Source organism: Linepithema humile, chromosome 1 (genome assembly GCF_040581485.1).
Source record: "Linepithema humile isolate Giens D197 chromosome 1, Lhum_UNIL_v1.0, whole genome shotgun sequence".
Taxonomy (NCBI): Eukaryota; Metazoa; Arthropoda; class Insecta; order Hymenoptera; family Formicidae; genus Linepithema; species Linepithema humile.
In genome coordinates this window covers 25,389,904-26,534,124 of record NC_090128.1, presented here as the reverse complement: position 1 = coordinate 26,534,124, position 1,144,221 = coordinate 25,389,904, and the positions used below count along the sequence as shown (strand labels likewise).

The 1,144,221-nt window shown below is 37.7% G+C and overlaps 36 protein-coding genes, 8 long non-coding RNA genes, 1 other non-coding gene and 1 pseudogene across 118 annotated transcripts; 26 read left to right on the top strand and 20 right to left on the bottom strand.

The window, feature by feature from the left end:
- The first annotated feature begins 30,951 nt into the window (after positions 1–30,951).
- Positions 30,952–107,916, top strand: LOC105678081 (discoidin domain-containing receptor 2-like). 2 transcript variants are annotated; one of them, XM_067348072.1, is made up of 17 exons: positions 30,952–31,401; positions 66,767–66,904; positions 85,102–85,204; positions 87,338–87,569; positions 90,141–90,288; positions 95,403–95,567; positions 95,990–96,123; positions 98,184–98,391; positions 99,215–99,307; positions 103,042–103,211; positions 103,274–103,448; positions 103,561–103,823; positions 104,070–104,207; positions 104,739–105,046; positions 105,248–105,482; positions 105,817–105,966; positions 106,297–107,916. In XM_067348072.1, the coding sequence occupies exons 2-17, from the start codon at positions 66,811–66,813 to the stop codon at positions 106,441–106,443; spliced, it is 2,763 nt and encodes a 920-aa protein (XP_067204173.1). In that variant the 5' UTR covers positions 30,952–31,401; positions 66,767–66,810; the 3' UTR covers positions 106,444–107,916. The 2 variants fall into 2 exon arrangements, with proteins under 2 accessions (XP_067204173.1, XP_012232540.1); XM_012377117.2 differs by having other exon boundaries at positions 30,953–31,401; positions 103,036–103,211.
- A 1,528-nt stretch (positions 107,917–109,444) lies between these two features.
- LOC105678050 (uncharacterized) lies at positions 109,445–111,824 on the top strand. The gene is made up of 3 exons (XM_012377049.2): positions 109,445–109,601; positions 110,653–110,775; positions 111,376–111,824. Exons 1-3 carry the CDS (start codon positions 109,460–109,462, stop codon positions 111,498–111,500), a joined length of 390 nt encoding a protein of 129 aa, XP_012232472.2. The 5' UTR covers positions 109,445–109,459; the 3' UTR covers positions 111,501–111,824.
- A 10,960-nt stretch (positions 111,825–122,784) lies between these two features.
- Positions 122,785–150,680, top strand: twz (BTB/POZ domain-containing protein twz). Its single transcript, XM_012377016.2, has 5 exons — positions 122,785–123,124; positions 138,801–138,887; positions 139,336–139,539; positions 147,734–147,939; positions 148,595–150,680. Exons 2-5 carry the CDS (start codon positions 138,859–138,861, stop codon positions 149,092–149,094), a joined length of 939 nt encoding a protein of 312 aa, XP_012232439.1. The 5' UTR covers positions 122,785–123,124; positions 138,801–138,858; the 3' UTR covers positions 149,095–150,680.
- A 4,073-nt stretch (positions 150,681–154,753) lies between these two features.
- On the top strand, positions 154,754–156,803 carry LOC137000909 (uncharacterized). The gene is made up of 4 exons (XM_067358502.1): positions 154,754–154,990; positions 155,078–155,294; positions 155,418–155,681; positions 156,302–156,803. Exons 1-4 carry the CDS (start codon positions 154,856–154,858, stop codon positions 156,328–156,330), a joined length of 645 nt encoding a protein of 214 aa, XP_067214603.1. The 5' UTR covers positions 154,754–154,855; the 3' UTR covers positions 156,331–156,803.
- A 2,754-nt stretch (positions 156,804–159,557) lies between these two features.
- On the bottom strand, positions 159,558–170,644 carry LOC105678062 (TBP-associated factor 4). Of its 4 annotated transcripts, XM_012377066.2 has the most exons (11): positions 170,435–170,644; positions 168,319–169,344; positions 167,649–167,927; positions 165,811–165,927; positions 165,381–165,716; positions 164,595–164,786; positions 163,793–164,061; positions 163,485–163,651; positions 163,269–163,399; positions 162,930–163,112; positions 159,558–162,805 (listed from the first exon to the last, which is right to left on the bottom strand). In XM_012377066.2, exons 2-11 carry the CDS (start codon positions 169,318–169,320, stop codon positions 162,527–162,529), a joined length of 2,955 nt encoding a protein of 984 aa, XP_012232489.1. In that variant the 5' UTR covers positions 169,321–169,344; positions 170,435–170,644; the 3' UTR covers positions 159,558–162,526. The 4 variants fall into 4 exon arrangements, with proteins under 4 accessions (XP_012232489.1, XP_067214536.1, XP_012232488.1 ...); XM_067358435.1 differs by lacking the exon at positions 170,435–170,644 and having other exon boundaries at positions 164,595–164,783; positions 168,319–170,030; XM_012377065.2 differs by lacking the exon at positions 170,435–170,644 and having other exon boundaries at positions 168,319–170,029.
- A 66-nt stretch (positions 170,645–170,710) lies between these two features.
- Positions 170,711–174,066, bottom strand: LOC105678063 (peptidoglycan-recognition protein LE). 2 transcript variants are annotated; one of them, XM_012377068.2, is made up of 4 exons: positions 174,040–174,066; positions 172,554–173,142; positions 172,090–172,248; positions 170,711–171,724 (listed from the first exon to the last, which is right to left on the bottom strand). In XM_012377068.2, the coding sequence occupies exons 1-4, from the start codon at positions 174,049–174,051 to the stop codon at positions 171,204–171,206; spliced, it is 1,281 nt and encodes a 426-aa protein (XP_012232491.1). In that variant the 5' UTR covers positions 174,052–174,066; the 3' UTR covers positions 170,711–171,203. The 2 variants fall into 2 exon arrangements, with proteins under 2 accessions (XP_012232491.1, XP_067214581.1); XM_067358480.1 differs by lacking the exon at positions 172,090–172,248.
- On the top strand, positions 171,603–175,025 carry LOC137000950 (uncharacterized). 2 transcript variants are annotated; one of them, XR_010891091.1, is made up of 4 exons: positions 171,603–171,744; positions 172,078–172,343; positions 172,459–173,247; positions 174,729–175,025. It is a non-coding gene; the product is annotated as an uncharacterized lncRNA (long non-coding RNA). The 2 variants fall into 2 exon arrangements; XR_010891094.1 differs by having other exon boundaries at positions 171,605–171,744; positions 172,012–172,343.
- A 1,900-nt stretch (positions 175,026–176,925) lies between these two features.
- On the bottom strand, positions 176,926–183,609 carry LOC105678064 (ubiquitin-conjugating enzyme E2 W). 3 transcript variants are annotated; one of them, XM_012377071.2, is made up of 4 exons: positions 182,927–183,609; positions 178,590–178,940; positions 178,423–178,498; positions 176,926–178,213 (listed from the first exon to the last, which is right to left on the bottom strand). In XM_012377071.2, exons 1-4 carry the CDS (start codon positions 182,948–182,950, stop codon positions 178,200–178,202), a joined length of 465 nt encoding a protein of 154 aa, XP_012232494.1. In that variant the 5' UTR covers positions 182,951–183,609; the 3' UTR covers positions 176,926–178,199. The 3 variants fall into 3 exon arrangements, with proteins under 3 accessions (XP_012232494.1, XP_067214613.1, XP_012232496.1); XM_067358512.1 differs by lacking the exon at positions 182,927–183,609 and adding an exon at positions 179,233–179,521; XM_012377073.2 differs by lacking the exon at positions 182,927–183,609 and adding an exon at positions 179,030–179,197.
- A 145-nt stretch (positions 183,610–183,754) lies between these two features.
- On the top strand, positions 183,755–185,904 carry LOC105678039 (ataxin-3-like). Of its 2 annotated transcripts, XM_012377014.2 has the most exons (5): positions 183,755–183,948; positions 184,022–184,186; positions 184,366–184,505; positions 184,767–184,921; positions 185,018–185,904. In XM_012377014.2, exons 1-5 carry the CDS (start codon positions 183,925–183,927, stop codon positions 185,650–185,652), a joined length of 1,119 nt encoding a protein of 372 aa, XP_012232437.1. In that variant the 5' UTR covers positions 183,755–183,924; the 3' UTR covers positions 185,653–185,904. The 2 variants fall into 2 exon arrangements, with proteins under 2 accessions (XP_012232437.1, XP_012232438.1); XM_012377015.2 differs by lacking the exon at positions 183,755–183,948 and having other exon boundaries at positions 184,112–184,253.
- Positions 185,905–186,137: 233 nt separating this feature from the next.
- Positions 186,138–193,610, top strand: Unr (cold shock domain-containing Unr). Its single transcript, XM_067358440.1, has 11 exons — positions 186,138–186,237; positions 187,486–188,774; positions 188,869–189,045; positions 189,130–189,320; positions 189,405–189,615; positions 189,742–189,971; positions 190,078–190,339; positions 190,444–190,668; positions 190,775–190,980; positions 191,055–191,642; positions 191,719–193,610. Exons 2-11 carry the CDS (start codon positions 188,379–188,381, stop codon positions 191,885–191,887), a joined length of 2,655 nt encoding a protein of 884 aa, XP_067214541.1. The 5' UTR covers positions 186,138–186,237; positions 187,486–188,378; the 3' UTR covers positions 191,888–193,610.
- LOC105678076 (adhesive plaque matrix protein 2) lies at positions 193,327–196,598 on the bottom strand. Of its 2 annotated transcripts, none has more exons than XM_012377106.2 (4): positions 195,914–196,598; positions 194,119–194,259; positions 193,803–193,934; positions 193,327–193,520 (listed from the first exon to the last, which is right to left on the bottom strand). In XM_012377106.2, exons 1-4 carry the CDS (start codon positions 195,954–195,956, stop codon positions 193,456–193,458), a joined length of 381 nt encoding a protein of 126 aa, XP_012232529.1. In that variant the 5' UTR covers positions 195,957–196,598; the 3' UTR covers positions 193,327–193,455. The 2 variants fall into 2 exon arrangements, with proteins under 2 accessions (XP_012232529.1, XP_067214631.1); XM_067358530.1 differs by having other exon boundaries at positions 194,119–194,256; positions 195,914–196,595.
- Positions 196,599–197,361: 763 nt separating this feature from the next.
- LOC105678038 (suppressor APC domain-containing protein 2) lies at positions 197,362–199,991 on the bottom strand. Of its 3 annotated transcripts, none has more exons than XM_067358471.1 (5): positions 198,857–199,991; positions 198,456–198,602; positions 198,167–198,379; positions 197,932–198,079; positions 197,362–197,850 (listed from the first exon to the last, which is right to left on the bottom strand). In XM_067358471.1, the coding sequence occupies exons 1-4, from the start codon at positions 199,694–199,696 to the stop codon at positions 197,933–197,935; spliced, it is 1,347 nt and encodes a 448-aa protein (XP_067214572.1). In that variant the 5' UTR covers positions 199,697–199,991; the 3' UTR covers positions 197,362–197,850; position 197,932. The 3 variants fall into 3 exon arrangements, with proteins under 3 accessions (XP_067214572.1, XP_012232435.1, XP_012232436.1); XM_012377012.2 differs by having other exon boundaries at positions 197,937–198,079; positions 198,857–199,989; XM_012377013.2 differs by having other exon boundaries at positions 197,362–198,079.
- Positions 199,992–200,284: 293 nt separating this feature from the next.
- Positions 200,285–209,128, bottom strand: Trhn (tryptophan hydroxylase). The gene is made up of 12 exons (XM_012377050.2): positions 205,929–209,128; positions 205,282–205,389; positions 204,780–204,993; positions 204,299–204,402; positions 204,132–204,199; positions 204,014–204,064; positions 202,462–202,560; positions 202,296–202,342; positions 202,083–202,218; positions 201,780–201,906; positions 201,467–201,696; positions 200,285–201,366 (listed from the first exon to the last, which is right to left on the bottom strand). Exons 1-12 carry the CDS (start codon positions 206,328–206,330, stop codon positions 201,021–201,023), a joined length of 1,932 nt encoding a protein of 643 aa, XP_012232473.2. The 5' UTR covers positions 206,331–209,128; the 3' UTR covers positions 200,285–201,020.
- Positions 209,129–209,461: 333 nt separating this feature from the next.
- Positions 209,462–219,894, top strand: Aplip1 (JNK-interacting protein Aplip1). Of its 4 annotated transcripts, none has more exons than XM_012377112.2 (8): positions 209,462–209,758; positions 212,118–212,330; positions 213,612–213,832; positions 214,756–215,031; positions 215,718–215,870; positions 216,338–216,621; positions 216,693–216,871; positions 217,098–219,894. In XM_012377112.2, the coding sequence occupies exons 1-8, from the start codon at positions 209,676–209,678 to the stop codon at positions 217,168–217,170; spliced, it is 1,482 nt and encodes a 493-aa protein (XP_012232535.1). In that variant the 5' UTR covers positions 209,462–209,675; the 3' UTR covers positions 217,171–219,894. The 4 variants fall into 4 exon arrangements, with proteins under 4 accessions (XP_012232535.1, XP_012232532.1, XP_012232534.1 ...); XM_012377109.2 differs by having other exon boundaries at positions 213,591–213,832; XM_012377111.2 differs by having other exon boundaries at positions 212,118–212,342.
- Positions 219,895–219,991: 97 nt separating this feature from the next.
- LOC105678065 (uncharacterized) lies at positions 219,992–325,153 on the bottom strand. 2 transcript variants are annotated; one of them, XM_012377075.2, is made up of 14 exons: positions 324,190–325,153; positions 298,385–298,478; positions 243,442–243,608; positions 243,142–243,215; positions 242,972–243,070; positions 230,442–230,808; positions 228,885–229,157; positions 228,374–228,524; positions 227,920–228,031; positions 226,630–227,776; positions 226,359–226,415; positions 225,879–225,925; positions 225,641–225,784; positions 219,992–225,557 (listed from the first exon to the last, which is right to left on the bottom strand). In XM_012377075.2, the coding sequence occupies exons 2-14, from the start codon at positions 298,462–298,464 to the stop codon at positions 225,456–225,458; spliced, it is 2,820 nt and encodes a 939-aa protein (XP_012232498.1). In that variant the 5' UTR covers positions 298,465–298,478; positions 324,190–325,153; the 3' UTR covers positions 219,992–225,455. The 2 variants fall into 2 exon arrangements, with proteins under 2 accessions (XP_012232498.1, XP_012232497.1); XM_012377074.2 differs by lacking the exons at positions 298,385–298,478; positions 324,190–325,153 and adding an exon at positions 294,186–296,000.
- On the top strand, positions 235,575–240,348 carry LOC137000859 (zinc finger MYM-type protein 1-like). The gene is made up of 3 exons (XM_067358444.1): positions 235,575–237,754; positions 238,001–239,063; positions 239,383–240,348. Exons 1-3 carry the CDS (start codon positions 237,520–237,522, stop codon positions 240,254–240,256), a joined length of 2,172 nt encoding a protein of 723 aa, XP_067214545.1. The 5' UTR covers positions 235,575–237,519; the 3' UTR covers positions 240,257–240,348.
- On the bottom strand, positions 311,565–313,597 carry LOC136997284 (uncharacterized). Its single transcript, XM_067347859.1, has 3 exons — positions 313,547–313,597; positions 313,063–313,155; positions 311,565–312,836 (listed from the first exon to the last, which is right to left on the bottom strand). The coding sequence occupies exons 1-3, from the start codon at positions 313,595–313,597 to the stop codon at positions 311,712–311,714; spliced, it is 1,269 nt and encodes a 422-aa protein (XP_067203960.1). The 3' UTR covers positions 311,565–311,711.
- Positions 325,154–336,349: 11,196 nt separating the features above from the next.
- Positions 336,350–340,316, top strand: LOC105678055 (uncharacterized). The gene is made up of 4 exons (XR_010891098.1): positions 336,350–336,677; positions 336,878–337,127; positions 337,332–337,585; positions 338,410–340,316. It is a non-coding gene; the product is annotated as an uncharacterized lncRNA (long non-coding RNA).
- Positions 340,317–359,712: 19,396 nt separating this feature from the next.
- ple (tyrosine hydroxylase ple) lies at positions 359,713–372,634 on the top strand. Its single transcript, XM_012377105.2, has 7 exons — positions 359,713–360,155; positions 366,083–366,194; positions 366,531–366,653; positions 366,998–367,054; positions 367,872–368,691; positions 370,412–370,775; positions 371,034–372,634. The coding sequence occupies exons 1-7, from the start codon at positions 360,087–360,089 to the stop codon at positions 371,199–371,201; spliced, it is 1,713 nt and encodes a 570-aa protein (XP_012232528.1). The 5' UTR covers positions 359,713–360,086; the 3' UTR covers positions 371,202–372,634.
- A 58-nt stretch (positions 372,635–372,692) lies between these two features.
- LOC105678056 (uncharacterized) lies at positions 372,693–375,957 on the top strand (annotated as a pseudogene).
- Positions 375,958–376,402: 445 nt separating this feature from the next.
- Positions 376,403–383,777, top strand: LOC105678082 (ras-related and estrogen-regulated growth inhibitor). 5 transcript variants are annotated; one of them, XM_067357339.1, is made up of 7 exons: positions 376,403–376,763; positions 378,199–378,312; positions 380,791–380,847; positions 381,909–381,982; positions 382,056–382,322; positions 382,402–382,589; positions 382,656–383,777. In XM_067357339.1, exons 2-6 carry the CDS (start codon positions 378,216–378,218, stop codon positions 382,555–382,557), a joined length of 651 nt encoding a protein of 216 aa, XP_067213440.1. In that variant the 5' UTR covers positions 376,403–376,763; positions 378,199–378,215; the 3' UTR covers positions 382,558–382,589; positions 382,656–383,777. The 5 variants fall into 5 exon arrangements, with proteins under 5 accessions (XP_067213440.1, XP_012232543.1, XP_067213448.1 ...); XM_012377120.2 differs by having other exon boundaries at positions 382,402–382,593; positions 382,670–383,777; XM_067357347.1 differs by having other exon boundaries at positions 382,402–382,593; positions 382,660–383,777.
- Positions 383,778–385,159: 1,382 nt separating this feature from the next.
- On the top strand, positions 385,160–604,205 carry GluRIB (Glutamate receptor IB). 9 transcript variants are annotated; one of them, XM_067357086.1, is made up of 21 exons: positions 385,160–385,727; positions 386,022–386,060; positions 505,552–505,704; positions 537,936–538,063; positions 539,984–540,113; positions 579,249–579,381; positions 580,285–580,405; positions 582,801–582,965; positions 584,603–584,824; positions 585,673–585,780; positions 586,057–586,167; positions 586,262–586,382; positions 587,103–587,197; positions 588,005–588,228; positions 589,579–589,791; positions 593,403–593,601; positions 593,689–593,933; positions 595,750–596,011; positions 596,322–596,396; positions 597,924–597,983; positions 599,583–604,205. In XM_067357086.1, exons 2-21 carry the CDS (start codon positions 386,057–386,059, stop codon positions 599,655–599,657), a joined length of 2,844 nt encoding a protein of 947 aa, XP_067213187.1. In that variant the 5' UTR covers positions 385,160–385,727; positions 386,022–386,056; the 3' UTR covers positions 599,658–604,205. The 9 variants fall into 9 exon arrangements, 8 of the variants coding, with proteins under 8 accessions (XP_067213187.1, XP_067213158.1, XP_012232500.2 ...); XR_001101659.2 differs by lacking the exons at positions 385,160–385,727; positions 386,022–386,060 and adding exons at positions 391,638–392,196; positions 597,464–597,518 and having other exon boundaries at positions 599,583–599,664; XM_067357057.1 differs by lacking the exons at positions 385,160–385,727; positions 386,022–386,060 and adding an exon at positions 391,636–392,196.
- TfIIEbeta (transcription factor IIEbeta) lies at positions 386,347–388,081 on the bottom strand. 5 transcript variants are annotated; one of them, XM_012377092.2, is made up of 6 exons: positions 387,966–388,061; positions 387,845–387,889; positions 387,659–387,757; positions 387,147–387,405; positions 386,845–387,054; positions 386,347–386,773 (listed from the first exon to the last, which is right to left on the bottom strand). In XM_012377092.2, exons 3-6 carry the CDS (start codon positions 387,718–387,720, stop codon positions 386,459–386,461), a joined length of 846 nt encoding a protein of 281 aa, XP_012232515.1. In that variant the 5' UTR covers positions 387,721–387,757; positions 387,845–387,889; positions 387,966–388,061; the 3' UTR covers positions 386,347–386,458. The 5 variants fall into 5 exon arrangements, with proteins under 5 accessions (XP_012232515.1, XP_067213423.1, XP_012232513.1 ...); XM_067357322.1 differs by having other exon boundaries at positions 388,029–388,061; XM_012377090.2 differs by having other exon boundaries at positions 387,659–387,889; positions 388,029–388,081.
- Positions 523,451–618,158, bottom strand: LOC137000523 (uncharacterized). The gene is made up of 3 exons (XR_010890784.1): positions 618,010–618,158; positions 614,137–614,219; positions 523,451–523,820 (listed from the first exon to the last, which is right to left on the bottom strand). It is a non-coding gene; the product is annotated as an uncharacterized lncRNA (long non-coding RNA).
- Positions 544,158–555,030, top strand: LOC105678067 (facilitated trehalose transporter Tret1-like). Of its 7 annotated transcripts, none has more exons than XM_012377084.2 (5): positions 544,236–544,475; positions 548,014–548,381; positions 548,476–548,868; positions 549,438–550,240; positions 550,832–555,030. In XM_012377084.2, the coding sequence occupies exons 2-5, from the start codon at positions 548,339–548,341 to the stop codon at positions 550,979–550,981; spliced, it is 1,389 nt and encodes a 462-aa protein (XP_012232507.1). In that variant the 5' UTR covers positions 544,236–544,475; positions 548,014–548,338; the 3' UTR covers positions 550,982–555,030. The 7 variants fall into 7 exon arrangements, with proteins under 7 accessions (XP_067213368.1, XP_067213363.1, XP_067213357.1 ...); XM_012377088.2 differs by having other exon boundaries at positions 544,240–544,475; positions 548,476–548,844; XM_067357267.1 differs by lacking the exon at positions 544,236–544,475 and adding an exon at positions 544,158–544,173 and having other exon boundaries at positions 548,014–548,868.
- Positions 618,159–628,833: 10,675 nt separating the features above from the next.
- Rdl (Resistant to dieldrin) lies at positions 628,834–710,039 on the top strand. Of its 10 annotated transcripts, none has more exons than XM_012377038.2 (11): positions 628,834–630,182; positions 665,950–666,047; positions 670,373–670,440; positions 683,211–683,437; positions 684,357–684,439; positions 692,852–692,989; positions 694,373–694,657; positions 695,352–695,500; positions 697,127–697,283; positions 697,853–699,143; positions 709,761–710,039. In XM_012377038.2, exons 1-10 carry the CDS (start codon positions 630,076–630,078, stop codon positions 697,996–697,998), a joined length of 1,458 nt encoding a protein of 485 aa, XP_012232461.1. In that variant the 5' UTR covers positions 628,834–630,075; the 3' UTR covers positions 697,999–699,143; positions 709,761–710,039. The 10 variants fall into 10 exon arrangements, with proteins under 10 accessions (XP_012232461.1, XP_012232457.1, XP_012232466.1 ...); XM_012377034.2 differs by having other exon boundaries at positions 697,124–697,283; XM_012377043.2 differs by lacking the exon at positions 692,852–692,989 and adding an exon at positions 691,563–691,700.
- Positions 630,189–644,091, top strand: LOC137000522 (uncharacterized). The gene is made up of 2 exons (XR_010890783.1): positions 630,189–637,622; positions 637,807–644,091. It is a non-coding gene; the product is annotated as an uncharacterized lncRNA (long non-coding RNA).
- A 2,024-nt stretch (positions 710,040–712,063) lies between the features above and the next one.
- Positions 712,064–906,746, bottom strand: LOC105678048 (beta-4C adrenergic receptor-like). Of its 6 annotated transcripts, none has more exons than XM_067357283.1 (6): positions 901,343–902,848; positions 896,639–897,066; positions 772,977–773,178; positions 735,084–735,289; positions 725,657–725,873; positions 712,064–721,012 (listed from the first exon to the last, which is right to left on the bottom strand). In XM_067357283.1, the coding sequence occupies exons 4-6, from the start codon at positions 735,280–735,282 to the stop codon at positions 720,343–720,345; spliced, it is 1,086 nt and encodes a 361-aa protein (XP_067213384.1). In that variant the 5' UTR covers positions 735,283–735,289; positions 772,977–773,178; positions 896,639–897,066; positions 901,343–902,848; the 3' UTR covers positions 712,064–720,342. The 6 variants fall into 6 exon arrangements, 3 of the variants coding, with proteins under 3 accessions (XP_067213384.1, XP_067213388.1, XP_012232470.1); XR_010890754.1 differs by lacking the exons at positions 712,064–721,012; positions 725,657–725,873; positions 735,084–735,289; positions 901,343–902,848 and adding exons at positions 902,914–904,577; positions 904,688–904,902; positions 905,961–906,041; positions 906,205–906,746 and having other exon boundaries at positions 773,086–773,178; XR_010890757.1 differs by lacking the exons at positions 712,064–721,012; positions 725,657–725,873; positions 735,084–735,289; positions 901,343–902,848 and adding exons at positions 902,914–904,360; positions 904,472–904,577; positions 904,688–904,902; positions 905,961–906,745 and having other exon boundaries at positions 773,086–773,178.
- Positions 755,220–760,786, top strand: LOC137000524 (uncharacterized). Its single transcript, XR_010890785.1, has 2 exons — positions 755,220–760,361; positions 760,442–760,786. It is a non-coding gene; the product is annotated as an uncharacterized lncRNA (long non-coding RNA).
- LOC105678041 (uncharacterized) lies at positions 879,710–916,460 on the top strand. Of its 3 annotated transcripts, none has more exons than XM_012377020.2 (7): positions 879,710–880,215; positions 908,952–909,126; positions 910,255–910,372; positions 910,506–910,650; positions 910,739–910,826; positions 911,190–911,562; positions 911,961–916,460. In XM_012377020.2, exons 1-7 carry the CDS (start codon positions 880,170–880,172, stop codon positions 915,963–915,965), a joined length of 4,950 nt encoding a protein of 1,649 aa, XP_012232443.1. In that variant the 5' UTR covers positions 879,710–880,169; the 3' UTR covers positions 915,966–916,460. The 3 variants fall into 3 exon arrangements, with proteins under 3 accessions (XP_012232443.1, XP_012232440.1, XP_012232444.1); XM_012377017.2 differs by lacking the exon at positions 879,710–880,215 and adding an exon at positions 906,790–907,462; XM_012377021.2 differs by lacking the exon at positions 879,710–880,215 and adding an exon at positions 907,504–908,740.
- Positions 916,461–919,289: 2,829 nt separating this feature from the next.
- Positions 919,290–930,292, bottom strand: LOC105678033 (uncharacterized). Its single transcript, XM_067357091.1, has 8 exons — positions 930,154–930,292; positions 928,405–929,667; positions 928,144–928,264; positions 927,907–928,060; positions 927,743–927,827; positions 927,286–927,655; positions 923,657–927,165; positions 919,290–923,013 (listed from the first exon to the last, which is right to left on the bottom strand). Exons 2-7 carry the CDS (start codon positions 928,569–928,571, stop codon positions 925,294–925,296), a joined length of 2,769 nt encoding a protein of 922 aa, XP_067213192.1. The 5' UTR covers positions 928,572–929,667; positions 930,154–930,292; the 3' UTR covers positions 919,290–923,013; positions 923,657–925,293.
- On the top strand, positions 930,278–937,335 carry wcy (WW domain-containing adapter protein with coiled-coil wacky). 8 transcript variants are annotated; one of them, XM_067357133.1, is made up of 12 exons: positions 930,281–930,419; positions 930,777–930,810; positions 932,581–932,821; positions 933,117–933,202; positions 933,805–933,885; positions 934,279–934,477; positions 934,899–935,240; positions 935,314–935,537; positions 935,772–935,910; positions 936,235–936,461; positions 936,547–936,674; positions 936,775–937,335. In XM_067357133.1, the coding sequence occupies exons 1-12, from the start codon at positions 930,379–930,381 to the stop codon at positions 936,851–936,853; spliced, it is 1,821 nt and encodes a 606-aa protein (XP_067213234.1). In that variant the 5' UTR covers positions 930,281–930,378; the 3' UTR covers positions 936,854–937,335. The 8 variants fall into 8 exon arrangements, with proteins under 8 accessions (XP_012232448.1, XP_067213234.1, XP_012232449.1 ...); XM_012377026.2 differs by having other exon boundaries at positions 935,769–935,910; XM_012377025.2 differs by lacking the exon at positions 930,777–930,810 and having other exon boundaries at positions 930,278–930,419; positions 935,769–935,910.
- Positions 937,336–937,449: 114 nt separating this feature from the next.
- On the bottom strand, positions 937,450–948,968 carry Nup153 (Nucleoporin 153kD). Of its 2 annotated transcripts, none has more exons than XM_012377023.2 (9): positions 948,657–948,968; positions 947,736–948,035; positions 947,363–947,666; positions 947,040–947,260; positions 946,509–946,921; positions 945,511–946,431; positions 943,145–945,431; positions 942,897–943,024; positions 937,450–942,819 (listed from the first exon to the last, which is right to left on the bottom strand). In XM_012377023.2, the coding sequence occupies exons 1-9, from the start codon at positions 948,729–948,731 to the stop codon at positions 942,750–942,752; spliced, it is 4,719 nt and encodes a 1,572-aa protein (XP_012232446.1). In that variant the 5' UTR covers positions 948,732–948,968; the 3' UTR covers positions 937,450–942,749. The 2 variants fall into 2 exon arrangements, with proteins under 2 accessions (XP_012232446.1, XP_012232445.1); XM_012377022.2 differs by lacking the exon at positions 948,657–948,968 and adding an exon at positions 948,450–948,622.
- Positions 948,969–949,466: 498 nt separating this feature from the next.
- On the top strand, positions 949,467–952,358 carry TH1 (negative elongation factor complex member TH1). The gene is made up of 7 exons (XM_012377094.2): positions 949,467–949,588; positions 950,025–951,000; positions 951,087–951,339; positions 951,414–951,624; positions 951,700–951,840; positions 951,918–952,047; positions 952,116–952,358. The coding sequence occupies exons 2-7, from the start codon at positions 950,025–950,027 to the stop codon at positions 952,148–952,150; spliced, it is 1,746 nt and encodes a 581-aa protein (XP_012232517.1). The 5' UTR covers positions 949,467–949,588; the 3' UTR covers positions 952,151–952,358.
- Positions 952,198–953,495, bottom strand: sun (stunted). Of its 2 annotated transcripts, XM_012377096.2 has the most exons (4): positions 953,355–953,495; positions 953,018–953,148; positions 952,799–952,824; positions 952,198–952,320 (listed from the first exon to the last, which is right to left on the bottom strand). In XM_012377096.2, exons 1-3 carry the CDS (start codon positions 953,381–953,383, stop codon positions 952,811–952,813), a joined length of 174 nt encoding a protein of 57 aa, XP_012232519.1. In that variant the 5' UTR covers positions 953,384–953,495; the 3' UTR covers positions 952,198–952,320; positions 952,799–952,810. The 2 variants fall into 2 exon arrangements, with proteins under 2 accessions (XP_012232519.1, XP_012232520.1); XM_012377097.2 differs by lacking the exon at positions 952,799–952,824.
- A 1,508-nt stretch (positions 953,496–955,003) lies between these two features.
- LOC105678070 (UNC93-like protein) lies at positions 955,004–1,023,651 on the top strand. Of its 5 annotated transcripts, none has more exons than XM_067357176.1 (7): positions 955,004–955,147; positions 955,226–955,354; positions 993,902–994,632; positions 1,000,139–1,000,355; positions 1,010,135–1,010,297; positions 1,016,505–1,016,772; positions 1,018,664–1,023,651. In XM_067357176.1, exons 3-7 carry the CDS (start codon positions 993,918–993,920, stop codon positions 1,018,981–1,018,983), a joined length of 1,683 nt encoding a protein of 560 aa, XP_067213277.1. In that variant the 5' UTR covers positions 955,004–955,147; positions 955,226–955,354; positions 993,902–993,917; the 3' UTR covers positions 1,018,984–1,023,651. The 5 variants fall into 5 exon arrangements, with proteins under 5 accessions (XP_067213277.1, XP_067213284.1, XP_012232518.2 ...); XM_067357183.1 differs by adding an exon at positions 988,437–988,521 and having other exon boundaries at positions 955,017–955,354; XM_067357194.1 differs by lacking the exons at positions 955,004–955,147; positions 955,226–955,354 and adding exons at positions 970,763–971,234; positions 988,437–988,521.
- Positions 999,341–999,413, bottom strand: TRNAA-GGC (transfer RNA alanine (anticodon GGC)). Its single transcript has one exon. It is a non-coding gene; the product is annotated as a tRNA-Ala (tRNA).
- A 13,178-nt stretch (positions 1,023,652–1,036,829) lies between the features above and the next one.
- On the bottom strand, positions 1,036,830–1,041,487 carry LOC105678073 (solute carrier family 53 member 1-like). Its single transcript, XM_012377102.2, has 10 exons — positions 1,041,345–1,041,487; positions 1,041,081–1,041,178; positions 1,040,781–1,040,934; positions 1,040,450–1,040,688; positions 1,039,914–1,040,175; positions 1,039,473–1,039,840; positions 1,039,055–1,039,397; positions 1,038,805–1,038,974; positions 1,038,597–1,038,730; positions 1,036,830–1,038,526 (listed from the first exon to the last, which is right to left on the bottom strand). The coding sequence occupies exons 2-10, from the start codon at positions 1,041,147–1,041,149 to the stop codon at positions 1,038,265–1,038,267; spliced, it is 2,001 nt and encodes a 666-aa protein (XP_012232525.1). The 5' UTR covers positions 1,041,150–1,041,178; positions 1,041,345–1,041,487; the 3' UTR covers positions 1,036,830–1,038,264.
- Positions 1,041,488–1,041,875: 388 nt separating this feature from the next.
- LOC105678074 (putative serine protease K12H4.7) lies at positions 1,041,876–1,044,374 on the top strand. 2 transcript variants are annotated; one of them, XM_012377103.2, is made up of 9 exons: positions 1,041,876–1,042,017; positions 1,042,186–1,042,429; positions 1,042,548–1,042,729; positions 1,042,806–1,043,041; positions 1,043,109–1,043,244; positions 1,043,312–1,043,628; positions 1,043,694–1,043,826; positions 1,043,906–1,044,075; positions 1,044,135–1,044,374. In XM_012377103.2, exons 2-9 carry the CDS (start codon positions 1,042,226–1,042,228, stop codon positions 1,044,242–1,044,244), a joined length of 1,488 nt encoding a protein of 495 aa, XP_012232526.1. In that variant the 5' UTR covers positions 1,041,876–1,042,017; positions 1,042,186–1,042,225; the 3' UTR covers positions 1,044,245–1,044,374. The 2 variants fall into 2 exon arrangements, with proteins under 2 accessions (XP_012232526.1, XP_012232527.1); XM_012377104.2 differs by having other exon boundaries at positions 1,041,880–1,042,017; positions 1,042,157–1,042,429.
- Positions 1,044,375–1,044,463: 89 nt separating this feature from the next.
- Positions 1,044,464–1,093,958, bottom strand: LOC105678072 (uncharacterized). Of its 5 annotated transcripts, XM_067357099.1 has the most exons (13): positions 1,093,819–1,093,958; positions 1,093,276–1,093,545; positions 1,092,995–1,093,041; positions 1,064,088–1,064,324; positions 1,055,883–1,056,095; positions 1,050,508–1,050,740; positions 1,050,183–1,050,394; positions 1,049,857–1,050,071; positions 1,049,450–1,049,656; positions 1,049,255–1,049,371; positions 1,048,856–1,049,140; positions 1,048,115–1,048,595; positions 1,044,464–1,046,054 (listed from the first exon to the last, which is right to left on the bottom strand). In XM_067357099.1, the coding sequence occupies exons 5-13, from the start codon at positions 1,056,064–1,056,066 to the stop codon at positions 1,045,658–1,045,660; spliced, it is 2,331 nt and encodes a 776-aa protein (XP_067213200.1). In that variant the 5' UTR covers positions 1,056,067–1,056,095; positions 1,064,088–1,064,324; positions 1,092,995–1,093,041; positions 1,093,276–1,093,545; positions 1,093,819–1,093,958; the 3' UTR covers positions 1,044,464–1,045,657. The 5 variants fall into 5 exon arrangements, 4 of the variants coding, with proteins under 4 accessions (XP_067213200.1, XP_067213205.1, XP_012232521.1 ...); XM_067357104.1 differs by lacking the exon at positions 1,093,819–1,093,958 and having other exon boundaries at positions 1,093,276–1,093,571; XR_010890714.1 differs by lacking the exons at positions 1,092,995–1,093,041; positions 1,093,276–1,093,545; positions 1,093,819–1,093,958 and adding exons at positions 1,046,868–1,047,322; positions 1,074,276–1,074,842 and having other exon boundaries at positions 1,045,916–1,046,054.
- LOC137000527 (uncharacterized) lies at positions 1,068,060–1,071,841 on the top strand. Its single transcript, XR_010890787.1, has 4 exons — positions 1,068,060–1,068,537; positions 1,068,854–1,069,087; positions 1,070,358–1,070,493; positions 1,070,621–1,071,841. It is a non-coding gene; the product is annotated as an uncharacterized lncRNA (long non-coding RNA).
- Positions 1,093,959–1,094,319: 361 nt separating the features above from the next.
- On the top strand, positions 1,094,320–1,124,713 carry whd (carnitine O-palmitoyltransferase whd). Of its 2 annotated transcripts, none has more exons than XM_067357108.1 (15): positions 1,094,320–1,094,564; positions 1,118,850–1,119,005; positions 1,119,096–1,119,232; positions 1,119,382–1,119,658; positions 1,119,800–1,120,123; positions 1,120,312–1,120,511; positions 1,120,582–1,120,786; positions 1,120,864–1,120,971; positions 1,121,041–1,121,066; positions 1,121,335–1,121,406; positions 1,122,506–1,122,617; positions 1,122,699–1,122,968; positions 1,123,050–1,123,199; positions 1,123,282–1,123,491; positions 1,123,601–1,124,713. In XM_067357108.1, the coding sequence occupies exons 2-15, from the start codon at positions 1,118,865–1,118,867 to the stop codon at positions 1,123,697–1,123,699; spliced, it is 2,331 nt and encodes a 776-aa protein (XP_067213209.1). In that variant the 5' UTR covers positions 1,094,320–1,094,564; positions 1,118,850–1,118,864; the 3' UTR covers positions 1,123,700–1,124,713. The 2 variants fall into 2 exon arrangements, with proteins under 2 accessions (XP_067213209.1, XP_067213212.1); XM_067357111.1 differs by lacking the exon at positions 1,121,335–1,121,406 and adding an exon at positions 1,121,771–1,121,833 and having other exon boundaries at positions 1,094,321–1,094,564.
- On the bottom strand, positions 1,096,994–1,098,993 carry LOC136997280 (uncharacterized). Its single transcript, XM_067347850.1, has 3 exons — positions 1,098,849–1,098,993; positions 1,098,328–1,098,722; positions 1,096,994–1,098,004 (listed from the first exon to the last, which is right to left on the bottom strand). The coding sequence occupies exons 1-3, from the start codon at positions 1,098,991–1,098,993 to the stop codon at positions 1,096,994–1,096,996; spliced, it is 1,551 nt and encodes a 516-aa protein (XP_067203951.1).
- Positions 1,100,139–1,101,333, bottom strand: LOC137000513 (uncharacterized). Its single transcript, XM_067357328.1, has 2 exons — positions 1,101,144–1,101,333; positions 1,100,139–1,100,782 (listed from the first exon to the last, which is right to left on the bottom strand). The coding sequence occupies exons 1-2, from the start codon at positions 1,101,331–1,101,333 to the stop codon at positions 1,100,139–1,100,141; spliced, it is 834 nt and encodes a 277-aa protein (XP_067213429.1).
- A 777-nt stretch (positions 1,124,714–1,125,490) lies between the features above and the next one.
- Positions 1,125,491–1,126,416, bottom strand: LOC105679804 (uncharacterized). Its single transcript, XR_001101898.2, has 3 exons — positions 1,126,258–1,126,416; positions 1,126,018–1,126,078; positions 1,125,491–1,125,634 (listed from the first exon to the last, which is right to left on the bottom strand). It is a non-coding gene; the product is annotated as an uncharacterized lncRNA (long non-coding RNA).
- An 8,782-nt stretch (positions 1,126,417–1,135,198) lies between these two features.
- Positions 1,135,199–1,140,646, top strand: LOC137000525 (uncharacterized). The gene is made up of 3 exons (XR_010890786.1): positions 1,135,199–1,135,781; positions 1,135,916–1,135,969; positions 1,137,658–1,140,646. It is a non-coding gene; the product is annotated as an uncharacterized lncRNA (long non-coding RNA).
- The last annotated feature ends 3,575 nt before the right edge of the window (positions 1,140,647–1,144,221 follow it).

Below are 1,144,221 nucleotides of genomic sequence, written 5' to 3'. Positions count from 1 at the left end.
AAACATCATTTTGTAATAGCATAAAGCATATTGTTGAAAACCTGAAAGAGGTTGAAATAGTTGAAACTTTAATTATTGCATTAATATTTAATATCTAAAGCCGTCGATTTTTGTATATGATATATACGGTCGCAGAACCAAATATTTCGGTTATAGATTGAGTAAAACCGTTCCAGCCAATGCAACTAAACGCTACCAATTTTGAGAAATACACATCTCGAATTACACACATACGAAGTAAGCCAGGTCGGATTGCAAAATGGATTTATCGGGCTGGATTGCGTGCTGAACATCAGCGAAATTAAATGACGATACGGTAGATATACGCCTCGCTGTTACGATTGCCATTAAAAGAAAAATCAAATCAAAATTAACCAGTCAGTTATAATGATTTAAAAAAATTATCTGCATGTTTGATATATTGCGTTTTTATGCTGAAATTTCGCATAAATAATCTTCACACGTTTTTATTTATAAATATATTCATAAATATATTATTCATACATTTTTCATGATAAACTGTTGATTATATATTACACATGATACATGAAATTAAAATTGAATAAACTTCTTTATTTACGATTCGCATAAAGAGATATGATAGCGCATTAAAATCCTTTGTAAGAATAAAGGTATGCAAGAAATCAATTTCGATTTGATTAAACTTTCCGCTCGTTTTTAATAACATTTATCATCAACGAAAGAATTTTGAAAGAAACAGAAATTAATTTCATGTCTGAGTGAAACGACATGATTGCCATATTAAATATAATATAATTACAACGCAGCGTTGAACGTAATTCTATAAAATACAGCAGTTGAACTAATACCATTCCACACACCGTGTGAAATTGGATACTTTAACGATGTCTCTATAATAACGTCTGCATTACATATAACGGATTTAGAACTGCGCGCAGTAAAAACACGCCACATATCGAATTTCTGGCGCACCGTGAAACTTCCCAGAGCCTACAAATATATATTTTAATCTTTTTCTCCACTCTACAGATTAAAATCAAACAAGAGCCGCATGGAAATATTTGTATATGTCGTACCACTTGCAAAATTTAAAATTTAATTTCATATTCAAAAACATTGTAAATATGATATCGCGTATGACACAGCTATTTTAATATCTTCATAAAACATCGTTTAAACCAGTATAATTTATAAAGCCCGATGTTACTAATGTTTTAAAATAAAATTTCAATAAGCAAGCTAGTTTCTAGCATTTTTTAGGACACTACAATATGCATAATATTAATTTAATTTCTATTATTGATATTTTTTGATAATTTAAATATAAATTACTGAGGCAGATATTTATTGATTATAAAAAAGACTGTGTATTAAGTATGCATGAAAAATTTATCATAATATAATTTTTTCCGATATGTGTATTGACAATTCGTTCGTCACCCCGAGTCGAAATTTAGCGTCTCTTTTAATGCTCATACAGCCTATATGAACCTATTTTTACGGAATTAGAACCTAGAACTCCTCTTTTAAAACTTGATCTCCTATAATTTGATGTTGAAATACTACTTTAAACCTATAGAGCCTCACAAAATAGATTGTATTACTGCGAGAACTCCTCCATTAAACCTCGAACTTTTATCTAGTATATATATATATACTAGATAAATTCGACCTATAAAAGTTATTATAATGTTTAATCATAAAGAAAAATATTTAATTCGTTGCATTTCCAACTTTTATTAATATTGATACCTTTCCGTTTCCTTCTTCAAAATAGTGATATGATATCTGAAAAAGATTCAGCGCAAAAAAATTTTTTTAAATTAATTTTTTTATTAAATGTTAACTATTTTAGATGTACTCGTTAAAATTCAAATAAGAATGAAAAACTATACGAGCAATATGCATAATGTGGTTGTATTTTGATTATTGCTTTATTAAGTGATACAATATTATCAAACGTTTCAGTCTTAATTTGGACCTTTTTCTGTATAAATATTTCTGTCTGAACTTGTTTTAACGCATGTTAACTATACTTAATAATATACTCTTAACTATATGTATTACATATACTTAATAAATAATATTTAATTCAATAAATATTATGTAATGTTTTTAGTATCTTATTTTATATTTAATATCTTAATTTAATATTTTTAATATAATCACAAAGGTATATGGATTTTCAGCACTAGTTTTATGATATTATCAAGAAATTCTAATGATTGTGCAAAAATCTTCACAATAATAAAAAAAATTACTAACTATATAATTTTAATTGATGATAATTTTTAATAACATAGAATTTTTAAAAATATTAGAAATTAATACTCAATAGTTGAATTTTGATATTATATTTTGATATTATCAAGAAATTTCTAATAATTACAAATTTTCAAAAGATAATAAAATTCAACTAAATGGTATTGATTAATGATATTTTTAAATTGTATGCTATTAAAAATTATCGTTAATCAAAATTATAGTTAGTATTTTTCTTTATTGTGAACATTTGCAATCATTAGAATTTCTTGATAATATCATAAAAGTAGTGCTGGCAAAAAGGAATCTATATATTTTCAGGGCCTAAAGCGGGTCAACGGAGGGTTTTAACTAAACCCTACTTTGAAGCTTTAGCAGGAAAAAAGGAAATTTCGGACATATTGTAGCGCCAAAGTAGGTGCTATTATATACATACGATACAATGCATAACATCTACTTTGACTCTCTTATGCCTACCTCAAAATAAAAGATTAAGGTTCAATATAGGTGCTAAATTTCGACTCGGGACGCCGTTTGAATTTAAAATCCACAATTGTACACTTGTGATTACAATTTTTTTAAATAAAATCAAGCCGTCGTTCTTGTAGCTATCAGTGTTCTTGCCAAACGATTATTCGTTATTTGTAATGCAAATACACTGAGTGCAATATCGTGCTCTACGTGTCGTGCTTACTGAATTATAATTGCATCTAACGTAATCGTACATACAAGTTACATGTAAAAGCTTTATGCAATTGCCATTCCGTGTCATACATTTCTAATAAACATAAATATGAGTAATAAACACAGTGCATCTTAGTACTTTCTACTCTATCTTTCAAAAATTTAAAAGATTTACGTTTATTATATATTTATAATATAGATGGAAAACGTAAATCTTATATATATATATATGTATTCAATATCGTCACTTTATTATTTTTTTTTTATTTACTTTATTATTATTTATTTTTTCTTCTTATTCGCTTCAATTGAGTTAATTCTCCATTGATTAGCATCTGCTAATACGCTTGACAGATTCAACATAAGACATCTATTCAATTCAACTCTTAGAGAAATTATTTCGCATGCTGCCTTCCTTGCTTTTGCTGGAGAAGCTGTCGAGCAGGAAGTCGTGCGAGTCGATCCATGGTCGATTTTGTAAAGTCAAACCCCAATCGCAAAAGTGGCCCGCTATACGTGGTGAAGCGTAAAGTAAGCCGCGCGACAAAGGTGAGGAACGTAAAAAGATTCGCGTCGAATACCACGAAGCGTGCGCATACTACCGCAATTTCATTTTAAGACGGAAAAATTTCTTGTCAGCACACACACAAGCAGAAGGAATAATGCGAGTAAGAGCAACGAAAGGCAGACAAATCCGCCCGCGATTCTCTGTATTTGTACAGAAACTGTTACCCTTTTCTTTCGCCGTAATTTAAATCTTTCCCCTGAAAGCTCGTATTTTTCCATCTTGTTTCATAACAGAAATACGAATCGCGCGACACATCGTCTAGCAGAATGATTTAAGTTAAAAGCCACCAATGTTTTTTAATGATATCTCTGAACGTCTTAGAGCGTCGTGAAGCGTTGAAAAATGAAAGGACGGGAAATCGCAGCTTTCACCGGTGAACGCAGTCGACAGTCTCGCAGTGTGCATGAATTTAATCCTAGTCGAGAGGGAATTTTTAACGAAAGGTACGACAGGACGAGGAACACGACGAAGTGGAGTCGAGTTCTCGGTACCTCGTGACCGAAGGCCGATCGATGTTCGAGCGAACGTGACTAAACCCTTTTTTTTTCTTTTCGTTAAGCGAAGAGAGCAGGAATCAAGACGACGCTGTTAACGTTCACCCGCATCCCTCGCGAAATGGGATGCAGGTGCGAAAATGTCATTTCCTTTCGCGCATCTTACGGCGCGTTTACGATTTTTGCTTTCAGTATGCATGCGCATTCTTAAATGGTCCTCGAGTGGAGAGGATCTTCCGTTGCAAGATGGCCTTCCATCAATCCCAGACTCATTCTATCGTACGGCTTACTTACGGGCATACGCAGGCGACTTACGTGCGAGGCACAATGAATTGTGGCTTAGCATTATGCATGACATGCTATCTATTATTTAAAATCCTGTGATGTCTTTTTTACGTAACGCGCGGATAAGATTATTTTAAACTCACTCTTGGATCAATTTTTTTTTTTAATAACAGCGATATGAAATAATTGCCGAGAGAAGGGACATTTTCTCTAAGTAATTCCTTACTTTTGAAATTTACTTCAGTAGTAGTACGACCACTTTACGCTTTACCCCATCAAAACTAATGAAAGCATTTACTCTCAAAGCGACCGACTCGCTGGCACGATTCGCTTTCATATTCTTGAATCTTAATCACGAGAACCTGAAATTCTAGATTCCACCCCTGTAAAACGCGAATTCATGATATTGGCGTGGAATGAAAAAAATACCATTACGAAAAATTGATATTCCACAGTGATAATACATCAAATATGTTTCTGTTTTATAGAAAAAATATTATTATTGATAACATCGCATTCCCAATGTTCAATTGACGATAAAGCGAAAAGATATTTTTATATTTTAGAAAGCTGTCCAAATGATTTAAAAAAAAACATTATTTATATTCGAAAAGAAATCGCTATTAAAATATTTTACGTAAGTAAATTAAATTATACAGCAGACGATAATTAGCTTAATAGCAATACTTTTAACGACACAAAGTCATCATAAAAATCATAAAAGAGAAAGATAAATAATTATATATTTAATTAATGAGTAAAATCGTGAAAAAGAGAAAACTATTAATTAAATTGTTGAAAAAATTGCAGTGCTACAATTAGTAAGGTAATCCTATTATCTGAAACGATCGTTCAAAATTCAACCGTTATAATTTCTTATCGTTTAAAATACATGTTTAAAAATATATATAGATATTTTTTGGATATAAGCAATATTCGTGAAATCATCGAAGTTCACTTTCTAAAACGCGAAAATGTTCTTTCGCTTCGTCGTCGATAGAACATATAGCAAACGCAGGGTCATCAATAACATATTCGATTTTTACAACATTCACGAGAAGGCACCGGTATAAAGACTCCGGGGTGACCAATGGCTAGTAGTAAGTCTTCCTATTTTTTCGCTCCGAACCCTCGTCTCGCCGCGCGTGATACATCGTGCACGCGTGCGCTCGCGTGACACGTGTGAGCGTCGGCGGGAAACGCGGGGTCGCATTAAATCACGGGCTCGGCGGGAAAAGCTCATGGAGCTCATTGTTGCCTTTTAACGCTTTGCGGCGCGCTGCACCGACTCGCTATCCGCAATAATGCACCGCAAAGTGTGTACTTACCAAGATTATTAAATTTCGGGATGTGGCGCGCCCGCGAGCGCGCGCATGACTCTTTCCCCTTAATTTCGGAATCGCCGCGTAGGTGCAACACCGTGACTGCGCTATTCAGACCGATGTATTTGCTTTACGAATTCGCGCCGACACGCGGCGCTATGTGAAACGCAAAAGCGCATACATTGTATCACGCTACGTAAGCTAGAAGCGCCAGTGAACGACCGGTTAAGGAATATTGTTAGATATTGTCCTCGTTTGCGCTAAATGAAAACATTGTTCTACTCGCGTACTTGTAACAATAAATGTGACTGAGTTTATCGAGCCGTTATATCACGCAGCTCAAACGTAAGCTAATTGACACTTGTTAACAATGGATAATAATACGTTACGCGATAGCTGTTGTTAATCATTCTTGTGACAATATGTTACACGAGAAACACAACCGTGATAGCCATTGACATAGTGATACGCGATATAGAAGCGAAACGCTATGGGTTTCGATTTTATACTCAATACGTTCATCTAACATTTAAAATATTTTTTCTCTAGATTCTTACATAATATAATTTCCTTTGTAAACTCAAAAAGTTCTTTTAAATGGGAATATCAAATAAAAGCAATGTATTCATTGATAAGGTTAGAATAATAATATTAGTTTCGTAAAATCGTAAAAAGATTTTCCGATATTGTGACAAACATGTCGAGAACACATTTCACGGAAACTTTTGGTTTCACCATCAAATATTGTGCAAATATGCTCTCCGAGAAACTTTGTAAAATTTAGAAAATTTATTTATCGAGAAAATCAAGTTGCGTATAAGCGAAAAAGTTGATTTGTATATTTGAAGAAGATAACACGTTTGTGTGATTTTATATTTAAAGATAAAGTAGAATGAAAACGTTTCAAAACACCTTCAACAAGCGACAATATTTAGTGCCTCGACAAGATAAATATTTTTCTCTTGAAGATAATAATGCATCGACTTTGCTTCGATCCTTTCGGTCTCTAAAGTATTCCCTTCCGTCCCGATCTCCGCTGCCGTTTGAGTTGCACGGAAAACACTCAAAACGTAAAGCTACGCCGAGTAACGTGAATGATTAAGCTTGGAATGGCTTCAGGTTTAAGATTATAAATCGGCATCCTACCTGGCGTTCGCAAGTGCCTCCGAAGAGTGAATCAAAGCGGCGAAAACGTCTTTTGCGGTAACGCATGTACTACATATGTAACGACCGCGCGCAAGCTGTGCTCGATTAAAGCGCAGTGAATCGTGACTATATACATATATATGTATGTATATATATATATATATAGTCCTTTGTCGTAACACTTGTTGAAGAGAAATCGAGGGAGGAAAAGCAAAGCCTTTCTTAAAAAGACTTCTAGTCATATTTTAACACAGCACAAACGGTCAAATCTATTCCTGCACTACGTAAGATCGATTCAAGAAATGCACGAACTTCTAAAAATATCGAGTATATTTCAATAGTAGAAAATATATTAATTCAATATATTGCTCTTCTTGCTAAAATATTTAAATTGACTCTACGAAAAAGGAATATCGCTTTAAATTTCCGTTACAACTTTCGCAAAACTCATAATTACAGTTTGGATAAAATCGTTAACAGGCGTTGCTTGGTTCCTTCACGCTGAGCGTCACACTGAAGCGCAAACAAGAGGCAGTGATAAGGAGAGAAGAAAAGAGATAATCGTAGCTTTCTATCACTACCTCTCGCGTGGAGCTCAGTGGTGCTCAGTGCGATCAGTCAAATAGCGAACCGTGTTAGCAAACTCGTTCAGGTTCTATTCAATAATTCAATCCATTCGCGGTAGCTCGAGCTTTCGTGGCACGCAGCAATTAAATTTCATCTTCAATATGCTAACTGCACTATATGCCAATGCATACGTTTACATGCGCAATGAGGTAATACCGGCTCTTACACACGGCGGGATATATATTTTTATATTATCTGTTGTAACACGATATTGCGTTGTTACGGGAAGTCGGGAAAATTACGTGTCAGTTTTACGGAAAAGGTCGAATTTTCAGGCGCATACATAATGTGGATATACTAGGCGAAGACTATGCGGAAGTAGTCTTGAGGCACCCAGTTACGAAGTAGTGGCATTATACAAGCGCTCGCTTCAGCAACTATGTGCTGCAACTAAACGATATTATACGGTACTGGCTACTGCGATAGATATATAATAGTAAAGTTTACTCACCGACCGATGTTCCACCGACGCTGCAAGCTGCATTGCAAAAAGTCCTGGCCTTGGAAAACTTTGGCAATGCGACAACGTCCGACGAAGCAGCATAGCGACCTGAAAGATGTCAAACACGAGCATCATTAGAAGAGTTAATTATCATCAGCGGCCGTTATCGTCACGTCGATCGATTATGCATACAAAACAACGATGCACGATTATGCGCACGATGTACTCTCGAACGCGAAACACGATGATCGCCCGTAACTTTGTTCGACACTCTCGTTACTCTTGAGATACATTAGAAAAGTTCGAGAAACAAAACAACCTCACATTAATATTCGAATCGACAAATGATGTCTGAAACGACGCAGCGAGTGTGATTACTTTCACCTAAAATGTCGAAAGATTAATAATCACAATTGTACGCGCAATTAATTGACACTTCTCGCTGTGATCGTTCATTATTAAATATTTTTAACATTTAAATACACACTTTTAACATTTGTTTGCGTATAGATTCATTTTGAGAGAAAAAAAAAACGTGCGCGATACGCAGACAATATTCGCTCATATCCAACACTGTCATCTTCCACTCATCTATGCAATAGATTTCGATCACGCTCATTCCATCAAGTGACCACGTTCGATCATGTAACCGTGTTCAAAAATGCGCTATGAATTATTTCTATACTTCGCCAAACCGAATATCAATCAATTATTAGCATGCATCTCTATAGTGTGGAGAGCAGCATACATCTACTTCATAGTTTAAGAGTTTTATGTACGTTTTAGAGTTTGAAGAATTCATTGACCTGACCGATAGCAAATGTTATAAAAGTTTTTTACTCTCCGATAAAATACATATTTAAGAAAACTCACATTTCACTTTATTTTAAATAGAATTATCGATAAATTATCAGACAATAAAACATTGAACTAAAATTTATGCTCTATAAAAATAAATACAAAGTAATCATTAATACTTAATTGCGTATGCGCTTTTCTCTTGAATTAATTAGTTGGAACATACTATGCAAAATATTACCTGTCCATCGTTAACTTGTGCTTATGACGTGTGCATTTTTTAAAAATTTCTGAACTTCTTCCACTAATTAATATAACGTTTAATCCTGTAAGAATATGTGAAGAGATCAAATGCAGATTTTTAATTATATTCAAAAAACGAAAAGAAAAAACATTTTAAAAAATTAACAGGTTTTTTCCTTCCATGTTTCATTAATATTAATTTATTTTTATGATTTTTTTTCTTATCTATGCATAGAATATAAACATCACGAAAAGATAAAAACTTTATTTTCTGATTTTCTAAAATATTAGTATTTTACATGCTTAGTTCTATTTTGCTTATTTTGTTTTATTAATTTGCACAATTTATATAATCAATATATTTAAAAATTTAATTGATTAAATATTAAGTTTTTTAATTATGCAATTCAATAATGTTTTATTTTAAAATTACTTGCAAATAAAATGATTAAAACATTGTCCTTTCTCGGTGTTCTTAATGAGATTATAGCTTAAAAATTTAATATTTCTTAAAAATTTTGCGTACTCTTTGCGGAATAAAAGTATTATTTATGACTTTGAGTTGATCTTAAAAAATTCAAATATAGTTTCAATTAACTCACAATAAAAACTAATTCACAATAAAAAAGCGCACTTCTAATTCAGGGGATTATTGATTGCATTTATTTTTCTAATACTTTAATTTTATTCTAATTTTTTCGTAGATTATAAATCTATCTTTATCTATAATTCTACTAGAAACAAAGTAAATTGACATAAGACTTATTAAATATTTCACCTTTAGTATCAAAAAGTTTTTATTTCAATGATGTATTATTTACTATCGATTAAATCATTGGACTTCTCAAATTCTAAAATGTATGATATGTAAAACTTATACACAAATAATGACAATATCTTTTATCAAACATTACTGCAATTCTAAATTTTGAATAGTATTTGTTCGTAGTTTAACTTAATAGTTATAATAATTGAGATAGTTTCGGAATTATTAAATTTTGATTAAAATTGCATCGTACTGACAAAACTCGAGAACATTGCGTAAATTATAACTAATACCGTATAAGTATGTTTAGAGCAATTACAAAGTTAACGTATTGCTATAGAGGGACATTTGCTGGTAAGTAAATGTTAGTATTAGATTATATAATTAATTATCTGCTTATTTATGATATTTTGATACTATTGTGTTATAATAACCAAAATGTTAATTATTAATTTATTTTTGTATATTAATAAGTTATGTAATGCACTAAATTTGTTGTTTTGTGAATCAATACAAAATACAATATTTACAGATTAGTAAAAACGTGTTTAACTCATATTTCTGGTTTTTCTTTAAAAAAAAAAACCAGTGGGATGTCTGGGACAGTTTTTGGTGTAAAATCTTAGACCTTTGCCGTTTGAGAGAGAACTAATTAATTATTTTTCATACAATTTGTGAATCAATACAAAATACAATAATTAGAGATTAATAAAAAATGTGTTTAATCTATATTTCTATTTTTTTTTTAATTTATGAAGTGACTGCCAAACGTAATCGTTTCGATGACAACCGATCGATAATCCTACTTTAAAAGAAGCATGTTATTTACTTTCGAAGCCTCTTTTCCGCGTTGCTCATTGATTAATTCATGACAGTCGTCTATTAACAAATATATTATTGTTACATTTGTGACGGAATTCTTCATGAAAAGTGTAGACCATTTAACTTGAGAGATAACTGTAACAATATTTGCACGATATTTAGTATCAGTGCGGTAAAGTTGTACGTTGACAATCAAAAGTAAACGTTCGCATCGCGTGATTTGTTCACATTCATTAGGCATGCTTAAGCATGAAACAGAATTGTTTAAAAAGTGGAATCGATCGTTCAAGTGTTCGTTCAAGTTGTTACTTTTGAATATATACGACAGCTTTTTTTGAAAGGTTTTTTATATATGATATTTGTTCAGAACTAATTTTTAAATTTTTTTGCAAGCTGTCAAATTGATTCTTTATTCCGTATATAACTTTTTTAATGCAATTACACTCACACGCGAAATATTTTACATTTAACTTTTTACAAATTTTTTATGGATTATGTCTGTAAAATATCCGTTTCTTCATATAAATTAGTAAAGTACTAATAACTTAAAGTACCTAATTATAAAGTACCTCCACTTAGTAAAAAACAAAAACGGATTAAAAATTTGTAGTCAGTCACAGTCAAATTTCAAAAACTATATATCAATAGCAATAGAATGTGTAAGCTTTTTCTCATTTTTAATAAAAAATTACCCAATATTACGCGTGTCATTAGCAAACCAATTGTATTAATTAACTAAACATAACAAATTTAATTATATACATGAAAAAAAAGTAAAAAAAGTAAAAAGAATTCACAGTTTTCTAATAACAATACTCGATATATTGAATAATTTAAAAAAGAGCTGCACAAATAGAAAACGTTGTGTATTAATAATAAACTTCAATAATATATTAATTATAGTTAATTTGTTCATGCGCGGTCGATAAATGTTGCATTATTTACTAATGTGCTTTGAGATACATAACAGAATAATGTAAAATGAATTATAGACACATGGTAATAACAGCCTTAGTTACACTCACTCGCAGCAAATCCAATAACATCATGACATAATTTATATTTATAATTTATGGACCGATTCATTTTTCTGAGAAAAAAATGAATAAGTAAAAGTCAAGTTTTCCTGAATTTAAAAATGCAAAATACGCCTGAGAGATGGAAATGCATCAACTTTCTTTAAAACAACGCGGCTTAATAATGCTCAGTTATTCACTGCAATCCGAAAGCACTTGCTTGGGATTCATCTACTCCACTAAGCTCACCTGTGCATGCCTGTAGTTCTATCTCGTATTTACGACGAATGGATAGAACCGATGCTCATCTGGCGGTAATCCTCCCGCTCGACTATGTTTCCATATTATACAACGTTTCACGACACCGTCGTACGCGCGTATATACTATCTTCTGAGTATAGATTTTCTATAGAGACGGACGTATTACGCGTCGAAACACACTTTCGACATCAAGAGCAGTTCGCTCGACGCGGCAGCATTATCAAATGCCTTCCATCCATTTCAACCAAAATTAGTACAATTCAGTACATTTGTCGATTTCGCGAAAGCTGAAGACTAATTTTTGTCGAAAATATTTTCCAGTCGTTCGATAAACGAATTGCAAAGTAATTTAACCAGAATTCGCGGTTGTTTATATGGAAATTTACGTTTTATACAAGAGAAATAAGATACACCTCAATTTAAATTACATCAAGTCCATTCTAAAATGCATAGTAATTTACTTCTTCGTGTTATAAACGAGAAGGACGTGTTATAATATCCTTTGGAAAGAAGCCAAAACGCGAATACCCGTATTTCGATTCTACCGCCAGTGAAATATGCGATTCTAAACACTCTCCCTATTCCGTGCGTTTTCGTGCCGATATAGAAGAGCTCTCGGAATGTTTCGCTCAAGTATCAACGTTATCGAAGCGTCTTGTAAGAAGTTGCGGAGCGCGGTATAAAGGCGAAATATCGTAGACCACACCGCGGCATGTTCTTCCTAAGTTACTCAACGCTTTCGTCGTCTCCGACACAGAAAAGTCGCTGTGAATGCCAGTGACAGCGTAACAGGCTTCTACATGTGAAATCGAAATTGAAAGCATGCCGAGGAATCTCATAAAGTCCGCGGGAGTACGTGCGACATACAAAGTAAATTATTGCTATCTCCGCGGCGTAATAGAAGAACGTACAATAAGGTTTTCTGGAGGCCAGCCAACAGCCGGGCTATCTGGAAAACGCACACACCTGCACACATAATGTGTACACACCTGCACACACCGTTGCCGTACGAGCTGGCGGCATTCCCGCCTCTGTTACTCATAAAGTCAGATGAGTGTTCGAAAGTGCATCCATGCTTAACCCCCCCGGAATCGACTTTCCTCGCGCTTTCATGCGCTCGCAGCACGGCGGTCCCGTCAAATACTCCGGAAACAAATTTTCACGCGGGGCCAACGCTCGCACGTGTGACCCATATTTTCCGGCGGCGCGCACGAAAATCGATAGTTTCTCGAACTGAGTGCATATTCGATTTACCTCGTTTTACTCGTAAAATCTTCCCTCCCCTTTTCGCGTCTAGCGAAACGCGAACTCGGATACGCGCGCCAGGGTCTCTTTCGTCCATACGTATGACACTCATTGGTATGCAAAGACACGCTTTCGTTGCGCGACCAGCGAACGTATCTCGACTCCGAAGGCTGGAAAGCGATGTATATATACGTGCGCTGACGACTCGGCAATATGGATCTGTTTGGCTGCTGGATGGGTATGTACCAGATAACCTACTACTTCCCGATACTAGTAGCTCACGTTATATCCGACTTCCCCGATAACGTAACTTCATATACGTCTTTCTCCGCGCGGTATCGAATACTGTTTATCTCCCTCTGCTTTTACCCGGATAATACCAGTCTTTTACTGACGTAATATAACATATCGATCGTTTTGTATTTCTGCATCTGTGACACCGTGTACCCAAGATTATCGTCAAATTTGCAATATTACTGTCATTTTATTTTTGCAACAGTATTACCTAAAAAAAAAGATTGATTATCATACAAAGTGTTACTTTAAAATGAGAAAAATATTATTCCATGTTATTGAATAATGTCATTCGTTTAGCATGTATTACAGAAAATATATATCTTTTACTATCGTCATCAATCTTGTGTTATTTTCCTATCTTTAACAGAATTCTTTCTTTTTTTTTTTTGACTGATTGTTTAACATTTACCAAGTTTACGAAGTACGGATGCCTTTCAATTTTGATTTATCAAACAAGTGACAACTATATGTGTGCAAGGGCAGTGATGTCATGCACACATAGGATGGATAACTCTCTATATCATCTCTTAATCCTACTTACTCTCTCAGAATAGTCGCAGTCCGTGATCAAACAAATGCAGATTGCCATGTCGTCCTTATTTCACGAAACTTGTCAAATGTGTCACATTAAATTCATCGTAATAAAAATTGAATCAAACGGTAAAACGTTATTCCTTTTTTTTTTAAATATATATCCCATACATGTCCAAATTTTGTTTCTACAATTTTACGTAAAGCTATAATGAACTGTTTTGTGTAATTGATATACAATTCTAACAATCTATGTGTGATAAAAAAGATGACATTTCATCGAAATCCTGTATTCACAATTTGGCTCAATAATCACAGTAAACGAGGTAGTGGCAATCATTTATCATGAAAAGCACTAGAAGCGTCCTCCTAGCGCGGTGGAATGCTGCGGTCGATGTAATTCAATTAAGCCGTTGCTATTATCACACCGTGCTCATCTCCGGAAAGCTTCGACTGCGAAGATAACTTTGTGCCATTCTACATTCGTAATATTCCATACATGGTTTGTCACTCCAAATTGTCGTCTGCTGACACCGGGCATATTTTCGACATTTTGTATTCCACATTAACCCGTTCTTGAAACGTTCGCCGTACCGCGAAATTGGCTCGAGATCCGCGACTCGTTACAGCTCCTCCCTCGAATCCACGGCACGCAATAACATTGTTCCACGTGCGCGACGGTGCCGCCGTTTTCCCATTTATTCGATACAAAAGTACGCGAGACACAAGCCCCATGAAAAGCACTCGACGCGTCCCTCCCCCATCGAAGGGAGACACGGTCGCCGACGCGACAGCGTGTGTTCCACGCTGACGCGTGTTTTCATATACGTTACGCGTGCTAGCATGCTGCTTACCGCTGCAGGACAATAAAAGCACCCGGACTTTTCTCCCCCGGACACCTTACCTCCTTCCTTCGCCATCGCCTCGCGTGTCAACAGCGGGGACATTTCCATTTTATTGGACGGCAGAAACGAGTATCGCGAAGGACGACTCGGCTCTAGAATATATAGGAATCCGAATTGGGTGACGTGCGGGCACTCAGAACACTACTCCTGGGCGCCGCGACGCATCATCTGCATGCCTGTCCTGACCGACAGCCACGACGGTTGTTACGTTCACCCGGGACGCCGCGCTTCCCTACGGCTACGTGCAAATACTACGCGTATAGGGTGTGTGATAAATAAGTGTGCGGGAAATTTGGGAGAATGAGAAATAATAAACAACAAGATTTTAAAGTGATAAAGTTATAAATGTAAAATATTCACTTGTAAGATGATATCGCGGAGTGATTTGTATCGCATAGTCTATAAATGAGTAAGTAGAGCACGGAAAACGATCAAACCGATATAATTTATAAATGGATCTTTAAATATTTTCATATTATATTATCGGTCCGAATAATATTATCATACTCATTGGAAATATCTATCCGTTTGAATTTTACTAATTTGACTTGAACTTTTCCTAGAAAATATCTATCAAACGGATCTATTAAAGGAAAAATTAGAATTAGAATTATTTAAAGCGATAGTAAAGGAAGGAAGTTGTCGCCGCATTAAAAATATACTATTCTCAGTTGCTGTGATTGATAAGCAAAATCCTTCTTTCTCTTCCGTGAAGGTATACTCTTAAAACTGAATTAGAGGAGACTCACTAACGGTGCGACGAAAAAAAGTGCGACGTAATAGCGGCGCATAGAGAGGATCGCTTGATGACATAATTAAGACTCGGTGTAAAATTGCCACGAAGCTCCACCTTTGAAAGGCTACGAGGTTTAACGCTAAGGAAAGATATTTCCGGCACACCCGATGTTCGCGCGCACCTAGGCGCCACTCTGAAATGGAATGGCGAGCAATTCCTGGCCGCTACTCCCAGCCCTTACGCGTGAATAACTTTAGTCGCCTCGCCCTTGCGCATTTTCCAGATATTTCATTGTCTTCGCGTAACCCTTCTATTTGTTAACTACTGAATAACCCTTCTACACGCAATTATATTATATCATTCCGCAATGCTGTTGAAATATATTTTAGCGGCGCGCACAAGCTGCGTACGCACGTGTATGATGTGCATATTCGTACGACAGCGGAATGGAGCGCCGTCCGAATGGTAATTCCCCGCCTCCCCCGTACGATCGACCAATTCAATCAATTTCCTCCGGAGTTCTTCGATTTTCCGCGCGTTATCGATCGCCACGTGATTCGCTCGCAATTTCTTTATCGCTTTCGTAGATCAATGCGTTCTCAAGAACCTGCGATCCGGACATGATACAGCGAAGAAAGTCTCTCTAGTAATAAAGGTAGATGCATACCACGTATCCACATACGTATATCTCTGGAATGGAATGGAATGGCGGACGATTCCTGGCCAGTGCCCTCACCCTCACTCGCGTGAATAACTTTATTCGATTCGTCCAAACCCCTCGTCCGCTTTCTACGGACCGACGTGGTAATCGGTTTACTCTGAGGCACTCGCCGCGAAAGTACGTCATTCGGGATTATTGCGTCAGATGAATCCACTGCTGCCCGCACGGACTCTCTACGACGGTTACTTGTGTGCATGCACGCGTCTGGTACGCGATGGTAGAATATTGCGGTCACAGTGTCGCGGATAATGTAATCCAATTAAATGATTATTACTGTTTGCGGTGAGACAAACACGCGTTGGATTCCTCATTTATTGATAATTTATAAATTGACCAGTGTCGGTCTACAATCCGGAAATCCGTTCATTTTTTAATCTTCTTTATCGTGTCACAAGTCATTAAACGGGTCTCAATCCGCGAAAAAGTGACGATGTGACTTAACCGTTCGCAATCTCGCAACTTTTGCCTCAACTCTTATTTCACCGGCTGCCATCTAATTCGATCAGATCAAGATCTGTTTCTCTTTCCGCTAATCTTTTCTCTAATCCAATCAAAAGAATAGAATCTTGTAACTTCACAATAACACTTATCTATTATAAAGATTTTTTGTATGTACATAATATATGAAAAATTATACAATCAAATTTTTAATCAAATATATGAAATATTCCCACGCATAAAATCCACGGAAAAACTAGAAGCGCTGGAATCAAACGAGCAACGTTCAAAAGTTCGCAATTACGATCACGAAGTGAATGACTTAAATCCTAGGTACGACGACTGTTCCCGTGGAATTTTTGAAAGACTCGCAGACCCATATAGATTATGCGGATCTTACGTTCCTCGGAGTATTCATGGAAAGGACATGAATGTATGTATAACTTCACGGGCGCAGCTGGTAGCCACAAATATAAAAGTAATATTTAATTTATATCGTCTAGGATTGAAAGAGAACGTTTAAAAAGCCGTCCGAGGGAGGACAGGAGAAGGTAGAATAAATTCGTGCGGTGCCGTCGTTGAACCCCCACGAACAGAATTCTGAATAATATATGGCAACGTCTTCGGGACCCGTGCATAATTTCTCTCGTGCAGAACGGATGCTCGATTCTAACGACCGGGATCGTAGAAACGTCCCGAAAACGGAACGTTGTCGAACGTGTGTACTTAACGTCAGCCACGCGACACAGACATCTTCTGTCTCTGTCTCTCTCTCTGCCTCTCTCTTTCTTTTTCTCTCTCTCTGTCTCTCTCTCCCTCTCCCCGGCCCGTCTGTCTTCCTTTGCATATATCCACTGAATTTAATTGCTTCCGTGCTTTTGTGCCTACACCGAATGCCATCAATTAACGTTTGCTCGCTAATTATAATTAACAGCAGCGGCATATTACCTGCTAATTATAATCGTGATTATTATTTTGTGAAATGCAGAGAGAATGGTTTCCTGCGCGGTGCGCGCGAATTTCTTTCGGATACCGTACGTTTAACCGAGCGATTTAATATCATATTCTATATGCACATATTCTATTATGCGAGAACTGAATAACGCGATGCTATGTAAAACTTTTAGAGAAGAAACATAAAAATAATTTTATAATATTATATAATTGCTTTTTCATCCAATACTATCCGACGGCTATAACTTTATAATACTATATTAATAATCATTTATTATGCTTTTATGTTTAATAAGCAGAATCTAATCAAGCATAATAATCAGTCATGCGTACAATATTATGAACTGTCAAAGCGAGATAAATCGGTGATAATTAAGTGAGACCTCGATCATAGGGATGTAGTGGACAATGCTGAGCTGTATTATTAATGTTCGCCAGAATAATCGTTTTCTGTATTTTAGCATTGAAACCGTCACTCCTCCCCCCCTTCTCCATCTCCGCCCTACCTTCCGTTCCCCTCGCCCCTAATACGAGGCAATCGAATTCAGCGGCATACTGGCTCTGGTTTTACGTGATTAACGTTTAATTATAATTACGGATCACTGATGCCGATAAACTGCCATACAGCGGCCCTCGTTACCGTCCACGGTGATTGGAGTTTGATGCGTTTAACCTCTCTAATCCGCCGGAAATTGAAAAAACAGAGCGATCACGTGTGTATCATTATGAAAGGGTGACTGTCCGGGAAACAGATTTTTGTTTATTGGAAAACCGAATTCCGAAATTGCTTCAATAACGCCGGTAATTCACGCTAGTTATTCTTGAGCAGTGAGACATAAATTTAATTATGAATTACGACTGACCGATTTATCGTGCACGCGATCTGAATAATCTCTGTATCTTGATCGCGCTTCATCATCGGAGAATGACAGGTTACAATAATTGCTATTACAGAATAGCGTATATTTTACGATAGTATCATGACAAATTGTAGAGTACTTTGCTCATGACGTAGCGTGATCGTGCATAAATTTGCGCGATATATTATCTCTCGGCAGCAAGGAAGAAACTGATAGACACTTGGGTAAACAATGTCGATTACAAACCACTCCCCCATATATGATATGCGTATAAATATACAAATTTTCGCGACCGAAAATACACTCACCCGAAAAAAAAGCGGTACACTGAAAATGTGGGAAAAATTCATCAAATTTCAACTGACGATAACTTCGTAAATAATAAAGATAGAAAGTTCTATAAAATATGGAAATGAAGCTAAAAATCTCTACTTTAAGAATCAATTTATTTCAATGTTGCAAAATAAATTTATTGAAAATGGCGGATGACAAAGCGCGAGCATGCAAAATTGAAAAATAATGGTTCGAGTTTGCAACGGTGCACGGTATAAACAAAAAATTGTAGCTTATTGGGATCAAAAGTGTACGAAAGTACAGAGTCTCCTCTTTAAAATGCTTTTTTATGCATCTCGATACGATGATTTTTCGCTGAGAGATTCGCATTTGAAGTAAGAATCTGCCTTTTTTTTCAAATGCGAATCTCTCGGCGAAAAATCATCGTATCGAGATGCATAAAAAAGCATTTTAAAGAGGAGACTCTGTACTTTCGTACGCTTTTGATCCCAATAAGCTACAATTTTTTGTTTATACCGTGCACCGTCGCAAACTCGAACCATTATTTTTCAATTTTGCATGCTCGCGCTTTGTCATCCGCCATTTTCAATAAATTTATTTTGCAACATTGAAATAAATTGATTCTTAAAGTAGAGATTTTTAGCTTCATTTCCATATTTTATAGAACTTTCTATCTTTATTATTTACGAAGTTATCGTCAGTTGAAATTTGATGAATTTTTCCCACATTTTCAGTGTACCGCTTTTTTTTCGGGTGAGTGTAGATAGGATCTGAAACAACACGTGGCGAACTATCGCATATTTCTAATTTCAATCAGAGAAAATCTCGATAAATGTATCAACCGTCAAATTTAGTAATCCTACAACGACTTTATTCATTTTCCAATTAAATTCTATTAAAAATGAATACACCATGAATATGTGTGAGTTGTCGCTGCGATAAGTTAAAAGAAATGTAATTAAATATTTTATATCGTTAACCGATTAAAGGATTCCCATTTTTATTTTAGCAGAATATTTTAATCACATTTATTGTAATTGGACCAATAAAGGTATGAGAAAAAAAATGGATTAAAAAAAGTTGATGTATAATTTGTAATTCATGTAACAAATGCGATATAATACGCAGGTTTGTCCGGGTGTGATTTTAAGACGGCACATATGGTGAATAATCGTACAACTTCAACCTTCGTCAAAGAAGGGTCGACAACGGATTGCAAGGATACATTGCCGGACGAAATCGAAGTTTGAGCCACCACCGAGACATCGATAACTGTAAAGATGGGATTATTCCCGAGCTAGATGGAAACGATAACGTGCGAAAACCATAAATTATGTCCGAGCCGAATCGTATATCGTGGTTGTCTCATCGGAACAGCGGCTAACGGGATTCGTTTGGGGATAAAAATTGAATTGTATACTTGCAGCGTGTGGAATATATTCTGTCACGTAACCGATCGCGCGATTATCATGTTCCAAAAGCACGAATTTACGTAATCGCGTAACAATGTACGCGGATTACATGATAAATGCGGCACTATAATTTCGAGTGGATTGTCCGAAGTACACGAAATCCTTCGATCAACCGAAAGCAAGTGTCCAGTAGTGTAGCTACATGCTCATGCATTTTGTTGAAACAAAGCGCTTTACAATCGTTTGCGCATGAATTACTCAATATTTGTATTTATTTTTTCATTGTTAAATTAAAATAGTCAAAATGGAATGAACAATGAATAAAAATGTATATTAAATATTTGTTACAAAAAACAGTGATTTTTATAAGAATAACTAAAAATGAATAAAAAATTGATAGAAATGATTGTATGGACTCTTAATAGTTGTAAAGTTACATAGTTCCTTCAATTTAAGTATTCCGTAATTTAAGTAAAGCCCATTTATTCGCTTTGAATTCCACCATAATTATATCTGTCCAGTTACTATTTAAATATATAAATATGATAGGCAAAGGGAAATCCGCAGTTACATCTAAAAGATGAAAAATCGTAAACGAGCGTAAAGAACAATGTAAAATGCAAAGAAATGATACAGGCACCATGTTCCGACCGCGACATTTCAGGCACGTCCGTAAAATTCGATGAGCGCCGAAGGATTTACGTTCTCAGTATGTTGTCACCTTTCGTAGATTTATTCTGAACGGAATTACTGTTTGCGGTATTAATTTGCATGGCCGTGGAGAAAATTTCGCGTCTTTCAAATATCCTACGGGAGAGCAGCGCCCAGGAGGATGCAAAGAAGAAAAACGATGGAGAAAAGATCCCGTGGAAGACGGAAGAAGAAGAAGAAGTGGCATCCTCGTAAATCTTAAGCAGAATCTTGGTTCGGTGAGCCCTGCTTATAGGTTTACACCTGTAGGCACGGCAAAGCCTAGAGGAGCCTATCGAACACTTTTGTGCCCGGCGCGGAGAAGATGATTCGACGCGGATATCCTTCGAAGGGACACAAAAGACGCGTCTTAGGGATGTCGGGCGTGTGATCGATCAGTTGCTCGGCGAAACGCGACAAACGCGCACGTGTAAATACGCAGAAGTAAATTTCGACGGCATGCAAGATAAGTTGAGCAGCGCGTGCGATCGATTGCATATAAAGAGAGGGAAACGATTCTTTTTTCTCGAAAAACAAGTTTTAGAAAGAGAGTGTTTATAACAACATGCAATGTTAAACATTACTTTTTACTTTTCGCTATCATATTGATTATTATTATTAAAATTAATTAATTGTTATTAAAAAAGACAAATCAATTTACACAATAAGTATATATTTGAAATATAAAAAAATTTTTTTAACGTTGGATAAGGTTTCCCCCATTTGAAATCGATATTTCAAGCGTAAAACACTTCAAACAACTTGAAATGAGATTATCAAGAGTTCTTAATATGAATTATTTCATCCGCCTTTCCACACTGTAGCCAGTAAATGAAAGCAGCCGGTTTTGAAAAGGGAAGATCATTAATACGAATCTCTCAAGACTGACTGCACCATTGTGCTTCAAGGAACGAGAGAATGGATTTATAGAAATGAAGATTTAAGGAAAAACTCGGGACCGAGAGGAAAGTGTCAGTAAAAATCGAGCTTTTCATCGGAATTACGACGTTATTTTTACTCAATATCTCACGTACGGTCCGGCATCTTTTGTTCGGCATGACGTTCGCTTTTGCGATGTTCAACGGCTCGTACACCTGTCACACTTGGGTGTCGTCGTGTGCGTTTTAATGTAATGAGGCAAGAGATGCAAAGCGCGTAGGTCTTAATGTCAACCTAAAATAGTCAACCAGGAAAAGCGCTTTTATTGTCGCTTTTGTGATAACGTAGAGAAAATTAAACGCTCTTTGCACGCAATTTTTCTTTTCTTTTTTATTAAAAATTTCAAAGCTCGAAGCGTATATATAGCTCTTAAACTCTCAAACAGACGTAATTTCAACATCAATAAATCTCTTTACTTACAATCATTTAAAGCACGAATTAATTTAGATTGCATTTAGAAATAATTCAGTTACGACTTATTCATAATTCAAACGAAGAGCTAATAAATCGCTGCGCTATGATTAATTTAGCTGTCATTGCGCATAATTTAATATCTAAGATTTAAATAATAATAAATGCATGAATATTGCCGATTATCAGCGAAATATAACTTACATTGCAAATTAATTATCTGATAATAAAAAAAACATGGAATGTCTACGGCTGTTTCGAAGTTTCCAAAGATATAATTCGCGATACCGTTGCGTCCAGAAACCACGTAAAAATCCGAGATTTCAGATCGATTTCTTTTATCGGGCGATAACGTTATCGCGATCTGTCCGCGGCTGACCCAAATAACTGGCGTTTCACTTCGGCGTGTATTTTCCATTTAACCGTTAATATCATCGATCGGCCGAGCCGGGATAGCGCAGTTGCGATGGGCATCGGCACGCCTCGCAAAGCAACATCCTACGCGGATACACCGTGTTTATTATTAATTCATTGAAGCGTCGATGCTTCACCCGCGATCGCGCATCAAACGATGAATTATTATTTCCTCGGGGTGCGACGTCGGCCGGTGCCTTTGCGATCCCCCGCACATAAGGTAACGAGTTTTGATCGATAGCCCGATGTCAGTGACACCTCCTCTTCTTGTTATTTTATAAAAGCATCGACTATTAGACGATCGCCTGTGTATCGACGGCCATCTTATCTATTTTAATCAGCCTTTCGCGCGTATTGAGTCTGTAATTCGTAATAGCGCGTTCATCTATAAATACGCGAATTCACCGCAAAACTGACATTTTAAAGCTTTTAATATATTTTTAAAAAAACGTCCAGTTTTTTTATTTTATATTTTTTTTTAACTCTGAATAGCAACTTTTGAATAACATATTTCTGTAGCTTTAAATAACAAAATTTTTATTTTTTTTTTGTAATTACAATTTTATCGCTTTCAAAAGATTCATCGAGTTGAAATTGTGTCATATTCTTGTTGACGATCGAAGTCGTTATTACCTGTCAAATACGCACGGCTGCGACACCTCAATGATATCATAGACGTGACATATAAAATAATAAAGCGATCGATCGATCGATGTCAACGGTATGCGTCAAATATACGTTCCGTACATCACCGATGCGGTTCACGGCTACATAGTAGCCGCAAAATTCTTCGCGTGCAACCAACGCGGGACACGCAATCGTCCGCTTGCCACAGAAATATTTCCATGACAGCAGCCTAACAATTCAGATAGCCGCCGCACCTAATATACACGCTTTGGCAATGCGTGCGTATGCGTAAAGCAAGTCACGATGACGTTGCCAGTTAACATTGCTATTACACTCCGATATAAACGCGGTAATCAGCGTTTCTCTGAAAATTAATGTCATTTTAATTACACTTGATTACGACTTTCTTTTTATAAATAACACCGACGTCACTGATTGTGTCGCTCGTTTCCATATCAATAATTAGCGTTAATCATATATTAGCTCCGTCTCAATAAATATCGCAAATAAATAATCGGAGCATTCAAATATACGTGATTACGCGCAATAATTTTTATGATTGAATTAACGCAAAAGCTGTAGAAATACCGTTATCGGAGTTGCGTTAACAACAACCGTAACGGTATACCGTAATTAAGGTTATCATTTTAATATTCACACGTTTTAATTGCCTTGCGTAATGAGAAGTTTGCATCGCCGACAACGACTATTGCCGGGACTCTCCGGCTTCACCTACGCTTACAAACTCAATTATTAACGTATCCTTTCCCTTAGGTTATTACACGTTAATCACGATAGCTACTGTTTTCCGGAGATTTGTCACGACACAGGGGTTCGCGGCCGTAGCATCTGTGGTATTGCTGCACCTGCGGTGCGACAAACGGCGTTGCGTATACGCATGGTTACGCGCAATTTATCGACTGGCTGAAAAAGTTATAACTCCAGATAAAGAGACGTACGGTGGAACAAAAAGAGAAGAGAGAAGGACAAGAGAGACGGCGCGGAGGGAGCGAGTGGAGAGAGAGACCGCGCACAGAATCGCGATGCATTTGCAATTTTGCGGTCGGTCGTGCGTGCGTATTGTGTTGGCGGCCAGCGTGGACGGCAGAATGTAAAATGCGGAAGAATCGCTCGTTGGGAAAGGGAGATCGAACAGCAACGAGGTCGGGGAAAAAAATTGAACCCGCGGGATTTCATTGGCGCGCTACCTACTGCCACGGTCAGTTTCTGGCGAGTTATCCCCAGCGAGGATGCGGATGAAAATCAAGAATTCGCGAGCGGTGGTTTGCGCACATCACGGCAAACAGCAACAGCGCGGCGTGGCTGCTGTTACTGTTACGCGAGCGACAATGAAACATTCATAAAAGCGCTCTCGGATGCTAATGATAAAAACTGATCTGCGTGTAACTCGGGATATAGATGATCGGACGCCGGAAAATGTGTGCATTACGGGTTACGCTTCCACGGCCGGATGGACGTATCAATTTCAAAAGCACTTCGTGATGCACAACGACGTAAACACGGTTTTACCGTGAAAACTGCGTCGCTCAAAAACGCAAATATAACGAGAGGGAAAAGCGCGTTTCAGCGAAATAATGAACACGATTGTACGATTTCACGTCGATGCAAAATTTGCATTCGTGTACGTTAATTTCGATTCTGAAATTGATCACGCGCATCCATCATGTTGACATATGATGATCGACCATCTCCTGAACTTTGCAAGCTTTCAAGGTAAAGTTGTTTTTTTTTTTTTTTTGTTATAAAATATTTACAAAGTCTTGATACAGCCAACTATGTATATCTCTTAAATCTCTGATGTATCTCCCAGTTTATACTCCTCTGTAATTCAGCGCATACAGTACGTGATACGCATTCCCAAGCAGCAACACAGGCGGTCTTATTAAGACTTTTGATGTCACGAGTAAACTCGCGATAAGCAATTTTTATGTAAATTTGACAACTGCTCTACGTTTTAATTCGCTAGATTAAACCTGTCATTTTTAATCTCAGATTATCACCATCATATTCAATTTCTGCTGACCTAGAAAGCACTTCGATATTAACTTTGATACAAAATTGTCGCACTGAAGATACGGTTTTGCATATCTATATGCGTCAAATATATAGACTGCCAGGATTAACTCCGTGACAAAACAACAAAGAGAAAATGTTTCTGACGCGTGTAGCCGGCCAAGAATTGAGCCGCGATAAAAAGGCGGGAATAGAACGAGTCCAGTCAAGCTGCCAATATCTTTCTGCAGATTTGTGGGTGCCGAGGGCCTCCTCTACTTTGCCTCTTCGCCGAGATATCACGGCAACTTTTCACCAACCATACCTGCCGGCGATAAATAACGCGAGCGCGCATTATTCGTCGACTTTCTCGGTCATCTAGATCAAGCCTAACGCGCACAGTATCCCGTAAAAAGTTACGTAGAATTTAGTATCAATCTTCCATGATTTATCAGAAAAATGGAACAAGCATTTTTTCTTCCAAGTAGAATAGACGATGTACTTCCGCGTTCAAGTTCCAAGATTATCATAGCGGTTTTTTAAAGACGCTGTTATTTCAAAACTTTACCATCCTTGGCGGATTTAAAATGCTTGACGTTTTAACAAGACCTTGTAATTAAGTATAAAAGAATAACATTTTTTACGCATATTAATTTTACCATTGAATTTTACTAACGTAATAAATTTCAGCAAAAGATTTCTATCTTGCTTCAAGATTTTTAGACCGTTAGCCTCGCCATCAAACACGGAAAGATTGATTATTTCCTGCCGCATTAAGGTTGTTTCAATAAACAGCGGCGAAAGTGGGAAACCTGGAGAAATTCGGTCCTTACAAGCTAATCTAAAATCGATGTTAGTCAAAGCCGTTAATTCCGAAGACCATAAACGGCCCAAGAGCTACGAAACGCCTCGGTGACCCTAGTCACATAACCCGGCATTTATTACGAAAGATTTTGGAAATCCATCGAGCGCTAAGGGGCATCGTACTACCACCATGGACTAACACAGTGGTTAGCCCGGACCGTACGAGAGGCATCCATTAACTAAGCTCGTAATCCCTTCAGTTAAGTTAGCACATGGTGCGACGGACCATCGTCCATCGTCCACACACCAACACGAAACCTGTCCTGTTCTACAACCAATCTTATCCTCTCTTTCTTCTTCGTCTCGTTGCAGATCTCCGCAATACACTCATCGCCAATGATTCCCTTGTCTCATACTTCATGAATTTTGAACCTTGTGAACTGCACTCTATTTATCTAAATTAGCAACTCCGATCATGAAATAATGAAATAAAAAATGCGCTTTGACCACTACTTTTCTAGAAAGTGAATCTTGCAGAAATTTAACCTCGCGAGCATCAGCTGCTCATTCCTTGTACATTTGATAAGAACAAGAATCCTAGATAAAAAAATTAAATAACACGTTCAAAACTTCTACAGATCAGCAAAATAAATGAGATCTGTTAGGCGATTCAAGATTAAGAAACTGAAATACTGAAGGATTATTTTTTTCTGTGTAATACAAGAATGTAATAATCGATTTAATCGTGAGTAGTGTTCGTTATATAAGTTTCCATCGTATATCTTATTGTAATTAATATTTCATTGGATACCAGAAACGCGATGCCAGAACAAGGCTTAACGATTGCCCGTACTCTGACATAGTGCAGTGTCACATTCTCGCAGCGAGTAATTCAACGATAGGGTAAGATGAGCCGGTTTGCTATCAGATAAGAATTTATTTGCGGAAATGCACCCGACATGTGTGCGCGCGCGATTCGAAACAAAATCGGAAACCGGCTGTGAAAACGGAGAAATATTTCGACAGTTCATACGTTCCGGTTAATACGTCATTAACAATTCAGGAATGTTCACCACTTCCCACTACGAACGGCATTAAAACCTTTGACACCGCTTGCCAGTTACCCGCCGCTTGAATTAATTATCATGCAATTTATTAAGAGGATTTTTGCGATATGTTGAAGTCACCCAACGTCCTGATTAATTTTGCACTATTAATTAAAAAATAATTGCCGCGGATTATATAGAGGCTCATTATTACGCCACTTTAGATCAATAAAGAGCTGCGCTCAACGCCCATCATATCCCGGTGACAAGAATTTGCATAACATTTTGAAATTAATCAACTTTCCTGCTAATTTTGGCTGCCAGATCATAAACTGACATCCGCTTTTTGTCGCTGACAGTATTATCTAATATCGATAATGACCACTTCATTATTTACGAATATTTTATTACATTGATAAAATAATTTGTTATCTTGTCAACTATCGCAACCTATGCTACTACAGTCACCAAGTTACTATAGCACGAAAGTTACATTATCCTTTCAAAGAAACAATAATAATAGAAAAATAAAGTATTCTTTTGCAGAAGTATTTAAATTAAATTACTCCGAGATTTAGCCATAATTATAATTTTTTTAATATAATATAGTACATAATGTACAATAAGAAATAACAATAGCTCACAGAACATAATCTATCCACTCAAATTATACACGTTTTTTCTGGCATAGCTATTTCTTTGCGTAGCTGTCTTATTCCTGAAACCTATTTTTCACGACCGACCAAAAGTGTACGTCTGCTTATGACTTTTTGGTTTTAACATTTCCGTGTTTAGCGACGAAATCCAATTGCGTCGTAAAAGCATTTAACCGGCGACCGCGCGGCATTACGTACAATTTTCTTCACATTATTCCATAATTGACCGGTTGATGTCAGTGCGTCCCATCTCTTTCCGCCGTGTATCGATCTCAAAATTATAGGGCGATTATACGGTGCACCCATATTGCTAGTACGATTTATTACCGTGCTTCGTTTGTTGGTTTTGACAGTGGAACCAAATTGCTGAGTATGAGACGACGGACATCGTCTCAACTCAATAAATAATGCATGATAATCACGCTCACATTTGTATATTTCTCTGGTCGAATATTCGTCATTTAAGCTTTTGACAACAAATAACTAACGACACAATAAATAATGACCGAAAAAGTTTATGATATAAAATATATGAGAACACACACACACACCACTAGTATATTGAAGTAATATATTAAAAATTTTAATGACTTTCTTTTATTTTTGCCTGTTACTTATAAAGACAGACATTCCAATTGACTTAATTATTTAAAGCACAAATAAAAGTTGACATATCGTGCACTTTATGTTACACATATAACTCATATCATAATATATTCATTGCTAAAAATCACGCGTTTATGTGACGTATCACTAATTTCGAAGATAAAAAAAGCAATAAAAATATATTTTAGAAGGACAGGTATCTTTTATATATAAACTTAATAAAACATATGATATATGCTACAGTATTATATTAACTAATTTCAATATAAAAAATAATAGATGAAACGTGACCCTTTTTCTTTCTTTCGCGTTTGTATAATTCAAGAATTCAGAATCATAAGTGGAAGTCTGAAAATAATGTCATTTGGAAACCTTGTCATCACAATAATAATAATGTGATTCATGCTATTTGCACTATTGATCGAAATATATGTCTCAAAGAAAATGAGACATCATTTCTATTTCTTCAAGTAGAATACACAAAACGAAGAAAAGTACACAATGAAAGTGAGGATATACGTCATATATGTAGACTTATCCAACTCCTAATTATTAAAATATTTATCTTAAAAGTCGAAATATGCCAATTTCTTTCAGTACTATTCCATTTACAAATAGATTCTAAAAAAGAGTCGTATAATAAAAGAATTCCATTTTATATTTATTCATTCACATTTTTGATTACATTGTACTTGCATATTCACACTTGCATGTCCACTGCGTCGCAATATCATAGAAGTAAAATCTAATTAATTGAGCAAGAATATTCGCGCAAAGCTTGTCTGAGAATGGATCGTCAATGTAACGGGCTGCGATTGAGCGCGCAGTGTTGAAAGCTGGCGAAAATAAAGCGTATAGTAAACACGATCGCAAACAAAGCATTGCAATTGCAGTATCGTTCTCGCATATATCTACATCCATTTTAATCGGCGTGTCGCAACGCAAAATTAACGCAGGGCGCGTTTGGGATATTGCAAGGTTGTTCCAGCGTCTCGCATGGATACGGCGAATGTTCATGGACGGCAATCGGCAGATGAAACTGCGCAATCCGCTATACTCCTGTCGATATATTCTTCTTTCGTAACGACCGGGAATCAAGCGAATAACATACCCGATATCGGTGCCGACGACCCAGAAAAAAGATAAATAAAATGCAAAATCAAGTCAAATAAACCGAAGTATCTAGGTCTACCATTAGAAATTCATTAAAAATTGCAATGCATTGTGAATAAAAATGTATTAAAAAAGATTGACATGTCCCAAATTTTAAAATAAAAACTTCTCATTAAAAATTGACAAGTCGTGCAAAATAAGACGAAATAATAATATCAGCGCAAATACCGTAAAAATTTTTAAACAAACGATAAGAATCGTAACGCAATGAAGTTAATCGTAATCGTGACGTAATCATAATTATGATGTTCTCGTAGCAACATCAGCAAATCTATCCGCGGTTCATAGGTAACCGATGTTTGCTGCCATCAACCATGCCTAACGTTGAATTCATCGTTGATAGACGATTATCGTCATCACGGTGCGTCGATCGACAATCGCAACGAACGAACCCTGGCATTAGTGGACCATTCAAGCGCGACGCATATTTGGAATCAATCGATTATACGATATTTTTCTAAAACACATTTAAAATGGAATAAAACTATTATGTACGAAAATTGATGACACAAATATATTTTCACAATTTTACAGTAAAACATTTTGCAAAATCTTTGTGACGTTTAGACATAAATCGATATAATTGGCTTGAATCAATAATAATAATATTTAATATTAACTAATATTGCAGTATTAAAACATTGCATATTTCAAATAATTTTAAAATAAATGTGAATGAATAAAATAACATTTATTACATTACAGTTTTTTTTTTATATTTTATAGAAAATATCGGCATAAATTGAAATGAAACAATTTATTTAATACATAAATAAATAATAGAACATAAAGTATAATATATATATATAGAATCGTGCGTAAATTAAATATTATATTTTAAAATATATAAAACTTGAATAAATTTGTGCATTTTAATAATAAAAATATACGAATATTATTACGTATAATTTCTAATCAATACGCAAGTAATTCGTTATCTATAATATCTAATATTTAAAAAAATTATTTTGCAAATAAGTTCACAGTTATTTAAAAAATGCTAACAATAAAATAATTGCAACGGGTGAAATAAAATTTCAACAAAGAATACAGATACGTACGTTCAACGTTATTTGATACGGGAGAAAGAGTTTCGATTTCAAGATATAAAAGTAGCGAAAGGAAGCTATAGATATATCGGAGCGCCCCAGCTAGTAGCTATTGTGCGTGCCTGGTCAGCCATACAAGCGGCCGAATCGTGGATATTAACCCTTTCTGCTCGGACGCGGCCGGCAGTCGCTCGGCAAAATTTATCCTGGCGCTTACTACTCGGAGTAGTCACTGGCCGGCTAAGCGATATAAGCATCAGTCCGCTCGCTTGGTGCGATACGCGTATAGGCTGACTGTTCCTCTCGTCGCGCTCCGTCCCGCAATTCACCTGCTTGCCCTCACGCCAACCTTCCGTCCCTACTACGTTCCATGGTGCTTCCCCCTCTTTTCCCGCCCGTAGTCCTGCTCCCTCCACCGAATCGATGCTACTCGCGGATCGCGAGTTCAGTCTGCGACTGGCAACCGCGTGTGTAACATCGTTTCTTCCTTTTCCATCTCTTCCGTCTCTTGCTCGTCGCATGTCACAACGCGCGAGAATAAAGTAACGCCGAGAAATAAAAAACGAGTGGACATTTTTTTTCCAATCAACGAACGAGATTTATCTTTGCGGTAAAATTCCCGGTGTACCGATTAGAACGGTTTGGAGAAGAGAGAGAGAGAGAGAGAGAAAAAAAAGGTGAGATAAGGTGAGATAAGATGAGAGCCGATATCGTGCCGATGATGATCTTCCGTTACCGGATGCATCGCCCTTACACGTTCCCGGAGAGATCTTGAGGCGATCGGATGTGCAACGACGCACCATCGCGGGGAATAACAACGCGGGACGGACTCTGCTCCTACACCGACAGAATTGCTGATTTGGTGAGTAAAAGTTTAAAAAGCCACACAGAGGTGGTACGTAACGTATTTGAAACTTGAATAAAAAAAAAAAGAAATTACGTTTCGCACGACAGTGTAAAAGAAAAGTAAATAAAACCGATCGAGGACGTACTAGACGAGACGTACGAGTATTTTACATCGTTAATGTATCAGTTTTAATAAAATTATATTTTAACGTAATTATATTTTATATTTTGTAGCACAAACGTTAAATTATTGATGGGTTTTATTTATACGATGCGATATATAATATTCACAGAGCCGTGGATTATTATCATATGCCAGATATTCTCACTTTAAATAAAATTAATTACAAATTAAATATTAAGAAACTTGCAGAAAACATATATAGACGAATATACTATATCTGCCATCTTGTAGATTAATAATAATTAAGAAATGATTATAAGAAACCATCGCCATACGCACGCAACGGAGTTCGCAGCAAGTAGACGAAATGTGCGATTGGTCAGCCCAGTCGGCTTTACTGTGGACATTTCAGTGACAGTTTCCATTAGGACGAACCGTAATACCCCGACAAGTCCACCCGTGGTGGTTTCTCCCGCACGTTCTACCGCAAGAAATTTCATTCCTCCGTCACCCTCCCCCGTACCTCGACATTCTCACCCTTGCCCGTGATCTCTCCGCGCCGCGACACGGTCCACGAATACGGCCATACGAGTATACGGACATACGCGACCCGCCGGAACTTTGTTAATTAATTGCTTCGGAAATATAATCCACGTCGAGTGTAACTAATCAGCGAGAAACTCGGTCGGACGTTGACGGACATGTTTGCTGCACCTATCACGTAGCGGGATGGAAATGTAATTTGCCAGAATAGAGTTAGCCCCGTTGAATGCCGCGGCCAACCTTCAGCCGTCCGTCCGTTCCTCCCCCTCGGTGCCAGCTTCGCACCGAGCCAGCGTGCCGCTCATTGATCGCTATTCTGGATTTCGCATGTAAGGATCCAACGGAGCAATCGGTTGTGGAAGTACGGCTCTGTTGCACGCGCTCACCCATCCGTTAGGTTTCGACGAGAATGCACATATATCGACTAGCAAAGTTACGATGCGGATACATGTCGTAGTATTTCGTGCTGCGCATATCGACCTAGTGACATGCGCTTCGAAAATTAATGCTTTCTTTCCGAAACATTACCTAAGGATATCTTACATTCAATGGTTGATTTTTTTCTGCGTTCCTCGATTAATTCGGAATTGATTTTTTCTTAGCAAAAATGTGGAAGCGCACCGTACACTTTCAACTTTTTCAACGCCTGAAAAATTTTGATAATCTTAAAATTATAAGTTATTTCAAAGTTACTTCCCAAGCTTTTACTTTCAATTGCTTCTAACTTAAAACTCAATCCTCGATATTTTAAAAAATTGACTCCAAATTGATTATCGAATACTTAGATAAAAGATAAAACATTTCATAGAGGAAAGAATTTTGTATCTCGTCTTATTACTTTATATATCGAAAACTTAGTTCAAGAGGGCACTTATTAAAAACATAATTCAATTTGACATCTTTTTTAAAGAATTTTTCATAAAAATTTCAAAATTTTTAATTAAAATTTATTTATGATTTGAAAATTTGATGAGAGATATATATAAACAGATGACTGAACAGATAAACAGAATTGTCAATTGTTGCAGAGCTATTACAATTAACATAAATGTATACAACCGCGGCGCATGCATCAATACTTATTTAAGATTCAACACACGCGCATTAATTGGGCATATAATTATATCTGATAAAGATTTTCTATTCCCACTGGGATATTTTTGCATTTTGACTGACACTAATTCGTAGCAAGTTTTCATCAACCGCGATAACAAGCGACGTTGTTAACGCTACGAAATGTAAATTTGGGTCGTCAGAATACAGGAGAGCCTTTCGTCGACCTTGATATGCCACGATTTGTCAAGGAAAATAAAAAAAGTTTCGACGAATGAATGTAAGTGGAAAATAACTAGTGCCAGCGATAGAAAGTAATCGGACATGCGTATAGAATAAGCGAGGAGTATACGGAGTTTCGAGGATTACATGAAAACGGTTTCAGTGTTGGATACGTCGACGAATTCGCCGGATGGTTAAGCCAGCAGTTACGATTAAAAGCCGCGGGCTTCCATCGCGTATGATCCATTTGCATATATGGAGTCTCCTCACATAAATTGTTTAAAACATTTACCCATATGTCGCAAAGGAAAGAGAATAAATGGAGATTGCGAAACTATAATTGCAAATTTATTCTGCACTTATCTAACGGGAGATAAAAGTATTCAATCTGCAAATTGGCACACAAATGCACGCACATATTCGTTTGAGTGTATGTAAATGAGGAGCGCGATCAAGACGTCGCGCTAACGTCGCGGAGAATAAAAGACACTTCCGAAACAGGTAGACTTGAACACGATATTAGATTGCGACATTTGTACATTCGTGACTGTACATATGTCTAGCCTTAGTATGCGGTATGCAGTCTATGGCTGTGCGGTACAGCAATACAAATAGGGGTTGCTCCCGGGCGCGACGCCTGTACGGCGTAGCTTCACGCATCGCTTACTCATTGCTGAACATCCAGTCGTAGTTGGTGCCGCTCCTGGGACACGCGAAATTTACTTTAGCCGCGAGCACGACTTTAAAGCGGTGTTGCGAGGACACCGCCTACCGCGGCAAATAACGTTTGAATTCGTGTCGCGGAGTCAGCAAGGTGCCTGCGTACTTGCATGGGGCGCGCATACATACGAGCGTAGCGGGTAGACGACATCGATGGCGTTTAAATGCCAATGTCACGCCACGGAATGTACAAAGTTCCAAGCCCGTTTCGAATGTGATATATTGTCATGTATAGTCGCGAATTGGATGGCGGTCTATTTAGCGAGTCAGGAAACAATTCCATTGAAAGGGTAACCTGTGACGATATTAACGAAGTGCATATCAGAATTTTTTTTATTTGCAGAACAGTAACGATGTTACGTTATACAGTTTGGTAATCGATTGTTTCTATTATTTTCTTTTTCGGATGCGCACAGATACATCGGACTTCGTCATATAGTAACGCAACTGATTGTGCAGTTTTTTCACAGAGTTTTGAACTGAATTCATTGTAATGTGTGACTGCCAGAGTGCGTTACACGGAGATACAACGATAGCATAATGCCCCGCACAATGGAATTGCTTTAAAAAAAACTGGGTCGTGCTACACGTTTATTCATATTTTCCTGCATAAATATCTCTCGCATCGTCTCGCATATGAGAAAGCATGCGAAATTTGTTTTTATACGAGAAACATTTCTTCTCTTGCTCGCGGATATGCATAGATATTATTTTATCTGTGAAAAAAAAATGCAATTCAGCAATTATATGGTATAACATGCGTTTTATACATTATATATTTTATCGATGTAATCGTGCATTGCCGATTATTTGAATGTGGCGCACGTTAATTGGAAAATTAAAAGGTGTAACACTCGACGAAAATAGTCGAGGAATACGTTAATTGCCTTTTTATTATTTACGCGATTTCATTTGATCTTTACTTTTTTGTTTTAATCTACTCGCAAATATGAAACATTCGTGAACAAGCTCGAGTAACATCAGGGATCGCTGTGTTCTTAATTCTCCGCCATTGACGTTAAAAAGCGGTCGAGCAATTTCAATTATTTAAATACATCGGTTATGAATCGCTACATGATCGTTTATCGCCGGCGTGTCATTTAATCACTTCCACAAAGTGTTGCGCGCGTGCACCAAGTAAATTTGTGCACGTGCCAGTACGGTTTTTGGGCGAAATATAACGCGCCATCTGTTGCGTCTATCGATTTACAATGCCCGGCGATCATTATTGACGGGGCACGTAGAAATTTATAGCCCCGTCAATAAAATTCAACATTGGCAAAGACGCGGCGGACGGAGTATTGCGCGCGGGCCGCAACCGATGCAACCAGACGAAACCCGTGCGCGAGTTTGTGGCATGTATCAATTGCACGTCATTTTATTCGCATTAATTGCCGTTCACCTTTTATCTTCGCCAAAACAACAGTCAACAAAGAAACTATAGTTCCGTAAATTCAGCATTGGCAAAGATGTGGCGGACGGAGTATTGCGCGCGGGCCGCAACCGACGCAACCAGGCGAAACCCGTGCGCGAATTTGTGGCATGTATCAATTGGACGTCATTTTATTCGCATTAATTGCCGTGCACCTTTTATTTCCGCCAAAACAACAGTCAACAAGAAACGTCCGCAAAGGCTCACGATTGTGTAAATAACTGCGTGAATAAATACAGCGCGATCGTGACTAGTGCACTCTGCCGCTCTGACAAACACGATCTCTAACTACTGCGATAACCAACACAGTTCATTTTATGTGAGCGTAAATAGTCAGGTATTGTGCTTGTCAATATAATATACGCGAGGATACTTCATTTTATCCCTAATTATTAAATTATTCGCCTCTTAATATATTGACGGCACGATAATTATTATTTTCATTATACAGACGTTTATAGTGCATATTACAGACAGATTATTGTTATTAATAGCGATACGCCAGCAGCTGTGTTGTTGAATTAATAGATTAAATCAAACGTTTGAATTATTAATAAATGGGATAAATGAAAGAACGCATTATTCCAAATATCACATTGTTCCGCAAAATTATCTTCGATCATGCTCAAATGGATTTGTTAAACAGCTATACGCAAGACGCAAATTTTAATTTCATTCCGTGGAGAGTATAATCGTTTGAGTCATTACATCCATTACAACACACGATTTTATCTATAAATATAGATCATTGAAACTATATATAAAAGCTAAATACAATGCCCATTATGCCTAATACCTGAGTGAATACATTGTGCTTCTCATGCGAATTAAGATGATTAAATTTTAAGTAGCTTGACGTCCCTAATGCGAATGACTAATTGGAATTGTTTTGCCCCCGTAGTTAATAACCATGTCGATTCTCGATTTCCGTCCATATTACTTCCTTATCCATCCATCAATAGCCCGACGATGATTAGTCCAACTCGTGCGTCATTAGTGCGCTTCGAGGCAACAGACAGTCGAGCTTTTCCATTATTCGCGACACGTACGGCCGCCCCTCGCGTTGGTTTTCATTTTCCGTGGCTCGCGATAGCTTTTATTAAAGGTTGGTATGAGAAAATGACTAAAAGTTAATAAACTCCTCCTATTACTTGTTTGTCAGAATTTATTATGCATCGGTGCCTTTTAAATGCTACCGTTGCGTGTGAGATTTGCTTATTTAATAACAGAACTGCCGCTCCTTTACGAAATTTGCAATGTTAATTCTGAGATATCGCGTATTACTTCTTTATCGTTCTTATCCATTTACTTAAAATGTCAATTGGCTAAAGTCAAATACCTTGTACATTCGAGTCCACTTAATTTTATCGTTTTAGTTTTTTACGTATAATTTGCAATCGTAATTTTTAAACGTGTCAATTATAATTATAAAGTAAAAAAGGAATGATAACAGAAACAGACTAGCACTCACATCTTGCTCCGCTAATCCCTTTATTCTCTCAGATTTGCTTCTTTTACGTCATGAGAACTTAAATATATATGTATATAATTTTTAGAAATTACCACATTTCAAATGCAATAATAACCGCAAAGTAAATAACAGTGACTGAATATAGCGTACGTAAAAACAGGTTTAACCAGCGAAATTATGGCCAACTGGATGGATCTACGTCCAACTTGCTCTGTGCTCGACAGATAAAGCCTTTGTTCGAGAGATCAGACTTTCGAAAGCTGTCTTACCGATGTACGTGTACCGTAATAAAGGTTTAAGATCCGCTAGAGAAACCCGCTTCGAGGTTGTTAAACTTCCCGGCTTGCGAACTAGAAGCGCCTGTCTGCCTCGTTAAAGCCGTTCCACGATACCAGACTATCATTCGAGCCTCGTAGATCAGCAAGATGTTCCGGTAAAACGACCTGCGAAATTAGTCAGAAGTCTCTTTCTTATCTACATCATTTGCCATATAATATGCATTCGGCATATTCGTTGATCGGCCGATATTTGTCGTCTTTACGGAAAGATCATTATTATTAGCGCTCGTTATCTCGAATCTCCCAAACTGTCTCAACGAACATAATTTTACCATTAATCGCGCAAAATAAAAGCTAGCGGTATAATACAACACGATAAACACGACGATTTAAACGAGTAACTATCAAGTGTCGCGACACACGCGTGATAAAACGTTTTTTTTTTTTTTTTTTTTATTGCGTCGACTCAAATCGCGTTTCATTTTCCGCGTAAACGAAGCTTATAGAAGCTGCGCATAAAGCGAACAGTAATAGCGGCTTAAAAGGCAGACTCCGTGCTCACTCGACAATGTCGAAGTTCCATACTTAGGGCTAGCGATCGTGTGCCTCGTTAAAGTCATTCGACGGTATCCACTTATGTTGGAAATCGAAATGGCACCGCAATGTAACCGCAAAACGGTCTGCGAATTCGCATGTCGACTCGCATAAACCTTTGCGCGAGTCAGGTCTGCTAAATGCAAAATAAATGTTCGCGTAACCACCGCGTAGAACTGTTTGTGTCAGCAGAAAAACATGCGATATCGCTCGCGATTATTTTCAACAGACAATTTTGCACCGTATGGATACTACGCGTTTATATGAGTTATTTATTTTAAGAGAGGCGTAGAGAGTCGAGCTTTCAAACTCTTGTTAAAATCCATATCCATTTATATCCGCACCATTGTTTGAAATTTATTATGCTTTAAAGCCGCGCTTATATACCACTTTGAAAATAATCTATTATTTCAACGGGTTCACGTAAAATATAATATAATTGATGAACTATTTCAATTCACAATATGACGTTGCAAATAAACTTTTGTCGGTCCTGTCTTCGCGTAAATCCTTTCGAGTGGTCAAATACCATTCGATCGTCGATAATACGCGTACCTTAATAATGGCTTAGAGCCGACCTCAGGGCTCACTCAAGAGTAATAAAGTTCTCTCCTTGTCGACTCACCTCGGTCGTTAGACTGCTCACGATATCCGGGCGTCTATTATACGTTAAGGTTCTTACGCCACGTAACAATTAAAAGAGCAATCACTAAGCATTCCTACCATGCAATTAGAATCATTTATATCTTTATTTTATTATTGATTTTAAAATTCAGTAATAAAACTCTCAACGCAATGATAAGAGATGTTCTTCTAAAAGTTACTATAATTTGAAAATTTTAATTAATTACAATTCAAAAATATGTTACTAAAAATTTTTTTTTACAAAAATAAAATTTGCATTACTTCTTATACATCTGTCTTCTACTATTTCTTTTGCCAATAATGCCATATTGCATATAAATATTCACATTAAATATTCGCAATACATTTCATGCGAAATCATGCATCTGTGTGTGATACATGCGATTAAATTCTAATGTATTTAACGGATATGGAATTAAAATTATACATTTATTTTTGTTACTCTGACGATAACATACGAATGGAAATAAGATTGTAAAGGATTTCTAAGAATCTGTTAAATATTATGTAATAATGATTTATGTAATAATAACTCTATGCGATCGATAGCACATATTTATACGCGATAACGATATTATATAAATAATTCTCAGCTACCGGCTAATGTAATAAATTAATTAGTCGGCGCGACGTGGACGAGCAAAGGATAAAAGCCTTCCTCATAAGTTTAATGGGCAATGACGCGCGATAAGATTATCGGAATAATGTAACGTGAAATTGCATTAAATTTAACTCGATATTCCTCGTGCTGAAAAATGCTTGAATCATATCGGTGAATCGCGCAACGCTAATGCCCCTTTTTCCCCATCCCCTCTGGAAACTCGGCGCAAGGAAATATTTCACGGCTGACGCGAAAGTATTGGTCGGCGGAACTTAATTTTATTAGCAATCTAGAATACGCTGCGCCGGCAAAAACGCTCACGCAGCCGAGGAAATTGGTGAGCATGAATCTGCATTAACTAAACGCCGAAGCCGATTGAATTTTAGTTATAAGTGCAAAATAATTGTTTTGTTGGCATAAATATAAAATTCAGACACGATGAGAAAACGTCCCAAAAACCCCAAAAAGAAAAAAAATTAAATAAATGTATTTTGCACAAATTTGCTGAGTTGTACAAACTTGCTCCTGCAAAATTTTTTATCGCAAACTTTATTTTCAACGTATACAAAGCGTAGCCGATAAAAATATTATTACATAAAACTCAGTGTATGCTATTTTTATTAAATTTTTGTACTTTGTAGTTTTATGTAAATTTAATTTATTAAATTATTATATTAAACTCAATTTTTTGTACAATTTATTGTAAAGAAAATCGTTATCGCTATGAATATCAAAGTTACAGAGATTGTTATTTTTATAATAAAATTTATAATAATTTTATACTCGATTTAAAGTTTTTACTTTAAAAAAAATTTTAAACACTTAATATAATACGCTTAAAACAAACTTTTGCAAGCCACGTAAATCGATACGAATTTTCTTTCAAGATGGTCAAAATCTTGTTACGAGAGCTTCCTCAAACAGCTAATAGTAACAATAAAGAATCGTCGAAAATGCCAGCTGCTCGGCAAATACAGAAACCAGACCGTGCCGCGACAAACGCAATAAAAATAATCTATTTACTACTAGTATGGTCAACTACATCGGTAAATATAGCGATACAAAATATTTGGAATCGTTGTTTGCAGACTTAGATAATAGTTTAAATTGTTTGTTGCAATGTTTGCAGATAAACCTCAATAATGGGCGGAAGCTAACTAATTAATAGCTCTGTGGATATATCGTGAAAAGAGAGAAAACGTAATATATGGCACGATCGCCTTCGTAAAATAAACCGTCATCGACGGTTATATGATCTTCGAGACGTTTCTGGAGCGGAATCTTCGTAAAATTCTTCGTAATTCTTCGTGAAATCTCGCGCGAAACGTTCCATATATGGGGGCAAAAGCCAGCTCGGTTGCTCCACCGAGTTCTTCACGCCCGAAGAAGATGGATCCGATATCATCCTCGGGTAATCACGCCGCGGCACGAAATCTGCAGCAGCTTTATCGCCGCCAATATCTAACGGCGGGGCCAAAGAATCACGGATAGTCGGATACGATCGATCGCGGACTGGCAATCGGAAACAATCTGATAAAGGCGGAAAACATAAAAGTCGAATGGTGAATGAAATCCTTCGACACCAGTGCCGGACTTTGTACCGAAGCGAAGCGCATTCTAATACACTTTGATAGCACTCAGAATATGAAAATATTACATTACACTATTAGATGTCACGTATCATGAAATATTTAATTTTTTATTATCTCTCTCTCATGATAGTGCTAGAGAATGTAAAAAAAGAGAATTTTTTTCAATTTCAAAATTAATTAAAAATATCCTTTTACTTTTTAATTTTTTTCATAATATGTTGACAGCATGTATCTGTGTAGAAAATTTTATGCAATTTTAGCAGTAACATGTTTAAGTAACATTTAAAATATAAAATCTTTCAGATTTCTATTTGGATAGCTATCTTAGAGTTTGAATTATTCTAATATTCAAACTTACCAATAAAATGGAATATAGAATATAAACCGTAATAAATAAATGTAATACACAGATAATAAAAAAAAACACCTGTCATTGTATTTTTCAATTATAAATATAACGTATCGTACAACTGTCTTGATTAAGAAAAATATAAAAAGAAAATATTTTATACAGTTCTTCGATACGCGAAGGTATTTAAAAATATTTTCTTATAAGTAATTCAAATTTCTCGATTTTAAAATGCTACGAGTTCAATTAACTCGTTTTAGCCTAATCTGCAATATCGCGCAAGGCGATCGATGAAGCGAGTACGAAATCGTATTCGAATATGGAACAGCTTATCGAGCCAGCGGAACAACAATTTTCCGAGGAAACCGTGCAATACGAGCGTTGTCGTAGAAAAATATTTACGATTCTACGTTTCAAGAAACCAGGGCAGATTTTTTCAAAATAAAACCAACTCTAAAAGCCTTGCTGTATTATTGAGAAATAAAACAATCAATACGCTGAAAGTATCGTGTAATCTTTATAATAAACATTTGCGTGTATGATCGCGTGAAACACATCTATTAATTCCTGCATTTTTTAATCTTTTCTCTTATTACTAGCGATATTTTATCGGTACGAGTGAAATTCGTGCGGTCGAAACTTCGATAAATTCTTCAGAAAAATAGCTCAGCAGCGTAATTGGCAGGAAAACGCAGGTTCGTTCGCATGCTGCGCACCTCTGACGTGCAAATCATGCAGACAATGGGATGCCAATCGGCGTCTATACGTGCAGGCGCGTACAATATTCCTTCGGCGTGCACGAACGCTTCGTGGGTTACCTGCTGCGAAAAGTAACGCGAAGGTAATTCGATGTCTCGCAACGTCGCTAATCCGACATGGATGATGATGAAGAGCGTCGCGCTTCTTACAGGAGTTCAAGCGGCGCTTTAGGCGAATTTAGCATTTGGAGAACTTCTCCAAACTTTAAATTCGATGTACCGCTGGTATCCGCCCGAGAAAATGTAATAATATGCGATAACGAAGTTCCCCTAACCAGCCGCCTGACACGAACTGCGTCCATAATATTACAATAGCGATATAAATTTTCTCGAATGCTCTCAAGTGAGGTAAGAAAAAAAAAGAAATTGGCGTGGCTATGTTGATCTAATATAATGTAGCAAATAATATTGCGCAAGCGCGGTATTGTTTTGGTTTATAAGTCTTGATCAGCAACTAATTCGTACTTTTAAGAAAAAATTTATGAAACAGTTCTGTACAATTAACCTCAAACATCAGTGTTATAATTAATCTGTATTAACTATTTATGAAGATTGCAAATTATATCGACGGCAAACGGAAAAGCAGTGTCAGTACGATAATGGAAAGCCAGCATCAACTATGTGAATTTGACGGTGAAGCGAGGATGGTGTCAAAACTTTAAATTTGACATTTGTCTCGCGGGTACGACCTCACCCTCGCTCAACTGTCTGCACGGTCACAAATAAAAATCATTTTAGAAGTTGAGCGCATGCAAAATAAAATATCACAGAAACGTGTTTTTGCTATCTATATTAAATTATCTTACTTTGCATAAAAAGTCTGTTTAAAGATAAACTGCGTACTCTTTATCAAATTGAATTAAAAATAAAGCTATGTATATCATAAATATATTAGATATACAAATATATATAATGTTGTAAGATCTTTTCTGTGACTGACAGTGTTCAAATAATTAAAACTTAAATCTTTTTTAGCTTTTTTTCTTGTACAAATTCAGTTGAAAAAATTTTTTAGAATTTAATTAAAATTTTTCTTAATATACTTATTATGAAATACTCAACCAAATTTATAACAAAAATAACAACTGGCAAGAAGGAAACATACATGAAGTATTTATCATATGCGGAGTAGATAACGCGGAAACTGACAGAGTACTAATTCGATGTTTCATAGCAACTCTAATCTGACGGAAGGAAGAGCCGTCGCGCCTTCCGGGAGTTAAGCGCCAGTTAGACGTACTTAACATCCGTGGGACTACTCGTCGAAACTTTAAACTCGATTTGAACCACGCTAGTCACCACGAAATTTGTTCGCCGATCGTCTTTCGACTAACTCTGCCGGCGTGATAACGATCGATCGTTGAGGTTTCTCATTTTCACCGTTTTCTCGGAAACACGAATTTCTCCATTTTTGTAACGGCAAAATACCGCTACTAATATGTAAAATAAAAGTGTAGTATGCAAGAATAAGCGTGCTTCTTTAATATAAAATCGATATAAATCGTATTATTCTTATTTTTCATGATTAACCTTTCATGTATAATGTAACAAACACAAGAAAAACGTCTATCCTGCACTTGTGGCTATTACATAATATAATTGAATTAATTACGTTTATATATAACAGTATAATATACACTATAATTTATCAAATAAAAATTTGTATTTTTTTATTATTTTATATTGCAATTGTTGTAACAATTTCACTTCCAAATTAGTTTACGATTTATTGCAAATTAATGTACATTTTATCTGTAATTCAAAGTGTCAATCATTGCGTTGCGACATTTATATAGTAATACATAGCAATAATAATTTGAAAATTAATCACAATATATATATATATATATATATATATATATTGATTTGTGATTGCTTGCGGAAGCTTCCCATTTTTTCTCTCCGATCATCTATCCGATTAAATTTCGAACGATTAAGCCTCTGTAAGTGACGGACACAAATTGAGATCCATATTTAGAGGCGCATAACTCCCGCAAGATTAATTATCCGCGCACGGACGTGGAAACGTTGGAAAAGTGCGTGGGGAAAAGTAAATAGTCATAACGGGATACTTTGTACGAATAACGCGGCTTCTGACGTGAACTAATGGCACTGGCGAGCGCCGAACCATGCAGACCCTTCCGCCTCAACACCAGCCGTATACCGCCTTTCTTCTTTGGTTTTAATCTCGTAGACCCATAATGACGTCTACAAAGACGTAATGTTCATTACTACCGTAGAGAAAAACACTTTCAGACGCAGTAGTCGGTATTAGAACGATACCGTTCAAAAAATATCTAATCTTCTTCAAAAAGATGACGCGCATTTCTCCCTGAAATCTCGTAAATGCAAGTTGCACGGCGTTGATTATCGCTCTGAGAATATTTCTTTTTCACACGAACCGGCACTATGATTTTTCGATGATCGATTGGCGTATACGTTTATACCGATGTTATTAAACGTGACTTGATGTTACCGCTATGCTTTTCGAACGAAATATGTTCATCGATCTCTCCCGGAATAAAACTTTCTTTCACATACACTGTAAAAATTACTGACTGACAATTCAGACAAAAGTGTTTGAAGTTTTCTTACAGTCACATTGTTTGAATCTTCGGACAGAATATTGTCTGAATTCAAAAATGTGTCTGAATTTTTAGGCAATTTTTTACAGTGTAGAGAGAAGAGTTATCTACAATAACGATTAACCATAAAAGATCCACAAGTAGAGGCAATTGTATTGAATCATAACGAAAGAATGCTTGTTCTCAGCGCGAAATTGTGATATTTTCAATGCGGTACAGATGATCAAGTGTCTCGCTAATCGCTCATTCTCAAAATTGAAACAGAGAGTTTCTCTCGGAGATAAATATTTTCGTTGATTACAGCCGTGCCGTTGACACGCGCTATTACGGTTTATACTAGCGATTAGCAACGTAATTCCTGAAATTAATTATACTGGCTGGAACGGGGAATCACGCTGCGCGGGGGAGAAGAGAGAGAAAAACATCGGGGAGAGCGGGGAAAAATTAATGGCCTCGTAAAGGCCATAATCTGCGGTTTTTGCCGTTTAAGTTATAGATCAGTTTTGTAATAAGGACGGCGGTCAATTTAAGAAAACGCGCTACATCGAAAATCCCGCGCTAAGCACCCGGTAATGTTCAAGGATTACTCCTTAGCACCGCGTCTGCATTCGTTGCTTATAAAAGAGAAAAAGAGAGAAAGGTGGAAAGAGAAAAGCTGTTACTTTTGCGTTACGCGCACTCGGATGCAAACCGAAACCGGAGAAAATTTTTCCCGCGCACTCAGCAGCATAGTTTCGCCGCTCCCGTGAGGATTTTCGCCGATTGCGCTTGTGTAACCGGCGCAAACAACTCGCGACTCATACTTACTGATATTACTTCCCTAATTAATTACGTGGGAAAAGCGGAATAGCGGTGGAGCAAAAAGTGACCAGTGACGGTTAAACGCGGTTAGAAATAAGTCGAGACAATATATTCCTGTAACACTGTAAAATAAAGTTAAGTCGAGCTCAACATCGAATAATATGGCGTGTTATGTGCAAACTTTAATTATATTGTCGATCAATTAATTCAATAACATTCTATATTGAGAACTTCGATAAATCTTAAATATTTTCGAAAATGCAGAATATACATAGGACGGAAGCAGAGTTCTCTTTAAAACACTCGTTGAGTTGACTGGATTTTTTTTCAGAGGAAGCAACTTCTGTATACTTTTCTCGTAGAATGCACGGCTTTGCAAAAATACTGTGGGAAAACTAATGGATTTCGAACATTTCGAGAAATGGGACAGCAACTCTTTTTAAAGTTTGATAAGCTGGACTGGGGGTTCTGTAAAAAGGTCAATTTGTATGCACTATCTCACGGAACGTCGACATAGAATAAAAAATAGAACGGCAAGAAAAAGAGAGTACTTGAAATAATATTGTGTAAACGCGTGTTACAATGTGCGGAATTGTAATTTATAAATATTGCTCCATTCGCAGTCAACTCATATAAAGTGTTGTTGCAAGTATACAATTTTAATCAGATATTTAATAAACCTGATGAAAGCAGAACATTTTATTTTTTTATTTATTTATTTATCTTACTTTATTATACGTATCTATTTTTTACCGCAAACTTTTATCTCCGAGTTTTTCGCGCATCTAATCTTGATGTAGAAGCATTATAAATACATGAACAACAAGCCGGCGCTGAATGAAATAATGTACGCCATTGTTTAGGGCTGGGCGGGTATTATTCTCTTCCATGAGTAAATGAGCAAATATTTTAAATATAATTCGACCTATGCTTTGCTGCGCCGCGAGTACTTCTCCTACCTGCCTGTCTTCTATCCGAATTTCCTTCTCGTAATTAATCATGGTTAGAAATATCTATGCGCCGGAGATTCCCAAATTTCATGCACGTTGTTCTCTGGCATAATGAGAAAATGACCATGGAATACCCGGAATAACCGACGAAATTCCTTGCAGACCTGCGAGTGAGATTAATTGCTATTATCATTGCTCTGACATATTTTTGTTTAATTCAAGTCCACGCAGTTGTGACGAGGGAATCTAATAAATTGCTGAATATCCCGATCGTTCCCACCTCTCTCTCTCTCTCTCTCTGTCTACACGGTTAGATGTTTGCGCTCAGCCAGTGCAAAGTTATCTTAATGACACTTTTTTATGTTCGTGTAAGTTTCGAATATCCTCGAGTTAGTTGACCCCTCGACACCGAAGCCAGTGCTTTATCTCAGCATACCGTGCACATCGAGGCATCGTAACACGAATTCTCCCGTCGAGACACGAATTTCAACTGATGACAATCGCACTAATTACGCACGCAATACTCGCGAAGCCGATGAGAATCTGAAAAGAAATGAACGTCGCGAAATGCCAAAATATTATTCTAGCCGCAATGCCATTATGATCTTTTGTCCCGCGTTCTGCTTTTATCGCACGATTCTCTTTTTTTTTTTGCACGTAGAATGAATAGCGTGACAAAAAAGTCTTTATCTAAACCAAAAACAAATGCTCTATTTTTATAGAATAAATTAATTAAGCGCAGTTGTTTATTTGTTTACGATAGTATGGAACGCTTGTAATAAAAAATAATTAAAAAATATGTGAAATTTAGGAGGAAGAGCAGCGAGCGCGAAAGACGACATTTTTTATCCTTGCGCAATTGGACCTTTAATCCTGCGTAGCAGTAAAAAATTAATCGCGCGAGGGCTTGTAGCCTGTCACGGATAAAATGTGGAGCGGAAAATGCGTAGATAGAAGTAAATAGGATCGTATTTGCGACACCATTTGCACTACCAAAGCAGTGCTTTACGAAGGGGCACAATTCGTGACATTGACGAATGACGCAAGAATAGATATTCCTGCGCTCGTTGGTGTCTCTTTCGCAACTCGTAGATCTTCCATCGCGCTTTTCTATCATGAAATAAAGTCGCGGAGGTGGTGACGCCGACAACTGATCCTTATTAATGTCTTGACATAAAAAATGTATTTGCTTTTATATAATTCTGAAGAATATATATAGCAGATTTTGATTGCAAAATATGGAAGAAAACTCGCTGTTATTACAAAATATATATATTAATATATAAATATATATCAAATATTTGGACGCAAGCAAAAAAATGTTAAAAACTACCGGTTTAAAATACTATATTAATTGCCTGCAAAACGCTGCGATTGCTGCCTTTTTGTGAATCGAAAGAATCCCATAATTGGGTTTACGTGAAGAATTTAACGGAAGAAATACGCGAATAAAAATAAGTGGAACTATATCAAGGGGATCGCTTTTAACCATTATTGTGATATTCTGAAAAGAGGCATGGGTCGCGACGTTGACGAATGGAGCGGAGAAAAGCGCTTCTGTGCCCTTCGTCCTTTCGCTTTCTCCCTCGTTTCCCTTCGTAGCTGCCGCGTCCTCTCTTCGTTTCACCATTATGCTACATAATTTAGTGCTAACGGTGGTGGTGGTGGTAGCTACGCCACCATTGGCAGCGGCAGACCACTGCCATCCCACCGTCGAGTTTAACCGCCAAGAACCGCGGCCAGGAGGTGAATCGGTGAAAGGGAGGAAACTTGAGGTCGGCGGAGCAACCTTTGATCCTGTAACCCTCACGAACTCGATCACTGTATTTGTATTACCGTGAGAAGTGGGACACTGGAAAAAAACTCCTCCTGCTCTATTTCATCCTTCGCGATTGTAAGTTTACTTTAAAAGTCCTCTGATACGGCTGTTCTCAGCCGCGACAATACATTTTATTTGTCAAGACATGGAAAAATAGGATGTCCTATCTCTGTATGTTAATATGTTACTTACGACAGTCAAGCATAACAAATGTCAAACGCTTGATTTATGATCAATCATTACAAGTACAATTATAATTATTTACATATTAAATTTTTTTGAAATACTATAAAATAAAATACTAAAAAAATATATTTTTAACCGAAATTGCACAAAGGGAATATTTGTTTTTGTTTCATATTTGTTTTAAAGAGTTTTATTCATGGTAATCATTTCGACATAATGCTTTTTACAAAGCTTTTATGTAATTATTAAACGTGCAACATGTTGAAACATTAATTTTACTTAATACCTTTCAATGATTTAAAAATTTACGAGAATTTGTGTTAGTGTGCGTCATTAATTTAAAAACGAGATAATAAAATAGCACAAAATAGTAGAAAAAGAAAAATTGTTTATTTATTTAATTAATAAAATATGTTTCTTTGCTGCGATTAATGTTAATGTACTCATTATCGTTGATAATAAGTTTTGCGTAATCTAAAGTAAGAGAGATACTGTAATTAAAGCACTGCTGTACATTTATTCTCAAATATTTTCACAAACAGCCTAAAGCGCTGCACCGCTCTTAAGGTGAAAATATCCATTTCCACCTCGCAAGAGCGGGAAATTTATATCTTTAACATATACTATGTTTTAGCGATAAAACTAATCATCTGAAATGCCATAACAGTACACTATAAAAACATGATAAACGACATTAACATTCAAGCACCTACTCTAGTGCTACTGAACTTGACACACATGGCAGATAAACGACTTTTCCTTTCTAAAGGGAATACGTAAAACGCTATCACGCAAGCAAAACGCCAACATTAAAATGTTTAATTACGCGAAGCAAATTTGCTCGGATCATAATAAAATATGTAGAAATTAAATTGCCTGTTAACAAACGTCATCTAATCTTTACACTTTTAATATATTGTATTTTCCATCAGATATCTTCCAAAGCGAAAGAATATTATGCATATTTTCTATCCAGACGGTATTTTTCAACGAAGTTTATTTATTAATTCTATGAGTGTTTGCTCATCCGCATTAATCGTCGGGCATCGCGTGCCACACGATATGACTGAACGTGGAAAATATCGGTCGATTTTCAGCGGGAATATTTAGTGGTCCTTCGATCGCTTACCGAAGTTTCCTCGCAGTTTGGGGTTGTGGCTGATACTTTATCGTATAACAAATGGCAGTCCGATCGTACGTAAACATTTCAACCTCCCACGCCACAGAATTGATAGTGTTACAGAGTATCGCGGTCGCAGCTGCGCTCCTCGCCTCTCGAGATACGGAATTAATAGAGCGATACATAGCGAAATATTCATTGAACCATGCTAACTTAATATACTTATTTCTTTCGCGTGCATTGCCGAATTTAATTGACTTTCACGTGCGAAGATTAAATGTCTATCCTTTTTCTTTTCTGGAAAACTTTTGCAATTAAATAAACACTTTAAATGCGATCTTAACTGTAACAATCACAGCTGTAAATCACAATCAGCTGTAAAGCTGATCTTACATGTGAATATTATAACTCTGCATTTTAATAATAAAAAGTAACGCGATTCATATTACTTCTATAATATCTACTTAGTTAACTGCTTTTACGTGACTTTCTGCAGTGACTTAAATTCGTGCTCGAACGAGATTTATTAATTATATCGGAACTGTAACATCTCGGTCATGCTCGGCCTTTGCCATCCTTAACATTCGGCAAAACCGAGATTCCTCGGAATATCATCGACGCTGCGCGACAAACGCGGAGAACGTTGACCGAACAGCGTTGTCGATCGCTCTTTCCCCTTTTCGTTTATATTTCCTCTACAGCGGCGGATAATGCAACGGTGCGAGGGGCCGGCACTTACGCGTTCACGCGTGGAACCGAGAAACAAGAAGCGGCGCCGAATCGATTTGCTCGATCGAATGTAAACAATGTTCAATCGACGTGGCTCGTCGCTTCCTACCGTCACCGCCGTTCTAGTCGCTCTCGTCATTCTCGTCGTCGTCGTCGTTGACGTCGACGATTATGCAGCCCCCCTCCCACCCCTCATTGATGTGCACTTCCCTACCTTTTCCGTGCAACTCATCTGTGAAAGCAGAAAAAGAGAGCAAAACGGACGCAGTCAAAGACGCATTCGCCAAACAGTCGCCCGTTTTTACGAAAAAAAACTCGGAACATTTATCGTTACTTAATAGCAGAACTTTTTTCACAATTAGATAGACGTATATTTCGCTCGAGGGACTTTATGATCATAATTTGACGTCAAATTACTCAAACTATCTCTTGATACGTGACTCCCGACCATTTCACATTATGAAGCATATGAAAGACAAAATTACGAGTTCTCTTATGACGAGCAGATCCGCCGCTAACGCTTATAGAGCTCGTTCGAGTGCGCGGAATACTGCACAACTTAATGAATAGCGTAAAAACAGTTGTTGAGACCGGGAGAGAGTAGTCGAGAAAACTTTTGAAATACATTATTTAAAACCGCGATGCCCATATATGTCTGCTAACCGCTAAGTGCGTCCACGTGCAGCCACGAGAATTTCAGCGAAAAGTTCTTGAAGGCAGAATGTGAAAACGTGAGTAACGTTGATGGAGGGAAAAAAGTATGAGAGAAATGAGAAAGAGGATGACAGAGAGAGAGAGAGAGAGAGAGAGAGAGAGAGAGAGAACGAGAGAAGGAGAGAGAAACAGAAAAAGGGAATGGACGAGACTAGGGGGTGCAGAAAGAGAACGAGGAATATTGGACTTTTAGCACCGAGTGGTCCTTAAAAAAGAGGCAGAGCCATATACGCGATGCCCACTTGCTGCGATGAAACGTCAGAAGCCGAAACTGCAGCTGCAACTCGAGGGAAGGGGGGGGGGGAAGCGCGCGCGCGATGTACTCGTAACTACAGCGACGATAATGCCACTCTGCGAATGCATCCAAAGAGAACTGACGAAGCGTCAGAATTTCAAAAGCCGCTTCTGACTGAAATACGTTGCGGGGAATCGCGTTCCCGTTTCTTTATCCCTGTTTTCTTTTTTTTTTTTTTTAACGCTCTGTCCCTGTCTCCCCCCCCCCCGCAGCCACCCCGTCGTACAGTACACCCTGCCACCTGCGTCACGCTTTTTTCAAAGTGGAAATGTACTTACACATATGTATGTACGCGCGCGAACATATTGCACGCTCGACCGAGTGACGAAATGGACACGAGCGAGAGGGGGGACGCGGTAGGGCGCGGCGAAAAGTGGTACGCTGCTTTTATTCTCCGCTTTGTTAAATCGGAACAGATACCTCTCCCTCCGTCCTCGCAATTTATTTTCAGGAAGAATTCGTGAAGAAAAGCGGGCTTTCAAGAGCGAGAGCGATATACGGGGCGAGACTAAACATTCTGCGCTATAATTTTATCGGTTTAATTTCAACACAATTCTTTAATTTCACGACTGACGTAACAAGAACATTTGTTTGCACCGGCTAACAGCGATTTTTCAAACGGTCGTAAAAGTACGATCGACTAGAATTCGCGTTTCGTTTTTCTTTTTTTTCTTATTCGCGTTGTCTCTCATTCTCATCTACTCATGGCGCAGCTCTCTTGAGCACGCAACAACAGTTTTGCAGATAAAAATAGCAGCGAGCGTATTTCGCGCTTCTCACTTTTGTAGTGTTGCAACGAGTTTATTCGTTTCGGCGTGAGAATACTTCAAACATCCAGCTGGAACTTAATTCTTTTCGCCTGCGCGCGAAGAAAAATCGCGAGAAAATAGTCGCAGTTTTTGTGAAAATCTCGCTACGTGAGACGTGCGTACAATACGCTCGTGTTAATGTGTTGACTTATCAACAGTTTGAGGAAACAAATATTTGCCGACGCGAACAGATAACAATTGAAATGAAAGTTTCAGGAAGAGCTATGTGTTTTATAACTTCATATAAAAAGCAAGAGCAGTTTACAAGAAAAAAACCGTAAGAATTTGTTCATTTTAAATTTAAAGGCGAAAAAATAAAATTTTTTTCGCAATGAATGCGCAAAGAGCGTCGTAAAATCGGAGACGTTGACCATAATAGATTGCAAGCATCTCTCACAAGAGAGATAGAAAATACGTTTGCACTTAGATGTGTTCAAGTGACAAACATTTTACGTTGACAGCGCTATTCGAGTTAATTTTCCCTATACCGCAATTAATACCGTCGTTAGTGATCTTCTTCCTCATTTGCAAGCTCAGATCCTGTATCTAATCAGCCTGCTGCTGAAATTCTCCGGTGATAACGCAAGCGTTCGTAACCACGTCATCACCGCGGTAGTAACGTTTCAAACGGCAGGAGACATGAAGCGCGCGCGCGCACACACTAATTATAGCGATTAAAGCACGAAATCTATATACTTCGACCTAAATCTCTAAAGGATCAATGACTTGAGAAAACTAATGACGAATGTATAGAACGAAAAAAAATCAAGTCGCGGAATGCAGTAAATTATTACATTTTTTTCATGTATAGCTGTCAAAAATGCATTTCCTTTTTTGCCACTATCGCCAATATGATTAACTTTAATCGAAAGGTTTCAAAGCTATTCTTGCTTTTAGATATCTAAATGTAAAAATAATGGAAGAAACAGTTCACTGAATGATGTCAACTGCAATTTATCTATTATATCATTATATGATGTGATAGAAGATGATTAATATGAAGATGGAAATGAGAAGGAAGCCGGAGCTCAAAGAAGGTAATAGCGATCTTTCATCGGATTGAAAGTTTGACCCTCTTTCACTATCTCTTCTCCACAAGGATTTCCGGGGTCACCTATTAAAGTCGTAAATCGAAAACCAAGAGCGGCGTATAAAGCGACGGGGAAATTATTTCGAGATCCCATATAATCGTACGGCGTGCAAATTAATCATCGTTCGCCGTGGCGAAGATTTCGAAACTAAAGTCTAATATTTCAAAACCTGCCCTCTGTTGGAGCCATAATTTTGAAATGCGCGAGAGTTAAGCGCGGCGATCCTCGGACTCCGCATTCGCCGCGCTGTTGCTTGCATTCGTGATTTACGTCGGCTGATGTACGGAAGGAAAGGCGCCATAACTCCTCGCGATGGAAAAAGGGATCCGGAATATGAAGAGACAGGGAGCAGTGTTTTCGTGAAGCGCATAAACGCGCACGAGGGGAGCGAAATAAGGATCATTTAAGTTAAACAGGCGTAAAAGAGAAAGAGAGAGAGAGAGAGAGAGAGACGCGCACGCGAAAGCGCTACAATGGTGGCAAAATGTACCAAGCACATTTTTCATATTTTATCGTAATGGCCGCTTATACCGAAGAAAATTCTCTCGTTCAAGACGAGTACGGTCGGTCGAATGTCTCGTTTGAATGGTAACTTACGCGCCGCTTTCGACAACGACGTTAGATGCTAACGACGCGACGCGATGCAACGACGTTCATTGATGTTACGAGGCACGAAATAGCTTTCAAGGGCGTCTCGTTGTCGATGAAAAAGATGCTCGTTTGCACTCGACTTGGCCCGAGAGGAAGGTTATCTAATAATGTTAAGGGAAGATGCATATAAAGCTACTGCAGTTTATAAATAATGTTTTACTTGACAATAAAATTCCTATTTTTAAATATTTTTCTTTCCTTATCAATTTCTTTGTTTAATGACTATATTATTTTAAGAGATGTCAGCAAAATAAATGTATGGTAAAATAGCTTCTTGGATATCGTTTTAGTATAAAGCTCGCTTTAAATGATTTAGAGTTTGCGATAGAAATCTATTTACAGTTTCATGTAATATATAGAACATATTAGATGATTCAGAATACAACATACATATTACTGATCTATTTTGTGTATCTTTTTTTAATATTTTCTATTGCACAAGACATAAAATTATAAACAAAATTCTATCACGAGTTGTAGAGTATTTAAAACCTAAAATGTTTTGTAACAAACGTAAATTGCAATCGATTTACATCGTGTATGAATAGAAAGATATATTACACTCTGGCTGCAACTATTTATGCGCATTAACGCTGTTGTGTTATCCGATTCGTACATCTTCAGCGTATACGTCGCATTAATGATTAAATGTAACTGTAGTAAATTACACGTCGCTTCCGGCAGCACTGCCGTCTAACAGCACAATGACACGAAACGCAACGCACGGAATATGTATCTCCGCGTCATTTTTTAAATTTGTATCTTATACAGTCTGTCAAACAAGAGCGTCGGCTAGATTATTTTAAGAAAAAATTGCTAGAGGGCTTCACTATTATGGTATTCGTTAAGGAAGGGGGAAGACTACTACGCTTTATTATAAAAACGCCAGTATTATTTTCCATTGTGATAAAAATACGTGATTTATAAAATGAGTGCGTCGTATGTTAAACGTTTTGAGGCAGTGTTCTTGTGTACTCACAGTAAAGGACCTAAAATGACTTATAAAGCTGCTGCAAAATATATGCATAAGTCAGAAGACTTTGTACGGAAGTGGGTAATACGATACAAAGAATTAAAAAATGTTGACGATTTGCCCGAGAGAGGAAAAACGCGAGGGACGTCAAAAAAAGAAGATAAAGTCATTTTAGAATTATTTCAGCAAAATCCTCTGTTGACATTGCGACAAGGACAAAAGTTATTGGCCAAAAAGAAAGTAAACATAAGTATAATGACTCTAAAAAACCGATTACATGAGGCGAACATCTCTTGGCGTAGCACGATACTGAAACCTTTCCTCAAACCAGAGCATGTCGAAAAGCGACGTTTATGGGCTACGCAAAATTTAAATCGTGATTGGACCAATATAATTTTTACTGACGAAGCGTCTTTTTACACATGGGTTCCTGCCAAACACGCATGGTCTTTTCCGGGAAAATCGCCTTTACAGCGCACTGTTAAACATCCAATTAAGGTTCACGTTTGGGGATGCTTCAGTTTCTACGGTTTTGGTTCTTTACACTTATTTACTTATAATCTAAATGCTGAAAAGATGCTCGAAATCTATCGGCGAGCATTATTAAAGTCTGCTGAGAAATGGTTTGGATCAGATAATGAATCGTGGATACTACAAGAGGATAATGATCTGAAACATCGCAGTAGGTTGTGTACTGCATGGAAAGCCGAAAATGGTATTCAGACTTTGGATTGGCCTGCGCAGTCGCCTGATGCGAATCCAATTGAAAATGTGTGGGCCATTATTAAGAAAAAGCTTCAAGGAAAGCGTGTGTTCACGTTAAAACAATTGTGTTGCCATATCCGAATTATTTGGCGGTCATTACCCCAACAATATGCAGAAAATCTTACAGAAAGTATGCCAAGACGATGCCAGCGAATTCTCGATAATAATGGAGACTGGACGACTTACTAAGTAAATGCGTAATAGTGTTTTTAGTACACTTTAAATTAATCTATCAATTTTTGAAAAATAATAATTTTTCTTTCAGATATGCAGACGACGCTCTTGTTTGACAGACTGTACGCATTACACATGCGTATATCTTCCGATTACGCAGGCTGTCGTGTGGCAATAATTGTTCACATTTTTCAAGCGTCGAACAGTTATTACGGCGATAATAGTTTCGCGTAATGTACTTTTAACAGCTGATGTAAATCTCTGTGACACCGAGTAGATAATAAAAAGAACACAGGAATAAAAAATCAAGAAGCAAGATCGGTATGATGAGACGCGTCTTTGTTGCTCGCAAATGTGGTGTTATTAATCCTGATGATATCTACGCGGTCCTGTCGCACTTTCGAAAATTCACGAGGTGCTTTTACGCGTCGTGAGTGCGGACGGTACCTATTAATGATCGGCTTTAACACGACCAGGGTCGCCGACGATTGCGATAAAGCACGGAAGTAGGGGAGCAAGGTGAACAAAACGCAACGGCGAAACGTGTCGCACGTGTTTCTCACACTTTATCATAACTCGGGATCGAACGGTCGGAGGTGCCACTGGTACACGAGCGGTCGAACGATAACATATGCACGCCGCTTCCGACTACGCCAGTCGGATACGACGGTCAGACGTATCGGCGTCGCTGATAAGCGCCATTCGATTTTGCTTTCCACTGGAAAAGGCATACACACGCAGACGTGCCGCCGCGTTCTTTCGCTCAATGAGACTTTATCGCGTGGTTTTAATAATTTATTAAGCATCGTTAAAAAATGAATATTTTATGTATGTGTAAAAAACGCGAAGGTTAAAGAAAATTGAGGGTGCGAGGGAAAACATGTGGAAACTTAGATAATCCTATGACGTTAAAAATGTATTTTGATCCTTTAGTATTATAACATGTTAAACAGAGAAAATTAATATTTCATACATGAAAGGACGCAGACGGGTGAAGGAAAATTGAGTACACGGAAAGAAACACATGAAAAAAAATATTTTCTGATGTTTTTTGCTTGCAGATAAAATACGCATGTTTTTTTATTAAGATGAAGAGAAGTTTACTCTTTGAAATCAAATATCTGCTGTATTCTAGTTTACATATGCTGTATTTATATCAATGAATTCTTCTACGATAAAAAACAAGTATTTCTCTCGCATACAATATTTTTTAATCAACGCTTTATATTGCACGCGCTGAATTTATTTGATTCACATGTATTTTATTTTTGTTTAATATCACGCATGCTCACCCACTTCAGTCTTTCGCAACTCACTATTTTTTTTTTTTTTTTTTGTTTATTGTTTGTCAACACTTTTAAACGCGGATGTTGGTTGATCCATTGACGCGCATCAAGCTAAGATTCGGTCTTAAGTGCGCTAATTAAATAAGCAGTTTTTATTAGCGACACGGAGAACGTAGCCATCTTATACAAGATTTGCACGCGAGGGGGTTTTAAAGTAATACTGCAAAATCCCCGAAAGCTTCTTTCACGTGACGACCGCGTCTGTGACGAGAGGAGCTCTCGTCTCTGTCGGAGATTTATTAGATACCTTCCGGACGGAGAATTCGTTGACAGTCGCGACGGTGCCCACAGCAAGAAAACAAGAATCCCGTCGAGAACGCGAACCGCGCTTTGTGGTTCATAAAGGGGCGGCGTACATCCGACACCGCGAAAGAACTACGACGCACGGATGCAAGAACGCTCGTGGTGCTGGTATGACGCCGGCGGTGAAACGTATTACGCGCTCTTATCGCAATGACATACTTTGTACGGAGGAGGAAAATTGTATCCTCTTGAAATGACGCGAGGTTAACTGAACAATGTAACGATGCCGGCGCATCGCCTCTGGTGCCGGACTGCCTGCCGGTGGCAACGATGTTACTGGCGCGCGGGAGCATTGAACGGGGTCGCAGAAACGACGTGAGAGTGGACGACAGTAGCACCAACGGCGACATCATCGCGATTTCGTTTCCGTGCCGTGCGCATTGTACGCGTCGCGCAAAAAGTTTTCACGCCAACCAACCGATTAATCTATTAAGTCTTTTACGGGCTCTTAAGATAATCGCCGGAAGTTGAGCAATTAAAAAGTTGGCGTAATCACGGCGCGTAATACAGGCGCGCTCGGGCGTGGACGCTAAGGGCGCTGCTGAGGCAAACGCCCTTGCGTAGATCGAGAACGATTTCAGCCGGCGACGTAAGGACGCGACGAGAATGAGAGCAAGAAGCGTTCGATGACGTATTGACAGACGCGAGACGCGACTGATGGCTTATTATACGTTAACGCGTACGCGCGAGTTCCATTGACTGTCGGAAAGAAAGCGGACTGACGCATCGAGGGTATCGTTTAACGATACACTAGCCATTTGGGACGCGCGTCAGTCCAGTGACTCGCGTAACAACGAGCCGTTCCGACGCATATGAGTCACCGTGAAGAGAGCTCGTTGCGATAAAGTTTGTCGACTATCTGTCGCGACATTCGAGAAGGCCTTTACGAAATCGCGGCTCGATACAACGCACGCTAATCATCGAACGGTCGAAAAGCAGCAATTGCGATGACGCGAAAGCACCTTGAATACCTAAACGCGGAGGAAACGCGCCCGCAATTTTGTTCGCGACCGAGCACATACGGGAACGATCGAATTAAATAAATTTCGCGCATTGAATTCACGATGAAGTTCTGCGTTCCATTATACTTCTTTTTACGACAAAAAGTCGTTTTATTTCGCACTTCCGCTCCACGCAGATAACGCTCGAATGGATACGTGCAATATACGATAATGCAGTGTACGGCCGCGTTGCACCCGGTATGCAAGCTCCTCCAAGCTGAAATATTTATAAGCAGGATGTTCGTTGCCGCTCGTACTCTTTCAGAATAATTAATTACTCGATGGGCGCGCGATGTATGGCCGCGCAGCGATGATTCATCGGTAGACGCGGTGGCGTTCTCTCCATTCGGAAATGCGATCTCTTTTTTTCACGGAGGAAAATCCGATCACGTCGTACAGAGTGCGCCCCGTCGCCGCGCTGGATAATAACGCATGCTGCACGTTACGCTACAACAGTTGAAGCAGAAACAACGGAAACTTATCGAGGATATCGTTTATCGATACTTTTTAACGCGCCGGACGCGCGAGGGTGTGTCAGTGGTACGTGATAATGCTTCGACATCGCCGATGCAAAGAACCGAACGCGACGCGACGCGACGCGACGCGCCGCGCCGTTTCTCATCCGTTATTAATCTACCAGAAAATGACGATCGCCCCCTCGTCAGTTCACTGAAGCATAAAGCTACATTCGCGCTGTATTTGTACAGCCGACGGCAAAAGACGAATTGATAACGCGTCGACAAAACATTAATGCTGTAATGTGCGTAGACTAAACATCGCCGATAGTAAAAGACTGATATTATTAAAAAGGAGCTATAATAAAGTCCTTGCACGTATGAAAACTTCTGTGAGGTTTCTCTTGTATTTTATTAAGCATACGCATCTGCATACAGTAATTTAATGTACATTATGAATGGTTGAATTGCAGTGACACCATCTGTATAATAGTTGTGGCGGCTCACCACCACACAGCTGTACTGAAGCGGCATAATACGCCGCGGCGCCGCTACGCGCCGCAGGCCTTCTACCAGTTATAAGCTTGCGGACCCACCGCCAGGTTGCGCAGGCGGTGAAGAGCTTTCTCGCGATCAAGCTTCGATCGACGAGATATAAAAGAGCTGCTCCGCAGATCTTTACTCACTCACTCGCTTCAAGGCGAGCTCTCACTAAGGGCCCTTGAACGGAGTCACAGCTCTGCTTCGAAGAGCGCAACCAGCAAGTCTTCTCGACTTTTCACAGTGCCTGGGAAGGCACGGAAGCGAAAGACTCAGTCTCAGCTCTGACCGCACACCTCACGTAGGATGTTCAGCTACGGTCAGCTGACGCACCAGCATCGCCGTCGCCACCACAGACTCTACAGCGGAAAATAATTCCCTTAGAGTTCTGTGCCCGGTTGACTCGGCCCCCAACGTGACACTCACGTTCCGGGGACATCCGAATGCGAAGGCCTCTCCCGCCTCGGCTCGCAGACTCACTTGCGACTCACATCGAGAGCCGGACGGTCGCAGCGCATGGCACAACGGAGACATACTCCACCGCAACGCAAACCTCACCGCCGGGATGCAACACGCACCCTCGCATGAATCGTCCTGTTAAGGACCCGATTCCAACCACGCAGACGCGGCCGGTAATATCTTACCGCGCCCGTCACCTTTCATTCGAAACTCGCGGCCTTACACTCTGCCGCGAATGCGTCGCTGGCGCACTCAAGTTACACACACACTTGTACATACATACTTCTCTCTGACAAAGAAATAAATGCATTTCTACACCATTGACTCTCTCTCACTTCTCACCAGTCGAACACAATCCATTAGGCTATACGCCTATAATAGTGTTTAGTTTCATAATTGATCGATCTTTGCTGTATGAAAATACGAAAACTCCTTATATTTATATGTCATTAGATTATAATTGTATTTATTTTTATTGTATTTATAAGTCTCCCAATTTATTCTGTGCACATTTAGTAGCAATATCTGCTTATTTAACCGCAAGATATTGTAATTTCTCAAGTCTCAAGTTTATAAGTGAATGCTTTCCGACATGGAAACTTATAGATAGAAACCTGTTCCAAATTCTGTAGCTAATAATGATCATGTGAACCCGTCTCAACGTCTCACCTATACGTGAATTTTCAATTATGCTAAAAAGCAGGGTAATGCGGTCGTAGAAAATTTCCCGGTGTAAGCTGCGTGTGATTTATGCCGCGATATAAATATGCATTTATATACCAAGGAATATACAGCGTCGAATATTGCAAAATCGCTGGAGCTTGTGCGCCATTATTCTTTCGGAATGTAATACTCCGGCGCCAGCTAAACGAACACCGCAAAAGTAACCACGAGTATGCTGTACGTTTGTGTTCTCTCGAATCTTTTAAAGAATATAACGTTGAAAGAAGAAGAGCGTACGAGGCCCGCGAGGCAAAAATAAATGGACTTGACAGACATAGCTTTTGCTCCGTATAAGCGATTTCTCGCTGCCGAAAGATATATATCGGACATATCGTTTGACAATATCGTACACAATACGGCGCGCAACACAACAAGCGCCGAATTGTGTCACGCGGAGTGGAGAAAGTGGATGCGGTGAAGCCGAAAAGACGCCAATATATCGCATGTGGATCTGAAACTGTACCATCGATAAATAATTCCTCAAAAGAAGAATACGTATTTGTTGTGCGAAATTTTCAGAGAACGTTCCGACAGATATACGGTGTACAAAAAAAAAACGTTATCGCAACAATATTGCAGTACGAATGGTTGCGGATATTCATATCTTTTTCTGAAGAAAATGGCTTGTATTAAACCGAATGCTACCCAGGCCATCTATTGTGCCAATATTCTATCGACATCATATAAAATAATAAAATACACAGGTTTATTGCGCTATTGAAGTTTATTGCATCAGTATCGGTAAATGTTCAATCAACGAATCTTTTCGAAATTGTTTTCTGCAATTTAACGCCGCGGAATCGGAATCTTCTTTATGAAAAATTTTTTAAAAATAAATTATCGTGAAAATAATCACGTTTTTGATTAAATCTACGCGCGATCTTTGCTCCGAGCATATTTCTGAATATTTAATCAGCTCTTATGTAGGTTTTTGCTCGAATACTTATATATTGTATATACACCGTGTATTAATTTATGCTGCGACACAAAGAAGATTAATATTGCGCGCGAATATACGGAAGCTCCTAAACTAGCCTTGGAATGTGTGTCTTGGCCTCGATATTACAGGTTAAACCGTAAGCACGACAAACCGCGTGAAATATTACGGATACACTATGCTGTTCCTTGGAATACATTCACGCCATACACCAGTAAATGCCTAACGCCTTGTACAAACAGAGCGGCGTTATCTCGGCCGGGGGCCGTAGTCGATGGAAGGCCGCAGGACATGCGGCACGGCGGATAGGAGATTCTGCGGTGTCGGGAGATCCCGGATATACACACGGGCGCGAAGTGTGAGTGGGCGGGTGACACTCTCGAGAAGGGGGAGAAGAGGGGACGAAAGATCTCTTGGCACTCTTACGTACCGCGATAGCTTAAAAACCGCAGGACACGCGATAATAGTCAGCGATAGGTCCACCGGGGTAGGCGGTGTTCCGGCGGCTATTCAGGACGAAACCCCCTTTGGGATCGCGTCTTACATGCGGACAACCACCACGGAAAAGTCAACCCCCGGTAACACGCAGAGATATACGTGTGTATATTGCGCAGCACTTCCGCGGTCGTTTCGATCGCACGACCCGCGGTAGATATGTGAACTTTCGATAATATCAGGAAAAGATATTCTTACGATTTTCCTCTGCAATACGCGCGCCGACTCGCCACGCGGAAAACACATTCCGTTATTCTCTCGATCGAGTCCGTTCAAGTATCTTCTTATGGAAGAAGCCAGCGTCAAGAACTCCCTCATGCGATTGATAGCTTTTACAAAACTATATATGACATTCTTTTGTGCTGCTATTTTTATTCGAGTCTCCTTTCAAGTACAGAAAGATGGATTTTGAAAGAGTGCTATTTCATCCTTGTTTTTCTCAAATAACAATATTCTTTTTTTCTCAAATAACATATTCTTATTTTTCTCAAACAAGCGAAACTCGTGTTAAAAAATACGTTTAATTTGCGCGTATTGTAATTTTCGTGAGTGCATTTATCGATTTTCGTTTGCCCGGATGTGCAAAACGGAATTTCTGTATTGCGCAAAGGCACAATAAGCTAAAGATTCTAAATGTACATCGAAGCATGGAGAACAGGGCGCTCCCGTATACATCGCACCGGCATTAGAATAAACGAGCACTGAAAGTCTAAATGGGATTCTTATGGGAATTACGGTAGCCTTAGGTAGAGCTGGTGGCTAACTAAAGTTAAGTAATTTATCCTCGCTACAATTTTCTACCACACAAACTCATACCGAGCGATTCGTTATTTCGCGGGTAGCCGAGTTATAACGATGACTTAGTATCATGTTTTACTGAACTTTTATAATATAGGAATGTTTATTATTTATTAATAAATAATTATGCAATCGGGAAAACTTGAAAACAATATAGCGGGATATTTAAGCGTTAAATGAACATCTGACCGCAAATTTAGACGTGCAATGTTTAATAATAATATACAGTCAATGATCAACTACATATCAAACTCAAACTGATATTCTCAGATGTTTAAAGCAAACATCTACCTTGACTTATCCTTTGGGATTTCGAACGTTCACCTCGCACGATCCGCAAGTTTCACTGACTCCAGCTATCGAAAACCATAAAATCTCGAATGTATTTTGCTACGGCAGCACGAAGAAATTGCTCCGAAGTTCTTGTCATTACGGAAAAGTCTTTAGAAAACTATCTCTCGGTCGTGAAACATTTTGCAAGATGCTCCTTGTCATTTTCTAACAAATAAACTGTTTCATCAGTTTAACAATGTGCACAATGCAACATAGTCTTATATTTTTCATTGATTAATACTTTATAATTAAATTTTGTAAATTAGAAAATTGTGTGATATTGATTTTGACTCAAAAAATATTAATTATTCTACAATTATAATTATAATTAATAATCATATAAGTATCATTGTTTTGAATCAATTACTGCAATGAGATGGAGATAAGTTGCGCATGTTTAATTTTAATTTACTCTGTTGCTTTAAAAATAAATCACTATAATCTCTATGATCAAACGATTTGACATTTGGGCTATCGCATGCGATGATTCGCTGCAATAGATGACACATGCAAAGGTAACGCTTAATCACGAAATTCGGGACGACCAACCAGCATAGCTAATGAGCCGAAATGTCTTCAATTAAGTGTATCACGAGGTATCGACATACCGCGTACAAGATAACGAGGTACAGCCGTCATATTATACGATCGATATTGCGCTGCTAGAGATCCCTTTGAACGTATCTATACACGAAGGCGCGTACGTGTATAACCAATAGGATGAATGAGGTGTATATTGGCAAACATCAAGCGGGCTAATTTAAAATTAACTAATCACTCACAGATAAACGTAGTTATGGCATCACGTCGAAACGTAAATTAGCATTAGGTTGTTATTAGCTTACAAGCGGATTAAGCAATCATTATGTGGTTAATTATGCCGCTATAAACTAGATAATATATGGCTGAGTATACAATATTGTTACACTATATGCGCAGATGTAACGAAAATCACTGTACTCATTAAGTTTTCGCTCGCCTTAATAGATACAGCCAATAAGTGTAATGAAAATTCTCAACGATCAAAATGATTTCATACTTTTTTAATATTTTTTATTGCGTGTTATTTTTCTTTTTTTTTTTTTTTGTTTATTTTATCGAAACGTTTGCTCGATATTTCTTCGAAACAATCAACAATTGTTTTCGCGTTGGACGAAAATTGCGGTCATTATGAGGTAATTAGCGGAGTTTCCACGATATATTAATACAGATCGCGCTTTTGGAATGATATATCAATTAGTCCGGCGCTTTGTGAACTATTACATGTATAAATTGGCGCCGATTTAATTATCAGGTCTCTGCTATTGACAGATGCGTGCACCCCCGGCTTTGATCTAAATTCTCTAACAAAGCGGCCGCTCTGTTCGTACATCTTAGAGCGTAAGAGAGCAAACACATCGTCCGAGAACACGTACAGATCGATGTGCGGATGCACGTGTGTATGTGCGTACGTCAATAATCAATTAAATTATCGGCAAACGCGTCTAGGTAGACGCCGTCCTAATTTACGCCTCCAATGTCCAAATCGCCATAGTGGCGCACAGGACCAGCCGTTTGCTAATTATTTGCGGCAGGCAGAAAACGCGATCTAAACGGGCAATACCGCGCACCGCGCTCTCCGTGCGAGGGCCGTTAATGGTATTTCGGTAACATCGGGTCGCAAGTGTGCACTAATTAACGCTATGTCGATAGCAATGCTACATGTCCCGGTGCGCCAAGAAACGCATAGGCGTACGGTTATAACCGCGGCGTCAGATTGCATTTACAATCCATCAAAACGCAATAAATCGATCGCGAAATTATTTGTAAGTGGCAAAATCTTCATATAATATTGGATCGACGTGCAAAACAAATTTAATTATACTCGTTATAAATACCGTACACAAACTGTTGACATATATTTGCACAACGTTTTAGAAGAGAAAAGATAAATAGCATTTATAAGCCAAATTGCGGAAAATCACGTAATAAAACAACGTGCGTTTTATGTATAATCACGTGATTCCGTGTTTATTATAACTTATCAAAATAAATAGAAATCATCACTGCTATGTTTTTAATAATGTACCGTTGCGACAATTTTTGTGATCGCAAATATGGCACGAAATTGTCATATATATTAATTAATATTTATCGTCTCATTGTTCGATCCTTTGCCCGATACATTATTATTGATACCCGCTTCTCTAATAGTAGAATACATAAATAAACATTTGTAAATATGACGATCACATCCGCGGTTTATTCACGTTTACCTACATACTCGTAAACAAAACCCGTTCGTGTCTGCATCAACTCGAGTAAGCGGATTGATTTGAGCCGCAGAAATTTTGTACGTACTAGCGCTCTATCTATTCTCATCGTGGAATTTATTTTCATTCTTGTTCCGAGCATTATTCGATGAGTTTTAAATACTCGTTAAACTTCATCTTTTATATGCCGAGAGATCGACATAGATTCAAATAATAAACGTTAATAACTAACTGGAGTATCGTCTATATATGTGCCTCATTGCTTCCCCGATAGGGCGCTAGACCAAAAAAATTCGAGGTATTTATTATGGATAAATTGCCGGTCGAGTTAGAGATATTAAATCGCGTGACGACGCAGCATCGCGTGCAAAAGTGATTAATTAATGTCGATTGATGTGAATTCCTTTCGCGTGGACACTCAGCTACAAAGTCGGTGTCGTGGAAGCTGCACAACGTCCAGCAACTTAGTTTCGAACCTTCCATTCGCGATCGATTACTCATCGTGCAGTTAATTACTCTGTGTCTAGTCGAGACGAGGCAAGTCGCTTTTCTTATTTTCACGATGGGAAAGGAAGGTGCTACGTGCGATATCTGCGTGAGTGTTAAAGCCCATGCTTGACCGTAATAACCATAAAACGAAACGAAAAAAATTCCTCTTGCCCTGGTTGCAGATCGATGTACGTGTGTGTGTGATAGTAATATTGGAAGATTATTTTTTTTTCATATTTTCTTCCCTTCAACATATCTGTCAGAAATCGTTTCCAATAGAACCTTACTATTTTAAAAATTATTTCCCGTAATTTGAATTCTAGCAAACACTTATTATTCTATTGTTTGAAAATTGAACGGACCAAGAAATAACATTTTTTTAAATATATGTTTTCTATTTTACTCCATTTGCACTTATGTGATCAATGTTAATCACGTTCGATCAGAATTTTAGCACATTTAATAAAATAGCACATTTTATAAAACATTTGCGAAATGTATATACATTTGAATATTGCAAATTTCTTTCAAAATGTTATCTATCTTTTTTTAACGCTTTTAAGATTTTCATTAAAACAAGTTCATTCTTTTATTCACTCTGATTATCCTTTCTTTCTGAGGCCATATCCTCCCACCAAGGTTGGACTAATTGAACGGGGACTCGATTTCGAGTGGGTCTCTCTATATTTTCTTTAGGCGACGCACGTAGCACGAGAACCACCAAGGGCTGACTGGTCGTCCAGGATTGTGCCAAGAAAAAGGAATACGTAGACGCGTGTAGTTTTACTCTTAAGTCGATTAAGTTCCTTTTTACTTGACCCTCCACCTCAGGCGCTGGGACAGAAAATATTTCGAGAGGCGGTTTTAAAATTTCCTTGGGGTGCTTCGTAGAAACGTGACCGAACGGCGATCGAAGGTTTTATCCGGCCCGAAAACAATGGCAGCAAATTGGAAGGCAGGCAATACCGCGCGGACTTCCGAGGCACGTCCTCGCACGAGGAGCCAAGTGTCCGTCTTCTCTGCTTTAAATATTGATTCCGGAGATTGGCGGAATCAAACTAGAATTCTCGAGAGTTTTCGAGGACTCTATCTCTCTTAACAAGCATTATTTGTAGCAACAAATGTGCTGCCAAAATAATACTGCTAACTAAAATATAATTTTAAAAAAATGTGCACGCATTAATATAGATATTTTTGTGTTTGCAGCTATTCGTCAAATGCTCTCATGAAGTCATCACTCAACGGAGAACATGAAGACCGATTATTTATCAATAATCGCTAAGTTATATACAGCATTGCTAATGCTGTTTGGCCCGATTGCGGATGTCCACTCATTCGATATACGTAAGTACGATTTATAATAATAAAGATTAAATACATATTACGAACGGAATTGTGAATGGAAACATTCACAATTATACGCACACGTTATGTGCACGTATGAAAGCAATGCATGAGATTATATCAAATTACTTTAGAATTGTAAAAACTTAAATATGCGTCCCAATTTATCTTGCAGATAAAAATGAACAACATCGGAAACTTCACAGATTTTTCTTTTTTCAGTATCAATTTTGTACAACTCAACTAATCTTCTTATCGAAAAAAGTCGCGTTTATTTTTTACTAAGAATACATATTCGCTTCACTCTTATTTCTATGATTTCATATTTTGACGAGTATTGCAGCGAGCAATCGATTAATCAGCAATTGAAATGTATATTGATTACTGTAAGATGTCGATGAAGTATTCTTCGAGCTAGAACAACCGTGTAATTTTTTGCGGACGAAATGACAGACCAATGACAAAGTCCTGTGCAGTCAGCTGCACGAGAAGTCAAACGATGTGTTTCCGGGCGAATTCAGGGCTGTTGCAGCTGCGGAAAGCCCATTCCGCAGTGGTGCTATTCTTACTTCGCCCCCCCTTACCGCGCCTGGCGGCTTTCTCTCTATCTTCTTAGCCCGCTCCTTCTCGGCTGTCAAATTTTTCATCGGGAGCAGGTGATTTCCGAGTTTTTATTTTCCTCCAACCTGCACTGCAATGGGGGTGCTATCACTCTGAAGTAATGACTCGCTATTCTCCATCCGCCCGGGGGATCAATTATTTTGAATCTAATGCGACAGGATAAATTGCATCCCGCGGAAGCCTCCTTGAGCCGCCCCCCCCCCTCTCTCTCTCTTTCGGTTCCTTCATCCCTTCCACGGGTCACTGGCGCGCAGAACGGAGCGATTTTACACTAAAAGACGCGCCACCTTCGGAAAACAGCCCCCTCATTACCTCGAGCCATATAAGCCACCGTATAGCTCGACAAATTGATCGGCAAGCAGTGTATCGATCGCTTTATATTCTCTATATATGCTAAATATCTAGAATATTTTTAAAAATTTATGATAGCAAAAATTTGATTGCCGTGTTTATAAGTATAGAAACTATTATATATAATGCACTACATAAAATTATTTACATATCATATATACTCGATTTTTGGGAAGAATTATATCGTGTTTTAATGGAAAATGGCTATAATATAATCTTTCAAATTTCCTGTCTATTTTTAACAAATAATATCAAATGGAGATGTATACCGTATCGTTAATTTGCTGTATTATTTGTTTAGAGTTTCATCCATTTTATTTGATATAAATCGCGTATTCACGCCGTGCTATGCAATATCTCATAATGTATCATTTATAATGAGATTAATACGTTTATTGTTTACGGAAACTGGCATTGAAAATCATATAATTGTTGTTTATTCATGGAAATATTAAAATATCTCAGTTATCTCGACTTTAGCCATCATGAAATCAAAATCTTTATTCAAACATGAACATTATAAAAAAGCGAGCTAAAAGAAATATCAAAGACGCTGAAAACATCGAAGAAGCCAAATCGAAAAACTTTCCGGAATAGATTCAGCACCCAAACCAGAACGCTTCGGTAATTTTTATCAAAGACGACCGTTGATTTGCGTGAAGAGATATTTGAATGGAGTGTCTTTTTTACTACGCGAAACTTCTCGGAATTCTCAACGAAACTCTTTCTCCGTGTATCGATTATCGGTATATAAAGCGCTATGGTTTCCGAGAAGATCGTTCAAGCCGCTTAAGAAGTTCCCGAGATTATTGATGTTTCCGTAACGCCCGCAATAAAGAAACCCCGTATCTCCATCTTCGCTGTAATGCGATCTGCGATGATGTACGTGCTTTAAATTTATCGTTTGCACCTCCGCGACGCAACACGCGTGTTTATACGGGAATCTCCTATTCGCTCGAACGCGTTTAAAAGCTTCATTCTTTTCCTTCGTTTTCAGCTATTCAAATAATCCGTTTCTTTAAAGCTGTTTTGTAATGCGTTTTAAGCATTCATTAACTTGATAGTGCCAGCTCTATATCACACTAAACATGGAAAATGCATGTATACTCGTGTCATCGTTGCATATACGACTATGTCATATTTTACAAAAGGTCAGCGCCATTACTCTTACACCTTCCTCGTGGTAACGACTTCCTCGAGAGACGACTTAATGGACGAAAGGTCGTAGAAGCGGAGGAAACGACGAGGAACACCTAGCACGTAGAACACTGTTAACACAAATGTTCCGACCACGATTTAAAAATGTTTTCCACGCGTTAGATCTATAAAATAGTTGTCTAGTTTAAAAGTATACTTCATAATATAACGTGATACGTCTATTGCTAACAAGATCGCACAACAGTGTGATTCGTCAGGATCTAAGCTTTAACGTGATCAAAAGGCTTTCACCGAGCGTTGAATTAACGGAAATAAGATCTTGAAAAACGAAGAAAACGGTAAAAGGCAAGATTGCAAGGCAGATATAAAGGAAGGGTGGTAGACTTAGATTGGAGAGCAAAGGGAAGGGCAAGCGAGCGACCATTGTTGCGAGCTTTTGCCGGTACCAGGTTCTGCTGGCGTTTCCCTCGTTATGGTAAATGGTCTGTCTTCGTGGTTGAGCAAACAGTTACACAACGATAAGTGCTGGCGTCGGGTATAGTCGGCCGCCATCTCGAGACGGTTTCAAGGACCTCTGCTCTCTGTCCTTTGCGCGAATAGCAATTCCGCGACTGTCGTAGTTGAGATTCTCTAAAAGGTGTCCGGCGAGCTCCGAATGACTTCTAAAGATGCACAAAGGCTCCCATTGTTTGCGAGCAAATCATTTCATTCCACGTCATTCGGAGTGTGTGAATACACGCATGTTATTATTTTAAATATACCAATTAATTAAACTCATGAATTAAAAATACATTAGAAATAACGTATAAATTTATATTGTGAGACCAATTCTTCAAAAATATAGAACGATACTCTTAATAAGTTTGAGAAAATTTAATAATAAATTTCGATAAATTTAAATCAAGCATTGGCGAAAAATCGCCTCCAAGTTAGTCAAGATAGTTTGCTAGATTTGAATCACCGTACTTCGTGTTCTTACAAGATTTATTATTCCACCAAAGAAACTCGTAACATATTTTAAATATGCAAATCACATTTGCGTTATATCAGCTAAGATATGCAAAAGTGTAATAAAACTTTCTAATAAAACTCTTCAATTTTTTGTAACGCAATGAAAATTTTTTTCATATAATTACATAAGTAATTACGAATTTATAAAATAATAAAGTGAAGATAAGTGAAGAAGAATAAGAAAGATAACTGTACATCGAGAAAGTGTATCATAAAATATGATTAATAATTTAAAAATTTTTTTAAAAGCTACTCTAGATCATGTTCGATTTAATATTCGACTGCAATACCTCAGGCGTGATCGCGTAAACTTCGCCTTGCAAAGTACTTCCGAAAAAAACCCTTTATTATTCCGAACGCCTATTTTCATGGACGAGAATCCGTTCGAGAGTGATCTATACATTTTCTTCAGCGGGGGCAGCTCTCATAAGTCGACCAGGGGCGTTTAACAACGTTATAACTTCGGTAACTAGGGCAAATTTACCGGCAAGGGAGATTTCTACACGTCGCTCTACTTTCTCGCCGATAACAAATTAGCCAAGTTCAATATTTGACTTGGTAATGATTTCGGCATCGCTCGCATTACTTACATGGCCTATCCATATAGACATATAGCGCTCAGTGACAATTTGCCTAACTTGCAAGAAAATTAATCACAATGTGTCTCATCAGCGCATAAACGAGACTGTAAATCAATTTCTCTCTTCTCAATATTTGATTTTATGTGATATACGTCTTTAATTTCGGAGATTGCAAAATTTTATAGTAAAATTTTATTGTAGAATATCATTTTATTTTATATTTCAAATATAAAAAGCGTCAAAAATATAAAACGCTAATCGGATTACTTTCTGGTTTAACGTCAGTATTTTTTTTACAAAATACTAAAATATTTTATACATTTAAATTGCAACAAAATTATTCCTCAATCATCAAATAATCTCTTCAATACTATATAACTATACAACAAACCTTTATCATGTAAACTAGCGAATGCAATCCAGGAATTAATATTAGTCGCTTGCGATCATTAATTTTACTCGCTAATTGGCTTTTGTAATATTTAATTGATTCTATTATTAGATATTATTAACAGAGAAATTGTATTTATGTAATATTAAGCGTGAACATTAATTTTTCACATACATGCGATCATATTATAAGCCGATCAAAGGCTGATTCAGCTATAGAATGATCAGAGATAATTCGATAATTACAAAAAGATGAATAGATTCAAGATAATGAGAAAGACGATTTTACAATTCTTTTCTCCCTATGTTTTCCTTCAACTTCGATTAAAATCCAATTTTTCTTCACTGCCTACCACGTCATTGCCGATAGATCAAATTCGCTACACCTTGGCGATGACTTTGACGCCTCGAGTAAAATTCCTATTCTCCCTCTCGCAACCTCCCTCGCTTTCTCACGTCATCCCGTTTAGCTCGATATCGCGCCCGACCTTTTTCCCATTTTCCACTAGACGATTCTTCCGCCTAGCCTTTCAATTTGAAATGCAGAAGAGTTCCGAGCATTCCCGAGCTAAATCTGGAATCGTGTCGTCGGTTAATTCTCGATTTTCCCATGCTATTTTTCGCGCGTAACGTCGCTTCTTTGTTGTCAATTCCTGACGAAGTGGAATCAACTCTCTGCAAACAGTTAAAAGAATAATGATCTCAAAATAACACAATTGATTTGACATGCAACTATTTATTTTAAGCAACATTTTCACGTAATCGGCGATATCAATTTATAACGTGATATATTTTATTTTCATTCAATAGGATTGTTGACACCGTACTTGTACCAAAATAAACGAATTGATAAATCTGGACTTGACAAAATTGATTATACCGAGTAACACTGAAAGCTTTTTAAATTATAAATAAATTATAATTATATATAAATAAATTTAAGGCAAAATGAAATTAAGCATATTTCCTGTGAAATACGTTATTTACGACGGACAAAATGTATGAGCTACGTTATTTATGTACTTGTGCTCAGTTTTGCGATAAAATTCGCAATCATATAAGATTTATCAAGAGCTAAATTGATGGTAAGTAATGAAATATATCTCATAATATAACAAAGTCGATGTAAGAATGTTTTCTTAGCTTCCGTTTGTCCGAGCACTCTCATCCTCTTTTCTCCCACCATCGCTCACTTGAATCGACCATCTGCGACAAGAAGCAGCCCGGCTTTTCCCGGATTTGAAATGCAGAACAGTTTTCCTCGAGAATGAAAATCCACAGTGAGGTGGAAACGTCGTCTTGTCCAAGTCTAAGTCGCGTCGCCGGTTAATATCTTCGGGTCTTATCTTACCGGAAATAAAATAAAACTTGCCCACGATGTGGCTCATTGTCTCCTTAGCCGGCATCTTTATTCGCGGTTAGCTGTACCATCTCCTTTTATCTCTAAGTCAACCTTCTCTCCACGAAGTCATATTGGAAAGAGAATCCGTAATGCTGCATTTAAAATCCCAATCCGGATTTAACAAAAATATTAAAGCTCTAAAAATTATTCAAATATAGAAATGTACTTATGATTCGCAATTTGAAGAAGACGGAAAACAACGGAGAAAAAAATTAAATTTACACACACACACAAACATATTTCTGATATTGATCTGATATAAATATATAGATAGATTTCATTATTATATAACATACTAACATTTATTTGTATTAAAAATTGAATAAGAGACGAACGAGTCGTAATTATTGCTAACGATAAGTTCTAAGTATTACAATTTTGACATTTATTAAAGAATAGAGCAATTAGTTTAAAAATATTCATTATGTGAGTAGATAATCATTATCTGAGTAATATCATTTTTCTAATGCAAAATCGATTTCTTTTAATTAACAAGAAAATGATATTCTGTGTGAAGCAAAATCACGCGCGCGCGCGTGTCATAGATCAACTTTCGATTCTTATTTCTGCATAGATGAAAGAAACCGTCACGCCTCTAGTGGCTCATTGTCTTTCCAACTCATCTTCGTTCTTTCTCCGTCGTCCCGTATTCTTCATCTAATCTCTGTCCGACGAGCTCGGCAGCTCTTTCCTAGGCGAAGCAACTCGGAAAAGGAAATTCAAATGAGCGACACGATGAAAGCTGAGTTACAGCGGCATGCTTGCAAATAGAAAAAAAGTGGTGCAAGCAAGAAAAGAGGTGCAGTCATGCTTTAAAACGAGGAGATTTGACCGAGTACGTCTTTGAAATCTGTTGAAATATTAAACATCTTTTTTTGGTTCCATACACGGAAAAGAGGTAAACGTGTATTCATTGTGTTAAGGTAACTCGTGTTTCATGCATTAAAAAATACCGTTTATATTATCCGATGAAAATGCTCGTGGAAATTTCAAGCTGACAAACAACGGTCGCGACACGAGAAACTTTCGTTAAAAACGTTATATGTATAATAATGAATAACGTTAAGCGATAAAATAAGAACAACGTTAAAATTAAGACAGCAAACATTTTCATAAAAAATCTGAAAAAATTTATTTCTTGCAAAGCGGGCAATACTTCCGTAAAATTTTGCATTTAGAATCTTTATTGGCTAAGGATTGTTAAGCCAAGCGCAGAATGTGGGTTCAATCGTCGCACCGAATTACCTCTCGGATACTAGACACGCGGAACACGCTTGAGCGGAGCAGAGTTCACCATATGCTGATGTAAGTCAGAGCGCGGTGAAATGTTCCGTCTAACAGCGAAGTGCAACCAGAGTTCGATGGAATACATTAGGAAAGCTGTCCTATTTGTTGCGTTGGGAAAAGCATTCGCCCCTTTTCTCCTCTCGCGCTCAACGCTTCTACAAACTCTCTCTCTCTCTCTCTCTCTCTCTCTCTCTCTCTCTCTCTCTCTCTCTCTCTCTCTCTCTCTCTCTCTCTCTCTCTCTCTCTCTCTCTCTCTCTCTCTCTCTCTCTCTCTCTCTCTCTCTCTCTCTCTCTCTCTCTCTCTCTCTCTCTCTCTCTCTCTCTCTCTCTCTCTCTCTCTCTCTCTCTCTCTCTCTCTCTCTCTCTCTCTCTCTCTCTCTCTCTCTCTCTCTCTCTCTCTCTCTCTCTCTCTCTCTCTCTCTCTCTCTCTCTCTCTCTCTCTCTCTCTCTCTCTCTCTCTCTCTCTCTCTCTCTCTCTCTCTCTCTCTCTCTCTCTCTCTCTCTCTCTCTCTCTCTCTCTCTCTCTCTCTCTCTCTCTCTCTCTCTCTCTCTCTCTCTCTCTCTCTCTCTCTCTCTCTCTCTCTCTCTCTCTCTTCCTCTTTCTATTTAGATAGCATCGTCTTTCTCGACTCGAAAGTCTTGTTGTCGGTTAATCTGCGATTCTTATCTCCGCGCGGGCAAGACGAGACGCTCGGCGCACGCGTCGGTCCATTGTCTCTTGAGTCACCGTCGCTCCCGCCTCCTTTTCCAGCCTCGCGCACCCCGCGGTCTCGATTTTCTCAACACCGTCCGGAAAAAGGGTTCGTACGACGGCGCGGCGCCGAACGTAAGAGCGCAAAAGGACGTTCGGGGCCGGCAGAAGGTAGGGAACGGTGGAAACGAAGGGGTGGCCGCTGAAAACCATCTTCCGGATAATCGTATTACCCGTCGGCATTGTCTACGGCTAGCCAATTCGAAGTAATGAGACACAGTCGGTTGCAGAGAACAATCGGGCTTCCACGGCGTGCAAGCGCCGCGACGTGCCTTCCTACCTTATCCCCGTCTTCCTCTTGCGCTCGTCATCCTTTCTATTCCCCCGCTCCCGCGCAATCGTCCCCTCCTACATTTTCGCGTCTGGTTCCTCCGCTGCTATCTTCGCCCTTCTGGTTTATAAGGAGCACGTCAATCCTACGACCCGTCGTGCACGTTAACTCTCATCCTATTCCGTTCTCATTCCGCGCCAACAATCGAGCTTTCGGCCGCCGGCGCGCGCATGAACGCCTCCTCTTTCTCCCTTTACGGAATATTCATATTCCATGCTATCTTGCGCGCGATGTATGGATGAGATGCTGCAAGTACGCCGACAATACTGATTTAAGCGGGAAAATAAACCACGCATTTAACAAAGAGAATACTTACAGCAATTGTGTTTACAACAATTAAAGGGTCTCACTCATTAGATGGTAGAGAAATTGATCGTAATTAACGGAAATTGTTTAAATTCTTTTTTTGAATTTTTGTATAAGTATCTAATAAATTGCCAAGTTTTGGACTTTAAACCAGAATATAAATATTTTAATCTCACGATGCTGATATTATAGTCGAGAGAATATCTCATTTGTGTCTTTCACTTCTCTGCGTCAATCGATTTCTCCTCGTCGCATCTTTCAATACTGGCTCATAAGAAACACCTGTCAATCCTGCGTATCAATCGATCGTATATGTTAAATCTTTTCGTTAGTCTTCAACAAAAGCAACCACCTGAGGATAACTCTTATCTAAGTCCCATTTTCTTTTCCTCTTTCAGTTTCTTCTTCCTTTTTTTCTTTTACAACGCTCCCTGCAACGTTGATAAATCTCGTTTTATCATTCAAGACATCTGTTTACCTGTCTATACTATTTTCTACTTGTGGAATAATTTTAGCGTCCTTAAAATTTGACGAATCAAATGTATGAAATTTCGAGAATTCCATAATTTCACTTTACACTTTTTCGTATTATTTCCAGCGAAGATATATTTTTACATGACCCTCTTGTTGTTTCATAATCACCACGGTGACGATCCTTGTTCGCGAACTCTCCGAACATACACTCCCAACGTCCATTATTTTCATCCGCGCGTCACTGTCGCTAATTAAAGTCGCGATAGGACGTCTGTTACTCTCCGATTGTACCACTTTTAACATCACGGTGAGTTGTGCCGTTGTCTCTAATTTTGTTGCTCTCGCAAAGTATTATATATACGTATACGTAAAGTAACGCAATGAAGTATAATGAGAATGAAGCGTTAATGAAGATTATATCTGATACTAATAATAATATCTGATACGAGCAACAAGAAGCAAGGAAAATAGATTTTTGAAGACTAGAATTACTAATGAGATACAGCGTGTAAATATATTACAAATTAATTGGTTAAATATATGAAATGAGAATGCTTGGAGAGTGTTTGGATAAATATAATTACATGATTTGTAAATTTACTCTTTTAATCAGAACGCGAGTCACTTTGCCTTCTTCTTCCTGTTTTATGTGCTCTAGCTAATAGAACTTCACCATATAGGTCGAAGGAATCTTCTCGCGGCGCGATATGAGTATCAGTCTGAGATTCCGTTATAAAAAATGTTTGCCGTTTCACCGAGCTATTATACCGAAGATTATTTTTCTTATCACGCACAAGAGGGGAGAGTCGGAAGATGAGAAATACGGCGTGCGTGGTTAAACAAAATTGTCGGCTTAAGGAAAGTAAATCGAGAAGGATTTATTTTAAAATAAAGACACTATCTTTTGTTATCAACAAAACTCATATTTCTCTTAAACCTCATCAAAAAAAAAAAAAAATTGTTCCCCTTTATATTACAGCTACGTGCAAGATTTTATAGGAGTTTTATCTTGAGAGGGATCATACGTGAAGCTTTTTTATATTAATTATAATTTGAATTTGTGGAAGTGCACTTAAAAATTCGCAGCATCACGCGCGAACACTTTCCAACTTCAAGTTGTGTGGACGGGCAAAGGCTTTATGGCATTTTCCGAAAGCGGGCCACACGTCTATTTCGTAACTTCGCGATTTATGATGTGGAACACGTAGCACGTAAATTCGCGCTCGTGTTCCAGCAATGCGATACGATACGAGTTCTGGCAACCGGAAACAGTGCGTGAGATTGGGAGGCGCAGGGTACCAGAAAAGCTGGTATACACGACAAAATATGCAAATTGCATTATGAACAACGTGCCAATGCATGGTGTATGATGTATCAACAGTTAAAAAATACGATATAGAATTGGAAGTTATTTCATTGATCAACAATGATATTTTTTTAATTGTAGCAATTACTGCAATTTTATTTTTGAGAAACAAATAAATTGAAAATGTGTGCACAATAATTTTTTCTTGCTATTTTTTCGTTAAATTGATCATAAAATCGTTAAATTGTTCATAAAAATTTACACTTTTATGCTGAAGAAAAATCTCTCTTAAAATCTTCGACTGTTCTCGATTCTCGCGAGCTAACTTCCAGTAAAATCGTAATATGGAAGTTTAGACGGATATATAGATAATAGCGGCAACATATTCGGACATATTCGGAAGCGATTTTCATGTACAGCGCAAACATATTAGCGCATAGTCCGGACTGTTTCCACAAAAAAACGTGCAATTAACTGTTTTGTGTCAGCAGGGATAAAATATATCCACACTGTGGTTCCGTATATAAAAAATTAGTTTATTGATATTGTACAAGTTTGTGGGTTTTTACACACACTAATGTTGCGACGACGCTTAGGGGCCTTCGTACGCCCTGAGTCGCATGGACTTGACACACACTAATGTTTTGCGACGACGCTTAGGGGCCTTCAAACGCCCTGAGTCGCATGGACCTCGCCTAGGGGCGTTATATCTTTCACCCTGAGTCCTGGTGGTCGGACGAACCGCGACAACGCCTAGAGACGTTTCGTCTTGAGTCGCGTGTTTATTGTTTTGGATATGCACACACACACACACTCGATATCGTTTTCTTATGTTTGATCGTGTAAACCTTTCGAAAATAGTCTAGATGTAGAACCGTCGACTAGCTCGGGCAGAACAGTATTGAATCCTATTTTAGCCTTTCCAAGCTAAGTTTCTTGGATCCGGCTTCTGATTGGTTCTGAATCCGATTGGTTCATATACATAAGGTGACATCAACAATATGCCGACAAAGGTTGTTGTTTTTAAATTTACCCACGATGAAAAAGATCAAAAAATACCGCCGATATAAAAAAAGTCAGAAAGTACCGCCGACGCTATCGTTAGACATTGCGCGGCCTTTAGATCTTCGCCGAATTTATAAGATCCGTGTGTGTATGTGTGTGTATGTGTATGTATGTTAACGCATTATTCCGTCCGACCTTATATTTATTTTCTATTATTGCTTTATTGCAATATTAATTTATGTGCACAACGCATAGAGAGCTCTCATACGTGACATTAACTGCGAACGTTAATAACGGACCCTAAGTTAATGCCACCTGTTTAAATTTAACTGCCCCGCTGAAAACTGCTTCGGAATTGCTATACGGCGACTTCTCGCCGGGAATTCTATTGTAGTTTCTCTGTAATACACAGGCGCGCGTTTGGTCTTTAACTTTACGACGTTCTTCCGACTCGCTCGTTACAATAAACACGCCGTTACGATGGACGCCTCAGAAGCCACTATGGCACAGACTCCCAGCCTTAATATTCCGGCAAAGTGGCCGGGAACAATTTCGCGACTCTAACGCTGTGACATATTAAAATGTGCGCTACTGCTTTCAGCTAGCTTTGAAGTTTAATGGAAAATTCGTTATCACATTAAAGGTACGCATCTCGAAAGGTACCATAAGCTGCAAATATTAAACTATTTGCTCTACATTCAGAACAAGATTTTTAATAATGCAAAATGTTTAATGCAAAATATTTTACAATTAAATTAATAAAGCGAGAGATATATATTGTCATATCGAAAAAGAAACTATTAACTCGTTATTATTTTATTATATTATTCGCGATTGTTTATCCATTTTATTGTATCACGCGCATTTTAACTCAATTACAAATATTCGCGGAGCTGGCTTCATTGGTTTTTGTATTGTCTACATGTTAGAATAATAATCCGGCGTAATAAACAAAAATGGTAGGGGATAATAAAAACAAACTCGGCAACATGCCGCCCGCGCGCCACGGGAGACACATGATATTTCATACATGAAAAACGTGGAGCACGTACGCGTCGTATAATAAAAATCCTGACGAGTCCGATGCTTACATATCTGCGGACTGCACGAACAGATCGCGATTCTCGCAATTCTATTCATCGATATCTCCGAGTATCGGCAGTTGATATCAGGTAAGAAATTCACGTTCGACCAGACACATCCATTTACGAGATAAAATATAGCCCAGTAGCGTGATGGTTTTCCGAATGGCGTGGGCCCGCGACATCGATAAGAATCCGAGTTGTGTACACGTACACTACGCGCGGAGGTGTATGTATTATTATATTTACATACGTATATGCGTTTTCTCCGAAAACTCGTACGAATCGTCCGCCCCATCCTCCCCCTCCCCTCGCAGTGCCACGCAGTGCCTGTCTTCCCGTCGAATTGCCGGCGGACGAGGGTTCGCCTGGAAAACGGAAACGTGAACGTGTTTCGTGTTAACGTCGCCGCGAACACACTCGCAGATGGTGATCTACGTATCTCGCGGCACGTAAATCCGATTCCCCCACCGCGACGACCAAGGGCTGTTGCGAAGTTCTGTCGTGCATTTCTGATGGCTATCATTTGGTATTGTAATCCGAAACACACCGGGACGAGAGCATGTACGCGATGATAATGGACGAATAATCGCCCAGTCCATCGACCTACACCGCTAACACGATTTTCGAATTGCACCTCGGACTATGCGATAACGACCCGATGAAGCGACTACCAATTATCTTGTAATAAGCCTGACGAATTTTGCCCGCAAACAAAACAGTAACATCGCGTGGAGCGCGTCCACTTCGCTATTAACATCATTTCCGTGTATATACAGTTTATATGTATGTATTCGACTGAACCGATTTAACGATATCGCGGATTCAATAGAATATCATTCGGTGAATTTTTGATTTTTCGTGCACACATTACGCTTAAGCGCACACATTACGTCCGAGCTCAGGCCCTTAAATAACTCGCTCGCTTCGATCGCCGGCTATAAATAGGAATCGATATCTCCTAAAAATGGCAGACGGGTCAAGTGCGGTTCAGAGGAACATGGTCGTGCTATCGGCCAGGATCAACTATCCCTGTCGTTCCATTCGTGCTTAGTTCGGAGGATTATAGACGGGACACCTGACGTACTCCCATCGGCCCGCACGAATCGAGAACCAGATAGAAACAAACAAGAGAAGATAAAGTGGGAAGATAGACCGAAAGAGAGCAGAAAAAAAAAGATTTCGCCCTAGCGTCGAGTTCGAACAGGTAACACCGCGACCCTCCAATCCTGGAATCCTTATTTCAAACGAGGACAAACAGGAAGAACCGCCGTGCAAAAACGGACATTGGTCGGGTCGCCGTACGCTTGTTCATCCGTGCGGACAAACGCGCCCGAAGAACGGAGAAAGCCGATTGCGCAGAGAGCATCGCGACAGGAAAGTTTCCAAGCCGGATTTTCATTCGGTAGTAACGGCCGGCAAAGTGGACCAGGTGATGCGGAGAACACCTCGCATAGAGCTTTAGCATATTCGTGTGAAACGTTAACACTCGCACACATGCTGGATTAGGTTAACAGTTACATTCGTTGCGTAAAATGCGACTTGTTCCAAACCTGATTCTCCAAAATAATTGCTTCGTATAATTGCTACACGAACCGGCGGGATTTTCTTTCGTTCTTTCTTTACGCGGGAAATGTAAGAGCAAATGGGAACACGTCGGGCAAAGTGCGGCGCGGCGTGAAAATGTTGCGAGAATTTGTAGGAAATAAGCGTAATGTATATTTAAATGAAATTGTGTATTGCAACAATTTAAATTGCCTTAATGTATCGCGCAGAGCCGGTGTTGCGCGACTATAGAAGCGCCAAGACGCGCATCCGCCAGTCGTGAAGGGTGTCCTCGTGCCGCTGACTGTGGCCGAGGTGTCCGGATTTCCGGCTGTCGTGTCCTCGGGTTCGCCAAATTGCACGCCACCTGGCAAGACGAATAGTTCGACGTGGAATGCGTCGCAATGAATCCACGAAACGCCTCGTATACCACCGCGTCAGGATTCTCCCATCCGGACAATGGTACGAGAGCTGTTACTTACCGGCGCTGTAGTCAACAGAGGCGCACATTCCGACAAATACAAACTGAATTATAGAAAACAGAGTCATTTCGCAAAATTACATTTGGAAAATATAAGCGGTTTAGCAAACAGACTTGTTTCTCCAAATATGATTTTCATCGATTTAACGTAGCCACTCAACGTCCGAAATATTTCAAGAACGATCGAATTATACGCGAATTATGCTCGCCGGTCAATATTAATTTTATTAACAAATTCTGTTATGATCAAAATTCGATATTTGCAACTCGTGTCATTTACGTGTATTCGCCGATTTGTATTTTTTACTTGCGAAGTTTATTATTCTTTCGTTGCTTATTCTTTTACACAGCTCGCACGAAATACACGCGCAAATACGATATGGACGATCGCGGACAGCAGCAACGTATCGCCTCTCCTGGGGTTTGCGTTATTTCACGTCGTTTGTGACTGGCGCGTCGGCTTCCACTATTTTCGATCGAACGTTTGACATGTGTTTCTTTTCTTTTATCCGCTCTATTTGTGGATTGGAACAAAGCGCGAGGCGGAAGAATATTTGCGCAAACTGGAGGAAAAGATGGAGCGCGCGCGAGAATTCTATGAATACGTTTCCAAGTTCAAATGCCCATGCGATTTCCATGTGTCTCGCAGGTGCAGGAGTAGTCTGCCGGTATGCGAGAGGTCGTTACAAAACGCCCGTTGTCGGTGCCGTAACGCGACAACCCAAATATATAGAAACTTGGTGCGAAGTTATATCAAATAGTGAAGTTATGATAAATTGTGCATATTTACCAGAGAGTATCTCGATTCTCTTTTATTAATTAATTTAATCTCGAACACCGCGCACACGTGTAATATATCATTTCACTTATTATTGAAACTATGCTAACGAATAAATTTACAAACATTTTTACATCTACGCGGCATGTAGATAGGAACTCCGCTCGGCGCGCTTTAATTCTCTCTCGCGGTGATTACCATTTTATCATTTTCCCACAGAGTGCGTAAAACAATCGTAGCAGATGAAAATCGTACACATCACGACTGACATAATTAACACACCTCCGCTGCAAATATCATCGTACCACTTTATCAACTAGCCGGTTAAATTCCCGTAAAAAGATTTTTTCACGGTGATCCTTTGTCATTCTCGGCGATATCCACACTTTTGCAACACCGCAAAGCTTTCTCTTTTGCGAATTTCAGACCCGCGCTGCTGAAAGATCTATGAAGTTTTTAGTAGGTTCCGTTGTAACGACGTCTAGTAGATTTTGATAGAAGCAACGCGCCTTCTCCGTGGCGCTGCTTTCGAGCGCGCCACGGCAATAACGACAATCAGAATGTTTATTGCCCGAGTTCCCGACTTTAGCTCCGCGGAGAAGAAATTCCTATCCGCTCTCCTAGCCGACTTTAGTCCGATCGTTTACTACTTCGGTTTCTCTAAGAGGGTTGCCGAACCAACATAAACCACAGAGCTGACAGGCATGCGAAAAGATTTAATCGACCATACGCCCGCGCACGTTCGATTGTGCGCTGCTCGAGGCCAATAACAACAGGCTCGTATGCGAACGATTCTTCCTGTTCGCTGATTTGAGAACCGGAAGATACGTTTCTGCGCGTTCTCGAACTATTTCTTATTCCGCATAGATGTTGCCATATGTCTGAAAATAAATCGCATGACTATAACGTTTCCCGGTAACTATTCCCGCTCTTTTAAAGCGTGAACACATAATAAATGTTTCGTATAATTGTGATTGTAAAATAATTGCTGTAATAACATAAATAAAATAATGCAATCTTTCCCTTTTCGATCGGTGAGATTTCGGAGAAAAATCTCAAATCACAGCTAAACGCAATTTTTATGACGAAACAAATGCCGTCGATATACATCGCTTGATCGTTTCTTAATTGTAAATAAAATCGCAAGATAGCGGATAGCCGTTCGATCTCGTAAAACAAATTTATTCAGTGCGATTGATCCGTCGCGCAGCGGCACGAAGTTTTCTTACGGCGGGCGGGGCTTCGTTCGCACGTCCACAGCTTTTTGTTGTCTAACGAAAACTTTAATGGAAAGATTACAACCGAATGACAGTAAACGTAACGCGAATTGAAACGTGAATGAGATCGCTGAAAGACTAATAAGTATAGTGATTGGATAATATCCCGGCGGCGATGCGCCTCGAGGCTCCGAGCCATTTGCCACTTATCCCAACTTCGCGAACAACGATCGCGACGACGACGTCGTAATCGTTGTTTGCGCTCGTGATTCTCGCGGATACACTCTAACTTTAAAGAGTATTCGCGGCTGCAACAATAACGATATCACGCACTATTACCTCTGTGAAGTTGGCACCCCATTTTTCAAAAAATCAATTTTTTTTAGAGTTCTGAATGCACCCCAAAGAGTTCTAGAGTTCTCTATAAAATTTATAAATAGTTTCGGCAAATTAGATAAAAAAATCCATTATTGAAAGTATGGGGTGCTAACTTCGCAAAACGTTATTACAAAATTGACGATAACAGCTTAATCGTCGAAAATAATTAAAAATATCATTAGAATTATTTGTAGAACTCTTGAGGTGCTACCCAGAACTCCAACGAAAAAATTAAAATTCCAACAAAATTTTATTCTTATTGGAACTTAGAATATTTTCTTAATCGGTGATACGAAAAATAGCGAGAACTTTTTATATATTGGTCTGAGCGCTTCGAACCTTAATAATTATCGTTAGAACTCTTGAGGTGCTACCCGGAACTCCAATAAAATAATCAAAATTCCAAAAAATTTCTCGCTCTTCCTGACCTAGAAAATTTTCAATCGGTGATACAAAAAATTGCGAGAACTTTTTATATATTGGTCTGAGCGCTTCAAACCTTAATAATTATCGTTAGAACTCTTGAGGTGCTACCCGGAACTCCAATAAAATAAGCAAAATTCCAAAAAAATTTCTCACTCTTCGGGACTTCAAAAATTTTCGATCGGTGATACAAAAAATAGCGAGAACTTTTTTGGAATTTTGATTATTTTATTGGAGTTCCGGGTAGCACCTCAAGAGTTCTAACGATAATTATTAAGGTTTGAAGCGCTCAGACCAATATATAAAAAGTTCTCGCAATTTTTTGTATCACCGATTAAAAATTTTCTAGGTCAGGAAGAGCGAGAAATTTTTTTGGAATTTTGATTATTTTATTGGAGTTCCGGGTAGCACCTCAAGAGTTCTAACGATAATTATTAAGGTTCGAAGCGCTCAGACCAATATATAAAAAGTTCTCGCTATTTTTCGTATCACCGATTAAGAAAATATTCTAAGTTCTAATAAGAATAAAATTTTTTTGGAATTTTAATTTTTTCGTTGGAGTTCTGGGTAGCACCTCAAGAGTTCTACAAATAATTCTAATGATATTTTTAATTATTTCCGACGATTAAGCTGTTATCGTCAATTTTGTAATAACGTTTTGTGAAGTTAGCATCCCATACTTTCAATAATGGATTTTTTTATCTAATTTGCCGGAACTATTTATAAATTTTATAGAGAACTGTAGAACTCTTTGGGGTGCATTCAGAACTCTAAAAAAAAATTGATTTTTTGAAAAATGGGATGCCAACTTTACAGAGGTCGCACTATTTTTTCTTTCCATTAATTGACTTTGAAAAGCTCTACATCGCCGTATCTTCTTCGTTACTTTTACGAAACGCATTTTCATGAAGGTTTTATCAGGCCTAGATTTCCACGGAAGAATGTTATTTACATTTCAAGTAGCTCATTCTTTTTTAATAGGTATTTCATGTTAATATGTAGAATTATTCAAGCTACTAATTATCAAATTATATGGTCTTGAACATTTTAAAATTCTAACAAATTCAAAACGTAAATTAATACGAATTAAATTAATGTGTCGATTAACCGACTTGAAAATTTGTTTAAAATTTATGTCATTCAAGAATGAAATTATTAAAATTGCATAATCAAAATACTATATAAATTAATTACAAAAAATATTTATTCAAAATTAAATTGCAATACAATTACGTTACATTTCCAATTAAGAATATAATAATGAGAATAATTAAAAAAATCAATATCGTTCATTAACATAAAATATTGTTACGTTTCAGGATCATGCAACCAGTCCTTGGGGATGGAATCGGGTGACATACCGGATTCAGCTATCACTGCGTCCTCATCGTACGTGACGAACGTCGGGCCGCGCTACGGCCGGTGAGCATATTACGGCGTTATTCTTTCCACAACATTAAAAAATATCACTAACATTTTTTTAATACGCTTCGAGGGTGGTGTATGCGATCGTTCGTCAGATCGCGAATTTAACGCACCGACATCACACACGAATGCGTCGTGTATTATTCGTCCTCCTCACGTCTATCCTTCTATTCTTCATTTTGCGCGACTGTCGCGCACGTTCTGTTTATAACTCAACGATCCCATTCATCTATCTATTGCGAAAGTTCGCTTTTTGCAAGCAGTAGCGATATTGATTTAATGCTCGCCGGGAATTTAACTTATTCAAATCTAATTTGCTTGAAGTTACATACCTAGTGCGCCTGCGACTATTAAGCGTGCAATCCGGTTACGAGAAATAGTAATCACGTTTTATAGGAGATACAGAGCGACATAACTATTTCTGCGAAGTAGTCTATCGCCACTTGAACAATACATTCTAAGTCAGCTCTAAATTATAACTTTAGTCTAAGAATAATATACTTGAAGAATTATATATTCGCAGTGATGATTCAATTATACGACTAAAAACAGCACGGAAAGAAACGATATACTGCCGTATATAAAATATGGAACGCATAAATAATTTTAATTTTATTTAACTAACCGATTTATTTAATCGATAAATAGATAAAAGCGGGCAAACTAAAGGGAGCGGAAAGAATTAATTTTATTATTCACTGCAATGTAATTTACATAATAAATGTCTCGTGCCATTTTGTAATTGATTGGTTTTTTGTTACAGTAAAATGTTGAATAAAAATTGATTGCAAAACATGTGAGTTGAGCAAATTGTGTCATCATAATTAAACAAAGCGTAAACAATATGTAAATTGAGAAACGGATCGTTTCAACAACGGACATAATTAAAGCAGTGGTAAAGGCGATCATTGATCAGGCGTCAGGCATGCCTGATAAATGAGCACCGTCCGAAGGTTCGAATACGTCAAATTGTCAGCCTGAGGGGACCTCGTATATTTTAACGCGCATAAAAAACTTAGTAAAAAATCAGCTATTATAGATTCTTTATGTATTGTTAATGAACAGACGAAATACTTCAAAGCAATAAGATTATACTGCAGAGATGATCGCGTGGCATGTTTATTCATTGTTCAGTAAGATTTCGCAACGTTGAATCTTTAAATATAATCTTTAACGAGACGAAAAAAAACTTGATATTATATGTAATGGCACTGAAAGATATATTCCCTCCGTTGGCGGATTTATGATTTCAATATGGAGCTTTATATTTAATTGACACTTTTCATGCATACAAGTTTTCGTAAAAGAACGATTTATTTATAATTTAAAATTTCTATCAACTGCGAGTACACAAAACTTTTCGTAACAGCGAAATTCTTTTGTATTGAAGAACTGCGTTACGTGAAAAGTGTAAACGGCAAACGAATCGACGCGGCGTAAATGTTGTCCGGAAATCAATCGCCGGCGAAAGATGGTCGGAAAAAGCGAAAATCTTCTCGTTCTACAGTGAAGTTAACTTTGTTATTAAGTACGAGACGCCACTCGAGCAGAAGTGATTGAGGTAGTGCGGACTTTTATTAGCGCCATTTAACACAAACGTAAATAATCGACGGAGGCAGAGAAAACGTGAATGGAACGGCGTGGTGAGGTAAGAGCGCAAATGAATCACGAATGCACTGTTTAAGTACACTTTTCAGAAGGTGGAAGTTTTTAAAACCTAGAAATACTCTCGCGAATTGTTCTTCTTAGTTGAAACGATAGTAACGGAATTGCACGATATAATTGTGCGGGCAGACTTTTTTATACTCGGGAAGACGGTAAAACGATAATTTCGTGGCATTTTCGAAATGAAAAGTCTAACGATTCTTTCACGCATAGTCCTTCACGTACGAACTATCCTACACAAATTGTTAATTTCTTTTATATTTTTTGCGATCGTAAGTTATTCACCACAATTTAATCAACTGAGAAATAAATTAAACTTGATTCTAATAAAAATAGTATTTCTCACATTTTATATTAATAAAATAGAAATTTTGTATAAAATCCTTAGAAATCATATTCTTAAGATTAAGTTGCTGACCATGCAGAGAGAATTGCCTCCAGCATACTAATATTTTCTGTAAATAGACTCCGGAAGGAAGCCGCCGGCGGTGCCTGGTGTCCAAAAAGCCAAATAGAGAAAGGGGTTCGCGAGTGGCTTCAGGTCGACTTACAGAGTGCTCATGTCATTACGGGTGTGCAGACGCAGGGTCGTTTCGATCACGGTCGCGGTCAGGAATATGTCGAGGATTATACTCTAGAGTATCGACGTCCCGGCTTCACTCAATGGCGCCTATATAAGCACTGGGACAGCAAAGAGGTAAGGCAAGACAGGCATATCGGTTGATAGTATCTATGGCAAAGGAGGGGAATGCAAATGGAATCATTTGCTGGATTTTCGTTGCGGCTTGATGAATTAATTACAAACAGATATTATTATACTTCACAAATAAATATAAGACTGAATCAATCTAATGGAATATTATATGAATAAATGGAAATAATTTAATGTTTTTTTTTTTTATTAAGTTTTAACCAATGTTTTAATTTGTCAGTATTTCAATGCAGCAAGTATTTTGATATTGTGTAAATTATAACACGCGGTAGCTATAATAATAATATGTGATGCGCTTTGAATGATACATCGCATGGAAGAGAGCAATTGTAGAGTTTGATTATAACAAACCGGTTCGATTGTAGATGTGTCGCTCGCAGGTTATTGGGAGTTTACACCATGTCTCAATTGGAGCAAACTCAAACAAACGCACGTAAACGATGCGTAGAACAAACTACAAAACCGATCGGAAACGTTCGCGTGTCTGGTTCTGGTGTCAAATTGAAATTTTATTTCCATTGAAATGCAGAAGACCTCGACTAAAAGTCGTTTGTTCGTAAAGTCACAGTTAGAACTCCACTTGGCATTCGCTTAACGATGCTTAATTGGCGGAACTTTTCCTATGTCAATTAATTATCCGTGAGAAAATTTTATCGCCAGTCAAAGTTTCTCGTAAGACGGGCATAAAGAGAAACGAGTGAAAAATTACGTTACGGAGCGCAAAAATACATAATGAGTTTTTCATTATGATATATTAGAAGCATTAAGCGAATAGCTCGTGTACAAGTATCGTGAAATCCATAAAAAAGTATTATAAAATTTAAAAAAGTTATTTGCAGAGAACACAGTTTTTGTGATCTATGTATACAAAAATTTGATTACGAGCACGCTTGCAACAAAATTGTAATTTTATCTATTTGTGTATGAGACGAAAGTGTTAAATATTCTTTTATTCGCGTTTCTACAAAAAAAATCAATATACATTTACTAGCTCTCTGGTATCTTTCACATTTAAATAAAATGTGTTTTTCTATTATAATATCGAAATCGTTTTGTTTCACGGTTTACCATATTCCCAATCGGATCACCATATTCTCAACTTCGAGTTCGATTTTGCACAACCCTCCCGCTACCGTTCGTGAGATCCAGTCGAGAAACAGGGAAGCGAGAAGCGACAATCGATAAGCGATCTACTCGTGTGCTGGAATTGCACGTAACGTCTTCGTATCGTAACGTATGGTTAAGCGTCGCTAAAAGTGCAACTTCCTCTTTTCGAGAGCTAGACGTTTGCAGTCCTCCCCTTTCCCTCCCGACCACCGTATTCTCGAATATCGCGTTCAAGAGATTGAATCACGCATCGCTGCCTTCAACATGGCGCGCTTCTATCGCGGAATTATTTCTATCGATTGCTGTTTGTACTACGATCAATATAACTCTTGTGTAAATGCGCGTTCGATTATTTCCTCATGCAACAATTTGTATAAATAAGCAATTTAACGTGTGATAGCATATTAAATGATAACAGCTATGTATATGTTCAACCTAACAGCAAATGTAAATAATTTTTGTATTTATTTTACTTTGTACACAATTATTACTTTGTTATATAAAACATTGTTTTGTATTGATTCACGTTCAGTGCATAGCATAACTGATCGTGAAATATAAAACCTAGCACACACTTATTTAATGACGTGATCATTTTAATACACCAGGTGTTCAGATATTTATATGTTGAAATTCACTATTGATAAAAATTTTATTGATTAATTTATATGAGCTATTATTAATATTTTAGTTTTACGTTTAATCTTTCATTACATTTCACAAACATTCCTTGCAGATATTTAAATATATTAATATAGATCATGATTCGATAAGTCCAAAAGTGTCGGAAATGTCAGATAATGTCATTAACATCCGATATATATTTAAGTCGAATAATCACTGCTTTTATGGATAAAAGCAGATATTTCGCCATAGGATAACGAGCTGGGATGAACTAAAGTGTGATATGATAGGTAATTTTGTAGATAATTGACTCCCAGAGATCGTAATGCTTCGTTAAACTAATGCCAATTCAACGGAAGTTTATAGCGTGGAATTTTGCCGGAAAGTTCGCATTTAGTGCAATGCACTAAATGTATTATCGTCGAGATAACACGGCTGTCATCGATACCAGACGGGTGTGCTTCGGTATTTCCATCCAGGAAAATTAATAGTGCTGCACGTTTATGCGCCAACACATTTGCTAGTATTATATTAACTGATTCAAAAATTGAGATGTCTATAAGTATTGTGAAATTTTCAAATGGAATGTCCATTAAGATTTAATCGTATTAACGCTATACGGTTTTCGCGATAAGAGTTATACCATCAAATCCACAGTTGCCTGACAACAACTCATCAACGCCGAACAAAAAAACTTCGTTATTTTGTGAAGGGACGGTGTTGGTAATCCAAAAATCGATTCTCGCGTCAATTGATGCGTGAAAAGTCGCTAATTTTATTCCTTCGCGTTTGCTGTTTTATTAACATCTATCGCATTCTCTGCAGATTTTAACCGGCAACACTGACACCTCCACCATCGTATCGCACAATTTAGTTCCACCTATCTTTGCCAGCCAAATCCGGATCTTGCCACACTCGGAGCACAGACGTACGGTGTGTCTCCGAATCGAGCTTAAAGGATGCCGCGATGCGAGTAAGTATATTATATGCACGGGAAAACATCACATCTCCTAATTTGAACTATTTGATATTTTTGAAATCACTTAATTTTCCAACTTTAAAAATTCCTTATCAACAAAGCCTATACAAAAAGAAATTTACTTTGAATTTATTGTTGCATGAATAATAATTTTTTGTTGCATGAAAAACTCATATCCTGTACCTTTTGATGGATTAAACAAAATTAAGTTAAATTTGTATGATCATCTACATCATTTAAATAAATGTATTTCATAATATATCTTTCATAAAGAGAACAGCGTAATTTTAACGGCAATTGGCACAATAATGACAATTGTCGATAATGTGTCCATCGAAAACGCTCTTACACGGATAAGCAAATGTTTTCATTAGCCATCATCTCTCGTCGGATAAATTCTTGCGCACAAAATTGTTATCATGCATAACGAATGTATTTCGATATTACGCAGTCAAATTATCATCGGAAATGACATAATTGAAGTAATGCATGTCGAATGTCGCTACTAACACACGTATGTGAAAATTGTCTACGTGTTGACGAATCAATAAGAGAGACAAGAAAATAAAAATGATTATTAAACAGTCTGCGAACATAAACATTTTCGAATAGATACGCGCAATGGCCTCCCTCGGCAGTTGTAATGAAACTGTTCGGAACGGTTTCGAATCGGGATAATTTTTCCTAGATAGCTGTAGATATTCTACTGTGCATCTATGGAAAAAGGAAATTATTCCAATCGGAAACCGTATCGAGCAGTGCATAATAACCGCCCTGCGCTTTATCAGAAATATTCGGAATCGCGAGCATCCGGAAACATATATACAATCGCATTGGGTGCACGACAGTGATGCCACGTCGCTCAAGTGGACATCTGACGATTAATTTCCAAATTGCAATTTCATTCAATTTACCGAGACGCCGTTGAAACGGCTACGAGAAGGCAGGGTGCCGCTGGCTCTAACTACAGTGCTAGATCCCATTAACGTTCGTAACAGCGTTATACGAACGAGCTCATTGCTAGGTCGACTTGGTACATTTGTTTTCGACCTAGTTCCAGTACTTAATGTCTCTTATAGAATCAATGCGCTGTTAGCGCTCGTATGGTGAATGCACGTTGTATTAAGCAATGACAAAGTTCCTGTACGGAGAAAATTTGAATACTCTCTCCGGTTTTCCCAAATTTTGCTCTAAATAAATTTCTTTTCCTAGAAAACTGAATAAAACTAAAAAAATATTAAAAAATGAAAAAATTTATGTATCTACATATGAGAGAAAATAATTGTATTATTTTTGTTCGCCACTTCTCTTTCTATAAAACAACACACGCTTAATAATAATTAGCATACCATTTAAGCATGGGCAACTATTGTCGATGAAATAATTTTCTTCCTAATTTTTATTCATTGAGCTGGTAAACTCCAGAAGTTTTCGCAATTCCGCCGAGTTTCTCCAATATTTTCGTATGATCCGAAATTTTTCCAACTTTCCTAACTATTTGGAGCATGCCAGCATTTTAATTTATTTTTCTTCCCATCTTCTATTCTTGATCCAACAAAGTAACAAATGCTAAGTATTCGTGATGCATACGACATCTATTTTCATAATTTATGTACAAGTGCGTGTGTTATGTATAACAAACATGCTGCGCGCTACCACAATGCTATTTACATAAATTTGCATACAGTTTCTTTTCTCGTTCGCGTTACTTTACCCGACTCCTAAATTCAAGACATAATTTTATATAAATTCTACAAAGCAGCGTGCAAAGATTAGATGAAAACGGCATATATTATATACCAAAAAACATTTCTTCGCGGTGTTGTAATATTTAACAATAAATAAATAAAAATTTGTTTTGCATCTAAATGTAGTTTTCAAATTAAATACTTTAATATGTGCAATGTATTTATTTAATCGTCATATGTATAATTATGTATTTTTATTATAAATTTTTTATTTTACATTTTTATATTATCTTAAAATGATAATAGAATACAAAGTAAGTCTGTTGGAGAATTTCTCATTAAATGCTGACAGCAAAAGCACTCCCGCTTCAAGTTAAGAGCTAGGTATCGTCGGGATATATGTTTTACGTAAAGAAGAAACTGTGCAATCAGCACAAGCAGCAACATTTCACAAAGCAGGGTAGAATGGGGAAACATGTAAAAAACGCTAAACGAAAAAGAGCTTTGCTTCTTTGTTATATCCAACATAAATTATTATTTCTACTTTCAAAATGTGAATAAGCTCAAGTTAATTATAAATTAAAAATGCTCATATACATATGTATAAATTGTACTGAAGTTTAACTGTATGTTAATACTTTTAATTAATTAATGGTAAAATTTTAAAACAATTCATAAGAATTGCTAATTTTAATAAGCTTTTAGAAAATGTGTGAGAATATAGCACAGCTGGAGTTCACTACCATCTCACTAAAGTTTTTACATAATAAGTAAATTTATATTATAACTTTGCTATATATGAGCGTGTGTATGGTGTATGTATATGTGACTTCGTGATATTTTTTTTCTCTACCTACACTGTTATCGTTATCACGATATCTTTCGATTTTGTACCGCTTAAGATAGGCACAATCAGCAAATATATTGTTGACTACAAAAGCCGAGGAATAATATTGACGCAATGTGTGCCCTTATTATCAATATCTCGCCAAGAAAGGGACATTTGCGTAAATCATTTTTCTGGGTCGCTAATATCCAGCAACAGCAAGATCGCACACATTCGTGCGATGACGATGTGTGCGGCTGGGCGCTGTAGTACGGAGCGACGGTAAAACGGCGACATGAGAGCTTTCGCGCTATAAAAAGTATTCGGAGCGTGTGAGATCGAGCCCGAGCTGGGCGGGTATGCCGGATTTATGGCGGCCGTGCACGGCATCTGGTTAAAACAACGCTGATGCCCTACCCCGAGCCGGTGAACACGAACGATTACTCCCGAATCGCGGGCAACACGGCCTACTCGGTCAACGGTGGTACAAAATCCACGACATTGTCCTCCTGGTATTGACATTCGCGGTCTGACAGGATACAAGTGTGCTAAACCTCAGCTGATAGAGCGCAATCAGAGCGATCTGTATATCATTTATTAAAAATATGATGCTGTCCGGTTAGTTGCGAGCGCGGTCTATATTCCAATATATATGCTGAAAATTATATTTCATAAATTTTTTTTACGATATAATACGAGATATCTCGCAACTTGCATAACTTTAATTACGGATTAAAAGAGCTTCTCGTGAATTAAGCTTCAGGAATATAAATAGATTAAAACAAATTTCAAATCATTTCGGATAAATTTTGATAAAATATTAATTTGAAATTTAGTTGTACAAAGATAAATATTTTTTTCCTTCCCTGATATTTTTATTATTTGTAAAAAACTTTTATTTTTAAAATAAAATTAAATATTTGCAAGTGTGAACATCCTGTGCACTAAACAAACAGAATACAAAAACCTATTATTTCAATTTGTATCCGCAACAGGTAAAACTCAGTTTATTAATAATAATTTATAAAAGTTGGTTGATAATTCTCCATATATGCTTGCAGAAAGTTATATTAACGCGAGACTTATTAGGAATTGCACTCTGCCGAGAGATTGTACTAACGATCCCAATGAAAATTCGCAATAATTTCGAACCATCGAAAGAAGATTGTTAGCGCAGATTAGATTAGTGGATTACCAGATTACAGAGTAGAGACCCTGTAAGAGCAATGTTTCTGACGCGTGCTGAAATACGGTGTTCCTTAATGCGTACCTTCAAAAATGGCAGGAATATCAACGACACATCGCTGAAATGTTCGCCAGTTTACACGAACGATCCTTGTGCACGTGAAAAGTGCACGCCAAGAAGTGACTTTGTTGCTCAAATTGCGGATTAATTTCGCTCGCTACTTATTCTCTTATCATTGTTACGCGGCGACTGTGCACACAATGCTCAATATTTATATCTATACCCCGTCTATTATGTTTTTCTAACAAATACTACATACTTTATAACAAGTGCGGGGTATACCGAGACGCTATCACGCCCTTATTACATTTAAGTTACGTATATTTCTCGAAGATTTTCTCCGGGAGCGCGCAAGTATCTTTTATCTTGATTAAAAAGAAAACCATTATATTCGAGAATGGGGTCGGCCTTTTATTTTCAAAGGTATTTACGTTTGTACAATTCCCGTGTATTGGATGCCAGTTGCAGACCGGCCGCGTGGCGACGAGGCGTTACGTTGTTCTAAATAAAATTATTATCTCGGCGTCATCCACGTGACACGGAATCAGGCAAAGGTACGTTGACCAAAACTGGCTTGACCACATCGCGTGACAACGACGGCCGGCCGTGGACCGTATATACCGTGAAATATTAAGAGTAGTTAAGCGATTTTGAACACGATATGGCAAAGTGGGCGCACCGCCATTTTTGCGGTCCGTTATTAATTTTCTCGCTACGAAAATCCAGCCGTCCGTTCCCTTGCGGATGCCGCCCGCCGCGACCGACCAAGTCGTTTTAATTAATTTTAATTGATTAATTTTAACTAAGCTCCTTCCGCCACCGCGCTTCACGGCACGTTATTAAGCAGCGCCACTTCATTTTCGAAGTGTATCCGAGAACTGGAGCAAAGTGCTGTTGCTTGCAAAATACACGGTAAATTTCAGTAAAATGGTATGGGCTCGTGAAATAAGTTTTTCATTTTTAATCATTATAGTAATAATTAATAATAACGAGGAAGTATAACACGTTTGCGCGAGCAAGTGTAACACGTTTCTTCATAATTAAAGACATGCATATATGGTGTTGTGCAAAAACGTGTAAAATTATATTTTTGCCTGGAAAATATTCTCTAAGTAAAATCTTCGTTACTGCAACGAATTATTGACCTTATTTTATGCTATGTTATTTGAAAGTTTCAAAGTAACGCAGTTATTTAGTGTTTGAAGAGAGATGGGATATTATCAACTAGAAACAAAACATAGCTAATAGCGCTACGAAGTTAGGTGAAACGTAAAAGTTCGAAAGACGAGTGTGTTTTAAAAGAAAACTACTGTCGCGATTCTCACGCGAAAACTTTCGCCTGTTTCAGGCGGCGTCGTGAGCTACACCATACCAGATGCTTCCATGCCGGAACACAATGACAGTACGTACGACGGTAAGAAGGAGAAAAACCTGCTAACCGGTGGCTTAGGCTGTCTAATCGATGGCGAAGTTGGCGCGGATGATTACAGGCTAATCATCGGAGATGGACAAAGTGAGTGGACACAGCAATGTTAAGTGGGAAAACTAAAGATATCTATCTGTTGTTAGCAATTTACGTTAATAAGATCGCTCCAGACAAATTGTACACTTTCGCGTTAAGAAGGTATCCGCGATCGTTGTAGCCTGCAATTATGAGAGCCATAGAAACATTTCGTTCCCAGCTTCGTTGCTCTCAGTGCATTATAATTATAATTTCGTAACTTCACCGCGTGAACTCGAAATAGAAAATCGGTTTTTTTGTAACATGATTTTCTTTTGAAATTTTCTCCTTCTACGTTCAATAAAAGCAAGTTCATGAAATTGCTATACTGCGTGCATAAAGTTTTGTAACAATTATATTTGTTTGCTATTGTGAAGAATCGTAACAAGTGCGCGATTCGTTTTGTATGAACGTGTCTCTTTCGTTGGCTGCAGGCACGGGTTGGGTTGCCTGGCTTCGTGACATTTTCGCAGAGAACTTCGTGGAGCTCATCTTCGAGTTTGAAACCATATTAGTCTTCGAAACAGTGCACATCTATACCAACAATTATTTCTCACGGGACGTGCAGGTAATTTTTCAACCGTTTTTTGTAATGTTATTTGTAACTATTTTCTCTATCAACGCGCTTTCATAAACTTTTCTCTGCGCAAAGAAAAAGTAACTAAACATTTAATCATAAATATTTATGCTAATTATTATTTAGAATTACGCAACTCAAATGATCAAGTTTTGCGTAAATCTACTTGGAATGTTATTTTTACATTGCATTTTAATATTATTTTTTCACACTGTCTTAAATTCATATTTTACATTTTTGCTGTTTCAAATGCAAATTTTTGCGTTGCAATAATAAATAATTTTAATAAATAAAAAATGTAGCTCACATAAAACAACTTTCATATTAAGCTAATCCCTCCACCATTTTTGACGATAAATTACTTACCGCAATGTTGTCCGACGTCCGATGCTCCCTGCGACTCCTGCTTCTTCGTAGCACTCACACGCGTTCGCGATCATGCTCGCATTGCTCGCGAGCGCACCCGACACAAAAATCATGCGACACTTTAAACGGCACTCCCGCGCGAACGTCGTAAGCAACTCGAACCGAATATTCCAAGCAACGACGATATTCGAATACCACTCGCGTTTCGGACGATCGGATTTACCAAATTGGGGCACGGATGTCTCACAATAGAGAATAAGTATAGAGAAGGCAAGGTAGGATCAATCGTGGGGTCAACCGGAATATCGGGTTCCCAGCAATATCTTCGTGTCGGATGACGTCATGCACTACACGTGAATTGTATGTTCTAACACGATTTGATAAATGAAGGGGGCCATTCACGATGGTCCCAAGATAATCGTAAAAAGATGATTCTTCTCCAGACTGAGCCCTTTTGACGGAGATACTATCATGTCTCAGAGTTTGTTGCTGCATTCATCGGAAATCCGATCATCTATATGATTTGTTAGAACTCGTTTCGAGCTCGCGCGAAATTCTTACGGCACTCGCGACGCGCATTTTATTATATTACGACGAAACGAAGTTACGGCGAAGCGCATATAACGATCCGCTAGCATCGAAGTAATCCGGTAGTTTATCTGAAAACATAAATGCATTTACATTGCAACAGCGTTCAAAACAGGATTACAAGAAATAATATTATTAAGCTATACTGTAATTTATTGCTAATTTTACTCGTTAATAATTTTTTAATAGATAACACGTATAGAATTTTAAATAATTGCCACATTTATGCGACGATACGCATTTTTGCCTAAGAGATGAAATTTTAAAGTATATTTGAAAAAGTATCTATATTTCTCTAAGTTAACTAAACAACAAATATCGTTCATAACACGCTGTGATGAAAAATTGATCGAGACTTCCATCAGTTACATTAAAAGCAGTATCATTAATTTAGCGAGAAAAGCAACAATTATTTTGCTGTATGTACATCAAAACGAAACAATCGCGCTGGTACTTTTGAGGAAATGTCAGTCAAGAAATGTCAATTAGATACTCATAAAGATAAAACAGAATATCCATAACAAAAAACACTATCTCTTCCATATTACAGATGTGAAGTAAGTGTCATTTGTAAATAGTGTCATTTGCAGAACGCATCATAAATGACATGATTAACGATTATGCATCAATTGTAATGCATGTATACATCTTCGATGTCAATGCCCTCGCACACGATTTGCAACACAAAAGAGTTTTTACCTGTGTATCAAAGTGCATTGACCGTATAATAAAAACAAGTTCGAATCGCGAGTCTCTATTTTTCCAGAATACATCAGACATGATGCGCTCTAGGAAAATAGTATGCAGAATTTCTTCTATTTTTCTTATCGTAAGAGACGAGATTTTAAAAGCAGCATATTATTTGAACCCAAAACACAGAACAATTTTTTATAACGTAGTACACGGCCTTTACAATGTAGTGTTCTATTTTCTCTAAAATATCTAATAATAGGTATTTTTCTCTGAAATAAAGTTTTGCACAAAAGAGATGCATTTGATTTTTTCTCATTATTTCGAGCTGATTCTCATAAAGAATATATGCATATATAATATTTATAATATCCATTATTCCTAAACAAGTCTGCTTCGCACAACAGGTATTTTCGAAGGCGGATATATGGTTCAGCATCGATGGCAAAACCTACGAAGACGAACCTGTGCTTTATTCTTACATACCGGATCTCGTGCTGGAAAACGCTCGAAATGTTTCAATCAGTCTTCACGAAGGACGCGGCAGATTCCTCAAGCTGCATTTATATTTCGCTGCACGATGGATCATAATCAGCGAAGTGACGTTCGACGCAAGTGAGCTTCTCGTATCTTTGCAACATCTACTTGTTCTAGCGACAATAATTTTCTTTAGCTTTTACGTTACATGTCAACCTGTAAGAAACAATTTATCACGTTTTTTTTTCTCATATTTTTCGCGAGTTTCTTTGGTCACCTTGTACATTAGCTGATCCAAATACCGATCGTAACTTAACCGCGTACTTAACCATAATTCACAGATTGTGATGCTTTACGAAGTCTTGTCTTAATAAATAAAATTATAATGTCGACTGAATTATCTTGTTCTACTCCGCTTGCATTCGTTCCGACTTCAATTGCCTTTTAATAACCGTCACGTCTTTGTCTCGAATATCCGCGACCGTATTTCTCCAATTTTATCGCACTAATGACCGTTTGAGTTAACGATGTCGACACGGGACGCATACGGTAATCCCATTTAAATCTTTACGCAAATGTGCATGAAATGTGGAATATTCTTCGGTTACAGTAATAACCGGCGTAAATTTTTTACTATTTCCGTTTCCAATACGATTGATAACGACAGTAGAAATGATATAAAAAGCTTCTATTTCAAATGAATAATGATGTTTTGTTAATTTCTATTTAAGAAAATATAATTTTAATATACATACAACACTAATAAAATGATATTAACGGCATTTGAAGTTTTACACAAATTCAATTTCGAAAACAACCATAAACTGCGTGAATAGTCCCAATAATTTTATTATTTTGATCGTGTATACGTAAAAACATTCGCATTTCATATGAATCTCTTTGCAAATCTTACAACATTCATCATGAATTCTAATTAGTTAAAGCTATTTTCCGCTTTCAGCGAATCCCTACGAAAACACTACGGAAAAGGTGCCCGGCTTGAGCAACGGGGAAAGTCCAGTCAACCCCGAAGTAGGTCTCAACTCACAAACGAGTAAGTAACTTACCGAGAGTGGCATTTAATTCGTATCAATCTCGTTCTAATTAAGCACCGGGCACTAGAAACTTTTCATTTCTCGTACCGCATGCTTCTAAGTAGACAGCTCCAGATTCACAAGAGTACTTCATACATTTAATATTTCACGTTTTATTTGCGCACCCCAGTCTCGAACATTTCTCACGTAGTTGCATAATAATGCTTTTCTTGCGCGCGTTTATTTTAAATCCTTGCGACCTGATTCCAAACTTGGACTGACTTCAGTTAACAATAAACATTCAAAAGTAATTTCATCCTGACGAATTATTAGACAGATGTCTCATTGTGAAAATATAAATGATGCATTTATTGTGTATTGTATATCACAAGTAAAAATAATTATTAATTACACGTTTGCTGTCAATTTTAATATTTGCACTTTATTCTTGATTTCATATCGTATATTTTTCACACGAAACTAACAATATTTGGAACTTTAATTAGCACTCGAAAAAGCAACATGTAACGAAAAAATAAATTTTTCCTCGTGAAATAAATTTAATTATCTAATAATATTCCATAAGCTCTGTTATGTATTATTCCTGCTATGTGAATATATTTGAATTTGGAATATGTGTTATTTCAAGTAATTACTTTTTAATGTTTTTGATAATCTGATTTACTGATTCTGCCAAATATTGAATTAAACTTTGGTTATTTAATTTAACTTTAACTTTTGTGTTTAATCATTTTAAGTTTTGATATAAATTCAGATTATTAAATTTAATTGGATAATTTTCAAATGCTCAACGCGTATACCTTCAGTCTGCTTTGAAAATACACAAAATTTATTCAACTAACTTTATTAGGAAAATGAGGCCGTTATTCTTTGCCAAGGAGAAGATACGATTAGAAAAAGTCATTGTCTGACATAGAAGAGAAGAGATGCTGCTGCACTTTATAATTCACGTAGCAACTTCCTCGTAACGTAAACAATTAGTCGGGTTAAGAGGTAGCGCATTTGAGGAAAAAAGAAGAGAAAACAGGAAAAGAAAAGTGAGGTTGACTCTGGCATAATTACGTATATCTGATAGTTTGTGCCAACAACAAATCCTACGTGGCATTTTCCAGGCCGCAAAACAGATGAAAAATATGCACTCTACGCTTAAGTTTACTGGATTAATGAAAGAAATTGCTTATATAAATGTAAAGTTAAAAGTTGCAAAGAAATAATAAATTGAAGTGAGGGATATCGATAAGAATATAACGTGTGGGCAGTAAATTCTATGATGATAAATTAAAGTCTCTTCTACAGGAAAAACAAGGATATTTCTATATATATACCAGTGTAATTTTAATCTGTGAGCCACAATTTTTTCCGATACGGAGCACGAATAATTACATTAGCCTTTTTTCCCTCCGCGCGATATGATCCAAAACGTATGATAAAAAGTGTACAAAATGCATTAGTGCAAGCAGTAAATAAAACACAATAATTTGTCGCCCGAATAGATAGAGAAACGCGCATACATAGAGAGAGGGAAATTACGTTACGAAAGGAGGACGAGAATAAAAAATGGAAAAAACTTATAGCACGGAAACAGGGGCGCGGAAGATATAGATAACTGGAAGTGCAGCAGATAAATGAGGACGCGGGAGGATGTTGGGAAGAATACTCGACTGCGGCATAATTACGGCTCTCTGATATACCTCGCCGCGTGAATCCTATCCCCCTATAACCCCCGTCGAAAAAATAGACTGAGTACTTTCCTGGTTCGCCATTATAAATAAAGGAAATGCGAACGGTCCTCAAATAAAACAGCCGCGAAATCGCCCGCCCGCGCAAAGCAGCACGCGCGCGCTGAAAAAGATGGCACGACGCGAGGGAAGAGCGACAAAGGGTAAAACGAAAAAAAAATAGAGTAACTAAAAAAAACAACATGTAAACCGCGCGTCCGCTTTACGGTGGTCTGAATTCAAAAGGACGCGCGGCAACGGGTGCCGTGACTGCTAATATAGTTCTTGCGCGCAATTTTTTTCATGCAATTCACGAGCAGAGAAGCTAAAGAAAGAACTGGCGCTTTCATAATTCAAACGCCGATATCCGTGCGATCGATTATGCGGATTAGCCAACGTCTGATTCGACAGAGTGGAGAAGGGAGGATTAGAGTCATAAAAGAACGAGCGAAATAAGGCAACCGAAGAAGGAAAAGACCGGACAGGGAACAGTCGACTTCATAATTACATATCTCTGATAGACTGTGTAAATGCCGAACTTTATTCTTCAGCACCTCCCTTTCTTTTGATTACAGATATTTTCTCTAGTCAGCTGCAAATAAAGACGTAGAATTGAAGAAGAAGAATCGTGCAGTTACGAAAAGTCGCATATATTGTAAAACTATTAATGCTTAAAATTAAAATACTTTTATTTTTTGTGTGTAGAGAATATTAATAATTAATCACTTGCATTCTGCAAGTATTAAAAGTATTAAAATATTAAAACGCGATTATTATGGCAATATTAACTAGCGTGCAAACGCATACTAATGCGTTTACAAGGTCGAAAACGGAAGCTTTAAAGAAGGTCCTACCCTGAAAGTTTTTAATAAAAGAAACACGCTGTAAAAAACAGGTTTTACTACTTTTTTCTTTTCCCTTATTTTAGTGACAGGTCAAAAAAGGTAAGCCATTGTTGTTGAAAGTATACGACCTCTTTAAAATTCGTGGCACACTCGTCGTCATGTATATACAAATGGATTAAACGAGATAAATAAAGAAATATTGAAAAAAAGGTGAAAAAAGGTGAAAAAAGGATGGAAATAATCGATTCAGACGTAACAGCACCGCGCCAAAATGGCGTTTCAAAATCCTATCACCCAATACGATACGAAATCCTTTAAATACGTTTCAATACGCGGTTGTAAATAAAGCAATGGTAAGCTGACTGCCGTTGCGCTTGATCGAAAAAGTAGAATGACCATGGATATGCCGGCAATCAATGTGCCACGTTGAAAAAACAAAATCAAAAATTGTCTAATAAAAGAGAGACCAAGATAATAACAGGCTCAAGTATGCATAATGCCAGACTCGCAACCGCAGCTTTATCTCCTAATACCGTTATCCGTTCTTCCCTCAAAAACAAAGAATAGAATTGCGGAATAAAAAAACGGAGAAAAAATATAAAAAACGCGGAAAACGGGGGAACAAACGAAGGAGGGTACGCGTGAGCACAAGAGTGGAAATTAAAAGCGTTCTCGCGCAATTTTCTTTTTCTACACATTGCACGACGAAGAGGAAGCGTCATTTGAAATCCAGATTTTCTCGCCTACGCTCCCCTTCCTGAATTAAGTGCAAAATCGGCGTTATAACAGTCGTCCGCCACGATTTTCCATCCAGCCTACTCTGCGCTCTGATCGAAGAAAAAAGTCACCGGCCGATCTTGATCATCACGCGAGTTCGACGAACTTAATTATTTCCGTCGCGAGAAAAACAATCATACTGCCGTAGCTTCCAAGCACTTGACGCGGACAGTGTGCGACAAAGCATAGTTTTTGCAATGTAAATCAATAACGAGCGAGTTGCGGAGAAGCTAGCTTCGTTTACGCTCAATAAAATAATTTTTCCACAAAAAGATTTTTTGTAGAATAAGACAATTATTTTGCACATTATTGGATCTAATGTTTACTTTGTCGTACGTTATTTAATGCGATCTAACAACAATGATATGTCCCTACAAATCTGTACAGTTACAGCGTCAGATGATGGCCAAGAATACTTGGAGATACTGATAGGCATCCTCACTGCCATTATACTGCTGCTCTTGTTGGTCTTCTTCATTATCCTACTTCTCAATCGACGACAAAAATTGCAGAGTTCTCCGACGGTGTTGAAGAATCCATTTGGCTTTGCCATAAACATGAAGGTAAAACAGAGATTACGTTTGAGATTCTGACAAGTAAATGATTGGAAATTTACAATTTACAGGGTCTTCTTTTGAACTTAACACCCGGCGGAATGCTGACGGCGGAAACTGCCAATCATGTTTCACCTGACATACCAGAGGACGTTAGCATGCATGAGTCACTTACGATGGAGCAATTTAACTCGCCGCTCGTTAGTCCCCAATACAAGTCCACATACGCGATTGTAGCAAATTCCGGTAAGCATTAGAGCTATCGTGCAAATTTCAATGGAAAACAACGAGCAGCGGCGATCGAATCGGTGGTTTGGTTACGAAAAGCAGGAAATGTTGAAACTATGATATTTTTCAGAGTTCCCAAAGGAATTTAAAAATATAGAAATTCCAGAAGAGGACGTACGACTGGACGCGAGGCCGGAGTCTGCGGTCGGCCCGTCCAGCTGCGCCTCATCGCCGACTAACTCGCCGGCTCGTCATTCCCAACACTACAGGACCCTTCAAAGTTATAGCAGTCCAACTAGGAAACTCAATATCGCGGTTACGCCCAATCACCAAAGAGACGTCGATCAGGTTCACTCGAAACGCTGGCACACAGCGCCAAAGGAGAAGCACAAGGTACACATTAGTTTTGTACCATCGTATGTGTATACAATTTGATGGCGTATTTGACTGATTGCGCCTTTGCAAAAGCAAAGGAAAAGTACCGTTATATCCACAAAACCGAAAATCAAACTGCCGCTTCAAACTCTCTTAATTTTCTGATGCCAAATGTAATTTATATTTAGTTTGTTTATCTTGTTGCAAAAAATTTATTTCAAGAGCGGGAGAGATGCGATAGTTATATATGCACTTCATTTATAGATACCGGCACCGGTCGTCAGTTGGAATATCGCGCCCAGTATGAACAAGCCGTACAGATGCAAGGAAATAGAGCCAACCAATATACCACGTCAGTGCCTACGAACGACAGAGAAACTTGGCTCCAGCAATATAGGAGAGGTGACGACATCGTTTATAAATTGAAAAATACACAAACTGCACGTTATCGCATTATTAATAATAGTTGCTCGAAATACATTTCTGCTTCCTTATTTACGCAAAATAGTTTGCATTTTTCTTCGTATCAGAAAAAGGTATTTAAATATCGGTAAAAGAATGGTTTTGGTTAATCATACATTTGAGATATGGCACGTATAAATACACCCGCAGATACACGCTTCGCTTGCGTGATGGCAGTTGCGCGTGATGACGAAATATAATTTACATATTTATCTAAACAACATATATACACTTCCTGCAAAATTCTGATATATATTTGTTTTTTTTTCTGATAATACGTCGTTCTTAAAAAATATGCAAAGTAAGCGACATTTTTATTTAAATATCTCTTAAATAACGTGCACCTTGTTAAACTAACACTTGAAACTCGATACAAAATATTAATATGATTAATATCGTCGAATAATTATGCAATTATATTTCCGATAATTTTCATCTAGACATATTCTAAAAATATTATATCACTTTCAGGCTATAATATGCGAAGCTGTTGGTCTAGACGAGGTCGTATCTGGCGCTCCCAGATTAATCGTTGCTCGTGTACCTTTGTGTACCAGCGATGTTCGAACTAACAACGCCGTAGACCAAATGAGAGAGGTGCGATTTCTGTCGTGTTTATCAGATCCGAATGTGGCACGAGTCTTAGGAGTGTGCACTGTCGAACCAGCGCCGTGGACAATCATGGAGTATACGGAACTCGGCGATCTCGCTCATTACCTCCAGTACAGCGTACCACTCACGGGAACGCTCAGGCCAAATTGCAATTTAAAAGCCCTTAGGTAAAACCTCCCTTCGAATGATTTCTCATTTGACAATCGTCCATCAAAAGTTCAAATGCTGCTTTTCCACATTTCTTTGTCTTTTATTTTACGCATTTATAATGTAAAATGTGAAGTATATAGTATAAATTTGTATATTAATCACATAAAATAAGTTCTTCCCCGCATAAAATTTATTTGGTGAATTTTGATTATTTTCAGTCAAAGTTGTCTGCTATACATGGGGACACAGATAGCATCCGGAATGAGATTTCTCGAATCGAAGAATCTGGTACATAAAGACTTGGCGGCCAGAAATTGTCTAGTGGGTCGTTCTTATACCGTAAAAGTGACCGATATAGCCATGTGCAGTGATCTTTACAAGAAAGATTATAGCGACATAGGCGGTAGACCTCCCGCACCGATCAGATGGTTACCGTGGGAAAGCATTTTATTGGTAAGATTAAATAATCTTTGACTTTTAAAATATTTTTTGATTGATCATGTGAATAAAATTATATTTCAATTTTTTTTATAGTCGTAAAAATGTCCTATAATTTGTTTAATTTTAATTATAGTTTCTCTATCTATAATAGATTTCTTTTTAGTGAAAAAGATTATTATTTTACATTTTTATTCTAGATTTTCAATTTTTAACGTCATATATCTTTGTAATTTTTAAACTCTAATTAAAAGTTAATTCAAGTAAAATTCATTTAAAATAAGCTAAGAAATTTTTAACAGCAAACGCAATAAGAGCTAGCAATGACAATGTAACACTTAAATTTCAGGATAGATATACGTGTTCGAGTAGCATATGGTCTTTCGCCGTGACACTCTGGGAAGTGATGAGTCTGGCTAGAGAAAAGCCCTTTCAGCATCTGTCAAACGATCAAGTTATTCAGAATGCCGAACATATGTATTACGGAGCGGAACTACAAGTAAATATCTTATCCGAATGGCGAAACGATCTCTTAAACGATAAATGATTTACAAGTCTATCGATTAGTTATCAAATTTTACTTATTCATTAAACATTAAAAACCACGTTTTACACAAACAAGTTTTGCACGTATTGTGTTGGTTCACGCGCGCGCGCGCACATAGATTTATTAAGGATAATTATAGATAATAATTATCGCTATAAAGTATTAATATAATTAATAAATTGAAAAAACGTTTTTGTGAATAAAATTTTTTGACAAAACTTTTATTCACTAATTAACTTTTAGTCAATCATTTTTGTTTTTCTAACAAATATCTCATTTTAGGTACTTCTACCGAAACCAACAATGTGTCCAGAAGAAGTATATCAAATGATGTGTTCATGTTGGAGAAGAGATGAGACATCACGACCAACCTTCAAGGATATCTATACGTTTCTGAAGAACATAATAGCGGACTATCGACCTGTATAAGTAATCTCGATTAACTGTGATATGGAATGGACAGATAATCTCTTCCAATGTGAACGACATCGAGAATATTTCGAGTGGGACATTGAAACAGAAGACATTATTCAAGATCATTACACGCTTGGCATGACGCCTTGCGAATCAGATTCTCCAGAAATGTACAATCGTTAGTTTTAGATATACGTGTATCGGAGACGCTAAATGTCTCCTTCTTCGCGCAAAGAAATTTGATTAATAAAAAATCTCATCACGAGCGCAACTCTAGCGACGATCGATGATCTCCCGCAGACCGTTAATCGCTCGTAATCTTCTGTCCAGATGAAAGTAACGATAACGGACGTCGTAATCAGAGCGAATGCCAAACGAGCAAACGAGGAGAGATGTATAATTATACATAAGTGTCACGTTTGTTTTCTTCAGACACTTGAGACCGATAATTTTGCTCTTCGATTCGAGTGGATAATCGCGTCACTTTTGTCTGGACGTCTAATGAAATTTCATTTTCTAGTCAGTATGAATCTTTAATTCTCACGAAAGTGCTATCGTGTACAGTATTCTAACATTAATAATGTGTAATATGTACCTACGCTACTATGCTCAGTACTGATAAAGTCTATCCATTTGTACATACAAATCTAGATCTTAATGCTAGGTAAAACGGGGAAATTTTTACGGCAGTAGATGTCACGACGGCTATTTTCTTTTTCCTTTCCTTTTATCCATTCTTTACACTCTGTTACGCTTAACTCTTCGACATTCTTAAATGATTAGCGGAAATGGCGTTAGCGTAATTTAATTCGCAACTTTAATCAATTTCATTCGCAAATACGGTGAGTTAATGGTAAGTGTAAAAAGTATTAGCGATATTTGGGAAAAAAATTAGATGTTTAGTCGATTAAAAAATATAGGCGTGAGGTAATTTTGTTAGAACCTACCGTCTTACTACGCCCTAAAAATTTCGGCTTAGTCAACTTGTACATTCGAAGCCCGTCAGTAGTAAGTACTTATTGTTCCATCATTTATTTAAGTTTGACCTGTACTATGTTAAAAGATGTAGGTTTAAAGTATGTTCTTCCCGAGGACGTAATACAAACACATATCTTCGCTCATTTTTATTTAAGAACAAAAGAATGCTAAGAACATCTAGCAGCAAATATCATGCTTTGAAAAATCAATAAAAATTAAACGCCATACATTTGTTGGAATTTCATATTGTCGTACGGACGCTTGAGCGTATCGACGATTGCAAAATGAAAATCTTATCACATTATCTTTATTTGGTGGCTAAAGAATACTCGAATTTATTATTTATGGATAGAATTATAGCATCTATTATAATCTCTTATCGTATATTTTCCAAGTCGCAATTGATTTGCATATTGTCATTTTAAAGTATGTGCATAACTCGAATAATTATGAAATGTGTGCAGCTTGTTATTTGCGTGAATAAAAAAATAAATTTAAAAAAAATAGAAACGTTCAAACGTCCTATCCCTTGTTCTTCGAACTTGTTGAATGAAATTAAACAAGTCTCCAAACAATTGTTATCGTTATAATTGTTTGCCGATATCAATCTCGATCAATGATAAACCCATTTGAAGAGTGTTCTTAAGTGTTTGTCAATTTCTTCAATAATAAATTAATCCCCTAAAGCTTACCACCTAATTATCTCAATTACTACATTTAAATTTTCTGGAATTTTACTGGCAAGATCGTCTAAAGTTTAAAGCAAAGTTGTGCAAGAGAGATTTAACTTTCAACAGATTGTTGTAGTTGACGTCTTCTTATCGCACCTTTAGAAACGAGTCGTTGGATGGCTATAACTAAGTTTGTCCGTTTCTAAGGTAGAGTGCACCTTAGTTATAACCATCTAACAACTCGTTGCTGAAGAATGGCAAAAGAAAAACAGTAAGTGTCAACTGTGAAAACCAACCAAAAGTTGCAACGTTGATTCAAATTGTTAGATGATTCTACAAAAGTTCAGAAGATTCAATATTATCTACAAAACGTCCTAGGCAACAATGCAATATAAAAGTAAATGCTTAATGATTTTTACTGTCAAAGTGTTATTCGATGTTTAAAATGTTTTTCTCAAAATCTGTTTATTAAGCCCGTCTGTTTCTTACGATACCAGATAACGAGTAAAAGATTGATGAACGAGATTGATAAACTTGTTATGCAATTGTTTCGTGAATCTGGATTAATATAATATTACAGAACAATATTTGTCTAATGTTCCGAGGACAAATCACGATCACACACAGCCGTAGTGATTTTAATCTCGCGAATATATCAAACGAAAAACATCTAAGATAAAATTTTGTTTGACTTATTATATAAAAAAAAAAACCTTATTTATATTAATGCTAACGATAAAGACTATGTTCAGCGTTAAATGTGAAATACAAATGTGGATCGATATGTACAAACTGTTTATTGCATTCTCATCTAAAATTATACTCAATAGATTGACAAATGCTACATGCACTATTAATTTCAAAATTTGCGTAATGGCAAAAAGATAAAAAAAGAACTTGCAAGAAGTGTAATTGATGGAATACAAAAAAATTGTATTTAAAAAATAAAAGAATTGTGGTTTAAAGCCAAATTGCATAATTAGAAAAACTAGTTCTGCATTATAATGAACTGTTTCTGTTGCACAATCGGTTTAACAGACTTTCGACTATTATCTCCGAGTTATCAATATATTGCAAAAGGATACAAAGGAATCGCAATGCTGGTACTATATATGTACATATTTTATGAATAGTTAAGCGCAACGAGTGCACAAGCAACGAATTCGGAAAAGTCTCGAAATTTTGCTACACCTCTCATCCTAGGAACATACTATTATCACTCGATGAGTCACGGAAAAGTCAAACATTATCTGACATCATATAATAACAGGGGAGATAAGGAATTGCACATTATAGAGATAACTCGCATGTGTGTGTGCCGTACTCTAGTGTCCATGTGTGCGTGATCGTGCCGCGTAATGCCGGTTTCTTCCGTTTATATAATGGTAGCGTTCCGAGAAAGTGAGACCATTGAATCGTCGACTGTCAGAATCACACGCTACTCCGACACTCTCCTAGTCGCCGAAAAAATGAGAACCTACACACTCGTGTTCGTCGTCCTCGCGACCGTCCTTCTCTATACTGGTAAGTAATATTCTTTTTGTATAAAATAAAAAATTACAACATACATTAATAGTTTTAAATATGCAAATATGAATATGTCAAATTTTTTCGAACATAAAATTTAAATAAAGAATATATATATAGGCTCAAATTAAAACAATATTCTTGGAAAAGAGAGGATCTTGAGCTGAAGCAGGATTTCAGTCGCTTCAATAATATTCTTTATTCAAACAGTAAACGTTTCAGTCGACCCCTCGACCATCTTCAGTACATAGAATCGTAGTAGTCTGATAAACTGATGTCGCATAATCATGTGGGGTATAATATTCCCGTAGAAGTCCATTATTAGAACAATAAGAAGTCATTGCAAACTATGAGATTGTAAGCATTATCATATAAACTGCTTGCGGTGTTGTCACAAAAGAATCAACAATTTACATGATAACGCTCCCGCATTAACTGACTTCTTATTGTTGATTATGCGTGATTACATCAGTTTATCAGACTACTACTAGATTTTATGTACTGCAGATAGTCAAAAAGTCGAAACGTTTATTGTTTGAATAAAGAAGATTGTTGAAGCGACTGAAATCCTGCTTTGGCTCAAAATCCTCTCTTTTCCAAGAATATTAAATAAAGAAATTATTCCGTTTTTTTAACTTGTTTTCAAATTATAATTTATATAATTTTAAATAATAATTTAATGTAATACCAATAATTGCTCATTGATTCAATATTTAATATCAAAGTTTACAGATTTTATCAAATAAATTCAACTTATTTGCATAATTTTCTTTTTTTCTTTTCGTGTTTTTGCACACAAGTGCAAAATTGTCAGTTCTAATAGATAAGAGTTCGCTTTATCGTAGAAATTAAATGTTTATTTTTGTAAACATTGCCACATAAGCCACATCGTTAAAATATGAATCGATTACTATTGCGCTAATGCGTAGAAGCATACGTTTAATTTGTAAATAACTGACAAATTTTTTATTCTTAATGCAATAAAGAAAATTCGAGATTAACAAGAAACAATTTCGATAAAATTGCAATCTTGTAAATCTGTTTTTAGAACATGTCAATGCGGCGGAAATATGTCCTAAAGAGAACTGTGTTACCCCTGAAAAGTGCGAAATACCAGTGATGAATACCCAAGTTCTATGCCAGGAACAGGGTACCTCTTGCTGCAGTCTAGGTAAGTTCACACTGAATAAACTAATATCGCATATTGATCAGAAGAATCAAAGTGTTATATATTTTTGTAACACTTTAGAGCACAATTTATCGTTCGACGTTAATCTGCAATACGCAGTTATTACTGATCTTAAATAGTAAATAAGTAAAATAGTAAATACACGCCTTATTTATATTATGATATCTTCGCAATATACGATACGCATAAGTCAACGTCGAGTCGCATATATTCCTAGAATTCGCTTTATCGCGTTATGAATTTCGAACGGCTAGCGAATTAATGTATGCGCCACTTTCACATAGCAAATTATAAGCACGATTTTCCACTCGCATCCATTTCCATCCGATATCTTTTACGATATCGTTTCAATATAGATTCATATCTCGAAAATTAATTTTCCGAACATCCTCGTGGAGAGTATTCGCAAATATTTAACAGCTAGTAACGTATTTTTAAAGCGACAGGACGAATTACCCATTAAATCATCGTACATAAGCGCATTAAAGTTTCTTCCTGTTATGCGGCTATGAAATATGCAACTGGAGAAGTCACACTTTCTATTACAAGCATTTCTCCTAAGATAAATTCTTTTCATTACAGTTAAAATGGAATACAGAACTCATTGCCGTCACTACGGTGGAGAGTGCATGGATAGATGTGGTACGAGTCTACAACGCCAAGCAATCGACTGTCCGAGCAATAAAGTCTGTTGCGTTTTGGTTTAAAAGTAATTAAGATGTATGTGACAAATGTCCAATAACATAATCAAATCTCCAGCAACTTTAATATAATATTAAAATAATGTTGCTACGTATAGATATCATTTATGTAAATTAAAAATTTTGTATATTTTAATAAGAATTGAAAGTATTTATTGATAAAAACAATGATAAGTTTTTTTAATTGATAGATCAATACTTGTATCAAGCAAGTTTTTCGAAATTGCACTTAAGTACATTGTTTTCAAAATCGACGATTTATGTATGTGCACTAGTGTAATTTTTATAGATATTAAATTTTATATAAATAAAAATCTTATATAATTACAATTTCAAAATTATTTCGCTCCATTTATAATCTAATGTTTGATCGACAACACCATAATTATTGTCTATATAATATTCACAAATATGTCAACAATATATAATTAAATTCATCAACACAACATGTTGTATAATAATTAATAATAAAAAATTAAAATCTATTAACACAACTCTTTCAAAACATTTGATTAAATTATATTGAATAATATAATGTTAAATTCTTTACATCAAAATTTTTTAACCAACAACATTTATAAAAAGTAATGTGACTGCACTTTTACATATCTTCAATCACAGTTTTTGAATGAATGGTTTAGCAAACCTTATCTCGAATTAAACTTTTCATCGATAAAATCGCTGGAGAGGAAACTATTGTTTTTTATATGATATGCTTTTTATGCTCCTTGAACAATGATAATTTTAAAGGAAAGTCAGGAGAGAAAAGGGCAAGAAAACAAGGGAAAAGAGAAGGCAAGTGGGATATACCGTGAAGTTTTATCCGGAAAGAAAAGTTGCCCGGGGCGGTGGCGAGCTAAGGCGGTTGACAAGAGGTCGGTCAAGGAACAACGTGTACAAGAAGAAAGGCGGCCAAAAGGAGAAAGACAGAAATAAGTGAGGAGAGTAAGTAAAAAAAAAAGGAAAGAAGATATATACGAAGCAGAAAGGAGGGGTATGTTTCGCCATGGGCGATGCAACCAGAACGTAGGATAATATGTATATATCTGTGCATCGGCGTACAAAACTGTATTGGTTAGCCCTCAACGATCGAGAGTCGTGCAGCGAAGAAGAAAAAAACGAAGCAACGTAAAATATACGAAACAATAGTAATATATCTGCCTCATTTTATTTGCCAACAAGTACCATTTTTATATTTATTCTTTGTCTTCTTTTGTGCTATAAATATTTTTAAAAAATAAACGAATTAAGAAGAGATATAAAGAATAAAAAACGAGACTTTCAATACGAGGAATTATACTCAATCCCTCGAATATCATTTTTGAATATTACCAATTAAAATTATTAAAATATTAATCTCCAAAGGTAAAACCAAACAAATTTTTACTACAAAAAACAAAAAAGAAAATAATCATATATTATCCTAAATAATCTTATTTAGAAAATAGTCCTATTTTATCAAAGTTCCCTAAATATTAGACATAAATAAAGAAACAAATGTAAAGTGGATTTAAAGAATAAATAATATAATTATTATAACAATGAAGAAGACACGAAGCTGGAGAATAAGAGGTCCCGCTAAAAGGTCGCGAGAGTCGTTGACATTTTCATTGCGCTGCAATACCGTCGTTCTCTTAGTCTTATTTTAAATATCTCTTTCTATTTCTTTTATAATGCACGCAATTGAAAAATATGCGAGGGGAGGCAGAAGAAAAAGCACGAGAGTTGTGTCGCCGGAAGCGATACAGGCAGATGCCAATATGACGGTGCACGTATACGCGCGAGAGTGGTTTCGGTTGACCCGTAGGGTAAAAGCGCATAATATTACAGTAGAACAAGAAGAAGCGCATCCCTTCCACGATACCGCCCGCGGCGTCAGCGAGAAGGACACCCTGAGGGTTACTCAGCTGTAGATACGAAGAGCACAGCAACTTCAACGTGAGCGCGATAACGAAACGACGATAACATATTATCTTTCGCGCTCGCGCCCGCGCGCAAGAGCGCTTTAAGGAGCGAAACGGAAAGTAGCGGTGAAGAACTTTGAAAGTAAATTTCGCAAAGCGCCGCGGCGATGCCCGCGGTGGTAGATTATCCTAATCTCATTATTTTTCTTGCGATAAATGATGCCATCAAGCGAGTAGAATGCGAAGTTCAAGAAGAAGGGGGTTGTGAGGCCTGCCGCGAGCGATGCAGGCGAATGCCGACGATACGATGGCACATGTATCCGCATGCATGCGTGCATGCATGCATGTATGTACGCGCACTCGCGCGCTTACACATACGTATTAATAACGTATACATATATATATATATATATATGTGAGTCGTTTCGATGGGCCCGCGGGTGTAGGCGCGGGGATCGCGCTGCGCGCGGCAGAAGAAGGACGCCGTCTTCCTCGTGCGTCTTCCCGTCCCTATCGTTGTGCGCGAAAGATGCCCTCGGGGGTAGACGCGCGGTGCTCTGCACCCCACCGTGAAGCGGTGTGGCGGAGGCATGGTCGTTCCGCTGCGGGCACGGAAACGAGAGGAGATAGCGGCGAGCTTCGTCCTCTCCGCCTTCGTGTCCCAGTGAGAAAGGTGGTCGACGGGGCGAGCTAGAGGGAATGAAGGGAAGAGAGGGAGGGAGAGAGAGAGAGAGAGAGAGAAAGAAGGATCTACGTTGCCCCGAGGATATCCAGCGAGACAATGCGCTCCGTGACGCCCTGGGCGACTTCAAGGCAGACCGTAGTTCTCCCTCGTTTTCTGCTCCCTCTTTCCGTCCTGGCCTCTGGCGATTCTTCGCTCTTCCGTCTCGCTCCTCTCCCTCTCCTCTTTCTGCTTCTCCTGGCTTTCTTCTCTCCCGCCCCGCGTCACGCCGCTTCTTTCTCTTCCTCGCTCGCCGCGAGATTCTTTCTGTTTGCTATTTACACAAACTTTGCTGATATCGAAATTATTCCGCAAAATGTAGATCCATGTAATACCTTACTAGAGAAATCCATTTTCTTTTAAAAGGATCGCGTTGTCGGAATAAAAATGTAGAAAAAATAACCTTTGGTTATTATTTATATAATGTAATTCAATATAATCAATTTAAAAAAAATTTTTTCCAATCGTTAAGCAGTTATTTGTCTTATTCTTGTAACAAGAGAGTTCTTGCAACTCGGCTTTTCCAACATATCTGTCCATTACAATGCATCGTTCTTTTAACTAATCCTTGAATTTTTTATGGTTTTCTTTATTATAATTTCATATTTAAATGCAGTTGGATTATTACGAGTCAGTTTGGTGGCCTTATTCGGTGTTCACTCTGCTTCTCTCTCAGTGTTCGTAGCACGTCATTACTTCTCTCTAAATCTCCGCGGCTGTCTCCGGCGTGTTTCCACGACGTAAAATTTCTAGAATGTCACCCCAATTGCAATAAAGCGTTCTTCAGTGTCCTTCTTTACCGCAGTTCACCCGCTCTTGCTCTCCTTAACATAGTCTTCTCCACTATTGCCTTCTCTCTCCTAGTGCACGCTCGCTTGGAGGGAGTAACGATGCCCCGGAGCGGGCCTCCGCGGCGCGGCACCGTGGTAACGATAAGCAACGAAATGAAATATTAATGAAGTACCTGAGCGCACGTCCATTTTTCGCGGGCGTCTCACCACCAACGCCTCGGGTGCCGAAGAAAAAGTCGGCTGGCTCATCGGAAGTAAAAGAATCATCGCTAGTGAATAGAGGAAAGATAAAAAAAATTGCTATGGCATTTTTATGACACTTACACTGAGAAAAATGTTCTGTTTGATTCAACAAACCGTTCTGTTCGATTCTGAACGAAACAGACAAATTCTGGTTGAATCTATCAAAACATTGTTGCATTAATAGGAATTCTGGTAGATTCAACCAGAATCTGTCTGCTTCATCCAAAATCGAACAGACGATTTGTTGAATCAAACAAAACATTTTTCTCAGTGTAGATTGTTGGAATGTATTTTCTCAATCCAACAATATCGAGAAATTTATGTTGCTTATATCGTTATTTAAAAGATATTATAGGTTTTTATATTAGTTTCATATATTTATATTTTTCTACATAATCTTGTATTTCATTAAGTTTCATTTTGTCTATCGAGAATTTCTATATTTAATCTGCTTCTTGTTTGTGACTTTGTTGCTGTTTGAATTGCTTAGAAATTGTCAAAAATATAAGATGATTAAAATCGTATTTTATGAAAAGATTAATCTAGAAAATAGAGGAACGTAACACACGCGGATGATGAAAAAGGAGACCGAAGTGCGCTTTACTACGGTTGCGAGATGACATTTTAGAAATTTTATGTCTCGGAAACGAGCTTGGGGATTTAAAGAAGAGTGAAGCACCAGAAACGCAGGATCAAATGAACCCGTTGAGAAAGAAAATAATGCATACTAATTCTTTCACCATTTAGGGCGGTATACCGTCCTTATATGATAAGATTGTCTTAAGTATGGTGTTAAAATGCTATGAACCAATCAAAAAGCCATATTAGTATCCTAAGACAATATTTAAGATAAGACAATACTTAAGACAATACTTAAGATACTTAAGATAATAATCTTGGAATACGAACGGACTACCGCCCTTAGATACAAAATCGCAACAATATTGAAGTTGATTAAAACAAGATGTTTTAACAGTAAGTCTGTTTAACAGCAATCATGTTCTTCTTTTTTATTAGATATTTTTACTTCGATTCTCAAATTTATAAATGTCAAATATCATTATTGCATTTTTTGTCAGTTTATCGAAACTAAATAATTTAATGAAAATTATACAATATTATCAAATGCATTTATGTCGCATTTCAAGAATATTATAAATGTTGCTCATATTAAAACAGTAAACTGTGGCTCTTGCGAAAGTCAAACGATCACATCCCGATTACAGTCAGTCGGTAATAACGCATTGCCCGCGTTTAGCCCTTCAGCGGAATTCGAGCGCCGTATTTTCGCGAACAATGTATGGAAAATAACCCATTGCGCACCTTTACCGCCACGGCAGTGCATGTCAGCGGTGGTTGCATTGCGATGAATACAAAAATACCCGGGGCGATTCCCTAATTGCAGTGAGAGGCAAACGAACGGTGGGACAGAGAAAACGAGAGTAAAACGAAGGAAAAAGAGAGAGAGAAAGAAGCGGGAGGCCGAGAGGAGAGAAAGAGAAAGTCGGCGAGAGAAAGCGAGATAGGAACTGCCGGAGGAGAGGGAGAGGAGAGAAAGATCTATTCGTTCTTTTCAGCAATGCTTCGAGCGCTTTTTCTCTTTCTCTCTCCCTCTTTCTCACCTTCATCGTACCACTGCTTCGCGAACCTTCGCGGTATATACCATATACCTTCGTTCCATCTTATCCTGCTCTGTTTCTCTCTCTCTCTCTCTCACTCTTTTCTTAACCCGATGCTTCATGTGTCTCTCCTCCGACGTGTGCGACCGTGCGCGCGGACGTATGCTTCGAAGCGGTCGAACGCCCCCGCGAGCCAACACGGACCAGCGCCTTCTTCGTGGTGTATCACTGTCCCGCTCGATCTCCACGATCCTCACGAGTCGCCGCGGGACTCGCTGCCTACAAGCGGACTATAACCGCGCCGACGGACAAAAGAGGAGAGCAGAACGCAGCACGGTCGGTCCAGCGGTACTTCCTCCTCCTTTTAGATCGCGACTTGGTGCACTTCTCGTTACGTTATGTATAAAATATTTTATACACTGTTTAAAAAATCGACGCAGCTCAGAGCAAAATTCCCCATCCAGTGAAACTGCATGTACTATTTACGTTGATGAAGAGATAAAAAAAAATGATAACAATATCACAATATCTTAATGCGCCCTATGGCGTTCATTAGTAGCAAAAGTTTTTATTTCTTACATATCTGATCATAAAATATCTACATACCATATTTCATGAAATTATTTGATCGAAAAGCGTCGACTTTGTCGTCAAACAGTGCATTTAGAAAAATTACTCTACTCTATAAGCTGAAATGTACTCGATTTTGTAATAAATTTTTGTTATTATATTTATAAAAACAAATCTTACTTCCATTTATAATATGTCGTAAAAATTAATTAAAATTAATTCGAATTAATTTTATTAAATCGAAAGCAATTTATAAAACGTATCACTCAAGCGTCCGCAATCTCTTCTCATCTTTATAAACTCGAGATTACCTTTTATTGCTTAATGGTACGTTTTGGATCGCATGACGCGATAATGTTTCAAACCATCGACACCATCGGCGCAGAGTAAATTAGAAAAAAAAAGAATATCGGCGACGAAAGGCTCTGTTGAACGCAACGCTCGCGGGCAGCGAGTCAACTTAGATTATCGAACACTTTTCAGTCGCTTGATTATCGTACGCGAGGAGCGTGCGCTGACTTTTACTGTGCGAAATGCTACGCACCCAGGGAAAAGCAAAACTTTGACGCTCGCATGTAAATCTCACTCGCGAAAGGCATGCAAAAGTGTTGAGGGCGTAAAACCGCCGTGGCAAGAGCGCGGTGGGCCAGCAATGGCACTTAATGGAGTGGTTATAGGAGAGTTATTAGACAAGAGTCTGAGATTAATTGCGGTTAAGCCTCCTCGTTAAAGCCGCCTGAATAAGTTGAAATATAGCCCACGGTGACGATAAAGCAACGTTGTATTAATACACTATAATTTCTACACTCGTAAAGAATCTTTCTTTATTAAATTGTAGTCGCGCGCGCATATAAACATCGTCGCACATGACACCGTTCGAATGACATTATGCGCAAAAAATTTCATCGACGGTTCAGCGTTGAAATTTCTGCTTGCGTATAAATTAATTAAAATGATTAAAGAACGCAAGAGTGAAATATTAATATCCGTTTTTTGTATTTTTAATATTATTAATATTAATAACCTGCAACAAACATTTTCATCAAAAACTCAGCGATGCACAATTATTAAAAACATAATGCAATTAGTTAAATTCTAAAATAACTGCCACAGAAGCGTAGTTAATTATATATCGTTGAACATTCAATGCTTTGCAGTTTCCACATAAAATTTGCTGATAACAGTGAAACTGGATACCCATAAAATAATTCGGTCCAATAAATTAAGCCTTGTAATCGAAACCAACGTACTCTATTAAAGTTCCATGCAAATAGAACAGAACGTTAGAATGATATATGAACTCTATCTATTGAGTTTAAAAATGTATAGATATGTTAATAACTGCGTTATATCTTATATCTTATAAATAATGAATCCTTGCCAGGCAAGGTCGCGTTTGATCGAGAATAGTTCAACTTTTCCGCGCGCAGGCCGCGCGTTCCGAGATTCGAAGAGGCAGAAAGGCCCGTTGGAGATGCTTAATAAGCATTGTTGGCGGGGCCCGATCACGCCTAGGTAAGAGTTGAGGCCCGGAGCACATCCCACGGCCATCTACGCGAGCTGCCTACCTTTCTCAGGGAGCGTTCTCTTACCTTACGTAAGTTCGCGCGCTATAAACGAGGACGAATGGCGAGCAACGGCGGGATAGCCGAAGAGGAGGAAAGAGAGAAAAGTGGAACGGCGATAGACGGAGGAAGGACGGATGGGAACGAGAAGAGAAGGTGAATAGCGGAAGAGAAGAAAGGGCAGTGAAAGAAGAAACACGAAAGAGAGATGAAAGGTGAGCTGTGTCGAAGGAGAGAAGGACCGCAGGGGTCGTCTGGGATCTTCTAAAAATGATTCACAGCCTCCGGTAATTTACATTCGCTTGCGTGGGTGATCGTCGACTCTGAGAGTGGGAAAGGGAGGTGAAGAAGGATGGATAGAGGGGGGCCGCCGGCTAAACTCCTCTCTGCCGACTGCCATCGAAAAGGTTAAACATACACCCACTAGAGGTCACGTAACCATCGAAGAGAAAAACCGCTCGAGCTACCTCCCCTTCCCTTTGAGCGCAACCTATGGACGTCGTGTACATGTACTTTGCGCATGCAAAACGATGCACGACCCGCGAGGACAAAAGAGAGGAGAGAAACGGCAGAAATCCACTTTGGAGCCCGGACTGATTGGCAGGTCACACGTAAAAGATATCGATTCGTGCGAGACGTAGAATTATCGAGTTTGAAGGTATCGATTGCGAAATGTTCTGACCTCGCTAATCATGAAATTTGAAATGAGAAATTTTACTTTTGTATTAATTTTACCATCTAACATCTATGTTAACAATAATTTAATTGATTTATTACAAGTATATCGAGATGTTTGAAACTAAAAAAAAAAAAAACATGCGTTGATGAACAATGATTCACCGGTCCCCTTCTCTCATCTCTCGCCAAAGAAAATTCGACGCCAAGCTTATCGTAGAATCCGTGGCACATCCCGCATGCTGTATACACGGTTACAGAATTTGCGCTTCGTCGTACGAACCGTCGCCTACACGAGAGAATAAAAGAGATGGAAGACAACGAAAAGCAAGCCGTACGGGGTGAGCAGGAGGGAGGGAGGAAGAATAAAAGCTGGACAGATAGGTGGAGGAGTGGAGCTCTCGCCTTCGGCACGGCACGACCCGTTTCAGAGACACGTAGGTTCGAACCAGAGGGTGAAGAGGAGCAGAGTGCCAGAAGGGGAGGCGGGAGAGGGGGGAGGGAGGGCTTCTCCCTAAAATATGTGGACCCACGGGCAACACTCGGACTCTTCTCGTTACATCGCGCTGAATGCTCCGGGCGTATACCGGTCCGCCATGCCGGCAGAGAGTCTGTATATATCGTATGATACAAAAACATCGCATTATTTTCCTCTCTCTCTGGACCGCGCAGCCTCACCCGCCTTCTTCTTGCTCTTCTCCTCCGCGAAGCGCCCGCGGGCATGTGACCACCATTATGCCCAACCTCCTCCTCCTCTGTCCCGATCTCTCCTACGTTCTCCTTCGCGTCCTCCTTCGCAACCACCTTCCTTCCTTGCGTCTTGTTCACTTCCTATCCCGCCGTTGGGATATCTTCTGCCTCGAATTACGTATCCGCTAAACGAGTCGAAACGAAAGCGCTGCTTGCCGCCGACCGCCGGCTAATTAATTGCTACGCGACGTTAGGCTTGACACTATCCTCTCCCACGTGTTTTCGAACTTTTTTTTTTTCAGAAATTAATTCGTCGCAAAGTAAAAGGTCGCGATGTATATGATTATTACATGTAATGCGTAACATGTATTACGTAAATACAGTAGCAAAAATAAGTTTTGTTTGCAGTAATGTTAAAACAGCGGATACTGAAACTTCAATAAAGTTAACGTAGAAATACTAAATAAAATTAATCAGAATGTGCTAATGAAATATATCAAGATAAAGCTGGTTAGAAATCAAGATGAAGTGTGAAAGCTAAATACAACGCCATGAACGATCACTTTTTCTCCTGTCGTGATAAAATCCATTTCAGAATATGCTGTTTCAGAAGATCGATCGATCTATCTATCCATCATGTTTAGGCAGTAGTTGCTCTACGAATTGGGTATCTACACACTCAATTTATCTTCTCACACTCAGGCGTGAAATACGTCTAATGTATCAATCATAATGAAAAATCTCATTGATACCACCTGTTTGTTTCTTTTCCATTTGAGTAATTAGCAGTCAGTTGAGACGAAATTGTTAACATCACTTAAAATCATGTTTTACTGTTGTTTACCAAGATATAAATAAATAGAATTTTGACAATTTTATTAAAAGAAGAGAACAGATTTCAATTAAATATGCCTAAGAATCTGTCATTAAAATTCGATTAATTTGTTTTCGATAAATTATGTGTAACATAACATATAATAATTATAACAGCCCTATGACTGTATCATGGACGAGAATGTCAGACACGCACTTTCGCTGCGCATTTTCCAAAAACTGTGGAATCGTCCTACGCGAGGATATTTAGGATGTCCCGTAATGGCCCGGCGGGCATACGCCTAAAGCAGAAACGAGCCGCGGACGCGATTCAGGCGAACGTTAAAATGAGTCTCGAAATGGCAAAGTCGCCCTTCCCCCGCTCGCGCCTGCTGGCCGGATCAACATATATACGAGCGTCACTTTGTCCCTGACGAAGTTGGCGTTTACGTATGCGAGCAACATCGTCCGGTGGGTTTGGAAGTGCCCGAGGCATTCTGGAACGATGTTGTCGGCCGTGGCCGTTTTGGCCCCGGGGCACCTCGAATACGACAGAGACCGAGGCCCGAGCGTCACTTGGTTCCCCTTATATCGGCTCTCGCCAACTGCTCCATTATTCTCAATGGCCGATGGCCAATCGCACGGACGAGGTACCAATTGTAGTTTTTACAAAGACGAAATTGCTGGCCGGCGCTAAAAATGTTTCACTTATTCAGTGACAATGTTGGCGCACAGGTGCGCCAATTTTTCAAAATTAACAAACACGGATAAAACTTTATAACTCTTTTTCAATTTTTTCATCGATATTCGATGTTGTAACTTTTAAACTATTAAACTCAAAGGAGTGTGTGTTAAACTGTGATAAAAACACATAGGTCACCGATACATTATTTCTGCCATTATTCCTAAGTTACGTGATATTATTGCATTGTGTTTATTCAATAGATCGAACTGCATTGTCGCTCTTATGGCGAAGATAATCCTAGTTACTCGGCTATTCACAACACTACTCTAATAGCCGATATTGTGAACGGATCGCGTATCAAGTACAAAGATCATATCGTACGGTCGAGAGACTTATCGAAAATTCCTATTATGTTCTACTTATACTGCAACTAAATAGCCGACAAATTTATCAAATATATACTATAATATAATCAATATTTGAATAAATTCATCATCTTTTAATAAACGTCTAACGCACGCGTCATCAAAAAATATTAGTCTTACAAATTCATATAAAATTTCATTGAGAAATATCAATATTATATCTATTTAATATAAATATTAATATTTATAATGATCTTATTATAAAAGTAAAGCATCAAAGTTGATTTCTACAAACTATTTAGCAACATGGAATAATAATTGCTATTCTAAAACCATACGTGAAATTTTGTCGCAAAATTTACATATGCGGATTATAGATCACTTAGAATGAGTTTAAAAATCGATACTGTGAAGTGGGCGAACATCTCTATCCGTACAGGAAGCGCATAGAAATGATAAACGTATCGAGCACAATCGCTATATCCTCCTACACAAATGGTCAAAGTGCACGTACGGTGGGGAGTGGAGACCGACGTGCGGCAACGAGTGCAGCCCGAGTGGAGAGAATCGTCGCAAGCTCGGGGCGCTTGTCGAAACGCCGTGAGCTCGTGAAACAGAGACGAGCCGATGTAGGTTGGTAGAAAGGACGAGAACGACAAGGATAATGAACAGCCAGTGGTGGAGATGGTAGCGGCGGTTGGTGGTGGTAGCGGAACCAGCGCGAGGACTGCAACGGCGGAGAGCACACGCAGTTCAACGAAAGCCGCGGTAGTGCGTGTGCGGTTCGTGTCATTTTTGTCTCTCGGTTGAAGACACGTGAATGCAACCACGTGGTTCAGTGCATGACACAAGAGCTGGAGCTACTCGCGAAAACTGCGCCTAGGTGACAGTGACAAGTTTTCGGAACCGCGACGGGACTCCGGGTTTCCGCAATCCGCAGCCGTGGACACGAGAACAACCGTCAACCTGGAGCCCACGTGTCAAAAACGGTGAGTGATTCACAATTTATCATTTATCCGTCTCGATCGTCTAGCGTTACGTAACATACATACGATTTATACACAAATTTCGAGCCACATGATAAACATTTTCACACGGATGGAATAAACGGACCAAACGTCGTGAAGCGAGAACTTTTCACACGACCTGCCTGTTTTTAAATTTCTCGGCAAATTGTTAAATTATAAAATGACTTGAATAATTATCTACTAAGAAGGCATCGATAAATCTACAACGTTGCGTACGCGGAAATGTCGAAGAACAAGCTGATCGCAGAATTAACGATTCAAACAGCGACGATTGCCTCGGCCGGCCGCCTATATGAAGTTAGCCCCCCATTTTTCGATTTTGAATATTTTTTTAGTTGTTCCAGGTTGTTCTACGTTTGTTCTATATTGTTCCAAAGTTATGAACAAAAAAATCGAAAAACATGACGGGAAAAGCAAAAAAACGATTTATTTTTGTGGCCACCCATTTTTTTTTAAATTCAAATTTTTTTGCTGTTCTGGATTGTTCTAATTGTTCTAAACATTGTTCTAAAATATTAATCCCCCTAAAAAAGAATTTAAAAAGATATAGCAAAAAATAGCATTAAGCGTCCAAATAGTATTTTTACATTTATCGCTATTATTATATTATGTTTTGACACCAAATTACATATTTAAGCTAAAAACGAATAGAACAACCCAGAACAACTCTCAGTTTCACCAGAACAAACATATAAAAGGCACTTTACTCTTGAAGGTAGAGAATTATTTTGTCTTTTTCGACCGATAATGTTACATCAGCGACACTAAAACCTAGAACAATGAGAAATAGACACAGAACAATCCGGAACAACTCTCAGTTTTGTCAGAACAAACGTTTAAAGAGCACTTTACTCTTGAAGGTAGAGAATTATTTTGTCTTTTTCGACCGATAATGTTACACCAGCGACACTAAAACCTGGAACAATGAGAAATAGACACAGAACAATCCGGAACAACTCTCAGTTTTGTCAGAACAAACGTTTAAAGAACACTTTACTCTTGAAGGTAGAGAATTATTTTGTCTTTTTCGACCGATAATGTTACACCAGCGACACTAAAACCTGGAACAATGAGAAATAGACACAGAACAATCCGGAACAACTCTCAGTTTTGTCAGAACAAACGTTTAAAGAGCACTTTACTCTTGAAGGTAGAGAATTATTTTGTCTTTTTCGACCGATAATGTTACACCAGCGACACTAAAACCTGGAACAATGAGAAATAGACACAGAACAATCCGGAACAACTCTCAGTTTTGTCAGAACAAACGTTTAAAGAGCACTTTACTCTTGAAGGTAGAGAATTATTTTGTCTTTTTCGACCGATAATGTTACACCAGCGACACTAAAACCTGGAACAATGAGAAATAGACACAGAACAATCCGGAACAACTCTCAGTTTTGTCAGAACAAACGTTTAAAGAGCACTTTACTCTTGAAGGTAGAGAATTATTTTGTCTTTTTCGACCGATAATGTTACATCAGCGACACTAAAACCTAGAACAATGAGAAATAGACACAGAACAATCTGGAACAACTCTCAGTTTTGTCAGAACAAACGTTTAAAGAGCACTTTACTCTTAAAAGTAGAGAATTATTTTGTCTTTTTCGACCGATAATGTTACATTAGCGACACTAAAACCTAGAACAATGAGAAATAGACACAGAACAATCCGGAACAACTCTCAGTTTTGTCAAAACAAACGTATAAGGAGCACTTTACTCTTATATTTAAAAAAATAAAAAAATTCAAAAAAAACACTAATCGACACTAATCGCTGATGTAACATTATCGGTCGAAAAAGACAAAATAATTCTCTACCTTCAAGAGTAAAGTGCTCTTTAAACGTTTGTTCTGACAAAACTGAGAGTTGTTCCGGATTGTTCTGTGTCTATTTCTCATTGTTCTAGGTTTTAGTGTCGCTGATGTAACATTATCGGTCGAAAAAGACAAAATAATTCTCTACCTTCAAGAGTAAAGTGCCTTTTATATGTTTGTTCTGGTGAAACTGAGAGTTGTTCTGGGTTGTTCTATTCGTTTTTAGCTTAAATATGTAATTTGGTGTCAAAACATAATATAATAATAGCGATAAATGTAAAAATACTATTTGGACGCTTAATGCTATTTTTTGCTATATCTTTTTAAATTCTTTTTTAGGGGGATTAATATTTTAGAACAATGTTTAGAACAATTAGAACAATCCAGAACAGCAAAAAAATTTGAATTTAAAAAAAAATGGGTGGCCACAAAAATAAATCGTTTTTTTGCTTTTCCCGTCATGTTTTTTGATTTTTTTGTTCATAACTTTGGAACAATATAGAACAAACGTAGAACAACCTGGAACAACTAAAAAAATATTCAAAATCGAAAAATGGGGGGCTAACTTTATATAGGCCGGCCGGAGTTGTGATTGCACTATGATATAAACGTCGAGTATGATAATTAAACAACGAGAATTATTATCGTAAGATCGACAAGGATCGTAATTCGTAAGTTTGTTTCGCTCTTCACATCGTCAAGCTTATTCTGTGAATATAATTGTTATCATGTAATGAATTTATGGAGTTCGCGGTGCACATCATTCTAATGGAACTATTTAATCGTTTGCGTTACATAAAACTCGTTATTTTTCACTTTAACATTCGTTTATTCTTCAAAATTTTTATAAAACACTTGTTTTGTATTTTTATTAAAAACATTGTGTCGAAAACTTCTGAGTGAAGAAAGTTATCAACATTATAATATTGAATGGATCATAATTCGTTAATTTCATTTCACATTGTTAAGTTTGTCCCAAAGACATCACCGATACACAAAAAATGTCTAAAAAATCTTATGTGAACGAAACGTTAATTATTATTACGTATTTTTACTAAAGACTTTTTGTGGCGAATAGTGAAGAAAGTTATCATGATATTGACATGTATTAGTTGAAAATGCCTGGGGAAAACGCTCGTTGTTCTCATACAAAATATCTTTGAAACATCGCGTGACAAACTGATATTCATGTATGGAAATAGTGTACTTTCACGTAGTTAATTATGTCGCTGGTAGCCCGCGAGGTGCAGTCAAGCGTTTCGCTACGGAAAGTTCGAACGAAAGTACAAATGATTTTATTAATAGGAACAGACATTCCGGATTGAGAATCGATTAAGTATCGATTTAAGCAAGAAAGCCGTGTAACTAATTAGTTGATTTTAATCTTGTGTTAATTTATTTATGTCAGATTATTTATAAAATTATGTAATTTCTGTATAATAATTTTGCATAGAAAGATAAAATCTTATTATAATCGATTGTATTCGTCATCGTTTTTCAATTATAGATTGCAAATGTAAATTTTTCTACTTGATTATGCTATTGCTAAGAATTTTCCCATATCTCTTTCGCTTTCCAGAACTGAGACTTAAGGACCTTAATCTTTTAAACGTCCTTGTAACGTCTTTTAGATGTCTATTGCAGTAATTTTCCTTCGCGAGAGAATGCTACGACTGCTGCGGACATCGGACAATCATATACGCGCACGTCCGTGGGGCATTTTATACGATTGAGCTGAAGTTAAGTTGATAGAAAGTCAATCTGATCTCACGACACCGCGGGTAAAGAAAGTTTAATCTATGCCAGACGTCCGAGAGGGTGTCAATGCCTTTAGAAATGCATATGTATGTAGAAACGCGACGGGACAATGCAATTGCTCAATCATACGTCGCATTCCGCTATCATCGAACAATGGTTACGATCAATTATGCACCTCGTGTCGCGTCGCGAGTAATCACGCGCGATACAAAGAGAAGAGAAGGTTCCAAAGGAGGAAACTGTATAAAAGTTGGCACAACATTGGACTTCCATATAGAGACGAGTTGCGCGTTGTATCCTGACCAAAAGTAGAAATGACGACCTCACTATGTCAAAACGCACGTGAGCGTGTAGAAAAGCTTGATATAAATAAGGGTAAAGAAAATAACGGTAATTAAAAAATTCTTTCATATTATCTTTATCGTTTTTGGATGGAAAACTTGATAATTAAAATTTTTCATAATAACGTATTTCAAAAAATTATATGTCTATCATTTAAAGATATAAATAATGAAAAAAATTAATGTTCTGCTTATAACATTTTTAAATGCTACTGCAGTTGCAAGACTTGTATTGCATCAAGATTCGTGACTGATGGATCGAAGCACTTCTCGTCTTGACACAATAAGCTATGGAAGCCGGGAAGTAAATGTACCGGTTCGTTAAAGTAGCTGTGTACTTAAAATAATTGGCTATTATCCGTAAAAGATCAGATGAGTCAAAAAAAAAAAGTAAGATACGAATAAAATAAAGGTAGAATATTTTTTGTCTTTGACGCATAACATATCATAACGTAACATAATTATAAAAATGCAAATGATTACGGAAACGACTAATATTTTGCATATTTCATCAATAACACCATTAGAGTATCGTGCACTTTCTTTGATTCCATTTTTTTTTACTTTTCCTGAAATATCTCGGTATAATAATTGCGAAAAAATATGCATTTAAGATTTAGTTTAATAACAGAGTAGCGTTATTCGGTTAAAGTGCAATTTCGCTCATCAGATTAACATCACACAAAGTAACCGTTAATGTTGCAGTTGTGTAATCGTAATTTAATTGTTCAAAACTTCCGTGTAATAGTAAAAAGATACGTCTAATAGAAACACCATGAAACTCATATATTACATTAATTAACGCTCGGCAATCTGCGCATCATCCACTGCGTTAATTGTGAACTCCGTCGTTCAACGCGGCAAACTCTGTTTACTTCTTCGCGAACGCGCGAACATAGAGCCACAGAGGAAAAAAAATATATATAGACCGCGGAAACTTTTCAAAAATTGGTTGCAACGTAATAGTCGATGTACACCTCGAGCTACAAAAGGGAGGGAGCGAGAGAAGGAGCGCGCGGAACGCGGAGGATGAATGATAGAGAGGGAGAGAGAGAGAGAGAGAAAGAGATTGAGAGAGACGAGGGGCCGGAGGGGGAGGAGGATTGCTAGCATTTCAGAACGGATGTGGGCTCTGTGGAAATTGTGCTGGGATAGGAAAAGGGAGGTTGGAAACCGGCTGGAGGGATAGCCGGGGGCGCAGACGCGCGCTCTGCAGTTGCCGTAATTAGAACCGTGCGCCCTGAGCACATAGCCCGCGGCTGACGAGTCTCCTGCGGACCGAAATTATTCATGAAGCCGCGCCACCCACGGCGAAATTTTCTCGTAAATATTTTGCCTCGTCCGAGATATCGCCCCGAATGTACGTGTGCGTATGTTACGTACATACGTTTACGCGAGCGAGCGAACGAACGGGTCGTGCGCGCGTCCCGAGCTACCTTTGGTTCCGATCGGACTCATGCGGCCGTTCTATTATCATTATTTCAGTCGCGCGAATCAAAATCGAAAGATCGTTAAGATCGTGTTGGCAGAAGCTACAATCTCGATGGCTATTATTAGTACGTTCAACAATCACACGGAAAGAACTTTAATTGCCGCGCGTGTAATGAGAGCTTTTTTCTATTTACGCCGTAACGGAGATTACACCGTAAAAAAATTGGTCGGTTCGATTTTATTTTAGATCTTGAAAACTTGCAGGAACATTTTTTTCTCCGTTGACACCATTAAAAAGTTAGCACACAATGATTAATTTGATGCATTAACCAAGGGAAACAACAGGATAAAATAAATATGAGCGTTCTTTGTATAAAATACGCGTGATTAATCAATTTCATGCTCGGTACATAAAATTTTTTTTCCTATTATTCCTACAAACAAGTAATTATCGGATAAGAATGAAAATATGCTGCAAAATGCATTACGTGCCACGGAGACTAGCACATTTATTATACAAGATATGTAAATTAATATCGTGACATTAAAATATAAAAAAAATTCTATGCAAAAGCTGAACGGCCAATCACTCACATATGCGTTGTTATTGTGCGAAACATGTGAAAATTCTCCAATCGCTGATTACATTAAGCCTGCAATTGCATAGCGGTGTATGTAGAACGAATGCTTCATGTAAATAAAATACGCAGCAAAATCCGAAATAATCAACTCTTTCTGGCAATGCGTTATTTATGAATATGTCCTGCAGCTAAAATAAATTCATAACGATATGTGATTACCTTTTGTAATTAAATTAATTAAAATCCTACTTGGCAATTAAATTATACGCTTGAATTCCGTATTCAATATAACCGCGCTTATTTTTCTGAACCCTACATTTACAAAGAACTTCCTATATTTACAAAGAAAGGTCTTAAATTAAGTATAGTCACACTCAATTAATTAACAAGTACATGGTGACATGAACTTTATGTGTACACACTTCCACAATGTACAACAAACTACAATAAGTTGAGCTAAATTTAACTTTTGATTTTTTAACGGAGAACTTGTTTTACAGTTAAATTTGTATCAAATTATATCTAATTATATCAAAATTTACACGCTCCATGCTATTAAGCAATCGCTTGCATAGCAGCGTGCATTGGTAAATATGTCTTATGCAATTTACTCGATATGAATCGTAAAAGACCATATAAGCATTGCAATTATGTAACTCTTGTGAGTGGAAACATAAAATATGTTATTATACGCACCTCTAAGAGCTATACTTATTAATCTGCCAACATTTTACGAGAGATCTGTTGCTCAAAAATAATTGTTTACATCATATTATTACATATGATAAAATAAGATATGTGGGGAATTGAACATAAAAAGTACTTATAAATCAATACAACTCCATTTAATCTTGAGGAAGATCTATAAAAAATATATTATAACACAAAAAAGGAATCATTTTTTATATCATTACATATGATAAAATAAGATATGTGAAATCGAGCATAAAAAGTACCTAATAAATCAATAACTCCATTTAATCTTGAAAAATATCTATAAAAAATATATTATAACACGAAGAAAGAAATTACGATTTTTACGATACTTTTACGATTCATATATTACTGATATATTGATATATTTTATTATTAATAATTCTCAACAAGACTATCTAAATTCTATAAATTTTCACATTAATTATCACCAACAAACAATTCGTGTCACTTTAAAGCTTAAATTTTCTCAAATTCTTAAAAAAAAACTTCTTAATGTTCATAAAGAGGACAAAGTAGTTTAGAACACCGTTATACTGAATATATGCACGAATGTATTTCCGCACTTCTTTCGTTCATTTCTGAATACTGTTCGCGTTAAGCGCACACCTGGTCAATCCAGCGAATATAATACATGCTGCGATATATATTCGCGTTGTGGCGCATGAAATTCCTATCTCGGCTGGTCCGCGCCGCGCGGCTTATGCACGTCGTCTCGGTCAGAGTTTCCGTCTCGTAGGGTAAGTAGGTGAGTAAGTGGTGGGAATAGGCGAGGATGAAATGGAGCAAGACATGCATTGGCGCGTGTCGGGAGTGCCTCTTTGGCTTCGCAGCAACGGAACAGGCCCCGGGTCCGCGCGCTACGTGGGCAGGTACGTGCTTACATACCTCGCGTTGCCCGACGTAAGTAACGACGCGTGCAATAGTCGCTCGTAGGTAGGTAGATAGGCACATACCTGCCCGGAGTATACAAGCCAGTGCCACCAGGCATACGAGAGAGCCGCGGAAAGAGAGAGATTTACACCGCGACTGTGGTGTACGCGCTCGCTCGCGCGCGCGCGCATACATAAGCGTGTATCCTTTGCGTGTCCGGTGTGTACCCGCTCGATGAAATATTATAAAAAGCCCGGGCGAACGTAACCGACAAGATAAAAACGCCCACGGCGCATACGACGATGCATTTAGCATCTTGATTCTTATATCAGCGAACGGCGTGTAGCGAACGCACGAGAAATCGCGATTGGATGAGCTAATATCCTGGCGCGACGGATATTTGTCTCTGTGCTATGCAAACGAATGAGACAAAAACAAATGGAAGAAGGCCTCGTCGTTTAAGTATGTCGCGAAATTTGTAATCATTATTTTTGTTTGGACTCTCGCTGCGCAAAAACATGTCTTATATATTTTTTTATAATGAATTGTTGCAGAACAAGTTTGACAAGTTAATCCGGAAAATAGGACTGAGGTGTTATAAAGGACGTGTAGATAAATCTAAATTTATGACTCGACAAAAACCTTTAGCTGTGCCATTCCAGATGTTCGATCGCAATTTTCCTGATTAACATTGAAAATGCATACGCATGTTCGCAAATACTCAAAAAAAAGTGCTGAATCCGCGGCGCAATTATCGTTCGGAAAACGATAGTCGCGTCGTTAACGATCGTTAATGTTTGCACCAGGTACTAAGTAGCCGTGCAATTGAAACAAATGCGCATAATTTCGCGGGTAATAAGTTCCTAGTAGCCGAGAACTATTCATGCTCTGTCTATCGTTTGTATCCGACAAATGACGTTCCGGTAATGAAGTACGAGGTGGTAAATGCGGGAGTAAGGGGTAGGACGCGCGCGAGAACGGCGGCGGTGCAACGTTGCAACTGAAAACCTTAACAAGGCACACACAAACGAGCGGCTTACAGCATGACGACCGCTGTTACACGAATAGCATCCGATTGGGATAGCAATTAATGTTATAAAAGCTTTCTCCGGCAACCAACGCGCGATTATTCGTTGGATTCGCCGTTCAAACGGCTTTCAACATGTGGCAATAATTATACTGAATTTCCGCGAGGCAATTCGCAACGATCAATAGGACGATGTAAAAAGTACAAGAAATTTTAAGTACAGATAAACATGACTTGGTGAGAAACGATGAGACGTAATTTACAGTAAAATGTAATAGAGAATTTCATTAATTGGGGATAGAGTTGCACATTATGTAAAAAAGATATAGAGAATTAAGTAATCGATATACGTGCATGTTGTAATATATTTATGTAACGCCTATACTAAAAAAAAATGACATTTGGACGCAAAATTAACGCATACAAAAAAATATAACTCTCGGCAAGATAAATTTTGATATTAAAATAAAATTGCTCGCACGGGCGTTTTTTTTATTTAATTTTAGAAGCAATTTTCATCCCTAACTTTTTAATTGCCACATTGAAATCTTTCTCTTGCATGCATATGCAAACTATCAATCTGGAAACACTATCTATCAAGTATATGTAGTTCGCCATTTATTAAATTTCGTACTGACTACCGTGTTCTCGACTGATCTTCAATTAATCAGTGTAACAGATTATACTTAGGATTGAATATAGGTCAGTACAAGACACCCTTAAACACGCTTTAAACTTCGCTCTCACGATAAGACTAATCCAAAATCAACACTTTGTAGTATATAAACATTAAGTATTAATGCATCAAGTATATTGTAATATTTTATATATATACCATGCCATATAATAAATTATTATTGGCTCCATATTGAAAACAAAATATTGTAACGTTATCACGTATGAATATTTATCGAGTTAATGCGCGTATTTCAATTTATGATAAAAACATCGCGATATTCTGTATAACGTGCATAAATATGATTAAATACTATATAAATGTATGTTGCGAAGTTGAGATCATATCGCACCGCCGCAATAGTCGGGGCGTTGTATTATAATTACAATCTTTAACAACGTTTATCTTCATAAATTAAGTAACAGGTGATAAAGCACTACAAATACATTTAAACCCACCGACCATGTGCGAAGCTGTTAATCGCGGCGAAGGAATAAACCGATCCATCAATCAACCGCTTTACGGTAGCTTGATGCACTTATCGGGATGCCGTGAGTCTCTCACAAGTCTTTCAAAGATGTTTAACCAATAGAGGAGGGAAAGGCGAAGACGCATTCATTGTTTCATACAACTTAATACTCGTTTCATCAACGCGAAAAAATTCCGAGCCATAGTTGAAACGAACTCTTAATTTAAATACATTACGAGATATAAATAACTTTATTGTTATAAAAATAAGAAAAAATATTTTCAACTACCGAATAGACGTTGGATTAATAATTTGGAAAACTTATTCGCGGTATCGAATTATTTCGAGAAAACTAATGTATTGACTGGCGTAAAGATTACGCTCTCTAGATTATAACGTTAATAACATTGCGGTTCGAACGTCCGTGCGCGTTCGCAAATGGCGCTCTCCATTACAAATATTATTCAGAGAGAGCCGATCTGACTGGCCCTCATAATGAAATCACCAGAGGGAAATCCGTCGGCTGGTCTAAATGAATTCGCATTCGCGGTATCATTTCATCACTTTGTGGTAACATCTGATGTCTCTGTTATTCTAGCTTTGTACCCACGTGTGTATAAGCATATGAGATTTTCAGCAGGATTGATAGAGAATAGTTTCAATAATTAAAATTGATCATTTCCATACAGGAAGGTTCGATATTTTGTCTTAAATGTTAGCTCGCGTGATATAATATCCCGCGCAACAGAGTTTGCTTTTACCAAATGAATTGATTACCAAATGACCAGATGGAAAATAACATGCATTTCTTTTGCGTTATTATATTCTAAACTCAAACTTATATTCTGTGCTTACTGAATTTATTTAACTTGACTTGTATTTAAAAGAGCTTTTCTGCCACATAAATTATCTCGCTTATGATTCATTATTTAAATATATATATTCAGATCTCCCGTCAGATCAGTTTTTTCCAATGTATGTATTGTTTAATTATATCATTTATATAATTCTCTGGTGAGCTACCCCAACTTTTCCACAAAATGGCGCGGTTGACTCATTTCCACGTCTAGTGACAAGCTTTTCCAGCGATACATCGTCGCCCGATGTAACTGAGTGCTTTCAAATTTGCATACGCCGACGTCCCCAGGCCATTAAACGTCCATGTAAAGTTAGTAGTGCTCTTCTTCTGTGCACGACACCGTGCACGCGCGCGTCCTTAGCGCGTGTGAGCCGCCTCATTGTGTCCTCGGGCTGTGATCACCCTAACGTATGTGCGTGAATTTATACGCTTTGCAGCGTGTCAGTGGTCGTTCGCACGCGCTCGTCTCGCTCGCTTGCTCGTATATACGCGTGTGCGTATCAGAACTATATCTGGATAAGATACCGGGTACGATAGCTCCGGGTAATAACGCGAATATGATGGTGTTGTCGTTGCGGACGACGTCGCGACCAACATCACCTTCTTCATCTTCTCCCGCTGCTTCTCCTTCCTCTCTAATTTGACGTTCGAGAGGCGACGACGTCGCATCTTCAAGCTCGGTGAAGCGCTTTTCGCCTTCGCGACATCGGACACGTGCCGACTTGCATAAGCTGCTACTACTCATAACTAAAAAGTTGATTTTTGTCTATTACTTTTCAATTTTTATTTCTACACGAAGTTTATATACAGTATCATCAGAATTTAATAAACTCCCTCAACTTTTGCACATGCAACTTTATTATAAACAGTTTAAATTTTAGCATCGATTGTCAGTAATATTTCATATTTAATTTTTAGCATAGTACAAATAAGAAAATTTTGAATTAAGCTTCAAAATTGTAAGTAGATAATAAAATTTGTTTCGCAGTTTTAGATTAACTTTATTTACTAAAAAATTTAATTAAAAATTGAAAAGTAATAGACAAAAATCAACTTTAAATTTAGCCAAAAAACTATCTTTAAAATATTCGTCAAAGACGCGAAGCAGTCATTCTTTGCAGCATCAAAATCACGTCGCATAAAATGCCAATCAATTTTTCATTTGTATTTTTATTGCGTATCAAATCTGCATGAATAGAGATCTCGATCACAGCTGTGTAGTATGTTCACTTGAGAACTATTCGAATATTATTGTATGTAAAGTCGTATTAGCGAAGAAGTCGTATGCGGACAGTTGTATAGATAGTACACAATAATTGTGTATTCTCTGCCCCACCTATCTTTATGCGTGCATATTCGCTGACACATATGTGGATGTATGCATGTAATAAAACTATCTACGTACGAGATACAATTGGCTCGAGGCATCGCCACGTCGCGATGGACGTTATTGCAGATATCGTTACGGCATTCGTCCTGACTTCCATATTCCGTGATTTCTTCCCGCGATGCGAAAATCTTGATCTATTTGCACGCAAAAGCGGCGCGGCTCTGTTTAGCCGAGATCGATCGATTTAAATATTGATCTTGCTACAAAATGCCGCAACGCGCACCGAATTATTTACGTAAATTGTTTCTGCAAACGTAAATACTAATTTCTATATTGAATTAATTGTCGATTTTAGGCATGTAATTATACATAAAATTAATCGCCGAATGGTTTCAGTACTGTAATGTACATTCGTATATCGACCAATCGCCCCGAGGCGCGCGAACGACCATGATGATCATTGCTATTGTTATAGCTATATCGTTCTTCAGATTCTTCTTTCAGTCGGCGCTGCCGTTCATTTCACCGCTGTGTTATGAGCACACTTGATAACACCGTTTTCAACGAGACTCGTATCGAAGCTATTATATGTCTTCATCAGTGATGAAAACGTATGGATAAAATTTAACTAAATTTTCTTCTTCACATATCTTCCTTTTTAATTTATATGTATATCATAAATGAATTAAATCAACCTTCCCAGTTCGTCCCCGCCCACAATAAACGAAAATCTCTTATATTACCTTCACGATCACGTAGTCGACTGTATATAATAAAGTACGACGAGCGAGGAAGCTCAAATATCAGATCAGCAGTTAATCAACAGATAATTATTTGGCTCCGCATATACATTGAGCTAACCTTTTCATTATCACTAAAAAAACATGCATTTTTTGTGACAAATTACTTACGGTATCGATGCTCTGCTGTCGTTTGATGCCTTCTAGGCTTTTTCCTCCTTTCAGCGGTCCTTCAAAACACTCACACATGTTCACGGCACACGCGCTACTCGAATGCGAAAATCGCGCGACACTTTAAACGGCACTCCCGACGCGAACTTTGTTATATTACTACGGAGCGAATATATCTTGTAGCACTGACGCGTACAAAGTTTATCTGTAAAATATAAATACATTTACATTACAATGATATTCGAAACAATACTATAGTTATATAGAATGTCTCAGAATGATTGTGTCTCATGACTGGGTAGAGAAGAGTAAACCGAATAGAAAAGTCTTTTACCGTTTTGCAATCTTTGCAATAATTATGGAGAAAATTATTAAAAAAGATTGGCGAAAGAGCGCGCGTTTCGCGCGACAAAACTGTGCCGAAAAGTAAAGCTTCTGCCGCGTGTTACTTCTGTCCTCGCCGAGCAACCAAACTTTTCGTTACCATGCGACACTCGCCGCTGTCACGCCTAGAGCATACATTCTACGATTTAGCCGCGCAAAACGTGCTCTTATTCGCCGATTCTTTTTAATCAATATCTTAATAATTATTGCAAAAATTACAAAACGGTAAAGGATTTTTCTGTTCAGCTTACTTTTCTTTATCCATGAGCGTTCGCACAATCATTTTAAAACTTGCATATCATTATTTATAAAAAATATTATCAAAAATCAAGAAAAAACATTGTAAGTAAAATAAAGAATAAAATAAAAATATTACATTCGCTTGATGTAAGCGGTAATAATCTAACAACGCCACCGAATGTTTTTTTATTCCGCCCATCTTACATGCAAACATGCTTTTAAACATGGAGAACATGACTGAAGCGCTGTCAAAACTCATTAATTTCGCTGCGATACCGTCAACGCGCGATCATACTGATGACACATGTTTCCGCGCACAAAAGCGCGATAATGATCGATATTTCATCGACATTAAAGATTGCCACAATAAGGCGAGTTAATTATGTATGCAAGTATGCGTCTCTCTACTCGTAAATGCATAGCCCCACATAAATCTCCCGATCAGCCCGCGGCGTCAGCGCGGCCGTGATGGCCGTTGTTGGCTCGTCCGCCTCCGCGCCCGGCTCCACACCACCTCTTACTCTACTCCTTAACCCGATGTCCGACTTGCGACGACCGCCGGTACCCCGCCACCATTCTCCGCCGTCGGGAGAAGAGAAGCATCGCGCATCGCCTGGCGACCTCTCGCAGAGCGGCCGAGAAAAGGCGCTGCATCGCATTTCGCGGCGTCTCCCGCGGCGATGCACCGCACAACGGCACGGACTGATGTGGGCGAGGGTGGTGGGTGGAGGAGAAAACCGGTACCCCCTTCCGCGCCGTGGTCTTCTGACCATCGCGAATTCTTCGTCGGACGATGGAAAACAAGTACTGCGACGGATAGACGCGTCTTTTTCCCTTGTCGAGTTTCACGATTGTCACGGCGCGCACAATGAAGCTCAAGACGGCTGCTTTTGCTTATACGCAAAACATGACAATTTTTAAATTCTCTTATGATATTGACTGAACGTTATTAACCAAAGGACTTCTTTATCGATAAAAAATGTGTATTAATGTTTCTTTTCTTTTCTATATACACTGATAAAAAAAATTGACACACTTCAAAAAGCAAGCCTCCTCATCTATAAATTTTACATGTGCTGATAACAATATGACAATATACAAGAATTATTTAGTTAAGAAACTCTGTGTCTTAAATATCACAGACTAATATTTTGTAAAGCCAAATGTCAGCGATGTAGAATTGTTTTATCGGAGCGCGTCGATTTTTTCTTGTCAAACAGTTTGTCGAACAATGTAGATCTAACAATATAGAGAGATTATGCAATATATGTTGATTGCTAATTACTCTGAAATATCAAAGAGTTTCAAGAAATTTACATTACTTAAATATCTCAATTTTCTTTCCAAGCTGTCAAAAATGTCAAGGAAGATAAGCAAGGAAAATTAATCCCCTTAGTTATGTCTAAAAACCATGCATTACAGAAGCTATGAAAAGCAAGCCTCAGGACAATAGCTAATAATGAGCCTTTCACGAGCACGTAATAATGAAAATTCGAGAGGGTACTCTAACTCGCAAACCAACCCGCTCTCCCTTTTCGCGTTGGAAACGCGTGGAAAAAAATACTCATGAACGGTCGGCCAGCCAGCGTCGACCAAATATTGTTTCGCCACTAATTGCCTTATTAATGCATACGAGAATTTCGCATTAATGTTCCAGGCGCTCAGTCGATTCAGTATTGCCAATGTTTGACCAAAAACAATAGCTCGTTAAACTAGTGTTATCGTTGTCCGCGGCTAGCCGTGAGATCGATACACTAAATCGACACCTATGTTACGCGAATAAAACGCATAAGCGCTGAACACACGGCGATTCAATTTTAATGATAATAACGCGCAATATGCAAAAACTGTTGCTTAATTTGACGTGTATAAACACTTTATATAATCTTCAGATATAAGCACGATGAAACTAAATGAAGACATAACCAAATAGATATTGCACTTACGATTAATGAATCGATGATCAATTAATCTTCGATTAATTAATTTCAAAAAAATCCAAAGTGCACAGTTGACTGCCTGCAAAATATTGTGCTAAATACGACATCGACAAATTAATGCACAATAGTTCTATTATTTTATGCTAATCGTTGCAAATACTATCACATAGAAATTTGTTTAAATTTTTCATGCGTATATCTCTCAAATTTAATTTATCATTATATTTACTGTTATTTTTTTTATTGGCAATGCAAATAATAATGTCTACATGTTTTTAATTCCAGACGGAAATGTGAGGCTGATGGGAAGGAGGCGAAGGCAGAGCTGACGGCGCAACGCAATATGTTCCCTAGCGCTCAAATTAAAATGAGGTAAATAAGTCTACATCCGAGTTCCAATATAAGTTAATATTTACAAGGCGGTTCAGAATAGTCCATCTGAGAAAGACTTATATAATATAACTCAGTAAAATCCTCTCTCCGCGCAAATGTCATTTAATTTCATATATCATAAATTATAACGTCAGCAACGTTTCATAACTCATCTTCGTTTAATTAGCTTTTTCATCGTCTAGAATCATATTTACAACATAGAATGCTGCATTAAAATTATACGCAATCTAAAAAATGATTGAAAAAAATTACTTAATTTATGTATAAACAACAGCTGCGTTTTATTTAAGGCAAACCGAAAACTCGGTCCTTTCATTAACGTCTGACATAAAGATTATGATGTAGTTATTTAAGATATCTCGAAAGGTTATAATTAGGAAGTCGAACACGATCTTATCGCGTTAAATATCAAAAATATCTTTCTTAGATTGCTGTCGCCAAGCAGTTCGCCGGCCACCTCGCCCACGATGTCGAATTCCTCATCGCCAACACCACCGACGCCGGCGGCCCCGGCTTACAACCAGAAGATGACCGGTATTCCTTGTGTAGCAGCCGCTTCGAGGTATACCGCACCGGTCCACATCGACGTCGGTGGCACGATATACACGTCCTCCCTCGAGACTTTAACGAAGTAAGAATACATTCGTATATTTTGATCGTTAATGATTCAAGATAGGCCGAGAATAAAATGATTTTCACGCGTTTTCGATGCAATATCGTGAAAAACTTAATTTGTGTCCTTAAAGAACGTTAAATATATGAATTTCAAGTTCGAAAAAACACTATAAAAGAATTCTAAGCACGCTCGGGAAAAAGATATCATTCGACATAACAAAGAAAAGACAAGACAACGATGGTTCAATGTATAACTTTGCGCTGAAATCGCGAACGGATATCTTCCGCGGCAGATACGTCTTTTCGCAAAAGTATGGAGTGCGACTTTTAAACGGCACGAAGAAATTCTAGCGAGCGAGAGAGTAGAAAGGGAGCGTGATGTCCGGATCGCGGAAACGTGACCATCGACAACGCTCCAGGATGTTCGTACCGAGCAATATCTCTGAGAACATATCGCTCGCAATCAGGCACACCGTTACTGTGCCCGGCAGTGTCCAAAGGCTATTTGCGATGTACCCGTACGCTTTATGCATAAAAGAGACGTAACGTGAAAGCACAACTGCACTTTGCTTATGGAGAGGGTTTTAATCTCCTCGAAGTATCACCCCGCAGCTATCCTCTTTGCTGCGGCAAGAAAAATCTACAAGTATAATACCGCACGAAGTTTGAACTGATGTAAAATAATCCCCGATGAGCAAATCTCATAATATATAGTTGAATCAGAATCGCGATACATAAGCGTAAATTAAAATTATACGATCAGTATAAATATACTGAACACATTTTATACTATTTGTTTAGTCTGTTTCTTCTCATTATTCTAAATCTAATATAAACTTGTATAGATCAGATTCTTAAGTCGACGTGATGCATTGCAGCGTGTCTCAACGGTTATCAAACATAATATCGAACTTGCTAAATATCACTGCGTAGTCTCGTAATCTTCGTTCCGCGAAGACGTTCGTTACACGAGCAGAATGCACTATCTGCGACATGAGTAAATATCTAGCGTGTTTAGCGGCGAGGAAAATCGTTCCTTTCACAAGGAGATTACGGATGCACGGCATCAGACTGCGGTGTACATACATACGGCATCAGTAGGCCGTAATAGATACGTTCGTGAGAAAGCTGATCATAATTGACAGGTGGCCTTATCGTTCACTGGTCGTCTCGTTAACTGAATAGGCATGAGCTCTGACTCGCTACGAAGATGTTTCTATCTAGACTGTCCATAATGAATAAACGAGAAAATCATAATGGATAGCCTCATAGTATCGGTATTGTTAAGTTGTGCTATTATATTGCTCAAATAAAGATAAAAGAAAAAAAAAACATAAAAATAATAAAAATTCTAATTTAACTTAGAAATACTTAAGTAAATTTGATTAAATTAGTCATTATGCTATAGCAATTATCTATGCTATAATTTATGATAAAAATAAAAAGATATTAAACAATATAACTTATTCACTTAATAAAAATTTAATATTTATCACATATCTATATTTCACGTTATATTAAATAATATTTAATATTATTACGTATTAATAAAAGTACATAATATTTTTACATATTATATTAAATATTATATTAAATAATATTTAAATTACATAATCTATTAATTTTAAATTAAAATAATGCTTTTAATTTGATTAAAATTAATTAAAATCGTATAAAGTAATCATGGGAAAAGAATATAACGTATATAATCTTTGCAATATATAATTCCTCAAAAAATAAAAGTAGGTATATTACTTTTTTGTTACTATTATCAGCGTAAATTCAGTATTCATTACTCATTTATGGTGACAGATTATATATATGATTTATATTTACAATGATAGATTATTTACTGACATATTACTTGTACGTGTGCGTGCGCGCGCGCGCGCGCGCGCGCGCGCGTGTGTGTGTGTGTGTGTGTGTGTGTGTATGTGTCCTATGACGAAATAGCCCAAAATTAACAGAACAACGAAACCAAGCTAAAGCTAACAACACCACGCGATAGGCAAATTTACACGCAATGCACGGATTATCATTAGTCGAGTTAGTGGAGCGCAGGTCCGTTTTCTATGAACCGTTACAACGCGCATCGCGAACACACACGTGATTTAATCTATGAAAACGTCGGGATAAGTGTCGCGGCGTATCGAGCAACCAGCAAGAGTGCAAAATGAATATCGCGTAAAATTGACGACTTGTCCCACTCTGCCATCTCCGTCGTCACGCTTGGCTGCACTTTCCTCCCTCATTACACGACGTGACCTTATTGCTTCGAAAGTATCGGCCGATGTCGCTCGACCGATGTTGCATCGTGTGTCGCAAATGCAAGAAAATCGTGCAAATAGAGTCACGTTGACACAGCACCAATGGTGTTATTTTACAATGCATATTCTTTATAAAAATAAATAAATAAAAATTAATTTACGAAAGTTCTGATATGAAGTCGTCGTAAATTTTAAGATACAAAATACTATTAGAGTTTAGAGAAACATTTAAATTTTCTTCTATTTACATTTATTTTATTTAAATGCGATTTTCGAAATCTTATAACTGACACTGCTAATCATGTGATCGTTATTTTTTTTTTTAACTAATTTGCAGAGATTTAACTAAATTGCACAGATATAATTAACGAAATGGTGCACATACTCTATAATCGCCATCGATAATAAAATAGCTTCAACATCACAGGAATAATGCATTTGACTACCGTTTGAAAAGAGATTATAGATTTATAGGCCCCTATGTTATATAATTTCGTCTGTTTGACGATTATCGCGTCACATTAGCGTGCATTTAATTATCTCGCGGCGGACTAGCACGATCGGAATTTCTACCGCGCATTAAAACAATATTAAAATCACGTCAAGAGAGATTGTATACTTCGTATAATGCGGTATTACTCTTGTAACTGATTTACAGCGACTAAATCATCGCCGTCGCCTAACGGTGTTGACGCAGTATACGCTTAGGATAATCATTTCTAGCATGGAGACTCGTGCCAACATTCATATGCCGTCTAGTAACGATGCTCTAGAAGCATGTGACAAAAAGATAATAATAAGTACGATGCGAAACTACCGCCGGCAGACGCGTCCTCGAGCTACAGGAATAATGCATCAGTCATTCTGAGAAAACTCTCGATGATGAAATAAGCGCGAAAAATGTACATTGTTAACATCTAGATGATATATGCATAGTCAGTAAAAATAATGAGACTGATTTTTTTTCAAACTCAATGCAGCAATACAGAGCGTTAAACCTGATTCAACCTGAACATTCAAGCATGTATCTTCTGTTTTCCAAAATGAAAAGATCTTTTACTTTTATGATATTTATGATAAATTATTAATATCATATAAAAATATATTCCGATTGTCGTAAAAAATTAAATTGAAAAATAAAATCAATACCGGTCTGAAACGCAGTGTAAGTAATTAAATATTTGCGATTTGTTTGCATTAGTAAACACGGCGAATAGACCGTGTATGAACAGTTTCTATTAGATCGCGCATATTTAGCCTTGTTTATACCGTACGACGTTATGGATGAAGTAAACACACCAATATAATGCACACCGATCATAAATTCATGCCACTGACTAATTTAGTTCAATCGTCAGTGTATAATCGACAATTTCAAAATAACGCCAAACGTTTATTATCCCGTAACAACCAACCGACCTAACGCGATGTTAATTAGTAAATGTTTATGTCTATTTATACGATAACCCGCAGCTTCGGTTTATACACCGAAAACATAATACCTACCTGACAATACAATTCACTTTTGCTTACTGCTAATATGATTTCGTTCTTGAAGTGGAACATTATCATTGTTATCTTATATTATAAACGTTTGACTGTTATTGGTATTTAATGCAATTATATTGTTCATCTTGAAGTATAGAATAGTCTTATAAAATACTAAGTATAGACTATTAATTGTTCAAATTTTCTTGGTAAATTATATTTTTTAATCATCCCTATCTCGCAATCGAAATAGTTAATTATTCGTTTACACACCATTTAACATCAATGTTCGATTGATAATCATCCATCTAATCAAATTCGATCAAAATCACTGTCAATCTGTCAACATTCCTAACATTTGGCTATCTGATTTATATTGCTGCCTGTACTCGATTAAAGAATACTTGAGAATTACTTTTGCAATAGTTATAATTCTTAGTTTGCAATGTCATTAAGAATTTTGATCAAAGGTAGATTGCAGATTATCGCGAGATTCCACGTGCCTTACGAAAGATTAATCGTTCTGTATCGACCTTTTCTACCAAGCGTTTACAGGAATGACGTAATAGCCGATCATTAGTCCACGCTTCCGGTATCACATAATCCCTAAAACATCGTCGATCATCCTGCCGGTCAAGGAGGCTGCACAGGGCCTCGAGGGTATCCCATGGTAAAGTACTAAGTCGTCATTTCCTCGCCCTCTAGTCCGACACGTGCAATTTAGCGGGATCTAACGGAATGTCTTAGCGGACGTGTCTCGTTCTCGAGCTCGTACGTATATTCTCATATGCATCGGTCACACGCGAATGCATTTGCTTATATAAATGTTCTATTTTTACGTGATAATTGCATTAATAAAACAGTGAAAATTTTTATATTGAATAAAAATCGGTTTTTTATCAATAATAAAAAAAACGTAAAAAAAAAGAATTAAAAATATAACAAAAAATGTTTAATGCACACTTCTTGAATGTTAATTAAGCATTTTCATAAATATGCAACGTATTACCATTAGAATTAATCTGATATTCACTTGATATTTATCAGATAACTTTGTACATTAATTTATTAATTTTCCATATTGTTAAATAAAAATTCTGAAATTAAATTTTATCGAAAAGATAATCCTAAATCGATCGAAAATTCTGCAACTGATAGAAAGTACGTGACTTTGGATACATCCTGTATATATCGAAAGCAGAGCGGAATCTGAGTGATGTGAGCCGATCGTTTAGTGTTTTCCCATAGCGAACGGATCTGACCCGGGATCGGACCCCGGTTGGTCGGTGGGCCCAAGAAATCGCCGCGGGTAATCACGGTGCTCATCCTCCGCCCCCGGTACCGTTTCCTCCCCCGCTATCACCCTTCTCCAGTCGATCCTCACAGACTAGTTGGCCCTTGGCTTACGAATGCGCATCTCCTTCTCGCTTCTTTCGACAATATCACTTTCGCACTTTCTCTCTCATTTTCTATTTCTCAACGCGTATTATGCGAATCCTTTCTCCATTTCGATTTCTATGAGCACACTTGTTATTTATAGAATCAAAGATAAAACATAGTTGAGAAAGGTAGCAAAAAACCAAATAAAGATAAATTGCTCGAAGAAAAATATAAATTTAGACACATCGAAGTACTTTAATAATTTCTTTTAACTTCTTAGAGAAAATAATTTTCAAATTATTATACGCTCCAAGTCATAAAAGAATATTTGGAAGTTGTGTCTCGGATGAAAGAAATGGAAGGAGAAACAAAAACGATGCGATATTCATTTAAATAGAAAGTGTATCATTTTCACATCTTCACTGACCGAAATTACAGTGTGAATTTTAGCGCACCCGCGGCAATTGTGACGCGGGAAGGGAACGGGTTTGTACGCCGAGAAAGAGTAAAGTTTTCCCTTACAATAACTCGCCTCGATATATTCTATGGAAAATTAACTATGCCGTATAAAATTTCGCGTACGCTTTAAGGTAAAATCCAGCGATTTTCATTTCCCCATCCTGACAGTGCCTCTCTCTTTCTCTATCCTTTTAGACCAATACACTAGTGAGAAGTCGATAGATAAAAGGAGAAAACAAGACCAGAAAAGAAAAAGGAGAGAAAGAGAGAGAAAAAGAGAGTAACTGACGATGGATGAAAAAGAGGAAGAAAAATAGAGAAGAAGAGAGAGAGAGAGAGAGAGAGAGAGAGAGAGAGAGAGGAGCTCTCCATATCTGTATATGTATACGTATACACCTTCGTATCTACCCCGCGGTGTGTTCTCTTCTCTCTTCCTCGCTAAAGTCAGATCGCCCACAGGCTCCATGAGGCCGTCGTTATTATATGTTATCGCCGTGGAAGGTATGGGAACCGGCCCGAGGGGGCACCAGGTACCTCTACCTCGGTATTTCCCCCTCGTTGTGCCATAACGCACCGACGGGAAGGAGATACACGGGGAAGAGAGTCGGGTCTCCCTCCCTCCCGCCCTTCCGCGGTCCTCAGAGTCATCCTATCTCCTATCCATCCTCTTTTCCCCGTTGCGTACCCTCGTCCCTTTTCTTTTACCCCGTCCTTTTCCCAGAGCATTCGTCTATTATATGCTAAATTACGACGACCTTCGGCTGTGCACGCAGAACACGACACCGCTCTCGGCACGTCCGAGAGCACATGCAAGCTAGCGCGTACGTGAAGCTGATTAACGCGGATACTATGGGTGTGATTTGTTTATGAGATTGCAGTATTATTATTATTATTATTACGCGAAGTTTTCGAATTCTTACGTCATTGACTTTAATAATAAACGATAAGGGAGAATTTTTCATCTCATAAAATTAATTTCAAACATTGTGTAAAAAATAAAAAATTTATCAATCTTCTTCGCTGTAGCTAGTTGCATTAAATAATGATGAAGGGATAATAAAGAAAAGAGATAATAAAATAATGCTAGAGAACTAAAATGATATATTGTGAAAGATTTTGGAATAAAATTAATTCTTTATCAAATTAATACGGGAGATAAACGGTGATTATTTAAGAAGATTGCGAGTAAGCAAATCTGAATTATGATTAAAATATTTTCAAACATGTATATTTTAATATTATTTCTTATATAATAAAGGTTTTAGACATTTAATTAAATTTTTATAAAAGAATAAGAATTGTAATCCTCTTACTAGCTTCTTTCACCAGCTTTTTTTACTAGCTTTCTCACTTTAATTTATAGTGAGCTTAAGCACATAACAAAACATCACACTATCTCATTATCTCTTTGCGATATAATACCAAAGTACGGAAAGAAATCTTAACGGTAACGTGGAAATATGTAATAAGAAGATTAGCTGCAGCCTACTTTGAATGATGCTGTGTTCGCAAACATGTCGTGAAATGCGTTCGAAAATGTCACGGATACTTTCTAAAGAAACCGGAAAAAGTGATACGTGCATGGGCCTGCTGCTGCTTCATTTATGAGAAAAACAAGCACGCGTGCATCTGCATATCTAAAGTACCAAAAGATTTCATACGCACATTTTATCCTAAGCCTTTGCAAAGCAGGCAAATTTACTGTCCTCATTCACGCGTAACAGAATATCGTTTTTCTATTTTGTTATTTTTTTTCTAACCAATTTTTTAATTAAATAAAATTTTTCCAATAAATGATGAATGGGTTCATAGATTTTATTAAATAATTCCATTTTTTCTAATTGAAAATATGATTTCTCTCGTATACTTGCTTTCTAATCATTTCGGTATTAAATCTATGTTTTAGAAAATAATCCCAATATTACACAATATTCAAATTTCTGAACATTAGTATTTTTGCTAACGATAGATGCGCGAAGATATTTCATATAAAAGCAAATTGTTATGAATAAATTATTTATTCATAGCAGAATGATTCCTTGTTTAAAATAATATCGTATATTAATATAATCAAGAGACACGTTCATATACACTTTACTCGATCCTTCCTCGATCGTAATAGCTCTAACGTTACTGATTAAACTTGAGCAAGTAGCGCACTGAGTTGGAATTTATTAAATGAACAGCTGCTTGTACCGAACCGTCATTCGCTAAAACTGCATGTGGCTACCTGAAGCGCTTTCGGCAGGTGATCAAAGTATCAGCACCTGCACACACTCGGTTAACCGCTGATCGATAGAAAATATAATTTCCATGTCATTATATCTGGTATAAATCCCTGCAAAATTAATATACTAATTTCTTCTCTCTATACTAAGTTCTTAACTTCGGACATCGCCAATTTTATCTTACAATTAACAATATTAATTATAATTGTACTTTGGTCACACCAAAATTTCAAAGTTAAAATAACGTGAATCAAGTGCAATATTACTTTCTCGAATATTTTCTTACGTGCATTTTTACGAATGATCACTATTTACAAGTTGTTCGCTAAAGCTTACGACTTTCAAATATGATAATTTTACAAAATATGCATTATGATGTTTTTTCCAGATATCCAGAATCCAGGCTAGCAAAATTGTTTAATGGCAGCATCCCCATCGTTCTGGACTCGCTAAAACAACATTACTTCATCGATAGAGACGGCGGTATGTTCCGGCATATACTGAATTTTATGCGAAATTCCCGGCTGCTGATACCCGACAACTTCGCCGACCTAGATTTGCTGCTGGAGGAAGCGCGATACTTCGATATTGCGCGTAAGTTACTTTAATTCTTTTTCTATCATATTTCATAATTCTCTGTTATTACATAAAAATTTTAAAATACACATTTTATCCCTTTGTTCGATATATCATATGTTCTAAAAGCTATTTCGATTCATGTACCATAGTATTCGAAAAAAACTTAACTCTCTATCGTGAAATATTAAGATCATAGCGGTTTCTGTGGTTGCTAAAAGATCACCACAGAGAAAGTTAATAAATAGCGATATCGTATTATACCGATATATCATTTCTCTCCTAATTTTCTCGACCGACTTACAGCTGCCTGCGCGATGAAATAGTAATAACGAACTCTGAAACAGTTGTTTACTGAATTACAGTAATAACTCAAGACTTTAAGTAAAAGATAAAAATGAGACAAATTGTATTCTCTTTCATCAGTATACACACTTCACTCCAATAAAAATCAAATTTACGTACAAAATTCTGTTTTCCCCAATACTTTTAAACTTTACCAAAATCATTTATGACCAAAATAAAACTATAATATTATTAGAGATAAAATCTCACAAACTTCTATGATTTAATTATCAATATCGCGAATCGAACGATCTATGATAAATAATGACCCACTCCTTTTCTCATAATCCTGCCTCTCTCCCTAAATCTAACCGTATCTTTTTTTCAGCGATGTGTCGACAATTAGAACAAATGAAAAAAGAGCGCATAAAGAACGGCTCGACAACGATGACCACGTCCTCGCCGAGTCCTCCGCCCTCTGGTCAGCTCGGCGGTCGCGGCACCGCCTGCACTACCGCGCCGTGCAATCGCGATTCCGAAAAAATGCGCAGCAACGACGGTAATTGCAGCTACGAGTGCGTGGCATTACACGTCAGTCCAGATCTAGGCGAGCGGGTGATGCTATCGGGTGGACGGGCATTGCTGGACGAGGTCTTTCCGGAAACCACACAGGCGGTGATCGACGCGCGTTCCGGTGTCGCCTGGCACCAACAGGACGCCCGTCACGTCATCCGGTTCCCGCTGAACGGTTATTGCAAGTTGAACTCCGTTCAGGCGATCACCAGATTGCTGAACGCCGGCTTCCGGGTGGTGGCGAGCAACGGTGGCGGTGTCGAGGGCCAGCAGTTCTCGGAGTACCTGTTCATCAGGCAGGCCGTCAACACTTGACGGAGTACGGCGCAGCAGCGCAAAACGATCTCCCGGTCGATCCGCTATCTGCAGCATGATTACGATCTGGAGTGAGTGTCCAGGAGAATTTCTCAAGACTGCATCGCGGATAATATGGTTATTCTGACGAAACACGAAACATCTCGATACACGGATAGAAGGCTGACGACCGTAATCGCAACTTGATGCCAAAATACATGTGGCGGTACGGAGTCTTCGATTTAGGTTTCTCAATTCATGTCAAACATTTTGAACCAAAGAAGAAATAAGGAAATTCCGTCAATACAAATGTAAAAAAGTTGAACAATTTATGTTAATTTACATTTAAAAAAATAATTTTATCAAACAAAAACAATCTTTACGCGACCGTAAATTACAAAAATTATTTATATATATTTCTGACTTGGTCCAGGATGGCTGACATAGCAGAGGATAATTAATTGTTCATTCCGATTGGTAAAATTATTGACGCGGCGCAAACTGCAAATTATTAGTCGTAAATTTATATAATAAATTTAATAATTTATATAAAAAAATTAAAAAGCGACTCCCATTTTACTCCCATTTTACTGTCTAATGCGCGAACCGAGATATGTTCTCTTGTGGAAACAAATTATAAATATGATTTAAATAGACTATTATTCATTGCGATAAAAATTATATAAATCATTGCAGATATTTTCAAAAATAAATGTGATAAAATATACATTACTTTATTCGATTATACTTTATGATAACTATCACACACTGATTGTAAGTCAGATCTAAAAAGTGATGACTGAACAGTATATACCAAGCCTAACGATATATCATGTGATCTACAGCAAAGCCTAAGCCATAACATTAATCGCACACGCACTTCTGTGTCCTCTTTTTCGTTCATCGTTCGTAAAAATGCACGTCTCATCGAAATGAAAGGCATAGCCATTACGCAGCTTAAAAACTGAATCAACAATATATCATATTGTCTTCTGCATGCTTTTAATACTATCAGGAATGGAACGCGCAATTGTAAACATCGTTGTTCATTCCTCGTGTTACGATCAGCGATTTGCGTTTAAAAATATCGAATGCGCCGATTTTTAACATTGTTATTATTTAATAAAGTGTACCTATATGTATTTAAATGCCATACTAATTACTGTAAATACCGCGAATAAAAGTGTATATACATACACATAGACATAAATATATATGAATATATTATAAATATAAATCTCACATTATACACATGATATAAGAAAGAATCAGCTACGACAACGAAAGATGAGTGACGCACACACACACACAAACAAACAAAGAAACAAACACACACACACACACACACATCACCTCGATTATATTGAAAGTTAGCTAAAATTTAAGTTTTCATCGAGATAATCTGATATAATCCAGCACGAAGACGAGAAGAAAGCAGCAGGAGAAAAATATTAAGTTCTTCTGAGATAAGCACCGTTAAAATTATAGGTGTCCTTTAAACGACGTTTCAATTATTAAGAATTAAGAAACGAAATATAACTGCTAAGAAATCTTATAAGTATCATTCCAACTGATTTAATAAAATGTTTATTTTATATTTCAGGAAAGTATAGCAATCTCTCTCATTAATTCTTATGCATTAATCTCCTTTAATATCAAAGGTAAAAAATTAACAAGATAGATATCATCTTTATTTGTTCTATCAGCAGCGACTTTTTTATACTATTTTATATGGATCAAGTTTAATCATCACTATTCCGAAAGATAAAATGTACAGCAGTGTCGTTAACAATGCAGTTTAAATTTTTCTCTACAAAACAGACAATAGCTTTGCTATTTGAGAAACGAATAAAAGTATAGACTGCGAAATTATTGTCGCTTGCAATCAATTCTCGATAGAGGTTGCGTCACGCCCGAAGCAAAAGAATTTTACTCTGTACAATAAAATTATTAGTTATACAAAATTGCTGGCATAACATGGAGATCAGAATTTGTTATAAGACAGAAAAACTTTTATTAATTCTGTACCACTGCTCCATTATCTTTGCAACATCAAAAATAACGAATTCACTGTTGACCAACGTAGAAAAGAAAAACCGTTGAAATATGAATGCATAAATATACGAATTATTTCATATATATTAATAATCAGATTGGAATTCAAGCAGCTATTCAAAAATAGATAAATTTAAAAAAATGTGTTTTTATTTTAAAAAATGGAAAAAATAGTAAAGTTGTAAAATGTAATTTACGAAATTATTGTTTTATATAAACAACTATTATAAAAAACTAAACGAAACGATATAAAACTAAAGACAAATATGTGTCTCAATCAGTGTAAATACCGACTATGCAAAGACGAAATCGCGCACGCGAGATGCGAACTAAGAGAGCTCATTGGGACCGCGTTGATCACGTAACCGCGGGAATAAGGGATAAAGCGCACAAACGTCGTGCCCTCGGGCCCCGTTTCCATGGTTACCATGAACTCAATATCCGCGTTGCCTGAGGGTTTCACGAGCCCGAGGCTGTCATCCCTCCAATCCACCCAGCGAAACGCTCTTCTCTCTCTCTTGCCCTCTCACACCCTTTCTCTCTTCCTCTTCCGTTCCGCGCCTCGTCTCTTTCCCTCCCACCCTACCCGGACTGATTATATTCCATTTCTGGATCACCCTGGCCACCTTGATGCCAGGTCCTTCGATACACGACACGAAGCGGAATAGCCGTCGGCTACGCGGAAGACAGGCTTGAAATTCGAGGATATCCTCGGACAAAATCCCGCCGTCATTGTCTGTGTGGAAAATCGAGGCCGAGGCCGATATTTTACAATACCTTGCATTCTATTCTATTGTGTGATCTTTTTGTCTTTATTTCATCTTCGTCCAAAACAGCGAAAACAATTCAACGTCAGTTATAGAGGACAAAAGACTTTAAGTTTTTGAAAGAGAGAGAGAGAGAGAGAGAGAGAGAGAGAGAGAGATTCTTTCAAAGTAATATTATCACTTATTCTTGTAGTGAAGAAGTTACCAAAATATTTTGCAGATTATTACTTAATTCATTTTAACATAATTATATTCATAATGTTGGAAATAAATTATTTATTCCTAAATTATTTAAAAACTGGTATTTCTAGAGCTGATATTTAGAAAAAATTAACTCTTTTATAAAAACATTGAACAATAAAACTTAATTAAAAAATATATTCTCATGTACATGAAAATTATATTGAATATTATATTCTCAAAATTTTTATTTTTAAATCCAATTTTTTATAATTTATATCTCCAAAAATGTTCTTTGTTAAATATGTGTTAATATATAATATATAATATAATTTATATTTTCAAAAGTTTATTTAATTTTACAACTTTAAAGTAAATTATTATATACAGGGTGATTCAGAACAACCCAGGTGTCCTTGCACAGACGTATTCCTGAGTTAATTCTGAGACGATTTTTCCTTTACAAAAATTTTGTCCGCAGCTTATTTTTCAAGTTATAAAAGAAAAAAGTTATCAAATCACGGGACGAATACAGAAGATAGGCAGGAGCGGCGCAACTCCATTCGACACGGATGATTACGGGATGCACGTTGCGATCAAACACACGTGATAAAACACGCGCCACACACACACACACACACACACACACACACAACTCTCTCTCTCTCTCTCTCTCTCTTTCTCTCTCTCGCTTGCTCACTTATAGCGTTTTCGATTATACAGGATTTGAACGACCCAGGGTTGATCAATCACTATTTTACTATAAATGCAAGTCTTTCATTGGTGGAGAGGTTGCAATGACGTCATTAACCAACCCTGGGTCGTTCAAATCCTGTATAATCGAAAACGCTATTACTTACCTTTTACAAATTCGACGTCTTTATTCTGTTTGACGGATGAATAATTTTACCAGGGATAAGCAATAAAAATTCACACAGCACTTGACATGCAACAAATCCATACCGAGATTTATAAGACATACATTTTTTTTCGTATCACGTATCGAATTTACTCACGTAAATGAATGATTTATAAATCGATTCATTACTATTAATCACTGCCGAATAATCATATTCCGCTTACTTTTATTAAGAAAAAAGTACACACTACATGCAATTACGTAATACATGTAATTACGCGCGTGTTTCATCACGTGTGTTTGATCGCAACGTGCGTCCCGTAATCACCCGTGTCGAATGGAGTTGCGCCGCTCCTGCCTATCTTCTGTATTCGTCCCGTGATTTGATAACTTTTTCTTTTATAACTTGAAAAATAAGTTGCGGACAAAATTTTTGTAAAGGAAAAATCGTCTCAGAATTAACTCAGGAATACGTCTGTGCAAGAACACCTGGGTTGTTTTGAATCACCCTGTATATAACTTGTGCAAAATTAGAAAACTTTTATTAAAATAAGGTAAGTAATTTTATAATCTATTATTTTATTTGTAGAAATGCCAATTGCAGAAATATGATTGTCAAAGCAAGATCATTAATAAGTATCGGCGAATAAAAGGATAGCAGATACATAATCAATATTTTACATACTATAATACATAAATCATATAAATGAATAAACTCACCGGTCGTTGTATCCTAGTTATCTCTTTCAACTGCACCTTAAAAAATTAATATATATTTTAGTTATATAACATAAATTATATATCAAAATTATTATTTTTTTTATTAGTTATTATTTTATACATGTTGATTATTACATATTGAATTATTTGTATTTTAATTTAAAAAATTGTATGCAAAAATTTATGTGTGTAAATAATTATACTCACCAGCAAGGATATTGCAATTTGTTCTGCCGCTGTAGAATCTGCCTTAAAATGCTCATTGTTAGCATCAGTTCCATCGAAGATTTAATAAATATCAGAAACCTGCATATATATTCAATTAGTTATTAAATTTTATTTTTTATTAAGTTATCTACAAAAGTAATTATATTAAAGAAAGAAGTTCATTGTTCTTTATATTTTTTATTATAGAAATGTTTACATTGCATATTTTTTAAGCCTGCAAAAAGTAATTACCCATACAGCACAAAACATCCTCAGGATATCCTTAGGACATCCTTAGAACATCGAGGATATTTCGGTATCCCAAGGATGTTCTGAGGACATCGAGATCTCCCCAAGATGTCCCAAGGATATATAGGATATTTTGTGCTGTATGGGTATGTATATGTGTGTTATCATAATTATGTACATATTTAAGTAATGAACAAATTATTATACTCACCAATTAATAAATTGCAATTTGCTCAATTCTTGCAGATTCCGCCTCAAACTCATGCACTACACAAAACCCGCACACTTCATTTACACGAAAATCACACGGATTCACGTCGCGTAACGTAAGCGATAAAAATTAAATAAAATGTATTTTTGTGCCGATAAAACGTATATTCGCACATATTACTGTAATTGAATCGATTGTTCAACATTATACAAGGCGGCATAAGTGCTATCATATAAAGTTATATCAATCTAGAAAAATTTTAAAACGAGCAGATTCGAATAACGAGTATGTTTAAAAATTCTTGGAATTATTGCATCATCATGAAGTCAGACATCTTGCGCCGCCTAGTACTTAGAGTGAGTGAGACAAATGACGATTATTACGGCGATTCATGGACATAGGAATATAGGGACAGAGCAAGTATATTAATTAAAAATTTCTCACATTTAAAGTAATATATATATTTTATTTTAAGAGTATAAATTGCTAAAAGCATTGTTTTTTAAGTTTCCAAAAAATCCTACAACTCGAGCAATGTGGTTAGAAAGTTTGGGAATAAATTTATCATCTATCCCAAATACAGCTCGCATTTGCTCTGCTCATTTTGATGAAAAATTCTTTGATAAGACATGTTCGATAACTCAACTTAAGCCAAATGCATTGCCGAATGTATAAATAATAACAAAAATTTATTTTTTATTTATGATATATGTACAATATTTTATTTATATATTTATGAATATTCTTATATTTCAGAGAACACTTGCAATACAACAACTTTCTTCGAATTCTACTGTAGTAGAACAATCTACACATGATAAAAATCAAATTTCTTCTTCAAATTTTGTGGCAAAATCTAATATTGAAAATCCTGCCAGTATTACAAACGATAATATACATGATACAACAGATCATTTGTTAGAACCAATAGTTCCAACAGAATCAATCAATGAATTACCAAATATATTTCCATGTAAGAATAATTTTTATTAATTATGATGCATTATTATATAGCTATTTTTAAAGAAAATAGACTGATAATTTCAGTATATCATATTTATTTAAATCTATATAACTATATTTATTATTATTTTAGCACAATCTTTAATATCTAAAATAGATAAAGCGACAATGGTATCACCAAAACGCATCTATAATTCTCCAGAAAAATCCAGATTACGAAGAAGAATAAGATTTTTGGAAGCAGAACATGCGAAGAAAATGAGAAATGTGCGCCAAAAAATATGCCGATACAGCGATCAAGTGGTCACACTCAAAGGCATTTTAAACAAATTAAAAAATAATGAACTGTTAAATGAAACACAAGCCGAAATGATACATCTGCTAGGTGGATCAACCGGTGAGCTTTTTAAACGCTTAATTAGACGGAAAAAAAATGCATGCTTATCTAAACAATATACACCGAAAATCAGGTCATTTGCATTAACACTTCACTATTATTCTCCACGAGCATACGAATATGTTCGTGATCAATTTAATAAGTGCTTGCCACACGCAAAAACTATATCTTCTTGGTATAAAACTATTAATGGGGAACCTGGTATTTCTTCAGAAGCGTTAAACTCTATTACCAAACGTGTAAAAAAAACAGATTATACATTATTTGGCTCTTTAATCTTTGATGAAATGGCTATTCGAGAACATTTCGAATATGACGGTTCCAAATTTAGCGGTTATATTGATTTGGGAAAAAATATTGCTTGTGATGATACCGTCTTAGCAACTCAAGCTTTAACTTTTATGGTTGTTTGCATAAATGGTGAATGGAAAATTCCAATCGCGTACTATTTAATAAAAGGAATATCTACAAGTGAAAAAAGTAATTTAGTGATTGAGTGCTTGAAGGCTGTGCATGAAACGGGCTTGAGAATGGTATCTTTGACTTGTGACGGAACATCTACAAATTTTTCTGTTCTTAAAAATCTTGGATGCAATTTTAACGATATAACTTCGTTACAGACGTCATTTCCACATCCTGCAACAAATGAAAAAGTAGCAGCTTTTTTTGATCCCAGCCACATGCTAAAATTGGTACGAAATACCTTTGGAGACATCAAAACTTTTATTGATGGAAATAATCAACTAATCAAATGGTCATACTTAAATAATCTTCATGAATTACAAGAATGCGAAAATATGCATTTAGGGAACAAATTACGAAGTGCACACATTAATTATAATAAACAAAAAATGAAAGTCCGTTTAGCGGCTCAGATTTTTAGTAATTCGGTAGCAGATTCGCTTTTCTTTTGTGAGAAGAATTTAATGTTAAAAAAATTTGAAGGTTGCGAGGGAATAATATCAAATTTTTATTAACTTTTAATGATCTCTTCGACATATTAAATTCAAGAAACATGAAACAGTTTGGATTAAAACAAGCATTATGTTCTCAAAATATAGAATTAATAACAAATAAATTTAACGAATTTAAAATGTACATATTATCATTAAAAAAAGAAAATGGTGAGTTATTATGTCACTCTCGTCGAAAAACTGGGTTTTTAGGCTTTCTCATTTGTATAGAAAGTGCATTATTATTATTTAAAGAACTGTGTACAGAGAAAAATTATTTAAAATACATTTCGTTTTATAAATTTAGTCAAGATCATATAGAATTATTATTTGGATGTTTTCGACATCATGGCGGAGGAAATAATAATCCTACCGTCAGACAATTCAAAGCCGCTATGAAAAAAATTCTTGTTCACGCAGATTTACGTAACTCAGAAACTGGAAATTGTATTTCTTTAGAAGAAATATCAATTTTACACGTAACATCTGCTGGCAAAATAAAAAATTCCGAAGACATTATAAATTCCACGTCACGGCTGTCACGATTACATAATGATAATGAATCGGATGAAAACAATAATTATGATGAAGATTTTAATTTAATTAATGATCACAACTATATTTCGGATGTCCGGGAAATCTCGGAATTTTCTAGTAATGTCGTCGAATATATTGCCGGCTATGTCGTAATGCAATTTAAAAAAAAGTTAATTTGCGATATTTGTATTAGTGCATTAATAAATAACGATAGAAAGAATAATTTAATAAGTGTAAAAAGTCGCGGGGGATTAATACAACCCTCAGAGGATGTTATTACTATTTGTCGTAAATGTGAGACGGAAATTCGGTGTGCCATTCATGCAAGCAAAACATTTACATGTATAAAACGAAAATATAATGAGTCCTATATATCGAACCAAGTTTTGAAGCAATTTATTAATGTCACTTTATTTAAAGATTTAAATAAGCATGCATACGACCAATCATTAATGGAAAATCACGTTGTCCACTTAATCCGAGCTATTGTCAACAAATATGTTAAAATTAGATTATACTATATAGCGTTGAATACTATAGATAAGTCAAATAGTCAACGTCAGTTATTTAATAAACTTATACTTTTTAAAGGACAATAATAAAAATTGTTATTTATCACTTTATAATATATTATTTAAAAAATTGTTACTATTAAAGTTTTTTTATATTTTATAAAGTAACAATATATTTTATGAAAATTATAAAACTTTTGTAACAAGTAAATTATATGATTTAAGTAAAGTATATGATTTCGTTTTTTAATAATATTTATATTTACAATTATTCATTATGTATAATTTTTATGATATCCTTTTAACTACTGACTAATAATTTCGTTGCAATAAACTATTTTAAAAAATTCACTATTATAATATTATTATTTCCTTCTAAATTAAGAAAATATAAAAATATAGTCATTTATTCTTTTTCACAATTAAAGCCTTAATTCAGATTGCTTATGTTGCATGCAGTCTGAATAAGTTTGACGGTATTGAGCATGCGCAAAACCATAACCAATCAAATTCAGGCACACTATCATGGCGGACCCCCCCGCATTTTCGCTTTACTCCCCTTGCCCATTTCTTATGTTTGTGCTCTGTCCCTATATTCCTATGTCCATGCGGCGATTACACGGAAATCATCAGCTACAAACATACACGCAAACATATATGAATGATCTTATTCCATTTGATTCTAATGAGCTAACTTTTCGAAATAATGCATCTAATGAAGAGTATATCGCGTATGTCCGTAGCATCAAAGTTCATACTCGCGAAAATCTTACCGGTTTCAATCCGCGACGTACAAGATCGGCGAAACAATATTAATCGAGAACTCTCGCGCTAAATAATATGTTCCAGAGATCGTTCGTCACTATAGTCGGCATTCTCGATCAAAAATTTGTACCTATCAAGAATTTTTAATACAGATTAATATGGATGAAATAATTAATCGCGGAACATTCGCGCTTTGCATTCGGACATATTGGTAAAAAGACTCTTATAGTGACCGCAAGAGGCGCGCAAAGCGTTGAATATATCAATGGTCGGCATTGTCGGTTCGACATTTTGCGCGCCATCACCCGGTCATTATGACAACTTTTACGACACGCTGTTCAAAGCGCGAAACGTATCTGCTGCATAATTAATTTTTTTTTATTAAAAGTATATGAATGCAAATTTTTACCAAGAATACTGATTAAAGCGCCGGGATTGTTAGAACGTTTGATTTCATATATCGCAGCGTTATATTGTGACACATTTACAACGTAAATCCACTATTCACTTTTCCCCAAAAGTGAAAAGAGCGAGTCGACTTTCGTTCAGTAATGCTCATAATTAATTATAAGTGTAAGTTTCAGTATATATCGATTCTTCAATGAAACTGATGGAGCCATCCAAAACGAGATGTGCAGCGGTTGGAGCAAACTGCAATACCTTAGCCTGCAATACCTTAGCCTGCAATACCTTAGTCTGGTGAGTATAATTATTTGTTCATTTAAATATGTACATAATTATGATAATCACGTATACACAATTATAATTGTGTATATACAGGTGCGCGAGATAAATACTTATATCACAATAACAAAATCAATAGTTGCAGATTAAACTACTACTAAGAAAGCTTTAAACATATTAAGAAAATTATACGTATTCAAGAAAAATTAAATAACTCTTTAACAAAAATTAATTATAAACAGCATCAAACTAAAATTTTTATAGTGATTATTTTTTACTGACTGTTGCACGCCTTAAAAAATATGGAATGAAAATGTTTCTGTGATAACAATATAGAAAATAATAAAATTCTCCTTTTAATATAATTATTTTATAAATAACAGCAAATTAAAGATAAAATTTAATTAAAAAATGAAGAAATATGGTTTGCATTTTGACGAGATTTGTTTCTGTATTTTATTATCTCACGCTTACTGCTTATGCAATACAATTTATAAAAATATCATAATGTACCAAAATTGTAATGTATCATAATTTTTTATATATTTTTCTATTTATAGAGAGATATATTATATATTTGACCTACTGGCAGTAAAGAGAACGTTATGATTTATTTACGTTTTGAGTTCATAAAAAACGGTATTATAATTGCACGAGAAACAGTTAAGTGAAAATATCTTATACGCGATGTGTTCGACAAAGATTGGTACATAATGATGATTTGAACGCTTTCCAAATAAAGTATGCAGTTGTTAAAAACGACATATTTACGCAAGATATACATCTGTCACTATTTCTATCACGATAGGTCACTTGGATATTAATTAGATGGATCAAGTGGATATTAGTTTTGACTTAAATTTCAGAGCACATATAAATACTAATTTCTCAATCACAATAACTCTTTCAAGAGTGATCAAATCGATCACAACGTGTGACAGAAAAAATAATAAATACGAAATAGTTTACTTATATTCCTATACTGTAAATTACATCGCTTCTAATAACCCCTCCCGTGTTAACGCATCAGACGTACGAAATATTAATTGAAACTCTTTGTAACAATAGTATCATTTTGCCAATTACATAAATTTTGTGCAGAATTCTTGTATTATAATACGCTGAAATTATGACAATTCTTTGAACATATCTATCTGTTTTTACACACCATAATCACTCAATCTTCTTTACCTAAAATCGTTACCAATTAGAACAATTATGTATCGCGTAATCAACAATTACGATCATTAAATATGTGTTCATTCTTCATTCTGATTATTGATACCTGAAAGCTAAGATGCCATCATACATCAGAATATATTATGATGGAAGTACCTTAATCTTTATCATGCTTCCTAATCAAGTTGGAAGCACAAAATTTGCTGGAGTAATAAATATTAGTGTTGATATAAATTATTCGGCATAAAGAATAAAATATGTGAAAATATTTCATGAGATAAATCATGTGCCAAATAATCTAATCAACTGCGGATTAGCAATCAAAGTGACATATCATTATTTCATAATGGGCATTTCAAAAAGTACTCAAAAGTAAATGAGACTTTACTGCAATTAATCATACAAAATTTCTTCTCTTAATAACGTATCAAAAATTAATAATTGAAATATGAAAAAAAAAAATGGCTAGAGTTTACTTTACAACACCCACGCGATATCGATTTGAAATTTTTTTACATACAATATAGGGCATACTGAGTATAAATATGAAACGGCAACTTATATAATATATATAATAAATAAATATATATATATAATATATATATATATATATATATATATATATATATATATATATACAGTAATATATAATGTATATTATGTATATTCATATATTATATTTATAGTTGATTTTAGCCGATAAATGCTGTATTATATCGTTTCTTTATTTTTATTTTTCTAGAATCCACAAATTGCCGCTTTATATTTATACTCTTATATTGTGTGTAAAAAATTTCAAGTTGATATCGCGTGAGTTGTAATGTAAACCAAAAAGATATCTCAAGAAAATCAGTGAAATAAGACAAGTATCAGCATGAGAAGAACCATAAAAATAATTGACTTTAGAAAAAAAATCGACTGAAAATATGCTAATTTATATCGCACAAATTTTATGTTTTGTTGTAAATGATATGACATGAGCTACAAAGATTAATTAATATTTGATATATGTAAGTTGTGTAATATTTTTTTGACTGCATAGAAAGAACATATTGAATATATACAGATAGTACTAACATAATGGAAGAATTAATGAAAATCGGTATTATAAGCATTGTTCTCTATGATCTCAGGCACCCACGCACACTTGTGTGGCTACTTGCTTTTACATATAAATCAGGTACTCGCTTTAAATTTGTTTTAATTGATTATGCAAAGCATAACTTTTCGCAAAAGTTGCATTATTATTAGCAGAATCCGCATCAATTCCGAGAAGGAAATATAAATAATTAAATTAACATCAATCAAAAAAATATTGGTTATTCTTACTTTCGTAAATATTTCTTTAATAAAAAACGTAACAGCTAATTTTCTTTATAAACACTGAAAATGTAGATTACAACATAATATACTGATAACAATTCCAACTTCCGGTGGAGAGTAGCTATATTCTGTTGTACCAACATTGAAATTATCACTATTCAGTAATTATGTGTAAGATATTGTACAAATTATTCCATACTTTTTGGACAGTGTGCTCACGGTATTATTATTATTATTATTTATTATTATTATTATTATTACATTACACTTTGCAAAAATACAATTTACTATAATAACAAAACCTGCTTATTTTACACTAGCGCTACAGTGTCCAAAAGTATAGGTCAAGTATTACAATGCAGCTATTATATATATATATATATATATATGTATATATATATAGTGACAATGTACACTCTCTCACGCACTTAATGCCATTCAAGCACTCCACCATATAATAATGTCTATATGGCCACACACAACATTTCCCTCTCTCTTATCACGAAAAGACTATAAAGACTAATCGCGAGGCATGTGCTCATACACATTGCTCTTTTCATTGATGCGATTTTGTGTTGAAAAATAAAGAACAATCTATTATATTACAGTTAAAAAATGTATATTACATTTAAAAAATGTTCAGTCATTTACAATCCGGAAGCTTAGTATCGACATATTGAAACAATCTAACCTTGAATGTACACGGAATCCCAGGCCAACTCCCAATGAATTTCATTACAGTGCACCATTTACAGTGTACTATATGTGAAATGCTGTACATTGCAACGTAAAATAACGTCACACGATCCATCGAGGCCAGCTCATACAAGACCATGTATGTAGTGCGCCAGATTTCGGGCGGGTCACTAAAGTTCCTGCCCTTCACAGTGCATCACTTCAAGTACGATTTATACAGTGTTGTGCTTCTACATGTTTCTTTTTCCTGTTCGAGAAGGAATAACAAATCTCTAAAGTTCACTCTCTTCAGGCGTGGTCTCATTGGCATTTGTCTGTTAAATCCACTTGCTGACGCGTTTGCACCAGGAGTACTCCCTGGACTATTAGCTGATCCTGCTGTATCGAGTCTGGGCTTTTTCCGAGGACCAATTGCTTGTAAAGCTGTCACATTTGCTTCTCTTTGTCTTAATTCTTCCATCTCGGCACGTTGCATCTAAAACACATTGTTTATTTTAAATAAATTGTAATTAGGAAAACATTAAAATTCGTTTAAATTATTTGTAACGTATAAAATAGTTTATTACACAAAACATTGGAGAAAATTATAAATTATATACCTCTTTGGCCTTAGCCTTCAATTTGGCTTGTTCTGGATCTTCCGTTTTTGCACGACTTTTTGCGGCACGTAAAAGCAGTTCTCGTTCTTGCTCTTCGTGTCTCTTACGTTCCGCTCTATCTAGATCTTCCAAAAATTTTAATTGCGCTCTTACGTCATGTGTTACTTCATACCTTGGATCAACCTATAAGTAAAAGAAATTAGAATATTAGAAAAAATAAATATAAAATGTCTACATTATAAAGAAGATAATTTCAAATTTAATGAATATAATATGCGACTTATAAATTAATAAAAGTTAAAAAATTGAAATACACAAGATATTCTTCTAAAATTTTACCTTTATAAAATCTATTCTATGTTCCGCGATGACTGCTAATTTTTCTACTAAATTCTTTAACCTTTCTTGAACAGCGTGTGAAATTAGCGCTGCCACTTCTTGGTTGGGCTCTTCCAGTTCATGTCTGGATGCTGAAACAATATATCGCTGTTATTTAGAACTGCACATACATATTATTTTACATGAATTTATTTCTAAAAGGAAAAATAAAATTACCAATTTGTTTAATTCTCTGTTGTAATGGTGTCATGTGCAAAAATACTTCATCTTTACAGGATCGTATTTGGGTACCGACAAATTCTGTAGAACCGAGTATTCTTTGAGATTCTTCTGCAAGATTAACACCACCCATAGCTGCTACATCATTTATGTCGTCATCCGCCCTGTACATAGCAAATACAATTATTACATATTGATAATAATTACGATATTTTAAATTAAAGTTTTATCGTCGCTCATTCATGTAGTTAACGATTCATTCTTAATAATAACTGTTTCAATTATTCTTAAAAACTAAAACTTACGTATATCCTGCTGATGAAAATGTCTTCTTTTCTTTCTCTTTTGCAGCCGGTTTTTGGACAAGAGAAGGCACTACGGCTTTATTAACAGTAGTGGTTGTATTGACTGTTTTAGCTTGCGTAGTAGTCGGGACTGTTTTTACAACCGTCGTTGTGACTATAGGTGGTTTTTGCACAACAGGAGCAGTGGGGCGAATTCCAGTTACCGCTACTGTCGATTTTACAGTATATGCTGTGGTAGGGCTACGAACCACCGTCGTTACTGGTCGCACCTAAACCGATATAATTTTTATTGTACATTTGCAATGAAAGATTGTAAGATCATTACATAAATTTCAAAAATTGTTCAATATACATCATTAAAGTAAATAATTCTACTATGTGGTTTAATTATAATTTTATATTTAATTATGTAATACATTTTAAATATTAAATAAAAATTCATATAATACAGATATACTTGAAAGTAATTTCCTGATATAATAATAGTATATAAATATTAAAATATAAATAGGTATGGTATGTATATAGCATGCAGGTTATAAAGCATGCATTAAGTTTTTAAAAAGTAATTATTAGCAATTAATAGAAGTGCTACCTACAACATTTTCGCTGTTTAAAGATTAAAAAAATATTTAGTTTGAACAATTAGTACAGACTAGCTTCGTAAGCAATCTCAATAAAACTCTTAATTTTAATATCAAAAAAAGTATTAATTTTTTGAAGTATTTTTTTTTTTTCTTGATATTCTTTTAAAAAAACTACATATTAATAACAAACAGTATATCTATCATAGACATTTTACCAATCTCTGTGGAACAGGCTGTGCAGGTCGTGGAACTACAGATGTAGTAACTACCGCTGAAGGAGCAGCAGCGGCTGCTACTGTTACTGCTGTTGGATGCGGTGTCATCACTCTTACTTGTGTCGTTGCCGTTGCAGTTGCTGTTACAGGACCGGTTGCTGCCACTGCTACTGCAGGTCTGTATTGAGTCTGCTACAACACATAGTAAAATATAATTGTAAATTAGAAAATAAAATGATAATCTTGGTTATAATTATTTACGTACGTATTGTATGTGTTCTTAAAAATAATAAATTTTCATAAAAATAAATTAATATCTCGGAAAACCCGATTTTAGATTTCTACAAGAATGTGTTTTAATACTTTACGAGAAAAACCTTTTTAGTGAATATTTTTTACGAATAACTCGTGCGTGTGCGGAGTACTTTCTACGTCTCTACTGCCTGAAGCGCGCCTCAATGCTGAATACTGTTTAGACACCGTGATACAGTTCGTCATGATTTCGTCAAATATTTTTATACGAATTGAATGATTCATTGAAGACAGTACAAAGTTTGTTTAGTGTTTTTTCTATTTTTACTAAACAATGCCGAAGGCCAGAATGTCGTTATCATTAAAATAAAGCAAGAGAAGCGTGTATCTATCGCGTGACATTATAATCGAAAATGTCAGTTCTTATCAAATTGTCCATACTCCAAATTCTTTCAAATGAAGTTTTTAACTTTACTCAATACTCTATGTGTTTCTTGTATAAAAATAGAATTCGTAAAAAGTAATTAGTTTTACCTGCGTGATAGTTGGAACAACGGGCGCAGATATGGAGAAAACAACATTGGCTGGAGGAGGCTTTATTCCTTGTATGACTAACTCCCCCGTAACAAGCGATTGTCGCAGAAGCGGCAAGCTTTTTTTCAAGAATCCAATAAGACATGGTTGTGGTGATGCATTTAGTAATTTTTCGAGCCTATCACAAAACTCCTCTGGCTCAACCTTGGTATCAATCAGTTCTTGTATCAAAGTTCGGACTTTAAGCTCTACTACTTTAGGCTCTCGACTAGATAACTCTAATAGGTTTGCTAAAAATTTACGGCACTTTTCTTTGGTATTATCAGTGGTTTGACGCTAAAAGAGAAAAATACGCCATTATTTAAATATGCTGCATAATGTTAAATCATTATTTTATTTTGTAAAATTTAACTTCATATCAAAAGCATACCTGTGCGGATGTTTGAACTGTTTGAACAGTGGTAGCCGTTGGTGCAGAAGTAGTTGTAGGTGCTGTAGTCACTGTTCCTGGAGTTGCAGTAGAAGTAGTGATAGTAGGAGCAACAGTCTGTAGTAGTATATATAAATAATGATTATTACATTAGTAAATAGCAATAAATATCTAAAAATATTTACAATATTTCTCATCAAAATACTATCAAAATGTTAAAGCTATGTTTCAAATCTATAAAATATTAAGAAAGTATTTTTTTATGTCGAAATAAGTAATTAATTAAGTATAAACCTGCATGCAAAAACAATAACAAAAAATGTAAAATCTAATAAATACCCATGATCTTAAAAACAAATTCTGCATTATACAAGATAATTATGTAAATCTTTGCAGCATAAAATATTTTTTTTTATTCTTTTTTTCGATAATATATGATATAATTATATTTCCTGAAATTTTTTTTGTAAAATTAGAAAAATCAAATATGCAAAATTATCTTCAAAGTTTTCATTATTTATTGCATGCAACTAAGAGAATTTTCAAAACTTCTATATTACTACATTCCTGATAAATTACAAACTGCACTTATTTTTCCAACATGCACATATTGAGGTTTAGAAATAAATAATAATCTTATTGAAAAGTTTTAATTCGCTGGTTACTGCAAATATAATCAAAATCAAAATTTTAACACGTTTTACTTGAATTTACTTGAATCAGTAACTTCCATTAATAAGTTAAAGAACTGTTCATGTTAAATTATATAACAATATTAATATTAATATCTATAATGAATTACTATATATGTGGCATTGTCTTAGTCGTTATAATGTATTTTACAGACGCACTTGTACCTTGTACAGACTCGTATTTTATTTCGTATATAGTGTATAGTAGATATTAGTATAAAATATTATTTAAATAACACATGTTAATAAGCGATATTTATTCATTATTTTACTTTAATAATATAGTTTTAATTCAATTCTAATTAATTATATTAGTGCTTTAGAAAATAATTACAATGCCAATTTCTCATCTAAATTGTGCTATGATGCTAATATTACTATTTTTACCAATTCCAAAAAAGATTTATGGAAATTTGAATATATTTGAAGATATTACACATGCGTTTTTATCGTACAATATATCAGCAATAAAAAAATAAAGTTTTAACAAATGTGTATATATTTATACATCTTTTACATACATATAAAAGATATATAAATATCCTCAAATATGATGTATAATTATATACTTTCTTTAAATAATTTGTCTTCCAACTACATAATATCTCCTACAGAACACCTTTAACCAATAGTTCATGCAATATATTTGATAAAGGCATTGAATTTTAATGCATTTATTGCACTCCATAAAACTCAAGACATACTACCAGAGAAATGCATCCCAAAAGTAAGCTAATAAGATGTTATTAAATATGCTATTCAAATTTGTGTAGCATATATGGCATAATCAAAATTGTATTAATTATAAATAATAAAATTGCTAATAAAATTTTCGCATTTTGAATCAATACATATTAAAAAACTGCATGAATGTAATTTTTCTATGTGTATAGATATGTATGTAGTGCTTTTATAGAAATAATAATAATGCATTAAATATTTGCAAACAATCAAATACATGAAAAAAATAATTAATAATAAAAATTTATATATGTTTAAAAATTTGAATGTATCAGATAAAATATAATAAACAGAAGATACATTGGCTTACTGATGACACCATTCCATAGAAAATAAAGTCGCAAACTAATAAATCTCTACAATACCACTACATCGAGTCTTGTAAGAGGTATAAGAATGCGTCACCTGAACAGATTTTCTTAGGGTGGCGAGTGGTGGACCAGTGAACTGAGTATTCAGCCTACTTACAGCCGGAACTGAAGTTAGGCGATAGGTAGTGCCTGGAGATGGTGCAGCAACTACTGCATTTCCAGCTATACTATTCGGTGTAACCGCAGTACCAGTCGCAGTTCCTGCAGTTGGAGCTGGACCCACTCTCAATAACTGATATTGCCCATTTTCTGTTTTCAATAATAGATGACCTTGAGTACCAGGTTGAAGACCTTGAAGTGCCTGTAATGTTATCTGAAAATGGGAAATAATATGAGAAATAAGAAACAAAATTTTATGAGTATTATGTTAATATTATATCATTAGCATATTTTCGATTCTTCCATTATAAATAGAAATAAAATGTTATATTATTTCTATAAACATAAATTATTTTTATAAACTTTAACAATAATTCAAAAACAAAACAACACAAAATATGAAAAACGTTTTCAGTAAAATTAAAAGATTCAGATTATTTAAAATAAAAAATATAATATGTGATTAGATCGTATAATAAAAATAATATATAAAAATAAATTCTAATACTTCGTATTTATTATACAAATATATACATAATCTAAAAAAAAACTATGTATATATAGGTCTTCTCATATATGTTTCAGATAGTAAATAAGTGTCTTACCGCTGGAGTCCCTGATCTTGTCCCAACCAATTGATGTTGACCAATCACCACTCTCGATGTAATTTGCTTATTACCTTGCTGTCCTGTAACTGGTGTAGCAGGACGCATTGTATTTACATTAAGAATTTGAACATTGCTGGGTACTATCGTCGAAGTAACTCCAGCCTTAGCTTGTAATGCCGTACTAACTGCATTGCCAGCCACAGAGACTGGAACCGACATTGGAACAGAAACCATACCACCGGGTGCTACACTAGTCTTGATCACTAAGGCTGCACCTGTCGGCTTGTTCACCGCGGTCACTGTTTGACTGCCTGCCTGACTGACAGGACCGACATTGGAAACAACGTTCGACGTAGTCTGCAGTACCGTCTGTGTAGTTATACCTAAGGCGCCGTTTGCTAACTGACCAACAGTTTGGGTAGGAAAAGTAAGCTTATTATTCGCATTCGCCACCCCTGTAGTGGCTATAACTTGCCCGGGATAGATAAGCTTTACTGGTTCATGAGTCTTGGTCAAGCTTGGTATATGTGTAGTTTGATTACTCGACACCTGGTTGGTGGTCACTTGATTAATATAGGCAGCAGCAGGTATCCCTGATGGTTGTGTATGTTGCTGCTGTTGCTGCTGTGGTTGCTGCTGTTGCGTGGTAATTACCTGTGGCGCCACTGTGTTCGAGGTAACCACGTTCACCGGCAGCAGAGTGCTTGTGGTGATGGACTTTGTGACTTCTTGAGTCATCAGACTATTCACAGTAGTCGCACCGCCGCCGTTCGAAACCCCATGTTTCTGTGGCTGCACCGCGGCGATGGTGCCCCCGTTGGAAATAGCGCTGTTCACTTGATGATTCTGCTGGCTGACCGATGCGGAACTCGCTTGATGTCCAGCCACTGTCGGCGTGGACGTCACAAGCTGCGTCTCGAGGGAGCCCACTATCGCGTTCACTGCAGATTCGTCGACATCCGTGCTCAGAGCTTCCTCCAGAAACTTAGCTGACGCCATTTTCGTCCAAGCTTCAACTGTAAACTGATATGCGCATGCGCCTGTCGTAAATTGTTCCCATGGTGCATTGCCCCCCCTAGCGCAGCAGAAAATTGTACGCGGCGAATCCTCTGTTTACCATCGAGCGGTACGCCCGCCAATCGCACTTTTCCGACATTCTAAGACGCCAAGCTGGCTTCACGTATCGCTGACGATCACGTATTCGCGGTCGTGCACTTCTCATAACGATCAGTCGCGCGAATCCGCCGTTTACGCCGCGAATCGCGTTATGGCTGTCGACAGCGTGCATACAACACGTCACCCGCCAAAATGGCTATCTTCGAAACATGCAATCAACGCGACGGCCGTTCGGTTAACACTTGCTTCGCAACAATCAGACTCACGCAATATCGTACGGAAAAGATAAAACCTTGTTCACTCAAACATGTGTTCTATACGGAACTGCATTTAAGCGCACTTATTTACTTAAAAGAAAGTGTATTCCGAAACTGATCCGCGTTTACGCTTGTCCGGTGCGTTGCGAAATCTGAGATAATCAGTAGTTATTACGGCTCCTGCACACGAGACGCGACGTTACAGGATCTTGTAGAACTAACAGGCGACGACGATCCTACCATCAGCCAATCTCGAGCGACAAAAAGATATTACTAGCATAGCGTAGCCAATCAGATTTGTTCTTCTTTTTAGATTTCTTCTGTTCTCTTATGAAGTTCATACTGCATTCATGTATATACCTTCACCTTCTTTTTCGTTCCAATACTGAAATTCCTCGCCTAGTAACCCCTTCTTGTTATTTCTTACTCCATGCATCTGATATTTGTTAAGTAGATTTACTTTCTAGAATCTGTACGCGGGGGCGGGAGGCGAAAATGTGTACAGCGTGCACTAACTTGTTCACGGCAACTTTTTCATTAGATGCTGCTTATGCACGTGTACTACAATTCAATGTAAATTCTTCATTATTTTCAGGTATTTCTTGTGCGTAGTAATATAATATATACAATTCTAATAAATATGCGAATATTACAACATCCGCTGCACTTTATTGCACCAAAAAACCTGGATCTTATATGAACACAACACGGAATTCTTGAAATATTCGTGTATTTCTTACCTTCGTCCAATGGTCCGCTACTACTGAACTCCCGTCGACAAGTGACTATGAAAATACTAAAAAATGTGGAAAGTATGCTACAGTGATTCATGAGTTTTCCCACCACTCACCGTCCCTACTACAGCTGATCCGTAACTGGAAGTCCTATTCATTAAGATGCAGCACTCTGTAGGACCTTTCTTAAAAAAGATTTTCGAATGTTCTGTAAGGTATTTGAGCATTTTTCTATTTTCACTAAATCGATTGTCATACATATGTGAACTAAATTAAGAGACATATTTAGCAAATTTTTTTATTACAAAATTTATAGCTCATTAAACATACAATGTTATCTTTATAATATATACAGTGTTCAACTTATATTTTTTAATGAGATTATGAGACTATTAATTAGCGCATACTATAAAATATAGTAATTGTCACATCTTTATTCTTTTATGCAGTCAACTGAAATAGATGCTTCAACACATTAGCAATCAATATACTCAATTTTTCATATTTTCTATTTATATCATATTTTATATGCATTTCATTAATTTCTAACTTATTCGTTTATTAATGTTATATTTATCACAAAATTTGACCGATGCAAGACACTTTCACAGTTAGATAACAATATTTTCACAATAAACTATTATCTAAGTTATTTAAATTATCTGATTGAAGCAACTAGACAGCAACGACACATTTTAAAGAAAAAAAAAATCTGGCCTTTTTTTTAAAATTATTTATCCTTTGTTCTTTCATAAAACTTTCACACTATCAAATCTTAAGGATTAGGTGACCAATGAGGCCACGTTTTAATTTCGTTATATAAAGCTTCTCCAGGACTCAAAGTTTTCGAAACTTGTCGGTGGCCTAATAATTTATAATTATGCGCAATTTTACCACCTTTGACGCCGAGCTCTATAATTTTTTGCGCGGCATGTAGTTGTACTTTAGGTGGTAGGACCGTGTTGAATGTACCGATGAAAGAAATGCCGATGCTTTTGTTGTTGAAACCGAAAGAATGGGCACCCACATAATTCCAGCTTCTACCAACGTATGCGAGGCCATCTCCTCCGACGAGAAAATTATAACCGATATCCGACCATTTTTTAGATTCAATGTGGAAAGTCTGAGCAACTCTTACATGAAGTGTGCACTGGGATTGAGTGTTGCAGAAATCGGTGACAGTGTGACTAATAATTACGTAGGGTACCGGCAGTTTTAACTTTGTCAAGGTCTCCGAAGGCGGTTGTGCACCCCATTCATTCCTCTCGACGAAACGTACCGAATCTACTATTACACCTGAAAATTACGAAAAGAACGTATGTACTGCATAAAGCTAGACATGCATATTGCACATTTTTATTTATATATTTCTAACATGAATTAGAAACTTATCAATCTAGCATTAAACGCAATAATCTTAATTTGATGTATAGCAATTTTACAACAAAATTCAAAACATTAGTCTTTGAAAATGTAAAACGTTTTGCAACATTCGAATATAGGATTTATTCTACGATCGCAAACAAAGAACGCTTTTCAGATGATAGATGAATAAATGTAATAAATACAAATCTGGATTGTAGGAGACAGATAAGATTTATCAGTAGAAACAGTCTCGTGTTGCGCCTGCAAAGCTAAAAATTTTCTAGATAGATAATTACCCTCGAGCGAGGAGTCTGGAATTTCCGGGAAAATTGGCGCACGCCGTACCTCTGTGTAACGAGTGAGATATATAGTAGTGATCACTATGGCAGCGAAAAGTGTTAAGGCTAGAGCGCACAACAAAATCGCACATCTCCACGTCCACAGCCATTGCGTCACTAAAATAATTATAAAAGCCATATCAAAATTAGCCTGTGAACTACGTAATAGCATTCAATGAAATTTATGCATGACTATTGCAATCATTACATTGGTAAGTGCGCGCGGTTAACAATATATTATAATATTAGTCTATTTGTATAACATATTTTACCTTTTGCTGAATAAACTTGCTCGATAATTGCTTTTATTGATTATATTTTTTTCAGTTATATTAAACACACATGGGCTTTGAAAAGAGAAAACTAATGCATGGATGCTAAAAACAACAGACCTGAGCAATCTATTAGAGATCGACTATTACCTTTATTTAGTTCCGTATTTTGTGATAAAACGGGTCTGTCTGTCGTTCCGTCATTTTTGTTCGCCGACGAGTCCGAAACGTTGGCGTCGGAGACACAACTTCCTTCATCCTGTATCGAAGTGGGATTCGTGTAAACGAACTGCTTTATGGTGACCGGACCCTTGTAAAAGGTCTTGTTACCCAAATGCACGTTCGTTGAATTCTTTACGCACACATCACCGAAATTCGACGGGTCGGCGTTCGGCAGGACAACGTCACCGTTCGCAGTGGCGACCGCTTGATGTTGCTGGACGATAGTTGACGGAACCGGCAGATTCGTGAGCCAACCACCGCTCACCTCAGCATCCGTCTCTTCCTCATCGTCGTCATCGTCTATGTCACTGCACTGCGTAGAGGAATCTCCAACACTGCCATTGCCGGGAACGACGACCACGGTTTCGCTCGCCAAGCGCCCAACCTCGCCCTGATATTTGTCGACCGTGTGATTCTCCACAGGCAGCACAACACTTACGTGTTCTTGTTCCTTTTGACACTGGTGATCATCGTCGGACGTCTGCTGTTGTTGCACCAATGTCACCATGCCCGAGCACTATGCAGAGAATGCACTCTCTTTGTATCGAATATATTAAAACATACCGCATACAGCAGGGTGAAATGATTAAGAAACATGCAATCTTCGAGTAGATTAATTAAGGTAATAAATTATATATTAAATTTCTATTATTTATTTAAAATATTTTTAGATTTCTCTAGTTTTTCCAAATTCGAATATAAGTCCTGAAACAGTTTAGTTAGTTTTGGACATTCTTGGGAACAATCTTCATATAAAATTTGTAAAAAAAATGGAAAATAACTTGAATCATGCTTAAAGATAACTAATGAATCACGGCCTTAGCATCGTCAAATAAAATCATCGAGGAATGTAACAACTTATTTCCATTCAACGCCACTAAGCGTGTCTGCTCTTTGTTTCACAAAGCAAATAGAGAATTTTGGTCAAGAAAATTATAATATATTAATGAAATAACACAAGATGATTCAGCGATAAAGATCGAACCATTGAAGAGTAACATTTGAGATATAACAATGATAAAAAGTATCGTAAATAAATAAATTAAAGATAAACATATTAAAAGATTAAAAATGGATTAAAATGGATTAAAATAGATTAAAATTGGATAAGCGCCAAGTACTTGATGTAATACTGGCACATCCTATACTATGTTGATTTCTAGTAAAACAAGGTTCCAACGCTTCTACATGCTGCATACCGGACATACATAATATCGCGCTTGTGCATTTTACATACTATACGCTACTTACGTATGTTAACTTGTACGTTAATCATTATGAGTCGATATAAGTCACGTGCATTAATGATGTCCGGCCTGCCTGCATTCAGCGATAAATTTCTTTGTATTACTTCAGAAATGTTTGTATTCTATCAACTATTTGTTACGAGATGTTCTTATGAATACGGACGTACCGGATATATCATTAATCCACTTCATTGTATTCCATTTTTGTATCGAATTCTTGATTATTGTTCCGAAAAGAAACCGTCGCAATTATATTCACATTTGTTTTAGAGTTATTATGTTATACACATAGTTATTATGTGTATTGCTAACATATTTATATTAGCAATACCACTTTTGAACTTCGTTGCTACAGTTTACAGAAAACTATAATTTGTAACGAATTCACTCTGATCGCAATAGTGTTTCAAATAAAAATGTACTCATAACAAACAGGCAAAAAAAATGAAGAAAAAACAAAACGCATGATTTTCCATCAGAGAGATATAAAACATGTACAATGTATAACAAATTAGTTTCTTAGTAAACTAATTATTATCATTAATTATCATGATTGATGCGACGCTCTTACTAACGCGCATTAAATATTTCGCGATTATATTGCGAACTATAAATAAGTGTATTATATTGCGGAGTAAGTTTAATCTAACGGACTGCTTATCTACTTTCTGCGTATTGCGGTAATAATTTCTAATTAATCATGATACGTAGCTTGGACGAAATTATTTTGCATTTTTAATATTGTTAAACAATATTCACTTTATGTCAAATTATACATCGACTGCAGGAACGAAGTTCGTTATAGAAAAAATAAACATCATATTTATTTAATGTGATAATTTTTATTTCATTACAGCGCAATCATCGATAAGACAAAGAATGGAAAAAGAGCGCAATCCAACAACGGGATGCATTCGTGATTATTATCCAAAACCGGCACGACTGGTCGGCAACAATGCGTTATTTGCTAAATTAAAAATTGACTCACACTGGAGATTACCTCGCACAAATCATCATTGGTGCTGGCGGCGGTCACTTTGCCAACACTAATTCCACCATCGATCTATGACGACATTATGCTGTCGTCATGAAGGATGCTTTGCAAACAGGGAAACTTCATTCGAACTGGTCCAGAATTTTCGACGTTGAATCACGTGCTGTTGAAAAACGCACTGTTTCACGAGAACAAAGTACAATCCAAAATACGGACGGACTCTGTATGAGCCACTATATCGGTTATCTTCTTTGATCCTACGACACTGTCAGACAAATACTGGTGTCGACGATGACGCCATGCGGTTGTTGAAGGACGATGCGCCTTGGAGGTGGAATCGTGGAAGCGTTTGTCGACTGACTCTCGCGAAGAAATAAAGCAAAACGAGGAAAATTATACACGAGAATTGGTACAGCGTGCCCTTTAGTACTCTCGTCCAATATTTTCACTAATTCGGGTCATATTTAACATTATAAATTTGCTGATGTCACTGATGTTACCATATCGCGTACGATTGCGTACAATTTACGTCACTATCGCGAATCGTACCATCACGCATATTATATCGAGGCCACCATAAAGTAAACGTAAGAGAGATTATATTTTATAATATAAATATATATTTCGTATGAGATATCCGTTTTTATCGAAAGAAATGATTCCGCGGTTACAAAACGTTTCGACGCTCGTTAGCACTCGCTGATAACCGGACTACCGATGGAATCACAAAAGCAATGGCAGCATTATCTCGATTCAATCTATCCGCGTAACAGACTGCTGTCGCACTGTCGAACGTGCTCGGAAATCATCAGCCCCACTCTGTCTCTTTTCTTTCAACCGCGACTATTAATGATATAGTCACGATTGGCGTGCCTTTACGATAATGCTGCTATTTTACTTATTCTTGGGTTTTTTTATAGAATCGGATGAATAGATTTTGATGGGCGGAAATTTCTACCGGAAATTTCACTAGCGTTAATAAAATATTTTTAGCATTCCATTATATGAAACATGTATAATTTTTTCACCGAAAAAAATGACTTTTTGATGATTGAAGAACGTGTTTTTATTGTTTAATATAATTTTATTGTAGAAAATATATATTGCAATTATGAATTTCCGGTTCCGAAGCTGTATATTTTCAATAATTAAATAAAAGGGAAGAATATCACAAGAAGAAACTTGTTTGGAAACAAATTATTCCGATTATATAAATGTATTTTAAAACCAAATGTTATCTTTTCTGGAAAAGTATTTTGATAAATGTTTCATATTTTTCAAAAGAAATGCAATGATACAACTATATACATATCATTTTGCATATAGTGAGATTGTGAAGTGAAATACATGCATTTAATACGTTCGTGATATTTTGCAGAAAATATTTTATTGAATAATGTAAAAATTGTTGATCTTAAGCGAATTGATCACAACAAGCTAACAATAAATGAAAACATGTGATTAAATACGCGTGATGATTTCACAATAAAAAGTATATACGTATGTGACAAATACAAATACATATAAGATGATAATTCTACAGCCTCAATCAGTATCTTCCTCTGTGCTATCATTCATTAATGATAGGATAGGTTCTATATCATAACCTAATAATTCGTCACACTCTTTCTCAAATACATTGTCATCAAATGTATAAAGTAATATTTTATATTTATATTTTTTATATAATTATAAATTACATATATATAGATTATAGCTAAAGCTGTGATATAGTCAAAAAAGCTTTCTCGTGCAAAAATAAATTGAAAGCATATGTTAAATATTTTTTTCAAAGCAATATCTAAATAGTAAACAATATTGGACATGTCTTATTACGATATTATTATGTTACAATATAGAGCAATAATTATAATTCAATAGAAACATTTTATACCTGACTGGAGACACTACCGCGTCTCCTGATAAAATGTTTCTAATGAAATAATTGCAATTTCACATGTGAATGAAAATGATAAGTAAACGTAGCAAAATGTGATATGACTATTCTTATAAAAAATCACATAGTGTTTAAGGTACAACAAATAAATAATTAAAAAGATTAGAAGTTATTAAGAAATTTAATATCATTGTCATTGTACAATTTACAATTTACTAAATGTACAAAAAATAACATAAAACATGTAATTATGACATTATGTGACATTATATAAAAATTTATGATTATTTTTAGATGCCAATTACCAGTATTATCAACATTGCGGCTTTGTCACAATTTATCTCAAACACAATTTATATTACTTCCACTGGTATACCCTGTTTCATTAAAGCAAGGATTAAAACTTTCTCTTTCAAATACAAATTTATGAGGAGTGAAAAGCATAGTTGTAGCGTGATATCACATACTTAAATTGAAATTGCGAGTTTATTGCAAGTGCTAACGCTAAAAAATGTAATGTAAGTAAGGATTCCTATAACAATTTTTACTAGTTTTTCAAACACATTTTATATTAAATAGCATTAACACATTTATCTAAGTAATAGTCTCAGGCAACTTACTGAAAAAAATAATTTAATGTAATGAAATTGCATTGAAAACTGTAATTTTACAAAAAAAGAAAAAAATTATTAAATTCAATGTTGTTAACGTAAAAGGACATCATTACATAACGTAGTATTAATCTAGCATCTAACTTATATAATTAAAACGTATAACATTATTTTGAATAAAATACAGTTCTACACATGTGTACTATTTTGTATAGGAATTATCACGTTTTATCGAAGGTAACATAGTAAAAGTGAATCTTAGAATGTGTAGCAAGTATATCAGTAGAATGCATATATATGTATATAAATATACATATATGCAGCAGTAATATTACCATTATTTTTTTCATGATTTCTAAATATATTTAATGATTTTAACGTACAGGAATCACATCCTTATCAGGAATCTCCATAAATTTGGAGTAACAAGAAAGAGAAACCTCACTTCATATATTAATATATTATTAATAAATTAATACCTGTTATGTCTGTCTCTCTTTTCAGCATAAAGAATTATTGATAATATTTCTATTACCAATAATAATTCTATTTAACCATAATTATGTATCACTATCAGCAACATCGTAATAATTAAACGACTTGCATGATTTACATCATGACAACTTATATGATTTCTAATGTTACAATAGTAAGTAGGTTGTAGCCTTGTTTTTCTTAAAATTACGCATATAATTTCCTGTCATGATAAAATCACTATACCATATTATATGCAAAATTCTATTAATTTAATGCATCAGGTTTGAATATTAGCCCACTTGGTCCAACAATCTTTCTATGTTGGTAAAATTTTTGCAATCTTCAATATTAGACACTGTCATCTAGAGATAAATAGATTAATGAATAAGAAATAGATATTTGTTTATTTTAAGAATAATTGTTTTGTGCTTTATAACTGCATTTTAATATAAATAAATATAAATTATGTAAATTATAAGTATATTATTTTTTTCTCATAAGCTAAATCGTATAATTTATAAAATGTATCAAACATACTAAAAGTTATTACATATAAAATTGCTTTTCTTACCATGATACCACCATTTTGTCTTTTTTGGATTTTTGTTGCAAGTTTTCACATAGAATGTATTGTCAGGTGGCCTTTTCTACAGAGAGTATTATTGTATTACTTACATATATTTCATAAATTATTGAAGCTATATTATATTAAAATATTTAGTGATAAAAAATCCATACCTTCTCTTTACAACTGCTTAGCATGGAAACAATACTCAAGCAGATACTTTGCACACTTAGAGCAGGAGACCAATCTTCTGTTAATATGGATAAACAAATATGACCATTGCTATAAATATGTGGATGTATTGGGATATTTCCACCGATAAAAGTCACTTCTGGCGAATCAAATGGATATTTGGAACTGAATTTAAATTGAAGCTGAAACTGTTCCCCCTCATACAGCGTGCCTTTGGCACCCTCCATATGAACAATCCATTGTGTTAAATTCTGTCCAGCCAGTTCTCCATCTACGTGTACCCCTGGTGGAGGCTCACGTATTAAAGACATCAATTCCTTCTGAAGTCTCCGCTAGGATATTAAATATTTAATATATTTTAAACAGTTCTACAAGTTAATATATCATACATGTAATGCTTTTTTGTTTCTTAGAAACATACTTTAATGCTTTACATTAACAATTTCTTTAATTTAGAAACTTTTATAAATATTTCTACTTCAATATATGTTAAACAATCTAAATTATATGAAATAAAATAAAATTAATAAAATCAATTTATTCATGAGAGAATAATGAGGCTCTGAAATAAATAATTCTGAAAATTTCTTAAATGTATGCATTATTATCTAAAAACAATCACACTTTGACAACAGTTAAGAGGATGCTGAAGTGACGGGCGAACTCCGACGCGAAAGCGCCATCATTTCGATGGTACTAAAAATGAAATGACATTATCGGCGCAGCCTACGGACCTATGCCGCGTAGGTCCGTGTGTACGCATTTGTTTGTGTGGTGACTCACTACACTGACGTGTGGTCTGTGTACGTGTGTCATCGGAAGTTTGTAAACAAACAATGCTTGCGCTTGTTTCCTCGACTGAAATTTCGTCGCAAGGCTGCAATATAATGTCCGAGAAAACATAAGCGTATACAAGGTGTCAAATAAATACAAACTAAATATGACAAAATAATAAATGAAAAATATACATATAATACTATATATATCATTGAAGAAAAATGTCATATACTTTTCTTACTTTTATCCTTATGTAGTAAATACTAAATAACTAATTAATCAATTAATTAATATATACATATACACATATATACAATAAATAGTTATCTTTATTTTGTATTTTATATGATAATGACTGAAATAATAAAAGTATATATTATTTCAGTTATATAAAATACAAAATAAAGATAACTATATTCAATATGTATATGTATGTATTCAATAATTAATTAACTTATTTATTTATTTTGTATTTATTACATAAGAATAAAAATAGGAAAAGCATATAACATATTTTTCCAATTAGATATATAGTATTATACATACATTTTTCAAATAAAATATTTTATCATATCTAACTTATATCTATTAGACACCTTGTATAAGTCTATTTTGTCTCGTATGTACATCATTCAGCCATACGATAGAATTTCAATTGCGAGAAAAAAGGTTAAATGATCTTATAAATTATCTGATAAAATATAAACAGACCACACGTGCAGTAAATTGCTAACTAAAATAAATACGTATTTCTTCAAATCTGTCAGCTGACGTTAGATCGCCTATGACAATGGGCTTGTTCGTTTTAGCTACACTGGGGCTGCTCTGGGTCTGCTCTACACAAGACAATACAGGACAGATAAATAGTTTGTCCTGTATTATCTTGTTTAGAGTAGACCCAGAGCTGCCCCAGTGCAGCTAAAACGAACAAACCCAATATTTCTTAAAATCTGCCAGTTCACGAATAAATCGTCTTTAGCTCTCTTTTTTCTAAACTGTCAGCTGACGTTAGATCGCCTGTGACAATATTTATTTAAAATTGTCAGCTCACGATAGATCGCCTCTGACAATATTTCTTACAATTTGCCAGTTCACGAATAAATCGCCTTTAGCTCTCTTTCTTCTAAACTGTCAGCTGACGTTAGATCGCCTCTGACTATATTTATTTAAAATTGTCAGCTCACGAAAGATCGCCTCTAGCTTGTCTTATTCTATATTGCCAGTCCACGACAAAGCCGCCTCTGGCTTGAAGACAAGAATAAGAATTTTCTTCTAATGCCAGTCCACGAGAAAACCGCCTCTGGCTTGTCTTATTCTATATTGCCAGTCCACGAGAAAACCGCCTTTGGCTTGTCTTATTCTATATTGTCAGTCCACGAGGAAACCGCCTCTGGCTTGAAGACAAGAATAAGAATTTTCTAATGCCAGTCCACGAGAAAACCGCCTCTGGCTTGTCTTATTCTATATTGCCAGTCCACGAGAAAACCGCCTCTGGCTTGTCTTATTCTTTATTGTAAGATACTTTTATTACGTCATATGCTTTATGTATATATATATAATGTATATTATATGCTCCACATTATCTATATTTATATCAAAATATTTTTTTAAGAAATTGACATCATTTTGTATACTCTTTTTACAATAAATGTATATGATATATGCCATATTTTTTATTTCTAAAGCATGAAATATAAAGATATTTTTATTTTTTTGTGTCTATCATTTGTATAAAAATCTTGATAAAAGAAACAACATTAATTTTGCGACTTGCAATAATCTGTTTCATTATATGCTTCTTTTAAATACTTACAATTAGCCTTATTTTATGTGATTAACTTGGTATTTAAAATACGTATCAAAATCGAAAATGTATTTCTATTACAGTAGAAAAGAAACATTCTTGTCTTACAACAGAGAGAAATGGCAAAATATAATATTGTCTAAAGTACAGTCCAATAAAAACGGTTAAAATTGAACATTTTATAAAACCACTGTGATTCATGAAAAATCAGAATTATTTTTTCAAAAATATAGACATATTTCGACTGTGTGTTTTAAACTGCACTACACATTCAAAATTCACAGAATAAATTTATTTCTGCAAAGTTGTGTATAATGTTAGTGGAAAAGTGATTTATTTGTTATTACATATACATGATATTTTCCCATTCCTCTCTGGTGTAAGACTACAATGTTTTTTTTTTACTGAACTAGAAATTAATTTTATATTTTGATGTGTATTTTAGATACCAAGGTAAACACATAAAATAAGGCTAGTTGTAAGTATTTAAAAGAAGTATATATTGAAACAGATAATTGCAAGTCACAAAATTAATGTTTTTTTTATCAAGATTTTTTTACAAATGATGCATACAAGAAACTAAAAATACCTTTATATTTCATGCTTTATAAATAAGTTATATGACATATACATTTATTATAAAAATATATACAATATACAAAATGATATTAACTTTTTACATAGATACTTTGATGTGAATATACATAATATGGAGCACATAATATACATAATATATACATATAAAGCACATGAATAAAAGTATTTTGTAGAAATTAGAATATGAATGTATGTAATTAAATAATATAAATGTTTGCAAAAATGTTGCAAAATTTATGTATAATACATACACTTTTTTATCCTTCAGAGTGCCTTCAACTCATTTTTTTCAGCCGGGTTTCGTAGCACATAACACAAACACACACACACGCACAACTAACACACACATAACTAACCTAAAAGATTCTGTATATGACAAATAGCACTGAGAACTGTATAGCGCCTCTATCCCAAAATCTCGGAACTAATCTATAGCTCTTTTTTACCTTATTCTTTCTATATTGCACACATGCTTTACATAAATCTGGAAAAGGGTGGCGTTTTGAAAATAAGTCTCTAAGCTCTATTTTTTTGGTTTTCCATTATTGTTTCATACGCTCTTCTTCGGCACATGGTCTTGTTTTGCAGATTGAAGCAGTATAATTTTGATATAAAAGATATAATTCTTTGAGGTGACATTGTCGGTAAATTTTCAAAAATTTTTTTTATTTTTTGGTTTAAATTTGACCAACTGCCGAAAGATTAGCATATGTACTTTATTTACACCAAAGGATTTGTAATTCTATTAAAGCAATAAAAAACGCCACCTTTTTTAGAAAATTGAAGTTTTGGTCGGTAACAATATGACTTCAGCATCCTCTTAAGTCTTTGACAATAATCACAATCTTGCTTTTGATTAGTCTAGAAATAAGTATGATTGATCATTCGAATCAATCACTGCTGATGAATATAACTCAATGAAAAATGTACACGAATAGTTCATTACTGATATCATGCATTTTACATTTGGTATGTCCACTAGTCATTTTCGTCTATTAAGATTTTGCATCAAGAAAAAATTTTTTTTTCTTCAAGTATTTCTTTTTAATTATATCGATTATACTCGCGCACGTCACAGTCTATCGTTCTGATTGTCGCAGTATATATTACAGAAATTATAGAAAATGGAAACGAACATACCTTTGACGGGGACGTTGCCGCCATTGTCGTTAAACCGCTCTGCCATAAAAAAACATAACCGCGGTTTATCGCGGCTCGTTTATTATTCGCGTATAGCCGCGTACTTTCTTCGAGAAAGATGTGTCCGTCTCAAACAGGTGTCTCACATTTTTCCATGATATCACGTCTTGTGCTCACAACCAGGGCGATAGAACGGCTTGGTAACAACGATGAGGGTTTTGTAGTCGCTCGAAATCTGACAGCGTTGACAACTGCTTTCGCGCAGCACGGCGAGTGATTGCGAGCAGTCGCGATGTGTAAAGCTGTGCAAAGCCTATGATTCACACATACATACTTATGTACGCACACATACACAATATATGATGTATCACAATGATCTTCTATAATGATGAGATATAATGCACCGCTAATGAACGACTTTCACACACATCTCGATGTAAGAACATAACCTTGATACATGAAAACAAAGTGTTTAGAAAAAATTAATCAAAAGAGAACAAATTATGTAAATAAAATGATCCCATGCAATGAATTGATCCTCAATTTTCCTTATGCGTTAATAAACAATATATAATAATATGTTTAAGAATTTCTCTAATGTTTTATGCTTTCCGCAAGGCAAAAACAAAGAAAAATCGGCGTTCGTAAACACTGAAGTGTGCAGAAGTGTGCATAAAAGAAACTTCAGCATGCAGCAAATAGCATTTAGTGTATTGTGCTTTGTTGACATTGGTACCTCTGGAGCAAGATGCGTTTCTAATATCGGATGACGTAATTCTAGAACTTCTAGAAACAGCAGCGCTGTTTTCTCGAGATGCAGCAGCGTAACATACTCATAGTTAGTTCATGGTCGTAGCCAAAAAATATTTTTACGGATGACGTTGATACGGTAACGTCGTCGGAAAAACGTTGCGTTACGGTTATAATTATAATCATTGCGACTGACGCGTTCTGACGGATTCTGTGTATACAGAGCCTTCCGACGGACGGATTGTGCAATGGAGAATATATTCCACGAGAAGGTAAACATGCGCCGTTGCGATAATTGGCGTCTCCGCGGAAGATAATTGTATTCATGCTAGCAATGTTTTACAGCAAGAGGGATACCTGTGCGCTCAGCATTGCTTGAACGCACTTTTACAAGGACCCTACTTCAACGCTGTCGATCTGGCGAATTTCGGTCACCAAATGGATGAGGAGGAGAGAATACGCATGGCGGAATCGGGCGTAGACAGCGAAGATTACAAACTCTTCCTGGAGGTAAACATGACGTCACGTGCTTTTCAATATCTCGTTTAAAGTACTCGATAATAAAAAAGTGATGCAGGTATTATAAAAAATTTTGTTTATTGAAATTTATGTAGATACAAATGCATAGCTTTACTATTATCTTTACCAGGCAAATGTGTTTGTAACAACTAACTGCTTGTTATGTTTAGCAACCATCGGGCAACATGGACGACAGTGGATACTTCTCAGTTCAAGTTATTAGCAGTGCTTTAAAAGTTTGGGGTTTAGAACTGGTTCCATACAATTCCAGCACGGAACCAACGGCTTTACTGGCACAAAATGATCCTTCGTAGGTTATTGTTAATTCGTTTACATCGGAGATGTACTTATATATTGTTTCGAGATATTTTGTTCTATTGCACCAGCAAAAAAAGTCACTCTTTAAATATTTTTTCAACAATGATATAACAAATTATGATATATAATGATATAACAAATTATGAATTAACAGAATAACAGTATTTTTACACTGAGGCGTATTGTTAAAAAAATCTTAAATATTTCAATTTACAATATTTTTATAAAATAATACATGTGGTGTCATTTTCAGGCGGATGAGAGCATATATTTGTAATTATAAAGGGCATTGGTTTACAATAAGAAAGCTCGGAAATCAATGGTTTAATTTAAATTCAATGCTCAATGGACCGCAGCTTATATCGGATACTTATCTCGCAATGTATTTAGCTCAATTATTACAGGAAGGTAAATACAAACTAAAGTATTAATCATATAACACTTAAGTTACGTCTAACTTAATTTAATCTAATCTGATCTAATCTAATCTAATCTTCTTTATAGGTTACTCTATTTTTATCGTTATTGGTACATTTCCACAATGTCCTGCTGAAGATATTCTTCTGAAAAATCCTATAGTTGCAACGAAAAGTAATCTGAATAGCGATGATTCAAAGACCTCACCCAAAGGTTATCGCTTAGGTACCAAAGCAGAAGATGATATCTTCAAAGCTGCGCTTGCAATGGGAGAAATAGAAGTCCCACAGTCCTGTCTTATGACCAGAAGTGCATCCACATTATCACATAAATCTGAGTCATCTACAAACAAACCTCGCGAAAGGATAATTCCCATAGAAATTGAGAGTAGAGAAGAGGATAGCGATGAGGAGGAGGATGAAAAAATGCAATTAGCAAGAGCTTTACAAATGAGTTTGCAAAATGATGAGGAGGATGTAAACAAGACCTTAAACTTGAGATTAGACCTTCATACAGACGATAGTACGCATTTACCGAGTTCGGCAGATAACGCGTTAAACGACGAGGATGACGAACTGAGACGAGCGTTGCAATTGAGTCTTGAATGTGTGACTGCCCCACCAACACCTGATCCAGAAGATCTACGCTGGCGTCGACTGAATCATTTTAATATGTACACGAGAACGCCCAACAACGAAGCCCCCGCGAAACTAAATACTTAACAATAAGCACAAACTTTTTATGTTAAACTCGACGCTGCATTGTAAATTATATAATAGTTTAAGCTCGGAAAAAGTATGTCATTTTGTATACTAATGTTATAACGATAAGAAAGGCATCTTATTGTAAATGAAATTGACTAAAGGTATATTTCTGGTTTCTCGAGGCTGTATGTAGCTCTCGTTACTGTGTCTCTTTTTCTCTCAACTTTGTTATACTAATCGTTCTCTAAATAAAAACGTTTGAACAAGGAACTTATAATTGTCAATTCTGATCTTAAGAATCAGGGTTTAAGCAACGTAGCAATAAATATTTTATCAGCATAAACGGAATTGATAATTTTTCAAATTTTTCATACTGCAAACAATATAGGATATCCGGCAACATAAAAACCGGAACAGCTGGTTGCTGACAGAAAAGGAAGTTAATTTCCGATTGTTAAAGGCTTATTTTCATCGCGGTACGATGAAAAACGGGATATGAACAGCGCGCGCAGCAGCGTTACAATCGCTCGTGCTGGATGTATGCGAACGCTGAATGTTGACATTCAACATGGCGGCATGTCGTCAGTGCTGTGCTGTGTCGTGGTGAGTCTCGTAAAACCTTTTAACGCCGTATAATTGCGAGCTTTGTGTAGAAACGTATATTATTCGGATCAGCGTGATCCTCGCTGGCGATTATTTATTAATTCGACGGCGCGAACGGGCCGACGAGAAGGCATGCCATAGTCCGCGGCACGGCTACGAGATAAGGCGCCTCGCGACCTCATAAAAAAATCAGAACTTTGTAAAACTGCGACAAGCACGCATGATAATGCTCGGCCTGCTGCCGCTTCGAAGTGCGAAATATTTTCAAAATAAGAATAAGTGGATTCGAGCGCGCTCGATTGTCGCCAACGATCTACGAGAATTGAGTCTTGTCCCGCATGCTCTACACCGCAATCGTTATTCCTTTTCGAATTTTACGTGGATGTTTCGCATAATCGTGTCCGGTAATATTAACCGATAGCACACGAGGATCGGTGGAGACAGTAATGTGAGTCTGAGAATCGTGATCATCATTCACGTACTCGTGAAACGTGCTGCGACACCATGCAACGTCGCGTTAGACGCAATTTTCAGCGATCATGTGGTCAATGCGTAATGATAAAACAGCACATTTCTCGCAGTACACCGAGTCAATGTCAAATTATCAGATAATTGGGAAGAAGCGCGTTTGTACCGCTGTAGAGCGCTGTAAATAAACGCGTAATCACTTTACTTTGATTATTTCTTAGAGGGTACCGGAAATTCTTTATTTTTCTGAGAAAGATCTAGAAATATAATAACCTATATATAATATATTCAGTTATCCACGTTTCAAAAATCTAAACTTTTTTCATGTATTTTTAGGAATTTTAAATTTTTGTTGCTAAAGGATTGTTATAAGATTTATATATATATTGACTGGAGAATATTATTATATAAATATTATTTTCCTGTGTTAATATTTTTACAGTATGCACACGCAATGTACAGTGAATTATTTCTCTTTTCTTACTTCTATGTGCACTTCTTGCTTTATTTTCATTAATATTGATTACAAAATTTATTTTTCTTTTTTGTATATCACATAAATTAAATGTAATTAATAGTTAAACATTTTTTAAACATTTAATTTGGATTTAATTTAATGTTAATTCCAAAATGTTATGTGGTTTATGATTAATAATGTATATTTTAATACTTGAATGTACACAAAGCTCGCAATCTTTAAATAATAAATATTATACTTAGAATTTTCTATATATTCAAAACAATTTTTTAACTTTTGTAATTTATCTTTTTTCTTTACAGCTTGTGTCATTGTTAGTTTAGGACACTTCTGAAACCAAGGCTCACTGTAAATTTTACATTTAAAAGCTGAAGAAGGAAACGCTACTATAGAAATATTGGAAGAACACAATCAGACTCAGCACGCATTGAAGACATCTGAGGATTTACAAGTCAACATTTATCCTTTAAATCTCCTATGTTTTTGATTTACTCCTTTTATAAAGGATAACTGATGTTTAAAAAGAAACACAGTTGTTCTAGTGTATGCTAAATTGAGTATTTATCAAACAGTTGTTATTCAATCATATACGTATGGAAAGTATTGACATATATGGTGTGCTAAGATTTTGTACTTGTATTAAGTCATAAATCAGCATTAACTGCATCGTTCATTTGTATATTGTGTACACAAGCCTTGTGAGCAAGAGATAGGTGAGCCAATACAGTGACCGTGATTGTGATTGCGGCTGAGATTGTGCTGCTCCGCTTGGTTGATAGAACATCTTTATCTGCGTTTAAGGAGTGCCAAGTTCGTGTCGAGCTACTGTGGTACTCTCCAATATATATAATTCACGACACACGCGTTAAAAATACTTTGAAAAGACCTCATTTACACTTCCTGGTCACAAAGAAGCCTGCATTTCTGCGGCATTTGAAGGAGCCACTCTTCCTCTTCATTAAGTTCTTGTAACATTATAATAGTGAACAAAGATATAAGGTACCAAGAACCGTTCTGTGATATCTATGTTAACACTTAAATAATTGAAAAAGACTAAAAATTTCTAAATATAAGTATATATATTGTGGTGAAACAGAAGAAGTGTGAACATAAGGGAATTAAGTAATTGTTTCAAGAGAGAAGAAGAGCTAAATTATACGTAAATATTACACATAACACTGCGCAAATTGAGACAATGTCCAACAATCCTCAGTGGAAAACGTTCCAGCCGCCAATCATGAACTCTGACCCAGCAATACTTGACTATAAGTCTATGGCTATACCAAGTCCTAAAGCCATAACGGGATCTCATCAGCCAACGACTAATAATTACCGAAATGGTACAAATTACAGCGGTGATCACTATATGGGTTCACCTCCGGGATGTAATAAAAATTCTACTACTAATTATGGAAGTTATCCTGGCGCACAATCGTCACCACGCAATGGCGCCACGAGATATCCATTCGAATTCACATCCATGGAAACAAATGCTGGTTACACTAATGAACCTGCCACTAATAACTCTACCTACCAGGATCAGTCTGCGAATCAAGGAACACGAGAAACTGGAATAATCGAAAAGTTACTGGTAAGTATCATTGTATTATGATTGTACCTGTAATCACTTGTATGCAATACACAAAAGACTAAATTTTACATATTTTAATTTTCTTGTTTGACAGCATTCTTATGGATTCATACAGTGTTGTGAAAGGCAGGCAAGACTGTTTTTTCATTTTAGCCAATTTAGTGGTACAATTGAGCATTTGAAGATTGGAGATCCAGTGGAATTTGAAATGACTTACGATCGGCGAACAGGCAAGCCTATCGCAAGTACTGTTAGCAAGATCGCTCCAGTGGTTAGTAAAATGATAATGATAGTATGAGTAACACACACAAAAATTTGTGATAAACATAGAAATATGTGGATATATTTTTTTCAGGCATTGGGTGATCAACGATGCATCGGTAATGTAACAACAGAATTACAAGCAAGTGGTGATTCACAAGGACGTATCAGTTATGAAAATCGAGGGGAATGTTTTTTTTTGCCATATACCAAAGATGATGTTGAAGGAAACGTCACTTTGCGCGCTGGTGATAAAGTATCATTTCAAATTGCTACGAATCAACGGTACGATATATTTATAGCTCAGTGCGGTTAGTTAATAAAGATAAAATTATGTAAACAATAATTTCTCATACACACACATTCTAGAGGAAATTTGGGTGCGTGTAACGTAAGGCTGGAAAATCCAGCTCATCCAGTACGTTATCGCGGAGTGGTATGCTCAATGAAAGAAAATTTCGGTTTTATCGAGCGTGCCGATGTAGTCAAAGAGATATTCTTCCACTTTAGCGAGGCTAAGTCTATGAAAGAAGAGCTTAGGCTAGGAGATGATGTGGAGTTTATAATACAGACACGCAACGTAAGTAAAATCAAAATTAAATGTCTTAAAAAATTTATTTATGTGCACACGTGCACCAACACGTGTGCACATACGATAACAAAATTTACATAACAGAAAATAAGATCGGATGCTTTGCTGTTGCAGGGAAAGGAAGTAGCTTGCAACATTACAAAGTTACCACCTGGCTCAATTGTATTTGAGGAAGTCAGTAACGAAGTGGTAAAGGGGCAAGTGTTGAAACCTTTGGAGAGAGGTACTGCTGCTCGTCATCAGAGTGATCCATTACCTGGGCGTATTCGTTACAGGGATAGTGATCATTCTGAAGTTGAAGTACCTTTTGGAGATAAAGATCAGAAAGGAGATTTTACTCTCAGGTATATATGAATTAGCAAAATATACAGTTTCCTTGTTTATAAATTTATTTGTCTAACACATTTTTTTAAATGTTTTATACTCAAATGACGCAATTTGACTTAACAGGCATGGAGACTGGGTTCAATTTCGTATCGCAACGGATACACGAGATCAACTTAAAAGAGCAACAGAGATAATGTTACTACCAGAATCTTTCACTGTATCTGGAGAAAAACGAGAGCAAGGTACTATACATTCTCTCAAAGATGGATTTGGCTTTATTCGTTGCGTAGAACGAGAACCCAGAGTTTTCTTTCACTTTAACGAAGTTCTTGATGTTGAAAGAGAAATTAGTGTAGGGGATGAAATTGAATTTACAGTCATACAAGTGAGTATATGTTACTATAATAATAATAATATTATTTATAATAATATTTATTTATTTTTCTTCTAACTACAATTTTTTTTTTTTTTTTTTTTTTTTTTTGTAAGGATCCTTCATCATCGTTCTCTAATACTCGACAAAGTGCTATTAGACTGAAACATTTGCCAATTGGTACGGTGAAATTTCAAACTGTTATAGAGAAAGATATATTAGGCACTGTAATACAAGATACTTTTTCGAACGATGCTGGCATTATTGAATATGGCCAACAAAAGAACATTATTTTTTTCTCTAAAGATTGCCCTAAACATTTACCAAAAGTGGATGATAAGGTAAATAGTTATATATATATATATATATGTGAAGACAGAGAGATTATCCGTTTTCCATTTTTGAAAGGAATATATTTTGTTATAAATATTTTACTTTGGTTTATAGGTAATGTTCAATATTGTTCAAGTGAAGCGAAATAAAGAATTTGTTGCTGAAGAAGTATATTTAGTAAACGCTGCTGGTGAAAAAATCCAAAATGTTAACAAAAAATCAAACGGACAAGTTTGTCAAGGTTTTATTGCTGCCCTTAAAGACGGATTTGGCTTTATCGAGACAGTAAATCATGATAAAGAAATATTTTTTCACTACAGGTGAGAGTGATACATCAGTTTTTGCAGGAAACAATACATCTGGAAAATTTATGACCAATTAATTTTATTTGCAGTAATTTTGAAGGAGACGCTAGTACATTGGAATTAGGGGCCGATATCGAATGTACAATTAGTAGTTCGGGTAACGGGAGAGGCTCCGGAGGTTGCATAGCTGCCGATCATGTTAAATTAGTACCTCGCGGCAGTATTCCCAGGCCAACAGCGGTCAGCGAAGTGCTCGATGGTACTGTCGTGCGACCATTACGAAGCGCGAACCCCGAGCAGACTGAGTATGCTGGTTTGATCAAGATTAATCCAACTAACGAAGACGAGGAGACGCCGGAATATGAATTTGGAATTATGGGGCTTTCTAACAAACGGGAGTTGTTACAAGCCGGCGATCCTGTGCAGTTACAGGTTGATTCGGCAGGTCATGCTTGTAACATCGTAGCTGTTAGGAAAAAAAGAAGAGCAACTGTGGATGCGGTAAAAGGTCCCTTCGGCTTTCTCGCCTATGAAGTAGACGAGGGTAAAAAGTTGTTCTTCCACATAAGCGAAGTTCGTGATCACGCTACGTTGCAGCCGGGAGATCAGGTGGAATTCGTCTTGGTCACAAATCAACGCACCGGCAAGTCATCCGCGTGCAACGTAACTCGATTAAGGTAAGTCAAGCTTGAAGGAAAACAATTGCAAATATCACGGTGTAGTTTGACATGTGTAAATTTTTATCGTTTACAGCGATGCGGTCCAGCAACGACCGGAACGCTTAATAAGCCGTTTGCGTACCATATCATTGGAAGAATCAGGCCCAAAATTAACTGTGGTTAGGCAACCAAAAGGGCCCGATGGTACGCGCGGATTCAACCAGGAAAGATGCCAGCGTGCTCCTGGTGCCATAGAAGAGTAATACGCCATGAATGGGGTTATTGATTATCCAAATTGTAATCTATAATTATTTGTTTTTAATCCATACACTTCGATACCGATTACTATTGTAAGCATCGTAAAAGTTTGCCAAATTCAGACTAATGTGACAACAATAATTATAATCTGAAACTGGATGGTGATCGAAGACCGGAAGAATATAAAAGTAAAAAATGAACAACGACTCATTTCATCACCTCCAAGGGAGAAAATGAAGAAGAGAGAAGGTAACTCTTCTTTTCAGAATATATTAGAACTTACTGCAATACGCAATTGGTTTCACTCTTTAGTTAATTTTCTGTCTATAAATTTACTACTAGGCTATTTGATGTTACTTTTCTGAACATAATCGATAGTTTATAGGATTGGTTAGGTTGGTCGAAATTTTTTATCAGTATGTTCCCATTTTCGTATGAGAATTAATATAAAAATTGATTCTCAATTAATTGAAAACAGAGTACGAAAGAAAGTCCCAGAATAGTTAAAAATTGGACTGCTGATAACATGCCTATTTGTACGCTTTAAGATGATTATCTTCATGAATAATATACTTGAAGGTTTTGTAACAAATGATCTTTATTTATATTATTTTCTTCAAATTTCTTGCTTCATCTATTATACCAGTATGTGGTATAAGTATATTGTACAATAGGCAAGAAAAAAGTAAACGATCGAAAATGCATGCAAATACAGAATGCGTGAAATTAATTTAATTATAAAATTGAATATCCAGCGCTACAAATTCTTTATCAAAATTTTACGACGTCAAGAGCGCTTTGTTATAATAAATTATGATACTAAGTTACTCTGTTGAAGGTAATGTCGATGAATTTATATATATATAAAAAAAAAGAAGTTATGACTGGCCAACACTGTTTGTCTTAGATAATATATATAAATATATATATACATGTCGTTAAGTTCCTCTGATGCAGTCTCGTGTTGTAAAATCAAATTAGTATTACGAATTCTGTGGACATGGAAATTATAAAAGATACCTATGTAAAGAGTAAGAAGTAACGTTTTATAAGTTTTGCCATTTGAGACAGTAAGCGAGGTACATGTGGCATTATTGTAGAGATATGTGAAAGAAATTAACGTAAAATAAGATGAAGTACATAACACAAGCACGATACAAACTAAGCGCTTGTTCCGAAACTCATGGATCCAACACATCATGTGCATACATATTGTAAAATTATTAATGAATAAACAGTGAAAGCATCGAAATATATTTGCTCTCTATAAAATCTCGAAATGCTTTTTAATACCGCAAAATTATCTTGCGGCGTAATTTTAATATTCAGCTTATATCGATTTGTTTTTAATACTCCAAGATCGCGGTTACAAGTGATTTCAAATATCGAGAGACATCGTGTTACATTTTGTATGGTATGCAAAACGGGAAATGAAAACGTATCGTCTGTTTTAATATTTATTATGTATGTACAAGGATGTGTAAATATATTTTATGGAATACGTTTCCTCTTTTTGTACGTATGTATCATATTAAGACAAATTTGGGTCAGAAAGTAAGAAGAGAGCTCCGAGTTAGATTACGACGCACTCGTAAGGATATTGTCCCCGGAAAAGCAAATTGTCTGGTTGCGGACAAGCTGTAACATATACAATTGTTCATGTTAATTTTCTATTTTTCTTCTATGTTATCGTAATATCATGTTAAAAAAAAAGAAACTTGAAACATGCGAAGAGTATTCAATATAAAATTATAAATCATTTTTTCCACCGAAATATCCTTGGCTTACTAATCTCATTTAATCACTCGGGCGGTTAAAACATGCCCCTGAATGGAAATAGTGAAGATCAAATTCACAAAAAAAAGGTATACGACGGTAGTAAGAAAGTTGAACTATTTTTTTGTCATTAGGATTACTAACGTGTTTCACAGTAAGTGCCGTAGAATCCAGTTCCTTCGCAGCGACATTTAAATCCAGGATCTGACGATATTTGGGAACATGAACCGTTGTTCATGCAAGGCTTCGAGTGAGAGCAAATATCGTTACGGCCTCCTGCAACGAGAGAAGCAGCGTTGAGATAATGATACTGGGATGAATACAATTTTCAACAAACATGACAACAGTCCTCAAGAAATAAGTGTGTAAGGTATAAACTGTGCAGAGAAAGACAACAATTTTCTTTTTATTCTATAGATTTAACAAATTGAGTGAAAGAGTGAGTATCGCTTGTTAATACCTTCCAGCGCTAACTTGCAATCGTTATTGTTGTCGTATCTGTACTCGGATTTGCAGCCGTAGCCGCAGTTGCATTCCGCATTATAAATACGACACCCGTATCGCATTTGATCCAACTCGCATCCCTCCGACAATATAACTGCTGACAGAAAAAAAAACTTAGCATTAATCGGACTGCGTTGACCAAGCGCCAACGCTCGAGCTGTTTGAACGAAGAATCGTTATTATTTTATTATTGCAGAATATCTGAGAATCTTCTTCTGAATTGTGAAAATGTCTTTCCACTTCAGACTCTTCTAAAAAAAAGAGACGAAGAGGCACTCTGGTGGTTTCGAGATACATACGAGCAATAATAAAGCCTTCAATGATACGCTACTGTGTTTATTAATAACTATTCCGATATACGTTATCAGGAGAATTAATAGACGCTAGTCTTATATATTCTATATTTATAAATTGTTCGCATTCTTTTTCGGTGAATGTATAATGGATACAGTGGGAATATCTGCGGTTTATTTACCCCGAGAAGATAGCGTCGCATTAGCAGAGGCAAATGTTTGCGCCGGATGCGGTTGACTGCACTTCCCACTTGTCTAAATTGATAAGTGTTTCACAAGATAGAGGACACCGTGCGTGGGTTAATTGATTTTTAGATTCATTTACTCTCATTGTTAATTTAATTACATGAATGCATGAACAATGTATGAACAATACTTATTATTTTTTTCAACGAACACTGCGCACATTTCTTCGTCCGATTCATTCAAGGGTAATTATTAATTGCAAAAGATACGGGTTGTTGTAGCGTAATCAGAAAGGGAGGTGTGTGTGGGACGTTCATCATTGAGAACGCCACTTATTATCGTTACAACGGGTTTATCATTTGATTATTCAGAAAATAAACTGAGAATGCGTCTTATATGTGTGCTGCTGCTATTCATTCTATGGGAGATTAATTTTGCTGAGGAAATCATAATAATTCTAAGAAACAGTATTGAAGTCTTCTACTATTTATATGGCATGTTAGAGACAACTTGTTTTAAAATATTATAAAATTAAACATACATTTAGAATCGATCTCAAATGTGGATGGAATAAAATTGGAAACGAATCGTATAAAAGAAAATAATTGAAAAGGAAAATCATAAGTTCATGTAAGCTATAATTTGTATAGATAAATAGTTTGAGTTTGAAAACATACTAAGGCAATGCCTCGAAAAGCATAACGGTTGATATATTTCGCATCTGATAAGATGAGCATATCAGTTTCCGTTGTCTTTCGAGGCCAAAAGACTACAACAATATTTTTTATATGTGATTTTGAATAATTTGTAAATTATACTCAATCGTCCGAGATCATGAATATATGTGTGCACTAATTATTATTATTCGTAATTTTTAGCAGTTATATACATTTAATTAATTACTTATCAAAATCTCTATAACATTATACTTAACGAAATTTTTTACATACCTGCAAAGTCTATAATTAGCAACTTGGACAATATATAGAAAGTGTCTTCGAATTAATGATACAACCGAAAAGATACTGATTCTACATGTAAATACAAATCGAAAATAAATACAAATTTTTATATAAAATTTTATTTTTCAGACAAATAATTTTAAATATTCGTCAGCCACATGTGCATTGTTTTCACTCAATCAATTTCTATAACGGAAAAGATTCTGATTCTATGATTTTTAAATATTTTACTGATTCTTTTCGGTTGTACTTATCAGTTCGGTGAAGATATGCTGTATATTATCAATGTCGATATTACAATACACCATACCTATTGTTAAGAACAGTAGAGCGACCATCAATCTTGGTAGCATGATGTTCTCAGATGAGGCGAGAGAGGAAAGACGTTAAAAAATCCTGCGAAGGATATCGTGAACAGCCGATAAAATCCAGGAGAGAAGTTTGAAGGGGAGATCGTCGACCGGTGCGTGATAGACTTTCGTCGCTGGTTAAGTGTCAAAGGTTGATCAGTTTTACACAAGGGGACTTAGGTCAATGCGGTCTTTGCACGCGCGTTCCCTCCTCGGTGTTGCAACGGGCTATCAGGTCGTATTGCAACGGGGGAAGCGTTCGCCGTTGTTCGAGGACGATGCAGCAGCCGAGTCAACCGAATCCGTCGACTCGTGGCAGCGAACTGTCGTGGACCGCTTACTAGATGTAATCACGAACAAGCCATTCGACACATTGAGAAATCATGCGTGGGGTGCAACTCGACGACCGCCGATTTATAGTGGTATCTGAAAGAGAGTTTACAGACACAAAGTTGTGCAATTGTTTAGGAAAATTAATCACAAATATTGCAATGGAAATGGTTAGATCTTTTCGTTCAACTGCACAATCTCGTTGAATTGATAATTTTTTAGCTGCGTTACTTCTGCTCGCTATTATCATCACCGACACAGATAAAATAAAAGTATTCCTACAAAGTGGCAACGTATAATGATAGAACGTATATATCAATTTAAACAAATAAAATACCTTTTATTTAATAAAACAATGTAAATCAGGCCCGATAGATACAAATCAAATTAAATGAAAAAATGAGAAACACACGCCGATAGATTTATGGAGTCTAATGTTAATAAAAATATTAACTTTTATACGCAATATTGCTTTATATGGTTTTTATTATCTACAATAAAAGAGAGACGTATAGCAATAATCATTGAATGTATTTCTAATAAAATATATATATATTTTTTTATACATCATAAATAAAAGATTATAGTAAACGGAAAAGTTTACAGCAACTATATTTCAGTATATTTTAACAGGTTCTTATATTTTATTTTCTCTAGTACAGTCATTAAATTTTTACTTATGGAACATTCAAAGGAAGTATTGTGTACCATTTATGCAATCACTTCTATTTTTGAGTATGTGACATATTTTTCTATCTAATGAATGATTAGTATGTCTATTGAAGAATATTTTAACCGACAGATTCAATGGCATAATGTGCTATCGTCTTTTAGAATTCGATAACATTTGACACTGCCAGCTCAACCCAGCCGGAAATCGGTGAAATGTATGTCATAGAGACGAAATCGTAAAATTTCCTGTTCTTGACAAAGCAATAAAATTTCATAAAATTTTCATAAGTTCGAAAGATTATGTCAAAAGTGCATCGTGTATTATGCGACTGATAGTGATTGTATAATACAATTAAAAATGAGACTTAAAATTACAATGCTAGAAAATGAATAGATTTACGTAAGATTTATTAATTAAAGTAATAATTTATTAAGATAAATTTTGTTTTTTTGGACGGATTACAGAGATTTTAAAGTTTATTTTATTCACCTATTACAGTTATATCTAGATAATATAATTACATATTAATTAGTAAATATTTTACCGCTTTAATATGAAATATAAAATAAAGCATTGGCGTTATTTTAATGCGATATATTAAATACTTCATATTTCTAATATGTTTCACATGGCGTTATAAAGATTCAGAGCGCAATTTTATCCACTTATTTCAAAATTATATCATGAAAACATTCGCATAGCATTGACAAAATTGACAGTGCTAATGAACTACTTTGTGGAAGCTTAGAAAACAAAAGTTTCTGGAGCATTTAAAAACATCTAAGTGGATCGTATTAGCTTCTTAATTTTTTTTTACTTTTATCCCATTTACGGCTTAACTCAGATGCTATCATTTGTATGGCGCGTTTTTCCAAAGTCTGGGATATTTATATTCTAAAAAGAATATTTTAAATAAAATCACAAGTTATTAATTCTAACCAGCTCAATTCAAATTAATTTAAATATTGTTAGTACTTTACATGAATGTTTGATCATGTTGTTCGTGGATCATCGTTGCTCTTCGAGACTGAACCAATCCAGATTGTCTACTGTACAATTCTCTAACCAGGCTGTCCTTTTCTTGCTCAAGTAGTGCTATTCGTTGACTCTTTTTGCTAACTTCCTATTTGCATAAAAAAATAATAGTTATAAAATTAAATTGTTATTTGTGTTGATATTTTCTATAGAGTACCATTGTGTTACATATTACCTCAGTTAATCTATGGTTTTGCTGTTTAAGCCTTGACAACAGATCCTGTTGAAGTTGAGCCGAAGTCGGCGTGCTCAAGAAAGCGAGATTCATATGAAGTGGAAGTCCACCGCGTTCCCAGCTACTTATCAAGGCAGCTAGATGTCGATTCACTTCCAAGACTCGCGCACGTTGCAGTTCTAAGCGTTCTTGTTGTGCTTCTGTCCATTGCTCCTACAAAAAATAAAACCGTACATATACATATTGCAAACACAGCTCTAAAACAAGGAAATAAAAGGTATTTCTTTACCACATGAGAACCCATTCGTCCAAGATGTTTGATCTTTTCTTGTGTAGCGGAAATTTGCTTCAAGTACCATTCCCTAGCTTTATCAACAGCAGCTAGACCTTGAAGTAATACATCCTTTTCTTGTTCAATCTGCTTCATTCTTTTCATCTGAAATATATAATAAAAATATTTTATTTTAAAATATCAGTACAAGTTTCTCATGATGTAAGTTAACTTAAAGATAATAAAAATTATATAATACAGATATATATAATAAAATATAATATATAAGATAATAAATAATTATCAAATACATATTTCCATTTCTAAGAAATACATATTAGTGTTAATATTTAGATTCATGCATACCCAGAACCAATTACCAAATGTTAGTTGAGAGTCCTAGAGAAGAACATCTTTACCATATTGTAATCAATACCATTCTGCAACGTATGTCGCCTTGGCTCTCTGCGACGATTTGATGGTTTCTTGGGTTGAAGACCTAATTGATTACTTTGTATATCAACTGCTTTACCATCGCCTAAAGCTCTGGCTGGTCTAAGCAGTGTCCTAGTATCCGATCTATAATTTACAGCTTGCAGCTGACGTTTCTCTTTCTCATCGTTCATCATGAGACCCATTTGCCAGTTTTGTAAAGCAGTCCTGATTTCAGACTTGTCAAAATTACGCTCTTGACTTATCATTCTATTTTCCAGAGCGGCACCAGTTCTTGGTGGTTTTGGTGGACCGTATACTTTATTGACCTTTGGTTCCCCAATGTTCCTTCCGTCCATCAATTCTAATTGCGCATTCATGTCTTTGCGATTGGCCAGTAACTGAGGCATACTAAGAGTACGTTGCTGAGATATGGCATTGTTGGGTCGTATGGCAGCAGTGTTGGGAGAGGTCCAGGCCGCTTTGTTCTGATTATCAGGTATGAGTATCGGCGCGGACGGTGGTCTGTTAGGCTGACTGTCATGCTTTTTAGAATTAGTCTCTGCTTGTATCTGCAGCAAACAGATCTTCAGACCCGCGCAGAATCTCTCAAATGATAGCATGCCGTTCGGCGGCGTGACCTTCTTCAAGCTATCAAGCACACCCTTGGGCAAGCCCTGGGTGCCATCGTCCTGCCATCGACCCTCGATGTCAACGAACTTGACGAAACCGGTGTTCTGATCGTCCATGATGTCAAATAATGTGCGCATCGCGCTGACGAAGTGCTTCGGCAGTCCGTCCACCGTTGACGTTTGTATTTGCGCCATATTTACCTATACACGTCAGGATTTAATCTCTTCTCGGTAACGACAAGTGCATCATTAGCAATGCTCAGAAATTGTGATTATTTAGCTAATTGATCATTTTCTACTAGTGTTCTATGTCCCGTTTTTTATTTTGCTCACATAGTTTCACATTAACTAATAAATTGTCGCTAGCCTTTGCGATTGCTTAAATCTAGCAAAAGCATCGTTTCGTCTATCGTTTATCACAAGTCTTTTCCGTGGATTAACCTCTCACACGACCATATGCAACGACAACAGACATGACGATTCACGGAGCTAACCAACGCGTACAGAAGCGAAGAGCAACGCCTTTCTGTTATGTTGAAACAGTCGATAATGTCATTTTCAATTACTTCCAAGCCCCTTAGGCCCCTCAATAGGTACGTAAATCTCGTAATCACTTGGTAAGCAGCGTACGGAAAAAATTTGCGCCATTTCAAAATTTAATCACATCACTTTTTTGAATCGTAATTTTCTAATACCAAAAATTTAACTCCTGAATTTAAATATTTGACTTAACAGCATCTAAAAACATTTAGATGAGTATGGAAATTTATCAGCAAAATTAGATTTGTCATAGTTTTGCATTTATTTTTAATTTAATTACGATACATAGATTATATTCTATATAATATTCTATCTGTACACATTTAATGATAACTAAAGAACTAAAGCTAAAATAGCATGCTGAAGTATACAGACCCGAGAAAAAATGGTGTAATATGGTCACATGTAAATATATATAATTAGTTATGAAAAGATCTAATAACATATGTAATTTTATATGATCATATAAAATTCAGATCTTTTCATAACTAATTATATATATTTAATCATCTGACCAATTATATCATTTTTTTCTCGGGGAGTGATTAACAATTCATTAACTCCGTTAATTTTTGTATTCTTATATTAAACGATTTCTTTTTTGCATCTTGAGATTCTTGTTTATCGCTTTATTAGGTTTTATTGCATAATTAATATATTTTAGTAATAATTTACTAATTATTTACGTGCACTCTAAGATTGATTAGTTAAATTGATTAACATTGATATTTTTAATGCAACTAATTTATATATATGGGGGGTTGGACATTTTTTTTATTCATCATTTTATGCAGCATTACTTAACTTTTCTTTGCATATTCGTCAATCTTTTAAAATAATTATAAATTAATATTATAAAGGTTTTTTGAGATAGTGTGATCATTTCTGCGTTTGAGAGAAAAACCATTTTCAAAGCTTTATATTTTTGTAAATATTTTCTAAAACATCGTTACGTTTACGTTATCGAGGACGACATTGCTTAATCTTCCGTAGTGATTATATCTTTATCATTGCAATGCGACTGCTGATTAGTTTCTTGTTGACGAACCTCCTCAGCGTTAGGACTATCATCCTGATCGCTGTCCGAAGATGAGCTGTCCTGCGGCATCTCTATACCGTGCGTCAGCATGTTCGTTATCCTTTCGACATCAACAGTGTCGTCCTGTTCGTGAATCTTTTTCAGAGCGTTTGACACTATGCAAAGATCGCCTCGCAGCTCGCTGACTACCGCTGTAATCTTCTGGGCATCAGTCAGCACTTCTACCGACTGGGTGTACGGATTGTAGCGTATCCCGAACGGTCGTTGAATTTGATTAGCAAATCCACTGCGACATAAATAATAATTATTAAATCACATTATTAATATTTGAAGAAGAAAAGAACTTTTGAATAAAAGTTGGTAAAACTAAAATGCAAAATAATCACCGCATCTTCTCTTTTGCTTCCTCTATGCTGTCCGTATAATAATATGCATTCTGGAACGCGGTGATGATGCATTCCTGCTTGCACGTGATGTCCGGTTCGAATCTCATGGTTTTCTCGGGCGCGGACACCGCGTGCCTCAATTCCGCCACCGACGAGAGCAAGCCGGCCCCATAAACGCGAAACATACCATCTTGTTTGCATAACCCGAATTCTACCGTGAAGAAGTATAGCTGGAAAAAATAGAAGTCGTGCAATAAAAAAGTTTTTATTAGAATTAAAGCAGAAGAAAACATTTTTTTATTTGAAAGCTTACAGTCGCCAATTTGTCTATGTCTTCGTCTGATGCACCGAGAGAAGCCAGACCAAGTTCTTGAGAGAATTGCGCGAAGCTCGTGTTGGCGAGTAGCGGCATGTGGCCCAGCAGTTCATGGCAACAATCTCTGTAAATTGAATATTGCTAACTACTGGTCATCGATATAATATGAGGAAACTATAGGTAGAAATTGTATTTTATCACCAATATTTATGTATTTGCAATACTTCTTTTATACATAACGTGTTATTTGCACATAATATAGAATTACATTTTTTTTTATAAAATATGCTATAGACTCACGGTTCCGGCGTGTAAAATGGATCGGAAGAATGTCGAATATATTGGGTGCAGTGGAATACGCGAAATGCAAGCCCGGAGAGGAAGTCCCGCGGCGTGAGATAACCTGCGACCGGACGAAGCTGAAATCCCGTCGTTCCTGTGGATATCGATTTTCATAAAAATGCGTTATTACTTCATTACGATAGAATAATTATACAATGATTTTACACTCACGTTTGAGAAAAACATTCACGTCCTGCAGTTGCGGTATATTGTTCTCTCTAAGGCAACGTTAAAATATAAATTATTTTAGCATATGTACAAAATACTTTTTGTAAATCAATACTTGTTTATTTTTTAATGAGAATCACGTATAACTGAAATTTAAGTTAAATTATACCTGTATCCACAGTATTTAACCAACTTTGGCCAATTTTCCAGGTATTCTTTGCACGCGTATTTTTGATAGAGTTGATGTAGTTCGCGAAAAACAGTTCCCCTAAGGCAAAAGTTGTTATTTAATAATTCTGTATTGCGTAACAGATTAAATTTTTTAAAATCTTAAACAATTAAATTATATTATTTTAAATTTTATTTTGTACATTTAATTTGTTTTGATGTATATTGAACGTTTGAATACTTATTAATTGTTTTTAAACAACAAATTGATCGTTATCAGATCATTCAAATGTTTGACTTCCGCCGAAAAGCTACCATCTTAATTAAGTTTATCGAACTTGCGATGTTTGTTTCGTACATCGCTGCATTTGAGTCAGAGAGATTGCATTAGCCGAGCTGCTTCACGATCTTCTTGCATTGAGGATAAATCAAATTGACGCAATTAAGGGTGCATTCAGCGTGTGCCAATCTTACTTCAATTCGCGCGCTGCGAAGAAACGCATGAAACGAAAGAGGGAAACAGGCTTTCTCGTTGCGAATTGGCGAAGGATGAAAGCAGAGAAGAGATATCGAGCAAGTATATAACTTAAGTATCGAGAAATAGAAACGATTTCTTCTATCTTTATCAATTGCCTTCATGCGCGCAGAAACACGTTCGCCGTTTTATTCGTAATATAACAAGAAAAAGTTGTACTCTCTATTTCGAACAATGATACCTATTAATTCACAATTCATGATATATCATAAATAACTTTTGAAACTTTTACAATAAAAGGAACACTTTTGTTAATTCTCTCAAATTTTAATTAGAAAAATTTGGTTGAGAATATTATTTGATAATATTGTTGTGCAAAATTAAATTACGAAAAATTCTTTATTGTAGTAGTTCATTAATAATATATGTAGAAGTAAAATATTACATTCGCGAATGTTATAAAACGAGACGATTAGATCGAGCGAGGCATCGGCGTTTTAAAATATTAACCGATATAAGTCAATACAATAAGTTAATAAGTTAAAACAATTGACAATAATAGCCTCTCAATGCGAAAGAGGGACGAGCTAAGTCATTTAGCGAAAACACGAAGCTGATCGCCGAAACGAGCTATGAGGCCAGAGTACTCGTTCGTTCGTCGGCTAACGCACTTGTATTTTATTCTCTCAAATATACTTACACTTTTCCCGACAGTGCCGCTATCAATTACTGATCCCTACATATATGATGATTAAATATATGTTTAATTACGACCATTGTGTACTCATACAAAAATACAACTGTCAAATAATGCAAATAACACATTTTCACATTTAAAAGATAAATCTATAATTTTCTAGATTAAAGAGAAATTGCAAGATTTTGAGAGATTAATAAGAAATTTTTGTAATTCATACAACAAATATTTGAATTTTTCTGATAACTTTAAGTGTTTATTGTATAAAATGTAGCTATCATATTTGAATTAATAATTGATTGATTAATAAGGCCCTAATAACTTTATTCTCTATTGTTATTAATTTTGTGAATAATATAATTTTTATACAAGAGAACATACCAAGTCTTGATTTCTTCCGGCGTGTATTGCACTCTCGGTATCGGTTGACCACTAAAATGTTAAATGTTGTTAATAATTATTGAAGAGCATAATCGCGCAATTGTATGATCTAACTTACTATTTATAATTATAGGCGATTTCGGCAAACTCTTCGCGACGTTTGCGATATACGGGATCTTTGAAGCCCTGTGATTTGCCGAATAATTTTGTTAGAATAAAGACGTGAACAAATACAAAGAGAAGTTGTAATATCATTGCATGCATGAAATCATGCTACAAACGTACGGGATGATCCGCATCCAGTTCCGATCCGTACATGAGAACTTTCTGCGCTCGATCGAGATCCGATATTTTGCGTGGGAACCAAGGCATATCTACTTCACTGAAATCTATAAGATCGAAATTCTGTTGCATCTTGCTTACCACACGATAAGATATTCCATTAAGGAAAGTCTCGATGGAAACAGTAGAAGTATATAATTCGATAAAATTTCATCAGATTTTTAAATTTAGCCTTCGGCAAAAGGATGGCACGCTTTTAATAAACTGGTAATCAAAATTATTCTATCTGACAATGATTCTACTAGAATATTCAATAAATTATTAAATAATTGTAAAGCAATTAAATATTTCATTAAAAATTCGGTACTTTAGTATTTAATTAATTATTAAATTATTTGATAATTTTTATTTACTCTTGACAAATTAAGTTTAACAGTATTCTGTTGTAAAGCTTTTATTGATATTTACACACGTGAAGACTCACCGAAACTTGCCGCGGCTGAAAGGGAAGGTGCGTGTGGTATATTTCCAATTTGCTCATAATGAGCAAGATTGATAGCTGCTACTTCGCGGCTCAGCAGCTTCATTAATTGTTCCATCCGCTTCGAATCGCACTCGACGTCTACGAGGATATCGTATTCGGAACCGCGGCGCTGGGACTTTCTTGATTCGATGTGCACGACATTTATACCTAAATCCTTTGCGCGACAAGAATATCTTTTCTCAGTAATTTTAAAATGTAAAATTTGAGAATTAATTTTTTCCGTTGTATTAGTTGTTGCAAATTTATATTTTTATAATTATAAATTGGAATTCGCTTTTTGAAATTTACAACTAAACTTTACAGCACTTGTGCATTTTTTCATTATCTGCTCATTGATCACTTGTTTAGGTTTTCTAAATTATTTGAAAATTTGAAAAGAGAATAACACAATTTTAAGATAATTTGAAGCATACGCAGAAAATGAAGAATACGCAGATAATACCTGAAATACTTGAAGTGCTCGTGCCAAGCCACCAATTTGATTTTTCAAAGAAAATATCACAGAATTCTTATTATCGTTGACTTGATGATGGGTTTCATCCACAGGAATCTGAACGAACAAAAGAACACTTATTTATTAATTTGTTTGTTTTATTAATTTTTAACTTTGTTGTTTATTGCAAATTTAATTTTACTATTATCTTTGTAAAGTTTAAACTTTTAAAAATATTTGACTAAAAAAAATTATAAAATAAATGGCTTAACTAAATAAAAAGGAAAATGTATTTGTTAAAAAGTAACAAAAAAAAAAAAAAAACTGTTTAATATCTATAATTATTATTTATAATTAAACGATGAACGACAATTTCCGAATCTATAAGATTAATTAATATTACATTTATTTTATATACTAGATATTTTCTAATTTTATTTAAAGTCTATAAAATAATCAGAAATAATTGCTAAAAATTAAAATTAACTTTTAAACTGTTTTAAAGAATAATTTTGCGTTTTGCGAAGACACCATTTGAGAAGATAATTTTAATTAAAATCACCGAAAGACGTCAATCAAGATGTTAATTTATATTAAATAACAAAAGTTATTGTATTTTTATCTGTTTTGCTTCTCAAATATCTACGGTAACATACATCGCGCGATTTGTGCAGAGGACTTCCTTCTTTGACAGCCCAACTCTCGCCTCTCCTGTACAACCACACTCCAAGGAGGCTCTTTCCTGACCCACTCATGATAAATATTACGACAAAAAGATTTGTAAAACAGCGCAAAAAAATTCTTTGGTTAATAATTTTATTTATTAGCAGAATGTGTATTTCTTGATATCTTGCACGACGTACGGACAGATTTGTAACCGATTGACAATTCAATGTCTTGAAGAACACGAGCAACAGTGTGCTGGTACTATCCTTGCTAGGTCCTCTTAAGACCTCGGTCTCCCCATCCGTGCGCATCCTTCTCAATGACGATCTCGCCGTGATTGGGCGGCGCACGGCGGTACCAGTGATTTCCATTGGTCGGATAAAACTTTTCATGGGGTTGAAGACGAGTGTTGGCTCACCCCCGTTCAACAGCAAGTGGTTCTCGAATATATTCCTTGTGAATGACGTCACTGAATAATGCGCGTACTGATAACAAGAAGTATGCACAAAAATTGCAAACTCTTCAATAAATGGGAAATACGGACAATTCACCGTTTATTTATTTTTGTAGATAATTTTTATTCAAGGAAAACAATTTTTATTCAAAAGAATCTATTTTTTTTGCTTAAAAAAAAGAAAGAGATAGAAAAAGAAGAGATATATCTTAATTTTTTTATATTAATTTAACGCGGAAGAAATTAATATCAGAAATATAAACAATTATTTCTTACAATTTTACATTGTTTATTATAATTTTTTTACTTTAAAAAATTTGTTTAATTTTTTTAATTATTTTATAAATTATTTTTACGTGCTTTATTGTAAATTATTGCAAAAATTGCAAAAGTCATGCTAAATATCTTATTTAAATCAATTATCAATGTAGCATTGATGATTTCACAATTTTACGACATAATTAAAGTTACCGTGGCGTGGTGCATAATTTTTTACATTAAAAAATTCAAGCAGTATAAAATTATACGTACTAAGAGCACAAATATTTAACGTTAAAATGAAGATACGCTCATCTGAAGAAGCGACTTCCTATTCGAAAGAAAAAGTTTTTTCGATGGCGATTTCTCATTCCTCATTCCGTTGCAAAACAAAGAAAATGTTTAATAAAAGCTCGAGCGTCGGAGGAGGTTTCCCACCTCCGCGAAAAGTAGATGCAGCACATTACCAGTGTCCATCACTTACCACTATCAGTTGCCGCATCGTAATTCCACCCTCGCTAAATTATACCGAGTGTTTCCCCGACATTAAGCGAGATTGAAAGTATCGCTCGATTCCCGACGAATATACTTTCACACACTTTATCGGAATGCATTTGAGGACAACAAGATCCCTGTGATATCTCTCGGAGAGAATTCTCGATTAATTGCGGACAAATAAATTAATTATTTATCATTATATATATATCAATTTAATTTATTCTTAATTTTTTTTACCATATTGTCGATTATAATTAAAAATTTTCAAACTTAGTAATTTAATCTTACACAAAATATAGTATTTAAGAAATTCAGAGCTAATTGGGTTTTCTTGAAATTGTAAAGTCAGCATACGTAATATAATCATGTGTCACTCGCATTAGTAGATCTATCCTTTCATTTTCTGAGTGACGTGAGATATCCGTTTCCGCCGCGATACACCGGCAAAGTTAAGAGAGCGCAGTAGTTATCCGTGATGATATGCCGACGCAAGAGACTTCAAGATAGGACAAACGAATTTAGCTTCTGTTTTCTACCCTGCAAAGACCACTAGGTCAGACACAGTCGATACCGTTGAATTCTTCGTCTTTGTTTGAATTTTTATACGAACTTACACTAACGAAGTTCTTCTCCGTCGCGTAATAAAACCGTGTTTAATTACTACACTTTGGAACGCCGATTTCTTTTTTTTAATATTTATGGTCTTTGAGCAATTATGCATTCATACAAATGTATAATTATATTCATTTTCACATTATTATTCACATTTTCTTTTGTTTGAAATTCTGTTTACATGATATAAATATATTTATAATAATTTTTTTATAGAACAGATATAATTATTTTTTATTTTTATTAAACAGACTATAAATGTTTTATATTACATTTTTTATATGTATTCTATACTTAACTCAGTTTTATTACGCTGTCTTTTAACATCAGCAGAGTCGCCTGTTGCTTCGCTTTCGCGAGAGATGCGTTCTTCTTTAAAGCTTTCTAAACACTTTCAAGTAAATCGGCTAAAATTTTTTAATCGATCAAAACGACTACGCAAAAAGTCTTCGTAAAGAAGAAAACGATTCATTGGCAAACAAAAAAATCCTTTCTGAGCGTCTTCTCAGCACGAAAAGGATGACCAAGGGGGTGATTCAAGAGACCGAGGTGGATATGAAAAAGAATTACGAGAGAACGCAGAATGAAAAATGTTTCTCAACTGTAGTTGTGAACAGATTTTCGCGAAATACGTGGTGCAACTTGATTTTGGCGGTGTATCAACAAATATTTATGATCACCAAAATGTTATGATAAAATAACGTCCGTTATGCTATTATAAAATTGCATACAATAATAAAAATATGAAAATGCTAAATAAAAGTTCCAATAATTAGTTAAAGAACGAATGACATTACACGCTAAGTAAGTAAATCTATAAAATTATAAAAAATGGATTGTATGCAAATAAATGGGTTACGTACATAAAACGTAAATTGATTTCAATATATAAGAAAATGAGTGTTTTTTCGCTCATAATCAATTCATAATATTTTCATAGACACGTGTCACATGAAGTTTCACAACATGTTTTTCGATGACGCAGCATCACAACAGATAAATCTTTACTGTTACAGCACGAGTGTATGAGTGTAAAGGTTCGATTACGGAACAGCTGAGAAATATTTAACCATTTCGGAATTTTATATTGCAGCTCCGCGTCATCCCTCGCCGCGAATTCCAAAGCACTCCGGGAGATACGAGTGTAAACTCCCAAGAGTTTATATACCACGCTGATAAATATTTCATTGTGCGGTATATATATCGACTCGCAGCGCGTTAGATGCGGAAATGTTCGAGTAGAATGTCCTATTCTGGTCTGCATTTTTTGCGAAGCGCATGTAGTCGTCCTACAGTTGCCGCAATACTTTTTATAAAAGTTATTTTTGTATTCACAAAAAATCGATGTTCCCAATTTGAAAAAAAGAGTTTGCACAATATTTGTTTTTCTGCAAAATTTTAATATGTTTGGTAACATTAGAGATAAAAGTCGAAAAAATACTAAATATACATTAATTTCGTAAAAACAATTTTATTTTAAAAATAGAACACTGCTCATTAATTAATTATAATAATTGTGTAATTTGTCGGATGGAAACATTGTGTTCGATATTATTGAGGCCGCTGCGTTTAGCGCTAAATGCGGAACGTGAATATGCAACCAAACATTCACCCTAGAGCGTAACTCTCGTTTCACTTTTCTCCTCTCTTCCTTCTTTGATCGTGAAGCAACCCCTGTCCACCCTCACGAACGAGCAGGCGCGCGGCGTTCACCACGCAGGAATCAATAGGGGTTGCGCGTCGCGTTTGTGCGGCGTCGAGACGGTATCGGCGATGCCATCAGCGACATCTTCTCACCTCGTACATTTTCTGGGGGTCGACGAGCAGCTCTTCTCCAGGCCACCACGGCCGCCCTCGGGACCGACCCCTGCCCTGTGCCCTGCATCTTGCTCATCCCGCAAACGCGACGTGAACGATGGCCGACAGCGAATTTGAGGAATTCCGGCAGTACTTTGAGAGGCTGCCCCAGCACCTGAAAGCGCCGCTCTCTAACTACACGTGAGTACCCACTGCGACGACCTGCCTTCGGAACAGATGACACATGATATGATGAGAATCGCGACTGTGACATCGTTCGCGACGATAGAGGCAACGGTCGGGAATTAAAGAAAGAAGCTCATTTAAAGGAAAAGTCAAAGGCGCGAAGCCTTTCGATCGATATAACAATTTGGTACAAGCCTAAGTATAACAATGCTGTACTCGCAAATATTGTCATCAAGTAGCCTTCGTGAAATGTACAAAGTGGTAAAATGTAGGTTTGAACATAAATAGCGTTGATGAGATTAAAGATTGATGGTCTGCGTCGCTGGTGCACAGAAATATCAGTAACATCTCCATTAGTTTAGATAATTTTGTGAAGATGATTGAAAATGTAGACAAAATTTAATTTAATAAACCATGATTTATCCGAATGCTTTATGCGTATGTGTAATGATTAGAGAATATGCATAATAATTGCGGAACGTTGCATTCTCGAAATATCAATTATTCTATGACACGTCTAAGAGTATACGTAAAACTATTTGTTTAGATTGAATTAAAAAAATTAAATATATTTTTTAAAACTGTTTGTTTCTTGACATAAGTTTATCAAGAAGCTTCTCGTTTCCTTCAATAAATTTTATCAGTCTTATTTATATTTATATTTGCGCAATCCGCTTACAGTAACATCATGAGAATTTCCTATATAATTCATAGTTGTTCCAGACAACATTGTTGTTTGACAACATATTGTTTCTTAAGTTATTAATTCTGATTACCGATTCTTATCGAAATATACAAAGTTCATTGAATAAACATAGATTTGATTTGTTGATGCATGGCCGGTCTAAAAATCACAAAATGATCGCCAAGTCGCATTGGCAACGTGCCTTTAAAATTATTGATCCTGAAGCATAAGTGACACAAGGATACGAATGCGACGTGAAAGTGCAACGCGGCGCGCATGTGACATCCTTCAAAAAGGAGTATGATATATAGCTTTCATTGATATGTACACATGTACCTATCACACTTGTACAGCATCTACTTCTATTGCTGCAAACAACCGATAATCCCATTTAGTGGGCTTTGTATTGTTACGTTGTACAGAGATTGGTATACGATATAATTGCATAACTGTGCATATAGCAATCGCTTTCATAATTGTAACACTAGCAAACATAACGTTCACACAGTCACATGTTTTGGCTACTTAATTCAACGAAGATATATTTAGATTTCAAAAATAAAAAATTTATACAAATGTTATGTTAGCACGAATATTTTGCTAATTAAAAAAAAATATTAAGAGAGAAATATAAAATGGTAATCTTTATTCTATAGAACATATGTTTTTTGCCCAGTTGTGTGAGATCAGATGCGTCATTGTCCGAAGCTGTGATTTCGTAAAAATAAAGCAAAATCAATACACAGCAGTCTCGTACCTGCAACAATTTCTGATTTAATTTTCTGTCTGACTTGCCTACATTTCGGGACAAAACAATGAAGTTTCATCATTTCATTGGTTTTTCATTCACTTGATGAAACATCCACATTTTTGTCAAATTTTTCCAAATGTAATTTTTACGATCTCTAAAAATTAAAGTTATAAAAAGTGACGAATTTTAATACAGAAATTAATAACGAATGAGGCAAATATAAAACGCACAAAAATCCAGTTTCAAAATAAACGTTCAATAAAGATTGTAAAAACAGAAAAACAGGAAATTGGAAAAACCAAAATTAAATAATGATTAATATTTAATTGTATTGACTAAAAGTAATTTAATGGTTGAGAATCAATTTTCTTTTCTTACTTCGAAAATTCAACATGTGATTAGATTAAGAAAATATGTAATTATCTATAGATATATTGGAAAAATACGCGCGTAATAGTATCAAGACACAAAATATACTTATCAAAGGCAGCGCAAATATTCTCTTTTCTCTGCAGAATTCATTCGAGATTAAATGCATACTTTTTTAACAAAAGTTTCAATATCACAACGCTGTTAAACTACTTCTTTACATATGGAATCATGCTCTTTCATATGAATCTTTGCATATTATATTCACAAGCATACAGATACTTTCAATTTTTACATCACGTTTGATTACTACAAATATAATCTATACATTTGCATATACACATAATATATAAATAGCTCTATATATAAATATGCATGCAATAAAACAAAAATAGAAGCGCGTGAAATAACATGACAAAAGCTCCAAACTTTGACATGTGATTTACAGATGACAAATCGATCATAAGATTTCATGATTTAACTTTTTTCGCGTAGTTGTAAAACGACTTACTATTAAATACATTTTACTTATTTTTCAATTTGCTATTTTTATGTATTTAACAAATCAGGCTCGTGCATGATGTGATGATCGATGATTCGCCCACATCCTCGCAAGGAAGCGACGGAGAAGTCGGCAGGTCCTGCGACGCCGTCACCGGCGATTCCGAAGATGAAGAAGTAGTCGTTATACACCGGCACGATAATCAAAGCGGACACACCACCCCCGATGACAGTGAAGAATTGGATCATCACTGCTCGATTATAGCTGACAGCGATTTTAGGTTGGTAACGTCGTAAGTGTTTACTTATTTATTGTATGGTATCGTTGTATACTGTTTGCATTTTTTTTTGTATGGTCTCCAACGATAAAATTGTTTATTTTATCGATACTGACTTGGACAAAATGCTTGCAGCTCTTAAAATATTATATTTTTATAGAAAGTACAAAGATTCGAGAGAAGAAATATGAAAAAGAGAAATATTATCTGCAAATTTGAAGCAATATTGCGGGAGAAAAAAAGAACGATTTATTATAATAAAAAGTAATTCACATTCTGACTGAGAGAAAGATTTGTATCCTTTGCAAGAATGCAAACTAAATTCGTTTTACAGAATATCTTTGTGATAAGCAGTCAGAATTGTGTTGTAACTTTTAACATCGTAGTTTACTCCACGTTCCGTTTATGTTACATTTTTTCTGATGCAATTATATTTTATTTATTTTATTCGACCATCACATCAATAGCAATCGACAGTAACACCGCAATCTCATAACTCTGACCTTGTTAAAAATAATTTAAGCTTCCAGAAATACTCTCGAGAATTTGCGATGCATAGTGACACTCATAATTATTAATTAAATGTCGTCCTACGGCTGAAAATTCTGATGCATGCAGATGATGCAGCAATATAACACTTTCCGAACTTGGGTTTACATTTCTCAAGCATCCCAAGCATGTGCGTGGGCTTTTTCTCTCCTTCCGTATCTATTTCTGCACCATTGATCCTTTGCAATTCAGCACCCTACATTTCACGTTGCATACGTAATTAGCGAGAAAATTTTGTTTTTAAGCTATGCCGCAATTATTTTACGGATTTTTGTAAATGTAATGCATTATATATTTGTAAAGTGTATTATCTTTGTATTACTGAAAATATCACGTGACACTCTGTCTCATGAAAATAATATTCTAAAATTAGATATTTGTTTTTCACGAAGTGCAAGGTAAAGAAACAACTAATGTGGGAGTTGAAGATTTGCAATTTTATTTTTAACTGTCTTCTCTTAATTTAGATTGGTTTGAAAGGGTTAAAGCGTCTATCTCAATATATCAAAATTATTTATAGTCTTGCGACGGTAATATTTTTAACTCTTGATTGATGTGGTTCCAACTGTTGCACGACGATATAAATTTTTTCGCTACATTATTGAAGAGCGGAATTTACTTTCTATTTTAATTTTCTCCCCGAAGAGAATTAAAACAGGCAGCATGGTGAACGATAGTTTAGCTCACTATAAAACTACCCTTGGATGACATTAGCTTGTTCGGTGGACTGAGCAGCAGGGGTCGATCGGTAGGCGGCGGCGGACCAGGACCGGGCGGGGGTGGCATTACGGTATCCGGCAACGGAGGTCGGGACAGCGTTGTTAGCGACGTCGGCGATTCGTGTTCCAGTTTGAACTCCTGGCCTACGCCAGAGCATGTACCGGCGAATCGACCCGGGAGCGGCGGTACTGAGCGCAGACGTCGGAGATTGCCGGAAATTCCGAAAAACAAGAAATGTAAGCAAAACTCCGCGTAAATAAATAATGTATTAAGTAATGAGAGATCTGCCAAAGCAGTATTTTTTTCGCACTCATATCAATCTCATTTTTAATCTTACATTTTTCTCGAACTATAGTAACTGTGTAGTAATTGTTGAAGAGAAGACAAAATGAAAACTTTTACACGGATAAAGATCCCCTATATATTGTTGAATATTGTTGAAAATCTTCTATCTATAGTATCAAATAGGTATAGAGCATCCGATAGACGTCAGCTGTATCATTTTCGCCCGCCACTTGTCACCGCGTCATACATATATGTATCGCGTACATAGATCAATGAAACCAAGAAACCGACCACGTCGTCGACCACAGCGTAAGAAAATCCAGATGTATACTTGCATCGCACCAGTTTTATAAAGGGCACACATCGTGTATCAGTGCTTTCCATTATGTTACAATGAATCTATCGTTTCACAAATTTGGACATATTTACCTAAATATTATCTCGCAAAAAGTGGAAAAAACATTTAATTTCTAGTGCGTTTCATATTTAAAATTTTGACATAATAAAACAAATCAAAAGCAACCTTGAACAAAAATATTAAAGGAGATCTAAATTCTTTCTTTATTTTTCTAAAAATGATTCAATCACACTTATAACAAGATTTCAGTAAATTAATATAAGTTTTAGTGCATGTGTTTTCTAGTTATTATTAAAATTATAAAATTCAATACAATTCAAAATAATATACGAATGAAATATATAACGTGATTATAATTAAATTATGTGTTTGAGTTAATTTAAAAACTTCTAAATTTTACTTTTGCTGTCTCAGCTAAAATTGACTTTGACTTACACGTTAAGTTTGCGTACTCTCCAAGATGAAAAAGAATATTTCAGATGAAATGGCCATTGATGTCTTCTGATGTTGTTTTAGCTCTGCCCATGTGTCAGACGTCCATGCAGACGTCGTCCTCGTTGGCAGATGAGTTGAGTGCCGCCACCGGTTCGACATCGGCCCGGCCTCATCTTGTCTTAAGGAAATATCATCCCAGACTCCGCCATGAAGACAGTTCACCCGACAGTGAAAGGATGGCTACCGATAGCGGCCATTCCACCGCTCATTCCCCCGATAACGGTCCCAAAAGTGTATCGCCTATACCTTGCAATACTCTGCAGAACACGGATTCAGCGTCGCCCAGCAGTACTCCAGGTAACAATAGCATCTAAATGATTGTCACTTTTGAGAATCAGGGCCGCATTTATACTTTTGCGCAATATCATTATGAGATCTCAAAAGAACAAGTTAACTGAATAACTATTTCAGTTAATCAAATTCATACGCATTTTTTTTTAATTTATTGAAAATAAAAGTCGACATGCATTACATGATGCAAAAAGGTGAAATTTAATAAACATTTATCGCTTACAAATTTTTCAGCGGCCTCTAGTTTTTATATTATGAATTTAATATTTAAAAGTATTTTATTTTGCAACTATAACTAGGCTGTTTTTTATATTATCATTTGTGAGGAGTAAGGTTTTAAAATGAGGCTCCAGCTTGCGCCTAATGCGCCTTATGGTATAAATGCGGCCGTGTTGAGAATAATTTATGTTTATATATTAATTTAAATTTTATTAATTATAAGATATAATTTAATTATAGTATAAGAAAACTATTCAAAAAAACCTACAATACTTTCACAATGTACTCCGCAATTTTACGTTTCCAATTATCTGTAAAGTTATTTAATATGTACAAAGTTGTTTTCTGAAAGTTCTATTGTCTTAGTTCGAAAAAGTTTGAAAAGTCAGGAATTGCTGTTTATGTTTTAAACTATTTCCAAACAAATCAAAATAACTTGGAGAATCAATACTAGCTCGTTTTTTATTTCAAAGGAAGCGGAGGCGTTCCGTTTACCCAACTGGAATTGCTCGAGGCGACGCATCGAGGTCTGCATAAGTTCATACCGCGGCATCATGACGAAATTGATCTTGAAATCGGAGACCCTATATACGTGCAAAAGGAGGCTGATGACCTCTGGTGTGAAGGTGCGCAGGCATATTAATTTCAATCTTCAAGATATCGAACTTGTCTGAGTCACAGCAATAATCAGTATACTCTTCCTTCACTTATCAAATGAAACGAAATCGACTCTTTCAGATTTCTAACGGTGATTGTAAGGTTTCATATATGCAATATATGCGTATATTAAATAGATAGTTAAACTATGATTTGTTTCGTTGATAATTTGCGATAACAAAAAACTTCAAATTAATACTCAATTAACATAAAATTTAGTTGCAGCTATGTTAGAAGATTTAATTAATTATCCTTTTGCTTGAATATAGATGTGCAATAAATTTCAGTGCTAAGTAATTCAGTAATTAGAGTTCTAAGTTTGGAAATTTAAAAATTATGCGAGAATGGAGATAATAGTAAATATTTAGATATATGAAAATGTATAAAACGCGCTATATATAATATTAATAAAATTTCTTCTTTTCTCCGCGATTAGGCGTGAATTTGAGGACAGGCCGGCAAGGTATTTTTCCGTCTGCTTACGCAGTCGACATGGAATACAGCGATTTCGATCCCACCGCGCCCAAGGTGAAGAGAGAAAGATATCTTCTGGGTTACCTGGGCTCGGTGGAAACCCTGGCGCACAAGGGTACAGGAGTGGTTTGCCAGGCGGTACGAAGGATCCTTCGCAACTCCTCGCAGGATCCGCCTATTTCGCAGAGCTGCATTCTGGAGGTGTCCGATCAGGGTCTTCGAATGGTGGATAGAAGTAAACCACGGGTAAGTCATTATACAAGCTACTTAGTTTAATCCACAGAAAACATCATGCGTCTTCAATATGGCTTTTGCAGAAGAGTCAGGGTCCCTGTCACGACTATTTCTACTCGTTGAAGAACGTATCGTTTTGCGCGTTTCACCCTCGCGATCATCGCTACCTCGGCTTCATCACGAAGCACCCAACTCTGCAGAGGTTCGCTTGTCACGTGTTCATCGGTCAGGATTCTACGAGACCCGTCGCCGAAGCTGTCGGGTGAGCACTTGAAATCCTTTCATTATCACAAAGCTTGATCGATGCTATTGTATATTATATTATTTTATTATTATATTTAAAAATTAGATTTTTTCCAAAGTTGACAGAGTACTTTATAGCTTGAATACTTTTGAAATATCTTAGAAATTCTATGAAACAAAAAAGAGAAACTTTGCGATGATTTATTGTTCACAAATCAGGAGGGATAATTCGAAACTCTTTTCAGACGCGCTTTTCATCGGTTCTACACGAAATTCATCGAGACTGCTTTCCCGATAGAAGATATCTACATTGAATAAATTGCTCTCGGCCTGACGTATAGCGGCTGCGGACAAAATAATCTCACTTCCCCCTGTCCCCTGTACATATTGCCCGCTAGTTGTAGATATAAAGAAATACTAAACGCGAATCAAACACCCAATTTATACATATATTGAACATATGTATATCTATGTGTACTAAGCGTTTTTGAGAAGCGTCACGACGGGCTCAATCCTCCGTTCATTCTCTCGTCATCATTCTTTTTTCCATTTGTCGTTTATCATTGTTTTTGTTTTAAGTAAACGAAAAATGGCTAACAAAATTATTTAGATTTTTTATCACAGGCATCGTGTAAAATTAAAAATATACGGAAATGTTATTCGTATAACAGAAATATTAGCGAGAATATCGACGAGAATTTTTCTTTCTAGATGTAAAAATTTATTGCTAGAGTGTTTTCCGTTAACGAAGAGACGGCAGAATAAAATGAATATAAAATAGACTGAGTAGGTCTGCAGAGAAGAGAAATACTGACGTTTTAATGCTTAACGAGAATTGATCTGTTTTCAAAATTGATAAGTTTGATTTCTGCAATATTTTCACAGTTGAAAACAGCGATTTTTGCGACTTATTTTAATCGTTTAGCAGCTAGTGTTCCTGATAGAGAACATTTAATGCTAATTTTATTGTAACTCCGCTATTTTCTTTTATATATTTGTTAAAAGAAGAATCTATATTGATTTTTTAAATGATAAAGATATGTATATTAATATTACAATAGATATATTGATAAAGTATAAATAGACTTTTTTAAAAATCTAAATCGCATAAAAGCGGTCTTAATCGAAAGTGACCATGAAAAAATAAGAAGCTGGCTAATTTTAAGTCGGAAAATAGTGAAAATTTGAAAATTAGGCAATTAAACATCACGACCCAGCTATAAAATATCACAACATTTTTAGACTTCGTTCTTTTAAGATTTAAGAATAGAACGTGCATTAGTTAATTAACGATCTTCTAACAAGCAGATTTTAATAATCGATAGTGATATCGAATTAATTCCTACAACCCTGATCTTACGACCAAGTTAATCTGCTTAGTGACGTATAGAAGAAAAGAACGACAATAGCGTTGGATCATATGGAGTTTAATGAAAGAGAAGAATCGTAGCCGAGATTGGGCGATTAAAAAAAAAGTGACGCTTATAACTTTCATGTTCGCGAGAGAAATAATCCGCGCATAATCGAATGTGCTTTTCGCTGACGACAGTCTTCATCGTAGCAACGAACAGTCGTCTAGAACAATCTCCAATTGTGCTGTTCTCATTGTTAGATGACGGCGGTCTGTATCTGCGCGCCGTTATTAGAAACTCGTATATTTTTCTATCTTTTTTTTGCGTCAGAGTGTCACTGATTATAAGTTTCATTATTACGACGATAAGGCTTAAAGTTTATACTCTTGAATCTCCGACCTCGATGCGACCCTGCGAAAGACGACACTATCGAAACGCACATTGGCCTCTGTATTCGAAATGTTATTGCGCCGCATTGCAATGTTTCACCAAACGCTTATACAGTATGAACCAAATTGCAAGTACGTACTTCGTAATAAATTATAATAAAAAAAAAAAAAATTAGAAAAATGGTACCGCTTACGTGCAATCGACGTGAGTAATTATTATCAATAATATTGACAGCATTATCGATACGTATTCGTTCGATCGTATTCGATCGATATTTATTCAGTTCGCTATTTTACACTGCCTTTATCAGAACGTTTCATATGCAAAGTGCGTGTACAGTGTCCTAATTCGACAAATTGCATCTGTTGATCTTGAACTTCTAATCTCGAGGTGCAATCGATAAACAATTAAATTAAAAATTGTTTTTAAATCACTGACCACTTCAATAAGTTAACAAGATATGTATAGAACAAACAATATTTTTCATTTGTGAAAACTTAATTATTTAAAAACTTGCAGATTTAATGTCGAGGTATATAACGCAAGTAACATTTCGCAAGTAACATTAATAGAAGATTAAAAGCTTTTTGATAGACGATTTGATAGACGATTTCACCGTAACATCTCGCGATTTCCTAATTGAATACCTTCTGTACACGCAAGAATCTTGTCAATTTATAGACATTTCCTCGATAATACGAGCTCTGTGCGTTGTTTTACTTGGGATTTGGTGCATGTTAAATAAGTACGACTCTCATGCCTGAATTATACGGTATATTGAATAAAAATTGAGAGACAAATTACAATGATTACTCATTTTAGGAGATTCTCATCTAAATCGCGGTATGCAAAACGTTTACACGTGCCTTTAATTGGAATCGCCTCGAAATACCGTGCCTTTTCGATTATTTTTCTCATGCAATTACAGTGTCACCATGGCGTACAAATCCATAATTCTGTCGACACAGTCATCCTTCTCGAAAATTTCTTTAAGACATATCATCAAATAGAATAAAAAAAGGTGCGTGGTGCAAATGAGCGTTTTCATTGCATTTATATCCGCCATTTCCTCGCCCGTTAATCAATTAGATCCGATAGCTGTTACATGAACACTCTTCAAAGAAATATTGACTAAATTCTTCAATCGTCTCGTAATAGAAGTCTGAATCAATTTAAGAAGTCGACAATTGTATGACTGTATCTGATGTGACAAAATCTTTACAATTTTACGTTTGTAAATCGATCGGTTCCGCAATTATTTTGCATGTCTGTTAATTTAATAAAAACACATCTAATATTAGCATTGTGGAATGCAGTACGTTTCTTCCAATACCAGATAGATTATAAGCAAAGATGAGGAATATGAAAAGAAAGATTAAATAATGTAAATCAAACAATGACACTTCCACAATATTCATATAATTTCTACATATATTTCCTTCCAGGCAGTGTTATTTACAAAAATGTTCCATCTTCTACGAAGTCTTAATAATTCAGTCTTGACACAATAACTATACATATGTGTGCACGATCCTCCTCCATCATTATATTTCTTTATTATTGACAATTATAAATTTTTTCCTTTTTTTTTATATATATGCTCGTATATTTTTTTCGTTATATATTCAGAAATAGCCGAATTCATGCAAACTATGGATTGATTTATTAATTTTCATCACCCATCAAAAGCGAAAATCTATCCAATTAAAAGAAATTTTTTTTAATGCTTTTCTGGCTGAGTTTTATTATGCCTCGCGCTATCATTAACTCCTATGCCTGATAAATAACTGCACTGTCTTAAACGACCTGCCTGTAAACATTTTTATAAATCTCTGCACAATTTTTTTGACCGTTCACAATGTATGCGTATCTTCCTTATAATTATTTTACAGTTTCTTGGTGAGACTTATCCACCTTTAACATAAAAAAAAATAGGAAATGTAGCTGTTTTTAAAAATATTCATTCTTTAAAAATCGATTTTGAATATGTTAAGTCTTGGTTTGCGTTGGCATTATATCACAACATTAAAATAAAAGATGCCATTTTTAATTTGCAGTTATAATTATGTCATAAGTCCGACATGAGATATAATATTGTTAAAAATATTCATATATTCAAAATGTGTAAAAAAAGCTGCGTAAAGAGTGAAGAAAAAGCCATAAAATAATTTGGTGGAAGATTTCTCACCAGAATGCTCGAGAATGCGACTTACATCGACGCGTTCATCTTAATAATTCTATCAGGGAATTTACATAGGTAACAGATAGCGAACGTCTTAACAGATAGCGAAAAACACTGGGATTATACATTAGAAAATTTTCTACAAACATTTCCGCTTGTACAGTTATCGGCCGACTGAGACTTGTCCAAAAACAATTCACGTGCTCATATATGGATCGTTCCGAGTTTCGTTCAATGATAAAATAATGGAAATATTTTTATAACGCACGCATGAGCAAACTGGTAGAAGGTAAGTATAAACTATCCTTTCTCTTTATTCTATTATATATGTTATACGAAAAACGCGATTCTTTCACTGTGCACGCAATGTTTAACGAGCCATATACGTCATCGTGAGAATTTAGAATTAGACCCCTCGTCACACAGTATACTTAGTACAAGTCATTAAAATTTGGAATATTTGGAATATAATACAAAACTGATTTCTATAATCGGGCGAATGATTGAAACTTACTTATACATTGTGCACGCATATTCTGTTTCGATACGTTATACAAGTTTTGCTGCAAAAATTACTAATACAAATTAAAGAGATAAAAAAAACACGTTTGACTCTCGATGTAGTGTATAAGACTGCTAAATGAGGGGACACTGCTCGTCCCAAGCAAGAATCTTTAAAATTCTTGTGTTAAAAAAAACAACAAAATAGTAATATAAATTGAATTATACAATCTGATCTTACAAAGATCTAAGTGGCACTGACGCGTATGTGCCATACATTCTGTATTTAATGTGTATATGTAGAGGCATACAAAAAGAATATACACAACCACACTTAATCGCCTTTGCCTTTGTTCCTTATAGAAAGAAATTGGAAAGCCATTTATGTGTAATCAGCAGAGTATAAAATATAATAAGGTAGTATTTACAGTGGTATATATAAAGTTAAAGTTTATCCTTAGTGTATAATAAACTGTAGAGCCGTCTGTCTGTGTTGCATTAGTATCCACTCATTTCCAATATTTATAAAGCACCCGTTTATTATATATATATATATGTATATATTTCTTAGTTACCTTAAGACAAAGGAGTTTACCAAGATCTTTTTCTGTACTCTGTTACGAGAATACTTTTTAACGCATAACTGTAATTAAAAACAAGTATTTCATCTTTGCGCATAATTATGCACATATTCATTCTATTTAAAATATTGCAATAACTAATTCGTTGTGCAAAAATGAATAAATATTTATATTATTACAATCCCCAATGTGCCGTATAAATCGTGATTACGCTAGACTATTTTTTTTCATAATTTTTCGTCGATAACAGTATTATATTTTTTTTTGTAAATATCAGGATTTGTAAAAATGATTCAAATAGCAATAAAAATTGATGTTGAGAAAAAATGATCTTCGTATGCTTCTGTTTTTCTCTTTAAACAATTTCGTCGCTATTATTCTTTGTTCGCACGCAATTGAAATCTTCAAATACTGTTTTGAACGTTCCATTCTGTCTAATGACAACTAAGACGACGTACATCACCATTGTAAAATATTGATACCAATCATTATAAGTATGACTGCTGATAACGTGAAAAGATAGGTTGAGAGAGAAAGAGAAGGAGATGAGATGTACATCGAACACAGACAGTTTAGACTTGTTCTTTGTACTATAAGATCGCGAGGAAATTTGGGCATCAAGTGCGATGATTAGCTGACTTGATGCCCGCTTTACGCGCGATCGTCGATTATGCGACGTTGGTTTCATACATACAAGTTAATTAAATATTCCTTTATTTTCAGCGGCATAAAAAACGTAGATTCTTATCAATGATCGGCACGTGAGGATAGTCAAGTCTTTCCACTATTAAAGACAAACAATGAGAACGGAGAAAGAGATTATCTTTCACAATTTTACAATTCCGACATTGCACTTATGTAACTATTGTTATTATAGAGGCCTTTATCGTTCAACAATCTTGACTTCCTCACTTGACATCAATGTGACATTAAAAACGAGTCAACGACAATTTTTTTACAACTTTTGAATATAATGTGTGTGTGTGTATGCATGTATGTATATATACATATATATCGTTTTTCGTCATCATCAAAAGTTGAAATTTAAAAAATAAAAATTTTTTAAAAACTGTTTGAACCGATCGATCGTCTAAAATTTCCGGGTACTAATTATTAATGCGTTGGCCTAGCAAATCAGTGAGGCGGGTTCGACAGTTACACAAAAATAGAAATAAATCTACGATCGCTGTCTCTCAGCTAGGCTGGCAACCAGCGAGCAGTATTCTTGCCTTAAAAAAGCCTTAACTTAGCCGTTCGGAGCCGGTGTTAAAACTTGTAAGTTTCAGATGCTTTGAGCATCTGCGAGAGGATGCGGTAAGATGGCGACAAACTGTTATAGATAGATGGATTAAGTTGATAAAAAAAATCGTTTGTTTTAGTTCAGATTGTTTTCATCTCGATATAATTAGATAGAAAAAGAATAAATTTTTCTTCTCATCAACTCAATACCAAAAACATGAAAATTTTACAATAGCACATGGCTGCAAGTAACAGATATACATTCAAGATGCTTGATTAGTAATTATTGTTTAAAAGAAAGAGAAAAAATTGTCAACTTGAGAAACATCATGTTTAATATATATATATATATATATATATATATATATATATATATATATATATATATATATGTATGTGTGTATTTTTTTTATAGGACCAGCCTTACGTTATACGTGTACAGACAGAATTCAAGTAAACTCGTAAATCTGTTAAGTGCCAGTGCTGAATATGTTCTCAAGTATACTATTTCCGTCACTCTCTTATATTAATATCTTTTACACTTTAACAATATATAATATACAATACGTTTATATCCACGCTGACCTGCGGCGTCATAAGTAGTCACAAAAAATACGTTTGACCAATGTGCATTCGTATCAACATTTGATACACACAAATCAAATGTGTAGCTTCTGTTCACCACTCTCATTGATACTCATTACTGTGGAGGTCAACTACTGATAAAATAAAAATAGCGTTTATTAATATGCATATTCGCGTAATAACATAATATTGGATGGATAGCAAAGCCAGTGGAACATAAAAAGTCAATCAAACAAGTTATAAAAAGACGTAGCAAAACTTGGCGTATATCGTAAAACCTCATTTATGCAAATCAATTGAGTAAAACGGTAACTAGACGATTCGATTTTTTTGTAAGAAATTGGTTTAAATAAGAACAATAAGTTTGTTTAAATATATTATTTACATTTATCTTAATATTATTACATTTAATGCTTTGTATTTGTACATAGCAAAGTTAAAATATTCTCGGAGGATTTACTGCGCTTGTAACGTAATAACATTAGAAATGTACTTATAGGGTTACCACATTTTTAAAAGAAGTAGAGTAGAACTGTACATAGAAGAGGTAGCGTAACCATGCAGAAAAAGAGGAATAAGCAAGTAAAAAAGGAGATCTACTTTCAATGACTAAAGCTTATATATTTATTATCATCTTTTACCAACACATAATTAGACATTTAATTTCTAAGCATTACAGGACATTTAAACGTAAATGTAATTCAGGTACATTGTAGACAGTTGTAAAACTGTCCCACCAAAAGTAGGACACGTGGCAACCCTATAGACATACTCTAATCTTTTGTGTTTGTTATTTTTGCGTGCGCGCACACACAAAAACGCAATAGAAATTACACAAGTTACGATAAATTAAAACATCATTCGTTAAAATTACCGAATCGTTTTTAATGGTATTGATTCATGATTATAAAAAGGTAAAACAGCACTTTGAGTATTATTAATTTTCGACACCGTGAAGGAGTCCGTAATTACAACCAATAAAGATAAAGCCGAGACTGGTTTCGTATCCATCCGATACATGCATAACCGCAGAGGTAGTTAAGCTCGGCCAGACTTGTGGCGAGCGAGAAACTTAGTGCGAAGAAAGTGCCGCTTAGAATCGAACGTATATCATATGTACAAGTTCACTATCGTAAAATTTGAAAACTGCCAACTGCATAACACTCGATCGCCGCAGGAAATCTGCCAGAGAAGCGATTGTTACTTATAATGGACCGTTTACCAACGGCTTTGTACGATCTGCACGGTCAATCAGTGAGCGAAGTGCGCGACCTTTTGCACGGCTGCGCGCGTAACAAAGTCCTTGTCGTGATCGTAAAGAGTTAAGAGAACGGAAAAAAAAGAAAGGAAAAGAATCACTTGTACACGTCAACCACTTCGAGTTCTTTTTTCCACTATCTCTTCACTTGGTTTTTTTTCACTTATAGTTGATGGAAACATACAGACTGCTTTACCTAACAATGGATGAATCACCAGTCGGTCTAAGCAATGCTTTTCTTCTTCATGAACCGAGTGGTTCTGCATACGCTACCTGCGCGCGCTGCGTTGAAGATTATCCAGACCTGCCGTAAACTTTTGTGATTCGGTAATTCGGAAACAAAGGAAATCCCAGAATACAATATCAAAATATAATCTGAGAAACTTTATGCAAATTGCACGTATGTCCTTGTTTAGTTTCTTGAGATGAGACTTTTAATGATTCTTAAAGCTTCTCATCGATTAGCACAGTTTCTCAAAAGTGGTTCCAACAAAACTCGCGAAGCGACTGCGAAACTACCCCATGTCTGATATAGTGAGATATCTGGCATTTGCTTGCATTCTGGCATGGTCCTGCTGTAAAGTTTTAAGCATTTGTATCTGCTTGTTGTGCTCAGCCTAAAAAATAATAAATTGGCAAATTAATCTTAACGTATCGTACGTTTCAATATCAATGTGAAGACAGCAGTATCAGTATGTACCTCTATCTGTGACAAGTTCTCTCTCTGGGCACGTAAGGCCGAACCTTTGAGATCTTGCGCCAACACGTTGATTTGGGATTCACGTTTCGTCTGTTCTTTTGATAGGTCAATATGTTTGCGTCTTAACCCTTCATTGACTATTTGCTGTAAACGCATTGTATAATTTAGCTCAAGAGTTTGTTTCTCTAAACCATTTCTAAATTATTCACTTTTATAATGATTCACATTCTATACTTACATCTTCAAGTGCTATAAACTGCTGTGCTCTTGATTCATTAAAGTCGTCTAAAATAAGTAAAAAATTAATTTGATAAATACACCTCTCTCATCAAAGACAATATAGTATGTAAACGTAATATTTTACACGTATTTTATACGTAATATATATTGCCTGTATTAAATCATACAATTAAAAATTTAATACTAATTTAATATACTAATTTAATACTAATTTTATTAATTATATTCCAGCAATTAAAACTTAAAATATTTTATCGTTATAAGCATTTGCGTGAATTTTTTCTTTTTGTCATTTGTTATATAATTAGAACACATGGTTAGATTAATATTATTAAGATAAAACTAAAAATAAATTAGAAGATATTTTCCAATAGTTATGTCTCCTATTTGACGTGGCGACTAATGCCACTTAATCCCGCAGTAGTAGTTAAATTAATAAAAATCAAGAGGTATTATGCGCTACCGGGTGGCCTCTTACTTTTAAAGTCCGTTGTAGATTCGTTAGGAAAACCGTCTAATATCTTCATCATAAACTCTGCAAGAAAACAGAAAGAAAAAGTTTATATTAAGAATATATTTATAGGATAATATGACGTTAATCAAGGCAACAAAAAAGGAGTAAAAATACGTAAGATTTATACGTAAGAATGTAAGAAACATTCAGAGTGTAAAAACTTATTAAAGATAAAAATAAAATTACACATTTTACTTTGTTGAGAGAGACGAACGGGAGTTCTATATTGCAATACCTGGATTTGCGTCCAAGTCTGGACTCAAGGGCGTATCATCTTTCGCGTCCTTCAAGTTCTGCATAAACTGCTCCTCGTCGGCATTCGTCACGATCAGTGGATTCCCGAATGGATCTATTAGCTGCTGATAGTCCGTTCCAACCTCGTGCAGATTTGAGTTAGGCGACGCCGTCATCAGAGGTTGCGAATTGACGTCGTTAAACTGATTAAACTCGAGTGTGGGATACTTGTTTTCACTCGCGGAAGTCATGCCCCTGCACTTCATATGAGAAACATCCTGCTGTTCTTCGTTAGTGTTTGTCGATGCATACACATTGCTGGGCCTCTTCTTATGCGTCGTCGAAAAATCTTCGTCGCTGCATATCCTTTTCAACGTACCTCGACTTGTCGTATGCGTTTCGACACTCGCTGAGACGATGGAACTGTCACTCACGCTGTCGCAGTCTAAGTATTGCAGTACCGACTTCTGTTTCTGGCGACAATTGAACGTCTCGACGCCACATTCCACCTTGATGTTGTACGCGGCAAACTCGTGCAACGTATTTCGCGGCAACATGCTAGCGTTGCTCTGCTGCTTCATTCTTTCCTGCGTGTTCGAGACATTTGCGCTTTGAGGAGCATCCATACATGATGTATGACTACTGCAAGACACGCAAGGATTTGTATTAGGCTTATGAGTGGCAAGACTGTTCGATTGTGTCGGCACATCGACGTTCTGACTGTTGCCGCGGCTGTTGTGGGCAGTTTCCATCATATCGAGCACCTTTATGGACTTGCCGGATGATTTTGCGCTCTCTGAATCCGATATTGAACTTTCCTTCGCTTTATTGGGATTCATACACTTTCCGATCGTGTGTTTATGATTGTTGGATTCTTTCGATGATGTACAATTGCTTTTACCTTTCATCTTGAAAAGATCGAGCTTATTGATACCAACCTTGTTGGCATGCGTAGCAACCGGTGGCATACGAGACGCGAATATAGCAGCCTTTACATACTGTGTGTTCGGCATCGGCGAAAAAGAGTCTTCCGACATGCTCGAGGGCGAGGGCGAAGGTAAATCGCTGATTAGGTGAGTTATCGCGTCCTCGAGCTGCGTCGGATCTTCAAGACTGCACTTCGGATTCGATGATTGGGAGCTCGAGCACTAATGAACATTCAGATCGTTAAATTACCTTTCCGCTCCAAGTCTTACGCGCAGTGTAAACGGCGAAAACGCCGTTTCAATCAGACCTACTAAACTACCATTTACAATCTACCAGGTCTGCGCGATAGGATAGTTTGACTTACCAATTCTATCGACGAGTTAATATCGGTAAGGTTCGGAATCAATCCATTTGTGGACACTATCGCGGAGAATTTTTCTTTCATCTCCATTATCAGTCGGAGGCCCTCCTCTTCCCTGCACACAAAGTTTCCCCATTGCTATATGTTGCTGAATATTGGTTGCATGATATTTCCGACGTTTGTTTAGCACTTGAGGGACAAAAAGAACAGTTCTTTTTGACGAAAAGAATAGACTGGAGCAAGCAGAAAAACAGAGCAAATGTAAAAAAAAAAAATTGAAATTTTGTTTGATAAAACCAATTTCAGCGTTATTCAATCAACAGTTTCAAAAATTTCCGAATTATTTTTTCTTCAATAATTCGTTGTTCCTTCATATTTCTTGCTCCAACGTCGATTTTTGTATCAAAACCGGTTTGTCATTTGTCCCAATGTGTCTTAATGTGCGAAACATACTTACGATACTAAGGTGTTAACACAAACAAAGGATTCCACCGTTTGCGTGTCTTTGTCGAACTCGAGGTAACCATGTGTCCGTAGGTAGATAAATTGTCCGGTCTTTGTGAGCAACCTGTAGCACGAGGAGCCGCATGTTTCGGCACGGTCGTACACTGCAAATATATAAAAAAAATTGTCAGTAATTACCAGCGTCAAACTGGACTTTAAATAGGCTGCTTTGCATATACTTTGTTACTATATTTAAATTGCAATTTGTTATGGAAATAACATGTAAAACAACGTAAGTAGGTCCGGATGCGTTAAAATAATTTCAGTATAACGCGTAATGTAATATTATTAATCTCCATGTTATGTTTTAAACATAAAACAAATGTAATATAAAAATGCATAATGCTTCTTTAACGACTCTTTTGTGCAAATACTTTGGTGCAAAATGTACTGCGAGATTTCGTGGTGAATGCGAATCTTTGTTGTGCGAGGGTTTAGTGCTAATTACACATTGAAACGCTTACTTTGCCGTAGGCCAATCATCGTCCACCTGAAATCATCCTTGTGCATGAAGGCGAACGCGTTCAGACCTGACACCTCCTCCGACATGTATCCGGCGACGACGGACACCCTGTGATCGCAATAGATGATACGCCCGTCGACCAGATGCCGCGTCACATACTCGTCTTTATTGGCGTCCATTATTGACAATTCGGTAATAGACCGTTTCTTGGGTAGCGTCGCCATGCCGGCGAAAATGACGTCGTTGGTCGTAATTCTCGACCTCTCTGTTGTCTCTATCAAAGTCATCAGAAAGGGCTGGGGTTAGTAAACAATCAGACGCGACCTAACGGCGGAGTAAAGCCGGAAGTGAAACGTGAGTACCCAGAAGCGAATTGCGTCACGATACATCATTAAAGTGCTCCATGGAAAGCAGTATTTGAAAACAAATCTGTGAAACCAGTATCGCTCAAGAAAATATAGACAATTACTGCAATTGCTTTCTAATTACAGACATTGTGAATCACAAAAAAAAAAGAATAGTCGATGTTTAATGTCGCGGCATCGATAACTTTTGTCCACGAGTGATCGTAAGTTAAAAAGTTTATGCAAATAAAGTCTGAAAAATGTAAATACGAAGTGAGTCCCAGCAAAAAATGTAATTTTAAACTGAGATTACTGAGATATTGATAACGTTGAAAAGTGAAAAGTTACAGCGGCTGTATTGGCTTTCCATTAAATATACACTAAGAAAAGATTGATGCAAGATACATGAAGGAAGGAATTCGTAAGCAAAAGGTCGATAGCAAAAGGCACAAATTCGAACATCCTGTATGTAAAAAGACAGCGTAATCGAGACCGTCTATATGCTGATCCGTCTCAAACCACGCATCTCTGTACTGTACGACACGTGCTTTCTGCGTTCAGCTCTGATCTAAGAGGCGAGTCGAAGAATTTACGCTACACGCCTGTGACGGCGCTTATACCTCTCCGTCAGCGTTGCCGAAGGCTAAATTTAAATACAGGAGTAGCGTAAATATTTGTGATACTCGTTTTGAAACCAGCGCTACGGGTTTCAATCGTAATAAAACAAGACCATCGATCCGGAGGATTTACGCGAGAAGTTCTCTTCGCACTCGCTATAGACCGTTCGACATAAGACACCTACATAATGAAACACGTTATTGCTGATTTATACAAAGGAGCGTCTCTTTCCGATTGCATTTTATTCAGCAAGAAGATTTAATAACGTGTTTGCTGCACTGCTCACATATTGTTTAAAATATGAATTTTACATTATTGAAAATAATTAAAGCAAGAAATTAAGATAAAATCGTAATTAAAAGGAACAATAAAAATTTAGATTTATATTCTCATCGTGTGATCAGCGCTAAATCTTTTCAGATTTACTTTCTTTAAATTTATTTTATCCAACAAATTAAATTCGATTTATCTGACTCGAATTAAAAGTTACTTTCAGTGAGAAAGTCGCTGTCATGAGAATAAAATTGTTAAAATTTGGAGAACGTAGAAAATAAACTTGCGTTTTCCGCGTGCAGAAGACTAAGAAAATTATTCACCTCGATGTCTCCCTTTGTTTCCGTTTAAATCTGAATTCTTGCAGGCGTTCGCGATCCGGAAGACTCCCGAAATTTCAAACCATTCGTACTGCGTGTGCTCGCGCTTGGAGACGGTGCGCTGCGCCATACGAATCTGGAAGGTCCGCCTCTGCTCGGAGAAGAATGGCCAATCTTTTGTTCGTTGAGTCGACGTCGAATCATCGGAGGAACTGGAATTGTTATCGTGCATCGATTCGGATGTCCGCGAGCTACTCCTCAGGTACTCCGGTAGTTCCACTTTCATCCCGTCAGGCGTGATGTTTTCCGCGAGCTTTAAATAGTCGTCGGGATAGACGAAACTGTACAGGTACTGACCCAGCAATTCGTTCTGCAAAATGCAACGTTTCAAAATTCAGACGGGTGTCTAATTTTCGAAGTTTCAATCAAATTCGCACCGCTGACGGCGACCGAAGTTTGTGGCCTGACGTGCATTTGTGTTAATGTTGATGTTATCCAACAACCACTCAGTCTCTATTGTAATTACTATTGTATTACTAAATTACTATATATTGTATTACGAGAAAACTTAAATTCTTAATTTTTTGCTTTAATTGATTAGCAAATTAATTTATTAGTCTAATTTAGTTTAATTTTGAACTAGCCAAGTAATACATCGTCTTGAAATAGAACTCCTCATTACCACGTAGTGGCTTTGAGTAAAAGCAACGTGTTGTATTTTCGTGACATAATTATATTATAAACTACTGTAATTATGTGTTATAAAATAAGATAATATTATAAGAAAATTTAATTGTAAAATTAAATGCGCGAGGACTATTAATTAGCTCGATTGCCGCGGCTATCGCGGCAAAAATTATCTTTGCCTGAAAACAAAAGTGTAACAACGTGTGTCTATATTCCATTAATTTTCCACACATTCATGTATCTCTGTTTTCCTGAAAAGATACTTCAAAGTTCCCTTCGTGAAGTTCTCCTTCTGTGAAGGACCATCTACACTCGGCTAGGCCCAGCGGTGTCTCTCGTGCAGCGAATCGCGTCACGATACGTCAATGACGACAACGACGAACGACGACGATGGTGCACCACGTCGGTGACGAAGCTCGTTTTCGCGGCAGGCGGTTTCTCCTTGAGAACAATACAGCCTGATTGTGAGTGCCTTCTTGAAAAACGAGAGACCCGTGTTCGCAAACAACTCCCGTCCCGTTTGCCCTTCTTCCTCCGTCTCTTCTCCTTTCCCCTCGCCGTCTGTTCCGGCATTTCTTACACGTAGAAGCTGGGAGAAAGAGGAAGAGAGAAAGAAAGAGAAAGAGAGAGAGAGAGAAAGAGAGAGCGAGAAAAGAAGAGAGAAGAAAAAGAAGGAGAGGCTCTGGTCGGCTCCGGAGAGCCGGTTCGTTACGGCAGAGTGGCGAATTATCGTTACGCCTGAATCTGAAGCGCCACCGCGCGCGAGTGAGAACGGGTGCGATCGATAGCGCGGACATTTTTTTTACATCTTATCCAACGGCGTTGTTACCACCGCCGCCATCCGTCCACCCTCTTCGCTGTTTTCTTGCGGAAACACGGGGAGGATTCTGGTGGTGGCGGGCGGATGCCGGGAGACCGGAAGGGACGATAATACATATACAATATAAGCGAGAGCCTGCGCACAATTGTCTTTAAGCGAGCGCCGAACTTTTCGTAACTTGAGGATTATGGTATCTAAAGTATCCGCTTGTGCTTCAAAGTGGTTATTGTTATTACATTAAAATAGAGCGGATTGTGGAGCAAGCGCCGAGTACTCTCCGCGGAGTAAAGTAATAAACTGGAACGCTGCGATTTTGCCGCGCGTTGACAGCGATCCTCTCTCGTTGTAAAACGCGAATTTTGCGGAATACGAATAAGAAGTTGAAACGCGCATTGAAGTCTCCGGAGAACTTTCTAATCTAGACGAAACTTTGGATTTTAATTAATTTCATTTCTGTGACTGAATAGTATGGTTGCCTCTCGCGCCCTTGCGTCGCACAAGTTTTATCTTTCATATTGTTCTAAGTCAAATAACGTCTTTGTCGTCATACGCGGTTGCCTAGAAGAAATCTCGAGTCTCATAAACACGTGCGACCTTGAGCATAGACAAAAGGGCGATAACCCTAAGTGGCTACTGGTAGCGCTAGAAACATGTCCTTGACGGAGAGATTTCCGAGAACACTCGTAAACATTGTTGATTATTAAGATTTCAATAACTCTATAAGATTAATATAAAATATAATTATCTCTCTCTTTTTCATCTATGTTACGGACAAGCGGGAAATTATAATAAATTAAAGGATGCTATTTGCAGATTTATCTTACAGATGAACAGAGAGTTCAAATTCTACGACTTTTCTAGAAAATTCGGACAACTTTAAAACACATATAATGGAAAGGCTCCATATGTTTAACAAACGAGAAATAATGAAATGGCGATAAGAGCCGTTGCAGGATGTTAGTGCTAAATTTTTAATTTTTCTTAAAGAAATTAGTAAATTAGTCTACAAGAGACAGTTAAATTGTACACCGATCTCAAATCGAGATACTTAAAGTGTACGAAATTTAAAGTACATTGTTCTCATATATCGAGAAACTTTAATGTACGTATAGGAATTATTGTAAAGAAAGGAAGAGAGAAAAAATATCAGGGCGCGAGTGGCTATGTCCTACAGCATTGTTGATTTCCTAATCTAGGAGAGATAAATGTTAGAAGCGTGGGGTCTGAGTAGTTTAATGGTCAGAACACATTCGCCCGGCAAGCGGAAGACCCGGGTTCAATTCCCGGCTTAGCCACTCGCGCCCTGATACTTTTTCTCTCTTCCTTTCTTTACAATAATTCCTATACGTACATTAAAGTTTCTCGATATATGAGAACAATGTATTTTAAATTTCGTACACTTTAAGTATCTCGATTTGAGATCGGTGTACAATTTAACTGTCTCTTGTAGACTAATTTACTAATTTCTTTAAGAAAAATTAAAAATTTAGCACTAACATCCTGCAACGGCTCTTATCGCAAATTCGGACAAATTAAATATAAATTAGTCAAAAGAATAAACTCAAATTTATTAATAAACAGCAATCACGGTTCTGATTCACAACGTGTGTCTAATAGTCTCCCATAAATCAAATCCTAATTCAAATTGACAGTTAATTTCCTGCAAATTATGTAATGTATGGGTATTTCTTAGAAAAGAAAACAATGATATGGGAGGCAATAAGAACCAGAAGCGTTGTCGTGTTATAAATTAATGTACAATAATTTACGCGATTTTCGTTCTTATTGCTTTCTATACCATTAAATTTTCTATAAAATTATGTGAAATAGAAAAACACCAAGTAGTATTTAAATATGCAAGTAGTATTTAAATATAACTGTATCAATACAAAATACATAAACGCGCTGAAGAGAGCTGAATGACGCCGCAATCTGACTAAATCAAAAGTAAAATACGAAATATTCGTAAACAAAACTATCTAAATGGAATTAAACTGAGAAAATCTGTTTTATCCCTGCCTTTGTTCCTAATCTCCCGTTGTAATTATATATGGCTAGCATTATTTACGGCTACGTTCAGGTATATTTTTTTGATCACGGTCCACTACCCAATACAGGATCATATTATCTTGAAGTCCCTCCGGGGACTTCTTGCGTCATCGCTTGTAACGTAAACCTAAATCTACGTTCCTCCCATCAAAATTGGTCGCTTAGCTAAGCGCCTGTACAATCCTTATACGCCGCAGTAGGATTGTTTCGTTAAACACCGTCAAGCTAACCGTGGGAATCCCGGGACTTTGCTGAGTTGAAGTTTCACGAGCGAAAGCCGCGTACATTTACAGGCACAAAAATGGTGTCTCGCGTGTTTGCATTTGTTGCTAGCGAACGAATTTCTCCATAACTCTTAAGAAATATACGCTCTTATTTGTGTAATCAATTATACCGTTCAATTGCTTCATTCTCGCAAAGGGAAAGCAATCGCAAAGAAAAAGACTCGAAACCGCATATTATGTGCTCTTGTAAAGATCTTGCAGAGGTTATCATTAGCGATTATTATCGACATTTGTTCTTTTCAAAGTTATCCGAGAATATAAAACTTGTGATTCGGTTTCCAGCGAAGAGGTCCGTTATTGATTCGGTCCTTCATAAAATATTCGACTGACATTCTCGTACAACCTTTCGCCGAGATGGATAACAACTCTTAAATTCAGCGGCAGAAATTCCGGTCACGACTATATTGCTTTCAAAATGTCAAAAAATGACGAAATACACAACGGCGATGATAAACGTTCGTTTATAAGTCCGCGAAAATAAATTCCGTGAAAAGTTACACAAAATAAATTATTTATACATCATCATAAAATGTAAAATTCCAAATTTGAATCTCTTAATTCACACAAATAGAGATTTCTAAATACTGTTAAAATTTGTAATTGTCATATTGTGAAATTTACGTATACTATGCATTGCTAAAAATATTTTATTATTTACGTTCAACATCTGAATTTGAATTTAAAATATATAACAGTATAACGGAATATATATATGACATTTATTTGCATCTACGTTTGTGATTTCCTATTCCAAGATAGCGAATTAAAATATTTTTTATACTATTTATATATTTTGTAGTAACTTTCAATTATTGCTGTTGATTATACTGCGTGATTCTAATAATTATAACCAATGAACATATTAGTTTAATTAATTTGTTAGACTTTGTGTCTGCAGCGACTCTGAATAAAATTATTCCATTGCTCTCTTTTCATCTCTCGAGCGTCACGTGCAGTTACAATGTCAAGTTCAGGACGATCGGCACGTTGATCAGATGACGATATTACGCCAGGTATAAAGCACAGCAAGCAGCAAAGCAAGATGTTCGTTGAATAACTCAATATTCATCGAGCCAATTATTCGCATGCAAAATACTCGCTTAATATTTGCAGCAGATCAATCGACTTGATTTTTTTGCAAGATATAAATTAGAGTCGCATTATTCCCCTAATGTTCATCACTTCATTTTAAAGTCTATCTCCAATTCGCATGCCCTGATTTCCGTAATTCTTTCGTAATCATTCTTGCATTTATTTCATCTCGCTTGATAAACTCATATTTTGAAGTCAAATTCCACATTTTACAACGTCAATTTATTACTCATTCTCTCGAACGTGCAAAACAAATACAAATAGATGATATTTCTGCAATGCTCCATTTAACAATCACGTAATTCTTTTCATTTCATGAATAAATTTTCCGTTAATGTTAATTAATATCAATAAGTTTCGTGAAATGTATTTTAATATCATATCAAATTGTAATACAATTAAAAATATAATTAACATTATTTTTTCATAAGATAATTAATACATTACTCTACTCAAAATTCTTATACACTGAGAAAAATGGTTTTATTATATTAACAAAATTCTTCTGGTTGACCGTATTTTAGTCGAACAAAACAGAATTTCTGGTTATCGTCACAAAATTTTACACCTTATATCAACACCGTTTGGTTAACTTTACTATAAGGATTTGAATAAGTGTTTTCTTGTTGGATCTACAAAACTTCTTGTTATATTTACATAAATCGCAGCGCTCTGCAACAGTTTCGTCATTACTCACTAAACGGTTGATCAACTGTTCGCCGCATTCATTTGTTACACTGCTACTGCGCCCTCGCTACTCGCGGCGTGTATCGCGCGCATTAGATCTTTCGCGAAGCAATGGCGTTAAGCAGTCGGAACAGTCTCAACTGAGCTCGCTAAAGTTTTACGTCGCGTCGTGGAATCCATTACGGAATATTAGTTAGGCCGATGGCAGAGAACGAGAAGTAAGCACTTATGTCTGTCGTAGACGTCTGTCGTGGACGTATGGTAAGGCAGAGAAAAACGTAAGTCGTGAAAGGTTATTGGATATGTGTGGAAACGACTACGACATACATAAGTTTTTACGTCTCGGTCTCTGCCATCAGCCTTACATCCGAAAAGTTTTATGATCACGTGGTGTTTTTTTTTTTAATGAAATATATGTATACCAGTGATGTAATGTTTCCTACCGGGCTCGGGAGCCAGGAGCCCGGTAGGAAACATCACATCCATGGGCGGCGACTTTTGTGGGGTGTGTGTGGAGTACTCCACACATGAGAATTTTTCATGTGTGGAATTCCACACATGAAAAATTCTTCATAAACAACTTTTTGAAAATAACAAGTGTTAAACTAAAAATAATTAAATTTTTTTTGAACTTTTATTTCGATGAAAATTTCAATTACACACACTGAGCAAACCAAGCGCGGCCGATAAAATATTCACGCAGTACGCAGTTCTCTTTTATAGTTCGTATTTTTCTGCGCGAAGAGCGCTAGTCTATAGCTTTCGTGCATCTTAGCGACTAGTCCATGGTGTAAAGAATGTAAGGTGAAGTATTGCGCATATGGCGGCGACTTCAAATTTCAACCAATCAAATTTGCCCGATGAGGAAACGCGCCAATTATAAATGTAGTAAGTTATTTAAAAATAATATATTTAAACAATACAATTATTATATGTTTATTAATATGAAAAATGTAAATGCAATGTAATATTTACTAACCACATGTAATCTTTGAATTTTCATCCCTCTGGCAAGCCTGTAACCATTTTCTTCGCAGCTCAGGATCTTGAGGAAACGAGTAATATCTCACTTTTTTGCTGAATATATAATTTGTCCGATTTTTACAATTTCTCACGAAACAACTTGGCATGGTTGAAAATTTGTCGTCGACTTGTCAAAACTTCACAAGTAATATTCACACATGCACACAAGTGATAGCCACCGATGTCAATCATTGTCAAAACTATGTAACTGATTCTATCGTGCGCCGGCCATATTGAATTTTGTATCACCGGGCATATTTGATTGGTTCGCTGTTCCCCACTACTTTTGAACCACTGCGCATTCATCGGAATGCTTCACCTTATATTCTTTACACCATGGACTAGTCTTTATTTGTTTCGGAATATATGAGTGAGAGAGAGACAGAACCCAATCGCCGTTGTGTGTGTACATGTACATTTGTGAGACCGACTACATACAATGGAAAGGTATATAATACGAGTGAGAAATAATACAGATACAGCCTTTGAAAATGTTGAACCACGAAACGATCTATCAATCTCTATCAATACAAAAGAATCTCAAGGTGAAGCGGCGTGTGTCTCTGACTCCGATTGTCCGGAGAAACAAAACATGAAAGAAAATGACACGAGTGCAATAAATTGTTTGCAAGAGACCAAATTTAGTAAAACTTCAGATCAAAACAATAATCAAGGTATGAATATAATAACCAATTTAAATACATAATAACTGTTAATAATTATATATATATATTTCAATTCCCTATATTTTCTATAATTTATTACATTTTTTAGAATTTTTGCGTGAAAATACAGCTAAATTTTTTAATAAATAAATATATATATTCTCGATACAAGAGTATAGAGTATATATTTAAAACATGATATTTAATACATATTTAATAAATTCTCACGAATATATTTAAATTATTTCGTTACAGATAAAGATATTCCTAAAGCTTTTAAACGATGGACAAAAGAATTTTTGTGGTTAAATTTAAATGTCGACAGAAAAGCAATTTGCATAATATGCACACAAGCGATAGATCTGAAATTGACACTGCCATTTAACACTCAATCCATGAATGCAAAAGAAGCGTTTGTAACCAAAGGTTACAGTAACTGGAAAAACGCGGCTTCTCGCTTCAAAAATCATGAAAAAAGCGATTTTCACCTTTCAGCTGTAATTGGTTTAAATAATCTGAAGAAACCGACTGTTATTCAACATATGTCATCCGCTAAACAAACTGAAATGGTAGATGCTCGAGAGGCCCTTCGTAAAATATTTTCTACTATAAATTTTTTAGCTCGACAAGGATTAGCTTTTCGTGGAAAAACCGACGAATCTTCTAATGTATTAAAATTACTGCAATTACGAGCCGAAGACGTCTCCATACTTAAGAAGTGGCTTGGACAAACGAAATTTAAGTGGACTCATAAAGATTCAATAAATGAAATTCTTCATTTGATGGCAAAGGAAATTTTAAACAAACAACTTGCAAAAATTAAAAAAGCCAAATATTTTTCTATAATAATCGACGAAACATCTGATATTACACGATTCGAGCAAGTGTCCTTTTCGATAAGAATCGTACTGGACGATATGACAATAGAAGAAATATTCATGGGATTTTACGAAACGCCAAGTACGACAGCTGAAATATTATTTAACATAGTGAAAGATATTTTGGCTCGATTTGATCTGGATATCCATAACTTAAGAGGACAATGTTATGACGGAGCGGCTAATGTAAGCGGAAGAATTACAGGATTACAGGCACGCATTAAAGAAAGTGAACCGCGAGCTTTATACGTGCACTGTAATGCTCACAATCTAAATTTAGTAGTACAAGACGGGATGCAGTGTATATCCAGCGTAAAAAATTTCATTGGTGTGGTAAAGGAGCTCATCAATTTTATACGAGATTCCCCTAAGCGCCAAGGACATTTTAAAGAATTGCAATCAGATATCAGTCCTGCGCTTACACAGTTTTGCCCAACTAGGTGAAAATTAAGATAACACTGAAATAAAATATTCGATAATATTTTATAAAACATAAAATATTCGCAATTACATTGTACATATACATATATGTATACATGTACTGAATGTATTAAATGTACTTAACATTGTTTTTCCTTCTGAGAAAGTGCTTTCTTTTGATTAATTTTTTTTAACAACGGTTTATGAATAATCACATTTTAATTAAAAATTGAATAATATTGAATTTTAGGAATAAATGATAAATTCTGCTATATATATGTATATAAACTAATTTAGATTTACGAATTATTAACGTTTGTTATATTTTCGATTTATTAGGTGGTGTATGCGTGTAAAATCTTTAAGAACGCTGTATGAACCAAGCAATTATGAAGCAGCTCGACTGTTATTTGAGTTTGATTCAACATTTTATTGTAGCAACTATGCAAAAGCTCTTGGATTTTTACATCATCTCGAAAGTTTTGAATTTTATTTTAATCTAAGTTTTATGATTAGAATTTTTGGAGTTATCGAAACTTTAAACACTAACTTGCAAAAAACGGATTTAAACATTCAAAGATCACACGAGATGGTAAAAAATGTAATTTCGATATTTTCAAAATCCCGAAAGAATAATTTCGAGTCGATATGGGAAGAAGCTATTACTAACGCTAAGCAACTAGGACTAGAAGATCCTAAACTACCGCGGCTTCGTAAGATTCCAAAACGATTGGAAAATCGTTTAAAAGAAATGGAAAATGTTGCAATCGGAAATAATAAATATAACGAAAGTGAAATTGAGAATGCTCTTGCAGAATACAAGAATGATTTTGATATTCAGAAGCTCGCACTCCATCGGAGAATGTTTTTCGACATACTACACAGCCGAAAATTAACGGTGACATCTCTCGGAGACGTTGTTACAATTCTTCGAAAAGATAAGATCGTGAGAAACTTGGTTTCGGAGTATACAAAACTAATTCAAATACTATTAACAATACCGGTGACGTCGTGTACTGCAGAACGTTCTTTCTCTGCTTTGAGAAGATTAAAAACATATTTGCGTTCTACGATGCAGCAAGTTCGGTTGAATTCAGTAGCTATATTGCATATGCATTCCGAGATTGCTGAAACTTTAGATATTGATGCACTTATGGATGAATTTATTATAAAAAATAAAATTCGGAGTACAACGTTTGCTCTACGAAATTAAATTTTTTATTAAATTTTTTTCATTAAGTTTTGTTTCGTGAGTTTAAGTATGTTTCAAGTTAAACTATAAATATGTATAAAATATTTACAATTTTGTTGCTCATTATTGTGTATAATTTCTTATGATAAAGAAATTTTAATATAAAAATTAAATTAATTCTGAAAACTTTTTGTCCCCCCCCCCCCCAACCCTTACGATCAAGTTGTCCAACTCCACACATGGCGAACCGACAAATCGCCGCCAATGATCACATCACTGAGTATACTTTAAACCAGTGCTCGGAATTAGTCTGAACATTTCAGCCGATTTTCGTGGTATACGCCTCCTTTCCTCTCCTTACCGCGCGCGCCACAGCCGCTTGGGCCAGCGCCGCCGAGCGTTAGGAGCGACACTATCTGATTATGAGTGGGTTCTTCTCCTTATTTATTACAATTTTAAAAAATGTATTAAAATTTATTAAAAATAAATTTTTTATTTTTAAATTTATTAAGTGGAAATATTTCAATAGATTTCCACGTCACCCATGAGATACTAATGCTGACGCGTTTTTTTTAAAGTGGTTTTTTCCGTAGACCTATTCCACTAGATAAAAATAAATTCTTAATTTAAAAAAAAATATATATATAAAAGAGATTTTCTTAATTAGATTTTCTTGGCCTTTTATGAGAATGAACAATTGATGCAATAATGTAGATAAAAACCACTTTTTGAAAAACGTGTCAGCATTAGTACCTCATGGGTGACGTAGAAATCTATTGAAATATTTCCACTTAATAAATTTAAAAATAAAAATTTATTTTTAATAAATTTTAATAAATTTTTTTAAATTTTAATAAATAGGGAGAAGAACCTACTCACAGAACCTAATCAGATAGTGCCGCTCCTAACGTTCGACGGCGCTGGCCCTAGCGGCTGCGGCGCGTGCGGTAAGGAGAGGAAAGGAGGCGTTATACTACGGAAATCGGCTGAAATGTTCAGACTAATTCCGAGCACTGCTTTAAACCAAAATATATTGTTAGTATTTTACAAAAACCACACCTATCCGAACTTGTTTTTTAACTACAAAGTTGTGTTAACCTAACAAAACGATATAGTAAAGTTAACAAGAAATTCTGGTAGAGTTTTGTAAATCTAACAACACAATGTGGTAAGGTTTACAAGAAATTCTGGTAGAGTTTTGTAAATCTAACAACACGATGTAGTAAGGTTTACAAGAAATTCTGATAGATTTAAACAGGATGAAATTTAACAGAATCTTCTGGTAATTCCAACAACAAATTTGTTTTGTCCATTTTTGAACAAACGTACTAGTAGAATCAACCAGAATTTCTTATAATACAACAAAACTTTTTTTCCAGTGTATAAATCCGATTATCTCTAAAATGTTCATATGCGCGTTTCGCCACTTACGCAAGCATATTTAATAAATTAAGATATTAAAATTTTGGCAAAACTCGTTGAATCGAGATATTTGCATGAAATTAAATATGTGAATTTTTAATTTAAATCGTACGGTGGTAGATCCGGCGAATAATTACTCAGCGGAATCATTGCAACCTCTTATTTGCTGCAAGTAGAATTTTTCGTCGAAAAACGCGCGAACAAACACGCGATCTTTTCGCGAGCAATTGCGCGGGTAATTCCCGCGTGCAAATACACAAAACGAACGGATATTGGCAGGTACGTTCCGGAGCGAGCGGAAAGGAGCAAAGAGCACACAACGCGCGCGGTTGCCATGGGAGCGTATTTGCGTTGCACGCGCTCATTTGATCGATAATTCCTAACTCCGCGCGTACAGGGTGGGTCGAAGCTGCAGCCGCAAGATCGCGATCGCTGTTTTTCTCTTATCCTTTCCCTCGCCTCCTTTCTCTTTCCTTCTTTCGTCAACTCTGGCGCGAAAATATTATACAGTTCCAATGCCCGCAATATAAATGCGCTGTAAAAAAATAAATTGCCGTGCACGGAAAAGACGGAAAATTCCGCGTAACAGTGACGTGGATGAATAACTCTCGTTAATATTTCCAAGGCGAATATTTAAAGCGTTTTATCCCGCACGATACAAAGTGTAAGTTTGATCTTACATCGAGACGTGATAAAGCGTATTAATATGTCCTGCTGTCAATGATACCTGCTGAAAAACTGTTCTCATAATCTTCATCGATATGATGTATTTGCATTTTTATCTAAAGCTCAAGGTATCGTAGATGAATATGTGAACAAACAAGGATAAGTCTCATATTCGCGACTAATCAGGTTTTTAATCGCTTATGCGTCGAGAGCAAAAAAATTACATCGTTTGCAATAATACGATATAGATATTGAAGTTTCTTAAATGTTCAGATCCTAAATATTATACGTTAGTATGATGGTAAAAAATTCAGAATTAAAAAAAAATTAAAAAAATAAATATGATTTAATTCAGACTTTTTTATTTTCGTTTAAATTTTTTTACTTATCTGTCACGAAAGACATTAATCATTTATTGTAATAATCGTCAAAACTTTTAAGTTATGTAACTAATATAAAAATTTGATATTTCTAAACTCATAAATTGTTCATTGTTTCATTTCTATATGAGATACGTCAGCATTACCAAATGTGTCCTTTTCACATAGATTTTTTAGAGGAAATAAAATTAATCTTTTCCTTTACGCAAAAATATTGAAGTATATCTACAGTTTTCGAGCAATTGCAGTTATAAGAGCAAAAACTCACCTGGACGTGGCCGAGGTGTTGCTCCACTTGTCGACTCACGTAGACAATCTTCCCCCTTGAGGTGACTATGAGGAAGAACCCGTTGCTGTCAACCAGGTGCTGTTACGATTTGAAAAATAAGTGTAGAGTCGATCATGTTGGAATCTATTAGAGATTATTGTTATACTCACATCGACAAAATATTGCTCCAGATCAAACTCGTTGAACTGCTCGGGAAGAAAATTCGCCAAGCCTTGCCCGATTGCTGTAAATAATGTACAACACACGTGATCCGTGAGTAATACTTTTTCCACGCAAGTGTAATTGGAGTCGCATCAATATAAACGTAAACGGATAAATCCCAAACTTAGCATGTATTCTATAAGGCCGATATCGGCTGTTCAACATTTACATTTGTATTTATTACTCGGAAAAATGTTAAAAAAAGGCTGGAATAGCGAGGGAAAACCATTTTGACGAAATGGACTTACTGTAGTGTGTCCTCAGGAAAGCGCAGGCTAACCTCAGAACGGATATTTTGTCCATCTTCTTCGTACTTGTAGCGACAATCGGTATGAGTGCAGCCATCGACGCGATGTGCGTGTTAAGATTGTCGCGGCGTTGCTTCTCCGCCATGTTCCGCGACGCACGTGGGTTGCTGTAAATAAAAAAAGGCAAGCAAACTTTAGCTCCAAATGTCCAGGTGTTATTGATATATAAAATAACATAAATAAATATTACTAATTTATTTATAAAAATTTACATTATATAAAGCAAACAATGTTCGTCTTCTTGAATACATTTGCATATGTAGTTATAAAATAATTTATAATAATTCCAGGTGCTAATCCATATGCTAATAATGTGAATGACCCATGCCTACCGAGAATTTACATTTCGAGATAAAACAAACTAGATTTATAACTTTGTGGGATAATTATCATCTACAATTTTTTTTTTTTTTAATGGAAACCGGTATGTAGCTGGTGCTATTAAAAAGATGATGTTATTCGATTCAATAATGGTGGTTTTTTGGGCACATGTACATAGGTTAATAATATAATTTCTCATCTAATACTGATAATAGTTTCAGTAAACTCTTTAGTCATAATAATAAAATCACTCTCTTGTCAGTATCAATAATAACGTATTCATCTGTTTTTCTAATTCTATTTTAACATAAAGAGTTTCACGGTTATTATTGTATGAATACGGATAACCAGCCAATCTTAATTATTTACACATTTAGCATATTTGGCTCAATAATTCACGTAATTAAGTCCTACGACCAAATGCTCCAAATTTATACTGAATTCACTCAGCAGGCAGAGACCATAATATCTTTATTACATCGTATAGCTTTCCGTGGTTATCATACAGTCAACTAGCATACCATCATGCGACTATAGACGAAAATAAATACATGGTACACTCTTGATGGCAGCTAAACATGTACGTGTGTACTTTAATAAACAGTCACGCGTATCTTGCACGTGTATATACATTTATAATGCGCACTCTTTCGACATGTTTGGTGCACATTATATGATTACTGAAATTATCTTCTATTTCCATAGCTTCTATTTATAAACTATAACTTCACTATAATTCTATTTATAAACTATAACTTCAAAATATATAATATTCTTATGATACATAACACTATGTATATAAATAATATAATCTTATTTTTCGAATAGCCATTCGACCGCAACAGATAAAATATTTATTTAAATAAGAATAATTAATCATGGAATATTATCTTGAAAAAAATTAACAGAATAAAATTTTAGATTAAAAATTTTAGATTTAAAATTTTATGGTCAAGAAATCTCAGTTTAATGTGCTTGAAATATATATCTCGGGACGACACTTTTGAAGATGTGTCCGCGCTGTGGGAATATCATCGCTTGGCTATATTACGATATTATGTTCGTTCGGCAAGCTGTGATACATGTCGTGAAAAAATTAAGAGGCATTTTTTGCCTGGTTACAAAGTTAATAAATAAATCAGAGTCGCGTTTGATCCTCGGCATCGTGAGAGCATGTTACAGCTTGTCGATTTAAAGAGAATTGAGAAGATTGCTTGTATGTACATATAGTGCCGTGTTCGATTAAATCAGATTAAATCATTAAACTTGTATTCTTATTTCACGCGTGCGCATTTGCGAGTTTTTTTCCGCGTTGCGGGTGCAACAATATAACGCCGTAATATGATTAAAATTAAAAAAATTAAAATAAAATAATAACAGTATTATAAACAGAAAAATATATAGCATAATCGTAATCATTACTCATGTATGTTTCATTTAGTTGCGGAACTTTTGCCACTTTGTTCTTTTAGTCATAATTTCGGAAATGGCGGTATTTGTATTCCATTTATCAAGTTATTAAGAAAATGACATAAGCCGTTTTAAGGAAATCTGAAATTCGGTAGAAATCACTGTGAGACAGTTGTTGCTAAAGTGATAAGCGTAAAACATGAGGCAGAATCGAATTACGCCAATTAAGACGTAGGTTGTTGGCTCGCTATACAGCATTACGAAGATATTAGACGTAAATTGAAGTGTCCTCGAACGTGACACTCTGATGTCTCGGATATAAAACTTTCCGCAATAATTTCAATTGCACAGAAATTGAAGTATTATAAAAAAACAGATAAAAATAGTCCTGAACAGTTGTTATATATCTATTCAGAAAAATTTTTAATAATTCTGTTTTTCGTCGGTTTGTCTATTATAAATATTCAGATAAATTCCAAAATAATTGGAATAATTCCGACTTTGCGAGCAAATAAGTCAATCAAGAGCAAAGTCAATTTCGATTGCAATAAATGTTTACGTTCATGCGAAAATCTCAAGATTACTTTTATAAAATAAATAATATTAAAATATAAGATTTCAATACATCGCAGTAAAGAAAACATTCTAAAGTTCTAGATCTACTAAATGTTATAATATAAAATTTTTATACTTTAGAATCTTGTATTTTAAAAAAACATTTGTTTAAAATGGTCTAGAATGTTGAAATGTACATTTTATTCATTTTTATGCCTTAAATTAAATCGATAAAATGCTAAATATTGAATATTTTTAATCTTTTTGCTATAATCACATATATTATCAGATTCATATTATATGCAATTTGCGAATAAAATCGCGATCAAAAACTCACCGATCGGAAAGGTTAATATAATTGAAAAAAAATATCTACAATCGTTCAACTTTTGTACTCACACTTTACTACCTACAAACAAGTTTGCGATCTAAATCGTGAAAGTTATATAATAGCTGTCCTGAAACCAGATCAAGCATTAGAGAATTGCAATATTTATAGTTTTATTCTATAGTTATATAAATTTTTCTTTGTTTTATGTATGATATATAAAATATAAAAAATATACAGTTATTTTAATTAAGTACAAATCAAGAAATTGAAATTAAACATGCAAAATTTGTCTCTAAAATTTAGTCCAGAAATGATTGCATACTTTATATAAGTCTCTCGTATGATAACACAATTAATGAAATATTTAATTTATAATAAGTGAATTCGATATAATATAACAATTTCTTGGTTAAGGCAACAAAAATTATCTTCTAACGTTTGTGTGGCTTTTAGTTGAGACGCAATTAAGATGAGAACTGATTATTTCGAGTATTCCGTTTCTACTTGCAAGTTGTAAAATTAGTAGTAAAGTATCAGCATAAAACTGCATATTTTTTTCGCGATTACATCAACATTTGATGTCACTCGTCTTAAATATCCAATTCGTACTTATCTATTTTTGCAAGATAGTGGCTATACAGTTCTCGCAATTATCATTAACCTTGAAGCGACCATCCTAGTATTTAAATTTGTTATTGAAATTTGATTGACAAATGTGAGTCAACCGTTTCAAAATAATTTTGAAAATAAATAAACACTATATTATATCGTTAAATTATATACACCTTTAGATTATTTTTGATTATTAATAAACTAGAAAAAAAGAAAGAGAAAAAAGTAGATAAAAAAGTAGATGCAATGCAAATATTACATTAAAATTATGTAAAGCCGATAAATAATATTTAATTGTTTAACTTATTTTTAATTTGTATTTTTAAATATAAGATAAGATAAAATACAAAATGCCAGTTACAAATTGTAAAAGAAAGTGAGTACAAATAATTTTTTACGAATTACAATTTATGAATTATTTGAACTATTAATATCACATTGATAAGTTGACACATTAATGGTTACTGCAACTTAAATACTATTTCGCAAGCACATAGCAGCATTGCCGGCTTGCATAATCGAATATTCAAGAACCAACAACAACGTGCCGTTTACTTTCGTCTACTACGTCTACTAATTAACATGTTACCAAGTACACAGTTTACTATGTAGTATTCGTGTTACGCGCAGTTAATTTCGGCCATTATTAATCGATGCATTAATCAATTATTATAATCCGCGTAAATATAAGTCGATATAACTTTTGCTATAATCTGATGGAGAAACAAGTATGTGCGTCACGCGCAAACGGAGTTGCGGAGACCTCATTTATTCAGCACAATGTTGCTGATTTACATGTTGCATCACAAATGTTTGGAAATGACTTTGACGACCTGTTGCTTGATGCGCGTAAAACGGTCGAAGTGAGGAAATATTTTAGCGGACGCGTACCTTGTCATAAGACACGTGCATTTAAGACACGTGTCTGTTCTTTTTGTTTGTGTAATCAAACCGCTTATATAATGCGATCAAAAGCCATAATGGCCTAACCTGTATTAAACCTCTTCGTTATGATCATACCATAAAGCAGATGGTAAATAAATTCGCAAAAACGTGCAAATTTATACAGCAACTGCTATTCGCTGATATTTGTGATATTTATTACCTTCATTTGAAAATTGTGTGATTCACCATTCGCCATATGGTTTGACCATTTTGTTTTGGCACTGCACACTTCGCGTGACTATGCACATTGTCAGTAAAAAAAACTGTCGATGGCATAATCACAATTGTATTACAATGTGTTGTCTAAAGATCAAACGCATTGTCGAGACGCCACACATTTTTGGGCACAAGTTAGTTATAGATCAAGGCTGATGGCGTGACTTTATCGATTCACAATCTGCGCTCGCGCGATCGTGTACTATTCTCTGACAATGAGTAATCGGCATGCAATTTGTCTGTTTGTTGACTGCAATAAATTACTCTTCCATTTGCGAAAATTGGTTTTATTAGCATGATAATGCATATTAACACATATTAAATAAACTCGCTGAAATATTTATCTCGCGCGACTCTTCCTCAAAACACGCCGGTGGCAATAAACAATCGCTTTGGCTCGGCGTCCGGTATTTGCTGCGTATCTGGCCGGACGCCTTTCTAGGCGAACTTTGTGTATTTCGTATAGACGGAACAGAGCATACACTTTAACAGACGGTACTCAGGAGGGTAACTCGAGAAATGGCTCAAAGAGCGAGGGCGTAGCAACGCAAAACGATATTCAACATGCGCACCGCGCAAATAAAACGTCTGCAAACATTAATCCGCAAAGATAAAAAGCAGCGGAGAAATTAAAGGTATTCGTTGATTATGCGGAGAGGATCTCTCGTAAGAAAGCTTAATTAATTTTACTACCTACAATAATGATCGAGGATTACAGTATAAATATTGTATCATACCTGACAAATATTTAGCTCCGTAAAAATATTATAAATATTAATTTCTAAAAATGAGAAGTTATAGAAGTTGACAATCTATTTTGTTGGTTATCGCTGTCAGATAAAGAGGATGCACGCATTACACAGTTGATTGAAGTATGTACTACAATATCGATGACGCAGATTATACTGACATGAAATGCCATTCAGTATACAGTGTGTTCCATTTTAATCAATCTGTGCAAATATCATCAAAATCATTAATATATCAAAAAATGATTTAACTTAAAGTTCCAAGATTTCTGAAAAATATTACATAATGATGGGCATTTTTTATGTGTAAACACACTTTGAACATTTTGAAAGTTTCATAAAAGTTAGAATTTCGTTAAATTAAGAATAAATTTTTTATGACTTTTAAACAATATTACTATCAAAATCACTATAAAATATTTCGGATATAAAAAATATTTAAATAAAATATTTTTTTTAACACGATTAACAACGATTATTGCAAAGAAAGATTCATCGGTTCATGTAAAAGTTGATGAAAAATGTCATATTTCTATTGTAACTATTAACAGTAATAAATGTAATTTGCAGAATCATAGAAAGGAGGTTATTTAACAATTTCTTTTAAACAATATTATGATTACGTTGACTAATTACTTCAGCAGTGGATGTGAAGTGTTTTATGGCGCCAATAACTGCGGCCAAGACTTGAACGTTTTGATATAGGCGCAGTTGGGATACCTATAGGATAACGGCTTCGAGAGCCTTGACAAAACAAGATAAGAGAGAGAGGAAGATAATTAATCCAATTCGTCGGTATACCATGTCCTAAGCGAGCGGGTAGCGACAGTTTCCGAATCGGTACGCGCCACATTATTGCGTTGAGCGAATAATAATTCTATTCCTCTCTCCAATATTGCCGTTTAAATAAACGCGGGCTTTCTCTTTTCTTCTCTTTATTTTTTTATGAGCGACGCAATTAAGTAAAGACGAAACTTTCACAAAGTAATTATGTATGGATTGACAGTAATAATAATATACACAATATGAGAGATTACTCGGTTATTCGAATTATTCGATTAGAATAAAAATTTTTGTAAAAGATAATATATCAAATAATAATAAATAAAAAGGCAAAAAAGCCGTTGTTAGTTGTTCATGCAGTATATTAAGAGAAATTATACTGCATGAATAACTAGCAACGGCTCTTTTTGCCTTTCTATTAATTATTATTTGATAAATTATTGGAGCCTACATTTTACTATTGTTTTATTATATATATATATATATATATATATATATATATATATATATATATATACACAAATTACCAAGTCTAATACTGAAAAAGAATGATGAATCTGGTAGGATGACATGTTTTTCCATGAACGAACGGCCAATGTAAGTGTCGACTTGAACATATATCTCGATGTCATAATAATAATGTAACAACGTAACCCGCGGGATGGCAGAATGTATGTCCCGTCGTCGCTGTTGCGCGACAGGCAATAAATATTTAAGCTCGCTGGGAAACAATGGTGTAAAAATTCAACGACGCCATCGTTCGCACATAGACGCGATAATATACGAGGCAATAATAACGTGAGCGTAATTTTACGCGAGGACATATACATTTTTGCGAGATTGCGAGGTAAAACGTAGTTCGAGAATGGACGGATGCTTAAAAGGCGGATCGATTGTTCGAGGCTCACGCTCGTCAGAAAAAAAGTGGCGGATCGAGGCCGCAAAGTCACCCTCGTCGATTGAGGATCTAATTAAGCTCGCCGCTCTACTACACTTTCTATTTTGTCAGGTACAAAAAAAAAACGTACAAGAAAATTGATTCTGAAATTTATTTGACCGCACGCAAGAAACCTTTTCGGATGATGATGTAACTGACGCTGATCTTTAGGTCGATCTCGAGGATTGTTCATTCGCATACGCTAATTTGCCAGTTTTGGAGATACAGTATAGACATCAACAAATAAGTTTTATCATCGCGAGAGGCTGGAGAAGAATCAGACAAATCATTGTAGCAATAAATGATCGCGCATGGCTATCAACCGCTTTATCAGTTCGTTATTTATTTCTTTCGTTTTAAAGATCGGTCCTTATATGTACAAATGTCCTCATTCGCAATACACACATGTACACAATGGCATTCGATAAGATTAATTTTGCTAACAAAACTTTTGTATATTGTGACTTCTATCATTGTAAACAGATTAGCATTGAAAAAGATTAACGACGTTATCAATTAATCGCGCGATCCCGATTGGCTATATTACAATTAACAGAGTGATTTATTGTTTTTGATGATGTATTTGAAAACAGTGTGATGCGTAACCTTTAAAAATTCCATTAATAATCTATTCAGTTGTCAAAGGAATTATTAAAGCCCAGCTTTAGACAAATTAAAATTCGTAACAGAATTCTAATTATAATATTGATTTGCAATACTGAAAACGTTAAAAAAGTCAGCCTACACAGTACAAAATATCTGTCAAAAACATATTTTATATGTATTCCGTTTTCCAAATGTTTTCTATTAAGATCATAAATTCAGAGTTATATCTTAAGTTTTATCACAAATTATAAATCTTCTAAAGCAAATTTAAGAGAGAAGTTGTCAATTAGATGAGGCCGATGATAAATAATGGTCACACGTTATAATTTTTCTTATATTAAAAAAGAAATCGACGATGATATTTATTGGTCAAACAATCAAAAGTTCTGCAGCCGTTATAAATTATTATAAATCAATAATATCGGTGTATATCATCATTTTGTTGAGCACGCTATTACTATGTAATATGAACATGATCGCTAATTAAAATATCATTGTTAATCAATTAGCAAAGTAATAATATAATAATTGTTATATAGAATATAATTTTGCTATGCACATTAAATATGCCGTGCTGAATATACTTGTGCGTCATCAAACGTTGCTGATGAGACAATTAAACCAGAAGTCATTAATTTGGACTTAATTTGAAAGCTCGTGATAAATTATGCTATCCACGATAAATTATGCTCGTCCAGATGCTTCCTCAAACGCATTCTCTAAAACGTAACCGCTTTTTTTTTGTACGTTACATCATCCGTATTTTTTTCTCCGCGCGTATATGGCAACCAGACGACACGGACAAAGCTAGTTAAACTGGAAGAAGTTATGATAAAAAGCTACGAAATGTTTCAAGCAGTTACGATCTAGATTCTTATCTTACAGGCAATAGCCTGTACGACAAAATGTCATAATAAATATGTATTTTAAATATACCAACATCGATTGCTGAAAAAAAGAATCTCGTCTCCAATTACAATATAATTCTTTGTAAAATCTTGTGAAACAGATTGCTCCTGAGAACAATTTATATCTTCTTTGTTTTAAAAACAATTGTAATTAGAGGAAGGATCCTTTCAAAGTTAGTATCGCCAAGTATATCTAGAAAAAATAAAAGCTTATTTTTTTCATCATTTGCAATGTAATTTTTTCGTCTGTGAATGGAATTAAATAATACGATCTCTCTGAAATTAGTAAATTAGTAAAGAATTATAATCTTCAATAGAGAAATTATGATAAATTGATCTTCGATTAATTTTATACAATAGAATGTATAATAGAAATGTATTAACTTTGTATATATTGTATCAACAAAACCTTTGATTTGATTTGATTTGTAGCAGATCTCAATATAAACAATAATATACATATATGCAATTTGTGACCATCTTATATGTATAGCATATAAGCAAATATCAAGAGACACGGTAGTGTCTCGCGCCAATATAAAATACGGAAAAAATGTTCCATTTCTACAATGTACAGTGTAACAAAAAAGCGAGTTTCAGTCCGATAACGCGGATTTTTATAATACGATTTTCACAAGATAATGTGAGTTTAGGCGCTCTCTTCAGCAATTTTTGTCAGCTCTTACAAGCAAACAGAATTCAATAGTAACTAGGATTTTATTTAAATGTAGACAAAGGAGAACAAAGGTAGTTTTAACACGAAAAATCTTCATACTACCAAAGCGAACACGGTAAAAGCTGCTAGTGAGTAAAAGCTCCATTTTTGTGCATTCTTTCATTTACTTTCATGCATTCTTCATTCGACCGTTTCGTATATTTGTGATTCGGTATTTGTAACCGTTTTGTATATTTGTTTAATTTGCTGAAAAATTTATTTAATTCAGAATTCAATAATTGAACATAACATTTAGTCATTTTATTTATTTTGTTCCCATTTTATTGTAAATTTCTAGATAACAAATTATTGTTAGCTCGAAAAATACTGAATTAAATAGAATGTCTCGTAATATATGTAGATTAATTGATTTTGTCGACCTTTTTTCGAAAATATAAGATTACTAAGCGGATAAAGTTATTATTGAGTACTGACGTAGCAGCAAATAAATAGCAGTGAGTAGAAGCGCGATTTATATAGTTTGGTTAAGCGACTGGATAAATTCGATTCCGCTCGTTTAGCAAACTCCAACTCTCTTCTCGTCGATCTCTGCAGCTTTTTATCTTCTCCGTGACACATCCTGTACGTGCTACGGACATACATCTCGGCATCCGTCTGCAAAATACGCTAAGCGTAGACAGGATGGCAAAAATTTTTGTCGACGCCCGGTCCACAATGGACTTTGTTCCTATATATCTCAACTTTTTTTATTTTTGTTCTTCCATATGTGCACACACGCACACTCACACACACACGTGAGAGCGTGCGAGAAGTCCTGGAATTATAAGTTGGATAGGTCACGGCAAGCGTGACAAATGCAGCTCACCGATGAGCGTTCTCGTATGTTATCTTCAACCCTCATAAAAGTTGGTTGCAAAAGTTTGAATTTCTTTAGTAAAGTTAAAAATAAATTTACATACTTTTGAGAAATATAATTTCTAAACTTTCAAACTTCAAAAGTCGAAGTAATCAACACAATTTGATATTTCAAAAATTCAATTTAATATTTGAAAAAAATGTGAAATTTATCAAGCGCGTTTGAATTTATTGAGATCTGTTTATAATCAAAATTAATACACCTAATATTAAACAATTGTAGCTTCAATTATTTTTATTAAAAAATGTATTAAATTATAAAATTTGATTTGATTATGCGATTAGCATTGTTCCAAAATTTATCAAAAGGTTTCTTCGCCTTGCAAGCCCCAACATGCTCCTACTCGCTCCAATACGCTCCAATCTATAGTACACGTACGTATTACTATAGATCGAATATATATGTATAATACATATTGGAGCGAGTAAGAGCATATTGGGGCATGCGACGCGAACAAATCTAAAAATATTTTAATTTGAGAAAAAAATTTGTGTAAATAGTAATTTAATAGAATCATAGTACAAAATTACACAGATCTAATATTAATTATACGCTATGTTGAGGATTAACGAATAAACATGATACGTGTATACATTCAATATATGCATTCTAAACTGTTACATGAGCGAATTATGCATATTTAGAATACTGTGGGCGCAAATTTCAGAAAATTTACCAACTATTGAACATTTCAGCATGCAAGAAATATTATTTCAGTCAATTATCGCGAGTATAGTCGAATTTCAATGTTGCACTACTATTGCGCCGTTTCTAAATGCACGTTTTTGAAATGATAAAATATGAAAGCACTTTGATATCCTTAAAATAATACTACCGCAAAACGATGGCAGTGCGACGGAAATGACGGATTATAGAAGCGAAAGCAATAATTAGCGCGCGTGTACTTCATTAATCCTGTCAAAGCGATACTCGTCCTACACGAGACCATAAGCCATGAGCACGGAGACGCGATGGTACAAAGCGCGCATTCAAGTGCACGCTCACGTGGGTAGATCGTTTCCTTATTGATTCAGGAAACGAAGTATGTGACTTCTGAGATTTAACGATGTGAGTTCACGGTCAGAAATTTTCCACAGATGTGCTGATACACATCGCATTTGAATCATGATTCTGTCAATCGTTACCTTAAATAGCAATTTTTTAAGAAATGTATTGCCAACATCAGAGGCGCACCCACGGGGAGGGGGGGGGAGTTAACCCCCCCCCCCCGAAATTTAATTAATATACCTTATTTTTTTATTAACTTAACAGCAAAAAGTAAAAGATCTGTAGTTAAATAGAATGCGTTCAAACATTTATATTTTTTGTCTGTTATTAAGTTAATTGTGACTACAGTCACAATTTTAATAATTCAAAATTCACGCCAATATCCTTGCACACAAATAATTATGATAGCATTTCCAGCTATACTGCTGTTCGAACGTATATAATATCTACTTTAAGATATTCATATTGTGAAAGGATTTAAATAAGTTACTTAAGAAACATCTAGCAGCCATATGTGTGTATATGGTATATATATATATATATATATATATATATATATATATATATATATAGACAAATTTTCTGATTATTTAAGCAATCCAGTTAATCTGATTATTTAAGAAAAACCAAGAAAACTCGATATCAATTTATAATTATGCTACTATAAAAATAATTGTATTTTTTATTAAACGATGTAACATTTTTATATTTTTTAGTGTGCAATATTAAATTATCCTGACTTTTGGTCATACTGTTTCATTTTGTATGTGTGTGAATTTTAAACCCTCCCCCGAAAAAATATCCTGAGTGCGCCACTGGCCAACATAAGAAATAAAAGATTGGAAACCTTCTTTTTAATGATACGGAATTTGTTACAACAGATACAACTTGTGAAAAATTGGGAAATAATTTAGAAGTTTGGAATCAGATACTCGCGATGCGAGTATCTTTTCATATTATCCTCACTATATAAAACTTCAAATATTAACTTTTTACATATAAAAATTATTTATTGCAATACATAAAACGACATTTATCTTACATTAATTCCTTTAAAAAAAGAAATATATATATATATATATATATATATATATATATATATATATATATATAGAATTTTTGACACACCAATTAAAAAGCCTAAAACTTTATTACATTGTGTTCAAAATTGTATTTAAAAAAAGTTGATATTGTTCAGCTAGAAAGTAATTTTCTCTCTTTTTTTTTAATCTAAGCATTTTACTCAGCTTTCAACAAGTTTTTAATTGTCATTGTTTATCTGTTTGTATAACAGATTTGAGCATGATGACTCCGCACAATTATTTCGCCCGATGTATATCATATACAAGCATTGTTAATCTCCAAATTGAGCTTCAAATAAACAAGCTCGCCTACAACTTCATAATTAAGTCCAAAAGTTCTGTCGTTATGCCAAGCAGTCGATTAACATTCTGACATGATTTCGCATAGCGCTAGTGATTTTCGGTGTATTTTCTCGCGCTGAAAGTATCTTCTCTCATCCGAAAGGTTTACTTTGGGAGAGATATCCACCATACGACCCTTGTTGTTGACATGCCGCGCCCTCTTCTCCATCGTCAAGGACACCAGACTTTCGATCCATCATGGGGAAGGGGTTTCGGTAACATGGCTTTACGAATGGGACAGGACCGAGGAGGAGCCCGCGCTCCTGCGGGGATCGATACGAGAGTTTGCTACCCTCCCACAACGGACTAATATACGCATTCAAGGTCGGTCGATGGAGCAAAATTGTGCGAGGCGGCAGGCACGCTCAATTTTTCGGTTGCGTATCCATTATCTTTCGCAGCAGTAAATGTATAGAAGTGATGTTTTAAATCTCAAAATAAATTTTTTTTCTTAAAACACTAAAATTCCAAATCAAATCTAATCCCATTACAAAAAATCTCTCAAGTATTTTTTATCCTTCTAAGTAATATTCGTTTTTTTTTTTTAAGTTTGCATAGATTAAAGTTTTAACAAAAAGTATAATGTTGTGAAAACATTGAATACAAACATACAAAAAATAAATAAATGGCCTACATCTTTTGTGAAATAATGATATAAAAAGAATAATTTTATTATTTATATTTATCACGCTTTTTTATAGAAGTAATACTTTTAATTGTGAAAATGACGCTGTGCTAATTCGGATAATGTCGATAAATATTGCTCCTCGAGCGATTTTGTATGTTATTTTTATTTTTCAATTGCGGTAAAATATAGATTTTTTTCTCTTCTGTGTAATCTGCAAAATCTGTGTAATATGCAACTAATAATCGCGTGTATTGCGTAATGTGAAAGAGCATTTAGCGCAGAGACTAAATTTCATATCGCATTACTTAGCATTGTAATGCGATATTAATTTCGTATTATTAATCCGCAATTACTCGCGCGAGGTTACTTCTTTATTTTTATTCTCTAAAATGTTATGATTAAATAAAGATTAATTTTATTGTACTTATATATCCTTTAAAGGAATATATGAAAGCAGTGTATAAAATATGTAATACATTCAGTAGTTATTAGAAATTTTAGTCTATTGTGGCATTATAATATCGCTACTCGTGTGGTTCTTTTAACGCAGTTACTCAGGGGTTGTAACGTGTGGAAGCATTAAATATATGATCCAGCATTTGTTAAAAGTTTAAGTAATTATGTCAAAGTGGGTTTATACATATAAATATATACACTAGCGGATCCTGATGTCGATAATGGAGGGGAATTTCGACCCGCTTTAATGCATTTTTTACCAAAATTTTTGAAACGAATCCAGCAAAATTGATTTTTTTTAACTTGGAAGGATCCGCCAGTGAAATATATATATATATATAATATATAATATATAATATATAATATATAATATATATATATATATATTTTATATTCTGCGGAATTTTGTGTAGATTTTTTAACGTCTGTAGTCACGGAATGTGTGCTTTTTCATATATTACACGACTAAAATTACTTAATATTCCTTTTAAAGGTCAATAAAAACGCTCGATCAATAAAAAAATTGTTACGTAGTTAACGAAGTGAATTTCAGATATTGTGTGGTATGTATTTCACAACTCGCGCGAATAACGATGTCTAAATATAATGTATATGTATCCTGGCTTATTAGCACCCTATCTATTTATTATTATATTAGTTACATAATTCGTTTATCTTGCCAGGAACGTTATCGCACAGGAGAAACGAGATAGCTGTAATTCATTACTTAGAACGCTCTTTATCATTATACGTATTATATTTCTTGAGCGACGCGTTGCTGATATACAGTTTATAAAACGATACATTCATTACTGTTATTTCATTGAAACATATGGCGACGCATGCTATTTTTGTATCGCATTAGATTCATGTAAGTGTAGACACTGATGATGAATGGCTAGATACTCATGAATATAATGGCAAACTTTGTGAAAGTTTAATCCAACGGTGCCAACGTGTAAATAAATATAAATTATTCACGAAATTTATTCAGTAAATGTGTTGTACTGAAAAATGATCTATCCAAAGTTCAGTCAATTGTTTCCTGCCAACAATGTAACTAGACAAACAAGGCATTTTTTATTATGTACAAATGAACGGGAGTAGACTTGCAGATTTACCTTCGCACAATCATAGTCAAAGTGAAGCAAGTTGGAAGGACTCGTTGTTCTTGGGCTACAGCCGCGTTTGGGCACCGCTGTTGCGAAATTCGGGCGATGCCGGCGGCTGCGTGTATAGTGGTTACCCTCTTCTCTTCTCGGCACCACTCGCCCGTTCTATTTCTCTCCCTTTCTCCCTTTCTCTCTCCTTCTCTATCCATCGCCACTGCGGCACACAAGCGAATCCGCGTCCTGCCTCACTGCGAGCCTACGTAAGCCTTTCGAATTCGAAGCCCGGTCAACAGCCTCGAATTTTTTCCTCCCTTCGCCTCCTCCCGCACAACTCGAGGCCATATCGTTGTCTCCTCCTTTCGTTCTCTCCTCTTCCTCACATCACCGCGAAACCGAATACCGATTCTGCTGCATATCTTTTCCACGGTTCCCTCTTTTCCCCTCTCTTCACCTTTCTGACCCTTGGTTCCTTTCTTCTCCCTTATTCACAGCAGTATCGTAAATCAGCATTTCCCCTCCGCCCCCACTTTATCCCGGCAACTCCACCCTCTCAGAGGCAGTCGTAGGCTCTGAGCTTCTCTCTTTCTAAGCTTCCGCCCTTCCGTTCCCAAGCAACCTCTTTTTCTAACTGCGTTGCGATGACGTTTCAGTCCATCGGTTTCTTTTTTCTCTTTTTCTTCTAACCGCTCTCTCGCCGTGCTTTCGGCGGTCTATTTCTCGCCCCGCCCAGTCGTCCTTTTATTTTCGCTCGTCACGAGATATTCGTTCCGTTAGGTTCGGGTCTGTATTCGGATTTAGGTGGGGTTCGCCAAACTCACTACATTGGATGGAATCTGTGTGTTTCGGCAGTCGCCATTTTCGGCAGAAAAGATCACGCGTTCTATAGCATTATTTCACGAAGGCCGAGCGGAATGTATCTTTTTACCATTTATTATAGATGTCTGTCTGTTTGCCATATTTCAATCTATGTGTTCGCATCTTCCGCATATGAATAAATAACGGGAATAAATCTTGTAAGCTGACGGAATAATAATGACGAAGACGACAATAAACGACGGATCAAAAAAGCGCGCATAAATTTATAAACTTAGCAACATAAAACTTGCATTTCTTAGAAATACAAGTAAATCATGTTGTAAATCTTCATAAAATGCATAAATTTCTTTAACTCTTACGTTTTGAGTTACTTGATTTAATTGCTGATTGTGCGATACTTCAAACAAGAATAAAAAAGAAGAAAAAACTTTAGAGTATTATACCATGCTCCAATGATTAAATCGTTAGTTAGTGCTTCTAACGTTTCTCTTCATTGCCATTCTTAATTGCTACTTTAATATTTCTCTCAATACCCGCTGACAAGCGATTATTGCAAGCAAAATTTTACAACTGTGCAGATAAAAGTTATCTCTATTACGCATGCAACATATTCATCGCCGCGTACGTATTACCTCACATATTACCTCATCATAGTTGGATTGGGCGAATGATGCCCATTAATAATATTTCGGACAGTTGCAAATAGAGATAAGTTACGTATCGACTGACGTCGTAATGACAAACGCTGGATTAAAATCAATTTTAGCGAAATAATATAATCTATTTATACCAACCGTTTTGGCACATTTACATCTGGCTGACGCTCGCATTTTCCATTAAGTTCGACGATGAAATTTTATATGTTCCATGCGCAACTATCGAATCACATATTTGAGACATATCAATCGGAGATATCACACATGACGGCGAAAATAGCCGCAAACGGAGGAGATAATTCACAGAGTGTAACGCATTTTATCGATCCGGACGAAAGCTTCGGCGGAAATAGAGAGGGGGAACCGCAAGAGTTCCAAGCGCTCGATATTTCGGCCCCACGGATTATTCGAGAAGAGCCTCTCCCTCCTGCATTTTCTCCCTTCCATCGCGACCATCCTCCGGCTCGACTGAGTTCGCTCGCCCTTTGTGTCCCCCGAGCCACCACCAATCATCGACCATGACCATCCTTGTGCCGGTATGTATTGAGGAAAGTGGTTGTCAGTCGTTGCGTGTCGCACCACTGCCTTTCGATTCGCGGCTTCTTATTGTGCCAAGTCGTAAATTCACGACAGAGTGCATAAAACAATGCATAAACCGGCAGCGCGATTATCCATGATTCAAATTCTGTCCTATTGAACTTTCTTTTTTCTTGTTTTCCGCTTATCGCGCGATGATTTATGCACAAGAACGGTTAAGCGTGGTCTCTCTTGGCAACGTTCCTTCTCATATTTCTCGTACTTTGATCAGAGGAAGGATGGAGGAACTTGCGCGTAACTTGCTTTGTGCAACTAGCGTACTGTTTTACATATCGTCTCCATGCATCTTCCTTCTGTCGCTTCTACGCGGCGTTCCACTTGACCATGACCATTCGCTGTCGCGTTGCTAGGAAAGGGTGATCAAGTGGCATCTCACGTAAGTTATGTCATTTTTTGCCGACATCTCAATCGTGTGATTGTGAATTCCACTGTTCAAAAATTATGTAAGATCGTACAACGTGACTGTGCATGAAAAGATATTGATTTTTCTGCGAATTTATGCGCGATCGCGTTTAATCTGCACTGCCTGACAAGAAAATTGACACACTTCAAAGCAAACTTCTCCTCAACCGGCGAAATTTTGCGTATGCTATGTTGATGAGAAGATAAAGAAATCATAACACCGTATTAAAATCATTTATGCAAGAAAACCAAGAATGCGTCTCAAATGTTACAGATTAATATTTTGTAAAAATAAACGGAGCTAAAATTATTTTATCAGAGTGTGTCAATTTTTTTTATCAAGCAGTATATAAATATAGAGGTATTGCAATTTTATAATAATATCTTAGACGCGATCGATAATGCCACACCTTCTTTCACGTCTAAATTTCGATCGTAAAGTTTTCAGAAGAAAAATAAAATACTCTTTACACAATTATATACTATATTCAAGAATGGTGCGAGCTATTTATGTGTTTATAATGATGTTAAATTAATTTCGTTTGATAAATTTTAGTTTCTTCCATTGTGACAAAAAAATAATGCAATAATTTTTAAGTAATATTAAAATATTACTAACAAATTAACCGTGAATTGTTGTCGATCGCTTGTTCAAATTGTACTTTGCAACTGCAACGCGATATCGTGCGTACGTTGCATGTATTTCGTCTGGTTCCATTAAAAGCTTCGCCGGACACACCCTAGCTACCCCTCGATCGAACTCCATATTCCCCCAACTAGTCTGAACCAAGTTCAACCATGACCATTCCGCGGCAAGGTGCGTAAGGACGTCGGAAGAGGGAAGTGACCCCCGCAACGCAGTCAGGAGAGGCAAGCTGTCGAGTTTAAAAGGAGTGACGGTTGAAAGAAAGAAGGAGCGCGAGATCGTAAAAGCCCGCAACTCTATTATGCCACCCACAAAAGGAATGCGTTTCACGACGAGTAGGGTGGCATTCTCGCGCCGTATACAAGGTGCCCCGAGAGAGACATGCAACCGTAATAAGATCTCATACTTTATGTAATTTAGTATAGTCGGCGAGTCATTTAACATTGACTATTCAAACCTTTAGGAAACCCTTGAGACGAAACTTCTAGGGTTTCTAAGTAACGAGAAATTTGTTCTTTGAGTCTTATTTAAAATATCTTAATAATCATTATCTTAATGAAGGTTTCTTTTTAGAGTCCGTTATCAAGATATTTAACATTAAAAACTGAAATAAAAACTGAATGCAGAATATTCTGTAATCATTGAAAAATATTCTAGTGTCTTTTGTAACAATATTTTATACTCCAGTAATGATTAATTTATCATTATATTATTAAATCATTTATATTAAAAAAAATTTTACATACAAATTAATAAATATATATATATATATTAATAAATATATAAAAATAACCAGTTTGTGCGATATTTTTTCAATATTACGAAAAGATATATTGAATATAAAATGCACATATCTGTTGCTGTATTTATTGCAAGCAATTTTCAATAATTAAACACAAAATACATAAATATTGCTATTACAAGAATAATTTATATTCCTGCTGAGTCAATGTAAAATTAATTACATTTTAGTAAACATTTCCAGGAAAATTATACCAGGTAATTATACGCACATTCTCTATTCATAATTAAAAATTCTTTTTAAATAGTTAATTCAAAATATTTAATTATAATTTTAATAGATTTTACAGAGTCACAATTAAATATCCGATAAAAATCAACTTAACATTGCATCGAAAATACAAATCTATTGTATTAACAGTTTTTTAGGGCATTCTATATTCACGAACAGAATTGAGATGAGAATTTAATTTTGTTCAGTCTGTGTTGTTCCTTAAAGGATCACTTTGATGGCATGCGATACATTCACCAGGTGTTACCGTCACCCCGTGTGGTTGCTAACACGAGCAGTATAATAGTTGCAACGCGTAATGGGATTTGAGAATCGCGGAAATAGGTTGTATAACAAAGTCCTTTATTGCCGAGTCGGTGCTTAGTTTGTTGGATTGTTGATTGTATCATAGAAACCTTTATTTCACCCCTCACGTGCACGCGTGCTCACTTCACGAATGTTGTTAATTCGATACTACACGAGGACCAATATCGCGCAAGTATTTCGCAAAATTCTACGAAACTTCAATGATGAAACGATGTCGAGCGTAAAATAGATATAGATATTGCGAATCGACATATCGATTGCATTGGTTCGCTTCGAAGAATTCCAGTTAGAAAGAGACCTCGGAGCATTAGTTATGCGCTTCGACATTGAGAGAAGACAGTTTTGCAATTATCTCCCGGTAAATTTATTTATTCAGTACACTTCGTATTAATTGAAAGATAACTTCCCGTCGCTTAGTTATACTTTTATGATTTCGCCGTTGAAAGTTGAAACGTATTAATTATGAAGAAAATAAGGAAGTCACGTAATAGAATCTCGTGTATTTTAGGAATCAAGGTAAGCCATGTTCTATCACGAGCTTTTGATTACAATCGCTGTACAACATTTAGGTTTTCAATCATTTCTTAACAATAACCGTATTGTGTATTCTTGATTCGTTTATCAGATATATTATTGTTTTCGCGTGTAACGAAAAATGCGTGTAAAAAATGAGGAACTTCTTGGAAGCCAACCGTGATGTTTTTAAAAATCGTCGTATAATTTAACAAGTGGATTCCCGACAGTGTCTCAAGCGCACATAAACAAGCGTGATTTTCGCCAGACGAATAGAATATCTATATCGTTGCGAGTCGTATTTCGTCGACCACATCAAAAATAACATCGGGGTTGTTCAAAATGTGTTAGAGTCCCAGAGTGACGTTCTAGAAATTTTTTGGATCATTAACGAACCTATAAACACGAAATTTGCGACGATTGTTATCGGAGGGAAGCGTTCGTTTTCACGAATTTTTAAAAACTGTCGAAATTGTCGAATCGTGCGTGCTGGATATCAGATCGCACGTGTTCATACATCTCGAATGTAGATTGATAATAATTGATAAACATAATAATTCTTCACAAATGTGTCATGTACGCAAATCCGTTCATGTTATCAATGATTTTAATTATGGCACGTGCTAAACGCATTAAAGATAACGATAGGTATTGTGTTGTAAATAAACTAAAATCGCACTTTAAGAAAAAGATAAGTGCAGCAGAGATTATTGAGACTAATATCGTAATCAACAGCTGAATATTTTTGACGAACCTTGATTGATGATATTTACGCTGTTAAAGTCCATCTTTTATCACATTTGCGAGCAGCATAAGTGTGAAACATTAAATCAATAAGAAAATTAAAGTGCTACTTGGTAACAAATTGTTGCTTAATAAACTAAATTAAATTATTGCTGCGTATATAAATTAAGCAATCGTCATCTATTTTTTTGTTCGCATTGCAAACTAATTTGCATGAAAAATAATTGTCATCAAATATGAGATGATTAATCTCATATTCCAAGATCATATATCTTCAAACATTTGAATCTGAGAAGAAGTGGATGAAAAAAATGTTAGTAAATTTAGAAATCAGTCGTTTCGATAAATTCACATAATAATTCCAAAGAAAGATATCTTTTTCGACTATCTTTCCTAAATTTTAAGCATTGTATTAAAAAGTTTCCTAAGTAATTTTGAAATTTTTTTTTCCGCATGTTGATATGCCACTTGAGTGTAAGTCGATATGCTCAATTTCAATCTTAACAAGCCTCGATTAGTCCGCCTATGCGTGAAGTAACTCAAACGAGTCAAATTAATGCGTTCCAACGACGATTATGTCACGGCGGCGCCGAAAAGAGAGCCGGGCCAACTGTGATTAAACTCAATTGCCGAACGACGAGTTGACGCACCGGACTGACGCCGAAGCTACGATGACGGCGGACTTCGTGTAACAGCCACGTCAAATCATCGAGGAAGCCATGGCCATCGTTCGTGTTATTAGAGACGGAGAAACACGAAGAACGTCTGACATGAATCTTTAAACACCCACCCACTGCTGTTTGCGAACGGATACGGACTTCCGACGGTTTCCTTTTCCGTTTCTCGTCGTCGAATTTCCGCATGTTATCGTCATCCGATATCGCGCGAAAGAAAAGATTTCGTACTCGAAAGCTATTTTAACGTATATATATATCACGATGTGACGATGTGAATATCGTTCTAAACAAACTAGTTACACCGCACTGCTTACATCGTTCATGCTATAAATGAAGCTTATATCGTGTTGCTGCTGGTCATGAATATAAATCACATCTTGCTCTGTTTCTGCGCACTGGTTATTCGTAATGTAATAACGGCTGCACCATAATTCGGTGGCACACACACAAAACCGCACTGCGTCGCATTAATATTAATGTTAATTAATTATTTCGTAACACTGCAGGAGAATCAACGCGAAAAATTGTCAGGGACTAGCGAAGCAGTATTGAATTAACGACAGCGTAATTCCAGATCCATTTATCACGGCGGCATAATATACGCGTTATATAAACAGTGTATAACTGATTAATTTTTATCGGCGCGGTGAAGTAAGCGGTTTTTTTAATGCAGACCGCGATGCAGCGCGCATTATCTACAACACAACAAATTAAGCGTAATGTGCCGCGCTGCAGCTGGGGAGTCGACGAAACCTCGCTGTATTGATACTCGAAATAATTACGTCGGAAATTCGCTCGAGACCGGTGCAATCGCGTTTCCCGGCTCAATTAGGAGCGAACCGCGTAAATCTCATTTCTCCTTTGCTCTTGCACGATAAGTATTTTTACGTTTAAAAAGAAAAAAAAAAAATCGAGACATCGGCCACGCCGGATCCGGCAGAACGGTGAAATATAATTCGCAAAAAGTCAATGGCGTATTAATATCCTGCGCGATTTTAACGCAGCCAATTAAGAGGCGGAGTCGAGTAGACGATTACATACGCGGTAGACATATAAGCGGTTTCTGTATACTTTTTATTGGACCCTGGCGAAGAAAGAATGATAAGAAAGTATACCTACAATGTGTTTTGTTTTTAAATTAGCAAAGTCAGAGATAGTGGCACAATATATTAACGTAACATTCTAATTAAGGTATATTTATAACATATAACTCTAATTAACATATATTTATAAGATGTTAATTACTTCTACGGTTGTACATAACATTTTTACACTCCGGTGTATATATATATAGAAATAATAAATCTATAATATTAATAATTCATAGTTTTTTTGCTCCATTAAGATATATTTATTCACGATGGCCTGATTAGTCTAAAGTGATGTAAAGGTAATAAAAAAAAAGTGAAGAAAAAGCGTAGTTCGAGAATTGTAACTAAGTCTTAAGCAAAGCACCGATATTCCATGATCCTATTCAAACATATGCAGCAGTGATCCGCACGTGGTTTAACAGGAAGGTCACAAGTGCGCCAAAGTGTGGACAACTGTTGTTCGAAGCCAAGAATTATTAACAAGACTACCGATCGCGACATTGTTTAGTCAGTTGCATTCGCTCGTATGCGACTATCGAGAGAAAAAAACAATATGCGGATCCATTATAACGTCCGGCTTCGTTTCCGAGAGAGAAGTGACTTTAATTGTTTCCAAGGGGGCAACTAGTAACCCGATCGCAAATTACGGCATGCACCAAATACGTTGAAAGGTAAAGTGGTGAGGTTCGAGAAAAATGTTCGCTTCTCGTCAAATATTTCGGCGGAATGTTCGGTTTCGATAAAGAAATTCGTATTTTCGTCTGTTCATCGTGGTTGTAAAGCCTTTCTAATCGAATTTTTGCCGACATCATAATATAATATGCTCCTCTTTTGGCTCTTCTATATCGGAAAACTCGTTCAAATACAATAGATTTGAATTCCTTGTTTTTTTTTTTAAATCGTTTGACATGGTTTATACCGAGTAATTTATTCATTCGCAATTTCACTCGTGTCATATTTATGATAAAAAAATTAATTTAAGCATATTTTACATCACTTTGCTCAAAATATAATTTAGTAAAAAATTTTATGAAGATATTTTTGATGTAAATATAAAGTGGAGTAGAGTGCTATTAACAGTAAATGCGTGTGTCTTTTCTAAGCCAAGTAGAAAGAAGAATTGCTCGACTAACATTTAACGGTTCATTTGATCGCAAAGTTGGCACTAAGTATAATGATATGCTAATCCCATGTCGAAATCAAATGTGCTTAGTTTTAGGAAAAAAAATTATTAAGATAGATTTCCGTATCAGCATTAAATGCATATACGTAAAAGAATAAAAGTTACTAAAAAAAATTATATAAAAAATTGATACATAATAAATTCATAATTTACAAAAAAATAATCAATGATAAATATACGATAAATGTTATAATAAATATAGTTGGTAAAATATATTCGCTTTTATAAAGATTGCTTTTACGTAAGATAAATTTTATTTATATCTAAAGTTAAATGAGATTGGATAAGTTTGACGTAAGTCAGTCTACAATAAATAAATCACTGGAATTTCTAAATTGATTCAGTATTACGCAAGTAATAAAGTTTACAAAATCAACAAGTTCATTCGTCTTAATAAAAATTAAATAAAAGTATAATTTAAAAAATATTTGTCATCGTCGGAATTTGAGTGGTGCATATTCGCACTCTTTTTAAAGGAAGTGCCTTATAATTCACATAATTTCGTATTTCGAGTATTCCAATATACAGGGTGTCCCATTTTAAAAACCCCACGTGAATAACTTTTTAGAGAGACATTTTCAAGAAAAATGATTTAGACGAAAGTGGTTGGGTTTAGAGGGGGACATCCGATGATGACATTGGTTTAACCTAGGGTGTACATGCCAAGGTCATATAGAGACCAACTTTGTTTTTTTAAATGGAACACCCTATTTTTGATTCCAAAACCTAATAGCTGGTGTCAAGAGCTTTTCAAAACACTATAATAAAGTTATTTTTCATTAAGTACTTTTCGAGTTATGAGGCTTGTAAATTACAGTATTTTGACATAAAATATAAAATATTTTGTAAAACTTTAAGTTTTTGAGAATGTTATCTTAATACTTTTATGCACAAAATAATGAGACAAATAAATTGGTATAAAGAAAACACATTGGTTTAAAAAAAAAGTATGCAGTTGCATGTTGCAAATTACATATTTTTTCTTGACAACTTGGCAACTGTGTTTTCTTTATACCAATTGATTCGTCTCATTATTTTGTGCATAAAAGTATTAAGGTAAGATTCCTGAAAATTGAATGTTTTACAAGATATTTTGTATTTTATGTCAAAATGCTGTAACTTTCAAGCCTCATAACTCGAAAAGTACTTAATGAAAAATAACTTCATTATAGTGTTTTGAAAAGCTCTTGACACCAGCTATTAGATTTTGGAATCAAAAATAGGGTGTTCTATTTAAAAAAACAAAGTTGACCTCCATATGACCTTGGCATGTACACCTTAGGTTAAACCAATGTCATCATCGGATGTCCCCCTCCAAACCCAACAACTTTGGTCTAAATCATTTTTCTTGAAAATGTCTCTCTGAAAAGTTATTCACGTGGAGTTTTTTAAATGGGACATCCTGTATATAAAATTTTAGTATGTGTAAGAAAAAAATTTTTTCTCAGATTTCGCTTAGTGCTATGTAATGCAATCTGAGCGTATAAAAAATAAATATCAAATTAAATTAAGTATTAGATGGACGAAGATTGTGTGCAAATTATCAGACAAATTGATGAATATCGAGATGAACTCGGTATTACATTTGCATTGATCGATTAAAAAATCGCGTTGAACGGCGGGAACAAAAAAAGTAAATTTCGTTACTGTTTATACTTCGTTTAATAACTGCGATAATTATTAAATTATTCCGTAACGTAATTCAATAAATTATCGAACTTGAATGAATGAGCGAACCGATGTTGAAACACGACCGATAAATATACGCAAAAAAGTTACATTGCGTGTATTTGTAAGGCAGAAACGAAAATCGAATCGACTTAATAGCTGACCTCTATGTCTGACACATCAGGTTATTATCTCGATAGTTATATGCGTTATATGATTCGCGATCTCCACGTTACGGATCATCCACGAGCAAGATTATTCGTCGACTTCGAAAGATTGTTAAAATTTCTGAAAAGCATATCACGTCATGTTTTCTTGAAATTATATTCAGAGACTATTAATTCAAAAACGTACATAAGATAAGGAGACAGTCGAAGTTCATTTTCAGCGCCATAAATCAACTTATGTAAGTATCAGTGAATGTTTTCGCTTTCTTCTTCTTGTTATTTCAAATTTCACGTGCATCTTATCCGACAATATCTTATCTGCAACGCAAACCGTATCTTATCACTGAGACAATTTGTATGAAAATAGTTACTTTTTGTCATGATTTTATTTATAAAGCACGATTTTCTCGCTAATTGTATAAAATCAGATATTACCAAAAATTCTTAATAAATTTGTTTTCTATTACTTGTAAAGACCAATATGTAATCTAAGAATTATAGGAATTATAGTTCAACATTTTGATTGTGCATAAGATGATTAGGAATCCATTTATCAAGAAATTTGACAGAAATGCGAGTCGATAATAATTATCTTAAGTATTTGATGCTTATAAATTCGGTTTGATCGTTACTAGGGCGAAATTTAATGTATCGATGAAAAGCGCAGACCAACGATTAATACATTTCTCGGGTAACAAAGTTACTTAACCGCGCTGTAACCACGCGCGCTAGTGCCGAGTGATCACTGCAAAAACTAATTACCTCTGCAAATTGTTGGGAAGGGATCGCTCGTTTGTATCATTAACAGAGTTAGAGTCATTTAATCGATTGCGGCGACCAATGCCTAAAGCCACCGCCTAGAAGAGCCGACGACAAACATCACGATGATGAAATGATAAAATAAAGAAAGGAATTGTTCGTCGGGCGCACAAATCGGAATTTATTTTCGTATACACGAGCGCGATATTATTTTTGTCCTATCCAATATAACTAACGACTGCTTTCGCGTTATCGGAGACGAGGCGGTCAAAGTAGGTAAGAGTAATTTGCTAATGGATGCAATTTTCTTCATTCACGAGCGAGCACGCGGCGACGACGGCGGCGGTGGCGGCGGCAGCGGTGGTGGCGGCGACGGCGGCGGCGGCGGCGGCGGCGGCGGCGGCGGCGGCGGCGGCGGCGGCGGCGGCGGCGGCGGTAGAGTTAGTTTATAATTCCCCGTAGTTCTAATATAATTTTCCAAAGTCACTCACGATTTTTGTTGGGAAAAAGTCGCCGGCTTGCGGTGCCGTCGTCGCACGCAGTCGCGAGGCAGTGTTCTCGGCGATGCCACCGTAATTGGATTACGCGCTACGTTACGTTGTAATATGAGTTCAATATTGCTGATAGTAATATAGTAATATAGTGCCGTGCGGTATATTACAGCACACCGATTTGTGTGGCTCGTCGGGCGCGTCGCGCAATGAATTACGCACAACGTGAATAAAGACGCGCCAATTAACGGCAACAAAGCGTCGGCCACTGCCGTACACAATAGAAATTTAACACAAAGGTGCATAGTGCGCCAGTTAATGTGCGCTACATCATTACGAATTATTTTAATGAAATTATTTTTAATAAATGGTGTAATTGTTAGATCTGGTGAATGCGCCACGTGAAACAAGAGTTTTACATAGATCTGACCTAATTTCGTGAAAAATTTAATTTGCTTTTTATTTTTTTCGTACATGAAAACTAGTAATTGAAAATTAATTCAAATTGATAGGATTCGACGAATTTCTCCTCTCTCAATATTTTTCAATATAATCATGTACTTAATGCACGGAATTTATCATTGTATTAACACGATGATTGGAATTTCTGATACAACGGTAATAAGATGAATAATACAATATTATAAAATATTGTCTATTATTATTATTACTACAGCAAACTATGTTTTATTGAAATCGTCGGTAGAACTACAAATAACTGTGTCGATGATTTGATTCGAGTAAGCCATTTGCAACATTGCAGTCGGTTGTGAAGTGTTTTGATATCTAATCGCTTCGTATCGTGTAGAAAGAGCTTCGCCGGACAGTTTCGTGCTCTGCTTAATCGCTCCATTACAATCTGCAGCTTCGTTGTATGACTACCGGCGCAAGATTACTGCATGAAGAATTTTTACCGATTACTACGTCGACGTTGCCATTTTCTCGTATTAAAGACACACAACCAGTCGTTCACAAGTCGTTCGTTGTAAAGAACAGGATATCCATCTTACGTAATGTAATTTTTCATACACGTTAGAAGACTTCGTTAAAAATGCATAATAAAAACACAGAGTTGTAGTTTTGCCATTAGCAATCTGTCATACGTCATAGACTAATAGTGAAGTAACATACAATCGAGTGCTTCTCTGATGCAATGATATAATGCGGAAATTCTTTTGAATTATTATCTTGAAATATTAGTTCATGCCATATTGTGTAACAACGTTCAGAATTTATTTTTCTCCCAAACTCAATAATTCGTTATAAAAAATTCATTTAGAACTGCTTTACAAGTATAATTCAGTTCAACAAATTTCAACAGAGTTTCCGTTATAGTCATCTACTTTACTTACATATTGGATACGCTGAATTCTGATCGTGAATAATGAGCTAGAACAATGGGAATGAGTTACGGAATCAAACTCAATTTCTCAATAGCGGCGCGAAGTGCAGTGTTTTATTAGCTGCACGCATAATTGGAAAGGTCGTGCGCAAAAGACTGATCAATTAACGTTGATGAACACGCGGAGTTCGTTCCGTAATCAATCGACGTGGTCGGTCGATTCGGGAAATTATTCGGGCTGTGCTCAACATGCCCGATAGATAGATCATCTCATGACACGGCTAGACTATTAATCATCAAGATATTACAATAACAGAGTTGCGTGTGCCGCGCAATACGCTATGTACAGAATGATAATGACAATAATATTCGCGATCGTAGCATCAATAAATGTGGTAAAAGCTGTAAAGCAAACAAAACATTTATACCGGACTGAATCGATTGCGAGTATTCAAAACATGCATTAGAACTAAATGGCAACGTGCGGAATGAATAGAATAACCACAGAAAATACAATGCAATATCGTCATATAAAAGAAATTATGAGAATAATTTTGTAATAAGATTAAAAATTTAGATTTACTTATTATTTTAATTAGATGCTGAAGTCATTATAACTTTCCGTGTTCGTTATAGATCGCTATCAATAATTGATTGTATGAGTAATCGGCATGTAGTTTTCTTTCAAAGTTAATGCTCCAATCTCGTGAAAAACTGTGAAAGCTGTGACACAATAAAATATTGCGTTTCTAAATAATAATGCTTCTTAAAGAGATTTTTAGGATTTACCGTTCGTCTACTTGATCTATTTCGTTTCGGGATGAAATCGCGTTACCGACTTTAACAAGCGTGTTTAGAATCCATATCGTATTGTTGTTCATGGTCATGGCCGTTTTTGTTGCCTGTATGCGACGTTAAACGATAATCGACTTTTCATCTTCGGCGACCGACATTCATAGCTGGACTTTCCAGTGTATACAACACACTTTTAACGTTTTCAATTGATGAAGAACTCCATAGAAGTAAGTACTCCCTTCGATTGTGCGGAAATATGAAAGCCGGACTATGTATGTCGTTCCGACCGCCGAATGGATCCACCTTCGAGCGGCGAAAGCTGTCTCTCAATTAACGCGACAAAGTTAATTAAACGTCAGAATGTCGATTCGTCTGCCGCGCGCCGGAGTCTGTATTGAACGTCGTTTTACATCCTCCATTTGCTAGACATTGACATCGACGTTTACGATAGTCGACGGCTGCTGGCTCTTTCGTCGCGTACTGTAGTAGCGTGATATTAAATGATTTCTATTAAAAATGTAAGTTTTTTTTTTTTTTAATGATAAATATCAAGTCACACCGACGAGCAAATAGTTATTGCCTGACATTGCGCATATAATTGCAAATTTAATTTATTTCGCAGAAAAAGAATATTAGCGATATTTTTGTGTGTATCGATTTGTCTCGTAATTGGATCTAATAAAAATTTGTTTATCAACAGAATAATAGAAAATGCGAAATTGTATTCGAATATGTTGTGTTTTTCAAGCGTTGTCAAATAACATCCACAATCTAATAAAATTCCAAATAAATTTTTATGCAATAAAATGTGACACAATAGAATCTCTTTTTACATTTTACAAACTGCAATAAATTTATATTACAAAATCAATTTCTCATTTTCCTCTCATTTTCGACAAAGGAATTTTTAAATAAAATATATTTAAAATGTATTTCTGTTTCAAAAGGATTTTTTCTATCTTACAATATAACGCCAATAAACTTTCGCAGCATTATCACAATGCAGTCCCCTTTCATCGAGAGCACGACTGCTAAGTGAGCATATTCGACGGCATGCCGCCAAAACCTTATCAGACGTGATGTCGTCTGTTAACCAGATCCCCAGACTTCGCCCGTCAGACAAGCGATACGTCTCGACGGTTGAAAGCGATCTTCAGATGCAGACGCTTTGCGTGTCCTTCGTCGTCATTCGTGGACATTTTTGTCGTACGCGAGTCGCTCTTCCGGATGTGACAGCAAGTTTCGCCTTTGTTGGTCCTCACGCGGAGAAAGAGGATCCAGACTGAAAACATCCGCGTATTCCGCCGAGAGAAATGCTGCCGTAGGTATAAAGCAACGCCACTTGAGAGGCTAAGTTGCAGAAAATAAAGCTTTGCTTCGCGACGTGAAGACACGCATCGGATAATTTTACTTTTATGTTACTTAAATAATCGTGATATAGATTTAACTACGTGACTGTTTGAAAAAGGATAAGTGACATGCGAGCATATTGCAAGCTCAAAAACAAATTAAACCAATGAGAGCAAAATAAAGTATAGTTACTGATATTTAATACTGTATAGTTACCTTGTAACTATACGGTATTAAATATATTTATAATTATAATGACATAATGCAGTTCAATTAATTTTAAAAAATTTAATAGTATTACTAATTTATTAAGCTTATAAAGCGCAGCTCGGAATTCATCGTTTTGAAGTCGTTTATTAAATATTAGATTTTATTAAGTGACATATATTATATATTTAATTAAGAAAATTGCTGTTAATTATGATGTAAAACACGAACAGCGTCACGAACGATTTTATAACGTAAAATACAAATGAAGTAAAGTGGCGTTATGAATTTAGAGAAGGTCATTAGATAAGAACAGTTTGATGGAGCGACTTTTCCTCGAAAGCTCAACATAGATGAGCTTAATTGACAGAATCGATAATCAACTTGATTGACGGGCCGGTTTACAGAATATTGACACCTTAGCACTCGCGATATCGCACACAAGCACAGTTGTAACGATCGATCCTCGTTTCTATGTGTGTGCAAGAACTCATTTTACGACAAAGAAGTCCTCGAAAATAAATCTAACCTGGAGACGTTATTGAGATTTATGCGTTTGCTGAGATTGCTGATTGCAGATTTCGTACGGACATTGTAAATGCAGCTGTAAACGCGGTTCTACGTCGCATATAAAAGATTGCAAAACACATAGTTAAAGATATACGTGACCTTCAAATAAATTTTCCACCGTACAGCAAACTGTTCAAACGCTTTTGCCGATTTACGCAAAACGACGTAGGCAATAATCGATCGTCAGCTATAAAAAAAAAATCAGTTGTGTCTTTCTACGAGAAGAATCACTTAAAGGTTGAAATTAGTCTTGCCCTTCATAAATTAATTCCAAGAAGACTTTAATTAAAAACACGCCATTCGATTCTTATTTCACTCTGTCATCAAAAACCACTTTAGAGGACTTTAAAACTAATATAACATCAGTCCGACGCATTCCGATGATGCTATAATTATCTTTACATTTTACTTAAAATTTTATTTAATACGCAACTAACAACTGCAGGTGGAAAATACACTTTTTATGCAGCAATATAAAATAAAAATCTAAAGTTAAAACATTAGCGAAATGAATTAAGACTATGTCTTCGCGTATCATCTTACAATCTAAATTTACAATTATTTTCTTCCAAAGCTTGTTATGATTACGAAAATACGATAACTATGAAAAATTTTAAAAATGTTCCTGTGTTCCTGCATTCTTGAAAAGTTAAGTAACACTTAAGACCTCTTTCAACTCCGAGCTCCGCGATTAATCTCATCAGGATTAAGCCGCATTACGACTTGAATAAAATGTGACCCAGGTGATCGCATTCATCGGCAAATGCAACGTTAAACAGAAATGCGAATGCGGGCCAAAGGGTTTTAAAGCCGGAAATCAGCCGGCGATACGTGACGACCTTGCACTTGAAATGTTAGCGGCAAAAACAGTCAGCGTTTTAATCGCGACATCATCAGCCAGTGACACGAGGAATGAAGAGATCGCGCGCACAGATCTTCGACTACATTATCGTGAGAAACATATGATCGGAGAGAAAACGTGCCACCGCAAAACGCGCTTTCCTGATTTCGACGCGGATCCCCGCGGCGACAAATGGATATATCTATGTGAGAAAACGTCGTAGAATCTTCTGCTGGGACCTCATCATCTCGAAAGCTGATCGCGAATTAATTCCTTTTCTTCTATCTATCAGTATAATTTCGTCCCACCCATGGCTATCGATCCGTCTGGCAGGCAGGTAAATTCGGCCGCCTCCCACGGCTACGATAATAACCGGTGACTAGCTTTCGGGAAACGCGTTTTTTCGCAGACCAATGTCAAACGAGAAAAAGAAAAAGAAAAAAAGAAAGAAAAAAAGAAAAAGAGGGGGAGAGAGAGAGAAAGAGAGAGAAAGAGAGGGGGGAGAGGGAAGGGGAGGGGGAAGATAGAAAGATCGACTAAACGAGCTTCTCTCTCCCATCGCTCATGTCTAGACTTTACTAAAGCTCTTCCAGCCGAACGTTCACGACGTACGTAATTTCACCCGGCTTCTTCTTTTTTTTTCTTTTTATTTTTTCAGCAAGCTCGGCCAATTCAGCGCGCGCCTAATGCGGCGAGCAGGCAACCGCTGCTATACGCGCCCACGCGTGCGACAATTTTTCGGGGCTCTTACCCTCATGCACGCGGAGGTAGCGGGCACCTTGTCGCGCTTTTACACGCGTCCGACCGCCCACCACTTATCGTTAGCAAGCGTAATGTTCTTTGATGAGCGCACCAGTCTGAAAATCCGCCGTTCACATATGCTCTTAAAACCTATGCTGTCGGAAATTTCGAAAAAAAGAAAGAAGTGCGCACAGCACACGGCATCCCTTTTGCATTTTTATGGCTGATAAAAAATCGTGAAAGTTGAAAAATATATATTAGTTGCTCGCTAAATAAAGCATTAAGTAGCTTTTGAACTTTGAAATTTTATGCAACACACGCGCGGCAGGTAATAAATTATATTACAAATCGTAAATTTTTGATGCAAAAAGATGGTAGAAAAATTGCGCGGGAACAGTTTCCGAAATGTTACCTAATTAATCCAGAAAGATACGTTTTGAGAAAGTTAGGCGAAATTTGGCAGAACAGTTAATTCCTACTAGCGAGAACAGCAATGGGGAAACTCGATGTATACGCAACTCGACGCGCGTTGTGCTTCGCACACTATAACCGTTAAAAGCTGAAAGGGTATTGAGATACTATATAATAACCTGATACATGTTATTCACAATAGTAAGCATATTAAATACATACGCGGCTAGGAATTAATCAAAACGCATTGCGCGATGTAACTGTGATTGCATTTGTTAATTATGAGTTAGGAACGCGCGGAGAGAGAGAGCAACTGGAAGAGCTGCAATTTAATCTCATATAAATAGTGTTTCGCGTTGCTCAATAACGTACCGGTTGGCTGTAATTAATCAATAGCAATCAATATCAAAATTTTCCGGTGGCGCCTTTTGCAAGATAAATTATATTTATTGAATTGTATATACGTCAAAGGATTAATTTGCAAATTGCGCGGTATAAAGCGACACAATAAGTTTATTTCTCCGCGCCGGTAACGCAGAAGAACGCGGACTCGCACAATTCATACAAAGGATGCTGATATATCTGAGTATAGAGACACTCACAGCAAACCCGTTAAAAGTTGATACGCTGTATAGGATCTTCTATCACGAATGCATTCTTGTAACATCTGACCAAGCGATTACATGTATATTGCTTTTGATTCCTGCATCAGTAATCTAACTGAGACGTTCTGTCCGCTGAAGTCATAATACCCAAAGGACTTCAGTATTCATGTAGAATTTCCATTCGATTGAATGCGTTCGCGTATCGTTTCCAACCGTTTTGACTATATATTACGTTTTAAGTACGAGCTTTGTTATCTATATTACTACCAACGAGTTGTAAGCTTTCAAAATAATAAGACACACTAAGAGAAGGCACTTATATTAAAAAGAGCAACATGATAACGCGGTGCAGATGTCTTGTAATTCGACAAAACTGTTAAAATGTCAGTTTGTCATTTTCCCATCCATTTATTTAAATTTATCGAAAAATTCTGATTTCTTTATATAATCTCTTATGTAAAATAGCACATACCTAATAGTGTAAGGCAGTATGTAATAAGGCATAAATATTGATAAAAGAAGATTTAAATAATTACTTTTGCAATATTACTTTGATGCGTAACTTCTCGATCTAGTTGAAGAAAAAAATGTAATGAGAGCTGCTTTACATATCGTCGTCATAATGAATCAAGCGCAGGCGATGTTGATTGCAACAGCGTTGGCCATTGCAATTGCGACGCAACAAAACGAGCTACTCGCAAATAGCGCTTTTGCACGCCCGACTTCTCTCTTTTGATAACAGCATCAGAGGGAGATCTCAATCCTCGCAGGCAATTAAAACTTTCACTCGAGTTCGGTCTCATCGAAATTGTCTTCGGTTAAAAGCGAGCGCGTGCCAGTGGAGCGGGCAAGGTGGACGAGAGATAGAGAGCCATCTTTTTGCGAGCATTATTACGCGCAACGCGATGTGACGCACGAATAAGAAATTTTCCACGATCGCTCTTAGCGTGCAATTCCGAGGCGCGTCACGTGACTTTTGAGACAGCGCGATCAGCGCTTCGCGAAAAACGCGCACCTTTCGTTACTTCCTATCCGCTGGAATTCGATGCGTCCACTATCTTCAATTTCCTAACATAATTTACGTATAACGCAAAAATCCTCGATATCTCGACATCAGAATTATACTTTTTCGTTTCTTGATCGAACATTCAATATTATAAACCATTTTTTCTTTATTACTATTTACTTTTTTTTAGTTAGATATTTTCATTCATTTAATATGAGATGTTACAAATATCGGTTTTATGCAATATCGCTGTCGATTTTTCGATAACCGAAAGAAGAATTACAAAAAGAATCAATAAAAATTATCACAAAAAATAATTAATATAAAACAAATATTATATATCGTCAATATTTGTATTAGGTGCTTTAAGCGCGCCGGTATGTTTTTTGTTAGATGCAATTCTCTAGATATCAATATCGAAGATAACAAGATAAAGTCAATCCGCGCGCATCGCGCGTTCGTATTATGGATATTTCGACATTTCCGAGAAGTGGCGGACGGCCGCGCGAGCATAACTCATCACGGAAATGAATTTACAGCACGGCGCAGTACAGCATGGATTATTGCACGGAGGTAATTTCACCGGTGGGTAAAATGAGAAGCGCACAAAAGCGCGTCCGTGTTGAATGCTAGGAAACACGCTGCAGCATCAATTGCATCGCGTTCATATAACACGCTGCTTTTTAACCCCCTTGTCAAAGACCGTTATTCAAGTAGTCTTATTAATGATATGCATTTTATTACAGCACTACTGAGTGATTCCTGTTTATTGCGAAAAAGCGCGAGACGATGTGACTTCACTAAGGAAAACATATTTAAAAGATTCGTGTGTGTGGAGTATATTATTTTGATCAAAATCTCTTCTCTTTCTGTGAGAAATCACGATATAAAAAATTCGAACACATACATTTCTATATCAAATTTCGACGTAAATTAAATACATTTCCATATTATATTTTTTATGAAAAAAAAAGAAAAAAGTTAGAAAATGAATTAAAACTAAAAATAAAAATCCATAAAATAATGTTACTCGGTGAAACGACAGAGAGAGAAGATAAAATTCACGTGGCATTTGTAATAGCAAGAACTGAAAAAGTTTGTTCATCATTATACATAGTCGATTCACCGCGGCAGGATATGCATCGTTTCTGATATCGACAGGTGTTACCAGGTACGAACGGGGAGCTCGGGAGAAGAGTGATGACGCGTAGGGAGGGTACAGGAAGAGAGCCAGGACGAACGTTGCGGTAGGACGAGAACGAAAGAGAGAGATGGAGAGAGCGTAAAGGTTGCGGTAGGACCTCGAACCTGTTGCGCAAGAAGAGAAAGCGCTTTCAATCGCCACGGAGACAAATAATACGCAGAGCGAGCGCGTCGAGCCTCGATCAAATCATTCGACGGCCGACGTTTTCGCGGTGAAATAATATTTTGTTTAAGAACTAAAATTAAATCTGCACTGAAAAAGACTCCACTGATATTCTGTTAATGTTTCGCGACTAAAGTCAAGACTAAAATATTATTTTTATTGATTATTTCAATGTTTCTTTTCCATTAATATGTAAAAGAGTTAGTAAAGTATCTGAAAAAGAAATAAGTTTGTTTTGAAATGTCTTCAAACGATGAATTAAATAAAACATAAAGTAAAAAAGTGAGTGATTAAAGATTAAAATTATATATCAACTTCTCACAATTGCTCTATAAAAAATAAAATTTTATTTTTTAAATGTTAATTTTGATAACACAAATTAATGTAATTGTCCTTTTTCCTAAATTTATGCACATATTTCGAAAAGTTAAGAAGCTTAAACGGAATAAGAATAATTCGGCGAGCAGATACGTGCATATACATATATTCTGCGCAATAATCTTCGCCAAAGAAACGAGATAGAACAAATCTTTATCTTTTATTTCTTTGTAGACAATTACAATGGTACTGCATAAGACGACGCTTTATGAATACATATATAAAAAAAACCGATGTATGTCCTTTTTGTCTCTTATATAATTTCACGATTGACTGTGCAAAAATGAAAATGAGTATTTTAACGAGAAGAACAAGTATTCTTGACAAACGATAATGATTTCTGTATGAATCTGCAGTCGACTACGGTCCAGCGTTCTAATTACACGTGTGTTGTATATGTCGCGTGTCAAGTTTGACAGGTACAAATTCCGCGATTGACTTTACGCAATCGTTCTGCAACGAAGTAGACAAAGTCAGACGCAAGTGTCACGCAAAAAAGAAATTGCAATACTGTTGCGAGGTTATTTTAACATGCAAATTGCGAGCAATTAAAAACAAGCGACCGCCGTGCAGTTAAGACGTTGAAGAGTCTGAGAAACGATCCGATGCATAATCGTTGACACCATTTCAAGTGGTTTATTTAATGGAACGTTTCATTCTTGGATAAAGATTATGCCTTATCACCGGAAGGCAGAGAGGTGGCGCAAAGTGACCGATAAGAAGCAAATATAAAAATATCTTTCTCTCTCTTACATAAAATCTATATATAAATTATTTTCTTATAAAAATTCTATAATTTTAGTTTCATTCGGTTCATTCATAGTTACAGCGGTTTTCTCGATACACGTAGTTTTACGTTTCCGCCTAGAAAAATGATTCCTTTTATAATTTTCAATTTTTTTTTTCTTATAATTTATATCAATGTTTATAAATTGATCATAAATTTGTGAATATTATAAAAAATTCTATTGCGCAATGTCGTAAGAGCGCAATTAGATTTATTTATTACTCTTCAGATGGTATATTTGATTGTTATGTCTCTGCCGTTGTTTTTATATGCATACGGACAGGCAATATATATTCTTTATTATTTTTTCTATGTTAGAGCAGTCCTCGAGAGCGTGAGAATGACGTAATCGAGATAGCTTAGAACGCAACTAAGAACATAATGTCCTAGGTAAAGAACACAGCGCAATTATGATTGCGGAGAAAAACGAGTTACGTTGCCGAGTCGCGCACTTGTTTGCGTCTACTTGAGAGTTCGATTCTCGAAGTGTGTAGCGTCACTCGATAAGAAAAATCTCCGATAAAGATTATCGGAAATTACTTTTTATTTTCGCGTCTCTTTGAAAAGTCTTTTACCACACGTACACTTCAAAGTACACAAGAAAGTCGACTATAAAATAATTATATCTAATATTATATCTAAACAGCACAAGAATATACGGTTTTAAAAAAGAAATTATTTATAGAATATTAAAATATGATTGATATTCAATTTTAGATCTTTCTCTTTTTCATTAGATTCCGTTTTCAACTAATTTAATTTCAATAAAGTAGACAATTCTTTTCATTATTCAGTTTCGTCCAGTTTTATTATTTTTATCTTTGTATCACGTTAACCTATTTATGTCACATGTCTTTTCTTTAACATTACAAAGGTATTAATTTGCATATTGCAAATTTAATAAATTATTAATTTTCTTATTTAAAATATTATTAAAATACTATTTAAAATAACTCTTTTCTTTAGTATAAAAAATAGGAATTAAATAATAATAAATTTGTGTATATTGTGATATTTATATATCAAAAATAGCATCTCGAAAGATAAGTTAAAGCACAAAGTATCTACTATTACTTCTTACGTTTGCAAATTCAAAATGCATACTATTGTATCAGAGGGAAATGCATTACGGTTGATGAGAAGCATTCTGATGCCTTTTAGGAGGCAAGCGATTTTGGATTGCGCATCGAAACTGTACTTCCGCCAAGAAACTTGGCTCGAATACTTCCTCTGAAAATACTGCAACTGCATTCGCATTTCGCGTTCTCGATCGCGTGTTCGCGCTTAGCAGATAAGTGACAATTTTCCGATTGACGACGACTATTAAGGTCACGACGAAGCACGCGAGAAGAAAAAAGACATTTCCGTCGCGAGGAATCCGATTTAATTCCTACAACATGATGCTCTTTGACGCGCGCTTGGATGCGTGCGTAATAACGCCGCCCGACGGAATCTTCTTCCTCGATCCGAGATGCGTATTGGATGCACTATTACGTATGACGACGCTACGCTCGAATGAAAAGACCGCGCCACCTTCTTTGTGGCGTATTTTCACGAAGATACTTAGTGAACTAAAATACGAAACGCTGACACAACGGGACTGAAAATAATGCAGCGGCTTTGTGAAGGTCTCGATCGTGACCTTGCACAACTTCACTGCCGCGGAATAACCGCGAGCACTATAGTAAATATAGTAGTTAAGCGGTTTACTGCCAGATATCAGAAAATATTGAAGACGTTGGCACGTATCCTTGTTATGTATTTATCGCTAACAGCAACTACCGTTTTGCACTTTACGTTTATACGCACTTTTTGTATTACAAAATTTAAGTTTGAAACAATGTTAAACAACAAAGCTATATATATGATCTTTACTAATTATTTTATAATTCAGATATTTATTAAGAATGTTATATTAATTCAGAATATTGTAATTGATTTGAAATTAATTAAGGATTTAATAAATTATCCTGTAGATATGATAAAATTTGTTAAATAATATTTTAAAGGTAATTTAATTGAATAAATGTGACACGATATCATATAAATGCAATTTTAATAACGATATTTGTCGTTAAAATTTAAGCTGAATTTAATATGAAAGGAGAAGACACCGTAATACATTGTTATCAATGATTTGATATGCTGAGAATTCTATTGCGTGAATGTATGCGAATTGGTAAAGATAGTTTATTGTTTTCCCAAGATCTAATTTTATCAAGATCAACAACGTCGCCTCCATAAAATAGCATTACGCAATTACGAACACTATCGACGAACTATGATATCCCGAGCAGTGGTTAAGTATGAGTTTGCCTAAGGTCTAACTACAAAGCCGGGATTGAGTTGTTCGCCCTGATGACATTTGAAGCGCGGTTGTGAGTTACGTAGACGCGCCCACTCTAAGCACGCATCAAAGTATTATACAATGTATTATAAGTATGCTGCACTCTTTTCTAGTATCGGTAGTGCAATGTACATATTTTTACTAACGCGAAAGAAAATTTCTTTCGCGGAAGTCGAGCCAATTATGGGTACATCTAGCGTGGAAAGAAAGTCATGATAAAATTGAATAGAAAATTGAGAGAGAAAGGGGCGGGGGGGAGGGGGGGGGGGGAGAGAAAGAGAGAAATACATTCAACTAAAATATAACAATTTGAAAATGTCATCCTTCTGCAATATTCGACAGTGCACAACGCTTAAATTAAAAAAAAAATGTATGTTACATTAGAAATACGTTTTTTAATTTCGAAATTTCAGTATTCAGCGATTGTATATTGAATATTCCCTTGAATATTTCAACGTAATAAATGTCTCATTGTCATACTTTACTAATTTCGAGACTACAAATTTATTATATTAGGGAATAAATTATATTTTATTGACTATATTTACATATTTGTTACTTTCGAACTCTTCTTCGAGATATATGATTTGGCTCCTAATTTTCAGCAGAATTAAACGCTTCTTTCTTTTTTTTGTTATCGACTTGTCCTCGACCGTGCAGGAATGCATACTTTGCGGATTGACGAAAATAGTGCGTGATGGCATCCAGCAAATATTTACTTGAGCCCAAGAAATTATGTTCAGGCCTATCAAGCCAACGGACGTACGAATTAATTAAGTTCAATAAAAACGAGGAAAATGAAATCTCGCACGCCATTTTTTTCTTGTTGTTAAGACGTAATAGTTACGTTATTGTGAAAATATGTAGCTAAAAGTTAAGAAACTTATCTCTTTTATAGTTTTTAAATAGACATAATGTTAATTACTTTTATCGATTATTAATTATAAAAAATATAAAAAATAAGAAAAAATATTGCGTTAAAATAATTAACAGTTTAATGCTTCCACATAATACTCACATTAATAATTATATAAAATATATTATCAATTTTTACTTAATCCTAAAACATCAAAGAGGATAATAAAAATAGAGAAATAATGTCGTTATAATGTTACGTTAAAAAAACCGCGCGAGTAATGGCGGATTAATTAAACCATTCCCGTCGATGTGAAATTTGTATTTAATCGCCGAACGAGCGAGGCGGAAATTATTAGTCTCTACGTTCCCGGGGTTCCGCAAGTAATTAATTAAATAAATTAACATACGTTGCAAAATACTCGATGCGATGAGAGCAAAAGAGAGAACATAGTTCGCAAATGAGTAAGTTCCGACTTCGTTTACCATCCAACCGTATTCATTCGCTATTAATTAAACTAATTAAAATCGAGAAAACCTGTATAGCCGGTGGCTTTTTGTGTGATTGTCATTTTGCAACATATTCTGCCCTTCATATCAACTAGACCGTTAGATATATTTTTTCAATCATATAATGTTAATATTAATTTATGTAAAGTTAAGAATATAGAAAGAATAATTCGCATCGCGATACGGGCATAATATTAAATTATTTTCTATTGGTTCTGTTATATTAATAAATCAATATAAGATTTCAATTACTTAAGTTTCAATATAAACAAAAGTAAAAGCTAACGCTTTTCAGTTTAATTTTTCAGTAAATTTTTAATAGAAATTTTATGTAAAAGTTAATTTCCAAGGTGGCTAACAATAAATCAGCGACACTTTGTATATTTGTTTCATCCTTAGAGAGAGAAAGGGAAAAGACTTTAAGTAAAGTACAGTTTACATATAGTCTGTTATGCGCGATAAGAACTTGCTCGAGGCTGGCAAGTTCCTTTAATCCTATAATGTAGCGCGAAAACAAAAGGGTCAATGCGAGAGGATTAATTAAACTCGCGTGAGAAATCTGAAATATTCCTTTTCGTGATTACGCATTTTGACACATAAAAAAAAACACGTGTTGATCTTTGAGTAAATACATGAGGAATGAGTTATGTTACATTCAAGACAATTATTTTATGATAAAATTCAGTTTTAAATAAAATATTACTTAAAAAGGATTATTAGTTATTTTTCTGTTAATGCAAATATCAAAAAAATTCTTTCATGTCCGAGAAGTGCTGCAATAAAAGATTGAAAAGCCAAAACAGGTGTACTTCCGAAAAGCTATCACCTCCGATTTGGCTGATTTTCAGCCTAAATACTTGTTTTATATAGTAAATGATATTCCCAAATGGATTTTTGACGCAAATGCCCCCTCCACTCCCCAGCCCCCCTCAAAGGTAAAACTGTTTTTGTTAATTATTTCAGAAAGTATTCATTGTACGGAAAAAGTTGTCAAACAAGAAATAAAGTTCATAAAAAGCTCTATAAATAAGGTCCTGTACATATTTTACCTAACTCCAATATTTTAGTCGTTATTATTAAAAAACTTATAAAAGCCACCGTAGAAGGGGAAACCCCCGGAACCCACTGCATCCACGCAAGTTTTTTGATAATAACGACTAAAATATTGGAGTTAGGTAAAATATGTATAGGACTTTATTTGTAGAGCTTTTTATGAGCTTCATTTTTTGTTTGACAATTTTTTCCGTACAATAAATACTTTCTAAAATAATTAACAAAACAGGGGAGCAGGGGGCATTTGCGTAAAAAATCCATTTGGGAATCTTATTTACTAGGTAAAATAAGTATTTAGGCTGAAAATCAGCCAAATCGAAGGTGATAGCTTTTCGGAAGTTTATCCGCCAAAACATGTTCTTTGTCGCTGTAATTTTCGAGTGTTGATCGCGGGTTCGCGTTAACGAGAGAGAGAGTTGCCTTCCCGAAGTAAGCGTATCTATAATACTTGCGCGACGATCGAACGCGATATGAGATACGTGAGCGGCATAGCGCGGTGCATGCTTAGCGGAATTCAATTCATACTTGTAAGTCCATTCACGAGACGACGATTGATTCTGTGTATAGTGAAAATGATACGTGATTGCATGTTCAATTGTGCATTATCCTCTTCGGCTGAAGGATACATGCGGTAGTCCGAACACAAAGAAAGGTCTAGGTTGTCGGATAAAATAATTGGTAAAATCTAAGTTCAAAAACTTTTAAGTTAAATTAAGAAATTAAACAAAAATAATTAATATTAATTACAAAAATCTTTATTGTTACAAAGTAATGAAAGGTTTCGGCTCACAGGGTGAAGGAGCCCAAATCCACTGGAGTAGAATGTTATTAAAATGCCGAGAGTTTAGAGAAGACACGTAGTATTTTTTCTAAAGTCTCGGCAATTGGATGACACCCCAGACGAATTTGGGCTGAACCTTTAACGCCTTGATTCACTGATTAATGTAAGGTCCAATCACGTTGCGTTGGCGTATCTCTATTCTACGTTGATTGCCTTACCGATTACAATTTCGTATCCTCCCGCTGAGGATCCGAAAAAAAACTGAGGAGGGTCCGAAATTGAGCTGAAACTTTTCATTACTTTGTACTTTTGTGATAAAAATAAAGATAAAGATTTTTTGCGCTTCGACATCCGCATTATGGTTCTTATAAACTTTTTGCTGTTAATATTTTTTGTTGTTACAGAACCATACCTCACTATATTATTACTTCTTATATATAATATCTCTTTTAATTTATTATTCTTTTAGTTTAACAAATTGAATTAAATGCTTGACAAATTTCTATTTATTATTTTTCAATTTGTAATTAAAATTTTTGTCATAATAAAGCCTGCTAATGCCTTTAATTAAAATTAATTAAAGAACGATGTTTTCTTAATTCTTCTTATATTCTTGAGTTTATTTATCAAGACCTTTAACTGTTTTATATTAAAATTTTTCGATTTTTTAATACTAAATAGCATTGACATTGAAACCATTTGGAAAGGTTATCTTGCAGTTAATTTGAAGAAGTTATTGCCTCTGCTGGTATCGCAACTCTTAAATGCGTAGAAAAGGCCCACAATTGTTTTCAATCTTCACCTCTGAACGTGACGAGGCTGCGATTCGAAGACTACGCGCTTTGCAAGCAATTTTGACGAGCTCGACCCGACCGACGAGGCCTAGCAGTATATAGTACAAATGAGCCCAGACAATGACTGTCGGCAAGTATGAATGAACTGCGAATGAGCGATGATCGCTAAACAAGACGACCGTTCAAGGTCTCCTTGCTCCGAGCGCTATTCAATTTGTCCGTAGAAACATTAATTCTTTCATTCCTCTTATTAACATAGAAACATTAATTCTTTCACTCTCAGTTCTTGCCAATCATGGGTACAGTTTTTTCTTCATTCCTAATATGCAAATATGTACTTTGACAGGCGCTCTAAGCCATTGTTTCAGTTCATAAGTCCAAACTGTGATTTAAATTACTCGAAGGGCAAGAATTTATCGCAGAGAATACTCCAAATCATATATTTTTTATTTATTATTTTTATTTAAAACTTATTCGTGCTGGAAATTTTGCCTAAAATGCATTCAGAAAATTTACATTGTGATAAATAAGATTTAACCTTTTTTTTTAGTTGACCTTTTGGTATCATGAGATAATCAAGATAAACAATTTCATTATTATTACTTATGAGCTCAGCAAATGCAAAACTCATATCTTAATGCTGTTATTTATTTACCGCGACAATCTGATAAAACTCATGTTTTTGAAGAAGTCTAAATCGATACCCTAGAATGAAAACAACCAACTGCAATTCGGATGTAAAAGAGAGAAAGAATATCCGGTGTTTGTCTTGCATAACATGTCTGACTTGCACTTTTGATTTACGGACAACATCGAACGTTCTCATTTCGAAGTATTGATATAAAGAATCATATTTGTTCTTAGCTGCTGCAAATCTTAGTTTGTTTTAAAATAACACAAACGTATTTCCAATAGAGACTTTCCGTCGTATAAAAAATATTTTAATCCTTCATATATTTTTTAGATATTTTTCATTTAAAATACTTTTTTTTTTTTAGAAACATCAAACATCTCTTGTGTCGTTTAGATAATGAGATACAACGAACTTTTTTACTGATTTAGTCGGATTACAGAGCGTCAAAGATAACAAGATTTCGCACTTGATGCTAGCGAGATAGTTGAAGCGGATACTTAGCTCTCGTTGCGCCGGTGTAAGTGTTACGTAACAAGCGGAGAAATGAATATGCGAAGTCGCAGCGAATAAAGGCAGAGCGAGAACGTATTGCCACTGTATCTACACCGCGATGTATTCAAAGACTGCCTTTCACAAAATAAAATCTATTCATTTTGTCAAAAAGTGCGTAAGAGGTGAAATGCTACAGCACAAAATAAGTAAAATAAAATAGTTACATTCGAGTTTTTAAGTATTCGATGCGCTGAATCCTATTCGAGTGCGGATACTCAACTTCACATTTTTCAATAGTTTTTGACTGCAAAAAATTTCAGAGAGCAAGAAAAGTCGTTATTTTTTTTTATGTAGTCAAAGAAATATTATTAAAAATGTTGACATAACATAATTAAAATAATATGACAGTTTCTGTATTATTAAAATTAAAATTTTTAAAATTATTTTAGATAATTTAATTCATCTTAAAATTAATAAAAAAAAAAAAATTTGAAAATAACTTAATTTGTTTCTTATACGAAAATTCGCAGATTTTTAGTAAGAGATATATTGGAGTGATAGCAAAAAATTTTGTTATAAAGTCTAAACAGAGAAATAAATAAAATTTGCAAAAAATGCGACACAAAAGCAAGTATTGGTGTGCTATAACAGATTGTACTTCTTGTAACGATTTCAACATATCGACACGAAACAGCGAACGATGGAGTATGCAACAATGTTTTATATTTATTAGATTGATTTCACAAGATCGATAGGTAGAACGAGTGAGTAAGACGCAACCGATCATACATGAACATTGCAATCGAAATTATTTTCAACGTGTAGCATCAGTAGGGGAATACGTACAGGAATGGCGTTGTAAATGCAGGGAGGCTCAAATTTGCAAACCAAAAAGTGTCTACGATTTGCAAATATCCCTGACCAATGTATGTCACGTATAGCGATCAGTGACATAAATTACAGATAAGTATGCGAATTGTTTGTATCGATTCAGCAACTTTGTAGCTTATGAGAATGATAAATGTTTATGTAAGAACCGACGGAAAGCGGAAGATTTCTGAGAATTAATTATTTCGTCAAGGTTAAAAATAAATATTACAGTTTTACAAAAAATAGCTTTTTTTCGAACATATGAATGCAAGTTATCTGCGAGTTATCTCCTTTTATAATTTTTTGATGTTAAATACAATGCCGGTTTGCTCTATCGCGTCACAATTTTGAGAAATTCAAGATTAAAATTGTAAAAAAGAGCTTTTAACGCACTTTACTATGTTATAACTATGGTATGTGATGTGTTAGAAAAGTTCTTTTCTTAAATGAAGTATATTATACTAGGACTTAACAACAATTTTTGTGGAACATACATAATGATTTTTGAAATTGCTAACTATAAATGTCAAAATTGGCAAATTCAACATAGTGGATGTCAAAATGATAAACGGTTGTAATTTTTATGAAAATGCATGTTTAAAAATTGTCAAGGTTTAAAAATTGTCAAGGTGGCTAAACACAAATCTGATGTTAAAAATCATTATGTCTGTTTCACAAAAATTGAAAATATTCAGTGAATTATTTGCAGTTCTTAGTTCCATTTATAATCTATCTGTAATAAACACAATATTCAATCGTCAAAATCTTGTGAACCGTAATGTATATAAAAAATTTCTTTTGATAGTTAAAAGTCCTAGTAATATACTTTATTTGAAAACAAAAGAACCTTTTTTAACATTGCATACCGTAGTTGTAACATAATAAAGTACGCCAAAATAGCTCTTTTTTACAACTTTGACCTTGAATTTCTTAAAATTGTCACGTGATGGAGCATTTTTAAAATCGTACCATTATATTCAGTATTAAAAAAACTACAAAAGCAGATATCTTGCAGTTTTGAGTTTTTTTGTTGACCTGTGTTATAGATATAATAGATATAGTCATAAATTTTTAGAATAAAATAATATTAATTCAATAATCTTGATAAGCAATAAGGTAAATTACTGTAAAAAAGCATTAGTAAATAATTAATTAACTGAAAAAAGTTGTAGTTACATTAATAGTTCAAAAATAAAATTTAATGTCATAATGTGTTTTTACGCTAATTAATTACTAATCAGCTAAAAGCGTAAGTCATTTCTGACAATATATATAAAAATATGTAGATATCAATTATGTTGCAGCATCTATTTTATGAGTTAGTTAAGTTTTCTGTAACAGATATTTTCGACAGTTAATCACTAAATTATATATCATTTCCCAATTATTTATTAATGTCTTCTATATATATATATGCTAATAAACTAAAATAGCTAATTAGCTCCTTTCTTTTTCAGTGCATGCAACGCGAACCAATGCCGATATAGATATGTCTTTTATACGCGTTATCAAATAAAATACAGCTATATATCCTTTGTTCTTTCGATCCTTCTCATTGCGCAGTTTCTCTCGAGAGCATGTAAACGAGTCAGACTATCATTAACGTTATTATGTCGTTCCTTATAAAGGTCGTCGAGTTGAATTAATTCACCATGCAAATCAAGCTGCGAGTTCGCAAAAAAATCATGTCGTGTGTCTGTCTTTATGCGATGAATCGTCTCGTTCGACGCGGAGCTCGATCGAGAAAGCGGACGGATGAGCATGATCACACACTCGTTAGACTTCCATGAGGAGACTTCGTACGTTGAAGCACGCACGTGCTCATGAATTACGACTGTGAGACTGGATTTAGAAGTTCATCGACTGTTTGGTATTGCAATGATATTATTGGGATCTGATGTAAAACAATATGACGATAAATTTAAAATTATAATTAGGTTACACATTTTTGAAGAAACCGTAAAGTATACGTATGCTAATTTTCTCTTTTAATTATAAAAAATAGTATAATGGAAAATAATTATTTTTAGTTATTTCACAATTAAAAAGAAGAGCTACTTGCTCAGTTCATAGTTATAAAAATAAATTTCAAAAAGATTTACATTTTAACTGTTTATTTATTTCCAACAGCAAACGCACGCTGCGTTTATATAGAAAATTGTTTCAGAAATCTCGAAAAAATTGATATTAATTATTTAATATTTAATCTATTTTTAACATTTTCTTGTTTATTGCACTTTATTGTACTATATAACCAGAGCTGGGAAAAATGTATTTCAAATTGTATTTCAAATACAATAAAATATTTGAAATACAAAATGTACAATGCTAACACAATCTTGGTATTTAAATTATAAAATACAAAATACTTTTAATTTTTAATTTTCGATTTAAAATACAAAAATTTTGTATTTTAAATAAAAAATTGAAGATATTTTGCAATAAATACTAAAATTGTTAGTATTTTGTATTTTGTATTTCAAATGTGTTTGCCCAGCCCTGTATATAACTACAATGTATTTCTCATCAAAATTTGTAATTTATTCTACGCCATATATTAAATAAACCTCGCTTCCATGTAAGATCCTAATATCAACTTTCTGATTTAATTTACAAACCTGAATCGATCAAAATTTAAAAAATGCAAACGTGAAATGTTTTTTTAGTTTTAAAATTTTCGATTATTCGCAGTTTTTATAAATCTATAAATTTTTAAATAAATTTTATAAATATTTTCTTAACATATCCGGTGTACTTTTAATGCAGTTGAATTGCAGTTGTATTGAACCGCAAAATATATATCTAATAGCCCGATCATCTGAATCAATCGAGCTTTGATCCAATTAATAAAATTAGATTTAGCGCTCCTTGTAAAATTAAAAATCTATATAATGAAAATGATTGTTTGTCGCTCCTTATTGAAAATTCTCTCTTTAAATTATTCTTTTGAAATGCGCATAAATTTTACGAATTTGCAAGTAACTGTAATTACGTGTATATAGTATACAGTGAACTAAAAATTACAAAACAAAATTATGTCGAAAAAATTTATGATTGCATAAATCCTAATGTTTTTATGCAACTTTGTAATTGCATACTTATGTTTTTTCCAAATCTTTCAAACTTTTAGAGATAAGCTACTATAGCAATAGCCATATTTTTCAGAAAAAATTTTAGAACCATACTTTTAGAAATGCATAATAAATGTATGTATACTTATATGAATGTGTTTAGTGTTTTTTAGCACAATAAAGACTGAACAGAAGGATTTAATCGCAAAGACTCGAAGACTGGAAAAACAAGCCTGATAAAAGTGCTTTTAGATCAACGTACTGTCTACTACATAAATAGCTCTGATCCATCGTCTCATTTTTGCGTAGCTAATCGAATTTTCAAATTATTTTAAATAGCAATAATCGCATTTTCAAATAGGAATTTAAAAAATATTCTTTCTTATAATCGTGCAATAAATCTAAGTCGCACCTGGAGAGTGGGACGAAAGGATTTAACTGCAAACGCATTAGATAGTCTCAAAAACAGTAAAATCCTTACCTTCGTACATTAACCACGTAGTTTCGCTTTGTAGATAATCGCCGGTTTCTACAATAGTCAGCATTATCATCACGTGTGACACGTGAGTTCTCATACTTTCAGCACTATTTGTGCATGAAATTATCGCTTCCGAAGGTAGCCACGTGCGATAATATTACCATATATTTGCGGGAGTAAAATTGCTATTAATAAGAGGACATATTTTAATTTTTTTTTTTTTTAAAGAATATAGACTGCCACGTGTATAATACAATATACTTTTTTTTTAGTTCTACGAATGGAAATCCATTTTCAATTGTAATGGGCTAATTCTCCTATATTGTGCAGTAACTTCTATGTAACAATCTTCTCTTTTATACACTTGTCTACAATTGTAGCAACTTTAATGAGAACTGTTACGCGGTACTTCTATTGTAAGATCTACACGCGTAGATTCCGTACAATTGAAATCTCATACTTCAATTATATAAACAATATCTACGCATGTAATATAATGTTAATAAGATGCTACGTTTTCTAATAGAAGTCATTTTGAATTCATCAATGATATCGAGCAGTTATAAATATGATAAGCATGCGTTTTGTAGGAAAAAATATTAGGTTTAAATTTTGATGCTATTATTAAGTATAATATAATTGACGAAATAATATTGCTTGAGTAATAAACAAATAGTAATGGTAATGGCAATCTTACTAATATAGATTAATATTTTAAGAAACAATCTCAATTCTGCTCTGCTCTGCTATTTTTCTTCGTAATGAATAGAAAAGAGGTAATCGCGTATAAAAGTATAAAAATAAAAGAGCAATGAGAAGGAATTACGTATTCTTCCTTTCTTTTTTTTCCTTTTTCTTCGATTTTTCTTTCCTAAACTATTCATGCTGGTTCTTTGCGTCAGTTTTTTAACCGCATCATAAATAGTTGATCATTGGCAATGTTTGAATGAAGATGCAACCGGTTTTGGAGTGCCACGAAGAATTTCGGACAATTGTGAAAGTCGAGAGGCAGAGCGTAAATAGTAGCACAAAAGAGCGAAATACAATTTCGTATTTGATTATGTCCGTATCATCACTTACGATAAGAGAATATTATCATCAAAATAATTTATCGATAGGTGTACTCATAAATAAATTTATGAATATTTGCACAGCGACAATCGATCGGTTATGTATACTTATGTAAATAAACAAAATAATGCTCTTTTCACCATATTATTACCGTATAAAAAATCACAAACGCCATTAATTTCCTTTTTATATAAAGATTTAAATCGAGCACTTTTGTTAATTATTATCACGTGTTGTTTTATAACGAGAAAAGCAACAAACAGTCCAAATCTTTTTCTATTAAAGAAGATTAATATTACAAATAAATTGTTATTCGCTAAAAACTTAAACCGCTTATTTGTTAAAAACTTTTCCAATTTTTACGAATAGAAGTAAATCTTTCAAGCTGCTCTAAAAATCACAATTCTCTTTTTAATTACCAAGGTGTCTCGTGTCGAATGTTAAAAAGTTGCAATAGATAACGAACTGTTTCAAAACCTTCTTAAGGAAAGACTAATTCCAAATTGATCAAAGAACACGTCATTAAACTAACTATCCGAGATTCTGAAATATTCCGTATCTAGATGCAATTCATAGAGTATAATTGGCGCCGTGGGGCCGGTATACATCCCACTATCATTTGCTATATATACGCATAATGAGATTAAAGGTAGAACGTCAATAAAATTATATCATTTGTTATTACGCATTCGCTTGAGGGGAAAATTAAATTACGATCGAGCCTTGCACCGCATGTCAGCGTATACTTTTAAACCAAATATGTTGTAGAAAACCACATATGTCACGATTAGTTGAGATACAGGAGAATCCCACGACACTACTTTTGATAAGGATTAACAAAGTTTGCGATACACGAGTCATTATGACCGTAAAGGCTATCGGATCCGTGCGCTGCTAGACGCGATCGCACTCGCGTGCGCGCATATCATCGTTCACTTTGATACATTCCGCGACCTTTATATATCATAATAAGACAACTAGTCTGACCTTGGCACTGGCAGATCCATAACGGCGGCGCGATGCTGCTGATGGTGCTGATAATGCTGATGATGATGCTGGTGATGCTGCTGATGCGCGCGGTTGTCCGGGCTGATGATCGCCACCGGATGGACAGCCTGTTGTTGTGGATACTGCGAGGACGAATCCCTCAAGTACGCTTGTTGTTGTTGTTGTTGTTGTTGCTGTTGAGGCTGCTGCTGCTGCCACATGTTGTACTTCAAGATGCACTTATCCATAAATAAATACACGCTTTCTTCTCGGAGAAGTTTTCTCATTCGTTGGTCAGAACAAAGTATATTCGTCTGTCGTTGTCGGCCATCACGTTGCAAAAAACGATCACAACTTTTCAATTCACTTTTATTCCAATAATATTTCACCAGTTTTTATGTCACTCATATGACGACTGTCAATAGATTAACGCGACTTGCCTTTATTAATTTTTTTATACTCGGCAGTCACTCGGTCGCGCCGGTAAACATATATAGTTTGCAGCAGGTGTTCCGGAATTACTCGCCATATTGAACCACGGTAGCGTCGTCTGGAGATGCATCATCATTGTCGATTTGCAACGTCGTCATCGTCGTCGTCGTTAACGACGCGTCGTCGGTGGTCCGAGGTCTCGGCGTGTTATCACGAGAGCGACGGTTTGTTTGCCGGCCGAATTAAAATTGGTCGGCTTGCCGGCGATTAATCGCGGCCCCGCAATAGCTTTTCTTTCGCGCAGCGATAATTAAGTCGTCTACGTCCGATAAATATAATTCATCAAGTTTGTCGAGCTCGATCGACCGATCAATGTGGCGTACCGGCGCCGAACGTTCCATCATTCCCGCCGGAGCACATTCTCTCGCGGTCGCGATACATACATAGTTTCGCGTTCCTAACCGACAACGTCGACTCTGTGGCGTTCCTCAATGCAGACTCTGTTATATCTCTAGATTTTGCGCACAAGCACCATGTCACAGGAATTCACGAAAGTGAATTGAAATTTAGACACTTTGACACTCTTTGCACGATTATTACTGATTTTATGATCTTGATGACAGCTCGATGAACGCAATTGTGTCGTCGCGTGCGCGTGTGCAGCGTGCAATTCGCGAATCACTCGTTAGAAGTTGATATTGACCTTGACACTGCGTCTCAAATTAGCAGGAGATTCTGGAGAACGCGAGACGTGAGCTCCTCAATGATCGCAATAGAGAGATCGCAAACGCGACTTCTCACTCCATCTAATTTTTCTGTCCTTCTGCCGAGGCTATTACGCGGAGAAATGTGCTACGCGAGAGAACGCTGTGCGGTGGCCTTGGAAGTATTATATGTTCACTACGTCGCCAAATATTGGTTTATTACGAATGCGGTGATCTGTTGATTGCGACAGGTCGTCAGCCGGTTATCGTTGCTTTGCGCGCAATGTTTCGCGACGCTTCGCCACAATGCACCTATACACTTGTCAATCAAACGAAGATTTTACGTTAGATCGACGCCCGGATCTTGTTTGCCGGTATTCCGGTTGATATCGCCTGATTTTTTGCGCCAGTCACGCGCGGACGAGAAGATCACACGTTTCAATACTGAAAACTGCGACGCGCCGCAACACGATGATTCGGCGACATCGTCCACCTTTCACGCGAGTATCCGCGAAACTATCAGCCGGTGCACGTCACGCGGCCCTGCCCGCGAAATCGGGATCGGTGGCGGGGCCGAATGGAAAGGGAATGAAGAGAGGAGATGAACGGATATAAGAGAGAGAAGAGTACCAGCGAAACTCAACTCACGACAGTCGGATGCGAACTGCTGGACGAGCGCTACTCCCCCCCACTCCCGACGACAATCAACGTTTCCCCTCTCACTGAGACGACCAATCGTCGCACCCCTCGTCTACTCCCGCCACGACGTCTATCCGTGCCGGAGCAGCGCCTGGCGTGATAACAACACAATATTAAGCTGCGCTCACACCGGCCGGCTTGCGATAAGAGAATTTCGGAGTGCGGCGCGTCGCAATTTTTTGTATGCGAAACAGATTTGCCGTCTCCTTCTCTTTCATCGTGCGAATTCTAGTGTGCTTCTTAGATTGCATCCGTAACGTATTTTTAGACGAGCGGAATATAAAAACATAAACATCTGCAGTTTTACAATGTTTGTTTACATATATTTATGTAATAATTTGTGAAAATCATGCGTAAGCATTATTTATTATTTGTAAACACATAGACATGTGTAAAATATGAAATACTTTTCAAAATGTACGACGTTCGATTTGTAAATAATTAATTTGATTTGCATTTATATTAAAACACAAAATCTCGAAATATAAATACAAAGTTTACTCACCTAATCTAATTCTTAAAATTCAATATCAAGTTTTATGAGCAGAACACATTGGGTATTTTATATTCCGTTTTCTTCTACTGTGTATACTAATAAATAATAACTTAATAATAATATAAAAGTATGGTTCTATTCATATTATTTCCCATAAAAAACAAGTTTATTTATAACAAAGTTTGTTCTTGACAGCAAAAATTTCAATGATGAGTCATTGCGGGTTTTTTTGTGACTGTTATGATACATATATATAAGTTGTAAACAAAAAATAGATACTATAAAAAACATTGGGAATTTTGTAAGAATGATGATTTAAACCAATAATCATATTCAAGGAATAACTATGCAAAGAGCGATATTTAAAAACACAAACTGCGCAATTTGTTAAATTCTCAAAATGCAGGAGGACATCGATAACAATTTTTACTCCGAAAAGTATACCAAGCGAAGCATTAAATTTCCTGATAGTCGATCTGTCCAAACGATAACCCGATATTTGCAATTTTTTTAAACTGCACGTTTTCCGTGATCTACCTCATGCTTTAAAAAGACCGCGAATAAAACTAAAACCCACGAAACGGTGATCGAGGTAACTCCATAAAATGGCGTAATACCCGATAAGTTTTATCCCGCATGATATTTCACACATTCATTGCTGTAAACGTCAAACACAGTAATTTATATTTCTTCATGGCAATGCCTGATTTCGCTTTCTTTATCGCGTCCAAAGTAAATATTCATTTAACTCTCTTATTGCGATATTATACGGTGTAGGCGAAGAATGCACGCGCGAGGTATCGAGTTACTTTCTTATGTTTGTCTGCAAACAAGATATAGCCTGCGATTTCGATATATCGTACAATTTTATATGCGGACTATGGTGAAATAAAAGTGTCGCAAAAGTGTCGGCGCATATGTCGCCGTGATTTATTTGCGTCTATTTTCGATGCGATTCTATCGTTCTACTTTTAGAAATAGTTTGAATAATATTTGATACCGCAACTGAAGTTAAAATAATCTCTTTACGTGGTATTTCTAATGTTTGAAATAATATTAAAAATAAATAGAATAAAATGATAGCAAAATATAGGAATTTATGTGATATTCGATGTTTCGTTATTGGAAAAAAAAGAAACAAATACAGATAATGAGATATATCGAAAGAGAATTTTTTTCGTCAGTTCTACTTAAAGACCGATTGTGATCCCAGTAAACATGAAGTATATATGCAAACTTTGGCACGGTCGATGTCGTTTCAGTAACTAGGAAAAGCGGAACCCTTTTGCTCAGCCGTGCCGTAACATTGAACGTAACACTAGCTGGCAATTCCGATTAGATGAGAGCGCAGTAATGCGCCGCACTTACGGTTGATTAATTAACCAAACACGAAGAGCAGCGATCGCTCATGGGGTTATATTTGTAAGATGCTATAATTAAATTAACAATAAGCTTTACGATGTTTCATAGTATAATTTCGTCTTGGAAAAATACTCTTCGAGCATGGTTTCAGGTTAAAATGCTTACACCCGAAATATTTCATATATATAATAAGAAGACTGCTTTATATGTATTTTTTTAGAAGATAATAATGAACAAGTCTCGAAAATTAATTTGGACTTCGAGAGATAATTTTGCGTTGGATAAAATATAGACAATTACATAATCATTTATTTAATCAATTATAATTGTTTATCTAATCAATAATTTTATCTAATCTTTTCTCAATAACAACGATAAATTATATGTAGCATTTATAATAAAACCAAATAATTTGAAAAATGTTCTTCACAAATTTCTCATTATAATGAGAATGATGGTGAAGAAAAATTATTAGCATGCTAATTTAAAGTACAATTTTAACTTACCCGTATAAAACGACGCTCTCAGGCACGGACGTAACTGAAGAGGATGTACCGGAGTCATCGTCGTCCACCTCATCCTTCATTTTTCAAAACTTTCCTACGCATCAAAAGAATGTTTTATTAGAACCGGTGCATCATTGATAAGATAACTACGTCTAAATTATGTGAAAAGTAATAAATCAATTTTCAGGAGTAATTATATTACACAAAAATTGAGTTATTAGAGATAATTTAATCTGTCGTACATATTTTCTCATATAAACATCTTCACTTCTCATTTTTCTAGAAGAATGTATAAACGTTAAGATGGCATTAATGCATTATACAGGATATTTCGTATCATAATAAAAAAATTGCAATAAAAAATTAATACATTTTTTTTAGATATTTGATAAAACAATTGTTTATAATATGCAAAGTTAATTGTATAATGACTGCATATAATAAATCATACACACAGAATAAGTGTTCGATTAAGCATTTTCTATATTTAAATATTTGCTATTAAAGCAAATAAAGCGGAAATACTTTAGCTGCGCTGATTGCAAAATATTCGAGTATGAGTACGCTTTTAAGTATTTGTTTGATGCATTCTCGGCGAGATTCTTTTCATACGTGCAATGCAATTGGATCGCTGCCACGCAAGCGTGACACGACAAAAACTCCGATTGCATTGCTTAATCGTTTAGGAGCGAGTAAACTTCATTTCAAGAAATCGATGCGAAAACGATAAGTGGTACATCGTCGTCGGTTAGGTGACATAACTAATGTTGTGATACATATAGCTTCCAACTGGTTGAAAAATGTACTCCGTACGTTGCATAATAGTGAAAGAAGAGCTTAAATTGTAATAATTTATCGTATACATAAACAATGTTAAATCCGCGAAAACACATTCAAATCCAAATAATTATATAATGTACGCTAAAGCATAAGCATGGACATTAATTCAAGAATATTTTTTGCAAATGTTCATAATTTTGATGTTATTTAAATTCCATTTAAATCAAAACTTATTTCGAAATTTGTGAAAGTCCAATTTTGAAATATTCAGCAAATAAATTATTTCCAAGAAATTTAATTTAACCTTTTAGTTGCGAAATATAACAAGCTCCTTTTACTGTAAGTATGATATACTGTTTAAATTTCCATATAATTCGACATTAAATAAGATTGTTAAAAATTAACTACGACAAACTTTGATCAATCCTTCATTAAAAATTTGTATTTTAGAAAAATAATCTATTTTTAATGCACAAATAAAGATTAAATACGTTACAAGTTCATAAATTGCCTTGATGTATCTACTTCAACAAGTTTTGAAATCCGATTTATTTTACTATCAAAATAAATGACAAATTCAAAGTGACGTTCAGATAGAATACTCGGCCCGAGCTATGACTTTTACCTTGAATATAATCTCATGTTCAGAGAGAACTTTGTAGATTTGCTACTACTACGTGACAGGCAGAATTTATCGTCGATCGCGCTTCGTTGCCCAGCGCGCGCGTGAACGTGAACGCGAATCGAATTTGCGATTCGTCGTAGCGCACAAAATACCGGCCGGGAGTCGAATTGACCGACATTCGGCGAGCCGGCAAAATCAGAACAATTCATACCACGGATAAACCACGTCGCGTAGAACGGTCGCACGTTTCGCGCGCGGATAACAGTGCTAATTCGTGACAATCGCACGGCGTTGTCCAGGATCAAGGGTGGTCTTTGTTCATGGTCACGCAATTCTCCGTTACATCGCACGACTGTAGATTAGCACGTACGTGATCCCGATCGCACCACACAGCGAGACCTGCGTTGTCAGCAATATGTTGTCTGCGATACAGCAATAATCCTATCAGGTTGACCGACACTCCATTATATCGAGATTTTGTACCTCGAAATATTGGATATTTTCCGAGAACTGAAGGTTCAATCTGCACGAGTTTTGCAAACATTTAAATATATTTCCAGGAAAATTTTATGCAGAAATATGTAGAAAATATATCTAAATATTTCAAGAAATGGATAAATATTTATTCGAATAGAAATGTGTAATTTTTCATAAATGAGCTAAAATAAGAATGAAGATTTTCCTTCAACAATTTGTGTTTTAAATTTATGCTATTTTGTTCTATAAAGATTTAAATGTTTATATTATACAATATTATACGATTGGTATTATGTTATTCGTTGCTTGTCGTCTTAAGAGAATTAACGGATACTTGTGACAGAAACATTTTCTCTTGTGTAATATAAAATTTAATTTGTACTTTCATAAGAATAAAGAAGCAATAAAATATTTCTGCCTCATTATATTTAATTAACAAAACGAGATAATGAAATTACCCAAGAGCACTTTTCTTTACTTTTCTCACTGTTTTAATTTTAATATCCAGAAAATTTTTATTCCCATACTATGCGTTACTCTCACGTGTACGTCTCAAAGTATAAAGCAATAATAAAAACTGTTTACTTAGGATTAAAATACAGCGAGAAAATTGCTCTACAGAGCAATCTTATTATTGCCTAATAGTGCATAGAGAGAAAAATTGAAATGTAACTTATTATATAACAATCAATTTTTTTCAGCTTATTAATGTTTTCAATATTAATATAAAAAGTTGTTCAAATAATATTCAACAATTCTACTTATGACGAATAGCTAATATAACTTGAAGAACTTGAAAATTTGAAAAAATGCTCGGGAATTGAATAAACTTGTAAATCTTGGTGTAACATGAAGACAATGTAACATTACATGATTATATACATAAGCTTAAATGGAAATTTTTGAGCTCAATCGATTCTCAAGAATCTTTATTTGGAATTCTTTAAAATACTCTAGAAGTGGATGACGGGTAAGCGAATGTATCTAGAAACTCTGGCGTCAGGTAGATATTTGCGTTGATACATCAGGTCGTTGACATCACTTTACATCACTATCACTGAATTCCGCTGCATTCGCAGTATACGACAGCGCTGATAAGATTCAAACGTACAATGCACTCGGTTCTAGGCATTTAGAATTCGGATAATGTATCGACAACATGCTTACATCACCCGATCATATATTTAACGTTTTTATATGCTAGTCTCGAATAGTAGTCGTAAAAATATTATAGTTATATACTTTTTGTATGCAATGTGTTCTAAATATTTGTGAAATCGCGCATTACGTGTATCAAAAATTTTATTTCTCATCACATATATTTTCATACCCGTGTGTTCTCTTTTATTAAAATTAATTTAATAGTTAAAATTTTATGATAGCATCTTTGAAATTCATAAGTGTGATTATAATATATTGTACGATTTCAAATCCAATCAAAGAAAATCAGCGATTATTTACTTGTCACTAATTTCACTGACTATTCATCAGTCCGCTTGCTTTACAAAGTATAAACAACTCTCGTACAAACAACTCTTAATTCTTGCTTTTTCTTGGAAGCGTAATCATACAAATTAACGTCTTAATTTAATAATACACAAAGAAGAGACTTTATAGCTCTTTTAGTAATAATTATTATAATTGTACGATACTATAAAAAAGAATAGAAATATTAAAAAAGTGCTGATTGAGTCGTCAAAACTCGAAATCAACGAAAATGCAGGTATTGAACGAGTTTCAGGAAGAAAAGAAACAGGAAGACAATAACTAAAATTGCTGTCATTATCACCAGTTAATAATATTCAGTCGTCTAGACGTCAGACTTCTTTTGTTCATCCCTGATTTTCGAGGATTCTTGGACCACGAGCGACGTTACGCACAGAGTTCTGCGAAGAGAGACGCGTGGGATGCAGGTGCACGAGGATAATTTTACGTTTTCGGTCGTGGCGCGTTGTTTTTTTCACGTCGGAAAGACGTTCGACACATTCGTCGGTCGTCAGCGACGACGAAACACACGCGCGACCACCCGTCGTTCTCTTCTCTCTCGATTCGATGGCAGTTAACGATGCTAACGGACAAAATTGCTACCACGCCCGCTTATTTCCCTCTGCCTTCGTTTTTATCCGGATGGCATTTGTCATCTAAACTCTAACACTTTAAACTCGACGTACTGACGGCATGGTATTTTAATTCGAAAAGCGCCAGTAATATTATCATAAATATTGTAAAATTTATGAATTCTTTGCAAGAAGACTACTTGCGCTATCAGTTAGCTTAAATTTTTCAATACTTTTTAATACTAATTTCTTCAAACAACAGTGATATACGTTAAGCAAAGCAATTCAATATCGAATAATTTAAATCGTCAATAATTTGTTTAACTCCATTTTTATGAGAAATCTAACTACGTTATCATTTTTAACTCTTTCCGATTCTTATTATCTGCTACACATCGCAGATATGTTCGCGCGAATGGCATGGAAATGGCATGGTGTCTCGTACAAACAACTCTTAATCTTTGGCACGTGCTTTTTTCTCGGAAGAGCAATCACATAAGTTAAAGAAGATTTTATAGATATCTTCGAGACATCATATATATACGCTTAAGTATCTGTTCAACGAGGGAGACAGATCTGGGCAAAACAGGAGTCAGAGTCCTTTGCCCCTGAAAGACGGAACGTAAAGCACACGTGGCTTAAGTGGGGCTTGGAATACTATGCTCTGCGATATGCATGTACCTAAGATAATCTTCTCGTTCGTATTATTAGACATTTTTCATGCACGATGAAAGAACGTCTCCTATATAAATCGCAGACTATAAAAACAAATATCGTTTTATAACTCGGATAACGAACTTTTTTGGTCGTTTATGTGATCGTATATGTGATACGAATGTATATTACATATATTATACACAAAAATATCCTCAAATCTCTTTCTCTCAATGGTCCTACATTTTATCTACGTACATACGCACTGAATGATAAATTCTGCACTGCAGCTTGGTATTGAAGTCTATTTCACGTTACGTCATATTTATGATCACGCGCTTTCACGTCACATGTTGATGTAAAGATCGAACGTCGCGACAACGTCCTGTCACCGTGATTAACATGGTCACACCATCGTGATCACGCGTCATGATATCCATGATATGAGCCTTTAAATGCAGTCTACTGGCGTACATGCATAAGCATTAACAATGCAACAACTTCTCGGTTCTGATATTGCATTATTGCTACTGATGCTCCATCGACGTAACGCATTACGTAGAAGTGTTATGCTCTTAAAAATATACATAGATAAATATTTTATAAAGCAAACGTGTGAAAATCTCGTATGTGAATAGCTAAAGCGCACATTTTATACGGCTGTGCTTTGAGATACACGTATTCTTTGTAGATGCGCTCCAGTTCGCAGAAGTATTGAGTTCAACGGCCCACCCACGGATAACAAGAGTCTATCGAACGTACATAAGTGATCTCGTGACATGATTATAAAGGCCACACACGTGAATTGCTTACATTTCTAGATATATTTCGCAACTGAGCAATTGTTGCTTATGTCCTCTCATACATATGTAATTAAATAAGATTTTTATTTTGCAACAATTCAACTGACAAGATATAATAACATTTTTTTTTAGTTTAAGTATAATTAAGATTTAATTATTTTAGAAATCAAAAACAATAAACTTTCGTAAATTAAATTTGATACTTGTAAAGAAATAGCCAGCTATTGATTTTCAGTGAACGACTCGATTATTTAGATTGACAAAAATATAACTTGATATATAAAATATAATAATATTAATTTTAACACGTTAAAAATGCTACTGACTTTCGCGGGGCGTAATATAAATCATCAATACTATCGACTGATCCCGTACAATATTAGCATTGCGATATAACAAACCATATAACATAATCCAAGGCATGCGATGACCTAATGCAACTGACCACAGTAGATACAGGATCTATGCATCTTCATATCACGCCGGGTCACAAGAGCTTATTGGACGCGAGTGCATGATATGAATATTGGTGACTTATTAATGTACGTGGCACATTATGCAATAAGTTAATTCTGTTGTGGCGGACGATGCCAGTTTCTGCGAATAAGCGACTACTTCTTGGCGAATCATTGTCAAGCGAAAATACGAATGTGATAGCAAGTTAGTACCAGTTGATTGCCGACGTTTCATGCGTCGTTACCATTTGTACTTATCAAAAACGAAGAATGTGTTTCTAGTGAATTTTATCTAAATGTGAAAAAAATATAGTCGTTTTCGCGCTGTGTTCTTTGCAGGACAGTTTTCTTTGTCAAAATTTAATAAAATATTCCTTTCTCTAAATACTTTTACAATTTTTAAAATTTATTTAAAGTTATGTCAAATAAAATATATTTAATATTTATTTAATATTAGGAAAAATAAAAAAATAAAAGGACAGTTAAGGAATCAAACTCTTTAAAGAAATTTGTTGACTTTCTCTTGTATCTCAAGCAACATAAGCATTAAAATATACAATATTTATATCTTTCAATTCACATAACATATTTAATAAATAGTTTTCTCAGACAAAAAAGTGAAATAAATACAACATAATTCTGTTGATAAAATTAAAGTTTTTAACATAAAGATTTGAATGTCAAATTAACAAATTGAAATAAAATATCTAAATATTTACATACCTAGAAAAAAATTGTTTTTAAATAATTCTCAGATCTACTATTTCGCAATGTCTACAGTGTATCGCGATTTTGTCTTCTCTACGTTTTTACAGTTTCGAAATGCACCGAACTGTTTACTTTATGGTCCCGTGTGTTTATTCGCTCGACATGCATTGATGCGTTGAGTATGATAACGTTTTAATAAAATACACATATGTGGGGAACCGTGCGTTACGTATACGATCGATTCCACCGATTAAATACTTGCAAATCCTTTCTGCGTGCCGTTGGGCATATGCTAGTGAATTAAACGGAGCGCTAAAAGGTAAGCGAAAGTTCACGTGCTAAAGTTACGATATGGAATAAAGTATAGTTACATCGTGTCGATATAAAAATGTATTGATGTTTTACTTAGAAAAAAATACCAACGCCTTTAAATATCAAACAACAGTTTTAAAATCAATAACTTTAACATTTTAACAAGCGCATCCGTATTTGAAGTATAGGTATCAGTTAAGATAATAATCGATTTTTTGTTAAATTGAGTAATAATTTCGATTTAGCAACAAATGTAAACAATTTTTGTATTTTAAAATTATGAGATTAAACGAACTTACCTGTAAGTGAAGTTCTATCTTAATTGTATGTAGCGCCTCTTCCGAAGAGATCAATCTGTAGTACCCCCTACTTTACACCGATGTCGCCACAATTTTTAAAGTCTAGAGCTTTTTATGCCTTCATCATCTTGGTGTGTCAGCGCATCTTTCATTTGTATTCAAAGTGCTCCTGCCGTAAAATCTTTTTTGGGAAAATCTCGAATTAGGTAGTCGAGAATTAGGGAGTGTTTACACACTGGGAGGGATTGATCTCTTCGGAAGAGGCGCTACATACAATTAAGATAGAACTTCACTTACAGGTAAGTTCGTTTAATCTCATAATTGTATTTCGCGCCTCTTCCTCAAGATCAATCTGTAGTTGTTTAAAGCCTTTTTACGGCAAATATAACACGTAATAATTATCAGCAATGAAAAGACAAACATAATTAAAACATTTTTTTTTTTTTTTTTTTTTTTTGACTTTATAACTATATTGTACATAAGTATCAAAACGTGGAGACATAATGTCTTACACTTGGTTTTTTTTTTTTGACTTTATAAACTATATTGTACATAAGTATCAAAACGTAGAGACATAATGTCTTACACTTGGTCTTGTTTTTTTTTTTTTTTTTTTTTTTTTTTTTTTTTTAAATTTTATTTTAAGATTGCCAATGCATATGTATCTTTATTGTTAATAATAGGCCGATTATAAAACCTTGCAAAAGTCTGAGAGTTTTCTGTCCATCCAGCAGTCTTGAGGATAGAATCGATAGTTATACCTTTTCGTTCAGCAGCAGATGTTGATGCATGCCTTGTGCTGTAAGCACTGAACACAGAGGTATCTATACCACTATCGGTTAGTATCGATTTTATCCATCGACTCAAAGTCTGAGTCCCCACACTATTGTGGGGTTTTTTTGAAGAAATAAATAGTTTCTGTTCACAGTTACGAAGATTTTTACCTCTGTGAAGTTGGCACCCCATTTTTCAAAAAATCAATTTTTTTTTAGAGTTCTGAATGCACCCCAAAGAGTTCTAGAGTTCTCCATAAAATTTATAAATAGTTCCGGCAAATTAGACAAAAAAATCCATTATTGAAAGTATGGGGTGCTAACTTCACAAAACGTTATCACAAAATTGACGATAACAGCTTAATCGTCGGAAATAATTAAAAATATCATTAGAATTATTTGTAGAACTCTTGAGGTGCTACCCAGAACTCCAACGAAAAAATTAAAATTCCAAAAAAATTTTATTCTTATTGGAACTTAGAATATTTTCTTAATCGGTGATACGAAAAATAGCGAGAACTTTTCATATATTGGTCTGAGCGCTTCGAACCTTAATAATTATCGTTAGAACTCTTGAGGTGCTACCCGGAACTCCAATAAAATAATCAAAATTCCAAAAAAATTTCTCGCTCTTCCTGACCTAGAAAATTTTCAATCGGTGATACAAAAAATTGCGAGAACTTTTTATATATTGGTCTGAGCGCTTTGAACCATAATAATTATCGTTAGAACTCTTGAGGTGCTACCCGGAACTCCAATAAAATAATCAAAATTCCAAAAAAATTTCTCACTCTTCGAGACTTAAAAAATTTTCGATCGGTGATACAAAAAATTGCGAGAACTTTTTATATATTGGTCTGAGCGCTTCGAACCTTAATAATTATCGTTAGAACTCTTGAGGTGCTACCCGGAACTCCAATAAAATAATCAAAATTCCCAAAAAATTTCTCGCTCTTCCTGACCTAGAAAATTTTCAATCGGTGATACAAAAAATTGCGAGAACTTTTTATATATTGGTCTGAGCGCTTTGAATCTTAATAATTATCGTTAGAACTCTTGAGGTGCTACCCGGAACTCCAATAAAATAATCAAAATTCCAAAAAAATTTCTCACTCTTCGAGACTTAAAAAATTTTCGATCGGTGATACAAAAAATTGCGAGAACTTTTTATATATTGGTCTGAGCGCTTCGAACCTTAATAATTATCGTTAGAACTCTTGAGGTGCTACCCGGAACTCCAATAAAATAATCAAAATTCCAAAAAAATTTCTCGCTCTTCCTGACCTAGAAAATTTTCAATCGGTGATACAAAAAATTGCGAGAACTTTTTATATATTGGTCTGAGCGCTTTGAACCTTAATAATTATCGTTAGAACTCTTGAGGTGCTACCCGGAACTCCAATAAAATAATCAAAATTCCAAAAAAATTTCTCGCTCTTCCTGACCTAGAAAATTTTCAATCGGTGATTCAAAAAATAGCGAGAACTTTTTATATATTGGTCTGAGCGCTTTGAACCTTAATAATTATCGTTAGAACTCTTGAGGTGCTACCCGGAACTCCAATAAAATAATCAAAATTCCAAAAAAATTTTTCATTCTTCGGGACTTCAAAAATTTTCGATCGGTGATACAAAAAATAGCGAGAACTTTTTTGGAATTTTGATTATTTTATTGGAGTTCCGGGTAGTACCTCAAGAGTTCTAACGATAATTATTAAGGTTCAAAACGCTCAGACCAATATATAAAAAGTTCTCGCAATTTTTTGTATCACCGATTGAAAATTTTCTAGGTCAGGAAGAATAAGAAATTTTTTTGGAATTTTGATTATTTTATTGAAGTTCTGAGTAGCACCTCAAGAGTTCTAACGATAATTATTAAGGTTCGAAGCGCTCAGACCAATATATAAAAAGTTCTCGCAATTTTTTGTATCACCGATCGAAAATTTTTTAAGTCTCGAAAAGTGAGAAATTTTTTTGGAATTTTGATTATTTTATTGGAGTTCCGGGTAGCACCTCAAGAGTTTTAACGATAATTATTAAGGTTCAAAGCGCTCAGACCAATATATAAAAAGTTCTCGCAATTTTTTGTATCACCGATTGAAAATTTTTTAAGTCAGGAAGAGCGAGAAATTTTTTTGGAATTTTGATTATTTTATTGGAGTTCCGGGTAGCACCTCAAGAGTTCTAACGATAATTATTATGGTTCAAAGCGCTCAGACCAATATATAAAAAGTTCTCGCAATTTTTTGTATCACCGATTGAAAATTTTCTAGGTCAGGAAGAGCGAGAAATTTTTTTGGAATTTTGATTATTTTATTGGAGTTCCGGGTAGCACCTCAAGAGTTCTAACGATAATTATTAAGGTTCGAAGCGCTCAGACCAATATATAAAAAGTTCTCGCTATTTTTCGTATCACCGATTAAGAAAATATTCTAAGTTCCAATAAGAATAAAATTTTTTTGGAATTTTAATTTTTTCGTTGGAGTTCTGGGTAGCACCTCAAGAGTTCTACAAATAATTCTAATGATATTTTTAATTATTTCCGACGATTAAGCTGTTATCGTCAATTTTGTGATAACGTTTTGTGAAGTTAGCACCCCATACTTTCAATAATGGATTTTTTTGTCTAATTTGCCGGAACTATTTATAAATTTTATGGAGAACTCTAGAACTCTTTGGGGTGCATTCAGAACTCTAAAAAAAAATTGATTTTTTGAAAAATGGGGTGCCAACTTCACAGAGGTAAGATTTTTAGTTCTTTGCAAGTAAACCCTCAGGGTGGAAGCTGGACAAATTGTCGTATCTTGATTAAAAAAGGGGATTACTAAATTAGGTTGTACTTTTCTTAGACCTGAAGTTTTTAGCTGATCAGAAATCTTTATCTCATAACTGTTATTACAAATTTTAATGTTGCGAATATCTATTGCCGCAAGAGTCTGAATACGGTGACCCGTGACAAGAGCTAACAAGGTAGCTAACTTTTTTGATAAAATATCCAACGAAATTATATTATTTAAGCCCAATTTTCCAAGGTGTGTTAAAACTATTTTTGGATCCCAAGTGCAATCGTATTTTGCTTTTGGTGGTCTCAACTTAGAAATACCTCTAAAAAATCTTTTAATATTATCATTATTTCCAAGGCTAGGACCATATATTAATGCAATGGCTGATCGAAAACAATTGAGAGTGCCATATGAGGCACCATTTTTATATTCCGCAGTTAAAAACTTTAAAACCAAGGGAACTGTAATTTCATAAGGATCTAACTGTCTGACAGTGCAGAATTTCCACCATTTTTTCAAACCACCGTTGTATTGTTTTATAGATGAGACGGTGAGTGAAGATATCATGATATCTATTGATTCTGAAGGGATCATTTTCAGTTTAAATGCTGACCTGATATAACTCCTGCAGCCAGGGTAATTCTTTTCCACAAAGGATGAGGTTCCCTGTCCAAAGATTGCAGCAGATTAATATTAGGATTAAAATAAATGGGAGGAGACTCAAGCATTGACATGTATACAGGAAACCAAACCTGAGCTGGCCAGGAGGGAACAACCAAAATTCCTCTGCTCCGTTCGTATCGAATTTTTTCAAGAGTACGCAGAATAATTGAAAACGGAGGGAAAGCATAAAAAAAATATTTTTTCCAACAACCAGTAAAGGCGTCAACTCCTATTGCACCAGGATCTTTTTTCCATGACCAGTATTTTTTACATTTTGTGTTTGTTCTGGTGGCAAACAAATCTATTTCTGGCTTTCCAAAATGTGAAACTATTTCCTTAAAGGCTGACTCTGATAATGAATATTCTGTCTCAGGCTCTAGTCGTCGTGATTCGAAATCTGCTTCAAAGTTTTCTTTTGATGATATATAGCTAGCGAATATCCAGAGATTTCTTTCTTCGCACCACTGCCATATGTCTTTAGCAATTTTTGCTAATTTAGGAAAACGAACGCCTCCTTTCTTGTTAATATAAGCTATGGCAGTGGTATTATCTATTCGTAACAAAATGTCACAATCCTTCAGGTTTTTAGCAAGGCATTTGAGTCCAAACCAGGCTGCTAGTAACTCTAAATAATTAATGTGATATTCCTTCTCCATCTTATTCCAATGACCATAAGCACGACCCTGATTACAATACGCTCCCCAACCTGTTGAAGAAGCATCCGAAAAAATTTCAACAGATGGATCAAAATTTTTTATGTGATTCTGAGCTTTATTAATATTTCTGAACCACCAATCTAGATCCTCTTTCAATTCAGGCGATAATTTCATGATTGCTTCAAAATTATCATTATTATATTCAAGGGCTAAGAACCTTTCTCGTTCGAACTTTCTTAGATAAACTCTAGCGTATTTTAAGGTCAAACAACATGAGCTTAATGTTCCAATAAACGATGCAAATTCTCTTATTTTACATTGTTTAAGAGCTTTAAATTTTTTAATTTTTAATTTCACTTTTTCTTGTTTATTTTTTGGAAGTTCTATAATCATTTTTTTTGAATCATAAATGTTACCAAGAAATTTACATCTAGTTGATGGAATTTTTTGACTTTTTTCCTCGTTAATCAAAAATCCTAATTTTTTTAACAATGCACATGTTACCCTGATATTTTCTTGGCATTTAGATGAAGATTTTTCTATAATCAATATATCGTCGAGGTATAATAATAATATAACCGATATATATCCTAAGTTTCGTAAGTGAGAGACAACCGGTTTCATTATCTTTGTAAATGTGTATGGAGCAGTACTCAAGCCAAAAGGTAAACAAGTAAATTCATAAAATTTTCCTTGAAATCTGAACCTTAAAAATTTTCGATCCGGTTCTCTAATTGGAATTAAATAATAGGCATCCTGGAGATCGACTGAAGCCATGAGACAATTAGGAGTTAATAATCTTTTGATAATCTTTTCGTCTTCTAACTTAAAATGTTCTGTATGAAGAAACTCATTTAGCTTTTTTAAATTCAAAATCAATCGATAAGAACCATCAGGTTTAGTAACCAGAAAAATGTTTGAAACAAACTGTTTTTTAGTAGAAGTAACTTGAACAATAGCACCTTTTTGAATTAATTTAGATAATTGTTCGCGTATTGCAACAGACTCTTGTGATGACCAGAGAGATTCCACGGGTGGAATATCTTGTATGACTTTTGATACAAAAGGAATTTTGTACCCACTGATCCAGCTCAGAATAAGTTTGTCAGAAGTAATCTCTGACCAGTTTGCGCGAAACTGCTTGAGCCTACCAGCTATCTGTCTTACAGTGGTTAATTCCGTTTCCTCGATGACGTGTTCCTTCCCTGTGTTGATTGACGGCCTGAGTAAGACTTCTTCGGATCTGATTTCTGATATGGTCTGCGCCCGCTCGACGCCCAGGTTCATGTTGGTCCGTACGCTGATTGACGGCGAAGCGGGCCTCTGAAGTTTTTTGATTGCTTTTTATTCTTTTGAGTCTGTTGAGTGCAAGGTTTTAAAATTTTACTTGATGTTTCGAGAGTCTTGGCTGCTTTAACCTTATCGTCTAATTTTTCTCCAAACAACCATTCGTCAACTACTGTCGCAGTGAGAGCCTCTTTTAACGATGTGTTAATATTCATTAATACGAGACTACGACGAATGTTAGACTCTTCGCGTTGAAGGTCTGCCAAAAGATGAAGAATACCCCATAATGATTCCATTACCTCCCTGGTTGGTAAGTTCTCATCCTTTTTTAGGTTCGTAATCTTAGTAATGACCTCTAGAATGCCAGCGAGACTAGCTGTTATTCTATTCTGTTTTTCCATGATTCGGCTGTCTCTTTTAATTATCGACTCTTGGAGAGTCGCTTTCAACTCTGGATTCAATTTAGGAGGATCTAACATGAGGCAATTCTGAGACAAGAATTTTTCAAGTAAATTGTTTCTTTTTTCAGCAGGAAGGCCCTTATTTATAATTTCGCCAACCCCTGTTGCAACCTGCGTATGAACTGCAGGTGCAAATTTTCTGTCTGGATGAACCCTAAGTCCTATGACCTGAAGAATATCAGGATTTAATTCCTTTTCTTCTACTGCTGATGCTGTTGGTGGGATTGGAACTGCGGCTGATGACTGTGAAGTTGATGTTGGAGTTGCAGTGGATAGCGAAAGTCCAATGGATTTTTCTCCATCATCTGATCCTTGAGATCTATGAGATGGTTTGCTGACATCTGAAGCATTAGAGCTTCTATCAGCGGAACTAGAATTATTTTGTACACAACTCTGGTTATGACTGCGAGATCGATCACAATTGCGTTTAGAATATCGATCACGACTTGGACTACGTTCAGGGCTGTAATCGGAATAATTGTTATAGTCATAACGATCGCTTGTGTGACGCTTGTCATAGTGACGTCTGTTATATTGGTCATCATCTTGATTCCAATATTTGTGAAGTCCTTCTGAATCACTTCTGCTCTTACCTGTGTATATCAAGGAACCTAGGTTATTTTTGTTAAATATTTTATTATTATTTTTTAACTTAAATGTCTTATATCAACGTCAGTTAGACCGACTTGATACCGTTGTATGTTCATTGCACCGTCAATGTCAGTTGGACCGACACGACTGCACGCGTACCCAACCCTGGTTGAACCAAGGTGTGAGATTTTTTTTTTTTTTTTTTTTTTAAAGTTAGTTGGACCAATCTAATGGGGTTATGTGTATGCCCATTGCACCGTCAATGCCAGTTGAACCGACACGACTGTACGCTTACCCAACCCCGGTTGAACCAAGGTGTCAGAGTCAGTTGGACCGATCTGACGGGGTTATGTGTGTCTTTTGCATTGTCAGTGTTGGTTGGACCAACCTGACTGCATATTTTCCTTATTTATACATCTCAGTTAAACCGAGATATAAGATTAACGCCCGTTGAACTGGCTTGCTAGGATTATATATGCATTTCATATAGCTAGTGTCGGTTAGACCGACCTAACTTTTAGTGACACACAAAGATCGCGGCAATTTTCTTTCTTTGTTTGTAACCTGTAAACGAACTTACCACGATAATGTCTTTGATTTTCTTTTTCTTGGCGTTTAACTTTTTTCCTCAATCGTTCGACTTCTCTTCTCAAGTCGTCTTCTTTATTTTCATTTCTTGATGAATGTCTTTTCCTTTTATAAGACATTTTTTGCTGATAATATTTCGGCATGTGACGTATTCGGCACAAAGAAGAAGAATGAAAGATGCGCTGACACACCAAGATGATGAAGGCATAAAAAGCTCTAGACTTTAAAAATTGTGGCGACATCGGTGTAAAGTAGGGGGTACTACAGATTGATCTTGAGGAAGAGGCGCGAAATACAATTTACGTATATACGTGATTCAATACTTATTTCATTATTATTATATATAATAAAATAAAAAATAAACTTTTATTAAAAAATTGCCATATTATTACAATGTAACTGATCGTAATATATATATAAAAAAAGCAATTTGCGAAATTTTAATTTTATTTTAAAATTTTTATTTATTTTTATTTAAAAATTTTTACAAATTTGGCAAAAGAGATTGTTGCATTGACTCTAAAGTTGATTTTTGGCAAAGTATTAAAGGCAAAAATACAGCAAGATAATTTCTGAATAAATCTAGTAATTTGTTTTTTAATATTAAATTTTGGAAACTAGAAACATGTAATTTATAATTTAATAATGAGAAAATTACGAGAGATATGTAATAACAAGATTATGTTATTATTGTTGGGATATAAGATTACGTTATCGTGTTAAAAATAACCACGCTGAAATCAGACTGATTTAATTAAATAGTTTACGAATGACATACTAAATTAGGTAAGTGTTTGGTACTAATGCGCGCGGATCTCCGACCAATGGCATCCGGTAAATAATTATCGAAAATTCAAAAAAAAAAAAAAAAAAAAAAAAAAAAAAAAAAACGATTGCGTCGTAAACATGATCGCGCTCTTCCGACCTTCGCAATACGCGAGTGGAACGCGTCGATATCGACGACAACTTTGTACTTCGTATCTTCTTTCCCTCTATCTTTTTGCTTACCTCTCTCTCTCTCTCTCTCCCTCCCTTCTTTCTTCCCTCCCTCCCACCCTCGCCCCCCCCCTCTCTCTCTTTCTCACTCAACAGAAATAGCATGCGGCAGATATCGCTGCGCAATTGCATTCCCGCTTTTTACGCGATAAGCGTGAAATCTTCCGCGGGCACGACTTTTCCGTCGAGGACACAACATTGTCGCAAAGTACGCTTATTTTACTCAGGCGATAAGATAGAAGGTCCCTGCGTAATAGTGCAGCGGCGGTAATAACCGCAAACGAAATATGACTTACCTGAGATAATACACAATCCGAGTTAATTGTATACTACGCGGACAGTAACATTGTTTATGCAATTTACGTCGCAGCGTTACGAGTGCATATTACTTTTGCTTTCGGACGACCGTACGTTTCGAAACCACTTCACTTTTGTGCTTTCCGGAATTGCCACTTCAAGAATTGATATATTATGTGTGTTACATGTATGTACTACATATGTCGAGATATTTTTGGTTGGTTGCTCTCTACGGAATTCCATACATCAATAAAACGTGAGCTCATGCAATATTAGTCAAATGCCAATTCCGCGCGTTTGCTTTGTCCCTTGTTTTTAGTAAATTCGATCGTAATGTGATCTTGTTTGTTTGTTGCCCTGTGCTACTTTCAGCACTTCCATGAAATGATACTGGCATATTTAATCTCATTGTTGTGTTTCTAAATGTACACATACAGCACGGACTATGACATTTACGTTCGCGCATCGACCATAATCATGAACTCTCAATAAATTTTTCCGATCACCTGCATAATTTTACTGTCATATAAAAAGTTTTCAGAGTATAGACCGATAAAGATCGATACTAATAATAGAAATCAATATCATTATTTATAACAAATCAAGAATAAAGTAGCAGTATATGCAACTTTCCTGCATAAATAAAATATTTAGATGCACAGTTAATCAGTTTATGTCACACATTCTTTTTTGCGTTTTATTTTGCTCTTTGAAAAATTATCAATATTTATTAGAGAAAACTTATTCAGTGATAGTTAGAAAATTTTTATATTAATTGATATTGATATGCGAAAATGCATTTGAGAAAAGCATCTACATTTGTAAAAAGAATTTGTAATTGAAATTTTGTTCGTACAAATTTGTGTGTAACATAATTAAATTAAACATGTGAAATATCTTTAAATATAAATGATCGGAATTTTCCTATTTGAAAAGATTACTTCAACCGATACTCTGGCCATTGCTCCGCGACATTTCATTGGGGGAGATCTGCACCTGCAGCAGGTGCGTTTACGAAGAAAGAGAAAAAAATTCAGGTTGTTGGTTGTTCGAACTGGTTGTTTTGCAGATTTAAGTAGTGGGATACGAGAATCTGATGCGAAACAGCCGAGTCAATAGAATAGAGCGAAACAAATACAATATTTGATAATAAATAAATACCATATAATTCGTAAAAAATACCGCAGTATTCGCAATATCATATCGTAATTTAAGGAAGAGAAAGCTAAGAAATTTAAGATGGACGGCATTACTTATCGTTGATGGCGAAAGCGATTAGCGTTAAAAGCATTTTAAAAAAAACGATTGCGCCGGTGCCCTTGAACTTCTCGCTCACGAGCGAATCGACGAGATGCAGTAACGTTCATTCACGTGAACAACGCGAGAATGCGGGATGATGTCAACAATGCACCCCTGCAATTTGCGGCGGCCCTCTTTCGCACCTCTTGGAATCTAAGAATAACCATCATCACCCGGTCAGGCATGGAGATGGACGTCAGTCGCGTGACCTAGTTTAATCGGCGAACATTCTTCTGCTAATTAACTATGTACGACCGCTTTAGAAGTCGCTGGTGACGCCACGACGCTTGATAATATATGAACGATCCTCGCTTTATCGAAAGTACCGTGAAAAAGAGGATGTTAAATAATAATGAGAAAATCGAGTAGTTATAGTAGGGATGACGTTTCGTTATAAAGTCGCGGAACTTCGGAATTAACGAGCGACCTTAAAGCGCGAACGATGATAATCAACCGCAAATGGTGATTTAATCGATCGCGATTCCGATCAGTAAACTGAGGAGGTACTTATATGAAGTTTCGATACGCCTTGGGGAAGTAATCGGAACTTTCTACAATGTGGCAATGAGTTTCAATGAACAAGGTCTTCATTATTTCATTAATTATATGTAATTATACATATACGTTATGCGTTACAATGCGACAGTAGTGTAGCGTGATAGCACGAGAGAGATTACGGCGTGCTGCAACAATGTAACAAGGATGCTACGAACACATTCGCAAAACACATCCATCACGAAAAATAACGCGTTGTCGTTGCGATGCGTTGCAAGCGATGTAATGATAGATTTATGCCTAGTCCGTAAATACGTCACGAGATGTGCGCAATCCTGTTTTTAATGAAGACTAATAGCATCCCGTTGTGCAATCCGGACGGATACGTTCGTAAGAAATGGCTAATATCATGAATCCTGATTCTAAAATATCCGCTCTCTGTTCCTCGTGATTCAACATTCGCGATTAATTATCGCTACTTGACGCAGGAAAATTACTACTCTGTTCGAAATTTCCCATTTGTAAAAGTCACAGGAGGCTTCTAAGCGCGCAAATCTAATAAGATGGAATTATACATTCGATGTACCGGGTGCTTCAAATATGTTTTCCTCATCTGTTAGCGCAATTCTGCGCAAAGTTGCAAATTCTATCGAAGTCTATCGCAGCATTTTACCCATTTAATGTTTAATTAACTTCAAATTTAACATCTTAAATTTCAAACAAATAAATCATGCAATGTTTTTTTTTTTCAATTCAAAGAAAATTTAGGAATAAAAACAAAAAATAAAATCGTAAAGATATGGAAATCTTCAATTATCGCATTTACATTACTACAAAAATTGTTTGTATCTGTAATATGAAAAGCAGAATTGCAATTACAGCTTGCAATTGACGTAAGAAATAAGTAGAGTCGATCGCAACAAAAAAATAGAAATAAGATAATAGAAAAATGACAAACTAACAAGAATTGATTTGCGCGGATGAAAACGGACACGCGATAGATGTTTGTGGTTCCACGAAAAGTGGCTTGTCTTTAGAACGTGATATATTACGATGCTATCAAGATAAGCTAGCGATAGTTTGCGCGGGAATTTATGTGCAAAGTCCGCGGTAGATTTTCCGATTGCGTTAAAATCAAGAAATTAACCATTGGCAACAATAATTCATTGTCGGCCAACATTGTTGCACACGCATCGCGACTGTATAGGTTGCGTTAATAATAAAAGTCAAAGGACGCATTGCAGTGCGCTTTTAGCAATCGTTTCGCGATGATTCGCCACCGTCTATTTCTTTGTGTCGCAAATCTAACATGTCATGCATCGACTTGGCAAGTCGATCAAGCCAGACCGATAAAAAATCTACTATGTTTCTTCTTTGTTCAACGCAGAGGTTGTTTGAGAAAAACTTTCGTATAATTATCCACTCGATTTGTCCTATGACAAATGTTATCTTATTTGTCTTCATTAATTGATTAGTAGCGTTTCTCATCCAGTCGTTTATTTAAACTTCCGCGATCCCGACTTAAGATAATAGACTTAATTTTTCATTCAATTAACTTTTTAAAAATTATCTTTATTTTTCGCGTCAAATACAATAATCGCATTGCGTCCATAACGACGCTGTAATTTAGGAGAATCAAAATTTTAAAGCAGCGCTTTAAAGCGAGAAAAAATATGTGTAAAAAGCATATATTAATGTGAACAATATCAAAAGAAGTAAGTTCATAGTTATTTCACGAACTGTAGAATGCTATAATTTGGATCAATCTCGTATATTATTTATCGTTAATGCCATAATTCGGAAGAATGAGAATTTGAAAGTGGCGATTTAAAGATAGAAAATAATGTATACAAATCACATATAAATGTGAACAAAATGTCGAGAAAAGTAATTCGATAAAAATGTCATGGTCTATAATCTATAAGATACTACGGCTTAGGTCAATATCGTTTAAAGTACAATACCAAGACGAGATCGACAGAATGCTGTCCGATTACTCGCCAAGACTTGTTCGAGTTGATCGCTAGTGATTGTTATTGAAATTCCTAGCAGCGTGTCATCCGAGTACGACTTCTCTCATGCGCTCAGCGAAGAGTGCTCGGATCAGATCGAATCGAAAGGGCCAGACTGAGAGTCTTCCTATAAATACGAGACGAATAGAGCCGATCGACTATCGGGGTCAGGATGAACGAATAATGTTCGTAGGCGTTTCTGTTTTGATATACGCCGTGCCGGTCATATTACTAAATTTACTGGTTCGATAATAACCTCCTGCTCCTTTCGGCGGAGTGAATAGTTCAAACGTGAAATACCGCATGTATATCGCACTTGATATTAAGTTTGTTTTTTACAACATATCTCGGGGACATGGTAGGGTCATATGTGTAACAAATGGTATTGTAAATTTTATGAAACTTTTTATTGCATATCATTAATTCTATTGAGAACACAAGAAGTACTTGCGATCAAATAGAATTCTGTTGATAGCAACAACGATCGTTATTGAGACTGTCAAGTGTTTTATTTTTGCCATGAGAAATCCTGTTCAGTTGCAATAAATACACCATTAATATGATTACTTGTGCCCGACAAAAATGTTTTGAAACAAAAAGAACCTCGAGAAATAGAAAAAGTAATCTGTAAATAAGACATTAATTTTTAATAAAGCAACTACTAAATTGTAATAATTGTAGTTTTAACGAAGTGAAATAAACCAAGCACTTGATCAATTTCTGCATTAAAAATTTCCGTAGTAATAACTCTTTATAAATGGTTTAACAAAATAAAAATAAAATGGTAAAATGTTACCGCTAAAGAATAAATGCGAATACGAATCGTGGATAAGAAAATTTTTTGAAGCGGAATGCTAATTTTATATATATATAGAAGATGATTTATGATTCGCGACAATTAATAATGATCTTAAGCCAGAACTGTAGCAAACCGATTAATATCGACGTGGTGGATGTGGCATGACACTTTATTAACAAAGACAATAAACGGTCCTTATATAACCTACCGTAAGCGTTTGAGAAAAAGCGGGGACTGAAATTCGCACGAATGCGTGTGGATTTGAATAGCGGGCTTTTGTTTCGGCGAAGAATAGTGTTATCATGCGGTTGTTATTAGATCTCTACCTGTGGTTATACGTGAGTGCCGTTATAAGCGCTGATCGATGATGACACGGCGTGGCTGCTTTTGCGCGGTCGCCAACCACTAGTCACCACAAATTTACAAGCCGTCAAATGCATTATTGTTGACGTGAATCCTGTTCGACATAGTCGTCCGCCGTTTATATATACGTATTTTTCTATACTGTGCAGTAATGACTGCGGACTTTACCGCTGAAACTACAATGTTAGACGCTTATCGGGGCACGCACGGGCCGATAAAGCCACGCGATTCCTAACGAGACTCGGCGATCGTGCCGGTATCCTTGAACGAAGGGTACTATACATTGTATGTATATAAGAGATGCATTGTATGCCGCCTTTAAACTTTCAAAGAACACACAGTGGAAGTCCTGTGCATTTTTTTCCGTAAAATACAATATTTATAAATACTTGGAACAAAGTAAGTCTTCAAAATTAAACTTCAAAAAATACAAAAAATTAACTAACTATATATCGAAACACAAGAATATTTTCAAAAATTTTGAAGATGTAATTTAAGCAATAATTTTAATATATATACAGTTAAAATAAATGTTATAAATAAGGAATAGAAAAAATTATGTTTTTTAAATAAAATAAACAATTTTAGGAAAAATAATAAAATTTGAAAATCGTAAGTAGAACATTTATAATGAAAAGCAATGTAATAATTATAAAACTATTAATTTTTGCACTTTTTACATAAAATTATTTAATTACGAAAAATGTGATGTAAACTAATTAATGTTTAAAATTTTTTTAAATTAATATCAAATGTAAATAAAACATATAACTTTGTAAGGAACGGCGCTGGAATATATGTGATATTTCCCAATGTGTAGGGTTGTTTGATTAATAGAGGTAAGGTCTGGGATCGATCGGACCCGTGCTCATTTTCAATGCTTTGAGTACGTCGGTCCGCTAACCGACTGTTCAAATTTAGGTGAATACACTCGAGATTTTTGATAAGTCCATTTTGCCGGTTGGATTTCCTAGATCCGGGTACCGATGTAACGAGTTCCGAAGGTAGTGAACAGAACGACGGTTGGTCGATGGATCGTTTTACTGATATCTGGGATCATAATAAGCTCATTATTGAAAAGAATAAAAATAGAAACAAAAACGCAAATTTGAAGTTAAGATTTGCTCATCGGCGCAGTAGTAAAATACGAGTTTGATCGGATCAACAATCGAATTCTGTTACTTTGAAATGTATATTGTAAAATACGAATTTAAAATACACAGCGATTTGTCAGGCAATCGCTAAACGCGGAATTTAATCCTCTCGAAATTCTAGGCATAGTATCCCCCAGAAGACTGTTTAATTTCGCTAAAAAATGTGAAAAACATAATTTGATGTCGATAGATAAGTATAATAAATATAATTTTTCTAAAAAATGATTTAATAAAGTTATTATTGTTTCTTTTGGTAAAACTATTTCATTTTTTTTTTTGTATATTGCAACTAAAATTAGTTCAATCGTAATATTATTTCAAAATAATTTTTAATCGGAATATTTAGAACCGTTAAATAAAAGTATTCAAATTATAAAATTTTATTTAAAATTTACCATATATTAAATATTGGAACGTTAAAAGTGTTAAACATGTAAAATCTATATTTTATATGTTTTGTGTTTTTAAATCCAAGAGAGACATTTAAATCTCTCATGAATTACGATTATACAGAATCAACCCGTGAAGTACATATATTACATTAAGGCGTAAACATTGAGGGATCTCTGATTCTTCCAGTTCCGTATCTCTGTGCTTCTGATCTCAGATTCAACTGGTTTAGTATATAAATGTTATGCTTATGTTAGTATTGCTCAATTTCCTCATGGTGTGCGTTTCTTGTCCGGTTTGACTTTATTACAGTATTTATATCACACGTTACGATCGTTGGATACCCAAGGATACCCCCCTCCCCCTCCTCCATGAACAACGGTCGTGGAATATTTTGAAGATAAAAAGCTATATATAGTTATATATAGCTTTTTATCTATATATATAGCTTTTCATATAACTATATATTTATATGTATATAGCCGTTTCGGTTTATATACGAATTTCGATGCAATACGAAGTTTTAGACATTATTAGACTTCGCAATTATGTTATCAGCCGAATTACGTGATGCTCTGTGGCTTATTGTTATTATTCTGAAATTAATGCTACGTGACTTCTCATATGACTCCGCACAATTGCGATTTGCCGATCGTACATGCTTGCTTTGAATGTAACACCTATGTCCGTTATCTCTTAAATTATTGCACAGACTGTCCGTAGAAAAAGATATAACACAATATAACTTTATCAAGGGCAAATAATTCTGTGAAAGAAGTGCCACCAAGTCTGTGACACGACAGCACGGCTCAAATATGATAATTATATTTCAACAACTGTAGTTATATATATTTAACTTCTATATTAGTGTTATTTCCATGAAATGTTTGACTGAAACGCATTTACCTCGACTACTTTTAATCAATTATCGTTATAATGGAGAGATATAGCCACGTGTATAAATTTGTAAAAGAATAGTAAAAGAAAAAAAAAACTATAAGTATCAGATGTTAATTTGTTTAAAAAGAAACCTTAAAACCGCGAGCCTAAAAGGATTAAAATTGTAAACAAATAACAATACAATGGCATTTCTGTACCTCCAAAGTACACACCCAACTGTTATTCTCACACAAACAGAATATAATTTAGATAGTAGTACTATGTTACAGTGATTACACAGGTTTGCGCTTTTACACACTAAATTTATACGTTTCATTAGCCCGAATTTTTTTCATCTTTATGATGATTCGTAGAATCGCTTCCCACTTTTATATTTAGTGTTAGTTTAATGGGACTAACCTTGGAACCATATAAAGAGCATACCCGTTAATGATGTGGCAACGTCGAAAATAGTTTTTGGTTCCAAGGTCGACGCGTTTCGTCGCTTTGCGATCATCCTGAAGTTTAAATATAAAGCCGAAACGTTGACCACGGTTAGATAATTCTGACAAATTTAACGATGTTGGAGGGTTCAAAAACCTACATTCCCTCATATGCAGAAGTGATTTTAACGATTAACGAAAATGAATGACTTCAGCAAAGCGTTATAAAACAGCAATTATCAATAAATTACATATGTATAATTAGATAAAAATCTATAAAAATTAATTAGGCGTTTTTTTATCTGAACAATAAATATCAATCTTTTGTAAAATCATGTAAAGAAGTCTTATTAATACTACAACTTTAATAATTGATAGTAATTAACAGCAATTGATTAATGAATAAATGAATAGAATTTAATCACGCATATTATCAAAACAAAATAAAATTATATCGTGCTAAACTAACAATTATTTTTCTGTCGAGATGATTATTAGCAATTATTTTTTTTCGAGAAAAGATGTATATATAACTTTTGAAAAGAACAGAAAAAAAAAAACTGTTTGTTAGACGACATAAATTTGAGCACCTTGATGAACACATCCGGCACGATATAAAAAGCAACGAAGAACAAGAAAGAAAAAGAAAAACCGAAGAAATCGGGAACGTGGATTGCGTGGTGACCTCTATCGTTGGCGCGTATATAGGTAATGAAACAAGTTCGGGGCAATTAATGTTCTGTTTTATCGGCGGGGTGAATCCCAGGTCAACGAACGCGGAGTTAAGGAACGCCTGACCTATTTAACTGAATGTATGTATCCAGCTTGCGCACACGTGTGCGTACTACTACGCGCTACTACGTACCACCACACTCTCCCCATGATCTCAGCCGGCGGCAGTCTTCGGGGATCTCGAGGTTACGTTCGTTCTCGAGGTCACTCCCGAAAATAATTTTTCATCCTTATCCAGATCTAAATCATTGTCCGAATCCTTTTATTATTCTCTCTCTGTCTCGACGGTATGGTGAAATCGTGTTCACATATTGTCATAAATCTTCGTCCTTTCTTACTTTGCGTTATTGAAAAGGGCGAGGCATTTTCTGAACTGATTCTCGAACGTGACCGCACGTAATAATGCTTACATACATATTCATGAGCAAGTCGAATCGATTTGAATCTGTCAAAGAACAGAAGAGACACGTCACAAACAGATTGCGGCTTCCGTAGACAATCGGTACGAAGATTGATTCGATCGGAGCAACAACAAATCGGGCATTATCTAACGTTATCTAATAGCCGCTTCGTAAAAAGCCGCTTGGTGACAATCACTTACAAGGCCTACCTCAATGTCTTATAACCTGTCTTTATCCAAAGCAATTTACACAGCCGGCTGATTGCGTTGGATTGTGTTATTAACAATAACACATGTCCTTAGGAGATAAGGGCCGTCTTACGGGGGCAATGCACCCTAAGAGTCAATGCCCCGGCGTGTGTGACATGACGTGGGGAAATGCATCTGGACGAGCCAGCTCCGCCGATTCAATCTGACGTGACAAGTTCGAGGCCAGTCGCCAAAGCAAATATATCGTTCTATATCGCGTGATTTAATAGAACAGCGAGCGGTGTAATTGTGGAGAAGTGGAGATGAGAGAGGAGCAGGCTCGTTGCGCAGCAGTAAAGGAATATTTCGTCAATTTGCGTACATACCTGTCACTTTGGATTGGGAGGACTGCCGATTGATCGCGCGTCGTGCGCGATGATATTATTCAGACACAGACGGATTCCGGATCAGCCACAGTGGGCGACTCCTTTCGTCACAAAACACTGCACATGTTGTCACACGGTGTAGCACGCGCTCATCTCGTTATTCGTTCCTCGTCACGGTTTATCGAACGACTCGCGCGCGGCGCGGATATGTGTGTAGTACGTACGTATACGAGAGAACGTGCGTTCACGCGGCTTCAGTCTCGCGCTCGACGCAGCGGCGCAAGACCCGCCATGTTTGTTACGATGGTTTCTACCGACTCGTGCATTCGGCCGTCATCGGCCGTGTTCGATTCGCGCTCGATTCGCGTTCGCGCGCAGTTTCGCGCGAAACGTGATGCTCGGCGATGTTAGCGCCGCTTACATGTGGCAAATTGCGAAATTACAAGAACTTTGGTTTTTCCGCACATTTCACTCCGCAGATACACTGTAATTTTTAATGACAATATTGCTATCATTATACGTCACATTACGCGCAATTATTATAGAATACATTATATCTACTCAACGATATGCTTACGACAGCGATGTTAGAAAATACAGAATAACCGTACTCAGCATAAAAACAGTCATCAATATTGAAAGCGCGATATTGACATAGTGTATGGCTATGTTTAATACAAATACCTGATATTTTACAAGAGACATACACGATAATTTTTCGCAAGACTCACTTTCAGATAGCAACCATCGTTGAATCGTAGTAAGGAATTATTTGCAATGCAATTCTGTAATCCGTCGGGGCGTGATTAACCGATCTTGTACACTAATTATATGTGATGTTTACGTTATAATGAATGCTTTATGTGCTATCGACTATTTTTAATATTGGAGTTCACCTTTAAACAATAGCAATAACGAGAAATATTTATGAAGCGACCTGAATATAACTCCGCGATCCGCGATCTATCATGGCTCGCACGTAACTGACAGTGATTTGAGATTTATCGAAGAGCACCATTGCGATTGATGCTAATTGTAAGATAAATTTTTGAAATATAGAAACAGTCGATACAGAGAACTAACACATTATAACGTAAGAATAAAGTTCGAAATAAATTAGTAAATATTTAGAAATAATCGAAATAATAAATTAATAGGCAATAATTTATTTGATATAATTTATAATTAAAAATAATATTAAAATCGAAACTTGTGATAAAAATAAAATTTGAAACTTATTTATTATTATTTATTAGATTTAGATATTTTATTAAACATAATATTTTGAACTTTCAAATATTCGTTTTATGCATGTCATGATATCGTACATATACTGATATCGATTAGTCAGAGCTCTCCAGTTATCTTTAAAAATTTGTTATCTTCATTGCATAATTTTTAATTTTTATATATTATGTTTATATCTAATTTAGATTTTCATATCATTTCCTACATGTTCGATTGTTGAAATAGCAATAACTTCTTTACCTTCATAAACATATTACTAAGAATAGTTAATAGATGACGCTGTAAACAGCATTTTCATAGTTAAGGGGATGCTGGAGTTACCGGCCGGACATTATATTTTTTCGAACAAGAATATCTTTTTATTGGTTGCATAGAATTGTAAATCCTTTTGCAGGAGTAAAGTGTACACAAAAACGGAATTCGGGCTGCTCGACTTTATTTGGAAAAAAAAGAATTAATAACAAAATTTGTTTCTATTCATTAATTTCTGTTCTGCTCTTAGAATAACATATTGTATAGAGCTATCTATTTTCGTTTTTTATAAAAGTTTAACAGTTTTAAGACGCTGAATAAGAGCAGCCCGAATTGCGGACTGCAGAATAGAATGTTATGGAACCATTAAAATTGGGCTGAAAAGTCTAATGTAAAAAATATTCTTGTCCGACTATTTTTACATACGTGTGCGTCCAATATCGGTATAACAGATGAAAAAATAACAGAAGATTAGTTCCAAGATAATATCAGAGAGGCGCTATACAATAATATGCGAATATATACACGCACCACACATACGCATACACAATACATTCATACTTAGATTATGACTTATGCCGATAATATCACTCTAATTTTTAGTTCCATCGAAATGATGGCGCTTTCGCGTCGGAGTTCGTCAGGCACTCCAGCATCCTCTTAAATAATTATAGAAATTTTAACAAATTAATTAATTATAACACATATTATATACATTTGTATACATAATTAAAATAATTATAACACATATTGTATACATTTATTATATTAAATATTGTTTTAAAATTATAACACATATACATTTGTATACATAATAAAAATTTTTTAATTTATTTAAAAATTTTTTAGTTTAGCATTTTTATGTTATGTGTTTCAGACTTAAAAAAAGTTATTCCTTAATTAACACGATATTTTTATGTAGATAAGCTACAGTCAGTTGTGCTATGCTTTATGTACTTGCAGTGAATAAGTATCCTAACTAAAATAATAAAATGAGATTAATTCGCTTCAGCCAGAATATCTTTGTACATAAAAATACATACCTGTGCTGTGCATATTTATTTCTATTCTAAGTATAGCTAAGATGAATTGTATTTAATATAGAATTTACATTTAGCTAATGATCCAATAAGGATATTTATTAATCTTATTATTTAATCGAATTAAAATCCAAAAACATTATATAAATAATTATGTAAAATAAAAAACAATAAGAAAATTAGAAGTGCAAAATTAAAATAATAACATCATGTAAACGCGCTGTGAATGTAAATTGCTATATAAAGATATATTCATTATGCAAGTAGAATATTCCTATACACACACAGCACAGACATTCATTCTATGTTGATGACACTTGAAAATAATAGAATATATAAATTTTTTATATCATATAACAAAATACTCGTGTTAAAATAATATCGATTGAATAAAGAGACTGAACATCTGATGTAAGTAACGCTATAAAAATTAATTTTTTTTATTACCTCAACGACGATCGCGTTATGTTCACGTGAAGGCGGAAAGAGGAGAGAAGGGGCTTAATTACAAAGGAATGCGAATGGAATGAATCCGTAAGAAAATCCGCTTACTTCTATTACTTCTTCAGTGGAATCCCGTCGCGAATTCTTTCTTCGCGGCACTCCCGAGGGAGACGCATACATGCGCGGACGGATTACATCGTTCTTCAAAGATCACGTAATTTCGAGAAAACGGCGATGCGAAGTTACTTGGAAATGATAGTTATTTCTGCATTAATGCACATCGATAAGTGCCTTTTTTCCTCTCAATCGATTATCGCGGAAAGAGATATATTTTTTCGTTCGATTAGTTGTCACATGCCAGCGATTTTCCTCCCGCATACGACTTCACTATTGGCCACAGATATGGCAGGCCTCCGATACGATATCGTAGATGTTGATATGTAGCAATCTGATTAGAATTGTTAATGTTATTACTATTAGAAAAAACATATTGCAGCTCGACCCACGCATATGCTGCACTCGTTCGCACTCGTCCGCTTCCTCCCTTTACGTCTCTTGCTATTTCAAGAACAGTTTAAATTCTGTTAAAAGCAAACAGCACGCAAATAATTTTTTTTGTCACTGATCTGCGCGTTTTCTCACTCATTCCCGTGTATAAAATAAATCGCTACAATGAACGCTGCACGAATCATATCAGCACTAATAATACATAGCACACTTAATAATGTACGCTCTTGGTATGTATGTATGCAACTGAGTGTAGTGTGTTCTGCATGTGGTAATATATGAAATAAAAAATGCTGACTTTGGAATGCTACTAATGCGTACGATCAGAATTCTGTGGACACGAGTTAGCACGAGTTGAAATAAACAGTTTTGTTTGCGATTTATATATATTGGTACGCGAGCACGCGCGTTTAAACAACCTGGTATAAAAATAAGTTTTCTGAATTAATTATTTCCAATTTGCAACGAATATTTAGATTCTATATATTACACAATTCATAGAGAGAAGAGAGATCTAAATCATTCGCTTTCATTTTCTTTCTGCAGACTTATTTTCAGTAATTTTTATGAAATTATTCCTAAATTTGGCGCAATTTTGTGCTACCTTTTTAACTTGTGTTTGTGAACTACGCCAAGTTTCATAGTGTAATTCAGATCCTAGATAGTTAAATATTAACAATATTATTAGACTGACAGCAAATTTAATCAAATCAATCTGCCAATATCGCTAACATTTCGCCTACTGGGATTATTTTTAAAGCTTTTAAATTTACATGACTATTGCATAAAGAGCATATTTTTCACAGTTTTTTTAATACAATTGCAACAATGGCTATCTCTTTGTGAAATTGAAGACGTGATAAAAATGCGTCGCAGCCTTTAAATAAACGGGTCGTAGCTAGCGAAAAAGCTCGGGAAATGGGTTACTGGCGTGACTGGAAATCTCCCTCGATTCTGTGGAAAGAAGTTCGTAAGAATGAATGAAATATGTCATAAGCGGCTGAAAAAAGATTTTAGGTTTCTACGAAAGCTACCCTCATAGTTTAAAAAAAAATAAGAAAAAAGAAAATTGTAGTAGATATAAAGATTTTTTCTGTTCAAATCTTTATCCTGTAATAAATAATTGATTTAATAATTTTAGCGTTTAATTAATTGCAGAAATTGTTAACATTTTATATAGATATTTATTAGATTTTTTTTTTTTTTTTTCAAAAAGAATGATTAAATAAATAAGTCTATCCCTATAGTTTGTCACAAAGTATGCGTATTTCTGAATGGATTGTAACAAAAACGTCTTATCTGAACAGTTCATGTTGATTTTAAAAGATAACCTTGATTTTGGAATATATATTTCTTAGTTTTCTCATAGATATTATATTGCGGTCACTAGAAACGATTTGTTTTTTACATTGATAAAATAAGAGCGTTAAATATAATATATAGCATATATATAAATATATATATATATATATTTTATTATATTTAATTACGCTACGTGAAGAGAAATCCGGCTGAAGGGAAAAATATGATCAAACCTGTCACAATAAATTACCGGCACGCGCACAACGCCACAACGGCATTATGATAGATATCGTTAAAACCATATCCTTGTTCTACGTATGATGTGCACGGAAGTGGAAAGTGTACCTATACTTTGCGGACGTTCTAACAACGCATTATTATTGCTTCGATTTCTTTAACGATCATTAATATTTAGGATCACTAATAATTAATATTGACATTATCTTTCACAGGAAAACCCACTTGATTTTCTTTCGTTACTTTTACTTTTTCTCTTTCATATGTTTTGTACGCATTTATTATTAATATCTATATAATAACTACGTAATATCATAAGTTATCTTTTTTGTTCCAAAAAAACAATAAAAATGTTGAAAGTATTTAACATAAAATTAGATAACACCTTACGATAGTACATTCAGATAATTTTATCAGATAAAAAATGTAAAAATTTTATTTTTACTGACATTTATTGTTCAACGGCTTATATGTATGTTTAATTTTTACAATAATACCGATAGATTTTACGGCTATTTATATGTTTCATTCACGCAGCGGTAGATATGGCAGTTTAATATCCGGAACACGGTATTTTTGTAACATACGATTTCAAAAAATTGAGACATGCATGGAAAATGCATAATCGCGTAGGAGTGGCGAAATAAATCCCACGAGCTGACATACTAACGGTCTGATAAAAATCTAGCCTTGCAGGTGTGGTCTGGTGCAGAATAATTTTTATACCGACTTAATGTCGCATTGCGATACGACTAATGACGACTTATTGGCCAGTTCTCGTTCATTATAGTAACCGGAGTCTGAAACTGCATATCGTAAATTAATTGACTCAAAGACACATAATCTCGTGGTGTGTTGTTTTAATTTCTTCACACAATCTTTGCAAAAAACAAATGTACGGTAAGCGATTAGTGATAGAGAAACGCCGTGGAGTACATAGTTCACATTTATTTCAACGTCGAAGATTCGTCAATATAAATGTTATTTGATTCACGTATTTTGTGATAAAAACAATAATGTTTTTAATTGTACGAATAACAAAGTTGCTTCAAAGTTTAAGGAAGGAAACTGTGCTTTCTGGGTCGATAGACTTCTACTTTGCAGTTATGAGTCAGATAAATGCAGGCACATAGCGGAGTAATCGACCTTAGATTAGCCTCGTCGGGAGACTGTTGCTTTTCCGCTACGCGAGGTTATTCAATTTTGCTTTTACGGTGTTTTAGAAGTAGGAAGCGTAATGACGCAATGCACCTGCCCTTGTTCTACATTGTTGCTTTTATGTCACTGGTAACTGTCCATTTGACAAAAACAACGTCCGGAATATTCGGTGCAAGGAGTGATTTCATTTTTCAGCATCGTTTTCGCATGCTTCTATTCTTTACCGCGCAATGATACGAGCAAATGTCACCGACGGTTATTAAGCGACACTATTAAACAAGAACGAGTTTTGTACGCGATTTACAATGGAACTAGTTTAACATAGTGCCGTAAATGGAATATTAATTTCGTGATAATAATATAAATATTTGGAATAATTAACAAATATAATAATAATTATAATTATAAATATAATAATAATAATGATTATTATTATATTTGTTAAACAGAGACATAAGAGATTTATCAATCGGAAAATAGATATTTGATGTATTGAACTCTGATTTGATAGATCGTGCAGCAAAAACTGATGCAAATACATAAAAGTTTTATGATTAATGATGAATAAAAGTTGATATATAACATAAAATACAATTTCAATTAGCTAACTCTAATCCTAATTAGGTGTATAAAGTGCATAATAAATTATTTTAATCAAAAGTTTAATACAATTAAATGCACGCTAGCTCCTGATAAAATCGATAATTATTGAACACCTATGTTCTATTAACAGATGATTATGGATCACATAAAGTGCACGTGCATCAAGGTGCACGATCTAGATCATGCGGAGAATTTTAAATTGTCCATGCGCGTAACTATATGCAGTAATCTTTGATCCTGTAATTAATAATTAATTAAGCTGTTGTTGATTTAGGTATATAGATCCACTCCCACGTACGCACGACTCATTATAACATACATAACAAAACTAAGGTCGTTATATAGAATATATTCACGATTATATTAAACGCACATAAAAGCGATCATTTAGTACGGCCGTACAGAAAATACACTGGAGAATGTACAGTCAGTTACATTGCTTCATTGCGATACAGATTAAATCGCACCGGCGGGCGAAATCTTAAAAATCGAATCCTAAATCTTAAATCTCGAATCTTATATCTTGTTATGATTACATTTTTGAAAGTATGCTCACCTTGAATACATGAATGCGTTCTGAAAAATTTTACGATTCGGTAATTCACGCATTGTTATCTTTAAATTCGTGCGATTGTAAAAATTGTTACACTTCCAAAATATATCTTCTATATTTTTACATAGCTTTAATTACAAAACGCGAGTAAAAAAATATTTTTTTTTGCAAAGTTACTGTTGCAATACTAACTGATGCAACTGATATAACTACCATGCAAAAATCTATGAATTATTCTGTCATTTATGATAGAAGCGCGACTCTAAATATGCGATGAAAGGCGTGTGAATTAATAGAGCGACATAATCGCAGATAACGCGTATAATGCAGCACATCGGAATGTTTGATCGGATATCCGATGGCAATTATCATATTTAACTTGCACTTTAGTATGTAATCTTTTTCGATCGCATGGTGTTTATGTCGCACATGTAAGGTTCTCGTGTTGCAACAATCAATTTAATTTTTTGTAAACTTGCTGACATAAAACAAAACAGACATAGGTGCTCCAGATTTACTGTTCTCTGTTATTTATAGACTTTTTTATAAATATATATAAAGGCAAATTTTTCTTAAGAAAAATTTAAAGTTTCAAAATTTCTTAAGTTATAAGTAAAAATGAAAAAAAAAACAAAGCTCCAAATATAAAATAGATGTGCTATGTTTAATTTTAAATTAGACGTTTGAACAGATTTATAATTTCAAGATTAATTACACAAAAAAAAAATAATAAAATTTAAAAACCAACAAGTAATTTCTTTTAAGATTTTCACTAAGAAAAAAAAATTCAGCTTTAAATTGCTCAAAGAATTCATAAATGAAAAACGCTTTGCTAGTTCTGAAAATCATTGTATAAATCATTTATCAAAATGATGTCATTGTTATCAATAACACTATGTGCATAAATTAATGTTGCGCAAGAGTTTATCATAAAGCATTACGTCTAATGAAGGGTTTTAATAAGACATTTCAAGCTGATTAAAATATCATCCGATTGTAATGATTATTTATCTAATTGCCATAAATGTGCAATAACTATTCTACGAATAGATCTAATCGTAAGATATATATGAGTGCATAACGCAATATATATAAAGAGTTATTATCTTACGATTAACTAATGAGATACACAGTCCCTTACTGCGATTTTTGTAAACTACATTTTTTTCAACTTTATATCTTCATAATATGTAAATTACCACTTATTTACGTGGTATTTCAGTATTGCATTATTTATGTGCCATCAAGTATTGCAATGAAAAATGTGCAAATAAAATTGAGTAATTTAATGGTGCATTAGATAATAAATCGTCCATATAATACAAGATTTTCTTTTTTACAGATAAAGGAAACATTTAACTTGTAACAGTTTTGGACAGCCCTCATTAGGATTTTCCTTTCCTTTATAGTATTGCTCATAAAATATGTATAAGCAGATGGATAAATGTACGAGATATGCAATCTTTTTAGGTTGTTCTGGCGCGGATGTGGATGTGGAAAGTGCGAGTCAAGGACATGTTGTTCTAGAAAGACTGCATCTCTTTTTTCTATTTTGTGCTAATTACTTCGTATTAATTATCTGATATCGGTATTTTTTTGGCAACTTGAAAAAGCAATATATATATATGACACATCCAGTAAGCAAAATATCGTGAAACATGATCAAGTTTGCTAACATTGTTAACGTTTGACTTGCTAACATTGTTAACATTTAACTTGCTAAATATAAAATTGTTTGATGTATTATTTATATATTATTAATATATTATATTTATATATTACAAGACAAAATGTATTATTCATAGCGCTAAAGATATATATGAATAAAAATACAAAATAATAAATGCAAATTGAAAAACATTTTATTGCATTTGTTTGCATGGATAAATAAATGCAAGAGATACGAGATGGAATTTTAATTAATTTGCACTAAAATAAAAAAAATTAAATTATTCTACAAAAAGTTATTAGATAAATCGGATTAAATCGGTCCCTATCGATATTTGTTAATCAACCTTAATATTTTTTAAGCTATTTAAATCTCTGAGGCTAAAAAACAAGAGACTAATCAATTTTATTCAATTCCGAGAACATAATGTTCATGATAAAATCAAGTATAACGCTACACAGTAATATAATTGTTCACGCGTGACTAATTGTAAGTATAAGGTGCACGTTCAATCTTTTCTTTTAAAAAACAACATATTCAGCAGAACCTAATACGATGACACAAAGATAATTTTAATCGTATTCTTTGTTGACTGCATAAAAAAGTTAATTAATTGCATAAGCAAATGGACTAATATTTGGCATATATTGTTATAAACGTAAAATGAATGTATCGTTCTATCTAAATTTAATACACAGGATGTAAGATAAATTTGTCGACAATGATTAAAGAATCATTAGTCTCTTGAAGAAACACCAAGGCCTCCACTGCAGTCAACATAAAAAAAAATAATTACAGTTCCACTCAATACTTAATTCCTACGGTAATTTGATAGGTGTGTTCTCAAACGATCGTATCGGCGATATCGATGACAAGTCTGATAAATCTTCAAGTGTACATCATATTACCTAGCAAAAAAGATTTTACGTATATATTAAATTCTAACGGAATCTTATTAACATAAGAACTATATTATGTACACCTCTCGCTTTTTTTAAACGGAATAAAATTGATTGAAATGCTGCTAACTGTTAATTAACGATACAAACACCGACATCAAAAATAAACCTCATGTCCTTCAAATAGTGCAATTTCGCTTTATTGCAAAAGCAAGTATAATATGCGAGTATAATTGCATTTTATTGCAAATCAAATACACAATACGATGATATTCAACACCGTCGGTGTCACATAAAACTTCAACGAATTATCAATCGAATGTTATATACTTCTTTGAATTAAATTTTTGTTTTTCATCAACATAAAAATTGGACTGAATTTTTTCTTTATTTTATATGAACAGTTTTCACAGCTATAAAATATATGAATTTAATAAGAAGCAATTTTTATTTTATTCGAGTTGTTTACTTTTCACATTGCATATCACAATGTGTTGTGCAACTATGTTTTTTATGCGATGTACTATCTGCTCTAATAGGCGTTATTATACATCATTAAATATGCATTTATGTTTGTTTCATATTTTTTCTTGCGCTGACTAGAATGAAAGATATCTCTAATAGAATATTTGTTATCGTTTTAATGCATATCGTTTTAACGCATAAGTATCAATGCTGCCTGTTTTCTTGGGGTTCGATTATTTGTACTTCACTCTTGATAAGAAATAAAAAGAAAAAGTCTCTTAAATACATTAAATTCAAATACAATATAATAGAGGAGCATTAAGAGCTGTCGCAGGATGTTAGTGCAAAGTTTTTTTTTTTTTTTTTTAAAGAAATTAATTAATTAGTCTACATGAGACAGTTAAATTGTACACCGATCTCAGATCAAGATACTTAAAGTGTACGAAAAGTTAAGTACATTGTTCTCACATATGGAGAATCATAATGTACTGATAGGAATTATTGGAAAGAGAGAGAAAAAATATTAATTAAAATTTTCGCACTAAATAGCGCACTATTATTAATTAAAAATTTCGCACTAATATCCTGCGACGGCTCTTAATGCTCCTCTATTATATTGTATTTGTTAGTTATCATATGAGCCTTTCCATTATATGTATTTTAAATCACGCGGGTAATATGACGCGTTTACGTTCTACAAAATTATTCATTTCCTAATCTAGTGAGAAATGAATGTTAGGAGCGTGGAGTCTGACAATAAGTAATTTAGTGATCAGAACATTCGCCCGGCAAGCGGAAGACCCGGGTTCAATTCTCGGCTTAGCCACTCGCGCCCTGATATTTTTTCTCTCTTCCTTTCTTTCCAATAATTCCTATTAGTAGATTATGATTCTCCATATGTGAGAACAATGTACTTAACTTTTCGTACACTTTAAGTATCTCGATCTGAGATGGGTGTACAATTTAACTGTCTCATGTAGACTAATTAATTAATTTCTTTAAGAAAAATTAAAAATTTTGCACTAACATCCTGCGACGGCTCTTAATGCTCCTCTATTATATTGTAGTTAGTTATCTGTAGTTAGTACATCACAACACATGATATATTTGTTAGTTATCATATGAGCCTTTCCATTATATGTACATTAAATTCAGTTCATAATACATTAAATTTTCATATCAATTATCATGATGTTGACTACGTTTACATGTCATCCTTAATCGGGTTTAGTAACATCCGTAGTTATGAAATTGGCCAATCACAGTCATTCCATTTTTCAGAGAAATAGCTGTGATTGGCCAGTTTCATAACTACGCATGTTATTAAACCCGATTAAGGGCGACATGTAAACGTAGTCAATATCATGATAATTGATATAAAAATTTAATGTATTTATGAACTGAATTTAATGTATTTAAAAGACTTTTTCTTTTTATTTCTTAACGTAAACGTAGTAAACGTAGTAAACATATAAATGTAGTCATTATTTGACAATATAATGCTTTCATTATTGATGCAATTAAAATACAGAAATGCAATCAGTAACTTCGTATATTATTATTGATAAATAAAATAAAATTAAAATAAAATCCAATGATTACATACAATAATTACATTTATGTGTGGCATCAAACAAAGAAACAGAAAATAAAATCAACATTCAATCTCGTTTCACATTTATAGACAGATCGTTTATATTCCGCAAGATTCCATTTCTATATATCCTTTAACTGTCCGATTTTATCCGTGCTATTTTCAAAACAAAATTCCGTTAGCGTTGGCAGTTCAGTTGATGTCTGATTTTAATACAGACAACAGTATTTGACCGACACCAATGCCATATAAAGCCGTTAGAATGTCTTTTCTTCGTGATAGTGAATTCCTCCTACTTCAAAAACTTGGATTTGGAAAAAGTGTACTTTATGTTAATAATTTTCCATCATTTTATATGTGTTGTTATAATATATCTATTATTTTTTAAATGTCGATGGAAAAATGGCACTTTTCCAAATCATAAACGCTCTTAGTGTTGGAATAAGCTCAGCAATATGTTGTACATTAGTACAAAATTTGTGTCGACAACAATCAGAGGAAAAAATTATACAAATCGGTGAGTTTAAAAAATATATGTAATAATAAAATATTTTTTAAATTAGTTTATTTAAACATTTTCATGATGTCGATTTTGACACACTCTTTATTTTTATAAGCAATGATTATTTATAATTACAATTGGCTAACATTTTAAAATTATTTATATTTTGTCACAAAAGAAAAGTAATTAATGATTAAACCATTATGTTTTTTTAGTTACGCCCAATAATAGCGAAGTTATAAATGAATCTTCGGGCAGAACTAATGAAACTTCGGAAAATGTTATAAGAATTATAATCCAAAATAATTGTTCACATTCAAGATGCAATTGTGATAAAAACATGAATTCTATTGTAAATGAAAAATCGACAGAGCAATTGGCAAAATCGATCTCCACGGCATCAATGGCAAAAACTGTGACGAGTTCCTCGCAGAGGAACAGGTCCAGAGACATGTGTAATTGCAGGTTGTATGAGAATTTAACTTATTTAAAATTTCTATGTCTAGTGCAGTATATGTTATAATTTATTTTAATAATATTGAGAATAAATTTGTTTATGTAACTTAAAAAAGCGATATTTACCAGCAATATTTTCAAATAAATATAAAAATTATTTTAATGTTATTATTTATATTATAATAAATTGTGCGCAAATATTTTTGTTATTAGATGCCGGAATGTTACTGACGAAACAGAAATGTGCAATATACCACAATTAAAAAAAAATGAAAATTTTTTAACGTCTACAAAAGTACATTCAAAATGTACGAAAAAAAATAATTTTAGATTCAAGAAAATTTTTTACAAAATGTGCTGTTGTAAATCATAATAAACACATTTACCTACAATGAATATATTTCATATATGCAAATGATTATATATTCTCATATGAAATTACATCCAGATTTCAGCGACACATTTAGGTATTGTATTAATGTGCACTATATTAAAATTTTTTTACTTTTTTGCTAATTTTCATTACATGCATTACTTTGAGAAAAAACACTCTCAAAAGTAAAAGAATTGTATCGCTCTTTGTGTTATATGGAAAATTTAAATAAATTTAAACAAATTTTTTTAAATGTGCAGTAATACTTATGAGCTTTATGAACTAAAATTATTTATGTAATCGCACTAACCGTTAAAAAATTATTATTATATATATTTATATCAGTAAATAAATCAATTTGTGAATATATGTCACTTTTCTTCTTTAACAAGATTTGTAAGAAAATGTTTAAGTATTTTTTTAGAAAATCTACTATAGCGCTAGCTTTATAAATTTTTTTACATTATAGTTTCTGCATTACACATTATAAGCACAAAATGATTGCATAATTACAAGTTTTATATGATTTGTTATTCAATCTGATGATTAGATATTATACATTGTTAAATATTCATCTCTCATCTTTAATTCGTATATAAGTCTAAAATCGTTATTATTAACATTAAATATTACTATAAATTTGATGTGAATAAACACGAGAGATAAATATTTTATAATATATTTTATATTGTATAATATAATATTCAATCATTAAATTAAATATATATTATTATTCATGGCTATTTTATATATAAATCATGTATCAGATGTAGTCTAAATTAAAGTGAGTTTCACATTTAAATGTTTTATTGTGCTTTGTTTAGAGGTATGCAGCCTATTATTGTCCACTATTATAATTACCTAAGAAACATTAGTGTAATTGTCGTATTGTTACAAAAACAAAATTTCTATTTACAGATGATAATAGTGAAATAATGATTTAATGGCTCAACAAAACAATAGTTTGTGGTGTAACTGCATAATTGCAGAGAAAAGAAAATGGTCAGTAAGTTAGAATGCATTTGCCTAATTGAGGGTCGCTTGATTTGTCATTTAAATTTTCGCAAATAATGCGTAGTAATATAGATGAAGAATTATGTGTATATTTCTTTTATGAACTAATTGGGATATTCCTTATTTAGAAACTGATAGCAATACAAGTTTTAAAATGAACGCATCTTTGCCTAATATCTATAATTGCTAGTTCAAATAATATACGCTGACGTCAGACAGGTGTAAAAGTCGAATAGATTTTCTATTTGCCAAAATAGGGTACGTTAAATGTTTCAATAGAACCACGATAAGAAATTCTTCTCAATGCAATCGTCGATTTAAAAAAACTATAATTCCATTATCTTAGTAGTGTTAACTAAAATATTAGATTATTATTAATTTCGATTCTTGATTAAAATTAACCATTCTAAGGATTAAAAATCAAGAAAATAAAATATTTTAAGTCTAAAAGTCTGTTTCTGCATTAAATAATCTTTAAAACAGTTTTATGTATAATATATAGTTTAAAACTGTACAATCTGTGATTGCTCGTAAATTCAAACAATAATAAGCAATAAAATATTAATCGTTTAGTTAACAAACAACCCTTTCAGCTTTCGCCTTATTTTGAATATCGTGCATTTGTTTTGTGCATGTAATCGACTTTTTTCATATATAATAATATCAGTTCTGGATCTGATCAGAAATTACAATTCTTATTAATCAGATGTAGAATCGTAGTAATATTTGCATCGTATCCGAGTCTTATGTAAAGCATGATTATCGCATAGATAATAACGTTACACTTTATGATTTTAATGATATTTTTTTATCTGGATTTTAGAAAAATGAAATACTAACGTCACTAGTAATTAATTCACGATTCTGTTAAGCGTTGACACGTAGTCACACAAAATATAAATAGTTATTAATAATTTATTAACTAAAAACATAAAAATTATGCAAATAAATGCAAATCAGAATTGCAAAATATTTAATTATTTTGAACAGTAGCGATTACTGTAAGATTATAATCTTTGCTACTTCTGCAATTATATCTTTTACTTTTAACTTGTATTAAAATTATCAATATTTTTTTGTAATATAAATATATTATTTAATGACATTATAATTTTTATTATTTCGTAAATCGATTATATTCTCAAATAATATTATTTTAATATTTCATTTTTTATTATTTTGATTTATTATTTTGATGTTTTGATTTTTAGTTTTTAGCTTAAAAATACTGATATATCATACAAAAATGCAAAAAATGGAAAGACAAAAAAGCAACAAAAAATATAAAAAATTCCATTGACTTTTGTGGCCAGATGTTCGAAAGATAATTATTAAAGAATCACACCAACATTCTTTTTTGTATGCCATTGTAATTATCTCTGTTTCGCGCAACTTTTTAATTTATAAAAGATTGTACATTTGTTGGATAAGCAACAGAGATACTATTTTTAATGTAAAAAAATTTCGTTGGCTTAAAACCATATGAAAGAGGATTTATTTTTCTCAATGATATTTATCAAAAACTTTTTTTCAATTACAATCTCCTTAACTTAATAGACATCGTTCTGTTCCGTTTAGAAAAAATTGTTGGTGCCAACACGTAATTCCGGTTGTGTTTACGAACATCTGTCACTGTCTTGAAGCGGCGTCGAGACCCTGATTTATTCGCGATTGATTCACGCAAAAACCGTCGAGACGTCGATCAGCGGATCGGTTTTGTCAGCGTAATCGACATTAAACAGGATATTTGTCGTACAAGACACGTAACAGCTAATTGAACTAGAAAATCATAATTCAGTGAAATCTATTATGACATTATGCGACGTAACACAAATGTAGGTCTGGGTTGACTACAATGAGCAGGTTCGCATTATATAGCAACCATTATACAACGTGACATATATTTTTTAGTAAATTATTTGAATCACGATTGTCGAGGCAATTTCTAAAATTAGAAAATCCAGATACCGCAATATTCAAAATAATGAAATTGTAAAGTCTCTGTCTTGTTTTTTAATTTCTTCTTTTTTAATTAGTTATAGAAATATCGTAACAATCGCTAATAGCGTGCAAAAATGATGCAAAATAGATGTTTTTGTCTCTATTATTTTTTTCCCTCCTTTTTCGCCGTGATTTCAGTATTCTTTTACCAAGAATTGTCATTTTATACGCTTGAAATCGATAACGATTGATGTATTGCGAATCAGGAACAATTTATCGATCGCCCAATCGTTATGTACCGTTTATAATACTGAACGCTTCGATAATAAGTTATATATATGTTGAAATGTGCTTAAAGTGCAAACGGCGCGTCGATTCCATTTGCATACACGCGTTCGCCAATAATTAATGATCAGCGCGTTACGTAATGAACCGATTTTCCTGCGATAAGGATTGGCCATTCGTCCATGTGTGCAATTCCGATCTATCGCGCATGTACGCATGCACCCTCGTTAATTAGTGCGCGCGGTATTTCCTTTTTCCTTCTTTTTCTCGAATGACACACGTGACGTCCACGTCCGTTGATCGTGGGTGTGGACCGGCGCGGCCTGCGGCCGTGCAGGCGGGCCCCTCGTAGACCTTGAATTGTCTCCTGTCTTGAGCGACAATTCGATCTGCGATAAATGCGACGCTTGACGACATATCGAAGAAACTGGAAATTTGCTGCAGGCTTTTCAACGGTGTAGCAAATGACGAATCCGCGTCGTAATGATTAATTAAATAAGTTAACGAAGAATAATCAATCCGAGGATCAGCGGTCTAATTAGCTTCAACCTTATTAAACTAGCCAGGAAATCCAACGAAATAAAAATATTCCGCGCGTATTATCATTAGAACTCTGTTACAAAACCATCTCCTCTGTATTAGTGTTGTTTGTTATTAATACAATTAGACTCGTAGACCGTTAGAGAATTTTTAATCTCGATCGATTCCAGACCTTCGCTCGGCGCAACACCTTGAAACCTAGCCCGTGGCACATAAGAAAGAATCGAGTTATCGATCAAAGATATGCTGATGGTTTTCCCTGTAACTCTGCAACAATGTGCATCAATCAATGATTTACCGTGAACCACACTTATGTTCGATTCCAATAACAAGATGCACTATCGATTGAAGGTTATAAAACAATTGCGCTTATTATTCAATGAAAAGAGAAAGACTTGAAAAATCCAGAGAAGTACACTTAACTTTTAAATAATTGCAGGTATAATAGAAAAAATATTTAATTTAAATATAAAAAAGATTCTCGATTAAGTGCATCTCTACTTAATTAGTTATGACATTAAATAAAAGAAATAAATCTAGCCCTTTAATTCTCTGACTTTTAATAAAGTCTATTTAAAATAATTTTACGTTTATGTAGACTGAAGCAATCTTTCTCTCGATAAAATGATTCTGCTGCATAGAATTAATCACGCGAAAATATTCGCCAAACTTCTGATACAATTATCTATCAAATCGTATTAAACTGCAAATTAGTTTTTATGACACAATTTGGCCACGTCTACTGTATATTTATGAAATGTCGTGCAACTATGAATGGACACGTGCGCAGAGAAAGGAAAACCATGACATCCGCAATTCCTGTGCTTGATCTTGGACTATGAAACGTATTCCATCAAATACAAAAAACTCACTGTGGGTTTTACCCGGTATCGAAATTATATCGTGCACTCATTTCCTCAAGTGATTGGATTTTTACGGAAATCCTTGACAAGTCTCTTTGAATCGAAACGATAATAGACAGTGAATGCAATTATACGCCGGCACGACTCATCGATCTCCTAATGCATCTCTGTCAATCTATTTGCTACCAATAATATCATTATATATAATTTCAAGTTTAAAATTAATATAATTTAGCCTAAAAATTAAGCTTATTAAATTTGTTGATAATATAAGAAATGCCTACATAATTATGTTAAACTGACGTAAGTATATTTAAAATATAAAAAAATTGCGGAAATAATTTGGTTCCTATTAACAAATACAATAGAATTTCTCAATACATATATATGAGAGATTTTATTATAGATTGAATTTAGAATAAAAGGCGTATCTCTCGGCAACAGTCACACTTTTTGCGAAAATCAATGTCCCGCAAAATAGCAAAATTACTCGGATATCGCAATACTGCAAAAATAATCATCGCAAAATGGATAGACTGGATATATTCGTCTCCGTATAAACGTAAATATCACGAGCATTGATCCTTAAGCCAATTTTAGCCCTTCCAGCCTTTTAATAGATTCGCTTCTATTACGAGTTAGCCGAGATAATTTGATTTCGCTTTTGAATGGTGCAAATAAGTCTATGAAGAAGAAAAAATAGCAGCTGTGACCAAAACTAGGAAGAAATATGCACTGAACTATTATATTTGAAGATTTTTGTTTGTTGTATGATAATTGACTGCAATCAATATTGGTCGCAAAAAATTATTTCGCTGTTAGAATAACGTGTGAATGAAATACAGTAACATAAAGCATATTAATACATATATTAATTATAAATTAATACATATATTAATTATTATATCAGATGTAAAGTGTCAATCGATTGTTTAGTACCGTGTTAAGAATTCCCGCAAGAAACCGGCTCTACTGCAACCGTCGACAATTGCATACATCCGAAATAATTACAATAATTGAAGAGAGAATTTGCATTTCGTGTTGTCTACGGTTTCACTCGAGATTCGCAAGGCCGTCAAGCACACGTATCGCGCGTGAATCGTTATATCACGATCACTGTGTACATATACTATCGACGTATAATTTAACTTGCTATCGCGTGACTGCGATCCATCTTGTCGCATACATTTTAGATAAAACGCCCGCAGGGTTCGGTAAAGTAATTCTAATTAGACAAGATAGTGGCGTGTGAAGAGGATTGCAACTATAAACGAGTAATTATCTGACCATAATTGACTCGTGCAAATCATTCTAGCAGCTAAAATAGATTTAAAATAAATGATAAATATGTCATGTTCGTTAGTAATTATTCCTAGTTACGTGTCATATTTTCTTCTATTATCGCAATTTACGTGTCGCATTAAAAATCAATGCGTAAATGCTATCCATAAATTGCTCTTGATTATTACGAAGTAGCGTATGCTTGTAAACAACGCTTGATATATTGGTGAAATAATCAGTAGCAGTCGGATTTCTTTGTCTGCGAATCGAGATCTGATCTCTGCGTCTCTTACTGCTAGGATTTCGCTTATAAACTGTTATCTAGAGATCGTTATGTTAGTCACCGGATACCGAACACCGCGTCTACCAATCTATTTGTGCTCTTGCGAAGTAGTATACGCGGTAATATGTTAAAGCCCAATCTACAATGTGCGTTTTGATTTTTGTTTTCTGCCTTTTTTGCCTTTATGTAAAGACATATTTTTCTTCTGAAAATTCAGAAAGAAGAAATTGTAAACCACGATGTTTTTTGACTCCATGCGATAAACACATAAAAAGCAAAAATACGAAAGGCAGAGAGCAAGAAACAATATGCAAGAAGTACATTGTAGATTAGGCCTGAGACTATTATATGTGTCATCAACTATAATGTATGCAAATGCGTTTCTGTTATAAAAAAAATTAAAAATCGAAATTGTATTCTATATTCTTACCCAATTATTGTATTTTCTCAAACAAATTAGAATTCAACAATTAATTAATCTAATCAAATAAAAAATTTTATTTTAGAATAGCGATTTCGATTACTATTAAAACATTTATAATATCACGTTTATATTACTTTGCCAAAAAGACGATTTAATTCAACTCGCTTCAGATTGTCAAACATTATGTTTTAAGCAGGAGATTTTGCGGTGAATGGTAGAAGGAAATGGCGATGACTGATGTACATCAGGAAACTCGACGCGGTCACTTATCTGGAATAAGCGTCCCCCCAACACGTAAAGGGAAGATCTCCGGATCCCTGTGAGATATATCGAGTCTTAGCGGGGTTTCCGACCATAAAATATGTCGCATTTCGCGAGCTCAACACATTCCTGAAATTATGGTCAAACCACAGAAATGTTTCAAGGACACATTATCTAATACGCTTCTGATGTCACATATTTTCCGCCAAATAATGGAAAAAATATATAAACATCTATAAATATAAAAATTATGTATATTTATTTGTATAAAGATAAGATATTGTACTTTGTTCACGCGACAGCTCGACAGCATTAAGGAATGATTCCTGATATGTTCGAAAGTGACGAATGTCAGTAATCCGCAAGGACATCGCTTACACATATCCGATAGCGTTCTCAGACACGCTTGCGAATTAGACACGATCGAGGTGCGTCATTGTCGGTGTAATGACAACGCTGGCACGCTTCGGTGACTTTTGACTGATTACGTGCGATGTAAAGAAATAATAGAATCTCTCTCCTTGGATGAACTTTCCTTGAACTCGTTAGGTCTCTTCCCGCGACTAAGATGATCCACGATTTCTTTTTATTATTGCGAACTAATATTCATTATGTGCGCAGTTTGCATATTTTGATAGCATAATCAAAACGATGAAATAATGAATAACAAAACGTGAAAAATAATTATACATTATACAACGACAAAATAATTTTATCATTGTAAAAGTAAGATTTAAATTATTTTAATGTTTTCTTTGCTAAAACGAGAAGTTATGAATTATTTTATACATTTTGTTTTGATGATCATCATGAGTATATTGTGTAAAAAATAATGGCTATTTTTAAAAATCATTGCGTTTTGATTGCAGCCGCCAATCATTTTTTTCTGTTCGTCACTATTTCATTATCATTCGGATAGTCAATCAATCGGGCACAAAGTTTTGTCCTAAAACGAATCTGCCGGCAGCAAAACCAGCATAAAAGCATCACTAGCAAAACTTGCTTCCAATCCGAAAGAGAACGCAATTGTACTGATTGTATTAGTGACATTGATTCGAAGCGTATACAAGTGAAAGAACTTCCACAATGTCCAATGTCCTTCCAAGGAGTCATGAATCAATCGAGCAAAGAAGTCAAGGTAATGGCCAAAAATAATTGCTCGCTATAAAGATATGTAGCAGTTTAGACGTACGTAATATGCAATTCTAATTATTTTATATCAAGTTGTATGTAAAAAAAAATTAGAACAATCTTTACTTCAAATATTACTCTTTTAAATACTAAATACACTCTGTAAACTTCAGTGATCCGGCTGCATATAATTTATGCATATAATTGTGTTAATTATGTATAAGATTCTTATATAAGGAGCGTGCAAATGCAGTTTATTGAGCTGCAAGAATAAATGATGAGTGGAAATTTTAATGACGATCTCGTAACATTGCGATGTAGGACTGGACCGTTTGTACTGATCCAAATTCACAAGGGAGCTGTAGATTGCTCTCGCGTGAACCCTTCACGGCATAAGTCCCAAACTCTCGGTAGTTATATCTCGTTGAATTGCGCGGATACGCACAACCGCAGAACCGCAGGTCGCTCGTTTTCGAACACCTCGCCGTTCTCGGCGTACGCGCCGAACGATAGCGAGCCCTCGTAATTATTAAAATCCTCTCAGTGGTCTGACAGAGTGTCCCTCGTGCCATTGGCACGCTCATTGTTGGCCTGTCACTCTCAGAGCGACTTCCCACGTTATAGAATCAAAGAGCTATCGATCGTGCGCGCGATTTCGTTCGCAAAGACGTTTTCACTAATCGCAAAACTTCGTGAAAATGTTTCCACTATTGTACGTAATTCTTCACTTGCTTTAAATATATTCTTTTTGTGCTTTCTACAATATAAACAAAATAAATTTTTTAATTTAATCCAAAAAAATGTCTATTATGTAAAAGATTTAATTTTCTTATGTATTATATATGTAGTTCAATTTTCATATACATTGTCGAAGAAAAGTCATTTTAAAATTGAGTTATTCCAATTTTTGACATCACTTTAGTTGATATTTTACAATTTTTACACTTTTTCATTCATTCTGCTTTAAATCTGCTCGATGAATGGCTGGCTGTTCTTAATTTCGTGATATGTATCGATTTCTAATAAATTAAATTTCTAATAAATTAAATTTTTATTAAAAAGAATATTCTTTTTAGAGGTATTTTAAAATTTATTTGATAATATATTTTACTTCATTTACACGATAGATATATATTTTAATAGCAGCGATAGATGGGATCACATTTATTCTACTTTGAGAGATGTGTAAGAAAGGATTGAAAATACATTAAAGTGTATTAAAGGCTTCTTTAGGTGTATTTACCTTCGTATATGTTCTCGCAGCAAATAAAAATGAATCATAAGGCACTACTCGTTTGCGTATTACCGCGATTACCATGTAAAATATAGAGTACGGGGGCTCGATGAGCGCGAATGAATGTTCGCAGAGAATTGGCGCAACTGCTAGGTATACCAGGAAAGGGAAATAGGACAAAAAGCTGCAGGAAAATGATTATGCGCAAGGCTATCCAGTTCATTTTTTGCATTCGTATTCCTATTCCGCGCTCAAACCGCAAATATGTGATAAATTAAATACACATGTCGCGTTTTAAAGAATCTCCGCGAATGCGATCTGCCAGAGACGTAATAAAAAAAAGGATCTTTTCGCGCCGAGGTGTCTCTGAACGCAGACATATTCAAATGTAGTTCATCATTTCGTAGCTGGTCAAGATAAAATCTTTGAATTTCACGATTTTACGCGCGCTGAATAAGTTAATGAGGTAGAATAATGGCTTGTAATGATATCGCTTACAGGGATTTACACACGCTTTCCCAGCTGTTGACCCTTGAGTTGAGCACTTTCCTCTAGCCGCACGATTAACGACTAGCAAGAAGCTGTAAAGGCGAACCGCATATGGCGATGTCGTGTAATAATGGACAGACAAGTACATTGCGGAATCTGCCGCCGCATCTTGATGCAAAATTGCCTGAATCAAGTCAGGTCAGTGACGTCAGTAGTTTCTAGATGCAACTTGTATCAAGTGCAATTATCGAATAAACATGCCTCTAGTGTAATAATTTTTAATCAGGTAACGCTTATTATTGTACTTAATGACCGTAACTACTGCGATTATTCAGCATGATAACATCGAATGTAAAGCCTATTATGTGATAAAGTGTTTTAAATCCAAATGCATTCGCGTCATTTAAATACCAAAAGCAATAAACGACGGTCCGAAGAATCACACGTTATTGATGTCACCGTATAATTTTAAATAAACGGAAATAAATGTAATATTTACACTATAAAATGTAAAATTAAATATTTTTTTATTTCAAATATTAGTTTTATTTAAAAAAAAGATACGGTTAAGTATTTTTTTTTGTAGCAATGCATGTTTTAAAAAGGATAGCTTTCAATGTAAAAACCATAATCAATGGCACGTCAACAACGTGCTGTTACATTGTATAAAGCAATTTATATTTAATTATGAATATTGTCTGTATCTGAGACAAATGCAAGGAGAGAATAAGTCATTCAGAGATCCCCATTTTGATAGCAAAAGTTAGAAAACATGTTAATCTTGCACATTGATATAAGCACTTTTCATCATCATTAATGTTTTTTTGCACTTTTAATGTGGATTCTCGTGACAAGAATATGCATGACATGTAACTCTTTCTTTTATAAAAGATATAAACAGCGTTTATATCTTATTTATATATTTTTATGTATTTTTAAGACGCAAATATATATTTCGAAAAATGTTCTATTCAAGATAGTTAAAAACTCACATTTTCTTTTTACTGACAATTCCTTTCTTTTTTAAAATTAAAGAAGTTATGCGACTTTTATTACGACCTCATTAAATTAAGATGAGAAATACAGTTAATATCAATATTATCCGCGTGCGGCCTGTCACGGTTCTGTTCACCTATTCAAGCGTGTCTATTCTATTATGTTGAAGTTTTTCGCACGATCGCATTGATTAACATTTTTTAGATTAAAAATTGCTTTATTCTGGCAATGTATGGTCCGATACAAATCAATTAGAAGTATTGGCCGGCAAAGCGGAACCGGTACCACTGTCATCGAGACAGGATCACAAAACGATTCGCGTGCCTGTCGCCGGACAATCGGTCCTTGGGTCCTTCCGGTCGAGGTCGGATTGCTTTCTGTTTCATGGCGCTACTAATCGCCACGAGTGAGTAATCGTCGGCTTTATCAGTGCATGCGTTATTCGGGCTACTAATCGACCGCCGTGCCGCCACGCATCGATCAGGACGAAAAGAGAGAGGGAGGAGCATTGAACTCGGACCTTAATCGGGGAAAAAATTTGGTTCTTTTTTTGTAGAAAAGCCGCGAGAGCACTTTGTAAAGCCTTTACGACAGTGTGGGTGCTTGTGCACTTCTCAACGTTACTATTTTTTTTTTAATTCACAATTCTGCAACAGCCCGTGCTATATTGCCAAAGTCCGTTTTATCCTTCATTTTGTATCCTTCGAGATTAGCCTTGTATGTCATTTAGATTCGCTGGCGGAAGGACAATATGTATGAACAAATCTACTATTCTGTAAAATATCAATTCAGTTACGAATTGTTTATTTAACCTCAATCTATCACAGAGTACAACCGCACTCGATTCCAGTAGATTTTATTAAAAACGAATATGCAACTCATTGTTAGTTTTCTCTATTTCTGATGTTTTCATAATTATACATGTAATTATTTTTCTTTTCTATCCATTTATTTACTTTTATTTTACTTTTCTGATATAAGAAAATAATAAAAAATTAATTAATTAATTTGTTTTTCTCATTGATAAAAATCAATCAATTAACAAATATAATGTAATAATCAAACTAATTTTACTCTTATTGTTATTGCAACAATCTTTCATTAATTTGGAGTGTAAAGATTATCAGTATCAAACGTTTGTTTATCATTCGCGGGATTTCCGATTGAAAATTTTTCGTTATCTTTCCTTAATTATATAAGATTGCGTAAAATCCATTATACACACAGAAAAATATCATTCTAAGAAAAGTGCTAAAATTGCTAAAATTGCTAAGAAAAGTGATTACTCGGCTTACTTTTCTTTTTTTAAGTAACAATTATCTTTAATAAAGAATATTTTCTTGATAATAGTCTTAAAATATACTCATCACAAATTTTTGATAAACTCATTATCATATACTCAAAAGAAGTAGTTATTTTTTGATGAAGAATATTATAAAATTGTATCGAAGAAAAGTCAAATTTGGTTAATTTAATAAGCAAATAGAATTCTTTTTTTAATTTAATATTCTTGATTAAAGTATTAAACTTACTGGGATCAAAATATATTTTGAATAAATTTGATGCTTATGATGAACTTACGATAGATTTGCGGATATATGAACTTATAAAATACTTAAAACAAGTAATATTTACTTAAATACAGTATGTATTTTTCTGTGTGTAGTTTTGTAAACCGTATAAAATATTTCTGAAATCTATTATAGTTTTGCAAACCGTCTAAAATATTCCTGACAACAACGATCGAAACAAGTCTGCTTACTATATCGGCTAAATATAGGGATCGATTATGTTTTTGTCAGATATCTACTTGCAATAGCCTCGTGATATATTTGAAATAAAGATAGAAGATTTATGCAATTGTACAACTTACACGCCTCTAACAATGAATATTAATCTTAGCTTGATTACGCGCAATCAGTTTCTTCACACGCCTTTTTTTTTGCGCGCGCCACGGCACCGTGCATTGATGGCATTTGATTTTCAGAATAAATCGTCAACGCCAATAATGATCGAACTTGCATATATTATGTTAAGCGAGTAATAATCGTTGCCGTTATCTTTATCGTCATTAAAATTCTGGTTTATTTTATAAAAGCGAAATGTTGTAATTACGCGCCGCGATACTGCGTGCCTGCGTTAATAGCGTAAGTCGCTCTTTCTGTCAGATCTCTGCACATCTGGATGTCATGTTACAGTTGCATACAATATGCAAATTTCCAACGGTTAGACGTAAGTTACTATTATATGAATATTATCGCGAACGCGCACGTGTTATCTGCTTCAATTGCGACAAAACATTATGGTAATATCGCAGATTAATATCTCTGTTTATTACGGACGGTCAACAAAATTGTGAAAATATATTCGCGCGATTCAATTTAAAACGTTGAAATAATTCATTTCTTCAAGATTAAGCTGCCGTTTTAGGCAAATTACGTTTAACGAATGGGGATCCTCTATATTACATCAATTGTTAACGAGGCAATATCACGGCAATTAAAATGGCGAGATCGGATAACTTTATTAGTGCGATAATTAACATAATCGAGCCCTCGTATCGCTTATGAAACACCGGCACTCTCAAGGTTTATTCATAATCGATCCATTTAAATTAAGAAATTTATTGCTCAGTTATTGTATAATATACTATCCGAGCATTAGTACGCCGATTATCAACACTGATAAAGACTATTAAGCGTAATTATAAAAATTATGCATTTTTTATTAAAAAATAATGTATCTAACTGTTATGCAAGCGCGAAATTAAAAATGTTTACATTTTCATTTATTATCAACAGATTAATTATTAATATTTTTTGAACTAAAAAGCAAAGACTATTATATTCTTTCTTAATATGTTTAATTGTCAATGCGCGCATCTTGATAAAAAAGTAATCTACGATTTTCATAATCATATCATATTCATATTTAAAATGGCATTCTAGATGTCTAACTACTAATTTGATGAACTCGAATTATATTATGAGATTGTCAACAGGAAAATAACCGAGTTTGAAACTTTGCTCAATAAAAACAGAAACGATGTGATCAATCGTCACTGATAAGACATTGCTGTTAGTCTACTTAGACATCATTTATCTTCATTAAAGTACCAGCCAGTTATGATTATGCAACATGTCGACGCATATCACTGGATTTACATATGTCTGTCGACTAGATTTCCGTGATTTTGCATAAGAAATTAATTTTGCAAAGTAGTAACCTGTATAATACGTAACAGCCAGCTTCATTATCCAGTCATAATAAAAACGCGAATCTTCCCACAACCGGCTGATATATTAAAAATATCTTTTGTCTCACGTTTGCTTACAAAAGTAAAAAAGCGGTACTGATTTTGCGCTTAATCAATGAAACGTACTTTTTTGCTTATCTAGTAAAACATTTCCAGATTTATTTGAGTTTATTTTTGCCAATGCTATAATTGTGATTATTTTTTGTCTTTTCGTTTGTACAAATAATTATTTAAATAAATCTGTTAAACAATTTTTAAAGAATAAAAAAATTAAAAACTTAAAAAATAGATAAAATCTTATTAAATTTTAAATATATTAGGATCTGAATATTATAAAGTATCTTATTTCTGAAAAATTGAATTTTTCAAATAAGGACTTGTATCACGTCCTTAAACGGAGCATTTCAAAGGATTGTATAAAACAACGGTAATCCCAAGCGAATTAATGAATCATGTTAATGGAGTAGCGCAATATCTGTGAAAGGAAATTGTTTCGATATACAGGAATATGATATTTCACATTAAGTTTTCTGATATTGAGGAAACAGATATTAAAGAAAATGATTCTTATAGGAAACTTATAAGGACATTTGTGTATAATTTTACCCTATTCCTAAAAATATACTGCATACTTTCCGTCACGGACAACGTCACGTGCGAAATACGTCAGGTAATAAGGAAAATTTGTAAGCAAGCTATTAACCATCTATTTATTCTAGACGACATTCTAAGAAGGAAAGTGAGATAAAAGAAAAAGATTAATACTTGGTCTTCTGAAATAACGCAATGAGAAGTTATATCTTTTATTCTCTGGAAAAGGATAGAAAATTATTGAAACTAATTTAAATAAAATACCGAAAAAAATTACAATTTTTTTCCAGAATGCATTTAAAATTATTGTGCATAAATTAATAAAATTTCGATTTTAAGTCACTGAATATATATATATATTTTTTTTTTTAGATAATATACGCATTGATGTGCATTTAATTTTTCTCATCTTACTCAAGAAATGATGGGAATTTAACGATTAATTTAAATGGCATGGTTTAATGACGAATACTGGGATTTTCTATATTCTTAACATGTTGACTATGCGGCATTATCGGTTTAATCGGTGATGAGGACAGATCAGTTAGATAGATCCTGTTTTACACAACAAGAATTTATAAAAATCGTTCGATGATAAATTTATAAACCGTATATCTTTTTCTAACGCGTGACATATTGGTGCCGCACATATCGCAAATCTCTCTAGGTGAGTATATTTTGATAAGTTTATTACGATAAATTATACCTACGCGATCGTCCATTGCATACTTAATGTCAAAATCTTGCGCTCATCTGAGTTTATCAAATCAATTTTTATTTTGCAAATGAATGTGATTAATTAAGTACTTTGAATGCAAGAGTTTTTATTTGCGCAAGCCGAGCGCCTTTAACTTGCGCAACATTCAGTAAGTAGCGCATTTTCATCTTGCATCTCTAAGAAATATAAGATTAGCGATTAAATTGCTTATGTTATTGCTCTATATAATACTTGCAGATATGAATTACTGCTACATATGATATTTTCTCGCGGATTTGTGAATTGGTGCGCTACTAATTGACGATCTAAATCAAATCCAGTTTTTCAGACATTGATCTCGTGGAAACACAAGAAAGATAAATTATGTGTTGTCTCTAACTCACTCTACTAATCTTTATTGAAAGGTTTATGCGACATAAGACATTTCATAAGACATTTCATTTTATCAAGTTTGACTAAACTGTGATTCATATATTGTGATAACTAATAAGGTGATATAGTTGAATTTGCGTATACTTTTTCTACTCGTAAATAAATTTTCCTCAAGTTCCAAAGATAAGTAGTTATCAATGCCATTTTTGAATAAATGATTACATGTCAGCTAATCATCAATGTAACTTGCTAAAATACTTCTTAATAATACATGCAATTTGTTATGTAAAGTTTATATTTAACGATAAGTTTTTGTTATGCAAATACTAATTATTATAATAGCAGTAATACGTAATCATTTCTCATTAAAAAATATATAAACCAGCAAAGTAAAAAACATCGAATTTGACTAAAACTATCTTTTCAATAATATTAAATTAATTAACAACTAATTAATAATAATTAATTAGTAATTAAGTGATTTGGTGTTATCAGACCAGATGTCCATTTATTATTCTTTGCATTTTATAGAGATGTTAACTCTTTTTTCGACACTTCTTCATACTAATTTGTCCGGCATATCAGATCAGAGCTGACGAAATGTCCGATTACGATCTAGATCTCGATATATTCTGAACGTAGAACAAGTGCCACTCCGTCTCCGGACGTGGAGCGGCCTTGATACATGAAAGTAAGATCGCGTTCTTACGTTTGATGTAACGGCAACCACCTGTGCAAACACATATATACAAATACGCGTGTATATCTGAATACATCCGTAAAAGAATTTGATTGATTTGAAATCGTGGTAATAATAATTTAAAACATAATTGCATTGTCATATTTCCGTATCTGACACATCTCGCCGCATAGAAACCCTATTCTCTTGAATCATCAATGTAAATTAATCTTGAGGATTTCGACTCTAAGTTTAATCGATAAGTTTAATCAATTGTTGAGTTAATCTGATAGTATGGTGCAGATTATTAAGACCTGACAATGAATAAAGTATCTATAATGCACGCTATCAGCAGGTACTTACCTATAATGCACGCTATCAGCAGGAATAAAAGGCGCATGTTATCAAAACTTCGTCATAATAAAATAATAATTATATAGCAACACGATATCTGGCGATAATGTTAATAGTAACAAATGCGAAAGTGTTGACGCATCGTTCTGCGTAAAATTTAATCTGTGAACACTTTTTGTCAGCAAACATGTCAGATTACGTCCTAATAAATAAACGACGAATTTTATTTCTATTAATTTTAAGACCTTAATATGTTTTTAATTATGTCGCGTTTATATAAAAACAATTTGCACTATATATTTTGTCATTGCAATAAAATTTAATAAAGGTAATCATTCAGTAACTATTGTACATATCAAATACATGCTTTGATATTTATCCAAAGATATTGAATGTTCGATACGATAAAATTTTTCCTAGCGTTTTAGAATCAAGAAGATCGAGTGGTCTCCATCGCAACACGAAACGTACTTCTGTCTGAATACAATCAATTCCTTTGTATTTAAAATTTGCTCCAGATAACAATAACTGAATTTGCTGACCGAAAGCTAGGTAGTAATTCATCGATCGAAATATCTGGTCAATCATATCAACTTGAGATTGAGTCATTAACAGAGTCTTCGTGATTGGGAAAGTTTAGAAAACGAAGTCTTCGATCGAGAAAATTTAGCTTGCGATGTCTTCGATATAGTTTCAAATCTATGTAAACTATTTCAAATTTCAATGACTTTCTTTTGTTCGTGATTATTGCTTACTGTTCTATTCTTAATTATGGTTGCTTAATTATTTTCAAGTTTTTCTTACTATTTTCGTCTCACGTTATTACCCGAGTCGAAATTTAGCGTCTCTTTTAATGCTCATACAGCCTATATGAACCTATTTTTACGGAATTAGAACCTAGAACTCCTCTTTTAAAACTTGATCTCCTATAATTTGATGTTGAAATACTACTTTAAACCTATAGAGCCTCACAAAATAGATTGTATTACTGCGAGAACTCCTCCATTAAACCTCGAACTTTTATCTAGTATATATATATATACTAGATAAATTCGACCTATAAAAGTTATTATAATGTTTAATTATAAAGAAAAATATTTAATTCGTTGCATTTCCAACTTTTATTAATATTGATACCTTTCCGTTTCCTTCTTCAAAATAGTGATATGATATCTGAAAAAGATTCAGCGCAAAAAAATTTTTTTAAATTAATTTTTTTATTAAATGTTAACTATTTTAGATGTACTCGTTAAAATTCAAATAAGAATGAAAAACTATACGAGCAATATGCATAATGTGGTTGTATTTTGATTATTGCTTTATTAAGTGATACAATATTATCAAACGTTTCAGTCTTAATTTGGACCTTTTTCTGTATAAATATTTCTGTCTGAACTTGTTTTAACGCATGTTAACTATACTTAATAATATACTCTTAACTATATGTATTACATATACTTAATAAATAATATTTAATTCAATAAATATTATGTAATGTTTTTAGTATCTTATTTTATATTTAATATCTTAATTTAATATTTTTAATATAATCACAAAGGTATATGGATTTTCAGCACTAGTTTTATGATATTATCAAGAAATTCTAATGATTGCAAAAATCTTCACAATAATAAAAAAAATTACTAACTATATAATTTTAATTGATGATAATTTTTAATAACAAAATTTTTAAAAATATTAGAAATTAATACTCAATAGTTGAATTTTGATATTATATTTTGATATTATCAAGAAATTTCTAATAATTACAAATTTTCAAAAGATAATAAAATTCAACTAAATGATTAATGATATTATTGATTAATGATATTTTTAAATTGTATGCTATTAAAAATTATCGTTAATCAAAATTATAGTTAGTATTTTTCTTTATTGTGAACATTTGCAATCATTAGAATTTCTTGATAATATCATAAAAGTAGTGCTGGCAAAAAGGAATCTATATATTTTCAGGGTCTAAAGCGGGTCAACGGAGGGTTTTAACTAAACCCTACTTTGAAGCTTTAGCAGGAAAAAAGGAAATTTCGGACATATTGTAGCGCCAAAGTAGGTGCTATTATATACATACGATACAATGCATAACATCTACTTTGACTCTCTTATGCCTACCTCAAAATAAAAGATTAAGGTTCAATATAGGTGCTAAATTTCGACTCGGGTATTCTAAGAAGAAATAGTAAGTGGAATAATTTGAGCAATTAGATAATAAATAAATGCATAGATTAATCTTCTTGCTCTCAAGAGTGCAGTAGGTTATCTGTTAATGAGAGATACGCGCAAGCATTAGTGTAAAGCGGATAAATCCCACAGCAATTTTAAAAACAATAGAGCGATAAAAATATGTAAATATTTAATTTTATGATTACAACACATGCGGATAAACCCGATTAATAGAACGATAATTAAATCTAAATATTTGTTTTTATTCTCGCATTACTTGTAACTCTTCGGAAGAGTGAAATTCTTAAAACAAAATAAACATGTTTACCCCTTTATCTATTTAATCACATTGTACGATTTGTTTATACAGTATGAAGCCCCTCAATGTACTTCCCCTTGATTTCCCAAAGACAAAATTAAGTAAAGTGGAAATTGATGCACAAATTAGATTATCGCGTTATTATATACGAATATGATTCATCATTGACGATGAAACGGTTCTTTCACTAAGCACACAATTGCTCTTGGGAGATTCCAGTCCGGGAATCCACAGTTCGAAACCGGATTGGCCGCTAAGGAGATTGGCAGAATTCAACTCGGCCACTTGGGAGTTCCCGGCTATACGTGCCTCCAAGCGGCACGACTCGTGACGTCGCACCGGCACACCGGTGTACTTGAATGACGTCTGAAGAAAATTTCCTCGCAGCATCGACAAGTCGGTGGATTATCATGAAACAAAAACTTGCCGCGGTCAGAAATTTCGTCCGTGTTTCCGAAATTATTGAAGAATCTCAATATGAAAAGAGCGGCGGTGCCGGTTGAAGGACGTTAAATATCAGATTGATAAATGTCAGGAAACTCCGAACGCCAAAGTCATTTCTTCCGCATTTCATCGAATTCATTTGTTTATACCAAAGGATATCGTCCTCGAATCTTTATGGCGATCGTTCCTCGCTGTTTTGAATCGTTGATCAGATCGCATCCAAACATGTGCCTCTTCGAGCACCGATTTAAATAACAAAGTTGTTTCTCCAAATAACTTTCCTCTTGATGTATTTGTTTTTAATCGACACGTATTTTTGTACGAAAAACCGTATCTGTCGCATCTGATCTCAAACGGTTAGTTAAAGAGCATCGAATTTCCGACGGATCTATCTAGCAGCTTCCGTTACACAACGCACGCGAATTCAATATTTTTCTATTTCCGTAAGTGCGATCGCGTACACATCGTGCCATTATGCAGTAAGAAGCAGGTTCTTAACGATGCCGGTGATTGTGCCGCCGCTATTAAATATTCATTACGATAATTCTTACGCGCCTACCAAACGCACCATTGTCGACGAATGTGCGACAAAGAGACCAGACTGCTCGCAGTCGTGCTTTTAGAAAGTCGTAAACGTAGTCGTCGCGCATACGTGACATTTTCTCTTGGAAGATCTTTCTCCAAACGGTCAGTCGGTTATACGCACGACCGCTCGCTCGATGCGTGCGTACGTGCGTACGCGCGCAAACCACTTGACGCACAGAAGTGATAATCGAGCGGAATTGGTGCCGAGGATCAGGCGAGACGCGCAAGATCGCACGCATAAGCGTCATAGCGAGGAACAAGTTTCGATGACGTCGATGCAAAATCTTTTTAATGTGTTGCGCAATTTATTTTGCGCAAAACTAGAGAAAAACGTCACGTAGATTGCGTGTTTATTTTGGTCTAATACGCAATAAAAAACTATTCGATTAGCTTCTATAAATTTGGGAGATAAATTGTCAAAATTTGATCCTCGATTTTCATGAAAGCACTGACGCGGAGTAAATGATAAAAGCATTTAATTTGTGGAATTGCGTGATATACAGTAGCAATTAATGAAATGTACTCAGCAGGATTCTTCGAAATAACTTTTGTTTTTGATAAGTACTGTAAGGGTGGAAAGAATTAAATTAGGTTTATTTGAGTATATATAGATAATTAACACGAGCTAGGAATTAGTCCATTTCGCTTATTTTCAAAAAGACTCATGCAGTATTTATAAAAACGGTAAATCACCGAAAAATGACCGAAAGTGAAAAATCACAAATATCACAAAATATTAGTTATTATTAAAAAATATTAATAATTGTTATAATTATTTGCTTCCTATAATTGTTATTGTTATACGTGTGAAATACAAATTTATTATGCAAGTATTGTTTCTATTATATATTATCCTATTTTTATAAATATGTAAAAATATATTAAAACAATTCAACTAAAATGTTCTAATCAAAATTATGGATCGTTAATAATCCCTTTAATATAAATTTCACGATTTAGTACAGTACTTTGCTTCAGAGTTTAAAGAAAACAATAATTTCGGTGAGTACATTTCATTGACCGCTACTGCGTACAGTTATAATGTGCGTAGAAATCAAAGATCACGCCAAAGTTCACTAATTTGATCTAAATTATATAGTTCAAAGTCTCGAGAAAGTTTCCGGAAGTTACGGAAAGTCCGGGAATTTTCCCGAAATTTTCCGGGAACTTTCCCGGGGCTTCGAGCTATAATCTAAATTATAATGCACTGACAAGAATAGACAGGCACAGATGCATGATTATTTGCAAAACTGAATTGGATATCGATATTTCGCGCAACGCAAGAATATTTAAATATTGCTCTTACTTTAATCATTTATACCCGTCAATATTTCTTATACTAATTGTATATTCTTATTGATTTTCTTAAATGTGTCTTCTTCTAAATGATCGAAATGTCTATTCGCTTCGCATTTTGAGCCCAAGCTATAAATACAGTCTAGAAAACGATATTGATAATTTGATCGTTCATCCCAAAGTAAGATCTGCAGTTTCTTTATTATGTCGTGTGTAAATTTTATTATCTTATGTTAGATATTTATGATTTACTATAGAGAAAAATTTAATCTGCATAAAGTAATAAATTTTTTTGCAAATTTGCCAGAACTGTTATCGCGCAGCTTCTTTATTGCCTGATAACGGGACGTTCTGCGCGCCCAGCCGGCCCAATGAGAGAGGCGCGATGCAATCCCGCGGGAATCCGGTACGAATTACGAAAATGTCAGTAACGAGGCGTGGAATCACCTCGTGGTTGTCGTGGTCTTCGTCAATGACAGCTACGCCGGCGACGTCAGCAGCGACGGCGGCGGCGGCAGCGGAGGCGGCAGCGGCGGTGGCTGTGACGGTGACGGCGGTGGTGGTAACGACGGCTGCTGCCGATGGACCACCCGAAACGACGATAGGGTGGGGGCACCCCTGACCCCGGCATTAGCAGGCGGTGAAGGGAGGCAACGGCGGCGTTTATATGCGGCGGCAATGCGCCCTGTGGACGCATTCGCTCGTACGCTCCGTACAAAGCGGACTTAAGTAGTAGAGGCTCGTTATCGCCGCCGCCGTCCTCTTCGTTTATTGTAGTCGAACCGTAGCAGCCAGACGGATCGAGGCTGAAGAGGACGCAACCGGACGTTTCCATCGGAATATTAAAATCAGAAAGCGCGCGGATCAACGGGGTATTCATTCGTGTAATTTCTCTCGCAAACGGCAGTGAAGAGCTCACATCTTACTGCGTTGTCTACGAAGTGACCGCTATCAGGCCGAAAATCGACGTTTGAAAGATCGATCGTCGGAGACAAAAAATCGCTGAAATTAATCGCGAGCAGAGCAGTCTATCAGAAAAAAGGAGTAATAGACAAGATATGATGGCAGTCGCAGCCGCACAGAAGAACCGCGAAATGTTCGCAATCAAAAAGTCTTACAGCATCGAGGTAAGTTTTGTTTAATTAATGTTACCTAAATTCAGTGAAAATCATTTCTAAAATATTAGAAAATTTAAAACATTGTAAAAGCTGAAAGAATGCTGAAAGCATCAATTTATAAGTTTAAATTTAAAAATACAGATAAATATAGAAAAAATACAGAAATAGCTAGCGCTAGTTCAATAAAATTACGTAGAAAAACATTTTGATAAAAAATATTTTGACTTGTACATTTATATTTTTTAACTGAAAAATATTTGTTTGATTGATTTGACGCTTACAATATCTTTGTGAAAAAATTTTTATATCTGCTACTGTCAAAATAATCCATTTTTGTATTCGTATACATATTGACAATAGCAACAGGTTCAATCGAAAGGACCTTAGTACAACCAGGCGCGGAAGTTCAGTCGTTCGTTTAAATCACTGGTACATATATACAAATGTCCCCGACTGAAAATATTATCTCTCAGTTTTTTAATAAAAGAATTCTTATCGCGTTATAATAACAGTACATTATTTCTCATTCAATTACGTGCAATTTGATTATCGAGAAATGAGTGTCTGTTGATTGTTACCACACGCGTTAATTATACAATTTCTATACATATAGCGAGTGTTTGCTCTTGTAGTTAGATTCTCGAGATTTTTTTTTTTTTTACTAACGGTACATTTGTGAAATGGGTGAAAACAATTGCATCAGAAAATTACTCAATGTGTGTCGGTTTCGCTCTTTCTCAATTTTAATAACTGATGATCAACATAAGTGAAATTCTCGTAGGCCCGGCGAAACGGAAAGGGAAGTCTTGCGCAGAGAAAGTGCATACACTCCATTATCATTCTGTTTGCGTAATGTTAATGACCTTGTCAACGACAATGACAATATTAATGAGATGAATATTTATTCAATTGCCGTGATTACGTTCGACTTTAATAATAGAAAACTGCGATGTTTAATTTTAATAATAAAAAGTGATACAAAATTAACAATTTCAAGTTATATTTATAAAATCTAGAAGAACTTGTGTTAAATAATTTACATAAATTTACATATTTTATGTAAATTTTTATCTAAATATTTTAATATAAAATATACAATATTTCAATTGTATTACTAAAATAATCAATAAATAAAAATTAGAATTGTTGCAAATCTTTCAAAGAATCAAGATTTATTTTATTCCGATTAAAATATCGCGTGAAGAAAATGCTGTAATAAGAAACACGAAGACGTAATCACAGCTGCATTAATATCTCGATGAATTCCGTTCAATGACCAGTTCGTATGCATAAATTTGCATAAGTTCGAGTATCGCCAGCTAGACAGCTGACGCAAGACCTCTATGCACTTAGCGAGCGCGAAAAGTTCAATTTGTCGGAGAGGCATCAACGAGACCAACAAGATTATACAAGGAAGTAGCCGGCCTCGAATCAGCTGTTTTCGACTACAGGAAACCGCCGGGCCTGGGAGAAACCGGCGATTCTCTCGAGCCGGCGTAAATTTACTTTCCTGTCATCTGAAACTTGCCGAAAGAACAAATAGCAGTTTTCCTTTTTGCGTTGCATTCTTTCTTCAAACGTTGCGCAAATTGCAAAGTTATTTTCACATTCTTTTTCTCGCGAATGTTTACCCTTTTGCAGAATTATAAAATCACATTTGCACAGTTTTCACTGTGCGGTTTGTAATAAACAACTGCAAATAATTTGTAATTAATCGGTTGTCTTTACACAGCCATTCCTAAGTATGTAATATTAGTCGTAGCCGGCACAATGACATGTAAGAAAATATTTTTTTAATGTCATGCATATATCTTCTGTATATCGTCTGTACGATAAACGTACGTTTAGTCTGCCGATTACAAAACTCACAAGGTTAGTCTCGTCTTCCCTAATAACATTTCTCCTTAAGATTGCATATTAACGGATTTCAATCAATGGTTTTTACGAGGTTGCCGCGTTTTTCTCTCCTTTTTTCATCGCGTATCTAACGCATCGTCGAATCGTCTAACAATACGTATGACGATCGCAAGGTTAATTCTGTTTCTACACGTTTTTAGCGAATCCACGTGACAATTCGTATTTGATGTTTTTATGAGCTTATTCATTTTTTCTCTCATCCGGGTATCTGTAACGATGATACAGAATTTCTCGATCGCGTAAGAATCATAATCGGCGAGATCGATATCTCATTTCTCACGCGATAGTGCATTTATTTCTTTAATGACAGCGTTAAAGATATATCGTAATCGCCACTTCTATCTTTTGCACACTCGCCGCGACTTTCCGGAACGATCGAGATTTACAGACACGAAGTATCTCTTGCGCGAATGACTTATAAATTGCTGATGTTTGTCTGGAAATCGAATGCTAATCGTAGACTCACAGAGTTTTCTCAGAACATTGCATTTTTTATTCATGCATAATTCAATGCGATATTGTGCGCACAAAGTACCGTTACCGCGAGTGATCTAAGAATATTAATATTTTTAAGCTGCGTAACGTTAAGATTAACACTTTAGCGAATTTAGACTTGTGTGTCTATTTTTTTAAAATACACTCGGACTTCCTGTAAGTGTAAATGGCATAATTTGTCATTGCATGTAATACATTATTTTATTCCTCCCAAAACGATTAAATATATTTATTCATATAATTTGTTATATCTAATATTATTTATATTTTTTGTTAAAGCAATTTTTTTAAATAATCTAAATTGTTTTAGTTTTACACTCTATTAAAGCATCGGTCGATAAAATCTGGCGATTTCAATTCCCACGAGCTATGTCTTTCTGTTCTGTCTCGAACAGTAAACTGCAGAATCAAACGCACGAATTTAAGTTTTGATTTATAATTAATTGCATTTTTTCACTTAAGTTAAATACATTAAGTATGATTTTTATTTACTGACGATTACAATGAATATGACTCACTCAAACGGAACTCGAGCGTGCGCCGGCTCACGCCGGATCTAGATACTGGATTGGATCCAGAATCGGTTATACGCGATTGATAATTATCGTGTAGCACACAGGGTGAAAAGTGAATCGACCTTGAATAAAATTCCAACGATCGTGTCACCAATGCAGATATTATTTCGCGTTTTTGTCATGTCAGTCAATTTAAATAGTTTATATACATTTTTTAATAAAAATTAATTTATGTTAAATAATTAACGTATGTTAAATAATTTAACACAAATTAATTTAATTTTAAAAAATGATAATAAAGTTTGTGTATCATTTTATCATAAAAAATTAATTTTTTATATTCTAATATCGGGGACCATGCACACGATTATGAGCTTTTTTCGAAAGCCAACTTTGTTTTAAAAACATCCCTTTATGCGATCGCTTGCTTAAACTCTGTTTACTGAGTAACATTAAAACGACCAGTAAGTTTCTTCGTAAGTTTATTTCATATTTTGTGCGATATCTATATAGTAACATCCTCTCGATATTATGATTGTTGATTAACTGGATATTTAACAGGATTATGTCGTCGCCGTTGCAAAATCAATCTTCGGCCTCGGCTCTCGCGCATGATAAATATGAATATATTATAAATATGAGAACAGAGTGATTGTAGAGCAATCAAGAGAAAAAGAAAGAGAGACAGAGAGAGAGAGAGAGAGAGAGAGAGAGAGTCCTTGAACGTTGCAACCGTTATTTGCCTTCGGAGGCTCGTTGCACACACATTCGTTGAATTCGCGACTCTCCTTTGACATATGCGACTCGCGTGCTAATGTGCATGCGTGTGCATCTAACGCGAGTTCGATGATAATCGCTCTATTTAAACGCCCGCTGTGTCACCCGGATTGAGATAAGCGACTCTATTTCTCTCTCTCTTTTTCTCAAGATAAGAAAAATTATTTGAAATTTGTGTATGCCGCACATTATATACTTCAGCATTTGATCTTGCAATCGCAATTTTACAAATTTCTTGTTCGATTGGTAATCATGTTTTTGCACTGCTTAGAAAAATTTCCTATTTTTACTCACGTTACTTCGTTCCTTTGTTCCTCTACGTAAAAATTTCTAACTATCAAACATAAAAAAAGAAACGCTCAGAGATCATGAATATTTTCGAATCGTAAATAATAAAAAACTGCAAATTCAGCTTTTATTATTGCAGAATACATTAGCGGTAATCAATCAGTAGTCAGATCCGCTTGAATTGTTGAGCAGTAGCGGGCGTAACGAGCTAAGTTATGCGAGCGTAATTTTAATGCTGGATTAACGATCAACCTTGGATATGTTATCCACGGAGGCATTATGCCGTTATTAACATCGTAATTGCTTGACATTCGCTACGCGTTGGAAACGCTTATTCATAATAGCCAAGTGGGATAAGTGGGAACGATAAATTGAAACGATCAAAAAGCCGCCCGATGCAATGTCAATTCGGAACAAGCATCCCAATTTGATTAAACATCAATCGCGATAATCCAATTATTTATTACGCAATTAAATCGGAGTAGTGCGCAATTTTTCAATAATTTAATTAAAATTTTATATCACGCGTAAAAGAATTTTTTAGAAAATTACTAAAAAGTTTTTTAGAATTAATTAAATGCTGAAAAAAACAAGAACGTCACGAATGAGCGCACGAGCAAAATCGTCGCGATCGAAGGAGAGAGAAAGAGATCCTGTTCGTCTTCGAATGCGATTCCTCCTTTTTTGCAACGGATAATTACTCGACTTGCTGATTCGAGGTCGTTTCTTCTGCATCTTCGGTCGCGCGCTCGTGCGATACCACAAGGTCGGAAACAACATTCCTATGGTACCTGCCGTTTGCTTGATTGGACATTCGTATCATTTATTTGCCATCAGTTATCATCACATCGGATTTTCATTCTTTTATCTTCTTGAATGGCTCTCGCTTTCGTCTCGTACTTCAATCAACTGATCGACAAATATTTGCATATGTTCGTCACTTTTGCGCACGACATTTACGATTCACGCGAGTAGCAGACAACTTTGGATAGTTTTACGATGGAATTAATTAATTCGTTTTTATCGATTGATCGAAACGAGATTTGTCACACATTCGCCATTCCTTCGATGTATTATCATCTCGTGTCGCAATTTCTTGGCGTAGTCATCGCTCATCTATTCCGTCGGCGAAGTTCTTGGCCCACTTCGCGACGCGTGTTGTTAAGGGATTGCTAAATGCCTTTTTTCTAAACTGTGTCAATCAGCTACTTTGCTGGAAAATGCAACTGGGTCCCCGACACAGTGCGGTGGAGCGAGAGACAGGAATTTGAATAATCGGTGGCAGATATCTGTCCATCTTCGCTAAGATAGCTATTTTCATATTTGTCTTCAAAATATTTGTATTCAAATTCTTTGTTTGCCAATAAGATATCAATTTTAAATAAAAAAATTAATTTTTCATAACTAAAAATTTTTAGTTAAATCACGAATTAAATGGCCATTACTTGCAAAATGTACATTATTTATTAATAATGTAATATATTAATTAGGTGACAAGTAAAATTTATGCGTTACTTTCTTCTGAAAACTGCTGAGAGACAGTCAAGCTGCCTTGTGTCTTTACTCTCTGTCGGAATTCATTCATTTCCGATCCTTCAATGACAGCAGGACGGATGTCGCGGAAATTCATTTCCGTGTCTTTTGTTCGTTATCCGATTTAGGTTCGATCGAGCCGACGGGTTAGATTTCCGTTTCGTTTCATGCCAAAGGTGGTCATAGATAGAAGCCGGAACCCGGTTAGTTAAGACGGGAGGACGTCCGTCCTTTAAAGTTCTAAAGTCAAATCTGTAATTGCTTGCGCGGGAATAGTAAAATACGTGAATGCGACAAAACAAACAGCTAATTATCAATAAAATTTTAAATTTTAATTGTACGGAAACAATCTGAATATACTACCCTCATTACTTTCATCATTTAATTTTATAAATTTATTTATTTTTTCAGAATGGGTATCCTGCACGACGACGTTCTCTCGTAGACGATGCCCGTTTTGAGACATTGGTCGTCAAGCAGACGAAGCAAAGTGTACTCGAGGAAGCTCGACAACGTGCGAATGGTGAGTTTTGTGAATATCCTTTAGCATGATCAATTTTTTTATATAAAGTTTCCATTATCGTGTCAGTATATTCGTTTGATGTATATGTGTAAAAAAGAAATAGAAAATTATTTTTATATTCAATATTTGCACGATTTAAAAAATTATGATGGTTATGTCAACGCTCTTGTATTAGAAGTATATGCATGTTTAAAGATTTAAAGATTGATGTAATAATTCTCATGAGTAAAGCGAGATTTTATTAACGTGACTCGTACAAGAATAGCACGTATAGCGAAGCAATAAATGTGCACGTGATGTTAATGTCGCATGACATGTTTCTTTGTTATCGGACAGACACGAACGTCGATCAGACAATCACGTGTACTCAGGAGCAACAGGGACAGGAGTTTTATGTTGATGTTTCATCAAGTGACGATGAACAGGTGGAATCGTTAGTTTGCGCAGCGAAGAAGGAAGGTTTGTACTACATAGATGTTGTATAATTCGTAATTCATTAGATAACTAGAGCGTGAGATGCATTTCCCCAAGATATTATTTCATTGATTGTCAACATGATAATTTTATCTCAATGCTCGGCATATTTCGGTCGATTTTCCTAATCCACTTTAAAATGGCTGATTCAATCACAAGAAATACGAGCAACGTGGCAATGTTTCTATAAAAAAGATCTACGATATTTATCGTAATTTGCAATTAAACGACGTCCCTCGAAAGAGATGCATCTACCGTCAATCTAAGAGCGCGTTTCTTCCCATAAATGTTGCATATAGCATGAGCACGAATCCACTTGTAATTTACAGAAGCGAAAGCAGAGTCGTCGGACAGCGACGCGAAACCGGATGACGACGACGATGACGGTAAGTTCGTTTTCTGTATGCCCGAATCATAATTAGTTGCTACTCTCGTGTTACGAAATTTGTCGAAATACAAGTAGATGAAGAAAAAATAGGGGCGAAAAGAAGACAAGCGCGCATGGTGCACGTTGGAAGGCTAAAACGGACGGTAAATGGACGGTGAAACGACGGCTATTGTCGACGGCATACGGTCGACTGGGGCGAGTGTCGGCTCGACACTCAAGCTGAATTACGAGATCTTTGCTTCTCTTTCTAACTCGCCTCCGCGTTATGAAGTCGCTTTGTGCATTTAGAATCGTATTACCGGAGCCCAGCCTTTCTCGAGATCCCACAAGCGACCCCGCGTGGCTGCAGTAAAATATATAACACGGTTATTCCTTTTCGCGTCGCCTTCCATCTCGCCGGCACGTCCGTGCTCGTGACAATAACGGCTACTTTACTACTTTTCCGCTCCCGCGACCTAGACGGCGCTACCACTGACACGACCGCAAGGCGCTACGCGGAAATGGACTTTGAATTGCCCGATTATTATCCGTCCGTGGAAGTCACTTAAGGCACTCGCGAGAGGTTACGCCCGAAAAGAGTTCCAGAGAAAGTTTTACGATAGAACTCGCGCGACTGGGTGCTTTTTCCATTTTACGTATCATCCAAAGTGCCCATGGTTTCTCAAATGTCGCATATTACGTAAAACGATGTCGTTCGTAGTGAAAATCTTTTAGAAAAATTCTCCAAAACGATTAGTTGATAAATAATTCGAGTTAATCGAAAAAAATATCATCAATGTAGTCATCGAAACTAGACGACGTATAATTTTTCGCAGATGCCGGACTAACCGAGGAGGAAGTTGTGCTCGCGAAAACTATAGCCGAGACTTCAGAGGGCGAGTACAATGTGCAGAAAGCGGCGTTGGTATTGCGACTGCGAGAGGGCATTGGCTCTCTAGGCAGAATCCTGAAAACTATCGAGAATTTCAAGGGCGTGATCACGCATGTCGAGTCGCGACCCTCCAAGAAGGAGGGTCTGCAGTTCGAAGTGCTGGTCAAGGTTGATATGAACAGGCAAAGTTTGCTACAACTGATTAGAAATCTGCGACAAAGTTCGGCCTTGGACGGCGTGACTCTGCTTGCCGACAACTCCGTCAGCATCAAAGATCCCTGGTTTCCCCGTCACGCGTCCGACCTCGACAATTGCAACCATCTGATGACTAAGTACGAACCGGATCTCGACATGAACCACCCGGGTTTCGCCGACAAGGAGTATCGCGCTCGCCGTAAGGTCATTGCCGAAATCGCATTCGCCTACAAATACGGCGATCCGATACCGAGCATTCCTTATATCGAGACGGAGAACGATACTTGGTCGCGCGTTTTCAACACCGTGCTGGATCTGGTTCCAAAGCACGCGTGCGTGGAATATCAGAGAGTCTTCAAGAAGTTGCAGGAGGAGAGGATCTTCGAATCTCATTGTATACCGCAATTGCAAGAGGTCAGCGATTTTCTGAAGAGGAGCACTGGATTCACCCTGCGACCGGCCGCCGGTCTCTTAACGGCGCGGGACTTCCTGTCTAGCCTTGCGTTCAGAGTATTCCAGAGTACCCAATACGTTCGCCACGTTAACAGCCCGTATCATACTCCCGAACCGTAAGTGCTTTGAACTTTTTTCTTCCATAAGCATTCCACATTTATTTTTATTTAAAATTGAATAGCCCTTTTATTCAAAAATTTTCTAAAAATTATTTGTCCGATGTTATTTAATACTATTTAAATAATGAGAATTAAAGTCGAATACACACATAAAATACGTGCCATTTTAATTAACTCGTATCATAGAGTAAGCAAGTTAATATTAGAACATATTGATGAGACTTGACAAAGTACATATAAGGCACAAAGCTTCGACGCACCTTGAAAAATCGCGCATTGTAAAGGTCGCCCCGGGTCCGCGTCACGGCTGGCCCTCGTGTCAAACTACAAGGCAATCGATATTGCGTTATGACGAGAGTCTGCACCCGGTACACAGAGAACGATGATAATAGAATTACCGCGCCTCTCTAAGCTCGTAATGGAACTCTAATTGGCTTTTAACGACGCGATGGCGTTGATAACTCAGTTCCGCAGTTGCGAACTCGTTTCTCCGCGTAGCGAGCCGCGCCACAGTCCGATTTCCCGCTGATAGCTCCACAGATTGTAAGAATAGAGAGAGAGAGAGAGAGAGAGAGAGAGAGAGAGAGAGAGAGAGAGAGAGAGAGAGAGAGAGAGAGAGAGAGAGAGAGAGAGAGAGAGAGAGAGAGAGAGAGAGAGAGAGAGAGAGAGAGAGAGAGAGAGAGAGAGAGAGAGAGAGAGAGAGAGAGAGAGAGAGAGAGAGAGAGAGAGAGAGAGAGAGAGAGAGAGAGAGAGAGAGAGAGAGAGAGAGAGAGAGAGAGAGAGAGAGAGAGAGAGAGAGAGAGAGAGAGAGAGAGAGAGAGAGAGAGAGAGAGAGAGAGAGAGAGAGAGAGAGAGAGAGAGAGAGAGAGAGAGAGAGAGAGAGAGAGAGAGAGAGAGAGAGAGAGAGAGAGAGAGAGAGAGAGAGAGAGAGAGAGAGAGAGAGAGAGAGAGAGAGAGAGAGAGAGAGAGAGAGAGAGAGAGAGAGAGAGAGAGAGAGAGAGAGAGAGAGAGAGAGAGAGAGAGAGAGAGAGAGAGAGAGAGAGAGAGAGAGAGAGAGAGAGAGAGAGAGAGAGAGAGAGAGAGAGAGAGAGAGAGAGAGAGAGAGAGAGAGAGAGAGAGAGAGAGAGAGAGAGAGAGAGAGAGAGAGAGAGAGAGAGAGAGAGAGAGAGAGAGAGAGAGAGAGAGAGAGAGAGAGAGAGAGAGAGAGAGAGAGAGAGAGAGAGAGAGAGAGAGAGAGAGAGAGAGAGAGAGAGAGAGAGAGAGAGAGAGAGAGAGAGAGAGAGAGAGAGAGAGAGAGAGAGAGAGAGAGAGAGAGAGAGAGAGAGAGAGAGAGAGAGAGAGAGAGAGAGAGAGAGAGAGAGAGAGAGAGAGAGAGAGAGAGAGAGAGAGAGAGAGAGAGAGAGAGAGAGAGAGAGAGAGAGAGAGAGAGAGAGAGAGAGAGAGAGAGAGAGAGAGAGAGAGAGAGAGAGAGAGAGAGAGAGAGAGAGAGAGTGACTCCTTGAGATTTAATTTAATCAGCACTATTCATCTGACAATGCATTTTGAAGACCTTAGCACGTCCGACTTGTTGAATATAATTGTAAAATATTATAGCTGATTTCAATTAAATATTGCAACAAATTGTATTAAAAATTAAGTTAAAAACTCTTGCATTCAGAATTGACACAAGTATTAAATTAGCACCGTCGCGTCAAGTTCGTTTTGTTTCTATTTGCAGAGACTGCATCCATGAGCTTTTGGGTCACATGCCGCTTTTGGCCGATCCTAGTTTCGCTCAATTCTCTCAAGAAATCGGTTTGGCGTCCCTCGGCGCTTCAGATGAGGAAATTGAGAAGCTATCGACCATCTATTGGTTCACGATCGAGTTCGGTCTTTGTAAAGAAGGTTCCGAAGTCAAGGCTTACGGTGCTGGCTTGTTATCGGCTTACGGCGAACTCTTGCACGCATTGAGCGATAAGTGTGAGCATCGGCCTTTCGATCCGTCAACTACTGCTCTTCAGAAATATCAAGATCAAGACTATCAGCCGATATATTACGTGGCAGAGAGCTTCGAAGATGCTAAGGAGAAATTCCGTCGCTGGGTAAGATACTATTTTCATCATGCGTTCGAGTGAATGTTTAGAATTAATCCGTGAAATAAAATTCGATCTATTTTCTGGAATTTTTTAAGATTTTTCAATTGCTACAATGCGCTTATTCACACAAGTCCAAAAATAATAGTATTAACTGATAATCTCTTTTCGATATTCTTGATCGTCAAAAGTTTTTTTCAATCGTTATCTTTTGTAATAATCGTGCTTAATCACAAGCTTAATTACAAATTTTGATTTCTCTCGCAGGTGGCTACCATGAGCCGACCATTCGAGGTTAGGTACAATCCTCATACGCAGCGTGTCGAGGTCCTTGACAGCGTCGATAGGCTGGAGGGTCTGATATCTCAGCTTAATACCGAGATGACCCATCTCACGAATGCCGTCAACAAAATGAAGGCGAAACACTTCGCATAAAAATGAGAACTTCTGCGCATTCGTTATACCAATTCAGTTATTCCTCTCGCGAATCATCGAACCCCGAAGCATCGGTCCTGTGCTTTAGCCAACTAAATCTCTTGAACTCTTTGACGACAATAATCTTCGACAATTTGCCAAATATAATAGCTAACAGTAGGTAGCTATAAATCGCGTGATCGCCATAAAACTTAATGAGTTTTTTAATGTTTTAAAAATGTGTTAGCTAAAGATCGATGGTTTTAAAAAAAACTGCAGATTATCGCGAAAGATATTAGTTTTAAATGTGAAACATCTTTGTCTGCGAGGCTTTAGCTTCCAGGTTCGATGGAGTTCATCACTTGCTCATCGTCATCTTTCTCATCACGCGCATCAACTCGTCTCTCACTCCATGTATAAAGTCGTTCATTTACTTTATTATACGCGTGCACGCGCACCGTTTACGGATAAAGAGCCTATTTTTTCAACGTTATGTTTTTGCTTAGCAAGACGACTTAATTGAATAATATATCATTTACGGATGAGGCAATTCATGACAGCCCAATCTCTTGCCCTCGAGTATTTTTTAAGAGGTGTTAAATAAACGGAAATAAACGTATCAGGAAGGTCATCTTGGTATAAATAAGTAATAACTTTCTTGCTAATGGCTGCACGTACATGCGTATGATATTCACATTATAATTATATTATTATTAATTATTATTATTATCCTTTCCGTTCTATTCTATTACATAATATTGTATTGTTACGTTAGCACGTTACATTCATGATATTATTACGCATAAATTTAATCCAACAGACACTGGCATCTGCCCCGATATTTCGTAGTGCAATCTATGTTTAGCAAAAATTGTAACGCGAGATGGTTATCTTTAAGAATTAACGTAGTCTTAAAACTCATAGAACTCGCGGGATTGATTCCTCGTCGCGATAGAATTTTTTGTTCGGGCGCGAGCGTACAGTATTCTTTTCTTTCGCGAATCAGTTGATATACACAGCGACTGTATTCGTTGGGCAATCTTTCCAGACTAACTGATAAGAACGATCGTTCAGCGAGTGTTCTCGCCGAATTGTCACGCTTAATTTAGAATTTACGTGCATCAAATTAAACAGTATTTCGTAAAGAATATCTTTAAGTCGTGTTCTTACTTAGGTAGTCTGCAACTAGGCATCTATGTCATTTCTTCCAAAAGTTCTTCCGGAAGTCACAATGTTGCTTTAGAAAGACATTATTTAGCGAGTAGTGGCAGTCCTCCCTGCTTGTGCACGCTGTGCTATCTTCGTCGTACCGACTCGCATGAGAAATCCATCTCGTGCGTGTGCGGGCGCGTAACCCACCCTTGTTAGATCGTAGTGAATGCGAATGACATGTTTCCTTTGTATTATATTGTAAAGTACTCAGAGCATAATAAAAAATTAAGATATGAATCTTATACGTTATTATTTCTTTGCGCAATCCTTCCTTATGATGTAATTATCGAGTAACTTTGTTGCTTTATTACCTAATTATGATTACTAATTAAGTCGTAACTAAGGCATAATTAGATGAACATAATGAGAAGTGCGCAAAACGAGGTGAAATTGCCTCTTAGCTCGTGACGGACGTCACTTCAGAACGAATGTGTCATTCCCCCCCCCCCCAGTCTCTTTCTTTTCTCTTTTCTCGGAATTAACGATTGGAACATGGAAAATAATACTTAGACAAATGCATTTTGCATCTACCATGAAATCTGTAGTTTTTATCGTCGCGCTTGCTACGCAATGCGTGTCCGCTGAATCGCAGAACGGTAAGAGAAAGTGATATCCTCTTGTCGTTCAAATAACTTCCTTCTTTGCTCGTCAGGTTATTTGGACGAGAAATTTTACGTGCTTGCGTGGATCACATACTTGAAGCGCTTGTCGTTAATCACGTTAATGTTATGTGTCGTCGTTTTGTATTATGTGCCCAAGTCACGTTCACGTAAGTAATAAAAAAAATCAAGTGAAAGGAAAGACAGAGAGCTTTTATCATGGCTTGTGATTTTTGCTCACCTTCCGGGTATAATTAAAGACTTATGTAATATCATACCAGGAAAATATTTTCCAATCATAAATTTTGGTGATATCACGTAAAAATTATATTTATTAATTTATATTTTCACAAGAATAGCGAGATTTATTCCGAATAGTAGTAATAGTATTATTTGAAGCTAAAGAAAGAATGTACAAAAACGTGTTTCAAAATACTCAAAAGAACTCTTTTTTCTTATTTATTACTAAGAAAAATGAATAAAATAATTATGTTGAATTTTTAATCCATTTTAATATTCATCACACACAAAGAAATTTTTGTAAATGCTTTTCCAGATGCTCGGAGAATATGTTGCACTTTGATAGATCTAATTGCAAATGGATTAAAATTTGTTGTAAATATAACCGAAACTACGTATAATTATGAAAAAATTAAAGCCATAGACCAAAACGACCTAAATGGAGAGCCAAGAATACAAGAACTATACCGAAAAACATGTAAAGAAAATTCAAGAATTAGAATGAGACACTATGACAAAATAAATATTGATGACAGTTCCCAAAAATCGATAAGGTCATTATATTTTTTGTATAGATTTCACCATTTCTGTCTTACATATAAAAGAATGATAAATATTCGTCATACAAAAAAATGCGACTTTATTATGCAAACGTATACATTAACATTAACGATTAAAATTGTTTATCCATCAACTGTTGATGCCTTAAGAGCGCAATAAATATAGACGATTTTTATAGACGGCAGCAGAGAAGGAAATCTGACGCAAATCATAGCGTCGAAAAGAAACAAAAATGTCATCAACGACGTAATAATCATTACCGAAATGCAGAAATCAAAGACATATCATCGGAATCCAGTGCAGTCAAGTACGTATGCTTTATCAAATGCACCACCAAAAATTAAATATTTTTTTAATATGTATGAAATAAAGAGAAAAATATATTTATAGTAACAGTCCACAGCAAAAAACAATAATCAATGAGAAATGCGAAGAAGACAATATAATAATTCCGATGAGTACCTCTTCAAAAACAAAGATCATGATATGTAATACGATGATGGATAAGATAGAAAATAGTACTGATTTGCGACAAAAAGAACCTCCTAAAGATCATGAAAACTATACTTCAAAAGATATTGTAAAGAATATTAATATTTATTTGAATATTAATTATCAAGTTTCTAATTCGTTACTATATATTTATTAAGTTATGTCATAAAAAAATTATTTAGTTCAGATAAAAAAAATTCATATAATTCATTTTGTTTTTGACGTTATTATCTAACATGATTTTGTATTGTTTACAGATTAAAATATACATTTACTTCTGTATTTTTATGTTGTAGGGAACAGAATCTTCTTCATACAAGAAAATTCTAAATTCTAGCACAGTTTCAGAAATCAAAAATAAAATCGAGTACGAATCACCAATGTGCAAAAGCAGTAATCATCGAGATTGCAGTTACAATAGTAGTTATCTATTTACGGCGAAAGCTCGTTATAGTAATTTATATTTCATATGTTGCATAAAAGTAGAGAGATTATGACAATTTGCTATACATAGGAAGAGCGTCCACAGAGCGCGAGTTACATGATAGACCCAGAAAAGAAAATCGTCGGTTTCTTTATGATATGAAGAGTATTACGCACGATTGTTATGAAAATGCACCGATTATAGCGAGTACGTAATAACAAAAAGCAACAAGAATCAAATAAGAGGTCTATAATCTATTTTAGATTATTGCAAATAATTGATGCAAGATTGACTCGTTTTTAATTTAAATTTAATTAATGGCAAAAGATTTTAGTAATATTATTTTCGTTGACCAATAAGCAAAATGTTAGCAATGCTTAGCAGATTGACAAATTTAATCAAATTTGAATATATTTAATTAATCAAATTTGTTGTCAATTTGCCAACATTCTTAACATTTGGCTATCTGGGTAATTATTATAATTAATCAATAAGTTATACTTTTTTAATTTTTAAGATGTTTATCATAATTTTATGACTTATGTCTTTGCGTTTCGATACATTTTTGGTACATAACTTTCACAAAAAATAATGTGTTTAATGAGTATGTGCTTAACAAATGTGTTATTTAAATGCAAAGACATACTGTAAAATTTTTATTGACTAATTATAATAATTGTTATAGCAAATGGATACATATTAATTTCAAGGAAACTGAATATAATTAATTGACTCATTATTCAGAACGGGCAAAACCAGTTCTATTGCGAGTCGTAAACTGGGTTTTCGGTGGCTGTCCAGAGGCATCGAGACGAAACAGAGACTAAGTCGAAGAAGTCGGAAAGGAAGAAACTTTCGAATCTACCAACACGTGGCTCCTCTAAGCGAACGAACCGTATCTGCTGCTGCAAAGCGAAAGATTGTCGATAAGCGTAGAGATCTCGTGTCCCTTATTTCACTCCGTAGTGATACGAAGATAATTTTAACGTCGTATCAAACTGTTAAACTATCGACAACTGCAAAACAGTATCCTGCAGCCTACGCGCAATAACAATTAATTTTATTAGCACAATGTTATCTGTCATTAAATATCAATTGAATATCAATTCTTCTTTATACATTTTCTTTTTCTGCGTCTTTTCTGTATCGTCAATGATGTAGTAAAATATAAGTCTTTGTAAAACTATATCGCAACTTCCATCTCGTATTATGCACAAGCAAATTGATTATTAAACAGAAAATATTGTGTTAAAAAAACCAATGTCTCTTTTTAGCGATTCATGAATTTGAAATAATCTAAAAGTTCTGATATCTAGCGCTATATAAACCCTCTCAATAAGAACTCTAATATGTTCTTAAGGAACGCTACGCAAATACTCACGTATTAAAAGATGTTATTTGTGATTCAATCAATGCTTGGCAGAGTTTCCAGAAAACACTGATTTATATAATGATTTCTCGCTTCTCAAAGTCGCTCCAATTTTATCCGGACGCGAAGACGGCGCGTCGCGTCGCGGCGCTTCGTGACGCCGACAAGACATCTCGGCCGTTTCGAATCTCGGCCTTCGTCTGCGCACACATCTGTACCGGAAGCGGGTACCGCGTGTACGTGGCTTAAGAGCAATAAGGGAATCGGCGGGCCTCGCGACTCGCCAGAAGAGAATGGGGCGAGACAGTCGTGCCGAGACCAAGAACCACGGTGGTTCACGCTGCGAATTTCAAACGGGATGCTTGTCGTCCACGTGACACACGCGCGATTATCAACAAATTTGCCTTTTCTTGCCTCCGCATGATCCGATTGTGCGATCTGACAGCAGGTGTATTATGCACGATCCCCGAAGACAAGCCTGCGTCGCATTCGATCTTTTGATGTTCGAGCCGCGAAATTAATTGTCAATAGATAATAATATTACGAGCTGCTCTATTTTTTATCCTGTTATGCATTCCTACGCTGCTCGATGAACAGTTTGATTGAGATATGAACTGATAAAGCGTGTAAAAGAGGACGAAGTAAAACAATAGCGATTTAGTAGCGGAGTGTAATTTAAACGACTGGTAAGTTCTAGTAGAAGTATTTTATATATAATTAATTTATATATAATACGAATAATATGTATTTTTCTACATATTATGTTTTTATATATAAACAAATTAATAACTTATGTAGAAATTGCATTTCTGTCTTCTATCGATGAAATCACTCTACATTGATAATACGATGTATATCCTTAGTTTGTCGAAATCTTAGTGTGGAATTTTTTAAATCTTTCATGGAAAATACCCCTTTCAAATAGATAAAATAAAATCGGGGAACATTAAACTAGATAAAAAAATTTTTAAAAGTTTTCCAAATTATGAAACGGAAAGGAGAAAGTGTGTATCCCGCGGCACAAGAAAGACTATATTTACTTGTGTTAAATATTCTCCACTTTAAGTGTACTCATTTGCATATTTTTACGTTGTTATAGCGGCATCTATTTATATCTGCATTATACGATCGCAACTACTTTATTATGCGGTGAAATGCCCCGAGACCCGTTAACGTGCATTTCATTTAAGAAAGTGTGTCGTTAAGTACATCGGTGCAGACTTTAACACTTTAACGATTAATAAAAAAAGCATTCGCACCAGCTTCGTCCGCCATAAGATTCAAGAATTGATTCATAAATAATAAATTAATAACATGAGTCACTAGCCTTTGATCAATTTCAATTAAGAACGGTGTCAATCTAATGTGATCGACATGTACGGGATTACACGGAAATTTCGTAACACATCGCACTATCGTCTCCATCGTACTCGGTATCTGTTAACCCCGGTACATTGTTAGACAGTAGAAGAAATTCCCGAGATTTCAGCGAACATGTGTGTGCAAACCGTTCTATTAATGTACCCATCACATCTTGCCTTCTCTTCCTATACGCTCTTCCTTCGCTCCGTCTCTCTTTCTCTTTTTCTGCGCTTCTAGATGCTCTTACTTTGTTCCCTTCCTTCCTTTTCCGAAGTGTAGCGCGACTTATTCAAACACGCGCCCCCAAAGAGAAACAAGCGGCGAATGCCGCAAAGTGTTGTAAAAATCTTCGTTTTTCCTTTACTGTGCTGACAAGGAAACGAAACACCAGGTGAACGGATCGTAGTTTGATAATTTCAAACAACAAAGTGTAAATTTTGCTATAATAATTAACAATAAATGAAAAATAAGCAAATAATATTTAAATTTTCTAAGTAAAATAATAATAATATTGATATTGTTATTTATGTATATTATTTATCTACTATTATTCAAAATTATAAGCAATTAATTGATTAATAAAAATAATAATTATAGCATAATACTTATTATTTTCCAAAATGCATAAAAGTAAAAACTATCGAATTTTAAGAACGTTTTTCTGATACAATAAAGAGGACGATTTAATATGCATTTGGAAACTCTTTCAAGTACTTAGACGGTTCCATATAACGCCGTCCTGTCTAATCTTTTCTGCAGTGACAAATGCTCATAGTATGACGTCAAATGCAATTAGAGGCATCAGAAGGAAGAAGAGTTCGCTGTGCGAAGTCAAGGTGGCTGTGATAGGCGCACCGGGAGTCGGCAAGAGCGGTGAGTGAATGCATTTCAATAGAACCAAACTTTTATCATAATGAAATTTCAATTTTAATGACAAGATTTTAAGAACGCTTTCGTGCAGCTGCGCTCTGTCCTAGTTGGCATTAATACAAACATAATAGCGTAATGGCGAAAGTGCCGAGCGGTCACGATAACTGTAGGCTGTAATCTCAGGCGTTCGCGAATCTGGGATAACTCGGAAGATTTTTTAATTAAGAACAAACCTATTCGCACACACACATGCAGCTCATGACGCGTGCAAAGTCGCCTACGAAACGAGCATTCACAAGAAGTATAACGAGAAGATGAAAGTAAACATATTTCAAGAGAGAATCTAAAGCATTGACGTTCTAAATTTAAGTATACAAATACGCGTATAAGTAGCGCGCAAAATCCCGCGTGATAAAGATGCATATATGAGATACACGTTGAGGACCGTGGGAGTAGCTAACCGCGCGTATTTTCGGTAATGGCAAGTGTAAAGGCATAGATGAGTAAATAATTGGTCCGTCCCTGGCAGAGTTGCCGCAAATGCGTGATCGCTATTTATAAAGTTTTACTGCAAATTTTGCCTTGAATCATCATCCAACCTCGATTAGTCATACTTTCCATAATATTTCTTTACGATTGAAATGTCATACTAAAAAAATATTATTTCTTATGTATTCTATGCAACAGGAATATCTAAAAACATTGTAAGAGTACATAGAGTATAGAGTGCGTGTAAAAGACATTTCTCCTCTGCGACAGCTCTTTACGCAGTGTAAATAAAAATAATACAATTTTATAATTACACAAAAACAATGCAATGTACATTAAACTGCTAGTCCGGATAAAAAGTTTAAAAGACGTTTTAATTCTACTAGATATTTTTAGATAAGTTTTATAACACTTTTTCGATTCTTCATTGAAATATATTAGAATTATTATCACATCTATTTAATAAATTAAAAGATTCTAATTTTGTCGAAATTAATTTCAATTCTTGTAACCAAAAGTTTTATGAAATATCGGCGTTTCCAACAGAACTCGATGCAGAACGGTATACATCAAACTCTCTTTCATTGACATTGAGATTAAGTCGCCAAGAAACGTGGTAGCTTCTCAATGATCTTGGTTTAAATTTCAACGCAAATAAACCAATTGCTAATAAATTTGCGTACTGCGAAATATACACGTGTCCCTGTCGATTAAAAGAGAGAGAAAGAGAGAGAGAGAGAAAGAGAGAGAGAGAGAGAGAGAGAGAGAGAAAGAGAGAGAGAGAAAGAGAGAGAATAACCTATTTTACAGACAATATATGTATATTTCAAGTAGAGATATGCTATAATATCTTTACATTCGCGAAATCTTTATTTGTTTTGTTTCGATATTCGAATCCATTTATAAAACGATAATAAATTTATCGCGCTAAATTCAGATAATCTGAGAGTTATTTCTCTCCTTGTTTTTTTCTTTTCGCAAATTGTTTCATCCACTTTGATAGATTTATTAATTTTGCAAGAAAGAGAGAATTAATTTTATAATGTCAAAAAATTAGTTTCTGGCTGTTTGCCCATCGCTGAACATCGCTCAAATTGATATAAACCAATGATTCATATACGAAAAGAAAGCGTGTCCATCACGTTTCAAGATGAAATAAGTCACGGTGGCGTTAACGCACTGCTCGTGCAAGGTTTTGTGGCGCCGTGGCAGGTTCGAGTTTGTGGTAAAAATAGTGTGGTATATCTCAAAGCGGGTCACTAGGTTGTAGCTCTTGTTTCTGTCGATCGAATCGCAATATGTTCAGATGTAACATCATATCAAGCAAAATCGTGCATTAATGTGAGATCACCGTATGATCGATTTTTATCATTTTACGAGATTGAAACTAATAAAATGGACACTACTTCCACAGTGCACTAAAAATTAGAAGCCGATAGCAAGAGTCTCAAGTAGATGTTTGATCCAGCACAAATTTGTTTATAGAATTAAAAATTGTTATTTCTATTCAAATAATTAGAAAATTTTATAAACCTAATTATCAATCGTTAATTAAATTTGTATACAGAAAAATTGTACAACATAATTAAATTGCACTAAAATAGTATACAATGTGATTGTACATGTTACAGGCTCTTTTTAATTTCATCAGTTTTTTGTTGAAAAAAACCTAGATTATTTACTAAAAAAAACTGTAGAGACAACAAAGAGCTTGAAACATATACATACATATATAAACATTTGCGTGCAATTACAACCAAAAGATGGTACTTTCATAGTAACTTCCTTTTGCAAAAGTATATGCAGCTATGTATAACAAATCGGTGCGATGTAAAGTACCGTGATGTACACGAATCCGAGACGCAACATTACGCGAGTAGTCAGTGGACGGTCATTAAAGTTTGCCAACTCAATTATATCGCATTCAACATAATTACATCATGCTGAAATTAGTTATATAGATACATAGCATATATTTCTATTATGTTTCAGCATTGACAGTGAGATTCCTGACGAGAAGATACATCGGAGAGTATGATCATCAATCAGGTAAGAAAAATCTCAATATATCACAACGCCGATATATCGATTTATCACAATTCGCGTGACTTATAGAACCGGTATATGTGTATGGCAAAATGTACGACAGAATAACGCGTCAGTTTGAAAAACTGCCAGCAACTGTAATCTTCTTCTAAGGCCGTGTATATTCTCCCTGTGCATACTTCAGTCCGCGTCCGTTCTAAATTTATCGAAGACGAATTTGACACTAGACAGGACGGGCGCTAATGCGAGGTTGATACTCGAACGAAACTCCTCGTTTTGTACAAATACAAACGGGGTTGTAGACAGAGGAGAAGCACGTGCCGTATTAGCGTCTCAAACTAAATGCGATCCGAGAGGCTGCTTAACGATATACAAATTTGGTCTGTTAAGCACTTACGTGGTAGAAAGTTACACAGATAGTTGCAGATATCGCGCTTCTTTGATTTACTTATTCAAATTTGTGAGCAAGGATGTTACTTTTTTGTTACATTTTAGAATAAATTATAAGAAAATCACGATTATGTTAGGTTAAATAATTAATTTTTCGTTATTTTTATACAAATTACTGTGAAGCAGCAATATTTTCTCATCATGTTTTAAATACTTCTCAGAATATATTACAAATAAAGCGAAGCAAAAAATGTTATCAATCATTTGACAAATAAATTATTAAATAAGTAAATTAAGAAAAAAATTTGTGTCTGCTATTTTGCTAATATTTTTGCAAAATTTCATGCTTATACGTTTCTTTTTCATGTTCGAATAAAAGACGTCAAATTAGATCAAATAAATTGACGATTATCAATATCAATTAAGTTTTTAATAGTAAAAAATTTTATATGAGGTTAGCCTCTTTTTAATTTTTCTTATAATAAAAGTGCTAGTAAAAGATCAAATTAGCATGACGCGGATACTTAGGGATTAAATTTCTTAGAAAAAGCTATTTAAAATAAATTTATCTCACATTGTTATAAATTGTTATAAAATAGCTAATTTATCTTTTGATAAAATTTCGTTTTTCTATGAATATTATATTTGCATAAAATGCAAATCTTATTTTCTAGAAACCAGATACAAGCATGAGGTATTAGTTGACGGAGAACCGATCCTTTTTGAGATTTTAGACACTTGTCCAAAGGTATTTTTTGTATAGAAGAAAATCTTACATATTACAGAGTTTTTCATATGTAATGAATTAAATGATATTTTAGAGTGAGGATGAATTGCCATCAATGGAAACTTTACAATGGGCGGACGGCTTGCTACTAGTTTATTCGATAACAGATAGAGGCTCTTTTAATTTTGTGAGAAAAGCAAAAGAAGCCCTCGCAGTAGCCGATCCCGAAGCAGCAATGCCGCTCGCTCTTGTTGGAAATAAGGCTGATATGGTTCATTTACGACAAGTCAGTACCGAAGAAGGAGAAATACTAGCGAAGGATTTTGAATGCTGGTTTAGTGAAATAACTGCCGCTGAGCAGGTATTTGCAATTCGACTTAAATTCGTGTAGATACTATATCTACTACTACGTATCTTTCAAACAATCAAAATTTTTGTAGGTTGCTCAAGTTGCAGAATCTTTCCACGAATTATGCAGAGAAGTTCTCGCAGCCAGAAGAAGAAACAAACAATCCTTGCTGGATAGAATGCTTGGCAGTAAAGCGACGCGTGTTTATTCACGTGGAAAAAGTGACTCTGCCTTGCCGAAAGAATAACATCATTATTTGAAATGCATAATCGCAATTGTGTAGGTATGTGTGCTATCAAGATTATTTTCATATTTAAATAATAAATAAATAATTGCATTCAACAGCTAGGATGTTACAGTTTGTTTCATCCACTGCAAATTCCACTTCAACTACTCCACATCAACTCCATTAAAAAACCGATGAGTATCGAAAAAGGTGTATTTAATTACACATATTACAGGACGAGAAATTCTATCGCAAAAATGTTATACTGTGATACAATTCAAATACGAGATAAAACACATTTTGTGTAAATTATGAGTTATAAATTGAGCATTAGCTCAGAAAATTGCTGGTATACTTTTTATAAATCTGTATAAAAAAAAACTATAATAGAATTACAATAAAAAACAATATAATATATCGATATTTTTTAGCCATTTTGCAGAAGAGCTATTTTCGCGAAAAGTATCATATTCAAAAAAAATTTCGAATTTTGCGACGTCCGGTGAAAAAAGAGAACCGTTTGGTGAAATGCACAGCGTAAAAGTGAGTCAATTATGTCAACTGCTATGTAAGCAATTATAATAACTACAACTTTTTCATTGCATCAGCTATGTATTCAGAACTGCGTTTTGACAATTTACTATTTTGTAAAAATATTAAGCGATTAAATGTGTATGTATGTATAATAAGATTAAGTAAAAAATATATTTATGTATATTAAAATTATATAAATTATATTTTCAAAATTTTTGTTTCTAAATACAATTTCTTATAATTTATGTCTCTGTATAAAATTTTTCTATGTGTACGTTTATAAAAATCTATATTTTTAACTAATAATTTCTTTTGTAATTAGAATTTAAGAGTAATAAATTATATGACTTGTATGCAATTTAAAAATTTTGCCTGTTAAGATATGAAAAAAGTAATTTTATATTTTACTACTTATTTTTAAATGTATAAATTACAGATGAGAATGTGATTGTCAAAGCAGAGTTCTGAATAATTACATAGTAAATCCTGATGAATGAAGAGACAATGGATGATATCAGTATTTTGCGTAACACAAATGTACTGAATGAATTCACTCACCGATCGTTGTATTTTAGCTAAGTACGCTGTCAACTGTACCTGAAAAAATTAATATATACTTTATTATATAAATTATCATACATTTTATATATGTGAGCTATTATGTATTATTTATTCTTATTTTGATTAAAACAACTATATGTTGTCAATTGTGTGAATAATTATTAAAAAACTGTAATAAATGTTTCATAAATGTTTTGATAAATATTTTAATAAATATTTAATGAATACAAATTGTAATTGTATATGTATGCGTTTTCATAACATACATAATTAATTAATAAAATAATTATATTCACCAGTTAAAATATTGCAGTTAGCTCCATCCGTTGCAGATTTCCGGTCGTAGATTGCTCCGCATTAAGTCTACCGAGGAATCAATGAGTTTTTAATCGGACGCACCACCAGATGAAAGTTAATCTGCATAGGTTTCACTTTTGCAAAATTCACGTCATAAATTTGTCGCAGCATGATACAAAAAACGCGAGATAAAACGCGAGGTAAAACAGGATACTGCAATGTATTACATACACATATTTGTACACGCATTCATTCAGGGCGAATAAAACAAACAACTGTTTTGGCGGTCACACGGAGGTTGCTAGATATAGACGCGAACACAACACAACCATGTTTTACGTGATTCAATTTCGATGAGCTGAATTTTCAATACGTTATATCTATCGTTTGTTAATCCTCTCCAGTGAATATTGAGATTATTTTACGTATGTGCAACATCGAAATATACTCACTGGAATTATAACCTATTCGAATCCACGATCTGCCAAACGATTGATAAAACAAGTGCTAATCACAAACATTCACGGCAAGTAATATTTTCTGACAATCACCCGTCACTTTTATCGACACTTCCGATCAAAATTCGTACTCGTTATATATTTTTGATATGGATAAAATGCCAATAAAATGTGTGACTAACTACAAAGCATTCGCGCTCTTTGTTCCGAACAGATAGACATTGCGAGGTCGGTATGGTAACTTACGCAGCGACCGGTAGAGTACAGATGGCGTTCATGAAGCGGTTGTTAGTTTCAGAAGACGGAGTCTCTATCGCAACGCAGAGCGCGAATGTCTTGTGATTAATCTCATATTCAATAATTATGTACTTTGTTAGAATTTTATCCGTATTAAATATGTATAATAAATACCAGTTGGTGTCGGTAGTGTCAGATAATGGATGGGTTAGAGATTGAATATATTATTTACCGCGAAAGTTCTAGATTAAACACAAAAATCGTTTCTAAAAAATCATAGTCGGTGTGCTTTCTGTAGGTTGTAGCATGTCTTAAATTCAGCTCATCAAAATTACATCAGGTAAAACATAATTGTTATTGTACGTGCATAGAGCTTGATCTAACATTCGAACCTCTGTAGAAACTACATACAGTACCAAGAAAATGATGCGCATAGCATTGTAGTATTACCACTAATTGTAAAATATATGGATCATCTTGTCGTGTGAAGTTGACGTCTATTCGAAACAGAATAATGCTATTCGCGCCATTTTCTTCATGTACTTACACTGTTTCCGCAACGTCGATTCAGAACGCAAAGCGCAAACGCTTTTTGAGATTAGTTGCGTATTTTATACGTGTTAAAAGTGTGTAATAAGTGCGAATTTATACCGGGTGTGCCGATTAAAGTAACGGGAAAGTGTCGGAACGTATTACTTACCGCGATTATTCGCGATTAATGGAGTTTTGTTGTGTGGTATCCGGTCGAATCGCGAACTGAAACAGGTTACAGTGAGTACAGATTTTAATATCATAAAAACGCAAAATAATCTCTATTTTTATTTAAGAAAATTGAAGCGCGATATACTTTTCATTAAATATAGTATGTGAAACATTCATCTCTTCGGAATTAAATAAGATAAAACATCGTTGCCTTGTGTACGTGTGTGTAGTGAGTGTACGTGTGTACGTGACGATGTTTGTGTAACCGTCAACAAAGTAGTTATTCGTTTCGTTCATTCGGAATGTGTGCACAATGCTGAGTATTCTTCGATGGAGCTAATATCCAATTCTAAGACGAAATATAATATACAACGAGTGGAACAGACTACAATACTTTAGCTGGTAAGTACAATTGTTTACGTATATACATAATTGTGATAACACAATGGAATTAAAATTCTAATAACATATATATACAAGAATTACAATTTGTATTTATTAAATATTTTCTATATTTCAAAATATTTGTTAAAACACTTATTGAAAATACATTGAATTTTTAAAATTATTATTTACATCATTTATTATACATAGTTATGTTTTAATAAAAATTATTGAATAATGTGAAATAATTAACACACAAAATGTATGATAATAATTAAAATAACATTAATGATTAATTATTAATTTTTTCAGATACAGCTGACAGCGTATTTAGCTAGAGTACAACAATGAGTGAGTACAATTATGCGTTTATTATTTAAATATGTACATAATTGTGATAATACATATGCACATTATAAATATAAATCAAAATAAAGGATACATATATCAATATCTTCAAAAAAAATAACTGGACACTTCAAGAATATATTTGTTTATTATATAATGGTTGAAAGAGAAACAAAATTATAAAGAAATATTATAAATCGGTAATATTCATTTCGTAATTTTTAAAAATGAAATATTATTAAATTATTATTAAATGAAATAAGCATTGTAGTGTTTTGAATTCATAATATAATTTGTTCATAAGCAAGTTTTATTACTTTGATATTATTTACATTCTGTCATTTCATAATTTGTTTCTGTAAAAACGTGTTTTGTGTAGTAAAACATTCGTAACTTCTGATTTAATCATCGTATGTCTCTAAAAGATCTGCTAAATGTTCATTATCTCTTGGCTTCTTAAACTGTCTCTTTTTGTTAAGGGGTTTCTTTCTTTTGATTGGTGCTGGTTTCTTGAGTCCGTGATCTTGCATTGACCTAATTCCTTGTTTTTCAAGATATTCATCTATTTTTTGATCATCCATTGCATCTACTGCAACAGCTCTCCATAATTTTTGGAATTCCTCGTCTATAGGTAGTTGTGTTGTTTTGTCATTATAAAAAACAATTTTCTTCTTATCAAGTGGTCGCATAATATATAATATTTCATTTTGTAAATTCTGAAACACACAAATAATTAACATTTTTCTAGCAAACTATTACCAGAGAGAAATGTTTATATATTACATACTTTTAAATGTTTATCACAATGTGGCAAACTCTCTTGTATATCTTCCAATAATATACCACCTAAACCTTTTAGATCATGTTGTTTCAGAAGTCTTAATAAGGATTTTTTATCTTTAATTTTATACATAGGTTTAAAGACAAATCTGTTTTCAAGTGTAACTTCAATCTTAGGATTTTTTATTAAAGCTTCAGTTTGAAGCCATTGTTTGACCTAAAAGCATATAAAAACATAAATGACATACTTTAGTTGAAAATAAAAATAAAATTGAAATGTAAATTGATAAAAAGTATACTAAAGCTTACTTTTGATCCAACATCTAATTGGTTTGTTTCATCTAAAATCTCTTCTAATGTTAATGGATGATCATCTCCTTCCTGATGCCTTGCTTTCATATGCTTAACTATCTTTGCTAATACACCAAATTTATATTGCGTACTGCCAGTCATAGTCTTGTAATTAACGATATCCAATTTTGGTCCTGTAGATATGGACGATGGTTTAAGTTTCTTCTTTGACGGTTCATCTCTCGTAGTCTCTTTTTCCTGTTTCTTTTTTTCAACTCTGCAATTGTATATTATAAGATACATATTTATATTCTCGTATAATCAATACAAATATCATGATATAAATATGATTTTGATATTGGAATATTAGTATTATTACATTTTATAGTTGCAAGTGAAAAAAAATTGTCTGTATTGAATTGTCGCAAGCAAATACAAAATATTATTGAATTACACAATTTATTTCTAAAAATATATGACGCATGTTAGAAAAATAATAATATAACAACTGTAGTAACATGAATACTCACGCTGGTGTAGACAAAGCACGTTTTTTAAAGAGCTCTCGCTCTCTAAGTAGAGCTGGATCCATTTTGCAACAAATTTTAATAGTGTCCGCACTGTAATTGCTTATTTCATGATATTATTACTAATAACATCACTTCATATGTTATTTGAAATTACTAGGTTTCTAACCTAATTAATAAGATTCTAACCTCTTCTGAATACTTGAGTCACAATTTCCAAATTTTTGCCACAATCTGAAAAAATTGAAAGTTTTTCTAAGTAAATTTGTTACCTTTATAAAATATATATACAGATAAATCGATTAATTACATATTTAATGCATAGAATACACTATTCTTACTGATTTACAGTGCATACACTCATGATACGTACAGTCTGACAGCTCACCATAGCTCACTCTGAACAACTTTTCGTTATTATCAAGTGAGCGCAGGAATAGAAGAGCATTGACGTTATCGACCATTTTTTTTTATTATTCACAAATTTGTATAATTATTCTCTCTCTAAGTGCTATTAAAAAAAACATATACATATCTATAACAATAATACATTTTATAGTTTTGCATTTTTATGGACAGAAAATAGTCGATAATATCAACGCTTTTAAATTATCCTCAAACTATTTGTAGCACAAGATTTATTTTTTAATCTATAATTTGGCAAAATAGTTTCTGGTGTATTTTATGATTCTATATATGTGGAAAAAATTATAATTGCAATTGAAGCAAAAAGAGATCCTTTATTTTGCTTTATATAAAATGGCAGTTGATCATATGCTTATTGTACAAATTACATGATATCTATTATGATATCTATTACGTATACATCAATTAGTTCATAGAACGATAACGAAAAATGTCGAACGTGAGCGAGCGCCGTCCTGCGTTTCGCTTGAGTTTTTAAAGTTTTTGAAATTCTGTGTGCAAATAGAATATTGAATCAAGCAATAGACGATCGTCATAAAGTGTTAATTAGCGATGATCAGTCTTTTGATATTCGTAAAATCAATCGCATCCGTAGTATCATGTTGGATATTGTTCGCTGAATCCTCGCACGCGAGTATCGTCATGAAATTATCTTCATCGAAAATGACAAAAGTGTCGAATAAAATTACGGGCAATCGTTGTTCTTCGCATTATATATTCGAACGAGAGTGTATCGCGTTTATAATTGCACGTCGAGAGTATCAGTATTTCCAAAAATATTCGCGTTCGATATTTTTTTATTTGCAATGCTGTTTCATCGAATATTATCAATGAGCTGTGTCGAATTTTTTAGTGAACAGAATTGCTTTACGCGAGATTGTTTTGAAATCGTCATATTTTGCGTCGAAAATGTATCGCCTTAGAACTCGTGAGTTGACTGGTCATATCATAAGCGATAATTAATGTCACATTAATGTATGTTTGGGGCAATGATGGAGCCAATGAATCGCAGTGGCGAGACATCGATTGATGAGTAAAATTTACTCACCAATCGATGTCTCGCCACTGCAATTCATTGGCTCCGTATTATACGACGTGATTATATAATTGTTTGTTTGTTTGTGATATATACATTGATAAGATCGATACATTTAAGGTCAACAAGAGCATTTAATCAATATTTCTAATTAAGTCAACTAATTTATTGAATTTTGAAAACTGTATTCTGCATTCTGCGCGAATAATTCGAAGTTAATTTTCATTGCGACGACGTTTGTTTTTACGAGCGTCAAGTCGTCGTGAGCTCGTAAAGTGCACGTGAATTTCGCGCGACACGTCGACGGTGTTCGCGCGAAAGATTACAAGTCGGTTTCTCTACAATTCGTCATCGGTCGACGATCGAGCGTCGAGGGGCATATCGACAGCGTTTTACGATCGCTTACTCACACGCGGAATACGCGCCTAGGGTCCGTAGTTCTCGGACGTGTTTTCCAAGATTCTAGCATGACGCGAACGTTTTGCGAACGATATAACACACACGGCTTGCTTCTATTCCGCACTTGGCGTTATGACTTTCGCGTCAAAGAGCACGAGAACCTTCGTATTTAGGCATGGATCCGCGAACTTATTGTCGTCAGGTGTAAGCGATAAATCACCCCCGTCTTCAGCATATCAAATCGTTGTATCGTAACATAAACGTTGCATTGTAGAAATATATAGACCTCTCTAATCTTATAATGCTATACAGTTTTTATTCTTCTTAATGACGCAACGCTTGCGATAATATACAATGCTATACAATAACGGCTAAATTACTACACACAAGCGCGTGTTTGCACAAGCAAATTATGGAAATCCTTCCTGGAAAAATTCAAAGTGCGAAAAAAGTTCAAATTTTTAAAATATTTTTTATTATTAGCTCACAAATGTGTTGTCATAAGATAACATAATAACGTAATGGCATCAAGATAAACATTAATACTTTTTGTCAAAACTTTTGACGAACTCTGACAACGACTTGCACCTTTTGACACGTTAGCATGGTCTCACCGCACTTTGAACTTTTTCAGGAAGGATTTCCATAATTCGCTAGCGCGGACGTATAAAGTTGACCGTCCGACCGCTTAAAACCTCGACGAAGAAAGTTATCCGAGCAACGAGCGAAGACGCGTCGCGCATATATTAGACGAAACTGTTTGCGACGCGGCGCGCTTTCCGGTAACTTATACCTTATTCTTATGAATTTCCTGGCAAAGAGAACGTTACGGGCGTATGTAATATCGGATACTCTTTCTATCAGTACTAAGACGATATTGTGTCGTTCTTATTACATTGTTTCGTATACAAGCAATGAAAATTTTAAGCTAACGTATTTTATGGTCTATTTAATGCGCATTAAATGCACGTAATATAAAACAGTTTTTTACGGAATAAAAAACTTTTTACATATTCGATAAAAATATATTTGATGAACGTATTTATCTTAATATTGCAAAAATTGATTTTTTCAAAATAAATAATAAAATTGCGACACCTTTAAAACCTTTAAAATAAGATAATATTAAAATTAATACTCCTAAATTTAATACTGCAAAGCCGGACAATTTATTAACATAGAGAAATATTTAAAACTGTTCCATTCGTCAAAATCCGATTTTGTTGAGAAACAATTTCAGATTGAGAGAATTTGCGTCACTCGTGGAAAATTTAACATGAAATTCATATAAATTCATATAAACCATTATTCACATTTCATTTCCACATAAATGAAAAATACGATCAATTATTCCTTTATATATCCTTTTTATATAAATTTGGCATGTTTTAATGATAATACTGATTAATGTAGTCGTTTTCAACTCTTTTATGTTATGATCGAGATAATGGCACTGCGATGTAGCGATTGCAATGTCATATTAGCTATTTATCTTGCCGTATTTTTGTATCGAATATTATACATGTGGCTTATTTAAGAAACATGTTCGATAAAATTATTCAACGTAATATTTATGAAAATCTATTTTTTCATACAAAGATCAATTTGTTTATATCAGATATTTTAATTTTTTACAAATAAATTTTTGAAAAATAAAGATATATTTAATTTATAACAAGTAATTAAAAAAATAATTATATTACAATAGATTTTTTTTATTTACATTGTGTATCTTACATCATGATATGCTGTTTTGGTGAGCGTACGCAGAGTCGCGCGATGCTGCGCGACCAAGTCGAGTGGCGTCGAGTTGGGCCGCTAACGAAGCCGCGAGCGGAAATATACTTGCGTGTCGGTTTAATTCCGGCCTATCGACAGCTACCCCGACGTGGTGCAACGCGCATCGGCAGAGTATCGGTAGCGGTATCGGTAGCGCGCGATGCCAGTCAGCAGGTGCGCGGAATATTTCCGAGACGAACACGCGCGCCGCGACTATCGTAACATGCGCGTTAAACGTACGCTTCCACCCCGAACTACCGTGGTGAAGCACGAGGGCGCGACAGAGGGAGAGTGGATAGAGCGCGGATGGGGGGGAAGTTAGGGATGGCGGGACGCCAGAGAGAGGATGGAGGATGCTCGCGTTGGTGGTGGCGGAAGTCGTGACGGAGGAAGCGGGTTCGGGGGGGGGGGGGGGATTGAGAGCGAGAGCGCTGCAACGCGTCGGAGAAGGGCGAGCAGCACGGCCGACTGGGGTGGCTGCTGGTTAAGGGGGTCCACGAACGGTAGATAGAGAGGAGAGAGAGAAAGAGAGAAAGAGAGGCGCGCGAGAATAGAGGGGTGGGAGCGGAGATGAGGTGGAGAGGACGAGAGGGATGCTGGGGCGGTTCAGGCGAGACCGAGTTCACGCCAAGTGGAGTACGGCAGTTTGTGTCAGACCACGGAGCTCGGAAGATGCTCCCGGTTGTTCACGAAACGGGTGGACCACCCTCGTCGCGACGGCGGCATCGCGTCACCGCGGTTTCTCTCGGTGTCGCCGCGTCGGTTATTCCCCAAGAGAACACGAGAAACACTGGTACCGGGAAAATCAACAGACCAACATCTACTGCCACAATGATGACCATGGCCTTAACCGTCCTCTTGGTCCTGGTGCCCGCGGCGTTCCCGGACAAGATTCCCATTGGTGAGTGCTGTTTGTGTGTTGTACATCGTTAACGTATCACCTGTACGCGACACTGGAATTCCCGAGTGGTACCGTGCTCGTATAGCTATAGACAATATTTCGCGAGAGACGCGCCGAGAGTCGAGTGCTCGCCGGGCTCAACCTCGTCAAGCACGTCTGCCGTCGGCAGAAGGGTTACTGAACTCGGGTGTACATAGCCATCGTACGCAAACATACCGTTCGCTTATGTATTCTAAATACTGCCGCAGCACGCTCCAGCAATAATATCGGCACTCCTCCACCGAGGCCAAGCTATGTCGATTGTCAGATAAAAAAAAATAAAAATAAAAATACAGCAAAATAAATAGCTTCGAAATGTATAATACTGCAATCCACACAACGCTATTATTTCTATCGGAATGCTTTTAATTCCGGTGCTCAAATTCGCGCTTTATTTTTCGAATGCATTTTAAGGTTTGAGATAATATTTTTCTATGCGCAATGGCTGATGCGATGTATGCGGAACATTAGTAAAACTCAGAATAGAATTTTGTCGATATCGGATGATATAGTAGTCAAAAGAACGTTTCCTATTTCACGCGTTGTTTACGTCTCTTGCGTATCGATATCGTTACGGTCTGAAAACGTGCTCCGTGAAACAAAGTGTAGTTGAAATTATTTTGTTCAGTACTCGACACTTTGTTGTTGTTGTTGCTTCTCCGTGAAAACAAAGATAATTGAAATCCCCTGGATTGATTTTAGATTATCTGGTTATTTCAGTTTTTTAATTTTATATTTAATATATTTTCTGTTTCTCACGTATATTTTGTCATATTTATAATCTGATATATGAAACACCGTGAATAACATAGATTTAAATGGATCTTATGCAGAAATTGAAAATAATTATTATTTTCAATGTTTTTTTTTGCATATCTATATATTTTGATTTACATATTTTTACGTACAAAACATTAGGCTTTATTTTTTCATAAAATATCTTAAATAAAAATTTGACAGAATATTTTGTTAATTCAAATTATTACGTAAAAGTAAAATAAAAATTACGATATCAAAACATGCATATGCGATATGCAATATTTATAAATGTGTGTCGAAAAAACATTTACATTTATTATAATGTAAAAATATAAAATAAAACTGACAGAAATTTTTTTCCATCTTAAAAAGAGAACTTAGTCGGTGACCATTGTTCTAAAAAATCTCGGGTTATATGGGATAAGCAGATAAAGAGTTGCTTATACATAAATGATTTAAGTTGGTTGAGGTTGGTTGTGGTTTTATCGATCCCCTTTTACGGTTTGGAAATGGGAAGATATGGGCAAATAAAAAAGCAAAGAGCGCGTAAAGAAGAGACACAGGGCGAACGATTGCGAAAGTTTCTCATTGGAGGAGACCGAACTTTAACATGTCACAGCGAGATCTTGAACTCTCACGCATGGAAGATTTTACTTCGGGTAGTGATCGAGTTTTACGGAAAAAAACGTAAAGCATTTTTACAAGCGGCCAAAGCGGTACTCAAAAAATATACAGATGGCATAAATACTACTGGGCGCGCAGTTCCATTCTGATAAATATTGGAAGCTTACAAAATATTTTTTTTATCATCAATAACTTCGTTGAATGTTTAACTTTTTACGTACTTTTACGATACGTTTATTTATATTTCACCATATGGCCCGCGTAAATATTGTCGAGGTTTGCATCATTACCAATATTATAGATACAAACAATATTTTTCGCGACTGCCTGTTTTCGACGGATATGATATTACGATGTTTGATGTGTATTCAACGTGGTCGCTACGTAGCAGCGGAATATATCGACACATCGAGATTGCAGCACGCGTATGTATAATATAGTAATAGCGGTTAATCAATTGATTGTACGGCTGCACGTCTGTATTTGAAACGCTTCAGCGTTATGTATAAATACTCGATATTTTTAATTCGATATGCCGCTAGATCTCTATGTAATAGCTTACATTCCATTCCATTATCTTCTGTAGTCGAAAATTAATTCCGTCCATATTAACCAATCAGTTTGGATTGTGCAGTCGTCATATGTTATTCAACATTGAAATTACAACTGAATGAGAATTTACACGCGACTTATGTGTTAAGCCTCTCCTACATCATAATGTCATAATAATTAACTATGATGCAGCGAATCAGTTAACGTGGCTAAATTAATGAATCGCAAAGACAAACAGCATAACGCCGTAAAGCCGATGATGGATAGAAATGCTATTAAAAATTGATTTTGCGTTTTTTATTTTTGCTACGTTGTACATTTTTAAACAAAGCAACCGTATATAAAGCCATATAGAAACAATATCATAACAATTCGAGCAGTGCAATTTAATCGTTTCTATGAGTGCGCAGCTGATGGCACGTGTTCGAAAATCGAAGCGAATTGTAATTAAATTGAGCCATCAAAAAGCGTTTAGCGCGTTTGCTATGAATTGTGCAAAACATTACTGCCCCGATGGATTACCGTGCGCGAACGTTTTCCGTCGTTCTCATGAAATATTCCGTCTCTCACCGGACTCGCTCTTGTGTTCTCCACCTTTCTTCTCCGTTAGCTCTTTCGATCAGAAATCCTTCGACAAAGTCCATCGCGTGTAGAACGGCGAACGATGCTCGTTTAAAAGCTCGACGGATTATTGCCGTTGCCGATTTTAACGGACGCGAACAGCAGTCCTGATGGCGGGAAATAGAGAAAACTAGTGGAACTGAAAGATAGACAGGTACATATAGGGCCGTGAGCCAAAGAAAGGGAAAGAGAGAAACACGACGAGGAGAGAAAGGGAACAGTGAAGCGCGTTGAGCGAGCAGTGAATAATGAATGTCTATAGAAATGACGGCGTCTCGCTTCCGCAGTTATGCGAACGAGGAGAAACCGGCGCGTCGAGTAAGTTGACGAAAAGACGAAGAAGGTTGTGTGGCACGGAAGTCGACACCGTGACGTCGACACGGGGTTGAATATGGCGCGCGAAGGGGTTGCCGCGTTCAAATCATGCCGCACACGCGAGTCGCGCTTCTCTCCTTCATCGTGCGAAGAGCGCGCTTCGTCGTACTTCAAAGACATTGCGCAACGTGTACTTTCGGTGGAATTACGCGAAAGGGACAGTGAAAACAGCGGAGAAAGGTAGACGGTTGACCCCGATTTACGACGCATCGGGTATCAACGCTCCAGTTAACATTAACACGGCACATACGCGCCATTGACTTGGTTTTTTCATTAAAGTCATAAACTTAATGTGCACGCAAGCGTACATTCGTAAAAGCGAGTTTTAGGTTTTGTTTTTCGCGTTTAGCCGCGCGACCATAAAGTAGTGCACCAAGCGATTGTACTTCCACGAACGATATTTCTCGCCATTTAAACGATTGAAAGCGAAACTAATACTGTTTCCATCATTTTTATGAAAACATAGGATTTTAAAGTGATAAAAGTGATAAAAAGATTATAGATAAGTAGCAGTAAATTTCAGAGATAGCTGAGATATCACATATGAGGTCGAATAAAATCCTTCAATTAAGGGAGAAATGCATCTGCGTAAAATTTGAAATGCATATTTTCGAAGCAGAAAGAATTTTTTTTCATAGTAACGGTAATTTATTTATACGCAGTTTAATTGATGTTTTCGCGTTTAGCTGAATATTTTAAAAGTACATTTCTCGCGTGGAATATATTTTATAGTGTTCAAAGGAGAGTAAGTTTTTCACATTAGGCAAACGTTGTGGTTGTACTTATACTAACAAGCTGTAAAAAATTAATTAGAGACTTCTTTGATCACGACTGGCAACAAGTTGGAAAAATTTTTTTTTTACCAGTTACGATCATTAATGTTTTTGCAATGTCACCAGAATATTCAGAACTCTGTTGGTTTTAAAGGCTTTAAGAGCAGAAGAAAAATATACAGACAAGATCTCTCTCCTACAAAAGTTAGAAATTTATTTGATCACAACTGTCAATAAGTCGACAAAATCGTTTTCTGTTAATTATACGACAAAAAATTAATTTAATTACACAAAAAAAAGTTAAAATCACAAATTTTTTTTCCATTTGTTTTTACAAATATTACATTTTTTGTAACACGTATTAAAATTATATCCTTTTCTTTAACAGAAAGAGAGAAAAACGATATACTCTGTCATTTTTCGAGATATTTAAACCGATATTAAATAAAAATTGATACTTTTCCGACGAATTCCGCATCTTCTATATCTTTTATAATTCTATATCTTGTCGAGTAGAGTAGTGGAAAATATTTGCAATGAGAAATATACGTACGCGACTAGCATACTTTTGCGGATGCGTTAATGATTATTAAAAGATTTAATCGAGTGACAGTGAGTACTCGGCGGAACTCTAAGCGTTCCTGGTATGTGATTGATATATACCTAGAATGCGCGTCCACTGGCCGTATCATGGTACACGGTTGAAGATACCAGCATGCGATGCCTTTGTGAAGGAAGGCGAGGGCATCTACCACTCAAGCAGACCCGTCGGTCGCCTAATGCGATTAATAGCACGATGCTGCCAGACAAGGGAGACAGGACCGTACGCCCGTAGCCTTTCCATCGTGCCTTGCCTTGCACACTGTCGAAGAATTTGCCTCCCGTTGCCAGAGGCCGGCAGATAGGAAGGCGAAATCGAATTTTCGTGCGTCCGAGGTATTGCGCGAGTTAAAACGAGAGTCGGAGAGAGAGGAAATTCTTGCCGCTGCACCCGTCGAAGCATCCGCTACCGCCGTCTGAGTATGGCGAGCGATTTAATGGTCAAACGGTTGAAATGAGTTTTCAAAACTATGCGGGCAATTTTCTTACATCCCGATACACGTCAAAAAATGTTATTTAATTGCGTAATCGCAGCTTATTACGCGTGTTCCGCTGAAAAATCAATGCAACATAAAAGACTGCTTAATAGCGCAATTTTTGCAATAATTTTGTTAATAATCAAGATATTAAAAGTGTGAATTTCTTTTCAAATGCGAAATGATTTGAATCGCGCTTTGATATTAAAGCGGATCCGGGGAGGCGTCAGCGCGAAAACGAAACAGAGTTGCGAGGAATGAATTAATGCTGGTGTTTGCTGCAAGAATTTCCCTATTATCCTTATCGGTACAAAGGAGAGGCGTTCGACGCAGACATGCTGAAACGTCGGAATGTCTCGTGCGTGGTGCATCCGACTGCCAATTTATTGTTCGCATAATCGCGCGCAATCGGGCCGCGTTATTCGGCGACCGTGTAATGCCAGACCAAGCTGCGCTGTGTTTCTATAATTGATGCATTGCCCTCCCTATTAGAATGACAAAACCGCTGGCTCGTATACGGCTATCGACGCGTATTCCGCCGGGGTCGAACACGACGCACCGCTTGCGCGCCGGTATGCCCTCTCTGTGAATCGTGCCCTGCAGCACATCATTGGCATTCGCGTGCACGGTGCATAGAGTGGGCGTCCGCGTTTAGTGTGTTAAAGCTATTAATATAGAAATTCGAGCTCGCGAATTTCCGAAATTTCCTGCGGCCGAAGATTCCGCGGTTTCATTTCCACGGCGTTCAATCGCGTTTCGGTTGATTTGCTTCATCGGCATATTTCAAGTGGCCGCTCTTACGGTCAATTTGCAGTACTTTCGAATCATCGCGTTAGCGAGGGGCAGCTGCAATTACACATGGAAGAGCGTATGTTCCAAATATGAATATTTGCGTATTTATTATCACGCGCATCCCCGCTGGGGAAAGAGGATTACGCGACTTTGTTACGGGATAAAAATAAAAGTTGGCCGGGTTAATCTGTGGCGTGACTCGGCGCGCATTCTCACGACGTCTCTATTAATTTTGGTTATTTCTTTAGACGTAACGCAAGCGTTACGCGGTTTATTGGAACCTGATAAATCGTATTGTAATGGCGAGTAAATCGGATTTTAAGTGAAGAACACTGATTTACTTCCGTACGTTTCTATTTGGTCTACTAATTCTCTTGGACGCCACGGAACAATTACTCTTGCGCCCCATGGCTATAATTTACTTGGTTTGCGAGTTTTTAACTTCAATCCAATTCACCGTGCAATCCTCTTCGCCCTGACTGTCCCCGCTATTCGAGAAAACATTATGAAGCTGTCTCTTGCAAGACTTTACGACAAATGCAACAATACGTATTTTCATAACAATCGCGAAGCTCTGCAAAATTTCATCTGATAAACGATTTTTCATACCGCCGAACGACTGCGCTGCATTCGACGTCTGTTTTTAACAGAGTGTTTATAACAATACTTGGAAGTGCCTGTACGATCCATTTGGGCGCCTTGTGCGCTTGTCGTACAATATATGCCAGTCGGGCTGTCTGGTTGTTGAGCATCGATGTCGATGGAACGCATATCCATTCGTGTCGGGGAATAACGTTACCCTGCCGCCACGTACGCGCCCTACGGTTCCACACTATAGACTGCGCACCGCCATTACTATCGTTGCGGCAATAGCAGAAGCGTAGAAGCATCAGAGACGACCGCGAGTAATCCGATATTACCGAGCCGCTTTTCCTCGTAGCTGGTATGTCTTCATAGGAGACGTCGTAAGGGTTTTCAGCCAATAGGGGCTTATTGTTACGAGAAGCGTATTTGCCATTGTATGCGCACAACACGCTCGCGATAATACGCGCCCTTTGCGTGTACATTTCTACTGTATAAAATTATTTTGCTCATGCCGTATTGTCAGAAACGATTATTTCCGCGGTACACAAGTTTTTCCTTTATTCTACTACATTCTTCACATCTTAACGATTTTTCTTCGTTTGGAAAATAAAATTATATCAAAAGATATCTTCTTATGGTATATTATAAGAATACCTTTCTAAGATATTATTTATCTCTATAGAGAGAAATTTATTGTTGAAAATTTCTGCTGGAAATCAGGAAATGATAGTACATGAAATTGACTGGTTATGACATCCGATTGATTTTTCCTCGTTGCGTTTCGAAATACCGTGTAGTTATTTCCACGGGAGTTGCGCACGCATTTCGCTCGAGTATTTTTCGACTATATGTGCACGCGCATGTTTGCTTGCGATGTGGCATGCATCTTCCGTCGCACATGGGAATAACATTACTGTTAGGTACAAGTCTGTATACGTGCCTTCTCCTTGCTCTTCGCATATATGCGACCGCATATACGTTATCTATGATAGCTCGCAGTGGAAAATGTCAGTGGCTAGACCGCCGAGTGCAACTTGATGCCGCTGAGCCGCTCTTCTGCGATACCGCAATAGACGCTTCGAAAATGTCTGACCAATAGTCCATAGTAGATACGTAGAATGCTGCTCCGTCTACGATGTAATGCACGTATTTAATTTTATCTAATAGTATGAAGCAAAACAACGTAGGTGTATTTCTATCATTTTGAATAATTAAAATAGTTATGAAATTATTTAATACAAAACTCAATTATTATATTATACCAGCCATATCATTCCGTAAAGAGCAAAATTTGGAATTCTATGTCATTCCATGATAATTACGCGAAAAAGTTTTTCCTTTATTATTTTTATGAATTTACACTCATATATGACGATCATCATTATTATTTAGTATTATGCTTTTCACATTTACAAACGTGTCTAAAGAAAAGAGCTTCCGATCCTCCGCTGGAAAACTATTTTTATATCCCGTTTACAGTCGGGAAGTGGTGATTAAAAAGTTCGAGATTCGAGGAGTTGGAGTGGTACGCGAAAAATTTCTTTCCTCGCGATAATCCGCCGCGGTTACACAAGATATCGCATCGTCTGCCGTGAAGATTGCGACGGGGTTAGTGGTGTCGGCGCGGGACTGGCGAGGATATCGCGCAGTGAGAGTGGCGGGAAATAAAAGACGGAGTAGCGACTCAGTTTCGGTGGAATCAGGCGGGAGAGTAGCGCGGGAGCGAGCAGTAATGTCATAGACCGACTTGGAGACGTTTGCACAAGAAGCCAGACTAGAAAGGACGATGGGAAAAGAAGGGCGAAAGTGTACCGCGGAAGGGAGAGAGATCAGGGATAAATCGTCACACGAATAGATAAGGAAGGGCGAAAAGGAAGAGACGCGTATAGATAGGTAGATAGATAGACGAGCGGAAAGAGGAAAAAGGAATTACCGTGAAAGTCGGCAGAGGTGAGAAGTACGCGGAAAGAGCTTTCGCTGAAGGGTAAGGGAGACATAAGGCGCGTGTGAGCTTTCCTTGAGGAACATCGAAATGCGGTGACGTGAGGGAAGGAGCGAAAAGGACGGAGGAGCGGGCAGACGAAGAAGCAGCGAGACGGGGATACGTCTGGTGGTTGCGTGAGGAAATGGTGGAGGAGGCGAGTAGGAACGGGACAGGAATAGGGGGATCGATGCTTGACTCCGTCGGGTTGGTACCTATACCCTCCTCCTCTGCTCTCTGGCCTGGCGGCTTCCAGAACCGCTGCCGCCACCGACGCCGCACGGCCATTTGCCAGCTTCTTCTTGCTCGGATCCGAGACGGTTATTAAAACCCGCGTGGCCCCGAGTCGAGGCCGTCACCGGCGAGGGGAGGGGGAGGTAGGTCGAACTTTTCCCTACTTTCGATTCTTTGCCGGAATTTAATTAAGGCCGCGACAAGGAGCGCAACGTCGTTTCGAAGATCGGCGCCCCGTCGCCCTTATAATATCGTGCTTATATTACCGACACCGACGCTGCGCTATCACGAACCGATTAATGCCCGAGGAGGTAATACGTCGTCCGTGCAAGAACACCGCATTGTCGTTGTACGACGCGCCGGTACCATCTTCTTCTGTTTGCACTCGAGTCACGTACCTCGAGAATTCTCGTGGCTGCTGATAGTCGCTTGTTCAAGAAATAGGCATAGCGTATGCCGAAATGCATAATGCGTCATTTCTTCGCGAGATAAACCCGTACTTTGAAAATGTATTATTACCGATTTATATATTTATTGTTATTTTATTCATAATAATCGAAGCAAAATAAATAAAACCTTGCATTTAATTTCTTTAAATTGTTTAATTTTTTAGTTGCTATATTATGATATGTACATACATGTATGTATGTTTAGCTAAAAGCGAGGATTCTCTTTGTTAATGTACGAAATTATATTTAATTAAATTCTCGTTGTTAATTTATATTATTAATATTTTATTTTAATTAATATGAAAGTTAACTTTAATTAATATGAAAATAGTAAATTTCAACAGTATATCGTAATTATGTATTATTTTTTATTTATTTTGCTTCTTGTAAACTTTTGCAAAAGCAATTTCAGGCGCCGCAGTTAAAGAGCTAATAAATATATGACTGTAAAATCCCGAGAAGCGACTATTACGTATAGTCAACGACAGGAATCATTTTCCCTCAACGCGAATCTCCATTTACGTTTAGACGGGGGTGTATGAAAGCAGAAATAAACGGAAACGCGCGGGAAGTGCGGAGCGGAAGGAGATCGCGCGCGCGTCCCTTTTGAGAGCCGCGCGGCATGCCTCATGTTGAAGAAGAACATCCCAAAAGCTGGCGTCCCAGTCGTAATTTTCCCGCTTTGGTGACTCTGTTACGAGTTACCCGGCGGGTTGGCAGAACGACCAAAATCCCACTTGGCAGACCACTGTGGCTTGGGAACATGACAGGGGTGCGCTACCCTCCCTAGAGCTCGGGCCCTTACGGACCGCATTACTGTTCCGCGCGCGATATTCGTATTTACACGCCATACGTCAGGATGTCCAAAGTGGCTCGCGATACACGCTCCCGTAGAAGGTCTCGAAACACGAGATCGAGCCGTCACGCAGGCTTAACGTTCGCGCGCGCGCGCGCGCACACACACACCGTTATCCAGGAGTCCGCAAATATTTATCAAGTACACACGATTTCGGTTTTCCGATCTCGAGCGGGTTGCGGCGTGATCCGACGTCCGATGGATAAAGCCGGAGAGAAATGTGTCTAAAGGATAACTCTCAAAGTTATCGGCGCGATGACGTTAATAGTAATAATGACACAGATTTTTTAAGACATATTTTGGGGATAAATGTCTCGCGTGTTTCTCATGTCGTTAAAAATTGCCACGTCAACTTACATTTGTGTCGTATTTATTGCAATCAGAGTACAGAATTACGAAAATGTCTCAATTAAGAGTAAGGAGTAAAAGTGCAACAGAAAACACGCGAGAGAAGAATTTAACGGTGAAATACAGTACTGCGAGTCAACGGCGACAGGCTCGCGCGGAGATGATATTAATATCATAATGCGTATTGCCACATTGTTTCCGCCAGGCATTTACCGTAAGTGTCTCCCTCGCGGGGAGAATGAGCATTCTTGTAATAGTGGCGGAATTTGGCGTAGCGCATAAGCTTTTATCGTAAAGCTGCGAACGAGATAGAGCATGAGTAGTATCCGGCCAGTGGCCTTTAATGGCGGAGATTATCTAAGATAGTAGATATCGCGCGGCGAGTAAATTCCACGGATGGCCAAGACTCTACACGGCCAGAGGATATTTCCTACGATATTTTATCGCCCACCGTGCGTGATACGACGGCCCATTAATCCTGTTCTTGTTCCCGGACTCCCGTCTCTCGGTCTCCCTCCCTCCGCCGCCGCGTTCGGATCGCCTTTCTCTCTTCTTTGCTTTCTCTCTCTGTCTCTTTCTCTCTCTCTCTCTCTCTCTCTCTCTCTCTCTCTGTCTCTCTCTCTCCGTGACTGTCCTCAGCCGGAAAGATGATAACGGGGCCGTGGAAACAGTTTGTTACGTGGCACCAAAAAGGCGCGACGCGAGAAAAGGCGAGGGAACGAGAGAAAGAAAGAGAGACTCGCGCTTTTCGGGACGGTTAATATTTTTAAGAACCTCTTCTCTCCTTCGGAGTAGTAAACCCGCGACTGAGACGCTCTCTGAATCACCTGAGACAGCTTTATTTGCGACCGTCACACCGGCTTCGGCGGCTATGTACCCCGCCTTCTCTCGTATCGTCCGCGATATATAATAACGTGTCGTAAACGTCATTCGCAACTTTTCGATCGAGAGCGCCCTGAAAAATATATCGGGCACGGCTATGTATATTCCGCCTGGAAATTGACATTACACTTTTACGCGACGTCGTTTCGGAAGGTCGCGCGGGCATCTTGAAGCTGCGGCGGGACCACCGGGGCTTTGCATATTGTTACCACAAATTCAGCGGTAGCGTGCAGGTTTTACATATTGTTTCCACAAATTCCGGCGCAGCGCGTGTCCGTCCGGAATCCCAGGTGCGCTATATTTCTGGCCCGGGAAGAATACCCAAAAGTACGTTAAACAAGAGTAATACGGGCGCGCTCAAGATCAAGCGGCTGGAATAGAGAAAATTAGATAGCGTTATAGCGGTTTGTATGGAGACGGATGAGAGGTAGAGAGGAAGGGGCCGTTTCGCATGCGCGCCCATTGTCGGCTGATGCGTGCGGGCTGTTTCGCGTCTCGCGTTTTGCGTTTCCCGTATGTAATGGGAGGTTAACTCGCGAGTTACAGCACCGAAGTTGACTCCGGTTTTGCCTTTAGCGGCGGATTAGTGCGGCTTCGCTAGGATTCACGGCGGCGCTTAATCATTTTCATTGCCCTCGGTATGCCGCCATCTCGAGAACGCGAAGGATGAGACGTCGGGTGGTTGGTAGGGCTGAGTTGAAGAGGGAAGCCGAAACTCTCAACGGCCGTCTGTCGCTGCTGCGTCGTCTACAGACGACGTAAGGAGTGCTCCTGCAATCGAATTATCACATAAACGCTGGAAAAACGGCATAAACTTTTAACTGATATGCTGCTGTCTCGGAAAATGTTTCGCACAGTTTCTCTCTCTGTTTTCCAATATAATATAAAGTATTTTTTTCATAAGTTGCGTTGAAATTCTAATGTTTTGCAAATTCTTCCGTAAGCTTTATTAAATATTATCAGCAAAATAATATTGTTTTTTTAATAAAAAAATTATTTATAGCTAAAATGTCAACAAGAATTTGAAAAATTATTTAATGTCCAGTAAGTAACATATTAATAATGTTGGCAGTTGACGGAAAATTTGATCAACATTGTTGACATTCGGCATTGGGTGGTTAAGAAAAAAAATGATTAAGATGTCATCATGTATATATAAGATCATATCACTATTGATTTTATGCAATCAGCTATCGTTAAAAGTATAATTGAAAGTAATACATATTAATAAAGAATATATTATTTTCTTTTTTGTTTGTATGTAAACCGTTTTCATCGTTTGAAAAGCACCGGAGGCGTCCGTAAAAAGATCTTAACTGTTTCTGAGGGGCGCTTGTAATAAGCGGGCGCGCTTCAGCTGCCTCCGTGTTTCGTGCGCGCGGTGGCGAGTTAACTCGCGAGTTACAGCACCGCCGGTGTCTCTGATTTTGCCTTTGGCGCCGGATTAGAGCGGCTTTGCCGGGATTCAGGGTGGCGCTTAATCATTTTCATTGCTCTCGGTACATTGCCGTTCCGAGAGGTGGATGAACGAGATGGCGGCGAGGGTGGGGATACGAAGATAGGAGGAGAGTGAAATTCAACCTGGATCCTCCTCTCCTGGTAGAAGAGACATAGCGAACACTGATGTCCCGGGAAATATTGTTCGCGTTTCATCGCGAGAGATGCGCGGATTGAAAAAAAAAGAAGAGAAAATCTCCGGAGAGTCCGGCAGCGAGCGTTGATTCTTGGGTAGATGCGCTTTTTCACATTTGCATGCGCATTTCCACGGCGTTCGAGTCGGAAACGCGTGCATTGAGGCGTAACTGGGCATCGTTAGGACGTTTGTCGGGCATAAAATTGCGCCGTGATATTTAAAGAGCGGTAATGCACGTCGGAATAAAATACGAGTGCCGCTGAAAATACCGTATCCGGCGCGCTCTTTATGGCGATATATGACGCGTGCTTCGCCTGGGGTCGTGTAGCGCGGCAAAGGACTTTACTGCAGTTTGAAATTGTATTCGAAAAATAACTCGACACGCTCACGGACAACAAATTGTGCTTGCGCGTCGAGTGATTTCCAGAGATTTGGTGGATATCAGACATCTTAACGTTTAGAGTTAAAAGCGCGAAAAGAGCTCAGTGAGCATTTAAACTGATAAAACATTATTCTGCTTTAAACAGTGGACAATAATGATGTAGGTCACTAATTTTACATTACGTATTATACACCGCAAAGAGATGCTGTAAAATGGAAGAAGAAATAATAAGTGGTTTTGTTATTTAGAGTTGAAAATAAAGTAGGAAAATTAGACATATTTATACGATACTGTAAAATATATCATAACGCTTGATAATAATTTTTATCGTTGCAGAGATGAAAAAGAAACTACTAATTTCACTATTATATTCCTTGTGTGATAATCATAAGTGCAGTATTTTCCCTATGCTTATAATATTATTCGGTATTATGTTCACGAGGGCATGAGAGAGCTTCCTGGTTCGTATAATCGTTGGTGTCACAACAATTCCAAGCAGCCGTTAAGAAATTTCCGCGAATGATGGCGACCTAAAACTTCATCTAATACGAATTCATACGCATAGTTTCTTCGTATGAATTCCCAAGTAGGCCATGCTATATTCCGGCGAGCAGCTGACTATTGCGCGGCTGTAGATACCGAGAGCTGTTTTGGATTCGCGGCGAAGCCGCGTAGGAAATCGAGATGAGGTCGGAGGAATGAGGGGACGACAGAAGTAGGTCCGGATGAGAAAAAGGTGGCGATGCGGGCGGGGTGGGACGCCGAGGAGATGAGGTCGCGTATGAGGAAAGAGGAGCTTGGGATCGCGTTTTGTATCGCGGCGAGATAGCAAAGTTTTCCACCGGCGTACATATACTTACCGTGTTGGCAAAGAAGAAAGAACGATGAGAAAAGAAAGGCCGGCACCGAAGTAGATGGCGAGAGTTGAAGAAAGAGGATTATGGGGGAGAGAGAGAGAAAATGCGCATGGGCGTCGGCGTTTAAGGAATCGCGGAACTGTTGTATTTTGCGGGAGAGCTTCGAGATTTAAGAAAGGCGCGCGCAGACAGAAGCGTAGCCGGGAAAATGTTTCTGTGTTATTACGCGAGTGCCATTCGTACCCAATCGCGTCGCGGCCGGCGATACGATATTATGAAAATATCGCGGAGACGCCGCTCCGCTGTTTTTCGTTTGAACAGGTAACAAGGCGTGAAATTACGAGTGGTATTATCTCGCGGTGCGATTGGCAGCGTTCGCCGGCAGCGGCGCGGCAAACTCGGCCGAGATAAAATAATAAATCTGTATGTTTATTTGGTCTAGAAATTTTCAGGCAAACGCGACAATGAAAATTTTAATGACTTCCGGATGCGAATGCTCGCGTCTCCGAATAGTTGCCGAGTCTGCGCCTCTGGCGTGGTCGGGGGAGGCAGGTTGGAAGGAGCCCAGAGAGGAGGCAGACTGCTCGCGAAGGGACTTCTTCACCCTTTCCTCCCCTTTGCTTGGAAATTATAATCGCGCCACTTACCGCGGCACGGCTCGCTCGTTTCTACGTTTCTCTTCCACTCTTCCTCACATCTCTCTCCCTCTTTCGCGCGCGCGCGCGCGCCTTCTCTTTTACCCTCGCAGCTTGCCTTTGCAGGCCGCTGATTTTGTTCCGCGGTAATTGTGTTTACGGAACGACACGCGAGTTACAGAGCTTTGTAATTCCATGGTATTGTCGACCCTTCGTCGAGCCGTCAGACGAGATCAATGTACATCCTCTCTCGTGGAATAGCAAATGGCTGACTGTTTTTCGGCCAGATGAATTTTGTTCCGAAACGTGCGCTTTAGCGGAAACGTGGAGTCCGCCGTTTCGGCGTCTTCGGAAGTTGTTGCGGGAAGCTGTACTAAAGTGACGACTCCCGTGGGTAAGATAGAAACTTCGAGTCGCTTAACGTTGCTGAATTAGTTCAGATTCCAGCGAGATACGTATGTAAAACGAGGAGAAGAAGGAACGTAGGAATAAAAAAAAGATTAGCCTTGACACGAACAAGAATATATTTCGCGCAGGTCTCGTAAGCGAAATATTTTCCTGTGCGTAAGAGATACATTCTCTTAATACGCGGAGCGAAATTTAGTTTCGCGAAAAGGAGCTGAATTTTTTTTTCCCCTAGACATCCACGGTGCACGCGGTGTATTAAAAATGCTTTTAAAGCGAAAGGGGATGGTAATGCGCGCTGTAAATTACTTTTTGGCCCTGAGAGCTCTTTGCGAAAACATCGTGCCCGAAGTCGCGTCGTTCCGCGTGCGCGCCGCGTCGGTTTCTCCGAGGTACCGTAAATAAATTCAAGTCGCCCCTTCCGTGATCGATAAGTCGAAACTACGCGATACTTCACGGTTGCACGAGTTTAAAGGCATGATATAAACTCGGCGTTTTCGGTGCCCGGGCGCTTTTACAAATTTTATACGAAATAAAGAATGACGGCAGGACGGTCGCGCGGGGGAGGGTTTCGGGGTCTACTCGGTCGCGTAATGGTTCTCTTAATGGCATCGGGATTGAAATAAATATCCTAAGGTCGTTAAAGCCTATGGCAAACGACTCTATTTTACGTCTCTCGGTACTAACTCGCATTCGCCATATCATTCGGTTGATATACGCAAAGATGTTACTCTGTTACGATCCTTTATCAATAGCTCGTAACGCACATGTGTGCGTTTCTATTTACGATTAATCGTTATCGCGACCGCATTGGGCATAGGTAAATTTGCATTTCTATGCGCAACTTATTGCCGTTACATTTATCGACTCGGCGAAAACTGCGACAAAGGCTCGCGGCTGTTTAAAATCAGTCTCGGGGGGAGATTTTCGCGGAATCGCCGCGCGATCCGGATTAATTTTTGCGCGCCACTATTTGGCCTTCGGTGTATTTTCACCGTATAAACCGTGAGATATCTACGGTCGCGTTACTCAAACGGAAACCCGTCGTGATCTCTCGATGTCACGGCGGAATGGGTTCAACGATGTTCCGTCTTTCTCTCTTTCTCTCTCTCTCTCTCTCTCTCTCTCTCTCTCTCTCTCTTCCGGTGAAAACGTCCTACGTCGGAGCAAAGTAAATCTAATCTTGATTCAGGCGCCATAAAAGCCAGCACGATATCTCATTTTACGATACGCCGGGTACATATGGCACGTACTCTACATACGAGCCGAGCCGAGCCGAGACGAGCCGGTGTGCGCGTCACACCCGCCAGCAACCCCAGCAGTAAGATGTATTAAGCACGCGGCTTATAGTACCGGTAATATCTGGCCGTGCAAGCTGCCTATACGACAAATCCTTAATCGAGTGCTTCGATGACGCCTCCATCGACGTTACGTTAAAAGCCCTGCCTCTCGAGGATCCGAGTCCTGTCCCCCTGGTCCCCTGCTGTCACTCGCAAAATGTCAGCTCTACACATATACATGTGTGTATATATATGTATATAAGCCACCAGCTGAGCCGTCATCGCGTGCGAGTAAAATACATGGGAGCCAACCAGTAACCCCGGCGCAGATAAGCAAAACAGGAGAGCGTTGTGCACATCTAGAGCCGTTATCGTATCCTTAAAAGGCGTTGTCTGTAATCGGATACCGTGTCGTTTTAGAGATTCGAGATTTTGACGCGCGACGCTCGTTTTCTCGTGCGTTTTCAGTCGGAATATCGATTTACCATCTATCATGCGAGCCTCTGTTTTTATGAAACTCGCTGCGCAGGAAAATACTGTCGGACCAGATGAATTTTGGTTTCGACTTGGTGCGACCATTAACGCAGCTTGCGCGCGTATTTGTACGAAATATCGAAGGATATTATTTTCCATTTTAATAAATTTCCAGCGCAAATTCCTTAGATCACGCGAATAGTTAGATACCCCTTGATCAGACTACTGTATCATGCAGTTCCGTGAAGAGCGGCAATTCTCTATCATTATTGAATGATAATTTCCGATCACGCCCTTGGGAAGTGACGCCAGCATCTCGCCTGATGTCTCTCGCTACTCTACCACCGCGTAATCTAACCTCGAAATAGCGTCAGCATCCATTAGGGCAGCTATTCTGTTGCTTGCTAGGACATACATGCGAGCATAACCGCGCAAGTGTTTCACGTCCAGTGAACTTCTATGTTAATGCAGACATTCTCGAAATACATTTATGTCACTTATTACTTCGTGAGATTTAATTTTATTGCAATTTTATTGCTTATATTGCTTTTATATTAATAATAACAAAACTAAAATTTAACAAATTTATATATAAAGAACAAAAATGCATACGTGTATCTTTCCGCGATGATGAATATAAGTTAAGCTAACAAAGCTGGCCAGCGCAGTGCAAAATTATTGGAAAGTAGTAAAATTTTTCGACCCTTTAATAATCATGCATTTTTCAGTATTTACAATAACATAATATAAAGTTTATACACACGAATTATTTGGTTATTTAACTTGTAAAATATGGGAAACGCGAAACTATTAATTTCGCTTTTGCACATTAAAACATTGGTTTCCGAACTAGACAGCTGCATCGGATACATTTATATGATAACTAATGCAATTAGTGGATCGGAAGGAATAGAATATGGGTGAATTAATAGTTGGCGAACATTGTCATTGATTAACTGTGTTAATGATTAGCCGAGGGAAGAAAATAAATAATATTACAATCGAATGGATTATACAGGCTGTAATGATTATAGGAAAGTTGTGCATCGGTGTACTAAGCTCATATAAATAAGCGGCAAATATTGACAATACATGATGCTGTTGTTCGTTGTTGTCCGGAAATCTATAGGTGATAGCGCTCTGACTATGGAAATGATTCCAATTCGATATTATCGGTGATAATGCTCAGCGCGCTGGACTCAAAAATTAATATCCGTGCAAATTCACTGGCAAACTCTGTGCCGGAAAGTGAATGTAATCAAGCGACCGATATAACACGGTTACAATCACAACTCTTTATTGTCTAATTAAAACCAATTCTACGCGCTCTGCGCAATTTGTATTTGCTAGATCAATGCGTACATAACTTTTGCATTCGGGTAAAGAAATTAGTATTCGCTAGAAAGCTATCATGTGAGAAAAATTGAAATTATTGCGAGCGAGATTGCAATTTAATTACAAAAGTTTTCGCCTCGATTCGTTTACAATATCACCCGTTTATTTAATTTTGCTGAACAGATATAGTGTTGTCCGCAGCTTTAAAATGCCCTATAAAAATACATTACGTAACAGCGTTAAGTAATATTATTATGATATTATTTTTGTTATGATATAGAAATATACAGTGTATTTTAACGGCGCGTTGATCGATCGTTGCAAAAACACGAGTAGTAGCGTCTATAGGTAAACACGAAAGTTGCACCACGGACATGTCCCTTGTACATCGAGAGTGCCAATACCTCGAAAACTGCCAGACAGAAACAAAATTCTGCGGTGAGACGCCTGTTGGGAAAGGGCCAATAAGGCTTCTGTCGAATTTATTTGCCAAACACCTCGATATCGAGGGCTCCGTATTGAACGTCAAATATAACTCGAATAGGCGGAAGTCTTTTTCTTATCTCAGTTATATAGAGTTCTTCACGTGAAAGAGATGTGTAACATAGGTCCATGCCACCTGCAGAATGTTTTTATTTATTTCTCGCCTCGTGTATCCTCTTGTTTAATCAGTGATTCATGGTAAATAAGCGTGTCAAAGTAACAAACGGTCAAAAATAGATTAAAGAGCCACTTGTGTCGATAAAGTTACATTATTAAAAAAAATAATTTATAAAAATTGGGCACATCTTTGTATGGTAATTAATTTCTTTTGCGTGTCTAATATACGTTTTTAGTCCTTTTCAAAGTATATTTTTCCTCGAAGACGATCTCTTAGGTCATCCGTAGGAAAATATGTTCGAAGAATTGTTAAAGATACGAGCGTATGGATGGAGCTCTGTGCAACTCGTTGCAAAATAATTTAGTTTCAATGAAATACATTTTTTAGGGGCGGAAAGTTTGTGCACCTATGTGCAGTCGAGCGACAGTTTGCGCTGCCTCCGGAGGATACAGATTTCGGGGCGAGTGCTCGGGAGAAACTTCTTAAGAAAATACGTTCCGAGCAATCGGTATCGGAGTGCGAAGTCTAGTTCGAACTTTCGCGACTGCTCCACCTCGGTCGTCCGGCTAAGCAATCTTCTTGAAACTCTCTTGACTCCCTCGAGGAATCGCTATCCGAGTTGGTTCAGATGATAAACACAGGACTCTATGATAAGAAGCGTGGTGTATTCCCCGCGATAACGAATAATTGAGTATACAGCAGTTACGTTTTGCATTACGTAGAACCGCGGGTTGAAGGAAGATTAATGCTTTTGAAGAATGAGCGTCTATATTAAATAGAACGGCTCATATTAAAGAATATAGCGCGATACGGTGCACGGGTTAATACGTTAGATGTAACGCGATTGTGTGAGAAATAAGATTTATGAAATCGCGTGTAACAGTCGTTTTGTCTTTATCTCAATATGTAAATTTTTTTCTCCGTGTGAGATTTAGAAGATTTTATTTTCCCGCGACTGTCTTCGCGGTTTTTCAGTATTTTTGTCTTTCTCTCTCTCTCTCTCTCTCTCTCTCTCTCTCTCTCTCTCAAGGAATGTCGGAAGATCGAAAAAACCTGAAGTTCAAATGTCGAGACGATTTATTGTCGTCTTTCCCTCCCTTTCGGCTTTCTTCCTTCTCCTCGTTTTCTCCCCAGCTATTGTGATTCGTGTTGACTGTTGACTGGATAGTCGACAGGGTAAAATGGAACCAGTGCAACGACTAGGCGAAATGAAAGCCCAGCACTGGAAGCCCCGACCGTGGTTGTGCATTAAGTTGAAATCCCCGTATTTGCTCAACGTGGAAAATCGTGGAAAATCACTGGAAAATCCACATCACCGAAAACAAAAACGGCTCACCGTGTGCAAATAGAGGGGATTGCGTAGACTCATGTTCGCTTACAAAAAGTACGCGGATTGACTACAAAACGTTACACCGATCGCTGACCTCTTTAATTAAGCCCGTTGACGATATCGAGTAAATGCATCGTATGTTAGCAGGATATTTTCAAAAACATGAACGACGTGCGCTAGTTAGTCGCGATTGTACACAAAAAACTTTTTTATGCAATTTACAAGCAGAATTTTTTGACGCTAGGTTTATAAGTTTTACATATATATAGCGCAAAGAGAAAAAGTAACGGTCAGTACATAAAAAAAAAAAAAGAAAAATATTTGCTCGCGTTGCTATTCTCGGACGATTCCGTTTCGCGCGACCATCCGGCCTGAAAATGACGTTTTGCGGAATCGACAGTTTTCTACCATATGGTTTAACAAATGGTGAATAACCCGGAATTCCGAAAGCCGTTAGAGCTAGATGAGAACGCGAAAAGGATGGGGGAATGCAGGGATGCAGATGACGCGCCGTGTCGCGGCGCTGCGAATTATAATTAAATTTAAGTACGCAGCTCTGGTAGTTACGCAGAAATGCATGTGAGATTTCGGGGCGGAAATTACTTCGTGTCACTGCGAGGGCTTGCTTTGGCCTAGTAATTTGTACAGTACGTAAGTAACTGCACCCTCCATACCCTGGTACGTGTAATTAACTTCGAGCTCTTCTGATTTCTTTCGCGATTTTGTACCGTCTATAATATATTTTCGGACATCCGCCAGCAAAAATATATGGATTCCAGATTCGGAACGTGACAAACTGTTTTACGTAACCAAGCGTAAATTCAATTACGGTTAACGCAAGACAGCGGGAAAGTTTGATTTTGGTATCGGGCCGACCGCACACACGCATTAATATCAGTTACTCTTTAATTATACTCGTGACGCCTGCGGCACAATACGAAATGATCACGCGGAGTGCAAATATAATGAAACCCAACATGTTCTATTCACATTGGCCAAACAGAATTATAAGCTATTAGTTGTCACTGTTGACTGCCGGCAGCGGGAAATTCATACAATATAATGCTGCACCTTTTTCGACGCCGCGAATACTGAGGTAACAAAAGCAACGCAGGTCTCTGTAATAATTAGCCACTATACAAAATTAATGTAGCGTGGGATGCCGCGGAAAGGCAAACTTTCGAGCGTTCTAATACCGCGACGCCCTGCGCTGCGGAGCTCCATACAGTTGCCGGCACGTTGTTGTTGCCGATCATTAATAAAGCTGCGGGCTGCTGCTGCTTCTTATGCTGTCTTCTGCAAACACGCGACAGTTATGCGCCGCATCGACTTACGAATTAATCTTTTAATACCTTATGGTGTTAACGAGGCCACTTTATCATTATGTCAGGGCGAACGTTTAGACGGACATGCTTAGTAAACTACAATTTTAATTTCGCTTTCCTAATGAAATGACAATATTTGATATGACAAGCTTGGTACAATAATAGACTAATTAATCTCATATTTTCTAATGATTTATATTTATTTATAAATACAATAACAAATTTAATAAAAAAAATAATTTTTAAGAAATAATATATTAAATTAAGAATAAATTCAAAGACGCGTTTAATCAGAAGATGTTAATTTTCATTAATAATTTATGCTTTTTAATTGTACGTCTGATAAACTTGCTCTATATAATTTTCTGTCTTTTCCAGTATTAATATTTTTTATTATTTAATAATACCTCTTTTTATTACACATCACTTTTAGTATTTATTGATTATTTGTTCATATTGAATATAATTTCAATATTATCAAGCGTGTATAAATTTCCGATATTTACGCTGCGGGAAAAATAACTTCGGCGCAGCTCTTTGAAGCGCTAATTGCAGCGTCAGCGGTCATTCGAAGCCCGGGGTCATTCCGTAATCAGAGAGGGCGAAAGTAATTACCGGCCGCGGCGCGTAAGTAATTAAGTAACCGCGGAATGCGCGAATTACAGAAGCGAATGCTAAATTGAAGGAGCACTCAATGTGCTAACTGCGCGCACACGCGGCTAGTTTCGAGACCCTCACATCCGCTTGTGTGGGCGCGCGAGCGCGTGAACAGATCGGACACGCGATTGTCCGCGCCGGAAGTCCGCCCGCGCTGACGGTACGCTGTCCCAACAGCAGGTTAATGTAATCATTCCTGAGTGTGTGTCGCAGGGATACGTGTCGCGGCATGCATCTGGTTCCCGCTGATTAACTTCATCTGCTCCTTGTACTCATGATCGCGCGCGAGTAAGCACGGAGACGATCGGTAGCGTGGGAGGATGGGGCGAACGGAGAAGGACCGAAGGGTTGCGGATGCACTCTCGAGCTCGGAGCACGAGTAGGTACATACGTATGTGGGCATACAGCGGTGCTACGTGACCGACCTCGTAAGTACGCGTGGCCGCGATCGACACGTAGGAAATGAGTATTGGCCGATCAATAATGGACAGATATCTTGAAATATTTAGTAACAATCCACTTCCGTAGGATTTCGTTAAATGAACTGAATTCGTAAACCCGCTGAAAGGCTTTACGTAAGAGCGGGCTTTGTGACTCTTTGGGCCGTTGCTTTCAAGCATTGCTCTCGCGAGTCTTTTCACGCTTTGCGTTTCGCAATGCCGGCTAGCATTTTGCGGTATGCACACACACCTCTGCTGTATTTTTGCATCATTACGCGCTATTTAGTTTGGCTAAATGGAACAAGAAGAAGCGCGATTATTAATGTACTTGCGATGTTGCATCGTATTTAAAGATGCTCAATGCTCCAACGCGATGTATGTACACGCGTAGAAAAAATATTAGGTATGTAAAATCTTGCATTTCAATAGATATAAAAAACTTTTATAAATCGCGATTCGATATTGAAGAACGCATCGAATTATTTCTGCAAGTAACAATTGTGTAATTAACTGTAAAAGGTGACTATATATATGAATCGATGAGAACATTTCTGTTATCGATTAAATATCATTTATAAGATTTTCAGATATTTTGAAAATGTAATATATGTTTACATATCCATTACATTACACTACATTAATCTTTGTACTTCTAACACTTTCACAAAATTATTTTGATTTGATACTTTTGCAAAATTGTTTTCCCTGTTTTTTCATACGCGCACAATTTTGCTGCAGAATTGCAGATTTTGCGTACCTGTATACATTTTATAATTGCGTTCCTGTGTACGCTGTTAATTACCGTCGAAATAATTTCCTCCGCGAAAAGCCCACCACTTCGACCTCTAATGTTTTGTGTGATGAAGGTTGTTTCGGTTTCTAGGATTAGTTGACAAAAGACGGTCGAGTATCGCGCCAGCAAAGGCTGTTAACTATCGCCGGTTGTTGCCGGGCGAATACACGGGGTCAAATTTAATTGTAGTTAACGACTGAAAATTAGCGTTCGTCCTCCAGGTACGCACGAATTATTATTAACGCGATACCAAGTGTAACTGTGAATATAACTACGACTGCAATTCCTAATTCCGCGAGGCGGTTCGTGATGTAAAGCATACCGCGAAAATCTAGTGGCGTAATATACCTACATATTGCACAACATGACTCTGCAACAGATAACCCAATACACAGCAGTAGGCCATGCGTTTACGGTTAACAGCGTTACGATATTTCTTTTACTTTCGCAATTTCCCTTTATAAACTTGCACAATATAATTTTAAGCAATGAACATTTTCAATCGTAAAGGTTCGGTATTGGCGAATCGTTTATTTATTTATAACATTTATTTTTCTTTAAATTTTTTACGTTTCTCTATTTTCCCGTTTCAAATATATGATGTTTTAGCTTTTATTTGCTATGTTTTATCTGCTATTTTCTTTTTGTTCGATGCTTGCAGCATATTTATTGCGATCAATACAGCGAAAAAAATATTCAGTAGTAAAGGTCGGAGTTTAGTCAGACAACTCAATTAGCAATTTATTTTCGCGTTTTTTGCCTTTAGACTTTTCTACACGATTTTATCGTGTTGTGGTCTTTCTTTATAAAAAGCAAACAACAAAAAGCATTACGTTTATTTTTATTTTTGCCAGGAATCACGTTATCACCTGGCTGTTTATCGAGCCACTGACTCTCAGAGAAAATCAATTGGTTGCAACTTAGCGGTTAGACCATACCGCGCGTATGGCGCAATCGATTTCCGTATACACGCGTGGTAAATTATAAACGCAACACCAGTTGCATCCGGCATAGTTGAAACTGTTGCAATTACCGCGGAACTTCTGCCCGACGAAAACGCGCTCGTCAAATCTCGCCGCTTCGCGGCGAGAATGTCGCCTGTCGCGAATAGAACGTGTCTCGAGTAGCTAGCAACCAAGTATCGTGTATCACAGCAACGCGACGTACACGGGGGAGGCGAAACCCCTATATACGAGATGATAACGGTGACTATTATTAATCTACGTAGGAGCGCGCAGCAATCAATTACCCTATCTTATGCCACCTCAACGTACAGCCGCCATGACCCCCGGCGCAAAACGGTAACGCCTGCAAGTCCGGGGGCGCAGAACAATGTACCTATACGCTAACGAGTTTCTAGGATCCCAGATATCGCGCGGAGGGTTCGGTTACGGGAGCGAGCGCTCGCGTAAGTGTGAGTGCGCGCGCTTTACACGCACGCGACGACTTTGCATTGTGTATTCGCGAGCCTTCCGGCACTTCCATTCGCGTAGACTTTTGCACGTAGATGACTCGCGTGTAGATGTTCCGCGCGTATAGACGTCGGCGCGTACTTTCAACATGAGTGACTAACAGAGGGACACCATTAAACTGTTCATGGCGCGGGAGTGATATGCCGTGGACATGACGTAAAGACCATCAGTTTCAGCATGTACGGGCGGAGCGTGGTATAGGGGCATTATCTCGAACCGCTTGAAAGAAGCTCGAGCGTATCGCAATAATCTGTAAAGCTAATATCACAAAGAAGTAATACGGGATTTGTGAAGTGAGTGTCTTTAATATTAGCCGTGATAATTTAAATAGGAGGGAAAGCATTTTTTTTTTCTAACTTGGTGGGTAACTTTCGAACTTTTAACTATTAAAGCTACAGTTAAGTGGCATATCCACTTTGACAGAGTCATTTTGATGCTAATAATAATAATAATCGTACAATATTTTACGCGCCTTTGTGGCGCGGAATGTAATTTTAGCGCAGTATCCTGTAATGCATCATAGTGCATCGTGAGCGTTGATGAGTGCATTTTCTTGGGATGGAATCGCGAATTTAACGCGGCCGATTGAGCACTCCGTAGAACCGATCCTGCTAATCGGTGTGGACGTAAACGACTCTCGTTATCTCCCTTCAGTGCTTATCGATTCGGCGAATCGCACGAGCGGAATCCGTTTAGACGGCGCTATTTGTCAGCGGCAAATGAGGCGATTACACGCGCCTGCCCGACGTATATATACCTGCAAGCGATATTTAATTAGAACCTGATCGGCACCGCCAATGCGCCGTAGATAGGTAGAAGCGAATGAGAAGGCCAGGAAATTAGGAGTACGAAGTATCTGCGATTGACGGCGTCCCCGATTTCCATTAGTCGTTGAGCCTTAATGCTTTATTAAAATGCACCGAAACAGCAGGCACGCATTTGAGTTACGAGCAAACTGTGAATTACACACGAAATCGCATAATTCATAGTTCACAAGCGCATTTTAGTAAATATTTAATTAGGAGATTATGTGATATGACGACCATGAGCCATGAGTTTCGAGTTAACCATGAATAATATATTCTCTCTATTATTGACTTGATGCAATAATTATTCGCACAACGAGATATTCATACGATGAAGACGATCAATCTAATAATGATTTAATCATTCAAATCCCAAATAAATTACACGCTTGTCATCTTAGAATAGAATATTAAAAGAAAAGCTTAAAAGAAAAAATATATTTTTATAAATATGCAATGGATGAAAAGTCTTCCGAGTCTCGCGTAATAGATTCACGCAAAGGGCTTTCGCTCTCACGGCTGAAAAAAACACATTTTACGGCGAGTGTCATTTCAGCGCACTCCGCCGCGATATAAAAATGTTCCCTGGCGCGTTTTGAAGCTGTCCGTCGCAGTGTCGCGCTTCGAGACTATAAAAATTCAGGTTGTCCTGCCTTCCGGATAAAAATGCTTTTCGTCAAATGATCGCTTTATGCGTTTATTGTTTCGCTTGTTTGTACCGCTATTATCGTTTCGGCTTAATTACTTTAATCCCCGCAGTTGTGTTGCCGTGATGTTATTTTTCCTTTTTTTACGATCTCGCAATAATTAAAATTCGACTTTCCGGGGACGCAATAGAACTGTTTACAGAGCAATAATAAGGATATGACATGCATTATGTGAGATAGTTTTTGCTTTTTGTGCCATTTGCGACGTACGATACAAAAGAGGACTCAATTCGTTCCGGATAAATTCACCGAGCCGAATTCAGTGGAAGCGCCGGCAATATCGCGCGGAAAGAACGATTCATATCGAATTTAAGGCCGATTTTCCGGGGAGTCAGCGGATAATCCGACTGCGAGACCGAAACGCCTTGCTCGAGGGTGAGAACGGGCAAGATGAATATTCCATGCTAAATTCGCGGCGGAGTCGCGGAAAAGAAATTCGACGACAGGGGAGAAAAAGAAGGAGGAGACGGTGAGTCTCGTGACCCTTTTCCACGGAAGATTTACCACTTGTTTCGGAACTTTTTCGTCGCCGAAAGAAAGAATTTAGCTCTCGTTTAAGAACTTCGGTCCCTTCGGTGTCTCCTTTACTATCCGCGATCGCTCGGCATGTCGACACGCTCGTATAACAAATTCGCGCATCGATATTTATACAGTTCGGAAAGCTAAAATATTTCTTTTGCTCTCTGTCGCAGATACCTCAGATATATCATTGATATACTCGATTACCGGCCAACAAATTTAATTTAATACCATTGTTGTATTATTTAATATACATTTAATATAACTTAATCTTTGTTGTCTTGACAAGTTACGATATAATTTATGATACAGTAATTCAACGAACACATTCAGGAAGACGCAATAATTTTGTTTATTTAATTACATATATGTCAAAAACGTAGACATCAGTTGATACACCAATGACATTCATTATTATTCGACACCATACCTGCATCAGCTTGTACAAGTGACTTTTGCCGAGGTATGCGGGCGAGTATGGACTAGAAATTTTGTGCTATTCGTTTTGTCCGAGGCACAATTTTGGGGTAGAAAGCAGACAGGTATGCAGTGCAGTGTTGCACCGCGGCGCTTGTGCATCAGCCTACTTCCGCTCGAGTAAATACAACCTTAATTAACACGGCGTCAGCTCGCACTTCCCTTCTCACAGCCCTTCTCTACGGACTTACGACACAACAAACAGACGTAATTCACGCAATTGTCCTTCGAACGAGCCGACATCACGGACGAAGACGGCGCATTCCTTCCTTGCAGACCGCGCCGTAAATTAATTAAGACCGCATTTCACTCGCTCGCAATGTATTTGCACGGGAGTTAATATTCCTGCAAATGTCCTCCGTCTCTCCGCTCAAAGAGTTCTCATTCTTGTAAAATGGTCCTATGTATTTTCTGGGGCGCGCAAGAGGACGAAGAAAGATATTAATGTGCAGTGAGCAAATTTGCGAAATGTATTAGTATATATAACTGAAGGTCAATGGTAAACATTAAATTTAACTGAAATCTATATATAGATATAAACGTTATTTATACGTTTAATCCAAAAACTATATTATTTTATTTAAACAACGAACTGGAAATATGAATGGAAATTTGCGGAATGATTTTAAAGCACCTCTTCGCCCTCCATTTTGGAGGCTCGCAAGGGATGATTTTGGATACGTATGCAAGCCGCATCATACGCCGACATAAAATGTGATTTCAAGAATCCGCCGGTAAATAACATTTTTAGAGCCCAGGCTCGAGGGCGCGCCTCCGTCTCTTTCTCCACTTATTCATGAGTATTTGACTTATTCAAGAAGCGAGGGTCCGAGAAGACCAGAATGCAGGAGGCCATGGACATACATCGACCACCGATGCGGGGGTAATATGAATCCAAAGGCTAAACTTACCGTGCATTCCAGATTTTCTCGCGAAGCTGTACGCATACGAAGAGCGAGTATAAGCCGCGTGGGCGTAAGGTGAATCGAATATTTAGCAGATAGCGATTAATGTACATCCTCATTCCTAATCCCGCGATTTATTCGAATCGATGTAGATTTGTGACATGATTTCGTATTCTTCATTAATATACAAGGTGTCCTAGATCAACCGTATCACCCGCTAATAGCAGCTTCCTAAGATCACTTGGTGACGAAAATTTTTATATCAAAATCGAATTTTTAAACGCAAAGTGTTTAAAGTTGACCAATTAGATTGTTAAAAATTCACTCGCTCAGGCATGACGTATATTGATTTTTATATTCCTACCATACGAGAAACCTCAGGAATCTGTTATTAATGGATGATACGGTTGGTCTGAGATATATTCAGAATTTCCAGTTTTTTAGAATTCAAGATTGTTTATTTATAAGTATCATAGTAAAACATCTTTATCAGATACACGTAACCGCATTTTGTCTCAATAGAACTGATTTTATATATTGTGGTGAAAAAAAATTCTACATTTCACGATTTTTTACGCTTACGGTGAATTCTGTTCCGAAACTCCCTTAACCACTAAATCGATTGTTTCGGTGGGAACGAAGATTTCTCTCGGCGATCGCAAATCTGGGTCGAAATTAAATTACCGAGTTGAGGCAGACCTACCGTCGAGCGTTGAGAAAGCTCGCGTCGTTTCGTTTTGCACCGTAAATACATCCGACCTTTCCCGATAGTTTCAGCGGATTCGGTCGATTTCTTTTTTGCGATGCGGCCAGTTCACACGTCGCGTCGCGTCCACATGCTGATCGGCGAGTTTTGAAAAACCCTCGTGAATGAAAAGTTTTCCAACGTCGCGTAACTCTCTTTAGCCCCGAAAATGACGATGGCAAACGATCGTCCGTCAACGTTTTCTGTCGCGCGTTTTTACCGCCGTCGACCTAATGCGGATCGACGGCGAAGGGATGGAGAATGAGACGAAGGCAGCGAGCCCAGAAAAGTTTAGTGAATTCTACGCTGCTGCAGCTAATCTTCCAAACTACTTCGAGTTTAATTTCCCTTATCGCGACTTTCAGCGCCTTACGATCGGCGGCGAAGTTCTTTTTGTTTCGTCGCGGCGAGAGCAAGCTTGATTATCCATTACCGCGTGATTTATTAGGGCGGACGTTAGCCGGATTTACCCTTTAGCGGCAATAAATAGCGAACGATTTTCGGAGGATCCGACGTTTAAATCCTAATATCAATTTCGGCGCCCGGTTGAGCTCGCGTGCCAACGCGGCGAAATAACTCCGACAATATCCGCTTGATGGTGGATTTCAATGTTTTTTTTATTTCGTTTTTCGTCACGATTATTTTCATTATAATTTATTTATTTCATTTTGCAATATTTAAATATTTATGAATTAAAATATAAACATATTCGAAAAACAAGAATTATATTCTAACATTTAAAATATCTGCTGAAAAATTTGAGAGGTATGGATTACAGTTATTTGTAACTCGCGTAAAGATACACGGTCGGTCTTGCGCTGCGCGTGAACTTGGCGCGAGACACTACCGTGTCTCTTGATCATACATACAATATAATTATTTACAATTATTTTAAGCAATTGGAATAATTTATTCATCACATGAGAAATAGTCTGAAAGTTTCAATCCAGAAATGTATTTATTTGCTTGTTATTTTAGCTTTTCAATATTCTTTGAACCAATTGTTTTAAAATGTACAATAAAATTCAGGAGGTTTCGCGGAGATAACGGTAATGTTTCCTCGCGATCGGACGCGAGTCGATGGGCATGAGAGCGTTAAATGTTTGACGTAGGACATAAAACAAACGGTACGCGCGGGTGGTTATGTAAAATCAACAGCAGTGACATAGCCGAGTGAGTCTTGATGCAATTTCTAAAACGTGACAATGATCGACATTAATCATCGAATGGCTCGGCTAATATCAAACTTTTAATTCCTCGCCCGAAAAGGCATTTATTAACTCGAGTGTATCAATCAATATTATATTTGTTTATTATGTTCCACAAAATGTCACAAAAACCAATTTTTTAAAAACAATACAGGCTGTCGTATTGAATAAATTACAGCACAAAACGTTTTTAAGTAAAATTGCAGCGCATAGGTATCCTATTCAGAGAAAAAAATGTATCAAAATTCTGGTATATTTATTCGTAAAATTGCATTGATAAAGTATGAAAACATTGACATTCTCCACTCCTCGTCTTTATTCCGACGTTCGTTTTGCTCACATAATAAATTCCATAGTTCAATTGCTTCACATGTCCGTAAGAGATGAACAAAATCGGTGAGTGATAAGAAGCGTTCTTACGAATGCAAGCGCGCGCATTAATAAACTCGACTCGTCGACAAATCCTTCAGAATCCAAACAGACAACGTTAATACATCGGTCCTCCGTACAAGTTTACGTACAAGTTCAAGAGCGAAGCATTCGCGGCTTATAGCGATCAACAACGTCGGTAGGGATGATGTGTTGGCGTGAAGTCGACGCGATACGGCGACGACCTCTTCTTTCAGTTCAGACCATTACCTTTGTTTACCGGCACCTTATCACCGGCCTCCGCGAGCAGCGGAGGACGCCCGACCATCCACTCTTATATATTTCGTCATCGACTAACTCCCGCTTCTCGACACGCCGACATCCCCGATGTAACTTAAAGCCAACGAATCTGCCCCGATCAAAAAGACGGGCGCCGAGTCGCCGTCTTTCGCCCGGATTAACGGGCTCTCGCCCACTCCCTCCGGCTGCTTCGAGTCGCCCCTTGTGCCCTTGTTTCGCAGTCGCAGGCTCCCCTTCGTCGCGTCCCGAGACATCGCTCGTAAACAAAGCCAGAATAAATTGACATTTCCCCGCCTCTTTCCTACTTACCACCCCGTTCGCCGCTTCTCCCCTCCGCACCGCCGACACAGGTCGAATCCCCTCGCTTCGCAACCCTTTTCGCGACGAATTCATCGAATAATCCGACGAAATCTGACGCTCGGAGTAACTCGGAATTCCCGGTGCTCCGTCCGAATATCGCGCACCGGCGAGAAATAATTCGGCGAGAATGATGGGAGTGGCAGTTGTGCGCGCTGTTCGCAAAGAGATAGCGAGCAGTTTCGATAAAAGTGTATCAAAGACGGTAATATTTATTGCTTTTAAATTGAATAAAGTATCCACCTCTAATATTGTGATACAAGAAAAATATGGAAATGTAAATACACGGGTTATGTACAATATATCCTTGAAAGGTCGAGCGAAATTTGGAGCGCGCGTTTCCGCATACCAAAGGCACTGAGGATCTCTCACATGAACATGGGTCTGCAAATGCTTCCTCCTTTCCCAGTTATTTTGGAATACCAACGGATATATCAGTCGCCGCGATAAAAGTTTTTGCGAAGCCATTTGTTATTCCGAATCCTTATTTATTACATGCAAAACATTTACCTTAGGTTGCGTTTAAGAAATAAAGAGAGACGCGCGGGTTAAACATAAATAGGGTTTATGAAAGATTCGCAATATATCTGTGTAGTAATGAGCAGCAAACGAAATTGTAGAGTAGAAAAGAATAACCTGTGAACATTTATTACACGCAATCTGTTTTCTAATTATTTCGAAAGAAAAAAACGCGATGAGAATGAGCGTATTTACAACTCCACACATATTCCGACACATATTCCATAAAGTTCCTTTTTTTTTCTTTATCTTTGTAACGTTCTAGCGGCCGCAAACCGAGCTATTGTAAGTTCCAGAATGGTGCTTGAAAGAGCGAGTGTTATTACAATAGTTATAATTATGACTATGAGTGGCAGGCTGCGATAATTAAGCGCAGCGCAACATTTATTCGTTAAGAATTCTTTTCCTTCTCGGCGCGCCTCGGTTACGAGCGCCGTGCCGTCTCCTTTCGACGAGAATTTGAGGAAAATAAGGGAAAAGAGAGGAAGGCTCGATGCGGACTCTTTGTTGCCTGTCTTTTTCGGCCGTCTTTTGCCAGCAGCAGGCTACTCTCGCGCGGTTATTTAAAAGGGAAAGATAACGGGGCGCAATGAAGGATAACGCATTGTCCACCAACGGCGCAGTTAAAACTTGTCTCATAATTACTCTCATTTAGCACCATTCGCTCTCCGCGCGTACGCTCCTCCTCTTTTCTCCATCTTGCTCTGTATCTCACCTCTTTCTTCGTTCTCTCCGCTTCCCGCGTCGGTACGGCGGGCGCAGCATGAGGTAACTCGTTCGCGCTCTACTTTGGACATTAAATCATGCTACTTCATAATATCCTGAAACTCGTGATATCTTATAAGCGTAAGTTACGTCAATTAATAGCGTCGCTGCGCAATATATCTTGCCGCATGCATACTCGATTCAATATACATATCCCGGATGTCTTGTAACTTATAATACAACAGGAAACGTGATGATTCCATGTCAGATAGTTAGTCGAGATTCGACAAGAAGGAATAATAATCCAAATCTATTTTCACAGAAACAAGGCTTTGTATAAGAAACATTTTATTTTACAATTTTCGACTTTTTTGTGTAGGATTATCAAAACTACTCGATTGTATTGCCAGTTACGGGACACATGCATGTTTTTTTGGGCGCTCGCTAACATTTCGCGGAATATTTGCGCATAAATTCTTGATTTTGTTTGGCCGGCGATCGGCACGATCGCGCCGGACAGATTTTAAGTTACTGCGGCGCGCAGCGCTTTCATTGCTGCGCTGGATCACCAAACGGACGGACATACCGTGGACGCATATCGAAATCGTTTAAAAAGTAGCAGAGAGGAAACAAATTTTCGACGTTTGGCCACCAAGTGCTCGCGAACTGGAACGTTTGTGAGCCTGTACGATTTCCCGCGGCACGTTTTCATTATTTGAATACGTAGAACTCTAGTTTGCGGGCATAGTTTCACGACGCACGAGCCACCATCACGATCGGCCGATTATTTTTATGATAGCGGTCGGAACATCGAAAAGCGCGAATTTTTCCAGCCACCGGTGGCAAAAGAGAGCCTCTCGAAACTCGGTTAGTATCGATCGAAATTCGCTTTATACACGTTCCGCCTCCTACCATTGCCGACTTGCGTTTCTGCCGAACGCGCGAGTCCGTCTCTCTCTTTCCCCGCGTGAGCCATCCTCGTGGCCGCTATCCGCGGTATCTCCGTCATATTTCCATCCCTGTTTACATACGGCGTGTGCACACACCGAGCATAGTGGCGGTGCCCATTGTTTGACTCAATGTAAAACAGTCCACGCGCCACAGTCAAGGATTCAATTTTCAATTGATGCGATTTTAATGGCATGTTTACTTTGAAATCGGGCGGTGCACCTATAGCGGTCCTCGGGCTTGGAATAAAGTACGATACGATGTGTTTTTTTCGATATTCCCAGCAAAATTAATGGATTTCGCTCGGCAACGCTTTTTCGAGAAAGCGAGTCTCGAAAGCGGGAGAGAGCTCTTTTATGCACGACTTCCACGTAAAAAGAGAAAGAAAAATTTGCAAGCTGCTATAATTTTTCGGATCTATTCATGACAAAGTCGAAACAGAGTCTCTTTGAAAATATTATTCCATCGAGTGTGCACGCGTATTTTTTTATTTATGAATTTATCGTAAACAAACTTCTGAATGGGCTTGGAAATTGGGTTGCTATTAAAAAAAACAGAATAAAAATTGGCAAGCTTTTTTATCCTCTTACTCTTTCTTTCCAGGGGAGAGCAAACCTATAAATCTATCCGAATGATAATGATTCGAGAGATAATCAGATATGCAAATTTAGCAGACGATGAATGATGTGTTTTAATTTAGTTTACGGGCGAGATAGGGTCCTTCCAAAAAACGTGTCGGGATACAGTAGGAGCGTTTTTTCGGTTTTCGCAGCGAGATTAATGGATTTCGCGCAAGAGCGCTATTTCGAGAAACTGGGTCTCGCAAAGCGAGAGAATTCTTTTATATGCGCGACTTCCGCATAACCTCAGGGCAAGCATCTGGCTTTCACAGAGAAATTTACACGCGCAATTTTTGTAGAGAAAACGGAAGCACGCGTTAGCGCGTCGTGCAGTTCACATATCGTTCTACATAATCGATCGTCAGCGAACCGCTACACGTGTAATAATTACGATTATGCAATAATTGTTGTCGTGAAGTACTTGTTGCATTTTATGTGAGGTTACCAGTAGATTTTCGAAAGAGTGGAATTGACAGAGTAGTTTATCTGTAAATTAGCCACAAATGGATTAACACGCGTCGTGTTGTATATGCGGTTATACATTATTGTTGTTACAGGGTTCGATAAGGCCCGCCTATAATACCGCCTGCGGTGTCTGTCATTCGATTGCACGTATAATGATCCGCCAGGCGTAACAAAGGATTTAATTTTCGATTGATGCAGCGGTCTGTTTACTTTGAAATTTAGCGCCGCGCACGCGGATATATCGCTCAAAACCGATGAAACGTAACTGGACTTCGATCGAAAACAATGGTGTCAGGTTTTTTTAATCGAGAGAAAATCGTAGACGTACGATCTCGATACAATATACCTGTTTGCGTAAGAATTGAAATTATTGATGTGATTTTTCACCAGCAACCCAATTGCATTTTTATTAATCGGGGCGCTGGCAAATAAAATAATAATTAATACAATTAAGTACACGGCCGTGTACACGGCCCGGGATTTCGGACGCAACAATAGAAATTTGTGATGACTGTGGCTATTGTTCGATCGTACGTAAAGCTAGCCGCGCTCCATTGTCAAGGATTTAATTCTCGATTGATGAAATTTCAATGGGCGTGTGTACTTTGAAATCCAGTCGCGCTTTGGTATTTGGTTTCGAATCAGATAAAACCGGACCAAGTGCTATCGTACAATGTAAAAAAAAAAAAATTGTACGCGGGCCAACGGCTATAGCAGCTTTTTATAGTCCCAGAAATGACGTCAAAAGCAAGATTTATTTCATAAAAAAGTTCGGTGATGTACTGGTTTTAATAAATCAGTCGAGCGTTTATTATAATATTTATTTCTTTAAAAAAAGAGAAAAAAAAACAGAAAATAGTAATAAATGTAATTATTTGTGAAGTAATGAATCGAAAGCGATTAAAGTAAGAGCTTTCCAATACCGTGTCCGCTACTCTGTATTCGTGAGAAAAAATTGATGAACAAATAATGACAGTTGATTCTAGCGCAAAACATTTGAAATTACATAACTTTGTTGGAAATAATTAATACTATGAGCGCGCGAGAAATTGTTTGACTGCGCGACGAACAGAAATTAACGAACGTTGCAACTGAATTGCTCATAAAATGGAGCTACGACGGAGGATCGAGAGGCAAAGTAAATAAAGTTTAGTAGCTAGCTGGCTTGATGGCGGTATGACATTTATTCCGAAAGTATTAAAGTCCAACTTTGTGCGCAGCTATTGGACAGACTGATGTCGTAATATGTATATAACTAAATTGGACTTAATTTTGTGCGGCTTGCTGCTGCTTTCTTTCGGCATTCAATCAATCATCGGTATTTGAAAGAAAATTCTTTTCAGTATATTATATTAAATGTTTTCGTGACATTTTATTAAGAATCCGTGCAGAAGTTATTTATTCCATAGAAATTATTACACAGGATTGTTGTTGAGAAAACATTATGTACTGGCTATCATAACGAAATCCGTCAGTGTATAAATTCGAGTTTATAAACTGCGGCGTTTAATCCCGCCGACAAAGTAACAATTTACTCGGGCTGGCAATGTTCCTGGCGCCGGCACGGTATACTTCCGATGACCAGGTCAGCTAGTAAACGCTTCCGTTATCAAGCCGGGTTTACGTGCTGTAAGTTAAACGACCGATCCCTTCGAAATTCGCCTTCACCAGCCTCCAGCAGCGGCGGCGGCGTGCGAACTATCGGCCAGTTGACAATAAAGTTACAACTTCCATGCGTAACTCCGTAATCCCGCCTTAAAGCTGCGGAAAATGCGCAGACGCGTGCGTTTCTTCGTCGACGCGCGAAATCGCTCGCTTATCTTGTTAAGGACAAAATACCTTATCTAACGCCCCGAGCTCAAAGCCCGAGATTCCCGGGTCGCAGCGAGCGCCTCGCGTGCACGCTCATAATACACACGCCGGGAACGGTAAGTTATATTTCATCTCGTTCAAATAAAGGGCTTTTCCTCTCAGGCGCTAACACCTATCGCCCCGCATGATTCTCGACACGCTTCTGCCCCGGCGCGCCCGGGAATCTCGCGACATCGCGCAACGCTTCGTACGCCCTCGATGGAAAGTTTCGCGTGCGCGTTCACGCTTCCGCACCCGTGAGACTCGCATGACGCCGCAAATATATGTGTGTATATGCATATAATATGAGGATATCCCGACGGTGCGTGGCCCGAGGGTGTTGCGAAATAGAAATTGGCCCATCCATTTCTCGTAACACTTTTCCTGCCGGACGGGATTGCTCGGCCCGCGTTGAATAAATGCATGTATCTCGAAGGCGCAGCCACACACACACACATACACACTCCCTCCTGACTTCGGCTCTTCTTTCGCTCGGGTAGTAATCCTCCCGCGTACAATACCCTCCCTCTAGGAGAAGCGGAAACCAGGGGCCAATGATTCGAATCGATGAAGACGTATCGCTTTTGCCGCGCCAACTCTCCCGGCCGCTCTCTTCCGCCGCTGTTTCGTTCCTCCTGACGATTACAAATGCCAACAGGATTTTCGCTCAACCATCCCGCGGAGAAACAGAGAGAGAGAGAGAGAGAGAGAGAGAGAAAGAAAGCTCCGGCGACAGCGACGCAGTCTCAAAGTCTACGGCTGGCGACGGGCGGCAATAAAACTTTGGGCCAAGAGACCGAGTAAAATTTTCAAACCGGAATGGAAAGCAGCTAGCGCGTAAACAGTCAGCCAGTAGGAAAAATCGCGCCGTTGGGGAAAAAGCGGGAAAAACTGATCCCGCCGCTGGTCACTGACGCTAATGATCATAATACCAAGCCGCCCGTACAATCCGGCACCGCTCGCCTGCACACCAATCGTCGTAAATTGTCGCAAGGAAGCAACCCGTCGCTTAATACCCCGTTTTACAACCATGCCTTACATTCGTTCGAGGGTCTTCGCTCTCTCCTGAGATTCGCCTTAAGGGACGAACACTCGAATTGCATTCGTCGGCAGGGCATTACGAGGAATCGGGTTCGTTGCCGGCTACAAACATTCTGAAAACAATGGTCGCTCCGCGCGGAACACAAGGGCGAAAGAAGATGTAAGGTGGTCGCGACAGGAGAGGAGGGCCGGTGGTGAGAAAAAACTTCGCCTCGTTATTCGAGGCTCAACGAAATCCCCCTGGTTCTTGCTACCAGTTTCGCCGGTAATGCATGTGAGCCAGACAAACTGCGGTTTCGCAATTTCGTCGGAGGAAAAAAAGTGATTCACGAGTATAATTTATAATTACGTTATCGTCAAAGAGTGCGTCTCTGATGCGGCGCTGATGGCAGGCAAAATGTTTCGCGCCGTCGCTCCGTTCGGGAAAAATTCCGCGAGGCAAAGTGGACTTTAAACTTTTCCTGATGCATGTTGTCATGCCGCGAAATTACGCAATTAGCCCGTGATGTTATTTATTTCCGATTTGAAGATTGCACCGTGAATTCTTTTTATCACGCAAAATGTGATACCTGCATTTTAATGTTATGCATTTTAATATTAGATTTTGATAATGCAAACTTTGTAAATAATTTATCTTACTAATAGTAATTTTATAAATATTGTATTTAATTTCAGAAATATGAGAAACAAGAAACCGACACTCGCAAAGTTGAAAATCAAATAACAATAATAAATATACAGTGATAGGATATCTTGTATATTTACAATTAAAATATTGCGTATGTATAAAATAATACATATAAGATACAACGGCCTTCATTTTGAAAGAGAGAGAAAGAGAGCGAAAGAGATGTTTAATAGTTCATAGCAGAATAATTTCTGATAAATATATCGAAAATTGTTTGTTGATTAACGTTCTGACGAATAATACCGATAATTTTATACGAATGGCGTAGCGTGAGGTTTTTTTTTACGGTACGTGTGCAGCATCACATGCAACAAAAGTAATAAATTAGCGGGAATGGATTTTAGGTTTTGTGAGATAGGTAGAAGGATAAATTCGCATTTAATGTTGCGTCCTCTGAATGTATTATTGAATAATTATTAATTTTCTGGTCTCGCTGCTCTGCGAGCAAAATCACGTCACGTTTGCGTTGGTGCGAATGCTCATAAGCGTCAATGCTGCGATGAAAGCGACGAAAATCAGGTAATTTTGAACGCAAATGTAACGAAAACATTGGTGGAAAGTGAATAATGTATCAATATTTCATGGTATCGCTGATGAGGTAATGATTTCGGAAATTATTTCTGGTTGTCAGATTTTGAACATTCAAATGCGACAGTTGTCATAATTATTGGCAGTTATTTATGACAGAGACAAACCAAAAGGCATAAAGGAACAAAATTGAATTGCAGAAAATCTTATTACTATTATTATATAAATATAAACCGTAGAGACTTGACAAAATAATTTGACTCTAGTGATAAAACTGAAGAAATTTACAGCTGCTAACTTGAAGACATAATTTTTTCTGTCTGAACGATGAGAATTCGAAAAGCGATTAGAAACATAAATTTAACACATGGCGAATCATACTTTAATGCAGTTATGCGCGACGGTCGGAATCTGCCCATTCCGAAAAATCGGGCCAAAGTTTTTCGATAAAGTAAAAAAAAGGGAGAGGAAAAAAGAGCAATTCGCGTAGAGGCTCGCCGTCTATTCGTCCAGGAACTTTTCAAAGGGCTCTCCCATTGGCCTGGGCTCGAGAGATCCGAAGCCATTATCGGCTGATATATTATCGGCGCGAAAGTATAATCGCCCGAGCGAGAAACTGACCGGACGCGGCCCGTAACTCGGTACTTCTTTAATCCGAGAGAGCTTCTTTCGTAGGTCTCTCCACTTCTGCTCGTCCGTATAGTTCTTCCTTCGTTCGCTGCCGTCGACGCCGCCGCTGCCGCCAACCGGAATGGCCATTCGCTACGGCGGATATGTATATATATGTATATACATTGCCGCTGCGCCACGCGAAAGGACCACCGGGGAACTTTTATTCGAGCGATCCCGGTCGGGCGCTTCGCCCGCGCGACTCGCTCGAGTGGTCAGACAGAAATTTAAGTTCGGCTTTTTCGCGAAGTGCTTCCCCCTCGAAAGAACGGTTAGCTCGTAATCGGACCAACCTCGATGGTTACCGGCCGTATACGCGGCTTTTGGAAGAACCGACACTCTGGTCAATGGTGATTGAAACGACCGCTTCTTTAAGTGGAAAGAAGCGCGGGAAATCTTCAAGTTGGCCGGCAGTTACTTAAAATGGTGTAGGATGGCTTTACATTTGACTTCCGTGTTATCGCGTTCGATATATCACAAGCAGGATTAGTTGCGTCACTGATAGTCGTTTTATTGGAAAATCGTACTACCGCAAAATCGTCTTTTTTTTTTGCTAGATAGACACGTCAAACGATTTCCATTGGTTTGCAGTTCGCATACTTTCTAGTTTTTCGAAAGAGCACTCTTTTGGAGGAAAAAAAAAAAAAAAAATTTATAAATCCAGAGCGAAAACGATTTTCCGGTAAACTATAGCGTCAATTTGAAAACTATCTCTATAATTTTTATAAATAGGCAGCACTTTTGCAGAATTTTTGTTAAATTCTCTCATCAGGTTTTTTTTTTGCTTTAGTAACTTCAAAACCAAGCAATATTTTAACAAATTTATATGCGGCAGACAGGAGCGGGAAATATTCCGATTGCATGTGGAACAATAAATGTTTGTGAATCGTTGGCCCGCTGCAAATATCATAAATTTTATAGCGAGCTGGCGGTGTCGAGCATAACTTTGATTCTACGATCAACATGACGCGCACGTGACGCACCGACGACCTTAACCCCGCAATGTACACGGGAGGTATATTTCGTTCGCCTTCTTTAATTCAATCGTCAGTCCGTAGTATGAAAAATGTTTGGGCGCAACTACCGAGATAAAAGCCCGGGAACGCGAAACGAAGAGAAACGGAATATCGCGCTTTATACTGCTTTGCCCCAATTTCTCGCCGCGCCATGAGTGTATCCCGCTCACGTAGGACGTATCAAGGAGCTTTACACCCCAAGTACGCTTCGATGAGAGTGAAATAAAACGAAATGTTTATGCTGCCGGTTCGAAGGGGCAACCACTCTTCTTCTTATGTACACCCCTTGCTCATGCGATCGTAGAGCAAAAGAGTAAAGTGGGATGCCCGTGGGATAGGTGTTCGTCGAAAAATGTTGGTGAAGTTTCCGCGATCCCCGGCAGGCGGGAGAACGGAAGTGATGTTCCTACTTTGTTCGATATCATTTGAACGCTATTCGGGAAAACGCCAATTTATATCGCAGACGTGCGCGAACGTCAATTTCGGTCGGTCGTCGCGTCTTCATTGTGCGCGCGCGCGCGCGTGTTGGAGGCTGCGTGTGAGCTCTTTTGCGAGCGTTTACGTTTCGGTCGACGCTCAGCCGGTGAAAAGAGGGCGAAACTGCTTCCCGAGAAACCGAGGCTCTCGTAAAATCCTTCCTATTCTCCCCCTTAGCGTTTCTATGCAGAGCATACCCAACGATTCTTGCATAATGCAGTGCCGCGTGTAATTTCTTCCCGAGAAGTTTCCAGATTTCTTTGCCAATTGAGAGCCAATGGCGCGCGACGAAGAGCGCATTGACCCGCGTGGATAAACGAAATAATCGCGCGCACACTGTCGAGGCAATTAAATTAAAAGCTACAAAGAAGCTGGCGTCTCCTTGCAGCGTTCCTTTGTGCGGTCGAGCGAAAGGAGAAACGATGATCTCGGCGTCTCGTTGAATCGGCAATTAATCTAGATCTCCCCGACTCTTTCAAACTGACAGTACGATGGATGGCATTTAAAACGATGTCAGCATCGCGCGCGCGTTTGTAGCGTCTCTGACCAACGCATTCTGACTAATTATCTTAATCCGTCTCCCCAATTTCTATGAAATTCATGTACAATCGGAATGGGAGGCACGTATTTTGTTCCATTATTAATTAACTCCTTCACGTAATCGGGGATTACGCAGCATTCTCTTTGAATGGCTCGGGCCAAAGCCTAATCTCGTTTGTAACGTCACAAATAGTAGAAAGACAGAGGGGGAGAGAGAGAGAGAGAGAGAGAGAGAGAGAGAGAGAGAGAGCGAGAGGGAGAGGAGAGAGAGAGGGAGAGGAGGGGGAGGGAGAGAGTGGGAGAGAGAGAGAGAGACCTCACTAAAGTATCTTTGGGGATTTCGCAAGGCTCGCTCGTAGCCGATAAGTCGGACGAGTGTGTACTGCGTTCGATAATATCCATATTCAATGGGTTCGATGGTTTCGGACGGATATAGCTCCGATGCGCGCGCGTGACGGTACACCGAGCCCTCTGCCATGTAATTGAATGATGGGCCGGCGAATGATATTAATGCACGAAGATTGGCACGGGGACACATTGGGATGATCGTGGAATATATGTCGCCCGCTGCCTGCTCCGTGCTCGGCGCGGCTCGGTTCGGTTCGGCAACGGCGCGCATCTCACAAAGCATTGGACCGCCACAATCCTGCATCCGGATTTCTCGGGGAGACAAGTCGCGCGCGTCATATGTACGATCGCGGCCAGGAGAATTATGCGCGGGTAACCCCCGTGCCAGACGATCCGTCATTATCTCTCTCTCTCCACTCGTGCCGATTGTGCTCACGGTACCTCCGTACCTGGGTAATATTCGCCCGTCAATGAGCGAATTAAGCAAGGCACAGTATGTGCGTTACAGAATCACTCTGCCGTTCGCACGGCAGGGATTTCGCTTTGCATATTCGTTCAAAAGGGAGGGGTTACCGCGAGCGATTGGGCTGGAGCGCTTAAACCCGAGATGCTCTAATGATGTAAGCGACGATAATACATTAGGCGGATTAATATGAAATTTATCGATATGCTTGATCGAATGTGCGCATGAAACCACTATAACGTCCATCCATACGCCATCCGTATGCCATCAATTTGTGCGCGTTTAATAGTCACAGAGATATTCGCATTAAATATCGTACGTTGAAATGTGCGCGAGTTATTGTGCTAAAATAGTATGAATCATATTTTATCCGTTATTTTTCTGAGGAATGAAAGAGTTTTGTGAAAAAAACTTTAATATAAAATGCAGCATTTTAATTATAACTCTTTTATATAACTCTGTTAATATAACAGAAAAATAATACAAAATTCTAGACTATGGCAAAATAAATTTGCTTGGGAAATTATATACTATAGAACATTTCAAGAGTGTATTCACAAATATTTCTATTGTCTATAAATACGAAGGTAAGTCAAAAAGTAAAAAGACATTTAAGGAATCAAATCCTTTAAAAGGGTCTCTTTACTTTTTGACTTTCTTCTTTTGCATAATATAATATAGAAAAGTAACGACAACGAAAATTGTTCAATTTAATAGTGAAATATAACAGCAAAGAGGTAATTTTTTGTCACATTTAACTTTCGTTGTTACTACTTTTACATATATTCATGTAGAGCAACGGAAAAATAAGATTTTTACATTTTACGAAGATAAAATAACAATTTTTTTTGTAAAATAAGATGTCAGTTTGCATCTGTAAAAATAGTGCAATTGTAATTGATTATTACAAGAGATTAAACCATTCATTCACTTCTAGTGAAGAACACATTCTGTTATCTGTTTAATCATTAACATTGAACACTTAGAAATCTTTGTTGATAAATTGCGGACAAAATTAATCGACTTGTAGAGAAACTTGGTAACTTACGCATATAATTACTCGACTATGCAGCTAACTGATTGCTACTATTGCTAGACAACTACTCTCATCGTCGTCTCCATGTTCGATAATCGGCGGTGGTACTTCCGATAATCAGTACAAGTAGCCGAGGTATAAGCGCTTACATATCGCAAATACGGAACTGCGAGAATCAGAAATCGATATCCGCGGTTCCCGATATAACGCATCTACTTATCGCCACGAATTATAGTTATTTCGAGAATTTACGCGACTTCTCGTTACCATTAAATAGCATATTATCGTGCCGATATTATTATATCGGTAATATCGGTGAAACATAGTATTTGGCTTAAAGCACTTCTCCACTTCCTCTCCGGCATACACTATTGATTTAATTTTTTAGAATTTACTTGACTAAATATAGTCGAACAGGACATTTTATTTCAGATATACATTGATTCGACATTAATAAAAACATATGTATTATGCCTCTCGAATATTTAGAGAAAATATTTAAAGTGCCATTCTTTCTGAGAAATATTAGTAGGAATTTCGCGAAATGAAATTTAGCACGCTCGAATTGTTGCTGCGTTTTAATTACGCGCTTTCGCCCATGTGACACGCATTTTTCTGAAAGCGCCCAGCCGCTCGTCGAAACGAGAGTGAGTGCGCGGTGTCGATCGTGCAATCCACTCGATGGAACTCGATAGCCGTGTAGATGCATTTTTCGCGCGACCATCGTGCGATCGACTCAATTTCGAGCAGATCGAAAAAGCGGCGGACCCGATTATTTCGGCGTCGAGATTCCGCCGCTTGACGGCGAAACGATCGTCGATGACGGATCTCGATAAACGTACGCGTACGTTGTATCCTTGACGAAAATCCATGTGCACGTGCATACATTGCAACGTATACGCACATATATTGCGCCTCATACATGCAATTTGTTTTAGTACTCGGGGTATCGGCGCCGATTCTCGCAATGCGCGTCGGTGCGTTCTGTAATCTATGCAGACGAGGCAGCCGGTATCGTCCGTAGTAAAACTCTGTCCATCGATATCGATGACGTGGATTTCGCAGGAATGTATGCCGCTCTTCGTGTATCGCGGCGTGCATACCGGGCTAGGTGTATACGCGTCTGTATCGCGCATACGTTAAATTGCAGTCGCGGTACGGCGGATGTTTAACATATCGCGACTATTTTCCCCCTCCAGACGCCTTTCCGATGCACGCCTGCATCGGAAGATGTCTCGCGGAGAGGCTACTTTAGTGGGAAAATTCTGACCAATCGCTCGAGGAATTGTCTCGATCAATGCGCGCACATAGGGGATCAGACGGATGACAGTATCGAATGTACACATGGCTGTGTGACATCGATACGTGCAGATATTTAGGGCAGATAATCAGCGAATGACCGATTAAGGGATATATTGTTACCCAATTCATCGCTTTTATTAAATGAAAATGTTATTCTTATTATATCCTCATGATTAAGATATTATTATATTTATGAGTATAATTTCGTCTCAACTGCTGTTAATTCTACATAAAAAGTGCATTATTTAAATTAATGAGAAAAATACATCCTGAAATTGAACGACCAAAAAAAAACTATAAATGACTACTTTAATTTATAATTGTATATACATAGAGAGAAGAAACGCGTATATTATATAGTCTTGTGTACGAGTAAATAATTAAATTCAATTACAATTCAAAAGCCATTCATTGATACATCCATGTTAATTGAGCTGCTTCAGTTTGTATTCATTTTAGTTGAACTGTTTGTTATGAATTTCTGCTGTATGGCGGAGTGAATAATGAACTAGAGTTGCTTTTACGAAGGCTGAATCCTGCGTATGGGGTTTTTGAGTGATCGCGGAGTTAAATTTCACCGGTGTTAAGGGTCTGCTCAGCGATGGATCAGTAATATATCGCTCCCCGGGACAATCAGGGAACGTGTTTTCGATCAAGACGCAGTGTAGCTGTTCCGCTGTAATGGACTTAACTGCTAGATAAATTTGCCGCCGGGTGGATTAATCAGGTATAAATATTATTCGAGAGATACGTATCAGCGCGCGTATTGCGTACCGATCGGTAGATATTTCTCAGACATCTTTGTTATAATAGTGCCTGAGGGACAGAGGTACAATTTCCAGGATTATTATATTTTTTTGCGAAACTTGTTATCAGATTGATCGGAGCTAATTCTCACGCTTCGCGGGAAACGTATTTTTATAGCCATCTCATGAAGGCACTCTAAAATATAAACGATCACAATGTATTCTTTCATCAAGAGTGATAAATATACGTCTACTAAAATGTACATTCAAATATAAACGCGTGTGGAGTGTTACACAGTATGATATTATATCATGTGTAATATCCTTTAATTTACTATATATATTACCCTATTTTAAATATTATTCTGCTTTTAGAAAGATATTTACGCGCGAAAATCTCATTTAAATCTATTACAAAAATAAATTTACTTTTTTTTTATTAGCTGCACTTTTCGCGACTGTACCTTTTTCTGTCTCAGTATTTTTCCCAAATGTCTGCCTAACGAGTGCAGTTATAAAATAGCATTACTACCGAGGATAATACGGTTCATATCCCCTGTAAGCGCTCGCGAGCGTTGTGCCGTTAGAAACTTCGAGCGGTAGCACGTGCAAGAAGGCAGAAACATTTGCCAGCGGATGTCGCGCGTTTTCCGCTCCGCAAACATTTGCGCTCCTCGAGACGACGGTGCGCCCTTGTTTTACGTCCTTATGAAATTAGTGCTATCAAATCGTTGCCAGTAAAACTCTCGCCACAATGCAACTTGTGTGCGCGGTTACGCTTGCTTTGTACGCTGAATCGTTGACCGTTTCTCGTTTACTGTCTTCCGCGCATATAAATGCCGCGCAATGCATACGCGAACACCACGTACGGACTATCCACTTTGTGTGTGCACTGTGTGCATTATACGCAGTCGGATCGTGCCTTCCCCCTCGATACATTGCGCTGAAATGCTATGTAGACGTGGTAAGTGGTTACGGTTGAATTCGACGCGCTACTCTGTAACCATGACGGTATAGTAACGTCGCGGACAACGGTTCCCTTGTAAAACCGTCGTCGTCGGATCAAACGTGCGAAATACGAAATTTTTCTTTCCCCGAAATTGAGATTCAAAGTCGACTCGCGCCCACGATCCTTTCTACGGTTTACGTGACAGAAATTCCGGTGACTCTCGCCTGTACCATGCGATCTCGTCTCCGCGCTTTTACGTAGAAATCTCGCGCGCGCCGACGTTCCTCGTACGAAGCGAATCTACACGTGCGGGATGCTCCGATGCACCTGTGAGATCGCAAGTTCGATACGTCGCGCCCGTTTGATGCGTCAAGTGCTACGCAAATCTTGGATATTCTCGCATGTAAAACGAGTTTGCGCGAGGAAGCGCCCTCGCGTTAATATTTTGTTTTCTGTACCTGCGCGCGGATTACCGTTTCTTTTTTGCGCAAAAAATGGAAGATGCGAGCGACCGCGCGTTTTCGTAAAATTTAAAATCTCCGACCTTCCGTGCGCTTTTTCACAGGCTACGTGCTTGGAATATTTAAGTATGACTTATGCGTACGTATGACTCCTGTTTCGCGTTCCCGGTGCGAGGCTCTCGTTCCTTCGGACGAGCGCGTAATGTGAAATATACGCGCATATGCATCGTATGCGGCGTATGCGCCGCGTATGACAGCGCCGCGCGCGTTCCCTCGGCGCGGCACTAGATGCTTCGCTGGTATGCAGACGTGGAAAATAGTTACTGTGAATTCAGTGCGGTCGTCGCCGACCCATCTGTCCCTTCCGCTCGCATCCGTCGTGATACCGCGCGGCGAGCGACGCGCGGAAACGTCAATGCGACAGACTCATCAACGCGAACCCGCCGGGAGATAATGTCCCCCCCTTTTGACGGTGAACTCGACGAAGGATCGAACAAAAACTGTTTAAACTAAACCACCACGGGGTCTGGACGCGGTCTGGACTCGTCCTGCCCGGCTTGGCTCTGAGCCCATTATTCGCATTTGCGTGAAGATTATCCGCCCGCCGTTGCATTGTGTGCTTCCGCCGCATCACTTAGCGCACGCGAGGAATGCGGGAAACAGTTACCGCGAATTCTGCGCGGTCGTCCTTTCGCCTGTATGCCGTCCTCACGTCCACACGATGCAATCGTGCTGCACACAATTGTCCCACCCTCGTCGACACGGACACGCCTTTGGATCCGGGTCAGCCGTGCTCGTGGGGCAAGGAGGTATCCGTGGAAATATTTCGACCACGTCGAAATATAGCATCGTCATAATCTTGCAGCACGTTTAAAACATGACGCTTATAAAGTTTTATGTCGGAATTATGCAAACCTATAGCAGATTAAAGTTACTTTATGATGCTTCTCCCAATTTTCGATCAAAATCGCTGAAAAAGTTTTTGTTTATATTTTGCGTTTGATTAATGTTCTTCTTCCGGATTAGTATTCTCTAAGATTAATTTGGTATATTGCGAGAAAAGATTGTAATGCAAACGTGAAATAGAAAGTACGGTAGATGCAGCAATGAATATTTGATTAAATAATTTATCTCTCTTTTGTTAAGTGAGAATTATAATTTTGTCAATATATATTTTTGATATTTTTGATCGTTGAGAATAAAAGTTAAATTTTGAGATACTTGATTCGATATAAAAAAATTAATATTTATAATATTATAGTGTGATAGTCGATGTGTCAGGATAGAAATCGACTGAAAACTCCTGTTTAGATTCGAACACACAATTTCTCTCGATAGATTATCTCTGGTTTCCCCTTGTTTTCTATTTCTCTCCGGAAAAGAAAGGAACACATATCCCGCAGCGATTTTAGCGCAGACATCCCTGTCACGTGGTTGCTCGGAAAGGAGGATATAGGTATGTGCGAATTCATAGAATTCGCAACAGCATCTTTCTCCCCTTCTTCCGTCTTTATTCTTCTTTTTACATTTGTCCTTTCTCTTGAACCCCGGGTTTTCCAATATATCGTCTTCCGCGAGTACTGCGAGTTTCTTTTCGGTACGTGGCCAACGTTGCAACGAAATCAGCCGCGTTTATCCACGAATTGTTCTATCCTCACTTCCTCTTCTCCGCAGCCATACGCTTGTGAAAGAGTTCCAGTTTATATAACCCACATATCACAATTGAAAGGGATTCCGGAAAAACGTTGCAAGCAACAAACTTATCAGATGCTTCGATGGCCAGCGATGCTGCAGTGGCCAAGAAAAACTCTACTGCAATTTGTAAACAGCAAAACATAGCTCTTCCATTAATGATAATATTTTAAACGTAAACTATTACTTTCGCTGTTATTATATCAAAATTATGTCTAATTATCTTCTCCCGCCATTTTTATATCGTAATACTGCTCCATCGGAACGGAACTTTAACATCATAAACATCGCGCCGAGGTATAGAGTTTGCAATGTTTTCCTGGAAACCCTCCAACTGTTGTAATTGAGTTGTAAGTGATTCGGATTGGAAGCGTGGGAGTGTCCAGAAGCTTCCGCATGCCTTTATATCGGATACCCATGATTGTAAAAGCCCCATTTGCATTTTGATTCAAGTAGATGTTAAACGTTTCACGGTAAACGACGAAGCTCGTCAAGATCTAACAATCGATCGCCGCATGGCGAGCGTCCACGGCGATCTCGGCGCGACGTATAAAGCTCGTCGCTTTCCACGATGATAACATTGTATCTAATATTAAAGCAATAAACTCGTCCGCCGCACCGCCTATCTCGTAAAACAGACGTATATCTGTACTGCCAATAACCCGTCGCAGTGTAGGAAGGCAGGCGTCTCGTCTATCAGAGCGTCGTCCGTATTGGAATTCGCTGGAGTGCCCCCTTTCGAGCGCCGATGATTTTTCTAAACGTCGATAACAAACGCGCCCTCTCATTGACGTGTAATTTATTGATGCCGCATCGCGGCTGAGAGTACGTGAGAGGGGGGTGGAGGGGGGAGGGGGAGGCACGCAACTTATTACGCGGTGCATACATCAACGCCATAATATCCGTGCGATAACAACGGGCAGGAAATTTTTGTTTTATCGAGTGCTATTGTCGATTATTCCCGCGTTTACGATGTAACCGTCCGCACAATGCGTTCCGTGCAATGCGAGCAATCGATACGTCGCAACGTCGGGTAGAACTCACCGACACGTCGAACGTGCGAGACAGACCGGAACCGACGCGCCCGAGTAAACGTCAGTTTACGCGAAGATAAAAATATCGAGCGCGCGCACCCGTCTTAACGTTGGATGCGCGAGTCCGCGCGAACTGAGGCGCACAGGATGGAATTGTTCCGGCCGGTGCATTGTATCGGGAGGAAATTACGTTTCCTCGCGGGGATGCGCAGCCCGGCGGAAACGGGAAGTTGAGAAAATGCATGTGGCGCGTGTAATAACGGCGTAGGCGCGTTACGCGCCCGTTCGCAATCGATCCTCCCCGGTCGTCGACGCCGCCACGGCTGGATCGCGAGCGGGCGGGCGGTCGGGCGGGCGGGCGGGCGGTGGCGGGAGCGGGCTGGCACGATTTTCTGAATTTCCACGGGCATTTTCTCGCATTTCCTTGAACCAGCCAGCGAAGCTTTTCCTGCGCCAGCAAGTTTTCAGCCCGCGGCGTGAGCTCGCATGCAGGGATTCGGGTCAGCCGCAGCGCCGGGCGTCCGTGCAGCACCCTGATACTACCCTCTCCCAGATTCAGTCTTTCCTCCTCTCTCTCTCTCTCTCTTTCTCTCGCTGCTATCTTTCTCTTCCTGCTCTCCCCCCCCCCCCCTCTCTTCTCCCACGCCGCCGCTACGCCGCTAATATTTGAACGCAATTAATCCAGGCTTATGGCCGCCGTTCTGCTCTATTCGTGCTCGACCGACTCGACGGTATCGAAGGTATGGTGCATCGCCACGAAAATCCTTTTCGCACAATCTGAATTTTACACCCGATGCTTGTTCGAATAGTCAGATACAGAAGCTATTGGGGAAGGAAGGGCGATGGAAGGGGAATATGACTGCGTTCTGATGAAACTACGATCGCAGTTACGGTCGCGCTACCCGATCGGAAAATAGGATTATCGTTACAGCGCGATTCCGCATGCAATACCAGCACACTCGTACGACATGACGTTAAAAATTCATTAAATCCGCCGGATTATGACGGTCTGTAAGTTGCGGTTATTAATTATCATATCTGTCGATACATGTGGCATTGTTTGATAGAGTAGAATCAATATTATTAACAGTCAATGAATTAATTTGCCCAATGGCGTAGCTGTACACTGATAATGAGGTTTATCAGCCGATTACTTCCAAAAGCTGTGTGCACACAAACGTGTTCGGAAGCTTCGGTTAGTTGAATAACTGCGAAAATCAATTAATTAATGTCAGCATTAGCCATCTCATTTCTGCTTATCGCAACGGCAAATATTTCCGGACGAAAAACGATATATTTTTCACGGCAGTAACGTGAAATATTGTTGCAAGACGAGGCTCACGATCACGCGTGATCGTTCTTGAATTTTCCAGATACACGCTCGACATTTACGCAATTGTTTTCTTTTTTTTCATCACCGATACATAATACAACATTGGTCGACAAGGCGTCAGGCAGTCAAAATAAAATCGGTGAAATATTTAAATATGAATATGGCACGCGCATTGTACCGAAAATATCATTCAAAAAGCATTTCAACAATGTGCGGGTCACCGCCGCGACTTTTTCACTCGCTGTAAGTGATAAGTGAGTAATTCAGCAAATTAATTAATTAATGTTATCAATTATTGCACTTTCCATTTAACATATTTACATTTTTATTTTATTTACATTTATCGGTAACAAAGCGTCTTTTGTGAATATTTGTAATACAAAGGAAATGTATTGGAGGGAATAAATGACTCGAAGGTATTTTCACAGGCATAGTTATTCGATCTATGCAATTGGCCGTTTTTAATAAGCTGTAACACAATTGCTTTTACTATGTATACAGGGTGTTCATTTGAAAACTTTCCAGCTGATTATCTCGAAAAGTATGAAAGATACAAAAAAAAGCTAAAACACGTTTTCCATGATTTCGAGGGGGAAAGAGAACGGCATTATTAATTTTTTATTTGAAAGGCGTTTTCAACGTAATTTGAAGGTCAAATTTGTTTTTTTAAATGGAAACCTATATTTTTTATTGCAGAATTTTATTCTACACAAAAAAACAAGTAACTTCTATAGGAAACATTTTTTTATTTGATCACTATTTTAGGAGATATTTAAGAAAACAGCAAGACTTAGTTACTGCATAAAATTTTGTCATTTATTATAACAAATGTTCAAAATGTTCTCCGTTGTTTGCTAAACAATAATAAAGACGATTCTCAAATTCTGAACGAACATTTTGGAAGGTATCTGTTGGAATAGCTCTACATTCCTGTATTGGAATGTAGAGCTCTACATTCCAATTCTTTGACGCAAATCGTTGATATTTATACGTATCTTTCGAAAACAAAGTTGATCAGATCGTTTATGTTGTGTTAAATCAGTTCCTTTCTGTTTTCCTATTTGTTGTTAAATGAGGAACTTTTGTACTTCCAACAAGATGGTGCTCCCCCGCATTACGTGTTACCAGTTCGACAGTGGTTAAACAATCGATTCCCACAGAGATGGATCGGTAGAAGAGGAGCCATCGAGTGGCCACCAAGATCTCCAGATCTAACTCCACTCGACTTTTTTTTGTGGGGGCACTTAAAATCCGTTGTTTATGAAACTCCACCGGAAAATATCAACGATTTGCGTCAAAGAATTGTACAGGAATGTAGAGCTATTCCAACAGATACCTTCCAAAATGTTCGTTCAGAATTTGAGAATCGTCTTTATTATTGTTTAGCAAACAACGGAGAACATTTTGAACATTTGTTATAATAAATGACAAAATTTTATGCAGTAACTAAGTCTTGCTGTTTTCTTAAATATCTCCTAAAATAGTGATCAAATAAAAAAATGTTTCCTATAGAAGTTACTTGTTTTTTTGTGTAGAATAAAATTCTGCAATAAAAAATATAGGTTTCCATTTAAAAAAACAAATTTGACCTTCAAATTACGTTGAAAACGCCTTCCAAATAAAAAATTAATAATGCCGTTCTCTTTCCCCCTCGAAATCATGGAAAACGTGTTTTAGCTTTTTTTTGTATCTTTCATACTTTTCGAGATAATCAGCTGGAAAGTTTTCAAATGAACACCCTGTATATAACTGACATTGGTCGACAACGCGGCACGCGGCGAAATGGAATCAGCGAAAATATTTGAATGTGAATACGGAGTGTGCGCACGGTCCCGAAAATATAACACAGAAACCATTTCAGCACACGCGAAGGCTAGCACGGGCCGCGTTTTATCCGTTATGTAAATCGATGCAAAATAATGCCGCCGTATTGCCGGCGCACAGTCCGATGCAGATGTTACTGTGTACGCGTGTACGCATACGTCGCTCTACGCCTACCGTAAGCGCGAGCAGGTACGAACAACGTCAACCAGATGGTCAAGTTAAGATACATTTATCACTCAGGCGTCGGCAGTTATTCCGCGGCCGCTGCAGCGCGGGGAAAAAGCCGATCTCATCAGACATCAATGTCATTTGCACAGTGCCAACACTTTTTGGACGGCATGAACTCGCGCAAATACCGAGCGTGTGTTTGCTTTAAGGGAACACACCGCGGTTTTTAACGTGCTGTTTGATGAAACTGACTTTTACGTACAGTAATTTTAATAGCTGCGGCCGCTGGGAACGTCCGTCGGCTCGCGTACGGTTTATTCCACGTTTGGCATAAAGGCGGAATTAATGATCGAAATGCGTTTCTCCCCCCCCCCCTCCGCAATGCAGATTGTTTTTGTGTTTAATCTCGCCCGTGGCTGTCGTTTAAAAGCAGGAATTTTCGGATGAGTTGAATAGCACGTGCGGCAAATTGTTGCGCGCGCGGTAATTGTTGCGGTGCATAATCAGATGCGTGATGAACTCAATATTTCTCAGCGCTAGCGCGTGCGGAGATTCATAAATACACAGAGGTGCGAAAAAGTTTGTACAATTCCGCAGATTGGACCTCGGCGCTTAAAATTTTCATATGAATAACAAGCTAAAATATTTTGCAGTTTCTATAGCGCGGAATGTATGCGTTGAATTTTCTTTTCTTTCTTCCTTTTTTGTGTTTTTTTTTCTTTTTTTATTTAAATCCGCTTAGTATCCCTCCGCGAATAGGGTCGTTGCTTTGATTCTTTATGAATTTATACGAACTTTTTCTCGTCGCGTCGCTAGCGTAGCGCCCATAATCAGTGAATCGTGGAGAGCTCCAGTATCATCCTTTCAGCCCTCGTCCAATATTAAAGAGGAACGACATTATGCGCTCGGAAGTATCACGTTCGCCGAGACCTTCCTCTCAATCCCTTTCGTTGCCGCGTAGCGAAAGTTTCATCGAGTTGCTGAGGGTACGGGCACAAAAGTTGCCACGTGTTCCACATACGAACTAAATGTTAATAGCGGAACAAGCATCTCAACGACGGGACTTTGACGATCTATAGAAAACGCCTTTTTTTTCCTCCCCCCCCCTTCGACTTCGAAGATCCGCGTTTCTTCCTTCCCTCGGTTTCCGCGCCGCGCGGGCAAAGGGAGGACATGTGGAACGAACAAGAGGAGCCCCCGCGGCAATCAGGAAGGTTTTTCCATGGCCTCAGTGATTTTCCCGCTTACCGCCGGACCCTCCCCTTACCCCGTCGGCATTATCCTCCTTCGTCGCGCACTCGTTCTTACCGCGGATCTCACGGAAATCGTAGGAGCCTGAAAGCGCACACCACCTTCCTGTTCCGCGTCGCGCTATCTGATGGTCCGTGTTAAATCGCCCATTACCCAATTGCCCCGGCGCGTATACGCGTGCACGAATACACGTGTGCAGCGCGTATGTATTGCGGACAATAAAGGCACCTGACCCGACGACGCTCGATCCGTGCGCCGATGTGTGCGTGTGTGTGTGTGTGTGTGTGTGCATAACGCGTGTGGGTGTATGTGTATGAGTACGTACTATGCGCGCGAATGTACAGGCACATGTATGCGAGACTCCGATCGAGCCCCCGCTTTTGCCTTACCGTCGCTAATGCCGCCCGTAGCGAACGACCTCCCTCACGTCTCTCACGTCCCGAACGTGCCTCCTGTTAAGCTGCGATCCGCGTGTACGTGTACACTCCGGCTCGATTGCTGTCTTGCGTCTCTTCTCTTACTCCCACATTCTCTCGCTCGCTTCCAGATCGCTTTTTATCCGACCGTCTCGCCTACGTTCGTACGTTACAGCGCACGGATTCCACCGATTCGACCATATCGCCCTTTCCTGCGCCACTTTGACGTCGTAAATTGAACTTTTTTTGCCACTCTCCTCCGCCCCATGTACTATCTCTCACCCCTTTAGTGCATGAGCGGGCGCGCCGTTGCGATTCTTCGCGATGCGAGCTCTCTGGATTACATGCGCAAGATCTCGCGGCTTCGAATGCATTTTCGTCGGCGAACAGTGAGAAACGCGCCCGATATATGTAACGCGCTGCTGACTGTAATTAATCCTTAAATGGAGAAACGAGATACATTTCCAGTACGGAATGAATGAATGGATATCGCGCAGATGAATCGAGACGCATTATCATATTTTTTTCTTTTAACAATGCATTTGCTAATGAACATAATTAGCTGATAATCTCTATTCTTTTGAAATTTATATAGAAAATGGAATCGCACGACCGTAATATCGAATATTGTCGTGTTTATATGAAAAATATAATAAATAATAAAAGTATAATAAATAAAATATATTATACGAATATATGCAATTATCAAAATATGAATTTTACTAGGCACAATGAATGTATATCAAATTAATTAAAATCAAGAGAAATTTTTAAACAGGTATTTTTCAAAATTTGAAAGAGATATTTTATTGCGCACATTATGCATTGTCTAACAATGTATAAAATTCGCAAATATGATTTTTATACGCTATATTTCTGCGTATTGCTGCAAAAATATGTGGCCGCGATACGTGGCTTCTCGCTTTCTCTCTCTCTCTCCCTCCCTCCTATAGTGCGCTCATCTACAATGGAATTACAACACGGACTCATGATTATGGAAATTTCACAAAGGTACTATATTAAGCTTACGCATCGCTCCGTGATGTCATTGTTCGATACACATACGAAGGAATATAAAAAGAACGGATGAATCGATGTACAACAGCTACAACGCGCGGTCGTTCGCTCGTTCGCGCTCTTCGACGTATCGCTGAAAGCGCGAAGCCGGAACTCGGTTCGAAGTTGTAATATGAAACATTTTTCGGATATTGGACGGCTAGATTGGGACTGGAATGTCGGCCAGTTGGATCGAATGAAACGGTTTTAGAAGTTCAAAACGCTTGACATATTGTGTGTGCGCTTGACAAACAACACGAGGACGTGCGATGTGGTAAAACAAACGGGCGATTTAATGTCGCGACAGTGATGCGATATTCGCCGTACTTCCGCAAATAGGATAAACGCAACGCGACATTGTCGTTAATAAAGCGCGGCTCGAAAACTCCATACGTTTCTCGGGCATTTATTTTTCGGGCATACCTCGCGCATAGAATTTTTAATAGCCGGATATCAATCCGCGCGACTCGTTTTGCACCAACGGCTCATATTGCCTCGCGCGGAAATTTCCACCGGTGGAGGGAACCGCTGGGGGAATCGAAACAAATAAAGCGGTAACGGAAGTAGGTGCAGTGTATGATATTGCTCCGAGCAGAACGCCGTTATTAGTCTCGATGACAAATCGTTGTTTACTGGTTGGCTCAGCCCGAAAGAGGCACTCAACTCTCCGTCTCTTTCACGGAAAGCCAGGGCGTCACTTATCATTTCCAAGAGTTTGCGCTCCGTCGAATCGCTCCGATAATGTTTTCACCAAAAAAGTATGTAGACTTCCACGGGGAAAATATTTTGGCGAGATTTGTCTACGTCACTTAACATAAATCCTAGTAAAAGCACAACAATCAATGTTACTTGTTGCGATAATTAAAACTTTCCGTTCGAATCATTGTTCGCGAGGACGGATATCTTACTTGCAGCTCACGTGATTTTGTCGCTGCGAGGAAATCATGTTGGAAGTATGTTCACGATTATCTTTCTCGCCGTTAGTTCCTCTTCGCGATTTCATTAACTAAATCGGATTCCAAGATATGTTAATTATTGCAGCATCACAGTTAATCATCGTACGCGTCGTGATGGTTCTTATTCTTCCTGGTCGAAAGCGCCGGAAGATGTGGAACGCGGTGTTCAGCATTCCGAGAAGTTTTCACTTGATTAAAGCCAGTTAAGGATCCGTCCCAGCGCGCGAAGCCCGTTCTAAAGGTTGCAGCAGCTCGAATATATCTCAGCAAAGAGTAGCTGGCAACTCGTCACAAACACTGAGCAGCGCCCCCGGCGTTATTCAGGTCGAATTTAATATACGCTCATTATTCAAAATTAGCTCGACTTTCGCCGAGTCCCGCTACCTCAAGCAGCCATGAGCCATGGGATAGTGTTGTTCGAGGCGAACGACGGGAACGAAACACGCGTCGTTAAGACGAAAAAGCTTACGGGCGAGCTTACTCGAGCGCGAGAACTCGGGCGCGAGAATTAAATGAGCGGTAAGTCGCTTATAGCGCTTTTCATTAATATCTAAAGAATGCCAGAGTAACTTGGCTAAAGAGATCGGCCGTGAGCCTGAGTTATCTCGAAAACGGCATTTAACGACGGGTTTTCAGTAATACTTGGCCCGACTAACACGCTCGCCATTGTGTAGCGAGATAATGTCGAAATAATAACATCGATATTATCAGCACGATGCTGTAATTATAGTCCAAGCCCGATCGCGCATCGATCTTGATTACGAGTCATTAATACCACGCTTCCGAATTCCTTTCACGTTACGGCTAACTCAACCATGCCTCTCCCTATTTTCCAGGCGATAGTAATTTGCCGCGTCGCCACGGCACGTAGGGACCTTTTTCTTATCTCGCGCGTCGCGGGAGCGGAGAAAAATTGAATTTAACGAAAATCGGTGCAAAGTAGCCAAACAGGCCGCGTTCCGATCTAATGCATTAGCATGCGCGGTGGGCATTTTAACCGGCAGTAGTGCGAGAACACTCGTTGTATTCTCCGATTATTTGCCGGATGCTGTGTACCCCTGCACGTACATGGGGCTGCTTGATATTGGCTATGCGGAAAACGTGCCCTCCGGCCAGGGCCACGCCGGAGTTAATGCGATCAGTACGCGAAGTAGCATCCTCGAGGACGAACCTACCGACCGTCGTTGGTCACGCTTCGACGCACATTACGTTAAACAGGGCGATACTCCCTCTGACTTAGGATCCAATTAAAGATCTATTTCGCGAGGAGAATTCTGGTGTGGAATCGTAAAGCGTTTTCTCCGGAGTGCACTGCAGGCGCGATACTCAGCAGGTATCCCAGTAGTAGTTCGATGCATTTACCGTCTAATTCGCATAGTATTTAAATCTAAACGCGCGCGCGGAATGGGAGAGCTTGCTTTGCATTAGAACGGAACAATAGCGGAAGTTTCGGAACGGTCTGTGGTTATCGATACCTTACAAATTTCAAATAAAACGTTAATTTACAAGATCGCGTTGCACTTTTAACCGTTACAACGATGCGCGGCGTTTATATCGCGTTACTTTTCGAGTTCATACCGATACATCGGTCCTATCACAATCATTAAAATTATCGGCGGGGAAATTGGATTAATCTCGCATTTTCATCTCGCGGGATACGTATCTGCGCCGTGTCTCATCCGTCGCGACGAAATTGTCCACGGAGGTATCGTGTCAAAATTACTTCATGCCTCGCGGTCACGAAACAAGATTAACAAGCGCCTCGTCAGTCCCGGTCGTTCGTAACGCTAAGACTAAAACTCCTCGGCACGCCACGTCGCGCACGTTGAGAGATTAATCTGGAATCGTCGGTACATCTCACGCGCGTGTGGGATGAAGGGGAAAGAAGTCACGACGCGAAATTACTGATAGCCTCGGGAACCTGAGGGATTATGACGTCGATCGACGACAGCGGAGGGGCGGTGGGCGGCGTGAGGGGGCAGGAATTTTATCGGCGATCAATCGGCTATATAGGATTATCCGCTGCGTGTGGCCTCAGTGTACGCGTGTGTGTGTGTGCGTGCTCGCACGTCGGAACCTAATCCAGTTGGGGTCAGGCGGGATAGTTTACCCGCGCACACCGGCGTGTACGTTTGTCCGCACTGGCCGTGCGTAGGTGGGTGTGTGCAGTTGACAGGGCCAACAATGCGGAGCGGACTCCCAGCATATATCGCATAAAATGTTTTCGAGCTCTGCCTCGTCATAGCACTCTGACACGGGGGCTTTCCATTGATACGCCCGTTCCCTGTCATCATCGGTTTTCCGCGATCATTAATTCGGACGGATGTTAACGCCGTTCGTTTTGTAATTTGAAGCTTTTGTAACGAAGCGAAATGCGCGCACTCATTGGTAGAAACGGTACGAAATTTATGCCGACGTAGCGCCGTAGCGATCCCACATTGTGGCGGTGCGCAATCTCGCCGGGGCGAAAACAATTTTCCATTGATCACTGGAATATATTATTGGCGAGAGTAAATAAATAAATAAAAATTTCTGCCGAAGAAACGAGATTATCAGTATGCGGCCGAGGTATGGCGCGAATGTAGGTGTACGTTTACACTTGATTTGCTTGGCTGCGCGCAGTTGCCAGCGAACGAAGCCATAGGAAGGAATTGGGTTATACTTCGGACGGAAGGAGATCGTGCTCGGACACCGAGGCCGAGCTGAGTGGCTGCGAAATTTGATCCGCTTCTTCTCTTCGTCCTAAAAACATAATCAAACTTTATAGGTAGGGGGACGCCGGGGGGGGGGGGAGGCAAGATACCTCCTCTATTTCTCTGCCCGGGAGCACCCTCTTTCTACACGAGCCTCTTTCATCTTATATCTAAGCAGCCTCCACCCCCTTCACGAAACACGACAAGAGAGTACGCCACCCGCCGCCACCCCGCTCACCCCGAGGCGTAAATTGGGACATAAAAGATGACGTCGGAGCTCGACAACGTTATCTTGTGATAGAGAAACTTTTTATCTTCCTCCCTATTTTCTCCGTCTCCTTCCATCCTCTCGTTCGCTCCTTATACCTCCTCATCAAACGTAGTCTCGTAACATTCGTTCCGACAAAGGAAATTGTTTCTTGCCACTCGACGTCGCAGCGACTCCGCCGGGGTAATGACGACGACGCTCCGCATTTATTAAGATCGGTATCGTTGCGCGCTTTGTCGTTAATCATCCGGATCCGTTATCCACACAAGTCCGCGGGCGGCGTTGATATTTTCAGCCCTCTTTACTTTCCGCTAATTCCGGGGCCGGACTCTATTTGCGCGCGTTCCCATAAACAGCGGCACGTCCGACCTTCGTATACCAAAAAAAACACTTGTGTCACCCGCAGAATTGATAGCGCCAAAGTGACTGCTTACTCCTCGCAATCAGGCAGAAGTGCTGAGTTCATTTGCCCCACCCTGCGGGCTGTAAATTGGCTCGTAAAAGAAGAAGGCTGGGGAAGGAACGCGACGATATTATCTAGCGGATGGCGAGTCTCCCGTACTCACTCTTCGCCGTATTATCGCCGCAGCGCTATGACAAAGGGACGATTCTTTTCACGCGGCGCCTTTCCGCATGTTCGAGCGCAACCTATATCCGCGGCGAACTCTAGTGCTTTCAATCGCTGTTAGCGTGAGCCAGGTGTATCGGCCGCGTCTTCTCCGTACAAATGGATGTAAATTGCGGGAATGAAAAGGCGTTCCTACGTGAAAGCACTATCGCGTTGAAGGGTCTTTTCCTCTTGGTCGAACGGAAGCTCTATCCGATCTTTCCCACACTCGCGCGGTCGTGTAATTCACGTAGGATACAAAACGCGCATCATCCTTCACGCGCGTGAGATCGACGGATGACGTCGAAAAATTTCATAATAAACAGTTTGCCTCGGATTGCGCGAAGGCTCGACATTTTATATTTAGCGGCCGTCTATCCGCATGAATCCATCCTTCACTTAAGTGTCGCTCCATTGCGTTCATACTTGGCGAATTAAAGCCCATTTATATTTTTCGTACAAGTGTGCGTAAGGGAGGAGGAGTTGGAAAGTTCTCGTGTTTACTGCATCGCTGACTTTTATGGCACCGTCACGAAAAAGGCTTCGGTCGACATTTATTCGTCGAAACTTTCACGTACATTACACGGATATATGTATCTGGAAAACCGGGCACACATAGCTCAAATGTTAAAATCTTGCCGGTTCTCTTTTCTATGATAATCCCGCGCTACCTACAGAAAGAGAGGACTTTCGACGAGTCGACGAGAACGATCTCCACATCGATGACCGAGAAAGGATCGAGTTTATTGCTCTTGAAATCCGCGATTTATTCAGGTTACCCGGGATACGTTCGGTCGCTCAAAGAGCGGGGATCTTTGGTACACAAAAGAATCGCTTCCTTATTTCGTACAGCATTGCTTCCCGCGCTTATTCGACCGCGAGCTATTGTTCGATCTACCTTGAAGAGTTGCGCAGGGTTCCTTCTTGTGAGATATCGCTTCGTATATTTACTTAGGTCGTAAGTCCCGCACATGTGCATGCGCGCATCTATATAACATAAGTAAGATTAAATCCCGAAGCATGATACGCGATATCGCGACAAACGCATAGCTACTCGATGCATGCAGGAGATCCATTCTTCCTTCCACTTCAATCTTTTAGCTACGGCAAGTTAATTTGTCGTTTATCAATTAAGAGATGTGTACTTTAATTAGAACATATCATTCAGATACAATATTTCTGTGAGTAAGTTAACGTAAAAGAAGCTACTAAATCTGATTATTGCAAATTTCTCAATCTGTGCTAGACGTATGCATACATTTGTATAGATAAAAGATTAAAAATTCCTTGGGATATTTTAATTCCGCTATTCAAGCCGCAAACGTTTGCGCAAGCTCGGAAGCTGTCGACAGTTATGAATATACGGCCGGAGCGCCGGTGTTATTTTATTTCCACGAGAATATCTCGGCCGGAAATCCCATCGTGACGTGCCACGCTGCGCTGGGTCGAATCAGCGTGTCGAGAGCCAGACCGACCGAAGTAACACGGCGTTCTTTTACCTCCCTTCTTCTCCCCGGCGGTTTCTCGGTAAGTTCTGACACGAGCATCGGACGAAGAAGCCGCGGACGTTTTGCGCGTTGAAGCCAAAAAAGAATATCAGTTTGCTAAATTTCAGACAGAATGATCCTTACATCGCTTGCAAAATAGAAAAAAATTCAGCTTGTTAAATTTCATCGAATAAAAAGTTCAAATAATAGAGTATGTAGCTCAATTAATTGATCAGAGACTCGAACCGGACCGGAACCGAAAAAAACATTAAAACAAACCGTAATAACCGATTCGATTATGCTTCCGATATTATAAACTTTATGAAATTTTAATTCAGTTATAATTTGATCAAAAACAAAACGATTACGATTCCGATTAATTCCGGTTCGATCCGAGTCCCTATAACTGATAATTGATAAAATTAGATTATACAAATTATACTTCACATAGAATATGAAATATATTATTTTATTATCCCATAAAAATATCCCCCATAAAAATATCCCATAAAAATTGTGAAAATATAAAATAAATTTGATACGCTTAAAACGGTTGTTAAAACTTACATATTTCAATTTAATACATTTCTTAAAAGAAATTAATTTTGTTTTGTATTCTCGGCTGTTAGTGGGATTTCGCGTATATCGCGAACAATTTTGACGTTTTTCATGCAAACACGCTTGATAGGCTTCTTTGGTACGCGTGATATATTATTTTCGCGAGGAGATCTCGACTGGAAACCCCATCGTGACGTAGCTGGGCGGGAGCGAGGCCAAACGAAATAAGATGTTTCTTCCTTTTCTCTTCTCTTCTCTCACGCGGTGGCTTTGTGATGACTTTCTGACGCGAAGTGCTGGCATGGCATAATAGCGCTCTCGCGCGACCGTTCAAGTTCGCGTACACTCGTAATCCGCGGATATGTCGCGGCTGGGCAGGCAAACACACATCGTCGATTTTCATAAGGATAAGGACCAAATCGTCGTCGCTGGTTCTCGTCGGTTTTTATACGCTACGTTGCATCGTAGTTTACTGCTGGAATTTTTATTTCCCTCACTCGCGGAAGACAACGTCGGGGAAAAGCCCGATTACGACTTACATTCGTACGATTTCCAGCGTCATCATTATTCCAACTCGCGTAGAGTTGACAAAGCTTTTTCTGCTGGAAATCACTTTTGTCTTCGTCTTCATAAAGAGATAATAATTTATCACAGTATTTTAATATTAATGATATTTTATTGGCAAATTGCTGTATTGTAGATTAGATGCGAGAGAGACTGAAACTATTTTACAGAACAAATTTAATTATATACATCTCGCCTAAAAAGCGTCAAAGCGCAGCAAATAGTAAGTTGCAGTTTGAATTCGCAACTACGCAAAATTGAAATTTGATTCGTAATTAAGGGCCTTATTTTTAAGTGTTGATCTTGGGCGCGCTAACTTACACTACCGCCATGGAGACGTAAGGTACTGCGTGCTCGACGACGGCAACACGCCAACTCCTTAAACAAACATAAGCTTTAAAGCGTAAGCTCGCTTAAACTTGGCGGGATGGAGTTTTGGCCCAGTTAGATTCGCGTCCGGACTTGCAAATTACGACTCCGAGACGCAATGTACGCTCGAAATGGACCAACGGTTCTCTTACTTCGCGGTCGGTGCCTCGTCAGATTACGGCACCAGCAGGTACGTCGGCCGTCCAGACGGGGACTCTGCTCCTATTGCTCATGGTGTACGAATACGACACTGTACACTTGTAATCTCGGTAGTGCAGTCGACCGCTTGATAGTCCCTATATAGACATCGCTAAACATGCTTCCTTGTCGAACTCGAATACAACATTGCGATTATGCTCGCGGAAACAGCGCCAACGTTGAAAAGAGAAATCATTGATTTCGGTTTTGATGTAACAACACACGTTGTTACACATGAAATTCCGAGCGTCGTCGATATTCGCTAGGGCTTTTATAATTATTTAAAATTTTGCGATAATAAGTGTCGATGATTTCGAAATTACTTGTGAAATTTTTTTTAAGTGGTAGCCAACTGTACATACGACTGAAGCATCGGTTTAATACAACAAAATTGAATTCTAGTACGAGCATTAGACTTTCGTTATTAGCGTGAAGTTATAATGCGCACCGTAAAATGTTACAAAATGAAGGTGCGGTTTTCTTCCGTCCGCTGGTTAAACGCGGATCATATTTTTAAAGGCGCATTATGGTTGTCCTTGGGGTAAAGTTGACCTGGCGAATTGCTGGCAGCGTCACACCCGTAGCACCGTAATAATGACTTTTTTATAGGAAGTGCGTCGTTCCGGGTACGACGCTCGCGCCGATGTACTACTTACGGTCTTTTCAAGTCACTTTATGCGAACTATGAGAAAGCGATATAAGAACGATTACCGGTTATGCGGCACACGAGCCGCATTTTCGATAGTGATCTGAGACGATGCTCGGGCTCGAAATAAAGGAAATGGCCGAAGAAGTGGAATTCGCTGATCCTTCTGCACGGAGCGCGGCGCAATAAGGTGGCTTAAGGTGCTTTGATTTATGAGCATTTAATGGTGGCGTCTGCATGCGGGAGAGTGACGATACGCGCGAAGTCTGCAAAACAACAATTCTCCCCCGTGGCGGATGTTAATGGCAGTTTTTGTCGCGAGTCTCGAATTGCTTTCCCCTCTGATATATTTTGCCTGCGCGACATTATCTGTATTTCTATTGAATTGTCTGGGAATCGCTTCGTCTCCCTTAATCTCATATCGTCGATTAATTTTCTTTTGTTCTCCCGAGAATTCGCGCGACGATTAATCCAAGTTGAAGCAATCGCGAAAATTATCGCGCACAGTTGCCGATGGGAAATAACGAATAGAGGGGGGAAAAAAAATCTCACCGGAATAATTTCTCCGGGCTTGAGAGGTCTGTGTGTTGATAGCGAGGACAGATTTATTCTCGCGGGTCAAGTCGAATCTTCCCCTTCTCGCGGCCGGTGAATCGCACGATGATTTAGGGACACTGAGGAAGAATCGATGATATTAGGTTCCTCTCGCGTGAAACGCGTATGAGGGGATAAGCCGCTTGATATACGAGCCTTTAATGGTGATGACTGGAAAGCAGGGACGACAGATATGGCAGAGCGATGGTGTAAACGGCGAAATTTCAACGGCATTCCGTCCTAGGGTACTCGTCGATGGCAGCTTTATGGCGAATCAGATAAAAGTCGCAACCCCTGGTTCAGTTTGGGGGGAGGGAGAAGAACGTCGCCACGACGATGAATACATTTGACGACCTGCCTCTGCGACGATAGTTTTTACCTTTTCTTCAACGACCGATTCCGCTGAATCGCTCCGCGCAATGTCGTCGAAAAGTACCTATTACCCTAAGCCGATTTCCGGTAGCCGATTATTCGTCGAATCGGCAACGCTCGTTATACGTACTATCGATCCTTCCGGCGCAGTCTCTTTTTTTTCTCCCCCGCCCGCGGAATGTCATACAGAGATCTATGACACTATTAAAAGATATTACGGCAATTTTTATAGAGAACGACATTCTATAAAGACAATAGAGATGACGATCGCATTAATAGGACGCGCGTTTACGATCGCACTGGCAGATATCATAGTTTGACAATACAAACAATGGTGCTATTAAAGGAAGATGTGAGCGCGAAGTATACTTTTATTTTGCGCAATGTGTCAAACGTCGGACTTCTTACTTCTCGAGGGCTGTCCGGGCATCAGCTCGTGCGAAAACCAGGTCGCCGGCCAATTCCTTTTCTATTTGTTATCGGCGTTACAATGTACCAATTTCTCCGGTGCCGGATCGACGTAGTCGGTGCTACTTACAATTAGTTGCTCACTCCGTTCAATAAAAATCAGGTCAGCACGACGAGCTGTTCCAATGAGCTGTAAACCTTCGAATTACGGCTATAACCGGCACAACCACGCCGGGCCACCGCCATCGATCCGATCGAGAGCCTCGAACGAGAATTTTCTTTCGCGATGCGGAACTTGGGCCGAGCTCACCCACCAAGAAAATACTCTCTCTCGACTGACGTGATTTCGTCAAAGGCGCTCCGGCGCTTTTCTTTTCTTTCTGGGGCGACACCGCAACAGCGATCTTCCTTCTGCGACTCCATTTCGCATTTCGTTCGGTGAAAATCGTGTTATTGCAACGAGCCAATCCGCCGCCGTTGCTCCAAACAGCACGGATCACGATCGATCCTCGCGTTCACGTTTGCGGAAATCGATCTCGCCCGTGGTCGAAGAGCGTCGGATCCAAGTACCCTACGAAGAAGTCTTTAGCAGCAAGACCGCGCGCGCCCGGAGGCGCATGTGAGAGACTGAAAACTCCCCGGAGAGCCATTAGGTACCCACGTAACTATGTATATCCATCACCTTTGGTGTGAAACGACAGCCACGACGACGGTACATCAGGCGTTCCCTGCAAGACTGCTCTTTAGTCGACGAAATCATCAACTCCACATGTGTAAGAGAAATACACAAAGAAGAAAAAGAATAAATTGTAAAATTAAGGCTAATTAACTGAAACAAAAATGATGAAAGATCGAATTACTGCTGCCGATAATAGTTGACAGTCTTAAATATCAACAGAGCCAATAATCAAGACTGCTCTTTAGTCGATGAAATTGACTGGTCCCATTAGTGTGTAAAATAATATACAGAAAAAGTAAAAGAGTGAAAAAAATTAAGGTTAATTATTCTAAAATGAAAATTGTGGAAGATTAAATTACACTGATAATAATAGTTGACAGTTTCCACCGTCTTGAATATCAGCAGAGTCTCGAGAAAACATGTTAAAATTATTCTCTGGTTTCTTCATTATACCTATCAAGTTTCAACTCTACGAATTCTCTCTCTCTCTCTCTCTCTCTCTCTCTCTCTCTCTCTCTCTCTCTCTCTCGTTGAAAAGTGTTTTGTGAGAATATTTCTTACCCATTTTTCTTATATGTACCTTTTACTTCTCTAAATCTTCTTCCATTTTGGCGTCGCACCGACGACGCCAGTCACGAAGTTCTCCGCGAAAGATACTCAGATACCATTGTACGCACGCGCCGGACTTTCTTCTCACGTTACGATTGCGTCGCACATAAACCCTCGTCATTGGGACATTGCGCGACGCGAAAAAAAGGAGGTGACGCGTGAAAGATACGACACGTCGTCCTGACACGGCGTACCGAAGGACCCCGGCGGCGTTACGATCATAAAATCGAGTCGTAAAATTCGAACTAAAAGAAAGACGTAACTGTGCGCGAAAAGGTGAACGGCGGGAAGAAAGAGGGCGGGCAATAAAACATTGTTCCGACCTACCGCGTCCTGGCCGGGATGTATAACGCGATAAAACGTCGGCTCGGCTTTCTTAACGGGCCGCACGGCGCGCAAGAAAAATCTGGAATTCCTGGCTGGGGCCGAAGAAGGATGGAAGGTAGGGTGGCGAGCGCGCTTATATCCATCGTTGACACTGGATGCGGTTGATCGTCCTTAGAGGGGGGGCTTAAAGTTCGGCCATAAATTTCCAGTGAGGAAGACTCGAGTGTTCCGCGTGAGCCGGTAATAGAGGAGTGATGTCGGTGACAATAACGGCTTTTATCGAACAAACTGATCGAAACTCGCCGGCTACCCGGCTACATATCTATAGCTACACACAACGGCGGCTCTGTACACGTCCACGTCGTATACGCAATTCCGTTGCGCTTTCGATATACAACGGTACATTTATTTCGATCTTTAAGAACCACGTTTATTACCTGTACTCGCTAGCCGTCGCATGGGTCGGGTCCGCCGAGCGAATAAAGTAAATAAAAGAAAGACCCGAGCAGTTTTCCACTTTAACGATACGAGTCACTGTAATTGAATTTTTAAAATATCTACAGTTTACGTTGCCGCGAAATTGCGATTGCGGCGCGGCCCGCGGTTCATTACGACGCACCCCGGCCGGCCATTCGTTAATATTTTAATTAATTACAAAACGGCATTCACGAGAATTGATATGTTATAATGTAATTAAATATTAACAGCCGTGCACGTAAAATGACGCGTTAAATCGCTCACCTTCCGCAACAGCAATAATGATAATTAGGTAACGGATATAGCGCAAGTGCCAGAACGTCGAATGTTTATTCTTTCCGATATATCCGGCGGTCGTGCAAAATTGCGCGGGAAATGGACCGCGCGAGGAGGAAATAACGGTTTTACTTAATGCTCCTCGTGCGGACCGCGTGAAAAATATTACGTACGTGAAATATGAAGTGTGTCAGCTCGTAGAATCCGCGAGCTCGCTCCTAGCACTCGATATTGCCTCGGAGTCGAAGGTATCCGCTCTAGGTTTGAAGTTTCTCGGACCAGCGCAACGATTTACGAGGTCCCGCGGGTACGGACTATCTTCCCAGGAAGTAATGCCTTCTTCTCGGCGCGAATACCAGATCCACCGCCAGTGCGCTCCCCTCTCTCGCTCTCTCTCTCTCTCTCTCTCTCTCTCTCTCTCTCTCTCTCTCTCTCTCTTTCTCCACGCTCTCCCGTCCGCGTATCCCGTACGTATTCAAGCCCGTGTCCCGGGTCGCGCCGCAGGTACGTACGAGCCAATCTTTCGTCGCTGAAAAATCCCCGTAAATTTCCTCGCGCGGATTTCAGCCGAGGGACGCGCGAAAATTGCGGATTATCACGCCGCTCGTGTGACCGTGCTCGGAGAAAATATTGATTTCCATTTCCACTTGGCACCATTTAATACGGACGAACAAAGGCCGCCGACGGCGTCCGGCGTTCGCCATTACTTCGCACGACTGATTTAATTTAATTAACTGCCCTCGCGCGCACGCCCTGAAGGTCCGAGGTATATCTCGTTGACGCGTAGAAGGATATGTTTTTCAATTGTACGGACCCCGGCAACAGCGAGTGTTCCGCGGTTCTGCTGGACGTTATTTGTAATTGGTCAGCGAGATACTACACATACGGCAGATATTTTTGATAATAGTTTATTAAACAATAAATAACAATTTATTTACCTTTGAAAAGTAAAATGTAAATAATTCTCATATTTTTGTGAAACAATCAAAACTTTTTGTGTACTTTTTGGACACTGTTTTAAACATAGTAATGATTTTTTTTCTAATGAAAGTACATTTTGTTTTGTTTATAGTCACAGAATTTAGTTACAAATATTAAATTTGTAATAAAATATGTGATTTTTGTTCGTTTTTTATGTTGTAAAATTTTCATTTACCAAAGGCAAATCATATAAATTCGCACCAGTTTTATTTGCGTTAAGAGCTTTGTGTGCAAAATTTTTATATTTATATTTGTAAACTTAGTTATAACGTATATTCTGTATGGAATATAAGTATTGTATACATATTCAAAATTTATAAAAATATTTTGCATTCACAATATGTCACTACTATTCATTCATCGATTAAAAATTATTTCTTTATTTTTGTTAAAGTCGCAACTACGCAATCACGACAAAAAACTTTCATTTGTTCATCGAGTACTTACGAGGATTTCCCTGGTTAAAGCTTCGCTCGAAAGTCCTTAATGTAAAATTCTCTACGCCATCTCCCAGTGGGATACTTTGGCAGTCCTATCTGCTACATTGCAAATAGCCAATGTATCGTATTACGTCTCTGCGACGTCTAGCCCGAAAGCGCTCGCGCGCGCACGCGAACTTGTGTTCTTCCAGCGTCATCGCATTTTCGCTAACAGTTTTCGCTTCGACGGCATTACCCTGCGCGAGCCAAGCGTCGAGAGTAAAAACTCGGGAGGTGCTCTCGATGGACGGCGAATGGGCGGAAGGTAGGCGAACGGATGGCATCGCGGTGATGGAGGTTCCGGTGTACGATCCGTCAGACAGAAAGAGGAAAAGTCACGAGAGGCGGCGCGATGAGGGAGCGAGAAACGAGAAAAGGAGAGAAACAGCGAAAGGGGATGAGAGAGAGAGAAAAAGAGAAGGAGAGAGAGAGAGAAGGGGGAGAGAGAGAGAAGGGGGAGAGAAAGAGAAAGAGAGAGATCAAGCGTATGAACGAGAGCAGGGTGAAAAAGAGACAGAGAGAAGTGAGGGAGAAAGCATGGAGAAGGCAGGATGACTAAACTCAATTACAAAAGTTACGAGCTCGCAGCTCTCTCCAGCCTTCTCCTCCGACCGTTTCTACCCCCTCCTGCCACTCTATTTCGACTTACCCCATTGGTGCCATACTCGGTTTCTCTCCCTTTTTCGCTTCACTTTTATTACGATGAACCCTCTAGTCCTCTTTTCCGCGCGTCCTCTGCCCTCTGCCTCCTTCTCGTCACGCGCTCCCCTTTTCCCTCCCCGCTCTGGTTCGCGCTTCTCTTCCTTCTGCAGACTTTCCCGCTTCGCCGGCGTGACACCGCTTTAATATGCAAGGAGCGAACGGTAGACAATATAAGAGAGAAATGGCGAGCTTCGAGATGGGGTCAGAGAACGCGAGCACGATGGCCGGATCGGTCTTGAGGGACGAACGAGCGCAGAGTGAAGGTGACAGGGATAGGGGGAGGAGGGTGGGAGGGAGGGAGGGATAGCTACGGAGGCCGGGAGATGTGCGGTGCGAAGAGGGCAGGGGTGGCTGGTTGGTTCAGAAAAGCGGAAAAGAAGCGAAGCCTGTCACGTACGAAATGGAGATGACAGTTTCGTGTGTCGCGGAGTTTCTTTTATTTCTGACGAATCTAATTCTATCGCGCTTGCACCAGGTGATCGAGCCGCCGTATCCTCGCTGCGGCAGAACGTGATCGGTTACGCGGTAAATTATTAAATGCGCAGGGAGGGGACGGCAAACGTTGAACTCGTGAAATCGCATGAAATCGAGCGTCGTTCTCGAGTAATATCGCTGTACCGATATCGTGTCTCAGTTTTATCGATTTGCACAAATTACATTCTGAATAGAAATGCAGTTTATTATTGATTCGTTGTTGTCAATTGGAAAAATTGCGATCGGAATATCATGATCCTGGTAAACTGCGGAAAAAAAATTGAATATCCTGCAATATTGGAATGCTTCGTCGGTCGGTGGATACCGACATTAGAATGGTGTCTTGGAACAGCACTTATACAGGCAACGTGCAGCGTAATCGCAGGATGTGGAAATGAGACGAAGGGAAGCCTTGTTTGTAACGTCCCTTTCTTTACCTTGATGCGCAAAGGGAAGTTGCGGTGATGGCGGGAACGCCGCGGGGACGCGAGGGGTTCGGTACAAAGGAGCGAGTGGATACAAGACAGGAACGGTCGGGAGTTTGTCATGTCCGGCGTGGAGATGACAGTTCCGTTCGTCTTAAAGTTTGTTGGCTTTTCAAGGCGGGGAATCGTTACGTGACGAAACTGCGTTATTCGTTCGCGCCAGGACCTCCCTCGGTAGCGTTGAGGAAATGAGTTTTCCGCGGAGGGAGTGGACGAGGGAAAGAGAGCGGTGAAGAGGATTCTCAAAATCGGGACAGGGGCCCGCGTATGCCCGTAATATCATTATCGTGGGGGACAATATAACAGGAGATTACCGTCAGTCTCTTAGAAACGTTTATCGTCGTCTCCCTCCTGCCATTCGAGTCCCGCACCGAAAATCTTGACGTCGATGAACGATTGTAGCTCCGACCGCCTGCTTCGTAATTGAGGGAGAAATCTAGTAAGTAGAAAAGTCGTAAAGAAATCCCGCATTTATTGCAATTTATCTCTCAGTGTTATTATTGTCATATAAATTGAAATTGCAAAATACGAAACGTATAGGAGAATATAAAAAAGCAATCGATAATAAATGTTCGTTTATTATTGAACAATACATTTCTAAATAAATGTTTAATTATATAAAATATACGGAAAATTGTAAACAATTATTATTATACTGCTGAGATACATAAAAGCAGACTATGTTCGCGTAATATATTCATGTTTATCAATATGCAGCGCGACAAGAGATTACAAGTGCGCGATTTAACATCTTCCGTACTTCTATGAGCAATCATTGTTTTATGAGAAATTATCAACAACATTATATGATAGGTCGTATTATCTCGACGAGATATCGGTTTCTCGTCATACGATCTACTTGAAGAGTTATCTTCTATGGGAATATAAAGATAATAACTTAGTAGAGTATAGTAAGGGCGCGGGAACACGAGACGCCTATAATCTGCTCGATATCCCTCGCGACGCATCGTCTCATCCGCTATAAATATTACCACCCTCAGTGTGTGTATCGCGGAGGCAGGGTGTCGATTACGATAGCTGCTTACTCTTCCCAGAGGACGATCAGGAGATGATATATTCTCTGTTCCGGTTTTACGTTTAATCTCCATTCACCATTGATGAATCGTATAGAATCTGATGTCCTTTTTACACGTCCGCCATAACGCGTGGCGATACAATTTGTTGCGCGCAAACTGAATGAATATCATTAATACAGGCATTAATTAATTGCGCGGAGCTGACACGACTAGCGTCCATACATGTTTTAGAATTTCGACGAATCACGATTTTTGTCTATAGATTGCGTTACATAATCCGAGTTCTTTGAGATCCTTCTTGGCTGTCTCGGCGCTGTAGAAGCGAACCCTACTTTGCGTAAAATGATGTTAGGTTTAGACGCAATGTGTCGTATACGCACGTTGATTAGCTCCAGCTACGACGGTCTAAAGGAACGCGGTGGCGCAATTGTGCTGTGGTTAATGGCTACACGGGATAAAGAAGAGCATCGGGTAACCCTGTAGTTCCACCAGGTTAATCACTGCAGTCTTACACATACTAAACAGATGTAACGTATGATTGCAAGCTAGCGAGCATTACAGTCGCAAAATAATGTACCCGTTGTCGCAGTAGCTCCTCCAGTAAATATTGTATTTACTCCTATTTGTTAATTAATAGCGTTAATTATATAATTAAGCTGAAACTATGAAGTGATAATGATAGAATTAATGATAAATATTATCACTACTAATACATGTATTTTTTACAATTAATTTCGATAATACAATGGTAATATTAATTGTTATAATACAATAGGCGAGAGAGATACTATAGAATTGCATAGTTTGCTGGACAATGAAATTGATAAAAAGCAGACCAAACTGAGGTGTAGCATAAACATACAAATAAACGAACTTATCATACGCAATTGCATTTCGCTCCCCGGGTACGGTAACGGATAATTCGATCTCCTTGAAACTCTCCACTCTCTGGTCTCGGTTCACGTGTGCTTTACTCGGGGCCATGTTGGACAGCGTACGAAGTACCGGACACGCACGTTGCTTGGGTGCCGCCGGTTGCGGTATGGAGGCGGGCGCAATTGCGACGCGCTTAATTGCTACGTGGAGGAGAGGAAGCACCGAATGGCGTTGCAGCTTCAGAAAGCAAGCCACCGTGCGCTCTCTTGGGAACACGAGCGGGATGAAGTTGAAAGCACGCGCATTATATTGCATCGCCGGACAGTAAACTTCGCATGAGTATAATGATCGCTTATAGATCATGTTTTAACGCCGGGGGAATATAAGAATCCACCTATCGGCGAATAACAGCGTAGTCGGAATACGCTGCATCAGTCGCAATTTATTTTTCATTTGCAGCTCTTGCAGCGGAGTTCCATCTGCGTCTCGCATAATTCACATCGCACAAGCGCATGTTTAAAGCAATTGAAATTTCTCGATCTGACGTACAATTATACACGTCGTTTAGGATCTCTCGTGAGAACGATGATTCCAGTAACGGCCGATGAAGGGAACAATCTCTGTTTAACGAAAAATATCCGGGCGAGTGTTTCATTGCGCGACGATACTTTTGCCGCTTATATTACGCGCGTCAACTTTAATCATACGTGTTATAGCGCGCGCGTGTAGACCCGACGTCAATCCCAACACCCTGAAATCTGGTCAAAGTGAATTTGCATTAATAGCTCGCGCCGTCCATTAGCCCGCTAAATGGATTTTTGTTTTATTTCCGTCGTCGCGCGCGAGCGCGCGGGCGCGTCCACGCTCCGGACGGTCGCTTGACAAAGTCATAAAGCGAACGACGCTACTGTCGTGCCCGTGAAATAATTGATCGAGCGTAGACCTCGCGATTACGTCGACTAATTGCCGAAACTAACACGTACGTGCGGCGGTACGGCGTATTTCGATGAGTGCGCGAATAATGCCGCTTTAATCCCGGGAAAAGCGAAATTCCCCTGGTGCCCCGCGCTCATTTTATTATTATTACATTTTCCGTTATTATTTCGCATTATTCCGGCGTTGTACTCCGTTGTGCCAGAACACGAAGCAATTTGGACATGATACAAAGACAAATAACACGCCGTAATGGCGTAAATTAAATCGCGATACACGAAGTGTCGGACAATTCCGGTCATCATAACGCCAGATAATATTCGACCAATTCAATCGCCGCTAATTAGTAATTCAATCGATAATGCGGCTTTTCCTTCTCTCTCTTTCCCTTTCACCGACGTAGACGTGACATCGTCATACATATGGTACGTGAAAAACCGGCCTGCGATAAGTCGGCAAAGTATTGACGATCGCGACGCCCGGATGTCTAGAACTTTGTTCAATACTGGCCGGTGGCCTTTATCCCGACCGCTGAAAAGCATCGGCGTTCTCTCACCTCTCTGCGGTATTCGTTCACCTTTTCACAGCTCGTTCCGCATCGGGTGTCTTCATCGAGATCCATTGTCGCGAAACCGCAAAGTAACGATCCGAAAGCGTCATTAAATAATCCCGCGGGAATCGGTTTCGCGCCTGCGGTTCCGTGAAAGACTTTTTGGCACTGATATCATCCTCATTTATTGAAATATACAATGCAACGTTTATTTTTATTTCAATCGTCATGATAATTAAGCAACAATAAAGCGCAATGTGGATGCGGAGAGGATGCGCAATTTTTAAATTCCACGGCGCATCACGCTTTCAACGCGCAAGTCTGAATTTTGTTTTTGGAAAGCACGTCAGAGATCATGGCGATTGATAAATGGCGAATGAACGATTCCCCGCGGGTCGATCGGGAAGAATCTAATTTACTTGATCGAATTATCGCCAGCGCCAGTTACGCGCGTCGTGCGTCGCATTTAAGATTCGTCGCTTTATCCGAGAACGAGCATTTTCGCGTCGAACATACCTACCACTCAAAGGACCGGGGGCTTCGATCGCGGACACCCCGGCGTTTTGCTTCGCCCTGCGGACCATGGATCCAATGTGCACTCGAGTCGAACAGCTAATTCCGAACGTGCGACGACTCGGAATGCGTCGGCGATGGCAATTCTTCACCGGCGAAGCGAGAACGGAGCTTCGGGGGCGGTAAAGAAATAAAGAATGGCGAGCATGCGGGGACAAGGGCGCGCGCGCGCGGCGAAAAGAAAGGGGCGAAAATGTTGCCGGGCCTGCCGAACGAGGCCCAGGAGGAAGGTGAGCCCATTAGTCAACGTTGATCTATCTAGTGGTCCGATTTATCGATGGGTGTTTCTCTCGCATTCGTCTGGTTACTATTCAATCCTCGTTATCGCCATAAAGATCCGAGCTGCGCCTCGCGAAATCATTAAGATTGCTCGGCTTTTTCTCCCCATGATTTCTCCCTCAATTCGCGGGGATAATAAAGCATTGGCCACGTTTTTAATCTTGAAATGGAATGACGATTTGTTCGCGTGCTCTCTCTCTCTCTCTCTCTCTCTCTCTCTCTCTCTCTCTCTTTCTCACTCTTTCTTACACGCGCGCGCGCGCGCGCGTTGCACTGCGAATCATTTATTTTCCTCGTAAACGCTACCGGCGCTCTAATTTCCGCATTCGATAATATTTCTTTTTTTCTCGATTTGCGGCGTTCGTCATTGAATCGCGCGCTGTTGTTGCTGTCGGGGTATTATCGGACATCGGGTATTATCGGTTTGTTATATATTTCTGTACGCGTGTATTCGGTCGAATACGACAGCTTTATGTTCTCATAGTGGAAGGGTATCATTTATTCACGCAATTTTAGTTTCGACGCTGGGCAGTATTAACCCGCGTTCCTAATTAGAAGTGTCACTTGAACATGAACGTTTCAAACACACCAGTTGGCTGCAATTTAAACTGCTGGATATTTTCATGTGAAGAGTTTCTTGTATTAAAAATTTATCATGGTTTCGCAAATATATTCACATTCACTTACATTTCTACGTTTTTAGCGGAGAAATTAAAATCATTTTATTCAATGTTTTTGGAAATTTGTTTTATATACGGATGCAAAAAATATGATTGCAATTAACCTAATTGTTGTGCAATATATTTTTGAAAACTAATTAATACATCATGTAACGAAATTTTTAATTATGCCGCTCACTGCAATTAAAACAATTGTTTCATTACTATTATTATAATGTAAATAAAAATTAACAAAAACTAATGAAGTAAAAGGATAAAAAGCTTTGCATCTTGTTTGACATCAAGGGTGGAAATAACTATCGGTGATTCTGCTTTTCGTAAGACGTTACGTCGACAAAATGAGGCGGAACGATGAAGATGAGTCGCGTGCGTGTATTATACGGCGAGAATTGAATCACTGAACACATTAAGCAGGCTCGATCGAACTTCTATGGGAAAAGTTAAGTCGTCTGCTCGAGGGTGACGAATCATGTTTCTGTAAAGCCGGGCGAAAGATCATCGCGAGTTTTCTCTTGGTTGATTTATGAGGGCGACAAACTATTATCCCTGTACGCTACGCTCGTACGAATCCAAGTGGCGGCGATGCCCCCGCTCGTGCATCACTCGGGAACATTCCGTGGCGGCGAGGGCAACGTGCCGCGATCGATAGTAGATCAAATTTCCAAATCTACGTGGATCCCGTAGTAAATATGCGCGACAACGAGCAGAAGCGAAACGAGTAATGAAGTGATAGTAATTGCCAAAGTTCGGGCGCGCCACCTCGGCGCGACACGAAGAGTAAACGGAACTTGTATATTACTTTGTTATTCAAAGCATGTTTCGGGACCAGTATAGCGGGGCGAGAATATGCGCTCGTGGCGGTGCAATATTACATCAGGAAAGTAGTTTCTCCGCCTGACCAAGGTGGACGGTAAATCTTAGGAGGTGGGAGCAGGTGGATGTTCCCGGTTACGAGGACGCTGAAACTATGTTTCACCTAGCGACTAAATAAGCAAGTGAGCTTCCTGCTTGGAAGCGCCGCCACTACGGTACGTGTATGTGCCGCACGAGTAGGATGCAGAGAGCTTTCGCGATCGCGGCTTCTTTCCGCAACTCAGATTTTATAACGCTTTTTTATTCGCCCGTGCACCGTAATGCAGTGTATGCGGTACGAGATGCGGATTTGGGAAGTTATCCTTCTGTGCCAGTGTGCATTTATGTTTTATGCGACGCTCAACAGTTTTTTTTTTTTTTTTTTTTTTTAATTCTGATTAGGATACGCGATATCGGAAATTTTCGGTTCGCGTTATATGGTATTGCGTTAACTCTTACAGTACACTCGGCGAAATCAGTCCGCAAATCTGTCGGCCATTAGCATTGTTATTGCTAAATGATAAAGCATATAATCCATTATATTTTCCATTAGTTCTATGCGTCCCTGAATAATGCAGCACGTCCATAATATAGGTAAATCGCGCTTACTTTGCAAATATTCACCACACCGAATGCGAATATTATTTTATTCTGATTTAATAGTCCGCATACAATATATATATATTATATATCTCGGAATTAATACTTTATCGTGCTCCTTTTAATCTGTTTGAAGTAGAAACGAATACAATTATTGAATGATAATTTTATGGTACAATTGCATTTTCTCCATACATCGTCCACATAATAGAATTTTATCAAACGTTATAAACGTGGTAGCTTATTTTCTAAATAGAATTTGATGTCGAGTTTAATTCGCTATCAACATTAATTGAAATCTAAAGTTCTTTGAAAAAAGAAGCAAAAAAAGGAAGAAATAAATTGCCATAAGCGATCTTCGTAGATTTCTATTATCCGTTTGTAACAATGTGTGAAATTCGACGATGGCGCACAATAGTTGAAGATGTTGGCGGGAAACAAAGAGCTGAAGTGGTAGCAGCGCGGTGAGAGGATGATGCCACGAATGGAACGGTATTTACCTGGGCTTGTTTACCTCTCGTACGATGCAGCCCCACGGTATTCGAGGGTGAGAGCGTCTCTCTCTCATTCTTACGGACATGCCGCGCTTCTGATTCGACAACGCGACTCGAGTGGTCGTTTCACCGTCGGCCGGCCCCGAAACCCGTCGACGCGCTCGTCCCGCCCTCGTTCATTAATTAAACGAGCATTCTCCGTGCCTGGGGCATAATTCAAAAGTTTCTGTCGCGTCGCTCCTCCACGCCGGGAGGACGCTGGTGGAACGCGTGAATATGCAATAGCGCGGTAAGCAAATTAACCGCGCGCGCGCGGAAAATAAGCGCTCACGCGAGCGCCGGCACGGCGGCCGAGTGGCCGTCGAAAACACGGCCCGTGTCATTAATTGGCTGCCTTGTAATTCGATACTTGCCAGTCTTGTAAGCGACGGAAATATCGAGTCAAAACGTGTCGGGTGACCCGTCGACCGTGCTGAACGGGATATACACATTGTGTACGTGCACACGAGTGGAACCGAGTGCATGGACGGGATCCGACGATTCGAACGAGAGAATGCTCGTCGCATTGAGAGATCGCGTTTCGCGTTTCCGCACACTCGGAAACTCATCCCGGGTGATCCCGGACAGATTGCAGCGCAGAGTGAAAATACTTTTTTCTCTTTCTCTCTCTTCTTTTTTTCTGAATAAAAAATGCGCGCCGTTCAGAAGATACCGGAGATAAAGCAATCCGGTCCCTTGACGTCGCACAATCTCTCGGCACCGCACGTTCACGGCGCGACGAGAACAATGCTCGCGCTCGATGTCATAATTCGGAATTCCGCGTGGACAAAGCCACACCGTCGCGCCAACTCGTCGGATAAATTTTGCAGCGGGAGACACGGGAATTCGGGGAGCGCGGGGGCGCCGGGAGTGGTATATCCTTCCTGCGGAGCGCATCGCGCCATCGCGTGCATGCCCGTCATGGCTCCACGATTTTTCAAGAGGGCGAGCGAGGAGGGCGCGCGTGAGAGACCGTTAAATCCTCATCTTCTTGGTGGTCACGCGTATATCTCTCTCCGCGCCGTTCCGACCGGCTGCTGGTAGGGAAAAAGACCCAGGCGAACGGCGGAGACGATCTCCTTCGGCGCGCCTGCATAATACAGGCGCGCGAAACGTGCGTGCAAGAAAGAGAATGTTAAAGTCGGCGGCCCGTGCTTTCCACTACCTATCTACCCTACCTACCTATCTGCGCCGGCGAACGCGGCCTTTACTCACCTCGTTACCCGGAGGAGGAGGAGAAGCATTACGATGATAAAGAGTGCCATCTTTTAGCGACGCATTTTACACCACGATTTCAGCCTTTTTTCGAAATCCACCTCGTTCTGTCGTCGCCGCGAGGTATTATTCATGTACCTGCCGCGCGCGGCGGTGCTCGCCATTTTTCCACGTTTAGCCACTGACTCGAAGTCGTTAAGACTATCCCGAAAATTTATGGCGATGTACTACGAGCACGCACCGGTGTCCGGGGTTTGTTATCCCGGTATTTTGACAACGGCGCGCGATCTCATTACATGCGCGTGTCAAATATCAGAAATTCTCGCGCTAGAAATTTCGGTGTTACGTTACACATACTTATTCAAGCGCGTGATAATGTTGTGAAATTTCAGATTTTAATATCGCGATTCTCGGAACACTCGGAGTTTAGTTTGATCGATGCAAAATATCACGTTTATATCAGTTTATTTGAATTAGTTGGCGCATTGTCGGGGAGTTGATAAAATGAGTGTCTTACGGAAATAGGAAAGTTCGAGAGCGAGCTTTTACTGTTCGCCATTATCATTACTTCACGCAGTCAGAACACACGGCAAGCGGATAAAATACTGTACAGCGGAGAGTGGAGGAAAATGGGATGAGCAGGGGAAGGGGGAGGGGGGAGGGAGTGAAACGTTTCTCTTCCGCTATCGAGTTAGCGGTGTGATCATTAAAACAAGAACTATTTGACGCGTATACGGCCTCGACAGAGTTCGTAGAACTCGCGCAGGAGCTTCCAGGGGAGACCACAGTACCAATTCCATAGGACAGTTACCCTGGCCAGTATGGCATTGTCCGGCCGGTAGCCGCAATGCGACGTGCTCTCCGTCTCACTTTCTCGCCCTGACGACCCACTCGCCCACACGTTCAAAGCGTAAGTTTTAGGCTAGATCGTTGGTTGTTAGCAAAGTAACAAACTCCCGCGGAAATTCCACTGGCCGATCTTGCCATCGACCGAATTCACGTTTTATCGCGTCACGTATCATCGCTGGCCCTTCAAGGTGTGCCTTCGAGGCGTGCCTTAATCCTACTCTATCCTTCCACTTGTCCATCCATGCTCCTTTCCTTCCGTCTCTTCTTCCATTGTTTCCTTCTGCGCGAACGGGTAGCAGGTAGTTTGATGTTTCTACCCTAACCACTGTACTACGAAATAGCTCGGAGTCCACCACAGTTTGTTAATACATGCGCAAATTAGTCCACTCTTGATTGTTTTAGTTTTGCAGGAGGAAAAAAAAGAGCTTCTAGAATCAAAGGAATATCATCTTGATTTGTACGTATCATGCACTGTTTTGAATCGATCATTTTTTTATACATATGAAAGCTCTTGATGCTGCGCGTATCGGTTTCCGTTCTCGATTGATTACACCAATCGCTCTCTCGCTTTTGTAACTAATGCTTTAGTTCCCAGCGAAATTGCAAAATTGATTTCAATTTCAACACAGATCTGTCTACAATATGCGTCTTTGTCTTTTTGTCCGCGTTTTTGCCGAATATAATACGCTTCCTACGTCCGTAAGCTCATCAAAATATAGCACATGAGCATTCGAAAACGGTCCTGTCCGGAAAGATGACCAGCGGCGGAATGCTGGAGCCGTTGGTATTGTTGCAAAAGTGTGATTTAACTTGAGAAGATGGGGAATCAGATATTAATAAAAAAAACTTTTATTCTGCTCCAGTTATTGGAGCAAAAGCTGCATTTACAGCATAAGCAATGAGAGGACTTTTTATGGGGAATTTGCGGAAAAAGGTGAAAGTAATATTATCAGTTATTAATTAATGCATCGTGATAATTAAAGTAATTATTTGTTGTAAATTACTTTAATATATATATATGTATAAAACAATCTTCTTCCATTAACAATTTTATATAATATATATAAAGTTCATACATAGAGTTTATAACATACAGAAATTTAGGTCTTTAATTGAGTAACAAATATTCGATTAGCAAGAAAGCAAATTTAATTAATTATATTTTTATCCCTCTAAAGTGTTTTAAAATACGTAGAACTTTTCTATAATGCAGTGATATAACTGGAAATAACTTGTCCATAGAAATAACTCTTCGAACTTTTCACAAGAATGTGACGCTTCCTTTATCCCATTGCCGTTTCAATTTATGACGCGTACGAATTCAGAAGGAAACAAACGCTGCACGTATGCGTGCGACATTCACATGCGTTCGAATCGTCACGTTTCAATTTTGATATTGTGATGGACTTTTCGCGTGCAACCGCCGGAAAGAAGGAAGTTTTGATTGGAACACCGGGACCCGTCGAGAGGATTCTTTTGTCCGCATTTCCGGCGTGACCGAGCAAATCCTTGAGAAATTATTAAAGAATATGCTCCCGCTGCCACATCTTTCCTTTTGTGTGCTTAAATAAAGCATATTGTATCTTATTCACATAAACAAGGATATTATCCACAAGAGTATTAAGTATTTCACAAATATCAATACGTAAAAACATTCTTTTTTTCGTTAAAACATATTTTAATGCATTGGACATGAATGATGACTTTAATATACCACGCATACTTAGGCGAGTTTTACGTACGGTCGAAATTTTGATTCTTTATTTTATGCTAATTCCAAAGTTTTCCCGGCTTGTGGCGTTATATTCGTTTCTTCGTTATTCAGCCCGTCCATTTTTCCTTCTCGTTTTCGCAAATAATCACTCAAAATTTTACGCCAACATCCATCCTCGTAATGACATTGCGAGAGACATACGCGTCATGCTGATACCACGCTGATTGTGAATAGACGTCCACTTTAATTTCACGATTCGGCTCAATATCCCGCTATTTGATGGCCCGCGTAACGAGGGGTGAGGGTGTAGATGAAAGTCAGTATGATTGAATCCTCACGAGGAAACACGCCGATAGTTTCGATACGTCTTGCCGGGGCAACTGTTCCTCGCGCACGACGCTGAAAGCCTCCTACGTTGCACTCCTTACGTTCTTTTTCGTCCACCTCGCGTCTCCTTCTCTTTTCTTTTTCCGCCTGCAGTTCCTGTCGCCTAACGCTCTTACCCTCACCCTTGTTTTCTTTCTTCCTTTTGTTTCTCCCGTTCCTCTTCTTTCCGTTCTTTTTTGTGTGTGTGTTTTTTTTTTTCTTTTCTGTTCGACCTCTCTTTCTCTCGGTTACTCCACTATCCAACCACCAGCCGACATAAAACTTCATAAACAGAGAGACGCCCCGGAGGGACTCTTTGCGCTGCTACAAATATTTTCAGATTGTAGCCTGGCTGCATGCCGTACATACGGCGTACGCATCGCGTGTTACGCGACGCATTATTAAAATTTAAGGGAGAACAATATGGGGCTTATTAAGAGTATCGCGAGGCGAGGACGAAAGTTTGCTCAAGCGAGATCACTCCCGCTGCCGGGATTCCTTACTTGTTCCGGGATACGAGTTTTCTGTAGCGGGGAGCGGCGGGACGGGCGTCGACGCCAGGACGGAGGCGCGGAAATGTTTTCCGTCGATTGTAGCCTCTACTGGAGAAAATTCGCTTTGAGCTTTTCATTATGAAGCGGAGCGCTGAATCCTTTTTTATTGCAGATCCAATCTCCTTTATTGCGAGAGGTACTACCTTTTATTGTAAATCCGCGCTTCTTTATTGCGAGAGTCGGTGCGATATTACACGGACAGCGGAAAATGATTTTTGAGAATCGCGCTTCGCCGCGTCGAGTGCTCATTTCGGGATATCGCCGGGGAAGCTCCCCGACGCCGCACTTCTTACCTTAAAGCCGGGCGCCCTTCGCTCATTAATACGGAATGTGCCGAAGGCATGAGACGTTTGTGTAACGAATCGCCCTCTAATGAGAGTTTTCGTCTCGAGAGCTTGTACCGGGGATGGGATGCGAGGGTGCGGGAAAAATATCAAGCATTTTGTTTTACATCACGGGTGAATGATTTTTCCTGGGGCGTGGCGAAATAAAATTCCGTCAAAATTCCCCCTCCTGCGACAATCGTGATATTACCTCACCGAGACCTCCTTACCGACCTTTCCTTTTTTATTACGAAGTAAGATGAAAGGTTTGCGCTCGGGTTTAGTGAGCCGTTTCTTCGGAGGGGGGTGTTTTCAACGGCGCGACGGGGCAGCATAAACCGTGAAACGGTAATAAAGGGAGGAGAAACCGAGACGGAGGGCGCGAAAGAGAATGGGTAAGTTGTGCGAGAGAATCTTGGAAGGTTTATCCCGCGGGCTTCGGCCAGCTGTTGCGGCCTGGACAGCGGCAGTTTCGCGTAACTGGGGGCGCCATTTACGGATACGACTATGACCGTCATGCCCGTAGGTGGAGACATAACCCAGCCCTTAGTTACGGCCAAGTGTATGTGTTTTAACAGGGGAGGGAGCACGGGCAGGGACGTACAAAAATACACTGCAGCTTTCATAGCCGCGACCTTCCCGTATTATAGTCACATGGCTTTGTAACGACCATAATAATTTTATCCCGATCAACCTTCTCGGCTTTTCTGCGGATCAGTTTCGCTCCAATGAGGTGGACACGCAATTGAGGTAAAGGCCAGAGTAATGGATACATAAATATTATTTTCCAGCAAGAAAACGTTCAGATTGTCGTTTATTTTGAAGGCAAAAACTGTGTACCAAGACGTAAAACTAACAATGATTATTTACAACACTGCATTTATAACGTGGAAAAATATATATGTATATGTTTAATAACATTATGTTTATTAATTATATATAAAGTATATTTTCTATTAAAAATGTCATAGGTTATTAAGCTATATTCGCGCTAAGCGCAGGACAAATATGACCTCCCGTTTTATTTACGTAGAACAACAAGGCTAGATACGGAGGTTATTTTTTTATTAAAAATCTTTTATACTAAAAGAGAACTTGGACTAAATTCTGCCATAATATGGTAATACCGAAGTATATAATGAGCTTTTAGCGGGCTAGCAAGGACAGATTCGCGCATATAAACGCGACCAGGGTTCTCGTAAATTCGTCCATCCATGAAACTCTCGCGCGATGACTACACCGTTGGTTAACGTATGACGGGTCAGCTTCTTTCAACTTTAAAACTATTTTCTCATAAACTGACTACTTTATCGTTGTCTCGTGTACGACTTTGGTGCGTACGTAAAATGAGAGAGCGTAGCACGCGCACGATGTGTCTACATGAAGGCAAAGGTCGAGAGAGGAGAGAATAGATGCCCAAGGGGGTGCCGCTCGGGACCATAAAAATATAAGCAGGGAAACCATCGGCGGCCGCGTAAAGCCAAGGACGACAGGAATATGCTTTTAGCCACCTTTTTGCCCGCGGGGGTGAAAACCTTTCTGGCTTCGCGCGGCCGTTTGAAATCCGACGCCTATGTGTCTTTGTCGGGTAATACGACCGAGTCCGCGCGAAGAGTCTGGCTGCGGCCCGTTGTACATTGTTTCGCGATGCGGTATGGCTAGAAAAAATACTGCGGAAACTGCGTATCTGCCGCGCGCGCACGCTTGGAAAAATAAATCGCTAAGTGGCTTTCGCTGCGGCTACGTCTGTGGAATTTATATTGTCTATTCGTGTTCTCGGAAGGACCGGATGATTCTGTATCTTCGCGGTTGTCGCGAAAATGAATGACAATAGCCGCAGCGAGTGAAATAAAAACGCGAATTAATACACTCCCACGTCGCAGATGCATTTAGCTAAAGATACATTTGACTTGGCGCTTTATTTCCATTCATAAAGGGTTGATTTATTGAGAATTCGTCTTTTTCTAGTCTCGCGAAGAGAATTTCGGTATTAAGGAGTTAAAATATCTTGTCACTCTATAGATGCTTGTTCCGCGCGACAGTAATGTACGACGATCCGCGCAGCGCTCGCTGTTTTACAGTTAAGGCTCTTTTAGCGACGTCGTTCCGTGATGCGCGCGATGTTAAGGCGTTAAAAATGAAGCTCCTCGCAGCCGCATAATTTCGACGAAGATACTTTACGTCGGTGGGCCGACTATAGTGTAACTTTACGACACGGCTACGTTTGCGTTGAAGGATCTTGTAAGATGAGTCGCGACGATTCCGGAGATATAAAAGTCATCCTCGGTACGCGACGAATGTTGAGGAAGTTCGTAAATTATCCACTCGAATCTACATATTTGCGTGCGTCGCCTTTGTCCGCTTCTTTTACGGACATCGCAAAAATTCCCTGCCGACCGATGGAAATCGAGATAAGTTACGCCTAAGTGATACGTACATCTCGCAGGGAAACAAAAGATCACAGCGGATCGTTCAGTTTAAGGTCAGCTGTAAAGATAAGGGTGGGCGGGGCCGTTTCGCATTCACCCTCACTTTTGCGCCGAACAAATCGATACGTTAGTGCACGCCGGATATGCGTTTCTCGCGTTACGCGTGATATCGTATTTTTATCTCGTGATGTCGCGCTCTTCCATTTCCATCTTGCACATTTTATCGCGCACTTTTCCATCCGCGCGCTTTCGATACTCGACTCTTGTCCCCCCAATTACACTTCGGTCTGTTTTTACGGCGTGTTATACGCGTTTGCTTTTAGAGCCGCCGGACATTGCGGATGCTCGTCATTTTAAGTGCAACTACGAGAACTCGTTGCACTTTGCGCGCCGTGGCTTATTTGCGCCAGCGTTCCGAGCATCGGCGTGGAAACTTCGACGTTTGTTAAAATCGAACAGTTCGCTGAAGTGTGTTGTCCACAAATCCGCTGATTTAATGGCGCATTTTCTTCGTGATACAATGGACCATTAAAAATGAGCAACTATTGAGTTTCGATAGGCTATTGTCAGTAAATAAACTTTGAGGGTGTTTCAGCTCAATTTTTACACGGGAATAACAGTTTCCTTACAGCAAAATAAAAGTATTTTCGATATTGTGTCGTATTATCGCGATATCGATTTGCATTACTCGCGAAAGGCACTTTATTCGTCTCAGTGCGTTAATTAATATGTGAAACTCAGCGGAGTTCGCATTTTCTAAAAATTTGCCTTCTTCTTCCGTCTTGTTATTTAATAATTTCGAAACCCTAACAAAAAATAGCAAGGAATAACCAACGGTAGCTCCGTTATGACTGCGTAATTATCGAATGCAAATTCTATTCCATTGTCTGCTCTCGTCGAACACGAGCGGCACATCATGAAAATGATGCCATATCATCAATTTTTGCCGCAGTAAATCGACACTCAATCCATTTGGCCGCGACGGAACGCAATTACAATCAGCGTAACGATGTTTTCCAGGGCGGATCGTCACAGCCTTTCAGCAACGTTTTTTGCAGCACGAGCGCATTATTGCCTTGATTGCGGCTATCCTTTCCGTACATCAAGGTGAATTATTCGCAAAGGGCTCGACGAGATCCGCCTAGGCCAAAAGCACGTGTACGTGGATTTATTCGATCCGCCCTTTTTTCGGGACACCCCATTGGCATATTTTTCCGTGGATTACGGCCTTACGAAGCAATTTTCGTCGTCGTACCCTATCCGTTGCTATGGTAAAATCAGAAGAAAAATTTACCAAATTTTCCAAATAAGTTGATTTAATAGTCGGTTTGATTTTCGGAGGTTCGTTGATTGCAATGCAAAATCAAGCAAGAAACGCCGGACTCGCTGAGCTTTCCTTCGTTTAAGCACTGTTTGAAATTGTCGATCAAATGTATTAAAAAGTTTTTGGAATGGCTAAGAAGTTGCAAAATCACCGTTTAAATAACGATAACGATTCAAGCAACAATTGTTTCAAATATTACCGAGACTTTATCAACAGTTTGATACTTTTCACTTATTAACGGAGCGTTTATTCCTTTTTATCGACCACAAAATTTTACGACACTTAGACAGAAAATATATTGCACGTTTCTGGCAAGTTGCGAAAACGCGCGCTCGCTATTCTAACAATAGTGTTCTTACTTGTACGGCTGAATTTAAGCGATTTAATTTGTGAACATGCTAACGCGTACAAAACCATCCAGCGACAGAATCGCTCGTTGCGCCCACGGAGCGGCCGTTAGTTTCAACCCCCGGGAACACGATTTCCGTGGACGTGGAATAACGTGCTAGGCGCACGAGATCGTATTTTCGACAGTGGATTACCCTTTCGAGGGCCGCGCCGGCGGCGCGCACTCGGCGTCCCAGCTACGAGAGTGTCTCGGCCGCGATCGTTCCATTTCCGCCTCCATCAGCAGCGTCGTTTCTGGTTGCTGGTATTAGCGCAGCCAGCGGTAATCCCCGTCCCTACGATTAATAACGGCAGTGAGCCAAGGCGGGCAAGGAAGCAGAGATAGAATGCAAGAAGAATGAAACGCTCCCGCGTTTATCTGCTTTTTAAAGCGCTTGTACGAGATTATGTCTGACCCGCGTTTACCCATATGAGCCAACTTACCTACCCGGCCCCGTAATCTGGCTGGCACGTCCATTACGCTACTAAGTTACAATATAATTAGTGGCTATCGCCGGCCATTAATGTAATTTACGGCGTAACTTTATTATTTTACATTAATGCCACGTTGACGCATCGCGGTGACGAGCACTTTTTGAGGAACGGGCCTTAGCGTTATATCACAACAGATATTTATGCGGAATTTATAATTAACCCCGAATATATTTAAACCTCTCTCCACGTTTCCTTTAAATTAAATTAAATAATATTTATACTGTAAGTAAACATTTTTATTGATAGTTTAATTTTAGATCTAGTTAAAATCATGGTTCTAAGGTGTCAAAATCACAATTAATACTCGCGGCGGTGCATCACAATTTTCTTGTTTTACGCATTGTTATTCTTAACGTGAGACGCCACGTCGATTTATGGATGATGCAGATGGAATACAACATTAGCGAGAAAAAATGCAGACTGAAAGACGAAAGAATCTGGCACGTTCTTTCACTCATCCGGTGCTTTTTAACGCCCTCGGCCACGATTACTCTCAACGTGTCCCGGTCTCAACAGTCCCGAGGTGAAAAAACTCTGGGACGGTCCGTGCTCGCGCCTCCCCGGAATTAATTTATTACGGCGGCAGAAACGTACCCGTGATGCTAACTCCCGTAATAGGTAACAATGTTTGCCGAGAGCGCATAGAGAAGGAGACAGGAAAGAGGGTACGGAAAAAGAGAACGGGTTCAACGAGTTTTTTATTCCGGGTGACCCATTTAATTCGCGTAGAATACGTGCCGCACGAAATGTCCAGAAAACTCAAACTCCGCCTGGAGTTTTTGGGTAACGTTACGGGGAAAACGCGCGAAATAACTGCCGCGGAATTAAATCTCTGCCGCTATTATGCGCACGCTTCGCATATGATACAATCACTTGTCGTAACAGCGACATTGCGAGATAACTGTTTGTAACTTTTTAACATGTAAGTAAATGAGGGGAAAGTTCGAGGGAGATGCGCGTATGCTGCATGCAATCATACATCAACTTGAAGACTGATTTCATAATTAAATTAATATTCGAGGAAAGTTAGATTATTAAGTAAATATTGTAATAGGCGCGGCCTTTGGATGATAGCTCATAAGACGATAATATATTGGCTCCGCCACACCACGGTCCACAAAGTGTGCCCAAAGTTACTTGTTAGCGGATATTCGCGCAACATGGTTCAAGAACCACAACAGCGTATATATTGTATTTCGCTCAAGTTCTCGTAGCTACTGCCAATCGATTTATAACAATTTAACTAGATTATTATTAATTTCATTTCGTTTTCAAGGGACCTTTGAACAATCAACCGGATTAATGATAATTCGATTTAAATAATCGCAAGCTAATTTGTCGATACCCGGTTAGACAATAAATCTCTCCGTTTTACAGCGCGCTGATTTTCGAGGCGGAACCGCGCGCCGCGATAGCCCATGTATTTTGCGTCGGGAGCGAGGCTCAATTCCTCAACCGACCTCATGCAAATTGGTTTCGAAGCACCACCGGCCGGCATACGCTACGGGGCTTAAAGTATAAAGGACACTGTGTTTGCGCGCGCGAAGTCGATTACCGACCTGCCGGCTGGAATGTTTTTCGAGCTCTTCGCGATGGATACTCGTCATACTCGGCGTGCCATATCTTTCCTGGGATATTTTACTCGCACGCCCACTGATCCCGGCTTAATGCATTATATCGAGCAGCGATTCGTGTATTATCCGACTTGAAGTCGCGAGAATGATCAGCATCACGAATCGCGCCGTCCGATACTTGAATGCTCGATATGCGAGGGAGATGTAAATAAAAGCTATAAATATAAAAAGCGACAGGCAAGCGTCAGGACGACAAAAGGGTACCTTCGACGAGAACACTTTCTAGAAAAGTGCCATAGAAACGAGAGCTCTCCTTCTTCTCGTTTTAAAGCTTGTTTTTAACGAGGCGATGCATTAATTTGTAAATCGGAACACTGCCGATAAAGGGCGGAATCTTCCGCTTCGATGGCGAGAATTACTTTTATGACTACCTCTTTTGCTTCCAATTTATCAAACTATAAAAATGTTAACGGAATTTTGCAGATGCTGATTCATGTAAAAACACAACACATCAACGTAAATAAGTCTTGTTTTTTTTTAATACAACGCTTCATTTAAATATTAAAGAGTTATTGTAAAAATTTATAAAAAATATTTCAATAATGTATTTCGAAAATTTGACATTTAATTATTTCATTCGTAATATCTTTGTTTTACAAATTGAGGAAATGGAAATATAATTTCATATTTTAATGGTTGCTAATATTGCGCCATTAATTCTATAAATAAAGCGCAAGCAATTTAAAGCGAGAATCAATCATGAATTTCTCCTCAGTTTGGCGGGAAAATCATTCCGACGATCACACACATTTGAGTTGCAGGTATGTCAATCAGGTAACGCGTCGAACGGAAAACCGCTCGTGATGGCGAAGCGTCGTCGTAAAAACAAGACCGCTTCGACTGACTTTTTTTAGCAACCGAAAATTGGAGAGACATGCGCCGGGTTCTCGCTCTTCAAGCGATACCGGCAGAGTCAATCGCTCAGACAGTAGACGAGAACAGAAGCGGAAGACAACACGCGAGGATAGAATAGAAAGAGAGAGAGAGAGGGGGGGCGGAAGAGAGAGAGAGAGAGAGAGAGAGAGAGAGAGAGAGAGAGAGAGATAGAGAGAGAAACAGTGAGAGCGTAGAACGGCAAGAAAGAGAGGTTCGGAGCTGGAAGAGGCGCAAATTTCGACGCCGTCACTGGTTTTATGTCATTCCCGCCATTCGGCGGCTTCCATTTCCAGTCTGGACTACCGGAGCTCGTAATTCAAACACGATCCAGGAACGAACGTCGCCGTAGTCGTCGTAGTCGTCCTCGTCGTCATCGTCGTCGTCGTCGTCGTCGTCGTCGTTGTCGTCGTCGTCGTCGTCGTCGTCGACTTCCTCTCCTTCCAACCAACCCTCTTTCTGCTCGTAACTCACGCCAGGACTCTCGCTCCCCTTTGGCGTCCGGCCTTCCTTCCCGCTCTCCTTCAACCGTGAGCCGATAAATTCGATATTTGTTTCAACTTTCGCCGCATTTCACCGGTCCCTTTCCTACTTCCTTCTCCGTCCCGCACCGCCGAGCTCTCTCTCCTTCCTCCCGCGCCCCTCCCCGGCGAATCCCGCCGTTCTCGTTACCCCATGAAGAAAATTGTTTCTGCGCAGCCAGTAGTCAGGGCACGCTACACACGGCTCGTGTCAGACACACGCGTCCAATGATAGACGCCTGCCATTACTCATTGCACATATGAACGTTATGTACCTCGGGGTTTGTGTATATACTGAGCGGGACGCTTAACCGGTGTCGCCTGATTTTTTCGTGTTTTGAAAAATATGAAACTCGCTTTTCGCCAGCGTCGCTTTGCGCCAGCGTCGCGTTGCGCAATGCTGAACGCGCGTCGGCGAACTGTAGCGATGTGTGCGATCGATCGTTTGTTATGTTTATCTTCTAGTTTGTTAATATTTGTTTTATTTCGAATCAACATTACTTTCTTTTTTTTCTTATTATTTGTATTTTTTTAATACGACGAAATTCTCTCTCTCTCTCTCTCTCTCTCTCTCGCCGCGAAAAACCCGTCGCGGCGGTAATTATAGTAAAAGCTTTGAAGATTCGCGTGCTCTTTGACGTCGCTTCTGTGACCGTAAATGAATATTCCTGTCGAAATATATAGACCAGAATGGATTAAACTCGCATATCGCGCTGCGTTAACCCGTCTGTGTATCGATAAAGAAACATACGGGAACAAAGAGAATAGGAAGCTTGTTATTTGAAAGTCAGAAAGGCAGTTTTTGCACATCAGCCTTTATCCGCACGAATGAAAAATGATAACTCGTATCTCAAATTTTGGCGAAGCTGTAAAGGTAAAAAAAATTCAATAATAAATATTACGTTTACGTAGTTTTATGATCTTTATCGGATGCGTTTGGACATATGAGCTTTTTGATTTTTATGTCAAATAGATGCCGCGGTTACCCGCGCATCGAGCTCGGCAAGCACCTTTAAAATTTACGAACCCTCATTTGGATCTATTTTACACAAACTAATGGAGTCCGTCCTCAGTTCTGCCTCTCGACAATCTGAATGGCAGGTTTAGTCCTTGTTACACAAGCTCCTAAATGTCATCTGCGCGTACATGCGCTTTAAGACCGGGTGCTCTACCTTCTTCGAGTTGACGTTCCTGTCGAACGATAAGTACCACCAGATGTTGCCAATACCCTTGGATCGGTGGAACAGCAAACATAGTAGCTAACTGGTTCGAGTGGCGGCAAAGGAGCAGAGAACCAAGTTTGCAGGGTGGAGCCTAATAATAGTCGAGAGATTTACTGTGTGTGCAGGCTGCAGCGATCACCGAATCGCTGTACAAAGGTGAAGTTTACCTTTCGCTGTGGGATGTGAGAACTTGCCTCTGCGCACAATTTTCTATATAGCGGTTTGAATTTTTCGGATGTAGTTTAATAATCCCGAGCGAAACGCAACGATGACAGCTTGCAAATATTTTCCCCGAGAAATTACGATAAAACAATTGCGCTCACTCGCCGATTTCTACCGTGCATCGAATAATCGATCGCTCCTTAAAAGAAAAAAACGTGATACTTTTATCGTTAAATAAATTAACAGTCTGTACGTGTGTGTCGTTAAAAATAACGTCAACATTTCTTCTCGCGCGTGATTGAGGCGAACACGTATCACATACACGCGCGTTTGCCGTTGCGCGCCTCATCAGCCATGAAACAGGCCGCGTATCGGACGATGTGTTTGCACGGGAGCCGATCATGCGCCGTGTTGCAGTTCCTTCGATCGTGAAACTATCGCGCGATCGGAAATAATCTCTCTATATACCCGGCGGCGTTTATGCAGGTATGAGAAATAGCCTTGAGCCGCTTTAAGCGCCGCGCCGCCGCTGCCGCCGCCGCCACCGCCACCGCCACCGCCGCCGCCGCCGCCACCCGTCGTCGTCCCACACCGGGGGATAATCGAAGGCTGTGAAGACTTTCCGAACTCACGTTGGAATTATCACGCACGAAGTATTCGGAATAAATAATACGCGACGCAAAGGAGAACCTCGGGGCGAGAAAACGTGTATGTGCGGCACCTTCGTATCCCAACGAGGGTATTTACAGTGATGTTTACTCGTGTCTGCGCGAATTCTTGTCTCATGTCGCCGTAAATAATACGGAGTTAATCGCGAGTGAGGTAACGCGCTTCCGATAATGCGCGACGTAAGATTACGCGCGATCCCTTGTAACGAGACCCAGCGAGAGGGAAGTAATAAATTGTCCTCGGCGAAATTTCTATCTCCCGCTCGAGATCCATTCGGTCGGCGGGTTACGAATCCCGGGTTACGAGGAAAACCCAGTCTTTTTATTCTCGCGGGCAGAATCGGAAAATGTATAGCGTGTCTACGTAGCCAACGTTCTGATGTTGCACCTTCGCAATCAGCGACTCCACGCGCGAGAAAATCGCATCGCCGAGACCCATCACCGATCGAGACGTACCGTTGCCCAATCTCCCGCGAGCAGGGTTTGGTTTTTCGATTTTCTCCCCTCGTCCCACCTCCTCCCTCGTTTCCCCTCCCCTCTCCCCCCTCGCCCGGTGCCGTCACGATCCCGAGTCCCCTCTTCGCCGTAGTACAATTTCCCCCCTCGTTCCTCGGCTCATCTCCGATCACAGGAGAGCTCGTTCGTCCGCGGCGTAATGGGCGTTCCGTTGCTTTCTGGACGAGAGCATGCTCGCAAGAAGACAGGGAAGAAAAGTTCGCCTCTCGTCTCGGTTCGATCTCTCCATCTCGTCCGCGCCGCTCTTCTCCTCCACTTTTTTTTCAATTGGTCCAAGTTTTCGGACTCCATCCCGTTTCACTGTCCATGCAATCAGCTTTACCTGGTACTCGGACCGAACGTGCCCTCGCGCTGTTTCAGAGGTCCTTCGCGTCATACCGTTCCGAGCGAGCTGAGATCCATGACCGATCGCGCTTTTCCTCCTTGGCTCGTTGAGGAATCGCGCCGACATGAAGTACAAGCCGCAAGCTGTTTCGGCAGGCAACACAACTAACGAACGGTCGTGAAAAAGTAATTGCTAGCAAGATTCATGCTCCCGCGAATTTATCCGCGCTCATTCCGGTTTTTCTCCCGCACTAATTAGTCGTGCGATCGATAAGCATCGGGAAATCGTAAACGGCATCGTTCATTGGTCCCGTCGCAATTACCGCGTACGCTTGGCTCGTCCTTCCACCTTCAAATCTTTCTACTCACTCCTGCTCTGCGCTTAATGGATGTGCCGTCCTTACCGCGGCGCACCGTGGCAGAGCGAGGGGAGAGGAGCTTCCTTTGGGTTCTTTACCCATCCACTGTCTCGGCTACCCATCCTCTCTATCTTATTCTCTCGCGATCGTACAAAGTCGCGGAGGCGAGCGACTTATTCCGGTCGATCCGTCCTATATCCGTATCTGCCCTATCCGGTCGAGCGACCGGATCGAGGATCTAGTTAGTCGGGGAGCCCGCTATGGCGTCGTGAAGAGAGAGAGAGAGAGAGAGAGAGAGAGAGAGAGAGAGGAGAGCGCGCTTGTGTGCGCTCGCGCGCGATGCCACGAGCGGATAAAGCCATCCGCTGTATTGTTTGATTCAATATCGCGGGTCCGCAGGATTTATATCGGAGGGGGGGGGGAGGGGGGGGGAAATTGCGTTAGCAACAGCTGCCGGTTGCCTCCATATACCTACCTATCCACCTACCTCTTAACGTGCACGAGATCCCGTTACCCTGTAAGACGTGTTAATAAAGCCACGACCCCGAGAGCGCAGCCAGCCAGCGCGAGCGAAACCCATTCAGTAATCTTAGAGCTTTCTCACCCGCCGCCTACCCGCACGCCGCGCCCAGTATGCTCCTCTCCCCTCTCTCCCTCTCCGTCTCTTTTTCACTGTCTCTTTCTCGCACGCCAACTCGGCGGATACTTGGGAGGATCAGCCGAGTGCCAAGTTTTCTTTCGCGGAGAGAAAAGAGATAATAGTTATGGTGCGTTAAACGTCAGCGGTTCCGCTGGATCTTTCGTATCTACACTCGAGCCCGCTTTTCGCTCCTTCCATCGTCCCTTTTGAAATTTTGATCGCGTTCTGCTCGCCCGTGAACGGGGCGAAGACCCACTCGCTCTCCCCCCCACGAATCAATATCGTAGAACTCGCGGTCTACCATTTGAAACTTAGAAACCGCGTTTTCGAATAGCGCGAGTTCATTTCCACTCGTCTGCTTATGCCAAGTTTTCTCTCGCCGCTCGAGGCTCGAGCCAAATGGCATCGAATAGGGCCAAATAAGTACGGATTAGTATTATTGACCGTAGCAAACAGCGTGACGGCTATATAAATGAATATTGATCGGGCGAATTTCCTTTTTTTTCGCCGACCGTTCCATCTATGGCGCGTCGGTGATGGATCGATCTAATTTCATGCGATATTCTATCTCGCGGCTCACTTGCCGAGCCCCTTATCGACAAATTCTTTTGCTCGTGGATGTGGACTTAAGACGTTTGTACGAAAAACGTTTCGCGATTTCTGAACGGCCGCGATAGCTCAAGCCGGACCTCGGGTTTGTGTAAGCTTTGCGATCGTAACTCAGACGAGCGCGACTTCGGTAATAGCCCGATCGTCCTTGACCAAACAGATCTTCCACGAAGTCTCCGCAAACTCCTCCTAATCTCGAAGGAACGATGGTCGAATGGATTCTCTCTTCTCTCTACCTCGAGTGCGGGCTATCAAGCAAGCTGCTTGGGGACGTATTCAATATTAGCCAGGGGGATGTAATATAACCGTATAAACTTCGATATCCTCTTTCCCCGACAAGAATCGCGAATATTACTTGGAAAACAAAGAGAAGAATTTTCAACTTTATCATACTCCGAACACAGGCTCTCCGCAACGCTTAATTCTGACCGAATGCGCGAAAGAAATTTTTCTCACTAGAATATTTGCAAAATATTGAACGTATTACATTAATACATGCGTATAAACGATATTAGCAGTGAAATATTGAAAACAGACACTTGATCAATCGTGATTAATTAGAGTGGGCATAAGTAACGCAGTGCAAATAACCGCGCGACCAACGTGTTTCATTTTAATGAGCTTTCGTGTAAACTGCGGTCGTTGTTACATCGCCACAATACACATACTTATTCGATTTACGCGCACTCTGATTCGTCGCAATTGCTTAATTTTTCGTGCTTAATTAATCAATACTTTAGAGTCGTTTTAAATTTTCTAGGGCGAGCCGAGCGCAAACTACATTAGCAAAAGTATTTTACCAGTGAATGACTTTTTCTCTTCGCTGATATAATCGATAGCGGATTACGCAATTTTTACTGCTAATGAATTGCACTCAATCTCTCGCTCGACGACACGATATATAATACCGTTCGGTACTCGTGATCGATTACTTCACCGCATTTATTTATCAGATGCTAGAATTGTTTCGTATTGGCTACGTAACAAAACAAGATTATGCCTTAAGTTCTTGGTGTTTACTTCCGTTTTTCCAGCCACCGAGCGGGAGCTTTGGGTTAACGTCGACCCGCCTGAAACCATTCCGCCATATTGTCGGACCGACAAGGCGGATACAATGAGAGGAAAAAAATTGAATTTACGGATATTGCGTCGGGGAAAGAGGCGAGGGAGGTAAGCGTAAGCGGATGGCTCATAATCGCATAGATGGGACTTTATTCTTGGTCTTACTGCATTTACGGTTGCCGTAAACACGACCGAGAACAATGCGGACGAAGCGCGCGCGGTCAAGTACCAACGGCGGAAAATTTCTATAATCTGCTGGCTATAGCCTGACAAAATCCCCCTCCGGCTGAGCGCAAGCATTTTCCGATATCGCGTAATTATTTCCATCGCGCGGGGCCGCCGGGAGGGTTTTCAGGCTGAAAGGAGTTTTCATGCGAAATTTTTATCGCAAATCGGCGATTAATCTCTGCGGCGCGCCAAAGGATGGTAAGAGAAAAAAAAAGAAGACCCAGTGGGACGCCGATAAGATATACCGGGAAGGTGGCGTAAGGAAACTGAATGCGGGACAGAGTTTATCCCAATAGTAATATTTCTATTCCTTCGGTGTCCCGTTCGAGCACGGGATTTCACTCTCCCTTTTATTCCGGTTATTTCATATCTCGTCCTCTCATCCTCGTCTCTGCTTTCAGCCTGAGATAGGACTGACATAATTTTCCGAGATAGTCCCTCGCCTCCCGCCCCGCCGTAACCCCGCCACACCTCCTTTCCTTCCGCCTTCGAGCTCGCCGGCCGGCGCACCGAGAGCTCCCTCTTTTTATATCTTCTTCCTTCCTCTTCTTTTTTCGCCGCTTTCTCCGCTGAAAGCAAAGGGATCGCGTAAGTCAGCCGATTCGAGGATCCACGCCTGTGCCGCCTTTTACTCCTTCTCCGTTTTCTTTCCATTCTTTGCCGTTTCCCCCGAGTCGAGAGTTCATGTACATCTTTTCGAGTCAATTACGTCTTTTCCCCGGCTGCCTCTTGTTCATAAGTCGGAGAGAATGTCAAAGGCGTCCGCTTCTCGTAATGATCGCATTACGCCCGTATTACTACAGACTCGTCGAGCAGAATCATGCATTTCGGATGATTACGGAAGGATTACCGGAATATTCGGCCGCCTTAACGCTGGGATAATCTACTCGCTCGACGGAGTCGAACAAAATCAGATTCCGGCGTGAGTTCGAGTTGCCGTCAGCGGACAATCCGTCGCTACGATGTCGCAGTATGTACCCAGTGTTGGTTGATTAAGACCTCGCACATCTATCGAAGGCCAGGCAATTAAGGTTGTCCGCAGCCACTGTGCATCGGTCGATCAAGCTTGCCCGCATCTGTTACACATCGACGAGGACAATCCGTATCCGCATACTTCGTTGCTCGTTGCACATTATTTTGCTGTGACGTACTCTGACGCAAATACTCGAGTTATAAATTCGCTGTCGTTACTCGAAACAAATGTTTGTCCCTCTTTCTCGATTTTTGGTTTATTAAGATCGTTTTTAATCTTTCGAGTGTAGTTTGCAAATACTCTGACGATTTAACGGATATAATAATTAAAACCTTGCAGAAAGAAGGAAATTCTTTCAATGCATTTATAAGTGTGTAAACAAGGTAGAATAAAATAAAAAGAAGAATCTCTCGATATAAACGTATTAGCGCAGTATCGAAGTGAGAAGACTTCTCGGGTTCTTTTTTGCGCCGCGTACTTTAATTAAATTCCTTTTCAAAAAAACGGACACCATTGCTTTTTTATGTCTTTTTCATTTCCCGTGAAGCTACGATATAAAACGTAAACACCGCAGTTTTTGCGAGTAAAGACCGTTCACTGAAAAATAATCGTCCACTTTCAACGAGCTAGTTTTGCAGTCGATCTATTGCCCCGCTTCGAGAGATACAAGCCAACGCAAAGAAACGTTCCGTTCGCCGTCTTAAACTAGCGGCCATCTACGCGCGCGACAATTGGGTAGTAAAGTTCACGTAGGTGGCGAAGTTTCCACGTTCGCCGTGCATAACGGCTCGTCCACATCGTCACGTCGACGATGCGGCTGTGCAAGCCGCGCTTCCTCCTCCGTCCTCGCGTCGCGCTAGAACCTTTAGCTCTTTTCGGGAGTCGTACGACTTGACTTTTATCGGAAAGTGATATCGCCGCAGCCGCGGATACTGCACTTTGAGAGAAAGAGTAAGTCAGGAAGCTCGTTGAAAGGGGAGGAGGAGAAGGAGAAGAAGGTGGTTGAGAAAAGAGCTGGACGAGAGCGCAGAGGTAGCGGAAAAAAAGAGAGGGAGGGAGAGAGGAGGCAGAAAGAGGAAGGAGAAAAAGAAGAAGAGGCATCTGCCGAAGTGGAGACGGTAGAGCTCGAGGAATACGCTCGATCGTGACCAACTCTCCGCGAACCTTTTAAAATCGAGATTCCGCGCCCGGCAAGGCGGTAAGCTTCGGGTGTGCCCTACCAGCGGAATACTTGCCCTTGAGTCTACGAGGATATTCAAGTCCTTTTCCTCCTCTCTTTCTTTCGCGTTCCCTCTATTTTCGGGCATCCGCTGCCGGTCCGCGTCGTCGTCCACGGCACTGTAGATCGAGTACGTCGCGCGATTGTGCCACGCCGGCCACTGAATTCAGCGACACGGAAAAGCCATTCTTCCATGAAAAGAACCCGGAATCGTTCATGTGGCCCCCGTGGATGGCCGTACGTAATCCACCGTGTAACCGCATCGACGCTCCTTCGTTGGCGCATGGTTCTCCGACATCTGTACTTACGAGACCTCATCCTTGCTTCGTTCCGACTTTGCCTCGCTTAACCAAGGGGAGCGACCCGATGAATGGGATCGCTGATAGCCACTCGACGTCTTACGACACCCTCCGTTTGCGATTCTCGGGGTCGTCCCCGGCATTTCAAGGCGAAATATGACGAATTGTTCTTCGATTGGCGATGATACGCTACTTGTTCCATATACGTACCATATATGTCTTTTTCAAACAGCGGATGGGGAATAAATAATTACGCGACCGCTCTTAACGGCTGTGCAACGTTACGTGAAAGTATAGTAAAACAATAGCGGTTGCATTATTACTATTTATTGGGCGCTCTGGGCGGATTTCCTCCAGCGTAGACATAGCATAAAGAAAACCACACAAGGTTTACATTGAATTAGAGAAAGTGAATAAATACAAATAAATGCACCATGGATTTCAGATTTAACATTAATGTACGTGAAACAACCGCATAGAGGAAAAACACATTTAAATAGAATTTCTTAATATTTAACAATAGTTTTGACGGCATAAATTAAATCCAGACGTCAGCAATACGGATAAACGAAATAACGGGCATATTTAATTCGTATATAATTGATATAGCGTTTCTGCACGACCGAGCAACAAGTCTCGTATTCACGAAAACGGAGATTCGGGCTTCTCTGAAGTCTCTCATTCCCTTTGCCTCGCCACAAAGATTGAAATAAATACACGAAACCGCAGCGCTCCCGTCTTTCGTTTACCGACGGCAGCTTTTTACCGTACGCCAGCGATCGACCGTACGTTTACCCTTTCTACTGGCTGCGGCGATGCACTCGTCGTAAGTATGCAATATCGGACTCGCGCGCTCGACAAAGAAGGCCGTTGCGAGCTCTCTCGGCAGTAAACCTCCTTTGCTCTCGTGCCAACCGCCATGAACCACTATCCGTTATTACGAAATACTTTACTTACCCCTCTCCCGCTGTTTTTATTAGCGTGCCGCCGAAACGGGCAAGAAACAGCGACGGCATATGTTTCACGCGGACAAATGATCTGCGACGAATTACGAGCGTGGATGCGAATGCGTCCGTCCCACGCCTTCGCGTCCGCCGGGCACTTTCCGAAGCACTTTCGGGCCGGAGTGTCCCCGCGGAGTTTTATCCGCACGTTTTATCGCGCACGTCCTCGAAGCGTCTCATACTAATCCGCTTACGGGCACGAATTTCGGAGCATATGATTCCAAAGCGAACTGCATGCTGTACGAGCGCATGTTCAATCTCCCGGTATAGCTTCCGCTGGTTGATGCTCAATCGAGTGCTCGATATGGCGCTCCGGGATACACAACGATAGATACCGGAAGGTATTCCGCAAATTTCTCGTTTTACGTTCCGCTATAATCTCAAAGAGGGTGTATCCCGGGGCGAGGTCTTCTTTGAGCTGGCGGCGGTGGCCAAGCCACCGTGAAAACCGGTGTATCGAGAGACAAAACAAAGTTCATTCGGACGAGGGAGAAGTAGCGCGAGCAGGCGAGCGGATACTTGTCTCAAACGAGATCACGCGCGCGCGCACGCGCAACGTAGTGAGCATAGAGAGTATAGAGAGACGGCGGAGTCCTCTTCTTACGCCACTGCAAACCCACATGAGTACACGGGCACAAGCGCTACGACCTGAGCAACGGACCACGGGTATTTACATAAGAGTGGCTGCTCGTGATGCTTTATCCCGCAGAACCTGTTACCTGCGGCTGCGGAAAGGAGCGGCATGAAAGGAAGCTCCTGATAAGATTCGTCAGGCCTTATACAAAATGTAACGATCTCTCAGCTGCGCCGTTGCCGAAAAAAAATTGATGGCATTGAACGCCCGCCGCGGGGAACATTGTGTGGAATAAGAACGAGATGCCTGTTTAAAGCTAACCGCATTGGCAATGTGTTATCAATTTGCGAGTAACGTATCAGATATTTATTATGGTACTAATGTTACGTTTACATTGCACCTACATTTTGATTGATAATTCGGGTGATGCATGTCGCACGACACGGGATAAATAATATATGAGTGTCTTTACATTTATTTAAAGCGGAAATAGAATTGCACGGGGACAATAAGTTTGCCGATTCAATATTTGTGCATTTCTGCTGCCAAGAAAGGGAAAGAAAAAGAAAAGGCACAGGCAAAGTTCGGAACGGCACGATTGAAAGACGACATCGTATACAAAATTTATAATTTCCCAATCTTATAATGTTTGCTGAGAAACGAGAAATGTTGAACATTTTTCAAAATTCTGTATATACGAAACACAATGCTGCTTCTATACGAGTGTACATCTTATTTTAAAGATTTTTAAAGCGAAAGTTCTTAAAGAAAGTCGCAATACGTCACTTTTCCTCGCGAATGTAATTAGAGGGCAGCAACAATGTGTGGCCGGAAAGTGAAACTAATCCGGGAGAAACCTTCTGGGTATAATATTTCTGTAACAAAAGTGTAAATTGTTACTATTAGTAACATACTTGGAGTAACCATCAAATTACGCGCAAGCATTTTCGGATTACAACAGACCTTAGAGTTTTTAATAGGATTTATTTTCCAGCATGCCGGGATGATGTTACATATTTCAGTTTAAAACTCCGTAATCTCGTCTGAATATCTCACTTTGAAACTCCTTTTCCATCCGCGGGCAAAAGTGCTGACGTGCAAACAAACACGTGCGTATGTGCAATTTTACCAATACCAGATCCCAAGCATTTACATAAACGTGGATCTTAGCAACGCGCTCCTTCCAGATGTATTCGCCAGTAGAAACGAGAGAAAGGAATAAGGACGGGGAGAGGTGGAGAGAGAGAGAGAGGTCGGCGCGAAGACGGCAGCCGAGGAGGTGGACGTGGAAAGATCCGCCAAGTCGTATACAAAATTCATAATCTCACGGCGTTATAATGTTTGCCGGGATAGCGCAGAGGTGTAGAGAGTCCTGGTATGCATAAAGTGTGGTGATGGCGCGGTATACGAGATCTTGGAAGAAGCGAAGACGGTGTACGGGGGCCGCGGCGGGGACGGAGGGAAATATTATGACTCGAAGCAGCAGGAGACTGTAATGGATCGCCGTGAGCGGGCACACGGGCCACGGGCTACATTCCCACTTTATAAATCACCACCTGTACTTAGGTACTGAAAAATCGGCTCTAGGGGAAAATGACGGCGGGTACTTAAAGGGGGGAGGAAGCGAGAGGTGGCGGCGGTGAGCGAGTACAGCGGCGGGCCCTGATTTTTTCGCCGGCTCATCCTTCTCCCAATGGAATTACGCGAAATAATAACGTACGGGGTGAAAATAAGAATCTACAATAATCGGGGTGGCGGAAATCAGACTTTTTTTTTGTTTCGAGACTTTAACGCGATTGCCAGATTGCCGAAGACTCTCTCTCTCTCAGTTTAACGTTTATCGATAAAATGTATCGCGAAAGAGATTGTAGGAGAAGCATGTCGCTGGCTTATCTTATTCTATTTCCGAACACATTTTTTTTTTCTTCCACTAAAAACCACAACAGTTTGGAGACATTAAAAGTGAAAGCAAATTCAATATACATTACGATTTAAATATATTATGATACATTTAATACAATTATTGCAATTAATACATTTAATACAATATTATGATAATTATATTAATACAATATATATTTCGTATTAGAAATTGTGTTGAGATGACTCTCTGCGCGCATCGTTCAATTTTATCACATCTATATCTGTTTCTGAAAAACTTTTTCGCACAATCGAATAAAGGAATAGCTGGCCAGAGTCTTTTAGCCGATGCCATTGTTTCTTTGTTCAAGGAATGCCTTAGAGAGCTATACAGTCTTCTGACTCCCATAAAAGACGTTATACCGACGATCGGATTGATCACTTTTAACGGGAACCGTTCGTCCGACTTCCTCTATTCGATCGTAAATCGCGGAACAATAGAGTATGTATACCGTTCGGCGGGCGGCGGGAGGGGCGAACGGTGGGCAAGGCGAGATCTTTTGCCTGGTGGAACCATCGCCATTATTTGAAAGAGCTTTTAAGGCAAGCTCCCTTTTACATGATTAAGAACGTTCTTGCTTGGGCGCCTCTTACTTAGCGCAAAGTTCCTCGCGGACTTAAAGCGCTTAATCTTCTTTGCCAAATAGTAGCTCCTTGTACCGGCTGGATAATGGTGACTGCTTTATAATAACTTGGTGCCCGGGGTTTGGTAGCGACTGTCCATAGCTGCACAGGCGCTCGTTACATCTTTTACGCGCGCGGGTCTAGTAATGACCGCATTAAGTATATATCATTTAACAGTGTCGGTTACTTCGCCATGAGCGCAGGTTTACGGCGTGCAATAATTATACTATCCATGATAGAAATAACCGGCCGATATCTCTAATTGATGTTACTTCCTTGCGGCATTTTCATTCGCGACGTCCATATTTCGGACCAAACTGTAACCGTTTTGTAATTGTACTCATATTACATACTCGGGTTTCGTCGATTAATTTCTCGCGCGTCCCACATTATTACCGTATCTGTCGATCGTATCAATTAAATTTTCTTACGGAAAAACAACGTGCAATATGAATGCGCTCCGCTTTTGGAAGGAAAATGGATACGGCTGATCGTGGACGGACATCCTGGTTGGACACGAATAAAATTACCGACCGACGGATTGAGATTTCTGATGGATAGATACTCCGAGCAAATTGTGTTGACCCAAGCTCGCATTAACGGAGGAACACTAATTTCGACGGTGATTGCCAATTTACATGGATACGAGGTATGCCCGCGGCATAATCATGTTGTAAATATACAGTAAAGACTGTTATGTAATAGTTGACACGAACCATTAAGCGGTTGCTTTTGTACTTTCTAGCATATAATTTCAATTGATTAGTGTTTTTTTTTTTTTTTTTTTTATTTTTTTTTTTATTACTGCGTGGCAACGATTAAAACGGGTTAAAGTTGAAGAGTAATCGAACGCAGATTTTTTTCCCATCTGCATTTATTTGGTTGTTTTCGCAGAATTTTTCCTGCCGTAAAATAATGCAAATAACAACATAACGATGAAACTAACAAAGCATAGAGAACTCGATCTGTAATTACAAACTGCCTGTACACATGAATATTTCATATAAACAATTTTCCTCAAATTTTAAGTTTTTGCCAATAATATATAATTTTGTTGGTTTCATCAAATTTCTCTGTTTCTCTTCCTGCGTATACTTGTTATAAAATAAAACGAAATGTTGCATGCATTATAATTGCTATGCATAATTAATTAACCGCGAAACGCGCGCTCTCTATAATTGCTTATAACCATTCTTTCATTGCGTAAAGCGTTGATGGTATCACTTTTCGTAATTAATTAAATTAGTAATTACAATACAATACGACAGAGGCCGTTGCGCAATTTTGGACGAACTGGAAATTTTGATTAATTCCCGAACTTTGTGGCGGATGAGGAGGCTCGTTTGTATTACACACGTGGAACGCAATCATTTATTTCGTTATCTCACGTAGCACAGCCGAACCGGATACGGCTAACGTAATTACAGAGCTAACTGTACGAAGAAATTAAATTAATTAGATCACCGACAATATGGTATTTACGAGGCACTAATAATAACTGTTACCCCCTATTCCGCTCTTTACGCTGCTACAATTACCCGTACCCTCGCGGAGCTATGTAGTTAGCGCGATGTGTCACGCACAATGATACCTAATGATAACAACGTTTACATCTCATTTATAACTACAAATATAACTAAATTACGAGTCAGCCGACCTCACCGTGAACGCGAACGAACCGAAACGCAATTGGTGTGCGTGCCACGTGCATGCCGCTCGCATACTGCGGCCTGCGATGTTGCATTACTCAGCATCGTGTGCGATTATTTCGCGGCTTAGCGGAATGCGTAGCTTAAAGTGGACGCGATTGCGGAAAAATATCTCAGCGTTAATCGAGCGCAAATTTGCCAAGCGCGCGAAGAAGCGTCGGCGATATTTCGTTGTATGCATTTTGACAATGGTTTTCGCGTCGATTTAGCGCTGCGAAACGATAATGTCGACGCTGTACACAGGACGCCTAACAATAATTAAATTTATATTTAGCTGAGCTGCAATGCGAACCGGCCACGATATAATTATGGACCAGCCGCGACGCGCGATTCAAACGCGAGCTGCCCCGGTGATGCGGGAACCAGATACGTATTTCGCTCACGTATCGCGGTCTATTAGTTAATTATCCGACACGACATAGGTTATCTTGATAGGACGCTGCGGCCGGATGCATCTCGCGCGGCACAATCTGCCGCGTAACGAGAGCCTGCCCGCCTGTGCGCGCGCTGCCTCGCGAATTGCGGAATTCAACGTACGCCCGCTCCAGAGCTGTCGACAAACAACAAACAGGAAATTATACGGTACCGGCGTGCGCGAAGGCACGCGCGAGTTCGCACGTGCGATTTTAATCTGGCCTAACCACCTGGCGGACGAGACAAGAGTAGCAACGAAATCTATTTGTCATTTGTCAATGTAAATTATTCGCTGACATTCGCTGCTGGATTTTGAGGTAATTTTTCCCCCGTCAAAAGTAAAAATAACCAAATATGCACGATTTAAGAATTTATCTTTTATTCGATTTTTCAAGCGAATTTTAAATTTAAATTTGATTCAATATTAATTTTTGTACTATTTATTTGAAAAGCAGACAATTTTGTAGAGAAAATATGTCCAACTGTATTTCTGTAAGTGTTCCGGTTTGTGTTGCGGTTTGTACTAACAACAAGCGGGTTTTCCAATATGTCTTATACATATTTACATCGTTATATCACGACATCGTACCGCCATGATTACGCATTGCTGTCTCACGCGGTTACACGTTGTCGTTGTACTTCTTTAGACGAGCAAACTGTTCAGTCTGAGAAATATGCCGGAATTTCTTCTGCGTTTCTCGCGATTCATGGCGACATTTGTTGATAACGCACCACATCGATCATGAATGCATAAAAGGTTCTCGAACTATCTCGTAATCGGACAAGGAGGAATCTTGCTATTTTTTACATTATTGAAGCACGAGGGAAAGCGAATAACTGCTACGTAGATATGAGAATCTTCGTACCAATGTGACACCGTGAGAGCGAAAAAACTCGATCTTTTATTCAGTTTATTCCATTGCGAGCGGAGCGAGCGGAAATATGAAGGAATCTCGCTGCGCGCTTCACATCTACGATGTGGGGAGAACCGAGAACGACCCGGATAATTGCGGAAGATAGACGATAATTAAAATGTTTACCACGCTAAGGACGGCGGCGCGGTCCATTTTGCCTTTCCCGAGCGTTACAACCGCTCGAAATTAAAAGCTGAATTAGCATCCATCAAGTGGGTTTTGATGGTTCGCTCATCTCCTCCGGGATCGTAATATAATAATTTGAAACCTTCCGTCTCGAGTGCCATCAACACTCACCCATTCTCTCCCCCAGCGGTAATATTTCAAATTGTCGAAGCTCTGCGGAACCGTTTTATAGTACAACATACAACCAATCAGCATAAAAACTCAGCCGCGAGTCTGCCCGCAAGTCTGCGAGCTCGTTTTTCCACGCTCCATTCTCACGTTACCAGGCATTTCCATTAATTTCCCACAATTTTTTCTCATCGTCCTAAGTACCGAACTACATTAACTTACTCGTGCTAATTAAAGCCAATATTGCGAAGTTTTGCATTAAACAATTGGTACCACCGCCATTTCATCGCGGAGGTCGAAAAAGTTTCCGCTCGTGCCGCAGTGGTCGTGTTCGCCGAGAAAGGCGGCAGAAATAGCATGAACGAACAAGCAATCGATTCTCGAACTTCTTCCCGCCAGAAGCGGAAAGAAACGAATCAAGACGGCGCTCTTCTTACCTCTCTCTGCCCGGTCGCCCACTCGAGGAGCTTTCGGAAATTATTCAACCTTCTCTTGCTCCTATCTCTTTACCTCTCTTTCTCTCTCTCTCTCTCTCTCTCTCTCTCTCTTTCTTTCGCGAGCACTCTCTCTTTTTCTCTCTCGCGCGCGCTCGGCACCGGGAAACGCGCCATATTAACATAAAGCAGATTCAATATCTGCGGATAAGAACTTAATTTAAATCCCCGGAATATCTTAAGGGATACAATATCGGATCACTCGGCGAGGTGAGAGAGAGAGAGAGAGAGAGAGAGAGAGAGAGAGAGAGAGAAAGAGAGGACGAGACGGCGTCTCGGCGCGGTCCGTCCGCTGTCATTCGCCTACCTACTTCGGACTCTGCCGAAGGATATCTGGTATGGATGTAAATCGAGTTACCTCGTTAGGTCATTGTCGCTGAATTGGATTTGTCGCGGGGGCTGACTCGTGATTAGCCGAGGCGTTTGCTGAGCGGAGTGGCAGGCACGGCTACAGGCCAGCCTTACGGGAACACCTCGTGTCTGCCGGCTCAGACTCCAACGGGAATGCATTACACGCGCTCGGGCGACGGGGGATTACGCAGTAGACATTATTATTTTGCTTAAAACGCGCGGCTAACAAGCGTACGGACGCATTCTTGCCCACCGCGAGCTTATCTCTAAACAAAGCGTACCGTAAAAAGGATAATATTTTATCAAATGCGTTTAAGCCGGTGCTGCAACGTCGCGTTTTTACCATCGCGATTGCGAAACGAGAATTTCTTTGCGAACGAGAATAAAGCGGGGGGTTTTTTTTTTTTTTGTTAATTCAGTGATGAGGGTGCGATCGGCTGAGCTTGTAAATTCACGCTCACTTTGGGAATCGATGCAATCGTAGCGCGCCGCACGTAGACTATTATTCCGCGTAACAGCCGATAAGGACAAGAGACGCCGTATGGCGGCCACTGAATAATCGCGAAAATACTGTATTATCCTTGTCAAATAACTCGGGGATAAACGCGCTGAAATCGTGGTACACAGATTCAACGTATCATAAATATAGAAGAGCCCATAGTGTTACTACGAGCAACCGGCGATACCGATAAGGGTGGTATAAGAGAACACAGATAACAATAGATTCGAGTAATGGAGGCTTAAAGCAAAACTGCGTCGATACACCGATCGTATTATTTCGCAATAAGAATCGCTTGCTACGGCGTTTGATTCAATTATAAGTAGAATGTATTGTTTAATAAGCAATCGGAGTTGCGCAAACAGATTCTCTATGCACTCGATTATTAACTGGACGCTTGAAATATTCGAGATATATCTCAGAGGATTTAGAGAAAACGAGCGTTTAATTGTTTTATTCCGCAAACTGCCGGGGGAGGGCTATCTCGTAAATAATAGATGAACACGTTCTATAAGTTTATATCGGAAATCGGTACACAGCTAAATCGATTGAAAAGTCCCGGTAACTTTAGCTTCTTGCGCGAGTCACGATTAATAGGACGCGCTGCGTCGGAATATCTTTTTCATGAGAGGAAAATCGCTGCGATTAAAGATTCTAGAAATGCTAGCGGTCGTCGCGTCAGAGTTCGGTCTGCCAACTCGGCCGTTTATATTGTCCCCCGATATTCAATTACAAGGTTGCGAACTCTAATCGCGTGAGAGAAGTTAAAGGAAGTTTTAATGGTTTGTGACGGCGGCGAAGGGTTTCAGTCAAAGGTCAGACGCGGTCGGGCAATCGAATTTTCGATTGGCGACATGCAACGCGCATCACCGAATATTGCGTTTTGCCGGGAACAAAAAAGCTCGAACGGCGACGGCGACGCTCGATTCGTCGCTGATAAAATTATTTCGATTTCGCCCGTGCGCAGAAAACGCGAGAGCGCGCGATTTTGCGCGATGCGCGCGAATTAAATGGCACTGTACCGATTTCCGATATTCACTCGCGCGTGCAAATCACCGTAACATCACACCGCACCGCGAAATCGCTCCGTTTTTGCGCGAGCATAAACCACGAACTTGTTATCTAAATTTCTCGACTGTCCCCGCGATTATAACGGCCGAAGTTTGCGCAGCGCGCCCGTTGAGTGATACAATCGCGTAACGATCGTGATCGTTGCAAGTCGTACACAAGTTCTGCATTGTTTGGACTGCCCGAACAGTCACTTGTGTGTACCGCCAATTGCAGCTTCTCCATATAATTTCGGTCGTGACTGGAATCACGGAGCTCGGAACTCTCGGCGGTGAAACGTTTTAATTGCGTGGCGGGGCGAAGGGGTGAGGGGGCGGGAGGAGGGGGAATTTCATAGCCCACGAGTACAGTATAGGCAACGGGGGTGAAAGGTCGTCCCAACAGTTCGCGTGACGTACAATGAAAATGGATATGCGCACGGCGGAATTTCCATAATCGCTAATCCATCACAATTTGTATGATTCGAATGAACTGCCGTAGCGCGACAGTTAATTACATGTACATATCAACGAACATTTCTTAATGTAATCCCGCTTCCTGCGCCCGTGACGGATATTAAAAACGACATCACCCTCGGGCTTAAGGAGGAGGTATGCAAATATATACCTCCTCGGAGAAGAAGGGGGATCTTGCAAATTGAATCGGATCCGGAGCCGCGCGGAGTGGTCACAGTCCGTCACAAGGCAGATATGGCGGATAATGGAGTGCCACGGCTACTGTCACACCGCATTTCAATATCATATTCACGGTCTTGCGGACAATGCTGGTGTAAATAGCATTCATCGAACTTGCCGATGCTTATTAAGTATTGAAGTTGCCGTCGTGAGAAACGGCTGAAAGTCTGCCAGAGCGCGACGCATCGCTCAATCGACAATAACAGCGGGAGAAAAAGCTGAGCGCGTCGAGAAAAATCTCGAACGCGCGCGCGTGCGAGACAGGAGCGCGAAGAGAAGGAGAGCGCGAGATCGGCTTGGAGACCGCGGCTTTGATAGGAGCCGCCGGGAAAGGGCGGAAGAAAGCGTCGGAGTTCGGAAGACGAGTGGGAACGAGGAGGAGAGAGCATATAGGTACGGTGCGAGGGAATAGTGGAGATTCCGCGGTTCTCGAGTATGCGGGCGAGAAACGAAAGAGAAAATAAGGGTAAAAAGGGAGCGAATTATTGGTCGACATGGAGAAAAACGAAGGACGATGTAGGGACGATGCGCGGAGCGGGCACGGGGGACGATAGGAAGGCAGACAGCTGCGGAGAGACCGAGAGAAGGAAAATAACGACGAAGAGGAGATGAGCGGAGAGGAGAAGAGAAAGGTGGGACGGAGAAACAGGAGAGAGAGAGAGAGAGAGAGAGAGAGGAGGGCGAGAGTGGGTAGCAGAAGAGAGGAACTACGTCGAAGGGTGGAGAGAGGTGCAGCAGGGTTGCTGCACGAGTCGTGTAGAAGGGGAATCGATGTGAGTGTGAGACACTGGTGGGGAAGCTGGGCACCAATCAATAGACGCGCGGCGGCGCCCCACCTGTCAACGCGCGCGGAGAGATAAACACAGGTACCCTGGATCGGTGTTTAAAGGCCCTGACGTATCAGGTGCACGATGACGCCGTACGTATATATATTCGTCTACGCGCCAGCGTGACGTAGCGACACGTAACGCCGTCTCGAAGTAATCGAGAACTGCGAGGAGGCGCGTTACCCTTTTATTATCTCGTCCCGCGCCTCATCGTCTTCGTCGTTGCGCTACGCGCCGATCCGCCGACGGAGATAAACGGAAGTACCTATCCGAGTATTAGACTAGGGTTATGTACTCGGCAAACCGGTATCGCCGCAGACAAACCTTTCTCGTGTGTGTTGGGAGCACCTGTAATATTTGCACGGTGCCTTTTTGCCCGAGCTATATGCATTAACGCGCGCGCGTCCACAGAAGAGAACTAATAGCTCCATATTTTGCATATAAAACGATCCCGTCGAGGAAATCGAGTTTGGCGGTCGGTATTCCGGTTTTACAGCAAACGGCAATATTCATCGTTTAATTATACGGTTGCGATCTAAATTAATCCGCCGGCTTCGTCGGCCGGTAATAAGAATACGCTGGCTGTAATAAGCGCGCGCTTCGCGCAGTGATTTACCACCCAAGTTTTGTACATCGTATTTAAGGGAAAGCCAATATATTCGCTGAGTTTCCTAGGATGCGTCATAAATATCTATATCACTCCGTTTATCGCTAAAACTCTCGTCAAACTTCCGTGCTGCCAACGTGCTAACAACGGGGCGTGTATTTTTAATCCGAAAGTTGGCCGACTATTCTTTTCTACATGTAAGAAGTGTATTATTTTCACCTTGCCGCACGTATACAATAAGTCGTGGAAAGGCTTAATTAAAGCAACGCTACTTTTACGTGTCTCATTGCGATTTCTTCGTAGTCGGCAAAATTTTTGCAACGCTATTTCCGCAGCTTTTGACGCAGTAAATGAAAAGCGGGTTAATTAATATTAGCTTAATGCGATGCTGGCGGCGATGCGGCGTTGCGGATTTTATTGTAATTACAATCCAGTTACGCGATTGTGTTTTCGCTGACACCGATTTTCGTTCCGGCCGGCGGAACGGTCGGTCGGTTCGATGTAAAACAATTTTAATATCGACGAAGATATTCAGCAAATATTGGCGCGGCGAGGACATGTTTGCCGAGAGCGGGAAGACCGAGGGAGCTGGTAAAAGAGCGTATTAAACATAGCGCAGGTCCGAATTCCGACCCGTCCTTTCAAGTATTTTAATCAAATGATATTAGCGCGGCGCCCGGTATCACACGGCGCAAACGTCTTTCGGTCTAATCTCTTGTCTCGCTTGGACAGCGTTAAACCGCTTCAAAGGCATTAATCACTTACTACGTGTGCTAATTATCAAGCACACGTGCGCAATAATAATCTCCTTTTATCGCCGCTCGATAATTCCACTCCGCAACCCGCGGCGCGACGATTTAAATATCTCGCCGGATATTCAAGGGACAAGTATTCCGTTGGAGGTAAACCGCGAATTAAGGGCAGAAGCAGATTATAAGCGGTACGTTCTGGGGTATCAATTACGAGAAATTAGCGACGCTATTGTGGCGTAATCGTGTGCTGTGTCGTCCGAATTGCGGCAGTTCTTTCCGCGGCATTTTACCATTGCACAGGGAACATAATGGCTCAGATTGCCGCGCGGTATCCGCGCGCTTCTGACTGCTCAACGAGATAATAAAATTATGCACTCCGTGTAAAACGATGCTCCGCCTCGCGTCTTGATGCACGCGCGATCGTTTAAAACGCTCGCGCAAGATTATTCGCAGATACAACGAGATACGCGGAGCCGGATATCTCACTCGGCAAAATCAATATCCTGTATTTAATAGCAACAATTTTAATTGGAACTCTACTGCGCCGTAATATCAATTTATCGGTATAAAAAAGTACGATTTAATAAAAGATATGCAATAATATCGCAAACTCATTCAGTCAATTGCTTCAAATATTCAGCAAATCCGCTTTTCTTTTTTTATCATATCATTCTGCTCGTGGAATATCCTTTAAGCACGGAGTATAAGCAAATAGGATATAAGTTGATTATTCATATTAATATTCTACATCTATTGTCCATCTCTTCATAACCACTTTTATAACCAAAGGACAAAGGACGGAAATGTTTGTCGTCTGCGCGGCTAACAGTGTAATTTTCGCGGGAAGAATTATTCTTTGTCCAGCGCATTGTCCGCATCGCGTATAATGCCGAAGAGTTAATAACTGTATGGATTACGCGTGAAGCAATATCTCCGCGCTCGCCTCTAAAATATAAAATTACGTCGCGCGGCGTTGCCGACCGCGATATCCTGTCCACTTCCAGTTTACTGTCGGCCGGGATTCCGGGCGGATCGTAATACTACTTTGTTTCGAACTTTCCACTGATATTTCGCGAGGCGCGGTGCGAAACTACGAAATTAGATGCTCTCATGAAAGCAAAGAAAAATCCACGTGTGACGGGTATACAAGCAGGCAGGCGAGTAGGCGGACAGACAAGCGCGGGCAGGCAGGCAGGCAGGCAGACAGGGCAAGGCAGGCGGAAGCGGGAAGAAATGAAACGAGAAAAGGGGCGCTATAATATCGTGTAACACTTCGGAGCGTATCTTATTCGCCGCGTGAAAAGTTCTCTCATTGCACGGGCGGAGAAAAACAGCTCCCGGGCACGGCGACGTTCGGCGTTACAACTTGGAAAGTCGTAACGAAAATTATTTCGATACAAGTTTGTCAATTCGCACGATTGCCCGTTCTTCGTCGCTCCCTCGCTGCATTCGCGACTAACTTAGAGAAGTGTACATTTTATTATACGAAAATCAGCGTGCTCTCTCTCTCTCTCTCTCTCTCTCTCTCTCTCTCTCTCTCTCTCTCTCTCCCTCTCCCTCTCTCTCTTTCTTTCTTTCGCGCGACCAGAGCTTTCTAGCCAGATATTAATGGTAACGCCGGATGCTCGGAATAACGAAGACACAAAGTGCAGTATTCAGCGCTGACAGTTACTCGATTATACGACGCATACCGTGTTAGCGTATCATCGATCACTTCATCGACAGCGGCATCTGGAATATGCGATACATTTGACGTGAAATAAATAGCTTGATAAATGCGTGTAGCCATATTATTTTTACAGCGACGACGTCAATATTTTCATCGGGATTCACGGACATTTCTACAAAAATTTCACTTCGCATTTGACTATCTCTAGAATAACAGTCGCGCGACGTCTTATCAAACACGGAGAAATAGATTCGCCGGGTTATCGGATATGTAGTAGGTTTACGGTAAATTACATGACGAGCGATAGCATTAATATTGGTACGTATTACCGACTATTAACGCCGAATGGATCGGCGTAATTACGCAGGCCTCCCATGCAGACGCTGCCTGAGCAGACGCTGGGCTCGTACCACTGCGTCGTATGTGAGCCAGTAGTAAGCGGAGCGCCACACATCAGACATCCGATACAGGGTGTCGCGTCGGATTATCACATCCGATTTCACGACGGCAGTATAATCGCATTTCCCCGCGACATTCGCTAATTTCATGAATTCTACGTTTTCGAAGTTTCCACAACTAGTCGGGAAATGCATGCGCGACCTTTCGCTTCAGTATATGCACTTTGCACAAAATGTCTTTTATGTTTATTTTATTGCATTCATTTACGATATTATTCTTGTAAATATTATTCCGAATTTTAATATGTGTAGAATTAGTATTGCTGTGCAAACGGCAGTGTTTAACCAGCTTTGTTATCTTCTGCTTTCAGGTGCCATTTTTGAGCAAGGCACCGACGAAGTACAATCCGCCTTCAAGTTCGCGATGATGAACCACAACCAGAATATTACGACCCGCAAGTTTGAGCTGCAAGCCTTCGTGGATGTAATTAATACCGCGGATGCCTACAAGCTCTCCCGCCTCAGTGAGTATTCTCCTTCTATACAAAATCGTTATTTAACTCACGTATCGCGCCGCGTGTAACATTCTTCTTCAGGAGAATTGGAGAGATCCGCACACGTCGACGACGTACTCGGGAAACTGAATAATAGACATTCGCACAGAGGCCGTTAAATATTTCATAGACATCTTCAAACGTCGATCGTCGCCTCGCTTGCGTCTCGCCGGTCGTTTTGAAATCGAGTGAATCGAATTCCATCGCGAATATTCCCCCGGACTGTACCGACAATTTTTCACAACTACATTTAAAGTGTCTGAAACGTCTGTAGCGCGGAATTTCGTTTCTGTCTCACGAGGGTGGAAATCGATTTCGCGTTTTGTTCGCGATATCTGCACCGGTGTCAGGCACGGTGACTTATCAACAATGCTGAGGCGCGTATGTGCCGGAAGCGTGACATCTCCGCGCCATTGAATACGCCGCGGCGGTCTGTGTCGGATATGAAATAAGTAACGTTTCGTTTCTATAGCGCCACAGATACTAATCTCGCCACCTCGGAGGCGAAACGCTTCCATTTTCCGGCGGTGTGAGGCACGTGCGAACGATAGAGAGAGCCGAAGTCTTGCTTCGCGATCGCTTGCTTCCTGAGAAAGCGCGCTCCTCGCACAAGTCGGTCGAATTAGTATCGATGGGTCAGTTTTCGTGGGTCAGTTGCGGGGCTCACTTGTAGCGACAGAAATATAAATTGCGGAATACATTTTTTATTTAATTCCCTCCGAGGTTTCGAGACTACTCGTAAAATCCCTTCCGATAACATAGAGATTTTGTGGAATACGAATTCAACCGGGTTCGTTGATCGGTCGCAATTTTGTGATTAAACTCTGTTCAATCATGCGATTAAGTTAGTGGAATTGTCTCATTGTTATGTTACTACGTGATTCGACATTCGCTTGCTCTCAATGGTGCCATCCAGCACTCAATGGTGTGAGAAGTTCCGGAATTATCCGAAGAGCCATTACATGTCACTTATCCTGATTTACGTTGAAGTGTAGCAGGCGTGAATTTTCACGATAAAAGTTATCACGGACAACATTCGTAATGAAGATATAATGCGTATCATTTTTCTTAACATTGCAAGATACTCAATTCTGTCGTTCCACTAATATTTACCAAATTTGTAGTTATCATCATAATTGAGAATCATCATAATAATACAAACAAGTATCGTAAATTATTTATAGATAATTTGATCAAATAGATTTTGTTTCTCGGATACCTTTGCCATAGATTGTGTTACATGTCGCTTCGAAGTCCTCGCTTGCGACTGCCCTCAAATTATCCGGAAACTCTTTCCCTTCGAAATTCATTGCTGTAGTTTCTCACTTTGTCACTTGTCTCATATATCCGAAATTCGAAAGAGGTGATCGACCGGCTTACCCCGAAACCGTTTGATGGCTTTTAACCAAGGGGCGTCGGTCCAATCGAGCTACATCGGTCTCCAGCTTTGAAGTTGTTCGGAATCCGTTCTGAACCGTAAGCGGGTAGAAAGACAAAGGGCACTCGGGTGCCAAAGATATCGGTGTCTCCTATCATCGGCGAATTCGCAGTTATTGCGCCGCACTACAAAGAGATTTTACGATTGTAAGGCGACGCGTTTGAACTCGTTCGGTGCAAACGCACGTTTATATATATACACTCGTATATATATCCTCAACAAATTGACGAAACCACAATATATCTTACGCATAATATTCTTCCATTTTTTTGCAAACACGGAGGAGATTGCGATAAAATCGGATTTTGGCTAATTTTTTATTTACGATAATAATTCAAATATAATGCAAAGATAAATTAGTATTCCCTCCGCCGTGCTTATGACAGCAATGTGGTAAGCGTTGCGATTCTATTAACCCAAGAATTCGTGAACAGAATTCACCGACAAGTTGCTTCATCACGGATTCGTCGCAGCAATGCGAATATTTGGGCCAAGTCCAAGGGGCAGGGAGGCCGTGTTACGGTACTTAGGAAAGCTCCGTTAATTGTATTAACGTTGGTCGGTTCACCCGGATCAAGACCCTGTTATAATCCTACAGTGAGACTGCTTTCTGCCCGGCAAATCCATTGTCAAGTTGCGTCCCACTTAATGTTTTGGTTCGCTAAGACGATGGGAGTGGCTTTTCCTTTAGCAAACTATGGTGAAAAAAAAAAAAAATTCTTTTTTCCACAATGTTTACAACATTATCTGTGCTTGATATCCACATTATTGGGAGCAATAAAATCCCGCAAGTTGATTGAATGCGTTAATTGCGTAATAATATCTATAAAATAATAATATAATAATTAGGTTGCAGAAATTTGGAATTAATATATTGGAAAGTTCTCCGATAGTATCCACGCGAATATGATCAAAGAGATTTACATTTAATACATTTGATATTCGTTGGATGAATCGACGGTTATTAATTATCCGTCATGCGTGGCACGAGTTACTGAATAGCAAATGTCATTGCAGAATGAAGCAGGATAAAGAGAGCTCTGAAAAAAAAAAAAAAAAAAAAACGGTCTGAAAAAAAAAGCGATCTACCGCACATAGTATTACCGTAAAAGACTCCCCATATATTCTTTCCTTTTTCATAACATTTATTCAATTTTAAGCAGACATGATGGAACTATAGCTTTGCCTAGGAAATAACGGACAGCGAAAATTATTATGAAACTGGACCATCTCCCTTCACCACGCGCAGGCACACGTATCTTCATTTCAATACACTTCATTCATATTCGTCACGCATTACGTGCGAAGCCCGATAAAAAAGAAAGGCGTCGAGTGAAGCAGGCGCCATCAGAAAAACGGAATATTCCATATATAACATCACTTTCTATCCATATCGAAACGCACGCACGGGGATATCAATAATTTCTTATTGTAACGCAAGGCGCGAACACCGCGAAATATCAAGCGGATGCAGAACGAATTCGTGGGATAAGTCTAAAATATCGAAGAGAGAGAATATCGTTAGATAAATCTGCTCTTTAATATTTTCAATAACGTTCCCTCCGAAGTTATCGCGCACGAGAAGTTGGTCCCCGACGGGATTTCGGAAGGGTCGTCATCGCGGGAACCGAAAATTATTGCGGATGACGACGACGACGTAACGCCGGGCGGGGAAGTTTTTTCCGTTGAGAAATCACATGGGGTAGAAGCGAGAATCCTGAGGGAGAGAATTTTCGCGGCGTGGGTACGCTCGTCTTAGCGGAACGTAATAGCCATCTATCAACTTTCGGTGCATATCGTATAATATCCTGCAAGATCCTTTGGCCCACGGGGGGCAGGGAGGTGAAGAGTAACATCCCGTCGCCCCGCGTGTTCATCCTCTCGCCGGAGAGAGGGATGAATGTATACGGGGCGCCGGCGAGCCAACCAGCCAGCCAGGGCCGGCATAAATCTGCCGAGGGCTCCCGAGGGTATTTCCCGCCTTTTTTCCCTACACCCTTCCGCGCACCTCGTCGCTCACCTTCTCCTCCTATTCCACGCTTTCGCGCCCTTCTTCTCGTATCCTGAACCAGACGCGAGATGAATCCCAGGGTTCTATTCCCGCGTGGTTTATCTCAAGGCAAACATCGGCCCGTCGTCGAGGTAGGCGAAAGTCGACGACGATTACAAATTTACAATCTACATTTACGGGCAACCAGCGCCGCACTGCTTTCTTTTATATTGATTTAGCCGTTTAGAATCCTTTTTTTCTCTCGCGATGTTTGGTTGCGTTTATGTTGAATCATATTTTATTTTATGATATTCGCCTATCGTATTCTAAAATTGAAATGCGAAATTAATATACAAATAAAAATGATTCAGATTTTGACATATTATGTCTTTCAGAGAATAATTTTGTTACAAGATCTCTTGTTATCATGAGGCTTGTACGTGTATCTATATTAGTGTTCGCTACTTAATACGGTTAATTTGCGAAATGATAACCAGATATGTATTACGAGATATTGATTTCGATGGATCAATATATAACATACGTAACTCTCGTTACATCAAGCTCGAAGTATGAGATTGATTATGAATTTGCACTAAACATGCAAATCCATTTATATAAACCGGTATATAAGCCTATAATTTTGTTAGTATAAATATTAATGAGATATGCATGATTGAAACTCGTTGGATTCGTACAACAAGTCACTTTGAGTTGAATCGATTTAATTATATTAATGTTTCATTTTTACTTTAAATATATATTGCAAGTATTTTAATACTAAAGAAGCGCACGTTTAAAAAAAATATCCTGCAATTTTTCTAATAATATGTGCTCTGTATATTTACCTCATTCGCTCTTGACATAATATTGAAAATATTCGATCCTTTTATCCAAAACCAGACGCGAGATAAATCCCACGATTATACTGCCGCATGGCAAATCCAAATGTAAACATTGGTTCGCACGGACGTGAGTGACGAGGATGAAAGATAATGGTGGTTACAATGTTTACACATTCACTAACCCAAGCACAAGTCATGTGTTATCATTTTAATTAAAATGTAATTTAAGTAATTGCTAGAAGAGATATTTATGTTCTCTACTGAATGAGAAACGAGACTATGTTGAATGAAATTTGCGTAATAATCACTCTACAAATATCCACTTGTTATTATGAAATTACATGTAATAAATTTTAATTACAAGTATTTTGTATTCATATGCACACGGCATGATTTATAAATAATCTTATCATAAACCGTAACAGTAAAAATGGCGCATTTAAATTTCTATGTTTATCAAATTCTCACAATTAGTGCAAAATACTATTTTATTATTCTATAATATTAAAATATAGATTATGAGTAAATGCTGTTGTCTGGTTTTGGTTACATATCTTACCGTTTATTTATGTTTAGAAGCTTCGATCTAAACTACTTCGAAGTTGAGACAAATAGAATTGAATTCCTCCGAGGATTATGTCAGGATAAAGATAGATAGAGAAATATACGGGAATAACAATTCACTCATTTATACTGCATCATAAAAATATGAAAATTATATCTTGCATTTTTATTATCATAATGCTGTTTGTCCGATGTAATTAAAATTTTCAATTAACACTCTAAAAAATTATATTATAAAAAATGTACATTCTAAAAAATAATATCCTTAATATGTAAAGTTGAGTAAAACGCAGATATTCTGTTTTCTTTCTCTTTCTCCTTCTTTTGTTTGTTGAAGACTCACAAGTCTCTTAATCTTTGAACGTGATATTTTCAACTTTAAGAATTCCGAGATAAGCCTAGCAATGTCGTCAATCGCCGCTTAAGAAAATGACATTTTCTTCTACCAATTGACGTCATTTCCGTCGAGTTCTACGGAACGTCAGGTGCGATGCTGTGTTCAATTCCCGCGCGGTTTATCCAAAAGTATGCATTACTTCGGCAAACATGGCGAGGTCGACGAAAAGCGAGGTCGATGAGGAGTCGTCGCGTCGGCGAAGAGTGTATCTTTATTATAAAATGCGAGCAGGATGCCGCGAAAGTTCCAAGACGGCGGAAAACTTTCTTTTCACGACGCCGCTGTAGTTACGGTAAACTTTATGTACGTAATCTTTAAACCTTGCTGCATGGACTCCATAATTAACAATTTGAATCAAACATCATTAACTTGGTTGCACTGTTACACACACGCATATGTTTTGCGTATGTGTATCATTTTGCATCTAATTTGCGCATTTCAATATCCCACACGCGGCTTTATAATAGAATATTGAGAAGCGTCAATAAGTATTTATTTCTGAAGTTGAATATTTAGAGAAATATTTACGTGTTTTAATCATTAATAAACAAGTAAACAATTTTCAACGAAATAAAATTCATCACAAAGTTTTATTCAATGATTATTCAATGATTAAATTTAATTTGAGTTTCTGTAAGATAAAAATATTCGAGAGATATAAATATCATATGCATATCCAAGAAAGCTAGATATGTATCGTGCGCGTGCATACATTCAGATTTATTTTCAAATATTTCGCGAATAATTTACTCGCAAACATCCTCCTATCTCTTCCCGCATTTTATTCCGTGTCTACTTTCACAGATCTGCATCATTTTACTTATTTAATGAATATATTGCATATACCTGCCGCAGAAATGTTTCATTCCTCGCGACTTAGCCTGGCGACAACGACAGATGAGGGGATTCTCCGGTTCTCGAGTAACCAGATGAGTGGTAATGGTAATGTCTCTCAGAGGAGTTCCCTGTTCATGCAGAAGAATATTTTTCACGCAGTATCGCCGGGAAACCGTTCGCCATAAAAGCCGTCTAAACTGACGAGTTACTCGAGTACAGTGCAGGAATAGAAGGCGTGTGAAAAGGCCTCTGCGCGTCACAGAGAAATATCACGCCGTGTAAAATAAAAAGTACAGGGTGGCGCTGAGAAACGGGCGATTTTAACAGCTGATTCTTAAAACCGCGCATTATTCTACGCAGTACATTAACTCTCGTCATTCGGGAGAGTATTAGCATTAGAAAGCAAACGTGTGTTTCAAATTTGTATCATTTATTTTTAAAGTGTTTACGAGCGAATACTAATCGAGTAATTATCCCACGGGAGAGAAAGAGAAATTACACCAAAAAAAAAAAAAAAAAAAAAATATTTACATTATTTAGCACTATAGGATGTTACCAAAATAACCACGTGAATTATACCTTAGCTGGAGTTGGCTCTGTTAGTTTTCGAGATAAACGGAAAATGTTTAGCCACACTGTTACTTGGTGACGATGATATCACGAAAACTCCGTAAACTCGCGGAGAAGCGCTATTTGTTCCCACCGAGGGAACAGACAAGCTTCTGGGTAGCTGGGAACGCGTCATTTCCGATTGTCATTTCTCACAGAAAGGGACATGGTGTGGCTTGACTGTCCAGGTTAAGGGCCCATTCAAAGTTACCCGCGCAGACACGCAATATGCAAACGTATATTATTCTGTAGTTTGAGAATCCGCCCGACGCGGCTCCAATTTTAGCTGAAATTGACTCGGGCATAGTTTTGCACTCGTATATCACATCTGTCATGCGCCACTTAGAGATTAATCTTATCTAATTTCTTGCGCGAGTTATCGAAGCTCATCAGTGTAAATTAAGACGCCCTTAATGTTCGAATATATCCGCAAGAATAACCGTGGCAGTCTACGCACGTCGCGGAGAGAGCATTTCTGAAGTTTCTACGCGCAAAGTGCACAAAACACTCAAGTTTCAAGAAAATCCATATCGAATATTTGTTCAACAGATTTCGGACCATGTAAATGTGAAAGCGCATGAAAAATACGTCACGTAACTTAAAAAAGGATTTCGAAACAAATTAATTATATTTACAGATGCGAAATGCATCAGATTTATAAACACGTAAAAGTTATGCAGACGGAAACGCAAATATAATTTAAACGCTGCACAAATACTTGTATCGTATCACGCAAAATATTTATATTTGTGTTTTGTAAATAGCCAGATGTATGGAATTAGTGATGTACTGCTGAAATAACATGATTTATTCTTTATGCGATTGCACGCGTAATTACGCTGTAATCAGGACTTTGAAAATATACTTTCCGTAATAATCGGGTTTTGCGTTTCAATTAGTGAATTATGCGGCTTGTGAAAAGTGGAGATATTGCGGATTTTGTTTCACCGTTTGTGCGTTAACTTGGTCGTGATGTTACGCGGCGCGCGCGTGTAAATCGGCCCCATGCGAACGACGCTCTCGCGTCGCAGCGCTCCGCCGAAGGCACAAACGCCAGGTCATTACGCTTTCGATTTAAAACTTTCGAATTAGATTGGGAGACGCCGCGAATCTTTGCTGTGCTCCCCTCCCTCTCCCTTCTCCCTCCTTCAGCCATTTAAAACTTTCGCGGCGAGCCACCTCGAGACCAACGTCGTTCTCACTTCGGAATCCCGCCCGTTGCAGCTGCGCTGCCTTCGAGGAATTATTTCCGATCGCTTGTCCCTTCTGCTGTTCCGCGTCGCATTCAGACCCCCGTTCGTGCTCAAACCTGTTGGCTGTGTGTTGGACAACGATTAACCTCCGTATACCTCGAAATATACGGAACGACGCTTCGTTGTACGCGCGCTCGTTTCTTGTCCCGCAGTGTAATAACGCTTGATTGATAATAACGTGTTGATTGATAATTGATAACTTTGCGCTTGCTAATTTACGCTATGATACGTGCGATTAATTGCGCGCTTGAAAACGGGTTTAATTCAGTAGCGACGCTTAATTAATCGACGATTCAACGCTATAGCATGCGAAATAATTAATTTCCACTGGTATTCGCAGCGGTATAATAAACTACTGTTAATTCTGCAACATGTGTAACACCGACAAAGGCGTCGCGATAATATTACGAAACAAATTTCGATCGACTTCCGCTTCTACAGATTAGCGGATTTAACGCTCATCTTCTTTATATGAGAACATTACGGTAATATCTGCTATTAACGCTCTGATATTTAATTAATTGTAACAATTAGCGTACATGATGTATCGGAATTGCGTGAAATGTGCGAAAACGCCAAGATATATATGAAAGTAGTACAACGCTAATGAGTTCATCGTCAGCGAAGACAAGTCGATCATGCCAATGTGCTGACAACGGCAAATACCGTCTTAGTACCTTCGTCAGAGATTAACAAGGAGAACGAGCAGAGAGAGCGAGTGAGAGAGAGAGAGAGAGAGAGAGAGAGAGAGAGAGCGAGAGAAGGGGCAGAGGAGACGGCGGAGAGCGCGAACGTGCGAGTAACGACACCCCGGGGGTTCCAACACCCTCGAAAGTCACGCGAGGCGCAAGAAACGACCGGCGGAAACGGGAGAAACCGTTCCCTAAGTAATAAGAAATCGATAAGAACTGCAGATTGGGTGCAAAAGCGAAGAAAAATCGGCCGGGAAGTATCTTATCGGAGACCGGCAGATAATCCCTCAGCCGCGCTGCACCGCGACGCCGTAAATGTCGATGATTGAATGAGGGTAATCGGCGTGGCGGAACGAATAATTAAGTTCTCCGAAGTAATTGAAAGGCGCGTTATGGTACTTCTCGACCCTCTCGACGTGAACTTTACAAATCGATGGAAGATTAATATATGTTGCGCGAGGTTAAAAAAGTGGGTCAAAGTTGAACGACGTTGAATAATCCCACGATCGCAGAATTAAGTATTAAAATCCACGAAGCAAATATCACTAAGAACCGCGATATTTCTCGAAATTTGAATTAAGATTGAAAGTAACAAGGTCGATCGACTCGTTGAAATTAGGAAGGCAGTCGCGCGTGACGATGAGCAAGAATTCTCCCAACTTCGATAACACGGATATCCACTTTATCTCCGATGAATAATTGTCCCCCGCCGTCGCCGCACGAAGGAACACGAAATCGTTGATTAGTCCCGACAACTCGTTCGAGCGTTCGACGCCTTCGTTCGCGAATAAGTGGGAAATAGTGGTATCCGTAAGAAAAATTTCAAGTTCGATCCGGATAAGGATTTACAGGCAAACTGAGCAACAACGATTAGGGAGGCAATCAAGCGGCGTCTCGTGCTCACAATCTTCGCAATCCGACTCTTTTTCTTCCCTTCCCGTTCCCGCTTCTTTCCCCTTTCTTCCTTTTCCTCCTTCCTTCTTGTTCGACGAACTTTCTTAATTTGTGCGCGGTTTTACGGGCTAATTAATATTGATGATTGAAAAGTGCCCCCGCACCGGGTGATCAATTTTCATCGGTATTAATAATCGCCAGATCGAAAAGCGGTCTCGCGTTCGTCTTTGAGGAGCAGAGCTCACGCAATTCTGATTAAAGCGAAGTTCAGAAATCGAACGCGTTGACGTAAAAAGGTCGATCGCCAGTCTATGAAGAGAAATAATTTTTATCGACATTTATTCCGCCAAGCGACGAGCTTTTCAATTTCATCGGGGGAAAAAAGTTTTTACCAAAACCTCTCTCTCTCTCTCTCTCTCTCTCTCTCTCTCTCTCTCTCTCTCTCTCTCTCTCTCTCTCTTTCTCTCTCTCTACTCGTCTGAAGCGCGTTTTACCAAAAGCTCTTCTCTTTGGAACCCTCTTTACCGAGAACTTCGTGTTGAATGGTATGAAAATGCTTGTCAGTTGTCGGAAAAGTGCGTCGTGATAGGAGATGATTTCATTCAAGAGTAGGCGCATATACACGTGCCAGGTGCACGTATGCTTTCATTCTCGGTAATATATTGAGTTTGGTCGCTCGTCGGCGCAACTAACATAAAACGCCTTTTATCCTCAAACTGTGCATTGGTATAACATTTTCGCGAAACATTCGCCAAAAGGACGCAACGCGAACGGACAGAAACGTTTATAATTTACTACATTAATGCGCAGAGAAATCTATTTTAAGACCCGAAAAGGTTGTTTGACGTTCGCCGGAGTTCTTGTGATCTTTTTCGCGATATTACTACGCGCGCGCGGAGCAAGTCAGTAAAAAAAAAAGAGGAAAAAACCATGCAAACAAGATAAATCGGACGAAATAAATCAAACGGAGTGAATTATACTCGGTACTTTGCTCGCCTGCCGACTTCAACGAGTTAAACGTTCGTAGCAACAAAGAAAGCAGACATAATAACTTTGGTTGACGCAGCGTAGCACTGTTTCCTCCTCGAGAATACAACCATGCTGTAATATCGTATCTCGGAATTTTCTCGAATAAACAGATGTAAATCGCTCGAATATTCTACAAAATGATAAAACGCGAAATAAGAATTCGGAGAAATTAAATTGTAATTAACATAACAGAAATTAAAATGTAATTAACAAACATATACTTTTTGGTAAATATAAGAGATTTATTACATAAATTTCTTACAAACTGTGGATTTTCATACATTAAAATCTTTCTCTAGATACATAAATATCTCGCGAGCAGATTTCATAAAACCTTTTCTAACGTATAATATTCCTTGGAATATTATTAGATTCAGAAGTGTGAAAGAGTCGCCGCTCAAAAGCACTCTAATCATTTAGGCTCGATCGATCGAAGGCCGAGGAAAAGTAGCTCCACGCTCCACGGCTAATCATCGATAATCCGGCATATTGCCGTCTCACTGGCCAATTTATGATTATAACGCGGTGCGAAAGTTAACGAGAGCGGCGAGGGTCGGTCTTCACTGTCTGCGGCGTTACAAGCTCGTTTGTTAAACTTAAAATTGATCCTCCCTTCGATGGTGGGAGTGCCGTGGTACATTAATTACAGCGGGATGGCTACGGCAACCGGAAGGGGGATCGGTAGGAACTCTTGTCGCCAGAATTAGAAGGCGTTTCGCACAAAGCGTGGCTTCTTGTGACAGGAGACTCGAATTTCAGTTCCTTTGTCAGAATTCTTCTACTTCTTCGACATACTTCAAAATAACTCATTGAAGCATGTAGCGAAGCCGCGATCGTTCAAACAAGACTGCGGAAAGTATATAAATTTACACAAAAATTATGCGATTGTGAAATTAGTAGTTTTAGCAACACTAGTCAATTTTTCAAATTTCAATAATTATTAGATCACAAATGCGCACATGCGAGTATCTACATAATTCAGAATTATTATAAGTTCTGAGGATGGTCACAATAAATGTGCCGAAACGTCTGCGATTTTAAATTCGTTTTATTAATTTAAGAGCACATAACACCTGGCTTTGGGCTTGCATAGCTATCATAATCAAATTGATAATTGGTTGATTAATAAGGCCCAAATAACTAATTTCTATTTGTTATTAATTATAAGTTCAATTTGTTTTATTTGCTCATTATTCTATCTGTTATTTTTATAACTAGCCCGTTGTACTTTTAATAACGCAAAAACGACGATTCAACAATATGGTGGATTAGTCACGAGTGCCATCAGCATCGTCGGAGAACGTGCAACGTCGTGAAAAGGTAGAATATACCCTACAATGGGACGGATTTTGCAATTGTATCCTCAGTCTCTATCCTTATTTGGATTCCATGCAATCGTAGGTACTTACTAGCGCGGATATACCTAACGAGCTCGAGCTCCCCGCGACCCAGGCCGAAGCGCATTCCGACTAGGGAAAGTTCAAGCTCGTCCTTAACTCGGCGCAAGCTCGTATAACTTCTATCCGTCGCTCGTCCCCTCGTATAACTTCTGTCCAGAGTTCGTTCCACGGATAAATAGGTATAGGTACATTTCCATCTCCTTCTCGGATACCGCCTATATTATATTCTGGCTGTCCTCATTTTCCACGCTCGCCGCGAACACTACAGCTACACCGCGCGCGCGCGTCCATTTTTCCGCCCAGCTTGACGGATGTTTCGTCACATCCGTTTTACTTTCGCGTTATTCGCAAATAAACAAATCTTGTTACAGCAAGGTCGTCGTTGAAAAATTGCACATCCGAGTGGAGTCTTGCCGGTTGCGCTTGACTAATGGATGTAATTTTGGAAAATGTAGTGTCTAAACGTAGCATCTAAACGCGACATGGAAATAATAATCTGGTTAAAGTGCAATTCCATTTTGATATCTAATTTCGCTTTTCGATTTTGCGAGCTCGTGATAATTGATGTAATTGCTTCTGATATTATTGTACGTGCACATTTGTCAGTTCGAATTCAATGTATTGGTGAATTTATGTAGCACATTTCCCCTTTCTCGATTTTCACGTTTTGCGAACAGTATTTCGCACTCTTCGCTCGTTAGCTGAAAAAGTCATTTTAGACAACAATCATTGATGAAATAATAACCAAATAATTTTAAAATATAACATATTTCTATTGAAAAGGTAAGCCACTTCCGATGGTCACATCGCATTACATTTTCCAATGATATGACTGCGCGTTAAAACTGCAAACGCTTCAACTACGTAATCTTTTATTCATACTATACGTCATCTTTTTTCACGACTGTACTTTTTAACTCTTTTATCTGTCAGTCGCGCTATCGTTTAATTAATAAATGAAATCTTTGAAGTGTCATATGTGTCAGTCAAATTGATCGCTTTGATATTCAATCTATATGTATTTACACGATGTTACGTTTATTCACAGTTTTCATTCACTTTCCATGTCATTTGTATAATCGCACCATGCATTATATAATGTACTATTTATTTATTCTGTATAATCAGTTATTATCTTTTTCCATTATTGTGTGCGTCATTAGTATTTAACTTCATTAGCATCATTATTACTGCATTTAAACGCAAAGTGGTTTCTAATAATTAAACTTTTTGTTCTCAACTTTTGAAATCAATTGCCTGCAATTTTAAAATGTGCTTTGAAATTATAATAATATTAAAAAGTTCGAGTAAACGACGAGGGTAATTAAAATTTTTCAAATATAAATTTGCATTCATTAATTTATTTAGCATATATGTTAAGCAATTGCTATATTACAAAATTTAAACGTTGTAGTAGAAACAATTGGTCAGCAAGCTTTTGATACATAATTATAATGTTTGATATGTAATTATAAAAATATTATGATTATTATTAAATATTGCGGATACAATTACATTTTTATTGTTTGCATGCTTTATCTGAAAAATTGTTTAAATGTATAAAAAATATATATAAATTTGTATTAATTAATTTATTTAGTATGTATGTTGAGACATAATTGTTACCAAATTTGACAGTAGTAATAAAAGCAACTGGTCAGACGAGCTTTTGATGAGCAATTGCAATATTATAAATTCAGAGCCATTTAAAATAGTTATAATTATCATTAAACATTGTAAATATAATTATATTTTTATTGCTTTTTACATCTAAAGATATCTAACAAAAAGTTTCCAAAGATTTTTGGGTTAAAAATGTATTTTTATAAATGTCACGTCAGTTTACATATTATTCATACAATTTTTTGATTGTACGAATAACCGATGTAAAATGCAAGAATTGTTGGGAAAAAAATTCTAAAAAAATCCAGAAGTTTGAAAGAATCACTCGTTCGACTCGCGATGATATTGTCGCGCGATTCGTCACTAGTGTAACGGGTGCGCGATTCCGCGTTTCCCTCTCGTTTTCCTTTCCTTCAAACATATCATTTTTTATTCATTCCGCATAACCATGCCCCCATCATTTTCGTCCTTCTCCCTTCGTCCAACTGTCTCCGTGCGACCTGCTTTGACTTCCACTTCGCGGCTTCGACCGGCTTTTTACACCCGGTCGTTAGGAGCCGGACCGCAAATGTCTCCGCATGAATTCTAATGTTCGACCCTCACTCACTCCCGCGTTTTCCCTCTCTTACTCCCGCCTTGGCCTTCCGTCGTCACCCGCGGCCCGGTAATCCTGGCCAGTTTCGCCCTCTCCATCCTCCCGACCGTTTCTGCAGGCGGAATTTGCTGGAGACCACCGTAACGCGAATACCGCGGAAGTCGTGTGAAACCAGGGAAGCGTTTTGTCCTGCATTTTCATAAGATTCCGACGACGGCGCGTTAAGGCTAATTGTTTCGTTAATTTATGAGCGGTCCTCTATGCTAACGACGAGGCTGACGGAGGGTGTTGTTAATTAATGCGAAATTTCGTAATATGTCACTCAAACTGTTAGTCAGACGTCGTTTCTATGGTCGTTGCTAGGCGGCAGGAACAAAAGGAAATAATGATATTTGTTGAAACATGCTGTCAGTATACACACATATATGTATATAGTATTAAAAAAATGATTAGTGCATGTAGGAAAGTTTTGATACCATTAATTATCAATTAATAATGCCGGAACAATTGTTAACGAAATTTTTGAAATAATAATTTTCTATAAAAAAGTAATTTATTTTCTTGTTACAGCAAACGCTGAATTAATACACCTTTTATCGTAGATCGTTGCTTTTCGTCGGATTGCCGATAAAAACATTGAATATCCCTTCGGAGGAGTGTCGCGTTATCGAACCAAATAAACGCGAAATGCAGTTCCACGCGTCCACGCGACAATGAAATTAGACTCGCGGGAATCGGGGCGGTTTTATTTCCGTCCTCGTTAGCCGCGGTGCGCACTGTAAACGAAGCAACCGAAACAAAGGGATTGATCGGTGCGGCGTTGTAATTTATCGGGACGCGCCGCGGAAGAGCGCTTGACACTCGTCGCGCGCGACTTTCTAAAATGAGATTTGCGCCGCGCTTTGTCGTCGCGCGGATAATCGCGCGGCCGTCGCAAAGCCGGCTTCGTCCTGATAATCCGCCCTGACGAGTCTGACCCGGCAACTCGTTTTTTTTTAACGAACCTGCGAGCGACTCCCTGATAAAAATGACAGAACTTTATCAGGGGCTCGCGCTCGCGTTCGGCCATACTGCCGCTGGTTCGATAACGCGGCCTCGCTCTTGCAGCGCGATTTATGCGGGGGTCCTTATCGTCCCGGCCGAATCGAACGTTTGCTTCATGAAAAATTGGAAAAAATTATTTCATACCGACGCCGGCCCGTACGTATCTCATCTGTCACGGTATCACAGCTCCATACGTCAATTCTATCTCTCGTTATAATGGCGCGTTTCCCGTCAACGTGGATTGGATCGTGTGTCATGTATTAAGAAAATTTGCCAACGTAACCAGCACTCACGATCTACAATCAACGTCGTCTATAATGCAGCCCTCGATTTCGTCGACCGTGATGTTGCGTTTAATAGAATAAAATACGACGGAATAAAGTATGTCGAGGATGTACTACACGTTTTTATAAAATCAATAATTTTTTTCGGAAATTATGTAGAACTATAAAATAATAAAATGTACAAAAATATATAAAAATAAATGAACATTAATACTGGCGATCGCTATTAATAATGCGTTATTAATAGCGACGTTATCAAGCAGCGCGAAAGCTTTTCGCTATAGTCGGGTGCTTAAACGAATATGTGAAATATATAATGCACGAGACACCAAACGATAAGAGACGATCTCTCACGGGGAGAGTGCACGTTTTTATCCACGAAAAAATTAACGGAATTCGACCGATCCGTGCGCGCGCTTGCTCCCGTGCGATTTATTCCTCTTACCGGTAATCGCCAAGACGACCATTTTCTCGGCCATTTTTCCACTCATTTGCCGCACCATTTTTTCCCGTCGTACCTACCGGTTCGAATGAAGACAAACGCGACACGGGAGACGGCGATGCGATACACATATATAAACGCGTATGTACGTACCACGTGTGCACCTAAATATATATACCTCCCCGAGGTTAAGTGACGTGGCACTGGCTTTATGGAAATGAACGGGGAAGTTCTGCATTTACGGCGACGCCGACGCAAAGTTTTCCCTGGAATTCGGTTCTACCGCGACGTCGAGCGGGACATTCAAGTTTCAGCAGGGACGAAGGGGAGGCGGGTCGCGTAGTATTTCGAAAGCAAAATGTCATTCGCTATGATTAAAAGTTTATAACAGTTCCCGATTTAATGCGAATTATTGCGCAATTGCTTATTTACGCCCATAACATATATTTGCGTCGCAGATTTCTTCATTTTATAAATTGAAAATGTTGAACAACGGTGCAACGAATGATAAACGAGACAGCGTTATCCTAAATTAATTTAATCCACTCTTTTTTTTTCATCTTTTACGTTGCGTACAAATAGTCTAAGTTTAGAAAAAAAAACAAATTGCAAGACTGTTCAACTCTTTTTTTCCAATTAGATATTAAATTACAGTTCAGACGAAACTTACTATTTACATTACTTAACTTTCGCATTTTATCGCGTGTCAAAGTTCTCAAACATACCACGTTATAGTTGAAACAAAGTTGCCGGAAGTGGAGTTTCTGTCTAAGCGAAAAACTAGTATGAGACATTTTAAGGCCCACTTTGTTCATACAGTAATATATATATAAAATATCAAGTCACAGACGTAAAAAAATTATAAGTAATCCTCCAGTCGCAGACAACTTTTTTATTTTTCTGTTTGAAAACGTGGATAAATTTTATTTCTTATTTAGAATTTTCGTGGAATATGAGGTTGGCAAACACAAAAAGAATAATAAATAAATATAAAAAAAGTCTCAAATTATATTCATTAATTACAGCTATTATGCGAGAGACACGATTATCGCCTTTATCACGCGTTTGAACGCGGTTTCCACGTTGTTCGCTGCTGGAGGGTTAAATATATTTAAAATGATATATATTCCTAAATTTCTTCTCATTTATTAAATGGCTGTAATAAATCCTAAATAAATCCTACGATTTTTTATAATGACCCCACAACGTTCAGAATTTGCTGTAGAAGCTTATACGTCACGTACAGTGCGACACATTGATCACAAACGGCTATTGTGACGGCTAAAAACCTTAACCGTTTCTATATCGTGTATTGTAACGTACGGCGGACATGAACGTCAAGTCCAACGACGCGAATCCCTTGTCTGGAGAAACAAGCGAAAAAGTTTCGCATTTACCGCGACACCGACGAAAAGTTTTCGCTGGAATTCGGTCTTCCCAAAACGAGGGACAGAATGTCCAAGTTTTAGCAAGAAAGGTCGAAGGGTTGTCGGCTCGACCGGAAATGCGTTTCCAAGATGAACCTGCCCCTCTCTCCGCGGCGTACGGCAAACTTGGACGTCAAAAAAGCGCTGGCTGAAGCGTGTCCGGAATTTTTTGCTTCTTTCGCCGGATAAGAAGTATTGAAATGCGACGTACAAACTTTGACGCGACTTTTCCAGATCTTTCAAAGTTACGTGTACCTTTATCTTACGCGATCGATCGCGCCCGCCTCTTCTTTTCCCGTTCACGTTGCATTTGGTTGCTATGTATAAAATATAGATACGTATATACCTATCTGTACGCATTATCTTTTATCTTTTTTTTTTTTTTTTTTTTTTTTTAATATCGTTTCATATTTGCTACTCTTATTTGGAAGACACAGCAGAATGAAACTTTATGGGCAATAATTTCCACGAAAAATTTCTTTTACGAAGGAGATAATATAAGACACTATACAAAAAAAAAATTTTTTCTTGCGCTCCGAAGTTGAGCAAACTTTAATGTACATTCTTGTATAGCTATGAGATGTTTTTATTAATGTCTATAAATTCATCCGCATTTCCGTAAAAATAGTTTGAAGTACTCACATATGCTTGATGTTTGGTGCGATATTCCCTTATTTCCCGATCGTGTTGCGTATGACAGCTTCTCGTACACCAGTAATACATCTGCAACACATATATCCATTTATATATGTATATATTTATATGTATATATCCTTTATATGTATGTTATAAACTCCTTACGTAAAGCTTACGTACGAGTCGAATGCTAACGCAGACACGCTGTCGATAATGGTTTCCTCCTTTACAATGATTAAGTTCGGCTATTAATTAAAGACCACCGTACTTGCACAGGCTGCTTACATTTCGAGTGATTTGATTTAGGTGTACGCTTAAATCAAAACGGCAGTCGTGAGCGGCAATATGCGCGTCCGCGATTCTATTACGCGACTTAAAATGTATTACATGTGTACCTTCGAGTCGTTTGTTTTCACCTACGCGCGAGTTATAATCTTCTTACACTTGGCGAACGTGCGCATGTATATCACCGTGTATGCGGTAACTACGTACATTCCGAACGTTGGATTATCGCTTCGGTACAATTTCCACGCTATTCGCGTTCTCTCCGCGACGTCTCGTAATTCACAAACCACCTACAACCGCCCGAGACCACCCTCTCTCCCGGCCCGAATATCTGGAGCAGAAAGAGCTTTCGAGGGCGGCGACGGAGAAGGCGAGGGGTCGAGAGAGAAAGAGGATAAGAGAAAGGGAGAAAAAAAGAAACAGCAACGGAGAGACATAGTCGAGTGCGAGGGAGAGAGTGAAGCCATTGAAAGAGGGGAAAAAAAAGACGTGAAAGGCGGCTTTAAGGCGGGAAAGGACGAAGAGTTTCTCCCATAAAATATCGCGACACTTTTTCTCCACCTTCGCCCTTAACCCTCATGCCGACGCGACTTCTTTTCTTCGACGCCTGACTCAGAAACGCGCAAAATTAAAATCGGCATTGCATGCATTCGAATGCGACAAGAATCAATCGATGCTGATTACCGAGCTGCGCGTAACGATATTGCTCTCTGTGCACGCGATGCAAGTTTTTGCTTTGTTACCTCTTCTGCAGGCGGGAAAAAAAATGTTTGCTGAACGATGACAAAATCACCGTTGGATCTGATTCAATTTCTCATCCTTTCAGTTTAATATCTTTAGTTTAATATTCAGCAATATTTTTGCAATATTTTACACAAAATTGGCGTAAACGATTCGATTGAAAGTATAGTCAAATATTTTGAATACCATTTACTTATCTGAAGCTCTACGAATCCGTGAAGAGAAATATCCCTTATCAAGCGTACCATCAAGACGGATTACAGATATTGCAACGCAACAATTAAAATCGAATTAAACCATGATAGCGTTAGTTTAGTTGATGCAGTGCCGTGGGACTCCTGTCATTGTAAGCATAATACGACACGATCGATCAACCGACCGAAATCCTGAATATTCCTCGATAATAATAATCCCCACATTTAATGGAACAAATCCTGCTGGGAAAATTTACGGCTGGCTCATACTCGCCTGCTTTGGTTATTCTTAATCGTTTTTCGATATACCATCTCCCTATGGATTCTCTCTAAAACTTCCTCGACCCTAGCTGCCGTATATTTCGTATCGCGCCAACCATGTCAGACGATAATCTTGTATCTTCGTATTACAGATATGTGTAATATGAACATACGTACGTAACACGAGAATACATGAAATATGTACTTATATCATTATCCGTACATCTGTCGAATATATAACTGTTCTTACATTTTTACCTGTATTTCACTTTATTTATTATATCTATGACATTTATATATTGCAATAAAAATCAACGACGCAAATATAAAAAATACTTACATTACAATTCTCTACAATTAAGAATTTGTACACATTTTTCCTTTTTATTGCTATAATTAATTTAAGAAAATATACATTTATTTATATTTTTTGAGAAATTTAAATATTTGATATTTTCAAAATAACAGCATATGGTTTTAGTTATTTTTGGAAATTTCATTAATTAACCAATTATTATAATAAAGTTAAATTTTTATTTCAATAGTCGAGGTAATTGGAGTACATCTGACTATTGCTACGCCTAGATTACTTAGCATTAAATTACGTTAGAAATGAAATCCAAATGGTCCACGTCGAATCGAAATTCTAGCGTAAGTGCGAGGTTACACTTTAAACGAAAATAATTGTTCGTTATCAGCGTCGAACTTCCTGGCCAATAGGACAGAGCCACTAATCAGACAGCAATACAGGTAGAACGGCGTAGCTGTAATACGGATAGAGACGAAGCGGAACAGTCGGATGGGGAAGAACACGAAGAGTGTGAGAACGGTCCTTCCAATAGGATTAACCCTCGTTCCGTTAATCCTTTTATTGGGGCGGCAAATCCTGCGACAGGTCACGAAAGAGGGTGTCTGCTCGACCGGGATTCGCGAGCGGATATCCCGGCGATGGGGACCAGGACACGATCCCAAGTATATCGAAATCGCTATTAGAGTCGACGGTTTAACGACGCCGATAACGGTCTTATAAGGGTCCTACGTATGTCCGCCGATATCGAGAATTTCGGCCATTCGATTTCGAACCCGGCGACCCTGCCGAATCAGCCGATAATTTTCGAAAGCCCCGGCTGCACCAGGTTTTCGGCCGCATTTGGCGCGCGCACGTGATATCTCGCCGTCTCGTGTTTAGAGGCCCGATCAATATTTCACCATCACGTCGCACCATGCGCTTCACATATTTCACGGTAAACATAATACTCCTTGTTAACTGAATGGAGAACTTATTAGTCTTGTACTATGATACGCGGCGTGAATAGAAGAAGCTTTCTCATGCTAATCACCGCTCGCCGTCCACAGCTGCCTGCCTGCCTGTCAACGAAGCTGGAAAAAAGAAATAGTTTGGGGACCATTCGGCGCTAAGGGAACGGATGAAGTAGCATTAGCTCCTTTCAGAAGAAGTGGAAACGGGAAGGCGATGAGATGCGAGATGTGATAAATGGGAATATGTTCGATGCGCATAGACAGATCTATTCGTGTTACGCGTATGCGGCCGCATAGCGTACACGTATATGCAGATAAATGCGAAAAATGGAGATTGCGTGAGACGGGGGAGAGAGAAAGAGAGAGAGAGAGAGAGAGAGAGAGAGAGAGAAAGAGAGAGAGAGAGAGAGCGAGGAGAATCGCTGTCAAAAGAAGAGTATAGAGTTGCATTTGCATGCGAATCCACGTTTTCCTCGTTTCTTTGCAGCGGGATGATGTGCGGCATCAAATGACACGGCGTGCCCCGCTACTTTAATGTCCATCGGTATGTCCGGGATTAGAGAACATATCTCGCTACAAAGTGAATTTATAAAAACGAACGCGTGAGCTCGCGTACTAAATGGAATATTACCTCCTCGCCTCGATGAAAGAACGCAAACCGCGAGTAAGTGATATCGCATACGAGGTGAAGCCAAAAATTAACGACCGTTTTTAATTAAATCCCACATCAAAGAGAAACGTGGTCAAATTTTTAGTAGTCACCTCCCTTCATGGCGTAACCATCTTTTTCATCAACTCTTCGTCGATTTCAATCTCGCGCCGTCAACTTGATATCTGGCGGTTTCGGTCGCACACATCATCGGCATTGCCCGTTGAAATACTATTGACTTTATTTCAAACGTGTTGTACATGAATAAATAGCACCTTTGTAGAGATAGGGTAATATCTGGGCTATCTATTTGCGCTCAAGCCACGATACCTAAGTCGAGCTCCTGCTCCTCACAGTTAAACGGCTCGCTGGATTTGCCTGCGTTTGATGTTCGTCTATGTACGAGACCGTACATATTCCTCTATTCGAAGTTTGCAAATCCAATCTTGTTTGTGTGGTTACGAACAGCTCGATACTTGCGATTGGAACAATGCAGGAGTGAAAATTGAGGGGGGGGGGAAGGAAGAAATATGTGAATTGGATTTACTCGATTACTGCGATTATGGATAATCCATCTCGAGTAAACTAATTAAACTTTCATCAAAGAGTTCGCGGTACTAAGAGCTTTAGAGTACGGTTTGCATTCGCGGTCATGACTCAAGTAAGATTGATTTCCGGTCGCGCTTACGATCAAACTAGTCACTCTAGCTTGATGCCCTTCACTATGTATGTATATGATGAGAGAAGGTCGTGGTTACGGATAGAGCACTCTCGACTAATTAAATCTGCGCAGATGAGTTATGACTGTTGAAACAAACAGAAAATGCACATGTAGCAAAATAATATCCATGATAATGTTAATGGAAATATACACGGAGCAAGATTTTGCAAAGTAAAACTCAACTATTTTTGTGTAAAACAAGTTTGTAAAAATTTAATCTGACATATCACATTAAAATTCAAAGCGTTGTATCTAAATGTGCTTGTGTGTAAATTAAATTTTTTTAGAAGAAGATTTCATCTGCAATTGTATGTTCATAGAAAAAATTTCTTTTATTCTTTCAGTATATATTCATATATATATATACACATATATATATATATATATATATATATATATGTACCATATGTGTCATCCAAAAACGCTTGCTGTAATTATGGCATACGTAATATAAATAATATATATTATATATAAAACAATTCATTATAATTGCAAAGCGGTTTTTCCTATCTTGTGGATTTAGCACGCCGGCCGATAACGACTGTTTTGTGCTATTGCAAAGCATTAATTTTATTTCTGCATTTAATCAATAATATCTCGCACATTAATTATCCAAGATAAATAATTCTGAATTTTTCAACCGTATTGGAGAGAATCTCGGTTATTAAATAAAATATTGTTTCAATTTGCCGCGATTTTTCCATACTATTGAAGCTTATATCACTTCGTGATAGTATAGTGATTTCGAACGGAAGCTAGCGGTGAAGCGATCACGAGTTTCACTCGACCTACTGTTACTGATCAGCTGGTCAGCTGATCATAGTAACATAATAGTTATGTAACAGCTTACACGTGCCACAGGTGCATGTCTGCACGCTGTATTTATTCATAAATGATGCGCGCGCGTCAGATTTTCAAAACGCTATAACTCGATGAAAAATTGATGTAGCAACATGCGCTAAAAATGGGATCTTCTATGCTTCACGTTCCAGAGGTGCCTATATGCATGTTTTTATCATGACGTGTGTATATTTGTGTGAAATATGAAACGATGGATTATGAAACATAAAAGAGCCTTTTATCTGACACTTAAAATATTTATTTATCTGTGAATAATAATTATTTATTCGTAAATAATATTTATGTTTATCTAAAAAGAAGTTCAATTCTTTAATCTGTTAAGATAAATAATGAATTCAGCAAATCACTAGCTGTATAGCAAAGTGCGAAATTATAAATGCGCCAAACTCAATGACGAAGCGCCGCGATAATTTCCTTCTTTGATAAAATCGCGCGCACTCTGAAAGGTACAATCGCGTCATTTCGACACGCAAAATATGTTCCATTCGATAAATTGCGTTTTGCTTACTATGCCATTTTGGCGACGCCATCTGTATATAAACACTGATTTGCATTCATGTTCACGTTCGATCTTAGAGTGGACTGCCCCGCTTCACGATCAAACGCTATGTTCAAATCGTCTTCATGTTCGCTCATCCGCCATCAGGACGAGGACTCACTATTCGAGATTTGCAAATCCAATCAAGTTTATAGATATCAGGTCGAGTCCTTGTAAATAGAGTAGCGCAAGATCGCGCATCCGGCCGGTGGTTTTCGAATAATATCACAAATTCGATGACTGAATTGACGAGCCGTTTTGCTCCCCCGTAGTTTTGCGAAAGACTTGCATTTCCAAGACCTTGTGGCACCGAGCAATGTTTACATGAGAGCCACGTACAACGCGAGTGATCGCTTCCCTCGTGACAGCGGACGTGCGTTACGGTCAAATGATTCGTTCAACTTACTCACTGCCAATATTCTTACGTGCATACGCGCAAACAGACGAAGTTCTTCTCGCACGAGCGAGCTTACAAATCCAATCGCGTCTCTTATTCCCAGCAGCAATCCGGTTACTGGTCTTTTCAAGGTGCAAAACAGAAAAAAAAGAGGAGGAGAATTGAAGAGGAAGGAAACATCATGAAACAAAAAGACGGGGAAAGGGTCAGTCTAACCGGACAGGCAGGATTTAAGAAAGGGGGGAGAGGATAAGAGCGAGGGTGCGTCCTTACAAATAGAATGGCGAAGGAGACCCGACGGTTTTATCGTCAAAGCGATAGAATCTACGAATACGGCCAGCGCCAGTCGTTTGTCTCGAGAAAATGCGACACGCACGGACTTCAACTAATGTCACAGCGTGATTAATCTTCGGTGCAAGTCTCTCGCCAAGGAATTACGTTTCTTTCATTGGCGAGCTGACACGTGTTATTACCATGCATAATGAAATTTCTTGAAATGCTTAAAAATATATCCGTCTGCTGCCAAGAAATAAACGATGTATTATATAATGTTTACATAAATAAGTCTCCAAACTTTATTTAAACAATGAAATAAGCGAATAAAGTGGACTGCGATAAGTAATATTCTTCATCTTTATCCGAAGGTTTCATCTAGAATTTATCTAAAGATAAACGCTACACAAAAATTCCATTCTTCATTATTTTCTAGATTTACATCTTCCAGATCTATTAAATTAAATAGCGAAATAGCGAAATTTCTCTTTTGACGCCTGCTTTACTTCTCATTTGTGGTTTCCCACTTCATTATGGTAACTTTATGCATAAACCACCATGACAAAAATCTTGTTAAGCCCGTCTTCATACGGTTATGACAGAAAACGTGACAATGTGTTTTACGTTTTACGTTGGACTGCAATGCTCTAAAGTATGCTTTAAGCTGTGTCTGTGTATAAATGACATTTATAGGTCGCCGCGTAATTACAGCTTAACAATGATTTGTCGAGACACTTGAGAACAAGTAGCATTAATTTTATGCAAAATTATCTTTACTCTTTGGAGAATGTTTCTTTTCGTTCTTCCTGAATTATAAGTTTCTCTGCTTCTTTATGCGGCGCGTATCGCGGGAAGAATATAAATGATTCGTGAATAAATTAATTAAGAGGTTACCAGCGATGTGGAAAGTAATAGAAAATTTGAGCGGGAGAATAGATGTTTTTGGTTTCACGTCGTTTAATAATGCATAAACGGGTCGCGACGGCTGAAGGCCAATTTCATTTCCGCAATTGAAGCTCGGTGTCTAATGAGGCGTGCGCTGGCATTTTAATTGCATGATGATGCAACGAAAGCACTGCTTACTTTTGTATTAATGTCCGCTGACCACTGACACGTATAATGCAGCAAGGAAATTGGAACAGGCGCAATCGTCAATATCGACGATTCGCCACGTGAAGTAACTTGAACGATTTTGACGATCGATACAATAGTCTTCCATCTAAATCAGGATAACCTGTCTAAGCACATACTCTTCCTCGGACGACCTACTCTATATCCTCCTTTTGCCATTGAAACCCTGTCAGGTACAGGATATTTCTTACTGCGCCCGATCTGCCGTAAAACGAGACAGAAGGGCGAACGGCCAGCCTCGATTACCGGGTCGAGTACCACCTCGAAATCGATTATTTTTGAGAAATTAAACTTCACAGGAGAACCTTTGAACAGTCCTCGAAGCTGGGACATTTTTCCAATGTTCTTAAACATCCAAGTTAATTCACTTGTCGTTATTGTCTTTATTGCTTTACATGCCGAATTATACGAATAATATACTACAACAATAAAACTTGAAATATTTTTCAAAAAAGTATTATTTTAATATTACGGGAAGAAAATTGATTATTTTTCCGATATACTTACACGTATTATTTCAATAAGTAGTGCTCGAGAAAAGAATTTCTTCATAAATTCTATTTTTATGATTCGATTTAGCACTAGCGCAACATTTGATACAATTACTATATATATACATTTTATTTCATACATTTCTGTATATAATAAAACATCAGACACACATAAAGCGAATACAAAGAACTCTTGGAGTCGCAACCTCTTTATTCCAGTTTGTCGATACAAATGCTACTTTCACCCTCGTCACCGTAGTCTGTCAGACGTTCGTCGAGCTGCCCGCAAGGTGTTTCGCGAAGTACGCGCTCGTAACCGAGGGCGGACCTGTTCAGAATTTCGTGCTGTACTGAATTCTCTCTTAAATCCCACTACAATAAGATTCCCTCCAAGCTCCTCGTCGACTTCGTGCCCCGTCTGCTTTCACGCACAGGTGAATCCCTATGCCGTCGTGTACGTGTCTAAAGGCGAAAGAAGGGGAGAAAGTTTCGCCTTGCACCCAGAAAACGAGGAGGAAAAAAAAAAGAAAACTAGCTCGTGGACTGGGAACCGGAGACCGCAGGGTATGGCGGGAAAACCGGACGGTCCTCGGAAAATTCCTCGACGTTATTACGCGTCTCTCGTTCCCACATATCGCCCGGGAAGAATAATGGCTACTTCCTGCCGCGACTTTCAGCTTCCGTCGAAATGAAAACTCTGCGCCCGCAGATTCCGAGAAACGTAAACGCGGTCGGTTCTGATTCGTTTCGCGATGATATCCGCGCGATTAATAATTGCCGCGGAATTAAAGCTTTCTCTCGTGGACGCGAACGCGACGAAGACGACGCGGAGAACGAAAATTCGATGACAAAAGGATGTAAAAGAAGGATATGTCAAAATAAAAACAAAACATGTGGCGACAGTGACACGAGAATATAAATATCGGAAAATTTTATGCGATGCCGGCAAATTTATAGTGGCTTGACCCAATTTCCTATCCAAACTCTACGCAAGTTTGCATTTCCTCGTTAGCGTGCATTTTCAAGTTTTAATTGGAAACATCATTATACGGCCGGCTTTCACTGCCGTTGTCTTTAATATTGGATACGATCTATATTAGATTTATGAGCGTTCACGCAACGTTTTGCAAATAGTTTAAATATGTTTTTTTTTTTATTTCACAAGCATCTTGTACAGCCATACGCAATTCTGATTTCGCATTCAGCACGGAATTTTATTTAGTGCGATAATCGCGCGCTTTACCACTGTTGGATGTAACATGCGTACGATCCTCCGCGAAGTTTACGACCACTTAAGAGTATCTCGCTCTTAGCGATTTCTATAGAATTCGTATGCACCGCCAAGCGCGCCGGCTCAAATCGAGATAATCGTCGGGTCGCGGAAACTTTGTCTATTGTGCGCGCGAACTTCATACGGATACGGGGAGGGCCAGGAAACAGTGCTCTGATAATTCTGATAAGGTCGGTGCATGCCCGCGTATTTGCATCGCACCTCCGCGCACCGATACATCTACACACACGGGCGCAGCGACTGCTAAAGGACAAATAGGAACATGCGTGATAGGACAAGTTACCAAGTTAAATGGTTCGTGAACGCTAGTTGGAATTAGTCGTTCCCCAGTTGCTAAATATAATGCTGGCGACACGTACAGGTATCTATCTATGAGGTATTCATCCATTCGCCGGTTCGAAAATGTTTCATACAATCGGCGGCATTGTATCGTTACACTATATACGGTAGACTAAATATATAGCGGAATATGATGCTTCTTAGAGAAAGAGTGAATAAAATGTGCATCATACATATCTATCGTGCCGTGTCATAAAGATAGCTCCGATAATTATGTCTTTTTCTGAAAAGCATCATGAAGACTTGTAATTATCAAGCTCCCTCATTTACTATAATAATGCTCCTTATGTATGAAGGATACAGATGCTTTCATGGCGTGGAATTATAGCGTCCAAGGTTAAAGTACAGCAATGTAACCAATCTTGCTAAGTTTACTGTCGCGGAAGAAGTCTTATGTACGACGGGAGAGCGGGAGCCATGAGATTCGTCTAGTTGCCTGCTGAAGGTAGCTGACATCATCGTCGCGACCCAGTTGAGGATCCGCCCGGTTACATTATGACGGGTACTTGAAACTTGGCGAGTAAAAAATAATTTTGCCCACGATATTCGAGTCCCTGAGTATTCTCTCGGCTGGCAAGTGTTCCCGCTGATGGTCTCTAAGTTATGAAATGGCCTCCTGAAACTTTTCGACTAAAAAAGGAAAAAAAACAGAGGAATAAGGAACGCAAGAATAAATTAAGCAATGGAACAAGCGTATTTCGAAGTCGAAATAAAGATCAGAATAAATTCACCCCGAATTATCGACACTCTGTCAAATCGATTTCCTCGACTTACAAAGTTGAATTATCGTTTCGTGGTAGTACTTAATATCTTATGCGAGAAAATAGTATGAAATTTGAAGACTACTTCATCAATAAGAAAATTAAATATTCAGTCGAATCAATGGTTAAATTATTCGATCACTTAAAATTTTACGCGCAAGTGACGAGGGTCTCAAACAAAAGAACTGAGAAGTAGCAATTGCCTTTGCCTCGTAACTTTTCTAATCCAGGCGGTTGCGTGGAATCCTTTTTGATCGATTTGAATTCTACATTGCTACATAAGTATCGCTTATTTATTGTCGCCTGGCCATTGGATAATGCGTGCCTTGCTATCGGCTGTACATGTGTATAACAAAGTTAGATAGCAGAAGTATCATCTGCATTAACGTAGCACCTGTCCGTGCAGTATGCAAACTTTGCCGGCATCATTAGCCTGACCCAGGCTGGCTGCAACGACTAGATATATTTAGTATAATAATAGACGCTAAACTTGTCCAGTCGTGAGCCAATGCATAGAGTCGATAATACTGCGACCATCTGCCGCCTATACTTGATCAAGCGTTCCTTTCGCATACTTGACGCAACTTTGGTATGCTCATTGTGTGTCGTATACGAGCTTGCGCATCGATTTGAAACTTTCACGATATATCGGAACAAATAAGATGATAAACACGTAAATACCTTGCGCAAAGTTTAGCCCATACAAAATAGCTTAAGAGATTGCAAAAATTTCAAAAAAATTGAAATATTTAATTTTGTAGAATAATCCAAAAATATTTGTCGTATATCTCATATTTTTCATTTTTTCGCTAATTATATTTTATAAATTTTAAATGTTATATTTTTAGAAAAATGTACATATTTTTTCACAATTATTTTATACGTAACAGTGAATATCATCTTTATTTATAAAAGAACAAGCTCCTGTAATTTTTAAGTATCTCAGTTGTTTACTTAAATAAATTAATATCTGCCTTTTATATGTGTGTGTGAATATATAAAAAGTATCATTATACATTATTCAGCCACCAAGTAATTTTTTACTATAGTCTATACCGCATCCAGGAAACTGATTAAAATTTAACAAACTATCTTATAGTTATCTCGTTAACTGTTAGTTTTAATGAAATTTATGTATGCTAAAAAGAAATTTACGCGGACAGCATGTTGCCGCTATACGGTTTATTTAGTACATTGTACATATGTCTTAAATGAGCATTAATTTTCGCTGCATACGTATGCTCATACGGTTAGCTATGTGAATTTAAACAAAAAATATTGTGTGCTACTGTATTATATTATATATCAAGTTAAACAAAACTTAAATAAATTTGTAGCACACACACACACATCTTTATAAAATCATAATAAATGTAAATAGACTTTACCTCAACACTCAAGTTTTGGTCACTAATGAGGAAAATTCAAAAGTTGCGCAAGAACAGCGACGCTTAATTAAATTTTTGCAGGACAAAAATTGTCCCTAAATTTCTTAGAAAATATGCTCCTGCAATTTGACGCGCAAAACTTTATGGAATATCCTGGATAACTTCAAGAGAGGAATGTTGTAGCAGTGTGTAGAACTACGATACCTCGTACAATCGACGCACGAATCTAACAAGTACGTTTCAAAGTACGAAGTGCACAGATGTTCGGTCCTTGAGGGAAATACTGCTCGCGATATTCCCCAAGTTAACATCCGTCAGCAGCAACTTACAATTAGAAGCGGAACCTCGCGACAATCGGAAGAGGGTGGATAAAGGACTTGGTGTGTGCGTCGTATTTTTACGACCGTCTGCAAATATTGGCAAGTGTTAACTCGACCGCGCGAAGGCACGCGGAATTAATAATGACGAAAGAGCGAGGAGACACTCTTGACCAAGGCACGGGCGCACATATATCACAATGCCCCATTATGCTTATGAATATAAATGTACCCTCGGGGTGGCCGCAATAAATGCCGGCCACCGCGCCGCCGGATCTCTGAATTCTGCTCTACTGCACGTACACGTGGTAGCCGCGGAGCAACGAAAATAAAAACGGCGCGAGCCTCTAGCTTCTCTCTTCCTATGTTCTTTTTTGTTTTTTTTTTTTTTTAGCTCGGACCCTCTAGACGAACACCGGGCGTGAGGGCGAGCATAAAAGAATAATTAAAATAAAGTAGGCTGCGCGTAATTTCGCCGAAATTATACACGGGTACTATAATGATAACAACGAAATGGTTAATAAGTCGCTGCCTCTAGGCATGCGCAATTTCCTTTGTAAACTCGATGAAATGGCCTCGGAAAAGCCATTTTCTATTCGAATCGAAAAAGGAAGTCCTAAAGATCATACTTGAAATACATATTTGGCTTCTTTAACAATCGTTTCAAATATACTGTTTTTAACAAGTTTTTATTTATATTTAAATGGAATTCAAGCATTTAATTCATTAAATTTTTGCCATTAAGAAACGTGAGTCAATGAATTCATTATAAAAAACCGACAACGTTTATCGTGTTACGTAACTTGTTGTCAGCGCAAGGCCACAATGTTATTCGCATTAAGGTACGAAAATACCGTCGTTTCTCAGTCATTTAGACGACCGGTGCAAAAATCTCCGGCCACAAGTCTTGTCAGTTTCTTCTTTAGCGATTAACTTGTAGGGGTTGCAGCTCCCACAGCTACCTCCTCTCTTTTTCCTCGCCAGCACTCTTTTATCCGCCGCCTACCTTCCCTTTGGATCGCTTCCAACCGTTTGAATCTTCCCTCACCTTCGCAATCGGTGCAGCCGATATCCTATCTCCGTCGCTCTCCCTTTTTTTCTTCCACCCATTCCGAGATGGTCCGTTCTTCTTTACGTTTTATCGCGTTTGTCCATCATCGCCATTTATCTGAGGCGTACTGGCCGTTGCGGTTAAACGCCATGACGTTAAAAACTCCGAATCATCACATTACCGCATAATAGATATAGATTAGCATAGCTATCACATAATTGTGTGTAAATGCTGTATAATTGCGCAAAAACTGCGCATTTATACAAATAACATAGTCACAAATTCAATTTTTGTTCTTTTATCAGTATTGTTTTTTCTAGCAACAATAATATACCATCTATTATTTTTTTTATGTATCACCTTTTTCACTTGAATTTCAATAAAACTTCAATATTGGTTTAACGCTGAATATTGAACGACTGAAAAAAAAAGGTTGTTTATTTGATGCACTGACCACAATGCTAAATAATGTCAATTTTCACATACGAAAAGATCGTTTGTTTCAAAAACAAAAATGTGGGTTTATTTTATAAATAAAAATAAACTTGAAAGGTTGACGAAACTAAAAGAATTAGTATTCATGCTTGTCAATATTAACCGACGGAGTAATTGGGCGTCTTACGTTTTCATTCATTGTTATCTTCTTCACTCAATCGTTTACTCCCCGTTATTAAAAGCGACTTTGTTAACGTGGTAATCAAATTTAGATCTGTACGGCTTGCCGCCGGCACATACGCCGTTTTTATCAATGATCCTTTTTGTCTTCGGCGTGCTAATAAAAACGGATCTATCCAGCAGGCGTTCAGTATGTACCGCAAGCTGACACTTTTGCGGTATTATTGTGCTTTGTGGAAGACCACGCATAATGGTCAACGAGATTACCCATCATATGACGGTCGCTCGATCCTCATAAAGGGAATAGCACGCGCATTTGTCTCAGTGCTAAATAATAATAACCTATAAATAATACTGGCACGTAAACAGATGTTCGCACATTACAACGTGATATTTTTCTAAACCAAACATATGACAGAGACATTATCACGCACAATTATTACGAGTGTTATTGCGTAAAATAGTGATGTTACATAATACACAACTCTCTTCGAGGATAGAATAATTACAATTTCGTTTAAGACTTGCGGAGCTCCCGTGCACTTTTGAATATCCCCAGAACACCGGTTTATATATCAACTGTATTTCTGTCTTGTTTTTCCAACGATAACGATCGCTGTTATTTTTGCATGTTACAGTTTGCAACCAGTTTAGCAGAGGCGTGTTTTCGATGTTGGGCGCCGTAAGTCCAGACTCGTTCGATACGCTGCACTCTTACAGCAACACCTTCCAGATGCCATTTGTGACACCCTGGTTCCCCGAAAAGGTAAACAAGGTTTTTTTCCTCTTAAATTGATGGTGAAATAGCTTGTTTTTATTATCCAATACTTTTTATTTCTTTTTTTCTTCCTCTCTTACGACAGCTAGATAATTTCTTAAGATTACATCAGAGTGATAATTATTATGCGCATCAATTAAATGTATACTCATTGTATACTCATACAAATTATAATTTATAATTCATCGCTCATCTTACTTTTTAATGTTTTCACGGAATCTCGTAGTTATCGATTCAGACGAACCGTGGTTTCTACAGTTTTTAGTTTGTTTCACTTGATACAATTACACGATTAGTCATAGCTAGTGGTTTTTCGCGGAGTACGGTAATGAATCGAAGTCTTGTTTGGATTTAATTTATTCATGAAATCTGTTTTTCATGGAATCTGTGTTACAATCTGTATATCTTTTCTTTGGCGCATTGAAGCAAGACGTAGAAGGAAATCTGAAAGGCATTATCCCGCAAACTGGTTCTGCTTAAATTATCTATGAAATTTAGATTTTGTTTCATCCTGATATTCGATGCTTGTAGAAATATGTAATGTAATTATTTTTTAACAGCGGTAGGAATGTTAAATATAGTATTATGTAAATCATATTTCTAATTTAATTCCAAATTTTCTCAAATTTATTATTTCATGGAATAATAATTTAAAAATTCATTTAAGTTCATTTTAGAAATCGTATATTCATAGCGGAATAATGTATCGTTTATAACTTGTTTGCGACGGTAAATTTTTCGTCACGTTTATGAATTCGGCGCAAAAAAAAGAGATGTACGCGCGCGTGACAATAATCGTGTGCGAAATCAATAGTACCGTTTTAAGCTGCAGCTGATAATTAGCGGCGGTATGAGACGCCTGATGATGGATTCGGTCGATATGATCATCCATACAAATATGTAAATATGTATGCAATACATACGGCATACATATTACAATTTGAATTTCGAAATGAATTGGCTCGTCGAAAATTTATTCGCCGGCTCGAATTGCCGCATTTATCGCGCCGCTGTACCATGCGCAAAACTGATATCGCGCTAGGCTCTATAGGATAAACGTCGAGCTCGATCATGAGTATTTCGATCGTTGTGTGTGTATTTTTCCCACGATATATTCCCACGTAGTGTAAGTTTATATATATATACTTTTATATATATATCTGTACGCGTAACGAACGTCGATGTCGTTTAAATGGTAATCGCGCGGTAATGCTGATTCGACGCCTCGGCTTTATACTCCTTTTCGTTTTTTTTTTTTTTTTTTTGAGGCCAATTACGGTTTGCCAGGAACGGCCATTTATATAGAGAAAATCCTTTTCAATTTCCATGAGATCCTTCCTCGCACTGCGCTTACACCGCTGCCTCGCTCTCAAGAAAAAGAGACGTTATCGATACCATTGGAAATTCAATACGTGAATATGATTATTGCGGTTGGACGATGATTAATTTTTGAAACGCGATAGGATATTTATTCCATCAATATCTAAAGAATCAATAAAGAAAGCATTATTTTAAACAGATTAAATCTACATAACCACCTCGCAAAATTTGATCCTTTTTCTAAAATTTCGCAGCGCCAGCCAAAAACGCGAAAATATTTTGCGAGAAAAAGCCGGGCGGAAACTCGACAAGCGGAATAGTATCAAAAGGCATATATTTCGACGGTAAATCACGCCGCGCGTGCACCAGTTGCACATTCGTGAGGAATTAAATCTCAAAGAGAATTCATGAACGGTAGAAGCTCGATTGCGACCGGCTTAGATTAAAGTTTCGACGGAGCTTCCTATCCTTCCTAAGTAGAATTAATTTTGGCTTCGCGTTAAGCGGGAGACGTACGGTTACTTGTTGAAAATTTTACATCGAAAATGATTCCGTGGATGCCGAAATGCACGAGATTATTGTATCTAGGTCCTGACGCCGTCTTCGGGTCTCCTGGACTTCGCCATAAGTATGCGACCGGATTACCATCGCGCTATCATCGATACGGTGCGATACTACGGATGGAAGAAAATCATCTACCTCTACGACTCCCATGATGGTAAGTCCTTTACCCTGCGGCTTTCTCATGCATTTCTCATTTTACAGCGCGTAGCCGCGGGCTGCAGCGCGCACCGCTCGCTACAGCTCATGCCTTTTCGCCTCCGCCCCCTACGATATTTCTCTTTTTATTATTTCCGCCAAGTAGGCTCGGTCTCTCGTGGCCAACTTCGCCGATATCGTAGACATGGGATATCGAATGGATTCCCCGACTTCTGCGCGGAATAAAAACGCGCGTACGCGTGTCTGGCTTGACACTATATAACCATAGCTCTGTATATACACGATATACGATTTGATATATGTCACGAAAAATCGAATCCACTAAATTCACAACGGTTACAATTCGTTATATCCGGTTGATTAAAACAGTTATATATTTATAACCAAAAATAAAATTTACTCTGCCTTGATTTACTTCAGATTCTTGCTCGTGAATTCGTTGAAAAAAAATTCGATAGAATTCATCAGATTTTTTTATTATATTGAAAGAAGTCTGTTACCAATGTAAAAAGATTCATAGCTTACACAATTAGAAATTTATATCGTATATTTAAATAATGATGTTCATAAGCATGTTAAAAACGTAATGAATCTATAAACAACAGTGCTTCACATGCAAAAAAAATTTCTATAAAATATAATGATAATTCCTTCATCAAATATAATACTTTTAAATAAGGCAAAATAATGTACGAGATTATGAGATATCATAGCTAATGTCTTTTTGCAACACGTTGCTACTTAAAAACAAATTGCGTAATTAATTAATTACTCGTGCCATGTATTTTGCCCGCTCTTTTTTTTCTTTCCACATCGTTGAAGTCATATGATTTTCAGTAAAACCAAATAAAATTATGTGCACACATATTATGCAAACACTAAAAACACTGAGAATTTTAAGTATAAAACTAAAAAGAGACATAAATTTCTATTTGCCATAGTCTATCGCTTTTTCATATATAATTGCATTTTCAATTAGAAATGCTGTTCTCATATAAAATCAGTAATTGCACGCAAGATCACCGATTATATTTCTTTCCTCAACATATTTCCGCATGTTGAGGAAAACGATTCGATGTGTAACGTCTTCTCAGACAAATCACACAGCCTCGGGCAAGGTCTTCGCCTTTTACTTTCGCTACGATTGCACGGTTATCTGATTGCCTGGTCTACGTGAATATAACGCTCCGGGAAAATTGATACACTGAACATTCAGTCACTTGTTATTTAAAGAAATCCGAACCGATTATTATAAATTTAGATTATAATTTTCTTATTACATATCTTTCCTCATTTTCCTAATTATATATGCAGCTTATATTCTTGGCGATAAAATAAATAATTAATGCATATATAAATATGAAGTTAAAAGATAATCTATTTTTCTGACAAATTATATGTATCATTATTTAAATATTATATTTTGAAATTAAATTTTGGTATATATACAAATTTTTAAAAGCTTTATAAAAATAGTCCATTTTGTTCAAATTAAATTGTGGAGCATAGAAACGAGTTGCTTTTATATCTTGAAATTGCAGAACATCTAATATAAATTGTACCAAGACATCACTTTCCTCGATCTGTTTCGCACGAAATCTCATGTCAATCTTGATGCTAAAGGCGAAGCGACAGCGGTTTAATTACTTAATTAATGGGACACGGGGTAACTCTGACTGAACGAAACGATTAATCACCGTGGATCGCTAGACAGTTTTGTATCTCGTCGACTTCCGGCTGTTATAACTTGGTCACGTGCCTCGGGCACGAGAAAGCCATTTGGAATTCCTCGAGCCGACCAATTGCTCTTCTTCGACAAACTCCGATAAGAACGAGCTGGAGGTAGTCTAGTATCGCGGAAACGGAGGGAGTTTAATTACCGAATGCAAATGCAAATATACTTTAGGGACTATCGTGCTGTCTCCGCGCGCTGAACGACCTCTTTCCTTCCTTCCTCTCGCCTCACCCCGTCCCGCCTCTTCACACTGCTGCTATCTGACGTAGTTTAACCATGCCGTTTCTCGATTAAGGCGAGTATGCGGAAAGGAGCAAGATGATGAGCATTCCGAGATCATTTGGATTTTATGGCAAATTTTTCATTCTTAGCCTTTTTCGTGTTTCGCGAATAATTGTGGATAAAATGTAGCTGTGTTAACGATGAAACATAATTTGTTTGCGCAATACAAACAATCGCGGCAGCAATTACACTTGTACGGAATGTAACACAAAAACACCTGTGCAGAATAATTCTCTCATGGCATGCACCATGTTTTTTTACTCGAATCAATATACCTTTGATGTTAACTACAAACATATCGATGTTACAAATAATAAACGCAGATAAACAGAATTAAGCTTTATTTTTATGATTTATTTTTATGATTTATTTTTGTTTTTAATATAGCAAAAGTCACAATTAGCAAAACCTTACTAATTAATTAAGAATTTTTTAAATCATATCAATCTAGCATTACCAAAAATCGAATTTATAAGGATTACAATTTGTGGTATCCAATTATTGCATCTGAACAAACTTTTGGTCCAATTCAATAATTAAAACAGAGATATATATTTATAACTGGATGTAAATATTACTTCACCTTGTAGAATGCAAAAAATATTGGTTGAAATATTCATTAAGTTTTTGTAACATTAAAGGAAGTCTATCAGTAACACGAAGAATATTCATAATTATACAAGATTTATACGTCAAACGATGTGTAATAGAACCACATGCCAACAAAACATCAATTATTCTTTAATCGTAAAAACTTTATTTAAGTAGTCACAAAAAATTATTTTTTCAAATAAGAATAAGTTATGCAACTGGCATCATATAATTGACATGCATAATAACAAGCATTAACGTCATAGAGGCGACTATGCATCACTAACTACGCAAAAAAAATTATCAAGTCAAAACCAACGCAAGAATGCTTTGTAGAATGCTTCAGTTCTCGGTATTCTATAATATTCTTGACGTGATGTGTTAAGAATTATGTAAAGTAACAGTAACGACATCCCTAAATCAATCTGACATACCAACGTTGCTCATCGCGTGGAAAATAACTGATGCAATTTCAAAGTTGAGTTGTGTCGGAGGTTTTCTCAATTGCACCGTTGCGCTGATAAAATGGATCGCCATCGGTCAGGTCGATCGTATCTCTCGCGTCGAAGTAGAACCGATTGCGCGAATGATCGAGAGAAAGTGTAAGAGCAAGCTCGACGGATTACGTTTTATTAGATTTTCCTGTCGATGGTACAAAGATTAGATCAGATTTCTAGATTGTTACGTTCTTCGGAATTAGAGCGTCAGAAGTTAGCCGTTGATATTTCACGTCTAAAGCGCTTATCGACATAGTTTCCATGATTATTAGGTAATTATATTTAAAAAACAGGAAATCTACGATTGATGAAATACATGGCGTTTCAATGTTATGTAGATTAAATGCGAAATTAATCCGGAGGCTATCGCGACATCGCTCAAGGACATAAACTTTTTCCCGAACAAGGCTCGCGTTTTTACCTTTCAAGGCCGAAATCCAACGTGAGCAATTTTTACCTTTGGAAAGCAATTTAAAACTCTATTCACGTAATCTGTCCTTCTTAGACGCAATAGCGGAAATCATCGAGATAGCGTGTAACGCGCACAATGGCTGGAATAAAAATATACAATTTGCATTCCTTTCGTCACTCTTGTTCTCGTGCGTAAGATATTAAATAAACATGACATAGACACAGGATAAACGTTTATGGATCGCGTTCTCGCTTTCAATTAACCAACGTTTATACGCGGAACTGAAAACGTCGCGTCTGTTATTGCGTTTATCCCAAAGTCAAACCCAGTGCAGTCAATAACAGCGAATTAATAGCGAGCATATCAGTTTTCCCAGTCAGTCCTATCATTCGACATCCAATACCGTCACGCCTGCCTGCCGAAGTGGTGGAAAAAAAATCACAAACCGTCCAGTAGAGCAATTTTCAAAACACCTGACACATGACATACACGTTCCACGCTTTTGGCGCTAAAAGGCGGTAAACCGATGAAATGGAATAGGGTAAGCGAGATAAAATCGTGCGAAAAAAATTATAAACGAATACGACGCTTGTACAAAATGCGCTTTGCGCGCGCGAGAAATGGCATAGGAAAGTAATTAGCGGTTACGGGGCCACGTTGTTGCTCCTCGGCCGGGAGGGGATTCGATTAAAATCACGGTGTCGTGCCTGCGTATCAGAGTCAGGCTCAGTTTCCTTTCCGGTGTCTTTCAGAATGACAGCGGCGTCGTTGTCGCCGACACGCGTCGAGATCCCGGCATCTCGTTCTCGGTTCTCGTGGTGGTGACAGGTGCTTTACTATAAGGTGAACTGTCGATATAATTATTTTCGCGAGTATACTTTCACTGCATATTTCGTGCTACGCAAGCCGATTAGGCTGAAATCGTGAGATTATTCCAGGATCGTAGTTATAAAAAAAATTATAATAATCAATTATAAAAATTTTATTCTAATTTTGAAAAATCCAGGTTTACGTGATTAGTGTTTTTTCTTTAAAATAATTGAATGCAGATAAAATGAAGATAGTTTTTTTTTTATCAGTTTGAAAGAAATATTACTTTTACGCCAATTCTTTTTGTCCTCGGAATTCCATCTTTGCAAACGGTGCTCTGATTTATTAATATGTGCGTTAATATGCGTACATGTGCAGTGTGCTGATTGAATACGGCCATCGCACGGAATTATCATAAATACTGATCGCCAGACAATCAGGTTTAAGGCGATCTATGTTGCAGAATCGGTTTAGCGAAAGAGAATTAGCATTAAAGATTCAGATACGGAAATAAACACTGGGTGACATTATTCGTCACGATCGTAATTCATTATGTAGACGATTCAAAAAGTGTGGTTTGCGCCATTATCCGTTCAATCCGTCAAGTAACATGAGCGAGTAATTCCCGATTGCATTTAGTTGCCTACCATAATTAGGTAACAGCTCGCTGATCAAGGCGAATTAAATCCTCGCGTGATAATGGCACGTCATAGTTGAATCTGGTGTAACGACGTGATTGCGATAAAATATGCGCGTACGTATAATGACTCTTATATAACTGTCAATTAATCGGGTCGATGCTCGCTCGAGTTCCGTATTAGCGAATGCCTGTAACGCGTAAAGTGGTTTATTAGTGCACCATGAGTAATGAAACATTGCGGTAGAGCAGGGGCTTGATTTACAGCGGTATTATCATTGCATACCGGCGATTTGAGAAAAGAATGTTAATTCGATTAATATCAATATCCATAGAGATGTCTTTGTGGAATTCGGAAAACGTTTATGCTCTTAAAGAACATTTCTCTATTTGTTACTTTAACAACTTTTGAACTTGTAAATCTGTTTAAACTAAAAAAAACAAGTATTTCTTCAAGTGTATTATTTAATAGAATTCACACCGAATATTTCTCGAATCTAGTAAATTAGCGCTCGGAATTAGTTGCACATTTCGGGCCAATTCAAGAGACGACGCCTCCTGTTCCTCCACTACCGCCCGGCCGCTGGCGGTCGAGCCGCCGATAGCTCTGGCGCAGGAGCGTTTTATATAAGAAATAGGCTCGGTTGTTGAGGCATCTCTCAAAAAATAGTAATATTTTCTTTGCTACATAAATAATGTTTATTTTCATTAATAATTAAATATATATATATTATGTATTAATGAAAATAAACATTATTTATGTAGTGAAGAAAATGTTACGATTTCCTGAGAGATGCCTAAACAATTCAGCCTATTTCTAATATAAAACGCTCCTGAACCAGAGCTATCGGCGGCTCGGCCGCCAGCGGCCGGGCGGTAGTGGGGGGACAGGAGGCGTCGTCTCCAGAATCGGCTCGAAATGTGCAACTAATTCCGAGCGCTGTAGTAAATCATATATATGTTTCTTATGCTCTAACTGTATACAAAAGCTCAACAACACAACACTGATGTAAATATGATGTATCAAAATCAAACGGCCGTGATCGGTACACTTGATCCGGAACATTGCGATTAAATGTTCATCGACCACGCAATTAAATATTGTACACCTCCGAACGTAAGGATCTTGGGGTGATAGCCATGAGCCTTTCTTTTTGCATCGCGGTGATAAGTGCTCGAGCGACGAGAAAAACGTCTCGGTATAAGATGCAACGACTCGGCGCGTTTCGGCCGTTTCAGCAACCAGTTTTAGTGAGACAAAAGAACGCAAACTAACTGGTTTTGAGAGTTTGACCGGTTTTCGAAGGAATTCAACATAAGCTAACAGAGCCAGACCCAAACTGGAGATCCCGACGAAGATTGTAAATACCATTGACTACTGAGTTAAAAGTTAAATATTCTTTACCTTGTTACGGTCGAAGAATACAGTTCTAATGAGCAAATTCTTATTATTTTCTACTCTTACAAAAGATAGTTATCCACTTTGAGCCGGATTTACATCGTCGGATGGCATATATAAAAAAGAAACACGAAATATATCAAAAAGAAACACGCGCCAGTCATACATTGCGCAATTATTGTACGTTCAATCGTGTTAGTGTTTTCTCTAATCGTTATAAAAGAGGGGAACGAATTCTTTCATTAAACGCGTGAAATAAAAAAAAAAGATACAATGTAATTTTAATCACTGTATTAACATTGTTGCAATTCCATCTCGACTTTTTTTATGAGCGTAAGAAAACATTTCTGGCACGTGCTTTAAAATGGCAAAACATAGTCAGTTAAATTATCACTCTAAGTCTCGTAAAAAATTATCGTTTTAGTATCATTCGCGACATTTTATCTGCGATAATAAAAACTGGTACCATTAAAAGATTAGATTTATTAAAATTTATTAACTGGTATGAATTTACTAATTATCGCCTATATTTACTTTTCTCTATTTTCAAACTACAAATATGATTTTTTTTTAAAAAACATGACAAGCAATATGTGAATAGTAATTATGACGATAAGTATATGACGACAATTAGCTGAAAGCGTTTAAGCATGAAGAACGCGAAGTACATCAGTTCAAACATTGCACTGGCATAAGCATTTGCCGTTATACTTCGGAGTTTACATCGCTTCGTTAGCAAAGTTGTAATTCTTTTGTAACTTGAAGTTGAGAAGTTGCTTATTTTTTTTTATCAGGAACATTCACGGATCTCATTTATTTAAATAAGAATATTTCTGCTACATTGAACACGACGAACTGAATAAAGTAAGATTTATAAGTAAAAGATTTGTACACATAAGCGCGTCAATAGTTATTTTTGTGATAACATAAAATAATAAGTTATTTAATATAATTTTTTTGGAATAAAATCATCAAATTGGTGCATTGAGCTGAAGCAGATATTCTGTTTCAAAGAGCGACTTGTCAAAGTGTACGAATTTCACGGCAATAAATTCATGTTAAGGAACGCACCCAGTTTCGACCTCCGTCTCTTAATAGCCGGTGTATTGTATGGCCAGCCATAAACTGTCGCTTTGGGAGGCATTGCATCGCGTGCCACAAAGCAAGAGCAAGTGCTCTCCGACCGCGGCGGGCGGCGATCATGCGTGCAGACGTAGCCGTTTACACGTGTGACCGTATCGCACCCTCAGCCGGGAGATATGTGGCGCGGAATCTAGTTAGTACCCTTGTTGGCTTTATCTCCGTTATCTACGTTTGGCTCGGAGGTCGGCCGTGTTGCCAGATTAGAAAGGATCAGCCGCCCGCGTTCCCGCCATTCCGATAATTAGCAAAGATGGAATTTCGCATTTTCAATCTCCCCTCGCGCGACCTTAATATTCGAGCGCGAACCGGGACAAAATATGCTGAAGCTAAAGCACACTCAAGCTGGATGAAATTTACTTGCTTATTTGATTGATAACGTTGTTCCTGTACAGCAGTTCCTTCCGAGCAGATTTCATCAGCGAGATAATTTATGAGTCATCATCTGGCGGATGTTTCGACAACAGTATACATTTACATAAGAGATACGTGTAATCACAATAACTGGAAGTGCAATCAAAGGAACAAATGAGAAGTGCCCATTCACAAAACACATGAGATGTTATTTAATCGTAATCGCGTCGCGTTTTCTTCGTGCACGTGCTACTTTCGCGGCGGCAATCACCGCTCGCTCCGTTTAACAATTAGCGCGAGTATCCGCGATAGAATCCGATAAAAGTGATTGTTAACGTGAGATCGAGAAAAACACCGTCGGACACGATGGATCGCGGCATACTGCGGCAAACGTTGATTGGATTCGTGTGTAAGTATCCAGATGGGATCACCCCGACATCCGACAGTATTCTCTCGCGAGCAATATCTCTCCCGAGAAAATCTGACGTGTGAACGCTTCTCAGGTAGTATTTTAATCATCGACTGCGGCCTCCACGAGGGATGGAGCACGCCGACTATACCGAAATTCAACGGCGAGGATCCTCTGAAGGTGACGAGCAACGAGATCGCCTGGATCGTAAATCTCATGTATGTGGGAGTCGGCATCGGCTCGCTAGTCCCCTTCATATTGATGGACAACATTGGGCGCAAGGGAACCTTGCTAGTCACTACGGTACCGAAAATCGCCTCCTGGATCTTCATCGGCCTGTCCACGTCTGTGCCGTTGCTGTACGTTGGACGAATACTCGCAGGAGTAGGATGCGGCATCACTTACGCCGTGATGCCGATGTATCTCGGCGAGATAAGCAGCAAGCGAACCAGAGGTCCTTTAGGTACAACGATACCGACTGTTTCAGGCACGTCACCTATATGCAGTGCTCTCTTAGCTTATATTAATATAGCTTATCATTAATATATTTATTATTCTAAATAGACTTATTACATATATTTATTTGTTAATTTCAAATGTATTAATTTCTCATTAGATAATAATGATTATTAGCGGTAGACCGGTGTTATTTCGATCACGGTACTATTATGATCGAAATAAATGACGGAGCCAAATTTAATTGAAACTAATTAATCACTATCTACAATATATTTTCACACCACTGGCGTTGTCATTGACCATACAATGCGTATTGGCTGCGCAGTGGCTTTGTCCTTTCTTTTGATCGGAATAGCCTGGTGATCGAAATAGCCTCGGTTTGTTCTATCTCTAGTTTGTACTTTTTTTTTTTAAATATATATAAACGCATCTATAGTTTTATATTTAGTATTAGGTGACTATAGTTACGGATAGCTCACGTTGCTGTTAACATTTACATACTTTGCGATCGTTCTCACACCGCACTTAGGTGACGTTATCCATAAATAATTATTCGAAAAAAAAAAAAAACATCACTAAATAAGGCGAGACCTTCAGGTACTTTAACGGCTGTTCTGCTCAACATCGGGATGCTACTAATTTACGCCATTGGCCTGTGGATCAGTCGATTCGCGATGGCGATGATAAGTCTATGCGCGCCGATATTATTTCTGGTGACCTTCATGTGGCTACCCGAGAGCTCGGTGTTCCTCACACGAAAGAACAAGCTCGTCACCGCCGAGAAGACTCTTCAATGGGCTTTGGGTAAGGAAGACGTGGACGAGGAGCTCGAAGAGGTCAAGCGAATCGTAGAGACTGAGGACAAGTGCAGCGAGATGACCCTCCAGGATATGTTCAAGGAGATTTTCAGCAAAGCGCAGAACAGGAGAGCCTTTCGAATCGCCATGATATTATTGAGCGGCCTGACAATGACGGGTGCGGCGCCGATACTCGCGTATCAATCATACATCTACGACGAGGCCGGCTTCGAGATCTCGGCCAACGCCGGCATCATTTTGACGGGATTCGCCATCGTCCTGGCCGGCAGCATCTGCGTGACGGTGGTGCGCATTACGGGCAAGAGGTTGCTGCTGCTGGTCGCCACCCCGGTTTGCGTGCTATCGCTGGTGACGATAGCCATTTTCTTCGAGCTGCAGTCCGCCGGCTACGACGTCTCTCGGTTCAAGTGGGTGCCCACGGTCTTCGTGGTGATTTACGTGCTCGGTTTCGGATTCGGCCTTAATCCGATACCACTCGCCTATATCGGCGAGATCTTCCGCGTCGAGGTCAAAGTGCCCGCCGCGGTGCTCAATGCTCTCTACTACGCTATAAGCACCACTGTCATCGTCAAGTTTTATCAGGTACGTTGACGTCTGTGTAAAAATCGATTTTGTTTTCGCGTTCGAAAGCGCGGTAAGCGGGTTATCGGAAGCAGTGATCAGTTAAGAGGTTTAGCCAAAAAGGATTCTTTGCTTCGTAATAGTATTATAGGAATGGCACGGTATGGTGTGCTCATCGGTTAATGGCTCTGACGGTCGGAAAAGATTCTTTACTTCTAATAGTCTTATGAAGTACATTATTATATACAAGTATGCAAATTATGTGATTAATTGGCAAACAATACTTTAACGTTTATCAGAGCACAAGATCTATATAAAAAAATATTTTCCTAAATTCTGATGTTGGCAGATTGTTAGCAGATTGACATTTCATCAAATTTGTATCCAATCTATTAACACTGCTAACAATTTGTTTACTCTGTATATTTGTAGTTTTGATAATTATTCTGATAACTCTGTTTTAATGCGCATTTGTATGCTTAACTGAAAAATGACTTATCGCATGCTTGAAATATAATATTATGTAATTACGATTCTCTTTATCTTTTCCATTACTGAACATCATATTGTTAAATTTAATGCAATGGTAGAATATATTTGTACTGTTTGTAGGTCGTGCAAGAACTATACGGCACGTTCGCACCATTATGGACATTCGCCGCGATAACATTTCTTATATGGATATTAATTTACTTATTTGTGCCAGAGACCGAAGGTAAAACCTTGGAAGAGATACAATTGGAATTGCAGAATAAGAACTGATGTATCTCTTGCGATATAAAAGAGTAAGCACACGTGTAGCACTAGAGACAATCCAAAGATATATTAAATACATATCTAACACACACACAGCGCATATCTAACACATGAAATATGACTCGAACCTGATATTGCTAGATATTCATATAAAATATTGTAAAAAACTTGAAAAACATAAAAAAAATAAAATCACGCATATAATGCATTTAACAATTTGAAATACATATATGCTTGACATTAATTTGATTAATATCAATACTCAGGATCGATTATAAAAAGATTGCACAAGAAATTTATATTATATTATGTATATCTTATATAATAATTGTCTGCACATTTGTGTATTCAGCGAAATGCACAAGTCATTATTATGATAATATATTGCTCGAATGCATATGTTATTATATTAAAATAGAAATAACGAGAACATTTATTTTTGAAATAGACTTTTTAGAAATAATGAACAAATTAACTAAAGTTACAATACTCTGCGGAATAATAAAAGCTACATTATTACAGTATAATTGCCTTTTTGTTACTTAATTTTAGTTCATCTATGCGTACATATATACTTTATTGCCACTCGTAATTTATTTATTAAGTTATTGATAAAACTTCGAAATAAAAACGATTATTCTGACATGATTAACTCTTTAACGCTTTAACATTTACATGCATTTTTTTACTAGCTCTTACAGCTGTAAAAACCATTATAACTATAATTAGCAATAAGCTAATATTTACGCATGCACTTACAACTTGGCTTAAATTCTGACTGGATCTTCCATTCTCATTATAATTTTATATTAAAGAGCTTTTTCCATTTACTCATTTACTTTATAGTTGCTTTATATGCGTATAATATTCTTTTGACATTTATGGCAAAATTGCGGCGTCGATAATGGCGTTAGATTCGAGCTTGTAAAAGCGCCGAAGAGAAACGACGCGAAGGGAAATCATTGGACTTGTTGGATCGTAAAGCTCTAACTCCGCAAAGAGAATCGTTTAGTAGCGATATCGCGTACGACGAGATTCGTACGTTCGATCGGACAAGTTAAGTTCTCATTAAAAACACATTTGCAACGTGAATTCGTCGGTCTGTCTTTTTTTCCTCTCCCTCTCCCCCTTTCTCTCTCTCATCATTGATACTCTCCCAAAGTCTAACACTGATCGTTGCACGTGTTATCAAATATTATCTTACTATTTGCATTAATAATATCTAAGGCCGGGCTGCCAATGACTTTGGTCGACGCCACGTAAAAAATACATAACTAGATAAACATCAAAATTTTTCGATATATTTTTTATGCAATATATTTTCCATTTTGTTGGAAACATAAATGTATATAGCAGTCGAAGGAAAGATTGTCTGGTGCCAAGTATTAAACTTATCATTTTCTTTATATATTACATCGACAAAAAAATATATAAAATACAATAAATATTTCTTATTTACTTTTATTAGTTCAAGAAATACAATGTTTCAAAATTTTGTTACGATATTTTTATAATAGCGTAGAGAAGATCATTAACGCTTTATTTTCCACGCTATTATAGAAAATATTATACGTATATAACAGTATCCATAAAAATTCCGCGAGAAATCTACATATTTCAATATATTATATCTTCTGTAAAAACTAATACATTAATAATTCTAAAATAATACATTCAAATTTTGCCTCCAAATTTATAATAATCGTGCTCAGTCAAATTTGAATAATGCATTTATGATCAAATAAATAAATGTAATATTAAGCATTCAAATATAATTATTATATACAGATATTATGATAATGACGTTACAGAGTATTATTAAGAATTTTTAAATATATTTTTCCACGCGCGTTTTATAAAATTTTTAGTTAAAAGCTGTAAAAAGCATTCTGTATTCACGTAGAAAATCAAGGAGATTTGGGCTCCAACGATAAAACGGTCGCTTAGAGATTTTCCGGCCAATCTGCTCTTGCACAGAAATCCAACCATATCTGCTCGATGTAAAAATGTAACATTCTCTAGAACGCCAACTCTTTTGTCGTAAACCCTCGTGTGATCCCGTCATATGACCACCTGGCAACGCCGATGATGGCTCGTCAGCTATACCGTCAACTATACCGCGTAACATCGGCAGGACATGTACGTCAGACGATGTGCCTGCATACGCCTGCTGGCGTTTCTCTCGAACTGAGCGCTGCTATATGTATATCGCTCATATATGTATATTTACAGATATGTGTAAATGCATTTGCCTACATGCGCATATAACTGTTTATCCATCAATATCTCCTCGCGTGATGTATTAGTCTGAACGTTGTGTATTCTAGGTACACACACACACACACACACACACACACACACGTGACTGGGTTGATATCCCGGATAAGAATAATTATCTGATACGTGTCCTACGCGAAGGGCAGTAAAAAAGCACATGTTGATACCATTAATCTTGATCTTATTACTCGTTAAGTATAGAAAGATGACTGCAAACAAGCAGATAGTGACGGAATCGCAATTAATCTTCGATAATTATATCGTCAACATTATAAATAAATAATAATAAAGTTATATTTTTACAAACGTTTTTGTAGTCACAATGTATTGTACAATAAAATAATGAAACAAAGATTCGTGCGATTCTTCCGTCATTTTGATGTCTTTAACGCAACGACGGCTGAATTGCTCAGCTAATCTATCGTTTAAATCACCTCTGGAAATGCGGAAGGGCGTAAGTGTGAATTAAGAGACGAGAGAAATAATACGCTTTTTGCATTTTGAACGTTTTCGGATATATGATTGCGATTGTAATGAACATGATAAAGCTGAGTGTCGGGAGATTGGGCGAAACTGTGGGTGCAAGTGTATCCATTGACCCCATACATTCCGTATACCTGATCTTATGAGCTATCAGGCTGACTTGACCCTGTTGTGCTGCTCTGTACATATCTACTGATATACATGCATACGTGTACTGGCACCAGTCCTGTCAAGGTGTACGTTCAATCTAAGCGTGTGCATTAGCGGCACGCGCGCGCGTGTCAGTTCGTTCTCTACACAGAATCAGGAATACATACACCCACACATGTATATAGGAAGATCAAGAGAGAGAGAGAGAGAGAGAGAGAGAGAGAGAGAGAGAGAGAGAGAGAGAGAGAGAGAGAGAGAACGCGCGTACCGATCCTTCGATAGTGTGCATCGTGTATCGCGAGTACGGTTTCTCGTATAAGCCGAGATCAAGATTGATAGGCCACGAGTCGCAACACATACGGGGCATCCACTTAGCGGTGCATTATCCGAATGAGAATGTGTACAGGCTGGATCTTACCTAATGCGACGCCCGCAATCCCGGTAATGGCGACCGTTTTGGTCGTTGCGCGCGGCGATCTTCGGCAATCGATAATCCCGCGCGCGTGTGTGCCCGTATCGAGTTAAGGCGTCGCGCATTATTTCGCGCTAGTCCGACACGTGGCCGGTAGGAGTTGCTACCGTGACCTTGCAAGCGACGGCTAAATAAATGCAGACAGGCTGACAGACAATTAACCGATAAGTTGCCGTGACGTTCCTGGCGTATATCTGTCGTGCTTACGTAAACGAAAACTTTACGCCCGGTCAATTTCAGCCGCGTGACTACTTTTTACTATGTTCGACTGTAAATGAGAGGATTTGTGGTTCACAATTTTTGCTCTTTGTCCGAGTCGCGTCGCTTTTCGCCTGCGCGCCTGCGGAAGTGCATGTTTAGGTGAAACGCGCGGGGAGACATTGAGGAATGAGGGGAAGAAAACAATAAAATGGGATTCTCGAGAAAGAGCGCGTTGAATGAAATGTATACTTTGGCATGTGGTGAAACGTTTTTGCTAATGGCACCGTTTCGCAAAACTAAAAAATTATATACTTTTCCAGAAGCGTATTATTATTAAATTGCGCGCTGTAGACGCGACTTGTATGCATAAGCGCGCGCTTATGAAAAGGTTATTCTGCAAGGTTTTTGCTGCGTAAAAATATTTTCCGACGGGCCGTTGCACGCGCGCGCGCGCGCGCGCGCGATGTTAATATCTCCTCACAATATTACATTACGTTTAAAATCGATTTAGAGTTCTTGTTTTATTAAAGCCGTTCATTATTAATATTTGCATAAATACCGCAAATTGTATTGCATATTGTTCAATTGTGTTATATATTATATATTATATATATATACCATATATATATATATATATATATATATATATATATATATATATATATTTATATATACACTTGAAAATGTTATTATAATTTCAGTACATATGACGTAAAAAATTAATTAGATAAGGAGACAGCTTTCATAAATTATTAAAAATTTAGTTACCGCGCCGCCGGCCTTGCTGCAAAACATAAAAATTGCAGATTGCGGTGGATTATTATGAATTTCTTATAAAATTGACTATTTAGCAGCACTAAAATAATTACTAAATAAGCATTGAACATTTAATTTACGCTTAAATAATCTCAAATAGACAAATGTTAGCAATTTTAGCAAATTGCAACAAATTTAATCAAATGTTGTTAATCTGTCAATATTAATACGATTACGCTTACATATAATTATTATGTTTCTTTTTCAATATTAATAGAGTATAAGATATTTATTATATTATTATATTATAAAATAATATCATTACAAATTAAGCGATTATTAATTTTTTATAAAAACATGCAAAAGATTTTTTCTATGCAATTGTGACTCATGCATATCGTTAATGTAATGCAGAAATACGTATAATGCAAAAATGAATTAGCGCATCTATCTCACTAATACAAGTATATTTCTGAATAATTTCATGAAATAATCTGTAACTGATCCGAGCGTTATGCATGAAACGATTGCACTTATTGTTAGAGTATTAAATCAATTGTTGGCTATTAAACTCAACTTTCACAATCAAACGGACAAAAATTTAATGTTCTTTTATTCTTACTCGCTCAAAAGTTTATTACGTAACAATACGCTTAAGTTTAGTAATAAAGACAACAAAAAGTGACAACTCTAGCGTTGTGCTTAAGGTATGATCTCGTGACAGTATGATCTAAAAATTAATTTTTTACAAATTGATCCAAATTTTCACTATATCTTTATTGAAGTAATATTTAAGTGGTCCTCCAAAAAAAAATTTACCGTTTAATTTTTTTAAATGCTGTATGCAACACGTGTTAAAAGTATTAATTATAATTGCAATTATCTCAGTTTCTGAATGGTAAATTATTTTTCTTGCAGGTCTTAGATATTACTTCGATAAAGATATAGTGAAAATTTGGATCAATTTGTAAGAAATTAATTCTTAGATCATACCGTCACGAGACAACTGCCTCAACATCTTAATACGAGCCAGAGCTTTATATTTCTCTGTACAGATCTCTGTATAATAACTTAAGCGAGGTAATTGGATAGAAAGAAATTTGATGTTAAGAGACAAGATGACATGTGATTTCACTCATGCTCGCGCCTACTCGCGGAATAAGTGGATCACCGTGTCTCATCCGTTTTCGCGCGTCGGATATAAGACCGTAATCGCGGTTGATATATCGCCGCGATCGCTCTTCATTATCGCCGAATGTGTCCTGCAAGCTTATACGGTATGTAGGTACGTTTCGCAAAACGACGTAACTTCGTCGTGGTGGCTTCGAAGTGGCTTAACAAGGCAGCCAGACACACCGGACGTACTACGCTTCTTGCGCGTACGGCGGAAGCATATGGATCGCCTATTATGTGTCTTATCTGGAAAGTGTGGTTTCTATTAAACGGGATTTCGCAATTTCGCAATAACGAAATTATCCAGCGACGGGGTAACTCGCACGATGAACGTTCATCGAAAATATGTAAAAATTAATAAAATTAATCGCGACAGAATAGGCTAATTGGTTCTTTCAAATCCGAACGCGCGAAAGAGTAGTTTTTACGCTGCTGGAAAAGTATGGTAGATACGATGAAAACTTTTAGCACCCTTACAATGCGCAGATTTCGACTGGTTAATTCAACAGAAGCGGCAGCCGAGCGCGCGCAAACGAAGGTCGTTTTAATCCCGCCGCGCCGCACGGTAGGGTTAAATTCACCCGTTTTTCATCGCTTTTCTCCCATCTGCGCGCCGAATGTTCTCTCCTTTTGTATTCTCGCTTTCGTCTATTCGCACTGCAAAACTGTGAATCGTCGCAGACGCCGGCGACAGGCGCATAAAAAGGCCGCTCATGCGGTGGCAACAAAGCGCGCGCGCGCACGCCTCGCGCCTCGCGTCACATGAAACGCGTCGGCGGGCGAATTATCCGCTGTAGCAGATCAAACGGTCCCCCGGGATACGGAAAGCCCTTCACGGCCCTTTGGTTCGCGCCGTAAAGCGCGACTAAAAAAGGTACCGCTGTCCCTTCGAGCGTCGCGGATTTACCGCCGGTGCGGTGATCTGCGCGTCGGTGTCGTCGGCGAAACGACGTTAAAATCGATCGAGCGTGGACACCGTCCACCTGGCTGCTCGGGAGGATATAAATCAAAGCGCTCACGTGTTAATAAGAAGAGAAACTGCGGACGCAGCCTGACACCAAAGACCGGCATGCATCGGTGCGTGGCGGATTTGATAAAAGTATTAAATCAAAGCCGTTCACGTTTTATATGAAATTATAATATATATCGTGAGTTCTATCAAATATACCGTCTGTTTTTTAGACAAATAAATTTGTAATTTACGCAATTTAATTGCGCTCGCCGTATGTTTAATATTAAAATAAACAACACAATGCTTTTTGTTATTGCAACGAGCTTTTGTTCGTTCTAAAGGTTTTTGCATGCAAATATTTGAGATGCCGTTTTTATTACACACAATTTATTATAATATTCATACGCAACTGTTAATATATTTTATTTTAAATTGTAAAAGCAAAATACATTTATTATGAACAAATTAAAAATATACAGCAGAGTGCAATGTATCAGCAATTTGTCTGACTCCTCCATTACAATGCAATCATGCTATTGCATTGCATTACCGAGCACGAGTCTCGAAACAGAAAAACGCACCAACAGCCAAGATAAACGTCGGAGGGTAGCGGAACGGCGAATGAATGTTCTCGAAAGAGTTCGCATGAAATTGAATTGATACGGTTTACAGTTCCGGCGGGTAAGCGGATTCCCGTGGTCACGGTATCGTATCGATGTTAAAACAATGTTAAATCGCTCGAGTCTTACTTCGTTCGCCCGGCTGCTCATCGCAATCATTCCACCCGGGAACGCGAGAAGCCGCCGGCGAGGGGTGGCTCGAGGTGAGCGCTGGGGAGAAAAAAGGGACGGAAAAATAGAGGGCCGCGAAGGAAAATTATATTTATCTTACGTGGAGCTCCTTTGAGACAATCTTCGCGGTAGAAAGTAAAAGGGGGATGAACGAACCGTCGCGCGCTGATCGACGATAATGTAATAATACGCCGCGGAGTCATTTACGACCTGACCGACGACAACTCGATGGGATGTTCTCGGGAGAATCACAACGACTCAGACGGAGAGAACCAATCGGTGCCAAGTGTCATCGAATTGCAACGGCACGGAGGTTTGGATTTTCTTCGTGATCGACTGCTGACGACGCGACGATCGATTCTGGCTTTAGTTGCCTTGTCGGGGGCGAGGGTAATGGTCTGTCAGAACGATGTAATACCGAAAGAGGCGACCTTGTCGGCGTTGAGAGGCACATATATGATAGTGAAAAGTGAAGGAAAGCAGTAGAAACAATTCCATTTATACGACGTCTTGGCTGCTGTCAAATAATTCAATCAATACAACTGCGAATAATCATGATGACTCAAATATTATGTAAATGTAGCCTGTTTATTTCGTAACATAAAATAAAAATTAATTAGCAAGCAACGATTATCGGAAAAGATGACAGAATTGGCAATTAGCATCCGATCGCAAGATAAAATGTTTAAGATATTTAGTGAAATAACTACGAGCTAAAGCTTGAAAGCTTCCAGACGGATGAAGAACATGTCAAAGAACAGTGGAAAGACTAAGAAACAGCATTAGGGATAATCCTTCACTGTCGACGTCTCGCGTTCGTCGGAGATGCGTTTCAATGCTTTCCCTTATTTCATTACGCATACACGTTGGCCACTATAGGCGCAGATTATGACGTGAACACACGTGCCGCGCTTTAAAACGTCGTTAAAAAGTTTTGCGAGACTCGTTCTAGCAGGCTCTGATGAAAGTCATTAACATTTCCGCGTTTTTATTAGTTTAGCCAAGTAATATTACGCCGATGTTAACAGCAATGCTTTCGCCTCTATCGCATCTCAGAGATATGCTTGGATTATTTTAATAGAAGATTAAAACTACGTTGATATTAAATAAAAAAGCACCATCTGCAATAACAACGGCAGTGTCATAAATAGTAAATCGCAGTAGGACATAAATAGTAATAATAGCAATAGGAATAACGATATCGATGGGAAAAATCGGCTTATCGACTTTCAGTCATATTGATTAAAAAGTATGATGTCGCACAAGAGCCCCGGGGCTTCGAGCGAATGCCATTACATAAGCAATTAAATAACAACTAACAATTAAGCAGTATCGATATTAAGTGCTCTTCTTTCCGGCTGTTGCTTTTAAATGTTTACGTAATCCAAAGGTGATTATAATATTCAGGTTAATGATCCTACCAATTTAATAACCGTATTACTCTCGTCGTTCGACGTCCACTCTCCGTCTCCGCGAGAGATACGATCGATCGCCGTCTGGCCAGCACTCTACGCTGGCCCTTATCCTCCTACGCTATGCACGATGAAATTTCATCCCGGGCTTTACGCTATACTGCCAAATATGTAGCGCGATCCAACAAGTTTACGCATGGTTTTATAGCGCACGCTCGCTTGCCCGGACGGATCGGAAATATTCATTCGCGTATCAAGCCGCCGAGCAACTTACTTAGTACAATCGATCTGCGAAGTATTTTTCAACGTAATCTTACAGAGCGGCACAAACAGATGCAATCGTTAATCTCGTCGAGATGCAAAAGAGATTACGTTCGACGTACAAAACGCCGCGAGAGCACATTTTTGCATGAAACCATCAAGCAGATACCACGCAAATTCCGCACGAGTAATTTCGCCGCCAGAGTAATTTCGCCGTTTTTATCACTCTCGGCGAACCCATTTTCGCTCGGGCATACAAATGGGCTACGTTCGATGGATTAATCGCGTGTCAGAGAGCGGCGTGACTTCAACGGTAAATTCGACTTCGTCGTTCGACTTCGACTTGGAAACTGATAAATGATATGTCATAGAATTATACGAAAATTTATGAACTGGCGGACGCTATGCATCACTTGACCAAGCGCCAAAGGTTTCCAGATTTGTAATATCTGTATATAAATGCGAAATCGGTAATATTAATTTCGCGTTATTGACATTTCACCCAACGATATATTTGCTAACAAAATAGATACATTGGAGTATCAAAGTACTTTTTCGCCTTGATAAATGAATGCGAAAAATTCTCTAAATCTATTTGGAGTAAATACTCAATAATAGAATTAAACAAGACATGTAGAATTAAATTTAAAAAATTAGAAAAAGGAAACATCGCTGACCTGTGAAATTCAATAAAACGAATCAGCCATTGGATTCTGTTGTATTCTTTTGCAATCCACGTAAACGCAATTTGTATCGCTCATTAGTACCTTTGTACGCGACACTGCTGTGAACAATACCACGCTAACTTTTTTTTCGCAAACGTGTTCTTTTTTATCGCAATACAAACGCAACCGGATGAACAAGGGGAGGAATGCCGCGCATTCTGTTGTACATATAATCTCTGAAATATTTATTGTGTTACAAATTTCTCGATATGTTATTCGATGAGCATCGCCGTCGTGCCCCGCTTTTTTGCGGCAAACACTGGCGAGAGCGAGTGCCGGAAGAGAGTGCCGGTAATTTCGACGATATTTTGTATTTCATATCGGCGTGTTATTCCGCGAAACTCGCGGCGCCGCGGCCGGGATCGCGTTCGCAAAAGCCGGAGATTGCAAAATTCAAAGCACTATCGCAGTACCTCTAATTTCGCGCTACTGCGCCCGTACTACACACACGCACACATATATTCTAATCGTCCGTTTTCTTTTTCTACGTGTTTCTTTTTATGCGCCTCGTGCATTACGCCGCTGCGGACAGCGAGTCGCGCCATTACTGTGGATTAAAGTGCTTTTTTCAAACCGATACGTAAAGTATATGAACTAATATTATGACGTATAATATCGTGATGTATAACCGCGCCCGCGGCGCGCAGAGAAATGTCTAACGCGAGTATTACACAGGCATTACCATCAAGAGAAATGTACTCTCCTTTTCGGGATGCGTACGCGCGCTGTTTCGAGAAGGAGACATTGTAATCACAAGATACGGTTCACTTGCAGAGATCGTTTTGTTATCATTCGTAAATAATGTCGCGTCCCATTATAAATTGCAGTCAAAAACAAACAGCGGCCGTTATCGATGTTCATTTGTAATGTTTTATCATGATGTATAGACTCGCTGCATCGCGCATTATTTACAATCCAATCGCGCAAAAAACAAACCGTGAATTTCGGCCGACGAATAATCGGTGCGCGCGGCGCGCAATCGTCTCGATATCCGTCTCGACTTCCCGATAATATTCACCATACAGCGACATTCGAGCGCGATACTAATAAAAACCACGTGTCGCTAAAGCGGATCGATAAACCTAGCGAAATAAGATCCAATGATCAGCCGCAGAACGGTCATGATAAATGCCGCCGGGCGAAACAAGAATTTCAATTTGCACTGCGCACGTGACCGGGATGCCGACTAACGAAAATTCCACGTTTCCTCCACGGCTCTCCCTCGGCGTGGACAAACTCACGACCAGTGGAACACGTACGTAATATCTGCGACTTCCGGTGTTTTTTACCGTCCCCATGCTGTCCACGAGTGAAAATTCAGAGGTGACTTTTATTTATGATTCACGCCTAACAGATCTTCGCTGTATATATCCGACTCGTGAGAGATTGCTTGCGAACACACAGTATTTGTATATTATTAATTAAATTTAATTCCAAACTATTTTTCTTACCGATATTTTTACATAAATGGAATTCAAAGATTAAAAGTATCACATTCTCGGTTGGAAATATTACATATTTCATGATGAATTAACATACAGTCTTTTAATTTTATTTTTTCAATGTGTCAGATGTATGAAAATCCATACAATTTGGTGACTTCGATGAGCAATTTTTTATATCCTTTATAATAATTCAACTACAAAACGTACATTTAACAAAAGTACAAAAAGTAAATTAGCTCGGAGGCAAATTTAATTACTATTGTTATCCATAAAAATAGTAAGTTGTTTTTTTTTGCAATAATAATAAAAAAAAAGAAAATAAAAATATAGCGCCCGTAAAGAAAAATACGTTTTAATCGATATTATAAAATACTAAAAATTCCTCTGTGTCGATTTACCGAATGTTTCACGAGTCTAACCGCATTGCCGCCAAACGTCACATATTTTGAAAAAGTTCTTGCGCCACCGGATACGCTAAAGTGGACTATTGGCGTATCGCGTTTGCGATACGGGGCAGTACGGAGGGAAGTAGCTAGGACGAGGGTGGGGAGTGACTTCCTATAAAATACCGACCCGGCGTCGCTTCTTTTAGCCGCAGGGCTTTGTGGAAATACGAGATAATGAAAAAGCTCTCGCGGGATTCTATTTTGAAGGGAGGTCCGCGAGAGAGCGATCGATCCTACGAGCCCTTTAAACGGACCGACTCCGGTCACCATTTCCGTCCAGCGGTGGAACAATGCGCCGCGATATGTCACGCGTTCCAAAGTGTCCTCGACGTGCCATTAATTGGAATTCAAATGGACATAAACATCTCCCACCGGTGACCACTGCCGGCAAGACACGGCATTCGACAGTTCGACCGCCTTCCGCCGCAGTCACCGGCCTAATAGCCCATCCTGGACGTGTTGTTTCGCTTAAAATTATCTTTCTTGTATGCACACCGTTCTTCTCATTGCTGCACCTGTTACTCGTTGTTCATGAATGAAGAGTTGATGTTAGAAAGATTGCAAGTGTGCTAAAAATAAAAACGTACCTTGGAAAAAAATATTATGAATAATGTAATGAACAATATCCGAAACTTTTTATAAATTTTTACAAATCTACAATGCTACTGGTCTCTCTCTCTCTCTCTCTCTCTCTCTCTCTCTCTCTCTCTCTCTCTCTCTCTCGATATATAATTTTTTTAAAGTAAAATTATTTCAGAATTTTTCATTTCATAATATTTTATAATTCGGCACGCTGGGCCATAAGTCACGCGCTGATGCAGAGGAAATCGAATTTCATGTTATGCTTTTCATCCGATAACGTTCGGAAAATTTATTTTTTTTTCGGACAAAGAAGTATGTGTAATTTCGGCCCGAGTTCAATGGAATTCAATACTCCGGACTGAAACAACAACTGCAAATTTATTGTTAAATAGAACATATACTTTCGTGAATAAGTGTAATCGTCATTCTTACTTGTAAAACGTAATCAAGTTATTCATTCACAATTCAGACAATTTTTTTGTTAAACCTGAGATATAAAAATGGAACGTAATCTTGTACTATTCAGCGTAACTTTGAACTATTGAAGTAATACTATGCATGTAATTTATCATGCGACACACATCAAAGAACGTTTTATTATTATTATACACATATATCTTTTTCTGTCAAAATGTGACACACGGTGAGCCTTTCATCTTTCGTAATAAAGGGCATTTTTATTAACCAAAATTACTCTACGATGAATTTTCAAAATGCTCTCAGCGTTTTGCTGTTTGGATGATATATAACATATTACATAAACAGAATTACATCTCGTAAGTGCATTACGCGCGTATGATCCTGATAGAGAGTGCAATCCGCATGTTTCGTGTTTCGGTCTGCTCCGCTCTTACGGCTTGTTTATGTAAGGAATGTTTCATTATTTACTTCGCGAAAACAGTCCTGGGCATATGCCGGAGCTCGCAGCTACGGAGGTTTCAGCTTACATAAATTATCAACTGGAATACAACCGGATTTCGGGTAAGACCACTTTACCAGGCTAATTCAAAGCACTCGGTTTAAACTATAAGAATTTAATCACAGAGATATAACAGATATTTTACATTGTTCATTCTCTCTGTAGTAAATAAATTGAATTAATGAAAAAAAAAGAAAGAGAGAAAGAGAGAGAAAGAGAGAAATACCGACACTGACAGAATGTCCCCGTGTAACAGTTATTATTGTGGCGGACGGATTAAGCCCCGCAACGGGCGGATTTTTCCAAATCAGTATAAACATTTTTATCCAGGCTTTTAAAAGTTCAACCTAGCGTTCCGCGATAAATTAAGACCATTTTGTATATTAAATTGAAAATAAAATGTAATATCACGACGAGAGATACATGCCGCTTTTTCCATTTTAAATACCTGTGAAGATCGTAATAAACCGTCGCGTTAACGGAGTATACTATCGCAAATGCAGCGCATTTTATAGTTAATAAACGTTAAATTCATGTAGGATTCATGATATTTTCTGAAATCGCGCTAATTTTTCGACAACGCCACGGTCGCTCGGAGAGCATAAAACTAATGCGACGAAGATATCAACGTCGGGCTCTATTACGATTATCATAAGTTGCGTCCCTTCGCAGTCCCTGCTGCAGTTACAGCGAAAAATGAAGACGGAGCGCATGTACGTGTTGAAAATTAGTCGCGCACCGTCGACATTCGTACATCGCCAATTCCTGTCGCGTGAGCTCCGTTGACGAGCAAATTGTTACGTTTTGCTCGTTGCTGCACGAGTAACGTGCACACATATATCTATAGCTTAATACGTAGCATCAAGATAAGGAAAAGGTCTTGGTTAGAAAAATTCTGTTAAAAATTATTTTTCGAAATATTGTTTAAATATAAAAAATTATAGAAGTAAACGCGTAAAATAATGAACAAATTTTTTTTATTTGCGAAATAATCAAGTACCTTTTAAAGCAAGCAACATCTGTGATGTTAGATTGTTTTTAATATTTATTAACGCAAAGAAAGCTTACGTAACATACGTTAGTTCACGAGCGTGATAAAACACAAAGGTATTTTGCATCTGCATTTTTCAAAGCAATTATGTACGAAACCAATTACCGCCAATTATCTCGCTTCGTTACGACTACATAACACTAATTATTCTGAAATCTGTAAAATTTACTTAATTTTTCACGGATCTAATTTTTCTAATCTATCTAATTTTTCACGAATTTGAAAATATCCAGTGTTTTCGATACTTGCAATTCTGACTTATACTTTATCTTATCAGTTTCAATCGTCGATTCTAATGTCGCGATGCATATCCTTCGCAACTTTCTAAAGTCCTTAGAGCTCGTCTCGTAACCCCTTAAATTATACGCATGCGATAGTTAAAACATTGACGAGGTTCGCGATTCGCAACGCTTCCGCTCGACCCGTGTCGACGTAACGCCGCCGGTAATTGAGCGGAAACACAAAGAGTCGCGCAGAAAAATTGCTTGCCTCAGGCCGACGTGCTCGGCCGTTTTGTTTCTTTGCCCGGACATTTCGCACTGAGAGATTCCGTGCGTCGCCTACGTGACCGCGTGCTCACGTGACCCTGCATTCTGACGAGGATGAGAGAGAAATCGAACGCGACATTCGCCACCGTGTCCGGTTACGGAACTCACGGTAGAATTGCACGGCGGATAATCCCGCGCTGCAATCATCGCGAGTGAACGATAAATAGATTTGCAAACTTGCGCCGCGCGATAGGATCCACGGGCGCTCTCGCCCGTAATCTGCTTGTTTTCCCTTATTTTCCGGATACAGTTACGCTACGCACGCACATTAACGCACATTACGCCGCCGACTGCGAGTGAAAATCCATGCAACGCTTTTTCGACCAACTTTCCGCATGTGATTATTGCGAGAGAAACCGCCGGCTGCCGTTAGGAGGAAAAGAGGAGGGGGGAGAAAGGACGCTACGCGAAAAGTGCGCAGTTTCGTTCGTGAATTTGTTAATTACACGTGACGCGACCGCCTCGGATGAATTTTTAATTAATACCACCGTCAGCCGGCAGCGAGATGCAAAAAAATTGCGTTACACGGCCATAATTATAACGTGACGTACCGTGACAGGCGTAATTATCTGTTTGACCGCTTGTCCCCGCACGGCCTTTGACGTTCAAACATTTTGCCTCCCCCCTCCCTCCCCCTGCTCTTCCCCTCGTCACGGCAAATTCTCTATATTCATAATTAATCGCCGTGACCGCATCGAAAATTGACGGTAAGGCAAATAACGGCTATTAGCGATTAGCGATCGCGACCATCAAAATCGAGAGGCAGCAACGTTGCATCCGCGCTGTCGCAACAATAATCGCCGATTTGCGACAACAATGGAATTACGATCTCCTGCGGTTTCTCAATAATTCACCGTTATTTTCCGTCTTGCGAGCGGACCGCGTTGCTCCTCCGAAGAGCAATATTCCCCATAATTGATCGTACGTTCAACTGTTGCATCAATCGTTGAACGAAGAGCGAGAGGGAGAGAGAGAGAGAGAGAGAAAGGAGGGGAAGGAGAGCGGGCGACCCGAAACTTTTCCATTAAGATAACTTCGATGCTGGGCGACGCGCGACGCGACACGACTCGTTCGGCACGATGGCTTCGTGCCCCGCCGATAAACTCCGGCAGGAGCGGAATTAATTTCTACGGTCGAATGATCCCAGCTGGCACAGAATATTCTATTTACCTTCATGAGCGACACTAAGCGGGGCCGCAATAATGGTCGGCTATGATGGCGTTTAACTCAGGCTTAACGGGGCTTAACCCAGCCTCCGGTTGTCCTTCGGGTCCCGGAAACGGACGGCGGAGAGAGATATCAGCGCCGATCCTATGCGTTTCAATTTGCTCACGCGCCCGCGTTACGATTGCACTGCTCAAAAAACGCGTGACAAGGGAAAAAGCGGCGCGCGCGGCGCAACTGCGATTTCCATATCGACAACCTGTCGATTAAATTATTTTCGAAAATGATGGCGTCGTGCCGAATTGTATCGCGAAACGACGCGGCGATAAACAAAAATTCGGTGACACGCGAGGAAGCGGTTGCTCACGCACGCTTCATCATGCGTGCGCCAAGTTCGCCGCTTAGCGGATCATGTTTCGCGCGATACGCGTAAATGTACAAGGAGAATGTTGGCTCGACAGGGTTTCGGATAAAAAAAAAAAAAAAGATAAAAGAAAATAGCTTTGCTAGTGTCGCGAAAGACAATGATATTCGATACCCCGAGGATTATGTTCTCGCCAATGTGATTTGATATTCGGCATTGATTGTTTCATAATTAGACAGGCAAATTCTGCAGGCGCAAAATGTTAATGTGTCATACGAAGCCGCATGTGCATATACAGTTTTAAGCAGTCGATCCAGTTGCCGCAAAGCCGGTCAGCCGCACGCGGGATCTAATTACATATTATAAACGTTGCGAGATACACAATTTATATTCTTTCCGGTTTGCGTTCAGCGTTTGCAACGTGACACCGATACACCGTGATTACCATGCGGCTTAACGGCACTAATTACGAGCCGCGTAATTCGGCGTTTTCCGTTCATCGAAATGCCGGTTGCCGTGTTCGTGTTGTTGGCCGTGCGTTAAAGCGAATACGAAAGCTGATTACCGATAGTCGGAATTCGGTTTTGCGTCCACGAGCTCATTGAAAATTCGGCGTCGCCGCTACGCTGGTTGCCGAGCGGCGAATTTTCGCGCGGGACGCGCCACCCGCCCCGGCCGAATCGTGAAATCGCGCGTGCACATACCGTCGATTGGGAACAGCCATAAAGAAAATTAGGATGAGTGGATGTGGTCAGTTGTGGCAATGAGGTTGTCCAGCCATTGCGCGTTTCGCTCTCACCGCGTTTGATATTGTATGTGTGCGATGTTTCACGCAGACCATTCGTTTCAAACATTTGCAGTAATACACTAAATGAGACGATTATTGATTTTATTAACAAATGATATTATTTTTCCTCCTTTCATTCCTCGTCGCATTTTATTATTTTAATGATTGCTTGGCGTAATTTTCGCGTCCATAATAATAATGACGACACGAATTTTACAAAATAAAATGCTACTTGAAGTTAAAAACAAACGCTCATTATTTCGTAAGAGATAAAAATTGGATTTTGAAAATTGAATCTTTGGAGAGTTTAAGGTAGAATAAATTGCTTTCGAAAATTAAATGTAATTAAGATCACTAATCCTCTGTTGATTTGCAAGATAGGAATTATTATTTTGCGCAAAGCAAATATTGATCGATATTTAATTGATGCCCGGTCCACTTTCCGCGTATCCACATGATACGGTGACATATGATTTCGGTGCATTTAATTGGGAAATCAAATATGAACGCGACATGATGACGCTATTCAAAAGATCGCGCAAATATAATCCGCTAACAAACAGCATGAGGGGAAAATAGAGAAAGTTGATCATTAACATTTGAAATTCAGACCGCAGTTTGGCATTCGCTGAAAACGCCGGGGTGATCGTCCGGTTAATTTCCGTGTGGCGCCACGGGGTACAAAGCGTTGAGAGACACACGTATCGTTAGTATTCGTGCGGCATTCATCGTAGGATAACGAAAATGCGGATAAGCCATCCAGTGGAAATAACCGCGAAAAAAAGAGCGTGATGAATGCTGCGCGCGGACGCAGTCGACCCTATCCTCGTTGGCAATTATAGCCAGCTGCGCAAAATTTGGAGAGGTAAATTTTGCGTTGAAAATCGCATTTCTTTGAGTTGCCGCACACCGAAATGATTCGCGAAAACGCATGAGCTTTTACACAAAGGAAAGGGGGGGGGGAGAGAGAGAGAGAGAGAGAGAGAGAGAGAGAGAGAGAGAGAGAGAGAGAGAGAGAGAGAGAGAGAGAGAGAGAGAGAGCACTATTCATTTGTACTTCTTACTAAATTGAATTTAATTTTAATTTATTTGAGACTTTAAAGTTGGTACGCGCGCGAGAAGCAATGTACATTTTCAACGCGAACAGATACGCGCACATCCAACGAATTCGCTGCGCAGCTGCGAATTAGTTTACGAACTAAATTGACGTTTAATGTGTTGTGCGTCGGGCGTTGCCAGTTTACGAGGTGAATTCGAGTATTGCCGGAATGCGCGGAATTCAGGACAGCCCGATGCGCGAAAAGGAGAAAAGGGAGCGAAACGTATCGGAATTTTATTTTATAAGAGCATCGGGCTAACGCCCGGCGATAAATATCGTGCATTGGCGGTGTAATGTTGAATCGCAAAATTCCCGGCACGCGGGACGCGCATATACGCTGCCGGTGTATATAATCGTCGAATATCCAGAATGGATATCGCGTAGGCGCCGCGTATTCTGCCGGTAATTTCCATTACCGGCGGCGAGCAGATAGCGATTCCGAAACGAGAACAGCACTCCGACTCCCGACTTCCAGGGTCGATCGAGTTTCTGGCACGCTCGATTTGCGTGGCTGAAAGATCAGTCGGCCCATTTGAAGAGAGAACTATCCGAGAAATCGATGGACTTAATCGCACGATACACTCGACGTGAATGTCGCCGGTCGTAAATAAAATGGGGTATGTAATAGCGTCGGGATATCCCATCGTGCTGAAGAATTGAGGGAAGATACTTGATAACGTTCAACTCTCGCTAAGCATTATGGCCGTATTCTAACGTTTACAGATAATAAAGCGTAAATCTCCGCGGAAAGATATACAGTAACTACTAGACTCCGCATAGTTTTTCTCAATCACTAAATGCGTATCGATCGAGTTAAAATTGCTAAAATATATTCACGATTAAAGTCAAACGAGAAACAAGTTACAAATATATATATTACAATTTTTGTAAAATTCTAGACCATTTCTTTCTTTAAAACATAAAATTTCAATGCATCACAGTAAAGTTCTGGACCTGCCAAATGATATTATATAAGATTGTAAAGTATAAAAATGAATAAAATATTGTATATTTATGTATATTAATGTTAAAATGTATATTTTATTCATTTTTGTCTTAGAATCTTCTATCATTACATTTGGTAGATCCAGAACTTTATTACGACGTATTGAAATGATATTTTAAAGAAAGAAATGATCTAAAATGTTAATGTGTAATCAGCTGATATTGAAAAGCTAATTGTTATAAGAAATATTTTAAGTTCTTACATAAACTTAATGATTAATTAATTTCTCTTATTGCCAATATTTGCCGATAATTACATAAATATAACATTGATATAAGAAGATCATTGAGTTAATTATGATAAAACAAAAATTTTTCATTTTATTTTAATCAATTGTATTTCTTCTATATATTTGATATGTGTTTAAAAGGCTAAATTGCGCGATATTACGTTCCAGTTATATAAAATATGAAACTATCAAGCAAACGTTCCTGCCGCATGTTAAATAGGTGCTAATCTTCAATATTTCTACGAACAAACAAGTATAATTTGAGAAATTTGCATGAGGATTTATAATGCATTTTCGCGACCAATCCGACGCTCAGCGTGAGTGACCGTGCCCGAAGTCCGACGTTAACATTTGTGCGAAAGTTTCCGCGGTTCTATTCCAATTACCCCGCAAACTCGGCGATTGCGGCGAGAGCGCGCACGCGGTGGACGTAAATATTTGCCGCACGCCATCAACGACAAAGTTCCATAACGAACATAGCAAAAAGCGATTTCGCGGCGGTGAACGAGAAACAAAACTACTCTGTCGATCGAGCGCGTAAAAGAAGCGCGCCTTTACGCACTTATTTTTCCGCGCGCGACTTTTATTTATTTGTTTTCCCGCATTTGTTTTCCCGCGGCATTCGCAAGAATTAGCGTGATTCGTTCCAAGTCACGACGGACGCTAATTAAAACGAGTCAGCGGAAAATCGTGTGGTCGTACGATTCGCGGTTATTATGCGGCTTCTCGTTTAAACAGCGGAACGCGGGCAGCGGGATAATAAGCTCGACTGGCCGGTGTGCAGGTGGACGGCACGCAACACCTGCTACCACTTTGTGCGCACGGCATCTTTATCGCGGGTGTGAACGAGCGAACCGATGGTGATCGATCGTGTCGTGCGACAGCCACTGACGGCACTCAAACCGATACCCTGCTCGCAATTTTCAAACGAACCAGACACAGCTACTCATTCAAGAGCCGTCGATACTACCGGCCGGCACTTTCCGCCGGTTGTTTCGCAGAGACCCGGTTTTCAATTATTTGAATACTCGGTCGGATTGATAAAAAAAAATCTGGTATGCGCCCGGGGAAACACAGTAAAAAAAAAAATCAGTTTATGACTATTCGAAAATTTGAAACAGTTTCGCGAAAACCTTGAAAAGTTTGGAAGTTTCGAAAAATTCAGGGCGAAAAAAAAAAGAACGGGAAATTGAAGCTATTGGATATAGGAAACGCTTCAATGGGACGATCTCTCCTTCCTTTTTCTTCGTACATCCGATGCATCGCCTAAAGTACATAGCCACTTCCACTTGTTTACCGTCTCGCTGACCGAGTGTTTTGGTCACGGCGGGCGGGGAGGGGGAGAGAAGCGATAAAGCATTGCATCCTGCATCCTGCACTCCGTGATGGGATCACTCATGCGTTAGTAACTAATCACAGATAGTGATGGTTTTCGAATCAATACGGGGCGATGATGAATAATGTATATTCGGGAGATTGAAATTTATCGAACTATGTAAATAGATTCTTCCTGTGTATAGCCATAAATTTCTAATTACCACTTTGCGCGGATATCTCCATTCTACTTTCAACGGTTTCGTAGCTTTACTATTAAGTGAAAGAAAGCCAATACGCCTTCGCGGGATGGAAGTCTCAGATATCCGCCGTTTTTCTCGAAGTTTGCGCAACCGATGTCGCTGTCGCGACCGGAACAAAAGTATGAAAAAAAGAAGCCGTGGATTCTCCCGTTGGCATTCTTTTCGTTCATCCGTCAGTTTCCGTTTCCGCGAGTAATGGCTCAGTTTTAAGACGGACGATGCGCGAGATTAAGAACAGACGAAGGTATTAGGGATTGCCTCCGGGACGATTACGTGATAGGACACGCTAATCAGACCGATCCCCGTTATTCCGGCTCGACGGACTCTTCGCGGTCTCTCCCGAGGTGACGTGTCTGCCACAGATGTTACCTCAAACGGGGTACGTCCGTGGCTAAGATATGGAGACAGACCTAATCAGACCACCAGGCTCCAGGTGAAAATTTACTCGTCGACAACGACATTTGTCAATGTCGTTCAGTATATTGATACACGCGCTAAGTAATTTTAAGTAATTGCACAGAGAGTTGAGCTTGAGCGACTACTTTATATATATTTAAAGTTACTGCATTAAATATTGAAACGCCATTGTTGTGCAGCAGCAGAGGCTGGAACAAAAAATTTCTTCTTTGATTTTTTCTTAATACTTTTTATGTAAATTACTTCACAAGACTTTAGATATTTAAATAGAACATCGGGAGTAACGAGGAGAAATAAAATGAAAATTATATCTAAATATATATCAAAGTAGAGATATAGTGCCGCAAAATTATATGCCACTATATTAGGGCGTAATGAGAAATCTTCGCTACATCCTCCTATAGTTATTATTACCGGCTCTTTATATAATTCGCTACCCTTTACTTGTCATACATCCCTTACTGCCTTTGATATTATAAGCGTCTCTCCAACCGGATGTAATGTCGCTTTTAATAGCCGGGATTACTATGTTTTAGCAACAAGCGAAAGTATAGAGCATCTCATTAGCTCCTAGCATCTCGAGCGACATCGTAAAATAATGATCTTACGACATTTTCTGAAGTGATGAAATATTATATAATTGTGCCCCTTTTAGTGCAAGCTTAATTAAATGTGCAGAAAATAGATTTACAATTGTATTTATGCACTTTCACAAAGAACAGTTTAAATCAAAAAGTTAATAAATACCTATCTAAATAGTTAACTAGAATCGATAGCGAAAAAGCTTTGCAAGCTTACGACCGCGAAATTTCAACAACTTCACAAAGCTTACACATGTTTAATCGATGTATTTCAGACATACTATACAGAGAAGTCTATACGCCCCAGAGACTTCTGATACAGCTCGGCCGAAATGCATCGACTACGGAGAAAGACGGGCTTTCGTTTAAAATTTTACTCACGATCGCACGAAGGATCGTTCGATAAAATCGAGTTGCACATAGGTGCATCGGTATGTCGCGATATTTCTATACCTCGCAAGCTCTCCTCATACGGGGTGTCTTACAAAACTTTTATATTCTCGGAATCGAAATTTATTTACAGAAAAAACTACAATGTGTAATACATTAGTATTACAAATAATTTTCAAGCGATAACGTTTACAGGCGGATATTAATTAATCGGCGCATTTATATCAATTCATATAGACAATTAAATACTTTAACAAAATTGTTATGAATTTTTATCGTCATATATTTAATAACTGATGTTAAAAAATCGCAAAAACAGCATTTTCAAAGTCCTCATCAAAGAAAATCGCCCGAAGGAAACCGTACAGATTTTCGAAGACACCCGATACAAAAGAGATCGCACGAGAGAGCGAGAGAAATGAGAGAGAAAGGCTTTTATTCCGTCTTTGTTGCGCGTAACAAGACGTCTTCCGCTTTAAGCTCAGAGTCCGTCGTAGATACAATCAGACATCGGTCGATCCCGGTCCCGTCGCGTCGTGGGGATGGCGCGTTGCTTGTTTCGCCATCGCGACGTTAGTTTCCGGCAGTCTCGACGGCATTTTCGTCTGGAAGTACGCGACACGAGAAACCGCCGGCCGGTACGAGGGATGCAGACGGGATTGCTCGCGCACCGCACCAGACTAACTCTCGCGTGCCTGCCCAAGGGACGTCTGTGCGGTCGCGGATGGTTGCGTTCGCGTCTGCACGTCGACGTCGTCGGATTACATGCGACTGTCCTCGCGACGCAAAGAGATTAGTATGATAATATCTACATGCGCATTACCGTCTATGTGTTAAAAATAGATTTAGTGCGCGGGATTGTACGACGTATATCGGTTGCATTAGTCTCGCGTTTTTCACGAGATGTTTGCGAACTATGTATGATGTTTTCTCGTTACGCACCGTTGATTCTCGCAACAAATATTGCACAATTTGAAAATAAAATTGATGATATTGGAGTAAAATATTGACAAAAATCACTTGCAATTTTTATGATTGAATTTTTATTTTATATTTTACTTTATTTTGTTTATTTATTTGCTTTATACTAGGCAACTGCAAAAATCAATCATTCAGTTGGCGGTTTTTGTGTGCAAAATTAAAATGACGATTATAGTCGACGCAGTGGGAACGACGCTAATTGCGTCGAATAGGATTGAAGTTCGTGCAAAAAGAAGCTTACGTCGAAGTTAGAAAGCAGTATAGTGCGGGTTGCTGAACCGCTTCTTGAGGCATCCACCCACTCCAGAAGCAGTTCTGACTTCTATTTAGTGCAAACCGAGCGAAAATAAGTTACGAGAAATGGACGAGGAAGAACGGCGACGCGTATTTGTCCCAACGATGTCACACTTAAGAACATAACAACAGATACGAGGCGCCAGAATCAAATTATCACGCCTGCGAACGTAGTTATCGGATAGAAAGGTTATTGAGGCATTTATTGGCTACAACAGTCTCGGAGGATTGCTCCGAAGAGGAAAAAGTCCTCGACCAAACTCTTTCAACGACGATCTGATACGCGGAGAGACGTTAAACAGTTACCTTTTTCAAAAGGAAACGTTTTTCTTTGTATTAAAATGTCGACCTGAAAGCATTGGCAAACTTTTAACATTCGATAACGGATAAAATATAACGCATATAACAGAAGTTCGCAAATAATAAATAAAAATATATAACAGATACTGGATGAAACTGCGATATTTATTTTGTTTTATGATTTTTCTCCTACACAGAATACATAAAATACATTCGGCAGTAAACATTTTGCGCTTTGCACATTAATTATAATTAATTAATTTCCTTGGCATTATGATGCAATTCTGAATTTAATTCACTCTATAATTCCATCCATGTTTGTTGATTGCTTATTTCAACAATAGAATGTACTAGAATGTAACACGAGAAATTTTGAATTTTAATCAGCTTCGGCTGATTTAAGCATAGAGAAGCACTAATCCAGTTCTAATTAGTAAGTACATTTCCTGTTAAATTTCTGTTTATTCGTTCATTCAGTCAGATAACTGAAAATAGACAATATTCACATTTTCATAATGAGCGTACAGCAACTCCTAGAAAATATCTGCAATTTTAAATATTATTAAAAATATGATTTGTTTATCTACAATTTTTAAAAACACTCGAAATACGACAGGCCACCACTAGTGGAAGATATTTTCAGATTATTATTTCCGGAGGGAATTGTTCGCGTACCGTTCGCAAATATTGCAGTCGTCGCGACGCGCACAGCAGTGACGCCGGCACGTAGTGGGTCTGTTCTCCTTTGGCTTTCTATACCTGCCGATCGACGTCGGCGACGCATCGATAATTAGTCGTCCCGTAGCTGCAAATGGGACACGGAAGTCGGCAGGTCGCTTCGTGATTCGGAACATATTGAATGTCACCGGGCAATTGGACCGCGTATCTCGTCACGGCTTTACGCGTACCTGACTTCAAGTTGAATTCTTTTCGCACAAATTTACAAAGTAAATATTCTATGAGCATATCGATCAATAATTCAAACAATTTTAAAACTATATCGAACATTTTATCGCGTAAGAAATGCAAATTATAATGTCACAATTGAAATTCGACTTTTGTAAAAAAGTTCTTTTGTTTAAAAAAAAATTTTTTTGTTGAAAAAATGACAAAAAATTTAATTGTAGAACTATTAAGTGGAATAATAATATAACTTAATAGAAGTTAACATTTGTAATATATTAAGATTGAATATTTATTTTTTATCGAAGTAGTATGTCTGTTCAAAGCAGACTTGATGTGAGAAAATTAAACTCATACACTGTTCCATCCGAAACAGGTGACTTGCACAGTCATATATAATCGTCTCTAAACAGACCATCGCATCACTATCCATGTTACTAAACACTTGTGTAATGCAAGATATAACTGAATAACATCGCTTTAGCCTAATAATTCAACCAGTGTTTTTGACATTGTGGCTGAAAGGCCAAGTGAGTATCTTGATGCAACGCAAGCATCCTAAGTTAATACGTGTTTATAGACACGCTTGCTGCAATCGTTGTTACTTTGATGAAACTAACGACACATCAAAGCTTTGCCTTGCTAGCCACGAGTTCTCTGAAGTTTCAAAATTATTATTTGCTCCGCACGCATGTAGATCTCCCTTCGACGATATGGATATTGTGCACACGTACGCCTTACAAACGAGCATCTGAGTTTCAAAGCCAGTCCTGCGATTACCGGCGTCTCTACTTACTAGGACTCGACTGTAACGACTAAAGGGATCGTGTATACGGCTCGTACACGGTGCTGGCACACGCCGGGCCGGGTAACAAGATGGCTTATATGTGTTTCCGGTACATGTCAGATAAATTTCGAGCGCTTAATAAGCCGAGAATTCACGGTGACGTATCGGCTAACGCAGAAAGAAACCTGATATTGAAATTTGACGAGAAAATGTAAATTTGTAATTAAAAAAACTTCGTTACGTCGATACAGAGCAGATCGTGTCGCGACAGTTTGTCATGTTAATCTGATACAGTAAAATTTTGACATCGCGGGATTATTTCTGCTTCATTTCCCCCTCGGGATTCCGGAATATCCAAAGAAAAATGGTTTATCGTGACATAATCAGGAATAAGTTACGTTAGCGTGATTTAACAAAATGATTAATTTGGAATGCCATTTTTTTTTTCAGGATTTTATTTCTCATTCAATTTGCGAATGATAAAAATATATTTTGCGTTGGCGCATATATTTTTTCATTTATTTTTGAGTTTTATATTGAGTGATAACAACTGAAATGTGAGGCATCCAGTGGAAAGAAAGCGATTTTCGAGCTAGACACTGGCGACCGTATCAGAGTCATCGTTGAAAGAAAAATGCGGTGAAAGGGTTGAAATTGAAGTGGGAATAGTGTTCGCGAGAAACCAATAGCACTCATCGAAATGTCAAGCTCTTTTGCAACGCTCGAACGGACATGTATGTACGTGCGCAGTTTCAGATTCGCGCTCGTTAACCTGGTCATCTTTTTCATGCCTGACGGCAGAAAAAATATAGCGATAGAGCCAGATACGTTTCGCGTTCTAGCACACAATGTTTCCTGCATCCGGCGTTCCATTAACCTACGTTATTGCTTTCCGTTTTCTTTCCTATCACATTTGTTTCAATTACACTTGAAAATTCATTTATTTAAATTTCGAGAAATATACTTTAACAGTAAAATATGAAAAAAATATTAATTAATCAACAATATTCAAAGAATTCAATATTTCTACTTCACTTTTACTATTTCATATTTTCAGCAATTAAGTATATATATATATATATATTTGTTTTATAAAAATTCTTTTCATTTCTCGCCATTTTGGGTAAAATTGTTTTTATACATGTTTCATGTATTCGAAAGTTTTTGCGGTTTATATATTTCAAATTTAGTTTAAATTTGTATGCATGTCACTTCGAGCACTTCGTCCTCGCGGAGCAAATATTATCCCCCAAGAAATACTTTTAAGAAACGCATAACCAACCCTTCATATTTCTCCCCGTTCTAAGACTCCACCCTTCTTTCGGGGCTGTTCTTCTTCCAGCCTCCGCGGCGATGTTCGGAAGCACCGCGTCTTGCCAATCTTTTTTCCCGCCGATATTTTTCCGGCTGATGTTTTCATCGCGCGGTCGCGACGTAGGGCCGCCGACAAAAATTTCCTACGTCGTAACTCACCGTGCGTCTACGTCGTGCAATACGTCGTCGTAACTTACGCCGGCTGGCTGCGATCGTAAAAGTAACGGGAATAGGAGGGGAGCGCGTTGTTATGCCGGGGTGAATGACATGCCGAAATGTATGCGAGCTATGTTAAAGACGCTGGCGCGGGGCGCGATGAGCGCGACTAAATTGCGCTTCTCTATTTTGCAACAAATCACGCCATAGATTCGAATTTACGAGATGTCCGATCGGAATCTAGCCCGTGAACTCTGCCTCGAGCTCGTTCCCCGTTGTGCGCCTCGCATGTGCGCGTGAGTGTCTACTGATATTTGATCATATCTCACAATAACATACTGCATATAATTCTACTGCTCTATGTATTTGCCAGAAACAGTAGGCACGCAATATGCATGTATTTGTATGAGCATACATTTGTGAATCTGTGAATATTTGAATCTATGGAAACTATGCGAAGTTATAAATCCGCAAATTTTGCAATTCATATGGATTTCTTTATAAATCTCAAGATTTATTATACATCTTGTACAAATGTATAAAAGGTTATGAATGATAAATATTTCAAGCAATTATTTTTTTTTCTTCTTTATGCAATCCATTTCTTGAATTGTGCAGAAATTCAACTGACACGAAGAAGTAAAAAATAAGAAAGAAAGATACCTGAAATATATTTTATTTAAAAACTAATTTTTGAAGCATTGCGTAAATAACAATGAGCTGTATATGCACATTGCAAGTTTTTATAGTATTCTATATTAAATATATAAAATTATCATAAATAAAAAATTCTATCTATCGGAAATATATATCGCATACTGAATGCTTATGTTCATAGAATATAGAATAGAATATAGAAATATAGAAGCAGCATCTCTCCAAGCTATACATATGTATAGTGCAAGAATGTATCGCAATTTCGACATGACGGTAACAACGAGTCGCATGTATAATACCGTAACTGCGGCGATATACATTATGACGCGATTAAATTTTGTCGCTGCCAAAAATATGAGGCGGGCCAAATCGAACGATCTACGACACTCTATAACTTAGAGGCATAGCCCGTAGACAGGCAATATTTCACACCGCGCGAGAAACCGCAGACTGAACAGAGGCTGCCAATGAATTACGACATGGTCTATGTAACGCGCAATCGTGCGTATGTGATTTTCGGAAGACGCACACATCGACGAGTGGTAACGACCGGGCCTTGTGTAGCCGAGCGCGCGTATATATAAGCATTTCCTATAATTTAATTAAACGCTCGTGGGTTTCAGGTCTGCTAAGGCTGCAGCAGATTTATCAGGGGCTGAAACCAGGCAACGAGTCCTTTCAAGTCGAAACCGTCAAGAGAATACAGAACATGTCAGAGGCGATCGATTTTCTACGCAGCCTGGAGGAACTTAACCGGTGAGTCTCTTCATTGAAACGTCACCGATAAAAAAATGTGGTTTTTAACGAAGAATGTTATGAATAAAGATGTACCTGATATTTTTTTTCCAACCAAAAATAATAAGTTCTTTTATCGTCCGACACAGTACACTTTTCAAACGCATTTTTTGACGTAATTTGCATAGATAATTCGCATACGCTGCTCACTGATATTATAAAAGCAAATACGTTTCATCACATAATTTCATTATTATCTCATATTTACAAATGTATTCAACAAATATACATTAAAATATGAAATGAAAACTAAATTTCAAGAACATACACAATCCATAATTACAGATTTTGTGTGTTTATGAATAATTAAAATATATTTTATTAAATCACGCGAAAAGTTTCATCGTTTATCCTCCCGCGTTATCCTTCTATAGAAATCCACCGGCGGCTGTAATACTAATCTTATCTCTCCATGCTCGCGGTGATGCTTTAGCGCAACTGTTATTTTCCTACAAATAGCATACCAACCGTGTGACGGATAAGGTTGGTCACAGCACGAGTTGGCGTGCTTGCGCTACAATTCACCGGCGGTTACGCATTTGCGCGATGCAAGTAATCAACAACAGCGAGTAATTGCCATCGCGGTGGTTTGAATTGGCCGAGCGGAGTAGTAGTTACCGAAAACAACGGCGTTATTGCAAATTGCCATACAATATCCAATTATTACAAACGAAATGAGCATGGAAACTCCGCGGTGCATCGATCAAACGCGACAAAGCCACGCGTTAAACATAGCGCGCGAGTTGCGGCTAGCCAACGCGCGAGACTTATGTCACCCATCCCCGGAAATGGAAAATTCGCAAAGTCGCGGTCGGATAAGGATGCAGGACGATCAATCCCGAAAATATCGTCGAAACATTTCAGATGGAGCAACAAATACGTCGTTCTCGACTGCCCGACAGACATGGCGAAGGACATCGTTGTAAGCCACGTGAGGGACATCGCTTTGGGAAAAAGGACGTATCATTACCTGCTGAGCGGTTTAGTAAGTCAATCGAGACGTAATTCTTTCTTAAACTTGCACAAGTATCACGAACTACTAATCCCCACAATTGCCCATTGTCAAATATAGCTTTTGTTCTGCCTCGCAGTTAATTTCTCCGAGTCATATTATGCGAACAAAATTTTTCGGACAAAGGCCAATTGCTCGCTCGAGGAGTATCTCCTCGAAATTCTCTTTGTCCGCCATCTTCTACGTAGTTTTATCGCGAAAAAAGAACAAGAAAATAAGTAAAACCATTGTACCGCGCAATAAGTAGAATCACTCGTTCTTTTTTTTTTTTTTTTTTTTATCTGACATTCGGCGACATTCTATTTGTAAGTCTCTCCAGCCTTGACGATTCGGTATGCAGAATAGTGACTTTCACTTTAACGCGCGAAAGTGCTCTCACTTGTACACCGTCTCGCGTAATAACGAGATGACGGATTAATTCGCAGCATGGCAAAATTTTCGAAACAACCGAGAAGCGTCGCTCAAACCGACGCGAAACGCGGAGGCCAAGATCTTCGTCGTTGATGTCTCCGCCGTACTTTAGAATTTAGAGGACAGTTTGCTTGTGTTTAGCGGCTTCCAGCGAGTTGCAGCAGAAGTGCAGGCTGCATTACACCTCGGCGAAGATAGTTGTACATACCTGCATATACATCTCTAGTTCCGTCTCCACGAGGCACGCCATTGTCATTTATCGCATCATTCTCGAAACGGTTGCTTACTCCGCCACCGAGGCGTAGACGTGTCGATTCGCACATTTTCCCGCTTTCCGCCATTCACGTTCTTTGCCTCGCTCTTTACTTCTTATTTCTTTTCCTCTCTCACGTCCGTCGACTTGAAGATTCAAAGGACGATTGCTGACATTTAACTAGCTTCTCAGATAATCTCACCTTTTCACAATTTTTTATCAACACATTTGTACACTCTAAAAATTCTAAATATCACTTACAAATATTCGGATGATAAAATATAAAAATCTTATCCTCTAATTAAGACAAAGGTAAATTTCTGATTAAGTCTCAAAGTGTTGAAGATAATTAGAAAATAAACATCTCTCGGATCGACGTCTTGCAGGTCTTGTAACGTTTACTCTTCGGATGCGTTCTTTCAACTTGCTCTCATTATGCTCTCATTTCTCCGCTTTGTAATTGCTGTTAATGTCTTGCATTAATTTTTTCTGAATTCAATATCACTGTAATAATTGTAATTATTATCTTATTTATACACCTCTGTGGCATATATACTTTTTAATGCGCTTTGAGCTCGTCTCTTTAAGACTAATAGTTGTTGAACAACTAGCGTTGCTGGATATTACAAAACTTTATCCGCTCCCCAACCGCAAATGCAAAAGTTCAAAAGTCAACGCTGCCGCGGCGCGGACGCGGTGATATCAGACCGACAAATTAAACTGGTAACGCGCCGAACTCGTCCGCGAACGAAGTTAAACACGCATACAACATTAACGGCGGCTATGTATTATCTCCCGCCGGGTTGATGGATGACAGTGGACGGCCGCGCAGTAGTAAAGACGGCAAACGAATCAGCCGTAACCGCAAAATAGATTCGAGGTCTAATAATAACATCTGTAATCAGATACCGAATATTATTGATTCAATTTCGAACAAAGCGTCACTGCCGTTTGTGTTATGCGCTACTTTCAGGAGCGCTCCTTTCACAGCTATACACCGCTCCTATTCCTCGAAGGAGCCTGTTCTCCATACTTTCCTCGTTAGTTTAACGATCGCGAAAATAAGTGATCGCAATTTTAATTGGGCTTATCGCTTTGCAGGCGTAATACGCGATTACGACGCCACGGCAAGGCGCAGACATATCAATTTCCTCCCCGCTCGCCGCCCCGCGCCGCGCACCTTTCTCGTCTCGTTCGGAAGAACAGCCGCGCGTTAGCACGAGCTTTTCACCGGGCGTTTCGAGGTTTCGCCGCGCATAATACGTAGTAACAGCGCAATATCAGCGTAGGTAAAACTGAAACGAGAGCTGCATCCGGGTGCGAGTAATTAAATACGGAGCCGGTCTAAGTTGGAATCAAGACATCAGTCCTATTACGTTTTTCATAAGGGCACAAAGGGAAACGCGGTAATAACGCGCCGTAATAATATTACAGTGACTCGAGTGCCCGTTCTCGAGTCGACTTTAAAGACGCGACGAAAGATCAAGGACCTCGTTGTCGGGCGGACGCTTCTCGCGAAACTATAGACTGCATCTTTAGAACGGCGAAAGCGGAAATGGGACTTTAAGACGGCGGCCTTTATCACGCGATGCGAACGAGAATAGCGCACCCTCCCTCCCTCCCCCCCGCCCCGCGCGTCCCGCAGACCGCCGGCGCGTTTCCCTTCATACACCATATACCCCCCGTGTGTTTCGCTGTAATCAGATAATGGACGACCGATGGGAGAGTGAGGTGATCGAGTACGGTGCCATCAACATCACGGGCTTTCGCATCGTGGACGCCACTCGACCTCACGTCAAGGATTTCCTCGCCGCCTGGCATCGCCTGGATCCCGCCATGTCTCAAGGCGCTGGTCGTGAATCCATTTCCGTACGTATATATACACACACACACACACACACACACACACACACACACACACACACACACACACACACACACACACACACACACACACACACACACACACACACACACACACACACACACATATACTTCACGTATCTCGTCGGCGCGTCCCTTCTGCGAGACTTCATCTCTTCCTTTTTCTCACGTCTGTCCGCCGTCGACGACGGCTTCTCGCCACTTCCACGCGCTCACGCTCAGGGAGAAAACTACCCGCCGCGCGAAATCCTCAGTACGGCCCCTCGAGTGCGAGCGATTCCCCGCCGGCAGATCGAATACTTCCTCGGATCTCTTCGTTGTCCTTCCGAGTATCCGGTGGTGATGGTGACGGTACGAAAGTTTCGCACGAGGAACGAGAATCAAACAAGAATCGTCGCGAGTGTCGGTCCGTTGGCGCGCGCGTTCTCTCTGTCTCTCTCTCTCTCTCTCTCTCTCTCTTTCTTTGTTTTTTACTTTCTCTCGCTCGCGTGCCTCTGTGTGCACAGCGGCTTGAGACCAAACTTGTTAAACTGCACCCGCATGTAGAAACTTGGACTTTTCAGCGCGTTTATAAAGTGTCGTTCACTCGACCGTGCAACGCGGACCGTGTTTCGCGTTCCTTCTAATGACTTTTCCCTCCATCCGCGCGTTAACATTTTTTTCCCACGTTCTTGTATGAATCTGGTAAAACCTAATTCATGTTTAACCATGCGCGACAACATAAGCCCTCCAACACAGTCACATTGTATTGTGAAATACTCTTTCGTTTAATAATCATTAGTAGCGTTTAAACTGGAGCGTTAATCGCAAATTTAACGAGACTAATTGAAATAAATAATTTACAAATTATTTAGATTGATTTTTTTATAATTATAATGAGGTAACTTCTTGATATACTCTTTCATTAAAAAACTGAGTACTTATTCATGTTATTTCTTATTAACGAGCAAAATGTATAGATGTGTGTGTATATGGATTAACAATCATTATTATTATTTGTCATACTCTGTTTCTGGAATTTTGCGCAAAATTATAATATTGAAAAATATATATTCGACTGTTTTGCGCAATTTTCGCTGCGCCATAAACTACAGCGACTATAAACTCCAAAATGGATACACTGCTAACAGGATTCCCGGATAAGGTTGGGTAAGATACTATGGATCTATGGATCTAAAAGCTCTCTCTCGGAGACAGGCCGCATGCAATCTAATGCAACGATTATCGTGCCCGATCGTTATAGTCAGCGAGCACCAAGCGCGGTTTTCCGACACTGGCGAAGTGCCCGAGGTACTCTTGTTCCTGCGTGAATTTATGTATATCCCGACGTGACGACGAATCCCTCTCTCGATCTCGCTAAATTCTTGATCCTATCGGAGAATAGGATCCTCCGCGAGAGATTCGAAAAACTTTTCTACCCAATTCCCACTTTCCATTTTCGCGAATCGATATTGCAGCAAATAGTAAGGAGAACGAAAGTGGACGAGAATTTATTTCCGATCCTTCCTTTCTTGTTTTTTTCTTCTTATTCTGTAACTAACTTAACTTATCGGATCGAATCGATTACACGTAGAAACGATTTATACGTAGAAACTGTATGGGAACTAATTTATTAAAATTAGGCGCAAGCCGCGCTGATGTACGACGCCGTGTTCGTCCTGGTTGAAGCCTTCAACAAGTTCCTGAGGAAGAGGACCGATAAACCTAGTACACGACGAATTACTACGGGCGGCAATCAGCCCACAAACGGAACGGAACGGAAGATTGCTTTAGATTGCTATAACAATCGCGGCTGGGTGACACCATGGGAATACGGCGACAAAATCTCGAGACTTTTAAGAAAGGTAAATCAATCTGATTGACAAAAATAATGCAATGTCTATTTTCACGATTGTACATTGCAAATTAAATTTGAGTACATAGTTGTAAAATATATATAATCCTTCATAATTCTATTATACGTATGGATTATGTATCATTGCCCATTATACATTGAATTAAGTATACATGCAAATTACCGTGAATCGCAATACGTTAAATTTTGAATCTTCATCGAACTTTGATTCGTTCAGATATGTTAGTGAATAATGGATTACGATATTATGGTATATTTGAGTTTATATTTTAATAATGCGAACGATAACGCGCAATCGCGCATTGGCCGCAAATGCAAGGTAATTTATTTTCAAATTCCCGAGACACGATCCGCAGAGGACAGGGGTACTCAATGTGTTGCGAAATACCGTGGCGACCGAAATTGCCGCGGACCCTTCTCGGCGTATCTCTGCTCTTGACAGTAATTGGCGGTTATTCCGACTCTGGCGGAATTCCTGCGTTCGCATCAAATAGTCCTCCGTCATTCTGCCCTTATGTATACATACCGCTACTCTCACACCTATTTTTTTACTATTTAATCCGCTATGACAATTTGTCACGTTAAGATTATCTTCGCCGGTGACGAAAAGACATGTGATCGATATGATTTTTATGATAAATTGTGATTACTGATAATATTCGAAATCGTTCAAATAATAACACTCCTCGTATTTCCTTTTATTTCCGCGATTCAAAATAATAATAAAGATAAGTAAATAAAAATAGTAACTTAATTTTAATAAAAATAAGGATATATTCCAACGCTTATTATTATATCTAAACATAAAGTGCGTAATTATAATTTATTTATTCGCAGGTCGAGATTGAAGGGTTGACGGGGGAGATACGGTTCAACGACGACGGTCGACGACAAAATTACACGCTTCATGTCGTCGAGATGACTGTTAACAGCGCTATGGTGAAAGTGAGTCGTTGTGCTATTATTATTTTTTATATTAATTATAAAAAGATATGCGAATAATTAGTTACACAATATTTATTTATATTCTCTACAATTTGATATATTATATATGAATGAAACATCTCATTTTAATTCAACTGTTTCTCTTTTGCAAATAAATATTTATATAATTCATCTTTTTACTTTTTTATTATATTAAATTTTTTATTTTTTACACAAACTCCCAATATTTAATTCAAGAAGCTTGTATTGAGAGAACTGTGTAATTCGTTGTCATAGGTTGCCGAGTGGACCGATGAAGCTGGTTTTCAAGCAATAGCCGCAAAATATGTGCGACTTCGTCCGCATGAAATCGAAAAGAATAAAACTTATATCATTAGTACGATAATGGTAAGTGTTGCATTTTTTGTTCGTTTTCGATTATCTTTTTTTGTATTATTAATATCATTAAGCGTAACATCAACGTTTAATTTTGATTGCGTAGGAGGAGCCTTACATAATGAAAAGATCATCAGACAACACTGAAGTGCTTGTCGGAAATGATAATTATGAAGGATATTGTAAGGATTTAGCTGATCTCATCGCTAAAAAGTTGGGCATATCATGTAAGTTTACAATAATAACTATCATCACTATTTGTTTTAAATTTGCTGTAAAAATTGTATCGACATATTTAAAAAATAGTATCGATATAAAATGGTGGGGCAATGAAATATTTATAAAAATTTATCAATACTGAATGAATACTTGGCAAATTAATGTAATATGTCATTACATTTTCAAAAAACAGATATGATTATATGTACGCCTGATTAATATTAACTAATTACAGTAAATATCTACGCTTTATCGCAATTAATATAGTTTATACAAATTTAAAAATTATTTTAAATTATAATATTAATCAAAATAATAAGGACAATTTATGTTATTATTATAAAAATCATAGAAATTCGTACAAAACATAGTTTGCCTTCTCAAAATTTACTTAATGTCCATTCAAATTTAATACAACACTAGAATAATAATGAGAAGAAGCAGACCGCAGTTCTTTGCTTCGACGATGTTCTCCAGCGGCGTACGCTTCCGAGTAATTTCTAATTATTAATGCTAACGGCTCTCATTTAACTCGTACAAGAATTAATAATTCAAGCAAGAATTACTTCTATCGCGAGCGAAAATTGCCGAAGTCAGTCGCACCCTTGACAAGTACCTGAAAGACGTAACGAAGCCTCTTCGGCGCGCGGAATCGATAATGGAAAAAGTTCCGCGGAAGAAATGGTGTTTCGCGCGCCCCGTAAAGTACCTTCTTACGAATTTTGCAGACGAGCTGCGGATCGTGAAGGATGCAAAATACGGTACGGAGAACCCGGACGTTCCCGGCGGCTGGGACGGCATGGTCGGGGAGCTTATCAGAAAGGTAAGTTCCAGTAATTTCGTTGTATCCGCTACATCCTCGACGCGGAGCGTTTTTTTCCTCCCTCGAAACCGGTCGAGCCGGAAGTTTACGCGCGAAGACGCCTAGAGAGTAATTGAACCCCCAACATCTCGTAAGATTATTGATCGCCGCGCGACCGTAGTCGAAGTGGGCTACGAAGAAGCTGTTTTATCTCTCGACAACGAGTTCGAACCTGCTCCACTAGATGCCCCGAGCTTGCAAGCTCGTCAATCGTAACCCGATTTCAAGCTCCATCTAGCGAGGACTTGGAATAAGTTGAGTGCAACTGAGCTTTTCGCTGCAGGTACTCGCGCTTCCAGCATTTTAAAATTGTTGAGTATTGAAAGCGAAAAAGTGAGGAAAAGTCGAAGGATCGTAACGTGATTTAAAAATATGCAATTTAAAATGTTTTTGCAAAATAATATTATTTAAATAGACGCAGTCACATGAATATGATAATTGAGAAATGAAAATGCTAGGACGATGGCAAGATGTTACGAGCGATTATAATAAATTTTATTTCATCTTGTTTTCTTGGTATCTTCACTTTTCAGATATATCTGTAATTATGTTCAGAAAATCAACATAACTTTAATTATTGATGCCTAAAATATTTGATTTTTTTGAAATAATTTCAAACTTTGTTAAAGTTAAAGTTTATTTTTGAATCAATATTTAATAAAATCTTTCAGATTTTTCGATAAAATTAATTAAAAACGGTAGTGCTTCTACTTCACTATTTAATCGTACTTTCAAATGTTAATATTAGTTATGCTACTTGATTCGCAGGAAGCTGATATAGCGATCGCTCCCCTGACTATCACTTCCGAACGAGAACGCGTGATTGATTTTAGTAAACCATTCATGTCTCTCGGCATCAGCATCATGATAAAAAAACCCATCAAACAAAAGCCCGGAGTCTTCAGCTTTCTGAATCCGCTGAGCAAAGAGATTTGGGTGTGCGTTATTTTCTCCTACATCGCAGTTTCTATCGTCCTGTTTATTGTGTCGAGGTAAGGAACTTTTCATCGACAATTATAATATATTTATTGAAAAATGCATTTTTAAGTATAATAACGTAAGCCATATTGCAGCGCTTATTATTTATAACTTTTTATGTGTGATAATGAATGATAAAATAAGTTTGCAAGTTTCCGCGTTGACAAAACGTTAAAGCTTATATCTTATTAACACCTTATTATAACGTCGTCTTACTGCAATACAACAAAACGTTATTATAATATAACAATAATAATTAACTTGAGGAAAGATAAGCATCTCTCATTTGATAATTAAACGGCGAATTGAAACCACATTAATAGTATTAATTAGAGTATTCACAAATGGAGCTTTGCTATCATTCATCCTGACTTGCCTAGGCCTTGTGCTTAGTGCCACAATTACGTGCCAAGGTGCGGTAATTACAAGTGCATTTATCGCGATGCGGGTAACTTATGTTGGCACGCTGCGATAATTTCGCCGCGCTTTTCTATTTTACACTGCGCCATTTTCGCGCTACCGCGATCAAACGCAACATTTCATTAATAATAATCTGCAATCGCGATACAAACGTAACGGTATTAACGCAACAGCATAGAGGTGCATCCTAATTCATCCACTATTTCCGCTCTGATATCGAGCAAGCCAAGTAATTGACGCATACGGCAATCAAGTTAACTCGACGGAACGTTTGTGAGAGCTCAAGCACGGGCTCTCAGTCACTTTAAGGAGGACGTAATGAGCGAGTGAAGAAAGTTTTTAGCTAGTCCTTAATTAATGAGACTCTTTGCTGAAATTTTCTACTTTGTACGATGAATTGATGCATATGATACGCGTGATATTAATCGAAAATATAAGCATCAAAGATTGAATTAATATAAATAATTATTTTCAAAATTATTAATCATCTTTTATAACGAGCATTAATGAATTCAAAGTAGCATTTTTTATTATAAAAGTAGAGAATAGATTTACTTCAAAATATTGTATATCTATCATCTTTGCCATTATGAAAAGGTGGAAACGACTCTTGCGACTTATTGACATTAACAAACAATCTATTGCGTGCTAGTAAAACAATGTATTTATTTATGTTATCAACGAAAACACGCAATCTCGCATTTATGTAGAGATGTGAGATTGTCTTTTAACTAAAGCCGACCATCATTTGTCAATAAATGATCGATACAAATATGAATATACATGAAAACGTGACTACAAAACATCTAAAATGCACCGAAAACTTTACTTGTTAAGAATTATTAAGAATATCTTTTTAGACGTCATTTTTGTTTATTTTACATCTTGTTCGAAATATTTTCTCTAATGATTCTTCATTCTTTTGCTTCCTTCTAATAATATAGATTTTCGCCGTATGAGTGGAGAGTCCTAACCATTAGCGGCAGCACGGATTCGACTATTAGTGGACGAAATGACCCCAGTTTGCAGCATCCGCACACGCCTCAAGGTTCACCCCACATGCCAACTTCTAGCATGGCCAACGACTTCAGCATCGTAAACAGCCTCTGGTTCGCTCTAGCGTCGCTTATGCAACAGGCCTGCGATATTTCACCCAGGTAAATATAGTTCACGTTATTAATTTCCGACAGCAATTAACGCATAATCGAGAAACCATCATTGCAAGCGTAATATTTTTTTAATTGCTAATTTTAAAAAATCAGACCTCGAATTTTAATCGTCGTAATGCTCGTATAAACACATCAAAGATATTTTTTCCGGCTATACGTAAATTGCTGCCCTAATTATTCCGCACTTTTATTTAAAATCAAATTCAATACGCTCGTAAAAATCACATTTCTTCCACTTTAGATTATCAAGTTCCACCGCAATTATCAACATTTTCATGAAAGTATTCTTTCTTTTGTCAAATATTCTACAAAAATTTATTTTTAGCCAATCTCATCAATTTCCGCAGAAATTTAATTTAAAATTCAATTACCAGAATATTTAATATCGGAAACTGAAATGAATGGTGACTTCACATTTCGCCCAGAAAAAATATCTCGCGCTCAGCGAAGAATTCGATATTAAAAAAAATGTGACAGTATGGATAGGACTTGTATAAACACAGCGTATACGGCCGTGCAATTTCGTGATTAGCCAGGATTCGAATTGGTTCAGATATTTATCTCGAGAGTAGCTCGCGGATGTGAGCTTGCGAGAGAATGAAAGAGAAAGAGAGACCGGCGCGCGCAAGTAGTTCCCACGTTCTTCTCAGCTAATTATAGCCACCCACTCCTGCCTCCCTCCGTTTCCGTTTCCGCGGTATAAGCGCAGGTAAGTACATAAAGGCACAGGGAGAATAGTTCCCTTTACCCAGGACAGGTCGAGCGTATAGCTCGGTAATAGAACGAATTGGGTAAAATTCTAAAGATTGCCGGTCGACGCTTAAAATCTCTCGTATAAATTGTTAAAAGCGCCTGTCCGCAAGTGGACGTTTGGTTTAAAAAGTTTTTCGTAACATTTTGGCAGGCATTTTTGCATCAAATGAATAATTTTCATCAACTATCCATCACGTATTATATGAAAAGTTAAAAAAAAAATAAACTTAATACACTAGTTGATAAAAAAAATTAATGCATCCCGATAAAATAATTCTAGGCCGTGACATTTGACCTTATAAAATTAGTCTGCAGTATTAAAAAACACATTTTTTCTCAAATAAATTATTTCCCGTTACTGTAATACTGTAACTTATTTTTACTTTTATTCCTTCAATATGGCATATGTAAAGTTTTACTGAGCAGCGAAACTTACTTTGACGTGCATCGACTTTTTTGTCAAACAGTGTATTTCAAGTTGAAAATTTTTTATTAAAGATTATTTACATTATTCGCTTCCAAAGGCGTGCGTGATTACCACAAATACATAAATCGCATGTTATTTGGCCTCTAGTACCTGCAAACATACCTCGCCATTACTCTAGCGATAAATTTACGTTATCGCCATCAACGCCGTCATTATACTCTCGTTAGTAAACACTTCAATCGCTCTTATCTCGCGCGCTCCTTCGCTCATGCTACGAATTATTCTATTCAAGATTGACAATGTAACATAATCAAAATGTGATCGTCCTTAATGACGTAAAATGCGCTCTATCAAGCGTAAACTGATCAGATCGACATTGCGAAATAACAATCATTCAAATTATATTAATTAAAATGGAATTTACAGAGGAATTTGAAAAAAAAAATCAGACCAACACAAGCGCAATAAAACTCGCGACCTTATCGTGCGACACGTAATTTAGATCGGCTCCATAATCGCCGGACGATTACAGCCGCGCGAGGCCAGACTCATTTGAATAAAGTGTGCCACGCGTGCAAAAATTCCAAACACGACTGTACACGTGTACCGGCCACGTATTTATTTACACATTCTTCAATGCTTTGCAAGCTTTATTTCAAATTTTTTCACGTGATAATCTTTCTCGTACATCCAGATTTAATATTTTATAAAACTACGTCGATTGCACGCGCGTGTTTTAAGAAATATTTAATCGACCATAAAAAAAGTATCAAGAGTACCGACAAACCGGCAATTGCCACTTAAATGGGCTTGAGAAATGTTCACAGGAAATTTTTCTTTAGAAATCGCGAAGGAAATAAGAAAATATAAAAGTTGGAGAAATAAATAAATCAAATTATAAATAATAAAATAAGAAAAATTCTTCTCTCTCTTAATTAAAGAATTATAGAAAGTCTTTGAAAGTTGAGTATCAAAAGAAAAGAATTTCCTTCGCTACCTTAAAACTCGATAGATTTTACATCTTTAAATTAACTGTCTTTCGAAGTCGACATAGTATTCCTATAATAAGGATTTCTTTAGTTCCAATCGCTTGGTCCTTGTTATTTGTTGAGATTTGTATATTCACATAACGATTTTTCTCGAATTTCGACAAAACTGTCAAATAATTCTCATTATATGAAAATTTTCAGAAGTACTTAGTTAGCGTTACTTCGAAATGTTCCATCACGTGGTATATTTCTTGGAATATAACGCTGCTGGTTGGATAACGATTTCGTGCAAACACTTCAGGCTGCAGACAAGTGCCACATCTATAAACAAAGCATAATTTGCTCGCATATTTAAAACATTGTAGCTGGATGAGAGTCCAGTATGAATAGAATATTCACGTGGCAGTGCTATATTGTGCTTTAAAGCACGTTGCGCAGTAGCATGATAGAATTCAAATCACACATCTTGTGTCCCCTCAATATACACATAATCGATATGCGCCACGATTGTTATTTTTTTATGTAACAATTATTGTCCTTTCTTCTGTGTTAAAATTTAAATATTTTTATATGATATTTCTTCTATTTCCATCATGCTTTTCAAACCTTTACAATACAGGAGAAATATAATAATTCATTCATTTCTTTGTTAAATTTATTTAAATACAGAATAAAATAGTATTACGTTTCCATTTTTCTACTTTTGTTAAAAAAGTAATTTCTAATTCTTTTTTATCATTTATCAAGATTTTTACGGTGTGCCTGAAACACTGCCACGCGTTAGCACAACGTGACACCTAGGTTGGAGAACATTGTCCCACATACAATTGCAAACATTCGTATAGAATCGCAACAAAAGTGAACGTTACGAGTACGCGCGTTTTATCGTTTACGCGAAGCAGACCGCGTGCTCACTCCGAAACTGGGTCTCAATTAATTTACATTTGGCTGTATCCAACGCGCCACCCCATCCTAGTAGCCCTCTTGATTAATGGTTTAAATATTCGCGCGGCGGCGATATGAATTGTAAATTTCGTGGAACCCACGCGGGCGACCACCATTCCCCCGTCCTCCTTCTCCACCTTTCTCTTCCTCTTCTCCTTTGACTATTCTCTGCGCGGCTCTCGATGTTCATTTTCTCCAAATCTGACAGGTTCGATGTGATTTCTTGTTACGCATTTGCACGACGCTGTGCGCAACGACTGAAAAATTTAGTTGTCTAAATTAGATCTCATCGCTTTAACATATCGCTCCTAAATTTATACAACGAAAGGAAGGATTTTATGTCCAAATATTTAACTCCACGCTATATTTATGCGCTGTATGTATGTACATATTATGTTTTTCTGCCATATGAATGTTTGCTGTGCGCTCATATATTTGTTATTTGCCGTTCCGAAGTAATAACTTTCAAATAATTCAACCAACAGATCCATATCTGGTCGCATAGCCGGGAGCGTCTGGTGGTTCTTCACTCTGATTTTAATATCTTCCTACACTGCGAATCTTGCCGCATTTTTGACCATTGAGAGAATGGTCACGCCAATTAATTCACCCGAGGATTTGGCGGCGCAAACGGAAGTACAGTACGGCACACTCGCTCAGGGCGCTACACGCGAGTTTTTTCGAGTGAGTAATTTACGAGCATCGTTAAATTTTAATGCGCATTCAGCGGTAAACACACATTCATTTCGTGTCTCTTTCATTCATATGTAGAAATCTCAGATCAGTCTCTACAGCAAGATGTGGGAGTTCATGAATTCGCGTAAGCACGTATTCGTGAAGTCGTATGAGGAGGGAATACAAAGAGTGAGAACGAGTAAAGGCAAGTACGCGCTTTTAATAGAAAGCCCGACAAATGAGTACGTCAACGAGAGAGAACCTTGCGACACGATGAAGGTCGGAAGAAACCTCGATGCCCAGGGATTTGGCGTCGCGACGCCGTTAGGATCCCCTCTCAAGTGAGTTCCTTTGCTACAATCGAAAAACCTTAGCGAGTAATGTATGTAGATATCGTGAAAAGTTATTTTAATACTTCGGACTTTGCTAAAAGTATAATGAAACGATAAGAACAAACTAATTATAATCAAGTGTAATTTTAATTGTTAGCGATTATTATGAATGTAATGTTTCTCCTTTCTATATCACCGTATTATTAACGTCGTAAAAGATAAGCTACCGGATGTGAATTAATAACTTGGCTTGTCGAGATAATTTTACACCTGCGTTGACAATTACTTTCCACACCTCATCAGACTGCCGGGCGAACAGAGTTGAACAAACAAAAGGAAGTGGGTAATTAACGAGGTTTTGTAGCCATCAAGGTGTAACAAAGATCTCGGTGTACTCTCGCTCTTTCACACGGTCATTTCGTCTTTGTCTCTTTTCCGAACCTTTTTGCGGCGTTTCGCTTCTCGTTACATCGTGTTCGGAGTGTTGTCGCACATCATTACGCGCAATTAGCATTAAAAAAAACTCGTACCCACTTTTCCACGTCATTACTCGTTAGGAAACACGCTCACCGCCAGTTTCGTATCATGTTTCGACAGCGTATTAACATTCCCCGATCCTTTCGTCTATACAAGCCAGATCTGTCCGCTCTTATATTTTACGTTTGCACTGTTCCCCGAATTAGTTTGGTTTTTCAACTGATTTTTCAATTTTTTAACTGATTTAAAAAAATAATATATATTTTACTTTGATAAATGTTGCTTCAATAGTTTAACAATTTTTAAATTCAGGTAGATTAATGAGCACTGACTTTTTGAATAAAAAATAATTTCTCTTTTTTGAATAGCTATAAGTACATTTATTAACATAACTCAACAATTCTATAATTTTAACATTTCTCTCTCTCTCTCTCTCTCTCTCTCTCTCTCTCTCAGTATTGTCTCCTGCAGTATAGAATAAAAAATCCCACATCATGAAATTTATATCAGGAAATAAAATCCACATTGTAATGTTATAATCATATTTGCGATTCATTTTCTATTTTTCTACGATGCATTTTACCTCCGTAATTTTACACTTTATTAATTCGAGTTGATTAACGAGCACTAGCTTTTTAAATAAAATACTCCAAAATGCAGTCAGTTAAGGAACTTAATGAAATATATGACCGCATATTTGTTATCTCGTTAATTTTCATAATGCGACTGGGCAAGCTTTACCGCTGCGACGGTAATGCGCGCAAATCTGCATGTTATTGATTTTTTAACCGCGCGACCCTTGACGTTTCGTGTGACGTTCTGATCTTCGTCCCAGCGACTGTCTTCGGATTATCGAGGCAACAGCGCTGCTCGCAAACCGACAGGCAATTGGGGACGGTATGCAAACAGCGGCTTTATTATGTCTACCTACACCTGACGGATAATACAGCACTTCCTTTTAACCTTTTTTCCCATCGTCGGCCTACTTCTTGTAGATTGGAGCGGAAACCTTATAGAATCGATATTCCTCAAAGCTTAATTGAAGAAAGTTTCTCTCAACTTTTTCTAACAGGCCTTATTAGACGCATTGCTATTATTACATTTCACTGCTCCGATTACTTACTTGCGCATAATTCAACCGTACTTTGACGTGCTTTGTTCTCTTTTATAGACGTCTATCGCAAATGATATCAGAAGAAAATGTCTGAAATTATTATATATTATAGAATAATGCAGATTTCATGTATTATGATGTTTTTCTCTGTATGTCATATCTTGTATGCTTATCATGTTTATTTTGATGGCATTTTCACTTCATAATATAATCCTATAAACTTGGCCACAATAGGGATCCCATAAACTTGGCGGTGCTATCGCTGAAGGAAAATGGAGAATTAGCGAAGCTGGTCGAACGATGGTGGTACGAAAGGACAGAATGCAGACACGGTGATAAACAAGACGCTGTCAGAAACGAATTATCCCTGAGCAATGTGGCGGGAATATTTTATATCCTCATCGGTGGCCTTCTTCTGGCACTCGCCGTAGCTCTCTTGGAGTTTTGCTACAAATCACACACAGAGGCGACAAGAGCGAAGGTAATGAGACGCCAGGTAACGCAGTGAACATAATATCATTACTTCATCTTATCATGACGGAATTATATATAATTCAATTAAATTGTATCGTGAAACTAAAAAAATTTTAATAATGCAATAATTTCATTTCAGGAGCAGATAATTAGTATAATTATAATTTTTATCATGTTTTATATAAAGTTTTCATGCTCATTTAACATTATAAATTAGTTATTTAACTTTTAATTATTTTTTTATAATTATATAAAGCTTACAAAGCTTTTATAATTATAAAAACAGGATTTTTATATGCGTATATTGTTCATGAAACGGCATTTCTCGTTAGATACCGTTGTCGGACGCAATGAAGGCGAAAGCACGACTTACCATCGGTGGTGCTCGCGATTTCGACAATGGACGGGTAAGTGATAGCAATTGAATCATCCTTATGTTCGCATACGCATATTCGCATACGGTATCAGTAGAAATTGTTTGGCAAGAGACGCTTCGACTAAACGTTCCGCCGATCCAAGGAAGATCAGAAAAAATGTAACAATACGCAAAATGTAATATTTGACGATATATTTGTTTTGTATCATAGTTACAATTTAATTATTTACCGAGTGTGCTCAATAATATGCACGTATCAAATTATTACCGAAAAATGCAACACGATTGCCACAATATTTGTACATGTTAATAACATTAATATTACACGCATGGTTTATCCAACGCATGCAATTAGCGAGTCGAAAATACTGTTTGTCGACTAACGCTAATCGCTGCAATGACACACATTTATGAATGTTTTGTGCCCTGCCATGTACTAATCGTTGAACTCTCTGTTTAATTAATTTCACAAGAGGGAGAAAGATACTCCGGTGCATAGCGCTCTCGATCGGCGGTGCGTCTCGTCGCGCAGTTACTTCGGTCTCGAACCAAAGGTATCGATGTATCATAAAACATACATTCGCAACAAGAGCATCGTACATTATACATACGCATATATACATGAAACCGATACATTATATTCATACATATAGATGAGCGATATATATATATATATATATATATATACACATATATATATATATATATATATATATATATATATACATATAGTGACGCTTGGCATGCAGTTAGCAGCGTAAACGTTTGACACACTCTCGTTAGATACGCCGGACTCGACTCGGCTGCGTTTAAATGTCCTAGAGTTTCAGCCTTCTCGAAGAAGCCGATCGATTGGAGGGCTAAGACCGATCGATATATTGACACATACATATATTTTCCATATATGTATATACTTACATATGTATGCGTACGTGCGTGCGATGTGCGGCTGGCTGGATGTAATTATTGCGCTCTTTTCTGTCTCTCTCTCTTTTTTTTTTTTTTTTCGTACTCGGACCGGACGTTACGGAGAAGGGGCGTACATATTTGCTCGTTTGCGTTTGCGTTTCGTTCTACTTTGGGTTTTTGTCTCTCTAGTGGTACGGACTGCAGAGTTAGACGGAGGATGCATGCGCCTTTCCCGGGACCATAAGTGAGTACACTCGCCCTTAATTTTAATTCCACCTCGCATCTGTCGCTTTACCCCAACTTGATTGCATTCCCCCCTCGACTTTCTCTTTCTCTTTTGCTTTCCGCTTCTGCATGACATAGTCGCAATAAGCCGTCAAAAATCCTAGAATGTTACTTGTACCTTGATGAAGGATAAACCGGTGTCTGTCATACGTGTATGAATTTTTCTTTGTGTGCTCGCCGAAATTTGTAACAAGTTCCAAAGAACTACTTGCAAATTCGTTGGTACGTATTGAACACATCGTTCATTATTAGATTCTGCAAAAGTTTGCCTGTGCACATAAAGAAAAATCAACGTAGGGATTTAAGAAAATTTTGAGATCTTCACAAAGTTTCCTATCTTTTGTAACACTGATTCCTTTCACAGCGCGGCAAGAAGCGAGTGCTGGCTGCGGAAGTGCCGACTTTGACGACGTTCGCGCCGAAGGTATGACTCTGAAGAGACCATGGTGCATCAAGAGGAAATTTTTTTGAAGATCTCAGAATTTTTTTTTTCCGCACATTGCTACGCCAGTGTGTGGATATGTCTGCATCGTGTATCCTTTGCACTCCTTTCAGAGTTGGATAGTATCGTACCTATGCAAGAAGCTTTCTTTCGAACATTCTCTCACTCAGCTTAATACTGAAGTTTCATTTTAGCAATCTTCCACAAATCCTCTTTGACTTGCGTTAAATTAGACAAACACTGCGTTAAATTAATAATGCGTTTTTTCTTAAAAATAAAATTGAAGAATTTAACGGAATACATGTTGTAGGAAGATTGATAAAATTGGTTATAAACTTTGACGTTTTAATATGAGCAACAATAAATGCTACAGTGTTACTTTAATTATGACGATAAAATCTTTGTTCACGTCAATCAACTAATTTGTCTTGTGTGTACTGTCGAACTCGTATTCTTTTTCCTATATTTTCCTCACACTTATTCACTCGATATATTTCCTTGTCAAAATACACTAGTCTTTCTCATAATTCCATCTCTACTAGCACTCTTTCGACACGGCTTAAATAAATACATCGCGACAAACGAGACGCATTGCATGACGCTTTTTAAGTTCATTACGCGAAGCTTGCAGACAAGCGACGAACACATGTGTGAATTCGGGGTCGCTTTTGTTGACTCGTTCTCTTTATGTCGCGTGTATTCTATCGATCGTTCATCCAGAACGCAAGATAAATAAAAATCTTGTTTATATATTTGCGGATACGTTCATCTTTGTAAACTTTGATGCCGATATTCCTTGTTAAATCAACCTCTCTGAACTTTCCAAAAAAAAGAAGAAAAATACATAGATTGATGTAGAACATTTTGCGAGAGTAAACCCCGAATTTGCGCCAACAGCACAAAAATTGCTATTGCAAACGAGAATGAAATGTCTGCACATCTATATTTATTGAATTAAAGATGTATTACGACTAATGGCATTAATCCAAACGTTACAAAATATAAATTGGAGCGGGAGTAATGGAATAATAAATCCCACTTACATTATAGCAAAATCACATACGTATAGTCTTGTAGCCTTTCACGTGATTCTGTCATCACTAAAAATTCTGTCACACATACGATTTTTACTACCTCTTTGTCAATGTTTCTATGTCTGAGCTAGTATACCGCCGCATACTATTCAGTTTCCAGATTATCCGGACGTCTTGTTTTCAAAACTGCTCTCTTGCAGTAATTTAATTTACTAAAATAATATTACAATGTTAACTGTTGTGCATCAAGAAGAAATTTAATTTTGGGGAAAATGGATTAACACATCCAATCCTTGCTAATGTATTTCGAAACAAAATTATAAATTTTTTTATAATTTAAATAACAAAACAAAGTTATTAACGGACCCAAAGCAGTGCTCCAAAAAATAAAAAAATGTTGTCAATTTTACAATTAGTTAAACATTTAATGAATAAAGTAATCTAAATCCTATCGGCCTCCGTGATAATCGGAAAACTGCCAGTTGCCAGAAGATTACTAGCTCAAACGAGCCTGACGCAGTCTAATCTTTCACGTTGAAATTTCTAGTACTACGCTCCAGCAAACGCGATTGGGAACACCGAGGGGGATCAAGTACACAGCAATACCCATACCCAAGTATAAACTACCCGGAGAGCCCGAGCGACTCGCCCGTCAATTCACTGCCCACGCCCCCGCCGCCACCGCTAGTGTCACCCGCGCCGCCACCCCCGCCGCCACGGGGGAGACCACGGAGGAATGTAACCTTCGCGGAGTCGCCGCCGAAGAGCCCGAAGAAGTCTTCGAAGAGCCCGAAGTATTTCTTCCAGCGAAAGCTCAGTATCTCGGCGCTCGACGTAGCGGTGCCGTGGACGCCGGCGTCGCCGCGACACTGGTCCGGCCTCAACGACAAGCCGGAATACATCACCTAAGCAGTGAACCGAACGAAGAAAACGGTCGGCGTTTTTCCGTCGTGACGACCTTAGCTGTTGGCGTATCGCAATATTCGAACTGATGCGCGAGCTGACAAAATAGCTCTTTTTTTTCTTTTATTTTGTCCAGGAGTTGAATAATCCGAACTCGAGTAATGAAGCAATTAGGAGCACCGATATTTTTATAGAGCAATAATTATAAGATTCTACGAAATTAAAGAGAGAAAAGAAATTGTCTCTGCACTGTAATGTCTTTAACGAAGTACCGGACGGTTCTGTATCGATCTCGATGTACAATGCACAATGCACAAAATTTAGAAAGTTAAGAGACTAGTTACTCCAATACATATTTGAATGCGATTATCCCAACACAGAATTATGCGAGTGACAATTGGATTATCGATTCGAATCGCGAGGAGTTATCGTATTATTCGAAGCTTCGGATTATTTGACAACCAACAGCTAGAGTCGACATAATCCGATTACAAACTGTATCGCAAATTTTAAATATCGTCTCTTTGCGGCTACTGTCTTCTTCACGAAGTCATACGTTTTGATAAACATTTAATTTGCATTTAATTTGTACGCAAATTTTTTCATTTGCAAAAAATAATATTGATTAATTACGATACTGTTAAAAGCGGTAAATATATATTTCAAATTTGTGTAACATTTTACGAAATTTATATTATTATTGTTCAAAACGTTAGTATTTTTAATCTTTTACTAATTGCTACAAATTTTAGTACAAAAAGTGAAGTAAATTGGTACAGAAAATATATTGGAGCGTGGGCTTCAGATTTGAAGAAGGGACAGCCACATCACAAATCAGCGGAATCTATCGCCGCGAAATCGTGTCGCTCGAGGGTATAATCAAAGTATTTCCCAAACTCTGATTGAGGCTGATCTATAGCGACCGATAAGAACAAATCCTGTTGTCGGCCGAATCCTTTGTACATTGTAAATAACCGTGAGCGAATCAAATGAGAATCAAAAGAAAACGAATTCCTCATCGGCGACGACTTCATCGTCGCCGCAATTGCGATAGTATAATGATGGTCCTGGGATGGGTGCATGTGTGCAACCAGCAACTCAAACTACACACTTACTGCCATAACGAGAAGGGACGCGCGATGATAAAACGCGTTCCGCGTTCCGTAAATGGAAGGGAAGAGGTGATCGCGATGGTGAAAGTTCGCCGTTGCGAATTTATTAAAACGTCACGTGCCAAAAAAAAGACTGTCGATCGTGACGACGACGCTACTATTATTCTGATTATTATTACTAGTTATTATTATTATTATTATGAATTACGATTACCGATTACTGTGTATAAGGGGGTAACTATTTTGTGCAATGCGAGAGTGGAGTCTGGCGCCGCAAACGGCGGAGTCACATGAGTTTTTTAACTGAAAACGGGTGTGCAATCGCACCGGTGATGCGTGAATGTACGAGCGAAATAGTACATAATATATAAATATATATATATAAATATAAATATAAATGCAAATATAAATATATACATACTTATAGACGTTTATTGAGAATAACATGTGCGAGCGCGCGAATCGTGACTGAGTGCGTGTGGAACGTATGGATCTAGGTTAATCGCGTAAACGCGTTATAAAGTACCTAACACCGCCAGATCGCGTCGGTCTGGATCGATAGTCTGGACGCAGGGATTCTTCTCGCTTCTCGTTTCGCTCGTGTTTTTTCTCACCGCGTCGCCACCAAAGCCGTCTTGCGATGGAACTTACCGTGCGTCGACGGACCGCCGCGATCTGGTTCGAGAAACGACGTTTACGGCCATGGTTTCTGTACCAAGAGACGATATCTCCCGCCCGTATTGTTCGACGCTACATTATCTACGACAGGCACACTGCAAATGTGCATTCTCGCGGAGCACAGATTGCGATTACTCAAGTCATCAACACTTTAACGATTGGAGCTTGATGCTTGAATCTATTTCAATAATAAGTCATTTTGTATACTACATTTACGACAAAAAAAATTAAACTACAAACAATAAAAAAAAAAAAAAATATTAATCCATAGATCCAATAGCGAATAAAAGTTTTTAAAATTTGTACAATTTGTGACTATTTAAATAGCAAAGTGGCCACTAGATTCGTCCAATTTTTACAAAAAAAAAATGAATCGACGTTTTGCAATCATCGCGATATAAATCTAATCGATAATTAGAATCGTGCTGAATTTTGCAGCGCTCGGGAACACTTGTCGCGTATAAAAATAACTGCCATCGCAATTTAGCTCGTCCTCAGTGTCGAACGTAACGGCGGGGGAAATCAGGAGCCAAATTACGAGTCGCCACGTGTAAAACTGAATTTCCTTTTTTCGAGATGCGCTCCGCCCATGCAAATCCTGGCGCGACGCGCATTTCCAATTTCCATGTAAATATCGCAAATATCGCCGGATTGCCAATTTAGCACAAAGTGTCTTTTTACATTGCGTCTTGCGATTAAAAATTTCTATGCGATACATTCGTCGCTCCGCTTGACGTGCACGATAAACACGATCCTACAACGAACTTAGATGTAAATTAATAATTTTAATTTATTTGTTGAGAGGAAAACTGTCGAAAATATGTCATAAATTTTATGTTTTGATACAATTAATATTAATCAAATCGTTTCATAAAATCAATTATATAAAAACGAATCTCGTGAAAGAAAGCTCACAAAAATAACTTAATCAATGACGAAATGATCGTGCTAATCGGAATGCGATTGCGGAGCGTAGATAATATCCTCCACTTTTTCGTAGAAAAGGTTTACACGTGGCGGCCGCCGAGAGCGATCAACCTATCATATCGTCAGACTTTCTTATTACGAATAATTGTTATCTATCACCGATTAATAAAGCGATAGATAATGCGTATCGGGTATTAAGTCGTTAAAAAGCAAGAGTAATGATAAACGTCGTGCATAATAATGTTACAGGAGAAGTTCAGAAGGGATCGAACGTCGAGCGAAAACGAAACCTTTCCGAGACTACGTGTCGAATACCCGAGTGTGATTAATTAACAGGTGTATATCGCGCGAAACGACCGCAGCAGCAACATTAGAGCGAGAACGTACGCGCGAGTGATTTAAGATAATCGAGAGAAGTCGCGCCACCCCGTGACGCGCCCCAATCGTCCGTTGCCGTTAACGTTTTTTCGTGGTTGATGTTTCATCGTGACACTTTTTCTATCCCCGAGCTCACGAGTACGGAAAAATCGACGAGCAGGTCGCTAAGCAATGTAACAACCCGCGCGCGCGCTCACACCGTCCCGGCAACGAGAAATTGCACGGGTGTGCCGCGAAGCCGCGCGCGAATATCGTACAGTGTAACGGGTGTTCCATCGGACTTTCCTCGTTCCCCTCCCCCACACAGAATTGCGGAAACTCAACGATGCGCGTCTTCGTCGAACGCTTTGAATTTCGATTGGATTTAGATTTATATCGCGAGGCAGATCGGAGCGTACAAACCGACCGGTTTATACGCTAGTAGATAATGATTGTCGTTGATGCACTCCTGTTCTCGCACTCCAGTTCGTTAATCCAGATTGCTCCATCCGACGAAGACGCGCGAAGCGAGAGTTTCGCATTTTCGTAATATAACTATTTGATTATGTTTACGTGTGTAATTGTGTGATTACGTGTCGCTCCGACTTTGCGCGGAGCCAGGAAACCTCGGAGACCCAATTCCGCAACGCAACAATCGATTAATCTCCATTTTTATACGTCACGACGACCGAACAAGCATCTCATTTTGCTCGACGCACTGCTGCAGCGTTTAATTCACCGATATTCCGATAAAGTGTCCAGTTTAAAGGAGCGTCGCAACTTTCTATGGCAACTTTCCAGACAAATTGTCAAATTTGCAACAAAAATGAATTTTCCAACTGTCGAGCAGAATGTCTGTAGATACCTAACGTAACGAGAAAAACGCAAGAAATAAAAAAAAAAAAAAAAACACGTTTCTGAACTCGCACCGAACAAGCGCAGCGTTGACTTGTGTGAATGGAACGAGACCGCGCAAGAGAATAAGTATTTCTACGGCAAAAGCGGGAGAGAACAGAAAGAAATAGCGTCTTCCAGTTTGCGCTTTCATTCATCGCTGCATTCCATTTACGCTTGTACCTTCGATTCGATCCTTCGTTATCCCCCGTGCCATCCCGTGGCGTGATACGATCGACTCCCTTGTAAACCATTGTATACCAATCAAATTTGTCACAATACAGGATCGTTTATTTAAATGTAACATTTAATCGTATGCCAACCTGACCCAATCTATCCTTCCCTTACAAAGCGTAAGGTAAGTCTCGAATGTGTTTTTTTACACTTTGCTTCGCTAATGAAGAGCTCTAAACTGAGATGTCTACGATTAATTTTCGTTAGATAATTTATTTGTGCGACATTTAAGACATAAAATAAGTAATTCGTATTTTATCTTGTAAAGCAATCTATTTAAAGGTATTTTCTGGCGAGTCAGGTAATTCCACTGCGACTAGCACCGCGCAAATGCGCTCTGCGAAATAATGCATTATCATACTAGCCATTAATCATATAGTCTTACTTCTTGTCTTGCAATCAGCCTCACGCTTTAGATAATTCGTCACAGTATATTAATTTATATAAATCTAAAATGCTAATTTAAAAAGCAATTTCGATATAACAATAAAACAATATTCTGACATTCTCGATTTCAATGAATTGAATTTCTTATGCAATTATTTGCACGATCTGAAAACACCAATTATTATCCTGCACTTTAGTATTCCATCCTCAAACGATAGCAAATGCAAATCTTTGCTACTTTAAATAGCTATTCTCCGACATTATATTAATAATTTATATAGAAGAAAGAAACTTCCATATTCTTGCTGATACTTTATTTTCTAAATTAAACAATTGTAAATTTTTCATTATTAATATATCCACATTTTTTCCTTAAAATATAAATATTCTGTATTTTAGAATATATTAAAAATATGTGTTATATTCAATATACATAAATGTAATTATAAATAGACCATAAAAATCAGTTCGTTAAATTAACATTTGTAACATATATGCCTGCCAAAATATTATAATATTGTCGCGGAAAAGTAATCTTATTTTTACCGTATAACTATATGAATATAGTTAACTAAAGTTTGTTATATTTTCACAAGATCAGAAAAAGATAAAATATCTTGTACGAATATATAAAGTCAAATTGGTATGCTAACCGGGTGACCTCGTTTTTGAAAAGCATTTCGAGAAGTTCAGCAGAAGCGATCAAATCTTTCTTTATGATAAGGATTCCGCAGAGATATCGCTTCGTATTGCCCAGCTAATTTTCTTTCCGCGATCTTTGGTCGGGTTCGCGGGACTGAAAGCAGTAAAGATTCCGGCGACGTCGTCGATTCGATATATTTGCATTCGAATTATTTCAGTCAAACGGTTAGTGATCGATGGGCCCACCGCTTCGCCGCTGAACCGGATTCAAACTGATTCGCTCCTGCCTCATTCAGATGCTAATAACGCGCTTTCGATCGATGGCAACCAATCATGAATCAGGTCGGCCCTCGAGATTTTTCTATATATGCGCCGCACGACATGATCATCGATAAACATGAGCCGCGATAATTTAAATGACCCGGGTGTAATTTGTCGATTGAATTCACACCGCCGAACAACAAAATATGTCGATTATAAAATTCCAATTTATAAAATTAAAATATTGCACGTGTTCGAAGAGTAACGCGTTATGAATATTAATCGGCGCTTTCAATCGTTACAGTGATACTGAACACCACTAATTACTATTTATATGTTATACAATATATAAATGGGAATCGTAGTTGTCAAAGTACTTGGACAAATGCGAGATGTTTGGACATTGATAAATAAGTAATTGTCCAAATGATGATATATTGCCGCGATCAGAATCTATCAAATGAAACGAATTGCCGGATGCGCTATGCATGTTTGTATATATACAATGCAATCCGTTGGACGACAAACATTGATCATCGCGATCGAAAAATTTTTCGTAAAAATAAAAAATATATATATCCTCTTCGACCAAGCTTATTCTCAGCAGGAGAATTTAGATTTCAGTGTCTACAAAGAGTAAAATGTATTCAACATCAACGAGAAATTTAATTGAAAAAAAGAAACAAAAATCAAAGAAGAATATTTATTTATATTTTTGTTGAAAAGAGATTTCTAGCTTGTAGAATTTTTAGAAAAAGGTGTGACGGTAATTCCGGAGCGACTAATTTACATGTTTCTCTGTGGAAGATTCATGTAAGCGGAACGCTTACATTTCACTGAAATGTCCATGCTGCAATCAAAAACAACCGACATCTCATAGTTCGCTTCATAAATGTCTGTGGCATAATCGCTATCTCCAGTTTCATCGAATATCTCGTAACCGAAATTCAATACTGGCAGGAAGACGATCATAAGAGCACGGTGCCCGGAGTTCCTTTGTCGAAAATGCTGATCAGACATTGTCCGTATCATCGGCACGAGAATCCGACGCTTGCGCAATCGCGTTGTTTATATCACCGAGCGAGAGGGATGGCACGAGCCGCGAGACGGACAGAGAAAGAGAGAGAGAGAACAATAAAGACTGACGGGGGGAGTGAAGGGAGAAGAGAGAGGCCAGGATCAACCATGCAAGAAGGATGGCAGATCGTGGGAGAGAAAGACGCGCTCGCGAAGCAGCGAGAGTACGAGGTGGTGTGGATGCTAAATATAGACAGGGTTGCCAGGTTGCAGAAACAGCCGCCGCCCCTTTGAGTACTGGGACCAGTTGGTTGAGCCCGGTGGGTCGCGGGCGGCAGCGGCGGGGCGGCGGCGGCGGGCGAACCGTTCGGCGACGGGGCGCGGGACGGGAAAGACAAGGTCGCGTCATTGATCGTGGGTGGAAGGGGTGGCGACGTGACGCTCCTAGTGACGTCATAGCTTACTCGATCCCCTCTCGGACTACCCACAGGCGCCCTCTCATTCGCCACCCCTGGGCCGGGCCGCGACTTACTGCCCCGTTTGTTGCCTCGCCCTGATACCCAGCCTGCCGTGTGCTCGCTATCTTTTCTCACTTTGCCGATACCTCGCATCAAAGCGCTTTTCTTTAGACGGACCCTCTTCGTGCGTTCTCATCGTTCCGTTCAAAGGTCATTTGAAACGAGCGCAGATGTTATTTTCTAACGTACGACCGGATTAATTACATGTTATCATTACACGTTATCGTGTTATGTTTTACAGGATTATCGTTCGGCACAAATTCACCCTCTCGTTCGAGAGAGAATGAGATTTCTCTTGTTCCCTTTCTTCTTCGCAGATCGGCGCAATTTCATTTTATATCATTTTTATGTCGGCCAAGTCCTGCGCAATATCCTCTCCCGCGACGTTTCTCGTTAAATTCGTAAAATATGAATATAGATTTATCCGTGTCGACAAAATCCGATGCTTACAATCAAAATAAACCGCAGGAAAAATCGCGCCCGTCTTCGAACCATTCGTCATCCGCATTTTCCGCGACTCTTCACAGGAGGAGTAAGCTCAAGCGCGCGATTTGACGGGTTGCGATGTATATAAAGTAATGGAATCTCAAGAGGTGAAACGTTAACGCGCGTCCCGAGGAGGGAAAACGGGACGCGAATGAGAGCAGCGGGCGCGCGAGCTGCGATCTCCCATAGCGCGCGTATAACGCGCGGCTTTTCCACGGATAGTTTTGGATCCCGGCAGGCTCGCCGGCTCGCTCGTTCCTCTCCGTGACGGGTATAAATTATGCCGGTGGCCTATTTACATGGCTGCCACCGTGCCCAACCCGACCCGGCCGCTCTTCGTGGCAGATACCTACTTATATGTACGTATAACTATTCGCATTCAGCGCACATTCGATAGTGAAAAGCAGAGGAAGCAGACAAATACATGTGGAAGGGGCGTCTTCAGACATCCTTGAATCTTTTTTTAGCAAAACAGGGGGAAAGAGACGAGGAAAAATACAAGATCGGCAATCGGTGTGAATTATTTCAAGAACTCGGAATCAATTTAACAATAATTTCATGCAATCAATACTTTGAGACTCTAAATTATTGAAAATAAAAAGATTTATGTAAGAGAGATTTAAGATAAAAACTTGACACTGTCTTATCGTTATAATTTTATCTAACTTAATAAAAAATCTAAATTTAAGATTCAATTATCAATAATTAAGAAGTTAAAGATGGCATTCGATTACATTAAGATTAACTGTGAATTAATCAAGAAATTTTTGAGCAAGCAGCGACAAAAATTCTAGAGCACTCGCGCAAAAAGAAGGATAGGTGTTTAAACGAGCAGAGAGGGACAAGAGAAAAGGCGGAGTTCACGACATAAAATAATAAGAATGAGGAGAGAGAAAAAAATGAAAAGAGCGGTACGTAATGCGGGGAGACAAGAAATATGCATAGTATGCAAAAAGAAGGGAAAGAGAGAAGCGAGACGAAGCGGTCTACGCCGAGAGCCCTGGACCGGGAGAACCTTTATATGGGAAGATAACGGAAGAATAATGCATTCCAATAGGTTCCTGTCTCAATTTGCATCAAACTGTCGTTACTTGCCTCGGGCGATCTTTGTCGGATTAAATTAAAAGTATTACGACCGTGGAAAATTCCGAGAAATCAATTAAAGTATTGAAATACCAAATCGCACAAAATATCCTTAGCACGACGCTAAAGCCCGGCGTATTATTGCTTTTAATAAGGACAAGCCCGACGAGCAAATAAGAAGAAGGGTGGCAAATAACGACGAAGACAAAGCGGGGAGGAATAAGGCGCGACTGGTGTCTCTCCGCGCTTAATTTTTATTCTTCTCTTCCGGACTTTTGTTACATCCCACGGCTGCAGAGGCAGGCCGGGACAAAGGTACGTCCGGAACTCGAGTCTGCGTATTCCCCGGACCAATTAGGAGCAAAGTGTCAAATGGAAAATTCAAGAGACCAACTATCTACTTTCCCGAGGAGCAAGAGTTATTCATGGCAGACAAAGGTAAAGGCGATGACGAACAGAGCGGAAACTGATGGGGCTACAGGGGAACAGTTACGTCGTAATTGAATTATCATTCGTTATCGGCTGAATAAAGCGGCCGTATTGTAAAGCAAAAGAGAGACAGCCTGCGCGCCAATTATAAGCTCGGGCATGAATGCTGCATTAAAATGCAACAAAAAGCGCAGGTCTGACCGAGTGAAAAATTAATTCTCTCGCCCAGCTTGATAAATTGCGAGTTATTTTGATACATCGGCATTCATCGTCGGTTAAAGATTTCATCATCAATACGTATAGATACGTAAAATGCAAAGCGTTTTACAATTCAAATGCACACATAAGCGCATACAATAGAGGCTTTGTAATGCTATTTCATAAGCAAATTTCTTAAGAGACATGGATTGTGCTAAAAATATAAAAAAATGCAATAAAGATATTACAGTTGCATGTAAAAGTAAAAATTAGAAAATTGTCAACTGATCAATAATCGTGCAACTTAATTATAATAACAAGATATCTAATACAATATGATATTATTAACACAGATATTTGATACAGTGAGATTTATAAATGTAAAGAATGCTGGCTTTATTACTAACGCGTTTCATAAATTATGCAAGTCATAAAGCTGAATCCAGCTGATTATAAATTCCTTTTCCGTGTCATAAAATATTTTTCATTAATTTGCAATGCTTTTAATTTATCTGCATATTTTATTTTTGTTAAAATATCAGAAACACACAGATACCTCGTGCTTTTCACACTTCACTTTTACCTGCGAATTTTTGTATCACTGAACCATAAAAACATCAGAAAGTAAATTAATTTAACAGCTTTATGCACAATTATGACATTATTATTAGCGATTTTGCGTATACTTGTTGTTGATAAACGTTTTTTGGCCACACTGTGAACAGAATTTATCGCGAGTGGCGGAAGCTCCCTCGGGAACAAACTCGTGTCCTGTTTGATCATGGTGCTTGGCCCGTTGAATTAATTACACTTAATTGGCAATTACCTCGTCATGCTTCCTTATAATATAGAGAAGTGACGTTGCAGCGGAAAATATATTTTCGGCGAGGCGCGATCGTGCACTTGACGTGGCTTTCGCGATCCACCCCGTCTCACATTTTGCGGCATAATTTAATATCGCGTTATAACATCGCTTCGGCATATGGCGACGATAGGATAAGAATGCATTTTGACTGCTCGGGCTCGGCCTGAACCCGATAAGCGAGTGGCTTATTTATTCCGCGTATAAAGTTGCGCATCGTTGCGCAATGGCAACAAACATAAATTACAACACTTTATTGCAATATTAATCTCAATTCTCGACAGACAGAAATTAACGACGCGAATATAAAACACTAATTTCGTTGAAATATCGTTTTTTTATAAAATGCCAGATGTAAAACGCGCGTACAGACATTCGCCGAGCTGAAACCGTCGGACGGTTAATTGCATTAGGCGGAAGCAGCACACCGTGTTAATGAAACCAGAAAACTTTTCAACACAAAGGAGTCAAAGAGGGCATCTAAAATTGCAGCCGCGAAGTGCTTGTCAAAGTGGTTGTGATTTTGAGTGTGCTTATGTCATTGTGAGAATTTCGTACGAATTTCCGCTTGTAGCCTCGCTATATCTCTTTTGTGTTTCGAAATGAGATTCAACTTAAGCTCTCGATCTCAACAGACATTGCACATAAGGACTCGCGGTACATTCACAGAGACATGAAATGAAGAGGACGATCAGCGTGTTTCGTGAACACGTAACGCGCATCTATATATAATATATATATATATATATATATATATATATATATACATATATATACGTATATATGCACGTGTACGCTCAAAGCGATGACGTCCGTGCGAAGCACCGATTCAGAAACAGCTGAGAAGCTTGAATAACCAAACAAATGCTTATGAAGTCATTCACATGCCGACGGAATAAAACATCACGGTAGAAACAGCTGTTGGGCAGTTAAAAGCGCGCGCCTAACTGCATTCAGTTGAATAAAAATAAAATATAAACAAGTTTATGAATATTGTGCGTTGTCTGAAAAGCATTATGCCAAGAGTAAAAGGCGAACTAACTCGATGTTGTTTTTTATTTCCACATTTATAACGACAATGTATTTTTTAAGCAAGACTTTTGCTTAAAAGATAAGAGAGATATTAGTGATATAAACAAAAATCACGTATATTAATAAAGCATTGAAGATGTGTATTGGTCGCGTATGCATAATCATCCCGACTTTATAACTTCTGATTTATACTGCTGGGAAATTATAGCGCAAGCAATCTAATTCGCGTGGCTGGCGAACGTGCGCGTACGATAAACGTCGCCAATTAGACGCGGTACAGCGGACGATCTCAAGATCTCTCGTTGCACGAGATTATCAATTAATTACGGCTGAATGGCATATCGCCCGGGGCATTCGCGAATGAATCACAAAGAATTTATCCGGATGGCCGCGTGAGAACGCGGAGCTGACAGTCTGAATATTCGAATTAGCCTTTTGAAGAATCAATTGACTCGTTAATTAATTACATACGTTCCTGTCGTCCGCGCGACACGGAGAAGCAGAGGGGCGTTATACGTACACGTGCTTGATGCACTCGCACACGCTATTTCCCGACTAGATCGCACAAAGCTCATCTCGATCGATTTGACAATTTCACGCTACGCCGGAAGCCAGATTAAATTCCAATTAATCGCTGGACAGCATGCCGGCCAGTACTATTCCGATAAGTTTTTTTGCGACTCAATTCTTTGCACTTTTGACGCTAAAGCATATTCCCCATTTTACCTGTATCCTATTAAAAACTCCACGTATCTAAGCTCGTACACGTGTACAAGCGTTACATGCGCGTTTAATTGACACACCCGAGCGTTATTTGCGATCTACGAGGCTACGTGCACGCGCGCGTGCGAGTGCCGTAATGCACGCGAATTAACAAAATGCCCGACGTAAACGCGTTAACATCGCTACGTGAAAGTAATAAAGCACGGGTAAGTAATACGTTGCGATTTGCGGCACACGTTTCATCTTGATTGCCGAGAACTTCAAAAATGCAACTTGGCGTGCCGCAGCGAAAAGCGATTAAGATCGTTCGCGCGACTACGGATATTAATTAAGCGCATTGCGCACATAGCGTTCAACCGCGTCCTTCGCGTCGTTCACCGCGATTACAAGTTTAACGACAGCGACGAGTAACTCGATATCGCAGATGTCCCCCGGATTGGCGAAAATTTTACGAGCCCACGAGGCTACCGTTTACGATTATCTAAAATTCCGATCGGGCGACACGTCGATCGATAGATCGCACGAGGCCTCTCTTCAGTCCACCGTCGTTCGCGCTTGCACGTTACGGGCGATCGGGGGTGAAAATCTCTCGTGATCGAATCTCGATCCTCCAGCGATCCTCCGTATCCGCGTCCCTTTCGAAAGTGAATATTATCTGCGCGATTTTACGATCATTATACGACTTTCAAGATTAGTGACGGCGCGCTGATGGGAACAGCTCGTCGGCACGAAGCGACGGCCACGTGTGTATACCTGCCTCTGTGCGAGCGAGTCCGATTTTATCCCATTCGTGACAAGTCGCGTGTTAAACGGAGTGAACGAGACCATTTGGCGCGTGCGACACGCGCACGCGGATGTATATGCGGGGAACTTTTAATTAAGTTTTAATTAACTCCGCGTCGCATGATTTTTCCGTTTGCACGATGCAATAAAGTCGTATCACGGGCCAACGGGTCAAGGCTCGAGAGACGTCTTTTTCCCGCACTTCGTAGGACCGCGCGCGGCGTCGATTGTTCGCGTCTTTTATTGGGCGACGTCCGACGTCACATTATTCCACTTCTATGTAGGACGAGAGCCCATTATTAACTTTAATTGCTACGCTACAGAAATGATATACGTAATGAAAAAATATTTTTCTATTTAAATCACGGAGAAAGTGGAGGCTACGGAGAGCCGAGTTATTCCAATTTCAATTTCTCGGTAGTAAGAGTTGAGGACCTTTTCGTATACACTTGTGCGCTCTACCGTCGAGGAATAAATATGTTACGGATATTCCTACAAGAATATTTCCGAGAAAATAAAATTGAAAAGGCTTTTCATAGATGTAATATTATAGTCACATGCTCACATGCGAGTGGCTTTTAATTTCAGATAAGTGAATTACTCTGAATCCCAATTTTTATATAAAGAAGAAAATTAATATTCCCGTAAATGAAGCAGACATTTTATCAAATAATAGTATTCATTAAAATAAGTGCCTAGAGTTTTTTAAACCAATAAAATTACAATATATACGAATAAAATATATCCGTGATACGAACGTAGGGTACAATCACGCGCGCGTTTTTCTTATTTACTTCTCTCTAATCGAGTTCGCCGAAATTGCGTGCGTTTGACGCTAACTTCGCTCCGATACCCCGGAGCAGCGTGAATTTGCGGGATCGAGTAATACCTACGCCTGCGTGAACGCCGAACAAAACGCAAACTTTCGATTGAGTCTGCGAAGTCGCTCAGAGCTACACGGCGGAAGTAAAGCGTTCCCGAGGGTTTCCCGATGAACGCGGTTGAGGGAGGGGAGGAAAGCGCTAGGACGAGGGGAGGGAGAGGCTTAAATCAATTCGGTGCATTCACGCTGGAATACCCAGTAGGTATATTATGTACCTATTATCGGGAAAAGGCAATCCACCGCGAATATCGTCGGCTCCGTGAACGGTGGCGGAAGCTCGATTTCCCTAATCGAGTAGTAGTTAGTTAACTGCACCCCGCGCACGTTCCACCTTCGTCGTATAAATTTCCCCGCGCGCGCGCGCGCGCGCGTCCGGAAACTTAGGCCGAAAGCCGATTTTTGCGGCCGCGCCATTGTTTGTCCGTCGCTCGTGTCGCGTCGCTCCAATTCGCGCCGGCGGCGCATAAAAGTGCGAGAGTCCTCGTACGGCCAAGATTAATGCACCGTGCTCCGTAATTTTTGCGCGCAAAAATTATAGGCGCGGTCGAAAAGCACCCGCGTGATAAATATCACAAGCCGGAAGAGCCCGGCGGCGGGCCATTCGTCAAAAGTGAAATGCGCGAGTGATAATGTGCACGGCGGAAATACACTCGCGCGGCAAACAAGTCGTTCAAATGAAAATGTAAACTTACCCGCTCGCGGAGATATGGAGATATATGATCAACAACATGGCTGCGATGCTGCTTCCTTCCGCTCTCGTACCACTGCGGATTTCCTAGCAATGAGAGAAATTTATATTAATTCTTCCCATGTACTTTCGGAAATGTTCCGCGGAAGAGAAATAGTTCCTATATATCGTAAACAGTACATTTCGCGATTTAGCACAATGCAACTGACGTCAATAATAAAATTGCCCTAATTGCTTTTCATATCGAAAAAGGTAGAAAAATATATTTTAATCTGTTTAATGGTTTTTTTTTCCTGAAAATATACGCCCTACACGTCAGGTTCGATATAAAACTGAACAACGTCACTTCGGATATATAGATATGTACGTGACGTAAATAGCGAACAATTTTCGAACATTTTAGAAGACTGGAATTTTCGCAAATGTACAAAAAATTCTCATATCATACTTAAATCTGTGCTTTAAATAAGCTCAACCACGAGTTACCCAAAAACAGAAAGGCTATAACTAAAAGAGGTTTGACTGGTTATATCTCTGAAATTCAGCCACATGAATTCTTTAGCGTTTTTACCGCTGCTAGAAAGGTTAATGATGTCTGACTATATCTATCTGTATTCCCTTCCAGAAGTTTTTCTTTATTTCTAGATAAGATAGAAAGTTGAAATTTAGAACAGCCATAGACGTTCCGACAAATGTGAAAATTCTGAAATTCGCACAAGATATGAAAAACGGAACGGCATCGACCATCGTAGACAGGCTTAAATACCAGCCGTAAATCAGATCTCCGCGCGAAATTCTCGCAAGGATATTAATGACGCGCGCCAAAAAGCGCAGCGGATTACCACCAATGTGTCCTGAACAGAATCTGCTAACTTTAAGTTATTGCACACATCCGTTACACGGTGATACAGAGAAAAAAAATGGTTAGTGGCACGACCGCGCGGAGTCGTATCATTAGTATTACGCTCGCGATAGCGTCGCAGCGGAAAAAGATATGCGAAAACTATGTATAATTCAATTGCGTAATCGATTGAAAATTTGCATTGCCTTTCATTGAATATAATAAAACTTTGTTACATACAAAATCGGATTTAATTAAATTTTGCAGCTAGCCACGCAACTCTCATCTGCATTCATCTGTTCCATTGTTCATGGCGCTCACGCGTTATTGACAGTTACTTTTCTATAAATATATTAAAATTGTCAGATGCTCAGGTAATTCCGTTAATTTATCAGATATTATAAATTTAAATTATATTCCACAAATACCGACCATAGTGAATGCCAGGTATTCATAATTGTTCGGTGATGAACAGAGAACTGCGGGTAGTAACGGTGCAGAAACGGCGGAACACCGAGCGTAAAAGCAGGAAATTGTCGATCCTAAAATCCTGGCGTGCCGATCTCGTTGCGGCGATATAGCAGACATATGCGAACATCAAGAAGGCGTCGTGTCGCATCGCTGTGCCGTTGCAACGATTGAATAATAAATGCCGAGAGTGAGCGCTGAGCTCCCGGCAAGTCGTCGCAGATGCGCTAAGCTCGCGATGCACTTTACTGCACTGCGGTCCCGCTGTCGTCGTAGGTGCACGCTCGTGCACACGCTCCTATGGATGTGTGTAATGTCGCGTAACGCCCGGTACGTATCATAAACTGTTTCTCCGGGTATCTTTTGTGGCGTTTCCGACATGACGACTTCGTTGCGATTCGCGTATCGCGACAACGTTGAGTTGAGACTTCTCAGACCCGCCTTGACGATGATACAGCTTGTCGGGTGATCGTTTCTGGTGCAGACGTAAGCATGCATGAAGCGCCAATTTGCATACCGCGATGCGTCAGTGATGCCCGCATGTCGCAGTTTCGTGACGGATTCGCGCGGCAAGAGGGAGAATAGCGCAGGATCTCTTAACGACTTGGTACGATTGCGCAATCGGCACACTGTAAGTGTGCCAGATGTGATTCTTCATTGACTAGCTCGCTAAATGAGAGAGATAGCGCAGCGACAACAATCACATTGACATAAAAACATAAAAGACACAAGTAAATAAAAAATGTTAGGCAAAATGTTTGCTAAAGAAAAATTTAACTAATATATATTGCTTCTAAATTTTTAATCAATTAATATTTTAACACTCTAGAGAGTCTAATATGTAAGAAAAATTAATAAATTTATTATGAGTAAAAATAAAAATAAAATGTATTGCGTTTAAATTTCCCTATGAATAAAAATGTAGTTGTGTTTTGAAAGCAACTTCTTCAAAATATGTAGAATATAGATTGGAATAAAATTTAAATTGTCAAGAAGTTCGTTTCAGTCCATATTCTCCGAACATAAGAATGTTCAAGCTTTTCAAACCTGCCCTTAAAATGCAGCCGAGCGATCTATTCCCCATTCGACTGCGCATACGCTCGGATTTACATGCGACACGGCTGCATCAAACATCCGTATTCACAACTGTATTATGTATGTTGCATATATACGGTTACATTTATAACAATTATTTTATAACTATTACACCAACTCTCAATTAAAGCTACATGGACGAAAACTAATGTTGCTGCAAAATAAATAATAAAAAAATAAAAATTCTCTAGTCATAAAAAACATATAATTACACTAAAAAATTCAGTAAATTCATACAAATAAGATATAAAAGTTTCATGATTAATAACGGAATATATGTACGAAACACACAATTTCATACAATTTCACTGAATTTATTTTGTATATTTTCGTTATTAATAATGTATTTTTTATATCTCATTTGTATAAATTCACTAAATTTTTTACTGTATATGATTCACGTTATGTCAATTTGAAAACTACACTCTAAATAAAAAACGTGTCTATTAACAATCATCAGAGAAATTAATATAATGTCGTTATGTCAATAGAATTATAAACATCTTAAAAAATTACTATCAACCCGAGAGAAAATGGTATAATATGGTCAGATGTTAATATATATAACTAGTAGTGAAAAGATCTAGCATGTATAATTTTATATGATTATATAAAATTACATATCTTATCAGATCTTTTCATAACTAATTATATATATTTACATCTGACCAATTATACCATTTTTTCTCTAGGAAGAGTATCATTTAACGTATCATGAAAAATCCATCGGACAGTTCAATATCTATTAAAGCAAGAAATTTCTGCAAAATAAAAGTAGTGCGAATAAAAATTGCACAAAAGGCCAAAAGGCAGCAAAGAACCGTGAAACGTTAGGACAATCGGCAAGAAGCAAGGCACGAAGAGGAAGATTCGAAAGGGTCTGAGAGGTGGAGACGTGAAATAACGTAATCGCGTACGCGAAGTAACGTGGACGTGCAACGGGTAGGAGTCACTTGGCAAATAAGAGTCACGCGAGGATAACATACGCCGCAGTGCAGCACGCAACGAGGTTGTGCGCGTACATATACGAAAGCCGGTGGTAATCCGCAGGCATTTTCGCAGAAAGCAACTTTGCGACAGGTGCGCGGCATAGCTTCGCCAAACTGCCACTATACTTGTCACGAAAAATAAAATCTTGGACAAGATCAAAAATTTTCGAAAATTCCAAATTACATGTATCTTGAATCATACTATCTTAAAAAATGCACAAATTCCTCAATTAAGAATTTTTTATTTATTTGCACCACTGAAAGTGTGCGTTGTAGAAAAGCATTATGTAAAATTCTTGTTTCAATTAATTTTACACATTGCTATTGAGAAATTTATGCTAAAATTTATCGACTTTGAATTAACGCAATGAATTAATGCATATTTTAAATTATAATACTAAATATTAAATTAAACTGTAAAATTGTAATAAAATTTGAATATTGTAATAAAATTATAATAAAAATAATTCATATATGCATTTACATGCGTCAAACTGCACACACTCATATACAGTTCTAATATCTTCAACTGCTAACAATAAATTGTTCCCCTTTTCCGATCACTTCGTCACTCGAGCGCCGTTGCTTGACTTCCTCGCCACTGATGACTGGAACGGTTAAGATCGTTCGAGCAGACGAAGGTCGAATCGTCGAAGACGAGGTTGCGGCGAAGGGTGCAAAAGCGGAGAGATGTGCGGGGAGGTTGGTTTGCCTTATCGGGCGAACCGACGAGCTGTGAAATCGATAGCTCGATACTTTGCGCCGTCGCGCGCGGCCTCGTTCCGGCGTAAAATCCTCCTAACGAGTTTCTGCGTTTTCTGAAGTCGACGCGCAATCCATCGCGGTCTGAGCAAATGCTTTGATGCGGATATTATGGAACAGAAGTAAGCAAAGCCGCAACGATATAATAGTCGCAAAACCATCAGCGTTCTCGAAGAAGTAAACAGTTGGTTAATTCAACATCCTGGCAGAAGCCTTTGAATTAAAAGCAAATCAGGATCAAAAGGCTTTATTGAATTAAGCTTCAGCAATACAAATAAATAACAGAGCTTCAGATAAACTTAAGTAAATTTTACCCAAATAGAATTTTAATTCGAGGATTAGTTATGACAATATTTCATGAAAATTAAAAGGTTGCAAAACAAATGGCGTGTAATAAAGCTTATACTAAAGAAAAATTTACTTAAGTTTGAACGGCCGTGGGTTATAAGAGCTTGCTGCATCAATATTTATGCTACGCAAGGTACACTACAATGTAATTCTTGCAGCTTGAACATTTTAGTTCAATATTCCAATAAATATCAGATCCCTCTGTTTTATACAAACGAATATGTAAATAAACGTGAAATGTTGATAAAAATATCAAACTTTTAGCTAAAGTTAAACTGTTACGAAAGCTAATTATAAAGGCTAAGGCTTTGTTGATAATAACAAGTAAAAAATTTGAACGTACCACGCGAAAACTTCTTGAAGGCGGCAGTATTTTCATAAGAACTTTCCACACTCCTTCGCGAGCTTGAGAAAATTTTAACTCGGCGATAGGTGAAAGCTTATAACTGATAACCTCTTGATATTCCATTTAGTTTAAATAAAAGACACCAAATTCATTTTCTCGGGGTTAACATCATCCAACTTCAAGCGTCATATTTTGACCTCCAAAAAGGCAAGCTTTCTATATATAAAATCTCGATTGATTCGCGAAGAAGCACGAGATTTGTTCGCCGCATTTTCAATTTCCTGTTACGAAAGACTAGGCCGAATTCCAGAGAAAGAGTGTGCGAAAGAGAAAAAGAAATAAAGAAAGAGAGAAAGAAAAAGGAACCAGGCTTGATAATAGCTCGAAATCTTGATTGTCTAGAAAATTGCGACCACCCACTTCCGGTGGTAATGCCGCGGCAACTTCGATAATGCCGTAAGAAGCACGCTACCTGTCGAGCAAGCTCTCATCGATAAGACATCTCGATAGGCTGGCGCGATAGCACGGCGTCGATGTTTCACGGCGTCTTGAGCTTTGCCAGGCAGCATCGATATCCTCGAGCGTCTCGGGGCTTGCGGTCCGCGGCGTCACGTCGCCAAATTTATGTCGTTACCACGTCAAGTTTAAATTGCACAAAAATATCTAACGTCGAAGATGAGCGTATAAATAGTAAGCAGGCTACCGCGTATACCGCATGCATGTGAAGTCGCGCTGCCGATAAATAATCGACAAAGCAGATTAATAATCTTCCCCCCTCCCCTTTTTGCCACCCCGCTCACCGTCTGCGTGCTTTGCCGGCATAAATCTTCTTTGAAGGCTCTCGTCTTTTTTCGTCAACTGCACGTAACTCCCGCCTTTCGGCAGTGCGCGATGCATCGTTAATCGCGTTCGGTAACATTTTGCCGGCGGCCCGAGGCAAAAGGGAGAGATTTGGGATAAGTATCGGACTGGTTGCAGCTGGTTAGACGGACGGCTTTTGTTCGTCGGCGCATAAGCCTCCGCAAGCACGTACACGAATGAATCCTAACCGCGAATACCCGACGCGAGTTAAATATACCTGGCACACATGCCGGTATATTATACATGGCTGTGCGCGCCAAACAGGCATGTATATGGTGACCCGAAATTGGCACATAAAGAGTGACGAAGGCAGATGAGGCCATCGAGATCAAACATGCAAGAATCGCAAGCGCCTCGGGGAAAAGTTTGCGGACGGCGGCCACATGTGATGCTTGAATGAAGAAAACTTTCATGATACTAAACCATCAATAACTCGAGCAATTTTTCAAGCTTTTTCTATATTTTATGCCTTATCTGTTTCGCTTGCTTTTTCCGAATTTATTTATTTATCTGCGTAAAAAGGGAAAAAGAACTAAGAAAGGCGACTCTTCTTTTCTCAAATTATAGACAAATAATTATTGGCAATTTTTCCCTCGCAGAGGCAAAATAAAATGCATAATTCATCGGGTTGAGAAATGTCCCGGTCATAGCGCTTGAACGTTGACATGCCTGGACCCTCCATGCAAAACTTTTCTTGTTATATGTAACCTATTCTCGAGATCTCTCTCCGGCGAAATGTCACATCTGAAATTTTGGCGTTCGCGACGTTCTTCCCGGAACTCCGTTCACTCGTGTAATCTTATTTTCTCTCATTTCTTTCCGCACATCAGTTCCGTGCACAATACGACTGCCGCGCGTATATATCACACGACACAATAGAGTACGCGGCACCGCGCCGTGCTAAGAGAGGAGAGGAACATCGATTGTGTTAGCGCAGCCTTAATTCTTTCCTCGCTCGCTCGCCGTCGGTCGCACGTCCACGGAACGGCGGTGCAAGAAGAACCGCAGAAGGCGGGCGAAGGAGCTAACGAAAGGCAGCGAGGAAAAAGGTTGGCGAGCAGCCAGGCCTGTTGAACGCCACGCCCTGGGGAAAAAAGAGGCGAACAGAGAGAGAGAAGGCGGAGGACGCGGTAGAGTAGGCAAGAGGAGGCTGGAAAATCATCGCAGCAATTTGCGCCAGGTGCCGATCCGCCGGCCGGCCGACGTGGATATAACAATCCGACTGCACCCTCGCTCTGCCTGCCTGCCTGCCTGCCTGCCTGTCTGCCTGTTGCACATCCCCTGTCTCGAACACTTCCCCCCTTCAGCCATACCAAAAGCCTTCTTTTGATATACAGCTTGCAAACAATAAAACGCTCGATTCGACAAACAATTATTCGTCGATGCGCGGACAAGAATAATTGCGATCCATTTATGCGTGAAACAGCACTTGGAACGCGAAACGTGTATCACGCACGCTTCGTAGGCGATTCGAAGCAAAGTATTGCGCGTGGAAAATGTTATCATTTCGATTAATTGATTGATTAATTCCGATTTGTTCGTGATCAATTGTTAAATCGATTATAAATTTAAATTGTACACCCATTGAGATCGTTTAATAAAATAAACAATAAATAACTGATGATACATTAACGGTTATATGTTATGGCGGTTATATATTATATACATTATTATATACATAAATAACTGATGATACATTAACGGTTATATATTATAGCGGTTATATATTATATACATATATTCGATAATTAATGAATAATAAAATAAATAAATTGAGAAATAAATACACATTACTCGTGCATTATATGATAATACATTATTCTCGAAAGAGTGATAAGCCCGGGATAACGTAAATTCCTACCGAGCTCTTCCTTAGTCATCATCAAAATTATACCGATTTCAACCCCTGTTTATATTCGCCCCTTGGCGTGTGTTAAGTGTTTTTGCCGACTTCATGGCGCTGATCCAGTGTCTACGTGCTGGTGCTAGCTCGCCGTTCACAATTTATTCCCAGTGCGAGAGTATTTAGGAATTCTGCACGTCGTCTACCTGCGACCGCGCCTCTGTAATCCTCTCCGGACACTCCCGGATTACATTGTCATAAATTGTGGCTCTTTACACGCGATCACGGTGACGTACAAAACACTCCTCATGATACACGTTTATCTTTCGCGCGGCGAGAATGGAAGATAACAATAGTACGTATCACCGTTATTATTAAGACCATAAATATGCATCCGTTTAAACATGTGTCTACGAGTGGATTATCAAAAATTCCCCAATAACTCGCCTTTATTTATCTTCATAAGTAATCATGATAAAAGGATTATTGTGCGTCCATGTGGCCGTCGAGATAACATCTGGTCGGCTGTACACCCACTCGATCTTATCCGACCACCATCTACAGGAAGCTTTCTACCCATTATTCGGTTTTTACTATCTCCTCCCTAAAGTAGCGGGCGACGTGATATCCGTGTTATCCGCGCGATAACACGCCACCGGACACGAAGCGCCCGATTGCACTTAGACTCTGCGGGGACGTTACACCGACCGCAAGCACCGGCTTCGAGCATGCAAATGAGATTTTAAAGAACCACGAACGAACGAACGACCGCAGTGTTCATACAAGTACCACTCGAGTCGATTGTTTACCGGAGTATCTCAAGCCTCCGGAATGCGAAACACTATAGCCGTGTATCGTATACACGCGGGACATTCCGGAAGCGTTAAATTTGACTTCGCGCTATAATGCAGACCGTATCAAAGTTAGAGCAGACCGATGTACCTAAGTGCACTCGCTCGCTCGAGTTTTATCGCGACACGCGCTCGAAATTCGGATTCGCCGTTCCGCCATAATACGGAACATACAGAAAGTTCATGGAAAAAAAAGAAAGAAAGATAGCGCACACGCATCGGCGACCTGACTTCGATTAAGGGGCGATGATAGTCGCGGCTGAAAGTTTGTTGCGGAGGCGGCAGAAATTCGGTCGCGATGAAAGAAGAGATCGATGCGAACACATGTTCCGCCGCAGAGCCGTTTGCTCCGTGTCAAGCGGGGAAGAGTGGCCAAAGGGAAACTGTTTACGAGCAAGATAGCGCTTGATCCCCCAAGATTAGTCGGTTAGAAACAACAATTTGTTTGTTGTTAGGCTGAAAACAACAGAAGGAAGACATCGCTATCGACGTGTGATCAAAATTTGCATATCATTTGCACGGTAATTTATCGGTTATATCGACAATCAATAATGTTCTTTTTATATTACACTCGATGAACGATAAGTGAATCGAAATTGTACATTCGCATTTAATGTAACATAATTTCCCGCGTTAGATTCATAATGAATAAAATGTAGAACGACATCATTGTTATTATTACATATGACAAACGAGATTTCACTGCAGTTACTACTTTTGAGCCGCGCGACGTCGTGCAGAAGAATCACAGAGACCGCATGCGCCTCCAGCCACTCCCGAGGTCCACATGTAACCGTAATGACGTCAGCGCGCTCCATGATCTGTCTCTGTTGCCCCGTCCGGCGTGCCTTCATTCTCCGCGTCGACGATGTAACATTTTTTTCTGGCCCGTCGCCGGGTACAACGCCTGCAGTTCCACGAGGAACGCGGAGTAGTTGGCGGATCCCTGTCGCGCACAAACAAAAGTCTCCATCCATCTTCGGCGCTGATACCGACGGCATCGTGACGGCACGGGCGCGCGAGCGTAATTCGCGCGCGGTGAGAAAAAAGTATTTGGAGAAAAGGTTGGCGTGAAAGAAAAGTTACGGGCGGGGCGGTACAATATCTTGCCCCGCTTTAACTTCCGCGGGAAAATAAGATCCGCGGGACTGGGGTGATAAAATTGACTTCATTCGAGCGGCGTTACTTATTTATACGAGTAAAAGGAATGCTACGTAAGGCCGCGTTTATAGCGGTCGTAGGTTTCTCCGAGGGTTCGCGATTTAAAAAGGATCTTATCCTAGATAAAACAGCGCGCAGTTACATAGCAGCTCTAATGCATCCTGTTGAAAGTTTTAGATAACATGGCGGTGCAAGGTAGAATGAGCGTATTCTCGTGGAATTCTGGATTCCACGCTAAGCGGCGTTAATTCACTTCCACGTGAGATTAATAGCGGCATACGTAAGCACCCTCTATTATTTGAGAATAATCTTCTAATTGATCTCGTAATTGTGTAACCAAATTACACTGAGCTTAATGCGTTATGAATTAACGCATCTCGTGCTTTATAATTTATTGCCTTACTTATTTCAGTTTTAAACGGCTCATATGACTAATCAGCTTGATAAAAAATACAAGTCTTGTAATCGCGTTTTAAAATCCAGCATTAATATATCGCTCAGAAGTCTGTATTTTCCGTTCAGCGAGAACATGGCCCCCGAGCGCTGAATTAATGATCCCTCTTCTTCCTGCGCTTCTCAGTTGCTTTGTCGAGTTGGCCTAGTATATGATTCCACGCGAAGCGACTGTTCAACCCACGCCGTGTCGCATTTTGATTAAAAGCGGGCGGAACGGCGTTTCGTGCGATACGACTCCCGGGGGGCATTAAGAGTGCTCTGGCGTTTGGCTGGCGTCAGTCCCCCGCGATATATCGCGTTTGTCCTCATATTTGACCGGATCATTCGGGTCGACATGATCGGTTGGTCGGTCAATCGGTCGATCGGTCGGTCGGTCGGTCGGTTGGTCGGTCGGTCGGTTGGTCGGTTGGTCGGTCGGTCGCTCGGTCGCTCGGTCGCTCGGTCGGTCGGTCTCTGGAGCAAGCCGAATTGCAGGCCAGTGGTACAGGAGAGGCTCGAGCGCGGCACGTTCCGGCGCGCAACGTTCGCCAAGATCAATAGACGGGCCGCGAGCCATCATCCCAGGCGACAGAGAACCCGCTGGTTTTGATCTCTCGCGCATGCGCCCTCGCCTCTTCCACAAACATGCTGCGCACCCCACTTCACCCCCTCATCGCCGATAACGGCTGCAGCGTTGGACGTAAGCGACAATCACGCCGGCAGTCTACGAGCGCGCCGGAATTCGTGCGCCGGCTCGTGCGTTTACCTGTACTACTGTCGAGACCAAGCGCTGCTTGTCTGGCGGTAACGTCTTCATACACTGGGACTAATTGTGCGCAAAAAGCCTGTACACCAAACTTTGGCAACTTAGTTACTGACCATGGAAGAAACAAAGGCAGGGAGAGAGAGAGAGAGAGAGAGAGAGAGAGAGAGAGAGAGAGAGAGAGAGAGAGAGAGAGAAGGAGAAAAAGATTAGAAACCCAAGTCGTAACAAACGATAGCATAACGATATACAAATATTACTCAAATTATATAAATCTATTCCTATTCTATATTCCTCCTTATTTTAATAGGATAAAAATCATTAAATAATTAATAGGATTAATAGAATAATAATATTAAATAATTAATAAAATTATTATTTCTACTAAAATTTTACTAATTCTATTTATTTTTCTAAATTAAAAAAATTTTTAAATTATTTTTGTGTAAGGTAAATATATCATCTTTAAATTAAACTGAAATTTTATGACTGTAGACATTTTATATCCATTTTTTGCTTACTTTTCCTGTAATCGCAGTATTGTCTGAAATATAGTTTTCTGAATCTGGGAAATAAAGTCATTCGAATGTACAATTTTAGAGCGAGATGCGACGGGCAAAGAGATTAAAAAATCCTGGTTGGTTGTACGATTACTGTTGAAACTGCCGGATTGTAGCTAAATATTGAAAATATGAAAGAGCAATACTCTGCGAAACGAAACGAGGAACGAAAGCTGAAGCGATAAAATGAAGCAAAAGGACGCGAACGCAACTAAAATAAAATCCAATCAAATTTTCCACGTTTGGCATATAAAGAGAGAAAGATTTATGCATATATGTATATGGAAGGTACCGATACTTGTATATCAAACGATTGGGTCGTATCATGCAATATTTTATAGTAGCCCATAAAAAAAAGATAACTTTACACATTTCATACGTTTTTTTACGTTTGCGTAAAAGAAAAATAATTTACTTAATAATGCATTATTAAGTAAAACATACATAAAATGAATAATATTGTTAATTGCAAAATAAATCGTATTGTTAAAGCAAGTTAAATATAACGTAAAATAATGTATATTTTAATACACGCGTGGGCGTACATCAGTGAAAGATTAATGATGATTTAAATAACGCAAAATAAATTCACAAGAATATCTTTTCACAATTTTCATAAATATTTCTAAATGTATTTGTGATACATCATTACCCGTAAAATCATACATTTATAGAGATAAATTTTATGCGCGTATAAAGTTAGAATTATGTAAATTAGAGAATGCAATAAAAGTTCCTCGGATTAATGGAGATTTCGTATCGGCAATCAAATTATGATCACAAATTCGAAGTAGATGGAATATACAAATTACGTAAAAGTGATGAAAAATACGCCAACGTAAACGCCTTCCGCCGCCACCCCACCCCTCCTGGGGGTAAGTCTAGACGTTAGATTAAAGCGCATAAAATTCGCCCTCACCGACTCACCATTTACGTGGGTGCCTTGATACCCTATACAGAATGTTCGAGAAATCGTAAACTTTATGTTATAAGTTAATAATATTTTGAAGCATTTCAAGTCAATTCTTTCTATATAAACATTCAATCAAAGACTATTTTGTTTGATATTCAACATTAAATATATTCTTAAGTCAATATAAGATTTTGCACTTTCAAAACTATTTCTTTAAACATTCTCAAAGCATTCTCAAGTCTTTGTAATACTATGTTATTTACAAAACCACTGAGCTTAAGCTTGCCTTAGATCTATAATTTTTAGAATTCGAGATTGAAATCTATAATTTCATATAATAGAAACCATTTAAACAATCGAGATATGCACATAAAGTACATATCACTAATATAGATATTGTACATGTGTGTAATTTCATTTCCGAAAAATGTTACCTGTATTACACAGTATATAAAATTACAAATATTGCATTATTCGGAAAATTTCTACCGATTTTTCTTGTAAAAGTAAAATAAACATTTTTATATATAAATCTGTATTTATTAAATTATGTTCGTCGTTCTGTTCGGCAAACTTTCGCAATTTTTCTGGTTATTTAAAAATTCCATCTTACCAGAAGTTACTTCTAAACATTTATATTCATACGAATAAAACCTAAAATTGAAAAACGGCACAAACTCCGAACAAACCAATAAAAAACTCTATTCCGAATTCTGTCGCAAATTATAGATTGTCTAAAATAGACTTCAGTCTGCACGAAACGTGATCCAGAAGTGTGCAGCTCGTAAGACAGCTCATATACTTACGCATCTCTCAACTCGATGGAGAACGCAAACTCGCATTTGAACTGCGTATACAAAGTTTACCCCGCAACTCGAGAGTTTGATTCAAAGTCGCGCAAGCGGAAAGGATGTATGTTCGTCGCCACGTTATGATCCGCGTTATATCCGCTCTAACGGACGCGAGGATCGGCGTAGCACGCACGTATATACGCATTGCCATTACGTACGTATCTCTATCGCGAAAGTATCATCATGTGCCTTTTGATGTGCGTCGTAGTCGTCATGCTTCAAAGCGTGAGCAGAGTACGCGCACGTATTCTTGAATACTTGCGGCCGGATATTTTTCACGAAGCAACGCTGCCGCGCACATCGGCAAATGGAATGTCTTTGTTGCATTTCTTTTCGCTCTTTTATACATCGCTGGCGTGCACCCTCGCCCTTTCACATCCGAACGCGTTCCGACACGAAACCGCACGCAATCGGGAGAGCAACGAGTATCGATACGCTTCTTGATAGCTCCAAATTGAATTCTATGCCGGAGAAGTAAGCTGCAATAGATGGAAAAAGTGTGTAAAGTAAGTGTGTAAAGTAAGGTTGAATGGATAACGTGGTTACGCGAGAAAATAAATAAAAAACGAATGATGCGATAAAAGCACGGCCATTTGATGCGGAATGCAATAATGCGGAACGTGAAAGGGGATGCGTTTTTCGCAGCCTAAACACGACGACTTAATTAACCGTGGAATAATAAAAATCGAGCGGTTAAATCGTCGGAATAATCGACGGTGCGGACAGCCGACGATAATCGTCGTCGTTTCGTGCGAACAGGTGTGGGCGGGTTAATCGGAGAATACGAAACGTAGAGGATCAATTCAATCTTTCGTGCGATTGTTTAAGCACGAAAGAGAGCATAATCGCCCACGCGATTAAATCCATGGAATTAGAGCAACAATTCGTCTGTATATTACAGCACTCCAAATTTCAGTCATCGTCTCAATTGGTATGCACGTACTCGCTTAACGTGTAACAATTATGTAATCCTATCAGCTATTGAAAGCAGCACTCTACGATAGTAACATCTCAATTGCGAAGGAATTTACGCTCCCGTAATGCGATCCCGATCCGCTACAAGAGAGATGATGGTGAATATAATACGTTCTTATAGCACGTAAATATACACGCAGACATTAGCAAGATCAAATGAAAGAGCAACAGATAAAAGGAGATGAAAATCAAGTTTACGACACAATCAGACTGAATGACAACAGGCATAGGCAATCACACGGTTCAAGTATCTTAGTCCCGCCGATGTATCTCAGTAGTACACCGTCACACTTGAAACATCACAATGGTCATTATTTCAATTAAGATCCGCAGTAGATTGCGCATACTTAGTCGCGCTAGTTACATGACTTTACGAAATTTCAGAACACGTTCTATTACGATCTCAATTGTCATACAAAATCATCAACATTCCGTGATATGGTTCCAATTTCTTAAAAACAGTTTGGAAACCGCGATCTTCTTTCGCTGCGCATCAATATATACACGCAGCAGCGAGATTTAACGAGAGGGATGGTGGGAGGCAGGGTGACGAAAACTGCTAAGTTCATGAAACAATCAGGCAGTCAGGGTGACAGCGAGTGCAGGCACGACGGCAGTCGTCGGCTCGAGGCAAGCAGGTTAGGGTGGGTGCGAGAAGCTGAGAGAGAGGGTAAATGGAGGAAAGAGGGAGAAAAGCGCCGAGGGTGGGTAGACAGGTAGGCAGCAGGCAGGCAGGCAAACAGGCAGGAAGGAAGGAATTGCGCCTGCGCGCTGAAACGGCCGGGCTAGACGCGAGAGCCGCCACTCCCGAGCGCGTAGCGGTGTACCGCGGGTGCTGACCGAGTGTCCCCGCGAGAAGAGCGAGAGAGAGTGTGAGAGCGAGAGCGAGAGAAAAGCGCCGGAGAGAGGAGCAGACCGTGAGAGGTAACAGAAGCAGACGGGAAAGATGTCCATCGCGAGAGGAAGGTTCCTGCGGAAGCGGAGCTCGCGGCAGGACACCGCCGGCGATCAGGAGGCTTCGGCTCTTCTGTAAGGGAGACGCGACACGAGAAGGACGCACAACTTCCAGAAGAGAACCTCGCCGCCGTCTCCCTCCTCCATCGACACCCCCGTGTATCCCCCGTCCGAGTGTCATCCCGGTGCCACCGAAAACGCAGCGGGAATCGCGAACGAAACTCGACGCCGAGCGGGAAGCTCGGGGAAGACGTGAACAGGGAAAGTTCGCGCGAGACGCCGCCGGCGTTTTCGCGAGAATTCTCGCGAGGCTACATTCCGCGTCTCCGTTTGACCGCGAGACGATTGAAAGTCAAGACTTCCCGGTTGTGATCTCGTCGCGAGTGACGGAGCGCGGAGACGAGAGTGGCGCGCTTCGCGAAACGAGGAAGGCGCGTCCGAGGGTTAATCCGTGTGCCAAGAGATTGCGATCCACAAGTCGCGCCACTTGAGTGTTCACGAAAGAACGATCGTAAGTGATAGTGAAAACACCGAAAGAGAAAGAGAGAGAGAGAGAGAAAGAGAGAGAGAGAGAGGAAGAGAGAGAGAAGGAGAGAAAGCGAGAGACAGGGGTGAATCGGACGAGAGCGTCGTCAGAAGATCGAGATAACGCGGAGAGCCGGAGAGCACACGGAGAGGAGCCCGAAGAGGAAGCAAGACGGGAGTAGGAGGGTGGGGCGGGCGGGAGGGAGGGAGGGAGGGTGAGACGCGGACGACACGCAGAGAGGCGTCGGGTCAACGTGCCAGGTAGCAACGCCTCAGGACAGCCGTCGACGGTCCCTTCGTCGCCGTCCACGTCCTCGCGCCGGTCTCGTCTCTCAGCGGCGGGCTGGCATCGTGGTTCCTTGTCTCCTAGAGAGCGCGGACTGCCGCCGGCGACTCCGGGGAATGACAACCATGGGGTCCTTCCACGCCGTCTCCGCGAGCTTCGTCCTCCTCGCGGCCACGATCGTCTTGCTGCCCGTCACGCATCGCGCGCCGTTTGCATACGCCGCGTAAGTCAATTGTGCTTGCATGCTTATTTACATAGATTTATAGACGAAAAGCGAGAGGCGATGGAATTCATCTCTCTTCATTGGCATGCGATTTTTTTAAACAAGTTAAAATTGCTTAGAATGTCGTGAAAATGATATGTTAGAAGTCGCTGCAATTTCGCCAGTAGCTCGTCTTTAACGTATCACGCGTACCGTATCTGTGATATTAGGAAATCGGATTTCGCAAGAGACGTCGCGGCAGCGCGTTGTTGACGTCTCGTTCGATTCGCAAAGCGTTATCTCCGGCTTAACCTCTCTTCGGGAAATATTCGACGCATGTGGGAGTAAAATAATTAATGTGGGTGTATCAAAAGCTTCAAAGAAGTAGAAGTTTATATCTATCAGAAACACTCGCTGAGACGACCAAGAGGATGCAAAGATATTAAATATCAGAAAAATTAACATTTCCTATTTATATTCTTTTCGATTTAAAGAAAATATTGATGAGACATTTTGCTGCAAGCGTAAAAATGCATTTTATGTCATTTGATCAATGCCTAACTTATTTGTGGAGCATTGTATTCGTACGTTCTCGCGAAATATCGCATTGAAGCACGCCAAGTATTCTTCACATATTGCTCTATCAAAAGTTATCATCAGCATGATAAAAGACTTGAGAATATTTCCTTCTATAATCCCTATATTTTGTTACGTATAAAAAAAAAATTATATATTTCTTCCACGGTGACTAAAAAATATTCTCTCGCAAAACACAAATCGACGCCCTTCTATTTTGATGTTGAAAAAATATTACGTCGGGCAAATAGTGACGAATGGCATCCTTATTACGATACGCGTCATTCATTATGCCACTTCGACGAGAATAACAAAGTTTTATTACGCGATCATGTCTGACGTCAATCTGCCCGCTGCCTACTATCAAGTGCAAACAAGATAGGTTTAGCCTTTGAGACATAACGGGCGCCACACAATGAGAGCGGCGCGTAGCTCTCGCCGCCGTCTGGATGCACCTTCGTGATTGCATGTAAATGAGCGGATACATGCAACCGCGCTGCATGCCCAGGCGTATGTCTCATCACCACCACGCGCGCAAGCTCTTTCCATGATCACAATGACACCATCCCTCGTGTCTCCAAGGCGACGATAAGGAAGCTCCTCGCATTTTAATAAGCGTAACACATCTTGCGCTGTGCTAACATTAGTCGCCTTAATGTGCAGGCTATTTTTTAGATCGATAGTTGATCAATGAGTTCAATGTAGTGAGCTGTAACTCTTACTACTTTAGTTAAATGTGAATACCGCAGTTACTATAACAATATTATTTGACTTCAGTAGATGAATGGTTCGAATTTATGCTAGTAAATTGAAAAAAAAAAAACTTAAATCGTTAAGTAATTATATACATAATATTATAATAACACCAAGCTAAGTAACTAAAATAAAAATTAACTAAAAGACAACTTACGTACTGTTTTTCTGTAGAAATTAGTATATTAGTTAAGAATTGAATATATAGCAACACGATTAAATTGATTAAAATATCCTGCATTCCATTTATTAATAACTTTTTCAAGCGTTTTAACTTTTGCGGCAATTAGTGGAAATATTTGAAGCACGTAGAAGACTTATCATCGATTAAAAACAGTCATACTACACGCGACAAGCAGAAACGAAACGATAAAAACTAGAGAGTAGAAAAAATAGAAGCAGACGCGACCAACGGTAACAAAGCGCAAACAATGTCGACGCTTGAATTGGCTACACTCGCTCATCCGTTGATCGCGATTCACCAGTGGCACGTATTAATAATCCGCAAATGTAGCCGGCAAAGGTTTCTGCAGCACGAGCCAGCGCTATCGATCACTTTGCACGAAACATTCGACGCGTTGTACTCGCGCCCGACGGCTGCGTACACTCGGACTCTTTCCCTGGCCGCTGCAATAACGTTCCTTCACTACTATAATGCGATCAAGCGTAGTCGTGTTTTCCAAACATCAACGTCCTCAACATCGAAACGTAAATACAACATATTATCGCGTGTGACATTTTCAGTAGAAAATCCTTTTAAAGATATAAAGTGAATTAACATTACTTTTACAGTCTCTGCAAAAATAATAACGCGCACATTCTATTTGAACTTATCCTGAATATTTTTCTGAATTTTTCGACAAATTTTAAATAGAATTTTTATTCTATGGAATAAAGATCCGCTGCTTTATAATAATCCATCTGTCATGTATTAAATTGAATTGTCATATCGTGGATATACTTTTCTGAATGAAAACTACACTTAATGTAATAACAAGTGCCCTCTCATTTACGATGTTACAATAAACAATGTAAGATACAAACAAGTCTCTGCGCCGAGGTCAGACAGTGAAGGCCTCCTACACAATCAGATGCATTTATATTCCAATGTCCACGAATATAGAATCATGAATAATCACGAACGGTAACAGAAACGTAAGTTTAACTTTCATCACTGCAAGAATGTAGAGTACTTATAGTCAATGACATTGGCCAACATCGGTATTTCTCCGCGATTAAATTTGTCTAACAAGGCGCATCGTTCACATATAAGAATCCATTCAATCAATTCTATATTCTCCAGGTGTCCCATATTAAAAATTTCAGACGATCCGTCTCGAGTACGCCAGACGGTATTATCGATCAGAGAGGCGGCCAGTCTCAGAACAGTTTTAATTTGCTGCGCTATTATATTCAACGAAGGTGGTAAACGAGTAGTTACATGTATAGCCGGAGGGATTATCAATATTTACGCTCTTCCGGCGAGCGGAGCCTCGGTCGTTCCACCTGTTTCCTCCTCGAGAGGGCCGCGCTTCTCTCCGGCCTTCTCCAAACGCCGACGAGTACCAACCGCGGAGGCACTGTAGTGTGGTATCGGTGATCGCAGTAGAGCTCTCGAGCAGGAGGGTGCTCCCGACGTGGCGGAGCTCCAAATCCTCCTACGCCGCCACCCGCGCCAAACCCACCGCGGCTAGGATCGTCGCCATCCTCGCCCACTCTTGGATCGGTGGCGCGCACCGGATCCCTTCTCCCTGCCGCGGGAAGAACACCCTTTTTGTTTCACTCGGTCACCCGGACCAAGCTCGATCCGGAATCCCAATTACGTCGCGCCATCTTCATCGAACTTTCCGCCGCTCTTAAGACAGTCTTATTACTTGAAGCTGACTATTCAATAGCAATTATTTTGCAGCGGCAAAAATATGTGATAAAATCAGGTCCATTTTTGTTAATTGTTGAAAATTCGTTAAGAAAAATGCAAATTGTGCTCGATAGATTGTGCGCGAACGAAACTGAAAATGCTGATGGAAAGTCAATAACAATGCGATTCATCATATATTCTTCAACTTTTGCGAAAACATTTGTAATGATAAAAAAGCGTTCATTTTTCTCTTTGTATAAAAGCTTTGTAAAAATACAAAATACGGTTCATATCACACGTAATGTTCACAACTTGAGTTTTAAGCAATTTATTTGAAGAATTTTCCACGTGACTTGAATTTTCAAATTTAGAGCACAGTTTTTCTCCATAATGTGCCAAAAATAGATACATATACATATAAGAGATTCAGAGAAAAAGTGGACCAAGTTCTTTTTTAAATCCACGTATAAATTAGAAAAAACTGAACAGTATTCACTGAATAATTCAAAAGTAAGTGCAAATGTTTAAATTTAAACTAAAAGAATTTATAGCACCTCTAAAAAACAGTGTACATTTTGCACATAATTAGAACAACTGTAACTTTACAACTAATTTTTTAACAATTAACAAAAATGGACTTGATTCCCTCGTATTTTATCATGTTTATTATTATATATTATCTTATTTGACAATAGACATCTTTGTGTTACAATTGTTAGAAATATGTTACAAATTTAATTTCATTTTAATCGATATTCCAGAAAATGCTAAAAATCGCAGTAACATCGAGATAATTAATAGCTATTGTCGAAAATATCTGTCCAAGTATCTCGCCGAGAGCTCTGCTTATCGATCCCTGACATCTCACGTCGGGACGCGACTCTCGTAGACAGGAGGATCTTTTGGCAACTTTCCGGAATTGGAAACATCGCGGATTATCATCCGGTCGAGAATCGTCGTGTTTTCATCGCAAGAGCATCGCCCATCGCGGAAACAAGCAAAACCGCGCCAAATCATTCGACTCTGACTGACCTATTTTCCGTACGAACGCGCGTACCTCTGTAGCAAAACGAATTGTTGTTTTCCCTCGCATATCTACTCTAACCTGAACTTATGCAACCGCATTGGCAACACTGCCATCGGTTGGAAGGATAACAGTGACAGCCGATGCCACCGAGTGTTTTTCCATTACCGCCGTTTGGGCCAGAAAAGATTTATCTTGCTCGCGATCCCACGCGATATCTGGCATCCTATGTTCGCGTAATGGAGCTTTAAATGCATTTCCTCTTTCGAAATGCTACCATACATTCCAATATGAAGCCTGGCAGTAACTGTTAAATTTTCTGCGTTACTGGTTCGATGATTAAGACATCGTGTTGATATTTCCAGCGTGCAATACACGGTTGTCAAACAAAAAATAATCGCAATAATCGCGTCATGAAAAACAAATAGATGGATTCTGCATGAGAATTCTTATACAATGAGCAACGTTGTTATTAACATTGTGTTCCTAATCCAATAATAAAAAAATGGCCCTTATTTTTCACTTGAAAAATACGTATCATATGTCACGTACAGGTGTATTGATACAAATTGATGACGTAGAGAAACATCAATGGTCGCCACGTCCCAATTTCAAAGACAGAGCATATTACGTAAACAATTAGTGACTGGCAGCTGGCATATAAAGGCCGACAGAAATCGAGCACAGCGGAATAGCGAGAGGCGAGCAGAGAGAGAATGACGCTTCGTTCGCAAACAACCAATGCATATTTAATAGTGAACGATTATTAATGCGCGCTTACGCGAGTGATTGATGAAACCATACGGAGTGCAAGCCTGGATAATCTATGTCACGATTCATATGATTCGTAATGATCATTGGTCCGTTCTATTTAACTACAATTTTTTCAGTTGTGAAAGAAAAAGGTCTTTGCTTTGCAAGAAAGAAAGAAAATAAGTTTAATATAGAACTCGAATTATTTAACAAAAACTTTTAAACAATTGATATATCAGAAAAGTTATGAATATTTTTTTGCCAAATACGCTAAAAAGGGTAACAAAGAAAAAACGTAGACTTCAAAAAAATTTTTAGACAGCCCCCGCAGGCGATGTAACAAAATTTAAGATTTTTCCCAGTTTGAAAACTGTTTTGTTCCTGTTGCTTAAAAAAGTCATAAGAAAAAAAAATAAAACATGGAACGAGAAAAACTGCGTGCACTAAATTTTGCAATAAAAATCCATACAATTCACGTTTGCGTCGTAACAAATGTTATTTCCGCCACTCCGCTTCATGACCCGCGCTATAGATATTTCAATCGACGACATTATGACGTTCAACGAGATCGAGGCGTGACATAACAAAACGTATTTCCGATAGTAACTTCAAACTTAATCGGAGTGGCGGCCGGTAAACTCGACAGCGAAGAGGCGCGAACGAAGACACGAGAGAACGGCATCCGGGATCGACAAGCGAGCCCATCTAGTTAGCTGCAAATCGAATATTCTTCGGTAACTGTAATATCCGGTTGAGCTGCGCCGAGCATTCAGCCAGCTGACTGTTCCTCGAGCTCTACCACTAGGCATACCAAGTGCCATGTTCCACGCGGTAGCGATACAGAAAACCGTAGCCTCGATACTAATGATTTCATCCACTCGTTCTCTCTTCGATTGGCTCAACAATATATTCAAATAGTTACCCCAGGCTTCTGCTATGTACACTTAGCATAATTAAGAAACACATGTTTTGCCAACAATGTTTCATCTTTTACAAGAATATACAACTTGATATGCAAGAAAATATTTTTAAAATAAACTATGCAGAATTATGCGTAGTGATGTATAATTGCAAAGAAATTGTAGCAAATGCGAAAGATATTGAAGATTCGATAAATCTTTGAAAATTATTTGAAAAACAATAAAATATTATCTTAATGATGGATATAAATCGCGAATGACTTTCCATATGTGAACGACTGACGCCACCATATGTGCCATTTCCTTAAATCCAATTATACGGCACCGTAAAGTTTCTTTTTCCTGCGTAGTATTTGACGGAAAACGTACTTGATACTTAGCCTTCGAACAAACTTTTCACGCGACTTTACGTATTCTTCGCAGTATGTTCGCCGGTTGTCATCTTCCGCGGAAGTTGGATTGTGATTTTCGATAAAAGTTCTTTATATTCATACACTTTCCGCATGTCGATCCCTAACCAGCGCATTGTCGCGAATATCATGACGACGCTGCTGCAAGCGTGCTGGTCGGAGTTATTAGTGCCAGAGTTTAAAGTACTTGGACAGTAACCACGATGGAGGGTCGCTCGAGCGGTCACGCGATACGGAGACTTTCCCGTCTGCTTCTGGATTTTAACTCGTGGCTTTTGCGCTCATAAATTCGTGCACCCGCGCGGCGAGTGTCACGATTAATATGCGGCTGTTCCGTCCCGTGCGCCCTCCCTCGCCGTCCGTACGCCGCGTTGCAAAATCCGCGACCGTGCCGTGACAGTTGCCGTACTTTCAAATTACTTTCAAATTACCACTCGCCGAATAATGGAGATTCTGCCACGCAACGCGAATGAAACAAACCAAATTATTACGTCGTCGGCGGCCGCGCCACGGCCGCAAAAGCGGATAAGTTATGACAACATACGTATACACGTAACGTGCTCCATTCTTTCCCTTCGAGGATGCGTCCAGAAATAGAACTCACGGTCGCGTGATGCAATACGAAAGCCTTAAATCTATTCCATTATTGCAAAAAAAAAAAAAAAAAAAAACAACAGTCTACATCTCACGCGAAGTTAAATGCCTGCGCTTAAATTGTAATTCAATGTAAGGCTGTTGGTATCGATAAAACGGAGACATTGATAAATGTTACGGTTAATTACTAAAGCAGAATTTAACCTGAGTCCTGAAATGTGAAACAAAAGCGTGCAGCAGTGTGACAATAGAATGCATGATAAATATTGAAATGGAATACTGATAACATACGAATAAAATATTAAATCGCTTCGATAGCAACACTTTTGCAGCATTTTCTCGAACGTGAATGATCGAGAGATATCTATATCTTTCGCGACATGCATGCAAGTGGTCAAAGCGTATCAAATTATTTATAAATGAATGATACGATACGTAGGGCGCATCGCGAATAAATTCAGTCAGCATCGATCTACATTCAAGGATGAATGGAACGAAGTCAGAGAATAGTCAAGAACGATGCAGTAAGCAAACGTTATAACCAATGTTAAATGCTGAAATCAATATAGCTAGGTAAACTAACAAGTTCATCTCTCTCTTTCTCTCTCTTTTGAATGCAAAATCGCTTAAGCAAAACGAAAGGATTAACACAAACAAGATTTTCGAAGAATTTTTAAGAAATATAATGCAATGCACGTATTTTTAACTCTAGCGAAATCATTTTATCTTGTTTAAATATTGACTTATTTTTTTGCAGTAAGTAAAAAAAATACGTCGATCAGAGAATTCAAAATAGATGGTCAACAAGATGAATTTTACTCTGGCTGAGGATAAATGAATAGCTACATTGATAACAACAGTTCCAGAATATATTTTTCAACCATTAGAGAAAATAAACGGAAAGAAAACAACAACAAAAATACTAAAACACAAATCAGAAAAATTGACATGTCGATACATTTCTTGCATAATACTGCATACGAAAAACGATCGATATGAACGCGGATCGCTGTTGACAGACGGACAATTTCTATTGGTGCAGCTGATAAAACAAGAAAACAGATAAAATATCAAGCAAGTTTGCATTGTTGTGCATACAAAGAAACATTATTTTTATATTTTATAGCGCCGAAAAACACAATCAGCCAATAGAGATGAAATTCAGTTAAAAAAAAAATACTGCATAAATTGAAACAATATTAACGGTTTAAATTAAACAATTAATTGTGTAATTGAAAATATAGCTGCAGCAAAGGAACGAAATTAGTGTGACAAATTGGACACAAATCGGATAAAACCAATGCAAGCGCTCATACGGGCTTGCGAGTCTTGCAAATAGATGCTTGAAGATTTGCTTTTCAAGCTGCAGACGAGACGATGCGGGTTGCAATAAACTATTTTAACAAGCGTGCTAATATGTACATCAAAAGACTGCATTATTTATACGCGCGGACTGAATATATCAAAGCTTAAGCTAATAGCAACAAAGAAAGAAAACATTATTTCTACCGAATGCATATACGACGCATAAGTGCAGTTCAAACACTTTTGTAATCTATCATCGCGCTGTCCGTCGTTGGCGATAATCATCGCACGCAGTGTCTACGAAGAGGCATTACAGCCCGGCGGAGCGTTGAAACCCTAAAAGCTTTCTTTCACATCGAGCACGGGTGACAAACGATGTAAAAACCATTCCTAATGATGCGAGTTGAAAAATGTCGGGTCGTTAACTATTCGCGACGCGCCGCATGCGTGGCGTACGCGCGGGGTCGAAGACGAGAAAAGACGACGACGTCGTCGACGAGAAAGGGGAAACAGTCGCGGGTGGCCGAAGGGAGTTGTGTCGGCGGTTGTGGGTGGTCGGAAGAGAACGGGGGTTTCTCGCGTGCAGCCTTGACATGGGCCAGGAAATCAATGGGACCTCCAACACCGACGCAAACTCGGTCAACCGAGCCGCGCAACGGCCCACGTCCATAATGTTGTGCTGTACGCGCGGATGTACGGCACTGTCGTGCAACAATCGATGCGAGATCCTATCGAGAAACATCTTCGCCCTCGTCGGCCGTCGAATTTGTATTCTCAGATTAAACGTCGGGTAAGAACCATCGGTCAATCCGACGCCGCCGTTGCCTGAATTTATATCAGATCGAAGATTGAGTCACCTCGATAAAGCGCGATTCGATAAGGCCTCGAGGAAAGAGTGAATCGTAATAAAGTCTAAATCTCCGAAGTGATAGCATAATAAAGTAAAATGTGAATAACGACTTAATAAATAGAAACCCTTCTTCGAAAATAATTCTCCAATTCATTGAGGAATGCTTCGACACAAATACCAGTCGGTTTCAAATAATCCTTAGCCGAGCTTTCATCGGTGTCACCTGGCCAGAGAATCTTTCTCTCCGAAGAAACACGTTTCTATGTTTCTGAACAGTTGACGGATTTTATCTTCGATATATCATATCTCCATTCACGGTGCAACTAAATAATAAAAAGGCTTGAAAGCATTACTAAAAAGAAAAATCCGCGTTATCGATATCCGAGCCAGTCTGTATAAAAAAAGAATCAGTGTGTCGTGCATTCCCGAAAGTCGCGATCTCGATCCAACGTCCATCCTGCTGTCTGTCGCAATGATGGCATCGGTGCCGATGGGCAGGAAATGAAACGACATTTCAAAGGAAACGTCAAACAGTCCGGTAGGCACGCCTCGCCGATCAGAAGCAACCATTCTATCTGTTCTCTCCACTTGATTTCCCTACATCAGATATCAAGTAACAAAACATATCTACATTTCGTAAGTAATACCACATCGCGATAGATAGGTGTATAGACAAATTAATGTGTTGTTTTGTATATCGAAACTGTGCTGTGATGTAGTTTCTTAATCCACATTGTCTCTTCTGAACTTTTACTTCAACATACACGATTTCTAAAATAAACATTTTACCTCTGATCCAAAAATTTACGTTTGCCAAAGGAACTCGTAATGATCAAGAAGATGGAAGAAAGAGAGAAAACCTACCTATGAATTTCGCGCGATGACATGGCAATTCGATAATGGGCAAAGCACTTTCGTTGTGCCTCGACATTAGTATTATTGACGAGAAGCAACGATCGCGACAATAGAAGGGTCGGCCTCCGGCGTAACCTGCAATCGCGGCCGTGTATCTGCCAGAACCTTGACGAGAGCGCGGCCAGGGCTGCCAATCAATGGCGAGGACATCACCCTCGACGACTAACGTCTGCGTCCTTGATCGTCCGTTCGCCGCCGCGCCGCGCCGCGCCGCGCGCGACTAAAGCCGCCACACGTTCGGAATACTTGAGGCGCCGAGGTCGAGTCAGGGCTACATACCAGGGCTAACTAGCGGTAACAAAAGTACAATAGCATCTTCTGCAGGTGTATGAATTTAAAGGAGAAAGAGCTACGTTGCCGGCGATAGAACCAAGCGGCTCGAGGACGCAGCGAATCGGACGAGCATCGAACGAGCGAGCACAAGCGCGGTCTATGCTACTTTATACGAATATGCTGATTAATCGTATTGTGCTACGACGATAATGCATAACGCAACGTAAATATCTACGGTTTGCTTATTGTTCATAATTATTTTGAGATGTGCAATTTTCAAATATGTAACTCTAATAATAATCAATGATGATTGAAAGATTAAAAAGAAAATTTGTGACACAAATAAATCGTTTGTTTTTACTCTTCTAATGGAAAAATTTCAGCTTTGAATGTTTTGCGGAATATTATTTTATAACAACCAAACAAATACGTTGAATTCATTTTCAAGTTGACCACTCGGTTGATTGTATCATCAAATGTATGTTTATATTTCGCGATATATAGCGCGATCCAGCGTCATAATGTTATAAATTTCCTGCGCGTGGTCATCATTAAACCATCACGATTGTTTAATTCGTTACAATGCCGCTAGCATCGAAATTAAACAACCTCGGGCAGTGTGTGCATTCGCGAAATTACAAAAAGCACGAGAAACCAGAAAAACCGACCGACCGACAAAACGTGTTTTGTAATTCAACGCATGAATAGAATCGGAAGCCCGTGTCTGTGTATTTGCCGCGTAAATGAATGTGCATCGAAATGCCGAATACGAGTAGAGAATGTGTATACGCCGACGTCGGTATAGAAGCGTAATAAAAGAACTTTCTAGGTCGCATTAAGGTAATGCGTCATGGTTGCCGCGTTGAGAAATTTGTCTAAAAGTTAAGCGAACGCTAGAACAATAAGTGGAGCCCAGTTTTCGTCGCATCAAAAAACCAGGTTGCATCACCGTCCGCTCCCGGAATTTGCATACAGCCGTCTTAAGAAAATAAATGTCGACATGATGAGCACCATATAACGAGTGTTCTTTCGTTCTTGGACGTTTAATGTGCTACCATCAACAAGAAATATTTTAACGACAGATCTTGACTTACTTTTCTTTAATAAACATTTGCTGAAACGTTTTCCAACTGAGACGTTAAATATTATGGTGATGCAATATTAAATTATATTTTAAACTAAAGATTAAATCAAATAAATTTTGAAGATGTATTTTGTTCACTATTTGTATATTCTTTAACTTGCTGCAGTTTTCAACTTTTTATAATTTAAATCTTCGTAGTCAAATATTGCTCTAAACTAAATGAAAATCGATATGAAATTTGTTAAAATATTTATCAACGTAGTCGCGAAATACGTTGCGTAGAGATGTTATGAAACAACCATCGCCCATCGTGCTATGATACGACATGCCACTTTATTTGTTCAAATGCCGTTCTTCTTGATGGATTCGTGACTCTGCGAGTTACTCCTAACTGATCGCACTCATGTCGCGCCAATAACAACCATAAACTATAAATATAAAATTGCGGCGTAATCTCGCATCTTCGAGCGCGTCGGTGATTATATCCCACGCAACTTCACACATCGATTGCATCCTGTGTCAAGGTTATTTACTTTTATTCTTCCAACGCGCATTATGAATTTCTGATCAGCGTTGGGACACGTGTCCCAAGTCGATGAAAAATATTTATAACGTTATCGACCGTATTTCCGCATTGTTACGGCCGCGCCCGCAAACGAAGCGTGTCAGTTGTAATTAGCAATTAGTAATTCATAATTCAATCGATAATGAGGTTTCGAGAGCCGCCATTGCGTCCGACTGTTAACATCGTTCGTTACTTTGATCGGGACGGCGGTGCAACGGCGAAGAAACGACCAACGAATATTCGAAAAAGAATCTTTATCCTAGGCGAAAAAGATCCTCCCTCGCGATAGTTTAAGCAATCGTATAATTAAATGAAACTCGGCGGGCAGCTGTTAATATTTCCCTGGCGAACGTAATTACTGCTCTGTATTTACGCGGACCTCTCTCGCAAGCAAAGGTGTATATAGCTGGCTGAAAAAAGCACCGACGATGCCGGCACCGACAGCGAACCCTCCAGTGTATAAAAAGCCATTGCAATCACGCGGTATACTGGCACGCTAATGGGGCATTGATATAATTAACTGCTATACCTGCGCACTCTTATCGAGCCCGGCTTGTACATCGCTAAAGCCGCTACTGCCGCCGCCGCCGCCACCGCCGCTGCCGCCGCCGCCGCCGCCGCCGTCGTCGCGCCGCCACTAACGCATGCCTGGAACAAAAATAGCATTGACATACAAGGTGTCCCAAGTATCGTATGTGTTCTCTCGACTAAAAATGAACACAATAGCGTGCTCGCGTCTGAAGTGGGTTAAGACCAATTAAGCTTTTCCAATTAAAATTTTCACTCATTCGCAATTAAAATACGTTGTTCGATGCATCTCGTGTTTCCTTTCCTTATCATTATATTTTTATTGATAATTTTACAGACGCGCAACACTTTCCAATTAATAAGTAAAGCTTCAATAAAGGTTTTATAAAACATTTATGTTAATGTTATAAGCGGCAGAAACGGCAATTTAGATCATAGAGCCAAAATAGAAGCAAGCTCTACAAAGCTAATCTACTTTGCTATCTTAGTCGTTTCAGAATTAAAGATTTAACATTTAAGGCTAAAATTTTATCTTACAAAATTAATATTTGCAATTCATAATTTTACATTAGACTCCTGAATTTATAATTTACTTAATTTTATCGGCTACTCTTTCTAAGTCTTGATAATCTGATAGATTAAAATCGACTAAAAAATTGTACAAATTACTTATAAAAAATAAAATATTGAAACGTATTTCTGTAAAATATTAAAATAAAAATAAGAATATACTAATGTAATATTCAATTCTGATATCAGAATTTAATTAGTTAAATATTATAAAAAGAAGCACTTAATTTCCTCAAGCTAATTAAATTCCGACAAGGAAGATCGATATTGTTCTCCATTAAACTTCAAAATTTTAGCTTGTCAAAATTTCCATTTGAGAATCAACCATGTTAAATTCTTAATGTTAAAAATTATAAAGTTATCTAGAAAAAAATTAAGTTCGCCCCCTCTATAATAAAAAGAAAGTGCTCGGCGCTTGGAAAACCTGATATACAAGGCACGCAAAATGCAGCTATACCAACGCTTGCGCGCACACCCGTGCGCACGCGATTGCCTCATTTTCGCAGATTTCTACTCCCCGACTTGCGTCAATGTGCATTACGTCTTCGGGGTTGTATTTTTATTTAATCCGCAGCGGAGCGAGCGCGTCGGGCGGAAGTATCTATGATGACGACGGGGAAAGTGGATGAAAAGGTATCGCGAGCGCGCATGAGCCGGATGAAATCTAGGGGCAAGATATGCAAGGAAAAAAAACTCCGAGGGTTGTATACGTGCGCAACGAGGGAATGTTGAATTAAGGTATAAACTGAGTTTCGCGCGCAAATTTGCAACGCGAGAGGAGTTTCTCATATTTTCCAACGTATCCGCAATGTATTCGGCTTTAGCTCGACGGAGGCGCACACTTCACTTTTTCATTATTCGAAACGTACGCCACGTATCCGAGGAAAACCAGAGTAATCTCTCGTAAGGCGGAAACAATACGTATCAGCGTAAAGTAAAAAAAAGAAATAAATTCGATCAAGTCAAATGAAGAAACATCGACACTTCTTTTGATCGCGCAAAGCCATCGATGAAATTGCAATTTTATTAATCACTTTTCCAACTCGCCAGAGACAAATAAAAACTATCAATCCATGATAATAAAAAATATTGCAGTGAGACAAAAAGTCGTAATAAATTTGAAGCTATTTGTGCTAATATATTTAGCTATCTGTACTATTTTTGTGTTAATAGTGCTATTTATAGCACTATTTATATAGCCACTATTTCAGCAAAATGTATTTACTCTTTTTTTATGACCACTTTCTATTTTAAACAATTTTTGTAACTTCATTAAATGTATGATAATTGTGGTTAAATTGATTTTCTATATAAATTTTGGATCAGCAATTCCTAACTAGTTTCAAAATTTTCCTCAACTGCCTATGCTATGGAAGATTTTACTTTACCGAGCCAAGTGATTGCGTGCATCTGATCCAAGATCGACTCGCATACCTTGAGTAGAAACAGCACGATATCGACGACGTGCCGACCTTACTTTATTATCAGCCATCATAAGTACGCCTGCACGCACGCTGAATTTTCTCTCTCGTGACTTTTTCCCGCTCTCGTAAATCCCGTGAACGAAATGCTAATGTATGTTAACGTTAAATCGATGCAATTCGCATCGCCGCGAATCGATACATGCAAATGGCCGATTAAGAGCGCACGTACGGGTCGTGGATCCGCCATGCGTTCATCCCAAAAACACAAAGCGAGTAAACGACGCGCGAACGCATTTCGCGCATCTCAAGCGTACCCTCTGTCCGTCCGGCCTCGCTCGATTAAAGCGATTCTTGTCGGATCCGGAGGTCGACGCGATTAATTTCACGTGCAGTAGATGAACAAATCTCGCACGGGCATTAAGTACAATACAGAAATCGAAATAATCCGCGCGTCGGTCGTTGTCGCACGTGTGACTAAATTCCATCGTGCGAAGCTACGCATCTAGATAGGGTGAAAATAAAAAGCCGAGCCTTGTCAAGCGATATCTGAATATTCATGATTATTATTTGAATATCACAAACTGCAAATCGGGGACAGGGTGCGCTCTTTGTCGCGTCTGAAACATTGACACAAAATGATTACCGTTCAACAGGAATATAATTTTAAGTATAATAGAGAGGAAATTACACGGGCACTGCACTGAACAGATAAAACACAATGCGCTATTGACAATCAGCAATTTGTATAAATTGCATTTATCACAATTATATAGAAATAACACTGTAGTGTCGCCTGAATAGAAAATTTACATGCGTTTTTGAACTATATTTGAAATTAAGCCCGCGTGTTGTTGCATGTTCAACACTGTCTTTGTTGTTGAATGAAATTCATGATAATCACTAGCTAAAGGTACATCGACCATTCCGGCACGTGTGACTAAATTTCCTTGAAGCTCGCGTCTTTGTAACTACTACATCAGGAACCAAAAGCAAAGTGTAGCCAAGCGAGGCTTGCATATTCATGATTAATTTTGAATATTACAAGCTGCAATTTGCGTTTGTGTGCGCGTGCTTTTTGCTAATTCCAGAATGCTAACGTAAACGTATTTCCGTAACAATAACTCTTGACTGCCATGATGATAATTTTAATAATAATAGATATAAATTTTATTTGTAGCTACATAAATAGTCGTGTAAATAATAAATATTTCCTGTTGTACGAAATCGATAAACCAAAGTTTGAATAAAATGCGTTCGAAAAGACGTTTGGGATTATTGACAGCTCGCGTTAACGTTTTCAAGATGGGTCATGAAAAAGTTAAGATATCGTACACATTGCTCGTCCAAAACTACGTACCTGGTTACTTCTCCCGAGACTCACGTAGTCTCTCAACACTATTCACGATAACCTTTATCTACCAGAAGCCATTTCGATAACCGGATCGAACTTGCACGGATGTTAGATACGATAGAGAAGTCGGAGTAATCCAAGCATCGGTAGTTTCCGCACGTGAAACAGTCGCGTAGTTGTATTAATATCGGGCGTACTTGTATTTCATGCCTGCTCGCAGCATATTGCAAATCGAAGCCTAGATTACGACAGAATGGCGAAATTGACATATTACATCGTGCAGAAGCTCGATTAATCAGTGTTATAATTACTGTTTGCAGTAATTATTAATTGCACGAAACATGTGTGCGCGCTTCTAAAATTCATATTCATATTGTATGATATCCTGCGATTCAATTAGGTGTCAATAGCGGCGTTGTAATACCAACTGGATTATATAATCAATACCTTTATTTAATATTTATCTCATAACAGAGGCAAGATAAAAATATATTTTTTTAGGGTAATTATGACATATTCGCAATTATTTCATATATTTTTATATAAATTAATTTATATAATTTGCGGAAACGTGAACGTAATATCAAATAGATGAATAATTCAAACTTTATTAGTAAAAGAACTGTCAAGTATTTCCCATTAAAAATATCATGAATAATTTACTGTAATTAGAATATTAAAATAATAATGAATTTAGATGTCTCGTGAAACAAATGCGCTCGATCTTAATGTCTTATTAATATCTAGTAATAATCTGGTTTCAACCGCACGCCGTATTCGCCAAGCACGTCCTGCAACGTGGTTAATTCCTTATCCACGTCCGCTAGCCGGATGGAACTCGTTGAACACAACGGAGAAATCGGAGTAATCCAGGCGCCCAGCGGTGTCGCATGTGGAGTCTCCCGCGTTCGTATACTTCAGTCCGCATACATGCACACAGACGGGTATATATCGCGTACCGAAATCGGAGTGTTATTAAGCACGGCTCGAATATTCATGATCGATATCCGGAGCTCTTTAATTAATGTCTGGGTAATATAGCTTGCAAGCAACTCGCTTGAAATATCCCCTACTTGTTTTAATCACAAAATCACGAGCATCGATCGTTTATCGTCGTACGCGGTTAAAAAATATTTAAAATATGTTAAATAAAACTTTATTCAAATAAGATGAGAAAATATTTTGGACTTTTGACAACTAGAATTAAAATTCAAAAGTGTATCAGGTATCACATACAAGTATATCATTTTTGAAATAGAGCTATTCCAATTTTTTCTCGCAAAAAATGTTTTCAACTTGGACAGCTTTATTTTAAAATTTGACATTTTACTATAATTTGGAATTTCCGTTGTATTTATCTGTTCAAAATTAAAACTGTATAGAAATATCAATCGTTTTTATCTATCAAATATCATCAATAACATGATTATTCCATCACAAATTGGAGAGAAATAAAGAGAAGTAATTTGAAAATGATAACTCAGTCTGCAACCAAATAAAAACGTGAATTCTAGCTACTTAAATAACGTATGAAACGTTACTTAGAAACTTCAAACTACCGTTACTTAAAAACTGTCGATAATCTCAAATCCACCGAACTAAAAACCGCTGGCATATGCCAGGGAATTTCCGTGTAACGCGATTAATGGCTCATCCACATCCGTTAACCGGATGGCGACCGGTGGAGGTACAACGGAGAAATCGGAGTAATCCGGAATAATAAGTCAGTCGCAGCCGCGCACGTGAATCTCGGCTCCACATCTCTGTGTGTGTGTGTGTGTGTGTGTGTGTAAGCGCGTTTGCCTGTGAACACGGACATGTATGGACACGGGTGCACCGCGATTACGTCGACGGCGGCATTATCGGAAAGTGCATTACTGACGCCTGCCCTCGCGCGGACCTCTATCCCTGTGCGCGAGATGCACTCAGCATGAGCGCGTTAAACGGCCCCTTACCTCCCGATCAAGGCTCGGCGATCGGCCCGGAAGGTATTATCGATGTTGCGACAACGAAGGATAGACAGCACGACCACGGGATGATTGCAGGAAAGTTTGTTATATGTAAGCGAAAGTTCTCATACTAAAACATTAATATTAGTGCAACCTAATGGTGCTTTCGTAACATAAATGCAAAGTTACTTTACGCATCTTTAATATATTTGCAAAGCTAATCGCAGCTGCTTCTGGGAAAATTAGTTAATTTACGGCAAAATAGATATAAGCAATTCAAAGATTCTAGTGGAATTATTATTCTCTTAAATAAATATTCTGTATCTCGTTAACAATCGATTTTTATAGCGAGATATGCATAAGTTTATCCTTTTAACGCGTATAATTTAAGTCTAGTAAAAGCATTATGCAATATGTAGTAAAATATGTCATAAAATTGCAAAATCTTAAAAAATCTTTTAAATCTTTTATAATGTAGGATATCTTGAAGAAAACTTTCCACTTCGTTTATGTCCCAAGCATTTGATTTATGCGAAAAATATCGAAACAGGTCAATTTTGTTTTCGAGAGAGATGTAGTAGATCCTCTTGAAAACAGAAGTGACCTGTTTCGGCATTTTTCGTACAAATCAGTCGGTTAGAAAATAAACGAGGTGGAAAGTTTCGCGTGTACGTGTTTTACTCCACAATTCAAAGACATAGATAAAGAAAGAAAATTTATGTACACAGATTTATATAATGAATGTTATTAAACGACATCACTCATTTCTGACAAAGTTATCTTTCGAGGTATATTTGCGATAGCGCAATCTCGAGGGGCTTATTTACCATAAACGAATTAGAAAATTATCGCAGATATCTTGAAAGGTGTACGAATTTCGCACGATGCTTCACACGAGGACGGTGTAATGGCCGTTTTTCGGATAAGATATAAAGCGGATGTAAGTGCGATACAAAAGAATCGGTAAAAGGGGATCTAAAGCGGTAGCTATCAGAAACGCAGATCGCCATTGCGTGCTAGATTTGCGCTACAGGTAACCACAATTGCAGGACTATGCTTATCGCGAATCTGCTGATACGCAATGCTTTGCCTTTTCTTCCCACACTTCTACTAAGTGCTAGAGCGACGTTGAAAGAAATTCTAAAAAATTCGAATTACCTCTACGAGAAACAATTATTACAATTTTACTTTTATTTTTTAATCAATCCTATCGTCATTTGTTTTCTGTTTCCTTTTTGCTCGGGTCTTACTACTGTCATTTTACGATCAAATAATGTAATATTTTATATAAATATCTTAATAATAGAGTCTCTAATGCAATCTTTTAAAAAGAAGTCTTAAAAAAATCTGCTAATTTGTTACAAGCTCTTAATATTTGCTCCTAAATATTTTGACACTTAGGTTGCAATAACGGACAAAGGGAAATTGAAAAACTCTCACTTATCGCAAACATACTTATTGGTATGGAACACCCAAGGCAAAACGAAGACAAGAAGCAGCGATCGTTCGAGTCGATTTCATTTTGCCAGTACATCCTGGCACGAAGGTAAAAGCATCGCGTTTCCAAGAGTCGAACTCGTGATTGGCAGATCGACGTAAGCCGCGTTCGTGTCGGGGCCGCCCTCGCTCGCGCGGAACACGATAAAGCGTAACTTTATGACAAGGTCTTGGTACACCATTCACGTGAAACTGCAGCTCGCAAATGGCTTGAACTTTGCAAGACGCGTTCGAATGTCTCTATGATGGGAGCCGCGATGAATTCCTTATAAGGACCATTTACTTGCGTGCAAGTATTTTTTTCAAGAAAGATTTCAACTCAATTTGCGCCGCACCTTTGTCGATAAAACAAATCATATTGCTTGCAAAATGTTATTCAGCAATTTAAAAAAAAAATCAGCTAAAAGAGTAGCGTGTTATCGAAAAATATTTTAACATATTCAATTTTTTTAAACACTGTTATATTAAAAGTTTAATACAGAAATAGTTTTAACGTTATCATAACATTTTTTAAATAAAGTTTACGGGTAATTTTGCAGATATTTTGTAGAATACGCATTACGCGTGCTAGATTACTATTAAAATATTAATTTTTAACATTCTAATGAAATTTTTACGCAAACTTTCGAATGTTTTTGTAATAAAGTGGTTCCATAATAATACCTTGTTTGGAATAATATTTGTACAATGTTAAAATCGAGAGATTATACCTCCGTGCGAGATTATTACCGCGTTCATGGGTGATAACAATGCTACGTGTAATTTGACTCTTTTCCGTGCGCCAGATTCTTGTACAGATTTTCGCAGGGAAGAATCGCAATTTCCATTTACTGCTTATTGCTTATCGATCGCGTACCGTTACCAATTCCCGCCAAAATCATTGTGATTTTGCGTGTCCGGCTTGCATTACGAAGCGTCGTACATCGTTATCGCCGATAACAGTTGTCCGCTTCTATTACTGATCTACTACGTGCTATCCTTACTTACATGCGATACATTTTACAAGATTTACGACCGCCCGATTTCCTATCATTAGTGTTAATTATTCAATTGCTTCAATAAAACTTTAATTATTTAACAAAAATGCCTAAACAATTAATGTGTCGGTAAAATTATCATATGTTTTGTTATAAAAATACGTTAATTATATTTGTATATAACAAATTATTATTACATTATTTTTTAACATAATGCGTATTCTAAAAAACAGCACAGTTTATTTTGCAACATTATTTATCCATTATGTCAATCATTTTGTTTTTCCATAAGCAAAGTTTCATTGAGAGAAAATCTAAAAATGGAACTCTCATTTTATAGTCCCGTGAAATTTTCTCATACGTATGGTGAAAGCAAGAGAACCGCATTTACTCACAACGAAAGCGGTGGCCGATTAATCTAGCGCTTGTTCCCTTCCAGTCATGAAAGACCTTAATAACGGAGGTGCGCTCAGTTGCCTACGAGAGACCGGCGTAAGAATAACGATCATTGCATTCGGGGTTGGCATGCCCATTATGTAGGTAATAGTAGCGCCAGAAAGAAGTCTGAGACCAGCCCAGCGTTTTTTTTTTTTTTTTTTTGTGAAATGTGCTCTCTTACGAATCCCTGATTTAGTGTATTTATTTTAAGATCGGAATCGCATAATCACGTCTATTTTTCGATACTGTCGGATATTGCGTATCCGTGTTACATTCAAAAATTAGTAGACCAGTAATACGTTCCGTGTACAAATTTAATTGCACAACACAATGTAATTTCAAGTCTGAAATGGACGCAGATATTTATTATTGATAAATATGAAAACAATTAGAATAAAATTGACGTATTACAAAAATCGGTATAATTTCAGTCGCAAACGCACATTTCTGTTTGTTTTATTCGTTGCAATTTTATTTTACTTATATCTCTTTCCTTCAAGCGCCGCGGAACTAGGTGGGGTGGGGGGGAGGAGGGGGAAGCAGAGGGGGCGACCGCCCACCCAAAGATAATTCATACTCGTTCAATTGAAGTACACTATATAACAAAGAAAATTAAGCGCATTGAGTTAATTAGAACAAAATATTTTTTGCACATAATACATTCATTATTTATATATATATAATAAATGTATCATGTATCTCCTTTATAAATTTTGCCCCATCAGATGAAAAATACTTCCGCGGTACCTGCTTTCCTTAACTTTCTTTTTTTCCGCGCTATTTATCTTAATGTACGATAAATAAGCATTCTACGAAAAACTTGCGGGATAATCGCGCTCAGATTTCTCTACAGTAGCGTTCTACAATGCGCTCGCATCTCCGTTGGCGGTATTGGTTAGAAAATTGCGGTTATATGCGCTTCGGAGTTTCCTCGTATCACGACTTAATGCAATTCATAGAGTTTAGATCGGAGCGAACTCCGTTCGTTAGAATTCTTTTCGCGTGGCGTGCAAACATCGCGGCTGTTGAAAGTATCCACTTGCATTTATACACACGAGATTTTTCGCTCAAATTCCTCTCAGAGTTACATGAATGTGGTGAAAATCTAAATTAAAAATCGCTAAATTATAAAATTTATGCGGAATGGTGAATGTAGGGCGGAGCTGATGGTCGCGCGCTATGCCATAAATCGCGTTAATTGTGGAATGATAAAACGACGGCATAACCATATTAAAGGCGCCGCATAACGCATATTATGTCAGGGGCGGAACTGATTGTGAGTAACAAGATCATGTTTCATCTCCAACTGACAGCCTTTCTTGGGAGAAATGCGCTGCGTTACGTGAAGCGTGGTAAAGAATGCCGCAATACGTGCGTGATATATGCGACATAATATGTACCTCTGAATGAAAAAAGTTGTCGTTTATTTCATGAAGCAGACGCATTTGTAGTTATTACTCTTGGGACCGTGTTCATAACGGGATAATAAAGTGAGCGAGGAAAAAGGCACCTATAAACCGGCATGATATGCATCTCGTATACCTCATTAACGTTGATAACATTCGCTGTTACGCGAAATGATAAAGACTTAGTAAGGCCGACGGTAAGAGGGAAGAGGGGAGGGATGCAGTGGAGCTGAAATTTACTGCCACATCGAAAACGGTGCATGTGCCGATAGATGAGACATTCAGTATTCGGCGATAACAGCCAGTGTCTGTTCCCTTATGATAGCCCGTGTTATGAGCAAATGATACAGATACCTACATATCAACGCTTACACGAAGACTGTAATGTCAGCCGCAAATTTGTGAATCAATTAACTGTCAAGTGAATTAATCAAATGATAGAACACGATGAAAACCCTACATTCATTGTTAGCTCATACCAGTTAAATAAAAATGCAATGTGAGAAAATCGATGAGAAAAGAATATATTTAGCGCTCTATTTGAATTAAAGTTGCCTGTAAAAAGAGATAACGTAATCTCTCGGAAGCCAATTAATCAACTCAGTGAGACAAAAACTAGAGACGATTAATTCGCACTGACATTAAAATTAAGAAATTCACAAAAAAAATGAAATTACTCAGTTTGGCTTCTGAGAGATTCGTGCAATATAGCTTTTGAGTTAAACGTACATGTTGTGTGAGCGAGCTTTTCTCGTTCTTTCATTCCGCGCTCAAGTATGCGAGCATTCTTTACTCGCTCGCTTGCACGAGCTCGCGAACACTCTCGCGTGTTTGAGAGCTCCCTGCGGACGGACGGCGCACGAAACCGGCGAAGGCAAAAAGTTTCGGAACCGAAAGAATTCTCGCGGAAGGCGGAATCTTGCGGAACGAGAGGCGGGGCGGAACTTACCGGCCGCAAAACGTCACGCGTGATTCGTAATGAAAAGCACTAAAAACGACTTGTACTGTCGAAGCCGCCGCCACCGCCATCATCGGGGCGTCGTCGCCGTATCCGTCGGTTGTACCATCGATCTTGGTTAATTATGCAAGCTACGGTCGCGACCTTTAATGGCTTTAATAACGGAGGTGCACGCTGCGGGATGCAAAAGGCCGGCATAAATCGCAAGAATAATTCCTCCTCCCCCGCCGTTCAAACCCATCGCCCTTCCCCGTGCGCGTTGCACTGACATTTCCATTACGTAATAACGGCCAGGTAACGCTCGCGCAATTTTGTTGTCACCAAAACTAATAAGAATGCAGCGCCTTAATTATTAAAAGTAATGAGACTGCGGTTGGCTGGCCGTCGCAGCGGTCGTGCGCGATAGCCGATAGATCATCCGCAATCTCCGTTCTCCTCGTGCGGTCTAGGCCAAGGGACGCGCTTATCTGAATTTCCCGGTAAAGGATATCGCGTGTGCCTCAAGAAATTCGACCACGAATCGTAATGGGGTTAACGAGAACTAATTCCGAGGCAAATGTGTGCCGAGATTTCAGCGTCCATATCGCGGCAATCCTCTTCGGTTTTCGCTATTTCAAAGTAATTTGGTTCCTCGTTTGAGAGACTGATATAAATGGAAATGTAATCGCTTTCAGAGAACGGACTTCACTTCAATGAGTCACAACGGACAAAGACATTGTTACGCGTGTACACAAGTTACTTCTCAATATTTTTGTTTTATTTCTGGAATCCTTCTTCACTCTACAATGACAAAGCTATTCTATTAAACTTTTTCGATTATATTAATATACCGAAGGTTAACTGGCAGACATAATATTTGGCGGCATCCGCTTTAATTGCATCCGCTCTTTTGTATTGATCTACAATATCTCTTCTTCTTAACCAAGATTTTGAAGTTTGCGCACTTCGGTGATTAATCGTCTGGCGCGATTAATATTTATGACAGTGATAAAGAAAGTTTTTGTTTGATCTAGCCGATTGGATTGCGATATTTTTATCGTTTAATATTCTTCGTCATAGTTAACCTTACTATTAAGTAAGCTCTGTGCCTATAGTTAGTGTCTCTTAACACTAAAAATATCTGCGGCCGTGTACGTATGAGCGCACATAATCAATAATTACATACGTTTTATATTTACGCTGGCATTACACCGCGGCGTAGAAATCTCGCGTGTCTGGCGCACGTATATTACCGGAATAAAATTAATCGTTAACCTAAAGACCTCTCGCTTGGAATTCGATTTAATTAAATTTCGACTTTAAAATCGGCAATTATCGAGTTAATTATACCGATTAATTTGCGACGTATTTGCATACAACAGAAAATATAGAATAAATACTGATAATTTCAAATACGCGTTTATATATTTAACTGCTGTCGATTCAAATCTACCATTTATAAAGTACTCAATTAATTCCCGAAATCCTGCATATACATACAATTAATTCGGAAATTTTATTTATTCATCCAGCAAATAATTATGCTTTAATGCAAAGCATAAAACTAATAAAGTAATATATTAAAATATAAATCAACAAATAAACAATCGATAAATGAAAAGATTAAAAGAGTTCAAAATAGTGTAGAAAATTGTAATCATTAATAATTCATCGTTCGCGAGTTCATCGTGACATGTCGTTCCTTTAGGATTTTTACTCGTAGGAACAAAATACACATATCTTGTTCTAGCTCAATGGATTTACAGCTCAATGGCTTGTTATCTGAATTCCCAAGAGCATCGCGTGTCTCGCAGATAAGCCCACAGCGAATCTGTAATAGGGACGATGGGAACTGTGTTCCGCCGAAGTACCGAGACACCGCGGTCGTCGTCGTCCACGAGGCACCGTTGTCGTCAGATCCGCCGTCGACGCGTTTATCTAAAATCTTAGTTAATCGTCGACATTCGTAATCGCGAGTCTACGCCGCGACAAGACGAAAAGGACAACGAGTGGCAATAAAGACGGCGAGGAACGACGTCTTTGTCGTCGATGTCGGCTGTATTCCACTTATATCTTCGATCTCGATTATTCGCGACGGCCGTTACAGCCTCATTGTTTACATTCATAACTGGGAGCACACTCGCGGAGCAAAGCACGGCGCATGGTGTCGAAGATAATGAAGCCGACGTCTTTATCGCGATCGTCGCCGAGCTTGTCGAAATGATTTCATTTATCCCTCAAATCGGTTAATTTTTTCTCCACGCTGTGATTCTAGTGGAAATCTCCGAAATATGGTCAGCCCCTGTCTTCAACTTTTAACCATATATTTAATATATGCGCAGCAAAAAATATCATTTTTGCTCTTCTCTAAAATTTTTTATATCCACGCTTTATAGAAAGTGATTTTCTGTACATTTTCAAATAAAAAAAAAACATGTACAACAACATACAGTAATTAAAGCAATGCTGAAGAACAATGTTGAAAACAGTAAAGCAATAACAATGTTGCAATGTGATGTTGGAATATTAACAAGCATTGTACTGCCCTCCCACTAGGGATTAATCGTAATTATATTGAAACATTGCTATTCAGTTATTACACACGACGTTATCAATACTGCATATCGCAGACCAGAAAACTAATTGTATGGAATTAATATATCATGCAGATATACTGTGACAATACACTTGATCAGTTTTAAATGCAATATTTGTTTTTTGCTATAATCAATTGTTTTTGTCTTTATAACTAATTCCATATTATATAATTTTAATTATATTAAAATGAAAAAAAACGATATTTTAATGAGTCAATATTTTAAATGTAATACGCTTTCCGTCATAAAATCAGTGAATTTTGTTTGTCTTTATAAGGGCTCTCTGTATTATTGATAATAATAAGGGCCCTCTGTATTATTAATAATAATGCTTTCTCCTTTTCGAAGAATAAGAGTTATTTACAAAATATCTGAAACATCCAGCAATTACAAGATCTGACGAAACATAAGATTCATCATAAGTTTACTGTTTGAGCAATTCAAGAGACAAACTAGTGGAAGACGGCGTCTAAATGTGCAAACGGGACTGAGAAAAAGCAGAGGCAAAGAGAGCGAGAGAGAAACGACAAGCATCATCTTATGCATGAATAATATATGCACTTGCGAAGAGACTGTGAAACAACTCATGCTATTGTAATCGTACTTGCAACAATTCCGCAGTAACTCTCGCGCCGTAGATCCGTTCGCTAAGGCTAAGAGGTCGACGTTTAATGAGTTCGTGTGTCTCACCCTCGTCCTTATCTTCCTCATTTTCCGAGATGTTCCGCCACGCTGCACCCGACATTCGCGACCTTATGGTTCATTGCTCATGTGTATATATGTGTGTGTATGCGGTGTATGTGTGTAAGTACTTTCGGATATCTATTAGCATTTAGCAAAAAGACCGGATTCGTACTTGTGCAAGATCCATTTAGTGCCACGGCGAGCTTATGTTAAACGTTGACATCGTGGAGATGCAGTAAAGATATCAACGGTATTATAATTCATAATATAATTCACAATATATTATTCCGCTTTTTAGAACTCAAAGAGAGTTTATAATAAATTCAAAGTTTATTGCACATAAAATATTTTTGATAAACTACTTTTAAAATAGAATGCTGACTTGTACGGCGCACGCGATAGCATTTTCCGTTTTTGCAAAAATGCCATGTAAAAAGCTTCGAAATTATACGTAAACAAGGCAAACCTCGAAAGGAATTACAAGTCGATATCAGCATTAAATGGCTCGCAGCAATCATCCGTCGTAGATTGCGTCCACGAAATTGCTGCGCTCGCATTTGCGCGATAATGACTGCCATCAAGCGATAGAGCCTTTATGCCGTGCAACAAATATTGTTTTCGTTGGACGGAACACATTCGTGTCGTGGAAACGTTAGTAGACAAAACAGGAAGTTCTTTCTCGGCGGCTCCAATGGGAAATACGCCTCTTTCGGCGTCGTCGACCATTAGGAATAAACGCAACACAACGGGACTAAAGAAACGCTGATAGCGATTTTAAGCGTCATTGTGTGCCGTCGTCGTTTAATTGAAGTGCTTTGTGTTTCTCGCGCTCCGTATCCGTCCGCCGCTTACCTAAATACCGGAAGTGGTTGTCTCGGGAGTGTCGACACACTCGCACACTCGACTATCCGCCACGAGCTAACACAGAGAGAGAGACAAGAAATGTACGGATGAAAGGAGGATTAGCGGCCTTGCTTCTCAGCCAGAAAGAAGAACGAGAAGCACGTAAAATAGACAAATTAGATACCAGGAAGTGCATCAGTCAGAGTCAAGCCAGTCTCTAATTCAAAGAAATACATATTGCTGTCAGACAACGGAAAATCTAGAAAAACCGCAGAGTAATCTATCTACTTTTTCTAAAGCTCTACAAAATGTATATGATAAATAGTTCCATATACGTCAGAAATTACACTAAAAACTCATCTATTAACATAAAAAGTACTTTCACCTTAATTTCAAAATTATTTAATCGAACAAAAATGAAGACGATTAAATAGTTGAAAATCTAAATTTTTTGGAAGATCCAATTCTTTTCAACCAATCGGCGATTTATTTTATCGCAATATGATAATATTAGCAATTTCCGAAATTATTTACCAGTCCACTAGATTCTCCCCTTCTATAATTTCAAATAAAAATAGTTTTTTATGTTGCAAAAATAACAATTTATTTTATATTTGAAAAACAAATGCAAGGGAAGAATTTTCTCATGAAAATGTTCCACTGGAACGTCAGAGAAATTCACTTAACTTCCGGGAACTTGATCTCTTTATAGCTGCCTCGAACACTCGCAATGTCATTCTCTTTGCATCGTTTCAGAGAGTCCCAGCCCAGCAAAAACCTCAACTTATTCGATTAAACCTACCTCCACCTATACTCGCATAAAGTTCAATGGCCGTAAACGACGTCGGGTTTCACTAGTGAGTCGTCTCGCGTCGTTCTGCCATTCTCACATTCACGCGAGCAAAGTTAACTCATACAGTGAAATGAAGCAAATAAAATTAATAAAGAGAATAGCATGAGAATATCATATAGAACTGAGACAATAGTTATAAATACCTGCAATAGAAGATAGCTTTCAAACAAATGAAATAGAAATGAAGAAATCATCTATAAATGTCGATATTTGTACAATCGTATAATCGAAATAAAATTAATTAAAATAAACGCTGATATCTATACCGATATACTGCTATCTAATGAAAATTGTATTGTAATTATATCTAATAAGCAACATTAGCAATATCGGCAGATTAATAACAAATTTGATTAAAGTGTCATCTGTGATTTTACGTGGTTTAATGAATTTTGTCAATCTGTCAATATCGCTGACATTTAGCTGTATACGATATTTTACGCAATATATATGATAATTGGATTATTTCGTCGTATTCAACTTAAAAAATTTTGACATTATCTACCCCCTTTTTACGGGCTGTTTGCGCAACATAAATTGGAGGTCCCATAAGCGCGGGCTGAATAGACATGCACAGCCAAGGGGTTAAAGCGACCGCGTATTCCCCACCGTCGTCATAACCCACATAAAGGGCATCACACCGAGAGGTAGGAAGGGGGCTGGGGGGTGCCCAATGACGTCAGATTCGCGCACAAGCTTACACAGATGCGTCGATAGCCTATCCCGTCGGATGCTGCGTTCCCCGTTTTCTCGTCGACTTCATTACCGTGTGCTTTACAGAAAGGCCGCCTCTGTACGCGTTTACGTTTATTTAAATCCGTTCATCTGTATATTTACAAATTCCGGGAGATCATGACGGATTCGATGCGCGATCCCCCGTGGCATCCGGGAAATTTATGCGCGACCCATGCGAGAAAGCGGGATTACATTCCGAGATGGAGAGTACGAAAGCGAACTCCGAACACTCCGTCTAAACATATAAAAAAAGATAGTGCAGGAATGAAAAATCAAATAAGATACGACAAAGAGAGATGACGATGCCATTTTCCAATGAAACACTAAAATACATAATTATATTGATAGCGTTGAAAGGTCAGAATTAATGAAATGCTAAAAGCGGCCGAATTAATGCGAACCGAATGAAATCGATGGAAAAGGTCAGAATTGTGCATAACGTGCGTGGGCATCGTTTATAGACCGTTTATCCTGACATCGTTCGCATATTAACTGGAGCGCATTAACTCCTTTTTAGAGGTTCTTTAGCTCGCGGGCTTATGAATTAAATTATGCACATTGTTTATTAAATCACGCATAATATTGACGACAGAATGAACAAGCGACACATATACTGTTTCATTCAATTAAATAACGTTTTAAACCCCATGTAAACCCATGATATAAAATAAATGTCTTATAAGCATCTTAATGAATTATTAAAGCAAAAATATACAGCATGCATGAAAATTGTGCAGGTTTACGCAACGTCCGCAGCGTAAAATTCTATTTACATATATTATACATATATTAATGAACAAATATGCTGCATATTTTATTACAGTTCCTGTGCGTTTACATTATTTTCAACATTATCGATTTATTATGTTTAGAAATGTTTCCATCGTGCCGATTTAAAGTGTTTTGCGATATTTCAAAAGTATCGTCGCTTGCGTTACACGTTTGATACCGCGTAATCATTATGTCTGTCATCGGATTGAGACGGAAAAAGTAGTCCGTTCGCCAAAATCGAATTGACGTGAATAAAACCACAGATGACACTTTTTTTCGAGCACGTCCTCGAGTCAGCAGTGCTCGTGATCGACGGTCGTCAGAATTTCTCTCGCGTGTACGGTTTTTAGCGATCCCGCCTACGTGTGCGATTGATTGCGGCGCCGTCGGTGATTTGCAAGATTTTTGTGTATCGGCAAAAGCTCGACGACGCGGAAGAAGTTTGCGCACGCAGAAGGAACGGGAGGATGATGAGCGAGGACGCGGTTCGTTCTACGGACAGTGACAAATGGATCCCGAGGTCTATCATGCCGTGTCCCATCGTCAAATGTATCTCGCGGCATTGCGATCGGATGGATGGATCTGCTCGGATCGGACGCGACCTATTTCGAATTCTTTTGGCGGTTTTTTTTCACCCACATTATCTTCTACACAAACGATCCACCACGTCGTCGATGAACCTCTCAAGATTATTACGCGCGTTATTTATTATCGTCTATCATACAAAAATAATATCTTCCGCGTGGATATAAGCTATTATGTGCGTGTCTTCGTGTGCGGCGGCGAGCAATTATCCGGGAAAAGAGCAGCGGTATGCGCGCATCCCGACAATGCTGACGTTGAGAAATGATCGAACGATTCTCCAAATGTCGCGATTTATCTTTGCGGACCCATAAAAGATCCTTTGAAAGACTTCGCATACTATGAATTCGCAAACGTGGCCGCATTTACATACGTAAGAATTATGTGCTGCACCCGACACGCATATTAAATATTAAGAAACGAATTTGTAAGAAATAAAAAAAAAATTTATCTGCAACATTTAATGGTATAGTTTTCAGGTTAATTTGCACAGCTGTTCGCATTAATTATGATATTTCCCTTACGTCATTAGTCTATCGGATAAATGCGCGGTTAAAAGCCAATAAGTTTTATCAGATTCAAAAGCGTGCATAAATAATTATTATCGAGGGAATGAACAGGCGAGAGAGACGGGAAAAACGTGATAGAGAGAAAGAGAAAGGGAGAAATATACGAGGACCAAAGTTTCTAACTGTGATATCGATAAAAAGGAAACACGCGGCGCTGACCGGAAGGGCGCACTCGCATACGTACGACTTCCTGACTCTCCCGCAACGGTGAATCGGCGCCGAAATTAGCGTAAATCATACTGAAAAACGTAACCGCTCGTGCAACCGGCTCTCTCCTGGATTATATATCGCGTCCGGCAACCGGATAGTATATAAAGCTACTTTTTCGTCCATCGCTCGCTCGCTTACCATGAATAATTCATAACCGATTCCTTGCGCAAACGCTGGATATTTGGCAAAGAATGATTGGCCACCGGGATTGAGTACGGCGCGATAAAAATAGGAAGAAGATGCGAAAAGTCAGGATACAATCGATCGATCGCGGGGAGAGGAGACGGTACTGATACGACGTCTCGTAGTCGATAACTTCTTAATTGCGAGAAGAGACTCTTACAAAAGCCTCGAGACTTCCGCCTTTCAAAGACACCAGCCACTCGACATAGTCGACAATGTCGACGAAGTTGCTGGCAGTTGTTTGACATTAGCTTGAAAATAAATTGCACGGAACGCTGCTAATTCAAATGCCGAGGAACGAGGTCGACGGAAAGCGTCGTCAAAAATGTTTGCTCCTCTGAGATATTTGCAAAAATGGGACGCTCCTCATGCATTTATTATCGATATTTATATCTGTCAAAATGTACATCTACAAACTCGCATTATGAAAATAGCACTCGTTTGCGATGGTAATTTCATGGAAATTTTTAGTGAGATTAAATACCGCTTGAAATTATACATTGTAAAATGTTATTTGTAACTGATTATAATTCAAATAATAATAATTAAAAGAGTTTCTGTTCGCACATATATATGACATGCTCAATTGTATACATTATTGATTCGGCAATCATTAAAATATAGCGAATAAAATTTAAATCGCCGAACTCAATTCACCTGGTGATCAAGCAAGAAAATTTTTAAGTACGCATCAATGTGCTGCTTTCTGAATCTACTGAAAGAAGGCAAAAAAAAAAGAAAAAAGGCAAGTTGCTGCCCATGTGCACCGATCTGAAACTGCCGAGTTAGAAATAAACGCAAGTTCCTCGAGAAAATTGGTGGGATGGTTTTTCATCATTTCTTAAAGGCAGGAAAATTGCAACGAGCCGGAACGGCTAAAAGAAACACAGCAAAAGAGGCGCAGGACAGAGGGAAAGGGGCGGGAACGGGAGGATGCGCCAATCGTGTGCAGAAGAAATGTCGGAGTCGGGGAGGTCAAGAGCTATTGGAAATCCGGGAGATTGAAATTCGAGACGTCTTCGTCTCCGCTCGGACGGTCCTCTTTATTTACGGGACTTTCAATTACACCGACTCGGCCCAGGCACCGTAATGTCTTCCATTTCTCTTCGGTAGCTCGCGCTACGTGACTGTGCCGCGAGTAATGCCATTAAATCAGTCGTCCGTACAATTGCGCCGCGATTATTTCTCTATGCGCCACCAACCTATTTCGCGCTATTAAATATCAAAGCAGTATCTATCAGGCGAAATTCACACGACGCGTATTATTAATCACGGTAATGATAGATTGATAGACACCGTGATCATCGAGATGCACCTACTAAATATGTCAGGACACGTTTTTAGCTATATTACAGAATTACGAGGACGTGATTAATAAATTCCTGTAATCACAATTTTCCTGATTAAGCTTGATGCAGAATTATCAGTCGACCTAATTTCGGTTAAACATATTTATCCGACATGATCATCATTAATTTAGCGTTACATTGCTTTACACGTAGTGCAGCGATGAAGCTCGTATATGACCGAGTTCGTAATTCACAACACGAACAGCGAGAAAAATGGATTTCTACGAAGCACACAGGAGACTTTTCGCGCGAGATCTGAGGAACGGGCGAGCTTCTGAAAACATTGTCTGGCGGAGAAAGCAGAACGCTTTTGGGGCAATGAAGCATGAAACGCTTAACTATGGCGTGACATTTCTTCAACGGCCTTCCTGAACACCCGTGAAAGAGACGCGCATCCTTTCGTCTGTAACACAAACACCCACAAAACCTCTCCTCAATCTCGCAGACACTAGCCTCGAAGGACGTCTTTCAAATATTTCAAGCGATTGAGAAAATGTCCACGAAAAGTTATCCGCCCTCTCCTCTCTTTCATGAATGAATAGAAGAATTCAGAATGCCCGATTCGAAATTGATTAAAGAAGCTTGTAGACAGCTCTTGTGCTTGCGCTTCTACAAAGATAATAAAAAATTGCAGATAAGACGAGGAAATATTAATTTCTTAATATAAAAAAGAATAATATATTTTTTATTGTTTGTATTAAGAAGAACGTATTACACTGTGTATACCTGATTATATATTTAATTAATTTTTAATAAAGTTGAACTACTAGAAACAGAATACTTAAATATATCTATAAATTTTGCGTTGTACAATTGCTGCGATATTTAATCAAACTTGCCTTTATTAAGAAAGACGATTTATTAATTTTCGCCCGTATAATTTAGAATATTTCGTTCTTTTGATAGGAGATATTTTGAGCGATAACCTTACGGAAATGAAGTCGACTCTTCGTGATGTGCGGAAAGATCAATCTATCTATATTTTCGCGCGTGTATCTACACGATACCATCTACAGCGTATTATTCGCACCCTTGTTCCCAGAGTAGATATCTGCATCTAATCGATATGCCTAACCTCTGACCTATTATCACAGCTTGGTAGTAAGTTCTTCTTCGTTGTGAGATATGCAAGACCATGGTGATTACAGCAAATCGTTCGATAAAACCTTCTCAAATATGCGTATGAACGATTAAAAGCGCTTCCATCACCACATAAAACTAACTAATATTTTCTTCCAGACACGTTATACGTTCTAGCATAACTGTGCGATAAAATCAACGACAAATATTGTACGACTTATCACATCGATCTATTAATCATAATTTTATAGCAACTTTTCTTTCTCTTTTCTCAAAATTAATAGTTTGTTTTTTGCTTATAATTGTTTCAATTTACTGAATATTCGTTAGAATCATAGCAAATTGCTAAAGATAATACCCATGCTGCTTAATACTCATTTCATAGTTCATTATCGTTCTAATTGCAGCAACTCTCTGCTTTACACAAACAAGTGGATACAATCTCGAAATGGCAATTAGGACTTTCATGACTAAAGAGCTTAGTACTTTGAATCACAAAGTAGATTGAGTACAAAGTAGACAACGATTATTTCCTTGATTTATAATTGATTACGAAATCCCGTGAACCTAATCGCGGGGACACATTGTAGATCGTATAACGCTTGGAATCTTGGTCAGTAGAATAGAACGCGGCAAACATGCACGATCTGATTAGTCTAATTCGTGCAACACTTTGCAAACTCGCCAGGTTCACTTGCTTCCATTGTGCAGCTATGCGCGCAGGCCGATGTACAACGATATGTACACCATGTCTTGAACATTCTGCCGACTCACATGTACACCGAGTAGGGTCAAGGCTTTTCTTACGCTTATTTGATTCGATGATTCGGAGTAACGCGTGAATCAAGCGCGCACAACATCGTTATCAATCTATTGTTATCGACAGAATTTATTAGGCGGCATTTATATACGAAGATCAATCATCTTCGAAGCGACGATAATAACCGTGACTCGTGAATAGAGTTATGTTGTCATCCCGATACACCGATACAATGTCCTTATTATTCTCTCTCTTTAACATCATTTATCTATTAGGTTGGCGCAAAAAGCCTTCTCCGTGAAGGTCTATTTTAAATAAAGCTATCGATCTGCATTCTAAGAGCTCGGAGTTTTTTAAATCGGGCGCACAAATACTTGTTTCCAGATTTAAAAAAATATATATTCAAGTCAATGGCGACTATATCAGTTCATGAAAATTCATTTAAAATCTTGCAATCTTGCCTTCAATCTTACTTACGACGAATACGACGAACCTTTTGAGCTAACCTAATATTACGGTATAACTAGTGCCGAGTTTCTACCGGCGTTAATAGAAGCCGCAGTAATTTCAGATGATCTTGATCAGCCGACTGCACGGCCAAAGGTCACTCATATGTGCGTGCTTGGTCAGGTAAACCGTGCCTCTCTCAGGTCAAGGTGTATCCATTGTTTTGTAGATCACTAAGCTCTTCGCTTATATATCGACGATATACGATTCAAAAAGTTATTTTCGGTGCAAAGTGCACAGAATATGAATCGTCGCGACGCGAACGAAAGAAATAAAACACAAACGCATCTGATTTTCCTTCTCATTCCGGCACAGCGACTTTTGCGACTCGATCTGCAGATATAGCAAAGATATCGCACGATCCGATCAAGGTCGCCGCCAAAATGCGGCTTCGCGCGAATTCCGAGAATCAACGCTGCGACCGAGTGATTACGCACGATTTTGGTCAACCCGGCTGAGCCGAGCAGAAATCGCCGTCGGACCGAATTGCTCTACTTAGCGGAACCGGAATCGGCTGCTGTGCCCATTAGATCGGGCTCTCGTAGGTAATGCGGAACCGTATCAGCCCGCGGACTCAAGAGCCGTTTGTTTGGCTGACCGAGACCATCCGTATCTACTGACCCGTTAAGTCAAGAACAGACCCGCTGCACTTTATGCTGCGGACCCTTGGCCGTATCTACCTCCCGCGGTCGTGTACGTCATGCAGGCTGTTACAATATCTTCCCTCGGACTTGTCTTTGGAATAATGCTAATACCGGTATCTATATCAGTTCAGGAGTTCGTGACAGTGCTTCAAGAGTTTATAACGGAATATCTTAACGCTCTTAACTTTGTAACACAGTAAACCTTATTTCTTATTGAGATTGTTATTGTAACAATAAGATTGTTATTTTATTCGTAAGAAAAGATCCCTGAGAGAGAGAGAGAATGTGCAAAAATATTTTAATAATATTTAAACTGAGATTTTTTGCGGTTCGAAAAAATTCTATCAATTACTCGAACTGGAAAAATGTCGGGTTGAATAAATGTGAAAGTATTATGGCGCGAGTAATTTTAAGTAATCTTAAAATATTAGATTTTTTTAAGAATTGTTCTCGTTCCTTTGCAGAGAGAGCGGCGGCAGTATGCTGGGGGACGTAAACATCTCCGCAATATTGGACTCCTTCTCCATCAGTTACGATAAAAGAGTAAGGCCGAACTACGGAGGTGAGTAAGGATTCGATTTTCCCCATCTTTCGATAACCGAGATCATTCGACCACCCTGGCGTGGATTCTATCGTGCGCAAAACTTGTCAAGCTCACACGTTCAATGTGATTGACCCGATTAATTCACGATATGAAGTGATACGCGCAAGTTTTGCGTTCGAAGCAAAGCTTTCTCATTGTTTTTTACGATCGCTGCACGTATTACGTGAAATCCAAAAACATTACCTTGCAGCCAACGAAAATGAAGGAAGCTGGGTAACGACAGAGAACCAAATATTGACACACCAGCAAACTCAATCAATTGGCGGAAGAAAAGAAAACCAACAAACGACTCTTTTTAATTCCACTTCGTTTGCTGCAAGCGTAGAAAAAAGCTCTTTACGTGTGCTCGGATAAAAAAATAGCTGGCATTGTATTTCATTTCGATGCAGCGCTGAGATAAAAGGAACTGGAAAAATATATTAACAACAGATAAACAAATTTACTCGAAAAAAAGGGGGAAAAAATTTAACTCGTGAAATCGATACGCGATAAATCAAGATACAAAGCGCAAGCTTTCAAATTGTAACAATGGCGTGACACGGCTCTAAAGCTCCGGCGGAATGCTCCAGGAAATATTTTTGGCGCCGTTTACCGTCTCCCACGTTCACCCTACAAAAACGGCAGGCTCTCGAGCGTACTACCACTTCCATAAAACAACTCTGACAGAAACAGCGCGGTAGCACGTGTACGCGAATCGCATCCTGTTTCTCGGCAAAGGAGTAATTTGCCGTTTACCGCGCGACTACCAAAAAAGAAATACCGGTAAAACGATGCGACAGACAGCGCGTTCCGTCGCGGAAACAGAAAACGGCACGTGACTCCGGCATAAAAGTAAAACATAAAACGTTCCCTTTTAGCTTTCGGCCGATACGCCGAGATACAGTTTGCGCGCAATTTGTACAAATAGATTTTTATCGCCCTAAATAAATATACCAGATTACCGACCGTGAGCGTAATGCGATATTACGGTAAACGAGATGCTTATAAAATACGGGGATATTAAAGAGCCATTAAACCAGTTTCGAGTGAAACCACGCTCGCCAGTCGAGAGTCAGTTAGAAGCAATTAGTGCCCGCCGATGGACGACACGACCCACTTTCGACTCGGTAGGCCCGGCCAAAAAGTCCGCGTCGCGGCGTTTGGCGAGGGGAGGGTCGGCTCAGCTGGCGAACCGGTTATCGGTGCCGAAGCGCTACGATTATGATTCATGTGTCCGCGATTCTACCACGACAAAGTCGCATTTTCGGGGGATGGCCTCGTGGAGGCAGGGCGGGGCTGGAGCGCTTCGATAAAACTCGAATCGATGCTGGGACGCCCCACGGGTTGCCACGGGTTACCGTTAACGGCATCTCCGCTCCGACTACACACAGAGAGACGCCGTATCTCGTCTTCAATTACGATTTTGACTTTGATTTCGTCGTCGTGTCTTCGCGCCCCTTCTTTTGTCCCAGATTCTATTCCGAGATAGCACCGCGGCTCACTTTCGGCTCACTTTCGGCATCGCGGCTGCTAACAAAGATGACACCCGATTTCACACCGCCGCTCTATTTTCCTAAAGAAGATTCGTGATTTGATTGACCGAGAATCGTTTTAGTTCTTTTATTTTCGAAGAAGCTAAAAACACTTACCGATATTCGTTAATTTTGCTCGACATGTATTCGTAGTTGAAATTGTTAATATATACGGGTCAGGTATTAAAATCGAAAAAGCGGTTAAATTGAATAATTAAAAGCTTTAATTCTCACATGCTGAAAGCGGTTAAAATTACGAATTGTAATTACAAATTCCCGGTTCTAACGCGCAGTAGAATAAAATAAATACACACAGTCAGCGTATTATCATTTAATTACATTCAACATATACTGTTAAACATGCGAACCGTTCGCATTAAATAAATATTATTTAATTTATTGTTCTGCAATCGAAAATTGGCTAAGCAGCAGCTACAACGTAATCGAAGATTTATCAAACAATTTTTAACGCGATGCCGCGAGAGCCCTATCAATGGAAATTGATGGAGAATGTTGCGATAACACGATCTATCTTGATTTTCCCAGGTACGTCGGGAGAATGCATTAGTAATGACTCACTTTGCAGTAAACTCGAGCTGACTGTCAAGCGTAGTAGGCGATCGTCTCATTTTCCACGGGATCACGTATATAGGTTACTATCGGCAGATCGCAAAAAGGCGCACTAAACGGTGCCGTCTTGATCCGAATCGCTGATGCCCGCGCTCCTCGGCCGCTCCCGCATGCCGATACACGGGGATTCGCTCGATGCGGGCTCTCAGCATTTAAAATTTATATCGGTATACGGACATTACGAAAACGGACACGAGAGTACGATGGATGGACGGGATAAACAGTACCGCTGCCGCTGCTCTCTTCGATTCGCGGCGCTTCATTGGATATTCCCTGGAGCGCGGCCGGATTTTCAAACACGAGCCGCGCCGCGTCGGCCACAATGACAAGACCTACGTAAAATGACGAAATACGTGACGGGAAAGTTAAAATGTTTCTGCGCCATAAATTGGTTTGCCTTATTAATGAACAACTTTTCGTGCGTTTGCTAAAAAAAAAAACAACATCGCAGTAGAACTCGGGTGGAATTTTGCAACGAAAAAAATTATTAAATTAATGATTATATATATATACATATATAATATTTTACATTCTGCAATGCAATATTTAAAGTATATGATTGCGTGTATTTTCAGTTATTTTACATATAATTACTACATATTTTTATGAACATATCATTGGAAATATCTGGATTATTTAATGGTTGCATCAAAATATTAGACTTAATTCGGTATAATATTTTGTGATATAAAATATGCATGAATATATCTACAATTTTATATATTGTATATAATATATTGAAAACTTGTAAATCGCACGACGAAATAAATAGCAGAGGACACAAAAAATATCTGTAATGCAAATAGTCGAATATCGGCACATGCGACTGCGATTTTTCGATTCCACAGCCAGTTATTAATTTTTGTTCTTTCCCGTTACGTCACACATGTGTCTCGTATATTTTTTTTAATCTCTTTTTTTTCCTTTTTGGGGGTACGAGACTATGCTCTCTCATGGCCGATCGGTTTGCACGGGCGAAACATACTGGCGCGCTTCAATTAACTCGATACCACGTCGTCCGTGCGTTTTCCAGCGTGTACGCGAGAACGTCATTGTGAAATATGTGTCCCATATGGGATGTTTCTCGGCTATAGGGCTTTAAAAACATCCTAGAAATGGAAATGAAGATATATCGGTCGAGTGGCGCGCGATGGCGTTGGCAGAGCCGTTGTTTACGAGTCAACTTTATCGCGAAAACGCCAACGTGGACACGTATATGCGCCTGCATCCACCAACCCTTCCGTACCCTCTCACCCCGGCCATCCCCCCTCTGGCCGACAACCGATCTTTCCAACTGCACCTGGCTTTCCCGCTCTCCTTCACCCTCTGCCCGAAATTTCGTCCATAAACTTTTCTCCGGTGAAGTGCCGCCTGATCGGGCACGATTGCATTTTTCCGCTTCGTCTTTGCGGTCGATCAATTCGACCGGCAGCTTCGATTTCGTGCCACACGTTTGGCACAGATCGCTGAAGTTCTCACGAAAGTTAGGTCTTTGAATTTAAAGTTTGCAAAGATCGCGAAAGAAGCAATTTATGTCGCATATTCAAATACATGAAGCAATCGTTTGCAAATTCGTTTAATTTCGTGCATTAAAAATAAAATGACGATAATGGCCACGCAAAGAAATATATTTTGAACGAAGAGGCGAGAACGAAAATACGCGAGTAATTTTTAACGTATTTCAATTTAACATCATCAATTTAAAAAATATTGACTTAATTACTTCAATCGAGTTTATATTAAACCCTCGTAAATCGTACGTTATGAAACACATCGCAGCGCTGCACAGGTGAAGGATCAAACCCGCTGAAGTCATTATTGCGCAATCATAAGGACGACCGAGCACACGTAAATTAGCGCATAGATTACTAGACAGACGCCGTCTAATCGAGATCGATTATACCACTTTCAGCAATCCATCCAACGTAGCGACATCACCAACATGCCATTTCGTATTCACAATAAATTCATGCAGAATGCTACCAAAAGACAAAACAAAAAAAAAAGAAAAAAAGAATCAATAAACACGACACACGTGTGATATTCGTGATTAAGGAACAAATGCCATACAGTCACTCTCACCGTGTAGCTTGGCCGAGGCCGGTAAACCGGCGACTCAGTCTTACTAACCTTCGATTTCAGGTCCTCCCGTCGAGGTGGGCGTCACCATGTACGTCTTGAGTATCAGCTCCCTATCCGAAGTGAAAATGGTACTACCTCTAGGTCTTACTCAGTATTTCCGCTGAAAGTTACTCATTACTATCGTTCTCGGCTAAACATAATGCCCACGCCACGCCGCCAACCGCCCCCCCCCCCTTCTCTGCCCCTTTCTTTTTTCTCCCCGCCGGTCTCTTCGCCCACAAGCAACCACACTTTTTAGTGCCCGTGTATTTTTCAAGGCGACGATTGCCGCCGCGATTCGTTACTGAACTTGCAATCAGCATTTTTTTAACCCACCGACACACTTGCACAGACACACCTGGGAGAGAGACTTTACACGCAGTGACACGAGTGCGGATGCATATCCGGTTGACACTGTTGTACATACACGCGCACACCAGTGTGCATTCCTACCATTGTTTTCGTCACCCTCGCAACGAACAATTATCGTTTCCAATTAATCCAGTTGCGTGTACAGACTCAGGAGATCATATGCACGTCATGTGCAATATAATTTCCGTTTTATTTGTGTTCAATGTGTGTTTGTAGTTATTAAGGCACGTAAACAATTCTGCTGTTGCCTTGTCGGCGAAATAGGCACTTAAGTATTGCGCATCGCATCCAGGTACGGTTTGCTGCAAAAATCAACAAAACGAGAGAACAGAGCGCGTCGATTCTCCGCGATCCGCCGCAATGCTTATTGCATTAACAATCAGCGTTCGCGTCTACGCGAGTGATTTCTCATGCCGTCCGTGCCGGTGCGGCGAGTAATTCGCGAGTCGCTTCATGTCGTTAATCACGTACTAATTGGGGCGATACTTTCAGCAGGTCGAGTCGACCCTCCGATAAACGACGCGTTGTTTAATACGTTCACCGAAGCGTAAATTATCTCCATTGCGAAACGACGACGTCGCGATTATTGCGCCCCGAACGCGTACACATAACGATCGATTAATTGCTGCTCTGCGAACTCGGTGGCTTTAATCTCTCCTCATTCACCGACACAACGAAGGAAATTTCGTCCTCGGGGCGCCGTCGATCGTCGCGAGAGGCGCACGTCGATTCCCGCCGGTGCATCGTCGTTTCGTCGATAACATCGTGAATCCCGCGTCGATCGTCGGCGCCCCGGAGACAAAATCGGATCGCTCGCCGTGAACAAAACCCCCGAGCTATACGCCTCTTTGATGCGCTGTTCGTTCAGCGACGACGTTTGGAACCGCGACAATCACATAATACGATTACCGAAACGATTCTGCACTCGCTTAGAGGGAAATCGTCCACCGAAACGAAGCGCTGTCCAATTTCTTGGCGCGTTAGTTTCGGAGCCAATTGAACGCAACTATGCAGAAGAGAACCGATCGCTGCTGCGCCAGCATTTCGCTTCTCAATACTGCAAATATGTCCCGCGCTCGAACGAGATAAATGTTTCTCACATTTTCAGCTCGGATCGAGTCGGTCGAGTTTTGCAACACAATTTCTTCCTAACGCGTTTAGTCATTATGAATTTTAACAGAAATATTAATTGCAAATTTATCGATTGTATGAACTAACAATTTCTGTCGCCTGGCAAAACAAATTTACATTATTTAATTAATCCGATAAGTTTGGAGAAATTAATCTATTTGATTTTATGATATTTTGATATAGTACTTCGGATTATTACGTTTGATCACGTATCGTTTATTTGATATCGCATCCATTGAATTTGTGATTTTGATTAATAATTTGTCGAAAGAAGAACGGCAATTTCAAACGTTTCCATTGACAAATTTTCGCGTATGCCGTTTCACACGTGATAGCTAACAATATAAACTTTCCCTCACAATAGCGAAATTATTTCAATTCCTCCTGACAGATTTTATCGTTCGCGGGGCGCGCGTATCAAGCGAGGAAATATCAGACAACTGGAGCGTAAAAGTGCCAGTTCCGTGTGTAAGACGCACTTAACGTCGCGTACGCGTGCGGTTAACGATTACGTGACATGGTTAACCGCTTGCACTTCGAAACTACCGAAATGAAGCCAACCAAGCGGAGTCTCCTAACTCACTTGATATATATTGTAGCGTCCCATAGTCTATTCGCTTATCGCGGTACCGGTTCACACCGGCGCGGGAATAAGTGTGCGCGTGTATGACCCTTACACGCATTTTCAAACACACACATACACATACATACATACACTTACACACATTTTAGTAGCGAGCAACAGAAAAAAAACACTACCAAAAGTGGACAAAGTACTATTTCATATTTCAGATAATAAATATATACTGGCTGTCCTCGTTCTACGCTCGGGAAACGGGACTGTAGTTTCAGCAACTGGAAACAGCGAGACCACGTATCTGCGGTCGCGAATCGAGCCAAATCTCTGAGAAAAAAAAAATAAATAATCCAAATCGTTTTAAATTATTGCGAGGGAGTTTGCGCTTAACACGCCGCGAGCCAGATTTATTTTCCACGAAAATGGTCGTCCTTTACGTCCTCGACGGGTAGACGTACGACGTAATTCACGAGAATAAATTGTATTGACGCGAGATTGCCATTAAAAGTTTCGAGTGGGAGAAGATCCGCAGAATGATGAATCAACGCTTCGGAGCGATATTCAGTTGCTTCGACTACCGTTCGTTCGTTTTCCGCGGGCGTGGAAAAAGTTTAGTTCACTGATCTCCTGCCTGACTTTGAGCCTGGGCTGCCCCGAACGTCACGTAGTGTTAGAGAGAGAACGTGAATGAGGCGCGTCTCTTTATTGCTTTCTGCTCTCAGGGAAAAATAGTATTTTGTTCAATATATTAAACACGCACGACCGTCCCGTTAGACCGTTTCTTAGACGCTCTAGCTGCTATGCCGCGGTTGCTGAAGATTGGGCTGCCGCCTGCCACCACTTACAATTATTATTACTTTATATGTCCCGCCGCCCGAAAAAAAAAAAAAAAAAAAAGAACCCTCTGCCCGAACACCTCCGCCATCTCTCTGTCTGAACACCGCACGTATCACACGTTCGTGTACGAACACGCGAGAGAAAACAACCTGATTGGACTAAGTTCCTTCCAGCAGCTCTTTTGATATTCAAGACATCCCGCCCCTCACATCTCCCTGGAAGCTAAAGAACAAAAAAAAAAAAAGAGATAAAATTTCGCCCGGAATCGACGACCGCAGTGACAATGACAGCAATTCAGTGTAAAGTAACGATGTCGTTCGACGAACGTTCGACGAAACGACGCAACGCTCTCGACAATGTCGAAGAGCGTCTAAAATAGGGCGAAATACGACTGTAAAGTGAACCAGATTTCCCCGAGATACGTACACGTATAGCCACAACAAGCCTAATTGGAATACGATGTGACAAGTGATTGGCAAAACAAGATGCAAGAGAGCGAAAAAGAAAGAATGTGTATGTGTGTGTGTGTATGCGTGAGAGAGAGAGAGAGAAAGAGAGAGAGAGAGAGAGAGAGAGAGAGAAAAGAAAGAAAAAGAAAGAAACAAAACGAATTATAAAACAACGCGGTGCAAAACGAAAGGCAGTAGCAAGGTAACGTCATACTGCTATGTGGCTGTGATGTGTATGTACTATACGTAAGAGCACAGTGCCTATGTAACGAAACAAGTATGAATGATTCTTCTAGCTTTGGAAGGCAACGTGGCCGACGACGAGTCCTGTTGATTTGGTTCCGTGCAGGGTGCGAGCTCTCCTCGACTTGTCCGTTTGTTGCTTTGCCTCTGGCTCACGCGGGTAGACGCGCCCGACGTTTCCGACAGGCGGTCCTTCTCTCGCGAGGACAAAAGTCTCCGTCTCCCGATTTAACCGAAGACTCGGGGGAAAAAAAAAATGCCAAATGATTTGCTCGCGCGTGTCAAGCGTATATTCGCGACGCGTAAATTCCGCTGATAAACACGTCGTCGCGCGCGACACACGCAAAATGATAACGACTGCTCGAAAAAGTGTCGAAGGTGTCCGAGCTGCAACGCGCGCGTGAGTCAAAGATGAAGAGAGATACGTTATTAATTACTATTATTATCACTGTCTAAATATAACCTGCTTACCGTACACGATAGGTCTGACACGGTTGATTAGAGATTGGCGGGTAATCAGAGCGACCAAGGCCGGATGGTTTTGTTGATTACAGGTCCGCCCGTGGAGGTCGGCGTCACCATGTATGTCCTCAGCATCAGCTCCGTATCCGAGGTGTTGATGGTACAGTTTGCATTCAAAACTCATACAAAACTCGACATCGACAGCTATTTGTTCATTTATTTCGTCTAGTCTCTCGCGAAACGACCCTACCTCCCTCCCGTTCCCTCCCTCCGAACCCCTCTCTCTCTCACACACGCGCGTATTCCTCTTGCATATCGAGAAACGACAACGTGAACATCCGTTTGCGCGCAACACACCCGTTTTTACATCGCGACGGCACGATCGACAGTAATGCCAAAATTGTGTCGACGCTGCTGAAGCGGAGTTTTAACCTCGCCGTTTAATTGGACCGATCATTGCATGTCGAGCGTGCCTATCGCGAAACCAATGCCGCATCATTGATCGAATCAGCTTACCAGTCGCGCCACTTGCTTCCGATTGCATTCACAGTATCATCTGTTTCGGTTTGTTCGCTATCTCGCGCGCGCGCGCACACACACGTCACAACGGCATGGATATTCATGCAAAAATATCGATGCCATTCAAAATAGAGATTGTAAAAATTTCGCCCCTAGATTGCCGTATAAATGACAACTTGGCAGCAATAAAAATATAGCACGCGCTCGCGGAATCGTATGTTTGTTGAAAAATTTTCGCAACGAGACACATTAATTAAGAAAAAAATTGCAATTTCGTACATAACGCGCGCGCGCGAAATCTTTTTGCAGTAACCGTAAAAAGTAACCGTATCTCCGCGCGTATATGTTCACATCTGCTCAGCTCTCGAGTTGTTCGCGATATCTGGTCGCGAAAAGTGCACCAGGGGAAATACATGCAACGCGCATAGTGATGTTTATGTCGGCAGCAAGGGGCGTATCGACACATAGCCGACATAGGCCACACGCATACATATATATCCCATATGTATATACATATATATATATATATATATATATATATATATATATATGTACACGTGACATATACCAAGACACACACAAATGACAACGGTATACACACGGATGGCCTACTAACCTACGTTTTTATAGCTCGTCACAGCTGTTTGGTTGGCTGAATTGTTACAAGGGAACCTTGCTACGTTCCACAGTCTACGCAAGATATATTCTTGTTCACTTCGTTTATGGTTTATGGTTGAGTCGTTTGATTCGATTTGCGATGTTCTTGTTGCATGGCCCTACCCGCGGTGCTCGAACCGACGATAAAGGACCAAACGGTTTCGTCCGCTCCGCCCGCGCGCGAATATCCAGGCGGAAAAATTCGGAGAGAAATTCGATGGACGCCGCCGACGTCAAAATGGGGAATGCGACGCGGCCCTTTAATCCCTCAGGGGACCATTAAATTCTCTTCGCAATATCGCGTCGCTGCGAAACGTTTCTCAGCGTTCAAAGGCGATCGTAAATAAGTCAAAAACCGGCAAAGAATCTCAGTTTCTTTCATTCGACTTACCGTTCGTTCCAGAAAATCCACGAGGCGGAAATCCCATCGGAATTCTCTGAAACACAAAATAATATGCATATTCTTCAAAATCAATTAAACTGCAAAAAAAAGACATACGGCATGTAAAAGTAAAAGTTCACAGAAATCACGATACGATACTCAACACATTAAATTTAACATAATTAATTAACGCAGTAATTATTGAGGTCGGATCGAGCACCGCAGGCCGCACATACGTTCAGACACGTTGGATACGCGTGATCGTACACTTACGCGTTACCACTGTATATATAAAGTGTACGTACGCGTATTCTGCGTTACGTATGGTACACATCTATATATATATTTATATATATATATTCGTATCTGTTTCTCAATATTTAAGGTATTATAACGGCACCGTACAACGTATTGTGTATTACGCATAATCCTGTAGTAATCGAAGATATTCGTTCCGGTGTCGGCAATCAGTTTCAAACTGGCACGAAACTGGATCCTTCATCGACCGCATCTCGAAATATGCGCGCTCCGGATTGCAGACCTTTAACTCGCTTCTATCCGATAACAATTATAGCAGAAATTACCGCCGATAGGAATCTCTAGTATCCTGACGTAGCCCGTAGCGTCAGCCAAGAACGCCGGGAAATCGCGGAAAATACATTCACGGCCGTCGAAGAGAGTTTACACGCGCGCGAGAATTTACAAGCGCGAATCGGCGAACGACGCGCGCAATTCGTCGATCCTGCGAGCCTGTGGTACCGTAAAACTTACAGAGCCTCGGTTCGGTGATGAATTCGAGAGCGGCGGTAACGTTGACTTTACCGCAGCCCGGAGCATCGACTGTACTTTGCGAGCTTGCGGTCGACTCTCTTTCTCCTGCATATTTGACGCGTAGCCGCGTGAGAGGAAAACGGCACGTCAATTCCCGTGTTCGCCGAACCCTCCCCCCTTTTCGAAAATCCAGAGTACGAGTTTGGAGCTGAATGTACGAGGCTGAACCCCAGGTGTTGAGCCCTGTGCGGAAACCAAATCAAGTCGACACTGTCACCTGGGACGTGACGCGCGAATTTTCACACTCGCTGGCAAGTCTCCGTTCTTTCACATCTTCCCGTCCCGTTTTTCGTCCGTCCGCGCAAAACGACTTCCAATGTCCATCCCTCGAGGGCCACTCTTCGGACTCTCCGGCCGGCGTATCCCGCGAACAACGAGACGATTTTCCTACCAATTTGTCTTTCCTTTCATCGTCCGCCTTCGGGAAAATCGACGGGCGGAGAGAATAATGCGATGAAAGCGCCTTTATATGCTCGTTGGTCGTAGTCCTACCGGCCGGACGGCACCGAGAAAAGAGAGGATAAAGCTGGGGTGGAAAAGGGGAAGAAGAAAAAGGAGAATAAAAAAAAAGTATTGACAGAAGATACCCCGCGGCCCTCACAAAGAAACGAGATGTTTCCTTTCACCCTCCTTCCCCCCCTCTTCCCGCCCCGCGCCTTCTTTACTCTCAGCCAGCCGATGATTCGCATACCGAACGAAGAGTATAGCTCGTGCGACGTTGTGACTACATCGAGACTATACCGATATAATTGTATTTGCATATTATATCTCGTATATATCTATGCTACATCGTAAATATATACTATGACACCTATATGAGCTGTGTCATTGTCAGTGTGTGCAGTGCGCTTCTGGTTGCTATGAATCACGTCACGCTGTATATTGTATATATACAATTATCCGAGAGAGCGCAAGCGCGTGTCCGCGATATGTGTGTACGTGCATACGTGCGTGAGTGTTTTGTATGTGTGTTTGTACGCGCAGGCTTGACGTTTATTGTACTGTTGTATACTTCTCGGTGTGCGTATGTGTGTTTGTGCGTGGAGACGTAACACGACTATATATATGTGCTTGCGCGTACACATCGCGGTAATCGCGCTCGTCGAGGCGCGATGGTCTCCAAAACGAAATGGAGCGGTCCTCCTCGTACGAGCCCCTCTCGCTTCCATCACTTGTCGCACGGTGCCGCTGCGCCGCTTTTTCTATGTTTTTTCCTTTTTTTTTTTTTTTTAGATTGATTGGCCTGCGAGCTTCTGCCTGAAACGCCTCCACAAAGCTTTCCCTCTTGTACTTTGTGTTTTACGCTTCGATTTGCGTGTAATAGAGATGCTTGCGCACACCTACTCGCATTCCTCTTGGAATTGTTTCACCGACAACGAGACCCGCGCGTATTTGCTCGGATTGCTCGATTTACGCCGCATAAGATTTACGTCCCGTAGAAATGAGGGTAGAAAATATTTATATAGTTAAGTGACAAGAAAATGATATTTTTACCTAAATATATCGGTATTTTATGTATTATAAAATACCTCTCATAATTGCACGTTTTCGAGAAATTTTCCCAGTACTTTCCATGAAAAAAGGAAGAAAAGTACGTAATATTAATGCATATTATACACGTAGTTACTTCATAATACAATGTACATATAACATAATATTATATAATTAGATTTTTTATAGATTAGCAGAATAGCAGATTTTGTATAGATTAGCAGAAGTATCTAATTGCATAAAATATAAAATATACAGAATAGAATATCTATTTTTTATGACTTAGATTATTTTTATTGTCCAGTTCTCAAAAATACCTTGAAAATAATTTTATAGCTTTGCACTTTGGAAATATTACATTTTCTTACATTTCTTGAATATTTAATAAAACGGAATAAAAAAAGCAACAATATAATAATTTTTCTCATTGCTTATTCAAACTTTAAAATAGCAATATTTTTGTTGATTAAAGTAATAAAAAAATACAGTGTTTTAAATTCAATGTAATTATCTATTGCACAGTGCTTTTATATTTTTTCTCAAAATAAATTTTTTATAAATAATTTAATTTAATTTTTTTTAAATGTAAATGCGATTAAATCTCATTAAAATTGTAATTAAAATTTAAAATGTTAGCGACATTAATGTCTCTTAAAACGATGCATGCTGTGAAAACTTTATTATACATACATATCACAGTTTCCCTCAAACCTAGGAAAATTTGTTTAAAACATTTCTCAATAACTGCAATAAATACACAATAAGGATAATCTAGGTCATAAAACTGCGTACTCCATCCTGTATGTTTCAAAATATATAAGCATGCATATAAAAATATATTCCCATATATGCTCACAAACATACCTAAAAATATACAAATATAAAAATTAATCATATTTATTATCAAATTGTAAATGAAATTTATAACTCGACGAAAAATATTCCAATGCACAGAGTATTATCATTATTATTCGTAATATCAATATACTTTACACATATGCAATTAGCGGAGGATTAATTTTACCATCTTGCTAATAAATGGATACTTCGTGTCCAGTTTCCAAATGTAATAACAGCCACAAATTTGCTCTAATGTATTAGAAATTAAACATTTTTCAATTATCATGTATACCACAGTACAACGTTACTCGTAAATACTCATGTTGACTTTTAATTAACGCACATGGCAAGGAAGACAAATTTACTACATAATGCATCGCTATAACTGGAAATTGAAAACTAGCGAAAAGTAAAAAAAAAAAATAGGAACGAGAGTTATAATAGACTCAAGGAATCAGAAATCGGAAGAGAAATTCTCGTGAATATTCGTGTGAGAATTGTTGACAGTGATCAGTTAATAACACCCGAGGATTTGTTAGCGCAGCAATTACACGTCACGAGGTAACCGCAGTGCGCCTGGAGGTGCGCCAGAAACGCGAACGATGACAACTTCCGGTCCATATGGCATCTCCACGGGATATTCGAAGTCTTTCATATCCGTCAAGGCGTTCGCGCGTTTAATCCGCGAGATTAATTACATGCATTTATATTCGCATGTAAATGACGTTTCGAAATCTTCAAAAATATCACATGTATTATTAACATCGCGGTACAATCAAATGAGCACGTAAATTCTCACTGCCATCGAGATAATAAAATTGTAATGGGATCTTTCAATTCTTCAATTCCGATTTTAATTAATCGTCAACCGAGACCGACGATAAAATAAATCGAAAAATGTGCAATGGAATGAACGGCGGGCACAATGTGCCAGACGTATTAAATTCTTCATAGCGACGCGATGTGAATGGTAGGAAAAGCCTTCATGTATGCGCGCACACGTCGTTGAAGAGGGTGGTAAGCGTCGCCCCGGGTCGAACTCTCCCTCTCGTCACGGGCAATCGTGACATGTTATTGGAGTTGTAAAATTCCGGACTTTATTTCAAAGTTTTTCACATTTTCATCCGCTGATAATTGTAAAAATTCAACAAAACGTCGCTCCTAATGATCATAAAATTTACGCAGTTAATGACATCGCTGCCAAGAAGTAAATAATGTTAAAGGCGAAAATTTGATTATGATCCGGTTGAATGTGAAAATAATGAAATCCCACACAATTGATCATGACAAATAAATTGAATTTAAATTTCTGCATTTTTAATTATATATAAGAAGAATATTTTAATAATATAAAAAGAGAATTTTTATATTAGTCTATCATCGTTATCGGTTATCATTATATCTACAAAAAAAAGAACAAGTATTAAATTAATATCCGTGCTGTTAGTGATTCTTAATGGCAAACACGTGAAAATCGTTGAAAATTTCAAAGAAACTATATCCTCCACCACACATTGTCCTCGCAGAGCGGTGCATGAATATTATGGCAGTTTGCTAGCATGCCTGCATGTGGTAGTTTCGTCGCAGATATCTGTTTTAGATGTATATATATGTATACGTATATGTAGTTACTATACACACACGGTCCCCACACCTTATCTCGTTCGCGTGTACACACGAATTATACTCGCGTCGCGAAACTCCTGTCCTGTGATCGACCCCAACGTTGACAGGAATCTCAATGCTCACGAGGCGTGCGAGTCACGCATATGTTTTCACGTAGAAGATTTCAAGTCATAATCGCGCCCAGTATCGTAATTATTAACCATTACACCGCCATCCTAACTATACACTATTGTAGCAGCGCTCGTATCTAGATTTTTAATGCACCTAGGCAGTATAAGATCAATTGGGAAAATTGTATATCATAGTAGAGTGAGCACGTCATTGCAGGTCCTTTTGATTGATATCGAAAAGAGTTATTAGAAAATTATCACATAGTAATATTAGCATGTGAATATTTATCACGGTCTCATTAAAAAATAATAACTATTAATTTTCATCGTTAACAAAACAATATCATGTATGTAATCGGATTCAAGCAAAATATTGTAATATTTAATAATAATGGAAAAAATTTTTTGCCAAGACTTTACAGCAAAAAATCTCGTTTAACGTTCTTCGCATTATTTACACTTGACAGAAAATCTCTCCTAAAGTCGCGAGACAATTATAATTTAATGATACTTTAATTTTGTCGTAGTTTAGCTGAGTAATGCAATAAGACAACGAAACCTTGCGGACATCAAATAAGTTTGAGATATATTCCCTTCGGGGCTTCTTGCTGCAATAGCAGAATGATTAAGGAACTTCCACATAGGATAATAAATCTGCTCGTCTATTTCACTCGAACGCACACAAGCTCTCCTCGGCTTAGTACTCAAACTTCCCAGTACGAATAAACCTTTCGGCGAAATTGGCAGTGAAAGACTCGTGACATTGCCGGCGAGTATATATCATAACGTATTACTTGCACGGCAAAATGGTAGTGCGCTGTGGAATTATTATAAAAGGCCTTCAGCTACACACGAAAGAGGTTTCTCGGTACGGAAGTGCCTCTTATTATATTCTGACATTATTCAGCCTTTTAATATTATATTGTGTAAAGTTTCTATAATAGCATAATACCATAAAGTTCTATCGCAATTTTATCACAGATTAACTGCGGATCGTTGCAACAATTTCCAACTTGAATTAGTTTAATCATTTATTAAATACGCGACTGTAGATAATGACTGTAGATATACGTTATTCGGGATTATTTATAAATTTTTCCGTCACATACATACGCTGTTGCGTATCGATTTTTCATCACCGACGCATTCGCAAATTACCAGCGAGCTTAATAGATATTTATGGGACTTTAATAGATATTTTTGTAGGACTTCGATATTTGATACGATACCGCGCGAATTCAGTAATGAAACCACCCGTGGTCGTCAATCACGTTTAGCCCAAGTCGGTCTCGCTCAAGCTGCTCTACACTACGCTCAGACTCGCTCTGTCGTGCCACGATAAACGCTCTTGCGAGTGTGAGATCCAATGATGGAGCGCTCTACAGAGCTCTTGAAGTTGCCATCGCAACTTTGGACTTTATAGCCGCGCCGCGCCGAATTAGCCTCACTTTGTTTCACAGCATGGGGTCAAGTAGAAACGCCGTAGGAGGTCTGGATGGAAGGTCACGTGAGCGTTAAGTGGTCGATTTCACGATGTTACGATAACCGCGACGAGCCGCTTCGATAAGCGTTCGAAGGTGCCTGTCGACGTTCCCGAACGTGTTTCCTCTCCCGCAACTATCCGCACGCGTATCTCTTCCGATCGACACGTCACGTTCGGAACGATCGTTGCGTCGCGATCGCGTAGCCGCGTTATACTCTCTCCGATCGTTATTTATCTCGCACCACCTATGCACAATCCCGCGCGATCGCGTGAACCTTTCGTTCTTTCGCGCAAGAACGTGAACGCTTTTTCAATCTCTTGAGATTTTCCGCGGTCAGACACATGGGAAGAACGAGGACTAACGTAGCATTTCAAATTCATCTTTGTACGCTCCGTGGAAGAAGATCTGCGAATCTTGAAAATAATTTCCAACTATTAATTCACAATGCCGTTCGTTGGAATTGAATTTGACTAACAAGAAGAACGCGCTTCACGAGTTTTATCGCTATTTCTGTAATACTTTCAAATGATGTAAATTTATCTTACAATGTTACTGTATTAATAATTTTTGCGCTTTACATTTCATTGTATTCTCGAATTGTTAAATTTGTTTATAATTTTCATCTTGATTTATTGCTCGAGTACAATTCGTCTTAAAAATATATGTTTGAGTAGCGATAAGAATAGCGATAACTCGACAAATTCCCTGCCACTTTTGTCGATTCTAGAATGATAACTGAAAACGCGGTACGAGAAACACGGAAAAGCTTACGTAAATCCTCGTATTTCTCTAGTGCGTTTGTGAACACAAACGACTTCCAGTCTAATAAGTCACCTGTGTCGTACCAGGACTTCACGTTGGATTTTTACTTCCGACAATTCTGGACGGATCCGCGACTCGCATTTAAGAAGCGACAGGGCGTCGAGACGCTCAGCGTCGGCTCGGAATTCATCAAGAACATTTGGGTGCCCGACACCTTCTTCGTCAACGAGAAGCAGTCGTACTTTCACATCGCTACCACCAGCAACGAGTTCATTCGCATTCATCACTCGGGAAGCATCACGCGTAGTATACGGTGAGTAGAGTACTTCACAATTGTATATGAATATTAATTCAGATCATACTACGGAAAAAGAGCGGACGATGGAATAACAGATTGGAATTAAAAGACCCCTTTCTCCGCATCGAGGAAGTTGAGCAGATTTAATCCCGAACTGCCACCCTTTCACCGTCCGTGTACGGTCACGGTATTTTCTGCCGCGCGACTATAAATCGAGCCCATTGTTCTTCATCATGGAACATTCGTGGCACTTCTGGGACCAATTGTACCCAGCACGACAAATTTGTTCCCTGTAGCGGCCGCTCACCCTCCGCTCCCCCCCCCCCTTTCTTATTCGACACAGCTCGTATCATTCCGCGTATCTATCCCTCCCCCGTTCGTGCGCCCAGAGTGTTCTGGTATTAACGCGCCGGCTATATTCAGACGATCCATGCATACCTAACTTGCGCGCTCCCTCGCAATATCGTTCCATTATATTACATCCCCGACTTCCGGATCGGAACTGCCGAATCGAGCCGCTCGCTGTCGGTAACGGGAGAAGAATATCGATGAAGCGGCGCGCTCGTTTGCGTGAATAAATTCTTCCCTGCTTCCGCGCGAGTCATCGATCACTGTCGTTTGCACGTACGAATCATACTACGAATACGTACTATGTCTGTACCATTTCGCGGTACGTCTCGTCGGAAAGGCGAAAATAGACACGTACTAACGATATGGCACGATCAAATCGATGCGAATTGGTTCTTGCACGTTAATTCCGACGTGACTCAAGCGTAATGAGGTCGACCGCGAATTAATTCGCACATATTGATTCAACACGTTACTCGGGCATAAATGAGCTAGCTGTAAATCCCCCACCTTCGTATTCGCACGTACCGTAAAACACGTCGCCGAGAAGTGATTGTTAAACGGACTTTACTTGAATGTGTTTCAGCTTAACGATTACAGCGTCGTGTCCTATGAACTTACAGTATTTCCCGATGGACCGGCAACTCTGCCATATCGAGATCGAGAGCTGTAAGTACGCAACACGCGCGTGTACATATATATATACATGTCTATACATCTATTTATATATATACATTTTATGAGTGCATACAAACAAAATATGATTTCGCAGAGTTCAACATCCTCGCCTATGTTACTTCTCTACTCGACATACTAACACATACATTACTTGCGCATACTATAATGGAAGTCAAAGAGACATTCCCATGCACTTCGACGATATTACTTCTCAGAATGACAATCGACTCGCCGTATCTTTCTGGCGTCAATCATCGACGTGTGCACGTGCTCGGAGTAACTTTAGAGAAGAAAAAAAACATTGTCGCTAAAGATTTTTAACAAGTATAAAGTCAATCAATGTAATGTATAACGTGCGACAGTCGTACTATTGACAGATCTAATATTTCTAGACGATAAAATAATTGTTAACTCGCAAAATCGTAAAAAGGAATAACAATTATTCATCTGATAGAAATAAAATTGAGATCTTTGAGAGTCGACGACCATCAATTGCGTCTCGGAAAAAATTTCGCGCTGTTACATTTACCGTAACGTCGCGATTATCACCCAGATTTTTGTAAAAGCACGAACGATCAATTCCAGCATGTGAACTCGTGCATGTAATTCGAGGATAACGCCGAAAGCGATACGCAGAAAGAATCCTTATCGATAGTCGATTGTCGCTGATTCAATGCGATTCAACTGTACATCGCTTTGAACCCTTTTTTTCAGATAAAGACGCTTCTACCGTGTATATTTGCGTCGGGCATAAAAAAAGAACTTCGTGTCCCCTTCTATTACACGCTCACACAGAGAATACTGTCAACTTTTATAACCCGTCACTCTCCCCTTTTCCTTTTTCCCTCCCTCCCTCCCGTCCCCCTCAGCCGCCAACGATTTCTGCTCCTCTCCTTTCGCCCTTTTCCCGACATTCAGATTTTACTTCTCTCTTTCTTCTCTATCTTCCCCTCTCTATCTGTCTATCTGTCTGTCTGTCTGTCCGTCACTCGCCACTTCACACGCTCACTCACACAGTCAGAGTCAGCCACACAGTGAGAATCACTCCCATTCACCTCGTTCACTCACTCGCTCACTCACCCGCTCTCGCTCACACACTGGTTGGTTTTCTTTTTTTTTTATTCCATACACGGTGGTTGTGCGTATGTAACAACATGGACTTGCAAAGTCGGGCATTTATTGTAGCCATTGTTTTTTTTCTAATTTTTTCTCTCGCGAAGCAGAAATCGATGGACTAAAAGAAGTGCACTTTGAAATTTCAAGTATCAATGCAATCGGGATCCGACAAATTTGCTCTTCCATTGAATCTTGCATTAAACCATAAAAACAAAAAATGATTTTATCATTAACGATATATCTGCAAGTCAGATATAGACGTCTCATTTTTGGACAGTAGTAGATTTGACAATAGAAGCCCGATTCTGCGATTAAGCAGAGTGTGCGATCAGTGAGCACTTTAAGAAGGAGCTTCCGATGCGCCGTGACAACGGCCTCGGTCAGTTGCGCGCACTGTATACGCAAACTGAGCGATCGACGAGATACGTCTCGATTAATCGTGTCGCTCCGTTAAGCTGTTAACCGAGAATAGAAACCGTAGGTTGATCAGGAGCTATAATGGCGCCGTGGGAACATCCCAGTGCGCGGAGAAATACACGCTAAAAGATTACCACATGTGTGTGTGAGTGTGTGCGTATCAATGTGTGTGATAGTGCTAACGTTTCACTGTCACGAGCTCGTGTTGACTGTCGTCACTGCTGCAAATTGCACGGTGTGTGGATATATGCAAAAACGGACGAGAACTTGGGTCGCTTGTTCAGGATCGTTTCGCCATTTACTCGCACATGCGTTCACATCGCGAAATAATAAACGTTATCCACTGGTATCGGCGTTAATAATTCGTAACACACGTAACACGTGTACGCAAATTGCCCGAATAAAACAATATACGCAGTTACTCGAAATCAGCATTATAACCATGATTATGTAATGAATAATTAGAAATGCGACCTCGTGTCGCAAACAGTCGCATTACCCGCGGTAAACCTGCAAAATTACGAAACGCAAGATTCGCGGATGCACGTTTCAACGTATCAATTGAAAAATAATCACGAGTTTTATTTGCCTTTAATCGTTCCAGGCAGAAGCGTTCAACGTAACCGATTTATACAGGATGATGGAAAAAGTTTGGCTTTAACTCCGCCTCTGGCTAAAAGATCTATATTAAAACTCAGTCGGTCGTGGAATAGGGTCGAGGGGTCACCGGAAGTCTGGCGGTATACGAGATATCGCGGAGAGCCGAACAAGTTGGCCGATTAGTTTCGTCGAGTAGAAGACTCGGACTCTCGCGGACGCCCTTTCGTCCTTAATTGGTGGGATTGCTCGAACGCGAGTTATTGCGATCGTTATAAGTTGTCACGATACATTTCCGCCGCGAATTGTGGGGAAAATCACGCAAGTCGCTAAATTTCCGAGACGCGCGATTCGAAAGATTTACCAGCTCCTGTTAACTTCAACTTTAGGTTAACTGAATCTCCGTCGCTTTCTAATTGAAGTTCTAAGAAGGAGTAAACAGTCGGCTAAGCTATCGTTCAAGTTAACCGATATTGGCAAAACCGTTTATTAGTGCGATATCACGTTTTATCTTTCATAAGATGTTAATTTGATAATTTAATAAATTTTTTCCTGGGATTTTTAAAAGCGTTTTGTGATATTTTGAAATTACATGAAATTTCTATTGAAGGTTTTATTTTTTCCACAGAGTGAAAATTATCGGTAAATGCAATTTACCGATAATTTTATATTCATATTTCCTCGTGTGGTTTAGCCCGTGATCGCTTCAAATCTTTCATTTTCATTTAAATCGCAAATTTGATATATGATAGACGTTCCAGCGCGCGAATTCTGCCTGAAACGTATCGCGGCTGATGCGATCTATAAAAGGAAAAGGCGAGCAGGCGCCAAATTTGTAGAACTCTGGAGAGTTTCTTGATTAGTTTCGCCGGATAGAAGTGCCGGATCACGAACGTCGTTTCACTCTTAACTTAGCTATTAAACGCGATATTATTACCTCTTTCTTCATCGATTTTATATCTCTGCGATAAGAAAACGATAAAGAAAACGACGATAATACTATCTCGCGAATATTTTTGCAATTGCCACGGTTTTTCCACGGTCTTACAATTGCGTAAAAAATACATAAAAGTGTTTTTATTTGGATCTTACGCAGAGAAAATAAAATTTTTTATGCGCGAATCGAGATCGCACCGTTTCCCTCTTTTTATGTGTTTCACTGAATTTAATTTATGGGACATATAACCACGCGTGTAGACCATCGCAACCGAAGATGAGAATAGACGTGCAATTTGCAGTAATCTCAAAATGCAGTGAGCTCGATCGCGTATATCGTTATCTATGCTCGTCGACACGAAACGACTGCGACTTTCACGACCAAAAATGACGAGGTCCAAACTGCTTTCCCTTCGCGAGGTAGTTTCAATTATAAAAAATAAAAAAAAAAGCGATACGTATCAGATCCAACGAACCAATACGTTTACAGGACACGCTTTGTTGCATCCTACGCAAAGACCGTATGTGAACGTATTTACGAGCATCTTCCGAAGGGTCTCCACTCTACCAAGCTACCGCTGACCGTGAGTCGTCACGTCGGTCTTAATTGAACGCGTGATTTCTCGATGATCGCGCGGTCATTCGACACAGTGAATGACAACCGTGCGCGTACACATGCCACGGATATAACTAAATATACACGACATATCCTCCTCTACACCGCCGCCGAGCGAAAACTCCTCGCGGATTGCATACGCGCACGCAGCGATCAGTATAATCATCCACCGTTCATCATTGATTGAGCAAGCTGCGTTGAATCGAGCGAGGACTTTTTTCGCGTGCTGGCGATGGCGGATAAAAAACGCTGAGCGCAAGTATCTAGTCCGCGTACGTGACGAACACGTCGATAGAAGAGAGTGGAATCCGTTCTACGAGATCGACGGCGACTTCCCCTGGGAAGAGAGTTCGGGGAGAGATTTACGCAGAACTAGATACACCACACGCACAAAATTGTAAATATAATTTTAAACGAGAGCTCTCGGCGCGCCGCCGCCGCCGCCGCCGCCGCCGCCACCGCCGCCGCCGAAGATCGATCGCTCCTCTCCGAGGATCGAAATCGCGACGAGAGTGCGCTGTTTGAAAAACACTATCACTACTTTGCCACTCACCACCACCACCACTTACCATCACCGCCCATCACTCACCCGAGACCACCCTCTTCCCCGGAACCCCGAAGGGCCTCCGACATATAGCACTGAGCCTCGTGTCCGGGGACGTAATAAGGGCCGACGACGGCCAGCCCCGAAGGAGGCTAAAACCTAGAAACGGCGTGTCGACAATGGTCCGACCGAATTAAAACGCATTGTGCATCTAGCCCAGCGCATGTAAGAACAAAAACGACTGCAACATCTTTCTGCCACGCCACGTGGTCACATTACCGGTATGCCTTGAATCTGCTTGACTTGTGATTCTGATTTTCTTTCTTGCGACTTGTTTCGGTATATACGTCCCTTCCCCTCTCTTCCCCTCAATTTTTCTATGATAGAGCAATAGACGTTTTTATCTAACGTAGTTTTTTGATACGGCATGTGTCGGCATGGATACTTATTTTTAACTTACAACGGTATTCACAAATAATTTATGTGAATTACTTTGTCATTAATCCAAGACGAGATTTATCACGAACGAGAGATGAATAAACGCGTACTTTATCGAGGCAATAATATCAATAAGATAAATTATGTAAACTATTTGTTCACAATAATGATAAAATTTTACTTGCTCCTATTTCGATTTTAATTTCTGCTTGATAATATTGAATGTCTAAAATTTGTAACATCTTGCATTGCGTTTAACGGACGAATCATTTCTCCTTTCGGGAAATCCACGTTGCATAAAGATAAAAAATCCATTGCAGAAACGCAATCCTTCTTTCTTGCACATACGTCAAACGGGTTTGATTAATAGAGTCCCGAGCTGAGAAAAGGCCTCCAGCTGACACTGTTCATTTAACTAAGAATAATGTCGGAATTTTAACGGAAGGGGAGACTCTAAAGCCCGGAATGGAAATTCGCGCGTTCTCGCGGCACACGGAGCATGGCGCATAGAGAATGGAGCATGGAGCATGCAGCACGGGAGGTGAAATGCACAGCATAAAGCATGTAGCACATATATGTAAATCTACCTAATACCCCGAGCTTGCGTGTACCACTATAGCATGCAGAGCACAGAACTTTTTTCTCTCTCTCTCTCTCTTTCTCTCTGTCTGTCTCTGTGTTTCTCGATATCTACTTATACACTCTCCACTTTTCGTCTTAAACCTAAACTTGCTGTCACTATCATAGTCCTTGGTATTTTGCTAATGTTGCCGCAGTCCTCCTTCCTGCAGTATTCAACAGCCATCGCTATACGACCCCCGCCCCCCTTTTCTCCCGTTCCCCCCCCCCCCCTGACCCCTTTGCCCCTTGTAATGCTTAATGTTGCCCCCAGTGCAGAACCTCTTTATTAAAACTTTATAAAAGTACCAATTTATATATTTATATATATATATATGTCTACGCTGCACTTAACTATGCGACGACCATCGGCAGAAATAACGAACGAACGGACGCGTGTGATGTTTTTGCTAATATTTTTCTCGAGGCGTGGTCATCATTGCCGGTGAATACGATATCCTTGTTTTGTAATTTTTGTTCAAGCGCGAGGTATCTCATCTCCAAGCGTAATGAGCGTAACAGAAAGAAACATAATTAAAAGAGAGAAAATGCAAAATGCAAAATATACCAGATATTATACAAAATTATATAAAATATTATGAAACATTTTACAACATTTGTGCAACAAATGTTAATGAGACTACATTTTTCGCGTGTGAGGTGCGAATAAAAGCTGTTATTTCCATAGCTCACCGCAGTGTCGAACACGCCTGTTGCGAATCGTAATGTCATTACCGGAGATTGCGGTTTTGCGCGACGCCGCATGTAGCTGCATCCGCGCGGAATCGCGGCGTATTACCGAATGAGATAAAACCTGGCGGCATTCAAAATCGGATTCCAAAAACAAAAGCAATTAATCTGGCATTACTCGGAGGCGTACCGCTTAATCCACGTTTGGCCGATGCTCGCGCAATGTGGCCGCCACCGCGACGGAATGCCACTTTGGTGCCTGGAATGCGGTGTAACGATCGTAATCACCTAAGATTCAGTTACGGAGGAATGTTTCTCAATGCGGTATGTACGCGCTGGAGGCCGCGCGGAGGAATTAGCAGGCGTTAATAGGCGCGAATTATGATCGATGGCCGGGAAAAGCCGAGCTCCCGATGCATCCGTCGAGAGGAACGAACCGCCAATGCGCGTACGTCGCGTTAAAATCTTAACTTTCTACCGCAAAGGAAGACACCGTTCACCGGCATCTCTTTCCGCGTGGTCTCGGGCGTCGGTATCGCAAATTCGGTTTGGAAAACGTCATAGACGCATCGAAGGGCATTACTTTGTGAGTAGAAAAGATACGCGCGACTGCAAGAAAGAAAGAAAGAGATTTCAATATTCTTTATATAAGCACAAAGACGCGGAGTATCAAAAGCCGAAATTCATGCAGAATGAGATTGTTCTACTTCCACTATAAACCTAAAGCTTTGACATAAAATCTTTTTACACGAAAATAAAACTTAGGATTCGCAGCGCCTCCCTTTTACGTCCAACATATTACATTCGTGTAAAAATTTCAAAGTATCCTTTTTCAGACCCCGGTAAAATATGAACGACTGTATCGGCTGAAACAATAATGCCTAACTCGATGACGTCTGTGATACTGCGGCACGGAGGGCATCCTAAATCGATTCCGCGCGAGAACAAATTTATGCTACTTCCCGGCAGAATTGGAACGTGACGCAACAACCGGGAACCGGTTTAGGTTGCTCGCGATAACTTTGCTTCTAATTACTGTGCTCCCCGAGGTACCCGCCCTCCCGTCCCGTACCGAACACTACCTGAGTGTCTAATTACTGTATGTTAGAGCGAAGATATTTGTGTTCTTGTTCTCCCGGCAGTTGGATACACAATGCGCGATATTCGGTACAAATGGAACTCCGGCCTACAGTCGGTCGGCATCTCGAACGAGGTGGAACTACCGCAGTTTCGCGTGCTCGGTCACAGGCAACGACAGACAACCATACACCTATCTACAGGTAGATATCCCCCTCTTATTCGTGCTTCCTTCTAAACTTGGTCCAGAAGCTCGCGTGAGTGATATAAGTATATATGTATATAAATGATTCGTTGTCGCATAAGATCGCGACGATCGGAGATGACGAAGACATATTCGTCTCGGAATTATGTGTGAATGTGCACTGTACTCACGCGCGAGCTCACGATTTATCCGGTTCTCGATACATATTATATATATATATATATATATATATATATATAATGTGAATCCTGTTTTTACCCGCACCGTTACGCACCGATCACCTGTGTGTATCTCTTCGCGAACACGTTTAATTGTGTAAGAACGAGTTTACACCGGAACAGCGTAGTCCTGCGGCCATTCATTTCGACCGATCGACTGATCGACTTTTTTGTCTACATTACAAAAGACGCAGACGGTGATTAAGTCACACACATCCATCGTCCCTAAACTTGATTTCCTCGTCATAGTCGCGGGTGGACGGTATGCTATTTTCATTCTTGCCGCTCGTCGTTACATCGGTACGAATCTGCAGAAAATGAAACGTTACGCTCCGCAGCGCTTGAAATGTAGATCCCACCTCGATCCGTGGACAGAATAATACGCGTTCTCGTATCTCAACAACAACAAACGCGCGCCCATGCTTACCCGAGTAAGTCGCTAATGGATTTGAGGAATAGTATTACGTCCACCCGCGGCCCAACATCCACCATCCACAACATCAAAACAATAATTCGACACGACGGACTCGTAAATACGGATGATACGCGCCTTATGCTTCTCGAGCGTGAGCCAATAATCGAGAAGATCGCCCACACACGATGAGATCTCTCTCGTCACACGCCAGATATTCCGCCCACACACGCTCTTTCAAAGTTAGCTTAATCTGGGCTCTCGATAGCTCTGGTCGCGAGGGCACCTCTCGCTGAGAAGGACAGAGAGTGAGATAAACTGAGAGGGAGACAGATAGATAAAAAGAAAGAAAGGAAGAAAAAATTGTGACAAATGAGAAAGGGGAGAAAGTGAAAGAGAGCGGACTCGTGAGGTTTGACGGGGGTGCGAGGTAAGTGGAGGCCCCCTCGGAGCTGAAATGCCTTTGAGGGCTTCCGCGAAGGTACGTACCAACCGCGGGGGGTCTCTCTATTTTTTCAGTCGGATACACGATGAGGGACATCCGGTACAAGTGGAACGAAGGCCCGAACAGCGTCGGGGTCAGCAACGAGGTCTCGCTGCCTCAGTTCAAGGTCCTCGGCCACCGTCAGCGAGCCATGGAGATTAGTCTTACCACCGGTAACGTATAAACACAACCCCCCCCTCACCCCACCCCCACCCCCACCACCCACCTTCAACAAATAATTGTTCAACCCTCGCTTTTAACGGCATGGGTAAGGTGGAGAGACACGTGAGCGCTATCCGATGTCCGCAGGCGCAATTGTCGCTCGTGAGAGAACCGTCGTAATCCTGTGTTACCTTACTTTACGTGAAGCCGTCGATCGATCGATCGATCTCTCTCTTTCTCGCAATCTCACGCGTCGTGTGGTCTCGTCTCGTACGGCGGAACTGGCTGGCATTTACAACGGATCGCCGGCGCCTCGGACGTTTCTCGCAAACTTGCGAAAACTTTCCTTGAGAAATCATCTCGAGCTACAATCTTTTTGCTTCCGAATGAAACTTTTCGGTGAGCGCAATTGTCTTCTCATATTAACGTCACGGCGTTTTATCTCGTCAATTCCTGCGCCAGTTTCACACAGAGCTCTCGCCGGGTGTTATAATCCGATGAGTAGCATACACTTCGGTCGAGAACGATTTCAGTCACGAACGATCGCCTCTCAGCCTTATCATCATCCTTCGATACTTTTCGTACCACCCATTGATTACGCCGCGACGAGCGGCGGGGCTGGATGATGCGCAATCACGGCTAACGACACAGGGAGGCAAGCTAATGTCTTTCTTCACGCCGCACCTTCTCCGATAGTGGCGCGCAAGGGATAAATTGCCGCCAATTCGCCAAAACGGAAAAGAGCGACCGCAGAGTGGCGAATTGCGGTGCAGCTCGATTTTCCATCCAGTCGATTTCTCATTTTTCTCCTTCCGCATCTCGAGTATCTCGAGAAACGGCGCACGATACACGCCGTCGGCACACTTCACATACCAATGTGCATGCACGCACATCCACACCGCAGACATACGTACACAACAATGAGTACACAAAGAGTCGCGCATCGACGATGCGAATTTCACTTAACATCCAGCCAGCTCTGGCGCGCCGTATTTCCGGTCGGCGCAAGAAATAGAGAGAGCTACTCGCGAACAATGAAACCGCTTTTCCTGGCAAAGACCAGTGACAGAATGTGCAATCGGGCAAGAGGGCTGAAGGGAGATCGAAGGAAGAAGAGCACAGAAACAAACACAGGAAGAGGAAGACAGAGAGAGAGAGAGAGAGAGAGAGAGAGAGAGAGAGAAAAAGAGAAATAGAGAGATAGAGAGATAGAAAGATAGAGAGATGAGAGAGAAAGAGAGAGAGATAAACGAGATACGTGGGAGAAGAGAAAGCGAGAAAGAGAGAGAGATAAACGAACAGTGAGGAGGAAGGACAGTGAGCACGGGAGATAAAGAGACATTAAATAGCGCCTCTCCGTCTCCCTGTCCTGACCTTCGATCTTTTAATCGCAGGGAATTACTCGCGGCTGGCCTGCGAGATCCAGTTCGTACGGTCGATGGGCTACTACCTGATCCAGATCTACATACCCTCAGGGCTGATTGTCATAATATCGTGGGTGAGCTTTTGGCTAAACCGAAACGCGACCCCCGCTCGGGTGGCCCTCGGAGTAACCACTGTGCTCACTATGACGACCCTAATGTCCTCGACGAACGCGGCGCTACCAAAGATCTCCTACGTCAAGTCCATCGACGTCTATCTGGGCACCTGCTTCGTCATGGTCTTTGCCTCGTTGCTCGGTGAGTGCGATCGTGTACTCTTCCGTGCCTTCACGTCGCTGCCATTAAGCTTTCCATCCTGCGTCCTCTCATATACTCCGTATAGCTCGGAGCCGTGCCGTTCCAGTAGCGAGCTCGTAGAGTATCGTAGACGGATACTTGTGCAGGGCTCACGTGACAAATGCAAGGGACCCATTTTCCTCGAAATCGCCATTTGTCGCCGACGGGCGAGTGAGTGCCCGTCGTCCGAGCCATCGTTTGGAAATGGCGTTTTTCACGAAATTTTCACGTTTTCACCGCGACCTAGAGATCGCGAAGCGATGAAAAATCCGGAGTGAGAGTCCCGACGAGATTGTTCGATCGATTAGTCGACACGGCCCGACGACATATATATGTTTATATATATATGTATATGTATACACACACACACAATGTTGCGTTCTCACAACCGCGATCGCGAGTACCTCATTACGTACGACACCAAGGTACTTCGCCGTCGCGGTGTTCTGCATGGCGGGATTTCCAGGGAAATGGCTTTCTTTCATCTGCACGTGAGCTCTACACAAGTACCGGGAGCGCAAGCATGAGTGAGATTCTCGACGGATGGAAGTGGGACCCGTGTACCGGGCTTACCGCCCGGGTCTTACAGTGGCAGTCGTGTCGCGGCATTGAATGGTTACGTGTTTTCATTCCCGTGGATTCTTCTTCTTCGCAGAGTACGCTACGGTGGGCTACATGGCGAAGAGGATTCAGATGCGGAAGAATCGCTTCCAAAAGATAGCCGAGAGCATGAAGGCGGCGAGCGAGAATCCAGGACCGCCGCGCGTGCCCGGCGATCACGGCGATCACGCGCCTAAGCAAACTGTGAGTAACGTCGGCTAGATCGCCGTCGTCTCCGAGTTTTTCTTTCTTCACGCAGATTATTGTATTGTCATCGCGTATAACCAGGAGATGCTGACGTACTACATTTTTCCTGGACGATTTTACACGCTTTTGTTTTTCAGCGCGTAGACGATCGGCTCTGCGATGACACAATCAGACGCCGATCGTGGCACAGTTTCTAGATTTATGCATAATCCATAGCACATATTTCATAATTATAATATTTTAAGGCTCCCGAGAGCCGTCCAACAAATATTATTTGTCCCGCCCATGTCAATAGGATATTTCTACTTTCATCTAAATTTCGAATGATGGATATTGAACAGCGTAGCGATTGCTGCAAAAGTTCAATATCTTCGATAGTCGGCGGCAAATGGATATTAGAGCTAATCAAGCTCTTTTTCTTCATCACGAGAGCAGGCTCAACAGGACGGAGTCGGGCATTATTCTCGATCCGGCTCAACACGAGTGCACGTACCATCGCGCAGTGTAAATATGCATCTCTCCCCAAAAAACTAGAAACGACAAGCTAGACCCATGAAAGGTCAAAAGCTAAAAGGTTCTGGCGAAATGAATTCCCATTCGGCCGTGCAACGCGCCGGACGGCGTGCTTCGTCCGCCACCACGGATATGACGCACTATAAATTTTCTTTTAATCTTGGGTATTGTAGACCGGAAAAAACGAAAAATATTAAAGGGCCGAGGCAAAAACGGGACAGTGTGGGAGGGCAAAAAGAAATAAATGGAGAGGCGACAAGAATGAACGAGATGAAGAACGCTCGTAAAACGTCGGCAGGATAAGACATTTTAATTAATTATTACTACCAAGTTAATTATTCGTGATTCGGCGGAGAATATTCAACGACGATACGTGACTCTCTTAATTACATTCCTAATGATTAAATTATATATCTTTTTCGCGAAACTTAAATTGAATTTATAAATATTAAATAATATTTATAAAATATTAAATATTATAATTATCTTTTTAATTTATATCAAGCTTTTTAAAATGTCTAATTTTACGATAAAACTGTCATAAAAATTATATTTTCTCATAATTATATACATCTCACAATTTAATATCTTAATATTAACTTGAGCTGAAAAACAGTTTCAATAATAATTTTATTCAGCAGTTAAATTAAAATAAACATTTGCTGTCATAATTATAGAAATTTGAAATTACTAATAATAATTCCTCCGCATCATAATCAAACGATATTTCGAATTAATATCACATACACCAGCTTCTAATTGAATTTTCACCAATCTGTTTTGCTTGAGCACGTGCAATCGCACCGCGCGTTTCTAAACCGCGCGTTTTACGAGAGACTTTCCCCATTTTCGCATTTCTCCCGTTTAGCACGTAAACTGACAAACCTAAGTCGCGATAGCGACGCAAAAGCAGGTGAGTCTCTCGAGTACCGATCGAAAAGCGAATCCGATAACATAAAATCGGACGTCACCGCGTTGAACGATAAAATACACACTGCCCAGCCCTCGGTGTCGCATGCCAATCCGACAAAGTAAGGGGTAAACCTCGGAGAGGGACACCCCACGGCGAACTGCCGTGTCTCTTGTAAGTGGTCCCATGTTGTCCAGGAGGTGCGGTTCAAGGTGCACGACCCAAAGGCACACAGCAAAGGTGGGACGCTCGAGAACACCATTAACGGTCGCGCCGATGAGGAAACGGCGAGCGCGCCGCAACATATTATTCATCCTGGCAAGGACATCACCAAGCTCTACGGTATGAGTAGACCATGTACGCACATTTATCACACTATTTTACCCCCCGCCTGGCAAGCTATCAAACAATACTCAGTTCTTAGCTTGGCAGGCTGTCTATTTCAACGAGCTTCTGAACGATAAACGTCACTGTACGGTTTTAACCGTCAGCGAGCTCGGAAGGCCACTGGCGTGGTATCATCGCCGGGTGAAGGGCCTGTGACAAGGCCGTCAACCGTGCAATATGGATATATCGGGCACTTTGAACTTCGCGAAGACCACATGCAATATTCATGGCCGATGATACCACGCGCCTGCGACCGTTGTATTATATATATATACATATATATATATATTTCTCTACGCTTAAAACACCGACCGAAATCGCTTGTCACTGATCATCCTACGAGAAGCTTCTTGCATTGAAAAATTTTTCTACAATTTATTTTCCAAGCATTAACGATTGCGCACACTATTAGACGCTTTTTTGTACTATTCTTGAAAAACGGCACCGCGCGTACTCGGAAGCTCACTGAAATATGCAATTCCCCTCCCTTAATCTCATGCGTCGCACCATTCTAAGACTTCCCGACGTTCCTTAAATAGGCATAACACCGTCGGACATCGACAAATACTCCCGCATCGTGTTCCCGGTGTGCTTCGTCTGCTTCAACCTGATGTACTGGATCATTTATCTCCACATCAGCGACGTGGTCGCGGACGACCTCGTGCTGCTCGAGGAGGCGAAGTAAACGACGACGTCGCAGCGCTCCGAGTCGATGAAAAAAGGAGGGCGGAAGTGCGCGCGGAATCAAGCACTTGCGCGTAAGAACGAGGCGAGGGCCGACACGCGTGGAAAGCGAAAGCGTTTCGAGGAGACTGAGACGAGGCGCGCTCGATGACTACTTCGAGGCGGGCGGAGTAAAAAGCGAACACGGCAACAGAGACAACCGTGTCGATTCGCAGACTGTGGAGAGGATGCGCTCGAAACGTGCGTTTAGGGTCCATCGGCGAGAGGAGAGCGCGGTAACTACTTGGGTCGACGGCTGGAAGTAGTAGCGAACGAGCGCGGAGCGACCACGCGGCCGCCCAAATCCGGAGTAAGACTATTTCGCGATCGCTGGAAAGTAAAAGCGGACGAACGCTCACCAGGCGCCCGCGTTGCTCCGACCTGGCTGACGAAACGCGCGGCGTCACTACTGCCGCGCAATGATTCTCCGGCTAGGAGCATTCGCTCGTCAATCAGAGATCGGGCTTGCGTCGCGGTCTCTCAATTACCGTCGCTCTCCACGAGGCGTCTACATTAAAGAGTCGGTACATGCAGGCGTGTCGCGCAATATATAGAGATATATGTCACGACGCAAGCGAAATGGACAAGCAGGAGCTCAATCTCGAGGGTGAATCCACGAGCATACATACCATAAAACATTGCCAGTCTAGGTATCTCTAGATCTTAAACGAAGAAAATACCTTCGATATAAACACTTGTCAATTTAGCCATCATTATATAGTAACGTTAACTAACGCTATATATATATAAGGACAACACCGAGACTCGTCGGTCTGAAGCGACGATTCAATCGAGAGCGGCTTGAGAACGGAAAAATATAGGATTATCGACGTTCGTCGAGGTCGAGGATGAATCGTCGCTCTGACGTCGTCGGCAGCGCTCGAACGCGGGCGAAGGAAACGATGCGGAAATCGCGCGGTGGCATGTGTGCGGCGCGTGTATGTGCGTGCGAGCGAGAGAGTGCGGGAACGAATGATGGAACGCGAGCGTTTAACATATGCGTGCGAGCACGCGCGCGCGGAACGAAGAAGCGGCGGGCGAGAAGGTTCATATTCCGAACGAAGATAAACGATGTACTATCGGAGACTGGTGCGACTTATTATTTAAGTAAGTACTGTATAAGTATATGTATATTAACATATTAAGCGCGCGTACGCGGCCGCGTTAAGTACGCGCGTGCATTGAATATATTAGACACGTGCGTGCACACGTGCGTACGCAGGACGCGTACAGTCGATGAGCGTTTACGCGCGATCTAAAAACGAGGCTGAGGCAAGAAGGGGAAATGCGGCAGGACGCCCACGACGAGATCAGCTCCGGTTACATGGTAGCGGCTTCCCTTCAGCATCCGCATTTATTTGGATTACGGCCAAGCAAAAAACCAAGCCTCTTTTCGTTCCGTAGCAACTTTTTTACGATTTTTAACAGCGCGACTTTTGTATTTCGATACGTGTGTGACTCTCCGCGTCGCCGCCACGATGAAATCGCCGCGCGACTCTCGTCACTCGTCCCGGGGCGTCTCTGTACGCGTGTACGTGCGTGTGTACGCGGCTCAATCGGGAGTACTCTTAGTTCGTACTACGTACTAGTCGCGAATGTTTACGTAGGGAAGCTCCCTTGAAAAACGTATGACGATTATAGATCGGACGTAAAAGTATTCCAATCGAGTCAAAAATCGAGATAGACAGCGAACCAAGGCAGATTGCAACTTATCCGATATCTATTTTTACCCGAGGATTTCAGCTAAAGGATAATTAATGTATAAATTAATGCAAACATACGTGTTCACGACACGGACGTGTTTTATCGTGATAAGAAATAAAACGGAGAAACGGAGACGTAATGAGAGAAGAAATTATCGCAATTATCTTATCACTACGGAATACCAGAATGTTTTCCACCAAGCGCTTTCTCTCTTCGCGTGCTTTAAATTACATCTTTAAATCGCTTGTATAATAGAGACAATGCGATCCCACTTAGTTTTATTGATTTAAGTCGCGGCTGATCCTATCAGCATCTTTCTCTGGCATCTATGCAAGATGGAAACAGCGGAATACAATCGCTTTTATCTACGTAGACTGCTTTTAGCTTCGAACTTTTCTTATTTCAATGTATCTCGTTACCCGAGCAATGTTTTTGTCAATTTAATTAACGTTGATTGCATGGTGCTCTACTTCCTTCTTTCGAGATACGTCGTTCGCGCACTTTCTGAATTCCTGTTTGCCCACTACAGGCCATCGATCACTTACAAGAAATTTCCGGAACGTATACATACACCCGGAGCTTCTTTCTTTGCGCGTTTTATATATCCCGGCTTTCCCGATAATCGAGCACCTTCTTTTAAGCATAATTCTTCAATATTGGATTGGATATCCTTTGCCCTTTTTATTTAGTTCAGATTATACATTTTGATAATTAAAATTTCAATTAAAATTTCATTAAAGTAAACTCAACACAAAATTAATTAAAAAATAATAACTTAATATATCTATATTTTTTTCGCAAAACTTACTTTGCAAAAAATTTTAATTCGCTAAAAAATTTCATTTGCAAAATTCGTTGATCTTGAAATTTGATTCCGGAACAAGATTGAACAAGGCTTTTCTTGTTTGATTTTCAATATTTGTGACTTAAGGAAAGCGCCAAAAATTTCTAGAACATTCTGTGTGTACATACACATGCGCGGTCTTTTTTTGCTGCGCTTCTCTCTCGCCCTTCGGACGTAGCGGCTGACTGCAAGCTGGGCCGTGGAAGCTTGCCATTCAGGATATCGACCAGCTGACACGCCCAACCCACCCTCCGACTCTCCCGCTCCCGTTCCCCTCCGCCCTTGCTCCTCGGTACTCTCTCTCTCTTTCTCTCTGCGCTCTGTCACGCGCTCTTACTCTTCATCTCCCCATTCTCTTTCTCCATCCTACTTCGCAATCGCCAAATAGTCTGTTTACCAGACGCTCCTGTCAGACGCGCATTTAATAAGGAGCTGCTTGCCTTAGTACTCCGCAAAAATTCTTTATGAAAATAGGTAATCCTTAGTCGGGGATTCTGCCTTGGACCACTATCCATCTCAGATATCCGAGAGAAGCGAAAGAGGGATGATCGTATCCGAGCGTCACGTTTTACCAATGTGAAAACGCGAGACCGTGCGATTTTTATTAGATGACGTCAGTCATCCTTATCGACTCCATCGTCAGAGGAGATTACAAGCAATTTCAAGATATCGGCGACTACGTGATGTATGCCACATTCGTTAGGATATGCCATACCTCAGTTTAACCGATAACGTTCTTTTTTTTTTGTCGAATAAATAAATATATTCAAAGTTTGAAAAAATTGGAAGGGAAAAAGTATAAAAATATTTTGTTGAATTGTTAAATTGTCAAAACCGTGCAGTGTGGAAAACGCCAGTTTGCATCAACGAATTCTTTGAACAATATACAAGCGCGATTGAACACAATTCTTCAAACTATTTATCAAAAATAAATATTCAGAGACGTCTAACAGATTAATAGATCTTTTCGACATATTTAATAACGTTTTAGATGTTTTTTTGAATAACTGTCGATATCGTCTTGTCAATATCGGCAAATCTGATTTTGAAGCGATTAACTCTAAATCGTAAATAAGAACCAGCTCTCGAAATTCTCAAGTATCTACGTCAATTTTGTATTCCCGCAACGTGCAGCATATTTTAAAGCTATAAATTAAAGCCGATATAGTCAATCCAATCGCGTTTTTATCGCCGCAAATAAATATAACGATGATTTTGGCGTCGAAATTTTAACTCATCGAAATTATACCGAGTTTGCCAATCGCTACTACGGAATTCTCTTTATCGCAGAGATGATCGCTCCAACTTTCTCCATTTGTCCAAATATTGATGCGATTACGTGACGGTCAGCAAACATACCGCGTTATTCACGAGGCTCAGCCGCGACGATTCTCCATTCGCGCGGACACAGTCGACCACGGTGTTTCGTTCGCGCGGCAATTCGGCGACTTGTTTCGCTCTCGCGTTTTCCGCGACCACTCGACATCCGATTCTCAATCGTGGTCACGCGACAATGCAAATAACGGCGGCGCGAGCTGTCGTGCACGAAAAGGCGCAAATCGCGTGCTCAGCCCTCGTTCGTTTCTTTCCTCGGCTGTGCTCGTACATAATATATAAGTATCGATACACTTCCACGTCCGCCCCAACCGGAAGCATTATGTGCAATTTATATAACTGTACATCCGTTATCTATTCGGAGTCTCTATAATAGCGGGGGAGGGAGGGCAAAGAGAAAGAAAGAGGATTTAACTCGTTTTATCGTTGTGATATATTCTATGGTAGCTATACGCATTTATTCGCGCGTATATGATGATGTATATGCGTGCCTATTGTTTACGCTGGATCTTTAAACCGGACGAGTGGGAATTGGCGCGTCCATGATTGAAGACGATGAAAAATTCTTCCCTACGTAGATACGCATATAGCTAGGTACGAAGCAAAACGCACTAACTAAATAATATAATAATTAATCAACTATACGAATAATATAATAATTAATATAATAAAAAAAAAGTCTCATGTTCCTTTCGGATGCGCGATTAAAGCAGCTCATTCATAAACGTAATGACATCGATTACGAACAATAATTTTACATTTCATAATGATCCATCAGTCACGCGATGATTTCTCAAAAACGTATGACGTGCAATCTACTGCAATGCTTTGAAAATATTCTTTATTTATTTAATTTGTTTACGATAAATTAATTATTCACAATGCACAAAAATTTTTAGTATATAAAATATTTGTAACATTATTTGACTCTTCTAGCTTGGAAAAATCGATTTGGCTTTAAAAAATTTAATAGTGGAAAACTCAAAACCAATAGCATTTATCTACGATAATTCAATCGCAATTTCTCGTGTCGTTAAAAAAACGTGTGTAAATCGACACATCACATACAAACACGTCGTACAGGACGCGCCAATTCCCCGAAGAAGTCGCGACTATTATTATTATAATTAGTCTTACTGAAATTATTATTACCTTTATTATTATCTTTGTTATCGTTAATATTATATATGACCGTTTAAAGAGAAAAATTACGATGATCTCTATCCTCTGGCAGGATAAATATTTGCGTTATCGGCGGGCACTCATATATCGCGTATAACATTAACGAATAGATGAAATCGTTATAAAAATATAAAGCACGCGCAGGCATCTCGGGATTTAAATGAGAAGAAAAAAGAAAGAGAAACAGAACTATTAATATTATATAAATCGATCACCTTGTAAATACGAGTTTTATACAGAGCATTGTATTCGTTAAACAAAGAGAGTACCTACTGCGAAGTAATATATATATATATACATATATATATACATATTATATATATTATACATACACATATACATATATTATATATACGCAAATGTAGTGCACACGAGAATGTGACTGTTCGCACGTATTTAGGTAAATCACTTTTAAAGTATAGGGAAAAAAAAAAAAAACCAAAGTAGACTGGAAGAACGTCGGGGGCCGTTAAAGTCAGTGCGTACGTTCATTCGTTCATTCGTTCATTCGTTCATTCGTTCGTTCGTTCAGCCGTACATCCGTTCGCAGCAAGTGCAAGTAAAAAAAAAAAAAAAAAAAAAAAAATCAACAACTCGCTGTAATTGCTCGCTGACCATCTGCGTAATGACAGATTCGGAGTATTTTCCGCGATCGCCGACCGGCCGATGAGGACAGAACCGGCAGAAGAGTCGCTCTATATACGCTCGTATAGACTTCTACATTTATCATTATGCATAGATAAGGGGAACGACGACGTGAGCGAATTCTACGCGATCAAGTTTCTTGTCAATAAAATTATATATTAGATATTCGCAATCATCACACGTCCGCGGATGTAAGTGTAAAAATTGCTCAAAAGATGGTTGTCAAATCTTCAACGGTTCGTAAATAGATCGTGAGTAATTCATTTGAATTCTATGATAGAAATAGTTGTTCGTAAGCAGAGAAATCTACGTCTAATATTATATCTGTAAGTGTTGACGCGTAGAAAATATCGGAGGAAATTTCGTAAACCAGAATACACTCTAAGCGAATCTAAACTCAAATTACTTAATTTCGTGACCAAATTAATAATTATAGAGCTACGAAAATTTACCGACAAAGTAAAGGCGCTCACGTCGTTCAAATCATCGTTGCCGCGAACGAAGAGTTCTTTTGGACGGCATACAATATATGGCAGAATCGCCGCCGGCGCGTACTCTGACAAGACCACGACAGTTCAAATCGTGTTGTAACGAAAACTGCCAACTTCATATTGCAATATACGTTTTAGTCAATCGTGGCGATATAGGAAACGATGTGAACAAGAGCGGGCGGTGGGACTGCGCTATTTTAAGTAACAACGAGAAACGACGATCGATCTCGATCGCGTCAATTGATCAACATGGCGAAATACTTCACGAGAGATTCATACTTCTCGATGGACGAAATAGTGACTTATCATCGATAATCAATAAGCGAGCAAAGCGCGATACGTCCGATCGATCGATCGCACACGCATTCCGTAACACTCTTTGATTCTACTATAAATTTTTAAGTCAAAAATAATTTTTAATTCGCTCAAATAAAGTATAGGCGAAGTGTTACAAGTTACTCTGAGCGATGCGATTATTTGAAATATTCGAAGAATGTAAATGTACTGTATTGTATATGACGAATTTTGTTGCATTTTGTCATGTACAATTAAAAGATTATTACGGTGATACATACGTTATTTGATTTGAAACAATACAACATTTGCGTCAATTTCGCGAACATTTATAATTGAATAAGCTGTTCGATGTGGCCTTTACGGAATAAGTGAGCGAACGATTAAAAGCTGAACATTCTACGGTATTTACCAAATGTAACTGTGATCAAGCGCAGGATTGAGAAGGCGTGTCGAAGGAGACAAACTTGATCGGGAAGTATTTGGGAGGAATTGGAGAAAGAGAAACTTGTAACTGTAGAAGCAGAAGATACGTGATTGCGGTTTATCCCACCGCAAGCGAGAAACGTGCATGCGAACTGAGGCATAGCGATCGTTTGCATTTGGCTGGTCTCGAAACATCTCTCGCTTGTCGCCGGAGATTCCACAATTTGTATCAGCTGCTTCCGATGTTTCTCGTAACCGCCGTTCGTTCGAGATAGTTGAAAATTCCGGGCAACGTCGAATCAAACTCGACTGATTTCAGGTGCAATCTCCAGTTGGTCGTGGAATTCGAGCCGTTTCCCTCACCGGAAGAGGATCGCGCGTCCTTCTCGTTTCATTCCGTTCGAGAGCACTTTCGCAAACTATCTCGATCGAAGCGGAAAATTCGAATACTACGAAGAGTGCGTCCCTCCATGAGCGAGAAAAGAAACCGGGAAAGTTTGCATCGCTTCGCGAGAAGCGAGAGAGTGAGGATCGGCGAACGCGAACGAAGCTCTGAATGAAAGAACGAAAGACGAAAACATGGTGAGTGCGGCGCGACGAGAGTACCAAATTCTAAAATGTATTTAAAGACACACGCTAACTGCATTATACTGTAGAAACGTATTCTACGATCGTAAGAAAGACAATGTAGATACACACGTACCCGACACGCATACACAAACACTGACATGCAGCCATCTACACGCACTACACGACTCACGCAAAAACACACACACACACACACGAAACAAAAATAAAAATTATCCCTATAGATGGGACGATTACCATCTCGAAGCGATTATATATATAATTAATGATATATATACTTATATATACCAGCACTTGGTAGACAGGTACACGTACCGAGTATACCTATACTACCTGCAACTTTCTACTCGGCTGCGACGCCGATCGTGCGACGCAAAAAAAAAGAGGGAAAGAGCGAGAATGAGAGAAAAAGAGAGAGAGAGAGAGAGAGAGAGAGAGAGAGAGAGAGAGAGAGAGAGAGAGAGAGAGAGAGAGAGAGAGAGAGAGAGAGAGAGAGAGAGAGAGAGAGAGAAAGAGAAGAAAAGCGAAAAGGTTGACGAAAGATATGAGACGAAGGAAAAAACCGTGTAACGTTCGCTTGTGCGGCGCGCAATAGTGCGAATATACACATAATAAGCTAGATATAGACAACTAGATTCGGAAAAAATACGAGTGTCTGTCGTAATCAGGAGTGTATCCGTTCGTGTAAGAATGCCGCGTGTCTACTACATACATGGAAGTACGTGCGTGAGAATCTCCGTGATCTGTATCCCATTGCGGAAGTTCCTGTTCCTCGAGACGGCGACAAATGAAGAAGTGGATTGTGGTGGAAGACGATATGACGAAGATGACAAACAAACTTATCGAGATTTTTTGTAGATATTATCCGATTCGCGCGGGGGCCGCCAGATCTGTCCGAAGCACGCTGATTTTCCATCCTCATACAATACATATAAGTACGCTAATCGATCTCGCGAGAGAATCGAGGCTAGATGTACACCTGACAGTTTTACTCTCGTTTTTTAGAGAGAATAATTACCGATTTCATCAATCATTCTTCCTCAAATTCTAACAATTATTATATTTAACATTCCTCTATTTTTAATTGCTCGTCAAAAAATAATCTATTTTGAATATAGCAAACGCTAAAATTATTAATTTACACCAAATGCAGAATTTTATCATACATAAAGTATAGCATTGTACAGCATAAAACATGATACAAATTGTAGCATAAATATTACAGCATAAAACAAATTGAACTGACTTACCGGCACGATGCGCAGCAGCGGAGTTGTTCACAAGTTGATCTGTAACATACATTCGTACTATAGCAGCGTTTAAAATAATTTTTTTTTAAATAAGTATTACGTACATTAAACTTTTACTCATCTCTTTTACGCAAATATCTAATAAAAGAATTATATATTTACATCTAATAAACATAAATATTAAAAATTGCAAATCTTTGACTGTGTGTGAATATTTCAAAGTTTCTATGTAAGTTACATTACATAATATGCAAATAACAAATAAATGATTACTTATGTTATTTGCAAAATATTCCATATAAAATATTATGTAATATTATGCAATGTAACGCAACGTAAAAACTTTGAAATACTAAGTAAAAACTTTGCAATTTTTATTATCTATGATTATAAGATGTAAATCTATAATTATATTATATTTTATTAAATATTTGTATAAAAGAGATGAGTAAAAGTTTAATGTGCCTAATCATTATTTCTCAAATAATTACTTTAAATGTTGCTGAAATTTGGATGTATTTTGTATGTTATAGATCAACTTGTAAACAACTCTGCTGCTGCGTCAGCAAGTTAATCCAGTTTGTTTTATTTTAATATCATTAAGAGAATAAATTGAAAAATAATGTAAAATATACAATGTGTCTCAAACAAATCGCATCACTCGTTAATAACAGATTTCTGAAGTTTCTTTATATAATAAAAATATAAAAATCAATATGTGACGTGCCTAAGCGCGTGAATTTTTGACAATCTAATCGATCAACTTTAAAAACTCGCATTTAAAAATTACTGTAGCTTCAACATCTTAGTATAATTTTCGTCTCCAAATTATCGCAGAAATCTACTATTATTTATTATGATTACGGTTGATCTGGGACACTCTGTAGAAATTTTTTAGAAAGAAAAATAATTGATGATTGAAAAATTACGTTGACAATTAATGTTATAAATTTAAAAGAAATTATTAATCGGAGGAAACATATGAAAAACACCGGTCATTAAAGAATAAAACTTAATTTCACTTATTTGAATTTCACTCCATTTATATTAATAAAGAGATCTGATTGTTCATGCTCACGAAAGAAGTTTGCTGTCAAAAGCCGCTTTTCCAGAATAAGAAAATACCGTATCCCAATAGAAAACATCCGTCTTAGGAGAGGAAGCAAAAAAGTCGCTTTGAAAGAGTAAACCTCTCGAGTGTGCATCAGCCTGAACTATCTAACGTGAGAAAAACTTCACCAACACGCAAAAATGAGAAAGCAAAAGACATCTGCTAGGCGAGAAGAAGTAGGTCAGATCTCGGCGAGCGCCCTCATTTACGATTAGCCGCGCGCTATTAAGGCCATTTTTTGTAATATCCGAATAAAATGCATGGTCGATGATGACGTACGAAAACTTACTTATTCTCTGCGATCGAACGACTCAACCTCCAGGGACTCGAATCTCACAATGGGCCAGCAACATCGAAGTGTGCTGCTTATCGTTTGGCTGCAGTCTACATGAGAAACTTCCCAACTTTTGAAAGCAATTCTCGATAATAAGAATATTAAAGTAATTTTTAAACTGCCCATTATTTACTTCAATAAATATCGATATAGTAAAAAATTGGAAATCAGGAATAAAAAAGTAAAAAAGAGTTCTTTAGCTCTGTCGAAGATGTTATTATCGAGAGTCGCTGTCGAGAATGAAACTTTCGATAAATATACATAAACGTTCGTCGAGTCACAGACCTCCTTAAAATGCACTTCATCTTCTCATAAACAATAATGATTTTTTTAACTGACGATTCCAATTACAAAAGATTTTCTGATATCGGTTACAAGCAACAGGATTTCTTGTAAATAAATCGGAGAGCAATCGGCAAGGAGAAATGCGAGTGAGAAACTGCACTTTACGTTCAATATATTACTGTGTTAGAATTATCGTGTTTTGAATCGTTCATCCTGACTGCCGGAGGAAGAACACGCCGAAGGAACACGACACGTAGGCGCGTTATCGTCCTGGCCGAGGACAGTTTACAGAGCAGCCGATAAAAGCAAAGAGACAAAGAGAAGGAAATGGAGAAATGAAAACGAGAGAGCTCTTCTAGTTACTTGCTCATTGAAATAATATTCTAAATAACGTTCGCGTAAGAGAACGAAAGTCTAGATACGCATCAACTATGATGCAAAATAACTCTACGTACAAATAAGTAAAATGGTATATATGCGCCGGTAATCGCGCACGCCTCAAATTGTTCATATAATTTAAAAAAAAAGGATTTAATTTCTATCAAATAAGAGATTAAAAGTGACGTTAATTTCTATATATGTAATGCAACAAGAGAAAATTAGGCGAAAGCATATCGATCCGCATCAATCGTGAACGATCGATACACGCATGCTTACAAATATCTTACCGCGATCTTCGTGATAGCAAAAGCAAATGCGTACTTGCAATTGTCCGTTCATGCGTTCTTAAAATACCGCAATTTTTACAAATGTAACGTCCGATCACTGCGATTCGCTTAAAAGAACACGAAGATTTTAAAGCTAATCACCAATTTCGAAGATTAAGTGTCGTATATATATATATATATATAAAATCTTTTTGCAGAATATATATATATATATATATATATATATTCTGCAAAAAGATTTTATCAATATCTTTTATTTGCTGCGATAAAACCCGCTCGATTGTGTACAGATAGATTTTAGCCAATCGAGAATTTAATCAGCAATTTACTTCCGTGTAGAACATAATCGTCTTGTAAGCTCACGACAATGCTACTCGCGAAACCGCAAAATATCAACGCGATCAAAAGCATTCGGAGTGTTCGTTTTCAATCACGATTTTAATCCTTATCCTAGCATACAGTGGCTTGCAGATGTTTTTATTCGTATAAATAAAAAGAGAACTATACTTGTATATATTTTGTTTGTAATATGTAAAATATGTATAATATTTTAGTTTTTTCTTGCAGAAACTTGCTATATCAGAAGTCGCTACCTTTTTTTGGAATGAGAGCATCCTTGTCAAAATCCTCGCCCGGGATAAGGATTAACAATAACGAAAATGTGTAAAATACATCTTGCAAACACAAGTACAATGATGATCGATATACCTAACGAATTATCACCAGCGCGTGATAGGTATTACAATATTATGATGTAAAGTTTTTATTGCGTGAGTAAAACATTATGTTATCGACGAAGAGTATGTACGTACCTTGCAAACAATAAATTTCGTCCTTTTCTTCGTGCATGGAGGACACTTCCGGCCACATCCGGCCATCCAGCTCCGCATTCATTGTCAGATTCGCGAATTCCCACATAAACGCGACACTGTGCGTATGTGAATAGTCTATGCACGCGTGTAAAATCTGTATCAACTGAAAATTTATGAATGCCAATTAAAATTTCAGATTAAAATTAAACTTAAATGAAGAATGAGGTATCGAAATTACAAAGTTCAACCTCAAAGTTTGCATCCAGCGCTTTCACCCCGTATCGTCAATCTAGCGCTGCAATCTATTGCTTAATATGGACTTACACAATTGACTCATCTCGGCACTATTGAATAGTTTACATTCGATCACAATATCACATAATTTCATACGAATTTCGCGAAAAACAAAAGAGCGCGAGACAAAGCGATGCAATTTACTTTCAACACTGTGAAGTGATCACCTTGTGAAGCATTCAACAGACTTCGCTACTAGCTTGCAGATGGCACCACATAGGTAAGTCCACCGACATTTTAGGGCGGACTAGTGTGATGTCCCGACAATGGTAAAATTCAAAAAACAGAACATTATTAAAGAGATCTGTACAAGTCCATCTAAAAATTCATCCAAAGAGCAAGATTGAAGTTATGATTAGTGTTAACTGTATTATTAGTTATAAAAATATTAATTATACTATAGCTATAAGAATACTGCATAATTGAACAATGCATTGAACAAATAAGTGAAGAGATAAGAATAAAATAAGCAAAGGTTATCAGACACCCATCTTATCCGTCGGCTATCTTCTATAAACAAAAACGAGCTGCATATCAACTTCCAGCCAAACGATATTCCAACGTATCAAGAAGCCGATGTGACGATTAAAAATCTATGCGATACTCTCGAGGGCCTACTCCCCACCACAAGAGGACCAACGTACATCATCGCTCGTGAGACAGTTCTCTTCCAGCAGACTCATTGTTAGGTCATATTAAGTTCTACATACTATTTTTCTCTGCATTGTTCAGTTGAAAACACTGAGTTATTTGGTTTATATTTAGCAGTGTAATATCTGCATTATTAAGACGTATCTATAAGACTTTGTTCCTAATTAAAATTAGGTAAGCTAATTTAATCTATTTTATTTAATTTTATTCATATCCTTTTCATACGATAGATTGTTACCTCCTGTATCCCTAGTAAACCCGGTGAATGCAGGGTGACTAAAAAATAAGGAGACATTTCATATTTCGCGCTAATAGTCGATATTACAGAATTCTCTACACACGTCTAGTGACCAGACGTAACACTAGTAACACAATACCGACAGAATATACATTGTTGAATTATCAACAAAGGGTGAGATATTTTAATAATTATTTGCATTTTACCAACATCGTATAAAATAGAAGTTGTACAATATTGATAAAAGTAAAAATATTGCTTTATGTACGACTAGTAACTTGAGAGACATAACTTTAGGTAGATTTTTTCAATTTTAAAAAATAATGAAAAGTTAATTAAGCAAACAACTAAAAATCAAGCTTTAGTTATTCAACAATTGATGCAGCGCAAAAATACCATTTGAATAAAAATCTTAAAAATTAATATTTAATTTACAAGTTTACAGTTTAATTAAATATAAGTAAAACAAAAGAGGAAAGCTGTGCAACTGTCGTTGGATATTTTCTAATTTAATAGCTTGAACGTGCGTTGCTAAAAATTATCTTCTCTTCGAAATAATATTAACGAACATTAGCAAATATTAGTTTTTAATTCTAGAGAATGATTATAATTACGAATCTAAAAAAGTTTTAGGGACGCACAAAACTAGTGTAACGCAGGGAATATGATCTACGCACGAAAGATCAAATTCATTACAAAATCAACTATTACATTAAAAAAAGTAGTTACGGAATTAAAATTTAAAAAAATTAATTAATTATATTTAAAATAGTATTTCTATTTCTACAAAGCGTGAAAGCATTTTATGGACTAACTACGGCCACTACGCATATACATTAATAGACTATTTAAATAACTATTTATAACATGTAAAAAAAGGAGAGAGAGAAACGCATTTTATTACAACATTATAAAATTTACATGTACACAGTTCACAGTAAAATATTCATAAAATCAGAATAACATTCTGACGTGGCGCGATATAAACGCTCACAAAAAATACAACAATACGAAATACATTCAGTACAAAATAAATACATCTATATATAGTTCGATACAGTTTGCGTCGATTTCTGATTCTGCTACGGCCAGAGAGATACATGTTAATGATGTTACGGATGTTCTACGTGTCTATTCTACAAACTAGATTTACGCTACTCTACTAGTTAATACAACACATCGAACTGATCTCTACTTAACTACTCTCATGTTAATCGAGTCGGAATAGTTGGTTATCAATTGGTTAGACAATGCCGTTATGTTCGTAGTATTATTACGAGACATTATGAACACTTATCACGACACGACACCGATAAACGGGCTCTGTCACCCTTTTTACTTTTTTTTTACGTTACAACGGATTAATATTACAATTACTTTTGCGCGTGTAAACGCGAGCCAGATATACAAAGACATGTTTTTCCATAACCCGGACGTCTCCTACAGCGAGATCGTCTCGCGATTGCTATACTCGTTGAAAAAGGCGAGTAATCTACATAGATCCATGACTAAAGTTATTGTTAGTTCGTGGTCCTCGAAGTTTCAAATACAGTACTTCACGAAGCCTTCGTACAACAATCATTAGTAGCAGCGCTTCTAAATTTGTGCATCGAGAGGCCGCACGGCATATTCGAAGCTAATGACAGTTATTACTTTGCTTCACGTAGCAAATCTACTCTCTACGCCGCCATTTGCGAGCATATGTACAAACAAATTACAATTGCGTCTCAGCAGAGGCAATAAAGGCCGAAGCAGCGACGCGACTAAAAAAAAAAGAGTTACAGCGATTCGCTTATTTTGTAGAAATTTCATTCTGACAAATACGAAGAGAAACTTCAAAACCTAACTGTATAAAGTTAAAGCAAATGCGTTTGATTGTAATCATTATTACTTATTTCAATATATTTGATTTGCTTTGATTCTCGACGTAAACCCGTTGAAGGGCCTGATGATAAATTACTAATTTATTATGGTCTCAAAGTAGCGGAAAAACGAAATGATCAAGTGAATGCGCGTTCTGAAGAAAACTCATTCTGATAAGTTCTTTTTTATTCTTATTTACTTTGATTATTTCGATCACGTTTCAAGAATTAAATAAAATTTAAATTTGCATACGCTCCTAATTTTACACGAGAACTACGACTATTCGTAACTGTTGATTGAATTATTAATTTGAACAACACACTCTATTCTTAACCATTCACATTGATACGCTTATATACTTATTTCGTTGAAATTATCGTGAGTATTGTCTCACGTTAGAACTGCAAGATGCTCCATCGAAACACGTATACCCACCACGATCATGTCCCAAAGGTATAATCATGGCGAGTGCGTGTTCCAACGATAACTCGTTCTAACGAATTCGCACGAAAACGTCAGTATTAATGAAATGCGCCCTGATGATTGCAGTCCAGCGTCTAATCACACGGCACGTTGGCCATAATCATCTCCACTTACCGCGATGTGTATGATTATTTCGAACGCTCAGTACAAATTTGTCAGAATGAGGTTCCGTCAGAACACGCATCCCACTGCGACGAGGGATCCGCTCCGACGCGAGTCCGCGTACGGATACGTCAAAATGAATCGGAGTGAGTCCAGATAGAATCGCGAAGCGGTACAGTTCGTTTCGTTCGACAATGTTTACATGCAATTATGCTAGTCTGGAAATGCTTCTCTCTGTATTATTACCTAAGACATCTATCTCTCTGCTCATCATCTAACACAATCTACTACATCTACTACTATTGTCTAATGCACTATTCAGCTACGCAGACGGGAACGAATGAGCTCAAACGAGTTTGACCTGCGCTTAATTCGATAAGTCAAAGATACAAAAGCAAACGCCTTAAGCGTTGATCTGTAGCTTTTCTACATCGTAATATTCGTCAGTATCCTATCATTCCCAATTATCGTTCGTGACAATAGCAAATCAATGCGATATTGCCTACCAATTGCGCAAAATGTACAAAACACAGCGCACTTGTCGCAAGCAACGTTTCTCAATAATTAAAACTACAGACAGATTTCGTTAGCACATTACGTCGCTCGCTATCGATCGAGTACTCATTCGTTATACAAAGAATAAAATCACAGTTACGCGCGAATAACTATCGATCGCACACTAATCGCGCACTCTCAGTTGCAGATAGACACATAAATAATTTATTGTTCTCATTAATAACAGAAATAACCGCCCCATTTTTACAATGAAACAATATTTCTAGATACAAATAGAGTGCCATTATACGCTTATAAAATTACAATCGTCGTCGCTCAGAGGAAACTTCACGTTATCATATAATTAATATATTAAATCATTATTACACAATAGTATTAATTGTATAACTAAAAATACGTTATATCTTTCTCGTAGAAAAAGCTATTCCGTGGACGGACACTGCATAAGCTACGGTATTTAGCACGTCCAGGACGTAGCGCGGAGGTATGCAGCGCGAAAAACATGAAAATTTCCATTTCGCTTAACGAGTTACAATGAAAATAAATTGATTAGGAAATTCTCTAAGATAGCTGTGTATCGCACGGCATGCAGTGCTCGTCGATCTTTTTATTTAGTTACATACTCGGTTCACCGCCGACATTCTCATACGCAACAAACACGTTCGCAAATGCGCAACTACGCACCTCGCACGCATATACACATATACGAAGAATACACGTACATTCGGAGATACATGTATGCATAGACGGGAAAATTGCTTTTAACTTAGGCGCTTACTTGCGAGTTAACGCTAAGGCAAGTACGCGAAACAGACGTTAAAGCAAAGTCATTTAACTATAAATTTTCCCTAACTCGGACTTTCAAATTCGTTTACCGGAATTGCACCGATGGAAATTCTTGAACGTACGCGCATAAATGTCGCGACCGCGAGATAGTACGCGAGTAGTACGCGACCTTCGCATGCGATCTTACTGCGAGTGTCCCGGAATTGAATAAAGCAAACGATAAAAAAAAAAGTAGCCGGGAAAGATAGTCACGAGAAGCTAGTTTCTGGTCCCATTTCTTCAAACATCATCGTCAGCGGCACTTGCTATCCCAAACGCCTGCCCGCGTTCGCGAAAACCCGATTTCGGCGACGGAACTTTTGATAAAATCTCTGCCGTGCCGAATGTTTCTCCTCCCGCATATTTGATCAACGCGCGGCCACTCTCGCCGGATGTTTTATCAAAGTTCTCGTCGTGAAAGACGCTTAAATTTCAATTTCAAATTTTGCACACAACGTCCGCGAATCGGTAGTCAAACTTAGCACTTTGTAAGACGATTATCGTTACTTAGAATATCAAATTGTTTTCATCGCGTCTGACAAGACGCTTTCTACATTTAATTTCGTTTATGAAGACATATCGCGGGAAGACACTATCGCGAGTAATCGAATTAACTCAGGTAAACCGGATAATATGTGCAAAATTTGACAATATGTTGCTTACACCACTCGAACAATCATACCTAAAAGTGTGATCACAGATTGACAGAAGGCGCGTAAAATACGACATTATAGATACAGTCACGAGAGATACGCCGTTGCAATAATTATCAATTAATAAATATAGTCGTAAAACGAGTTATATACAATAAATACATATGTGCGTAGTTATCAGTATAAATCTCGAAACGCAGATAATAAAGCCAAAGCGAGAAAAAACGAAATATTAAATTTCGTCGATATAAATTTTACATTTTGATTTGTTAAAAAAAAAAAAAAATCATTTTTCTTCTTTGCAGAATATAATTATTTACTATAATATAACTTCTCTTCTCTTAAAAATTATATCTGAAAAAAATGAATATAATAATTATAATAAATACAATAATTACGCAGTCTATTCAGTTCATAAAAATAAGAATGCTGCATATTATATTTTTTATTTGAAATTTGCGTATAAAAAAGATATTTTACGCTTGACGTCAAATTATTGATTTAAAAATAATATCGTCTGCGCTAAAAACAAATAAATTTTTTTGTACCTATGACATCGCCGCGGGTGTCACACATATAAAACTATACTAATATACTAAAATTTTAGGTTCTTATTTAGCAATTTTGTCTTAACTCTCTTTTGCCTCGTTCCTCAAAATAACTATGGTAGAACTGCATATAAACGTTACTTTTTCTTAATAAAAGGTAACAAAAATTCTTGATAAATCCAATATAAATTTTCTAGTTAATTTGAACATCTTCAAATCGTACATATTAATATTATAAATTCAAAAACTATGATATCGTTACATATCAAAATTTATTATTTTAATCGCATATCATCGGATTAATGATAATTTTTCCAACTAATTTTCTCTATTTGTCTTCAAACATACATAATAAAAATTCAACTCTTCTAAAATAATCGACAAAAATTACTTACTTACGATAAAAAAACATTTGATTGAAGGTATAACTCACCGAACAGAGCTAATAGTCGTAATGGAGAAATGTTCTCTCTCAAAGAAATATTGTTGAACCTAAAGTCCACACGAAGACTATAAATTTCGAAATAACATTGCTCCACATCACGCGAGGCACCTTCTTCTATTTTTATACCTTCTCCTCCGATATGCGAATAAAAACATTTGACGCTTATAGTCATAATGCGATCATTGTTATTGTTTGTCAGTCACAAATATATGGCTCCATTACATGTCTAGATCGAGGCATCAATCATGTAACAGCGTGTGATCAATTCGATATATGCTCACGTTAGATTTTCTAGATACATATATTACTTGACTATTTTTTCCTTACACATACGCGAACCATGTGACCATCAGTTATATATGTCGATTATATATTCTCCAGTACAATTACATATTCTAAACTGTATTTAAGAGGATCATATGTAATTAGGAAAGATATATATATATTTATATATATATATATATATATATATATATATATATATATATATACGCTTGTAGGCTTGCGCAAATTCGAGTATCGAATAAAAGATATGGAAATATAAGTGGAAAGCGATATTAATACACTTCCATTTTACACAAATACACGCAATGACGCATCTTATAGTTAATTATTAACGTACATATATACAAACGGAAAAAATGTATAGATATAAAGCATGATAGATATGTGCTCGAATATACGATTAACAATCGAAGCCGCGATCGTGGAATGCGTTGTGCGAAATATTTAATATAGACTTAAAACAATTAACTTTTTCAATTCCACAAATTTCATTAAAAATTATTGCTAATTTCTTATATAATTTTAATAGCAGAAGCTTTTGCGTTGAATAAGTTGCAAAAAAACCTGGAATTACATGGAATAAAACATGGAATCGTAACACGTGACAAATTTAATTGTTTCGAGAAATCAAAAATAATTTTATATTATAAAGCAACTATCGTAACTCATATTTACTAGATTTTACGGAAAGCAGAAATTATATTGATTAAAAAATAGTATATTTGACAGAAATTTTCTATTAAAAACAATTGTCAATTCTACAATAAAATTTTGCATACGTGAATACATATTCGAATATTCAAATGCAAAACCCAGGATATGAGTTGACACGTCATTTAAGAACGCTGGAACGTATTGCTAGAGGAAGCTCTTTCCCAAGAAATATCGTCAGGCGCAAATCTTGAATCGCGATCGCAGCTGTGCGGCGTATATGGACGGAGCAAGCGCATTCTCGCGTAGAGCGAATACCGGTGTCACTCGCGAGCGAGCGGGTGAGTGTCCTCGAATGAAACGCTACTAAATAAATCGCGATCCCTGAAGCAGTGTCTGTCCCGAGGAAGCGCGACACACCAAAGCGAACGCGTCGCCGCGCGGTACGTAACGAATTACCCAGCCGGGTTGAAGAATGGCGTCGTTTTCCAGAATAATTGGTACGACAATATTCACCGACCGATTACACGAAGTACGCGAGAGCCTCGGGACGATCGGGTTGCGCAAAAATACACACGAAGAGTGTTCTCGCGTTAATCCCGCATCGTGTGCCGTAAATCGTTCGCGTTTTTCGCGTCGATATGATACTATCGGACATAAGCTTTCTCACATTTTTCGTTAAATCCGGGTACGCGTGAACGCCTGTTGGTTATCTACGTGCCGAGATCAGGGGCAGTAATGAGTACCGTGTATACCTGTCTTTATTTTTTTCAGGATTCAGCGGATACTTTGGCGGATAAGAGCAATTATTCGCAACCAGATATGTTAAGGGTTACAAAGTATGTTACAACAAAGTATGTTACAAAGTATATAATTATTAAGAATCACGTTTTGTGCGATATGTAGATTTAAAATGAAGTAAGATCGGTATGGCGGACTTTCAGTTTTACAACAGCGAGTCGATTTGATTACGGATACGAGACAAGCGGACGCGTTTGTTAGACAGTGAATTTTAAGGGCGGATTATGCAAGAGTTTACGTAAGTATTATGGCATGCGAATCGATTTGTTTCGCCTGCACACGATAAAATTTCATGTTCAGTCAATTTATTTCACGTTATCACGAATTCATACTTCAACACTTAAGATTTACGTATTCTTTCACCAATGAAGCAATATATTACGATACTTGGCTGGCGCTTTTGATCCTTATTTGATCGCCGTCGAAGGAACCTTATAACCGCAAGATCCTTCTCGATTTACATAATAAATGGCTGGAGAGACTCTTTTTTTTCCTACCTTTTTAAAGGATCTCACTAAATTGCCGAACGTCGAGACCGATAGACGAGCGAAGTACTAAAAGTTTTAACTGATATTATTGCCATCTTTATCATCGAATCGCCCTTATCTGATCCACCTGACTTCACCTCGTTACCGGAATGTTATTAACTTTGGGGGATGATGAGCGCCGCCAAGTACCTCCTTAAACGTTACGGCATTTTCATCTACCGGCCGACTTACTGCGGCGGAGCCGCCATAATTCGGGATGTGGTGCTCGCGACGTTACTAGCGTGTGTTCGTTGAGCTTAAATCTCACACATAGCGAACTTATAGCGCGCCAGCGTAAATTACTCCCCTCCAGCGCGCGCGTATAACTTCGCGGCCGGCCTCCTTCCCTCCCGGAATGCCGGTAAGCCCCGTCGAGAAATTTAATCGAGATTGGGAAAACCTTATTTTCTCTCTCGTCCGCGTTTCACGTCTCGTCTTGCAGCCAGATAAAATGCTGTCGCGAGTGAGACACTCGTCCCCCTCTTGTTACAAGATGGGATCTCGCGAAAACAGCCTTTCCCACTTCTCTGCCGAAAATGGACGTTCCGCGATAAACGAGAAAATGCACCGTCTAAAAAAAAATTGCAACGTCTAATAATACCAGGAACCTGCTGAATTTTATAGTCGAATATCCGTGTCTAAAAATTTTACTCGGAGCGAAAATGCTGTCCCGTTGTCAGTGTATAAGTATATATAAATCGATCATTCAGTATTTTCGACACTCTCTCGTGGTTGAAGTTTCGATTCTAAGCAGTCGAAGGACATGTCTTGCTTTAGTTCGCAGATGACATCGAACTCTGATAGAAGCATGACGTACAAATTCAGTTATCGTTTAGAGAACATTTCCACTGGACGGCAACTATTCGTATCAGCATCGAAACATCGGGCACACATTTTCGGATTTCAATTATCTATTCCTTAAGCTCTATGATCCTGAAATCCTCTGCGCGGATAATTAAATGCCTAAATATTATGACAATTATGTCACATATATCATTAGTGCCCATGTTTTTTAGGTCTTTACTGCGTTTGATAGAAAAACGATATCTTAAAAATTATTATGTAATAATACTAAATAGCAATTTTATGACAAATAATACATCAAATCTACAGAAAAATTTTAGATTGACCAAAAAACAGGCAATGCATATTTGTTACCAAAATAAAGCACTGTCGACACTTTCTATATACTGAAACTGATTCTGCCTAAAAGAACTTGTTCCTGGTATCTTTACAAAAACCTCACATAAGAAACCCTAACGTAAGAATAACTCAATCGGAGAACGAGCCGTATGAATCAAAGGAGACAAATGAATGAATGCTTTTAATAAGGCCATACCTATCCCGACGTGACGTCGTTCGCGCATCGACATAATAATCGCTCGGTCTCACAAAAAAAACGGACATGTTTATCGGCATCCTTTTGTTTTAAGCAGTCTACGCGTGACGTTACCTTTAAAGCTCATAAACGTCACGTCCGTTAGGTCTGGCCACAGTCGGACGACAGGATGATGGACTTGCGTACGAGTGAATGATATGCACTCTGAGTCGCACGTCGCTCGCATTTCTGCCGCCATCGCCACCGCGCGGCCTCCTCGAGAAGGTTACCGTAGTCTTGCAGCAGCAATAGTGGAAGAGCTTCACGTAAGCACTGCGAAAGTGCCGGTCTGCCACGCAGTAGAGTAGATTGTTGAAACAGGACTTGGACAGAGCGAACCAGGCCGAGTTGAAGAGCACGCGCGGGCTGATCCGGCTGAAGGAATTCACGCAGACCGCCAGGCCGAATGGCAGCCAAAAAATGACGAACATCAAGTAACTGTATATGTTCGCCTTCGTAAGCTCGTAGTCCCAGAAGAAGGCGGCCGGTGGCTTATAGCTCCGAGTGGTGCGCCTCACACGCACCACCAGCTTCACGTAGAAGAAGATGGTCACCAGAGCGGGCAGCCCGACCAGCACGCCCGCACCCACCGCCTGCTCCCACGTGATGCCGCTGAACCTACGGCGACAAAAGTCGGGACCCACGTCCGAGGTCGACTGAACGATCACCACGATCGTGACGATCCCGGCGATCGCCCAGAGAGCGATGATTGTGGCCGTTACATGACTCGCTTTCAGGTTGGCGTACCTTGGACATTGAAACACATCGATAAACAATGTACTTGAGCCTTACCTGATAATAACTAAACGAAAAAATATTCTAATAACAGCTATTGACACTTTATCTCGGACTCGGACACCATCACAATTTTTATAACTTCGAGACACAATGCTCGTAAACATTAATAAGCAACGTAAGATGTATAGCGTTAACCAACAACAAAAAAACGTGAAAACAATTGACCAAAAGAAATGCGAGGATAAACTCGTCAATATCGTCACCGGCTCTACTGACCGTTAATAACTCGATGCATCTCGGAATAATTCTCGTGGAAATAACGGAAGATAATACATTGTCTCGCGGACGGATATTCTTCCCTTAATTGCATCACGAGCTTGTTTAAGTCCTGGCTTTCTTATACGGCGCATTCAATTAAAGAAAATATTTCCCCCGGTGATACACTGCGACTGCAATTACGGAGTTGGTCGTACTGGTCCCGTGGATTAACGAGGGACTTGAAAAACGAGTCGGTAGTTACGGAGTTAGCGGTGCTGGAGGACGATTTCTCGTTTACAATGCGAGGAAACTTCCCCGGACTCCACGTGTTCGTCGTGATTCTTCTGACGCGACCGGTTAAAATACTTCCCGTAACGCCGTATTGTCGCGAAACTTTCCGCGTGCATATGAAAAGCAGCAGCGGCAGTCGTCGTCGTCGTCGTCGTCGTCGTCATTGTCGTCGTTGTCGTCGTCGTCGCCGTCGTCTCCCCCGGGATCGTCTGCTATCGGTTACGGATTCCGGCAATTCAAGCTAAAGAGAACGTCGCCCGGAATGCGAAATTACGAACTCGATCGTGACGCTGATAGAGAACCGGGGAAGCACTTCAACATCAAACTCGAACTTCCAAGCAGTGGTCGCCATACGCCATTATACGCGATGGCTTAAACTGATAACAGTAATTTGATTTCTACCCCATTCACTGTGTTTACATTACCCATATCCGCCCAACGACGTTAACCGTCGCGAGGTATTTTCGTGCGAAGGCCACAACCGATGCAATATATCCACGCATGTGTTATGACATTATTCAATTTTAATAACGTTATCCATCTTCAATAGTAGGCATTAGCCTGAAATATTTATGGCCGCCCGCCCGAAAGAGCATCAAGGTCTGGCGTTGTGTAATAGTTACATAAATCAAGTCGCGCACCGACAGCAGATAGATTTTGAGAACAGCCTGAATTATTAATTTCTCTATTTAAGTTTTACCTTTTTGTGAGTAAACAAGGCGCGATCGTAATTCTCCTCCCTTTATTTTCCCCACCGGAACTTCAACCTCGAACGATGACCCGGCGGCTCGCCTATATTACCGTATTTAGGGTGTTGCCTTAGAAACACTTGCCCGGTGAAGATATCAAAGTCAGATAGGAGAGAGCACAGTCGCCTATTTTCTCAAAAATATCTATACTATATATTCGGGTGGTTATTATCGAAAAATTCGCAGCGGATTATTACGACAAAAACGATCCCCGCGGCGGAAGGAAGCAATTACATATATTTCCACGAGAATTGTTATATAAATTCCTTTATTGTCGCTAGCAGAAATCACATCGCGGCGAACCGCGTTAGGAACAAAAACGCCCCGGAGGGATGGAACAAGAATGTGCATGCGTGGGAAATTGCAGGAACGTGGGGTATCGATTGCTGGAATCGCTTGCCGGTACATTCGCTTTATCTTTCGGCTGGCAAACAGTTAACACAAGCGGGCGTAATTTTCGGCCGCTATTGTCGCGGACGGCGGTAAGGCCACCGGGGACCGAAGAGCTTTACAAGCACAGGTTTTGGTATATATGTTACGACGACCGCGCCAAATGAAGACCCGCCTGCAAGAACCAGATAGCCTCGCCTTTGATCGAAGTGAATTATTTACATGGAAATGGAGACAATCTCCTGCTGCAGAGGATAATGCAAGTGTTTATTAAGGCAAATTGTTAGTCGGTAGTCGCAGCAGTTTGATGAAGTTCGAAGCTTGTTTGCGCGCTAACCATAAATGGATTTAACTCTATCTTCACATATTGGGTCTGATAGCGTGCGGAATAAAATTGATTGTTCCCGCCTTTTCTCTCGTCTCTCTTTTCGCCCCACAGACTTGTGTATATGTGTGTTCCCTCATGTAATTTAAATTTTATCGAGAATGTCTCGAGCGCTTTGAGTTGCAAATCGGAAACACAAACGGTAACTTAAAAAGTAATGGAAAATCAAATTTTTAGTGGATTCTCCATGTCAATAAATACATTCGGATGCACGACCGTGAAAAGCGGAATGGAATTAATAATATTTCCATTGTAAATTATGTATCAAACAACTCAGTTTGATTAACCGGCCAGCGTCATACTGTGAAGTTCTTTATTTAGTTATCGAAAGCCGCAGCCAGCCGATAAAATTCGCGTTAAAAACCCCGTCCGCTTTTTACCAAACCAAAGAGGAACCCTTTTTACCTGGCCTTTGCGCGAACGAGAGTTTGTTAGTTTTTGCGGCGGCCCGACAAATCGAGACACCCCGGGGTTCGATCCATTTTTCATGCCACCCTACGGGACAAATAACAAACTTTGTTAACGATTACACCGCGTATATCAGTTCGGCCGTCCGCCGTCCCTCGGAGCGAGTGACGGAAAGCAGCCGTGAGGCAAGAACGAACGCGCTCGTGTGTCGCGTCGTGCCGGAAACGGACCGCTCAATTAGTAACCAAGCGCCACCTCGTAAACAAAGCGCACGGGTTAAAGGCATCGCTTTGAAGGGTCCTCTTCCCCGACGCGCCGGGGAAAAAAAGGAGTCGCGAGCGGCGGTGAAAAAGCGCCGACAATCGCAGGAATGTAGCGACTATTGATCGCGCCACACCGGTCACGTGTGCTATATCTTTTCGATCGCCGAAGCCGGCACTTAATTCGATGGCGGATGGGCGACCCTTTCTACCCCTCCTGTTTCCGTCGCTGACAACGCGTTTCGCCGTCTCTTTCGTCCGTCGCCCGTCGACGCACGGGCGCAACCGGGTCCGCGACGTCTCGGCGGAGAATAAAAAAAGAAATATTCCGGATGAGACGACGCGATAACAGTAATAGCGGACTCGTCTCCCCGAGCGGTGGCAGTTACAGGGTTGTAATATTGATCGGGCACCGGGTCACCGTTCACATGTCCGGAGTTGGATTCGCGCCATTTCGTTGGTCAGACGAAAGGTCAGCACCATTTTCTATTATTTTCGCAATAAGCTGATCAATCTTTCGCTTCCCGATCCAGAGACGCATCGTTTTTTGCGACATCAAATTTGTCGAATGCAATCGATAATGTACGGCATGCTTGTGTCAGTCGAGTTTTTCGCGTACGGAAAACGCGTTCCTCGCGTCTATCGAATCACACAAAATGTAATATTCCAAATATTTGCACAAATAATAATTAATACGATGTTTAGTTGATTAGATGACGAATTACGTTATTATATATTCAAGCTGCGCCATAAAAGCTAACTAGGAAACATTTTAATCCGGAACTGTGTCTATGCGCAAATGGAAATGTCGCAGCAAATGAATTTGCATAGAAAGTTGGAGTTTTGCATATAAATAGTGCCGGGCCAGACACAATGTGTGTCATTACTTTAGAATTGCGTTTTCGCACCACAGCACTGTAATCGTATTGTACGGAAAAGCCATAAATATATAAAATATTGGGTAACCATCGCATTATGAAAGCAATATTCTGTGTTTTGCTCATAATGGTATAAAATCATGATATCATTAAATCGAATATTGTATTCAACGCGTTGACTGCTTTAGTAGAAAAAATATCCCGATCATACATCGGAAAGTGCGATGCACGCAAATTGATATCTTTCAAGTAATCACATGATGGATGATATTCGATTATTAATTCATGATAAATTATATCGGATTATTATTTCAATCACAAATTTGTTATTACACTACATAACTATATAATTATGTAAACAATATAAGTAAATGTTTTTTTTTCTTAATTTTATTATTGAGAATTGTCTGGAAAAACATTTTAAAGTGAGTGCAAATCGTTGTCAAAACTTTAATTTTTTAATTAAATAATAATAATTAATTTAATATTAATTAATATTAAATTAATTATTATTAATTATTATTATTTTAATATTAAATTAATTATTATTAATTATTATTATTTTTTACTAAGTTAACTTAGTAAAAGATGTTTACTATGTTTAAAAAAGTACTACAAAATTTACAACTTAAAAGTACTTAAGGTTCGAGTTTAAATTTCCTTATTTTTCATTCTTTCCGTCTTGAGTAGAAGTAGTCACGCGCTGACATCAAAAGGCACGTATATATTTTACTCCTAGAAATTTGAAAAGAATATTTTCCATAAGGAATATTTTAGCTGAATGCAAACCGAGAATACAAACAATCAAAAAATAGGAGGAAAGACAGAAAAATCATCTAACTGCAGTTGGTCTTTCCAGAGAATTTCGCAATTTCGCGTGATATACATCACGCTCAAATATCATGAAGCTACAAAAGCGTCCGCGGGATAAAATAGACGGGAGAATGAAACACGACCATGATGTCACGTGGCAGTCGACGCGTTAAATTGCGGAAACACCCCTTTTACGCGGGTCTCTCTCTATTTCCACTTACCTTTCGGCAGGCAGACACAGACGTGCGTAATTTTCCACGGCGATTGCGCCCAACGTTAGTACGGTCACCAGGAAGCAAAGGATCTCGATGGTATACTCGAATCGGCAAGTAATTAGGGACTCTTCATGGCCCGCCAGGATTACGATTACCGAGGCCGGTATTACCACGCCGGTCACCAGCAGGTCCGCTAACGCCACGTTCACGAGGAACGCGTTTCCTGGAAAAAGAAGCCGCGCGAAACTCATTAAAGTAATTAGCGTCTAACAGTTCTTGCGATCTGGAAACGCTCGAGAGAGCCGGCACTTGGCACTTTTTTGCGTCCGGACATTACAGATACGGTCTTCGAATAATTTGCTTCGAGTATTATTGCCCCATCGAGCGGTAATCTAAAAATTGTTCGAAACGATGTCTAAATTAATGTGCGAGCCGTCGTATTTTCCAAGTGCCGTACATTCGGGGGTCGGAAAATTGGCTGAAATCAATACGCGCTTTTTACATTTAAAATTCATAGTCTTTCGAAACTTTCGATATAAACAGGTCATTTAATGTTTTCAACAAGAGTTTCGAATAATTTCCGAAATCATCGCAACCAAAGCTTAAAATAGCAAAACAGTTTCGAATATAACGCGAGTATTCTCGTGTTATTGCGAGAATTTTACGCAACTCCATACAATATCAGCTTTAATACTGCGATCGTTGCGCGACGGGAATTGGGCAGCCCCAGGTTGCACTAATACGTAAATTAGAGGTTTCATTCGCCTTTTGAGGCTTCCTCTGTACGCTTACGGTGCCGTTTTCCCGCGACTTTGTCGTAGAAGTTAGAATTTACCGTCTAGAATGTAATCCAGTGGGTTAGACTTCGTCGTTTCCGATCGATCGCGCGCGCCTCGCCGCGGCGCGCTGTGTCCGCCGTGGATTCCGGACAGTGATATAAATTCACGGGGTAATCGTGTTGGACACGTACCGATCTATCGCGCACGACGCCAGGATTTCGTCTGTATTGCCAAGAGCATCCAAGACGCCCGCACTTTTGCGCACCGCCCCCTTCCGTTGGCAGAAGTGCCAGCCTTCAAGTAGCCTCGTGCCAAGCTATTATATTACGCGTACTATCGTTTTGGATTTTTTTCGCAATTCCGCGCCGCAGACTTAAAGAGCGTTACGACTGTTTGATTTTCGCCCGTCGCGGAAGAGCTCGGAACGCGGCCAATCTCCAGCATTTAATCAACGTACGCCCACGAGGGCATAATATCCGCGATCGTGAGCTTCTGCTCGGGCGAATCGCATAAAAGTCATAGTAATTGCAAAACGATGTCGGCCGAAACAAACGGCTCTAGCCGGCTGTAAAACTTTGTTCAAACGGCAGCAATGACGACTACGGCAATGATGACGAAGACGATGAGGACGACGACGACGACGACGACGGCTACGGCTACTAAAACGTGAATAAGACCGCGCTATGAAGCCGCAGCTGTTATTGCGAGTCAACGATTATAGCGTTTCATAAGTTCATACGTAGAGACCGGCTGAGCGAAATATCAAATTGTAGAAAGTCGCGGAAAGAAAGGGGCGTAATATCCGCATTACCTCGCATTGCCCCTCTCGCGACGCGATATATTCCCTCGATTCTCGGGGATTTTCCCGAGATCAATACCAGCGAAGACACGGAGAAAAGGAAATAATATCCGTACGTCGTCACGTCCTTAGGGGAGTATAACGCTATAATAAGGTTGCACGTTCCTGCATGAGAGAACGAACGCATGCCGTTACGTTCGCCCGCGCCGCGCTTTATGCGTAATAAAACGCGTAATAAGATTTTTTTTGTTTCGTCAAGTGCGCGGCTAGAGCGTCAGGTTTTCGCGATAAGTTTAACAATCTGCCCTTGAATGAAAGAAAAAAAATGATATAACGATGTTGACGGCGCCGGGAATGAGCCAAGTTTTCATAAGTCAATCGCCGCATTGCATGCATATGTATGCGCGTATCACACACACACACACACACATACAAAAAACAATTATTATAATTATGCATTTCCTTGCAGCTGCACTCTACCCGTGCTCTTGGTTGCGGTTGCCTGGCTTCACTCGCCTTTATAAGACAAATTTTCATTTACTATGGTTTCCTTATGCAAATAGATACCGCGCACAATAGGATAATGCCCTGCGCCAACGTGAAACGATGCAGTGGGTTATCAAGTATTCAAATTACTTAACACACACGAATATAGTTATGAGCACTCGAGCATCGTGTCTATAACCGCGCGGCTTAATTGAGCGATAAAAGCACTTTTAAGAAGTCATCAACACCTATAAATTACGAACAAAGCGGCGCGTTAAATTGCAGCTCGCACGTGCAGTTTGGTCTTTTTCCAACGTCTTATCGCTAGCTCACATTGAAATACTTGGCACTGACGGGTTAATTGAGGCTTGTTATCCGAATATCAAATAACGTACTTTCTTCTATTCTTCGTAGTTTTAATGCGGCCTAGCCATTAATTATACGAGGCGGAAGATTGCGGTTTCGAATTTTAACAACTTTAGAAGATAACGTGCTGGTATTCACGTAACACAATACATTCCTAGTTTCGGCATAATACTCTCGTTATTTCGCCTCCATATTTCGCGTATAATAACCTTACCATCCCGAGTCAAAATTTAGCGTCTCTTTTAATGCTCATACAGCCTATATGAACCTATTTTTACGGAATTAGAACCTAGAACTCCTCTTTTAAAACTTGATTTCCTATAATTTGACGTTGAAATACTACTTTAAACCTATAGAGCCTCACAAAATAGATTGTATTACTGCGAGAACTCCTCCATTAAACCTCGAACTTTTATCTAGTATATATATATATACAGGGTGATTCAAAATAATCTGATGTCCTTGCAATGCCATATTCTTGAGCGAATTCTGAGACGATTTTTCCTTTTACAAAATTTTGTCCGAAGCTTAGTTTTTGAGTTATAATTGAAAATAGGTAGCAACTTATGAGTTCGATACAACGGGCAGGCAGGGACGCGCAATGTATAATGAGACTGTCAAGTGTTTACTGTCGTCTCATGACGCATTGCCCGTCCCTGCCTGTCCGTTGTATCGGACTCGTAAGTAGCAAATTATTTTCAATTATAACTCGAAAACTAAGCTTCGGACAAAATTTTGTAAAAGGAAAAATCGTCTCAGAATTCGCTCAAGAATATGGCATTGCAAGGACATCAGGTTATTTTGAATCACCCTGTATACTAGATAAATTCGACCTATAAAAGTTATTATAATGTTTAATCATAAAGGAAAATATTTGATTCGTTGCATTTCCAACTTTCATTAATATTGATACCTTTCCGTTTTTTTCTTCAAAATAGTGATATGATATCTGAAAAAAATTCAACGCAAAAAAATTTTTTTTAATTAATTTTTTTATTAAATGTTAACTATTTTAGATGTACTCGTTAAAATTCAAATAAAAATAAAAAACTATACGAGCAATATGCATAATGTGGTTGTATTTTGATTATTGCTTTATTAAGTGATACAATATTATCAAACGTTTCAGTCTTAATTTGAACCTTTTTCTGTATAAGTATTTCTGTCTGAACTTGTTTTAACGCATGTTAACTATACTTAATAATATACTCTTAACTATATGTATTACATATACTTAATAAATAATATTTAATTCAATAAATATTATGTAATGTTTTTAGTATCTTATTTTATATTTAATATCTTAATTTAATATTTTTAATATAATCACAAAGGTATATGGATTTTCAGCACTAGTTTTATGATATTATCAAGAAATTCTAATGATTGCAAAAATCTTCACAATAATAAAAAAAATTACTAACTATATAATTTTAATTGATGATAATTTTAATAGCATACAATTTTTAAAAATATCAGAAATCAATACTCAAGTTGAGTACTGAGTTGAGACTGAAATCAATACTAGTTGAATTTTGATATTATATTTTGATATTATCAAGAAATTTCTAATAATTACAAATTTTCAAAAGATAATAAAATTCAACTAAATGGTATTGATTGATGATATTTTTAAATTGTATGCTATTAAAAATTATCGTTAATCAAAATTATAGTTAGTATTTTTTTTTATTGTGAACATTTGCAATCATTAGAATTTCTTGATAATATCATAAAAGTAGTGCTGGCAAAAAGAAATCTATATATTTTCAGGGTCTAAAGCGGGTCAACGGAGGGTTTTAACTAAACCCTACTTTGAAGCTTTAGCAGGAAAAAAGGAAATTTCGGACATATTGTAGCGCCAAAGTAGGTGCTATTATATACATACGATACAATGCATAACATCTACTTTGACTCTCTTATGCCTACCTCAAAATAAAAGATTAAGGTTCAATATAGGTGCTAAATTTCGACTCGGGATGCTATCGCAAACATAAATACAATGTTTAATCGCAAAACTAAGATCCAGCCGAATAGAAGCAATTGTTGCAGCCTTATCCTGCAAAAATAGTCTCCCATATATATTGTTGTACGGCCAAAAATCTAAATCGATTACTTACCACCTGCATTCACCGCAAAGATGCTAACTTGGAATCGTATATACGCGACATTACCGTCGAGTCAATAATTCTAAAGCCGCGGAATTAAGAATATCCGGAGAAAAACGTGTTCTCCCAGATAAAGTAAATTACATCGCGACGCTACCCCAAAGGCGACACCCTCGTTGAAAAGCTGAGGTGACATTTTTACCGAAAGCAACCTCGGACTTGTCGCTTTTCGGGAGGCGCGAAAACGTGGTCGCACCAACACGCCTACGGCCCGCACAGCCGCAAACGTGTTCGCGTCTTTGGCAAGGATATTACACCACGATAAAAATGATTACGCGACAAATTGCACCGTCCGCCGCTTCGGCGAGGAAAGGCGCCGCCGCCGCCGCCTTTCGCCACCACCTCCCGTCCCGGTTAATAGGATGAAATATCGCGGCCTCTCGGTAGGTAGGTAGGCGAAAACCCCGGGGAGAGTCGCTGAGAGGGCCGGCAGGATCGAAGGGAGGGACCGCTCTCTCTTCAGGTATCGGTGAATTAAGCCCTGCAGTCGTCGCATTCGCGCCGCCCGCATTCGCCGATCGCATTTTCCGGAGGTACGTTTCGGCGTGACGAGATCCGATCGATTCAGCGGTTGATGCGTGGAATAAATTATCCCGCATCAGCGCTCGTGGCGTCACTTCGAAATTGATTCTCTCTATCTCGCTCCTCTATATCTCCATCTCTCATCCGGGTCCCCTGTCTAGCCGCAGTGCCGCAGCATCGTCATGGGAACGTGCTCCCTTCCCCTCCCACCGGGGATATTCTTCTACGTGCCGAATGAATCCGCGCTGATCAGAATTTGTTTTAATCGATTTACCGAGTCAGCCCGCTGCCGCCGCGCGCGCCCGTTCTCTCTCTCTCTCTCTCTCTCGTTCTCTCTCCTCGCCCGAACCTCGCCGAGCCTCGTTTCACGAGCGCCGAACCGAACTATTCGCCAACCGCACCGCGGAGTACTCGAAGTATTCGCATTACCGGCGGGGATTCACCGCGTTCGGCCGCCGCCTCCGTGATCGGGGTTTCCAAAGGGAGCACCCAGACGAGACGAGATGAGACAAGAGCGAGGAAGAGAAAGAGAGAGAGAGAGATAGGGCAGAGAGGAGGAGAAGAGGAGAGAGATATAGAACGGCGCTCTCTCGTTGCGGCATTAGATACGGGACGGGCAGAGTTATACGGCAACCGGGCCCGCTCGTGCGGCTACGCGCCGCGAAATTGACTCGCTCATCCGTGTACACCCTTATAGCGACCCCACGACTGCGCAATCCATTACGGCGCCATCGGGTTACCGGGCATCGCGCGGACCCCGCGCTGCGGTGTGGGCTTTTTGTTTCTGCCGAGTTCTCGCCGCGCCGGCAGAGTTCACGCAAACGAAGCCGAAGTCCGTCCGACACTTCACGTCCGCAGTAGAAATGGGGTTTACGTCAGGCACGAACGGACATCCACGAGCATCTCCCCGATCCTCCCTCCGCGCGCACCGGAGACGTTCCTCCTGCCGGCCGGCGCGCTGGGGAAAAAGGAGGAATCGCGTGCTAGGGCCGGATTTCCGGCTACAGACAGGCCAGTTGCCGTCGCGTCACGTTCCGACGTATTTATTGGAAAGGGACGATCGTGAAGTTCGAAATTGCGCGCGCGATCGGCACATTAAAACTTCAATCTCATTACAAGCTTTATTCGATGTCCTACGATATTCTATCCATATCGAGCCCCTGTATTACGTAATATTGGCCATTCGCGTAAATTGGCAGTGACTCGGCGCAAATTCCTTCGTAATAAATATTTAGCGCAATGGAGAGTCATTTTATACAAGACTTTGATTTTCAGGAAGGCATTAAATTCATCATGAAACAAAGTATTAAATTTACATGTTACAAGAAATTAACCGCATCGCAATTACGTTTTTCCATCGATAAAAAGCGAAATGCAAAAATTATATTAGGTCCTTGAATAAGTTCTCGCTGTTTCTTAAAAGATGGCGTAGCGGCACTCTGTGCATGGAATTTCGTACGGAAACGCATCAGCTAAGTAGTACTATATGTAACCTCAAATTCTAGTAGATACAGTTTACCACAGTGTCAACCACGTGTTTAATTACCTATTGCGAAAATGTCTACTTTTGTGCCAAATAAAGTGTTTTTGCGGGGAATTTTATTGCACTGCTTTATTCAAAAGAAATCTGCAGCTGAAGCACACAGAATTCTTGTTGAAACATATGGTGACAATGCTCTGTCGAATACGACATGCAGAGACTGGTTTAGGCGCTTTAAAAATAATGACTTTGACCTTGAAGATAAAGAACGTTCTGGAGCACCGACAAAGTTTGAAGACGAAGAAACCTAATGAAACTATCACGGGAGCTCGCTATCGACTTCAGATGATGCGTTTGAGTCGAGCTCTAAAAGAAAAGCGGCCACTATACGGGCAGAGACACGACAAAGTCATTTTGTTACATGACAATGCTCGGCCACATGTGGCAAAACCAGTCAAAACTTACCTGGAAACGCTTCAATGGGAAGTTCTACCTCACCCGCCGTATTCACCGGACATAGCCCCCTCGGATTACCACTTGTTTCGGTCGATGGCGCATGGTTTGAGCGAGCAGCGCTTCCATTCTTTCGAAGAAACCGAAAAATGGGTCGATTCATGGATTGCGTCAAAAGATGAATCGTTTTTTCGACGGGGGATTCAATTACTGCCAGAAAGATGGGAGAAAGTGGTCTCTAATGATGGACAATACTTTGAGTAAAGTTATTGTAAGCCTTATATTTTAAATTAATGTTTTTTTTTAACAAAAAAAACAGCGAGAACTTATTCAAGGTCCTAATATATTTACGAAAAAAATGAATATATAACTTTTATTCACCGCTACGTTGCTTTCAAGGTATCAAATAATATAAGAAAAATATGACTGGACGTATGAAAGAAATACTAGCGGAGTGGTATCAAAGATGACTCAGTCAACCTTAATGTCTGACCACGTTCACGCACTCCGTCGTATCAAGAATTCATGTATCGTCATTCGCGGCCGATATAAATATTTTATACTTGGAGCGCGCGCATCGAACGTGGAAACGACCGCAGTGTATCATCGAGGAGCAGCCTCCCTAGAATATTTGCGTCCGTCACGTCCGAACGTCCGGATGAGTCACTGTAAAATCGAGAAATAGTCGCGGACAAGCCGGAAGTTAATCCTCGTTACCGCGATAATAATGATCCAAGTTTGTCGTCGTCATTGCAGCTCGAGCGACGACGCATCGCGACGGTCCGCGCGTTAAGAGAACTTTATAGCTGGGAAAACGAGGAAAGCGGAACGAGATTTTCTCAGTGAATGGCTTCGGACGAACGAAAGTATTATTTGCGCCACTATCGAGATTCATGCGGAATAAAATAGCGGTAAAAATGTTTCGGACCGTTTCAATAAGAATTACGACGATGGCCAGTGTGACGGTACACAGTTATAAAACCGAGAAACTCGGAAAATTGAAGTACTGAGAAAAGGAAGAAAGGGAAGAAGACGAAGGAGAGGAGGAGGAGGAGGAAAAAGAAAAAGTCATTTAAAGAGAGAGAGAAAGTGCGGTAAAGTAAAATTGATTTGCTGCTCTGGGACTAGGACTTCTCTTGGAAAACTATACTTGGTATATAAGTACATATGTGATAAATAAATGACCACATATATAACATTTTATTTACAATCTCAAAACTATAAAAGTATAAAAAAGTACAAGCAAAAAAGTACAAGTAAAGATATAACACAGTATTCAAAAGATTATGCTCTTTAATAAAAATAATCTCAAAATTCTTTATATTCAAAGTTTAATTTCGTCCCCCGAGATATTTTTTATTGGATGTTAAAAAACAAATTATCTTACAACAAATTGTCGCCTCTCTCTCGAAAAATTTTCCTCCGGAAAAAAAACTGACTTTTAAACATTTATCATAAAACTTTAAATCGGAACTTCTCGGAACAACTCGTAGACGTATCATTTTCAAGCAACCCAGTTTCTCTGTATGACAAATTAAACTTGTGGATTTAAATTGAATATAAAGATAAGAAGACAGAGAAGGAAGAGCGATACACTTAGCCGACAGTGTAATTACGTTTCCACTCTCATTGCTTTGTATTCCATTCTATCTACAGCGTCATTGTTATTACGCTCTGTGCGGAGTACTCGCGTGCAAATAATAATTATCTCGGGTCGGTCTCAGAGAGCGCGAGGCAGCGCGTAGACAACGGCGCGCGCGATAGCGTCCAGGGGATTATTCATTATCACGCCGGCGTATCTGTGAAGACGAGAGAGAGAGAGAGAGGTTCGGTTTGCAAATAATACGAGAAATCGATCTCGTCATTGCCGCAGGTATAATAGCACGATGAAGATCTCATCTTCCCGGCAGAATGGTCGTGACGACGTTCGTTCTTTACTGTTATATCCCTCCCGGCCGGAAACACAGGGAGGACGCTTTTGTCCGTGAAAACGCAAAAAAAAAAAGAAAAGAAAAAAAGAAAGATAAGAGATCTTACCGCGACGATATATACGAAAGAACGTTGTTGCAAGGCACGTCGGAAATGTACGACCCCCTGGATGGCTTTTAGTCGGATATACTTCTATACAGTAAAAACTTTTGTCGTTGCATTTGTCGATGAGAGCATTCTTTCTTTCAGGTACCACTGCTCCCCCCTCCCCCCCTTCACCCTTCCTCCTTCACCGCTCGTCTTCTTTCAATCCTTTCCAACGTCTCTTTAATTTTTCACCTCAAATTTACGTATATAGCAGATCTGGCGCGAGAACGATTCCCCCGTCTCTGCGCGTGCATTCCGCTTCCGTTTTTATTTGCAGTCGTAAAAAAGAAAATTGTGGGCGTACCTCGTTTGTTGAGCTGATCCTCCACCACCACGGCGGATATCATGAAGACATTACCTACGCTGCCGGCGACAGCGAGGGAGGCCAGCAGCAGAAGTCGGGCCACTCTGGACCAGGCCGACGACAGTGTCACCGGCGAAATATCAAGGTCACCATCAGTGACGGTGCTGATCACACCGTTATACGTCGCTGTCGCGTTCATTCTGAAACTGAAAAAGAGAACGAGATTTTATTTTACGAAATAAAGATCACGTTTGTAGATTGTAACAAATAAACGTGACGATTAAACATCATCTAGCATTGTATCAAGGCTAGCTTTCACCGCAATTTCAACGGGAGAATTTGCGCTTGCTTTTAAATATAAATTAAGATTGCAGGTCTACGTGGTGATTGCGTCTATAATTGTGACTCGACATTTTCCTGGGAAATATCGCATGAGTGATTAGTGGCAAAGGCAACAAAGTTTAACTTCGATGAGCAACACATCCCCTTCCCTCTCTTATTAATTTAAAGGACGGTTCACGATGGTCTTCAAGTCTGGAACACGGAGGAAACGAGGCTGAAGCTATTCGATATCACGCTATTACACGGAGAGAGGCCCTTTGAAGATTAGGGCCGACAAGACCATACCGACCACCCTAATTGTGAATTATCGATCGGACCGTGGCGTGGGGATAGTCACCTGTTCCGATCGTGGTCCATGTTAGGTTTCCACAATGTCCTCGTTGTCGCTAACAACATCTGCGCAATATCATGGTAATTAGCAAATATAAGTGTCGTGCACGCAGTCAGATAACAGCGCCGGCGCTTTGCAGGACGCTACGCGTGTTGAGAAAACACGTTCCGCGATTTTAAGACGCGTAACAGTCGCCTGAACAGCCCGCAAACTTACCTGCAAAAGGAAGCTGCTTCGCAGACATAATGCTTCGCATTGATAAAACGAGACAGGTGCTTTTGCTTTGCAAGAAGAGAAAATTTCGGAAAGTACGAAAACAATGTTTCAAATTACGCATTATCAGTATTAATGCAAATTGTGCCAAGAACCAATCTACTTTGCTATTTTGCACATAAATGGAAATGTCTCGGTTGTACCCACAACGTTCCCAAAGTGGGTCTTAAATTTTCATTAGCAAATGAAGCCGTAGGCGGCTATTGAAATGTTCAACGTGCCGCATTTCGTCGTGCGCGAAGAAATTGATCGCGAGAATTCAATTTAATAATAAAGTCGCGTGATCACTCGCTCCGCCGATCGACGAGTTGTTCCTTACTTCTTCCAGAAATATTTTCACTTGTTGCATTAGGCCATGAAATGGCGAGCCCCCTTCGAGCCAATAATCTCATCAATCCCGTTGACCTTTCACGCACATCGACGTCAAATCAATTTCCCCGCGGACGCTGCCGGTATCTTTTCCTAATTGAAAAACGACGAGCGAGAACGAGACGCCCGTTCGCGCCAATGGAAAAAACGGAAACTGCAAAATTCTCGCTTCCGTCTTCGCGCGAAAGCGGATCAGCCGGAATGATCGATGTTCGCTGTATACGAGATGTCCCAAAACTATCCCATTTTCCCTCGCCTACAGATTTTTTAACGAATTTAGCAGTCAATCTCTGTGACGAACAGCTGCATTATTTATTTTTCCATTTGTTCATTTTGCACACGCCTTGATATTTACTACGTTTCGAAATTAATATCTACTGTTGGAATAAAATCTGGAATTACGTCAACACATAAAAACTTCGTCAGCATTTAATTTATAAGAATCACGTTCATCCTTAATCGCTTCTAACTCGGAAATTACCCAAGTTAATTTCTGCTAAATTCGCGGTTGAACAAATATTGTGACAATTTTGGGACACCCTGTACGTGGGTATCTGTGCGTCTTACGGATCCCGGGGGGCTACGACTCTTACGTCCGCTTTAAGCGGCTTTTAAATTGTAGATCTATTTCGAGAGGTGTCTCCGACCGTCTGACTACTCGACGAGATGTATAGATTACAATCTCATTGCGACACCTTGCGAAAGTGGATCTCATTCGCAATGCAAAAAGATGCAAACGGCCCCATCGGCGGAAGAGAGCATCTCACGTTTCATGAGGCTCCTTCAATCCCGTTCGAATGTATGCGTAAAAAACAAGTTGCACGCTCGCTCGATTCTGGAGCGTGTCTCGACGAAGACGTAACGATGGATGCGCTTACAGCGGCATGTTGACGGACAACCTCCATCGTGGAGTTCTGAATGAACTAGATTACAAAAAGATGTGATTGCGTCTCCGCGACTAGAGGAGAAAAAAAAGACGGCACGGCTCGAAAATCTGGGCGTTAACGGGCATTCGAATGCAGTCTTTTGAATTATTCCAATTGTACAGTCCGAAATCTACTCCACTCCCGGTTTACAATTGAAATCTCCACACAAATCCCCGGCACAGACGGCCGCAAAATTGCCGCATCTCCCGAACGGATTGTCACTTTATCTAGTTAGAAATGCGCGACGGAGACCAGTCGTCTAGTCCGAGCTCGGGCGGACCACCGCGACATTGTTCTCTCGTCACGTCTCGCGGTTGGAAATTTCATATTTCCATTCATACAGACGGCTCTCGCGGCGAGGTGCGAGAGTCGAGTCGCCTTACATGTATGCACAGAAGACAGGAAACTAACGGACTGTACTATAACACTAGCGAACTCGCTCCGCGTGTAGCGATATCGGATTTCGTGGGATCGATGATAGCCGGGATACAGTTAACTCCGCGCCGAGTCTAGTTCACGTCCGTTTTTCATGCTCGTGTCCGACGGACGGGTGTATTCGGTGCTAAACGATAGCGCTCGCGTGCTTAATTGCGCGCCACCTCGACGTCCCCTCGCATCCCGCGTGCTCCACGGCGGCCGCTAAAATTTTTACGGCGCCGACATACGCGAGATCGTGACCCTCCGCACAGCAAAGGAAAAAAAATGTATGACGATCTCGCTTTCCCGCTCAAGATCGTTCCAGCCGGTGCGCGGAGCTCGCAACGACACTTTTTATGACTCATTAAAGCGGCCGAAATCGAAATTATGGCGCAGCGATATACCGTGTTTTATTGACGATAAAGCCCGGCGTGGAGTAATTAGGCTCGTATCAAGTTTGCAAACTGCTTCATTTTAAGACTTTTGGAACTCCGCGACTCCGCGTGCGCGCGCGCGGGTGGGCGCGAGCGCCATCGATGCTCGAGGAGCGGCGCCGTTAATTTGCATGAAAGTAATCCGCAAATGAATATTCACCCGGCATATCATTAAGACCGTGAAAGGGGACACAGACCGGCCAGAGTTAAGAGTTAATGTTCACGCGTCCGTAACGATCAAAACATGTTCATTCCGTATTTATATATGTAAACCACCGAAACTCACAGAACAAAATAAACATGAGCCTTACTACCAATTAAACAAGCGTACAATAACGCCGAGACTTGTTTCCCCCCTTCCCCCTCCGCCGAGAGAGCGGCCGAAGATCTAAATGACTGATCTAAACCACCCGCAGAAGCATCTTCCATGTGGACGCGAAACCGAATGACTATTTTTAACGTTAAACGATCCGTGTAATTACACGCCATTACCTTCATACATCTTATCCGCAGTTATGGATTGGATATATAACGCTATAACTCCTTTAATCCAACGGGAGACGTTGTAGGGTGGATTCCTGAGCCATCGCGCTCCGATCGGCCGCGTATAAACCGTCGATGGACGATTACAGAGCGGAAAATAAAATTTCTCCGAGAAACGTACGTGCCGGCGTGATAAAGGCGGCAACAAATTTCGCGGATGGCGGAGTTACGCGATTACGTGACGCGTCGGCCGGGAAGGTTACGAGAAAGTTTCTGGAGTGTAAAGTGGGCTTAAGGCAGGTATAGGATAAGAAGTCACCGAGGCGAGGCTTTATGAGAAGGAGAGAAAGAGAGAAGGACGACGCGGTCGTGAGAATGTACACGGCTAAGCAAAAAATTCCTCTCGGAAGGTGATCGGTTGTGCTTGAAACGGCCCGGAAGTTTCATGGATGATATCGACCCTTTAACATCCGGGTCACGTACGCCAGCATCTTTTAATAAATAATGCATCTCGCCGATATTTGACGCGAGATGCTGTAATTTCTCTCGACCACATTTTTGACATACTTTTACGAGAGGCAAGATGAAGAGGACTTAACAGAGGCATGAAAATCGTAACAATTTATCTGGCTTATACAGCTTCAGCATTAATGTGCTTAACACCCGGATGCGCAATTTCGTTCTTCAAATTATCTCGAATAACTATTTTCTCATATTTATAGCAACATTATAATATTCTCGTTTTTAACAATTTTAGAATTACTATTTTCATCAAAAAATAGTTCAGTATCAAAATTTCTCACTATAAAAAAAAAACATTTGTCTATTATCGTTATCTAATGTCATGTATAGCAAATCACTTTTTTATTTAAATTTTAATATTGAACAATTAAAACTTATGTATTGGATTTAGATTGATATCGCCGCTACGGTAATTACGTTATTAAGATTTTCTTCATAATATCTGAGAGAGTTCAGCAGCCGCTCTTTTGCATCGCATATAATTAAGATAATCCTTTTTCATGCACATAATATGCAAAAGCAGATTATGAAAGAGCTCCCCACGGTCGAGGAAACGGCCGGACTGCGTAACGCGATCTTCAAGCTAAAAGAAATTCTTACTAGCTCCTTCTCGTAGAAAACCTGGTTCCCAAAACCACGCACTCATCATGCAGGTAGATATCACCTGCCTTCTTTATCTCTCTCTCTCTTTTACCCACTCTCTTTAGTATCATCTTACCTACTGGATTTTAAGTTATGCGAAACACAACACCACACCAATTAGTATTTTACGCGGAATAAGAACGAATTTTTTGAGTAATATATGTATATTCTTTTATAAATAGCCACATTTTATATATTATTTATATATACACACTCGTGCACGTGTGTATGCGCGCGACTACAAATCATCCGAATAAGCGTTAGTTTACAAACCAGTTCGCGTCTTTTTAATGCTTTATTTATCGCATAACTTCTTGATGACGGTGCCGCTCGTAAATCGAGAACTTCGGTGTCGCACTTAAGATCCCTGTTTTTCGCACGCGAGAGGCTCGGCAATGCGTCACGCGTATACTGTAGAATGTGGAATGTAGCGGCAATTATTTCTTTAGTAGACAAGCAATGGAAAATTATAAATAACTTACTTGTGAAATTACATAAAGAATAAAATTTGATTTACACTTTCGAAGCACAAGTCACGAAATACTTTCAATTGCTTATAATTGAATTAATATCAATGTGTCTTTAAGCAATGTCTGTTGAAAGAAATTGCAAAAGAACACATTGTATTCTTTCGCGTGATTTATTCCACACACGTAGCCATAGCGATATAAAACAATTCCAACTTTTCGTAATGAGAAAAAGCTTTTATTCGCAACAAGTTATATCAAGTTTTGTACGCTTTTTAAAAAAGAAAACAATAGTTCGTATTAATTTGTGTATTGTCCTGCAACAATATCCACGGATTTAATACGTGGATAATTATATTAACGGTTTAGAATCAATTAAACTGTCATTATAAGATGCAATATAAAATGTTTAATATTTCCACTCTATAAAATCTCGGCGCGCTCTTTATTTGCGTTATTTGTTTTCTTAAACAATATACCCTGCTGAGCAAAAAAATCAATTAAATGCCCGTGAAGCACAACATAGGACCCATCTGGCATCTATCCTTTGTGAACGAGTACAATCGGTCGGCAATTTCGAAATATTAATAGAGGAACTAACGCTGCGAATACGAGATCTCTTTATTGCGCGTACCGAAAAGAAAACGCCCACGCGACAAAAAAAAGGAACAAGGACGTAGCATTGTAGTATATCATATATTAATCGTAATATTGCTAAAAGAATTGGAACGAAGAATCCCATTGCACGAGCCTCTTTATTCTGCGCTCTAAAGCAAATGCGTTCATAATATCGCGAATATATGCCGCGCGCAAGCGGCCCGCGTCACAAGCGAACAATACCAGCAGAATCGAGATATGCAATCCCCGTACGATCCGGCAGAGCGGTGGATTTTTCATTACGGGTGTTCCCCGTTTTTTAATTAATACGATTCGAGGCAGGAATGCGACGGGGCGCGCGCTCGCCCTCGCGCGCGCGCACGATCTGCATAGAATCCCGCCCTTTAAAATCTGCATCGTTAATTTCCGTCAGAACATCTGACGCGTACAAAAATGTGCCACGTGCATATGACAAGCGTCTAACGCGATCCTTTATCCGGGCCGGACCGGCGCACGGATTTAACTCATCGGTTTGCCGGTGCCAGTGCGCGAACGACGATCAGCGGAACGACGGCGGAAATTCCGTCCGCTATTTGTTAACATCTTTTCGAGATTAAATTTTAATCCCACACGGCGGATTGGCTTAAGTGAAATCTTCTTAGTGTGTAGCGCCGCTACGGAACTGGATTTAAATCGTTTCACGCTACGCTGCCAGATTAGGTTGCTCCCGGGAGCACAGCTGGAATTGATATTTTCAGTACCGTGACCGTCGCCCGAGGGAAACGATTAAATGCACGCCCGTTTCCTTCAAGTGCGTATGCATTCGTAAGTGAACGAGTAGCTTGCCTCTCTCCATTCTTCGTTGTTTCCATTGTTTGAAATACTATACCGAAAAGTCGTAAAATTATAATTAATGTTCTTTAAAGAACGTCGTAAAAAAAAGTTTAGGAGAACAAAAACTCTCTCCTCTCTCCCTCTCTCTATTCTCTATATCTCTCCATTTCGCTAAATATAGGATAATCAACTTCCACCATTAAGTCAACTGTTAATGACAGATTCATTAGGAAATTTAACGTCAACTTTCCCGTCTTCGCAATCAGACCCTCCATCAAATTTTTGTTAATTAAACATCGCATTCAAATTTCCAATCAATTCCAAAACTCTAATTCAAAAAATCAGCCATTAATTCTGCATTTAGCCAATGACATTAAAATTATTTTATTATATTAAAAAACACAAGAGAAATAATTAAAATTTGCAAATGTGATATTTTAAACTTTTATCTTTTTGATACAACTCACTTTTCACGTAAAAATATGATGCAAAAAGTGAATTTTTTATACACCGCTTTTGAAATAGATAATAATTACAACAATAAATTGAATATATAATCGAAATATAAATGTCATTTAAATGAATATTAAACAGTATTAAAACATTTTATGTTGAATTATTTTACGTGCAGCAAAGAACGCACAGATACATTTTGCATGAAACATTGGATATCGGATTAACCGTAAAAATAAGACTTACTACAAATTGATTGTATAAATTGTTAAAAACTAATTCCTTTAGCGGAATCGTACAGAACACTCAATCGAATGACAACCGACTACCGTAATGTTCACTACAATATTCACGAATACAAAGTGCACTTAGCAGAACTAACATAATCCGTGAAGCATTTACGGGCGGGACGCGATGTTCGAAGAGTCGTGTTACGGAAATGCATTTAACCAGAAACATAACGAGGGCCGCGTACGCTGAAATCGTAACGTTTTACACGACAATTCCGGAAATTCCGGATTAGGCAGGCACCTTGGGGTTTTAGAGTCCATCCGAATGGCGGCGACGGTCTCGCCTCGCAATGGCCCGCGCCGACCCCGTCGCGCCCCCAACGATAAAAGAGGAGAAGCCGCCGTTTATTACGTCTCCCTCGTCAGTCATTATCCTCGCAACTCCTCCGCGATATTGCGCCGGAACAGGACGACGGTCCCCGGACCGGCGTAATCCGTGAATGCAGAGTAATCAGCGGCCGTTTGCGCGCGGCATAATTGCCAGCCGCGCCTATTATGTGCCTCTGTACGCACGGCCGACTGAAAACTTGCAGAATGCATTTCTGAATGAATGCGAAATTGTCCAGGTCCGACGACCAGCGTACGTCGACGTACGATTCTCCGCGGGAAATTTCAGAATGGGCGCTGGCATTTGTCGCCGTCCGTCTCGTCTCACGTATTAATTCGCAACAAATACAACGGCGCGAGATAAAAAAATATAAAAACAAAACAGGGGAGAGAAAAAAAAATACGCGAGACAGCATGCAAAAGCGTTCTCTTGTTTTCTACCTGCCGAGAAACGATCATTTACTGGACCTCGAAAAATTCCAAGGAAACTGCGCGCGCCGAGCTGCGTTTTCTTGCTAGCGGAAATATTGTCTGGCGGGTCACTCTGTGATCTAAAGCGGTCCACCGCCCGGTCTTTGTGTCCGAGAGCGCTTCAAAGTGTAAAATTAAAGTGAATTCTTTGCTGTCTTCTCTAGCTTGGAACAAAGAAACAATTTTCGCACCCTGCCTCCGGCTTTCCTTTACGACGCTCAAGCGCCTCTCTCACGAGAGTCCCGTGTGTCGTCAGGCGAGCTACTAAAATATTACGACACAATATCGATCATGTGTGCGCCGTGCGCCACGATAAATGTAAAATATTTTTCGAGAATTTCGATCGTAAACTGTGATAATATATCGCATTTGATAGTTGTATCGATTGGAGAATTGCGTTCTATTATTAAATAATTATCTCTTGACAACAATAAACATTGATTAAAAAGAAATAACTTTTACGTACAATTTTGCGCTTATAGTTTCCAATATTATTTCTGTTACTGAGAGAGATATATTACTCACACAATATTATTAGCCCTCATTTTTTTATTTAGCTAACTGTTAATAAGATTTAAGCATTAGCACGAGTACTGTAACATGAATAAGATTCATCAAATTTTCACGAACACTGCGTTCATTCATAAAATGTGTAAGAGGCGGCTATTATGCTTGAAAGATATTAATCCTCTTATTTTTGAACTCCTCTTATCAAAGGACACGGAAGTACTTTCTGAACTTAACGTCAATTCTCAGCCCGGAATAAGAAACCAACTTTTTTAATGAACCTGTTAGGTATTACTGCTACGTTATTACGCCATTACGTTATTAATCTCGTTCGAAACACGACGACGACGTGGTTCCTGTAAAAATCTTATTTTACATTTTATCGTTGTCCAAAGTTGAAAGCGATTTTCCCGACCTATCTGGAGCTGGTTAAGGATCAAAGCACGTCCCCAATATTGAGTTCATTTTCCGAGACCATGAAGGCAAGCAACATATCGATCTTTGTAGAGCCGTGACACATTCAATATTTCATTTTTTATTCGCCGCTGTAGCGCGTCCTCTCTGTACCTTCTTTTCCGTAATTAAGCAACGCTATGTGTGCGCCGCCGTGCGACACGACTGCGTGCGCTGGCGTTAGTATTTTCATCGAACGTCGTGATTGCATTTCAATCATTAATTAAACGCTTCTCCGCTCGCCATTCGTCTACTCTCTAAAATTAATTTTATCCGCGTATCCAGCCGGTCTTTCATAGTCCTATCCGGGGAAACTCGCTCTTGTTTGTACGCCACTTCTATCCGCTATTCCATTCGTCCGTTATAAAACGCTGTGTACTCAGCGCTCGACTCCGCTACAGAGCAAGCAAAGAAGCAATTCACAAAGTAAGTAACATTTGAATTCGGATTGCGGAGAACCGGGACTTGGTGCGGCGCCGAAGAGAAATTGGTCGAATCGTGGGGCATTTTGACGCGCATAATTATGAAATGCCGAACGGCATTTGCATAAGCTGCAAATTGAACATGGAAATTGCACAGTGTTTAGCCAACCGTTCATGTGTTCAATCGCGCCGACCGGCGACGCCGCTGCGGCATTCGTTCCATAAGCCAAACCGACGTCAACCAACAATCATTCCCGAAAGTTCAAACACGTGTGTAACGTTTCCGATGAGCGTTTGTAAAATTTATTTTCCTCGGAATCCACACCTCCTCCTCTTCCTCTCCTCTCCTCTTCCGCAACCCCGCGTATACACGCTGCCAAACCAGCACCTCTCATTAAACGCAACCCACATGCGTCGGATATGCATATGCGCCGCATCGCACACGCATCGCTGCGTCGCGCGGCTCGTAATTAGAGAAAATTAAATCTACGTATTAAACCTGGTAACTCTTGTATAAGCTGCGCCTTTGTATCGGAGCTAATTTTCGCCGCGCACCAGATCGCGCATGTCGAACTTGTGTTTTCACGTCGCACACGTGCACCGCCCCTCCCCCTCCCCCCTTTTCTTTACCCAGACAGGCTTCATGAAGCTTTAATATTTTTTACGCCCCGCGCGCCTGTCAAAGAATATTTCACTGTAGTCGCCGGCAAATATTTATTGCGTATCCGCTTTGCGCGGGGATAATTTCATAATGCATTACTCGTCGGGGCTGCCGTGAAGCTCTTTGATGCGAGGCCGAAAGTAGGAGGAAATCCACTTGAAAAACTTTATACTTCGCTCCGCCGGCATCCGAAACTTGAGAAATCCTTCAGACAGCTCGCGGAAAACTCGAGAGGCGGCGAGAGGACCGGCACCGTTGCATCGCGATCGATATCGCGATTCAGTGCGCTCCCGCGGAGAAGTCCAGGTTGATGCTAACTTCGTTTGCACAGATGAAGACAGTCAAAGCATCCGTCTCGAGATAAGGCGGAAACGAAGTTTACTTCTTTCACGCCTGAAGCTTCTTTTAAATGTCCGGGCGCAATCGGGGAAAAATGATCTGTTTCGCGCTCCCGCGTAATATTGAAGACAGAAGCGGTAATAATAAAAACTAGGAATCGCAATTAATCGGACCTCTTTCCACTTATATATGTATATAGATTGTGCACACAATGTCGAAGATCATGTCTCAACAAATAAGTACACTTAATGCTAAACTATTTACTAGCGTCAAATAAGAAAGAAATAACATCGTTGAAGTAATTCCGATAAAAAACTGTTTCGATTTTCTCACAAAGTTGTAATATAAATTTTCCGTTCCGCTTTACTTGTCTCATTCCTGAATTTATATAACAGAAATCACTATTTCTGATTTTAGCGCGCCGATCGAATTACGCAGACACACACACATGTGCGCCATACAAACGCTGTAATTTCCGTTTCTTTCCACATGGCCTTTCTTGCCAGCGAAGGATATGGAATATACGAGCACTGCAAGAGACGTGTTTCGCGCAGCAGGCGGCCCTACCGAAGGACTTATTTACGGTATCATCATACAATTTTTCTGTCAGAGATAATCGATTACAAGTGCGATAGAGGATATAATAATTTTTATCGATTTTCATCTCGGCTGCTTCGGATACGCATTCACTGCCACATTTAACGTCTACCCGCATTGTTTATTGACATGCCCGACGAGGAGGTACACGTCGTTAATAAAGTCACTATTATTAACAATATTTTACAAAATATAAGTACAGTTGAACGTAAACGGGCTTCAGTCCGGAAATCAATTTCCATTTTCTTCAACGTGAGATCGCTATCTTGCCGGATTTAACCTGGAAATTCCGAATTTCAACTACTTATCTCCAGGCTACCGGTTGACATGCTATATCCGGATGAATTGTCCAGTAAGAAATTTGGAGAAAAAAAGAAGTCATTTAAAATAGAAGCCAGCTTTTGCGTATTTCACGTAACAAAGTGTGACATTCGGGACATGAATATAATATTACAATTATTTTCATGTTGTTTTAATTTCTGTTTTCCTTCTGACTTTCTTTCTTGCGCTGTCTTTCCACTTTGTCTAATTACGTGATCATGTTAGATTAAAAAAAAAAAGTAAAAGGATAGCAAAAAATAGCAAAAGATGCAATACTGTTAATTTACTAAACATTATATATTTAATATTATTTATAAATATTAAAATTTGTCGCTGTCTTTTATTTTCACTAGCTTTTTCATTCTAACGTTGTCACGGAATTAGGCAAGTGTAAAGTAGCAGTGATACATCACAAGAAAGCGTAAAAAAAAAAGAAAAGGAAAATTAGAAAAAGATAGAAAAGTTTGACGGTAGCATTATTGTTGGGCACATATTTGACGCACTTTGGGCAGTAATTATACGATGTAATTACAGTGTATTGCATCTCGAATGTGGTTACAAGCCGAGTTCTCCGCAATCGCAATAACAGTCAATGCGCAGCGTATTTCATATTGCGTTCTCGATGTGCAGTGGCATACAACTAGCAGCCGCACCTTGTCTAAATGAATTTGCATAGACGGTTGAACACTCTGTGCCAAATTTGCAACTCGTTTGCTTTGATATTCATTAGCCGTGTAGCTTTTACGTTTACAGAACAAACACCACAAAATTATGCGGTATATTTCGAAAAGAAAAACAAAAATTACCATGAATTTGTAGTAAAATAATTCTGGAAAAATACGTAGACTATAGATTACTTATTGTAATTGCGTTTTTAATCAAAGCAATTTGAAACACAACTGCTTCGTTGCGCAATTGCGAACAAACAATATATTGATCGTAGATAGCGTATATCACATTATTAACTTTAAACGGCATGCGCGCCACAATTAGTCGCCGTGTTTAAGATCATTGCGCGCAATAAAGTTTCCAATTTTAGTTTATCAGCCTTAAATTGTTATTACGCAATTTCACACAAACGTGTTGCATTAACTGTCTTCGTAGTTTTATTAACTTCGAAGGGGCGGGAGAAGGAAGAGGGGGAGAGAAACTGACGGCAGTAAAGTCCTAGCCCAGTACTAACTCTCGCACCTACGCGAAACTCACGCTCGGGTATTAGAGCGTGCACAGGCACAGGGATATCCGCGAACTTCGTCTAAATTAATTTTCATAGACGGCTGAACATCTCAATTTGTGCCGAATCTGCAAGTTGCCTCCCTTGATGTTGCTAGTTCGAATAGATCGCGCCCGCGCTCGGACGAGGCGTTTCGGGCCCCTTCAAGTTCGGCCCTTTAATAACTCACCGGCAATATTACGGCTCGTCGAGCTTCGCGACACGTCGCAGATAAATTGCATCGTTTAGCGGACACGCACCCGCACATAAACCCTTTAATCCCCGGTAAGCAATCAGGTCCGGTTGGTGCAGCACAGCGCGCAACGATATTACAACGGTTGATCTTGCCGGCCATCGAAATTCCGCAAAGGCCAGCTAATCCGGGCTTCAAAGCGACGTTATGTTTGATAGCGGGCTTTAATGGATTCGCGATAAGAGATATGCATGACCGAGCACCGTCGCTAACGACGCCCGTCTTTTTTCGGCTCTTATTTCCCGCCGCAACAACTTGCGAAGGGTGCATTTAAGGGTTTTATTGCAGTAGCCGCTGACGGCTAAAAATAGCTGCCCGCACGATAGAAGTAACGGATGTGAGATTACGACCCCCTCCCAATAAATTAATGTGAAAAGAGTTGAAAGCGCTTTATTTTTTTTTCCGAAAAAACACACGACACATTCATCATTTTAAATTTATCGTTATTTCAAAAATGTATTTTTGAATGCTTAACTTAATTTTGTTCTTTTTAAACATTCTTGGCTGAAACCTGATCTCATCATCGTATATTCAAATTTTACTATAATCGACATTGTGTCTTCACAAATGACATTGTGACAGTTATATCGTTACGATAATAGGTTATAAAATTTTTATCGGCACACCGAGCGCAAGATGAATAGACCAGCGAAGAAATTCCATATTAACTCAGCCCGATTCATCTTTGAAACAGTTTTCCTCGCGAGCTCGCTTATACACATTCGCAGAACCAATATCAGTACTTATTAATAAACGTCGGCTCCTTGCCTACTCGCAGCAAGTCTTTTGTGCTCGAAAATGAGTTTCGGAACGAGCGTCACTTCGTTTTCACCGACGCCTGAGCCTACAGCGCCTCTCGCTCGCTTTGCGCCCAGCGTGCGCGTTTCGGTATTCTCTCTCTCTCTCTCTCTCTCTCTCTCTCTCTCTCTCTCTCTCTCTCTCTCTCTCTCTCTCTCTCTCTCTCTCTCTCTCTCTCTCTCTCTCTCTCTCTCTCTCTCTCTCTCTCTCTCTCTCTCTCTCTCTCTCTCTCTCTCTCTCTCTCTCTCTCTCTCTCTCTCTCTCTCTCTCTCTCTCTCTCTCTCTCTCTCTCTCTCTCTCTCTCTCTCTCTCTCTCTCTCTCTCTCTCTCTCTCTCTCTCTCTCTCTCTCTCTCTCTCTCTCTCTCTCTCTCTCTCTCTCTCTCTCTCTCTCTCTCTCTCTCTCTCTCTCTCTCTCTCTCTCTCTCTCTCTCTCTCTCTCTCTCTCTCTCTCTCTCTCTCTCTCTCTCTCTCTCTCTCTCTCTCTCTCTCTCTCTCTCTCTCTCTCTCTCTCTCTCTCTCTCTCTCTCTCTCTCTCTCTCTCTCTCTCTCTCTCTCTCTCTCTCTCTCTCTCTCTCTCTCTCTCTCTCTCTCTCTCTCTCTCTCTCTCTCTCTCTCTCTCTCTCTCTCTCTCTCTCTCTCTCTCTCTCTCTCTCTCTCTCTCTCTCTCTCTCTCTCTCTCTCTCTCTCTCTCTCTCTCTCTCTCTCTCTCTCTCTCTCTCTCTCTCTCTCTCTCTCTCTCTCTCTCTCTCTCTCTCTCTCTCTCTCTCTCTCTCTCTCTCTCTCTCTCTCTCTCTCTCTCTCTCTCTCTCTCTCTCTCTCTCTCTCTCTCTCTCTCTCTCTCTCTCTCTCTCTCTCTCTCTCTCTCTCTCTCTCTCTCTCTCTCTCTCTGTCTGGTGAATAATTTAAATGAAGGCACGGGACAATCACGTCACACCGCTCTGCCTTCGCAGCATGAAAATCCACGACATCCTGCAAATACGCGCACACGCCGAACCGACGGAATCCTGATAAATCCTGCGGCGCGCGTTGCAGAGCTCTTTGACAAGATTAACCCTGTTTTCCGGCCAGGTTCAATTGTATCGGAGTACCAGCTGGCACACAGAGTCTCTTTATCGTCATTCTTTTCTAAATTTAAAGATATTATCTGCGTGCCGCTCGCTCGTGATACGATACGAGCCGTTCTCAGCAGACGGAAAGCCATTTTATCGCGTTACAAAACAAAAATTACAGTCAGTCCATCAAGAAGTTTACCTTTCCGGGTAGCTTTGACTCGTGCTTACGTGTGTGCATTATAATAAATTCACGACGCGAGAATAGAGCATATGAAAAATTCATTTCAAGTAGGTTCATAGACATTATTTCGACGAAAATATATACGCCTACTCGTGTTCTTTTTTTAAGACATCGATCGAAAGTTACATAATACGTGCTTGTGTGTGTATCGACTGACAGCTTAGTTTTGACGAAGACACAAGTAAAATTTAGAAAATGTCAACGCACGAATAATCAGGACTGCTCAATTGTCAAGCACGCCTATTTTCTCCGCTTAAGTTAATTTTAAATGAGATTTTGTGCATAAAAATTTGTGACATTTTCAGCAAAATATCCTTAACCCGAAATAGCTAAAACTGGCGCGCCGCTTCTTTCACAAGAAAATCGTTTGATCATTCTCCGGAATGCCCTTCGCTTTGCGCGTCACATCATCGTTCAGATGTGCATTCAATGGCGTCGCGGAAATTCGCAGGTTTAGTGCCGAGACTTGCGGAAACTTGCGCACGACGTCTGAAACGGTCCCGTGATTCTCGTTATTTGACCTATGTCTGAGACGGCGTGTCTACGGTTTCTATTATAACGTCACGTTATACGGTCGATGTGGCAGGAACTTCGGGCAACCGTGCGCCATCGCGCGTCTTTACGTTAATTACACGGTAGTTTGTAGGTGTGTGCAACGCGCGCGTATCCGCGTCGTGTTTTCGAGGAGGGGGAAGTCGAATCTCCGAGGTGCCGCGGAGCCCTCCTATCGCAGCAGGGGTGAGATACATAAATCAAATTACCTTTGATCGTCAGTATAACGCGACGCGTTACCGTTGCCGCCGTTTAATTTATTGCGCTAAATGGCCGTGGGTGGCAATAAAGTGAGAGAGGAAAAGAACTGGCGGCGAGAAAGAGAGTGCGGCTCCGCTCTCTCGGCAAGGGCGAATGCAATATGCAGTTTAGTATGCGCGCGTTTGAACTGGATAACAGAAGGGTAAATTTTGCCCGGACATGCGTTGCCGCGCTCGCAGCTCGTCCGTGTGTGTTGTCGTTTTACTTTTCCGGTTTCTGAATTGGCTTTAACTTTTAGTTGGTACAGCTGCCCGGCGGTAACGCGTGAATATTCATCCGCGGAAGTATTTGATTGCGCGGAGGGAGAAATAGCGTGTAGCGGCTCGTACGTGAGAGCGCGTTTACAGACCGCGGCGTTTCTCCGTGACGAACAAAGTCTCAGGTGTCGAACGAGCGTGCGTTCGCACTCTGCTAACTTTTCCGGCGCCCCCCTCCCCCCCCCCCATTTCATCTCGCGCGCGACTTTATTTTTTCCCGTTCCGAGTCGCAATTAAGGGGTTTCTTTGAAGTTGCGACGATACCGAATTCTAAATTTAAAATGAGAAACAATTTCCTGCCGGTGTCGCGCCGCGCCGCGACGATCTGTCTCGGGTGGGCGGCGAATCGCAATAAGAAACAAGTAGACCAATTTAATTCAATGCCCCTTGAGACGCGACGCGAATAGTCGCCAGCATTAGACGACCCGGCATTAATCAGCCGTTAAATGCCGCCGACGCTCACGCTCGCTCGGCCAGCAGCTCAACTCAAAAAACGCGATGAGATTAATTTTTCCACCAAATAGCCGCAATCGCGCTGTCCGCCCGCAGCGCCGCCGATCGTCATTTAGCTCTTCGGTTAATATTTTGCTTCCGCTGCTTTGCGCTCTCCGGGGATTAAAGTGGCCAAGTGTTGCCTGATTAAATGTTTACAGTTGGTGTTAATGACCGCACCTGTTACCCCCCTCGGTATCCCGTTCGCCATTTTATCAGCAACTTTATTGTCCCACGCGCCCCCAATGTCTGCCACCTGTATCCGCGGTTAAATACCGATGGTATCGTCAGATTACAACGACGCAAAGCAGAGCAATTTTCGCGAAATGCGCCCCAACCTTTCAGCGCGGACTGCTGCTCTAAACGCCGCCGCCGCCGCCGCGACGAGTTTTCGGCGCGTGATGGCTGCGCGTGCAATACGTTATCCACGTGCGAGCGCAGGGGAGAAAAACGCCATCGCCATCTGCCACCGAACGATTATTATTTCCCAAATAAATTAGCGGGCGCGTAGTAGTAAATCGTGCGAGCGACGCGACGCGACGCGGCGGTCGGTCAGAGATAAATTATACTGCCGATACGAGCGTCGTAAGCGATAAACATTAACCACCGCGCCGCTACGACGCGGCTGCATTCATAAATTATCTTAATTAATTGCGCCGCCACGGCGCAGATCCGCCCGGCATTATTTCGTAAGGCGACGCTTCAATTGCTTGATTTAACAATTCGCCTTTACATGTTTTCTCCGGTATCCTCTTCGTCCCGACTTCGCGACGTTCCGACTCTCTCGCAATACCGTTCGAGGAATTCTTCGAAAAATCCCGCCTTTAGAAACTCACATTGTAGGTACGGTGTTTAAGACAAAGGGGGACATCGAATGTCCCTTCCCCGTAAAGCAGATTCCACAGATTTTATCGGCCGTTCCTGGATTCCGAAACCGAGTAACTTCATTTCTCCAACTACCTTCGATATCCCCCGATATTGAACCGAAATTTAAGAGCAGGTATAAAATGTCAAGACAAGTCCCGAAGACTTTGCAAAGGTATTTAACGATTTATTGAAGAAACTGAGAAAGAGTGTCAAAGGGCGTGCGTCCATATACATTTAATACGAGATTATGTGATAAACAAATAAACGATTCGTTCTCTCGGTTTTGCACGAGCGACAATAGCGATATCAAATTACTGCGTTTTCGAATTCGACGTAAATATTTATCAAAGTTAACTGTTTCAACCAATCGCTATTCATAAATATTATTGCAACCACCACACCCGCACATACGAATTGCTGCCATTAACGATTCAACGTCGGATTCTATTTATATACGACGCTATATCGGCGCCATTACCGTCACGGGGCTTTAATCACGGTGCTCACCCTTGATTGCGGTTTATCGGGATTTCCGATAGCGCCGCTAAGCGCAACGCGCGTAATTGCATGGATTTCTTCCCGTCGCAATCCGCGCGTATTTATTCTTCTACGGCGCGACTGGCTGGAACGGCCACCTGGCATCGAGCCTTAGCCCTAGAAAACCGGATAATATGCGCCCGAGAATATTTAACCTTTAACTAGAAATTGAAGTCGGTGTTATCTCGGCGAAATTCAATTTTTACCGCTACAGTTATGGAAAAATAGATCCCACGTCGATTGCCGCGTTTCAATCATCACGGATAAATACACGGATTATTTTCATGCCTCTAAATCCACTTTTACACCTTCCGGAAATAAAGGTTTTATTAAAAATTCGCAATGTGTGGAAATGGAATGCGCCATATGCAGTTACACAATATATCATGGAAAATTTTAACCTTTTCAAGATGTATATAACTTCAAATTAAAATTAAATATTAAAATTCTCTGCCTTTCGTATCAACAATGTCGGATTTACACTATCAGCAAGCAAGAAGATCGTAAACATAGTCGTAAAACACATAAACACGGGATAATAATAGTAAACTCTGAAATTTTACTTCATACTTTTACATGTAATTGTTGTACGTGCTGCACTTGTATGACAGTAGCGAGAAACTTGGGAGTTTTATGCCGCGGGCCATTTCTTTCTTTCATAATACTCGTAGTATAAAATGTGCAGCCAGCACAAGAGAGAGAAAGCTCGGTATTTCTAATTGAAGATTTCCCCCCCCCCCCCAAAAAAAAAAAAAAAAACGTTCAAGCAAAATCTTTGATAAAATTTTCACAGCATTTGACATTATATTTGACTAAAAGAAAAATTGTAATTTAAATTATTATCGTATAGGTATACGAATTACGTTAACTATGTCATCATTAATATTTTCAATAAATCTGACATTTTCGCATTGTTACGAGAGATTTCAATTTCCAAAAGGACTTCAGTCCACGCCCGCAATTTCAACGTACCCCGCGGCTGCCATCAACGAATTAAAGACGCACACAAGACCGCTATTTATCATCTTGCGATAACAGAGTTATCATTATCCAATTAAGCTGATATAGCAGCACCGCGACGATTCTGGGGAGTTTGCTCAGTGATTCTCCAGACGAAATTATAAACAAACACGACCACGGAGGTGGCTATCGCAATTTATTCAGGCTAACAAGCCGGAGGAAAATTCGGCAAGCCCGCTTGTAGTTAGCGATACTTTATCGGCGTTTCAGTCGCTATTAATGATCGTGAATGTATCTTATCTGCCGGCAGACATGCAAGCGGGGAAGAATGCCGCTGTGCCTCGTCGACGGTGGCCGCGAGTAACGATAAAGCCGGCTACACACCTGGCTCGGCATGGAAAAAAAGCGCGATCGGCGCGACGACAGAAATCAATTTCCCATCGCGCCGCCTTGCCGCGAAAAATGCTCCGGTAACGTTCGGACGCGTGAAGCTTTATTAAAAAGTTAATTGCGGTGGATGGGAGATATATACCGCGATGTATTCCGCATCGTTGAACAGTTCGTAGAAAGCCAGTCGATAAAATGCACGCGAGCGTATCGGTTTTACGATGCCCTGAAACCGTATTTGGAGAGCGCAACTCGGGCGGACTCGAGACCTTCCGCCGAAGGAGATACGATGCTTGCGGAATTTTCACGCAAGTAAAGTGTTTATTCTGACTTCGAAAGGTCTTCCGGCCAAGCTACTTCCCGAACGTCATGTTTATCTTTATTTCTTATTTAAACAAACAAGAGCTCTAATACACTTCCGTCTGCTCGTGATGAAAGTACAGGCGGGAGTCTCCGGCTCGCCCGGGAACGCAAAATTTTCCAAAGCCGTATAGTAAGCGCCTACGAGTGGTATCGCAAATACATATAGAAAATGCAAATTGCTATCGAATCAATTCAATTAATCGGATTGTATGGCCGACAATCGCATTTTCGCTTGTTCCATATCTTTCTTAATCAAGATTAAATTCACATCTCTCTACTGTATTTCCAATCTCGGGTAAATAACTTTTCATTACTGTCGCATGTACCAATTTTAAGCCTGTATTTCATTACACAAAACACAACAGTAATAATGGTTTAAGACTAAAATAATAGAAATAATTTCGAATTTCAATTTCTTATGGCAACTTCCATTTGCATTATCATGTTATTGATTTTCTCTTATCTCGGGTTTCATCTCGGCTTTTATCCCCTCCTCCCCGTCGGCACTAAGAGCTCTTCACGTTGTGAATGCCGCGTAATGCGCGCGTGACGGCCGGGTCGACCTTTCGCGTGACCGCGTGGGAAGGACAGCCGTCGTATTTCCAGGCACCGGAGTGCAACCCTTTCGTGCCGAGGCGTCCGCCGTTAAGTTACGCGACCGGCACGATATTAATTAGTCCTCGTCTTGCGCAAGAAACGGCCGATCCGGGCGAATCTCGTGCTCGCGCGTGCTCGAAATTCAATCGCTCGCGCAGCGGCTGCTAGCCGGGGTGGAATAATAATTATCGCGGCAGTTAACCCCGTTTCCAGCAGTCTTCGATCACAGTAGATGCTCGTCGTCAGAGCAGTGCTCGCAGCAATTCCTCTCTCGGCCTTGTAATTAATTCCGCACCGCGTCGCGTCGCGATACGCGACGCGACGAAAATTAGAGGCGGATTTATTCTATCCGACTCCCGCAAGGAAGAGAAACAGGGAGACAGAGATGGAATGGGCCACGCGCCTCTCTCAGATGGCATACTCGCATAGCAGACCGACGGTGGATTCTAATTGTCCTTTAGCCCCCATATTCCGGACGCAATTTAACCGCCTCTGGCTTTGACCCTGTTATTTCGACAAAATGATGCGTTTTGGACGATGCACGCATCCCACTACCGTCCGATAATTTTCAGGATGATCATATAGCAGTACGAAGGTCGACTAAATGGACAGTGATGTAACTAGCCAAAAGGACGCGAGGCGGAAAATTGATGAAATTTACATAACATTTATTAATTCTGTAGTATTGTTCTTTACTAACAAACCTCTATTATTCATGTCTTAAAAAAAACATGTGTTTGACAAATCAATGCTATTGTGCATGACGGAATTATACTTGAGCACCACCACAACTAACCCGGCTCACAGTCGTCTAATTACGACAGTGCGAATACCTGAGTATTATTCATCGTGTAAAGCCAAGAACAGGTGGTGTTGTTGAAAGCGGTTTCTTTGCACCCTCAATTTTGTCTTTATCTTACCAGTCTGCCAGCCAAGTGATTATAAGTAATTACAAGTTCTTTATTGCAATCCGGGCACCTGACATTTTGTACCGTGTTGGAAGCGTGTGATTGCATTACGGCTGATGTGAAATAGCACGGAAATAAATTCCCCAAAAAATTATAGGAGAAACATATGTCAATTTTTTTTTTAACAAAAGAGAATGCAAAACATAAATTAAAGTAAGCAATAAGAAATGTTCAACTATTTCCTACAAACAATACATTTTACAGAAGACCAGAAAAAGGACCTAGAAATATTTTATTATTCGTATAAATAGTAATTCGTTCATATAAACTCATATAAATTTGTTAATTGCAATTATTATTGTATTTCGCGCCTCTTCCTCGAGATCAAACTGTAGTACCCCCTGCTTTACACCGATGTCGCCACAATTTTTTAAAGTCTAGAGCTTTTTATGCCTTTATCATCCTGGCGTGCTAGCGCATCTCTTATTCTTCTTCTTTGTGCCGAATACGTCACATGCCGAAATATTATCAGCAAAAAATGTCTCATAAACGAAAAAGACATTCATCAAGAAATAAAAAAGACGACTTGAGAAGAGAAGTCGAACGATTGAGGAAAAAAGTTAAACGCCAAGAAAAAGAAAATCAAAGACATTATCGTGGTAAGTTCGTTTACAGGTTACAAACAAAGAAGGTTGCCGCGATCTTTGTGTGTCACTAAAAGTTAGGTCGGTCTAACCGACACTAGCTATCTGAAATACATACATAATCCTAGCAAGCCAGTTCAACTGGCGTTAATCTTATATCTCGGTCTAACTGAGATGTGTAAATAAGGAAAATATGCAGTCAGGTTGGTCAACCAACACTGACAATGCAAAAAACACACATAACCCCGTCAGATCGGTCCAACTGACTCTGACACCTTGGTTCAACCGGGGTTGGGTAAGCGTGCAGTCGTGTCGACTGACATTGACGGTGCAATTGGCATACACATAACCCCATCAGATCGGTCACATATTGACAAATATGCAGTCAGGTTGGTCCAACCAACACTGACAATGTAACAGACACACACATAACCTCGTCAGGTCGGTCCAACTGACTCTGACATCTTGGTTCAACCGGGGTTGGGTAAGCGTGCAGTCGTGTCGACTGACATTGACGGTGCAATTGGCATACACATAACCCTATCAGATCGGTCACATATTGGCAAATATGCAGTCAGGTTGGTCCAACCAACACTGACAATGTAACAGACACACACATAACCTCGTCAGGTCGGTCCAACTGACTCTGACACCTTGGTTCAACCGGGGTTGGGTAAGCGTGCAGTTGTGTCGACTGACATTGACGGTGCAATAAGCATACACATAATCCCATCAGGCCGGTCCAACTCACACCTTGGTTCAACCGAGATTGGGTAAGCGTGCAGTTGTGTCGGTCCAACTGACATTGACGGTGCAATGGGCATATACGTTATTAAGTCGGTCTAACTGACGTTGATATAAGAAATTTAAGTTTAAAAAATAACTTAGGTTTCTTAACATACACAAGTAAGAGCAGAAGTGATCCAGAAGAACTTCACAAAATTGAAATCAAGATGATAATCAATATAAGAGACATCACTATGACAAGCGTCACACAAGTGATCGTTATGACTATAAATCGACTCTAATAGTTGTCTGCATTAAATCAGGACTGCATAAAAGGTTTTTAATGAACCATTTTATATATATAAAAAAAAAAAAAATCAATTATTATTTGTGCGTTATTTCAGATACAAGATCTGGTAAGAAAAATTTAGCTTCTTTGAAACATGTAAAGCGCTCGAAATTTCACAAAGCACTAATGTTTCGTCAAACACAGTTAGGTCGGTCTAATCGACACTAGCTATATAAAATGCATACATAATCCTAGTAGGTTAGTTTAATTGACGTTAATCTCATTTTGGTCTAACTGAGATGTGTAGATGAGGAAAATATGCAGTTAGGTTGGTCCAACCAACACTGACAATGTAAAAGACACACACATAACTTCGTTAAAAAGCACTGCTGCAAATAATGCGAAGGTACTATTTAGTGATTCATTGCGTCGTCTGCGCGAGTGACAGTACTAATCCAATTCTATGTATCTCCAATGTTGCAGATTAGACGTGTCATAACACCACGCCTATACAATTGCAATGTCACAATGATCACAAACTTTTCTGCTACACATATGTGCAGATTGTGTGAAGTAAATCTCGGAAATTTTTCCGTCATCAACACAATACATCACGTTTTGAACGTTAAAAAACAATGTCTAAATACATGTTTTCCGATTGTTCTGATTGCAGTCGTGATCGATATTCTAGACGTAAAAACAAATATTGTGATCGATCTCGCAGCCACAACCAGAGTCGCTGCGCAAAATAATTCTAGTTCCGCTGATAGAAGCTGATGCTTCAGATGTCAGCAAACCATCTCATAGGTCTCAAGGATCAAGTAATGAAGGAAAGTTATCCACTAAAGAGTTAAACGCTATTAATGATCAAAAAAAAAAAAAAAAACATCAGTTGGACTTCCATCACCCACTGCAACTCCAACATCAACTTCACAGTCATCAGCTGCGGTTCATATTCCGCCAACAGCAACAGCAGTAAAAAGAAAGGAATTAAATCCTAATATTCTTTAGGTCATAGGAGCTAGGATTCATCCAAACAAAAAATTTGCACCTGTAGTTCATACGCAGGTTGCAACGGGGGTTGACGAAAAAAAAAAAAAAAAAAATTTACTTGAAAAATTCTTGTCCCCTCAGAATTGCCTCAGGTTGGATCCTCCTAAATTGAATCCAGAGTTGAAAGCGACTCTCCATGAGTCGATAATTAAAAGTGACAGCCGAATCATTGAAAAACGGAATAGAATAACAGACCTCCAATGTGAAGAGTCTAACATTTATCGTAGTCTCGTATTAACAAATATTAATACATCATTAAAAGAGGCTCTCACTGCGACAGTAGTTGACGAAGGTTGTTTGGAGAGAAATTAGACGATACGGTTAAAACAACCAAGACTCTCAAAACATCAAGTAAAATTTTACAACCTTACACTCAAGTAGGCTCAAGCAGTTTCGCGCAAACTGGTCAGAGATTTCTTCTGACAAACTTATTCTGAGCTGGATCAGTGGATACAAAATTCCTTTTGTATCAATAATCACACAAGATATTCCACCCGTGGAATCTCACTGGTCTGCACAAGAGTCTGTTGCAATACGCGAACAATTATCTAAATTAATTCAAAAAAGTGCTATTATTGAAGTCACTCCTACTAAAAAACAAATTGTTTCAAACATTTTTCTGGTTTTTAAGCCTGATGGTTCTTATCGATTGATTTTGAATTTAAAAAAAAAAAAAAAAAAAAAAAAAAATTTTTTTATACGAATGGACCAGAGGAATCTTGGTTATATCAGGTCAGCATTTAAACTAAAAATGATAAAAACAGGGAAAGACATTATTGAATCCATGAGCCAATGTGATGTAGTATATAAGGTAACGTGTCATGATTGCGAGGCTAGTTATGTGGGACAAACAAAGAGAAAATTGAAAACTAGAATTAAAGAACACAAGTCGGATATAAATAAAAGAACGGGATCCCCTTCTGTCATTTCTTGTCATAGATTAGAAAAAAACCATGAAATGGATTGGGAGAATGTAGAAATATTAGACAAGGAAATGTCTTATAGCAAAAGGCTTATTTCCGAGATGTTGCACATAAAACGGCAAAAAACGAGTCTCAATAAGCAGAACGATACTGAGTTACTGCCAAACTTGTATTTGCCAGTTCTCAATTTGTTTACTGCTTAAAGATCACTCACTCTCCCACCACGAATCTCCTTCACATACGAGTTCTCTAATATATCCTCTATTATATTCAACTAGTTTGCCATGTCCACTCAAACGACACGGACCTCCAATATCATTTTTAGCAAACTGACTCGCTACACCGAATTTAGTTTTGGTTCTTAGTTTTTTTAAAATAAGAAAGTTTACACGAAAACACAACATGACGGTACTGCTATGCATTGAGGTAAGAATATTTTTAGTAATTTTAATAAATAACAAGTAACATAAAGATAAAAATAGACATTGGTTCATGCTGGGTTTTAGAATAATTGCAATCAACCACAATTCAAGTCTTAAAAAGGACATCGTGTATGTTTAATGTAAAACATGATTTCCTTCCTGATGATCTTAAGATTGGTGTTATTAGAAGAGGCATGACTTTCAAGATGTGTTGTCCTCTAAACAATTTTTAAATGTAACGAATATAAGAAGATTGTAATATCCGAATTAGTTTTATAAGTAACGATTGTTTATTAATATGTTCCGAATTTTATAATAACTAACTACTGAAGATGACCACAACCAGATGGTCGAAACGTCTAGATTGACCTAAACATTTGTTATAATATATTAATAAATTAAGCACGAAAATCCAGCTTGGGCTCTGTAGCTTGTTGTTAATAATTTATTTTAAAAATGATCCTTTCAGAATCAATAGATATCATGATATCTTCACTCACCGTCTCATCTGTAAAACAATACAACGATGGTTTAGAAAAATAGTGAAAATTTTGCACTGCCAAACAGTTAGATCCCTATGAAATTACAGCTCCCCTGGTTTTAAAGTTTTTAACTGCGGAATATAAAAATGGTGCCTTGTATGGCACTCTCACTTGTTTTTCGATCAACCATCACATTAATACATGGTCCTGGCCTTGAGAATAATGATAATATTAGAAGATTTTTAGAGGTATTTCTAAGTTGAGGCCACCAAACGCAAAATACAATTGCACTTAAGATCCAAAAATAATTTTAACACACCTTGGAGAATTGAGCTTAAATAATGTAATTTCATTGAATATTTTATCAAAAAAGTTAGCTATCTTGTTAGCTCTTGTCACGGGTCACCGTATTCACACTCTTGCGGCAATAGATATTCGCAACATTAAGATTTGCAATAACAGTTATGAGATAAAGATTTCTGATCAGCTAAAAACTTCAGGTCTAAGAAAAGTAGAACCTAATTTAGTAATCCCTTTTTTCGATCAAGACAAGGCAATTTATCCAGCTTCCCACCCTGAGGGTTTACTTGAAAAGAACTAAAAATCTTCACTCAAAAAAAAAAAAAAAAAAAAAAAATATTTTGCTGATGTAGTTAGATTTCTAGATATCGCAACAAGAATGTATCGCTGTTTTTCGTATCTGTGAAAACATTGTTTGTCACATATAGAATTTATAGCAGTAATGTTCTAGCAATGGCTTCTGAAAAATTTAGGTACCATTGCTAAATGTTATTCATTGCATGATCTAACACGTGATTGATCTTATATAGATAGGCGCTTTAGAGAAACTTTCTTTTTAAAGTTCACAAACAATACAGATATATATTCTGTTTCTATCATCTAAACTGATTAAGTAATTACATATGCAATATCACAACAGTTGCTAATCATTTATCTGTTTTAGTTAATTTTTTACACCTAAAAAATTTTAGCTATTATTGCAAGATCATTTTTTTTTAGTGTTCGTAACTGTGAACAGAAACTATTTATTTCTTCAAAAAAAAAAAAAAAAAAAACCCACAATCATGTGGGGACTCAGACTTGAGTTGATGGATAAAATCAATGCTAACCAATAGTGGTGTAAATACCTCTGTGTTCAGCGCTTACAGCACAAGGCATGCATCAACATCGGCTGCTTAACGAAAAGATGTAACTATCAATTCTATCCTCAAGGCTGCTGGATAGACAGAGAACTTTCATTGTCAGACTTTTGCAAGATTTTATAATCGGCCTATTACAATATTAACAGTAAAGATATATATGCATTGGCAATCTTAAAAAAAAAAAAAAAAAACCAAGTGTAAGACATTATGTCTCCATGCTTTGATACTTATGTATAGTATAGTTTATAAGGTCATAAATAACTTATAGTGTTTGTCTTTCCAGTGCTGATAATTATTACGTGTTATATTTGCCGTAAAAAGACTTTGAACAGCTACAGTTTGATCTCGAGGAAGAGGCGCGAAATACAATTATAAGATTAAACGAACTTACCTGTAAGTGAAGTTCTATCTTAATTGTATGAAGCGCCTCTTCCGAAGAGATCAATCCCTCCCAGTGTGTAAACACTCCCTAATTCTCGACTACCAAATTCGAGATTTCCCTAAAAAGATTTTACGGCAGGAGCACTTTGAATACGAATGAGAGATGCGCTAGCACGCCAGGATGATAAAGGCATAAAAAGCTCTAGACTTTAAAAAATTGTGGCGACATCGGTGTAAAGCAGGGGGTACTACAGTTTGATCTCTTCGGAAGAGGCGCTTCATACAATTAAGATAGAACTTCACTTACAGGTAAGTTCGTTTAATCTTATAATTATATATTACACAATCGCTTCATTTAAATAGTAGTTGCCGGAGCACCGAGAAAGCCTGCCTTCTACATTATTAATTAAAACTACGTTATTAAATCAATTTTATTATAAATATGGCTATCATATCTCATTTACCGGCTCGATAAACGAGAACGAGAACGAGAATTATCATCGTAACGAAATATATGCATAAAATGCAAATTCAATTTATATCCGATACAAACTGGCAATGCCAATCTATATGGCATCTCAACAGTTTTACACGAAACGTTAATCAAGTCGATACAAAATCCGTTTTGCTGATTTATCGACTTATCAATTCTAGCGTCATATTGCAAAAATTATCGGCGAGTCTCTACACGCCTCGTCGTCTTCAGATCCGGTCGGCCCTAACGATATCAGAGTTGATCCCGTTGATAAATTCCGCACTTTTAATACGAGACCACATCGTCCCGATGATACTTACATGGCTTGGAAAGTGGTGCTTCAACCTTGATATCAACCTTGGCTCGAGATCGTGCTCGGTAACATAACCCGCCTTAATTGATCGTAAGTGCATTTTTCTATCCATGAAACAAGACGGCGAACTCGTTTCCAACTAGCTGTATCGAGATATCGGGAGATACTGCGCTCGCAAGAACTTTTATGCGAGCTAAAATCATGCGATATTATTAGAAGCGGATGTTTAAATCTTAATTTGACCATTTATTCTGCAAATATATCTCTATCTTTTACCTTCTGAATTAGTGAGCAATCTTTAAATGTGAATATATTTTTAAACTTGTCGAAACTGTAAAAATATATTCCTTATATTTACCAATTTATTATATTTATAATTATTTTACATTTTATTTAAAAGTATATCTAGAAACAATTTGCATCAAGAATTCAGATAAAATCATTTTCAAATAATTTATCATATTTTCTTTATATATTTTTACTCTAATATAAAATTTTTAAATTTGCACAGAAAGAAAAGTTTAACTTTGACAAATCTAAAGCTTCTTTTCCTGAGCAAAAGTTTCCTAGTTAAAAAGTTTTTGCAAATTAAAATAGAAGAATATAGATGAGTAATAAAATTTCCTTTACTGAAAAATTTACTTTGAAATGGACTCTGCTTTAACCAACATTTTGCTTGAGACTTGCTTGCTGAAAGATATAATATTGCAAATAAAAAAGTCGCAGTAAATAATGATATCTCTTGACATTTTTGCTAAGTAAAAAACAACCCAAATTTTATTAAAGAATTTCGCCTTAAAATATAATTCAATTGGGTTAAAATAGCCTGCAATATTTCAAATTTACTCATTTTTGATTGAAATTGAGAATTAAGGATCCTATTTTGTTTCAGTGGTATTCTTATTTCAATAAGACTGCGAAGCGTTTTGAAAATTGTGAAAAATTACACGCAATAATAATTTATCGTTAACTCCATCTAAGTACGTAATATGTCGTAATAATTTTGCACACACTACACGCGCATCATGATAAATCATACATGTGCGTTAACATCTTAACATCGTGGGCGTGCATACACGCGGTTAAGTGGTTAAATACGGCGAATATCCCATATTCGCTGTTGACTCGCCCGACGTCAAGCCTGGCGTATCTGTCTTGCCGCGCCTCGCGAACGTAGACACGAGTGTGTGTCCAAACAAAATGTCAGAATCAGACAGGGCCTCGTTACGCTAAACACGAGGCGTGAATTCCCGCCGAAGTCGTTAAGCCAGATGATGGAGGAAATGCCTGGCAGTCGTGTTCCGGATGTAGCGCGAATGCGGAGAAATATGACGCGCTGTACACGCTCGTGTCTCGGTTATGCCGCGCGTTCGATGATCAATCATTTGCTCGGAGTGATCCCGACCGTCCTCTCACGCGGCTGATCAACATCTCCGGATGTCGCTGCGCCATGCGAATAATTAATGTAATTGCCTTTGGGAAATGAAATAGAATGAGCGGAAATGAGTCGCGTTTAATAACATTATACATCCATAATGACTCTATAGCTCTACGTCTCGCTCTTTCTCTCTCTCTCTCGTTCTTTATCCTCTTTTTTTTCAAATTTTCGCGTAAAATCCAACTTTGCAGACGAGAGGTAGAATCCTCCGTTCGTTGAATACCAATAAAATGGAGCATGCAAAAGATGCGGGTCGCTTCGCTGGTTTATAAGAAAAGTCCGAAGGGCATAACGCGACGGCATTGGTGAAGCGCGTCGAGGAAACGATTCTTCCGTCTGAAAGTACTTTCTTGAACCAGCAACTTCGTTTGTGGCCGCACGACACCAGGAATCTGCCTAGACGGGGAAGGGGGAGGAAGAGGGAGATAGAGACAGAGAGAGGGAGAGAAGCGGATTAAACCCACGCCGCACCCGGTTTTCCCGTAATCGGAGAACCGACGATAAATGCGTGACGACGCGAAAGTGTAAATGACTGCTGCGCGCTTTGGTTACGACGACGACGAAGCCGCCGCTACTGGTAATCGCGTCCGCTCGACAGCCATTTAAAGTCGTCGGAATAAAAAGGGGAGCGGGAAGCGAACGCACGCCCCCGCGAGAACGCATTAAATCAGTCTGTCGGAGAAGCCTCAAAGGTTCCTTACTCCGCGACTACGGCAGCTCCAAAGCCCGTGCAGGAGCTAGAAATGGAGCGCGCGAATGAGGTTTAGTCTTTCAAGAGCGATATACGTTCCCGGCTTGGAATGTCCCCCGGCATTACTTCGCCATTCATGCGGATCGTCAAAGGGTAATTCATTGCACCTCAAATGCACTTTTCAGTACGTACGCGACAATGGCGCTCCTTCGAAACTTTGAAGTTCCCAGCGTTAAACACTGCTTGAACGGAGCGGCAGAGCGAACGGCCGGAGAAAGACCGCCGATTTGATCAGCATGCGAAAACAACACGGCGCAGAATGTTGTGCCGCGTATCGTGCCGCTACGTTGTTTCATACCCCTCCTTCCCCCCCCCCCCTCGCTGGCATACATCGGCGACGATCTTGTTGCAGGAAATCCTCTTACATCCCGACGCATTCTAGTTTCGAAAGCCCGGGATCAATACGCGAGCCATCGATCACATTCAGCTTTCCGTCGCGCGCCGGACGGATGCTCCTCCCGGTCGATTGTCGGGATCGAGGTTTGCGCGATATATGGCGAGCACCTGCCACGACGCACGACCGCATGCTTCAATCACCGTGGGTCTTTTTCCCCTCCGACCGATGTCTCTCCCGCATAAAGATTTCGCCTCCGGCGTCGCTCTTTCAAGCAACCGTACAAAAAAAAAAAAAAAAAAAAAAAATAAAGGAAAAGGAAGAGAAGTCGCTTTTTCTGGGTGATGAGAAGCGTTCTTATCGCGAACTCACGAGCCATCGGCCCCTCCAATGGGTGCATCGCGATTGCGCATGTTCCTGATACGGACATCTTCCTAAGAGAGCCGCATCCTACTTTTCCCATCTGTGCCGTGTCCGGCGTTTTCTTATATACTATGTATATAATAAGCACGTACACTCTCCTCGGTCAGGGCAACATAACTACGAGTTACGAGTGCCGCGCCGCAAAGTTTTAATAAGAATCTTGAAACGGCCGCCGGCTGCACAGAAACGTGTTTCCATGCGAACGCGAGAACACTGAGGATTTAGAGAATCTTTTTCTCGCAGCTTGTCTATTACACCGGAGGGCTAAAATTGCGCACTTATTATATAGGAAAATTAGAGAAATTGGAAAAATTATATTTCTCTCTTTTTGAATGCAAATAGAAATATAAAGTGAAATGGAGATAAACTTTTAAATTTAATACGTTCCCCTCTTCTATGATTCGACAGATGCACTTGTACAATTTTTTAAATTAAAATAAATGTAATAAAAGTAATGCAATTTATCTGGTCCAGATATTATCTGGAAATCGAATAAAAAAATACCAACCAATGCCGCAATCTCGTCATTCCGGGAGAATTACGAAGCCTTTATCGGAATTAAACGTTAACCCAATTTTCGTGCCGATCATGAATACGTTGCGGGTATATTAGGATGGAATATTGCCCTACCGGAAGCCAGTTCCACCGCCAAAGTCTAGCTGGCTTTGGCCGCCAGCCGATTTCTCGAATATCTCTCATGCAAATGCCCTGCGCCCTTCGCGTCGTTCTCTCCCGCGGTGGCGTCGCATAAAAGGAGATATCGCGTTCCTACGACTAATTAGAAATGTGAATCTCCTTACCTTGGTTATCTCTCGCGCACGTTAATTCCTTTAATGATTGCGGGCAGGCACGAATCGCGTTTTTCCCGCCCGGAATGTGGATATCGTGACAAAAGTCGTGGAACTCGGATAGCGCCGCAATTACATCGCGACGAGGGATTTAACTTTTTAAACTATAGCCATTATTACGTAACATTTGACCTCGGAGCCGGCGGTATTTTTCTCGGTAGCTACTTGGACGAAACGTGCAACGAATTAATTAAGGAGAGTCGTGCATTTTAGATGGTGTGGCGACATATTCAAAAGTCTCCGCTAAACTGTTCGCGATTCATCGAGTTTCATTGCGAATTCCCACGCTCGGTTTACTACCTTCGTTTCGTATAATTCCATTTCGCGCAATATTACGTACACCTGCATATTAATTACCTAGCTCATGCCTCCGCCGAGTAACATGAAAAGCGATAATCACCGGTATAGCACACGCGGTAATTAGCAAAGGCTCGTCGTTACGTGCTTATCAACCGTACGGTCATCATCATCTTAATTAGCGTAGCTCGTTAAGTCGCGCATGCGACGTCAGCTAATTTAAAAACCACACACCGAGTAGTAGGACATATCGCTATGTCGCGCGTCTGCGACAAGTAGATAATAACATGTATTCGGGGACGCGCGTTACGAAGCCGGCGCTGTTTTGTTTGATATCACGCTCTCTCAGCAGTAATTGGACGCTTATATATGACGACGAGAGACAAGAGAACGCTAATACTTGTCACGTTCTTACAGTTTAAGTGACTCATTTTAAAGCTGTCGCGATTTAAAAGGTAAAGTAAAAAAAGTTGCGCGAGGATAAAAAAAAAGTTACTCGTATCGTAAACCAGAAATTAATGCTCCATTTACAGTTTTCGCAAATTTTTCGTCATCAACGCTATAATCGTTCCAACACATGTGTGAAAATTTCGCCCCCGAATGTACACTGAAACGGCACGCGTTGCGTGTCTCAATTGCGTAACGCAATTCGCCCGCGGCGCGAATTTTACGCGCGATGCTTTCTCCCCCGGCCCCGTGAGAGCGACGACCACCCGGAACAATTACTCAAACTATTAGATTATCAAAGGCGACTACCCGCGTATTTTCCATTTTTCAAATTATGCTTTAAACGGCGCTCCCGTTTGCGGCCGCAGTGCGGCGCGGCGCAATAAATGCACCGAGAACAGGCTCATTCCGGCATGAATGCTAAAGAGGCATAAGGATAAAGGGAAGATCATAGAGAACAAGGGGGAGTAGGAGCGACGAGGAGGCAGCGAGAGCTGAAGGGGGGGGAAGGATGGTGGGACCAAAGTGAATGAATTTATTCATACGAGACGTTGTAACACCGCTCTGTGGGCGGAATCCAATTTTGTTAGCCGTCCCCGCAGACAGAACGGGAACGGCTAATGCCCGTCACGAAGGGCATTTGCCGCGTTTAAGCAGAATAGTTACGGCATTTAGCGACGACTCCAAGTTTTTCGCCAGTTCCTTTCCGCGCGCACCTCACAAACTCGCGGCGGCGCCTCTCCTAACGTCCTAAGGTCCCCGCCACCCCTCCCAGCCCTTTTCCTCCACCCGGTTAAGGAGACTAAGTCGAGTTTGATGGCGGCAGTGCGTTCCTTCGCGGGTAGTTTACCGCGAATCCCGAACTGCAAACGACGTCCTCTCGCCCGGCGAAATTTGTTTGGAAACTTTATTCATTCGTAGCAAACGGTCACTGTGCCCCCCCCCCCTCCCTTCCTCCCACGCGACCGTCTTCCAATGAATGATTTCGACGAAACTCCGGCATCCAAGCTTCAGTCTGCGAATTACCGGCCAGGTGAGGTTCCGAACTTTAAGGAACTGGACGAACTGTTCTCCGGAAACTTGTCCATCTCACGCGGTAGTAGTCGCTCGTATTTTTAAGCCCTATTTCTCCCTCCGAAGTAACTCTCAGACAATCCCAGACAGATTTTAATCCGAGCTATTAGCAACCATTAAACTTAATTTAATAATTGGATCTCCGAAGGGGGTTACACCAGTGTATGCTGAGTGCTTCTAATGTGCCATTAAAGAGTCCTACCGCGAACAATCCTGTCGCCTTGCTGCAGGACGTACACAGAGATAATGCACCGTCGTCACGTACGCGCGCTATATTCGTGGAAATCCAATCGTCTACATATGTGTACGCCCGAGCTGTCGAGATCTCTTAATACATTGCTTAACCTATTTCGCACACCGCTCGCTAATCGATAAAGTTAAAGAAGATAAGCCGAACGGCCGTAGAAATCCATAACGCTAGGCTCCGCAGGCGGAGCGCATATTGCGTTTCCCGCTTGCCGCATTTCGCGCATCATTTGACCCAACCATTCCCTTGCAAACAACGTAATCCGGTTTAATCGAGTAAGCATAAAGTTCCTAACAAAAATGTATTATTGCCTGCTGTAGATTTACAATGTCGAGAAAAATATGTATTACATAAAAAAGAGAAATACGACAGATTAATATCCATAAATATACAGCAGCTGACAAGCCATTTTATTTCACGCAACTTGACTGCTAAATCGATTATCGTGAACCGAAAATGTCGGAAATCAAGAGCACAAGCGCGTCGCACATTTGAAAGAAAATAAACAGCTTAACGCACTCAAAGTGAAAATGATTCCGGAAGAACTTGTTGAGCAATAAATGACTCTCGGAATACCCCGCCGTAACTTTATCTCTTATTTCTCAATAGAGGTTTACCTCCCGGATTACACTCGCTCCAGGAATACTAGATATACTCTTGTTTCCCCGCTTCGCACCGTGCTCCGCGCGTTAAATCCGCCGCTAAAGCTGCGAGAGAATTTCTGATCCGCGTAAAAGAACCGCAGCGGCGCCCGTACCGCGACCAGGATTTGCGTCGGCGATAATAAACTTGGTAGATATCCCCGCTGCGGCGGTAGACCGCTGTCAACGCGTGACAGTTTAAAGCGGCATGAGCTAGTCTCTACCAGCCGAAATCACCGCCGCCTGCTGTTACCTCGCAGCATCGGCGTAGGCGCCAGCTAACCAACCAACCAACCAACCAGCCAGCCAGCCAGCCCAGCGAACTTTATAGTCAGCGGAAGCCGGTGGCCCTAGTACCCATTAGTTCCTTGAGCCCCGGATACACCGCTTAATCCAATTTGCCAACTCTCAAGCCAAGGCGTAACATACCCACCGAGCGTGACATTTATGCAGCCGGCGGAAAAGCTACACGCGCGAAATTATTGCGCAAATAGGACGATGGAGTCGGCAAATCCTGGACGTTACGTGCCTTTGACTCCTCTCTCACCTCTTAACCCCCTGCCCGACCCCTGCCCGACCCCTGCCCGACCCCTCCCCCACTGGAGAGAAGCGAGTCCCGCCGGCAGCGTTTAATTATCGACTTTGAGACTTTCGCTCGCACGCAATTACGAAATGCAATGTATCGAGCCGAGCCCCCGAGGTGAACTCGTTGCGCGCGAACGCGACAGAGGAACGAGACGGGAAGAACGCTTGCGCTGAAAATTGTTCTTTCTCTCAAAACACCGTCCTAAAACAGGTAAACGCGGGCAATCTCCTCCCACGGTTCATTATACGACTCTTCAAAAGACTTCTGAAAGGGCTTTCATTTTTGTGAATGCCGAGCACGAGCTTCTGGCAACGAGTCCGCGAATTGCAGTGCGCGAGTTCGCAAGTCGGTGCATAATGCAGGTGGGGAGTAGTGAAGTTTACGTAATACGGGACAATAGCGAGCCAGCTGCGCCGGCTTATTTCACCATGATTATGGAGCCCTTCAGCTCGCCACCGACCTAGCTCGCGTAGATTGCGGATAGCCTTAGAAAGTGCATAATGCGTAGCGAAATATATTTAAATTAGACGAAAATTAAGCGTGGCGGAAAAAAGTCAAGAAAGCAGCAAACATTCTTTACAACCTTCCCCTCGCAACGATCCTTTTTGCTGGTGTATGCATGAAAAGTCAAATAAATATCAAAAATATTATCGTAATAATAATTAAAATAATTAAAAACAACATAAAAATAATAAATCCGATCATATTTTTTTAACACGCAAACCGTGTAAACTTATAAGCAAATTAAAAAAATTATAGTCAATAAAAAAGGCGAAAAGTGAAAAGAAATTTGTAAGTTATAGTGTCATAATTTATGTTAATAGATTAAAAAGCTTTTTTATTACTTACGATAAACTTATAAATTATTCACATAAAATTAATGTGATATTAAAGACTTTACGATCACGATAAACCGAAAGTATTATAAGTTGCGTTTCCTGATGCAAGTTATCTATACTGAATAATGAGTTCAAATTCGATCTACTTACAGCAAGATGTAAAAGGTAACGATCTTAAAATAATATTTCAGCCGTGATTCCGCCAGTTTAAAGTATCCAGATGCGTTCGTGTAAATAGAAAGTTTTCGGGCAACATTTGGATTAAGGAAAACAAGAAGACGGTAAAACTAATTATTCGGTTGAGGAGAATGCGACGACCCCAAGAGGGAGCGACAGAGTCTCCTGTCGCGTTTACGCTAGGGCGATGGAACTGGTTCTCGGGCCATCTCCGGAAAGCAGACAGCGGCGACCCAAATGGAAGTCTGCAATCGAACGAAAGGCGAAAGGGAGAAAGAGAAAGAGAGACAAAGAGAGAGAGAGAGAACGCACGCGAGAGCACGTTCGAGTAGAGACGTCTCTCTCTCTCTCTCTCTCTCTCTCTCTCTCTCTCTCTCTCTCTCTCTCTCTCTCTCTCTCTCTCGCGGAAGACGGACATGTAGGCATCTTCGCATTGCTAATGCTGAGATCTAGACCAGTCTGTCACGTTCGGTTCGTCCGGCTCTTTCATTTGTGCCTCACTGGAAGATATATTAGCAACGAAGGGTCGAACAACGACAATCCCCTAAACTAAATAGCCCGTGCGAAAAGAGATTAATGGAGCGACCTGAAAAATTTCCTTCGAATATCTTCCGTCGTTAAAATTACAAGTCGGGCACAATACTCGCAAATAATGCCACTCATTTATTTTTGCAGGGTGCAGATTCGCAAGGAACTCGTTGGAACATATTCTGACATCGACAAATCGACAATCTCAAACGCGCGTATAATACAGTTTGTATCATTAAATGATATCATCGCCCTCGTATTTCATCGTGAATATGTGCGTATAACGATACTTGTACGGGACTTAATTATACATATACTTAACGAGCTAAATAAATATTAAATTTAACATCACATTAGTCGATCGACGCAAGATGCATTTTGCCGCGAATTTGCTTAACGGCTGAGCGCATTATACCGACCGGTTGTCGGCTATAATTGCACGACTACTTAAAAGGTGCGGATATATCTGCAGAAATATGTCGTCGCGGGGGGGAAAGTGAACGCGAAACCGGATGAAAGCGTTCGCAAAGATAAATAAGCACGCTTATTTCATCCGGACGGCAAATTAAACATCGGAAGAGTTATCGTGACTTTAAGTGTATAATAGCGCGCGGTTCATTACGACGCAAGTAACTGAAGAGAGTGGAGTTTCACCTGCGTAAATACTTAAACTATTTAACTGCAAACACGTAGATATGCGTTCAGATAATATAGACACGCGTTTTTTTTCTCTCGATACAACAAACTAGACGCGCAGCGTGTGTTTAACAACCGTTATATGCATATTATAACATTAAAATTAAACACTATGCATGTTTATCGCAAACTTGTTGATATGTGATGCACGACAGGGCATGTGAAAATGTATGTAATTATGTCTACACATATATAATCATGTTCTCATCTAATTGTACGTAATTGTATCTCAATATATGGATGCACTCGTGTGTAGATATTACGAGGTACACTAGCAGTGCAACAATGAACAACAATTAGGCCCTATTAGAGGCGGCCAATTGGAGCAAGATGCATCCGCAATGCCCGCTGATCATAACGTAAGGTAGCATTAACGAGAAGCAATGGATGATCACGTGTTACGATAATGCAGTCGCGATCTTAATCGATCTTTATTGTCCGTGAACGTACTACTTAAATGGAATTTAAAACGATATTACCTTGGTGCGTTAAATATAGCGTTGATAACTGGTCGACGTGCATTCTGTATGCGATCCTTTCAGAACGACGTATAATTCGCAATGGTGGCATCGCAAGGAATAATAAATATTTGCACGAAACGTCCAGGCTGCATCTTCAAACAATTTGCTTGTAAAAAGCTCGGCGCATTCTTAACGCGACGCTGAAGATCACAGGCTTTCCCTGAAATAAAAGAGAGAAACGTGAACACAAAGCACAACTCCAGTAGAAATAGAGACATACACAGAAACCGACACGCTTTATAAATATTCGGACCCTTTTAGCGTCTCTTTAATTCCAGCGCTGTACACAGAGCGCGACATGATAACGAGACGCCATAACATAACGAGACGCCATAACATAACGAGACACTTCTTTTCTGTTATGGTTATCTTAATATCAACCAACTATATCGCATTTCACAACGTGATATTTAATTTAATACATATGCGTCGCTGAATGTGCGCTGACGCGAATTTAAATCGCGATTTGAGCGCTGCGATCAGATTAACAATTCTCACGCATCGATTGCACGAAATACTTTTATACGAAAATGAACCTTGATCTAAATTTGTATTCCGAAAGCGTGTCGAACATTCAACGCGCCAAACGCACTACAATCGTCTGATGAATCTCACCACATCGTGTACCATTGTCACAGTAGCACGCGTTACCGCATCCACGCGATGCCTACTCGTGTCGACTCGGCAAATATTTGTTGAGTCAATACATCGGTTGCAGCCGTCTTAATGTCTAAATAAAAGCGTTTGTAGCAAGAGAAATATATGCTGCAATAATATATCACATGGGAAAGAAATTGATCGCTAATTGTTTTCTAACGCTATCGCAATGCAAGCACAAAAAGTAAACAAAATCACCGCAATGATCATCGATAAATCCCTTAACATCCGGTACTTTGACGATATCAAATTAGTTTTTTGTTTAAAAATCAAAATTATCTTAGTTTTCTAATAAAACATTGTACTTGATCACTTTTGAATAAATTATATAATAATGATCTAACAATAAGTTTATAAAAATAATAAAAATGTTAGTAACATATTTTCTTCTTACTTTTATCTTGAGTTATTTGAACTCACCCCAACAATCTTCTATCAGAATGATTTGAGAAATAAAAGATTTTATTGAGAAAAGAAATTGCGATATTCTTGATTTGTTTTTCTATCAAAGTTACTGTGAAAGTGACTAAAAAATAGTCTGTGTGTGTGAGAGACTTTTATGATGACTATAAAAATACCGACGATACCGAAGGCTGTAATAAAAATGAGACGCCCGAAGATGTTACGACGGTGAGACAAAAAATTGTCTCAGCACGTCGCTTCGATTCGACTCGTAAATCTTGCGCGGTCTTGGCGCTCTGTCGCGCCGCTCCGTGCGACGGACATAGCTGGCATACGCCGTGAGGCATTTAAAACAGAGCAATTAGCCGATGAGCGCGGAAGACGCCGGTTACTTTATAATCATTAACGTCAAATATTCGAGCGAGTCGGGGCGCGCGGTGCTGGCTGAAGCGGGCAAGAAACGCCGACCGGCGCAACGCATGCGAGATTAACGCGCAGAAAGTTTCGACCTCACCGCCCGCTCTCGCGCCGCGTGCCTGTCTTAATATATCGCTCGTCCGCAACTTTGCAGGCCCGTTGCGTCGATGATGGATTTATCGGCGGAAAAAATGCGACAACCGCCGCGGCGCGATCGCGGCATCACGTGGCGCGCATCGCGGAACCGCATTGCTTTTATTACCCCTCGGCGGCAGTCAGCGGAGCCCGGAAAGTGGTGAAAGCTTTATTTGGGAATATATATTCGGAGGAAGGCGGGAGAAGAGAGAGGCAGTCATAAAAGTCCTGGAAATGCTGTTTTCCAAATGTCACTTCGCTTGCAGTGACAGCAAATACTTTAATGGTTCGACATAGAAAGGGAGTGCGCCAATTTTCGACGTCTCGAGTGCAGCGCTTCTGCGAGCACAGGGTGTTAATGGATATTTGTGGTATGTGAACGTGGTGCTGAATGTAAATGCTGGGTAAATATCGCAAACTTTGTTGTAATGGTGGCGTTAATACTGCAAGTGGTGTAACCGTCGTTACACTGCGCAACCGTAGCGCTGAAGCGTTAAAACACAATTACTTGTTTAAATATTCAAATTATAAAACAGGGCGAAAAAATTATAATTTGTTTAAAGAGGTCTATGTAATAATCTAAATGTAACGTTCATGTTCGTTCCACAAAATTACTTTGGATTGTTTAATAATACTCAGTTATATACATATGCACGTATACATATTTGCTGTCATCGTCGACGGTGGATGCACAATTCTATTCAGAATCGGATACATACAAGCTGTGTTTATATGCGTTGTTTGTATATCTTCGTATATCGTTCGTCTCGTTTACTTCGAATTTTACATCAAACATTTCGAGAATCGTATTGAAGGAAGCGAAATGTGCAGTGAGACGCGCTCGACGCCAACATAAACAAAAGTAATCTCCGGTCGCGCGATGACGATGAGAAACGAAAGGACAAGACCGTCGTCGCGCGCAGCATTATCGTTGGCTGAGAATTTAAAGGAGCTACGCGCCAGATAAATGGTTTAATAACCCGAAAACGATAACTACCGCGCAAATGTCTCCCATAATTCGTGCGCCGGGCGCAAACGTTGTGCAATGACCGGCGTGAAGCCGTAACGCTACTTTATGCATCCAACCACGACTGCATATGTATTTCCCTGCATTTCCCACGCGCGCGCGCGCGCGTCTGCCAACCGCGTTCGCACTGCCAGTTACAATGATTGCAACGGCAACAATTATGCAATAAACACAGCAAATGGTTACTCTCCGCGATCATTAACGTCGAATTCTCTTAACGCGGCCCGTAAGTTCCCCTCTCCTCGCCGCAATGCGCGCATCACTGCTATCGCGGTAGGCGCGGCGGCGGTCGCAAAACCGCGAGGAACAACAACTGGCAACCGACTTGAAGTTACTAACAACAAGCTTGTAAGTTCTCGACCCCGCGAGCATTTACTTTAAGGATTCTCCAAGCCCCTGTTAGTTCCGAGTGCATGCGCGCCATTTGGGTTTATGTATACGCGCGAATATTGTCTTTAAGCAAATGTACCGTCGTGCCGTTAGAACGACGCCTAACAAAGAACGCAGTTAAAAATAATGTGGTTTGCTTCATGAGTCGTTTTTTCTCAAAGTAAGGTGATATAAAGAGGAAAGGATACATTTTGTTACACTCTGAAGAACCACAGAGTGTTTTAAAGGTGTTCCACAAGAGAAATGCATAAAGTAATAAAAATGGAGATTAGGGCACCGAAATAAATGGCGTATAAAAGGCTAATGTTGATGGAAGTACAGAGGAAATATTCGATGTAGCAGCGCAGTAGTTGCTCAGAACATTTCAGTTTTTAATTTACATTTATTTTGCGTCATTCTTGATTAAAAAGCGATAAGAGATCACGATTGTTTGCTAATACATGTAAACTTCCCTAATATAAATTCATATATACAAATCAATGGCGTTATTGCCATATATTTTTTACAGTCTTGTAGAAAGAAATACATAAAAGTTTATATCATGCGGACGAAAGACCGCAAACATTTCATTCAACGGTTCACTTAATTTATTACCCTGTCACAGAGAGAACGACATGCATTCAAGACAGCAATGTTACAACCGCACGGTTTACCGCGATATTTTCGTGCGTGTACGTCCGCGCGCATGACAAATATCCCGTTGCGATTTAGCGAACAGCTTCCTACGCTTGAAATCAGTTAACGAGAGACATATCACGATGCGGCTTTCAACGGCGAAGCCCCCCGCGCCCTCAGATTTACGGAGTCCCGCGCGGAGAAGTCGCGAAGGGAAGCTTCGTGGCAGCGATCCTCGTGCACGCGCCGGCGTATCGCGCCTTATTATACGACGTACAGCGTTGTAACGTGTGTAAACGTAAACAGAAAAGTCATGACTACGCGTCTATTTGTACCTATCGCGTTTAACGTGTCGTTTAATATGCAAGACGCTTACCTCTCTCTCCCTCTCTCTCTCTCTCTTTCTCTCTCTCTCTCTCTCCCCAGCGCAAGCGGACACAGCGTCTGCACGAAGTGACAAAACCTGTTTTCAAGCCACCACCGAGAGGCAATCGCGGACGCAAGGGGAAAGGGAGAGTAGCTGCGCGAGGCCGAGGAACGAGAAGAAAGGCCGCATATATACAAGGGGGAGGAAAGAAAGGGAGAACGGTCATAAAAGGGCCGGTTGGGATAGCCGGGTTATATTTGGCTCACGAGTGCTCGCGTTACGAAACACGCGTTGCGCCAAATTAAAATTGCAAATGTGCAATAAGCATATACGCGCGTATATATTCTAAAGTCAATTCTGCCACACAGGCCTCCTCTTGACCTTACGCAATTACCATTCGCATGAAAATAATATTTTAAATTTGATACGCGAAAAAGTAAAAAGATACAAAAATACAAACCATTTCTAAAAATAAAATCTGTATAAAATTTGTGCAAAATCCGTTATATAAAAAACAAGATATGAGAAACAAAAATGTAATGAAATACTAATATCAAATGTTGAAATTCCTAATGAACATTGAAAAATGGTGGAGTCGGGTATTTTGTGCAGCGGTTGAACCTGGTTGAACTAAAACGCTGACCGTAATGTCCGAAACGTGCGAGAAGGAACGAGAGCGTATGCACACTCGCCTACTGGGAAAACGTCTCTCATTACCGAGAGTGCTCGCCGATGAAGAGATTGAAATAATTATCGCGCTCTCGCGCGTTTTCGAGCTTACCGTAAAAGCCCGCGGCGGACGACCGCGCCCTTCACAAACGACTGTTGGCATAAGCCTAATCACGAAAAGTCGATCCGCAGCTGATCTGCACGAAGGGATTTCCGACCGCGGGATGATATAATACGCGGGAATTACTCCGCAGACAGACGAGATTCGCTGGCTAGACTCGATCAAATATTTGCTTATGTGCGAAAGTCATATCGAATATCAGAGAACGGAATGGAGTGATTAAAAGCGACTTGGAAAAAAAGGAGACTTCGACCGTGAGCCTATGCGCGAATCGTGAACTTGGGGAGGCTGTATAAAATCATGCGATGAGATGAAAGATAAATCGGTGAGCCGCCGGAAGAAGATAAGGTTAATGACATCACGATGTCGATATCAAATCAGTCGTGCCGATATCGTCGAATAAGCGTAATGCATTTCGACGAATGGCGAAGCCGTAAGCAAAATTGATGAGAGATAAATTCCGTCGAGGAAAATAAAATTAAAGAGATCGCTGAGAAAGCGTTACAACCGATCCAATCGCGATATGTTAATGAGAAAAACAGGAGTATGTGACTAATGTGATCAGAGTCTGTATAATATTTTTACGTAACAATCTCAGAATAACAATTAAAACTTGTGTCAAAAAATAGAAATTAATACAATAAACACATTTAAACACATGAAATATTTCATCAAATAAATTATATCATTTATTTTTTACTTTTAAAAAAAACTGAAAAAAAAATTAACACTTTGTAATCTTTCTCGGAAATCTCTTCAATTTTATTTCCTCCCGAAAGACATTCATCTTTCCGCGATTTTTCGCTGAGCCTCTTCTAAGAATCCTCTCACATAAAAATCAATTAAACTTAACTCCAATGTGCAATACTTAATAAATAAAGACAAACGGGCACGCGGGAAGAAATATAAATCACAGTTCTTAATTACACATTGATGTGCAATAGCGCCTCAGTGCTCTGCGTAAGTCACAAATAAATACAAGAACCGTTCTTTCTTATCTCGAGTTGATTAACAGACGATCCGGCAGGAAACAAAAAGACTGGAATAGGGTCGCTTGATACCTTCGCTTGATTACGGCGCGTAAATACGCTATCGACGAGTTCATATATTCACGGCAGGAATGCTGACGTCGTAAATATTACGGATTCATGTCGTCGTCGTCGTCGTCGACGCCGTCGCAAGAAGTCCCGGACGTCTGGGTGATCCCCCGAGGATTTTCCTATGGCGATTTTTCACTCGGCTCGAGAAAGGACGTCTTCCGAGGCCGGGAGAATGGAGCCCCGGCGTCACCTGCACGTTGGCGAAAACAGATTTTTCAAATCCGACGCTTTGGCGCCTCCAGCCCCCTCCCTCCCCCTCACTCCTGCCAGCGGGAATTGTAAGAATTTCCGTTCGACCCCGACTTCGTCTCGCGCGACGGATGAATTTCGCGAATTGAATTTCCTGATGCTGACAGTAGGACATGCAAAAAGCGCTTGGGGCGCTCTCGCTCGATGTCTACATCGGTTCTCGCGATTCGACATTTTCACGATGCGTCGCGTATATTGACTCCGGTATTACCGTGGAATATTGGCGATGGAAGGCACAGTTCGCGCCTATACGTTAGTGACGAAAAATTTCGTTATTATCCGCCCGACTTTTGTCGCAATCTTTCACGCTATAAACAATCTCACGATTTAGAGCGATCAAGTGTTCGCCATGTGAGCCATATGTCACCATCTATTTAAAAATTTATCTGAGAAATCTGCGAATATCTAACGTGACGGCAACGCTGGAGATCATGCAGTCAGCCATTTATCTTCCGCTTCGGTTCCCGAGGTATTCTCTTGACGAGAGGTCGTCGGCTGCCTAAAAATCAGCAGCGAAAATAAAGGGTATACGAACGTGTATTTTTAACGCCTGCTATAAATTCTTCCGCATCAAAACCGCGCACGATTCTTCTGCGCGCGCTAATCTTAGATTTCAAGACGCGGAGACATCGCGCGGCGCGTTAATTTCGTTGCCGTGATCGTGTTGCTCTTGCCGTGCAGCATGTTTCCTACTCGAAAGTTATTTCGCGCCCGTTTCGTATCGGAGAAAATACAAAGGCGTCATCACGCGCGACATTTCTCATTTCGCAATACTAGGCGCGATCCCGACGCTTCTGGAGAGAGAGAGAGAGAGAGGGAGAGCGAGAGAGAGAGAGAGAGAGAGAGAGAGAGAGAGAGAGGGAGAGAGAGCCGAGAACGTGACCGTAATCTGCAAAAAATGTCGGCCGACTAGATGTGCAAAAAACGTACGCCCCGAAATCTCTGTGCCGCGTCGCCTCGCGAGAACATATTTCTTCACGGGACAGCGGGATGCTGCAGAGTCGATAAGCGACCTCCGGTTTTTCTTGGCTCGTCTGCACTTTTTTCTCTGATTGTACACACAAAGCGTTCAAAGCACGACTCGATTAAATTCACGATTTATATAAAGTTTCCTACAAACGTGAAATCCAAAATAGAACTTGATAAGTGATTTATTCCACTCTTGCTTCAAAACGCGTCACAAATCTACGGCGATTTTCAGGGGCTCTATATCCTAATCTATATCTAAGATCCCGACATTTCCAATATCTAACGACGCAAAAAGATCGCGCATATGCTTCTATATCGTTTCGTTTCGCGAGAACGAAACTAGAAAGTGTCAGAAAGGTTAAACGTATCGCATGCAAATTTCGGCATGCAGATCTTATGGGTAAAGTGCCGATGCTGGTCATAGATATACAGTCAAAGACTAGTTTTCTCCCCTCCCCTCCCCCTTTCTTTTCCTAGTCCGTCGACTTCGCAATGCAATCCGGAAAGTTTTCGATCGCGTCGCCTCCGCGTCTCCCCCGCACGCCGTCCTGCGCTCCCTTCGTCGCATGCAGATAGATGCACCGGGTTCGGCGAGAAAGCCGGCTATATATCCATTCAATCCCGGCTCTTTTTCCGAACTGCCGCCACGCCGGAGAGACAAATCGCGCGCCAGTCGCAGATATTGCGCATATCTAAACGGCCGGCATTTAGAACGTAAAGCGTATCTCCGTCGTCGGCACAAGCCCGGAATAGACATTTATCTATTATATTCGGACCGGGCGGGAAAGTCCCTCGTAGAGAGCGTCTCTCCTCTCTCGCAAATGAAGTAGGTATATTTGGGTATTGGCCAGGGCAGCGAGCCAATGGAGAAAGTTTCGGGGAGCCTTGCGGATTTGTCACTTTTATAGGAGGCAATTAAAGTAAAAAGCATGCCCTCGTTGGAACGTTAGCGGGACACTCGCCGAATATGGCGGAACCGCGGCGCGAACATAAGTTTAACGTCATAAACGGAAATTTCACGTGTCCGTGGCACATTCAGCTTTAATTAGAACCATATTTCCGTGAAGAACATTATGCAGCAATTCAAGGCTTAATTCATCAGGAACGTTAATTATGCTGAGGGTCGGAAGGGGAATGATGTAACACGTCTCGGACGCTCGTTATAAAGGCCATAAATCAAAATATCTTTTTAGGGAATATAAAAAGAATATCCGTTACGTGTTGACGTAATAAATATTAATCGGACTTAATTACAGTGATATTTTGTATCTGTATCTGTATTCGATCACAAATTTATTCTACTAATTAAATCATTTCATGATTTATTTACAGTTGGACGAAATCTGATACGAGTCTTTTTTTTTATTACCTAACAGATATGTAAGAGATGAGCGTAACGGTCGTGCATGCTAAGGATAGCACATGCTGCACCTCCACTCGAGAACTAAAGGTTAAATCTCCAGCAGTGATATGCTATTTTCCGGTATGCGCAGTCAGGGAATACCACATTCCGCTGGCAGCTATTCATAGAAACCCATATTCGAAACGGTATTCTCACACGATTTTGAGCAATGCAATCCTTTTCTAGATAATAATTTCAAAAAGTTTCTATTAACCATAAATATGAGAGATAATATTGTAAGAGGTAATATCGAGACCACTGCTAGTCCGAAATAAAATTTGGCATTAACGTGATATGCAAAAAAGGTGACCCGCAAATAAGATCATATTCCCGAGTAAGATCATATTCCCCAATCTAAAATATCCTATCGCGTATCGTGTTTCAAAAGCAATGGACTGGAAATTCTGATCATCTTCTGTACGCCATAATCATTGAATACCGTGACGATGGGACGTCCGAAAAGCGCCCGATTACATCACATTGAAATTCGTTCAAATAATGTTCAATACACGTTATGCAATTTCAATTATCATGTGTCGTCTGTATGTCATATACAGAATGCTCCAAATTATCGCTCTACGGATCCTTTTATTTTCCTCTTCAATTAAAAAAATATATTGTTATAAATTTAGAAAATTAAATATCTCGACAAATTAAATGGCAAAATGTTTTATTCAATTTCAATTAATATTATCCAAAAAATAAGGCTTTTTTATCCAATTGAACCGCTGAATTCACCAAATATCTTCCTTTTCAAACATCTATAAATGAAAAGTTATTGATATCTCAAGCTTTTGTTAAAATTGGCCGCACATTGATCAAAGAGCAGACAAATGAAAGAAAAACCTGGGTAGTTCCCGAATACGAAAGCTCGCAGATTCTCCTCTTTTTTATTATCGATTGTATAATCCTTTATTTACTATATGTATTGTATTTCTATTGTACCTGTTTCGCATGCAGGTTTTTCGAAGAACTCTTTTCTCCCATTCTAAACCATGTAATAAATGTAATGGACTCGTACGTGTGAAGCTGCTACATTATTTCGTGGAAATTTACAAAGTTTCGAGAATTCTGATTTTATTTTTGATAGTTCCCGATGGATAAAACTAATAATACGCCAGCATACGTAGAATGGACTTCTCGAATTTATATCTAATACATTGCGGCGACAGAAAATCTCTCTCTCTTTCTCTCGCTACACTACAATATATACATTTAACAAATGCCACGCTTAAAAACTTCCGAAGTAATCCTATTTTATGGCGCGATTCTTTATTTATTATGTCTTCGCTCTACGTTTCACGCGAAAGTCTTTCATACGGCACGATACTTTTTCAGCTCGGAGCACGTAATGGATGTTATTCACTTCAATCTCATCTAGCTAAGTGATCTAAGCGAGAACGGGAAATCTACGACTAATAAGTATTACGCGTCTGAAATACTTTGCGGTCAGCAGCCAGGAATTGATAGCGCCGCGGTACCACAGGGCGTTCTATCGCGAATCCCCATTCTAGGCGCGGTCTTCGGTTCTGCGGAGAGATCTCCCCGGCTATCGTTCATGCGGCTCGCTTTACGATACCCATCGCCTGCTTCCGCCGCCGGTATTCCGTAGAAATCCCTTGCATTGGACGATTTAACGTTATCGGGAAACACATCGCCGGGATCGCAGTCGACGATTTCATCCGCTCTGGCGATCCCGCTGGCACAGCCCGAGGGCGCGCCCATTCCAAACGTCGAAGTACGTCGTGCACCGCGACATGGAATAGAAGTGTGCGCCCGCGCGCGCGCGCGCTCGTGGGTCGAAGGGACACTAGTAGACTACGATGGAAGATAGCGCGCGCGCGCGCGCGTGTGTGTGTGTATGAACGTCGCTTCATACGCTTGCCCGCGTGTCTGTAGCTGGCGCATTCACGAATACCTACTCATCCCCGTTTACTCCCACGCCTTTTCGAGGGATGCGACGTAGCAGGAACAGCTATTACCGAGCGGAACATCCGCGACCGCCCTGGATACACTTATTTTCATAATAAACGCATCTTGAATGCACACATGCGAGAGGGGTGCGTTTGCGCAGGGAAGAGATACGAGCGGCATTCGGAAGTCATCGTCCGTCCAATGACCGGGAATATTACGCAAACTCTCTTACCAACACCACTGATAATAAATACAGTGGTGACGTCACATGTAATGGGTTTACATAATTGAAAGCTACTGCTGCGCGAAACTGCACAGTACGCGCTCATAATCAGCCGTTGAATTTATACTCCCTTCTGTGCGATTATGCAAAACAGTGTGATTATATCTTTTTTTTAATTATATCTTTTCTAATTGCAAAAGCTTGCTGAATCGAGACATAAATTCTCTTTATCTCAAGTGTGCAGTAAACCGGATATTTAAAAGAGAAATGAGAAAAAAGTTTAGAAAGCTGTTAGTAAAGCTGTTTCGCGCGCAAGTCCAAGGAGCTATTTTAATCAAAATAAGACAAAATTAAATAAGATAAAAAATTCACAGAGTCCAATGTAATGAAAATCAATTATTCTCATTCTATTGTCATCTGTATTTACTAATTAATCATTATTTGTAATATTATATTGTTGAACTTGTCGATCGCATTACGCACCGCAGCGGTTCTATTTATTTATTCCCATGATCGAAATAGCCTCGAAATAGCCTCGAAATAGCCTCGAAATAGCCTCGAAATAGCATCCGCCTCATCTTGCATGCGTGTCCGAGGTTGTGAGCATCATCATTATCTTCACATCGCGCAATAATCAAGCAGCAGACTGAAATAAAGCGCGCAAGAAATATCAATCTCGCTTGCATCATATTCCTTGTCACTCCGTGGAAACCCAGTTTCCCCGAGCTTAGTTTCCAGGTTTCCTCTCTATTCGCGCGTCATTTTACGAGCGGTGGGCGCGCCGAGATGGGGATCGAGGTAAAATCGATGTCTAGCAACCACCTTCGCGCGAACGGGCAGGAATAAATGGAGAGCCGTGCGGAATATAAAATACGCGGAGATACGTTTCACGCTTAAGCGAGCTCTCTCTTCGCAGGAGAGCAGGAAAACGTCGATTTACCGTCGCCGTGGTTGTGTTTTATAATTTTTTGCCGTTTCCATCTCCTCGCGGCGAACATTTGCGAAAAGAGAGAAAAGGGCGAGGGAGGGAAGAGAAAGAGACAGCATTATCTGGCATACTTTGATATCGTGGCGCGAGATCAGAGGGAACCGTTCGCCCTTAGGCCGCGATTCACAATCGACTCTAGAAACAGAGGTGGAAGATAGAGAAGCTCCGACTATTAGTGAGATGAGTATTCCGGTATCAGAGACGCGGTGCTGGGTTGCGGTAACGGGCGCATCCCTTAGCCGCGCTCCGATTGTGCTCGAATTGTACGGGAATAACGATGAATATATCGAGACGGCCGATCGGTAATGCACCGGATACGGGGGACGCTATTGAAGTTTGAAATTTGAATACACTTGACTCTAGAGACGGCAGTCTTTGGCAGACGTGTCCGCCTATCGTAAAGCGAAACGCCAACTCAAGTTACGTCGCGTTATACTACTGCAAACAGGCGTATCGATCAGGGAGCAACGCGTAAAAGGACTGACCGTCGTGTGCAGAAACGGTGTCCGCACACGCGAAAACTTGCAATCTGCAAGAACGTTTCGGGAGAAAACGCTTTCCTTTTTTCCCCTAATTATCAAGGTAATTCTTTTCTTTTACATCGGTTCACGTCGTTGCCAGAGACGTCTCGACCAAATTAGCCACTCTCTATTAATGAAAGGGCAGGCACGTGTCTTCTAACAATACGTTCTGCACCGCGCTAGCGAAATCGAGCGGCGACGAGACGGGCCATTAACTTTCTATTATCCCTGGAGAGCTTAGGATGCACACGCTCCGGAATTTAGAGCCAGGCCTCAGCGACATTGCTACGTGTGCAACACACAGGCGGCATTAAGGCCGTTGCTACCAACACGACATCAGCAATGCTATTACGAACCGGGCTCAATGAAACGCGCTTCTTTTAAGGGTCCGCAATACCTACGTAAGCCACCTTGAATTATGCTGCCAATGTCTTTTAATGCAGCGTGAAATGCAGAGTGTGGAATATGCTGACGCATTTTTATAAAAACGAGGTAATTTTCATCGCACAAAGAGATATAATGTAAAAACATACACTTTAAGAAAATGCCTTTGAATAATTTAAAGATTAATTAACAGCAACTTGAAACGAATGTAATTAAAACCTGAATATTTGACCCTTTATCGATTCCAATCATTATGCAGTCGTGTAAAATAATATATCAAATTCGGCTGGCGTGCACACGTTTGTTGTGTCACGAATTTTTTTCACTTGTACACGGAAAAAGCGCAAACAATTTATTAGACGGTTAACAAAACGAAGAATCATGAAATGAGAAGATCAAGAGCCATTTGTGATGCTCGGCTTATTGTTCATCTCGTTCCATTGTGCGACGCAATTCCGAATATGAGATCCACCGGCGCCGAAGGTCCCACGAGACCCTGGAGGCGCGCAGCGCGACGAAACAGCCGGTGGTAATCTCCCGTTTGTTATATTTTCCCGCGACTGCACATCGCGCGCAACGCGCGTGCATCGCCGGCAAGATGTCGTCCGCCGCGGCGCATGTAATTACGCGATCTGAATTGCAATGAGTTTGGCCGCGGCGCTGTGCGACGCAAAACGAGAAATATTCCGGGTAGGCGAGCGAATAACCTCCCCCCTTGTATTCTGGGCAACGGCAACGGTAGCGACGGCGGCGACGGCGGCGACGGCGGCGGCGGCGGCGGCGGCGGCGGCGGCGGCGGCGGCAGCAACGGCGGCGGTGGCGGCGGCGACGGCGGCGGCGACGGCGGCGGCGTCGCTTCCTGGCATCGCGAATGCACAACGACGCCGCGGCGCGTCACCTCGTTTTTTTGGCCGTAGATGGCAAAGTATCCAGGTCTCTTTGCGTTTCACTTGCCGCTTATTCCTTCGCGATATTAACGATTGCCGGTTCAGCCAAGTTCGCAATCCGCGATTTGCGCACTTGGCGCTATTCCGTCGGCGAAGCGATTTATTAACCGCTATAAGTACATTGCCAAATTAGCCGCGTCGAATGATCGGTATCAATATTCTACATTCCTAATCGTGTTCGTGCCGACGATGTGAGCCAACCGGTGGTGGGTTAGCAAAGTTACAAATAATACCGTCCGTCATTAATCTTTCACGCTTCACCGGCTCGGCTATGTTCATTCCTGCATTTCTCACCCTTTCTCAGCCTTTACCTTCTGTCCTGTTAATGTCGACAAGAAGAAAGATGTTCGGAAGCCACCGTCCATCTCAATCGTTACAGTTGTACATAACGCAAGGTATCTTAATCTTCGTAACCCTTCCCAGTCTTCTACACATCTTAAAATATATAATACACCTTCTTAAATAAAGCTTTAAAAATAGCAAATAAGATTTTCCAACTGATTAACATTCAATTATCATGATACTTCACACATCATAAATATCCATTTTTAACGTAATGATGCTCCTGCTATGCGGGAAATATACAAAGGAAACAGCTTTGTATAACGGAAGAGGCAGAATCTTTTCAAAGCAAGCAATATCATCAGAAGAATCGGCTTGTAAAAGAAGTGATAAATCAGCCGGTGTACACCGGCGGCTCTATCTTCGCGAAGATAAATCTCCGTACGTAAATCTGGATCATAGTTGTGTGAATTGAAAAGGTGCCGCGTGTATATATATACGATTGGCTAAACGTTACGGCAGAGCGCGGCTATTTATCACGGGGCTCGAAGCAAACAGGCGATGCAAATGTCGTGATATACCAGAGCCAACATGTAAATCACGTCTCACCTTTGTTCTGCGGCCTCACTTTCTTATGCACGCAACGATGGTAATCGTGGATCCCTCAGATCGCGAGATGGGTTTACGTAAACTTAGAGTCCTCTTCGGGAGGAGGAGGTCATCGTTCAGAGCGTGCATAATGTACCGGCATATATTCCAAAAACGCACGCGCGCGCGCGTATTTCGTATTCCGCGTCGTAAGACGGCATAAACATTTCGTAGCCGGTCGCGCACGCATGTCAATCATTCTCGTCGCGCGTAAATCCGTGCCGCTGCATAAGGCACTGTTGCGAAGCGCTTTACGATCCACTCTCTAAGAGGATCGAGAGTTTATTTTTAGAATAAATTACGTCGTCCAGTATGCACAGTCAGCTCCGATGTTACGAGGCGAAAACAGATCCCTCAACACGCATTATCTGCTTCGGTAAATTACCGTCTCTCTTAATGCACGTTCAAACAGACACAGACGCGCGCGCGCGCGCGCGCGATGAGAACGTTAAGCCGAGATTAGCGAAAAGAAGCGAGAACTAAAATACAATATTCCTACGAAAGAAGATTACGACCTTCGCATTGAATGTTCATGAAATCCCTCGGAATCTAAGTTTTATCTCCGTCGAGTCCGAGACAACGGTTCGTTGTTATTTCGTTAGCCTACATACATACATAACGCGAACGGAGACGAATCGTGTGGGAGGTCGACTCGCAACATACATACGCTTTCGCCGATCAGCGCGCGACCCCAAAAAAGGGAGGCATTAAAAGCCTTTTCAAGTTCTCGCTCGCGATGAGATAATACAGCAATTAATGTGCACTCGCATTAATCAACGCGCAAGTCAGCGCTATCAGATCCGTATGTAAAACAGCCGGGCCGCATTTTATCTGACATCTGATCCTGACTCAGCATTACATGTCCAAAAAGGAATTGTTTCCAGAACGCCTCGTGTTGCTAAGGGGGGGGGGGGGGGGAAGAAGCCATGTAGTGAACTTATCCCTTTTCTCTCTTTTTTTACTCGAGATCGCGGAGGTGTTTATTTACGTTCGCTATACAGATCGCTGCGTTAAATCGAAATGATTCGAGCGCACGCTCGGAAAAGTGTTAATTGGCTGAATCTACGGGCCGTGATGTCAAAACATCGTTTTGCTCCACAGTTTCTGTTGCAAATACACACTCCGAGTTCGGTACCCCTCTTTCTCAGACACACTCGATAAAACTCTGTGTGCTTGGCAAGTCATCCGAAATGGATGTGTAAAGGTATAAGTGATATCGCTCTTACAAATGGTGCACTTCCGTGTGATTGAAATCCGAAATAACAACGGTCATTATTTTAACAAAACATCCAAGCGAACAGTGATTGATAGTGTATGTTATTGATACATGAGCCATTGTGCGCCGCAGTGGTGTAAGTCGCGAGCAGAAAAAATAAAACTTCCACGTGCACCGCTTTTCATGGATAAATTATTTCGGCGTGACGTAAAATTTCGGATTTTGCTCTTTTTGTAGGATCATAAAATATTACGAAATATTGTCCAGATTTTATAAATAGTTGGTGCGCAGATAACATTTTTGCGTGTGATTGGTCTTTATCGGATTTTCATAGCGATCAATCATACTCAAAAACAGCGCGGTGAAAGGCCATTAAACAAGTATCGAAAGTGCTGATTCCGCTCCGGTAACGATAACATTTCGGAAAGTAACGATGGTTTCTTTATCGAAGTAATCACTTCAGGTTCAAGTGAACCATTACGAATTGCGGTTTGGATAGAAAAACGAACATAAATATCGACTTCCGCGGAACAATGAAACCGCTGTAGCAGTTTGATGTCTATTTTAATTTCAAAAAAAGTTTACCACCTCTCACAAAAAAGTAAACAAACAAAAACGATTGTAAAGCATTATTATATAATAATTACAACGCAGCAGGAGCATCCGTATTACAACAACTTATTCTCGTACAACATTGTAAAGGAAAAATTCAATATTGATATGCAGAAACCTATGCCGGTTCGCTCGTTACTGTTATATGGCGCGAAAAATAAAAGCACGCTACACTGCTTCACTCATTTAAGTCAGAGAATTACAACGAGGCACGAGAGAACAAATAATGCGTGTCATAATTACAGCATGAATAAGTTAATTAATTAAATCAAAGGGAAATGTAAAATTAATGATAGCACTTCATTTGCCACAAGCCGAAATCAACTCGGTACAGCATAATAATCTTGTTACAGGCACCAAATAATAGATCTCTTACTCACTCGAGTGAAACACTCGGGTCTTTATTACCATACATACGCATTAACTGATGCATGATAGTCGCGCAATAATAAAGCAAATTGCAGCTGCGTGCGTGAATGAGACTCGTTAAGCATTGCGTTTCTTCCGTTCATGATGCGCTTTTTTTTCAGTTTAACAGAAAAATTCAAATTATTTATCAGCACATACGTATATATGCTTATGTATACGATGTGTACGATCAGATAACGTTATCTGTAGCGGCTTTTAGCTGTTGCTTCGCACGTGTTCGCAAGTAAGCCGGTCATAAGCAGTGAAAACTAAGCGAAAGCTCGAGAGAGAGGAAGGGAGGGGGAGGGGGAAATCGCGACGCGTGCAATTGCTCGTAATTAGAGCAGACGATTTATGCGATGGAAAGGGCTGACTCGTGACACGTTGCTCGACCGTGTAATTAGCCGGCTCAGGCAGTATTGTGACGTTTCCGGACGCAGTAATCACGGCGGCAGAATCGATTAAGCGTTACCGTAAGACCCCGCGAGTCTATAAATCGTGGGATAAATATCCGACTCTTTATTCACGTCAAGTCTATCTTTTCGATTAGTGTGTGTGTGCGCGCGCACGTCGCAGATATATTTCATTAAATTGATTAAAGAATTAATCGTTGCTGTCAAAAACAGTGCTGTTATAAATAAATCATAAAATGTCTCAGATAAACATTGTCAAAATCCCCTCGACAAGTTTTGGCAAACGAAAGTAATCGCCATTATTAAATATAACTCAATTTGGCATCGTAATAAATCATTATAATGGATCGTGATAAGTACTGAAATATGTTTAGTATTTTAGAAATTTATCGTGTACTTTAATACGCGAGTGATACAAATTCTGATTAACTTGACTTATGTTAGCGATATCTTGAGAGCCGTTCCGCGTTGCTTGTCAAGGTTTTGCGAGCGGAGCGCTAATTACGTTTATTCTTTTTGATTCGAGGATAGGCATCACGCGAATTGCTCAATCTCCTTTATTTCGCTTATTATCTGCATTAGAGACGAAATAATTACTATAATTCAACGCCGCGCCAGCGCACACTCGATCAATTTACGCACAATGCCCACAGCGCGCGACTGTCTACGATAATTGTGACGTCTATCCAGACCGGTTTTCACGGGTACTTGATTAGCGTTTACTGAACGGGAGGAGAGAGCAAAGGGAGCGGAGCGAATAATTAAGCGCCGCGATATTATTCCTCGCCCTTATACGCAATGCAGGCGAAATTTATGCGGCGCGCTACCTTCGCATAGAAACCCGTCTTTGGGCCGATGCGATTGCTTGCATATAAAAGCGCGGTAATTGCCGCCGTAAGAAACCGCATGAATTTATCGCCACCGCTCTATCAATTTAAATAGGTACAATTAGCTGGAGGCGTGCGTTATAAAACCTACGGCGCGCGAACGAACGTTGTGCATCTTTTCAGCGTTTAATCACGAGCAATTAACGTGCGAAAAAAAACACGACGCAACAAAATGGTCGGGCGTGCGACGTTGCGCTTCAACGTGCCCGCTCTGTATGTCGCTCTATACCGAGATATCGCGAGGCGAATTTAATTTTCCTACGCATTTCGCACGCAACTTGCCGCGCAAGCGGCTTGAAAGCCTTTCTCGATTCCGGTGAAATTCATGCTCGGTCGATGGTACAACCTCAATCGTCGCCCGCCGCACACACACACGCGCGTGCACACGTACACCCGTACACGCGTACACACGATTGCGCGCACCGAGCCCATGCACCGCACGACACTTTCGTCATTAGGGAGTCTTTGCGATACTGCGCCCCGGTTACGGTAAACACCAAAGTGCCCGACACACGTGCAGTACGAATCAACTGTAACTGCCGCGACAGTTGCTGTTTGGACTTGTATCAACATTCGTGCGTACATACGAGCTCGCATGTTTACCGTATCCACCGTAAGCGCGTTGTATATCCGCGAAAAGTCCACACCTGTCGCGGCCGCGCGCACGAATCGGCGTACGCCGCATCTTTTCCCCGGGTCGGTCCCACGCGACTCTACGCGAAAAGAGGAATTCTTATTTACGCTCGCTGCGCTGCGACGCTGAAAACGAAATCCCGTTGATATAACATTCGAGCTTCCTTCCGTAAGCCGTAAGCCGTGGGAGTACGGTAAGGTGTTCGCTGTGCCCTTCTAAGCTGCCTTAAAAGCACCGCGGCATTACGCTCTTCCTTCCGTTCTCCAGGGCTCGCGCAAATGTATCGGTCCCGTGCGAAAAGAGGACACGCTCTCTCTTTCTCTCTCTTACTCTCTATCTCTTGATTCTTCCTCCCTCTCATCGCCAGCCTCTCACCCTTTCCCTCTCTGTCTTTCTCGCCGAGAGACGCGAAATTTAATATCGTAGGCGTCGGAGGAGCGTTGACAAGCCGGCGATGAAGGTCCGAAAGTCAACGCCGAGATATCGAGCGGCTGCTGTTCCAAGGCTATAGAACGAGAGAGTGAGAGAGAGAGAGAGAAAGAGAGAGAGAGGAGAGGAGAGTGAAAAGGCGGCCTTAAAAGCCGCGCGCATCGTCGGGCACAAGCCGGGGAATATTTCGCTTACGCCAGTCAAACGGCACGACGCCTCTGAAATAACTTCTACGAGGCTAATTACCGTGTCGGCTGAAACGTTCGCCGTCATAAACAAATTTTTGTAATGTCCGCGCTTTTCATCCACCTTAGCCCTTTTTCCGCCGCTTGCGTTCGCGCGCGCGCGCGCTCGCGCGCGCGAGCGCTCGATGGCTCAGGCAATCTCGTGTCTGACGCGCGGATAAAGGACGAATCTACTTTGCACACGGCGCATAGAGCAAATTTACTTTGCGCGGGACCGACTCGAGGAAATTTGAGAAGCACCTTGGATGCCGGATAACGGGCGAGGGAAGAAGGAGAGCGCGGTATATACATGCACGATATACATACATAGGGTATAGTAAGGCGGTAGCTCGATTTTTGCGGAAAATACACGGCGCTCCTGTTATGTTAACCGTGGGCGTCGCTTCCGTGAATCGCCGAAAGACTGCCGGCGGTCTATTTAGAAAAATAAAGGCAAAAATAGCGCAACGCCGGGAAACGCGCGTCGCTCGAGGACTTGGTAATACCGTCAAATTCGCGTAAAACAGGCGATGCGCGCGCGCGCTTCCTTCGTTCTCGTTAAAATTTCCAATCTCTTGTTATATCAGATATAAATCGGTCCCTCGTCTTGTTTAGTAATTGAAATGGCAGACGCGTCGTTCTTTGCAGGCGCTAAGATCTGTCGCATTTCAGAATGTAAATGTTTACCCCATCGACTCCGAGCGAAATTCACACGCGGTTGACGCGCGATGATTTTATTCGTGAAACAATGCACGGGTCTCGCACGTCCGCAATTTTTCGTTAAGAATCATGTCTGAGAAGTAATCATTATAGTTGGAGTCTCTCTCTCTCTCTCTCTCTCTGCACAAATTATGTTGAGTTCCCCTCATATATCGGTAACCAGTGATTTGTGGCTGTATTTTCGCGTATCTTCTTTCTTTTTCTCTCATTTTTTTTTCTGCGCGCCTCTTTATCCGTTGGTAAATTACGTTTCCGTCTTTCTTTCTCTCTCTCTCTTTCGTAGGAGGGCTAAAATTTAAAATTGCTTTGCACGTCGCATTTCGGCACGTAATAATTCAACGAAATCTTGCGGTCGACTCGCGTTCCTTGCACCGGCATTACGGCCCCGTCGACTGCCGCGACTTTTTGAATTAGCGACGCGCAAGGGGCCCCTCATGCTCGCACGCAATCGGCTCGTCATGCAAATCGGTGATTTTGAGTCATGCGAGCGTGATTTACGATCGCAGCCGGTTGTTACACCGGCCGCAACGTATCCCGTCGAACGTGTACATTGCAGATGTTACACGCGGCCGTAACGTAAAACGCGAGGACCACGTGGTACTAATAAAGAATAAATTTGTGATAATAACGTGAAACATTGACCTAAATAAATAAAAATGAAAATTAAACGTTCATATGCACGCTACGATTTTGCTCTTATTTATCGCGTGGACCTCTTTTTAAACCAAAAAAAAAATTTAAAGGACTTTTGGCAATTTTTTCCTGGCGACGAACGGAAAGAATCCCAGACGGATTTCAGCGACAAGCTAAAGCGCCTTAACGCAAACCGGTTTGACCCTAACGTAAACCGCAAAGTAAGATCACAAAGTAGCGATTTGCCAGACATTTTAGTGCGACAATTTTATTCACAATATTATTACTGCAATATCTTCGATTAAAACTCAGAAACATTTTTCTTCTTTTTTTTCATCTCGCGGGTCGACGAAGGCGCATTCTTTATGGCGTCCTTTTTCTTCATCAGGGAGAAAACCGAAAAAAAACTGTATTTACGATATGGCTTATGAGTATAAAAATGCGATACGGTCGGCGCATAAAAACTTGCTGGAAACTGTACTCTTAACAGCCACGCGTAACTCACTTCTATACGTTTCCCCGTAGCGAGCATAGAACAATCGATTTCACGTGGGAGAGATCGCGCGTTGTCTAAAGCCGCGAGCGACGTGAAGCTCCTAAAATTAGCCGTGAGTGGCCGATTCATTCTAGCCTCGGCCCCCCTTCGATTCGCCATATAGATCCCTCGTTAAAAGTCATCCGGGGGCGCATTTACGCCAGCGTTGTAGGTGAGCGGGTGGAAGGATATAGCGCGAGAGATATCGCGTGCGAGGGAATGCGCGCGGGCCTCATGAGAATAAAGTCGGGCGGTGGTCTATTAAGCCGCGCCGACCGAATGCAAAACGGCCATGGCGACGCGACGGCGGACGGCCGTAACCGATATAGCACGTCCATTGCAGAGCGATCGAACCGCATGCTACTACGTTCCCACGAGCTCGTCCCCGTGTCTCGTTCCCCCGATCGTGTGCAATGTGCATACGCGGTTGCGGTCGCGCCACACCCGCGCCGTGCCTGGCCGCATCGCGCCCGCGCTGCGTTGTGCCACACGTGTCGCGAATCCCTCGATAATAAGGAAATCGGTAGGCGAACAGACCGGGACACAAGCCTCTCTGGTTTGGAATTTCGAACGCGTATTTCGGCGCCGTCACTGCTGGGGACCCTTATCGGCCGGGGCTCTCTCTCCCTCTCGCTTTTGTATGTGGATCGAGGGACGCGCGAGGACGTGCCGGTCCTAGCTCTGGCAATGAAACCGATGAGACGCTGCCGTCCGTCGCTCACGATGGAAGGCACAGAGGAAGGCTTGATATTTTTCGTCAATATTTGCCGTCTTCCGCCGGCGAGGCGGAAATCTTGGGAATTTAAATAATTGGCGGGACGCGACGTAGGCAGCATCGCGGTCCGCTGGCTCGGAAGTCGGACGAGGCGCGCGGCATCAGCTGAATACTACGACGGCGGCCACTCGGGAAGGACTGCATTGGTAAAACTGCGACGCACCGAGAAAATGTGGAAATCAAAACAATTGGCGTGTCACGTCGCAGATATTTCAATAGCAATTTCTGCGGACAAACTTCGCCGTGCCTCGACGCGCTTTCGCATGCCTATCGCGCTTCGGTCAAACTGAATTATTGCCAGAATCAAATGTAGCGCAAAACAGATGGAGTAGCCGCGTCAGATTGGCAAATAACAGCATTATCAAATTGTTGAGGAGTTGCAAGAGACATATATATTATATTATCATTCAGATATAATGTCAGCTGAATATCAATGTCGCAATTATTTTCTTACACATATATCTTATCGTCAACGATAAGCACCGTTAAATTACTTCACAGCGCAAAAATATATCTCTTATGTGAGTTCTGAGTTGCTCTACATGTCCGCACGAAGAGATATAAGCTAATTATCCGGGCTTGTATCAGCGTCCGCGCAGTGCAGTGACATTCCACGATAATCTTATACAATTTCTGTGCTACAATTAAGCAGTAATATAGCGGTGTGTATGTGTGAGGCAATTAAGATATCATATTTGACATGCGTTAGTATTTGTGCAAGTACTTTATAATATGCCGCTTAATAAAGCATTGCATCAGCGCAGATATTTTGAGTTCTCTCTGCGCAAATGTAATATGCAAATGTTTACATTAAAATATAATATTTCATATAAAATGTAATACGCCGTTAAATTGATTATTTTCTCGCTTTTCCTCAAATGAAAAATTCTGCTCAAAGTTTTATCGTTGTTAAAGTTGATTCGGTCAGCAAATAATAATAAAGCAGAAAGTATTATCTACGCCGTTATCTCTCGTATCTTAACCGTCTCAACACTCAGTATGATTGGGATTAATGAGTTTATTATTCAATTATAGACAGTAGATACGCGAAAATGCGATAACATCGTCGTGATTTCAGATAAAATAACTGTAGCCTACGTTTAATGCTATTAGCTCTGTTAATCCATATATATCGTCGCAGATAATGCAATTAGTCGGAATGGATTTTGCCCGCTGTTAAAGTACTTAACGCACGATTTGTTTCGGGCGAATTCTCGTAAATGTTTGCGCCAGAAATCGAACTAAAAATAGAACGATCCCCTATTCGTGATAAAGCCTTAAAAAAATATTGCGCTTATCCAAACAAATCAATATGAAACAAATTGTTTATTTTTCTTTTTATAAATAGAAAGCAATTAGATCTCGCAGGAGAGCATCCGAAACTATTAACAGCGCACAAACTTCCCGTATACACCGGACAGTTAAGCAGACTTGATCTCGTCTGCAAAAAATGTGTGATATATATCTCAAACTAACAATTGCGCGACTAATCCGGCTTTCGACCTCAGCCCCATAAGTTCTCGTTGAGCGGTCGTAACGAATATTGATCGGCGATCTGGCGGGGTGCTTGTGTCGCAGAATAGAATTAAGACCCTACGATTTAACCCATTCTCAGCCTCCGTGCAAGGCGAGTGACTAAACCGGTTTATTATAATATCCACCTTACTAGCCACACGGAAGAAGCGCGGTTCTCGTAGGACTCGTTGCATTCACAGTCGCTCGCGTGATCGCACAAATATATTTTACCGAAAGAGGAAGTCGACGACGCAAAGAAAAAAGCGTTAGCCTTTACAAAGATCAAATGTCGATGACAACGAAGCCGGTCTGCGTGCAAGCCCTCCCCACCCCTCCGACCACAATCTACGGCAGCACGTAAATTCAGATGTTTGCGGATTATATGGCTGCCGACTATATACTTACGAGACTGCCCTCCGCGCAAGGGGAGGAGAAGAGACGCCTATTATCTGTACGAGCGGGCTGTTTATATACCTCGGACCGAAAAAAAGATGGCAATAACGAAGATAATGGCCTGACTTACGGTCGGCGAGGTATATGAAGTTGTCGTACTTTGATACACGAGCGGATCGTCTTCTTATCGGCGCGCTGCATCCCCGCGCGTTTCGCCGTCCGCGGATTGTTTCGACGCCCAGTGCACGCCGTCGTGGCTTCGAATCGCGATAGTACACCCGCCGCTGATTTCTTCGGTCGGTTTCGGAAGAAGGAAGAAGGTGAAAAATGGCTGCGCGCGCGGAGAAACGCCGCGAAATCGGTCAGTTTCGCATCGCGTCGTTTTCTTACCGTCGCCCGTGGTGGAGCAGCTTAAAGTGCACCGAGAACGCCGGAGAGTTCGTATTTTATTTTCTTACATCCGGATTCGCCGCGACGCGGGCACGAAAAATTATTACGAGCAAAAAACGGAAATGAAGACGTAATTTCGACTTCCGCAGAAACGAGCGACGACTTATGAAAAAAAAAGGAATGGCAACCGCAATTGTGTTTGCTTTCTGTTTGCTCCTATTTGTCAGGATAATTGTTCCGTATATCATTGTTTAAAAGACAATACTGTGTAAGTGATAAAAACAATTCCACGAAAGAAACCAAGCCGTCTGAATAAAACAATGTAAAACAAAGACAATTTGTTCGTTGTCGCTAAAATTGTACAACTGCGTAATGAAAATTAGATTAGTTATTGATACGTAAGCGGAAATAATTGCTTACAATGGAGCTATAAATTATGTTAAAATGTTGCCGTTTTGTAAGCGACAATATGACACGTCTGACAAAGCGTAAAATAATGAAATACAAATAATTAATTCATTACCGATTTGCGCTGCTCGATTCATACGCTGTTTCTACACGATCTGCAAAATACACGTAGGCTTCCAAACTCATCGAACGGTATGCATATTAATCAAATAAATCCGCCTCTGAAATATCATCCGCTGATTTTGGATCAATTCGTGATTGTAGTCACATTGCACATGCATGGAGTATGACTATGTGGTTTTCGCGGGAGCAAATATCACGACAGATCCGCACATGAGAGACAGAGTATTATCATTAACTCGATGGACAGTGTGAATGATCGAGCTACGCCGGTAGGACTTGATGATGAGTTCCCGACGCGACACTGGCGTCGAGTATGATGAATATTCTTCCCGGATGATAGCTCGATGGGAAATGAAACGGATCGGTGACACGCGAGCGTGAAATTATAGATGTACGCGCATCAAGTATTCCAGCGACTAAAGGTGCCTTTATACTATACGAGCATGGGCGATCGGGCATGAGCAAACGAATGCAGTCGCTGTAATGGGAACGGTCATCAAGAGCGAACGAACTCGACCATTCATGCCCGAAACTGCCCGATATTTTGCAACTGCGTATTTGGGAACGAATAAACCTCTCTCTTCGGACATAAATCTACACGTCGAATTCCAATGGGGGTTCAATGGGGCTTTCAACTAGCTCTTTCGACATATAGATATTTAATTACGACTGCTATGATTACTTGATTATTATTGTTATATCAAACGTCATTGCTTTCACATTTCTATACATTTCCTTTACTCTCACTTTATTAATAAATTTTTGCATTTAACAGTTTTTTTTTTTTTTTTAGAAACATCTGAGATGTACAAAATGTATTTGTGTTGAATAATAAGTTCATAAATATAAAACACTAAGACGCGAAATAAAGATTAAAATAAAGTCATTGTTTGCACAGTACGAAAAGTACATAAGAATCTACGACAAGGGAATTCTTTCGTAAGAAAATAAGCAAAATAGAAATAAAGTATGCATACGCCGATGCTTGCACGACATAAACAAACCATAACACTACGATTGGAATGTCGCTTACATTTGGAATCGACACACCGATTGGCCACCACGTTGTCTCACAGATGGGCGATAGTATTGGAGCCCCATTTGCCCGTAGCAAAACAAAACAGGATGGCAAGATATTCTGGTCACTCGACGAAGCAGGGGACTACCACACTGAATTCAAAACGTCGTTCTTAGTAACGTGAGGCACGCTCGCATTTGTGTAGAGAACGCTTTCCTTTGGTCCTCTGATTTGTTTTACCCAAACCCGATGCTACGTAGAACGAGTTCTTCCCGAACGCTGATCTCGTAAATTCTTCATTTTTTTTATTCACATCTGTCTACGTATAAATAAAAGTCGCCGCTACCCGAAAAAAAGGACATTGATGGATGCTAATACATTTATAGAATCGGACTTTCATTAGGTTCTGTTCTGTTACATGTGAACCGGAATATTTGGCAGATCTTGGCAGAAAAAGAGTTCACTCGAATTCAAATCGATTATTCTTTCAACACTTTCATCTAATTTTTTATCATTAAAATATTTAACGTTACATGTTACGAAATTACGACGAATTAATGAAAATGCTACAATTACTATTGAGAAATTATTAAGATCATTTATGTTTCAAAAATTTTATACATAAAAGTACAAAATTAATTTGCATAATTTTCTTTTATGAGCAGCAAATATTTCGTCATTAGCAAGACTGTTTTACGGCATCGTTGGGATAAAATAAATTTCAGACTGTGAATCAAGCAACATGCGACTTAAAACTTATTTTTCAAAGTTCCTGGCTTAAACGTTTATGTTTATTTGCTTTTCCATCGCATGTATCACGCGTCGCATTTCGTTCATTCATTTCGTCTCGAAATTGTTTTGTTCGTAGTTGTCTACAAAAATAAAGAAATAAAAGTATTCATCTATTTAAAGAATTTGCTGACAGAAAATCGATATCGCGAACATTCAACTTCGCGAGCGCGTCTCGACTACTTGTTGCCGTAATATCGAAATACAATAATAAGTATGGAATTATGAAACTAAACAGATCGGAATCAACGTAAGCAATTTCGAGCAATTAATTAAAAATTGAAATAATCTATAAATATAAAAAATAATTACAATTATAACTTGCTATATTGATTATATACTTATCATAACAATTATTAATTATTATGAAAATTGCGATAATTATAATTACAGACATTTTGTCACCATATATTAAAAAAATAACTATATATCCTGCTAAACATTGCAACTTCTATCACAACACGAAATCGTTTTTAGCGCATAAAAATAACAAGACTTTCAGAAGCTCGAGACATTGTAAAAATAACAACGAGTTTACTGCTCCGATGTTCACGAACGCCCATGGAATACGAACAGGCCCGGCAAGATCGCAGCCGAGACCGTTTGTTTGTATCGGCAAAGGATAAATATATCCCTCGGAATAGCACGAGCGGATACACTTACTCGAAAATGGCCGGATCCGCGTTCCATCGGCAACGATTTGTTCCACGAAAGTTTCGCGGTATCGCGCGCGAAACGCACATCTGATCGTGCCATCGCAGACACGATACACACATTCGAGAACGATGCCCCATCTCGATCGGCCCTCTCTGTAAATTAACCACAAACGTCGGACGGTCGTAAATAAAACAGCGCCGCAGACAGTGGTTGCCGAAAAACCGGTCCCTTCACTTTTGCCGGCCGATTCCGCGTAGTCTCATAAATAAGGATAATTTCGGATTTTATTTTGCGTCTTTTTCAGAGTGTAATTATAGCCAGCTGATGTGCCACGGTGGCGAGCAAAATATCGGCACATTCCTCATCGAAATGTTGCCACTGAAAGAGTTAGAGAAATAAATTCGTTCCGTAAGCAGAAAAGAGAATTTCTTAAAAAAAAAAAAAAAAACAAGAAATTTTAAATTCTTAATTTTCAATATTAAAAAATACATATTTTGACCATTAAAGCAAGTAAAATTTCATTCTCTTATATTTTATCCATATCGCAAAACTTTCATAATTCGCTGAAATTTTGAACATTAAAACAAAAATTTACTCAGTAATCTTCTTACTATATAACAATCCTCTTATAAATTGCCGATAGTTAAGAAGGTTTAATATCAGGAAATATGGCTTATATACAGTACACGGAAAGTAACTTTGCATTGATATTTCCAGTTACCTATCGGAAATACGTTGTTATCGCTACGAACATGAAACGCTTTCAAGCCGAGGCCATAGAGAAACACGGTAGTATAACGAAATGAGAGAGTATAGGCATAGGTATTGCATATTTAACGACCATCATAGTGCTAACGGGCACAAGGAGCCTCAGATATGCAAATTCGACAAAAGTTTCCAAGTAATTTCCTATCATTGGTAAAAGCTGATAACACACGATAATGAAACTTCGTAAATCATCGGTATTTAAACGCGCGTAAATGATGACGTCAAGAAGTAGATATCGAGATAAGTCCGTTTGCGTGAATATTGCAAAACGTAATCTGACTTAAAATATGGGTGCCATTTCTACGGTCCAATACGACGTCGAGATCGAAACGAATTCCGCAAAGAGGGACCCCGACAATACCCGAGTATTTGGTCTCATTCCGCGAAAGTAGATCCAATTTTTGCCCGCAATTTCGGGATCGGATAAAACACCGATATTTGAGGCACGCCGCATTATTGTCTATTCCGCTCCGGGCTCCTCTCCTCATCGACATCGAAGAGCCGCATTTGGCAAGCGCCATTGTGGAAAACGAGTCGCGCGCGGCTGAAAATCCCCGTCGACGCCAGTACGCGTCCGCAGGTAACGCGTATCCGTTCGATTATTCGAATCTCTCATGAATAATACAGGACCCGCGAGCGCGCCAATCGTATCTGCAATTACTATCGAACGAATCGATTAACGTCCCGCCGGTGATGCATCGCGGAATAGCCGTTGATTACGGCCTTTTACGGCATGTTTACGGACTGTACTCGACTCAGTCGGGTGGAATATGCGCGCGATCGCCGGATACGGTACGTGTACGTGCACGATGACTCGCCAGTTCCCTGACGTCCGCCTAGGCCGTCGGCGACGACATTGTCGCGGGCATACGCTCTGGGATACATGGAGGGCGTCGTTACGTCGCCGCGGCGAAATTGCGGTCGAGAGCGGTCGGGGTGAACGGTCGGGATAGAGCTCTCCTTAAAAGCGTGCCGCGGCATCCGGTTATCCAAAGCGTTCCTCGGATATTCGCTTCAAGCACCTGTATCGCGACTTATTACAACGATGGAAAATGCACGAGTGCGTCATATGAATAGATTGCATGCAAAATATTGGAAAAATGACAAACATTTAAATCACAAATCGCAAGGAAATACTACGTACAGCAAAAACAGTTTAAAAAATTGTGAAATTTTGTAAATCAATAATTCATTCGCACGTGCTATTCAAATTTATTTTGTAACTGTAGCTTAAGCCTATATAATTCTCAGTATTTTATGTAGAGATGACAAGATAAATAATGCAAATAGAAAGACGTGAAAGAAATAAAAATTAAATAATATTGCTTTTCATATGATTTTCCGCAGTATTATTTTACTTAATGATGAATGATTAACAAGCAAAATGTTAGCAATGTTGACAGATTGACGGTAGATTTAAAAATTTCATCAACTGTCAACATCGCTAACATTTGAGTATCCGAAGTTCCATTTCAATGCTATCGAAAATTTGTTCATAAATATCAATCGATATAATGATCGTAATAATAAAGCAATCTATTCATCGATTGTTCTATCTACGCACCAGTAACCTGAAAAATGACCCAGAGACCTCGTAAATGTTCAGCCAATGTTACCAAGACGGAACTATAAAAGAGAATTAATCGAGTCAGGCGGCGCCGCTAATAGTTGTTTATGAAGCGGAAGCCGCCTTCAATTTAAGTTTCAGGAAGTTCTGTACCGCCTCTCGCACGTATCAAGGTCGTTACAATTCCTAAAGGCAGCTACTTCGTAAGAGGATAGATCAATGTTCCCTGCTCTCAAGCATCCCACCGCATACACTGTGACACTTTCAACACGATTGAACCAACAATTAACCAAATGTACGATATTTACCAAAATAAGAATCTATTAATTATTTTGTATACACAAAAGATATAAAAAAAATATATACACTCACCCGAAAAAAAAGCGGTACACTGAAAATGTGGGAAAAATTCATCAAATTTCAACTGACGATAACTTCGTAAATAATAAAGATAGAAAGTTCTATAAAATATGGAAATGAAGCTAAAAATCTCTACTTTAAGAATCAATTTATTTCAATGTTGCAAAATAAATTTATTGAAAATGGCGGATGACAAAGCGCGAGCATGCAAAATTGAAAAATAATGGTTCGAGTTTGCGACGGTGCACGGTATAAACAAAAAATTGTAGCTTATTGGGATCAAAAGCGTACGAAAGTACAGAGTCTCCTCTTTAAAATGCTTTTTTATGCATCTCGATACGATGATTTTTCGCCGAGAGATTCGCATTTGAAGAAAAAGGCAGATTCTTACTTCAAATGCGAATCTCTCAGCGAAAAATCATCGTATCGAGATGCATAAAAAAGCATTTTAAAGAGGAGACTCTGTACTTTCGTACGCTTTTGATCCCAATAAGCTACAATTTTTTGTTTATACCGTGCACCGTCGCAAACTCGAACCATTATTTTTCAATCAATTGTTTTGCATCCGAAGGAGATGTCTGCAGATCTTTTGTGATTTCTTCGCCCTGACTTTTTGTTTATGCTCGACCGCACATTGCGAGAAGAGTGCTTGATTTCTCTTGATCTTTTTCTTTCGAGACGCGTTACTTATTCGTACGACTTCGTCAAAGTAAACAATAATTAATCTTTTCGCATTGAAATTATTGGTCAATTATGGCGACGATAAGTCCTGAAAAAGCTGCTCAAGTTGTAGCGTTAATTGAAGATGGGAGAAGTCGAAGGTACGTTGCTGAGGCACTTGATTTATCAGTGTCAATCGTGCAACGTGCTTATGCTAGGTACTTGGAGACTAATTCTGTCCAAAGAAGACCTGGTTCGGGACGTCCTCGTTGTATGAATGAAAACGATGACCGATTTATTGTTTTAAATTCATTAAGAGACAGACATCGAACGGCTGTTCAAATTCGAAACAATTTAAGAGATGTCCGCGAATGTAATGTATCCGTTGACACTATTCGAAACAGATTAGCGGAACACGGTCTTTTTCCGCGCAGGCCAGCAAATGTACCTTCGCTTATGCGTCGCCATCGCGTAACTCGACTCAATTTTGCTGTCGAGCATGCAGGCTGGACATATGCAGAATGGAGTACCGTTCTTTTTAGCGACGAATCTCGTTTTTGTCTGTATTCTTCAGACGGACGAGAACGAGTATACCGTCGCGTTGGAGAACGATTTGCAGACTGTACTGTAAGTGAGAGGCCTAGAAGTAAGAATCTGCCTTTTTCTTCAAATGCGAATCTCTCGGCGAAAAATCATCGTATCGAGATGCATAAAAAAGCATTTTAAAGAGAAGACTCTGTACTTTCGTACGCTTTTGATCCCAATAAGCTACAATTTTTTGTTTATACCGTGCACCGTCGCAAACTCGAACCATTATTTTTCAATTTTGCATGCTCGCGCTTTGTCATCCGCCATTTTCAATAAATTTATTTTGCAACATTGAAATAAATTGATTCTTAAAGTAGAGATTTTTAGCTTCATTTCCATATTTTATAGAACTTTCTATCTTTATTATTTACGAAGTTATCGTCAGTTGAAATTTGATGAATTTTTCCCACATTTTCAGTGTACCGCTTTTTTTTCGGGTGAGTGTATATAATAAAATTAGAATAACTATAGTGAGTATTGAAGCTTTAATTTTCGCAGTTCTTGATTATTTTTTATAACAAATATTTTAAGCGTCGAATAATAATTCTACACATTTTCTTCCTACAAAGACGATATGTACTCCAGAAATAACACATAATCTCTACATAAAGTGCGCAAGTCTTTCCACTTAACAAATCACAAGCTTCCGATACGCATCGTCGAAATGCAAAGTAGCACGTTACATCTCTCTATTCCTTACAAAGATGTTCGCCCTAAGGGAGATCGAAAGGATTATATTACATTAAATGCTCTCCAGGCGGTCGAAGCTGACGCATGAAATTCGATCGACGCTACTCTCGCTCGGACGATTTTTCCCGCAGATAGGTGGGTAATCGTCCACGTCAAGCCGATACACGGTAAGACGCGACACCCTCGAATTACCCCGTGAGCAACACGACCTTCCCCGTGCCGGATGCTGTCATTCAATCGGCCGCTTCGACGGATAATACCCCAGCAGATTTAACCGTTTGTGTTTCTAGCTAGCCCTTCGCAGCGGTGCACAATTTGAGGCCCGCTGGCCGTACAGGTTGGTCGTTATTCCACCTGAAGGCCGCCTACTAATTTTCACTTACTTAAAATCTACGGTTGGAAAAATATTGATGGCTCTTCATTTATATATATGTATATTATTTTGAGTGTGATATGTAAAACAAAGACAAGATTTAGAAGCAGGATATTATTAGATTTTTCCTTATTTTGCTAGTTTATCAATATAGCTAGAATGATAATACTTCTCTCAAATTTAACATTTTTTATTTTAGTTTTTCTCTCTCTTTTTTTCTCTCTAAAGCTAAAATTTCAAAAATCTGTGAAACTTTTATGAAATAAATCCGATTAAATCGAACTTAAGCTGAACATGGCCCACTTCAATATCGGAGTTGCGCACCTCTGAGTTAGCGCAAAGCTCGCCTCGCGAGATCACAAGAGTGAATCGATGGCGAGGCCGACCAGGAAGCTAGCCGCGATGTAAATCCGCTAAGTGCAACGCCGTCGGCCGTGTCACACTCGCTTAACTACGACAGAACGAACACGCTCGTTAAAGCCCGGCTTTACTAAAGGACCTTCCTCGGACGATCGATATTTACCGTCAATACTGCAAAACAATACCACTGAATCTGCATAGATCGAATACTAAAGAGTCAATATCAAAAATAGTCCGAAGAAAGAGCAGAAGAATATTCAACATCTGCAGATTAATAAAAATTAGCTGTTAATCTACCAACATGGTTATTTGAATATAGTGACAGTATTGTTAATTATATATCTAATTCTTTTTAATATCACTGAAAAAAAACTACGCGCAGATAATCGTGTCACACGCGAGGAAATATTATTAATCAAGAAACCATTCACTGATATCTAGACGTAGTAAATCAAAGTCTCGATAATTCAAAAACCGTCGTTTCAATTGACATTAAAATATCATGTGTGTCCATTAACGGCTGAACCGGCCAATTGTCTTCGTGCATTGTAGTCGTAAATCAGTTCACGGCGACAGTTATTGTAAAAAAATGCACAAGGAACAAAATAAAAGCACCAATCTGGCCGTCGACGACGATTTCTGAGAAAACGCGTTCGAGGTGGGCGTTCTTGATAAAAATTAATGGGCCCGCAACTCAAAGCACGGGCCCGGGAGCGCCGCTCGCCAACCGTAGCAACACAGAACAAACGCGATTCCCAACATATATAATGGCGCATAAAATTCAAGAGCGCGACGAGAAAAGCAAGCAAGCAGAACCGAGACGGAAAAAGAGGAGCCCTATTGAATTTATAGAAGTCATCGTTGCACGCGGATCTTCAGAACGACGCTCCCGTTTCTCTTTTCTCGATTTCTTCTTCTTTTTACTTTGCCTTACACACCCCTTACCCGCTCGCGGCATCTCAAGAATTCATATAAATCTGAGAAGTTCTCTCCTCGGGAGTTCTCGTCGGGAAGAAGCAACGATGCATGAATAATGCAGGTGATGAACGTCATCGCGCGCGTGTTGCCACTGTCTTCGTCGTGAATTATTGCACCCACGGTGCTCGCAACCGGGCTATTTCTCAATTAACGAGAATCGGTTGAGGTATCAGTCGAGCCTCTGCCAATTACAGCAAAAACCAAAGGAACATCGACCGGTGCACTTTAATTGACGCGGCGATTAAATTGGCGATTCTGCCGCAAAAAATGGCGCGCGATGCGTCCCGATGCGATGCGATGCGACGCATACGATGGCTCTGATCAAACGGCGCCGTCGAGCGAAAAATTTGCGGGCAAAAGACTTCAAAGCGAGGTTTGGTCGGCGCAGTCAAATCATTCCGAACGGTGCAAGATGCGCGAGGGGAAACGTCAAACGTCCAAATTTCACATGGCGCCGCGCTTGTATTGCGTCCTTTCATTTGGCCTCGGAACCTATTCGTTAACACACGGGCCATGCTAGCGCGCGCCCCATACATGCGAAATTTTTGTTGGTTTTATTGGCGCCGTGCGTTCAATTAGAATCTCTTTCGAAAGCTGCCATTTCGCCCGACCGCTTCATTCAAGCACTGATCTTAAAGCCTCTGTCAGAGCTAACGACAATTGAAGAGTGGAAATACCAGAAAGCTAAGTACCTCTCGCATTTCGTGCGCTTATTTCTTTTGATATTTCCAATTTTCAATTACGGGGAACGCGCGGGAATTATAAATTGCTGGATATTGCTTTCTAAAGCTGAGACTTTTCAAGATTTTTTTATAAAGCTTTGTTATTGAAATTATATTTATTGTATCGTCAATTCATTTTGCATGACTGTAGATATATTACAAAATAATTCTTTTTATTATAAAAAAATATTAGAAAATATATGTATATATTTTGCACTTTATACGACTATGTAAACGTAGAATCGATTCTCCCGCAAATTTTAAGCAATAATTGTTTTTAATCATAATTTTTATTAGTTAGTTTTGGAAATCTATTATATGCTCAATTGCGATTTTTTGCAATTAATTTTAGACATTAATAACAAAATCATGAATTTTATGCAACACGTATTTTTAATCTGACACGTTACATATAAATTCAGAATCCGTACGCGTATTACATTACACAACCATACTAAAAATAACCTGCCATTATACTATTGTTTCATTCATAAAAGAGCTTTACTCTTGCAATATTCAAATATCACTGCTAATTCTTGATTATGCCGCCGTAATTATTTTTGTGTATTTTATTTTTCAGAAAATTTTACCGTCTCGGAATACCCGTATTCAATTACGAGAGTAATAATCGCGTGCGCGTTCGTGTTTCGCCCGTTAGTTCTCAGGGATCAAGTATATCCCTGCCTTGTTTAATCTCGAATTAATTACCTCGAGCAGGTATTTATCGTTAACGAACTATCGCAGCCAGTCGGTGCGCAAATAAATTTGACTTCCGACATTAAATGCGTATTGTCTGACGCACGGGCGCGCGCGGAGGACCGGCGGATATATCTGCATTTAAAACTGGAACGATCTCGAGATTGCCATGGCGACGGAAGCACACGACCGGGAAGCCTTTCAACGGTGAATGTTTTGCAAGCACTTGAGAAACCAATCAGCTACCGCCGCTACCATCGCTCTCTCTCCCTCTGCCCGCCGTTCTGGACGGGCACCAATCTTCTGATCTCGGTTAGCAAATTTACGACACAGCCGAGTTGGTGCGTTCCTCGTTGAGCGCTGGTTTCTGCTCGCGCTAAAGTGAGCCGTACTTAATTAATCTAACATGCGCCCAGATTCTCCAGCGCTTCAACCCTCCCGCCCCCCTTAACTCATCCTCTTGGCTCATACTGCACCGTTGTTGAACCTTACAAAATTATTCATTGATTTAAGATAATTGATGGCAGATATGCAGCGTTAAGAGAAATGATAACATAAGTTAGTAAAGATAATGTTTGGATATCAATTTTATGCTTCTATATCCGTTATGAAACCATAAAGAAGTACTAAAGTAAACTAATAAATCTTGCTCTTTGAATAAAATTTTTAAAAAGTCTTACATACTACAAGTTCGTGAGCTCGCCATTGAAAAATAAATTTTCAAACATTCGAATACACAAAGAAAATATACAAGGAAAATTGCTGCAAGAGGAGTACTAATGATTTCGAGTAAGAAAACTTCGGCAAGTAAGCGAGTTCAAATTTTGAAACGCATAGACATGTATTGCATTCATGTATTTTGACGAATATACGTTATTCTTATCTATCGTATTGAGCAATTTATAACAGATGCCGATAAAAATAGTCTGTGAGAAAAAAGTGTGTTTAATTTAATTGAGTTTTCCTGAATTTATTGTTATCGCTTATACATAACCATCCCCCGTTAATTTAATTGAGTTTTCCTGAATTTATTGTTACCGCTTATACATAACCATCCCCCGTTGTCCTTTTTCAAACAAACACGTTTCTCTGAAAAATCTTGCGATAACCTGTCTTGTTTGCTTAATATATAAAGTTATTGTTTATTCATTACGGCAATACGCGAACGCGTCCAAGCAATTGATTCGTGTGATACGAGCTCGTGAGCTTGCCATTGAAAAATAAATACATTCGATGCACGAGGGACAAGATCTCATAAAACATGCACGTCTGCAGGTGCGTTTCTATTTTTCCACGTATCGACACGTGAAATAGAGATAAAGCGTTTTCACACCGCGAAATACTTTTTCGTCGTTTTCAGTGTCCCCGATGTGCAAACAGATGCGTAACAATTTGATACCAAGATAATGAATTATAAAAAATGTATAAAAATTTATATTATTACAAGAATAAAAATATTTTCTCCATAATAAAAAAAAAGCACCACAATTTATAGAAAAATCTATGTGACAACAGTCTAGAGACAAGAAATCCACATGATAACAAAGTCAGATTTGTATAGGTATAAATTAAGCAAGCTATAGCCTAAAGGCTCGAGAATATAAAAAAAAATATGATGAATAATTCTGTTAGAATAGTAATTCCATTTGCCAATAGATGCCAATGGTCATGCTGTCGTTTCCACCAATTATATTTTATTTATCTGTTACCATGGCAGCGGCCATGTTTTGTTTTTTTTTTGTTTTTCGCTTCTTCACGTAATTCTTATTTACAGTCGCAATCACTACAATATAAAGTTCATACTCTCTTTATACTTTTCACGACATTATTCGAGGAATAAATATATTTTCTAAAGTGTATTTATCATAAAGCTCCAGTGTGTCTTTATTTGCTCATCCAGTGCGTACAGCAATTAAGTAATTGCCCAATAGGTTATGGGCCCAGAAGCGTCGAGCAAATAAAGTTTCTACGAGATTTCGGATAAGTAAGATGTCGGTCGTATTGGATGAAAACAGCTCAAAATATCAAGTAAAGTTACTTGATGATACGAGTTATTTTAATTGGAGTTTCCGCATGGAAACAATTCTCCAACACAAGGACTTGTGGACAGCAATTACGGAAGTTAAACCACAAGATGCAGCGTTGGCCGCGGCATGGGAAAAGAAAAATGCGGCTGCTGTTACACGTATTCGATTGTCAGTGGATGACAACCAAATGAAGCACATTCGTGGAATTGATACGGCCAAAGACTCGTGGAGAGCATTGAAAGAGGTACATGAGCGAGATACTCCAGGTAACAAAATGCGATTATTGACAGAAATCGTCGGAAAACGTGCCAATGAGAATGACGACATTTTGGCACATGTGCATGCAATGACCGAGATGTTTCAGAAGCTGTTAGCACTCGGTAGTTTTGAACCGGAATTTATGTTGTGTGCAACATTGTTGAATTCTCTACCTAAAAGCTATGATGGACTTGTACTAGCAATTCAATCGCGACGTGAGGATGAAATCAACATCAACACAATAAAGAGTGTTATCATGGAGGAGTACCGTAGAAGATCAGCACGCGACAGTGCTGGGAATGCTGGAAATGGTGATGCAGCACTCAAGATAATCGCGAAAGGAAATCAAAAGGCGACAAATTCGGCAGTGAAGAAATTGACATGTCATTTTTGCAAGAAGCCGGGCCATTTCAAGCGTGACTGCCAAAAATATAACCGATGGAAGACGGATCATGGCAACAATGATGGTGGATCCAAGCACGGGGCAAATTGCATACAGCAATTCAACGACAAAGGTGAGCTTTTATTTTTAGTCGGAAAGACTGATGGTTGGATTTTAGATTCAGGTGCAACGTGCCACATTGGTTGCAATCGAAGCGATTTCATCGAATTGGATGAGACACACGATGAAGTGATCACCATGGCAAATGGTGATAAAGTTCAAGCGCTCGGAAGAGGGAAGGTCCGCCTGTACTTGACAAACGCAATTGGTGAATCATCACGGGTGTTGATGAATGAAGTATTATTCGTTCCGTCAATTGAAACGAACCTGGTATCAGTAAAGTGACTGACGGACATAGGATTTCGAGTAAACTTCAATGGAACAACGTGTGAAATTTGGTCTACAGATGGCAGACGACAAGTCGGAGTTGGTGACATAAATGGAAACTTATACAAATTGAGAACGAGAATTCATCAGGTAAACGCTGTAGCGGACGAGCAGGGGCTATGCATTCATAAGTGGCATCGAGTACTTGGCCACCGCGACATGAAGGCAATCAAGCAAGCTCCATCAATGGTTAACGGAATGAAGATCGTGGCTTGTGGGGCGGATTGCAAACGTGAATGCGAAATCTGCATAAAAGGGAAAATGACACGATTACCATTCCCGAAAGAGTCAAGAACAAAATCAACATCGGTTTTAGATCTAATCCACAGTGACGTTTGCGGACCTATGCAGACGACTACTGCTCGAGGTAAGCGGTACATCCTGACGTTTATTGATGATTTTTCAAAATACACAACGATTTACTTGCTAAAAGAAAAATCAGAGGCTATTGAGAAATTCAAGGAATTCCACCAACTGACGCAGAATCAATTTGGATTTGGAATCAAGGCTCTTTGTAGCGATCGAGGAGGCGAGTACACGGGGACTGAATTTAATAAGTTTTTGCATAAGAACGGCATTAGGATACAACGATCGGCTCCAGGTACACCTCAGCAAAACGGCGTTGCTGAAAGGAAAAACCGCACATTGGTCGAGATGGCACGATGTATGCTGTTTGATGCCAACCTCAAAAATTGTTTTTGGGGCGAGGCAGTTATGACAGCAGGATTCATGCAGAACCGGTTACCATGGAAGGGATTGGACAAAACTCTATATGAATATTGGTTCAAACGGAAGCCAATGTATTCCAAAATAAAGCATTTCGGGGCGAAATGCTTCGTGAAGGTGCAGAATGAACATCGGCAAAAACTCGACGCGAAAGCGGTCGAGGCGATATTGATGGGTCACGATATGGAATCTAAAGCATATCGCTGTTATGTACCATCAAAGCAAAAAGTCGTAATCTCAAGATACGTCAGATTTATTAACGACGCCATTGCTACGCCACCAAGAAGAGGGGAGAAGGATGGAAATATCATGGTAACCCCACCAAATGACCAAGTGGTCGAATTCAAAGACGAAGATCAACGGAATGAACCAGATTTAGAAAACGAGTCTACGGAATTGATTGAACAAGAGAATATTGAAGGTGACCAGCTCAGACGCTCAAGAAGAGCAAATTTTGGTGTGCCACCGAAGCGGTATCACGACGTTCGTTTGGTAACCAACAGCGAGCCTTCATCGTATAACAACGCCGTCACATCAAAAGATGCAGAAAAATGGACTAAGGCAATGGAGGACGAGATCAATTCACTGAAGAAAAATGAAACATGGGAGCTTGTAGACCTGCCAGAGGGAAAGAACATCGTTGGATGTAAATGGGTCTACAAACTCAAAACGGACGCAGACAGAAAACTGCAAAAATACAAGGCGAGACTCGTGGCGCAAGGATTTAGTCAAAAATACGGAATTGACTATGATGAAGTATTTGCACCAGTGGCACGACAAACGACTTTCAGAACATTGCTAGCAGTTGCGGCAAGCCGCAATATGAAAGTGCATCACTTCGATGCAAAAAACGGCCTTCCTCAACGGTAAGCTTGAGGAGGAGATTTACATGAGACAACCACCGGGTTTCGTGAAGGAAGATGAAGAGGCTAAGGTGTGCTTGTTGAAGAAAATATATGGTTTGAAGCAGTCGGCACGAGTATGGAATCAAAAATTGCACAAACTATTGATCGGAGCAAACTTAAAGCAGAGTAACGCTGACGATTGTTTGTACGTGCTCCAAAGAAACACTGAAATGACGTATGTGCTGGTATATGTCGATGACATACTGATGGCCAGCAACAATGAAAACTGCGTCAAGGTCCTGCGCGCATCGTTGGAGAAACATTTCGCCATCCAGTATTTAGGAGAAGTGCAAAACTATCTCGGGATACGAATTAAGAAGCAGGATGGAGCGTTCACATTGGATCAAGAAAAATATATCCAATGAGTAATTAATAAATTCGAGCTTGACAGTGCAAAAGGGTCCGAAATTCCATTAGGCCTATCATATCGTTCGGATCCAAGCGACGAGAAATTGCCTCACAATAACAAGTATCGTGCGGCAATTGGATGTTTACTATACATCAGCATGAATACTCGTCCAGATATTGCAGCAGCAACGGCAATATTGTCACAAAGAGTGTCTGAACCATCGATGAAAGACTGGAAGGAAGTGAAGCGAGTACTCCAATATCTGAAATCGACAATTCGCCTGCGACTAAGGATTGGATGTGATGATGATCGGACTGATCTCATCGGATATGCGGACGCGGATTGGGCGGAGTGTCGAGACACTCGAAAATCAAATTCGGGCTATATATTTTTGCTGGGTGGACCGATCAGCTGGTCTTGCAGGCGGCAAGACTGTGTTGCATTATCATCATCGGAAGCTGAACTGATCGCTTTATCCGAAGCATGCAAGGAGGCAATATGGTTGCAGCGTTTATTGCGTGATTTCTCGTGGAAGGGAAAAACCTGCACCAAAATATTGGAGGACAACCAAAACGTTTTGACCTGGGTCAAAACTAAGAAACCAGCGGGACAGTCAAAACATATTGATACTTGGATGCACCACATCGGGGATCACATCAGGGCAGGGCTGATAGAATGCATCTACTGCCCAACCGAGGAGATGTTGGCGGATTTATTCACCAAGGGACTGCCAAAGGAGAAATTTATGAAACTGCGCGACATGTGCAATTTGAATGACTGAAGAGGCTATTTGGAGTAATGAATGTCGAATGGAATTAAGGAGGAGTGTTAGAATAGTAATTCCATTTGCCAATAGATGCCAATGGTCATGCTGTCGTTTCCACCAATTATATTTTATTTATCTGTTACCATGGCAGCGGCCATGTTTTGTTTTTTTTTGTTCTTCGCTTCTTCACGTAATTCTTACTTACAGTCGCAATCACTACAATATAAAGTTCATACTCTCTTTATACTTTTCACGACATTATTCGAGGAATAAATATATTTTCTAAAGTGTATTTATCATAAAGCTCCAGTGTGTCTTTATTTGCTCATCCAGTGCGTACAGCAATTAAGTAATTGCCCAATAAATTCATTTTAATTTAGATATTCTAAATATGTTATTTTTCGATAGATAGAGGAAAATCTTATTCAAGTCAATGGCTGAAGGCTACAATCTAAATTTGCCTCTGGATGTTTGTAAATCTTAAGAAATATACAGAACTTGAAATTAATGTTATTGTAGAATTACTATATGTATTTTATTCCTCATTTCTTATATCTTACTTCGTTGCGCTTCACCTCTTACTAATATTTCGTTGTACTTCACCTCTTGTCATTCATTTGCACCCGATCCGCGCGTATTCATTGAACTTGTAATCGCGTAGATTGGCGTTAATTCAATCAAAGACGCGTATATACGCGGAACAGTGCTTACCAGTCAAATCATACTTGCTAGCGTTGATTCTAGATTTCCGTAATTCGATTAACCAATCCGAGGGAGCCGATTGTAATAGAACTACCATGGCGCGATAATGTTTACGAACTACGTTTCACGCCGGAGAGAAGCGGCCCTATTGATTTCCAGGCAGATTTCGCCCCTTTCTTATTAAGTATTCGCGATAAGCTATCGTTCCGCAAAATGGTTCACGGTCGCGCAGATTGACCTACCGTTTCGCCGATCTAGCACAGCCGGCGGAAAATTGACAATATAAATTCAATTATCGTCATAACGGACTCTAAGTGGAGTAAATCGATAAGCCGGTAGCCGAGCGGCCGGGATGTTCGCGCGGAAAATCTTTTTATTTTCACCGGTTTTATATCCGGTGCGCGCCCACGATGACGCAACCGAGGCCGTAACGATCGTTCCTATTTCCACTCGTTTCCCCGACAAGGGAAACGAGTGCTCAAGGGGTCAACGAGTGCCATGCTCGCGATGGCTTTCTGAAAAAGAGTTACAACTCGAAACACTCTGCTATATCAATAGCTTTTCAGTTACAAGCAATGGAGAATTACGATGCAATTTATTTTCCAAGTACATTCAACAAAATGCAAATGTGACGCATTTATACGACGAATTTTATTCACATCGTGTATATACGACTCTCATGTGCAGTTAAAACATCACATCGGCAAGTTTTATTTCATCGAATATTCGTCAAATAAAGCGTTATTTGTAACCGCTTTAGCAGAGACTCGAGAATAATTCAAAAATTATTCCCTCTCCCCCTCCCCCCTCCCTCCAACCCCTTTGTATCAATCACCAAACTGTCAATTTTTCTTTCTTCAATTTTTTTTCTCCAATACAGCGAGTTAAGTGCGGAAACGAATTGCTCTATTGCAATACGGACGGAGCGAAAGTGAAAGAGAGGGAGAGAGAGAGAGAGAGATAGAGGGAAGCAGGGGAGCATAATTTCGTTTGCACGGTGATGGTAAAGAATGGCAGAACCTGCTGCATGCAATTGCGTAGACTGGTTTATCGATTGGTCGAACGAAATTCACGTCGCCGGGCCGGAAGCCACGCATAAATCGGGTTTATACCGACAGTAAAATCCCACTTGCGTATATCAAAGTAACAGAGTAACACGATAAAATTGGGACCGGTATAAACTGCCGCTGATATGAAATCGACGTCATTAAATCACCAGATTTGCTAGATTGGCAGTGAATTACTTTATTTTTAACCATTAAACGCCGGAACCACGGGGATAAAACGAGGATTTTACCCGAACGCGGTTTTACTCCACTAACTATACACCGCCCGCGGGTGTCTCGCATCGATAGTGATGAAAATAAATCGCGTCGGCGTTATCTACTTCCGATACATCGCGTCGGTGATCCCCAAAACGTGTTTTGCGCGTGCCCTTTGGCAGTAATTTGGTTCGCGTACAAACGCGCGCGCTGATATTTCCGCCTCTGGTTTGATTAAGGTAATCACAATAAATTGTCAAATAGCAAAACGCGATACGGGATCCCCTAATACGAATATATATGGCCCGTTAAACAGCTTGCAATGATAGTTATTAGGTTCGCATTATCTAGATTGACCATGATAATAAAGTCTCGTGTGATAAAACGTTATGCCGTGTTCGGTTGAAACGTCAGTAATAAACGCGTGCAATCTCGCTTCGCATCCCGAGCGCGAGTATAACGGATTCGTGTCGAGTAATTAAACTAGCTCGCGGAGCAGCCTCAAAGAAACGTAGAAGTCTCAATAAATTAGAGACTTACCGGCAGGAGCATCCCACTTTTCGACGTTGTCACGTACACCGCGATTGTGTACTCGGCCTAACTAGCCGAACTTTCTTGATTACCAGATACGCGACGGATTAAATATTCATGATGCTTTTACGAGTCGCTCCGACGACGAGTCCAAGTATTCTGTCAATTAAGCATTTAAATCAACCGCGCGCCGAGAGAAGTTTGCGGGAAATTTTTAAAACTAACTTTTCACGCGCCGCGCCTAAAATGCTAGATATTCCGTAGGAGGGAAAAAAAAGACCTACGTCGAAAACTCAACCGCTAGATAGTTTAAACGTCATTTTATCCCAGCAAAGTCAGAAGATCGCTCGCGCTGCGAATAATTTACTCGCGAAACCACTCCGGGGGACCATTGCCGCAGGTACGAGACCATAGACGCAATTCCCTCCGGGACTCAACTGGCTATTGTGTTAGAGCGGGTTGTAGATTATAGTGCGAGTTACCCCAAGTCAAAGCCCACATCCCAAACTCCGTCGTCGAAACTCGCCAGCCTTACTCGTGGACAATATGCCACCCGCGAATAACGTCTAGTCAGAAAAGCTCGTCGGTCCTGCTGTCGGTCCTGTCCGTCCTGTCCGAATCCGAGTTTCTCTCACTTGTAGGGATGCGTCCATATAAAGGGTATCCGCGGCATCGCGCAATTTCTCTCCGCCAGACACTTTGACGAATTTGCAATCGACTTAGACTTAACAAAAATTTCATCGGATTCCACTTTTTTCCGCAGCTTCTGAATTCGCGATATCCTAGAACCGCGCGCGTTGATGATAAATAAGCCGCAAAGATTAATAAATTCAATTAAAGTCCTTCCAAAATTAAATAAGAAAAATTAAATTGCGTTATCCATTTATATTCCTAAAGCTTAAACTTTCTGTGTAATTTAAATCTTTTTTATATAAAAAAAATTAAAAAAAAAAAAAAAAAAAAAAGCTGCTCTTTATTATATATACATATATCGTTTAAGAAATGGAATTAGATATGTAAAAGATTGCATATATTTTAAACTATAAATTAAAAAATTAAAAACTCTTTAATTCTCAATCAATATCAATCAATACCTAAATAGCCAAATATCAACAATGTTTGATCAAATTTATCGGCCGTCTACCAACATTGCTAACATTTTGCTTATAAATTGCTGGGATAAATAATTGAAAAGCATGATACTTGTTATTGTAGCGTCTAAGGTCGGTAGAGAAGATGCGTAATGCCTATTACACTACCCTATCGGCTGTAAATCAATCCGATTGCACCAACGGGTGCCTGCGATCATAGTTACCTAAAGTTTCTTTCTTCATCGATATTACGGCCAGAGGTATAATCTAGAAAGGGACAAGGGAATAACGCTAACTAAAATCTGATAGCACAACTGCACCATTCATTCGCGTTAATATTGCGCGCCGTACATGTAGCACTCCCCAGAGGCCATGAAGCTTAACCAAAGCTGTCCCCGCAACTCATTCCAAGAAATCGGCGCTGCAGCCGACCTAACGGACCGGCTAACGCGAGTTATCGACAATCCCGACAAAGCGACGATACGACCGTGACGTTACCGATAACTGGCGACGATTATCGATAATTGTCAGCTCTTCCCGGGCTGTAAATTGAACTCACGGCCACTCTCGGCAACAAGTGCCAATTACAAAAGCGCCCGCACGAGACGGCGTTTACCCGGTTTACGTGTCGGACGGCGCGGCGGTGCCTTAATCTGCGATCGAAGATCGCCCTCCCAGAGAGGAAGTGAGGGAGACAGAGCGCCTTCGTGCCGACCTAACCCAATCCCGCGTAAGGCTGCGAAATTCGCTTATGGCGAGTCACGCGATTCGCCCGATGGAATCGCCCGAGAGGCTAATGCCATTAAGCGGCGTTTTCTCGGCCGGCACGATTAAGCGCCAGATTTTTCTGCGCGAACGTGGGTAACGCGCGCGCGACGTTCTCCGGGAGATTTTAATGGGACGGCGAGGGTCGCGTCTCTTGCGCGCGATCTTCCTACGTCGGACGTGATCCTAGCCGAGATATCCTCCCTCGCCTCTCGCCGGATAGGAGAGAAAAAAGAAAGAAAGAGAAAATGCACCAGCGGACAGCCCAATCGCGCGAGGATAGAAGCTTTCACGGATTCAGGAAACCCGACCGATCGGCCGAAGTGGAATTTTCATCCGGACTTCGGCACCGTAAACCGCAATGATGGAACGTGACGAATTTCACGTTACGACGCAGTCTCGCGCACGCGAGCAAGCGCGACACGAAAAAAAGTGGGAAAAAAGCGGTCGCACACGGTTTTGTGCAAATTCGCGCCTCGCCAACGTGCGCGCACTCGTACGCGAGGCACAAAAACTTCTGTGATTTTTGAGGGAACAAAGCGCGCGTCCCCGTAGCGCGTTGTTTCGCGAACGAGAACACCGTTCGGTTCATAGAGAAACGTCGATGTCGCGAATAGAAGCTTTGAAGGGAGCTAATAGTGTCGTTTAGCCTCGGAGTAAAATTTGAATCGCAGGGGGAGAAAGCGAAATTGCCCGGCGAAAGAACGCCGTTCACTGACATTTCATACAATGAATTGTTCTCCCACAATGGAGAACAATGTTCAATTACGGAACTTATATAACCTGCTCGAACCTGATGTTGTATTTGGAATAACATACGTACAAAAAATTATTTCATAACGCGTTCATAATTTAAGATCCAAAGCGTATTTACAATGAAATTCATTCCTTCTCGTGGCTTTTACGTTAAAATATGCACATATAAGAATATTGATGATTATTTTGACAAAATAAAAAATTAATAAAAATGTGACCTATAAACTCCAAGAACACACGCACACACAAAAGAAATAACAGAAAAAAGGGCTATGAGAACCAAAAATTTTATAAATTAATGTAAAATAAAATTACGAAATTTTTTGGCCCATTTTCGGGCCCTCTCGAGTCTAATGGGATGTAACTAAGAAGTCTTTTTCTTTCCTTGGTTACATCCCATTAGACTGAAGATAGCCTGAAATTGGACCAAAACGTTTCGTAATTTTACTCTTATTACTTTATAATATCGTTTACACCCCGACATCCACGCTTAGTTCTCAGAGCCCTTTTTTCTGCTGTTGTTTTAATAAAACAGTCTACAAATACATACAAACATTTCATATATAGTTTTGTTAAATTCATAGCGTTTTAAATTTTTTACAAAATGTTTTTTTTTTTGTTCAAGCTTTCATAAATGTTTCACAATGTTCGATTTTTCGACTAGAAAAATTATTTAAACATAATGAGAGATTACAGTGTTATTTTACTGCCAAGCTATTTTTTTCTCCTTCTAATCACGGTTTAAGGAAAAGTAACTTTCAACAGTCGTAAATTTTTTACTCACTGAAAGTACGATGCGAGTACAACACACAGCTGACTACGCTCAATTCAGAAGTCGTTTTTCGCGTTGCGCAGCATCGCCGAGCGTTTGAGAGCGCAAACTTCGAAATCATCGTTCGTTCGCACGGGATTCCGAACGAGTTCGCGAAAGTTTCATCGCCTATTGGGAACGGAATCGGCACTCGCTCGCAAAATCAGCTGCGCCATTTTCGCGCGCAACTTGTATCAGTGTCTATAGGAAGAAAATCGGAGTGCTTTGTATCCGGCGAAACGACTTCACGAAACGTATAAAAGATTATGCGAAAGCTTGATAAGAAAGCCGGCCTGAGAGAGAGCCTGCGCGTTCTCACAACGTGCCGCGAACACGCAACATCCTCCACGCTCTTCTCGTTGATTACAAAACTTTACGAGCAGCGGTGTAAACGGTGTGGATAACTTGCAATGGAAAACGAGTGGGCGAGTTTTCAAAAAATAGTCTTTCTCGCATTGGAAGGTTAGTTTAAAATTTTCGCATGAGGGTGTAAAACAATACGTGCTTCGTCCAGAGTGACAGTAAAATATATTGCGGGGTGAAGATAGATTTTGAAAACAGTATCAACTGTATAAGTTGAAGAAAAAAATTAATCTCATTTGACTAAGCAAAAATAATTAATTTAATTAGATTATTAATTAAGTCGAAATAAATTATTGTTCAACGACTGATTTTTTTATATATATAAAATGGATTTTTCTTCAACAAAAATGCAAAAAATTCTATTCCTAAAATTATTTAACTTTAAAGTGAAATTCATTTAGTTCCTTCAAGACCACCACACGATAAAAAATTTCACTGTTTACTCCACACGAAGGACATATTTCTAGGATTAACCACGGTTTAATCGAAAAGTGTCGTCCCATTTCCATGTAATTCCCTTCGACGAGACAGGCCATTCTTTCGCCGCGATTCCGGCGCGTCTCGTGCAAATTGAATCTAGTGCTTGAATTACGCAGATAACGCGAAATTACGTTGTCTCGCCGGACCGTTCCGAGCGAGCCTTCAGCACGGGACATAAAAGTCGAGCACGAAATTCCACCACGCGTCTCGGGCTATGATCGTGAGCGGGGAAAAGACGGGAGAGTCGAAACTGCCGTTTACACGAACATCTGCACGGTTTCTCTAGTCAAGTGTCGAGGGCACGCAGATACGTTACGTAAATGCACACTGCACTCCGCGTCCCTATCGAGCGGTATAAATCTTATCGGCATTAAAATCAGCGTTGTACGTCTCCGTCGACGACGGGGAGGTTCACTCGTGGAATGCTTGTCAATTCCAGCGTCGTAAAGGCGTCACTTCCCTGCCCGTTCCCTTACTATCTCTCGTGTCCTCCTTCATGCGAAAATCGTCATAAAGTCGCGCCCTTCGCAGAGACGAGTCGGCTTACGCGTTACATAGGCACGTAGGTTGGTACATACGTGCGCGGATCGATAACTCGCACATCGTAACTTATGCCGCGCCTCGTATACCCGTCATCCTCGTTCTCTTCGTCGTAGTCGTTGTAGTTGTCGTAGTCGTCGTAGTCGTAGTCGTCGTAGTCGTCGTCGTAGTCGTAGTCGTCGTCGTTGCCGCGATCGGTGAGAGCTTTTCAGCGGGATACGGCATTATTGTGCTGCCGTAGCAGCCACTGTCGTTGTACGCGTACATCAGATCGCGCGCACGTCCGCGCACGGAATCCCACCGAATCAGAAAATAATCATCGCGGCCTCGGCTCACGTGCGCGAGAGATAGTCTCACGTTCTCTCATCGGGATAGAGAGAGGTCCTCGGGTACAATTTTCACCGCGGTATTAAAACTCCGGGCACGTTGCATCCCCGTACCGGGGATGTCGCACCGTATGCGAGAAGCTGGTTAGCGACTTTCTTTACGCCATCCAGTTGCTCCGATGCGACGACAACGAGAACCGTCCGTCGCGAATACAAGAGACACGTATCTGCGTCAGTGATTTGTGTATCCCGGTGTGTATGGCGGAAGCCATGAATCGCGCAGGATTTCATCTATTCACGCACTTCAGAATAATTCCAGGATTGCTTTCCCGCGTTCGCTGCAATATTCTAGGATTTATATCTGTTAATTGGATTTATGCTTGCGGAAAAGCCTATTAATTATTAGAAACAGTTTGTTGTTATCACGCCACAACAAAACTATTTATCTATGGTTATATTATATTTACAGGGATGACATAAGAGATGCAGCGAGTAATGCGACGCTTCGTTGAGCGTATATATAACTACGTTACGTACTGTTACGTAATATAGTCATGTAAACTATGTTATAACTCACAATCCCTGGAATTGGAAATAAAACAATCCAGTTTGAGATGATCCAATTTAATGTTGCATGGGAAACATTCCGGCTTCTATCAGTCAATTTATAATAAGCATGTGATTACGTATAGTTATTACGAAAGCCAGCAGTATTTTGATATTAAACATTAGAATTATTATGATAAAAAGAAGCGAATCATTGCTTTCATCAACTCGCAATTATCAGTCGGACCCCAGATAGATATAAAGTACGGAGCAAAAACAACAACTCGCCGAAGAAAGGGCGCTCGAAATGATAGCGTGTCTTAAAATCGCCAGCAGACCTCGGCCGGCAGTTTCCCCTCTATTTTATACTTTTACGACGGAGGGCGCGACTATTCCAATAATCGTAAAAATGAGGCAACGTCTCGGAATAGCGCCGCGGGCCAAGATACGCGTCATTAGGCGTGCGGCATTCGCGAAGTTAGGAGGAAGAGTCGCGAGTATAAGCCGTATCAAGTAACGGCCGGTCGTAACGATAACCGTATCAATGCTAAACTCGAGTTCTACGAGCGCGAGGTGAAAACGCGAAAAGGCAAATATAGAAAGAAAAACATTCGGATCGTCGCTGCATTATTACGCATTAATTATGTATACAGATGCTTAAAGTCAACAGAAATGCGCAATACTTTTTTCCCCTGCTGTATAAATACCGCAAATGTCAACGCAGCATTTCCTTAATTATATGCAAAATCGCTCTTATTTGCGATGGCTCGCAGTTTTGTTCTCTCGATATTTTTACTCTTCCGATTTTCACTTTCCATCCTTCCTTAATTGTGAAATGCGAACGTTAATGTTTTCAATTTTACGGTGATATATAGATTGCTCTCAATTTATTTTTTAATTATGTAACACTTAATGCAATATTAATATCTGATGACTATCCTGGAGATAACGTGATTGAAGCTAACAATGCCGAAAGTACGGAACATCGCGCGAAAGGCACCGCGATACTATCGCGTAGTCTCGTGAGTATATGTAATTATGTTCACGGCGATCACGAAAACGCAACGAAACGAGCACGCACGTACGAGGAATATCGGGGATGCTTAATTGAAGCCGTGCTCGGTGTACGGAGCGAGTCAGCGGGCGTTTTACTCCGCACGAGGGATACGGGCCGGCTTTACTCCGACGGATTCTTAAATCTTTCGCGAATTACGTGACGCGAATCGTCGCGGAGGCAGGCGCGACGACAACATGCGACGCGGCGGCCGTACGCCTGATTTCGCATCCGACTCGCGCCGATTCGGCCATTCCGGCCCTCTCCTCCTCGCATCAGTCAATCTCTCTTTGCCGTTTCGGACACGTAAGTGGTGGAATTGCGCTTCCGGGATACTCTTTGATGTCCGTCGCTCGATCGGCTCGATTGGTCGAGCGTCCGTGAATTCTATCGGGGATTCGTTTCCCGACGAAAGGCGGAAGTCGAGAGGCCGAGTGATTCCACGTATTGGAAATACGGCGCATCACCTCCCCCCCCCCCCCGAGGGACGTTAGCGAGAATTCTCCATGGCGAACGCAACGTTTTAATTCCAATGTCGAGAGGTGTCGGAATGCAGCAGCAAACTGAGGAAAAGCCAAACGCTAATGAATATAATTTCGCGTTCAGGTGCCGAGGACGCGCGCCGATGTTGCGCGGAGTGACGTCGAAAAAAAATGCTCAAGCTAGTTGCGCGCGATCTACGGTGGTCTTCCCCCCTCCCGCGCCAGATACGGCGTTTTAATCTTCGCGGTCGACTTACAACTCAATACGTGTTTCGAACGGCCAAGTAGAAGTCGGAGAGCGCGGATTATCACGCCACGAGCGCTGAAACATCTGATGCCGATCCGGGATGGGTAATTACGCGGTCATTCGGTAGATAAACCGGTTAAATCATCCATGTCGAACTATCCTCGGACTGGTTATCTTCGTCCCCTCCCCTCTACTCCGCCCGCTTCTTGTCCCACTCGTTACGCTTCGCCATTATCAATCCGGTCCTCCTCTCGACCGGACCAGAACGCGGTCGCGCTGCAGTTTAAACTCTCTCATTGAGGATCGTTAAGGTTTCTTTCTCTCCCTTTCTCGCTCTATTTCTCTTGCTCTCTCCGTCGGTCTAAGACGATCGAACGACATAATAATCGTTTAAGGTCTATCAATAAAATCAAACCTCTTTAGAGAGCTTAACGACGCGGACGTGTATAACGCAACGGTGGCGTCGACCGCGTCGTCGTATGATCGCTTCGTCGATTATCGTTCACTTTTCACGCTCTACCCACCCCGCCGTATGACGTTTAGACATACTTCCGCGTAATTCTTGTTATGTGCGAGACAGGCAATCCATAAATACGTGAAGGAACGTAGTAAATGGATCCACGCGCGCGACCAACGCGTTCAATTCGTTCGGCAAAAGTATACAAAATATCTATGACGAAAGGATTTTATAAATATCTGCGCGGCCTATGTATTCTCACAATTAACATCAAATACAACCATTTGATTAAGTTACGTCGTGTAGCTTGAAAATTGAATAAATTCGTATAAAATAGATAAAACAACGATAATTGCGTAAATATAAAATGCAATTTTAATTAGAATCATAGTACAAATTCAAAACACTTTTGATCTGACACTTTTGAACCGTGCAAATTGGCACAAGACGCAATAATCGTGACTACTAACCTTAACTCCAATCACAGGGCCGAAAAGGAACAAGTCACGCGATTTCACGGACGCGATCTGTTTTTACAAAGCTTAATGGATTAATGGGGCACTCTGTCAATTGGATAATCTGACGTGGGTAGATAGTTTGCGAACTGACATCGTTCCGAAGCAAATCGCTTGACGAAGTAATTGTACTGATCAGCGTAACGCATAAAAAATTCTGCCGATTTTACTATTGCGAAAATTTCGGGAAATAATTTCGTCCAATTTTCCGCTGAATCTCGTTACCCGACAAAACGTTACAGCAACAGCTGAAGCTCGTTAAATGTATTTTGAGCAGGCGTGTAATAACAACGTGTTATTGTTCCACATCGGTGTGGAAACGTCCGGTGCACGCGCCGAACTAAAATTACTGCGTAACCTTGACAAAAGATTCCAGTTTGTCCGATTTCACACGGCGAATATAATATCGCAAACCTGATTAAACACGAACTTGATTACTCGATGCATTTATTTGTCGTTTACTTCGATTTAGCAATTACACGGTAAAACAACAGCCATTATGCTTTTAATTTAATTTATATCTTTTAATTTAAGTATAAACCAGATTTGGAAGAGGATACAAACTAAAATGTTGTATCATAATATTGTCCCTTTTTTTCTATATTCAGTAATAACAATGTATATGTATTTCATTGCAAATTTCAAAATATTTTTTAAAATCAAGAATTTATAAATTGTTAAAAAAATTATTGTATACAAATTTTAACATTTGTCTATGTTTACTAAATCTTGTTTAAACAATGTTTATTTATACCCTAATAATAAATAATTCAAGTTAAATTGTTTTCATATTAAAAAATATACGTATCAACTCCAATTACAATATATGCCTCAACAAAACTCCTATAAAAAGATAATAAAAAAAGAAAGAATTTTCTCAACCGCTCTGTCGTTTTACTCTACGTATCTCACGTTACGTATCTACGTATCTCTCGTTACGAGATATTTTATGTACTTGAATGCATCGTTTTGATCTTATCTAGCAATGTCTTCAAATTTATATATCGTGACACGTATCATTACACACATGTATCTGTAGATCGAAGTGCATCATTAACGCCCACTCGATATGAAATAAAGTACCTCTCGCGTCTCAACATTGTTCAAGAGCACGGTATCATTTCGGTAATGAAGGGTGGCTGCGGCAAATGTGGGCCTCCTTGAGCTGTCTCGAGAGGGGCAACTAACGAGGGTATCGAGAAAGACAATCTACCGCAAGACAGATAATTCTGATTCACTACGACGGATCATCAATGCGAGGCATGCATTTCGTAAGATATTGTTTAGATTTTCACCTCCGTGACTGCTCAATGTATCGGAAAAAAATTAACATGATGGCTTCCGAGATAAGGCAACCGCTTTATGCTAACCGGAATCGATATGCGATCGATATAGGCTTTCTAATATGTTCCACTTAACTTTGTCTCGTGATAGACGATGTGTGTGATATTGAATTACATACAGCGTGTCGCAAAGCATTAAAGCATGACGGTCAAACTTCTGGCACGAACGTTTGTTAAACACAGAGCACAGTCATCGCTACATTTGCCTCAAAATACATTCGCTGTTCACGCCACTCCTTGCGTCTACGATGTAAAATGATATACGCTTCTAATTCAGATACTTGAGCCTTGGGTTATCGTAGGTTATTAAGACCAATATAAGCAGTTCTCTCTTTGAACAAAGTGGCAGCTTGTTTTCGTCCAAGAAATATGTTACGTCAGATTTAGTCGAAGCGGATTTCGGGGTCTTGAGAATCGGCCAAGAATCGAAAAACAGAACGGGAAACGGAAGAGCCGGAATTTGAATACGAGAATTGCGAAAGATAGGGGATGTGATTCATGCGACGACGAGTAGGGTATAAGTATTCGAAATCCGAAAATGCCAAAAACTTTACTGCAACAAATTAACTGCCAACCGAACTATTATCTGCGAATATACATTGTGTAAATGTTGACGAAAAAATGAAATTACATATAAATAACATTTAAATACTTTTGAAATTATTGAATTATTTTTTTCAATAAAATACCCTTTTAATTCTTGAAACTGAAATTATAATTGCAAAATTTTAATTCTAACTATAATTACTATAATTGATTATAATTGATATTATAATTTATATTATAACCGATTGAGTGGAAATAATAATACACCGTGCACGGAAATTTAATTGTTGACAGATTACAGAGTGGCTGAACATTGAGTTACACTAAGCACGTAAAACACCTCGAGCAAAAATAAATAAAAGCGCTCTTCGGCAACATCGTTAAACGAGTTGTATTCTCTTTCCGCGATTCCCCGCGCAGAAATCTACGAAGCCCTAAAATTCCATAGATACAAGCAAGACTACAAATCGCGTTAACCTTCTTGGCCCCGCCATTCGCTGCCCATCTTAAATTCAGGGCATGGAATGCCGCACTGGGGAAAAAGGCAGACAACGTCCTTAAACCCGAGACGGAAGATAGGGACCTGGTAGGGTTCCGCCAATTCTCTCGTCACGAAATATATTTCCTAAATAGAAGTACCGTTATATTCCTTCTAGGTTGCGCTAAGTTGGGTAAATAGGAGAACGTTAGAAGAACACAACTATTCGACAATAAATTGCAATTTTGAAATCATTACAAATTGCATATAATAAATAATTCGAGCAAAATTAACGAAATAGAATAATAAAATAAAATACAGATCTGAGCAAACAAACACTTGGAAAAGACATATGTTGTACCAAAAATGTGGAGCTTAATGGCTGGTTTATGCTTCGGTCTTAATCTTAATCTTAGTCTTAGTCTTAACTTAATCTTAAGGACTCGTTTATGCTTCCCTGGAAATTCGGACTACGGATGTGCAAATGTAACAAAACCTAACCACAAATTGTAATAGAAAAACTATAAAAACACTTCTACACAGTTTTTGTTCTTTCAATTTAAGAGGTTAGATTCTACATACTAACTTACCACTTAAATTTAGCGCTTCTCCAATAGCGTTCCAACTATTCTTCACCACTAATTTATTTTTATAATTTGGATTTTTTTTATTCCAAACAACATCGAATTGTTGGACACATTCAATTAAATCAGCATCACTCATTTTCGTATTTTACAAGAATCGAAAACCATTATTTCGCGCGGTTTCGTGCTGCGTCGGACGTCAGACTTACCTCATTGGCCCGGCCTTAGGACATTAGGGACTAAAGTTAAAAGATGGGATCTTTCCAAGATTAAGATTAAGACTAAGATTAAGACTAGGGAAGTATAAACGCCCTTATGGCATTCTACGTTATCAACTCTTAATATTAAGATTAAGACCGAAGCATAAACCGGCCATAAAGCATTATAAAACAAAAATGTAATTATATATGATCAATTATTCTTCTAATTTTACATCCATCTTTGTCAATTTACCAGCCTTAATGAACTTTACTCAGCAGGCTTGGAATAAAATTTTAATTGATGCGCGTTCCATTTCCAAGTTTTCCTACTATTCTAATTATGGACATTAAAGTAAATTGACGGCACGCGTGTTGTCTTTTTCTATTGACAACTAATTATGGGATATGAAGACATTGAAATATTAAATATGATATGAATATTAATACCAGCAAAATCTACACGTATGCAATAAAAAAGTTGCACGATAATTCGGTTTTTAACAAACGCTGTCACATACGTAACTTTATATTTTTTAACAGACACGCACTCGTTCCCGAGACACCCGCGAGAAATAAATTACGTAACAATTCACGTGGATATCAAATATCATCGGCCCGGAGGAGAGAACCTGTCCCGTCCAGATTTCGTCCTTCCCTTCCTCTTCATCTCTTTCTTTGCTCTCTTCCCTTTCCTGCTGTTTTTTTTTCTTTTCTTTTTTTTATCACCGTCACTGCCCAGCTTTCGCTTGGTAGACATACTACCTGTGCTGATCGTAAAGCACCCCCGTCGTAGATACGCCATTGTCGCTCTGTGAGTCGCTTGGGAACCGGAACGTGCATACTCAGGTATGCGTCTGGGTATTCTTACCTGTTGAACCTTCGTCGTTGAACTCTCGACGCTTTGTCCGCGTTGCGTGTACGTAGTGATCCGGTGCGCGATCGCGCGCGACGAGTTTTGCTGGGCATAATCGTGCCGGGGACCCGCGCTCGCATTCATGAATTTAAGCGGAACGTGAACTCCGATTTAAACAGAGTCTCAGGAGGGAAGAAGGAGATCTAAGGGCGAATCAAGGAGGCGCGCCTCCTTGAATTTTAATTCGGATTCGAGTGTGCGGCGGCGGTACGCGCCCACGTCGGAGCGATCGGTAACGAGATCGCGCACGCCGTAGATCGCGAGATTGCGCGACCGTGCGCGAAGGGATTAATCAGAGCACTGTCTGCCAGGACTGAAATACGCGAGATCTCACCATCGATCCTGCCGCGACTGACCTAAATCACGCGCTCTAACGAGCCCGGAAGGATTTATATGCTTGCGGCCTCGATAAGGAAAGTATCGCGAAACGCGCTTCGGCCTACGCGTGTGCTCGCGCCACGATTTTTTGACAAAATGAATAGATACAATTAGCCATTCAAATATCAATTATATATGAGATTTGATGAAAGTAAATTACCTCAAGTCAAACTGAATAATTCAACACGCGATAAAAGCAAATAATCATTCAAGATTAAATAGTAAAGCTCAATTTACTTCATTGAATTGATAATCTTTTGTTTTATTTATCGCTAAAAATAATCGCAAAAAAATAATAAAAATTAAACTTTCCCAGGTAATCTCTTGTTCTAACAAAACTGCGGAGAAGACCTGTTATATAAAACTTTACTCAGAACTCATATATCATCTAAAAAAAATTGGTTACTTCAATTCTAAATCATCTTACATGTACATAAAAAGTTCTAGAGCTTTTTCAATGTGACCATGCTGCCATGATAAATATATATGGAAACGTTATATGTTTAATATTATAATATCAAAATAACAATAAACAGGTATTTCCACTTAAGATTCTTTTGCTGAAACTTCTGATGCCAAGCATTTGCATACAATAGCGTACTGCGTCAGAGCCGTGTGAAAAACAACTAGATAACGTGAGTACACCCTATTCTTTTACTCACAATTTAATATCCACACGCTCGATAAGAAGATCAAGAGACACGGTAGTGTCTCGCGCCAAGTTCACGCGCAGCGCAAGACCGACCGTGTATGTTGTTTGTATTTTTACGCGAGCCCGAAAGTTGAGACGAGCCGAGATTATCGGATCTCAATAACGGCTGGGCCGATTGAGTTGTTGTTAGGCTCAATCGATAGCGCATACCCAAATTACATAAGAAAAGTATGCTTGTTTTTACTGTAGGTGCTGTAGAAAAAAAGTTATAATAGTCCAAAGTCGAAATGTCTAAAATAGTACGATAAAAATGTCCAGCTAAAATGTCCATGTTCCGATTTCTGACGTTAGGTGCGCTGATGGCGCTGAGAAGCCGCGCGGCGCGCGCTTACGTTGGCATTTGCATTTATTTATCAAGAGACACGGTAGTGTCTCGCGCCAAGTTCACGCGCAGCGCAAGACCGACCGTGTATCTTTACGCGAGCACATGAGCTGATAGGAGTCGAGATTTTCATATCTCAATAATGCGTGGACCGATCGAATTTATAATAGGCTCAATCGATAGAGCACATGCGATTTACATAATAAAAGTATCTTTACTTTTTTTGTACATGCTTTCTAAAAAACTATATTAATTGCCAAAGTTTGCCAAAGTTTGCCAAAGTCGAAATATGCCGAAATCTATGTAAGCTTGGTCGTCGTCGTCTGTTCGTCATCCTTCTCTAATATATAAGTTTTTCCTTTGTCAACTAGAAGCATCAAAATGCGACATGGTTGTCCTTTTCTACATCCCGTGAAATGTCAATTCCCGCATAAGAGCGTCTTTTTTCTTTCCTTTCTTTTTCTAAAAGATGTCTGTCCTTTTTCAACATGGCGGCGCTCAGACCTGTCAGCTCGCAGCTTTGATGACACTAATCACATTGATATAATTAATATCGGTCGTAAAATGTATATGTAACGTGTTGTGGAGACGAATAGAGATAGTGTATATCAAAATAATAGTATTCTTTATAAAAAAAATTTTTCTCGTCTTGAAGTGCAGAAGTGTAGCAACACACATGCTGACAACACTCTTAAAGGGAACGTTCACAAGTGTCCCTTCCCGATTTGATTCTCCTTGAAATATGTTGTAAAACATACAATTTGAGAAGACACGTATTTTTTTATAGCGGCCCTAACTCAAATTTAAAGGGTGAAACACCCTTTTGAAAAAAACGAGTTTTTTCTTTGTGTGTAACTATCGCCAAAACCGTAGGAGATATAAAAAAATGTTTCAAGTAGAAGTTGTATGGCTTGTAATGGGCTTTATAACTGTGTAGTTGGATTTTCAAAAATGTAATTTTTTTTAATTTACTCTTACCCCTTGGTATTATTTTTTCGAATTTCAAAATTTTTGTAATGACAAAAGTTGTAGCATTTTTTACGCTAAATTCAACCATATATGATTTTATTATGTTCCGAAATCGCATCTTTCAAGAATAAGTCATCAGTATCATATTATATGCGTCGCGCTGCATGACGCATTGTTTATACCGCACTTGTGTTGCGCAATAGTCGTTAAATAAATATAAAAATGACATGTTATCATATATTTAAGGAAGAAAAGTTAACTAAAATTGTTGCTAAAGCATCCCTTCCACATTACACTCTTATAGATAATCGCTGCATTTCGTATGCAGCGCGTTGTCATATACAAGTTAGCTATCAGCGCATATTACACTTTGAAGTTTTGCTTGCAGTGACCACGGGAAAATAATTTATGGAACGAAAACAGTGAATGAATCAATCTATTCAACATATATCCACCCTGACTCTACTCTCTTGGCCCGACTTGACTGACAATGAATAAAATTCTGTACATACTCTTTTTCAACAATTTTAATATAGTGCGATATATTCTACATACTATTACATTTTATTAAATTATTACGATTTTTTTAAACTATGGTATATAAAATCTTGAAATATAAAATGTATATTATAAGTATAATTATAATATATTGATACAATAAATAAGCTTTTATATATATATAAGCTTATTTATATATATTATAATTATACTTATAATATACATTTTATATACCATAGTTTAAAAAAATCGTAGTAATTTAGTGGAATGTAATAGCATGTAGAATCACAGTATATTAAAATTATTGAAAAAGAGTAAACTGTACAGAATTTTATATTTTATTTCATTCTCAGTCAAGTCGGGCCAAGAAGGTAGAGTCAGGGTAGATATATGTTGAATAGATTGATTCATTCACTGTTTTCGTTTCATAAATTATTTTCCCGTGGTCACTGCAAGCAAAACTTCAAAGTGTAATATGTGCTGATAGCTAACTTGCATATAACAACGCGCTGCGCACGAAATGCAGCGATTATCTATAAGAGTGTAATGTGAAAGAGATGCTTTAGCAACAATTTTAGTTAACTTTTCTTTCTCAAATATATAATAACATGTCATTTTTATATTTGTTTTGCGACTATGCACAACACAAGTGCGGTATAAACGGTCATGCAGCGCGACGCATATAATGTGATACTGATGACTCATTTTTGAAAGATGTGATTTCGAAACATAATAAAATCATATATGGTTGAATTCAGCGTAAAAAATGCTACAACTTTTGTCATTACAAAAATTTTGAAATTTGAAAAAATAATAACAAAGGGTGGGGGTAAATTAAAAAAAATTTCATTTTTTGAAAATTTAACTACACAGTTATAAAGTCCATTACAAGCCATACAACTTCTATTTGAAATATTTTTTTATCTCCTACGGTTTTGGCGATAGTTACACACAAAGAAAAAAATCGTTTTTTTTTCAAAGGAGTGTTTGATCCCTTAAATTTGAGTTAGAGCCGCTATAAAAAAATACGTGTCTCCTCAAATTGTATGTTTTACAACATATTTCAAGGAGAATCAAATCGGGGGAGGGGACACTTGTGAACGTTCCCTTGTTAGTATTCTGTAGTTAGTGGACAGAAAGTGTACTTTGTGCACATTGGTGGAATCGGCAGGTATGTAATGTTTATAGAGAAGAAATGTCTAACACTTGGATTGAAGCTGACGATACGCTAATTAAAAAAAGACAATGGCCTAGAGGTGCTAAAGATGTTTTTGTCATTCTTACAGAAATTTGATCAAAAGTAATCTGTTTTTATATATGAAAAAACGCAATAACTTAGAAATACAAATGGTTTTTTATACCCTTTTTATGATCACTAATAATTTTCTTATAAAACATGTTGTAAAATATAAAAAAAAATTATTAGGTTTGTATAAATTAAGATTTCTATAATCAAAAAGAGGATTGTCGTATTGAAAATATGACGGGAGTGATGGTGGGATATTATTACCATTATTTTTACTAAAAAAAAAGAATCATATTTATTAAAATTATTTTTACTAAAAAAAAGAAATGATATCTCACAAAAAAACCTTTTTTTTTAAAAAAGGTAAAAAAAGGGCGCCAAGTACAAGCCTTGTTATATTAAAAAAAAGTTTTCCTCATAAAAAAACCTTTCCAAAAAATTGTTTTTTTTTTTAAAAGTTTTCCTCATAAAAAACCTTTTCAAAGATAATAATATACGCGAAGGAATATACTGCTACTGCTATAGTAAGCTGATCAGAGTCTCGTAATTTTTTCAAACTGCAACCGCAGTAGTAATTCGTTCTCCTCGTATTTATTAATCCCGTCGGTGTTTGCTCTCGTTCTTACTTCTCATCCATATCTGGTCTGCGACCGTGTGTGTATGGATGTGTGTGTATATGTGTATGCACGTCGCACGTTAATGAGATCCGTGTGACGTAGAGCTCGGCAAACGAGTTAGCAACGAAATACATACATACGTACACAGACATGTTCATCGCGCATTTCTACAGTTTTTTCGCGAGTGCGCGTGATACAGAAAAAGCTCGCAAAAACTCACGAGAACCACAGAGCAATACGCGAGTACGTGAGTGCGTTTAATCGGTAACTTTTTTTAGTGCGCGACCGCTGCGCGATTTATCTCGTGATAATTGGCCCGACAGGTCTCTCGAGACACACGAAGCGCATTGCCGAAATTTATGCAAAAATGCGTATCATCTATTACTATTAAACGAATATTCTTCAATCAATGAAAACAATAATTAAACAACTGATATACAAAAAGCAGAGAATATGGAATCAGAAAATATTCAACTGAATAATTATGATTATCAGTTCTATTATTACTTGTGAAGTAATATAATTTTATTGTTCCAATAATGAACAAATGATGTAATTTATCAATTCGATTCATTATATATCTGCAGTTAAAAATCTATTGAAGCGATTACTAAATTCAATGAATAAAAACAATAATTAAACAGCTGATATACAAAAAGCAGAGAATATGGAATCAGAAAATATTCAACTGAATAATTATGATTATCAGTTCTATTATTACTTGTGAAATAATATAATTTTATTGTTCCAATGATGAACAAATGATGTAATTTGAATGAACAAGTGAATCAATTCGATTCATTATATATCTACAGTTAAAAATCTATTGAAGCGATTACTTACTGAACTAGTGCTGAATAATAAGTAATAAATAAATTTAAAAACTTTCCATCACATTATTTACACATAATATTCTTTCGATTAAAGTCAAGTTTTCCAAAATTTGAACTTTATTAAAGTATCTACTTGCCTTCAAATAACTGAGAATATAACTATTGGAAAAGTGATGTTGTTTTACTTAAATTACTCTCTTGCCGCGAGATATTATTTTCGCGCGGTTTTAATAGAACTGTATTACGTCGGTATATTTTTCCAAGGAACCAATAATGAAACCATAAGTTGGAAACTGTACGATATTATGATTATCCGATCTGATATGATAAAAGCTAAATTAAAAAATATAACAAGTTTGAAGTAATAATAATCAGCGATTAAATAGGCGCATAAGAGAATGAAAAATTATACAAGATAGCAATTTATACACATAGAAGATAAAACAATACCTCTCATATGTATATTTAATATCGTTCAGTCCATGTCTCACGCGCGCGCGTGTGTGAGTATGCATTGTGTTTAGAAACACGACGAATATATTTAAATTGTGCGCAAAAAGTGGCTTTTACAAACACTTTAATTAAATCGGGAAATATAATAATTCTGTGTTTATGCAAAAATATATAATGGTGCAAAACACATCTCCCTAATGTCTTAAAAAATATACGTAAATTTTCATAAATCCGTATGACGATAATATTTGCCGATAAATATGCAACAAATATGCAGCATTCACAGCATGCTTCCTGATAAATTTCGTCACATTGATTTTATACAATAAAAGAGTTGTTATTTTGTCATTCGTTATTTCATTTGTACAAAGTGAGGTATTAGTTCGGCGAATATCTATCGATTTGAACGCGCGGTATATATGGAACATTGATAAGAAATATTTGCACAAACATATATTGGCTGAATCCACCGCGTTATACATCACGTTCCAGTATTTTTGCACGCGTATTTCGCAATCTGTCCCGATTGGATTTCATCTGCAACGCAGGCGCCTTCTTTGTCGCTGTAATTCATACCATCTCTCGCGAGCCGCGCGCAAAAGCAATCCGCACGAGCGCGGCTGTCCGATAAATAAAATAAATAGAACACCGTCGAGCTGTACACGGGATGTGCTGTAACCGATCGCGTCAGCGAGTCGATGAGCAATATTTACGATCCCCTGGACCCGCGGCTTCCCCAGCGAGGAGGAATGAGAACCGCCTTGTCGCACTCACCCTAGGGCCCTCTCCGTCCCGTCTATCGGAGACTCTCCTATCCTCGCGTGCAAATAACACGAGGAGTAACCTACGGATATTCGCCGGCGCTGGCACACCGGCGCGTGTACGCTAGTGTTCGTCGTTTAAATATCGCCGCGCGTACTCCAATAAAGCCCCGCGGGGATTTTCGGACGGAAACGCTTAGAGCGTCTCGCGCGCGGCAAAACGCGATTCACCACCATCACACCGTCGGGGAATCGGCCCTTTCATTCTGGATCTCGTTAGTACGATTGTAAACAAAATCTCGACCGTAAACAAACGCACGGAATTACAAGCGCGCGGTGTCGGTAAACGCTAAACGCTGCCGCGCCGCGGCGAGCCATTGGCGATTCCGTTTAATGTGTCGCACCGCGCGGTTTCAGGAGGGGGATAAAAATAGCGAGGCACATGGTACACTGTTTGCCCGCGGCGCCGACCGCGACTGTTCAGATCTAGGGGCTAATGCGATAATCTATAGACCACCATAAATATTTCCCTGGTGTTGCACATGTGTTTACGAAAGAATCTAACGCGCTAACGAGATCGTTGCGCGGTTGTCTCGGACGAATAATTCCGGTGGTTGAATCTTTTACCGCCCTTCGCATAACATTTTCAGCAGAAGAAATTGTGCTTTTGGATGCTTACTTAGCAGCGTCGTTACATTTACCGCACGTCGATCACAGTCGATGTTTATCAAAAGCCAAGCAAAGAAAATAAAATTTTTTAAATAATTTTATTTAAAAATAAAACGATATATAGATTTTTTTAAATATATTAATTTTTTTTCTTCTTTTTTCTTTTTTTTTTAATATGATCTTGCAATCCTCTCGCGATCAGCTTGCACAGTAATCGAAGTATTAATAAAGAAAACAATTGTGAGTCAACTATAACTTGAAAACGGAAGCTTTTTGCAATCTTCGCAAACAATGTCTGTTTTGAGATTCGATTGCAGATAAAACTTTGTAAAATAATTCAGAGAGAAAGTATACATTACGCATCACAATGTATATACATGAAATAGATAAATTTATGCATAAAATAGTTAAAGTAATAAATTAATTCAATAGAGAAGGCAATTAAGAAGATCCCGAATCGACAGGTCACTCGCTTATTCGAAAAAAATGTATTGATTCTATATAATTAATTAATTAATTAATATTATTTAAATAAAATTATTTAAAAAATAAATTAACTCAACAAATTAGTAAATAAAATGTAACATAGTCACCTAATTCAGATTTTTTTTCAAGTCTTACACAATCGTGAATCTCTGCTTGCACACACTTTTTATTCAAGTTTGTTATCTAACACTGTTTATGCTGATAAGGGTTGACATATGATCAAAAAATATCTCTATAAATAATTCACAACTTTTGCGTACCTCGATTTCATCAATCTTAAATAAATGTGTTGCATAAGTAATTAAAAATATATATCTTATGGCATAATAGATTCTGAAATCAGTTTCTTGTTTTCCACGCAAAGTTTAGTACAACAGGCTTATCACTTTCTCGTACCATACCCTTCAGTCGCACGCGTCCGCACGCGACGCTGAACGCGACAATTCGCACACGTACACGTAGGGATCCAAGTGCATCTATTGAACGATTTGAGGCGGAGCATCAAAGCTGCGTGGCGATAATTTTGCGCGCCGCGTAGCGCAATTATCAGCGTCGGCGAAATACCTACGTGACGCTAATGGTTATAATCCCGTTGTCGCTACGTTTGACAGTCACGTCAGTCACGCGTAACATAGCCCTAATTCCATGATGTGCACAGCCGTTGTGTGACACGTACAAATGCCCCACACAAATGGCACAGATGTGCGTGGCTCGCGCACGCTCGCTCATCGAGTACCAGAAGAGTATTTAAATGCGCCCGTAAACGCGTTCAGACTTTTTGGTCCAGCGGGTTACAGCCGTATAAACCGCTGCATTTTTCATTAGATCAGGCAGATCCTGATTTAACGCTCACCGATAAATTAGATCGATGTAAATAGTTTGTTGGATTTTTATTACGTTATTATTCAAGTGAAGTTATTAACCTAATTGTTTTTCTCGAAAATTAATCGCTCAAATTGTCAAAACTCATACTATAATTTTTAAACTCATTATAAAATCACTAAAAAATAATGAACAATCTCATTTCAATCTCCTTCTTGAATATTAAACATGAGAGTTTACCCTCGAGTCTTGATTATCACTGATGTATTCCTCGCACCTGCTTCCTCAACCATACAGTGATGTCCTTATTCGCATTCGACGAAGAAAAGATACATCTCATTAAGCGACCAAGGAGTAAAAATATTTGTTTATCATTATAATCTAAGAACGTGGCCTACGCCAACGTTGACTTTCCTGATATGAATTCCGGGAAAAACACCTTATGCCTGAGAGCGTACCTCGTAATTAAGCGCGCTTCAAGGAACTTTCGTGTACCTTTTGCTCGCCCCTTATGCATATAGCCGATGATATAGGGCGTCCAAGTGACTTCGTGAAATATCGCGCTTTTAACGAATCGCGTGCGCGCACCGGCCTGCCGCCGGTGGGATTACAAACGCCGTCCGTTAAATTAACCCGTCGTTACGGGTTGTTAATGAACGCGATGGATCTCCGAGTGTGCGAGAAACCCCGTAACGATTAACAAAAACATAAAATTCACGCGACTGCTACCGTCTCGCCTACGGCGGACGCAGTGCTCCCTGCACAATTACCGATATCGAACGTGCGCCTACTGCGGCGCTAATCGCTTCGGTCCAACTGTCGCAATGTTTGACTGACAGGTGGTGGTTCCGCCGTTATTCCTTGGCACGTAGCCGGTGCAGCCGTGGCAGCAATTGGAATACACACGAGGTTAATCCGGGAAACGTATTTAAGCTTTAAATTACTTTCGAAAGTAGAATGAACAGTAGAATAAATGATTATAAAGTAAAATAGTACATCAGTGGAATAAATGAAAACGTATTAAAGTGTAGCAATCTGTTAAATTTGTCCATCTTCCAGAATCCAAAAATAATATCTGACAGCAAAACTGTTCGAAATAAATATAGTAAGAGACAATTATAAAATATACCCTACGTGCAATTTCTAAGGATTTTCTATTTTATTATTTCTATTTTAACGTTAAAGGCAGATAAGACAAAGAGCAAGCTGGCGAGAAAAAATTAGGCGTAATACTTTTGTCATATTTTGTATACAAAATATGATAAAAGCGTTACACGCTTTACTTCTATTTTTATATAAACTAAAGCCACAACTTGATTAGGGATAAGTTAAGGTATGGTCGGAAAAGTTGCGCGCTTTGTAAAGTTCCAAACTGACCTCCCCCCTAACTTAATTAGTTTTAGAAGTTACAGAATGCGAGGTAGACCAGCGAAATTGAACACTTTTACCTAAAATAGCTCGCTGTATAATAGTCGTTCTTTCAAATACATTTCATTAATTAAAATTTTAAGCGACTGTGCGTAAATGGGAAAGTATTTTACAGATTTAGAAAGCTATTGTTGTATTTATTTCTCAAGATGTTGCATCTGCCAGCGCAGTCATTTTTGCGAGATGTAGAGATATGCGTATGATTGTACCTGCTGCTTCATGAATATATGCACCGTAGAAGACGCGAATTTACCGTACAAAATCGGCAAATTACCGTTAATCGGAGCGCTTGATTTTTGCGTTAAATTAAACGAAATAAAAAAAAGTATACGTTCCAGAATGGAAAGCCATTCATATGGTGGCAATAATCGCCCCGGCATTTCCCAACGAGTGCCGATGGTCGGCGCGGAATAAAATAAAAAGGGGGGTGAGGGGAGGGGTGGGAGGTGGGGGGGGGGGGGGAGAAAAGAGGAAGAGAAAAGCGCGAAATTTCAATGCGCACAAAAGTCGCAAATTACTTTCCGGCCATTACCGGAGTCCATTCACGCTCTCTCTCGTTGTCGGGCGCGTAACCAGCCGCCATACGCGCACACGTCTCCCGGTGTGCGGATGATTCCTTCGACCGATAGGAGCGCGGGTACGCGGTAATCACAAAGCCGCTACGGAGGCCACAGCACCGGAGGGACGCAATACCGCCGGCGGCAGTGACGGCGACGACGACGACGACGTCGACGACGACAACGACAACGACAGCGGCGGAGACGCACCACAGCGATGCGGCAAATACAAGCCTCGCGCGCGCATATCCGGTATTGGTTTTCGACGCGATCGACGAGTCTAACAGGTAGATCCACTGCCCTCTCGCTCTCTCATTCTCTCTCCTTCCCCTTTTCCCCCCCCCCCCCCCCCGCCCTCCCTCCGTTTCTCTGTGTCTCTATTTCTCTCTTTCTCTCGCCCTCTCTCCCCGCGACGCATCACCGACATGGGGAAGACGCGCCGGCGGCGAGGAGGAAAGCTGTATCGATTGGAGGCTTTGCGCTGAGGAGAGAGAGCCCACCGACCGATCCCCCTGCCTGGCTCCCAACGACCCTCTCCCACGACCCCGACGGGGGTTGCCCCGCGCGCGCGGTGCGACGCGGTGGATTTTGCTCCACGTGTTCCATCGGCGATAAGCACGAAGCCGCGTTCCGTCGGCCTCTAACTCCGAATAGGCACTCCGGGGCAGTGCTCTAGCAGATTTGGAGATTGCGCTTGATTTGATCGTATTGCCGTGCGCGAGCGATACGACAGAAAGAGAGCAAGGGTGGGAGAGAGAGAGAGAGAGAGAGAGAGAGGGGAGGGAGAGAGAAAGAGAGAGAGGGAGAAGGAGAGAGCGAGAGATTCGGCTCAGCGCGGCAATTTGCGATGGGATTTCGATGCACTGTACTCTGCAAATCCCATAGCGCCGGTGTGTTTTATGCGTGAGTGTTATTTACCCGCCGCGGCCTATAATGGAATTGATCTCGCGAACGCTGCATTGTATGTACTACGTCGAGTGCGTCCACGTCGAAAAAATCTTGTTCCTATCGCACATATGTTGTACATTCGGGATGCATTCAGATATGAATAGCATGTCGAGTGAGGCGGTTTGAATCGGCCTGGGAGCGATTAAACTCAATTAAATTCACGATTTTATGGACTTATATTTGATTAAAAACGTATTTTATATGCATATAGAATTTTAATCCGGAATACTAAATCCAAAGTTAGTTACGGTATAAGTATTAAAAAAAAAAAATTGCAATAACTAATAATCCGCCCGAAAAATTTTTCTTAATAAAATCAATTTTAAATTTATATGTATCTTAAATTAAAATGCGTTTTGAGATATAAAGAGTAATTATTAAACCTTTTAATTTTGTTTTCATACAGAATCCATGTAAATTGCATATGTTTCGAGTTGAATGCAAACTTGTAAAAACGCGGCTTACCCGGCCCGAGAACAGCCCACACCATTTCGATCGAACGGGTTAAAAATCAACACCATGCAAATGCGCGTCGAGGTTTCGGTATTAATGCCGCATTACCCCGTTACACGCGGCAGCATGATGATAACGATTATTTACGTTTACGGTACACCGGTGTACGTCGTGCGCTTGGCCCGCTCGAATTTACGGCCTTTAGTACCTGCGTTGTATCAGCGGATTTGCAAAGATTTACCGCCCGCCAAGATTTAGCCAAATTGAGTCCCTTTCCAGTACTTCCTACGGGATGTAGCGTTTTGCTTGGCCGAGCGAGAAGGATACATTGGCACACTGTATATGGGAGTGCATTAAACATTTCTCTAAATAGACCATAGCCAATCTTTTAGCGCGCCACTCTCTCTCTCTCTTTCTCTGTCTTTCTCTGTCTCGTCTCTATGATTTCTTTCTTTTCTCTCTTTTATAAGAAATTTGTTTTGCTCAAAAATATACATAAACCTATTCAAAACAGCAGCAAATAAATTAATTTATTAAAATACTACGTACTTTTATAATAAAGATATATTTTTTATAAAATATATCTTATTTTTTAGCCGCGAAACACTGTTAATCTTTATTTAAATAATATATTTCGTAGCAACACGCATATTATATTATTTACACTAATTTTTTTTACATTTAACATACAGTATTATTGATTTAGAGATATCCGAATATCTTAAGGCAGTTCTGACTTTATGGTATATCTAAAAATAGCCGAGACTCAATATTTTTTGCGGATGGGAAAAACTGACATCTTCGTGACTTCACTCAAAGGTAAATCAAAGATTGCATCTACCGTAGCAGAACGCTGTCCGTCCTTATAATGCGGTATCGACATTCGATGGCGCGGCAAAACTTCTCACGGTAATACCATTAACGTAATGTCGTCAGATCTAATACAAACGCGCGTCACTCTGTCGAATTTCTCCTATCTGCTTGTCGGCGATCGCTCTATTTAAATATTGAAAATAGACGTAACCCAATTCTGTCAGAGTAACAAGTCTCACTTCGATTTATTGCAGGTTCGATCAAGATCGCACGTACGAATAAATATACGTTGTGACACACAAATTCAAGAACACGCAGAAATTGGAGAAAGCTTAGATTTTATCGGTAAAAAAATATTTGCTTCTTGTACAAATTTCTAAGTTTTAAAATGCTAAAAATGATTAATGTTCTACGTTTAGTGTTAGCAATTCTGCTCTAATATCTCATATGAAGATGTCCAATCGAACGTGTGTAATTATAGAATGAAAATCAAATAACCGCATTTAGCGTGGATCAAACATGATTGTTTGATTCGATTAGTATACAGAACACATTCGTCTGTCATGGACTAGGAATTTGGCCACATTGAACGCTGAATATGCGATATGAATGCCCAACATTATCAAAGGGGGGGACCGCTTTATAGCTTCCTATTACGAACATTAAAATTTATCTATCTTGTTATGAAAATGATAACCATGACAGGAATAATATAATCGTTCAATAATCTCTATATTGTGTGTGTAACATAACAATATCTTCTAACGAACCATCAATAGCCGGTAGATGATTGAACTTTTTAATATGCAATGTTTATTATATCAACACATTTAAAAATAATTTCTGCAAATACTGCGATATTTTTATCATGTTTCCGATGTGCAATATTACGCAAGCGAAATCGTTAACATAAAGTTTAACTCTGGTACACATTCAGCGACGCTATTACAGATAGAAATAATAGCACTGCATCATCGTTCGGTTATCGTGCTCCATTTCTAAACGATCACACAACAGAGCGAACGTTCTCTCTCTCGCGTTTATTGTGAATTACAGTCGATGCCTTCTCCAGCTAAAGCATTACGAGCAAGCGCATATTTTAAGATTATCTCGCGTTTTGCATAGTGCCACAACTTCGCGTAGTGTCGCGCGCACACGCGCGGAACGGGGGAGGGGGGCGGTAGGCTTATCCGCGCTTGTGAATAAATTTAGCCATGAGAGGTATCGACGCACGTCGCCCGCTATGAAACGCACCATCGATGAAAGATTCATGAAAAACAGCGCGCGACGTTGTAATATAACTTATTTATCGTGCGCAAAACTGCGCACGGTGGGTAACGCTTACAAAGCCCCAGGACTAAATTTCCGCGTGAGCCCCATACGCGATGCCGTACACATCCATCAAGAGGCGAAGCCCGCCGCCGGCAGTAGCCTGATTTTCCGTCCTCCTGCTGTATATTAAACCGAGAAAACGCGGAATCTTTATTATCTCGCGGAAAAATACGACTTGAGAATAGTATCGTAAGAAATAACACAGCCGACACATTTTCATTCTGTTTGTTTGGAAACGAGATGGTTCGCAAGTTCCCCCGTGGATGTCAGTGCTTTACATCAGCCGACGTGCTCCTATCGCCCGAAGGGAAGAGGACGGGTGTTTCCGTGAATACACGAAATTTTCTCCTAAACGCTTCGCAGCTATAGATATTAACTCTTCAACTTGCGATATGCAACATACGCGTATAAATCAAAACAGAAAACTGTACGATATATTAAAAGTGCTGAGATATATTGCAGATAGTCGAGGCTATATTTATGGCATATGTTGCAACATGCATAATGTATTTGAGAAAAGAATGCGCAGCTTGTACGTGCGACTGCATAAAGACATTGGAAGAAACTTCACAAAAATATCACAAAGGTCTCATCTAAATGCATCGCGTTTACGCGTAAGTGGCGCCCAATTACTCTTTGCTCCGCGATGCGCGGCTACTATCATCTATCATCTACGCATTAATTAGCATACGCGCATCAGTAATTAGCCGTGGGTACCAATCAACTCAGCTAATTAACTGCCGCCATGCACGCAGGGATTTATGGTGCAGAAATGCAACACGACGGTGGCGCGGGGATATTTCTGCACGTGTCGTCCGTGAAAATTCACGCGTCTCTACAGAGTACATTGTAATTTACGCTCATTATTCAGCGAAATTCTTTACTTAATTTAGAATTAAATTTGTATTAACAAAAACTTGATTGTAAAAATTATTTCTTGATTTTTAAATGTTCAGTCTTGCCGCTACCAAGATTTTTATTTAAATAAAACTTGTACAAAATTAACTAAAAATCAAGCTGCATATTAATTCTGATTCGTAAAAAATTCGAGCCAATCGTTTGCAGCACAAAAACAGTTGGTGCAATTAATAGAAAAGTCGAAACTACGCACATAATGTACGAATTTAGCGACCATTCTGTCCGGTACACGTGCGCACGATGTCGCCCGTATTAACAAATGTTGTGCTCGGACAAATGTTCGACAAATCGTGGCAAGCGTGGTTTCCACGAACAGCAACGAGAAGGGAGCGCGATTATGCCTAAATATTTGCCAGGACAAATACAAATAGAGCGCGATAACAGCGCCCATTCGAATGTCTTTAACCGGCTCATAAACGCTAGCTAACGGGCCGCGTTAACTTTTACGTCGCGACATTATGCTAATCCACCCGTCGACGTTTTACCATTATTACCTTAGAGAACGAAGTGCGTTCCCACGTAACGTAATTAACAGCGGACGGCTATTTATCCGACCGTTATGGCACAGCGCGATAAATAACGCGACATTACCAGCCCTTGCGGATCGATATGCATGTGTGTGCGAGAGCACATATGCTGTCGCCCCATATGCCGTCACGTTCGCAAAATTTCACGCTACGCACGCCCGCCCGCCCGCATGCAGATTTTGATTTACGCACGCGTATCATTTTGCTCTCTGGATTGTTGATAATAGACGGAACGCTTGGAAGCCTCTTAATTTATCGGTCGTTGAACGCCGAATCGACACGCGTATATGCGCTCATATGTATATGGTTGAATGCATGTAATGTGCGTATCATTGCTATTTTTTCGGATAGGACACCATCGAAATCACGGGCAACAAACAGTACCTTTTTACTTGCTTCAATTGGGTGGTCCATACGAATTACGTGTGGACGAATTGATCAGGGTTCAATCATACAGCAATAATAGACTATTGATGTCTTTCTTGCTCTCCAAATAACGTAACGATATGATTCTACTCTTCATTGTCATCATTTACAAATTTTATTATATATATATATATATATATATATATATATTATTCTTTCGCACCAAACTCTATAAAAAAAGTTAGAATCTTTTATGTATAAAAAACTGAGAACACACATTCATCACGACGGTCTAAATGGCACCATTACGAGTTCAACGCTACACATTTTCTCTCTTCGTCGTTCGCTAACTGCCAATATTATTATACTTGTTCTCTGCTGTATGCATTACTGAGAATTTATGTTCTTAATAAATCTTAATAACTGGCTCGCAGTTTATCTATATGTACATTTTACGCGTACGCATTACACGATACCATTAATCTTCATAATTAGAATCACATGCATTAAGTATCATAAAATAGAAGATATTAGTCTTTTATTTTCTGATTGCATAGAAAGAGATTTCAAAGAATAGATATTTTTCAAACTAATAACAATTTGAAGAAAACATTTGCTCAATATTTAGAAAATAAAAAAGTATTCTTAAACAAAATAAAATTATTTCAGAAAATAATATTGAATAATAACAATTTGTATATGTAATATTTTTGTATTAAAAATGAAAAATATAATCCATTCTCTTAATTAAATTCCCATTCGTGATACATCTACTGTAATATCTATCTTATTAACCATATGTATAACGCGATACATTTAATCTATGTACTAGACAGCCATGAAATATAAGAAAAGGCATTAATTATATGCGGATGTTATCGCGCGGGATCAACAGTTCCCGCCGATTGGAACCTGCGTGTATCCCCACGTTACGTGCACGGATTCCGATGATCCGTCAGGCGGCGTTAATCCGCTTATACGGGACGCGCGCGCGCAAGTGACTTTTACGTTCTCCGTGAACCATAACACCAGCCGACCGCTCGTTATCTATCGGCGCGGTGCATTGAACATCCGATTAATTAGCCTGTGACAAGCACGCGTACGTAGGCGCGTCATTGCCGGCCGGCCGATTGGTCGGGGTGCTAACAGGTAGCCGTAGTCCCATCCGTATCGCGGGAACAACAATGCCAGGGCTTGAGATCTGCATCTCAAACGAGCTCGAAACGATCGTTAGGCCGTTACGCTTGCGGGCGACAGGGCGACGGAAGGAGAAGGAAGAAGAGGACAAGAAGAGGAAATAGGAGAGACAGACGCGCAGAAAAGGGCCCTAGGGCGAGGGCGAGGGTGAAGGCGAGGGCGAGCGAGAAAAGAGTTGTAACGAGGATTCGATCGAAAACGATAAGGCTGCATGCGCCGCACCCGCGGCCTTTAACGAGCATTCGGCCTCACAGCCGCGCAGCGGCCGGTCCATTCGACGAGCACCTCTACTACTACGTACTCGTTACTCTATCCCCTTCCATGTATCCCCTTTCGGTGATTCAGAATATCGACAAGGACCTCAAAAGAGGGAAGAAGAGAGAGAATAAGTCGATCCCGTGATGTACACTAATGGCGTCCCCCGGCTTCGGGATATACAGGGAGCAAGGAGGGACGGAGACGTGTATATGTATGTATATATATATATATATATATATATATATATATATATATATATATATATATACAACGAATATATATATATATATATATATATATATATATATATATATATATTCGTTGGAACAAATGTTGGAGAAAACCGTCCTCTTTCGATGGACTTTCATCCTTTTTCTCTTCAGAAGAGCCTCAAATCATACCTTGTGTTTACTCTCAAAGCAAAAGCCACAAATCTGCGACAAATCTCCTCCTACCTCTTATTTATTGTTAGGATAGACACTGAGCAAGATTTATAAATAATTTCCAAAATCGTATCAAGAAAAATCAATGCTTACAAACTTTTTTTTGTTGAGAACATTTTAAAGAACATGGTTGTACAGGGATGCATTTTTATCAGATCTACGTTAGCTGCAATATAAAATTTTTAAACAACTTTCAAAATTAATTGCTAACATTCCAAATTTATTAATATATTAGTTAAAGAAATTAAATTTTTTTAGTACTAAAAGTCATATAAATTATCGTTATAGTCTGTGTGTGCGTGTAAGAAATACAGATAAAGGAGGAGATTGCACGCAGGATTCCTAAGGGTGTCAGAAATGTAAATGCACCACTGGCCATATCCCTACAACGCTCGGTGCATCCTTCTTGTAAATTCTCATGCACGTTATATATCTTATATTCAATATAGATACTGTCCCATAAGAGGTCACTTCCTTTTATTTTTTAAATTAAAGAGGATAGATCGAGACAAATAAAGCTCAAATTTAATGATTTGAACTGAACTGTATTGCGAGCTTCGTAATTCCTTTCATAAAAGTTACAGAGTTCAATTCTGCTATTAAATTTAAGCTTTATTTTTTATGGTCTATCTCCTTTAGTTTAAGAAATAAAAGGGAGTGGCCGCTTACGCATCGGGACGCCCCATATATTTGTTTTGCAATAAATGAATGCACAATCTTCTTGTGCAGCTTTGACTTTTTCGCGATTCTATATAACTTTGCAGAAATGTGAATAGCAAACCGGTCGGAAATAAAGATGTTTCTGTTCACCTCGCAATACGGATCAATAGAGACAGCAGAGAAGAAGATATACGAATACAAGATATATCTACGGCGTGCTTTTTTTCCGAATACATACTGAATATATAGTTCACAGATGCAAAGTTGCAAACAGATATTGCTATTGTTAACCATCTTCGTAGAAGTAATAATGCTTTATGTGCACTTGTAAAATCTCAATACGCATATAATAAGCAAGATCTTAATTATTAAAATATTCTCCTTTTAGATAGCATAACATTTTTCTCACGTATAACAACAAATTGAAAGATAACTATTTGATTTTCTAACACTTAAGTTTTTTGTGATTTATTTTTTCTTGGCTATTACAGCGTTCTCTAATCTATTTGCACAAATATAATTTAAAAAACAATAAATTTTAAATATTTTACAAAGATTATATACATTTCTAGATAAATATGTGCAAGAGTTAATAATACCTAAATCTTTTATTTTATATCAAATTTGATAAAAACGTTTAAATTAGATCCTGCGAATTATAATAAATCAAATCGCATGAGAAAAGATATAGAGTGAATATATCATCATAATAGACATAATTTCTTACACTCAGTCATAATTAAAGTGATATATTTCACAAAATAGCTCTTATTACATTGTCATATTAGCGATTCACATTACTGCTAATTACTTTCTACGTATACAAGAAATTAAGATTTATGATATGATGAAGATAAAGAGAACGAATTCAATTTTGCTGCGCTACCCCACCGCTCTGCGTCTGTACGTCCGCGCACGTGGACTTTTTAATCTTATAAGTGGAAAAGACCCGATCTTAACGGCTCATAAAGTAACTCGGGATTCCTGAGAGCGCTTCGACTCGATCCATAATCCAGAACGCACGCACGCCGAAGGCGAGGAACGGCGTATCACGTCAGGATGCGTGCAGGAAAATGAATCGCCGCACGCGAAGTCGCCCAACGTCCGCGGCTTATTGTCGTGTAAGAAACACGCGACCAGATAAGATTAACGTAAAAAGTATCCTCACAAGTATTAACCTATTATACGCGAAATTACGTACTGTAAAACAAGGTGTATATAATTTGAAGATTGATAATTACGATAACATGTTTCCGATTAGCGAATGGTACATACATGTTGTAAATCCTGAAGTCTATTTCAGTTAGTCGTGTGATTTTGATAATTTATATGTATTACAATTATACATACACAACTTGTATAAGAAAAACCTGCATGTTTGCTACATTGAATTCAAAACTAATCTTTTTAGTGAAAAAGAGACTTTTTCACACATCATCATTCTTAATTAAATATTAAGACATATTTAATATCAAACTACGATATTATTCTGTGAAACTCTGTTAATCTAATATTGTATATTATTATACCTCTAAAAGTAAATTCAACAAAACTTTTCAAGTCTTCAACAATTTACAACCGAAAAGCTATACTGATACTTAACTATCGAAACCACCTCTGTGAAGTTGGCACCCCATTTTTAAAAAAATCAATTTTTTTTTAGAGTTTTGAATGCACCCCAAAGAGTTCTAGAGTTCTCCATAAAATTTATAAATAGTTCCGGCGAATTAGACAAAAAAATCCATTATTGAAAGTATGGGGTGCTAACTTCACAAAACGTTATCACAAAATTGACGATAACAGCTTAATCGTCGGAAATAATTTAAAATATCATTAGAATTATTTGTAGAACTCTTGAGGTGCTACCCAGAACTATAACGAAAAAATTAAAATTCCAAAAAAATTTTATTCTTATTGGAACTTAGAATATTTTCTTAATCGGTGATACGAAAAATAGCGAGAACTTGTTATATATTGGTCTGAGCGCTTTGAACTTTAATAATTATCGTTAGAACTTTTGAGGTGCTACCCGGAACTCCAATAAAATAATCAAAATTCCAAAAAAAATTTCTCACTCTTCGGGACTTCAAAAATTTTCGATCGGTGATACAATAGCGAGAACTTTTTATATATTGGTCTGAGCGCTTCGAACCTTAATAATTATCGTTAGAACTCTTGAGGTGCTACTCAGAACTCCAATAAAATAATCAAAACTCCAACAAAATTTCTCGCTTTTCCTGACCTAGAAAATTTTCAATCGGTGATACAAAAAATTGCGAGAACTTTTTATATATTGGTCTGAGCGCTTCGAACCTTAATAATTATCGTTAGAACTCTTGAGGTGCTACCTGGAACTCCAATAAAATAATCAAAATTCCAAAAAAATTTTTCACTCTTCGGGACTTCAAAAATTTTCGATCGGTGATACAAAAAATAGCGAGAACTTTTTATATATTGGTCTGAGCGTTTCGAACCTTAATAATTATCGTTAGAACTGTTGAGGTGCTACTCATAACTCTAATAAAATAATCAAAATTCCAAAAAAATTTCTCACTTTTCCTGACCTAGAAAATTTTCAATCGGTGATACAAAAAATTGCGAAAACTTTTTATATATTGGTCTGAGCGCTTTGAACCTTAATAATTATCGTTAGAACTCTTGAGGTGCTACTCAGAACTCCAATAAAATAATCAAAACTCCAACAAAATTTCTCGCTTTTCCTGACCTAGAAAATTTTCAATCGGTGATACAAAAAATTGCGAGAACTTTTTATATATTGGTCTGAGCGCTTTGAACCTTAATAATTATCGTTAGAACTCTTGAGATGCTACCCGGAACTCCAATAAAATAATCAAAATTCCAAAAAAGTTCTCGCTATTTTTTGTATCACCGATCGAAAATTTTTGAAGTCCCGAAGAGTGAGAAATTTTTTTGGAATTTTGATTATTTTATTGGAGTTCCGGGTAGCACCTCAAGAGTTCTAACGATAATTATTAAAGTTCAAAGCGCTCAGACCAATATATAACAAGTTCTCGCTATTTTTCGTATCACCGATTAAGAAAATATTCTAAGTTCCAATAAGAATAAAATTTTTTTGGAATTTTAATTTTTTCGTTATAGTTCTGGGTAGCACCTCAAGAGTTCTACAAATAATTCTAATGATATTTTAAATTATTTCCGACGATTAAGCTGTTATCGTCAATTTTGTGATAACGTTTTGTGAAGTTAGCACCCCATACTTTCAATAATGGATTTTTTTGTCTAATTCGCCGGAACTATTTATAAATTTTATGGAGAACTCTAGAACTCTTTAGGGTGCATTCAGAACTCTAAAAAAAAATTGATTTTTTTAAAAATGGGGTGCCAACTTTACAGAGGTATCGAAACCGCTATTCTTCTTAATTTGTGCGTCTGTAATTCGGAAGAGGCGCGCGATTTCTTAGAAACTGTATATCTCTTTTCTTCCTAATCGTATTAAGCCTGTAATGGCATCCTTTTACTTCCAACAAATTTGTTACTCTCTTATTAGCCGTGAAAGCAAAAGGTCTAATAATTTAACCTTTACTCAACATTATGAAACGAATATTTGCGTATCATACAAATTACACAATAAAAACGAGATGCACGATTAAAGCAAAAAAAGGGTAATTAATGCAAAAGAGTGTTTAATGCATTTTCTGTACCCGTAATTTTGATCCCATTCATCTCAATGGTGATATTCGCTACTAATCTTCTTTATTATCAATTACCAGAGAGAGATAAGTGAAGAGGAGGAGGGGGGTGGGGGGGAGCTGGAAAATTTTCATGCAACCCGTCGCCTTTCTTTCACGCTAGCTTACAGCTACATTTACATTTTACGCCGTGGATTTTACGCGTTTTACGACGAGAGGATTGCGCGCGTCGCGGGTTGCAAACACCCGCAGTGTGAGATGCGTCCGGGCCGCGCATTAAAAAATTCATTTTTGCCGGCGAACGGCGTTAATCTGGTAAATTTCACGGTACCATGGACGGTTGACGAGAAATAGCGCTCGTTAGAAACACAATGGATTTTTGTGTCGTCTCGAGAGGCGACGCGGGAAGGGAAGCGGTATATTCCTGTCGCGCATGTCGAGGGTTCGCGTGGGCGTGAGATGATGCATTTGACTTGAGTCGAGTACGCAACGCGCTCGATTGAACCCGCCGCTCGAACGAGGCAGGTAGTTTAAGTGCTGCATGTTAGCGCGCATGTTATACCTGTCACCTTACGTTTGTCGTCGTTTCTTCACGTTAAAAGCAGACATAGTGTGCCGCGCAGGATGCTATAATGGAAGGCGGGGTTCTTTCGTAACGTACCGAACTAACGCATATATTTAGCAGAATTTTATATTGCGGTCAAATTCGAAACAACTAAATATTACTGAAATAATATTCGAAGCGACGCGCGAAGAGGAATCCTAGTTGCACTATATGCTCGAGAGTTCACAGAGCGGAATAAAAAAAATTATTTACCTACGTAAAAACGGATTTTGGATTAGACGAAAAAAATGGGAGATCCAGAGCCGCTTTACCCGTTAAAAATATGAAACGTTAACAAACAGATTTATAAATACAATTAAAAACGATTAAATTAAATCTATCTGTGCAATTCATACGTGTTGTATTATTTTTTTGCGGAAATTCCGAAAGATATGTATACGTATTCGGCATGCGAAATAAATGACCCGTAATAATCCATTTTATCCTGTCGACAATTTTTTTTGCTAGACCGAATAATAGAAAATTACACCGCCGCGAAAGGTGGCAGGCAACCGAAATGGTCACGCGACAAATAAGTGTCTAGCTCTGGGACGGTGCTAAGGGTATTACAAAGGCACCGAATGAAAAGCGCGCAGGACGGAATGCCAAGCAAAACCACCTTTTTAACTTCCAAGAAGAGACGCGCAGAAGAGGCGACCTATTTTTCACCGCGCGAATCGATTGCACGAAAAATCCTCTGGCTCCTGAAACCGAAAGAAAAAGTCCCGGGGACTCTTCTCTCGGCGGGTGCTATAAATTCTCGCTTGACGTCGGCGTTAGACGACGGAGGAGCGCACCCCTCGCGAAGGGGCACGAATTTTGTGTCGCAGCGCACAGCCTACGGTTTGCCGTGCCGCGTCGCTCACGTGAGAGCCGCTCAAAAGAGCGAGAGTCCGCTCAATACGGGCCGTCGGGACGGAAGTTTCCACGTCGAGAGGTCGCGGTTGAACGACAACGCGTCAGTGGCTCTCTCGAAAGCGGCAGCAACCCGGCTCTCTCCTCTCGGCGGGCGGGCATCCATGGCGCGGAAACGAACGATAATGCACTTTGACTTTAGGAAGGACGACGTCCTTATTTTTATCCATCCACGGCGCGAGATAAGATCTTTAAAAGGACCACGTGCGGTATATAGGCAGCCGTCGAAGCGAGACATGGCTTTTCCACGGAAGTCTGAGACACACGGTTCGCCGGTCGCCGCAGCAGTCAAGGGGCTCTTTCGGAGCAGGCCTTGCGAATGGAAGCGGTAAATTGTAGTGTGTCCGCATAATAGGACAGCCCTTTTCCGAGCATGCGGACAGTAGAATTTTTGGGCACGTAACAAATTCTAGTTTCCTGCCACTTGTATTTGGAAGGATGTGAATCGTTTAATACCATCCTTTTCCATTGATTATATCTTATTTTATTTTATCTTATATCTTTATAATCCTGCATTTTTTAACTGATTTTAACATACTGCAACGATAGCAAGATTAATGATTCTGGAAACATATCTAAAATGCCTATTAAAATTATTGTATTGTTCAATACGATTAATTTGAAACATTTCGATATTCTTCCAGTACATATATTCGAATAAATAATCAAAAGCAATTAGTAATTTAAACATCGTCTAGTTGAAACTTCTGAAGATTCATATCGCACACGTGCCACGCTGTATGAAATATTAAAGGAAACCGCTCATTATAAAGCGTTTGGTCTGGTACAAATAACTCCAGTGTTATGAGAAATATGAACGCTTTGCTTAGACTTCATTCAAAGACGAATGCACTCGTCATCTCTGAACAACGACGTGTTCCGTCGAGCGCAGGTGTGTTAATTATGCTGGAGCACTGCAAGCGCGGCAGTATTCGCGTACAATTGTTTACTTTGATTTCCGCAGAGCTTAATTGGCACAACGCGCGTACCGTGAAACCATCATAGCAAAGGACGTCAAAATGAATGATGTAAGAAATGTTCGTCTCTTAAAACAAATAAAAAATTTAATAATTGTTCGCAGATTTTTCACTAAAATTTTTAAATAAAATAAAAATTCTTTAATTAAGTTGAGAATATTCATATTATAATTCCTGATTAGACTAAAAATATTTAGAATCTCAAATATATATTTTTATGCATTTATATAAAAGTAAAAGAAAAATATTTGTTACAGATATTTCTCTTATTTCGATGCAATTTTGATGCCGTATTTTGTAATTAAATTTGCTTTTTTATCTAGATATTCTATATTTGTGATATGCAAAAGATAAAAAAATATAATGAAATTTTTGTATACTGACTCTACACTAAGATTTAATAAGCACAAAATAGAATAATAACTCGTTATCTCTAATACTATTGTTGTGAGAAATATCTAAACTAAAAAATAAAAAATTTAAAATAATAACTTATAGCTCTGTTTTTGTATTTAGCAAAGACGGGATTAAGAAATGAGACACAGTTATTAAATAATATAAATAATCTTTATCTAATAAAAGTTTTTGATACTAAATAATTAAAATTAATATATTGATAATGTGAATATTGAATAAACCCTTAAAAATAAAATAAAGATAAAGAATAGAACAAATAATAAAGATAATCTTTAAAACACTTGTCTTGTAGGCTCGAACGAATAATTTCTCATTTCTCAGAATGAAACCTTACAAGGACAAAGTGCTTGATTTGAGAAATTAACAAAAAACAAAATCTGAAAAGAAAGTAAGCTAAAAGCTTCGATTTATTATTAAGAGAATCGTAGATAACGTATGGTGTTTGTCAAATCAATTCTGTAGACGTAGTCTAACAGAATGAGAGTTAACCTTGATTTGCAAACGAACTCAAACCTGTAAGAATTAAGAAAACGTACGGTGTTTGTCAAATCAATTCTGTAGACGTAATCTAACAGAATGAGAGTTAACCATGATTTGCAAACGAACTCAAACCTTAAACGGTTAGACCTTCCTTATGGTCTTTTGTATGAATGAGATATGCGTAATTCCTACGCAATGGCGGAAAGAGAGATGCAGGTACTGCGCAGTTTGATAGAAGGCCTTCAATCAGAAATTGAACTTGAGAAAGGATCCTTTGAGACTTTCTAGAGTGTTTCTTGCTTAGTATAAGCCAAGAAACGAAAAGAGGATTTCTTCCTGCCGATCAGAACACACCGAGAGAGATTACTTAGATAATTCACTAGAGATCAGAGAAAACGTGTCTTTTCGGCGGAAGCGAACGAAACTTACTAATGGCCGCGCAAGAAGAAGGCTAGCAGCGCCTCTGTTCAAGCGCCCTCTCGCGTTTTTAATTCGACAACGGTCCACTTTTTTTAACATTTCCGCCCGCCTTCGTTAATTTATATTAACGAATGAATTAAGTGCATGCAGCAGAAACAGGAAGAGGGCAGAGCTTAACAATCGGACGTTTTAAAGTTGAGGTTTGAGTACGAATAGTTACGACTCGCACTTTTCCATCCTTACCAGGATGAGAGACTATGACTCGACCTAAAGGCCATTTGGATGGAGGATATCGTTCATCGACAACTAAAACTAGAGCACCTTCTCGTAGAGGAGGTGTTTCTCTATTCCATTTGTATATAGCTAGATAGCGTTGCAAACATTCCTTAGACCAGTGTGACCAGAAACTATCTAACATTTGCCGAGTTAGTTGCCATCGAGAAAGGTGTGAGATTTTGATTGCTTCAAGAGAGGGTTCAGGTATAGTATTTAAAGTTCCTCCAATAAGAAAATGCGCAGGAGTTAATGCTTGTAGATCTTCAGGATCATCAGTGAAAGGACACAAAGGTCTAGAATTCAGAATTGCTTCAATTTGAGTTAAAAATGTTGTCATTTCTTCATAAGTCAATAGATGGTTTCCAATGACTCTTCTGATATGGTATTTTACAGATTTTACACCGGCTTCCCATTTGCCACCGAAATGCGGTGCTGAAGGAGGATTGAACCTCCATTGCGTACCGTCATTGGCGAGAAGCGAAGCGAGTTTTTCTGATTCTTTTGAAGCAGTAGAGAATAGATTTTGCAGTTCGACATCAGCTCCCTTTAGATTTGTTCCGCAATCGCTTATTAAGGTGGCACATATTCCTCTTCGAGAAGTAAAGCGCTTGTAAGCAGCAATAAATGCTTCGGCAGTACAGTCTGTAACAAGTTCGATGTGAACGGCAGATGTAGAAAGGCAGACGAAAAGAGAAATCCATGCTTTGTATTTTCTTGAATTTCGTCCTTTCCAGTTCTTGATGTAAAGTGGACCAGCATAATCTACACCACTATTTAAGAATGGACGAGAGGGAGTTAATCTTTCAGGAAGGGAGTTGTCCCATGAGTTGTTGAGCTCGGTTCTGCCTAAATCTTGCGCAACGTACACATTTTAATATGAACGAACGGACTGGTGCTCGTCCTCCAATAATCCAATAATTGGACCGTATAAATAATAATGTTAGTTGAACGCCTCCATGCATGGTACGTTGATGAGCGTCTGAAATTATTAATGAAGTAAATGGTGACTTTCTTGGAAGTATAACAGGGTGTTTAGAGTTTTCAGCTAAAAGAGATGATTGAAGACGACCTCCGACTCGTAGAAGGCCGTTAGAGTCTAAGAAAGGAGTCAGACGTATAAGATGATTGGAACGTGGTAATCTATTGCCTTTGGAGAGAAGTTTTTGTTCCTGAAAGAAAAATGAGTTTTGAACATTTTTGAGCCAATAAGTTCTTGCCTTTTCTAGTTCTTGAGTTGTGATGGAAGTATTTAGTGATGGATTTTGCGATTTTCGGAATCGGGATATAGCTTTCATGCATAACGCAGTAATCCGTAGTAGTCGCGTAAGGCTAGAATATTTATGAATGAGATCCCATGGTTCTTTGGATTGAATATTAGTGACTAACACTTTACTAGCTCGTTCTTCGAGATTTTCCTTTTGAGGTAATGAGTGAGGTGCATGAGGCCACAATGTAGAATCTTGAATAATCCAGTTCGGTCCTGACCACCATATAGTATGTTGAAGTAACTGAGTAGGAGTTAAACCTCGAGTAGCACAGTCAGCAGGGTTCTCTGTTCCAGGTATGAATTTCCAGATTGCTTGAGGTAATGTTTCATGAATGAGACACACTCGGTTGTGTACAAAGTCCTTCCATCGAGATGGATGATTATTTATCCAGGTATGCACAATAGCTGAATCGGTCCACATAAAGAGTGGAACGTGATTAAGTTTTAAAATTTGAGAAACACGAGAAACCAAATTGGTTAACAAAACGGCGCCGGAAAGTTCCAGACGTGGAATTGTCATTTTCTTCAATGGGGCAACTTTTGTTTTGGAACAAATTAAATTATTAGTGATCTTGCCTTGTTGATCTGTTGATCGAATGTAAACAGTTGCGCAAATGGCACTTTGTGAAGCATCACAAAATCCATGTATCTCGAAGTCATTATCAGATTTAAAATTGATCCATCGTGGGAAATTTAATTTCGGAATGTCTTGTAGTTGCTTGAGAAAATTAGTCCATTTTTTTGAAATAGGCAAAGACAACGGGTCATCCCATCCTAGTTTAATAGACCACAGTTCTTGAATAAATATTTTAGCAGTAATGATAATAGGAGCCAGTAATCCGAGTGGGTCAAAAACTTTTGCTATAGTTGACAAAATGATTCTTTTCGTCATTATTGTTGGAATCGATGAAGAAACAGAGAAGTGAAAAATGTCAGTTGATGGGTTCCAATGTAGTCCTAATACATGAATTATTGTAGATTTGTTAAATTGCACGAATGTAGAGTCTGTTTGTTTTTCTTGTGAGATTGATTCAAGAATTGCTGGATGGTTGCTTATCCATTTTTGAAGGGAAAAACCGCCCGCCTTGCACAAAGATGTTAATTGATGGACTATGTCTTGTGTCCCAGAAATAGAATCAGCACCTCCGAAAATATCATCGACATATCTTCCTTGCGTTATCGATGGAATGGCAAGAGGAAATCTGGCGCCTTCGTCGTTTATTAGTTGAGTGAGTGTGCGTAACGCTAAAAAAGGAGCACAAGCTAAGCCGTATGTAACTGTTGTTAGTTGATAAGTTAAAATATCTTTATCTTGATTGATCCAGAAAATTCGTTGAAAATTCCAATCTTCTTGGTGAACGTTGATCTGTCTGTACATCTTTTCTATATCTGAGGAAAAAACATATCGGAATTGTCTAAACCATATTAAGACATCAAATACATCCGTTTGGAGTTTAGATCCTACATGTAGAAGGTCGTTAAGAGAGACTCCAGTAGTAGTGGGACTTGAGCCGTTAAAAACCACTCTGAGCTTAGTAGTTAAACTAGTATTTCGCGTAACCCCATGATGAGGCAGGTAGTAAGCTAATTCAGGTTCAGGTAGAGAGGCGGGTACTTGTTTCATATGCTCTAATTTTTCATACTCTGTTAAAAAATCTGAGTAAGCACGTGCATATTTCGGATCCTTTTCGAATTTATTAGATAGATTTTTAATCATTTGACGTGCTTTTGAGCGAGAATCTCCGAGTTTGGTTGCTGATTTTTTAAATGGAAGTCTGACTATATATCTTCCGTTTTGATCTCTTGAATGAGTTAGTTGATAATGTTTCTCGCATTCTTGTTCGTCGGTTGTTAGTGAAGCAGTATTGAGTGATGAAATTTCTTCAAGTTTCCAGAAACGTTGAAGGAGGTCATGAAGTTCATTATCGATTGAGATATGATATACCTGTGAGGTTTCTGATGATGTATTATTATCCGTAGGACCTGAAATTATCCACCCTAATTTCGTGCGCTGTGCGATCGGTGAATTGATGCCTCCTTTTTTAATTCCATCTTCAATAATTTGAGCATAAATATCAGCTCCTAATATTATGTCAATGGTTCCGGGAATCGTGAAGTTAGAATCAGCGAGTTGAAGTCCTTCTAAATGTGGCCAATTTTGCCTTTTTACTTGAACTGATGGTAGAGATGTAGTCAATTTCGGTAATATATATGCTGAAATGTATATTTCTGATTTAGAGTCGAATCGAGATCTTATTTTGAAATGAGCTAAACCTTTAGTTTTGTTAGCCTTTGTACCACCGATTCCAATTAAAGACACTGAAGAGTAATTCCTTGTAAGATATAATGATTGTACTAGACGTTCTGAAATTAAGGAGATTTCTGAACCTTGATCAATCAATGCTTTAGCTGTTGTAACTTCTCCTTTATCTGAAATAACTAAAATTTGAGCTGTTGCCAATAAAATGCATGATTTAATTGGTTTTTCTATTGTTGAGTGAAGTACATTAGTTTCTTTGTAACTTGATTCTGTAGCAGCTGAATTTTTAGAGGTTGATGTTGCAGCGGTTGAATTGTTAGACTTAGAGTAAGCGTTCTGATGTATCGTAGTATGATGCCTTTTTCCGCATTTTTGACATCGTTTTGTTATCCGGCAGACTGCAGCTCTATGAGGACCAAGGCAATTGTAACAAAGTTTATGTTTATTAATAAGATCAATTCGTTGCTGTATTGACTTGGAGATGTATTGTGGGCAATTCAGGATATAATGATTAGATGCGCATAAAGAGCACGAGCTGAGGTTATTAGAGTGCGTATCTTTAGCCTTTCCTTGGAAATGAGCTTTAGCAGTAGTAGGATGTGATGATGTTGAAAACTTTCCAATTCTAGATTTTTCAAACGCTTGAAGAGAAAGAAGTCGTGTCATTAAAAATTCACTGAATTGGTTCCAAGTAGGTGGTTCTTTTACTGAACCTAAATGATGTTCCCATGCTTTTACAGAATCGGAATCAAGTCTTTGCACAGCAATATAAACAAAAATATCATCCCAGGTGTTAACAGGCCTTTTAAGAGTCTCAAGCGTACGATAAATTTGAGTTATATTTGTATAAAGATGTTCCATTTCTGTTGCTGATTCCTTAGTCATTCGTCTGAGATTCATTAGAGAATGTAATGCTGAATTAACTAACAGTCGTTTATTCTCATAAAAGCAAATTAATGCATCCCAGGCCTTTTGAAAATTATCAGCTGTAAGTGTAGTATTTTTTAAGAAGTGAGAAGCTGTTCCTATTAAACTGGTCTTTAAATATTGTAACTTTTCTACAGATGATAATGTCGGATTTGCTAAAATAAGAGAACTGAATAAATCTTTGAATGACAGCCATTCAGAGGGAGAACCATTGAACTTAGGAATGTCAATTCGTGGTAGTCTTGCATGATGAAAGAAAATAGGTGCATTAGAGCTTTGAGATGATGCCTGAATCGATGGTATTTCGTTATTGCTTTCTGAATCTTGTTCGAGTAATGAATTCATTTTTTCAACAGCATCGAGATAGAATTCGTATGTTGATGAGTACAAATTTTCAGAGAAGTATGTATGCCGTTGTAATTGTAATTTTTCTTCTTGAGTTACTTTTATCATTGCTAAGCTAATAGCTTCATGTATTATAGAGAACTTTTCCCACGTTTCTTTCAAAGCAGATAAGCGAGCGAGTACTCGATGAGAAGTAACATTTGCCATACCTATCTTTATTAAATTATCAACAGAATTGAGAATGAAATCTTTTAGGGTGAGCTGCTGCTCTAACCTGTTTTCTATATGACTGGGTCTCATTTTTTAAGCCGCCCGCCGTTATCCGGCTCGAAGGACCAAAATTATGTTGTGAGAAATATCTAAACTAAAAAATAAAAAATTTAAAATAATAACTTATAGCTCTGTTTTTGTATTTAGCAAAGACGGGATTAAGAAATGAGACACAGTTATTAAATAATATAAATAATCTTTATCTAATAAAAGTTTTTGATACTAAATAATTAAAATTAATATATTGATAATGTGAATATTGAATAAACCCTTAAAAATAAAATAAAGATAAAGAATAGAACAAATAATAAAGATAATCTTTAAAACACTTGTCTTGTAGGCTCGAACGAATAATTTCTCATTTCTCAGAATGAAACCTTACAAGGACAAAGTGCTTGATTTGAGAAATTAACAAAAAACAAAATCTGAAAAGAAAGTAAGCTAAAAGCTTCGATTTATTATTAAGAGAATCGTAGATAACGTATGGTGTTTGTCAAATCAATTCTGTAGACGTAGTCTAACAGAATGAGAGTTAACCTTGATTTGCAAACGAACTCAAACCTGTAAGAATTAAGAAAACGTACGGTGTTTGTCAAATCAATTCTGTAGACGTAATCTAACAGAATGAGAGTTAACCATGATTTGCAAACGAACTCAAACCTTAAACGGTTAGACCTTCCTTATGGTCTTTTGTATGAATGAGATATGCGTAATTCCTACGCAATGGCGGAAAGAGAGATGCAGGTACTGCGCAGTTTGATAGAAGGCCTTCAATCAGAAATTGAACTTGAGAAAGGATCCTTTGAGACTTTCTAGAGTGTTTCTTGCTTAGTATAAGCCAAGAAACGAAAAGAGGATTTCTTCCTGCCGATCAGAACACACCGAGAGAGATTACTTAGATAATTCACTAGAGATCAGAGAAAACGTGTCTTTTCGGCGGAAGCGAACGAAACTTACTAATGGCCGCGCAAGAAGAAGGCTAGCAGCGCCTCTGTTCAAGCGCCCTCTCGCGTTTTTAATTCGACAACGGTCCACTTTTTTTAACAACTATATATGATAATTATATAGTTTTGATACATATTTATAGAGCAGAAAAAAAATTTTTATGAAAACTACATCATAAAGCCAATGTTAATTAGAAACAGTTAATTTTATGTCCCTTCGAAAGAACTTCTTTATCTTTCCCATCGAATTTTACCGACCGTCACAGACGGCGCATAAACATGATTTATAAGCGGCGCAGCCGTTGCAGTGATCATTAATCCATCGCCGAATGCACGCGAGTAGCGGGCGTGTTTATCGACTTGCTGCCATTGGGGCAGTACGCAAAGGACGAGTTGGAATGGGGTGCGGAAAGAAGGCGGATTCATCCTTGAACGATATAATTAATTGACAATTTGTCAACATGGCTCTCTTCGCGTGCAAATTTATTTGTTTGTTTGTACGTCTAATACGGTTTCACGATAGCCGAAAATAATTGCTTTTATTGCTGAATTATCGTCAAAAACACACAAGTAAATACTGATAATTTTCAATTCAATATTATTTATTAAAGTTATTTGAAACTTCAATGATTAAAATAAATTCAAACTATTTTTCAAAATACATTAATACTATAAATTATTATCATAAGTATCATTTCCTCAAAATATATATAAGTTATTCCTATACGCAATTAAATTAAATGCAAAACATTTTATTCATAGGCCTTGTCGAATTAATTATAATTATCTCCGTATAAAATATAAAATGTATGTCCTAAATATAGCGTGTATAATATTAATTAATCTTGATCTTTTTTTCTTTCTTTCTTTCTTTATTCTCTATATTTTTATCTATATTTTTATTGTAATATAAATTTAAAGCAAAATTTTTTAGTTCTGTCTCAATTTAGAATTACACAAAAATTTCAATGACCACCTTCTTCTACATGCAACAAATATATGTTTCAGGCTACGAAGGGCGAAACAGAAAAATTACAGAAAATTATGGTCTCGGAAAGCACGCGGTCTAATGACAGCTTTCGCTACATTCTTATTTAATGCAGATGATGAATTAATGCGGCTCCAGGTGAAAATATTTCACCCAAGCAATCAAGCGCGGTAATGGAATGAGGTAATTAATGATCGCAAGCAGAAGCCGTCAATTAGAAGAGTGAAATGAAAGATAAGACTGACTTTTATGATTTATTGTTGTTACACGTACAGATGAGTGAACGATTGTTGATTTTCTTAAATTAGCGAGCTGAACACGGACAAATAGAATGAAGAACCGCATGAAATGAACATGCGCATTGAGACAGAAGAAGACAGTTAATTTAATACAGTATTACCTATTTGTTTGCAGTTTGTAGTGGTTTTGACATTTTCACACATACGAAAATACTTTTACATCCAAATCAATAAAATAATATAAATAAAAAATCAAAATTGCTTGTAAAACATCTTCAAAATATTAATACCTCTCTATTTTTATGATAAGTTAAAAACAGTTTGGCAATATTTTGCGTTGCAATACAAATATCGAAACTATTAATAAGGCGACGAAAATATAGCAATCATAGCAGATATAATGAGAAAATAACTAATTAGTTACACAACTTCTTTTTAATAAAATTCACTTTTTACTTACTATCCCGCTGCATCCGCATACAATTACACAAAATACATTCCCATGCCAATTAAACTCTTTTCATTTAATTTTTGTGTAACACACGTCGCATCATCGTAATAAAATTTTTAATCAAGTATTTCCGATATCTGAAAATGGTGAGATAAAAGCGAAATGTAGGAAATGCTTTTTACATGTCACCAATTTCCGTCTGTGTCCGAGCCCACATTTTTGCGCGTCATTGCAAGCCAATTCAAATTTCACACATACGCGGCCATTCGCCCCGAGTGTAAAATATATCGTAATTTCCGCGACTCATTGAAACGTGCAAAATATATCCGACATATAAATGTCAAAGATGCGAGACGTCCGCTGGACTACCGGAATACACGTGCGATTAATTTCAAACAGGAACTGCATTGATATATAAGAATACTCGAATATCGCTTGATACTGATACAAAAAAAAATCTGCTGTAACAAAGTAACATAAATCATACCAGGATTGGTAGAATCGGTAGAAACAGATAGACAGAGAGAAAGAGAGAAAGAGATTGCAGATCAATGTAATCAAGATAGATATTCAAAATGTAAAATCACACAAAGTAATCCTAAATTATTGAGACATGTTAAATTCAAAATGTTGATACTTCAATAATATCGGATTAATTGAGATATTTTTAGACATCGTCGTCGCACAGCATTACGCGACGATTTGCGCAAATGGCGTTTGCGAAATTGAGTTCAGTTGAGTCGAGGGAAGAAGTCGCCATGGTCTATAAGCGAAATTGGCCGTTAGGAATTAGATCGCCGTTCAGAGAACCGCCAAGCATGCCGCTTGCTCTCATTGCGGGCGAAGAAACGACGCAAATGTAGAAAGCCGGGATTACGGCACAAGAATATAAGGTGCAGCAATCCGAGAACGCGCGCTCCCTCGTCCAAACTAACGGCGATCCTTAAACGAGTCACAAAAAACATCCCATCCAAATGTGAAAATATGATTCGGACAGCTTCTTGATTCGTTATACCGCTGTTACGCGCGCCATTTTTCTACACCTGAAATTCTTACGCTACGGACGGGACATAAAGAACAATTCATCCCGGCGAACTTGCTTGGGGATAAGCCTATATGAAGTTAGCCCCCCATTTTTCGATTTTGAATATTTTTTTAGTTGTTCCAGGTTGTTCTACGTTTGTTCTATATTGTTCCAAAGTTATGAGCAAAAAAATCGAAAAACATGACGGGAAAAGCAAAAAAACGATTTATTTTTGTGGCCACCCATTTTTAAAAAAATTCAAATTTTTTTGCTGTTCTGGATTGTTCTAATTGTTCTAAACATTGTTCTAAAATATTAATCCCCCTAAAAAAGAATTTAAAAAGATATAGCAAAAAATAGCATTAAGCGTCCAAATAGTATTTTTACATTTATCGCTATTATTATATTATGTTTTGACACCAAATTACATATTTAAGCTAAAAACGAATAGAACAACCCAGAACAACTCTCAGTTTCACCAGAAAAAACATATAAAAGGCACTTTACTCTTGAAGGTAGAGAATTATTTTGTCTTTTTCGACCGATAATGTTAAATCAGCGACACTAAAACCTAGAACAATGAGAAATAGACACAGAACAATCCGGAACAACTCTCAGTTTTGTCAGAACAAACGTTTAAAGAGCACTTTACTCTTGAAGATAGAGAATTATTTTGTCTTTTTCGACCGATAATGTTACATCAGCGACACTAAAACCTAGAACAATGAGAAATAGACACAGAACAATCCGGAACAACTCTGTTTTGTCAGAACAAACGTATAAGGAGCACTTTACTCTTGAAGGTAGAGAATTATTTTGTCTTTTTCGACCAATAATGTTACATCAGCGACACTAAAACCTAGAACAATGAGAAATAGACACAGAACAATCCGGAACAACTCTGTTTTGTCAGAACAAACGTATAAGGAGCACTTTACTCTTGGAGATAGTTTTTTTTTTTTACTGATAACGTCGCATTAACGACACTAGAAATATATAAAAGACATTCTTGAATATAAATATTTATGACATTTTTTCTTTTTTTTGTTTTAAAAAACGTATAGTTTCCAAGATATTTTACTTTACATTACTTTAAATTAAATATTTAACTTTTAATTTTATGCGTCTTTAGATCAATGATCCAGATTCTTTTTGGAATGCTTGATTAAAGTGAGTTTTCTTACCTCTCACGCTTAAGGTCTTGTACGTGTATATATGTAGGATAAGAAAATAAACCGCAATGTATGTTTATAAGTATGATGTAAGAGCGAGAGAGAAATTAAGAAAAGAGAGAAATAGCGTCCGACAGAGAAAATCGGCGGCATAACAAAAAGGTAGCGGCATCGTGCGGAAGACGCAGCGGTGTCGCGCAGTAGAGATAGCGGCTTGCTTTTAGATTATTCGGCGTCTTTTGAAAGCGGCACTTTTTGATGAACACATTGATCTAAGTAACTTTGGTTGTTTATAAAAACAAGTAGCGTAGTGTATGTAGTTTAGTGTCGTCGGTGTATCCCTATAAATTCGGGATACCACGAGCTCAGTTTTCAGTTTGATGATCGTCGCCAACAAGAAGAGTTAAGAGTAAAGAGTTGTGCGCTAAGAGTTGTGCGTACAAAACAATATTTAATAGTTGTGCGAGCGAACAGTCTTGTTAGTTCTGTATGAGTGAGCAAATGACTGGCCTTATATTTACCCATTGTATTTTACTAAACTAAATATATACATTCTTATATCCTACATATATAATTAAATTCCAATTCCAATTTTTCTACAATTGATTAAAATTGTAATATTTTTTTTCTATAAAAATTGCTTTTGTAATTTTTTTGAGTTTTAATATTTTTTATTTTTTTAAATGTTTTTTAATTGTTTTTAATGTTTTCAAATTAAAAAAAAATTTTTTATAGTTTTAAGTTTTATAGTTTTTATAATTTTAAGATTTTGGAGTTTATATTATCTATAACCGCAAAATTATTATATATATATATATATATATATATATATATATATTGTATAAATTTTTAAGTTTTTATTTATATACATATACTTCCAGGTTTATTTCTATATTATTCATAATATGTACTGGTTTTTTTACACATAAAAATTTTATTTGAATTTTTTTATTTTTTTAAATATAAGAGTAAAGTGCTCCTTATACGTTTGTTCTGACAAAACTCAGAGTTGTTCCGGATGGTTCTGTGTCTATTTCTCATTGTTCTAGGTTTTAGTGTCGCTGATGTAACATTATCGGTCGAAAAAGACAAAATAATTCTCTACCTTCAAGAGTAAAGTGCTCTTTAAACGTTTGTTCTGACAAAACTGAGAGTTGTTCCGGATTGTTCTGTGTTTATTTCTCATTGTTCTAGGTTTTAGTGTCGCTGATGTAACATTATTGGTCGAAAAAGACAAAATAATTCTCTACCTTCAAGAGTAAAGTGCTCTTTAAACGTTTGTTCTGACAAAACTGAGAGTTGTTCCCGATTGTTCTGTGTTTATTTCTCATTGTTCTAGGTTTTAGTGTCGCTGATGTAACATTATCGGTCGAAAAAAACAAAATAATTCTCTACCTTCAAGAGTAAAGTGCCTTTTATATGTTTGTTCTGGTGAAACTGAGAGTTGTTCTGGGTTGTTCTATTCGTTTTTAGCTTAAATATGTAATTTGGTGTCAAAACATAATATAATAATAGCGATAAATGTAAAAATACTATTTGGACGCTTAATGCTATTTTTTGCTATATCTTTTTAAATTCTTTTTTAAGGGGATTAATATTTTAGAACAATGTTTAGAACAATTAGAACAATCCAGAACAGCAAAAAAATTTGAATTTTTTAAAAAATGGGTGGCCACAAGAATAAATCGTTTTTTTGCTTTTCCCGTCATGTTTTTCGATTTTTTTGCTTATAACTTTGGAACAATATAGAACAAACGTAGAACAACCTGGAACAACTAAAAAAATATTCAAAATCGAAAAATGGGGGGCTAACTTCATATAGGCCGGGGATAAACGGGAACGGTGTCCAAAACCCCTCTTCAACAAATTTGCAAGAGATCTCCACCTGCCTCACCGAGGGGCAGGCGTAACGCACGAAAGTCTGGACCGCATCGGCGAGTTATACATAGGAGTGCGCCAGGGAGTAACGAGTGCCGCGAAAATACGGACGACTCGGGCATCTTGTAGAGACGCGCGCGCGGCCGTGCATGAATACATGCATGAGCGCCGCGATCGGGACGTTTTCTACATCCGCGAATTCGGATACCTTTGTGTCACGGCTGAAATATTCGCCGAACACGTGTGCATCGCGAAGAGAACCCCGTAAGGATATGAATAAAATATACCCTCGGCGTGTATGCGCGCGGGAATACGCAAAATATCGCGTTACCGTAATGCTTAAACCTGCGTCACGCGCAATCAGCCTGCCAGATACGCGGTACAGATCTATTCCTCCACGGAATGAGTGTGTGGAAAGGCTCTCGTGTTTGCTGAATGTGATTGCGAAATTTATTCGCCCTGAGTGACATTAGAATAACATCCGGTTCTATCGACTAACATATCCATTAAATTTCTCTCTTCTTTTCTTCTTACGGATATATGTATACATATATTCAGCATTTGTTAAATCAGTTAGGAGGCAAACATCAATTTTCTAGACAAATAAAGACATTCTCGTTACTTTCGACATGCACATATTGATCGAATGCTATTAGCTTCACGTGCAGGTTTAAAGAAAGTCACTTTAAGATTTAAAAAAAGATAAAATGTCTAACTTAACATTGCCGGCAAATAATTATATAATAATTATAAATAAAAAATAAATAGCAAAAAAAATCGATAATTCTATTTTAAAGGAAATATAATTATATTATTTTATAGGACAACAGGTAAAGAAATAAAATCAAAGAGACTTCTTACGATTGCTGCAATAAAAATTCTGATTGCATAAAAGATAGAATCAATACCGGTACGTGCCGCTTAAAGTTTAAATGGTTCGATAATTCTATAATGCATAAAGTAAATATGCATCAAGTTTCATAAACTCACAGACGAGATACAAGATTATCAACTATTTTCCGTTATTAATAATAGCATCATAGTTTTATTTTTAAGAAAATATAATTTATACTATTTTATAAAATAACACATAAAATCAAACAACGTTATAAATTTTAAACTTATTATCACTATCTTTACAGTCAGTAATATATATATTGAATTTTTATTGTAGCAATCGCGAGAAATCTCTTTGATTTTATTTCTTTACGTGTTGTTCTATAAAATAATTATATTTTCTCTAAAATAGAATTATTGATGCTATTAATTTTTTATTTATAATTATTATATAATGATTTGCCGGTAATGTTCATTTCAACATTTTATTTATTTTTAAATCTTAAAGTGACTTTCTTCATTATAAAATAAAGAGAAAGAGAGAGAGAGAGAGAGAGAGAGAGAGAGAGAGAGAGAGAGAGAGAAAGCTGTTGACCGGTATCGATTTTAATTCGGTCGTGTTCTCTTGAACTTCTAGGTGAAAGAGGTTCGTAAACGACCTTCATCGGTCACGCTGAGACACGCTATGCAATGTGTACAACAATGTGGCACCCTTTGGCTCTTTTGTCAAAGTTGGCGGTTTCGGCGGGCATATGCAGACGACATTGTTCCGACATACGTGAAACGGTCCAAGTAGCTCCAGGGGAAAAATACGCCAGGTGATACGTTTGCAAAAGTGCATCCGAAGCGGAAGGTATGGCGTACAAAAAACCCGCGCTGGCTAATGAGAGGCAGAAATTAGATAATGAAAACGTACGTTTTTATGAAATGAAGAGCGTACGCGGACCTTTTATAGAACCATTCCTCTGACATTCGTATTACGAGATATTTTCGCATGGTAAGTTTCGCGGTGAATCGTAGATTTTTGCGTCACGTAGTGAAGAGGTCCGCATAAGCGAATTATACGTTCGCTTATGCAAATGTTAAAAAATGGTCCAAAAATGTATCTCTTTGTTTAAAATATATTGTGCACCGAAAAATGGGAATGTTTCAGTTCTTTTTAGTTTTGCAATTATCACCCATTAAAAATTTGGGAAAATTTTCCTCAATTAAACTTAAATAATACTACAAGATAATAAAAGAGACTTTATTCTTCATATTTAAATAGACGTTGCTTTGACAGTATTTTAATTTGACAAATATTTACGAAAGTACTTTGTAATTAAAAAGTTCCAACAAATGATGGCTTGGAATTCCCGCTAACAAATAACGCTACCCAAATTTATCAAAGAGTTTGTCATTAAAACTTAATGGCGAGACATCCCAGTACACACGTTGAACCGACGATGAAACAATATTCATCTCGGCAAAAATTATAAGGCCGCGTGGTGACCATATCGGAGAGAGTGCCAACAGCACGCTATAATTGCGCCTCATATGGATTTTTCGCAATTTCGCCTTGCACTTGTGACTTTTATTGTATCATGCTTTGCGTACTTTACGTGCGGATTTCCAGAGGGGTGCGCGCACTAGAACGCAGGTGCGGGCACGCGCTACTTGCGCATATTAAAAATTTACCTAACGAAGTGGACGCATTTTAATTTCCGGGCAGTGCGCTTCGGTCGACGAGATTAAAAATTTTCGAGCCCGCGCAACGGCGTGCAAAACGCATCGTAATCGTTCGTTATTCGTACGAAAAAGAAAAAGAAGCACAGTTTTACCAAAAAAAAAAGCAAAATAACGAGCGACGACAAGAGAGAAAAAGAGAGAGAAAGAGAGAGAAACTGTTGTTCCACAACGTGATTCCGATAATGTTGCGTCGTCGCGCCGTGCCCGGCTGTATTTACCGATTCGCAATCGCGACTTGGATACGCGCATAAATGCATTAGTCGTGCGAAATCGTGACAAGAGTCCTCCACTGCGCGTGATGAAAACGAACGCGGCTTAATTTGAATATGCATGCATGTCGGTCGCGCAATACCCAAACGATTCCCGGTACAAGTGCAACGATAACATAACGGGTGAGCTCGTAAACCTCGTGGTCGTGACATTGCGCGATCGACAGAGTGAATCAACGTCTCGCATGAGTACGATCGCGGCGCGTGGTTTCGCGTGCGGGTCTTTTATCGACGCGCACGTTTGCGTTGCGGTGATGTAACCGGAACCGATACGAATATATGGATACGGATACGTTCATGTATGCAATATCGACGCGAGTGGCGTCGTCGGGAAAGCAATCGTAATGCGATTCGTATATACAATGAACAAGCATGGCTGTGGCGCGCGCGCACCCGAGAGAGAGAGAGAGAGAGAGAGAGAGAGAGAGAGAGAGAGAGAGAGAGAAACGCACCGAGTTTTTTAGAACGGCGAGCGGTAGCGAGGAGACGCTGCGGCAGAATCTCGAGCGCGGAGGAGGCGTGCGGCAAACGCGGAGATAGGGAGAAAGGGAGAGTTCATCAAATCCGCGAAGAGAGTACACACGGCGCTCGCAAAGTTTCGCCGTCCGTCTCCGCGAAACGACTGTTTACAGTAGGGGGAAAATCCCATACACACAGCTGGATCTCCGCCAAATGTCTTTATTACCGCAATATTGCACCGGTGCGTCGCACTGGGTGTCACACACGGTGAACTTTTCCCCGATTGTAATCGCGAAACGTGGAAACGGCTGTGACCGCGCGCTCGCACGCGCGCCCACGCATCGACAGACTTTATTTCGTTGTATATATTCTTCGCGTGGAATACAACACCGACGCTGCGACAACGACGACACTTCGCGGAGTCTACGAGGATAAAATACGCGGGTGTGCGGTCGCGGAGATGCACACCGCCGGTGGGAGCCTCGGTGCTCGCATGCAGCCCCTTGATGCATTTCGAGGGTTGCGCGCGATGCCGCAAACGATCGTGCGGTGGTGGCGGCTTATATTTCATAAGGGCCGAAACCCCAGTGTCGGTCGTCTACGCCGTAGCTCACGTGTAGAATAGCGAAATTATCTGGTAACCTAAGTGCATAGATAATAAATAGCGACGAGACGGCTATAGTCATTGTCCATCTGTTTTATGAGATAAAGTGATACGGCGAGCGCAAGTAAGTAAGAATAAATGATGGATATAAAGTGAATACTTGGGACAAAAATATGTTGACATTAACTATCGGAATAATCACTTCATGCCAATTAAGAAAGCTAATGTGAGGACGCGATGATAAAATATAAGATGATACGAAAGTAAAAACTGGTTTATAAGCGATTTCGAACACTCAGTATACCCGATAACAAAAAAATACAGGATCGACAAAATAATATGTTCAGGCAGCTAATTCGTGTTTTCTACACAGACTGTAATTATGGTTTATCGCCGGCGTGCGCTATTTCAAGGACTATCATCATCGTACATCGCGCCGTTCCCCAATCTGAGCCTAGCTTGATGATATTGACTTCGATAACACCGCCCTGTCTCCCGCAACCTTAGCTTATGCTAAACCACAGAACCGGCATTAATCGGGTATCTTCAAAGTTATCACCCCGGACGGTAATTACCATTTACGGGAAGCGTTCACGCGCGCACGACGACGCTGTCACGCGTGTAGTGCGTCAGTGCTCTCGCCCCGTTCGTTCGGCGGTTATCGAACGCTCAAGGATTATCGGCTAATTATCACGATGTACTCCAACGGTATTGACGGTGATGAATCAGGTATTGGCAACTTATTACTCGTCGCGGTAATGTCCTGTATTGATCCATCAGCTGTGCAAACCGCGCGGCCCGTACTCGATGCGCAAAATCATGTTTACGTACGCGCACACAAGTGCATACACACATACAGGCATTAAATATGTATTTGAACGTCGTCCGGTGTTTGTCGATAAAATTGCTGGTTCATGAATGCCGGCGAATCGCGCCGGAGCCTGATGGCGCGCGTATGGAGATGAGTAAATTTTCGGCTCGTCGCAAACAATCAAAACACGCGCCGCTAACTAGCGGAGGCATTTCCCGATTTCGTGAATCTCGCCAAGTTAAATTACACATATTGCGGACGCGCTGATTATCTTGGTAATTGCAGCTCGATAATTGGACGTCGTGTGTCTTTTTTACAAAGATACCATGTCGCCTTATTATAGTATTTTAATAGTAACACGTATTAAAAACAACTCTATGATTACGTGAAAGAGGTGTCCTAGTTTTCGTCAAACTTCAAGAAACGTATGAATGTAGAAACATAGAAACACACATGTCCAACACAACTTCCCTTCTTCTAAACATTTTTCTAACAATTTCATCATAATTTATCGCCAACATCGTCAATTTGTGGATTTACGTGAATTAAGCATTAATAACAAAACTATTCTTCGCCCAATTGCTAGCCATCTTTTTTCAATAAAAACATTAAACTTTACTTATCAAAAAATATATATGTATTATGCATTGCAAATTTATAAATTATGAAAAAATAGGATGGTTGCCAATCAAATTAAAATAATTATCTTTAAATTATAAAAAAATATACAAATATCTGAAGATGTACATAACTTCCTTGCAAATTAATTCTGTTTGCAAAAACATCTGTTTTTGTTGCTACATTTATTATCCTCGGGGTACAGTAATAGATAGAAGACAGAACTGCCGTAAAATAAACAGCGTCATGAATATAACTCATGAAAATTCATATACTAATATTGCTGCGGATTTGAGGACGATCATATATGCGTGGCCAAAAAACTTCACAAAGAGAATAAAATAAGGTATGTATTTGTACTGTCCGAATCAAACGATAACCGAAAAAATGCAATCAGAGCTAGAAAATAGTGTAAAAAATAACACAAAGCAATGGCGTATTTATCTATTTTACGCGTTTTTATTGTACTTTATTGTTATTGCACTAATCCATTTTAATAATTAGCTTAATACTTAAATGAGATTTTAATTAAAAAACTTTGTTTTCGCATACTTTCCACTCTTAATCTTTTTTATTGCGAAAAAAATAAAATAAATGGATCCCTCTTACTGTAAGTAATTACTGACCGCTAACCAAAGTTAGTTAAGCTCTCCCGACTCAAAGAGAGAGCACAAGAATATATATATATATACACCTGGCAAAAATAATGCATGTTTATCGTCGCAACAATCGGTGCTACAATTACAGCGCGATAATCAGGATCGAGATTCATTGCGCCGATTGCACAACGAGCTCCAATCACGCGATCGACTGTACTTGTATTATACTGTAAGAAGCATTTCGTGCAATAATGCGTACGCCACGAATACAAGGCCGAATTGGAAACGCGATCGTAATAGGTCCTCACACCTCAAGTCGTTATCGAGATACTAGCGATTGATCTCTCTTCCACATGAAGCCAATTAAAAACAGGTGCAGGTGTGCGAGAATTCTGAGAACGCGATCCTCCCTCCCTTTCCTTTTCTTCTTCTAAGGAAATATTATTATCTTTCTCCTTCTTCATACTCGGCTTTTCTCCATTCGAGGCAATTAACGACTGTGCCTTTATGGCGTGTTTTATGTTCGACCGACATTCAATGATCCATTCTACGAGCGGTATGTACGAGATTCGGTAATCCGAGGGTTAAGATGCTCCTTTTTCGACCAGGCCGCTGCCGCCGCGATCCGTCCCGTGTGCCAAGTTCTAAATCCTTTAACTCCATTACGCGGCGAAGTGAATAGCTCTTACTATTTTTCTTGGCAACGATTTCCGCTGAGCTCCCTCTCCGGTTTGATAGGGAAGTTCATTCGGTATCTGTACCGACAGTAAATTGAGTTCGTACTGCCTGGCGCATATTTTAAGCGTTTGCGCGCATAACAGAATTCCCTTTCGCGAAATTATACGCAAAGTTTTCCAGCGGCGGCGGTGGCGGCGGCGGCGGCGGTCGGCAAATCACGACGATCGTTACGTCATTATCGCGTGCGGTATGCCCGATATCTCGGAACGTAAGATTCAATAATAGTGATTCACCTCACACATCGGAGCTAAATATAAATTTCAGCTAAATTTACGTAAATCGAGATAAAAATCTCGAAGGAGGATGCGAGTTAAATTGAGCTGTGCGGAATACATTTCCAAACGTGAGATCAGCAGACTAGACTATTATGCAAAGTTCAGAAATTAAGACGCAGCTAAATAGGCAGAGAACGTATCTTTAAAAGCGATCAAGGATCGCGTAATGGTAGATAATGACTTGCGCTACACGGCGATTTACATACGAGAAACGCCGAAAGACGAGAACGGAGCGTATATTTACTCGCGAATAGACACCAACAGAGCACAGCGATGACTATTTAAGTACTTGCGCAACGTGCGGATACACAATAGCCTATTTCACAAGGTTTAATCTCATTCGGGCATTCTACGTGCAATACGCGGAATTACGCATGCCGTTGACGACGACGCGACGATAGCTGGAGAAACCGCCTATTGCGACACGCGTAGACAAAGTCCGCATCGAACAATGCGCTTTTGAAATATCGAACGACGGTATCTATCAATCGTCGGGACGCCACGAAGCGTGTATAACGTGTGTTTGCTATAACGCAGCCGCGCGATGTACATACACACTGTGATTTAATAACAGCGCGCACTCAACGCCCCGCACCGCGGCGTGCGGTATCTCGCTCGTCCGATCTCGTCAGCGAAATACATTTCTTGAGTCGTCGTCTGAATTAAAAATGCGACCGCATTCGTGAAACGATAAGACGGATGCGATAATTTTACTACATCGCGCGAATGCGAATATAAATCGAGCCCGATATAAATTTCTTTCATGCAAAAGTCGTCTAATTATATTTCCGTATCTACAGCGCATCCATTAAATAAAATAGTAATTATAAAGATTATTTTATAATTACATTTGTAACATTTATTCGCTGAAATCATCTCTAAATTGGTCAAAAAAGCTATGGTTAACAAATATTTCATGAAAATCACATTATAAAAATTGTTTTTAATTAAAACTTATTATTAATTAGCAAAATTAAAATATTTTAATTTAAAAAAAGAAATATTACTGATATAATTTTTAAAATTCTATTAGTCCTATTTCTGTAATTATTTTTGTATCTATTCCTATGTCTACAGTAATAAATTATATAATTATTTATTTAAATTATTTTAAAAAATTCCTCTTCTCTAATAATAAAAAAAATTTTATTGTCTATATTATTCTACTAATTAAATATTAAATTTATGTTTGACTTGCAATAATACCGGACCAGCGGGTAGTAATAACTTTACTAGGAGAAAACCGCAGCCAGAGATAATTATTTTAATTAAATAATTAATATGAATATGTTTCAACTTTTTACTGCTTGCAGAACAAATGAAAGGGGGAAATTTCTCGTTTTTCTTTCTACAAAATTTTAATCGTGCTTTTAATATTACAAACCACTTCTGGATCTTTTTCCCTAAAGTTAGTATTTACCAACAAAGATTAAATGAGTATTATTATCTTAAAAGGTGAGTATTATCAACGTAACATATTAAACAAGTTCGTAAAATATATAAGTTTTGTAGCCCGCCTGAGAAGGACATAATCCGGAGGATTACAAGTTTGGTTATCTTGACGTTAACTCAATTAACTCAATTAAAGCAAAACTTCCACAATATATATCGAACAGAAGACAAGCGACGAAAGCTTTTTATCGTCAATTTGCAATATTATTATTTTATGTAGAAATAATAAATATAAGAGACATGTATTACTAAATTTTGCGTGTTAAAATATCCTGTCTGCATTTTCCCTTAATTTTAAACCAGGCGGAACAATTTCGCAGAAAATAACCAAAAAACTCAAAACATTTACAAGTCTAAAAGACAACAGAAAGATTAGATTTCAAGATATCTTTGATACACTTTTTTTAACGCATATCAGCATTTCTATACTAAAATAGATGGTTCGTGTTTCGTCAAAAAACGACACCCTTCAGTTAAACAACATGTAAAATGTGAAGCACACAAGCGTAAAATGTCATTTTCTGAAAAATGACTTTGATATGTCAGATAGAATTCTTTCAGTTAGGTGAGCAGCATTGTTCTCCGAAGAGCCGGGTTCGGGGCCGGCAGCTAAACGCATCGCGGTGTAGAGGCTAAATGGGACCTGACAAGCAACTGTCGCGGAACAGAGCGGAACCGCAAGAGGGTTAACCCGTCTCGTTTCGCACCGGAACGGTTTCCTCCAGCAGCAGCGAAAATGGCCCTGCCGAGAGGAACGGCCCGAGAGGCGAAAACATGTGCGGTGAACCCGGCCCGGGCCCTCGCTGCCGCCGTGTTCGCGCACGGTATATTCGTCTCGGGCGAAAATTGCGGCACCGGCACCACCACGGTATTCAGAAACTGTTACCAATAGCAATATTCGTTGCCGCGTCGGTGAAATTCGTTGCTGAGTCAGCCATAAAATGGACCCGGGGCGGACGGGCGGCGTTGGCAATGGCAATGTGCCCGCGAGAGAACGACGTGAGCGCAATTTCACGAAAATTCACCGGAATTACACGCGTGTTTTCCCCCCTCCCCCTCTTCCTCTTCCGCTCTATCCCTCTTTTTGTTCCGCTTGCTGTGTGCTCGCGCGAAAGATATGAGCGACTAATTTTCCGTGCGCGCGTTATTCGCGAGCTCGCGCGAACGAGCGAAAACAGATGACCGCACGCGAATGCATCTCGCCGGTCGCGCACGTCGTCGCGGCACGCGCGTTTGTTTTCGCTCCGCATGTGGGGAGCATCGGTTATCAATATTTTAAAGGCGAGCGCGGAGCATTGTTAAGCTTCTAGGAATATATATTTAAAGGCAGTACCATGCGCGCACAAAACATTCAAGTTATAGCTCGTATTTATAACTGGTAAAAAAATGTGAAATTTTTTTCCTCATCCATTGCTATATTTACAATTTATTATTTAAAATTGTAAATATAATTTTGCCTTGAATTGTAAAATATGCAGGATGAATTTAATTGTTCACTATTCTAATTATTTTCTAAAATTAAAAAAAAGTATTTAATACATAGAAATACAAGTTAAATGAAATAAGTATATACGGCGAATAATCTACATCTGTAAAGCTTGTGTTGAAAGATTGTGTCAGAAATGCGTTTCTATAAGTCGCAGTTAATGGCCTTGAAACGGAGCAAACATAAGAGAATGAAATGAAACAGTAGTAAAACCGGTATGTGATGTGAAAGTTACATCGGACATGGAAGGATTAAGTATTGGTTCAAGATCATTATTGCGTCCGTGCCGCCGCGGGTGTTTCTCTTTCTCGCGCGTTTCTTCTTTTTCGCCTACGCGCTGTACTGTCACGTTCGATAGTCAGTCAAAAATGGCGACCGTGTTGTTGTCAAGCCACGGGAATCGACGGGCCGCGAGCCAATTACCAAAACGATGCGTGAAGTGGGACAATGCGGTAGCCGCGTATCGCATCGCACGCAAATCTCGTCGCGAGTGTCGTCCTCACGTATCGTCGTTTAGTCGCGACGCGATGCAAAGCCGCTCACGTTCGTGGTCGATCACGAGAGGATCCACGGATCGATGATGACGCATCCATGGCTCTGCCACCGATATACCTAACCTCTCGGGAACGAGCGAGTGCAATCGTTCGTGTTGGACATTGCTTCGCACGGCGCTCTTCCCACGTCCTACAACAATCCTGGATTCTATCCCAGATTCGCGTTTCCCGCTGGTGAGAAGTATGTTCCCAGTGTGAACAGTGGGATAGGTAGAACGGAATTCCTTCTGGGGGGAAGCGGGTAGATAATTGCGTAGTTACATGTATTACGGTTATCGCGAATGAGCTCTTTTGTTCGGTTTTTACGCGATGAATAGGGGAATTCGTGCACTGTTTGCTTCTTATCGCATCATATACATATCTTTAGACGCTTCGCAGATGTGCTTTGCCAGTGTTTATCTCCGGTTCTCTTTGCGCATGAACGATGCTTAAAAGCTGTTTACAACAAAGCATACCACACTCACATAAGAGATATTTAAAAGCTATTTATAACAAAGCAAAATTAGTTGAATTTATTTTATCCGGTGACTATTGATTGATTATTAATCGCGATTCTCGTTAGTTTAATCGACGTCCCTCCACGCGCAAAGCTTATTTATCTTTTATCATTTTTCTACTCGCACACACTTTGCCGATAAAAATATGACATCCGGTTATACACTCGGACAAATCGAGAAAGTGGTCAAGAGAGAGAGAAACGCAAGCAAAGTGACGCGTTGCACGGTCGATGCGCAGGAGACATGTTCATTAGCCGTTGTCATTTCCCCTTTAAGTGACGTCCGTCGATTAAGCGTGCTGTTTTAAGAATAGTTCCCCCCTCTCCCTTCCGCGCGCCGATAACGTTCGTTCGCCTCGAGCGAAAACGACTCGACTCGAGTGCCCGCTGCGAAGCAAATCCGATCGTCGGGATAGAGCACTCATGGCTCGTCCCTCTCTATACGAGCACCGACTGCGTCTACCAATAATGCCGCCGATTGTGCGTTTCGCGTTAGGAGTGGCAGTCGTCTGTAATAAAGTCGGCCGTAATCGGAGGCTAATGGCCGGCTCGACGACGTTGATTGTCCCGATTGTGTATGGACCGCGTTGCACCTCGTCGCGCCACAGTTCCGCGTTATTAAATTCGGCGTCGTGCTCGAACTCCGCGAGCCGCCGTATATCAGTAGTCACTGCGTACCACGCGCATATATAGTGTGTCCCAGAATCAGCGACCTTAATTTGCATTCTTAACAAAACTAATTCTCTGGACAATTCAAAATCGATTAAAGAATATCAGATATGCGGGTTCGATAAAAGAAAAACACGTCGTATGCGTGGCTAGAAAAATATCACTGTAAAACGCAATTAAGGTGACAAGAAACCTTTGACCTCAATTCTAATCACAGGTATTTACAGAATACATAATGAATCTTTCTCTAAGTGCAAAACAAAGTCATTATTAGAATCATAAATAATAGAAAATGAGAAATTTTTTTATAAATTAAATTTTTAGAATATATTCAATTAATAAAACCTAATTACTCGCGTAAAAATTCTAATTCAAGGTTTAATATTAACTTATCATATGTACATTAAAATGTTCCAACAAATAATGGAGCCAAAATTTTCTCTACGAAAAATTTGCGCCAAAAATAGAAACAAATTTGTCACAAAATTTGAAATCGCGAATTGCAACACACCCTATATGCATAGAGATGTATCACGCTACGCGAACGTTTGGTATAAATTTTCACCTCAACGAATCTCGCGAATTTATAGCCGTTTTCGCGACAATGTATCGCGAACTCCCCCACGCACATGATGCAATTTTTTTTCCAACCGCTATAATTACATAGACTGCGGTAGAGGACCGCATTGTGCTATTACATGACTACCGTTAATTAGCGTTCCAGTATCGCCACTTGATATTATGTAAAATAATGGAAATGAGTAACTACGCGCGCTGATTAAATTACAAGCGATTGTCGCGTAACCGAGTTAACTTTAATTGCGGAATCAACGGCTATTTAACGAGATTTCGTCTCGTCGAGTCGCACTGATGCGACGACATTGTGCAAGTAATAAACGACTATGATTCATGGGGTCGAATTCCGCATCGCGCATTCCCCTCTTAATATCGCTATATCTGCTATCTTGTTGACGACTAACGATTGACTAATTAACTCCTGTTAATCACTACGAATTGCGAAATATGGCAGATTAATACTTAACAAAGTTAATAATTAGCCCTTCTCTCCGTAATCTCTCATTCTGTGCCATGCAGCGTGCATTTAACGAACAAAACTTGCACGTTTCACAATATAAATATTTTCATTATTCTCTTCATTAGTGATAATCGCGATTCGTTCATTAACAATTGACGACAAATATCACGGATGACGTACATCGAAACTTATCAAAATCAAACAATGAGAGGATACATCTATCTCGTTACAAAAATAACTTTATACACACAGACACACACACGCGCGCGCGTCGTTTAAAAATTGGGATATTGGAAACGAAGAGTTGTTACGAATTGATACTCGTATAGTCCATCGTACGACTGACAATAACAACGCGTATAAATTACGAGTGTGCGTTAGTGAACAATGTTTAAAGAACGGACTGTTGCGAAGATCCTAAAAAGAATTCGCTTATTTCGTGAAGTGGTGTCAACAGCGACGGAACGAGAGTCAGCTGTAGAAAACGGAACTGTACCGTTAGGCGGCCAATGCATCGCAGCACGTGCCATCGACGCTGTGTACATTTCAAACCCGGTAAGTAACTTTCCCGTAGCGCGTTTTTTAACTTTTTTGGAGCAATTCAATGTTGCTTGTTTGCAAAAGGCTTTGCAGTACGTAAGTTTATATTTTTTTAAATATAGATTTCAGAAGTAATTTCAAAATAAAAACAGCGAAGTAAAAAAAAGTTTTTTAATACTCAAGAATATAAATTGAAAATGTTCGTCAAGCACATACCTCAATCGGACATACATATTTTTTTTAATTACGATATTTATATGTGGTATATTCTATCGAAAGAAGATAGATTGAAGAAAAAACAAAATAATAATTTTTAAAAAACTTGATTTTGATTCTTTATATTTATTATTTTTAGTTGTAATTATATATAAATTATAATTAAATCCGATTTGATAGTTTATTTTATCTTACTTTCAAAAATTTGTTGTTTTGCCTTTACAATTATTGTTCAAACATCTTTCGACTTGGAAAATGTTAAGCGCGAATATCGATTACGTAGAATGAAAGTGCATAAAAATCGCAACAAAGCAAGAAACACAAACGTCCTAAAAAGTATCTGTATTATCTGTCGCGGTGTTTTTCGCAGCACGATTCATGTATAATTGCAGAAGAGAATTCCTCGCATGAGAAAAAGCAATTTCCGCGTATCGGATGCGATTGCTTGAAAATATTACGTCGAGTGTGACGTCCCTCTCTTTTACGTGATGCGTCGTCCGATCCGAATGCGGAACGTGGAACGTGCAAGTCGGAATGCGATCGTTTGCGACGTTGCGCGCGACCGATCCGACAAAGGACCGCGAGAACGAGTATCAACTTGACTCACTCTGGTAGTCTCATCGCTAGTATAAACCGGGGGGCGAAATAAAGCTACCAATGCACACACATGCCCCCGCCGAGATCGATATGTTTACACGACCGGGGTTACGTAAATGCGAAGAGAAGTTCGTTGACTCCGTTCGCTCATCCCGAGCTTGCGTTTGCTCAAAACCTCGCCTCGATTCACAGTCCTACCTTTCTGCGTCTTTGTGAATCGTTTTATTCATACATCTAAGTGTACATATTTCAAAAGATGACAAATTGAAATTGGACTCTATACGCAATTGTTATTTATATATTAAAATGTCTTTTTTACATTTTTACAAAAAATGATACACATCGTCTGTAAAAACGATGCGTTAAAAATATTCCCTGCCGCGTTATTATTGCATCATAATTGAGCCAAATATAATTAAGTATTATTGAGTACGATTACGGAATAATCAGTAATTTGACCATTAAATAATAGAAAAATATTCAGGGTAAAAATAATCGTCGAATATGATTAAATTACAAATCATTAATCAGGAAATAAATAGATATTGTTACAATTGCATAATAAATCAATGAATAAATCAATACGCAAATATAACAAACAAATTTACTCACCAGTCGGTGCACCGCCGCTGCATATGTTATTCCTTTCTGTTTCTGATTACCGCTTTGGTCCTTTTTCATGTTACTTCTTTCAATCCATCCTTTTCATCTTTGTAAATCCTCATCCTGTGGCATTCTTGATTGCTATGCACTCGCGCACTTTATTAATCACTAATTCACTCGTGCTTTGATAAATCAAATTTTTTATTATAGATGGCAAATAGATTATTTCAACGCGTTATTATGAATATCAAAAATTGATCGCAATCATACGGACTAATAAACACACGACTCGCATTCGTGATACTTGTTTATATGTGAAATGTAGTTTTGAAGGGTAAAAAACCGCGAGAGACACGGGAGAGCAAGTGAGTGGGGAAGGGGAACGTTCCCCTTGTAAACACGAGCGAGCTTCCAGGAAAGCCAGAACGCTACGAAAAATCCACTGCGGTATATCATCATTTTTACTAAATCACTCGCATTTCACGATACATATTGAAGTTTCAGCACTTTATTAAATCACTTATATTTCGCGAAACTGACAGTTTCGAAATCCACACAACATACAATGTCCTCGGCACAAATAGGTTATCTATAGATATTCTCTACACTTAAAAAAACGTTAATCACGATCGTACAGATTGATAAATACACTGAGATGATCGCCCGTCGTTCATATCTTAACACTCCCGAATTTCGACACTCCCGAATACTCGTTCGCACGCGGAATTCGTACTCGAAACGAATAAAAACAACGCGATCGCGTTTTACCTACGACATTGGAGATCTTTCGGCGCACGAACTGACCTACGCCAAGAATGCGAAAGTGTTATGGCGGACACGAACACTGCGATATTGTAGGCAACTTTACTTGCCTCACTCAGCGAGTTCATCGCGCATCAGCGAGTTCATCGCGATTCGTTGATGCTTTTGTTGATGCCCTTTATGCTTTCCAATGTAGATAGAAAATGGCATACGCGTCGCTTGTTGGAAAAGCGAATAACACGAAAGACGCGTACCGGGAAACGATGTTTCGCGGCAAAACGCAAGGCGTCAAATCAATTTCGGACGCCGAGAAACGCCATCGCATGGACATATTTGATGCCTTGAAACAATCGCCCATCGCCAAATTCGGCACTCGCGACACTTATTCGCACGCGGAATTTGTTCGGAATGGGTAAAGACACGCGAATGCGGAGCGATCGCGATTCAACTTGACCATAAGGAGCCTATATGAAGTTAGCCCCCCATTTTTCGATTTTGAATATTTTTTTAGTTGTTTCAGGTTGTTCTACGTTTGTTCTATATTGTTCCAAAGTTATGAACAAAAAAATCGAAAAACATGACGGGAAAAGCAAAAAAACGATTTATTTTTGTGGCCACCCATTTTTTTTTAAATTCAAATTTTTTTACTGTTCTGGATTGTTCTAATTGTTCTAAACATTGTTCTAAAATATTAATCCCCCTAAAAAAGAATTTAATAAAAAGATATAGCAAAAAATAGCATTAAGCGTCCAAATAGTATTTTTACATTTATCGCTATTATTATATTATGTTTTGACACCAAATTACATATTTAAGCTAAAAACGAATAGAACAAGCCAGAACAACTCTCAGTTTCACCAGAACAAACATATAAAAGGCACTTTACTCTTGAAGGTAGAGAATTATTTTGTCTTTTTCGACCGATAATGTTACATCAGCGACACTAAAACCTAGAACAATGAGAAATAGACACAGAACAATCCGGAACAACTCTCAGTTTTGTCAGAACAAACGTTTAAAGAGCACTTTACTCTTGAAGGTAGAGAATTATTTTGTCTTTTTCGACCGATAATGTTACACCAGCGACACTAAAACCTAGAACAATGAGAAATAGACACAGAACAATCCGGAACAACTCTCAGTTTTGTCAGAACAAACGTTTAAAGAGCACTTTACTCTTGAAGGTAGAGAATTATTTTGTCTTTTTCGACCGATAATGTTACACCAGCGACACTAAAACCTAGAACAATGAGAAATAGACACAGAACAATCCGGAACAACTCTCAGTTTTGTCAGAACAAACGTTTAAAGAGCACTTTACTCTTGAAGGTAGAGAATTATTTTGTCTTTTTCGACCGATAATGTTACACCAGCGACACTAAAACCTAGAACAATGAGAAATAGACACAGAACAATCCGGAACAACTCTCAGTTTTATCAGAACAAACGTTTAAAGAGCACTTTACTCTTGAAGGTAGAGAATTATTTTGTCTTTTTCGACCGATAATGTTACACCAGCGACACTAAAACCTAGAACAATGAGAAATAGACACAGAACAATCCGGAACAACTCTCAGTTTTGTCAGAACAAACGTTTAAAGAGCACTTTACTCTTGAAGGTAGAGAATTATTTTGTCTTTTTCGACCGATAATGTTACACCAGCGACACTAAAACCTAGAACAATAAGAAATAGACACAGAACAATCCGGAACAACTCTCAGTTTTGTCAGAACAAACGTATAAGGAGCACTTTACTCCTGGAGATAATTTTTTTTTTTTTTTTTACTGATAACGTCGCTTGATGCGACTGATAACGTCGCATTAACGACACTAGAAATATATAAAAGACATTCTTGGATATAGATATTTATGACATTTTTTCTTTTTTTTGTTTTAAAAAACGTATAGTTTCCAAGATATTTTACTTTACATTACTTTAAATTAAATATTTAACTTTTAATTTTATGCGTCTTTAGATCAATGATCCAGATTCTTTTTGGAATGCTTGATTAAAGTGAGTTTTCTTACCTCTCACGCTTAAGGTCTTGTACGTGTATATATAATTGAATTCCAATTCCAATTCTTCTACAATTGATTAAAATTGTAAGATTTTTTTTTTATAAAAATTGTTTTTGTAATTTTTTTTAGTTTTAATATTTTTTACTTTTTAAAATGTTTTTTAATTGTTTTTAATGTTTTCAAATTAAAAAAAATTTTTTTATAGTTTTAAGTTTTAGTTTTTATAATTTTAAGGTTTTGGAGTTTATATTATCTATAACCGCAAAATTATTATATATATATATATATATATATATATATATATATATATATTGTATAAATTTTTAAGTTTTTATTTATATACATATACTTCTAGGTTTATTTCTATATTATTCATAATATGTACTGGTTTTTTTACACATAAAAATTTTTTTTTATTTTTTTATTATTTTATTTTTTTAAATTTTTTAAAGTTTTCAGTTTTTAAAGTTTATATAATCTATAATAACGCATAATCTATAATAACGTAAAATTATGATATATATATATTGTATAAATTTTTAAGTTTTTATTTATATACATATACTTCTAGGTTTATTTCTATATTATTCATAATATGTACTGGTTTTTTTACACATAAAAATTTTTTTTTAATTTTTTTATTTATTTATTTTTTTTAATTTTTTAAAGTTTTCAGTTTTTAAAGTTTATATAATCTATAATAACGCATAATCTATAATAACGTAAAATTATGATATATATATATATATCATAATTTAAGTTATTATTACGTATATATATATATATATATATATATATATATATATATATGTATTTAAAAGATTTTTAAGTTTTTATGTATATGCATACTTCTGGGTTTATCTCTACATCATTCGTAACATGTACTGGTTTTTTACACAAGTCATCAAATTGCATCCACTCATTATTTTTTACGAATGCAGTATAGTGTCCTACAGATGTTATTTTTCTATGTCCTTCAAAATGAATTACTCCCGCTAATTCATATTGTGCTCTATTTAGTATTAAATTATTTTTAAAATTGCATAATTTAGTTTTATGGTTTGTACCATCCGTAGTTTCGATAAATATTATATTTCCATATTCTAAGTTAATATTAATCTCACTGCTACATTTTTTACATTTTTTATTTAATGTGTGAGTATATTTGTCTATTGCATCTTGTAATTTTTCATGTCCAAACTGTTTCAATATATCAATATTAATTGGTAAAATGATTCCTTTACGTTCGACAACAGTTTCACATTTTGTGCAAGTTTTATTTAGATGATAACTGAAGTCTTCCTTGAATAATTGTTCGGAAAAATAAGAAATATTCGAAACTGCGTTAATAATTATGACGCCAGGGATATTTTCGCTTACAAAAAATTCTACTTCACGTAACAATTCCGCTCTTTTTTTGTAAGTTAATTTACTTGAACCGGTTTTTAAAAACAATTTCAAAAATTCAAAGGTTTTCGTGGAACTTGATTCAATCACTTGACGGAACAAATTATGTATACTTGCAGAAGCTAAAATATGAAAGATACTATCAAATCCACATGTATTTTGTACGACATATTTTATATTTTTTTCTGCAATTGAGGGACATAAATTTCCATTTACAAGCATATCAATACCAACTACATTTTTTTTATTCAATTCCGTAATATTCCAATTAGGTCGAACATTGAGATATGTACGTTTAACTTTTTTAGGAGCATTTTTATTTCGCCAATTTTGTTCCAATGACAAATCATGAGGTTCATCAAATGAAGAATCCGGTGTTTTTAGATTAGAAGTATTTTTCATATCATAGATATTTTCTTTATTTTCTATAATGTCATCAGATGTTGCTTCATTTTTATTTAAATCAAAATTCTCTATTTCAAATGAAAAATTTGAAAATTCTTTGTCATTAATATTTGTCTCATTTTCCTTGTCTTTTTTTGTTTCGTAATTTACTTGTCCTTCCTTTAAATTCAAATCTAGTTCTTTTTTGGCTATAGCTAATTTCGCTTTTCCTGAAAATGATTTTAAATGGATGCTTAAAAATTTATCAATGCGCATCGGTCGACATTCATTTTTTAATATGCGATGCTTAAGATCATTGAATTCCGATTCTACGGCGGATGAGCTAATATGTATTTTTTCGAGTTTAAATGCATTTGTCATAGTACACGTAAACAATGGAAAGTAATGTAATAAATTTTTTATTTTAGTAGTTAAAGCAGGAGCATAATATGAATTAATTGCTTCACCCTGAGGGGCAGAAGTAACTGCATTTATGCAATCTTTGAATAAAACATTTAGCCAGTTATCAATAGTATGCTTTTCAAAACTTTCAGTATCTTTATTATTAAAAAGTAATGCTTGTGCTGTTGAAATGTCTTTAATAGTTTCATTTTTTATTATATTATTTATATCTGTATTACCCTTAATTATATTCTGTAAATATTTTAAAGCTTGCTCAGCTAAACTTTCTAATTTATTTTTATATAAACCACAATCTTCACTATTACAAAGTATTATAACGGATCTAATGACATTTTCGAATTCTTGAAAATCAGTTATTTTTGTTAAATAGGCCATGATTAACATATAAAATGTTTTTACTCGTGGATGTATACTTTTAAATTCATCCCATCGAGAAATTAAATGTACATAGTGTGAGATATCTAAATGAATAAGGCATGATGGTAAATTATAGGGTAAATCATTAAGATAACAAAAACATTGTTGTAAATAATCTTTTAAACTTTTGCATCTTCCAAATGATTTTGCTACAGCGCCCATCAATGCTTTATCAAAGTCGCAAACTACTTGTTTAGGATAGGGAAAATTTTGTTTGTGTGTACAACCTATTCTAATTATTTCGTTAAACCAGTACATAATCGCATTAGTATTTTGGATCGTGCTTAACATTTGAAATGCGGGCATTTTTGATGCTGGTGTTTCTACTACTATCTGATATAAGTAAATATGCGAAGACAATTCATTATTTGGTAATTTTAATTTTTTTACTAACGATCCTGTAGCATCGACACAAATAAAATTTGAATATTTAAGATATATTGCCATTTGTTCTTGTGTCCAGTAGTGGACAAAAAATGGATCTAACCCAACTGAATGAATGTGTCCTGCATGAATATTATATTTCATTTGTTTTATACTTTCTATTGGATCGCTAACAGATATTCCTAAATCTACATTGCGTCTTTGTTCCTTTGCTTTACGTATAACATCAACATTTGGTAAATGAGCTGGCTCATTATCACCAAAACTCATAAGTTTATCGGCTTCCTTTCTACGCCACATACATGGCAAAATATTTGCGTCGACCATTTCTTTGGAAACTTTAATTCTTCTTTCACCTTTTAATTGTCGTTTTTTTTTATGTATAATTGAATCATCGAAATTTTCAATTACACATTCCATCATTATATCAGTTTGCATTAAAGGTTTGTTAATAACACAACCTTTAAAAATACAATCACATTCTGGACATCGACCAGACACAGTTAAAAAAATACCAGTTCCAGATATCTTGCAATGTTTAAAAGTTAAAGGACATGGTAATTTCGTTACAGCATATATTTCTGCATATAACTCATCAGTCCATACCTTGCGTAATAAAACATTGTATCTTCTTTCCTTTAAAACATTATCTGCATAAAATACTTCTTCGGGAGCTATCTTTAACCAAACTTTATAAGATAATTTTAAATTAAAAGTGATAAGATCAGTGTTAGTTTCGTTTAAAGTAATATCTTGATCTGATTCAATAATTGATGAACCAATCTCAAAATTGAAAATCTTTAAAATTTTGTCCCAAATGCCATATCTATTTTTTTGTAAAATTACATAAATATACTTTGGCTTTAAGTGCTTAGAATTATCGGGATTTTGTTTAATAATATCGCTAATTTTTGCATAAATTTCAGAACTGGGAACAACGGGTTTTCCGCAAGGACTTATTATATCATGAAAATCTAGAGATGAAATAATATCCAAGATATTTTCTACGTGCGCAGCCATATCAAACAATTTTTCAGAAAATCGAAAAAAAAATAAAGATAATATCGCATACAAAATGCTACAAATATTATTTTTTTCCAAGTATAACTTTCAAATGATCTCAAGATTGATCATTTAAAATACTTTATAAAAGAAAATGCTGATCACGTGATATATCGCGGAAAGCTAACGACTAACGACAATAGAAGATCCGTCCGCTAAGCGCAGAGAGAAGAGAATAAATGCTCAACACTGACTACTGACTATGGCTAGACAGCTAGACGCGCTGGCGCAGTGAGAAAGAATGGTGGGGATTTCCTTGGCCAGCGTTAAGCGTTGCGTATTTGTTTTCTCTGCAACGTTATTATACAAAAAATACAAAATAATTCTCCACCTTTAAGAATAAAGTACTTTTTATATGCTTGCTTCAGCGAAAATGAGAGTTGTTCCGGATTGTTCTGTGTCTATTTCTCATTGTTTTAGGTTTTAGTGTCGCTGATGTAACATTATCGGTCGAAAAAGACAAAATAATTCTTTACCTTCAAGAGTAAAGCCTCTTTAAACGTTTGTTCTGACAAAACTGAGAGTTGTTCCGGATTGTTCTGTGTCTATTTCTCATTGTTCTAGGTTTTAGTGTTGCTGATATAACATTATCGGTCGAAAAAGACAAAATAATTCTCTACCTTCAAGAGTAAAGTGCTCTTTAAACGTTTGTTCTGACAAAACTGAGAGTTGTTCCGGATTGTTCTGTGTCTATTTCTCATTGTTCTAGGTTTTAGTGTCGCTGGTGTAACATTATCGGTCGAAAAAGACAAAATAATTCTCTACCTTCAAGAGTAAAGTGCTCTTTAAACGTTTGTTCTGACAAAACTGAGAGTTGTTCCGGATTGTTCTGTGTCTATTTCTCATTGTTCTAGGTTTTAGTGTCGCTGGTGTAACATTATCGGTCGAAAAAGACAAAATAATTCTCTACCTTCAAGAGTAAAGTGCTCTTTAAACGTTTGTTCTGATAAAACTGAGAGTTGTTCCGGATTGTTCTGTGTCTATTTCTCATTGTTCTAGGTTTTAGTGTCGCTGGTGTAACATTATCGGTCGAAAAAGACAAAATAATTCTCTACCTTCAAGAGTAAAGTGCTCTTTAAACGTTTGTTCTGACAAAACTGAGAGTTGTTCCGGATTGTTCTGTGTCTATTTCTCATTGTTCTAGGTTTTAGTGTCGCTGGTGTAACATTATCGGTCGAAAAAGACAAAATAATTCTCTACCTTCACGAGTAAAGTGCTCTTTAAACGTTTGTTCTGATAAAACTGAGAGTTGTTCCGGATTGTTCTGTGTCTATTTCTCATTGTTCTAGGTTTTAGTGTCGCTGGTGTAACATTATCGGTCGAAAAAGACAAAATAATTCTCTACCTTCAAGAGTAAAGTGCTCTTTAAACGTTTGTTCTGACAAAACTGAGAGTTGTTCCGGATTGTTCTGTGTCTATTTCTCATTGTTCTAGGTTTTAGTGTCGCTGATGTAACATTATCGGTCGAAAAAGACAAAATAATTCTCTACCTTCAAGAGTAAAGTGCCTTTTATATGTTTGTTCTGGTGAAACTGAGAGTTGTTCTGGCTTGTTCTATTCGTTTTTAGCTTAAATATGTAATTTGGTGTCAAAACATAATATAATAATAGCGATAAATGTAAAAATACTATTTGGACGCTTAATGCTATTTTTTGCTATATCTTTTTAAATTCTTTTTTAGGGGGATTAATATTTTAGAACAATGTTTAGAACAATTAGAACAATCCAGAACAGCAAAAAAATTTGAATTTAAAAAAAATGGGTGGCCACAAAAATAAATCGTTTTTTTGCTTTTCCCGTCATGTTTTTCGATTTTTTTGTTCATAACTTTGGAACAATATAGAACAAACGTAGAACAACCTGGAACAACTAAAAAAATATTCAAAATCGAAAAATGGGGGGCTAACTTCATATAGGCCCATAAGGACGCTCGACGTGAACTAACAAGTACCGTTACATTCGTGACGTCACGTACATTTGTCTAATTTCACGTCGCTGCGATAATGCAGCAAAAAATATTTTTTGGTAAAAAAATTTCTTAACGTTGCTATATATTATTAAGTCTAACATATTAAGAAAAGCGTTTATTATGATGAAAGCTTGAATTAATCTAATGTAAAATACTCGATCTTTAGTTTTAATAAAATACTACGCGAAAAAATGCAGCATATAATGGCAAATATATTCAGTTAGGAATATTAACAATATAATATTTGATCATGTGATTTGTTTAACTTTTCATTTCTATGCATAATGTTCTTTGTATTGAGATATTAATAAGAATTTTAATTATTTTAATCCGAATTGCCTATAATCATTACGGATTATAAAGTAAGGTTAAAACATAAGTTACTTTATGAGTTGCAACGCGAAAAATTTTGAAACAAATATAGTCTAAAGATAATTTCAAATTTGTGTTCAACTACCTGATATCCGTTCTTGTGCTGAAACGTGACACGAGAAAATGTGAAGTATAGTAATTTGACTCTGAGACGATATGTAATGCTGCCGAGCGATTGCCAAGGTCTGAAAGCGGGAACGCGGTTAGTATCCCGCCGTTGGAATTTCGCTTCCAGGAATGCCACACCTAAAAATGTCGCGCACACTGTAATACGCGCTTGTTTACGATTTGTTTGTTTACGAATTTTGAAATTCAAACTGTGATGTTGTATTTTCGTATGATACATCTTTCAATATTTTACACTCGTATTTTCCCCATCTAAATAAAATATACTTTTGTAATTAATTCTCCAATTCGCTCACTTTTACTACATGTTTTGTATTTTTCAAGTTTTTTACTTGCAAAAAATGAATTTGGCTGCAAATAATGCCACTCAAATAATACAACTTTAGTGATTTTTTGTAGCAAATCTGTACTTTTGGGAATCTAAAACTAATAATTGCTTTTTTTAAATAAGAGTTTTTTCCTAAAAAAAGAAACTAGGAAAAGAAAAGAAAAAATAGAATTTAATTTAAAAGTTTAACGAATTTAGGATTATTTGTAAAACTGATATTTTATAGCCACATGTACAACGTTATATATGTACATATAATCACAATTATTTCACGAATATTTAGAATTAACAGAAATCAGTAATTACATTAGGCAATGCTGCTCAAGATAAAAGATATTTAAATGTCGAACCGTTTCTCGAGATTACGCTGCACCGCAAAGGGTTAAAGTCGATTCGCGTGCAAATTCGTTACGCCAATAATCGAATGACGGTGCAGTCCATTGGAAAATTACGAGAATTACAGAAATTACGGAGATTAAATGAACCATTTATTTCGAAAATGACGATAGGCTAATGTTAAATCACAATAGAATTAAACAATCTACAAATTAACAAGATAGAAACTAATAATATTAATACAGGAATACTACGTAATTTATTATTCATATTATAAATATAAAGATATAAAAATGTGTTATGAGAAAATATATAGAATTTTGTAAAGACTATTTTCTGGAAAAAGTTATTTTTTATTCACGTTTTTTAAGTGAAGTTTTGTATTTTTTTTTTGCTGGATAGGATTACAGAATTAGATAAAAAGAAGATAAAGAAGAGTCATTTAAATTTTATTCCGAACGAATTTTTTGTCTCTCGTAAATGATTCCTATGCATGTTTCAACGGGTTTTCAACATTTATGGCTTATGCTATTTTCAAAACTTAAAAATATTAGAGAATGAACGATTCGTTTTCATTCCGTTTCTTCGGCTCCACCGAACTTTGTCTCGATTCACTTTAATTTTGTAGATCCAAGATCAACGTCGCGAGTTACGGAGATTGAAATAAGCCCCCGAGCGCGATGTTAGTCGTATCGGCGATATGCGGTGCGCCCGCGGAATCTCCGCGGAAAGAAGATATATTCAAATGTATGCAGGCTTTGTGCGCGGAGTTCCGAGATGCAAATATTTATACTAGAGTGAATTTACAATCCAACGGCGTTAATTATGCTTTCTCGCAGTCCTCGCTGGAATTGAATGAATACCGGTAACAAAATAGCAGCCGACAGGTATACTTTGTTTCGCCGGTAACAATTATCCCAGATAGCTTTTTAACAATTAGTAAGAAATGCCATTTTGCGTTTATGAATTTTATTTATGCGTGAAAAAATATTTTTATATTATTTTATAATATTTCTGACTTTTATACGCTGCTACGTTCTATTATTATTCGACTGCGTTGTAATGGTAATACGTAGTTGCGATGATTTTGGGATGCTTCTATGCTAAATTGTCGGAGACGGTTTACGACGCTCCTCGATACTCAAACTACCGAAAATCGATGCTCTTGTAAGCGCCGGCAATATCGGCCTTTCACAGACAGAAACGCTTATTCCGTCTGCAATCAGCCGCCGATCGAACGCGTCGGCTTACAAGTCAATTAGGCCGTATTCTTGCCCGGAGACCGAGAATTACTTTGAATATTGCCTCGCAATTAACCACGACCGGTCATTGAGGAATAATAGTGCGCGCGCCAGCGGTTACGACTTCCACCTGCATGAGCAAGCATTGCGGTGCCTTCATTCATTATGTTACCGTCAAGAGATATACGCAACATAGAGTCGCGTTTAATGTGCGTTACATTTGATATTATACTGGCGTTTCATGTAAGCCGCGGCATATCGAATCACCATCGCAACGATTTGTTCCGATCGAAATAACCCACACCACCTTCGATAAAATTGCGTTTGTTTTTCATTTTCTTCCAAACAAAAAAGCAAACTATCTCGATTGACTTTCGAACGAATAAATAATGGTATTATAAATCGACACATATATTCTTCATGATCTTATTGTGATAAAAATCGATGGATTATATAGTTATAAGTATTAGCTTATCTGTTTGGAAACAAAAAAAAGGTGTATAGGCGGCGCCCGCTGCAGCGGCGCGAGCGAGAGCGGCGCGGACTTCCGTGAGGCCGGAAGTCTAAAGGTGCCTTTTCACGCTGACGCTCGACGCTCATTTTTAGCGTCCAAATATGTCACGTGAACAAAGTTGACGCTGGATGTAAGAAATGCATGAAAAGAGTTTCTCGTAAAATTTAGCGTCAGTCAGGGTCTGCGTCGGTATTTATCAATATTCGTATATATCAAAACTGCTAAAAGTTTTTGTTACTGATTTTGTTCAGTTAATTTTTTCACTCGCTTTATTAATAATTATTGTTTTAAATATTAAAAAAAGTGTAATTAAGTAGGAATAAGATAAAAACCTTTGGTTACCAGTTCTACTTATTTTATCAAAAATGCTAAAAAAATGTTTATTAATAATTTTTTTATCATATGTAATATTTTTTATTATATGTTTACAAACATAAAATATTTACTTCATATCATATTATTTATTTTGATAAGTATACAAAATGTATATCTTTTCAATTAAACAAAGTTTCATATTATTGCAAACTTTGATAAGTAGAGTAGGAAAAACGATATTAGAATAGTTGTTCAGTATTAGAAAATTTCTAATGTAATACTTAAAAATAGCATTTTTCAAAGTTAGAAAATTAATTGTATAGAATAAAAATGCACAGCATATTTGTATATATTATATTTCAAGCTTTTATTTATAATAAAATAACTTTTTATTGAATTAAATTTACATAACATTGATATTAAATTTACATAATTAAACATATATAATATAAAGATAATTATAAAAATATATTTTGCAAATAAATACAATACTGCTGATTCTTCCAAACCTCAAAAAGTATCATTTTTAATTCATTACTTATTTATTCTTTTTATTTTCTTTATATATATGTAGTATTGGATAATAAATTCAATTATTACTTTTTATTACTTAAATAACATCCATTTTTATTAACAAGGTTGAAAGACCACATGAGACATATGCAAATCCAATAGCGAATAGCACGCACAGACAGATCATCGCACAGATCGCACGACTTGACGCTAAAGCTAAAAAAATCCAGCTTTTTTTTCTTGACGCTAGCGTCAACTCGAAGTCACGTGACTATGGGCAACGCTGAAACGAGCGTCCCATGAATTTGCACCTTAAAAAGACAATTGGTAACGGGACGTGGCGTGGGAGCCTGCTTTTCGCGCTCTTCGTGTATCGAGTGGTTTTTGGATGATTATTTAGCTTTAGTATATAGATCTTTACAGTGCATTGATAGTATCACGATTATTGCGTCGTGAAATAGTTTGATTCGGTATCTCTAAGAGATTTACGGGCAAAGGGTCCGTATCGCAATCGTTGTTGTGCGCTCTGTGGTAATAGGCCTGTAAGGCGTGGGAATCCATTCCATCGGACACCAGTCCCACCCTCATCTCGTTGTCATTCTTACTGACAACGAGACCGTTTGATGGAATCAGAGGCACAGCGATATCATTTCGATATCGTAACAGCCAAAGTGGCCTTGTATCACGCAATCTTCATTGCATGCTTGTTCGCTCATTACAGATCAGTGTAAACGTGATGCTAAAATTCTGCGGCCATATTGGATCGGCCCTCGTGACACTTACGGTTTATTGCTAAGATCTTGCTAGTAAGACTTGCATTGCCAAAGGGGTAAGCTGCACTATTTGTATTAATTGCATTGCCAAAGGTGTAAGCTGCACTATTTGTATTGATTGCATTGCCAAATTGGCAAGTTGCACTAATTATAAAATTGCATAGTCACGGCGTCAAGCCGTATCATTCGTATAATTTTGAATTGTTTAGGTGACCTTGCACCTCTCATATTATCTGGTATTGTCTAAATGACAATTGCATTAGTTCATTGCCAAGGTGGCATATTTGATAATATAGTTGTTTTCTTATTTAACGGGTTTAACAGTTATAATTTGAACACGCTCTGTGCGGCTTTCTTTACTTCTCTTTATTTTCAGGAATCACCATATAGCCGTAATAGCATCCTTATTTTCAGTTCTACATATTGATATACGCAAAAAGAGTTCATGCTTATTATTCAGTTGCTGAGTCTCTATACCGTCAAGGAAATATCAAAAATTGTCTCTTAATTAATTCTAAGATACCATATCAATTCTTCCAGTTTGGTGAGTGAATTTGATTTGATTACATTATGCAATACACACTAATGTGAATATTTCATTTATGCGCTTTTGTTGATCGTGCGTTGATTATATTGTATTTTATATGTACTTGCATTTATATGATTTAACGTATTCTATTATGTTAATATATATGTTGTGTCTTAAGAATATTACTTAGTCAACTCAATGAGTGAATAAATTGTTACAGTCTTTTCTTTGAGATATGTATAAATGAGTTTCCCTTCAAGATTATTCGTTGTTTCTGTATTTTGAAATTATATTTAACAAAGATTTTATACATTATCAATTCAATCTTGTTATTTCAACACGCGACACATGATGAAATTATCAAAATCGTAATAAGAATGATATATATATATATATATATATATATTTAGGCACTTTCATTATTCATGTATTTATTACTTAGCACAAGATCTTATCGCAATGCTTGATAACGCGCGATAAAAAAACTTGTACGTGTTATTCTGTACTGAATAATTCATAATCATAGAAGTTCCGAAATCGGAAAAGGAAAAAGTTTTATCCTTAGTAGCGTTTTCCACTTGAAGAGTTAGATGGAAAAAAGACGTAAGTTCGAAAACATTGTCTTGATTATAAGTTGGGTAACGATTGATATCTTAAAAAGAAAACAGATTTCTCGACTTTCAGAAAGTTAATCATGCTTATTTTAAAAACGTACTTACTAAAAAAAAAAAATACTCAAGTATTTTCACGTCCATTTTCCATCAAACTTCTCAATAATTACCAATTTCACTTAACTACACAAAGATCAGTGTCATCTGCATAGTTTTGGAAACTTGAGCCGAATTGATTTGAGGCTGAATAAGTTGTATCAACCAATTTTAAAAAAAAATGTAGACGAACGTATTATATAAATATGAAAACAATTTCCACGCTGTTTCCACGAAATTATAGAATAAAATAATTCGCTAAACAATATTGAATAAATTTACTTCAATTAACCGACAAGATTGTTTTGTAAGATAAGGAAGGAGACCACAAAGAGGCTTTCGCATCCTTCACGGTGGGCAGAAGTGCCGGTCGGCCCCCGTTTGCCCGCACTAAGCAGATGCCACTGACAAAGGGCACTCGATGGTGAAGCAGTACTCACCGGTTACTGGAGAGCGATTTGCTCCTTGCGAAGGATGCGTCCGTGCTTTTGCACACGTGGATCACGTAGAGTAGCCAGTCAACTCGATGCACGATTACACGTGCGCCTCGCACATGTCCGTCAGCTGTTTCATCAATGTCGCGTTAAAAACGCGCTTATCATGATTATCAGGCCGTGCATCATCACCACTGTCGAGATTGCACGACGCGAATCGATTCAGATTTTCCGGATAATAACACTGCGCGGTTTCATCTCCTCGCCTCGTAGCGCGTCCAACGCACTACGTATTTCCTCTCGGATCGTTCGTTCAGCACGGATGACAATGCGGCTACGGTGCACCGACGATGAGAAAGAGAGATCGAGGGGCGAGCTTGAGGGATGACGTTTACGTCGCAGTCGACAGTAGCCTGAGGGATGTGGAGCAGACCCTGCAAAAGATTCCGCCTTTCACACATGTGCATGACACAGTAGCATAAAGATATCGATCACCACGTCATATCACGTGCCGCCGATCATTTCGTCGGTATACCGAAGGTCAGAACGACGAAGTGAGACTCGACAAGTCCTTTGCCAAGACGTAATTAGGAATTTAAGAATACATTTCTGCCTCTATATAGCGCGGAATAAATTTAATACTAATAAAATATTACCTCTGAATGAATTAATGAACGCTGTGTACATCAATATTGATAAGTTTCGTCGTCGAATTTATACACTGGATGTATTCTCTATGCCCGATGTAACTTTTAAATCAGATAAACGATTTTGTTATAATTTACTTCCTTTTTTTATTCCTTTACAAACTTTATAACTTTAAAGTTATACTAATCTTCTCTTAACGCGTAAATAGTATAGTTAATAAGACTTTCTAACTCTATTAAGTTAATGAATTAATTAAAATAAATTATATTTATGCGTGTATATTTGGTCAACTTTTCACTCTCGAGTGCTCGCATCTCCTAATTACGCCTCTAACTTTTAGTTCCCATTAACATATTACTTTACAGGAAACCTTACGAGTCTCAGAAGTTGTAGAAACCGCGAAGGCGCATTTTGCACGTCGTAAACTGCGAAATCGAGCTTCACGCAACCGCTGAGCTTGAAAAGGTTTCCTTATAAAGACAACGTAAATGGGCTTCGGAGTCCTGACGAGCTGGCAGGATAGCTATTTTGAAATTCGGACCTGGAATGTTTTCATCGATCCGGCAGCCGAGCAATGGCCGAGGATCGTAACATCGAGGAGAAACGATATGCGTCCATCGTATTTATTGTAATTATTTACGATGCGCGTAAATTTTATCGCACAACGGCGAACGATCGCGAGAATGCGCCGTTAAGTTTTACTGCCGCGTCATGCTTGTTCCACGCCCGCGGCGTGTACACGTGCATTATATACATGTGACACGCATGCAGATCTGTGTGCGTATTGCAGCGAATAAACGGACGAATGTGCGCGGATTCGTGCTCGTGAACGCTAGCTATAAAATGTGAGAAACTCGTTCACGTACGTGACGCCGTCATTGCGTAACGTGAGGGCCGAGAAAGCCCGCATTCCTCTATCAGCGTTACACCGCGGCCCGCTACTGGACTGTACGCTATTGTTAAGAGCGACGCGACGACACCGACAACGCGACGCCGGGCGAGACAAAGAGCACACCACCTGTTACACGCACTCCGCTATTTACAAACGACAACGTGCTGTGCACACCGTTGAGTATTTACATATTCATTATATTCCACGCGCGCTTTCGAACGCCGCCGTATCCGGAACGATCGATCGAAGACCGTGCGCGGCAGATCCCCGAATTCCACTCCTCGGTCGCGCGTTGCGCGCGTTTACGTCGGATTCGCGCGTTCACCGTAATTCATTAGGATAATTGAAACGACGCGTCCGTGCTCGCGCGCGCGCGCGCGCGCGCAATTAACGCTAGTCCCGCAATTGAAATATTTCATTTTGCGTGCGAGCTATATTATTCGCTTTATGGGCCGCGGAGAGAGCCGCGTATACGGCTATACATTACAACGGGGCGACTTGGTAATATTACACCACCGCCGCCACGCCACCATCGCTGGCCGTAATAGAAAGGCATTGTCATATAAATTCATATTACGCGATAACGGTAATACGCTGATATCAGCTTCCTGTTTTACGAGCCCGGTCCGCGTAAGAGCCGTTAAAAGCGTCCCGTTCCGTAAATCCGAGTCCGCTACCCGAATCCTCGTCGAAAATACTTGCCTCTCCTTGCCCGATGTCGTGTAAACGCGCTGATGAATCATTCGCGAGTACGCTCACCAGAGATTCTCTCTCTTTACGAGTTCCCCACAATAATATATCCGGTTACAACGTACGTTACATTTCAGATAAACGCCAAATTACAGATATATTACGCCTCATTTTACTTTATCAATAATTTTATATTGCGCGTACCACATTTTTACCCTTTACATCCTTGCCATTGCACGATTTTTTTGTTTTATCTCCAAATTAGTATTTTAGTATTCGAAACCACATCAAAGTAACACACTCGAAGCACAATTTATAAAATTGAAAATCATAAAAGGCTAAACTGCTATTTCTCAAATACGAGTTTTGAAATTTTTATGAATTTCATATTTGCTCTTTATTTTTATTCCGTAATTTGCATATTGTTTACATTTTCAGTATTATGTTTGTTATCCCGTATTACGTACGTTTTGTTAAGGCATATTCTTTCATTATTTTTTATACTGTCAATTCTTTGTGATTTGCTCCTTATAATGCTATACGTATTTGTAAAAATCCATATATGTATATACAAACAGACGCGAACGTTTCTATATAAGCGACGTTTAACGCAAGCATTTATTCCTTTCGCGTTCTATTAATACGTGGTGTTATAAAGCGCGAGTGAAATGTATACATATATACTGAAATATCATCAGCTCTTTTAGTATTAATAGATTGTACAGAGAACGTGGTTATATATAAAACTTATCACTCTTTTGACTTTTAAATATGCACAAATAAACAATTTTTTTTTTAATTGCTGCGAAAGATATATTAATGGTATATTATTTTAACATTTTATTTTTATCATTTATATCTACGTAGCAGAACATTCTGAGAATGCACGATAATTACACGATCATTCCATACCTACAGTATATTAATGCTAAAAAAGACCAATGGTTACTTCCGATAAAGCATTCCATAAATATAAGAAAAAATTGAAAAGAATAAAAAATCTAAAAATGCAGCAAGTTAAAATAAAAAAAAAAAGGATTAATTTCTCATGGATATTATCGTTGCGAGCATACGAAATCAATAAAGAGGTGAGTTAAGTACGAAGTTATTTTCGTTGAAAAAGATAAGCAAGTAAATTATTACTGGACTTGTCACTTTTGTGGATTCGTATAAATATGAAGCTTGACTTAGTAGGAAATTAATATTTCCATCGTTTTTCACGTTAAGCTTATGCAACTCTCTTTATTCTCGCATGATGTATTTCATTATGCGATTTCCTGACTATTCTCATTGGTAAAGAATATGTACTTTTCTGGAGCTATAACAAGGAAATTCTTTTGCGGCGTTCAACAGGTCGTAATAAAAGCAAATTTTTACAATTCTTTTTTATAAAATCGATAGACCGCGTAAAAGGGTAATGAAAGCCTTTATTATTGATCAATCGCGAATAGATGAACGAAAAATATTGCAAATTCATGTGACATATTTTTACTTGAATACGACTGAATGATTCTTTTTTCATATATAAATGCAAATATATTTATGGATTACATCGTTAATCTATTAATTAGTTAAGTAGATGCATTAAAGCGTGCAATATTATGCCGTAAGTTGTGTTCTTGTAAAATATAAAATGTTATTTTATTTTTCCTCTAGAAATAAGTGTAAGAGACTATTTCTCACACAGTTTTAACATAAATGCTCTTGAATCCTTTCATCATAAAAGCTATCCATATATGTACATGCATTCATGTTGTAAGGATATATCAGGTGGAGTCCATTGATTCGTATTCACATTATACATTTAGTTAAATCTATTTAATTCTCATCCCACGACGTTACATCGAAGGCAGTCTTCATATTGTACATAAAACTTAGAATTGGACGGCAACATTTAACGGTGAACACGACGCTAAATGAATCCCATAAAGTGAAAACAATCCAAGTGCCAAGAATTAAAAATTGAATAAAGTTTGAATAAATGTTTAAAATAGGCTTTAACTGTTCTATTTATGTTTTAAAATAATTGCAAGGTGTTATATAACAAACAAATAAAAATTCTTTCAAATTACTTGTATTCTTTTGAATTTATGGGAATCAATTAACGACGCAAGCACAGATCGTTGTCGGTAAGATACAAATCGCGCCAGACAATAACACCACCAACGTGCATACATCGATCATCTCAAGTAGCAAATACACCAACAGTAATTGCGTGCAAGCGTGTGACGAGTACGTAAGAACGATTATGCAGAACATCGACAAAATCTCGTGTGAGTGCGAGCGAGCGAGCGAGCGTGTGTCGAGACGGGACAAAAACGTATCGGCTTGACGTACCCTCGCCGGGTGCCTGTCATCCGCCGACGCGTTGTTCACCGTCCGACAACCGCAAGGCGCGCTCGCAGCAACACGCAGGATGCGGCTTTTGCGCGTATACATATCACGCAATCCAAAAGGAATCAAATGATCATTCGGTTTACCGTCGTCGTTCGGAACAACCCTCGCGGTCGTGCATAGCATCACGTTCGAGCATCGCTATCTTCTCTGTCGTACGTCCCCCTCCCAGCCACCCTCTATGTCCCTTTCTGTCCCTCTTTCCCGCGCTCTCGCTCTAACGCCCTCCCTGCCCGTAACAGGCGTCCTAGCTCCTCTCTCCCACTCCCTACCTCCCGTTCCCTCTCTATGCACGAGAATGCCCGGGGCGAGGTTTAAGGACCGTCACGCGAATACATTTTCTTACACGAGTGTCCACCTCGGAGGTCCTGCGGACACGACAGGCACAACGCCACGGCGTTTACACATCTTTCGTCCTCTTCTACGCGTCGCGTTTCGCGATCTTCCTTTCTCTCTTTCTCTCTCTCTCTCTCGCTCGCTCGCTCGCTTTCTCTCTTTCTCTCTCACTCTACCTCTTTTTCTCTCCCTCTCTCTAGCGCTCCCTCTGACTCACTCCTCTATCCCTCACGCTCTCACTCGCCGTTCCACTCGCCCCTGCTGCGCGGTCGTCGTCTCTCGGCGTCGGGAGAGACCGGAACGAACAGGAGAACTCACGGGATGCATGAAATGGAGATCTGGAAACGCTATATGTCCGTAACGTAACACGTGAGCCAACAATTAGAAGACGGCGACAGTACGGCGACAGTACGGCGACCGGAGCACGGTGCAAGATACAGGCAGCGTAATTCCGTTGTGTGACGGGCGAGCGTGATCGAAAATGAGAGAAAGAGAAAGAGAGAAAGCGACGAAAACGGTGACCGCGGCAGCGGCGGCAAGGGATGCAACAGAGGGCGAGAGCGTGCATATACAGAGAAAGAGAAGGAGGGCGGAAAGAGAAAGAGAGAAACAGGAGAGGCAGATGGACGGAGTAAGAGAAGGGGGACAGGGAGGGCCAGGGTAGTACTGCACTCGTCCGTCTCTCTTCCCGCGCCGACTGCGACTCACGCACGGAACCGCCCGCGTGTCTCCCGGGTAAAATCGACTGTCTCCTGGATAATGTCGCGTATCCCCTGAGTGTAATCAACACGATCGTCACCGTATATCAAGGATGATAATGACGAATGAGCAATGACGGTGTCGATGACAAGGCCGGTGAGCACAGAGAAGAAGTAAAGGCCGAAGACAAACTTCGCTTGATCGAGATCGACCATAATGACGACGACGACGACGACGACGACGATGACGACGACGAGGACGACGATGACGAGGACGAGGACGAGGAGAACGTAGGGCCGTCGCCAAATCCACGCCGACGAGGACGACGATGACGAAAACGACGACGACGACGACAGTGCTGTTCTAGGCGTCGCGGCGCTCACACACCGGCTCACTGAGCCCGAGGTGGGCGACACCGGCGGAACGGAGGATCACGGCTACGACCGACGAGGACCGAGAGAACGAACCGAGCTTTCTGACGGAAAGCGCAAGCGCACCGGGAGGCGGCGTACGCGAGCGCTTTCCCCGTCTCTCCATGGTATTTTTCTCCTTCTTCCTCGCTCTTTCATGGCTGTGTGTAAAAGTATCAAAATATGCTGTACATACCTTTTCTTGTACATACCTTTTAATTTTGACTCAATGTTTGGTGTTGCTTTGTATATTTAAAATCCTTCTTTAGGAGAATAGTTGGATTTGACGGCATCGATGAACGAAAGCACTTTTGCCTTCTTCGTTTCTACTTCTTTTTCTTTTCATCATTTCATCGAATCGACCTTTCCCTTTGCGCGCCATTCGTAGGACACACTTTCTACGAACTTCGAAAGGTCGATGAGATTCGGCGTGGGAGTCGGACGGCGGTTGCTGTTGTTGACCGTCGTCGACGTCGCCGTGATTGTCGACGTCGTTGATGTTTGATGACACACCGGGTGCTCGGGGCGGCGCTTACGGACGTGCTTGTCGAGCGAACTGCGTGTAGTCGAGAGTTGTACTTCGCTTTGTGGCCCTATACTTCATGGCATGGTTCGGCGGTAACGAGCACGAAGAGGGGAATGGTCCTTTGAGCGATGCCGTAGGTCTGGTCTCTTCCAGCCGCCAGGATACTTCCGGCCCTTTTCCACGGGACTTCCGGCACCCTTCTTCCTAACCGGCCCAGAGTGGTTTCGTACCGTGCGCCTGGGCAGGAAACTGACAGAAGCGCTGTTATGTTGCTGGAACATAATCGACGAGGAAATTACGTGTACTGTGCACGTCACATGCGACGCCGGTACACTTGCCGCGGCTAATTTACAGTACTCTCTGAAAGTACGAGCAAATTGCTTCCAGTAATTGCTCTTAGAAAGACCACCGATTAGTTTATTTTGTACAAGTAGGCTAAAGTTATGTTTTGAAGAGGGATAATTTTTTCAAAGGTAGCTGAAGGCTCGACTAAATTATATTTATCAACTATTCTAATTGCGTTATTATATAGAGACCAAATACAGATATTAAAAACTGCACGAAGAAAAAAGTAATCATATATTCAAGCGAGATCGTACGATATTTCACATCTCGAATACGATTATTACACGAATTTCCATTAGACGAAGTTTATATGATAATATTTCGTATTAAACGCTGAAAGTAACTAAGGTCAAGGTGCACATTTCTTAGCTGCATTTCTTAGCATAAAACTAAAGTTGTTAATTATCCCTAATTATTATGTAAAGCAAGAACGCTACATGAACCTATTAATGTAACGCGGTTACGTTTCGCAATTATATCGTTCCGTCGACCGACTTTTCTGAATTGCTCCATATTCCGAGATGAAAAGCGCGCTCGACGCTTAATATGAACGACGACGTACCTAAAGCAGATAGTCTGAGACGCATATGGCTCTCGAGCGATATTTTCAAAGTGCACGTTTGGAACGAGGTACGTTAGTCTTCGTACGATTGCCCGCCAGGTAAACAAGCTCTTTATATACGTACAAGCGGTACGTACGACGAGGCACTGCAATTACCCTGTCTATCTTGCAGCGAGGTAGAGGCAAGCAAAAAGGGAAAACGGCCGCTTTCGTTACCGCCTCCTTGCTGTAAAAGTTCCAATATCGAGATGTTTGGAAGTAAAAATGCGCGGCATTCGACATAATACGAGAATTCCCGTTATGCGTTATATTACTAGATTATTCGTGCATCTCTCACAATTTCTCAATATTTAACACTCCTCGCGTAGGCGTATTCATTTCTCGACCTTCGACCTTTGACATCGGATATGCCGAGAGAGCACTTGAGACCTCTCTTGCTGGCTCTAAAAAATATGAAGATATTTAATCCAGATATAAAATGGGAAGCAGATTTTCTTTACACTCGAAGAACATATCAAGATGAATGCTGTATGGCTAAAAACGAAATACGTACTTGAGTTCGGAAACGAGATTCGCTCATTGACCTTATCGAGAGACATCTTCCATGCATACATCCGTGTACATCCAACACCAAATATAGCTCTCTGACCCTCATCCTGTGTTTATGTTGAATACGATCTCGATAATAAACGAGGAAAAGTCGGAATATTGGACGAGCACATGGGTATTCAAGTATTTTCAAGAAAACATCTTGAACTTTCTGATCTCCTGAAACGAGAAAAATCTTTCAACAAATTTGATTTTTGTAAAAAATGACGTTTTTTACGAATTAGTAAATAAAAGGATTATATCAATATTAAATTAATTTCAAATACAATTTTTACTAATAAACCGTAAATAAAACATTTAATTATATTTATAATTAATAAATACTTATTAAGAAATAATCACAAATCGTGGCAGTATTACAAATGGCCTAAACAATTTTTTACACTTGTAGATTTATCTCCTCCGAAATTAAAACCAATATGTTCACGTCGAACATCAACGAAGAGCTGTGTGTAAGTGCAAGTCGCTGTCGATTCGCGCAATTTTTATTCGCAAGTCGACATATAGCTTAATATTCGCGCGAGCGGATCGACGGGGGATGACAAATGGCATTGGCAACAAGCGGGCCATCGGTAGCGCTCGAATTGCGAATATTCGACGCGCGTATACTTCTTGGAACATCCATCAAACGTCCTACACGTGCGCGCGCGCGCGCGCGCGTCCGTGTATCCCCGCGACGCGATGTGCACATGCCGGTGAACGCAATCGCAAAGATCCGCGGATGGATCGATGCGAATCGCGAGAAGCGGCGCAGGCACCGTGCTGAGACCCGCGAAATGTATGAATATTCCGCGCGTGCATCGCTCTCGAATGCGACTCGAGTGCGGTATATAACACGACCCCGTTCGTGCGCGTCCGCGCGGCATACAGGCGTTCTAGCGATGCTCTCGCGCGAAATATCGAATTAGACGCCCGCAACTCGAACATGATAAAGTCAGCGAAGTTTGCATTAAATGTAAAGTTATACATAACTCTTTAATAAAATTCATTGCAATCACGAGAGACTGCCCAGACTCATTACTTCCATGTTAATTAAATTCACATGACATTAACAGCTTTAAATTAACTCATTGTCAGCGAGAAATCATTACTTCTCTTAATTATTTATTTCAAATTTTATTTTGTTTTATTGCAGAATTCTCAACGCTAATCTACATGTATAGCCACAATTAATCTATACTTTTAAAATACTGATACGGATATTTTGAAAAACTTACCTAATGTACAATATTTTATACTGTTCTCGCAATGTTGCATTTTATATTGCATTGAAAACTTTGTATTTTCTAATTACGATTCTGTTAAAATATTATTTTGTATTATTTATATTTATTAAGATAATGCAAAATTGGTATAAAGACTGTGTTCCAAAATGCACTGACAATGCCAACAACTTATGTAATATGAACCATGAATTGTCAGTACTGGCAGTGTACTATGAGTTAAATCAGTGTCACTAACCTAACCAGAGTATAGGTCATTTTTTTTTTATGATGCTTGCCCTTATTGGAAAATAGTATCACTCTTTTACTTATCTGTTTCTCCGTTTTTTTCCAAATTATAGATCATTACTGCGTAATCAACAGATATGATCAGTAATAGTGGGAAAAAAAGGCAAACTTATATTTACGCTCTCCAAAAACACGCGATTTCAAAACATGGTCTGTTGACTGCACTCGAATCGATAGTCGCCCCCGTTGCTCGTCTGAATTCTCGCGAGTCTTGCGGCTATGTTAATATTCCCGAAGTGCGTATCGATACCTATTCAACGAGAGCACCCGTTCTCCGGTGCTCGCTCGAAAATTGCGAGCCAGTATTGGGTTGAGTACCCATTGCTAGCTAGGCTAGGGTAGGCTAGCAAGCGCCCGCGCGTTTCCGTGCGCGCGTGTGCCCCGCGCGCCGCAATTACTTAATTGCTCGTATCTGATTGGGCCTGCCGCGGGGGAGGGATAACGGTGTCCTCGGTTCGTGATTTGCGCGCCGCGCGTGCAACGCGTTTCCATTGGCCGGGTTACCTGGGCGGCCGACGAATCAGCCATTCATTTCTGAAACCCCGCGCCGCCGGCGCTAGTAACCTCTGTGAGGAAGCGAGACTGACGGAGCGAGGAACAAGACGCGCGCGCGCGCGCCAGAGAGAGAGAACGACGAGTATCGAAGTTTCGAATGCGCCCGACATCGATAGCCGCCGCCGCGCTGCGGCAACGCCGCGCGCGTCCTCGCGACAGTACGAGACCGACGCGCTCGCGTGTCACAGAAATCGCAGCAACGAGACGAACGAAGGGAAAGAGAAAAGCGAGGCTGGAAAACAGGAAAAGAGAAAGGGAAATAAAGCGGGAGAAAAAGAGAGAGAGACCACTGTTGCCGTGAAGCGACAGAACGCATCGTGACAAATGCCGGATAACAGATAAAAAAAACATAGAAAAAAAAGGAAGAATCGAAGCGCCAGTCGGTGGTGGCGACGGTGGGGCGTAGTGCACGCTCTCTCGCGGTAGTCGCGCCAAGCGTCAGTGTTAATATGGCCGTTGACGTGAGCGCAGTACGTGTAGAAACGCGGACGCGATAGTAGTCTTGGTTCGATCCCCCTAACATGAGGTACATTGTGACCAGGAGGGACGCTTTTACGTAATACCCAGATATAACGGACGTACCCGCAAAATGAACTGCGCCGCGCCGGAGGCGGCGGCAGCCGTGAGTGGCGAGCAAATTGGCGCGGTACAAGGTACGTGGTGCATCATCCTCTACGTCGCGCGATCGAGCAACGTGTATATTCCTTTGCGTCTTCTCGAGGGAAGACGATCAAGACGATGTGCGCGATTCGTTGTGTTTACGAGTACGTTTCATGCGAGCCTCCGCACGCAATCAACTCGTCGCGATCGATTCACCGATTATCATCACTGTCATTCAACTATTGTTCGTCACGGCCTTCGACGAACTCCACTCGCGTCCGGTGCAACGCGCCAGCCGCATGGCATTCCCGGCTGCTCGCTCGCTCGTTTTCACGCGCGTGCCGCGTGTTTGTGATTAAGCTCCAACTTGATCTGTGCAAACAATAAGCCGACGATGCTTTTCGGTGCTGATGAACGGTGCCGACGACGTGATACGAAATGAAAGTGTGGTGCATCGACCTCTGGAGGACAACCGCGCGTCCTTCGGACGAAAATGAAAACGTGTTCGTGCGCGTCACGTTGTAGTTCGCGGTTTTACGCGTGCTCGCGCTCCGAACGAACACGCGTTGCGTCTCGATGATAAGCGAAAAATAAACGTCGTCGACGCATATTGTTATTTACTTTGCACTTTTTTTCTAAAAATAATTACGACAGAGAGGGTTGCAAACGAACACACACGCGAGGAGAATGTTCCACGAATTCGCTGGTCGCTCGACGTCCAAGACAATCGATACGCGTCCTCCGGATTTACTATCGGCATGTCCGTTCTTTCGCGACAATATTACTTTATCAGCTTTCACGGTGGCATTCGGCGACTCGCGCTAATCGTCGTGCGCTCGTTAACGGAACGCCAATTAATACAACTTTAATTCGGAAATTTCAATAACGGCTTTTACAAGTTTGAAAAGTTTGATTCGCGGTAACTTCGAAAACACGGCTTGGGAAACGTGCTGTTCAGTTGTGAACGTTACAGAAATGTATAACCGGCTTTTGGGCAATTTATAGTCTGCATGGGTCTCTCGGCACCTGCCACGGCAGATGTTAAGAATGGTCAGGGTTTCAAGAAAATGATGGGTAGTTTTAAAATGTACATGAATTATGTACGATGATCTAACGATTTTTGGCGTAGAATAACAATGAACGCTATTCTCTTTGATCGATGCGGCATCGTTCCGATGAATAAAACTCTGCACAAATCCGATTATTGCGATACGATACCGTCTGCATCGATTGGGCAATCGGCAATCGCTGTTTCGAATAAAACCGGTACGCGTTTCCTTAATTGGCGAAACCACTTTTTCGTTAAACGCTTCCGCACTTGATAAAATATGGTACGAAATTTTCACTTGCATTGGAAATATTTGCTACATTGATATTCTAATTGAAATTTAATATCTTTAAACACATTGTGTGTGCGAGGATTTTATGAAAACCCGTTCGTAATCGTTGTCCGTCTTTTTGTGTACGTTATCATTGTCCGATTTTTTTGTGTTTTCTGCGGCTGACTTGCTAAAGATTTTGTAAATCTTGATCGATGTTTAGATATCAAAAACGCAATGTTTAACCATGAAGGAGGGTCTAAACTAAACAGTGACGACGCAAAATCAACAATTATAGAATTATTTCCATGGGTCTCAGAATTTAAGAAAATGTGCAAATGTATATACGCAGACAAAAGTATGACTTCTTTGGCAAAGCTTATGCACTACTATATCAGGTAATTTACATTCAGTATTTCTTGTAATACTATGTGCACAGTTCACCAGTATATTACTGTTTTGAGCACTGGTGTCATGGTATTAATGCATGACATATGTTACAGTAGATGTTCAATATATAGCAATAATTGGTGTTCTTGTCTAAAAACAAGTAATAAATGCGTTTTTGAGAATCTCATGTAAAATTTGAATTATTAAATGGCTTTAAAATTTTTTTTCTTAAATAATATTCTAACAATGCCTATATAGTTTTACGATATTAGTGTTAATTACAGTATTGATAAACATAAAATTTCTAACAAATATTTTTAATAAATAACCTTTCTAAAACAAGTAATTTTTGTAGTAAACAGTTGCAATATATATTGCCAAAGTGAGAAGAATGGTTTTGTGTGTTTTTAAAGAAATACGTTTTAAAGAACATTTAATAATTCATTATATATATAAAAACAATAATGACCCATTAATGACTCTTAATGAATTTTTGAAATATCATATAGTATCTATAGAAAAAGTTAAGATTTCTGTAACATGTAATTTTTTATACATCTCTTTTTCAACAATATTGTTGGTTTCTTTATTAACTGGAAAAACCTTAGTTATTATGCATTGTACACACAATTTCCTCTACGCTGTATCATTATTGAACTGATCTTGAGGGTCATCCAGCTATTATTATTGTATTGACCCTCTCAATTGATTAATCAGATTGTAACAGTCTGAAGGTCGAAAAAATATTGTTTTATCTGTCACAAGGCAATGTTAGAGCAATGAAGAAAGTATTTAATTATTAAATTAAAAAGTACAACACATAAAGATTTACAAATATGGATTGTAAGAAAATAGATTATCAAAAGTGTTACAGGTTATTTTACAAAAATGGGACCAAGTTTTTATTTAGATTTTATCTTGCATCACATATCAAAGTAATTACCAATTGTTATTGTTTAGAAGATTATAAACTATATATTTAATATACTTAACATATGTGTATATATTCACTATGAATGCTTTAATAAATTTACTATTTATTCTCTACATAACTAAATTATAGCAATAATAAGTTAATTAGTGTGTGCATAAATGTCTTATGCACTGTTATATTAAATGTACATTTTTTATTACAGAAATGTAAGTAAAAGTGTAAATGAATGTTATACAAAGCCTTTAAGAGCAGCAAAGTTGAAGGATTCTCTTAGTGAAACCTTACTTTTGTTCTTATATATCTATCGCGAGCTTTCTGAGGTAAGTTGAGTCGATTACTATGTTACATCACATTCGTATAATTTTTTTTTACCGTACATAACTGCTTTCTATAGTATACTTTAAACAAATAAACAAATAAAACATTTAAACAAATAAAACTTACTTTTTTCAGGACTCTAATAGATCTATTTATTTAAATCACATGTCCGATTTGTTGGCATTGTACATAGATATGGAATTAAAAGCTTCAAGAAAAAGTAAAGAAGATCATAGCAAAATTTGTACAAGACTTACTTCTTGTCTTTATGTATATTTAGGTATGTATTTTAAATATTACTTATTTGATTTAATTATAAAATTTTTGGCTAACTGGTAATAACAAAATTTTTTCCATATTTTATTCAGAATATTCCACAGAGCATTTGTTAGATACTTTAATAAAAATACAATTTATGTGCCGGGGTTATCATCGTATTTTAGATCCGATAATGAAGTAAGTATACAATATACAAAGATACGAAATTTCTAAATTTAAGACTGCTGATAATTTGTTTTTTAACATTGTTTAATTTATTATTTTAAATTAAATAATTATTACGTTGAAATAGTATATATATTATTCAAAATATTTTATATCGTATTTTATACTGTATATTGCATAATATATATAAATTTTACTTACTATTTTTTATAATATATTTCATAATTTTATATAAATAGATTCTGGCTTCTTTATATTATTTAAAAGTTGATATTATATGTAAAAATATGTCACTAATTATTTATTTATAATTTTAAAGATATATATGTTAAAAATTCTTATTGTGTTATATATGGCTTTTTTATTTGGTTTCAGAAAAGTAATTGAAAATATTCCAGCGCATCCCGAATCAAATATTATGTACGTTCGTTACCTTCTAATTTATTCTCTTTGGAGAAAGGTAAATAGCGATATGGCCGTGAAAAGTCAAATTACTACAACCGCAATTGCCTCTCTGGGAGCACCACCAGCTGCTTTTCCACCATGCGTGTTAGAAGATGTATTACCGAAAGTGCCAAAGGGTCAACCAAATCCAGCAAAATATCTCATGCACCAGAAATTTGACATAAGAAAATGCTGTGAATTATTTATACAGTTCTGTAGAGAAAGCAAAGGAAATATCTGGCAACAAAAAAATGAAAATGCAGCTACTACTACAAGCCCATCCAAAAAAACTACTTCACAACTGGTATTTATATTATTATTATTATTATTCTATTTTCACACATTTTGTAAATATTGTGTGTTTTGAATTATTCAAATTATAATACTAAACTATTTTTGTTCCAAATGTAATGAAATTTTTTATTTATGTATTTTATAATATAATAATACATACGACATACAAATAAAAAGAGATTACCTTTATGCAAATTATTTATTAATTTCTGTGTATAAAATCTCTATTTCATCATATTAAATAAATTTAGCATTTACTAAGTATAAGCACAAAGTAACGTGGATTTAAAATTTATTTATATAAATAAAGTTTAATTTGTGCTTGATTGAGAAAAAAATTGCATAAAGATAATATTATTAAAATCAGATTTTTTAATAAGGCAATAATGAAGTTTGTATGTCTTTTAGCTGGAAGTTACATCACGCGAAAATGAAAATAAGTTTAGTCTTGTTTCTTCAGCTAAAGCTGTGCAAAATAGCTCTGTCCCATCAGATAATTTAAAGTCTTTAAATGTAAATGAACAGACAAATGTTAAACCTTTAGGTACAATTTCTTCAAATGTTTCTGTAACACGGACTATTTCTAAACCGATGAAACCAAAAGTGCTTCCTCGGAAGAAGATTAAAAAATCTGACAAAATTTTACTAATTGATCTTACAACTGATACCGCTTCTGAAAGATGTATAAAGAAGAGAAAATCAAGAAAAATTGTATGGCTCAAAGAAGCAATAAAAGCATCACAGAAGATTAAAAAGCAGCAGATGGCTGAAAGCGTAAACTCCTTGAAGAAAGTGACTCTTAATCAACAAGTAGAAAATTTGCAGTCCTTAAATGCCACAGAAAATACATGTTTGAAGAATGATTTGAGTGCATCTACAATACGACCCACGAAATTAGATAGCGATAAAATTAAATCTATGCAACATTTTGAAACGGAACATAGAGGTACATCAGTCAGTGGTAGCACAGTACCTACAAAAACGGTGGATATGAACAGCAATGATAAAAGTGAAATTGTTGAGATACCCTGCACAGTCTCTTCTTCTGTTATCGTTGATAGACCACAGTCTAATAAAGCTAAAGCTTCTACAAACTCGTTATCAGATGTTGCAAATGACACTAATAACATTAGCAAATGTCATGATGTTAACGCTATTTCGGAGGCAAAGAATGATCAAAAAATGAATGATATACATAATACACAGACTGTGATTAAACGACTGATAGAAAAAGATACTCTGCCTGAAAGTGAAACATGTAAAAGAGTTGAAAGTTTAAGGAAAATCTGTGATTTAGGAACAGAGCGCTCTAAAACTGTAAATACTCCTCCCGCGATATGTGCCCAAGGTGATTCCAAAGATGAAGATGATAGTACTAATCATAATGCTAACAATCTTAGTACAACTAAAGATAAATTATCTCCACATGTAATTACGTCTCTGGTACACACGCATCGCAGAAATAATGGAAAGGATGAAACAGTTGAGAAAATGGAGGATACAAGTGATAATGAAAAATCTCGGAAGGTAGAAGGTAAAGAAAATATTTATAACACAGTGAATAATGGGATACAGTGTTTGAAATCAATCGAGATCGATAGTGATTTAAATAAAAAGAAATTTGCAGTTTTTACAACAGTAGCTGAAACTCATACTATAACAACTGTAAGTAATATGGAAGTACTAATAAGTAATGCAACAGAAAATGCGGAGCTACAACGACTACGCATTACTGAAAATACAAAGCAACCAAAGGAACCTGAATCTCAGGATGAATATGTATCAGCAAAATACAATGTTGCAAATAATACTATAAGTCCTAGTATAACGAATGGAGACCATTCTAATGTACAAAGAGATTTAGAAGTTGGTACTTGCATCGAAATAAGTGACGACATAAGGGATAGAAAATCCTCTAACCATAAAATCAGAGAAACTATTTTTGAAAAACACACAGCTGATAAGAAAAATATTTCTGATATCATCGACATGTCACTGTGTTCACAGGAGGAAGAAGTCAATGAAGAAGAAGATATCGACTTGAGAGTAAATCATAAAAAAGACATGAAAATCGAATCTAACAGGAATTGTGGCAAAGAACATAATATAGAGGAATTAGGAAGATCTTCTGTACTATGTACAAAGCTTGAGAAGGATCTTCATAGGTTTGACCAAACACACGATCATAAATTACTAAAGGAACCGTACAAGATATCACACACAAGAAATGTTTCAAGTTCATCGAGAGATAAATGCATTATTCAAGATTCAGAATTACAGGATAATATGGATGGACTTTCTTTGTTAGCAAACGTTATTGCAAGTCAACACGTATCTCATCTGAAAACTGAGCGTGAGTTAAAATTCGAACAAATCAAAGTCAAAGACTACGCATCGTTACGAAACTCTCCTTGTAATCAAACTACCGACGACGAAGCGGATACCAATGATTTGTCGTCGAATACAGTTTCTCAAATTTTGGAAAATCCGACTACCGACGTTATCAATAGAATAGTTGGGATTTATCCGGAGGACGCGTTGGATAAAGTAGCGCTTCACGTGGAGGTAAGATCGACAACTGATTCCGATGACCGTGAAAACGATACAAGCAATAGTGTTCCACATATTGTTCAAACTTCCATAAATTATGAGACAGACACGTTATCCAATAATTTAAGTATAGTCGAGAACAATGTACAGTCGATAAAGGAAAACACAAACGTTATATTAAACGGGGAAACGGTCATGCTGTTACAAAAGTCTCCCAATAGTAATTTGTACATCATTAATAAAGCAGTGGAAAATGCACGAGATCACAATAGTGACGATGAAAGTTGTCCGATTAAGGAGAAAAACTGGATGATTCCACCAGAAGATTGCGCATCGTTTGAAGTCGTTAACACGTCGGAGCACATTTCGTTTAATTTGGATCTGCCACAATATAGCAAAGAATTATCGTGCCAAGAAAACAAGTTTTCCGTTGGGAGGAACAAAAGTATAAAAATCGAACCCGAAGAGGAAGGTAGCCTGATGAATATCACGGAGATAAAATCTTACGGCAAGAAGGGTTCTCTGTCGGCCGATGTGTTACCAGCAACGTCGCAGATCTATCAGGATACAAACGTCGCTAACGTGAGCATCAGCAAGTCGATCGACAAACGGAAATCCAAATCCATCCTCACTTATAGGCAGAATATTAAGCAAGAGTTTAACAATCACATTGCGCCGAATTGCGGAATACAAGGATGCAGCGGAATTCACTCGCATCCGCACGAAGTGATTGATCCGCAGCATCCGCTACATATTCCGGTCACTCATCCTACGACAATATCTTCAATTTACGGAAATTGCGCTGCCGGCACGGATCTATATATGCCGTACCACAAACATTGCACCTCCGTGTCGTGTAGTTTACAGATTAATTCCACTACTTCGCTCCATTCCCACAAGAAATCCGCTAATTCATGCGGGAGGTCGCACTGCTCCTGTTTAAATTGCACATACGACATAGTCACGCATTGTAGACAATGTATACACCCTGCCACAGACTCCCACGTGTCTTGCATTGAAAGTAATTCTTATTTTTTGCCCGCACACTCGTCAGTACAAACATCCGCCGTCCAAGAGCATGAGAGGACAAAAAGCGAAGCGGTAATAAGTAAATTGTATGACGATCAAATATTGTGTAAAATAGAGCAGAGAGTATCGCTACAAAATAACACATTGGAGAAGCTGGACGTACAACACGAACCAGAAAAGTTGTTCAAGGACATGGAGAACAAATTGCCGCTGAAGAAAAGGTTGAAGGCTCAAGCTATGATGTCCATGGCGTATGAGAAATTGCCTATTAAGACGGAAAAATTGGATAACTACCCTGGAATTCCCATGATGTCCATAGCAGCCTTAGAAGCACTAGATGGTACACAGAAGCATCCTTCGCAAATCATTAAATCATCGTACGAACTATCTCCTAATGAAGAAGACAGTCCACATGGCAGCTATCATTACAACTCGAATATAGTGCGAAGAGACTACTACAAAGATATGCACATTTCTAATACACATCATAATAATGTTACGAAAGAAAGTACAAGGAATCATGAGCGTCAATTTCGATCGAACGGTGATCAGTCTAACGCAGTGTGCCTGGAAACTTGTCAGGACAGGACATTCAAGACACCCGCGCAGCGCAGAGATGTAACGAGTCCGACATCTCTGAAGCGTATAATGACGGAAACGGAGATAGAGCAGGATACTGCGTGCAAAAAAGCGAAAAAAACGCAGTCATCTATTAGACAAACGAGAAGCTCAAAACGAAACGTTCCTAAGGTAAATTATTGTTACACCGATGTTGATCCAGAATGGAATTCGTCCGGTGAGTCAAAACGAAGGCGTAAAAAGACTAGTCGATGATCAATACTATTTCATTACGAGAAGTCACTGCTGTAAAAAAGAAAAAGGAAAATAAGCAACCTGTACAGAGGACAAATGTGTTCTTCAAGCTGTGGCACTGTAAATCTGTAAATACATGTATAAAACGGAAATGAAAACTCGTCCTAGGAAGATGTAGACATAGACCGTTCAACGTGTTCAAGATTAGCGTCAGCGAAGAGTTAAACTAGCTACGTAGGAAACTCCTGCATAAAATATTTTTGATGTTTGGTTAGATATCGCTAGAGAAGCAAGTTGTAGAGAATTTTATTCCGTTAAATATCATCTCTACCTTGCGATATTGTACATTACATAAGGCTTTGTAAGATAATATTTAAACTTTAACGTTTTCCTATCGTGGTTGCAGCGACGTCTGTCGCAAACTATAATTTTCCTAAGCATAAAGTTCTTTTAAATTATTATAAAATAAGATTAAAGTTTTTGTACAGTTTTCCGTATTAAAAAAATATATATATACATATGTACATATATAATCAATGCCAAAAACAGAAATTTATGAAAACATATTTTGAAGTAATATCATTTTTGAGGTAAGGTGATTTTATATATTACAAGCGCATAATTTTATGATTTGTTTAATTTTTTACAAGTATAAAGAATGTTAATTTAAAAAAAATAATATAAAATTAAATATTTTTAATGACATCAAAAATGTTTTATATAAATTATTAATTATGATTATTTTAACTACTTATATTACTTCTTACCCCAAAAAGACAAATATTATATATATTATTATTGATTATTGAATAGATTTTATATATATTTATTGAATAGGTTTTTTTTCATGTGTGCATGATTTTTATAACGAGATAATCATTACATAAACTATAAATTTTTTTCAGTTTCCTGAGGAAGACAAATTTAGATTCAGGATTGTAATACGACCAGGTTGATGATTGAAAGAGAGTTATATAAGAATGTATAAATTTAAAAAATCCAAATACACCTTGAATGGGATACACAATGTACCAGGAGCATGTTTGCATAGGTAATTTTACAATAATTATATATACTTGCATAGACTTGTATCATATATATATATATATATATATATATATATATATATATATATATATATATATACATATATACATATGTATATATATCTGGCAATAAGATTTAGATACTAGATTTTGTAGTTATGGTGTTATTTAAATTGTGACAATAGCATCTTTCGATTTGTATGAATTTGATAGAGATACACATACAAGATTCACATATATTTTTATAGCATATGTCTCTTATTTTATATTTCAGATTAATTACCCGCTTATACTTGAGTAACTTCGGGCAAGTGTTTAATGCAAGCACATAATGTCAATAAATTCGCCAAATGGTGCAAAATTATTTGTATTGCCGTAAAATTATAAAAAAACTGAAAATGTTTCATTTCTTCCACTTTGTAATCTGTCCTGTTACTATATATGGAGACGCAGCCCTATATTATATCGAAAAAAGAGAGCTATTGTTTAATATAAACTTACATACATACAGATACCTATCAGAACAAGTAGAGTAGCTAGTCAGATGATTCATATGATGACAAGAAACTCCAGGTCCCATTGAAGAAATTGAAAGATAGTATGCTACATAACACTGAAAGTAATCCATATATTTTTCTCGTAATACAAGTGTTCATCTTTTGTTAAAATACGAGTTACGCGAGGGCGCGGTATTCTAAAAGAAAAAAAAATAATAAAATGACCTAATCGAGCTTGATAAATAAAAGGAAACCGAGGCATGCAAGAAAAATGCACAATTTAGATATCGTATAGTTACCGAGATAGAGAAGCTTTACAACTAGCAAGCATCGTATAGCTTGTTCCTATGTAATTACTCAATATTTCAGTTCATTCAATACGTCTGAACATCTTGCTTTAAGAATTGCTTATCATGAATATATGGCGTTTAATGAAATTATATTAAATTTCAACGCGAATTAAACGAAATAAATTTGTAAAAACGATTGATATAATTTTTTAAATGCTGTATATTACATTGTAAACAGTTCTCATGAAAATATTGCTCATGCTCATTGAATTGTATGTTTATATCCTGTGTTAATGGTTTCAGAGTATCTATATTACTATTAAACTCTGTTTTTGTTATAATATGTATCTAAAGCAAATTAAGTTATATTGTCGTTCTTGTGTTAAACCTGAACCAGTCAGCAACATTATATTATTCTGATACAAATGTCCTAACTACGTATGATTATTCCGAGGTAGATTTGGTTCAAGTAATGCATAACTTCAGTGCCATATCCCTATACCTGATCTCATATCTGTGATCATTAGCTAAGCTGTAGCTAACATTTTGTTGTACAAAAAGGAAATGTACCTTGCTAAGTAGTCTATTCGATAGATTACTTGTCACTGTCACACTTGTCATTGTTGTACATTTATTCGTCTCTTTGTAAAAATGATTGTAGTTAGAGAATTTTTCATTGTAGAACGCAGTACCTCTTACGTTTACTATAACGCTGTTTTCTTACTTTCAAGAATTTAAAAATTGCTATATTTCCCATACTTGACTGATAAAGGCGTATCTTTTTCATTACTGAATGTGTTTCTTATTGTTACTATTTATTTATTAATCTACAATGCGATAAGTCTGATAGGCTTAAGTTTAACACAAATAAATTTATAAGTTACTATAGTTATATAAATATAATTAGTTCATCAAAATTGCCAAAAGTCTTCATACATATGGATCGAATATAAATAGATCATTAATCATAAATAAATTATTGTATGCATAAAGCATTTATTAAGAAAAGTCTGACGTCTTAAATATTAATCAAGTTAGTATAGTATAAAGTATTTTACATCAGATGCCTCATTAATTCGTGTTCATCAAAAATTCAGTATTGTGTATGCGTAGAACATCTCTTTCGTAATGATAAATAAACCTGTATTTACTTATATTTGTACATTATGTGCATTACATAAAATGTCGACCGCATAAAACTGAGGTAAATATACTGTGCATATGAAAATATACTAATATATTTACCTCTATAATACTCACTGGAACTATAGATTCACCGCTATTACCTATGAAGTAAGGATAGAAATGTTAGAAACTCTCAACAGGGTAAATGTTAATATGCTTTTGATGCTTGCAGAGAGCAGTGGGCGAGAGAAAGAGAGCATCGGGTTCATTATATTTTACATAAATATGTATACTTCTTAACTAAAAAATAGAATATAGTATACTTCTGAACAGGGTAAAAGCGAAAAATACTCGGCTTATAATGTCCGTTAGTTTACATAATACTGGCATCACCTTTAATTAGATGTTAGTTTATTTTACACGTGTATCTAAGGATCATAATTTTTTTTTTTCAACCTTAGTAAAGCGTACGTTTTCCACATGAATAATGCCACTGTCCAAGATCTGTAAATATATTTTTACGTATATGCCGATTAATGCCGTTATAATGCAATTAATTTTCCATGCAAACAAGATAATTGAATCTTTGGGCAACATTCAATACGTTTTCGATATACATAATATAAATATATATACATATATATATATATATATAAATATATATATACATATATATACATACACATATATTCTACGTTCTATACTAGATAATATAAACAAGTATCTGCGAAACATTAAATATATATAGTGAAAAAAGATGTACCGAATGCTTTAAAAATGGCAGTAGTAATTTAACGATCTTGCATACAAATACCAAATTCTGCATTTTCATGAAAATAGCGTACTTCTTTTTACATTGAACTCAAATGTCTCAGAGCTAAACACTAAACTTCTAAAATTGATTTTGTACAATTGCGCGTAATAAATGAATAACTCGATTATATTAAAAATTGAACTCTTTTATTCTTTTTTCAGTCTCTGCATTGTTGTACATTATGAATTTAACTTATCACAATACAATCTTTTTACACACAGGACGCAACCAATATCGGAAATTGGCTAATAATCTCTCGCAAGTTTATAACTATTAATCACGAGATTTATGAACAATTTCATATAGGAAATATTCATCTCTTCTACATAAAGATCTAAGTTACATAAACTTAGGGAATGTATCATATGACTACTTATAAAATACCCGTCTAAACATTATTATATTTTATAAATTTAAATGTGTATTTTAATATTTTACATAATAATATGAACGGCAAGTAAACAAACTTGTGTTAAAAAAATATGTGAAAGTATCATCTAAACATATTTTGCTTCTTTTTCATGTTATTCCTTTCGGGGAATATAACAACTTGCATAATTTGATACATAATTCAATAGTTTATATTACTCATTAGAACTTTTATAACCAGATCTACGACTTTTTTTTTACAAACTTCATAAAAAATTCCTTATACACTATATACGGTATTTATTACATATATTTTGTATATAAGGGCGATTTAAAAAAAAGATGCAGCTGTGTTCTTAGGCCTTAAAAAATAAAGTTGTATAAATAAATATAACATTTTACTATAAAACTTGCAGAAAGGATTTAGAATTACATATTAAATGGTTGATATGTAAATTCAACAAAAACATGTACAATATAACGCAATAAAAAGAAACTTTTCAAGCCTCCATTGACATCATCCCCAAAAAAATAAATAGTTGTCAAATAAAATAATATTACTGAACAATTCTGTTACAAAGCAATGTTGTTGCTTGTGTCAGAATTGGCGTTTATTTACTATTTATGTGTAACGATTGTTTGAATTGTACCATATTGAAATATTTATCTAAACGCAATTTTTGAAACCTGTTTATTAGAACATCATTGTTCTTAGTAGCATAAAATATAAACTTTGTCCTATAAATTATTTTTAATTTATCTACATCTATAAACTTTCAAATGCAGTTTCTCAAATTAAATTCTTTGAGCTATATCTTTTTAGAATATGAGTGAGGTGTAAGTTGCCTAATGGTGAGTGTGATTCTTGCAATATAAAATATTATTTAAGTTATACAGGATGACCATAAGTTTTTTTACGTACGTTCTACTTATACGTAGAGCATATGCTTGAATTTATAGCCATTCTGCATATAATCACATAATTTGTAATTTTAGAAATATAAAATATTTTCTTCTACAACTTATACACATGCATTTTAAAATAATTATTGGATATCTAAATCACAAATATTCACAAGTTTTTTACATATATTGTTAAAAGTGTGGAATTATCTTAAAATAATATTTGTACTTAATGTATTTTTAATCATTCAAGGAATTATTTAATATTCAACAAAAAAAATTATCCTCTTACAGCTCTAGGTATGACAAGCTTCAACCCAATAAGTTTATTTGAATTGTAAAATTTACCATCTAAAAAAATAAAGTATATGAGAAAATAAATAGGAAATATGACTATTCTTACGGGTAGGTTGTACTACTATTAAATCTTTTGCGTTATATCTCAAAAACGAGACAGAAACAAGACATACATATGCAAGAATGTATAACCTCATGATAACAATTTTTTATCTACGAAATTGTTTTAAAGCAACTTGCTGAACTCTATATGATTTATCAAATTGTCAGTAGAATTTATGTCGTATTTTATAAATTCATTTAAGCAAATTTGTGACGAAAAATCAATTATATGGACTCCAAAATTTGCATTTTTAATAACATAATCTATGAATATAGCTAACGTTGTCAAATTTTAAAATATTTTATGGAATACTATCAGAATAGTAATAATTCGTGTCTTTATCGGAGGAACTTTTATCTGCTTGTGAGATATAATATAAAGAATATAAAGAATCATCAGTCTCTAAATCAAATATCGACAAAAAAAAATGTACACAGACCAAACAATTCTCAACATTAAATGTCACAGTTCTTTATATAGAGAATTCATCAATCTCATCGACTAGATAGCAGAAATTCTAAGTTTCATCTAATAATATACAAAATATTTAAATATAAGATTATTCCTAAATATATTTCAAATTATCCCATTAAATAATTATTCTTAATAATAATCAATTATTTTTTAAAAATAATTTTATAAATAAATCAAGACTTCGCACAAATCATAATTTGATTAAGATTCGTTATAGAAAAGTGCACAGTAAAAATAAATTATATAAGAGTAAATACCTTTATTGCCAAATAGCAATAAACGCGCACAATAAAACAGGCAGAATCTTTAGTGATTCAGTTTTGTCTACTGCATACTATCTTGCTAATTATAAAATTAAGCTATCAAAGAAAAATATGGCAGAGATAGTGTGTGTGTGTGTGTGTGTATGTGTGTACTAGATGTGTGTGTGTATATATATATATATACTATGTAAACTATTTCTAATTAACTTTGTAAAACTGAATTGTGAATTATCCGGATTATTCAGTAGTAGCATACTCGGAGGCTGTTAGTTTGAATAATATAGTCATTAATTGTTTTGGCTTATCTAAAATTATAAAATAAAATATTCTATTTTTTTAAATATAATAATTGTGAAATCTTTTACTTATCTATTTCTGTTATCTATTTTCGCAGTAACTATTTCAGAAATTTAACTTTTACTTTTTATTTTTTTTATTATAGAGATCAGTAAAATAGTTGGTTTCATGTATCCTTATTTTTCAGAATATACTTCATTCGCATTATTTGTATTCGTTTAACAGTTAAGCACAACACGTATATATATTTATATATATATATACATAAAATATATGTTTCTAAAAAAATTTTTCAAAAGTACTATCTGATCATGTGACATGTTAGTCTATAATAAAGCATAACTCAGAGAAGCTGCCTTTGCACAAACTTCTAATGTTATCTAATATTATGGATTGTGTCTGAATAACTGTATGAAATGTAACGTTGTATGTAGATTTAGTTGTATTAATAACTTGAAACCTATTAAGATGCGTGTTCTTCGGTGTCGTACGTTCAAATTTCTATCACCATCAAGTTACGAGACTTAGGATGCATTATGCAAGTAGGCAAGAATTAGTGATTTCTTCAGGATTATACAACAATCGATCACGCTGCAAACAAATAAAACAAAAACGGTAAATATAGATTTTTTTAAAATTAAAATTAGGTATTTGCGGTCCGATTTTGCTACATGAAAATCATATCAAATATTTTACTCCGACAAGGTACGGAGAAAATAACTCATTCTCAATAGATCTATTTATGTATATCCTTATTACTTAAACAAAGTAAATAAAAATACAACTTTTTTTTAAACAAAAATCTTTTAATGTATTATGATCACACGTTGCCATATATATGTAAAATTATTTCAGGCTTGAAATATTTATATGTTAAGAAAATTAGACCGCAAAGAACTAAAACATATATTGTAATATAGTTCTCATTCCAAAACTCGCTATCCATGTATAAAAAAATAATTCATCCATATGTAAACAAAATTTAACATCTAGGAAAACTCGTTCTTTGTCAAAATAATTAGCAAATCTATGATCGATAAAAGTAGTTGCTTCAAAATTGATTTTTTATGGATGTTTTTAATAATTTATAAAAAATATTACAAATTTCAATTATCTGTCTTTGTGATACATTACAATAAAATCTAATTATTCTTTTATTTCTTTTTTGAAAATCTCATTATAATGGAGGTAGCAGTTTTGGAATAATCACATAATTTAATTAATTAGTACTCACCTACTAATATTAGTTTTCTTTTTTTTTTCTTTTCTACGTAAGCTCTGTAATAAAACAAAAAATTAGTGATAAGCCAGTATATGGCTCAGATCTTACATAAGAACTGGTTATCTTCAGACAGATGATTTAGATTTTACGATACTAATAACTATAAATACTTGTGACTTGTAATTATAAATAAATATCACAGTAATCAATCTTATATTATTCTAATCTTTGGCATGCATCATCTGTGTACTAAATGTATTTTTCATAATTCTTCAAAATTTTGCTAATACTTTCATAATAAGTTGTAAGATTTTTAAAAATATTGCGTTGTAAAAAAATGTACAAGTGTAAATAATCTTCAGAGGTATTACATCTTGATATTCTTCCATGATGCTGCAGATATTACAAATGTAGAGATAATAATAAAATATTATTGTATGATGTAAGAATATAGATAAAAATGTCAAATTACCTTTTATTGTGGATAGTGAAAGCTCTTTTTTTCGAACACCATATTAGTTCACAAAATAGATAACTTTGTTATAGCATCTAAAATGGACAACATAGCGATCCTTCTTTCTTTTATATGCTTCTTTAATAGATGATAACGTAGTTCATCTGATAATCTATGCCTTAATGATATTTCTTAACTTACGGTCTATGGTCATAATTAGTTATAATTCAGTTATAATCAGTGATTTAATCTTAATTGAATTGTTAATAAGATTCAAAATCTGTATCTTATACAGTTGATGTTTAAGCAGAATCTTTCCTTTGCAATATTAAACTTGCTGGTAGGTCTGAGTATATATATTCAATATAAAATTCCTTAGAAAATTCTTTTATCATCTCATTTCTCAAAACTCGAGATTCTTCAAGATAATTTTTTTCGTATAAACACCACTTTGTTAAAATTGTTATTGTAATTTCTTTCTTCACAGATGCTTCTTCAGTAGATGGTGATTTATTATGTCTGACAGTTTACTCCTTAGTGATGTCCATAAGTGTAATTCATGTTTTGAATTAACCATCTCGTTTGAAAAATTAAAAAAAAAAAAAAAAAAAAAAAAAAATGACCATTAGAATTCAAGGAAAATATATATTTTACATATTATGTTGAGGCCGATTTCTTCTTTGTGACATCAAGTAATTTGTTAGCAAATTTGATAGAATAGTTTTGGAAGTGGAAAATGCATTCAAATATTGATGCAATATGTTTATAAACTCTGTCTATAAAAGCCTTCAATATCTTCCTTCTTGTAAGAATACTTAATTAAGGTATATAGTTATTTAACTTATCAGGAAGAGTACCGAAATTCCACGACTTCTTGAAACCTCGAAGTGCAATATCTAAATTAATTAACAAAGGCGCTCGACATTGTGACATGAAACTTATTTCGATTTACTGACATAGACTTATCAGACTTGGCTGGTAATCGTAGAAAGGTATTGCCCTTATTTAAACAGAAGGTTACAGGTTCCACACTACTATCAGTAGCATCGTTTTGATTATTGCACGAAGTATCCTTTTTGTTTGAAAATGTATCTGTACATATAGTTTCTAATTCATATGGAGATTGTTTCAAAGGTAGTAAAAAGTCAGCGGTGTCATTCGATAAAATATTTTCCAGAGTCTCGGTTTGGTTGTGTCAGAAATCGATATTTTCAAAGTCATCTATACAATCAATTTTCATTATCTCGCTAGCTTCCTTTGTATCCATTTCGAAAGAATCGATATCGAATGCACAAAATTCGGAGGAATATAACCGATCGTTTGACATCGAAGTATCGCAATCGCCTCTTCCCTGTTGTTCCTTCATTGTTGCTTTGGAATAATTACTGGAGCTATCTTCATAATCACATTTTTTCTTATTATCAAAATTGACATATTGATCATCCCATGATGATCCTACAATTTGATCTTCGGTGAACGTAGTTGAGACGATACACATGTCGTTTGAATTATCTATACATTCTGCTTTTTTCTCAGCGTTTGTAGTCATAATACGTTCATCGGTAAGATTTGAAACATAAACGTATTTACTGTGGTCATCGTGGTTATCGTAGTCATTTAACATGTAGATTACATTTGTATCATAAGGTAGCTCAACATCATTTTCGTTATCGTTAAACATATTATGCAAAGTATCCTGTGTTTTTATCAAATCGTCATAATTAATTTGGGGCATGACTGCTGACGATTGCTGAAGAAAGTCCTCCTGAGTTTTACTTTGGACATTGTTGAATAAGTAATCAGTATTCGTTATCCCATCCATTTCTATCTTCGGGAAATTTTTCAATTCATAATCCTGCACTTCTGCATTTGAACCAATCTCGAAAGAATTAATATCGTGTGTGCAAGGTTCTGAAGGATGTATTCGATTGTTTAATATCGAAGAGTCACAATCGTTTCTCTCTTGTTGTTCCTTCATCATAGTTTCGGAGTATTTAGCAACGTTGCTATAATCATTCATTCGTACATTATCAAAATGTTGACTGTACAATGCTGGTTCTATAATTTGATCTCCGTTAAATGTAGTTGAAACGGTGCACGTATCGTTAGATTTATCTAGACATTGCACTCTCTTTTCAGCGTGCATGGGCATAATACGTTCACCAATATGATTCACGACATAAACGTGCACATCAACAGGCATAGGCACTGTTTTGCAAGTTATGTATTTTTGCGCTACATTACAATCTGCACTTGCTGGTAATTCTTGCTTGAAACAATGCTGATCTGCATTACTATTTTGGCACATCTTAAATACAGATATTGTTTCCATGGCACTTTCTTCCTGAGAAGTTAATACCTCCTTATTTTGCATTACTGGGTTGCTATACGAACTAATTACATTTCCTGTCACGTATGTTACATGTGATGATATATGATTCTCTGGTTTACTTTTGTTCAACACATTTGCCGTAACTTTGATATCCTTAATATTCTGATCAACAAACATTGGTGATTTTATGTAATGCGAGTTGTAATCATGTTGTTGTATTTCATTTTCCTTCATAAAATCCAAACAAGTATGTTCATTTTTTTGGAGATCAATACAATAAACATCATTCAATGAAGATTTGTTGCTATTTGAAATATAACTAACTTTGTTATCAGAAATGAACTTGTGTTCAAAACAAGTGTTTTTGACTGAGATTTTGCTGCTCTTATTAAAACTTTTCTTATTAGCTGCCACGAGCTGACTTGATGAAGATTTTAAATGATTGATATGCTTTTTGTTTTTTTTAATGTTTTCCTCCATGATTCTTAGATATCCCAATTTAATCTTCTTTCTTTTTACTTTGCTTATTTCGACATCTCCAGTTATATCAATAATTATAATTTTGTTTTGTTTGTGTTTCATTTGTCCTGCTTTTTTCTTATTTTTTTTTAATGACTTATTTCGGTCGATACTAGATGTATTATGACTTTGCAAATCACTTATATGGTCTTTACTTATTTCCTGCTTAGATCCATTAGAATTACTCCAATGAAATAGCGAATTTATTTGATGTTTCTGAAAAAATATCGTTCTATATATTAAAATTATACTTTTTGTACAATAAATGCAAATATTTATTTTTGCAAATAATGTAAAATAAAATACTATTAAAAGAGCTAAACAAAACTACATTACCTGAAATTTTGAAGAAGTCTGATTGATACAAATCATTTTAGTACGTTGTAAATCTCCGAAATTATTATCCATTTTGTCTTCAAATAGCAAAAAATGATCAAGAGTATGCTTCAGATTTACATGTAATAACCATGGTATTTCATTATTTGCATTTTTAGGCGGTTTAGGCACAAATTTTAATTCATCTCTCAATTTTGGCATGCGCGATCTTAATAGCTTTACAGCTAAATCATTAATTTTTTTCTTTTTGTTAGAAGTTTCTTCCACTTTCTCCCACATTTTAAAGGCGAGCAAATATCTGACATAAGCTATATCAGTTATAGATTTAGTTATAGATGTCATTTTTGTTTCAAGATTAGCGAAACTCTTCCTATATAATAAAATATATATTTAATGTTACCTTAAATTCTGATATTTACAAATTTGTTTGTTATATGTTAAGGAAGAGCTTACGTACATAAATATATGATTACAAATTTTTGTATACTTTTCCATGTTTTTAATTCTAAGTAATACCTTGAAAATATGCTCTTCCGAGTTATCTATAAACAATTTCATGTTAGATACAAGAATTATCTGTCAACAGAATCAGTCTGTATGAAATTATTTCTACACACTTACTTAAGTATATGTACAATGCTGCCAAAATTCTTGCAGCAATTTTAGAATCTCTAACACTGATTGGATAATGATTGGAAGTTTTTAACTCCATATCTATGTATACATTTAATAAAGCTGACATTTTATTCAGATATGAACTATGATCAGCTATGTCCTGAAGATGAAAAATTATAACACACATATATCTTTTATACTCAATTCTGCAATTGGACGAAAGATAATTAGAACTGATAATACCTGTTTTATATCAAACCAATACAAGTGAAAGAATATTAGCACATTATTAATGTGCTTTTTCAAATTGTAAATGACTGCATTACCAAACTTGACATTGCTTGAAATGTTAGAACGAATATTCCTGAAATGTGCAATTGTAAATATGTATCTATGTACTTTTCTAAAATAAACTGATGTGTAAAATTTGTACTTGTAAAAAATAGTTACAGATACATTTAGAGATAAAATTTAGTTCTTGCTAATTGGTGTAGATGATCTTACTGTGTGTAGAACAAAAGTGATTCTTCAAGATGTTGATAATTTCTACTTCCTGTGGATGAACGTATAATTTTATGGAATTCTGATAACCATGGAAAGACTTCTTCAATCGCATTTGGAGTTTTTGAACGCTCCTTTGCAGTTTTGCTGTTCTCATATTTAGAAGTCATATTTGTAATTGATATCTTCCTTTGTAGTTTCCTTATGGCATAAATTGTTTGCAATTATGACTGTATCGTAAAAAATTATAAATTAAGTTACCAAACAGTTTTACAGTTTAATATAAAGATAAATTGTTTGATCAATCCTTATTTAACGACTAAAACAGATTGAACAAACTAATGCTTATATCATATTATAATCATTATAATAAATTCTAAAAATAAACTTTCATAAAAAAATAATAATTTTTCTTGTACTTTATATTTAATGAAATATAAGATAATGTATAAATTAAATGTTAAAGTGTTATGTTCAAATAAAACAATTTAATAATAACTAAAAAAATAGTTTACCCAATAAATAATAATCTAACTTGCATAATAATTACTGGAAAAGTTAAATTATTGAAATCAAAGTCCTGATATATTTAAGAAGATACTTTGAGTGTCAATAAAATTCTTCGTTGTAGAAATCGCATCAAACACGTTTATAGTTACATGTTCTTATATGTGGAATATGCAAAAGTCATTTTTGTGCAGCAATAAACACGAAAATGATAAAAGTTTGCGAAAAAAATATATCTCTTACAATGCTTATCGTACCGTGACTTCTTCGTGTGTTGAAGCCTGTCAACGTAGAGACTTTTTCCCGGGCGATGTCTCTTCCGAGTTGCATCAGAATCACGACGGGGTTTCGTGCCCGGCAGTTGCCTTTGTATATTATGCGCACCGATTGGAACGAAGCTAAATTACAGCTTACCAAAGGATTGTAACATCTTGAGATTTGCAATTATTAATATCGATAGACACGTTTTTTCGTAGTTGCTACGATGACACATACTCAACTGCTGCATCGTGTGACCGACGTCACAGTGCGCCGCCTATAATCCTAAGGGTTGAAACTTGCACTTTACTTTGCAGGCACCATTGGCAGGCACGCAACCTTTCTCACAGTTGCGCAGACGCAAATGGTAAAACTTGACGCTTCGCGTCGATCTGCTGCGACGCCACCGTGAGCGTAGACTGCAGAGCTTGCGCAAAACGATCGTTGTCATCACATCAGGAATGTAACTTTCGCGAGGACATAGCTAGGGCAATTCGCGCACTGTAATTTGCAATAGAATGGGCGGTATTCATAGTCCGTTCTTATATTCAAGATCGTCTTAAGCACGAACTTATATTCGCTCTCTTCGTCAGACACAATCTATGTGTGACGAAGAGAGCGAATATAAGTCCGTGCTTAAGACAATCTTAAATATAAGAACGGACTATGAATACCGGCCAATGTCTATTCATTTCGCATATTAAATATTAGAAAAAATATTTTCAGTTAAATTTTCATCTTCGTACGGAAACAAAGTCCTGTTTTATACAGAACGTTTACAATACAAAAATTAATACAATTAAGCATACAATTTATTTTACTATACTCGTTCTACGTCATCTACAGAAAATTGCAACGTAACAAATCTTCAAATATTTTATAATATTCTGCATGTATATTATCATTGTTTGTACGTTACATTTACAAAAATTTGCAAAATTATTGACAACGATCATCATACGAGTGTATCGTGCATCCTTTACGTACCTGAGACTTGGCCGAAACCCCCACCATCATCGACTGCTCGACGGCACACTCCGTCGCATGAGTGGTTCGTCTAGATTGCCGGTTAGCGGCCGAGCACGTATGTGACATGGCGTCCGGGTAGAAAGAAAGTTAACTGCTAAATAAGCGTTAATGTTGTTTTTATGACATTGACCGACCGAAAAGGGAACATCCGAGGCCGCGAATTTCCCACAGACACTGGCATTGATGGTAATGCATGCGAGGAAACCGCAAAGGATCAGCGATGGGTAGGGCTCTGCCGTCAAATACCCGATACTGACACACGACCAACCTCTCTTTCTCTCTCTCTCACTCTTTCTCTCCCTCTCATTGTCTCTCTTACTCTCTCTCATACACCATCTCTCTCCCTCTCTTTGCACCAACTCGCCTCACTTCCGACGTCCGTCCATTCGTCCGTACGATCCACTCGACTGCACACACGCACCGCAACACTCACTGCCACAACTCGCTGCACGACGTTTCGCGACACGACGAATTTCCACGATGGGAATCCGTTCAGGTGCCGTTCCCCGTGGAAACGACCGCAGCAGCGGACAGCGCGCCACGACCTCCCTCACTCACGGCCCGTTGTCTTATGATTCCAGGTACTTCGAAAAGCACCAGGCCCATCCCTATCAGGTAAATATCTACCTCCGCCGGAACGATTGGTGGACCGAAGGTTCGGAGGGGGGTGTAAGATTTTCTTACACTTCGACGGCAACCTCACGTCGTTCTGATCGCTCGTCATCGTCGAACAACACGCATTATTTTCGTCCGCGAGTACGCGTCGTCGCGCGTGTGACACGTTCGAAGAAGGAAGGGCGAGATTGTTCCGGTTCTTGCGCGCAGAATACGTGACCGAGGGCGTCAGTGACAGCACTCTTCCCTGCAGAAGAGCTTCAAAGTTCGTATCCATCTCTTAACCATCGTCGAGCCGCGCGCGCGACGGTCCGCTGTTGCCTTTTCGCAGAAGAAACTCGCGGTTTCGGACAGAATCGATAACGTACGCTCGACGATCCCGCGAATTTGACGCGGTAAAATCCAGGCGACCGTTCGCGTTCGCGCTCGTCTTTTACGTGCCTACATTTCCGCGAGATTGTTTGTTTTTCTTTCGTACACGCTCACGTCTTGTCAGACTCGTCCTCGTCATTGTGTCGTCGCGATTCTCTCTTGCAACGGTGTTCCAATTTCTCCGTACGATAGATTTCTCAATTTCGTCGTTCTGCAGGTTGAAGGATCAACGGCGTTTCATCTAATAGTCGCGATTAACTTAATTACTAGCAATTTGGAGTATCCTACGTGTGAAACTCGGTCCGCGGTGCGTTTTAACGATGAGGCTTTGTAGGCAAAAAGAATCAGCTCTGACAAGTGGCATTTCAGAGAATGTTTTTGTCGATATGTACGTGCTCGTTCAATTAGGCGCATCATCGTGATGCGAGTAATTACGTTGAGGTACTTTAGGTAAATTTATGGAATAACTATAATTAGTTTTAAAGAGAGTTATATCCATATTTTTCATTGATTGTTCTTTCTTGAGTCATACATCATTTATGCTGAGTGAAATTAACAATTAAATATGCATGTTCGCTCCGGTGCTTTAAATCAATCCACACGAGATGCAAAGAACGGTAATTAATCAGAATATTGCTAAGTTTTTACGTCTAGTATACAATAATGTCCTGTTAGTCTTGTAAACATAACCTCACTTTTCGAAAAATCAATAATTTATTCTAGCAAGTAATGCTTCAAAAATGTTTGAGTATCACTTTATTTAGAATCTTATTCCAATGTCTTTTATTTTAATAGTTTTTATTATATTTTGGCTTGTATTTTCTGTTTAAGACTATTGCCAATGTAACAATTCTAATAGTTTTTTTGTATTTAGAACATCTTGAGTATATTTTAAGATATCTGTTTTTAGAATGCAATATTAAGAACTATTTGTCTTATAGTTTTATTGAGATGTTTAGACAATTAACAAGACCTGTTGGCATATATATATGAAAGTGATTTATTGATGTTTTTACAAAATCATTGGTGACGATGTAGAAACAGCTAACGATTTAGAAAAACGCAAAGATTTTGTAGAATTGTTAAATCAGTCATTTTTACTATGAAAAATATTGCTTAATATTCAGTATCCAATTATTTGTTTCAGCTTCTTTCCATATCGTTAAAGTCCAATCAATATAAACTCTTACACACATCATCCTCACCTATCCATACACACATTCCTGTGGACAGTCATCAGACCAAACAGTCTATTCTTAAGTTTGATTTATCAAATCTGCAATATTTAACGTTAACAAACTTACATATTCACAAAATGAAAAACATAAGTCTGTGCAATCTTGATATATCTTTAGTTGCATGAACCCCTTGTTCGCTATATTAATAATCTGATTGTAGAACGCGAAATACAGCAGTTCTAAGGGTGGCTACTCATCTTCGACCACATCGTCGGATAGTCGCTACGAGGGACGTATGCGCGACTCTCCAAATGGTAACTCTTACAGTCCAGCCGGCAGCTTGGGAATGGGCATGGGGATGGACCGGGATAGCCCTCGGAATTACACATCCAAGCCTCTTTACAAGAAGGAGAGAGAAAATAGAGACTATAAACTATCCTCCTCTAGGGACAAGTATTCCGGTAAATAATCTTTGTTGCTCTTCTCAACATTTCATATTTTATATTTTGAAAGACTAATGAGCGGTAAGAGAGAAGCGTATATTTGTAAATATTATTGAAATTACAAATACAATCAATTCAGTTTTATCAATTGTACATGAAATGTATAGGTTAATGATAGTTTTCATGTTTTTTGCAGTAATACAATTTTTCTTTTATTTGTGTAGAGTCTCGTCTCCCTCTTCTTTCTTCAGTATAAAAACAGAATTGTCTCTTAACATTTTCAGCTGTAACATGCTTGCTTGCATATGTGTAGATTGTGCACGATCCCCAAAAGACAAGAGAAGCCGTGAAAGCAGGGACTCAGAACACAGAACCAACCACGATAGGAGTAGTGGAGAGGTAACATATCTAATCAGCATTAATATATAATTTAACAATTGCTATAATGAATAGCAGAATGTGACGCAACAATTATAAATGTTGTAATTTCTCACAGTTGCTTTAAAAACTAAAGAGAATATTTGATTTATTATATTCTGTGCACAATGAACACATTTCATTTGTTATACATATTTGGTCTTACTTATTCCATGTGTACGAGATATGCATGAAATATAATTCACAAATAATATTGTTTTTTAACTTGTCAGAGGAAATGTATCAAACCAGCAGTGTACATGTCGCAAATTTTTAATTAAAAAAAACCTTTACATTTACAGCCTGAGCTGTAATATTACATAAATTGATTCTTTAGCATGTATACATATTTTAATATGTCTAATATGTCAAAAATATATATCCCTTGTATAAGAATGGACTGTTAGATAATTTACATATGGCCACAGTCCTTGAAAAATAATATTTACAAAATTATTTATAAAATCTTTCTAAATAAAGCATTTAATATGCATTATGAGAATTGTGCATTTTTATTGGATAAAATATAATTTTTGGATGCATGCAATATCATAAAAATAATATGCGTATTCCTGTCTCTATAGATTTTACATCCCATAAAATTATCATCAAATTCATCAAGAGAATCTTCATCTCAGAGAAAACCATCACACAATTCCTGTCAGGTCAGTGTGATATTTACATTTATTTCTGTCAGTGCATTAATCAATTCAAAATTCTAAATTTATGTCAAAGTTAAAATAATATAATTTACGTAGCATGATTAATATGTATTTTATTAATACATTTGAAAATTTTAATTGACTAAAATATTATTCGTTAATATTTTAAAAGTTTCTGTACATTATTTTTTTTCTATGTTATAGTGAATTATTTCTGTTTATTTTGTTTATAATTTTAAGCAGTTATAATGTATTAAGTGCAAAAGGAATTGATGAAAAATGATAGCCTCAAGAACGGAAGAATGTAGCTTCAACTTTTCGACCAAGTCTTGGAATTAATGCAAATACTCTCCATGTATTCAATTGTTTCCGGAAATTTTAGAACAGTCTGTTTAGGATAAACGTGGTGATGAGCGAGGAGGTGCAATGGAACGTACAGCCAGGTTTGGCGATTGGTCGGAACACATGAGTTCATCGGGAAAGAAGTATTACTACAATTGCAAGACGGAAGTTTCTCAGTGGGAAAAACCACGGGAATGGGTCAGTCGAACAGATAATCGTCAACGTCAGTCTAGTGACTACTCCTCTAGGTCAAGTAAGTCCAAAAAGTCTTCAAAATATCAATTTTTGTAATTATCAAATGTATGTAAAATATTATATAGTAACTGAAAAAGCTGTAAATTGAAATTTTTTACCCAAATGAAATACAAATTAAAAAATTGAGCTTTTTATTTTTTTGTATATATAGCTTAAACATTTAACTACAGAAAATGTATTTAATTTTTCTTATCTTGGTTAGAATTTAGTATAGCATGTCGTTTGTTTATACTGTTTATCGATTTAAACAACAAAAAATTGCTTATTGCATTTGCATTTTTAAAAAGAAAATTAAGAAATACACTAGAATTATACTAGATTATATTGTGTGTGCAATTGATAACATTTTATATATTTCGACAGAAAAAAAACTGTCAAATATACGGAACTGTTCAAAATCTGGAATTTTTCCTGAACAGGTCATGATAAACATTCCAACTCGCGATCAAATAGCAGTAGCAGTATGCGAGATGGTAAATCGTCGCGACAATCTGACAAACGGGAATACTGGAGCTCATGTGGCGGGAGCAGTGGTGGCAGCAGCAGAGATGATGTTTCTGCGAGAGAGAGGGAACGAGAGAAGGAACGGGAAAGAGAGCGGGAACGCGAACGAGAAAGAGAATCTTGTAGAGAAGAAGCTGGCGTGGAACGCCAAGCTCAAGATATGGATATTTCGCCAGGCGATTCCACACCTACTTCGGAACCTTTGACATCCTGCGCTCACGATCCACTGCCACAAGGCCCTGTTCTCTTGGCCACTGGTACATTCTTTACTGATTAATTTCCTTCAATGTTATATAAATTTGAATTTTAATGATTTTGTGCTGTCCTAAGCATTACCTCGGTTAACATCCCATCCACCGTCAACGACATCACAGACGCCTGGAAAACTTAGTTCGCCCACGCAACAGCAAGGAAACAGTAATGCGCCGGGACCACCGGTGTCACTGGCAAATCTCCCAAGACTACTGTCGCAAATCACGGGCAACAAAGAACAACCTGACATCACGCCACAGAAAGCATTACAGACAATTTCAACCATTTTACTGTCCAGACAAGTAAGAGAATCTTACTTAAACTCTGCTGAAATGAGTAACATGTAATGTTTTTGTCACACAATTTTTAGACAATTAAAATTATTATTTCAATAGCTGTATTCAAGAGCATATTCCTTGGTTTTCAAAAAAGTATATTAGTATTATTAATTGCTCCTTTTTTCTGCTTTAAAATGCATACGAACAAAATTTATAATGTTATTATTTATTATCTGCTTATCGCTTTTAATGTAGCAGTCTACCGGCGGAGACCGAAGTAATAGTGGAAGTGATGTGATGGTTCCGCTAAAAGTTGATACAAGTGGCAATATTACCAGCGAGGGTCCACCTACTCCCACACATTCAGAAACCCAGGATTGTGTCGACGCGCGAAAATGTAAGTCCCATTATTTGAAGTTCGAAAATATTTATTTTACTTTATGTCAATTAAACAAAAGTTTATTTTCTTATATTTGCTATATTTTGGCCAATAAATAAATAATATTTCTATAATTTTTGGGTAGGTTTATAAAATGTCTGCAGAATCTTATCGCAAGATTTATTCGTGACATTTATTTTTCTTTATTCGTTACACAATACTAAAATTAAGTTTCAAAGAGTTGTTTAATCGAATAATTTCCGTTTCTATAATCTTTTTGTTTCCAAGTATTTCTTTTTGCATATTTGTGCTCTCTATTTTTTTTTTTTTTTTTTTTTACAGTAACGAGTCCTGGGGGGACAAATTCCGGAGTACAAGGTCTGAGTTCGTTGCAAAGTCTCAGTACATTAGGTTCTCTTGGGAATTTGAGTAATACAGGAGGCTTACAGGCATTATCTAGAGTGCAACCTCCCTTAACACCCTCTTTAACACCATCGCTCGCTAATCATTATCGGGAAGATTTGACGCAACATGTGCGTGCCTTTCCCGCTGATATTCTCGAAAAACAGGTGAGAATTTGACATTTTTTAGATAAGAGTTTTCTTTAAAAGGTTTTTCTCGTCATTTCTTAAATGAAACAATTTTTATGTTCAGGCACAGAAACTTAGTGAGGAAGCACACACGATGGGCAGTTTACAATCTACGAGAGTATCTGCCGAGTTGAAGACGGCACGATCGATAGTGAGGCTGACAGAGATTCAAGCAACGTTGCAGGAACAAAGGTAAGTATCTTATTTATTCTATACTATTTACAGGACATTTAATAGATAGTTTATAAAATTTGTATTGATTTATGAACATCTCATTTATTCGCTATTTTAGGATATTATTCCTCCGTCAACAAATTCAAACGCTCGAGAAGTTAAAATCCCAAAATTCCTTCATGTCTGACGATTCTTAGTGTAAGAATCTTTATAAAATAATTATAATTACAATCTATAATTAATTCAAGCAAAAATAAAACATGATTATTAATATTCTCATTAATATTGAATAATTAAGATTGTACCTAAATTATAATATCGTAATAGAAGTGATATAATAGCGAATGAACATGGGCTCCTCAGAGAGGATCGGCTGGATCTAGTAATCAGCCAATGAGTCTTAATAATTAATTATTAACGAATTTATTATTAGCGAATTCACCTCTCTGAGAAGCACAGCAGGCCTATCCAAGTCGCAAACACAACTCTAAATGAATAGAAAAACGAATCAATTTTATCAGTTCAATGCAAACTACTGAATTGTATATCTGAATTGTCCACATCGTCTTGTATTTACCTATGTTATACGTGTCAATGTTTCATATCCCAGGATTAAGCGGCATTTTAACTAGTTGAAACATTTTCGTTGTAAATCTCGGAATAAAATTCGTGCCACAAGTTTTAATACAGTTCTTTATCGCCATAGTCTCACTTACCTAATCTCCCGAATTCTTCGTTGAGAATCATTAAAAAAAAAAACTTGCACGCATTAAATAAATTTATATTCAATACGACTGGGAAATGTATGTTTTATATTCAGATTTCGTGTTCGATCTCCAATCATTTTATTACAGGGTTTTCTTGACATTATAGAATGTATCATCGCTGAGCAAATATTGATATATTGTTACACATGCTCTCCTATTTACATCGTGTAATTAAAAACTATAGCAGTGACAAAACTTTTAGATTAACTTAAATGGCCACCGTTTAATTTCTAGTGTGTAAATAGCTGAATCAGAGTGAGTACTATTACTTACAATGACAAAACTTTATGCATGGCGATTTTCTTGAGTTAGTAAGAATAATTATTGTATCGAAACTGTGGATTTAAAATAAAAATATGCATTTTTTATATTATACACTTACAGACAACTTGTTTCATTCGTAATTCCCTATACAATTATATCAAGTAAAGAAGCAAAGACCCGTTACATGGTACCCATAATTCTAGTGTTAAATAAACATAACAGGTATACGTAATAATCAGTTACAATGCAAATTCTAATAGTTATTTAAGGGACTATTATTGTTAAGGAATCCTTTATTTCGAGGTATTTCGAACATTTTTTACTGTAACATATTTATTTGAATAATATACTGCAAGAGATGGAAGAAGTGTATTAAAGGATTCGTATTGTACTGAAAAATATCCAAAAGAAAAATGTTTACATATAATATTGAAAATGATCTCTTATCTTTTGAAACAGATTATTATAACAATTTGTAGAGCGACATATATACATACATATAACATATGTATACAATTTAAGATGTTAAAAATCACGAATGTGACACAATAATTCACAGTATGTATCTCTTATTTTGTATATTTCTTTGAGGAACTGTCAAGGAGCGATCCTACTAATTACAGGAAACGAAAAATGAAAGAACGTATTCGTAAAATATTACACTTTATCTAAACATTGGGGACTGCGATCAAATTTATACTTTTAATGTCCGTTTCTAGATTACTTTTTGACCCAAAGAATTTTAATATAAATTTGCACATTTTACAATTTTTGCTCGATGTAAACTCATGCTAAAGAAAAAAAATTCTAACGCTATTTATATATGCGTGCACATAATAAAATTCTTTAGTTCAAATCACTATTTACTAAACGCTCTCCTATATTTTTCACTAAATATGAAATAAAACTATAACCCAAATTAACATCGTCATCTTCAATTAGTATTTTTTTTTTATATCTTAATATGTTATAATTATATAATCATATGACTATTTATGCATGCATTATATAATTATGTACGTGATTATATAATTATATAATAATTACATGCATAATTATGTAATCATTATGAATATATAAACAGAGCAGATTAGTATTAAGAATAATGTTGTGGTATCCTATCACGGTGTTTCTCAACACAAGCTCCAAATAGCCCTTAAGTATTACAAGTGCTATCCGTTAAGGCAATGTCACCTTTATTCAATAAAGTTAAGAAGCAAAGCAACTCTGCGGAGAATCGAGTTACTTTTTGCACTTCTGGTCCACAAAAAAATCCACATACATATGTTACATATATTTTTTTATTGATTATTATTATTGCGAGTATTATCGACGTCGCTTACGTCTTACCTATATATTTTGCGAAAATTAAATGCGTTTAATAATACGTCGTCTTAAAGGAAGAAATCGTGATTTGCGGATTTTAAGACAGATATATAATATATTCAATAATATAAAAACAAAAGATCGATTCAATCGCGTAACCATTAAAGCGTACTTCGTCGATTTTTCTTGTGCGAATAAAGATGGCTTTTCTTACACTTTGCGCATTATATACTATAACAAGTGTCTTTCAAATTGTTCTATGATCCATCGATTGAGAAACACCGATGAGTTTTCCGTAATATTAAACTAATGTTACATCATGTCATGAGAATGTGATAACATCCCCATAGCACCTGAAGCATACAGTGAACATTCTCCCATGTATTATTTTATTTAATTACAGTCAGTCATTGGATTTATTTCATAACAAACTCCCTCATTTCTGAACTTCTTCATTAGACAATTGCTTAATATATTCTCGATAGAATCGTTACAGGCATTCAGAAAAATTCAGTACAATGTATAATTTCCAATGGACTAAGATTATAATAAGGCCTCGGAATATTTGACATATTGTATCATCCCATCACTCATAGGAACATTTACGTGAAAATAATCATCGTGAATGGCGATTAATATATATGTGTAATATAATTAATAGACACATAAAAGATGGATGTTAGTGTTATATAAAAGGACATAGGCTCTCTTCTAACGGTATCATCTATCTTGTAAGCTTGTGCGAATTACTAATTTTTACATAAAATAATAGACTTGAATAATATTTTGTTACACATTGCAAAACATGAAAATGAATATGAAAAAGAGAATTTCTATCAGTCATGAGATGTTACATATCTATTGTTGAACGTTTTTATAATGAAGTACTCTTCAGATGTTTATGCAAACATATTACAATGGAGAGTATATAAAGTGCTACAAAACAATTCCAATACGATTTGCTTTACAGTCGTTAATATATCTATGTTATACGTTCATTATGTATTTGTAAGGCCATATACGAAATTTAATATAAAGATACTGCCTTTGTAGGCGGTATTCGATATATCGATTAATTTGGAAATTTGCCTACTCATAGACAAATGGACGACACAGCCTCAACAGAGAATGTTCACAGTGTAAGACAGCAGCACAGACATATCTCAGCGCAGCCTCACTTTACCATTAATTACAATGTCTTCGTTTTGCCATCGTGTAAAACAGAGTCTTGCCGAGCACTTAGTTATGTCCAAAATATCCTTTGTAGGTAGTCAAGTATGGGCTTCGCTTAAAAACTAAAGTAATTTCACTTAAGTGTGAATTGATTTTTAACGTATTAAACTATTCTCGATTTTACATACATCTGCATCACAGAAAAGTTTTCTTGAAATCACCCATATACTAATACTATATAAATTTAATTAACATTGCTCACATTTGAAATGAAAAATTCGCCCACAAAGAATATTTTGACAATATTAAAAATACATGTTTAACAGAGAAACTATCGTTTGAATTTTTGTCTCTTAATATATATAATGTATATAGAAGTTAAAAAATCTCTTAATGTTTACATGTAAATATTACATAACAACGGATAAACAACAACGTCTAACAGAATGTTTTGTACCTAAGCGTCTAATATGGCATAAGATGGGTCATGTGCCGAGTTATTCTTGGCTACTGTCGAGTCTAAGCCAATATTATACACAACTAGCCTAATCTTAAATAAGACGTGTATGATTTCAATAATAATTCATTAATTTCATATCACTACACGTCATCTAACTACTTTCCGCTTTAGGGACTTCTAAAAAGAATGGCTTACACTATCAGCTGTTTTGATAACTTCAAAGATGCGTTAAATTAATATCACTCTAAGAAAATTGCATTTGCAAAAATTATTTTTTCCAACGAGTTACACCATTGTAAAAATGTCAAAAATTATTTTCTAACTAAAAGAAAGTAAACTTTCTGTGTAAATAGTAAAAAGAAACATTTTTTTCAATATTTAAAAGATCCAATAAATATTACTGTTTATATTATTCATAATAACGGAATGTTTTGACAGTATTTAAACGTTTTCGATTTTTTGATCGACTTTGTTTCAGCGATATTTAGAGTGATATAAGTAGAGAATTTTATTAATCAAATTGATTAACAGATCAAATTATAGTAAAACAAATCTTTATTTACTTACATCACCCTAATGTATAAGCAGATATTAATAATAAACGAAAAATAATACATATTTAAAAAAAATTAGAAACTTGTTATAAATAACATACAATATTTTAGAAAAAAAAAAAACTCTTTAGAAGCCCCGTAATAATTTATTCCCATTCAACATACCCTTTTTCAAATTTATTTCACTCGCTTTATGATAAAACACACAACATTATAATATAATCCTATCAAAATGGCATTCAGTATTTTCTTATAGAATAATTTCATTCAATATATAAAAAAAATATACAATTTCGATTACTCAATGGAAACATACAGTAATCGTCAGTTTGTACTATCCGAATGCCATTTTCGTGTATATTACACTTTTCCTGGACTAGTTCTACAAAGATTGTGTAGGGCTGCCCACGAAATTCTAATTAAAATATAATTAATGTCTATACGTAGTGGGACTTTATTGATATATAGTCAGTTCACAATGCTCGCAATATTACGATGTTACACAAGTGCCTTTAGGCTTATCATGGACACTTGAAGACAATTATTTGATTACATAGATAGAGAATCGTGTAAGATCTTGTTTGAATAATTAGCATAAAATCATAAAACAAAGGGAATATTATAATATACATATAAAAAATTATTAACATTTTTCCGCAGAATATATAAGATCGAGTAACTAAATATTACTTTCAATACACGAAAAAATATACGAAATATACGCTTTTAGATATACGAAAAAATTGCTCGAGGGAAAGCTGTAGCTACAGAAGGATGAAAAATATGTTGAAATTATAATAAATTCAAACTTTTTATACCGAGATATCTTTTCACATATTTGAAAGCATCGAAAATACTCGGATATTATTTAGTCGCTCTATTCTATACATAATGGGTTGAGTAGGAAAATTATTTGTGCACATTACATAATGCTTCTAAATTATATCATCTCCAAATAAGTCTCACATCAAGGTTCTCTTACAAAGAATAGTGCTACGAGCTGTGACTGACATACTTACCTGAGCGGGTGACAATTTCCCACTAGTCTTCACCTTCAATTGCACGCATTAAGTGCTTATTAGATTCCTTTATCGAGGTACTTTTCAATTTCGGTAAATATATATGTTATCTCGAGTATATCATGTCGCGGTACACATACACACTACATCTGGATTTTCCTTTTTATTTTTTCTTTCCCTTTTGGTAAGGTCTTAGTGATGCAACAGCATCACGATTCACTGGCTTCACGCCAACTCCATGGTATTATTTTCATTATTACTGTATAATTTAAATAATTTATAATTTACATTTTCCTGTAGAGAGAACACAAGTGGTTGTACGCAAGCATGTTCGGTTAGCTTCGGGTTACTATATTACAAAGATGCTTGGTATATACCACCACACTGATGCGAACGATTGATGATGACAGAATTTCATTGTACACCGTATTGTATAACGCTTAAAATACATACAGAAACACACCCAGATACACAGATAGATATAAGGACGCACCTGAGTGTATGCGTGAATGTTGTATGTTACATGCTCTCTACCGCATGCATCTTCTAAATGCTTTTTTGATTTTCCGTGATGTTGCCGGTGCTGGTTGGGGTGGAGCACTGCAAGGCGAGACAGTTTATTTAGTATATATTCTGCACATATAGACTTGGATAAATTACGAGCTTAGTACACTTACTTGAATGCTGCTGGTACATTTCCCTTGGTGAAATTGAACGAAGGTCGGCTGTTGGGATCAAAAGCTACCGCGGGAGCGGTAGTAGGAGGATTGAAATTAAATCCACCGGTTGGCGTTGATGTAGATGACTGCAACATTGTACAATGGTGTAATTTTATTTGAAAGAAGCTGGATAAAAAATTAATTCCGGCACTTGTGTATTATCTTGTTAATGTATCGAATATATGTAGCAAATAGCTAATATTTACCATTTCTCCAAAGTTAAAACCACCTGAGGTTGCAGCAGGTGGAGCTGTAGATCCAAAATTAAATCCTGTACTGGACGAAGCAGTAGACGAGAACGATGATGTTGCCTGAGTCTGTGGATTTGTTTGCGATGCGCCAAACATCGGAGGTGTCGTTGCATCCTGACCGAATGCCGTCGGTGCCTCTTGTTTCGGTGGGTTGAACGCAAAATTAGGTGCGTTAGTCGCAGCAGTGTTAGCCCCGAATGAACCGAACATATTGTTATTACTTTGCGGCGTGCTTGAATTACTACCAAAAGTGAAGAACGGCTTCGCAGACGATGCTGGTGGATTGGTGTTCGCGGAGAAGTTAAATCCGCCGCTTGACGGTTGCTGCGATGATGTCGAACCGAACGTGAATATGGCGGGCGTCGCTGCGGTATCACCGAAAACGGGTGTAGTAGTGTTTCCAAAGGCGGGTGTGCTGGATGATCCGAAGAGCGACGGAGTAGCGCTGTTGGATGGTGCGCCAAACGTTGGTATAGGATTCACCGCGGGTGTTTGCGCGGATGAATTAAATTCGGGCAATTTCGTTTCCTGCTTTGACGATCCGAAAATCAAAGGCGGCATTGTTGCTTGCATCGTCGTGCCTTTTGTACCAGCAGTGTTTAACTTTTGCGCGGATGATTCCGTGGCAAAATCTGTCTTCTTCGGGTTCGTTTTTAGAGAAGTGGGTTTGACCGTGTCACAACAAGGACACGCAAGTATGTTCGCAGCGTTTCGCAGCATGCAGCCGGAACATTCCCACGATCCTTCGGCAGGTTTAAACTTCTCCATTAAATCGGTGTTTTGGGACTTGATAGCTTGCGGCTTCGCAGACGATGCAGGTGGATCGGTGTCCGCAGAGAAGTTAAATCCGCCGCTTGACGGTTGCTGCGATGATGTCGAACCGAACGTGAATATGGCGGGCGTCGTTGCGGTATCGCCGAAAGCGGGTACAGTAGTGTTTCCAAAAGCGGGTGTGCTGGATGATCCAAAGAGCGGGGTAGCACTGTTAGACGGTGTACCAAACGCTGGTACAGGATTCACCGCAGGTGTTTGCGCGGATGAATTGAATCCGGGTAATTTCGTTTCCTGTTTCGGTATTCCAAAAATAAAAGGTGGCATTGTTTCTTGAATCGTCGTGTCTTTCGTACCAGTGCTTAACTTTTGCGCGGATGATTCCGTGGCAAAATCCGTCTTCTTCAGATTCGTTTTTAGAGAAGTGGGTTTAGATGCGTTACAGCAAGGACACGTAAGTACGTTCGCAGCGTTTCGTAACAAGCAACCGGAACATTCCCACGATCCTTCGGCAGGTTTAAACTTGTCCATTAAATCGGAGTTTTGGAACTTGATATTTTGCGGCGTCGCAGAACTACTTCCGGGTTTCGGTGTAGAGCACGCTACGCATTTGGCATCACTCTGCTTGTTTCTTACACAGCAAGTCGTACATTCCCATTGATCTTTGGATAGTTTAAATTGAGAACCGAAGCAATCGTTTGCGACTGGTTTGGATTTTACGACGGTTTCCGTCGTTGACGTTGACGGCAATGAAGTTTTATCATTGGGATTCGACCGGACAATTTTACACGCGGTACATTGTTCATCCGCATTGCTGTTCCTGATCAGACATTCACTACACTCCCAAGATGACTCGGCATCACGTGTGTCTGAGCTAATAAAAGTGCTGGCAATCTTATCCGTAGATGATCTTTCAGAAGCCGAGTTTGATTGCTCGACGAAATTAGAATCCATCTTGTTAGATTTGGGACTCAAAATATCCATGACACTTCCCGACTTCAGTTTCGATGCCTCCTCAGATTCATCCTTGCTATTTTTTACCTTTGCTTTTAATCTAGGTGCTGTCGACGAGCCGGACCAAATAAAATTCGGCATAAACATGGTCGCAGCGGGCGCAGTAGATTCCGTATTTTCTGTCTTCGAAGGTGAGTTTGAATCAATCATATTCACGTTGTCTTCAGTGTTAATCGGGTTATTAAGAGGTTCATAGTCATCAGACTGCAAATTTTTTCCAGAATCTGTCACCTTAATTGGGCTAGCAAATGAGAAGGTGTTTTCTTTATTTGCGGCAATTTTGCCCGCAGTGTGTGAAGCGGGAGGTGGTATCCCGAAATTGAAACTGGGTAACGTTGTTATTGGCAGAGGTATGTTCGGTAAATTTACAAGTGTCGCTGTTTCTTCTTGCTCCAGATTTATCTTCGATTTACCCTTTAATTTGCCGTGATATTTTTCACCGTCGCTGTCCTCCGTCCTAGAAAGTATACATTTAATTAATTTTATTTTTTGTGAAGCATGCAAATGTCGTAAAACAATATTTAATAAATATGTACCTCAGTTGACGTTTCGGTGTGGAGCACGCTACACATTTGGCATCACTCTGCTTGTTCCTTACACAGCATGTCGTACATTCCCATTGATCTTTGGATAATTTAAATTGAGAACCGAAGCAATCGTTTGCGAGTGGTTTCGATTTTACGGTTTCTGTCGTTGACGTTGACGGCGATGAAGTTTTATCATTCGAATTCGACCGGACAATTTTACACGCGGTACATTGCTCATCTGCATTGCTGTTTCTAATCAGACATTTACTACATTCCCAAGATGACTCGGCATCACGTGTGCTTTTGATATCTGAGATAACAAACGTGCTGGCAATCTTATCCGTAGATGATTTTTCAGATACTAATCCCGAGTTTGATTGTTCGACCAAATCAAATTCCATTTTGTCAGATTTGGGACACAAAATATCCATGACACTTCCTGATTTCAGTTTAAATGTCTCCTCACATCCTACAAACTCATCCTTGCTATTTTTTATCTTTGTTTTTAATCTAGGTGCTGTAGACGAGCCGGACCAAATAAAATTCGGCATAAACATGGTTGCGGCAGGCGCAGTAGATTCCGTATTTTCTGTCTTCGAAGGTGAATTCGAGTCAATCATATTAATTACGTTATCTTCAGCGTTAATTGGATTACTAAAAGTGAAATTGTTAACAGGCTGCAAATTTTTTCCAGAATCCGTCACTTTAATTGGGCTAGCAAATGTGAAGGTGTTTTCTTTATTCGCTGTGGTTTTGCCCGCAACGTGTGAAGCGGGAGGTGGTATCGTGAAATTGAAATTGGGTAACGTTGTTATTGGCAGGGGTATGTTCGGCAAATTTACAAGCGCCACTGTTTCTTCTTGCTCGAGATTTATTTTCGATTTACCCTTTAGTTTGCCGCGATATTTTTCACCGTCGTTGTCCTCCGTCCTAGAAAGTGCACATTTGATCAATTTTATTTTTTGTAAAGACGTGTACATGTCGCAAAATATTTAATAAATATGTACCTCAGTCGATATTCTTGCGGAGATGGAGGCGGATCACTGCGCGCTGAAACAATCCTTCTAGCCGCAAGAGTTGTATCTTGTAACTTCTGTCGTCTTTTTAGCTTCAATATATCGGGAACAGTTGGTACTGTCAATTCACGTGTCAAATGACGCAAGCCAATTCTAGCAGATGGGTTGGTTCTGTCCAACCCATCTTCTAGAACCTGCGCTCGTGTTCGCTTCCTGCTCACTGTCGAGGAAACGATATTATTTGTGTTCTTCAATGGAATTTTCTTTGCGTCGGTTATAGGCGAAGAGAAATGTTCTAATGCTTCCAATATTTTTTTGGCAGTTTGACTCATGCCCGATGAATCAACTGTTGAGTTAGGTGATTTAACTTCAACATTTGTCCTCCCTGGTACTTTAAGTTGCAACTAAAATTAACGTACAAATTAATATAACTCATTATATAAACAATAATTCTTAATTATTAAAGTAATTTAAAACATACAAGATCCAATTTTTTCTAAAAAAAATCATTAAAATACATACCTCGCTTGAATTATTAAAAACATTCCGACCTCGCTTATAAAGACCTGCCGCGTTTGCACCACCAAAAGTTGTATTACCACTATAAAAAGGGGAGGACAGAGGAGACGCCCGATCTAAAGCATTTGCTACAACTGACGCGTTAAAACTGGGCCTACGACTGCTTAAAGTATCACGAGAATTTATGTCTAGAAGCAAGGACCTTGAAGTTTGTAAATGATCAGCTGAAACAAAAGTAGAATTCACACAATATATGAATGTATCAATTTATTATCCTTTAAAAAAAGCAGTTTTTAATCTTTATGTAAAGTACGATTTGTACTCACTATATGTCAATTTATCATCAATATGTCTCTTTCTATTGCTAAACGAACTGTATAACAAATTTGATGGGCCCTCGTGTCTATTTATCTGCGGAATAAGAGAGCTACATCCACTGGTACTTTCACTCAATTCCGAATTATCATCCATCCCATTTGCTATCCCGTTATTAGTTGACGAAGCTAAAGAGTTTAAGTCAGATCTGTGAGATGTTACAGTTCTAATATCTGCCTGCACTGCAGGAGTCGAAGATATTAAACGACCTATCCCGCTTGGTCCAGCTATTGCAGGTTCCATAAAATCTTCCGTCTGTAAATAAGTAGTAATAACAAAATTGTTTCTCCTGAAGCATATCATTGCTGCAAATATTTAACTTACCACTTCATTGTGAACAGGATATTGCTCTTTAGAAGAATCAACTGTTTTTAATGTAGTTTTAACTCTTGATTGTATAGAAAATGTACCGGGCGGATGAATCACATCCATGCGAATACATGATCGTTTGCTAGGAGGAGGCTGTTGCACATCATCCTCCAGTTCTGTTTCTTCAGTATTCTCTCTACTTTCTAATGTATCTTCATTACCTTGAGAGGTATTAAACCACTTGCCGAAACCACTAATCCAGGAAGATTGTGGTATGAGGTCTTTTGCCTTATTTGCCACTCTTTTTACGAATGACTGTAAAGAATATAGACATACAAATATGAAATATACAAATGAAACATATATGCAAAAATTATTACAATGCTTTAAGTATTTATCATCTAAAGTGAAAATAATTCCGAGTGTCATCATATGCATATGTATTTTGATTAGTCATTCAAGCATATTGCAGATAATATCAAAATACAAGAAAATCTGAAATGTTCGACATTTGCCAAGGAATATTCGAGAGATTGAGAGAGGGATATATAATTCGTGTTTTTCAAATTGGGAATCTGGTGCCAGGTCAGACGCAATCTTTAACGTCTCTTTAAATGCGTCTTTTGCGTATAATGAGGTTGCGCTTCAAGGTTACAGCGCACATAATACACGAAACGTTCGTCTCGCGGCAAGGGTAAGATTGAGGTTATCATCATCAGGCACACTCACATAACCGTGACACCGTGGATATCGCGCAGGGGGAGTTTGTCTTGGGGAAAGGGCGGGCATGCGGGACATCTTGTGGCGAGAAGTCAGCGCTCGATGTCGGTTTAAGCGTCGTGCTATTTTGGGCCCAAAGTCGCGCGCGAACGGCGCGCGGCCCATCGTGGGCTCGCTCATGCCGCGACGATCTCGTGCCGTGGTCAGATTACTCACGTTGCTCGCGTCGTAGGGCTGCGCGTTCCGCGACGACGGTCGCTTGCCGGCCGGATTGCCGCTTCCCTTGGCCATGTTCCGCCGTTGTTCACTGCACTGCACTGTACGATGATGGTTACGAGACGCATACACGCGACACAATCATCGCCTTCGTGAAATTGTCACCGCCGGAACCGCACCACCTTCTTGCCTACGGATGAGAGACCACGAGAGGAAATATGGCCGCACTCGGCCTCAAAGACCGCCACTAGGGCGCTAGCAGACTTTCTTCAAATCGCGCTCGATGCGCTTGCCCACATGACACGCGCATTATGTGGTTCGCGCTCACCACGGCAGCACTTGCAACTAGTGAAGCCATAGAGCATATGCAAAAGTGTGAGCGTATCTTAGGGCGGTATTCATAGTCCGTTCTTAGGGTGCCGTCACATACAGCCCGTAATCCGTAATCCGCACCGGAAGTCCGCAAAAGTTACTAGGGATTGCGTCCGTAACGTTACGTGTGTTTTATCTCCTTGTGTCCCATGGAGCCGTAATTCCATGAAATTTCCGTAAAAGTTACTAAAAGTTACTAGTTATTACTAGTAATGCTTTTTTTAATTTTATTTATTTAACTAAATTTGACGATTTAATTAAAATTTTTGTTAAAATTATAATATATTCTGTAGTTTTCTTATGAATAAAATACAAATAAACAATTATAATTTGTTAAATAAAAAATAGTAATACCGTTACGTGTGTATTTACGGCTCCATGGGACACAAGGAGAAAAAACACACGTAACGTTACGGACGCAATCCCTAGTAACTTTTGCGGACTTCCGGTGCGGATTACGGATTACGGGTTCTATGTGACGCCGGCCTAAGTATAAACGACCGCGTTATATCGCGTTGTGATCGCGTTGTGATTGCGTTGTGTCACATTCAACGTATAAGGTATGTAAATAAAACAATTACTGATTCCGCAATTTATTTATCTAAGATGATAATGTTTCACAGAAGAATATTTTTTTTATATTTGGAGCATTGCAATAAATTTGAAAATGAGGAATTTACAGGAATGTTGCCACTGCTTCATAAATTACAATTTTTCCTAACCTATTATAAATATATTTAATAATATTGTGTTATACTAAATGTTATACTAAATACTAAAAGTTGTTTTTTGATTATTTATAGCAAAGATTTGAATATTTTCATATATAATTAAATTGATTATTAAATTTTTGTCTTTTAACTTAATGTGGTGACAAAAATTCTTTAACATGTGATGCATGTTATCTGTATCTATCAATACCATGTGATATTATAAAACTGTGTGCGATATATACATCTTACATTATAATAATATTAATAATTAATAAATATTTAGATGGAATCCGATTACGATGAGGATCGAAGTGGTTGGGGAGATGAGGTGAATCGAAGTACTGAGGAATGTAGTGGAGAAGATATGTTTGATAATCCACAAGAAGTATTGAATGAATGTTTGGATAAATTCAAAACATCTGACTACATTATGGAACCTGGCATTTTCGCCCAACTTAAGAGATATTTTCAAGCAGGAGGAAATCCCGAACAAGTTATAGAATTATTGTCCAAGAATTATACAGCTTATGCACAAATGGCAAATCTTCTCGCAGAATGGCTAATCCTTGCTGGAGTGAAAGTCACTGATGTGCAAGCAATGGTGGAAAATAACTTGAAGGATATGATTCTTAAAACTTTTGATCCCAAGAAAGCAGACAAAATTTTTACAGAAGAGGGTGAAACTCCTGCTTGGTTGACAGAAATGATACAGCATCCTACTTGGCGATCTCTTATTTATAGACTTGCAGAGGAATACCCGGACTGTTTAATGCTAAATTTTACCATTAAACTCATATCAGATGCAGGATTTCAAGGTGAAATTACAAGTATCTCAACTGCGGCTCAACAAATTGAAGTCTTCTCACGTGTATTGAAGACTGCAATTGCTGGATTTCTTCAAAATACAGAAGACTGGCAATCGAGTATCCAAGAATGTGCAAAAATGGTATGTCACGGTCAACATACTTATGTGTACAGTCAAGTCCTGTTGCAGATTTTAGCACAAGAAACTCGTGGTGGTTTTATGATGAAAAGACTATCTCAAGAAATCACCAAATGTGCTCAACAAAATCGACATGACGTTACTCCAATAACAATGGCTCTGAATGGTGCTGCTAGTAGTCCTGGAGCATGTCAAGCACTAGCATCTATGTTATCAAGAAACACTTTAAATCCTGCTGACATCACTGTATTGTTTAGAAATTACTCTGCAGCAGAACCACCTCCTATTGAGTTGTTACGTAACCCTCAATTTTTGGGTAAGTTGATATAATTATTTACAATAGTAAGAAAAGAAATTGAATAAGAGGAAGACACAATAAAATTTTAAATTATTACCTTACAGAATTATTGGTTGATGCACTTTTTAAGCCTGGTGTTAAGATAAATCCTGAACACAAATCGAAGTATATATATTTATTAGCTTATGCAGCAAGTGTGTGTGAAGCAGCTCCTAAAAAAGGCAATACGCGTAAAACTAATAAGGACGAATTAAAAACAACTATTCAGGCGATTGAGAAAGTACACAATATATGTAATATAAACAAAGGATCGACTGAGCTAATAGCAGAGTTACATACCTTGTATCAATGCATACGGTACTTGTTCATGCATAATATTTATTTTGTGTATTAAAAAAATATATAATTTACTCATAAATTGTTTACTACAGATTTCCTGTTGTAAGTGTGGGTGTAATAAGGTGGGTAGAGTGCACTGTGACTGAACCATCATATTTTAAATTATGTACAGAGCATTGTCCTGTACACCTTGCTTTATTGGACGAAGTTGTTGTTTGTCATTCTCTATTGCATCCAAAAATATTGAGATTGCTTGTGCACTTGTTTGAAAGTAAACAAGATGAACTGGAGATACTTGTACAGGTAAGTTTTCTCCAAACAGCATCAATTAAAAAATAAAATTATTAATTCTTTAAATAAAAAAACTCCCCTTTCTAGCTGGAGATGAAAAAGATGTTGATTGATAGAATGGTGAATCTTTTGAGCAGAGGTTGCGTAGTACCTGTTGTGTGCTACATTAAGCAATGTTGGCAACGTGGAGATACAGATGTATCTCTAATCAGATATTTCGTCACCGAGGTGAAGTATAATACCGTTCTTACAATCATTTATATTATAATAAATAGTTTAGTATAATCGGTATTTTTATATATTAGGTGTTGGAAGCAATAGCTCCTCCATACTCAACTGAATTTGTACAATTATTCTTGCCAATGGTAGAAAATGAAGAGATTACTGGGACTATGCGTGGAGAAAGTGAGAACGACTTGGTTTCAGAATTCACTGGTGAGTATAAGAGCAATAATTAAAGAAATATATATTTTTTCTATATAAACAAACCATGAAACTTTCAGTGCACTGCAAAACTCACTGCCCTGTTGTAAGATGACGTTACAAAAATTAATCACAGGTGGGTTAAATCAAAGAAAAATAGAATAACACGAAGAATGGTTTTATTTTATAAGGAGACAAAGATCGTCAGAAATATTACATAACTTATGGCTATAAACATGTATTGGATGAATTCTATATCCATCTGTGATATCATCTAGGTACTTTCTGTAACAAAAAAAAATATATATATATATATACTGTCAGTGCTATATATATACTATAAATTTTAAAGAATGAATGTTTATTAATGAACACACACTAAGGCATAAATGTTATTTGCTTAAAAGAAAAGAATTTTAATTATTTTTGTTATATCTGTAGTTTTAAATTCAAACAATCAATCAATTTTGTGGTTTAAAAATGAGAATTCAAATGTCATATTCGGGTATAGAACATTTGTTTTATCCTCAAAGTTGCTTGTTGGAATTGGGAAGTACAGACATAATAATGCTGATTGTTAGATCTCTTTATATATTAAAAAAATGCAAAACCAACTGCTAATAATGGTTAAATAAGAGGACAAGAAAGTATTTTCTAAAAGATTGTCATACTTGTGTATTAAAAATTATTAATACTATATTAAATAATTCTATTAAAACAAACACTTGTAAGTACGCAATCATAACACAAATTATAGACTTACTGATCGTTAAGATCATATCTTTTCAGCTGTAACAAAATATGTATTCATGTAACAAAAACATTTTTGAAGAATAAATGCTTAAAGAAAAAAAAGAAAGCAGTAATGACAAAGAGATGACTTGAACTGAAAGATCATGAAAATAATAAACTAAATGTTTAGAATTACATCCTATTTTTTATCGTTAACTTGAAATAATAATAAGTCTTAAGAAATGCATACTAATAGGTTTTCCATCCTTCCACTGAGTAAATTTCACATTGACTTCATCACGTTTGGCCGCCTCTGCTCTTAAGTCAGCTTTTAAAGCTTGCCTGACTAACCTGGCTGCGATCTGAGAGTAGTTGATGTAACTGTAATAAAACAGAAAAAAAATTTGTACAAATGCATTTTTATTTTTACATATTTTGTTACAAGCAACAATCAATAAGATAAAATTCCACATTAATAATCAGGTAAAGATTAGGTTACATAACAACCTTGACAATTTTTAAAGAGATAATATACACAGGAAAAGAAATGTAAAATATGAAATGTAATAACTACATTATTTCCTTACTTCAATCCTGCTTGTCTCCACGCTGACATTTTTACTGTTAATTTGGAAAAGACAAGACAAATTTTATAGGAGCTGTGACAAATACAGACCACAACGCCGCCTGTAGCAGAAGACTAGTTATAAATCTTTGCTTATGCCAAATACACAGTTGTTAATCATCACATTAATTCTCTTTTTCTATTGGCTGTTACCAAATTGCAGATGCTACATACAAATGCATCTAAAGAGACCATTACAATGAAAATGCAGCATAAAGGAGCTGTTTGGTGTATTGCATATGCGTGGATTTATATGCAATTGTTGGCACTGATGGCGCTGGTGTCTACTTACTTTCGGCGGTTCAAAAGTTACGTAGATTTCATCTCCGTATCAAAATAAATCTATTTTTGCTGTGTGAAGGTATATTATGCGATGTTATTATGAATTAAGTACTGAGTAATTATATTTAGCATTAGATGTGAGATATAAATACGGATTGTACTAGCATTTGTGTCCCTAAATCTGTTGTCGACTTGCTTCAATTGGGTTCTTAGAAGTAAAGCAATATGGCGAGAAAAACACGAAAAATGTCCGTTGTTAGGATTGTACAAACGACTTTTTGTTAATAAAATAATTCTACACGCAAAACAAGTTTTGCGCGATGGACTTATTTAGTAGTATATAAAGTAGTTGAATATTGTAAAAACTTTTATATTTGCCAAGCACTTCGATAATTATTAAAAAATAATTTAGAGTAAAGGAGGACATTACAAATAAATTAATATGAACATACAGAATATTGTTTATGGTTGTTCTGGAAATACTTATTGGCCGGTATTCATAGTCCGTTCTTATATTTAAGGTTGTCTTAAGCACGGACTTATATTCGCTCTCTTCGTCACACATATAGCGTTTTCGATTATACAGGATTTGAACGACCCAGGGTTGATCAATCACTATTTTACTATAAATGCAAGTCTTTCATTGGTGGAGAGGTTGCAATGACGTCATTAACCAACCCTGGGTCGTTCAAATCCTGTATAATCGAAAACGCTATAAGTGTCACCCTGTATACGCTATAAAGCCGAGAGCACAAGCTTTTACATAAAGCATAACGCATAAGCATAAGGAAATTGATTGGTCTATATATAAGCATAAGCAAATGCATAAAGAAATGGACCAATCAATTTCCTTATGCTTATGCGTTATGCTTTATGCAAAAGTCTGTGCTCCGGCCTTAAAGCCGAGAGCACAAGCTTTTACATAAAGCATAACGCATAAGCATAAGGAAATTGATTGGTCTATATATAAGCATAAGCAAATGCATAAGGAAATGGACCAATCAATTTCCTTATGCTTATGCGTTATGCTTTATGCAAAAGTCTGTGCTCCGGCCATAATTCTCCATCTAATAGGAACCAAAATGGCGGATGAGAATACCTACATATCTAGTGCCTTAGTGAAATGCACCCTAAAAACAAGTTACGAGTCAAAAGAATGTAATTATAATTTTACATATTTTGTCATCACATTATCAAAAGCTCAACAATGTTAACACAGAAAGAAGATTGATATAAAATTCCAATAACAACACGCGTAATAAATAAGTCCATCGCGCAATAAATCCGGTCACATAAAGAATATATTTTATTTATATGATTTTCTCAGAAATAGAATATTACTAACCATTAGCAGTAAAATACTGGCCTTCCGCTAACAGATAAGCTCCGCCAATCTGCTTCGCCAAAGAACTATTAGCGCAAAGTTGCGCGTGATGTATTCAAAGTGTTTTTAGATTTTTTCCATTTGCTCCTGTAAAATTATCTACCACTATTAAAATTGACAATGCGACGTTTACGTGAAATTACTAACATGTTCAATATTTCATATAGGTGGAAAAAAGGATTTTTGTGCCACGACATTGCCATAATCTGGACGATGCAGTGCATACGTGACAGGTACCTGTGCCTGCCTGTGCCTCAAAGACGATGGAATGAACGAACGATATGTAGCATATGCACGTAAGTCTATCACAGTTATGTTTAAAATATTTTAAATAAAGAAAATCGAAAAGATTTAATGTGATAGAAAATCACAATAAAATGGGTCACTGTACATACATATAATAACCTCAAAAAAATTAATTAACGCCGAAATTTATTACCAATGTATTTTATACATTGATCTATTTCATTTTTCTTAATAATTCGGAAAGATTGGTTAATTTATTATAAAAAATGCAGATAAAATTTAAGCGCCAATATATTGCTTTCTAAAACTCAAGACATAAAACCATAATGCGCATTAATTATTATATTTATAAACTATAGTTATACATACAGTATAAATACATTTTGCAATAGCAAAATGTTTTTAGAATACTGTGAAGTTAACATTGCATTAAATCATATATATATATATACAAAATAACAGTGCAAATTTAATGAAAAGTGCTATCGTAATTCGTGTTTTGCGTTTAACAATATATTGCTTTTAAACGTTTACCATATTCAGTGAATATTATTCACGATACGGTGTTTTAATAATATGATATCTCTTGTTTTTAAGTAAAGGTGTGCAAAGTGTTAAAAGTATATAGCATTGGACACTTGCTTAAATGTGCAATTATGTATTATTTAAATTCAACATTTTTTACTTCCTTATCTTATCAATTTCCATAATTATCACTGGACAGTTTTTCAATGTATATCATTTTATACCAATTCCACATTATATGTCGGCTCTTATTTTTTTCAGTAATATAAATTGCTTCTTAACGTTGTGATAACATGATTCATGTTTTTTTTCAAGGTAGTGTTCAGTTATTGTAAACACTTTTAAAATTTATAGTTTTTTAATTATCTCTGATTTTATATAAATAGAATTTTAGTATTTTTTGCATTAAGCTTTGTCTATTGTTGATCAAATTTTTATTGCAATTTATTACATTACAATAAAAATTTATGATTGCAGCCAAAATTTGATCAGCGATAGATGAGGGAAAAAACTTATTGCGGAAACTGCTAAAGTTTTATTTATATAAAAAGTAGCCAATCATGAATTATGAAAGTTACTACAATATTTTGCGTAATATAAGACGAATTTACTTGTATTCAATATTTTACAATTTATAATACATTATATCTTTGATCGCTTGTTTTTAACAAATTTGTTTTATCAAACACTACAAAATAATATATTTTTAGAAAGATTGATATTACACGTTAACTCAATTTCTTAGATAGTTCAGAAAAACTTTGGTTTTTCTTTTCCGTCGAAATTGTCAAGATATAACCGATAAAAATTTATGTTAGATGTCGATGTACAGGACGTGTACTCGAAAGCGTGTCATGCTTTTGCGAAATAATATTGTTTTGCTAATGTTTGTGGCGTTCGCGCACCTTCGCTCATAAGTACGACGAACGACCGTGTTATGTAATCGCAGTCCATCTTCTTCCTTCGGACGGTAATGCTACATTTCGTAGACGGGAACAATAACCTCAGATGACGTAAAAAAGCGCGATAAAATCACCGATTGGCATGCGTGAATGCACCTGTCGCGCGAATACAATGTTGCTTATTATTACATTTTCTATTAATACAATCCGATGTCTGACGTACAATACGTTTTACATATTACATGATTACGTTTATTGTATCACGAAATTATTAACATGAATTATTAAAATCTTGCTATATATATGTAAAATCGATAGGCATGAAACCTTGTATACATCATTCAGTATTGATAGCTGAATCCTTTCTCATGATGCAATTATCGGTCGATGTTACAAATGCAAGGTTTTCAAGGCGTAAATATATTATTTGTTACTTAAATATTTATAAACAAATTAAAATAATTATTATTTGACGAAATAAGATACTCAACTTGTTTAATTATTTACAATTGGTATTTTTTATAGCAATAATGAGTATCAGAAATTTTTTTATTATTGTTATGTGTTAATATACATAAAAATGACAAAATTATATATACAGGGTGACCCATTTTAATCTATCACTCCAAATATTTCCGTTCCCTTGCATTTTACAAGAAAATGTTTCAGACAAATGTTGTATGGTTTCAAGGGGGCCATAAAATGATTTTATTGATTTGACCTTGGATAGTCGTTTAAAGGTCACACGAAGGTCACCTTTAATTTCTTAAATTGAAACCTCCATTTTTCATTACATATTCTTATAGCTTATTTTGAGAGCTTTCCAAAACACTATAATAAAGGTATTTTCCATTAAGTATTTGTCTTGTTGTTATGAGGTTTAAAAGTTACGATACTGCCGGCATTAGCGTTATCCGAGATAGTCTGCCATATCACAGATCTTCTTAAAAAAACTTTCTACGTATTGAGAAAAATGCTATGGTATCAAGAGAAATCAAACGTGATTTGACTTAAGGAATATTTTTCCAAACTACTAATCGAGTTCTTTTGTGTAACCAATCATTTTTAAAGGTCACATTGATTTCTCTTGATACCATAGGATTTTTCTCAATACGTAGAAAGTTTTTTTAAGAAGGTCTGTGATATGGCAGACTATCCGCTTACAGATATCTCGGATAACGCTAATGCCGGCAGTATCGTAACTTTTAAACCTCATAACGCGACAAATATTTAATGAAAAATAACTTTATTATAGTGTTTTGGAAAGCTCTCAAAATAAGCTATAAGAATATGTAATGAAAAATGGAGGTTTTAATTTAAAAAATTGAAGGTGACCTTCGTGTGACCTTTAAACGATTATCCAAGGTCAAACCAATGAAATCATTTTATGGCCCCCTTGAAACCATACAACATTTGTCTGAAACATTTTCTTGTAAAATGCAAGGGAACGAAAATATTTGGGGTGATAGATTAAAATGGGTCACCCTGTATATATATTTTATCTTATGCACATATTGCGCATGGTAATAATAACTAATTGTAAAAAAAGAATGATATTAAGTTGTCATAGCAATTGCCTGATTAGTCAACATCACAAATTGCATCTGTCAGGTATATTAGAAGTGACGTCATATATTGTCAGCAGATATTAAGCTGTCCGCTGATTGCATTGACGACACCAAATAGGTCGTAATTTTTGTTTGCGTAAAAGTGGTCAGAGAACGCTGATTTTCCGGTCAGAAAAAATGAGATTATATTTGAATTGGATTTTTCATATCTTCAAATACACGTTTATTAAAAGCAATTAAGAAAATAATCCGCGGGAAAACCGTTCATTACTTCTTGTTCTTATTGCGTAAAGGCGGTTAAGAGATATTAGATTTCATCAATTTTAATATTCAATTTAAGATTATTTTTCAATAATCTTAAAATAAATTTATACAATGCAAAATAGGTTACATAGCAAAGAAATAAGGACTATAAAAATATTACTGTGAGATATACGCGAATGTCAAAATTCGAAAATAAATATTGCAATTAATTGCTATCAGTTACATTTTAACTTTCTGTTAAAATGTAACTGATAGCCATAAATTTTTTTAGATACTATAATATTTTTTGTCACGCCAGCTGATTTGGAACCGGCCTAGACAGGTCTGCTCGTGCCCGCCCAATTATAATTGCAGAAAGTGGATGAGAGTCAATTAATTAACGATCCATATATTACAATCCAAACTAGGTTGTTAACACTATGCGAACGTTCTGCAAAGAGTTGAATATTTTACATTTATCATCTTGCTTCTTTAAACTTGAAAGACATAGCTGTTTTACTATACTTTTGTTCTGCAAATTATTAGACGTGACTGCAAGATCTGATCGATTTACAAATGTCAGATACTACAATTTTTTCAAGTTTTGCTTGATAAGTGTTTTATAACACGTGGTCAATTCCGATATTTAGAAACGCAGAAGGAAGAACGCTCGCAAATCGTCTTCGATAATACGTGCGTAATCATAATTTTGATCGTTGATAAATTTCTCTTTTTACAGTCTGCGTCATGTTACGTTGTTGTATTCGCGAGTGTCGGTATTATTAGATAAAAATCGTAAAAAATCTTGGTTGATAGTAATTTAGATCTTATTTGTTGCCACGTCACTTTGTCGCGTGCTCCAGGAAAGTTGTATATAAAACAATTGTCGCGTATATGTCGCGAAGAGAGGGCGTAAATAGAGTAGTCGGTCAAGTACATTCACGTGATTCAAAAAGACCTTAATTCATCATACATATGTTCGTGCTACTCTTGAAGATTGCATTTATCAAAGATACGGTTATTATTACATTGTTGAAGAAGTTGGTACCGCTAACGGTATTTGAAGAAGGAAGATACGTCTCACTTTCGGACGACTTTAATATTAAAGAATCCAAGCGTCAAGGTTTAATTACTTTTGATAACGTTTCGAGAATTTCTGTGCTCTACTTGTGTAGAAAAGAATAATTTTTACCGTTTTCTGTAATAATTAACGTGAAATGTACGATACGTATTTATAGAGAAATTATTTTAATTTCCTTGGTTGGCTCCTTAAGAACGTCACTTGCCGAAAATTATACGACATATTATCAGCGACTTATATCGGTCAAGGTTGAGATATCTGTGGGGAATTCGTTATATTACACTTCGAGCGAAGAATACACCGAGTGATTCTTTATTATGCGTACAGGAGAGCGTGTGTATACGTGAGTGTAGTTAAATTATACAGATTCGCGCGTAAGTCGTGCATAAATCGTTTGGCACTTTTCGCGATCTCAAGGTGAAAATCGAATCACGCGCCAATCGATGTACTGTATGGTGTATTTTAATCTCTTTGCACTTTATTTTGTCAATACTTACGACCAATTTTCATTCTAAGCGCGAAGCGTACAACAGAGTTATTCGTCGTCAATATTTTAATCGTCTTCACATTTACGTGTTTTATTACAACTTTGGTTTCTAGATTGCATCATTGCGCGGATCAAATCATTAGAATCTTCGAAGAATAGATTTTAGGAAAAGAATAGAATAGATTACGGGAAAACGAGTCGGTTTACGACAATACGATTGCCTTCAAAATTGTCAAATGCTAGATTGGATGAGCAATAAAAATATCCACTTCCAACTGGTACGAACCGCCACGCGGAGGAAAACAGGTGGGAATTATCGGAAAACATTGTGTTTCTCGGTATTTACTGTTAACACTTCATGCGAATGATTTCACTCTTTCTTCCATTCATGAACGTTCGACATCGTCGCTTGAGACACTTTCTGCGTGTACAAGTTATTATATCGTTAATCACTATGTAAGCGCAATCCAGTCGTACTGGATTCAACATTGCATCGGTAATGTTGGAAAATTACGCGACAGCTTTAGGAATATTGGGTGTTTACGATAATTCAAGTTCGAGTTAGTTTCACTAGGGCCGAAAAATGAGATAGACATAACCATCTAGAATCTTTATGATTTATGACAACTCGACGCTGTCTTGTATTGCTTGAGTTAAATTAATTGAATTTGTTGAGTTTATAGAGCAAATTTTATTGTAATAAAAAAATGTCAACTGCAAATCAGTCTATGAAAGAAACAAATAATGTTGGTATGTATGTTGGTATACTTCTTTAATAGATATAATTATATATATATGTATATAATTATATTTATTAAACTCAACAAATTCAATGAATTTAACTCAAGCAATACAAGACAGCGTCGAGTTGTCATGAATCATAAAGGTTCTAGATGGTTATGTATATCTCATTGTCGGTCCTAGTGAAACTAACTCGAACTTGAATTATTGTAAACACCCATTACCTGCTCACCTAGAAAATATCAGCCGAGTTAGACGTGACAGGATAGAATAGACGTCTCGCTTCTTCTGAAGGGAGGGAAACGTTCGTCGCGCCGTTTAATGTCCATTGACGCCTCCGTGAGTCATCCGCCGTCTTAATAATCTGACAGTTTTCTCGACGCTCACAAGACGTACGCATACAATGCGGATTCGCAATACACGAAGACACGACGGATGCAAATTTCTGCTTATACGTCCTTTGTATAAACATACTTATCATAAATGCACGGAGATGAATGTGTTAAATTGCGATACGAATCTTATGTATTTATGCGATCATACATTCTTTTTATGTAATGAAAATTTTTATTTATGGATATTTCTAATGGAGCTATTTTACATTTGCACACTAAGAATATAATTACGCTCGATTAAAATCTTAGAATCTACGTAAATACAAATTCATGAAAGTCTCAATATTATTACAATACTGAGAATCAATCGAGATGTTGCTAGAATGTTCATTATAAAATCTCGCTTATTGCTTATCATAACGCGTTGCACTCACGACATCAGCTTCGTTGACAATAGCAGAGTACATGAGGAAAATTTACGAAGATGAATTTCCTGTATAAATCGTAATACTTCCGGCCGAGTGATAACACGAAACGCGTTGCATCACGAGCAGTAAAAGTGACAAGTTCCGCCGATTGGCCGATTGCTTTGCATATATTTTCCACGTGGCGTCGAAGCATATATAAATCAGAATTACGCAACGTATATCGGAAGTCCTCGCCAGAGTGCTTTGATCCTCATAGCGATCACGAGAGATCCTTCCGCCCGATTTATGCGACCGGAAATGCGCCGTAAAGAGTTTTCGAGAAACTCTCGGGAAATAATAAATGCTTCGTATGCTGGTACGATATTGTGGTATCACTATAATAGATCGATTGACCGCATTGTGAAAGCTAAAACAAACTAATGTGAAAGTTAAAACAAGGAATTATGTACACATTGTTATTGCTAATTGCTACTTTTGCACGCGTACTAAATAATGATTGAATTACACCGGAATTACAGTATATAATTAATATAAATGTTGGTTTAAAATTACAAAACGTATTGATACAATACTTATTGTTTCTTAAATTGTTTACAAATTTGATTCTTTTAATTAGCAGAAATAATAAATGCAAAATTGAGATATAGATATTCTTAATTTGCCATCGGTAAATATTACACGATAAAAATATATGTGTTATCTCAAAGTACACATTGATACAAGTTTCGTGCAAATTCTTCATATATATCTCAGGCTTATCATTCAAAATTAAACAAGATTTTTGACATACAAGATATCTCACTTCGCATTATTTTATAACGATAGATTTTTTGACCAATTTGGAATCGAAATTATCTTAGCAAAAATCAATGTTATCTTTCAGTTTATATTTCGTAACAAAGTCTCAAATCAAATTTTGTGGCCGAAGAATTTATCTTTGAAAAATAATACGGCAGAAGTGAATTATTTTATATTAAAGATTACGTTTAAATATTTTTTGTGAATTTTTTGTGAATAAAAGGCGGATATAAAAACACGATAAATTTTTTTTCTCGGAAAAGCAGCATAAAAACAACACAGAACCGTGAGAAATTACTGCTCGAGGATGTGACGCATCGAGAACATGCTTCGGAACATGTATTCATTCGCAGGAACGCGTTACATCGTTATTACATGCGAACGGTGATAGAATGAGGTAGGCGCCAGACACGATGTCGTCCTTTTCTGTACTGACTGTTAACGCATCGGCGATAATCATGCTCGCATAATTAGAGGAAAATATTGATCTTGGTGCAAATTAATACGGCAAATAGTTTAGCGCGAATATACGAGTATTTAGCTCGCGTTAATTTCGTGTGAATAAATCTTGGTGATTTCCGCAATACGCAACTCTTGTCTCTCTCCGGGAACTCTCCACTGAAAAGACTTGATCACATAACTTCCGTCTCGGGGTCCAGCTATGAATAATATCAACAATTATAGTTAAAGATTGACGTATAAAAAAATATTACTGGAATTTAGAAATTGGAAGATGGACAGAAAAAGTGATTTTGCATTCTGAAAAGATGATAAAATTTTATATTATGTCTACTTTCGTCAAAATCTAACATAAAAATATTTCAACCGTCTATTAGGGTTGTTATTTTTTATATTTTCGAAGTTTCAAAGACTTCGAAAATAAATTCCATTTAACATTTGAATATACTCGTTTCAAACTAATTGTTGTTATTTTTGAAGCTTCGAAGTTAACTTCGAAATTTCGAAGATTAACGTGTCTTCCAAGATGTCAAAAGTAACAACGCTACCGTCTATGAAATGTGTGCTTTAGAAAGAATTTTCTAAAATACACATATCTGTAATTATTATGTTCAAAGTTTAGTTTTATAGCACTTGCATTTTTTTTTTTTTATTTTAGTGTAAATATAAAAAAGTTTTCTCTGTTCTTGCATTCATGATAATTATACTTTTAATATGTTACTTAAAAATACTATAGACTTCGCGGCCATTATTGTTGCCAATTGCTCGTCGAAATTTTCAAATATTAATTATTTGGCTTACTTCTCATTACGATAAGAAACAAACTCGGTTTTGTTATTTTTATCTCTTCAATTAAAATAAGCAGCGCGTATTCGATTCTGGGCGACACTCGTTTCAACCAGTTTTGCTTTCGAAAACACAATTTTGAGTAATTTATCGCACTGAATCAATGCACCGAGTCTATCCTGCTTTGAACTGCGATACGTACCCTCTACGTTAATTGAATGACGTTTGCATTACGTGTTCTCGTCGCGTCTGTCCAAACACGATCACAGTATTTTCTCAAGTCAGTTTTCGGTTGCACCTGATTACGTTATTATGTATCACATAGTCTGGTTTGCACGTGCGCGATAATAATATGATCGGAGTATTACTTAATATTGACGCACACGGTTAACATTTTGCGCATAAAGTATTTTTATTAAATGTTAAAAAAACATACGCAGTCTTGCGACTCCCAAGTTTTTGATCGTCACTGATAAGTGAACTTTTGATAAGTGTCACACGGTACACCTGTGATTTTGCGTCATGTGACATCTCGATTAACTCACTTTGACTATTAATTTATTTTTTTTGTTCGATATAATCTTATCTGTGTTCATAGATAGACAAATGAATATCATGTTTATTTAATTACAACTGCACGTAACAACGTAGTACTGCAGTTGGCACATTCAACATTGAAATGTGTTTGTAAGACATGTGTGCTGTTACAACGATTCTGGGTATGCTTATTATTAAAAGCTATTAAGTTCATTAATTAGTTTTAGCCAAAATCAATCGGACTGTTTATATGTTTTGTAACGTGATAATGTTTGATACAAATTACGAATTTGTTCCAGTACAATCCGGTTAAGAATTTTATTATAATTACCACGTGTCTCGACAGTGCGAAATGACGCAAAATCCGTGACAAGCGAGAATTGCTATCCCGTTATTTCGACTGATGTGTAAACTTTCACGTTCTCTCAAGCGCACTTTCCGTCGAACTTCACGTTTCATCGATTAACAAAAAATTCGATCGACGGAAGTGCATGATCTCACAGTAGCGGAAGTAGTAATGTCATAGAATTGGTTGTAGCGGAGTTGAGTAACATCAATCAATTATTTTTAATGTAACGTTATTATCAATAATTTTTTCTTAAATTATTTTATCACATATAGGTCAGTTTTTTACGAGTTATATTTAACAAACTAATGATACATTAATTTTATGTGATAAATAAAATTGTTTGTCTCATCTGCTTGATGACAACTGATTATAATCTCGCTAATCTGTGACGACAGTTTCGATTTGATCGCGATAGTTCTCTTCCAGATCGATAATATCTACAGTTGAGATAATTAAGTACCATTTAATTTCAACGCGCGACACACTTTCGTATGCAAATAATCATAGATTGAAAGCGTAATGTCTGTATTCATCGCGATGTTTGTTCATCTTGTCAAAGGATTAAAGGACCGTGTACGGTAGCGCATGATTTACTGAGATTTTTAACGCAAAACTGTAACACACGAAAGTGGAGCATTGTACCACCTTGAAACGATATGCGCGAATTCTTACGATCGCCTTGAGCACATGGTGCGTCGGGGGAACCCTTGACCTCCGCCGCTATCATTGTCTTGGCCCATATACATATGTCGCACCTTGTTATCGGTCGCGCCGTGATAAAACCAGTTTGACATTGGGACCGAGCAAATTTCTTAATTTTTCTGTTTGCTCCTTGAGGCGCCGTAAAGACAGACTTTTTTACATTTTAGAGAAAAAAGAATTAATTTACGGTAGGCAACGAGAGATAAGCTCGTTACAATTTAATTACAATCGTGCGGCATTTTCGTACGCATTTTAATTACAATTGTGTTTAGTTCTTATTTCCATATGTATCACACATTTATTTCGCCTAAATGACGGATGCGTCGTGTTTGCTTTCCAAACATCGCCGATTAAGTTTTTTAGTTTAAGCATTCGCTGGAAAACAAAATAATTGCTCTTCTGCTATTGACACACGAGTTGATTGACACACGAGTTGATCCGTCCGTTTAACATTCGAAATTCTCACCAATTGTTAATTATGTACTTATATGCCTTGCTAAAAAATCAATCGTTTATTTTCAAACTTGAATTTGCGTATTCTGAAGCCGTAACGATTTTAGGCAGTGATAAATTAATTAATTTTTGTTTGAATTACGATCACGATTGATCGAGAAAGAGCGATTATTTGCCAGGCAATTATAATTATAATATATCGTGCGAGGAGCAGGAGATATTTTTAAAACTTGAGAAGAACGCTGCAAACAACTCTTTACTTGAAATAATTTGCATTTTTCCGTCGTGAAGTTTCACAAATCAGATGTGAATGTAACGAGTTTAACGACGCGACAATCATTTGTATGGCTTTTGTACGTGGTCGCAGTCTCAGCACAAACACCGAGCATAATTTGTGTTGTCTTTCATTGAAAGCTTGCATGTTGACATGCAGCTATTGTTCGATAACTCGCCGAACGGAGTACCTCGTTATCTCGCCGAATAGCAAATCCGTTGGAAAAAAATATTGCGACAAAATCAAACGTGCAACAAGAGACGATTTATTATTGAAGTATCCCGCTTATACTATTTTAAGACGGTTCACTCGTCTTCTCACTGCGATATGTTCTGAAAGAACTTATAGCACGCGATATTTTAAATTAATTTTTGATATTATAAATATGTGAAATTATTAAAAGTAAAAAAATTAATGAGAAAATATTAAGAGTGAAAACTATAATTTATTAAAAATAATATAAAAATATTAAGAAAGAGAATGAGAAAGGTTTGCTTGTCACCGTAATTCGAGCACGGCACAGCAAACACGTTAAACAAAATGCCAGAACTCATTGAGGCGTACAGCGCACTAAACCGATCGACAATCGCGAATAACGTATTAGGTGCACCTGTTACGACATGCGAGTGACGAATTCGTTTGTGAAAAATTTATCGCAAGGATATTCAGGTGTCCATCACGCATAGGCCTTTACGATTCCATCAACGGTGCAGACCTCGCCGAATCTCAATTGAAAATTACATCTCAAGGGCCGATTATTAAGCTACGAATACATATTCGATTGTATTCGGTTGATCGCACAATGAGAAACGTGATTCAGTCGGTGATTATTAAGACGGTGTATTATTCATGCGAAATTTCTCGAATACTGCAAGCTTATTGTCGCTAAGCCCTTGTCCTTCTCGGAATGATTTGTAACAGACTACTGATAACCTCGAGGTAATTCTCAGACGGTAGCTTGTTTAAGCAGCAAATCGCAAGCTAGCGATGACAATGATACTTTTTACGATTTGTTTGCGCCGTGACGTTGACTTGACACGATGTGACGACACTCCTCGGCTGCTAGTCACGATGACAACCAGCACGGCGATAACGGTGGTGCAAATTAATGTGCACTCGATAAGTGAGCGCCATATTTTCTTTGCGATCAGCTTGAAAAATGTTGCGGAGAAAGTATTGTTTGCCACGATCACGCGGCAAATAGAGAACGCCTTCTCCGTTTCGGCTTTGTTCGGTGAAAGGCATTAAGTTATTTTATTGATTTCAAAAACTTTATCATTGATTGAATTTCGAATCGATGCGGGTATCAGTATGACTTATGGAGAGATGTCGATTGTTTTGTATTTTTCTAGCTCTATCTTTTAATATTTTAGTTATGTGATTTAGTTTTATTTTTCATTATGAAGGTAACAATTCTAAATGAACAAAAGATCACACATTGTTATAATAAAACAAATTTAATAGATTTTTATAATTTGTATATGAGATTTTCGGATATTCTATGCTCAATTTTACTTAATATTTATTTTTTTAAATTGTGTGTGTGTTATATTTAGTAATAATATTTTTTATTACATTTTATTATTTCAAAGTTTCATAAAACAATAGCGTCCTAGAATTAAAACTGCAGACTTGAAAGTTGGCGTATTCGCAATAATGAATAGCGCGCACGATTGCGCTAAGCCGATTAAAATTACAAGACGTGTTTAAAGAGCAGCAATGATTCCCGATACGATGTCGCGGTAGCAACTATTAGAAAAGGACAAAGAAAGACGAGGTGCGAGGTGATCAAGGAGAAGTAGTGTACGCGTACGTAGCCGGCATCTGAAATAAGTGACTCTTTCACCTTGCGTTTAAGCACGGTACACCAATATCGATTATCGTTACGACTCGTGGAAAAAAACCGATGACATCCTATCGATTTACATGTTCAACGAACAGACACTTTTCATTTTTTTCTAATATAGGTTTATGTTGAATATTAACGTATCAACAATCAATTTTGAATAGATGTAGGAGGAAATGCAATTAGTATTTTTTTTTAAACAGCCACGCAATTCTTGCCTGACTGGAATAAGAAAGCTCGATTCATATAGGAGTCACGTAATTGAATAATAACTACATACACTAGTAAGAGGTAATGAACGCGTCCGGCTAATAGCAGACTATTATGTTTGGAAAAACGTTACGAAACACTATCAGAAAATAATGAGGTAATGTGCAACCGGGCAGTTATCGAATACGTTGTACCAAAATGCAATGTCTTCTTATCGAATGGAATACTTAAGAATATTCGAGAACATTCGAGACATTTTTTATGCGTCTGCTATTTTAATTTGAAACAATATTTTTTTACATAACTCATTCGTTAATTGACAATTATTAAAACACGTGAATAAAAGAGAAAATTTAAATTTTTAGAAAACCTTAATTTAAAATAAATACATTTATTTTACAAATTTTATATTAATAATAATATTTCTCACACGTGAAAGTATAATAACATTAATAGACATAGCGTATCTTTTTTTATGTTTAATAAAATGTCTTTATGATAAGATAATTGATTGAATTTATGGTTTAAGATAATTAATGCGCGCGCTTTTATTATCCTGTTTTAATAACCTTCTCTCGCATCCGAAAGTAGAGGGGACAGCATCCTACCAATACTTACTTGGTGGTGTCTTAGGTCGTTTCGCGTGACGTCACGTGGTAACGAATCTTCAAGTACTGTCGCGAGTGATAGGACTCTCCGAGTTCTTGCGCGGACGCGATACATAGTGCAACCGGCGATCGGCGAGTGCAATTTCCGAGACGCGCTCCGTGTCGTCGATAACGGGAAAATTCTTTTCGCGAGCGGTGTATAGTCTATGTATAGTCACGCAGAAACGTGTCGCGTCGTATACATCGATAAACTTTAATTTTTTTCAAGAGAAATTACCGATAAAAAACTGTGCAACTTGTCATCCTGTCTTCGACAGACTGGTATGTCTTTCAATTTCAATATTTACTAAAATATTGCGATACTTGACTGTTGTATCATTAGACTCGATTGATGGCTGATTTATTATTAATCTTAATCTATTTTTAATCACATTTAACATTTTGATGAAGATGATACTTGCGGCAAATTATTTGAATTTTAATTCTTTTGACTTTTATTTAAATTTAAATGTGAAATATTTGCATCCTGTCGAAGAGTTATAAGTGCTTTGATTCTGGAGCAGATGCGTGGGTTATATATGTCACTCATTATTTTAATTCAATATTTTACTGTGCCACTGAAATTCACAAACCAAGCCTTTTTTAGCGAATTAGCTCTATTTTATGTTTGACACATACAAAAACGTACAAAAGATTTATTAAGAAAATTCTATAGATATTATTCGACGATAAAGATTTAGTTTAAATATTTCGCGTGGATCCGTATGATATTTTTCTAAGTACATTTACATATTTCATACAAAGAAAACTGTGTGAAACTGTTTTAATAACGTGATCAGTTTCTAGAATTTTTATTTTAGATATATTATTGCGAATTATCTTGGATATTTTAATTGCTGAAACATCTTTATCATTTCATCGTTATATTTTTCTTAGCATTGTATATAGTCACGCGACACGATAATATAAAACAATTTTAAAAAATTGCTGAGCACTTTAATAACGCGACTTGATGATTTTAATCATTCAGCCTTGACATTCAAACAATGTTTCTTGTTATGTGGCTGCTTGGTCGAAAGTAATTTGCACATTGAGGAAAAGTACTCCGTGGAAAACAGAGTGACCCAGTGACATGTGAAACGCATTGGTGCAAAACTTTCGTTTTTCTGTTCGTGAAAGTGTGACCCATGTTGTTTAATTATCGTTATTAATATGAGCTCATCTCTTCTTCATCATCGCGGTAATATACGCGCGACAACGAGCAGTTCACGTCCAAGCAATTCGATGCATAATCAAGCATGTATCCAATCACATATCTTGCGACTCATTATTTTCCGCTTGATGCTTCATGTAATGACATTTCCGAAGGCAGATTTGTTGTAAATCCGTGGTAAAACTTACTCGCGAATTTATGTGTTACATCAATCGAGAATGTTTGATCCCGAATTTTTATACAATATTTACGTATTTAACACACTATATGTCTATTTAACATATTGTGCTTCTTTAATATTAAAATGGCATTTATACGTAAAAAATAATATATTTTGCTTTTTGTCTCTAAATATGTATATTGATTTCGGTCAAATCCGCGCACTTTTTTAAAGTTGAAAATATCAGAAGTCATCAAACTAAAAATTGATAATTGTTTTATTACCGAAGAATCAATATTTCCAAAATTACATAACGTGGAAAATAATTTTTTCCTTATAAGAAGGAAACAATTTTGTGTAGAACATGTAGCATTATTGGAATTACCTGAACCATTGAATCACATAATTGCAATAAGCACAAGTAGAACGGCGCTCCGAGCACTTATTAAAATTTGGTAAAATTGAAAAGTAAGAGGAGACTTGAAGGGGATAAGTGGGAAGTAACTTTAGGGAAATACGCTGGGCGCGCACGCGATTTAAGGCGCCGCGAATTTGGTCTCGTGTGTGTGCAAAATTTAATACGCACGTGCGTGCCCCCCGGCGTTCGCCCGACGGCGACACGGCACGGCCAGTGACACAGAAGAGACACATGAAGAGACAGTAAGAGTGAGAGAGAGGTTTCGAACAGGTGGAAAGGAGGAGGTGGAGGAGGTGGTGGTAAGGGAGGTGGGGGAGGAGTAGGCAAAGGCGCACCGTGTGTACAGAGAGAAAACGACGACCGCGACTCGCGAACGAACCCGCGGAGCAGAGAGTCGGCGAACCGCTCACCGATTCCAAAGTCCATCGGCAGTCAGGCAGGTTCAGTTGTCTCCGAACCCCCGAACTGTTCGGACGCGTTCTGCAAAGGTAGATTTTCATCCCGCGTACGCGAACACGCTTCTCGGGCGACTCACAATCGACACACGCACGCACCGCCGAAAGATCGAAAGTACACGGGCGCAATTCGATCGGACGAAGGAGACAAATCGATTCGGAAAAATTGATTCGTCCGACATCCGCGAGAACGAGCTAACCACGGCTGTCAAAGAAGAGGTTCTCACCCTCTGGTGCGTCGATAGAGCGACCCTTCGCGAGAACCAACCACCTGTCTTTCTGTCTGTCGTTTCCACCGAGACGAAGGGGAAGGCGAGATCGTCGCTGTCTCGAACGATCGATCTGCTAAGACGTGAGTATCGTAACGGGGAATGTATGGGATCGCTTCCGATAGGGGTGAGTTTTTGCCAGAACTCTTCATTACGAACCACGCGTACACGCGCGTAATCGATACAAATGAGTCATGTTTTAGACGAGAGAGAGATAATTCCACCTCGCGTTTAGAAAGTAAAGATGCCAAAGTAGGGATCGCGAATACCGCGATGGAGAACGAGAATGCATATAGATAACACGTGTCCATTGGATATTTATGGTCGGCATGAATGCAAAATCAAGTGACAGGTTTTCGAAATGTTTCACGTTGAAACTTAACCACAGAACGCGATGATAATATTATTTAACATGTTGAATATTCGATATTTGAGATGAACACTCGAAGAGAGTGTGGTTTTTTTTAGTTTTATGTGGAATATAAAAAAGTAAATAAAAAGTTTCCATTATATTCCGCAGCAATATTATTATACAAAACTTTAAACACAGAAAGAATTGAGAAAAAATATGTATAAGAAATAATACATAATTGATTTAACTCTTGAACATTTGATATTTTATTTGTAGCCGGCAATAATATAAGAAATAAATTCAGAAAGTAAATATTATTTGTATAATAATTTTTTTTTCATCTTTTATTTCTTATATGAAAGTGAAAACAATATATTCAAGATACTTTTTTTCCTACAAAATATCGTGCATTCTGAAAAATATTTGTTTTGTCTATAGCGAGGCATTCGTACGCGTGCAGTTTTACGTCGCGTACGATATATGCGCGAATCGTTATGTTCGCTTGCTACAAGCAGTCCGCGATACTGGACGCGCTTCGTTCCAGTGATGTGGTGCTACGATTGCTCTGATATATAGTACACTCGATGCTACGAAGAAAACGTGATATAGCTATTGCGATTATTCCGCGCGATTGTTTTGGGACGGACTTTCAATAATGAATAGATAAATCCCCTTCACTTCACGATGGCATCGCATCGCGACATTCATGTGTGCGTTGCATAATTTATCGTCGCCTCATTTTTAATGTCATTATAAACGATGGTTATGTGCAAAACTACTTAATAAAATTTCTATATTTCTACAATATTTGCATTGTAACATTATAAAAACCACCCACTTGTGTGACAGTCACAAATCAAACATCAAATATTAATTGTATATTGTGTAATTAAAGTCGAATTATATTTTTATTATTTAAAATAAGGAGCATAACGTGCCGCGATGTGTTCAGAAATACTTTTTTAAATTTCTAAAAGGATCGGGAAAATCGATTTAAGCTCTTTGCAATACGAACTATCTTAATAGCCATCCAATTCTGCTTTCGTGAAGAATAGTTGTATGTAGTTGACACAAAAAACGAGTGGTTTTCGCACTGTAATACATATTCATAGGTGTTCGTAGATGCTTTCACTTGAATATCAGATGTGTTCAGAGAAAAGTGCGTGTTGCACGTGAGTTATAAATGATCGCCCGGTTATATATTCGATATGCTTGATCGGATTATTCGCCTGATATGTATTATATATTATGTCGTAAGACAGCCAATGAAATACTTATTAACGATTATACTTATTAACGATTATATATTTCTATATTGTGCGATTAAGAGACATTAAGACCGATTATATCAATTACGTTTTCAATTCGAATTACGTTAGAAATTCTACACGAAAGATAAATTACAGAAAGTGTTATTACTTAACTAATTTCACTTGACCGGAAGTAAGACTTGAACTTCGATTCGCCGGCGGCCGTTTTTGATATACAAACGCAACGAAGGAAAGCTTTGGCGATCCTTTCTAAAGAAACGTATAATTAGCATGACACATTCTGCAGGAATTTCAATAAGGATTGTTATACTTGCGAGTGAATTTTCTTTTGCAGCACGTTGTTCGTGATATTACGACGTTTTTAATGATAATAATTTTGCAATTTTGTTAAGCGGAATTTTTTTTTCTGGTAGAATTAGAACGCAATTTTATTGCATATTGCAAAAGTGAGACTATTTAACCCAGTCGTCAGAATTTTGCCTCTTACAATTAACTCGAGAAAAAATATTGATCAAATATTTAACAATTTTGGCACAAAAAATATTTTTGTATATTTAAAACCAATCTTAGAGAGAGAGAAGTGTTCAAAATCTTTCTCTTTTTTTAATTGATGAGTTTTTGATAAAACCGCTTGTTTAAAAAAAATTGAACAAGTTGTGGCGAAAAAATTTACATATATACTTCCGATTAAGCACACATCACTGCTATCATTTTATTTTATATTAATCTCACAATTACGAAAATGATTTATAGTGCTCGTTTGCGTATTAATATCAACAGAAATGATAGCGCCAATTGCGCTATCTCTCTAACATATTCTATATGACTAATTATTTCTATTTGTATCACACGATTATGGATGTGTTTATATAATATTGAGGCGACGAGGCGACTTGATAATGACTAATTAAAGTCGCGATAAGAATAATGAAATATTTCAAAAGCCACACGGGAGGCTACGTGATGTGCGCTATGATGCGCGGTAATGTAATGAGGCAGAATGGAGTTACGAGAGCATCTAATGATTGCGTTATACTCGGCGATCTTTTACAATGTTAGAATTTAGAGTCCATAGTATGTGTATAATCACACGTACCGACGTGTGCATGTGTTGGTCTTCCTGTTTTCGAACGCGCGTTCTTTATAATCACCCGAGATGTAAAGACTTTCAGCTCGATACACAGTATTCGCCAGCACTGAATAATAATGATTTATCCTTTTTTCGACGTAACCATATCGCTCGCAGTCCGAATAGTCGCCCTTCCTTATATTCATTAGGTGTTCTTATTCCTCTTCTTTTCGTTCGACGGGACATTACGAAGAGCGAGTAACAAAATCTTTAGCTTTGATGTGTTGAAAAGACGCTGGCAAATCGTTAAGACGTTTACGACTGCGAAGTACGATACTTAAAATAGCGTCGTGTGCATTTAAAGGCACAAGTCATAGTTAAAGAATAAAGATAACATTATGCTTTCCGGCTTATTTGACATGCTGTGCAAGTCCGCCGAAACTCTGCTTGTGTATATCTTATTGAAAGAGAAGAATACAAAAATTTATTTTCTGCATTCGTAATACAATACAAATTATCTTGATCAAATTATTTGCAACTGCAAGATATTAATATATTACGGTAATATAAAATGTAGAATATTTTTTATTTCCCGCAATTTATAATTCAAATTTGATGTGTTACATCATACAAGAATTGAATTTTTATTCAACATATTTGTAAGATATTTAATACTGCCGTGTTACTATTATTTAATTTTTCAATTATTAAAATAAATGAAGAAGGTTTTATAAAATATATTTGGCAGCGTGATGCTGCCCGGCGGCTGACAGCATGACAGGTGGATGGCAACTATAGCGTGAAACGTAAGACTCGTGTCTCTGCGTCTCATAATTTGGGAGAATTTAATTTCTTATGAATTTATTTAATTAAATAATTAATTAAATTATAGACGTTAGACGCGCCGAGATATAAAATCAATCTTTTAATTATAAATTAAACTTATATCAAATACACAACTATTCCAATAAATTCTGTATGCCTGTTAGGAATTTAAATTTGAACATTAGTAGATTTAGTAGCTAGATTTACAGAACGAAAGTAATGTTAATCACTTGTCAATATTTCGATGATAATCGAGACTTGATATTTTAAGTAAATACACACGCTTTAGCGTAGGCGGCACGCCAATCTCATAACGGTTATTACATTTACAGTTAGTTTTACGCATTTCTCGCAGAAGTGCTAATAAACGTCAGTTAGTTAGCTTCGAACGAAGTTCAGGATTGATCGCTAGCCGATGCTGGCGTCAAAGATTTTTGCACTAAACTATTATATTCTTTTGCATGAAGACCGCATGTTGATGAGAACATATCTTGCCTGGTGATCCGTTGTGAAACGGTTGTAACATTCACGAGTCGATCGTATCGCGTACTTTCTAAACCGTGGTGAATATAATATCCGGCCACGTGCGTGCATTTGTCTCGCGTCTCAGTCAGCCTAACCGTACACGCGCATGCAGATGCAATAAAGTCACGTAGCGAGTACACGAGTATGTCACTGACGATACATCGATGAGATTATCGACAGCGGATTGTGCGTAACGATTTCGTAGAAAATCGCACGCTATCAATTAATCAGCAGTTCTTAATTATAATGTTCGTAAAAAAATTACCCCCATTAAACAATTCTTTCTGTCTGTAAAACTTGGTTTTACAATGTATTAATCCGTAACGTTTAAGCACAGACTTTTTCTTAAATGAAAATTTCTTATTATTGTTATCATCTCTTTATTTCCTCATCAAGAAAATTTTGCTGGACGCTTGTTTTGAAATGCATCGATTTTTTGATAAACAGTGTGTCTTTCATATGACAGAAGTCGCAAACAATTACTCATGCTGAGTTTTGCTCGTTAGATTTTTGTAGAGATTATTCTAGAATGGCCTTTATTAACTTTGCCTACTCTTTTTTTTTTTTAATTTAGCCGTTGGAGGAGTGTACTTAGTTTAATCTTGTTTTGTATAGAACAAAATGCATATAAATACGTTTGCTATATTTAACCTGCGATTGCACGCGGAGATATGACGAAATTAAATTGCGCCAGAATGAAAACGTTGTATATGTGAAAAATTAATAGGAAGTGAGTGGCGTGTGTTGCGTGTTCAGCCCGTGTTCTACATCGTGTTTGGAGACGCGCATTGGGCATTAGCATGATGCGAATATAATTACGATTCACATGGTTGAAAATTGTTCAGCGCTGCAATTATTTTCCGCGCGTTATTCTCGCTGTGTTTAGTCATATTTCATGTGATACACTACGACGGCCTTGCGCGGTATGAAAGGCATTCTCGCCAAGTACGTAGTCGGGTATTAATTTGATCGAACAGCATCGCCTTTCACAGTTTCCCGCGCATCGCAATCGCCGGAGGAGTGTCCGGGGCGAGCATTATTGAGAAAGTTGAATGCAACGAAGCATTGTTGTTAATAAATAATCTAATTTAACAAGGTGGAACAATGCGCTGACGCGACCGATGTGCATACGCCAACGCATGCACGCAGCTGAGTTTTGCACGTGTGCAAATAATGCGTAATCTTTTCATGGCCGAACGTGATATACAAAGTATGTATACGGGACTAATGTTTCACGAAACGCATTCCGCGAGACATTTTGTCAATTACGCACCCTAGTTAACATCGACAAATATATGACGAATATCATCTTGCGCGAAAATTCGCGATGTGCGACTCTATGCGGCCGTGTGCATTTAAATGCCCGCACGCACTGAATTCGCCTCGCGCATGCATGCCAAAGCACGCGGCACCTTTTCTTTTCGCAAGGACCTTTCGTGTCGCCTCCGTGTGTATCGAATGGATCGGTGCCATCTCTGACCCTGATGACGAGAGGAAGATACCCGCGTAGAAACTTGCGCCGAAGGCCGGTTGAGCTATAAAAAAACATTTATAATATCGTGTGATTTCTTTGACAAAAAGGATAAAAAGAAATTAACAAAAATTGTCGATTTTGCAGTCGTCGCAATGGCGTTCGACATTGGGCAATTCTAAGTGAGTCGTTTACGCGTGGATTAAATGATACATGATTGGTAAACATGATTACGCCCGTAACGAGAACTGTCATCATTCGCTGCACGTGTTAAAAGGAACGTCTACTCTTTTTTCGCTTTGTAGATCGATAACGGTAATTAGAATGATTAGCGAGGTTCTTTAAACGGCCGATCGTTTTTCGATCGTCGATCGATGATCGATAATATAGCCGCAGGCTTCAATTACCGTTACAGATCAGTTTATCTTTCTTGTGCGTTGCCCAACGACGTGTATGACACCGTCTGATCGATCGATTTGATTCGCTAAGAAAGATATTCGCGCTTCGAATCTTGTACTCGCAATTCTCATGACAATTGAAAGAGAGAGAGAAAGAGATTGCCCGAATAATATAAAGTCCGTATCAGACTATGCATTAGAGATCGAATATTGCGAATTGGAGACTGGAATTCGATTCATCAGGATAAAATGTGCTAAGATTAAGATTACTTAACAGGTTGAATTCTAAAATCTATAACTTGCAATCTTCAGTCTCCAATGCATATATTTTAATAGTGTGGCAATTGGTGAATTTCTTAAACGCCTTATAAATATGCGATTTCTCTCAGACAATATTACTTTGAATAAGGTCATTTATTTTAATATTTCGACGCGTGTTTATCGAATTAGAGAATCAACCAATTAACTTTTTATCACACAATAGTCTGGCGTCTAGTCGTTAAAATTAGAAAAATGACTAGAAAATATACACGACACTGGATTTGTTAATATTTTCCCAGTCTTTTAGTTTAATCCCAGAATAACTGGCAATTAATATTAATATAATTTTACAAATAACATATTTTCAGTGTGGAGACAAATAATATTAATATTTTATTTATGAAAGCCACGGGAGAAAAAATTGATACAGAGATTTACAATATGCCATGACATTTCTTTTACTAATAAACTAATAAAAAAGAATTTAATAACCTAATAAAAAGCTTTTGAGTTCTGTTTACTATTTTAACTGGTTGATTGACTGCAAATTTATGCGTACTTTTTGCATATATGTTTTAATATAATAATGAAGGTTAGAGTGTATTAAAGAAAAATTATAGAGTCGAAAAAGAATTTCCACCGGATATTTCTAATCACTTCGCAAACGCGGCCGCGTGTTTATTGTCATTTTATTGTCATTAGGAATCATTAGTAAACTGTTTTATCAAGTTGGATCTTACGTAAGGATATACCACTTAAATTGCGGTGTGTGAATCGCAACGATGAAACATATCCTGTTAATTTTCTTTGTCTTTCGAGGAAACCAAACGAATATAAAAACAGGGAGATTGCGAAAAGTATAGGTTTTACACCTCAGGCGCTGTAATTATATTACAAATTATTTTCGTAGGCAGCCACTCACATGTTTTTTTTTTATACACTACAAGCGATAAATTTTTATTTATTTATTTTTTTCCATTTATTATGCTAAATATATGTTTGATCAATTTCTATATTTACATGAATAATAATTAGTAATATTACTACCATATATTTCATAAAGCACTTTATAGATTTTTAATGCGATGCAAATTAAAATTATAAAAACCTGATTTGCATCGAAATAGGAATGTTTGTTGATCATATCGGCGATTCGTACACAAATTGGATTATAATGCGTGAGCGATTCGACAAATGTCGCAAAAAAAGAAGTGAATCCGAAAGAGTCTCCGTAAGTGATTTGTTTGCAATACTGACGACATCCAAAGCCGATAATTTTAAAGATTCTCCGTTACCTGACCGTTTCACTGTCTTCTCCCCTTTCGTTTCACCCGGAAACACGCGCACGCGGTTATGTCAAATTGAGCAATCGCTGAATGTAGATATCGTCGTCGGGATGGAGTGGGAAAAACACAGTTTGTCAATTTAATAGCATCTCGAGATAAATGCAAACAGTTTGCGCGTGTACATCCTGTGTAAACAGCCCCACGTTCCGCGGATAGATTCTCTTTTGCGCTCACTCGCACCTTGTGGCCTCGATTCGTCGCTGCGGCCTTCCTAGATTATCCGAGACGTTTGTAGACTCCCAAAGAGAGGACGCGAAAGTGTACCAGTGGTAATTTTTTTTATTTATAGAAATTTGAGTACGCTTTTTGTTTCTCGAGCTCTTGGATCACGTATTTAGTTAACGTATCTTAGATCACGTATTAACGCTGCAAATATTTATTAATTAATTTGTCATTAGTATTGTCAAAATATACCTCATTTTTATTATTATCATTATTATGCATAAGTCACTTATTAATATATTTTATTTCTGAATAAAAATATAAATTTTGATCCAGTTAACAATAATATGCTTATTTTTTATATTTTAAATATATTTCTAATTTCTTAATATTGCGCAAACTTCTGGAATCTATACGTGTTATAAAAGCTTGAGAAATGTTATCTTTTACATATAATTGCAACAATACGTTGCAAAAGTATGATTATTATCTAATCACACGTCTAACATCTCTGTTATGATAGTCGCTTTTTCATCGTGAAACCAAATGCAATCTGGCAATAGTACAGATATGATATGAGTGAACCTTCGTAAGGGGCAGGAGAAAGGCGAAGGAAACGGAGAGAGATTTGAATGTCGGCCGAGAGGCTTTGCTATACCTTGACTTTATCTTGACCACAGATTATATTCCGGCTTGTTTTAAATTATGTTTTTCATTGCAATTAAAATATATATTAATAATTTTTTTGGATTATATACATTAATGTCTCACTATGTCACATCTCAGGTAGCACATGTTCGTTTCATATACGTTTAAGAAACATATATGAAACGAACATGTGCTACCTGGGATTAGTGTCATTCTGAAACATCAAATAAATGATTCATATTTATGAAATCCTTATTTGATTTTGAATAATCTCTGAAGTCAAACAACACTTCATAAATAATATTTTTACATCTTATTAATATACGACGTTCGAAATAATTAAGTTGTTAAGTTAATAATTTTTCAATGTAATGCAAAATTCATGAAGCATAAAGTCGAAAGTTCTTTTCCGTTCTACACTTACCCGAAAAAAAAGCGGTACACTGAAAATGTGGGAAAAATTCATCAAATTTCAACTGACGATAACTTTGTAAATAATAAAGATAGAAAGTTCTATAAAATATGGAAATGAAGCTAAAAATCTCTACTTTAAGAATCAATTTATTTCAATGTTGCAAAATAAATTTATTGAAAATGGCGGATGACAAAGCGCGAGCATGCAAAATTGAAAAATAATGGTTCGAGTTTGCGACGGTGCACGGTATAAACAAAAAATTGTAGCTTATTGGGATCAAAAGCGTACGAAAGTACAGAGTCTCCTCTTTAAAATGCTTTTTTATGCATCTCGATACGATGATTTTTCGCCGAGAGATTCGCATTTGAAGAAAAAGGCAGATTCTTACTTCTAGGCCTCTCACTTACAGTACAGTCTGCAAATCGTTCTCCAACGTGACGGTATACTCGTTCTCGTCCGTCTGAAGAATACAGACAAAAACGAGATTCGTCGTTAAAAAGAACGGTACTCCATTCTGCATATGTCCAGCCTGCATGCTCGACAGCAAAATTGAGTCGAGTTACGCGATGGCGACGCATAAGCGAAGGTACATTTGCTGGCCTGCGCGGAAAAAGACCGTGTTCCGCTAATCTGTTTCGAATAGTGTCAACGGATACATTACATTCGCGGACATCTCTTAAATTGTTTCAAATTTGAACAGCCGTTCGATGTCTGTCTCTTAATGAATTTAAAACAATAAATCGGTCATCGTTTTCATTCGTACAACGAGGACGTCCCGAACCAGGTCTTCTTTGGACAGAATTAGTCTCCAAGTACCTAGCATAAGCACGTTGCACGGTTGACACTGATAAATCAAGTGCCTCAGCAACGTACCTTCGACTTCTCCCATCTTCAATTAACGCTACAACTTGAGCAGCTTTTTCAGGACTTATCGTCGCCATAATTGACCAATAATTTCAATGCGAAAAGATTAATTATTGTTTACTTTGACGAAATCGTACGAATAAGTAACGCGTCTCAAAAGAAAAAGATCAAGAGAAATCAAGCACTCTTCTCGCAATGTGCGGTCGAGCATAAACAAAAAGTCAGGGCGGAGAAATCACAAAAGATCTGCAGACATCTTCGGATGCAAAACAATTGATTGAAAAATAATGGTTCGAGTTTGCGACGGTGCACGGTATAAACAAAAAATTGTAGCTTATTGGGATCAAAAGCGTACGAAAGTACAGAGTCTCCTCTTTAAAATGCTTTTTTATGCATCTCGATACGATGATTTTTCGCTGAGAGATTCGCATTTGAAGTAAGAATCTGCCTTTTTCTTCAAATGCGAATCTCTCGGCGAAAAATCATCGTATCGAGATGCATAAAAAAGCATTTTAAAGAGGAGACTCTGTACTTTCGTACGCTTTTGATCCCAATAAGCTACAATTTTTTGTTTATACCGTGCACCGTCGCAAACTCGAACCATTATTTTTCAATTTTGCATGCTCGCGTTTTGTCATCCGCCATTTTCAATAAATTTATTTTGCAACATTGAAATAAATTGATTCTTAAAGTAGAGATTTTTAGCTTCATTTCCATATTTTATAGAACTTTCTATCTTTATTATTTACGAAGTTATCGTCAGTTGAAATTTGATGAATTTTTCCCACATTTTCAGTGTACCGCTTTTTTTTCGGGTGAGTGTAGATGATAGAGCGACTAATGCGCGGTCATTGCTTTCATTTGGAGAGTTAGACAGACAGATGACATGGTGCTAGGAAACGATTTTGACTAAAGTTGGCTTGAGGACAATTGCTTCTGTCGAGTAAGAATAGTATACTTTATTTGTCCAAATAATATTCGAATGACCCGAAAAGAATTGATTGTTGATCTAAATATTCTTGCCAGTTTTAATTTCTATACACACAGAAAAATATCATTCTATTGCTAAGAAAAGTAATTACTCGGCTTACTTTTCTTTTTTTAAGTAACAATTATTTTTAATAAAGAATATTTTCTTGATAATAGTCTTAAAATATACTCATCACAAATTTTTGATAATCTCATTATCATATACTCAAAAAAAGTAATTATTTTTTGGTGAAGAATATTATAAAATTGTATCGAAGAAAAGTCAGATTTGGCTAATTTAATAAGCAAATAGAATTCTTTTTAAAATTTAATATTCTTGATTGAAGTATTAAACTTACTGGGATCAAAATATATTTTGAATAAATTTGATGCTTATGATGAACTTACGATAGATTTGCGGATATATGAACTTATAAAATATTTAAAACAAGTAATATTTACTTAAATACAGTATGTATTTTTCTGTGTGTACATATATATTTTTCTAAAGTATGATTTTAGCCATTTTTATGTGATGTAATATCATGAAAACATTTTTGAATATTCAACATTTTCAGCAATGAAATATTTTTCATGCTGACGCAAGCATACGATGATAATGCGAATTTTCATTATTTCATCATTCTCAAGTTTTATCGTCATCAGAATTTCTCAATAATTTTTTAGCACAATCGACATGCGACAATTACATGCGGGTATCTCTTAGGACTTTTAATTTTAATATAACGCTAAAAAAATAGTTTATGGTCGTGATGCAGGCTCAAGTTTTAAGCTTAAAGAATTTTGCATAAAATTATTAATACACATAAATTTTTTTCTGATTTCACTGAATAATAGAAAGAATTGTGCACTTCGTTGATATACTAAGAATCGGTGCGCCTCGTACACTCATGCGTAATCGACGGGCGCGTTTAATACCGAGCTCACGATTGTTGAACGCCGCACGTAGCCGTTAATAATCCACTGATAACCGCGCTGAGTCAGCGGTGTACGCGTTGCGGCGAGCACAGATTTGTCGTTGGTTACGCGAAAGCGGTTAACTGAACTGTAAAACAATCATAAACAGCAAAACATTTTTTTTAAATATCAGAATATTAATTCACTTTTATATTTATTTAATATGAAGAAAGATTCGTACAGAAAATATATAGATTTAAAACATTGTGTGTGCTCTTCTCGTTCTGTGGCTTCACTACCCTAGACGAGCATTGTCGTATCAATACATCACCGATATCGCACTTTCGATGACATGTCTCAGTGACAGTTTGGTAAAACCGGACTAACGCGCACTGACGCACACGGTGGGAGGGAAGAGGAACCGTGCGATCGTGCGTTGCGTTCTACCGTTGCATAATCGAGGTCGGCTTAATGAGCAATCTTTGATACTTCCAAATAGCCGATGGCCGTGGCGTACAAGTGGCGCCTCGTTTATGGCAGCGCAATTCTTAATTGATCTTCTCTTTTCCTCCTTTTTCGGCCGATCTCTTGACGTCTTTGTGATTCCTCGTGCGTAACATTCTACCGTTGCATTATTTTCCTCTATTTGCATCGTGCAATTCTTGCGTCACGCTCCTTTGGGTACTTAACATTCCTCTCCCTCGTATTTCGTGATTTTTGCATAGAATGCTCGAATGCTGGAAAAACCACGCACGAGTATTCGAGAATAAGAAAGTGTCGTTCGGAATAGACGCGTCCGCGGGGGCATGAAGGAGTGGTCGATCACTTGGTGTGAGCGCCGCTTAATTGTGATGCACGCCGCGACACGTGTCACTGCGTGGCACGGCCGGTCACGCATTCGCATCGATTACATTGACGACAAGCGAATCTACAAGCATCCTCGTACGTGCCAGTTGAGCGCCGTTAATGAGATTTCGAAGACGAAAGGATTAACTGTATCGCGTGCGAAATAGCGTACTTCATCGTAGATTAATTAGTAATTAATATCTATAAAAAAAAAAAATTAAAATCTGAAATAAACATTTTTATTTGTTAAAAATGTATTTTGTTGTCAGGTTTCAGAATAATGTATTATTTTTATCTGCAATTGAACATTTAGATGAGATTAACTTGGATAATAGATAATAAATAATAGATAATGCTTATTATGGTTGATTTTCAATCACACACGATCGTCACATTCGAATTATTCACATTATTACGACTTGATCAGCGCGTGGAAAAAATGCCAGGTTGAAAGGATGCTACGATTCATGGTACCACGTTACACCAAGTACACAGAATTGATGTGACATTCAATCCCGCAAATGTCTGTGATAATTGGAGAGCATATTATCAATCATTGTGGTGCCGATTATCTCTTATTTCTCGTGTGATGAGACTTTGTGGTTTCCTCTGATCTTCGATGATTGTAAAAATAATCATTAGAAGGTAGAAACCCGCTGTTTTCCATCGGGAATGTACGGTTTATCTGAAACTTATATACATTTTTTCGTGTACATGCGAGAAAATATGCATGTATTTGCGAGGAAATATTGCGAGATATTCACACAAATGCATATTGTAGAATCGGCGATGCTCGTATTTATTTTTGCTCTACGGCTTCATGAAATAATCGCTTCGCTTAAATGAGGGAGTTATATAAACGGGAAAAAAGAACATTGATGAGTTACAATCTATGAAGCTCTTTAAAAAGAAGAATAGCATTTACTTGGACAGCCAAAAAGTAAAGAGACTTTTCTGATTCTCAAGTCAATTGAAAATGTTCTTTACTCGTTGACTTTCTTTCATATTATCTAGTTGTATTGTGCTGGCAGAAACATAGCTTAATGAGGATGCAGCTGAGCGGAATCTACTGCAAATTCATAATTGAATCTGCTGGCATACTGCTGACATACTAACTACTAGCATTTTGCTGACTGAGTGACTATATAATCACCATGGTGACTGTTTTCATATAGGTAATAATATTATTAATATTAATTAATTAAGTGGAACAATTATGGATAGGCGAAGGAGCAATTGAAGAGCAATTCTTTAGTGTATGTTTCAACATAATTACTTTTATTCGTAGCGCCAACTTCCGATTGATTCCGAGAACTCAAATTAAGTTTCAGCATTGTAGACTAACGCCACACAAGTGGCAAATGGTTGGCGCACTAGCTTTATAAGCTAGAGGACCGAGATTCGATCCCCGTCTGGATCTGGTTTTTTCTCGTGGCATTGGTGAGAAAACTTGCCTGCGAGAGTATTCTTGCCTTTAAACATGGTTGGTAATGAATGGTGGTAGTGCCAATTGAAAGATTGGTATTTGACTCGATGAGTTATTCACAATTTTGTTATTTCATTGTTGTATAGAATACGACATAATAAAAATAGAAGAATTCTTCTATTTTTAATTTTTTTTTTGTAAATGCTGATTTTCAATCTTCATCAAAGTAGTACTCGGAATTAGTTGAGCATTTCAGCGGTTGACACTTCCTTTCCTCTCCTTGACGCGCGCGCCGCAGTCGCCAAGACCTGTTCTACAATATGTCGTATGTCGGAGTCGATAAAACGTCTTTTATTTTAATAAAAATACATTTTTCAATTTTAAATTTATTAAAATACATACGTTTTAAGCTCAAATAATAAGCGCGTGCCACCGGTGGTACATGCGGCCTGACTGGAAAGTCACGCTAAAACGGAGCTTCTTTGTTAATAGTTTTTTCTTTAATATTTCAAGTACATTTTAATAAGCAAACTCTCAATACTTAATGTTGCAGTTATTAGTATAAAATAATACACATGTATTCGAAATAAAGAATAATCAATGATGTACAGATTTTTCTAGATTATCAATACATGAGTAATAACAAAATTCTTAATTAGAACAAGTTTGCATAAGGGATAAAAAAAACTGCATATTTATATATTTACTTCTCAAATATTGTATGACAAAACTCTACTATAACATAATATTATTCTTAAAATAATATTTGTAAACACTCATTCGTCCATTATACACTAAACGAACAACAAGTCTTTTTCACAGGAAAAATACACAATTTCTAAGTGTTTGACACAAAATTAAATTATATGGACTTTGTACTGAAAATGGTCATAACGCGACCGAAACGTTTACTTGTAATTAAATCTGGATCAAAAATTTACCTTTTTCTTATTATTAATCTTTTTATGAATACTTCTTTTCATTTGTTTATCATCGCTGCCTTTGAATTTTTGTCCCGAACGGATATTACTTATCTCGTTCAGATATGACAGTATCAAAATTTTTCAGACTTTGTGCCTGTCTAAAGAGATTTTCGGTTTCGAGAGATTGTTTTTATTATTTTATTGTTATTATTATTATTTGTTTGGAATGGCATTTTAAGCTTTTAGACGGATAGTTGCGCGTTCGGTTTTGGTAACAGGACAATTTCCATTACCGAGATTCTCTTTGAATTCTGCCGGCTCTCGTGGGAAAGTTGCGCAAGGGAAAGATCGTGCAGGACGTAACAGTTCCCGAATTTCGGATGGTTGTCTAATTCCGGGTAAATGCTTTTCTTGACTCTTCAGCTCTTAAATGCTGCATTCTGCAATTGACTCTTGTAACTGGAGGAAGGTTGAGTGGCACCCATTGTGAGCCGAGTCGTGCTATCGCGTACATTCATCACGCTGCTTTCGATTTTGTGATTTAGGCAAAGAGAAACATTTTTCGGAATTTCTTCTGCAAATCCACTACTTACAATTAGTAAGAAATATTTTAATAATCTTTATGTCAGAAAGTAGTTTACTGATTTTATGTGTTATTTCAAAAATACTCCACTGCTATTCAGAGTTAGATTATATTGGCTAACCAGCAGACAGGTGTTTGTTCCTAATTCTAGATGATAGAGAAGGTTGCTCAATATTGAACTTTTAATTGCGTTAATTCTTTTATTGCAATTAAATTTTAAATGTTTCTGTTACTTAAATTTGTTATCTTTCTTAAAGTTGTTGACTTTTTATTTCATTTTATATTTAAAACATATATTTTAATTTTTCTTCAATTTTGCAAAAATATTGTTTTTTTTTCAAGCTTGTAAGTTAATTTTTTAGCAATAAATTTTTGCTTTTTTAAACAGAATTAATTACAAGAATTAAATAAGGACTTCCGTTTCCGGTGCGACAGCGTGTGACACGTGGTAATACAGCGAAATTTTTGGGTTATTTGAGAAGCGTAAGGAGAGCAAAAGGAGTGATGAGAGTGAGTGAAGGAGAAAGTTGAGATGCGCGAGAGTGTGTGAATGGAGGGAGTTTGAGGCACGACAGTGAGAAAAGGGAAAACAGTAAGGGAAAAGTCGGCGGATAGACAGGCATAAAGTATAGAACATAGAGACGGGCTTTGTCTGTATTAGGTAGAAAAGGGAGGGATTAACCACTTCAGTGGTAGATTTTTCCAAAGAATTTGTGCCAAAAGTGATAAGAGTCAAAAGTTAAAATATCGAAAAACGGTTCACTGGTTCAAAGTTTTCAAAAAAGCTACTTTTCGGAATGGGTGTGGATCGTCCCCCATGCCCTGGGGGGTTGGGGGGAGGGGGTAGAATAGGGTGGAAAATATTAAATGGCACTATGGGTTGTGTGGGAACTCATTTGAAAGAACTTTCCAAAACGAGAACAATAATTTTTGAAAATGTTTACTACGACCTTCCAATCAAAAGTTACGATCGTGTAAATCAAAATGTGAGGAATCGTTAAAATATTTAAACAGCTAATGATGGAGGTGAAAAAGAATTCTTTATTTCAATATTTGAAAAAAGTTTTCATGTACCAAGTACTATGCAAATATGTTAGAAATGATTGGTTTAAACCAGCGCTCGGAATTAGTTGCACATTTTGGATCGATTCCCGAGACGATGCCTCCTGTTCCCTCACCACCGCCCGGCCGCTGGCGACCGAGCCGCCGATAGTTTTGGCTCAGAAGCGTTTTATATTAGAAATAGGCTGGGTTGTTTAGGCATCTCTCAGGAAATCGTAACATTTTCTTCGCTACATAAATAATGTTTATTTTCATTAATAATTAAATATATATATGTATACAATATTCTGTATTAATAAAACATTACCACTCAACTGGTTAAATGGGTCATAGAGGAAAATAGAAGTAGCGGGCTGACTGATGGCGACATAGCGGGATGGAAGGGAAATTAGAGATGGCAGAAGGAATAAGGGAGGCTAGAAAAGGAAGAGGGAGATGTGGGAGCTATGGGTGTATAGTGGAGATGTTGAAGAGGAAGAGGGGGGAAGAGATATATTCAGCAAAAGTAAAAAAACGCCGAGATCACCGGAAAAGGGAGAGACAGAGAAAGACAGTGGGATGATGAAGGGTGAGAAGGAGAGCAAGAAATGGAAAAAGGAGTTGGAGGGTGTGATGAAAGAGGTGATGAAGATGGGGATAAAACAGTGCTAGACACGGTCTGCACATTTTGAGTTTGCACATTTTTTTCCGTTTTTGAGTTCAGACCAATGGATTAGATAAATAAAATAAATTTTAATATATAAAATTTTGTATTATTTATGATTACATTTATCTCTCTATTTTTTTTAATTATCTATTATAAGTTCGAAAAGTAATAGAATAATACAATACCTATATTCTAAATATAGAATATACTTTTCCTATTGAACAGATTATATTTACGAACTAGCTTTATAGACTAAATTTATAGGCTTCATTTACAAACTACATCATACAAATTAAATTTTACAGGCTAGGTTTATTGCTTATGGACTGAGATCGTGTACTCTACTATATAAACCGAAGGAAGATTACTCAATAGTTGTGCATTGAAATCGTAAGCAAAATTAATTTTTTATTACAAATTTTTAAAAACTGAGATAAATAAATAAATTATAATAAATTATCATTATAAAATGTAATTATGCGACAAAAAAACAACTTTCAAACACTATTTTGTTATTATTATAATTATACGTATTAAAATTATTATATCTGAGCATCGATCGGAACAAATTCTAGTGAAAAGAAAGTGTTTAAAGGAAGCATTCATTTTATTTAAATAAAAAATAAGTTACTTATAAATATTTTTTAAATATTTTGTATAAAAAACACAAACAGACTTATAATGTGAGTCTTTGAACTGTTCTCTTATGCAATGTTTTGTATGTAAATTTAACATCATGTGTTATACAGTTCGCGCGAAATCATTAATTTAATACGAATATTGAGCAGAAAGAGAGAGAGAGAGAGAGAGAGAGAGAGAGAGAGAAAAAGAGAGAGATCACAAAATATATATATATATATGAATCTATTTGAACCAATTGAACTTACCATTTAAGTCTTTAAGCTTCGACAGGTCGACGGCGATGGCAAAGCTGGTGCAATGCTTTGAGGTTGTTCGCAAGGACGCCCGCATAACTTGCGCACGGTTTTAACTAAACCCGATTGACACGTCTGCTCACGCGATTCGAAAGTGTAAAGCGAATGGAATTTTTTTTTCCATCTCGTTTCTTGGCGATGCCTTCCCTGCTCGCGTTCGATTTCACCGCGTAAAAAAAAAATTCCATCCGTTTGTGTGCCCAATTACTTCGGAGAAGAGGCGCGCTATCCCGCAAATCGCTCGATCTAGGTGATAATATCTCGGGGCCTTAAGAACCTTTAATGAATCGCTTAGCATAAGCAGTTAGGATGCTTATAAAGCGATTTTATGTAGGAAGTCACGTCATGTTGTAATCTGTATTAGAATCAGTCTTGGTATCGATGACTTTCTTATCTTGTTCACGTTACGTAGTAACTATCGATCTTGAAACATGCTCACATATCATATTTGTTGCTGAACGTTTGATTATTTGATGCTGACATTTGTCTACGGTCAGGCTTTGCTAATAACGGTTAATTTTATTTTAATCGATTTTTTCTTGTTTGCAGATTAAAATCAAATTTAATGATATTAAACTATAGAAAAAAATATTAACTTATATTAAATTTATTTTGTAAAAGTAGACATTAGATGAAAATGACATTTCATTAATGACGATTTACGTTTAAAATTCAGACTAGTATAAGAAACTCCCAAATTTGTGAATCTATAATTGTTTCTTAATTATATATGCTTTTTACCGAATTATAATAGTATTGCTATACTTTTTAATTTAATTTTCAACTAAATGTCACATTCTCTATATGTTGTTTCCATTAAATCTCTTAGAATATGTGTTAAACTCTACTCAGTTTTACGAGCTAAGATTTACATAATTGCATTTTGCATTTAAATATGAGATATGAATACGATTCACTGTTTCGCAATTCGTTAGTTTCATTCTCTTTTACGAGAACTGGAAGATTTTTTTGTGAATATCTTTTTTATGAACACTTTTTTACATCCGGAGCACGGAATGATTATCAAAAGCGATATCGGCTGTCCTTGCGGCAAATGTTTACAAGTTTACTCGTACACGCATTCTCGACCATTGTGCGGCTTGCACAATGCACGGCCTCTTATTGTTGGAGATATTACGCTCGGTAATTACGACACCGGCGAATCTTGATTTGCGAACGATACGCGCGCATAATGACAAGGTGAAAATAATTAAACTCCAGTCGGATAAAATGATCGCTTTTCTCAGTCTGTGTTGAGTTTCTAATTTGCGCTTAGATATTCGTACGGCCGATCGCGGCTGGAGAAGCACGATGAGGAAAGCGATGAGAGAGTATCGATCTCTGCGCAACGATATTGATTTATAAAGGAGCGTTTTGCGGATGATGCAAAATTAGCAGAAGTGACCGAAGGCGTCGGAGAAAACGAAACAAAAAAAAGAAACAGGCCAGGTTTGTTGATGGATGTCTCGTCGGCGTCACTCACGGCATCTGCATAGCATTTATCTCGCAGCCGGGTAATTCGTGGCTGAGGTAACCGCGGTTTTCGTCACTTACGAATAATAGCTGCACAGCCTGCGTCGTGCACGCGGAAAAAAATCTAAACGCCGTTCGTGCCTTCTGTTTTCACGGGGAAATATGTCAAGGTAATTAGACGTTTCATCACATCGCCGTCCTACGAGCGCGCGACGTTGTCTCGAGATTGAATAATTGTCGCGATTGCAGTCGCCCGTCTTATCTCTCCGCGAGATGCACATTTTTCTTTGGCGAATTCGAGAAGGATTTGGTAAGATCCCGAATGGAAAAAAAAACTTGCTAGTTCTGCTGCGCAAGCTTTCTGGTAGATTTATCAGATTTGTTTTTGTGTATCTTGCGCGACGATTCGCCGTTAAATTCACGAGAGTTCTCATATATATGAGATTTCTTTCCAACTTCTTTTGAGGCTTCAGGACAATCCCCTCGCCCGGTATGATTTGTGCGATCATAGGTCCGATATGTAGGCTCCGAGCGGAACGCCTTCAGTCGTCGACACCGAATGTATACTACCGTTCTAACCGATCCAAACCGGCTTTCACCGGCGACGAATCGCCTTAATTCCACCGGTTTCTGGTGCTGTGTCAGCCAATCCATTTTCACGATCGGGATTCGTCGAGCAGATTTAATCATGATACTGCGAGATAAATTGTCGGCTCGACCCTACATTGTATCTCCTAATCGCAGCGGGGCTAAGACCCCAATATTTTGTGTGCGCTTGTGACAAATGTTGCAAAGAAACAGCGACAAGACATGAGATTATATTTTGCGTGAAAAAAAATCGCTTTCAATGAATTTCTATGACGCATAAGAAATTCTGACATGTTACGGCAAAAGCTGATTCACACAGATTCGAAAGAAATTGGATAACAGTAGATGCTTAATATAAATATTATTTTTAAATTGTAAATTTTGCAACGCGTAAGATTGATTAAAATCACAATTTCGAAATATGAGTATTTTATAAATTTTATCTAATTTTTTTTATTTTTCCGTGTACAAAAACTTTTACTTCTTTTCTTTATCTGTAAGTAACTTAAAAATGCATAAATATTTCGCGGAAATAACTTTATTATCACAAAAGACGCTTTTTTTGTTTAATTTTATGAACTATTTTATCTTCTATTATGATTATTAATAATCTCTAACTTGCTAAAAAAATTTCACGCGTGCGGTGACCAACGTTTTGCAAAAACTGAAGCGCAAAAAAACGTCGCGTTGATTATTTTGACGTGCACTTGTAACGAAGCGTGTCTATCTTCGCGCCGCATAATTTTCACTGCTAGTGACGCAACAGAAATGGGTTTACGATTTACTATGCTCGCGGTTTAAGTCCGCATGCACGATGCAAGTTTAATAAGATTATTGGCACACAATCGGTAGATCGGAAACACTTCGTGTCGATAGGGCGTAAAGAAAAAATTACAATCTTGTTACAGAAATGCTTCTATTACCTCATCGATTTCTTTCGAGGAATGTAATAGCAATAATTACGAAGTGTTTCTTTTCATCGTGCGATTGTGTCAATAACGCTGACGATTTCAATTATTTTTGTAAAACATACGCAACTTTGCTATTCGAACGAATTGTTCGAATCGACGTTGACGTGGCCTTAGACGTGCTTTTGCACAAGAAGTCGACAGTAAAACTATCATGGACACGACAAGCAATTGCTTTTTATCGCACGAGAGATATGACGATTGTTCAGACAATCGCACTCAATAAAGATTCGTCGAGCACGTACGAGCGAAATAAAGCCGAGTAGATTCTGCCTGATTGCACTTTTTTTCCAACACATTTTCGTAATAATTTCTCGTTTCGTCATATTGGTATCCATTATTCAATCCTCAAAATTTTAAAAATATTAAAAATAATTTGTAAATAAAATAAAAAGATGCGAGTGAAAGATACGGATACAACTTGCATCATTTTATTTTCTCTTCCTCAAGAAGAGTGCAATGTACGCATAATTGCGCGCTCCTTGTCGATCGAAGCGAAAGATCATCTGTCAATCGCGACAATCTTTCGCAATTGGTATACATGTCTGGTAGCTGATTAATATTTTCGCATCCACTCGCGCGTACACATAAAACGGCGCTTCGCCATATAGATTCTAGATTACGCCGCTTTTAAGATTACGCAGTCTTGCCGTTCTCTCTCGAAAGGTTATCGTTTGTCATGTCGTACTCACCGCGATTCGCAAATTCTTGTTTGTGCAGCGATGGCTTCAAAGAAGAAAGTAAATATACAAAAATAGATTCTAATAGCGTATTGCAATATCACACTATTATTTGCTAGATGTCTTATGCTAAAAGTGTTTGTCAATTTAACAAAAAGAAACAAAAACTACGACAAGTAAGAGTCAATCGTGTTGATTGGTCAGAGATTATCGGTTTAATGGCGAAAATATTATATTACTCCTGATTTAATGCAATATCAACAAATAAAGTATCATAATTAAAAATTTGTTTGATCATAGTGCTGAGCAATGCGATTACATATGTCATAGATGAATAATGCGATGCGCAGAGACGGTAATCTGATGAAGGAATAATACAGGAAGTGATGCGCGCGATCTTATCATTGTGAAGGGAATGACGTGTGGGTGCAAGCGCAGTGCGCAAAGCGCGTTGTGTATATGTGCGTCATCATATATATGAATGACCTCACGCAATTGTACACGTGACGATCTCATTAGCACGGTGACGAAATTCCCATTTAACGCGCGTTAATCACGGATGCTTACGCGAGAATGTTTAAGTGTCTTCTTAACTCATAAAATATTGATAATTTATGGACATAAAGACACTCGAGTGATTTTTGCCTGAGCATTTAAAAAGATCCTACTCGATGAAAGGCAACACACGTTTTTGACACGCGTTAATAATATTCCATGCGACGTAAGCGCTGTCAGTTACCATGCAAATATCATCGATTAATCTACCATTAATCTTCGACCGACAAATGATTACAACTTGTTCTTTGACTGGTTGTACTTTCCATCGAAATGTCATCCACACAGAACATTTCATAATATTCGCACTGAATATGACTGGTGGTTTTTTCAGCGCACGTTGAATTATTTTTGAGTTTTTATAGCATTAAATTTATAATTAATTAAAAATCTTATGAAATTATTATAAGAAATAAAATCTAATTAGCTCCTTTAATATTTAAATATCTTAAGCTCAGCATTGATAATCACATAGAATTATCAAAATAATTCGTAATCTGAACAAATGCATGTGAGGAATACTTTTTAATCATGCAAACTATACTTCAAATGTTTCTAATTATATGTCCAGGTAGTCGACACATAGAATGGTGGCATCGCAAAACGACGGCGGCAGAAGTATGGGCGACGGCGGCGGCGGCGGCGGCGGCGGGGGCGGAGGCGACGAAACGGTTTACACGGTGACCGTGAGCGGGGTCGGTTATAGAAACGAGGGCTACAAGGACGACGGCACCGATGGTATACCGCCGGAGCCGCAGAAACCGCCGCAATTGCCGGCTGCGGACGACGACACGCAATCGCGAAAGTTCAAGCTGTCACGCGGCGAGAAATGGCGCATCCTGAAAAACATCGGCACCGTGTCGGTCGCCTTTATGGTGCAGTTCACCGCGTTCCAGGGCACGGCGAATCTGCAGTCGTCGATCAACGCTAGCGACGGCCTCGGCACCGTTTCCCTCTCGGCGATCTACGCCGCCCTGGTGCTTTCGTGCATCTTCGTGCCGACTTTTCTCATCAAGAGGCTCACCGTCAAATGGACCCTCTGCGTGTCGATGCTGTGCTACGCGCCGTACATCGGCGCGCAATTCTACCCCAAATTCTACACCCTGGTGCCTGCTGGCGTGCTCCTGGGTCTCGGCGCCGCGCCCATGTGGGCCGCCAAGGCCACGTATCTCACGCAGGTCGGCGGCGTTTACGCCAAAATCACCGACCAGCCGATCGATGCCATCGTCGTACGGTTCTTCGGCTTCTTCTTCCTGGCGTGGCAGACGGCCGAGCTCTGGGGCAATCTCATCTCGTCGCTTGGTAAGTCAACAGCTTAAAACTAGTAAAATGTTAGCAATGTTGATAGATTGACAGTCAATTTGGAAGTTATTTATTAATTGTTGTTATCTGAGCTCTTTTAACGTTTGTGTCATGTATTTATATGCACGTGACTAATAGTTATTACCAAATCCAATTACACTGTGGATGTTGCACGCGTGAACAATTAATTTCTGAAAATAAAAATTTTCTCATTGTCGAAGCTGAAAGAGATTAATGATCGTTTCTGAGCGATTTGACATATCGCGCTTGAATCAGACGTCACATGTGAGCGCAATAAAGATATTCTATACATCTCAATAACACGCAATATCTCAATACTATCGCCGTCTGTTTTTTACGCTCAATTAGCGGCTTATTCAATATATCCGTTAATATTGCACAAACATAACCGAATGTATGCACAATTGTACGCCGACTTATCAGCTTAAGCTACCTTACTCACTCCAGAACGATCTTTGCGATCAAAACGTGCTTCGTTAAAAGAATATAATATAATTATAATTATAAATATTCATATCTAATTATAAATGTTGTTAAAAATTGTTTTCTAAATTTTCTACCAACGTAAAATATAGAAGTTAACACAAGTTGTACATTTTGCAAAAACAATTTTTGTTAATATTAAATTTTGTTATTTTAATGTAACAAAATTATTTTTTGAATATAATGAAAAATATTATTTATTTTTATTTCTGTTTCGAAAATATTTTACGTTGATCTACAAGTTTTTCGAAAACTCTTCAAAGTCAAATTTTCCTGAAAGTCAATTTTTTAAATCAATAAAATTTTAAATAATTTTGAAAGAATGAAAATACAATGATTAGAATATTTTTAGTTTTTTGAATTCGACAAATTTTATATGACGCAGTAGTACGTGTTACATGTGTGGAAACGGACGTTAGAGTTAGACATGGTCAGACAGTCGGACCAAACGCTCGGTCTTTCTCCTTACGCTCATATCCTCCCGTCGTTGCACGCGCCTCGTGTCCCTCACGTGTGTGAGGAACAACGTGTCGGTGAGATTCGTCGTGCGAGAGAGGCCGTGAGAGCGACAGAGAGCAACTCGCCGGGAAGAAACAAGATTTATCCGGTATAAACCCGCGGCAGTCGGTTTCCGTACTACCTCATACGCATTCTCCGATACCGCGTGCACTTGTACACACGCGAGCAGGTATCATTGTGTTGTTCTTACATGCGAAGAAACGTTTCTTCGATTTCTTCGCCGATCGAATAGAGCCTTGCAACATTTTGGACGGCGGAATCCAATCAACTTGAATTATAGAGAAAATAATCGTTTGTGTTGGAATAATTATTCAATTAATACATAGATATATGAAAGAGAGTATACGATTTTTTGTTATACGCAAATTTTGGCCGTGAACTTAGGTAAAATTTGCAATCATTAAATACAGACATCACTTGAGTTCATGTTAACAATTGATTTAAAAAAATAATAAATTAAAGATAAAATAATATTTAAGAAAGAAATAATACACTCTCTAGACTCAATATTAAATAATTTCGATGTTTATATATACAAAGTAAAAAAATAATAAAGCTCTAATTTATAGAAATATTATTGTAGATAAATATAAACATGATTGTATATGGACAAACTCTTTTTAAATCATATACAAACGCGTAAAAAGAATCAATATGCTTTTGTCGCCAGGAAATATCTGTAGACGCACGACAAAGGTCAAGATTCTTTCAAGTCCTTGTGAAGTTGACGTATGCGCAATATTATAGGATGAATGACCGGTAGTGGTATAGAAACCACAAGTTGCGGGCAAATATTGCTGAATAATTCCAGGAAAATTCGACGAAATTTCCGTAGAAATGATTCGGTAATATTCTGTCCGTGTACGAGTTTTTTATGCATTATAACACTGATTGTGAAAGGAATCTGTTAAGTAAGTATCACGCATCAATCGCATTTATGTAACAAGAGGAATTACTAAGAACTATACTAAAGAACTCAGCTTATTTTGTTCGAATTATATTTAATTATGATCTTTTTTTATTACAATAAATTGTAATAAATATTAATCTTTTTAATATTACTTACTTTTTGAAAAAATATAGAATCAGAATAGATAATATTAAAATCAATTTTTTATTACGAAAAATTTTATTCTAGTGATCTATTTTTTATAAATTTATATTTTATATACTTTTTTTATTTTACATTTATAATTAAAAATATATTAATTGCTCTTTATTAAGGCAAAATGGAAAATAAATGTGAAATTGGTTGAAAAACACACGTAAATTTTGGCATGCTTGCATATGTCTTGGATTTTTAATTTTTCACGGGTTTTTAATTTTTCTGATTATGTACAGGCATTTTCTACTGCGTAGTCATTTTTATTATAATAAAAGCACGGAACATTTTTCAGCGCTTCGTAAAATGTAAAAAATACGAAAACAAACAATTGGTGATCTTTTTAGCGAGGTTTCCATTGACATATTATTGCATAAAGCTATATATCCTGCAATCGCGTGACTAGACCGAACGACTTCCGCACATATCTTCGTGCTTGCACGATAACTGCATCGTTAAGAAACAGATTTTCCAACAATTGATGACGATAGTGAGGAGGATCGTAGACACAATATAATATTATTCGCGCTGCTCCGGTGAAAGTTCCTCTGGTCGACTTGACGGCGCCATATAGATTAGCTAACGCAGATTCCAGAACGACGATAAGTCGTGCTCAGAGCCATTGATTAGTTCTCTTTCGCAGAATATTTAAGTGCCCGTGCAAAATTGCGAATAACAAAATTTCAGACACGCCGCGACGATAAAAGATGAAAGTCGCACGCGTTAGTAGTTTCGGTCGATGATTTAACCGGCGAGAGGTGCGCGGCGGTTATAATTTCTCGCGGCACAACGTAACGCATGCCGTAACTTACGAATGTATTGCATGATTTCTCATTACTACATTTAGGAAAGTTTTATAAACACCTAATTACTCATATCCGTTGCACAATGTATTATACGCGCTGATAATAATACTTAACACCTGTATAGTCGCTGATTTGAGAAAAATTGTTGCATTCTTTGAGGCGCGGCTTTTAATCGAGGTATACTCGATTTAACTCTCGATTTAACTCTCTCGAAGAATACAAATGAACTTCTTCGAGAAGGTTCCTTACAAACGAGTCTACTCGAACGCGTGTTGTGCGCTTCCTCATGGGCGATATTGTACGTGGGCTGTGTTTGCACAGCTGCGCGGGAATTTTTTTGCGTTATTACGAACACTTCGCTGCGCTTCGTCGATCGGTTGAGTGATTTCCGCTCGTTAACAAGCCATCAACATCGACGGCTATCAGAGTTAAAATAATTCAAATTTTTCTGATGACACATAAATATTGTGCGAATATGACATGAATTACATATTAATACATTCTATTTGGATAATTTTATATAATATTTGTGTCGGTTTTGATTGTAATAATCAGAAGTCATAATACATTTGTATTACTTACAAAATGAACCTATAACATAAAATATAATCCAAAATGCATTACAGTAAACGCTATTTGTTATAAATTAATTGCTACTTAAATCATAAAAATGTTATTATTTGCAAAAATCTTTTTGCAAATTTAATAATTGATAGATTTTTGTATAAAGTGCATACAGCATCTTTGCATAGAATGGCTTAAACGTAGCAAACTTAGTTAATATTTTAATAGCGTTAAAGAAGCAAAATAAAAACACGAATTCTGTTACGTCTCTATCGAATTTATTCATTTACATCCGGTAAAGGTCTTTTCCGACTTTACGCGTCGTGAATAAAGATATACAATTACGCAATCGATTAATTCCTATCGAGATAAGTGCAACCATGACCTCAATGCTCGTCATTACCTCCACGGGACGAAACGACGTGCATAATCGATTTTTTGATCGTGGAAAGGTAAACCGCAAGGCGATTAGGGTGTCGTCAGCGGTGAAACTTGCTCATGAAATATTGATTTGCGAGGAGTTCAGCCTCGCTCACGCGCGCATCTTGTTCTCTTCTTCATATCCTGACTCTCTCACGACGCTCGAGACGAGCCGGCGATTTCCGGTACGGCGTAATAGGTTGACCTCTCGATTTACCGCTCGCGCACCTTCACCGTGCGATTATTCAAGCGCTCCGGAACTAATATAATGTGTATAGCCATAAATTGTTATTTAAATGCACAGTTGTCAAGACGCGCATCAAATTTATGCTATTAATTTTATTTCTTGACTGTGTACGAAAAAGTTTTTTGTTTCATTGCGAAGATGTCATAGAAAAAACATACATCAGATTACAACTAATTAATGATTCAATTAATGATTCAAATTTTATTGATTAATGATATTTTTAAAAATGTAGTATAAGAAATATTTGTAATAAAAAAAAAATTACAGCTACTAAATTTACTAAACTAAAATTACTTAACAAACGATAAATAATGAAAATGGCGATAAGAGCCGTTGCAGGATGTTCGTGCTAAATTTTTAATTTTTCTTAAAGAAATTAGTAAATTAGTCTACAAGAGACAGTTAAATTGTACACCGATCTCAATTCGAGATACTTAAAGTGTACGAAAATTTTAAAGTACATTGTTCTCATATATCGAGAAACTTTAATGTACGTATAGGAATTATTGTAAAGAAAGGAAGAGAGAAAAAATATCAGGGCGCGAGTGGCTAAGCCGGGAATTGAACCCGGGTCTTTCGCTTGCCGGGCGAATGTTCTGACCATTAAACTACTCAGACCCCACGCTTCTAACATTTATCTCTCCTAGATTAGGAAATCAACAATGCTGTAGGACATAAACGCGTCATAATGCCCGCGTGATTTAAAACTTTAAACCACATATAATGGAAGGCTCCATATGTTTAACAAACGATAAATAATGAAAATGGCGATAAGAGCCGTTGCAGGATGTTCGTTACGGCTCTTATCGCCATTTTCATTATTTATCGTTTGTTAAACATATGGAGCCTTCCATTATATGTGGTTTAAAGTTTTAAAATTACTTATATTTTTAAGTTAAAAATATCTTTTTTTTCTTCTGGAAAATAACATAAAAATCATTTCTGTCAAGCATAAGAATAGTAGTTATCTTTGCGTCACTCGCGTAATGTATATTAGTTTTTTCTTTCAAATGCGATTTTTTAAAAAACCTATTTTCTTTGCAACAAAGAGGTGCAGCCATTAACATAACTCAAATATTAAATATATCTTAAAAATAATTTTTAGACTAGATATTTTATCAGTCCCATATTTTTTTATATAAATTACGAAAAGGAATAAAAAACTATTTTTTTTTTTTAAATTAAATATTTTATTAGCAGCAATAAAATTTAATATACATCTTCGTAAAATTTAAAAAGTAGAAAATTCCGCTGCCAATTCCTGTTGCGTTAAACTCGAAGAAGCTTAACAGTGAAAGCGCGAACGTCCGAGAAAATCACTCAGAGATCACTTTCAAATTGCAGTACTGAGTGACAGTGGCAGTAGCAGCGACGGCAACAGCACGACCAGCTGGGACAAAATCAAATTATGCGGCGCCGATTTTTGCGTTCTTAACAACGGAGGCCACGAGAACCTGGAACGGCCTCCGGAGTCGGAGATTTACGAAATCTCCTCGATCTACCTCACATGCGTCATCGTCGCAGTGATTATTGTCGCGCTGTTCGTCGATCCTCTCTCCAGGTAAGTGTCGTGTTTCCACGAAAGTCATCACCTGAGATACCTAAATTGTTCGAGAACGGCCTGTTTTTATTGTTTTATTAGCTGACTTAATGATCGCCATCGTAATACGTTGTAAATTACGCGTTAAACAAGGACAGTTGCGAGAGCAGCTGTATTGAAAGATATTAGAGAGTAGTCGGAACTGACAACTATCTGGTTGCCTACTTTTTAACGTGGCAACAATTTAAGATAACGCGCCGAATATTAATCGAACCGATTTACATATTCGCGCGCGCAAATGTTCGGACAAATTGAACCAACTCGCTTGTTAACAATATAGTTTTTTATTCTATCGGAATACTTAATCAAATATTCCTTCAATACATTGCAATTTATTATATTAATTCAGAATTCAATTACAATTAGAAGTATTATTGCTGGCTCTGTTTGAAAAGAAATAAGATTCAGTGAACTATCCATTTCTTTCTTTCTGGATCATTAATACAGATCGAAAACCATAAATATGCATGATGCGTTCGAAACAAAAAAACAGACAGAATTTGTTCCTTGAAATTTAAATCTACTATTCTGTAGCAAACTTTAACGGAAGTATCAAAGGAAAGAAATGTAAATGAAGATTTATAGATGTATAAGTTGCTTAAGAATGTAAATATACATAATAACTTGTATGTATAATACTTAGCTTGATTATAACTTTTAAAAGCTGATAGCCTTTACTCAAAAAAACATAAAAATTTTATTATTATATATTTTTTCTATTTTTATTTCTATTTTCTCACACATATGTGTAATATTTGACTGAACGCCACGATTGCAAAATATTCGGATTATTATCTAGTGTTGCAATTAAGCGCAAAACAATTAGCGAATCAGTTAATGTGTCTTCGGTGCGTAGAGTTGGAACAAACACTTCCATCAATGCTATTTCGACATTGATCCATACAAGTAGGATGCGAAACTCGTTCGCCACAAAGAAGCGCTTATAATTGCGCATTGGATCAACAATGGAACCTAATTGTAAAGATAGAGCATACCGCAATTGTGCACTGTACGAAAGGTGACATACGCGGCATGTAACAAAAGAAGCTGCCTCCAGCGTGCGTACCAGTCTGCCTTATCGGCATGCACGATCACTGACAATGATATATTTTATCCGCGATTTCGCGTTGAATTGCGCAGCTCAAAGTGTCACCGTCCGCGATGCAGTCGCAATCGCTTTGCGAATATATGGCGACATCACGCGATCGCGTCGTGCTTTCGCTTGTCTATTCGAAATATGAAGCAACGGCCGAGAGAGAACGAGAAAGAAAAGATTTTTCTCTCCCAATTTGATAAGGAATCGGGGCGATGTTTTCGCGCGGTGTCGTTGACTTGCCGGCGGCCGAGAACGTTCTTTAGCGAAACGCACGTCGCTTTGCGTAACAATCAGTGCGATAACTGAAGTCGCAGAAAACTCGTGTTTATTAACAGATGCGTCGTTTCTCGGAAATAACCGCGCAACGTGCAATTCAAACGTTTTCAGCCATTTTTAAATTTGACACGCAAGATTTTCCTGAGAAAAGATTGATTCGTCCGACCTGCTCGTCAAAAAGTTGATTCATGTCCTGTCCGCGACACTAACTAACTTAATTATAATCGCGATTGTCGCGATGACACGTCATTGACGTCACGTAGATTATCCTATCGGGAAATCACATTGAAAAGTCAGTTGCTTCTTTCCTGTTGTTCTTCAAAAGCAGCTAATTGTGAATGAGCAGCTAAGTTTTCGCGATACTGGCGATTTCCGGTTTCGACCGCTTCGTCAACGACTCATCGGCAGAACGTACGCAAAAGAAAAAAAAAAAACAGAAAACATTCGGCGGTTTTCGCCGCATTACGAAACGCGACTTGATAGACGCGAAACGTCAACCCGAATTCCCTCTTCTGCTCTCCCTCTATTTCGGGATCGTCGTAACCATTGCTCTGCTTATGATTGCGAAATAGCGTACATCCGACAACACACAGGATGCGTCGGCGTATGGCTGGCAACAGTTGCATAACGCTATACACAAACACAAAAACACATATACACACACACACACAGGTAGCGTGAACTGTACTTATTAAAAGTCGGTAAGTTTCTGGAGGCTCATTGCGTCAACGCTAACAACGTATCCTTCAACACACACTATATTGAACAAATCTTTGTATTTTTTTACCGCTGAATAATTAACTTGAGATTTATTTTTCAATGTGGCTTCCCAGTTGTGCTTGCAATGGCAAAAAATTCGAAGATGTCAAAAATTGATGAAAGCGCTACTATTATCAACCTTGATATTAGAATTACGATGGATATATCGTAATTATTATCGATTGATTGAAGAAATTGGTTTGTGAAATGTAACAACTTTTTTGCTGAACAGATAATTAATTATGGCATTTTTTTCGTAATTAATTGAAGAATGTTCAAACCTGAACAACATAAAGTTGCGAGGGTTGACGACTTCGAAAAGAAATAATTTAATAAATAGATATCATTAATATGAAACATCGCTTCTGCAGTCGAGTTGCGCAGAGTCATATTTTTACTACTCTAAATATACGATGCTGAATAATAATAGCTAAAGAATAATAGCGGATGTATCTATACTATTCACGCGGTGGCACCGTGTCTCGTTCCTGTCGTTGGTAAAATCATTTCCCTCGTATTCGTTCCACCGCGGGAAGATCCCCAAGGACACGTCCGTCCGGATGTAAGCAACTCTTTAATAACACATCATTCGCCAAATTATTATCGGAGCTGGAGATTAGGTAGCAAATCAGCATTTACAAAGTAGTTGGTCTTGCAAAATACATACTTCGGTCAGTTGCGCACGACGTCGGCGCGGCGCACCAACCACCCCCCCCCCCCCCCCCCCCGCGTTTGCAATTAATATAGCCTAGCTATTTCGTCATCAAGATGAAAAGATATCGCTAATGCGAACGTGACATTAACGACATTTTAGAGGATCTGTGTATCGTCGGCCGTCAAACGCCGAGAGAAAGAGAGAGAAAAAGACGCGTGTAGGTCTTGTTTCCTGGCCGCACACTTGGCCGATTCATTTAATGAATTGTTTTTATGAACAGCTACGTTGAAATATGCGTTTACGCTTTTCTCGTCGCGCGACATCAAGGCTTCGTTCAATGCGACTTCTCCGATAAATCAGCCGGTTCGGACTATTCGTGATTCACGGAAGGAACAAACGATACGGCATTATGACGCTGGCAATTAGACTGAGCTGATAGATGCTATCGTGCCCGGACTTATTCACGGTTGTAATTACGGCGTTACGGTTCTATGGCTTGCGCGACGACAGATTCTCGTCGTTTCTGCAGTCGTCGCGCAGGATTTTGCGGTCTCCTACTGTTCAATTCAATTCTTTCGCGGTTTCGGTGAATATAATTTTATGTGTTCAGACAATGAGTATTCTTATCTGAATGATCTCTCTAGATTTTATCGTGCATAAAAGCTGCTACATTGGCAAATAAATGCCACAAGTGAATCTGATAAAATCCATTTCTCTATTTTTGATCACATTTCAGCACCAATATTTTATTTTCAAAAAATAAAAAAATTTATGCAATCCTTTATGCATATAAAAAGTTTGCACTTTGCCGTGAAATGCTCTCATTTGACATCAGTTATTCAAATATCTTTTAATTGCATTATTAATTATTGTTGTTGCTCTTTCCAAAATATTTTTATAGAATACATTTAATTAATCAGTTTTTGTTCTTTTATCTATAATAATAAATTCGTCCGGAACTCTGTAAATACGTATTCTTAACTGCTGGGAAAATTTACGACTGCCCAAGTGTCGTAATTCGCAGATTGTTTTTCGCAAGGTCGCAGCTTTTCTGATTTACGTTAACGCAGGTTTTGATAACGAGAAACTCAGTCCGAAAAGAAAACGATGATAAAGCAGTGCCCGTGGTTTGCGTCATATATAAAAGTGTTTCAGAAGTCTGCTCTGTAAATATTCTCGAATTTGTTCCATATTTTTATTGTCATTTTTCGCACATTTTCAATTTTCTAAGTATTGATTTTTAGTATTTTTATCAAACTTGAAAAAGTTGAAGCGAAATCTATTCAAAAGTTGATGAAAAATTAGATTTGATTATTGCTATTTTAAATCTCAAGTTGTTGTCCTTCAATTTAGAAAATTACTTAAAATTTAATAAATAAAAATAATTGATCTATTTAATTTTACTTTCTAATATTTATAGTCGAAAGAAATAGGAAAATATTGCGGTGAAAGACACTCTGTACATATGCATTTTATCGCTGTTTGTGACAAAACAAATGTATTTAGGACGCGCAACAGCACGTACCGATACAATAAAAGCTTCCCACACACACGTATATTTTGCTTGTATTTTCATTTAAAATCTGCTACTTCGAATAGCACTTCTTCGTTATCGCTTCGGGAGCACACATTTTCTTTGTTCGCAAACGTGTGCGCGTTATCGCATGTGTAAGAAACGCAAGTATTGCTGAAATCAAACTCCATTATAATTTTTCATAATTTTAGCACGAGGTGATTCGAATATTTTGTATCACGTTAAAATAATGATGTGTAAAAATGATGTATAATAGTTACAAGCTAATTTAATTACTTTGGCTCATAACTTGCGCTACTAATTCGCTCAATAATTCTCTAACTAATATGTTTTTATATTTTTTCATTAATGATTGGGCGACTTGCGCCTGAGGCTTGTATCAAAGTGTCTTTTTCCACTTCTCTCCGAGCATTGAAGCTCCTGCGATCGCCGATGTAGCGCGTTGCGTAATACGCGAACTGATGCATCATGGTACGGCGCTGCCGTGCTTCATTCATGCGATCGCTTGCGAAGATACGTGCTGTCGTTCGATAATCGCCCACGATGAGATGCAGCGCGATCGTAACGCGCATAATACCAGTGCAGTTAGGAAAACTGACGTTTCCCCTGCACACACATGCGCGTATCCCTTTCCGGTCGCCTCGGCGCGCATATGCACGCCGCTAATTTGCGTTCGTAAATAGACAGACGCATGTGAGGTACTGAGGCACAAGGTAAAGGTGTACGTACCACGTGTCGCGGACACTTGACTCACTTTCGATTTCCGGTACCGGCCGCTTTGATGCTCAACAGTCCCAGACGTGTTGCGTGTCGGCCGTTTGCTACGCTGTAAGCTTAGCTTGTAATGCAGGCGTTGTAGATATAATTAGTGATAATAGTTTCCTCGGGAAATCTGTGTTAGATTAAAAGTAATTGAAGGAGCTTAATTATAGAGTGACGCGGGAAAAGGAGACTTAACATCTTTTGTAATATATGCATTTGACTTTATAATTACATCGAAGTCTTTAAAAAATTAGACTTCTGTAAAATACCATCGCCTAGAAGTAGTAAATTTTATACTTTTTTTTTTTTTAATAAGTTGAACAAAGAAAATTTGATCTCTGAATAGCGTAATAACAAACTTGATTACTCTGCCGAAAAGTCGCGTGCGAATATGCTAAGCATTTTTTAAATTAGCAGCAGAAATTGATACAATTTTATTTTAGTTTCCTAATTCTTGAGAAGTTTATATAATATTTTGCAATGTGAGAATTTTTTAAACTCATGTAACGTAATGTAATATATTGCTTTAAAGTCGTACAAAATTAATCATGGAAAATTAATGATCATTGATCTTCAAAAGATGAAAGTGCGTAAGAAATAATGATTGAAACACTGTTGTTTCCTCCAAATAAAATCTATGCTAATGGATTTCAAGAAAACCGTGAACCTGTTTGACAAGTAGCCAAGTTGCTAACGCACAGTAGCTAATGTGACCATACGTTGTTGCAATCCAGCAGGCGACATCATTAACAGAAAGACAGTCCTGACCCGCATAACGTTCGTCGAGTTATCGAGGAAAGCAAACCGCAGAACAAGACCGCGAGGATCGTAAATTGTCGGAATCATGCTAAATATATAAATTATAAACTTTTCTCTCTTCTTAGTCTTACAACAATGTGTTACGATGTAAATAGAACGGTGATGAATTGCGCGAAATATTATATTTTTCACTATAACTCTCTCGTAATCTTGTTTCTTTTCGCAGTTTGTGATCGAATATAAATTATATAAATATTGAAAAAAAAAAATAGGAAAATGTGTTACGTGCTGATTCGAAACAGCAAATTGTTGCATTCGTATAACTTCAAATGCAAGAAATAAAGTATATTTTTAGAGTTTAAAAACTTCTGGGAAGATATATTTAATATCCGTCAATTTGGCAATCAAAGGTTCGATTGAATACTCTCTTGGGAATAAATTATTCGCGAAGTGTCGAAAGAATTGACGATATTGTAGGTGCGCGTTATTATCCTCTTGCTCTCTTTCCTCCCACTACGCCGTACGTCGTAATGACACTGTCGTCCGTGATATCTGCATACTACGGGTAGAGCGTTACGTAAGATGATGCATGTTAGATCCGTAGATCGTCTCACTTAGCCGCTATCTTCCACTCGCGCTGCTTCCAAGGTTGCGCCGTAACGGTTCAGGCCGAGTCTGTGGAAAGCGCCGCGGAAATATGCACGTCGTGAAGGTGCAAGTCCGCTTGGAAGAAGTGAAAAGTAACGCTCGGACTACGAAATATACGCGAAAGTTCGCACGATCACGTATGAAAAAATTGCGTGGAACAAAAACGCAGAAGAGGAATAGATAATGCGAACGTGAAAGTATTCAACTGTAGACGATGTCCTGTAAGTTGCGAGCAAGGAGCAACAAGTTGATTCGCGTGGAAGAAAATTTCAAAAGAAAAAAGAAAAATTCACGTGATGAATACGGAGCACTAAAGAATCTGTAAAAAATGTTCAAGGAATGCATGAGAGAACGTTCGATTGACGAGCTATGGGAAAATAGATATATTGCACGTGGCTTTTAGAATCGACGATTAACGGTCCGCGATCAATAGTTCGCGCTATGTCAGCGCTAACGATCGATCAAATATTTTTCCACGTCCTCGAGCGGATCGAAGAGAGCCGCGAGATTGGCCGGTAGCCGAGTCCATTGAGTCAGCCGAGTTCTTGAATTATGTATCTGGATTATGCGCGCGGCAACCGGCGTGTGCATAAATATCTTTTCGCGAAACTGTATAATAAACATCCGCCGACTCGCTTTATTCTCTCCGGCTGATTGACTAAGAGAGAGGCGAATCGCTGTAATTTTCAGAGAATATCGAGTTGCGTAAGTCGGCAAATGCAAAGCAAGCCGCTCTGCCAAATATAGAACTCAAATAAAACTAATATCATTTTTCCTTTAATTTAATGTCGGTGGAAATAGTTAATTAATGATTCGTATCGTAATGGGGTTTAAAATAGCAGCGGATGAAAACCGATAGATCTGACATAGAAATGCAGGAAGGCGTCTCGGCTCAATTAAGCAGTCGCCAGTCAGGCAATTTCATCGCTGGGATTTTTTCTGAAATAAGTATGAATTCCCTCAGAATCCACGCGTGCGAGGCGCATAATTTAATCGCTGTCATATTAATACTAATTGCCTCTACCTGACGATACGCTGATGCGCTTCAAACGAGTCACAGTGATCTCTCCTCATTTCGACTTGGTGGCGCCACGAAGGAATCAGCGTACGGGAAAAAAAGTGCGAAGTACATACAATAATGATTCGTCTTTAACACGTCCGAAGGGAACGATCATCCCTGTCGTGGTTATTCATCAAATTGTCAACGCGCGACTAATGACGATTCGCGATTCCAAAGCAATATGGAGCAATCACGCCGTCCCACATCCTCCTGACGTCTCCTTCCGCCTGAAAAAAACACGTTTTTTTATACTTGTTTCAACGCAAGTGTCGATTCGCACCGCGACGATGGCCGTGGCTTCGGCCGGGCCCAGAAAATCCAGCAAACGTGTTCTCAGGAATGCCGTCCCCCGGAGTGGAGAACGTTTACCGAGCTGTCGGGCGTGCGCCGAGCGTTTAGCGGCTTCGGGAGATTTATTTCGCTAATTCGTCGACGAAGCACTGTTGGCTGTTGGCTTACTGGCTCTTGTTGTGTCGCCTCGGGTTCTAACTTCTCGCGAGCGCTTAGGGCCGCATTATCTACACCTGACAATGAGCTATATTTAGCATCGCGATTGTAGTCGCCGAATTTCGCCGCCGGAGCTCGTGTCAATGACTCGTGTCAATGCTGCAACATTCCACTCATTCATTAATCCTACGATATGTAGTACGAATTTTTAAGATCGTAAATTATTTTTTTATTTTTCTCGTTTTTAATCAAATTTTTTGCCGTATTTTCTATATAATTTTTAGTTAAATTTTGAAATAGTTGCAAATCATATATTTTACGCTAAAATAAATTTATTTTTAAATATAATATATAAGCAAAATCTATTTTCTTTTATTTCTTACAAAATTCTGTTTTGGTCTACTTTTAATATTGAATTTCTTCGCGCAAAGATGTTACACAAAAGCAAGCTTTGACTGCGTAGCAAAACTCCTTCCAAGTTTTTCTTAACTAAAGTACCGTTCACGTGCGACTTTAATAGCGCATAAATCTTTCAAACAGATTTTACTAAAGATTAACATCTTGACCAACACGGTTCACAAATGCGGCGTAACATTTCAAGAGATTTTTTCTTTCTTTTTTATCATATTAATGAAAAAATAATATCAGATATATTTACGCTACACATTATTTACATTAAATTAAATTCTCTGTTGGTCTAAAAAATTTTTTCGGAATTAATAATATTCTATAAAACAATTTTATACCGTACATTTTTTTATTTCTCAAAACAGGAAAAATATGATTTATATCACTGTTCCGCTCTGTTACTGATTTGCTATACATAATACACAAAATATGAATCAGCTTCTATTTTGCCCGGTGTACATTCATCCGATCACGACAAAAATGATGAATGAATGTAACTTGGGCACGCGACGTCGTTCAATAGCAATGTACACCGGTACGAGTTTGCTAATTGCGCAACCCACTTCCGCGTGGCTCGCGCTGCACGGACGCTGAATAAGTACGTGGATGGTACAATTGCGTGATAATTAATCGCGGTCGTCATTAATCCCCATCCGAGCGAGTGCGCTCTTCCTCTTTGCGAATAGCGGCGCAAAAGTCCGCCGGAAAATCATATGTTCTAAGCGGTAGCCAATCATCATTGTTCATTCGCGTTTCCCGCTCTTTTGTTCGCCTGATTCTTGACTTGTGTCGCATTATCTATATACACATCGTATGAAATTATGTTCAGCGTAAAATATAATTGCATGAAATATGACGCAGATAGCTGTTTCGGGAAAAATTTGAAATAATTTTTAATTTTGATAAAAATCAAACGTGAATGCTACATATCAATTTCAACAAAACTTTTCAGAAAAATTAAACTCATATTATCTTCATAATTAATTATAAATATGCTAAAGAGTGATAAACGACAAACGTAGATACTTTATACTATTCGGCTGAAATTGATTAAATTTCTGAAATTGCGCAAATTTTTTCTGATTGCGGAAAAGCGAGTGAATGAGAATTCCTCCGTCATCGCTAAAACGTATTATTAGATGAATCGCTCGACCGATACAATTCTGTCTTCCTGGAATCGGGCCGATTATTCCACACACTTGTTTTGTTTCCGTGCGTGTGCTCCATCACGAGAGCTGAAGATTCATTCGTATTTGATGGATAAATGAAACGCAGATAGATGACCTCTCAAGGGGATATGCCGATGCTCAAAGAATTCTCGATTATCTGTCCTCAGGTACGGCGAGAAGCAACGACGTTCGGACAGCCAAGAATTGAGCGGCATTCAATTGCTCTCCGCTACGGCTTACCAGCTGAAAAAGCCTTACCAGCAACTGCTGATACCCATCACGGTATGGATCGGTATGGAGCAGGCTTTCATCGGCGCCGATTTCACACAGGTGAGTCCTTGAAATGCATAATTGAATTTTAAATCGCACTTGTTCCACATTTCTAAATCTGTTGACGCGTTCGAAGGACTGGCTTGCAACTGTCCGATATTAGAAATTTAATCGCAGTTTCTACAATGAGAAATCCGATATTTAAAGACAAGTAAAATACAACTTATGTTTACGATGCAATATTAAAACTTTATTTGAAATAATCGTCTTTAGTTTAATGTGAGCTTAAGAGTCGTAAAAAAATTATTTTCTCTTAAAATTCAAAATTTTATAAATTATTCGTGTAATTAACAATAAATTTTATCTCCGATACTAATATGCGTTAGTGTGTAAGTGAGAGAGAGAGAGAGAGAGAGAGAGAGAAGGAATTTATCGCGATAGATGGATTCATTCACATACATGTTAAAACGTACAATACTTTCTAATGTTGGCTTCGATCACCTGTCGCCATATAAATCACCGATCACTCTCTTTCGCATTAAACTGCAACTTTAAAACAATGGCATTCTATTTTGCAACCAACACGGCCGTGCCGTTTGTTAGCGTGTATCGACCTCTTATTGCAAGATTCACATGTTCCCGCGGGGCATTGATAAGGAGACGGCCGTCCTTGGTTTCGTACCAGGATCCGACATCGACGAAGCGCAATGACGTCAGCTCGATCCGCCTCCGTAATTATCCGAACTCGAACCGTCATCAAGCGTGGCGGAGAGATGAAAAAAAAGAAGGAAAAAGCAGAGTTCCGTATTCTCCCGTTTATAGTTCTCCTTTCTTATTCCTGGGCACGTACCGGCCGGTCGTATTTTATGGCATTGCAGACCACGCGCGCGAAGATTTATCGACGCCACTTCGCAATAGCGTAAATCGTCGCGGCCCGTAGCGGACGTAATTATTCGTCATGACGAACGGCAGTTCTTCGGGAACGGTAAAAGCTCGACCGCGAGAGGAATATTTCATATGGGATACGTGTTGATACAAAAGCTGTCAGCAGGCCGTGCAAGAACGCGGAAAAAGCATCCGGTACTGTGTTACTGACGTAACTAAACTAACGATTCCACTTGCGCGTCGCGCAAATTATTTGCCTTGCTTCAGATCTCTCAATCGATCTGCAAACATTTATTTAACGAGAGCGCTCATCGCGTGTCCGATTATTTTTCAAAGGTCATGAATTGAATCTAACAAAATTATTCGACAGAATTATTTAATTGAATCTGATAAATATTATTCAATCCTTTATTCGACAATTTGGGAGGAACGGTTCTTTTCGATGCACATTTTGTGAATCCGCGGGTAACCTACTTCCGACGAGGCGATATGTATAATGGAAGCCTGTCGTCGGCGTGGTTGTCGAGCGCTGTAACTAGTCAATCTCTCTGCTGGATTTTCTCTTTTTGCGCGCTTCAACTGGCGCCAGTGTCTATCTTAATCCGGTCTCGAGCCACCGCGACGACAGTCTTCATTTTCTTCTGCTCCGTACTCAGCTGATAGTAGGTGTCTTCGCTCGTAATGGGGACCGTAATGGGGCTCGTAAACGGACACTTTTCTTTTCCTTGGCGCAGAAATTGTTGACTACGTGCCTGCATGTCAGATTTTTCTAGATCCTTTCGATCGTCGAGGTTTGACTTTCCATGATTATTGTTAGCTTTTGTTCGAATCAATTTTTTACGGCTTGCAAAAGGTCTTTTCTCGATTTTTCTTTGCTCGAATAACGTCACGATTAATGATGCAACAAGAGATCGATCTGAATTAATTGGATACGCGAAAGATGTGGAACACCGGCTTCTCGATGCGTGACGGACGGGCGAGGATGTACGATCGTCCTCCGGAAGCACGTGTTACCGATAAATACGGGACATGCGGAGATCCAGCTTGTGTTAACTCTTTCGGCCGCGACGAGACTTTATTGAAGAATTATTTATGCACGTAGTGCATTGTTCGATGATATGCTCTGAAAAAATTTCAATATTATCTATAATGGGAATATTCTGCAAGCTTTTGTTATTGTGTGACACATATTTGTCATATTTACGATCTTTAATGAGATAAATTGAAAAATTTATTTCAGTTTGCATTTGCAACAAAATTACAATAGGACATATATTTTTTTTATTAAACATAAAAAGCGAAATACGGCGAAATGAGACCTTGCTGTGCTATGCGGGCATTGAAGTCTTTACGTTTAAAATCGCGCGCGACTGATTTGAGCAAGACACGTGAGGTGAAATCAATAGAAATTTATTGTATTCTTGACAAAAACTTCTGAAGCTCAAAGCGCACAGCAAAACGTGTCAAGATATAATTAGCTAAAAATAACAGCAACAAAAAATTGGAATGTGTTGCAAAAGAAGAAAAGTAATCCGTATGATAATTACACGGAGTAGAGTTAGAAAGTAAACATACATTAGTTGAGATATTCACTATGAAAGCGAGACAAGAAATATGAAATAAGTAAAGGTATAATAAAGAGACATTAAAAGTAAGCGTTCATAGCAGACGTTTTAGTCTGCCAATTTGTGCGTCTGCGTCTGACACGCGAGCGGAAGCATCGTTGAACAAGGAGATACTTGAAAGCAGGATGTAGCACGATACTTGTTCACGCGTAACATAAGGGATGCAATTAAAAGCCTCTCTAAGTCGTTGAGCATCTGGCAAGAGAAAGAAATCGCGCCGGTAATCACCGGCCGTGTGCGAATTACTTTTGAAAAGATGGATTTGCGTAATTTGTACGTTGTCTACCTAGTAATCGAACCGCCTCGCGATATCCTGCATCTTTTCTCGGACAAATACGGTATTCCGCGACCGTAGACAAAAACACGTCTCGCGACGTCGAGCGGCGGCGAGTTGGTTAATTTTTTGCGATTGCGATTGCGATCGGACCGCGACGAGGTTAACGGATCAGCCTTTGCATTTTTTTTATCTCTGAATGAAAAATCGATGGATCATTATCGGCTCGAATTCCACTTGCTTTGATATTTTTGACGTGAGAATATACGATATTTCTTGTAAAAGAATCATCTCCGTGGATTTATATAATCAATAATAATAATCAATAATAATAAATCAAACAATAATATATACATTTGAAGTAAAAGAGAAAATTTTTATTGTAGAAATATCTATTAAAAAATCGATTGAAACAATTTTGTATGATTAATTAAAATTCCTGAATGTTTTGCATAAATTTAATCACATAATTTTTATTAATGAATATATATTGAAAAAGCTTCACCTTTTTTATGTAAGAATTATTTTGATCTAAAAATAGATTCTATTTAAACATTGTTAGATGCGTTTTTCAATCAATGTGTGTGTGAATTGTTAAGCTTATTACACGCGCATATAATAATCTATATGGAAACAAAAATCTACATAAGACGTCGAAATTAATCGAGAAAGGTCGCGCGTCGGGTAAATCCCCTCATTATCGAACAACCCTGCATTACGACAAAAAGTTGCAACTCGTTCGAAACTGGTTTGGACGATGTCTTCGACTCGCGGAGCCGGATAATTGGGCAATTAAACGCAAATAGAGAGAAAACGGGATGGGAGGAGAGAAAGGGAAGAAAAAAAAGAGGAGGACGTGGTGGATACAGGCTTCGCTGAGTCACGTGCGGCGCTGGACTCGATATAAATAGCCCCGTGAGCTTATTCTCGCGCCGATCCGGCGATACCGCTTCCATATCTGGAATCCCGCACCAGTATTTCTTCCACACGTGCACGCATACACGTGCACCGCTTGATCGCAATTCGCTCCGGGTTGATTTCACGAATGATTCGGAACACATAAACTGATTTCGACGTCTTAGATATTGTTCGTCAAAAAGTCACATTAAATTATTTTTAAAAAACGCAATGACACGCGTACATTATTTGATTTGCGGTTTGTCGCAGAAAATTTTAATTTGCCGCTGATTGATGCAACAAATTGCATGATTATTAAATGACAATTGAAAAGCATAAATTGTTAATCCTTCAAATTTTTTATTATTAAAAAATTTTGTTTAGTATTCGATCTGAAATATTGTAATATATAAAACGTGAGTAAATAACATTTTATATCACATTTTTCAATTTTTGCATTTTTTAGAAATATATTTTGTGTTACTGAAAATGACTTAACGCTTATTCATTGATTTATTAATAGTAAATTTATCGGTTTGCGTTGAGCAGAGCAATATTTATCCGTTTTTATTTCTTGCATTGATTGAGTTGTCTTTGAAGATTTACTTTACTTCTTGAAATGGCTTAATGAGATAGTTGCTTGCCTTGAACTACGGGATGATATAATATGACATGCGTCATGCTTGTATACACGGAAAAGAAAATAGTCAAATGAATATGGAAGACGAAGAAAGCTGCTAAGCTACACGAGTTACGGCTGGCACAAATAAAATGAATTTTCTATTTATAATCGATGAAAGCCGTAAGAAGCTTTTGATTGACAGATTAATAAACTAATGATTAGTATTAAAATTAACAATATTTGTAGTGCTTATTTGCCAAGTAAAAAGGAGTGCATTAGTCTCTTTATTAATTTATGCAAGTTTTTTTTTTAAATTTTTTTTTATTATAATTAATGCAAATATTGCAAAAAAAACAGTTCTTTCCGTTAAAATCATGCAATTCAAAAAATAAAAGCGGAATCGAGTTTTCATTGAATTATTAAATGTTCTTTGAAATGCTGCACAACTGTCGTAAAAAAATCAAACTCGAGAAGGGCATTTAGCGTTTAATCGGACACTTACGCGTTAATGATCGGTTCGGAATGATGTAATTAGCGCATTTAATGCACTTTTCCGTTCAAGATGTGAATATCGCGGTATATCGTGAATATATAATAATTCAAGGTTGGTCAAAAAGATTAGTGTGGTTTTTTTGGTAGTTTATAGCACTTAGAGAATGTTTTTATGGCGCTTTAACATCCAATTTTTATGGAAACGTATAATCAATTGCTTAATAACGTTAGGATTTTTCGATACATTTATGTCAAATAATGTCGAATAATTGAATATAGCGTGTGTGAAATAGTAAACATTCTTTATAACGTGTGACGCACATAGAATTGACAAATAACTGCTTTATACAATTTTGCAATAAAATTTAATCGGTGCCTTGTTCGTGCACGATTAATGAACGCCAGTAAACAATTATTCTTGAAGTCATTACTATTTTCTCGCATTGATCATCTTCGGCGCAAATACACAATTGTTATCTTGCTCAACGTAATAACACATATGTAACATAATATCAATTTATTTACCGCAAAACATATTATCATCATTTTTCTTCCGACATATCATTATTGATCATTATTAATTTTTTTTTTTAAAGAAACATAATTATAATATTCCAGCACATTGTTGAAAAGAAGTCCTTGTTGGTAATGCTCTCGATTCAAGGACGTGCGTATCCTCAGGATCGTTATAATGGATTTGGACAAAGACACGGTTACTGAATCTACAGGTTGAAAAAATTTCGCCACGATCTTTATTTGTTGTCATATTGTGTAAAGGGTTGATTAATGAGATTATAATTGCACGGAGATGCGTAGAAAGCAGACATCAACTTTATTCAGAACAAGGGCATCAGTTTATTCATGCATGGGAAAGAATAGATTCCGCTACCCAAAACGCGTAATAGTGCGTCATCGAGATCGATAACCGGCCGTGCTTTGAAAATCCAATTAACATCGGCACAAATTCTGCCAATGTGTGTGTAAAGGCAACATAAATAAAAGAAACTGATCACAACTTAATTTTCGGCGCTGCACGAGTTTGAGACATCATGAGATATTCATTTCTCACATTAGAAATTTAATAATTGTAATTTGTCATTATCGAATCATCTTATTAATTTTTTGTTCTTTACAAGTCTATTAATCGATCCAATTTGTTTTCGCTCCTTTGCGTTGTCGCTTTTCAAACAAATTTCGATAAAAAATTTAAAGATTCATCCTGCTTATTCCGATAAAAATTTCAATTGTTCGTTGATTGTTTAATACGAAAATCAACGTAAAAATTCAGAATAAAAATTAAAAGAATACATTTTGCAGTACGCGATGATAAGAAGAGCCATTGTGTACTCCAATCATCGATCTTTCGCACGCGGGATGTACAATGAACTCGAAATACTGCGAGTCGTCTTCGACGAATTGGAAAAAAAAGAAAAGAAAACACTAAATCAAATCCTTTTGTGTCTGCTTTCCAGGCGTACATCTCCTGCGCCCTGGGTGTCCACAGGGTCGGCTACGTCATGATCTGCTTCGGGGTGGTCAACGCCGGCTGTTCGTTGCTATTCGGCTCGCTAATGAAATTCGTCGGCCGACAGCCGCTGATGGCACTGGGCGCTATCGTTCACGCCTCCCTCGTCGTCGTTCTTCTCATGTGGAAGCCTCACCCCGACAATCCCTACATCTTTTACTCGGTCTCGGGACTGTGGGGCGTTGGCGATGCCGTGTGGCAGACGCAGGTTAACGGTGAGTCAAAATAAAACAAAAAGTCAAATTATTTATATCTGTTTAGTTTACTACAGTTTATCGAATCGGAATTTATAACGGCAAAAGTTAGCGAGTCGCATTAGGCGCACGAGTGTAGGCAGTACCTTGTCGCCTCGAGAACCGGATCCGTGAATTTTAATCGTGAGCCAATCGTGGTCCGTCCGTGATTTACTGGCTACTTCGCGTTTGCTCACAGTCGGCATAGATATTAGTAAATTGGTCGAATACTTGACGGGAATCTTTAATGCATACATAGCTGATAATATTTGTCTAAAGATACTTTGCCTCTCATCAATATTAACGTCGGAAGAATGCTACGCTAGGGTCACTGATCGACCCAGTCAGAAGTAGAAATTAATAGACGGTGGGGTTTTACGCTGAGTTCATAGCACCTATAAAACGATCGGCTCATATTTTGCATTATGCAAGCGTTAATTTATCTACGATTTGGAGTGGATATCTGTAGAAAAAAAATCTACTTTTTTATGAAGTAATGGCATGTCATTGATAAAATGGAAAGTCCAATGATGTAATTTGTAAAAAATCAATCAAGCTGGAAGGAAGGAATAAATTGTGAATTAATGAGCGACTGAACTGCCTCGACAATTAGCGATCGTTACAGCGATAATAATTCTCTTTACGGTTTGTCGCCGCCGTATAATCAATCGAATTAATGAAAATGCTATCCGAAGAAAATATCGGCGAATTAATTAACAGGGAAAACAAAGCGCTTTTATATGATAATTTTGTGACGTATAAAATAATTTAACGCGTGATTAGAGTGAATGTACGTCAGAGTTCTTTTAAATAAAATTTAAATGCCGATATCTTTGTTCTATTCATCGTTCTTAACGACAAGATCGATAGTCACAAAAAATTTACTTACGTGAAGTCGTGCAAATACTCGTGCAGCGTTAGTGAGAGATTACGATTCTGGCCTTCGTTGATAGAATCTTGCTTAAACATTCCGAGATAATCGCAATGTCACAAAAAACTGGTGAATATTAATTTTTGGTTTTTAATCTCGGGGCTTAATTTATACTTAGGAATATAAAATATTTTGTGTTTGCATTCATTTTGCCATTAGCATGTTACGATCAGCAAAGTATTATAAATTGATGTCCGTTTTTATAATCTTCTTATTATTGGAAAAAAATAATTGCCGTTCTCGAGGCGACAAAAAAATATTCAAACGGTATTCATAATTTTGATTTAATTTACAAGCACGATTTGCACGTAATAACGAAATGACACAATCTCGCGTTGCTTGCGTGTAGCATATTCATCTTTACATATAATTAGAGTTTCTGGCATAATTATACGCGGCCAGAAAGCGAGTCTCGAGCGTTCGTTTTTCGCTCGATATATATAGTTCTTGTGAGATTAATCAAATTGCATCCCGTGATTTCGCAAAAAAACCGATATGCAAATCCATCGAGCTACGTGTATATATTGAAACACACAATGTAGACAGCTCCACTTATTTCGTATCCGGCTTTGTCGGATAATTACACGCGTCGCGTGCACCGTGCGAATTTCTAATTTTAGTCCGCTAAATAATTTACAATTATGTATGCGATATCATCGCATAAAAATATGTCTCTGAAAGATTTCTCGGGAGAATCTTCTGCAAAAATCTTTCAGAGACATATTTTTTTGCGATAATATCGCATACATAATTATAAGTTATTTAGCGGACACGAGACATTTTACGCTACAGAAGCAATACGTAATATTTAATTTCAATGCCTTTGATATTTGAAAATCCACTTTTTTGTGCGTGGGAAAATTTTTTAGATAATACATCATTAATTTTAAATTCGTTGTACAATTGCCGCTGAAACGCGCTGGTCGCTGATCGATTTTGCAGGACTGTACGGCACGCTGTTCAGGCGCAACAAGGAGGCGGCCTTCTCGAACTACAGGCTGTGGGAGAGCGCCGGCTTCGTGATCGCCTACGCGTACAGCACGCACCTCTGCGCCCGTATGAAGCTGTACGTGTTGCTGACGGTGCTGATCACCGGCACCACGGGCTACATCATCGTCGAGCTGCTGCACAGGCGCAAGCAGCGACGGCTCAAAGCGATCGCCGAGGACCCGAAGGCCGCCCAGGCCGAGGCGAATCAGCCCGAGGAGACCGACGACGAGAAGGACGATCTCGACGACGAGATCATTATTACCCACTTGTGAGCAATAGTCGAACATAGTCCTTTCTCGTTAAGAGTCTCCACGCATTTGCGTTCGCGCCGCTCTCTCGTCCTGTCGACGGCGAAATCGAGACGACGGTCGGAAGATTTGGTCGATTGATTGCGCGGGTGTCTTTCCTCCCGTTATAACCGACGAATCCTTCCGTCTATTGTCCTTTCGCATTTGTCATTCCCTCGATCCTCCCGATAGACCCGCGTTGAGATCGGTGTGCGACCGCGATGCTCTTCTCCGTCGACGATACGGATGAGAAAAGCGTGCGCATTTAGGCGGCGAACCGATATCGTCCTCGGGATAACGCGCACGCGCGCGCGCAGGAAGCAGATTTGTGCTCGCGTCGCGGGGGGTCAGAATTAGGGACCATGTGCGCACCATTTACAATGAAGTAGAAATGTCGACTTCATCCCGCGATCGAGACACCCTCGAAGGAGACGCCAGGCTGCACAATCTGGCTTCCATCCTCCTCGGCGAGATCAGAACGAGTCAATGATCAATAAGTAATACATTTATCAGTACTTGTGATGCTAAGGAACACATAATGGACGTAGAAATCGCTCTTGTGCAACTAGGAATATAGGATTCCCGCCATCGTTTACGTTAAGCTATCGAAATTAGCAACAACGAGAAAAATTGTTCCGACGACGGCGTTTTCAATTCCCGCCATAGCGATTAGTAACAGAGCGATCAGCGGAAGTAGCGTGCGATATCGCGCGAAGACGATAAGCGCGTTTTGTTGTGTGCAATTCGTGTGTGCGTTTGTACGGCACGCGTGGAGAACAGTTTGGTAATCGAGCACAGAGTGCTCAGTTTGTATCATATTTATTACATACAGGACTGTCTCGTGACGAACCGAAAACGGCGATTGTTATTCGTTATTGTGAATCTTTTGAGAAGAATAATTAAAGACAAAAACAGAATTGTTTTATTTTTCAAATCTCAAAGATAATCCTAAAAATTCTATTCTTATTCAAATTAAGAATAAATATTCCGTCGTGTAAAAAACAATCAAACAATCGTCGTACGTCGGGAAACGGCAACACAATCAAAGAATGCCGTATCAATCACGTTGACAGTCAAAATCCTTCACATTTTTCTTGCGAGAGAAGCACGCGAGACGTCAGTGTGGATCTTATATTAAAACAGTATTTTCCTTCTCGGAAAAATAGATGGATCGAAAGGAATAAAGAGATTTATTCTGCGAAGTTTAATTTTTTTTAATTTTAACTTATAAATATTGTTCTCTAATTGTGTTTTATTTTCTCTTTCTATTTAAGAATGTTATTTTAATTAAATAAAAAAATGTTATTTTTCGCAGACATTAAAGTGAATCTTCTTTTTAGAAGAAAGAAGATTATTTTATGGAACAAAACTCTGTCGATTTCTGTCTTTCGATTTATTTCCCGCAGGAATTTTATCGCGTGACACTTTTTTGTTCGTTCTTAAATCAGGCGTAAGAAAAAGGCGCGAGGAACATATCACGTTATTATAAACCACTTGGATGCGATTGTCCTATCGTACGGTAGCTCAAGAGTCTACAAAGGGAAACGTAAGCTTAGGATTTGGATGCAATCCTAGCGAGATGCTATTCTTGCAAGTCGTCGTGTCGATAGAATGTTGATCATCTCTCTGATTAAAATCGCAAAACTATAAAATATGAATATTTAATGCGTTATGTGGGCATGCGAAACAAAGAATGATTACGAGGCTTCTATATTTTGTCGCACGATTACCCGCGAAAAGATAGCCGGTACGTGAGAATATTAAAAACTCGCCATATCTATCGCATTGACAGTTCACGAGACTGTAATTATTTTCTGGAAATTCTGCTGAGTTTTCTGATGCGTAGAAATAAAAAAATATTTTCCGCAACTGAAAAAATATTTTAGAATCTGAATTCAGAGCGTAACGTTACACGATCGACGTCGTAATGTTATCAACTTCTTCAAATTTTGCGAAGCTCATAAAACGCTGCGAAAATTGAGACTATTTTCTTAGTGTAGAATTGTCGTAAAACCAAATATTTCAGCCTGTTCCACATTCAGTAATTATCGCGCAGTCCATGGATTAATTGCATGCGCACTCTTATCCGGCTTTTACGCGCTTCCGTCGTGCATTTTGCACGTGTTCTCGGAGCAATGCGATAAACCAGTGCGCGACTCCAATCACGTTGCGTCCGCGCGACCACTTTTTCTCCACGGCGGCGCGGCGACCAGAACGGGACAGGCAAGAAAGCCGGAGACAGGAAACTCGCGAGATTCTTGTCCTACGAGCGGGATATATTCAGCCCTGAGAGTACCGGCCGCCTTTATTTATAACACTCGCGGTGTTAATCCGTCCATCCGACACCGCGCCGTACTCGCTTCGCATCGCATCCGCGTGTCTTGTTTCCTTTTTATTATTTGCCCGCGTTCGTCTCGTTCGTTTTTCCGTTTTTTTCTTGTCGGTGAGAACTCGTCCTGTCGGCGCGGCGCGATACCTCGCACGATCGGCGCCGCCGCCACCGTGAAGAAAACAGCGTAATGACGGCGTTGAGAAGCCGCGAACGGAACGCGCCATGTAACGTTTTGTTCGCTTTTGCCCGCCAAGTTTTACGCACGTCGTCGATCCTTTCCCTTCTTTCATTCGTCTCCTTGCTCTCTTTTTCTCTCGTCTCTTCAATGCCGCGAAAAGTATTACGCTTCTCGGTGGAGCCGCGCTGTATTCTTCTTATCCGTCGCGGCGAATTCCTCGCGTCGCCTCCGCTGAAATCCTGAAAGCGGAATGAATGTAAATTACTTGCGCTATTAAACACGGTATTAATCGCGCTAATAAAGTGACGACCGGTCTCGCGCTAATAGTTTCTTCGCGTATTTCACTCGACGATGCACGTATGAACTGTGCTTGAAGGGGAATGAAACGATAAAAAATCGAGGCACCGTAAACTGTTTTTATTGATCGCATTTTAATTGAAACCCGACGATGACTGTTTGCGTAAAAACGGCGTAAACATTTATTATGCATGTTTTATTTAAAAATATACAACGGACTCTGAGAGAGAAAAATGTTCTTAAAATAACTTCAAAGCAATGTCGGAGAGTTGATACGTTCTATCGCACACGATACACACATTATATCTATGCCTTATTATATACAGAACGTCTGGTTTCGTAATCGCATCGAGAATGAATGGGCGCGTTCAGCAGAACAAATCGCTTGGTAGCAATCGAACATGATTGGCTCTTACTTTTAGAACCAACAAATCAACAGTCGAGATTCAACGGAAAGTCTACAACTGTTGAGTCTGCTGAACGCAGTCAATTTTCCTGTATCGCTGTGTTTGCTCCATCCTATTCCCTCTTTGTTGTATCGTGAACATTATAGATTTAAGTAGCTTATGTGATACAGCAGTGGCGGATGAATGAGATTAGCAGTGGAAAAAACCGTCCAACAAAAGTATATTGATAGCACACATAACTAATTGCTTCCTAGCGATTAGAAGAATTGCCTTGAAGCCCGCTGCGGTCCGATTCGCCCGCGACTGCTGTATGTATTAATATTGCAATTAAGTAACTTTACAGCACGAGACACGTGAGCGAATGATGGGGAAATTTAAGCATCGAGAATTCGCGATGAGAAGGGCAGCGAGCGTGCCCGGGACAACTGTACAGTTCTCGAAGGAGCACCGATTTGTTGAACTTTAAAAGGGACTCACACGAATCACAATTTGCACGTTGAATGCTTCAAGAAAAAGACATGGTTTTAACGGGGACCACGCTCTAACATACATTAAACCTGTGCGAGATTAGACTTCCTAGATGTTACTGAAGGATATTTAGATATATAAATATACATATACCTAATTGTTTACGAAACGATAGATATATATATACAAAAGATTTCATCATTCGGGCCAGCAACACTGGGACCATTCTGGTTTACGTTGTTTCCGCTCTTATTGAGATTTGTAAATATTCAACTACAACTAGTATTAGTCGCTAGGCATAATTGCGTAAAACGGAAAGGAGCAACTGGACGTTGCTTTACATATCGAGCAAAGTCTTTTCAACGTTGTTTTCTGTTATTTTTATTTAACTGCGTTCATGCGCGCCAGAAAGGTAAACAAATACTATTTCTTTTTCTTCTTAAGATTATTAGATTATTTTGTTCTCTTCTTTTATTCTTGTTCTATACTCGTCCTCTTGTGTTTCTCCGAAGCACTATACTTATTACGTTTTAAGTACGAAGAGTGTATGGAAGAGTGTCATACATTTATATTCGCTACTCTTCCGACACGCATGAACGCGGTTGTTATACATATATCCTTAAATAAGCTAAGGGAATCCAGTGTATTTACTAAATTTGTTGTTTTATCTTACGAAGATGAAAGAGAGATCACGGCACGCCGATCGTTGTTTTTTGACACGTCCGGCAAATTGTACAGTATATATTATTATATGTTCACTACTTATTATACTATCGCGTTTTGATTGTTATCGTACATTATGATGACACGCTGATCATAGTTACAATCATTGTTATATCGTCAGATATTGCTGCTATATAGTTAATAATATATTATATATATATATATATATATATATATATACATATGACCGACACGTAATGTTACATAACAGTAAGGAGCATTTTATTAAAATTGTCGATAAGATACAATTGATGTGTGAACTTTTTATTTCCCCAACTACCTTTCAATTTAATTAATATAATGTGTTTTTGCTCGCGCAAGTATTGATTTTCCAGAAAGATACTTCTTAAGTCAATTAAATTCTTAAGTTAATTAATCTCAAGAATTCTCATTATACTTACATACGAAAATTCATATATGTGTCGAATAATGTTCTATAGCATACAATGAGTTAAAAATTTAACTTGTAATATTTATTTACTGGTCTTTATTATAATCTTTACTAAATAAATATACAATAGCGTAATTGTAGACATAAAAATATTTTTTTAAATTCAAATATTTCCGTAAAAAAGAAAACATACGATATAATTAGACCAAAAAAAAAAGAAAGAAAGGACAATAAGATGAATGTTTCATACGATGGCTGATGATTAAAAACACTTTGCAAACGCAATACAACTAATTTATTTTAATAGTCAGTTTAATATGTACATGGTTCTACTTATATAAGCAAGTTTATCACACAGTAGTAATTTATTCGCATACACGTTAGGCGTTATAAGAACATTATAAATTTTACACAGCTACTGTATAGAATATAAAAATATTTTATATTTATATATCCCAGTTATATACAACTGTGATTCTGATTATTTATAAAAAAAAGACCCATATAAAATCATCACAATTATTGGAATATAAGATGTAATATATCTATAATTCTACATGTAAATATCTTGTCCATAGATACTATTGTTATTTATTAAGCTAAATATTATTTATACAGATAAGTAGATGTGTGGCAAAGCATAAAAAATAAAATAAGTATATTTATGCAATTTATAATAAACATAGAATATATCAGGAGACGCGGTAGTGTCTCTGGCCAAGTTCAAAAAACGACACTACTAAGTCAGAAAAAGAGTCTCTGGCAAAGTTCAGAAAATGACACTACTAAGTCTCTTATTCTGCGCGCACAAAGTCGACTTTTCGGAAGTTTGTAGCAACTAAAATATAAAAAATTTTATAAAAACACATAGTATATCCTTAAAGGCGGCATCGCCACGACTAATTTGAGCCAAAAAAATTTAAATTGGTCCAGCTGTTCCGGAGATACAAGCGGTCAAAAAGTGATGATGGTAATGCAAAAATTAAGAAACGTCGTCTCCTTATTCTTCTCCTCTGTCCGCAGGGATGAAGAATTTACATGATAACATAAAAGTTTCATAATACTTTAAGGTGTAAAGAGGGTTGGTGGGGCGGAGGGGCCCCTCGACGGGGGTGAAGGGGGATGTTGCGAAGGGTTGCGCTGAGGAGGGAGGCGATTAAAGGGGAGGGGCAAAACCCGTTAGCAGCGCCAAGTTTTTGTATTTTTTAATAAATATTTTGTTATTTTAATTAAATTTTTTTAAATCAAATTTTGATCAGTTTTATTTATAGATTTTATGTATATTTTATGTATGTTTATTTTAAATTTGCACCTTGAATAATATATCAGTTACTTTTCATGTTGGTGATATATTAAAAATTTAGATAATTATCAAAATATAAACATATTGGAGTGTCTTTTTTGGAACTTGGCCAGACCTTATCATTTATGAATTTTTAATACATATATTAACATATATTAAAAACAGATGAATTTATGGAACAAACGTATCACAGAGATGATGTTCGCGAAAAAAATGATTTATACAAAGCGACTTTTTGCACCATGCGCAAGTAATTATTGCAGGTGCGCCAAATATCGCATGTTGGTTTTGTCTGTTTATGGTAACAAAATTTCACTGGTGTTTCGAATTCTTCGGGCTTATTTATTACGTACCCGCTTTTATGCGTATTTCAATAAATTTTTGAATCTTGACAATGAAAATTGATTATGGGTCAATAACTGTAATTTTAAGATGGTGTTTCTTGCATGCAGATTGACTTCCAGATCTAAAAGCATTACAGTATCAGAAAAGTGTCTGATGAAATTCTTCCACAAACGAAAACCATATTCATCCAATGGTATTTTTCCTGTTGTTCCAGCTGGTATAGTCAACAAAATGTTATCTTCTGTAGATTCTGGTTTAAATTCTTGAATAATATTTGGACAATGACCAGTCCACGAATGTAATAGTAAAACAGATTTTGGACCTACGTTTGGAAAAAATACGTCTCGCAACCAAATTTTAAAATAATGCGCTGTTAATTTCCCGGATTTCGAAGCCGTAACAAAAATATTAGGTGCCTTAAACATTGTTTCTTGCACTCTGGGACCAAATGTTCCATTAACTTCTGTCAATACGATAAAAAGAGGCGATAATGATCTACCATCGGCTGAAACAGTAGGCTGTATAGTATAGCTATGCATAGTTGCCGATACGGATTGCACTGCAGATTCAATCTTTTTTGTTCCTTTATATGCCAATGTACGACCGGCATGAAGTTCTAATTGGAATCCACTTTGATCACTGTTGTAAATATTTTCAACTTCATATTCTATTATTTGATATTTAAAGTTTTCAATAAATGTGTTACATTTTTCTTCAAAATCGACGTTAGACATTATAGATGTTTTTCTTATAAATTTTGTTATTTTACGAGATACAATATTATGTATTATTTTAAATTTTTGTATCCATCGCGATGAAGCTTTGAATCCTGGTGAATTAAAATTTTCCTGTACCCGAACAGTTCATCGAGCTAAATCAGCGTCGTGAATAATAATTCTATTTTCAAGAGCTGTATGAAAATTATTTAATGTATATTCCAAAATTTGTTTTAATTTTTCGAATCTACTGCCACCTTGATTCATTTGAATTTCCCATCGTCGTAATTGACGTAATGAATATACTTTCCGAAATCTTTGTTTTACTCCTTCTAATGTTCTTGGTCTTGTTGTACTGTTTTTCCAAAATTCGACTGCATTTTTTTTATATTCATGCGGAATACGTTCATCTGTAATACATATAACTTTAGGATTTACGTCCAATACCTCACCTTCTTCCTCTTCATCTCCTAGTTCGATTTGCTCTGCTGTTGGAATATCGTTATCGTTTTCATAATCTAAAGATTCTTCTACTTCCATTATCTCTCATCGCGCATTTCTTTCAGCATAGATTCTATTTTACGTGCTATTTCTCGTTCTTCAGATGTTATTGGACTTGTTTATAGATTTAGAGCCGAAAAAGTTACGTATAATAACATTATTACGTTAAATGGATTTAATTGAACCATTCTGAAAATTATAACAATTAAATATTTCTCCCTCCTTTTTCCATCATCTTGGGTATCCACACAACTTTGTGCTGATAATTCTTTGGGCACATTATCTTCTCAACCATTTGACTAAGTTGACATATTTATTCCTTTTGATTTTGACACTTCGGTTTTAAGTTATAACGAAATAATTTTATCATGAGTGGAAACCAAATCATGGGGCAACATCTATCTCTGGCTCTTTCATTATAAGTATGTACCAGTTTCTGTATTATCATGTTACATTAAAAAAATACCAAAATGTTAATTTACACGGGCAATAAATGTTACAGTTCCAATTGTATATCTTCTCACATTGGATTTAAATTATTAAGAAGAACTCACTGCGTATTTTATAGTTTCTATTTATTTATTTTTTCAATGTTTCGACTATCAAGACAATGTTTTATTATGTATTTTTTGTAATGTTACTGAGGAAGGCCTAACATAGGCAGAAACGTTTGATTGTAATTGTAATTTGTATTCATAATATAATTTAAATTTATGCACGAACACCTTGCAACGGCTCTTTTATTCTTGATTATTGTTAAATATTTCTCCTTGTTTGTGTACAAAAAAATAATATCTACTTACTTTATAATGAATTTGCTGTTCTTTTTTTGATGCTGTTTTATATATTGTTTTTCCGTAATCACTAACAAGCGCACAACTTTAAAGCGTAATATGCACTGACGGAATATGACAACGCGTTGCGCTATAAATGCGCTCAAAATGCGACTATAAAAGTGTAAAATAGAGAAAATGCCTTGACAACAACTTTAGTAAACTTTGTTCTTTGATCAGAACATTTTTCTGTATACTTCATAAATCTTTATTTTTTATTTTATTTGTTTTATCGATTACAAGCGCGGCACAAACGATGCGTTATGCAGCGCGACGCATATAGTGCAACATTGACAGCTCATTCTGAAAGATGCAATTTCGAAACATAATAAAATTATATATGGTTGTATTCAGCGTAAACAATGCTACAACTTTTTTCACAATAAAAATTTAAAAATTCGTAAAAATAATAAGAAAGAGTGGAAGTAAATTAAAAAATATAAAATTTTTTAAAAATCGAGCTACGCGGTTATAAAGCTCATAAAAGACCATGCAACTTTTATTCAAAACATTTTTTTATATCTCTTACAGTTTTGACGATATTCAGTTAAAACCAAAAAACGTTTTAGCTTGTAGGGGTTGTTTCAACCTTAAACGTGCGAAAAAGCAGATAAAAAAATACGTGTCTCTTATTCTGAGCTACTTTACAACATATTTGAAGCTCGTCAAAATCGGAGGGGAACACTTGGGTCTGTTTCTTTGTTAGCAAAAATTGAATAAATTTTTAATTATTGAATATATTTAATATTATTTTCGGTTATAACGATTTGATCAGAAATGATATTATATCAGAAGATTTAGAAAAATGCAGAATAAATTCATAAAAAAAATATTGCAATAAATAATACTTGGAAATCTTTTTTTAAATTAAATAAATTAACCACATCATATTTCTTTTCAAATGCCATTTTATTAATAAGGAATTAATTTCTATCATAATTAGTCTTTAAAATGTCTCGAAGACATGCATGCTGTATGGTTATATTATTTAACACAATTTTCGAACAAATACAACTAGAAGAATTAAAAATTGACATATTTTACTGACCATTAATGTATTACTTTTCGGCGATCTCTACAGAAGTTATTATAATACATTTAAGAATAAAATATGAAAATTGCGTGATCAACCAATTTTATATAAAAATAATATAGAAATAAAGTATTTATAAATAATCTTAAATAAATCGTCGATAGTTTGGTCACAAAATAGTCGATAATTAATTCATAAAATCGTCTTACTTTATAAACCTAGAAGCATAATTTATAAATTGAAAACATAGTACACAAACAAAACTTATTAGCGCATTTATTAAATTTCAAGAATGTAGCTTTGTATTATCAATGTGACACATTGATTTATAAACATATTTATAATTTATAAACGTAAAACGAATTATACGTCAGGAATAAATGTACGTAAAAAGACAAACCACTTTTCTCGTGTAGGTTCTTCAAATCATTTGAATCGTCAAAATTAAAATTGTTAACGTTGGTTGTGATGCTACTTGAGTGTCGTTATCATCATTCGGTTGTCAAAATCTGGATAAACCAATGTAAATATTTTAATATTTATTAAAAACAAATTGTCTAGTTATTGCTCATCACATTACACATTTATTAAATTAAATGCAAGTCGAAACAGTAAAAAATTAATTATACATCAAAGTATTAACAGCAATATCAATAAAACATATTGTCACCTGTTCCTTTTCTTCAGTTTGGTTGGCTTCCTGATGGTCCAGCTGCGTCATGCGTTCTCTGTGTAGTTGTCAAGCTGTTCAAATGTGTAGCTACAATGTGACGATGAAACTTCCATAACGGAATGTTAAGTGATATTCTACTGTTGGGACAAACATTACATTGCACCTCAAAATCACTAATTTGTGTACAGTATTTCCATACCCAGCTCTCGTATAATGATGGGTTAAGAAAGTACTCGAAAGGATGCTCGTCCAAGTGCTTTTTTAAAGATTTATCATTAAACTCAAAAACATTATTACAGCGATTATTACATTTTAAGAAATATGAAGTCAAATAAGTGAAATGCATTTATGGAAACGTGTGTCCGTGTGCTTCTTCGTAATTGTATATATCTATATGCTTTTCTTTTACGTGTTTATTAAAGTTTGTTGTATCTATATAACAAGATTCAAAGCCGCAAGTTCTTTCGCCGCAAGCAACTCGGCACGGTGCTTTAAAATCTTTTAATGTGTAATTATTGTGCTTCAGTTTACCGTGGCTTTTTTAGAAATAATTGATTGCAATTCTTCCGGATGACGTCCCATTGTATGAATAGACATTACACAATTAAAATTAATGATTATCTTTTTGCAACAAATAGTATACTTGACCTCATCAGTGTCATCACATTGTTTAAAATATTTCATTGTCCAATAATCATCTATGAAATTACGTTCTTCTTCCACAGAATGCTTCTCTGAGATATGAGTTTTTATGGATTCAGAAACTGTCAGAAATTTACCACACATGAGACATTCTGAGTGTGGTATCTCTTTATCGAAAATATATTCACACGAATACTTAAAATATCTACATGGTTTTTGATTTTCGTGTTTATTTTTTCATTTTAATATAGCTGTATGGCTTTGGTCTATGCGACCATACAATACATTAGAAATATACTTACATTCATAGCGACAGTATTTGCATTTTGCTCGCAAAAAGGCAGTTTATTATAATATACTCATATGTTTTCCTTAATTTCTATAATTTTTGAATTATTAATAGATTCTGACGAAAGAATTATGTCACATTTTTCTCGCACATTTTTTAATTTTTCCTTATGTGTAGTTACTACATGGTTGTTTAAACTATTATTTAGATAAATACTTAATTCTTTGGAACAATCAATACATCTTATTTTAAAATCAATTCCCGTACAATATTTCCATATCCAATCGTAAGGTACGTAATTCTTCACTTCGTTAACATGCTTCTCGTGTAAATGTAATGCTAAAGATTTAAAAGCAGATTGACAATTCTCACGACAGAAAAGACATTGTGAAGTAGAAGTACCGTTGTACTTGAAACATATCCATGGCCATTTTTGTCGTTCTTTATGTGTTTTTTTGTATTTTTTTATATAGGGATGCTTTGTTTTTATATGTTCAAAGAAAGTTGAATAGTTGTAAGTATATTTCTGTCTACGAAACCTACATTTTGCTTTGTGATCCGAGACTTTTTCGTAATATTGCTACACGTTTCCTTTGGTTATAATAATTTCTGCCATTGTGTCCGTTTTTCCTTACAGAACGCAGATAACTGAATACGGCACAAGAGGACAAAAAAGCACGTATAGTTTTACATATGAATGTAAATATTGGTACGGCAGTCAAAACTATGAAGTCTAAGTCATAAAGAGGCGCTGTAACATCAAACCCAATTGATATAGCAGTTACTATTTGTTACTATTTGTCTATTATCGCGAAAAAGACGTTACAACATATCATTTATACGAATGATGTTTAAGAAATAATGCAGAACTAAATTTTTACATCTCAAATAAAACTATTTTCGAATAATAATTTTATGAAAGAAATACGCATAATTTATCCAACTTATTGATACTGTTATAATTACAATTAATACATTAATTGGAAGAACATAAATATGCATAGTTTTCTACTATGTAATGTATATATATCTACATTCAAAATGTATATATGCGTGTAAAAAGTTAAAAGTTTATTGTTCGTGTTTTATTGATAATATTTCTTTCTTTCTCATTACCTAGAGTTTTGTAATAAAAAACAAAGTAACATAAAGACAAAAATTTAAAATAATTAAAAATAACTATTTGTAAAAAAATTATATTTAATAATTATATTAAATTAAAAACATCTAGATAAAAACGCAATAAGGTGGTAAGCTAATTAATTGTCAATTTATTAATCTGTAACGTTATATTATATTGGATTGTAATGAGTAATTTTGAATTTTTTAACAAATAATGTTATTATTCGTCACGTATTTATCTGGATGAAAGGTAATGGTACGAGTACAGTTGATTATAACTTTGACAAATTAATTGACAAATAAATATTTAATTTTCGTGTTAGTGCAAATGCGTTTTACCTGATATAAACTTGGCAAATTTATTTGAAAAATGCAACATTACTTATTGCACAACCCAATATTATTCCCATTTCAGATGTGCAAGTAATATTCATAAAACAGACGTATACTAAATTATAATTTAATTTTTTCTCCGAAAAAGGTAATTATATTGTATTAAATAATTTCATATCAGATTATATTCCAGAGATTGAGATTATAAACTGAATAAAAATTCGATTAATTAAATAATCTCAGTCTTATTGTTATCTTACTTTGACTCGAAAATTCAAATTATAATCGATTTGTTATTTTTAGTTTCCAATAGTTGTTTGGCTTGAGAAAATTTTTTAGAAAAAAAATCTTGAATGAAACACTTCCAGAAAAAATAAAAATCAAGAAAGTTTTAATTTTTATGTAATCTAACTTTTCAGAAATTGTGTTATACAATATATTAAAGTAAATATCAATTTACGGTATTATCATACATATAATACAAAAAGAAAAGAAATAGCACGATTGTCTTTGCTTGTCAAGCAGTCTTTTACCAGGGAAAGTTTATCGCAAGTTGCACGTTATATACATATGTAGTTTAATAATGTTCATAGATTAATTTGTAATCTCTAACTCATTGCTAATATTAAAATTTAAATGCAGCATATGATAATTCATACTTATTATACAAGATGTCCAGATATCACTATTAAAAAGAAGAATAGAAAATTTATATAAGAAATAATGATAGTGCTATCTTTATGTCTTCTTCAATCAAAGTTATAATTGCATCGCGATATATAACTTGTTTCTTACTGTACCTTATTATGAATTAAAAATTATTTGGCCTTAACAACTTTATTCTTCATAATTCTACATTATGCTCAGTGTGTTTAACTCTTAATTAAACTTAATTAGAAATGAGTGATAAAAAAAACACGTTGTTATAATTTTTGTAGTTTGCTCATTTTCTTAGCAACAATTGAATAAGCTTTTAATTATCAAATATATTTAATATTATTTTTGGTTATAATTAGATCAGAAGGTTTTGAAAAAGTGCAGAACAAATTTATCAAAAAAATATTACAATAAATAATACTTGGAAATTATTTTTTAATTAAATAAATAAACCATATGATATTTGTTTTTAAATGCCATTTTATTAATAAGAAATTAATTTCTATCATAATTAATCTTTAAAATGTCTCGAAAAAATACATGTTGTATAATTATATTTTTTATTGATTATATTATTTAACACAATTCTCAAACAAATACAACTGGAAGAATTAAGAATTGATTTATTTTACTGACTATTAATGTATTACTTTTCGGCGACCTTCACAGAAGTTATTATAATACAGTTACGAATAAAATATAAAAAATGCATGATCAACCAAGTTTATATAAAAATTTATATAAATTTATATAAAAATGATATAAAACTAAAATATTTATAAATGCTCTTAAATAAATCGTCGATAGTTTTATGGTTACAGTAAAGTCGATGATTAATTCATAAAATCGTCTTACTTTATAAACTTATAAGCATAGTTTATAAATTAAAAACATAGTACATAAACAAGATGCGCAATTATTAGCGCATTTAAAAAAAATTTCAAAAATGTATCTTTGTATTATCAATGTGACACATTGATTTATAAATATATTTATAATTTATAAACGTAAAACGAATTATACGTCAGGAATGATTATACGTAAAATGACATGCCATTTTTCTCATGTAGGTTCTCCAAATCATTTGAATCGTTAAAATTAAAATTGTCGTTAACGTTGGTTGTGATGCTACTTGAACGTTATGCTACTGAGTCGTTATCATCATTCGGTTGTCAAACTCTGGATAAACCTATGTAAATATTTTAATATTTATTAAAAACAAATTATCTAGTTATTGCTCATCTCATTACACATTTATTAAATTAAATGCGATTTGAAAAAGTAAGAAATTAATACATAAAAATATCAACAACAATATCAATAAAACATATTGTCACCTGTTTTCTTCAGTTTGGTTGGCTTTCTGATGGTCCAGCTGCGTCATGCGTTCTCTGTGTAGTTGTCATGCTGTTCGGATGTGTAGCTACAATGTGACAATCACAATTCCATAACAGAATGTCAAGTAATATTCTACTTTCGGGACAAATATTACATTGCACCTCGAAATCACTACTTTGTGTACAGTATTTCCATTCCCAGCTCTCGTATAATGATGGGTTACAAAAGTACTCGGAAGAATGGTCGTCCAAATGCTTTCTTAAAAATTCATAATTAAACGTATCATTAAACTCATCATTAAACTTAATAACTTTATTACAGCGACATTTTAAGGAATATGAATCCAAATACATAAAATGCATCCATGGATACGAGTGTCCGTGTTCTTTTTCGTAATTGTATATGTTTATATGCTTTTCATTTACGTGTTTATTAAAGTTTGTTGTATCGATATAACAACATTTAATGCCGCAAGTTCGGCACATTGCTTTAAAATCTTTTAATGTGTAATTATTGTCCCTCAGTTTATCCGTGGCTTTTTTGGAAATAATTGATTGCAATTCTTCCGGATGACATGTCATTGTATGACTAGACACTTCAGGCTTAATATTAATGGTTATTATTTTGCAACAAATAGTACACTTGACTTCATCAGTGTCATCACATTGTTTAAAATATTTCATTATCCAATGATCATCTATGATATTACGTTTTTCTTCCACAGAATGCTTCTTTGAGATATGTGTTGCTATACATTCAGAAACAGTCAGAAATTCACCACACATGAGACATTCTGAGTGTGGTATTTCTTTATCGAAAATATATTCACACCAATACTTCAAATATCTACATGATATTTGATTTCCGTTTTCCCATTTATATGCTTCATGGTTGTTTAATATGTGAGAAAACAAGGCATCATCATTAATATAATCACATTCATAGGCGCAGTTTTCCCATTTGCATTTTGCTCGAAAAAAAGGCAGTTTATTATAATGTACCCACATGTTTTCATTAACTTCTATAATTTTTGAATTTATAACTGATTGTGACAAAAGAACTATGTCACGTCTTTCTCGCGCATTTCTTAATTCTTCTGAATGTCTAGTTACTATATGTTGCTTTAATGTCATATTTAAATAAACACTGAATTCTTTGGAACAATCAATGCATCTTATTTTAAAATCAGTTCTTGTACAATACTTCCATGTCCAATCGTAAAGTACGTAATTCTTCACTTTGTTAACATGTTTTTGGTGTAAATGAGATTTTAAAGATTTAAAATCGGATTGAATATTCTCACCACAGAAAAGACATTGTGAAGTAGAAGTATCGTTGTATTTGAAACATATCCATGGCCATTCTTGTCGTCTCTTATGTTCGTATTTTTCTATATAAGGATGCTTTTTTCTTATATGTCCACGGATATTTGTCTGGGGGTAAGTATATTTCTGTCTACAAAACCTGCATTTTGCTTTGTAATCCGAGACTTTTTCGTAATATTGCCACACGTTTTTTTTTGTTATAACAATTTCTGCCATTGTGTCCGTTTTTCCTTACAGAACGCAGATAACTGAATACGGTACTCGAGGACGAAGAAGTACGTATAGTTTTACGTTTGAATGTAAATATTGATACGGAAGTCAAGACTATGAAGTTCAAGTCATGAAGAGGCGCTGTAACATCAAGTCCAGTTGGTATAGCAATTCCTATTTGTTACTATTTGTCTACTATCACGAAAAAGACGTTACAACATATCATTTATATGAATAGTTTTTAAGAAATAATGCAGAACTAATTTTTTACATCTCAAATAAAACTATTTTCGAATAATAATTTTATGAAAGAAATACGCATAATTTATCCAACTTATTGATACTGTTATAATTACAATTAATACATTAATTGGAAGAACATAAATATGCATAGTTTTCTACTATGTAATGTATATATATCTACATTCGTAATGTATATATGCGTGTAAAAAGTTAAAAGTTTATTGTTCGTGTTTTATTGATAATATTTCTTTCTTTCTCGTTACCTAGAGTTTTGTAATAAAAAACAAAGTCACATAAAAACAAAAATTTTAAATAATTAAAAATAACTATTTGTAAAGAAATTGTATTCAATAATTATTGTAAATTAAAAACATCTAGATAAAAACGCAATAAGCTCGTAACCTAATTAATTGTAAACTTATTAATCTGTAACGTTATATTACATTGGATTGTAATAAGCAATTTTGAATTTTTTAATAAATAATGTTATTATTCTTTACGTATTTATCTGGATAAAAAATAATAACACAAAAATTCATAAATGATAAGATCAGGCCAAGTTCCAAAAAAGACACTCCAATATGTTTATATTTTAATAATAATCTAAATTTTTAATATATTACCAACATGAAAAGTAACTGATATATTGTTCAAGGTGCAAATTCAAAATAAACATACATAAAATATACATAAAATGTATAAATAAAACGGATCAAAATTTGATTCTAGAAAGTAAGTGATATGTTATTCTTAGTGCACATACAAAATTTAAAAAAATTTAATTAAAATAACAAAATATTTATTAAAAAATACAAAAACACTTGGCGCTGCCAACGGGCTTCACCCATCCCCTTCTAGCTCTCCCCCCCCCCCTAGCGCAACCCCTTCACGCCATTTCTTCCTTTTCCCCCACCCCAGTCAAGAGGCTCCACCACCCTTCCACCCCTTTACATCTTAACACCTATAGTATTATGAAACAACAAAAATGAGTAATAATGTAATAATAGCATGATTAATTGACATCATGTAATTAATTGACATTATGTAAGTTAACATGTTGTTCGGTGTGGGGTGATCCATCAATTTAATTGATATAATGTGTTTTTGCTCGCGCAAGTATTGATTTTCCAGAAAGATACTTCTTAAATCAATTAAATTCTTAAGTTAATTAATCTCAAGAATTTTCATTATACTTACATACAAAAATTCATATAAGTGTCGAATAATGTTCTATAGCATACAATGAGTTAAAAATTTAACTTGTAATATTTATTTACTGGTCTTTATTATAATCTTTACTAAATAAATATACAATAGCGTAATTGTAGACATAAAAATATTTTTTTAAATTCAAATATTTCCGTAAAAAAGCAGAAAACATACGATATAATTAGACCAAAAAAAAAGAAAGAAGATAAAGGACAATAAGATGAATGTTTCATACGATGACTGATGATTAAAAACACTTTGCAAACGCGATACAACTAATTTATTTTAATAGTCAGTTTAATATGTACATGGTTCTACTTATAAGCAAGTTTATCACACAGTAGTAATTTATTCGCATACACGTTAGGCGTTATAAGAACATTATAAATTTTACACAGCTACTGTATAGAATATAAAAATATTTTATATTTATATATCCCAGTTACATACAACTGTGATTCTGATTATTTATAAAAAAAAGACCCATATAAAATCATCACAATTATTGGAATATAAGATGTAATATATCTATAATTCTACATGTAAATATCTTGTCCATAGATACTGTAGATATTGATATTTATTAAGCTAAATATTATTTATACAGATAAGTAGATGTGTGGCAAAGCATAAAAAATAAAATAAGTATATTTATGCAATTTATAATAAACATAGAATATATATATATATACACTTATTTCGTGAACCATCTGTATAAATAAATAGTAATTTAGACAACTGACAATATAGAATTTCAGATAATACTAGATCTTATTACAAAAGAACTTTTTAAAATTAATATACATATAATAAAGTGTACTGCCTATATAACAATATTCATATAAAATAGTCGGGTAATTATAATACTGTATAATATACAAAATGCTATTATTTAAATTACATTTTGCTGCCAAAAAATAATTTGCATATAACCTAATATGATTAGATATATAATAAGTACTGTGATTACGTTGAATATATGTATAAAAAAAATATTAATAGCCTCTAGTATAGTTTAGTATCACTTAACAGTTACGAGCGTTGTAACTACGTTGCATTGATTATTTTTCTACTTTCGATATTGATATAAATATTTTATTATTAGACATTAGATATTGATATTACGTATCAATATACTTGCTGTTGAAAAGTAACTTTCGAAAAAATTTCGTGATATAGGCAACAGTCATTGTGCATACTGGCATCTAAATGGCAAATGAATTGGTGATCAAATTCATCAATAAAAATCGTTAAACCTAATGTTTTAATCTACATATTAGCGCACACTTTTTATACATATATTATATGTATATTTCTTCCTACATAAACTTGAAAATTATAAAATTTATAATGTTGTTTATCCAAACTATAAGTACTTGTTCTTTTTTTTATGTTGGAAGACTTGGTGCAAACTAGGATACTTTGGATTATTACTATTCATCGTAAAGTGATATGTCACTTTCATACAATCTTACATGACAATAATGTAAAAGGCACTGTTATTAGAAACGTATAATCTTTAACCAAAACTTGTGTGATAATCTTTGTTCTAGTAAAATCTAATATCTATCATTCACATGATGACAAGCTTGAATCGTGCAAGCTATCTCCTCTAATTGTAAGTACCAAGTTTCAAATGCTTTCAACATTTCACGAAGTTAAAGATAAAGGCGTTGTACAAAAAGTCTTGAGCTGTATTCAACTGGTGTTCGATATATCGATATCAATAGTTTCTTCTTTAAGCAGCGCTCGTTTCTCTTCTTTCGTGTTATTCTGCTTTTTACCGCCGCTCTTACGTTTTCCCCTATTAAGTACACCATTTTCGTCGTCCATCATGCGCAGAATTTGCGTCTGATCTGAACTTTCAATAGGCGCTATCGAAATATCGCGTACGGCGCGGAATTTACCACAGTTATTCAGATGTTCGTTCTCCAAACGGAAAAAGTTCCATACAAATCGTCTGAAAAATAAGGAGATTGTAAAAAAAATACTTTGGAACAAAATCAAATAGCGATGAAAAGTGTGCTCACCTAAAGACCTCAAGAGGCGCCACAATGGAAGTCATTAAATCGCCAGAAATGTATCTGCATTCAACTAGAATAAAACTCGCAATCCATATGAATCGTAGTATAAAATCTTCTATTATTGCGAAGTAATAAAACCACTAAAAAAAAACACACACATGTGAAATGCAATATTTCTTCTTACAGTTTAGCATATTTTCAAGTAAGTACTTACAGCCGTCGAATAAACTACTTCTTCGCGCAGAAAACGATTTTCACCAGCGTTGCTATCTAAAAGACCCCAATCCATTTTAAGATCCCATGTGTACGAATATATCGAATTAAGAAGGCAACTGCACAACCACAGCCATAACCATGGATTTTCCCATCGATTTTCATACTCCGCTGAAAATATATATTTTCGTTATTATTTTTATATTTGAACTAAATTTCTATTGATATAAATATACTGATGCAAGCACAACCTGCGTTATAAGCGTATAAAGTGCTAAAGGCAACAACGAGGAAGGTTGTAGAGTATTTTCCAGCGTTCACCAAATGCGGAAACGCCTCTTTAGAGTCTCGGTATCGACGAACGCATTGCGCGAAACGAAACCACGCTGGTAGGCAGTTCACAATAGGCCTGATAATGAGAGAGCCAGACATGCACTGCGTAGTGTCACCCGCTTTCAACCAGTCACCGTTCGTGATATAAAAACATATCAAAAAATGAAAGTCCAGGAATGCAGTCGCTAAACTATTGAATTGATCCGCCAACCAGAAATCAGCGAAATTCACATAGGCAAACGGTGATATTAAAACACGACCCTAAAATAACACAAAAGACTATATTCAATTTTTTTATTTACATGGCAAAGACGATGCTGCAGGAATTATACTTACTATGATCTTCAACAGCCAGAAACGAGCTTCGTGACGAAACACTTTAATCGGATTTATTAGGAATACCACCATAATACAAACAAGCGCCAACGGATTCACGTATGGCGGAATGCTTAAACTGGTGCTGTATAAGAAACTTAATAAACTGAGCGTCCAAACAACTCCGAGAACAGCAGCTAACTCCATGAGATGTTGCTCTGACAGGTGATTTCGTGGATCTAATTCGAAGATCAACACGTGATTGACACCTGAGGATCTCCATCCGTACACATTAATTCCAATAAGGAATAAGAATTCAATAATAAGAAAAGGACCTCGATATAATCTAAATGCAATCTTCAAATTCTCTCCACTATCGTGAAAGATCGCTGAAAATAAGACAAGATTTTACACAGTGCAGTTGCAAATGCTTTATAATATATGTGTATGTTATTGCAATACCTGAAAGAACAACTGCAACTGACAGAATAATGAAGCTGCCAGAAAATAAACCAACTTTGAAAGTAGTCCATGGACTCTGATGTTCACCAAGTGGAGGTACGCGAAGACGTTTCATGGCACGTTGCCGATCGCCACCCTCGAGATCGTTCGTCACAGTAGCTTCTGTTTCTTGTATTAGCCTGTCTATATCTTTGGATGTGTAGAAATGTGATGTCTCTACACACTCGACTCTCCATTTTGAACCAGCATCAACCGATAATAACTGAAAAAATAAAACGCTTTTAGAAATTGGAGCTCATTGTACGAGAAGACAACACACAGTATGAAAACGATTATTGGTTTTTACTTTGATGTACAGGGAATATGGGTATTATGTCATGCATAGCACAGTCATTTCTTGTTTCACTATTTTGCGACTAGGAAACATACAATGGTAATAATATTAGAATAATTGTGGTCTCTGAAATTATACACGCTATGACTAACACACATAAAGTTATCAGTAGTTATATAACATTATTTTGCAATGCAAATACCTTGTCGTGTTTCTTGAGAATCTTGCGGAAACCAGTATGATTAAGATTCTGATAGTTCTGAAGAAGTATCAGGGAAAGGTAAAATTCTGAAAATGCAAGTTTTAGGTCCCTGAGTTTTCTAGCAGGCAAAATTGGCTTCATGCTGGTCTTTCCTTTGTTCTTCCCACTTCCCTGCTCCAATGCAATTTTCAATTCACTTTGCAGAGCTGCATATTTACGTGTGGCTTCTGCTAGCTTCTCTGTAATAAATAAATATTGGTTAGTAAAACTATTCATAGAAAAAAATATATAAACTTATCGCAAGCGATTTTAATGACACAGAAACTCTTACCTGAGTAAAATGTATTAATCTTTTTTAATTCACGATCACAGAATGTAAAAAACACCTCGTCAAATGAAGCAAAATGACGTGATATCACTTCTGGTTCTACACTTTCATCTGAAGGTGCTTCTTCCACTGCTGTGTAAAGCATCGCTTTCATTTCCTGCAAATTGAAGAAAAGGACAATTAAAAATAAGTCTATGTAATAGTATCCAAAAGTTGTTTGTTTTAACAAGTTTCAAATATAAATTTTATATATGCATTACATTGTTCTATTATAATGGAGTCTAAATTTAAGTGTCTATTTACCTCATAGCTAATATATTGCTTACGCCACTCGGGTGTAATGTGTGCAGACAAATGTTCTGCGAACTTCATGTTATCTTATATATTGCAGTTGCACTAATCTGTAAAAAAAAGTATTCGAGCACTCATAATCCAAGGAGAAGGATAATATTAAATAGTAAAGTAAATTAATAATCCAAGGAGAAGGATAATATTAAATAATAAAGTAAATTACACAATAAAAAGCAACAGCACAGTGAGTAAAAATGAAGCCATCCTTATACTCACCTCAACTGATCTAAATCTCAAGCGAGGTTATAAACGGTATTTATACTGATCCAAGAAACTTTGTCGGTGTCGGCTAATCAAATGCTTTATCCGTTGCTGTTTGTGATGATAAATATTTGCTCGATACTTAACGCAAGATAAAACTATTTGACGTTTGTTAGCAAAAGGAGTCTGCAACTGCCGAGAGAACTCTTCTAAACTGCGAGTTCTTATCACGAGTTCTATTAATTAGGCTGCTGATTGAACTAACCGGAGCTAACCGAGATTCTTGGAATGGCACGCGGACTTCTCGTGTATATATACACAAGCGTAGTGAACAATGATAATAATGGATACGTGGAGAAAACACAATAGAGTTGCGTTGAATGCACGTGCGAAATGAGCCCTCACTAAATGCTCTTTGAACGTTTGTCTTCTGAATAATTTTCATACATTTGAACAAGAATACAGCGATACTTTTTCATAATAGTACAAGTTGCCATGTCATTTATTACGTCGCAATTAAACATAAATACTTAACTAATTCTTGCTGAATTATTAAATGATGATAATATTTTACACAAGAATAAGAAGAACGAACAGTTCCTAGCCAGGCCAGGCAGAGCGCTTCACGTGGCGAAAACAAGTGGGAGATTTGTTTCTAGTAGTTCAATAATTTCACGGTTTTTCCAAGGTCAGAGGAATTATATTTATTGCATATCAATTAAAGATCTTAATTAGGATTCAAATTTAGTTGCTAACAATTATAAACGATTATTGCTATTAATAATGAATGCACAAACCTGTTCTAACCTGTATTGTTGATATTTCAGATTTTTTTTAAACACATATCTTTTTACAGAAAGCAGTGAAGAATAAAGACAGTTAAAATATATCTCAATATGCAGTTTCCACTTTTATTATTAACTCTATTGGGTGTAATAAATATTAGTACTGCATGGCGTACTTTCTTGAGAGGCCGGAGTAAACATGGCAATTTGGGAGAACCACTTTTGTCTTCTAAAACATATGTGCTTCCTAAAGAACAATGGTTTACACAGTATTTAGACCATTTTAATCCAACTGAAACCCGTGTTTGGAAGCAGGTGATATATAATTAACTTTTAATATTTATTAGATTTGATTTATTTCTAGAAGCAAGTTTTTTATTATTTTTTCAAATGAACTTTGATCTGTCATTAATAATCTGTTATTCCTTTGCAGAGATATTTTGTTAACTCCAATTTTTACAAGCCTAATGGCCCAATATTCTTATTGATTGGTGCAGAAGGTATGGCAAATGCCACATGGATGGTGGAAGGTCAATGGATTGAATATGCCAAAGAATTTGGAGCAATGTGTTTTTATGTAGAACATCGTTTTTATGGAAAGAGCCATCCTACTGCGTATGTGGAATGCAAATGGTTGAATGCAAAAAAATGATATTAAAAAGATTTACATTTATGTTTCAAATATTTGCAGAGATCTCAGTGTAAAGAACTTGGTGTACCTAAGCTCGCAACAAGCATTAGCAGATTTAGCATATTTTATTGAAAACGTTAATATTGGATACAAATTTTCGAACAACACGAAATGGATTGTATTTGGAGGATCGTACGGTGGATCTTTAGCTGCATGGGTGCGCGCAAAGTATCCTCATTTGGTACATGGTGCTGTGTCTGCTAGTGGACCATTGCTAGCACAAATTGATTTCCAAGGTATAGCATAATTTTAGCTAGTGTGTTCCTGGCCAGTGTGATATTTACAAACAATTCTATATTGCAGAATATTTTGTTGTTGTTGCAAATGCCCTGAAAGAGTATTCTCAAAAATGCATTGACACAGTAGCAGAAGCTAACAGAGTGTTCCACATATTACTACATCACGTCGTCGGTCAACAGGAAATACAGAAAAAATTCAAGTGAGTAAACTCAAAATGTGAAAGATTGATTTTAGTATGTTGTCTTCTCATAAGTTATGTTTCACAGATTGTGCGATCCAATTGATCCCGGACATACAAAGAAAACAGACATCTCTAATCTGTACGAAACATTAGCGGGTAACTTTGCTGGCATTGTACAATACAATAAGGATAATCGCCAAAACTCCCAAACTGCCAATATCACTGTTGAAACTGTATGCAATATATTGGAAAACGATAAGATAGGAAGTCCTATTGATAGACTCGCTTATGTAAATAGCATGATATTAAATGCTACCGAAGAGAAGTGTTTAGATTATAGATATGGCAAGATGATCCGTGAACTTCGAAATGTCACATGGGCTAGCGAGCAAGCGGAAGGAGGTAATGCATTTAATTCCTTAAATTACTTTGAGCCGTTAACGGCAAATCATCTCCTATATTTGCAGGACGTCAATGGATGTATCAGACTTGTACAGAGTTTGGATTCTTTCAAACCTCAACTGCGCAGACCAAGATATTCAGCGATAGCTTTCCAGTGAACTTTTTTGTACAGCAATGCATCGATATCTTCGGACCTAAGTTTGTTTTCATTTGAATATACTTTGAATAGAATTGTATTTCAAATAGAATATTGAAGTGACAGAAAGTTCTTTTGCAGATTCAACTTGGATTTATTGGACTCTGCCGTCTATCGAACGAATGTTTTATATGGCGCATTAGATCTACAAGTGACAAATGTAGTATTTGTACACGGTTCTGTCGATCCTTGGCACGTACTGGGCATTACACGCTCTTCTAATCCACAGGCACCTGCCATCCTCATCAATGGTAAGTAGAATGTAATTTCTTATTTACTGGTTCGTTAATTTATATCAATTTTTTTAAAGGCACTGCTCATTGTGCGGATATGTATCCTTCGTCCGAACATGATGTGCCTCAGTTAAAAGAGGCTAGACTACAAATAAAAGACCTAATCAAACAATGGCTAAAAAACTGAAGCTCTCTACGTGTGATATTATATGTGATAACGATGCAAAATACAAAAATATGTAGTTTAAAGTTTTCAAAATAAAATTTTTTTAACGGTTTTTCTCAAAATATTAAAACAATATAAATTTTTCAAATTATTTTATATTATACATATCGTAAATATTTTAAGAAAACTATTTTTCTATCTCTTTTTTGTTTATTATTTTTTCTGCAGGATAAGAGAACATTTATATGCATTTATATAAATATGTTTATTCTAAATTCATACAATATGAAAATTAAGTCTAATATATAGATATATGTAATTTACGAATCTATAATATCCATCATCATGTACCATGTTTGAATGACAAAATTGCTTGTTCGATAGATCAAACAAGTTTGCCCCAAATGGCACTATCATTAATTAATTTAATTTAATTAATTGCGATAAATAGAATCACGGAAATACATATACAAAGTTAATGTACATTTAATTCAATCAATAAATAAAAATATTGCGATTGCAAAAAAAAATTGCATTATTTCTTAATTAGATATTAATTCCAATGAGGTTGATAGAAACGTTCGACAAGTAATAATCGAACTAGCGTTACATATTTATAATACAAATTCGATAAAAGTATATATTGAAAATATATAACATAGCAATCCACAAGGCAATCATATATTGATCTTCATGAAGTTTGTTCGCCTTTATATTCTCGTTTATTTGCGCACCGCGAAGCGCGATATTTTTTTTCACTTTTAAATGGATAACATCGGCCTTTCCTTAATGATGCCTATATGCAGTATCCTGTTTTCCTGGAAACATAGTAATCCTTTTAAAGCGAGGCCAAGGTACCCATAACGGATACAAAATTTTGTCGTTTCAATATCTCCGTAGACAATTGTTTTCGAACGTGTAAAAAGTTACATAAACCCCCAAATCTTACAGTAACCTATCTTTAAGAATTATGTTAATGTTTCTGTTTGATCGTTATTTAGATATTACTTCTTTTGCTTTTTTGGCATATCCTCTGACCAGCTCCTACTATTCTCCTTACAACAATCCATTCACGCGAGCGACGATCCATCTTACTTTTAAACTATAGCATATATAATATTTACATTTTGTAACAGACTGACGATAAATAATTTATGACATAACAGAACAATATATGCAGGATCTATTTCGGCTACTCCCGTTCTCGATATCTTTACCTAGGTACTTAGTGGAAGTTTCGCTGTGCTCCCTCGTTTAAGGAAGATCTTTAAACCCGCGACGACAGTATATATATTGCGAACATCCGCTATGGACTCTCTGCACATTTCCTACAAATCATCGTCCGCGAGTGCAGATGATGATGTAGCGCGTACGTTTCAATGATAAAATTTTCTTTCGCCCGTTTTACAGTTCTATCTTGCGTTTAATATCGCTTTAGTATCTATGATGGGATTGCGACTGTCTCCAATCGGGCGTCGCGCTTCCGTGATGATGATGATGATGGTGATGATGGCGCTTCTTGTCGGAGATGCTGGCGTGCTTGTTGGACGGATAAGCGGCGACGTCGCTGACGACCAATTCCGAGCCGTCGCGTTCGGTGTTGTTACCGCGGAAGTTCTCTCGGTATCCTGGTTCATCCAGGGTCTCCTTGCGACGGAGCGGCGGATGATTGGCCTTGTGGCCGGCGGTCTCGTGCAGATTCTCCCAGGCTTGGCGGTAGTAGCGATTCAGACCTCCTCGGCTCTCCGAGGAACTGCTGTCGAAACTGGCGACGGTGTTGCAGTCGGGCGACGCACGATGACGGTAATGCTTGCTGCTTCTTCCGCGGTTTCTACGTAAGAATGTGGATTGCGTCAGTCATTTTACTTCCTGAATATTCAGTTATAAATTTTATGAGCATTTTTACTGCACAGCACTAAGTATGATTGCGGTGAAGAGAGAGGCAAGCGTTATGTGCGATAGCGGAGCAGTCGGACCAATCCTTTGTGCAAATCATTATCTATTCACATATACAGTATACAATGACGTGTGTTTTTAAGCAGAAAGTTTGCACGTGGGTAAAAGTGCATTATTATATATGGGTGAGAGAAAACTCGGAATGTTATTACGACCCAAAGCGGTCTTTAAGCAACCTGCGACCGAGGGTGAAGATGGAAAGAAAGAAGAGAGAATAAGCACTAACATGACAATTCTAAAAAATTTGTATACAATACTGAGCAATGACGTATAACGCGGATGTCCAACACTTAGACGGTGTATCTTAGAAAAATAATGTGGAACGTGCATAAGAGCTCAATGTACTACCTTCCGCCGCGGTTGGCACGATACTAAAGACTTCTAGACCGCATTTCGTGATAATTAAGCAATATAAAAAAATAATAAAGATATTAAAGAAATATATTTTAATTTGGATGTTTGTCAAGCATCTCTTATGCGAGTCTTTGTGTATTCAAGATATGACTATTCTCTAGAACACCTTGAATACGCGGCGAGACTTGTTTGATTTCGGTGTAAGGTGTTGGTGCGTCCGCGTGCGTGCAACGCACTACAAAAGCGATTTTCTATTCCGCAGGTGTGACGTGACGTGACACGACGACGATACGAGCTAAAGAAGGTGCTCAGTAGAAACCTTGCTCTCGTTTACCTTGACTAGTATCACTCGCGAGGGTGGCGCGTGGTGGTTGGTGGTGGTACGTGATGATGGTTGATGTAGTGGGCGGTGGTTGCGTGGAGGGTTGAGGTGGTAGTGGTGGTTGGCGGGCTTTATTAGGGGAGCGGTTCTCTCATTCACGAACGGCGAGGGGGGGGGGGGGGTTGAGAGGGAGGGACGGCGATGAGACGGTCTAGAGAGAGGGATTCGAGAAGTAGCCGGCACGGTGAGCCGCCGACAGGCTGAAGGAGTAAGGATGATCGCTACCGCGGCGGGCCGTGAGGTCGCGGCGCCCCAGGTGCTGGTCGGGGAAGGGCAGCGCGAGTAGCGTATACCAACGCGAGGGCATTCCGGTGTCGCCCCTCCCAAGGCCACCACTACCGCCACCCCTCAGCGCGCCAACCCCACCGAGCCCCCTGCGGCGCCTTCCTCGGACGCTGCCGCTGCCGCTAACCACCGCAACGCACAAATGGACTGTGTTAATCGTCATCATGGGTGGACTAGACAATCTTGTGGGATTCTTTCGCTCTTTCCCTGACGCTACATCTTGGATCTCGCAACTTGCTTACACCAATGTTTCTCAATTTCACATTTTCGGTCACTAATCACTCCTCGCATCATCTACTCTCATTTCCAATGCTCACAAAGAGACAAACAATTTTCGCCTTTTTACAGATTTTTTTTAAGTTTCTAGGTGACCATATATATGTGAGTTATGTTAAGAATTGGAGAACCATTGGTTTAGTTGAAGACAACAAATTGAAGGAAATTAGAAACGTCTCCTTTGCAAAAGCATAATTTGAGGCTACGTTTTAAAGTAAGTACGGGCTAAGTTACAGAAAGCTTAATGATCAATGAATGAAGGGGCGTACAGTACTATTATCTTTGCATAGTCTCATCCATACATGGTATTGCGAGATGTTAGAGAACTCGTTTGTTACATCGGGACTCGTCGCCCGAGACATGTACACGCGGTTTTTCAGTAAGCAAAAATCATTCTCTATAAAAGAAATACAGATTACAATGCAGCATTTACGTATCGCAAGTTAGGAAGAAAACAGAGGATAGAAAGTAGATCAAACAAATACAAAGCGATACAATGTACAGATCCGGTCGAACGTCGTCTATGTATATCAGAGTGCGCTACGGTATCATCAGAGACAGAGAAAATACACGGGCCGAAGATCGGACCCGATCGGATCGGAGATCGCTCGGGGTTCGTTCGACGCGCCGCTTCTTACCTGCGTATCAGTATAACGACCGTCGTGATCACCGCGGCGAGGAACACAAAGCCGCCGAACACTCCTAGGGCGATCACGGCGCCCAGATTCAGCTTGGCTTGATGGGCGCCGCTAGGCAGCTCGGCGCTATCCACTCGGAAGGGACCGGACGGTTCCGGCACAGCCGCATTGATTCCCGCCTGAGCGTGATCCACGCCGCTTCCGGATATCTCGTTGTCCTGCGGATGATCGCTGCCGGCATCGTTCGCCACCGACGAAGACGGCGCGTGTTTGTTTAGCCCGATGCTCGGCCTCCTCGAGACGGTCTCTCTCACCGTTGCGGGCAATTCCGCAGTGTTGCCCACGTTCTTCGGCGGCAGCGAGGTGCTAGTGCTGACCGTCGACGTGCTCGTTGTGGTCCTGATTCTCGGGGTGAGGTACGGCCGAATTTTCTGAGTCGATGGACGCACTGTTGGTCGCGTAGGAACGCTTGTTCGTTGTTCTTTTAATAAAAAAAATTCGTGCGTTGAATAAATATATAATATATAATATTTTGTAACAATTTTTAAATATTTACATTAATTTTAATCAAACAATTATTATTATAATTAATCAGCGCTACTTTGACGTTTCTGTTTTATACTTTTTGTTATTGAATTTTATGAAACTACTAAAAATATCTCATTTCTAATTATATTTATTGCTTTAGACTATGCACAGAATTATACTATCACTACTTATTTTCATTAGAAAGTTAAATACCTGTGCAAGTGGGTGGGACGTGATCGTACAATCCAGTAGCTAAACAGAGTATTTGCCGGACACCATCGAGCTGATAGCCTTTGTCGCACGTGTAAGTGACGATACTGCCGACCAGCAGACTTTGATTGAAGTTATTCCGTGCCGGAACATTTTTGCCTTTGTTGCCATCGTCTATTCGGATGGAACTGTGCGCGACCGTGGCCGGTGGATCGCAGCGAACCGGCTCGCATCGCGGCGGCGGACCGTTCCAACGTTCGTCGATGTCGCAGGTCAACCGGGCGCGACCTGCACGATTACAGATACATTTGTAAACATTTTCTCGCAAGATTTATTTGACGATTGACGCAAGATGCTTTGCAAGATTCTACGTGTTCAGTCGCGATCGACCGTAATGCTCACCGGTCATCTCGTATCCCTCTTCGCAGGAGTAAAGCACTTGGCTGAGGTAACTGACGGTGTTATTGATGAGCGTGTAGCCACCGTGTTCTATGCTCGCGGGATAGCCGCACTCAATACCTAAAACGATCAGAGCGCATTGTGCTGTGAGTCGCGTCCGTGATAATTTCAGTGCGGTTTTCTTCGACGATCGCTTACTTTTGCACACCGGCGGAAACTCGTTGTAGAAACCGGTGTCGAGGCAAGTGCGAGTCGCCGGCCCGATCAGAAGGCTGCCCGCGTTACAACTGTACTCCACCGCCGCTCCGACTTCGTACACGCCACTGGAAATCCTGGTGGACGGGCCAGTGGACACTATCATCGTGGAATTCGGCGGCTGCTCGGGTCTGCCGCAGGCCCGTGGTTCTAAGAGAGCAATATTATTATTATTTCAATAAAAAATGGACGGACAATGCTTCTGTAATAAAATGCATACGAGCATAGCGGGGAAACAAATCAGGTAAAATTAATTTCGCATAAAGTAATTGCAAATTGATAACAAAACGTTATCAAGATGAAAAATTCTAACAATATGGTAATACAATAAAAAATACAATTAAACTTACGATGCTGACAGATGAAATTAAGCCGGGCTACGCAAGGTGTAGCCGACCAAAGCCAGCCTTTGTTGCCGTCGTACCGAGCGCAATTGTTTTCGATGCCTTGCGGCGTGCTCCAGAACGAGACGGACACCTCCTCACCACTTCCGGTCCACCTCCACAACGTCGGATCTTTCTCATCCCTAACCGCGCCCATCCAATACTGACTGGATGTGTCGCTCCTTCGTTAACAATCAAGCAAATTTGTATTAATTATGCTTCAAAGCATTAGTTTTTTAATATTTAAATTTTAATGTTGTTTAAAAATAACTGTTCCGTTCGATTTTGCATACCTATGCCGCCTCCACAGCTCCCACGAAACGAATCCCTGCAGAGCGGGATTACTTTCGTCCACGAGCGTGCCGTCTCGCTTGCGGCAGAAGTTCAGAGCCTCGCCAAACATCAACGGCTGGTGATTGTAAAATATGTAGCACTTGCCGTTGTAGGTCGCCGTAGATCCTGGCGGCTGATCCCGAAATTGAGGACACCTCTCGATCGGCAGAGCCTGCATTTATTTTTCTCATAATCAATTGTGACAGAGGCGAAGAGAAGGGCAGAAGACGTGCTTAATTTTGTCTCGCGATGAGTCCCTGTTATTTTGCATATTACTAAACGTACTTGATCGGTATAGACGAACGCCTCGCACAAGGACAGCTGCACGGGAATATCGGCGGATACTGTCGCCTCGAGGTGCACCGAGACGAAAGCTCCCGGCATCGGCGGGTTGCAAGGCAGGAAGAGGGACTGCCCTTCCTCCAGAGTTCCGGAGAACCGATTGCAAATGGGATTCATTCCCAAGTCCGGCCGATTGTTACCAACGCGAACGACGATGGTGCCGGAGCTGCCATTAACTGTAAATTAAACAAATTACTCGTTAAAACCCAATCGATCAAGTGCACTGCAGTATTTTTATTTCCATCGCATTCTAGATATTATCCAAATTATCGTCGTCTGAAATATATTTCGTGGCGAAATACACCTGTTCGCAATATCCTACAACGTTGGAGTAACGTAGTTTCACCAAAGAAAAACTCTGAAAATTACCGGTTGAGCTCAGAAAGTTGTGGGATGCCTATAATTATTGCGAGTCCACCGAGAGACTGTTTGAGTGTGGCGCGTGTGCGTGTAATTAACGGTATGCACTTACGATACGGGACGTCAGCTTAATCTGTGTCAATACCAAAAATAATTGCACGCCGCCGACAGCCTATTAGATTCAAATTAAAAGATTCCTTTTAGACAGAGTGACTTTCAAGCGATATCATAAGAGCAGGTTTCACAGCTCGCAATGTAGATTTTATCTTATTTCGCCACAACCATGTCATACATCCACCTTTCCTGTTTACATATCCGCACGTCATTAACCGCTCACAATTTTTCCACCCCGCTTTGTTATTTATAGACGGCGGACTCGTGATACTTGTACGTCTGCGGGAAAATTTTCCACTTTCAGACAGGTAATAAAATTGCCGCGAAGAAACCGAGACGCGATCTATTTTTATTTTTTTTTGTACGCGCATCCAGCGATGATCTATGTAAAAAATAAAACGACGCAGAAGCGATGTGGAAACTCTAACCGGACGATATCGCGCCGATGTACTTTCTAAATAATTCAGTCGCGCTGCATCGATATACTCGGATTAATGCGAACCGTCGAATGGGTTCTTTTATTTGCGGTTCCGTTTAAAGGGTTAGAATTCGCGGCGGTCGATTACAAACGTAGTATCTGGACAGATAAAATCATCCCGCCGTGCAGCGCTACATCTTCTGACCGAGAAAGCATTCCGACTGTGACCGTGGCTACGGACAACCGCCCGTTCGTACTCCGCGCAATTACATGCTTTCCACGTTTTGTCCCAGCAGTGACGATCGCAGATCCGAATCCGCGCTTCGCGCAAAGCTCCGTTAAGAGATACGCACACGCGGCACGTCCGTGCGTACGGGCGCTTTCTTATTGCACGCCGTAAACCTCCATTCTCGCCTGTAATGCGTGCGTAGACATGTAGCGCATGAGTGAGGAGCAGCGCCGAGGTAAAGGAGAAACTCCGCGGCGTCGCGAAAGGATTCGAAAGACACTCGGTCGTGAATTGCGCCAAGTGTCACGAGCGGCGAGATAGACCGTGTCAATCATAAGTATTTACGAATAATCACAGTTATTATTTATTAATTTGTTTTGCCAAACTTTTGCCGAGTGACGTTTCCGGTTAAACGTTTGCACGCCGGAAGAGATCACGAGAGTATCTTTCAAAAGTGTCACGCAAAGAAGGTTAATGCGAACGCGCTCGTTTTCTACCGACTGTGAGAACTAAGCTATCATTAAATCGATACTTTCATCTTTATAAAAACTAATTAATTATGCAAAAGTAACTAATTATTCGTATGTAAAATAAAGGATCGCGATTCCGTGTTGGATAAACTTTTAAATAAATTACAAGTTTCTTCAGTTAAAATTTAACAGAAAAGTGAAACTTAATTAGGAAGTGTTGCTTGATTTTAAATATTAAAGAATTCTTTCAGAAATGCAAAGTAGATTTTGTTCTCTCGCGTCGTTCTCAAAATTTCGAAATTGTGTTTTTTAAAATTGCGCACCAAATACATTTATAATAAATCATGCATAATCTGACGCTTAATTTAATTTCTGCAATTAATTGTGCGCGGTGATGAGTAACAATGTACGCAGGCGTCACTAATACACAATAGGTACGAACGGTTTGCTGTCAAAATTAAACGATTCAATTCTCCTTCGCCGCTGGGGCGTAACGTGAAAGTTGCTCCTTCGCGCTGAGAGGCCAAAGTAATTGTGATGCACCGTCCGTTTAATTATAAGCGGCCGTGCGGACTGAAGCCGGCATGAGAATTATCGTCACGTATCTCATCGTTGCTGGGCCGTGACTAAACAGCTACTTAAGATGGGTCACATTATGCCGGCCATTGTTTCCTCGCCATCTCGCGCGGCGAGTCGACTCCGCGCGCGCGTGTCTATCCGCGAGCACAAAGGCTCGCGATCGTCAGTTATCGCATTTGAATAATTCATTTCCCCGATGTGTAGATTATCCAATGCGATTGCCGAGGAAATCGTCGGCAATCCACCTCGCGATTATCCTACCCGCGAAAGCGCCGCTCGAGATTAAGACGCAATCGATTCTTCTCGTCGCGCTCGCATTATTCCAAATCACTTTATCGTTTTCCGATGCATAATCAGGCAAACTTGTTAATTTGCCGAATGGCTGATTCACGTAAGTAAAGATCGAAGTACTCTTACTCGCGAGGAAAAAGCAGCCGAGAACATCTTTCCTGAACAGCGAAACGCTCTCGCTACCTTCGTTTGCGCGAATAGCATCCAACAATTTTTATTATCAGTCATTTGACGGTGAAAGTTTCCCTCATTCAACTGGCCAGCGGTAAGAACAAAGCGAATGAACTTTCGAAACGATAACGCACAGCAGCCTTTATTAGTGAAGAAGCGCAAATGAAATCAGAATATATAACTTATTGATGCGCGAAAGTTTCGTGCTATTAGTGTTGCGGCCGTATCGAAAGTTTTCTTCCTGTGCAGCGATTAAATACTGTCAATTACATCACAAAGTATTGAAAAAATCGAAGCAAAAATAATGTGTATTGCAAACAAACAATGAACAGCCTTATACTTTCGATTAATTTTACGCAGATGTCAATTTCCGAACTTTCGAATTATTTGATGTAAAGTTTGAACTGTGCGAATTGCTTAATCATCTAAAATTTCCGAGCACTAAGTTTGAATCTAACGCCATGCTTAAAGAAAAGAAATTGGCAAAATAATCATATATATTACATATATTCACAAAATCAGACGCTTAGTATTTCGATTTTTATAAAAGCAGTGTACATATATGTAATCATTGTGAATTAAATTTATATTTGAATCTATATTTAATCCGAGAATGATCGCGTGAAGGTTTGTTAGACTCCAGAAATCACTGTAATAATGTAATTAGTTACTTAATGTACTCATTCCATTCTCTTAACATATATTTATGTATTTTTCCGAGTATATATATTTTTCTTCCCAGAAAACAATAAAGAAATCCTATATCCGTAATGTCTGAAGAACACCGCATGCAACTTTCTAAACAAAAAAAACTCGCTACTAATTGCAGATTAAAAGGAAAAAAACTGACGAAATGAATTTAGTTCCAGAGTTTAATGTCTGGCGTAACTTGCCGTTGATTGATGACCGGGCTCGCGTTTCTCGATCAAACGTTGCCGAGGAATGCACGCGGCGTATCCGCGAGAGACGTATCACGATGGTTTTCTAACAATTGAAAGTGGAAAGACTCTCACTTTCATGGAAGAGTTTCTAAATGATCTCGCATGCGAGCAGGGCCTTCGACCGGGTCGGCGGAGAGGGAAGGAAGTGCGAATTTTACGGTGGAGTTTTACGGCTCGTTTACGGTTTGCTGAAAATAGTTTTTTTTTCTCCGCGGCTTTATCGTCCGCAGATGAGATTTATTCGCTTTAAACCGACCGAATTCGAAAGCCGGCAGGCTAATCGATCGTCCACAGCCGCCATTTCAAGTCGACGAGTGCTCGCTGAAGCGTCGCCGATCTCTTCGAGGGTGAATCGCTGCGAGATTTATCGCGACCGGAGAACGCGAATAGACGAACGGCCTTCATACCGACAAGTTTGTCTTGCGATCGCACTTGCTTTGTACCGTTGCGGATAATACGATCCGTGAATCAACTTCGCCAGCGGGCGCCGTTATTTCCAGTAATTACCGGTAATGCCTATTTATCGATAGAAAGTCGAGAAAACGCGCACCGTGGAAACGAAAGTGTCGGACGACCCGACCGGGTATTTACGATATCGCGGAAATTCTATCGCAACAATGAGCCACGCATTAGAATTCATATTGGAGGAGTTTACCGTCAGCGTTCATCGGCAGCAACATCGCTGCAAGAACGGGACGCCTCGCGGCAAATTGCAGTGGATGGCTCTTTACAACTGTTTTTTTTTTTTGCTGATTTAAATCGAGCGGTATTATAACGAGCGTCGATTCAATACCGAGATTGAGACACTGTGAAAAGAAACAGGTATCGCGATTTGAGAGTGGATCGTAAAATTACGAACGGCAAACGGTCCAATTATTGCGGCCATCGCGCGATAGTTTGTTAGTTTTTTTATGCTAGATGAAGGATCTTTTAACGCCGCAAATCTTCTGAACTAGAAAGAAACCGTCGGTCATTCCGGTCAATCCGAGGCTGTAATTTAAAACAGAGCGAATCGTTGCTTAAAGACCGCAATTGCAAATATAAATTTTTTGCGGTTATAATACTTATTACTTCGTTCAGCATTGAGCAAGAGAAATGCTAATACATTTTTTTTTTTTTTATTCGTACGTTAATATTAAATTTAACAAACTTTATTACATAACGGTTCTTAGATATTCAATCAAACATAGCAAGCAAGAAAATAAATTATGGAATGCGTTATAACATATGTGACCTAGCCGAATACTGTGTTAAATCATCATTTTATTAAATGCATCAAACATTTCGATAATTTTTTAATGTTTTTCCGCGATGGAAACAAAAAATTGACAAGTGTAAATTAAAACGCAGAAAACATTACTGAAGCAATAAATCTAGCAAAACTTTTATCTAGCAAAACTTTTATCTAGCAAATTCATTATATTATATAAAAAAATATTAAATTGCACAAGAAAAACAATAAAGATATGGCATAATATATACTATAAGTTCTTCTGATTAAATGTAATCGTCATTAATAGGTAGAATATATAATCTTCTCCTTTAAACATGATTCTAAATTATCTAAAATTATCCGTTACTTGTAAAAAATGATATTTTTATGGAACGCGCACTAAGCCAGCGTACATTAAATGCGACGATAGGACTTGGAATCATCGCTTATGATTTGTAAAAATTCTCTCACTGCACAAAACGGTAAATTCTCACAAACAGCAAGGCGCTGAGAAATATACGGTATTACTTACCGCAACACGGTTTGCCGAAGTCCAGACGCACCAGCTGCACCATGTACGGCTCCAGCAGGTTTACGTACCACCACGGCTTGTGCTCGAGCCTCGTCAAGGTGCAGGTTTGCGGCGTGTAAATCTGGCCGCTGCTTCCGTCGACGGCGCGTTGCGGAATTCCGCCGTCCATACTGCTGGACTGCATCGGTGCTTTGCCGCCGGCCACGTTCAGAACTGCGATGAAAAATTAATACAATTGATATTACATCCGCACGTCATGTTTGTTAATTGATACATTGATGTAGGCTACTTCCGCAAGTACCGGAAGATGATTAATCTTCTTCGCGCAACGATTGTCACAATCGAATTTATGATTCAATGTTCACGATGTGTAAAGTTCTACACGATTAGATTAATATCAAGAGGCTCGACAACATCTTGTGCCTAAATGTATAATACAAACATTCGTTAAGCACGTTGTTAACAAAGAAATCATTGTCGCACAGGAATCGCATAACCTTAACGAAAAATAGTTGTCAAATGTCTTGCATTAAAAATTCCTTATAAAATTTTCATATAAACTGCTGTAGTTACAAAATATATATATACGACGTCTGGAAAATGTTTTTATGAATTCATATAAAAAAACACAGTCGTATCTCACGCAAAATCACGCACAGTAAACAAATATGTGCAACTTAACCTATAAATTCAGCGTGCCGGGCGGTAATAACTGTTTCGCGTTTTTATGCTGCACAGGAAGAATTAATTTTATTTCCGTAATTAAGCAATAATATTTCGCAAACTACTCACCCGAAATAAATAATTCTAACCATATTTAAAAGTGTTAGAATTTTATCTTTCAAATGCGACTCGTCCGCTGCGATTTTTCTGTGCGAATATATACATTTCTATCATCGTATCCCGAATGAATGTCGATTTCGGCCGAAGCCGACGGCAGTCGCATGGCCGAAGCAGTCTGCGACGATGCGACTGTGTGTTCTATATAGGGCAATGACCTATATATAACACGTGGTCTACTACTCCCGTTCAGCCGATCAGCTGATCCGTAGTACCGTAATAGTTACAAAACTTCCGCGTTCCGCGCGCACGACACACGCACACACTCAAAAGCGGTGTCGGATTTTTAAAACGTTAGAATTCGGCGAAAAATTGACGTAGCGACTCGCGGTAAAAAGCAGTATTCTGTGCTTCGCGTTCCGCACATGCATATGCTCAGTATATATGCTCTTATCATGACACGTATATATGTGTAGATAAAATATAAAACAGTAGATTATAAAATATAAAGAGATCTCATCTGGCAGTTATAGAATACAATTAGAGTGCATATCTGCGAAGGGATTGTAATTAAAAAATCAGAATCCGCGTATTTTATTCTTAGAATTTAACACGTGTTTTTTAATTTTTATTTCAAAGAAATAAAAAAAATCTTTTTTTCTACATGTATATAGCGCGTAATAATATAACATTTTAATTAACAAAGAGAATGACAAGCACGAAACAGATATTTTTTGCGTCAATGAATCACTAGTCATTTTTTATCAAGCTTTACTAACTTCTTTTTAATAGATACGAAGAGTTCTATTAAAATTTTCATTAACAAGTACGTTATAGTAGAAGACAGGCGTGAGATTGTACATCACGTATCGCACGCAGCTAAATATATTATCCGTTTTAAAGGTAATCTATATTAAGGGAGGCGTGATTATACGGCAAAAACGGACGCGACAGATGATCGCATCGGTCGCGCATTCGCATGTATGCAACCGTGCTAGCCATTTTTTTTCCTCACGTCAAGTGCATGCTTCGATGACGCGACGATAACTGCATGTGAGAAAATTGCCGTAACTCATTGCCATATCCGTTCGATAAAAAGAAGGTCGGCCATGAGCTACCGCCGCCGCACGGGTGAATAGCCGTACGGCACGCAGATGCAGACGATTTGGCCATCCGTGATCGCCAGAAGTTTTGTGCAGCAAGTGCCGTGCATTCGTGTACACAAGTTGGCGGCCTTGCGGTAGTTTTACTGTACCGTAACGTGAGAATTTTATCGGTGTTAATGCGTTGGTGCAATGCCGACGACGGCGGCGGCGCGCGTCAGTCTTAAGACGCTTGCCTCGATTATGTCTAATCGAAATGACAGCCAAGGATACGATCGGTATCCTTTATTGTAGGATTGACTAATCAGACAAGCCCATGAATTGCTCACGCTGCAAAAGCATCACGTAGAATAATGGTGGTTGATTGCGCTCGAGACGGACGAGTCATTTCGCGACCCAGTATCGTCCATTTGACATCTTTTGCGAGATCGAGCTACGCTATTTTACGGTCAATTTATATTTTTCTGACTTATTGTTTCATGACCTCTTTCGTCGTCGTAAAGTCAAGCAGCAAACTGAATGCATGGCACTTTAAGAGAACTTGGTAAGTGTCATGTACGAAAAGCAGACGGGTGAGATATCGAATTTAATTTCTGTCGTAAAATATTTATCAATGATTTATGTGAGGATTATTGCCGTACAACTTTATCGCGTATTATTTCATACTATTATACAATGTCAGAAATAATGTGTGTTAATACAGATTTCTCACGTATGTATGTAATATTCTTCACGGCCGGGATAATCTATAAATTACTTGATGTAAGCATTTCATGGCGCCGTTCAGAGGTATCTCGTATGCGTTTCTGCATGCAATCTGTTACCACGGCCCCGAAGTATCTCGCGGAATCTTCCGCGGAACAATCGAGAGATGCGCCAAGTCCGCTCGGCGAACGGATCGCATGCAGAAGACCGGTGCGCAAACAAAAGAATGTCTGAAAGTTCGCCCGTACGCGTCGAGCGCATCTGCAAGATACCCCCGTGATAAGCGCGTTGCGAAATACCGGCCAGGTTTATTCGGTAAGGTTAATCTTCTTTAATTGTACACCGCGTCCGTGCGGAAGAAAATTCGCCGGCCGTAGGAAAAACTTGCACAATCGGTTTTAGGTCAGCGAATGTTTCTGAAATTAGTGCTCAAGTATAATTACGGATACAAAAAAAAATCGAGTTCATCGTTCTTGAACTTTAACAGTGCGTTCAACGTTTCAAAGCCTCTCACGAAGGTTGAAAATAATCCTTCGGTTGCGACACGCGAAAATTCTCGGAAATGTCGATAAAAATGCATTGTAAACATATGTGAAAATTCGTTATTCTTACAATCGGTGCGCGTGCGTTCGTGTCAGTCGTGTCTGTCGTGCGCGGATATCTTAACAAAGCAATCGAGATTCCGACGGGTAGGCGTAGGTTCGACACATAAAACGATAATCAATGCATTCTCGACCTAAACCTACATACTAGCTAGCGCCCCCCCCCTCCCCCCCCCTCCCCCCCCATGAAAGTCCGCGTATGCCGCGCACGTTCCCACAAGTACGTATACGTACGCCGTGCCTACCTCATAATTTACAGTTATTTCTTATACACGCGAACGCGAAAGGTTTTTACGCTGCCGTATCGTTTCCGTTGATATCGCATAACGAGGTATACGGAAACCGTATAGGCGTAGGGAAACCGTCCAATTGCGTGCACTTCCGACGCATCATTGTAATCACGCGCAATATTGAATATGCACGAATAAATTGTTTTCGCGATTTTTATAATACAATTGATATTTCACATGACTCCAATATTTGTAAGAGAGAGAGAGAGAGTTGATATTTTTATCGAAAATTTCATAGAAATAATTGTCGATTCAAGAAAAATAAAGATAATGAGAAAATTGAAATGTCATTTTATGATTAATAACGATAAAGCCGGTTAAATCTAAAAAAAAAATTTTTATTGCAAGTTTAAGATAAAAATTAAGATTATTTTTAAATATATATTAATTGTGAATCGTATAATTTTTTATTTTGACAGAGTAGCGCTGTTTTATTCCAATATAAGATACATCTATAAAATCAATTACTTAACCGCTTTGTATTTGATTGTTTTTCATTGCAAAACACAATCTGGCTAGTCTGACTGTCGAGACGAGGCATACTAATCGCTCATATATTCTTGTGTGCCATATTCCTAATACGTGATGAGAATACCAATGACATAAATATATTCCAGACGCAGCAACTGTTAACGTTCGTCTCATAAAATTGCTAGTTTTAAAATTGCAAGTTTACTAAACCGCTTTTATATTATGATAATAATATGCAACAAGTGCTCTAGCAACTTATGTCTTCTGCATTATGCGCGGCACGATTCGACGTAAAATCAGGAAGTTCAATTCTATATTGAATACCTGAAGAAGAAAGTGCGACTTCACTTTCGCAAAATACTGTTTATGGGTTTTTAAAATAAAAAAAAAAAACAGGAAACGCTTCATAGGGGCCAACGCCGACTTTATGTCTGACTGAAAGTTTTACTATGCTGTATACAGGACGATGAACGCGATTGCTACAGTGTGTAATCTTTATAACTTGAAATATTTCTTTATAACTTGCATTAAATTTTAGACAAAATTTGGAACATTTTTGAAACGAAAGCAAAAGATGAGACGCCTGAAATCGAGACTAGTCAAAAAAAGTCATAAAAGTGAAATAAATGTGCTTTGATGTAACAAGAATTATAACCCTATTGAAGCGAAGAAATAAACGTTCAGCATCTCACACGGAGAGCAAAATATTATGAAGTATAGAATATTATAATATAAGAATATTATAATATAAGAATATTATAATATAAGAATATTATATTATAAAAAATTATGTTAATATATTAATATGCACACTGGATATAATAATACTTATATAAAAAATTATTATGGACTGGATATTTATTAAATGGATAATAAAATTTTTTATTTAAATATATTACTAAGATAAAAAAATTAAGAGCAACAATTCAAAATTTTAGATCTAGAGTACTTTGTAAATTTGCAAAAACTTGATTTGTCTTAAATCTCTGAATCTGAGTGTTTAAAGTTGAAAAGAAAGCTTCACGATAGATATAATATCAAAATCTTTTTGCGATCTTATCAATCGGATATCACGCCGAGTCGCAAATAAATTTTCTGCAGAATTAGCGCACGTTTATTGTGGAAGTTGAACGAGAAGCACGCGTTCGAAAAGTCAAGTTTACGCACAGCTGCGCAAGTGGCAACCTCCTCTCGCGGTCGGCGGATCACGAGAAACTGTTGCGACCGTCTTGGGTGGGCAGTCGAGTAATTTCGCGCAAACATTACCTCGCGCGCACGCTTACCTCGCAATCGTCGAAACGACGACGAGAAGACGCCCGGTTATTGCCCGGCGCAAGAAATGTCGACGCCATTACAACGTCATTAATCTGTTGTACGGTATTTCCTCTTGCCTCGGGAAATAGGTAGTAAAAAATTACCGCAGGAATGCGCAGGATCCTGCTCTACTAAAATACCGAATCCTGAACCATTCGATTCGTGATTCTGAACTGGTTCGGCCTGTCGACATGGACATCCAATGGAAACACTAATTTTAAATCCCATATTTTCTAATATGATACGAAAATTTCTTTATGAAACATTTACAAAAGTTATTGTAGATAAATCATTACAATGTCGAAGCTATTTATCATCTAAAGAAGATTCGCACAAATAGTAATCATGATACACACACAAACACATTGTGCAATATTTTTTTCTTGAAATTCTCAACCTAATTTTTATTTTAAATAATATCATTTGCGTGTTGTACGACAGTTAATTAAAAACACAATTTGTTTTCATATAAAATAAATTTGCCCCCATTCTGCAATTAATAGTAATAATTAATGTAAAGATGTTAAAAGGGCAAGGTGCTTTAAATCCCCGAAATATATTTAAAAATATTCATTGATTCTTTGTATTGTAATATATGTAAAGTGCCAAAAAAGCATTATATCGCTGAGTTTATTAGCGCGAAACATACATGCAATTAGTTGCAAAATAATACTATTTAAATAAAATTAATCTCACTAGAGCATTGTATTAAAAAAATAAAATAAGTTTTTAATTCTATATAAAGATTAAATTAAAAAAAAAATAGAATGATCAGTATAAATATACTAAAAGATCAAAAACCGAGGATAATTGGCAATATTATCATAGAAGAACCGTGAAAATATTTGAGTTCGGAAAGTCATTAAAAATTTCAATATACAGACCGTGAAATATGAAAATGATTCCAGAGATAATCTAGGTCAAGACCATTTTACTTATAACTGTCCCTTTTTGCTCTAATCAGTTGAAAACCCCGTGACTAATAATTTTGTCCTAGTAACAATGCATCGTTTAAATATATCTAGGATATAAATGTGCGCTGGGACAAAAACTGCGCGTGCATCGTCATCATCGATCGGCACGGTTATAATTATACTTCATCGGCTTTATCAAATTATTTGTATCCAACGTTATTTTCACAGATATAATTTGATTTTAACGTCAAAGTATGATGTGTATTATTATTAAAATTTGGCGAATAGAGCATATAACAAATTAATTTTTTCTTTTTTGCGTTTTGGTTGCTTCGCGCCGTGAAGTCTTCGCGAACATCGGGGCGTATTGACATCGTGCACTCGTAATCCGCGCGACCCACTTCCGCCCACATCGCGGCGCCGATTCCCGTGGTCCTGGACCAGTTCGGCCTGTCGTCGAGCTCACGGAGCGTGACCGTGAGATCTCATCATGAGCGATTCTCTCCGATCATGCTCTTTCACTTCAATACATTTCGCACGAGAACACGTGCAAGAATTGCTGAGAGGAAGAACGACAGGCACTTCCGGAGATAAATGCATTTCATTCTATCACCGGCTAATTGCACAGTTTTCTGTCGAAAAAGAATGAGGTCGGTTCGCGGTTTAAATACGTCCTCGCCAATCTTAGTTCTACTTCTTCTGTGAGCGAAAATCAAGGGGCAATTAAATAAAAAGTGAAATAAGCAAAGTAAGAACATGAATTCATAAATTTTGTAGATAATTTAAATTAAAAAAAATGCTCTCTTCTTAATGCAGATATTTTGAAATGCAAATTTCTATCCGGAAGCATTTGACGATTGTGGCGTGTTTGCTTGAGAATTGAAGGAAGGAGAATCACCTCATTCTTGAAATGATTAATCGCAAGACTAGAAAATACATTCCGTGCTAAAATAATTGCATGCACGCAACATGCACGGAATGCGAGGCATCCACTATCGATCGAATCTTTTGCCAATAAGAGGCACAGATATTAGCATGCGCAAAACGTACGTGAAAAACACGTGAGATATTCATGAAATAAACAAGTCGTTAACGGGCGCGGTGACCATTTTGAGCTCGACAGGTTTCATCGGCAGCGGAAAATTAGCATTCTATGCCGCATAAAATAAACCAATCATTTCGCTTAACTTAATGTGCATCCGGTTGCACGTACGTGATGAAATAAAGGCAAATTTACGATCGAGATAAACGGTGAATGACGACAGAAAAGATGACATGAGATGAAAACGTCGCAAAAACGCGTGAAAACGTTCTGCGAGGTCGTCTGAAGAACGAGGTAAATTCGTCCGGGCACAGGCCCAAGGACAAACGGAGAGCCTGACGAATCTGTGGCCGAGGAATGCGTGTGAGAAGGTTGGGAAGGCCGCGGGCGCTCTTAGATGGTAACAGGTTCAGAGTTAACGGTGCACTGCCCCCACTGGCTGCTCGTCGGCATACCATTTCTTGCGGCATCGTCGTTGCCGAGCCTGCTCGGTCAAGGACACGTGAAATCGGGTCACTTGCCTTCCCAAAATGTAAATTCATCGCAACTTCATCCGGCCCTTATTGACTATTCGCGATAAATTGCAAAATTTCGAACGATTCCCCCGCCAAGATTTCTTTCTATACGAGAAACGTCTCCATCTTACCGAGTCCATTAAACTCTAACGCTTTAAATTTGTGTCAGAAACGAGCAGAGAATCGGAGTTAAATTTGCGTGATTCAAATTAAACAAATCGATCAAATCAAAATAAAATCAAAAAAGTTTACATATGATAATAAAGTGTTATAATTTTAATCTTACTTTTTTCTATAGTTTATCAATATCAATATTTTGATCAGATTTTGTCATGATTTATAATTAAGATATAAGACGTAAATTCGACAGCATAATTTCGTGAAAAAAAAAAAAGAATTGTTTCCAACATGTAAAATAAGAATGTCAGAAAGCAATTTTACGAGCGTCGAGAGATGCATGGTTACTTACCGCAGAAGGGCACGCCTTCCGGCGTCCACGTGCCGTCGGCCTGGCATTCCCTTCTCGTCGGTCCGAGCAGCTCGAATCCTCGTTCGCAGGAATACGTGGCTACAGTGCCCTCCGGTAACGCGGTGTCCTTAAGCAGGGCATCCTCCTCGTCTATCACGTCATCGATGTCTGTGCCGGTGAAACGAACGCTGCTGTGCGCCGGTGCGCCTGGATAACCACATCCGGCGCCATTGGTGCCTGCAACACGATTATTATCCTGTGATTATCGCCGGGTTTTCCGTGAGTAACGGAGGCGCGTGTGTTATTTGATTTGCGATTTAAATCAATGCGAGAACTTTGTATTTTAATTAATTTTGCAACTGGCTTTACATCATTGTTCTTATTTACATCATTATGCCTCAGTAGAATGTTAATGCGGGAATTGTCTGAACACTGAGTAGACCTAGTTCCTGAAAGTTTCACTTCGTGTGCCCTCGTATGACGACGACCCGAGTTATCGAGAACGACGCGCTAATTAATGCAGATCGCTCTAAATTCCCTTTCTAACGCCGATCCGTCGCGCGTTATCGATTCCACCGTAATCGCGTGTCTATGGGAGATTATATGTATAAATGAAGTAAATTGCTTTCCGCGGCTCGACCGGACTTTTGGAATGAGTTTCTAGAAATGCAGAATATGCGAAATAACACCATTCCAATCCCATCCTTCCATACTCGATAATCACGCACCTTTTTCTTAAACGATCGTGCACGGTTTCACCGCGTTTTTCTCGCCGATCACGTTCAATCGTGCGCGTCCGTTTCACGGGGCAAAATTGCCTGAAATACCAGCGCGCGAATTATCGCGCGCAGGCTGTTAGAGCCTCGCGAAGGATACACTCTTGGCTATCTGCGCGATTCAATCTCTCGTGACTAATTGCACGAATAATGCAACGCGTTTTCTGGCCGGCCATCGCGGGCGCTAGGCGAGAGTGCTTCTCAATCTCCTCGCCGTATCGAAGACACGCAACCGCACATCATCACGCACCGAGAGCGCATCAACCATACACGATGCAAGGCGGGACGTTGCCTCATCGGATTGCCGCTGCCGTTTTCAAGCCGATGATTTCAATGGGCGGCGAGTCTCGTCACCTTCCTGAGCAAAATGCTCAAATCACCGGCGCAACCTAGCAGCTTTACGTTATCCTCGCACGGAACAGAGTTTCAATTATGTAACCCGTATCGTCCCTTGCACAACGAAAGCGAGCACAGGAAACCAGCACTCTCGTAAGTGCTTTACACTGCTTTTGCTTTTTCCTGCGACGGATGAAAGAAAAACGCAGGTTCGGTCTAAGTACACATCCGTTGCCGGCAATTACGCAAGATGTTGCGAAATGAGGCAAGTTTATGATCCCGGAGGTGCCTCGTATACAGTATGATTTTTAGACATTAAACGGTTATTACAGTGCAAAAATAAATATGAAAGATAATGCTGAAGAAAGACCACTTGGGAAACTGACGGAGAATGCAAATCCAACGCTGGCTTTTGGAATTAACTTTTCTCAACGAGGATATTGAGAGAGATCGGTATTTTTTACAATCTGCTAAACTTCATAATCAGCATTTGAGTAATTTTGCATCGAAAGTTCTAAAATCGAAATAAAAATAGAAAAAAAAATTAAATTTACTTCAAATTGCTCGACGAACATTTCGGTGTTACTTTTGCTTCTACAATTTGATTCGCGAAGAAATCTCCATTTTCAATATTTCATAACTCGAGAATTATTAGTATCTCTTGTAACACTCTCATTATCGGTAATAACAATCAATTTCATATTCCACAGGTTTCACCTGTGTGTTTATTTTCCAACAATTTTGACTTCTATGTATAACTATGATGCGTACTTCAACCTTATGATTGAAGATGCAGAAACGCTCACATAGCAGACCCTGATTATACTATGCCCTTCCGTCTCGTCACGTTTCACCGGGCACGCGGGCAGAAATAAACGCAGAAACACACACACACACACACACACACACACACACACACACACACACACACACACACACACACATGCGCGCGTGTGCTCGACGCAACCCGCTATCATGGCCAACCCTGTCATTTACGTGCAGTACACGCGGCTGCCAGGCGATCCAGAGTGCAAAAGTGCAACATACCGAATTGCCGCTCAACGGTCGCCGCGAAGAAGCGAAGGATGTGAGTAAAACGCCGGTGAGATACGTAACGGAAGCGATAATGCAAGCGACTCGCATCCTGCGGCGATCGCGCAATCGTCTAGGAAGTCATCGGCTATGCAGGCGCGCGTTATCGTGTGTGCCAATCCGAAATATGGTCTCCGAGGGAAGTAAACTTCAACGGCTTGGCAAATTTCACTCGTCATCTTGCGTAACTGCCGTCGCACTCTATTCTTTATTCCGTCGGCTATTCGTCCTTTCTAGACTGAAAGGAATTTGGCGCACGCACAAATCGCGTGCAATCGCGCATTCGTCCGACGAGCGAGTTTTTTCTCACGAATTGTACAGGATACGTGAGTTCCATTCTAATTTGTTCAATAGATTCTTACGAGAAATATTCGCCGATTATTTTTCCTTAACTCTGACGAGACTCAATATATTTATAAAAATAACAAAAATAATTCAGTTTCTGTAAATATGAAAATTTAAGGAATGAAATTATCCTTTGTGTCTACATTATCTGTTCGATTTATCTGCTTAAGTAGTACAAGTTTTGTATTACTTTTTATTTTGAAATGTTGTAATACATATTCTATGACTGTCTTCTATTAAATATCTAGATCTTTTATTACGGCCTTCTTACTTGCTGCTTGTTATTTTTCTTTCACATTAACTCGCGTTTGCATCAATTCGCAGCGATGCGAAACATAGTAAAATGCTTTTTGAGAACATTGCATAAGAGCCGCGCGCGAATCGCGTGCAAAACGCAAATCTCGAGCATTTCTCATCAAATATACACAAGTATACGAGCCCGATCTTATATCAGTGAAATCACCTCATATCTCGACTTGCGTTGGTGTTTTGCAAATCCAAGTAACGACGGAAGGCAGACGCGTCGAATATAACGAAATTGTAGAAATGCAGCGCAACTGCACGCTCGCGCTTCGCAAAAGCGGATGTTGCGCGAGGGTCATTGACTTTGGATGTAAGATACAGCTTAAATACTCTCGCCGAACGTTGATTATTATTTATTAGACAGTCAAGAAACTCTAATCCCTAAAAATTTCCTATCGTTTGTAAAACGTTTAAGAAGTTTATATCAAAATATATGTAACTATATGTAAATATATGTAACAAAATATGTGTAAATGATCAAGAGACATCTCTTCTCGAGATAGGAAAAAAATTATCACTCGCAAAATCGTGTCACTCACCAAATTTGAGAGTAGAATTAATTTCTCGCGTGCTGACACGACTTTAAACATCCTCGCTGTCTGATGAATTATATTCTAAAATCAGCAGTTGCTATTGTAGCTTATACAAGACGCAAAATCGGCGTCTCGTTGACTGCGTAACGGTTCGTGCTATTCAATTAACATATTTAACGCGTTCGCATATTCGTGCTTGCAACACGCCGACAAGAATCCGCGGTGCGGCCGGCCGGCCAGTCGGACCAGTGAGGTAAACGAAATAGTTATGAGCAAGCCCCGTTAATTTCATTGAGTGCTATCTAGTCGTAAATGCTATCGCAGCGAGTGGTCGCGTTCACTCTAACGAACACTACTACTACATTCCGTGAAATCAGAACATGATGAAAAAACACGATAAATTGAGCATCTTACAATTCAAAAGTATAATTCTTATTATGATGTACAATTCGGACAGTAACTGAAAGTCAGGTAAGCAAAAATCTCGTTTCAAAAATAGTTAATTTTCGTCTTATTTTCGCTTCTATTTTTATTTCATTATATTTTACCGTTCGTTAAAAAAATTGATAAACTATATTTTTTTTAATTTATTTACCGACGCAAGTTATTAAAAAACCAAATATTAAATTATCACACGCAGTGTGAAACAGTTAACACGGAAGTAATTAATGTCTATTTCTTATAAGACATGTCCATTTCATTGGACGCAGCAACGTAATTTCTGAGAAGGAAGTCGATCGATAAAGATCGTGGCGATGTTAGACGCGCGCGAAGCAGGTGCTACGCGCGCGAGCTATTCGCCTCGTGTTACGATACGCACGTTACATGTTCATATTTCCGAGCATGCACGTGCCACGAAAAACAAAGACCGTAATCTAACCACTAACAGATTTATAATCTGCACCTAGGAAGATGTGCAACTCCATGAGCGGCAGCGCCATCAGCTTTAATATATGGTTAACTCTTTGAAAAAAATTCTCGATATAAAATGAGATTATACTCTCATAAATCAAAAAACAGGCTTTTTAAAATTTAAGTCCAGCTAGCTACAACTAGCAACAAATGGTAATTAAATTTGTATAAATTTTAAACAAAATATCTTTAATATTTATAATATGTAAAATATTTAATACACAATTTGTGCAATCAAAATTTCAATCGATAGATTACATGGAATGCTGTTGCTGAAAGGGAAATTACATCGATTGAAAGTAACATAGTTTTTGCTCGTGATTCAATACTACTTTTTGCGCATTAACTGTGCGAATAAACTGAATCTGAATTATAAATCAAATTTCAAATCTGTTCTCGAAAATCACATGTTACATTTTTTAAACACTTATCGTCGCAAACAATTGTTCATTATATCTGTCTAATGTAGGTTGCTAGCGCTGGCATCATAGTAATTGTTAAACCGCAAACCGGGGCAGAACCTGAAGCCGAGGTCTGATTTGAAAAGTACTTTATCCTACCGGCGGTGTGCATGATCGTCATCAACGCACGCAGCCACGTGGATCGCAAGTTACCGAGAAATCGATTAGAGACCAGGCAACCAGCCTGCATCTTGCGACGCAGAAAAATGAAGCTATTCCCGTGAATTATCACAAACGAAAAAGTATTGCTCTTTATTGCGAAAACAAAAAGGCAAAAAATGACCAAGAAGAGATTGCCGTAATTTGCCGAAATAACGAAAATTATAGCGCATAAATCGATTTAATTTAATAAATCGATAGTTGTATTTTGTCGACAAGAGTAATATACCAAACTAATTGTTAAAAAGAATACAAAATTTAAAAGAATTCTAGACACTAGACTAATTTCTGACGAAATAATCTGGCAGATCTGCAATCTACAATGTTATGCTATTAATGCTTTAATCGTCTTGTTACAAATTAGAACAAGCCAGAAGGCTTAATTAAACCTATAATTATTAGTTATTAAGTTATGACTAAGAAAAGAGAGCACGAGCGTCAATGAAGTAACACCGAACACTAAGATTTAGCATTAGTATGCCTAATTTCACATTCAAAACGATTGAGAGATTCTCACTGTCCTAGAAAACGCATATAATTTTAATTATTCATCAACAATTATTTATTTCTCTTTTATTATTTATTTCTGCAAAAATTTTCAGATTAATACCATATTTCATTCCTTGACATTTATGTCAAAACGTTAAATGAAAGCTGTTAAAAACAAGGTTAGATTAATACTTGCGTATAAAATTTACATTTTGTTTTTCTAATTTATATTCACATCTTGGAATAGAATTATGTGCAAAAAAATGTTTGGGTCGTTTCGAGACAATCTGCTCAAAATACAATGGTAAGTAGTACGTGCCTCGAGTAAATAAGCCAATGTAGGACAGTAAAATGGAGACAAGGCGCCGGAATCGTATGGAAAGGATAAAAGTTATTCCGATGTAAATATCAGGTCACCGCTATTTCACCGTTATCCTTAAAACAAGAAACGATTGTCATATTACGTCTATCATCATACTTTACTACCGTGACAAATACATTTAGAAAATTACTGGTATTACTTTCAAATTTCGTACTATTTACGTAAAACCCTGCATTTGACGAGAATCAAGACAATATGTGAATAATAATCCTTTCAACATGTGATCAAGTGTTTTGATCTCAAAGCTATGATTATTTCTTAAATATCACTTATGCAGCACATTAAACACAATTACTTTTTTACAATTAAATATAGAATTTTTTTGTGATTGCTATGTTTTATATTGTGAAATTTATAGAGCATAGATTATAAAAACTTCGGTTCAGTTGCATTCAGATTAGAAAAAATAATTAATGACTCCTTCTATATACGAAATATATAAATATGTTTTGCTGTAACTAAGTTTCGCTTCTCTGTCATAGACGGTTCTACTGGCACTCGTCTGCTTTCGTTCGTATGTGGTACAACACGTGGTTCCGACACTTGAGGTTTCGCCCACGCCGTACGAACCACCGTAAAAGAAAAGTGGATAATCAGGGCATAAGTAGGAGAGAAAAGGTACGCATCGGACTCGCCTTCTTTTTCTTGCTCACTCACGCCAGATACTCCCGTTACTTCACGGAATTGTGGGAAATTGGGTACTGAGCCAGGTTAATTAAACATACGCCGACCTTTTGTTTTCAAGGTGTGATACGTGCTGATGTGCGAGCTATACGTACGCGAACTGGTGATTAAATCCTACAACGCGACGGAGTTGCGCATACTTATCGCAGCAGTTGTCCGATGATTCCAAGAGTTAAAAGATTTTACTGCTTTTTTAAGCGATATTAAACTACTAACAATGTTCGGATGTGAATAAATTAAACAAATTAGATTTTTTTAATAGATCAATGATAATCATTGAATTAAAAAAGACAATCCTAAAAAATATGGAATTAATTGCGTTTATACGCATTAATCAAGCGACATCTTTGAAGCTTGGATTTATGATTGGATTTAAATATAGCACTGATCATATTATGCAACTCGTAAAGCAATCAATAATTTCGCAATGTCACGTCATCATTATATCACTTAAGTTTGTCATTTACAACGTTGTAATATCATTATATCATTTATAAATAAATACAACGTCGACAGATTACTGTTTATCCGTATGGAAATCTATTAATTCGAGTTTGGTTAGGCAAGGTACATGAATATCAATTATTGATGCGCGACCGACACGACGGAATAATGATGAAACCTGCTCGCGTCCCGGTTGATACTTGACACCGATTTATTTAATGATAACTACAACATCGATCTCTTGTAGTTTCAACAGGAAACGGCACGTATTCAAGAGGACAATAACTGGATGTGACTCAACGGCGATCGGAAGAAACCAGCTGCTGGTCGAGTATGCGTAGTTAAAGGAAGTGCTTAAAGAATATACATTGAAGGAAAAAAAAAATGTTTGACGCGACGGCGACACGTGGGAAATGCAAGTAACCGCCACTTAACTGTGAGATACAATCTCGGTCGTTAACCCGCGGCAAAAGTAGCCTCGTATATGTTATTGGAATAAAATGTAAACCGATCAACGATGGCGAAAATCTCTTCTTCATTTCCAGGAAAGGCTACTTCCCTCGTCGGAAAAATAACAGAAACTAAAAGAAATAATATTGTGGAATACACGAGAGTGACTCGTGAATTTCTCTCAAAGTCTCGTTATCGAGAAATAAGTATTTGTTGTAAAAATTCAAACAATAGCTCATTTTTTTACACGATTATTGTAAATTTCAACACGTCTCTTTCAGTGATCTAGTTTTTCAATTCCTTTAAAAAAAAATCTTGATTGGGAAGTAGCACAGTTATGCATCTCAGCTTTAAGCTCATCATCATTAGAGAAGCATTTCACCACATCCTCCGCATAGTCTAAATGTCGTGCCATCAGATTACCACGCATTACAAGAGGATCCAAGAGGATTTAGATTATATGAAAGATGTAAAACACTTTTCTAATGACGACAAACTTAAAATTGCGGTGCATAACTGAGTAATTTACCAACTAAAAAATGTTTTCAAGAAATTGGAAACCCGTCGGATTGCTGACAGAAGTGTGTGACAAAGATGACAATTGCTTGAATTGAATAAATATTTATTTTTTAATAATAATTTTGTGGAAAACTTTCGACTCGTTCCCCGTATTTTGGGCTATATTTCTTGAATCTAAAAGTTGGCCGATATCTCTAAGTCAATGAACTAACGATAAAAATTGTAAAAAATGCCACAGTTGAATTTACTGGAAATGAAAACCGGTATAAAAGCGTTCGATGAAATTGCCGATACCGTTAAATTACATGGGACATAAAACATATGTTTTAAGGTACGTCTCGACGTACTGAAATTTCATGCGTCCAATAATATTCCATAAATCTTGCATCAAAATACCGCGAGCAAATAGGTAAACGACTTTCTTCACGATAGTACGCCGCGTCGGCTTCGAGAACTTTTCACACGTTACTACTGCGATAAAACCGCATCCGCCGGCCACTTTCCACGCCGTGGAAAAACAAGCAAGGGATTGTGGAAAGTCGATTACATGCGTGCGCGGTTGAGATGAGAACGCGTGCTGCGTGGGTACGCTGCGCCTAGTTTATGAGACATATGTTTACGCGTTTAACGACGAACACGCGCGCCTAGGCTAGTGGCGTCTCAAAGCAAAGATGACGTTAAAGAATTATCCCGTTTAACCGGATGGAAAATAGAAATTTAATCTATAGACGGACTAACCTAATCTATAGATGGATCTATAGACTATCTCTCGCAGGAAATTCGCGAGATTAGTTGGACAGAAAGTCCTGCGAAATAATTAGATTATATTATTGATATAAAAATACTTTTAAGAAACAACTAGCGTTAACTGGAACGAAGACACTTTACAAGTTTTACCAGTTATTATTATCATTTGAATGATGCTTAACGCAGATCCAGTTTGCCGTCACGCGACGTTAGCGAGTGAAGTTTTAAATCAGATAAAGAAGAATCGGTGTATCTCTCACCAAATGCACATAGATTCAAATGCGCATGCATTACATTTATCATGCGCTAATTAGCGAGTAACCTTCGCTTATTTTCAGGCATCTCTTGTCTGCGAATTGCGTGCGTAATCGAGTGCTTCGGTAATTCATTGTTAAGTTCAATAACACTGCGAGCGTGAGATGATCTCGACCCCGAAGTGAATCTACCAGAAATTATATCACAAATATTAAATATATATATATTATACATTAGAGACACATAAATTCTTTTAAGATATCTCACATATTGTATGTTAAACAGCCTAGAGTTGCATGTGTTTCAAATGATTTTTTCCACTGCCAATGTAAATAAACTTATTATTGTAAAACTAACAACTTTTTACAATTTAAAAAAAATTTTACGCATTTTACATTAACATTATACTTTTTGGTATAAATTCGAAAGTTGGTACTAATTTAGGCGATTCCACAATCAATGTATAATGATTCGATTAGGCGCCGTATTGCATATGTGCACTTGATTAATGGCAGTTTCGTCGTCGGTTTCGCAAAATAGAATGTTTCAATGGTACGTAAAATAGAGAATGTCGTTACGAACTGAAGGCATTGTCTCAAAATCAGTCAACTCATTAAATTTCTTAGCGTTTAGAAAGCGACAAGTGAATGAGGTGCAATAATGATTATAATAATCTTCAGTGCATTAATGAGCCATTATATTTTCTACGGGAGATTAATTCATCTTTTGCACGAAATACGCAGTACTAAAGTTTTCTAAAAAGATATCCAATTACATTTTATGGAAAATTCATAACGGATCATTATATGAAGACACGATGAAAAAAAAATAATCATGAAAATAATCATGTTTTCTTATACCGCGTTTTATTTTATCAACACAAGTGGATACACAAGTATGAAATATAAAATTTGTAAGATACAGAGATAAGGCTCTTTAAATGCACGTAACTGCAAAACAAGCAAACTACTTCATTTTTTAATTAAGCAATAAGTAATTATTAATAATTTAAAGAATATCTCAAATTAAATTAATACTTAAAATTGAAAATTATATTTTAAAGAATATATTAAAATTTTTCTATTTCTCAATCAAGCTGATTATCTTTTAAATCATTGAATCAAGAATTCATACATTTTCTTGTATCGTTAGTTTAAGTATGAATTAATCAATTGATAGCAAATGTATAATTTATACGCCCATTTATCAAATTATTATTATCAAGTTTTAAATAACCATTATTTACAATATAAAATTTAACTAATAAGTAATGATTAATATCAACAAAAAAATCTACACACCTTTGACGACCAGAGCAATGCAAAGGAAGAAAAATGTCGCGATTTTGCGTTCCATCTCCTCGACGAGTACGATTTTCCACGTGAACTCCGAACGTCCCCTCAGTACGTCGAGACAGTTTGTAGAAAAACTCTGAGTAGTTCGGTTACCACTTCGATTCGGGATAATAATACGCTCGCAAAAAGCGCACTCCGTCGGTCCCGCGAGAATTCACCGAATGCACTTCTTCGGGAAAAACGTCATTTCGGCGAGCGAATCTTTTTTTCCTCTCTTTCGGAACACTGAACGCGAACCCCAGGTGCCTTCCCCAGATACGTTCGTGCGAGGGTTAGAGCGGCAATGTGGACCCTGCTCGTGTGCCCACTGACAGTACTCGTGGACGGTACTACGGCGACTCTCGAAACTTTCGTACCGATGTCGGGCGTTCTTTCCTGAGGACTGAGGCGCTTACTCTCTGGCAGGAAGTCATCCAGGTGTTCTGCTCCCCACCTGCTGTTCCGCGCTACCACCACCTCGACAGGTAACGACCGCTGTGCCGGTTGCTATCAGGAACGAGGCTGGTCTGTGCGACTGACTGACTGTTCTCCCCCTTCTCCACTTACGCGCCTCTCCTCCGGTATTCAGGCCAATCTTACGAGCCAGCATGTCACCGAGCGAGAAGGCGATAACCCTATCCCACAGGATGGGATTAGTTATTTTCCTTCGCCGAAGAACGATTTTCGAGCGATCTCTTACCTAAGTGAAAGCGCTCGGAGGAATGCAACGTATTTAAAAAAAAAAAAATTCTGACATAGTTGTATAGAAAGTTCATGAAGAGGAATGCATTTAGACTACATAATTCGTGCGTGATATCTAAAAGACTGCATTTATACCAATTTTAAGATACTCATAATTGCAGTGTACGAAGAAGAAAAATTCCGTTTACATTGAGCATTCTTTGAAATCAATGACGGCAAAAAGTTACGTGCGTCGCGTAATGCGCGTAACGTTATTGCAGTGAAATGTCGAAAACGTCCAATCCCAATTGATATAACTGAAGCTTTACGTTGAAGTTAATTCTAAGGATCGAGCGCACAAAGTTTCTCGATTCGCGTTTTTACATAATTCTCGACGTTTCTACTCAGCACCGTAATGGACAATTATCAACATACAATCGTCTCATGCGGGATGTAATTACAGTTTCACAGGGCAGAGCGCATCGCGCGCGCTGGGACCATAGAAATGGATTCGAGGCGTCTTGCGAAGGAAAATAATAGATATGTAGAGCTCCTGCGAACGCAGGTAGTTGCGAAAACTCATGGAAACTCAACGGCAATTTGTAGCAATGTGCTCGTGATTGAGAACAATATGAGTATAATTTTGCGGAAAGCACAAGTGCGGTCACGTAATTTGTATGTACGCGAACAACTTTGTTTGCAACGTTGAATTAAATTAATTATAAAGAAGATATTTTTTACAAAAATATATGACGCAACAGGATTTTTAAAAGACCTCATACGCCAAAGTGTGTCTAAAGATCATAAAATTTACTCGAATATTCGTAACAGAATTTCTGTTCTCAACTTTCTTCTTAAAAAAAATATTTTTAAAGTTATGTTCTCATATTTGTTACATTATTATTCATATGTACATAGTTTGCTGCTTAAATAAGGCTACACATTTTCTTTCTTCACAGAGAGAAGCCAGAAAGAAGTTAAAAACTAGGAAGACGATCACCCAACCGCGTCACCCTAAACCGGCTCATCTAGCCCTCGACGCTTCCTCATTCGAGTTAATTATGGTTTGTTCTTCATGCTAACAATGAGGGGCATCCATAATTCTATCTTTGTAGAGTGCTTCATGCGTGTTGATGAACGCAACCATGAAATTTAATAATCTACGTATTTCACATGCTCGGAATTCATCGCTGCTCCAGCAAGTATCACAATGGATTTTGGGAAATATTTTCAGAAAAAATACATCGTTACTTCAAAACATCATAGTAAGAGCAAGCATTGACGACGCTATATTCTTGATTTCAGAATCAAACAATTCCTTTACTTTTTGACTTTCTTCAATATTTAGCTCGAAGATATCTCTATTCAAAATGCGAACTAAAAGACGGTAAATTATCTCCACTTTTTAAACACATAAACTTTGAATAACAGCTATGCGGTTTTTCGAATATTACCATCAAGAGTAGGTCGAGCAAATTTTCTTACACATTTAATCTTTCTTGACGAATTATCTTACTCTTAATCTTTCCTAAGAACGTCAATAAGGAAGTCAACGTTCAACAAAGAGTCACGTAACCGAGTTCTTGTATGTAAAAGCGGTTTCCGCACCGCATTCCGTGACACTCAATGAAGAAGAGGTCGCAATTGATTATTCAATTAGAAATGTAATGTGCGAACATGCAAGCAGTGACTGATGAGTACAACTACTTTTACGCGCGCGTTTACGACACGTTGCATTATTAAGGCACCCGTGCGTGATTTTCGATTATCACAGTTCTTGCTTACTCTGTTCTATTTTGCGGTGGAACGGACACTCGATCGCTCAGTTGATTATAATACAAAGATCAAAATGCGGTCAACCGCGTACTATGCAGCGTGTGCAAAGAAGCATTCAGATCTCTGCGACGTAAATCGCGCGCATTGAAATCTCCTTAAACCAAGAATCAAAATGCTACATTTACTAAAACAAGTGTCTTCTCAATTAACTGTTAAAGTTGTGTTAATTTTTAGAAAAAATATAGATATAATTATATATTTTTTAAAAAATAAACACATGATTTTATAAGATTCTTTTGTGGTAGCAATGTTATATATGTCGGATCAACCGCACGATTTCCTCGACGTACTAATTTCAACTTCTTTGTCCAGTTGTGGAATCGAGCACAGCACATTGTCTCCGCAGTTGACTTTGCGAAACATGACTACGACATATCGGATCGACGTATGTCGCAGGGCCAGATTTGGTAGAAGACGGAAATGCGGTACGACGAAAGTCAGCGGTGTGTGTCGCTCCGCGAGTCGCCTCGAATCGAGTCACTTGTTAGTAACGCCGGCTTCCTGACCCACATACCGCGACCGCCATACAACAAACACGTAACACTTTGTAGCCGCATGTGTACTCACGAACAGGTACACACCTGCGCCGCGCACACACACATATAAATCACGAATGCACAGGTACGCTTATTTCGCGCGAGTGCCTGTATACTCTGTCGTCGTGTAAGATCGGATTTTCGTTCACGTTCCCGACGATTCTGGCACAGAACAATCCGCGAGCATTAACTCGGGACAAAGCCTGCATACCGCTATTGGTCGTTTAAAGAATAATATCATAACTTTACTGTACGAAAAAAACGCGAAATAAGTCGTCAAATTTTGCAAAGACTCAAGTGGGATTTGCTAACATTGAAAATACGTGCCTGTCGGTACTTGAGCTTCGATGTGAACGACACTGGTCCAACCGAGACAAGGAACGCAAGAGGCTGCTTAGATAAATGAATAAAAAGTTTCATGTGCGTAATAATTATTTGTTGAGTAAAATCTAAACAAAACTATTGCAGATTAATTTTGTTATATTTTTAATATCGATACAGTACCGTTTCGCCATTATTTAATTACAAGAGTAACAACATAAAACCAACATATAGTCGACATGAGCCGATTAAAACAGTACTATTAAACAATACATGATTAATGTCAAATTTACAAAAAGTCGGTATTGAACTAGTGTCATTTATGCTCAAGTGCCGACATCGAGCATATAGGCTCGTATTTTCGATATTGGCAAATCTCACCTGGGAACTATTATATCTTTTATGTTATAATTTTTATATGTAAAGAGAGAAAAAAGAGACAAAATAAACTTGAATTAATTACAAGTTATATTAAGTCGCTGCAATCATTTTTAATCATCTTCCGCAAAATTTCGCAACTAGAATATAAAACTTTCATATATTATATTTCTCTATTATATAAACTGGCATGAGAGCTCGATTGCTTGATATTCTGTCATCTCAAAACGCAAAGCGAGATACAACTTTAACGCACCATTAATTTTTCTCCGAATTATTCAATTATCACATAAGGAAATTTCCTGCGCGTAATTTACACTCACTTTAACGGCAACAGGAACTACAAACTTTTCTCTTTTACCTTTCACCTCGATCGTCAAGCCTCGCAATGACGACAACTAAATTCCGCGAGTCTCTACTGCGTCATCACTACTACGGGCGTTATTAAAGTTGTGAAGTTTTGCTGATTAATTATCGGGGAATCCGGACGCGTATGAAGGCAAGGTTATTGACCGGCATGTTCTAATCTGGTAAGACCGAATCGGAGCTTTTTCCGTTAGTCGTATCGAGGACCTAACCATATTCACAACACCGGTTCTTCATTTCATGCATACAAATGGAGGAGTCAGCATCTTCGAATTGTCAGATTATCGAATAGCGATTGTAAACCGGCGTTTAATTCGCATTACACAAGTCACGTATTTTAAGAAAATTGTTTATTTAGAAAAAAGATCGAATATCAATGTCACTAATTTTGAAGGATCTAACTAAATCAACAGTTAGAAATTCTAGAAATTTCTTAAGTACTTGAATAGTGTGTATTGAAGAGATTTATGTCTATCGAGATGGAATGGCGGAAGATTCGATCTTTCCGTGAAACCAACGGATGTAGAGTTACGATTGCGATACCGCCGCGGTGTGCTTTTCTTTCCCAGAGCACATGTGCACGCTATTAGTACACTTAAATTGTTCTTTGCCCGTGTGATGTTTTCCCGCAGCTTGTGGCTACTATACGCTACGTGCATCTGCCGTTGCATCTAGTGTGACCCCGATCTAGCCGTAGGAATTCGTTAAGAGAGTCGATGTCTATGGAAAGTCAAAGCAACGAAGAGATGGAAGATATAGTTGCGATTATATTGTTTTGTCCGTTCGCATGCGCAACTCACGTGTATTTTCTCACATAGCCACGCATTTTCCACCACCGTTGAGGCCAGTTTACGTTCTTGTGTAATTCTAATCAATTAATCAAGTAACGGGTTAATTCAGTGGTGGCTAATTAACACAATGGATAAAAAAAGAGGCATGATTTTCAATTAAAAATTTTGCGTGCAAATTTCCAAATGCATTGTAAGTAAATTGCGGCTAGAAAATTCTTTACAGTCAAAAAATGCATTTTTTATTTATGCGGATTGCTCAAAAAATAATTTCTTATGCAAACATCAAAGAGAGGCTATTAAATTTTTATTCACAGTTAAATTAAATATCGTAAACCACCAAGAATTCATGTTAAAGTAAATTTAACTTCAACAAAGTTTATTTCGTGCAATTATCGTTATTATAAAATTTTTTCAATAAGTTTTTAGCAATTTTTATGCCTAAATATTAGAGAATTATATCGTAAAAATGGCTTTCAGTAATTCATTAATTAAAGGCTTTTAATTGGATTACATTTGCGATTATTTACTCATTGCGCACAATAAGTTTGTGTTTTCTTGCGTGTCAAAGTATCTTCACCTCTATCTTTTATTGCATTTTTTGCTGATTTTATTAGGTAATTACTTATCCTCCGTTCGTTGCATCAAGCCTTCTTCCGTAACGCGTTGTGAAATTTTTATGGCTATTAAATGACGGTGATATCTAACTCGCAACGGACGTGCATAGAACAGCGTGCACTGCGATAATGCATTCAAATGAAGATATTATAATGCATGCAATGTTGGCTGCTCTTCGTTTCATCTAATAGTGCCCTTTACTCCACTTTCTCTAATTGTAAGTCTTGATTCAAAGTGACGAAATCGCGTTGTGTGCGCGTTCTCCGATAAGAAAATATCGTGATTTTTTTTAAGCCAACTTAACATAAAGTATATAAGTTTCTAAAGAAGCACAGACACAAACAACTTATGCAAAATAGTAAATAGCGGTGATATCTAACTTGCAGCGGACGTGCCTAGAACAGCGTGCATTGCGATAATGCATTTAAATGAAGATATTATAATGCATGCAATGTTGGCTGCTCTGCTTCATCTAATAGTGCCCTTTGCTCCACTTTCTCTAAGTGCTAACTAATGCACAATTAATAAGTTAAATACGTTTAAATGCATGAAACAATAACAAAATATATAAACAATTCTAATAAGCATGTTTGCAAAATTATTGGCAGTATATTTCACATTTTGTTTGATTTCATCATCAAATATCTAGATATTTCTAATTTCTTTCATAAATGCTACAAATATCTGTTAGACAAAATTGGTTGCAAAATAATACTATTTTTATAATCACAATATGCGTACAACAACGAGCATTTATGCTCACATAAAATTTTTAAAATGACACGTTTGATCTTAAAGTGAAAAGATCGAATTACTTTCATTGCATACTTTCTCTAATAATTAGTCATTAAAATACAAAGTGTGTCTGTTGTTAGTTGAATGGTAAAAAATCCTCATTAATTTTATCGTTGTCGCAACTAGTACCTTGATCCTGTTAAATCATAAACAAATCTTTATTATCATCTTTCTCCTCTTAATTGAATACTCTCACCGAAATCTCAACGAAGTTCTTTTGGTTGACAATTTTTACGAAAAAGTTTTGCCTCCAAAAGGAGATCGCCCGAGGAGATTGTTATTTATGATAGCCATTTTCAGCTAATTAGAAAGCGGCTCTCAACAGATTTATAATTTTTCGAGATGAAAATAAACAAGAACGTGTATATTTGCAAATTTTGGCCAAAATAAAATATTTTTGCATTGCTTTTCGTTGTTTAATTATAGAAGCGTTGTAAAAAAGGAAAGGATTTGTATGAAATCATCCTAGCGCAATGGGGCTATTCGATCTAAGATTAATCTAATCTATATTTTGTCATACATCGAGATAAGTGAAACTTGTGTTAGAAATTTTAGGGAAAAGTAGAACTTACCTATTTTTCTTGTTGAACGCTGGTTAGAGGTAAATTATGGTATTACAGGATACATGGTAATGAAGCCTCCAGCCAGTCATACGTCAAAATCAACGAACAAGATGATGGGTTTAAGTTCCACTTTCCCCTAATTTCCATTTACCCGATGTATCTTAATTATATATCTCGTACTTGTTTTTAGATAGAACACATTAATTAAAAAAAATTTATATATATATATATATATATATATATATATATATATATATATATATACAAGATCCAACAAATAAATTTTTGAACCCTTTTTTCGGCGTAGTAGGTTTATTACGGAGAAAGTATGTATATCCCGTATTATAACGCCGATTCTTGAAAGTACACTGCAAATCCAAGTGTGTAATAAGTACACACATATATGTGTAAAATAACACATTTATGTGTGTAATTTAGTTTGGCGTGTAAAAATAACACACTATACTGTGTAAAAAATAAATTTATACATTTAAACGTATAGTTTAACACGTTTTGCTGTGTATAATATAATATATAATATTAAATGTGGAAACGTGTACTTCTAAATAATTCAAATGTGTAAAAAGCACACACATAAAATAACTGTACACATTTAGATCTTCTTACACACGAGTTTCATGTGCAATTATGAGAAAATGTTTATTAGGTTAGGAAGAAAATTCTTAGCGTTTTTTAAATAGTTGAGCAAAAACACTACGGATTTTCTACTTAAATCTATAATATCTCGTTTATAATGTTCTCTATAATTAAAGAACACTGAATCTTCTAAATATTAATTACACAAGTAACATAAATTTATAATACAATAAGTTTATTATTGCATACATTTATTATTACATTATTTGGATAATTACATTTAGAAAAAGATATTTTATCCATAAAATTCAATACGTTCATGATTTATCAACGGTACATATTTTCTATTTTTTGTTTGAAAAGATGAAAGTGGATAAGGAAACATTAAATCTTTGACATTTTTCACGAAATTTTGTACATTGCAAATTTGCGTAACTTTATATGAATTTATTGTAAAATCAAAATATTCAGTTTGCAATGTTGAAATAACTAATAAGATTTCTTTGTTAAAAATAAATATTTCATCCACTTCTCCAAATACTGGTAAATCATCTTCATCACATTCAAGCAAAATTATACTTTTACAATGATATGTGCTGCCATGCACTATTACTTTTGGTGATCGCATTATTTGGCAAGTCAGCCATTCAGATTCATTAATAATTCTATGAAATATTTTTGCATAAGGCAAATTACACAGAAAGACAGATACTCCAAGTGCTATATAATCCCCTTCATAGAGAAATTTTTTTGAATCGGTACCAGGATATGAAGCTAACATGGAACATAGGCGTGACTGATGTCTGTATGACATTGTAAGAGCCATATTTTTGAAATTACGCACAATCGGCACAAGTAATTTAAAATATGCATGACATGCTTCAAATCTAAAGCACCACTGTTGTCTTGGTGATCCAAACAATTTGATGTATCTTGGAACATGAATTAAAAAGTGAAACTTTGGTACAATGGAATCTGGATATAAATTAATAAATCGTGTAATGTATACTTCAATCATTCGACTCAATAATTCAATTGATTCTTCGTGTATCTCATAAGCAAGACAAACATTCATGATTTGCAATAGCGTAATATAACAATTTATGTGCTCAATGAGATGTGGATTTTCACATTGTATCCAATTTGCAATTAACAAAGGCAACATGTGTGCTAGAGTGAATATTTGTGCTGCACTTTGTCGTAAGCTACCATCAACAAGATGATCACGAAGAATTAGAGCAGATTTATCTTTCTTAAAATGACCATAATCAAAATGAATAATACGTTTATTGAATTGTTCAAGTGTAAACAACTGCAGTTCAAAAATGCAATACTTTAATAAACGACGAATGGCAATTTCTACAAGGCCTTCGATGAGAATATGCATACAATCTTGAGGCAGACATAGTGTCACATCTACATTAGGACTTTGCAACAGAGGACTCTTATTCATCACTCCATATGTTTTTTGCCAAAATTTTTTCGCTGCCTTTGTTAATGTACAGTCAGTTACAATTTCGATATGATTGTTGTGAATTGTCTTATTACGAATCATAAAACTATCATCACAAAAATGATTTTTATACTCTTCAGATGTCGTCAAACAGGAACGACAAAACCGATAAGCTGAAACCGATTCTTTAAAGCCACCTAGTAATGCAGCAGCAGGAGTATCTCCTGCGCAAAATAATAATGAGCCTTTAAAATTCTTTGTTTCTGTTCCAACGTTTATAGTAATACCCTCATTTTCTAATTTTACAATGTCTTTTATAAATGGCTCTAAAACCTTCTTCAAAGCTCCTGGTTTTTTCAAATATTCTGTTTTTAAAATCGCATATAATTGAATGGCATTCTTTGACGATCTAAATTCAGGATATATGTTCCCTAATGTCCAGTAAAATACTGACAATTTTTGACTCTTTGAGGCTGCACCCAAAGGATTGGCAATACCGAGATCATCATAATAAAGAATTACAGCTAACGCATTATTATGATTGCGAAAAAAGTCATTCTCTCGATAGTAACTTCCATCCAATACTGTCCGATAGATTCCCGATTTATGTGGCTTTGGATTCTCGATATTTGATCTGATTTCATCGTTTTCCAACAAATTTTTCAAATTTTTGAAAAAAGGCACGATGTAAGCATCACAAGTAGTTTCACAAATCTCTGTTACTTTTCCAATGGAACGTTTCTTCTTTTTCCAAACAAGCTTTGTATCAAGTATATATTTTTCTGCTGATACTATATTAAATTTTTGTATTAATATTTTATCTAGGGCTTTTTTCGATTGGACAGATGAAAATAGTGAGGATGGTGGATGTTTCTCAGTATATATCTTCTTAATATCTTGAAAATTCACTAAATTTGTATCAGAATCCATTGTGTTTTGAATTTCTTGCTAAAAAAATGATATAAATATTGAGTTTTATCTAGAAATATATAAAAGAAATAGATCATTCAAGATAATAATTATAACCAACTACTATAATCGCTGAATACATGTCCAATAAATGAGTTATTGTATCCATGATGTGCTCAATAGCCGTATGAGACATTTTACATTTTTCTCGAATGTTTACAAGAAAATGTGCGACGTGCCATTGTAAACGTTCTGTAGCTGTTTCTAATGTTGGTTCTTGACTTTCATCTAAGTGACAAAAATTAAAAACATATAGAATGATACTAAAATATTTAAATCTCTAATAATTCTCAAAGCTAAAGATATAATAATAGTAATCACAATAACAATCATTGAAATAAGAGTAAGCATTTTCAATATCTTGTATATAATTTATTAATTTAATGTGAAGAAGCTATTCTTGTGATATTATGTTAATATAAAAATAATGATAAATAATAATTAATCAAATTATGGAGATTTCAAAGTTACATTTCTTACCTTCAAATGATTCATCATGTATTATACTGGCATGACTTAACTGATTTTCATCTTCAATTTGCTGGGTTACCTCATTTAAAGTGGGAGATGCAGTAGGATGTTTTCTAAATAAATGCTGGCGAAAAGATTTCCATTTCTTAAATGTAGCACCGCAACCAGGTTGAACACATGTAATCCTGAAGTATGGGTCTTGTTTATGATTGCGAATGTAATGTTGCATTAATCGATAATACGAAATACATTTGAACAAACAAATGTCACACTGAAATGTATTTCCATTCTCATAATTTTCCATCTTTATATAGAATTGGTATTGTATACGAGAATTTTCGCTAAATTTTAATAATTATGTACGATTTCCAAGCGCGTGCGCGAAAAAACCATTCCGTTTAGCAACAGTTGATTGTGGCATCGGACTTCGATTGTTTCATCAATTGTTTCGACTGGGCGTAAATCGTGTGTGGATCGTACGTTGTACAAAATATCACAGATTTCATTATCACAGAAATATCACAGAGGAAATTCATTATTCGCAAATTTTAAGAAAAAATCGATTAGATTGACAATGGAAAAAAAAGTATATTGTTTAATTGAAGGCCGTTGCAAATGCATTAAGTTTATGCCTGAAGAAAACACATCAGAAATTGAGATTATCCGACGCAAACTGAAGGAAGCCAGTAAAACTGACAATGTCCTTAATATGATGCTGCAACAAAAAATGATAATTTTACAAAAACCTGATCCAGATCGAGATAACAAGTTGTGTGATTTGGAAGACAACGACGAAGTTGCTGACAAAAGTGAGATTACAGTGCTACTGATACCAGTGCGTGCAAACACTACAACAGAATTAATAGACTCTTTTTCTTCCGTTCATAAAGATAATGAGTCTATCGTAAAAATATTATATACAGAGCCTATTGATGATGGTAATAGTTCGTCTAATCTAGTAGATATTCAACAATCAGCCTGCTACTCGGTAGGTTGTAATAAAATCTTATCATAAAAATCAGATTATATATATTTACTTTTTGCTTATAAATTCAAATTTGGTATAAAATTTAATTAGGATATAAAAGAAGAAAATGAAAAGGAAAAAGTAGATAAGCTTCTAATCGATTGTCCAAGCAGTTCAAAACGATCTAAAACTGAAGACAACATGATACATTCAGTAAAGCCACAAGTGACAGGACCTGGTTCCATTCGTTATCCAATAATTTTACCATCTATTACATCAGATTTGCAAAAAAAATTGGACGATATTGGATTAGTAAAGGCTCAGAAGAACTTTATAGCATTCTGGGCTGCACATTTGTCTTATGTGACAAATCAGTGGCCGACAAAGTCGGATTATCAAAATTTTGCTCAAAGTATTGTTGCAGCTTATCCTGCACTTGCAGATATCGGTGGTGGCTGTGTAATATTAATATATACTTATTTTTTCCATCATGACTTTTGCAATCTTCTTTTTGTTATATTTTTAAAATATTTTGTTTCTGTATTTTAAATATATCCATCTTTTCTTTTATATAGACCCTAGTCAAAAGTCAATTAAGTGTTTGGATTAGGAATCATCGGGCGCTAGAAAAACAACAATCTCAAAAGAGAAAGAAAGATGAGAAGGGAGAAATTCCATTTGTAATTGTTCAAGCTAGTATTGCTAAAAATGTTGATCGGTTAGAAAATAATTACATCTTTTACATTAATAAATTTGAGACAAAAAATCATACATAATATAATTTAAAAAATTTTTTTTATAGAGCGACCGATTATGTTACCAACACAGATATACAAAATGCTTTAAAAGAACTAGAGAAAAAATGTGTTGGAAACAAAAACATTTCTCACATGAAGCATCTCCTCAAGATAACAATATCTCATCGAAGGCCATGGATTGATGAAGCGAAACAAATAGTTGACATTGTGCATAAGTATCCTCAATTAAACAATTATGAGCTGGTATGTTTTGTATAACATATATTTATTTATCAAATTCTTAATTGAATATTATTTATTTATATACTTTTTTCTATTATTGTGTACAGATACTTTTGGAATTTTTAGAGTTAAAAAATATTACAGAAAAAGCGCTGTTTGACGAAATTGAAAAAATGATTGAGAAATTGACGAAATATTACTTAATAAAAAAACCAAACCAAACTAATAATAATAAAGTCTTTATCATGCAAAATTTATGTGCTGATCTCACAAAGAGAAACAAAAACTTTCCTGCTTTATTTACTGTAAAAGTTAGTATTGATTATATATAGTATTGATTACTGTTATGCTTTTTTTATGAAAAATAATTATTTAATAAAATATTTAACTTTAAACAAATTTGTTCTCAGGTATTGGGAGATATAAATAATTTAACTACAAATGAAGGCGATGCACCTCGTGTAGTTATGTACACAGATGGTCAAGATATTATAATTGCCTACTTGATAGCAGATGCTGAAATAAAAATACAAATTCCTCAACCTACAATAGAAAAAATCATCGCTGGATTGTTTGCTCCTTACTATGTGTGGAACAGGAAATTTCCGGCAGCTTATGTAAATGTTTTAAATTTTATAAGTTATGAGCTTTTGAAGTCTCCGCTGCCAACTACTACTACTACTATTCAAAAGTTTATTCGTTCTCGCGATAATATTTTAAAAGATTTAGGCACTATAGATAACTCACAGAATACCTCTTAACTTATGAGTTACCATATTATATATATTATTACTTATTCTTCATTTACCATTAATTTTTTTACCAAAGACTACAATAAAAAATCTAAGTCATTCTTGTGTGTACGATAAGATCATAACAAACAGTATTGTTTTTTCTTTGTTTTCTTTTTTTCTATATTATGTGAAAGAATTTGTTTTCAGATGTTCTTTATATATTGTAATTTCACATACATATAACATATAAAAGATATTATATATATATATAATCCAAAGATATTAAATAAATAATTTATAAAAATTAATAACTGTTATTAATTTACAAAATTAATAATAAATAATTAATCAATTAACACATTAAGTTATATATTTGAAATGTGTAATTTTTTGATATTAGAAATACACTTATTGTCGTTATAATTTATAAAAAATTATTATGTTTTTATAAATTATAACGACAATAAGTGACCTATTTCTAATATCAAAAAATTACACATTTTAAATATATAATTTAATGTGTAAGCGTGTGAAAAATACGCATTTAACTGTGTAAAATTACACAGATAAAACGTGTAAAAAAATAACACGCATACAAATGCGTAATAAGTGACTACATGATTTTACACACTTTAAGTGTGTATTTTTTACACACTTGGATTTGCAGTGTAATCACCAGTAATATGACTAATTTTGGCTAATTGGGAGAGCAATTAATGAAGTAAGGTGTCCTTGTATTTTGATAGACAGAGTGGAGCAATGTGACAGATACATTGTTAGAACAAAGGACAAACGTAAAATTTTCAGTAAAGAGAAAACTGAATTCAAAATCCTTGAAATGACTAACATCCAGTTTATAAAGATGGAGTTGTAGAAAGAGTTATAAAAAAGTTTTACAACGTCGAAGAGAATAAGTTACCCTAGAAGCGACCCCGAAAGATAAATTCCGGAAATTAAATGTGCAAAAACTGGTCTTTGTGTATTGCATCATAAAGGGTTCATTTTAAAGGCGAAAGTAATCGCAACAACCAATAACTACTTGGTAAATGTAGTAGCACAATTAAAGATGTTGCCGCATTCAAGATGCACAAAAAATCTTTGACGCTTTCATAATTCTAGTCGGACTACAAGATAGAACTATGAGAATCGTCGCTTTCTCTTCTGGATTTATGTCGATCGACGTACGCTTCTAAAGACTTTTAAAAAGGAAACTACAGCTAATTAAACCTTCTTCCAAAAGAATATTTTGTGTTGTTGTAAAGAAAGAGAAACTTATGAAACTTGTGCACAGGTTTTACGATAGATTAAATTTTAAAATCAATACAATACCTCCGTAAAGTATCGTTCAAATCGCGGTTCGTCCTGCGAAGCATATAATGTTGGATATAACGTGTGCTTAACACGGCGCAATGGCGCAAAACGGTGTTTTTACGCGATGAAAAGACCTCGGGGCATTAACGCAGCGTAGACTGTAGCATGCAAGTAACAGATGCAAAACCGTTATCGTACTCAGTTTCGATTCCTCGGCAGATAATGCGTATACTTGTCCGCACACTGTTGCTAGACTTATTCATCTGAGACAATATTTTTTTCGTAGCGCACAAACGAGTAACTGTACTCGATGGATAACTGCCTCAATAGTTTTCTAACGTAAAAAATGAGCAAAAAATTCGAATCGTCATTTTCACAAATAGTAACTTTGTATTATATTTCTACTTCGTTCCTCATGAAACTTATGTGTAGATGTAAGTTTTTGTACACAGAAATTAAAGTAACATCGAATTAATCAATTAATGTTTATTGCAATATTAAAATCTAATAGAAATAATCATCGGAACGTTTGGTTTTTATGATTAAATAAAAATTGCAATTTAATTTGCTTTCCGGTTAAATCTTAATGAACCCATAAAACAAGTTTCAATAATTATCAGCGCTATAAAAGATATTGAAAGAATCAGCGGAAGACGGGCAAGAAGAAATCGAGGCTGATATTGAAAGTTGCAATTAAAAGTTCTGTGTCTATTTATGACATAAGTAGAACTATAATTTAATAGACGATAGCGAACTCTGTTAAAACTCGAACCGCAGGTTGAATCGATCGAAGTGACGAAGTGAAACGCCACTTAAGGGCAACGACCGAAAAGATTCGGGGAAACGATGCGTCACTGTCGACGCGTAATAGAGGAAACGTCGGAACACGGAGCCGAAGATTTGCAAGAAAGATGTCGAATGAGTCACAGAACATAGTCGACCCGGCGCGTATCGCTTTCTCCGTTCCGGCAATCGTCGAAGTCCGGATAGATATCGCGTCATCATCGAGATCTTCGTCGCCGATTTTCTTCGACCTCGTTCTACGCGCGGCCTTCTCACGCCTCGCGCAAAGAGACGCGATTTTCACGCTCCGCTGGAAATTCCGCGCTCTAGGGACAGAGCTAGAATATCTTAGTCCAGAGAGAGGTATAATTGACACGCGAGATGCGTCGTGAGAAGAAGTTTCACTGTCCTTCCATGGGGAATGTCGAAGTAGGCCCTCGAGGAAGAGTGCAATGACCTGATTCAGTCGACCTATAATGCACTACACGATATGTTTCGAGCCCGAGGTTACGAAATCTTAAAAAATGACAATATTTTATCAGTCGAAGCAGACATCGTGCAAAGAAATGATATTGCAATCATTTAAGACAATTGTCGCGCTAAATCTAGTTTTTAAAGAATTTTTTACAAATTTTACTAGATGTTAATTAAAATTATATCTTTTTAGTGTCACGACTACTTTAATATTTGACTTGTCGCACAAAAATTTCTTAATACTAACGTTAATGACATAATTTTCTCGTTTACATAATATCAAGTTTGTTTAAAAAATTGGAAAGTATTAAAAATATGTAAGCAGATTGTAAAAACCGCAAGAAAATAAAATTTGTTAATTTCCTTATCGAGATGACAGAGACGTTGATTATTTTTATTAACACATCGATTGTTTATATTTTAGTCTAGTTTGTAATATCTGTAAAAGATATAGATGTGTAACGAAACACTGGCTGATTGCCTCATTCAATAAATGAGTACGTAAGTAGAGAGACTTCGTTAACAAAATTCGTTAGATGCAACGCGACCAGGAAAGAATTATTTTCTAGCACTTTATGACCCGTAATTTTCTACGTCGCAGATATCGTTCAATTAATTTGGATAGCGCTATTAATGCCTGGTAGGCTGCTTTTGGTCAATGACTTCGAAATCAACGGCTAGCGAAGAGGAACACTGGAGACGATGGCGATGCGGCGAGTAGTTTCACCGTGTTAAATTAACCGCGCCGATCAAATCGATCGAAACGGGATAATATCTGAAGAATGTAGCGCGCCGTGAAAGTTTTGCCCCTCAAAAGGGTCGTACGGAGAGAACGTCATCCCTGATTAGATACGTGATCGCTGCACTCGCAATTAGTCGCAAGTAGCTGCATTCCACATAGAGAAGCTCGATGATTATACATTCCCATAGTGTTACTAAATCAATAATGACAATTGCAGCGCGGATTATCTTATTTAGCGAATACTCAATCTAAAGCTTGTCCAGTAATCGACAGAAGCAAAATGAGTTTTTGCAGCCGAACGGAAAGGCTTAATATCCTACATATCACGAAATAATAGATCTCAATGATAGATTTTTAAAGACAAATTATTTTTCTTCAAGAAATTGGATTCTCTCACACAGCTGCCTCTCACACATTTTTTTGCAAAGTGGTTTGTTTTTTATTGGTCAATATATTGTAATATAAATTTAGATGTAAATATTTCGCAATTCTCGAAATGTATTCGGACATACTTTCGTTATCTTGCTACTTCACAGATAAATCTTCGTCGGATGGTACTTGTTTTCTAATTTGAATACGTTCCAAATGCAAATTGAAAGAGAGACAAATATATCAGCTCTGAGGAAAATATCTGCGAAACCTTGAGACCGAGACTTCATTATAAAACGTATTGCTGCCAGCGTACACGTTGAGTGCCTGAAGAATGACTAGATAATAAGAAATGATGACGATCGCGATCAAATCTGTTCCCACGCTCGTCTCGGCATTGTCTGGCTTTAGCGAAATTGATCATACTTTTCTTTCGTGACAAACACTCTCTCAGCCGCCCGCAGGAAATCAAACTGCTGGTTAATAATTTCTATCGTTCACCACGATTCGTATTTATCGGCGGCATTTCTCCGCATCTCCCACAATTGTTATCGTCGCTACTTCCGTTTTTGCTTTCACCGTTCGCGCGACGTTCGCGAAAACCCAGGGAGAAACAATATATGGGCTCGATGGAATCTACCATTTCCGCTTCTAATTCTATTCGAAGACATCATTTATGGAATACGGATATACCAGTGTGAGATGCGTACCGTCTAATTTGCCTTTCGCGATATATTACTCTTTATATCGAATCGAAATATCTCGCTAAAAAATATCTCCAGAAGTTTAAATAATTTCACATTATTAATTGAGAGATAGTGACATTTAAATATCATGCAAATTTTGTAGAATATATTACAAAAAATTAATTTAGAATTGAAAAATGTCAATAGCATTCCTCAATATTGAATATAAGCACATTGTATGAATAAATAAATACGTAAATATAATACATACATAAATAAATATACACAGTCCAAACCAACCGTATCATCTTTTAATAATAGATTCCTGAAATTGTTCAAAGACAAAAATCTTTATAGCAAAATATCAAAGCTACAATAGTTTTTAAATCGAAAGTGTTTAAAGTTGACATTTTATAAAGATTTTTGCCTCAAAATGGCCTGAAAAATCTGCTATTAACAATTGGTCGGAAACACCTTATATAAATATAGTGTATGATTGTATATGTTCTGCGATATCGTATTATGATCTATTTACTTAACTTATCGAGCAAAATCTTTGAAATCTTTAAAAATATATAATATAATTAAAAATCTATAAACAAACTTTTCTAAAAAATATTTAATAAGAATCTTATCAATTTTTAATTTCAAAACTACTTTCTTAAGTATCACTATGATTAAATCTTTTTTTAATCAACTGTAGAAGAATCTTTTTTTGCAAAGCATTTTATATTTAAACGACCTTCGAATTTTTTATAATACTAAGCAAAGAAAAAAAAACTTTTTTATTATATAACAATACGTGCGCCATAAGCGAATCAATTATCACAATTGCTGTATAAGCAATTGTATCGATAAGCAAGGCTTTTTCGTTGCAGCAACAAAGTGCAAACCCAAAACTATACTTTGAAAATACGTTCTTTTGTAAAAATATTGAATGACTAAACATATTAATAAGGTTGAGTAAAAAATAATTTTATTATGTAATACTTATTATTAATAATTACATAATTATAGAATTTAGAAAAATAATGAAATATATATATATATATATATATATATATATATATATATATATATATATAAATTTGTGCACAATTTAAAACTTTTTACTATCAAAATAAAAAGGAAGTAATTTGATACTTTGTTACTTGTAAAAATACAAAACACAGACAAAGATGTAGTTGTGATTATTAGTAATTGTGTAATAAATATTGGCAGCAGATAATATTAGTATAATTACAAATATAATGAACGAAATCACTCACCGATCGTTGATCCATTGTAGGTAACAAAAGTGCACCCTCAGCTGTACCTGGAGAAATTTAATTCTTTAATTCTTTCTACTTTAATTAAAACATAACTATATGTAATAAATTGCGTGAATAATTATTTTAAACTTTTAATAAATATTTAATGAATATTTTAATAGATATTTTAGTAAATATTTTCAAACATCTTAATAAATATGAAATTCTAAATGTAATTATATATGTGTATTATCATAAATACGTACTTATTTAAGTAATGAATGAATAATTGTACTCACGAATTGAACTATCGTGGTTTGTTACAGCCGTTGTAGATTTTATTCGAGACCACGCTTCGTGTTAATTTCATTAAAAAAAGATGATAAATATCGGGTAATCACTTATCGCTCATTATACGCACTACCGAATAAAAGTCAATCCGCACACTTAAACAATCGCGAATTTACAATATACGAAATGCAAACACAAAATAAAATTCACCGTGCTGCAACTAATTATTCGATTATTATAACCTTTAACACTCAGCAGTATTTGACACTGTAGGCAACCTAAAGTAACATAAATGTCTTAATACACGTGAAATTACACCAATCTGAGGCAACTGAAAGGATAGATCGAATAGATGCATCGCGTATCTAGATACGCGGTAGATCATGTATCGTGACTTAATAAAAAATTGAGAACTATATGTTTATTGAGTAAATTACTAATTGTATAAGTAATTATGAATATTTTAACCTTATATTTAATCTGTCATATACTATAGAAATATTATAAATGTAAACACAATTCTAAGTTTATGTCGCATGATGCATCTGTACCTTATTTGTTGTTTCCTTTCATATATTACACCATTTAAAAAAATTAATGTATTCAGAACGATCAAGCAATCGTTTTAGCAATCACGTAAATATCGTCAAATAATTTTTAATCTATTTATCACAAAATATTCACTGCTCTACAAACAAATGTGCCATAAACTATGCCGGAATAGTCGGAAGAGCGGCGAATACAATTTATTGCGGTTTAATGGCATAGTAGCGACCTCTTTTGTGAACATTACAAAATTTGTAGGGACTAATCGATAAATTATGAAGCTGTTATTTATATATAATATAATATAATACTTGCAAAATTGTTCATTTAAATGTAATTTACATTACCGAATTATATTACTTTCTTATTTTTTTATTTATTTAAACAAAGTTTCGTAGTTTTAATATCGCGCTACTGCACATGTGCAAGACCCTTCGTTCTAATACTGAACATACCGCACATGCGCACGAAACGCAACGTGAATACAGGACCTTGGCGCCGTCGTCTTGTTGAGTGCGCTCCAGTCCACAACGGTGCTTTGGTTGGTATAGTTCGATATTTATCACATCACACACTCTATCCGTGAACGACGACAGTACGGCGTAACGGGAAGTGTGGTTTTTCAGTTTAATCCAAACGATCTTGCATCGATTGTCGCATCGTATTTTGGTTCTCTGCGAAGCTACATATCCAGCCAACCCATCTCCATAAACATCGACTAAATTTGTCCGACGTGCACACACGTTCGCCAGTGAGTATTACACAGGCATCGTCAACGGTGCTGCGTAACAAAATAGTATTCTATTATTAGAAATTCGAGAGAAAGCATGATATACTTTTTAGCCCTAAGACGTGGTTACACGCCTCCGCGCTCAGCCAATCGCCTGCGAGCAACTGCCCTCTCCTTCAAAAATGTCTGTCCTTTCGAGACGGTAATATTTCAGCTTATCTTTCTCAGGGAAGGTCGATTGTGAGATTGTTCGTTTATGTTAGAAGGGGAATTGGGGCCATTGCGCTTTCTCGTCAGCAAACATGACGGTGATATGTTGCACGGTATACATGTTTGGATAAATTCGCCACTCGTGGCTTGATTCGAATTATGTATAGTTTGCGTTATTCGCAATAATTGGTCGACGAGGGTATTGTTTACTAAACCGATGAGTACGTTGCATCAACAGGAATTAATTGCAAAGACATAATCCGTGATGTGTCACGTTTGTTTGAAATACGCCAATATCGCTAATATCGTATTGTAGTCGAAGAAAAAAAAAGCTAGAATATATTACGTAAGACATTTAGCTATGCGTTTGAGGTATAAACATCTGTAGCTGCAACGTGTCCGGTCATTTCCAATCTACGCATATACACAGATGCACATATACACATATGGACGTATTATATGCAAGGTGCTCATCGTAACATCCGCACAATTTTTGAGACGTTTGCGATAATTCGGGAAAAAAAGTTGTGTACTATCTGTTTCATGCAAGCTATAACTTAATTATTAAAATGTAGAAAATAATCGGAATTTTTTTTCTTTTTTTATAAAACATTCAAGGTTACCTTCATTTCTTTAAACAAAAATTTATACTTTTCACTATCAATCACTTTTTTCTTATTGATGCAAATAACTTTTATCTGAAACATGTTGTTTGTCGAACAATTTTTTACTTGGCTAATAATTATTTAAATGTTTAAAAAACTGCGAATTTGTTAATATTTAACTCGATGTTTTAATAATTGTTTGTCAAAGAAAAAAAATGATAAATTTTTAACTCAATTTAGTTGGCGGAATACGTTATACTGGCAATTTAATTTTTATTAATATTCTATGTTTTTCGAAATATATACTTATTATAAAGAATATTAACAAAAGTTTTCTAGTATTTTTTTCCTCTATGAATAGTTATTGAATAGTTATTGAGTTATTATAAGCTGAATATTGAAAAATTTGTCAATATCCATAAATCTATAAAATACATCATGTTAGAAAAAAATATTATCACATTATTATGTAAAACAACGTACATCGTTACGTACATTTGTACAATTATTATAAATTATAATAATTATCTTAAATCAGCAAAGTTTGTTTAACAGCTTAACGATATCTTTGCATACAAAAACTTTTTCGGTGAAATGTCTCTATAGATAACGAATACATATTTATAACGTGTTATTAGTGATTTTTTATTACAAAATATTAAGATTTTTATCTTGAGATCTAAATTTTAATAGTTTTCTCTCTCTTTTTCTCTCTCACAATGTTTGACGTTATACCGAACAAAAGCGATTTTAAAATATCCGACACTAGATCTCTGTTTTTTCCGGGGTAAAAGTCCGCTTTTCCAAACAAGATTTCCTAATTAGAGCGCGATCAACGACACACGTGCATGCTAAAGGCGATTGCACTTTTACGGCTATCCAGGCAGCTCATGTCGTGCAGTTAAATAGGGTAGTCATTCGAACAAAGAAAAAGGAAAAGAAACGTGACGTAATGTTTATAACAGAAAATTAGAGTAAAAGTCATATGTACTTAATAAACGAAAAAGAAGAGAAAAAAACACTACTATAGTAATATATATTGAAAATTGCATTATAGTAATATATATTGAAAATTGCATTATAGTAATATATATTGAAAATTGCATTATAGTAATATATATTGAAAATTGGTGGACCAACCGAGCCCGCCGAAGGCGGGCGAAGGTCGGTCTAGATTATACGAGTGTCTCGCCCGAGAGATTACGAAGGTAGTATCACTACTTCGTGCCTAACCAGTCACAATTTTAGAGCAAAGGAAAATTTTCAATTTGCCGCCGCCTGCCCCACTCCGCGGCTCCGCGCCTTCGCACGGCTGCCACTTCCATCGTCATTCCTTTTAGAGTAGTTCCAAAAAATTTGTTTCTTCTTCTTCTGGGTGGGTTGACGAGTATAGTTGGGATGGGAATCTCTCGGGCGAGACACTCGTATAATCTAGACCGACCTTCGCCCGCCTTCGGCGGGCTCGGTTGGTCCACCAATTATACTTCGTGTCTCGCCCTTCGAGATTACGAAGGTAGATCTTTAGAGCCTAAACAATTTTTTGGACATAACATGTATAGTATAATATATATATTACTTTATTTAAAGCAAAGGAAAAATAAAATTTTTTACTTAAAAGAAAACAATTGTTATATTCTAGTTATTAGGTGATAATACCGTTCTCGCAAAAGTCTCTTGTGTACTAATTATAGGGCGGTTATAGAAATCCGCGAACACTTTGGAATTCGGAGACCATCCAGCTATTCTTTTAATCTCCTCAATGCTTACTCCTTTCTCAAAGGCCTTTGAGGTTGAAGCGTGTCTAGTGCTATGTGGTGTGAATTTTCTGTCTACTCCGAAAAGGATCAAGCTTGATTTTAACCATTTCCCTAGGGTATCCTTTTTTACTTTCTTATGTGGCCTCTGGAAGGAGATAAATAGTGTGTCTTCTCCGTTTCGTAGACCTTGTGTGACTTTCAGGTAATGTAACAAGGTCTTTGCAATGCACAAACCCGGCTTTTCCTTGAAAAAAGGAAGTTTTAAAAGTGGTTGCTTGGTTCCTACTCTTGACGATTTTATTCTGTCTGGAATTTTTACTTCTAGTCCTTTGTCAGAAGAAGATATATTAGAGATCTTGATTAAGGCCAGAGTTTGTAATCTATGGGCTGTCCCAAGTGCCAATAGGAGGACCAGTTTTTGTGAAAGCTGTTTTAAGGTTAATAATTCTAACGGAAACCACTTCTGTAATCCTTTTAATACGGGATCAACATCCCACGTCGAATCGTACCTCGGCTTGTTTGGTCTTGTTTTCGATGATCCCTTAATGAATTTTTTGACTAAATCATTAGTTCCGATGTCTTCCGTGGATATTGTTGCTAATGCTGATCTTGATGAATTCAATGTTCCATAGTTTGCGCCGTTTTGATATCTTAAGGTTAGAAATTCTAAGACTTTGGATATTGATACGTCAAAAGGATCGGTATTTTGTGTGCTGTTCCAATTCCACCATAATTTTAGTGCGTTATTATACTGTTTGATTGTTGAATCTTCCCATGCTTTTAGCATTATGTCCGCTGCATCCTCTGATGTTCCTCTTCGTCTGAAGGCTTCGCTGATAATCTGGCGGCAACCAGGGTAAGTTTGAATGCTAAAGGATGGCGTCGTGTTCTGCAAGATGAGAGTAAAAGATTGGCATTTGGGTGGAACTCTAAATATGATCCTTTGAGTAGTTTCATAAATACTGGGAACCATATTTGGTTAGACCAGAGGGGTACTATTACAATTCCAGAAGCTTTATCGTTTTTAATTTTTTGAAGTACTTTGGCAATTATGCCAAAGGGTGGGAATGCGTAAAAGTTTAAGTTTGACCATGAGAGTGTAAAAGCATTAGTAACAAATGCGTCAGGATCCCTTTCCCATGAGCAGTAAATCTCACACTTTGTATTATTTTTTGAAGCAAATAGGTCAATCTCGGGATTTCCAAATCGTACTTGGATTTCACGAAATGCATAATCTGCCAGTTCCCATTCAATATCTTTATTTTGTATTCTAGACAAGGTATCTGCTTCTTTGTTCTCTCTGGAAGAAATATATTCGGCAAATACCCACAGTCGTCGCTCTTCACACCAGTTCCAAAATTCCTCGGCGTCCGTATGTAAATACTCTACCTTTACACCGCCCATTTTATTAATATAGGCCATGGCTGTCGTATTATCTATCCTGAGAAGAATTTTACGATTCGTAAGATCATTAGCAAAGGATTTTAGTGCTAAGAGTGCAGCTTTTAGTTCTAGTTGGTTTATGTGTAATTCTGATTGTTTGGAGGTCCAGTGACCGTAGGCTTTTTTACCGTTACAGAAAGCTCCCCAGCCTGTTTTACTAGTGTCTGAAAAAATTTCTCTCGCAAAATTCATTGATTTTATTGTCTTGTAGGAAGGCTCTAAATTATTTTTCCACCAACTTAAATCTTTCTTAATTGATTTTGGAATTTTCATTATTTTTTCAAAGTTACCGTTATTTTCTTCTAACGCCCGCAATTTTGCTACTTCTAATGACTTAGAATGTATCATGCCGTATTCAACGCCTGGGCAACTCGCTACTAATAGGCCTATGAATTGGGCGAATTCTCGAATTGAACAGGCTTCTTTTCTTTCCATCTTACAAACCTGATTTATTAAATTTGCTTTTTTCTTTCGTGGTAATTCTATTGTCATTTGAGCGGAGTTTATGACAAATCCTAAATATTTACAGATACGTTCCGGATTTAATTTGGATTTTTTCTCATTTATTATAAAACCTAACCCTCTTAAAAAATTAAAAGTGGTTTGAATATTGATCCAGCAGTCTGATTTCGTTTCACCCAAACATAGGATGTCATCTAGGTAAATAACCGATAAAAATCCGCGTAGTCTTAAGCTGTTCATTACTGGTTTCATTATCTTTGTGAATACCAGGGGACTTGAACTAAGTCCAAAGGGTAGGCAAGTGAACTCGTAAACTTGAGAATTAACCCTGAAGCGGAGAAACTTTCTATAATTCTTATGTATAGAGATAAGAAAATAAGCCTCTTTTAAGTCAATTGATCCCATAAACATATTAGGCTCTAGTAATCTACATACAGCTCTAAGATCTTCCAATTTGAAATGTTCTGTTTCTACAAAAAGATTTAGTTTTTTAAGATTTAAAATAAACCGGTTACTGCCATCCGGCTTTTTTGCTAAAAAGTAATCTGAAAGAAATTGACCTTCTGTTGGGTCGCAAGGAACTATTGCTCCAATTGACAGAAGGCGATCTATCTCTTTTTGTAGTTCAAGATATTCAGATTGATGCCAACTTCTCATGGTAGGGATCTGAGATTGATTAGGTAAAGACTTAAAAGGTATCTTATAACCTTTTACGCATTCCAGGATGAAAGGATCGGATGTGATGGTTTTCCAAGTATTTATGAAACTTGTTAGTCGTCCAGCCAATGTAATGACCTGGTTTGACTCTAGTGATGCCTGGCTCTGTCTCGATACCGGGAGCGGTCTCGATAGTAATTCGATCTCGGGTAAGACTTCTTCGTTGAGTCCGATGCTGTCGACTTCCTTGGTTGTTGAGGTCGGTATCTGGGGCCCGACTGGGTCGTCGACTTCTGGGATACCAGTGGGCCTTTCCAGTTTGACGAGCTTGGTGTGTTAGATATGGTTTTCTGTGGTTGTATTTTTATATCCTGTCCTATTTTATTAATCATTTTGACCTCTTTAATTTTTTCGCACAAGTTTTCACCAAATAAGTATTTGTCTGCTTTCCTTTGTAGCAGCTACTCAGCCATCTGCTTTGAGACGCTTGGTAGGATACAGGCTCTTCTAGCTATTGTTTGAGAATGGTGAATTTCCGCTAACAGCTGAGCTGCGTCCCAAAGCTTTTCTAACCTTCTTTTCGCTTCCGCTGACTTCATAGGAACTAAATCTGTTATGACCGGGGCTAGTGCAGAAAGAGCTGAACCGGCTAGTTTTTGGGTGAAAGCAAAGTATCTATCCTTTTTAAGGATATTAGCGTTTAATGTGCTCAGTTCTTGGTTAAGAATTGGTGGTTCTAAAGGGCAAGTCCCTGCTCTAGGGTACTTCTTGAGTAATTCGTCTCTTACCTCCTTCTTTAGTCCCTGATTTAACCAAGGATTCCAACGGTTTACCAGGCTAGAGTGAATTTCAAGCTCTTTTTGGTTCTCTGGGGGCTCTTCGCCGATGATTTTTAATGTTTCTTCGTCCAAATCGAAGATGTCTTCTTTATCCTGGTCTATTTGATTAGTGAGAGGTGTAATCTCTGTTTCCCGAGCTTCAGTCTGTTGAGGTAAGGCCGCTGTGATTACGGTCTGGACATTCTCGGATTGAATTTCTGGAGAATTCCGATTTTCACTATCTGCCCTAGACTCTTCTGATGGACTCAACATTCTGTCCAGTCTACCTGAAATTTTTATTTTGAGGGATCGTAAGCTAAGGTATTTATAATACTATGATAAATTTGTATAGGTTATGTCTCGGCTCTCGTCCGAGCTCAACCGTTCAAACTGGCCAGGTTATGTTCGACACTGATGTGAACTTCACCCTTAAAAAGGGGGACGTTGTGTCTTATATCCCATGTGAAATATGCTATTTTAAAGCGCTTAAGGTTATGTCTCGGCTCCCGTCCGAGCTCAACCTTATTACTCGGATCACGCCTTATCTCTCGTATAAGATCGTCCGGTAACACTTTTTGGTTATGTCCCGGCTCTCGTCCGGGCTCAACCAATTTGTAAAGGATTGGACTTCCCCGAAAGTTTTCTTACCTGTATTTTCTACCTGGGATATATGCAGTGATGTTTCCGGCGAATCAGATTTTTCGTTGTCCTTAGTTTTCTCTCGTAACGGATGTCTTGGTAAGCTAGATGCAACCAGGCTTTCTAGAATCTTTATTCTTTTCCATAACTCGTTGTTTTCCTTCTCTTTACTGCGTGATCTCTTCTTACTTTTACCCATTTTCCAAAACCTAAAACTTTTCAAAATAAAATTCTGGAAATTACGCTCTAGCTGTGACTTGTCTGGCACAAAGAAAACGAATGACGATGGAAGTGGCAGCCGTGCGAAGGCGCGGAGCCGCGGAGTGGGGCAGGCGGCGGCAAATTGAAAATTTTCCTTTGCTCTAAAATTGTGACTGGTTAGGCACGAAGTAGTGATACTACCTTCGTAATCTCGAAGGGCGAGACACGAAGTATAATTGCACTATTACACTAGGACGTTACACTAGGATTTCATATTGTTGTTGTTTCCCACATAGCACAAAACATTTCTGGAGTATCTTAGGGATATTCTAATGTTCTGAAAATTGCCTCGAATTGTCCCCAGGTATTATCTGCGTTATTGTGAATATTGTGGGTCGTGCAATTAGAAACTACCGTAAACGTGATAAAAACTTGTTAAATTTTTTATGATAACATATAAACTTGGCAACCTTGACATAACACGTATAAGTATTGATTTAATTTTGCTTATTTGCTCAACTAACTTGGTAAGTTTATCTCTCGACTTATATAAAAAATATATTTGCATTACGTATTTATGACGCATGTCATTATGATGACTAATTATAGGTTATCGAATTGTTTATCGATATTGGTTCATATATAAATATTTTACATCTATTAGGACCTTGAATAAGTTCTCGCTGTTTTTTTTGTTAAAAAAAAACATTAATTTAAAATATAAGGCTTACAATAACTTTACTCAAAGTATTGTCCATCATTAGAGACCACTTTCTCCCATCTTTCTGGCAGTAATTGAATCCCCCGTCGAAAAAACGATTCATCTTTTGACGCAATCCATGAATCGACCCATTTTTCGGTTTCTTCGAAAGAATGGAAGCGCTGCTCGCTCAAACCATGCGCCATCGACCGAAACAAGTGGTAATCCGAGGGGGCTATGTCCGGTGAATACGGCGGGTGAGGTAGAACTTCCCATTGAAGCGTTTCCAGGTAAGTTTTGACTGATTTTGCCACATGTGGCCGAGCATTGTCATGTAACAAAATGACTTTGTCGTGTCTCTGCCCGTATAGTGGCCGCTTTTCTTTTAGAGCTCGACTCAAACGCATCATCTGAAGTCGATAGCGAGCTCCCGTGATAGTTTCATTAGGTTTCTTCGTCTTCAAACTTTGTCGGTGCTCCAGAACGTTCTTTATCTTCAAGGTCAAAGTCATTATTTTTAAAGCGCCTAAACCAGTCTCTGCATGTCGTATTCGACAGAGCATTGTCACCATATGTTTCAACAAGAATTCTGTGTGCTTCAGCTGCAGATTTCTTTTGAATAAAGCAGTGCAATAAAATTCCCCGCAAAAACACTTTATTTGGCACAAAAGTAGACATTTTCGCAATAGGTAATTAAACACGTGGTTGACACTGTGGTAAACTGTATCTACTAGAATTTGAGGTTACATATAGTACTACTTAGCTGATGCGTTTCCGTACGAAATTCCATGCACAGAGTGCCGCTACGCCATCTTTTAAGAAACAGCGAGAACTTATTCAAGGACCTAATAGAATCATTCCAAAAAGCAAAGTTCATATTGGATTGCTGAATAATGCTATGTTTATTTTTAAATGCTTCGTAAAGAATCGAAATGGTTATAACTTGTTATCACATTATGTAAATTAACACATGTTTGTACAACTTATCATGAATTTGAAATTGTCGGAAATCCATAAAGTTTGTTTAATGTTTTAATGATGAATCACTAATAAGATACCTTTACACATCGAAAATTTTTAGCTGTTTTGTATATCTATTCTATTCTGTCATTCAAGTATTTAGTAATTTTTGAATATAAAAATTTTCTATTTCTCATATATAGATTTTTCCTTGATTTAAATCAAGCGATATTGCACTGTTTAATAAAACTAGTTTACAGCCAAAAATTATTTTGAACCAAACAAGGTGTTATAGATTTTTGGATGCTGAAAACGATGCCGCTAACCAAATTTCACCAGCACGTCAGGTTTCCAAAATAATTGAGGTTTAATATGTAAAAAATGGGTTTTTTGCGATATCTGATACTTTTTTATAAGAAAGGTTAACGTTATCTTGAAATTTTGATCAGAAATCATGAATATATTGTTCATCCTCTATAAAATGCTTTTTTTTTTTTTTTTTTTTTTTTATATCTTACTTTTTAGCCATGTTATGAAGGATTAAGGGGATCCTAAAGTGGTTTGTTTTACCTATTTCTTTCAAATACACTTAACTTTTTTTTGGCTGTGTAGAATGAAAAGTCTTTTTCCGTAAATAAAGTACATATGCTAATACACTACTGACGGTCGATTTGAAAGGACTTTTCATTCTACACAGCCAAAAAAAAGTTAAGTGTATTTGAAAGAAATAGGTAAAACAGACTACTCCCAGTAAACATCGAAATCTTGTAGACATCGAAAAGATATTTTATTCAAGATGTCTTCAAGATATTTCTAAAAGATATCTAGAAGTTATTTAAAAGATGTCTAAAAAAGTTTCGTTGAAGATATCTTTATAGAATATCTAAAAGATATCTATAGACATCTAAAAGATCTCTTAAAAGATATCTTTTTGTTAAAAATGTAAGACATCTCAAGACATAGCAAGATATCTTTTAGGGATCTAAAAGATATATTTTTGTTTATTTGGGCTTTAGGATTCCCTTAAAGCTAGGAGCCTCAGAAGCGCGCGCGCGTCCCCATATTAGAAATAGCTCCTAGCTTTAATTCTTCATAACATAACCAAAAAGTAAGATATCAAAATAAAAAAAAAATGCATTTTATAGGAGATGAACAATACATTCATGATTTCTGATCAGAATTTCAAGATAATGTTAATTTTTCTTACAAAAAAATATCAAATATCGCAAAAAAACCAATTTTTTACATATTAAGCCTCAATTAATTTGGAAACCTGACGTGCTGGTGAAATTTGGTTAGCGGCATCGTTTTCAGCATCCAAAAATCTATAACATCTTGTTTGGTTCAAAATAATTAAAAAAAATTTTTTTTTGTAAACTAGTGTAATCAATGTTTGCATCACGTTTTTATAACATTTTGCAAGGAGTAAAAAAATACAGTATATGAATCATACTGATCGTTTTATAAGTCTTTAGAAAAGTATCTTTATTTTGAAAATTACTATATTGAGTCTGGCTCGAGTGAACATGAAGTATAGTAATTGTCGCGGCATGTCGGAATGCATAATAATGCAACGTAATAAGTTTGCCCCGTCGCAACCGCTGTCACTGCAATACAATCACTGATATCGACCTCCGTACATTACCCTTTTGTATTGCAATTTACTTTATCGAATTGTCTAAGCATTTATTATGAATAGCAAACGCTGAAATTAATGGAAAATCTAATATCTAAAGCAAAAATATTTAAGATATATTAAATATGATTTTTATACGAATCAATAAATCTTAAAAAAACAAGTCTCAGATTGAAGTCTATGTTTTGAGGTCAGGCATGTCTAAAAACTATAGGCGAAAGTCTTATACTTTATGTGTTGTGAAATAATTTCTTATAGCTTTCTTATAATAATTTCTTAATAGCCGATCCAAAAATTCAGTGTCTTTAGGTCTCTCAAACAGTAGAAAAAAACGAAAGTAAATAAATAACGAAACGATCGTAAATTCTGCGTGCTAGATTGTTAAACTTATTCTGTAGTTTTCAAAATAAAATGAAATCCGTCTTTCTTTGATGTGCTGTTACACAATTTGCCGTCTTTGATATGTGCGATAAAATTGCATAAAATTGCGATATACACATATATATTCTAGATTGTCTTAGATTGACGATAGTGATTTGTACAAATCAAGATACGCGTAGAATAAAGTATAAAATATAAAATATAATCGCCAGAGAGTTCCATAGATAGATAAAAACTTAATAACTGAATGATGATTACACTAGAGATTATTGAAAGTCGCACGGAAGTTCGCATGTTATACAATTCACTTTTAGTGTGTGTGAGTAATAATATCTTCATATCTTTCTATACGCGTGACTTTATGCGTGCTGCTGTTGATCCATGCACTGTTTAATTTTAATCTAGGTTCCATAGTCCACGATTATGTCTAGTGTTTGAAAAATATGGAAATGTTTTAATGAATTAATTTTTATATCGTCGATTGTTTAGATTAAGATATATAACTCTTCGGCCAAATTTTTACAGATTAGATTGTTAGCGCTTTCACCTCTGTGAAGTTGGCACCCCATTTTTAAAAAAATCAATTTTTTTTTAGAGTTCTGAATGCACCCCAAAGAGTTCTAGAGTTCTCCATAAAATTTATAAATAGTTCCGGCGAATTAGACAAAAAAATCAATTATTGAAAGTATGGGGTGCAAACTTCACAAAACGTTATCACAAAATTGACGATAACAGCTTAATCGTCGGAAATAATTGAAAATATCATTAGAATTATTTGTAGAACTCTTGAGGTGCTACCCAGAACTCCAACGAAAAAATAAAATTCCAAAAAAATTTTATTCTTATTGGAACTTAGAATATTTTCTTAATCGGTGATACGAAAAATAGCGAGAACTTGTTATATATTGGTCTGAGCGCTTTGAACCTTAATAATTATCGTTAGAACTCTTGAGGTGCTACCCGGAACTTCAATAAAATAATCAAAATTCCAAAAAAATTTCTCACTCTTCCTGACCTAGAAAATTTTCAATCGGTGATACAAAAAATTGCGAGAACTTTTTATATATTGGTCTGAGCGCTTCGAACCTTAATAATTATCGTTAGAATTCTTGAGGTGCTACTCAGAACTCCAATAAAATAATCAAAACTCCAACAAAATTTCTCGCTTTTCCTGACCTAGAAAATTTTCAATCGGTGATACAAAAAATTGCGAGAACTTTTTATATATTGGTCTGAGCGCTTCGAACCTTAATAATTATCGTTAGAATTCTTGAGGTGCTACTCAGAACTCCAATAAAATAATCAAAACTCCAACAAAATTTCTCGCTTTTCCTGACCTAGAAAATTTTCAATCGGTGATACAAAAAATTGCGAGAACTTTTTATATATTGGTCTGAGCGTTTCGAACCTTAATAATTATCGTTAGAACTCTTGAGGTGCTATTCAGAACTTCAATAAAATAATCAAAATTCCAAAAAAATTTCTCACTCTTCCTGACCTAGAAAATTTTCAATCGGTGATACAAAAAATTGCGAGAACTTTTTATATATTGGTCTGAGCGTTTCGAACCTTAATAATTATCGTTAGAACTCTTGAGGTGCTATTCAGAACTTCAATAAAATAATCAAAATTCCAAAAAAATTTCTCACTCTTCCTGACCTAGAAAATTTTCAATCGGTGATACAAAAAATTGCGAGAACTTTTTATATATTGGTCTGAGCGCTTTGAACCTTAATAATTATCGTTAGAACTCTTGAGGTGCTACCCGGAACTCCAATAAAATAATCAAAATTCCAAAAAAATTTCTCACTCTTCCTGACCTAGAAAATTTTCAATTGGTGATACAAAAAATTGCGAGAACTTTTTATATATTGGTCTGAGCGCTTCGAACCTTAATAATTATCGTTAGAACTCTTGAGGTGCTACCCGGAACTCCAATAAAATAATCAAAATTCCAAAAAAATTTCTCACTCTTCGGGACTTCAAAAATTTTCGATCGGTGATACAAAAAATAGCGAGAACTTTTTATATATTGATCTGAGCGTTTCGAACCTTAATAATTATCGTTAGAACTCTTGAGGTGCTACCCGGAACTCCAATAAAATAATCAAAATTCCAAAAAAGTTCTCGCTATTTTTTGTATCACCGATCGAAAATTTTTGAAGTCCCGAAGAGTGAGAAATTTTTTTGGAATTTTGATTATTTTATTGGAGTTCCGGGTAGCACCTCAAGAGTTCTAACGATAATTATTAAGGTTCAAAGCGCTCAGACCAATATATAACAAGTTCTCGCTATTTTTCGTATCACCGATTAAGAAAATATTCTAAGTTCCAATAAGAATAAAATTTTTTTGGAATTTTAATTTTTTCGTTAGAGTTCTGGGTAGCACCTCAAGAGTTCTACAAATAATTCTAATGATATTTTCAATTATTTCCGACGATTAAGCTGTTATCGTCAATTTTGTGATAACGTTTTGTGAAGTTAGCACCCCATACTTTCAATAATTGATTTTTTTGTCTAATTCGCCGGAACTATTTATAAATTTTATGGAGAACTCTAGAACTCTTTGGGGTGCATTCAGAACTCTAAAAAAAAATTGATTTTTTTAAAAATGGGGTGCCAACTTCACAGAGGTAGCGCTTTCAATTCCACAGTTCAAGCAAATACACATTATATATTGACATTATATATTGTCGTTAGAATGCTCCGAATAAATTAATGATTTTGTTTTGTTATTACATTGCCGTTAAGTCGTTGGAAAATCAACAATTGAATTACTACATTCATCAGCGCAAATTATGAAATAATTTTTCTATTTCTCAAAAATTGAATTCTTCTCATTGAATAGTTAGCGGTGTTTTATTTTTATGGTCGAAGCTTCAAAAGTAAACCGAAAGTTCACGGATAAAAATGATTCACACGTGGAAAATATACGTGGAAAAGTTATTTTCCGTGCAATATTATGAAACGTTTCTAGTTACATGCAACAAATACACGATTCTGCAAGTCTATTATGCAATCAGTTAACACACCTTTATCTTACATGATAAGGAAAGATAAAACATTTAATGTATAAAGTAAACATTTAAAAAATATAGAATTGTGTATGAACACAAAGAAGTCACTATTTTGATCTAATTTTGATTTAGTTAATGATTTATGGTATTTATTTAATGATTTATTTATTTAATGATTTATTAAGAATTAAATTATAGAGTTTATTTTTGCTGACATTGGTTTTTTTTATAAGATATAACTAATGAATAAGTTAATCAATGTGTGACAAATAAAAAATAAATGTAAATTAAAGTTTAAAGGTTAATATTAATAAATTGTATCAAATGCATTAAATTATCGAGTCATACTGAATATTATGCACAAACCAAATAAGTTTACATAGTTTCGAGAATGATTTGACAATATTACACGATTTTAACGACTAAATTAACTGCGCTGTTAACATTATTTATCTCTTTAAATAAGTCGATGCTTTTCAATAATTATTACACGTACATCATTAAAATCTGAATGAATTTCTATGCCATGAAAAAGACCATTAATACATATATGTATATCTATTTAACAGAACTGTTTATTATAACGAAGTATAATACATGTAGGATTAGTCGAAAATACAACTATGGGCATTTCATAATCTGTCGAAACGTATGCAAAGTATTCAAAATATTTCCTATATTTATTATTATTTGAAACAGCGTTACTGTTCACGGCTGAATATTTACAGAGCTACAGTTTTTCAAATGAAATACGACAGACTAGTTATTTATCTGCAATTAACATACGCGTTGGTTACACCTACGTTACGGTCAAAGTCCAGCAAACTGCTGAGATATCAGATATAAATACTTAAGTCTTGGCAGGTGCCTTAAACATGTAATATAGAATTTGATAAATTTTTATTTTCGACAATTATTTTTATAACTTTTCTCTGAATGAATTTCTATGCCATGAAAAAGACCACCAATATATATATGTATGTTTATTTAACAGAACTGTTTATTACAATGAAGTTACATAATACATGCACGATTATTCGAAAATACAACTATGGACATTTCACAATCAGTCCAAACGTATGCAAAGTATTCAAAGTGATTCCCTATGTTTATTATTATTTGAAACAGCGTTACTATTCACGGCTGTATGTTCACAGATTACAGTTTCTGCCTCTTTTGATAAATTTAGTAAACAATTTCATATTTTTTCACATATTTATGCGACCTTGCTGGTAACTGTATTTGCATTTTTTAAATTTATGTTATAAATATTTAGTTTTTTTTTTCGAGAAAACTCCGTATTGCACATAATTTTTTAATAATTATTATTACTTTTGGTTTTGCGTAATTAAAATTTTTTATGTTATTAATCATAACGTAAAATGTTATTCTTTATGAAGAAATATTTTATATGTAATTATAAAACAAATCATAAAACTGTTAAAGTTCGGATTTTTTATTGCAAATCAAAAGAACAATTTGGTTCTCGATTTTGATCTGGATCTTTGCCTGATTCGTTTTGCTTGGTCGAGTCTCAACTTTCAATGCGCAATTGTAACTTTAGCTTTGATATAGTGTAGTACGAGCTTTAAGTTCGTTATGACAATGGAGCAATTATCCTACAGCTAATTGCGATGTCTAATTATTTCTAATGACGATGGGCACGTTTGTTTCTATCAAGAAATGATGTCGGATGCGCGATATTATGTTGATTATACAGCAAACGCGAGATAAGCAGTATACATGTAACAGACGCTCACGTCTGTCACCACTATGCAATAACACAAGAATACGTCGCGTTTTGATGACGACAGTACGACATTTTATAATTTTATCTTATCAAGAAATACTTTTTAAACATTTTTTAATTACCTACATTAACATTATTCAACAATATTATTTATACTGATGACGTCTTTGTGCTATTTAATATAAATTTTATAATATTGCAAATCTCTGACGTAACGATTTAGAGTTTTTTTTAAATATCTGAAAATGGGTATTAAATTAAAATTATAATTAAGAACTACTAACAAATTATTGATTTTATTGATAGTTTTGTTAACTAATTGATTCTGGAAAAATTAAATGTTTGAACAGTTCAGACATCAAGGATGTCTTCGAGCAAATATAATTTCAATTATTGCAAGAAAATAGGAATGTGACTAGTTTTTGTGTGCGTCTGTTTTTGTTCTTTACTATATTATTTATTTTCACTTTTCTATTTTGTTTCATTTGGTTTATTCCGATTATTTCAGGAACTAAATAATTGCTGTAATTATTAGTTTAATATTTAATAATTATTAAGAAAAATATTCGAATTACGCTAAACGTTAAGTATAACATGTAACATAAATTAATTATCGAAATAAGCAATACAAGTAAATAATATCACAGATAAAAAATCAAATAATATTGCAGTTAAAGCTGGATATAGAGATATGATTTTATAATTTGTTTGTTGTTACAATTATCTACTTAAATATTGTTAATCATTTGGTATATTTAACGCTACTTAATATATTATACTTAATATATTCTTTGTTTCGCTCAAAACTTCGTTTTATGCAAAAATCTTTCGCGAACAGACCTTACAGATTGTTTTACCGATTGAATATTTCGTCGGAAATTATTCAGGTTTCTCAAAACTATATAGATAATCTTGCAATCAACTAGAATCGCATGTATATTTCATGAGTTTTTGTGAATTGCTTTTATCTCAAATTTATTGCTGATGTACAATAACAGGAAATTAATATTAAACTTGTGAATAATATTATACTGATGCGTTCATTTCTCTAAAAAAGAATATACATAATGAATTTCAAACAGTCAAAAGATTTGCATAAATTGCTATTTAATTACTTTTTGATACTGACAGTTATCAAGAAAAAGATATAAATACTCAATGAAATTTATATATGTATTCATCGAGACGCCAGTTTTCATGCTTATCATCATTTGTGATTAAAGATTGGCATTTGTTTTGACACGAAAGTGGGCATGTCTCGCATTTCGTATAAATGACAAGGTTTTCACTTTTTAAGTACTATATTATTATCCGAACTAAAGTCGCACCGATATGACGTATACCGCACATGCTTGTTGAGAGGTAATCTTATCACTGTTTGTTACATCCGGGTTAACAGGCCGTAGGTTAACCAAAATTTTTTTACTTGTACTTGTTATTTGTATAGTTTATTAAAAATTATAAAAAATATCAGATTAATATAAAAAAAAGCATTGCAAATAATGAATGTCAATGGAAAATATTGATATTGCTGTCAATTATCACACAAACAAATAGATGATTAAGAGAGACAATAATTTTTCTCGTGAAAATAAACACCAGTTGAAGCGCTAACTTTGCGGCAGACATCGATATTAACATAATCGTGGCTAGTTGACGTCAAACGATGCTAAGTACTCGACATATTATACAATATTTTTATGCAAACGCTATCATATTTGTTACAAGTTTGCATTACTATTAATATTAATAGGAATATGTATCGCTGATTAACACATCGCGATTTGTAACTACGAAATTCGTTTTTATATAAGTATGGATTGAATAGATGTCGATTAATTAATTGTGTGTGTATGATTTGTAAAATTGTAATCTTACTACAAAACTTTTTGTAGTAAGATTAGTTGTGTAAAATGTTTTTAAAAAAAATGGGCGTTTGCTCTAATAAGGGAAAAATATTTCTCAGAAATGTTTTAATTGATTGTTTATGTTTTTGTTATTTAGATTTCATAATTATTAAATTATTACAACGCGTAGCGCGCGCCCCCCTGTATTGTTTTAGTTATATAAAAAGTATATAAATTTAGTTTACATCAATTAAGATATTAATTACAAGCGATAATGTTTGCTTAACATTTTTATTTTTTACATTTCTTTGACGTTTAAAGAATGTTTTCAGAAAAACGTGCTGCTTATTAATTGTAGACCTTTGGAATTTCCAAGTTAATGCCAGACAGCTATACATCATAAAAACATTTAGATCTTTGGAATATGAAGGCTCAAATAAAGATACGATGTCAGAAAAACAACGTCCGATTCTTAGAAATCATCTAAGGCCGGTATTCATAGTCCGTTCTTATATTCAAGATCGTCTTAAGTATAAACTTATATTCGCTCTCTTCGTCAGACACAATCTATGTGTGACGAAGAGAGCGAATATAAGTCCGTGCTTAAGACGATTTTGAATATAAGAACGGACTATGAATACCGCCCTAAGACTTAATAGATTTTCTTATTGGTGAAAGGTCTTGCTGTTGGCTTTAGGAAGTGATTTATGTTAAGATGAATTAAAAAATTAGTGTGCACGATTAATATTATTATTTACAAATTGTAAATGTTAGCATCATTAAATAAAATTTCATGATAAATTATATTGATAATAAATCATTGAGATATTGACATATCAAATATTGATTGAAAACATTATACAAAGTACAACCTTTCACTTAGTTTCACCTTTCATTAAATAACATCGAGAAGCGGAAATACTTTTTAAATTTGCAAAGAAGTCGACTTATTAATCATTATTATTTACTTGGTCTCAATATTTTTAGATCGATAAAAGCATTTAACAATTAGAGAATTAAACAGAAATTATAAAATTATCAATGCTGTACGATATAAAATTTTGAACAGAAAATCTTAATCATTGTTATCACTAATTGTAAGTTGATAATTTTAACATAAATAATTTTATCTTTATGACGAGTTTATCTTATCGTAAACAATTTTCTCTCGATGGCGAATTTGAATAAGATTGAACAAATCTGATTAAAGATATATATATGCTCACTACAAATTTGAGACTTTATATCAGTACACGGAATCGATTGCTTCCGATTGTTAATCCGCTTTATCAATCAGGGTTACGCACGGGTGGGTAATTGTTTACGCAAGTCTGCCGTTCGAAAGAGAAAGAGGGAGAGATCGCTCGCTGCACGTGACTCGCCTTAATAACGAATTAGATCTGAGCCTCTACAAACCAGCTCGATTATTAATCATATCGCTGTTTCTCAACGTATTCTTAGTACGCTTCAAAGGACTTTACGCGGCTCCATAACTATCTCTGACGTAGTGCGATAAACTCACATTTGTACTTACATATGTTGTTTTCGTAAATGTACTATCACGCTCGTTGAAACGTTAGCCATTATCGTTACTTTTTTGTTACCATCGTAACAACGGAGATAATGTAATAGTGACGCGGTAGTCACTATAATCGCGATGCAATGTAAAATATTGTACGATGAATTTGCGAATATTCAACATCCGTCTACACAACTGATAAATATGTAATGTGTAAATATGCAATTGACATTTATAAATATGTAAAAGAGGGAGGTATATATATGTATTTTTCGCAATTTTTATTCAAAATATTTTTTTGTAATGCTTTTTTTTTTTGCAAAAAAAATTTGCGACATAGACGAATGAAAAGCAATTCGAAACGCTCAATGATATCAATTTAGAACAATTATGCATACGACTAACGTAACATCATGTGCAATTTAATTTACTACAATAATCTCTGTTTAACTTATTTTCGTGTAATTACGAATTTTATCTATTCTTGTTCTAAATTTTTTATTTATTCATCCACTAACGATTTGGTCTTTGAGATATAACAAGTCTGCGTTGTCTTTATCACATAACTAGAATATTCCTATATATTTTGTACATACAGTAGACCCTCGATTTAACGGACTAAAAGTTTCTGTCCGCGCAAATTAATGAATCAGCATTTTCTAATCAAGCTATGCAAATTAAAAAAGTATTTCCTGTAGACACAATGCCGCAATTCGTATACGACGTAACATCAGTTCGATTCTGTTTCTGTGGTTGAGACATTTGCAATTTTATGTCTCTACGTCTTTTTTTATTTATGTTTATTTATATTCTTTAGCAATTTGATAAATAGAACTGAACTGTTGTAACTTGTATATTGTAATTTTCGTATAAGTTTTTAAAACATTCGATTTAACGGGTTTTCAGCAATAACGGGCATTCCTTTTTTCCAAAACAATTTGTTAAATCTACTATATTTGTATACATGCGCTATTTTAAGTATTCTTTTTATACTCTCGCATAATTGAAATTATAAAATTATTATTCATGAATGTTGACAAAAATTGATTTTGTTTTTCTATATATTTTTCAAACGCAAGAGCTTAATTCTCCGTTGATCTGTTAGGTCAACGAAATACATATATATAGCAGATAAATGAAACGTACGACACGACCTACTTATGGCGAAGGAGGAGCTTGCTCAATGTTATTTATTTGCCACATATGCAGCGCAAGGCATACGAATATAAGAAATATTCATTAACCGGTCAACGTGTTGTAAAATTTTCAGATTCAAAAGAACGTAGAAAATTAATATTAGTGCTCAGTAATGATTAGAATTTTATAAATATTGATTTTTATTAGAATTTTTTCTTTATTATTTATCTTTCTTTTTTGCATTTTATACAATTATACAGTAAATTTAATTATTTCCAATATTTCTAAAATAGGACGCTGCGTCTAAGGATAAAAATTATACTAAACATGAGTAAAAATTTTTTCGCGGTTTTTTATCTATTAAATTTATGCCTGGACATTGCATCAAACTTACGAGAATTAACTTGACAAGTATTTCGCAGCGTGGACCGATTGTCTCTTATCAATAACTTGTTATCGACAAACGATGACGACAAAAAAATAACCGACATATCTTTGAGAGATTATAGATCACCAATAGGATCGTTTAACTGACTCACACCTATCAGAATACGCGCAGTCAGATTATCACATGCTCTTGGAAATCATCGGATTTATTGACTCGTTACAAATATATTGTATTGCTAAGGAGCTCTAATCTAGTTGATTAAAAAATCGATTTTTTACATTTTTCTGAATTCTGTATGTATATAAAACATGTGTAAAATGATTTTTTTATTCGGAAAATTCTTGAAGTTATGAACTATTGAACGTAAGCCATAAAACAGCTTTTATTAGACGAGTTAAAATTAAATGAGTTTCTCAGTGTATCGTATTTTCAAAATTGGTTCATTAATATCTCTGAAATAAGTCTAATCGATTATCTTTGAACTTTTTGTTGTAAAATGCTTTATAACTTTTTAGAACAGAATTTTTCCTCTCGGTGTACTAGAAAAAAATAATCGTCACCGCTTGGATTCGACGAGTCTTTATTTGTTAAATTATTTCACAAATTGTTTATAGAAGAAAATTAATTAAACAAATAATACTCGAAAAAGAAAATTGGAGTCCGATTGTGTGACGAAGGTTAACGTATTGAATAATTCAGCAATCGACAGATGTACTTTTCACGTTGCGACGTAACGTAGTACGACAGATCTGTACGTGCGAGAGATCGTGCTCAATTATTTGCTAAGTTTATTGCGGCTCTTCCAGCCAGTCGAGTCGCCGTTCAAAGTCCAAGGTTAAGCTACGGTTCAACTGGGGCTGGTTACTACCTGTGATTTGCGGGGCAATAATAATTTAAAAGCGGGAAATGATTGTGTTGCTAGAATTTCTTCTGAATTGAGTTATAGCGAAGAAGCCGATTTTCTAAGAAATATTTCTGCGTAAAAATATTTAATATCTTTACAAAATCGTATATTATTTTTCAAAGAAAAATTACATAAATTCGTAAATTTATACAAATTTACATTACTTCTAAAGAATCGTAAATTTATACAAATTTACATTACTTCTAAAGAAATTGTTCTGCTAGCCGTTTTATTTTCGAGATTTCCTCTCATCTGCATTAAAAGACATATTTTTGAAGTCCTAGCTTTTTATTTTGAGTATTCTATAATATAAACATTTTTGTATATTAATTAATCTACAAATAATTAAATTTTTCTTTAGATTTGTTGCACGTCAATATCGCTTTTAAAATTACATTATACACTTCTGTGTGCGAGAATCAATTGACTGAGAAGGAATTTTTTGCTGCTAGTTTTTTTGAAGCAGCTCTTATTAAAGCAGCTCTTTAATAACAGCAAAAATACATACTTTAAAAAACCACTTTAGAAAAATTGATGATCAAAGCAAAATTTATTTACTGTTTTATACACGTGACATGTTTCGCTGCTGAGTATTCACACTGCTGAAGAATAACGATGAAAAATTGTAAAATTTGCAATTTAATTCTCGAAGATGTAAATGTAAATAGTTATTAACATTAGCATCAGTGGCGTAGCTAGGAAAGAGTTTCGGGGAGGGCTATAGCTTTAATTTGTTACAAATTATCACTATTAATTAGACACATCTGCACGGTATATTACCCACACTTAGCGCGACCCAGAGCCAACGACGGGGACGTGATGGGTTCTGGCTCCATTTTACTTTTTTTTTGTTTTTGAGTAATTTTATTTTTTTTTATTTTTTATTTATTATTTTTATCTTTTTTTTGTCTTATATTTATATATATATATATATATATATATATATATATATATATTTTTTTTTTATATAATTTTTATGCTATGCTCACGACTTTGTTCATTTGAGTTTGATTTTAAAAACCAAATTTTATATTTAAATTAAAACAAAATTGTAATAGAACTGTGAATGTTTTTTAACATTGAAATTTTTAACATTTAACAAAAAAATTTAAACGTAGAATGCCAATTTTTATATATTATACTCGTGTGAAGTTAATGTTATTACAATCTATAATTGTATTCGACGATTCTTTTTAGTTAAAAATTTATTAAGCAAAATGTCATCATCGACATGTAGTTCCCGATGAATGCTCATTAAAGCAAGACCAGTAAGTCTCGTTTGTCCAGTACTATTTCTTAAATAGGTTTTTAATCTTTTTAATGTTGAGAAGCTGCGTTCGACTGTTGCTGTAGAAATCGCTAAAGTTGCTAATATTTGCAGTAGTGTGTGCAAATTGGGCAAAAGTCATTGTCGGATCTTTATTGTATAAAAATATTAGATTTTATTTCCACGGAAATAAAATAACTATAATAAATAATAGTCGGAAACTATATTAAACTATAATAAAATAAGTCGGAAAAAATATAAACTTCTCTCTCTCTCGATGAACTGTAAAGGTAGTAAAAGATTTTGACGACTGGACTACGAAGGAAAGCGAGGCATACGTTTCTTAGTGAAGCATATTAAATGCGTGAAACAGCATATATGACAGAAATTCACTTTTGTGATCAGCTATGAAATTATTAAAATTATTAAGAATTTCGGGGGGGGCTGCAGCCCCCACAGCCCCCCCCCCCCTGGCTACGCCACTGATTAGCATGCATTATTATGTCTGTTATATGGGATTGTTGAATTGATCGGTTCACTAACTGGCTTTCTTAGAGAAATCAGCGGAAGATGGATTCTCGAATGACGGATCAAATAACAGCCCGTGTTCTTTCACTGAAAAATCTTCCACCTGAAAGCGTGACGGACTGTCTACGCACATTTATTTGGACATCCTTCACCTTTAATAATGGCACGTTTGCTATGTATTTTTCTGACGCGCACGCAAGCGCTGCTCGTATTGAATTAATTATCCATCTCGGCTCGGATTCGCCGTCATCAAGCGTCCCTTTCCTGATATCTTTTTCGATCGTGAATCGAATGGAAATCGAGTGAAACGCAAGCGGACTTTCTATCTCACGCGCAATGCGATATTATAACGCGAGAGAGGATCGCGCGCGCGGTTTCTTGAGATTGTCACTTCATGCAACATTTTTTAATCTCCTCTAACTGTTTTATATTACATTCCGATCCAGCATATTTTTTACCTTGCGCAAGTTTTCACACCGGATTTTCACTTCGCAACAACTGACAACTTGCGTAGCATTTCTGTTGCTTAATAACAAAAATTAATTTTAAAATTGTTAATTTTAATACGATTTTGGCAGAACTAGTCATGATATTGTTACACACTTTTTAATTTAGATGATATCAAAATAATCTACAAATTCTGGTTTTAATTTGTTTCAAATTACCTACCCATTTTATTTCTTTATTGTACTGCCGAATTTGTATTGTGTTATACTTAATTATTTCCACAAAATATTATAACACCATAATATTTATTAGTATAAAAAATTTTAATTTAATAGAAACGCCAAGACTTAAAAAAAGTCACGGATAATTAAGTTTCAAGCACTCGAGTATTAAGAATTTAGTATGGGCAATGGAATTTTTGCAATCTTGATGAAAAGAAAAGAGTGGGAGGGAAATACAAACAACAAAAGTTACGCAAAAGCTTAGACCACGATTATACTCTTACTCAAGCATTATTTCGAAATTCGCATGTGTTTGACCTCCGTGAAATAAACTTGCCGTGAATGGTAATTTGGGAGTACAGCGAACTCACTGCCATATGATGGCCATGTGATGGTCGTTGGTTGCGATGTGTTCGCATACTTACTCGTGCGCGTCGCAATTATGACTTTAAGTAAGGTCAACTGGTGCATATGCGTTCACTTTGCATCGCTATCGCTGCAACCTCGCAGCTTATCTTGGCGACAAAATTGCTCCCTTTTTGTCAATTAATCATTTTCAGGACGAATTTTCTTTGCATATTAATTGAGAAAATAAAAAAGAAAAGAAATTGTTGCGTGATTAATCGTAACTATATAAAAATTCACAATTGTTTCTTTTTTACATGATTGGCATTCCGATCTAGCGTGTTTTCTTTTTGGGAGAAAATCGCATGAAACTTTGTTTTCCTTTTTTCAAGTAACTCTGACGGCATTGTAAGCATAAGCTGTAAACCACCAAATTTTTTAATAAGAAATCTCAATGTGTTTTGCAGGAAGGCTAACGCAGAATGGCGGAAGCCCATTCGGCTGTAGCATTCAGCTTCTCGATAACACACGAAGGATGGGACGTGAACTTCGATCGAGAGGTACTCCACTTGGTGTGGGTGTCCGGTCTGCGATCGTGGAAGAAGAGATTCTTCCGGTTTCAAGTAAATGTTTTAACAAACGCCAATATTGGTGCTTTTCCAATTCCTTGTATACATTGACACACGAGTGCATATTGACGTGTATGTTTCTAGAACAATCTGAAAAGCGGCGTTTATCCGGCTTCTCTGGAAAGCTTGTGGGTTACCGTGATTTTAGTGACGGCGATACACTTCGCCGGTTATAAGGTTCCTTATGACCTCGTTGGGAAAGTTTCACCGTATATTTCTGGGTACGTTGTGTAATGTAATTTTGTGTCTTTGCTAATCGCAAGTTATTTATGATTTAGAGCCTGTTTATAATTTATTATACATATATAATTTGTTGCGACGATGATTTATCGGTAGTCTCTAGAATTAACTTTCATTTTTTTTGCAACAGGTCCTCCATACTTGCTCATTTAGCAGGTTCCTTTGTGGTCGGACTGGTTTTATGGTTAATAGTGATATATACGATTCGGTACATGCTGAAGTTTTTACTCATGTACAAAGGATGGATGTACGAGGCGAGAGGTAAAGGCCGCAAGGCGTCGACATTCACGAAAATCTGGCTCCTGTTGGTGAAGCTATTTTCCGGTTGGCATAAGCCCATGCTGTACAGCTTTCAAGGATCACTGCCACGATTGCCATTGCCGGCAGTGCCCGACACTATGAAACGGGTAAATCAATACTTTGTATCTGTCAAGTGTGAATAAGTATTGATGCGTATCGTGTAACACATACGAAATTATTGTCCATCTATTCCATAAAATATTTCATTTTTTAAGCAAAATAAAATAATATATTGTTTATTTAAACAGTATCTGAGGAGCGTACGGCCGCTACTCGACGACGAGAATTACGCTCGCATGGAGAAATTAGCTAATGAGTTTCAAAATGGCATCGGCGTTAAGCTACAACGTTACCTATTTCTTAAGTCTTGGTGGACTACTAATTACGTGTCCGATTGGTGGGAGGAATACGTTTATCTACGCGGAAGATCGCCTCTAATGGTTTATTCAAACTTCTACGCAATCGACGCCATTCTTTCACATCCCACGAACGTGCAAGCCGCGCGGGCAGCAGCGGTCATATATTCTTGTTTGCAATATAGACGTCTTATTGAACGTCAGGAATTAGAACCAGTAAGTAATCTTTCCCGTACTTCATTTTATTTTATTTCGTTAAAAATATGTTAAAAATACAGACATTTTTATACATTTTTTTATTAAGAAGAAAATATGTAAAAAAACATGATGTAAAGAATTTATATTTTAAGATGCAAAACAAGTCTTTTTTTTTATTATATAAAAAAAATTTTGTGCAATTTCAGATTCTAGTGCAAGGATTAGTACCGTTGTGTTCTTGGCAATACGAAAGACTATTTAACACGACACGAATTCCAGGAGTCGAAGTTGACAAAATTGTACATTATCAGGACACCAAACATATCGTAGTATACCATAAAGGCAGATATTTTAAGGTTTTAATTTATTACCGTAATAGAATTCTTCAAGCCTGTGAAATAGAACTGTAAGTCGTCGTTTTTATCAATGTGTATTTCTATCGCGCGTGTATGTTACACGAAAATATCGCTTTACAGTCAAATTCAACAAATCTTGGACAACAATTCAATACCGTCGGAGGGAGAAGAGAAATTAGCCGCGTTAACGGCTGGTGAGAGAACAATTTGGGCGCAGGCCAGAACAGACTTTTTCGCAAAAGGTGTGAACAAAGCTTCGTTGGATATCATCGAGAAGGCCGCATTTATAGTCGCATTGGACGATATACCTTATGAATACGATCCGGTAGGTTATTCAGTAAATAAACATATTTTCAACTATTTGTAAACCAATATAATTGTCATAATTATTCTGTGTTTCAGAAACATCCAGAAAAATTAGACTGTTACGGTAGAATTCTGTTGCACGGAAAAGGATACGATCGATGGTTCGATAAATCTTTTACACTGTGTGTTGGGAGCAATGGCCGGGTAATATTATTATATCATAATTGATTAATAATTGCTTTACTGTTTTATAAAAATGATTCCTGTTTACAGGTTGGTTTCAACGCTGAACATTCTTGGTGAGTATAAGTATCTTAACTGAATTTACAAATAAATAGCAAAACAAATTGTTTTATGACATTTTTAGAAATTTTTTTTATCGTATGAAGATATAATCGTTCAGGAGTATTGCATACCTTCTGTTTTACGAAGGCAAACACAAAGCCAATTTATATTATATTTGAAATGTTACGATCAATTCTATATTTTCAGCAATATAAATGTTATGATTTATAAAGTTTTTATGTATGTGTTGAAACATTTTATGTAATGATAAATAATGAGCAGGGCAGATGCTGCAGTCATGTCGCACTTGTGGGAGTACATGATATGTTCAGAATTCCAGAACAGTTCGAAACAGTAAGAATTACAATGCGCAGTTTTGCATGTTTCTTTTTCTTATATATATATATATTTAATATTAAGAAAAAATTGGTGTATATTATTATCTACTTATGTGTCAAAAACTTCTTCTATGAGTTGTAATATATATGTGCTTTTTTTTTTTTTATTTAAAAGAAACGTCAGCAAATCTTTAGTGCCCTTGATGCTCTTCGCAGCAGTCATCTTTAAAGGTCTATGGGGTTCTTTCTATATTTCAATCTTTTAAATCTTGCATCTCCTGGAGGTTATCTTTCTCTGCTGGATACTACTGGATAATGAGTGTTTTTCACTTTTCTTTTCTCACTTTAACTTTAATCTTTCTTTCTGATGTGCTTACTAGGGCTGATGCACCGGTGATGGGAACTCTATGGGAATTTATTATGGCTGCTGATAACGATATCGGGTAATCGTCATCGTGCATTATTTGAAGTTATTAATGTAGTGAAACGAAATATTTAAATTACTAATCATTCCATACGGCATCATTTCTAACAGTATAATTTTTATTCTTATGATTATCATATTGATTTCTTGACCTCTATAATTTCTACATGAAATTTAATCTTATAATTTGGTATGATAATTTATATAATTTTAGAGCTATTTTTTTATATTTTAAGATATAATTCTTAGCTTGCTTGATTGTTATCGCATCATAAATATGTAGTTTAAACTATTAATATGAAAAAATCAGCAATTATAAATATCAGTAATTAAATTAATTAATACAAATATTAAAGAATATTTATATTTGCATGATATTATTCGAAGAATATTGAGAAAGTAAGGACTGACGCCCCCAAAAAATTATAATACAAAATACAATGTATTATCGCCAAATTTTTATCTTTAATATCATATTTGGATTGCTTTTTTTCATTTTAAATGAATATAGTGCAATGATAAACGATAATTGGAACGTGATATTATCTGGTTCTTACTTTTTGATATTATTGTAGCATGATAAGCTTATTTCATAAATTTTAAATTTTAATTTAAATAAAGTATGATTGTAATATATGTATAGAAATGCAAACTGAATTTTTTAACTAACTTGTTAAAACACATCATTCAGATACAAGGACGGGCATACTATAGGCACTCCGGAATTTTCACCTCCAGCTCCAATTCGGTTGCAATGGGATCTGAATACCAAATGTATTAAAGTTATCGAGCAATCCTATCAGGTAATAATAATAATTATATTCTCGTCCTAGTTAGAATATACTCAGCAAGTATTGCGATTAAATTGCTTTATTGTTTAACAGGTAGCGCTAGATATATTAAACGACGTCGATTTGCGTATTTACATGCATGACGCTTACGGTAAAGGATTGATGAAGGCCAATTCCATATCACCAGATGCTTATATACAAATGGCACTGCAATTGGCATACTACCGTGATGCTGGAAGGTTCAATTTAACTTACGAAGCTTCCATGACGAGATTATTCCGAGAAGGTAGAACGGAAACAGTTAGACCGTGCACTATTGAATCTTCGAAATGGGTGAAAGCAATGGAGGACAAAACGACAACGGTAAAAACAAAATAAGTAGAAATATAAAAGCTTGGCTCTCTTCGCACGTTTAACATAAATTATTTTCTCTTTTCAATGTAGACGGAGGAAAAAATCAGGCTGCTAATGAGTGCAGTAGCGCAACATCAAAAGGGTTATCAGGATGCCATGTGCGGTAAAGGAATAGACAGGCACTTATTCTGCTTATATGTGGTATCGAAGTACTTAGAAGTAGATTCACCGTTTCTAAAGGTAATATTATTGCGATTGTATCATGCGGTGCAACTATCGATCGTGATATAAACATGATAAACATTTTATGTTACTGTTGCAGGAAGTCTTGAGCGAACCATGGAGATTGTCAACATCACAAACTCCTCATGGCCAAACTTCGATAACGGATTTAAAGAAATATCCTAATTGCATTTCAGCAGGTGGTGGATTTGGTCCTGTTGCCGACGACGGCTATGGCGTTTCTTACATAATTGCGGGCGAAAATCTTGTATTTTTCCATATTTCTAGTAAATTGTCTTCATCAAAAACGGTAAAGTATATTTCAATATTATCAATATAATCGATCAATTATTTACATTTTTGAATCTTTATCGTGTATTTATTAAAACACTTTTTAATTATAATTTCAATATTTGCAGGATTCGACCAGATTCGCGAAGAACATAGAAAGAGCACTTGGAGATATGAAAGTCTTGCTAGAACAGAAAAAGAAAATACATCAGAACGGGTCTGTATAACTTATTCGGTACCTGTGTCAGTCTCATAAGAGTGGCTATAAACTGCGAAGTGAAATCTGTAGCTTCAAATAATTTTCTTCTGTCGTATGAAAGAATTTTTTTAATAATGTAGATATAATTTAACATAATATTTTTAAGACAGTTTTGATAGGTAATTATTTTAATAGATAGAAAGTTATAGAAAGAAAAATGAGACGGGCCCAAAATTCAAGATACAATATAGACGATTGCGTATAGAAGTGGATTGACAGAATCGTTTTTACCATGCATCATGTCATTATTCAAAACTGACAATTTTTTTACTGTAACTTGACAATTTTTGTATGCGTGATTTACAACAATATTGCACAGCAAGAATGTGCACAAAAGTACAGGTACCAAATTTCCATTGCTTGCTGTACAATATTGCAATTTAAAAAAGTACTTTGACACCAATATTATATGATTACAAATACATAAAAACCGGTATTTTAAATCTCATTAGTTATTGAAATTGTTAAAAATTTTCACGTGCGTAATATACAAGAAATATGTTGTTAAAATTAAGAATTTATAAACATTAATGACTGAATTTTGGAAGATTGATCATGATTTTCTCACAATAATCACATTGCATATCTGCAAGTGTAAATGCAATTTAATAATTTCATATGCATAAGTATATACTACACAAATTATATCTGGTATCATAATTTAGTATCAAGTAAATGCGTGGTTTGTATGCAATGCAATTACATGTTAAGTAAGTTTTTTTTCTCTTTAGATACTAATACGCAAGTGACAGTATCGCTTATATTTTAATATAGGAAGACATTTTGATTTATATCGATCTTATCTATCCAACCGTTGATGAGATATGTAACTATGAATAACATGTGATCACTTCGATTTCTTTTATAAGTAAACGTTTAAGCGATGCCATATATTGATATGTGCAACTTATCAATGCAAAGTATATTATAATTGTAAGTAATTTTATATTTAGAAAAATATACGATTACATTCTCTCTATTATATATTTGTTAACAATACATTTAAAAATACTGGTGCTTTGAAAATTGTTATTAATGGTGTTATAATTAATCTTTATTGATCATCATAGTAAAGATATAATGTGAAGTGCAAGACGATATAATAGAAATATAAACAGCACTTTTTGTACGCTTGATTTTATCTTTGTACAATTGATGAAATTTTTTATTGTACAAAGTAAACATAAAATTGTACAATAGAATTTTATTCGTGTTATTCCTATTAGAACAATTTTAATATCTACTGTAAATAAAAGTCATTTCTATGAAAATTGTAATAAAAATTTAATTGAAAAATTTTAAATATACTCATCTCAATTAAGAGAACAAAATATAATATATATAAAATATCTTAAAATTGGTCAGAAAAATTTTCAGATATTCGCAAAGCATTGAAGATATTTTTGTACACTTGATAATTAATCCGTTCTTTTTATACCGTTTATTGGTATATTTATATAGAATTTTTTCGATTTTATATAAAAATATGTAACATTGATTATAATTTGAGTGTACTCTAATAAAATAAATAGATAAAATTGTGACTGTTTACTTCACTAACAATACTTATATATATTTGTACACTTACATAATAATAAATGACAAAATGTCAAAAATACATACTAAGAATATATACTTTTTTTTTAACATGCACGAATTATATCATATATACATTATAGCTTATGATTTTTTAACAATATCTGCCTTATGTGATTGTGTCAAAACTTTCATTTTTTCTTGTTTTGGTGATCGATGCTTATTTGATATCACTGCATTTCTTAATGTTGAGTGGAGAAATCTTTTGTTAACAGTTTCTTTAGGTTTTACCCATCCACTAGGCCCCATTATCTCAGCCCTTCGTGCACCGAGTTTGGCTTCCTCTAGTAAAGCTTCAACTGCGAGTCTATACACAATACATATTTACATCCAGCAGTGAAAATATAGCAATCATAAAAATAAAAAATTGTTTTAAACAAGCCTTATTTTTACATTATTGTTCAATTATAATAAATTTGTTATAATTATGTCCCACTATATATTCAAAAATATAACTTTGATAATATATTTTCTCAACTTACAGCAAAAATACATTATAGACAAAAAAATAAAGAAAAGACAAAAGGTAAAGATGCCTTTTTATAAGGTTTGATTTTTTAAATATTTTTTTTTATTTTCTTCCCTTAGTAAGCTAGTATATACTTTCAATAAAAACCTTGTATATTTGCAATTATATGATAACATAAGTAATTACTACACATAAAATACAAAGTAAGAATGTGAAATTACCTGTTCAATGTTTCGTCGTCCATATTCATATTTGGCATGAATTATTACTTTTCTATGCAGCCTAAAAACAATTGGAAATATTATGACAAAAGCAAAGAGACACGATGCAAATATCTATTATACAAATAGGTTATATTTTAAAATCGTAATATATATCTCGCAATAATGTATTTAGAGTTTTTACGTTCAAACATCGTGTAATAACACGTTATCATTTTAAAGAATTCAAGATTGTCATACCGATTTGCCGTAATAAATACTTTCGCAACAGTACTTGAACAAGAGTAATAACAGCTATCGACTTCAAGATGGCTGTTTTCACCAGTGTGGCCAGATTTGTGACGTTTGTGCAGTGTAGCCAGATTTGGCCCGGTTTTTCGCGCATGCGCAACATCAGTAAATTTCACTGCTACCAACTAAACTATTTTTATTGACAGCAGAGAGAAGCCTGAGAGCGGTCATCCCCCCGATTTAGCTGCAACCACAATTCAAGACGCCTCTATGTGCACAAAACGTGCACATTGAACTACTGAGCCATGTACACGATACTTTCCAGTGGGTAACATGCTATGTGCACAATGTTTGGTTCTGTTCCATGCTATGTGCACAAAGTGTCGGTAACACAGAGCTAGTAGGGTAACATTGATGTATATAAAATAAATTTTCAATAAAAAAACATGCACATGTCATTATTTATTTTTATGTTAAAGCTTAATTTACAATAAGTTCTTTTTAACATAAATATACGTGACAATTTTGTTAATAAAAATTGCATCCAAGAATCGCGACATATAAGTTTTTTTAATTTTTGTAAATTCTATTTTGATATTTTGTCCTTACTTTACAATTTTTACGTTGCAAGATTATAACTTTTAGATACGTTTTGTGCACATAGAGGCGTCTTGAATTGTGGTTGCAGCTAAATCGTGGGGATGACCGCTCTCAGGCTTCTCTCTGCTGATACAATCATTTTCTTTCTTTCAATGGAAAGAGGATTTAAGAGGATGCTGGAGTGCCTGACGAACTCCGACGCGAAAGCGCCATCATTTCGATGGAACTAAAAATGAGAGTGATATTATCGGCATAAGTCATAATCTAATAGCGTTTTCGATTATACAGGATTTGAACGACCCAGGGTTGGTTAATGACGTCATTGCAACCTCTCCACCAATGAAAGACTTGCATTTATAGTAAAATAGTGATTGATCAACCCTGGGTCGTTCAAATCCTGTATAATCGAAAACGCTATAAGTATGAATGTATTGTGTATGCGTATGTGTGGTGCGTGTATATATTCGCATATTATTGTATAGCGCCTCTCTGATATTATCCTGGAACTAATCTTTTGTTATTTTTTCATCTGTTATACCGATATTGGACGCACACGTATGTAAAAATAGTCGGACAAGAATATTTTTTACATTAGACTTTTCAGCCCAATTTTAATGGTTCCATAACATTCTATTCTGCAGTCCGCAATTCGCGCTGCTCTTATTCGGTGTATTAAAATCGTTAAACTTTTATAAAAAGCTAAAATTGATAGCTCTAAAAGACATGTTATCCTAAGAGTATGTCAATAAAAATTAATGTTATAAATAACTTTATTTTTCCGACTTTTTTCGACCAACGCGAATTCCCTTTTTGTGTGCTCTTTAATCCTGCGAAAGGATTTTTAATTCTATGCAGGCAGAAAAAAGCTGTATTTGTTAGAAAAAAGTCAGGAAAAATACAGCATTCATGTGGTAAAACAGAACTCCAGCATCCTCTTAAAGAATGTTGTGAAATAAAATACATTGTTTGTCGAGAAAAGATTTTAATAAAACCAAATACAATATAATAATAGTATACAATAAATAATATTAAATTCAGAAAACATATACAGGGTGCGTCAGCTAAATCCGGACAAAATTAAATTAGAATTCCTTGCTACGTGTGAATTTAGGAACAAATGATTGTTAATGTTTGCGTTAGTCAAATGTTTGTGTAAAACGTGTATAACCTTTAAAATGTTCGAGTTAATAAAATCAAGTGCGGAATACAATCAAAGAGCGGCGATAATTGAAGCGCTTCGCGCCAGACGTTCGCCGATCGAAATTATTCGGTTCTTCAAGTACTCAAGATCGACAAAAGTGAGTCGAAGGAACGACCGTTGGCTCGCCCGTGATCCCGAGGATGTCCCCATAATAGGCAGGACGAAGTTTCCAGCCAATGTTCACGTCTTAAGCGTCGTCTCTAATGAGGGTGATGTCATGCCGCCGTATTTCTTTAAAAAGGGAGAAACCATCACGAAGGAGGTTTACCTCCGGATTTTGAGGACTGTAATAAAGCCATGGATGGAAACTACGGCCTCCGGAAGGCCGTACATTTTTCAACAAGACGGTGCACCGGCTCACACAAGCCAATTAGTGCAAAATTGGCTTAACGATAACGTAGATGCGTTTTGGTCCAAGGAATTCTGGCCTCCTAATAGTCCGGATTTAAACCCCCTAGATTATTATGTTTGGGGCGTTATTGAAAGATTGTCTAACAAGTCCAGGCACCCCAATGTGGCAACTCTTCAAGCCGCTATTGAAGCAGCATTCGTTGATTTAGACAAGGAGCAGTTGAAAAGAGCGTGCTCGCGCTTCAGGCAAAGGATTGAAGCAGTGATCGCAGCAAACGGGGGTTATATAGAATAATTGCACTCAGAGAGGATCCCTTAAGCAACGTACAAAAAAATATTTCATAATTTCAAGTTTTTTTTGAATCTAAAGAGTGTTTTAATAAACAATTTGTTTTGTCCGGATTTAGCTGACCCTGTACAATGAAGAAAAAATATATACAACAATGCTGTATACAGATGCAATAATGTGATATACATACATATATATGTAATACAATATACAATTATATAATATAATATATAATATTAGGACCTTGAATAAGTTCTCGCTGTTTTTTTTGTTAAAAAAAAACATTAATTTAAAATATAAGGCTTACAATAACTTTACTCAAAGTATTGTCCATCATTAGAGACCACTTTCTCCCATCTTTCTGGCAGTAATTGAATCCCCCGTCGAAAAAACGATTCATCTTTTGACGCAATCCATGAATCGACCCATTTTTCGGTTTCTTCGAAAGAATGGAAGCGCTGCTCGCTCAAACCATGCGCCATCGACCGAAACAAGTGGTAATCCGAGGGGGCTATGTCCGGTGAATACGGCGGGTGAGGTAGAACTTCCCATTGAAGCGTTTCCAGGTAAGTTTTGACTGGTTTTGCCACATGTGGCCGAGCATTGTCATGTAACAAAATGACTTTGTCGTGTCTCTGCCCGTATAGTGGCCGCTTTTCTTTTAGAGCTCGACTCAAACGCATCATCTGAAGTCGATAGCGAGCTCCCGTGATAGTTTCATTAGGTTTAAGCAGCTCATAATAAATTACGCCCTGCTGATCCCACCAAATGCAGAGCAGAAGTTTCGAACCATGGATATTCGGCTTTGCCGACGATGTTGATGCATGGCCGGGCTTACCCCACAATTTTCTACGCTTATGAGTTATCGTAGTGTATCCACTTTTTATTTCCAGTGATGATACGGTGCAGAAAACCTTTTCTTTTATGCCGTTGAAGCAGCAATTCACACATGAGAAAACGTCGTTCAACGTCTCTCGGCTTCAACTCATACGGCACCCAATGTCCTTGCTTTTGGATCATTCCTAACGCTTTTAAACGTTTTGAAACTGTTGACGCATCTACTTGCAATGTTTTCCCGAGCTCTACTAGCGTCTGACATGGATCTAGATCAAGCAATGCCTCCAATTCTTCGTCTTCAAACTTTGTCGGTGCTCCAGAACGTTCTTTATCTTCAAGGTCAAAGTCATTATTTTTAAAGCGCCTAAACCAGTCTCTGCATGTCGTATTCGACAGAGCATTGTCACCATATGTTTCAACAAGAATTCTGTGTGCTTCAGCTGCAGATTTCTTTTGAATAAAGCAGTGCAATAAAATTCCCCGCAAAAACACTTTATTTGGCACAAAAGTAGACATTTTCGCAATAGGTAATTAAACACGTGGTTGACACTGTGGTAAACTGTATCTACTAGAATTTGAGGTTACATATAGTACTACTTAGCTGATGCGTTTCCGTACGAAATTCCATGCACAGAGTGCCGCTACGCCATCTTTTAAGAAACAGCGAGAACTTATTCAAGGACCTAATATAATATAATATATAATATAATATAATATATAATATATAATATATATAATTATACAATATAATATACAATATATTAATACAATATTTTGTACAAATAAGAAAAAGATTTTTACAAATTTACAATATTTAAGAGAAATGTTCCAGTTTCAATATATTTAAGAATTAATTATTATTAAAGATGTGATGTTTTCTATAAAAATAATATTTTTAATATTATATAATAAAGATTAAAACTTACTTCGCGGAAATTTAAAACTAAAATTTGCTTTTATTAAATGACGATATTAAATATTTGCAAAAATAATTGGATATATAAATTTACCACAGTTTCCGGACATTATATTTATAAATATTAAAAAATTATTTTGTTCATATATTTTCGGATTGAGACATATCCAGCCATTGGGACATTTAGCTTATTACAATTTTTCTTAAGATATTATCCTGTATTCCATCGAAATGATATACAAGATAATACAAAATGAAAATAATATGTCAATATAGCAATAATATGTCAATAAAATCATTTAAACGTTCAAAAGTTTAACATATAATGCAAAATACTTTAGTTAAAAAGAGCTGAACAATACAATTTTTAATTTATAATCAAAAGTATCTCTTATAATTCAAAACGTAGTAATATTTTATTAATGAAATTTATTAATCTAAACATTTAAACGTTCAAACTTTTTCATAATTTACGCAAGAAATATCTTCCGTTTTTTGAAAGAGAATCTTGCTGTTTGCCCACCCGAAGTTTTATCATTATTTTTGTCATCAATAAACTACAAACTAACTGCCAAAGCAGAAGTTCCAAAGTTTATCGACAGCAAAGAATTAAAAAAAAAAATACAATATAGAAATGATAAAAAGTTTTAAGATCCTACCTACCTACCCAAAAACTTTATCTAGTAGAAAATCCTACCTAATTAGAAATTTTATACCTAAGAGTTCATACAAAAAATCTTAAATGGATAAGATTTAATGAGATTAAATCGCGGAACCGTTTGGAAGTTTTTCGCGGAATCGTTTGGGAATTTTTTTCGCGAGATGCTTAGCGCAGAGCTCAGCTCAGTTACTGCCATTTGCATCTGAAATTCAGAAGGGAATTTTTCGCAGGATGCTTTAGCGCAGAGCTCGGCTCAGTTACCGCCATTTGCATCTGAATTTCGAGAGGGAGTTTTCCGCAGGATGCTTTAGCGCAGAGCTCGGCTCAGTTACCGCTATTTGCATCTGAATTTCGGGAGGGAGTTTTCCGCAGGATGCTTTAGCGCAGAGCTTGGCTCAGTTACCGCTATTTGCATCCAAAATCTGAGAGCTACTATCTTGGTGTTTCTCACAAGACGCTAGCGCAGAGCTCAGCTCAGTTTCCGCTAGTTGCGTCCGAAATTTTTGTTGATAGTCGATCATTATTCAATGATCGATCGTATCAACGTTGTTTCGAGATCTGTGCTCGACCATCATCGACGGGACCACGAATTTCGAATTTCCGCGCTCAACCATGGAATCAATACTAGAACTACCGACGATTAACATATACCAATTCTTATTTCTTTTTTCTTTCTTTTTAAAAGGTGATAAAGAAAAAAAGTACATTAATCAATTTAATTATTTAACACAATGCAACACAAGTCACAGAAAAAAATCTCAAAAAATACATTATAAATTTAAATAATTATTCTAAAATGAATAAACCGGTCATTTTTTGACCGCTTTGATAATTCTAGTATTCTAGTGTTAAGCCATAGGACCACGGATGCATGGGTAAGCTAGGAAAGATTGCGAAGAAATTGACGTATAGCAAGAATAAATATATATTTCAAAATTGTAAATAAATTGTTAATAAAAAATGCACTCTTTTTTTATTAGATAAATTATTTCAAATATACCATAATTCATTAATATATTTACGTTTGTAAAAAAGAATTTTTTCTTTTTTATTTTTAATTTACATTTGTGATACATTTGTGGTACATATGTATTTAAAAATTTTCTTACTTTTGCTTTTCAACGCCAATTTATAATATTTAATCCTGGAAAAATATAAAAAGATAAATCACTTACCGTAGGAAAGGAAGAAATAAAAGTACACATTTACACACAGAAAAGGAATTTTGCTAGCCGCAATAAAATAATCGTTGCTATTGCATGTTAAATATGTACTTTTACAGATTATTCGATATGCAACAAATCTGGTTTGTTCAAAAAATCGACAAATTTTGAGATGAGAAAACAAGTTAAAATTCGCTGTTACAACAAAATAATAAATTTTTAAAAAATTTATTTTACTATTGCAATGAATTGTCGCCATTAATACAAACTTTGATAATAAGATAAAAATAAATTTCTTATTATATATTAGCAATATAATTTGCAGATTTAACAAAACTAATTTCGGTAAATAAAATTATTATCTATAACAAATCTTTTTGTTGTTCAAATAATAATTAATTGTAAGAAATTTTGCTACGATAGCTTATATAAAATTTACTGCGGCAGCAAATACTTTTTTTCCATGTATTAACAAGTTTTATCTTTTATTTTATGTATAATCTTTTTTTTTTTTTTAATATTTTTTTTCTTCTATTTTTTCTCATATAAAAAAATATAAATAAATATATAAACATAAGTACATTATTCAGAATACAAATATATTAGACTATTTGAAAAATTTGTAATAATAATTTTCATAATAAAATTGAAAACAATTTTTATATGTTTAGAGTCATTTTTGTTCAGTAATATATGCACCATTGTTTTCGACAACTTTTGGCCATCTTTAACAACTTGTGCATACATTATTAAATAAAGATATATAAACATATAAAAATTGTTTTCAATTCTGTCATCAAAAAATTCTACAAACTTTCTGAATAATTCAATATATTTTGTTCCGATCTGTCAATCATGAAATACATTTAGGAAATATTCCAGGATTAAATATTTATTAACGCATCTAAGTCCTAGCCTATCCATTTTAAGATAATAAATCGAAGAAATAGTGTACCTTTTATAATTTTATTCAAAGTATTCTGGTGTATAATTATATTTCTAATATTATATGATTAATATTTAATATATATGCATTCAAAGGGCTATTAGGCTGATGAAAGTTGTTTCAACTTCGGGCTCAATCAAAATCAAAATTAGAAACACTTTGCTTTTTTTTAATGTACAACGCATTTTGCAGGTTACATATTTTTTAATAATTTTTATAATTATAATCTAGTATAATATGTATTTTTTCTAGATATATATAATAATATTGGTAACACATAATTAAATTTAATATAAATTAACTAAAAAAATAAATGCTTTGTTCTTTTAAAAACAAATGCACGTACAACTCAAAATACTTTTAAAAAATACGAGAGAATAAAATTTTGATATAACTACTATAAGGCAATAAAAATTATACGACCTGCAAAGTGTCTCGCGTCTATATATTTTCACACTATTATTCGATCCATTATCTTAATAATAAAAGACAAATTAAACTAACTCACCGATCGATGCGCAGCAGCGAAGTTGTCGTTCTGTTGATCTGCATAGTTGATCTGTAAAACACGAAATAAATCAAAATTATAGCAGCGTTCACAATATGAAATATTTGTAAAATTATAAAAAATATTGAGTACATTGAACTTTTAATTCGTTTTCTAAGCAAATATGTAATAAAAGAATTATTAAAAAAGTTTAATTATTTAAATAAAAAGTAAAAAAATATGCAAATAAATTTTAATAATGATAAATATTAACTAATGTAAATATTTTGTCTTTCAAATATTTTAATGTACAATATTTTCAACAAATAAATGAATTATTGCTTACCGTAAAGTTGCTCCGCCGGCGCCCGATGCTCCTCCTGAGCCTCCTCCTCCTCTCAGTGGTCCTTCGAAGCACTCACATTGAATCTCACGCGTTCGCGGCGCATGCATTGCTCGCATGCGTACCTGAATACGAAAATCGCGCGATACTTAAAACGGCACTCCCGACATCACAGGCGAATCGAACCGAATTGTCCAAGCTGTGACGTTACGCGCGAATTCCGTCCGCGTTTCAGACGACCACATTTACCAATTGGGGCACGATTCTCTCAAAACAGAAGGCAAAGATAAGCTCGAAGAAGATGAGGTGATTAGTCATCCAATCAACGGACTAGATACAAGGCATCTGAAAAGCAATCGGTAGCGTTTGACTAACTCCGGTAGCCATCCTCGACTACCTTCGACAGTCCGGCTATCTGTACAACTAGCGCGCTGCACGTAGAACCGAAGATTGCCCTGCCGTAGTGGAGATTTTATGATTGAAACCGACCTTTCCCTCCCCCGAGCCAAGCCTAAAGTAAAAAAAAATCGTGTCCCAATATTTGTCATACAGCAAAAATGCGTTCATCTATAGATTCGCTATAACTCTCGGCATTAACGGCACTCCCGACGCGCATTTTGTTATACTATACGACGGAACGAATATATTTTGTAGCACCGATTACGCGCACAAAGATGATCTGTAAAATAAAAAAATAAATGCAGATTAGTGTTTGAAATAATTAATATTTATAAAATAATTACTGCGCACATTAAACTTTATATTCGTTTATTTATGCACACGTCTAAACAAAGAATTAAATTTTTAAATTTAAATTTAACTCAAATTTACTTGAAATAAATTAAGGAATATAATTGTATTATTCACTTATGCTTCTGAAGCTTTGTTATATCATATTGTGATCATTCTGTGTGTAATACGGATACATAGTTCTATCTTTTATTTTAATCAAAATAGCTCTTTGATTGAAACAATACTGGTGTTTTAAATCAGTCCCTGCACTATTATTTTTAAAAAATAACGTTTTTAACGATAAATTACTTACCACAATGTTGTTTTGCCGTCGCCTGATGCCTCCTAGGCCCCCTAGACGGGCCGCATCCAGGTCGGTAGAGCTCGTAGACTACAGAGCGTATGTAAACAACCCCACCAAACTTCCCCGCGCTGTGAGTAAACAAAATTCCAACGTGCTCTATGTCCTCTCTCCCTCACTGCCACGCTTTCTCTCTCGCACGCGTTATTGGCACATTCTTTTCCTCTACTCCTAAATTACCCATCGACACGACCTTATACAAATGAATCCTTGCTCCTGGACTGTTACTATTCGCACGGCGACACTTGAGTGAGGCAGACCGTTCGCGTATCGGCGCGTTATCTCTCCCAACTACCCCCAATCCTTATTACTTCTCACAGTTTTTCATCTTCCTCCCCCTTTTCTATCGTTACCTGTTGCGTACACGGCAACGTGTCGAACGTGTATTCCGTGCGATGAGCGATATTCAAGTTTAACTTTTGTCCTAATATAACAAAATACGCGTCGGGAGTGTCGGTTAAAATATCGTATGTTTATTATAATATCGTTCCGCCGTAATTTCCCAGTAATATAAAACGCGGAGTGCCGTTTAAAGTGCCGTGCGATTTTTGTATCAACGTCGCGATCGCGTGTGAATACTTTAGAGACCACTGAGAGGAGGAGGAGGCTCAGGAGGAGCATCGGGCACCGGCGGAGCAACTTTACGGTAAATAATATATATATATATATATATATATATATATATATATATATATAAATCATTCATTTGTTGAAAATATTGTAAAAATACTCATTATTTTGAATGCAACTATAATCTTGATTTATTTTCGTATTTTATAGATCAACTATGCTGATCAACAGAACGACAACTCTGCTGCTGCGCATCATGTACCGGTGAGTAAAGATCAAATTATCTTTGTTTTAATCAAAGTGAAAGTATCGAAAGTTTTCCTATAATTAAACTAAAATTATTTTATGTAATAATAATCAAATTTTGTTCAATTAACATCTGTTTAATGTGTAATTTCGTATCGGCAGAGTGTTACTTGGTAAATACAAAAAAGACGTACTGACAAGAATGTTATTAATAGCTCTTTTTTGTTGTTAACAATCATATATATTATACATCCTTGGTTCTCGAATGATCACAAAGAATTTTTAATCGCGTTAGACGTTAGAAAAAAAATTTGCAAATTTCTTTGTAATTATATTGCAGTTAAAATTGATACGAACGCTATAATTCTTTATAATTACATTTTATCTCAAAGTACATACATAGTTTTTATAATATGTTGGACTGAATATCGTTCAGTATAATTAATCGAGATTGCTAGAATTGTAATTTTGTAATTTATTGTTCTAAAATTTTTGTATTTTTTTATTTGCTGAATTTTTGTATGAACTTTCACGATTGTGCTAGTTTTGTATCTTTCTATACAAGGCAAATTTCTTATTCAACGAACACTTTTAGTTTATGTGATCATCGGAGATTTATTTACGGCATTTTGTAAAAATAAAATTTAAAAAACGATTTGTGGAAAAATATGCGCATGAAAAATCAATAGTTCGATAATTTTATATACGATTCTAGTAATCAGTAACGTGGAATTTTAGAAACGCGCTGATAAAAGTCTCTCAACAATTCACGTAAGATCTTGTACAGCGACTCATTCATTGCATTATTTGGTGCTGTGACTTCGATTTAAAGTATTTCATTGTATAAAAATCAACTTATCTACTTATAGCAGTTATCACTATACAAAAGTTTATAGTTTGCAAAATATGTTAGATTATTGATTGGAAAAGAATAATTGAACGTGTCTCGTCGCTACGCTTTTTGCACTCATATCGAGGAAACTCCACAATAATTTTGTATTTTATTCAATTTGTAATCACAGTATCCACGGAAAAGAATAATTAATTGTATACATGTATTATTGATAGATATTTAGCTGGCAATCTCTACATTTATGAATAAACGTTAATCTTACATAAATTAAATATTTATATATATATATTGTCCAATCCAAACTTTTAATCTCAGAAATATATTAACTAGATTTGTTTAAATTTATGCATTTATTAAGACAAACTTTGCAGAAAAATTTTTTTTATTACATAATGCACAAATCTAAACAAATCTAGTTAATATATTTCTGAGATTAAAAGTTTGGATTAAACAATATAAATATTTAATTTATGTAAGATTAACGTTTATACATTTATTATTTATTGATAAATATTTGGCTGGCAGTCTCTCTACATTTATGAATAAACGTTAAAACGTGAAAACACCATAAAGAAATTTAACTTAAAATTTTATAAAAAGCATTTTCTATGTTTTTTCTTTTTTCTCTCTGTGTGTATTTTAAAATTTTCTATCAATTTTATATCTCGTAGTTAACATTTTATGATATGATAAAATAACAAAATAAAGAAAGTAGCAAAGAAGATTGTTTTATACGCTTATGAAATATTGTATTTACTTAATATTTTTTAATACTTTTAATACTGCGCAGTAATTATTTTATAAATATGAAATGTTTCAAACACTAATCTGCATTTATTTTTTTATTTTACAGATCAACTTTGTGCGCGTAATCGGTGCTACAAAATATATTCGTTCCGTCGTATAGTATAACAAAATGCGCGTCGGGAGTGCCGTTAATGCCGAGAGTTATAGCGAATCTATAGATGAACGCATTTTTGCTGTATGACAAATATTGGGACACGATTTTTTTTTACTTTAGGCTTGGCTCGGGGGAGGGAAAGGTCGGTTTCAATCATAAAATCTCCACTACAGCAGGGCAATTTTCGGTTCTACGTGCAGCGCGCTAGTTGTACAGATAGCCGGACTGTCGAAGGTAGTCGAGGACGGCTACCGGAGTTAGTCAAACGCTACCGATTGCTTTTCAGATGCCTTGTATCTAGTCCGTTGATTGGATGACTAATCACCTCATCTTCTTCGAGCTTATCTTTGCCTTCTGTTTTGAGAGAATCGTGCCCCAATTGGTAAATGTGGTCGTCTGAAACGCGGACGGAATTCGCGCGTAACGTCACAGCTTGGACAATTCGGTTCGATTCGCCTGTGATGTCGGGAGTGCCGTTTTAAGTATCGCGCGATTTTCGTATTCAGGTACGCATGCGAGCAATGCATGCGCCGCGAACGCGTGAGATTCAATGTGAGTGCTTCGAAGGACCACTGAGAGGAGGAGGAGGCTCAGGAGGAGCATCGGGCGCCGGCGGAGCAACTTTACGGTAAGCAATAATTCATTTATTTGTTGAAAATATTGTACATTAAAATATTTGAAAAACAAAATATTTACATTAGTTAATATTTATCATTATTAAAATTTATTTGCATATTTTTTTACTTTTTATTTAAATAATTAAACTTTTTTAATAATTCTTTTATTTCATATTTGCTTAGAAAACGAATTAAAAGTTCAATGTACTCAATATTTTTTATGATTTTACAAATATTTCATTATGTAAACGCTGCTATAATTTTGATTTATTTCGTGTTTTACAGATCAACTATGCAGATCAACAGAACGACAACTCCGCTGCTGCGCATCGATCGGTGAGTTAGTTTAATTTGTCTTTTATTATTAAGATAATGGATCGAATAATAGTGTGAAAATATATAGACGCGAGACACTTTGCAGGTCGTATAATTTTTATTGCCTTATAGTAGTTATATCAAAATTTTATTCTCTCGTATTTTTTAAAAGTATTTTGAGTTGTACGTGCATTTGTTTTTAAAAGAACAAAGTATTTATTTTTCTAGTTAATTTATATTAAATTTAATTATGTGTTACCAATATTATTATATATATCTAGAAAAAATACATATTATACTAGATTATAATTATAAAAATTATTAAAAAATATGTAACCTGCAAAATGCGTTGTACATTAAAAAAAAGCAAAGTGTTTCTAATTTTGATTTTGATTGAGCCCGAAGTTGAAACAACTTTCATCAGCCTCTAATAGCCCTTTGAATGCATATATATTAAATATTAATCATATAATATTAAAAATATAATCATACACCAGAATACTTTAAATAAAATTATAAAAGGTACACTATTTCTTCGATTCATTATCTTAAAATGGATAGGCTAGGACTTAGATGCGTTAATAAATATTTAATCCTGGAATATTTCCTAAATGTATTTCATGATTGACAGATCAGAACAAAATATATTGAATTATTCAGAAAGTTTGTAGAATTTTTTGATGACAGAATTGAAAACAATTTTTATATGTTTATATATCTTTATTTAATAATGTATGCACAAGTTGTTAAAGATGGCCAAAAGTTGTCGAAAACAATGGTGCATATATTACTGAACAAAAATGACTCTAAACATATAAAAATTGTTTTCAATTTTATTATGAAAATTATTATTACAAATTTTTCAAATAGTCTAATATATTTGTATTCTGAATAATGTACTTATGTTTATATATTTATTTATATTTTTTTATATGAGAAAAAATAGAAGAAAAAAAATATTAAAAAAAAATATTATACATAAAATAAAAGAAAAAACTTGTTAATACATGGAAAAAAAGTATTTGCTGCCGCAGTAAATTTTATATAAGCTATCGTAGCAAAATTTCTTACAGTTAATTATTATTTGAACAACAAAAAGATTTGTTATAGATAATAATTTTATTTACCGAAATTAGTTTTGTTAAATCTGCAAATTATATTGCTAATATATAATAAGAAATTTATTTTTATCTTATTATCAAAGTTTGTATTAATGGCGACAATTCATTGCAATAGTAAAATAAATTTTTTAAAAATTTATTATTTTGTTGTAACAGCGAATTTTAACTTGTTTTCTCATCTCAAAATTTGTCAATTTTTTGAACAAACCAGATTTGTTGCATATTGAATAATCTGTAAAAGTAGTTACAATAGCGAAATTTTATCGCTAACATATTTAACATGCAATAGCAACGATTATTTTATTGCGGCTAGCAAAATTTCTTTTCTGTGTGTAAATGTGTACTTTCATTTCTTCTTTCCCTACGGTAAGTGGTTTATTTTTTTATATCTTTCCAGGATTAAATATTATAAATTGGCGTTGAAAAGCAAAAGTAAGAAAATTTTTAAATACATATGTACCACAAATGTATCACAAATGTAAATTAAAAATGAAAAAGAAAATTCTTTTACACAAACGTAAATATATTAATGAATTATGATATATTTGAAATAATTTATTTAATAAAAAAGGAGTGCATTTTTTATTAACAATTTATTTACAATTTTGAAATATATATTTATTCTTGCTATACGTCAATTTCTTCGCAATCTTTCCTAGCCTACCCATGCATCCGTGGTCCTATGGCTTAACACTAAAACTACCAAAGCGGTCAAAATGACCGGTTTATTCTTTTTAGAATAATTATTTAAATTTATAACGTATTTGTTGAGATTTTTTTCTGTGATTTGCTGCATTGTGTTAAATAATTTAATTAATTAATGTACTTTTTCTCTTTATCACTTTTTATAAAAAAAGAAAAAAGAAATAGAAGTTGGTATATGTTAATCGTCGGTAGTTCCAGTGTTGATCCCATGGTTGAGCATGGACTTTCGAAATTCGTGGTCCCATTGATGATGGTCGAGCACGGATCTCGAAACATTGATATGATCGAACATTGAACAATGGTCGACTATCAATACAAATTTCGGACGCAACTAGCGGAAACTGAGCCGAGCTCTACGCTAGCGTCCTGCGAGAAACATCGAGACAATTGCTCTCGGATTTTCGATGCAAATAGCGGTAACTGAGCTGAGCTCTGCGCTAAGCATCACTCGAAAAACGCCGAGGTCGTTATCCTCGGAATTCTCTCAAGTGAGAGATGTCATTTGCGTACACGAAAATGCGTATAACGTGATATTAAATCGATACTTATGAATTAAATCGTTAATCGTTAAATCATTATCTCTATCCGCGTTACTCGGTTTATTTGATTTACACGAGTTTTCAGATATCTACATCTTTTATTAGGTAGAATTTTCTATTAGATAGAATTGTTTTATTAGGTAGGATTTTTGGATAGGCAAGATTAAATAATTTTATACAAATTTTGTATTCTTTTTATTTCTTTACATCGATAAATTTTGAAACTTCTGCTTTGACAGTGAGTTTGCAGTTTGTCGGTGACAAAGATAATGACAAAACTTCGGGTGAGCAAACAGCAAGATTTTCTTTTGAAAAATGGAAGAAATTTTTTGCGCAAATAAAGCATTATATTGAAAGTAAAGCGTTTAGATGTTTAAATATATAAAAAATAACTTTCACGATAGGAAAGTTTCTACAGTTCTATAAGATACTTTGCTCTTTTTAAATAAAATTTTTTAAATTTTCCATAAATTTTTTAAACGTTTAAACGTTTTTATTGACATCTTGATAGCAAATAAACTATTATATTAATTTTTATAATTGAAATATCGAGTTCAAAGGAATGATGAGGGTATATCTTCCTTTTATTTAATATTATTTCTGTTTTATGTTATTTTGTGTATTATTTCGGTGAAAAATTAAGAGTGCAATATATATAAGAAAATATATAAAAAGGTAATATAAAAAACAAATTATTGTTAATTTTATTTTAAATTATTTTGTTATATATTGTTATATATATTTTCTTCTATTTATTTTTCGATAAAAAAATGTTCCGTTTATTTGAAAATTTTATTTGTATTCTTTTGCGATTATCTACTTATCACTTAAGAGATATGAATGTTTTTTCAATTTCTTACATAATTGCGATTACCGTCATAGTCGATCTCTTATATGTAAAACGATGCAAATGGAATCTTCAATAAATGTACAACATAAATATAAATGTACAAAATAAAATTTCCAATTCGACAATATTCACATTTATTTGTTTTAGGTTATTGAACAATGATATATTATGACAATGAAAAATAAAGAATAGTTTTCTAAAACAAAATAAATATTTTTTAGATTTTTATTAAACGCTTTTATTTTTTAGATGTAATTTGTCAGGTATGATTTTTCAGACTTTTATTTAATGTTTTTTTATTTTTTATATTTATATATTTGATATGTATATGTATATCTGGTTAATGCTTTTAAGAAAGTTTTTTAACATGCTGTTTGATGTAGCGTCATAAAACTTTTAATTTTTTATCTATAATTATTTTCAGATTTTAACTTAATATTTTAATTTTTCAGATTTTAATTAAGTTTTTATTTTTTAGGTGTGATTTTGCAGGTATAATTTTTATTTTTATTTAATGTTTCTTTATCTTTTACACACATTAAAATATATAATTTTGTAATACATATAATTGTTATATTGAATTAACCAGTTTTCGAATAATGTATCATATATGTACATTTCTAAGTAACTCCACTAATTTTCAACAGATTTGCATAAAACTTGATATTCTAAGGTTTTTTGGGCTGCTAAACTCGAGTCTGTTGTCAAAATTGTAAAATTCAAAATGGCGGATCCAATATGGCGACTGTTAGTTGTTAAAACAACTAAAATATTAGAGTTAGGTAAAATATTTATAAGACCTTATTTGTAGAGCTTTTTATGAGCTTCATTTTTTGTTTGACAACTTTTTCCGTACAATAAATATTTTCTGAAATAATTAACAAAAACGGTTTTATTTTTTAACCTTTGAGGGGAGCTGGGGGCGGAGGGGGCATTTGCGCCAAAAATCCATTTGGAAATATTATTTACTAGATAAAATAAGTATTTAGGCTGAATATAAGCCAAATCGGAGGTGATAGCTTTTCGGAAGTCCACCCCCCTTTTTTGATGCATCTCCACTTTTGACTGGAAAGTCGTAGTAAACATTTTTAAAAATTATTGTTCTTGTCTTGAAACGCTCTTTCAAATAATCCATACTTGACCCATAGTGCCATTTAACATTTCACACCCCTATTCTGCTCCCCCCGCCTTCAGGGGGTAGGGGGGGATCCACACCCATTTCGAAAAGTTGCTTTTTCGAAAACTTTGAACTCATGTTTCACCGTTTTTCGATATTTTAACTTTTGGCTCTTACCACTTTTGGCACAAATCTTTCGGAAAAGTCTATCACTCAACTGGTTAACATTTATCTTATGACGATGTTGGATAAACAAATATGGGAAATATTTGCCGAATCGATAACAATTGGTAAGTGTATTACCAGAAAATAAATATATGTATTTGTGTACAAATTAATTAAATATATCGAGCTGTTTGTGTGTTATCATAGGTTTGGCTCTGTATTTCTTGTACGGCGTATGGCATAGTAATAACCGAGAAAGGAAGTACATATATCATCGAAATCTACTGGCAAAGAAAATGGCGAAAAAAAATTTCTAATGGCAAAGCATGGGGAAATGGTGACGTTTCTCATTACACGTGATAAACTAAGAAATTGTTATAATAATGTGTATTTAGTGCTCTAACATTCTTGCGTTGTATAGTTAAATATATTTTATACATTTATAAATAAAATTTTAATAACTATATACTATTATTTTATACTATATCTTTATCATTTATCTATTTTATACTATCGCTTTAGCATTTATTTTATACTGTATATTGTATCAATACAAAACAAATTGAAAACTCAACTATGTTTTCTCTTCCTCTTATTGTTAAAATTTTATAATAATACGATATATTGGCAAAAATTTGATTAATTATTATGAAAGAAACAACTCGAAAATATGATTGCACGTTCGGTTCACGATAACAATCAACGATAGCAAAGAGAAATAAAAAGTTGTACAGTTAATTTTGTACGTCGTCTGTGTCGCGTTTATACTACGCCTAAACTACTTGAATACGCTTTCTATGTTTTATGCATAAAAATGAAATGTATTCATTAATATATTCGCGTTTTATAGCATTGACAGCATTTTTTTATGTCATATCATAACATTAAAAAAAAAATATATATATATATATATATATATATATATATAAATAAATATATAAACTTTCATAAATAAACTATTATCACAATTTTTGCAGCGTTATTTTAAACTCGTTAGCCTTGTCTAAGATGAGAATTGATTTTATTTCCATTAAAATACCGCATTTTAATACATTTACGACGTTTTACGTTGTCTTATATTTTTATA

Coding starts and splice junctions, on each gene's coding strand:
- LOC105678081 (XM_012377117.2), top strand. CDS start 66,811: ATGAAGACCGATTATTTATCAATAATCGCTAAGTTATATACAGCATTG. Junction 66,905..85,101: donor TGTCCACTCATTCGATATAC/GTAAGTACGATT, acceptor GTTACGTTTCAG/GATCATGCAACCAGTCCTTG. Junction 96,124..98,183: donor ATTTCTCACGGGACGTGCAG/GTAATTTTTCAA, acceptor TTCGCACAACAG/GTATTTTCGAAGGCGGATAT.
- LOC105678050 (XM_012377049.2), top strand. CDS start 109,460: ATGGTAGCGTTCCGAGAAAGTGAGACCATTGAATCGTCGACTGTCAGA. Junction 109,602..110,652: donor GACCGTCCTTCTCTATACTG/GTAAGTAATATT, acceptor ATCTGTTTTTAG/AACATGTCAATGCGGCGGAA. Junction 110,776..111,375: donor TACCTCTTGCTGCAGTCTAG/GTAAGTTCACAC, acceptor TTTTCATTACAG/TTAAAATGGAATACAGAACT.
- twz (XM_012377016.2), top strand. CDS start 138,859: ATGTTCCCTAGCGCTCAAATTAAAATGAG. Junction 138,888..139,335: donor AGCGCTCAAATTAAAATGAG/GTAAATAAGTCT, acceptor TATCTTTCTTAG/ATTGCTGTCGCCAAGCAGTT. Junction 147,940..148,594: donor GCGATACTTCGATATTGCGC/GTAAGTTACTTT, acceptor TCTTTTTTTCAG/CGATGTGTCGACAATTAGAA.
- LOC137000909 (XM_067358502.1), top strand. CDS start 154,856: ATGTGGTTAGAAAGTTTGGGAATAAATTTATCATCTATCCCAAATACA. Junction 154,991..155,077: donor AGCCAAATGCATTGCCGAAT/GTATAAATAATA, acceptor CTTATATTTCAG/AGAACACTTGCAATACAACA. Junction 155,682..156,301: donor TCTGCTAGGTGGATCAACCG/GTGAGCTTTTTA, acceptor ACTTCGTTACAG/ACGTCATTTCCACATCCTGC.
- LOC105678062 (XM_012377066.2), bottom strand. CDS start 169,320: ATGGCGTCAGCTAAGTTTCTGGAGGAAGCTCTGAGCACGGATGTCGAC. Junction 165,717..165,810: donor CAGTTCAAACATCCGCACAG/GTATGCTTTTGA, acceptor TTTCTCTTTTAG/CGTCAAACCACTGATAATAC. Junction 162,806..162,929: donor TGAAGGCTAAGGCCAAAGAG/GTATATAATTTA, acceptor AATGTGTTTTAG/ATGCAACGTGCCGAGATGGA.
- LOC105678063 (XM_012377068.2), bottom strand. Junction 172,249..172,553: donor AAATACGGAACTAAATAAAG/GTAATAGTCGAT, acceptor TAATTATTTTAG/TGACGCAATGGCTGTGGACG. Junction 171,725..172,089: donor TCCAGACTCCTCGCTCGAGG/GTAATTATCTAT, acceptor CGTAATTTTCAG/GTGTAATAGTAGATTCGGTA.
- LOC105678064 (XM_012377071.2), bottom strand. CDS start 182,950: ATGGCGGCAACGTCCCCGTCAAAG. Junction 178,941..182,926: donor CGGCAACGTCCCCGTCAAAG/GTATGTTCGTTT, acceptor TTAATATCCTAG/CGGAGACTTCAGAAGGAATT. Junction 178,499..178,589: donor TAAGCAGTTGTAAAGAGAAG/GTATGGATTTTT, acceptor TACTCTCTGTAG/AAAAGGCCACCTGACAATAC.
- LOC105678039 (XM_012377014.2), top strand. CDS start 183,925: ATGGAGAATATATTCCACGAGAAG. Junction 184,506..184,766: donor CTGGCACAAAATGATCCTTC/GTAGGTTATTGT, acceptor TGTCATTTTCAG/GCGGATGAGAGCATATATTT. Junction 184,922..185,017: donor AGCTCAATTATTACAGGAAG/GTAAATACAAAC, acceptor TCTTCTTTATAG/GTTACTCTATTTTTATCGTT.
- Unr (XM_067358440.1), top strand. CDS start 188,379: ATGTCCAACAATCCTCAGTGGAAAACGTTCCAGCCGCCAATCATGAAC. Junction 190,669..190,774: donor TACCAAAAGTGGATGATAAG/GTAAATAGTTAT, acceptor TTTGGTTTATAG/GTAATGTTCAATATTGTTCA. Junction 190,981..191,054: donor GAAATATTTTTTCACTACAG/GTGAGAGTGATA, acceptor TTTTATTTGCAG/TAATTTTGAAGGAGACGCTA.
- LOC105678076 (XM_012377106.2), bottom strand. CDS start 195,956: ATGCTACCAAGATTGATGGTCGCTCTACTGTTCTTAACAATAG. Junction 193,935..194,118: donor TTGCAAGTTAGCGCTGGAAG/GTATTAACAAGC, acceptor CTCTCGTTGCAG/GAGGCCGTAACGATATTTGC. Junction 193,521..193,802: donor CGGCACTTACTGTGAAACAC/GTTAGTAATCCT, acceptor TATATGTTACAG/CTTGTCCGCAACCAGACAAT.
- LOC105678038 (XM_012377012.2), bottom strand. CDS start 199,696: ATGGCGCAAATACAAACGTCAACGGTGGACGGACTGCCGAAGCACTTC. Junction 198,603..198,856: donor ATGGTATTGATTACAATATG/GTAAAGATGTTC, acceptor TATATATTTCAG/ATGAAAAGAATGAAGCAGAT. Junction 198,080..198,166: donor AAAACCATAGATTAACTGAG/GTAATATGTAAC, acceptor TTATGCAAATAG/GAAGTTAGCAAAAAGAGTCA.
- Trhn (XM_012377050.2), bottom strand. CDS start 206,330: ATGAAAAGTTTTATCCGACCAATGGAAATCACTGGTACCGCCGTGCGC. Junction 204,065..204,131: donor ATCGCCTATAATTATAAATA/GTAAGTTAGATC, acceptor TTAACATTTTAG/TGGTCAACCGATACCGAGAG. Junction 202,219..202,295: donor CGTGAATGTTTTTCTCAAAC/GTGAGTGTAAAA, acceptor CGATATCCACAG/GAACGACGGGATTTCAGCTT.
- Aplip1 (XM_012377108.2), top strand. CDS start 209,676: ATGGCCGACAGCGAATTTGAGGAATTCCGGCAGTACTTTGAGAGGCTG. Junction 216,622..216,692: donor TGGATAGAAGTAAACCACGG/GTAAGTCATTAT, acceptor TGGCTTTTGCAG/AAGAGTCAGGGTCCCTGTCA. Junction 216,872..217,097: donor CCCGTCGCCGAAGCTGTCGG/GTGAGCACTTGA, acceptor AACTCTTTTCAG/ACGCGCTTTTCATCGGTTCT.
- LOC137000859 (XM_067358444.1), top strand. CDS start 237,520: ATGGAAAGGTATATAATACGAGTGAGAAATAATACAGATACAGCCTTT. Junction 237,755..238,000: donor AGATCAAAACAATAATCAAG/GTATGAATATAA, acceptor ATTTCGTTACAG/ATAAAGATATTCCTAAAGCT. Junction 239,064..239,382: donor ACACAGTTTTGCCCAACTAG/GTGAAAATTAAG, acceptor TCGATTTATTAG/GTGGTGTATGCGTGTAAAAT.
- LOC105678065 (XM_012377074.2), bottom strand. CDS start 294,472: ATGAGAAAACTTCTCCGAGAAGAAAGCGTGTATTTATTTATGGATAAG. Junction 243,216..243,441: donor TTTCCTGAGGACACACTACA/GTAAGTCCATTT, acceptor CATTATTTACAG/CAATCGGGCAAGGCTTGGCG. Junction 225,558..225,640: donor AGAACTTGTCACAGATAGAG/GTACATACTGAT, acceptor ATTATTTTTTAG/GCTGAGCACAACAAGCAGAT.
- LOC136997284 (XM_067347859.1), bottom strand. CDS start 313,597: ATGTCGCCACAATTTTTAAAGTCTAGAGCTTTTTATGCCTTCATCATC. Junction 313,156..313,546: donor TTTATGCCTTCATCATCTTG/GTGTGTCAGCGC, acceptor ATATGCAGTCAG/GTTGGTCCAACCAACACTGA. Junction 312,837..313,062: donor CTTGGTTCAACCGGGGTTGG/GTAAGCGTACAG, acceptor CGTTGATATAAG/ACATTTAAGTTAAAAAATAA.
- ple (XM_012377105.2), top strand. CDS start 360,087: ATGATGGCAGTCGCAGCCGCACAGAAGAACCGCGAAATGTTCGCAATC. Junction 360,156..366,082: donor AAAAGTCTTACAGCATCGAG/GTAAGTTTTGTT, acceptor TTATTTTTTCAG/AATGGGTATCCTGCACGACG. Junction 366,195..366,530: donor AGCTCGACAACGTGCGAATG/GTGAGTTTTGTG, acceptor GTTATCGGACAG/ACACGAACGTCGATCAGACA.
- LOC105678082 (XM_067357339.1), top strand. CDS start 378,216: ATGACGTCAAATGCAATTAGAGGCATCAGAAGGAAGAAGAGTTCGCTG. Junction 380,848..381,908: donor AGAGTATGATCATCAATCAG/GTAAGAAAAATC, acceptor CTTATTTTCTAG/AAACCAGATACAAGCATGAG. Junction 382,323..382,401: donor AAATAACTGCCGCTGAGCAG/GTATTTGCAATT, acceptor AAATTTTTGTAG/GTTGCTCAAGTTGCAGAATC.
- TfIIEbeta (XM_012377090.2), bottom strand. CDS start 387,720: ATGGATCCAGCTCTACTTAGAGAGCGAGAGCTCTTTAAAAAACGTGCT. Junction 387,406..387,658: donor CGTGCTTTGTCTACACCAGC/GTGAGTATTCAT, acceptor ATACAATTGCAG/AGTTGAAAAAAAGAAACAGG. Junction 387,055..387,146: donor AATTAGATGTTGGATCAAAA/GTAAGCTTTAGT, acceptor ATATGCTTTTAG/GTCAAACAATGGCTTCAAAC.
- GluRIB (XM_067357057.1), top strand. CDS start 391,866: ATGAGGTGGAGAGGACGAGAGGGATGCTGGGGCGGTTCAGGCGAGACC. Junction 540,114..579,248: donor CCTCTACGACTCCCATGATG/GTAAGTCCTTTA, acceptor CGTGGGTTTCAG/GTCTGCTAAGGCTGCAGCAG. Junction 579,382..580,284: donor AGCCTGGAGGAACTTAACCG/GTGAGTCTCTTC, acceptor GAAACATTTCAG/ATGGAGCAACAAATACGTCG.
- LOC105678067 (XM_067357267.1), top strand. CDS start 548,394: ATGGGATCACCCCGACATCCGACAGTATTCTCTCGCGAGCAATATCTC. Junction 548,869..549,437: donor AACGATACCGACTGTTTCAG/GCACGTCACCTA, acceptor CGAGACCTTCAG/GTACTTTAACGGCTGTTCTG. Junction 550,241..550,831: donor TCATCGTCAAGTTTTATCAG/GTACGTTGACGT, acceptor TACTGTTTGTAG/GTCGTGCAAGAACTATACGG.
- Rdl (XM_012377034.2), top strand. CDS start 630,076: ATGACAACCATGGGGTCCTTCCACGCCGTCTCCGCGAGCTTCGTCCTC. Junction 630,183..665,949: donor GCGCCGTTTGCATACGCCGC/GTAAGTCAATTG, acceptor GTTCCTTTGCAG/AGAGAGCGGCGGCAGTATGC. Junction 683,438..684,356: donor AGCATCACGCGTAGTATACG/GTGAGTAGAGTA, acceptor AATGTGTTTCAG/CTTAACGATTACAGCGTCGT.
- LOC105678048 (XM_067357283.1), bottom strand. CDS start 735,282: ATGAACGCGACAGCGACGTATAACGGTGTGATCAGCACCGTCACTGAT. Junction 725,874..735,083: donor GGATCAGCTCAACAAACGAG/GTACGCCCACAA, acceptor TTCTTTTTCCAG/GAAACGCGTTCCTCGTGAAC. Junction 721,013..725,656: donor CTGTGTCTGCCTGCCGAAAG/GTAAGTGGAAAT, acceptor TCAATGTCCAAG/GTACGCCAACCTGAAAGCGA.
- LOC105678041 (XM_012377017.2), top strand. CDS start 907,399: ATGAACTGCGCCGCGCCGGAGGCGGCGGCAGCCGTGAGTGGCGAGCAA. Junction 910,373..910,505: donor TCTATCGCGAGCTTTCTGAG/GTAAGTTGAGTC, acceptor TACTTTTTTCAG/GACTCTAATAGATCTATTTA. Junction 910,827..911,189: donor ATTTTAGATCCGATAATGAA/GTAAGTATACAA, acceptor ATTTGGTTTCAG/AAAAGTAATTGAAAATATTC.
- LOC105678033 (XM_067357091.1), bottom strand. CDS start 928,571: ATGACTTCTAAATATGAGAACAGCAAAACTGCAAAGGAGCGTTCAAAA. Junction 928,265..928,404: donor TCACTTTTGTTCTACACACA/GTAAGATCATCT, acceptor TGCACATTTCAG/GAATATTCGTTCTAACATTT. Junction 927,828..927,906: donor AGCATTGTACATATACTTAA/GTAAGTGTGTAG, acceptor AATTGTTTATAG/ATAACTCGGAAGAGCATATT.
- wcy (XM_012377024.2), top strand. CDS start 930,676: ATGGGAATCCGTTCAGGTGCCGTTCCCCGTGGAAACGACCGCAGCAGC. Junction 934,478..934,898: donor TGACTACTCCTCTAGGTCAA/GTAAGTCCAAAA, acceptor TTTCCTGAACAG/GTCATGATAAACATTCCAAC. Junction 935,538..935,768: donor CCATTTTACTGTCCAGACAA/GTAAGAGAATCT, acceptor CTTTTAATGTAG/CAGTCTACCGGCGGAGACCG.
- Nup153 (XM_012377022.2), bottom strand. CDS start 948,620: ATGAGCGAGCCCACGATGGGCCGCGCGCCGTTCGCGCGCGACTTTGGG. Junction 947,667..947,735: donor ATCCTGTTCACAATGAAGTG/GTAAGTTAAATA, acceptor ACTTATTTACAG/ACGGAAGATTTTATGGAACC. Junction 947,261..947,362: donor TGATGATAAATTGACATATA/GTGAGTACAAAT, acceptor CTTTTGTTTCAG/CTGATCATTTACAAACTTCA.
- TH1 (XM_012377094.2), top strand. CDS start 950,025: ATGGAATCCGATTACGATGAGGATCGAAGTGGTTGGGGAGATGAGGTG. Junction 951,625..951,699: donor AACTGGAGATACTTGTACAG/GTAAGTTTTCTC, acceptor TCCCCTTTCTAG/CTGGAGATGAAAAAGATGTT. Junction 951,841..951,917: donor TCAGATATTTCGTCACCGAG/GTGAAGTATAAT, acceptor TTTATATATTAG/GTGTTGGAAGCAATAGCTCC.
- sun (XM_012377096.2), bottom strand. CDS start 953,383: ATGTCAGCGTGGAGACAAGCAGGATTGAA. Junction 953,149..953,354: donor TGGAGACAAGCAGGATTGAA/GTAAGGAAATAA, acceptor GTTTTATTACAG/TTACATCAACTACTCTCAGA.
- LOC105678070 (XM_067357176.1), top strand. CDS start 993,918: ATGGTGGCATCGCAAAACGACGGCGGCAGAAGTATGGGCGACGGCGGC. Junction 1,000,356..1,010,134: donor TTCGTCGATCCTCTCTCCAG/GTAAGTGTCGTG, acceptor ATCTGTCCTCAG/GTACGGCGAGAAGCAACGAC. Junction 1,010,298..1,016,504: donor TCGGCGCCGATTTCACACAG/GTGAGTCCTTGA, acceptor TCTGCTTTCCAG/GCGTACATCTCCTGCGCCCT.
- LOC105678073 (XM_012377102.2), bottom strand. CDS start 1,041,149: ATGAAGTTCGCAGAACATTTGTCTGCACACATTACACCCGAGTGGCGT. Junction 1,040,689..1,040,780: donor GATTAATACATTTTACTCAG/GTAAGAGTTTCT, acceptor TATTTATTACAG/AGAAGCTAGCAGAAGCCACA. Junction 1,038,975..1,039,054: donor TTTATACGCTTATAACGCAG/GTTGTGCTTGCA, acceptor ATATATTTTCAG/CGGAGTATGAAAATCGATGG.
- LOC105678074 (XM_012377103.2), top strand. CDS start 1,042,226: ATGCAGTTTCCACTTTTATTATTAACTCTATTGGGTGTAATAAATATT. Junction 1,042,430..1,042,547: donor AAACCCGTGTTTGGAAGCAG/GTGATATATAAT, acceptor ATTCCTTTGCAG/AGATATTTTGTTAACTCCAA. Junction 1,043,827..1,043,905: donor ATCGATATCTTCGGACCTAA/GTTTGTTTTCAT, acceptor GTTCTTTTGCAG/ATTCAACTTGGATTTATTGG.
- LOC105678072 (XM_012377098.2), bottom strand. CDS start 1,074,330: ATGGAACGCAAAATCGCGACATTTTTCTTCCTTTGCATTGCTCTGGTC. Junction 1,049,141..1,049,254: donor AGAGGGATACGAGATGACCG/GTGAGCATTACG, acceptor GTAATCGTGCAG/GTCGCGCCCGGTTGACCTGC. Junction 1,048,596..1,048,855: donor CGTCCCACCCACTTGCACAG/GTATTTAACTTT, acceptor TTTTATTAAAAG/AACAACGAACAAGCGTTCCT.
- LOC136997280 (XM_067347850.1), bottom strand. CDS start 1,098,993: ATGGAAAGAAAAGAAGCCTGTTCAATTCGAGAATTCGCCCAATTCATA. Junction 1,098,723..1,098,848: donor GGCGTTAGAAGAAAATAACG/GTAACTTTGAAA, acceptor AAATTTTTTCAG/ACACTAGTAAAACAGGCTGG. Junction 1,098,005..1,098,327: donor ATGCATTTCGTGAAATCCAA/GTACGATTTGGA, acceptor CTCATCTTGCAG/AACACGACGCCATCCTTTAG.
- LOC137000513 (XM_067357328.1), bottom strand. CDS start 1,101,333: ATGGGTAAAAGTAAGAAGAGATCACGCAGTAAAGAGAAGGAAAACAAC. Junction 1,100,783..1,101,143: donor ATCCCAGGTAGAAAATACAG/GTAAGAAAACTT, acceptor TAAAAATTTCAG/GTAGACTGGACAGAATGTTG.
- whd (XM_067357108.1), top strand. CDS start 1,118,865: ATGGCGGAAGCCCATTCGGCTGTAGCATTCAGCTTCTCGATAACACAC. Junction 1,121,067..1,121,334: donor TTCAACGCTGAACATTCTTG/GTGAGTATAAGT, acceptor AATAATGAGCAG/GGCAGATGCTGCAGTCATGT. Junction 1,123,492..1,123,600: donor AATTGTCTTCATCAAAAACG/GTAAAGTATATT, acceptor CAATATTTGCAG/GATTCGACCAGATTCGCGAA.